Consider the following 1,032,711-nt stretch of genomic DNA (forward strand, 5'->3'; position numbering starts at 1 on the left):
GTTTCTTTACCTTTTGGGCCACCAGGGAAGCCCTCCTTAATCCATACAGGGAATTAAATTTCCCCTTTGTCTAAAATGTTGAGGTCATGAAGCAAGATAGGGTAAATATCTAGAAAGAGGAGTTCTTTACCAGGTTATCTTCTTCAAGCTGTGATTGCTTACTTTCATCATATAAAAATCTTCTAGTACTTGTGAGGCAGGATAGAAATAAATACTCATGTAAACATAGAATCAAATCTAACATGAGTACTCCCACTCCACTCGTCTTCCAGAAGAGTGCCCCAGAAACCATGCGTGATGCATGACCTTCTGACACATAGACTGAGGGCACCCGTGTAAGTCCATCCATAATTCAACTTTATAAAATAAATGTAATTTATTTTTAAACTTTATAAAATTAATGTGACATGTTGGCCCCTCATCCCAAATGATCATCTTAAGTTAACTGAAGGATCTGTGATCCATTCTTTGGTGTTTATGTTCTAAGCATTGACCCTGTAGCAAATCGGATCCCTGAAACACTACGTAACCCAACTGTGTTATTCCATCTCCCACTCCCACTTTCAGAATTACTCCCGTGCAAGCATACGCTATGGTCAGGCCCTCAATTTTACTCCCACATTCTTAGATATTTGAATATCCACTGTGCACCAGGCCCTATTCTAAACACTGGGTGATACAGCAGAGAAAGACGAAAACCAAAACCCTGGCTTCATGGGGTTTGTGTTTTAGTCAGAAAGATGGAAATGAACAAGATAATGTAAAATTACAGTATGATAGATAGCAGTGCTGAAGGGACAAATAATGCAGAAAAAGGAGATACAGGTGTCATGTGTGATTTGTGTGAGTGTGTGGAGTGTTTACAGTATTAAGTAGGAGGGCAAGGACTCCACTAGAAAGTTAATATTTGAGTTAAGATCTGAAGGAAGTGGCTACTTAGAAGAAGAGCATTTAGGCAGAAGGAACACCGATTGCAAGGGTCCTGACCCAGGAGCATGCTTGAAGTTATTTTGTGACAGGCAAGAGGCCAGTGTGACCGTGTGGGTAAGAACAGGGAGAAGAGGAACAGGTTAGATCCAGGAGGTAAAGCAGCAGAGGAGGAGTGGGGCCTGGGGATGAACTAGATCTCGGAGTGCCTCCTGAGACTTCTGGCTTTTATTCTGAATGAGACGGGGGCCCATGGGAGGATTTTGAGCAGGGGAATAACATGCTCACACTTAGATTTTAATAGGATTCAAGAAGGCGATGGCACCCCACTCCAGTACTCTTGCCTGGAAAATCCCATGGATGGAGGAGCCTGGTAGGGTCACGAAAAGTCGGACACTTACTGAGCAACTTCACTTTCACTTTTTGCTTTCATGTATTGGAGAAGGAAATGGCAACCCACTCCAGTGTTCTTGCCTGGAGAATCCCAGGGATGGCGGAACCTGGTGGGCTGCCATCCGTGGGGTCACACAGAGTTGGACACGACTGAAGTGACTTAGCAGCAGCAGACTGAAGTGGAGCAGGGAAACCAGTTAGGATTACTGTTGCAGTAATCCTGGGGAGAAATGATGGTGACTTAGGTCAAAGTGGATGCAATGGAGCTGGTTTGAAAAATAACCAGAATCTGGGTATATTTTGAAGACAGAGCTGACAATATTTGCTAGCAGGTCAGATAAGGGGTATGAAAGAATGAATAGGAGTCAAGGACAACTTGGTTTAATTAGCCTGAGTAACTACTAGAAGGATTAAATTATCGGTTAGTGAAGTAGAGAGCAGTTTGTGAGGGAGGGTGTACTGGTTGTGGAACTTAGTCTGGGACAGTCAATGGAGGCTTCTCTTGAACAAGATATTTACCGAAACCATCTCTGCTTTTGTCTTTTAAACTACTGTCAAGAGTTCCTAATTATCATGATCAGTGATCCCCATGTATCCCATGCTAGCTTAGAAATAAAAAAGTATTCCTCCCGGTTAAGGGCCATCTTCCTTTCATTAAAACAGAGAGTGGGAGTACCTCTGTCTTTGCTTTGTCTGTCCTCTGAGGAAGCACAGTTCTATTTTCAACCACAGTAGCTTCCTTTAGCCATCATGTTCTGATACAGTTTTTCTCCCTTATTCATATATACCTTTGTCCTTAGCTCTAGCCTTTTTTTAAAAAGAGTTTTCAGTTTTATTGAAGCTTAATGTTTTGCTGCTTCAAATCCTTCCGGGCACCGGTAGAGCACAGTGGTGTTTGTTTTTTAATTTGAATATTTAAATGTTAACAGAAAACAAAGTATTCTTGAACCTATTTTATAAGTCCAGATTTTAATATCCAGCTTCCCTTAAGGAAATATGTCTGTATTTGATAATATTGTCAGAAAGTGCAGTAAAGAAGATAAAAAGAGTTTTTTTAGTAATCATTGTAAAATATTATGTCCAAACATCCTGTTAGATGCTATGTTGGAAACACTGGTTTGTTTAGAGTGGTGTTAGATTGTTAGCCCAGCTATGTATGTTAAAGTACAGCATGAAACCTCCTCACAGCTAACATTTGAGCATTTGCTGTGTGCCTAGCACTGTTGTAAATGCATCATTCTAAGTATCTTACTGATGTTGTTTAAAACTCAACCTTAGGAGATAGGAACTATCGTCTTTTTTTTTTTAATTTTATGGACATATAGTTGATTTACAATGTTGTATTTCTGCTGTACAACAAGATGAATCAGTTATATATATATGTGTGTGTGTTTTATATATATATATATATATTTATATATATACACAGATCCACTCATATACATATCCACTGTTTTTAGCTTCTTTCCCATATAAGTCATTACAGAGTATTGAATAGAGCTCCCTGTTCAATACAGTAGGGACTTATTAGTTAGCTGTTTTATACGTAATACTGTGTATATGTCAGTCCCAGTCTCCCAATATATCTCCCTCTTACCCCTGTAACCATAAGTTCATTTTCCACATCTGTATATCTCCATTTTTACAGTAGAAACCAGGCAAAACAGTGTCTTGTAATTTGCCCAAGAGTCACATGTCTCATAACTAGAGGAGTCAAAATTTGGAACTTAGAAGTCTTGCTTAATACTTACGTACACAGCCACCACATTTTGCTGTCCGCTTCCCCCTTTTAATCAACTTTAAGCAATTTTTCAAAAATGATTTAAGATGGCTTATAAAAATTAACTAAGGATATTAAATGTCAATAGTAAAAACTTTTAGAACAAGAGCGAAAGAGCTTGGTATTAGTAAGAGAATGCGAGAACCAGCAGTGTCATGAGTACATGAATAGTTTTAATGAAGGCCTGTAAACTTGCTCAAGGTGAGTCACAAATTGATCTCATGCAAAGATGTTCAGTAGGTTATTCAATAAGGGGTATTATGATCCATGCAGCTGCTTGGAAGTTAAAGATATATCCACTGCTGCAAAAACTTGTCATCATTTCTGGTTCTGCAACCAGAGAAATTCACATTCAGGAAGTAGTGCCATTCCTTCATATAACTAGTAGATTCATGCAGTATTTGTCTTTCTGTGACTTGCATACTTCATTTTTAGCATAATGTCCTGAAGGTTCATCCATGTTGCAGGATTTCTTTCTTTTTTTAAGGCTGAATAGTATTCCAGTGTGGACGCATGTGTGTGTGTGTGTATATCCATTTATCTGTTGGATATATAAGTGTTCCACTTACTTGTGAATAGTGCTGCAGTGAACAAGGAAGTGCCAATATCTCTTCAAGATTCTGATTTCAGTTCCTTTTGATAAATACTCAGAAATGGGATTACTGGATCATAACCATAGTTTTGCTTTCCATAATGGTTGCACCATTGTACGTTCCCACCTAGAGTGGGCGAGGGTTCTAGTTTCTCCACCTCCTTTGTCATCTTTCGCTTTTTGATAATAGCAACCTGACAGGTGTGAAATGATATATCATTGTGGTTTTGATTTGCATTTCCCTGATGATTGGTGAGAGTGAACATTTTTTCCTATACTTGCTGGCCATCTGTATGTTGTCTTTAGAGAAATATCTATTAAAGTGCTTAGCCCATTTTTTGATCAGGTTGTTTATTTTACTGCTGAGTTATAAGAGTTAACTTATCTACATGGTTTGCAAATAGTTTCTCTTATACCGTAGGTTGCTTTTCCATTCTGTTGTTTCCCTTGATGTGTAGAAGCTTCTTAGTTTGGTGTGTCCCACTTGTGTACTTTTGTTTTTGTTGCCTGTGGTTTTAGTGTCATATCTGCTGCTTCTCCACTTTAATGATGGAACACGTTGAAAGGATTCTTTCCCAGGTTGATATAAGAACTGTCATGATGCCTGGCATATGTAGATGGTCAAAAACTATTTCTTACATAATTACAGAAAACTGGTAGAACTCTAAACTGTTAAGCTGTCCAAACAGTCTGAGTAGGAGATTTACAGAAACAGTCAAAAGAATGAATGTTATAGAAGCTGTATATTTAATCAGAAAATGTGTGTTCTTTGGCTAAAAAGACAAAAATGGAAAAGGTGGAGATACTGAAAAAAGTGACAGTTACTAGAATGTTGACAAGGCAGCAAGGAGAAAACCCATGGATGGTGTCAAAGGAGAACAAAAAGAATTATCCTGGAGAAAGAGAAGTACCAATTATAGCCCCAAAGTATGCCATCCATAAATTCAAGATTTTGTGCCTTTTATTGGTTAGTGAAGGCACATAAACCAGCTAAGATTGAATGGGAAAATTAAGACCTGCCAATCTTTGAATTTCCTAAAGTTGTGCTATATCATATTGCTGTATAACTATTAATAAAAATATAGAATATAAACTAGAAGGGATCTTGGCAATTAAGTTACATGTGAGAAATCAAGGCCTTGTTAGTAGCTACTGGTTGGTAAAATCTGGTACTAGAATTTTGATGCCCTGTGTCCCCTAATACTCTTGATTATCATGAACTTGATTCACTAAGATTCAGTTAAATCCCCATGTTTTGTTTGTTGAGGTAGAGATAAGTACATTGCACTAAAATTGTTTTTATTTTTGAATTTAAAGTGTCAGCAGCAGAGTTAAAACGTCAACTCATTGTCATCTAAACAGTGGTTCCCAAAAGTAGAGGGTAGTCAGTTTCTGAATTTTTTTCATTAAAAGGCTACCTAGTTCTTTGTCTCTTTTGCTATGTCGAATATAGGGTCATCGTTACCGTCTTTCTTAATTCCATATATATGCGTTAATATAGTGCATTGGTGTTTTTCTTTCTGACTTACTTCACTCTGTATAATCGGCTCCAGTTTCATCCACCTCATTAGAACTGATTCAAATGCATTCTTTTTAATAGCTGAGTAATATTCCATTGTGTATATGTACCACACCTTTCTTATCCATTCATCTGCTGATGGACATCTAGGTTGCTTCCATGTTTTAGCTGTGGCTGATTCAGTCAATGTACGGCAAAAACCACTACAATATTGTAAAGTAATTAGCCTCCAATTAAAATAAATAAGTAAATTGGGGAAGAAAAGGCTACCTAGTTTGGAAATGACAGAAAAGAAAAGAAAATCAAAGAATTGTTCAGTAGTTTCACTTACAGCCCTTTGGTCGCTGTATGAATCATTCGACCAACAAGAGTGCTCACTCAGTGACAAGGCACTTACCTTGCTTTTTTATTTGTTGTGAGGTTAGCATAGTTGTTTTGAATACCACATCTCTGCAGGAATGCAACACATTTAGATATCCTTCATTTTCAGTAGGCTCCTTGGTCAGTTGACCTTTGGAAAATAAGTTATTTGAAGTAGTGATTGTGATGGCACTTTATTGTCAATTCAGAATTTTTCTTAGTCCACTGTGTAACTGAATAATAGTTCAGTTCATTCGCTCAGTTGTGTCCAACTCTGCGACCCCATGAATCGCAGCACAGCAGGCCTCCCTGTCCATCACCAACTCCAGGAGTTCACTCAGACTCTCATCCATCGAGACAGTGATGCCATCCAGCCATCTCATCCTCGGTCGTCCGCTTCTCCTCCTGCCCCCAATCCCTCCCAGCATCAGAGTCTTCTCCAATGAGTCAACTCTTCGCATGAGGTGGCCAAAGTACTGGAGTTTCAGCTTTAGCATCATTCCTTCCAAAGGTATATCCTCAGGTATATCTCCTTCAGAATGGACTGGTTGGATCTCCTTGCATCCAAGGGACTCACAAGAGTCTTCACCAACACCACAGTTCAAAAGCATCCATTCTTCGGCACTCAGCCTTCTTCACAGTCCAACTCTCACATCCATACATGACTACTGGAAAAACCATAGCCTTAACTAGACAGACCTTAGTCGGCAAAGTAATGTCTCTGCTTTTGAATATGCTATCTAGGTTGCTTATAACTTTTCTTCCAAGGACTAAGCATCTTTTAATTTCATGGCTGCAATCACCATCTCCAGTGATTTTGGAGCCCCAAAAAATAAAGTCTGACACTGTTTCCACTGTTTCCCCATCTATTTCCCATGGAGTGATGGGACTGGATGCCATGATCTTCGTTTTCTGAATGTTGAGCTTTAAGCCAACTTTTTCACTCTCCTCTTACACTTTCATCAAGAGGCTTTTTAGTTCCTCTTCACTTTCTGCCATAAGGGTGGTGTCATCTGCATATCTGAGGTTATTGATATTTCTCCAGGCAATCTTGATTCCAGCTTGTGTTTCTTCCAGTCCAGTGTTTCTCATGATGTACTCTGGATATAAGTTAAATAAGCAGGGTGACAATATACAGCCTTGACGTACTCCTTTTCCTCTTTGGAACTGGTCTGTTGTTCCATGTCCAGTTCTAACTGTTGCTTCCTGGCCCGCATACAGATTTCTCAAGAGGCAGGTCAGGTGGTCTGGTTTTCCCATCTCTTTCAGAATTTTCCATAGTTGATTGTGATCCACACAGTCAAAGGCTTTGGCATAGTCAGTAAAGCAGAAATAGATGTTTTTCTGGAATTCTCTTGCTCTTTCCATGATCCAGCAGATGTTGGCAATTTGATCTCTTGTTCCTCTGCCTTTTCTAAAACCAGCTTGAATATCAGGAAGTTCACGGTTCACGTATTGCTGAAGCCTGCCTTGGAGAATTTTGAGTATTACTTTACTAGCATGTGAGATGAGTGCAATTGTGCGGTAGTTTGAGCATTCTTTTGCATTGCCTTTCTTTGGAATTGGAATGAAAACTGACCTTTTCTAGTCCTGTGGCCACTGCTGAGTTTTCCAAATTTGCTAGCATATTGAGTGCAGCACTTTCACAGCATCATCAGGATTTGAAATAGCTCAACTGGAATTCCATCACCTCCACTAGCTTTGTTCGTAGTGATGCTTTCTAAGGCCCACTTGACTTCACATTCCAGGATGTTTGGCTCTAGATGAGTGATCACACCATCGTGATTATCCGGGTCATGAAGATCCTTTTTGTACAGTTTTTCTGTGTATTCTTGCCATCTCTTCTTAATATCTTCTGCTTCTGTTAGGTCCATACCATTTCTGTCCTTTATCGAGCCCGTCTTTCCATGAAATGTTCCCTTGGTATCTCTAATTTTCTTGAAGAGACCTCTAGTCTTTCCCATTCTGTTGTTTTCCTCTATTTCTTTCCATTGATCGCTGAAGAAGGCTTTCTTATCTCTTCTTGCTATTCTTTGAAACTCTACCAACAACACAAGAGAAGACTCTACACATGGACATCAACAGATGGTCAACACCGAAATCAGATTGATTGTATTCTCTGCAGCGAAAGATGGAGAAGCTCTATACAGTCAATAAAAACAAGACCAGGAGCTGACTGTGGCTCAAATCATGAACTCCTTATTACCAAATTCAGACTGAAATTGAAGAAAACAGGGAAAACCGCTAGACCATTCAGGTATGACCTAAATCAAATCCCTTATGATTATACAGTGGAAGTGAGAAATAGATTTAAGGGCCTAGATCTGATAGATAGAGTACCTGATGAACTGTGGAATGAGGTTCGTGACATTGTACAGGAGACAGGGATCAAGACCATCCCCATGGAAAAGAAATGCGAAAAAGCAAAATGGCTGTCTGGGGAAGCCTTACAAATAGCTGTGAAAAGAAGAGAAGCGAAAAGCAAAGGAGAAAAGGAAAGAGATAAACTGAATAATAATATCAACCTAAATCCCAAATCCCAAGTGCTCATAAAGTTGTCTGAATCTTGTATCATGAGGGCAGATCTTCAGGTGGAGAGAAAAGAGTTAAATTGGGCTAGATGTGAGAGAAGACTTTTCCACAGAAAGGCCATCAGAGACCCATTTAGCCGGTAGGAACTCCCAAGGCAGGGAATGGGGTCTGGTGGCAGCTGAGAGGGTCATGGGAGGAATTGTCTGCTGTAGATCTTGGTAACATGTTAGTTTCCCAAAGTAATTCCTTCCAAAGTTGAATTTATATTAGGATTTGGAATGGGAAGTTAGAGAACTTGCGGCCCCCACCAGGGAACCATAGTAATTATCCGAATGTCCAGGTATGGAAATTATAGGCAAGAATCATAACATCCAAAGACAGGCAGTTGCTTGTATTCCCCCTACCTCGCAATCAATTTCTCTCTCCCTCTCTTCTCCCCACTGTGTGTGCATGCTAAGTTGCTCAGTCATGTCCGATTCTTTGTGACCTATGGACTGTAGCCAGCCAAGCTCCTCTGTCCATGGGGATTCTCCAGGCAAGAATACTGGGGGCTCACATTCCAAACATGTGCTCCCAATTTTGGTATAAGTATAGGTTCTCATGATGACATTTTTAAAGAAACAATGTTCACTTGAGTGTGTTAATTCTAACAAGTTCGTTAGTATAATTTCTATATTATTCACACTGAATGAATGCAGATGTTAATTATATTTTTGATTGATTTTATTCAAAGAACTGAACTGTGGCAAGAAGCCCTGAGTCAGGTATACTACGCAATGTTGGTATTTAATTGTAGAGAGAATGTAGTGAAACTGTGAAGTGATCCTTATGGTGTGATGAAATGAAAGTCAAAGATACTACTCTTGGGATGTGGCCTTTTGCAGAGAAGCACTAAAAGACCATTTACTGCTTTGCTACATGTTACAGGATTTTTTTTAAGTTTGAAAGTTAACAATTAAGAGTTTGTTTGAAGGTGCTTTTATGGTTTCGTCATTGCTATTAACTTCAAATACGGCCATATTTATTTACCAAAGTGTTTTAATTCCTCTTTAAGTACAAAAGAGCCATTGAAAATGTTGTCTGGGTGGAATTTCACAAAAACAGGAATTCTTCAGACAAGGCATGAGTCCAAGCCTTAATCCAGTCTGGCCTCAGATACTAGTCGTTAGATGTTCCTTTATCAGAGTCGGTAACAATGAGCAGTTGTTCATTGTAAATAAAATAGAGCCTAAGAGTGAGGGGAGGGGGAAAATATCAAGATACACAGCTCCCCTTTGGAGAGGATCTAGTTATACTAAAGCCAGCATTTCCTGTAATTTTGTAGCATACTTTTATATTTACTCCTGACTGTGTCTGTCGTGAATCTTATTACCTGATATCCTATGGGAACAGGAAAATCCAACCCTTTGGCATCAATTAATACTCATTCTACCTTAGTTCCTTAGGACTTTGGTGCTAGTCCTATGTGGGGAAATAGACTTGTAAGAGCAGATGGTCCCAGACTAATAAATTATGGTCTCATCAATTGGGGAGGTCAGTAGCTTCTTTGATACATAACAAAGGCAAAGAACCTTAAATGAATTATTAAGCTATCTTCAGTCTAAGGACCTTTTTAATCATTCCATGGCTAATGGAAATGATATTCCAAATTATTCATAGCTGAAACACCTCTGAAAGTTTGGGGGACAGTATAGTTTGGAGAACAGTTCAGAGAAATGACCCAACATGTCAGATTCCCTAACAACAATTTCCAAAGAACTGTCTCTATGGGCCTGTGTTGGAATTTAATTATATGTTGACCTGTGTCACTAGTTTAAACATCTTTTTGATCTGCAAACATGTTTGGTTGTGTTGGGAATTCAAACAGAAAATCTATCTTAACCTTCTGACGCATTCCTTCATTACGAATTACACCTGCTTACCAAGGAAATAGACTACCAAATCGGAGAAACGTGACTGAAAGAATTGATATAACATGTGGGTTTGGGTGGACTCCGGGAGTTGGTGATGGACAGGGAGGCCTGGTATGCTGCGGTTCATGGGGTCACGGCAACTGAGCAACTGCACTGAACTGAAGTTTAAATTTTCAGCCTGAGAATGTTACATTAATATAACTTTTGTCATTTTCATTTGCTCATTATGGCTGACATTTTGAGCTACCAGTTAGCCTTCTGGGTTCCCAAATACCCTTGGTCTGATTTCTAAGTACACTTGTAACCACAGGACCCAGCATTTACTAGAGAAGGTGTCCACAAAAGCAAGAAGCTATCTCATTCCAGAAAATCTGTTTTATGACTTTTTGTTTGTTTCTCTTTTATGTGGAAAGGTCTTTACTTGGAGAACTTTATAAAAGTAAACAATATGGAATCTTAGATGGTGACAACTTCATCTTCCTGATTGGCAAGAATACACAGACTTTAAGGCCCTCTTTCATTTGCTTCTGTTTGCATGATTCCTTTCCAGCCAGCTCAGCATTTCTGAAATGCCAGCATTTGCTTTGTGCTTTCTCGTGTTGTATCTAAGCAAACTAAGCTTATATGGGTACCAACGAGGTAATGCCTTGCTTTTGTGAAATTCCAGAAGACTAGCTCTCTAAATGAAATCAGAGATTGTGGAGTTGGTGTGATAGTTGATCTAAAATTTGATCTCCTTTCTGAACCAATTATTTTTTCATGGAGAAAAGCCCATTCTGTGACCAGCAAACAGGTACCAGGGGCTAATATATACTGGAATGAATGGATAAGAAAGAGTAAGTAGTGTAATGCATCATGATCAATATGATTAGAAAAATAGAGCAAAATTCTTTTCGATGTCTTCAAAGAGTGATGTGGTTTGGACCTGTATGTCTGAGACAAGCTATTTATCTGATTTCATGCTGTTTCTTTAAAGGTAGAGGGCCTTTGGCAACAGAGTTAAGGCTACCCTCTTGAATGGACGTCTGTGCAAGAGAATAAAATACTTGCAGGAGACAAAGTTTTGATCCTTCATAAAACTTGAAGATGGGAAGAGTAAGGATGTCTTGCATAGAGTCAGCCTTCAGTGAAATATTCACTGAATATTTGAGCAAAACTGGATCCTTCATGAAGGATGAAGGGTCATTTTTAGTTTTTCACCAGCCTTGGGATCATAAGACAGGAGAGAGGAACTTCACTCTTGAGTGGAGTAGGAGAGTAATGAGGGTCTTTGCTGCCGGTTTTGATGTACCTTTATCTCTCTCCTTCTGTGGGAGTCCTGGGGAAACCTCAGAGTCTGTTGACAACTTACATTGGAAAGCAAGAGCTGATTTTAATTTGGTCCTTTTCTCTGTGTGAACATCAGAATTTACAGTGCTCTGTGAAACTCAGTAGTGATTTTTTTTAAAAAATTAAGATGTCTGGAGAGAAGGATTCTTTCATTTCACTCACCATGAGAGCTGTTGTTCCACTGAATACCTTCTAATTGCCTGACTAGTCAGATATGTTTATCCACTGGGAAGAAAAGCGTGTCTTGAATACCAAATCCCTACTTTGGGTTCCTTTAGTCAACAGAAATATGTTGAGCATCTAGTGTGTGAGAGGCACTGAAGATATAAAGATGAATCAAATTGACGTGGTCTCTACCCTCATAATGATAAAAATCTAGTAGAAGGGAGCATGGAAGCAGGGATTCCCTAGTAGCTCAGCTGGTAAAGAATCCACCTGCAATGCAGGAGACCCCGGTTCAATTCCTGGGTTGGGAAGATTCCCTGGAGAAGTGATAGGCTACCCACTCCAGTATCTTTGGACTTCCTTTGTGGCTCAGCTGGTAAAGAATCCACCTGCAGTGCAGGAGACCTGGGTTCATTCCCTGTGTTGGGAAGATCCCCTGGAGAAAGGAAAGGCTACCCACTACAGTATTCTGGCCTGGAAATTCCACGGGCTGTACAGTCCATGGGGTCACAAAGAGTGGGACACAACTGAGCAACTTTCACTTTTCAAGTTAGCAATTACACTATGTGTAAGTACTATGACAGAAATAATGCTCTTTTATTTAATTATTTAATGCACATTTTAATTATTTATTTAATGCACATGGGAGGGGCACCTAACCAGACCTGGGAGGTCAGAGAAGACTGACCTGAAGGAAGAAGGAGGCAGCCAAGGATAGGGAGGGGTAGAAGATGGGGGCAGTGGGAAGAGGATTCCCAGCAAGGGACCAGCTTGTGCAGAGACTGAGCACCAATAGGGAGCAGTGCATATTTGAGGAACGGAAATTAAATTGGCTGAGTGGTGAGTGGGCTTCCCAGGTGACTCAGTGATTAAAGAACCAACCTGTCAATGTGGGGGAGACGGGTTTGATCCAGGGTCGGGAAGATCCCCTGGAGAAGGAAATAGCAACCCACTCCAGTATTCTTGCCTGGGAAATTCCATGGGCAGAGGAGCTTGGTGAGCTGCAGCAGATGGGGTGTCAAAGAGTTGGACATGACTTAGCAACTAGACAAAGTGGAGAGTTTAGAAAAAAGCAAGGAAGGAGGAAAAGATACAGGCAGGAGACTCATCAGACAGGGCTTTTGTAAGGAAAGCCAGGTGTTCTTGAGCCTTATCCTGATAACCATAGGGAGACAAGGAATGGCAAGATCAGATCTGCACTTTCGAAACATCACTCTCTGACTACTGTGGAGAACGGTTATGCAAGCCTGGATGCAGAGTCAAAAAGTTGCAGGAAAGCCCAAGTGAGAGGTATTGGGGAACTGCAGAGGAAGGAAATAGCAGTGGGAATGGAGAGAGGTGGATGGATTCTAAATATTTAATGCACTTAAAAGTAAACGGGAAATTCCCTGGCGGCCCAGTGGTCCACTGCACTTCCATTGCCAGGGTCTGGGTTCAATCCCTGCTCTGGGAACTAAGAGCTCATGAACTGCAGACCATGACCTTCCCCTCCCAAACCCACCCCCCACCAAATGTAAACTTGGTAGGACTTCGTGAATCACCAGATTACATAGGAGCCATGACTCTGACTCGGGCAACTAGATAGATGGCAGTTCATTCCCTGTATGGGATAACAGAAGAGCAGGTTTATAGGGAAGAGCAGGAAGATGAATGTGATTTGAGATCACTGTTAACTATCCATGATGCTATTCTGTTGGCACTTAAATGTATGAGTGTGAAACCCAAAGTAAAATCCACCTTGAAGATACGAATTCAGAAATCATCAGCCTTAGGTCTTACAAGTGACTGAGACATCCCAAGAAGTTGTGAACCATTCAGGTGGAACAGTGAGATGAAGCGGTAGAGTGGGAGAAGAGAAACCCATAGCAAAAAGAGATGTCAGAGGGAAAATATAGAAAACTAGAAGAGACCAACGATGTGGAAGTCAAGAGAAGAGAATGTGGTTATAAAGGGCTGGTTTACAGTGTCATGTTGTTCAGTTATTAAGTTGTGTCTGACTCTGCGACCCCATGGACTGTAGCCTGCCGGGCTCCCCTGTCCATGGGATTTCCCAGGCAAGAATACTGAAGTCGGGTGTCATGCCTTCCTCCAGAGGACCTTCCCGACCCAGGAATTGAACCCACATCTCCTGCATTGGCAGGTGAATTCTTAACCACTGAGCCACCAGGAAAGCCATTACTGAGGAGCAAGTAAGTCAAGGGCTGAGAACTATGCACTGGCTTTAGCTACAAGGAAGGTGTTTGTGACTTTGACAACTGCATTTTCATAGAGTGAGAGAACAGAAGCCATTCTCCAGAAGTCTGAGGAAACCTTGAGGGTGAAGCAGTAGAGACCTGGAAAAGTCAAATAGCTTGGTTATGGAGGGGAGGAGTTGGAAAAGGAGAAGCAAGGGAGGGAAGAGAGGAAGTAGGAAACGGGAGAAGTGTGAATGGGAGAGGAGGCGAGGGGAGAAAACGACAGAGACACAAGGGTGAAGGAAAGATTTATGTGTTTGCATATTAGAGCTACTTGGTCCCATCACTTCATGGGAAATAGATGGGGAAACAGTGGAAACAGTGGCAGACTTTATTTTTTGGGGCTCCAAAATCACTGCAGATGGTGATTGCAGCCATGAAATTAAAAGATGCTTACTCCTTGGAAGGAAAGTTATGAGCAACCTAGATAGCATATTCAAAAGCAGAGACATTACTTTGCCAACAAAGGTCTGTCTAGTCAAGGCTATGGTTTTTCCAGTAGTCATGTATGGATGTGAGAGTTGGACTGTGAAGAAAGCTGAGCCCCGAAGAATTGATACTTTTGAACTGTGGTGTTGGAGAAGACTCTTGTGAGTCCCTTGAACTGCAAGGAGATCAACCCTGGGATTTCTTTGGAAGGACTGATGCTGATGCTGAAACTCCAGTACTATGGCCACCTCATGCGAAGAGTTGACTCATTGAAAAAGACTCTGATGCTGGGAGGGATTGGGTGTGGGAGGAGAAGGGGACGACCGAGGATGAGATGGCTGGATGGCATCACGGACTTGATGGATGTGAGTCTGAGTGAACTCTGGGAGTTGGTGATGGACAGGGAGGCCTGGCGTGCTGTGATTCATGGGGTTGCAAAGAGTCGGACACGACTGAGCGAATGAACTGAACTGAACTGAACTGAACTGAAGGATGTTTGAAGGCTGAAAGGAAGGAGCCGGTGGAGGATGGAAGGTAATGGATAGAGTGTAGGATGTAGGAAATTGGATCCATAGCAAATGGAAAGAATTAGCCTGAGACAAGCTAATTTCATTGTAACTGAAGGAAAGGGAAGAAAAAAATGGTGTGGATATAAACAATATTCAATTCAGTTCAGTTGCTCAGTCGTGTCCAACTCTTTGCGACCCCATGGACTGCAGCATGCCAGGCTTCCCTGTCCATCACCAACTCCCGGAGCTTGCCCAAACTGGTGTCCACTGAGTCGGTGATGCCATCCAACCATCTCATCCTCTGTCGTCTCCTTCTCCTGCCCTCAATCTTTCCCAGCATCAGGGTCTGTTCTGATGAGTCAGTTCTTCACATCAGGTGGCCAAAGTATTGGAGCTTCAGCATCAGTCCTTCCAATGATAAATAATGTTGGAGGTAGGCAATTGACAGAAGTTCTATCTAATGATTTCTTACATCTTCCTTCTGAAATGAGAGAGGAAAGTGGGAGAAGGAAGAATGGAAATTGGAGGAGCATGAATGAGGTTTGAAGTAGCTACTGGAGAGAATAGAGACACTGCTGGGCAGCACTAAGGACCAAGTAAGGGTATAGAATATACTAGATATTAGCAGCAATCTGCTTAGTCATGTGACTTGACCATCAGCATTTGAACCCCCAAAATTGCTCTGGGGAGAAAGTTAGATGGATCTGATACTGTTATGTAGTTATGTTGGTTCCAAGTGACAGGAAACCCAAATAACAGTTTCTTAAGCATAAAAGAGGGCTTCCCAGGTGGCGCTAGTGGTAAGAACCCACCTGCCAATGCAGGAGATATAAGAGATGCAGGTTCAATCCAAGGATAGGGAAGGTCCCCTGGAGAAGAGCATAGCAACCCACCCACTACAGCATTCTTGCTTGGAGAACCCCATGGGAGAGGAGCCTGGCAGGCTACAGTCCATAGCGTTGGAAAGACCTGGACATGACTGAAGTGACTTGGTATGCACACAAGCATGAAAGAAGTTGATTACCCTCTTATGTAAAAATCCAGGTAGACCAATGTGTCAAGAGTCAAAATTCCTTTGATCTCCTTACTTTGCCATCCTCAGCATTTAGCTTCCCTGTCGTGGTCTAATGTGGTTCCTCCATGTCCATCCATTTCGTGTGCATTGCAGCCAGCAGGACGAAAGGAAGGCCCAGAAGGGCATATGCCACTTCTACCTAAATCCATTGACCACAGCTTGGTCACACGTCACATCTAGCTGCAAGGAGGATGAAAATTTTAGCCTCTCTCATGGATGACCATGTGACCTGTTACATTTTAAATTAAACAATTTGAGCCCAGACCTTGGGAGATACCAAGACTTGCTGGGTTTATCTGGGTAGGCACAATAGAACGGAGCTAGGAAGTAAATGATGCTGTCAAGAGGAATTTAAGGAGACAGAAGGGAGCCAATCAAGATAAGGGAGGAACTCAGTGATCCGGTTGTTTTGGTTCAGGTATCTATTCACCCTAGTGTGACTTCTGTACTTTAAAGGAAAATAAACTCCCAGGTTCAGGGGGATGTGCCCTCGTTCTGAAGCCAGTATTTCTTGACAGGGACACTATTGGCATTTGGGGCAGGCCAGTTCTTCATTGTACAGAGCTGTCCTGTACTTTGCAAGACAGTAAAAGCTCCTGACTCCCACCCACTAAATGCCAGTGACCTCCTAGTCATAACATGCCTCAATAATCTGAAGGAGGTGTTACCACTCACAGTTGAGAACAACTGATATAAATTAATCATGGTAATCCCGTCTGCCTTGCTGCTGTGACTGGCTCAAGAGTGGACAGTTTTTTTAACCTTTTTTTAAAAAAATTGTTTTTTTGAAGTTTAGTTGATTTACAACTTTGTGTTAGTTTCTGCTGTACAGCAAAGTGGTTCAGTTGTACATATATATGAACATTCTTTTTCCTATTTTTCCATTATGGTTTATCATAGGATATTGAATATAGTCCCCTGTGCTATACAGTCAGAACTTTTTGTTTATCCATTCTATGTATAATAGTGTGCATCTGCTAATCTCAAACTCCCAATCCATTTCTCCCACATCCCCACAAGAGAACCTTTTGAGGTGATGTATCTTGATTGGGTGGTGGCTACAGGGACATACATGTTTGTCATAACCCCATCGGACTGCACATTTACTAGGGATGCAGTTATTGTTTGCAACTTATGCCCCTTTCCTGGCCTTTTCCAGCTTCTAGAGCTGCCCTCCTGTGTTCCTTAGCTCATGGCCTCTTCATCCATCTTCAAAGTCAGCAGCTAGTATCTTGCTTAAACCCACTATTGTCATCTTCTATCTCAAATCTATGTCTACCTCCCTTTTTTTTTTAATAGTGAAAACTTTTATATTTGAAATTAGCCAGCTGGACTCAGTTTAGATGATCGCAATTTTGTTGGCAACATCCAAAGCATCATAGTCAGGAGCCAGTCGAACATACGCCTTCTTCTCTCCATCAGGCCTGATCAGAGTATTGACCTTGGCCACGTCAATGTCATAGAGCTTCTTCACAGCCTGTTTGATTTGGTGTTTGTTGGCCTTGACATCCACAATGAACACCAGTGTGTTGTTGTCTTCTATTTTCTTCATGGCTGACTCGGTGGTGAGGGGGAATTTGATGATAGCATAGTGGTCAAGTTTGTTTCTCCTAGGGGTGCTCTTCCAAGGATATTTGGGCTGCCTCCTGAGCCGCAGTGTTTTGGGCCGCCGGAAGGTGGGTGACGTCCAGATCGTCTTTTTCTTGTGGCTGTGGATACCTTTCAACACTGCTTTCTTGGCCTTCAAAGCTTTTGCTTTGGCTTCAGCGTTAGGAGGGGCAGGGGCTTCCTTCTTTGCCTTCAGCGCCATCTTCATGAAAAGGCTACCTCCCTATTTTTTTAATTAATTATTTTTAGATGAAACAAAGATGAGTATTTTTAATGCTAAAACATACAATTCACGAAGATGATAGACATCGTAAATCACTGGACACCTAACAACCTAATTTAGACCTTAGTGCATTAGCGCATGGCAGTCTCCTAGTCACCATGGTTGGTTCATTCTATTCCAGTTCACAGAATGTTAAGACTTTTGTTTGATGCTTATAGACTCACTTCCTCTCAGCTCCTCTGGACATAATGACATTTGTAGGCCCAATTGCTGCTAACATCCAGCCCATAACTGCTAGGGGAATCAGTCCTAGAATGAAGCTGATGTTGAGGGTGGTACAGGAGAGACAGAAAGAAACAGAGGCCTTAGTAATTCGGAGAAGGAAATGGCAACCCACTCCAGTGTTCTTGCCTGGAGAATCCCAGGGATGGGGGAGCCTGGTGGGCTGCCATCTGTGGGGTCGCACAGAGTCGGACACGACTGAAGCGACTTAGTAGTAGTAGTAATTCTGAAATGCAACCAACTCAAGGCCTTTTCCACAGCTGATGTTCAGTCCCTTGAGTCAGAAAATACCCTTATTGTTCAAATTGGTTAGACTTGAGTTACCTGTTACTTGCAAGTGAAAATACATTAATAGAAAAGAGAAGCAAAGGAAGATTGGGCCAAGGTAGTAAAAGTCTAGGAAAGTTGTGAATGAGAGTAAAAGATGAGGTAGATGACTGTCTTGAGAAGAAACCAAGGAAAACGGAGAATGGGTACCCTGAGTTTGGCTGGACATAAGATTTTATAAAAATTAATCTCCTGTCTTTTCTTGGACTGGGGGTCAAGGGTAATCAGAACAGCTCTAGCATTGTACTAGGATAACCCAGTGAGGTTTGTATTAACTCTAATGTTTAGAAGAAACTGAAGACTCACCCAAGGCCATGAGTCAGTAGCTGGCAGAGGTAAGTCCTAGTGAGTCTGACTCCAGTACTCAAATCCTTTCCACTGAGTCCCCATTCCTACTTGATGCCAGTCTGAAATAACCAGTTCCAGCCCTCATCAATCCATTCCACACCTCAATCCAGGACGGCAGGCAAAACTGACTGGTCAGTGGGATTGTTTTCCCCCAGACAGTGGATGGTCTGCCTACAGGATGTGCGGTACTGTGTTTGGGGTACGAAAACACAGATGGGTCATGGGCTAGATGGAGGGGCAAGATAGCTTACAAAGACAACACAAGCACAAATGAAAGTAACAACCCCAGGGTGCACCAAGGAGGAGTGGCCCAAAGATTCCTGGTGAGATAAAAAGTACTGACTGTTAATTGTCAAGCACTGAATGTTAGATTCTGTGCATCTACATTTTTTTTCATTTCAAAAGCTTTTATTTTTCCCATTTTACTTTATTTTTTGAATAGTTAATGCTTAAACGTGGTACAAATGCAAAAGTTACAAAAGGTGTACAGTGAAAAATAAATCTCTCTCTTCTCTGTCCCCCAGCTACCGTCTCTGGAGGCAACCAATACTGACAAAATCAATCCCTGCCCTCTCTGCTCCCCACCCCACCCCCATTATAAGCTGAGGTACATAAGCTAAATTGTCTTCATTCAGTAAAGATACCTTCCTAAGGTAGCAGCCTTGTAATGGATACGCTTAATAAATCAGATTTACAAAAATACATATGGTAACTTTATTGTATATCATGACTTCTTGCTAAAAAGCCCCCATTGCTGATGCAGGTGGAAAACACTTGACCTTGCTGATTAAAGAAGCCTCTTTTAGATTTGGGCTTCTCAGGTAGCACTAGTAGTAAGGAACCCACTTGCCAAGGCAGGAGATAAGAGACATGGGTTTGATCCCTGAGCCGGGAAGATGCCCTGGAGGAGGGCATGGCTACCCACTCCAATATTCTTGCTGGGAGAATCCCAAGGACAGAGGAGTCTGGTGGGCTACAGTCCGTAGGGTCACAGAGTCAGACATGAATGAAGTGACTTAGCATGCACACTTTTAGGCTCAAAACAGTCTCTTTTGGGAAATCACTGCACCTTTCAGGGTTTCTCCCTCATCCTAGGGTTCTCCTCTCCCCATTCCCTTTCCCAAATGGTTGCCCAGGTGGAAGGCATGCTACAGGGGAGATACAAGGGAAGAGAGCATGGTGAGGAAATTGTTCTCTCTGGCCTTTGGGCTGTGTTCATTCCAGCTCCTGACAGCCACAGTCTCCACCGTGATCATCAGTGGTAAAGGTCACATACCTTTACCTTCTTGGCCCAAGGCCAGGCCCATTACAGCCCCATTCATCCTTTCAGCCTTCACTGTCCTCCCAGGGGATCTGCTGTAGACTGCACACAGGCCGGGAAACGGGGAGCACTTCTCAAGGCCTCTCATTACCCAACCGTCGCATTTCTTCTTCTCTGTAGTTGGCCCAGTTCCAAAGGGAAAGCCAGCAGCTCTCCTGCCTTAGGGCTCCGGTCACCCCTCATCTGGGGCAACCCTGTGCTCATAACCTCTGACTCTCATAGCTTCCTGCAAGCTGCTTAAACTTTTCTCTTCCAGTCATGGGAAAATGGCTCTGACGTCACATCCTGTGTTTCTTCCTGGCACCGTCTGTGACCTGCTCAGGGGCAGTTCTCCAAGCTCTGCCTCATCTGTGTATACAAACATATTTTTTTTTTTCTTTCAGCAAAGTCTGGCTTTTACAAATCAGAAGCACTTAATTTCAATCTATTGTCTTGCTATGACTTTTTTTCAATCCTATTTTGAAACTCAAAGCTAAATGATGACTTACCCATTCTTGGCTGGGTTCCTTCCTCCCCGTGACTCAAAGCATGTCCTTGACTCACTGGGTGGAGGAGCCATAGAGCCAGGGTTTACTGAGAAAGCAAACACGCTGGGAGAATATCTCACAAATGTTATCTCCATGATATCAGCATAAGGTTCCCAGGGCTGAGGGGAAAGCCAGTGTCAGGGTGGTAAAAGTTACTAAGTTTTCAGTTGCGATTAGGGTACACTAATTTCATACAAAAACTTCATGGTCCTCAAAGTGAGCATAAACAAAACTGAACTCCTGATTCTACCGGTTTCCACCCAGTTAGGCAGTGTGAGCCTGAGTCATTCTGGACTCTTCTCTTTCCTTTGCACTCCGTATATAATTCATCTCCTATTCAGAACCACCAAAGGGAATGGGAGACTTTTTCTAATTGTCACAAAAGCAATGTGTGGGCCAGTAGCGGCCTTGCTGCTGAAACCCTCCTCCCAGCCGCCACCAGCATCTGTCACTGGACCTCTGCCATCGTCTCCTCCCTGGACTCCCCAATTTTGTGTTTGACCTTCTACAATCTATTCTCCACAAAGCCAGACTTTTCTTTTTAAAATATGTTAGATCCTTAATTAAATATAAATCATCACTTCCCAGCTTCCCTGCTTTAAATCCTCCAGTAGCTTCCTATCACTCTTTGACCTGACTCTGCCTTCCTCTTCAGCCTCATCTCCTCTCTTCCAGGCCTTCCCTCTTACTCTGCTCCAGGCCACCTTTCTGGCCTCAAATACACCAGGTTTGTTTCGACCCCAGGTCCTTTGCACTTACTGTTTCTTTGCTTGCAGAGCTCTTCCCTAGACAGTAACACTGTTCCCTCCTTCTCAGCCTTCAGATCTCAATTCAGATGTCACCAAGCAGCTGCATCCCACCTCAGGTACCATTGGCCGTATTACCCTATTTTATCTTCTTCAATAGCCCTCAGTTCCTGAAACAGTAGTATTTGTTTGTTTAAATGTTTATTACCTATCTGCCCTTACTTGGAATGCAACCTCCTTGGACAGGGACTTGGTTTGCCTTCTTCAGCACTGTATTTTTGCATTAAAAAGTGCTTGACACATAATAAACAGTAAATAAGTGTGGACTGAAACCAACTAAGTTCATCCAGTGGGGAAAAGGAGAAAGACAATATTTTTAAACTCAACAAGCATTCATGGATACCTTTTTATTAGTTTACTGTTCAGAAGAAGTTTACCGCTTCTAGTTTCTATGTAAGGGAATCATAAGGTTAATGTAGCTTTCTGATGAGAAACTTGGCTGCAAGACAGAACTAGTGTCTATATTTATGCTGCTGAAAAGCAGCTTTTTCAAATAATCAAGTCAGATCAAAGTATAAATTGTTAGTCTCATACAAAATTTGAATGATTGCATGTGTGTTGCTGTATGCTTAACCTGCTACAGATCACTGCTATTTTAAGGTTCCCTGATTGCTAAAAGTTGTTTACCTGATTCCTTTCTTTTTAAGTGTAGCTGAAGAGGCAGGGCTGATCAGAGGCAAGATGTAAAAAAACAGGCAATATTAGTGGTTTTTCAGGCACACTATAAAACAATTACCCACAACCTTTAGGTATTTCTTGTACTTTCAAAACTAAAAACTAAGCTTACCTTGATATAGGCTAAAATTTGTTTTGAATAACTCATACCCTGGAAAGTCCTGAACAGTTACACAAACAGTGAAGCAGGGACTTTAAAGCTCAGCCCTGAGTGACATGTTTTAGAACAAAGATGCAAGAAAATTAGGTTTCATCTTGCTCATAATAGATGAGGTTAAACATACTTCTCCATTCCTGGTGTCACAGAGTCTGAAATTTCTATCATTAGAGCTTCATTTTTTATCCTGGAGTTCTCTTTTAAAATGCATATATTCCTGGAAATAGACTAATTCATGAAGATATTGAAATTAATAAGGTCCATTTTCCTTTCAGTGGGAGAAGTTATCAGCAAAAGAGCCATGAACATGGAGGAGAGATGTATGGAGAGAGACTAGTAGCCCCAACTCTGGCTTTTCTGAACCTATACTAGGCCCAGTACAGTACAGTACTTATTCAAGTACTTTGGCTAATAATACTGTGGGGAAAATGATTTTAAGAGTGAGTATTGTGATATGAGTTACTTAATCTAAGAAAATGGATTTTTTAAACTTCAAGTGTTGCTATGCAATATGAATTTTGATGAATTTTTTCCAGTTAGGGTCCCAACAGGAAACAGATGGTACAGTTAAATTAGGATAAGTTGAGAAGAGTTTCTTTTCAAAGTGACTATTTGTAAGGGAGTGATGGGATATAATGAAAACTCAAGGGACAGTCTAGGAGCTAGGGGTTAGAAGAAGCAGAGTGGTTGACATCCTTGGGCCTTAAGGCAGAGATTATTAGAATATGGAAATGGAGTATTACTTGGAGCAGACCACAGTAAGAGGAGCAATTACCTTGACCAAGCCAACTAGAGGCAGCCTCACTGGGAAAATGCCAAAGGATGAATACCCTGACCTTCTCTGATCTTCTGCAAGAACTCACCATTGGCCAGACCTAACTGGAAGGCAAAGAGAATACATTCATACAGGGTCAGTCTCCCCTGGCAGAGAAGAAGGGAAAAATGGTGGCGAGTGGATCTCAGGAACAATATAGTGATATTTCCATTCACTTGACAAGAAGCATTGAGAAAGAGCCATCCAACATCCCTTCCTCTTCCTGCAGGCTTTCAGAGTGAAGATGTCTTAAGATGGAGGAGAGGAAAGGATGTGTTCCTAGAGTCAGCTTTGGAATTTTGATTAATATCCAATTTCTGCATCAAGACTGTGTTTATAGCTTAAATTGATAGTCTATGATGCCAGAGTGCCAGAAAATTTAAGAGCCTGCCAGAATTTTCAGTCTAGAGCTGAGAAAGACTCCTCTTTCCCCTTACCACCTGACTTTACATATATGTAAAGGAAGAGTTGGGGCAAAAATAAGTATATAAACTTGCCTTTTTATTAGGTCAGAGAATTGCAGTTATTCAACATACCACTTAAATAATCTTTACCAACTTTCTCACGTTACATATAATGAAACTAAATTCACATGCCCTCTTTCAGCAAGCCAGTGAAGTGAAAGTTGCTCAGTCGTGTCTGACTCTCTGTGATCCCATGGACTATACAGTCCATGGAATTCTCCAGGCCAGAATACTGGAGTTGGTAGCCTTTCCCTTCTCCAGGGGATTTTCCCAACCCAGGGATCGAACCCAGGTCTCCCGCATTGCAGGCAGATTATTTACCAGCTGAGCCACAAGGGAAGCCTATCAGCAGGCCATTTCATGCCCAGATCCAAAGTAGAACTATGAATGGAGACATCTGTTATGTAAGCTATAGGCTTACATAAGCAATTAGCAACGGGACAGATTTCAAACAAGGCCAAAGACATTGACTAGCTATCTTTGCTCTGTCCCTTGATTGCATACATTACCTTTAGACAGCTCAGTGTAAGATGAGTGAGGAAGTCTCCCTAGCCAAGCTAGGCTTCTTGGTTCAGTGAGTGTAACTCTGCTCTGAGGTTTGGATTTTAGATGTGTGATTCAGAAACTTAATTTCATCTGTTCACCCAAGAATAATCAGGCCCTGATGAATCTGTACATGATTGGGGCATGGACTTGGATTATTGTGATATTGAATGGTTTGCCTTGGACATTGAACTGAGATTATTCTGTCATTTTTGATATTGTACCAACTACTGCATTTCAGACTCTTTTGTTGACCATGAGGGCTGCTCCATTTCTTCTAAAGGATTCTTGCCCACAATGATATATATAATGGTCATCTGAATTAAATTTACTCGTTATCATCCAGTTTAGTTCACTGATTCCTAAGATGTCTATATTCAATCTTGTCAGCTCCTACTTGACCACGTCCAATCTCCCTTGAACCATGGACCTAACATTCCAGGTTAAGGAATTACTTTGGGGTGCGCTAAAAATGTAGATCCTTCATATTCTCACCAAGAGAGCCTAATGCAGTAGGTTTAAGGGAGACCCAGACAAAGACGGTTTAGCATTGAAGGCTATTTTTTTCCCCCAGTGACTGATGTCTGCTGTCTGGGAATGAAGTCTCATAAAACCCTAAAAAAAAATCATGGAAGAGAACAAAAAGGGGTAAAATGTCTGATGTCTTCATTGGAAGCAATAATGAAAAAAGAAGTTTAGCAACACAGACTTAGAATTAGTATTGCTCCCTGTGTTGACTATTCCTGAATTTGTTAGAGTTCTCTTAACTCCTTAGTAGTTAATTACACTTTTAGTTAATATCATTTATATTAAGCTTCCCGTGTTCAAATGACTGTGTCATTTAAGGACCACTGCAATGGAATTATATATTAGGGGAGATTGGGCTCAATTCCAAATAGAGCATGGGTAAGTGAGCAGGGATGGAGGAGTCAGTGAATGGAAAATTACTAAGAGGAAAAATCAGGGGTCAGGAGCATTCTGGCTAGAAGACAGACCAGGATGATCAGACATCACCTGGGGGATGGTAGAGGATGAGGAACCTGATAAGATATCCACAGTGATCAGATATCAAGGATGGGGGGTTCCAGTTAACCTGACTTAGCAGGGTTCAGTTCAGTTCAGTTCAGTTCAGTCGCTCAGTCATGTCCGACTCTTTGCGACCCCATGAATTGCAGCTCGCCAGGCCTCCCTGTCCATCACCATCTCCCGGAGTTCACTCAAACTCACGTCCATCGAGTCGGTGATGCCATCCAGCCATCTCATCCTCTGTCATCCCCTTCTCCTCCTGCCCCTAATCCCTTCCAGCATTAGAGTCCTCTCCAATGAATCAACTCTTTGCATGAGGTGGACAAAGTACTGGAGTTTCAGCTTCAGCATCATTCCTTCCAAAGAACACCCAGGACTGATTTCCATTAGAATGGAAAGAAGAAGTTAAATAAGCAGGGTGACAATATACAGCCTTGACATACTCCTTTTCCTATTTGCAACCAGTCTGTTGTTCCATGTCCAGTTCTAACTGTTGCTTCCTGACCTGCATACAGATTTCTCAAGAGGCAGGTCAGGTGGTCTGGTTTTCCCATCTCTTTCAGAATTTTCCACAGTTTATTGTGATCCACACAGTCAAAGGCTTTGGCATAGTCAATAAAGCAGAAATAGACATTTTTCTGGAACTCTCTTGCTTTTTCCATGATCCAGTGGATGTTGGCAATTTGATCTCTGGTTCCTCTGCCTTTTCTAAAACCAGCTTGAACATCAGGGAGTTCACGGTTCACATATTGCTGAAGCCTGGCTTGGAGAATTTTGAACATTACTTTACTAGCATGTGAGATGAGTCCAATTGTGCGGTAGTTTGAGCATTCTTTTGCATTGCCTTTGTTTGGAATTGAAATGAAAACTGACCTTTTCCAGTCCTGTGGCCACTGCTGAGTTTTCCAAATTTGCTGGCATATTGAGTGCAGCACTTTCACAGCATCATCTTTCAGGATTTGAAACAGCTCAACTGGAATTTCATTTTGGTTCTTGCTAAAGATGGATCTCATAAGGAAGTTCAGAGAAGAGATGAGCCTAGGAGAAGGATTAGAAGCCTGGCTAAAGTTTGGTGAAGCAAAGAATCTTTGTCAAAACATTGACAAATGAGCATATCTATGAAACAGAAACAGACTCTCAGACACAGAGAACAGACTTCTGGTTGCCAGGTGGTGGGAGGGTAAGATTGGGAGTTTGGGATTAGCAGATGCTAACTATTATGGATAAATAAACAGCAAGGTTTTATTTTATAGCCCAGGGACCTATATTTAATATCCTGCGATAAAGGGGGTCCAACCAATCCATTCTGAAGGAGATCAGCCCTGGGATTTCTTTGGAAGGAATGATGCCAAAGACTCTGATGCTGGGAGGGATTGGGGGCAGGAGGAGAAGGGGATGATAGACGATGAGATGGCTGGATGGCATCACTGACTTGATGGACATGAGTTTGAGTGAACTCTGGGAGATGGTGATGGACAGGGAGGCCTGGCGTGCTGCGATTCATGGGGTCGCAAAGAGTCAGACACAACTGAGTGACTGAACTGAACTTAACTGAACTGATAATCCATAGTAGAAAAGAATATGAAAAAGCATATATGTGTATGAATAACTGAGTCATTTTGCTGTACAGCAGAAATTAACACAACATTGTAAATCAGCTATACTTCAATAAAAAATTTTTTAAGTTAAAACATAAAAACATTGACAAAGAGTGAAAATAGCCATTGCTCACAAGTAGAAACCCAAATAGTTAAGAAGAGAAGTTCCACATCACCAGTAAACAGAGAAATGCACATTAAGACTTTTTAAGACACCACCTTACACACAGATTTGTAAAAATTAGAAAGTCAGACAATGCTTTGGCAGTCTTGGCAAAAATGTGAGAATCCAAGGACCCTCATTGCTGCTGGTAGGCTTGTGAATAGATACAGATATTCTAGAGAGCACTTTTAACAGTATTTAATTGTGTGTGTGTGTGTGTGTGTGCTTGCCAATACAGCTTGTGACTCAGAAGTTCCTCTCCACACAAGTTCATAAAGACATGTGTGTAAAGACGTTTCTCACAGGGTTATTTGTGGTACAGAGTAGCTAGCGGCAGTCCAGGTGTCCCATCACTAAGAGAACAGATATATTAAAAGTATCTGACACGATATGGAACCTTATGTAACAGTTCGAAGAAATTAGCTGGGTGTGTGTAAAAGAACATGGAAAGAACTTAAAAATAGCCCTGTGTGAAAAATTGGTCAACAGAAATAAGAGCTGTTGAACAATACAGATTTAAAACACATACATTCATAAAACAATATTATATTAAAACTTTAGGGGTCCATTCATATCCAAACACAAATCAGAGTGTCCATGCTGTAGATGAAAGGAGAAAATAGTAAAACAAGAATATGCTGAAATTAAACAGGAAAAGGCCTTGCATGGATGATCATGTACCATCATGAATGGAGGAGGGTTATTACTCAAGTCTTTGCACTTAAAGTCCAAAGGAAAAGGAAAAAAAGGAAAGACGTAAACCCTATTTTTCTCGAATTTTTTTCATTTCACAAATGAGATGTGATTCTTGCCTTTTGAGATAATCCATGTGAAGTGCTACGTGAGTAGCTCATCCATTTAACCACACTTGAGCAAAGCACACAGCAATGGAAAGCCAGAGGACAGGAATAAAATAGAGTGGAAGATACACCTGTAAACTGAACTTAAACCAGAGCCGAAATGCAGCCTTCTCTATGAAACTGGAAGTGCAGCATGGAAACAAGAATGAGTTTATTGTCTGTGGTGTCAGATCAGTGACCCTAGTCTTGTTATTTCTGTAAGCAAAAAAGAAAAATTGTTTGAAATTATATCTAGTTATAAAAATTAGAATAGAGGAAACAGGTAGCCCCAAGACATCTGCAAAGACAGTTTAGTTGGCAAAACTAAATTGTTTGGCATCATCGGACAGTATAAAATACACTGTATACATATATGTGTATACATCATTTTTTAAGTGAATTGATCTCAGGATTCTGTTTGTTTCTAAAGTGCCTTCAATCAAACAGAAAACACAAAAGAGCCTGGTCTGATTCCAGGACTCTTCCTTTTTAGGGCTGCCAGGTCTACCCTCTTGCAGGGAATGAGAGCGGACAAGGCTGAATATTTCTCTGTGTTTCTGAAAGGGGCTTGGCTCACCGAGTCCTTGCAGCTGCATACGCCACCTGTGGAATGAATCTGTTGCCCTTTTTCAGTTCATTCTTTCTCATCTCCAACTGCCTGCTTAGACAGATGATTGCTGGGAATTCACATATCTTTTGTTTTCCCATAGCTTTAAAGCTGTAGTGCCCTAACTTAAATTACACTCTCAAGTTAACAGGAGCCCTTTTAAATGGAAGACTCAGAGGTGAGGAAGTGAGGGAATGAGTGAATTCTTGAGTCTCTGTTGTAATATTATCATTTGACCCTCTGAATGTTTTTCTTTGGTATTTAAAAATTGTCTTATTGGGACGTTAAAGTGAAGGATCCTATAAGCTGTTTTTCATCAGAGTACTTAGATATTTGAAAACATTTTGGCTACCATTTCATTTGGCAATTATTTCACACTACAGGGTTTAATTGAAACTACATCAAGATATTCTTTAGCAGCATACCAAGTTTAATTCAAGAAAATTAACTTTAAAGTGTATATACACTTAAAAAAACATAACTTGCAAAAAGTAAAGACATGCTGTTAAAGTAAAACTATCACATAGTCTGGATTTTATAGGGAAAAAGAACTGTAGCAATTACTGATCAGTTCGCAACCTCTTTTTTTCCCCTACCCTACCTCCACTGAACAGCTCTCCTACATAATGAGTCTCACCTGGGAAGAACAAACATCTATACTATAATTTGAAATGATTCCTCTTCTCTTTCCTTGTACTGTTTATTAGTTTTCAAAGTCCATATGGTGCTAATGGTAAAAGTAACTGCATAATTCACAGACTGTTTCATGGACCAGTTCCTGCTTCACCTTGAACAGGATGACATAAAGCAGGCGTCCATGGAACCACTGACAAAACAACCAAGTCCTCACAGCTGAGAAGCAGTGAGCACCCGAGCACTGTTTCTGGCCCTTTTTAACCTTATAATTAAATTCTGCACTTCCTCTGCTATTCAAGTATTATTTAGCACTCAATTTAAAGTTTACCGGCTAGTATTAAAGTATTTGCCATATTATCAAAAGCTTAAAATAATGTTAATCAAACATTTTATGATGTAGTATCTGGATTTGGTTTTGAATGTTACTACATATTCATGTAAAAAGTTACAAAATAGAGCAAACATTCTGAACAAAAAGGAGAAAGGGCAAAAAGAGAAAATGTTTTTCATAATCGTACCACCTAGAGAAGACTACATTTTCCCGTACATACTTCTAGTCCTAGATAAGAATATTTTTGTCTTAAACAAGAATATTTCACTTGAAAATGTTCACCCAAAGAGGCATGATTTCTACAAAGGTGAGCTTCTGAGAAACCAACTTCCCTTTGTGCAGACAGCTGATTCTACTCTTGGGGGAAGGAAATGGCTCATATCCTGAAAACAGGGCATCATTGTTACTCTATCAGAATTGGCATAAAGCCTTCTTCAGCCAGAAAGACAAATGACAGAGAATCCAAGAGCTGACCCAGTCTTAGGGGAAAGTGGTTTAAAAGCAGATTTTACTCATATGCGGAGTATGCTAGGCATTTTCCATGTCATCTCTCTAATTATGACAACCCCAAAAACCATGTGTTTGAATCCCAGCTGTTCCTCACAAGCCAGGTAACCACAGATCAGTTAGAAGCCACTCTCTGTCACGTGTTCCTCATCTGTTAAACAGGGACAATAATAGCACAGACCTCACTGGGGTTTCGCAAAGACCAATGAGTTACTACAACAGAGCCCTTAGTGCCTAGCCTGCAGTAAGATTTCCAAAACATCGGCTGCAGTGCTGTTACAGTCTTGGATTGCCTTCGGGATTATATGAAATATTCTATTTGAAGCTCCTACCACATTTAGGAATTATTATTACAATACTTAATATTGCAAGGAGGATTTGTTCTTAACCACCCACTTTTTCACTTGGCAGCATTCCTCAGTTTTTTCCTCTAGTTCAGTGCTTTCTGTGATCATGGAAATAGTCAATAATCTGTGCTGTTCAACATGGTGGCCATTAGCCAAAATGGCTATGGAACTAAGAGGTATGGTTAGTGCAACAGAGGAATTGAACTTTTTGTTTCAATTTTAATTAATTTAAATAGTCACAGCTAGTTCCTTGATATCTGAGTGCCCCTACCCCCATCTCATCACAGTAATTGCCTTTAGTTGTTGTTGCTTAGTTGCTAAGTTGTGTCTGACTCTTTTGCGACCCCTTAGACTATAGTCCTCCAGGCTCCTCTGTCCGTGGGATTTTCCAGGCCAGAATAATGGAGTGGGTTGCCATTTCCTTCTGCAGGGCATCTCCCCAACCCAGGGATTGAGGCAAAAAGCAAATCCACCTGTGAAGACTTTAGCAAACATTTCCTCATTCACACTGTTTTGGACATCATTTTACATAAAACCTTTTTTTCAATTGAAATATTGTTGACATAGTTCCTTCTTGATAAATGATAATACAATCATCCCCTTAAGAACATAGAAACAAACTGGATATATATCCAGTATCAAGGTTCTTGGCCAAGTCTGGCTTTCCAGTGAGCACTTCGCAAACTTGAAGAACTTAATAATCTTTTCCAAAAAAAGACATTTGGCAGTTTAGTTTTGAGTGTTTCTTTACAGATCTGAAATGAAAAAGGGATTCTTCTGTTATCAAACGCCCTTCCTCACAGCATACAGTAGAGAACTTGATCTGCTCTGATTTTGTCTTTCTGTAAGTTCTTTGCCTCCCTGTGGCCTCTAACCCAGAGCCCCCTTCTGAACCTCAAGGTGATGCTTTCATCCACACCTATTGGTGCTGAGTCTGAACTTGACCAGGTTCCCCAAGGGCAGCTACTCAGTAACTCAGAGCCTGTGACTAAGAGGCTGGGTTCCGAAAGTGAGCCAACATCCCCTTTTCCGAGTTCCAGAGTCTTGCTCCTCTTCTCTCTGTTATAAAGCCAGTCTTAACTTCAGGCTCTAGATAAATCACCTTACACTTATATCAAAGAAAAGCTATAAAATCAAAAGCAATTTTGCATTAGCTTAGACTAGCTTTTCCTTTTCTTCTGGGGAAAGGCTGCCACCTGCTGTAATACATTAGCATTGGGCTTTTGCAAGGTCACTGAACAACCATTTGCACATACAAAATAATGCACACACAACCTCACCTGCCTTCACCTCTGTGTGTCAGGGTAAATAGGAGGGTAAATCAGGAGGCATTCCTCTTAGTTCCTTGACATAGGGCAAAGAAGCAGACTTATCCGCTTGAATGGAGCCCAGAAGGAACTGGCATCATATAATCTAACTTGCATCTTATATTCTAATTCTGAATATAAGAGCATCTTTTTTTCTCTATTCAGCAACACTTTTTCAAATTAGCTCATAGTAACTTCACAAAATCTCTGCTGTTAAGAGGCTTATCACTTCCTCAATCCTTCTAGCCTCATGTATGTTTATCTATTCTTCGCAGGCCCGGCAAGTCTCTGGTAGGTGAAAGGATGAGAGAAGAATAAAAATTAATAATTTGCTGGATAGTATCCCTGAGCCTTGCACTCTGTTTTCAAAAAAAAAATCCCCACAACTCCCTCCACCTTCCTATCACTCTCCACCCCCACTGGGACGCCATCAGTCACCCACTAGCTGTTGTAGTCTACCTACACAGACACACACACAGACATACACACACACACACACACACACACACACACACACATACACATGCACTCAAAACTTTTTAGGATTGGTTTTACTAGCCATTTTCTTCCTGGCAAAAAGTGCTCACTCCTCCCACTCCCCTCCCTAAATTATGCCTTTGTACCTGAGAACTTAACAAACTTAAAGAATTACTTGGGATTCCAACATTGAGTAAATTCAAATATAAACAAGATTATATTTACATCTAAAAATGCAATATCCAAAAAGTTTGCAGTATGACAAAAATAGAATCAAAACCCAGTAACTTTTTAGCAAAAATAGCTGAAAGAATACCTTGATGTCTGGGTTTAGCTTTGTAGAATTCATGCCGCTCATAACACTGATACAGATGTAAATATCTGTGTAACATTTGCCAACCTCTTCAGGAAACTGTTCTTTTCTTTCCTGTAAATCAGGAAAGTGTTACATTACCACCCCAACCAGCACCTCCTGCCTGCATTTACAGACAGGAAAAAGCAGGCTACAGAGGCAGGAAAGGAGAGAAATGTTTTTGTTGATGTAGGAGAAGCCTTTTTACAAGTTGTATTAATAGTCAAAGATATGAATCTTTATAGTATCTGATGCTGCTATGAGTGTGTGTGTGGAGTGTATAGTTCTTTGAATACAATTTTTATGGCAATATTTTATTTATGGTAAGATTATAATAAAACCTTCCCAGTTTTTGGTTCATTTTTCTACTTCTACGGTTTCTTTAATCCTTTTTAAAATTCCTTTACACAGTTTTGTAACCTACATAGCATTTTTAATGTCTTGAACTGTTACTTTGAATTGTTATAGCAAAATTTACAAAATTATTCCCCAGTTGTTGAAGATTTAGTTTCCAAGCTTTTCATCTTAGTTAATACTGAAATAAATATCTTTGTGGAAAGTGCTTTTTTTCTTCTTCTAAGTTGGTTTACCATCCATTACAGTGAGGGGCATGTAGTAAGAGCTTGGTAAATATTTGTTCTGTAAGTAGATTATTTGTAATAAATTATTGGGCATGAGAATATGAGATCAAATATTAAAACAACTCTGGTGTAAACAGATAGTGTCTCTTGGTATAGATTAAGTAGATTTCCAAAAGAATTTTTTACTTATTTGCAGTGTCATCAGATAAATTGTTTAGCACATCATTTCCATCAATCCATCTTTTATAATCTTGTTAATTAACAAGAGGTCACGGCATGACGATAATACTGCTGAAGCCAAAGGATGTGGAGAGTGAATCAATATGGGTCACATTTTTAATCGTTTTTAAAGTCTGTGTTTAATATAGTTTAATTCTTTCTTTGAGTCATCATTCTAACTCACAGAGCAGACCATGTAATAGGATCAGTTAACCTCCCAGACTTTAACATCTTAGGCAGTTTGAGTTTACTGACTTTAACCCAAAGAACCAAAGTGAAACAGAATTTGTTATAAGGTGAAGTATCTGCTACAGGAGAGGGACAAGAGGCCGTAGACCTCGGCCACTCAGACTGTGGTTCCTAGACAGCTACATCCGCTTCACCTGGGATGAAGGAAATGCAGAGGCCCAGACCTACTGAATCTGAACCTGTTGTTTAACAAGAGCTCCAGATGATTCTTTGCACATTAAGTTGGAGAAGCAGTGCCCTTGACAGTGAAAATTGCTGTGGCCAATTGTCTATGGGCTTAAGCAGAAAGGAGAGCCCACCGTGAATATTTAAGAATATGAATCTAAAGACAGTAAAGAGCTGTTGTAATTTTAAATTGGGGGCTTCTTTTGAAAGCATTCTCAACAGTATTTTAACTGGCTTTTTAAAAAGTCAAATATACTTTGTAGAGTTTGATATATAAGCTTATTTAGTGTCTCACAGTAATTCAGACCCATTTATTTTTCAAATACAGATTAAGTCGTAGTAGCAGATAATCAATTATTTGATTTCTAAAATCCTCTAGAGATGATTTCAACACTTTTTGCTAAAGTTCTTCCTGCCACCAATGAAAATAACTTGCTTCTCTATGAGATTTAAGCTACTTGAAAGCAAGAAACCTCACTTACTTATATCAGAGACTGTCAGAGTTACCTCTTTGGTTGACTTGTATCTACTTCCCTCTTGAGGACTTAAAACATCCAAAGATTTGGGTCTTAATTCAGTTCTCTGAATCAGAATCTGAGGGTTTGGAGCTTAAGAATCTGTACTTACAAGTTTATTCTAATGCGCAACAAAGTTTGAGAGCCACTATCTTTCAAGTTTTAGAAGAAAGCTAAACCGAGCTATGGTTCTTAACCTCAGATGAACAGTGGAACCACCTGAAAACCCTTAAAGAAACACTGATGTCTGGGTTCCACTCCCAGAAATTTTTATTTAATTGTCCTGAGATATATAGCCTCAGCATGGAGAACCACTAATGAGGTGCTTTAATAAATAGTTATCTCATTGTACTCATCATTCACTTTGGTGGGAAGAGAAGTGGCTGGGGGTTAGAATAGACATAGAGTCACGAGCAGTGACAAAGGGTTGGCCAACTGATCAAGGTCTGAAAGAAGAAAGATTGGAAGATCATATGGTTCTAAAAATAAATGAATTCTTTTAAGACATATCTGGTGGTACATATGGATCTCTGCTCCATCTCTTATCCATATTGCTCTTAAGAGGCTGCCACTTTCAATGTCTAACTATTTTATCTATTACTTATCTCTTTGTGCTTTAGTAATTTGCTCACTCAGCTATTTCTTGATTTATCAATTTAAGATATTGTCTTTTGACGGCCTGTTATGATGGTTGAGAATTTACCTCTTTTATTCAACCTCCACTTCCCTTCCCTACCTTCTCCCACTATATCTTTATGATAATCTTTAAATGTCACAGGGCTTCCCTGGTGGCTCGGCTGGTAAAGAATCTGTCTGTAATGTGGGAAACCTGGATTCTTTCCCTGGCTTGGGAAGATCCCCTGGGGAAGGGACCAGCTACCTACTCTAGTATTCTGGCCTGGAAAATTCTACGGACTGTGCAGTCCATGGGGTCATGAAGAGTTGTATCCAACTGAGTGACTTCCACTTTAAAGGTCACATGGCAGGACTTCTTGGCAAAAATGTCACAGGCAAAAATATTTTGATTAATTCAGTAATAAGAATTTACATAATTATGACTATATATATAAACATTTTCGAGTCTCAAATGGCCAGCAATATTTTTAAAATATTTTTTCAAGTCTCCACACACAAAATCATCATTCTAACAGTTCCATTTTTTTTTTTCCTCAAAAAAGAAAGAAAATCCCCTCTCCTCTTGATCTAATCAAGACTGAATGAACCCTGGGCTTTGAGGTATGGTTGTCATTCTAGGACTTCTCTCGCCATCCTCTGGGTTAGCACTTTCATTTCCTGGGCTGCTTGTCATCTTTCTTAGTTGACTCTCTTATAGCTCTGAAATAGTAATCTCTTTGGAAAGGGTATATAAGACATAAATTTTTGAAATTTTGAATCTCTGAAAATGTCTTTTTTCTACCCTCACACTATATTGGTTGGATATAAAATCTTAGCTAAACAAAATTTTACTTCAGAATGTTGAGGATAATATTCCATTGTCATTCCAAAACTGAGTGATACTGTTGATACAATCGTCTTTACCCTCTTTGGAAGCTCTTAAGATTTTTATTTTCAGTGCACTGATATTTCATCATCATCTCCTTGCTACAGGCCTTTTCTCAATCTTTGGGTTGAATATTTCAACCTGGAGATTCATGTTCTTCACATTAAATAAATTTTCTAGGATTTCATTTATAATTTTTTTCATTTATAATTTTATAATTTTCCTCCTTCATTTTTGTTCTGTGCTCCTGGAACTGGAACTCTAAACAATGGAATTTCTGTTTGACTTTTTAAGTCTTTTCCATTTTTCTCCTCCTTTCTATCTCTCTGTCTTCTGTCTTCTCTATCTTCTTTGTCATCAATATTCTCCTGAACTTCTTTGGGACTTTTTATTTCAGTGATCAGATTTTTAATTTTCAAATTATGTTTTAAAGATTTTTTTTTCTGCATCCTGTATCAAGTTTGTTTTCTCCAAATTCCTTTTTCAGTTGTCTCTGATGTTGTGAGCTTTTTAAAAAATATGTATTTATATTGGAGCACAGCTGATTTACAGTGTTGTGTTAGCTTCAGGTGTGCAGCAAAGTGGTTTAGTTCCCTGGTTGCTCAGTGGTAAAGAATTTGCCTACAATGCAGGAGACACATGTTTGATTTCTGAGTTGGGAGGATCCCTTGGAGAAGGAAATAGGAACTCGTTCCAGTATTCTTATCTGGGAAATCCCACAGACAGAAGAGCCTGGGAAGCTACAGTAAGTCCATGGGGTTGCAAGAGTCCAAGAGGACTTCTTGACTCAACCACCACCACATACATATTATCTATTCCTTTGCAGATTCTTTTCCATATATGTTATTACAGGGTATTGAGTAGACTTCCCTGTGTTATATAGTTCAGTTCAGTCGCTCAGTCATGTCTGACTCTTTGCGACCCCATGAATCGCAGCATGCCAGGCCTCCCTGTCCATCACCAACTCCAGGAGTTCACTCAGACTCACGTCCATCGAGTCGGTGATGCCATCCAGCCATCTCATCCTCTGTTGTCCCCTTTTCCTCCTGCCCCCAATCCCTCCCAGCATCAGAGTCTTTTCCAATAAGTCAACTCTTTGCATGAGGTGGCCAAAGTACTGGAGTTTCAGCTTTAGCATCATTCCTTCCTAGGAAATCCCAGGGTTGATCTCCTTCAGAATGGACTGATTGGATCTCCTTGCAGTCCAAGGGACCTTCAAGAGTCTTCTCCAACACCACAGTTCAAAAGCATCCATTCTTCGGCACTCAGCCTTCTTCACAGTCCAACTCTCACATCCATACATGACTACTGGAAAACCATAGCCCTGACTAGACCGACCTTAGTTGGCAAAGTGATGTCTCTGCTTTTGAATATACTATCTAGGTTGCTCATAACTTTTCTTCCAAGGAGTAAGCGTCTTTTAATTTCATGGCTGCAATCACCATCTGCAGTGATTTTGGAGCCCCAAAAAACTGAAGTTTCCACTGTTTCCCCATCTATTTCCCATGAAGTGATGGGACCAGATGCCATGATCTTCGTTTTCTGAATGTTGAGCTTTAAGCCAACTTTTCGCTCTCCTCTTTCACTTTCATCAAGAGGGTTTTTATTTCCTCTTCACTTTCTGCCATAAAGGGGGTGTCATCTGCATATCTGAGGTTATTGATATTTCTCCCGGCAATCTTGATTCCAGCTTATGTTTCTTCCAGTCCAGTGTTTCTCATGATGGACTCTGCATAGAAGTTAAATAAGAAGGGTGACAATATACAGCCTTGACATACTTCTTTTCCTATTTGGAACCAGTCTGTTGTTTCATGTCCAGTTCTAACTGTTGCTTCCTGACCTGCATACAGATTTCTCAAGAGGCAGGTCAGGTGGTCTGGTATTCCCGTCTCTTTCAGAATTTTCCACAGTTTATTGTGATCCACACAGTCAAAGGCTTTGGCATAGTCAATAAAACAGAAATAGATGTTTTTCTGGAACTCTCTTGCTTTTTCCATGATCCAGTGGATGTTGGCAATTTGATCTCTGGTTCTTCTGCCTTTTCTAAAACCAGCTTGAACATCAGGAAGTTCACGGTTCATGTATTGCTGAAGCCTGGCTTGGAGAATTTTGAGCATTACTTTACTAGCATGTGAGATGAGTTCAATTGTGTGGTAGTTTGAGCATTCTTTTGCATTGCCTTTCTTTGGAATTGAAATGAAAACTGACCTTTTCCAGTCCTGTGGCCACTGCTGAGTTTTCCAAATTTGCTGGCATATTGAGTGCAGCACTTTCACAGCATCATTTTTCAGGATTTTAAATAGCTCAACTGGAATTCCATCACCTCCACTACCTTTGTTCGTAGTGATGCTTTCTAAGGCCCACTTGACTTCACATTCCAGGATGTCTGGCTCTAGATTAGTGATCACACCATCATGATTATCTGGGTCATGAAGATCTTTTTTGTACAGTTCTTCTGTGTATTCTTGCCACCTCTTCTTAATATCTTCTGCTTCTGTTAGGTCCAGACCATTCTGTCCTTTATCGAGCCCATCTTTGCATGAAATGTTCCCTTGGTATCTCTAATTTTGTTGTTAATTATTTATTTTATATATAGTATTGTGAATATGTTAATCCCAACCTCCTAATTTACCCCTTCCCCTATCTTTCCCCTTTGGCAATCCTAAATTTGTTTTCTGAGTCTGTTTCTGTTTTGTAAATAGGTTTATTTGTCTCATTTTTTTAGATTCCACATATAAGTGGTATATGGTATTTGTCTTTTTCTGTCTGATTTACTTATTCTGATAATATCTCAGTCCATCTGTGTTGTTGCAAATGGCATTATTTCATTCTTTTTTATGGCTGAGCAATATTTCAAGGCTTTGCTTTTTAATTTTTTGGTTGCATTCTGCAGCATGTGGGATCTAGGTTCCCCACCCAGGGATCGAACCCATGTCCCCTGCATTGGAAGCTAGGAGTGCACTGCCAGGGAAGTCCCCCATGGCTTTTCTTAATTGTCTAGTGACTCTTAGATCTCTGTTCTTTTAAGTGACAAATTAACTTAAAAAGTTATTTGAAAGCACTTGCCGAGGTGAAGGGAGCAATTCAAATGACAGGCTTCTCTTAGGATGATCAGCTGGTACACTAACCTTTTTTATTGGCCAATTACCTAATGCCAGTGTGTGAAAATATCTTTTTCTGAGGCTATTTTGTTTTTCCATGGAAGAATCCTCCATTCTCTTAAACATTTTGTAAGCAAGGTATAGAAATGGATCTGAATAACATTTGATTTACTACTTGCTGACCCTGTTTACATATTTAAGGCTGGAGATTCAAGGTAAACCCATATTAAGAAAAATAGATGGAAAGTACATATACCAATATTTAAAAATAGTTATCTCCTATTATGGATTCATGGTTGATTTTAATTTTCTTTTTCTAATTAATTAATTATGTGATTTTTAAAAATTATTAAAATAAAGATAAGTTATATGAAACAAACTGCTCAATTTTTTAACAGGAAAAAAGATTTCAACGTATATTTCACCAAAGAGGATAGATAGCAAATAAGGGTGTTAACATAGCAAATGTGTTAACATGAAAAGATGCACAAAATCTTTGGTCATTAGGGAAATAACAAATTAAAACCATAATGAGCTACCACTATCCACTCATTAGAATGTCTTCTAAAAACAAAACTTATACCAAGTGCTAGGATACAGAGCCAGAGAAGGCAATGGCACTCTGCTCCAGTACTCTTGCCTGGAAAATCCCAGGGACAGAGGAGGCTGGTGGGCTGCAGTCCATGGGGTCGCTAAGAGTGGGACACGACTGTGCGACTTCACTTTCAGTTTTCACTTTCATGCATTGGAGAAGGAAATGGCAACCCACTCCAGTGTTCTTGCCTGGAGAATCCCAGGGACGGGGGAGCCTAGTGGGCTGCCGTCTATGAGGTCACACAGAGTCGGACACGACTGAAGTGACTTAGCAGCAGCAGCAGCAGCAGGATACAGAGCAATTTTCATACGTAGTTAATGGGGATGAAAAATTCTGAAAAAAATCTGGAAACAAGTTAGCAGTTTTCATGAAGCTACACACTTATGACCAAATAATCCCACTCCTAGGTATATACCCAAGAAATGAAACTATACATTTACAAAAAAATTTGTAAGTGAATATTTATAACAGATATATTCATAATAGGAAAAATCTAGAAATAACCCAATTTCCTTCAAGTGTTATACCTCTGTCCCATGGAATCAGTTCAGTTCAATTCAGTTCAGTAGCTCAATCATGTCCGACTCTTTGAGACCCCATGAACCGCAGCATGCCAGGCCTCCCTATCCATCACCAACTGCCGGAGTCCACCAAAACCCATGTCCATTGAATTGGTGATACCATCCAACCATCTCATCCTCTGTTGACCCTTCTCCTCCTGCCCTCAATCTTTCTCAGCATCAGGGTCTTTTCCAATGAGTCAGCTCATCACATCAGGTGGCCAGAGTATTGGAGTTTCAGCTTCAACATCAGTCCTTCCAATGAACACTCAGGACTGATCTCCTTTAGAATGGACTGGTAGGATCTTCTTGCAGTCCAAGTCAAGACTCTCAAGAGTCTTCTCCAACACCACAGTTCAAAAGCATCAATTCTTCAGCACTCTGCTGCTGCTAAGTCGCTTCAGTTGTGTCCGACTCTGTGCAACCCCATAGACGGCAGCCCACCAGGCTCCTCCGTACCTGGGATTCTCCAGGCAAGAACACTGGAGTGGGTTGCCATTTCCTTCTCCAATGCAGGAAAGTGAAAAGTGAAAGTGAAGTCGCTCAGTCATGTCTGACTCATAGCGACCCCATGGACTGCAGCCTACCAGGCTCCTCTGCCCATGGGGTTTTCCAGGCACGAGCACTGGAGTGGGGTTGCCATTTCCTTCTCCATCTTCAGCACTCAGTTCTCTTTATAGTCCAACTCTCACATCCATACATGACTCTGGAAAAACCATAGCCTTGACTAGATGGACCTTTGTTGGCAAAGTAATGCTATCTAGGTTGGTCATAACTTTCCTTTCAAGGAGTAAGCATCTTTTAATTTCATGGCTGCAGTTTAATCACCATCTGCAGTGATTTTGGAGCCCCCCAAAATAAAGTCTGACACTGTTTTCACTGTTTCCCCATCTATTTCCCATGAAGTGATGGGACCAGATACCATGATCTTCGTTTTCTGAATGTTAAGCTTTAAGCCAACTTTTTCACTCTCCTCTTTCACTTTCATCAAGAGGGTCTTTAGTTCCTCTTCACTTTCTGACATAAAGGTGGTGTCATCTGCATATCTGAGTTTATTGCTATTTCTCCTGGCAATCTTGATTCCAGCTTGTGTTTCTTCCAGCCCAGCGTTTCTCATGATGTACTCTGCATATAAGTTAAATAAGCAGGGTGACAATATACAGCCTTGACATACTCTTTTTCCTATTTGGAACCACTCTGTTGTTCCATGTCCAGTTCTAACTGTTGCTTCCTGACCTGCATACAGATTTCTCAAGAGGCAGGTCAGGTGGTCTGGTATTTCCATCTCTTGAAGAATTTTCCACAGTTTATTGTGACCCATACAGTCAAAGGCTTTGGCATAGTCAATAAAGCAGAAATAGATGTTTTTCTGGAACTCTGTTCCTTTTTCAATGATCTAGCGCTCAACAATTAAAAGATGTAAATTATGAAATGCCAGCAATATGGTTGAATCTCAAATGCATTATGCTGAGTTAAAGATGCCAGACTTAAGAGGCTATATATCATCTGATTCCATTTATATAAGGATAGAGAACAGGTCAGTGGTTGTCAAGGGCTTGTGGTGAGGGGATAGACTGACAAAGGAACAGCATTAGGGTTTTTTTTTTGAGTGATGGCAGTGTTCTGTGTCTTGATTATGTGACTCTTTATGTTTGTCAAAACATATAATGCTATGCACCAAAAACAGTGACTTTTATTGTACATAAACAGTAAAAAAAAAAAAACCAACAACAACAACAAAAAACCCATCTCCATGTGTTAAGATTATAAGAAAATACATTCAGTTCAGTTCAGTCGCTCAGTCCGACTCTGCGACCCCATAGACTAGAGCATGCCAGGCTTCCCTGTCCATCACCAACTCCCGGGGCTTGCTCAAATTCATGTCCATCGAGTCGGTGATGCCATTCAACCATCTCATCCTCGTCGTCTCCTTCTCCTCCTGCCTTCAATCTTTCCCAGCATCAGGGTCTTTTCCAATGAGACAGTTCTTTACATCAGGTGGCCAAAGTATTGGAGTTTCAGTTTCAGCATCAGTCCTTCCAATGAATATTCAGGACTGATTTCCTTTACAATTGACTGGGTGCTGAGTACTTCAAAAGGATCCTCTAATGGTTTCTTTAAATAGCAAGACCCCTCTGGCATTAAAATATAATTAAATTGATAAAATTAATTCACATAGAGATTCTGAAACATATCTATCATATGTTGCCTTTTTTTTAAAAGCAGAAAATGATACACCAAAATTTATTACAATACCACAACAACTCAGTTAGCCCAAACCCACCATAAATTTGTGAAGGATTTAAAGAAAAACCTGAAAAAAAAAAAAACTACCAAAGTAGTACGCAAAACAAATACAATGTATGTCATCATTATTCTTGCAGGCAATATAATAGCCAATAACTTATAAAATCATCATCGCATCTTAACTATAGGAACACTAATAATCAACATTAAAAAATCCCATGCATTAATCAAAATTGTTAACAATGCATTTATTGACCTACCAGCCTTATCAAACAGTTCAGATGATATCATGTTGTCTTAACACTGATAATGCTTAGCCTATGAAGTCCTAAGAACTACATATTTAGCCTTTGAGAAGATGAGACACGAGTCAAAGAGAATTTGGATAAGACAAAGTTACATCAATGCAACTCCATCTCTCCTGTTCCTTTTGTTAAATACAAATGTATAATTATTCAGAAATATTTGTTGGTGTCTTTATATATATAATGTGTGTATATATATGTGTGTGTGTTATATATATATATAATATATGTATGAAAGAAGTGATAGAGAATAGAGAGATGAATCTTATGCTTAATGTCTAGTATAGGAAACAAGCCTCATAATATGTGTCCATATTAAAAGGCAGAAAATAACTAATGCCTCATAAGTGGTATGAGTGAGGGAGTGAGTGAAGTCCCTCAGTCGTGTCTGACTCTTTGCGATCCCATGGACTGTAGCCCACCAAGCTTCTCCGTCCATGGGATTCTCCAGGCAAGAATACTGGAGTGGGTTGCCATTTCCTTCTCCAGGGGATCTGTCCAACCCAGGGATTGAACCCAGGTCTCCCGCATTGCAGGCAGAAGCTTTAACCTCTGAGCCAGACTTGCCTCCCATAAGTGGTATAGAGGAAAGATAAAGAGAAGAATATTGCTTTTTCATAGTAGTGAGCTCAAAAATCACTTTCTGGGGTAAACTGCATTTTTAAAAGTTTATTCAAAGAAAAGGTAGAATGTATATTTACAGATTTGGGGCAGGTAGGCAGAGGCCCAGGGAGGTAATCCAAGAGATGAAGAAAAATAAAACAAAAAGAAACTAAGAGAAATTCTTTTTCAAATAATGAGGAAGTAGCTATGAATACACCAGCTCCCGCCACCACCATCATTATCCTCTGAACAGATCTGATATATTGGCCACTTCACTCACCATGCTGATTTGCCTCCAACCTTGCAATAGCTATTATAGATACAGCAGAATCTTCAGCATGAGCCCACCAAGTTCTTGGGTTCTAATCACCTGAAATTTGATATTGTTGTTTGTCATTAAATGCTAATATATATGATTACTCAGTTAAAAATATATTTCTTATTTCAGCCTTTCTCTCCATGCCCTTCTTTGCCATTATAAATACTACCCCTTTAAAAATATCTCATGAAATCATAGTTGCTTCTCTAGTATTTCCATTAATTTTAAACTTTATTTTAAATGTTCTTGTTCATATATTATTCAACCAGATTAAAAGGAGGAACAGATCAAGTTTCATGAGCCTCTTTAATTGCAATTTTCAGTACCTCAATCATGTTCCTTTATACTCTTTTTTCTCTCTTGCAGGTTAAATAATCACTTTGAGTTAGTTGCTGCAGTGAAACTTGAAACCTGTTCATTGCAGAAGCCTGCAATTTAGCAGAAAACAAGACACACCAGAATCTTCTGTTCCAGCTGTAACTTGAGGATTCTGGTCTTTTTTTTTTTTAAGGCTTATATTTCTAGTTAGTTTAAACAAGTTTGCAAAGTTGTTGTTTCTTAAAGAATTATACTTGTCCACAACTCCTAGACAGCCCACTGTAGTCTTAAGAGACAGAACAATGTGCGTGTTAGTCGGGGTGGCGAAGAGTCGGACGCTCAGTCGCATCCGACTCTTCGCGACCCCATGGTCTGTCCATGGAATTCTCTAGGCAAGAATACTGGAGTGGGTTGTCATTCCCTTCTCCAGGGGATCTTCCCCACTTAGATCAAACCTGAGTGTCCTTCATTGCAAGTAGATTCCTTATTGTCTGAGCTACCAGGGAAACCCAAGATAAAATTCTAGGGCTTCCCTGGTAGCTCAGATGGCAAAGCATCTGCCTGCACAATTTGTGGGAAATGACACATGCTGGTTAAATGAATTTCCTAGTAAATCTTTCTCTCTATCTAGCTGAATGATTCAAAATTTTGAGTGGCTTCATTTCTGGAAATGGTGGTGTTACTGAAAGGAGGCAGGTGCTGCTAGTGGTCGAGTCTACCTGATGATACTGTGTTGTTGTCATTTGTTTCTTTCTCCCAAGGGCAAATCCTCTCTCTCTCCCTCTTCTGTGTGTGTGTGTGTGTGTGTATGTGTGTGTGCATGTGTACTTCGAGGTGCCAATTAATTCTAGTTGAGTTCTGGTTAACTTTAGGTTTTATTGTTAACAGACCAAATTACCTCAGTTCTAAAATACCCAGAAGTATTATTTTTTTCCTCTTGCTGAAGAATTGATGCTTTTGAACTGTGATGTTGGAGAAGACTCTTGAGAGTCCCTTGGACTGCAAGGAGATCCAACCAGTCCATTCTGAAGGAGATCAGCCCTGGGATTTCTTTGGAAGGAATGATGCTAAAGCTGAAACTCCAGTGCTTTGGCCACCTCATGGGAAGAGTTGACTCATTGGAAAAAACTTTGATGCTGGGAGGGATTGGGGGCAGGAGGAGAAGGGGACAACAGAGGATGAGATGGCTGGATGGCATCACTGACTCGATGGATTTGAGTCTGAGTGAACTCTGGGAGATGGTGATGGACAGGGAGGCCTGGCGTGCTGCAATTCATGGGGTCTCAAAGAGTCAGACACGACTGAGCGACTGAACTGAACTGAAGCCCTAGATGGGCTTCCCAGGTGGTTCAGTTGTAAATAATCTGCCTGTCAAGCAGGAGATGCAAGTTCAATCCCTGGGTCAGGACGATCTTCTGGAGACAAAAATGGCAACCTACTCCAGTATTCTTGCCTGGGAAATTCCATGGACAGAGGAGCAAGGCAAGCTATGGTCCACGGCATCATAAAAGAGTTAGACAGGACCTATTTACTAAACAACGACAACAAGCCCTAGGCAGCAAGGTAGATGGGTAGCATACCAAAACGTCACTATTGCCACCATTAACTCATCTACCACGTGCAAGTCACTGTGCTAGGGGCCAGGGAGGGACAGGCCATGGAGCAATAGTCTAATATGGAGCTGAAGAGGTCTGCTAATAGCTTGAACAGGAGCTAGTGTGTCATAAATGTCATGTCCGTGTTTGGAAATAAAGGATATGGCAGTTGAGAAGAGGACGATGTCACTTCTGGCTAAATGATAAGGGAAGATTTCATCAAAGAGATGACATCTGAGCTGATCCTCGAAGAAGGGATGAGATTAGCAGGCAGAATTGGCAGAGCCTAGCAAAGACAGAGGCAAGGAAACCCAAGTTTGTTGGGAGGTTGTGAGAAAAGATATGTGAAAGTGAATGACAGAAAGGCTTAGTAAAGCAGGTAGGATTCAATTACGGACAACTTTTGAAAATTAGCATCTGAAACTTATTCCAAATAAACATTTTTGACCAAGGCAGTGGCCAAGAGCCCAAACTTTGGCAACAGATAGATCCAAGCTCAAATTTTGACTCCGCTTATCTGCGTGTGATCTTGAGCAAGTCACCAACCTTACCTCTCCAAACCTCAAGTTAATAATCTCTATCTCACAGGCTGTTTCCAGAATTAAATTCAATTTGGATATGAAGCACTCATTCAGAAAATACTTATTGACCCTCCATTGTGTATGTCCCAGATAGTGAACTTTGAACTGATGATACAGAGATATAGGCCAAGTCATAAGTCATAAGTGTTAATCACTTAGTTGTGTCCGACTCTTTGGGACCCCATGAATTGTAGCCTGTCAGTCTCCTCTGTCCATGGGATTCTCCAGGCAGAAATACTGGAGTGAGTTGCCATTTCCTTCTCCAGGAGATCTTCCTGACCCAGGGATGAAACTTAGGTCTCCTGCATTGTAGGCAGACTCTTCATGGTCTGAGCCACCAGGGAAGCCATATAGGCCAAAGGCTGTCCTAAAGAAATGCATGAGGCAAAGGGTGAGACAAATAAAACAGAAAATTCTGATACAGTGTAAGCAGAGTCACAGGAGCTGAGTAACTCAGATCAGGGAAGGAGATGGTAAATAAAGCTTATCAGAGGAGGCAGTCCCTAAGGCATCTGAAAGGTTTGTAGAAATAAAACTTATTTTCCAAGGTCTGATTATTTTTTTGTTATCCATATAATTTCTAGCAGACACAGACATTGGAAACTCCAAATGGATTTTTGCTATTAATTTTTGTTTGGTTGATTTTAGCTTGTTTAAAGCCAGAGAAACAGAGAGTACCCTATTCAGTGAATGAAAGGGAAGAAAAGAGTCTATTTGCAATCTTGTTAATAGTGGAAGAAGTAAGCAACACAAATCTTTGAAATGTGTGATAAATGCAAGAGATGAAGGGTAAGTTGACCTAATAAGAAGTAGCAAATCTGGGTTTTCACTTGCAGGAGACCGGGTGTGTAGCTTTCCTGGGTTTTCAGCCTACATTTACTTCCTCTTCTGAAATGAAGCCCCAGTTTTGTTTTTTGTTTTGTTTCATTTTTCTTTTTCTGGAAGAACCACATCTTTCCTCATTCTTACTTTGTGTGTTCTGCTGAAGTTGACTATGGTTCAGGCCTGGCCAGTTAAGAACCTCACACTGACCTCAGTGATGGGAATTCTCACCCAGTCAGAGCCAGAGAGACTACCTGGACTTTTGGCTTGGCTTCTGGTTTGAATATGGGAAGTTGGAGAGGAGGAGCTTCTGGAAGCTGTCTTCCTATTTCTTCCCACAGCTTGAAAGCCTGAGGCTGAAGCCAGACAACACAGAGGAGAGCAAGGAGCCTCACAGTAGAATATAAAGTCCATGAGGGTAGGAAGCTTGGCATGGTTTTAACATCTTTTTATTGATACATAACTCACATACAGAAAAACACACACACACACACAAAACTACTTTGAGTAAACAATTATTACGAAGTGAATACACCTTTAGCTAACACCCAGATCAAGAAATAGAATATTATTTACCTCATACTTCTCCCAATCTCTCCTCTTGACTATTAACACCATACATTTGAGTTTTCCAATTTTGTGTAAATTGTAGTATTCATTCTTATGTGTCTGGCTTCTATCACTCAGAATTATTATAAATGCCCTTGATGAACATATATATGTATGTTATTGGATATATTAATAAGAGTAGAATAGCTAGGTCATAGAGTATACATGAATGTACATATGTTCAATTTTAGAAGATGTTGTAAAATTACTTTCCAAAGTGATAGTACCATAAAAAATTTCTTCTATCAAAAAACGTGATCATACTGATTTATCCTGTTATGTACCTTTTGCTCCACATCCTAGACAATATTTGTTATTTTCAGTCTGTTGAGATTTTCACTGGGATTGCATTAAATCCATAAATTAATTTGGAGAGGTTGACATATTTACAACATAGAAACTCTAGCCCATGAACAGCACACATGTTTCCATTTATTTCAGTTATCTTCAATTTCTCTCAAAAAGTTCTATAATTTTCTGTGTAGATGTCTTACATCCTTTAATTAGATTTATTCCTAGGTGTTTGATACATCTGTACAATTGTCAATGGTAACAATTTAAACATTTTTTTCTGTTTGTTCCTAGTATATAGAAAAACAATTGAATTTTGTATGTTGACCTTCTATATTGGTTTTCCATTGTTGCATAACAAGTTATCACAAACCTATCATCTTAAAAAACAAAGTTATTATCTCACTGTTTTCATGAGTCAATCAAGAATATGAATTAGCTAGGTCATGCTGCTCAAAGTCTCACCAGGCTGAATCAAGGGGTCAGCCATGCCTATAATTGCACCTCAAGCTGAGAGTCCTCTTCTAAGTTCACTGATAATTGCTGCAATTCAGTTCCTTGCAGTTGTAGAACTGGGGTTCCTCTTTCATGCTGGCTTACTGGCTAATTAATTCAAGTAGATTCATTCAGGTTTCTTAAATACACAGTTATATTATCTAAATATAATAATACTTTCACATCCCAAATTCTTCTGCTGTTAAAATTTCTTTTTCTTAACCTATTGCACTGGTAGAACCTCCAGCACAATGCTGAAAAGAGGTAGTGAAATTGGGCTTGTTTTTTCTATCATTGTATTGCTAGTGCTTAAAATAGACATAGTAGCTTTTCAATGAATATTTTCAAATGAATAAATGAATGAAAGTAAAGGTGAGAGATGGGGAAAATTGGTTCCTGCTTGATCACTAGAACCTCTGAATATCACTATGTCCTAAGTCATTCCTAACCATGGACTTTTAAATGACATAAACTGATAAATTATCCTCTCCGTATCCCATCCCCCTTTTTCTTAGTTTAAGCTAGATTTTTTTTTTTTTTGGTCAACTTCTATCAGAATAGATCTCTTGACCAACAGAATATGAATGAAAAATATTTGGGAGAAAATTAATTAAAATGACCAATGGAGTTACTTTTTTTTTCTTTTTAAAGAGAACTTCCAGGAAATCAGTTCAGTTCAATTGGTTCAGTTCAGTTGCTCAGTCATGTCCAACTCTTTGCGACCCCATGAATCGCAGCATGCCAGGCCTCCCTGTCCATCACTAACTCCTGGAGTTCACTCAAACTCACATCCATCGAATCTGTGATGTCATCCAGCAATCTCATCCTCTGTTGTCCCCTTTACCTCCTGCCCCAATCCCTCCCAGCATCAGAATCTTCTCCAATGAGTCAACTCTTTGCATGAGGTGGCCAAAGTACTGGAGTTTCAGCTTTAGCATCATTCCTTCCAAAGAACACCCAGGACTGATCTCCTTCAGAATGGACTGGTTGATCTCCTTGCAGTCCAAGGGACTCTCAAGAGTCTTCTCCAACACCACACTTCAAAAGCATCAGTTCTTCGGCGCTCAGCTTTCTTCACAGTCCAACTCTCACATCCATACATGACCACTGGAAAAACCATAGCCTTGACTAGACAGACCTTTGTTGGCAAAATAATGTCTCTGCTTTTCAGTATGCTGTCTAAGTTGGTCATAACTTTCCATCCAAGGAATAAGTGTCTTTTAATTTCATGGCAGCAGTCACCATCTGCAGTGATTTGGGAGCCCCCAAAAATAAAGTCTGACACTGTTTCCACTGTTTCCCCATCTATTTCCCATGAAGTGATGGGACCAGATGCCATGATCTTCATTTTCTGAATGTTGAGCTTTAAGCCAAACTTTTCACTTTCATCAAGAGGCTTTTTAGTTCCTCTTCACTTTCTGCCATAATGGTGTCATCTGCATATCTGAGGTTATTGATATTTCTCCCGGAAATCTTGATTCCAGCTTGTGTTTCTTCCAGTCCAGCATTTCTCATGATGTACTCTGCATATAAGTTAAATAAGCAGGGAGACGATATACAGCCTTGACGTACTCCTTTTCCTATTTGGAACCAGTCTGTTGTTCCACGTCCAGTTCTAACTGTTGCTTCCTGATCTGCATATAGGTTTCTTAAGAGACAGGTCAGGTGGTCTGGTATTACCATCTCTTTCAGAATTTTCCGCAGTTTATTCTGCTTCCCCAGTGGCTCAAAGGTTAAAGCATCTGCCTCCAATGCGGGAGACCTGGGTTCAATCCCTCGGTTGGGAAGATCCCTTGGAGAAGGAAATGGCAATCCACTCCAGTATTCTTGCCTGGAGAATCCCATGGACGGAGAAGCTTTGGCATTGCCTTTCTTTGGGATTGGAATGAAAATTGACCTTTTCCAGTCCTGTGGCCACTGCTGAGTTTTCCAAGTTTGCTGGCATATGGAGTGCAGCACTTTCACAGCATCATCTTTCAGGATTTGAAATAGCTCAACTGGAATTCCATCACCTCCACTACCTTTGTTTGTAGTGATGTTTTCTATGGCCCACTTCACTTCACATTCCAGGATGTCTGGCTCTAGGTGAGTGATCATACCATCATGATTATCTGGGTCGTGAATATCTTTTTTGTACAGTTCTTCTGTGTATTCTTGCCACCTCTTCTTAATATCTTCTGCTTCTGTTAGGTCCAGACCATTTCTGTCCTTTATCGAGCCCATCTTTGCATGAAATGTTCCCTTGGTATCTCTAATTTTCTTGAAGAGATCTCTAGTCTTTCCCATTCTGTTCTTTTCCTCTATTTCTTTGCATTGATCGCTGAGGAAGGCTTTCTTATCTCTTGAACTCTGCATTCAGATGCTTATATCTTTCCTTTTCTCCTTTGCTTTTCGCTTCTCTTCTTTTCACAGCTATTTGTAAGGCCTCCCCAGATAGCCATTTTGCTTTTTTGCATTTCTTTTCCATGGGGATGGTCTTGATCCCTGTCTCCTGTACAATGTCACCAACCTCAGTCCATAGTTCATCAGGCACTCTGTCTATCAGATCTAGGCCCTTAAATCTATTTCTCAATTCCACTGTATAATCATAAGGGATTTGATTGAGGTCATACCTGAATGATCTAGTGGTTTTCCCTACTTTCTTCAATTTGAGTCTGAATTTGGCAATAAGGAGTTCTTGATCTGAGCCACAGTCAGCTCCCAGTCTTGTTTTTGCTGACTGTATAGAGCTTCTCCATCTTTGTCTGCAAAGAATATAATCAATCTGATTTCGGTGTTGACCGTCTGGTGATGTCCATGTGTAGAGTCTTCTCTTGTGTTGTTGGAAGAGGGTGTTTGCTATGACCAGTGCATTCTCTTGGCAAAACTCTATAGCCTTTGCCCTGCTTCATTCCATATTCCAAGGCCAAATTTTCCTTTTACTCCAGATGTTTCTTGACTTCCTACTTTTGCATTCCAGTCCCCTGTAATGAAAAGGGCATCTTTTTGGGTGTTAGTTCTACAAGTCCTTGTAGTTCTTCATAGAATCATTCAATTTCAGCTTCTTCAGTATCACTGGTTGGGGCATATACTTGGATTACTGTGATATTGAATGGTTTGCCTTGGAAACGAACAGAGATCATTCCATCATTTTTGAGATTGCATCGAAGTACTGCATTTCAGACTCTTAAATCAAACATGTTCAAATACCTACCATATTAAGAAAATCCTCCCTCACATTCACACCATCAATCCCTCTCTCTACCTTATTTTTTGTTCACAAGTAAGCTTCTCAGTTCAGCTCAGTTTAGTAGCTCAGTCAAGTCTGACTCTTGGCAACCCCATGAACCACAGCACGCCAGGCCTCCCTGTCCATCACCAACTACTGGAGTCCTCCCAAACCCATGTCCATTGAGTCAGTGATGCCATCCAACTATCTCATCCTCTGTCATCCCCTACTACTCCTGCCCTCAATCTTTCCCAGCATCAGGGTCTTTTCAAATGAGTCAGCTCTTCGCATCAGGTGGCCAAAGTATTGGAGTTTCAGCTTCAATATCAGTCCTTCCAAAGAACACCCAGGACTGATCTCCTTTAGGTAGAACTGGTTGGATCTCATTGCAGTCCAAGGGATTCTCAAGAGTCTTCTCCAACACTACAGTTCAAAAGCATCACTTCTCTGGTGCTCAACTTTCTTTATAGTCCAACTCTCACATCCATAAATATCAATAACCTCAGATATGCAGATGATACCACCATTATGGCAGAAAGTGAAGAGGAACTAAAAAGCCTCTTGATGAAAGTGAAAGAGGAGAGTGAAAAAGTTGGCTTAAAGCTTAACATTCAGAAAACAAAGATCATGGCATCTGGTCCCATCACTTCATGGGAAATAGATGGAGAAACAGTGGAAACAGTGTCAGACTTTATTTTGGGGGGCTCCAAAATCACTGCAGATGGTGACTGCAGCCATGAAATTAAAAGACGCTTACTCCTTGGAAGGAACGTTATGACCAACCTAGATAGCATATTCAAAAACAGAGATATTACTTTGTCAACAAAGGTCCGTCTAGTCAAGGCTATGGTTTTTCCAGTGGTCATGTATGGATGTGAGAGTTGGACTGTGAAGAAAGCTGAGTGCTGAAGAACTGATGCTTTTGAAGTGTGGTGTTGGAGAAGACTCTTGAGAGTCCCTTGGACTGCAAGGAGATCAACCAGTCCATTCTAAAGGAGATCAGTCTTGGGTGTTCTTTGGAAGGAAAGATGCTAAAGCTGAAACTCCAGTACTTTGGCAACCTCATGCGAAAAGTTGACTCATTGGAAAAGAATCTGATGCTAGGAGGGATAGGGGCAGGAGGAAAAGGGGACGACAGAGGATGAGATGGCTGGTTGGCATCGCCAACTTGATGGACATGAGTTTGAGTGAACTCTGGGAGTTGGTGATGGAGAGGGAGGCCTGGCATGCTGCAATTCATGGGGTCGCAAATTGTTGGACTCGACTGAACTGAACTGAACTCATATCCATAAATGACCACTCAAAAAATCATAGCCTTGACTAGACGGACCTTTGTTGGCAAAGTAATGTCTCTGCTTTTGAATATGATATCTAGGTTGGTCATAACTTTCCTTCCTAGGAGTAAGCATCTTTTAATTTCATGGCTGCAGTAACCATCTGCAGTGATTTGGGAGCCCAAAAAAATAAAGTCTGACACTGTTTCCACTGTTTCTCCATCTCTTTCCTATGAAGTGATAGGACCGGCTGCCATGATCTTAGTTTTGTGAATGTTGAGATTTAAGCCAACGTTTTCACTCTCCTCTTTCACTTTCATCAAGAGGCTTTTTAGTTCTTCTTCACTGTCATAGGGGCAGTGTCATCTGCATATCTGAGGTTATTGATATTTCTCCCGGAAATCTTGATTCCAGCTTGTGTTTCTTCCAGTCCAGCGTTTCTCATGATGTACTCTGCATATAAGTTAAATAAGCAGGGAGACGATATACAGCCTTGACGTACTCCTTTTCCTATTTGGAACCAGTCTGTTGTTCCATGTCCAGTTCTAACTGTTGCTTCCTGACCTGCATACAGGTTTCTCAAGAGGCAGGTCAGGTGGTCTGGTATTCCCATCTCTTTCAGAAATTTCCACAGTTTATTGTGATCGACACAGTCAACGGCTTTGGCACAGTCAATAAACCAGAAGTAGATGTTTTTCTGGAACTCTCTTGCTTTTTCCATGATCCAGCGAATGTTGGCAATTTGATCTCTGGTTCCTCTGCCTTTTCTATAAACCTTCTAGAAACCATTTACTCATAGTAAATGACAAAGCCATGTATATAAATGTTTTGTGCCAGGAGCCAGCATGGGGAATCCTGCCGTGGCAAAGTCAAGAGGAAAGGGGCCTGACAAACACAAAGGCGGGATCAGGCCTCAGGGTTCCCCCTGGACTTTTCGGGCATCTAACCCAAAACCAGAGTCTGTCTGCCTTATTGCATTATGCCTTTCACCAACTCTTCTGACATTAACAGGGGGCTATCCCCCACCACCTTATTCTGGAAAAAGTTAATTTAGAGCTTTTAGATAATAAGGCTCCTGGGCATAATAAGAGTGTTTCAATTCAAAAACCCCTCTGATGGCTTTCTAGCCTGCCTGACAGGTTTATCCGGACTCTTACAGCTACCCATGTGATTGTTTACAGCCTCCCAACAGCTAGAGGCACAGGAAGTTTAAAACATCCTAGGAATGTAGGGGCTTCTGAGGAGTCAGAATCTTTAGAATAGGACTGATTAAGTGTTTCATTGTTGAGCCAATACTTGCTGCCAAGTTTTCATATCTTGTATTTGTTGATATAGTTTGTATGTAGAAAAAACAGGTAGTAGCCCTGGCATTAGCAACTTTAGATCTTTGAGTTAAGTACTTTGTTATAACCCACTGCACCTTTGTTCTATAGGAATGTAACTTTATTTAGTACTTTGAGGGTGATGCAGATTAAAGAAAAAACACTTCAAGGGAAAATGAGTTTTCTGGTTGACAGACATTTATCTAGGAAAAGAGCCATAAAAATGTTAACAGGCCTCTTGGCCAGAAGATAATGTAAATCATCTGAGACCTTTTGTATATGGGAGGGTATGCAAAAAGAAAGCCTGGTCTCAATAAGGGTCAGGACTGCTGCCCCTGCATAACTCTGCACATTCCATTATTTCTTTATGAACAACTTGGGGTATATAAGCTGACTTTGAAAATAAAGTTGTGGGTCTTGCACCGATGCTTGGCTCCCCCATGTTCTTTTCTTATTTTCCCTTTTCAGGCTGAATTCCCATCTGGAGCATAGAGGCTCACCATCTCTACTTATTTGCCTGGGCTTCTAAGACCCACGGGAGAGGGAGCCCAAGGTGGGGTACCCTCCACTATTCAAGCAGGCGCCTGTGGCCTACATAGACGGTGCAAGTTCCTTGTCTTGGAACTTTGTTGGCTTTCTATGTAAACAAAGGAATACAGCCTCTTTTCTCCTCTATTTTCTCTTCTACACTATTCTTTCCTAATCTCTCTTTATATCTCTAAATAAATAAGTCTCTCCTTGCCAACTCTGTCCCTGCTTCGAATTACCCTGGATCCACCGGGGCTGGACCCTGGCAGTTTTGTTTGTTCATTGATTTGAAATATGCTGATGAATGCTTGTATGGACTTACAGGCCCTTTCCCCTTCTTTTTTCTTCCTCCCCTTCCCTCCTCTTCTTATCTCTATACTCCCTCAAGAATCTCATACACATCTATCCTATCAATTATTAGCTACATGTTGACAACTTCTGAATTTATATCTTCATTCAGATTTCTCTTAGATCTAGAGTCATATATCTAACTGCCTTCCTAATATTTTGAGATAGCTAGTACACTGACATTCCAAGTTAGACATATCTATTACTAAACTTATGGTGCTAATTCTTTCTCTTCTCCAGTGTTTCCTACCTCATTAAATAGTCCTACCATCCTCCCAGTTGCTCTTGTCAAGAACCTAGGAATCATCAACTTAGAAATCATCTTTTTTGTTGTTTTAGTCACTAAGTAATGTCCAACTCTTTTACAACCCCATGGGCTGTAGCCCCCCAGGCTCCTCTGTCCATAGAATTCCCAGGCAAGGATACTAGAGTAGGTTGCCATTTCCTTCTCCAGGGGATCTTCTTGACCTGGAGACTGAACTGTGTCTCCTGCATTAGCAGGTGGATTCTTTAACACTGAGCCATCTGGGAAGCCCAGGAACCATCCTTAACATCTACCTATTTCTTAGCCCCTTTGTCCAACCAGCCACCAAGTACTATCAATTCTGTCTATAAGGATACTTCTCAGTCTGTTTACTGCTCTTTGTCTTTATCACCACCACCTTAGCCCAGCACTTGGACCACTCAGACTCTAGCTGCAATAACAAAAAACATACTGGAGTACTTAAACAACAGACATTTATTTCTAGCAGTTATGAGATCTGGGAAGTACCAGATTAAGGTGCTGGTAGACTGAGTTCCTGGTGAGAGCCTTCTTCCTGGCCTACAGACAGCCACCTTCTCCCTGTATCCTCACATGATGGAGAGACAGTGGTATCGCCCACTCTTCCTCTTCTAATAAGGGCACTCTTCCCATCATGGGGATTTCACCCTCACAGCCTCATTCAAACTTAATTACCCCCCCCCCCAAATTCCCACCTCCAAATACCATCACAATGGGGGATGAAGCCTTCAACATATACTTTTGGGTGTAGGGGACACAAACATTCATTCCCTAACAGATAGCTTTCTAGTTACCAGTTCCACATGTTTTCTTGGTTATGTCCACTAATTGATTCTCCACAGAGTGGTCAAACTGATCTTTTAAAAACACGTTTGTGTCATCCTTTTCCACAGAGTCCTGTAAAAACTTATAATCAAGTTCAAATTCTACCATGACCTATAACTCCCTGGATGGTCTGACTTAGGCCTACTTTGGCCTTTTTGCTGTTCCTTCTGCTTACCTAGCTGCTTCATGTCTTTGAGTTTCTTTCTGTTGGCTATTTCCACTGCCTGTGAGTCTTCCACCACTATTGTTCCACCACCACTATTCCCCTTCCTTGCTTAATTCCTATTTATTTTTCAGTTTAAATGCTGCTTCTGTGGGCAAGGATTCCTTACTCACCTACCTTAAATTATACTCACCTTTACAAGCTCTCACAGCTTCTTTTCTTTTCCATGACAAAGTATCCCAACTGTTGTTGGACAGTTCTGTAATGCTTTGTTGAATGTCTCTTTTCTGTATTCCCTCTCCAACCCACCCCAGTTTGTGAGCACTTTGAGAGCATGAACTGAATCAGTCTTGTTTACCATTAGCATCTAGGACCTAGAAATATGTTTGATAAATATACACTGAGTCTGAATGGATGGTTTGTCTCTTGGAAAAGGAGGATGAGGGGTTAACCTAAAAGGGGGTTAGGGAGTGTTGGTATATGAATATTTTCCCTATCTCTTCATTCTAATAAGAGATTTAGAATCAGAATATTTCTTTCACCACTAAGAGGGATCATGATTTTGACAAAAATTAACCTCATTCTGAGGAAAAGTACTGAGGTAGCCTCTAGCACACTGGGGTAAAAGGCAGGCAGCTCAGGCAGGCAGTAAAGAATTTCCCTCTGGATGCCATTAACTAGAGAGATGTGCTGACCACCTGGAATAGAAGCACTGCTCACTGGCATGCATCAGCAAGAAAGTTTAATCATAAAGACAGAGCCATTAGACAAGCTTTTTGTTTGCCCACTGATTTGATATATGTTTGTTGTAGGGATCTGCAGGGGAAAAAACTATCACTAGTCTGACTTTCAATTTGTAATAGACACAAAAATACTTATTTGGTAAATGGGACCTGTATGCTCTTTACCATTTCTTTTGCTATGTATACTGATCTGTTAAAATAAAGTTGGGATAAACTTCAGTTCAGTTCAGTTCAGTCACTCAGTCATTTCTGACTCTTTGCAACCCCATGGACTGCAGCACACCAGGCTTCCCTGTACATCACCAACTCCCAGAGCCTACTCAAACTCATGTCCGTCGAGTCAGTGATGCCATTCAACCATCTCATCCTCATCGTCCCTTCTCTTGCCTTCAATCTTTCCCAGCATCAGGGTCTTCTCCAATGAGTTGGTTCTTTGCATCAGATGGCCAACATATTGGAGTTTCAGCTTCAGCATCAGTCCTTCCAATGAATATTCAGGACTTATTTTCTTTAGGATGGACTGGTTGGATATCCTTGTAGTCCAAGGGGCTCTCAAGAATCTTCTCCAATATCACAGTTCAAAACCATCAGTTCTTCAGTGCTCAGCTTTCTTTATAGTCCAACTCTCGCATCCATACATGACCACTGGAAAAACCATAGCTTTGACTAGACAGACCTTTGTTGGTAAAGTGATGTCTCTGCTTTTGAACATGCTACCTAGGTTGGTCATAACTTTCCTTCCAAGAAGCAAGCGTCTTTTAATTTCATGGCTACAGTCACCATCTGCAGTGATTTTGGGGCCCAAGAAAATAAAGTCTCTCACTGTTTCTATTGTTTCCCCACATATTTGCTATGAAGTGATGGGACCAGTTGCCATGATCCTAGTTTTTTGAATGTTGAGTTTTAAGCCAACTTTTTCACTTTCCTCTTTCACTGTCATCAAGAGGCTCTTTAGTTCTTCACTTTCTGCCATAAGGTTGCTGTCATCTGCATATCCAAGTTTATTGATATTTCCCCTGGCAATCTTGATTCCAACTTGTGCTTCATCCAGCCCAGCATTTCACATGATGTACTCTGCATATAAGTTAAATAAGCAGGGTGACAATATACACAGCCTTGATGTTCTCCTTTCCTGATTTGCAAATAGTCTGTTATTCCATGTCCAGTTCTAACTGTTGCTTCTTGACCTGCACACAGATTTCTCAGGCAGTAGGTAAGGTGGTCTGGTATTCCTGTCTCTTTAAGAATTTTCCACAGTTTGTAGTGATCCATACAGTCAAAGGCTTTGGCATAGGCAATAAAGCAAAAGTAGATGTTTTTCTGGAACTCTCTTGCTTTTTTGATGATCCAGCCCGTTCCTCTGCCTTTTCCAACCCCATCTTGAACATCTGAAAGTTCATGGTTCATGTACTGTTGAAGCCTGGCTTGGAGAATTTTGAGTATTTGCTAGCATGTGAGATGAGTACAATTGTGCAGTAGTTTGAACATTCTTTGGCATTGTCTTTCTTTGGGATTGGAATGAAAACGGACCTTTTCCAGTCCTGTGGCCACTGCTGAGGGAGTCGTGAAGGAGGAGAAGTTTCCACACAATAGGAAACCCTCTCACATGTGGGTTTGTGGGGAGTTTTGGAATCTCGGAAGGCAACATAATTGACTGCTGGAAAAGAGAACTTTCCATGAAAGGCGCTAACCTAAACCTAAGGTGCAGCCCGGCCTGCTCATGGAACAAAGGATTCAGCAAATATCAAAAGGGTTAGTCTGCTATGTACCAGACCCTCCCCGCCCCAGAGGCAGGGAAGCAGGCCAGAGCTGGAAGGCAAGGGGCTGCTACAATCTCAACCCCATCAAAGGCATCTTCCACCAAACTGTGAGCAGGCTCCCAGCTGCTAATCACATTTTCCTGAGAACCTGAATGGTTGATATCCACCAGGAGGGTCTCAGCCTGAGATCCGCTCTCCAGAGGAGACATACAGTACATATGAGACATTGCTCTTGCGGCACAACCAGGAAACCAAGTGGCTGGGACTGGGGTGGTGATTAACACACATGGCCCACCTGGAACAGTGTGCTCACCAAGCACCTGGTTGCCTGAGCTGCTCAGACCTGAGAAGGGCACAAAATACACGCTCAACCCACAGAGACTGAGCCAGATCTGTGCCTGAGTGTCTCCTGTGGAGGTACGGGTCAGCAGTGGCCTGCCGGAGGGGCTCTGGGTGCAGCAGACCTGGGTTTGGCACAAGCCCTCTTGGAGGAGGTCGCCATTAACCCCACCATAGAATCACCAGAACTTACACAGGATTGGGGAAATAGACTCTTGGAGGGCACAAATGAAACCTCGTGTGCACCAGGACCCAGGAGAAAGGAGCAGTGACCCCACAAGAAACTGACCCAGACATGCCCATGAGTGTCCAGGAGTCTCTGGTGGAGGCGTGGGTTGATGGTGGCCTGCTGCAGGGTTGGAGGCACTGAGTGCAGCAGTGCCTGCATGGGACTTTTTGAAGGAGGTCACCATTATGTTCATTACCTCCACCATAGTTTTGTCTCAGGTCAAGCAACATGGAGGGAACATAGCCCCACCCATCAACAGAAAATTGGATTAAAGATTTACTGAACATTGCCCTGCCCATCAGCACAAGACCCAGTTTCTCCCTTAGTTAGTCTCTCCCATCAGGAAGCTTCCATAAGCCTCTTATCCTTATCAGAGGGCAGACAGAATGAAAACCACAATCAGAGAAAACTAACCAAACTGATCCCATGGACCATAGTCATGTCTAGCTCAATGAAACTATGAGCCATGCCATGTAGGGCCACCCAAGACAGATGGGTCATCGTGGAGAGTTCTGACAGAATGTGGTCCACTGGAGAAAGGAATGGCAAACCACTTCAGTATTCTTGCTTTGAGAACCCCATGAGGGGTATGAAAAGGGATAATCTTAGAAGAGTGGAAATAGGCTTCTTTTTTATAAAGGAGGAATACACAAAAATAAGCTATTTATTTTGTAAAATGCTTCATTCTTATAACAAAATATGGGAACACTTTCTTGGATTTGTGATCTGGTAAAGAATACCAGTTTTCATTCCAATCCCAAAGAAAGGCAATGCCGAAGAATGCTCAAACTACTGCACAATTGCACTCATCTCACATGCTAGTAAAGAAATGCTCAAAATTCTCCAAGCCAAGCTACAGCAATATGTGAACTGTGAACTTCCTGATATTCAAGCTGGTTTTAGAAAAGGCAGAGGAACAAGAGATCAAATTGCCAACATCTGCTGGATCATGGAAAAAGCAAGAGAGTTCCAGAAAAACATCTATTTCTGCTTTATTGACTATGCCAAAGCCTTGGACTATGTGGATCACAGTAAACTGTGGAAAATTCTGAAAGAGATGGGAAAACCAGACCACCTGACCTGCCTCTTGAGAAACCTATATGCAGGTCAGGAGGCAGCAGTTAGAACTGGACATGGAACAACAGACTGGTTCCAAATAGGAAATGGAGTAAGTCAAGGCTGTATATTGTCACCCTGCTTATTTAATTTATATGCAGAGTCCATCATGAGAAACGCTGAGCTGGAAGAAGCACAAGCTGGAATCAAGATTGCCAGGAGAAATATCAATAACCTCAGATATGCAGATGACACCACCCTTATGACAGAAAGTGAAGAAGAACTAAAAAGCCTCTTGATGAAAGTGAAAGAGGAGAGTGAAAAGGTTGGCTTAAAGCTCAACATTCAGAAAACGAAGATCATGGCATCTGGTCCCATCACTTCATGGGAAATAGATGGGGAAACAGTGGAAACAGTGTCAGACTTTATTTTTTGGGCTCCAAAATCAGTGCAGATGGTGATTGCAGCCATGAAATTAAAAGACGCTTACTCCTTGGAAGAAAAGTTATGACCAACCTAGACAGCATATTAAAAAGCAGAGACATTACTTGGCCAACAAATGTCCGTCTAGTCGAGGCTATGGTTTTTCCAGTAGTTATGTATGGATGTGAGAGTTGGACTGTGAAGAAAGCTGAGCGCCGAAGAACTGATGCTTTTGAACTGTGGTGTTGGAGAAGACTCTTGAGAGTCCCATGGACTGCAAGGAGATCCAACCAGTCCATTCTAAAGGAGATCAGCCCTGGGATTTCTTTGGGAGGACTGCTGCTAAAGCTGAAACTCCAGTCCTTTGGCCACCTCATGCGAAGAGTTGACTCACTGGAAAAGACTCTGATGCTGGGAGGGATTGGGGCAGGAGGAAAAGGGAATGACAGAGGATGAGATAGCTGGATGGCATCACCGACTCAATGGACGTGGGTTTGGGTGAACTCTGGGAGTTGGTGATGGACAAGGAGGCCTGGTGTGCTGCAGTTCATGGGGGTCACAAAGAGTCAGACTCGACTGAGCAACTGAACTGACTGACTGAACTGAAAGAACACCTAAAATATTAAATTCATCTCATTGATTATTTCCTAATTTATTAGATATCTATTACCAAGCAAAATCTTCCCTACAAGATGTTTCTTTTCTTACAAGTAATGAGAAGCTTCAAATTCCATACTTTAAAGAAAGCCTTAGCTTTTCTTTGGAGGAGAAGGGGAATCTGCTATTTTTTTGGATTCAAATAATAAATAATTCCACTTAACACAATTATTTGTTTTTCAATAGTGTGTTGCTGTAGCATTCGAACGTGACAATATAATATGTGACAAAGGGCATGGGACTGAAAGTAGAAGTCCTTAAAACTGGTTTCTGATTGGAAACCAGCTCCCACCACTAACACGTTATTTGTCTCATCCCTTTGGACCTCTATTTCCTCATCTGCAAGTAAAAAGCCTCTTTTTTCCCAAAAGTCATCAATTTCAAGTATTTTTGTTTTGTTTTGTTTTTCATTTTTTTCATCTTATATAGCTCCCTAAAAGTTAATAAATAAAAGTATGGAAGGGGAAAATACTGTTTTAAATCTAAAATGAGATGTTTGGAAATAAGACTTCTAGATTAAAATAAAATTCTGACTGAGAACTTTTTAACACTCAGGAATTCACACAAATAAAGAGAATAAGGCAAGAAAACACAGATATTTTACTTCCTGGTAGATGGGAACCAAAATGACCAGGCAATTGCATGAGAACTAAATGTATTTTGGTATCCAAGGAAAATCCATTATATAATTGCAATTTATTGTTATAATCTTTTACTTTGGATTATGTTGTGAGATTGTGCTGTTTCTATGATACCAAGTGGGGTTTTTTGGTCTCTGTTTATTTTGCTTCCAAAATATTTCCTGTTTGATTTTTTTTTTTCCTCTCTTTAAAAATGTTATATTGTGGTATAAGAATTTGTATTCCTGCTTCTGAGGGGTTTTTCTGAGTGATGGTTGGTATTGAGTCATACACCCAGTTGACGTAGAAGGTGGTTCTTGAAGCAATCCATTGAGAGGCCAACCATGGCTTTTGTTTCTCTTAAAAATATATGGTTTCTAAAAAACCGATAGTTTTTCCTGGAAAAGCCTTAAAGAAATTTCTCCTTAACCTAGGTAACTTTTAAGTGAAAAATATTTTTTTAATAAATGTTTAGCCATTCTTTCTTTTCATTATAAAACTGCATATTCTAAAAATTATTCCATATAATTATTACCTAAAATACTCCAATTGATAAATAAGGCAAGACTGTCATTATCTAATAAATTAATCAGTTCAGTTTAGTTCAGTCGCTCAGTCATGTCCAACTCTTTGAGACCCCATGAATCGAAGCACACCAGGACTCCCTGTCCATCACCAACCCCCGGAGTTCACTCAGACTCATGTCCATCGAGTCAGTTATGTCATCCAGCCATCTCATCCTCTGTCGTCCCCTTCTCCTCCTGCCCCCAATCCCTCCCAGCATCAGAGTCTTTTCCAATGAGTCAACTCTTCACATGAGGTGGCCAAAGTACTGGAGTTTCAGCTTTAGCATCATTCCTTCCAAAGAAATCCCAGGGTTGATCTCCCTCAGAATGGACTCATTGTACCTCCTTGCAGTCCAAGGGATTCTCAAGAGTCTTCTCCAACACCACAGTTCAAAAGCATCAATTCTTCGGCGCTCAGCCTTCTTCACAGTCCAACTCTCATATCCATACATGACCACAGGAAAACCATAGCCTTGACTAGACGGACCTTAGTCAGCAAAGTAATGTCTCTGCTTTTGAATATTCTATCTAGGCTGGTCATAACTTTTCTTCCAAGGAGTAAGCATCTTTTAATTTCATGGCTGCAATCACCATCTGCAGTGATTTTGGAGCCCAAAAAACTGAAGTCTGACACTGTTTCCACTGTTTCCCATCTATTTCCCATGAAGTGATGGGACCAGATGCCATGATCTTCGTTTTCTGAATGTTGAGCTTTAAGCCAACTTTTTCACTCTCCACTTTCCCTTTCATCAAGAGGCTTTTTAGCTCCACTTCACTTTCTGCCATAGGGTGGTGTCATCTGCATATCTGAGGTTATTGATATTTCTCCTGGCAATCTTGATTCCAGCTTGTGCTTCTTCCAGCTCAGCGTTTCTCATGATGGACTCTGCATATAAATTAAATAAGCAGGGTGACAATATACAGCCTTGACGTACTCCTTTTCCTATTTGGAACCAGTCTGTTGTTCCATGTCCACTTCTAACTGCTGCTTCCTGACCTGCATACAGATTTCTCAAGAGGCAGGTCAGGTGGTCTGGTTTTCCCATCTCTTTCAGAATTTTCCATAGTTGATTGTGATCCACACAGTCAAAGGCTTTGGCATAGTCAATAAAGCAGAAATAGATGTTTTTCTGGAACTCTCTTGCTTTTTCCATGATCCAGCAGATGTTGGCAATTTGATCTCTTGTTCCTCTGCGTTTTCTAAAACCAGCTTGAACATCAGGAAGTTCACGGTTCACGTATTGCTGAAGCCTGGCTTGGAGAATTTTGAGCATTACTTTACTAGCATGTGAGATGAGTTCAATTGTGTGGTAGTTTGAGCATTCTTTTGCATTGCCTTTCTTTGGAATTGGAATGATAACTGACCTTTTCCAGTCCTGTGCCCATTGCTGAGTTTTCCAAATGTGCTGGCACATTGAGTGCAGCACTTTCACAGCATCATCTTTCAGGATTTGAAACAGCTCAACTGGAATTCCATCACTTCCACTAGCTTTGTTTGTCGCGATGCTTTCAACAGCCCACTTGACTTCACATTCCAGTATGTCTGGCTCTAGATTAGTGATCACACGATCATGATTATCTGGGTCGTGAAGATCTTTTTTGTACAGTTCTTCTATGTATACCTGCCACCGCCTCTTAATATCTTCTGCTTCTGTTAGGTCCAGACCATTCTGTCCTTTATCGAGCCCATCTTTGCATGATATGTTCCCTTGGTATCTCTAATTTTCTTGAAGAGATCTCTAGTCTTTCCCATTCTGTTGTTTTCCTCTATTTCTTTGCATTGATCGCTGAAGAAGGCTTTCTTATCTCTTCTTGCTATTCTTTGGAACTCTACATTCAGATGCTTATGTCTTTCCTTTTCTCCTTTGCTTTTCACCTCTCTTCTTTTCACAGCTATTTTTAAGGCCTCCTCAGACAGCCATTTTGCTTTTTTGCATTTCTTTTCCATGGAGATGGTCTTGATCCCTGTCTCCTGTACAATGTTACCAACCTCAGTCAATAGTTCATCAGGCACTCTATCTATCAGATCTAGACCCTTAAATCTATTTCTCACTTCCACTGTATAATCATAAGGGATTTGATTTAGGTCATACCTGAATGGTCTAGCGGTTTCCCCCACTTTCTTCAATTTGAGTCTGAATTTGGTAATAAGGAGTTCATGATCTGAGCCACAGTCAGCTCCCGGTCTTGTTTTTGTTGACTGTATAGAGCTTCTCCATCTTTGGCTGCAAAGAATATAATCAATCTGATTTCGATGTAACCATCTGGTGATGTCCATGTGTAGAGTCTTCTCTTGTGTTGTTGGAAGAGGATGTTTGCTATGACCAGTGCATTTTCTTGGCAAACTCTATTAGTCTTTGCCCTGCTTCATTCCACATTCCAAGGCCAAATTTGCCTGTTACTCCAGATGTTTCTTGACTTCCTACTTTTGCATTCCAGTCCCCTATAATGAAAAGGACATCTTTTGGGTGTTAGTTCTAAAAGGTCTTGCAGGTCTTCATAGAACCATTCAACTTCAGCTTCTTCAGCATTACTGGTTGGGACATAGACTTGGATTACCGTGATATTGAATGGTTTGCCTTGGAAACGAACAGAGATCATTCTGTCGTTTTTGAGATCGCATCCAAGTACTGCATTTTGGACTCTTTCGTTGACCATGATGGCTCCTCCATTTCTTCTGAGGGATTCCTGCCCACAGTAGTAGATATAATGGTCATATGAGTTAAATTCACCCATTCCAGTCCATTTTAGTTCGCTGATTCCTAGAATGTTGACGTTCACTCTTGCCATATCCTGAGCCCTATAACATATCAGTTGCTGCCGCTGCTTCTGCTAAGTTGCTTCTGTCATGTCTGACTCTGTGTGACCCCATAGATGGCAGCCCACCAGGCTCCTCCCTCCCTGAGATTCTCCAGGCGAGAATACAGGAGTCCGTCACCATTTCCTTCTCCAATGCATGCATGCATGCTAAGTCACTTGAGTCATGTCCGACTCTGTGTGACCCTATGGACAGCAGCCCATCAGTGTTCTCTGTCCACAGGATTCTCCAGACAAGAATACTGGAGTGGGTTGCCATTTCCTTCTCCAAACATATCAGTGGCAAGCCTTGAAAAATCATTTGACTAATTGGTTACAAATTCTGCTTAATATATGGAAAAAAGTGGTTTATAAGCACTAGTCTGCCTTTATCTTCTGTTCATTATTTCAACAAGTATATATTGAACTCTCAACTCGCACCAGACATTGTTCCAGGTATGGGGAGGGGTAAAGTGATAAACAAAACAGATAAACCTCTCTGTCGTCATGAGGGAAGACAATAAATAAGTAAAATATATGGGTGGGTTATATGATAATAAAGACTAAGGAGAAGAAGTGGAAAAACACATAGGGCATCATGTTGCAATAAGAAATATGGGTGTCATAGACTGTCTCACTGAGAAGGTAAGATCTGAATAAAGACCCAAAGGAGGTGAGCGAATTAACCATATGGATATCTGAGGGAAAAGATTTCCAGGCAGAGGGAAGAGTAAGTGTAAATGCTCTTGAGGCAGGGTCATGCCTGGCATCCCAGGAACAGTGAGGAGCCCAATATGACCAGAGCAGAGTGAGAAATGGGGGGAGCAGGAGGAGATAAAGTTAGAGAGGTAAGAGTGGTATGAGATCAACTAGGACCTTGTCAGGACTTTATCTTTTACTGTGAATGAGATAGAGCCACAGGTGTGTTCTAAGCAGAGGAATGACATGATATGACCTGATTTAAGTTTTAGCAAGGTCAAACTTGGAAGAAAAGTTATGACCAACCTAGACAGCATATTAAAAAGCAGAGACATTACTTTGCCAACAAAGGTCTGTCTAGTCAAAGCTATGGTTTTTCCAGTAGTCATGTATGGATGTGACAGTTGGACTATAAAAAAAGCTGAGTGCTGAAGAATTGATGGTTTTGAACTATGGTGTTGGAGAAGACTCTTGAGAGTCCCTTGGACTGCAAGGAGATTCAACCAGTTCATTCTAAAGAAAATCAGTCCTGAATATTCATTGGAAGGACTGATGCTGAAGCTGAAACTCCAGTACTTTGGCCATCTGATGTGAAGAACCAACTCATTGGAAAAGACCCTGATGCAGGGAAAGATTGAAGGCGGGAGAAGAAGGGGATGACAGAGGATGAAATGGTTGATATAGCATCACCTACTCAATGTACATGAGTTTGAGTAAGCTCCGGGAGTTGGTGATGGACAGGGAGGCCTGGTGTGTTGCAGTCCATGGAGCCGCAAAGAGTCAGACACGACTGAGTGACTGAACTGAACTGAACTGAAGGTCAAACTGATTATTATGTTGACAATAAGCTGGTAGGGGAAAAAGACTAGGAGACTTTTACAGTAATCCAGGCAAGTAGGATCGTTGCACTACATAACTCCAAGAAGCATCATTCACCTGTTATGTCTGTGAATGGTGCTTCCTGTAATGAGCAGTATATAGCACAACAGCTGTAGTTTGTGGCCCATAGACAAGATGGCTTGGACTAGGGTGGATGCAATGTGAATGGTGAGAAATGTTCAGTCAAGATATATTTTGAAGGTGAACTAATAGGATTTTTTGACATGGTAGATGTGGAATATGAAAGAATCAAGTATGATTTCAAGGTCATCCATTACTTTCATGAATTATTATTTTTCATTAAACTAAATGCCATTTTGGGGGGCTCCAAAATCACTGCAGATGGTGATTGCAGCCATGAAATTAAAAGATGCTTACTCCTTGGAAGAAAAGTTATGACCAGCCTAGATAGAATATTCAAAAGCAGAGACATTACTTTGCTGACTAAGGTCCGTCTAGTCAAGGCTATGGTTTTTCCTGTGGTCATGTATGGATATGAGAGTTGGACTGTGAAGAAGGTTGAGCACTGAAGAATTGATGCTTTTGAACTGTGGTGTTGGAGAAGACTCTTGAGAATCCCTTGGACTGCAAGGAGGTACAACGAGTCCATTCTGAAGGAGATCAGCCCTGGGATTTCTTTGGAAGGAATGATGCTAAAGCTGAAACTCCAGTACTTTGGCCACCTCATGTGAAGAGTTGACTCATTGGAAAAGACCCTGATGCTGGGAGGGATTGGGGGCAGGAGGAGAAGGGGACGACAGAGGATGAGACAGCTGGATCGCATCACTGACTTGATGGATGTGAGTCTGAGTGAACTCTTGAGAGTTGGTGATGGACAAGGAAGCCTGGCATGCTGTGATTCATGGGGTCACAAAGAGTTGTACATGACTGAGTGACTGAACTGAACTGAAGGGGGAATAATTCATATTTATTTTTTAATTCAAAAAACATTTATTGAAAGTCTACTTTGTAGTACTTTGTTCCAGATTCTGTAGGATATTTGAAGAGTACAATAGCAGCAACAACAGAAAATCCTGTCCTGGAAACATAACTAGTTTGTTACACAAAGCTTCCATAAAGAAAAGACTCAGTACTGAATAGAGCAACATAAGAAAAAATATTATAATGGGGTGGATTAGATACTATATATATAACTACTTCTCTAGGGAAATGGCCCAATTTGAAAATAATTTTATGTTTGTCAGGATATGGCCATATTTTTTATTGCTATATTCTACTGGGGCTTCCCTGGTGGTTCAAACAGTAAAGAATCTGCCTGCAATACAGGAAACCTGGGTTCAATCCCTGGGTCAGGAAGATCCCCTGGAGAATGAAATGGCAACCCACTCTAGTATTCTTGCCTGGAAAATTCCATGGACAGAGGAGGCTGGTGGTTTACAGTCCACTGGGTCACAAAGAGTCAGATACAAGTGAGTGACTTTCACTTTCATTGCTATATTGCTATTCAACAATTTATTAACCATTTTCTGATATTAAAGGACTCATGTGTTTCCTGTTCCAAATGCAAATAGATATGCTCTATGGTTGACTCCTGCTCCAGGAGGAAGTGTAATATATAAAAGACTTCATGTTTGAGGTAGGAATTATCTGTTTCACATGCCCTTCTCTTGCTGATGTCTTACGTTACATTCCTCACAGGTTGGTTGAGAATTCACAGTCTTACCTTGGCCCTAGTTCCTACTTGTCCAGCTTCTGATTTGCAAATTTTCATACTTCTGACCACCTATCTTCCTTGCAGCCCTTTGGTTTACGGGAAGTTCTGAGATCTTTTGACTTCTCGTGCCTTACTTAACTCACTTCATTCATAGTCAAGTCTTGCTGCTTCCTGTTCTGTGGTTTTCATTAAACACAGCTTTCCTAATAATGATGAGATAGTAAAGATTATAATAATGGGTAGGATATCTAACGTTTTTAAGTACTGACTATGGGCTAGGCACTATGTGATGCTATTTAAATACATTTTAAATATACTTTAGGAGGTCTGTGAAGTGGGTACTATCATTATTCCAATGAGGAACTGAGCTTTAGAGAGATTAACATGCCTGAAGTAACTCAGACAGAAAGTGGCAGAACTAAGATGAAAACTCCAAGTGCATGAAGACTACTATGTAAACATGTCCTTCTGTACCATATGCATATTTAATATGATTCAGAGGGAGGGGGAAGACAATCCCAACAAAGTTCTCTAAACTCTCAAAGCCTCCATGTTTGATAATTATCTTTCTAATATCATGGATTTATCCATTTTTAATTTTGCTTAGTTGAAGTTAGGAGTTGAAGTTGAAGTTGAAGTTATGACTACATTTTGCAATATAGTCCTATTTTTAAAGGTATTGATACTAGAGTTAGTTTTTTATGCCCCTAAACACAGGTACCGGAGAAGGCGATGGCACCCGACTCCAGTACTCTTGCCTGGAAAATCCCATGGATGGAGGAGCCTGGTAGACTGCACTCCAGGGTCGCGAAGAGTTGGACACGACTGAGCGACTTCACTTTCACTTTCACTTTCATGCATTGGAGAAGGAAATGGCAACCCACTCCAGTGTTCTTGCTTGGAGAATCCCAGGGATGGGGGAGCCTGGTGGGCTGCCATCTATGGGGTTGCACAGAGTCGGACACGACTGAAGTGACTTAACAGCAGCAGCAGCAGCAAACACAGGTACAGATTTTATTTTCTTGGGCTCCAAAATCACTGTGGATGGTGACTGTAGCCATGAAATTAAAAGATGCTTGCTCCTTAGAAGGAAAGGTATGACAAACCTAGACAGTGTTATTAAAAAGCAGAAACATTGCTTTGCTGACAAAGGTCTGTATAGTCAAAGCTATGGTTTTTCCAGTAGTCATGTATGGATGTGAGAGTTGGATCATAAAGAAGGCTGAGCACTAAAGAATTGATGCTTTCGAATTATGGTGCTGGAGAAAACTCTTGAGAGTCTCTTGGACTGCAAGGAGATCAAACCAGTCAATCCTAAAGGAAATCACTGGAAGTTCATTGGAAGGACTGATGCTGAAGCTGAAACTCCAATACTTTGGACACCTGACGCAAAGAGCCAACTTGTTGGAAAAGACCTTGATGCTGGGAAAGACTGAAGGCAAAAGGAGAAGAGGGTGTCAGAGGATCAGATGGTTAGATAGCATCACTGATTCATTGGACATGAATTGAAGCAAACTCAGGGAGATAGTGAAGGACAGGGAAGCCTGGCGTGCTGCAGTCCATGGAGTTCCAAAGAGTTGGACACGAGTTTGTGACTGAACAACAGTCACAGACACAGGTATACACACACACATACACATACTCTGAACATAGGCTAACAAAGTAGCAACTGAAAGTAGAAATAACAATGGGAACTTCTAGTAGACCAAGATCAAAATTTTAAAAAGGAGGGAAGAGGAAGAAAACTAGCAAGTATGTTTTCAGTCTTTCATGTTATTAGTTACTGTGTTAAAATGTTCATTTAATCCTTACAACTTTATTATTATCCTCACTTTACTCAGGAGAAAAATAAACTGCCAAGAAAATATTACTCCTAATTGGCAGATGAAGAAATAAAGGATTAGAAATTGAGATCAAAATCACATAAAGTGTCAAAGCAGAGCTGAAAACCCAGACTTAAATTACAAAGCCTGTCAAATTAATCACTGTAGGTGGTAGACAGATTCCAAGGTAGCCCCATGATTCCCACTTCCTGATAGTCACAACTTTGTGTAATCCCCTCTTTTTGAGTGTAAGCAAAACTTGTAACTTGCTTCTAACCCATAGAACATGGTGAAGATAGAATATCATCATGGTAAAGATAGACTATGATGCTAGGTGACTCTCTTTAGAGAGTTTAGAGATCCTCCTTGCTGTTTGGATGAAGTAATCAGCTGTAATGAGAAAACCTATATGGCAAGGAATTGCAGGAGGCCTCTAGGAGCTGAGGGCAGTCCCCAGCTAGCAAGAAACTATGGTTCTCGTACAATCCTAAGAAAAGGAATTTTGCCAACAACATGTATCACCTTGGAAGCAGATTCTTCCCCAGTCAAAGCTCCAAATGAGAACACAGCCTGACTGATATTTTGATTGCAGCCGTATGAGACCCTAAGCATCAGACCAAGCTAGGCTGTGCCCAGACTCCTGATTCACAGAAACTATAACATAATAAGTATGTGTTATTTTAAACTACTGACTTTGTGGTAATTTGTACACAGTAACAGAAGACTCATACACCATGCTACCTTAGTTTTCCCTATCTTGGAGAACAGTAAATTCTTAGTAAATGGTAGTTGCTATTTTTATGGTAATCAAATGAAAATTTGGAATATCAGCATGAAAGATAAATGTAACAGGGCAGTTTAATAGAGTTAAATAATTGTTTCCAAAGTAATCAAGCAGCTGATTTAGAAGATGCAAGCAATGATGATATATTGAAAAATTATATAGTCCCAACAATTATTGAGTATATTATTATCACATGAGATATTATAACATTTCTGTTGCTTATCCACACATTTAGTTTTACTATCTTATACCATACTCAAAGTAAACTGGAAAGTTTTCCAATAGTCCCACATTAGATATGAAGGGATATTAAAACATAGTTTCAAGTTTTATCATGCTATAAATTGTGATTTTAAAACACTGTTACATCTTAGAACAGCTGAAACATGATGGATCAAATAATTCAGGGCATTGGATCAAAAAATCAAACCCTGATGAAATTACTACCAGCATAATACTTTTAGTGCTTGCATGCATGTTGACTTTGTACCAATGGTAAGTTACATTAATAGAAAAACACACAATGTAATTATACATATTTAGGGGCTTTCCTAGTTGGCACAGTAGTAAAGAATCCACCTGCTAATGCAGGAGACACAAGGGACCAAGAGACTCAGGTTTGATCCTTAGGTTGGAAGATCCCCTGGACTAGGAAATGGCAACCTACTCCAGTATTCGTCCCTGGAGAATTCTATGGACAGAGGATCCTGGTGGGCTATAGTCCATGGTGTTGCAAATAGTTGGACACGACTGAGTGACCGCATACACACGAGTATGAGCTATGGAGTAAGTTAGAGAACTTGAATGGGTTTTCCTTTGATAGGTTTAAGGTTTGCTATTTAGAAAAAGAGCTTCCCAGGTGGCTCAGTGGTAAAGAATCTGCCCCAATGCAGGAACCTGGTGGGCTACAGTCCATGGGGTCCCAGAGTTGGATGTGACTGAGTGTGCACATACATTGTAGAGAAAAGAGGGGCTAGTGCTCATATCTAACTAAACTGCAAAATTATTTTTCTGATTGTTCCTACAACTATGTTGCCTTTCCCTTCTGCATTTATATTGGCATATGAAAGTATAGTTTCTGTCAAACAAGTCATTAAAAATGGTATTCACTGATTGAGAAACATGTTAGTCTCACAACTGCCCCATACACAAATATGTGCTGAGCATATAGCAAACATGACATAGGCCTTTCATAGGTGTTGCAGCATTAGAAAATTTGCCCATTCTCCATCTAATGAGAATATCTGACCGTGGTGACTATCACCATTCATAATTCTCAACAGGTTTAATAAAGATAATGCCAGATACACTATTAGTAATAGGGTAGCTAAATATTGACTTGATATTTGCTTCATTTGAGGGCAGTAATGATTGCTATCAGTTATTCTTAATTTTCTGTGATCTGTGCTTTCTGGAAATTAATACTAATTACATATCTCTACACATTTGTTTTCAATTTGGCAATGATGTTCAATACCCCATGGACTGTAGCCCACCACGTTCCTGCATTGGGACAGATTCTTTACCACTGAGCCACCTGGGAAGCTCTTTTTCTAAATAGCAAAACTTAAACCTATCAAATGAAAACCCATTCAAGTTCTCTAACTTACTCCATAGCTCATACTCATGTGCATGCGGTCACTCAGTCGTGTCCAGCTATTTGCAACACCATGGACTATAGCCCACCAGGATCCTCTGTCCATAGAATTCTCCAGGCACAAATACTGAAGTAGGTTGCCATTTCCTAGTCCAGGGGATCTCCCAACCCAAGGATCAAACCTGAGTCTCTTGGTCCCTTGTGTCTTTTCAATACTGCAATGATTTAAGGGATAACAAGTGAACATATTAATCTGAAATATACCTACTTCTAAATTAAATTCCTTAGCCAGTTAATAGTTTTTTGTTATGTTTTTGGCAAACCTGATTATCAGCATTTAGTTTTAGATTTAGATTCATGATTATGAACTGTTCTGTGGATTAGTAAAAATAAAATCATGCTGGATCCCTGAAAGAACTAAGTGCAATACTCAACATGTATTTTCTTCCTATGGTTTGTTATCTACAAATGGATGATGAGGAAGGCAAACCTGTCTGTCTTGTGCTAGTGTCTGAGAGATACTTCATAGCTATTCTCTAACCCAAGTGCCAACTATGGCAACCTGGAATCTTTTTCAGAGCAAGGTCGGGTATAAGTGCAAATATTTTTTAAAAGGCCAAACCACTGGGTATAAGGCAGCTTTTGAACTACTGTTGGTTTCCTGATGTGGTTTCAAAATATAGGAACTTGTTGCATCCATTTTATAGTATAATCTATGAACTGATTCTAGATTTAAAGTGAATTATTTTCCTCTCTGGCCTTTGGTGAAATTTGGTGTCTTTCCTGTGTAATGTATGTAATGTGTGTAATGTAAACTCATCTGGTTTTATCCAGGACTTAGGAGGATTTCTTTATTATTTTTATAGTTAAATTTAGTTAATGTTGGAGATTACTGTTCTCATTACAAAATTGTAGAGAATTGAATTTAGAACAATATAAAGTAAGAATTTCCTCTCAATTATTTTTGTTGCTTTCTTCTCTATTGTCTTTCCCTTCCCCCAACTTTAGCTCTTTAGTGGGTAAAATACTATTTCACAAAGAGTTATGTTTGCAGTTTTCAAAATGACTTCTTATAAGTGAAATTGGAAACTTTATTTTTTCAATCTCCAACGGTAAGAGTTACATTTTCACTTTTGATTTGATAAAACACATGAAACACACTACGTGATAAACTAAGCATTCAAAAGGCCCTTTTCTCTCTCTTAAAATGTATCCTAACACATTCTCTTTCTTGTGGATTCTATTAACTGGATTAAGGTCACCAGCCCTCGGAAACCAGGCTAAATTGGATTACTGTTGAGAATCATAGTGAGGAGGTATTAATAATACACACACACACACACACACACACACACACACACACACTCTTCAAGTATTTCAGTCAAAGAGCAGGAAGAACTGATTCCACGGCTAGAGAAGTGTGATAGGTGCCTGAGAGGAAGGCCTGGAACTTGGGAAAACTTGGGATTTGGTGGGAGAAGGCCTCCATAGGGAGTGCACTGTTTCCAGAGTCCAGTGGATTGCTGGGGAGGGGGTGACCTTAAACCTTTCAAAGGACACTTAACTGGGATACTCTGAATAGCCTTCACTTTCAAGGGGTGAAAGGACAAGTGGAATGTTGTGGAAGTATCTACTTTAATAGGTGCTGGGTGATTGAGGGATGTTTGGTGTCGGTTGGTCTAGGGGTTGGGCGAGGGCCACCCTGAGGGGTCGCATACCGACCCGGGAAGGCGGCAAGCGGCACCGGGCTGCAGCCGAGAGCACCTGGGGGTGGGGGAGGGGTCGTAGGGAAAAATCGAGTTCAGCGTGGGTTTCTGTCTCTGCCTGGGGAGTTATTAGAGATTAGAGGAGGCGCTGAGCAGCCGCGCGGGGTATTCCCCGCTCCGGGGTAACGCCGGCGGCGCCCGCTCCAGGCCCGGCCCTCTCCCGAGACGGCAAGCGCTCCCCCCGGCCCGGGCCGCGGCCTCCCGCCCCGGTGGAGCCGCGCGGTGGATTGTGGGCTGGGGGCTGCGGCGGCCTCGCGGCGGCCTCCGGCACTGTCTCCCCGGACCTAGCCAGACCGAGGCGGGCGGGCGGGGTGAGGAGAAGCAGTAGAGCAGGGAGCAGAATCGCTAGGGGTAGTGGTCGCGGCGCGGCGGCGGCGGCGGCGGCGGCGGCGGCGGCTCCTCTGGAGGCCGGGGATGTGGGAGAGGCGGTGGCAGCAGCGGCGGAGGCGGCGCTGCGGACCCGGGGGAAACTGCTGGCTGACAGGACACCCGGGAGAGACGTGAGGGAGCCGCCGCTGCCGCCTCTCACCCCCGAGCGGAGCTGGGCTCGAGAGGGCGGCCCTGTGCTCCCCCGGCCGACGGGCCAGCCGGCGCGGGGCGGGGGCGGGAAGCCGGGCTCGGGCCCAGCCGGGCTCCGGGCGGCGGCGGCCGCGGAGCAGCAGCCTCGGCGCGACGTGGAGGCTTGGAAGCGGCGGCGATGCACTAGGCCTCGCTCTGGGGCGGCTGCCCGGGACCCGCAGGTAGGTGTCGGGCCGGCCCCACGCGGCCCCCAGCGCTTCGCGGCCCACCCTCGCCCCGACTTCCCGTGGAGGGAGGACCGAGACCCCACCCCCTCTGTCTCCTCCCAGGCCCAAGCCGGCGGAGTTTCGGTCACAACTGACCAGCGCCGAAGCTTCCATTCCTCCCGGCCACCACCTCCTCCTCTTCTTTCTCACTCTCCCGCCGGGATCCGGGCTGGCAGCTGTACTCTTCGCCCCTAGCCCGCGGCTGCGACGCCGCTCTCGCCTCTCTCTCCCCTCTCGCCCCTCTTGGGATTTCGGCTGTGGAACTTCCACCATCCTCCTTAGACGCTGCCTCCAAACTTTCCCTTTCTTTTTCTGGCCGGGCCCTTAAGCCGCTTTTTGATCCTACTGGAATAATTTAAATTTAAAAAGTCATTTTTCTTCCTGGAGATGGCCAGCCCAGAAATTAACTCGATGTTTTGCAGTTTGGCAGTTTAGCTCCCAATCATTTTGTTCAGTAGTTAATTTTCTTCAGTTATACATCTTTCCGTCTCTGCACTGATGCAAAGGCAGGCCTTACCTGCCCTCCTGTCGTTGACAGGGGAACTTTTGCCAGCCCATTATAATTAACACTTGGTCTGTCCGTGTGCTGAGTTTGGGATGGTATTTTTAGAATTTTGGCTGACCCGGGTTGCAGTTTGTTTTTAAGAGTTCCCCATTAACTAGGTTAATTTTGGTCTTTATTTAGGCTCTCTTTACTTTCGAAGAATTCAGTTGGAATGTTTTTGGGTTTTGTTTTTAATTGGTTCTGTGTCTGATTTGTCAAACCCCAGAGCAGTCTTAATAGTAAATGCTTTAAAAAGGCAAGTGATGTCATGATAGTGTACTGAGAAATGTTATTGTGGTAACTTAAATTGCAGATTTTGACGGACATTAAGGTTGACTTTTATACCTGATGAAGTGTTCTATTTGGAAAAGTAGCATGAGAACCTTAATAATTTCTAAGATGGAATGATGGGATTTGTTTGATTGCAGTCAGATTCTGATATCCTAGAAATAGGTATTGCTTGATTGTTCATAGTTGTCATCATTGCTTATGATAGGTTTTGGTAAAAATGTGTGCAATTTTTGGGTGCTTGATAGTTATGGTCTAAGGGATTAGATGTTTGCTATTTTATTGTGATTTGGCTATTTTAAAATGATACTCTGTTAATTTTAGAATTATTGCATTATCAGGACAGACATTACAACTTGAGGATCACTTTTAAAAGAAATTAAAAATATCTCTATGGTTTTCTTTATAAAGGGTGCACTACAACAAAACTAAAAAGACATCCTGTTTGGTTGTATTCTGTTCTGTTGTTGATGATGATATTAATATATTTTGGTCTTAGAGAGGTATTGTTACCTTAACATTTGGCTTTCTGAAATGTTTTTCATTGCATTTAAGTTATCCAAAGTTTATTAGGAAAAGATGATTAAATTTGTATTTATTTTCTGGAAAAGTTAATTCTGTGTTAAGTTTTTATGTCAGAGTTAAAATCAAATCTTACACAACTCTTGAAATGGGAAACTTTGCAGAATTTGTTCTTAATCATATTCCTTTCCTATCAATAAGAGTTGATTAAAATTCTTTTTCTGCTTTAAGCTTTTTACAATATTTATTGAGTAAAGTACACTTATTTAAAGTGTTAAATTCATCCATTTTTAGGTTATTTACATAGTTGTGCAACTATTACCATAATCTAATTTTAGAACATTTTCATCACCTCAAAAAGAAACCTCTGCCCATTAGCAGTCACTCCCCATTCTCCCCATTCCACCCTACCCCCAGACATAGGTAACCACTAATCTACTTTCCATCTCAATATTTTCCTGTTATGGTTCACTCATGTATACAGTATTACTCCCTGAAAAATTTTTCTTTTAAAATTAATATCCATGTTTAAAATAGTTTGAGTCAGGCAATAATCAACTGATCACTGGTATTAAAAAGTGGTATTTTAAATGGTTGACATCCTGTTTGGTTGTATTCATCATAGATTACTACTGGAGAAAGAAAAAAGTTAGCATGAATGACTTCAGTGATCTGAGGAGGTGGTTTAGTCAGCTGGGAGTCAGTAAGTAAAAGTTGAAGGAGTGTTTTTGCCATTGGATGTTGAGTTGAAAAGATCTTAAAGGTCATCTGCTTACTTCCTACTTCCTTCACAAATAGATGGCAGGAACCAGATGAGGAAATCTGAGTGGAAGCTTGAATCTCTAGGACACATGACTTAAGAACCACAGTGTTACCATGTAAAGCAAGAAATGGGGATTTGCAAGTTAGAACTGTTAAGATCTTATGTGTATATAAGTATGTACATATATATGGATGTATGTATTTGACATTTTACTAGCAGAGTAGTGAGAGAACTGGACATTTCCCCATCTTTGGGATGGAGGGAGGAAGGGGACGATACATGTGATTCATATTACAAAATCCTATAAAATGCTTTAAGCTAAAGGAGGATGGCATATATATTATTTAGGTATCTTTTTGTACTGTTACTGTCTTAATTTTTTAAAAATCCACGTTTTAGAAACAATTAAAAAAAATTATACAGGGCTGGTTGGAGGCCTCCTTTTTCAAGACCTAGGACCCTAACTTTTAAATTGGTGGTACTCAAAGAGGGGCAGTTTTGCCCTCCGAGGGATATTTGGAAATGTCCAAAGACATTTTTCATTGTCACAGCTGAGGGTTGGGTGGTGTTGGCCTCTAGCCAGGGATGTTGCTAAATATCTTATAATGTGCAAGATATATCCTATTCTACCCTGCCTCCCCCACAACCTCCTGACATACAACAAAGAATTATCTGACCCTAAATATCAGTAATGTTCTAATCCTGTGGTTTGCATGATTCTGGTAAGGGCCTGAGCTAATGTTCCTGACTTCCACCAGATGGGAAAATATTCTCATTGGGTGCTGTTTGGTGGGTAAGATTAAACTTTAGGTCCTTTGGCAGTTCTCTGTCTTTGCAAGAGGAGGCAGTGAGGGAAGAATCTGTGACATAATGCAGATATTTTTTTAGTCTGCTTAGTTGTCTTCAGATCTGAAGTAAAAGAATTGATTTTCTTTCTGTAAATGGCAGCCTTATTTTATTGCAGATTTGAGCTATTATGTTTTGAATTGTTCATTACTGGTACATAGGTTTTTGAATTGAAAATAGATAGTGTTTTCTTTACCTAGATTAATTTTTTTTTCTGGTAGCTTCAACTGCCAAGGAAGAGAAGTAAGCTGTGTTTTAATTAATTAATAATGTATATTATGATACAGAAAAATTCAGAGCTTACTCATGAATCTCATCTTTTTTTCTTATTGGCCCCATTTTTTGAAAAAATTATTTCTTTTTGGTTGTGCTAGCCTTGATTGCTTCATGCAGGCTTTCTCTAGTTGCAGTGAGCAGTTCTACTCTTCATTGTGGTTTGCAGGCTTTTCACTGCAGTGGCTTCTCTTATTGTGGAGCATAGGCTCTAGGTGAACAGGCTTCAGTAGTTGCAGAATATGGGCTCAGTAGTTGTGGAGCATGGGCTTAGTTGCCCCAAAGGCATGTGAGATCTTCCCGGACCAGGGATCGAACTGGTGGCCCCTGCATTGGCAGGCAGTTTCTTTACCACAGTGAGAGTAAAAAGTGAAAGTGTTAGTCATTCAGTCCTGTCTGACTCTTTGTGACCCCATGGACTGTAGCCTGCTAGGCTTCTGCATCCCTGGGATTCTTCTGGTGAGAATACTAGAGTGGATAGCCATTCCCTTCTCCTGGGTTCTTCCTGACTTAGGGCTCGAACCTGGATCTCCTGCATTGCAGGCAGGTTCTTTAACATCTGAGCCACTGGGGAAGCCCCCTTTACCACAGTACCACCAGGGAAGTCCTAGGCCTCACTTTTGACTCTTATTTAATTTCTTTGTAGCAAGTTTAATTTGGTGATGAAAGGAGATTGAAAAGTTGGAATCACTTTTGTTATTTACCAGCCTTATGACTTTAATAGGTAAATTACCCAATCTTTCTGAGCCTCAGTTTTCTCATCTATAAGGTAGGAATAGTGGTAATTTTTGTATTTTAAAGTTATTGTGAGAATTAAATGAGGTAATATGTTAAGATGCTATGTCAGCTATAAAATATATATGAGTTACTGTATCTGAAACTAATATAATGTTGTATGTTAATTATGCTTCAATTAATAAAAAAAAAAAAGAGAGTTACTTGTTTCAGAGGATTCAAATTAGAAAGGGATATAGATGGTGCCGAAGCAAGAATATAGAAAGCAAGGCAGAGAAGTAACTGCTGAAAACCTCTCTAGGGAGAAGAGAGTTCTAAAAATATATTGATAACAAACTAGTGAAAGAACTAGTCAGTTCAGTTCAGTCACTCAGTCATGTCTGACTCTTGGCAGGCCCATGGACTGCAGCTCACCAGGCTTCCCTGTCTATCACCAGCTCCCTGAGTTTGCTCAGACTCATGTCCATCGATTTGGTGATGCCACCCAACCATCTCATCCTCTGTCATCCCCTTTTCTTCCTGCTTTCAATCTTTCCCAGCATCAGGGTCTTTTCCAAAGAGTCAGTTCTTCACATCAAGTGGCCAAAATATTGGAGCTAGTATTATCACCATAATTTGAAGCTCTTTGACCTAGGGGCAGACTGACTTCCTTCAGTAGCACCTGAGGGCATCACCATTACAACATAATATAAAACAGATTATTAAAATAGTAAAAGTGAGTTATCAAGGAAAGGTTACCTTGTTTTCAAAATATGCTGTTTGAAAGCCATAAAAAATGTATAATTTAAGAATTAAAAATTTCAGAAGTGCCTTATACAAAGAGTTTTGACCTTACCAAGGGTAAACTATAGTTATCCTGGATCATTTCCCTTATTGGGAATAATTCCTTCTGCCTTCATTTATTATTCATGCCTTCCTTTTTTCTGCCACTGGTAATTGTTCTTCACATGTGAGGATTTAATTGAAGACATAGGGGTTTTAAACCTATCCACTATTCATAAAATCTTATTTATTTCTAGATTTGTTTATTATTTTTCAGCATCCTTTTTTATACAATAAAGAGATGGTGTGATTTTTCTGTATGTTTGGTAGTCCATTGTTGTGCATTTAGAATTGGATTAACTGAAATACTTGAAATGAACGGGGAGAAATGTAATCTTAGAATTTTGTTAAACTGGTCAGTTTTCCTTCACAATCATACAAAAGTAAAACTGCAGATAAAACAGAGTTCCAGCTATCCAGTGAGATTTTTTTGGACAGCAGGAGCATAGAATGGTTGGAGACAGTATTCGAAATAGGTCATGTTGTGGTATTGGTAGGATTTTTTAAAAAGTATGGTGAACTTCTTGCCTGGAAAATCCCATGGATGGAGGAGCCTGGCAGGCTATAGTCCATGGGGTCGCAAAGAATCGGACACGACTGAGCGACTTCCCTCTAACTTTCACTTCATGATGAACTTAAAAAATAATCAGATTGTAGGGGGTTCCCTGGTGGTCTAGTGGTTAGGATTCCAGTCTTTCACTGCTGTGACCCAGGTTCAGTTGTTGGGGAACTAAGATCCTGCAAGCCACAGCTGGCATGGCCAAAAAAAAAAAAAACAAAAAACAAAAAAATCAGATTATAGAAAGTGGGGGCAAATTTTCATGTCATAAATGCTACTGATTTGAATAATTTATATTCAGTTAGTTAGCTTTTTGATTAAAACTAAGTTCAGAGAGTGGGTGTTTGTGTATGAATATTGTGATAATATGTCATGTTTTATAATGTTTTTCTCCTATGGAGTGAATAATTTTGAAATCATAATAATGATCAAGAAAGTTTGTGACTTGGTTTGTTTTGTTTTGTTTTTCAGTTTGGCTAAGTAAAATCCTAAGCTACAGCAGTGTCAGTTGGAATGGAGAGCAAGGCTGGATTTCTGATTAAGAGTGGAGTCCATAGGACAATTCAAATTGGTGTAGAAATTGAAGAATGTAGAGAGGTCAAAGAGTTAAGTTGGCCCTATTTGTCTTTAGCTTGGTAAGCTAGATAGAGAAGGAAGGTAGAGAAAGGTGGATAAAGATAGTGAATTTAAATTTTGGATATCTTGAATTTTAGGTGTCTCTGAGACTTGCAGGTAAAGATACGCCCAGTAAGCAGTTACAAATTTGGGTATGGACTACTGACAAGCAGTTAGAAATAGAGAAAATATAAAATCCATCTAGTTTTCTCCATCTTCTCTACTATTATCTGAGTTTAGGCTGTTGTCATCTCTCACCTACATTATTACAAATTTCCTGTTTCATCTCTTCTAGTCTTAGTCCTCTCCAGTCCATTTTCAGTGTTACAATCAGTGATCTTTCTTAAGGGAAAATTTGATTATATCATTCTTCAGTTAATTTATTTCTGTGATTTTCTTTTATCCTCATGATGAAATCCATATTCCTTATTGCTTTTGCAAATTTATAAATTCATTTAAGTTCTTTTCCCAATTTATCTCTCGAGTCCAGTGACTCTCCACAACTCCCTGTTCCCCTTAAATAAACAGCTTGAATTACTTGTGGTTTCTGACAGTAGGCTCTCTCTTCCCTCCATACCCTTGTTTGTACTTGCTATTCCCTATTCCTGAAGGGTTCTCCTTATCACACTCCTTCTCCCCTTCATCTAACTGACTCATTTCTGCTAATCTTCAGTTCTTAGTAAGCCTTCATTGTCCATTGGTTCATATTATTATTACTGGAAAGTTTTAAACTCACAAAAAAGTCAAAAGAATAGTAGAATGAACACACACACCTTTTGCCAAACCTGGTAACAGGATATGGATATTACAATGGTTCATTCTTAATAATCCCCCAGTTACAGGGACATTCTCTTATATAACCACAATACCATTATGGTACCTAATAATATCAACAATTGCTCAATAACATTATTCAACATATGGTCCATACTTAAATTCTCATATTCGTTCCAAAATTCTTTTATAGATTTTTTTCTCCCTTTTGTGCAAGATTCAGTCAAGAGTCATACGTTGCATTTGGCTTCTATGTCTCTTCGCTCTTTCTCAGTCTGGACTAGTCTCATTGTTTCCCTTTCTTCTTGGGTTTAGCGTTTGAAAAGTAGAGTTGTTTGTCCTCAGGTATATTCCATATTCTGAATTAGTCTTTTTTTTATGATTCGATTCTGATAGAATATTTCTGATGAGAATACAAAACAGGTGATATAAATATACCTATCACTTTATCACATTAGGAGACACCTAATACCTGTCCTCTGTTGGTGACTCTAGCTTGATCACTTGGTAAGAACTGACGGATCTCTACTATTTAATACATGATTGACTTTGTGATACTTTGTGGCCATGTAAATATCATGTTCCTCAGTTCAGTTCAGTTCAGTCGCTCAGTCCCGTCCGACTCTTTGCGACCCCATGAATCGCAGCACACCAGGCCTCCCTGTCTATCACCAACTCCCGGAGATCACTCAGACATCTAGTCAAGGCTATGGTTTTTCCAGTAGTCATGTATGGATGTGAGAGTTGGACTGTTGGAGTTGGAGCGCCAAAGAATTGATGCTTTTGAACTGTGGTGTTGGAGAAGACTCTTGAGAGTCCCTTGGACTACAAGGAGATCCACCCAGTCCATTCTGAAGGAGATCAGCCCTGGTATTTCTTTGGAAGGAATGATGCTAAAGCTGAAATGCCAGTATTTTGGCCACCTCATGCGAAGAGTTGGCTCATTGGAAAAGACTGATGCTGGGAGGGATTGGGGTCAGGAGGAGAAGGGGACGACAGAGGATGAGATGGCTGGATGGCATCACTGACTTGATGGATGTGTTCCTAACAATCTTTTAAACTTCTGGTTTTAGCATCCCCATTAATAACCATTGCTTGAATCAGCCATTGCATTGGAGCATTACAAATAGTGATATTTCTAATTCTTTCATTCTGTCTACATTTATTACCTTTGCTGACTTTTGAGAGCAATGAGAGCAGGAATGCTGAATATAAGCAACTGAATTTAGAAATCAAGTTATTTCTCACCTTTTCCAGAGTCAAGTAAGTGGTGAAGATGAAAGATGGACTGCTAAGGAGGTAGACAAGAAAGACAATAGAGGTTTGCCAGGGAAGAGAGAGAAGATGAATTAGCTTGAATAGATAGAGCTGAAGGAAAGAACTTTAGTACTTGACTTTTTTTTTTTTTTTATGAATTGGTGAAATTGACAATAGGAGAGTCAGGAAATAATTCATAGAACAAGGTCTTGGATTGGAGAAAGATGAGATCAAGAATAGCAGTTTGGGGGATTAGCTCTGGAAAAGAGCGGACATCTTATACTGTACTCAGAAATTTTAGGAGTTGTGTATAGGTGAGAGTTAGGTATGTTAGGGTATGAATGGAAGAAGTCATATCTGAGGACTTAATTTTATTGATATGTGGTACATAGTTACTTTTTGAGCATGAGATTGGAGGTAAGCTAGGGAACATGAAAGTAATGAAGTTTGTTATAAACACTGTGGGGATTGGTAAAGCAAAGTGCTTGAGGATAAATAAGTGAAAGGACTGCTGAGCAGAACCTCATTTGAGATTGGAACTCATAAATGTATAATCTGCATGTTTTACATAAATTTTCTCTGGCAGTGTTCTGCAGCCAGGAACAAAAGCAAAGACAGATTGTATTGAAGATGGATGAGCAAGGAGAAAATTAAACATGCAAGGGAGACTGTTGAAGTTATTGACCATGAGATCCAAACTAAGTAGAGAAGCTTGTAAGGCAGAACTGGGCTGCTGCTGCTGCTGCTGCTAAGTCGCTTCAGTCGTGTCCGACTCTGTGCGACCCCACAGACGGCAGCCCACCAGGCTCCCTCGTCCCTGGGATTCTCCAGGCTAAGAGACCCAAACAGTGAGGAGAGATATAGAGGTAATACCAAGCAGTAATTCATTAAAATGCTATTTCATTGTTGGTTTGGGGTTATAGTACTAATGAACTTCATAGTTACAGTTACTTACTTTATACCTCAAACTAACATTTAAATATTTTCATTCTTAAATCACTCACTGACTCACTGCAGATGAGTTTCTAGCTATTTTGCTTTATTTTTCTCTCTAAAATTTTTTTTTAACAGCATCATCTTTATTACTTTTTATAGAGTACATACTTGTTTAGATTATTTGAAGACCCTTCCCTTCAAGGACCTAGATAACATATATAGTTTATTAATAGACTTAACACTAGATTATTTGTATTCTAGAAAAAAGCAAGGCGGGGTAACCCAAACAGTGGATAAATCCTAGTGTCATTTTTGTCCTTCTTGAGAATACATTAATATCTAATTTTCTTTTAGAAACTACTTTCAAGGTAGGGTAGATTATATAGATTTTATTTTAATTTTGCTATTTTTATAGACTTGTTAATAAGTGTCTACTGATTTACATATTTTAGACATTTGTATTCTCCAGTAACTTTGAATGAGTGATTTTAGGATTTGTTACTCTTTGGCCAAGACACCAAGAATAGAATACCATGTTCTTATCTGATTCACTCTGACAAAATTTCACTAGTAATACAGTAATATCAATGCTCTAAAGGAGTAAAATAAAGCATCCAAGTTATATTTTGTTTACATTCAACTTTTTACATGTTAGAGACAGATTTTTCGCAGTACAGTTATATCATTCAGTTCCAGGCTTATGAACCTTAATTTCAGTGGCTGCTATAGTATGTTTTTTTAGCATATTGTATGATAGATGCTGGGGGATGTTATTTTTGATAACATCTAGATTTTAAAAATGTATTTATATTGTATTTTGAGGATATTTGTGATTTTATTCCTAATAAGAATGTCACATATTAAGTATTACTTATTTTATAGCCATTTAAGATATATAAATTTAATATTGTAAATATTTATATTTCTTATCCTTCCAGATGAGATTCTCTTTTATTGTTCCTTTTTTGTTGCTAAATCAAAAGTAAGTAAGGAACTTAAGGAAACACATATATTTAGAATTTCCTGCAAGGCACAGGGTCTCATAAATGTCAAATGGGAGTGTAAGGAAAAAGCAAATTAGATTAGCATAACTCTGTTCTTATTTTCTGTGTTTCTTTAGTTTCAACTTGATTTCCCTCAATTTAGAAATACTGATATGTGCAGGGAAAAAAAAAACACTCTAATATCCAACCAAAGATAGATTTGATAAAAATTATTAGAGATTATTTTTTAATAAATAAAGTAAATTTAAATTTATTTAAATTTAGTAAATTTAAAATATCTCAAATATGTCATAGTCTAAGAAACACTTGGCACAACACTTGGAATTTGAAGAGCCAATTTCTGGCTAATGGTATAGTTAAGCTTCTTTCCTTCAGCTAAAATGAAAATAATATACTTCTCCACTATATAAGATTTATCATCTGACAGAGTCTAGTTTAATAATAATTTTTAAAGTAGCTAAGTTATAAAATATATATATTATTGCTCACAGTGATCTCAATAATGAAGCTAACTACTAAACATAAAGATTTGAGCTTTCAAAAAATACTAACAAATTAATGCTGTCATATAAATAAGTACTTGTCTTCTCATGTTGGTTGTAGCATATTTATCCCTCATTGCAGCTTTAGGAGTTACCCTTTTGCTTAGAAAAATGGTAAATTATACTAATGAAAATAGTGTCTTTTTCCTTAAGTAATAATTTTCTACCCATTTCAGTCTTATAAAATTATTTGAACCTAAAACTGCCCTAAAAATAGTCCTTAAAAAATTATCAAAGATATTAATTATTGTTGCCATTTATTTTTAATATAAGATGGACTTAAATAATAATTGTTCTTCTAAATAATTGGATTGGTAATTGATGAGAAAAAGAAGACAGGAAAGTAAAGTACAGGGTGCCTGATATGGATGGGAGGCAGTAGTGAAAAACATATATATATATATATATATATTTTATTTTCTTTCCAGAGAGGCAATGTGCTTTGGGGACAGAGATATAAAATTTAGAATCAGAAGATCTGAGTGCAAATCACATCTTCACAACTAACTAGCTAAATGGTGTGAAGCCAAGTTACTCTTGAACTTGTTTCTCCATCACAGGATAGGGATCACTGATTCATTCATTTATGGATTCATTCAGAAATGTTTTTCTTACAAGGTTGTTAGCAGGAACGGCAAAATCATATAAATGAAAGTAAGCAATTATGGACCATATAGTATTTAGTAATTATTATTGTTATTGTTTTTCTGTTGCTTCCCTCTCCCCTGCCATCCTTCCTTATTTCATGGATAACATATTTTCATTGCCCTTTTGATCTTAGGACTTCAGATAATTTTCAGAACTAGTGGTGGGAGTGAGGCAGTCCAGGTTCACCCAAGTCCCAGCTGATCTCCCTGCACATCATGAATAAGGGCATTAGGCAGAAGAGTAGTATGGAAGGCAACTCTTCTGTTGCCTGACAAAGTCCTATTTTTCTCAAAGTAGGGCATAGCCCAAGGTGCCTCATAGTCTGTGGGTATAACTATTCAGTATCTTTTCCTGCTTCCTCCTCTCCATCCATTCCATCCCATCCCATCCCCCTAAGAATCTAATTCTTCCTTCTCTCTCATCTCCTTTTTCCACCACTTTTTCTTATTTCTTTTAATCTCACCTCCAGTTGTTTCTTGCTGTTTGCCTATAAATGTGCTCGTCTCCCCTGGCCTAAAAAATTCTTGCTCAACTCTTAATTGCTTTTCTTTCATCACCAAAAATATGTTGATATTGTTGCCTTTGTTACTTCATTATTTCCTTAACCTCTTGTGGTATGGCTTCTGCCCCAAACATCGTCCTAAAACTGTTCTAATCCAGCGTCCTTTCTGAAGTTAAAAACCTCCTTGACCTCTCTCTCTGCAGCATGTTGACACCACTGTTCATACTTTCCTTCTGGACCCTTCTCCCTCGGCTTCTGTAGGATGATTTTTCTGACTGCTTTCTTCCTTACCTCTTACGTGTATTTGCCCCATTCCTTGCTCTGAGCTCTCATTAGCCCTCTTTTTCAGCACTTTCTTCCTTTGTAATGTTACTTTCCTGTGACTAGAATTATTTATTATTCCTGTAATGTGATTGAACTAGGAACGGTGATGCAAAATTCAGGGAAGCGGGATTCTATTTACTACAAGAGATAATTTTTTTCCTAAAACAATTATAGTTGCTTTGTAGTAATAATCTGCTTTAGAAGCAGTCACTTCTCCATTACTGATGGTTTTCAAATGGAGGCAGAGAGACCCCGAGTAGAAAGGATTCATATACTGATAAACAGTTGAGACAGATGATCTTTTAAAGTCTGGTCCAACTATCTCATCCGCTCCATTTCTATGGACTGAATTTTGACCATTATTAAATGTCTTCCAAAAATAGTTTTTCTAGCTTCTGTGCCTCATCATCCCTCTTCTTTCTCACAGTTTTGCTCTTATCAAAAATTGCTAAAGTTTCATCATTATTTTTCACTACTCTTTTTTTCTTTCCTTTGACTGGCATGGCTTTGAGGACCACCGTTGCTTTGACCACTTTCCGGATAGTAAATTCTATCTATCTGCCCATATTGGTTTGCTTCCTCCACCTAGTTTGCTTCCTCAAACTAGAGGCACTGAAGCAATGGAGGAGGCTTGGAATCCTAAACTTTAATTTTAAAACTTTGTATGGCACAGTCCAAATGTTAAGACTTAAGATGTTTATAATGATAAGTAGTAGTGCAATTATTTGTTGAATGTCTACTATGTGCCAAGATTTACATAGATTATGAAATTATGTTTCATTTAAATGTTACAACATTGCTATGAGGAAGACACTGTTGCTGTTGCATTTTACAAATGAGGAAACTGAGAGCAACCTAAGAAAGTTGTCAGAGCTCACACTACTAATAAATGACAGAGGTCTAACTCACTTTATGGTCAGTTTTCTTAACCAATATATTATACTATGTTAAAGGAAAGATAAAAATCTAGAATCAAATTTTAGGATGTCAGGTGATGTTATACAAACAAGGTAACATATTTTTGACTTAGGTTTTTAGATTGTTTTGAACATGAACTTATAAGAAACATTATTAGTGGCTTGTTTGTGCTTACCTTTTTTTCCATGATAGTCATTCATTTGTTCATTCATTCATTGAACATTCATCCATGATAGGTGTGGTATAGAAAGATGAATGAAACAAGTATAATTTTATGATGTAGTGAGAAAAACAGGAAATAAGCAGGTAAATGATCAGTTATAATTTGAGAAAGTACTATAAAGATCACAAACCATAAGGCTAGTAGTAGAGAGTAACCAGGATATGTGTGTTGGATGGGGGATAAGGTAAGAGGAGGAAATACTTAAATACTATGGTCAGGAAAAACCTGCTATTTACCATCATTAACATTTTGTCATATACCTTTTCATACATTATATATACATTTTTATATCCAAATGAGATTGTACTATGTATTCTGTTTTGTAATCTTAAAATTGAGTCTCTTGAAACAATAACCATTGTGTGTTAATTTCCTCACCTGTTTCACTCCAACCTCTGCATTCTGCTTCCACCCCCACTATTGGACTTGACATTGCTTCCCAGTGTAATGTGGTTACTTCCTAATTGCAAAATGTAAAGGAGGTTTTGTCCCTTAGTATTAATATTTTATTTGTGAATTCTGAGCTGATTTTTCTTCCCTTTTTCCTCCTACCTTCTTTGATATTCCTTCTCTTCTTTATCACAAGCTTTTCTTTATATCTTTCTTTCTTTCTTCAGAAATGTTGTTGGAGTCCCCTTGGCCCTGTACTGTACTTGGCCCTCCTTACTAATACTCTTCTGGAATGATGTATCATCAATTCAGCACCAGTGTCTTAAGTCTATAATGGCTCACCACAGTCTTGTGGATTAAGTCTAAACTCCATGGTCAAATTGCACACAGTTTAAGGAATATTCATTTTTTATCTAAAGAAAAAAGAAGTGGACTTTTACTAATATTTGTTATGAAGTTTGATACCAACATCTTCAATCAGTCCACATGTTTATTTATCAGATAGTCACATTATATAGATAAGTGAGTAAGCTCAAGAGATTAACAGTATCCTTCACTTAGTTTATCCTAGTGATATAATAGCCTTTATGAGTAGTTAATTAGGTTTACAAATTATATTATTTAGTTTTAAATAAACCAATCTTACAAAAAGTTCACTAACTCCTAAAGAGAAGTCACATCTTGGATAAATACTAATAATGGAACCACAGTAAATAACAAAGCACAGACTTGGATTCTCCTACTCTAATACAAGCTTTTCCATAGCCATATATTAAAAGTACAAAAGAGCTGTCAAGAATGTGTTAAACTCAAGAATATGTTATATATGTTTTTATTAGTGAGAAGAAAAAGCACTCCAAACTTGCTAATTTTTTTTTTCCAGAAATGGCATGTGACTTGACAATAATATGTAACCAGACAAAATGAAATACACAGACACAGACAGACAGACATATTAAATCTGTCCCCACAGGGTATTTTTGTTTGTTTATAAATAAAAAAGTTTTATATATAAAATTTTATATGTAAAGTATAGTGAAAAAATAGAATAGTTGATTTTTTAGAAACACTCAAGCTATTGTAAATCTGTTTAAAAAAATGGATGTTTGGAAATATTCCATCATTGTGCTATTTTGTTAAATGATGAATCTCTTTAAAAGCCCAGAGTGGAGTTTTCTTCCTTGTTTTAAAAATCTCAAAATAGAGCGTTTAGACAGTGTGATCGGTGATTTCTTCCATTTGGTTCTACATTCATATGTGAGATACTTCCCCCTGCCCCAATAACAAGCATTAAAACCAGGTATAAGAATAAATTGAACTCAGAGCCAACCTTTGAATCACCATTTCATGAAGTTCAAATCAAGATTTTTAATAATAATGAATCATAGTGAAATCACATTCAGTTCAGTACAGTTCAGTCGCTCAGTCATGTCCAACTCTGCGACCCCATGAATCGCACCACGCCAGGCCTCCCTGTCCATCACCAACTCCCAGAGTTCACCCGAACTCATGTCCATCAAGTTGGTGATACCATCCAGCCATCTCATCCTCTGTCATCCCCTTCTCCTCCTGACCCCAATCCCTCCCAGCATCAGGGTCTTTTCCAGTGGGTCAACTCTTCGCATGAGGTGTCCAAAGTATTGGAATTTCAGCTTTAGCATCATTCCTTCCAGTGAACACCCAGGACTGATCTCCTTTAGGGTGGACTGGCTGGATCTCCTCACAGTCCAAGGGACTCTCAAGAGTCTTCTCCAACACCACAGTTCAAAAGCGTCAATTCTTTGGTGTTCACCTCTCTTCACAGTCAAACTCTCGCATCCATACATGACCACTGGAAATCACAGTACTATCTATTAAAAATAGAGTAAAAAGGTACTTTTTTGCCAGCAATTAATAGATTATTTTAAATGTTTTTCCTTTTTTAAAAAATTTCCATTTAACATAATTTTATATTGCATGCATTAATATAATGCATGTTGTACCCTATATAATTTATAAATGATGATTCTTGAAAAGTTTTTTTAGCTGATGGGCTATAGGATCAAAAAAGTTTGTAAATTGCTGATATGGATCATAAGTATCCCAGATCAAAGGAAGGCTGGTTTTCTCAGGGTTATTGTTGTTGTTTAGTTACTAAGTTGTATCCAACTCTTTCTGTGACCTCATGGACTGTATAGCCCACCTGGTTTCTCTGTTCATGAGGTTTCCCAGGCAAGAATACTGGAGTGAGTTGCCATTTTCTTCTCCAAGGTGTCTTCCCAGTTAAGGAATTGAACTCGCTTCTCTGGCACTGGCAGACCGATTACCACTGAATCACCAGGGAAGCCCTGTGAGGGTTAATAGCCATTAGAAAAGATTTATAGTGGAGGTAGGTATAAGGCTGAACCTGAACTTTTGCTGTTTAATAATAGTATTGTTCCTGATTAATGAAGCATCATAGTTAATTTATTTTGTCTGTCAGTTTGACTGAGCTAAAGGATACCCATATTGATGGTAAAACATTATTTCCAAGTGTGTCTTTGAGGATGTTTTGGGAGAAATTAGCACTTGATTCAGTGGACTGAGTAAAGATACCTGCCTTTGCCAGTGTGGGCGGGCATCATCATGATTTAATCCTTTGAAACAGAAAGGCAAAGGAGGGTGATTTGTTCTCTCCTCTGGAGCTGGGACGTTTATCTTCTCTGGCCCTCACACATCTGAGCTCTTGGTTCATGGCCTTTGGACTTGGGTCTTAATGCCAGTGTCCTCCTGGATTTCAGGCCTTCGACCTCAGACTGAATTATACCTTTGGTTTTCGTGGTTCTCTAGTTTGCAGAAATCAGATGGTGGGACTTTTCTTGGCCTCCATATCAGGTTGGTGAGCCAATTCCTTGAATAACTATCTTGTAAATATCCTACTGAGTCTGTTTCTCTGGAGACCCTGACTAATATATATAGAGTAATAAGTTTTCGTAGGAAAACATTTAGAAAATTCCAAAAAAGCACAAATGAATAAAAATTTCTTGTAACTTTGTCTTTGGAGGTAACCATTGTTAAAATTGTGGTATATGTCTGTGCATTTTTTTTAAATATGTATGCCTATTTTAAATTAGAAAATTGGATCATACTGACATAAGACCTATTTCCACTTAACAATATGTGAAACATTTTAATGTCATTCAGTATTTTGGGATTCTATTAGACATTTTTTTAAATTGTAAAAATATATGTAACATAACATTTACATCTTAATGATTTTTAGGTGTGCAGTTCAGTAGTGTTAAGTATATTTCACCTTGTTGTGGAGCCAATCTCCAGAACTTTTTCATCTTGCAAAACTGAAACATTATAACATATTAAACAACTCCGTATTTTCCCACCCCTCGCCCTTGACAACCACGTTCTTTCTGTCTCAGTGAATTTCGCTGTTTATATACTTTGTGTAAGTGGAATCATGCAGCGTTTATCTTTTTGTGATTGGCTTATTTCACTTCATAAAGTGTTGTCAAGGTTCATCCATGCTATAGCAAATGTCAAAATTTCTTTCTTTTTTAAGGCTGAATAATAATAATATAGTATAGTGAAGTGAAGTCGCTCAGTCGTGTCCGACTCTTTGCGACCCCATGGACTGTAGCCTACCAGGCTCCTCTGTCCATGGGATTTTCCAGGCAATAGTACTGGAGTGGATTGCCATTTCCTTCTCCAGGGGATCTTCCTGACCCAGGGATTGAACCTGGGTCTCCTGCATTGTAGACAGATGCTTTGCTGTCTGAGCCACCAGGGAAGTCCTAATAATATAGTATAATATAATATAATTATAATAAAGTATAATAGTATATATAATATACTATATATAGTATATACTAGTGTTTATATGCTTACATAGAAGTATATATGCTTATATAATTATAAATAGTATAATATAATTATAATATAGTATAATAATACTTGATGAACTGAGTTGATGGACATGAGTTTGAGTGAACTCCGGGTGTTGGTGATGGACAGGGAGGTCTGGCATGCTGCAGTCCTTGAGGTCACAGAGTCAGACACAACTGAGCAACTGAACTGAACTGAATAATACTCTATTATGTATATATACCACATTTGCTTATCCATTCATCTGTCAGTGAACACTTGGGTTGCTTCCACCTCTTGGCTATTATGAATAATGTTGCTGTTATGTGAGCATACAAATAACTCCTCAAGATGCTGCTTTCTGTTCTTCTGGGGATATACATAGAAGTGGAATTGCTGTATCATATGGTAGTTCTATTTTTACCGTTGAAGGAATTGCCTTGCTGTTTTCTGAAATGGCTGCACCATTTTTCTTCCTACCAGTAGTACATAAGGCTTCTTGTACCTCCACATCCTTGCCAACACTTTTTGTTGTTGTGTGATTGGTTGGTTTTGTTTTTCTTGGATGGTAACCATCCCAATGGATGTAAAGTTTGCAATCCTATTTTTAATGATAGTGTAATCCATTGGTTGTACTGTAGCTTATTAAATAACCAGTTTCTTCTGATTTAGGAGTTTAGTTGTTTCAGCTTTTTCACTTTTAAAAATAATATTGAGATTATTTTTGTTCATAGTTTAGAATGTGTGTATATTTTTAATATATATAATCTAGAAATGAAATTTGAAATGAACTTTGAAGGGAGAAGAGGCCATGAATAGGTAGAAAGATGGTATGAATAGTCCAGGAAGGCACAGCCTTAACAAAGACAAGGAAGCCTTGATAGCCTGATGGATTAAAGTGACATTTAGACCACCCTATCTAGAACAGAGATTATCCATGGGTAATAGGAAATAAGGTTAGAAAGGAAGGTAAGCATCAGACTGTGGAATTCCTTGAGTACCAACTTGTAGAGCTTGGCATTTGTTTGGAAAATAATAAATAATTTTAAAGGTTATTGATCTGAAGTATGACAGAATGAGAACATTCTAAAAGGTTAATCCTGAAGCAGTGCAGAATGGTTTAAACTGGAAGCAGAGAGACCAATTAGAGGACCACAGTATCATAGAAGGTCAATAGAGGGCAAGCAAGTTTAGATTTTATAAAGTAGGGTATATTATAAAGTAGAGTAATCACTTTTGAAAAATAGAAGGGAAGTAAAATGATTAGTTAGTATATCTGTGTTAACCGCTTTGGTGAAATGTTTTGTGTATATTGACATGGTAGAGGGGAAAAAAAAAGTCTGGCTATTACTTTACCTGTAATAGGCAATTCCATAGATAGTTAAGAGTTGGCTGTGAGTGACTTTGTAATATCAATGTTCTGTATAAGCAGCTATTACTTTAATATAGAAGCAAAGGAGGTTTTTACATAGCACCTGGGTAATGCATCTAGTGAATGTTTCTCTGTCTCAGCTTCCTTCTCATTCAGCTTTTAAGGAATTCCAGGTTCTATAATGGTGTTACTCTTCTACAACATTAAAACCTGATTGAAATTTGTTGATTTTTCTTTCATATTTGAAGTTGTACGATAATGCCATCTTCAGGGCAAATTAGCAATTACAAATTTAATGTTTTTCCTTCTCTCTGATACTTATATTTCATATTATTTATTTAATGTTTGAAAAATATGAAAAGTTTCTTTCCCCAACTTTTTATTGTGAAAACTAAAAACATACAGAAAAGTGAAAGAATATAACATGTTATAATCATATGTACTTGACTTAGATAAACCATTTTTAACATTTTGCCATTTTATCTGTGTGTATTTTTTACTGAATCATTTGAAAATAAGTTGTAGGTGACATATTTCACTCCTGAATACTGTAGTGTTCATGTCCTGAATATAAGACAATTTTCCCATAATCTCAATATCATTAATGCACCTAAGAAAATAAATAGTAATTCCAAAATCTCATACAACATCCAGTCCACATTCAAAATTGTCCAATTGTTCCAATAGTGTATTAGAGCAAAATTTTTCTGAGCCAGCATCCAGTCAAGGCTCACAAATGCCTTTATTTGTCTTTATTTTAATATAGAATACTTTCCCACCTTTCAAAAATGACATTGATCTAAGTGTCCAGGCCAGTTTTCTCATAGATTATCTCACATTCTCAGTTTGTTTCCCCATGTTTGTTTTAAATCCAAATATCCTATTTCCATCTATTTTCTTAGACTGAAAGGTAGGTCTAGAGCAAAAGTAGTTAACCTGCAGTTCACATATTCTTTACGGTCTGTGAATAGAATTCAGGGAGTCTGAATTTTGGATGAGGAGAAAATTACATCTTTGTTTTAATTCAGTGGTTCTCAGCTAGGGTGAATTGTCCTCTTACTTCTCTTTCCCCACGTAGGAATGTTTCTGTGTCTGAAGGCATTTTAGTTGTCACAGCTAAGTGGAAGGCTGCTATTGGAATCAAGTGGATAGAGGCCAGGGATGCATCTAAAGACCCTGCAATGTACAGAGGGGGAACCCCAACATCAAAGAATTATGTAGATCAAAATGTCAGTGTTAATGGTGTCATGGTTGAGAAACCCCTCTTTAACTGAATTTGAGCATTTCCTTTAATTGTGAATGTAAGAAACCCCTCACACAGATGATAATGCTACCTATAACTTTGTTACCAAGTGAAATTTCACATGTTTTCATATCATATTAAATCATTGCAAGTATCTCAAAATATTTATGCTCATTTATTGCTTAAGAATTAGATGTTGTTGTTGTAGTTCAGTCACTAGGTCATGTCTGACTCTGTGACCCCCATGGACTTTATAGCACACCAGGCTCCTCTGTCTTCCACTATCTTCTGGAATTTGCTCAAATTCATATCTGTTAAATTGATGATGCTGTCTAACCATTTCATCCTCTGCTGCCCTCTTCTCCTGCCCTTAATCTTTCCCAGCCTCGGGGTCTTTTCCATTGAGTCAGCTCTTCACATCAAGTGGCAAAGTATTGGAGCTTCATCTTCAGTAACAGTTCTTCTAGTGAATAGTCACGATTGATTTCCCCATTCAGTCCTAAAGGAGTTAGATAGATTTGCATAATCAAAAAGCAAAAATAGAGGCAGTTCAGAACGGTGGAATAGAAGGACATACACTCATTTCCTCCTGTGAGAGCACCAAAATCGCAACTAGCTATTGAAAAACCATCAACAAGAAGATGCTGGATCCTATTTAAAAAAGATATCCCACATAAAAAGACCCAGTAAAAAAATAAAAAAACAAACAGAAAAAAACCCCAAATTATTACTGTATTATAATTTAAAAAGATAATTTGATAGCTATATTTAAGTGTAATTTCGTAATCTTATGTATTTTATGCATTGTAAACATTATTCTGCTAGGGTTCTGTAGACTTCACCAGAGGGCTGAAGGAATCCACAGAACAGAGGCTTGACCCTCAATCTAGAGGGTTGATTAGATTGGGTTAAACATTTTTGGTGAAAGTGCTTCATAGGTAATGATATTTACCTCATATTATTATTTATGAATCACATAATATCAAGTTGTCTTACTATTATGAATGATGCCAAGTTTGATGACTTGGTTAATTAAGGTGGTGACAGCCAGATTTTTCTGTTTTAGAGATAATTTTTCCCCTTTGCATAGCAAGATAATCTTAAGGTGATATTAATTCTTAGGTATTAGGTGAATTTTCTGTTTTTGAGCAGCCTTTCACCTAATAGCTTTAACATACACTGGTGATTTTTACATTGGGGATTACAAAATGTTGATTTTCTGTTTCAGTCATTTCTTCACACTTACTGGCATTCCTCTGTAAAGAAGAGATTTCCTTTACTTACCCCACTCCACCCATCTTCTTCATTCCTCTTCCTCCAAGTATGATGATAGATTCATTTTTTGTTTGTTCAGTATGTTACACTCAGTTAGGGTTGTTTGTTTGTTTAGAGTGCTCAACTTGTCATAAATGTGACCAGTGGGAGCCCCTTTAACTTGGTCCTTGGTCCTTTTGATAAATCCTACTGGTCTTAGAGGATTTCCTTGCTTTCTGACACAAGAGTTCTCATGATTGACTTGTTTTTTCTATGCTCCAGGTTTGGAGTCAACTATTTCTTTAAAGAATCATTGTTTCTTTATAGGGAATGGTATTTAGAAACCGGGGTCTGAGCAGTTGGTGTGCTCATTGCTTTTGGAGTGACACTACTTCTAGCCCATTTTAATAGAACATCTTAACTAAACTTTTAGCATAAAAAGATATTTTGAACTACAGGAAAGAAAATCAAATGTTTCTGATTTATTCATCCTTCCAGTTTCTTGCTTTTGAAATGAATGAGTCTGTTTGTTCCTTTATCAGCCCAGACCTATGCTTTTATCTGTTCACTCAAGGATTATTGATAATTGTCTAATGTTTCTCTCTTCTGATCTGTCCTACATAACACCCATTTCGTTCTTCTGTAGAATATTATATACTGCCTATGTGATAGGAACTGTATTAGGCGTGTAGAATACACAGGGAAATGGAAACATCAAGAAGTTCACAGTCTTACAGGAATGATCTATATGAAAACCAAAATTTCAGCATTATTGGTACAAAATAGAAATACATAAACAGTGACTAAGTGTAAGAAATCAAAGAAGGCTTCAATAGAAGATATTTGGATATAGTATTGATGTAGTTATGAGAAGACTACCATGTGAAGAATAGTAGATCTCTTTATAGATTCTCATTGTTGGTGACCACTGGTTAGGTGCCCAGTTGGCATCTAGGTGGCAGTTACAAGTGCAAGTGTTATTAACAGAAATCAGGAGTTGCCTGCGTTTAGTGCTGAGAGCTTTCCTTTTTCTGTATTCTGTGGTTTTTGTTTGTGTGTGTGTGTGTGTTTTTTTTTTTCTGAATAAACTGTTCTTTGCTTACAGTAAAACTTTCTTACTATGATACCTCATCATTTCTGTTCTTTAACCTTTCAGTGAAAGATTATTTCTTTGAAAGATTATTCTCCTGAAATTGTATGGTTTAGAGGCCATGTAGGTTTACTGTTTTTGTTTATACATCCATGCTTTTTGAATAAATCCAGTGTGTTTTATTACCAATGATTATACTTATTAAATGTCTGTATCATACTTGTTAAGTGATTATTAATACAAAGTTTGGTTCTTACTGTGTCTTAATAAAAACAGGGTGGTGAGAGGATTTGAGAGATGGTTAGAAATTGGGGCTCAGTCATGTAGGTAGTACTCTAATTTTACATAATCTCTTTATAGCTAGAGATTGTCCCTCTTTTCATAGGAATTAGGAAGGATGTAGGGGAAAAAACCCCAGAAACTTGTATATGTTAACCAATTCAGAAACTTTAAGGAGTAAATGAGATATCTTTATTTCTCCACCCAGGAGTGAGAAGTAACTTATAGGAGTCTAGAAATTTTTTTTTAAGTCCTCATTTTCCCAAGTATTTCTAGATTCCTAAGATGGCAATTAGACTTTATTCTCACTGTAAAAACAACGTGATGGTAAATAGAATACATTGAAATGTTAATGTGCTGTTGTTGGAATCAGTGTTTAATTTATCTGACATCAAGCAATGGGTGTTTGACATAAATACATTTTCCATATATTTGTAGCCTACATCTTTAAGTGTCAGAACATGTGTCTTTTAGCCATTTTATCTGTTGAAAGTAACAAAAATGTTAAACAGACTTAATGTTACATTTACAATTGTCTTTACCAAACACTTAATGTACAGGATTCTGTGTTATCACTGTTTCCTATCTTTTAGATATTTCTTTTTCTCTTAAACATACAAATGCTTTTATACAGAAGTAATTGTATACTTAATGTTTAGTTCAGTTCAGTCACTCAGTCGTGTCTGACTCTTTGCGACCCCATGGACTGTAGCACACCAGGCTTCCCTGTCCATCACCAATTCCCAGAACCTACTCAAACTCATGTCCATCGCCTCAGTGATGCCATCCAACCATCTCATCCTCTGTCATCCCCTTTCCTCCTGCCTTCAATCTTTCCCAGCATTAGAGTCTTTTTAATGAGTCAGTTCTTCGCATCAGGTAGCCAAAGTATTGGAGTTTCAGCTTCAGCATCAGTCCTTCCAGTGAACACCCAGGACTTATCTCCTTTAGGATGGACTGGTTGGATCTCCTTGTAAAAGGGTATAAATGCAATGGGCCAGTGGTACCTTTCAAATCAAGACCCTGATTAATTTTCCCAGATATGTTCATCATCGTATTCTTTTCCCCCTAAACTTCTAATGGCTCCTGTAGTCTGGGCATACTGTCTGTGTGTGTGTGTGCAAATATGGTTTACTTGTCAGTACTTTTGGTAGCATTTTTGTCAGCAAACATTTCTCTCTAGCCAAGTCAGTTTCCATACAGTCTTATGATTATTTCATGTCTCTCAACTTTTGTTCATGCTGTTTTTGCTTTCTGTTCAGGAATTTTGAGGAAATTATTTATCTCTGTTCTTTTCTTAGCAGCTTGTTTCTACTAGTCTCAGTGAATAATATAATTGAATGTGTTTCCTTTGTGTTAGCAGGACTGAAACAGGTATCCTGGGAACTCTGGGATATGTAATTTTAAACTTACTATCAAACTACAGAGGAGTTAGAGTGGATAACTTTTTTGTCACCAGTCTTACTCTTATATCTTTGCTTCTTATGTCTTACTCTTATTTTTCTATTCACTGCATTTCCTAAATTGACTTTGCAAAAAACTTGTTAAACTACATGTATCTTTGTAAACTACCTAGTCCTTCTGGGCCTTGCTATACTTATCTCTAGTACTGGGGAACTTAGACAAGGTGATCTCTTAAGTGCCTTTTCAAATAAAGGCTTCTGTTTATGTTCATTTATTTATTCCTTCATTAAAAATATTTATTGAATGCCTAGTGTTTGGTTGATATGATCAGCAATGTAAGAGTTTCTACTGTACAATAATAAAATAATACATATTCTTCATTATCCAGGTTATGTATTGCTTCGTTTGTAAAGTCTTACCTGACATTGTAGCATTTATTATGTTGTCTTGCCCACAAATTCTTTCTGTACTTGTTAAAAAGTGTAGACATAGATTAACTTCTGTTTTGTTTAGAGATTTGATTATTTTGATTACCTAATATAATTGTGAGTACCTTGAAGAATGACACTTCTTTTATAAACATTTAATATAGTGACTGTCACATAGTAATTGTAATCATAATGATAACTGACATTTGTGAACACTAACTTTGAGGCAGGCATTGTTTTAAGTGCTTTACATACATCTGTTCCTTTAATTCTTACAAAATGTTTATGAGATGAATCCTTTTCATCTCTATTTTTACAGATGAAGTAAAGCATACAAAGGTTAAATAAATTTCCTCAAGGTTATATTGCTGGTAAGTGAAGCTGGGATATGAGCTTAGTCAGATTTCAAAATTCCATGCATTTACCCATTTTACTGTAATGCTGAATTATATACTTGTTGAATGAATGGACTGTTTTCAATTTTAATATATATTGGGTTACAGTTTTGGTATCTAGTTTCACTTTGGATAAAAGGCTAAGGATATTGCACTTTGAGGAGAATGCTTTTTAAACAAGGACCAATAACTTTCATAGCAAACTAAATATAATGAATGACTCCCACAATTAATAGTATTCAAATTATGTGCTTACACCTTGATGGATTTTAAATAGTCTGTTTTTGAAAGAAAATTTATGACATGCATAATAATACTTTTAGGTAAATTATGACTTGTATTGTGTCTTGATTATTGTTTTTTGCTCATTTTCAGTTGAGTGGTGATTTATGCAATGGCTTCAAGCCACAGTTCTTCACCAGTGCCTCAAGGAAGCAGCAGTGATATTTTCTTTAAAAAAGAGGTAGACCCGACAAAACACATTCGACCTGTGCAGTCACTGCCAGATGTGTGTCCCAAGGAACCCACAGGTAATGCTTTTTTTTAAAGGAATTTTATTGTGAATTTGTGATAGTTAGATAGTTAGATTAGAATAGTTAGATTCCATATACTTAAAAGAGTTAATGTGAAAACTAGGATGACATATAATTTGGAAGTAAATTGATTGGGAAATTGGAATATAGTTCTTTTTGTACATTTCCATAAAAGAATTCACTTAGAGAAATCGAAAAAAAAAAATTGAAGATGAGGGTATAGATCGAAAGCTCTTCAGTTAAACATAGTACAGTCAATCCTCATTATTTGCAGTCTACATTTGCAAATTTACCTAATTCCTAACACTTAGTTATCACCCTCAAATCACTATTTGTGGCACTTTCATGGTCATTTGCAGACACGCACAAAGGAATGAAAAATTTGAATTGCCTGATATACACATTCTCACCTGAAATTGAGCAAAGCAGCACTCTGCCTTCTTCTTTCAGCTTTTAAGCTGTAAATACAGGTCCCTTTTGTGGTCTGTTTAGTGCCACACTTTTTTGTATTTTTGCTCATGATTTTGCTGTTCAAAATGGTTTCTAAACATAGCAGTGAAGTGCTTTCTAGTGTCTCTAAGCACAGGAGGGCTACATGAGGGAAATATGTTGTGTAAGCTTTATTCAGGTATGAGTTACAGTGGTATTAGCCAAGAGTACAGTGTTAAAGACTGAACAATATTTATTAAATAAGGTGTCTTTAAACAGAAACACATACAAAATAAGATTATATGTTGATTGGATGATGAAAGTTCTGGAGATTTGTAGGAGCATAACTCAGTATTATGCATAACCTTTATGGAAAAGTGAAGAACAAAAGAGCCTCTTGATGAAAGCGAAAGAGAAGAGTGAAAAAGTTGCCTTAAAGCTCAACATTCAGAACACAAAGATCATGGCATCTGGTCCCATCAGTTCAGTTCATTCAGTTCAGGTCAGTCGCTCAGTCATGTCCGACTCTTTGCGACCCCATGAATCGCACCACGCCAGGCCTCCCTGTCCATCACCAACTCCTGGAGTTCACCCAAACTCATGTCCATCAAGTCGGTGATGCCATCCAGCCATCTCATCCTCTGTCGTCCCCTTCTCCTCCTGCCCCCAGTCCCTCCCAGCATCAGGGTCTTTTCCAGTGAGTCAACTCTTCTCATGAGGTGGCCAAAGTACTGGAGTTTCAGCCTCAGCATCAGTCCTTCCAGTGAACACCCAGGACTGATCTCCTTTAGGATGGACTGGTTGGATGTCCTTGCAGTCCAAAGGACTCTCAAGAGTCTTCTCCAGCATCACAGTTCAAAAGCATCAATTTTTTGGTGCTCAGCTTTCTTCACAGTCCAACTCTCACATTCATACATGACCACTGGAAAAACCATAGCCTTGACTAGATGGACCTTTTTTGGCAAAGTAATATCTCTGCTTTTGAATATGCTATCTAGGTTGCTCATAACTTTTCTTCCAAGGAGTAAGCATCTTTTAATTTCATGGCTGCAACCACCATCTGCAGTGATTTTGGAGCCCCCAAAAATAAAGTCTGACACTGTTTCCACTGTTTCTCCATGTATTTGCCATGAAGTGATGGGACCAGATGCCATGATCTTCGTTTTCTGAATGTTGAGCTTTAAGCCAACTTTTTCACTCTGCTCTTTCACTTTCATCAAGAGGCTTTTTAGTTCCTCTTCACTTTCTGTCATAAGGGTGGTGTCATCTGTATATCTGAGGTTATTGATATTTCTCCCGGCAGTCTTGATTCCAGCTTGTGTTTCTTCCAGCCCAGCGTTTCTCATGATATACTCTGCATATAAATTAAATAAGCAGGATGACAATATACAGCCTTGACGTACTCCTTTTCCTATTTGGAACCAGTCTGTTGTTCCATGTCCAGTTCTAACTGTTGCTTCCTGACTTACATATAGGTTTCTCAAGAGGCAGGTCTGGTGGTATGATATTCCCATCTCTTTCAGAATTTTTCACAGTTTATTGTGATCCACACAGTCAAAGGCTTTGGCATAGTCAATAAAGCAGAAATAGATGATTTTCTGGAACTCTCTTGCTTTTTCCATGATCCAGCAGATGTTGGCAATTTGATCGCTTGTTCCTCTGCCTTTTCTAAAACCAGCTTGAACATCTGGAATTTCATGGTTCATGGCAAATAGATGGGGAAACAGTGGAAACAGTGGCTGACTTCATTTTGGGGGGCTCCAAAATCATTGCAGATTGTGACTGCAGCCATGAAATTAAAAGACACTTACTCCTTGGAAGAAAAGTTATGACCTACCCAGACAGCATATTCAAAAGCAGAGATATTACTTTGCCAACAAAGGTCCATCTAGTCAAGGCTATGGTTTTTCCAGTGGTCATGTATGGATGTGAGAGTTGAACTATAAAGAAAGCGGAGTGCCAAAGAATTGATGCTTTTGAACTGTGGTGCTGGAGAAGACTCTTGTGAGTCCCTTGAACTGCAAGGAGATATAACCCATCCATCCTAAAGAAAATCAGTCCTGAATATTCATTGGAAGGACTGATGCTGAAGCTGAAACTCCAATACTTTGGCCACCTGATGTGAAGAGCTGACTCATTTGAACAGACCCTGATGCTGGGAAAGATTGAAGGCAAGAGGAGAAGGGTCGACAGAGGATGAGATGGTTGGATGGCATCACTGACTGAATGAACATGAGTTTGAGTAGACTCTGCGAGTTGGTGATGGACAGGGAGGCCTGACGTGCTGCAGTCCATGGCGTCACAAGGAGTCGGAGACGACTGAGTGACTGAACTGAACTGAACCGAACCGTGTATTTCCCATGGGAGCAAAGGTTCATTATTTGCTTATTACATATTCTAGTGACTATAGAACAAACCGAATAACGAGAACCAACTGCATGTTTTTCTTTCCTCTATGGTTGATGTTACAGCAGCATTTCAGTTATCTAATTATAAGCTGAAAAAAAGGATATTGGAACCAGGTCTGCCATAAAACAATAGAAAAATATGCCAACCATGAAAAAATCAGGAAAAATTCTAATAAAAATAAAAATTCTAATAAAGAATAGAAAATATACATTAGAAGGTAGAAGAGTTTTGATGTTGAAAAAAAAGTTTTTATTTTGAAAAAAGATTAATTTCCCTAATTGTACATTAAGGAAAGAGATTAATGAAAGACGTTTTTCACCCCACTGTTCAATTATAACCCTCAAATTTTGTATATCCTTTATCTTGTACATATTTTTCCTCCCCTTTGGCAGTTGATATTGAAAGCTGAAGGTTAAGACAGTTGTTATAGAAGGGAGAGTTTAGCTGCTTTGTGTAATCTAAACATCTTTTTTTCTAGAATGTACTTTCAAACCTAAAACTTACTTTACAAAGTTCTCTTGTTTACTTTTTGCAGGTGATTCAAATAGTTTTTGTGTTGCCCCATCTCTAGTTACAGATCAACATAGATGGACTATATATCATTCCAAAGTAAATCTCCCAGCAGCATTAAATGATCCTAGATTAGCAAAAAGAGAATCTGACTTCTTCACAAAAACATGGGGATTGGACTTTGTGGACACTGAAGTCATACCTTCATTCTACCTCCCACAGATCAGCAAGGAACATTTTACAGTATATCAACAGGAAATCTCTCAGGTAATATCTAATCTTGAAGTAATAGGTCAAAAGTGAAATGTTTCTTTTTTGATGTATTCTGATAGGTGTGAGGTAGTATCTCACTGTGGTTTTAATTTGCTTTTCCCTGATGATTATTGATGGTGAACATCTTTTCGTGTGTCTGTCGACCATTTGTATGTCTTCTTCACATGGCCCCTGTGAGATTGTGACTCAGGCAGTAGCTGTGGGCCTACTGGAGGGGTGGGGCTGAGTCCCCATGTGGCTGTCTGCTCAGCCTGGGGTGGGCTCAGGGCTGGGTTCCCCGTGCTAATAGACTAGAGGGAGGGTTCCAAAACGTTGCTTACCAGCACTGGTGTCATTGCAGTACAGCATGCTCCCAAAATGTCTGCTCCCATTATCTCCATTCCCTGGAGGCATCCCAGTTGCCTCCTGCTTCTTCCAAGTTTATCCAGTGAGTTTCGAGCAAGCTCCTTTCAGATAGCTGTCTATGGCTAGGTCTCAGAGCAAATGAGATTTTGTGCACAGCCTTTCAGAGCAGAGTCTCTGTTTCCTGTAGCTCTCCAGCTCTCCTGAACATAAGATCCTCTAGTTTTTAAAGTCACACATTCTGGAGGCTCGTCTTCCCTGTGTAGGACCCTGGACTGGGGAACCTGAAGTGGGGCACAGATCCCTTGCTCCTTGGGGAGGACCTGTGTGATTGTGATATTTCTCCCATTTGTGGGTCCCTGACCTACAGGTATAGGTCATACTTTTACCTCTCCTACCTATGTTGTTGTGGTTTCCTTTCTATGTCTTTAATTGTGAAAAATCTTTTCTGATATTCTTCAGGTTCTCATTGATAGTTACTCTGTAAATAATTGTAATTGTGGTATGTCTGTGGGAGGAGGTGAGTTCAGATTCTGCTTCACCATCTTGGCTACCTCCACTAGTGGTTTTAAATGGTAAATTTTATGTTATTTCACCACAGAAGAAATAGGCAAGGGATCTGAACAGGCATTTCATCAAAGAAGAGATGCAGTTGGCTAGTAAGCATATGACGGAGAAGGCAATGGCACCCCACTCCAGTACTCTTGCCTGGAAAATCCCATGGATGGAGGAGCCTGGTAGGCTGCAGTCCATGGGGTCACTGAGAGTCAGACATGACTAAGCGACTTCACTTTCACTTTTCACTTTCATGCATTGGAGAAGGAAATGGCAACCCACTCCAGTGTTCTTGCATTGAGAATCCCGGGGACGGGGGAGCCTGGTGGGCTGCTGTCTCTGGGGTCGCACAGAGTTGGACATGACTGAAGTGACGCAGCAGCAGCAGCAGCAGCAGCAGTAAGCATATGAAAAGTTGTCCAATATCATATGTCAGTCGGGAACTGCAAATTAAAATGAGGTGCCACTACATGTCTTTTAGAATGATGAAAATCCAAAAAGCTGTCAAGACCAAAAGCTGGCAAGGATGTGACTAATAGGAACTCTTATTCATCGTACATAGGAATGTAAAATGGTACAGCCCCTTTGGAAGATAGTTCTAGAATACTGCCATCAGGATTCTGAATATTACTAACCCAGCATTATTTTTCCTTACCACATTGCGCTTTCCCATATGTCCTATGTATGGTATTTGAAAAGATAGCAGTATAGTTAGTGGTCATCTAATCTGAAATCAGAGTGGGGTTTCTTTCTGACTTTTTTTTTTGGACTCAGAGGAGGTATTAACTAATAATCTGTCTTTCTATTTTGGGTATATAGGTTTAAAATTTTTCTACCTTATTTTAAAAAAGTTGTTAAAAAAAATTTGGCTGTGTTGGGGTCTTCATTGCGGCATTTGGGATCTTCCTTAGTAGTACATGGACGCTTCAGGGAGGCACGCAGGCTTGAGCTTCTCTTTAGTTGTGGGTGGGTGCCAGAGTGCGGGGGTTTCAGTAGTTGCAGCTCACATGCTTAGGTGCTCCAAGGCATATGGGATCTTAGTTCCTCCACAGGGATTGAACCCATGTCCCCTGTGTTAGAAGGCAGATTCTTAACCACTGGACCACCAGGGAAGTCCTCCCATTGATTTTTGTTATAAAAATAAGGGGTTTTTAAATTGATTTTTCCACTTCATTCCAAATTTATGGAGATTTTGCTGTAACTGTATAAAATGGGTAAGTGTATAGACATTCATACATCCAAGTGATATTTGGTTTATTAAGCATACTTGTTACTTGTATTTAAGTTCAAGAGGCTAGTGATTTCATATTAGAAAATTTTAGAACTTATTTGGTATATTCTGATATTCTGTTGTTAAATATTTTAATGCTTTGAATACTCATATTGCCACATAGCATTGATAATATTTATTTGTCTTTTTAATAGAGAGAGAAGATTCATGAGAGATGCAAGAATATTTGTCCCCCTAAAGATACCTTTGACAGAACTCTCTTACATACTCATGGTAAGAATATTTGCTGTTTGTAGCATAGCATAAATATTAATGAACAGAATCTTAATTAGGGGACCTTGTTAACTGTAATAACTAATTTTTATTTCTAGCAAAATTTCTATAGCCTACAATCATAATCTTTTGTAAAACTGTTAAAAAGAAAAATCATGGATCTGATGGTAGTATTATCCTTCAGTTCAACAAATAGTTAATATTTAGGTACTTTGTACTTTGCTTGTTGCCTAAAAATACATGAATAAGAAATAGTCCTATCCTCACTAAGCTGATGGTCTCCTGAACAAAGTTAAACAAACCAACTGCAGCACTGTATATTGAGCAATAAGTTCAGCTTGGTAATATTGTAAAGAGTTCCTAACTTAGGTTTATGAAAACTCCTGGTTAATGAGGATTGTCTGTGTTTTAAACTATCAAGAAATTTTTATGTGGAAAAAGGCATTCCAGGAAAGGAAACAGTTTATGCAAAGTCATAGAGTCAAAGGGAAATTATCATGTTCTAGACCTGTAAGAACTTAGTATGCTGGCTCTACTGGGAACCAGAAATGAGCTGAAAAAGTAGGTAGGAGTCAGATCATGAAGAGCCTTGTATATCATGCTAAGGAATTTTTCTTTTCTAAAAGTAGTATAGAGCTCCAAAATATTTTAAATCAGACATGCTTAGAGTTATGATTATTCATTTCACTGTAAAAACAGTTGTGGATAGTAAATTTATAGATGATAAAACTGGAGGCAAGAATACAGTTGAAGGCTATTGCCATAATACAACTGAGGAATCATGTGTCCCTAATAGCAGTTATAATGAAGATGGAGAAGAAATTAGATCTTTAAGATATGCCTCAGAAATGGAGACACAAGTTTTGGTTGTCAGTCATTCATTAGTAATGGAGCAAGATGGTTAAAGGATGATTCACAGATTTTTTACTTGGACACCCGGCCAGGTGAGAGGTACAGTTTGGTGAGAGAGGTAATATTGGAAAAGGAGGAATTCTGGAGGAGATGGAGGGTGGTTTAATTGAGGTTTTGCAGAGAAGGAGAAGTCTGGTGTTTAACCCGAAGCTCAGGAAAGAGATTTAGGCTGGAGATACCAAGTATAATAGATGTTATCATAGACCACATGCTGGCCAATAGCATGGTAGTTGAATCCAAGGACCTAGGTGGGATCACCTAGGAAGGTGTGAGTAGTAAGGAGAAAAGAACTAATGGTAGAACACTAGAAAGCTGTCACATTTAAATGGCCGTAGAAAATGAGGTACTTGGAGACTAAAAAGTAGTGGTCTGAGAGTAGGAGAGTCAACCAAGAGAGAGTTCCACCTTAGAAATAAAAGGTAGCTAGAATTTCAAAGAAATGTGAATGATTAGTCCACAGTGTCAGAATTCTTCAGGGATAGAGCAAGTTGGCTCTCTGTGGATTTGGCAATTTGGGAGATCTTAGGGAGAACATTTAGACTGAAGTAGTGGTTATAGAAACGTCAATACTGTGTGCTAAAGGAGCAAGTATAAAAGTAAGAAGTGGAGACTGCCAGTATGAATGTGACTTGAAGATCTGAGATGTAGAGTTTTGATTAGAGGGAACAGAATCTCTCTAGTTTGTTTCTACTAGTAGTTGTGGTAGAAGGATGTTTTTGCAAGGCCAGGATTAGATGAGGCAAGAGAGATATTTGCATAATCCTGAGAGTGAGTGCTTCCTGAAATTTTGCACCTGAGATTCTCCTTTGCCTTAATCTACACTAGGCCCTGGGTTTTATCTTTCTTCATCATCACCTTTTTTTCTTTTAATGGAAAAGAACTGAGCATGTTTGTATGCCAAGAGGAAAGGGCTTCTAAAAGGTTAAAAGTATGGAGAGGCAGGGTAGTTAATGAAGTGAACTCAGAGAAGAGGCAGGAGAGGATGGAGTCCAAGTACAGAACGCTGAGTTTGGAAAGGAGGGTGCCTTGTCTTGAGATCTAATTGGCGAGATGAAGATAAAAGAGGTTCATTTTCAAGAAGCTTGTAGGTGATACAAATTAAGAAGTCCAAGAAGAAAACTAATATGGTATTAAAAAAACTGATCGAAGAAATTCTGGATGGGATGGTGGATATTTTGAACAATAAAAATAGTATTTCTGTAAGATAGTACCAAGCTTTCTGTGTCCATTTTAAAAAGATTTGAAATGTATTTAGTTGTTTTATTGCTACTATACAATTAATAAAAATTACTTGAAACAGGTCTTATTCAGCACTTTGCCTACTACTAGCAGCAGCAGACATAAGGAGGTATTTATTTATTGAAGAAAGAAACTTAAGTGCTTATTTAGTTGTGACCTAGTATAGTGTTGAATCTGTCAAATATGTTTTATGGAAATAAAGTGAAAACAAGTTTTAAAAAATCATATTTTTCCTTTTCTTTTTAAAAATAGATAAATCCAGGACAGATCTGGAGCAAGTACCTAAGGTAACAAAGCCTGAAAAATGAAATACAGCTTTTTAATATTTGATCTTAAATTTTGTCTTGAAAGAAACTTTCCCTGGGCTGTTTTCTGATGCTTTGACCACTTTGATTTTTCTGGGACTTTGTTGCATCACTTTTATTTGCTCTCTTTTGCATTATCAGTCTCTTTATCACCAAAACCTACAACTATGTTTAAATCTCTTAAAAAAAAATTTTGATCTTATTGCATCCTCAGTTGCTAAGTTGTGTCTGACTCTTTGCAGCCCCATGGACTGTAGCCTGCCAGGCTCCTCTGTCTGTGGGATTTTTCAGGCAAGAATACTGAGGCGGGTTGCCATTTCCTCCTCCAGGGGATCTTCCAACCCAGAGACTGAACCCGCATCTCCTGCATCTCCTTCACTGGCAGGCTGATTCTTTACCACTGAGCCTCCTGGGAAGCCCCCATTGATCTTATTACCCCGCCAAATTATTAGAGATATCTTCTTTGCATGAAAATTTGTGTAGAGGAGTGTAATAGATGAGTGTGTTTTTGTTTTCTGGGGTAAGAGTCCATTGCATTCATCAGATTCTCAGAGGTCTATGATAACTGCTTTTTAGGGTAAGAAGAGACAGAAAGATGAAAGAAACTGGAAAGGGCAGTCATGTTTAAAGTTCTTTGATTTCTACAAAACAAAATTAAAACTCTGTCATATAAGGCCCTTAATTATTCATTTCCATCATAGTCATACTCTTTTGCCTACTAATCTTAGACATTTTTTATTTTTTCTTTGTTACACATTTTTTACTTCAAACTTTTTGCTGGCTCCATGCTTTATTTGCACTGTTCCTTTAGCCTGAAAGACTTTTATATCTCCACATCTTATCTTGTATAGTTTCTTGCTTAAATGGCAACTTGTATGAATACATTTCCCCCCAAGTGAAGATCATTGGACCCTTTGCCAAACTCTGATAGCATTTTATCTAGATCCCTACTGTCCCTTTTAAGACATTTGTTACTCTTTTACCTATAAAATATTTATGTATATGTTTTATCACATCTCTGTGGTGAAAGATCCTTGAGATTAGGATCTCTGTAATAATTTAGCTTTGTTTCCACCTTAGTGCCTAGCATAAGAATAAATCATAATCATAAACATATATTGAATTAATCAATCCTTTTAGTTATACTAGAGGGATTAGAAAATATACTCATGTCCCTAGTTCCTAGTTAGATTTCCCAATCATTTAGTTCAGTTCAGTTGCTCAGTCATGTCTGACTATTTGTGACCCCATGATGACTGCAGCACGCCAGGCTTAACTGTCCATCACCAACTCCTGGAGCTTGCTCAGACTCATGTCCATTGAGTTGGTGATGCCATCCAACCATCTCATCTTCTGTTTTCTTCTTCTCCTCCTGCCTTCAATCTTTTCCTAATCATATTCATACTAATTTTAGATATGGGTCATATGAATCAGTGAATATAGTAAAATATAATATAGAAATTAATATGTTAATTGATTAAAACATGTTTCAAGCCTTATTCTGTGTGCTGGAATACAAAGATTAATAGTCTGTAAATCGAGTCTTATAGGAACATATGGTCTCTATGGGGAGATGTACATATTAAATAAATAATATTTATGAAGTATGAGATAAATAAGTATACTTGTGTTTAGAAAAGTGAAAGTAAAAGTCACTGAGTTGTGTCCTGACTCTCTGCGACCCCATGGACTATATAGTCCATGGAGTTCTCTAGGCCAGAATACTGGAGTGGGTAGCCTTTCCTTTCTCCAGGGGATCTTCCCGACCCAGGGATCAAACCCAGGTCTCCCACATTGCAGGTGGATTCTTTACCACCTGAGCTGCAAGGGAAGCCACTTGTGTTTAGAGATGGGGTTAAATAAATAAACTTAAATAAATGAACTTTCTAAGAGAGTTTGGTCTGTCAGTCATGGGAATTCACTGAGAAATTTAAAAAGAGAAGTTGATGATAATAGTTACAGTTGTGTTTTAATGGTATGTCTGACAGTAGTATAGAGCATGGATTAGGGAAGGATATCAGTAAGTAGCCATTTGCTGTAATCCAGAGATAGATTTTTGTATACATAGCTTGTTATCACTTCCTTATTCTGTATATGTCTGAGATTCAAGTTAATTATTTTAATGAAGGGGATATTAGATGTAAAGAAAATGTTTATCTAATTGAGGGAAATCCTTTTTTTTATTAGATTTTTATGAAGCCAGATTTTGCCTTGGACGATTCCTCAACTTTTAATTCAGTTTTACCATGGTCTCATTTTAATACTGCTGGTGGAAAAGGAAATCGTGATGCAGCTTCCTCAAAGTTGCTACAAGAAAAGGTAACTTTTATTTTTTCCATGTAGAAAACTATTTTAATTAAATAATACAATTGGGTTAGCCAAAAAATTCATTCAGATTTTTTGTGATATCATACAGAAAAACCTGAATGAACATTTTGGCCAACCCAATATTTGTGTGTGTTCATAGTTATTTAGTAGGCACTAATTTCTTTAATTTCATCCTTATTGTTACTGATAATTTGAACCCTTTAAATCTTAACTGATAAAGTAACAGTATTTTGTTTCAATGCGATACCAGTTGTGCTGTTGAAAAGGAAAAGCTTATTGTTTGAGTGCTTCTTATCCACATCAGCAGTTGACAGAAATTCAGATGAAAGGATGTAGTAGATAATGTAATTAATTGTTTTCAATTTATTCCAAACAATATATTGGCTAATTTTATATTCTTTATGATTTAAATCACAGAAAATGAACTTTTCCTAAGAAACTATTTTTCCTCCTTTACACATAGTAATGATGATTATTTTGAAGCAAAAATATCATAGTTAAAAATTACAGTGTTCATTTAGCTTTGCAAAGCTTTGCAAAGCCTAGCCTTTTGCATGTCTGCAGTTTTTCAAAATTTTGTAATGTTCTATATTTCAGAAGTCAACACCTGAAAGTCATTTAAAATGTAAAACTTTAAACAGAGCTCACATATCAAGACTCTTTTAAAACTGGAATAGGAAATAAAGACCTTTGATCTCTGTTCTTTCCTAGCACTCAGTTTAGAACATTCCTGAAACTGACTGTGGTTCCTAAACTGAGATGAAACATTCTGTTGTAGTCTAATGACAGCTTTTGGCAGTTTGAAAGCTTGTCTCATGTGGGGTATTCAATAAGTTGGGTCTAGTCCTCTTCAACTGAAGAAAGGGCGACTTAGGAAAGGAGAAGAAATGTGAGGAAAGAATTATGAGTATGCCTTCCTCATAGTTGAAAACGAGTTCCCTTTTTTTGGGGGGGCAACATTTTCATTTATGAAGTTTTTCCTTGAGTAAAAATAAATTCATAAATCTTAGGCAAAGGGTAGATTTATGGACATAGGCTCACTCCCAGACTGCTTTTTTATATTCCAAGTATATCCCCTTGTATACCTTAAAAGAGAAAAATAACAGAAGCCAATAAAAATTTCATCAATCTATACAAATATTTTTATGAATACTTTAAAAAATTGTTCCCTTTATAGAATTTTTAATAGGAAATTAATTATGAAAATATTATGTCTTTGAAAAGAATATATCAATGGAATATTGATAAATTGCAAAAATCTTTGAAACTCAAATGAAATACTTTTCTCATGCTAAATGGTAGAGTGACTATTTGTTTTTTTTGCTAAGTTGCAAAATCAGCTTTGTTACTGTTCCATTTTGTTTCCTTCTTACTCTGCTCTATTCTTAGAAAAGGAATGGAAAACAGGATTCCAAGACAAGATTCAAACTCACTATATGATTGATGACAATTGTTTTATCTTGCTAGCTTTAAAGAGGGGATGCTAGCAAGGATTAGAGAAATTTATATCTTATTGAAGTGCTGCTATTCAAAGTTGTGTTCTGCGATGAGATGGACAAGTTTGGTTTAGAATGTAAATCATTGTACTGTTTCCTTCATTAAGAAAGTCTTTCTATGAAAAATTCTAGCAAAGTTCCTCATTTCGTCATGGACCTCTTGAACAGTTCACAAACTGGCAGGAGCATGCGGACTGCATTCCGAGTAGCACTGTCCTAAAGGAGTTACTCGTTCTCCATTTTCTGAAAATCGAGTTACTTTAGCTTGTGATGTAACTAAGTACTTTCATCTCCTTAGCTTTTTAGGTAAATAAATGAGCAGTCATTGAAGATAAAAAGAACAACAGCAAAATAGTATAAATGCAAGAGATGTAAACTATGAAAGAATGTCTTGTTTGTAACCTATTTATGAATAGATTATTGAAGGAGCCTTATTGAAGATATGCATCATCCTGCATAGTTTTAAGGAAACAAGCTTGGTGACCAAATAATCTCCTAATTTTATGAGTCCTAAATGTAGAAAGCCCATTAACCCTTTAACACTGAATTCTTCTGAGATGTTCAGAGATAATTCTTAAAGTTTGAGCTATGGGTTGAAGACTCTAAAAGTAAAAAAGTGAGAGACAAATAGAAAGATAATGTAGCCAATAAAAGACATATGCAGTTTTGAAGGAAGAAAAGACAACTCAAGTTTTAGGAGTCCATATTTGAAATTAGAAAGCATTTTTAATATATGTTACTCTAGGAATTAATTTTGATAGTGTTACCGATAAAATATATATGAATTAATTGTTTCAGGCATCTATCAACCATTTAAGAGGAAAGCACATTGGAAATAACCTGGATTTTACAAATTGATAAAATAATAATTGCTGAAATATAAAATAAACAGCCCTGGAAAAAAAAGATCCAAATGAATTCTGGTACATTCTATAATTGGTGACTTGATCACCAATCTGTCTTTCATGAATTCTGTAGTGTTTTGAGGCAGCATGGTGCAGTAGAAAGAACTTCAGTTTCTGAGTTAGACAGACCTGAACTCAAATTTCAGTTTTTCTGCTTACTAATTATATGACTTTATTCAAGTAATTTAATGTTTCTGAGCCTTAGTATCTTCATTTGTAAAAGGAAATAATAATAAAACCTATATTCTAAGATTGTTGAAATAATTATATATATATATACATATATAAAATAACAGAGCCTAATACATAGAAGGAAGAAGTCAATAAATAATAACCTATAATTATCTTTCAGTTAGATAAATGACTTGATATTGGTGATAGCGATGATATGTAGAGGTTAAGGAAATCAGTCTTCTCTCTTTCAGATCTTAGAACTTCTGAAACTAGGTTATACTCTGAGGTGACTGTGGGATACTTTTACTTTCTAGAAAGTAGTTTGTATTTGGAGAGCAGTAGTAACAGGAGCAGAGGAAGAAGGTAAATCACCTACTATGATTTTGTCTTACATTTATTAATCTTTGGGCTCTACCTTTCATCATCTTTCTATTTTGTGTGCCTAGTATCAAGCATCATATAATCTAATGGTTCATACAATGGGATTAAAATACATGTAGAAATATTGTATCATTTTCAGAAAACATTTGGATAGTTAAAATATACTTATAGTTCTACTTTTTTTTTTTTTCCTCTTAAGCTGAGCCATTATCTGGATATTGTGGAAGTAAACATTGCTCACCAGATCTCTCTACGTTCAGAAGCATTTTTTCATGCAATGACCTCTCAACACGAATTGCAGGACTACCTCAAGAAAACTTCCCAGGCTGTAAAAATACTTCGAGATAAAATTGCACAGATTGATAAAGTAATGTGTGAAGGATCACTACACATTTTAAGACTGGCACTTACCAGAAATAATTGTGTTAAAGTATACAATAAACTGAAGTTAATGGCCACTGTACACCAGACTCAGCCTACAGTACAGGTGTTGTTATCTACTTCTGAATTTGTTGGAGCATTGGATTTAATAGCAACAACACAAGAGGTTCTACAGCAGGAACTTCAGGGCATTCATAGCTTCCGGTATGTCCATTAAGTAAGCCATTAGAAATAATGTTAAATTTTCAGAGGATAAATTTTAGTGTGTAATGAAAACTGAAAAAGTAAGAGTGTATTTAGAGTTACATGGGTATTTTTGTCTTCTAGATTGACCTGTTTAATATTATCATTCTGAAATTTTAGTCTTACTAAAATAAAAAAAATCATAAGGACCAATATTTTCACAGATATTTAGATCAGTTCAGTTCAGTTGCTCAGTCGTGTCCAACTCTTTGCGACCCATGAACCACAGAATGCCAGGCCTCCCTGTCCATCACCAACTCCCAGAGTTTACCCAAACTCATGTCCATTGAGTTGGTAATGCCATCCAACCATCTCATCCTCTGTCGTCCCCTTCTCCTCCCGCCTTCAATCTTTCCCAACATCAGGGTCTTTTCAAATGAGTCAGCTCTTCGCATCAGGTGGCCAAAGTATTGGAGTTTCATCTTCAACATCAGTCCTTCCAAACACCCAGGACTGATTTCCTTAAGGATGGACTGGTTGGATCTCCTTGCAGTCCCAAGAGACTCTCAAGAGTCTTCTCCAACACCACAGTTCAAAAGCATCAATTCTTCAGCGCTCAGCTTTCTTTATAGTGCAACTCTCACATCCATACATGACTACTAGAAAACCATAGCCTTGACTAGACGGACCTTTGTTGACAAAGTAATGTCTCTGCTTATTAATATGCTATCTAGGTTGCTCATAACTTTTCTTCCAAGGAGTAAGCATCTTCTAATTTCATGGCTGCAGTCACCATCTGCAATGATTTTGGAGCCCCAAAAAATAAAGTCAGCCACTGTTTCCACTGTTTTCCCATCCCCATTTATTTCCCATGAAGTGATGGGACCAGATGCCATGATCTTCGTTTTCTGAATGTTGAGCTTTAAGCTAACTTTTTCACTCTCCTCTTTCACTTTCATCAAGAGGCTTTTTAGTTCCTCTTCACTTTCTGCCATTAGGGTGGTGTCATCTGCATATTTGAAGTTATTGATATTTCTCTCGGCAGTCTTGATACCAGCCTGTGCCTCTTCCAGCCCAGCGTTTCTCATGATGTACTCTGCATGTAAGTTAAATAAGCAGGCTGACAATATACAGCCTTGACGTACTCCTTTTCCTATTTGGAACCAGTCTGTTGTTCCATGTCCAGTTCTAACTGTTGCTTCCTGACCTACATCCAGATTTCTCAAGAGGCAGGTCAGGTGGTCTGATGAACTATGGACAGAGGTTTGTGACATTGTACAGGAGATAGGGATCAAGACCATTCCCAAGGAAAAGAAATGCAAAAAAGCTAAATGGCTGTCTGAAGAGGCCTTGCAAATAGCTGTGAAAACAAGAGAAGCAAAAAGCAAAGGAGAAAAGGAAAGATATACCCATTTGAATGCAGAGTTCCAAAGAATAGCAAGGAGAGATAAGAAAGCCTTCCTCAGCGATCAATGCAAAGAAATAGAGGAAAACAATAGAATGGGAAAGACTAGGGATCTCTTCAAGAAAATTAGAGATAGCAAGGAAATATTTCATGCAAAGATGGACTCAATAAAGGACAGAAATGATATGGACCTACCAGAAGCAGAAGATATTAAGAAGAGGTGGCATGAATACACAGAACTGTACAAAAGAGATCTTCACGACCCAGATAATCACTATGGTGTGATCACTCACCTAGAGCCAGACATCTTGGAATGTGAAGTCAAGTGGGCCTTAGGGAGCATCACTACAAACAAAGGTAGTGGAAGTGATGGAATTCCAGTTGAGCTATTTTAAATCCTGAAAGATGATGCTGTGAAAGTGCTGCACTCCATATGCCAGCAAATTTGGAAAACTCAGCAGTGGCCACAGGACTGGAAAAGGTCAGTTTTCATTCCAATCCCAAAGAAAGGCAATGCCAAAGAATGCTCAAACTACTGCACAGTTGCACTCATCTCACATGCTAGTAAAGTAATGCTCAAAATTCTCCAAACCAGGCTTCAGCAATACATGAACCGTGAACTTCCAGATGCTCAAGCTGGTTTTAGAAAAGGCAGAGGAACCAGAGATCAAGTTGCCAACATTCGCTGGATCATGGAAAAAGCAAGAGAGTTCCAGAAAAACATTTATTTCTGCTTTATTGACTATGCCAAAACCTTTGACTGTGCGGATCACAATAACCTGTGGAAAATTCTGAAAGAGATATTTGGATAAAGAAGTAAAATTAAATTCTCTATTAGATGAAATTGATAAAGGGCCAGTCACAACTTTGAAACTGATAACATTTTGAAAACGTTGAAACGGCTTTGTGTCAAAGTAGAGAAAGTGGAGAAAGGAATACCGCTTCATTTTAAAAGCTATTGAATAAGTTTTAAATTAGGTAATTATTAAAATTCATTTCTCATTTGCAGTCTGTCACATTGCAAAAAAATTCACATGATGATGGAAGATACCCAATTTCTTTTGAGGCTTTATTTTGAAAATACCTTTAAAATTATAGTTTTAGTTATTTTATTTGCAATCATATCAGTTATTTAATTTGCAGATCAGACCAGTTTTAAGTCATCAAAATTTTTTGATATATTCTGAAAACCTTCAGAATATATTACGTTACAGAGCACATCTTCCATAAAACTTCTCTGTAGTCACTTAGTAGTGTAAGATTTAGGTGGGTTTCTCAACAGAAACCCACCTGAAGTCTTCAACAAGGACTTTGCAGGACTGCTTAACTGAGTGAAATCTTCAATATGGGCTTCCCTGGTGGCTCAGCTGGTAAAGAATCAGCCTGCAATGCAGGAGACCATGGTTCAATTCCTGGGAGGTATAGGCTACCCGCTGCAGTATTCTTGGGCTTCCCTGATGTCTCAGATGATAAGGAATCTGTCTGCAATGTGGGAGACCTGAGTTCGATTCCTGGATTGGGAAGATCCCCTGGAGAAGGGAACAGTCACCCACTCCAATATTCTCACCTGGGGAATTCCATGGACAGAGGAGCCTGGCAGGCTACAGTCCATGGGATCAGAAAGAGTCAGATACAACTGAGCGACTTTCACTTTATCTTAAATATAAAATTATTTTAATTGAATTATAAGTTCTTACTAAGAGTAGGTAATTGGAGTATTTATTTAGAAAGCACTTTAAAAATATTGGCCCAAATTTAATTATGCAAGATTGATTCATTTATTTTAGAAATGGTAATTGATCATCTGTTACATGAGAGACACCTGGCAGAATACTGGGACTATAGCCGTGAACAAAGCAGAGATGCTTCTTGTTCTGTTTCTGCAATTTATTTGTCAGTACGGATACAGAAATTACTAGGTAGTTATCATATGGTGCAGTACAGTATGATGATGAATGTACGGATTGCTATGGAGTTTAACCTTAGGGGAAAAACCTTCTCCAGACATTTATGTTTACAGAAGTTTGGATTACAGATCTCTTTGAAAGTCTATTTTAAGCTGTGGTCAGACCTTCTTTCCATAAAAATATACCTGTACATAATATTTTGCAATCAATTTTGGGTGGTTTGTAGTCCTTTGGAGTCTACTTTGAATTTCTCAGCATGGATACCCAGGGTGACTAAATGATTTTTAGTTTCTCCTTTACCTCTGAAATTTTAAATATTTCTCTTTTAAATGTGTTCATGGAATATATTTTTTAAATTAATAATTTTGTCAGTATTTTAGCAAGATGGATTTCTGTAATAACAGATGTTTTTCACTTGTCACTACTATATAATTAAAATGTTGGTGAATATTAGCAACTGATTCTACAAAGTAGAATGCTTTATCCTCTGAACAGAGAAATAGAAACAAAGATTAAACGCTTGCCTGCTGAACGCAAATTCTGAAACTGTTCTAATTTTTACTCCAAAGGTCACGTAGTTTATTTCATTTTCTTGACTCATAACTTTATGCCCAATAATATTGATTAAAAGTATAGTTATGCAAAGCTATCTGGAAAATATTTAAGAACAGGGTTGAAAAGGCAAAGTGAAAATTTTATAATCTTGTAATCATCTTGAGCTAGAACACAAGGAAGAGTTTACCTTTATTTTCAGGCTCACTTTTCGTTTATATCTTAACTCAGAGGACAAAATATTCTTCATAAAAAAATGGCATATAATTTTTAAAGACTTTCAAATATTCTAGTTGTCTACCTTTTGCTCATGTATCTTTCTAATATTTTTTAAGACCTGCACTTTTATAAAGATCATTTATTCTTCACATAAAATATATATGAAAATATATTTGATCCTTGAAATATTGCAGGTTTCGTGTAGAAAAGATTCAGTTATGTTGAAATTCAGGGGTATAATGTTATTTGCTATGTAGAACCTCTTCTCAGTTTTCACTGTTGTTAGTTTTTTTTGTTACTACTTACTACCACACCACTATAAAATCCAAGAACATTTTTTGAATACTTTGGTATTCTGTACAAGATACTATGCTAAGAATATTGTACGTATTGATATTATTTGACCCCACTCCCCACTCCAGAAAACCCCTGTGAGATAGTCTTACCTCATTTTAATAGATAAGAAAGATAAAGCATTGAAAATCTTAGATAACTTGTTGCAAGTTATACAAATAACTTGCTCCAAGTCATAGAGCACATTATAAAACAGTAGAGTCAAAATTCAGTCAAGATCTCATTGGGCCCAAGGGTTATGTAGACTTTTTAATATATTTCATTGAGGTTTTATAGGATCTCAAATAGATCACTCTGAACATCAGTGCTAATTTTCTAGTGCAAGAGGTGTTTAACTGTGGGCAATTTACAGATTTGGTAAGCGAGAAACCTACCATAGTAATAGATTTTAAGATAAAAATTAATGTAACTAGTTTTTCTAGTTGTTTGCCGCCTTCTTTTTCTTTTTGAAAGAAAAGGTGGGAAACATTCAGAGTTAATTACAGGTTCCAGTTTACTGTAATATGATTTTATTGATCAGAGAGGCCACCTTAGGATTCCACTTAAGGGATTTTTATTGTTGGAAGTATTAAAAAATATTTAATACCTTGTTTGCTCCTGATATGGTCTTACATAATTTAGATTTTCAAAACATTATAATATAAAAACATCCACATTGTATGCTCTGAGATGAAGTCAAAACAACAAAATTTCTGCTATTTGATGAAAATAGTATTACTGTTGGGTTTATTGATATGTAAGTTTTTCTGATAAAAGCAGCACAGAAGTCATTGTGAACCCACAGCTTAGTAGAAGAGGTGAACTCATGTACAAATTGAGGCATATTAAAGTAGCAAGTATTAGAATTGCTCTGATTTATTTAGCTGGATAGATGGACCTATGTATGTTTTTAGAAAGTTATTTTTAGTTACTTTGCATTCCAGTATATTTCTTCCACCACTCTTAATTACTGCATGTGATTATTAGGGTGGTGATGTTGTTTTTGTTGTTCAGTCGTGTCCAACTCTGTGATCTCATGGACTGTATCATGCCAGGCTCCTCTGTCTTCCACTGCCTCCTGGAGTTTGCTCAAATTCATGTCCATTAAGTTGGTGATGCTACCTAACCATCTCATCCTCTGCTGCCCATTTCTTCCCATACTTTTATTTTATTTATTTATTTTTTTTATACTTTATTTTATTTTTAATTTTTTAAATTTTAAAATCTTTAATTCTTACATGTGTTCCCAAACATGACCCCCCCTCCCACCTCCCTCCCCACAACATCTCTCTGGGTCATCCCCATGCACCAGCCCCAAGCATGCTGCTTTTAAAATGAACTGTTAATGGATCTATGTTTAAATATTTTTGGTAAGGTTAATAATGTTCAGTATAATTGCATCTATTGATAAAGTAGTCAAAAATATTGTAAACACAGAGCAAGGACGAAAAGGTGAATCTTATAAAACCTTATAATTCTAGAAGTTTTGTTTAAGAATTCACTTAAATCTTTTAACATATGTTATCTTATACCTGTGAGTACATAATAAATATTATTTGATACTAGTATTGAAATTCATATCTGTTCTTCTTTATTTATCAGACTTTAAAATTACTTTAAGATGCATAGAAATGAAAGTACTCAGTTATTTTCAATAGTATCTGAGGTTGAATAGAACCTCACATTTAAATTATTATGCTGAATATCACTAGATACAGTCCGGTGGACTTCCTACTGTAATTATTTGTTGGGATTTGCTGAGGACTGTTATACCTGAAGGTAAGACATACTTGAGTGGTAACCGCTAGTCTACATTCAAAAGGAATTTATGATCTTTGTAAAAATTAATTGAGAACCAAGCATTGTTAAAGTTCTGTGTGGATTTATATCTTACCCTATTACTACTTTTTAAAAAGCTTGTTGAAAACTGAAACACACAAAAATAGAGGAAATTATATGAAGAGAGTTGTATGAAGCTGGGTAAACTGCATATCACCTGTGAATTATCAGCTCATGGCCAACTTTGTTTTCTCCATATTCCTCCCCCATTCTTGGATTATTTTGAAACAAATCCAAAATATCATTTCATTTTATCCACAAGTATTCCATTGTGTATCTTTGAAAGATAGGGATCTTTAAAAACATAATTCTAATATCATTTATATTTTCAAATAGCTAGTCAGTGTTCAAATTTTCCTACTTCTCAAAATTCTTTTCATAGTGTATTTGTTGAAATAGGTCCAAAATATAACTATATATTACAACTGATTGATATATTTCATGTGTCTTTTGATATTGTTCTCCATTCTTCTCATTTTTCCCCTTTCAAAATATTTATTGAAGAAATTATCTTTGTAGTGCTTCTCACAGTCTGAATTTTGCCGACTTCATCCACGTATTTATTTGCAGGTTTTCCTTTTGCCTATACTTTCTATAAACTTGTACTTAGATTTAAAGGCTTGATCAGGTTTAAGTTTTTCTTAGAAATCATATATCTGTTTGTCTCTTTTTATGATATAAGCAGCCATTTGAGGATTGTCGCCTAGATTTATCATCTCATTGTGGTTTGCAAATCATGATATTCTAATTCTAAACTTCCTTATTCATTTATTAATGGAATATTTCTGTAAAGCCATATTTCTCCATAACAATTATTTGGTAATTCTGAAGGACAGTTCTTACAAGGATAGACAAGATAAATTCTAGGTTCTTTTCCTTTATCTGGCGGTTTTTGAAATAATGAATTGAAATCCAAATGTTTTATAAGTACATGGTTTTATAAATGTTTGAAGTATCAATGTTTTTTGTCTTTTTTTAAGCTTTATTTATTGGCTGTGCTGAGTCTTTGTTAGTGAGTGGGCTTTCTCTAGTTGTGAGTGGGGACTATTCTTTGTTGTGGTATGTGAGCTTCTCGTTGTGGTGGCTTCTCTTATGACACACAGGATCTAGGACTCGTGGGCTTCAGCAGCTGTTGCTTCTGGGCTCCAGAGCAGGCTCATATTTGTGGCTTATGGTCTTAGTTCCTCTGTGGCATGTGGGATCCTCCTGGATCAGGGATTAAACCCTTGTCTCCTGCATTGGCAGGAGGGTTCTTTACCACTGAGACACCAAGGAAGCCCCAAGTTTTTTGCTTTTAAAAATTTTCATTAGTATTCATTTTGTTCTTATATAGGAACCTCCTCAAATCCTTTTGATTCTTTGAGTAGTTGTTGATGGTTTTCTTACTTCATGTTATGATGGGATATTCATGTTACACTTTTTATGTTCCAGATTTGCAAACTGCCATTTCTCTAAGGAGCCCTAATTTCTTTTATTAGGAAATGGTACTTAGAAATTATAGTCTAGGTGCTCCTTGTAGCAAGGTGTTCCTTGCTACACCTCTGATCAAAGGCTGATTGGTTATGATCACCAAGCCTTTTTAGTGGGTAGAGCTAGAAAATAAAGTTTCCTTCTTAAAGAAAAAATATGAGTTTGTTCCAGGATAGTTCCACTGTGTACTGATAAATTTAGGACTGTAGAGTTTTTGTTTCTTCAACTTTGCATATATATTTACCTTTCCAGCAGCCTAAAAACTGTGCTTCCTAATGACACCAACATAATTACTCATTTGTTTTATCCAACAATATCCATAGAATTGGGCTTCCCAGGTGATGCTAGTGGTAAAGAACCTGCCTGGCAGTGTAGGAGATGTAAGAGACACAGGTTTGATCCCTGAATTGGGAAGATCCCCTGGAGGAGGGCATGGCAACCAACTCCAATATTCTTGCCTGGAGAATCCGATGGACAGAGGAGCCTGGAGGGCTACAGTCCGTAGGGTTGCAGAGTCGGACACGACTGAAGTGACTTAGCACACACATACATAGAGTGCTCTCAGAGCTAACAATATTATTACTACAAACACATAGGATTTCTTTTTGTTTTTCTAAAGGTATATCCCTTGTGGGATGAATGGATAAATTACTGTGTTTTAAAGTCACTTGAGATAATTTCCTCTTTTGTAGATTTGCCTCTAGTTTAATACATAGTTAAGCTCATTTATTTGATTTGCTTTTGATATTTAAGGGTTGCTGTTTTTAGGTGTAACATTGTTTTACAACTATGTTAAGTGGTTACATGGTTCCAAAATCAGATCTATGAAAGAAGATAATTCGGAGAAATTTAACTTCTGTCTTGGTCCCCTTCCTCTCTACTCCTGTTAGTCATCATTTTAAAAAGTTTTAGTTTATATTTATCCATCTATCTGTCCTTCGTCTTAGATAAGCAATTGCATATTGTACGTAGTTTTCTCCACCTTACTGTTTTTACCTTACATATACCCTGTAGATCATGCTATAGTACACATTCTCGATGGGGAATATCACCTCAGGGAGGGGAAATTGGTTCTTGAAGGGTAAAAAAAAAGTCTTGAATTTTACAATGGTTTGTTGTGCTCCAAAGGCCATGGTACCTAAATGGATATACAGTATATCTGTGATATTAAAACTTCATGGGGGATGATTAGGAATAAAAATATCTAAAAGGATGTTTTGGGGAGGCAATAATGACAAAAAGGTTGAGAAACTGCTCTGTAGCAGTATATAGTATATTCAGTTCAGTTCAGTTGCTCAGTCTTGTCCAACTCTTTGTGACCCCATGAATTGATATTAATTGCAGGTTAGTAGGGTCTTGCAGATTATATTTTGCAGATATATAGGGTCTGTTATGCTGCCGTCTATTGAGTCGCACAGAGTCGGACACGACTGAAGTGACTTAGCAGCAGCAGCATGATAAAACTAGCTTTCTGTTCGTCAGCATTTTGGTTGTTTCCATTCCTTTGCCATTATCAACAGTGCTGCAATGAATGTACATTCTTTTGTATTTTTTCCTATATACTTTTGAGACAGATTCTGAAAGTGAGATTCCTAGGTCAAAGGCCAATTGCCCATAATTTTGCAGGACACTGTCAAATTCCTTTTATGGTAGTATTTTAGTTTATAATAGTGGATATGTTCTAAATTATAATAGTGGATATGTTCATTATGAGATGTCACCATTTATGAGAACCTTATTAGACTTCTAATTAGCTGTAAGAAATATAATTTTCATATTATAAAATTTCACTTATCAGACTTTTTCAAATTATCACTATACTACTACCATATGTCGTTCATAAATGAAAAGCAATGGATCTGTCTAAAAGGCCACATGCTTTAGACTAATTTTTTTAAATGTGCTGAATCTGTCTGGTCGTAGTCAGGACAATTGCTGACATTGAGTTTGTTTTTCAAGTAAATGTAGCATAAGATTTTAAAATGTTTTTTATTTAATTATAAATGTTTAAATTTAAGAGAGATTTCACTTAAGTTTTGAAATGCTTTGTACCAATTAGATTACCTGGTTTTCTTCAACCCATTGTTTTCATGAAACTATTCGATTATATGGCAAAACCCCCTTTGGATATGAAGCTATTCATCCTTAGTTCCCTTAAGAGCAGGGATTAACTACATGGAACCCTTCTTGTCATTTGGACCATACATGTTTTTTCCAGGGAAAAGGTTCCACATTTTTTTAGTAATACTTCCCCTTATTACCCCCACAACTTTGCTCAAGTTAGAGTCCCTCTCACTTTAATCCTAACTAGGATCTGCAAATATTAAAGAGGTAAGTTAAAAAGGAACATTATATTTTATGAGAAAAAGTTCCAGGGATAGATTGTAGCTCAGTATTTTTATTTTTTCATTCTTAAGTTCTGATGACTTTCAGTTTAACGGCCTGAGGGATGTTGCACAGTAACTCACACTGATTGTGACGGAGATTAATTGCATCAGACTATCCCTATAGTTCTTCAGATATTTATGTATACCCAGAACAGGGCCTGGTACACAGTATGCGCTTAAATTTATTCCATAAATAAATGACTGAGGAGCTACTGACATTTATATTCAGTAAGTGGTTAATGAGGAAAGGATTTTAGAATATCTGATTATTTCATCTGTGCAAAAAGGACTAAAAAAAACAGTCATGAAGTTTTGTAGAACCAGGTTTCCTATAGCATATTTAACTGTTTGGAGGTTAAAGATAGAAAGGGAAAAATAGAATTTGGGCGACAACGTGAAACTGTCACAGTTATTTTTGTTAAAAGACTTCATTTTATTAAAATGTCACCTTGTTGCACAAGTACTATCGACTAGAAAAGTTTTGCTGCCTAGTTGATCCCTTGATTGTGGAGTAAATTTGGGTTTTTAGTAAATGTAGGTAACATTTCCCTCTTCCTTTGTAGGCATTTGGGATCACAGCTTTGTGAATTAGAAAAACTGATAGATAAAATGATGATTGCAGAATTTTCTACTTATTCTCACAGTGACTTAAATAGACCATTGGAAGATGACTGTCAAATTTTAGAAGAGGTATGTCCTTTGAACTCTAGAATGAAATTGATCTCATTGCTTAGTGTTATTTGCTAACGCATTGTATAGAACATTCTTCTTAGGTTATAGTGGGCAAAATTATCTTCAGTATCAGTCTGTGTGAGACCTATGAAATCTTTCACTATGTGACTTTAGTAAGCACTATACTTGTTTATTAACCTTTGAAATTAGAGAATAAATAATTTTATAGCTTAATTAAAAATGGAAATTAAAGTCTTTATATAGCTTATAACCCAAGTTCCAAATGTAGATATAGGATGATTAACTTATATCCTTGTGTATGCATATAATGGAGTGTGTCTTATAGAAAAAGTGATCGTTATTGTATGGTATTTTACCTGTCATTCACATTCACTGAGCACCTGTTATGAACATGTTTTATGCATGTGCATGCACAAATGTATCATATTTGTTAATTTATTTGGTAACTTCTTAATGCTGATTACTGCCAAGAACTATTAATAGTAAAGAATCCAAAAAGTCCTGATAGCAGCCTAATCAGTTAAAGAGATTTTTGTGTTAGCAGTTCAGTCAGTTCAGTTCAGTTCAGTTGCTCAGTCGTGTCCAACTCTTTGCAACCCCATGAATCCCAGCACGCCAGGCCTCCCTGTCCATCACCAACTCCTGGAGTTCACTCAGACTCACGTCCATTGAATCAGTGATGCCATCCAGCCATCTCATCCTCTGTCATCCCCTTCTCCTCCTGCCCCCAATCCCTCCCAGCATCAGAGTCTTTTCCAATGAGTCAACTCTTTGCATGAGGTGGCCATAGTACTGGAGTTTCAGCTTTAGCATCATTCCTTCCAAAGAAATCCCAGAGCTGATCTCCTTGAGAATGGACTGGTTGGATCACCTTGCAGTCCAAGGGACTCTCAAGAGTCTTTCCACAAATAATCCAGGTCATCATTCCAGTGTTGTAGACCACTAATTTAAAAGCACAGGGCTTATAGAATATTTATTAGTCATCAGGGTTTGAGAAGAATACTTTCTAGCTTCTTATTGAAACTAGACTAAAATAAATTGTTCTGCCCCCAAACCAGCTTCATTTGATCCACTGTAGTAGGATGGGATTTGCCTGTTTTAGAATAATGACTGCAAAAATCTGATGACAAGATCGCTTTGGAAAGGGGTTGTTAAGGCTTCTAGAAAATACCATATGCAATATAGAGATTTCAGGGTTAAACAATTGATTATTTCTACTTCTAAGTGAGATTATTTTGTACTTAAATTGTGACATTGTTACCCTTTTTTTTTAATAGGAAAGACTAATCTCTCTTGTATTTGGACTTTTAAAACAAAGAAAACTTAATTTTTTAGAAATATATAGTGAAGAAATGATTATTACAGCAAAGAATATCATTAAACAGGTAATTGTACTTTTTTATTTTATAAATTTTGGTCTAGAATCTTTTGTGAAGTTTATTTTTATATTATCTTGTAATATATTCAGTATCATAATATTTTCTCATTTATTTAAAAATTTTAAATATAGAAAACTAGAACAAAAAAAAATATAGCCCACCTAGTCAAAAAGATTATCATTTGACTATTTAAAAGTGTAAGTAGTTACTGGTGTTTTTCATTAATTGTACATATATTTCACTTTGAATCATAACATAAACATTTCCTCATAAGCCTTCATAAAGATCACTTTTAAAGGTTATATAAAATTCCATCAACATCCTGTTACTTAAGCCTGTTTAACCTTTCCTCTGTGTTAAATATTTAGGTCATTTTCTATTTGGTAGTATAAGGATCACTGTGACAACTTTGGTATAAAGTTTTGTTTGTTTAGTTTTTTCATATTTAAGACTGTTTTCTTAATAACTGATTCCTGAAGTAGAATTGTTGGTCAGAGAGTGAAAAGTATTCTTAAATTGTTTGATGCATGGAGTTGAATTGCCTTTTTTTTTTTAACCAAAAAAAGATTTTACCAATAGTATATACTTACATCAGTATTTCTTCTTATCCTGAGCTCTAAGAAATTATCATTGTAAACTAAAATCTATTGTTTTTTTTTTTTAGTATCTTAGATTTTTGTTTTGACTTTTCAAATAAATCTCATTCACTGAACTTTAGTTTTTCTGTATTTGAAAAATAACAATTTTGAATGTATTTGTTAGGCTTAACTGATCATCATCGTTAGGTTAAATGTACATTTTTTAGTTTTTAATGTTTAAATAAAACAAGCAAGAACTAAATATACACGTATCTTATGACTTAGCAATTCTATTTCTAGTAATTTACCCATCAGAAATTTGTACATAGACCACCAAAACAGCACAAGCATTTCATGGCAGTATATTTGTAATTTAAAAAAAAAAAAAAAGTGGAAAAACCCAAATTTTTTCATCAGTAGGAAAGGTAAATAAAATTGTAGCATATTTACATCACTGAATTCTATAACAGCAATGAGAATGAATAATTACATGAAACAAATAACATGGATATTCACATACATACTGTGGAGCGAAGGAAGCCAGACACAGAGGAGTACACACTGTATGATTCCACTGACCTAAAAATTCAACCATGAGCAAAATTAGTCTATGATGTTAGAAATTAGGATAGTGATGGCTTTGGGGAGGAAGTAGTGACCAGGAGGGGAATAAGAGAGGGGATGACTGGTAATGTTCAATTTCATAATCTGAGTTCTGTTTAAATAGGTGTACTCTACTTGTGAAATAAATATTGAGCTATAAGTATAATTTGTTCAGTTTTCTGTATGTATATTTTAAACAGTTTTTAAAAACTGCTGTGCTTTAATTGCTAGACTTCTAAGTCTGAGCATTTATTTTTTTAAAACTTTAAACTTTCGCATGTATTATGAGGAAGTGTGACCTCCAAAGTGAATTTCTTTTGGAATTTTAGTATGAAGCTTAAACTATGTTCCTAAGAATTATAGTTCTGTGGGGACTTTTTGTGTGCATGTGTTGTGTGTTTGTTTATGTGTGTACCTTTGAACAGTTTTGAACAGTTTTAAAAAGTAGGAAATTTTAATTAGTACAGTTTAAGCATTCTCTGGAGTAATTATTTAATAGGGTACTGCTGCAATTTGTAAGAGTCAAAAGAGAGGTTTGGTAGAATGATTATCATAGTCATTGAGGCCCTTATTAATAAATAATGAACATGTAGTACTTACAATTCTAAAGATGTTAATCAATTTTTTTTCCTTAAATTTTGCAGTGTGTGATTAATAAAGTTTCACAAATAGAAGATATAGACACAGATGTTGTTTTGAAGTAAGTATAAATATTAAGTTGGGGTTACCAGTCAGGGAAAAGATAACACATTAGATTAAGGATAGAATAAAGAGGATTTAGTTAAGGAAATATTTACTAAAGTATGGGCAGAGTATGGGAAAATACAAGTGATAGTGCAGTACCTTAAAGGGGCAAAGTGAAAGTGACCCCATGGACTGTAGCCTATCAGGCTCCTCCATCCATGGGATTTTCCAGGCAAGAGTGCTAGAGTGGATTGCCATTTCCTTCTCCAGGGGATCTTCCCGACCCAGGAATCGAACCCGGGTCTCCCGCATTGCAGGCAGACGCTTTACCGTCTGAGCCACCAGGGAAGCCTTAAGGGGCAAAGAGAGCCATTAATAGAATTCAGAAGGAGAAAACAATGTAAGTAGTTAGAATAATCTTGTAGTAATTGAATTGATGTTCAGTGGAGGGGGCCAGTCTTTCTGTGGTAACCACTCCGGGGCAGAGATGAAACTATCAGCACCTTTGCTCCTTTCAGTCTTTTGCAAGGGCTCCTCACTGGCCAAGTCCACAAGTCAGCCTCCCAGGGCTGAGAGAGGGTGGAGATGTACATAGATACGGAGGGTGGAAATTGAAGAAGAATAGCAGTGCTAAATTTGTTTAGCCATATAATTAAAATGCAGTTAACTTTGAGAAGTTTGAATGCATGACTTAGAATTGCCCGTGTCTGTAATTTTTTGTTTTCCCTTGAAATTTCTGTTCTTCTACTTTGAGAAAAATAGTGATAAATATTTTATGACTATGAATTTCTTGTTCATATACATATATAAGTTTTATTAACTGGTCTAAGATATGAATAGTACTATGGACAACTGTAAAACTTCTCTGGGCCAAGTTCATAGAATGAGAATTGTGGAGTTTTAATTTGCACACTTACCTAGTGAAAGCTCAGGTTCAGAATTAGTTGAAGCAGTCCTAATAAGGCAGGGATCACTAGTAGTTAGAAAAATTAAGTTACTGGACTATTGCTAAAGGTCCTACACACATGGAGAGTCAGTTTTTAGTTTTTTCTTCTGTATGAAATTTTCTTAACTTAGAGCACATCCTATACCTCAAATATATAGGAGTACCTTTTGAGAATAAATTCCTAAGTGTAGCATCATTAATTAAAAATTTAGAGTAATAAGTCATTATATTGTTCTGAAATACCTTTATGGAATTCTGTTTTTTATTTTAAAAATTGATGTCAGCTATAAAAATATTGGCTATACTTTTATATATTATACTAATATAATATTTAGTGTGTGTGTATATATATATATATAAAACATTCTAGATATAAATATTGGCTAATACATAGCATTTTTAAAATTAATTGTGCAATGTCCTGAGTACTTATTGACTCGGTTAATACTAACATCTACCATATGTGGTAGCTTCTATCACTTTTTCCATATGAATTTCCCTGGTGGCTCAGTGGTAGAGAATCTGCCTGTAATGCAGGAGACATGAGTTCAGTCCCTGGGTTGGGAAGATCCCCTGGAGAAGGAAATGGCAACCCACTCCAATGTTCTTGCCTGGAGAATCCCCAAGGACAGAGGAGCCTGGCAGCCTATCTTCCATGGGGTTGGAAAAGAGTTGGACACGACTGAGAGACTTTCACTCACTAAGTCACTTGGCCAGAGTCATACAATTAGTTAAGTGGCAGGGCTGGATCTTGAACCAAGACACTGTGGCTCAAGAGCCCATACTCTTAGCCACTATGCCATGTTACCCTTCATATATAGAAAAGTACTTTTAGTTTATAGTTAGAAAAATAGGTTATTAAGTTTTTTAGGGGAGCTGTTATGTTTCTCATTTTTATTCCAGCATATATCTTTTCTACATTTAACCTAAATTAGTTTATTTCTCTATCCCTTTAATCAAATGACCACAAAGCATGTTCACATGGAATTAATACATGATAAAGATGTCTTAGGGAGAAGGCGATAGCAACCCACTCCAGTACTCTTGCCTGGAAAATCTCATGGATGGAGGAGCCTGGTGGGCTGCAGTCCATGGGGTCACTAAGAGTCGGACACAACTGAGCGACTTCACTTTCACTTTTCACTTTCATGAATTGGAGAAGGAAATGGCAACCCACTCCAGTGTTCTTGCCTGGAGAATCCCAGGGATGGGGGGAGCCTGGTGGCCTCTGTCTCTGGGGTCGCACAGAGTCGGACACAACTGAAGCGACTTAGCAAAGATGTCTTAGAGATGTTTAAACAAGGAGTTGTTTACTAATTGACTTCTTCATCTCTGTTGTATAATTGTAGATTAAATTGCATTTTATTCTTTTGTTACTAGATAGTATTCAGTGTAGTTTCTTCCAGCTTGTAGATGATATCATACTGGCCCCAAGACAGTCATTATTTTTGTTTGAATTTTTTCTCTAGGCTTGCAGATCAGATGAGAATGTTGAATTTTCCTCAGTGGTTTGATTTACTAACGGATATTTTCTCCAAGTTTACAATTTTCCTACAGAGAGTTAAGGTAAGCTTACGTGATTTATCAGTTTGTCCAGGATATCCCTAAAATTGTCCTCTTTCTAGACACAAAAATTTGAATAAAACAAAATTTTTAATTTTTGCAATTTTTCTAAAGGAGCTTTGTTTTAAATAAGATTTGAAGTGCTTCAGAGTATTTTGGTAACTTTTTTTTTTTTAATGATTCTGAACGATTTATTTCATTTTAAAAAGAAATATGCTTCAGTTCAGTTCAGTCGTCCAGTCGTGTCCGACTCTTTGCAACCCCATGAATCCCAGCACGCCAGGCCTCCCTGTCCATCACCAACTCCTGGAGTTCACTCAAACTCTCGTCCATCGAGTCGGTGATGCCATCCAGCCATCTCATCCTCTGTCATCCCTTTCTCCTTCCCCCAATCCCTCCCAGCATCAAAGTCTTTTCCAATGAGTCAACTCTTCGCATGAGGTGGCCAAAGTACTGGAGTTTCAGCTTCAGCATCATTCCTTCCAAAGAACACCTAGGGCTGATCTCCTTTAGAATGGACTGGTTGAATCTCCTTGCAATCCATGGGACTCTCAAGAGTCTTCTCCAACACCACAGTTCAAAAGCATCAATTCTTTGGCACTCAGCTTTCTTCACAGTCCAACTCTCACATCCATACATGACTACTGGAAAACCATAGCCTTGACTAGATGGACCTTTGTTGGCAAAGTAATGTCTCTGCTTTTGAATATGCTATCTAGGTTGGTTACAACTTTCCTTACAAGGAGTAAGCATCTTTTAATTTCATGGGTGCAGTCACCATCTGCAATGATTTTGGAGCCCAAAAAACTGAAGTCTCACACTGTTTCCACTGTTTCCCATGAAGTGATGGGACCAGGCATTAAATATTATAAGTAATATTTCCTTTTGTGATTTTGTGATGCTTGAATCTATCTTGATTATCTATAGTTAAAATATTGTGAAATACTCAAAAATCTATCCCATAACACTTAATTTTTCTAGGAATTTAATATTAATATTATGCTGATACCATAGTATTTTTAACATACAGTTCATATTTATATTACTCTAATGTTCTTTATTGCAGGTTTTTATTTCATTTTTAAGCCTGGGGTCCAGTCATGTATCAGGCATCATATTTAATTACTTTGTGGTCAAGCCAGTTAATTTTCATCTGGTCAGTATAAGGAAAAGAACACATGTCACACAGCATTCTTCAGAAGAAAAGATGTTATAGACTCTAGTATGTGGTGTTGGGATTACCAACGTGTCATAACTGTTTTAATAAGACAGTCCTTAGGAATTACTGAGTATAAGAGGCTGTTAGTGAAATGTGATATTCTTTGAATTATCAAGTGTCAATATTTCATTTATGTTCTAGTCAAGATCCCTGGCATCTCCTGAGTTTCATATTAAAAATGATCTGGGGGACTTAGGTATTTATCTATAATATGACTTTCTTAATAAAATTGGGATGATGCTCTACATCACATCTATAAGCTTTCTGGTTGAAATGGGAAAAGTTTTTATAAAATGTGATTCATTGCATTTAATTTAGACTCCTACCCAGATGTTGATCTTATCTATTGATAGTGATAGATATCAAACCTGTATCTGTGAATTGTACAGTATAAGGGCATGTTTTTACTTTTTCTTATATTCCCACCATGACTTCATCACACACTTCTGGATATCTAGAACTCCTACATTGCATAGTTGGAGTTGGCCAACTTTTTGCCAGTAATTGTTTAAATAGCCATCTTACTTTTAGATTCTATATCAGTTAAACTAAGCCAAATTACTATTTGATGTATGTGCTATATGAAAACAGTGATTTGTCCTAATTGTAGCTTCTCATTTTCACATTTAGACCACTTAAACTAATATTGTTGTAAAACATCTTTGAAGATGATGTTTGATTTCTAAATACAGTAATTTTTCTTTGGACAAGTTTATGATTCATTCTAGGGCATGATTTCACTGAAACATAACATTAGAAACCTCATTTTTAATGAAGATTTTTAAATAACTACAAATCAGAAAGAACTCTGATGTCTAACATAGAAATGGTAAAATTGGTTATGCCTAGTATACTCGCTAGGACAGAATGTCATGCAGGCAAGGATTTTTAATGATTGAAGAAAATGCATACATTATAACATTAAGTGAAGAAACAAGACAGAGATCTGTTTATGTAGCATGCTCTTAGCTGTGTTAAAAATGTTTTTTTTTTTTATTTTTTTACCTCTTAATCTGCATAGACCAGAGACAGCCTGTCTTTTTGTGGTTGCCTTTAGATGGTAGAATTATGTGTAATTTAAACTTGTTATTCATTCTTTTCTCTTTTCCCTAAGTTTTCTACAGAAAGAGACATTACATTTTTGTAATTGAAGTATAGTTGACTTACAGTGTTGTATTAGTTTCTGGTATACAGAAAAGTGATTCAGTTATTCAGTTACATGTATTCATTTTATAGTCTTTTCCATTATAGCTTATTACAGGATGTTGAATATAGTTCCCTGTGCTATATATACAGTAGGACCACTGTTTATCTGTTTCATATAGTTTGTGTCTGCTAATCTCAAACTCCTAATTTATCCATCCCCTGCCCTGCCCTTTCCCCTTTGGTAACCGTAAGTTTGTTTTCTATGTCTGTGAGTCTGTTTCTTTTTTGTTAATGAGTTCATTAGTATCTCTTTTTTCATGATAGTATCTCATGATAAGTGACATCATGTGGTATGTGGTATTGTCTTTCTGTATCTAACTTACTTCAATTAGTATGACAATTTCTAGATCTATCCATGTTGCTGCATGGACTGATGGCATTTTTCATTCTTTTTATGGCTGAATAATATTCCATTGTGTATATTTACCACATATTTTTACCCATTTATCTGTCAGTGGACATTTCCATGTCTTGGCTATTATAAATAGTACTGCTATGAATATTGGGTTGCATGTATCTCTTCTAATTAGAGTTTTCTCCAGATATATGCCCAGGAGTGGCATCACTGGATCATATGATAACTCTATTTTTAGTTTTTTAAGGAACTTCCATACTGTTTTCCATAGTGGCTGCACCAATTTACATTCCCACCAGTGGTGTCAGAAGGAACCTTTTTCTCCACATCATCTCCAGCATTTATTATTTGTATACGTTTTGAAGATGGCCATTCTGATCAGTGTGAGGTGATACCTCATTGTGGTTATGGATGGTATTTCTCTAATAATTAGCAGTATCAAACATCATTTCATATGCCTTTTGGCTGTCTGTGTGTCTTCTTTGGAGAATTGTCTAGATCTGCCCATTTTTTGATTTGGTGTTGTTTTTTTTTAATTGACCTATATAAGCTGTTTGTGTATTTTGGAAATTAATTCCTTGTAGGTCACATAATTTTCAAATATTTTCTCCCAGTCCTTTCATTTTGTTTGTGGTTTCCTTTGCTGTGCAAAAGCTTTTAAGTTTAATTAGGTCCCATTTGTTTATTATTGTTTTTATTTCCATAACTCTAGGATTCAGCTCCATAAAAATACTGCTGTAATTTGTTTCCAAGAGCATTCTGCCTGTGTTTTCCCCTAGGAGTTTTATAGTATCCAGTCTTACATTTACTTCTTTAATCAATTTTGAGTTTATTTTTGTAGATGGTGTTAGAGAGTGTTCTGATTTCATTCTTTCACATGTAGCTTCTTTTCCCAGTACCACTTGTTGAAGAGACTGTCTTTTCTCCATTGTATATTCTTGTATTCTTTCTTTTAGATTAATTGACCACAAGTGTGTATGTTTATTTGGGGGCATTAATTGTATTTTGAATTTTTGTTTATTGTTTATACCCCATAGTTTAGTATGATTTGTATAGCTGAAAAAGAAAATAATCCTTAAATGCAGCTTGACAGTCTTTTCAAGAAATTTTTAACTCTGATTTTCAATTTGTTACATAGACAGATCTGGACTGTCATTTTAGAGGCTTAATCAATATGGTTACCAGATTATTTCATTCACTATTCTCAAGACTGGAAAAATTTATTTTAGTTGTTCTGTTATTTAAACATGAACTTAACTAAAATTGCTGCAATAGGAAAGTTCAGAAAGTAAATCATCTGCCTACATTTTTTTTAATGCATTTATTAGCTAGTTACTTTGTGCCAGGCACTGTTCTGAGCACATTATTTTTTATTATTATTATTTTGAAATTTTTTATTGGGGTATAGCTGCTTTACCCTACTGTTGAATCTATTATGTATTGTGAAATCTTCTGGCATTCTTAAACAAGAATGATTCTGGACTTAAAAAAAAAAATCACAAACCTTTAAAACTTGTAGATATCGTGAAAACAGTGAAGAAGAACCCCTAAGAGATACAGCCAATACACTGTATAGAGAAAGTTTATTGTATTAGCTAAGATGTTGTCAGTTAAAAGTGGCAAAATGTCCAAATCAGACTAATTTAAACAATAAAAGAAATGTATTGTCTTGAGGAACTTAAAATAGTCCAAAAACGATAGACTTCAGTTTTGGTGTGGTCATTGTTTTCTTGATTAGTTTTACTGTTTTATTTTATTTCTACCTCCTCTTTTTTGACTTCACTTTTAAAGTAACTAATGTAATTACAGCAAAATATCTAAATATAACAGTTTCAAGTCTTCCACATTTGTATACTATACCTCCTAGAACAAGATTTTTTTCTTCTTCAGTCATCAAATGAAAGTCCCTCATTTTAAACCATTGGGCTAATTTGGGTCACATACCCAATCACTGTGGTAAAAAAAATGCTATGCACTGATTGGTTTGGGTCTGGATTTTCTTCTTATTTCTAATCCTGTGGCAAGGAGGTTTGGGAGCATATTGGGTGGCTATGCAGGACTGAACCTGAAATTGGAAGGTGGACTCAGTTTTGCATAGCTAGCCTATGAGTGAAGTGCAGATTAGTTGCTGGAGGAGAGAAAGACTATGTTTAATTATTTTTTAATGAGAAAATTTTTTGAGAAAGAAAATCACTAAGAGAGAAGAGATAAGGGAGAAGAAAGGCAGAAATGAAGATGGGAGAGGTAGCATATTAAAGATTAAGACAGCAGTAAAGATTAAAAGCAGCAGTGGAATCGTTTAGCAGGGAGCAGGTTTGTGACAATAGAGAAGTTACTGATGAGCAGAGAAGATGTACAGTCTCCACAGACTTGAAGGCTCAGTATCTCTGTCTAATACTATATGGAATATTCACTTAGATTACATTTAGTCCCAAATAAACAGGAACAGTATGAAAAGGCAAAAAGATAGGACATTGAAAGATGAACTCCCCAGGTCGGTAGGTGCCCAATATGCTAATGGAGATCAGTGGAGAAATAACTCCAGAAAGAATGAAGGGATGGGGTCAAAGCAAAAACAACACCCAGTTGTGAATGGGACTGGTGATGGAAGCAGGGTTGGATGCTGTAAAGACCAGTATTGCATAGGAACCTGAAATGTTAGGTCCATGAATCAAGGCAAATTGGAAGTGGTCAAACAGGAGATAATAAAGAGTGAACATCGACATTCTAGGAATCAGTGAACTAAGATGGACTGGAATGGGTGAATTTAACTCAGATGACCATTATATCTACTAATGTGGGCAGGAATCCCTTAGAAGAAATGGAGTAGCCATCGTAGTCAGCAAGAGTCCAAAATGCAGTACTTGGATGCAGTCTCAAAAACAACAGAATGATCTCTCAGCAGTGGCCACAGGACTGGAAAAGCTGTTTTCATTCCAATCCCAAAGAAAGGCAGTGCTCAAACTACCGCACAATTGCACTCATCTCACATGCTAGTAAAGTTAACGCTTAAAATACTCCAAGCCAGGCTTCAGCAATATGTGAACTGTGAACTTCCTGATATTCAAGCTGGTTTTAGAAAAGGCAGAGGAACCAGAGATCAAATTGCCAACATCTGCTGGATCATCGAAAAAGCAAGAGAGTTCCAGAAAAACATCTATTTCTGCTTTATTGACTATGCCAAAGCCTTTGATTGTGTGGATCACAATAAACTGTGGAAAATTCTGAAAGAGATGGGAATACCAGACCACCTGACTTGCCTCTTGAGAAGCTTGTATGCAGGTCAGGAAGCAACAGTTAGAACTGGACATGAAACAACAGACTGGTTCCAAATAGGAAAAGGAGTACGTTAAGGCTGTATATTGTCACCCTGCTTATTTAACTTCTATGCAAAGTACATCATGAGAAAGTCTGGGCTGGGAGAAGCACAAGCTGGAATCAAGACTGCCGGGAGAAATATCAATCACCTCAGATATGCAGATGACACCACCCTTATGGCAGAAAGTGAAGAGGAACTAAAGAGCCTCTTGATGAAAATGAAAGAGGATAGTGAAAAAGTTGGCTTAAAGCTCAACATTCAGAAAACGAAGATCATGGCATCTGGTCCCATCACTCCATGGCAGATAGATGGGGAAACAGTGGAAACAATGGCTGACTTTATTTTTCCGGGTTCCAAAATCACTGCAGACGGTGATTGCAGCCATGAAATTAAAAGACACTTACTCCTTGGAAGAAAAGTTATGAGCAACCTAGATAGCATATTAAAAAGCAGAGACATCGCTTTCCCAACAAAGGTCTGTTGAAGGAAATGGCAACCTACTCCAGTGTTCTTGCCTGGAGAATCCCAGGGATGGTGGAGCCTGGTGGGCTGCCGTCTATGGGGTCGCATAGAGATGGACACAACTGAAGCACCTTAGCAGCAGCAGCAGTCAAAGCTATGGTTTTTCCAGTGGTCATGTGTGGATTTGAGAGTTGGACTATAAAGAAAGCTGAGTGCTGAAGAATTGGTGCTTTTGAACTGTGGTATTGGAGAAGACTCTTGAGAGTCCCTTGGACTGCAGGGAGATCCAACCAGTCCATTCTGAAGGAGATCAGTCCTGGATGTTTATTGGAAGGACTGATGTTGAAGCTGAAACTCCAGTACTTTGGCCACATGATGCAAAGAGCTGATTCATTGGAAAAGACCCTGATGCTGGGAAAGATTGAGGGCAGGAGGAGAAGGGGACGACAGAGGATAAAATGGCTTGATGGTATCACCGACTCGATGGACGTGGGTCTGAGTGAACTCTGGGAGTTGGTGATGGACAGGGAGGCCTGGCGTGCTGTGTTTCATGGGGTCGCAAAGAGTTGGACATGACTGAGCGACTGAACTGAACTGAACTGAAAACAGGAAACAGAGTGTTTTAAAGAAGGGGATTTATTAGTTCATATAACTAAAAAAAATCTGTAGGTAGGTCAACCTTTAGGTGTTTAATAGAGAAGTTGATGATATTATCAAGCCTTAGTTTTGTTCCCGTGTTTTTCTCAGTTGTGTTCTATGTATCTTTAGCTTTAAGCTCAGGTGGTTTGTTGGCTGATTGACCCACCTTGGACCCTTATCCTATCTTTGGAGACTTACATTTGGAGTCTACTTGCCTAGAACCATGTAGATCCTGAAAAAGAAATCAAGAATTTTGAGAAAGGGACAGCAAGTTATGAGAGTTCAACCTTGAATGTTAAAGTAGGAATATAGCTCCTTATTTCTTAATAGTCCATGAAGACATTGATTTACATAAATTTGCTCTTGATTCATCTACCTTTCAGTATTTATTAAGTACCTCCTCCATGCACAGTACTTACTGTTCTAGGCAGTAGGATACAGTATCTCATGGAGCTAACACTGTAGTGGAAAGAGACCTAGAACTAAAAAATTAAAAGATAGCGATAACTGATACTTTAAAAAAAAACGATTAATGGGATAGGATTAACTGGTAGGGGTTACAGGAGGCTTCTTTGAGGAAGTGACATTTGTGCAAGAACCTTAGTGATGAAAAGGAAAGATGTATGTAAACATCAAGGTGAAGAGCATTCCCGGCAGGGGAAACAGCAAAGGTACTGAGATGGAAACAGTGAAGTTTAAAAGAATAGGAAGAGAACCAGAATGTCTCAACAACACTGAATGAGTGAGAATAGATGTGAGATGGGGAGAAATGGATATAAAAGTAGATATGGTAAGGAATAGGGATTGTGTTTTCTTTTTAAGTAAGCACATCAATGAATATGATCCTCTTATAGGCAAGTTATGTTCAATGTAACCTATTTAAGAAGTGAGAGAAATATGCACTGTATTGTAGGGAGATCACCATTTAAAAAATTAATTTGTAAGTGTAGCCCTATGCCTAAACTTTAAAGGGAACCCATCTCTTTAGCAGTTTGTTTTTCACCAATAAACTTTATTGTGTAATTGAAGATAGAAATTCTGATATGCATGACCTTGACTCATTTGTAAAATGCTCAAACATACACATACAGTTCACTTTTGAAACCTTGGGTACAAAATATTTTATACCAATTTAAAATGTATCCTGTTTTCTTCTAGGCAACCTTAAATATCATTCATAGTGTTGTTCTCTCAGTTCTTGACAAAAACCAAAGGACTAGAGAATTGGAAGAGATTTCACAACAGAAAAATGCTGCGAAAGATAATTCACTAGACACAGAAGTGGCTTATTTAATCCATGAAGGCATGTTTATAAGTGATGCATTCAGTGAGAGTGAATTAACACCTATAGCCATAGATACTACCTCTCAAAGAAATGCATCTCCAAATAGTGAGCCCTGCAGCAGTGATTCTGTATCCGAACCAGAATGTACTACTGATTCTTCATCCAGCAAAGAGCAGATATCATCATCTGTTACTCCAGGAGCTGTGGATATTATGTGAGTATGGTGACTGTTGCCAGATTAACAGAACTTTGAGTCATCTTATTAATGGTTTAAATAAGACTGATTATTCAGTTTATTGAAAAACCGTGTATAGTTCGGTCTTTTGGAATTTAACAAAAATAAATAAATTTTATGAAACATACATATTTTTGAAAATTTATGGATGGTAAGGAGGTGAGTTTTGGAAATAATTGAGAATTGTAAGTCTGGGAAGAAACCATTCAATTAAATGCCCTCAATTTGGAGAGTTTAGATGGCTTATTTAAAGTCATTAGTGGCAGAACCTGTCCTGGAACTCAGGTCAATATTTCCTTGGTTATATTTCTTTCTTTTACTGTATCACCTTTGTATTTTGTATATAGTAAAGATGTATTTGGTTTACAATTTTCAGTTGTTCAAAGGCATGAGTTTCCAAGTGGGTCACACTGTCTTTTTAAATATTACTTTTTAAAACTTATTTTGAAATAATTTCAGATTTACAGAAAAGTTGCCAGAATTATTAAAAAAAAAAAAACCTCTAGTATACCCTTCACCTTGCTTCCCCAGTTGTCTATATCACATTGCCCTCTTTCTCCCTTTCTCGCTCTCTTTTCATCTCTCCTTTCTTTGTCTCTCATGTTAAAATTTTTACGCAGTCATTTGACAGTAGATTTCAGACTTGATGTCCCAAATACTTCAGCATATATTTCCTAAATACAATAGCACTTTCTAATAACTGCAGTATACTAGTGAAAATCAAGAGAACACTGATCGATTATTACCATCTAATCCATACACTTCATTAAGTGTTTTGAATAGAAAGAACAAAAGCAAAATAAAGCCAATAAAATCTTTCTGGTCTGAGAACATCGTTTATATTTTGTAATTATTAAGAGTAATAGCAACTCAGGTTTTTGTTCATTTTGGTATAAGTCAGATTATGGCCTAGGAGCTTATAAAGGTTGAAGTTATAGTGTAGAGTCAACTATAACACCTCCTCTCCCCACTATCAGTCAAGCAAACCCTGAACTACCTATAAATAAAAATTTTTCTTTCTCTGTTTAGGCTTATATTTTCACATATATTGATTAAATATATTGCTGTTAAAACAGAAGTTAAAATGTTTATAGTTTAAGCAATATATTAATAGAATTTTTTTCTCTCCTGAAAGAGTAAAGAGGTAGGAAGTTTTTTCTGGAGCTGAGAATGTAAATCTACCATCTCGTTTTGTGGCTTCAACCTGTGTCTTAGGAGGCTGCTCCAGTTTTATCATCTCATTTCCATCTGTAGTAGCAGGAAGGAGAGGAAAAAGGCTGATACTCTTCTTACTTTTTTGTTTTGATTTTTTTAGTTGGAATGTAATGCATATATAGGGGAATGCACCAGTTATAACATTCAGCTCAATTTATTATAACAAAATGAACATGCTGGTGTAATCACCACTCAAGTTAAGAGACAGAACATTACCAGCTCTTTTGAAGCACCCTGTTGCCACTGTGCTTTCACTTTTTCCCAAAGAAAACCATTAAAACTATTGATTTTTTCCAGGTTTTAGACTTTTATGTAAATGTAACCATTAAATTATGGTCTTTAGTCTCTAATTTCATTTCCCATTATATTTGTGATATTTTTCTAAGTTGTTGCATATAACAGTAGTCTATTTGTATATAGATGTTCCACTTTCTGACTGCACAACAATGTGTGTATCATTCTGCTGTTAATGGTTTGGATTATTTTCATTTTGTTGTGACTGTTCTTGTAGATGTCTTTGGTGTACATGTCATAAGTATTTCTGTTGAATATATATCTAAAAATGAATAAGTATGTGAATAGTCAATTTAACTAAAGCCAAATAATTTCCCAAAGTGATTATATGCCTTTACAATCCTATCAGCTGTGTGGAAGCATTCCTGTCTCTCCACATCTTCATTCATCTTGGTGTTGTTAGTCTTTCACATGTTAGTAAAACATTTTTGCATGTCACACGTGTAATAGTGTAAATTTCTATTTCCCTGATGATTGGTAAGAGGACCCTTTTCATATATTTACTGGCTGTTTGAATATCCTCTTGTGAAGTGCCTATAAATCCTTTACCCACTTCTTTCTTGGTTTGCCTTTTATTTCTTACTGATTATGGGAATTCTTTATGTAGCCTCAACACAATCCTTTGTCAGTTGGTCCATGATGCAAATTCCTTCTCCCACTCTGTGGGCTGGCTTTTCACTTTTTATTGGGGTCTTTTGTTAACAAGAGTTCTTAACTTTAATATAATCTTATGATTCATTCTTTCCTTTAATGGTTTATGTTTTTGTGTGTGTCCTATTGAAGAAAATCTTTCACTACCCTCAGACTTTGATGATATTCTCTTGCTTTTTTCTGGAAGATTTGTTGATGTCCCTTGCACATTTAGATCTACAACATATCTGAAATTGATTTTTGTGTACAACGGTTATTTTCTTTCTTCCCATGTAGTTATCTTTTTGACCTCACACCATTTATTGAAAAGACTGTCTTACCCATTGCTATATAGTACCACTCTTGCCTTAAATTAAATATTCATATATAAATGAGTCTGTTTCTAGACTCTGTTTTGTTCAGTTGTCTTTCTTTGCACCAGTACCATTAAGGAAGATTATATTAGTTATGATATCTTTTTAATTAGCCTTAATATCTGATAATTTCTCCTACTTTTTGTTGTTCTCCTAAGATGCCTTAGATGTTACAAATCTGTATATATTTTAGCTTTGTTAGCTCTCTTGTTACTGTCACATAAACTTGTTCATATTTTTCCTCTCTATTTAAGAGCACAATTCAGAATTTGCAATCCCACGTTCTAGTGGCTAGAATATTTTCACATGTCTATATATAGCTATAAGAGAGGCTTGAGAAATAGTGTATAGCTTGTTGGCTATTTGATAGCTAAAACTGTTACTGTGGCAGAAGAGAGAAGAGATATTAAAAGATAGCTGGAAAATGTGCCCGTACTGTTTGGGATTCCTTTAAATCAAATGCAGTCTCAGATTTTAACCCACCCCTCTCACCTCCATTGTGGCTCACTATGCACTTTAGGGCTTCTCTGGCTTTCCACAATGACGTGCTCCCATAGCATGATTACAGAGCATCTATAAATTGTTCCTTCTATGTTTCATAGTGGAGAAGGCAATGGCACCCCACTCCAGTACTCTTGCCTGGAAAGTTGCATGGATGGAGGAGCCTGGAAGGCTGCAGTCCATGGGGTCGCTGAGAGTTGGACACGACTGCGCGAATTCACTTTCACTTTTCACTTTCACGCATTGGAGAAGGAAATGGCAACCCACTCCAGTGTTCTTGCCTGGAGAATCCCAGGGACAGGGGAGCCTGGTAGACTGCTGTCTGTGGGGTCACACAGAGCTGGACACGACTGAAGTGACTTAGCAGCAGCAGCATGTTTCATAGGTACATAAATGTCTGGAAACTACCCACTTTCCATTGCCAAAGGGGCAATGGATTTATTGAATGTATTTATACATTTAAACCTAACTAGTTCTTCCCTGTGTCAAGTGTTTTTTCAGTATGTAATAGTGTCACAGATACAGTACATATAGAAATGATGTCTGATTTTTGTATCTTTGTTAGTATTAGATTTTCCTTGTTTTCTTACATTATCAAAATAATCTACGACTTTGTAAGTTTTTGCAATGTAAATATGGACACAAAAGAGTAACTAATTTCCCAGGCAGGAAATGGGAAAGAAAAAATAATGGATGGGATTAGAAAGTATTATAGATTTTTAAAATTTTTTATTTTAAATTATGGTTAAAAAAACACATGCAGTTTATCATCCTAGCCATTTCTAAGTGCACAGTTCAGTAGTGGTAAATATATTCACATAGTTGTACAACCAATCTCGAGATTTTTTTCTTCTTGCAAATCTGAAACCCTGTGCACATTAAACAGTAACTCTCCATATCCTCCCCTACCAATCCCCTGGCAACTACCCTTTTACTTTGTATCTCTATGAGTTCAGTGACTCTAAGTACTTCATATAAGTGGAATCATACACTGTTTGTCCTTTTGAGACTGTCTTATTTTGTTTAGCATTTATGTCTTTAGGGGTGTCCTAGGTGGCACTAGTGGTAAAGATCCCGCCTGATAATGTAGGAGGCTTGGGTTTGATCCCTGGGTAGGGACTATCCCCTGGAGGAGGAAGTGGCAATCCACTCTAGTATTCTTGCCTGGAGAATTCAGGGACAGAGGAGCCTGGTGGGCTATAGTCCATTGGTTCCCAAAGAGTCGGACAGGACTGAGCGACTAAGCACAGAGATGTCTTTAAGTTTCATCTGTATTGTAGTGTGTCAGAATTTCCTTCTTTTTTTGAGGCCAAATGATATTCGGTATTATAGGTATATACCACATTTTACCCATTGATCTGTCAGTGGACTCTTGGATTGCTTCCATCCCTTGGCTGTTCTAAATAGTGCCACTGTGCACATGAGTGTGCAAATACCTCTTTGAGATCCTGCTTTCAACTCTTTTGTATATGTAACCTGGTTCATGTTTGTGAGCAGTTTTTTGTTTTTCCTGTCAACAGTAAAGAGATCCAATTAGACTCAAAATTTTAAAAATCTTTTTTAAAAGCAAAATTACAAATAATTAAATAATTTATGAAGCTCAAACCTCCCAGCTTTATGGGAAGTGGTACTGAAATAGCACTTGGGCTGTTTATAGAAGTAAATATTGGAATAGAGGAAGCTTAGCAGGTTAGAAATATAATTAGACTAATTCTGGGTTCTAGTCTCATGCTTTTAACCTTGTGACCTTGGGTAGATCACTTAAACTTTCAAGATTCAGTATCCTCCTCTGTTAAGTAGGAGTTTATCTGCCTCAGAGCGTGAGAACCAAGTTAAGATACTGTATCTGAAAGTGTTTTGAAAATATTAATCCTTATATTACTTTAAGTACTAGTAAATAAACTTAATGACATAACTTTAAAGGATAGCAGGTAATAACTTTCTTCAATACCTTAACCCAGTGGTTTACCTCAAATTAATAGACATCACATCCTCTTTGAAATGTCTTTGAAGGTTGTCGTTCTTTGGTCACTAAGTTGTGTCTGACTCTTTTACAACCCCATGGACAGTAGCCTGTCAGGCTTCTCTGTCCATGGTATTTCCCAGGCGAGAATACTGGAGTGGGTTGACATTCCCTTCTCCATGGGATCTTCCCAATCCAGGAAACAAACCCATGTCTCTTGCATTGACAGACAGAATCTTTACTGCTGAGCCACCACGTAGAAAAATTATGCTAAGGCACTGCACTTTAACACTAAGCTGAATTTTTGGCACAAAATCAGTGGTCTTTATACATGCTCTGAGGGGGTGGGGTGGGGAATGCATAAAAAGACAAAAAGTCTTTACATTTCTTCCTCAAAATTGGAATAAATGCATTACAATTATTAATACTCCTATTTAATTGTAAGTTCCTTAAGAAAACATATTCCCTCCAGTGTCTAGTACTTAAATACAATAAATGCTCAAGAAATATTAGTTCAGTTGATCTAACTGTTATTAGTCATTCATAATTATAAGCAAAAAGCGGGCCTGTTTGTTCCTTCCTTCCATTTCTTTCCTCTTCCTTCCACTATGTCATCCTGGGCAACCTATGTACAACCTGCCGTAGCTATGACCTTGTACCTAATGTTTTGTTTTGTTTTGTTTGTTTGTTTTTGGCTATAGTTTTTGCAGAATTTCTAGTCAGAGTCTGAATTAAGTATTAATAATACTACAGCAGAGAGAGAAGATTATTCTTAAAGATTAGGGAGAAGTTTATTTGTACTATCTGAACTTGCTTATATGATGCCCTGCCACAAAATTAAAACTGTGTGACACATCAAAACAGATTTTTCCCTTAAATGTAAATTTTACAGCTTTTTGTTTTTTATTGGTATGTCATCTGTGGAGATCAGTGTGTTCACAGCTTTTCTTGACTTAATCTCTTTTTGTCATTTTCAGGGTCAATGAAGATGTGAAATTAACTGACTTAGAGCTAGGAAAGCTGGCAAACAATACCCAGGAGTTATTGTATAGTGCCTCAGATATATGCCATGATCGAGCCGTCAAATTTCTCATGTCAAGAGCAAAGGTTATTTGTTTTGATAAAGTTTAGATATTTTTTACATAGTAAAATTACTTTGAAAATATAGAATATATCCTTGCTTGTATCCCTATATTCTGCATAATGTATATTATATTTTTAACAGTTAATAGACCACTATTTTAACATCTAATAGACCACTGGTGTGGTCTGTTAGGGAGTGGTCTATTAGGGAGGTGCTAAAATGCAAAATAATCCAAATAAAAGAAATAGTAAAACTTAAGCTTGAATTTCAAATAAATGATTAAAAGACAATAAATATTTGAAATTAATATGCTATTTTTATACATATATATGTATTACTAACCAAATAATTTATTAAGAAAATTAGTCATTCTCCAGTATGATGAATAAAATTTAGACATCTTAAACTTTTAATGGTTGATCTCTGGGACTAAAGTATTGGGAAATTTCATTAAAAATTATCTTCAAATAATTTTTAGGAGTTAGTATAAGTATTATAAATTAATATTAAGTTGGTTTTATAACTATTCCATATTTTGTATTATACTAACTCATGAATATTATATTATCTTTAAAATTTAGGATGGTTTTCTTGATAAGCTAAATTCCACGGAATTCATATCACTTTCCAGATTAATAGAAGCATTCATTTTAGAAACTGAACAGATATGTGGAAGAAAAAGCATGTCATTACTTGGAGCACTTCAGAGCCAAGCAAATAAATTTGTAAATAGGTTTCATGAAGAGAGAAAAACCAAACTCAGGTATTATTACCATGTCCATTCTGTTCATTTTTTCTCCTTTTTCTTTATAAAACACAGTTATATTTAAAAGAGGAAACTTCATTGATTGGCCAATTAAAACCCGTGACAGTTATTTTTCTTTTTAATTATAGACATTGTATAATTAAAATCACCATTTCTTGGCTTTTGAAAGTGGAGTTAGAATGTTTATTTCCATGAAAGTACTTATCCTGATAGACTGACTTTTGCTTTCCCACTCAAAGTGAAGTTAATTATGTTTTACCATTCTTCTTGACTAGGCTAAGAGATATAAAAAGGAAAATATTTTCTGAAACTATTTGTACTATTTATGAATGACCTCAGTTTATTAAGCTGTTCAGCACTTTTTAAAAGTCTCATGTACTAGCAACAGCCTATGACCGTTACTGTTTAGAAAGTCAAATGCCTTGTATTGCATGGGCTCTACTTGAATTTAACTAAGATACGTGTAGTCTTAAATATATAAGTCTTAAGTACTCACTTGGCTTTTCTTTTTCTTTTCACCCTAAGAGATAGGGTTGAAATATCATTAAAGTTTATCTTTCTTTTTACTTTTGAATAGCCTTCTCTTAGACAATGAACGCTGGAAGCAAGCTGATGTTCCTGCAGAATTTCAGGATCTTGTTGATTCTATATCAGATGGAAAGATTGCTTTACCTGAAAAAAAATCAGGGGGTATGTGTACTCTTTCACACATTCTGTTTCAGTTTTATATTGTTTGTTAATTTTGTAAGAGTGCTTAATATTTTTTTAATTGATAGTGCCTCTTAGAAACCTTAGAACTCATATTCCCAGCTTAGTTAGTAAGTAGTTGACTTGAAAAGTATGTGGCAATTTATAATAATTTAAAATATTTATTGACTATTAACCGTATTCCAAACATTGGACCAAGCGCTTTACTTGCATTTACTCTCCCAACAACCTATGATAAAGATACTATTGTTACCTTATTTAATACTGAGGAGGCATGAGGCTGCCAGGGGTTACAGAATTTGGTATAAATGAAGATCTGTGGTTTGGAGAAGGCAATGGCACCCCACCCCAGTACTCTTGCCTGGAAAATCCCATGGACTGAGGAGCCTGGTAGGCTGCAGTCCATGGGGTCGCGAAGAGTCGGACACAACTGAGGAACTTCACTTTCTGTTTTCACTTTCATGCATTGGAGAAGGAAATGGCAACCCACTCCAGTGTTCTTGCCTGGAGAATCCCAGGGATGGGGGAGCCTGGTGGGCTGCTGTCTATGCGGTCACATAGAGTCGGACACGACTGAAGCGACTTAGCAGTTGTGTAATTTTATAGCTGTGTTCTTAACCACTGTACTATATTGTTTAGAGAATATGTATTATACTGGTAAGTTTCTATTATGTGTCAAGATATTGAGACATAGATAAAGGTATAATTTTACTTTAATAGGGCTAAGTCTAATGAAAAATATATTTATTAGCAATCAGAAGTAAGGTAGTAGTGATGTGATAGAGAAAACCAAAATGTAAAGAAACATAGGAAAAAAAAATTATGAAGGAGACTACAGAGGAAGGGCAGGGAGGCAGGACAATCTAGAAGACAAAAGTTAAAAAATTAGAGTTTCGAGAAGAAAATTGTCATTGGTATTAAACATCAATCAGGTTTCTTGTGAAAGATACACAATGGCTAGAACTATTTTTGTATGCCAGTTAAAGTGTAATACGAGGATGCATTGTAGTTATGAAGTTCTTGAATGTTTTCAATGGAGGAGGCAGTTGCACTTTCAGTTTTTATGCATTTAATGAAAGTTTAATATTTTTACATAGAAATAGTTTAAAATTGTATACTGTATCATAAAATACAACTGTATTGCAAGAGAAAGAGTGATAGTGACCACTTGTTTGACACACAGGAGATAATTTACAGTCTTTTTAATTCAGTGGAGTGATAGAGCCAGATTGTAGTTCATTGCTGAGTAATTCAAAAGTTAAGGAAGAGCAGACGAGTGTAAGGCTACCTTTTCGAACAGGCCTTTCAAGTTTGGCCCTGAAGGGAAAGTAAATGATGAAATGGCAGCTAGAGACACAAGAGCTGTTAGAGAGACTATTACCTTTAAATTTCCTTAGGGAATTGAGAGAATTTTAAGATAAGAGAAACTGAATTATACTTCTATGCCTAATAGAAAGAGGAAGAAGGTTGATTTAAAATAAGAGTGACATAGAATGATTCTAGGGGTAGGACCCCTGAAATTGAATTCACAGTTCAAGAGAGGGGCTCCCTCTGTCCACTGTAACTAGAGGGGGTGAGGAACAGGTGAAAATTAGAGTAATTCAAATATAGTCGAGAGAGAAATTAAAGAAATCAAGTAAATTTCTGTTTAGTGACCATTTTTAGTAGATAACAGTGTTGGGTGGTAGTCACAATTTTTAAATTGATTGTATGATATTAGCAAAGCAAAAGTGTTTAAGTGGTAAAGACTAAAAGAAAAATAAGATACTCTGATCATCCTAAATCACAAACTTGAAACTATAGGACTTATTAGCCATCTGTTCTTTCAAGCTGTATTTGATTGGAGTTCACTATCCTGAACACATTCCAATTGTGAATTAAAATCAGAACTCTAAAAGTGATTTAATTTATCATGTGTTTTTCCCACAGAGTGAATTCTTTATTTTCACTTCCTCTTTGTAGGATACGGACAGTAGAAAGTTTCTCTTACAAACCCTGCTCTGTCTTTTGTTTTTCTCTGACCAGGAAGAAAGTATATGCCATTAGAAATTCATTAATATTTTACTAGTTCATGCAAAGTGAAGGATCCTGGGTTATATTCATTCACCTATCATCCATTTATTGAGTTACTAACTACTTATTGAGGCATGGGGAGATGAAGTTTAATGGATAGCAGTAAATATTAATTTAGTGCTTACCCAATGCTAGACAGTTTGTTCTAAGCACTTTACATGGTTATCTCATTTACAGGTCCATGAGCTGTAGTATTCCCCTTTAACAGATATGGAAACTGAGGCACAAAGAGGTTAAGCAACATACCTAAGGTTACATGGCTAGAAAGTGGTAGAGCTGGGATCCAACTGCAGGCAGACTGATGTTAGGGCCCCTTTTTAACTACTGTGCTAAGTCACTTCTCTGCAGTATTGAGTGTTGGTTAAGACACAATCCCTGTCCTCAAGAAACTTTAATCTGACATATAGAGTGAATTGTGGTTAGAAATTATATCACACTGAATTTCTTTACTTGAAAGAAATGAAGATGTAGATATTTAATGTCTTAGAACAAAGGGAGTTGAAACTTAGGGAATCATTATGACTTACTTGCCCATGGTACTTTGTTTAACTGGCTGATTCAAGACAGTAATCCAGTCCACTGTTCTTTTCACCTCAACATACTGAATTTTGTTTTTTAATGATAAAAAATACCATGTACTGAAAATAAAGTAACTTTTGGATAAAGATCATAAAAACTAAATATATAATCTCTCCACTGAATTTAGGTATTAACTTGTATTCTAAAGATTATAATAAAACCAGCTGAAATGCTAGTTATGCCTTTCCAGCTAATAACACTCTTTTACTTCTTATAATAACACTCTTTTACTTCTTATCAGCCATCTGCCATGTACCAGACCTAGAGGACAGCTAGTTTGTAAGCATTATCTCTTTCACTGACAACTACACTTAAAGATAGATATCATTGTCTATGTTTAATGGATACAGATACTGAGACTCTAAAGAAGTAATTGGTCCAAAGTCATTTATCCAGTAATTGGTAATACTGGAACTCAAATTCAAATTTCTCTGATTCCAAATCCAATATACTTTACTTACTTTGTGCTAAATTGTTTTCCAAGAAGTAGGTTTATTTGCAAAAATGAGGTTGTTCCAGGCCTTAGATAGGAACTTTTTCAGGTTTTTTCCTAGTTTAAATTTTTTATACAGTATTTTGTTTCATCTTATACCCATGTCTCTTTATTTGTTTTAACTCTTTAGCTACAGAAGAAAGAAAACCAGCTGAAGTTCTTACTGTTGAGGGGCAACAGTATGCTGTTGTTGGGTGAGTGACACATTTTTCTTTGTTAGTTAGGTCAAGTATTTAAAATATAGGTCTTCTAGTTACCCCTTGATGTGAACTGGAAATTTTAGATTAACAACTGTAAATCTTACAAAGAATTTTAAATAAATTTTGTGGATTCCTTTTTATTTTGTAGTATTCTGTATCCATTAGAGACTACACTGGCTAAACAAAAAAGGTGTTGGTTAATTTTTCTCATACAACAAGAACTTTGAGGTACATCCAAATGGCAACCCACTCCAGTGTTCTTGCCTGGAGAATCCCAGGGACGGGGAAGCCTGGTGGGCTGCTGTCTATGGGGTCGCACGGGGTCAGACACGACTGAAGCGACATAGCAGCAGCAGCAGCAAGGGTGCTGCAGTGGCTCTCTGCTGTAAATGTCTCAGGCTCTTTCTGTCTTTTTTACCTGCAACTTTTCTTGGTGTGCAATGTGCAGCATATTGAAGACGTGAGCTCTGGAGTCAAACTGCTTAGGTTTGAATCCCAGCAACTCTGTTACTTTGTGACTTTGGTCAAGTTACTCTGTGAGCCTTAGTTTCCTTCTTTGTAAAACAAAATCTGGGCAATAGTACTGTACTTAGAATTATTGTGAAACAGGTAATTCCTGTAAAGCATCTTGCACAGTTCTAGTTCACCTAACAAGAAGTTGATAGTTGTTGGTAGTTATTTCCATTACCATCATTTGTCATTAGGTCTTTTATTCTTTTACCAATAACAGTATTTCAAATTCAAGTTAACTAAGAAAAATATAAATTCCAGTGTTGTTTATCTAGGGCTTTATGCCTTTTATTAATAGATACTTAAGATGATATCTTCATATACTTTCATAACACTTAATAGTTTAGGTATTTTCATATATATGATCTCATTTGATCTCTCCAACCACACTATGAAATAGACATTTCAGGTATTATTGTTCCCTTTCTACAGTTAAGAGGATTGGAGCTTAGAAGTTTAAGTATTTAATATAAAATTACTCACATGGAGCCAGAATTAGAATCAAAATCTAGCTCCCATTATCTATACGAGAATTCTTTTTCGCTTTTCTTCTTTGTTTCTTGTCACTGCTGCTGCTAAGTCACTTCAGTTGTGTCTGACTCTGTGTGACCCCATAGATAGCAGCCCACCAGGCTCCCCCATCCCTAGGATTCTCCAGGCAAGAACACTGGAGTGGGTTGCCATATCCTTCTCCAATGCATGAAAGTGAAAAGTGAAAGTGAAGTCACTCAGTTGTGTCCGACTCTCAGCGACCCCATGGACTGCAGCCTACCAGGCTCCTCAGTCCATGGATTTTCCAGGCAAGAGTACTGGCGTGGGGTGCCATCGCCTTCTCTGGTTTCTTGTCACTAAATGAATCTTTTCTGAAATAGCCATCCCCTCCAGGAAGAATGAATGATCCTCGCCTTGTAACTCTGTGTGCCTCTATCATGGCTTTCTGCAGTGTAGTAGAGTTACTTATTTGTGTATGTATCTCCCTGGTTATTATCTGAATTCCTCATTTACCATTTTATGGGTAAATGGGTCTCATTTACCATTTTAATTTTTCTTGGCACCTAATAAGCACTCAATTAGTGTGAATAGAATTTATGCTTTTTCTCAACCTGTATATATTCTCCAAAACTCCAAAGTACAACCATTGTAAGCTGAAGCTTCCATTCCTTTCTTTTCTGGAATTCTTTTCCATTTCTAGTAGAACAAAACTTTTTTCAACCTCACTGTAATCTTACTCCTTCGGTCTAATTGTCATTTCTTTCCGTTATTACCCATTGCGATTGGCCCTCAATATCTGCAGGTTCTGCATCCCACTAACCAGCATGTAGAACCCATGGATATAAAGGGAAGACTTTACTATGCCATTTTATATAAAGGACTTGAGCATGCATGGGTTTTGGTATTCACAGGGTATCCTGGAGCCAGTCCTCTGGGAATACTGAGGAAGGACTGTGTCTTGTTACTCTTCCCTTACTTAATGGAAATGGTCCCCTCTAGCTATCTGTCTTTCTTGCTCTTTAAGCTAAGAGACTACCACCAAAAAGATGAACTCTCTTGCTAAAGGGGAAGTATTGTATATTCAGCAAGAAGATTACAAAAGATAGCAATGGACTGCTGCCCAATAAAGCAGACTCTAGGATTATGCATGGAGAGTAATGTATAGTCTAACAATTAAGCTGTTATAAAGGCTAGATAGTCTCCTCCTTGAAGCACTGCTCTCTCTCCTTCAGACTTTTATAAAACATTATTTTACATGGATCACTCATTTCTCAGAATCTCATTGAATTTTGATGTCCTGTAATGAATGGCTGTTTCCCCCTTAATGTCAACCTTATTTAACCTCCAAGTGGTGTCTCTTCAGCTTGTGACATATCTTGCTAATGAGCTTATAACTTTCTCATCTTTGGAAAACCTTTTGTGACTTACCAATAAGCTTCTTAGGAGATACATTGTTCTCAGAAGCCACAAGTTCTTTTATCTCACTTAGAAAATCTAGACTAGGCCCTTCCTTAATTCAACATTTATAATAACCTGCTACATAATCAGAAACACTGCTTAAACTTTTTTCAGTATTGGCCAAGGATTTTTAAATTGGCCAAGGAATGGGATACCTGCCTTACTGAAAAGACTTACTGCAAGTGTCACACAGAGAGTGATGTGCTCATAGCACAAAATTTAAGGAAGTACCCTTTCTCAGTGTCATGAAAGTACATGCCCTACAGTTGCACAACCTTGAAACTGAGTGCCTTCTTAATATTACACCCTAGAGGTTTTCTGTTACCTTACTCTAGTCCCTACTTGCTCTACTTACAGGCAAAACCCATCATTGAACAGTTGCCAAAATCAGTATTGATTTTTGTATGTGAAATCAGTTTGATTTTTCTTGTTTTGAGTGCCTCCTGGTTCATCTCTCTCTCTCTTTTTGGTAGAACTGTATTGCTGTTGATAAGAATTATCCTTGAATATTGCCAGTGTGTGGATAATATCCCATCTGTGACTACTGACATGCTCACTCGTCTATCAGACTTATTGAAGGTATGTATGATTTCACTTTTATGGAAAAATAGTTGGAAGAAGTAATAGATTAGGGTGTGAGTAATCTTCCAACTCTTAGACATTTCAAGGTCATGGTATCTTTAAGACATTAATTTTGTGACATTTGGCTGTGGTTGATTCACAACATGTTATCTGAAGGCCACCTTCTTCCTTCTCACTCAACGTTTAGTGATTCCTCATTACACCTATAGAGTTGTTAATGACATTGGAGACAGGAGTTGATTTGTTCGTTAGGTGCTGAACATGACTGAGGCCACTTAGGTCAAAAAACCTGGACTGGTTTCAAATGTGCATGGAAGGAATTCACTGAACTTTACAAAATTCATCTCACTAAGGTTAGAGATTTTTCTTTAAATCATTCTTTCAGAACCATTGATGTGAACTGAAACTGTGGTGATAGTTTTATTCAGCCATTTGATATTAATAGATATTTTAAACTGCTAGATAGAAAAAAGGCTTTATTTTTTCAAATACCTAATCTATCAATTAATTCTATCCCAAAGTTGTCATATTTTAGTCCAGAAAGATTTTGTTACCCTTTTGAAAATAGGACTATCCAATTACAAAGACTAAAACAACAAGTTTTGTGATTGCAAATTCAAGATTAATTTTTGAACAACTGATTTTTAGAATTTCTCAACTTTTTCCTACCAGACTGTAAATACTATTATTGGGAAACATCCCCTTTTTTTTTCTGTCATTACATAAACAAATCCTAATTGCTCCTACTAGAAAAATTCATTTCGTCCTTGAATAAGAGAAAAGAGGAATGTATTATTAGAATTAACACATTGCCAGCATATAAAGTGTAGTTTTTAATAAATTGTTGGTTTTTTTCTCTTCCTTCCTTTGTTAGTACTTCAATTCAAGAAGTTGCCAGTTAGTTCTTGGAGCTGGTGCACTGCAAGTTGTTGGACTAAAAACAATAACTACAAAAAATTTGGGTATGGATTCTTGCATTTAATTTACATGCTGAGGCATTTCAGTGATGTCACTATGCTTAGGTTTTTATTATATGTGGTTTTTTTGTGCCTCTAACCAAAGGCTCTAAAAGTAGCTGTTCTACTTTACTTTTTTTATGTATTGCCATAATTGAAAAATAACTTCTGGAGAAATGTTACAAGGAATTTTTAGTTTAATAAATGTAAGTTATTAGAAGTTACACTACTGTTAAAAAAATGTTAAAATATAATATGTATTAAGTACATAAGTGTGTATGGGGTGAAAGGTATCAATGTCATGAGAATCAGTTGTCCCCTTAGCTTCCTCATGCCATTCTACCCACAGCTTGAGTCCATTGGGAAAATTAGCATAATTCATTACATCATTCAGTATCAAATGATTTTCTTCAACAAAATGAAATATGTTGCTTTCTGTCACTGTGTCCTCCATTTATGTAATAAACTTGGGTCTGTAGAAAATTGATTTTTTACATGGTTTGATAGGTAATTAAAGTCAGCTAATACCTTTTTTTCCTCCATGTTATGTCCATCTCCTGGATCTTCAGCTCTTTCTTCACGCTGTTTGCAGTTAATTGTGCACTACATTCCTGTGATCCGGGCTCATTTTGAAGCTCGACTGCAACCTAAGCAATACAGTATGCTTAGGCATTTTGATCATATCACTAAGGTACCTTTTCATGTATTTTCTACTGGAGTTTCATAAATTTTAACTCCTTAATTGTTAAGTATTTTAGATGTGTCCCAGGTCTTTAATGTACAATGTTATTTCTCATTATAGGACTACCATGACCACATAGCTGAAATATCAGCTAAGCTTGTAGCGATAATGGATAGCTTATTTGACAAGCTGTTATCTAAGGTAATGATTTATGGAAATTATTAAGCTTTGCTTAAAAGCGTTGTGACTTTTCACAGTTAGTTCTAACAAGTCAAAATTCTTCAGAATTTAGGGAAAAACTTGAATGTTCAGATCACCCAAATAGTTGATCTTCATTTCCTAAAGGATTTGAGGATAGGGATGAGGGAAGATGATTTCAAAGATGAGAGAGACCCTTTATAGAAGTAATTTTATATTAGCTGCATTGAAAATTATGTATCTTCTTAAAAACATATTTTAGTTTGAAAGCTTCCAGAGATAGAATTGAGAAAATAAAAATCAAAATAGGGAAAAAATTAAATTATTTGTGATAAAGTGTGTTACTTTATTTTTTAGGCTAAAAAGCAGAGCCTGAAGTGCTGGGTTATTTCTATCATAGATACTCAGTTTCAGTATTTGTTTCTTATTTGCTTCCCATTCTAAATAGGTCATTAAAAGTAGCACTGTTTTCTAAAGAATTCTTAATCACATGGAAAGTATCTTCAGAAAAATGTCACTTAATCAGGCCTAGTCACTTTTGCCCTATCTCTCACTCTTTACTTTCCCTAAATTACTCAGTACATGTTTTAGAGAGAAAGCAGAAATCTCATAACTTGAGAGTTTGAAGCTTTGTTTAGTTTATACTTTTGCCCCAGAGCATTTTTAGAGTAATCTCATAAAGCAAGGCACTTTGATATGTTTTTCCTTCCACTTGGATCCTTCAAATTCTGAGGTGGCAAGAGCAGCAGACACATAAAAATTATAAAAAGACGAGATACAGTGGTGCCCATTAATACACAAATCTTTGAAGTTGACAGTGAGAAAGCAGTGATTGGAAAATAAGATTGTGTTGTTTAATGTTTAGTTCTCAAACATTTTGGTCATAGGACCTCCTTTACATTCTTAAAAATAATTGAGGACCCCCAAATAGCTTTTGTTTATGCAGATATAGCTATTAGTGAGTATCATATTAGAAATTAAAACTAAAAAGATTTAAAACTCATCTAGAAAAATGGTACTGATGAACCTATTTGCAGGGCAATAATAGAGACACAGATGTAGAGAACGGATCTGACACAGTGGGGAAAGGAGAGAGTAGGATGAATTGAGAGTAGCGTTGAAATAGATATATTACCATTTGTGAAATAGATAGTTGGTGGGAAGTTGCTGTAGAGCACAGGGAGCTCAGCTTGGTGCTCTGTGACAGCCTGAGAAGGGTGGGATAGGGGTTTCAGGGCAAGCTCAGGAGGAAGGGGATATATGTATGTAGATGGCTGATTCATGTTGTTATATGGCAGAAATCAGCACAACATTGTGGAGAAATTATCCTCCAATTAAAAATAAAAATTTGTTTTAAAAGAATAAAGAAACTTAAGGAATTTACAGTTGTGTGCAGACATACCTATATTATGCCCTCTAAATTACTAGTTTTGTGTGAAGAAAAATTATTTAGAAATTCTCTATTTTCTTCATGGTTGTGAAATGCAAGGTAAATTCAAAAACAGTTCCATTCCACCAGTTTCCTCTTTGATATATGACATTCTTCTGTGTGCCAAAAGTCAATGAATAATGCATGTAACTACCCTAAGAAGTTTACCATCTAATACAGCAGAGGACTTAACACCTAACAATATAGAGTAAAGTGAAAGTGAAAGTGAAAGTGTTAGTCGTTCAGTTGAATCCAACTCTTTGTGACCCCATGAACTGCAGCCTGCCAGGCTCTTCTGTCCATGGAATTCTACAGGCAAGAATACTGGAGCAGGTTGCCATTTCCTACTTCAGGGGATCTTCCTGACCCAGGGATAGAACCCAGATCTCCTGCATTGCAGGAAGATTCTTTACCATCTGAGCCACCAGGGTGATAATGTGAAAATGAAGTCGCTCAGTCATGTCCGACTCTTTGCGACCCCATAGACTGTAGCCTACCAGGCTCCTCTGTCCATGGGATTTTCCAGGCAATAGTACCGGAGTGGATTGCCATTTCCTTCTCCAGGGGATTTTTCCAATCCAGGGATCAAACCCAGGTCTCCCGCAATGAAGACAGACGCTTTACTGTCTGAGCCAAATGTAGAGTAAGGTAAATGTTAAATAGTGAGACTAATAATGAGCTGGGGAATAGAATGAAGCAAATCCAAAAAATGCTGGTACTCTTAAAACCTTTTCTTTATTCTATCAGGTCATCCAGAGTTTTTGAACAAGAATTGGGACTATGGCTAGACTTTTTCCTATAACATTTTATTGCATTCTTTTTGGTAAAGAAAAATAAAGAAGATAATGTAATGGACTTCCCATGTATTTATCACGTGTATTTAACTATCATTAACATTTTTCTTTTTTTGTTGAAATATTCTGTGGTTAGTTTGAGGCCCTGTAACATTTCATCCCTAAGTACTTAAGAATATATTTCTAAAAATTTGGGGAGGGATACTTTTTTTATATAATCACATGACTATATCTAACCAGCAAAATTTACAATAATTCCTTATTATCATCTAATACGTATTCCTATTTGAAACTTATCAGTTGTCCTAAGAAGTTATTTTACAATAATTTGTTTGAACAAAGGCTTTTACATGATCTACATATTACATTATGTAGAGGTTATTATGCCTCTTAAGTCTTTTATAAACTTCAAACATCTCCCTCCCCATTTTTTATGTCTTTTTTTAATGTTAAGAATGTGGCTAGACACTTGCAACTTTGTGTTTTCTTTACTACCATCCCCACTGATGACTTTTCATGTTACCCCTACATGTTACATTTTCCCTGTATAGCGCTCAGTCATATCCAACTGTTTGCGACTCCATGACTCAAGTCTGCCAGGCTCCTCTGTCCCCAGGGATTCTCCAGGCAAAAATACTGGAGTGGGTTGCCATGCCCTCTTCAAGTCTCTCAGTCATGTCCAACTCTTTGTGACCCCATGGACTATACAATCCATGAAATTCTCTAGGCCAGAATACAGGAGTAAGTAGCCTTTCTCTTCTCCAGGGGATCTTCCCAACCCAGGGATCAAGCCCAGCTCTCCGACATTGCAGGCAGATTCTTTATCAGTTGAGCCACAAAGGAAGCCCTGTATTATCAAGTCTGTATACCACTCCCTGCTCCACTTGCTTCCATGGGTTGCCCAGGAGTTTGGTCCAGTTTTTAATTCATACCAAAATAGCAGAGTGTTTGATTTGGGTTAGTCTCTCAATTTTTAGCTTTTCGTTTTCTTACCTGGAATTTTAATTTGGGGAAAGATGAATAGCATAGTAATAAAATATAGGTTGATTCTAAGAAGCTAGTAAGTAAGGGTACGTTTCCTTGAGCAGAATAAAGCATTAACATCTAATGATACTACTGGCTAGACTAATGTCCCAGCCACCATTAATTCATGTTGAGTTAAATTGTGTTAGGTTAACAGAGATACACAAAAGTGAAGGAACCTTTTATCTTGTCCCCAAATAGTAAAATATCTAGTATGATAATTATATCAGTAACTATTGCAGGAGGTAGATTATATAAAGTATCATAATAAAGTAAGGAAATGATTCAGTGCTGTTGAAGCTTTTAATGTTTTGAAAGACATGGTTGTTAGCTGGGGAAGTAGGTCTGGGAAAGCTTAATAGATGAGGCATGCATATAAATTTTGCTTTTCACAATTAGAATGGGCTTCCCTGGTGGCTTGATGGTAAAGAATCCACTTGCTGATGCAGGAGACACAGGTTCAGTCCCTGGGTTGGGAAGATCCCCTGGAGAAGGAGATGGCAACCCATTACAGTATTCTTGCCCAGGAAATCCCATGGACAGAGGAGCCTGGCAGGCTACATATGGTTGCAAAAGAGTCGGACATGAGTTAGCAACTAAACAACAACAAGTAGAGCCGATTAAGTTGAGGCAAAGAGATACACTGAGGTAACAGCGTGAGTAGACATATTGATTGGAATCATAATAAGGAAGTTTAGTGTCAGGTTTTGGAGTTAGGTAGACCTAAGTTCAGAGAAGGCAATGGCACCCCACTCCAGTACTCTTGCCTGGAAAATCCCTTGGACAGAGGAGCCTGGTAGGCTGCAGTCCATGGGGTCGCTGAGAGTCGGACACGACTAAGCGACTTCACTTTCACTTTTCACTTTCATGCATTGGAGAAGGAAATGGCAACCCACTCCAGTGTTCTTGCCTGGAGAATCCCAGGGATGGGGGAGCCTGGTAGGCTGCCATCTATGGGGTCGCACAGGGTCGGACATGACTGAAGCGACTTAGCAGCAGCAGCAGACCTAAGTTCAAATTCCATGTTTGTCACACATGAGCCATTGAAGAACCTTCAGCAAATTCTTAATTTATTTAAGCCTCAGTTTCTATCTCTAAATGGGGATGATAATAAAAATCTCATAAAGATGTAATGAGGATTTATGAGATAATATATGTGGAGCACTTTTCTTTTATCATATCTTTGTATCTGACTAGAGACAGTTCCAATAAACATTGATTGCTAATGCTTTTGCTGTTGTTTTTAATAATAACAAAAGTAAGTAATTCTATATAGCTAATGTATTAGGGTGGGTAAGCCCAAGAGTAGAGTGGGAGATATGTTGGAAAGGTAGAAGAGGGTGTTGACTACCAGTGGAAAGCTAAGCAGTTTAAGTCAGGTTGATGGAGGTACAATTTATGTTGAGTAAAAGTCATCCTCAGTATATAGTTTGATGAATGTTAACCTGAATGAGGTAGTAGAAGGACTACTAAACACCCTCTAGGGCATTTTTGAAGTTAATCCTTTCCCAATACCCCAAAACCATGACAACCACTGATGTGATTTTCTTCTATTTAGTTTTGTCTTTTCCAGTATGTCTTATAAATGGAATTATACAGAATTAACATCTTGTCCCAGGTTCCTTTCATTTAGCATAATGCTTTTGAAATTCATGGATGTTATCACATGTGTTAATATCTTGTTCATTTTTATTATAAAGTGGTATTGATTAAAGTACTACTATTTGTTTATCCATTTGATAAATAGATGTTTGGATTTTCTCCAGTTTCTGGCTGTTATGAATAATATACATTCATGGACACATCTTTGTATGGGCATGTGTTTTCTTTTGTGTAAATGCTTGAATATATTGATGTTGGCATAGAAATGTAAAACTTTATGGCAACTTTATTAAAAAAACTGCCAAATTATTTTCCAAAGTGACTGTACAATTTCATGATGTGTAAGACTTCTGGATACTCTTTTATCTTCACCAGCTCTGTCTGTTGTCTGTTTTTTAACATTAGTCTTCTAGTGGGTCTGCATTGAGTGATATCTCATTGTGGTTTTAATTTCTATAATGACTAATATGTTGAGTATCTTTTCATGTGATAGTTTGTCATCCGTACCTTATCTGTGGCAGTTTTTTGGTTGTCACAGTTTCGTGTGGAATGGTACTAGTAATTAGTGAGTAGAGACTTAGGATGCTACCGAATATCCTACAATACACAGGACAGCCCCCACAACAAAAAATTATCTAGCTCAGAATGTCAGTAGTGTAGAGGTTTAGAAATTCTGACCTAGAGTACTAACTAATGCATAAAATAATGTAAAAGTATAATTGGTGAGACTTAGTCACTGATTCAATACAAGGAAACAAAGAAAAGAAGGGGTTAAAAACTTAAGTTGGAGATTTCAAGTCTGTGTAACCAGGAGGATGGTAATACTGGTAATAGTAATTGAAACAGGTGAGAGAGCAGGTTTGGGAAAGCTCATGGTAAGCTCAAATGTGGATTGGAGCATGTAACGAATGTAATAAAGGGGAGCATGTAATAAAGTGGTTCATAACTAGAGATATATTAGAAGTCATGGGATTGAACAACATTGATAAGAGAAATGTGAGGAAGATAAGAGAGGATTAATATTAAAGTTGCTTTGCACTTAGGAGCAGAGAAGGCAATGGCACCCCGCTCCAGTACTTTTGCCTGGAAAATCCCATGGATGGAGGAGCCTGGTGGGCTGCAGTCCATGGGGTCGCTAGAGTCGGACACGACTGAGTGACTTCACTTTCACTTTTCACTTTCATGCATTGGAGAAGGAAATGGTAACCCACTCCAGTGTTCTTGCCTGGAGAATCCCAGGGACGGGGGAGCCTGGTGGGCTGCTGTCTATGGGGTCGCACAGAGTCGGACATGACTGAAGCGACTTAGCAGCAGCAGCAGCAGCAGTCCATCTCTAGGGCTTCCCAGGTTGCACCATGGTAAAGAATCTGCCTACCAGTGCAGGAGATGCAAGAGATGCAGTTCCATCTCTGAGTCAGGATCCTCTGGAGTAAGGAATGGTAGCCTAGTGCAGTATTCTGGCCTGGAATATTCCATAGACAAAGGAGCCTGGTGGGCTACAGTCCATAGGGTCGCAAAGAGTCAGACCGTGACTGAGCAACACATCACACGGCCCTCTTATGAAGGGGAGCAGTCTGTGTTCTTAGCCACTAAATTATGCTGGCTGTCTCAAAGTAGATTAGAATTTTTGATGAAAAAATTTTGAGATTTGCATGAGTAGCACAGAAATAGTTGAAGTGTAAGCTTCAACTATATCAGAGTTAGATGTGTAAGGGCAGAAAATAATATGTTTTAGGGAACAGTGGGGATAGTACATATTACAGAGGACATGAATATAATTCTCATTATTTTTCCCTGCCAGTATGAAGTGAAAGCTCCCGTTCCTTCTGCCTGTTTCAGGAATATTTGTAAGCAAATGGCAAAAATGCATGAAGCTATATTTGATCTCCTTCCTGAAGAACAAACGCAAGTGAGTAGTAATTCCTAAAACTATTATATATATCATAATATACATGCAGAATTGAAGTGTTTTTATATACTGTTGGCACATGTAAGCTTAGTTCATGTTCCAATATGATCATTATTATTTTTTTCCAGTTGTTATATTGACTTGTGGAACATGGATAGAAATTTCTGATTTCAAAGCCCTCCTTGCCCTGACAGGCTAGTGCAGTGGTAGCTTTGCTCTGTGGCCAGCCATTCTAAAAAGCACATTTTTATTTGTCCATTGGGTCATCAGAAGTCCCAGATTCTACCAACATTATTTATTACGTTATTGGTTTGAAAATCAGGGTTAGCATTTAACCAGTGAATAGTAGAATAAGTTACACATTGATTATAATCCAAATTGGATAGGGAAGGAATTACTGTTTGACTTAATAACTCAAATCAGTATACTTTAATGTTTGTTAGGTCAGCATAAATGATGTGTAGTAGGCACAAATCAGGAAAAATAGCAAAATGGGTAGACTTTAGCATCTCTTGCCTATGAAGTATCCACCCTCTGCCTCTACTGTTTTCCCTACACTATCATCAGTGTTCTCTTCACTTTTCCATGACATTCCTACCCCTGACTTCCCTCAATTCCGTTTCCTAGTAGTACTTTAAAGGTTCTAGTACTTCTTTTTTTCAGTCTTCTTTATCCACCTTAGTTTGTTCCCTTTATACCAGGTGATCAATCAAGCTTAGTTGTATTTAGGGTCTGGAAGATCCCCTGGAGGAGGGCATGGCAACCCACTCCAGTGTTCTTGCTGGAGAGTCCCATGGACAGAGGAGCCTGGCGGGCTACAGTCCACGGGCTTGCAAAGAGTCGGACATGACTGAAGCGACTTAACAAACACAGTGTTATAATTAGTACAAGCCTAGTTGTTATATGACTAATGATCTTAGCTTTCACTGGAATTTTTGCTCTTCAGACAAATTTCTTATTTCAGTTTGTCTCTAATTGGTTGAGTGCATAGCATTGGTATTTGGGAGCAAAGTGTAGGTTTTGTAGTGTCTCTTCCCTGCTTTTTCTTCTGCTGGTCTCCTTTTCCACACCACCTTGAACTTCCATCTTATACTAGCAATTACCATCTTCTCATGTTTTCCTAGGTTTTTATTAATCATACTAACTTTATGAATAAATATCATCCACCATCTCTGGGGTCACTGAGGACTTAGGAGGAGCTTTGAGATATGGAGCACCCACTAGGGTCTCTTTTTTCCTTTCTCAGTCTTCCTAGCCAAACCATCATTTTCATTCCATATGCAAGATCCCCCACCTCTGACATTCCGACCTTCTGAATTTGCCCTCTGAGTTCTAATTCTGGAGCAGGACTTAGCCAGGTCAGTGAGCTGAATACACAGGTATTTCGTGTATTTTTATCTGCATCTTCATGTAAAGTGAACTCTTTTCAAACCTGGGCACAAAGTATAGATTTTATGTCGTTATTGTCATTTGAGTACCAGTGATTCCATAAAACTTCTTCATAGATGACTTTATATATTTTTGTCATGGAAAATATATTTCACAAAATTGTTCCCATAGATTAATTTTATATAATTTCAGGTCAGGCATTTCCCAAAGAATTACTGGGCCATTGCATTAAAAATCTGCATATGGAGTGATAAAATACTTCCAAGTAATTTAGAAGGGTAACAATAGCCTTCCTTTTACCATTGTGACTTTTTTCTCTGTCAGGTTCCTAGTTAATGCAGAATTCTCCATCTTTTCTCTATTCTTTTTACCTGTATGGTTCATCCCATTTACATATTCCAGAAGACTTTTAAGGGGCAGAAAGGCAGTAGTAAATCATATCACTAAAAGGAGTACTGCTGTGAAAGGCAAAAAGAGCTTTTACCCAACTAAGGAGAAAAACTATACTGAAATAGCAATTCTGTACTTTCAGAGGAGCATTGTAAAAGTATATGTCAAAGCAAAAAAATTTTCTCCAAATAATATTAATTACTTTTATCTTCTGTGTCAGTAGAGCTTTAAGAATCTTAGTTTTGTTTCTTTTCCAGATGTTATTTTTAAGAATTAATGCAAGTTACAAACTCCACTTGAAAAAGCAATTATCTCACTTAAATGTGATAAATGATGGAGGACCTCAAAATGGGTATGTTTTCAACATATTTTTACCGCATACTACCATATTGAGTTGTTTGATTAGTTTTTATTCATTACAATGTCCTTTACCACTGTAATCTTGCCAGGGCCCGACAGTTGTAAAATCAGCAATCTTTGCCTTTTTTTTTTTTTTTTCCTCTGTGGAGGTGCTGTATCTCTATATCTATCTGTCTGTTTATGTTAAAGTGTTTTATAAATGGTCAGTTAGTTAACTGACATTACAGGTCTACTTTGAGGCAGTGTGCATTAGTAGCACCTCCTTAGGTAGGTCACCCAGTAGTCTTCAGCTGTCCAGACAGGACTTAAAGTCCTACTTTGTACCTGTATGACCATGAGAAAGTCACTTAAACTCTGCCTTATGTATAAAATGAGAGTGATAAAAATCTCTTTAATTCCTCCACAGGGTTACAAAAAATAATGTGCATATATTTTCTTGTAAGCCATTGAACAAATTTTATGTATTATTGGTAAAATAATATGACATATAAAACATAAGATTTAGAATCAGAAAACTTGGGTTAAGTTTGGCCACTTACTAGCTCTATAACTGAGCAAGTCACTTAATATCTCTGAGCCTTAATATTTCTTATATTGGGAATGATAAGTTCTGTCACAGAATTTTTCTTAAGAGCAATGTAGGTTAGGATATGAATTTAAAGATTATATAAAATGCAAGGCACTGATCATATAAGTTACACCTTAGTATGATTTCTGTACTCTGTTACCTGTTCATGGATTTTTAGGAATGGAATATTTTTTTTCCCCATTAAAGACATTTCAGGCTTAAATTTCAAACTTACAGGGACAAATGTAAAAACCATATTTTGGAATCAGAAGTTGGCTTTGCCCTTAAAAAAAAAAGTATGTTTGACCCTTGAACGGTAGGGAAGGGCATTAGGTGTGCTGCCCTCTAGCAGTTGAAAAATTTGAGAATAACTTAAGGACTTGGCCCTCCATATACAGGGTTTCTCTGTACCCACAATTCCATATTCACAGATTCAACCAATTGCAGATCATATAATGCTCTAATATTTACTATTTTTAAAAAATGGACCCACACAGTTAAAACCTGTGATGTTGGAGAATACAGTAAATTGATTTTGCAGAAAACTATTTGTAAGCTTCAAACTGCTGAATTTGTCTGCCAGGCTGAATTTAAGTTTTATGTAAAAATCTGATTTTCTTTTGATTGTTACCTGGTTCTTCTTTTTTTAAAGAATGATTTTATTTTCAAAAATTTCAAAGCCACAGAAAAGTTTAATGACAGTATAATGAATACCAAATATCTCTCAGACACTATTCAAAGAAACCTAATACTGTTTTAAAGTCCCATTCCTCTCATATATTCCTACTTTTATTCCCATAACTGAATCTTGCTAGTTGGTTGTTTTCAGACCAGTAGATCTGAAGCATCCAAATTAATTCATCACCTGTTGTTTTCTTTGTTAATATAACTGTTTGGGGATTGGCACCTTCAAGATCTTCATTGTCTCACACTTTTAAAAACAGTAATACTTAGTAAGTCAAATATGTCTTTGACTGATCCCTTGACGGATAGAATTTCCTGAAAACTTACCTCTAGACTCTAGCCAAAGACAGGAATTTTTTTTCCTGAAATGGCTCTAAAATTTTACTTTTTTCAAGCTGAAATTAGGACATAACATAAACATTTCACAGTTAAAAATTCAGTGGCCCTTAGTGCCTTCACAAGCAACACCTCTGTGCAACCACCAGCTTTGTCTAGTTCCACACATTTTACAGAATGAAGCAGGGAAAAGGCTAATAGAGTTCTGCCAAGAGAATGGACTGGTCATAGAAAACACCCTCTTCCAACAACACAAGAGAAGACTCTACACATGGACATCACCAGATGGTCAATACCGAAATCAGATTGATTATAGCCAAAGATGGTAGCCAAAGATGGAGAAGCTCTATACAGTCAGCCAAAACAAGACTGGGAGAGGACTGTGGCTCAGATCATGAACTCCTTATTGCTAAATTCAGACTTAAATTGAAGAAAGTAGGAAAACCGCTAGACCATTCAGGTATGACCTAAATCAAATCCCTACTGATTATACAGTGGAAGTGAGAAAAAGATTTAAGTGAGAAAAAGATCTGATGGACAAAGTGCCTGATGAACTATGGATGGAGGTTCATGACATTGTACAGGAGACAGGGAGCAAGACCATCCCCAAGAAAAAGAAACGCAAAAAAGCAAAATAGCTGTCTGAGGAGGGCTTACAAATAGGTGTGAAAAGAAGAGAAGCCAAAAGCAAAGGAGAAAAGGAAATATATATCCATTTGAATGCAGAGAATAGCAAGGAGAGATAAGAAAGCCTTGTCAGTGCAGAGAAATAGAGGAAAACAATAGAATGGGAAAGACTAGGGATCTCTTCAAGAAAATTAGAGATAGCAAGGGAACATTTCATGCAAAGATGGGCTCGATAAAGGACAGAAATGGTATGGACCTAACAGAAGAACTGTACAAAAGGATCTTCATGACCCGGATAATCACAATGATGTGATCACTCACCTAGAGCCAGACATCCTGGAATGTGAAGTCAAGTGGGCCTTAGGAAGCATCACTACGAACAAAGGTAGTGGAGGTGATGGAATTCCAGTTGAGCTATTTCAAATCCTGAAAGATGATGCTGTGAAAGTGTTGCACTCAATATGCCAGCCAATTTGGAAAATTCAGCAGTGGCCACAGGACTGGAAAAGGTCAGTTTTATTCCAGTCCCAAAGAAAGGCAATGCCAAAGAATGCTCAAACTACTGCACAATTGCGCTCATCTCACAGACTAGCAAAGTAATGCTCAAAATTCTCCAACCCAGGCTTCAATGATTCGTGAACTGTGAACTTCCAGATGTTCAAGCTGGTTTTAGAAAAGGCAAAGGAACAAGAGATCAAATTGCCAACATCTGCTGGATCATGGCAAAAGCAAGAGAGTTCCAGAAAATATCTATTTCTGCTTTATTGACTATGCCAAAGCCTTTGACTTTGTTGATCACAACAAACTTTGGAAAATTCTGAATGAGATGGGAAAACCAGACCACCTGACCTGCCTCTTGAGAAATCTGTATGCAGGTCAGGAAGCAACAATTATAACTGGACATAGAACAACAGACTGGTTCCAAAGAGGAAAAAGAGTGTCAAGGCAGTATATTGTCAGCCTGCTTATTAACTTATATGCAAAGTTCATCATTAGAAACGCTGGGCTGGATGAAGCACAATGTGGAATCAAGATAGGTGGGAGAAATCTCAATAACCTCAGATATGCAGATGACACCACCCTTATGGCAGAAAGTGAAGAACTAAAGAGCCTCTTGATGAAAGTGAAAGGGGAGAGTCAAAAAGTTGGCTGGAAGCTCAACTTTCAGGAACAAAGATCATGGCATCTGGTCCCATTACTTCATGGCAAGTAGATGGAGAAACAGTGGAAACAGTGGCAGACCTTATTTTTTTAGGCTACAAAATCACTACACCCATAAAATAAAAAGACGCATACTCCTTGGAAGAAAAGTTGTGACCAACCTAGACAGCATATTAAAAAGTAGAGACATTACTTTGCCAACAAAGGTCCGTTTAGTCAAGTCTATGATTTTTCCAGTAGTCATGGATGGATGTGAAAGTTGGACGATAAAGAAAGCTGAGTGCCGAAGAATTAATGCTTTTGAACTGTGGTATTGGAGAAGGCTCTTGAGCATCCCTTGGACAGGTAGGAGATCCAACCAGTCCATCCTAAAGGAATTCAGTCCTGAATGTTCATTGGAAGGACTGATGCTAAAGCTGAAACTCCAATACTTTGGCCATCTGATGCAAAGAGCTGACTCATTTGAAAAAAACGTGATGCTGGGAAAGATTGAAGTCGAGAGAAGAAGGGGACGACAGATGATGAGATGGTTGGATGGCATGACTGACTCAATGGACATGAGTTTGAGTCAGATCCGGAGTTGGTGATGGACAGGGAGGCCTGGTGTGCCGCCCTCCATGGGGTTGCAAAGAGTTGGACACGGCTGAGCAACTGAACTGAACTGAAAGTTTTTACTACCTCAAGAGGAAATCCCAGGCCTGTTAAGTGTGCATGCTTGTGTCCGACTCTGCGACCTTATGGACTGGAGCCTGGTGCCCTCCTCCAGGGGATCTTTCCCACCCAGAGATCGAACCTGCATCTTTTATGTCACCTGCATTGGCAGGCGGGTTTTTTACCACTAGCACCACCTCCAAAGCCCCATTAAGCAATGTTCCCTTCCTTCTCCCCTTTCCCACACATTTTCTTTTTAATGTGATTTTCTTTTTCTCTATTTCAAGGCATTTTAAAAATACAGAGACATATGGAGAATATTTGTATTTCTGTTACTTAGAATTGATCAGTATTAACAGTTTTAATTTTCACTTGAAAACAAAGTTCAGCATTTTTTAAAATTGGCATGCCAAACAAAGCTTGAGTACCCCTTGACCCCTATCTCGAGTCCTTTTCTCTTTTTCCCAGCCCTTCGGCAGTGTTTCTAGTAGATCTGGTCTATATCCTTTAAGTTCTTCTCATTTACCTCTTTATCTCAGAAAAAATGTGGAGCTGCTTTATTATTTACATGATATTTTGTACATATGCTGCTTGCTTTTTCTATTATTTATTTATGCTGATATATAAAAATCATCCATTTTTTATTGCTTTATTGTGTTCTTCCACATGAATCAACCATATTAATGTATCCATTTCACCTAGTGATTGATTTTAGTTTATTATTTTTTTCCATTACAATCACAGTGAAGATCTTCCCTTATACATGTCTAATGATGTGATGTTTTCTTTACGGTTCATATCTAGAAGTGAATTAGATGTACATTTTCACTCCACTAGGATTTGCCAGAATGCTCTCCAAAGTGGCTGTACCAAGTTTGCATTCCCTTTTATTCTACATCTTGCCAGCATTTGCTGTTACATTTTTAAATTGTTGCCAGTCTAATGGATACAATGGTATTTTGTTTTGATTTGCATTTCCTAATGTCTGTCTTCACATATTTGTCATTCAGGTGTTTTCATCTGTGACTTTTTGTACTTTGCCCATTTTTTATCTGGGTGTTTTTTTTCTTGCTGATTTTAGATTTTTGCATATGCCTTCAAATTAATCCTTCATTGGTTACATATATTGCACATATTTGCTTTTCTTTTTTGTCCTTTTACCAAACAAAAATTCTCAGCTTTGATGTACAGCATATACTTTCTATATACTTTCTTCTATAGACTATAGTTTTGTTAAACATAACTTGATCTTTTAAAATGGAGATTTATGTTAATTTTGGTTAATTTTTAATGTGGGAAACTTGCCTTAAAAAGACTTTGTTCTTTTCAGAGCCTCTGCTGTTAGTTTCAGTGTATTTACTGATCCTATTATCACAGAAAACATAATTTATTCTTTTATGAATTATAAAGCACTCTGAACCAGAAATTTCAAACAAAAATATGGTTGTAACTAAATTCTGCCATGTGACAAAAGCTGAAACATTAAGTACACAAGTACAAAGGTATCTGTAGACTCTAGTACATAAAAATATCCTTGCCCCCTTGTAGTCCAGCAATCCAGACCTTACATGCTCTTTAAAATATCAAAGCTGCGTTTCCACTTTCTTTATAAAATACTAAATCAAGATCTGGTTTTTTTCTCTGTGGGCCACATCTGTCAACATATATGTCTCATCAGACTGGTCCCTATTTCTTGTGTGTGGAGCTATGATATTTATCTGAGCCTTCTTTCCAGGAGTGTTTTTTCAAGGATAAGCATTAATATGACAGCTAAATACTCAAAAGTGTAATTCTTGGCTTTTTGTCAAGTATTGTTATATTATCAGTATCAAGCTTTGTATCCAGTAGTACTTACATGTGAGTACCAGCCTTCATTTTTTTTAAGATGGAACTCAGGAAACCTTGTCTTTCTTTTTCTTGAGTTCACTAGTGACATACACGTATACTCTAGTGACAACTGATCAAAAAAAAAAAACTTATACCATTATTTTTCTGTTTCATACTGTTTTAAGATAAATTTATTTATGAAACTGACTCCAGTCTTTTGGAGAGACAGAATTGTTTCAACAAAACTGTTGAAAGAGACAGCATTATATGATCTAACTATATGATAGTAGGAATCCTACTAAGAGAAATATATTGACATTTGGTCCCTAGGGCATCCAAATTTTAAATCACAGTCAGTCTAGAAGCTAGGATAGGTCTTTTACTTTGTGAGCACAGCTACTTTATTTGAAATGAAAGCATGAGATTAAAAAAATTTTCTCTCCAATGTTTAGGTTGGTCACAGCAGATGTAGCTTTTTACACTGGAAATCTTCAAGCCTTAAAAGGCCTTCAAGATTTGGACCTAAATATGGCCGAGATCTGGGAACAGAAAAGGTGATGACATACTGGAAAACTGGGTAGTTCATCTGACCAGGGGATGTGTGTTTATGATGGAAACATGGACGCCTGTGACTCAAGAACTGAATCTGGAGCCCACCGTGAACCGGGATTGGGGAAGGGGAAAAGGAGTGTGTCAGTGTAGGGAAAGTGGGATTCAGTGGGATCTACAAGGAATGCCATTTGTGTGCTTCCTTCAGTGAGGAGTAACTGATCAGGTGTCTATAACATTTTTCATTCTCTCTGGAAACAGACTCAGGTTTCTTTGGACCAAATCCAAAAGAACACATAGCTGTAACACAGCTGTAGTTGACTAGAATGCTCTGTATACTTTATATTAAAAAATGCTTTGCATTTCTTCCAGTGCAATGAAATTCATATGGTGTCCCACTTTATTTAATGATGGTACAATTTAAAATATTAAAATCTTACTCAACCTCTGTAGAAAGTTTTCTCTATGAAAGTAAAGCTGTTTGAAAAATTATTTTTTTACAGATCTTTCTATAAAAAATAAACATCTTTTGATTGCTTGGATTTAGGAATTCAGTTTTTGTTTTAGTGACCAATGTTAAGTTTCAGGCTTTGTGTGTTGCAAATTTTATCTTCTTATCACCGCTCTATGTCAACTGCGTAAAGCCTTCCAGAATAGTCTAAATACTTGAAAGGCTAATCACAAGTAATAATTAAAGAGTAAGATTTTGGTGTTTATTTATGCAACTATTAATTTAAATACTTATCAGATGTGGTATATGAAAGCCTGCAGTTTAACAGCTGTATTTTTATAAAAGTATCTATGAAGGGTTGGGGTGTTTCTTTCCTTTTTATTTTTAGGGGCAAGAATACATTTTCATATATTCTGCCTAATTTTGAGTTCTCATTTTAACATTTAGATAACATTGAAGTATGCCCCCCGCCTCCTTGGGTTCTTGTTTGTAAGTTACTTTCAGTGTGTATATGAACAAAGACCAGGGATAGATAGAACTTTTAAAATATAGGCTGCTGTGTTGGGGCCAGAAATATAAGGTGATGAGTAAATTACTTAAATTAAAGACTTTTATAATACCTACCTTCAAAATTAGAATTAAATGAAAGTGCCTGTGCCTCACTTCACACCAGGAATCTTGCCTAACCCTGTCAGAGTGCCTAACCTTGTGGTGATTATGTACAATGAAATAGTCTTATTTTGTGCTCTTTGGTTTTCTAAAAGGAAAGCCTGTTTTCTTTCTTTCCTTTATCCTTATTACAGAGGTATGTCATTGGTTCTTAAACTGTCTGTCTAAAATAAAGCTGTAAAAAATTACCAGACTTTAAAAGACAACTTTTTTTAATAGTATACAGTAAATTTTAAATAAGCAGCTTACTCAAAAACAAGCATGGAAGAACTGAAAAATGTAATCGATTCTTAGAGAAAAGCCAAAATTCAAACTGTCAGCAGACCTGGATTTGGAAGGTTATTCAAGAACATTTTCAGTGACAGCAAAGCAGCTTCAAGCAATGAAGCTTCAAGGAAAGGGAACTTTTTTATAAAGTTACGCCCTCACCCTGCTATACTAGAGAACAAGGATGTGAAAGAAATGCACTACCTCTGCCCACCCCACCCCCTTCAGCTGGGAAAAGAAATACCACTTTGTTTCAGTAAATGGAGAGTCTGTGGAAAGCATGGCAGGCATCCCAGTTTCAGAACTAGATGAAAGATATACCTTCAAGTTTAATTCCTATGGAAATAATGACGTGGTTAATTCTCAGAAATGTAAAAACTGGATTTGTTAGGTAACTGGCCAGTGAGTACTTATATATTCCAGGAGCAAATATTTCAATTGATAGAGTAAATCTTTCAACTGTTTGGCAAGAGTAAACCAAATTTTTTCTTCAGCATTTCATAAAGTTAGCATTGAAAAGTATGAGTGTACACATGTATTGCTTCACAGCTTTATTTTTGAAATCACAAGCAGTTCAAAATGACCATCACTGAGGCCTCTGTTAAAAGATTTTCCAGCAGAGCTGCCTCAGTTTTAAGATTAAACAATATTGCACTTTCAGATGAATTAACTTTCAGGATCTTCTTCCAAAAAGAAAAGTATTGCTTCCATCTGTGCTTTTCTTAGACTAAAAGCATACTGCAGAAAACTCTACTTTAAAAATTAACACTGCAGGGTACAGTAACATAGAACAGTACCTGCCTATTTTATAATCTTAGAGGAACTTTTCATTGTGAGAAACTGTTTAGCCCATAATGAGTATAAAGTGTGTACAGTATTTTTCATTTCAGTGGTCCAAGATACGCAGGTTCCCAGATACAATCTTGTTCTCTAATACTGCTCCAGGTGGGATGTCAATTCGGTCACCGTGATTTGCGATGATGATAACCGTTCCCTAAGTGACAGAAAAAACAAGAGTAATTGCAACGGCAAGCTGAAATGCAGTTGATTTTCATACAGTTATCAAGTTTATGTAGAACTTCACTTACAATGGAGTAAGCATATTTATAAGCAATATGAAATATGAAAAACAAATGGCCTGTTAAAGGAAACTGTAATGTGTCCTGTCACAGCGCTGGCAGTAGTTCTGGTACCATCTCTGATAAGGAGGCAAGGAATCTAGGAGTGGGAAGTGGACCAGTGCCACAGCATGACTGGCCCTTTCAAAGAACTACTTGCAAGGCCACCAGCATTATCTGCCTTCAGAAACTACACGGTGCTTGGTTTTTATCTACATACAGGTTTGTTTGTTTTTTTAAAGAACAGTTTTATGATTCATATTTAAGTAACACTGTTTAGATAAGGCAGTATCAGCAATAATTATATATATCTTTTTGTTTTTTCAAGATCTTTAAGTCACTTTAATAAGAACACATGAAATCTAGGTATGAAATTAAAAAAATACTTGATTAGGAAAAAAGTGTTGTATCTTTGGTTCTGAACTTGAATATTCACACCCATAGTCCTTCCTATTCCTTATGCTAGGCTGGAATGATACTCAAAGTACTCAAGCACTGTAGTAATGTGAACGAACATCTTCATACTGATGACATTTTACTTTAACAGGAATAGATTATAATCAGTATAAATGGAGTTGTTATTTTTTTCTACTTTCAAATAGTCATCTTTAGTGAATGCTAATTTATCAGTGATTCAATTTTAAAGACTGTCATATTTCAATAAAATAGTACCAATTCAATTATTTAATAGTGTTTGCTTTCCATTTGAATGCTATGTTCCACAGAATTCCTATACACAACAATTATGATTATATTTTGACTATGTTGTATGTCTATGGATGACAGTATTAATACTAAATATTGAAGGAAGCTATTTCATTTTGAAAATGCATATCTTATAAGTGTTGTATGTCTATGGATGACAGTATTAATACTAAATAATGAAGTAAGCTATTTCATTTTGAAAATGCATATCTTATAAGCAATCTGGTACAGAGTAAGAAATATTCCTTAAAATAAAGGTAAATTTAGGACTAGAGGATGAAACCTGTCTTACAAAACTATAAGAACTATAATTTTCATCATAACACACCTTTAATGAAACATTCTTGCCAAATGTCACATCTCCTGAAACTGTGAGGTGATCCAGTTCAAGCATATCTGGTATACTTTCAAATCTTCTTAGATAATCCTGAACCTGAAAGAAAAATGGAAACATAAAAATTGTTTCAAAAATCGGTTAACAGAAAAACAGGGATTAAATTAACAAGGTTTACAGTTCAAGTTTAACATTCTGTTTATGGCCAAGCTCAGGCCTTTTATGGGAAGAACCCTATTTATTAAGGACTCATTATGTGAGTAGTGAGAGCTTATATAGCCTGTGTAGTAGAGACCAGGAGGTAAACTTTGTCCCCACAATCAAGTGTTTATGCTACAGCTGAGTAGATTGGACATTAAAATAGTAGTAAGTAAAAAATAACCACCATGCTAAAAGCCAGGTGAGTGGTTCACATAATCTGGAGTTAGTTGGAAAAGAGATCATCATGGTTTGAAGCAAGCTAGACTGGAGCTGGGCTTTATGAAATGGGTAGGATTAACAAGAAATGGAATACAGTTCTGGAAGAACACCAACACAAAGTATCAAGATCACTATCTTTGCCTCTTACTTCCTTAGATTTACTGGCACTAGAAATTGTCCTCTATGGCCTTGTTTCCTATTTTGCTGAGAAGCACAAAAGCAACAGGAAAATTTACACTGGCCTTTACCACTACCACCCACTTGCTCTGGAGTTACCTGTCTCTCCTAGTTCTGGGGTCAGACCATTTCTATTTCAACTTAAGACTAACCCTTCTTATGGTTACTGCCCAAAGATACTGTGAAGCAATGCTCCTTTCTCCCTCTTCAGTGCTCCTTCCCTCTTGATTCTATCAGTTTGCATCAATGTGTGAAAGTGAAGTCGCTCAGTCCTGTCCGACTCTTTGTGACCCCATGGGCGGTAGCCTGCAGGCTTCTCCGTCCATGGGATTTTCCAGGCAAGAGTACTGGAGTGGGTTGCCATTATAGAACATGCTACAAATTCTCCCAACTTAAAAACAGAACTCGAAAACCTTATATCCCTCTCTACCTATAGACTCATTTTTATGTTTTTCTTTAAGGCAAAACTCTTGAATAAGTTTTCGCATTCAGTATCTTCAATTTCTTTTCTATTCTCTCTTAAATCCATGCCAGTCAGGCTCCAGAACCTCTATACTGTTACAGCAAATTTTGAGTTCTCACTCATCATCCTTGAGTTGGCCACAGCACTTGACTACAAATGACCAGTTCCTCTCTCGTGAAACATTTTCTTCATTTGGCTTCAGGCCACACACAGTCATGGTTTTCTACCCAGTTCTTCATCTGCAGCTCTGCAGTCACCTTTGCTGCTTCCTCCACCATATCCGCATCCTCCAGCCTTGGCGTTCCTCAGGGCTCAGTTCTTGACTCCCTACCACGCCATTAACTCCCTCAGTGATCCTTATGGTTTTAAATACCCAGTTATAAACTGACAACTCTCAAATTTACCTTGTTTCTAGATTTTTCCTCTGACCTCCAGACTCATATATTCAGCTTCTCCATTTGAAAGTCCAAGTACACTATCTCCAAAATCTAACTGTCCATTATGCTCCCCCTAAACCTGCTCTATCCAAGCTTTCCACACCCTCAGTAAAAGACAACTCCACATTTCCAGTCACACAGGCCAAAAACCTTAGAGCCATCTGTACTATTCTCTTTTACCCTCCTACCCAGTAAATCCTGTAGGTACAAATTACAAAATATTTCATAATGTTAACGTTTTTCACTATTTCCCCTGCAGCCTCCCTGCTCCAAGCCAGAATTCCAGTGACAGCCTATTCCCGGGTCTCCCTGATTCTACCCTTGCTCACCAGGTTGGTCACTTCATCCCTTCATTGACTTTCTCCAATGGCTTCTCAACCCCGAGAAGAAAAAAGCCACACTCCCAATACTCAATTACAAGGTTCTACACAATCTGGCCTGTTATGTCTTTGACCATCTATCTCCCACCCCCATTGCTCACTTGCTCACTGTGCTTTAGGAACCCTAAAACATGTTCTTCCTCAGAGCAACTAGCCATTGCCCTCTCAACCCCTGTTCTCAAACTGAGACAGCCTAAAGTTCTTATCTCTTGCAGGGTATGGAAGAGGCTAGAAAGAGTGGGAGGGAAGGAAGGGAAGATGAGGTTAGGTGGAAAATGGAAATTCCATCTCAGGATCTGGGAAGATGGCGGGTCCATGTAGCACCATGATTTTCCCAGCCTGAGCAGGCAGATGAGGGAGGCACCAAAGACAGGGAGACTTCTAAAATGCATGATGCTGTCCTGGAAATTCCAACCTGGCCACAGGACCCAGAATCACAGCCCAGGAATGTATAAGGGCAGTGCAGATATCCGAACCAGGTGACACTAAGCTACAAGCAGGACTAGAATAGACTTGGATGGCATAGGCCACACAAACGCTAAACCCTGTCACTTCATTAGCCTCACAGCATTTTATGTGATTACATTTTTTTGGATTCCACTTAACACATCAGAGTCAGGTTTTACTATGCTTGCTATTCCTCTTGCTTAGAATATGCCCCGGATACCTGCAGATAAACCTCTGAGGCCACCCAATGTAAAATGTCACCACCACCACCACGCCCACACGTTCCCCACTCCTTTATTTAGCATTTGCCACCTCTTGGCATATTATACGTTTGACTTACTTGCTTCTTACCCCACTAGAATATCCAGGAAGGCTAAGATTTTAGCCTGTTTTATTTACTGCTAAATACCTAGAACACTGCCTTGCACATGGCAGAGGCTCAATAGGTTTTGTTAAATCAGAATTAACATTCTCTCACTGATGAAAGCAGTAATGGTCTTAGATAAGACATAAGATATAATATCTTAAAATGGAAACATTCTTTACTGCTCTATACAGCAAGCAGTTAAAAAGTGAGTTACATCTTCCTCTTCTATGGTTGATTAAAAGATATCAGAGTTGGAGGAATATAATAGATTAGCAGCAAAGACTGTAATCAGACTCCACGTGTGTATCCTATCTTTCTAATTACACATGAAGAAATACAAATTCACATGTATATCATATTTATAATTACATACCTTTGTGAAAGAACTGCCTAATTTAACCAAGGGCACTGTAGGAAATTCCCGCTTTTCACTCATTGTCAAAGATCCTGCATTAAGGCTATAGAGGTTTGACATCACAAGCAAGAGATCTGACGTGGTTTTGACAGGCAGAAAACGGCTTCTAGGAACATTAATACCTAGAGAGTTCTCAAAACTTTTAATGGCAGCCCCTACTGCAGTCTCTAACTGAATGACATTCAGGCCTCCATCCAAAGTCTGTAAGAAAGGGAACAGGAGAAAGAAACAGGTTTTAGTAACTTGGTTCTATATGGGCTAGTTATCTGGGGAGTGGTTTCAGAGATCCACTGAAGGAAACAAATTTTGAGAGCTGATATCTCTGAAGCACTGGGAGGTGCTTAGACATATGTGATCTTTTTCAGCATCATAACTCTCTGGTTCAGTAACATTTCCATTTTACAATAAAGAGCTGAAGGTTCAGAAAACCCATGCAGATGACTGGGGCCAAGAGGCCTCTAAGTACCAGAGCATCAAGACTGAGGTAGATCCTCTACTTTGGGCCCCAGTGCTCTTGCTGCTACCACAGCCCAGGGTCAAGTAAGGACACCACAGACTGCTTGGCAAACTAAGGGATGGGTGTCGACTCAAGGAGAGGGCCAGGAATGGAAGAAACTAACTAGGCCAAAGGGAGTGACCCAGGGACTAGATGGGCCAGAGGCAGTGGACAGTGAGTCTGTGTGTGGTGTGCTGTGACTGCAACCAGGGAGCCCAGTGGTCTGCAACTTTGGCTTACCTTTGGATTTACAATGATTTCCATGTCAATAGCATTCTGCTCCTGCAGTCTTTTAACTGCAGCAAGAGAGATCCATAGGTTGTTTGTGTTAAATATTTTGAATTTTGATACAGATTTGAACTCATCAACATGCGCTTTTGGCACTTGAGCAATTTCCACCAGTCTCAGTTTGCCTTCATACTGAGTGAGTGTCCCACCCTAGAAAGGCAGAGAAGAGTGAATGCTTCCACATCGCTCCCAATTATAACCAAACCACATTGTTTACAGTCTATGAATGATACAGAAAAGTCACTGATGACAAAATCCCCCAGAAATAAAAGGCAATGGCAGTGATTTGATCTGGGATACAAAGTAACATATGTATGAAAGTAGAACCAAAGGAAATAATTCAGGTTGTCAGTTGTTTTGTACTCCCTCTTGTCCATAACAGAAGTCCTGGGGGTACCTCAGCGTTCTCCTTACTTTCCAAACAACTGTTCCAGAAACAGACATTCCTCTTATTCTCAAACCACTGTCCATCACCGAACGACCAATCCTGCCACCTCAGACCCTGCTCTGACTGCGTCTGGGATGAGGGGAGTAAAGTCAAGACAGAGGCACAAGTGGAAGAGAAGAGATTTCAGAGTGGCCTTAGCCTAGAGGCCGTGAGGTGCAGGAAAAGGGGAATGTTCACTCGTGTGTGAGGGGGACATCTGCAAGAGAAACGGAACCCAGCCCAAGGACCAGCCATGGTATCACACACTGCCCACTTTTCTCACGCCCTGGAGCTAAGTGAAAAACCTTGTGTGCTATTCGATCAAAGGCCAAATATCATCATCACTAAACATGCAAGAGGAAAAAACTAACTTTTGCTTTGTATAAAACTGCTCTTTTTGGTTTATAACAAAAGATATTACAGTGATAAAACATATACAGAGAGAAATACATACTGTAGAAATAGAAGTAAATTTCCATTAAAAGAACAATTAAAAACACTTAAGCATCCAACTAGAATATTAATGGTTGGAACAGTGTTTTCACATATGTTTCAGATAATCCTATAAATATGTGTGGAATTGTTTTTTAGTTAAAATTGCCCATATAGATTGTTTGAAAAGAAAAATGATTTTACTACTATTAAATCTGGATGTATATTACACACTGTTATATCAGATAGAACTCAAGATACTCTAGAACACTATCCCACTCTAGCTTACAGTGATGTTATCAAGTTTCTAAGCTTAGAAACTTTTCAATAAAGAATTGCAACTATGAAATGTGAAGATGTAAATCCCCAAACTGCTTCCTCTCAGTATTTACCTTTACATCCGCTCGGGTTTTATTTGTGACTTCCATGACAAATTCACAAGGTTTTCCATTGGGTGGGTTCATGAGATGATTAAGAATATAAAGATCCACTGTGGCACCCAGATTATCTATGTTGGACACAAAAATATATTCTTTGCCTTCTCCTATAAAGGTGTCGAGCAAACCAGAGTTGTAGAAACTGGCATAAATATCTCCATGACCCGGAGGATACCAAGCTTCTGTATTTTCCCCTGAGTATGATACATTCTTTGCTACAGGCAGTAATGATTCTTTATTAATCCTTGGGTACCTTAAGAAAACAAAATTTCTTTTTCAGTATCAACTCTGTAGAGTATTCCAGATGTTCGAGTAAAAAACAATGCATGTAAAGTTAAATAAAATTTCCCTCCTTTTAAATCCATCATAGTAATTTAATCATAAGTCAATCTATTTAAGAAAATCTCTCATTATCTGTGTTGACCAAAAAACCAGCTTCCTACATAGTGATATTTGCTGCAAAAAAGAATTATTCCATGGTCATTCAGATGGGAAGACACCCCATATTTTTAAGATATTCATATGTTTTATGACTCTTCAAAAGGAAAGACATATTAAGTAAATTTTCTCAAACTTATTTGGTGGTGAGGTTGTTCTTTTCCTTGAAAAAAAAGGAAATGCTCTCTATTTGGGAAATACTGTCCATTCTTACCAATAGATATATTCAGGGGTGGTTCTCTTCCTTTCCCAGAAAATCAACAGCAGGTTGGTACTCAGGGATGTCTGCTTCTTACCACTTTTGAGAACCAAAATCTCAGGCAGATTCTCTTTTAAGAAGTTCAAGTTACATACCCACAGAGTGATTATAACTGCCACGTATCTGTTAACTAATGTTTAGCCTTTAAAGGCATTTAAACACCTGTAGACAGTTTGGCACATGTACATCTTGAGGCTGCTCTGTTTAAACAAAACAAAGAAGTCCTCCTTTCTGGAAGTAACATCCCACAGAGTTAATTCTTTTACTCCTTGTACCTGCTTTGATTAAACGTGTAGATTTTCACACGACAGTGATTATACTTCTGTAGTATTTTTTTGGTATCTTCATCCGTGTTAAAAGAGTTCATTAGAACAAGAGGAACATCAGTATCGTAGGTTTTGTTCAAGTGCTAGGGAGGAAAACAACAATCAGGTCACTCAGACTTACTATTCTTTTGTTTCAAAGTATAAAATTAACTCTCAATGGTTGATCACAAAATGTTCATATCATCTATAACAGCAGAATATATAGACTTGAAATAAACTATAACTGGCATCTTCACCATGTACTTGCTCATTACATCCCAATCCTGTGAGACAGGAACTACTGCCTCCATTTCATGGATGGCTAAACTGAGGCCCAGAGAAGCAGCAGGTCAGTGGCAGAGCCAGGACACCCCTCCCAGCCCCCAGAGTCCAACTCTGGGGCTGTGTGCCAAGCCACAGTGCCCTGTGGCCTCACTGGATGGGCAAATACAGACTACATATTTACTCTGTGTCCAAAGTACTGTGGGAACGAAAGTACAAATGTTACAAAGACGTCTCCCTATTCTCAGGAATCATGTGAAGGACTGTGAATAATAGCCTAACTGATATCTTTTCTATCTCTAGGAAGAGCTAAGAGGCAGCACAAAGTGAGGAGAAAATACAATCTTAGAAGTCAGACTGCTCTGTGTTCACTGTTTGATTCTGCACTTACTAACTAGCTAGGGAGGCCTGGGCATAAATCAACCTCTCTGTGTCTTGGTTTCCTCATCTGTAAAATGGTTATGATAACAGTGCTTATCTTACAGAGTTGTTGAGAGGAGCAAATGAGTCAATTCATGTAAAGAGCTCAGAATGATACTTAGTAAGTGCTGGATAAATGTTAGCTGCTGCTGCTGCTGCTGCTGCTGCTGCTAAGTTGCTTCAGTCGTGTCTGACTCTGTGCGACTCCACAGACAGCAGCCCACCAGGCTCCTGCATCCCTGGGATTCTCCAGGCAAGAACACTGGAGTGGGTTGCCATTGCCTTCTCCTTAGCTGCTGCTACTGCTATTATAATGATTGCTGGCACTGTATGAGAAACTAGGGATATAGAGATGAAAAAGACAGGGGCCACTGCCTGTTAAGAGCTTATGGTCTATGACTAAGGACTTTATGATTTATGTAAAAGAGAAGTCAGTGACAGTTCTTAGCATCCACGGTACCCAGCCAGATACATGAAATTCTCCCCAGCCTCCAAAAGGGGGCTAATAAAGTCAGATCATCCCAGCTCTGATGAAGGCTACCCCTAGAGAGAAGGAGGGGAGAGAGGCAGGGAGATCAAAGGAGAATCTGAAGAGACCCAGAGATTCCAGCACCACAAACGCTATTTAAAGATCAAAAGCTTTCACATCACTCTAAGGATTTGCTTTTAGGAACACCAAACCTTTTTTAACACACTAATAAAGAGACTAAAGATAGCATGCTCCTTGACTAGCTCAAATCCTCATCTGTTATTTTCTAAGGTAACATTTACAGTAACCTGAAAACTGAAAATCATTTTGGTAGCTCATGAGAAAGGCTCAACGTTCCAACTCACTTCGATTTGCTGAACGGTCAGATCCAGAAAGGTATTCTCGTTCCTCACGCCAATCAGACTCTTTGGGCCTTTGCAGCCCATGCTGGTTCCCAAACCGCCATTGAGTTTCACCACCACCAGCTTGTTCAGCACAGAGGATACATTATCAGGTAAGCCCCTGGCCTTTATCTTCTCATAGGGCTGAATCTGAAAAATTTTTTAAAGTTGTTAAGAGGTTAAACCAAATCAACACCAAGGTTATTTCCATGCTTCCTTGAAGAGGTTTGCTTTTTCTGTAGAGTTTCAGCTACATTTTCTTTAATGTCCAGGGCCCTTATGGTCAAAATTAAGTTCTTATCAGCAACTTCCCTTGCACACAGAAGTAGTTCAGTGGTTCACTTACAGTACAATGGAGCACAAGAGGGGGAAAAGTTACAGTCTACAAATATTTTGGCTGGCTGGTGAGAATATACTTCTCTTGGACTACCTTCAAAAGCACTGAATTCTCAATGTGCATCAACATAGCAAACAGGATGCACAAATTCATTCACATCTGTACATGTTTCTGGTGCACTATGAGTCTGCTTAGGTTCTGGACAAGTGTGCATATGATCACACAGTTCTGGGTAACATACTCGTGAAATCCTGGAGACAGGGCCAAACACTCGGAGCAGGCTACCAATGCCTGCCCTGGTATGGTTCACAAGGGTGTGATTTTTTGCAATCTGAAAGTTTTTTTTTCAACAAAAGCAAGTTTGCCTGAAAGAAAATGAGCTGTGTAAATAGTAAAACAAGTTTGAAATGAGCACAGAGGCTTAATCTTCAATTTCTTCCTCACAGGAAAGGAACAATGACAGTGGAAGCTCAAATTCTTCTGTTAGAAGGAGAGGCACAAACAAGTCTAAACATCTTACAATAAGAACGGAGCTTTTAAAAAGATCACAGTGTATTTTCTATCCATTTACAGAACACTTGTTGTTACTTTTCTTTTATGAAATAGGTCATCAAATGTACTCTTTAGTTATATCATGGTGGAGGATAGATAATACTTAAGGGGACTGAAGAAATAAAACCAGAACTCTTTCATCCTGCAAAACTAGACCTAAATTCATTAGAAAACAACGAGAAACAATGAGAAAAAACTTTTCTACTTTCTATCTCCATGAGTCTGGCTACTCCAGGTGGCTCAGACATGAGTCACAATGGACTTGTCTTTTGTGACTGACTTATTTCACTTAACACAATGTCCTCAAGGTTTAATTAGCGTTCTTTTTTTTAAAGTGACTTATTTATGCTTCAGGAGATTCCAAATTAATGCAGATTTTCCCAGACAATTGCTTTCATTTAATAAAGTTGATATTTCTGTATGCAGCAGATCTGAGAGAAGGGGAGACTGACAAAGAAATGTAATACAGGTTGACAGATTCTATGGCAAATCGAGCCTTAAGTAAGTTTTTTTATTCCATTTGTAGGTGTTAAAATTGAATAGAATACATGTTCTGAAGTCTTAGTTTAGTGAATCAGAAAATGGATTCTCTTCATTTGAATTTAAGAAACAATATACCCTCAGCTTTGAATTAAAAGATTAAAAGAATGAAAAATAATACTACAAGTGTAACCATGGTTCTAAAAGTGTGAGTCTGAGAAAACGCTGCTCTTTCAAATACAGTTAATAACAGTACAAAATGGCAGGGCTTAGGGTTTCAGACACTATTCAACACCTGAGTTATGAGTTTTCCATTATCTCTTAGGAATGGGCAGCCTGTCATTTCAGGGCAGAAAATTTACAAAAATGTAAACAATGTAAAAAGAAATTTCTTCATATTTTTAGGTATGCAGTCAAAAGATCACCAGGATAGCATTTTTCACCATTTTGTCACCCTCCAGACACAGTGCTAAATGCAGCTGAGTAATTGAAATTTTAATTTTATTTAATATTAATGTAAATCAACATACATGGCTAGCAGCATGTGTAGTTCTAGATGGCCTGTTAAAAAATATCAACCAAACAATCAGAATTATGTTTCAGTTTTAATAAAACTCTGCCAAAATCCTTTTTTTGTTCAATATAACCTTTTTTCTTTTTAACTTCAATGACACTGACTCATATCATCTGTACAGATGAATTAAAAACCAAAAGTCAACCCTGGAGCCTTAAAGTTTCACCAGGAAAGAAAAAAACCCCAATATTACATATATTCATTATAAAACATCTTTGATCCACATATGATAAAGAATATAAAGTATTTAGGGAAAAAATGTTTTCTTCATATTAGTCAAACTTCAAAACATGCATTTTACTAGAATGCTTTAAGAAGACAGTTCCTTACGACTGAGTCTATGGAGGCTAAACAAATTTTCTTGTATCCCCCAAATTTAATCTATATATAATGGTGATCATGTATCCTCCTTTATTCTCTATGTAACAGTGATCAAAGGTCCCAGCCTCACAATGACTTTAACACTAGGCCATCTGCCTTCAGCCAAAAGATATATTAAATACACTTTTGGTCTTGATTCAAATCTTCCCAAGATTGGTATCTTGAGAACTTCAGTTTAAATTTAAAATTTACTTCTAAATTAGCTTTCAAATATTTGGGGTGAAATAAAATAAGCTGATCCAAGAACAATGTTAAATTCCAAAACTGAGCTAATGGAGACTTTTGGGCCCAGGTACAGGCAACTCCCAAGTAGAAACTTGTTTATCATTTAGGTGGGAGCCCAGAATTCTATGTGAAGTGCCTTACTTAGAACTTTGTACACCAAGTTAAGTGGGTAGGGAGTCACCTAACCCCTACAAATGTCAAGGAACCATGGTTCTTTAGGTGGTGCTTTCAGTAATACCTACTTGTCTTGCTATAATATAGCAGCTAATTAAATACAGGCCCCACTGAAGAACTGACTGTTAACAAGAAAAGGACTATGGAAAGAAAGGGAAGAAGTCACAAGGTGTGAACTAACAACGTACAGCCAGGGAGAAGATGTCCAGAGTCATCGAGTCAGCATTGCTATTAGAAACCTCCACTTAAAAAAAAAAAAAGAAACCTCCACTTTCACTTACGTTTCAGCTTAAATTCACCCGACTCCGCACACAGACACAAACACACAGAAAGGCAGCAGTCATGCATGGAAGGAAGCCAAGACAGTTTTGGTCTACAGCTTACTGCAGTTTATATTAGGTGGCAAGCTCAGCTTTCCTCACATAAATCACCCCATATACCAATACAAGTTCCCTCTGTGGCTGATGCTGTCCACACCCACCACCAGGGACCTCACCAAGCAATCCCACAGAGCTCGGTTTATTTCCAGAGCCAAGAGGACCTGTGTTAGAAGACTGTTTGGCAACAGCTGAAGTTATGCTGGACACACCTAGTCCCAGGGACATTATTAGATCTGTTCTCCACTATTCCCCTCTGAGCTCCCCCAGGAGAATGAACAAAGACATCCACTCAGGCAAAGATGGATGGGGTTGGGAGATGACAGGGAGTACCATGCACTGCTGGATACAGCCTAGATGTTACTCTCACTGAGTCACTTTAGTCAGTCACAGTACTCCCCAGATGGCGTCAGTGGTAAAGAACCCACCTGCCAATGCAGGAGAAGTAAGAGACACAGGTTCAGTCCTTGGGTGGGGAAGATCCTCTGGAGGAGGGCATGGCAACCCACTGCAGTATTCTTGCCTGGACAATCTCATGAGCAGAGGAGCCTGGTGGGCTACAGTGCAAAGGGTCACAGTCAGACAGGACTGAAATGACTTAGCACACACAGTGCTATCTCTGCTTTCAAGCCTGATCACCGTGTTTCTCTTTCTCCAAGACATGAATAGAATTCAGTGTTCTATGAAGACCTCTGTGGCACTGTAAATATACAGCAGGGCAACATCTACAGGTAAGGTGGGGCAAACCTCAGGAGGCTCCTGCAAAATGTGCTGCTGCTGCTGCTAAGTCACTTCAGTTGTGTCCACTCTGTGCGACCCCATAGACAGCAGCCCACCAGGCTCCGCCGTCCCTGGGATTCTCCAGGCAAGAACACTGGAGTGGATTGCCATTTCCTTCTCTAATGCATGAAAAGTGAAAGTGAAGTCTTTCAGTCGTGTCTGACTCTTAGCGACCCCATGGCAAAATGTGCAGGGGAGACAAAACCACTCACATTATCCTCTCAGTAGGAGAAAACAATGAGTCAAATACTCAACTTCCTCTGCGGAATGAACAAAGAAAGTAGCTGTGAAATTATGAAAAATCATAATTTAAACAACATTCTTCCCTCTAGGATGTAATCTAGTTTTTCTGCAGAAACTGAAATACTTTTTAAAAGATCTTTTAAAAACTGTCTACTATGACCTGTACCTTGCCAAGTCTGTTCACAACTTAGTTTCCAGTTAGAAGAAAAGCTGAATTCATTACACAGTCATGGAGACACACTGTTCCCATTAGCAATAGTATAACCCAGTTCTTGGTAGCATATTCCTGCTATTCCTGGAGACAGTGCCAAATACCCCAAACAAGCTAACAGTACCTGCCCTGTTATGGTTCAGAAGGGTATGATTATTGAGAAAGTTGTTTTTTTCCAACAAAAGCAAAATTTTCCAAAAAGAAAATGAGCTGTGTAAACAGTAAAACAAGGTTGAAATGACATTCCATATGTACAGGAAGTGTGCCAAGAACATCCGCGTATTCGGCAAGCCCTACTGGGCAGCCTGTGTGCCAAGGCCTGTGCTAGGTGCTTTCTCACTTCGTCTCTTCATTTCGCATTTCTAAAGGTAACAACCAAAATCTGGGTCACGTGAACACTCCAACCAATTACCTAGACCAGAGATTTGCTTTCTTGTTCAGGAAAAGCTGGCAAATCACATACATGATCACGTGATCCACCAGCAAACTTGCCAACACCTTGTCAGCCACCGAGATAAGCTCAGCTCCTATTCACAGGACGAACAAAACCATCCCCTACTACAGTGCCCTCGACCTTCTGCCTCCAGAACAGATCCTCAGGACCTTCCCGCATCACCACCTCTGTTGCTTCCCCTTCCTTCTGGTCACTGAATAGCTGTCCCCTGCCCCAAAGTAATCTCTCTGCTAGTGCCCACCTAAGATTCCTACTTCATCAACCTCCCAGCCTCAGAGTCAGCCTTTCCCTATCTATTCCTTTCCACAGACACAAACACACTCAAATATTTTACATCTAAAAAACAAAGAAAATAGCAAAACATACACTCACCCCTTTCTGTCCTTTTTTCTCCATCTTCTTAAAGTCAAAGCTTAAAAAGCTGCTGCACTCACCTCTACTTCCTCACCTCACCTCTTTTTCACTCAAACACCTGCTATAATCTTGTTTTCTCCATAGTTCAGTGAACTGCTCTTACCAAGGTCATTAACATCCTCCTCCTTGCTAAATCTAGTCAATAATAACAATGTTTCTCTTAAACTTGAGCTCTCAGCTGCATCTGAGACAACTGACCACTCCCTAGACCTTGAAATGCTCTCTTCTTGACTTCTGAAAGGCCACATTCTATTTTCCCTCTCTTTCTGCCTGTTCCTTTTCAAGTTCCTTCTAAGTAGACTTCCTCTTTCTGGAAATCTGCTCCTGTCTCTGGCACCAGAACATACTCAACTGCCAAGCCAAGAGCCTGCTCACACCTGACCAATGACCGAGGCCCGTCAGCCTCAGGAAACTCTCTGTTGCCACGGCTGCCATCCCACCTACCTCTCATCAATGCAGTGGCCTCCAGTCACCTTAACTCCCTCCAGGTTAGGGAGGTGGAGGTGGAGGTCACCTTAAGATGGAGGTCACCTTAAGCTCCACCTTGCAGGTGGTGATCTTTTGGAAAAGAGAATTTGAAGATGTTTCTCTCCTGATTACATCATTCACAAAACAAAGCAATGACACAGCACAGCAGAGATTTTTAGCTGCCTACCCCAATGTCATTTCCCCCCTCCCATTTTAGGACCCCGATTTTCAGCTGGGCACACTACCACCCCAAATAAAAGACCACATGTTCAGCTTCGCTTAGAGCTATTTGTGCCAAAGTCCTGGTCACTGAGATTAACTGGAAGTGAGCTGAAAGATTCCCAGGAAGTCGCTGTGAAAGGGCAGGGGACAACATGCCCTATCTCCTTCTTCCTGCTGTGTGGAACAAAGACACGGTGACTAGAGTTCATTCAGGCGGCCACCGGGGACCGTAAGGAGATGTGCTGAGGGTGGCAGAGGGGCAGGACAATGCGTGTGAAGTGCTCAGCACAGTGTGCGGCCCACAGGAAGAATCCATGTGCTAGCACTACGTCACCTATTCAGACACATTCTCCACCCCACTGCACGTTTTAACATTTCTAGAACCAGGATGAATCATACAGCCAGTGCGATCTTATCAATTGTTTGCACTTCTTCCTTTCTCAGCGGTACATAAAAGGTACACCTTATGATCAGTGGCACAAATTTCATAAATATGGTATTGAATCTCTCTTTCTGCTCCAAGTCACCAACCAGCTTAGCAATCTCCCAGGTACGGGTTCTACCTCATCACTCTCCAGTTATGTGTAGCCTGAGGATAGTTTCAAGACAAGGGTCAACAAACTATAGCCTGTGGGACAGCTGGACCTACGGCCTGTTTTCACAGAGAGTTACTGGAAGGCAGCTGCTCCTGTAAGTTTACACAGCATCTAGGGCCGATTTCATGGTACAGTGGCTGAGGTGAACAGCTGTGACAGGATTGCACAGCTTAAAATATTCACCATCTGGTCCTTTACAGAAAAGGTCTGCCAAACCCTGGTTTAAGACAGTCTTCCGTGGTGATAAAAACCCAAGTTTTGATAACATCTCTGCCTGTTCAAACTTTGCTCCTCCTAAGGCTCCGTGCTGGGTACGGACTTCTCAGGATGGCAGAGACCTGAAGCCGCCACAGGTGATGTTGGCCTGTGGCGCCACTGGCAACAGCACAGCCACAGAATAACCCCCTGGGGTTTTTTCGTCTCCTCATATTCATCCAGGAAAGCAAAAGCAAGGATTTGTAATTGGTAGCAGAACTCTGGCAACTTTCAAAACAATAGAAAGTAAACCTAAGATTAAAAGGACGTTTATCTACTCACATGAGGGTTGAATTCATAGAGACAGAAAGCAGAATGGTGGTTGCCATAAGCTCGGGGGAAGGGGAGAGGGGAAGTGGTGTTTAATGGCTACAGAGTTTTGGTTTTGCAAGCTGAAAAAGTTCTGGACACTGCGCAACAAGGGGAATATATTTAACCCTACTGAAGTGCACACTTAAAAATGGCCAAGATGATAGACTTTGTTATGAGTATTTTACCACAATTAGAAGAATTTTTTAAAAAGTCAGTCTTCTGTGTGCATGTACACGTGCAGCTATACACATACACTCTGTCAAGGCGCCAGAGAACCACAGAACAAAATCACTTTTTGTTACCCTCATACGACCAGGAGTGAATCTGCCAAAGCACTCACTTCCCGCTTCAGGTACTACCAGCTGCTATCAGTAATCATTACACCGTCTCCCAATTTGTCTGTCTGGTGCTCTGTATCTGTTACATGACTGTAAACTCCAGGAAGGCAGTACCAGCCATGTGATACTCCCTCCACCATATCCATCACCTTTAATTATGTGTCGTAGTCTTCAGTAGCTCTCATCTGTTGAGTAGATAAGTGAATAAATGAATGGAGCAAAGAGAGCTGTTACTAAATGCAATCTATTCTCTGGAACTTATTTCTTATCTTATTAAATACTAAGGGTGAAACAACAGTGGTGCCATCATTATTTAGAAAGCTGATTACAAACAACCATTATTTTAATTTTTAAAAAGTACTGAATTAGAATACATCACATACAATTTTCATAAAGAAAACCTAAATCTAAAACTATGCTCTGCATAAAAAATAATTTTTACAAGCCATAATTTAGTGTCATAATTTAAAAAGATCCCTCTATGATAAAGAAACAAATAGAATGATCACATACTAAAATTATAAGCTGAGCCTGGAAAAGTACAATTCCTAAGAGAGTTCTTTTGTCTTCTTCCACTTATAAACTATAAAAACACAGGACAAACTATCAAATCAAGTATGTATTTTAATTTTGCCAGATACTAATTCCTACATCTTTTGAGTTTTTAAATTTTGATTATTTTAAAGTAGACCTACAGACAGGAAAACATGAGGGTAATTTTTCCAGTAATAGAAGAAAACCAGCTGTCCCATTCATACACTGAGTCTACACATATCCCAAAGCAAAAATCTGTAACAGAGCAAGTAAACAGGTCCTTTCAAAGAATAAATCAGAAGTCTTGGCAACAACACTGTTCTCTAAACAGTTATACTCATCAGCACCTATCCAACAATTCACATACATACAATATCCTTCATTACAATCTGCTATCGCAGTTACTAAAGTTGATGTTAGCAAAAATCTCAGAAAGAACCAGGAGCCAGATTCATAAAAATCACTTATTTTCATCTTAAGTCTCATATTGCCCTCTCGGGGGAGCCAAACTTGAATACTGTGCCTTTTTGTTATATAAAGGTAAGGATCATAGCAACTCAAATCCAATAACTAACAGCTAATACAAATAAGCCAAAGGAAAAAAATCAACTTAAATATCAAATAAAAATTTTAAAACATTTTTCATCTCAACTGGCAAACAGTTTTAAAAATAATAATACTTAATGCTTTAACAAATGTAGCAAGACTGACAATAAAATGGATTGTAGGTCTCTACTAAATGCTAGTTCAGAGAGGCCTTTCTTCTCTCTGCCTATTCTAGCTACATCACCTCTACTACCTCACTCCCTGTACTCGTACCTTTCTTCTTGCATGTCACTTATCACTACTCGAAACTACATTTCATATCTTTTACTGTCTACATCTCTACTAGAGGTTTCTAGATACTAGAAACTAGATGAAGGCAGGCCTTTATTAGTACGGTTCTCTACTAATACACAGTTGGCACTCAAAATAACAGCTCAAATTAATATGAACAGGAGTACAAACTGTAAAGCAATTTAAAATGCCTAACCGGAAACTTAAAATAAGTTTATAGCCTCTGAACACAAAACCATTTCTGAATATTTATTATTAGAAATAATTCTGAGATGCAAGGATTTATATATAAGTATATTCACTACAGAGTTCTCTTAACAGCAAAAAAGTAAGAGTAACCTACAGGGGAAGGAATACACGCACTGATACACTTGTACAAACTCCTAGCTCTCACACTTCTGACAACTGCCTCTACTAATACATTTCCTTCAAGTGGTGAGTTAGAGTCATTATCTTATTTCTGACCATTAAAAATTTAAGAAAGAACATTTGATTTCCAAAGTTTTGCCATGTCCAATGACAAGTGACCAAAGAATCCTATAATGGTCATCAGCTATCCTTCCTATTTTCACCTAAGCTTTGATAATACAATGCTATGAACACTTAACAAAGCCTCCCCTGCTCACTAAACCTTACACCCCCCGATGAACACACAAATCCTTGAAATACCTAAACATCCACACAGTATAAGAATGAGAACCCAATTCTTTTAATAGCTACCATAGTAGCTGAAACAAGGCCAATCCTTCTTATCTATCTTGAGTTTAGTGGATAAAAAAAATCCATAAATATGGATGGAGTTGCCAGTCAAAGACAATTCTACAGATACCCTAGGGCTTTCACTATGTAGATCTTCAATGTAACTCATAGAACAGTACAGTTAATCATTTTCATAATGGAGATCATTTTTTAGCCACAGGAGCAGAGACCTCCTATAATCCAGAAAGTGTAGGAATTTCCTAAATTTTATCTCTGCAATCAGGAAAAATCATTGGAGACAAATGAACTTTATTATAACAAAAACTGCAAACTACCAATCCATTTGACACAAAAGAATTACAGGGATGGAAATTATGGTTTACTTACTTGGAATATTTTGTAAAAACTAAGAAACATAGAAAGAATTAAAGTATTCATGATCATAAATAAAATATATATCAAATTTAAAATACTAATATACTGATAAAAATATATTAAAAATCAAAGACAAAGAATATTTAAATATGAAAGTTATAGAATTTTAAAACAAACACCATCTGTATCCTTAATACAATTCTGTTGTTTTCACTGTGTCCAGGATAGCACCTGACATCTAAGAGGTATTTAGTAAACACTTGTTGAATGTGAACATTTATTCAATTCAGGTCAGCTGCTCAGTCGTGTCCGACTCTTTGTGACTCTACTGCAGCATGCCAGGCTCCCCTGTCCATTACCAGCTCCCAGAGCCTGCTCAAACTCATGTACATCGAGTTGGTGATGCCATCCAACCATCTCATCCTCTGTTGTTCCCTTCTCCTCCTGCCTTCAATCTTCTCCAGCAAACATTTACTGAGTAAATGCAAACACTTTACATGCAGTCTCAATAACAGTCATTAAAATCTTATTTTTATTATGTCTACTTTTTATGAGTGAGGAGACTGAGACTTAGAGCAGTTAAATAACCTGCTGAACGTTACATGGCTAAGAAGTAATGAAGCTGGGATTTAAAACTCTCATCTGTATTCTCGACCTCACTGCCCTTACAGTAAAACTGGAAAAAATAAAAAAGTACACTTAAGGCAGAATGAACTCAGTGTGCATCTTGAGGTGGTTTTGTAATGGTGGAATATATTAATAATTGACACTGAGCATGAGGTAATTTCTCACATCAGTTCAGTTCAGTTGCTCAGTTGTGTCCGACTCTTTGCAACCCCATGAATCACAGCACGCCAGGCCTCCCTGTCCATCACCAACTCCTGCAGTTCACTCAGACTCACATCCATCAAGTCAGTGATGCTATCCAGGCCTTCTCATCCTCTGTCATCCCCTTCTCCTCCTGCCCCCAATCCCTCCCAGCATCAGAGTCTTTTCCAATGAGTCAACTCTTCGCATGAAGTGGCCAAAGTACTGGAGATTCAGCTTCAGCATCAGTCCTTCCAATGAACACTCAGGACTGATCTCCTTTAGAATGGACTGGTTGGATCTCCTTGCAGTCCAAGTGGACTCTCAAGAGTCTTCTCCAACACCACAGTTCAAAAGCATCAATTCTTCGGCGCTCAGCCTTCTTCACAGTTCAACTCTCACTTCCATACATGACCACAGGAAAAACCATAGCCTTGACGAGACGGACCTTAGTCGGCAAAGTAATGTCTCTGCTTTTCAATATGCTGTCTAGGTTGGTCATAACTTTCCTTCCAAGGAGTAAATGTCTTTTAATTTCATGGCTGCAGCCACAATCTACAGTGATTTTGGAGCCCAAAAAATGAAGTCTGATACTGCTTCCACTGTTTCCCCATCTACTTCCCATGAAGTGATGGGACCGGATGCCATGATCTTAGTTTTCTGAATGTTGAGCTTTAAGCCAACTTTTTCACTCTCCTCTTTCACTTTCATCAAGAGGCTTTTAGTTCCTCTTCATTTTCTGCCATAAGGGTGGTGTTATCTGCACATCTGAGGTTATTGATATTTCTCCTGGCAATCTTGATTCCAGCTTGTGCTTCTTCCAGCCCAGCGTTTCTCATGATGTACTCTGCATAGAAGTTAAATAAGCAGGGTGACAATATACAGCCTTGACGTACTTCTTTTCCTATTTGGAACCAGTCTGTTGTTCCATGTTCAGTTCTAACTGTTGCTTCCTGACCTGCATATAGGTTTCTCAGAAGGCAGGTCAGGTGGTCTGTATTCCCATCTCTTTCAGAATTTTCAACAATTTATTGTGATCCACACAATCAAAGGCTTTGGCATAGTCAATAAAGCAGAAATAGATGTTTTTCCGGAACTCTCTTGCTTTTTCAATTTCCAACTCCTTGACTACTCTTTTCCTGCTACTCTTGTACCAGAAACCCGTCTATCCAAAACACTCTAGGACAGGTAGGCAGTTAATTTAAAAAACAGGTTCAAACATGGAGTGATGAAAAAGTTTTTGATACTTAAATTACTTTAGCTTTTTACAAATAATAACACAATCATTCACAAAGATCTTTTCCTTTGGTATGATATAGATCTGCTGACCAGAGCTGTCAACTTATGTAACCACACCAATAATACACTATCTGTGATTTCCAGTTTCATTTCTTCAAAGTGGACTAAGAATTTAGTCAATTGTGAAATAATCTGCATGCAGAAGAATCATTCTAGACTGATTTTCTCAATCTTTCATACTTATCATATATACCTAATTACCTTTTTTTTTAAGGCTACTCATCTTTATCCAATTTTCTCAAAGCATTCAACTCAACTTTCATGGAAATAACTTTTTAAAGCCCATTTCATTGGTGTACATAAAATTAATTATATCATCACAAAAATATAACTAGTATTAACAAGTTTGGGAACACAATTAAGTTTGGGTGAACAAATCACTTCACTTAGTAAGACAGAGCTTATAAAGAACAGACCCAAGCTTTCACAGTAAGTGGCGAACACCAGCTAATCTCTCTAGGACAGAAGCTAGTTAGTGAACTGTCTCTGAAACTACCCTCATAGCTTTTGTACTATAACCACATCTTTGTGTAAACTGAGAATTCCCCACTAAAGCAAAAATTCAAAAAATGCATGCCTGTGTTGTTGGTATCTTTAACCCTCCAGGCAGCTGCACAGAGCCTGAGGCAGCAAGAGCCCTCTTCCTAGCTAAACAGACTCTCACATTAACTAAGTTCATTTTCTGTGTATGTCATTACATGGGAAAGGTTGGGAAGCACTGCACAAAGATGTAAGCTATTTAAGAGAAGTGACTGTCTTTATTTTTGCATTCCCCAAAATTAAAATAGTGGGTATTTGATAAATTTGTAGAATAAAAGTAACTAAGTAAAAGAGACCCTTCATAGCCTCCCACAGTGACTACAGGTAAACAAAAGACTTCAGCCAGGGAGACAGACGTGACCATTGACCTTAGCATGGGTCAGGACAGCAACAATGGGAAATGAGCCTTTAGAATAATCTTATTTACTTACACATTTATAAGTTATTTCTCTCCCACCAGAATGAAGCTCCAGTGAGTGTTGGGCCCTTGTCTATCTTGTTCACTTGTATCCTGATGCCTAGAAAAATGCTCACCACTCAGTAGCCATGTAGCCATTTAATAAATATTTGTTAAAGGTGTTGCTGTTAGAATTTCAAAGTGAGGAATTTGAAGCTCTAAGGGAAGAGATAGAGCCTACTTAACAGTTCTGCTCAAAGAAAGATGGAGTAATGATAGAAAAGCCACGCTTTAAAGGCTTTCAAGTTCCTTTCAAAACACGGATGGCAACTGGTGACTGCTCTATAACATACCAGGGTGGTTAAGAGCTTGAGCTCAGGCAGATCTGGGCCTAAATTCTGTTTCTGCCCCTTACTTAATAGCTAAGTAAACCACTCAGTCTTGGAATTTTCTATTTTGAAACAGAGATAACAGTGAGCTCCTACGATCATTTGCAGATCTTATAAGAAAATGCACATGAGGACAATGCTTGGCACATTACTGTAAAACAAATGTCTGCTGTTATTGCTATTATTACTGCTGTTGATAAGCACACAAAGTACACCACATTCCACATTTGCACTAGAGAGGAAGACAGGACTGTACTCCTTGAAGAGCTCCATTATCATTACTAAGGGATACCAAAGAACCAGGTCTTTGGAGTCTGTCACCTGGTTCATATCAGGGATTTCTTTCGTTCAGACAAGTCACTAACTCTGAATGTCAGTTTCCTCTTTTAAAAATGAGCATAGTAATAGCATCTATCTTCCAGGTCTGTTGTGAATATTAAATGAGATCATGAACACAAAGGATTCACTACATCTGACATAACATGTACCCTAACATGACACTAAGCATTAACTACAGAATATACAGCTGTGCAGACACAGGTTTTTATAAGGTTTTTAATGAAAAATGCTTAGCGCTCTGCTTCATTAAAGAATGAAAACTTCTAGAATGGTGTTTGCTTCATGCTCTTTTGAAATAATAGAAAACTTTCCAATTTCCCAAGGGCTTTAGGACGGTATACAATGAAGACACTTTTCTTCCACAAGCCTATCTATAAGAAGAAATCTTTGTTAAAGGCTTATCTCCATCTTTTTCCATATTTAGTCCAGTCATAGGTACCCCTCAGGCATTTCCATGTTTTTTCTCAGCTATCTTTTTTTCCCTGAGCATGGAAGAAACATTCCATCAGCATTTTCAGCAATTATTTTGTGTTTCTCCTGACTCAGCAGGAAGTTTAAAAATGGGATATGGGTAAGAAAACTTAGCTTGGATAGCTAGGTAATGTTTCCAGTTAAAAACACAGTGAATCTTTGCAATTTTTCTAGAAATCAAACTACTCTAAAGTTAAAAGTTTATTTAAACACATACTGTAAATTGTTAACTTATAATTCTCATGTGTTTACCTACCTATATAGCATTTTGTTTCTTACTCGATACTTTTGCCTCTCAAAGTCCCATACTCACTGCCCTCCCATTAAAAACTGAAGTAACTTCCAAAATGCCAAAGAGATTTAAAATCACAATACTCTTATTACAACTGTATACTTTAAACCTCATAAACTAGAGATGAGATGATAGTAAAAGAACTGACAGAAAACTTAGATGACCAAAACATTAAACAGTGATTACAGATGGCAATGATCCTACAAAGGAGGAAGTTAACTGTGAAGAAAAGGTGCCAACCGCTCCCTAAACCTTACTATAATCTAGATTTTTTAATAGACACTCTAGGAAGTTCAAAGACTTAAAGGTATTTTTTTAACTGTTAAAGGCAGAAGTTATACATTACGGATAGTAAAAAAATTCAAGCATTGCAAACATATGTTCATCATCCTTTTATAGAAGCAAGCTGAAATCATAAACTTTGTCAACCTTGTGAAACATCTGGCCCATGTCCTTATCGGCTAAGCTGGTAGATTTGAAAGAACATTCCACTTCAGTATGGATTAGAAAGGACAAAGGCGGATGATCAGAGAGTTGGAAAGGAATTCTAACAGAAGAATCCGTGTATGTGATGAGGACTAGCTCTTTACTAAAATCACCTTGCCCATATAAGTCAACTCTCGTGTTAGTATAACTGTGGACAAAAGATGCTTCCAAATAACTGTGACAATTCTAAATTTCCTGAAAAATAAAACTGAAGCTTCTAACATCAAATCCTATTTATGCTCTAGGACTTTCCTGTAGCTCAAATGGTAAAGAATCTGCCTGCGCTGCAGGAGACCAGGGTTCAATCCCTGGGTCGGGAAGATCCTCCGGATAAGGGAGTGGCAATCCACTCCAGTATTGTTGCCTGGAGAATTCTATGGATGGAAGAGCCTGGCAGGCTACAGTCTGTGGAGTCACTAAGAGTCAGACACGACTGAGCCACTAACACACACGGTTTTAAACTCTAATGTACTAAATAGCAGTGTGATTAAAGTGTTTAAAGCAGTGAGCATTGTTAGTTTAATTATATAATTCACACTGTTGGAGCAGCCCTGGAGAAGTGAAGGTAGGGCAGGGAGGAAAGGCCAGAGGCTATTAAAAGAAAGTTTTATGGAAGATTAAAGAGCAGGTGTAGGAGGAAGACAAAGGCCTGATATAAAACTGAGGGTGGAGGCTAGGCTGACCTTCTTCTTAAAGAAATTTAAATGAAGAAAAAGGCAAGACTTTAGGAAGACATATTTGCTTAGCATATGTGTTTAAGGGAAGATGCAAAGTGGAAATCAAGCCCTGCAGGGTTTAAGAAGAAGCATATTTTATAGCTGAGCAAGGAAGTTGCTGGGGATAATGGAAAAGATCTATATGTTGATTGTGATGGTAAGTTACACAACTGTATACATTTGTAAACTCAGAAAAGTTACACTAAAAAGAACAAATTTTACTATATGTAAATTATACCCCAATCAACCTAACACTAAAAAAAGTTATTAACAACTAAAATGCTGATTAACCTTTAAAAGTTTAAAGGTTAAACCCATGAATCGCAGCACGCCAGGCCTCCCTGTGCATCACCAACTCCTGGAGTTCACTCAAACTAACGTCCATCGAGTCGGAGATGCCATCCAGCCATCTCATCCTCTGTTGTCCCCTTCTCCTCCTGCCCCCCATCCCTCCCAGCATCAGGGTCTTTTCCAGTGAGTCAACTCTTCTCATGAGGTGGCCAAAGTACTGGAGCTTCAGCTTTAGCATCGTTCCTTCCAAAGAAATCCCAGGGCTGATCTCCTTCAGAATGGACTGGTTGGATCTCCTTGCAGTCCAAGTGGACTCTCAAGAGTCTTCTCCAAACACCACAGTTCAAAAGCATCAATTCTTTGGCGCTCAGCTTTCTTCACAGTCCAACTCTCACATCCATACATGACCACTGGAAAAACCATAGCCTTGACTAGGCGGACCTTAGTCGGCAAAGTAATGTCTCTGCTTTTGAATATGCTATCTAAGTTGGTCATAACTTTCCTTCCAAGGAGTAAGCGTCTTTTAATTTCATGGCTGCAATCACCATCTGCAGTGATTTTGGAGCCCCCAAAAATAAAGTCTGACACTGTTTCCACTGTTTCCCCATCTATTTCCCAAGAAATGATGGGACCAGATGCCACGATCTTTGTTTTCTGAATGTTGAGCTTTAAGCCAACTTTTTCACTCTCCTCTTTCACCCTCATCAAGAGGCTTTTTAGTTCCTCTTCACTTGCCATAAGGGTGGTGTCATCTGCATATCTGAGGTTACTGATCTTTTGTTTACTTGAACTTATTTTTAATTGAAATACAGCTGATTTACAATGTTCTGTCAGTTTCAAATGTACAGCAAAGTGTTTCAATCATATATAAATCTTGTTTTATATATATATTATATATATGTCATATGTATTTTTTAATTCCATTAAAGGTTATTATAAGATACCAAATATTGTTCTCTGTGATATATAGTAGGACTTTATTTACCTATTGTACATATACTAGTGAGTATCTGTTAATCTCAAACTCCTAATTTATCCACCCCTCCCATTCTTTCCCCTTTGGTAACCATAAGTTTGTTTTCTATGTCTGTGTATTTCTGTTTTGTAAATAAATTCATTTGTATTTTTTTAGATCCCATATATATGTGATATCATATATTTGCCTTTCTATGTCTTACTTCACTGAGTATGATAATCTCTAGGTCTATTCATGTTACTGCAAATGGTATTACTTCATTCTTTTCTATGGCTGAGTAATATTCCACTGTGTGTGTGTGTGTGTGTGCGTGTGTGTGTGTGTGTGTGTATACCATATCTCTATTCATTTTTCTGTCAATGGACACTTAAGCTTGTTGATACGTCTTGGCTATTATGAATAGTGCTGCTATGAACACAGGGATGCCAACTTACCTTTTCAAATTACAGTTTTCTAAGGACATATGCCTAGGAATGGGATTGCTTGATCATACGGTAACTCTGGTGGCTCGGTGGTAAAGAATCCACCTGTCAAGCAGGGGGCATGGGTTCAATCCCTGGATTGGGACGATCCCCTTTAGAAGGAAATGGCAACCCACTCCAATATTCTTGCCTGAAAACCCCCATGGACAGAGGAACCTGACGGGCTACAGTCCACAGGGTTGCAAAAGAGTTGGACACAACTCAGTCACTAAGCAACAACAAAAACAACATGGTAATTCTATTTTTAGTTTTTTAAGAAACCTTCATACTGTTCTCCATAGTGGCTATACCAGTTTACATTCCCACCAACAGTGTAGGAGGGTTTCCTTTCTCCACACTCTCTTTTATTAATATTATTATTATTATTATTATTTGCAGACTTTTCAATGATGGCCATTCTGACCAGTGTGAGGTGACACCTCACTGTAGTTTTGATTTGCAATTCTCGATAAACAACATTGTTGAACATCGTTTCATGTGCCTGTTATCTGTATGTCTTTGGAGAAATGTCTATTTAGATCTTCTGCCCATTTTTTGATTGGGTTATTTGTTTAATATTGAGCCATATGAGCTGTTTGTATATTTTGCAAATTAATCCCTTGCCAGTCACATTGTTTGCAACTATTTTCTCCCATTTTGAAAGTTTCTTGCATGGAAACTTTTTGTTTGGGTGATGGGTTTCCTTTATTGTGCAAAAGCTCTCACTTTAATTAGGTCCAGTTTGGTTATTTTTGCTTTTAGAACAGCATCTTTTAACTATTTGGGATGTTTTACCATGTTGAAAAATCTAACCAAACTCTTTGAGGTATACAATGAAGCATGGTTTTGAAATTCCACCATTAGTGTCTCTCTTAAATGGAAAGTTTAGTTTGTGACATTTCTCGCACGTGACCCAGCAGCTGAGGTTCTCAGCCAGCGACTGGAGCTGCAATGTCAGGCAAAGAGACTCAGCATACGGCTTTCTCAGGATCTTTCTTCCTGCTCTAGACACGGAGAAACAGACACATCTACCATATGCTCCACAAATAGAACAGAAACTACATGCTATAAGCTTATTTATTTCTAGACTCCTATTATGCTCAAAGCTTTTTTCTCTTTGATTATCCTCCCATCCTCAGAGAAATCTTGCCTCACAGTTATCCCAAGAATCTACCTTAATGCCAGGAAGTCTTTCCTGAGCTCCCATGCCAGTTAGAAGCTTCCATAGCACACTATGGACTGCTTCTCATGCTGTTTCATAGGTAGCTGTTTCTGAATCCATTTCCTCTTACAAACTCAAGGCCAAAATGCTGAAGAAGGACCAAGACTTTATTTTTTTGTAGTTCCAGCATCCAGCTAGTTCCTGGCAGAGAGGAAGCACCCAAAAGAAATTTCTTGAATAATATCCTAAAATGGTACTTCTATCCACTTTGAAAAAAATGAACATTTAAATACAGGTTTACCTATACATTCAAGAAATCTATCTAGGGCCTACAATCCCTGCAGAGACTTCCTGGGGTCAATGCCAGGTGTAAACTTATTCCAGTCTCATTGTGGCTCTACAATGGGGTAAGCAGAGTCAGTTGTCCATATCTGATTTAGAATAAGTAAAAGGAATCAGTAAAATATCCCCAATGAATTACAGAGCAGAAAGGTTTAAGGGTAGGTATGGGCCACCTATCTTATATTTTATAAAAATTCTCCCAGTACCAATCTTGCAGGTTCAGGGTTATCCTATATTAAATAAAAATAATAAAAATTCCCTCACATTGTACACAGATGAAGATGTGGGATACGAGAACCTCACAGATGTATTTTTCTCATCTGATTATAAGACACAAAATGTTTATATAAAAGCTATACTTGGAGAGTATAATAATAAAATGATCTGTATTAGGCCTTGCAATACATAAGCCAAGGTCCAAAAAGATTCTCTGGGGCACTGGGGAGTGGGGAAGGGTAATGTTCAAAGAAGTGGTGCTACTACCTGTATTCATGCTATGATTTTCCCAAGGAACTTGATTCCATGGGATGTAACCATTCCCAACTCTAGAGAGTGGTTAGAGACCCTGGTCTACTACTATTACCTACAGTCTCTCCATGGGATGGATGTTAAAGTGGCCACATATTTACTATTTAACTATTGTCTTCCCTGGTGGCTCAGAGGTTAAAGCGTCTGCCTCCAATGCTGGAGACCTGGGTTCAATCCCTGGGTCGGGAAGATCCCCTAGAGAAGGAAATGGTAACCCACTCCAGTATTCTTGCCTGGAGAATCCCAAGGACGGAGAAGCCTGGTAGGCTACAGTCCACGGGGTCGCAAAGAGTCGGACACGACTGAGCGACTTCACTCACTCACTCACAATGAAATAACTCAGCATTCAAAAAATGAAGATCATGGCATCCAGTCCCATCACTTCATGACTAATAGATGGAGAAATAATGGAAACAGTGACAGACTTTATTTATTTGGGATCCAAAATCACTACAGATAGTGATTCCAGCCATGAAATTAAATTACGCTTGCTCCTTGGAAGGAAAGTTATGACCAACCTAGACAGCATATTAAAAAGCAGAGACACTACTTTGTCAACAAAGGTCCATCTAGTCAAGACTATGGTTTTCCAGTAGTCATGTATGGATATGAGAGTTGGACCATAAAGAAGGCTGAGCACTAGAGAATTGATGCTTTCGAATTGTGGTGATGGAGAAGACTCTTGAGAGTCCTTTGGACGTGCAAGGAGATCAAACCAGTCAATCTTAAAGGAAATCAGTCCTGAATATTCATTGGAGGGACTGATGTTGAAACTGAAACTCCAAGACTTTGGCCACCTGATGCGAAGAACAGACTCACTGGAAAAGACCCTGATTCTGGGAAAGACTGAAGGCAGGAGGAGAAGGGGACAACAGAGGTTGAGATGGTTGGATGTCATCACCAACTTGATGGACATGGATTTGAGCAAGCTCGAGGAGTTGGTGATGGAAGGGAAGCCTGCCATGTTGCAGTTCATGGGGTCGCAAAAAGTTGGACTCGACTGAGCAACTGACCTGAACTGAAAGTGAAATAATAAATAAATAACCAGAACAGAAGGAAGATTCATAGGCCTGTGGTCAGCCTCCTTAGCCACAACCCCTTCCTGAAATAAATTTCCTGTTTAAAAAGGCATGTGAAGGAAGATAGTCCTGGGAAAATTAAAAGACTACTGAATTCATTTTGGAATCAAAAGGTAGGGAATCAAGAGTTTTAGCAATATTTGCTAAAAAGTATTAGTGTATTAGTTTATATTAGTAATTCTATATATTACCATTTTAAAATTTTACATCAAGAAAAGGATGAGGTTCTTGCCACCTATGTCCCCAGGATAATTTCCTTAAATGTCACTACCTATGTTCTTTTTTATGGAATATGTGTACATTCAGGATCTCATATTATTTTTACACACACACAAAACAAGTCACTAATGGCTTTGCCATTAGCTGCTGGCGACAACTGGGAAATCTTCACCATGTTCAAAGCAAACCATCCTATGTCACATCATGGCAGATCCTTAGCCAAACTGCCTCCAGTAAGGCTTTCAAAGTAGATGTGCAAACGTTAGCTGCAGAATATATTGTGATTCACCTTCCAGAAAACAAATAAGAAAACCTGTATTTTTACTCTGTACATAAACACTGTAACTTTCTCAAAATGTCTTATTATTTAAAAACACATGTTCACATTTTAATGATTTTGTAGTGATAAGACTAAGAAAAGCTCTCAGTTAATTTGTAGGGCAAAACAAACAAAAAAATCTTTTGAAGCTAAATACCACAAGATATATATATTTCCCACACCAATTCTCTGACTTGGTCAAACAAACAAAAAGAGTTAACCCTATATAACTCCTCCCCATACACAAATACACTCTCACCCTTTTGAGTGCTTTAAAACAAGAACAATGACAATTGTAAATCAACCATTGATTCTGTGTTCCTATCTAAATGAAAAAGCCTTTAGAGAGTATTTTTCACATATATGATAATGTCCTTTATTATCACCAGAAGTCATGGCCAGCCAAGTGATAACAGGTTTTATGTTATGACTCTAAAGAACCTGTCAGGCCCAAAACCTCGAGTAGCCTCTGTGTCTTCCCGTCTCTTTTTTCTATTTCCCATCCCTCTCCATTCTTAACATGTAAGCTTAAACATTAAGCTTGGCCAAGAACAAGATACTCTTAAAGACTCTCTAGAAAGCACTGTACATGGTGATGGTCCCTCCTTGCTAGTCTAAACCTAACCTTAGTATGCTTTTTAAAAAACTTTCCTTTCCTTAAGCAGCTAAATATCAAGATAATCTTGATTACTACATTCATTTAGTTAACACTCACAAATTGGGAGCAGAGCATTATCCATTGGGTAACTCCATAAAATGCATTCTTCCTCTTAGCATAAGTCAATAAAATATGGACTCAATAGTCTTTTCAAAAAACATGTATGTCAGAGAACAGATTAGTGGTTTCCAGAGGGGAGGAAGGAGCGAAGTGGGTGACAGGGATCCAGAAGTACAAATTTTCAGTTATAAAATAAATAAGTCATGGGGATGCAAAGAAAAACATGGAGAATACAGTCAAATACATTGTATTAACTCTGTATGGTGACAGATGGTAACTAGACTTATACTGGTCATCATTTAGCAATGCATATAAATGTTAAATTAAATCACTATGTTGTATATCTGAAACTACTAAAATATTGTATGGTAATTATACCTCTATGTATATATATAAATGAATATATATATCTATATATTCATTTCAGACAGAGCTAAAATGAAGTATTCAACAAAGTAAGCAAGAGTAAGTAAAACTTGACAACATAAAATGTCAATGTCTCTCTATAAGTATACTCTCCAATCTACTATTTATGAAAATAAAAAGTGTTATCTACAGCGTTATCATCTGAATTGAGAAAGGCATTTGAGTCTGTTCCTGAATGTGCTGGATCTCGTCTGATCTTGGAAGACCAGCAGGGCTGGGCCTGGTTGGGATCAGAGTACTTGGAAGGGAGAAATGCATGTGAGGTCCGTTTTCTGGGACCAAAGAACTAAGGAAAACTACTGAAGATCTTCCAAAAATAAATATACTAAAATGGGGTCAACAAACTTTTTCCATAAAGAGTCAGAAAGGAAATATTTTGGGTTTTGTAAGCTATAAGGTCTTGATCACAAGTATTTAATTCTGCCATTGAAGTATTACAGCATTGTAATAGCCACAGACAATATGTAAAGAGTAAGTGTGGTTGTGTTCTGATGAAACTTTATTTACAAAACAAGGTGGCCAGCTCTACTCAAAAATATCGATCCTCTGTTGTAACAATTTTTGTACACACCTTTGTTGCAAGCATGACATGAGAAATGTCACTCTAAAATGGCTATTCTCCCACAATAATTTCTTTTTAGTTAAGAGGGTAAAGTATTACCTGCATTTAAAAAATAAAAACCTGTGTATACTATATAATGTTATTTTGAAAGGAAAATTGATCTCTATATAAACTCAATGAGCAGAGAGAAAAAAGCTTGGGGGAAAGGAGAAGAGAAAAGGGATGGAACTGGAGGAGTATAGGGGAAGCAAAGTAAATGAATATTAATCTACAATTTCTATTCTCAGAACTATTTGCAAAAGCTGGTAGTTAACATACAGAGTATATAAGACCCACTTGTACCCTCAAAAACACATGACATAGTTAAAAGAGCAAACCTGTTTTTTCCCTCTGCATTTCAAAACTGTAAACATTATAGACATATGGGATTGTAAGCATTTCTTTTAAAAAAATCTAGGCTTTATAAATAAAGACATATTTTTAATGGAGATTTACATTTTTATAAACAAAAAGAGAAAAGACTTGATAAAATCACATTATACCCAGAATTCTATTTTCTATTCTTTTTTTTTTCTATATCAACTTAGTATTTCTATCAGTAACCATGGTTCACTGCAGGGGCATAGCCTCCTGAAAGGATCTGTTGCTGGCATGGTGTTTGGAATGGTGGTGCTGAACTGGAAAAGGCCCTAGGTGGTTCTGAGTCCTATACCTGCTTCCTTCCCCATCCTCCAATCCCCACTCTAAGAAATCCTACTATATATCACAATCTCTCAAAATACACAAAGGCAGATTTCTCTATTGGCAAAGCAGAATCTTGAATCATAAAATATAGTGAAAGTAACAAATTTTGGGGTCTTCTTTCAAGGTAGGCTCTATCATAAAAAGGTTAAGTTTGTCTAACAAGAAAAAAAATTCCAAGTCAGCAAGAATTTAGAATAAAATCACACCTTTATCCTCGGTATGTCATTAATCAAAAAAGTGAGGCTATATCAACAAAGAATAAATTCCAAGCAAAAATATTAAGTATTTAAAGTGGAAAAATAGATAATGTCTAAAATTTTTATTGTAATTTTAGGCCTGCTCCCAAACATTCTTTTTTCTAATCTGACTGAATTTACAACTAAATCCTTTTTAAAATTATGTAACCTATCCAGAAGATTGCTCGAATTTTTTCAAGAGAAAATATGACTACTTCTACCACTTAAAAACAAAGAAATAAATCACAATACATTACTAGAGCAAAGGAAATCAAGAACTTACCATGAGCATATAATTCATAATTTTTAAAAGTTTAATAACTGAAAGACATTAAAGAGGTACTCTTTACCAGTAAACTACATTTAAGATTTTCTCATTTGAAAAAATATGAAGGACTCCATTAGCTTAATCCACCAGATATGGTATACAACAGAATGTGTGCACGCTTAGTTGTGTCGGACTCTCTTGCAACCCCATGAACTGTAGCCCTCCAGGCTCCTTTACCCATGGAATTTTCCAGGCAAGAATACTAAAGTGGGTTGCCATTTCCTTCTCCTGGGGGTCTTCTTGATCCAGGAATCAAACCTGAGTCTCTTGCATTGGCAGGCAGATTCTTTACCACTGTGCCAGCTGGGACACGCTACACAAATGAGCACATGCAGTTATATTCCAATAAAACTTTACCAACACAAGCAGTGGTATAGCCTTCAGACAGTAGTTTACCAAACTTCTGCTCAAAACAAACCTGTTTTTAAACCAATATTAGATTATTTCTTACTCCATAACAGATAAACTATCTACATACAATTATTCCACTCCATCAAGTCTTGTCTACCTTTCGCGAAAACTGCCATAAGCAGCAGTGATCAAAATTGCTGGAAAGGAAAGAAAAGTCAATGTGTTAACCTAATCTGTCCCTGAAATAATCTCTTTGTTTAGATCAATCATTCACCTCAGGATACATGGTCTCTTGGCCTCAAAGACTAGTAGGAAGACAACACACGCACACAAACCACTGATTAGGCCAACTAAGTAACATAGTATAGAAATAACCACAAACTCAGCAAAATGTTTCATGGTTTAACATATTTCCAGACGTTTCTGAACAGAGTCTCATAAATCCTATAAAGTACAGAAAGCACTTGGTATTATTCTCATTTTATATAAAGCTCAAAAGCAGTAGAGCTGGGATTAGAACCTCTGAGACTATTGTACTGCATCTCTTCAGAGCAGCTTTATTCAAGGGGGCTGAAGACAGAAGTGGAGGCATTTAGATTGGGCCTCAAAGAATGAGTAGGACTAACAGGCGAAGAGCCTATAATGTTCCAAGGAAACAACATACACAAAAGACTAGAAGCAGGGAAATCCTATGTGTGTGAAGGGAATGTCGGGCTGGTTCAAGAAAAGCAGGTAAGGGATATACAGTTAGAAATATGGGTTGAAAGCATGGGAAGAGCCCTCAGTAGCTGACTTCATGTCTGTACATGACCCTAAGGACAATGAGAAATTAGATGGGTTGGAGAAAGAAGGAAGAGAATGTAATGAAGCTCTTATTGTGTGTCTGAACAAAAGAACTGCCTCATACTAAATCATGTTAAGTTATGAGGTAGTGTTATAGGGAAATTAGACTTCCATAAGTGCTCTGCAGGACAGGATGGATGAATCTAACAAAGGAAGTGGCAGAAGGCTATCTCTGTAGTTTCAGAGTCTGAAGTGATGGTTCCTACAGGTAGCCTATAGTGCCCCACCCCCAAAAGTGACGACAGTGTTCTAAATTACCTTACATTTTCCTACATTTTATCTAAAACTTACCGAATCTTCCGGAGGTCTCTGGATTTTCCCCCAATCCACAGAAGGTCCCTTTTCTTGCAAAAATCTGTGAAATAGCTTCCGAAATCCATCAAGGTCTTTTTTAGTGTGCTATGAGAACAGAAGTCATTGTTAACAGAATGCTTAGTATTTAATAAAAACAGATATATTGTACATTTAAAATACCTTTCAGAGAAATTCTTACAGCTTTAAAACATGGAGTACAGCAGAGACTTTTTTACACTCCAATTTAAAACTAAAGAGGAAGAAAGCCAATAGGAAACATACTTAAAGGAATACAAGCAAAATTCCCATCTCCCACCAGTATCATGTAATCTGAATACCATTTGGTCTACTGGAATTCCAACTGGTTCTCTACATTTGCTCACCAATATAGTTCTCTACCTCCTTTAGGTGCAAATTAATCTTCACCAAAAGAATAAGAAAGAACAAAACACAGCTAACCTCAAAACGCTAAGTACAAATTTAAATTTGAAAATGAAAAGGATAATTTGTTGATTTATAAGTAGAAAAGTAAACACTTGCCTTTTCTGGGAAACCTCTATCATAGCTGTCAGAGTAGCCCAATTCTGTTAGAACAGGCTCTTTGGAAAAGGCATCCAGGATATAAGGTTGATAAATTAACTTCTCACAATTTTAACTGGACACTTACATCCATTTTTTCCTCCCAATGATATCAAAACACAGAAAAATAAATTGTAACTTTGTTTTGATTCTTTTAACTTTAGAAACTTATCAGAATTTACAATATTAAAAAGATAATGGTTTTATACTGAGCAAATACTGAAAATCCTTAATTATTAAGCAATCTTAATTTTTAAAATATACCATTACATTTTGCAATTATTTCAGGCTAGACGATCAGTGATAGCAATAACAACTCAGCATGTAGATGGATGAAAGCAAAACCATAGTGTAGGGTCCTTACTTCAAATTCATGTGATGGTGCTGTGGTGAGTATCTTTTCTAGCTCCTTCTTCACAGATAATTCTAGTTCTTGTCGAATGACTTCTTGGAACTGAGAAGCACCATCCTGAGACATTGCCTTGCTGAGATCTAAAACAAAAATGTAGAAACCACAAACTGAGAACTGACAGCCATTCAAACAGCTGGGAAACCACAACCAATTTATTTCTGGTGTGTCAGTTAAATGAAAAGGGCTCAATCCTCTGGTCCTATCAACCTCAAGGAGGATTTTAGCATTGCCAACTACTTATGACTTGATAATCATACTGGCTCAAATTTGACTGTCCGGTATATCTATATGCTTTCTGAGTGTATCTAAAATAATAAAGGATGATGCAGGCGGAAGTAAAAGGATTGATCTTCACTTGAGCATATATTAAATCGTTCCATCTCTATTAATGTTTCTGTCCTAGCTATCAAAGCTGGAGACAAATGAGAACATTCAGAATAACATTCAGTTCAGTTCAGTCACTCAGTCTTGTCCAACTCTTTCTGACCCCATGGACTTCAGCACACCAGGCCTCCCTGTCCATCACCAACTCCCGGAGTTCACGCAAACTCATGTCCATTGAATTGGTGATGCCACACAACCATCTCATCCTCTGTCATCCCCTTCTTCTTCCACCTTCAATCTTTCCCAGCATCAGGGTCTTCTCAAATGAGTCAGTTCTTCACATCAAGTGGCCAAAGTATTGGAGTTTCAGCTTCAACATCAGTCCTTCCAATGAACACTCAGGACTGATCTCCTTTACGATGGACTGGTTGGATCTCCTTGCAGTCCAAGGGACTCTCAAGAGTCCTCTCCAACACCACACATCAAAAGCATCAATTCTTTGGCACTCAGCTTTCTTCACAGTCCAACTTTCACATCCATACACGGCCACTGGAAAAACCATAGCCTTGACTAGACAGACCTTTGCTGGCAAAGTAATATCTCTGCTTTTTAATATGCTGTCTAGGTTGGTCATAAATTTCCTTCCAAGGAGTAAGCATCTTTTAATTTCAAGTCTGCAGTCACCATCTGCAGTGATTTTGGAGCCCCAAAAAATAAAGTCTGACACTGCTTCCACTGTTTCATCTATTTGCCATGAAGTGATAGGACTGGATGACATGATCTTAGTTTTCTGAATGTTGAGCTTAAAGCCAACTTTTTCACTCTCATCAAGAGGCTCTTTAGTTCTTCTTCACTTTCTACCTTAAGGGTGGTGTTATCTGCATATGTGAAGTTATTGATATTTTTCCCAGCAATCTTGATTCCAGCTTGTGCTTCATTCAGCCCAGCATTTCTCATGATGTATTCAGCATATAAGTTAAATAAGCATGGTGATAATATACAGCTTTGACGTACTCCTTTCCCAATCTGGAACCAGTCTGTTGTGCCATGTCCAGTTCTAACTGTTGCTTCCTGACCTGCATATAGGTTTCTCAGGAGGCAGGTCAGGTGGTCTGGTAGTCCAAACTCTTCCAGAATTTTCCACAGTTTATTGTGATCCACACAGTCAAAGGCTTTGGAATAATCAATAAACCAGAAATAGATGCTTTCCTAGAACTCTCTTGCTTTTTCAATGATCCAGCAGATGTTGGCTATTTGATCTCTGGTTCCTCTGTCTTTTCTAAATCCAGCTAGAATATCTGGAAGTTCACGGTTCACGTACTGCTGAAGCCTGGCTTGGAGAATTTTGAGCATTACTTACTAGCATGTGAGATGAGTGCAATTCTGCGCTAATTTGAGGATTCTTTGGCATTATCTTTCTTTGGGATTGGAATGAAAACTGACCTTTTCCAGTCCTGTGGCCACTGCTGAGTTTTCCAAATTGGCTGGCAGATTGAGTGCAGCACTTTCACATCATCTTCTTTTAGGATTTGAAAGAGCGCAACTGGAATTCCATCACCTCCACTAGCTTTGTTCGTAGTGATGATTCCTAAGGCCCACTTGACTTTGCATTCCAGGATGTCTGGCTCTAGGTGAGTGATCACACCATCATGATTATCTGGGTCATGAAGATCTTTTTTGTACAGTTCTTCTGTGTATTGGTGGCTCCAAGGTTAAAGTGTCTGCCTCCAATGTGGGAGACCTGGGTTCAATCCCTGGGTCGGGAAGATCCCCTGGAGAAGGAAATGGCAACCCACTCCAGTATTCTTGCCTGGAGAATCCCATGGACAGAGGAGCCTGGTAGGCTACAGTCCACTGGATCGCAAAGAGTCGGACATGACTAAGTGACTTCACTTTTCACTCTCACTTTTCTGTGTATTCTTGCTACCTCTTCTTAATATCTTCTGCTTCTGTTAGGTCCATACCATTTCTGTTCTTTATTGAGCCCATCTTTGCATGAAATGTTCCACTGGTAACATTCTATTCAGTTCAGTCGCTCAGTCGTGTCCGACTCTTTGAGACCCCATGAATCACAGCACGCCCGGCCTCCCTGTCCATCACCAACTCCCGGAGTTCACTCAGACTCACGTCCATCGAGTCAGTGATGCCATCCAGCCATCTCATCCTCTGTCGCCCCCTTCTTCTCCTGCCTCCAATCCCTCCCAGCATCAGAGTCTTTTCCAATGAGTCAACTCTTCACATGAGGTGGCCAAAGTACTGGAGTTTCAGCTTCAGCATCATTCCCTCCAAAGAAATCCCAGGGCTGATCTCCTTCAGAATGGACTGGTTGGATCTCCTTGTTGTCTAAGGGACTCTCAAGAGTCTTCTCCAACACCACTCAGCTTTCTTCACAGTCCAACTCTCACATCCATACATAACCAGTGGAAAAACCATAGCCTTGACTAGACAGACCTTTGTTAGCAAAGTAATGCCTCTGCTTTTCAATATGCTAATATGTCCTTAGGGATCTGCTGCCTCATAGGAGAGCTGAAGGGTTTGGCAACTGAAACAAAAGACTCCTTCCTCCAGGCCAGATGAAAAATTTAAGGATTCCTTTCCATTTTAGAAGTGGGGTCACTTCAGTTTATATTCTTCCCTAAAGAAGAACTCTTGAGAGATACTGGCAATTCCAAAGTGCCTCCACTTGCCTGGCATAAAAATTTTCATTTTAAATGAAGGGCACAGGGCTGCCTCCCTGTTTCTAGCTCCTAATTAAACTTCTATGCTTATCTGTGTCGAACAAGACTATCAGGACTTTTGGCATAGCCAGGCACCTCTGTAACAGATGGATCTCACTAAAGGTGACAGAAATGTCTGTTAGGTGAAAACAAACAAAAATAGAAAAACAGAAAAAGGAAACAACCCAGATCCAAGTACCTTGGGAGAAAGATACTAACACAGGCTGTTTAATATACTTCATCATCTAGACAGAAATTCTGTCTACTTCTTATAAAATAAGGAAGAGATGATTGTTCACGTCCCCCATCTTCAATACCTAACTCAATGTTACAAATGTGTTTTGAAGCTACATTTCACTGATAGCTTGTCAGTTCTACAAATGTTGGTTAATTTAGAAAAATCGTATATTAATAATAGCTAAAAACACTCCCACATGCCATAAATTCCTTAATTTGTTATCTGGGCAGAAGGAAACACATAGACAAAATTAAAGGCAAGATAATCAATATTTTAAAGATAGTTTTCAGAGCAAAAATTAAATTACTGTTAACAATTAGTAAATATTTAACTTCTGAGGTGATTTAATGCAGACAGCCTCTCCCAAATACTGAAAAATATTAATAAATGAGATATTTATCATAGCTCTTCCAAAAAAAGTTTATACACAATTTCCACCATGTTAAAATCTTTAAAAAAAAAAAAAAGAATTTGGTGAAAGCACACAATCTAATCCTAAAATAGTATATTCTAACTGTACTCTTTCTAAAGACTAAGTTTATTGACTCCAGTAAAACTACCAAAATGACTCAAACTGTGGTTCAAAAATAACTTACATGTGAGCTAAGAAACATCATAAGAAACACACATGGTTATGTTCCATAAACAAAGATATGTTTCAACTAGCAATTTGCAATTTGATTATAATCTATAAAAAATGATAATGAATGAGCACACTGGTACAACTTTTTTTGCACATAAAGAGTTTAAGTGTTTTAAGGATAGGATAGAGTCACATAATTATAAAAATTACTTACAGAATTAACAAATTGATACTGTCTATATTTACAAATGCAGAGAACAGGTAACCATTTACATGTTGTGCAAAGTAAAATTAAAATTAAAAATGAATTAAAGCTTGAAAGATGAAGTAATTTACCAATTTTAAAATGCATACAAAAAGACCTCTGAACTATACACGTTCGTTCAAACTGAACCAATGATGGAAAATACAAAAAGTGCAGCATTTCTAAAGAACCAGACATTTCTACCACAATTATTTTCTGTTAAAAGAATTTTTCCTGTTCTGTCTGTGGAGAACCTTTTTTTTTTCCCTACGACAATCATCTTAAGAATGTTTTCAGGCATTACAATTTGTAACAATCAAAAAACAGTCTTCTAATGGGTCCACAGTATTCAAGAGATTAAAGCCCAATGCACTTCGGGGTTCAGCACCACTATTACTGTGACAGGTAACTAAAAACCCCTATAGAGCATTTTAAACTAGAGTTAATGTGACATCAACCACACATGTTATCCTCTGGCTAACTTAGCTGTAATTTAGAGTTTGTCATAGGTTAAGTACTAACTCCCATATTAAATAAAAAGTGACTTGGAATAAAATTCTACTAAATATAAAACCTCTAAAGAACATATATATCATTTGATTCTATGTCACAAACTGATTAAAACAGATCAAGAAGTTACTATAAAACAATTTAAAAAGTATTTTGTTAGACTCAGAAACATCTACAAGACTCTGCTTTGTTGAAGTTAGATCCTGAAAGCCAGCCTGCATAGTCACATGCCTCCAAATAATGATGGAAACATTTAACTTACTTTATATTTTGGGCAAATGCCAAAAATGAGATAAAATTTAATTACAAAGTCTGAGCTGTTTGAGACATGAGAAAAGCCCAGAAAACAGAAAAAAAAAAAAAGACAAAACACCACACCAAACTTTAGAGACTCATCCTGCCAAACAATAGCCTATCAATATATGTGACTGAAGGCTAAAAATGCACAGAACCCATGTTACTATCCTCCCTTCCAAGCCTAGCAAAGAAAGACCGAAAGCCTCACATTTAATTAATACTAAATAAATAAATACTTAAAAAAAAATACTACATGTGATCTTTGCCAGCTGCAGTAGGTCCAACCTTCAAGAACAGATTTGAAGAAACCCAAACACAAGACTCAAACTTGAGTTGTGACAAATATTCCAAACCTTATTCCTCCTGTTCGTTCGATATGAAACCAAAAGCAAATAAAGAACAACCTGCATTTCTTCTACCCCTCTACAAATCTGAACAGCTTTTACAATAGAAGAACCAACAAGCCCATTACCTCTTTCACCTCTTTCCACTGCTGTTTCCTTCCCTTTCTCCTGTGTGAGGTGCTACTACAAAGTTCTGATTTTAAGTCATTTAAGAAAGGGCTTTCAATGAATAAAGAATTTTGAAGAATAAGGAAGTGTGTTTAATCAAGAAGAATGTCTATTATTAAGCACCTGGCACAGACTAAGAAGCACAGAACTAGAACCCATTTCCCTTTGCAGTGACCTTCTTTATCCATTTCTGAATTCTTTAAGAAAGATTTGGAGTTTCTGGTAGGAAAAGAAGTATAGAATTTAGAAGCTTTTTTAGACCTAACATTCTCAAGTTACACTTCTGGCAATGGCAGCTGCGTTTTTAATGGAAGGTCAATTAAAGAGTCCACTGACTAATACAAACTAGAACCTAAGATGTTTTGTCCCTCCTCACTTCCTAACAATAGAGAAATGATCCCCCTCCACTTCAGATAGAGAGCATTTTAGGGACAAAACACTTCATTATCTCACTTATAAAATCAAGACATTTTTAGAGATGAGAGAGAGCATTTAATCTACCCTCAACATTTTACAAATGAGGAAACTGAGGTTGAAAAGTTAAATGACCTACCCAAGGTCACAGAGCAGACTAATGCTGGAAACAAAGCCAGTTTATTCTGAGCCCAATTCCACCACAGTGAGGTATAAATATCCTGCTCATTTCTTCCAACTAGTCTGGCTCTCTCTAATCTTTGGCACAAAATCCCTAAGTAACATTCTCCTTCAAAAGCATTTCTATCAGAATGTCGTCTTATTACAGGAAGCTCATATCAAACTGGGTTTACAAGTATTGTCTTAGTTGACTTAATGACAGTTTAGCCAACTGAGGATAGAACAGGCAGTCAACCTCCTAACTTTTCTGTTCATGAGTACTAAGATTTGAACATCATGGACTTTTCCCTATCCAAGTGGCGCCAAAAAAGCAGGAAAGGGAGGAAAAGGGGAGGAGGAAAGCAAAAGAACTGAGAAGTATGAGATATTCAATCATACAAATGACTGTATTTGTTTCTTAATTCTGTTATTTCATTTTATCCATTTCAGCAACTAAGAAGTATACATAATACCCTTCCCCTGATATTCTGATACAGACACAGACAAAAACTTCACATTTCAAAGCAGAAAGCTAGCTTCACAGGGAGCAGGCCAGAGAGAACACCAAGAGCAAGGAAAGTGAGGAACCCTCCTTCCCAGGCCACCTCCTATCACTCAGATCCAATTAGTCCTAACCTTCCTTGAAAATGCATAAGGAGAGATACCCAAAGTCATAGAACCGGCGGGCTCACTTAAACCAGGAAATGACCTGCGATCCAAATAAGCATGAAACTCTAGGAATGCAGTGGCAGCCAGAAATAAGCATGAAGAAAGCTGAGGATGGGCTTCCTACGTGGCACTAGTATTAAAGAACCCACCTGCCAATACCGTTTAGACACAAGAGACACGGGTTTGATCTCTGGGTTGGGAAGATCCCCTGGAGGAGGGCATGGCAACCCACTCCAGTATTCTTGCCTGGAAAATGCCATGGATAGAGGACCCTGGCGGGCTACAGTCCATGGGGGTCATAAAGAGTTGGATACAACTGAAGAGACTTAGCACGCATGCACAAAGCTGAGGATATATGCTGACTAGATTTATGACCTATTAAAGCTAACCAGCCTCTCCTGGGCTCTTACTGCAGTCCTTTAAACTCAGCTGTTTGTGAATATTCCTCCTAAAAAAACTCTTCTTCTATGGATTCAGCTACCCAGTATTATCCTACATCATCTCCTCTCTCTTATAACTATGCCTCAATTTCCATAACTGGCTCTTCCTTTCTTCTCCTACTCTCTGGGTTTCTAAAGATTCTGTTCCCAGACTATTTTCCCCTTCATTCATTCCCTTATTGATCTCCTTACTGATAACTCCCAAATACATGCCCCATCCTGATCTTTTTTCCTAAGCTCCAGGTTAACATTCCCTACCACTTCTAGACCTTTTCCACCTGGACACCCAGTTGGGTACCTCAAACTCAACATGGAAACCAAACTCATCATCTAAACTAAATTCATCTCCCTGCCCTGGCCTCCACAGCATTGACATTCTGCTAATCACTGGTAGGTGACCTAGAAACCTCAGCCAACTGGCTCGTCCTTCCTTTTTCTTCACATTACATCCAAATCCAATACCAAACTTAACTGAATCACTACCATTCCATTTACTGCTTTTAATTCCTATTGCTGTGACCTTAATTTCACTCTCCTGGTCATGATGACAATAGTTTTCTAACTAGTCAACCCATCTGTCACTCTAATCTGGTGATACCAGGCAGAACGGATTTGTTCCCCTAAAACTGCAACTCTAATTATATCACTTCTCTTCTCCATTTGGTGGGATTTTCACTTGAAAAAAAATACAAATTCCCGAGCCAGGCACATCTTAAAAAGCCAAGCTGAAGTACTTTTTTGGAGTAGCCAAAGCTAATGAAAGTGCTCAAGAAGAAAGCCTAAAGGTTCCAAGTTCCTGTTTCAATAGGACTTCTAAAACCTTAATATGCATACAGATCACCTGGAGGGCTTGTTAAAACATAGATTTTTGGGCAAGTTCCCAGAGATTCTGATTCTGGGTCTAGTGTGAGGAGAATTTGCATTTCTAATAACTGAATGTTGCTACTATTGCCTTGAGTAGCTCTGATATAGATTATACTCCAATTATCTAAACATGTTTGTAGCAGCCATGCACGTCAATGGTCTTCCTACCCCAGTGCTATTCTGGTCATCTGTTCTCTGTTTCAAGGCCTTCAAAGATGGCACTAGGCCCAGACTGGTTGAAAGCCTTCCCAAGGATTGGTTTAAATGTGAAACATAAAATGATTCTGGCCAGTGAGCCTCAAAGATATAGTTTGCCAAAGGACTTTGGATAAAGGCATTCCTCACTGAAAGAACAGAAACCTGAGAAAAATGAGTATGTGTCTACCCCTCACCTTGGGTTTCTTCTGATATTTAGTGACTCTGAAGAAAGCTGACCCAAGAAGGAGGCAAACATACTTAAAAGGACAGAAGAAAGAAAAGACTGATGCTGTTTTTGTACTGAATTAAACAACTCTGGAACATCCCACTTCAAGTCTCTCATTTTTTTTTTAAGCCAACTGAGTCAGTATTTTTCTGCTGTATAAAATTAAAACCATCCTAACTATTGTAAGACTGTTCCAAAACACATATCTCAAGTGTCATTCAATGCTTTTAGAGAAGGGTGGGCAGAAATGAGGAGGAAAAAATAGAAATTAAAGGCCCAGTTGTGAATTCCAAAATCATAAGAATCATCCCAACAACTGGGAAACCTCTCTGATCTCTCAGCCCCCCAAAGCTTAAACTCTGTGTGACCTGTTAGCGTCTCCTATTGTCGGGGGTGGCACTCCTAGAGTTCTAGGTAGTAAGTAGCTTCTGAACATTCAAAGAGGTCCTCCTTTCTACCCTAACTCTGCTATGTGGAGGTTTTAATCTGTACTGTATCAGACACATATCAAAACCCCCAAAAACTAATTCTTTGATGAGATGCCTGTCTGTAGCACTGTAGTGGTTTGAATAGCCAATAATATATCATTTGTCAGTGTTTAGTTTAAATGTAACCTCTTCCTAGAAATCTTTCTAAACTAAGCACAGTTGCCCATCATGTTTTCAGGTGGTAGATCCTTGAACCTCCCCTTTACGATATCATATTTTCTAGATTTATTCAATGTATATCTTACCCAGTAATATCCAAGAATATATCATATGTATTTTGTTCACCTCTGTAATCCCAATGTATTCTTAAAACAGAGTTAGAAACATAGCAGATTCTCAAGTAATGTTTATTAAATCAATGAGTAAGAGTCTATTATGATACAACTATGTCTGGGTATAAAGATGTTAGGGTCCAGTCCAGTGGAGGAAGTACCTGGTAAGGTCAAAGAGACAGTGTCAACAGCCATGATTTCCAGCCATGGAGAAGAAGGGCTAAGAAAAGTAGGGACAGTGTCTTGAGTACTTGAAGTCCCTAAGGTTTCTCAAGTAGAGGCTGATTTATCAGGCAGTTTCAGGGATGTGGTCAAAGAAATTTCAAGCTTGTAGGCCTAGACAAAATGATCACTGAAGGTTTTTCAATTCTTTATTATTGTGTATAAATGTCACTGTAATGTCTTCACAAACTTTCGAGATTAAACAAAAATGGGTAATGTATATATTTTAATTTAGCTTGATTCAGGAAAAACACAGAAAAATAAAGTCCGTGTCATTCAATCATGAAGAAAAATCAATTAGTTGATTTTATACAATTTTATGTGATCTTTTAGTATTAAAAGTATTGTATTTTATATTTTAACCTATTAGTGTTGATTATTTTATATTATAAACCATGATTATTTACATTTTCAAAGACTTTTAATGACTCATCCATGTATATCCTAACACTTGCACAGGTAAAAGCCATATGAATGCTATAAATGAGTTTTAACAAAAATTAAAAGGTACCAACCAGGCTTTTCAGAACTGTTCTAGCACCAGATATGCAGAGATACTTGATTATCAAGATTTTTGTTAATCATGCATTGCATGCTTAATTTTTTTTAACTGTTAAAGAATTTATACATAAACCAGATTTCTCATTAATAATTATGTTTAACTTTGCTCTCATACAAGATGGTAGCTCTTAAAACTAAAAACAAAAACAAAAAACAAACATACAGCAATTAAAAATCAAAAGAAAAACCCAGAAAATATCATTTCTGGAAAACAGAACATTCAGGAGAGATGTGCCAACTAGTTAAATAACATCACTTGGCATCAAGTTTCATGGATAGTAGGGGCCTATCATACCCATTTGTTGAGAGGACAGTAAAGGGATACAGTATAAAACCAATATAAAGGACTAAAAAATGATTTAATAGGCTTGCCCTATAATTTGATATATGTACATTTATATAAAAAACTTAACCTTGGAAAGGCTTTAAAGTCAGTTCAGTTCAGTTGCTCAGTCGTGCCCAACTCTTTGCAACCCCATAAGCTATATAGCACACCTACAGGTCTCCCTGTCCATCGCCAGCTCCGGAGCTTACCCAAATTCATATCCATTTAGTCAGTGATGTCATCCAACCATCTCATCCTCTGTCGTCCCCTTCTCCTCCTGCCCTCAATCTTTCCGAGCATTGGGGTCTTTTCAAATGAGTCAGCTCTTTACATCAGGTTGCCAAAGTACTGGAGTTTCACCTTCAATATCAGTCCTTCCAATGAACACTCAGGACTGATCTTTAGGATGGACTGGTTGGATTTCCTTGCAGTCCAAGGGACTCTCAAGAGTCTTCTCCAACACCACAGTTCAAAAGCATCAATTCTTCAGCACCCAGCCTTCTTTATAGTTCAACTTTCACATCCATACATGACTACTGGAAAAACCATAGCCTTAACTAGATGGACCTTTGTTGACAAAGTAATGTTGGTCTGCTTTCTAATATTCTGTCCAGGTAGGTCATAACTTTCCTTCCAGGGAGTAAGCGTCTTTTAACTTCATGGCTGCAATCACCATTTGAGTGATTCTGGAGCCCCCCAAAATAAAGTCTGTCACTGTTTTCACATCTATTTGCCATGAAGTGACAGGATCGGATGCCATGATCTTAGTTTTCTGAATGTTGAGCTTTAAGCCAACTTTTTCACTCTCCTCTTTCACTTTCATCAAGAGGCTTTTTAGTTCCTCTTCACTTTCTGCCATAAGGGTGGTGTCATCTGCATATCTGAGGTGATTGATATTTCTCCTGGCAATCTTGATTCCAGCTTGTGCTTCTTCCAGCCCAGCGTTTCTCATGATGTACTCTGCATAGAAGTTAAATAAGCAGGGTGACAATATATAGCCTTGACGGACTCCTTTTCCTATTTGGAACCAATCTGTTGTTTCATGTCCAGTTCTAACTGTTGCATCCTGACCTGCATACAGATTTCTCAAGAGGCAGGTCAGGTGGTCTGATATTTCCATCTCTTTCAGAATTTTCCACAATTTATTGTGATCCACACAGTCAAAGGCTTTGGCATACTCAATAAAGCAGAAATAGATGTTTTTCTGGAACTCTCTTGCTTTTTCGATGATCCAGCAGATGCTGCCTATTTGATCTCTGGTTCCCCTGCCTTTTCTAAAACCCGCTTGAACATCTGGAAGTTCACGGTTATGTATTGCTGAAGCCTGGCTTGGAGAATTTTGACCATTACTTTACTAGCGTGTGGGATGAGTGCAATTGTGCGCTAGTTTGAGCATTCTTTGGCATTGCCTTTCTTTGGGATTGGAATGAGAACTGATCTTTCCCAGTCCTGTGGCCACTGCAGAGTTTTCCAAATTTGCTGACATACTGAGTGCAGCACTTTCACAGCATCACCTTTTAGGATTTGAAATAACTGGATGAGTCTAATTCCACTGAAAATGAAACAGGGCCCTAGAGATGCTGATTTGCCAAAGGACACAGTTACAGTGACAAGCAGGAATCCCAACCCTGCTGCCTGGTGCCCTGCTTCTTCTTCCTGGAGGAAGTTCTCCCCTTTCTCTGTTACAGTGCGTTTATTTACGTGGCTTGCCACCTCCAGGTTGTATGCTACCAAATCTGAAGGAAAACTGACAAAAATTCAAATATCTCTATTAAGTGAGGTTACTGCATAAGGTGAAAAATGAAAAACTACACATCAGAATAAACATTCTCTTGTGCTCTTCACTTTTCCTTCTATATTGTTTATTTTCTGGGCAATGAAAAATCGAAGAAAGCTTTTATGTACTCTATAAATATTTTATTACCAGGACTAAGCATTTACCATTGGCATAAATGAACCCGCAAATGAACCCACATTGCAGAACTGTGTTACTCTGTTTTCCTGCACTCTTTGGAAGTTTTAAAATTCTAGGTAGGGTTGTAACATAAATGAAAATCACATCAGCCTTTGCCAGGGCAACAACCAGAGAGAAACACAAACTTCAATTACCTTTGTGACCAAAGAGCAAGTAGAACCATTGTTAAACAGAGTGTCCCCTAGAATAGCATTTTTTACAATTTGAAGACTAACAATTAAACAGTAGACTGAGCATAATGAATATGTACATGAATATAACGAATAGTGGTTTGTTTTTTTTTTAAGATACAAGTTAAAAAATCACAGAGAAACATGGAACTCTGTTGATTTATACAGAAAAACTAACAAGCATCTAGCAAGGTTTGGAAAACAAAACATTTTGTTGTTTATATAAGTAACTAAGATGACAACAGTCAATTTCTCCGTGGCTCTCAAAAACAATCCTTAATTGTCAAAATGGTTTTGGGGGCACAGTCAATTTCATTTGGCAGTGACTGAGAAAAACAATGGGACTATTGGCAGAGGCAGAATTTGAGTCCTAGACAATTACTGCTCAACAAACTAAAAGAGATGCCTGCATCACCAGTCAAGAGAACTGGGAAACAGATTTCAAACAGAGCATTAACCCCCTTTTCACACATAAACCCAACTAAAAAACACATAAAGTTTAATTTTCTTTCAATAGTTTAGCAACCCAACTTGCAAAGAATTTAGTAAGCTATTAATAGAAAGATGCATGGCTGGTGGTAGAATTTTAGAGATCTAAGACATATGGTTTCAATTAATAGTCACTGTGCCTGGGATAAGCCATCAAATTACCCAAGACCAAGACGTCCAAAATTCCAAATACCATTACACCAAGTCCAAAACATGATAGTTCAGAAATGAAACTGTAGGCTGTGAAAAAAGGACACAGTCTAGAAAGCTAAGCTTCTACAGAGATCCCAAGCAATCAAAAGGGTGGAAAGTGAATTACATTTCCACATTCATTAAATCCCAAATTTTCAGAGGATTCTCTAACAATTTTATTCTAATATCACTGGGATTTTCCCCACTAGCATAAATTCTGGATATGAGGATGAATCATGTTACACAAGGTTAATACAGTCAACTCTTAATTATTCATATTTACAGGTAATCCAGAGTTAAACTTTCAAATACTTGTTTATACTAACTTATCAGAAACGGAGAGATCCGATGGGAACTCCTAATACCTGCACTTCCACAAAAAGTACCAAATTCAACTTGGTGGAAGCTGGAAAATTACAGTATATTATTCTTTGACTCAGAATATTTTTATTACAAGCCCAACTAATGTTCCTCAAACAAATAAGTATCTTTTAAGCAAAGTCATTACAATTCACAAGTTACTGGAATTTTCTATGAAGAAAAATAAATACAGAGAGAATGGGAAGTGAGTATGAACTGTGAATGTGAACTATTAGTATATTACAAGAAAAATGTGACATAATATTACAAAATTAATAGTTTGTAACTGGGCCACCAGGGAAGCCCAAGAATACTGGAGTGGGAAGCCTATCCCTTCTCCAGGGGATCTTCCAGCCCTAGGAAATCAAACCAGGGTATCCTACATTGCAGGCAGTTTCTCTTTACCAACTGAGCTACCAGGGAAGCCTCAATATTACAAAATTAACATTGTAATTTCCTTTTAAAGTTATTTTTCAATTTACCTTCAGAATATTAAAATGGCACTTCTAAGAAGTATACCAGTTAATATTTCTTATTTCTCTAATGTTCAATTTCTTTTCTTTATGAGTGCTCAGCTCAGTCGTGTCTGACTCTTGCCACCCTATGGACTGTAGCCCTCCAGGCTCGGTCCGTGGAATCTTCAAGGCAGGAATACTAGAGTGGGTGGCCATTTCCCCCTCCAGGGGATCTTCCTGACCCATGAATCAAACTTGTGTCTCCTGAATTGGCAGGTGGATCCTTTACCACTGAGCCACCTGGTAGACTCTCACAAATGAAAATCATCCATTTTACTGGAAGAAAGACCCAGTTATCAAAATCACCCATTTTACTGGAACAAAGATGATCTGACCAAGATCCACATTAGAAAACAAAGAGTGTTCATCAGTACAACTCTTTGAATTTCTTTTAATTTTTCATGTATAACTGTGTCTATGAATTTAACTAAATCCTTCTCTTTCTCAAGCAACATAATGAATGCTAAGCTACATCTTTAAAAAATGAGAAGTGTGCCTTAATCATTGCTTTGCCACCTCTAGCCTTGCCTCAAATCCATGCCACAATCTCCCTGGGCTGAAAACATCCTAGTCATCTAAATAGTCAGCTACAGGCTAAATTTGGTCTCAGGATTTGAGAAGAACCAGGCTTAGGCCTGACCTCTACAACCAAGCCCCAGAATGCTTCTCACCCCGATGTTCATCTGAGACCCCTCCTGTTATAATTAGTTCAACTAATCTTCCCTGGCTAGCTGCCATTGACCAAACAAGAATCACCAAACTAAAGACACGAAAAGAGAATTCCAACAAATGGAAAAGTTGACAGGCCTCAAATATTTTTTAAGTGACACAGAGGCACTCAAATGGCTTTTCCTGAAATAGAAGGAAGGACTTCAACTTAAGAATATTAAGGGACATTTTTATATAATTCAGATAGATTAAGTTTTTTTTTTTGCTTTTAAGTTCCTCTAGGGACTTTCCTGGTAGCCCAGTAGTTAAGGCTCTGCGCTTCCATTTCAGGAGCATGGGTTTGACCCCTGCTTGGGGAACTATGACCTGCATGCGGAGCAGACAAAAAAAAATTTTTTTAATTAAAAAAAAAAAAAAAAGAAAGAAAGAAAGAGATGTTTCAAAGTTCCTCTAAATTACAGCATAAGTAAATAACACAGCCTTAGTTGGCTAGATGACAATAGGCCCAGCACCATTTATAAGTTTCAAATCATGTATGGAGATTGCCCCGTAGCTCTCAGACCCTTTGGGAAGCCAAATTCCAAATACACCCATTGACACACCTGGCAAAAGTCCTAGCTGCTGATGAACCAGCAGGTCACAGGAAGAGGTGTCACCTCCAACTATGACAAGTAGTAGATACATTTATTTAGTACTCAATCAAATAGTAGTCACATTTATTTAGAATAATTGAGGACCCTGCAACAACCCCTGGGATGGAGAAACCTAGCAAATGGAGACGAAATTTTACAGACAGACAGAAGGTGACATGAGGGCAGAATACACCAATTAGGGAATTAAGCCAGAGATCCAATAAACAATCCTCCTATGAGAAGGAATCTTAAGTGCCTGAGGAACACAGACTTGAGAGATGCCCAAAGTAAGTTAAATCTTCTTCTGGCTGAGTATTACATATACTGAGAATTCTCCTACCTACTGATGTTAAATATTTTTATTAGTTAAACATTTCTACCTAATAACTTACAGTCAAAGTGCTTAAGAATGGAAATACTTAGCATTCTAATAATGTACAGAGCCTAGACTTGAGACAAGAGATTCAAGCCAAGTGTAGAAACCAGATTTCAGGACATTTAAATATACATGCACACAACACACAGGTATAATACCCAGATCTGTGCCCATCATAAGGGATACAAGAGAAATCCCAATTTAGCATATTAGAAGAGCTCAAAATTTTGTTGTTGACTGGACTGAAACAAAAACTGTCACCAATTATGTATTCACATCATTGTTCAAGCTTTCCCCTCCAACTCCATACTTTAAAAATATATGTATCACCAAGTTGCTGGAGGCCTGAACACCAAAACTGGAATAGGAAAATAAAGAACTGTCATAGGTGACTTGTTCTGCTTCTGTTGGTGGCATGTGGTTATATTTATGGTGGCAATGCTATCCAAAAAGGCATCATCATTTTAAGAAAGGAAAGGAAAGTTTACTGCCCATCAAACTGCACTCACATAATTCGTCTCATTTCAGCTTCTCAAAAACCCTATGGCATAACTGTTAATACACAATGTTTATATAAGTATTAATAGAAATGAAGATTCAGAAAAGTTATGTGTCTATGATCACCTATCAGTAACAGGATTCAAACCTGGGTCCATCCCTTTTACCTTTCTCAGCAACTATGTTAGAGGTATTATTAATAAACTACAACCAAATGTGGGCTAAACTACTAAAAAAGTACAAGAAAAGTGCTGTGTTTCTCATCTGTCATCTGTGACAGGTTCTTACAGAGCGTCCACCACTTCAAGACACTGTATTTCCCCCAGGGATATAATATTATCTTTGCCCACAGGGAACTAACAGTCTAGTTGGAGAAAGGAGCCATTGTTCCTGATAAGTTTTTAGCTTACGAGGCAATAAAAGGTACTAGAATGGACAAGTGTTAAGACACATTTATATACGAATTTAAGATACTTAAATTTCATCACCTATAAATATACTACCTCTCAGGGTTCTTGTGAAGCTTAAATGAGACAACATACGAAAACAGCTTCAGTTCAGTTCAGTCACTCAGTTGTGTCCGACTCTTTGCGACCCCATGAATTGCAGGCCTCCCTTAGGGGCCTAATATTTGTCCATTCCTTTCCTTATGAAGTGGTACAAGCTAAGTATCAATGCACAGAAATATCAATAAGTACAACAGCAAAGATCAATTTCATCTATTACCAAAAAATTCAAAACCAAAAATCCCAACCCTTTTACTTAAAAAACTGATATGTGGAGACAATGGATTTATGTGCCAATAAAGTTTATCACTTATCACAGCAACAGAGTTAATACACAGAGAATTTACTTGTACTTGAAGTACAAATTTAAACAATGATAAACAGGAGCAAAATCATGTTAAAATTTTTTTTCAGAGGGGAGAGGTGTGTCATCTTTTTGTGCAAAATTGTCAAATTTAAAAATGAAAACTACCATTTAGAGCAAAATTGGATGGCAAGTAAATGCAGTGTTGGATCGAATCATGGGAAGTCTGTCTGTGGTTCAGTAACGTTACTGGTGATAATTTCTTAGTTTTGATGTATGTGAGACTTTTTTTACAAATCTAAAGGTATCCCAAGATAAAAAAGTTTATTAAAAAAGAAAAAGTGGATGACAAGAGAAAGGAATAACAACATACCCAGGTATTGCCACTTAATATCTCCTGAAAGCAGTTAGTTAGCCATTAACAGCAAAAGACTTGAAACCAGTCAACGTGCAGCACCCCTTCTGTAAGCTGCTCTAAACCATAACAACCAGGAACATCTGGAGTTTAATAATATTCTCAATCCTTAAAAAGAAATGACTTATCCACTTTTCTCTAGCATATTATTTCAATACTGGCTTTCTGGTAATTAAATGTTATCATTAAAAAAACAAGCAAACTTCTGACAGTTACCTCTACTTTCTGTTCTTGACTAAGACATTTATTCAGTCTGAACATAAAGAAGCATCACATATAAAGCATAATATGAATTTAGAAGTTTAATGAAAAGTGACATTTCTGAGCTTAGTGCTAAAGGCAGATAAGAATCCCATCTGTTTTCAAAATAATGCAGGCAGTCAAAGTCTCTTATTATATAAAACTCAAGAGTTAATAAAGTGATATAAAACCTACTATGACATTTTTATTCCCAGGACCAAATGATGGCCATTATTGACACAATTTTTTAAAAGTACATCTGCATTTATTCAGAGCCACATTAAGTGGTTGTGAACTTTACTAGCTGTGTTTTCAGCAAGATGGCTGAAGCTTTCACACTCTTGGGTCCTCAAAAAAAGGGCTTCCTTGCATACAGAGAAGACAAGTCCCATGCTACACACTGATGTCAGAGGTTTAAGGTAGCACCAATTTCAAAGTGTACACACACACATGCACACACATAACATTACTGCTTAATTCAATTGAGATGCATTCTTTAAACCTTTTCCAAACACACACGTAGAATTAGAGAGCAATTTGCTAATTTCAAAGAAACCGTAATAATCTTTACAGATTTCAAAGGAGGGAAAAAACAAACAAACAAACAAACAGCAATGCAGCAAAGTCATTTCTTCTGCTGAAATGACCTCCAACTTCTACGAGCTACTCCCTGTTTCGCAATAAATGAATCTGAGACTCAGACCACGTACACCCAAACGGAGAAGCTGAGAACACTAAAGCTTCCCCAACCGTCCTGGCTAAACCCACCTGCCTTTCCTCAACCCTCTCAGTTCCCCTTCCCGTCCGCACCCAGAGTTACCTCGACTTCGACCACGAAAAGAGTACAGGGATCAATCGGCAGCCAAAATCCTGTTTTATCATCATTCACAGCCACTATCCCGGGAAGCCAGGGTGCTACTAACCTGATTTCACGGAGGCAGAACTAAAAGCAGCAGAGTACAAGGGTATAAATGATACGTTATCTGAAACGCCAACCCAGCAGCTCAAGACAGCTCAAATGTCAATTTATAGAAAAGGGTTTCGCAAATAGTATCTCAAATGAACATTTCCACTTCCAAACCACCCACCAACCTCTCCACTGCCGGTCCCCAAGTTCGGTACTGCTAGAGCAACCCGGGAGATAAGAAGCGTGTCTTACCTTGTACAAATCTCGACATTTTAGGGATTTATTAAAATACTCTGGCTTACAAATATATTTAAGTGTCTAGAGGAGTCAACGCTATAGAGGTCTTTCTTCCACTTCTGCTTTAACAAATGACGAATTCTTTCTTCTCTTCCTATGTTTGGCCACTTAGAGTATTTACTCAAAAAACTAAAACTGCCTCCAAAAAAAAAAAACAACAAAACTTAACCCCCTTCCCCACTTTCAAAAGACAGAAACTTGGTGCGACTGAGTCTGCTTGGAACTCCAGCCTACACTGCACCCCTGACACAAATGAGGGCCAGCTGGAGGCTCCCGGAAAAGGTAAAATCACACGAACTTAAATTTCATCAATGAAAGAGGCGGATCTAAAGCGGCTTCACCGCCCCCCACCCCGGGTCCCCACGCCCTCGGGGGCTGGACAGCCGCAGGCACAGGCGGGCCGCACCCCTACATCCCCTCCCCTTGCTGCCTTCCGGCCTCAGGACAGTTCCCGGAGAAACTCAGGCCAACAGCGGTCCCCGCCCCAGCAGGGATCGGGAGGAGGGGGAGGCCTGCCAAGGGGGGCGATGCAGTCCTTTCTACCCGCTCAGAAACATCCCGGGACTTGGAGGCGCTAAGAACTCGGCGTGCCGTCTGGAGGCGGGCCGGGGCCTCCAGACGCCAGCCTCCCAGCTGCGAGCGGCCGCGGCTTTTTCCCGGGAGGGGCCGAAAGCTACAGAGCCCCTCCCCCGCAGCGGACACTAGGGGGCCACCCGCGAGGCGAGAACCCATGTGCCGCCCCGAATCCGAGGGACAGGAGTCAGCCCCAACCCTCACACATTCTAGTTTCTCTTGGCCGAACCCCAAATTCGGCCTCCGGGGCCAAAGTGCAGGTTGAGTAGACGGGCTCTACAAGCCTCAGAAAGGGCAACACACTCGCCCTTAGAGTGGTGGGAAGCCCGCCCCGGCCCCTCCCCAAACCGCCACCGAGACCCACCTTCCTCCTCTTCCTTTAGCAGCTGGGAAACTGGGGGCGTTTGTGGCGCCCCTGGAAGAAGACTTGCAGGCTGAGAGAATGTCACCTCTGAGGCACCCTTCTCTCTCCCTCTCTCCCCTCACAAATGCACACCTCGAGCCCCTCGCTAGTTGTCACAGCCCAGCTGCTGACCCCCTCCGTCCACCTAGCTGCGGGATTCCGACAGCCAAAGCCCCCACTTTCTCCTAAACACCTCCCATCCCCCTCCATTTGGAGCAGCCCCTTCAATGCGGAAATGTCCCCACCTCGCAGACAGACAGGAGCAGCCTCCAGTCAGGAGCCGAGGCGGGTTCAGGGCCTGGCCTATGAGACGCACGGAGGTGGCAGGGGGTAGGGCGTCTGCGGCCTGAGGCAGCCCAGCGGAGCCGAAGCTGGGATGGGAGCCGCGCGTTCTGTGGTTGTGAAAGGAGTGTTTCACCAGTACAACTCCCAGCCTTCCACAGATACTTTAGCAAGAGAGAGAACCTGAAGCACGATTGGTTATTTTCGTACTGCTTAAAAATGTTTCCGCTTACCAGAGATTGAAGATAGTCGTGTACCCGGCCGATAGAGCCAGATCGCCCTCCGCCCCCGCACCCCCGCCCCCCAAAGCAACTACCCTGAGAGCCAGGCCCTTCTCAGTAAACGCAAACTCTTCTCACACAGCTGGTGTCGGGAGGGTGAAAATTCGGGAGGGTTAAGGAATAAGCAGTTGGATGTGTGGTACTTACTAACAGGAGGAGAAATGTAGGGCATCGAAGAAAATGCCATGTGAAGGCTCTCGCACCAGAGTACCACCCCGGTTCCAATTCCTACAGAGATTTTCGCTGTGCTAAACGGTTTCCTTTTCTGATAAAAGGGGAAATGGCTTAGGTTACCCATCATGAAATGCTTACCGTTTAGTAGACTCTTGAAGTCCTCAAGGAAAGAGGATTTTAAAAGCTAGAACGTTGGCAGTGACTCGGGGACTGCAAGAGGGCCCGCCCAACGCCGCTAAATCACACCTGGTATTGCCAAGCCTATATGACCCAGTGCGCCGGCCATTGGGTGTATCTCAGACTTTACAAGTCATCACTCAACCCGCCTGCACTGGGACAAGTGAATTGTCAGCGCTATCTTAAGGTGCCTTCTATAAATCAAGTCATTCTAGAAGAGTTTGAGGCATTGGAAAACACTAATCAACCAAGGTAAGCGAGAGTTTTTAAGTGACTCATTCTGTAAACAAACTAATCTTTTTACTGCTGCCTATTCCTATGGGAATGTTACTGAAGTAACACAGAAAAGACCAGTGATTCATTTGCCATACTGGAGAACAATAACCTTTCATATAATATTTTTTCTGTGAAATCCAAAAAGATCACACCCGAAAACCTCTCAGCTATAAAAGTAGTTTCCACAAATAAAACCAAAGAAGTGTAGTAGAATGTCTACACTTCAGTAGAAGCCTTTATGTACAGTAGAGGAATTTTTCCAGCACTAGGTGAGCAGTATTTATCCATCAGGGTCAACACCAAAATAAAATACTACCAAAAAATTTGAGCCCCATAGCGTTGCTTTGCTGCTGCTGCTGCTGCTAAGTTGCTTCAGTGGTGTCCGACTCTGCGCAACCCCATAGATGGAAGCCCGCCAGGCTCCCCCATCCCTCGGATTCTCCAGGCAAGAACACTGGAGTGGGTTGCCCTTTCCTTCTCCAATGCATGGAAGTGAAAAATGAAAGGGAAGTTGCTCAGTCGTGTCTGACTCTTAGCGACCCCATGGACTGCAGCCCACCAGGCTCCGCGGTCCATGGGATTTTCCAGGCAAGAGCACTGGAATGGGGTGCCATTGCCTTCTCCGTTGCTTAGCTGAAAGGTAATAAAGTTGAAGAGTGGTGAAGAGTCTTTAATTATGGAGGTTTTATTGTAAGAAGGATGATCAGTTATTTTCTACCTACCAAAAGATTAAGGGAGAGGAATTGAGTTTTAATTGCAGCAAGAGTTTTTGGTAAAATTTAAGAATGACATCTTGGTTTATGAACGATTATATATTAAGATATAGTATCAAAGGATGTTGTACACTTGCTGCCTCAAGAAATCTCTAAAAAGAAACTGCCTGTCTTCAGTGGTTAAATCATATCAATTCAGAGGCTGGCTCTTAGAGAAGTAAAACTCTAGAAGCTGTATTCCCAAATATTATTTCAAATCAGTTCAGTTCACTTCAGTCCCTCAGTCGTGTCCGACTCTTGCCGACCCCATGGACTGCAGCACGTAGCCTTCCCTGTCCATTACCAACTCCCAGAGTTTACTCAAACTCATGTCCATTGAGTTGGTGATGCCATCCAACCCCTCATCCTCTGTCATCCCCTTCTCCTCCCACCTTCAGTCTTTAGCAGCATCAGGGTCTTCTCAAATGAGTCAGTTCTTCATATCAGGTGGCCAAAGTATTAGAGTTTCAGCTTCAACATCAGTCCTTCCAGTGAACACCCAGGACTGATTTCCTTTAGGATGAACTGGTTGGATCTCCTTGCAGTCCAAGTGGACTCTCAAGAGTCTTCTCCAACACCACAGTTCAAAAGCATCAATTCTTCTGTGCTCAGCTTTCTTTATAGTCCAACTCTCACATCCATACATGACTACTGGAAAAACCATAGCCTTGACTAGACGGACCTTTGTTGGCAAAGTCATGTCTCTGCTTTTTAATATGCTGTCTAGATTGTTCTAACTTTTCTTCCAAGGAGCAAGCATCTTTTAATTTCATGGCCACAGTCACCATCTGCAGTGATTTTGGAGCCCCTCAAAATAAAATCAGCCACTGTTTCTGCTGTTTCCCCATCTATTTGCCATGAAGTGATGGGACCAGACGCCATGATCTTAGTTTTCTGAGTGTTGAGCTAAGCCAACTTTTTCACTCTCCTCTTTCACTTTCATCAAGAGGCTCTTTAATTCTTCACTTTCTGCCATAAGCGTGGTGTCATCTGCATATTTGAGGTTATTGATATTTCTTCCGGCTGTCTTGATTCCAGCTTGTGCTTCATTCAGCTCAGCGTTTCTCATGATGTACTCTGCATATGAGTTAAATAAGCAGGATGACAGTATACAGCCTTGATATACTCCTTTGCCGATTTGAAACCAGTCTGTTGTTCCATGTCCAGTTCTAACTGTTGCTTCCTGACCTGCATGCAGATTTCTCAAGAGGCAGGTTAGGTGGTCTGGTATTCCCGTCTCTCAGAATTTTCCACAGTTTGTTGTGATCTACACAGTCAAAGGCTTTGGCATAGTCAATAAAGCAGATATAGATGTTTTTCTGAAACTCTGTTGCTTTTTCAGTGATCCAAAGGATGCTGGGAATCTGATTTCTGGTTCCTCTGCCTTTTCTAAAATCAGCTTGAACATCTGGAAGTTCACGGTTCACATATTGTTGAAGCCTGACTTGGAGAATTTTGGGCATTACTTTACTAGTATGTGAGATGAGTGCAATTGTGCAGTAGTTTGAGTATTCTTTGGCATTGCCTTTCTTTGGGATTGGAATGAAAACTGACCTTTTCGAGTCCTGTGGCCACTGCTGAGTTCCAAACTTGCTGGCACATTGAGTGCAGCACTTTCACAGCATCATCTTTTAGGATTTGAAATAGCTCAACTGGAATTCCATAGTGCCCTGTAAAATGGAATTTCTGTATACAGTGCTTTAAGTTTCAATTCTGAACCCCCAAACATTTTGTAAAAGAGCCTCTTACTCCCTCAGAACCTCTAGAAACAATCTTACTTGGCAGACCAGATGGGATTAAGGGGAAAATATCAGGGCCATGGAGAAGTTTCAAGTCTTCTTAGAAGGCTATTGTCTATTTCTGAAATATATTTACATATTTTAATGACTGAAAAGTCATTTTGTGTGTGTATGCGTGGTCTTTTTTTTCATAATACACTACTGTGAAATTTTCGTTTAGGGTCCATGACACTGATAGTCTGTAAAATTAGATATTTGTAATGTAAATGGATAGATTTACAGATGAAAGTTTTAAAGAAATTTAGGTGTATGTGTGGGGAGCAGGGGCAGAATCTAAAGGAAGAAGTAAATGGTGACCTGGGAAGGAGTGTGTGTACACACAGGGATGAGTTGAAATGAAATTAACTGTAAATTAAAAAGAATGCTGGAAGCCAATTTTTCACTGGTACTATATACTACCATCCAAGGATGATATAAATTCTGCTTATAATTTTCTCATTCTTTCTTCTACTTCTGAGTAGAAACTTGAGAAAATTCAGTTTAATTTACCCAGTTCTATGTCTGGGATATATAACAACCTTGTTGTATCTTTTTCTTTAGACAGGAACATTCTATCAACACAAGGAAATAATGGCTCCTGCCTTATTTCTAAGCATCCCTTTTTTGGTGCCTATTTAGATTTAATGCTTGACATAGTATCTGGTGCATAGCAAGAACTCAATAAATTTATTCTTTGTGACCAGTCTAGTGCCAATAAATCTTTTCAACTTGCAGTGTTGTATCCTAGTCTCTACCCTTTGAGAGCTGTAAATAAGATTACATTTTAAACATAAATTTAGAGGTAAAGAATTTTTAAGTTTCAGTTATTTCCACCAAGAATGTGAACTTGGGCCAACGTAAAAGAGTAATAGCAGAAAATGCACCATCCTAATGACTTGACAGTAAGCTTTCCTAACTACCTAACTACCCACCATAAGCATTATCTAATATGTGGTGGTTTAGAAATTGCTAAAGTATGAAATTAGTGTACAGATCAGCAATGTGTGTGGTCTTTTAATTCTTTTCCTGTCTATTTTGACCCTGTTCCCCACACACAAGAAAATAAAGCAGTGCAGTTTTGGAGAACATGTCAAAGACATAAAAATTTCTATGTCATGCCCAAAGTTTAGCCAAGAGACCAAGCAACAATTACACACTAAACTATTGCCCACATTCAACATTGGCACCCATCTATACTCATCTAAATCCTAGGCCACCCACTGAAAGAAGAAAAAGGGGACTACTATTAATTAGTCAGAAGTTGCCAGTTATTGACTAGACATAACAGTAGGGCATTTTACTTGAGTCAAAAAGTGACCAAACAGGGTTAACTGGAAAATGATATCAAGTAATATCTGTGAAACAGACTACTAGAGGAAATGAATGATGTTTCCAAATACTTGAGGAAGAGAAAGACTTCATTCTTTCCTGTTGCCAACACCCTGTTGTTAATGAGTCAGGAAGTTTTCTGAAACAAGTTGTGAGTTTCAATTATAACGTATCCTTCCATTTATTCATAGTATGATTTTTAAAATTACATTTGAAGGTTATATAACTTTATATCACAACAATATTGCTTTATATCACAGCAATTATTTCAAATAAGATGTTTTTAAAAACAGAGTTTTTCACATTATCTCAAGAGTTGGTAAACCAATCTTCTGAGTAGTATTAATAGTCACCAGGCTTGCAAAAATACAGTTTAACCACAACATGCATCATCTTGTTCATGCTTATGGATAATTTCCTTCCCGGTTCTCCTTTGAAAGTTGCATAGAAGTCAGGTTTTTTCTATGTTGTCTCCTGTTACTCTTATTCTACATGTTGTCCAGAGGAGAATGTTGGTGACAAATGGTGATGCCCATAAATTGTTAAATCTCACTTCTATGCCAAACTGCATATAACCCCTTGATTATAGAGGCATAATGAACAGGCCCAGGAATAACTGTAAAGAATAGTCTGTATTCACTCAAGAGTTTCTAATAAACACAGATTGTTATATAGTCATAATTCAGAAATATGAAAAAACTCATTAAGGAATAATACATCTCTTGCTGCTAAGTCACTTCAGTTGTGTCCGACTCTGTACGACCCCATAGACGGAAGCCCACCAGGCTCCCCCATCCCTGGGATTCTTCAGGCAAGAACACTGGAGTGGGTTGCCGTTTCTGTTACTAAACTTATAAGATAAAATAAACCTTATACTTCTTTACTAAGGTGATGTATACATAGGTGATAAAATTACTTATTGACTTTGAAATCCTCAAAAAGAACTGATAAATAGAAAAGTATTCAGTTTAATCCTGTTTTTCTTCCTCTTTTAAACATATTAAAGATTCCCCACTGTGTATTCCATCAAACATCTTTTGATAGCTTTCCAAACATCTCTGCCTCTCGTCTAGCTTATTAAATTGCCTGCCAGTGCCACCACTGGGAAGGAAAGGATAAAGAATTTCTGTTCCCTCACTTAGGCTCAGGGAATTTATTTTAAGCATTTACATTCACCACCCTAACTAAATATTAAAGAAAAGATCCTCAGGACTGTTCTTTGGATGAAGCTTAAATAACTAGGTTAACTGTGCCATTAAAATGGGTAATATGATTAGCAAACAAAAGCTGTTTTTTTTTTTTTTCCCTTCTTAGAATGAAAAGGAGTAGGACTGTCATATTAGAGAAAAGACCATAGGAAAAAATGTGGTATATGTTAAGTTCTGATATCATTTTTGATTAAACTTTTTAAAAACTTTTCAATAATGATGCTCATCTTAAAAAAAAAAAAAAATGAAAAACAACTAATGTACCAAAATGCCTATAAGGAATAGCAGTTCTCTCCTGCTCTGCCTTTCTTTATTCCAATCCTGTTACCCAAGGAGACCATTATTCTTCTGACAGTTTACCTCAGTTATACCTGATTGTTATTTTTAAGTGCTTATTTTGCTATTTCTTTGGTTTCTGGATTCTTGTTATTGTACATTTTAACTGCTTGTTATAATAGATATGGACTTTGCTCACATATTCCTTGGACATTCTTTCCTCCATTGTTTTAGTCTCCTAAACTTTGTAGAACTATATTTCCCAACCTTTCCTCATCGTAAGACAGAGAGAATATGGTATACTATGGTAACCTGAAGGGAATTTGTAGATATCTATACTGGACTTGCTGAAAAATTAACCACTTTAAAAATATATATAAAATAATGAAAATAAAAATAAATGTAAAGTAATATGAAAAATATTAACTGTTAAATTTGTAAAAAAACCTGAGATAGTGAAGGACAGGAAAGCCTGGCATTCTGCAGTCCATGGGGTTGCAAAGAATCAGACACAGCTGAGCAACTGAACTGAGATGAAACCTTCAAATTTTTGAATGAGAAATTTGAACTTCTGTACCTGAACATATTATTTTAAAAATCAAGTTTAATGCCTGAAATAGCTCTACATGGGTTCTGATAAAGATTTTCAACTGTTAATCTCTTCAAATTCTTGAGAGTCACTGTAGTAGGCTGGAAAATGCCTCCCAATGATATCTAGTTCTTAATCCCCGGGACCTATGAGTATTATCCCGTCTGGTAACAGGGACTTCAAAAACGGAACTAATTTAAGGATTTTCATGTGGAGAGATTATCCTGGTTTATTTGGGTAGGTCCTAAATGTAATCACAAGTGTCCGTAATAAATGTATACAGAGGGAGATTCGAAGACAGAGAAGAAAAAACCATGTGATGATGGAAGCAGAGGGAGAGAAAGATGATGTGATTCAAAGCCATGAGCTAAAGAATGAAGATGGCCACCATAAGCTGGAAAAGGCAAAGAAATGTTCGTCCCTTAGAGCCTCCAAAGGTTGCGTGGCCCCTCTTACATCTTAATTTCAGCCCAGAGAAATCCATTTCGACTTCCAGAACTGTAAGGGAATACATACATGTTGTTATAAACCACTTGGACTGTGGTAATTTGTTTCAGCAGCCATAGGAAACTGATGCAGTCACCATTCATGAGGAACATTGCACAAATACAAGGTAAAAAAAAAATTTAAACCTTTTCTTTTGCAACCGTTCAAAAATGTATAATGATTGATATTCTATTCAAAGAATCTGACAGCTTTTTTATCTATGAACACAGTATTATGATAAGGCAAATGGATTTTTTAATCCAACTGAAGTTTTTTCTAGCAAGTATTTTAAAATAATGTTGAGGCTTTAGCTTGTGAAACACACGTGCATTGTTGGATCAATCAGGCTGAAACTACTTCGCATGACATTAAGAGGGCACATCAGCTGCAACCAATCAGAAGAGTCTGATGTCTGTGAAGTCAGAGTTTCAGAGCCATCAGAGTGGCACCATCCTGGAGCTCCATGCTGGTGACAATGTGCTGAGTACAGTCAAGGATGTATTCTACCATCTGGACGTCTATTTCAGCAGCCAACTGCTGAGCGTACTGCTGTTCACCTTGGATAAGAGGCCTAGTGGAACTACTAGACATTTCTTATCACCCATTCCACCTCTGATTTCTTTGGGCCATCTTCTGATAAAGCCTGTGAGCAGCTGGAGGCAGGCAGTCCAGGGGGTCGAAACTGCCTGTCCCAGGCCTGAAAGGCTTAATATCATGCTTCACAGCTATAAGCCATTCAAAACAAAATTAGGAAATTCTGGTTTGTATTACTCCTCCCACAACTGCTGTGTAGTATGCCAAGAAAATAAGAATTTGGAGCAGAGAGCAGTGCTAGGAGATAGAGGCTCTTCTCAGTTATCAGTGACTTTCAAAAAGAATGTTACAGAGAAAACATTAGAGGTTGACAAACCTATTGAAGGTTTGGCTTTGCATGGACAAATTAAAAACTAAGATTATTCAAATAATAGAAATAAATTTATTGAAGAACTACTGTCTGAATTTGGAGCATCACAGACAGATTTAGAGATTTAAGTTGTTTGATATGTAAGCTTTTTTAACACAAATCAGCATGGGATAGAGACCAGATAAAGGCACAAATGGAGTAAGAGGATAATGAAAAAAAAAAAGGATCTAACTAGACCATAACTTTCCTCAAGTCATGTTAGCTTGAGGGCTTTTACCAGTTTCCTAGTGAAAAGGAATAAAACAATAATAATTATTTGAAATTTTCATGTATATGTGTATGTATGTTGGTATACATGCATATTTCATATATTTGTTTATAATTTATATACTTTCTTATTCCAAAAAGAATTTGAGGCCAAGACACATATATTCTTAAGTTCATTGCTTAGTAAACTGCAATGAATATAATTCATTCTGTAGTGGAAATTCAATTTCATCATTCTCATCTAATCTTTCTTGTTATCTATAGATAGCCATGTTAAAGGAGTCCTTTAGGCATTATTTTTTAAATGGCTTTTTCTCATTAGCGTGACCCCAAATGATAACAGTCCAGATTCTAGGGTTCAGAGAGATTTAGGAAGTAAGTGAACTTCATTATTGTATATTAGGTATACTAGATTAGGTGTGTTATACATTAGAGTTGCCCCTTGAATAACGTGGTGGTGGCAGGGGAAGAGGCATTGACTCTACCTATACAGTGGAAAATCCAACTACTGCTGTTTCTGTCTCAAAAACAAAGCAACTGATAAATGATTCACCCAAGGGTAGGAGGCTAAAACAATTTAATTAGAATCAAGACTGAAACTCTAGTTCTTAGGATTCCACATATTGTGATCTCTAATTGAGCACAAACTTTCCCCCACACTTAGAGATCTATAAAATGAAAATTAAGGTACTATGTTGAGAAAAATCTGTGTATAAGTGGACCTTTCCAATTCAAACTCCTGTTCAAGGATCAACTATACATAATCAGTCTCTAAAGCTGTAAACACTGAAGTCCCTTTAAAAGTATCCCTACAAAATATGTACTATTATCCAAGGGTTCCCTGGCGGCTCAGACGGTAAAGCGTCTGTCTACAATGCGGGAGTTGGGAAGATCCCCTGGAGAAGGAAATGGCAATCCACTCCAGTACTATTGCCTGGAAAATCCCATGAACAGAGGAGCCTGGTAGGCTACAGTCCATGGGGTCGCAAAGAGTTGGACACGACCGAGCGACTTCACTTCACTTCATCCAAGGGTTAGTTTGTTTTAATTTATTGGTATTTTTTTTCTGTTTCAGGGTCTATAACAGTATTGATTTCTAGGGAGGCAGAAGAGTGTATTGGAAAAAGCAGACTTTAGAAAATAGCCTGTTTTTTATTTTTCGTCTGCCACTTAGAACTTGAAAACCCTGGATAAATTACTTGGTTAACTTTATTAGCCTTAGTTTCCTCACTAAAAGATGAAAATAACAACTAATATCCTGTCTTGCCTCCTACAGATATCATAAAGATCATCTTGGTCAGTGTTGGCAGGATAATTATTTCAACTGATGGTTTCCTGTATTGTTTGACATAAATTAATGTCGTATGTGTTATTCGTCGACTGTTCAGTTCAGTTCAGTGACTCAGTCGTGTCCAACTCTTTATGATTCCATGGACTGCAGCACTCCAGGCTACCCTGTCCATCTCAACTCCCAGAGCTTGCTCAAACTTATGTCCATCAAATCTGTGATGCCATCCAACCGTCTCATCCTCTGTCATCCTATTCTCCTCCTGCCTTCAGTCTTTCCCAGCATCAGGGTCTTTTCCAATGAATCAGTTCTTGACTGTAATTACTTATTAAATATTTGTTTTTCCCTCCACAGACTGTAAGCTCCTTGAGAACAAGGACCATATCTATCTTGTATCCCCAGAGCATATCACAGTCTTTGGCACATAATAGGCACTCAAAAGAAACTTGTTGAATAAGTTATCAAATGAGATATTTATGAATGAATTTTAAAAGCAGTGGAGTGCTATACAGGTCTACATTAGAGTTTTCCCATAATTTCTTTAGGAAACATATTTGGGATGGTAAATAATTGACTTATAATTTTACTTCTGGAATTCTAAAGGAGACATTTCAAAACAAGTTTGTTGTAATAGAATATTTGCAAAGATGGTCATAATTCTTCCTACCTCTGTGCTCTGCTCCTTTGCAACATCACTTCACCACTCCTGTCATTAAGAGGTAGAATCTTTCCTCCTTACCTTGAGTCTGGGTGGTCTAATGACTTTCTTTGATCAATAGAATGAGGCCAAAGTGATGTTGTGTGACATTTAGGCCTTAGCCTTTCCAGTAGTTCATCTCTTCTGTTGAAATGCTGCCCTGACATCACTATGTGAAGAAGCCCATCCTAGCTTACTGGAAAATGACAGCCCACTTGAGGTAGAAGAGTAGTTAAACTATAATAGGTATATTTAAAGTCAACATAAGAGGATACTGCTGCTGCTGCTGCAAAGTCACTTCAGTCGTGTCCGACTCTGTGCGACCCCATAGACAGCAGCCCACCAGGCTCTTCTCTCCCTGGGATTCTCCAGGCAAGAATACTGGAGTGGGTTGCCATTTCCTTCTCCAATGCATGAAAGTGAAAAGTGAAAGTGAAGTCACTCAGTCGTGTCCGACGCTTCGCAACCCCATGGACTGCAGCCTACCAGGCTCCTCTGTCCATGGGATTTTCCAGGCAAGAGTACTGGAGTGGGTTGCCTTTGCCTTCTCCGTAAGAGGATACTATCAGTCATTAAAAGGTGTGGTGGTTGTACATATGCTGACATGGAAAATATTCCCTTTATCTTCAGTGGGGAGAAAAGTCCAGTTAACTCTCATTTACCCTCCCCTCCCACCCTGCTCCCCCCATTACTTCTGCTCAGGCTTTACCCAGGAACTTGAAGTAGACGGAGAAGCATGGTCTGTATTGTCATTCCTCTCCCCTCTCCTTCTGGTCCTAGTTCCTCAGGAGCTGAGAGACTGGAGGAAAAATGTGGAAGAGTGATAAATATCTTTTTAGTTCCCTGGTTTGCAATTACAGTTCTTTGTTAGTTGTTACTGCTTTACTTCTACATGGCAAAGATGTAAATGCCAGCTTTCTAATGCAGCATTTATAAGATTTGTGAGAACAGGAGGAGGGTGCTTGCAATGTCTTCCAGCTATGCAGTTCCCTGACCTGGGAGATCTGGTGCAAACTCGACTTCTTTACCCTACCTCAGCTCTTATAATTTGTAACACACCCACAGACTCTGCTTTAAGGATCCCCTTACCCAAAGACTGCTCTCTTAGGTGGAACATTAGCAGGATGACTTAAATCCTGCTTCCTTCCAAGAGGTCTGTTGGCTAATGAGAAAATCCTACTTCCTTGCGACACCAAATAGTCTGATAATACACTTCTCCTTTGCTTCCTAGTTTCCACTCTGTCATCTCTTTCTTTTCTCCTTTCTCCACTTAAAGTAGTACAGGGCAGATCAACAGGAAGGCTACCTAATACTGATGAACCTATTTTCAGGGCAGGAATAGAGACACAGACATAGAGAATGGACACAGTGGAAGAAGGAGAAGGTGAGACAAATTGAGAGAGTAGCATTGACATACGTACACTACCTTTTTAAAAATAAATAGCTGGTAGGAAGCTGCTGTATAACACAGAGTGCCCATGCTCTGTGATGACCTAGAGGGGTAAGATGGTGGGGAGGCAGTGAGAGGGAGGTTCTAGAAGGAAGGGATATATATATATACATACATACATACATACATACATACTTATGGCTGATTTGTGCTGTTGTATGGCAGAAATTAATACAACATTGAAAAGCAGTTATTTTCCAATTAAAAATTATAAGAAAGATAGCAACCTAAAAAATATCCAACAAGTTGATGTCGATCTTCCCTTCTTCTGGGAAGTGATTTTTCAGTCTTTATAGCTCCCCTGGTTTGGAAAGTAGGAAACCCACTTCCCTGCTCCCCATGAACAAGGTGCTGTACTCTGGCCTACAACAATGCAGACAATTTCTGTTTTCATTATACTTCCTCAGTCTTCTAGTCATAGAGACTGGGGATAGGTGGGGAAGGATTGGAATTGGAAGCAACAAAGTTCCAATTATTGAAGCTTTCTCTTTAAAATGAAAGATACTCAACACCTCTGTGCTCAGCTTGACATGTCACCAACTCTGGGGCAATGTGGTAAATCCTACTCAAATCCTATGATGTGTCATAAAAAGTTTTCAGGTAACAGAAAAATTCAAGGGGTGGAAATAATTAAATAAAATGTGGAGGAAAACAGTTTTCAGATGAAGTGTGTTAATGAAAAACATAACTGGACAACTTGAACCATTTTATTTTTCACCTTCTTATGAAATTTCCAAGCATGGTTTCATTCATTTATTCATCCAACAAATATTCATTGAACACCTACATGAATCAGACACTAGTAGGCCATAAGTTTATGGTAGCAAACTTGATAAAGAAGTTCCTGACCTAAGCGAAGGTGACAGACTATAAACAAGTAAATAATAGTTAGTTAATACTGTAGATTGAATAAAAAGCTGTGAAGAAAATAAATTGAGTGCTGTGATCCAGAATAAGAAGGAGCATTAATATGGTAATATGGTCAAGAAAATCCTCTCTGAGGGCATTTAAGCTGCTGCCTGTAGGGGCTCAAATATAGTCCATATGGTGCTCTCCAGAAAGGTACCTTTTCCTAATTACAAAGAATCCATGTGTGGGTTAATGTGAAGGCTCTGAACATTTAAGCCAAAACCTGAAGGATAAAAAGGAGTCAAGTCAGTCATGTAAAGACCTAAGGGGAAAAGTACTCCAGATAGAATATCAAATGACAGAGGCTCTGAGATAGAAAGAGGACTGTGTGTTCTAGGAGATGGCAGGAGGCTGGGGTGAGGAAATAAGAGAAGAGTGGCATGAGGTGAGAGATGCATCTGGAGAAGTAGGAAGGAATCAGACATTCAGGGCAGCTGTATAGGTTTTGGATTTTATCCTCTCCTTCATTTAAAGCAAGGGACTGACATGGTCTGATTTACATTTTTTAAAGACAATAGAGCTATATTTTGAAAGTAGAAATAACAGGAATTAACAATGAACTGGATGAAGGTAGAATTGGATGAGGAGGCAGGAGTCATGGGGAGTGAATTAAAAGGGAAGAGTCAAAAGTGGCAGTTCATCATAGCACCAGGTATTGAGATGGTCAAGGCTGAGGGGGATTCAGATTCAAAGAGAGAAAATTCTGTTTGGTCATGTTTAGTCTGAAATGCCTAGGAGACATAAGGAGATGCTAAGTAGATGTTTAAAGCTGTGAATCTGGAGGTCAAAAAGAAGTCTAGCCTGCTTATATAAAGTTAGGAATTGTCAGCAGATAGTTTTTAAAGCTTGAGGACTTATATAGGAGAGAAGACATATAGAATAGAAAAGAGGGTACAGGAACTACAGCATTTAGAATCACATTAGAAAAGGTGGTGTTACAGTGTTCTTGCCTGGAGAATCCCAGGGACGGGGGAGCCTGGTGGGCTGCCGTCTATGAGGTCACACAGAGTTGGACATGACTGAAGCGACTTAGCAGCAGCAGCAGTGGTAAAGAACCTGCCTGCCAATGCAGGAGACCCAAGAGGCTTGGGTTCAATCCCTGGGTCAGGAAGATCCCCTGGAGAAGGGCAAGGCAGTTCACTCCAATATTCATGCCTGGAGAGTCGCATAGATGCAGAGGAGCCTTGTGGACAGTCCATGGGGTCACAGAGCGTTGGACAAATACTGAACAACTAACAAATAAGCAAGAGCAAGAGTAGCCAGTTATTTAAGAAAACCAGCCTAGTGTGCAGAATAGAGCCCAGCAAGGAGAGTATCAGAAAAGGCCAATTATGAAAGTTTAATTAAACTGAGTACAGAAAAGGGAGCCAAATTGAGATTGTTACTTTCATAGGAGTGATAGGGAGATTGAAATAGGGAGATTGAAGTTTGCCATTTATCTTAGCAACGCTAATTATAAGAAGGCAGTGGAACCTCAGAGTTCTGAGAGAAAATTAATTCTGAACCTAGAATCCTATAGACAGACAAAGCATTGAAGGATGAGGGCAAATGAGGGAATTTAAAACTATTTTTTTGACCTCTCATATATCTTTTCAGAAAAAAAAAGAAACCTGGGAAGCTGGTAATAGGATCTGCTCTATGAATGCAATAAAAAAGATACTTCAGTGCAAATATTTAGAATTCCAAGGTGATCAGTAATAATAAGAATGAAAAGTAAGAAGGATCTCAGAAGAACATCTTTAAGAAAAAAGTAGATTCATTTTATACAATAGCATGTTTAAAAAACCTTAATAATTTTAATGAGAATGACGTTTTTCCTGCCATCAACCCCCCCCCCCCCGCAAAAAAAAGACAATTAAAATCTTTAGTAAAGGCAAAAAATTGTGTAACTCATGGTCCAAATATGAAACTAAGATGTGACAGTATTATGAGTAATCAATGGAAAAGAGAATCTGTTTGACATTGACACCTAGAACATTCTCCTTCAATAAGCATAAATTTAATAATATGGCTTACATTTGTCTTTTTACAAGTCTGTTTATACAATTGATTCAGCAGTGAATAAGATTTACAAAATTGTAATATTGAAAAAAAAGTCACTTTTAAAAATAAGTTGAAGGACAAAATACAAAAGACAATTATCCTGACACAGTAAATATTATAATTATTGACTGTGTAAAAGTAGTGGTACAGCTAATGGAAGTTGGGAAGTGGAGGGAAGTGAAAGGATGCAAATGCACTAATCTTACATAATGGAGGAATTAAGAGACATTTTAAAATGTGTGAATGAACACTTTCAAATGGTAGGTCAAGAAATAGAGGTTTAACGACCCAATCAAAAAATAGGCCAAAGAACTAAACAGACATTTCTCCAAAGAAGACATTCAGATGGCTAACAAACACATGAAAAGATACTCAACATCACTCATTGAGGAATGCAAATCAAAACCACAGTGAGGTACCATTTCACGCCGGTCAGAATGGCTGCTATCCAAAAATCTACAAACAATAAATGCTGGAAAGGGTGTGGAGAAAAGGGAACCCTCTTAGACTGTTGGTGGGAATGCAAACTAGTACAGCCACTATGGAGAACAGTGTGGAGATTCCATAAAAAACTGGAAAAGAACTGCCATTGACCCAGCAATCCCACTGCTGGGCATACACACCAAGGAAACCAGAATTGAAAGAGACACATGATGAACACCCCAGTGTTCATCACAGCACTGTTTACAATAGCCAGGATATGGAAATAACCTAGATGTCCATCAGCAGATGAATGGATGTGAAAGCTGTGGTACATATATACAATGGAGTATTACTCAGCCATTAAAAAGAATACATTTGAATCAGTTCTAATGAGGTGGGTGAAACTGGAGCCTATTATACAGAGTGAAGTAAGTCAGAAAGAAAAACACCAATATAGTATACTAACGCATATATATGGAATTTAGAAAGATGGTAATGATGACCCTATATGCGAGACAGCAAAAGAGACACAGACATAGAACAGTCTATTGGACTCTGTGGGAGAAGGCAAGAGTGAGATGATCTGAGAGAATAGCACTGAAACGTATATTATCATATGTGAAACAGACCACCAGTCCAGGTTCGATGCATGAGACAGGGTGCTTGGGGCTGGTGCACTGGGATGACCCTGAGGGATGGGATGGGGAGGGAGTTGGGAGGGGGGTTTAGGATGGGGAACACATTTACACCCATGGCTGATTCATGTCAGTGTATGGCAAAAACCACTACAATATTGTAAAGTAATTAGCCTACAATTAAATAAAGTAATAAAAAAGAAATAGAGGTTTAAATATATTTAAAGCAATTAAGTAAGAAATAGAACTTAATGTACTGTAATAAAAATTGCAAAGATGAGACTAGGGAAAGAAAAATGGAGGCTGATGTAAGTAAGCTAAGTTCTTATTGTTCTTTTTCAAAGAGTGGACTCAATTTTTAAAAAGTCAGGAATTGAATCTAAATGTGGCAGTAGGTGTGTATTATTTTGGAGGATAGAGGTATCTATCAGAAGTACTAAAAACAGTTTCACGTAGCTATCTTTAGAGTAGTGGTTTTCAAACTGTGGGAGTGAATCAAGTTAGTGGGCTACAATCTACATTAGAAGGGCAAAAAAGAAAAAGTATGAACAAGTAAAATTCTTGAAACTTTTATCATCTGTGTGTGTGTGTGTGTGTGTGTGTGTGTGTGTGTGTGTGTGTGGGTGTAAAGTGTATTTCCTACTTGGGTCCTCGTCAAAAAAGTAATCCAGGAAGTAGAACTAAGTTGTGGACAGTAGTTGGGCAACATTTTAATCTTTTATTTTTCTACTCCATGTATTTGAATTTTTAACTCATGCGTGTATTAATTTTGTAATAATTAAAAATATGTATCTGTATTTTAATATATTAAAAAATTCATAAGCTTTCATAAGATAATGTGGTATATTTCCTAACAAAAGCAGATACTAGGCAATTTTCTTAAGAAACAGAATGACAGGCAATCTTACCATCACTTAGCAAGAAAGGAAAAATTAACAGCAAGTTTTAAAGATTACTTAAGGCTTAAGAGAGGGAAGCCTGGGGCAGGGCCAAGAATTTAAGACTTTAGGAGTAGATTAAGTGGATAAAAGAAATAAAAGTTCAAATATCACTTTCAGGATATAACCCAATACTAAGAATGACCTTGAATCAACAAATAATTTTACCTTATTGTCTCTATGTAATGTTTCATCTATCAGTGAACAATATAATTGCTTGCATTTCTATGGTGACTTTCAACTTTCCTCAGTTTGCATCAAATATGATACAATTTTAGAGCACCTGTTTGCCCAGATCCTCCATTTTCTAAAAGCTTCTACCCCACTGGGGTGAGATCTCTGTGGCCATGTGCAATTTGTGACCTACCACCTAGCCATAAGAGTGTTGGTCCCTTAGTCAGTCATGTCTGACCCTTTGCAACCCCAGGGAGTACAGCCCACCAGGATCCCCTGTTCATGGAATTCTTCAGGCAAGAATACTAGAGTCAGTAGCCATTCCCTTTTCCAAGAGATCTTCCCCAGGGATCAAACCCATGTCTCCTGTGTTGCAGGTAGGTCCTTTACCATTTGAGCTATAAGGGCTTCCCTGATAGCCTGCAAAGTGTTGGACATGACTGAGCAACTAAACAGAGCACACACCTAGCCATACCTGCTTTGACCAAGGAGACTCCAGACCCAATCTGTACTAGTCAGACTTTCTCTCCTAGGAATTTAGAACTGAGAAATGGTGGTCATTTTGTACTGATCCCCTGGGGAATAAGGATATCATTCTGAGACAGCCATATCTTGCCCATACATATAGATACCTGCTCTTCCCATGCCTTCATGTTCACACTTCCTTTGTCACCTTGCTTACTCCTTGCACTTTGCAGTGTTAGATACCCGAGATTCTGTCATGTACCTCTTGGGATACAGAGTTGATATGCATTGGAGATCACGTCTGTGTGCTTTGAGTACTGTTTTCCTGTTAGGACCAATCCTAAAGGAGTTTATTCCAGAGGGCCGGGACACATAGGAATCAAAAGAAAATGGCACCAGAGGTAACTGACAAGTTTATATTGTACCCAAGGAGCAGAGATGATATTAGCTGAAAGGCTGATTTCTATCTTCCCTGTTGCCTCTGCTGGGGCTCCTGTGGTTGATAAGGTGAGGTAAGATTTCGTTATATGGTTGATCAGCTAGCTCTAGATCCCCTGCCTTTGCTTTGTTCTTTAGTTGCTAAGTCATGCCTGCCTGTTTTGCAACTTCGTGGACTGTAGCCCGCCAGGCTCCTCTGTTCATGGGATTTTGCAGGCAAGAATACAGGCAATTTCCTCCTCAAGGGGATCTTCCTGACCCAGGGATTGAACTCGCGTCTCCTGCATTGCAGGTGAATTCTTTACTGCTGAGCCACTGGGGAAGCACCCCTGCCTTTGCTGGGCCCTTAACACCTAAGATGACCATATATCTGATTTACTTGGGAGGCAGTTTCCCCACAGCCCTAATACAATTATTAGTGCTCTTTCATTCCTAAAAAGGTCCTGGTTTGGATGATAAGTCATATGGCCACCTGTTCATGATCATAAGAGCTGTCTGGCACTCTGATAGAAGTAAAGCCTTAGTCTCTTCACTCCTCCTATTCACTGTTGAATGCCTCAGCTGGAAAAGCCTCCAAGCCTCCATTCTCCCCATGTCACGTCTTTCAGCTGCCACTTTGAAGGTATAAGTTTGAGAGGCAAAGAGGTTGGCTAGTCATTTTTCTCCTTGTCCTAGAAACCACCCCCTCCCCCCTCGAAAAAACTGGCTGAAACCATTAAGAAAATGCTAGATCTAGAAGCTAAGTTACCTCCTCCTTTCCATATACTTCCTCTTATAGTTCTTGTCCTGCTATTCACTTGTACATTCTTTTTTCTTTCTTTTCATTTTTTTGTTCTTTAATATTTGGCTGTGCTGGCACCAGAGGTAACTGACAAGTTTATCTTTATTGCAGCGGCTGCAGGCTTCCCTGTTTGTGGCTTGCAGGCTCCAGAGTGCATGGGCGTAGGATTTGCAGTGTGCAGGCTTCTCTCTAGTTGTGGTGCTCAAGCTTAGTTGCCCTGCAGCCTGCGGGATCTTAGTTCCCCTCCCAGAGATCAAACCTGTACCCCCTGCATTGGAAGATGGATTCTTCACCTCTGGACAACCAGGGAAGTCCTCTTCCTTTCTTTCTTTAAAAACTCTTCCTGTGGGTTGGTTTTTTCACAGAGTTGATTTTGAGGAAATGCATTTTGACGAATGTTTCTCCACTGAGTTGGAATTTTTTTCCTGAGGGGTTTTTAACCCAAAGTTATGTGATATAGATATTAAAACCATGCTAAAGGTTTAGTTTTGTGAATTATCTATCTAGCACCAGGTAAATTTGGAATAAAAGTTTGACTCTTTCAAGTGTATAGGTTAACCTGTGAAGAGTTTTCAGGTATTGTAGCTTTTCAGGTATGTGGGCAGTTGGCTATAGAGTATCTCTGATGCCAGGTAATGTCATTGAAGAAGTTTAAGAGACCTAGGTTAAAGGCCTGATTTCACCTGTCTTGTGATCTTAGCTGCTGATGTTCTGCCCCTGTGGAATCATGCAGTTTTATTGCTGAAAAGAACTAATGATCATCTAATTGAACCCCTTTAGTTTTACATGTAAGAGCATAAAGGAGTAAAGAGGTAAAATGATCAGCCCAGTAGCTCACAACTAGTAAGCAGTACGAGCAAGATTAAAATCTGGGACTTATGACATGGAAAATACGAGGTTCTGCATTTACAAAGGACTTCCTTGAAGTGGCTTACTCCACCAGTACATTTTATCTGCAATTTTATTGTCTCTGGGGCTTCCCTGGTAGCTTGGACGGTAAGGCGTCTAATGCCTACAATGCGGGAGACCTGGGTTTGATCCCTGAGTTGGGAAGATCCCCTGGAGAAGGAAATGGCAACCCACTCCAGTATTCATGCCTGGAAAATCCCATGGACCAAGGAGCCTGGTGGGCTACAGTCCATGGGGTTGCAAAGAGTTGGACACGACTGAGTGACTTCTCTTCACTTCACTTCTTCACATACACAGAAAAGAATTCAGCTACCTTAAAAGGAAAGAATAAAGTGCAGATGAAAAAGTATTAATTCATTAAGTCAACAAATACTTATGAAGTGCCTGCTGTTCCAGGTACTATTCTAGATACTAGGGATATAGCAGTGAATAAATCTGAGTCTGTGCCCTTGTGGGTATATATTCCTGGGAGAGGGAGGCAGATGATGAACAAATAAATATTTTTAAAAATGTCAAGTAGTAAAAGGTTCTATGAAGAAAAATAAAGGGTAAGAGAAGAAAGTTTGACCTTGGGATCAGGGAAGGCCTCTTTGAGGAATTGAGCAGAGATTTGAACCAGTTGCATCAGCAAGCCAAAAATATACCTGGAGGAAATTCTTTCCAAGCTGCAGTTCTAGGACACACAAAAACTTTGACTTGGGAACAGTCTTGGGAAATTTAAGAGATATAGTGGCAGGAAGAAAGAAAAAATATTCTACACTTAGATAAAAAGGAGATTTTAAAAACATGCAAAGAGAAAAGATAGATTCAGTTCAGTCGCTCAGTCATGTCTGACTCTTTGCGAACCCATGGACTACGGCACACCAGGCCTCCCTGTCCATCACCAATTCTTGGAGTTTACCCAAACTCATGTCCATTGAGTCAGTGATGCCATCCAGCCATCTCATCCTCTGTTGTCCCCTTCTTCTCCCACCTTAAATCGTTTCCAGCATCAGGGTCTTTTCAAATGAGTCAGTTCTTTGCATCAGTTGGCCAAAGTATTGGAGTTTCAGCTTCAGCATCAATCCTTCCAATGAATATTCAAGACTAATTCCCTTTAGGATTGACTGGTTGGATCTCCTTGCTGTCAGTTGTTAAATAAATAGGTTAAAGATGCCCTCTGTATATTGGTCCTTATGTTGTTTACTTATTCACAGCAGGCTAGTACCATTATTTTAAATCTACCAATATCAAACTCAAATTTTTATATTTTTATTTATATAAAAACAATGATAATAATGACTCATCAGGGAATATAAAAATAAGATAAATCTAAAATACTAATGGTAGTAACATGTATAATGGGATAGAGTGAACATCTAGGTCTTTGTTTTATTCATAATCAAGGTAGATATATTTATCAATTTTAGACTCTATAAATGTTTATATTAAAGATATAACTAAAGGATACATGTAGAATGTACTATTCCAAAATATAATACGGAGTAAGGTAAACACAGTCTATTTAATGCAACAGATAGTAGCAAGAGAAAAAGCAGGTTTTTTAAAGTAAAAAGAGTTTATTTAACTTTTAAAGAGAAAAGCATGAAATAAAGTAAGAAATAAATCCAAAAATATCAGTAAATGGACTCAATTCACCAATTTAAAATTAGATATTATCAGATTGATATAAAAAAATAAAAATGTACCTGAATTGAATTTATAGGAACTATGTCTAATATGAAGATGTAGAAATACTCAAGTAAGTAAAAGAAGAAGTTCTATAGTAAGGCAGAAAGAAGAAAAGTTAAAGGATTGGAAGGAAATTAATAAAACGGTCATTATTTGCAGATGATATGATTGTCTACATAAAAGAATCCAACAGTCTGCTGACAAATCATTAGACTTAATCAGAGAATTTGTCAAAATGTCCAATACAAGGTTTATATACAAAATTTAAATGCATTTTATATGCAATTAGGAAAAATAATATTTTAAGAGATAATTTTTATAATAGCAAGAAAAAATATAACATCCTTTGGATATTAGGCAAGGCTTTATAGAGAAAATTATAAAACTTTAATGAAAACATAAATATATTGAGAAATACATTGAGAAATATAAACATATCATTGGCTAGAAAGATAATATTGTGAAGAAGACAAGTCTTTCAAAATTGATCTATCCAAATTTTGATTGAAATCTTAGATGAATTTCTTAACTTGACAAGTTTGAGAGAATTTATGTGAAAAATCAAAGACCCAAAAATAGCCAAGATATTCCTCAAGAATAACTAGGGAAGATTTGCTGTATTACATATCAAGATTTCTTATAAATTTATGTTAAGTAAAACATATTGGCAATGACCCAGCAATAAAAAATTGACCAGTGGAACTATATTAGAGTCAAGAAACTGATCCATACATATATGGTAACTTGATTTATGCCAGGTGGATAGCATAGATGACTGAAGAAGGATGAATGTCAATAAAGAGTGATAGGTTTTGAACTGCTGCTTAGTCGCTTCAGTTGTGTCCTACTCTGTGCGACCCCACAGACGGCAGCCCACCAGGCTGCCCCATCCCTGGATCCTCCAGGCAAGAATACTGGAGTGGGTTGCCATTTCCTTCTCCAATTAGGTTTAGAACTACTTACCTTCAATTTTCTAGTTAAATGAGATCATAAATGTCTACGTTGTTTAAACTACTGTTAGATTTTTCTGTTACTTATAGCCCAGAGAATTCCAGATACAAGTCCTGGCTTCCTTTGGTCCCTGATGAAGTCCTAGCATCCTTTGGTCAAGGATACATGATTAAAATGGTGCAGTCAGAGTGGATCCCGAGACTTGTTAGGGAACGACAGGGAAGAGGCTATGCTTCTTCTACTAAATTTGAATCTGAGTGAATATGTGCCTGAAATTTCTGGGGACTACCACGTGGAACTTGAGAGGGAAGCCAACACAGGGGAAGGGAGAGTGAAGGATGAAAAGAAACTGAGTTTTGACTACAAGAGTTTGAACCTTTTAACTTAATGACCCAGATAACAACGATGTTGTAGCCTCTCAACTAGAGACAGCCATCCTGCAATGTGAAGTCAAGTGGGCCTTAGAAAGCATAACCAAGAACAAAGCTAGTGCAGTGATGAAATTCCAGCCAAGTTATTTCAAATCCTAAAAGATGATGCTATTAAAGTGCTGCACTCAACATGCCAGCAACTTTGGAAAACTCAGCAGTGGTCACAGGACTGGAAAAGGTCAGTTTTCATCCCAATCTGAAAGAAGGGGAATGCCAAAGAATGTTCAAACTACCACACAATTGCACTTGTTTTGCATGCTAGCAAGGTAATGCTCAAAATCCTTCAAGCTAGGCTTCACAATATGTGAACTGAGAACTTCCAGGTACACAAGCTGGACTTTCAAAAGGCAGAGGAACCAGAGATCAAATTGCTGACATGCCAACATTGAATCATAGAAAAAGCAAGAGAATTCCAGAAAAAAATCCCCTTCTGGTTCATTGACTATGCCTTTGATTGTGTGGATCACAGGGAACTGGAAAATTCTTAAAGAGATGGGAATACCAGACTACCTTACCTGCCTCATGAAAGACCTGTGTGCAGGACAAGAAGCAACAGTTAGAACTAGATATGAAACAATGGACTGGTTTCAAATTGGGAAAGGAGTACATCAAGGCTGTATATTATCACCCTGCTTATTTAACTTATATGCAGAGTACATCATGAGAAACGCTGGGCTGGAAGAAGCACAAGCTGGAATCAAGATTGCCAGGAGAAATATCAGTAACCTCAGATATGCAGATGATACCACTCTAATAGCAGAAAGTGAAGAGGAGCTAGAGAGCATCTTGATGAAGGTGAAAGAGGAGAGTGAAAGCTGACTTGTATAATATCACATAAGAAACAAATCACCAGTCCAGGTTCGATGCAGGATACAGGATGTTTGGGGCTGGTGCACTGGGATGACCCAGAGAGATGGTATGGGGAGGCAGGTGGGAGGGGGATTCAGGATTGGGAACATGTGTACACCCTTGGTGGATTCATGTTGGTGTATGGCAAAACCGATACAGTATTGTAAAGTAAAATTAAAAAAAAAATACTATTCTTTAACTACATCATATATCACATGTAAAAAAAAGAGCTCAACATTAAAAAATTGAGATCATGGCATCCAGACCCATCACTTCATGGCAAATAGATGGGGAAACAAAGGAAACAATGACAGATTTTATTTTCTTGGGCTCCAAAATCATTGTAGACAGTGACTGCAGCCTTGAAATTAAAAGACACTTACTGCTTGGAAGAAAATCTCTGACAAACCCAGACATCATATTTAAAAGCAGAAATATCACTTTGCTGGCAAAGGTCTGTATAGTCAGAGCTATGGTTTTTCCAGTAGTCATGTTTAGGCATGAAAGTTGGACCATAAAGAAGCTTGAGCATTGAAGAATTGAAGCTTTTTAACTGTGGTGCTGCAGAAAACTCTTGAGAGTCATGGATATTGAGGAGATCAAACTGGTCAATCCTAAAGGAAATCAACCCTGAATATTCACTGGAAAGACTGATGCTGAAACTCTAATACTTTGGCCACCTGATGCAAATAACTGGCTCATTGGAAAAGACCCTGATGCTGGGAAAGATTGAGGGCAGGAGGAGAAGGGGGCAACAGTGGTTGAGATGGTTGAATGGCATCACTGACAATGAACATGAGTTTGAGCAAACTCTGGCAAATAGTGAAGGACAGGGAAGCTTGGCATGCTGCAGTTCATGGGGTCACAAAGAGTTGGACACAGTTGCGTGACTGACCAATAACAACAACTGAGACCCACCTTCTCCTGTCTCCTTCTCCTATTATGTAAAAAAGAAAAATTATGTAAAAAAATTTATGTTAAAAATAATTACATAATTAGATTTTTCAATTATGTAAGCCAATACATTTCTTTAAATTTATTTAAGTCATTTTAAGTTGAATTGTCTGTCTTATGCAACCAAAATGATCTGACTAGAAATGGTAAAAACTCAGCTCACTTTATCAAAAAGCTTATCATCGAAACCATAATCTTACACTGAATTGTTAAAATGTTGCTTATTGAAGATGAATGTAACTAATAAAGCTAATGTGTAACCAAAAATGCAGTTGAGACTACAAGAGCAGTAATTAGTTTGAAACATTTGGGTCATGGTAATATTTACATTTTTTGGAAATTCTAAGAAAGAACAAAAGACTCTTTTATGTTTTAGTCAATAAAACCAAAGCTGAAAGGTTGAGAAGGAACTATGATATAAGGTTAGAAGGCGAGCTTAAATTTGTTTGCCATGTAATAAAGTTGCATGGAATTGTAGAAAATAAACTCTTGCCTCATTCTCTATGGAAACAATTTTTACAAATATGTAGTTAAAATGCCTTTTAAAATTCAGGTATTTTGTTAACTAGTCTTGCTAGGATGGCTTACAAAGGAGAAGGAGAAGAAAGTCTGAAAGTCATGAGACACAAGAAACTGTGTTTGTGTTTTTAGAGGATTTTTCAAAAGAAAAGAGACCTTAAAGCCAAATAAATACCAAATGGACTCATGACAAAGAAAATGGTCTACAATAGTAGTTCTCAAAATTAATTTTAGCATTGGAACTTTTTTCCAAATGAAATCTTACAGAGAATTTCACTATGTAAATTAGACAAATGTATTTGTTACTATAGGTTTTTTAATGTAACTGTATAATGTTTGCTTGTTAAGGAGAAGAGGAAGGATGCTGCCTTTAGTGTGTTTGTTGAACAAATTAAAATTTTAAAATCAAGAGTTATTGATGACAGTTCCCATCTTTTATCATCATCAGGATTTAGTTTATTTCTCTATTTAGTTTAGCTATGCAGGAGTAAGATGGACATTTGCAAATAGTAACTTTAGGATACTTTTGAATTAAACTGACTCAGAAGCCTGAGAAAGGAATAGTAGATTTTCCAAAATTTTATTTAAAAGTTAAACCATTAAGCATGTCTACTATTGAAAGTAATTATCTTATATATAAAGGTTAGAGAAGACAGAACTAAAAGTTACAAGGGTTGCATAAAATGCTTATAATAGGATACAATATTATGACATAACACTTGCTTACTTGTTAGTCTGTTGTTTTTGTTGCATAATTGGCTGTTTTGCCTCAACAGAGAATTTGCCAAATGATATGTCTGAACATTTAACTGTTTTTAAACTGAGCATGATGCATGTATGTTATGGATTTGTGCTCATTTGTACAATTTTATGTCAGTAAATGCTGATATGTCTTAATTTAAAAAAAGATTAACAGAAATGCAAAACCATAATTTTCAATTTAATCTTCATTTATGAGAAATTTCAGAGAAGGCAATGGCAACCCACTCCAGTGTTCTTGCCTGGAGAATCCCAGGGACGGGGGAGCCTGGTGGGTTGCTGTCTTTGGGGTCGCACAGAGTCGGACACGACTGAAGTGACTTAGCAGAAGCAGCAGCAACAGCATGAGAAATATAAGTGAGCACACAACACATTGATGAGGAAACACAGGACTGTTCACAGATATTTCAGTTCTCTTCCTGGGTATTGGTAAGGTTGTTCTTCTTGGCCCACTTTGGAGCTGGTTGTTGCCATGAAATGTGAAATGTGAGCAGCAATTCTGGGCAGATATTTTAAGTGTCCCTGAACAGTTCTTCATGTCTCCTTTCCTCTGCCACAGTGATCAAAGAAGCACTCGCATGAGGAATCTCCACCAGCCTGGATTCCTGAGTGATAATGAACAGAATTCCCTGCTAACCTGATCTGAACTTGTGTAAAGTCACAAACTATGGATTAGCTGAAACAGCCAGTTAGCTGAGAGGGGAGAGTGGTACAGACTTGCAGAGAAAATCTGAGATGCTGTGAGAGAGTGATGAGAGGGAGCACCGGATCCCTAGAATTTCTTTGGTTCCACGATTCCGTGTCCCATGGGTTCTAACACTAAACCCTGTATAATCCTATGGAGCTTGAACAGGACTCCTGATACAGTTCAGTTCAGTTCAGTTGCTCAGTCGTGTCCAACTCTTTGCGACCCCATGAATTGCAGCACGCCAGGCCTCCCTGTCCATCACCAACACGCCAGGCCTCCCTGTCTATCACCTCCCAGAGTTCACTCAGACTGACGTCCATCGAGTCAGTGATGCCATCCAGCCATCTCATCTTCTGTCATCCCCTTCTTCTCCTGCCCCCAATCCCTCCCAGTATCAGAGTCTTTCCCAATGAATCAACTCTTTGCATGAGGGAGCCAAAGTACTGGAGTTTCAGCTTTAGCATCATTCCTCCCAGAGAACAACCAGCGCTGATCTCCTTCAGAATGGACTGGTTGGATCTCCTTGCAGTCCAAGGGACTCTCAAGAGTCTTCTCCAACACCACAGTTCAAAAGCATCAATTCTTTCTTTGGCACTCAGCTTTCTTCACAGTCCAGCTCTCACATCCATACATGACTGCTGGAAAACCATAGCCTTGACTAGTCGGACCTTTGTTGGCAAAGTAATGTCTCTGCTTTTGAATATGCTATCTAGGTTGGTCATAACCCTCCTTCCAAGGAGTTCAGTTCAGTTCAGTTCAGTCGCTCAGTCGTGTCTGACTCTTTGCGACCCCATGAATCACAGCACGCCAGGCCTCCCTGTCCATCACCATCTCCCGGAGTTCACTCAGACTCACGTCCATCAAGTTGGTGATGCCATCCAGCCATCTCATCCTCGGTCGTCCCCTTTGCCTCTTGCCCCCAATCCCTCCCAGCATCAGAGTCTTTTCCAATGAGTCAACTCTTCACATCAGGTGGCCAAAGTACTGGAGCTTCAGCTTTAGCATCATTCCTTCCAAAGAACACCCAGGGTTGATCTCCTTCAGAATGGACTGGTTGGATCTCCTTGCAGTCCAAGGGACTCTCAAGAGTCTTCTCCAACACCACAGTTCAAAAGCATCAATTCTTTCTTCGGCACTCAGCATTCTTCACAGTCCAACTCTCACATCCATACATGACTACTGGAAAAACCATAGCCTTGACTAGATGAACCTTTGTTGGCAAAGTAATATCTCCGCTTTTCAATATGCTATCTAGGTTGCTCATAACTTTTCTTCCAAGGAGCAAGGGTCTTTTAATTTCATGGCTGCAATCACCATCTGCAGTGATTTTGGAGCCCAAAAAAATAAAGTCTGACACTGTTTCTACTGTTTCCCCATCTATTTCCCATGAAGTGATGGGACCAGATGCCATGATCTTCGTTTTCTGAATGTTGAGCTTTAAACCAACTTTTTCACTCTCCTCTTACACTTTCATCAAGAGGCTTTTAGTTCCTCTTCACTTTCTGCCATAAGGGTGGTGTCATCTGCACATCTGAGATTATTGATATTTCTCCCAGCAATCTTGATTCCAGCTTGTGTTTCTTCCAGTCCAGCATTTCTCATGATGTACTCTGCATAGAAGTTAAATAAGCAGGGTGACAATATACAGCCTTGACGTACTCCTTTTCCTATTTGGAACCAGTCTGTTGTTCCATGTCCAGTTCTAACTGCTGCTTCCTGACGTGCATACAGATTTCTCAAGAGGCAGGTCAGGTGGTCTGGTATCTCCATCTCTTTCAGAATTTTCCACAGTTTATTGTGATCCACACAGTCAAAGGCTTTGACATAGTCAATAAAGCAGAAATAGATGTTTTCTGGAACTCTCTTGCCTTTTCAATGATCCAGCTGATGTTGGTAATTTGATCTTTGATTCCTCTGCCTTTTCTAAAACCAGCTTGAACATCAGGAAGTTCACGGTTCACATATTGCTGAAGCCTGGCTTGGAGTATTTTGAGCATTATTAGCATGTGAAATGAGCGCAATTGTGCAGTAGTTTGAGCCACAATGAGCTAAATAAAACGTGTTTCAGCGTAACAAGTGTCGTCAAAATGCACATGCTGAATCAAAAGTTATGGGCATTTTAATATTTAATTCCAAGTGTCACCCACTAGCAAGGATGAATATGGCCCTTTCACAGTAGTCTTGACTATCCTGGATGTGCACATTAAAAAATAAAGCAAAGTGAGGGGAAAAAAAACTACTAATAGGTCCAAAAAAAAGTTAAATTTATTAGTTAGCATTTTTTATTAATGAGGCTGACTTTTCCAAATGTTTCTAAGCCATTCCTTTTGTAATTTAAATAATTTCTCTTGCTAATTCATTTATTAGAATCAAAGTTTTCTTACAGGTGTATGTGAGTTTTCTGTATAGCAATACTTATAAATATTTTCCCAATTTGGTTTAGCTTTCATAATTGTTATGTTGGTGGTTTATGTCAATTTTTAACCAAAATAACCTGTAGGTTATTTTCCTTTACTAAGTGGCATATTATCCAGTACTTTGTTAGCATCTCCTATGACTGTTTATTGTATAAAATTATTCTGCCTACTTTTGTGTGCTATGTAAATTGACATCTTTTATATGTAACTACTATTGTTATTTCCCATATTTTTCCTTCTAAAGATCACACTGATTCACAAACCTCAAATCTTATTTTTACTTTTTTGAATAAAATGTCTAATTATTTTACTGCACATCCTAGCAATCATACTCCTCTGCCTTTACATGAAGATGGTTCAAATTTTAATTTTATGTTAATTATAAGGCTGCTAAAAATGATTTTATTGACCACCAAAGAAATACACCTATCTTTACCCCTGAACTTCATACCTAATGTGTGTGTGTGTGTGTGTGTGTTTTCTGTCCAATGGATAGGGCCTTCAGTTTCAGTTCATTTCCAGCAATTGTTCCATTTTATATAACTGCTGAAAACAGTTTAAGGCTACAGGCAAATCAAATATTTGGAAACAATGGTGGACAGCATTCTGTCTCCTGAGAAATGTTGTGATCTAATCCTAACTTGACTTTTGTCCAGATAGTTCACTATGGTTCACTCTCTGTCCTGTTGATCATGCAGTTGTTGCCAGAACACAAACCCTCATCTAACTCTGCTGCTTGCAAAGCTCCCAGTCACCTGCAGGTAAAGTCAAAACTCTTTAGAACAGAAGAAGAACCTTTCACCATCTTGCCCCCCTACATTTTTATCTTCAGTTGCACCCCTCTTTAAAATGAGCACAGAAGCTGCAGCTATACAGAGGTACTTGTCAGTCTCAACAAATTATTTCTCATATCTGAGCTTTTGCACTTGTTATCCTGTTTACAATGTCCTGCGCTTCTCTTCCCACCCCACCCCAATTCTTAGCATCCTTCAAATGCTGACTCAAAGTTCACTTCCATAGTGACAACTCCAAGTTCAGACTGCCTGGCAGTCAGTCACCCCTTCCTCTAGGAACTAGACAAGTATTATCAAGTGGGGGAGAGAGATGTGGAAACGAATAATCAAATACAGGTAAAAAACAAACAAACAAACATGAACTCCTTAAGGACAAAGACCTCATCATTTTTTCACCTCTCTGTCCCCTGCATCTGCCAGTCACACAACAAATAAATGTTGAATTGAATTTAACTGAATCATGTGTAATGATTTAATAATTTCATTTTACCTTTAAGAATATCCACTACGTGGTTTTCTAAAATTATAGGTTCATAATTTGACCTTAAAAATACAAACTAAAAAGTGGTTGTTAAAATTTTACAAATGTTTGTATTATGATTTTTAATGGATTTCAGTTAAATATATATATTATTATTTTTTAAATTATGTAGTGTTTCTTTTCTACTTTAAGGAGGTCTGTATAATTCATAGAACCTATGTAAATGTCTCAGGGTATTTTTAAAGTGTATAAAGCATATAAAGAAATAATATTGAAATTAATATTTGATACTTTTTTTTGCAAACATGCTCCTGAAAAAAGTTAAAGTCATAGCAATAATGGTGGTGATGGTGGTTTGGTCGCTAAGTCGTGTCCGACTCTTGTGACCCCATGGACTGAAGTCCTTCAGGTTCCACCATAGGATTTTCAGTGGTGACTGACATTTGTTTGAGTGCCCTTAATGTCCCAGGTGCTATGCTTTTTTGTCTCCTTTATTTCTCACAGGAGTTTCTGGGAAGAAGGTGACTTGAACACATTTTCCTGACCCTGCCCCATCTCCTTCTTTCCTTCCTCTAATTCCTTACTGTAGCAACTTAGCAGCAAAGAGCAGCAAACCTTTGCTTGTAATATATGTTTCTGAGGAGATTCATAGGAGAGGGTAGATACTGGACTAACGGGGTCAGTAACTGGGGAAAGCCAACTCTCTTTGGGAAAAACAGGGCTGCACAAGTGAATGGAATAATTTTCCTTCCAAGTGTCTGAGTAAAGTGTTTCTCTGCCTTGTATTTGGAGAGCCTGAGAATAAAGTATAGAATATTAGAGTAGAGGTTCTCAAAAGGTTGTCCCTGCACTTGTAGCAATGACATCATCTGGGAACTTCTTAGACTTGTTAGAAATGTAAATTCTTGGGCCTCACTGCTTATAAATCAGAAACTGTGGGAATGTGGCCCAAGAAGCTGTGTTTTAATAAGACCTCCAAGAAACTGTGATGAATGTCTTCAAGTTTAAGAACCATAGAACTGTAAGAGCAGACAGCTTAATATCCCCACCTACTGGAAACCTCAACCAGCTGACCTAAAAAGGTGCTGAGGAACTCCTCTCCATTAGTAGGGTGCAGGAACTTGCAATGTATTTAAATAAACAATAAATTGAGGGAGATTTATCCAGCTGACCAACCAGTGAGGGTAGCTCCTTTAAGACAGAAAGTAACTTAAATGTAAATAACAGTTCTGTTAGCTCCCTTAATAGGAATCAGAGCTTAGGTTAAATAACTGTTCAAGGTCATACCACTAGTGAATAACAGAATCACAGTTTGAACTCAGGTCCCCTCCTTACCTTCTGTACATAAATTCTAATTATATATACTTCAACTGTTTCTGTAGGATTTATACTTTTTAAAACTTTGTTTTAAATTGTGATATAACATACATACAGCAGCCCCTTTATGGCTGTCTTCTCCCTGGTGGTAACCACTATCTGGACTCTTGTGATCCTTTTTTATTTATTAAGCCATGTCTATGGACATCACCAGATGGTCAACACCGAAATCAGATTGATTATATTCTTTGCAGACAAAGATGGAGAAGCTCTATACAGTCAACAAAAACAAGACCAGGAGCTGACTGTGGCTCAGATCATGAACTCCTTATTACCAAATTCAGACTGAAATTGAAGAAAGTAGGGAAAACTGCTAGACCATTCAGGTATGACCTCAATCAAATCCCTTATGATTATACAGTGGAAGTGAGAAATAGATTTAAGGGCCTACATCTGATAGATAGAGTGCCTGATGAACTATGGATGGAGGTTCGTGACATTGTACGGGAGACAGGGATCAAGACCATCCCCATGAAAAAGAAATGCAAAAAACCAAAATGGCTGTCTGGGGAGGCCTTACAAATAGCTGTGAAAAGAAGAGAGGCGAAAAGCAAAGGAGAAAAGGAAAGATATAGGCATTTGAATGCAGAGTTCCAAAGAATAGCAAAAAGAGATAAGAAAGCCTTCTTCAGTGATCAATGCAAAGAAAGAGAGGAAAAGAACAGAATGGGAAAGACCAGAGATCTCTTCAAGAAAATTAGAGATCCCAAGGGAACATTTCATGCAAAGATGGGCTCGATAAAGGACAGAAATGGTCTGGACCTAACAGAGGCAGAAGATATTAAGAAGAGGTGGCATGAATACACGGAAGAACTGTACAAAAAAGATCTTCACGACCCAGATAATCGTGATGATGTGATCACTAATCTAGAGCCAGACATCTTGGAAAGTGAAGTCAAGTGGGCCTTAGCAAGCATCACTACAAACAAAGCTAGTGGAGGTGATGGAATTCCAGTTGAGCTGTTTCAAATCCTGAAAGATGATGCTGTGAAAGTGCTGCACTCAATATGCCAGCAAATTTGGAAAACTCAGCAGTGGCCACAGGACTGGAAAAGGTCAGTTTTCATTCCAATTCCAAAGAAAGGCAATGCCAAAGAATGCTCAAACTACTGCACAATTGCACTCATCTCACATGCTAGTAAAGTAATGGTCAAAATTCTCCAAGCCAGGCTTCAGCAATACGTGAACCGTGAACTTCCTGATGTTCAATCTGGTTTTAGAAAAGGCAGAGGAACCAGAGATCAAATTGCCAACATCCGCTGGATCATGGAAAAGCAAGGGAGTTCCAGAAAAACATCTATTTCTGCTTTATTGACTATGCCAAAGCCTTTGACTGTGTGGATCACAAGAAACTGTGGAAAATTCTGAAAGAGATGAGAATACCAGACCACCTGACCTGCCTCTTGAGAAATCTGTATGCAGGTCAGGATGCAACAGTTAGAACTGGACATGGAACAACAGACTGGTTCCCAATAAGTAAAGGAGTAGGTCAAGGCTGTATATTGTCATCCTGCTTATTTAACTTATATGCAGAGTACATCATGAGAAATGCTGGACTGGAAGAAACACAAGCTGGAATCTAGATTGCCGGGAGAAATATCAATCACCTCAGATATGCAGATGACACCACCCTTATGGCAGAAAGTGAAGAGGAGCTAAAAAGCCTCTTGATGAAAGTGAAAGAGGAGAGTGAAAAAGTTGGCCTAAAGCTCAACATTCAGAAAACGAAGATCATGGCATCTGGTCCCATCACTTCATGGGAAATAGATGGGGAAACAGTAGAAACAGTGTCAGACTTTATTTTTTTGGGCTCCAAAATCATTGGAGATGATGCCTGCAGCCATGAAATTAAAAGACACTTACTCCTTGGAAGAAAAGTTATGAGCAACCTAGACAGTATATTCAAAAGCAGAGACATTACTTTGCCGACTAAGGTCCATCTAGTTAAGGCTATGGTTTTTCCTGTGGTCATGTATGGATGTGAGAGTTGGACTGTGAAGAATACTGAGTGCCGAAGAAAAAATTGATGCGTTTGAACTGTGGTGTTGGAGAAGACTCTTGAGAGTCCGTTGGACTGCAAGGAGATCCAACCAGTCCATTCTGAAGGAGATCAATCCTGGGTGTTCTTTGGAAGGAATGATGCTAAAGCTGAAGCTCCAGTACTTTGGCCACCTCATGTGAAGAGTTGACTCATTGGAAAAGACTCTGATGCTGGAAGGGATTGGGGGCAGGAGGAGAAGGAGACGACCGAGGATGAGATGGCTGGTTGGCATCACGGGCTCGATGGACGTGAGTCTGAGTGAACTCCGGGAGATGGTGATGGACAGGGAGGTCTGGCGTGCTGTGATTCATGGGATCGCAGAGTCAGACACGACTGAGCGACTGAATTGAACTGAACTGATAAGCATTCTCAAACAATATAGTTAGTTTTTTCTTACCTTAAACTTCTTATACAAAGAATCATACTGTTTATATCCTTATGTGTCCTTCTTCTTTTGCTCAACATTATATTTTGGATATTCATCCATATTGCCAAATGTAACCATAGTTTATTTTCATTGCTATTTAGTTTTCATTTATTAGGGTGAATAATAAACTTTTTTTTTTTATTCTGGAATCCCTCATTTCTTCATTCCCACTGTCACTCTCCTACTTCAGACATTCATTAAATGATTCCTTATTAAGTTATCCCAGTGGTCTCTAACCTCCTCATTTCCAGGCTTTCCTCAGCTGCTGCCAGCAGATTCTTGTGAAAGTCAACACTGATCATGTACTCCTGTTAAACGAAGTTGTAGTAGGAGAGGAAGAAGAAAGGCTGGGAGGTAGGCAGTGACACATTTTTGGTTTTTATTCTGAGGACAATGAAAAGCCCTATCTGGTGATAGTTTTGACTTTCTAAGCTCAAAGACTCTTATTCGAGAGTTCCTAGATCATAGGATTAGACTCCTTTGATACCTATGCCTGCAGGAGTCCAAGCAAGTTGGCTGCTGCTGATGCTGCTGCTGCTGCTAAGTCGCTTCAGTCGTGTCCGGCTCTGTGCGACCCCACAGACAGCAGCCCACCAGGCTCCCTGCTGCTGCTGCTAAGTCGCTTCAGTCGTGTCCAACTCTGTGCGAGCCCATAGACGGCAGCCCATCAGGCTCCACCGTCCCTGGGATTCTCCAGGCAAGAACACTGGAGTGGGTTGCCATTTCCTTCTCCAACGCATGAAAGTGAAAAGTGAAAGTGAAGTCGCTCAGTCGTATCCAACCCTTTGCGACCCCATGGACTGTAGCTTACCAGGCTCCTACGTCCATGGGATTTTCCAGGCAAGAGTACTGGAGTGGGGTGCCATTGCCTTCTCCAACCCTAGGCACTCCTTAATCACTGCCCACAGCCCCTTGAGATTACTTCGGCCGCTGGCTAAGTTCGCCTAGCCTTAGCTCCATATGTTGCCAATTCTTTCATTTCTCTGTAACTAACTGTTAAGTTCTATAGTAGATGTCCCCAACCTCTGGGCCATGGACTGGTATCTCCCCATAAGATCAGCAGTAGCATTAGATTAGATATGAAGTGGTCAATAAATGTAATGTGTTTGAATTATCCTGAAACCATCCCCCGCCTCCCTAGTCCATGGAAAAATGATCTTCCATGAAATTGGTCCCTGATGTCAAAAAAGGTTGGGAACTGCTGTTCTATAGAGGAGGCCACCTTTTACCCTCTTAGGATTCTTTTTGGATGGCTGAGAAATTAACATTAAACAGATCAACAGGAGAAAAGCATACCAATTTATTTAATGCAAGTTTTATATGAAATGGAGCCTTCATAAAGAATGAAGACCCAAAGAAATGGCAAAACCTATGTGCTTTTATATTTGTGAACAAAGAGAGCATATATAGAAAAGTGACTATGTAGGGGGTGCTAAAAGCAGATAAGGATTATTTTAACAAGGACTGTTTGTATAGAAGTTTCTTGGTCTTAATTTATAGGTCTTGATGAGAATGTTACATCCCTTCTGGTATAGGAAAGACATCTTTCATATAGGAATTTCATCTCCTGCTTTTAAGAAAAACAAGGAAAGATCAGTGTTTTTCCCATTTTTCAAGTGCCTTTAACTTAAAATAGGTAATATGCCAAAGAAGCATAGTGGTGGCATACTCTGAACTCCTTCACTTTCTAACGTACTTGACAGGTGGGACCATATAAATAAATGCATATATATACACACACACACACACACGTTTGTCCATGTATCCACTGACTTTTGAACAGTGCAATAGTGAACTATTTTGTTGTTCATGGTTTTTGTTCAGTCACTAATTTGTGTCCAACTCTGCTACCCCACGGACTGCAGCACACTGGGCTTCCCTGTCCTTCATTATCTCCCAGAGTTTGCTCAAATTCATGCCCATTGAGTCAGTGATGCTGTCTAACCATGTCATCCTCTGTTGCCCCCTTCTCCTTTTGCCTTCAATCTTTCCCAGCATCAGAGTCTTTTTGAATGAATCGGCTCTTCACATCACGTGAAGATGCTGAAAAGTCCAAAGTGTTGGAACTTTAGCATCAGTCCCTCCAATGAATATTCAGGATTAATTTCCTTTAGGATTGATTGGTTTGATTTTCTTGCTGTCCAAGGGATTCTCAAGAGTCTTCTCCAGTATCACAATTTGAATGCATCAGTTTTTCTATGCCCACCTTTCTTTATGGTCCAGCTCTCACATCTGTACATAACTACTGGAAAAACCGTAGCCCTGACTATATGGGCCTTTGTTGACAAAGTGATGTCTCTGCCTTTCAGTATGCTGTCTAGACTTGTCATAGCTTTAAAGTGAACAATTAATTTGCTGAAAAATGGCAAACTAAAGAAAAATGGACTGATACACTAAGAATCACAAGATTTAGCTAAAAATCTCACCTAAATGGGTAGAGACATTTCAAGCTTCGGAACAAACATTGCTAATTCATACCTTTGAGCATAATTAGAATTACAGAATATTAGGGCCTCCTTGAGGAGGGCATGGCAACCCACTCCAGTATTCTTACCTGGAGAATACCCAAGGACAGAGGAGTTTGGTGGACTTTAGCATGTACATCTTCCTAGGGCTAAAACTTCAGGACTTAAAATGACAGAAATTTATTCTCTCACAGCTCTGGAAGCCACAAGGTGTTGTCAGGGCCATGCTCCCTCCTTCTAAAGACTCTGGGGGATAATCCTTCCTTGCTTTTTCCAGCTTCTGGTGGCCCAATTGTTCTTTGGCTCATGGCAGCTTAACTCCAGTCTCTGCCCCTGACTTCACATAACCTTTTCCTCTTACTTCTCTTCTATTTCTTGTATGGACAGTGTCATTGGATTTAGTGCCCATCCTCATTGAGGATCATCTCATCTCAGGATCCTTAATTATATCAGCAAAGGTCATTTTTGCCAAATAAGGTCACATTCAGATGTTCCAGGTGAACATATCTTTTTGGGAGCCACCGTTCAGCCCACCACAATCTCACAGTTTGTTTATCCAGTTACCTAGTGACAGACAGTTGAATTCTTTCTCCCTTCCTTCCTTTCTTCTATTATTAATAATGCTGCTATGAATAGTCTTATCCAAGGCTTTTTGTGGATATGTTTTCAGCTTCACAGTTTTTGAATTCCAGTTCTAATTATCTTGCTATAAGATGTGATTTTCTTTTAGTGGTAATTACCATGAATGACATTTTAATTGTAATTCTCACTATTTCTATAAGGATTGATCAACCTGCATACAGCGGATCTAAACATTTTGTATCACTGAAACTTAGTACTGCCAAGAGGCAAGGTAGGGAATTCTAATACGTATATTCCTTTTGTTCCTCAAGATACTATCAAGAAACAAACAAGTTTCAAATCAGGAAACACTTTTAATTCTTTCAGTTCAGTTCAGTTCAGTCGCTCAGTCGTGTCTGACTCTTTGCGACCCCAAAAATCGCAGCACACTAGGCCTCCCTCTCCATCACCATCTCCCGGAGTTCACTCAGACTCACGTCCATCGAGTCCGTGATGCCATCCAGCCATCTCATCCTGGGTCGTCCCCTTCTCCTCCTGCCCCCAATCCCTTCCAGCATCAGAATCTTTTCCAATGAGTCAACTCTTCACATGAGGTGGCCAAAGTACTGGAGTTTCAGCTTTAGCATCATTCCTTCCAAAGAAATCCCAGGGTTGATCTCCTTCAGAATGGACTGGTTGGATCTCCTTGCGGTCCAAGGGACTCTCAAGAGTCTTCTCCAACACTACAGTTCAAAAGCATCAATTCTTCGGCGCTCAGCCTTCTTCACAGTCCAACTCTCACATCCATACATGACCATAGGAAAAACCATAGCCTTGACTAGGCGGACCTTAGTCGGTAAAGTAATGTCTCTGCTTTTGAATATACTGTCTAGGTTGCTCATAACTTTTCCTCCAAGGAGTAAGCATCTTTTAATTTCATGGCTGCAGTCACCATCTGCAGTGATTTTGGAGCCCCCCAAAATAAAGTCTGACACTGTTTCTACTGTTTCCCATCTATTTCCCATGAAGTGATGGGACCAGATGCCATGATCTTTGTTTTCTGAATGTTGAGCTTTAGGCCAACTTTTTCACTCTCCTCTTTCACTTTCATCAAGAGGCTTCTTAGTTCCTCTTCACTTTCTGCCATATGGGTGGTGTCATCTGCATATCTGAGGTGATTGATATTTCTCCCGGCAATCTAGATTCCAGCTTGTGTTTCTTCCAGTCCAGCGTTTCTCATGATGTACTCTGCATATAAGTTAAATAAGCAGGATGACAATATACAGCCTTGACCTACTCCTTTACTTATTGGGAACCAGTCTGTTGTTCCATGTCTAGTTCTAACTGTTGCTTCCTGACGTGCATACAGATTTCTCAAGAGGCAGGTCAGGTGGTCTGGTATTCCCATCTCTCTCAGAATTTTCCACAGTTTCTTGTGATCCACACAGTCAAAGGCTTTGGCATAGTCAATAAAGCAGAAATAGATGTTTTCTGGAACTCCCTTGCTTTTCCATGATCCAGCGGATGTTGGCAATTTGATCTCTGGTTCCTCTGCCTTTTCTAAAACCAGCTTGAACATCAGGGAGTTCACGGTTCACACATTGCTGAAGCCTGGCTTGGAGAATTTTGACCATTACTTTACTAGCATGTGAGATGAGTGCAATTGTGCGGTAGTTTGAGCATTCTTTGGCATTGCCTTTCTTTGGAATTGGAATGAAAACTGACCTTTCCCAGTCCGGTGGCCACTGCTGAGTTTTCCAAATTTGCTGGCATATTGAGTGCAGCACTTTCACAGCATCATCTTTCAGGATTTGAAACAGCTCAACTGGAATTCCATCACCTCCACTAGCTTTGTTTGTAGTGATGCTTTCTAAGGCCCACTTGACTTCACTTTCCAAGATGTCTGGCTCTAGATTAGTGATCACACCATCATGGTTATCTGGGTCATGAAGATCTTTTTTGTACAGTTCTTCCATGTATTCATGCCACCTCTTCTTAATATCTTCTGCTTCTGTTAGGTCCAGACCATTTCTGTCCTTTATCGAGCCCATCTTTGCATGAAATGTTCCCTTGGGATCTCTAATTTTCTTGAAGAGATCTCTAGTCTTTCCCATTCTGTTCTTTTCCTCTATTTGCATTGATTGCTGAAGAAGGCTTTCTTATCTCTTCTTGCTATTCTTTGGAACTCTGCATTCAGATGCCTATATCTTTCCTTTTCTCCTTTGCTTTTCGCCTCTCTTCTTTTCACAGCTATTTGTAAGGCCTCCCCAGACAGCCATTTTGGTTTTTTGCATTTCTTTTTCATGGGGATGGTCTTGATCCCTGTCTCCCGTACAATGTCACGAACCTCCATCCATAGTTCATCAGGCACTCTATCTATCAGATGTAGGCCCTTAAATCTATTTCTCACTTCCACTGTATAATCATAAGGGATTTGATTGAGGTCATACCTGAATGGTCTAGCGGTTTTCCCTACTTTCTTCAATTTCAGTCTGAATTTGGTAATAAGGAGTTCATGATCTGAGCCACAGTCAGCTCCTGGTCTTGTTTTTGTTGACTGTATGGAGTTTCTCTATCTTTGTCTGCATAGAATATAATCAATCTGATTTCGGTGTTGACCATCTGGTGTTATCCATGTGTAGAGTCTTCTCTTGTGTTGTTGGAAGAGGGTGTTTGCTATAACCAGTGCATTTTCTTGGCAAAACTCTATTAGTCTTTGCCCTGCTTCATTCCGCATTCCAAGGCCACATTTGCCTGTTACTCCAGGTGTTTCTTGACTTCTTACTTTTGCATTCCAGTCCCCTATAATGAAAAGGACATCTCTTTTGGGTGTTAGTTCTAAAAGGTCTTGTAGGTCTTCATAAAACCATTCAACTTCAGCTTCTTCAGTGTTACTGGTTGGGGCATAGACTTGGATAACTGTGATATTGAATGGTTTGCCTTGGAGACGAACAGAGATCATTCAGTCGTTTTTGAGATTGCATCCAAGTACTGCATTTCAGACTCTTTTGTTGACCATAATGGCTACTCCATTTCTTCTGAGGGATTCCTGCCCACAGTTTTAGATATAATGGTCATCTGAGTTAAATTCACCCATTCCAGTCCATTTTAGTTTGCTGATTCCTAGAATGTCGACATTCACTCTTGCCATCTTTTGTTTGACAACTTCCAATATGCCTTGATTCATGGACCTGACATTCCAGGTTCCTATGCAATATTGCTCTTTACAGCATTGGATCTTGCTTGTATCACCAGTCACATCCACAGCTGGGTATTGTTTTTGCTTTGGCTCCATCTCTTCATTCTTTCTGGAGTTGTTTCTCCACTGATCTCCAGTAGCATATTGGGCACCTACTGACCTGGGGAGTTCCTCTTTTGGTATCCTCTGATTTTGCCTTTTCATACTGTTCATGGGGTTCTCAAGGCAAGAATACTGAAGTGGCTTGCCAAAGTAATAGAAATACTTGATTAAAGTAAAAAACAAATGCACAGTTTGACTCTATTATGTCAGTTCTTTTGTTTTGGTACTTTGCATTAGTGCTTATAGCCATCACCTGTGGCTAAATTTGATACATTTATCCCATATGGGCCTGACTAACATGGACCATTCCACTGTAAGGGATTTAAATACATCTCCTTCATAAACAAGACCATTCATCTGAGATAATCTACCCTTGGATTCTGGTAGTTGCAACCTTAACAGAAATACTGGGAAGTGGTTTAGAGGTTTTTGCGTGTATGTGGCTGGCTGCTGCTCTAAAACAAAAGCATCTTGCAGAAGAGGAACTCTGTCTTCTTCATCTGTGTGTCCTCCAACTCCAGGCCCAGCTCAATGCTTATAAATGTTTCCTGACTAAATAATGCCTGCGAATAAAAAATAAGGATGATACTGATTTCTATTCATATAGAGTAATTTCAATTGATATAAATTTCTTACAAATAGTTTTAATAAATGATTCCTTTTTAAATCTATTGGAAAGTCTTCATATTATTATTTGTTACACTGGTAGTTTCTTATTGCCGCTTTGCCTCATTTGTTCATCAATACTAGAAACTTGTGATTGGCTACACTATTCGTTTATAAAAGCAATTTAAAACACTACTCAAGCCCTGATGAAGCTTGACAAGTGTGACAGAGAAAGCACAGAGTTCTCGTTATACTTGGACAACTTAGAACTGTTCCTGTAAAATGGTTTGGAGTTTTAAAAATAGGAACAAAATTATGTTTAAGACAATACACATTTGTTGTTTCACTATCAGGAGTCTGGCACAGTTTAGCTGGATCTTCTGTTTAGAGTTTTACAAGAGTACAAAGAATTGGCTGTGTTCTCAACTGAAGGCTCAACTGGGAAAGTACTTTACTTTCAAACTTGCTCAGGTTGGGGTTAGAATGTATTTGTTTGTGATTATATAACTTAGAGCCCCACTTCATTCTGCCCTCAGCTCTGATAGGCCACCCACAGTTACTTGCCATGTGGACTTTGCCCAATATGGCTGCTTACTTCATCAAACCAACAAGGAGAGTCTCTTAAAGTGGGACATTGCTAGCAAGACAGAGCAGTATATTCATGGGAGTGAAAGCCTTTGCTATAGTATATTTATTATAATCGAGTTACAGATCCTGCCCACATCCACAGGGGCCTGATCTCCAGAAATATGAACACCAAGAGGTAAAGAACATGGGGAGCCACCTTAAGTCTGTCTGTCACAGTACTCTCATAGTCTTCTCTATCCTTGAGGTCTGCTCAGGGGGCACTGTCTCTGGGAATGACCTTGAAGCTTAGTTTCTACCTAAACAAGTGAAAAGTCAATGACTGAAAGTGTTTGTTAGTGAGTACTCTTTGGAAAATATAGGGACACTGCCTTTGGCTATTTCGCTGGCTTTTCTCACTTCTGTCCTACTTCCCCACAGTTGTTCTAAGGAACTCCTTCTTCCCCTGGAAAGCACAGCAGTTCAGCTTTTCCAGCTTTCTAATCACAAATATGTACAGCCAAATCTCTTCAGGGGATCAGCAGAACAGATTTCACTCTTGCTATTTAGAAGGCAGTAGGCATTAAAATAGAAAAATCTCTCATTTTTCCTGTTATATCCAAATGTGATCCTGTTTCTCCTTTGCTTAAAAAGCCCTTTAATCGTTCTCTGTTTCTTCACAATAAGCATAAGAAATATGAAATACATTTAAATTTCCAAGTATAATAAGTAACACCCTCCCTTGTCTGGTCCTTTTATGGTTTCTGGCCATTTCCCACTTGCACTCCAGTGCCCATGTTTTAAGGAACTATCTTGTAGGCTGTTACATGACTCAGGAGCTTGACTCACTACAATGATAGTCTATTTCCTCCCCTTCTGTTACTTCTTCCCCTAAATGTCTACTTCTGTTAAGTCCTCTATGAAGATTTCCTGTCTATCTTTCTTTTGTACTCACAGTACCTTATACACATTGATATTATTAATGTTTATAACACTTCCATAATTTTTCTACATGCCTGGTATTTTTTTTTTAATGAAACTGTAAACCTTTTAAAGATGTTGCCCTGTGGAAAGAGAAATACAGGTTAACACAGCAGGAAAGAAGTGATAGCTGGAGTACATGTTTGAAGGTAATTAACATATAAGATGATATTTGAAATTATAAGAGTAGATGAGGTCATCCAAAAGAGAAAAGAAAAGGTCAAATCAAGGCAGTATAGAACCTCTAATTAAGATGCTCAATGAAGTGTTTAACCTTGTGTTTGCAGCTTCTTGTGGACTTTTCTGCTTTTTATATTGCTTTTTTAAAAATTTACTTTTTTTCTTTACTAGATTGATTAGACAAATATTGTAGAGTGGTTTGGAGTCTGACTGTAGTCTCAATAAGGTATAGTATACATGAAAAAATTTCATTTAAAGAAAAAATATTTCTTATGAGGAAATTAAATTTTGAAACTTTAGATAGAAGATTTTATTTTTCATGATTTGGCCAACTTGAATGGTTTTTCAGTATCCTACCAGTTTCATTTCTGTAAATTCCTGTTCTAAATAACATTTTTATTAAAGATCATAATATGTAAACTCATATCTTGTGACCTGAGGTATTTTATTGAAATGATGAGCCCTGAATGAGTTAAAGATCTTAATGTCAGAGCTAAAAGCCTAATTTCATCAGATTTTATGTCAGTCCTTGTAATAATTTAACAAGAACATTGAACACTTACGATATGGATCTGTTACTGTCCTAGTTGATTTGGTTGCTTTCTAACTGATGGCTTCCATATGATAATTGTGAACTTCATGATTCTGGAGAAATCATTACCTGAGGTTTTATTTTCAAAGTCCTATCATTTATAATTGAATTGCAAGCAAAACTCATTTTCTTAGGTTTAAAGTTCTTTAATATAGAGCAGTTTGGTTTCCACTATTACTTCCTTCAAAGTAAGTTTGTTAAATTATTCATGATTTGACCTGTAAGGTAAATTGTTGTGATAAAACACTGAGAAGAGAAAGAACACTTATGGTGGTTTAAACTTTATTAGTTTTTTTGCTAATATGTTTAACAGAGGTTAGTAAAAGTCTTTTATAGATTATTAAGATATGACAGGATAGATGAGCTCTGCAGGTCAGTAGGTACCCAATATGCTACTGGAGAAGTGTGGAGAAATAGCTCCAGAAGGAATGAAGAGGCTGAGCCAAAGTGGAAACAATGCCCAGCTATGGATGAGTCTCGTGATGGAAGTCCGATGCTGTAAAGAACTATACTGCATAGAAACCTGGAAAGTTAGGCCCATGAATCAAGGTAAATTGGAACTGGTCATACAGAAGATGGCAAGAGTGAACATCGACATTTTAGGAATCAGTGAACTAAAATGGACCAGAATGGATGAATTTAATTCAGATGACCATTATATCTACTACTGTGGGCAAGAATCCCTGAGAAGAAATGGAGTAGTCCTCATAGTCAACAAAAGAGTTTGAAATGCAGTAATTGGGGGCAATCTCAAAAATGGCAGAATGATCTCTGTTCATTTTCAAGGCAAACCATTCAATATCACAGTAATCCAGGTTTATGCCCCAATCACTAATGCTGACAAAACTGAAGTTGAATGGTTCTATAAAGACCTGCAAGACCTTCTAGAACTAATGCCAAAAAAAGATGTCCTTTTCCTCATAGGGGACTGGAATGCTAAAGTAGGAAGTCAAGAGATACCTGGAGTAACAGGCAAGTTTGGCCTTGGAGTACAAAATTAAGCAGGACAAAGGCTAACAGTTTTGCCAAGAGAACGCACTGCTCATAGCAAACACCCTCTCTGACAGCACAAGAGATGCCTTTACATATGGACATCACCAGATGGTCAATACTGAAATCAGACATTATATTCTTTACAGCTGAAGATGGAGAAGCTCTATACAGTCAGCAAAAACAAGATCAGGAGCTGACTGTGGCTCTGATCATGAACTCCTTATTGCGAAAATCAGACTTTTTGAAGCAAGTGGAGAAAATCATAGGCCATTAAGGTATGACCTAAATCAAATCCCTTACAACTATGCAGTGGAAGTGACAAATGAGTTCTGTTTCATTGACTATGCTGAAGCTTTGATTGTGTGGATCACAACAAACCGTGGAAAATTCTTAGAGAGATGGGAATACCAGACCACCTGACCTGCCTCCTGTGAAACCTGTATGCAGGTCAAGAAGCAACAGTTAGAACAGGACATTACATGGACATGAAACAATGGACTGGTTCCAAATTGGGAAAGGGGTATGTCAAAGCTGTATATTGTCACCCTGCTTATTTAACTTACATTCAGAGTACAACATAAGAAATGCCAACCGGATAAACCACAAGGTGGAATCATGATTGCTGGGAGAAAGGTCAATAACCTCAGATATGCATATGACACCATCCTTACAGCAGAAAGTGGAAAAGAACTAAAGAGCCTCTTGATGAAAGAGGAGAGTGAAAAAGTTGGCCTAAAACTCAACATTCAGAAAATGAAGATCATGGCATCTGGTCCCATCACTGCATGGCAAATAGATGAGGAAACAATGGAAACAGTGACAGACTTTATTTTCTTGGGCTCCAAAATCACTGTGGATAGTGACTGCAGCCATGAAATTAAAAGGCCCTTGCTCCTTGGAAGAAAAATTATGACCAACCTAGATAGCATATTTAAAAAGCAGAGACATTACTTTGCCAACAAAGGTCTGTCTAGTCAAAACTATGGTTTTTCCAGTAGTCATGTATGGATATGAGAGTTGGACTATAAAGAAAGCTGAGCACCGAAGTATTGCTGCTTTTGAACTGTGGTGTTGGAGAAGACTCTTGAGAGTCCCTTGGACTGCAAGGAGATCCAACCAGTCCATTCTAAAGGAAATCAGTCCTGAATATTCATTGGAAGAACTGATGCTAAAGCTGAAACTCCAATACTTTGGCCACCTGATGTGAAGAACTGACTCATTGGAAAAGACCCTGATGCTGGGAAAGATTGAAGACAGGAGGAGAAGGGGACAACAGAGGATGAGATGGCTGGATGGCATCACTGACTTGATGGACATGAGTTTGAGCAAGGTCTGGGAGTTCGTGATGGACAAGTAAGCCTGGCATGCTGCAGTCCATGGGGTCAAAAAGAATTGGACACGACTGAGCGACTGAACTGAACTGTGTGTTGTATGGCAGAAACCTATACAACTTTGTAAAGTAATTTTCTTCCAATTAAAAAATAAATTAAAAAAAGAAAAATTCCCACAAATTTCATTTCAGTGCCAGTTTTTCTCACTTTGCTACCTGTAGTTTTCTGGTGATAGAAGAGATGTGAAACTAGGAGGCTGAAAGAAAAATGTGAAATTAAATATGGAAACATGGTGTTTAATCATCAGTAATGCTAAGTACGTATCTAAAAGTAAATACTGAAATTATGTGTTTTTGTGTTCAATAATTTAAATTCCCAAAGCCTGTATGAAAAATCTCTTATCTATATATTCTGAATTTTAGAATATGGTGAGTGAAACTGAGGGAGAGCTCAAGTCTGAACTGTATAACCTCCTCAGTCATATTAAATAGATGAGCTACTAGAAAATGGGGTTTCCCAGGTGGAGTAAGTGGTAAAGAACCTACCTGTCAATGCAGGAGATACCAGAGACAAGGGTCCCCTAGTTTGGGAAGATCCCTGGGAGGAGGGCACGGCAACCAACTCCAGTATTCTTGTCTGCAGAATCCCATGGACAGAGAAACTTGACAGGCTATGGTCCACAGGGTTGCAAAGAGTTGGACATGACTGAAATGACTTAGCACTAGGAAATAGGGCTTCCCAGGTGGCACAGTGGTAAAGAATCCACTTGCTGACACAGAAGATGTGGGTTCAATCCCTGTATCCCCTGGAATAGGAAATGGCAACCTGCTCCAGTGTTCTTGCCTAGAAAACTCCCACAGACAGGGGAGCCTGGCAAGCTACAGTCCATGAGGTCACAAAGAATTGGACATGACTGAGTACAGCTCTAGGAAATAACACTTTTCCCCCTTGTGTCTTCTGTAAACTGACTGTGTCCCAGCAAAATTCACATGCTTAAGCTTAATCCCCAATATGATGGCATTTGGAGATGGGGCCTTTGACACAGGTGACTATGTCATGAAGGTAGAGACCTTGTAAATGGGATTAAAGTCGTTGTAAGAGAGACCCAGAGAGCTTCCTCCCCACTTCTGCCCTGTGAGGACACAGGGAAAACATGGCCATCTATTAATCAGGAAACAAAATCTTACTAGAACACTGAATTTGCAAGCACCCTGATCTTGGATTTCTCAGCCTCCAGAACGAAGAGAAATAAATTTCTGTTGTTTATAAGCTCAGCCTATGGTATTTTATTGTAGCAGCCTGAATGAACTAAGATATTATTTGTTTTGTAAAATTAATGAAAACTCATAAGTGTAATGTTTGAATAATAATTTCTATAATAAGAAATAATAAAAAGTACCCAGAAAAACAGTTTTAAATACAAAGGAAAATAAAAAGGAAGGGGTTATAGCAGATGGTAAATGCTGGTAAATTATGTAATTCACCACCCAGAGTTATTTAAGCAAAGAACCAAAACTTTCAACTTTTGGCTTATGTACAGTTCAGTTGTTGCTCAGTCATGTCTGACTCTTTGCGACCCCATGGACTGTCCAGTCCATGGAATTCTCCAGGCCATAATACTGGAGTGGGTAGCCTTTCCCTTCTCTAGGGAATCTTCCCAACCCAGGGATAGAACCCAGGTCTCCCGCATTACAGGGGGATTCTTTACCAGGTGGATTCTTTACCAGCTGAGCCCCAAGGGAAGCCCAATAATAATGGAGTGGGTAGCCTATCCCTTCTCTAGGGGATCTTCCTGATCCAGGAATCGAATCGGGGTCTCCTGCATTTCAGGCAGATTCTTTACCAACTGAGCTATGAGGGAAGCCCTTGGTTTACGTTAGTCTTATTTTATTTTTTTCCTGTCAGTCATTGAATGATTTTTAAAAACTATTTTTTTTAATTGTGAAAGTATAACACATTTACAGGAGACTTAGAGAATACCAGACAAGGTTACTTATAGTTCCTAAATAGTCCTACATATTACTATATATTGCAGTTATTTTTTAAGTAGATTAAGATTTTTAGTTGGGGTTTCAATATCAAAATCTCAAAAATTAATAGAATGAATATACGGAGAAGTAGAAGGATATAGTAGACCCGAAAAGCACTATGAACCAATTCAACATAATTAAGATTTATACAATTTTCACACAACAGTAGTATACAAATTCTATTCAAGTTCCCATAGACTGTAAACTAGGGAGACACTGGAACATATCCAGGGATATAAACGAAGGTACAAAAATTTCATAACCTAAAGGTATATAAATCATACAGAGTCTGTTCTCTTATCAATGTGGAATTATGTTAGAAATCAATATCAAAAGATATTTGAAAATAAGCCACATATTTTCAAGTGCAATATGACATTTACCAAGAGAGATCTTCGACTTAGCCATTGAAAGTCTCAATAAAGTTAGACCGAAAAAAACACAGAGAGTGATTGCAGAGAAGGAAGCATTTAAATGAGAAATTAGTATCAAAATAAAAAATTGATATTAAAGATACTTTAAACAAAATCCCATGTATTGTAATTAAGTCCACTTTTAAATGGTGGATGTATCTGAGAGGCCATAACAAGGAAAATTAGAATATATTTGTATTAGTCTAATAAGCAGTCATATTTAGAAACAACTGGACTATATGATGATCATTTACTTTAATCTAGTTTGTTTCACTTTTTCTATTTCATATTCAGTTCTCCCTTTTCATTTAGCTTGTTTTCCAATTTCTCTGTCTCCTTTTTTGTTGTTGTTATTTTTTCTCAAGCCTTTATCAAGAGTAGAAGAAAAGCTTTTGTATACATATATATAATATATTATAATGTAATTATAATATAATTTTTAATATATATTTTAGAAAATTTGTGAATTTTTGCCTAGCTTAAAACATTTATGACATTTTGATTCCACTTGTTTGACCTTAGGGTGAGTAGAATGCTAGGTTTCTAATTTATATTCACTCAAAACTTTGATATAGTTCCATGTATTTTGGCATCCAGTATTACTGCTGAAAGCCTAGAAAATTTATTATCTTAGTGATTTAAAAAATTTTGAATGAGGCTTGAAACTTCTAATCTCTAAACTTGAAACTTTAAGTTTGGGCCATAAAGAAAGCTGAATGCCAAAGAATTGATGCTTTTAAACTGTGGTGTTGGAGAATCAAACCAGTCAGTCTTAAAGGAAATCAATCCTGAATATTCAACTGAAGGACTGATGCTGAGGCTGAAGCTCCAATGCTTTGGCCGCCTGATGGGAAGAACTGACTCATTAGAAAAGACCCTGATGCTGGGAAAGATTGAAGGCAGGAGGAAAAGGGGATGACAAAGGATAAGATGGTTGGATGGTATAACCGACTCAATGGACATGAGCTGAGCAGGCTCCAGGAGTTGGTGATGAACAGGGAAGCCTGGTGTGCTGCAATCCATGGGGTCGCCAAGTGTTGGACATGACTGAGTGACTGGACTGAACTGAGGAAATGTTCCTCTAAGAAACTCAGTTCAGTTCAGTTCAGTCGCTCAGTCGTGTCCGACTCTTTGTGACCCCATGAATCGCAGCACGCCAGGCCTCCCTGTCCATCACCATCTCCCGGAGTTCACTCAGACTCACGTCCACCGAGTCCGTGATGCCATCTAGCCATCTCATCCTGGGTCATCCCATTCTCCTCCTGCCGCCAATCCCTCCCAGCATCAGAGTTTCTTCCAATGAGTCAACTCTTCGAATGAAGTGGCCAAAGTACTGGAGCTTCAGCTTTAGCATCATTTCTTCCAAAGAAATCCCAGGGCTGATCTCCTTCAGAATGGATTGGTTGGATCTCTTTGCAGTCCAAGTGGACTTTCAAGAGGCTTCTCCAACACCACAGTTCAAAAGCATCAATTCTTCGGCCCTCAGCCTTCTTCACAGTCCAACTCTCACATCCATACGTGACCATAGGAAAAACCATAGCCTTGACTAGACGGACCTTAGTTGGCAAAGTAATGTCTCTGCTTTTGAATATACTGTCTAGGTTGGTCATAACTTTTCTTCCAAGGAGTAAGCGTCTTTTAATTTCATGGCTGCAGTCACCAGTTGGCTGCAGTGATTTTGGAGCCCCCAAAAATAAACTCTGACACTGTTTCCACTGTTTCCCCATCTATTTCCCATGAAGTGATGGGACCGGATGCCATGATCTTGGTTTTCTGAATGTTGAGCTTTAAACCAACTTTTTCACCCTCCTCTTTCACTTTCATCAAGAGGCTTTTTAGCTCCTCCTCACTTTCTGCCATAAGGGTGGTATCATCTGCATATCTGAGGTGATTGATATTTCTCCCAGCAATCTAGATTCCAGCTTGTGTTTCTTCCAGTCCAGCGTTTCTCATGATGTACTCTGCATATAAGTTAAATAAGCAGGATGTCAATATACAGCCTTGACATACTCCTTTTCCTATTAGAACCAGTCTGTTGTTCCATGTCCAGTTCTAACTGTTGCTTCCTGACGTGCATACAGATTTCTCAAGAGGCAGGTCAGGTGTTCTGGTATTCCCATCTCTTTCAGAATTTTCCACCGTTTATTGTGATCCACACAGTCAAAGGCTTTGGCATACTCAATAAAGCAGAAATAGATGTTTCTCAGGAACTCTCTTGCTTTTTCCATGACCCAGCAGATGTCAGCAATTTGATCTCTGGTTCCTCTGCCTTTTCTGAAACCAGCTTGAACATCAGGAAGTTCACAGTTCACGTATTGCTGAAGTCTGGCTTGGAGAATTTTGACCATTACTTTACTAGCATGTGAGATGAGTGCAATTGTGCAGTAGTTTGAGCATTCTTTTGCATTGCCTTTCTTTGGAATTGGAATGAAAACTGACCTTTTCCAGTCCTGTGGCCACTGCTGAGTTTTCCAAATTTGCTGGCATATTGAGTGCGGCACTTTCACAGCATCATCTTTCAGGATTTGAAACAGCTCAACTGGAATTCCATCACCTCCACTAGCTTTGTTCGTAGTGATGCTTTCTAAGGCCCACTTGACTTCACATTCCAAGATGTCTGGCTCTAGATTAGTGATCATATCATCATGACTATCTGGGTCGTAAAGATCTTTTTTTGTACAGTTCTTCTGTGTATTCTTGCCACCTCTTCTTAATATCTTCTGCTTCTGTTAGGTCCATACCATTTCTGTCCTTTATTGAGCCCATCTTTGCACGAAATGTTCCCTTGGGATCTCTGAAATTCTTGAAGAGATCTCTAGTCTTCCCAATCTGTTGTTTTCCTCTATTTCTTTGCATTGATCGCTGAAGAAGGCTTTCTTATCTCTTCTTGCTATTCTTTGGAACTCTGCATTTAGATGCCTATATCTTTCCTTTTCTCTTTTGCTTTTTGCCTCTTTTCTCTTCACAGCTATTTGTAAGGCCTCCCCAGAGAGCCATTTTGCTTTTCTTCATTTCTTTTCCATGGGTATGGTCTTGATCCCTGTCTCCTGTACAATGTCATGAACCTCCATCCATAGTTCATCAGGCACTCTATCTATCAGAGCTAGGCCCTTAAATCTATTTCTCACTTCCACCGTATAATCATAAGGGATTTGATTGAGGTCATACCTGAATGGTCTAGCGGTTTTCCCTACTTTCCTCAATTTAAGTCTGAATTTGGCAATAAGGAGCTCATGATCTGAGCCACAGTCTGCTCCCGGTCTTGTTTTTGTTGACTGTATAGAGCTTCTCCATCTTTGGCTGCAAAGAATATAATCAATCTGATTTTGGTGTTGACCGTCTGGTGTTATCCATGTGTAGAGTCTTCTCTTGTGTTGTTGGAAGAGGGTGTTGGCTATGACCAGTGCATTTTCTTGGCAAAACTCTATTAGTCTTTGCCCTGCTTCATTCTGCATTCCAAGGCCAAATTTGCCTGTTACTCCAGATGTTTCTTGACTTCCTACTTTTGCATTCCAGTCCCCTGTAATGAAAAGGACATCTTTTTGGGTGTTAGTTCTAAAAGGTCTTGTAGGTCTTCATAAAACTGTTTGACATCAGCTTCTTCAGCATTACTGGTTGGGGCATAGACCGTGATAACTGTGATATTGAATGATTTGCCTTGGAAACGAACAGAGATCATTCTGTCATTTTGAGATTGCATCCAAGTACTGCATTTTGGACTCTTTTGTTGACCATGATAGCTACTCCATTTCTTCTGAGGGATTCCTGCCCACAGTAGTAGATGTAATGGTCATCTGAGTTAAATTCACCCATTCCAGTCCATTTTAGTTCGCTGATTCCTAACTCAGTCCAGTATTTTCCATAATATTTTGCCTTTAGTCAGAGCTAAAGTTCAACAAGGCAGTTCTTTGGGACGTTAACTTAGGACATTTATAGACTTCATTGTGAGACTAAAATATCACTGAAAATATTATTTTATGGAGAAAGTTGTATGGATGGTGTTTGATGTTTATGGGTTAAAAGAAATATTTGGGTTAACTGCTTGAGGCTGGTGGGTGGAGCCTCCTTCCCATACGGCATGCTAAGAATACTAAACCATCTTTGACGGTGATGATAGGATATGCAAGTTTGAGATTAAAGCTAAGTTATTCAGAACAATGGAGGAGAGGCAGTTCTTTGTTATTTTCTGTGGTTTTGAGACATATCGACAAATTCTTTGACGCTCGTCCCTTGAACAGGTGGTTCTTACCATCTTCCCTATTTCATCTGCTTGAGTGTTGACTGGGACTTTGCAACTTGCCTCTTATGAATAGACTATAGCATGAGAAACAATTCTAAGACTCAGTTACAAAAGGTGTGACTTCCTCCTTGCTCTTCTCTTGAATCAGTTCCTCTGGAGGAAGCTAGTTGCCATCCCAAGGGGACACTCAAATAATGTTATGAAGAGGCCCACATGATGAAGAACTGAGTATTCTTTTTAGTGAGCCATCTTGGAAGTATATCCTCCAACCTAGTCAAACCTTCATATGATAACTGTGCCAACTAACAGCTTAACTAGAAACTCATGGAAAACCCTGAGCTAGAAAACACCTAGTTAAGCCTCTTCTCAATTCCTGACCTACAGTTATTTCCAGATAATATATGTTGTTTTAACCTGCTGAGTCATGTGTTGTGTAGCAATCAATAAGTAATACACTCTTTTGCCATTAAGCACTGAGCCTTACTTACCTCTGGTTAAGTGATGAACATATATTTTTTAGATATTGCTTTGAAAAGATGCCAGATTGTTATTCTACCTGGAATACACATATATTTCAGCCTGAACTATTCCCCAAATTTCTCTAAATTCATTTCTGCTAAAAGCAGTAATCCTGCCAATGTTCTTCTGAACTTCTGATCATTTTGTTTATTTATTCAATCAGAAAAAAAATATATTTCTCATGACTGTGCTTGATGCTGTAGGAGGTTGAAAATATGGGCAAAATATGATCTCCAAAACAGTGGCAATCGGTCTTGAGAAAGGCTATTTCCATTATGTAAGAGCAAGATTGGTTCTTACTGATCTCATAAGTCATATTGGTTCCTGAACTCATAAGTCTTTGGACAAAAGAACAGTCTGTCATCCAAATAAAGGGAACACAAGAGCTTGTCAAATGTCTCTGAAGTAATTGCCAGACTTCAATTGGGGTTTCTTAGTATTAAGTTATGTGTTGCATTCAGTTGTAAATGGCATTTGGAAACACTCTAACAACCTAAAATACTATATTTTGAGCAGGAAATACCCACAAAGACTCTTTTAGACTTTGAGGTAAAAACATATACTTTTTAATTATGGGAACATAGGTAACTAGTTTCCTTTTTAACCGAGATAATAAAAAAACCTACCTATATCATCAATATTCCTATATCAATACCTATATCATCAATAAGAAAGATAAGATTTTAATGCATTTCTCACCCCCAAAATGGAGGAAGGACATGAACTCAGAGCAGAGGGCAATTCTTTAAACTGAATGAACTTAGCTCACTACATTACCCTATCTTTAAACTTTGCTCTGGGTCAATGAAAAGTATATTGACCAACACTCTCTGACCCATAATAAAGACTGGCAAACTGCTGGTCTAGGGGCCAAATTCAGCCTTCAGCCTTTAACTGGAGCTTGAGCTAATAATGGTTTTTACTTTTGTAAATGGTTGCAATAAAAAAAGAAAAATGAAACAAAGACTGGTTGTGGTCCATAAGGCCTAAAATATTTACTATCTGACACTCACAGGAAAGAAAAAGATTGCAAACATCTTATCTATGTCAGCCTGGAGTTAGACCCCTTCAGAAAAGACTGATACTGCTACAAGTCATTGAGATTACTGTGGAGTGGTTATCATTTCTGAACTAGTGCCAATGAAGATTACACTTGAGACTACTTTGGTGTATTCCTTCAATTTCCAGTACCTCTGAAACTTCAGGCAAGTCACTGAATCTCAATGAGCCTGTTATCTTATTTATAAGTTGATAATGCTTTTGTTAGTAGGAAAATCTGGAGACCCTTCCTCCTGTGGGGCTTGGTTCTTGGTAAGGATGCAAAGAAGAATGTAATGTCTTACCCATTGCAAGAAAGTTTACTAACAATAAGAAAAGAAAGAATAGGTGGTGAAAAGTTGGAGATGACTAAGCATACACAAAGAAAGAACAGAGAGGACTCCTCAAGAGTGAAGTGGGCCATCCCAAGGGAGGCAAATGGCCCTGGGTGGGTGGGGTGGAGAGTTTTTAAGGCAAGGTCATTTGCATGATCCAGCGGGGGTCATTGATTGACAGTGGTGGGGCTGGTAAATTGCTTGGTGGGATTAGGCAGCTATTGAATGATTAGCTGAAGGAACCACCTCTCCTTGCTCTCAGCTAACTTCCTGCCTATCAGCTTGAGGTCACTTCCAAATCTAAGAGTCTAATACCACCAACATTCTATGGTTTACTTTCCTTTAAATTCTTTCTTCTTCTTTTTTTAACCTATTTTATTACAGGGTATTTTTCTTCCATTTTTATTAAGATATAATTGACATATAGCAATGTTTAACTTTAAAGTGTATGGCATAATCATTTGATTTATATACATCATAAAACAACTACACTAGTAAGTTTCGTGAAAGTCCAACATCTTATATTGTTACAAAATTAAAGAAATAGAAAAAATATTTTTTCTGTGATAAGAACTCTTAGGACTTACTCTCAACTTTCATATGTAACATACAGCAGTGTTAATTATATTTATTATGTTGTACATTATATTCCTAATACTTATTCATCTTACAACTGAAAGTTTATGCCTTTTGACTGCCTTCATCCAGTTCCCTCTTTCTCTACCCCCAGCTTCTTGTTTGTGCATACTCAGTTATGTCCAGCTCTTTGCAACCCCATTGACTGTAGTCCGCCAGGCTTCTCCGTCCATGGGATTATCCTGACAGGAATACTGGAGTGGGTTGCCGTTTCCTCCATTGGGGATCATCCCTAACCAGGGATCAAACCTGCATCTCCTGCATTGGCAGGCAGGTTCTTTGCCACTTGAGCCACCTGGGAAACCCTAACCCCTGCCTCTGGTAACCATGAATTTGATCTCTTTTTATATGGGTTTGTTTTTGGTTGATGGGTTTTCTACAACAATAGTATCTTAGTTCCTGTTATATAACATACTGATCCATTATTTCTACATGTTACAAAATTATCAGCATGATAAGTCTAGATGTCATCAGTACACAAAGAAATTACATAATTATTGACTATTCCCCACACTGTATATTTTACATGCATTTGCATATTTATTTTGCAACTGGAATTTTGTACCTCTCAATCTCCCTCACCTATCCCTCCTCACTCTCCTCTGACAACCGCTTTTCTCTGAATCTATAACTCTGTTTCTGTTTTATGTTAATTCACTGGTTTTGTTTTTTAGATTCCATATATAAATGAAATCATACAGTATTTGTCTTTCTCTGCCTGATATTTCACTTAGCATAATACCTAGCTTCATCTATGTTGTCACAGATGGCAAGATTCCATTCTTTTTAATGCCTGCATAATATTCCATTGTATATAAATACCACATCTTCTTTATCCTTTCATCTATTGATGGGTATTTAGGTTGCTTCCATATCATGGCTATCGTAAATAATGCTGCAGTGGACATAGGGGTGCATATATCTTTTCAAATATATGTTTTTGTCTTCTTGGGATAAATACTCAGGAGTAAAATTGCTAGATCATACATAAGGTGGTTCTATTTTTAATTTTTTTAGAAACTTCCATACTGTTTTCCATAGGAACTGTACTAATTTCCATTCACACCAACAGTACATGAGAGTTCTTTTCTCTACATCCTTATCAATGCTTTTTATTTATTGTATTTTGATAATAGCCATTCTGACAAGTGTGAGGTACTATTTCACTGTGGTTTTGATGTGGCAGTTCCCTGATGATTAGTGATGTTGAGCATCTTTTCATGTGCCTGTTGGCCATCTGTGTGTCTTTTTTAGAAAAATGTCTATTTAGGTTTTTTACCCATTTTTTAATCATGCTGTTTTTTTTTTTGATGTTGGGTTGTATGAGTTCTTTGTGTAATTTTGGATATTAACCACTTATAGGATATATCATTTGGAAATATCCTCTCTTATTCTCTGGGCAGCCTTTGCTGTGCTGAAGCTTTTTAGTTTAAAGTGGTTTTATTTGCTTATTTTTGCTTTTAATTCACTTCTATGTGGACATATATCCAAAAAAATTACTAAGGTTGATGTCAAAGAGATTATTGCCTATGTTGTCTACCAGAACTTTTATAATTTCAGGTCTTATATTTGTCTTCAATCCATTTTGAATTTTTTTTTAATAGTGTGAGAGAGTACTCCAGTTTAATGCTTTTGCATGTAGCTATCCAGTTTTTCCAACACCATTTATTGATAGGCTGTATTTTTTTCCATTATATATTTTTGTCTCCATTGTTGTATTATTAATTGATTGTACAAGGATAGGTTCAGTCCTGGGCTCTCTATTCTGTTCCATTGATCTAGGTGTCTGTTTTTGTGCCAGTACCATACTTCTTTGATTACTGTAACTTTGTAGGATAATTTGAAACCAAGGAGCATGATACCTCTGGCTTTATCAAGATTGTTTTGATTATTTAGAGTCTTTAGCATTTCCATACAAATTTTAGAATTATTTGTGTTAGTTCTATGAAAACTGCCACTGTTATTTTTGATAAGGATTGCATTGAAGCTGTAGGTTGCTTTGGGTCGTATGATCATTTTAACAATATTAATTCTTCCAATCCATGAGCATGATATGTCTTTCTGTTTGTGTCATCTTCAGTTTCTTCCATCAATATCTTATAGTTTTCTGAGTGTAGGTCTTTTACCTCCTTAGGATAGATTTATTCTAAGGTAGTTTATTATTTTTGATGCAGTTGTGAAAGCATGGGATTGCTTTCTTCATTTCTCTTTGTGATAGTTCCTGTATAGAAACTCAACAGATTTCTGTATATTAATTTTGTATCCTGAAACTTTACTAAATCCACTGATGTGTTTTAATAGTTTTTTGGTGACATCTTTAGGATTTTTTGTATATACTATGTCATCTGCAAACAGTGACAGTTTTATCTCTTCCTTTCCAATTTGGATTCCTTTTATTTCATTTTCTTGTCTGATTGCTATGGCTAGACTTCTAATATTAAGTTGAACAAATGTGGAGAGACTGAGCATCCTTATCTTGTTCCTGACCTTAGATGAAATACTTTTCAGCTTTTCACCAATGAGTATGATGTTAGCTGTAGGCTTGTGGGTGGATTTTATTAGATTGAGTTATGTTCCCTCTATACCCCTTTTGTTGAGATTTTTTAAATTGTAAATCAATATTGAATTTTGTCAAAATCTTTTCCTGAATCTACTGAGTTGTTTATATGGTTTGTATTCTTCAGTTTGTTAAGGTGGTATATTATATTGATTGATCTGTGGATATTGAATCATCCTTGCATACCTGGGGTAAGTCCCACTTGATCATGATGCATGATCCTTTTACTATATGATTGAATTGTTTATATTTTGGCTTGTTTATATTTTATTGAGGATTTTTGCATCTTTGTTCATCAGTGATATTGGCCTGTAATTTCCATTTTTGTGTGTTATCTTTGTCTGATTTTGGCATCAGACTGATGCTGGCCTTGTAGAATGAGTTGAGAAGCAGTCCTTCCTCTGCAGTTTTTTGGAATATTTTGAAAGGGTTGGATGTTAATTCTTTTCTAAATGTTCAACAGAATTCACCTGTGAAGCCATCTGGTCCCAGATTTTCTTTGTTGCGAGTTTTTAAAATTATTGACTAAATTGCACTAGGGTTGTTCATTATCAGTTCAGTTCAGTCGCCCAGTCGTGTCCAACTCTTTGCGACCCCATGAATCGCAGCATGCCAGGCCTCCCTGCCCATCACCAACTCCTGGAGTTCACTCAGACTCACGTCCATCGAGTCAATGATGCCATCCAGCCATCTCATCCTCTGTCGTCCCCTTCTCCTCCTGCCCCCAATCCCTCCCAGCATCAGAGTCTTTTCCAATGAGCCAACTCTTCACATGAGGTGGCCAAAGTACTGGAGCTTCAGCTTTAGCATCATTCCTTCCAAAGAAATCCCAGGGTTGATCTCCTTCAGAATGGACTGGTTGGATCTCCTTGCAGTCCAAGGGACTCTCAAGAGTCTTCTCCAACACCACAGTTCAAAAGCATCAATTCTTCGGCCCTCAGCCTTCTTCACAGTCCAACTCTCACATCTATACATGACCACAGGAAAAACCATAGCCTTGACTAGACGGACCTTAGTTGGCAAAGTAATGTCTCTGCTTTTGAATATACTGTCTAGGTTGGTCATAACTTTCCTTCCAAGGAGTAAGCGTCTTTTAATTTCATGGCTGCAATCAACATCTGCAGTGATTTTGGAGCCCCCAAAACTAAATTCTGACACTGTTTCTACTGTTTCCCCATCTATTTCCCATGAAGTAGTGGGACCAGATGCCATGATCTTCGTTTTCTGAATGTTGAGCTTTAGGCCAACTTTTTCACTCTTCTCTTTCACTTTCAAGAGGCTTTTTAGCTCCTCTTCACTTTCTGCCATAAGGGTGGTGTCATCTGCATATCTGAGGTGATTGATATTTCTCCTGGCAATCTTGATTCCCACTTGTGTTTCTTCCAGTCCAGCATTTCTCATGATGTACTCTGCATAAAGGTTAAATAAGCAGGGTGACAGTATACAGCCTTGATGTACTCCTTTTCCTATTTGGAACCAGGCTGTTGTTCCATGTTCAGTTCTAACTGTTGCTTCCTGACCTGCATATAGGTTTCTCAAAAGGCAGGTCAGGCGGTCTGGTATTCCCATCTCTTTCAGAATTTTCCACCGTTTATTGTGATCCACACAGTCAAAGGCTTTGGCATAGTCAGTAAAGCAGAAATAGATGTTTTTCAGGAACTCTCTTGCTTTTTCCATGAGCCAGTGGATGTCAGCAATTTGATCTCTGGTTCCTCTGCCTTTTCTAAAACCTACTTGAACATCTGGAAGTTCACAGTTCACGTATTGCTGAAGCCTGGCTTGGAGAATTTTGAGCATTACTTTACTAGCTTGTGAGATGAGTGCAATTGTGCAGTAGTTTGAGCATTCTTTTGCATTGCCTTTCTTTGGAATTGGAATGAAAACTGACCTTTTCCAGTCCTGTGGCCACTGCTGAGTTTTCCAAATTTGCTGGCATATTGAGTGTGGCACTTTCACAGCATCATCTTTCAGGATTTGAAACAGCTCAACTGGAATTTCGTCACCTCCACTAGCTTTGTTCTTAGTGATGCTTTCCAAGGCCCACCCACTTGACTTCACATTCCACGATGTCTGGCTCTAGATTAGTGATCACACCATCATGGTTATCTGGGCATGAAGATCTTTTTTGTACAGTTCTTCTGTGTATTCTTGCCACCTCTTCTTAATATCTTCTGCTTCTGTTAGGTCCATACCATTTCTGTCCTTTATCGAGCCCATCTTTGCATGAATGTTCCCTTGGTATCTCTAATTTTCTTGAAGAGATCTCTGGTCTTTCCCATTCTGTTCTTTTCCTCTATTTGCATTGATCGCTGAAGAAGGCTTTCTTATGTCTTCTTGCTATTCTCTGGAACTCTGCATTCAGATGCTTATATCGTTCCTTTTCTCCTTTGCTTTTCACTTCTCTTCTTTTCACAGCTATTTATAAGGCCTCCCCAGACAGCCATTTTGGTTTTTTGCATTTCTTTTTCATGGGTATGGTCTCCTGTACAGTCTCACGAACCTCATTCCATAGTTCATCAGGCGCTCTATCTATCAGATGTAGGCCCTTAAATCTATTTCTCACTTCCACTGTATAATCATAAGGGATTTGATTGAGGTGATACCTGAATGGTCTAGCAGTTTTCCCTACTTTCTTCAATTTCAGTCTGAATTTGGTAATAAGGAGCTCATGATCTGAGCCACAGTCAGCTCCTGGTCTTGTTTTTGTTGGCTGTATAGTGCATCTCCACCAAGCGCAGGTGGCTGCGACCGGGCACGCCAAGCTTGGCCGAGAGCAGTTACCCCACTTCTGAAGTCAGGGGCAGTGGCTGAGAGTGCCAGACTGCAACGGCGCAGGAACGGCTGAGAGGAGCTACCCAAGTCCGAGGTCAGAGGCGGCGGCCTGGAGGAGCTACCCTGCGTCCGAAATCAGTGGCGGCTGGGAGGAGACACCTTGTGTCCAAGGTCAGGGGCATGGGCCAAGAGGAGCTTTCCCGCGTCTGAGGCCAGGGGCGGCAGCCGAGAGGAGCTACCCCGCGTCTGAAGTCAGTGGTGGCCGGGAGGAGACACCCTGCGTCCGAGGTCGGGGTGGTGGGGAGAAGCCACCTCGCGCCCAAGGCCAGGGGCGGTGGCCCTGAGGAGCCATCCCGTGCTCGAGGCCAGGGGCGGCGGCCAGGAGGAGCAACCTGAGGAGCGGTGGCTGCGAGGGCGTAGGAGGGCTTAGAGGAGCTATCCCATTTGAAGGTCAGGAAGGGCGGCGGTAAGGAGATACCTCTCGTCCAATGTAAGGAGCAGCGGCTGTGCTTTGCTGGTGCAGCCGTGAAGAGATACCCCATGCCCAGAGTAAGAGAAACCCAAGTAAGATGGTAGGTGTTGCAAGAGGGCATCAGAAGGCAGACACACTGAAACCATACTCGCAGAAAACTAGGCAGTCTAACCACACTAGGACCACAGCCTTGTCTAACTCAATGACACCAAGCCATGCCCGTGCGGGGCAACCCAAGACAGGACGGGCGGGTCATGGTGGAGAGGTCTGACAGAATGTGGTCCACTGGAGAAGGGAATGGCAAACCACTTCAGTATTCTTGCCTTGAGAACCCCATGAACAGTAGGAAAAGGCAAAATGATAGGATACTGAAAGAGGAACTCCCCAGGTCAGTAGGTGCCCAATATGCTACAGGAGATCAGTGGAGAAATAACTCCAGAAAGAATGAAGGGATGGAGCCAAAGCAAAAACAATACCCCGCTGTGGATGTGACTGGTGATAGAAGCAAGATCCGATGCTGTAAAGAGCAATATTGCATAGGAACTTGGAATGTTGGGTCCATGAATCAAGGCAAGTTAGAAGTGGTCAAACAAGAGATGGATGGCAAGAGTGAATGTTGACATTCTAGGAATCAGCAAACTAAAATGGATTGGAATGGGTGAATTTAACTCAGATGACCATTATATCTACTACTTCGGGCAGGAATCCCTCAGAAGAAATGAAGTAGCCATCATGGTCAACAAAAGAGTCCGAAATGCACTCTCAAAAACGACAGAATGATCTCTTTGTTTCCAAGGCAAACCATTCAATATCACAGTAATCCAAGTAAATGCCCCAACCAGTAACACTGAAGAAGCTGAAGTTGAATGGTTCTATGAAGACCTACAAGACCTTTTAGAACTAACACCCAAAAGATGTCCTTTTCATTATAGGGGACTGGAATGCAAAAGTAGGAAGTCAAGAAACACCTGGAGTAACAGACAAGTTTGGCCTTGGAATGCAGAATGAAGCAGGGCAAAGACTAATAGAGTTTTGCCAAGGAAATGCACTGGTTATAGCAAACACCCTCTTCCAACAAGACAAGAGAAGACTCTACACATAGACATCACCAGATGGTCAGCACCGAAATCAGATTGCTTATATTCTTTGCAGCCAAAGATGGAGAAGCTCTATATAGTTGTCCATTATATTGGCATATAATTTTTCAATCTCTTATGATTATAATTCTGTGGTATTGGTTGGAATTTCTCCTTCATTTCTTACTTTATTGATATGTTTTCTCTCTTTTTTCTTGATGAATGTGGTTAAAGGTTTATTGACTTTGTCTGTCTTTCCAAAAAACAGCTCTTAGTTTTACTGATCTTTTCAGTCTTGCTACTTTAGTCTCTGTTTCATTTATTTTTGCTCTGATCTTTATAATTTCTTTACTTTTATTAACTTTTGGGTTTTGTTTGTTCTCTGCTTTCCTATAGGTGAAAGGTTAGGCTGTTTATTTGAGGTTTTTTCCCCTGTTTCCTGAAGTAGCTTTTATCTCTGTTAACTTTGGGTTTTGTTTGTTCTCCTCTTTCCTGTAGGTGAAAGATTAGGTTGTTTATTTGAGTTTTTTCCCTTGTTTCCTGAAGTAGCTTATATCTCTATAAACTTCCCTTTGAGAACTGATTTTGCTATGTCACATAGATTTTGGAATATTGTGTTTTTGTTTTCATTTGTCTTCAGGAATTAAAAAATTTTTTTTCTCTGATTTCTTAGTGAACCCATTGATTATTTAGTAATATATTGTTTAGTTTAATGGATATTGTGTTCATGAATTTTGCTTATTTTTCTTATAGTTAATTTCTAGTCTGAGGGTCTTGTGGTTGGAAAAGCTGCTTTGTATGATTTCAGTTTCCTGAAATTTATTGAGATTTGTTTTGTGGCCTAGCATGTCATCTATCCTGGAGAATGTTCCATATGCACTTGAAAGAATGTGTATTCTTCTGCTTTTGGGTGGAATGCTGTCTCTATATACATCAGCTCATCTGATCTAATGTGTCTTTTAAGGTCAGTGTTTCCTTATTATTTTCTCTCTGGATGATCTATCTATTGATGTAAATGAAGTGTTAACATTCTCTATTCTTACTCTGTTACTGTCAGTTTCTTTGTGTCTATTAATATTTGCTTAATATATTTAGGTGCCCCTATGTTGGGTGCATATACATTTGCAATTGTTATATCTTTTTCTAGGATTGATCTCTTGATCATTATGTAATATTTTTCTTTGTCTGTTACTACAGGCTTTGTTTTAACGTCTATTTTGTATAATATGAGCTTCCATGGTGGCTTAGATGGTAAAGAATCTGCCTGCAATACAAAAGACCTGGGTTCTATCCCTGGGTCAGGAAGACCCATTGGATAAAGGAATGGTAACCCACTCCAGTATTCTTGCCTGGAAAATCCCATGGACGGAGGAGCCTGGTGCCCTATTGTCCATGGGGTTGCAAAGAGTCGGATATGATTGAGCAACTAATACACACACTTTTCTAATATAATTATTACTACTCCAACTTTGCTTTTCTGTCCATTTGCATGGAATACCTTTTTCCATCCCCCAACTTTTAGTCTGTGTGTGTTTATAGATCTGAAGAGTCTTTTGTAGGCAACATACATATGGGTCTTGTTTTTGTATCCATTTAGGCACTCTGTGTCTTTTTTGTTTGTTTGTTTGTTTTTCCCAAACTTTAAATATTTTGTTTTGTATTAAGGTTATCAATATTGTGGTAGTTTCAGGTGAACAGTGAAAGGACTCAGCCATACATATATATGTACCATTTCTGTGTCTTTTAGTTGAAGCATTTAGGTCATTTATATTTAAAGTAACTATTGATATGTAGATACTTACTGCCATTTTGTTAATTGTTTGGGGATTGTTTCTGTAGTTCTTTCCTGTTCATTTCTTCTCTTCTCCCCTGATTTAATGACTAACTTCAGTGTTATGTTTGGATTCCTTTCTCTTTTTTGTATATGTATCTATTATAGATTTTTGGTTTGTAATTACCATGAGGTTTATATATAGTAACTATATATATATCATAAATTTATATACATATATAAAATAAATAGCATATATGATTATTTTAGGTTGTTCACCTTTTAAGTTCAAATGTATTTTAACAACCCTTCATTTTCACTCACCACCCCCCACCCACATTTACATCTTTTACATCTTTTTGTTTTATATACCCTTGACTGCTTATTTTGGATATCGGTGATTTTACTACTTTTATCTTTTAAGCTTTCTACACTAGCTTTATAAGTGGTCAGTTTACTATCTTTACTATATAATTACCTTTACCAATGAGATTTTTCTTTTCATAATTTTCATAATTCTAGTTGTGGCCTCTTTTTTTCTCTTGAAGAAGTCCCTTTAACTTTTCTTGTAAAGCTGATTTTGTGTTGCTGAACTCCTTTAGCTTTTGCTTGCTTATATAACTTTTGATCTCTCCTTCAAATCTGAATGAAAGCCTTGCTAGGTGGAGCAGTTTTGGTTGTAGGTTTTTTTCCTTTCATCACTTCAAATTTATTACACCATTCTCTTCTGGCCACCTGCAAGGATTTTTGCTGAAAAGTCAGCTGATGGCCTTATGGGAATTCCCTTATACATTACTTGTTTTTCCCTTGTTGCTTTTAAGATTTTTTGTCTTTAATTTTTTACCTTTTGAATTACAGTCTGCCTTGACATTTTCCTCTTTGGGTTGATGCTGCTTGGGACTCTCTGATTCCTGGACCTGAATGTCTTTTTCCTTTTCCAGGTTAGGGACGTTTCCAGCTATTATGTTTTCAAATATGTTCTCTGCCATTTTCTCTCTTCTCCTCCTGGGACCTTTATAACATGAATGTTAGTACATTTGTCCTATAGATATCTTAAACTATGTTCATTAAAAAACATTGTTTTCTTTTTCTATTCAGCTTGAGTGATTTCCACTGTTCTGTCTTCCAACTTGCCAATTTGTTTCTCTTTATCATCTAATGTTCATTCTTCCATTGTATTTTTCATTTTAGTTCTGGGATTCTTCAGCTCTATTTGTTTCTTCTTTATATTTGTAACTCTTATTAAAGTTCACATTGTGTTCATTCTTTTACCAAGATCTTAGGACATCTTTACAATCATTACCTTGAACTCTTTATCAGGTAGATTGCCTGTTTCTTTTTCACTTAGTCTCCTGGGGTTTTATTGTATTCCTTTGTTTGGAATATATTTCTCTGTAGCCTCATTTTGCCTAACTCACTGTTTTTATTTCTGTTTCGGTAGGTTGGTTGTTTCCCAATCTTGGAGAAGTCATCTTTTGTGGGAGACATTCTGTGTGCCCCAGTAGTGCACTGCCCTATGGTCACCAGAGCTATATACCCTAGGGGTGCCCCCAATGTGGGTTGAGTAAGCCCTTCTGTGGTAGCAGGCTGACTACTGTGGATAGTCTGGTAAGCCTGGCAGGTCCCCAGTTCAGTTGATTCCAGGCCCTGCCTTGTGAGGCGACTGCCAGCTCCTGGTAGGCAGGGCAGGGTCACAAGCCTGCTGGGTGCAGAGCTCCTGAGTATCCCAGGACTAGTGCTAGCCATCTAGTGGGCAGAGCCAGGCCCCAGGGTGGCTGACTTTGGGGTTCTCAGTGCCTGATCTAGTGTTGACCTGCTGGTGAGAAGGACTAATTCCTGACTTTATGGCTGTAGGTTCCAGGCTGTCCCAAAGGTGGTGTTAGTCTGTTAGAGAGTGGGGCTAGATTCCCAAGGCAGCTAGCTGAGGGGCCTAAGCTGTCTGGAAGTGGTGTCAGCCTGCTGTTGAGCAGGGCTGGGGCCCAGGGCATCCCAGGGCTGGTGCCCTCTCACTGGTGGGTGGGGTCAGATCCTGGGTTTAGTGCTGATCCATTGCTTGGCAGAGCTATGTTCTGACAGCTCTAGCTGCAGGGCTGTGGGGGTCCTGGAGCTGCTGTCAGCCCATTGGTAGGTGGATCCAGGACCTGAGATTGCTGGCTGCAGGGCCCATGAGTCCCTGACATGGTGGATGAGTCTGGTCCTGAGTCTAGTGTTGGCTTACTGGTGGGCAGGGCCAGGTCCCAGGGCACTGAAAGTCAGCCTGTAGGTAGGTTGGGGCAAGGCTGAGTCCTGAGACTATTAAGCTAGAGGGAGGATCCCAAAATGGTGTTTGCCAGAACCAGTTTCCACATGGTAAAACCAGCTCCCCAGAATGGCTGCCTCCAATGTCTGTGTCCCCAGGTAAGTGTCAATTGTCTCCTGCCTCTCTGGGAGCCTCTCCAAGATCAGCAAGTGGGTCCAACCCAGGATCCTTTAAATTACTGCTTTTGCTGTGGGTCCCAGAGCATGTGAGATTTTGTGTGCACCTTTTAAGAATGTAATTTTTTTTTAACCACTCTCTGGCTCTCCCAAAATAAGCCTTTGTGGACTTTGAAAGCCAAATGTTGTGGGGGTTCATCTCCCCAGTGCTGAGGAGCCCAATGTGAGGCTTAGTGGTCTTATTCCTTGGAGAGAATCTCTGCAATTGTAATTATCTCCTCTTTTTGAGTTGCCAACCCCAAGGCCCTGGGTCTTTATACCACATCTCCACCCTTCCTACTTAATGTGGTTTCTTCTTTGTATCTTTAATTGTAGATCTTTCCTGCTAGTCTTTCTCATCAATAATTGCTCTGCAATTTTTGTAATTTTGGTGTGCCTCTGAAAGGAGGTGAGCTCCAGGTTTTCCTGATATGTCATCTTGGGCACTGGAACTTTAGTCACAAGAAGGCTATCAGAAGCAATGTGATTACTTGGCACTTTCAAAAGGAGGGAGCTTCATTTTCTCCTCTTAAAATCAACAACTAGTAAGATATTGATAGACTTTCTTAATTTCCTCACAGGTTAAATTTCTTGGACATCTCTGTTCACATTGACCAAAATGGCTCTTCAGAAATGCAGTTGATTTACATAATAGGAAAATTCCAGAAATAGAAAACTATTATTTGCATTTGGAGACTCTAAAGTTTGAAGTATTCTTGATAGATATAATAATGAAGCAAAGTAGGAAGTACACATCTGTTCACTTTTAAAACATTTCAGATCATGGACAGATCTTAAATCTATAATACTGATGATTTTCCGAAATTCAAAATAAGTACTTCTAAGATTGTTATCATTTCAACTGAAAAATGTAAACCTTTAGAGATGCTAAGTATAGAATTATTACTGTTTGGTCAAAAGAAAGATACCTTAGACTTTAATTTGATATCTAATTATGATTTGTTGTTATTGTTGTTTTAGTAACGAAGTTGTGTCTGACTCTTTTGAGATCCCATGGACTGTATGCAGCCTACCAGGCTGCTCTATCTATTGGATTTCCCAGGCAAGAATATTAGAGTGGGTTGCCATTTCCTTCTCCAGGGATCTTCTTGACCCAAGGATAGAACCTATGTCTCCTACATTGGCAGGCAGATTCTTTACTGCTGAGCCACTGAGGAAGTTCTCTAATTATGATAATTGAGGTCTATTTACAATCTCAGATAAAGAGGTTTATTTTTATTTAATTTTCCTAGTCATAAGTTTCTTCTGGAAGAAAGGAAACATTTGAACATTAAAATGGTATTTTTAATTTTTTTAAATGAAGAACCTTATTTTTACATACTCATTTAAGGTTGAATATGCTATTTACTTATCAATTTGTTTTCTTTAAAAAATTCAATTGTTAAAGAATTATGACTTCCTGCAAGTAGTTAATAGGTTATAATATGGAGACAAACTTAGTATAGTTCAGTATAAATAGATTTCAAATAAAATTTAACACATTATTGTCCTAATTACCACTTATTTCATTGGTAAAACTTGCACTTTTTCATTTTGAAAAAGTGTGTGGAATCAATTGGACTAAAGAACTTTATAGCTCACCACATTTTGGCCCAAGGCAAGTTGGCAGGGAGCAGAGACTGGCTGTTAAGTCTCAGTAACAAGAGGAGCCTGGTATTTGCTTGGCAAGGTAAATGTAGATCTAACTTCTGACTTTGAACAGAGGAGAGAAATGGAACAATGACCAATGATGGCTGTACAAGGTTTGTTCCTCTCCTTTAAAACTCAGCATTAAAGTTATTGCTTTCTGCATAGAAAGCCTTCTAAGACTGTTTCTTCCTAGTGCTAGCTTCTTTTCTTCATTTAGAGTTTCTTTTCCTTACACCTTACTTCATCAATACAATAATATCTTTTTTCATTGCCTTGGTATTCTATTAGATTATGTAACTGAGGACAATACCACATTTTAATTTTTTTTTTACTATCCTTCTTCCTTTACAATCTTTATATCCTGGGAACTTTATTGATAGTCTTGAGCAACTTTTAAAAAGTTATTCATTGCAAATTTTTTGGGTAAAACTTCACCATTTAGGACTGATTATATAATTCAATCTGAATTCATTATGAAATATTTTACCATTAATACAATTTATTCCTCTCATGAATATAACATTTATTTATCATGAACATTAATGAGAGAAATCTGCTTTAATGTGCACATAAGAATGATCTGCCATAGGCTTATGACTTGTTGAATTCTAAATAGTTTCTTCTAAAGTGTTTGAGATTATCTCTTCTCTTAATTAATAACTCTTCTCCTAAAGAACACACAGCTACTTTACTGAGCTCTTTGAGAACAAGAAGTGAGTACTTCTCTGTGAACCTATCACTTAACAAGTCCTGGGACATAGTAGTTGCTCAATAAATGCTTGTCAAATTAAATCGTATATGTAAATAAGTGACTAGCATTTGTTAAAAAGAAAGACTTCTTCCTAGTTCCTAGCAGAAATAGCACAAAGACTGTATTAGTTTGCTAGGACTACTATACCAAAGTGCTACAGATTGAATGACTTAAACAGCAGAAATGTGTTGTCTCACAGTTCTGGGGCTAGAAGTCTGAGGTGAAGGTATTGGCAGAATTGATTCCTTCTGAAGTCTGTGAGGGAAGAGTTTATTCCTCTTCTTGGCTTGTAGATGACTCTCTTCTCATATGTCTTCACATTATTTTCCCTCTTTCTGTATCTGTGTCCAAATACCTCTTCTTTTAAGTGCACTGGCCATGTTGAATTAGGACTCATCCTAAAGATTTCATTTTACCTTGATTAGCTCTGTGAAGACCCTATCTCCAAATAAGACATTCTAGGGGACTAGGGGTTAGAACTTCAACACATCAATTTTAGGGGGTCACAATTCATAAGGGATACTGAAAGTCCAGGATCTGAATTAGTATTTGTGTGGCATAACTGAATAAATGTGTTCATGCTCCAAAAAGTACACTGGAAGATAGTATCTAGGTCAGTGTCCAGTCTCTCTGCATTCCATAAAGTGCCTCTAGAAAAGTTTGTGTTATAAAATATTACAAAATATTAATCAGGTGAAAACAGAGATAAATCAGTGAGGATGCTTTGAACTGCGAGTAAAGGATGTTCTCAGTTTAAATAGATTTAAACCATAAGGATATTTCCTATTATACATGACAAGAAATCCTGAGCTAGAGAGTCTGTAAGACTATTTAATTCATTGTCTAAAAGATCCTGTTTCTTTCCATTGTTTTCATCACCTAAGTATGTCAGCTTTGTACTTTGCACAAAGCTCTCCAAATGGTTACCAGATGGCTGCAGCAGGCATGTGTATCATGAACTGACATGATAAAGTGCACAGAGAGAAGCTCTGACTTCCTTGTGTAATTTTTTAGAAAGTAGGGAAATCTTTACCAGAAGTTTTCTAGCAAACTTTTCCTCGTGTCGTTGCTCAATATGCCCATGTCTAAAACAGTTACCAGAAAGAAGAATAGAAAAATCATGACTAGCCTAGACTAGTCAGGATTTACCTCATGGGAGTGGGCATGAGACCAGTCTCTCCTGATGCACATGGACATGTAGAAAGGGGTGGATACCTGAACAAAAGTAGGGCTCTTTCAATAAGTAAGAAGGGAAAATGGATATGGAGTAAAGTAAAATAAATAAATAAAAATTAAAATAAATAAAGAAAATAGAAAACCAACACTATTATATAAGTCAAACTTCATACATCCTTTTTCCCACATACAGTCTAAAAAAATGTCCATACTTATGTGAGACACATTCATTGTCTCCCCAGGGGAGACAACCCAAAGTCTCAGCCAGTAACCACATCCAGCTCCAAGGCCAAGAGTTCTCTATCAGGTCTGGACTTGGCTTCTTGTGACTCAGGGACCCATGGCTTAAAGATAAGTTTTCTACTTCATTTTCAATATGAAATAATTGAGAAGGAACAAAATAGATATAAATGTAACTCTTATTTGGAAAGGGGAGAATGGAAATGGCATTCAGTGGATATTGGCCTAGAGCCCATATTGTATCCTATTAGAAAGAAGAGAGAGGACTGCCCACTCATTAGTGATGAGTCCCTTGGTCAGTCAGAATGGTAGTCTCTGATTCTGGTTTTTGGGATAACCTAAGACTCTTGAGAGTCCCTTAGACTGCAAGGAGATCCAACCAGTCCATTCTGAAGGAGATCAGTCCTGGGATTTCTTTGGAAGGAATGATGCTAAAGCTGGAACTCCAGTACTTTGGTCACCTCATGCAAAGAGTTGACTCATTGGAAAAGACTCTGATGCTGGGAGGGATTGGGGGCAGGAGGAGAAGGGGACGACAGAGGATGAGATGGCTAGATGGCATCACTGACTCAATGGACGTGAGTCTGAGTGAACTCCGGGAGTTGGTGATGGACAGGGAGGCCTGGTGTGCTGCGATTCATGGGGTCGCAAAGAGTCGGACACGACTGAGCAACTGAACTGAACTGAACTGATCGCCTTCTATTAAAGGACACCCCACTCTAGTATTCTAGCCTGAGAAATCCAATGACAGAGGAGCCTGATGGGCTATAGTCCACGGGGTTGCAAAGAATCAGACACCACAAAGAGTCAGATACTACTTAGCGACTAAACAACATTGCCTTCTATCGCCCTTAGTTCTGTTCTTTTGAGAACATCTTTCTTGTTCATTGTCTTCTATAGCCACATTTGACACAAGTATTGGATTAGCACTTTTTGTTAGTGTGAGTTTGAGTTTCTGGAAGGGTGCCTTAGGAATTGAACTGTCGTAGAATTGTTCATTGCTGTGAATTGGCCAGGCTTATAATTTCCCTGAGACTTAGCGAAATTAGTAGATCCTGATTTCTTTTGGCTGATTCTACAGATCAGTAAAAAAGGTTAGAAAACCCAATTAGACACAGTCTTTGAGTCTGAGCACTTCAGTCTTCTAACCATAGACATCTCTCTGAGATTTACCCATTCCCCCTGGTTCACACTTTGGTGACCTATGTCACCACTATAATTGAAAACAATGAATGTAGATAGAGACGCCCCTTCTGTAAACCTGTATTTGACATAAAACTAACTGCCTTTGTCTGATGTAGATTATTTAGCAGGAGAGCCATAGGAGAAACTTTGGCAACTAAGTTTATCTCCTATTACTGCCTCCCACTTCCTTCTCTCCTTTCAGTCTAAGCTTCCCCTTTGTTGTACATTTTTAGTGAAAACCATAAGAAGCAGTCAACATATACTAGCATTCTGATTCTTGCTACCATTTTCTCTAGTACTAGAAATTGCTACAATACTTTAGTCATTTTCAAATTCAAACAATAGAATACTCCAGCTCAAATTATCTTAAACAATGAGAATATTTGTTATTCAGATAATAGAAGTCTGATAATAGTGTTCCATCAGTTAAATGACATTAATTATCAAGGCCTCGTTTTTTTTTCCATTCTTCTATTTTGTCATTTTAAGCATATCAACTTTGTTCTCAGGCTAGCTTCTTTTGTGGCTGCACCAGGTTCATACAACCTATCCTTGCATGATATCACCCAGTGGAAGAAGGTAGGTCTGGATATTGGATAGACAACAAAAATGTTCACTGTAAATGTCTAGATAGATGAGTGCTGAGTGTTAAGGCTAAGAAAAACAGCCAGTGGGTTCATCATGTTAGAAACAAAGGTGGTAGGCAAAAGTGGTAGAAAATTGCTACATTTAGAATACTTTCAGCTGCAAATAACAGAAACCCAACTGAAAGTGATGGCATAAACAGTAGGGAAATTCATTGGTTAGATAACTGAAAGTCCAGAGGTAGACTGGGCTTCAAGTTTGGTTAAAACTCAGTTCAACAATGTCATCAAGGGCCTGGGATAATATCAGTTATATCCTAAAGTGGTTTCCTCATAGTTATAGGGTGGTGGTAATGATTGAAGCTACACTCTTATTTGTTTGTTTGTTTTTAAGCCATTTTCTAATGAATCACTCGTAAATGAAGGAACTTTTCCCAGAAGTCTCCAAATAATTTTCTTGGCATGTCTTATTGTTCTAGGAACAATTATGTTCCTATTCCTGTTTCTAAAGGAATTCCATGTGCTGACAGGTTTAAGCATTAGGTCCTAGACCAGTTATAGGCAAGAAAGATCTGATTGTATTGATTGAGGCAGATTGATCAGGACTTGCCTCACTTGCATAGGTCAGTTCCTTAAACCAAATGGCAGATGCACAGTGTCAAGAGGTGGGATAGTTGTTGAAGAGATACCTTAGTGTCTGCTACACAAGTGGAAGCCAGCATTAGGGGTAAAAGGTAAATAGCAAAATATAAACATGAAACAGGTCAACTCAGAGCTGGGTGTTGGCTGGAAAATGCCTTTCCTGTATGATCTGTGTGACTTGTTTGACCACATAAGAAATAAGTATAACCAATATCTGATATTTTAACCTAATAGTTCATTGTATGTGAGTATGATACAAGAGATTCCTTTCTTATAATTCAGTTCCTTAAATCCTTTTATATTCATTTCTCAAAAATTAAATTTTTTGTCAGCATCCTAAAAATAACAGTGTGACATATATGTGAGAAAGTACTGAGTATTTTACAAAACTGAGAATTTTAAGATTTTAAAATCTACCAGTTGTCAAAAACATAGAGTTAATTGTAGATATAGCTCTACACTAATCTCTGGGTGACTAAGCATTTCACATTAAATAAAATTTTTATTTATTAAGTCACTTTCAGTCAGACCTGTGGCTTCTAGGCGTACTTGCACAGTATTAAGACCATAGTATATGGAAGCATATGTTGGGATTTTAGAATTTCATTTTAATCGTTGAAGATGTATAATTTTGTTTTTTAAGAAATCAAGAAGCTCACAATAAAATACATTTCATGTTTAAAATGGTTTTTATTTCGTTATCTTAGTACCTTTGAAATTATTTTGGCATGACATCACATTATAGAATTAAAAAGAGGGGGGCATCCTTCATGAGTAGCATATGGACTTCTACTGTGGTGGTTCTGCCTTTGTTTTCAATGCTATTCAAATCCAGCACAATGGAAGTGCTTTGGAGTGATTTTGCTAAGACATAAATCTGATCATGTTGCTCCTCTGCTTTAAACATCAGCAGCCATTTACAGCCCTCTGGTTGAATCTCAAACTCCTTAGCTTGGCCATAGGGCCATCAGGAGAGACCCCTACTTACCTTTCTATTTCCCTTGCTGACTCACTTCCCTACTCCCAGTCCATCTTCCAACCACATTGACGAAGTATTTGGTATTTCCCAATCACCAAATTCTTCCATGCTTCTGCCAGGAGCACCTTTCATCCCCCTTTCTTACTAATCAGCTTTCTTCTTTAGGATGCTCATCCAGGATTATAACTTCCAGTTCAGATGCTCCTCTGAGGAATATACATGTCACTCTGGACTGATGTCTGCCATTGCACTGTCTACAAATTTTGTTGAAGATGTCTATTGGCTTATTCTTTTTCCCTGTCAGAGGACCATGTCATCTTTGCCTTTTTACCTCCTTCCAGAGCTCAATAAAATATTTGGCAGTAAAAAGGCACTTAATAAGCATTTTGGGGGCTGAATGAATTTACCTTTTCCTACATTTGCTAGTAATTAAAATAGCTATCATTTGTTAAAAAAACTTTTACATGCAAGCACTATATTAGAGGCTTTACATGTTTAATTTCATTTAATTTTCAGTTATCATGTGAGTAGGATTCACTCCTTATTTTAATGGATGAGAAAATGGGCTTAGAGAAGTTCAGTAATTTATCTAAAATTAATTAACAGAGCTGGGATGAACCTCAAGTCTGTCGGGCTCCAGATCTCTGCTTTTTTTCTCTATGTAAGATATTATGGAGATCCTCCCTAATCCCTAAGGATGAGAGGGTGCCAGTCTCACTGTTATTCCAGGCAGATATTCACACAGTAAGCCGTGTTCCAAGATAAACAGGCATCATTTCCATGGCTTAGAGTTATCATCATCTTCGAAAAAAATTTTAATCAGAAGCTGAAAGTATAGGAAATAGGATTCATACTTTCAGGAATCCAGATCCAGAGATAGGTCAGCTGTCCAGCCAAGTGGAATGGGTCTTAGTGCCTAAAGCTCCATCCCAGCAAGTAATTGAAATACTAGGGGGTGGAAATTGAAGACCAGAAGTTGAAATGTATCCAAGTTGATAGGGTTGGAAACTAACATACGGCCACCCAGGAATCACAGGATATCAAGTCTATGACAACAAGGCTAATTCTTACATCCCACTTAAAATATATTGAATATTTTAGTGTATTTCCTACTGTAGACCCAGAAATTGAGTGATAATATGGGGAGAGGAGGTAAATGGTGGACCCCAGAGATTTCTAGGATCATCACAGTTTATCTCACTGGTGAGTCAGACAATGTCAAGAGAAAAATATGTGCCAGTGTCAATGTATCCATTGACACTGGATATTATGAAGGAAAGTACAGCATTTTTTGCAAGGCACAAAGCAAGGAGAATAGGGAACTCATGTTTTAGAGACCTGAACTCTCAAGGAAGAAGTCTTAAAAGGCAGTATTAGGGTGGGTGTTGAAGGACGTGTGGTCAGCTCATGATCTTTCTTTTGATCAGTAGTTAATAAGTTAACAGGGTGATATTTTGGGAATCTTAGTCATCAACTTTCTCATTACATTCAGTCTGGGGTCTTTGTGCTGTGGTTAGCATGTAGTCATCATCCTCCACCTGGGTGGGATGTTGTTTCTGCAAAACAACTCAAGGATATGGGTCAGATTGTTAGGTCTATCCCTTGAGGAGGAACTGTTACATTGTTTAAGCTATCAATGCTTTTCTTTTCTTTTTTTCTTTTTAACTCATTTTTTATTGAAGGATAGTTGCTTTACAGAATTTTGCTGTTTTCTGTCAAACTTCAACATGAATCAGCCATTAGTATATATATATCCCCTCCGTTTTGAACCTCCATCCCATCTCTCTCCCCATTCCACACCTCCAGGTTGATTCAGAGCCCCTGTTTGAGTTTCCAGAGCCATACAACAAATTCCCGTTGGCCATCTGTTTTACATATGGTAATGTAAATTCCCATGTTACTCTTTCCATACACCTCACCCTCTTCTTCCCTCTCCCCATGTCCATAAGTCTGTTTTCTATGTCTGCTTCTCCATTGCTGCCCTGTAAATAAATTCATTAGTGCCATTTTTCTAGATTCCATATATGTGCATTAGAATACAATATTTATGTTTCTCTTACTGACTCACTTCACTCTGTTTAATAGGTTCTAAGTTCATCCACCTCATCAGAACTAGCTTAACTGCGTTTGTTTTTATGGCTGAGTAACATTCCATTGTGTATATGTACCATAACTTCTTTATCCATTCATCTGTTAATGGGCATCTGGATTGCTTCCACGTTCTCAGTTCAGTTCAGTTGCTCAGTTGTGCCTGACTCTTTGTGACCCCATGAATCACAGCTCGCCAGGCCTCCCTGTCCATCACCAACACCCAGAGTTCACCCAAACTCATGTCCATCGAGTTGGTGATGCCATCCAGCCATCTCATCCTCTGTTATCCCCTTTTCCTCCTGCCCCCAATCCCTCCCAGCATCAGAGTCTTTTCCAATGAGTCAACTCTTCGCATGAAGTGGCCAAAGTATTGGAGTTTCAGCTTTTAGCATCAGTCCTTCCATTGAACACCCAGGACTGATCTCCTTTAGGATGGACTGGTTGGATCTCCTCACAGTCCAAGGGACTCTCAAGAGTCTTCTCCAACACCATAGTTCAAAACTATCAATTCTTCGGCGCTCAGCTTTCTTCACAGTCCAACTTTCACATCCATACATGACCACTGGAAAAACCATAGCCTTGACTAGATGGACCTTTGTTAGCAAAGTAATGTCTCTGCTTTTGAATATGCTATCTAGATTAGTCATAACTTTCCTTCCAAGGAGTAAGCTATTGTGAATAGTGCTGCGATGAACAATGGGATACATGTATATTTTTCAGTTTTGGATTCCTCAGGGTATATGTCTAGGAGTGGGATTGCTGGGCCATATGGTGGTTTTATTTCTAGTTTTTTAAGAAATCTCCATACTGCCTTCCATAGTGGCTATATCAATTTACATTCCCACCAACAGCACAAGAGTATTCCCTTCTCTCCACACCTTCTCCAGCATTTATTGTTTGTAGACTTTTTGATGATGGTTCATGGCAAATAGATGGGAAAACAGTGGAAACAGTGGCTGGCTTTATTTTTCTGGGCTCCAAAATCACTGCAGATGGTGATTGCAGCCATGAAATTAAAAGACCCTTGCTCCTTGGAAGGAAAGTTATGACCAACCTAGACAGCATATTAAAAAGCAGAGACATTATTTTGTCAACAAAGGTCCGTCTAGTCAAGGTTGTGGTTTTTCCAGTAGTCATGTATGGATGTGAGAGTTGGACTATAAAGAAAGCTGAGCACCAAAGAATTGATGCTTTTGAACTGTGGTGTTGGAGAAGACTCTTGAGAGTCCCTTGGACTGCAAGGTGATCCAACCAGTCCATCCTAAAAGAAATCAGTCCTGGGTGTTCATTGGAAGGACTAATGTTGAAGCTGAAACTCTGATACTTTGGCCACCTGATGTTAAGTGCTGACTCATTGGAAAAGACCTTGATCCTGGGAAAGAGGGCAGGAGGAGAAGGGGACAACAGAGGATGAGATGGTTGGATGGCATCACAAACTCAATGGATATGAGTTTGGGTAAACTCTGGGAGTTGGTGATGGACAGGAATGCCTGGCTTGCTGTGGTTCATGGGGTCGCAAAGAGTCAGACACAACTGAACGACTGAACTGAACTGACTGATTCTGACCAGTGTGAGGTGATATCTCATTGTGATTTTGATTTACATTTCTCTAATATTGAGCGATGTTGAGCATCTTTTCATATGTTTGTTAACCATCTGTATGTCTTTTTTGGAGAAATGTCTGTTTAGGTCTTTTCCCCACTTTTTGTTTGGGTTGTTTGCTTTTCTGACATTGAGTTATATGAGCTGCTAGTATATTTTGGAAATTAATCCTTTGTCAGTTTTTTCATTTGCTATTATTTTCTCCCATTCTGAGGGTTGTCTTTTCACCTTGCTTATAGTTTCATTTGTTATGCAAAAGCTTATAAGTTTAATCAGGTCCCACTTGTTTACATCTGTTTTTATTTCCATTACCCTAGAAGGTGGGTCATAGAAGGTCTTGCTTTGATTTATGTCATCGAGTGTTCTACCTATGTTTTCCTCTAAAAGTTTTATAGTTTCTGGTCTTACATTTACATCTTTAATCCATTTTGAATTTATTTTTGTGTATGGTGTTAGGAAGTGTTCTAATTTCTTTCTTTTACACGTAGCTGTCCAGTTTTCCCAGCACCACTTATTGAAGAGGCTGTCTTTGCCCCATTGTATAGCCTTGCCTCCTTTGTCAAAAATAAGGTACCCATAAGTGCATGGGTTTATTTCTGGGCTTTCTATCTTGTTCCATTAGTCTATATTTCTGTTTTTGTGCCAGTGCCATACTGTCTTAATGACTGTAGCTTTGTAGTATAATCCAAAGTCAGGAAGGTTGATTCCTCTAGCTTCTTTCTTCTTTCTCAAGACTGCTTTGGCTATTCAGGGTCTTTTGTGTTTCCATATGAATTGTGAAATTTTTTGTTCTAGTTCTGTGAAAAATGCCACTGGTAATTTGGTAGGGATTGCATTGAATCTGTAGATTGCATTTGGTAGTATAATCATTTTCACAATATTGATTCTTCCTACCCAGAAACTTGGAATATCTCTCCATCTGTTTGTGTCATCTTTGATTTCTTTCATCAGTGTCTTATAATTTTCTGTGTACAGTTCTTTCATCTCCTTAGGTAAGTTTATTCCTAAATATTTAATTCTTTTTGTTGCAATAGTGAATGGGATTGATTCTTTAAATTGCTCTTTCTGATTTTTCATTGTTAGTTTATAGAAATGCAAGTGATTTCTGTGTATTGATTTTGTATCTCAAAACTTTGCTAAATTCACTGATTAGCTCTTGTAATTTTCTGATAGTATCTTTACAGGTACATAAATATGGTTTTCTATGTATAGTATAATGGCATCTGCAAACAGTGAGAGATTTACTTCTTCTTTTCCAATCTGGATTCCTTTTATTTTTTCTTCTCTAATTGCTATAGCTAGGACTTCCAGAACTATGTTGAATAATAGTGGACACCCTTGTCTTGTTCCTGATCTTAGGGGAAATGCTGTCAGTTTCTCACCGTTGAGAATAATGTTAGCTGTAGGCTTATCATATATGACCTTTGCTGTGTTGAGGTGGGTTCCTTCCATTTTTTGAAAAGTTTTAATCATAAATGGGTGCTGAATTTTGTCAAAGGCTTTTTCTGCATCTATTGAGATGATCATATGGTTTTTATCTTTCAGTTTGTTAATATGGTGTATCACATTGATTGATTTGTGTATATTGAGGAATCTTTGCATTCCTGAGATAAATGCAAGTTGATCTGGGTATGTGAGCTTTTTGATGTGTTGCTGAATTCTGTTTATTAAAACTTTGTTGAGGATTTTTGCATGTATGTTCATCAGTGATATTGGCCTGTAATTTTCTTTTTTTCTGTTGTCTTTGTCTGGTTTTGATATCATGGTGATGGTGGCCTCGTAGAATGAGTTTGGAAGTGTTTCTTCCTCTGCAATTTTTTGAAAGAGTTTTAGGAGGATAGGCATTAGCTCTTCTCTAAATGTTTTATTGAATTCTCCTGTGAAGCCATCTGATCCTGAGCTTTTACTTTATGGGAGATTTTTTATCACAGCTTCAATTTCAGTGCTTGTATTTGGGTTTCATAATTTCTATTTCTTCCTGGTTCAGTCTTGGAAGACTGAACTTATCTAAGAACTTGTCCATTTCTTCCAGGTTTTCTATTTTATTGCCAGGTAGTTGTTCATAATAGTCTCTTAGAATTCTTTGTATTTCTGCATTGTCTGTTTAACCTCTCCTTTTTCATTTCTAATTTTGTTAAGTTGATTCTTCTCTCTTTTGTTCTTGATGAATCTGGCTAAAAAGTTTATCAATCTTTTTTGTCTAATCAAAGAACCAGCTTTTAGTTTTATTAATTTTTACTAGTAATATTTACTATCTTTACTATTATCTTTTTCATTTATTTCTGCTCAGATCTTTATGATTTCTTTCCTTCTACTAATTTTGAGGGTTTTTTGTTCTTCTTTTTCCAGTTGTTTTGGGTGTAAAGTTAGGTTGTCTATTCAATGTTTTTCTTCTTTCTTGAGGATTGTATTTCTATAAAAGTTGCTCTTAGACCTGCTTTTGCTGCATCCCATAGATTTTGAGTTGTTGGATTTTCATTGTCATTTGTTTCTAGAATTTTTTTTAATTTCCTTTTTGATTTCTTCAGTAACCTGTTACTTAGAAACATGTTGTTAAATCTCCATGTGTTTGTATTTCTTGTGGTTTTTTTCTTGTACTTGATATCTAGTCTCACAGCATTGTGATCAGATAAGATGCTTGATACGATCTCAATTTTCTTAAATTTACTGAGGTTTGATTTGTGACCCAAGATGTGATCTATCCTGGAGAATGTTCCACATGCACTTGAGAAGAAGGTGTATTCTTCTTCATTTGGATGGAATGTCCTGAAGATATCAGTGAGATCCATCTCATCTAATGTATCATTTAAGACTTGTGTTTCCTTGTTAATTTTCTGTTTTGCTGATCTGTTCATTGGTGGGAGTGGGGCATTAAAGTCTCCTACTATTATTGTGTTACTGTCAGTTTCTCCTTTTATGTGTGTTAGTGTTTGTCTTAAGTATTGAGGTGCTCCTATGTTGGGTGCATAGATATTTACAATTGTTATGTCTTCTTCTTGGATTTATCCCCTGATCATTATGTAGTGTCCTTCCTTATCTCTTGTAATCTTCTTTATTTTAAGGTCTGTTTTGTCTGATGTGAGGATTGCTATTCCACCTTTCTTTTGCTTCCCATTTGCGTGAAATATATTTTTCTATCCTCTCACTTTCAGTCTATATGTATCTGTAGGTCTGAAGTGGGTTTCTTGTAGACAGCATATATATGGGTCTTGCTTTTGTATCCATTCAACCAGTCTGTGTCTTTTTGTTGGAGCATTTAATACACTTACATTTAAACTAATTATTGATATATATGTTCCTATTGCCATTTTCTTAATTGTTTGGAGTTGATTTTGTAGATCTTTTTTCTTTTCTTGTATTTCTTGACTATATAAGTACATTTAATATTTGTTGTAAAGCTGGTTTAGTGGTACTGAATTCTGTTAACTTTTGGTTGTCTGAAAAGCTTTTTATTTCTCCATCAATTTTGAATGAGATCCTTGTGGAGTACAGTAATCTTGGTTGTAGATTTTCCCCTTTCAGTACTTTAAATATATCCTGCCATTCCCTTCTGGCCTGCAGAGTTTCTTCTGAAAGATCAACTGTTAAGCGTATGGGGTTTCCCTTGTATGTTACTTGTTGCTTTGCTGAAGAATTGATGCTTTTGAACTGTGGTGTTGGAGAAGACTCTTGAGAGTCTCTTGGACTGCAAAGAGATCCAACCAGTCCATTCTGAAGGAGATCGGCCCTGGGATTTCTTTGGAAGGAACGATGCTAAAGCTGGAACTCCAGTACTTTGGCCACCTCACGTGAAGAGTTGACTCGTTGGAAAAGACTCTGATGCTGGGAGGGATTGGGGGCAGGAGGAGAAGGGGACGACAGAGGATGAGATGGCTGGATGACATCACTGACTCGATGAACGTGAGTCTGAGTGAACTCCGGGAGATGGTGATGGACAGGGAGGCCTGGTGTGCTGCGATTCATGAGGTTGCAAAGAGTCAGACACAACTGAGCGACTGAACTGAACTGAACTGTACTGACATGTTTCTCCTTGGGTTTATCATGTATGGGACTCTTTGTGCCTCTTAGACTTGATTGACTGTTTCCTTTTCCATGTTGGGGAAATTTTCAACTATAATCTCTTCAAAAATTTTCTCATACCCTTTCTTTTTCTCTTCTTCTGGGGCCCCTATAATTCAAATGTTGGTGTGTTTGATATTGTTCCAGAGGTCTCTGAGACTATCCTTAGTTCTCTTTATTCTTTTTACTTTATTCTGCTCTTTAGAAGTTATTTCTACCATTTTATCTTCCAGCCCACTGGTTCACTCTTCTGCTTCAGTTATTCTGCTATTGATTCCTTCCTTCTAGAGTATTTTTAATTTCAGTAATTGTGTTGTTTGTCTCTGTATGTTTATTCTTTAATTCTTCTAGGTCTTTGTTAATTGATTCTTGCATTTTCTCCATTTTGTTGTTATCTTGATGATCTTGATGGTCAAAATCTTGATCATCTTTACTATCATTATTCTGAATTCTTTTTCAGGGAGTTTGCCTATTTCCTCTTCATTTATTTGGACTTCTGTGTTTCGGTTTTGTTCCTTAACTTTTGTAGTATTTATCTGCCTTTTCATTATTTTTTTTTGACTTATTGTGTTTGAGGTCTCCTTTTCCCAGGGTTCATTGTTGAATTTTTTTCTTCCTTTTGGTTTCTGCCCTCCTAACGTTGGTCCAGTGGTTTGTGTAAACTTTGTATAGGGCGAGATTTGTGCTGAGTTTCTGTTTGTTTGTTTTTCCTCTGATGGGCAAGGCTGAGTGAGGTGGTAACCCTGTCTGCTGATGATTTGGTTTGTATTTTTTTGTTAGTTGTTGAGATGAGGCATCCTGCACAGGGTGCTACTGGTAGTTGGGTGATGCTGGGTCTTGTATTCAAGTGGTTTCCTTTGTGTCAGTTCTCACTGTTTGGTACTCCCTAGGGTTAGTTTTCTGGTAGTCTAGGGTCTTGGAGTCAGTGCTCCCACGCCAAAGGCTGAGTGCTTGATCTCTGTGCAACAACAGACCTCAGTCCTTCAAAAGCACTGTTCTGAAGGGCTTGTCCATGGCAATCAAAGCCTACAGAAACAGATGGGATTACGGGCGCAGGAGGTGAGCCTTCCAGAGTCAGCAGCCAATCCTGGAGACACCTCCAATCACAGGAGCTAGCAAGCATTCATTTGCAGATATTCACCATTTGTAGGAGAGTCGGAGCTTAATAAAATTAATTTTTCTGTCAGTCTTGACTGACAAATCTCTTCTTTCTAGTTTGTGAGTACAATTCCTACAGCATCTGGAGTGATGCTGTAGGAATCTGAAGTGCTGTAGGATGCTGTAGTGATCTGAAGTTTTTTTCCTGCAGACAAGGAATGGGGGACACAGAGGGATTTCTGTATCTGAGAAGGCCCCACAAGGTTTTGCTTAGTTTTGATTACCTGTTTTCTAAATAGGAGTAGCCATCATGGTCAACAAAAGAGTCCAAAATGCAGTACTTGGATGCAATCTCAGAAATGACAGAATGATCTCTGTTCGTTTCTGAGGCAAACCAATCAATATCACAGTAATCCAAGCCTATGCCCCAACCAGTAATGCTGAAGAAGCTGAAGTTGAATGGTTCTATGAAGACTTACAAGACCTTTTAGAACAAACACCCAAAAAAGATATCCTTTTCATTACAGGGGACTGGAATGCAAATGTAGGAAGTCAAGAAACACCTGGGGTAAGAGGCAAATTTGGCCTTGGAATACAGAATGAAGCAGGGAAAAGGCTAATAGAGTTTTGCCAAGAGAACGCACTGGTCATAACAAACATAAGAGAAGACTCTACAGGTAGACATCACCAGATGGTCAACACCGAAATCAGATTGATTATATTCTTTGCAGCCGAAGATGGAGAAGCTCTATATAGGCAGCAAAAACAAGACCAAGAGCTGACTGTGGCTCAGATCATGAACTCCTTATTGCCAATTTCAGATTTTAATTGAAGAAAGTAGGGAAAACCACTAGACCATTCAGGTATGACCTAAATCAAATCCCTTATGATTATACAGTGGAAGTGAGAAATAGATTTAAGGGTCTAGATCTGATAGATAGAGTGCCTGATGAACTATGGAATGAGGTTCATGACGTTGTACAGGAGACAGGGATCAAGACGATCCCCATGGAAAAGAAATGCAAAAAAGCAAAATGGCTGTCTGGGGAGGCCTTACAAATAGCTGTGAAAAGAAGAGAGGCGAAAAGCAAAGGAGAAAAGGAAAGATATAAGCATTTGAATGCAGAGTTCCAACGAATAGCAAGAAGAGATAAGAAAGCCTTCTTCAGCAATCAATGCAAATAGAGGAAAAAGAACAGAATGGGAAAGACTAGAGATCTCTTCAAGAAAACTAGAGATACCAAGGGAACATTTCATGCAAAGATGGGCTCGATAAAGGACAGAAATGGTACGGACCTAACAGAAACAGAAGATATTAAGAAGAGGTGGCAAGAATACACAGAAGAACAGTACAAAAAAGATCTTCACGACCCAGATAATCACAATGGTGTGATCACTCACCTAGAGCCAGACATCCTGGAATGTGAAGTCAAGTAGGCCTTAGAAAGCATCACTACAAACAAAGCTTGTGGAGGTGATGGAATTCCAGTTGAGCTGTTTCAAATCCTGAAAGATGATGCTGTGAAAGTGCTGCACTCAATACGCCAGCAAGTTTGGCAGTGGCCACAGGACTGGAAAAGGTCAGTTTTCATTCCAATTCCAATGAAAGGCAATGCAAAAGAATGCTCAAACTACCGCACAATTGCACCCATCTCACAAGCCAGTAAAGTAATGCTCAAAATTCTCCAAGCCAGGCTTCAGCAATATGTGAACCGTGAACTTCCTGATGTTCAAGCTGGTTTTAGAAAAGGCAGAGGAACCAGAGATCAAATTGCCGACATCTGCTGGATCATGGAAAAAGCACGAGAGTTCCAGGAAAACATCTATTTCAGCCTTTGTGTGGATCACAATAAATGGTGGAAAATTCTGAAAGAGATGGGAATACCAGACCACCTGATCTGCCTCTTGAGAAACCTATATGCAGGTCAGGAAGCAACAGTTAGAACTGGACATGGAACAACAGACTGGTTCTAATAGGAAAAGGAGTACATCAAGGCTGTATATTGTCACCCTGCTTATTTAACTTCTATGCAGAGTATATAGTGAGAAACGCTGGACTGGAAGAAGCACAAGCTGGAATCAGGATTGCCGGAAGAAATATCAATAACCTCAGATATGCAGATGACACCAGCCTTATGGCAGAAAGTGAAGAGGAACTAAAAAGCCTCTTGATGAAAGTGAAAGAAGAGAGTGAAAAAGTTGGCTTAAAGCTCAGCGTTCAGAAAATGAAGATCATGGCATCCGGTGCCATCACTTCATGGGAAATAGATGGGAAACATTGGAAACAGTGTCAAACTTTATGTTTTGGGGGGCTCCAAAATCATTGGAGATGATGCCTGCAGCCATGAAATTAAAAGACGCTTACTCCTTGGAATGAAAGTTATGACCAACCTAGATACCATAATCAAAAGCAGAGACATTACTTTGCCAACAAAATGTGCGTCTAGTCAAGGCTATGGTTTTTCCAGTGGTCATGTATGGATGTAAGTCGGTCTATGAAGAAAGCTGAGTGCTCAAGAATTGATGCTTTTGAAGTGTGGTGTTGGAGAAGACTGTTGAGAGTCCCTTGAACTGCAAGGAGATCTGACCAGTCCATTCTAAAGGATATCAGTCCTGAGTGTTCTTTGGAAGGAATGATGCTAAAGCTGAATCTCCAGTACTTTGGCCACCTCATGCGAAGAGTTGACTCATTGGAAAAGACTCTGATGCTGGGAGGGATTGGGGGCAGGTGGAGAAGGGGACAACAGAGGATGAGATGGTTGGAAGGCATCACCGACTCGATGAACGTGAGTCTGAGTGAACTCTGGGAGTTGGTGATGGACAGGGAGGCCTGGCATGCTGTGATTCATGGGGTTGCAAAGAGTGAAACACAACTGAGCAACTGAACTGAACTGCACTGAATCCAGAGGGGAATGGGGCAGGACATGAAAGGGAATAAATTTTTTGACAGAGAGGCTAATCATAAACTTAGCAAAGGAACTGAATTTTAGGCAGATTCAGTGTCAACAGTTGGTTCTATTCTAGCTCTGACTATATGCTCAAATTCTTATTACAAGCCTCTCATTTTCTAAGACCTGCTTATGCTTCAGTTTATTTAATTGAGTTTCTGCCTTGCATCCTTGTGGCTGGTATCTGACTTAGTATCTTCAACAAGCAGAGTCCTGTTTTGTTATTATCCATCTCTACTATCAATCTTTCTCAGAGACTGGACTCTATTCCTGAATGCCAGACAGGTAGCTAAGTTTACTTGTTGATAGGCATCCCTGATACTGATTCTCTGCCTACTAGGACTTCCACAGTACTTTTTTCTCAGTTCCCTGTTTCCCCTCTTGTAGGGTTCCCTACTCTGAGTGACAGAACACAAATGATATCAACTGTTTGAATCTATCTATTTCTGGGGCCTGTAGATATCATGGTGCTCTATACTTTACCCCAGCACCTTAAAAGAGGACTATCTGCTCCAAAGCTCTCCCATCAGGGTGTATTTCAACTGGTTGTTGTTACTGTTTAGTCCCTTAGTCATGTCGACTCTTTTTGCAACCCCATGGACTGTAGCCCACCAGGCTCCTCTGTCCATTGGGTTTCTTAGGCAAGAATACCAGGGTGGGTTGCCATTCCCTTCTCCAGGGAATCTTCCAGACCCAGGGATTGAACCCACATCTCCTGCATTGACAGGCAGATTCTTAACTGCTGAGCCACCAGGAAAGCCCATGCCTTAACTGGTGGGTGGGTTTAATTCCAGGAGCTGAGACCTCAGAGGCAGCTCCATCAGGAAACAACTCAAATTGTGTACCTAGAATTTACTTTGTGTTTAGTTAGTAGAGTTTCCTAGACTTTTAGCACTTGATGGAAATTAAGCAATCTATAAATTTTGATGTTAAAAATTACTTTAGGGTGAGAATATTTTCAAGTAGGAATGTGAGTAGAATAGCAATATCAGGACACAATATGCATTTTATTGAAGTAAGGCATTTTAATTTGGAACTCTATGTGAAACACTTCAGTTGCTTCTTGACATTAATATCTCAGGACTTGATGTAATCCTATTCACATATGTTCCACATTATTCAGTTTAAAGGGAAGGAAGAGTACCCAGTTTCTTCAAATGAGAAACATAACTCAAAAGAAAAAAATTTCCAAACACTTGAAAGTTAATTTTCATACTCTTTGGGGAGAGGAAGAATTTTTTAAAATTAATTTCAGCATCATTCAAGAATGAATACACACACTCCTGGGCATATATCCAGAGAAAAACATGGCCTGAAAAGATACATGTATCCAGTGTTCATTGTAGCACTATTTGTAATAGCCAAGACATGGAAGCAAACTAAATGTCCATTGACAGAGGAATGGATATATAAGATGCACTACATATATGTGATGGAATATTACTCAGCCATTAAAAAGAATGAAATAACGCCATTTGCAGCAACATGGATGGAATTAGAGTGTCATACTGAGTGAAGTAAGTCAGACAGAGGAGAAATATCATATAACATCCCTTATATGTTGAATCTAAAAATGAATGATACAAGTTAACTTACAAAACAGAAAGAGACTTGCAGACTTAGAAAACAAACTTATGGTTACTGAGGGGAAGGGATAGTTAGGGACTTCGGGAAGATCATGTACACACTACTATATTTAAAATGGATAACGAACAAAGATCTATTGTATAGTACATGGAACTCTGCTCAGTGTTATGTGCCAGGCTGGATGAGAGTGGGGTTTGGGGGAGAATGGATACATGTATACGTATGTCTGAATCCCTTCACTGTTCACCTGAAATTGCCACAACATTGTTAATTGGCTATGCCCCAATAAAAATGGTTTGGGTGTTAAAAAAATAAATAGACTCAAGCTGCTAAAAAAAAAAAAATGAACACACAAGGAAAAAAATTTCTTGACTGTGAAACAATATGGCAGGTTGCAGCCTCATTTTCTCTGCCTCTGCCATCTTGGCTTCCCACTAACTGGGTCCGGATTTTCTACTAGCAGGTGTAGTTCCATTGTTTCCCAAAGTGCTCAAGCCTGAAGGCTGGATACTCCAAAGAATTTCAGCATATACTGACTTCTCCTTCACTAAACTGAGTATCACCATTCTTGGGCCAATATCCCTTCCTGTGTATTCTTCTGACAAACATCTAATATTCCAGGTTTTGTGTCAGGCACTGGCAGAGGCAGATCCATGTTTTGTGTGACCTGTGACCTGAGACTTGTATAAGTTGGAGTTCTTCTTTTAAAAAATAATATTAAATTACAAACCAAAAGCAGGTATGAAAATGAATGCTTGTGCTCAGTCGTGTCTGACTCTTTATAACCCCATAGACTGTAGCCCACCAGGCTCCTCTCTGTCCATTGGATTTTCCTGGCAAGAATACTGGAGTGGGTTGCCATTTCCTTCTCCAGGGGATCTTCCCGACACAGAGATTGAACACACGTCTCATGAGTCTCCTGCATTACAGTCAGATTCTTTACCACTGAGCCACCAGAGAAGCCCACGAAAATGAATAAAGAAATCATGACAAATTTAAGTTTTTAAAAGCTTATTCTTAATTATAAAAGCTTAATTATTCTATAGAATAATTATGTCTATACAAACAATTTTTTCTATAGAAATAAAGGAGAAACCTCTAGCATGGTTGATCAATATAATTTTTTAAATTAAAAGTTTACAAAAATTTCTTTCAGCCTCACTACTCATTATTAGTAATGTCATGTAAGATTTTAACGTTTGGAAATTTTTTAGAAAGGATTTCCCTGATGGACCAGTGGTTAAGATTCCACACTCCCAATGCAGGGGGCATAGGTTCAATACCTGGTGCCTGGCTTGGCAAAAAAAAAAACAAACAAAAAAAACCCACATTTTTAAGATTTAGGAAAAAGCTCTATTAAGTTTTCTTCATATGTAAGCAATATAAAGTTTTCTTCATATGTAAGCAATATAAGTTTTCTTCATATGTAAGCAATAAAATTTGAAGAATTTCAATTTTTCTTATACAGGGACTAATCTTAATATTGGAGAAGGCAATGGAAACCCACTCCAGTACTCTTGCCTGGAAAATCCTATGTTTAGAGTAGCCTGGTAGGCTGCAGTCCATGGGGTCGTGAAGAGTCAGACATGACTGAGTGACTTCACTTTCACTTTTCACTTTCATGCATTGGAGAAGGAAATGGCAACCCACTCCAGTGTTCTTGCCTGGAGAATCCCAGGGATGGTGGAGCCTGGTGGGCTGCCATCTATGGGGTCGCACAGAGTCGGACATGACTGAAGTAACTTAGCAAATCTTAATATGAATTGTCAATGATGTCCTCATTTAGTGGTATCTTATGAGGCTTTTTAAAATTGAAGTATAGCTGATGTACAATATTATATAAGTTACTGGTGTACAATATAGTTATTCACAATTCACAATTTTAAAGGTTATATACTCCATTTATAGTTTAGTTATTGTAAATTACTGGCTATATTCCCTGGGTTTATAATATATCCTTGTAGCTTATTTTATACCTAATGGTTTGCACCTTTTAAGCCTTTACCCGTATGGTATCCCTCCCTCTTCCTTCTCACCACTGGTAACCCCTAGTTTGTTCTCTATGTCTGTGACTCTGTTTCTTTTTGTTATAGCCACTAGCTTGTTATATTTTTTAAATTCCACATGTGACACCACACAGTATTTGTCTGACTGACTTATTTTACTTTGCATAATATCCCTCCAAGTTCATCCATATCCTTGCAAATGGCAAAATTTCATTCATATATATATATAGGATATATATGTGCTATATGTGATATACATATCCTATATCTCTGTCCATTCATCTGTTGATGGACACTTAGGTTGCTTTCATATCTTGGCAATTGTAAATAATGCTGCTATGAACAATGAGGTGCATATGCCTTTTTGAATTAGTGTTTTTTGTTTTTAGGGTTTTTATTAACATATATCCAGTAGTGAAATTTTGCTGAGTCATATGGTAGTTATATTTTTAGTTTTTAAATAAACCTCCATACTGCTTTCCACAGTGGTTGCACCAATTTGCATTGCCACCCATAGTGTACAAGGATCCCCTTTTCTCCAAATCCTCCCAGCATTTGTTATTTGTGTTCTTTTTGATGCTTAGCCATACTGACAGGTGAGAGCTTTTGATTTGAATTTCCCTGATGATTACCATTGTTGAACATCTTTTCATGTGCCTGTTGGCCATCTGCATTTCCTGTTTGGAAAAATGTCTATTCATTTCTTCTGCTCATTTTTAAATTGGATTGTTTGCTTTTGTGATGTTGAGTTCTATGAGCTATTTATATATGTTAGATATTAACTGCCTATCAGCCATATGACTTGCAAATATTTCTTCCCATGTTATGAGTTTTATAATATCTTTATTGATTCAGTATTTTATATCAAATCAGCAAAGAATTTAAATCTTTTGTTAGTGTATTTATATGCTAATACTTTGAGATGCATTAAATACTACACAGAAATTTGTAATACTGCTACAGGTTTGTTCCCCATGGATTCCAGAATAATGATAAATTCTATTTTGCCCAATTCTCACTAAAATGGAAAAAAGTGTATAGTGTATTTATAATTGTACAAGTGACACTGTTAAGTTCATTTGTACAGAAGAGAACTTCTATTTTGACTAACATTGGTTAGAATTAAATCCTCCACTTGTAATGATACACATCTAATGACTAGAAGAATTGCCCCCAGACTAGCTTCTGTTCCCATACATTTCAAATCTAGTTTTTCTTTCACTAATTGTATACTTCTGTGCTTGCTACTGTGGGACCTGTTCACAGCATGATACACTCTCTGGCCCCTTTGATACAACTGATGTCATGAATGAATTAGGAATATTCCCAGGAGGCATTCCTACATTGAGATGGCTAGCAAAAACTTACATGTACTCAGAAGTGACCGTAGACCACATGAACATTCCAATTAAACCCAAACTAGATATATTTCCAACTCAGACTTCCTTTAGTTGAATCTACATGCAGTTACTCTAGCAGTTACTTTACCATAAGAAAAAGTATGAGAAGCTCTAGTGGGGGTACTTTTACTTTGGTTGTGTAGGCAGTAGAATACCTCAGTTTTGCAAAGTTTGCAAAAGTATTTGACCAGTATGTGAGCATGTTGCTAGATCCCTCCCAAGTCTGTTCAAGCGAAGGGTCCTAAAGCTTAAACTTCATTAGCTTCACAAAGAATTTAATGCAGTCAGTAAGAAAAACTATATAACAGTTCTGTCCCATTTGTTTTTCTGGGATTAGGGGGATGCATGAGATAATACAGAAAGAATATAGGCTTCTGTAGTCTGTGATTTGTCCTTGCATCAACCCTAGTGGGACATGAAATCCCATTAGGGATGTTAATATGGACCCAGTGTCCCAGTACCAACTGCTAGGCTCCTAGATCATGCCCAGATTTGCACCTCTTTTCACTACATCCTCTGGCCCTGATATCCACCCTGTGCTCTTTGGTTTTGTTTTGTTAGTTTTTTGTCTTTGCTTTATTTGTCTGATTGCTGTTGTGGTTCTTGCCTGAGGATCTGTCTTTAGGATCTGAGTGGCCAGAATTACAGGTACACTGTACAGACAGTTACATGTGATACCGAAGTCTGGCAATGTCAGGAGAGAAGGCAATATGGTTGGATAGGCAAAGAAAGAAAGAAAGGAGATTTGAAAATGTGAGGGTAGCCAAGGCAGGTGAAATTTGTGTCTACCTGAAAACAGTGGAAACAATGTCAGACTTTATTTTTGGGGGCTCCAAAATCACTGCAGATGGTGACTGCAGCCATGAAATTAAAAGACGCTTACTCCTTGGAAGGAAAGTTATGAGCAACCTAGATAGCATATTGAAAAGCAGAGACATTACTTTGCCAACAAAGGTCCGTCTAGTCAAGGCTATGGTTTTTCCAGTAGTCATGTATGGATGTGAGAGTTGGACTGTGAAGAAGGCTGAGCGCCGAAGAATTGATGCTTTTGAACTGTGGTGTTGGAGAAGACTCTTGAGAGTCCCTTGGAGTGCAAGGAGATCCAACCGGTCCATTCTGAAGGAGATCAGCCCTGGGATTTCGTTGGAAGGAATGACACTAAAGCTGAAGCTCCAGTACTTTGGCCACCTCATGCGAAGACCTGACTCATTGGAAAAGACTCTGATGCTGGGAGGGATTGGGGGAAGGAGGAGAAGGAGACGACAGAGGATGAGATGGCTGAATGGCATCACTGATTTGATGGATATGAGTCTGAGTGAACTCCAGGAGTTGGTGATGGACAGGGAGGCCTGGCGTGCTGCGATTCATGGGGTCACAAAGAGTCAGACATGACTGAGTGACTGAACTGAACTGAACTGAATTATTTTTGAAAACCATTTCAGAATTAGTATAACAAAAAGTAATAACAACAAGAAAGCAGACTATTTCTTTCTCTTTTTTTTTAAAAAATAGTTCTACAACTGAACTGTGATGGTTTTTTCTCTGGGTAAAAATAGAAATATTCTTCTAATAATATTCATGCTGGTCATAATGAATAATGATACAAGTGAATAAAATAGGACAATATCTATTTTTAGCACTAGAAAAAGAGGAAGTCCTTAAGAGAGTTCTGGAAGAAACCCTGAAGATATACTCCGAGTCATGGCTGCAAGCAGTTTTCATAGGCCTCCCACTACTGCTAAGTCTGTTAAGCACAGAACCATATGTTTTTCTCAAGTGTGAAAATATGAAATTGGAAAAATTACTGAGAAAATTCTCCTGTTTCCTATGACATGTGTTGATCAGACTTCTTATTGGAAAGTACATTGGCTAATGTCCTGTGAGTCATACCCATCAATGATGTATTGCTCATTTTTGTTTTGTTTTTTGTAATATTTGCTGTCTGGAACATCATGGTCTGGAAAATACTACTTGTTTGTACATGTGTCTGAAAGGGCTGTGTAATTATTCTGGTTGTAAAGTGTTGCAACATGCATCTGCAGACGTGCTAGAGATCATGAGTTCTATCTAAGGTTAAGAGAGAGAGAGAGCTAATGATATTGGCCCTCAAGTGAACTAATACAATTGACTTAGTATTTTGGTTCCATAGTCTAGTAATTACTTATATTTACTATCCTCTTAATTGACAGAGTTGGATTATGGTCAGTCCTCAAGTTTACCTCCACTTTTAGGTAATGCTGCTCTGATGTATACTTGTTATAAATACATCTTTTTAAAAAGTCTGTGCTGTAACAGCCAATGAAAATAAGTCACACATTTGATTTTCACAATTTAAGTCCCCTTTATTAATAGGATGATTTTTTAAAAGAAAGTAAAAATTACTCTGATCTAAGATAAAAACAAATCTCCAGTCAACACATTTTTCATCTATTCTTGTCCAGTTGTATTACCAATAGGAATAGGTAGAACTTCTCATTCTATTTTTCTACTTGTTTAAACATACTTTGCTTGTGGTGTGGGAATCCAAGTGACCATGAGGAATATTACAAAGTAGGTAACATTTGTCTTGGATGCCTGCCTCATTGTTCCCTGAGTCCCCCTTGCCCTTAGGGCCCCATCTCAGACACTCTGTTCTAAATTTTTATTTTCAGTTCCTAATATCTCATTCTGTAAGACTATGAGTACTATATTTTCTTTCTCTTATTTACATTTACTGGTTCTGTGTTGATTTTCAAGATTCCAGGTTATACTAGTTCAGGTAATTTTTTAAAAGGCACAGCAGGTGTACTCATAGGAGAGAGCTAGAGTAATCATGAATCAAGGAAAGCAAGAATCTACTAGGAGTGATGCCCTTTCTTCATTTATATTGTGTTAATCATTCACTCAATTGACATATCTATTGAACATCTATTTATTTGCGAGAAACTGTTGTAGGCACTTGAAATATATCGAGTACAAAAAGATAAAATTCCCTGTGCTTGGGGTGATCATATTTGTGCAGTTTTATATCTCTTGAGAGTATGAATCATGCTTTTTCAAATTGTGAGTAACAACATCAGTGCATACAGTTTGGATTTTTTCATACTGTTATCTCTGATCATACTTTATGTAATGTCTGTGTTACTTGATGAAACAGTTCAGTGTCTTAGATGTGGTCATTGAAGTGGCTGGTCAGTGACATACTTGCTTCTCACCTTATTGAAAACAAAGTGAGGGGCTGACAGATTAAAGTTCACCATTTTCATAGAAGAAAGGATGCAGATCAGGATCTAAGGAGGCAACACATATATTTGGCACCAGCAATATCATGTGCAAATCCTGGCCATTAAAATTTCTCCAGGACTCCTGAAAGTCTAGATTAAAATACTTACTTAGGTGCCGTCTTCAAAACTGGGTAGAGTCATTCACCTAAAAATGGACTATGCTGCTAAGTCGCTTGAGTCGTGTCCGACTCTGTGCGACCCCACAGATGGCAGCCCACCAGGCTCCCCCGTCTCTGGGATTCTCCAGGCAAGAACACTGGAGTGGGTTGCCATTTCCTTCTCCAATGCATGAAAGTGAAAAGTGAAAGTGAAGTCGCTCAGTGGTGTCCGACCCTCAGCGACCCCATGGACTGCAGCCTACCAGGCTCCTCCGTCCATGGGATTTTCCAGGCAAGAGTACTGGAGTGGGTTGCCATTGCCTTCTCCGAAAAATGGTCTATAGTGGGACTGAATTTTTAATTTGCATATTTATTATCTCCTTACTTGATTTTCACACAGAGAAAAAAATGAAATGGGAACATAAAAATTTAGAATAAGGGATCCGTCTGTGAAAAACATATACCTTTCAAAAGATATTTAGCTAAGCCAGGTTAGTATGATTAATCTTGCTTTCAAACAGGGAACTGTGCTACCAAATATGTATTCTGTTTTTCCTAATCTCTCTCTCTCAGTATATATATATATGTGTGTGTGTGTGTGTGTGTGTGTGTGTGTGTGTGTATAGTTACCATCATCATTCTGTCTTGATGTATTTTTAAAATGTCTTTAGCTTGCTGTATAATCATATAAAAACCTAGTGTTAAACAGTTCAAGTTGCTCCCTGTGACCTAAGTTAAACCTTGTAAGGTTCAGATTAGGGGACAGGAAATGAACTGAGGATACTAGTGGTTCTTACAGAGAAGGCGATGACACCCCACTCCAGTACTCTTGCCTGGAAAATCCCATGGATGGAGGAGCCTGGTAGGCTGCAGTCCATGGGGTCGTGAAGAGTCGGACACGACTTCACTTTCATGCTTGCATCTGGAAGATGCCTAATTTTAAGCTGAAAAAAAAGGAGGAGAACAGAAGAACATGATAAACCTTTCCTAAAATATAGCACTCTAGGAAAAAAATTATCTACAGGATGGTTGCGTTAAGAACTTTAGAAATACTAAAACAGAAGAGTAAGTATGTATAATGTAATATTTATAGATTGTTAATTTATTAATGCCAAGTTATTATCCTTTCAAAATACTGATTAAAAAATGACTCTCTACCCTTCTTCTATAATGAATGAGTTCAGCTCTCCACACCAGTGACAGGGAGTCAGTGAGTGTGAACTCTAGCCAAGTAGTCAGCATAGGTGTGTTCAGAAAGCAGAGGAGAAGAAAAGGAGAGAGGAAATAATTCCTCCAGTACAAGAAGGAACCTGGGAAGGGAAAAAGGAGAAATTCTTTCCTACGTGCCTATGGAACACATTTTTGCTAACTTTGAATAAGAAAAATAAGAATATATTTAAATATTCTTCTTATGGATGAGAAAAAACCCAACTCAGTGAAATTGAAGAGCAAATCTGATGGAGAGATAAGTTTTTAAGAACTATTTTTAAATGTTTAAAGGGGTAGTTTCAGTTACTTCACAATGATTAGCACATATTTAACCCTCATATGCTAAGCACAGTCAAGCTCTTTTTATATGTTGTCTCCTTTCATCTTTATGACTTTCTGACGTACCATAATTATGTTCATGGTCGAAGTCTATATTAAGGAACTGAGGCTTTCAGGGGTTAAGAATCCCATCCAACGTGTCAGGATTCACACATAGTTTTGCCTATTTTCAAGCCTATTTCTTAAACATATCAGCTCCCTTGTACAATTTCAGTACTGAAATTTAATGCAAGTACTTCAATACAACTATGCATGGTTTGTAATTTTCAGTTTATAAGAATACAGGAATCTTAAAATATTTCAGTTTTCTAATAACATTTATGTTGAGTAATTGGGTCTAAATTCTGAGTTGCTTATTACTTCACTGTCTTTCCTTATTGTAGAAAGATCTTTCTTTGTCTGGGCTTCCTTCTAGAAGCTGCATTTTTTTAGTAGAACTTTTTCCTCCAAAAGTTCAGAGCTTTAAAAATCATCTTTTAAGAGTGAGCTTTCATTATGTTTGTCACTTACTAATTTATACAGTTAGTATTATAGAAAGAATCAGAATGTTTTTGAACATACATTTTCTTATACCCAAATTCTGCTATCAAAAGAAGATTCATTTTATTATTTTCAAAAGGCATTTTATATACCAGCTGACCTAAGACGTTATTTCATGTTGAGCCAAAGTTTGTCTTTGGGATTCCTTGTCTTTCTCTGAGTGCCTTTCTATCTGCTTCACAGGCTTCCCCAATGGTTCAGTGGGCAAAGAATCCCCTGCAATGCAGGAGACACAGGAGACATGGGTTGGACCTCTGGGTCAGAAAGATTCCCTGGAGGAGAAAATGGCAACCCACTTCAGTATTCTTGCTGAAAAATCCCATAGACAGAGGAGCCTGGCGGAGTCCATAAAGTTGCAAAGAGTTGGACATGACTGAACACATGGCACTACCTGCTTCAGAGATCCTTTCTTGGCACCTTCCTGCTGACCCCTGGCTGCTCAGAGCACCTTGGTGACAACCCCAGTCTGCCTTAACTCTGCCTCACTTCAGTGTCTACCACACTCTCCCTTGTTAAAACTCCTGTGTTTGTTCACTCAACAAATATTTATTGCCCATATATTATGTCTCAAGGTCAGTGCCAGATGCTGGATATACAATATGAGGGAAAAGACATGGTCACTGCTTTCATAGAGTTAATGTAGAAGGGAGATAGGTACTAATCCAACAAACAACAAGCTGCACGAGCAAAAGCAACACTGCAGACGAGAAATGGTGCTAGCAGTTGGTGCTGGGATAGTCACAGAAGGCTAGACTTCTTTGTAGAAAAGTGACCCTTCAGCTACAGCTTCAAGGAAGAAATAATACCCAGAAGAGGGCAAGAAAGAGCTTTGTAGGCAAACTACTCAATTTTCTCTGCATCATCCAGACGTTGTTTTGCGTGCATGTGTGTGCACACACGTGTGTCACACACATGTCTATATACACACATGTGTGCACACACATACACACATTTACATCATGCCATAGATTGTCTGTGGATTGATTGCTTTGGTTTCATTGTTAAAGCAGATCAGAGTATGCCATCTTAAGAGTACTTTGGTATAAAGATTATTTTAACCTGAAGATATTTGAGATTCAACAAATGCAGAGGGGGAGTAAACCTTCTTGGAGCTTCCCTTATCAGTGCAAGTAGCAATCTTTGTTGCAAGAGCAATAAATTCCTCTTCAGGGTAGAAAGTTCAAATGTACCATTTCTGTGGACATAGTTTATCTTCTCTCCACAACTTGAGAATGCCTGGGATTAATTGGCCTGGTGCTTCCCGTAGCATGATGTCATTAGTAGTCACACTACCCCTACTAAATGGAAAATCTAGGGTAGGAGAGAAGAGGAGATTGGCCAGCTTTTGGATAATGCATGAAGTATCTTGCAGAGTGCCTGGCATGTAGTAGGCACTTAAGTGTACCTTTCTATCCCTTCCTTCTCTTTGTCTTCCCAAGTCACCCCCCATCTGTCCCGTTCCCACGTTTCTGGGTACACATCTTTGGCCTGTGTGACATATGCAGCATGGACAGGAGTATCTGATGATGTATATGCCCAGAAAATACCAAGTTGTAACTTTTAAGTTTGAAAATGATGTAGGAAAGAAACAGTGGAGTCTTAACTGTAAATAGCACTAATTAAGCTGAACAGCTTAAAGTGCAATGAACTCTTCTCAAACTGATTCTGTAACAAACATGAGTCTCCAATTTTTCATTGTTGGCTCGATTTCAACTGTGAGTAGAGATACCATCTTTTTCTGCAGTGGTATTCTTTGTGGAGGAAAAAATGCGAAATGACTACTCAATCTAGTTTTGTGTCCCACATGTTGTTGTTGGGTTTTTGTTTTTGTTGTTCTTTTTCTTATAACCTAAAAAGCTTAAATACACTGGAGTCTAACTACCTATTTATTTTCATTATCACTTGTGTCCTACCTGAAGTTAGTTACTATAATAAATGTTGTTCTCCAAGCTGTGCATATATTGGCTATCAGTGCTAGGAAACAAGGAAAGATGTGTTGTCCTGAGAAGACTGCTATTGTTACACAAAGCAGCAGCTGTCTTGAATTACACCTTATGGGCTGAATTAAATACTGTGATTTTCCTCCTGAAGTTGCCCTCCATTTGTTACACTTTAGTCCCTATTTCTGATTAGGCCAAGTATGTCCTTGAGAGTTCAGCGCTGAGAAGGAAAAATGTATAACAGGAAAAGAGCAGAATATTCTATCTGTTCTTTCCACATTGTATTCTGGCAGATACAGTCTCCCATGAGCCGCAAGAGAACACTTTCTATTAGCTTTTTTTAAATGGTAATTGGAAGTTTCTCAAAGAGTAATGTGAGAGACATAATATTCATTTATTAAACTGAAATGTATTGGACTGTACCCAGGATTAGAAAGATCAATGACTGACAGTCACTCTTTGACATACACGTTTTCAGCTTATACAAGACAGGTTAACAGCTGTGCATCACAGAAAACCTGAGTGCAGGGCATGGGGCTGGAAATAAGAGTAAAAGACTGAGTTCCCTAACTTGTTTGGCACCTAAAAAACAGCTGTGGAAATATTACAGGTAGTTGTGGGAAAGACTGTGAGCAATAGGAAGTCAGGAACTCTGTGTTTTTTGTCTTTGTATAACTCTAAGGAAGCTAATAATTAAGAAAGTATGTTAAAGATGAGGACAATGTCTTGATTCTAAAGACTAGTTCTGGAATCATTTTGGAAAAATAAATGAAAGGATGATTCATACATATAGATTTTATTTATCATGAAACCATACTAAGCTTTAAAGCTCCATGCTCACACAGTGGATTAGATGAAGCTGAATAAAGTTTTTTCAAGTGTTTTTTGTTCATCTGAGAAAGTGATTTGAAAGATTTGTAAAACTGCCTCCCGTTTTTGCACTAAAGAATGGGAAACATTTACTATTTGTTCCTCACACTGTACTTAATCACCATCAGGCCCATTCTCTGCCCCAAGGAAATACACACTTGCAGAGAGATCATGGTTTATCCTCAGGCAGGAGGTGTAGATGCCCCTCCCTGCCAGACAAGGGTTGAACAGGCCCATTCAACCACGGCTGCAGTGTGTTGCCTCTGAGACTCCTGCAAAATCAGAATATGCCAGGACAAGCAGATGCCTTATTTCTCAGAAATTTTATTTTGGCTCCTTCACAACTTTACTATCTAAATACTCTAAGAGCCTAACTTTTACTACAGGAATGGAAGTGAGATTCCAATGTCTATTATTACCTGCTGCTGCTGCTCCTAAGTCACTTCAGTCATATCCGACTCTACATTATTAGCTGAGCCTTCTCCAAAACATAAGTTTTTTGTTTGCTTTCGAAAGTATGTTTTATGGTTGGTGCATGCATGCATGCTAAGCTTCTTCAGTGGTGTCTGATTCTTTGCAACCCTATGGACGGTAGCCCACCAGGCTCCTCCATCTATGGGATTCTCCAGACAAGACTACTGGGGTTGCCATGCTCTTTTCCAGGGGATCTTCCTGACCCAGGAATCTAACCTGCATCTCTTACGTCTGCTGCATTGGCAGGCGGGTTCTTTTACCATTGGCGCTGCCTGGGAAGCCTGTTTTATGGTTGGATGCCATAGCAGTTCATCCTCCCATAAAGTAGTGTTTATTGATATCACACATTAGACATAATGGAAAACAGTCTAGTATTTTCATAGTTTCTAATGGTCTTCCAAATTCTTGGAAGGATACCTAGTGATTGTCAATCCTAGTGACTGTCAATCCTAGGATACCTACTGATTGCCACTTGATCCTAGTGATTTGTCAGTATGTATTTTGTCACTTGACATACACCTTTTCCAATTTGCAGCCAGTCTGTTGTTCCATGGTCAAATTCTAATTATTGCTTATTGCCATGCATACAGATTTCTCATGTGGCATGTAAGGTGGTCTGGAATTCCCATCTCTTTCAGAATTTTCCACAGTTTGTTACGATCCACACAGTCAAGGGTTTAGCATAGTCAATAAAGCAGAAGTTTTTCTGGAATTCTCTTGCTTTATCTATGATCGCATGAATGTTGGTGATTTGATCTCTGGTTCCTCTGCTTGTCTAAATCCAGATTGAACATCTGGAAGTTCTTTGCTCACATACAGTTGAAGCCTGGCTTGGAGAATTTTGAGCATTACTTTGCTAGCGTGTGAGATGAGTGCAATTGTGCGGTAGTTTGAGCATTCTTTGGCATTGCCTTTCTTTGAGATTGGAATGAACACTGACCTTTTCCAGTCTTGTGGCCACTGCTGAATTTTCCAAATTTGCTGGCATATTGAGTGCAACACTTTAACAGCATCATCTTTCAGGATTTGAAATAGCTCAAATTCCATCACCTCCACTAGCTTTGTTCATAATGATGCTTCCTAAGGCCCATTTGATGCTTCCTAAGGCCCATCTTCACACTCTAAGATGTCTGACTCTAGGTCAAGAAGATCTTTTTTTGTAGAGTTCTTCTGTGTATTCTTGCCACCTCTTCTTAATATCTTCTGCTTCTGTTAGGTCCACACGATTTTTGTCCTTTATTGTGTTTATCTTGGCATGAAATGTTCCCTTGGTATCTCTAATTTTCTTGAAGAGATCTCTTGTCTTTTCCATTTTATTATTTTCCTCTCTTTCTCAGCATTGTTCACTTAAGAAGGTTTTCTTATCTCTCCTTGCTACTCTTTGGAACTCTGCATTCAAATGTGTATAACTTTCCTTTTCTTCTTTGCCTTTTGCTTCTCTAATTTTCTCAGCTATTTGTAAGGCCTCCTCAGACAGCCATTTTGCCATTTTGCATTTCTTTTCCATGGGGATGGTCTTGATCCCTGTCTCCTGTATGTCACGAACCTCAATCCATAGTTCATCAGGGACTCTATCTATCAGATCTAGTCCCTTAAATCTATTTCTCACTTCCACTGTATAATCATAAGGGATTTGATTTAGATCATACCTGAATGGTCTAGTGGCTTTGCCTAGTTTCTTCAATTTAAGTCTGAATTTGGCAATAAGGAGCTCATGATCTGAGCCACAGTCTGCTCCCGGTCTTGTTTTTGTTGACTGTATAGAGCTTCTCCATCTTTGGCTGCAAAGAATATAATCAATCTGATTTCGGTGTTGACCATCTGGTGATGTCCATGTGTAGAGTCTTCTCCTGTGTTGTTGGAAGAGGGTGTTTGCTATGACCAGTGCATTTTCATGGCAAAACTCTATTAGCCTTTGCCCTGCTTCATTCTGCATTCCAAGGCCAAATTTGCCTGTTACTCCAGGTGTTTCTTGACCTCCTACTTTTGCATTCCAGTCCCCTATAATGAAAAGGACATCTTTTTTGGGTGTTAGTTCTAAAAGGTCTTGTAGGTCTTCATAAAACCGTTCAACTTCAGCTTCTTCAGCATTACTGGTTGGGGCATAGACTTGGATAACTGTGATACTGAATGGTTTGCCTCGGAGACGAACAGAGATCATTCTGCCTTTTTTGAGATTGCATCCAAGTACTGCATTTCGGACTCTTTTGTTGACCATGATGGCTACTCCATTTCTTCTGAGGGATTCCTGCGCGCAGTAGTAGATGTAATGGTCATCTGAGTTAAATTCACCCATTCCAGTCCATTTTAGTTCACTGATTCCTAGAATGTTGACGTTCACCCTTGCCATGTCTTGTTTGACCACTTCCAATTTGCCTCGATTCATGGACCTGACATTCCTGGTTGCTATGCAATATTGCTCTTCACAGCAGTGGATCTTTTTTCTATCACCAGTCACATCCACAGCTGGGTATTGATTTTGCTTTGGCTCCATCTCTTCATTCTTTCTGGAGTTATTTCTCCACTGATCTCCAGTAGCATATTGGGCACCTAATGACCTGGGGAGTTCCTCTTTTGGTATCCGATCATTTTGCCTTTTCCTACTGTTCATGGGGTTCTCAAGGCAAGAATACTGAAGTGGATTGCCATTCCCTACTGTTCATGGGGTTCTCAAGGCAAGAATACTGAAGTGGCTTGCCATTCCCTTCTCCAGTGGACCACACTCTGTCAGACCTCTCCACCATGACCAGCCCATCTTGGGTTGCCCCGCAGGCATGGCTTGGTTTCATTGAGTTAGACAAGGCTGTTGTTCTAGTGTGATTAGATTGACTAATTTTCTGTGAGTATGGTTTCAGTGTGTCTGCCCTCTGATGCCCTCTTGCAACACCTACCATCTTACTTGGGTTTCTCTTACCTTGGCGTGGGGTATCTCTTCACGGCTGCTCCAGCAAAGCACAGCCGCTGCTCCTTACCTTGGACAAGGGGCCTTCTTCAGCGATGAATGCAAAGAAATAGAAGAAAACAACAGAATGGGAAAGACTAGAGATCTCTTCAAGAAAATTAGAGATACCAAGGGAACATTTCATGAAAAGATGGGCTCGATAAAGGACAGAAATGTTATGGATCTAACAGAAGCAGAAGATATTAAGAAGAGGTGGCAAGAATACATGGAAGAACTGTGCAAAAAATATCTTCACGATGCATATAATCATGATGATGTGATCACTAGTCTAGAGCCAAACATCTTGGAAAGTGAAGTCAAGTGGGCCTTAGAAAGCATCACTATGAACAAAGGTAGTGGAGGTGATGGAATTCCAGTTGAGCTGTTTCAAATCCTGAAAGATGATGCTGTGAAAGTGCTGCACTCAATATGCCAGCAAATTTGGAAAACTCAGCAGTGGCCACAGGACTGGAAAAGGTCAGTTTTCATTCCAATTCCAACGAAAGGCAATGCAAAAGAATGCTCAAACTACCACACAATTGCACTCATCTCACATGCTAGTAAAGTAATGGTCAAAATTCTCCAAGCCAGGCTTCAGCAATACGTGAACTGTGAACTTCTGATGTTCAAGCTGGTTTTAGAAAAGGCAGAGGAACCAGAGATCAAATTGCCGACATCTGCTGGATCATGGAAAAGCAAGAGAGTTCCAGAAAAACATCTCTTTCTGCTTTATTGACTATGCCAAAGCCTTTGACTGTGTGGATCACAATAAACTGTGGAAAATTTTGAAAGAGAAGGGTATACCAGATCACCTAACCTGCCTCTTGAGAAATCTGTATGCAGGTCAGGAAGCAACAGTTAGAACTGGACATGGAACAACAGACTGGTTCCAAATAGGAAAAGGAGTACATCAAGGCTGTATATTGTCATCCTGCTTATTTAACTTCTATGCAGATTACATCATGAGAAACACTGGACTGGAAGAAACACAAGCTGGAACCCAGATTTCTGGGAGAAATATCAATCACCTCAGATATGCAGATGACACCACCCTTATGGCAGAAAGTGAAGAGAAACTAAAAGCCTCTTGATGAAAGTGAAAGAGGAGAGTGAAAAAGTTGGTTTAAAGCTCAACATTCAGAAAACGAAGATCATGGCATCCTGTCCCATCACTTCATGGGAAATAGATGGGGAAACAGTGGGAACAGTGTCAGACTTTATTTTGGGGGGGCTCCACAATCACTGGAGATGGTGACTGCAGCCATGAAATTAAAAGACGCTTACTCCTTGGAAGAAAAATTATATGACTAACCTAGATAGCATATTCAAAAGCAGAGACATTACTTTGCCGACTAAGGTCCGTCTAGTCAAGGCTATGGTTTTTCCTGTGGTCATGTATGGATGTGAGAGTTGGACTGTGAAGAAGGCTGAGCGCCGAAGAATTGATACTTTTGAAGTGTGGTGTTGGAGAAGACTCTTGAGAGTCCCTTCAAGGAGATCCAACCAGTCCATTCTGAAGGAGATCAACCCTGGGATTTCTTTGGAAGGAATGATGCTAAAGCTGAAACTCCAGTACTTTGGCCACCTCATGCGAAGAGTTGACTCATTGAAAAAGACCCTGATGCTGGGAGGGATTGCGGGCAGGAGGAGAAGCGGATAACCGAGGATGAGATGGCTGGATGGCATCACGGACTCGATGGACGTGAGTCTGAGTGAACTCCGGGAGATGGTGATGGACAGGGAGGCCTGGCGTGCTGGGATTCATGGGGTCGCAAAGAGTCGGACACGACTGAGTGACTGAACTGAACTGAATTTACTTTGATTCATGGAACATAAGATTCCAGGTTCCTATACAATGTTGTTCTTTACAACATTGGACTTACTTTCATCACCAGTCACATCGACAACTAGGCGTTGTTTTTGCTTTGGCTTAGCCTCTTCATTATTTCTGGCACTATTTGTCCATTCTTCTCCAGTAGCATATTGGGCACATACTGTCCTGGGAAATTCATCTTTCAGTGTCATATCTTTTTGCCTTTTCATACTGTTCATGGGGTTCACAAGGCAAGAATACTGAAGTGATTTGCCATACCCTTCTCCAGTGGACCATGTTCTGTCAGAACTCTCCACTATGACCCATCCATCTTGAGTGGCCCTACATGGCATAGCTTATAATTTCTCTAAGTTAGACAAGGCTGTGATCCAAGTGATCAGTTTGGGTAGTTTTTTGTAATTGTGGTTTCCATTCTGTCTGCCCGCTAATGGATAAGGATAAGAGGCCCGTGGAAGCTTCCTGATGGGAGGGACTGACTGTGAGGGGAATCTGGGTCTTGCTCTGGTGGGTGGGGTCATGCTCAGGAAATCTTTAATCCAGTTTTCTGTTGATGGGTGGGGCTGTGTTCCCTCCCTGTGGTTTTGTGTGAGGCCATACTATGGTAGGAGTAATGGCAGTAATGGTGACCTCCTTCAAAAGGACTTATCCAGAACTGTTGTATTTAGTGCCCCTGACCCCACGGCAGAGCACTGTAAACCCATACCTCCACTGGAGACTCCTGGACACTCACAGGCAAGTCTGGGTCAGTGTCTTTTGGGGTCTCTGCTGCTTTTTCCTAGGTCCTGGTGTAAACAAGTTTTTGTTTGTGCCCTCCAAGAGTCCATTTCCTCAGTCCTATGGAAGTTCTATAATCAAATTCCAGTGGCCTTCAGAAAGCCAAATTCCCTGGGGATTCTCAATGTCTTTGCCAAATCCACAGGTTGGGAAATCTGTTGTGGGCCCTAGAACTTTCGCAACAGTGCAAGAAATTCTTTGGTATAATTGCTCTCCAGTTTGTGAGTTGTCTGCTCAGTGGCTCTGTGGTGGGGCTCACATGCTGTTCCTCTCAGGTCTGCTGCAGGCAGAGCCCCTGTCCCTGCGGCAGGCCACTGCTGGCCTGTGCCTCTGCAGGAAACACTCAACACTCGAAGGCAGGTCTGGCTTAGTCTCTTATAGGTTCCCTGCATCCTGGTGCATACAAGGTGTTTTTTGAGCCCTCTGAGCATCTCTGGTGGCTATGGGGTTCAATTCTAAATGCAGTTCTGCCCCTCCTACCATCTTGTTGGGGCTTTTCCTTTGCCCTTGGATGTGGGGTATCTTTTGGTGGGATCCAACATTCTCCTGTCAATGGTTTTTCAGCAGTTAGGTGCAGTTTTGGAGTTCTCACAGGAGAAGATGAGTGCATGTCCTTCTATTCTGCCATCTTGTAGTCAATGATTCCAAATTGGGAAAGGAGTACGTCAAGGCTGTATATTGTCACCTTGCTTATTTAACGTAAATGAAGAGTACATCATGTGAAATGCCAGACTGGATGAAGCACAAGCTGGAATCAAGATTTCAGGGAGAAATATCAATAACCTCAGATATGTAGGTGACAACACCCTAATGGCAGAAAGTGAAGAGTAACTAAAGAGCCTCTTGATGAAAGTGAAAGAGGAGAGTGAAAAAGTTGGCCTAAAACTGGACATTCAAAAAATGAAGATCATGGTATCTGGTCCCATCACTTCATGGCAAATAGATAGGGAAACAATGGAAACTATGACAGACTTTCTTTTCTTGGGCTCCAAAAATCACTGCAGATGGTGACTGCAGCCATGAAATTAAAAGATGCTTGCTCCTTGGAAGAAAAGTTATGACCAACCTAGACAGCATGTTAAAAAGCAGAGACATTAATTTACTGACAAAGGTCCATCTAGTCAAGGCTATGGTTTTTCCAGTAGTCATGTATGGATGTGAGAGTGGGACTATAAAGAAAACTGAGCACTGAAGAATTGATGCTTTTGAACTGTGGTGTTGGAGAAAACTCTTCAGAGTCCCTTGGACTGCAAGGAGATCAAACCAGTCAATCCTTAAGGAAATCAGTCCTGAATATTCATTGGAAGGACTGATGCTGAAGCTGAAGTTCCAATACTTTGGCCACCTGATGTGAAGAACTGACTCATTAAAAAAGACCCTGATGCTGGGCAAGATTTAAAGCAAGGGGAAAAGGGGACAACAGAGGATGAGATGGTTGGATGGCATTACCAACTCAATGGACATGAATTTGAGCAAGCTCCAGGAGTTGGTGGTGGACAGGGAAGCCTGGTGTGTTGCAGTCTACGAGGTCGCAAAGAGTCGGACATGACTGAGTGATTGAACAGAACTGATTTTGTCATTTGGGGCATCCCTGATGGCTCACTGGTAAAGAATCCTACAATGCAGGAGACATGGGTTCAACCCTTGGGTTGGGAAGATTCCCTGGAGAAGGAAACGGCAACCCACTCCAATATTCTTGTCTGGGAATTCCCATGGGCAGAGGAGCCTGGTGGGCTACAGCCCATGGGATCTCAAAAGAGTTGGACATGCCTTAGCAGCTAAACAACAATAACAATTTTATCACTTAGATCTGAACCTTCTTATGAATTTTACTATTATGTATTCGAAACAGTCTCTCTTTGCCCCTTATAGGATAAGTTCAATTAGATATTCCAGACCTTCATTCCAAACCTTACTGTTTGCCCAACATTGGGATTCAAAGAAGAAAAAGACAAATTCCTCTTCCTTGGTGTGATATTTGTTGACTGGGAGTGAGAGGGATGTATGTCAGAACCTCCAGGGTTGCAGGAGGGAGGGAAAACAGGTATAACTTAAAGTATATTAAGTTACACAATATCATTTTTCATTTGGACAAAAATATATTATTTCATAATGTGAACAACAGAAATTAAAGCTTGAATAATAATTTGGGACTAGTAAGTATATGCAGATGTTGCAAAGAGTCTCAGAATTAAGAATAGCTTTGAGGGCTAAAGTCCTGATGTTTATTAAAGAGAACATGGATTTTTTAAAAGTTGAGAAATGCTGCTCAGGCTGGTTACAGGGCATGATATGTACAGAAAATGTGGAATTGTTGCATTGTAAGTTTGAAAATAGTGGTGCTTAAACAAAGAGTGTCCTAGGACATAGGGAGTAAGGACAGGTAGGCGGAGTTTGGAGGAGATCCCAGAAGTTAGGGACATTTTAACTGACTTTTGAAGGATAGGTAGAAATTTAACAAATGGAGAAGAAAACACGACCTACAGACTGAGGAAACACCGTGTCCAAAGGCTCAGAGACACAAAGGAGAAGGTATACTCAAAAGTTGTAAGTAACACAGGATGGTTTGGACAGAGTTGAAAGAAGTAGAATAAAAAGATTGTGAAAGTATTAAATGGCATACTCGGAGTTTTTTATTCTGAAGACCAGTGGCTCTCAATCTTAGTTCTTCATCAGGACCATGTATACAGTTTTTTAAAATAGTTTTATTGAGATGTACTTACATAAAATAAACTGCACTTTAAGTGTGTGTAATTTGATAGGTTTTGACATATGTTTACATCCATGAAATCATCACCACAGTCAGGATTATGAACATCTCTATCACCCCACATTTCCTTATATCCCTTTGTAATTCCTCCCCTGCACCCTTTCTTCCTCCCTTCATCTCTAGGCAACTGCTGATCTGCCTCTGTCACTATAGATTAGTTTGTGTTTATTAGAGTTTTATGTAAATGGAATCATACAGCATGTATCCTTTGTTTGTTTGGCTTCTTTTACTAAACAAAATTATTTTGAGATTCATTCATATTGTAGTGTGTATCAGTAGTTTAGTTCTTTTATTCATGAGTGGTTTTCCATTTTATGGATATACCCTAATTTGTCTGATTTACCTGTTGATGGACATTGGGGTTGTTTCCAGTTTTGGCTTTTACTAATAAAACTTCTGTGAACATTCAACTACAAGTCTTTGTATGACTATATGCCTTTAACATGGTAAATGTATGTTTAACATTTTAAGAAACCGCCAAACTGTTTTCCAAAATGGCTGTAATGTTTTACTTTCCCACCAGCAGCAAATGAGAGTTCCAGTTATGCCACATCCTCACCAATACCTGGTGTTGTCAGATTTTAAATTTTAGGCATTCTAAAAGATACGGTTTTAATTTACATTGTGGTTTTAATTTGCATATCCCTAATAAGTAAAGATTAGCTGACTCAATGGACATGAGTTTGAGCAAACTCTGGGAAATAGTGAAAGACAGTGAAGCCTGGCATGCTGCAGTCCATGCATGGGATTGCAAAGAGCTGGACACAACTGATCAACACAACTGAACAACAATAACTAAAGATAGTGAATATTATTTCATGTGCTCATTTACCATCTGTATGTCTTCTTTAATGAAATAGTTATTTAGATCTTCTGTTTGTATTTGTACTGGACTGTTTGTTTTCATATTATTCAGTTCTGAGAATTATTTATGTAGTCTGGATATAGGTCCTTTATTTGATGTATTATTTGCAACTATCTTCTTTGTGGCTTGTCTTTTCACTCTCTTAACAGTATTTTCAAAAAATTCTTAATTTTGATGGAGTCCAATTGATCAATTATCATCTTTTGTGGAGCAATTTGTGTAGCTTTATGTTTATTTCAATACTAATTCCTGGGTCTCTTTCCTCAAGATCCTCAGTAAGTCTAGAGAGAGGCTTGGACAGTTGAGTGTGAATAAAACATTAAAAGTGATTTTGATGTGCAGCTACTGGTAACAATACTGCATAAAAAACGGTGAGCTGTCCTATGTATTTGAATGCTAGGGATCTTGTTTAGGTATTTCCTTATAGTTCATCTTGTTCCAGAAGGATTTCATGATCGTCTTACAAGGATCCAAGATAACATATATTGAAAGTAGATAGAAAAATTTAAAAAAGGTAGGACATAAACTGGAGCCACTAATGGCACTAAAAATTCATACTTTATTGATCTACACATTGCTTCTAACTTTTCCAGCAATTCAATGTGTATAAGATACAAACAAGCCAATTGCTTAAGGGACATGCTAGTGTTAAGATTAGACATAAATGTCTCCTGAGGAAACTTATAAAAAGGGAAGAACAGTGTTCTGGGTGAGTTTCAAAGGGCGGTTTATTATAATAGTTCAGTACTGGCTGATTGCATTATGATTAGGTACAATTCAGTAAAAACCAATCTTTCAGGGAACCGTTAAAATAGATACCAGCCCTCTAACGATCTAAACTGATGCAAAATGACCAAGCTTTTGCTTTCTGGCTCAAACATCTGAGATGAAAAAGTTGCTTTTGCCAAGTGGTGTGGAGTTCTAGAAATAAAAATGGTTTATTTAAATTGTAATGAATAAAAGATGCAAGAGTATATATTAGACTCTCTGGATTAGAAGGAATGATGAATGATTTTTCTTTTAGGAAATGACTTGTGCTTTCTCTCAAATAAGTTTTTTATAAATATTGCTTGGAGGCTGGGAAGATGAGCCCAAAATTATGCTCCCTGTTTCTCTATGCTGCTTGTTGAATAAAGACCTACATGTTAAGACAGACAATTGAGTTGGGGGTTAGCTTCCCTTTGCAAAGGCTGTTATCTAACAACCATCTCACTTCTGCCAGAATTGAAGGAATCTCATAAATAGGGCCAAGAACCCACTGGAGGTTTGTTTTTTTTCTTTTTTTGAAGATTTATTAATTTTATGTTTTAGCTGTGGTGGGTCTTTGCTGCTTCACACAGCTTTCTCTAGCTGCAACGAGCAGGTGCTGCTCTTCATTTGCTGTGTGGGCTTCTCATTGCAGTAGCTTCTATTGTGGAGCACAGGTTCTAGGTACGTGAGCTTTAACAGTTGCAGCACATGGACTCAGTAGTTGTGGCTCGTGGGCTCTAGAGTGCTGGCTCAGTAGCTGTGGCATAGGGACTTTATTGCTCTGTGGTATGTTGGATCTTCCTGGACCAGGTATCGAATTGGTGTCCTCTGCTTTGCAAGGTGAATTCTTAACTACTGGACCAGAAAAGAAACCTCCATTGGCGGTTTTAAAGCATGGAATTGATGTGTCCTGTATGGATATTTTAGAAAGATGATGTTGGTAGCATTGTGGAGAATGGGCACTGAAATGGGCAGAGAAGCTAGGGAGCCAGGATACTGTTGGAAGAGTGTAGGTAAATGATAGTAAGGGACTTGCTCTGAGATGATTGTAGTGGAAGTTGAAAGGTAGGGATTAAAGAGTGATTTCAGAGATAGAAGCAATTGATGGAGTTGATATCATCCTCATATCTCTGATATGAGGTTGAGGGAGAAGAGGAGTTAAAAATGACTATAAAATTATTTTATATTGGCCAGCTAGGAGGAAGATAGTATGACTAACTGCAATTTAGAACAAAGAGGGAAGAACAGGTTTGCAGAAAAGATCATGAATTTGGCTTTTGACACTTGGAGGTTGTGTGCTTGAATTATCCAGGTGAAAATAGCAGTAGACTGTTTTGAGATCTGGAGCTCAAAAGAGAGGGGTGACTGGAGATAAAGATTTGAAGACATCAACACACAGGTAGGTGGTAGTTGAAATTTTGGGAATAGATCAGATAACATGGTGAGATTTTATAGAGGGGAAAGAGAAGAGGTTATAACACTGAGAATAGAAAGTTAAGAAATAAGACATTATCTAAAATATTCTTCAATAAGGATGAAAGAAAAAAAGGTTTTCTCTGTGGCTGTTCCTTCATTTTACATTGATGACCTTGTTCCATTGGTTCTCAGCCTGATTTTGAACATTTTATGTCATAAAAAACTTTTGTTATTGGATTTTGTGGCCCTCGAATGTTATTTCTATAATACTTTTTTGCCGTCTGTAATTTCTGATCTACCATTTCATGGACCTTACTGATCTCATCTAAAATTATGTCTGCTTTGTTTTATGTTTGGCCATGATATATTTTTCTTAGAGTAGGAGGTCTTTTTGAATTTGAGGTTCAATTTTTCCATGACTTCTAGTATGATATTTTATGTAGTTGCTAGACTACACAGAGAGTTATTTCATATATGATTCTCTATACCATTATTTTCTTTTTTTATTGAAGTATAATTGCTTTAATGGTGTGTTAGTTTCTGCTGCACAACAAAGTGAATCAGCTGTGTGTATATATATCCCATCCCTCTTCAGCTTCCCTGCCATCCCCACCCCATACCATTATTTTCAAACAGTGTTCACATTTTAAAAAATCTACAAACAATAAATCCTGCAGAGGGTGTGGAGGAAAGGGAACCCTCTTGCACTGTTGGTGGGAATGTAAATTGATTTACAGCCATTATGAAGACATGATGGAGATTCCTTAAAAAGTCAGGAATAAAACCACTATATGACCCAGCAATCCCACTGCTAGGCATATACCCTGAGGAAACAAAAATTGAAAAAGACACGTGTACCCCAGTGCTCAATGCAGCACTATTTACAATAACTAGAACATGGAAGCAACCTAAATGTCCATTGACAGATGAATGGATAAAGAAATGGTACATATATACAATGGAATATTACTCAGCCATAAAAAGAACATATTTGAGCAACTTCTAACAAGATGGATGAACCTAGAGTCTATTATACAAAGTGAAATAAGTCAGAAAGAGAAAAATATCATATACTAGTGCATATATATGGAATCTAGAAAGATGGTACTCATGAAATTATTTGCAGGGTATTTACTGGAGAAGGAAATGGCAACCTACTCTGGTGTTCTTGCCTGGAGAATCCCAGGGACGGGGGAGCCTGGTGGCCTGCCGTCTATGGGGTCACACAGAATCGGACACGACTGAAGCAACTTAGCAGCAGCAGCAGCATGGAGACGCAGACATAGAGAAAAGACTTACGGATATGGGGGGCGGGGAGGAAGGAGAGGGTGGTATGTATGAAGAAAGTAACATGGAAACTTACATTGCCATATGTTAAACAGATAGCCAATGGGAATTTGCTATATGACTCAGGGAACTCAAACTGGGGCTATGTAACAACCTAGAGGGGTGAGATGGGGAGAGAGGTGGGAGGGAGGTTTAAGATGGAGGGGATATATGTATACCTATGGTTGATTCATGTTGATGTTTGGCAGAAATCAGCACAATTCTGTAAAGCAATTATCCTTCAATTAAAAAATAAATCAATTTAAAATTAAAAAAAGAATATGAACATAAAAAACCTTATTGTAGTATACTTGATTTACGTTGTTGTGTTAGTTTCTGCTATACAGCAAAGTGAATCAGTTATAAATATACATATGTCCACTTTTTATAGATTCTTTTCCCATACAGGCCGTTACAGAGTATTTTTCTAAGCTATTTATATTGGAGTGGGTGGTTTAGTGGTAGAATCATGCAGGAGGCCGGGTTCATTTCCCAGCCCATGCAGCCACAGTGTCCCCTTTTTAGGGCTTCCCTTGTGGCTCAGCTAGTAAAGAATCTGCCTATAGTGCAGAAGACCTGGGTTCAATCCCTGGGTTGGGAAGATCCCCTGGAGAAGGGAAAGGCTATCCACTCCAGTTTTCTGGCCTGGAGAATTCCATGGACCAGCCCATGGGGTCCCAAAGAGTTGGACACAACTGAGCAACTTTCAGTATGGTATAGCCAATTAACAAATAATGTTGTGACAGTTTCAGGTGAAGAGAAAAGAAAGAGACCTGACCATATGTACACATACATCCATTCTCCTCCGAACACCCCTCCCATCCAGGCCCACGCAACATTAAGCAGAGCTTCATAAACTATAAGTAGGTCTTTGTCCACTATCCATTTTAAACAGAGCATTGTGCGCATGTCCATCCCAAACTCCCTCCCCCTGGCAATCATAAGTTTGTTCTCCACATTTGTGAGTCTCTGTTTTAAGGTCATTACAGAGTATTGAGTAGAGTTTCCTGTGCTATACAGTAGGTCCTTATTAGTTATTTTATGTATAGCAGTGTGTATATGCCAACCTCAATCTCCCAATTTATCCTTCGACAATGCTCACGTTTTAATAAAAATTTCCAACACCAAAAGAAAATTATGTGATTTTTACATTTTTTTCTCTCCCATAATAATGTTGAGCCAAATTGAATAATTATATTATGGTCATTCTTTTGGCAGTTTGATTTATCTCAAAAATATTTTTGTGTCAGTCCTGAAATTTCTCTAAGCCTTCTTATTCAACAGTCATTCATTTGCCTGTACATGTGAAAAGATCTCTCTTCTTCAATATCTTATACAAATACCTTTATGAATTATTTTATTGAAATTTATACATATGGAAAAGTAAAAAATTCTTAACTGCACAAAATTCTTAATGAATTTTTACGCAGAGAATGTATTCATGTCATCTCCACTTAAATCAAGAAATAAAGCACCACCAGCACCTAAGAAATCTCCACCTTGTACCCTTCCTGGTTCCTTTCCCTGCTTTCTAAATGGAATTCCTCTTCTAATGCAATAAATTAGTTTTGCCTTTTCTGAGAGTCATGTAAATGTTATCATACAACATATATTTCTTGCTCCTGGCTTCTTTCATTTGGCATAAGGCTGGTGAGATTCTCCATGTTATTGCATCTGTCATTTGTTTCTTTTTATTGCAATAGAGTATTCCATTTTATGAATATATCACAACTTAACTTTTCATTTTGCTCTTGATGGGCATTTGAATTTTTTCCAGTTAATGAATATTGTAGATAATGCTGCTATAAATACTGTAAATGTTTTTTGGTGCACACATGTATACATTTTACTGGGTACATATGCAGCAGTGAAATTATGTAAAGAAATGCAATGCTAATGGTTTCTCTGAAGATTCTTTTGAATATATATGCATCATATTATCTTTAAATAATGTGATAGTCTTCTCATTTTCCCTTTATTCTAATACTTATGCCTATTATATGTTTTTCTCTTGACTTACTGCTCTGACTTCAGAAAAATAATGAATCATTGTGGTGACAGTGAGCATCCCGTCACATCCTCAATCTGAGGGAAAAGATTTCAGTATCTCAAATTAAGTATGATGTTTGCAGTCTGTTGCGATACTATGTGTCATGTAACCATTGGAAAACTTTACTATATAATTGTAAGAGAATGAGAATGGAAAAGGAAAATAATATATGATAATGAGGAGAGGTGGGGGAAGGAGGAAAATAATTTTGAACTTTGTGAACTGAGGACCTTTGAACTCAGTAGCATCAAATATTAATCTTCATAAAGAACCAACTTTAGTTTTGATTTTCACCATTATAACTTTGTTTGCTGTTTCACTATAAATTAAGTTCCATTTTTATTATTTCCTTCCTTCTTTTAGATTGAATGAAATGAAATTACTGTTTGTAAAAGTAAAAAATCGTTGAATTTTTAAGTTTGTATTATTTCCCTAACTCTTACAATGATTTTCAGCCTTTCTTCTTTTCTAATATATCCATTTAAGGCTACAAATATGCTTCTAAGCACAGCTTAAGTTGTACCTTATTTTTAATATATTGTACTTTCATAATATGAAAAAAATATTTCTTTTAGTTCAAAATAGTTTCCAATTTTAAATGTGGTCTCTTCTTAGATCCATAGGTTATTTAGAAGTGTATTAGTTAATGTCCAAATACTTAGCAATTTTCTAATTTATTATTGATTTCCTAGCTTAATTCCACTGTAATTAGAGAACATGCATATATGATTTCAATCATTTGCATTTTTTTGACTCTGTGGTCCAATATATGACGAATTATGGCCATCATTTCATGTGCACTTAAAAAACTAATTATATTTTTAAATCTGTCAGACATTTTAGCTCTTATATCTCCATATAAACTTTACAGCACAATATCATTGCCCTTCTCTTGCAATCAACACAGTAGATACAGCCTTCAGAAGTTGCATGATTCTGAGCTTTCTTCTCCCAATAAGATTGCTCCGTTATTTTTATTATTATTTATTTATTTGTGGTTGCTCTGGGTCTTCATTGCTGCTTGCATGCTTTCTCTAGCTGTGGCAACCAGGGGCTATTCTTCCTTTTGGTGTGTGGGCTTCTCCTTGTGGGGCTTCTCTTTTTGTGGAGCATGGGCTCTATACATGTGGGCTCCAGTAGTTGCAGCATACAGGCTTAGAAGTTGTGGTGCAGGGGCTTAGTTGGCCCATAACATGTGGGATCCTTCCAGACCAGGGATTGAATCCATGTCCCCTCCATTGGCAGGCAGATTCTTAACCCCTGGACCACCAAGGAAGCCAAAGATTTCCCCATTATTAGCATTTCTACTGTTTCTCCCACATAATTCTATGTGCCCCTGTGTATTCGAATCCCTTACACAGAACTAGTTACCCATAAGTAACATTTCTTTTCCCCCCAAATTTAGAGAGATGAATTATGGTAAAGACTATACTAATAGCCATTTCATGAAAAATTCATGAAAATTATTAAATAAATATTTCATAGAATCAGAAATTCACAGTGGTTAACTAAATCATTCTTCCAAAAATTCTTCTGATGCTGAAAAAACCTCTGCAACTTTTCTGTTAATAAGTAGTAGGGGCATGGCAAATGTTGAATCAATGAGTCCCACTAAAGGGTTATCCAACCTATAGGACTGCCACAGTCACCTCTCCCAGAAAGGCCATTGTTTCTGAGGACATCACTGACTGTTAGAAAGCACTTCCTTGGGCTGCAATGATACCTGATTCCCTAAAGTTTCTGTCTGTTGGATTAGAAACAATCTAATGCTAATATGATAGCCCTTCAAGTCCATGTATCCTTGAAAGTTTTTCTTTGAAGCTCAGCATCACTAGTTCCTTCCATAATTTCTTGTGTTATTCAACATGGCTTATTCCCCTTTCGGAGGATTAAACTGGCAGAACCCCATAAAGAGAGAGGCCAGGGCCTAGTGTTTACCACCCTAGCTGCACATTAAAATCAACTGAGTAGTTTCTCAGAAAATAATGATACCCATATCCCATCCTCAGAGATTTTTGATTCAGTTGATCTGGAGTAGCCAGACATCAGTATTTTTTAAACACCCAAGTGATTGAAGACTTAGTATTTTAAATATGTCATTTCTGTCTAATTTGATCTATAGATTCAAATGCAACCTCCATCAAAATCTTAGCAGACATTTATTTTAGAAATTGACGAACTGATTTCAAAATTTGTAAGGAAATGTGGAGAGTCTAGAATAGCCAAAACAGTTTTGAAATAAAAAAGAACAAAGTTGGAGACTTTATACAATATAACTTTAAGACTTAAAGATATTGGTGTCAGAATAGTCGAGTAATTCAATGGAATAGAACAGAGACTTCAGAATAGGTCTACACATATATGGTCCATTGATTTTCAACAAAGATATAAGACAATTCAGTGAAGGAATTATAGTTCAGGGTTTTTTTTTTTTTTTTAATTGTGCTGGAACAATAGAATATTTATATGCCAAAAAAAAAAATGAACTTCCTATCTCTTACCATATAAAACCTTAACTCAAAAGTCCAAACTATAAAACATAAAACTATGAAACTTTTATAAGTAAGATTAGAAAAAAGTCATAATAACTTTGGGTTAGACAAAGATTCCTTAGATGTCACAACCAAAAGGATTATTCATTTTAAATTTTTGATAAATTGGACTTCATAAAATTTAAAACTGCTCTTCAAAAGACACTGTGAAGAGAATGAGAAGACAAGCCACAGACAGGGAGAAAATATTTACAAATCACATATCAGATAAAGGACTTGTATACAGAATGCATAAAGAACGCTTGAAACTCAATAAGAATGCACACACAAAAATATGGACAAAAGATATGAACAGACATTTCACCCGGGGAAGATATTCAGATGGAAAATAAACACATGAAATATTCTCAAAATCATTTATCTTGAGGGAAATACAAATTAAAACCACAGTGATATACCTATATGTCCACTAGACTGTTTAAAATACAAAACACTTAGAGAAGGAAATGGCAACCCACTCCAGTATTCTTGCCTGGAGAATCCTATGGACATGGGAGCCTGGCAGGCTACAGTCCATGTGGTTGCAAGAGTCTGACACGACTTAGCAACTAAACCACCACAACCATAACAAAAGCTGGAGAGGATATAGAAAAACTAGGACTCTCATAACAGTGCTGGTGAAAATGCAAAATGTTGCAGCCATTTTTTGGGCAACTTCTTAAAAAGTTAGGGTGGGATGATTTGGGAGAATGGCATTCTAACATGTATACTATCATGTAAGAATTGAATCGCCAGTCTATGTCTGACGCAGGATGCAGCATGCTTGGGGCTGGTGCATGGGGATGACCCAGAGAGATGTTATGGGGAGGGAGGTGGGAGGGGGGTTCATGTTTGGGAACGCATGTAAGAATTAAAGATATTAAAATTTAAAAAATAAAAAACTAAAAAAATAAATAAATAAAGAGTTCACTAAAAGCAATGAAAAAAAAAAAAGTTAAGCCATATACCTACCTACATATGTACACTCAACTTCTGGATATTAACCTGAGGTAAATGAAAACATATATCCACACAAAGGCTTGAACATAAATGTTTATAGCAGCTTTATTTATAGTAACTAAAAATTAGAAACAACCCAAATGTCCATCAACAGGTGAATGGATAAATGTGTTACATGTATGTACAACACAATAATACTCAGCAATAAAAAGAATGAACTAATGATAGAAACAACAGAAATGAATTCAAAATAATCATGTCGAGTGAAAAAGTCCAGGCAGAAAAACACATACTTTATCATCCCATTTATATAGAATTCTGGAGAGCCCATAATAATCTATAGTGATAGCAAACATTACTTGTTGTCTGACGATGGGGTGGAGGTGGGATGAAGCATAGTATCACAAAGGCACATAAGGAAACTTTGAGGGGGGAGGTGTTTCAGTTCAGTCACTCAGTCATGTCCGACTCTTTGTGACCCCAAGGACTGTGGAACGCCAGGTCTCCCTGTCCATCTGGACTGTGGAATGCCAGGTCTCTCTGTCCATCCCGGAGTTTACTCAAACTTATATCCATTGAGTTGGTGATGCCATCCAACCATCTCATCCTCTGTCATCCCCTTCTCTTCCTGCCTTCTATCTTTCCCAGCATCAGGATCTTTTCCAATGAGTCAGTTCTCTGCATCAGGTGGGCCAAAGTATTGGAGTTTCAGCTTCAGCATCAGTCCTTCCAATGAATATTCAAGACTGATTTCCTTAAGGATGAACTGGTTGGATATCCTTGCAGTCCAAGGGACTCTCAAGAGTCTTCTCCAACACCATAGTTCAAAACCATCAATTCTTCAGCCCTCTGCTCTGTCTGGGGCTGGGTGTGTTTGATAGCAGAATGTTCTGTTTCATAAACTTTATCCTGCTGCTTTTCCCTCCAGCTCCCATAGTCGACCCCACTGGCCTCAAACTCACTCTCCTCCCACCTCAGAAAATGCTTACACACCCTTCCCAACTCCTTAATCTCAAGGTTTCAGCTGAAAGGTTATTTCTTCAGGAAAGCCTTCCATTTCCTTCCCAACCACACTGTCTTTCCTGTTCAATAATTGGGATTTATGTAGTCCTATTTTAAATATCTACCTCCAGATTATAAACTTCTTTTGGACAAGGATTTGCCTATCTTCTTTACAATATCATTGTATCCTCCTTGTCTAATAAATGCCCAGCATTTAGCTCTTCCCATGCATATCTGCTTGAAGCCTTAGTCTAGTTCAGGACTCTTCCTTTTTAGCTAAGCAGTTCTTTCAATTTTCCATTTTTTTTTTACTCACCATGTCCCCACCCTACCCCACCCTAACATGAGCCCCAAGAGAAATCTGGGTTAGAAGAGGAATCTGAATGACAAATATAGTACTGGAATCAGAGAAACCATGCCCTTCTGGTGACTCAGCCTTTGTTTCTCAGCCCAAACATTTCCTTCAGGCTCTTCTATTAGGTCAAATTTTCTCTCCAAGAGGCCTCTTGGTCCTTCCCCCAAACACCTGCATCCCTTCCCTAGTGCATATGCTCCATCAGTACAATCAGCGTTGTAAAGAGGCCATTTCTGGAGGCTGTAGTGTAGTGCTTGCAGCTTTCTTCACCTCCCAACCCATTTATAATATTTGAATCCACACTTTCTTTTTAACTACTTGCCAAATCTGCTGATCGCCTGGTTGCTAATAATTCAAAATCACTTAAGTCTGAAAATCTTAAATATTCTTCAAAACCCAGTTGACATTTTGGTGTTCTAGGATCACCCAGAGGTCAAGAAGTCATCACTCTTGGAATCACACATTGGCCCCTGGCTAGCCCTGAAAACCCTATTATTTATAACTATTTTTATACTTTTGGGAGGAAAACAATTTTTATGTTATTCCTCTATTATGGAGATGATAGGATTAGTTTTTTAGTTTAGTTTAGTTCAGTTGCTCAGTCATGTCCGACTCTTTGCGACCCCATGAATCCCAGCACGCCAGGCCTCCCTGTCCATCACCAACTCCCAGGGTTCAATCAGACTCACGTCCATCGAGTCCATGATGCCATCCAGCCATCTCATCCTTGGTCATCCCCTTCTCCTCCTGCCTCCAATCCCTCCCAGCATCAGAGTCTTTTCCAATGAGTCAACTCTTCGCATGAGGTGGCCAAAGTACTGGAGCTTCAGCTTTAGCATCATTCCTTCCAAAGAAATCCCAGGCTTGATCTCCTTCAGAATGGACTGGTTGGATCTCCTTGCAGTCCAAGGGACTCTCAAGAGTCTTCTCCAACACTACAGTTCAAAAGCATCAATTCTTCGGCGCTCAGCCTTCTTCACAGTCCAACTCTCACATCCATACATGATCATAGGAAAAACCATAGCCTTGACTAGGCAGACCTTAGTCAGCAAAGTAATGTCCCTGCTTTTTAATATGCTATCTAGGTTGGTCATAACTTTTCTTACAAGGAGTAAGTGTCTTTTAATTTCATGGCTGTAATCAGCCTCTGCAGTGATTTTGGAGCCCCCCCAAATAAAGTCTGACACTGTTTCCACTGTTTCCCCATCTATTTCCCATGAAGTGATGGGACCAGATGCCATGATCTTCTTTTTCTGAACGTTGAGCTTTAAGCCAACTTTTTCACTCTCCTCTTTCACTTTCATCAAGAGGCTTTTTAGCTCCTCTTCACTTTCTGCCATAAGGGTGGTGTCATCTGCATATCTGAGGTGCTTGATATTTCTCCTGGCAATCTAGATTCCAGCTTGTGTTTCTTCCAGTCCAGCATTTCTCATGATGTACTCTGCATAGAAGTTAAATAAGCAGGATGACAATATACAGCCTTGATGTACTCCTTTTCTTACTGGAACCAGTCTGTTGTTCCATGTCCAGTTCTAACTGTTGCTTCCTGACCTGCATATAGGTTTCTCAAGAGGCAGGTCAGGTGGTCTGGTATTCCCATCTCTCTCAGAATTTTCCACAGTTTCTTGTGATCCACACAGTCAAAGGCTTTGGCATAGTCAATAAAGCAGAAATAGATGTTTTTCTGGAATTCTCTTGCTTTTTCCATGATCCAGAAGATGTTGGCAATTTGATCTCTGGTTCCTCTGCCTTTTCTAAAACCAGCTTGAACATCAGAAAGTTCATGGTTCACGTATTGCTGAAGCCTGGCTTGGAGAATTTTGAGCATTACTTTACTAGTGTGTGAGATGAGTGTAATTGTGCGGTAGTTTGAGCTTTCTTTGGCATTACCTTTCTTTGGGATTGGAATGAAAACTGACCTTTTCCAGTCCTGTGGCCACTGCTGAGTTGTCCAAATGTGCTGGCATATTGAGTGCAGCACTTTCACAGCATCATCTTTCAGGATTTGAAACAGCTCAACTGGAATTTCGTCACCTCCGCTAGCTTTGTTCGTAATGATGCTTTCTAAGGCCCACTTGACTTCACGTTCCAGGATGTCTGGCTCCAGATGAGTGATCATACCATCGTGGTTATCTTGGTTGTGAAGATCTTTTTTTTACAGTTCTTCTGTGTATTCTTGCCACCTCTTCTTAATATCGTCTGCTTCTGTTAGGTCCAGACCATTTCTGTCCTTTATCGAGCCCATTTTTGCATGAAACATTCCCTTGGTATCTCTAATTTTCTTGAAGAGATCTCTAGTCTTTCCCATTCTGTTATTTTCCTCTATTTCTTTGCATTGATCGCTGAGGAAGGCTTTCTTATCTCTTCTTAATATTCTTTGGAACTCTGCATTCAGATGCTTATATCTTTCCTTTTCTCCTTTGCTTTTCGCTTCTCTTCTTTTCACAGCTATTTGTAAGGCCTCCTCAGACAGCCATTTTGCCTTTTTGCATTTCTTTTCCATGGGGATGGTCTTGATCCCTATCTCCTGTACGATGTCATGAACCTCATTCCATAGTTCATCAGGCACTCTATCAGATCTAGGCCCTTAAATCTTTTCTCCCTTCCACAGTATAATCATAAGGGATTTGATTTAGGTCATACCTGAATGGTCTAGTGGTTTTCCCTACTTTCTTCAATTTAAGTCTGAATTTGGTAATAAGGAGTTCATGATCTGAGCCACAGTCACCCCACGCCCGAGGCCAAGGGCGGCGGCTGGGAGGAGCCACCCTGCACTGAAGCCAGGGGCGGCGGCCAGGAAGAGCCAGCCCACGTCCAAGGATTAGTTTTACATGGAGCCAAAAATTAAAAAATTCTCAGAGTGATTGCTTATGTATGGAGTTTCCTTTTGGGATGATGAAAATGTTTTGGAACTTGGTAGAGGTTTATGTTATATGAATTTTATATAAATAAAAAATATGTTTTAACCTCAATAAAAAATAACAATAATTCCCAGGAAGATAGATTTTCTCACACAAGGAAAAAATTTCGGTCAGTCATCACTGAGGTCATAGAATTCCCTGTAGATGTGGCCAGCTATACCCCTCTGCCTCCCACCATCACATTGTCCCCTATAGCATTTGAAGCCAGCTGTATATTATCTACTGAAAATATTCCATTTTAAAAAACAACTTATAGCAGCAAATTGTTGGCATAGAGGAATAGCTGTAATGGAAGCAAACAAAAGTAACTCCTGACTGATCTCAGAATATATCCTTTATAAGAATGTTTTCTACATAATTTCATTAATCAAATACTTTTTTCATGTCAAACTTAAGAATATATGAGATATATTTTGGGTCCATGTATTTTTAGTCACACCAAATTAACAATATGTGTGTTTTTGATGAATTTCAACTGCTATACTGTTCTCACTGTGAATGAATTCACTTAGTCAATAAATAATTTTGGAGAACTTTCTATGTGTCAGTCAAAGTATTAGGTGCTAGGAATAAAGACATGAATAAAACATACACCTACCCAAAATTTATGGTCAAATAATCACATTAATTATGTAGATTATCATGTTTCAAATATAGAAAGCTATATCAGAAGACAAAGGTGAGCTTCAGGGCATTAAGAGTCATTGTCATGTTCACTGCCTTCTCCTAAGAATATATAATAGGTCTAGCACATCAAAGAAACTCATCAAATGTTTTTTGATAAATGAATGAGGCTTCACACAATTATACACTATTTTCACTGTTTTATGTGGTTCTTCTATAGTACAGCATGACTCAAACCAGAAATGACTAATTTATTGCCTATAACTTGAAAAGGGTAATTAATGCTTTCTTTCTCACCATTCTCAATGTGCAGATATCATTTTCATGTCAAATCTTCAGGCTGTCTGCTTTTAATTCATTTATCCTGTTCACATAAGTGGGCTGAGGACCATGGAAAATTCCTTACAGAAAAAAAGCATCCATCCTCCTCCCCATTCCCCTTACTCCCTTCAGTCACCAAATCTTCTCTGTTCTCTGAAGATTCTGACATCCATACCAGCCTCTCTTCTCTGCCAAGGCGCTTGGACTTAGTGGTTTAGCTCTGGGCTGATTGCCCTGATTGGGTTCATAACGCTCCCACTCACAGGCATGGGGTCGCAAAAGAATCAGACACGACTTAGCAACTAAACAACAACAGCAAAACAAAGCAACTTTAACCTCAAGCCTTCCCTGAACCTGGGCCAGAAAGTGGTGGTGATCTTGAGATGGTCCTGAAGAACCAGGCTAAGACTTTCACTTTTATTTATTTGATGTATGTGTCTTTTTTTTTTTTATAACAGCTTTATTAAGGTATAATTGACATACAAACATTGAGCATATTTAACATGAATAATTGGGTAAGTTTTGACATACTACATTTGACTTCTAGAACCAATGTGTGTGTTTTTAAACAAGATTATTACTGTCCAGGAATTAGCAGCTAGGACCTAGCCCAAAACAAAATGAGTTTATACCATACATTGTAAGACAACAATCAACAATGGCAACAACATGCCTTTTCCAAGATTCCCAAAGCAGACCGAACCAACTGATTTCTCCTGGATCATTACCTCACCCACTCATCCCATACTTAGACTATGTATTAGGAAGACTAGAAGGAGGGAGAATTTCAGGCTTGTGAGTCATCCTCCCTTGGGGGAGAAGAGGGAATCTTCCCCTCCCACCCCAAACCAAGAGGGCAGAGGAAGAGCAGGAAAGGCCAGTAACAAGCATAGTATTAAGATACTGTGAGATAAAGCATTGAGGGGCCAGGTGGAAAGCTGTGAAACCATAAAGTTGGGGTGACACCTCCTACTTAAGGGATTCCTGCAGTGGGCAGGCCTTACCTTGGAAGAATTTACACATGTACCCTACAAGGAGGGCAGAATTGGACTGTCACACAGAAAGCATCTTCAGAACAACAAGGTTAACCAGAGAGAAGCAACAACCTGTCAAAAGAGAAAGATATCTTTATCCCAGTCACTTGCCTATCCTGCCCAACGCTGCGAAGCTCAACGTTGGAAGAGTGAAGGAAAAGACATCTCAGAACCAGGCCCCCTAATAATCAGGGTCCCAGCTCAGTTCTGTCTTGGGAGACAGGGAAATGAGATTTCACTTGACAGTGAGATTAAAGTCTTTAAATAGTAGAGTTTAATGATCAAAATAGGACTTCCCTTTAGCTCAAACAGTAAAGAATTTGCCTGAGATGCAGGAGACCAGGGTTTGATCCCTGGGTTGGAAAGATTCTCTGGAGAAGGGAATACTTTTCCACTCCAGTATTCTTGACTGGAGAATTCCATGGACAGAGAAGCCTGGTGGCCTAGAGTCCATGGAGTCTCAAAGAGTCAGACATCACTGAGCAACTAACACAAACACAATGATCAAAATCGGTGAGTGTGTGAGTGAAGATCTGGCTGGCACACGAAGCCCTCAAGCAGGACCACCAGCTTGGTGCAGCCTCCTAGGGACTCTGTGCTCAGAGTTTAAATGGTCTGTGGTCATCGTCTTGAAGTTCTTTAGTACTTTTACCTTCAGATTTGTGTTTTGTAAATGCAGTCTCTGATAGGGCAGTGAAACATGTATCCCATAGTCCATGCACAGCCCCACCTCCCACCACCTCCCTGGATGGATTTTCCATTGCCCACCACCCTGTTCTCTGATTTCCAGAGACATATCCAGCCTCCCCCTCACCGCCTCCTCCCAGTCGTGGCTGCTTCCCTTGACCCCTGTGGGGACCTGGGTGTAGACATAGAGAGGGTGGGGTCAGGTGGACATGGAAGTGACAGTCCCATCCTGGGGAAATATCATTACAGCATGTTGTTCAGGGACTTGGCAGAATGAGTCTCTAGCCCACCCCTGATGCAGGAATGTACTGTATCCAGGGGGTCTCTTGTCCACTGTGGGTTGGGGCAGTAGGCTGGTGGGAAGAGGAGACTTCCTCACCCCTGACTGGGAAGCAGTGCATTGGTGTAGTGGCTGATGGCTGCAGTTAGTGGGTAACAGGGGTCACCTCTCCACTGTGTGAAAGATTCTACATTCACTGCTCAAGGATCCCCATGCCTGAGACAGCACTACATTAAATACCAACTTTAAAGCTCTGTGACATGTTGAGAGAGAGAAAGTGGAAGAAAGGAGAAAGATTTATATTTTAGTCCCTTTAACAAAATATGTTTCCTGGCCCTACATTTTCATTTTGTCCCAGGCTCTGCCATTTTGTAGCTTGTACCACTCTCACACCTCCTTTCCTTGGGGAAGGATTAATTTCCTATTTGTGAGTGTCCTGCACCTGACCCACAACACCTGAAGATGTGACAACGCTTTCCAGTCAGCTTGCTACCTCCATATAGAAACAGATGTAAGTTCAGGGGCGGAAGCTTATGTAATATATGGGGCACTGCTTTAAAAAAATATAAATACAAAATCGCTGCATCCTTTCCTAGGACCTTGGAGGGGGCCTGTGCAAGGGAGGAGTCCTGAAATGCATGTTTCATTAGCTTTATGGTCACTCCACCCTGTGTGCATAGCATTATTGTTGTTGTTTTTGTGTTAGTAGCTCAGTCGTGTCCAACTCTTTGCAACCCCATGGACTGTAACCCACCAGGAGCCTCTGTCCATGGGTTTCTCCAGGCAACAATACTGGAATGGGTTGCCATTTCCTTCTCCAGCATACCCTCTGCCTACTCATGGGTTCGCTTTAAGAATCTAAAAGTTTCTTCAGAGTTACAAAACTCTTTCGCTTACCCTGAAACCCACAGATCACAAGCTAAGTAGTCATATGTTTTTGACAGGGCAAAGAGTAAACTTTTGTTAGGCCCTCATGACTGCAGTATTTTTTTTCCACTCTGCTTTTCTGAAACACAGGGCTCATTTGTGGCCTCTGTGTGAGGCCTCTTGTGCTGAACTATTCCTAGACTCTTTTCTTTATGAAAACTCTTTTCAATTAAATGATGCTGGGCTGATGAGTTCTGTTTATGATTTCATTCCACAAAGAAAAAAAAACTTCCTTTAATTGTTGCAGTCTCTCCTTAATTAGTTTGATCCCTATCTGAGAAGCTACATGGTTGTACACAAATTGAAAATACAAATAAATGTAATAACTGCTTTAAAAATAATAATATTAAAAATTATATGGAAATGTAACAATATATATACCCATATATATAAAATTACTGAAATGAGAGCATCCTTTATCTTTATAAAATTCTGTTGGAGATTCATTCCCTCCTCAACACCAGTTGTTTGTTCCTATCAACTTTTCCTAGAGAGGTAAAATATAGTAAAAATTTCAGCTTCTATCTTGGGGTAACTTAAGGAAGAACAAAATTTTGCTGCATTGTGGGAAAATGTTGTTTAAAGTCTGATTATCCATATTAGTCATCTAACCTGACAAAATTCACCAGATAATTGCCTTTCATTTCACGCTATATGGCACAGGTTGTAGCCAAAGTCTATAATGAAATGGCTGAACATAGATGTTGGAGATTAGTTTGTTGGTTCTTTCAATGACAGAATTTTTTGGCAAACAATTTCACCTGCTATTTGGAAATACAATTTATTAGGTTAGTTAAGGGGAAAAAACCTTAACCTCAGGTTGGTTGAAATTGATCTTACCTGTGAAGTTTCTTTGTTCAGGAGGCGGGCTCAATGAGTTAAAGAGTTTTGTGCTGCCTTTTGTTATAGTAACCAGCAACCCCTTATCTCAGAAGCTTGATCACAACAAGTATTTATATCTTCCTCACTCTACCTGCAGAATCCCATCAGCAGAGGGTCTGTGCATCATGGTGACTCAGGGACCAAATCTCAACATGTGTTTCTGTGATCACTACAATAGGAGAGAAGAGAAACATGAATAATGCACTGGCTCTCAAAGGACTTGCCTAGAAGTGAGAAATATCATTTTTACCCACAATTCATTGGCCAATCTAAATTACCTATCTATATCTAATGCTAAAGGACGTGGAAGTACAATCCTATCATATCTCTGGAAGACAAACCAGAATGTTTAGAACAACCCTAATGGCTAATCCCCTTTTGGCCACCAAATATTTAATTCACTCTATTTATGACATACAAAATATACTCACCCACTCCCTAAGGAAGAAAACCTCAAAATCCCATACAATTAAGGCATGAAGTACATAACCTGAGACCTTTGAGTAAGATGTGGTAGTTTCAAATCCTGATGCTACTTCTACCTGTACCTGTGAAATGTAATATATATATTTATAATGGTAGCATAGGAAAACAAGATAATTGTAATAAATATTCTCCTTGGGAGAAATGGCAAATACACAGCAAATAGGATTCTGCAGGAATTCTGAAATCCTGCTGGGGAGAATTTTTGAGGGCCACCTTCCTTAACGAATGTTATCTCATTACACCTTAATTTTGAGACACTTCTTTTGCTCACTGTTCTTTGTGGCCTCTGGCTACGCCTTTTGGAAGAGTCTTTCTTTTTCATTTTCCTCTTTGGTTGAATCTGAAACAGACGTTGAGGAATATGCCTCTTTCAGGACTAAGCAATTTTCTCACCCCAGTTTCTGATGGTGGACAATCAGAAGCCCAAGGGTTGTTTTAAATCTCAAAAAAATTACAGTCTCTTTTGGTCTAGGTAGGTGGCTCAAACACAGCTCTCCTAAAAATTTAGTAGAGTTTTTAACCTGTTTGACTCTTTAATTGTTAGGTTAGTTAAGGTTAGTTAGTTGCTCTACTTGCCAATGACCATGGTATAATTCTTTTTGAGACATGGTTCTACCATGCTTTCTTATGCTTCCTTATTGCCATCTCTCTCTCTCTCAATTGTAAACGTGTGTACTTTGAGCTTACTAAACTTTGTTGAGAGAATCACACTTCATCTCTTTTCCCTGAGCCATTATGACCAATTGAAAAGATTTTTTGGGTGCCTCTCAGCAAATCAACCAGCAAAATCAATACCCTAGGAACTGTTAGAAATGCAAATGATCAGTCCCTACCCTTGACCTGCTGACAAAAACAGAAACTCTGGTTTTATATACAAAACTAATTAGGTCCTGTACCCATCATGTGGCAACTAACTGGTATATAGACCCCTTGCAAGAGGCTTTGAGGTAAACATAATGGAGTGGTAATTACACTAGAAAATGTCCTTGAATATGTGGTCTTAGGCTCGTCACTTGGCATCTGTGAGTTTTCTTTCCTGAAATTCTATTTCAGACAAAACCTTGTGTACTGTATAAATGTTTGCTAAGTGCCTTCACATTGTTTTCCTTCCTTTAATCCACAGATACCTTGGTGAGGATGTTGTTAGTATTCCTGTTTTAAATGAGGAAACCAGAGCTCAAAGAGACTAAATGACTTGCCTAACATTTCCTAGCAAATGACTGAGTGAGTCAAGGTTCTCAGTTTTATTTTCCTGTATGTGTTCTGCTCCCACCATGACTCCTCCCAGTCTCAGGGTTAAAACTTTTAAGTTCCATTGAACACATATAATGTATTAACTATATTTGCATCATTTCTTATCATAAACCAAATTGTCACAGAGTGATGATAATCCAAGACCAGAATTTTGCCATCTGATTTACATAATTCTTCACAATTAAAGGACTAACAGACCTTGAAATAAGGCTATATTCTCCTTAAATTATTGCAGTAACAGGCAGCATGAAACAATTCAGAGAGTATAGGGTTTTTACAAGTTCTATTTCTGTCGTTCCAACCAAGTATAGTCAAATAAACGTACGTTAAAAAGAATTTCTCCTATCCTCAAGAGAAATATGAGCAAAAACTAGTTTTGAGCTGCTAAATGTTTAGGACAAACCAATAACATTTTGAATTAGAATTCCTAGATGCAGAATATGACAGCCAAATTAGGAAGAAAAATTTCCCACACTTGAGATTCATGTTACAACTAAGGTTGTCTCTTCCTCATTAAGTGAAAATAATTGAAAATATTTTTTAATTAAATGCTTATGTCTTCTATCTGAAGTTTTACTGTTTTCAGAGGAAATGCAATGAGAATTATTTGATCTGTGACCTAAATCAGTGCATAGGAAACATTTTTCTCAAGGGAGATTCTCAAAGAAGGGGTGGGCTATTTTGTTCTTAAGTTTCTAGTTTTCTAGATAGTGAGTATGCAGACAAATTACATTTTCTCTGTTGTGTTTATGTCTTGGGTTTCACTAATAGACATTAGTACTTTTTTGCACTTTTTAAAAAAATGTCAGTTACTTAAAATAAATTGAAAACATTTGTTAAAACTAAGACTAGGATGTTGGCTTTTCAGATAACCTATTGGAATTTCAAAGCTTTTGCCTCTGAGATGCTATTGGCAAGAACAATTGCATGAAATAAGAAAGAAATTTTTAAACATTATGTTGGCATGGATACACATAGTTGGAAATTTGCTCACTAAGATCAACTTTTGTTGTTTTTATTTTAGTAACTCATCTCTTGAATATTTTCTCTTCCTGATTCATTTTCCAAATTGTAGTAGAGTCTGCCAGATGTGCATCTAAATATTGCCCTGCTCCCTTCTCCCACTATAACAAAAGACACATGGCTGGTCAGCTATTTTGCATGCCCTTGCTTTTCTTGATATTTAGATGTGTGATAAATTTACTCAAATAGAATATAAGTAGTCTTGACCTGTGAATACCTTCCACAATGCTTCTCCAAGATGGTAACCCATCTCCAAGGTAGTTCTCAATGATTCTTGATTCCTGGTATTTATGTCCATGTGTAATCCTTTCCTCCACTGAATATAAGTGAAAGTCACTCTGCTGCTACTGCTAAGTTGCTTCAGTTGTGTCGACTCTGTGCGACCCCATAGATGGCAGCCACCAGGCTCCGCCGTCCCTGGGATTCTCCAGGCAAGAACACAGGAGTGGGTTGCCATTTCCTTCTCCAATGCATGAAAGTGAAAAGTGAAAGTGAAGTTGCTCAGTCGTGTCCGACTCTTCATGACCCCATGGACTGCAGCCTACCAAGCTCCTCTGTCCATGGGATTTTCCAGGCAAGAGTACTGGAGTGGGTCGCTCAGTCATGTCTAACTCTTTGCGATCCCTTGGACTATATAGTCCATGGAATTCTCCATGCCAGAATACCAGAGTGGGTAGCTTTTCCCTTCTCAAGGGGATCTTCCCAACCCAGGGATTGAACCCAGGTATCCACATTGCAGGTGGATTCTTTACCACCTAAGCCACAAGGGAAGTCCCAGGATACTGGAGTGGGTAGCCTATCCCTTCTCTAGCAGATCTTCCGGACCAGTAATTGAACTGGGATCTCCTGCATTGCAGGCAGATTCTTTACCAGCTGAGCTACCAGGGAATCCCACTGCTGAATATAGCTGACCTATATATTGCAAAAGAGATAGAATATGATTTCCAAGTCTAGGTCATAAAAGATGTTGTGACTTTCTTCTTGTCCTTTTAGATTACTTTCTCTGAGGGAAGCCAGCTGCCACACCATGACGATATTTAAACAGTCCTAGAGAGAGGCCTGTGTGGCAAGAAGCTGAGGCCACCTGCCCACAACCAGCATTAACTGAGCCACAATGAAAGCCCTAGTTGCCTGTAGTTACAACAGATATCTGACTGTTAAGTCATGAAAGATCTTGAGACAGAACCATTCACCTAAGCCACTCCCAAATTTCTGACCTGCAAAAACTATGAAATAGTCAATCTTACAGTTTTGATTTAAGCTTCTGAGTTTGTTATGCAGCTGTCTATAACTGATATAGCAAATCCACTGGATGGCAATACCAATGACAATCTTAGAAGCCACATGTTGAAGGGTTTAGAGTGGTAATCAGCTCAAGTTCCTGGGTGCCGTTGTAGGGAAGAACCTTCTCTGCTAGTTTCTCAGCTTCCTACCTCAACCTGGATTATTGAGAGAGAAAGAAATTTCTTTAGAGCCATTACATTTTGTGGTCTAAATTTTATAATGGTTCAGTCTTTCCTAACTAATACATCAACTCTGTATTCTATTCTTTCTTACTTTAAGCCTTATGCATGTATGAGGATATAATTTCTCCGAGTAAGGAATACTATTGGAATAATAGTAATTCTTCAAGTAGTTCTTTAAACACTATCAAAAACATTTTATTGTTTAAAAGGCATGTGATTAAATATCCAATGCATATTCTCCACCTGAAAATTCTATTTTATTTGACTGATGCTGTATGTTGACTAGCACAGTTGCAGATCTCCTTTACTTGCTAGAAGCACCTAACCCCAGCTCCTGTGGGAGGTGGCTCTTAGAGGTTTACAGCTAGCCTTCTTCTCCAGAAAATTTCCATCAACCAATGGGAACCAACTCACTCAGGAAATTATGGCCTTTCCATATATGACCCACAACCAGTGGTCAAATAAGATGATGTATCAAAATCCAGCCCTATTGCCAAAAAGGATGACAGGTCTGTGGTGCTGTTTATATCCAGAGCCTTCCCCTATGTAAATTTGGCCAAGGCTGCACATTATCTAATACTGAATCCTTGCTTGGCAGTTCTTTTGCTTCCCTGCTATGCTCCTTTCCCTCCTTTACAAGTTTTTCCCAAAGAATGTTCCCTCAATAATCCACATGAACCCAAATCCTTATCTTAGATTCTACTTCTGGAGAATTTGATCAAGACTAACTATTTCCATGAAACTGAACAGGAGAGGTGAGGTCTTCTCAGTTATTTACATCACTGTTATATTGGCTTTATGAGTAAAGAAAATGTATTCTCAATCTGTAAAAAAAGTTAGTAAATGGAAACCTTAGTTAAACAGAGTCAGCAAATCAGAATGGAGAGTTCTCATGCCCTGGGACAATAGTAGAGCCCAACATGAAGAAGAAGGACTCTTCTTATTTCCTGGCAAAGACTCAGCCAATGAAAGCCCTTTATTTACTATAACCCTCCCAGCTTCTTTTCCCCTCTATAAAGGAGTTCTCCTCTTGTCATGCAGAACTTGCACATAACTTACTATTGTTGCAGACCCTGAACTAGATCTTTGCTGGAGAAATATCTTGGCATTCTGTTTGTCTTAGGTCACAAGACAAGTTCAAAACCTTGGAAAAGATGTAAAAACATAAAAACGAGAGAGAAAAATTAAGAAAGCCAAAAGCTGATAATATTCAGATATCAACAAAATTCATAAATTCTAAAACTGATCAAGAAAAAGATGTAACATAAATGACTAATATCAGAAATAAAAGAGAAGTTATCACTGTAAATGCTACAGACATTAAATGACAATAAGATAATATTAGAAAACTCTGTACCCAAAAATCTGATGACTTAAAGTGGGTAAATTTCTCGAAAAATGCTGTTTACCAAAGTCAACACAGATTAAGCAGAAAACACTAATAGTCCTTTATCTATTAAATAACTTAAATATATTGTCAAAAACTTGCCATAACAGAGAAATCTAAATTCAGATGGTTCACTGGTTAATTCTATTATAATATCAAGCAGTCACTGAAGAAATAACATTCATCTTACAAAAGTTCTTATGTAAAATAGAGAAGGGAGGAGTATCTTCCTGCTTGCTTGTAACCATACCTGATCTTAAAACCTGACAAGACAAAAAAAGAAATTTATCTACCAATACTTTCATGAACATAGAATCAAAATCCTTGAAAAAATTGGTTAATTGATTCTACCAATATGTAACAGGAATAATATACCATGATAATCCAAGAATGCAAGGTTGGTTTAAGACTCAAAAGTCAATCACTATAACCACAGTAACAGAATAAAGAAGGCAAAAAAAGAGATCATTTCCATATATGAATAAAAAGCATTTGTCAAAATACATTAGACACTTATCCTTTAGCAAACTAGAAATAAGAAGGAGCTTTCTCAAGCTCATAAAAACCTAAGCTGATACCACACTTAATGATCATGCTAACCAAGTCCAAGCTCGTACTCTTCTCTGCATGACAGGCCAGTACATTGGCAGATGAAGTATTGGAGCATTTATTTGGAGTATTGGAGTATTTATTTGGAAAGCCAGCAGACTGAGAAGATGATAGACTAATGTTATAGAGAATCATCTTATCCAAGTTAGAATTCGGGCTTTTTTTCATACTAAAAGGGGAAGAGGAATGCCTGGCTGTTTAGAACTTCTTGGTGCTGGTCAGGCCCTAGAGAAGATGTGATAAACCTTTTTTTCTCGCAGCTGTCCTTGTAAATCTGGGCACAGTATTCCTCTCAACCTCCAACAAGACATGTTATTCTCTGTTATGCAACATTTTAGTCTCTATATGAATGACCTAAAGAATGGACTATCATGTATGTTTCAGTCTAAAGGTAACACAAAAGTGCAGAGCCAGTATGACTAAGCCCAGGCAACAGAGCACAAAGGTTAGTCAGGTTTGTTCTGTTAGTCACACGTTGAATGCTTTCTTCCTAAAATTGGGAACAAGAAGTTCCCACCTTCCCACCTTCTATTCAAATTGTAGTGGAGGTCCTATCTAGGTAGCAAAGCAAGGGGAAAAAAAGAAGTAAAAGAAGAGGTAAAACTCTCTGCATATTTTTTAAAAATTATGCTTTTTTTAATTTATTTTACCAAGATTATGAGTAAAATAAATGGAATTGTTTAAATGTTTTTGAGTTCAAATGAACTTTCCTTTTGAGTTAGAGTTTCCTGTTTCTTAGGGATTATGTCATAGGTTATTCTAATTACGGTCTTCCCTGGTAGCTAAGATGGTAAAGAATCTGCCTGCAATAGGGAGACCCAGGTTTGATCCCTGGGTCAGGAAGAGTCCCTGGAGAAGGCAGTGGCTACCCACTCCAGTATTCTTGCCTAGAGAATTCCATGGACAGAGGAACCTGGTGGGCTACAGTCCATAGGGTTGCAAAAAATCAGACACGACTGAAGAACTAACACTTTCAGTACTCAATTATATCATCAGTCAGTTCAGTCGCTCAGTCGTGTCCAACTCTTTGCGACCCCATGAATTGCCATAGATTATTCTAATTACAGTTGTATAACTAAACCTAGGCAAAACTGTGAGATAATAGACATTTATTTTAGTGTCTTTCTATCTTTTGTAGCTTTAAGCATATCTTTCATCCATTCTGATACCTCTTTGTGTGTCCTAACCACGTAGTGTCCTGAGGCAGTACATCCTTCCAGTGTCTCTTAATAATATCTAACTCTTCAAAATAAATTCCTGAGAGAAATAAAGAACAATGAGTCAGAGGCAAAATTAAATCTTTTGAAAGATAATGTAGGAAAACATTTTCAAGACATCAGAGTATAGAAGGATTTCTTGAAGCATAAAATGCTAAACACAGAGAAAAAGGTGATATGTAAACTACATTAAAATTAAGGATTTCTGATCATCAAGAGACATCATAGACAAGGAAAGAACTGTAAGATATTTATAGCATATTGCTGAGATCTAATACTTAGACTATATAAGAGCTGTTACAGATCAATAAGAAAATGGCAAAATACTTAGTGGATAAAAACCAAGAGACTTGACCAAATTTTTTACAAAAGAAGAAACTTAAATGGTCCATCAACACATGAAAACATGTTCAAACTAATCGCTTATGAAGAAAATGCAACCATAATGAGATAGCATTTAATACCAACCCAGGGATCAAACCTAGGTCTCCCGCATTACAGGCAGATTCTTTATCAGCTGAGCCATAAGGGCTTCCCTGATAGCTCAGTGGGTAAAAAATCTGCCTGCAGTGCAGGAGACCTGGGTTCAATCCCTGGGTCCAGAAGATCTCCTGGAGAAGGAAAAGGCTATCCACTCCAGTACTCTTGCCTGGAAAATTCCATGGGTAGAGGAGCATGGTGGGCTGAAGTCCATGGGGTTGCAAAGAATCAGGTTGACTGAACAACTAACATACACACACAGTCATATTGACAAAAATTTGAGCACTTGTATTACTAGGAACTCAGGCAATGGCAACCCACTCCAGTACTCTTGCCTGGAAAATCCCATGGACAGAGGAACCTGGTAGGCTGCAGTCCATGGGGTCACTAGGAGTCGGACACGACTTCACTTTCACTTTCACTTTTCACTTTCATGCATTGGAGAAGGAAATGGCAACCCACTCCAGTGTTCTTGCCTGGAGAATCCCAGGACAGAGTCAGACACGACTGAAGTGACTTAGCAGCAGCAGCAGCTGTGCTGGTAAGAGTATAAATGAGCATAAAAACTTTTAAAAATAGCTTGACATTACCTTATAAAGGTGAATAGAGGCACACATTACAGCCTAAGAATTCCACTTCTAGTATATACCCAGTAATTCTTCCTCATGTTCATCAGGAGCTGTACAGAGAACATTCATGGAATAATTGTTAATTATAGCCCTTGTATTAGGCAAGATCCTTCAGAGCAACAGAATTAATCAGATCTCTATGTGTGTATATCTGTGTATACATACACAGTTCAGTTCAGTTCAGTTGCTCAGTCGTGTCTGACTCTTTGAGACCCCATGAATCACAGCACGCCAGGCCTCCCTGTTCATCACCATCTCCCGGAGTTCACTCAGACTCCCGTCCATCGAATCTGTGATGCCATCCAGCCATCTCATCCTCGGTCGTCCCCTTCTCCTCCTGCCCCCAATCCCTCCTAGCATCAGAGTTTCTTCCAATGAGTCAACTCACTCTTCACATGAGGTGGCCAAAGTACTGGAGCTTCAGCTTTAGCATCATTCCTTCCAAAGAAATCCCAGGGCTGATCTCCTTCAGAATGGACTGGTTGGATCTCCTTGCAGTCCAAGGGACTCTCAAGAGTCTTCTCCAACACAACAGTTCAAAAGCATCAATTCTTCAGCACTCAGCCTTCTTCACAGTCCAACTCTCACATCCATACATGATCATAGGAAAAACCATAGCCTTGACTAGATGGACCTTAGTCGGCAAAGTAATGTCTCTTCTTTTGAATATACTATCTAGGTTGGTCATAACTTTTCTTCCAAGGAGTAAGCGTCTTTTAATTTCATGGCTGCAGTCACCATCTGCAGTGATTTTGCAGCCTCAAAAACATAAAGTCTGACACTGTTTCCACTGTTTCCCCATCCATTTCCCATGAAGTGATGGGACCGGATGCCATGATCTTCGTTTTCTGAATGTTGAGCTTTAAACCAACTTTTTCACTCTCCTTTTTCACTTTCATCAAGAGGCTTTTAGCTCCTCTTCACTTTCTGCCATAAGGGTGGTGTCATCTGCATATCTGAGATGATTGATATTTCTCCTGGCAATCTGGATTCCAGCTTGTGCTTCTTCCAGTCCAGCGTTTCTCATGATGTACTCTGCATATAAATTAAATAAGCAGGGTGACAATATACAGCCTTGACGTCCTCCTTTTCCTATTTGGAACCAGTCTGTTGTTCCATGTCCAGTTCTAACTGCTGCTTCCTGACCTGCATACAGATTTCTCAAGAGGCAAGTTAGGTGGTCTGGTATTCCCATCTCTTTCAGAATTGTCCACAGTTTATTGTGATGCACACAGTCACACAGGTATTTTAAGAAATTGGCTCATGCCATTCTGGAAGCTTGGCAAGTCCAAATTTGATGGGGGAGCCAGCATACTGGAGACTCAGGAAATAGCTACAGTTTGAGTCCAAAGACAATCTGCTGGTGAACCAGAAAGAGTCAATGTTGCAGATAAAGTGCAGTCTGCTGGCAGATTTCTCTCTTGCTCAGGGAAGGTCAGTCTTTTGTTCCATTCAGGCTTTCAGCTGATTGAATGAGATCTACTCACATTATGGAGGGCAATCTGCCTTGCTCAAAGTTCAACAATTTGAATTTAAATATCATCCAAAAACACCCACACAAAAACATCTAAAAATCTGGGCACAGTGACCCAGCCAAGTTAACACAAAAAATTAACCATCACAACCCCCAAACTAGAAACAGTCTAAATGTCCATCAGTGATAGATTAGATGAATAAATTATGGCTTACACATACAATAAATACTACATTACTGTTGTGGTTAGCAGAATTCTAAGTTGGCCCCCACAATCTCTACCCCTACTGTTATACTGTACATAATCTCTACTTGAATGCAGGCAGAATATATGACTTGCTTCTGAGAAAACATGACAAAAATCATGGGATGTTCCTCTCTTGACTAGATTCTTTTGTATGGCAAGGTGAAGGAATATCACTCCATGATTGGTGCAAGAAAATGCTTTATGTCAAAAATCTGAATGAAAGTTGATCCTTCCCCAGTTAAGCCTTCAGATGAGAATGTAGCCTGGCTGACACTTTGATTACTACCTGTAAGACTCCAAGGAAAGGACCAAGTTAAGTCACACCTGGACTCTTGACCCTGTGGAAACTGAGATAATAAATGATGTCTTAAGTCACTAAATTTGTGGCAATTTGTTATACAGCATATAAAACTATTGCAACTATACAGAAATAAAACTCAATAAATTATAGCTATATGTATCAATATAAATTAATCTTATAAACATGATATTGAGTCAGGAAGAATACAGACAGTATAATTCCATTTACATGATGTCTGGAAACAGATAAAACCCAGTCAATGTGTAATTTAGGGAGGCATACATAAAGGGTAAAATTATAAAGAAAAGCAAAGGAAAAAAAAATCGCAGAAGTGGGAGAGTAGGTTTTGTAGTTTACTTCTAGAAGAGAGTACAGAACCCACACAGAGCTTCTAAAATATTAACAATATTCTATTTCCTATCAAGAGTTCAGTTTATAATTACATATATACTATTCAGTATGAATACTATGTTTAGCAATGAAGCTAATATAGTATTAAAATTTTTTAATTTATAAAATATACGAAAAACATTCCTATATTTGTGGCCTGCTCCCCCACAACCTTCCAGCCCAGTCTCCTCTCATTATGGTGGAGTAATTTGAGGTCTGCTGCTGCTGCTCAGATAAATCTAAATTCAAATCTTAATTCAGTCACTTTCTTGCTGTATGATCTTAATGCAGAACCGTAAAATCAATATCCAGACTCCAGACTTTCCAGATGAAAGAACTATACTAGAACAATAACTGAAAAATCATCACCTTGTTTAATAAAAAAGTAAAATTAACAATTATGAGTTATAGCTATGCACATATATATACTATGTGTATATTTTTTAACTATAAAAGACCCTGTGAAAAATACCACTGGTAGCTTGATAGGGATTGCATTGAATCTGTGGATTGCTTAGGGTAGTATACTCATTTTCACTATATTGATTCTTCCAGTCCATGCACATGGTATATTTCTCCATCTATTAGTGTCCTCTTTGATTTCTTTCACCAGTGTTTTATAGTTTTCTATATATAGGTCTTTAGTTTCTTTAGGTAAATATATTCCTAAGTATTTTATTCTTTTCGTTGCAATGGTGAATGGGATTGTTTCCTTAATTTCTTTTTCTACTTTCTCATTGTTAGTGTATAGGAATGCAAGGGATTTCTGTGTGTTGATTTTATATCCTGCAACTTTACTATATTCATTGATTAGCTCTAGTAATTTTCTGGTGGAGCCTTTAGGGTTTTCTAGGTAGAGGATCATGTCATCTGCAAACAGTGAGAGTTTTACTTCTTCTTTTCCAATTTGGATTCCTTTTATTTCTTTTTCTGCTCTGATTGCTGTGGCCAAAACTTCCAGAACTATGTTGAATAGTAGCGGTGAAAGTGGGCACCCTTGTCTTGTTCCTGACTTTAGGAGAAATGCTTTCAATTTTTCACCATTGAGGATAATGTTTGCTGTGGGTTTGTCATATATAGCTTTTATTATGTTGAGGTATGTTCCTTCTATTCCTGCTTTCTGGAGAGTTTTTATCATAAATGGATGTTGAATTCTGTCAAAGGCTTTCTTTGCATCTATTGAGATAATCATGTGGCTTTTATTTTTCAATTTGTTAATGTGGTGAATTACATTGATTGATTTGCAGATATTGAAGAATCCTTACATCCTTGGGATAAAGCCCACTTGGTCATGGTGTATGATCTTTTTAATGTGTTGTTGGATTCTGATTGCTAGAATTTTGTTAAGGATTTTTGCATCTATGTTCATCAGTGATATTGGCCTGTAGTTTTATTTTTTTGTGGCAGAAAGAAAAACACCAATACAGTATACTAACACATATATATGGAATTTAGAAAGATGGTAATGATAACCCTGTATGCGAGACAGCAAAAGAGACGCAGATGTACAGAACAGACTTTTTGACTCTGTGGGAGAGGAAGAGGGCGGGATAATTTGGGAGAATGGCATTGAAACATGTATAATATCATATAAGAAACTAATCGCAAGTCTAGGCTTGATGCAGGATACAGGATGCTTGGGGCTGGTGCACTGGGATAACCTGGAGGGATGGCATGGGGAGGGATGTGGGTGGGGCGTTCAGGAGTGGGAACTTATGTACACCCGTGGCGGATCCATGTTGATGTATGGCAAAACCAATACAGTATTGTAAAGTTAAAAAAAAAAAAAAAAAGACCCTGATGCTGGGAAAGATTGAGGGTAGGAGGAGAAGGGGACAACAGAGGATGAGATGGTTGGATGGCATTGCCGACTCAATGGACATGAGTTTGGGTAGGCTCCGGGAGTTGGTGATGGACAGGGAGGCCTGGTGTGCTGTGGGTCATGGGGTCGTAAAGTGTTGGACACGACTGAGCGACTGAACTGAACTGAACTAAACAGTATACAGAGACTGGTACTCAAATGTTGCTGATAGCGTTACAAATCAATATGATCTTTCAGTGGAGTAGGTTTAACCACGTTAGAAGAATGAAATGAGATACTAAAATATTGCCATTCTTTGACCCAGGATTTCTACTTTTGAAAATTTAAGATTATTTAAGAAAATAATCTCAAAAAGTCAGAATCAAGCCAATGTGTACAATAACATTTAAGGCAGAAATGTTTATGAAAACAAAACTTAAGACAATTCAAATTCCTTATACATTGTAAATTATCAAAGGAGAAGGCACGGACAGTTAAAATTAATGTGATAAATATGTGCTTGGTATTGGCATATGGATATTCTAAACAACATCAAATGAGCAAGCAGAACTAAACATGCATTCACCCACTGTCTGTATGATTAAAAATATCTGCAGAAGCACTGGAAATATCAGAGATAGTTAAAACAATATAAATAGCTGTATTTGGTTGATGGGAATGTTGAAGTGATTATGATTTTTAAAATAAATGGGTGCATATGTAATCTGAAGAAATATATTTAATGGGTGGAATTTCAGGCTGTGTTATAGACAGATGGTGAAACTATTTGTGCAGAAGGTGGGGGTGGGTAGGGGAAAGGGGAACCTAAAATTTCACCACATGGAAAGTTTCTATAATCAGAGGTTTTTCTCTGGGTTGTGCAGGCTGTGAAGCCAAAAGGGGAGAATCATACAGAAGAGTTCTCAAAGGGACTAAACTGGAAGAACTATACTTAGAAAAATGTGATGGTGAGTTCATTTCTCTTTAGAATATTAACTGTTTTCTTTTCCTTTGGTTCTTTTACTTTTTTTTAAAGCAATTTGAAGCGTAATAATTTTCTTCAGTGTATGAGAACAAATTTCCAAGGTGAATCTGAATCCTGTGTGCCTTAGTCTGTATCATTTGTTTATTTCAACATGAGAGATGTCTGAAAAGTGTTATCAGTGGAAGAACATAATCATTCATAGAATGGTACTCAGTTACTTTGATATAAAGGTAATTCTTTTATATATAAAAGTTATTTTATATCAAAAGTTTACATATAAAAGTTTTGATATAAATGTGTTGTAAGTCTTATCTCAATAAGTAATTTTAGTAAATTAAAACCAAAAAACAAGTGAAGTGCCATTCCCAACCACAGGCATAAAACAAAGCCAGGGAGCCAGAGGAAAGTGTTGCATGGCTATTGCAGCTTTCGAATTAGAGCAGATTAGAAACAAGGAGGAAGGCATGGCCTCCTTGATCCGAACCAAAGTAGAGTTGTTCTGCTTAGAAAGAATGTGAATACAGATAAAAGTGTATGAATCCGTGAACACTATGATAACTTCCAACACTTCTCTCAGTTTCTCCAGTTATAAAACAAAATAAGAATTAACACCCTCTTTCCTCCATCCCACACCACCATTCATACATATGGAACATATGACTTTAGGTTAGGGAAATCACTGATATTTTTTTCTTTAGAACATTATGTACAGAAGTTGTCCCTGCTGTCAAGTGGTCTATTACACTTTAATTGAGAATACCCTCTGTTTCTTAGGAGGTATGAGTTTTCTACTCAAGTATTTTTAGAGAGCTTTTTAAGTCACAAAGAGTGATAAAACAGTGAATGCATTTTTAAACTTAGTTTTCCATGGTATTAAATTTGTTAAGACAAATATACCACATAGACAATCAGTTTTTACCTTTAAGCAGCTCATGACTTTTAAAAAATGCTTTTAATATCACAAGGTCTACGATGTAATCTCTCTAATAAGATCACTTGATATCAGGTTGCTCAAATGTGCACATGACCTTTCAAATAGAATTCCATCTCTTAATGCCAAAACTGTCACACAAGTAGTCATAACTTGGAGTTAAATTTCATATACATTATCTGAGAAGTCTACATACTACTAACAAAAAATTTTCAAAAACACTCTCATTCTCTTGTTTCCAGATATATCTTGATATATTTTCCTCTTAAATTGCAGTATCTACAAAGCCCTTTAGAATCTAAAGTTTAGATAGTGTCACAAACTATTCAAAGGAATTAGTAAGTCTTTCCAGCAGCTGTTCTTCCATTTCCCTTGGCAGCATCAGGTGGCAGGCACAGGCAGTACCCAAATCCATTTAATGTTAGGTGTGACTCTGAGAGAACATAGATGACCTTACTGGAGTAGTGGGTCTGATGCTCTGAGGAATGATCAAGTAGTGGAGTCATACATTGACTGCCCATATCATCCTTGCACCAAGCTTCATTTGATGTATAGTCTGAATTTTTTTTTTTGAGATAACAGTTTGCAGGAAGACAGAACAGCTCAGGATGAAAGTCCTAATGTTGGACAGATCTAGATTCAGATTCTGGTTCATTACATCAGCTCCTTCAAAGCCCTGTTTACTTGTCTGTAACATGAAAATACAAACCATACTGATTCCACAGGGTTGTTTGAGAATGCAAAGGACAACCTATAAACAGCTTATCTGGCATAAAAATAGAAGCTCAAGATGTGTTAGTCCTTTTCCTTGCATTTGTCTGGATCATGCTGGTCTTTCTTAATGAATATACAGTTCATGTTCAATTATAGCCTTCTGAGATTCTTTACAGTCTAGTTTATGAGATGCAATTTATAACACTGTGCTCTATGTGCTTAATTTAAGGACTGAGTATAGAGTTTCCCTGGTGCTGCTTGGTACATTACACAGATATTCTGTAAGTTCATGGTTGTGTCATTGTGCAGAGCATAAATACACAATCCATCAACATTTTTATGTCATTTTGTATGGGTCTTTTTTGTTAGTTACCACTGCTCTAGGGTTTTGTGCTCATGATCTAAAGATAATCTCACTAGAATTTTGCAGATAAAAAAAGAAGCTTCATAGCAATAACAGGCTGCATAAAACAGATTGAACAAGACTAGACTTTTAATGCAAACTCCTTCCACAGTAAGAGGATATAGATCAGGCAGGTTATCATAAGCTCTGATGTGACCACACCATAATGGTCCTTTGGACCTATTCCAGAATGAAGTAGGAAGGTCAGCTTAACAACAACAACAGAAAAAAACTAGTTCACCCTATAATGCTCAGAAAGCATCATCTGCAATTTACATGGCCCTTTAATTAAGGGGGCCACTAAAATGACAAACTGAAATACAGATGTTGAAATAGAAACTGACCTTCCTTCCTTCTTTTCTTCCTTCCTTTCTTTCTTTCTATTTTATCTTTTTACAGAAAATAACAAGTTATTGACAAAAACACACATTATGATAAGATGAACTATCAGAGATTGAGGCGACTAGTATTGCTGGATATGCAATCAAGAAATTCCTCTAGGCTTTGCCAAGAGTTAGCTATCAGGACTGAGACTAGCCCAATGTCTAAATTATGACTGAAATGTGATAAAAATTTTATATGAAATTCAGCTATTTCATATCATTCAGTTTGCATTTCTTATGTTAAATTTAACTGGTGATTTTTTAATAACCACTAACTGTTGTGTGATCCAATTGTAATAACATCTTTTTATCTTTCTGTTTGTCTAACCTTCTATCTGTAGATAGGCATAGAGAGATGTCTGGAATAATATTCACTGAATGTTTAGCAATGGTTAATTTCTGAGTGATAAGAGGAGGCAAACTTTTGCTTTACTTGTTATACTTTCCTAAATTGCTTGAATTTTTTAAAAATGAGTACATATCTTTTTTAAAAAAATTGACGCTTTTATACTTTTAAAAAATAAAATCATCCAAATCAATGATTTTCTGCTTATCCAGCTGCTGGTTAAAAGTGACAAATATGGAATGAGAAGTTACATTGTTAAGCTGTAAAATAGTAAGAGAAGAAAGGTGTAAATATTGTAGTTACCAGGTAAACCAACAAAATTTAAGATGCAAAGTATCAAAGTCAGAAATCACTAGAAGTCAAAGGAAAGAAATAAACAAGCAAAGGAAAGAAATCAACACTAAGCATGGGAAATACATAATATCTTGATTTTGCTAAGGCTAATTCCTGCTCAATTGAACAATTAATAAAACATTTACTGTATTATAACACTTGGCTACCAGAGATTCTGGGGAGAAAACCAGCCTTGGAAAAAAAAGAAAGTCCCAGGAACCTGAGACTGGTCCTTGATAGTGACGCAAAAAATATCTTTTATTTGTGCTTTATCTCAGTGTTTTTGAGGGAGACTTACAGCAGAATGAGAGGAGCTGCATGATATTAGAAACTTTGTTATAGATCATTAGAGTCAACCTTTGGCCAGAAACTACCAACATTCTTCCCTGTCGGCAGATATTATCCAGAAATCACTGAGGTTGTAGAGTGATGTCTTGAACTTCTTACTGCATTACTAAAATTGTGGTTCTAAAAGAGCATCACTCGCAGGAAGAGTTACTACAAACAACAGCACCCAGTCAACAAATGCAAAGTACTGTTGGTTATACCTTTAGATTACAGCTTGGCAGGAAAAAAATTAACTTAGGTAGCGAATTCACTAATTTAAGGTATCGATTTACAAATTGGTTGTGAAACCCATTCATTTATTAAATACAGATTCATGTCTCAATTTCTTGAAAGTGATAGAAATTATACAGTAAACTTAAGATGTGTGAAAATCAAATGGAGACACCATTGTCTTAAATCCAAGCAAACCTTTTTTTAAAGTGTCAGTGAAATCCAAAGTGCTGGTGAGAATGTAGAGAAACTGGAACTCTCATACACTTCCTAGAGGGAGTATGAATTTGTACAACCACTTTGGAAAACCAGCAATATCTCCTAAAGCTGACCATACACATACCATATGACCCAGCCATTCTACTCCTCAGTTCAGTTCAGTTCAGTCGCTCAGTTGTGTCTGACTCTTTGCAACCCCATGAATCGCAGCACACCAGGCCTCCCTGTCCATCACCATCTCCCGGAGTTCACTCAGACTCACGTCCATCGAGTCAGTGATACCATCCAGCCATCTCATCCTCTGTCATCCCCTTCTCCTCCTGCCCCTAGTCCCTCCCAGCATCAGAGTCTTTTCCAATGAGTCAACTCTTCGCATGAGGTGGCCAAAGTACTGGAGTTTCAGCTTCAGCATCATTCCTTCCAAAGAAATTCCAGGGCTGATCTTCAGAATGGACTGGTTGGATCTCCTTGCAGTCCAAGGGACTCTCAAGAGTATTCTCCAACACCACAGTTCAAACGCATCAATTCTTCAATGCTCAGCTTTCTTCAAAGTCCAACTCTCACATCCATACATGACCACAGGAAAAACCATAGCCTTGACTAGACGGACCTTTGTTGGCAAAGCAATGTCTCTGCTTTTGAATATGCTATCTAGGTTGGTCATAACTTTCCTTCCAAGGAGTAAGCGTCTTTTAATTTCATGGCTGCAGTCACCATCTCCAGTGATTTTGGAGCCCCCCACCGCAAAAAAAAAGTCTGACACTGTTTCCACTGTTTCCCCATCTACTTCCCATGAAGTGATGGGACCAGATGCCATGATCTTCGTTTTCTGAATGTTGAACTTTAAGCCAACTTTTCCGCTCTCCTCTTTCACTTTCAAGAGGCTTTTCAGTTCCTCTTCACTTTCTGCCATAAGGGTGGTGTCATCTGCATATCTGAGATGATTGATATTTCTCCTGGCAATCTTGATTCCAGCTTGTGCTTCTTCCAGCCCAGCATTTCTCATGATGTACTCTGCATAGAAGTTAAATAAGCAGGGTGACAATATACAGCCTTAATATCATCCTTTTCCCATTTGGAACCAGTCTGTTGTTCCATGTCCAGTTCTAACTGTTGCTTCCTGACCTGCATATAGGTTTCTCAAGAGGCAGGTTAGGTGGTCTGGTATTCCCATCTCTTTCAGAATTTTCCACAGTTGATTGCGATCCACACAGTCAAAGACTTTGGCATAGTCAATAAAGCAGAAATAGATGTTTTTCTGGAACTCTCTTGCTTTTTCCATGACCCAGTGGATGTTGGCAATTTGATCTCTGGTTCCTCTGCCTTTTCTAAAACCAGCTTGAACATCTGGAAGTTCATGGTTCACGTATTGCTGAAGCCTGGCTAGGTATACACTTAACAGAAATGCCTATGTATATATAGCAAATGACATATAAGCTTGTGTATAGCAGCACTTTTTCTAATGGCCTCAAAATGTAAATGATCTAAGTGCTCAGCAACAGTAGAATGAATAAGCAGTAATATGGTCACACAATGGAATACTGTATTAGAGAGAATGAACAAACTCAATACACCAATGTGAATGAATCTCATAAACATAATGTTGATCAAAAGAAGCCAGACACAATGTAGTATATAATGTGAGTCTATTTGCATAAATTGAGGGAATAGGCAAAACAAATCTGTGACGTTAAAAGTCAGGATAGTGGTTATCCTTGGGGTTAAAATTGTGAGAGGAGCATGAGGGAGATTTCTGGGGGCTGATGATGTTCTACTTCTTGCTCTGGGTACTGGTTAGACATGTCTGTTCAATTTGTGAAAATTGAATGACTATTACACTTCAGGTGTATGTGCTATTCTATTTATTTGTTGTGTTTCAGTAAAAAGTTAAACAACAAAAATGTAAAAATATTCATTTTTATGATAGGTTTAAATTTGTAAGTCTGTAGCTATGAATATCATCAGTATTTTTCATTTAGGAAGTATTTGGTCTTTGACCAAAGTACAGGTTAGAAATTCAAATGTACATATGCTTGAAACATTTATTTTTAAAAGTGATAGTATTGAACATAAATAGACAAAAATTGAATTGCTTTCTCATTTGTCATAAGCAATCTGGACTTTTTCATTTTCCATTTCTGTATTTAGCTAATATGAAGCATGTTTACGTACATGGATGAAAAGGTGATGGTAATCGCAAGAATAATCAAGTGTCAGTAGTAGCCATAATGGAAAATAAGGACCTGTGTAATAGAAACACCATTTACTGAACATTTTGTTATATATTGTAGTATTATAATCCAAATGTTATAAGTGAAACAAATTGGGTAATACAGTCATCACCATGAATTTTCACTTGAAATACTGAGACTCAGCTTGTTGCAAAAACTGGGCCGTGTTCGCCAGTGCCGAATAGAAACATGGAGACAGAGTTTTTGGTGAAGTAAAAAAGAATAGTTTTTATTGCTTTGCCAGGCAAAGGGGGCCACAGTGGGTGAATGCCCTCAAAACCATGTGACCTGCCCTGGAGGACGTAGTCAGGATTTTTATAGTATGTGATCAGCTCGTGGACAATTCTTAGATTGGTTGGCATCAAGGTGAAGTTTCAAGTATCATCAATTTTCTGGTTTCAGCCAGTCTAGGGCTGTATTCTTGTGGTCAGCAGTTTTCATCTAGAGGGGCCTGCTTCCTATAAAAACAATCTAGGAATATGTGTCAAGCCTTTATGTCTTTCGGGGAACTGGGAGTTCGGTGATTCTGCTAGGTGGCAGAAATATATAGTCTAAATTGTTAACAGTTCCCTAGCCCAAAGCAATTCTTTGTTTCTACATCTTTCATTTCCCGATCATTAAGTCTCGAGTTAGCATTTTACTTCAACAGACAAGGATACAGGGCCTTGTACACGATTTCAAGCTTTCAGACTCCAAAGCCAAATGGGTAACTTGAATAAGTGAAGTAGGCCAGATGAGATACAGTGGGCTCTAGTGATGGAGTCTGGGAAAACCAGAGAACCCCCAAAAAGTGGTTCTCAGAGTATGTCTCCAGACCAGAAATGCATCAGAGACTAAGTAGAAATTCAAATTATCAGACCCTAACCCAGATATACTGAATCAGAAACTGGGGGTGGAGCCCAGCACTCTTTTAACAAGATTAATTCTGACACATGCGTATATATGAGAACAATTGATTTAGAGTATTCTAATTCAAATACTTAAAAAATCATGTAAGCTGTCCATATGTGTGTGGATTTATCTCTGGGCTTTCTATTTTGTTCCATTGATCTATATGTCTGTCTTTGTGCCAGTACCATACTGTCTTGACACACATATGGACACCTTATCTTTGACAAAGGCGGCAAGAATATACAATGGAGTAAAGACAATCTCTTTAACAAGTGGTGCTGGGAAAACTGGTCAACCACTTGTAAAAAGAATGAAACTAGATCACTTTCTAACACCGCACACAAAAATAAACTCAAAATGGATTAAAGATCTAAATGTAAGACCAGAAACTATAAAACTCCTAGAGGAGAACATAGGCAAAACACTCTCTGACATAAATCACAGCAGGATCCTCTATGACCCACCTCCCAGAATTCTGGAAATAAAAGCAAAAATAAACAAATGGGATCTAATTAAAATTAAAAGCTTCTGCACAACAAAGGAAACTATAAGCAAGGTGAAAAGACAGCCTTCTGAATGGGAGAAAATAATAGCAAATGAAGCAACTGACAAACAACTAATCTCAAAAATATACAAGCAACTCCTGCAGCTCAATTCCAGAAAAATAAACGACCCAATCAAAAAATGGGCCAAAGAACTAAATAGACATTTCTCCAAAGAAGACATACGGATGGCTAACAAACACATGAAAAGATGCTCAACATCACTCATTATTAGAGAAATGCAAATCAAAACCACAATGAGGTACCACTTCACACCAGTCAGAATGGCTGCGATCCAAAAATCTGCAAGCAATAAATGCTGGAGAGGGTGTGGAGAAAAGGGAACCCTCCTACACTGTTGGTGGGAATGCAAACTAGTACAGCCACTATGGAGAACAGTGTGGAGATTCCTTAAAAAATTGCAAATAGAACTACCTTATGACCCAGCAATCCCACTGCTGGGCATACACACCAAGGAAACCAGAATTGAAAGAGACACATGTACCCCAATGTTCATCGCAGCACTGTTTATAATAGCCAGGACATGGAAACAACCTAGATGTCCATCAGCAGATGAATGGATAAGAAAGCTGTGGTACATATACACAATGGAGTATTACTCAGCAGTTAAAAAGAATTCATCTGAATCAGTTTTGATGAGATGGATGAAACTGGAGCCGATTATACAGAGTGAAGTAAGCCAGAAAGAAAAACACCAATACAGTATACTAACACATATATATGGAATTTAGGAAGATGGCAATGACGACCCTGTATGCAAGACAAGAAAAAAGACACAGATGTGTATAACGGACTTTTGGACTTAGAGGGAGAGGGAGAGGGTGGGATGATTTGGGAGAATGGCATTCTAACATGTATACTATCATGTAAGAATTGAATCGCCAGTCTATGTCTGACACAGGGTGCAGCATGCTTGGGGCTGGTGCATGGGGATGACCCAGAGAGATGTTGTGGGGAGGGAGGTGGGAGGGGGGTTCATGTTTGGGAACGCATGTAAGAATTAAAGATAAAAAAAAAAAATTATGTAAGCTTAAAAAAAATCATCTGGCCAGATTTGGCTACAGGCTACCAATTTACAACATCTGATGAGAATCATATAAGACATAAATTTTGTATGTTACTTCTGTAATTCCCTTTTCTAAGACAAAGAAAGAATGCTTGAATGCATGATATAGGATGCTCGGGGCTGGTGCACTGTGATGACCCAGAGGGATGGTGTGGGGAGGGAGGTGGGAGGGGGGTTCAGGATGGGGAACACGTGTACACCTGTGGTGGATTCATGTTGATATATGGCAAAACCAATACAATATTGTAAAGTAATTAGCCTCCAGTTAAAATAAATAAATTTATATTAAAAGAAAGAATGCTTGAAAGTAAGTTTTCTGTCCCCAGGATTCAAGCATACCTGGGCATTCCTGGGGTCTGTTAGAGGTGGGCCCTCTGAAATTCTATTTATAGAATTGCCTCCCAAAAAGAGTGAAGCCAATAAAAAAGAGAATCAAATTACAGAGGCTGCATCAAGGGCAGCAGATGGAGTTGAGGACATCAAATTGTTTGCAGCCCAACCTGGTGGACTCACTTTTTTTCAACAAATAGCTATTGAACAGCCTGTCCCTGAGCCCTGTGGCCCCAACATGGCTGTAATATAAAATCTAGTAAGAACTAATGGAGCTGAGTTTTTGTTTGTTTGTCTGTTAGTTTTGTTTTATTTGGCTAATCTTAGGACACAGAGAGTGCACCTATCAATCGTATGAATACTGGTGCCAGGATCAGCAACACTTCCAATGCCTTAAGGCTGGACTTCAGGCTTTCAGAACTCCTTGCACACAGTGGCAGTGCCTTCGGTGGGCAGTGATGACAAAGCTTGGAAAGTTAGCAGCAGTTGCTTTTATCAGGCCAGGAGAACTGGGAACACCTTCTGGCAGCCTAGGGAACGAGCACACATGAGACCTCCCTGGGCACCCTGATTTAGGAGTAATAGAGGTTGAACCCTCTAGCAGACGTAAGGGAATGCTATTTTATAGCTATGGCTCTTACTATGTGTAACTTGTGTTACATATAGAAGAACACCCAGTTCTTAATGGAATCTATGGTTTTTTAATTTTCTTTTTTGACTGGGCAACATTTAAAGAAACTACGTGTTGCTTCTTGTAATAAGGTTAAAGTATGTGCTTGCAGTGAACATAGTAGACTTAAAGATCAAATCTCAAACATTTGGTTTTCTTTTTTAAAATAAAAAGCAGTAAGATTATTATAGGCTTTGGGACATAAGGTTTGAAAAATCACAGGACACATTACTAATTTTTTTTTTCCTCTCTCAAAACATCCCTATAAAATGAAACAACATTGCTGATGAGCTGTTTTTTTGGCACTAACAAGCAGCTTATTGGAAAGGAAAAAAACTATGGAAACAGCCACTCCTTTCTTGCCAGAATTTTGAGAGATTGATGCCCTTTTTCTTCATGTGTGCAATGCCTATAGGCTGCAGATTTTCAGTTATTTCCTGAAATCCCCAAGTGAATTCTATTAAAAAACATATTTGTTATCTTCTATGGAAAATGTTTGAAGTTTGGAGACCACAAGTCTTTGTAAGACATAAGGAATTTGCCTAAGTAACCAGTATTTTCCAGAGAGTCAAGTAGTTGCTATACTACACTTAACTCAGTGTTTTATGATACCTAATGAGCGAGGTGTGTGGTATGTCAATATTCCAACCGGATAGTAATACCTTGCTATTTATTTATGTAAAAAATCTGCCTTGCAGATTTCCAGTTTTCAGGTACAGCAATGTTTTGTGTTTTTTTTTTTTCTTCTTCTTCCTTGCTTGCTATTTGTTTGAAATCCATGTTCTAAGCCCAAGCAAATTAAGAGAGTTATTTTATTTTGATACCTCAGTTTTAGCCAACCCAGAGTATCCACAGTAGAATGTGAGTTAGGGGGTAGGACAGGGTTCAGGAGACTGGAGTTCTAACCAGCCATGTTTCCCTGGACAAGTCAGTTCCTGCTTTGGGGCTCTGTTTCACTGTTAGTAAAGTTGGAGGTGGAACAAATTGGCTCAGAGTTCTGTGATTAGTCCAGAGTTCTGTGACTAGTGTACTGCATTCCTTAACTTCTGGGGATTATTAGAGTTCTCCTTGAAGAATCCTGATAACCGATTCAGTATTTGAAGGAGAAAGATTCACCTTGAAGGGACACTCAGAGGCTATTGATATTTCATATTTATTTTTTTTAGAGAGAGATCTGGGGGAACTTTCTACATACCTTTGGGTACAAGTGACTAGCATTGTTACCAATCAAAGGCTTGTTTCTGTATTAACTCAATAGAACTTAGTTTCCTGGAATACAAATTAACACAGGAATATGAAACATTTACTTGATTCTGTTTTTATAATCTTTATTTCCTCCATGCCTCTCCTTCTGACTCTCACCTGGCTTCTTCCCTCTAACCTTTTTTACACATGATTTTATACTTGAATTATTAGCTTAATCCCAAGTACAGCTCTTCTCATGTTACTTTTCTGCTTGAAAACTATTAAAAGCTATTAAGTTTTCTGTTTACTTAAATACAGACTCCTCATGGCACACAAAGCCCTATATTCTCTGACCCAGTGCAGCTTCCCATCCTGTGGCCTGTTACTCCTTTTACCACAGCCTTCCACGCTCCCTGCTCTTTCTTTACATGCCCAGAAATGTTCTGGCTCTCTGCCTTTGTCCCATTGATTCTTGCTTCCTGTTTTTACTTGTTCACATTCTACATGTTCTTAAAGTTTAAGGCCAGGATTCTGCTACCAGCTTTACTTAATCTTTTCTAAATGTAGGTAGCTTCTTTTTTTCTCTGAACTCCTGTGGCAACTTTGTATCTCTCTCATAGCAATGATCACTTTCTACTTTATATTACAGATATTTATGTTCATATCTATTTTCCTCATAGATAATTGGCTTTATGAAGTCAGAAACAAAGTCTGCCTCATGTTTGTATCACTCAAAGTACCTGGCACATAATAGTTCCACCACAAATGTTTGTTTGATGAATAAAATATATCAGAGATACCATGGGAAATTTCTCCATTTATCTATTATCTATCTATCTACCTGTCTATCTATCCTATCATTTCCCAGCCTATTTCTGGTTTCAGTAAGGAAAATCAGAAAAAAAAAAGAAAAATGAGAAAGTTATGACAACTTAAACCACAGATTTAGCATGTTATTAATATCTAGTTCCCTTCTTTCAAGCATTGTGCTGTAGTCAGCTTTCAAAAGTGGTTTAGTTTCACTTGAGTTTATGTACTATGATGTCCAAATGTTTATTAAAGCTGATGCAACTCTATGAAAAAGATCAACATTAACTCTGCAGACAAATTTTAGTCTGGTGAGGTGAAGAATTCACTTGAGGCATTGCTACATGTGAGGCATTGAGAAAAGTTGAGGCCTTGTTTTCGTTTTAGGGAGGGAATGAGGGGCAAAGAATAGCCATTCAATGGAAAGTATGCACCTAAATGAGAACATACAGTTAGATGACTTGCCAGGGGGCTCATTATATATATATATATATATATATATATATATATATATATATACACACACACACACACACATATATAAAGTGGTTATATATTTATATATGGCGCTTCCCTGATGGCTCTAGTGGTAAATAATCCACCTGCCAATGCAGGAGACATAAAAGATGTGGGTTCAATCCCTGGGTCAGGAAAATCTCTTGGAGGAGGGCATGGCAACACACTCCAGTATTCTTGCCTGGAGAATCCCATGGACAGAGGAGCCTGGTGGGCTATAGTCCATAAGGATCTCAAAGAGTCAGACATGCACTGCAGGCAGATTATTTACCATCTGAGCTACATCTTTAGTTGCTATCATATTCCTCTTTACGTCCCACTGATTTTTGTTGTTGTTCTTGGCATATATACCTGTTTATATTGCTCATTCTTTATATGTCTTAAATACTCACATTCTTTTTTTTTTTTTTTCAAATGATGCCATTATGGCTAGAACTGCATAATAACACCTCCTTTTCATATCTTTCCCTGAAGTCTTTTGGATTTAGCTGGCACTTCCTTGTGAGAGGATCTATACACCATAACATCAGAAAGACCTGTGATCATACAAAGCCTCCCTTCTTTCCTCATTTTTTCCTGGAGAGTGGAGATTGTGTTCATGTGCCCAATGTAACATCCTTATCTTGTTTTAGCAGTTTACCTGGCACTTTCCTGTTCTTTGTAGTCCTAGGAGATCATCATTGATTCATGCTCAGGACTTTCATCTAAATATAGCAAATAGTCTTCCTATGACCTCCTTTTGGTATCTTAACCCTTCTCTCTCTTGGTCCTCTTGCTTACCTGGTTCCATTTGATTATACATCTGAATTCTTCATTGGACTGCAAACTCTTTTGAAGACAAACTCTAGAAGGTATTTTTTGCTACCTTCTTCATCCTAAAGCTGCAGCATTAACAGCACAGCTGAAAAGGCAGTAACAGCCATGACCTGGGTCTCTGAGCTAAGCCAGCAGAAGCAGACTTGGGCCTTTGAACCCCAGAAGGAGGGGAAGCAGGACTATAAGCTGTTGCTTAGTATGATTTGCTTGGAGAAAAAGCCCAGGAAAAGATGATCTTGTGGAGATCCTGTCGCCAGCAAACCAGGAGAACAAGAAGACAGAACCCATCACATCACCTCCATCCTACCCAGGTCACCTTGATGGGATTGGAGCTTTCTCCTCAGTCACTTTTCAGTTTCAGGTTGGCTTTGGACCTGTGTTCTTCATGCCAAGAATGTTACGACGCTTCAGACCTGTCCTTCACACTGACGACCTGGGAAGAGGAGGAGCTGGAAGGGGAGGAGAAGGAGGAAGGGGGGAGGAGAATGATGATGATATAGAGGTATCCCTGGACCCTGGGTTGATTCCTGGGTTGGGTAGGTCCACTGGAGAAGGGATAGACTACCCACTTCTGTATTCTTGGGCTTCCCATGTGGCTCAGCTGGTAAAAGAATCTACCTGCAATGCAGGAGACTTGGGTTGGGAAGATCCCCTGGAGAAGGGAAAGGCTACCCACTACAGTATTCTGACCTGGAGAATTCCATGGACTGTATAGTCCATGGGTGGCAAAGAGTCAGACACAACTGGGCAACTTGCACCTTCAGAGGTATCCCTAGAGGAGTAGACTCCTGTCAAACAAGTCAAGAGACTCATGCTGCATAAACAGATGAATTGCTAAGGAGAAAAGGTGGAGAAAGAAGAGAAACAGTGAGAGCCAGTTTGTTTGTTTTTTCTCACTTATGTAATTTTCATTTTATTTTTTTACTTTACAATATTTTATTGGTTTTGCCATACATCAACATGAATCCACCACAGGTGTACATGTGCTCCCAATCCTGAACCTCCTTTCCACCTCCCTCCCCATACCATTGAAGACAAGAGCCCTGTGTGAAAAGCCAAACCTACATTTAGACCTAAGAAGCTGGAATCCAAGAAACAAGGAGCCAGGAGTGGCTTGGCTGCAATGGCTGAGGATCTGTGAGTCAGCCTTTCTCAGAGTATACTGCAAATTCAGGGTGCCCCTTACACCAGTCCCCCTCCATCTGTGTCTGAAGATGGTGGAAGTGTTGTGAGAGGTGCAATTCAAGAGCCCCTCACCCCCAACTGTCTAGTTTCAGCAGCACCTGGAGAGAAGAGCCCTGGCCCCAGGGCCACAATAAAATTTGCCTTGCAGGGAAAATTTGTTATAAAAGTATCCAGCACTTAAAACAGTATATTATACTTGATAATGTTTCAGCAAAATATTCCTTAAATAAGGTTTTTTAAAATACGTAGTTTCTTTTAAGTTCTTACTTTGTGCCATACCACTGGAATTTTTGTGTTATTCCCTTCTCTTTTGCCAGTTTTTCTATCTGTATTATTGTGGGTACAGGGTTGCCTTTTGGATGATGAAAATGTCTTGGATCTAGTTAGAGGTGATGGTTTCTCACCCCAGTGAGTGTGCTAAATGCAACTGAATTGTACACTTTTCAAAAAGTTAATGATTAATTTCTGTTATGTGAATTTCACCTCAGTTAAAAAAAAAAAAAACCTTCATTACTTGAGTTAGGAACACAAAGAACAACCAGTTTATAAACAGTCTCATTCTTGTCTTTAAAAATGCCGCTAGGGACTTCCCTTGTGGTTCGGTGGTTAAGAGTTCACCTTGCAATGATATTTAGGAGGGGTTTCGATCTCTGGTCAAGGAGCTAGGATCCCACATGCCTTGCAGCCATAAAAACAAAACATGGAACAGAAGCAATATTGTGACAAATTCAATAAAGAGTTCAAAATATTTTTAAAAAATTAAGTTGAAAGAAACATAAGTTATTGCTAATTCTCTTTCACAGACTTGTCTCTTTCACCTTTCTCTCACATACCACTGAAAATAACAGTGAAAGGTTGGTCCAGGCAACTGTCTAAAGGCTTTGTAGAACTCAGCAGTGAGGTCATCAGCATTTGGTCACAGTTTATTCTCTAGCTATCATTCCTACTAGTAAGTCATTTTTGCTCATATAATGACACTCTTTTATTCATGCCCATTTTTTTCTTTCTTTTTCTCAGTATCTTTTTTGTTTTGCTTTTGAATCAGTTCCCTAAAGAATGTTGTCATCTGTCTCTTGGAGACTTTTTAAGAAGATACAACTCATAGAAGACTTCAATCATTATGGGATTTCTTGTTCTTGATACACATCTGACCATTTCTTCCCCTTTTTATTTTTGTTGGAGAGAGATATAAAGTAAGTCTTTGGAAACTGAAGAGAGAAAACTTTTCCTTCCTATGAATTTTTAGAGTCAGACAGCCTGAGGTCAGATTCACATACTAGCTCTGGGATCTTAGGTGTGTCATTTGGGCTAGTCTATTTCCTAATGTGAAAACTTGGGGAAAAAATAATATCCTCCTGCTAGGGTCCTTGAGAAGGTTGAATCTGATAATACATATAAATGTCCATTTGGGGTACACACGTGCATGTGTATAGGTCTCTGTGTGCACACTTATTCTTTTTCTAGTTCTCTCCTACTATCAGAAACTACTCCATCTTCTTTATTACAAACACTGAGTGACAATTGCTTTTATCTTCTCTCTGCCCAGAGCATTGGTTCTTTCTCCCATCCCCAGTATGTATAAACAAATGCCAGTCAAGGAAGCACCCAGGTGGAAAACTGAGCATGAACTATATTTGATGAGTTTCAGAATTATAAGAAAAAAAAAAAACACAGAAGTATCAGACACAGGAAGAAAAGGAAAAGCAACCTCTATGTGACAAAACTTATAATTCTTCTTTATAATCTTTATTTTTTGATAGGAAGTTTAGGGAACTTAAATATTGTGCCAAATTTGGTTATAACTGCTGTGTCCCTTTAATCTGGAGGGGGAGGAGGGAAAGCCTTTAACTGTAGATGAAGGTTATTCTACGTGTTAAAAAAATAGGAATTTGAGTGGCGCAGTATTTCTGATTTGTTTTTATCATGAAGGGGAAATTGACTGATATGTTATCAGGAGACAGCAAAGTTCAGGGAAAGAGTTCTGGACTGGAGATCAGGAGATGTGGGTTCTGGCCCTGAGACTAACTGAGTGACCTTGACAGGACACTTCTCCTGACTGAGTCTGTTTATTCATCTGGAAAATGCAAGCTCTCAGTCAAACCTCCCACCAGTCCCACATTTATGAACTCAAGAACTGCTTTATGCAGAACAACTCCACTCTCCAGGAATTTTTAAAATATTTTATCATTTTGTGTGATATATTATGAAATGGTTTTTAGGTTAATATTTTAATAAAAATATGATAAGATAATTTTAATAAAATCACTAATATATAACCAGGATCCTTTATTTCCTTTTGTGACAATATTGGATTAGAAAATAGTCATGTGTCAGTGTTTTATTTAGAATATATTTTTTCAAAGAAATACTTTATTTAGTAAAATATGGTATTACAGGGCTTCCCTGGTGGCTCACACTGTGAAGAATCCGCCTGCAATGCAAGAGACCTGGGTTCGATCCCTGGATTGGGAAGATCCCCGGAGAAGGGAATGGCAACCCACTCTAGTATTCTTGCCTGGGAAATACCATGGACAGAGGAGCCTGGCAGGCTACAGTCCATAAAGCGTCAAAGAGTTGGACACGACAGAGCAACTAAGCATGCACGCACACAAGGCATTATAATTGATTTTTAATTTGACCCTGATATTGAGGGGGAATACATGAGTTTGGATAGTATGGGGTGGACTCTTTGGGGGATATAACTAATTCTTTTTCAAAAGCTGTACAAAATAGGAAAGTGTATTTTCTTACAAAATATGGATTAAGGATTGTTTTTGGTAGAAATGTATAATTGTTGGTGCTGGTTATAGAGATTGGATGGATAGTTAGATGGACAGTAAGTTTATTGTAACTTCCAAGTTATTTTCATGAGACCATACGTTAAAAATTTCTTTGGTACCTGCTGGAAGGTATCCTCTTGGAAATCAGAGATAAGTTGTCCTGAGTGACATACGAGGGTGTTACTGAGTGGGATAATGCCAATGCCACATCAAGTCTTGATACCCTGCTTGCTGATGGAATAACTGGGCAAATCACTTAACCTTGAGCCTCAGTTTTCTCATCTTTAAAATGAGGGTAATTCTATATCTACTTTCTAAAGTTGTTATAAGGCTTAAATAAAATAAAGTATGCAGCATTACTTTGAAAAAGTATCACATGCCTGTTGTGTAGCATTTGGCAGAACCAGGCCTGGGGTAGGTGAGTGAGGTGCCAGGGCTCAACTTTTAAGGAGGCCCTTGTTCTCTGACCTAACCCTGCCCTTGATCCATCCTGAGAGTGAGCACCTCTTTAAATGTTTGGCAGGCAGGTTTCTCACTTGTTTTTGCCCTAGTCCAGGTCTTGGTGTTCGGCCAAGCACAGTTTCTGTGAATAGGAGCTATATAGCTTCAGATGTGGGTCTGTTTTCTGAAAGACTATTTTTGTTGTTGTTTCCTACATTAAGGTGGGTTAGGAGCAGATGTTCCTTCTCCTCCAAAACTATAAATCTGCTGCTTAGATAAAACCATCCTCTAACTTCCTTTTATTTCTTTCTGTCCCCTTATTTTGTTACTCTTATGTCTGTACATGGTTAGATGTTAGAAGATACATTCATTTTATTCTCAGATATTATTCTGGAGGTAGGATTACATTGTCATGGACTGCTAAATAATACCATGTCTGGATTATTGTTTTCTAGAATTTGCAGTACTGAGGGGATCTTTTAACTTCATCTTCTTTAAATCACTTGCTTTCAAGGTAGAAGCAATTTACTTTTCAAGTATAAAGATATTGCAAGGTTATAAAAAAAAATTCCAGAGGTGAATGTGTATGAAAGCATTTCTTCTAGGCTCCCAGCCAGTCCTAGAAACAAAAATGAATTGCCCTTCTGTACAGACTTTTCAAGAACTGTTCACATGCCCACATATGTCTGACTGAGGTGGGCTTAGACAAACTTCTCATTGAGTTCTTTAAACAATAGAGACTAGAGACTAGTGTTAATGGTTAGTTTTAGAACTTTTAAAAATTGTTCACTAGGAGAGTTTTACAATTTGTTGCCTGTATTTCCATTTAAGTTTCCTCGTGTTGCCATTAAAAGGTTTGACCACTCTTAAATTCTGCCCCATTATGCCTTATACTTGGGGCTTCCCAGGTGGCATTAGTGGTAAAGAACCCACCTGCCAATGCAGGAGACAGAAGAGATGTGGGTTCTATCCCTGGGTTGGGAATATTGCCTGGAGTAGGAAATGGCAACCCACTCCAGTATTCTTGCCTGGAGAATCCCATGGACAGAGGAGCCTGGGGTCATAAAGAGTCAGACACTCCTTAGCAACTGAACAACAATAATTAGTAATGTTGAGCATCTTTTCATGTGTTTGTAGACCATCTGTAAGGACTTACATTTTAAAAAGAAACTCGAAGATAAGGTGTCCATAGGTGTGTGGATTTATCTCTGGGCTTTCTATTCTGTTCCACTGATCTATATTTCTGTCTTTGTGCCAGTACCGTACTGTCTTGATGACTGTGGCTTTGTAGTAGAGCCTGAAGTCAGGCAGGTTGATTCCTCCAGTTCCATTCTTCTTTCTCAAGATTGCTTTGGCTATTTGAGGTTTTTTGTATTTCCATACAAATTGTGAAATTATTTGTTCTAGCTCTGTGAAAAATACTGCTGGTAGCTTGATAGGGATTGCACACTAGGATAACCCAGAGGGATGGTATGGGGAGGGAGGTGGGAGGGGGGTTCAGGAGTGGGAATTTATGTACACCCATGGTGGATTCATGTTGATGTATGGCAAAACCAATACAGTATTGCAAAGTTAAAAAATAAATAAATAAATAAAAAGAAACTCTGCTGCTCTGTGGATTTTGGACTAGAAGGTACCAAAGGGGACATAACAAGCACTGGAGAAGGCTATTATAATGATCCAGCTGTGAGATAACAGTGGCTCAGATGATGGTTGTGGCATTCAGCTTGGGGCATAATAGACAAATTCCAGAGATAGTACAGAAAGCAGAATTGACAAGAGTTGTTTCTTGGCTGGTTATGGGGAAAGGGAGTTGTCAAGAATTACTCCCCAAATTTCTGACTTTAAAAACTAGGTAGATGGTGTGTTACTGGACTAGAGGACATGGAGAGTTTAGGAGGGAAGGTCATGAGTTCTGTTTGGGCCATAGTGGATTTTTAAGATAGCTGTGAGGCATCCCAGTGGAGATATCAAATAGTGAGATATAAAGATCTGGAAATCCCAAGAAGATAACAGCAGTATTACCTCGGGCAATACTCATTGTCAGGCAGATGTAATCACCTTAGTTCCAGGGAGATCCAGCCAGTTAGTTGCTATGTGGGGCTACTGTTAGTACCTCTTTAGAGATGTGGGTAGAAGCACATTTACAAAGTGTCTGGTATTTTCCTATGAACTCCTCTCAGGGTAGGATACCTTCATAGCTTGTGAATGAGGAAACTAAGGCCAAGAGGAGTTACATGGTCTGTCCAAAACCATTCAGCTCATCAGTGGTGCAAGCGGGCATATCACTCTGGGTCTCAACCAGAAACAGGTGGCAAAGTTGAAGGAAGATAATTCAGGAAGGGGTTGTTTGTTTTACAAGGGATTACCAAATGAGGGTGCAAAGTGGAGGACCATGACAAATAGTGCAGGAAACGGGCTAGTAGTAGCTGAGCTGTACCACCCCTAGAATCAAAGTATCCAGAGAGAGTAGCTCCCAGACCCTGCACCCTGCAAGTAGATAGCTGTGGGTATGGAAGCTGTCTTGAAAGGAATAGTGATCCTCAGTGTGAGGACACAGTTGAAACCAACTCATTCAACTCTCTTTCTCCCATGTGTCTCCAATCAGGGCTCCCACTGGCCAAACTAACTCAACAGCAAGCCAGAAGGCAGAGAGCTGGGTGGTAAGGGGTGGAGGACATGATCAAACAGAAGCAAGTAGAAAATAGCAGGACTTGGGGTTTCCATCCGGGGTCCTGACTCCAAAACTTAGAGTGCCATTAAGAAGGGGTTGCTTAGCCTAAGGCCCTGACGTGATGAAGTACACATCGAGACCTGAGAAGAAGCCCAGCTGAGCTCCCAAGTCGTGGGCACCAGGTAAGAGAGGAAAACTTGTAGCTCTCTGAGGAATTCCGCCTAGGCCCTCAGATACCTGCGAGTGGACTGCCTCTAATCCCAGCCAGGATGCTCCTCTCATGACACCCCTCTGAAGTGAGCAGATAGAGAGCATTCATTGTCAGTTTATAAATTGGCAAGTGACTATAAGTCGTGGAATTGAGTGCCAGCTCTATTTATGCAGTCACGCCAGTTCTCCTCGACTCTTGTATCTGAACCCTGTATTTGACTTATAAAAAAGTAGAGATCATCAATGTAGATTCTCCCTTATATATATTAAAGACTGTTAAAGAACTGTTTGCTTCTGGGCTTTCTGTTCAGATGTCCCCACTGTCACTTGAAATGTCAGGTGAGAAATTATTTTGCTATTGACATTTCAGGCTCTGGGTTAATGAGTCCCATTAGGAATGGCAGCATGCTCAGAGAAGTGTTAACTATTTCTGACTAGTGGAATGAAGGTTAAAAATGTAAAAGGTAAATTAGATATCCCATTCTTGGCATTCATCTCAATGGGTTGTGTTAATATTTACTTCTTGTCTGGATTATTTTATGTCTTCCATATTGTTTACTACCATCTCTAGCAGGAATTCTCAAAGAACAGTACAGTATGTACATTCAGAGGTCTCAGGGATGTTGATTATGTTCAAGAGCTCAGCTTTTATTTTTTCAGAAATCACCTCATCTTAGGGTCAATGGGAAGAGATACACTGGAATTATGGTATTCTTTCTATGTAGAAAAAAAACAATTAAGGGAAGGTAAGTGGAAATTTGGTATAAGCTGGGATAAGCCATGGTAGCCAGTCATTTTGGTTAAAATCCTACAGGCTACAAAGACAGCTTGGGAAACTTCCTTGAAAATGGACTAAAAAAATGTGGATAGCTAATCTCAATTCCATTCAGCATTTTTTAACTAGCTTTTTTTATTTTTAAGTAATGGTACAAGTAGAATAAGATTCAGAAAACAAACAAAAAAGATAAATTACTTTCCACCCCCACAGGCAACCACCATTAATAGTTTCTTGGGTATCCAGAGGTATTCTCTGCATATATAAGTAGAGACAGATTATTTTATGCAAATATTAGTATAAAATAGATGATGATTCATATCTTATTCTTTTCATTTAGAAATATTTCTTGAGGGTCATTTCATATTAGCACATAGAAATCTATCTTTCAAGGCTGACTTCTAATTGTACTGTGTTATGTCCTATATAATATCAGTTCTTTAGCATTCAGTCCTCTGTGACCTAGTATAAATGTTTCACTGCAAATACACTTCAGTCAGTTCAGTTCAGTTCAGTCGCTCAGTCGTGTCCAACTCTTTGCGACCCCATGAATCGCAGCACGCCAGGCCTCCCTGACCATCACCATCTCCCGGAGTTCACTCAGATTCACATCCGTCGAGTCCGTGATGCCATCCAGCCATCTCATCCTCTGTCGTCCCCTTCTCCTCCTGCCCCCAGTCCTTCCCAGCATCAGAGTCTTTTCCAATGAGTCAACTCTTCGCATGAGGTGGCCAAAATACTAGAGCTTCAGCTTTATCATCATTCCTTCCAAAGAAATCCCAGGGTTGATTTCCTTCAGAATGGACTGGTTGGATCTCCTTGCACTCCAAGGGACTCTCAACAGTCTTCTCCAACACCACAGTACAAAAGCATCAATTCTTCGGCGCTCAGCCTTCTTCACAGTCCAACTCTCACATCCATACATGACCACAGGTAAAACCATAGCCTTGACTAGACGGACCTTAGTCGGCAAAGTAATGTCTCTGCTTTTGAATATACTACCTAGGTTGGTCATAACTTTTCTTCCAAGGAGTAAGCGTCTTTTAATTTCATGGCTGCAGTCACCATCTGCAGTGATTGAAAGAGATGGGAATACCAGACCACCTAACCTGCCTCTTGAGAAATCTGTATATAGGTCAGGAAGCAACAGTTAGAACTGGACATGGAACAACAGACTGGTTCCAAATAGGAAAAGGAGTACATCAAGGCTGTATATTGTCACCCTGCTTATTTAACTTATATGCAGAGTACATCATGAGAAATGCTGGACTGGAAGAAACACAAGCTGGAATCAAGATTGCCGGGAGAAATATCAATAACCTCAGATATGCAGATGATACCACCCTTATGGCAGAAAGTGAAGAGGAACTGAAAAGCCTCTTGAAAGTGAAAGAGGAGAGCGAAAAAGTTGGCTTAAAGCTCAACATTCAGAAAACGAAGATCATGGCATCTGGTCGCATCACTTCATGGGAAATAGATGGGGAAACAGTAGAAATAGTGTCAAACTTTATTTTTGGGGCAAATACACTTAGAAACAATGTATACTATCTATTTGTTAGGAGCAGGTTCTCTCTGTCTACACACAGACACACACATCTGTTGAGTCAAGCTTGTTAACTGTATTGTGACGTTTTCTACATCTGACTAATTTGTAGTTACTTGGTCTATCAGTTTCCGATAAAGTGATGTTAAAATTTCTCGCTATGATTATTGTGATTATTCTCCATTTCTCCTGTGATTTATAGATGCTCATAAAGAAAGACCCACTAGTACTAAATGATAAATTCTTTTGAGAAGTCTATTCTTAGCTCTCTACTTTACTCTTTTGCCTTTGGTTTCCAGTTAGGTTTGTTCAGTGACAAGCTATTTGACAAGATAGCCTTGAAATTAATAAAGGTCAGTAGATTTGGCCGACCTCCTTGCTCCATCAGTGTCTGCCATCCCCCAGGGCAAGAACCCATTCCGGTCAGCCTCTCCTCCACAGCTGTTTCTGCTTGTGTGTCCATGCTCAGTCACTGAGTCATGTCTGACTGTTTGTGACCCCGTGGACGATAGCCTACCAGGCTCCTCTCTCCATGGAATTTTCCAGGCAAGAATACTGGAGGAGGTTTTGATTTCCTCCTCCAGGAGATCTTCCCAACCCAGGAACTGAACCCACGTCTCCTGTGTCTCCTACATTGGCAGGTGGGCTCTTTACCACTGAGCCACCTGGGAAATGCCACCCCTCCCCGTCTCTGTTTGGGCTCCAGTCATTCTGTTCCCTCCCTTTGTTCTTTCAGACCTGGAGGAGTAATGGCTTTCCCCTCTTGGCAGTCGTTTGGTGCCTCACCATCGTCTTTTATTCTTTCAGTCCTGTATGCACCTATATAAATAGTCATTTCTTTCAGCTCTTTTCAGTTAAACTCTCCTGAACATGATATCTGCTTCCTGTCAAGACTGACTGGATTTTCCATTCTTTTTATAATTCAGTTTTTGCTTTATTATTTCAAGGCTCTCTTGTCAAATAGCTTGTCACTTGAGCTTTTATAATGTTATTTATTTATTTTTGGCTGTACTGGGTCTTCACTGTTGAGTGAGCTTTCTCCAGTTGGGGGCAGTGGGGGGTACTCTCTAGTTGTGGTGTGCAGGCTTCTCATTGCAGTGGCTTCTTTTATTGCAGAGCACAGGCTCTAGGGTGTGAGGAGCTCAGAAGTTGCTGCACGAGGGCTCAGTGTTGTGGAGAATGGGCTTAGTTGCTCCACAGCATGTGGGATCTTCCCAGATCAGAGATTGAACCCATGTCTCTTGCTCTGTCAGGTGGATTCTTTACCACAGAGCCACCAGGGAAGCCCCACATAAGTCTTTGGCAGATGGTTCCTTTTTATATTTTAATGGGCTTTGTGTAAGTATTATTTTGTCTGATGGTAACCGATAAACCAGTCTGCTTTTAGTTTTGTATTTATCTGCGATAATATTTTTTCTTTCCATCTTTTGCTTTTCAACCTTTCTGTGCTTGTTTGAAGTGTATATCTCTAAGAAAGCTTATAGTTTAATTTTTAAGCCAATCTAATAGAATCATAGGTGAATTTTATCCTTTCACATTTATTGTTTACTGATATAATTGATAATCACAATGGTACAATCACTCACCTAGAGCCAGACATCCTGGAATGTGAAGTCAAGTGCGCCTTAGAAAGCATCACTACGAACAAAGCTAGTGGAGGTGATGGAATTCCAGTTGAGATATTTAAAATTCTGAAAGATGATGCTGTGAAAGTGCTGCACTCAATATGCCAGCCAATTTGGAAAACTCAGCAGTGGCCACAGAACTGGAAAAGGTCAGTTTTCATTCCAATCCCAAAGAAAGGCAATGCCAAAGAATGCTCAAACTACTGCACAATTGCAGTCATCTCACATGCTAGTAAAGTAATGCTCAAAATTCTACAAGCCAGGCTTCAGCAATACATGAACTTCCAGATGTTCAAGCTGGTTTTAGAAAAGGCAGAGGAACCAGAGATCAAATTGCCAACATCCACTGGGTCATGGAAAAAGCAAGAGAGTTCCAGAAAACATCTATTTCTGCTTTATTGACTATGCCAAAGCCTTTGACTGTGTGGATCACAATAAACTGTGGAAAATTCTGAGAGAGATGGGAATACAGACCACCTGACCTGCCTTTTAAGAAACCTATATGCAGGTCAGGAAGCAACAATTAGAACTGGACATGGAACAACAGACTGGTTCCAAATAGGAAAAGGAGGACGTCAAGGCTGTATATTGTCACCCTGCTTATTTAACTTCTATGCAGAGTACATCATGAGAAACACTGGGCTGGAGGATGCACAAGCTGGAATCAAGATTGCCAAGAAAAATATCAATAACCTCAGATATGCAGATGACACAACCCTTATGGCAGAAAGTGAAGAGGAACTAAAAGCCTCTTGATGAAAGTGAAAGAGGAGAGTGAAAAAGTTGGCTTAAAGCTCAACATTCAGAAAACGAAGATCATGGCATCCGGTCCTATCACTTCATGGGAAATAGATGTGGAAACAGTGTCAGACTTTATTTTTTTTTTTTTGGCTCCAAAATCACTGCAGATGGTGACTGCAGCCATGAAATTAAAAGATGCTTACTCCTTGGAAGGAAAGTTATGACCAACCTAGATAGTATATTCAAAAGCAGAGACATTACTTTGCCAACAAAGGTCCATCTAGTCAAGACTATGGTTTTTCCAGTAGTCATGTATGGATGTGAGAGTTGGACTTTGAAGAAAGCTGAGTGCTGAAGAATTGATGCTTTTGAACTGTGGTGTTGGAGAAGACTCTTGAGAGTCCCTTGGACTGCAAGGAGATCCAACCAGTCCATTCTGAAGGAGATCAGCCCTGGGTGTTCTTTGGAAGGAATGATGCTAAAGCTGAAACTCTAGTACTTTGGCCACCTCATGTGAAGAGTTGACTCATTGGAAAAGACTCTGATGCTGGGAGGGATTGAGGGCAGGAGGAGAAGGGGATGACAGAGGATGAGATGGCTGGATGGCATCACGGACTCGATGGACGTGAGTCTGAGTGAACTCCGGGAGATGGTGATGGACAGGGAGGCCTGGTGTGCTGCGATTCATAGGGTCACAAAGAGTCGGACACAACTGGGCGACTGAACTGAACTGATTTAATTGAACTTATTTTTGCCATATACTTTGAATTTTCTGTTCACTCCCTCCTCTACTTTAACGTCAATTTTATTCTTACTCTTTAAGTTGTGTGTGTGGTAGTCGCTCAGTCATGTCCAACTCTTTGTGACCCCATGGACTGTAGCACTCCAGGCTCCTCTGTCCATGGGATTTTCCAGGCAAGGATACTGGAATGGGTTGCAATTTCCTTCTTCAGAGGATTTTCCTGACCCAGGGATCAAACTCTGGTCTCCTGCATTGCAGGTGGATGCTTTACTGTCTGAGCTACTAGGGAAGTTTTAAGTTATATTATGCTTAACTATTATTTTCCCTAAAATATGAAATTGTTTAATATCTCCATCCTCTTCTCTAACAAAAAATGGACCTTAACACATTTTAACTCCCCGTTAAACACCTGTCCCTGTTTTCCTTATCATTATAGAGAATTTTAACTCCGTCTCTTTAGGCATAAAAACAGATGTCTTCTTATAGTCAATGGTTCAAGTGCATTTGCCAATGCTTTATCAGTTCTGTGGTGGCAGCTCAGTGTCTTAGTGCTGCAATGATGTGAAAGTACCATAAATATAGTCTCTGAACAAGCTGATAACTGGGCAGGTCCTTCCTGTGAAACTATTGTTTCCTGTTTCCTTCTTAGATAAGCAGTTTCTTATAATCTGTAATCCCAGACAGCAACCAGAATGGCAGCTTCACAGGTAGGAAAGCCTCTTTGTTGCCCTGTTCTTGCATTCAGTCCTGAGCTGCTCTGCCCCTTTGGACATGGAGTGACCACTTCTGAAATATAGAAATGTTTATCATATTTTTATGATAACTGTATTGTCAAAGTGTTCTCCTTTTATATTGCGTTATTATACATCATTCAAATGTGCCTCAAGGTGTAAATTTATGATGCTATCTGGGTTAGAAGTTGAATGCCAAAGTTTATACTGAATGTCTACTGTGCTCCTTGCCATAAATGGGAGACAACACCCGCGAACATGTCTTTCTCTTTAAGAAACCTGTAATTTCCTAAGTGAAATTAGAAATATTCTACTTAAGAAGTATACATACATGAAACCATTTTTAAAATGCAAGACAGAATAGTATTCAGGTGTCAAAATATGTGATATTTCCCCCAGATACAAAAAGAAAAATGAATACCACAACTGTTGGAGTGGCTGGAGATGACTATTTTGTTGCTTTTAGTTTATTTGGAGGGAAAAGGGGCACAAGAAGATGATTATACATGTGTTAAATAACACCTAGGCTGGTTCATACATCTACACATATGAAGGAACTTTTTATTAAGTATTATATGTTATAACCAGTCCTGCTTCTTGGGAGCTCAAGAGGATATCTAAATATGCACCTTTAAAAAACACTTTTACCTTTCTCTAATAGGTTGAATTAATTGCTAGACCTTTCTCACCTGCTGGGACTATTATGAGTAGGAGCTGTCACATTGTTTATATAATTTAATTATTCAGATAACTAAAAAACAAGATGACTTCAGTTATAAACAGTTAATTCAGACTGATCATTTTCTCTTTTCAGGTGTTTAGCATATAGTACTAATGCAATTAGAGCAAAACCAGTTGTGTTTGTTTCTATCAAAAATATAACAGGCTCTTTGGAAAAGTTTTTGGAAGTCCTTCTGATACAAGGAATGGCAGTGAAGACCCTACCCCCAGTCCCTTTCCTGGCCTAATCTATATTCTACCAGTTGTTGACTCTATAAAAGTGAGTGACTTTCCCTTTTAGTTTGGGGGCAATGGGCAATGATCTGAGTGAACTGTTCTAATTCAAGAGCTTGTAGGTTCAGGTGTGGGGAAGGAGACCCATCGAATCTAGACCTCAACCAGCTGTAAGTAATCAGTTTTCCCTGAACTCATAATTTATCTCAACTTCTCTGGTGGTATTTTATTTCTTTTTTAAAAATTTGTTTTATTCAAGTATAGTTGATTTACACAGTTGCTAATTTACAAAATCGTGTTAATTTCTTCTTTACAGCAAAGTGATTCAGTTATATATATATATATACATGTATATATGTACATATATATGCCATTTGTAGCAATATGCTGGAACTAGAGATTATCATACTAAGTGAAGTAAGTTAAAAAGAGAAAGACATATCATTTATATGTGTTACTTACAAGTGTAATGTAAAATATGACACAAATGAACCTACAAACATGTATATATACATGTATACATATACATATTGTTCATATTGTTCATGGGGTTCTCAAGGCAAGAATACTGACGTGGTTTGCCATTCCCTTCTCCAGTGGACCACATTCTGTCAGACCTCTCCACCATGACCTGCCTGTCTTGGGTTGCCCTGTGGGCATGGCTTAGTTTCATTGAATTAGACAAGGCTATGGTCCTAGTGTGATCAGATTGACTAATTTTCTGAGTATGGTTTCAGTGTGTCTGCCCTCTGATGCCCTCTTGTAACACCTACCATTTTACTTGGGTTTCTCTTACCTTGGGCGATTCATGGGGTTGCAAAGAGTCGGACACAACTGAGCAACTGAACTGAACTGATACGTATACATATATATATATATATAAAACTGAATATATATGATATATATGTATATATATATATATATACATACATTCTTTTTCATATTCCTTTCTGTTGTGGTGTATCCTGAATATAGCTCCCTGTGATATATGGTAGGACCTGTTGTTTGTCCATTCTGTGTGTAATACTTTGCGTCTGCTACTGCTAAACTCTCAAATCTATTCTCCCACACCCGTCTTGGCAGCCACAAGTCTGTTCTCTGTGTCTGTTTCTGTTTGTAGATAGGTTCATTTGTGTCATATTTTAGATTACTTGTAAGTAACACATGTAAATGATATGTCATTCTCTTTTTAACTTACTTCACTTAGTATGATAATCTTTAGTTCCAGCCATATTGCTACAAATGGCATTATTTCATTCTTTTTTATGGCTGAATAGTGTCCCATTATATGTGTATGTAACCACATCTTTTTTCCCATTCATCTGTTGGTGGATGTTTAGGTTGTTTCCATGTCTTGGCTATTATCAATAGTGTTGCTATGAACTTAGGATTGCATGTACCTTTTTGAATTACTTTTCTCTGGATCATATGTGTTAACTCTTTATTTTCTGAGGTTCATCCATATTGTTTTCCATAGTGGCTACATCAGTTTATATTTCCATCTGGTGACATTTTCTTAAGATGAATAATACTCTGAACTTTAACTCTTGCCCCATCTAGCCTGTAAATTCCTCAAGAGAAGAAGCCATGCCTGATTCATTTTTGAATCCCTAAACTTTTAATGGAATATTAAAATTGTTTAGTGAGATCATTTAATAAATACATGTAACTATGTAAAGGCCAGGTAATTGGGTGTCTTTCTAGAGTTGATATATCTTACAATTTTATAGTCTTACAGACATCCTAGAATGTGAAGTCAAGTGGGTCTTAGGAAGCATCACTATGAACAAAGCTAGTGGAGGTAATGGAGTTCCAGTTGAGCTATTTTAAATCCTAAAAGATGATGCTGTGAAAGTGCTTCACTCAATATGCCAGCAAATTTGGAAAACTCAGCAGTGGCCACAGAACTGGGAAAGGTCAGTTTTCATTCCAATCCCAAAGAAAGGCAATGCGAAAGAATGCTCTACTACCACAGAATTGCACTCATCTCAACACTAGTAAAGTAATGCTCAAAATTCTCCAAGCCAGACTTCAGCAATATGTGAACTTCCAGATGTTCAAGCTGGTTTTAGAAAAGGCAGAGGAACCAGAGATCAAATTGCCATCATCCACTGAATCATCGAAAAAGCAAGAGAGTTCCAGAAAAACATCTATTACTGCTTTATTGACTATGCCAAAGCCTTTGACTGTGTGGATCACAATAAACTGTGGAAGATTCTGAAAGAGATGGGAATACCAGACCACCTGATCTGCCTCTTGAGAAACCTATATGCAGGTCAGGAAGAACTGGACATGGAACAGACTGGTTTCAAATAGGAAAAGGAGGACGTCAAGGCTGTATTTTGTCACCCTGATTTAACTTATATGTGGAGTACATCATGAGAAATGCTGGGCTGGAGGATGCACAAGCTGGAATCAAGATTGCCAGGAGAAATATCAGTAACCTCAGATATGCAGATGACGCGACCCTAATGGCAGAAAGTGAAGAACTAAAGAGCCTCTTGATGAAAGTGAAAGAGGAGTGAAAAACTTGGCCTAAGACTCAACATTCAGAAAAGTAAGATCATGGCATCTGGTCCCATGACTTCATGGCAAATAGATGGGGAAACAGTGGAAACAGTGGCTGACTTTATTTTTTGGGGCTCAAACATCACTACGGAAAGTGATTGCAGTCATGAAATTAAAAGACGCTTACTCCTTGGAAGGAAAGTTATGACCAACCTAGACTGCATATTAAAAAGCAGAGATATTACTTTGTCAGCAAAGGTCTGTCTAGTCAAGGCTATGGTTTTTCCAGTAGTCATGTTTGGATGCGAGAGTTGGACTGTGAAGAAAGCTGAGTGCCGAAGAATTGATGCTATTGAACTGTGGTGTTGGAGAAGACTCTTGAGAGTCCCTTGGACTGCAAGGAGATCCAACCAGTCCATCCTAAAGGAGATCAGTCCTGGGTGTTCATTGGAAGGACTGATGCTGAAGCTGAAACTCCACTACTTTGGCCACCTCATGCAAAGAGCTGACTCATTTGAAAAGACCCTGATGCTGGGAAATATTGAAGACAGAAGGAAAAGGGGACAACAGAGGATGAGATGGTTTGAGGACATCACTGACTCAATGGAGATGAGTTTGAGTAAACTCTGGGAGTTGTTGAGGGACAGGGAGGCCTGGCATGCTATGGTTAATGGGGTCGCGAAGAATTGGACACTACTGAGCAGCTGAACTGAACTGAACAGGATGTGTGATAAACTTCTCAGCGAAAATATTGACTAGGCAGTTTCAGTTAAAACATAGTGAAAATGAAAGCCACTTAGTCATGTCTGACTCTTTACGACCCCATAGACTATACAGTCTGTGTTATTCTCCAGGCCAGAATACTGGAGTGGGTAGCCTTTCCCCTCTCCAGGTGATCTTCCCAACCCAGGGATCAAACCCAGGCCTCCCGCATTGCAGGTGGATTCTTTACCAGCTGAGCTATCAGGGAATTATACTATCTTATAGTAACCTATGGAGAAGGAAATGGCAACCCACTCCAGTACTCTTGCCTGGAAAACCCATGGGCAGAGGATAATCTGAAAAAATATGTATATGTTACATAAAACTGAATCACTTTCCTGTATGCCTGAAACTATCACAATAATGTAAATGAACTATGAAAGTGAAAGTATTAGTCACTTAATTGTTGACTTTTTCTACTAATTGTCACAATTTCTACTAAAATATAGTAGAAATGCTTATCCCGGTATCTCTAAGTATACATTTAATTCTACAGAAAACTTACTGGTGTAACACTGTGTCAACATTTGCAAATTGACTGTAAATTATCTTAATCTTAGTGCAGCATGCAGCATGAAGGCTCAGTATAGTAATGCCAGATAAGTGCTTTTTCACCTGAGACTTCTTTCTCAGCTTCTCCCATAAATAGATTCTAATATGTATTTTCATTTGAAATCGAAAATATAACTTTCACTGAAAATGTCATGTGGTGTTTGTATTACTTTTAACTGCAGTGTATAAAGAAAACTTTATCCTTCAACTCCATCAGTTATTCATCTTGTGCACAGGGAAAATGCACTAAAATGACCTTAAAAACTATCAATGAAAAAACGCTGTCAGACCCTTACCTTTCATAGAAACCCTATGCCTTTCTCTTCAGCCTAGTCTCTTTCTATTCATGTAATATATTTGTTTTCTGCTTCTCATCCTAATAATAACAGTATTTTTTATGCTAGTTCTGTCAATGTAAGCATTGCTTTCTTCTTTCTTAAAATTTTTTTTATTGAAGGATAATTGCTTTACAGAATTTTGCTCTTTTCTGTCAAACCTCAACATGAATCAGCCATAGGTATACATATATCCCCTCCCTTTTGAACTTCCCTCCCACCTCCCTCCCCATCCCACTCTTTTAGGTTGATACAGAGCCCCTGTTTGAGTTTCCTGAGCCATACAGCAAATTCCTGTCGGCTATCTATTTTACATATGGTAATGTAAGTTTTTATGTTACTCTTTCCATGCATTTCACCCTCTTCTCCCCTCTCCCCATGTCCATTAAGTCTATTCTCTATGTCTGTTTCTCCATTGTTGCCCTGCAAGCAAATTCTCCAGTATGATTTTTCTAGATTCCACATATGTTAGAATACAGTATTCATCTTTCTTTTTTTGTCTCACTTCACTGTGTATAATAGATTCTAGTTTCATCCATCTCATTAGAACTGACTCAAATGCATTCCTTTGTATGGCTGAGTAATATTCCATTGTGTATATATACCACAACTTCTTTATCTATTCATCTGTCGATGGACATCTAAGTTGCTTCCATGTTCTAGCTATTGTAAATAGTGCTGCAATGAACAATGGAATACATATATCTCTTTCAATTTTGGTTTCCTCAGGGTATATGCCTAAGAGTGGGATTGCTGGGTCATATGGTGGTTTTATTCCTAGTTTTTTAAGGAATCTCCATACCATCTCCCATAGTGGCTATATCAATTTACGTTCCCACCAACAGTACAAGAATGTTCCCTTTTCTCCACACCTTCTCCAGCATTTATTGTTTGTAGACTTTTTTGATGAGGGCCATTCTGACCAGTGTAAGGTGATATCTCATTGTGGTTTTGATTTGCATTTTTCTAATAATGTGTCTGTTAACCATCTGTATGTCGTCTTTGCAGAAAGTCTGTTTAGATCTTTTTCCCATTTTTTGATTGGGTTGTTTTTTCTTCTGGCATTGAGTTATATGAGCTGCTAGTGTATTTTGGAAATCAATTCTTTGTCAGTTGTTTCATTTGCTATTATTTTCTCCCATTCTGAGGGTTGTCTTTTCACCTTGCTTATAGTTTCCTTTGCTGTGCAAAAGCTTTTAAGTTTAATCAGGTCCCACTTGTTTACTTTTGTTTTTATTTCCTTTATTCTAAGAGGTGGGTCATAGAGGATCTTGCTTTGATTTATGTCGTCGAGTGTTCTGTCTATGTTTTCCTCCAAGAGTTTTATAGGTTTTGGTCTTACATTTAGGTCTTTAATCCATTTTGAGTTTATCTTCGTGTATGGTGTTAGGAAGTGTTCTAATTTCATTCTTTTACACGTAGCTGTCCAGTTTTCCCAGCACCATTTATTGAAGAGGCTGTCTTTGTCCCATTGTATATTCTTGCCTTCTTTGTCAAAATTAAGGTACCCATAGGTGCATGGGTTTTATTCTGGGCTTTCTATCTTGTTCCATTGGTCTATATTTCTGTTTTAGTGCCAGTACTATACTGCCTTGATGAGTGTAGCTTTGTCCTATAACCTGAAGTCAGGAAGCTTGATTCCTCCAGCTCCATTCTTCTTTCTCAAGACTGCTTTGGCTTTTCATGGTCTTTTGTGTCTCTATATGAATTATGAATTTTTTTTCTAGTTCTGTAAAAAAAATGCCATTGGTAATTTGATAGGGATTGCATTAAATCTGTAGATTGCATTTGGTAGTATAATTATGATTCTTCCTACCCAGAAACATGGAATATCTCTCCATCTGTTTATGTCATCTTTGATTTCTTTCATCAGTGTCTTTTAATTTTCTGTGTACAGTTCTTTTGTCTCCTTAGATAAGTTTATTCCTTGATATTTAATTTTTTTTGTTGCAATGGTGAATGGGATTGATTCCTTAATTGCTCTTTCTGATTTTTCATTGTTAGTTTATAGAAATGCAAGTGATTTCTGTCCATTGATTTTGTATCCTGAAACTTTCCTAAATTTACCAATTAGCTCTAGTAATTTTCTCATACTATCTTTAGGGTTTTCTATGTACATTATCATGGCATCTGCAAACAATGAGAGCTTTATTTATTTTCCAATCTGGATTGCTTTTATTTCTTTTTCTTCTGTGATTGCTATAGCTAGGACTTCCAGAACTATGTTGAATAATAGTGGCAAAAGTGGACACCCTTGTCTTATTCCTGATCTTAGGGGGAATGTTTTCAGTTTTTCACCATTGCGAATAATGTTTGCTGTAGGCTTATCATATATGGCCTTTACTATGTTGAGGTAGGTTCCTTCTATGCCCATTTTTTGATGAGTTGAGTTTGAGTGAACTCTGGGAGTTGATGATGGACAGGGAGGCCTGATGTGCTGCAATTCATGGGGTCGCAAAGAGTCAGACATGACTGAGCAACTGAACTGAACTGAATCATAAATAGGCGCTGAATTTTGTCAAAGGCTCTTTCTGCATCTATTGAGATGATCTTATGGCTTTTGTCTTTCAATTTGTTAATATGGTGTATCACATTGATTGATTTCCATATATTGAAATCCTAGAATCCCTGGAATAAACCCAACTTGATCATGGGGTAAGAGCTTTTTGTTGTGTTGCTGAGTTCTGTTTGCTAAAACTTTGTTGAGGATTTTTGCATCAGTGTTCATCAGTGATATTGACCTATAGTTTTCTTTTTTGTGTTGTCTCTCTCTGATTTTGGTATCAGGGTGATGATGGCCTCATAGAATGGGTTTGGAAGTGTTCCTTCCTCTGCAATTTTTTGAAAGAGTTTTAGAAGGATAAGCATTAGCTCTTCTCTAAATGTTTTATTGAATTCTTCTGTGAAGCCATCTGATCCTGGGCTTTTGTTTTTGGGGAGAGTTTTGATCACAGCTTCAATTTCAGTGCTTGTAATCGGGTTTTTCATAATTTCTGCTTCTTCCTGGTTCAGTCTGGGAAGATTGAGCTTTTCTACGAATCTGTCCATTTCTTCCAGGCTATCTATTTTATTGCCATATAGTTGTTCATAATAGTCTCTTATAATTCTTTGTATTTCTGCATTGTCTGTTTAACCACTCCTTTTTCATTTCTAATTTTGTTGATTTGATTCTTCTTTTTTTCTTTATGAGTCTGGCTAAGGGTTTGTCAGTTTTGTTTGTCTTCTCAAGGGACCAGCCTTTAGTTTTATTAATCTTTACTATTGTTTCTTTCATTTCTTTTTCATTTATTCCTGCTCGGATCTTTATGTCTTTCCTTCTACTAATTTTGGGGTTTTTTCTTCTTCCTTTTCCAGTTGCTTTAGGTGTGAAGTTAGGTTGTCTATTCAATATCTTTCTTGCTTCTTGAGGTAGGATTGTATTGCTATAAACTTCCCTCTTCTGCTTTTGCTGCATCCCATAGGTTTTGAGTTGTCATGTTTTCATTGCCATTTGTTTCTAGACATTTTTTTATTTACCTTTTGATTTCTTTTTTTTAGTTTCTTTTCCATTACAATTTATTTTTTTCTTTTTTATGTTTATTTTTAAAATATAAATATTTATTTTAATCGGAGGATAATTACTTTACAATATTGTATTGCCATCCATCAACATGAATCTGCCACGGGTATACACATGTTCCCCATCCTGAACCCCCCTCCCACCTCCTTCCCCGTACCATCCCTCTAGGTCATCCCAGTGCACCAGTCCCAAGCATCCTGTATCCTGCATCAAACCTGGACTGGCGATTTGTTTCATATATGATATTATACATGTTTCAATGCCATTCTCCCAAATCATCCCACCCTCTCCCTCTCCCACAGAGTCCAAAAGACTGTTCTATACATCTGTGTCTCTTTTGCTGTCTCACATACAGGCTTATCGTTACCATCTTTCTAAATTCCATACATATGCATTAGTATACTGTATTGGTGTTTTTCTTTCTGGCTTACTTCACTCTGTATAATAGGCTCCAGTTTCATCCACCTCATTAGAACTGATTCAAATGTATTCTTTTTAATGGCTGAGTAATACTCCATTGTGTATATGTACCACAGCTTTCTTATCCATTCATCTGCTGATGGACATCTAGGTTGCTTCCATGTCTTGGCTATTATAAACAGTGCTGCGATGAACATTGGGGTACATGTGTCTCTTTCAAGTCTGGTTTCCTTGGTGTGTATGCCCAGCAGTGGGATTGCTGGGTCGTAAGACAGCTCTATTTCCAGTTTTTTAAGGAATCTCCACACTGTTCTCCATAGTGTTCTCCAAGTGGCTCCATCTTGGCTAGTACCAAGCTAGTGGTACTAGCTTGCATTCCCACCAACGGTGTAAGAGGGTTCCCTTTTCTCCACACCCTCTCCAGCATTTATTGCTTGTAGACTTTTGGATTGCAGCCATTCTGACTGGCGTGAAATGGTACCTCATTGTGGTTTTGATTTGCATTTCTCTGATTATGAGTGATGTTGAGCATCTTTTCATGTGTTTGTTAGCCAACTGTATGTCTTCTTTGGAGAAATATCTGTTTAGTTCTTTGGCCCATTTTTTGATTGGGTCGTTTATTTTTCTGGAATTGAGCTGCAGGAGTTGCTTGTATATTTTTGAGATTAGTTGTTTGTCAGTTGCTTCATTTGCTATTATTTTCTCCCATTCTGAAGGCTGTCTTTTCACCTTGCTTATAGTTTCCTTTGTTGTGCAGAAGCTTTTAATTTTAATTAGATCCCATTTGTTTATTTTGCTTTTATTTCCAGTATTCTGGGAGGTGGATCATAGAGGATCCTGCTGTGATTTATGTCAGAGAGTGTTTTGCCTATGTTCTCCTCTAGGAGTTTTAGGAGTTTTATAGTTTCTGGTCTTACCTTTAGGTCTTTAATCCATTTTGAGTTTCAGTAAACTGTTCGTTATTTAGAAATGTGTTGTTTAATCTCCATGTGTTTGTGTTTCTTACAGTTTTTTTCCTTATAATTGATATCTAGGCTTATAGCATTGTGGTCAGAGAAGATGCTTGATACAGTTTCAATTTTCCTAAATTTACTGAGGTTTGATCTGTGACCCAAGATGTGGTCTATCCTGGAGAATGTTCCATGTGCACTTGAGAAGAAGGTGTATTCTTCATTTGGATAGAATGTCCTGAAGATATCAAAGAGATCCATCTCATCTAGTGTATCATTTAAGATTTGTGTTTCCTTTCTAATAATAGCAGTAGTTTTATAAGTGGCACTGCTACTGCTGCTAAGTCGCTTCAGTCATGTCTGACTCTGTGAGACCCCATAGATGGCAGCCCACTAAGCTCCTCTGTCGCTGGGATTCTCCAGGCAAGAATACTGGGTGGGTTGCCATTTCCTTCTCCATTATAAGTGGCACAGAGAGGTTAACTAACTCATCTGAGAATGCACAGCTACTAAGACATAGAACCAGGACTGGAACCTAAGCAGTTTTACCCTGGATTTCATGCTCTTAATGACCACATCGCTTTTGGTATAATATCAGACACATGGAGAATTCAGTAAACACCTGTCTTCTTACTGTTAGTCTTCAGCCCCCCATCCTTTTGTGAGAGGAACTCCAACAGCAGGTCTATTGCTAAATTACTCTAGAACAAGGTTTGTTCCTATTCTGCTTTCTGGTGGTCAAACCAGCAACTCTTCAGTCACAAAACCATTTAGCTAAAACTGGAATTGAGCATATAAAGGAATCCCCATCAGAAAGTGTGAAGAACAATTGTTTTATTTCTATTATTGTCAGTTGCTTTTAAGAAAAAAAGGGGAAGTGACTTATTATTTTCCTGGGTAAGGTTTTATGTGGATATATATGAAAATATATATCCACACACAAAAAAAATATATATATATATATTTTAATCTTATGAAAATACCAGACAGACCATATTCCTAACTTCATCTCTAACCCAAATACTTTCAGCAGAGAGAGTTATCGGTATTAACACAAAGGAGAAGTGGCAGTAATATAAAATGACAAATGACCCAGATAGCTTTTTTTTTTTTTACTCTTGAATGCAATCAGAGACTCTACGCACTTGTTACCAACAGTCTCAGCCTGACTGATGAGAGTTTGTGGCTTTGTTGAATAGCAGAATGGAATAGGCCAAAAGAGAATCCAGTTGATAACTAAGAATTGCAATTATATTTCTATTATTGAAACATATATGCTTCATTTTAATAATACTAATACTTTTAATCTATGATTCTTACATAAAGTATGTTTGGGTATACACTAAATATTTTGGGGCTTACCTGGTGGCTCAGATGGTAAAGAATCCACCTGCAATGCAGGAGATGCGGGTTTGATCTCTGGGTCAAGACGGTCCCCTGGAGAAGGAAATGACAACCCACTCCAGTATTCTTGCCTGGAGAATTCCATGGACAGCGGAGCCTGGTGGGCTATAGTCTGTGGAGTTACAAAGAATCAGGCACAACTGAACAGCTAACACTTTCACTTAGATATTTTTACTTTCTTCAAATGGGGCTTTAAGCTTGAGTGGCTCCTATATGCCAGACACTGTTCTTGGTGCCTAAGATCCAAAGTGAAGCAAAGCAAAAGGACAAAGCAAAGTTCCCACCCTGCAGGGACTTTATATCTAGCTTTTGAGTAACTAAGCAGTGATTTTTTTTAAAAAAAATTGGAGCTCACATTCTATATTTATCAGTTGAAGACTGTGTGTTTGATACACAAGAGTAAGGCATAAATTTTTATTACAGTTCCAAATTACTAAGCATTTTTTGTTCTCTTGAGTTCACTTAAATAATATATACAACAATGAAGAAACAGAATAGTATAGAAAAAGATAGTATGGAGTGACCCTCTCTTGGGACAATTTAAACCCAGTCTTAGGAGATCCTGTCATCACCCCAGAGATAGTAAAAAAGAAAAAGGTTAACAAGTTAGAACTATGGCTGTAAATTTTTTTACTGTTAGGTTGGCACAAAAGCAGTTGTGGTTTTGCATTGTTGAACTTTGCAATTTGATATTGGAATATATTCTTAAATTAATGTAGTTATGTTATACATCATTTTAACATACATTTCTTTTTTTTGCTAATGACTTACTACTTATGTTTATATTTATTTTAGACTATAAAGAACACAAAGAATATGTTAGACAAAAAGCAAATTTGAGTGATTTTTTTTTTAAATTCAAGTTCAATATGGGTCACAAAGCAGCAGAGACAACTTTCAGCTTAAATAGTGCATTTGGTCCAAGAACTGCTAACAAGCATATAGTGCAGTGGTGGTTCAAGAATTGCTGCAAAGGAGATGAGAGCCTTGAAGATAAGGAGCATAGGGCCCAGCCATCAAAAGCTGACGTGACCAATTGAGAGCAATTATCAAAGCTGATCCTCTTAAAACTACACGAGGAGTTGCTGAAGAACTCAATGTTGGCCAATGTTGACATTCTACAGTTGTTTGGCATTTGAAACAAACTGGAAAAGTGGGTGCCTCATGAGCTAACCGCAAATCAAAAACATTGTTGTTTTGAAGTGTTGTCTTCTCTTATTCTGTGCAACAACAATCCATTTTGCGATTGGTTGTGATGTGTGACAAAAAGTGGACTGTATATGACAACCAGCAATGACCAGCTCAGTGGCTGGACCAAGAAGAAGCATCAAAGCACTTACCGAAGACAAACTTAAAGGTCATGGTCACGGTTTGGTGGTCTGCCGCCTGTCTGATCCACTGCAACTTTCTAAATCCCAGTGAAATCATTACATCTGAGACGTATGCTCAGCAAACTGATGAGATACACCGAAAACTGCAACATTTGCAGCCAGCATTGGTCAACAGAAAGGGCCCAGTTCTTCTCCATGACAATGTCCTACTACAGGTCACACAACCAATGCTTCAAAAATTGAAGGAGGGCCTTCTCCAGTGGTCCAGTGGTTAAGAATCGACCTTGCAATGCAAAGAGTGCAGGTTCAATCCCTGGTCAGGGAACTAAGATCCCACATGTTGTGGGGCAGCTAAATCCACGTGCTGCAACTAAGACCACACACAGCCAAATAAATAAATAAATACTTTTTAAAAAGTTGAATGAACTGGGCTACAAAGTTTCAGTTTGCCCGCCATATTCTACCGACCTCTCACTAACTGACTACCACTTCTTCAAGCATCTTGCAGGGAAAACTCTTCCACAACCAGTAGGAGGCAGAAAATGCTAAGAGTTTGTTGAATTCCAGAGCATAAATTTTTATGCTGAGGGATAAACAAACTTGTTTCTCTTTGGCAAAAATGTGTTGATTGTATTGGCTCAGTTTTTGATTAATAAAAATGTTTGAGTCTAATTATAATGATTTAAAATTCTTAGTCCAAAACAGCAATTACTTTTTCATCAACCAAATTCTGAAAACTCTTTTTTACTTTTGTACCCCATGTTTTGAAAAATTCAGTGCTTTAAACAAATCCCATTTATTAATTTATTAATCCCATTTTTCTGCCACTTTTGCAGAAAAACCCAGAAACAGATTGAGCCCCAGCATATTCATACTCAGTCCTCAGATAGTAATGCCCAATTGGCCACCCTAGGAGCGCTTGTTTTAGGCTGTGGAGTGTGTGTGCATTGTGCACTTGCAGAGGTAGATGGTGGTAATAGAAGTCAGTTCAGTTCACTTCAGTCACTCAGTCATGTCTGACTCTTTGCAACCCCATGAACTGCAGCACACCAGGCCTCCCTGTCCAATACCAACTCCTGGAGTCCACCCAAACCCATGTCCATCGAGTCAGTGATGCCATCCAACCATCTCATCCTCTGTCATCCCCTTCTCCTCCTGCCCTCAATCTTTCCCAGCATCAGGGTCTTTTCAAATGAGTCAGCTCTTTGCATCAGGTGGCCAAAGTATTGGGGTTTCAGCTTCAACATAAGTCCTTTCAATGAATATTCAAGGTTGATTTCCTTTAGGATGAACTGGTTGGGTCTCCTTGCAGTCCAAGGGACTATCAAGAGTCTTCCCCAACACCACAGTTCAAAACCATCAATTCTTCAGCACTCAGCCGCCTTTATAGTCCAATTGTCACATCCATACATGACTACTGGAAAAAACATAGCTTTGACTAGATGGACCTTTGTTGGCAAAGTAACGTCTCTGCTTTTTAATATGCTGCCTAGCTTGGTCATAGCTTTTCTTTCAAGGAGCAAGTGTCTTTTAATTTCATGGCTGCAGTCACCACCTGCAGTGATTTTGGAGCCCCCCAAAATAAAGTCAGCCACTGTTTCCACTGTTTCCCCATCTATTTGCCATGAAGTCATGGGACCAGATGCCATGATCTTCGTTTTCTGAATGTTGAGCTTTAAGCCAGCTTTTTCACTCTCCTTTTTCACTTTCATCAAGAGGCTCTTTAGTTCTTCACTTTCTGCCATAAGGATGGTGTCATCTGTATATCTGAGGTTAGTGATATTTCTCCCAGCATTCCTGATTCCAGCTTGTCCTTCCTCCAGCCCAGCATTTCTCATGATGTACTCTGCATATAAGTTAAATAAACAGGGTGACAATAAACAGCCTTGATGTATTCCTTTCCCGATTTGGAACCAGTCTGTTGTTCCATGTCCAGTTCTTACTGTTGCTTCTTGACCTGAATACAGATTTCTCAGGAAGCAGGTCAGGTAGTCTGGTATTGCCATTTAAAAAAAAATTTCCACAGTTTATTGTAATCCACTCAGTCAAAGGCTGTGGAATAATCAATAACGCAGAAGTGGATGTTTTTCTGGAACACTCTTGCCTTTTTGATGATCCAGCAGATGTTGGCAATTTGATCTCTGGTTCCTCTGCCTTTTCTAAATCCTTCTTGGGCATCTGGAAGTTCATGGTTCATGTACTGTCAAAGCCTGGCTTGGAGAATTTTGAACATTATTTTGCTAGCATGTGAGATGAGTGTAACTGTACGGTAGTTTGTGCATTCTTTGGCATTGCCTTTGTTTGGATTGGAATGAAAACTACTTTTTTCAGTCCTGTGGTCACTGGTGAGTTTTCCAAATGTGCTGGCATATTAAGTGCAACACTTTCACAGCATCATCTTTCAGGATTTGAAATAGCTCAACTAGAATTCCATTACCCCCACTAACTTTGTTTGTAGTGATGCTTTCTAAGGCCCGCTTGACTTCACATTCCAGGATGTCTCACTCTAGGTGAGTGATCATACCATCATGATTATCTGGGTCATGAAGATCTTTTTTGTATAGTTCTTCTGTGTATTCTTGCCACCTCTTCTTAATATCTTCTGCTTCTTTTAAGTCCATACCATTTCTGTCCTTTATTGCCTGCCATCAGAACAAGACCTAGTTTCCCCCTCAGTTAGTCTCTCCCATCGGGAAGCTTCCATAAGCTTCTTATCCTTATCCATCAAAGAGCAGGCAGAATAAAAACCACAGTCTCAGAAAACTAAACAAATTGATCACATGGACCACGGCCTTGTCTAACTCAATGAAACTATGAGCCATGCCTTTGCTGCTGCTGCTGCTAAGTCACTTCAGTCGTGTCTGACTCTGTGTGACCCCATAGACAGCAGCCCATCAGGCTCCCCCGTCCCTGGGATTCTCCAGGCAAGAACACTGGAGTGGGTTGCCACCTCCTTCTCCGATGCATGAAAGTAAAAAGTGAAGTCGCTCAGTCGTGTCTGTCTCCTAGTGACCCCATGGACTGCTGCCCCCCAGGCTCCTCTGTCCATGGGATTTTCCAGGCAAGAGTACTGGAGTGGGTTGCCATTGCCTTCTCCAATGAGCCATGCCTTTAGGGCCACCCAAAATGGATGGGTTATGGTGAAGAGTTCTGAAAAAACATGATCCACTGGAGGAGGGAGTGACAAACTTCTTCAATATTCTTGCCTTGAGAACCCCATGAACAGCCTGGAAAGGTCACTGTCTCAGCCCCCAGCAATTGAATATTGCCACTGGACTTAAGCTCTGCTCTTGGCTCTGACATCTGGTTCCTCATCTTGGTTTAACCTCTAGGATCACTCTTGGTATCCTCTTGTTTGAATGACTTCTAATGACTGTGAAGCCCAGCCAGATTGCCACCGTCTGTGCTTGGCATGGCTTGTTCCCTCAATGCCCAGTCTTGGTACTGTTAGGACTCACCCTTAGTGTTTCAGTAGGTGAAGTCCCTGTTGCATAAGGATATGACCCAGTGACCTCCCAAGGGTCCTCCAAATGGCTTGTGTGAAACTGGAAACTACTGCCTACCAAGAACTATGCTTATAAATATATATAACCCCAGTATCAACACGGAGCTATATTCCTCCATGGTGATGGAAAACAAGCGTGTGCCAGAGCCTCTGTATTCCTTGGCTGCCTTTTGTCTAGAAGTTCCTTTTCACTCAGAAGGACTGGTTCTGAGTGTTTATAATATTCTATTTTTAAAAATGGTATTTCAGATATGCTTTGAGGTAAACCCATCTTATTTCTTGTCCAAATTCTCCATTTCATTTTTCATAATTTATCTTCTACTCTCTTGATGAGTATGTTCTTTCTTTCTCCCTTCAAAATGAGCCAATTACAATTTTCCATTTGAAAATAAATTTCATCATGCTTTGTTTCCTGTTTTCTAAATGACTCAAATCTAGCTGAGAATTTTGTTAGCAGCTCCAAAGTACGACGCACTGTAATTCTCCTGGAAGGTGAAAAGTGAAAAGTATAGGAGCAAGTCTAGCCTTTGACCTGAGGCTCTAACACTAGAATTTTACAACCGAGTGTATCATGTGATTTTGACTGATCTACAGGCTGACATTTTCCCCCACCAAAGAGGTATTCAGAGACTTCAGACTTGGTAAATCACCACCATAACCTCTGTGCCATACAGACCCATAAAAGTAATAAATGAGAGTGCCGTGAGAATTACTTGTTATTCAAATGTTTAAGGTTATGGTCTTGCTTGTATTATTGTTTTATGAAGCAACAATAAGTCTTTATAACATATTTCATGCTTAAAGAAGTGTGGAGATGTCAATTTGATCTAAATATCAAATTACTACCAGAATGAGATTACAGGATATTTTTTGCAGAGTGCTTATGTGAACATCATCACAATATATTTATTATGTTAACTGGGCTTACATATTTGGGCAACCTCCCTAGTTTAGTGGACTGAGCACTAGATTGGCAGTAAAGTTCTCCTGGATTCTAACTTCAGTTCTACCACTCATTGGCTCTGGGTCTGTTGTTTCTTTGCCTTTGGCCTTGTAACACATAAAAGCAGGAAAAGAATAAGGCATGGCCAGTTGAGTTCTTAATATTTAATTTGAGGAATTGTTACCTGCAGAGCCAGTTGTTATTTTCTTTTTTTAAATTTTACTTTACAATACTGTATTGGGGCAGTGCGTCAATGGCTCCTCCTCCTTGTTCCCTGGCCTCCCCTTGGCCCTTTACCACATGCTCCATCTTCTCCCTAACAAAGGCATTTCTGTGGTCCATAGGACAGTAACCACTATCCTAGGAACCAAATAAGTGAACAACTCAAACACATTCTGGGTTTGTTTGCCTATTTATTCAGATGGCACTTAAACACTTCTTTTCTAAAGTTAGGCTGCCCAATCATAAAGGTGATTTTGGACTACAATAAAAAGGTTTAGAATAATGATAAGAATGCCACAGATGGTCAAGTTAAGAACTAGTATTCTTTTACCCAAAGAATGCAAAACTTATCTGAGTTGGGGATGAGCTTATTGCAGTCCGCTTCAACTGTTTGAAAGATTATAGTTTGAATAATGTCTTTGTTCCTTATCCCCACTAAGATTAGGACAAGAAAATAATCATGAAGGAATTGTTACATACAGGTAGAGAGGTCTATTAAGACATCAGACAGGTAGATGCCTTCTCTAAAGAGAAAAAATATTCTGATCTGTGACAGCTTTCCTAGAGTCAGAGAAGTGAACTGTCACTTCAGAGCTCATCACGTCCATCAATTTCCCAGAGTTTAAATACCTCCTAAAGAAATGTGGTAGCCCTCCTTGGTGCCTCATTTCAGGCTCTTTTAATCCTTGCAGCGAGAACACATTAATGCTGAATAGAAGCCTATCTGTATATTTCCTTATTTCCTCTTTCCTTTGAAAGAGAGGACAGATAATCACCATTCCATGTGATTCTATCCCTTAAATACTAAATCCCTATATCATTGTCTTCTTCACCCACCTCCCTACCCCGAGTCCTCACTGGTCTGTTTCCTAAAGCCTTAATTACCATTGCTGCCCCTCTGATTTTATGGTGAATGGCAATTCTGACACCTCTGACCCTGAGAAGCAGAGAATTCTTGGCTTTATCTTTGCACTAAGAATTTAAATGCAGTGGAATGTACAAGTAGAAATAGGTCATTTTTCTTCTGCACATCACCAATTGCAAGATTTTTTTCATAAAAAGCAGAGTATCAGTTTTCAATTGAAAACACATTTTTGTAAAGCATGAAAAAAATGGAATCTCAAGTGCCCTTGCTGTCAGAAAGATGAATGCCTCTTCTATTTTGAAGTAGCTGCCAACAAATATGAGGACTAAGTATCATTTCTCTCCTTGGTGAACTGTCAGGCTCCTCTTTATGAATCTGGCACATTACAGGTGGCTGAAGTAGATTCTCATTGTTAGTAACTGGTCCAAACACTTGTTTCACTACCTATGACTTATAGTCCTGTTGCCTTGGATCGAAGGATATTCTGAGTTGTACACCACATAATACAGATAACTGAATTTTTATTAAGGTGAAATCTCATAACATAAAATTAGCCATTTTATAGTGAAGAATCTAGTGGCATTTAGTACATTCACAATATTGTATAACTAGCATCTATGCCAAGTTCTACAATATTTTCATTGCCCCATTAAGAAATCCCATACTGGACTTCCTTAGTGGCACAGTGGATAGGAATCTGCCTTTCAATATAGGGAATAGATTAGTCTGGGATGATCGTATGGCGATGCTGAGCAGCTCAGCCCATGAGTCACAACTACTGAAGCCCACACTCCTAAAGCCTGTGCTCCGCGAGAGTATGTACGTGGTAAGTCACTTCAGTCATGTCTGACTTTTGGCAACCCTATGGACCGTAACCTGCCAGATTCCTCTGTTCACAGGATTCTCCAGGCAAGAAAACTGGAGTGGGTTGCCATTTCCTACTACCAGGGAATTTTTCCAACCCAAGTACTGAACCCATGCCTCTTACGTCTCCTGCACTGGCAGGCAGGTTCTTAACCACCAGTGCCAAAGAGAAGCCACTGCAATGGGAAGCCCACACCCTGCCACAAAGAGTGGCCTCTGCTTGCTGCAACTAGAGAAAGTCTGTGGAGAGCAACGAAGACCCGGCACAAGTCAAAACAAAAAAGGCAATCCCATACCTGCCTCCCTCCAGATTTTGATAACCATCAGTCTGTTTTTTGTCTTATAAATTTATCTATTCTGTAAATCATATCAGTTCAGTTCAGTCGCTCAGTCGTGTCCAACTCTTTGCAACCCCATGAATCGCAGCACGCCAGGCCTCCCTGTCCATCACCAACCCCCAAAGTTCACTCAAACTCAGGTCCATTGAGTTGGTGATGCCATCCAGCCATCTCATCCTCTGTCATCCCCTTCTCCTCCTGCCCTCAATCCCTCCCAGCATCAGAGTCTTTTCCAATGAGTCAACTCTTCACATGAGGTGGCCAAAGTACTGGAGTTTCAGCTTTAGCATCATTCCTTCCAAATAACACCCAGGACTGATCTCCTTTAGAATGGACTGGTTGGACCTCCTTGCAGTCCAAGTGACTCTCAGGAGTCTTCTCCAACACCACAGTTCAAAAGCATCAATTCTTCGGCGCTCAGCTTTCTTCACAGTCCAACTCTCACATCCATACATAACTACTGGAAAAATCATAGCCTATAGCATGTTGCTTTTGTATCTGACTTCTTTCACTGGACACAGTGTTTTCAAGGTTCGTCCACATTGTACCATTATCAGCACCTCATTCCTTTTTTTTATGACTGAATAATATTTTGTTATATGTGCCTGTGTACATACTAAGTTGCTTTAGTTATGTCTAACTCTTTGTAACCCCATGGACTGTAGCCCATCAGACTCCTCTGTCCATGAGGATGGAGTGGGTTGCCATGCCCTCCTCCATCTGTTATATGTGTATACCATAATTTGTTTATCCATTCATCTATTGATGGGTTGTTTCCCCCTGTTGATTATTGTGAATAATGGTGCTATGAAATTCATATACAAGTATTTGTTTGAGTACCTGTTTCAGTTCTTTTGGTTATATACCTGTGATGGAACTACTGGGTCATAAAATAAATTCTGTTTAACCTTTTAAGACATTGATAAACTGTTTTCCTAAATTTATTTCTGAAGGGAAAACCCATGGCATTAATGCAATGAACATTATCTTAGCAGGAGGAGCACATCCCTGTGAGCCCCTAAGGAGAATTTTCTGAAGAATCAAAGGGCATAAAGTTATTGACAGCAAAGGTGTTTTAGCCAACTGACCTCTGCTCCTGGACAGACAGAACTAACGCAACAATCCACGTAAGTTTTTGCCACGTGAATTCCTTGAAATTCTTCCATCAGTGCAGATCTATTGCCCTTTGGCCGCATTTGTACTATAATTAACCGCAAAGTCAATTAAGAGAATTGCTTTAAGGAAGAAGCCAATTCTGATGAGGTCTGTTCTGAGAAAAAAAAAAAAATCTGAAAAACAGTTTAAAGTTGCCAGAAATCAGGTCTGTGCCCTTTCAGCATAAGGACCCATACTTTGAATGTTTGACTAAAATTAATTACCATTTAGTTTTCACATAAGAAGACATCTGCCTATTTTCCTAAAAGCTGCTCTGCTGTGGGCAAATTGGTATGAAGACTAATCTAACTTGCATGTTGTAGAAATAGACTGGACTCTTGAAAGCCCATGCCTGTGTTCAGTTTTTTGACTGTCCCCATAGACATTTCCTTTTGTGATGTTGATACTAAAGATATAGTAGATACTGAATGGTAGACAGCCAACACCTATCCTGCAGTGCCAAAAAAAAGGCAATGTTTGGATGTCTGACCTCTTGATACAAGAAACACTTTGCCATCCCTGTAACCACATGCTAGTCAGGATGAGCAGTGGAATCACAACCTTAACAGAGTTAACATGAACTAAATTAGAAACAAAAACCTTCCTCTTCCTTGCAGGTTTTATTCAAGTTAATATAGTTGACATAATGTGCCCAAATAGTACACCCAGAAAATGAGCTCATCCATCAGTGATCTTGCCATGTTGTAATTCAGAATTACTCCTCAGAATTACAAAGCCATTACAGTCTGAGTGACATGGTTGCCAGAAAATGAAACCTCAGAACGCTGCATAGCCCAAGTCAGAGGAACTGCTCCTTGGCTGCTAATCCGCTGTGTCTATAATATTTCAGCCCTGATCCCTGGTCCTGTGCTGCTTGAGTCACATGCTCTTGGAGATAACTTCAAGTGTAAACAGAAAGGTCGAAAGAGTACAGGGAGGCAAGGCAGCCGTGCAGATGCACTTTTCCATCAGATGTCACAGGAGCAGAGTAGGTACATCAGACTACATGGGGTCTCCCTCCCTCGCATGGCAAAAAACTCCTTGAGGAGGGCTCACAAGCTCCTGGGAAGAGACGAAGGTTTATGCCTGTGGAGAAACAAAATGTCCCTGAGGTAGAATATTTGAACCCAGTCATACATAATTGGTGGTAGTGGACAGGAGAAAGCCTGACATTTCAGACTCTAACCATATTCAGGAGGATCTGGTTCATAGGAAAGTTTATGTTAAAACCTTATGTCTCAATTTCTCTTTATCCCAGGTTATCATCTTGAGATGCTAAGCTAGCTGGACCCCTCAAGTTCGATTAATGTTTTCCAAGGACAGGAGAAATTATTTTTCCTATGAGAGTTGATATTTATTCTCAGTAATTTCTCTTCTTGGACTTTTACAGAACTCTTACTATATGAAGCTACTCTTCATACATTTTAAAAATCTTGAGAAATGTATCTGATCCAAGCTAATAACTCATAACAATATTTTTAGATGATACCTGGGTATACTGCTTATGTAAACTGAGTCCAGGCTTCATGTTATATTAGAGTTTATCAGGTGATGTGCTTTTAGCTGGCACATAGTGCCCTTACTTCTTGCCAGAACAGAGGGCAAGTTCTTAGTAAACGTGCAAGGTTCATATGACTAATGAGAGTTGGTTTGGCCACTAATGAGATTCTAAGTTCCTTTAAACCAAAATAGGAATCAGGCGTCACATCAGCCCTGTGAAAGCTTCAAGAACTATTCCTGTCTCTAGTTCAGGGAAAAATGAATTGCAGAACCTCAATGAAAACAAAATCTATGAATATTGCCATACCCATCTAATCTTGCGTTCTGACTGAAGCAGAAGTTCAAAGGGAGTGTTATGGAAGGGCACCTTGGTTTCTTCAGTATCAGGCCTCAGGAATATATTTCACTTTCCACAAGTAAACTGCTATCAGTCCACTAGAAATAGGGTTTACCTGACCCTTTGGAAGCTATTTCTGTAACCAAGGTATTCCCAACTTTGCAGTCTATGACTTACAATAGAAAGTATCCTTTCATTTTATACTAAAATTATGACAGCATTCTCTTCTACCGGCCTGTGTGCTAGAAATTCACTTCTCTCAAAGTGCCCTCAACAATATCTGAAACTTTGTTTGTACTGCCTTTGTTGGCTCTCTGAAATAGAGCTTTCCATGTGTCCCCTCTGGGCTTCTCCTTGCTGCTTTGACCTTCAGGAATGTTCTTCTGTCATGGACTTAGTTCTCCCCACCAAGGCCCACTGTTGCCTCCACTTTATCTTTGGGAAAAAGAAACTTTTCCCTTTGGCCCAAAGAGAACATCCTGATAATACTCCCCACTTTTCAGTGTGGCTAAGAAGTAGATACAAGGCTTTTCCAGGCTAGGGGTGCCTTACCCCAAGACCTCAAATGCTGATTATTTTCTTCTCTGAGCTGCTGTTGTCTATATTGCCATTCCTGACAAAACCAGAAGCTTAATGATGCTACTGTCCTGAAAATAGCTGACCACCTGCACAAACCTGCTCTTCATATTTCAACGTCTAGGGACAAATGGATCCTTAATCCAGAGACACATGGAAGCCCCTCCTTCCACAGTATGTAGTATCAGTTTTTTCCCTACATGGGGATTAACCATGTCTCAAGATTATTGATGGTGGAAATATCCATTCTCTAAAAGCAAAAGCCTATATTCACTCAACCACCAAGCCCAACCGGTATCCCCTTGTTCCAATAATACAATCTCAAAATGATACACAGTGGCCACAGTCAGGGTCATCTCTTTTAACCATGGTCACATTTTTATATTTGTGCTTTCTACTATTACTATTTCTTGAGTGCAGGGATCTCTAGATGTAATAATGTGTCAGTCAGGGTCCAGCATGTGTCTGAACATGGATTGCATACTCCATGCAGGCAATTGAAGGAAGTTAGTAAATGCACTGTTTACAAGGTATGGGCAAGGTTTATCGACATCAGCAAGGGATAAGGCAGTATGTGGGGAGCACAATGGGGAGCTGTTACTGCCCACAAGTCTTTGAGTGGGCAAGGGAGGATATATTTCCCAGAACCCTGAAAGACTATGAAGAGAGCTCTCTGACAAGAGTGGCAGCTTGCAGTAGATAGACTCAGCCAACCCTGCACGCCGTGATAGAGAAGGAGCTGGGGAACAAATATCCCAGCCTCACTCCCCTCCATCTCCCAGTCTCCTGCCCTCGGGCTTCTCATCACCACCTCACTGGCCAAACCCAACCCTGGCCAGAGGGAAAGGGAGTTTGTTGATACTGTGTGTATTAGTCAGCCTCCCAGGGACAGAACAGGGCAGAGAAGGATAATGATTAGACATGAAGAGGCAAAAGAAGGTGTCTAGGAAAACTACTTCATGTGAAATTCAACAGCTTTAATTTTTCTATTTTGTAGAAGTTTCATAAAATGTTCTAATATTAGTATAAGTATTCTACCAGTAAACTCACCTCTTCTTTGCCTCTTGATTTCAAAACCCTTAACCATATGCTGAAAAGTCATTTCTTTACCAAATGTAATATCCCTAATGATTATTGTTGGTCCCTACACAGCAGCAGCCCTCGCTCCTCAAGCATTTTATTGTATTTCTGTGCTCCTTCTGAATCTCTCTCATGGTTTCCTTAAGGTGCAGCAATTAAAACTGTACACTTTATTCTAGAAACATGCATCCTGGGATAAGAATAAGATATTCTAAATCAATCAGAGTTTTAAGAGCAGTAAAGCTAAAACAAATTAGGAAAACAAAAATTACAGCAGTATTAAAAATTACAACAATTAAGAGGTAGTTAGGAATTATTAGGAATTAGCACAACATGGACCATAAACTGAAATTCATAGCAGGCCTTGGAGTAGAAGTCTCCATAAGTTTTAATATATTTTTGATGGCTTGAAAGTGATCCTGTTTGGGGGGAGTATTTTGCATTTGTTGTTCATTCACTCAGTAATGTCCGACTCTCTGCGACCCCATGAACTGCAGCACGCCAACCTTCCCTGTCCTTCACCATCTCCTGGAGCTTGCTGAAACTCATGTCCGTTGAGTCAGTGATACCATCCAACTATCTCTTCCTCTGTCGTCCTTTTCTCTTCTTGCCTTCAGTCTTTCCAACATCAGGTCTTTTCTAACGAGATAGCTCTTCACATCAGATGGCCAAAGTATTGGAACTTCAGCATCTGTCATTCCAATTAATATTCAGGATTGATTTCCTTTAGGATTGACTGGTTTGATCTCCTTGCTGTCCAAGAGGCTCTCAAAAGTCTTCTCCAAACCCACAGTTCAAAAGCATCAATTCTGCAGTGCTCAGCTTTCTTTATGGTCATGCATGACTAGATGCATGACTACTGGAAAAACCAAAGCTTTGACGAGACGGACCTTTGTTGGCAAAGTAATATCTCTGCTTTTTAATATGCTGTCTAGGTTGGTCATAGCTTTTCTTCCAAGGAGCAAATCTCTTTTAATTTCATGGCTGCAGTCACCATCTGCTGGAGAAGGCAATGGCACCCCACTCCAGTACTCTTGCCTGGAAAATCCCATGGATGGAGGAGTATGGTAGGCTGCGGTCCATGGGGTTGCTAAGAGTCAGACACGATTGAGCGACTTCACTTTCACTTTTCACTTTCATGCATTGGAGAAGGAAATGGCAACCCACTCCAGTATTCTTGCCTGGAGAATCCCAGGGGCGGGGGAGCCTGGCGGGCTGACATCTATGGGGTCGCACAGGGTTGGACATGACGGAAGTGACTTAGCAGCAGCAGCAGTCACCATCTGCAGTGATTTTGGAGCCCAAGAAAACAAAGTCTCTCACTGTTTCCATTGTTTCCTCATCTGTTTGCCATGAAGTGATGTGACTGGATGCCATGATATTCGTTTTTTGAATGCTGAGTTTTAAGCCAGGTTTTTCACTCTCCTTGTTCACTTTCATCAAGAGGCTCTTTAGTTCTTCACTTTCTGCTATATATCTGAGATTATTCATATTTCTCCCAGCTATCTTGATTCCAGCTAGTGCTTCATTCAGCTCGGCATTTCTCATGATGTACTTTGCATATAAGTTAAATAAGTAGGGTGACAATAAACAGCATTGATGTACTCCTTTCCCGATTTGGAATCAGTCTGTGCTTCAATGTCCAGTTCTAACTGTTGCTTCTTGACCTACATACAGGTTTTGCAGAAGGTAGGTAAGATGGTCTGGTTCCCATCTCTTGAAGAATTTTCCACAGTTCATTGTGATCCACACAAAGGTTTTAGCGTAGTCAGTGAAGCAGGAGTAGGTGTTTTTCTGGAATTCTCTTGCTTTTTCTATGGTCCAGTGGATGTTGGCAATTTGATCTCTGGTTCCTCTGCCTTTTTGAAATCCAGCTTGAACATTTGAAAGTTCATGTCTTATATACTGTTGAAACCTAGATTGAAGAATTTTGAGCATTACTTTGCTAGTGTGAGATGAGAGTAGTTTGGACAGTAGAGAGTGCAGTAGTTTGGACATTCTTTGGCATTGCCCTTCTTTGGGATTGGAATGAAAGCTGACCTTTTCCAGTCCTGTGGCCATTGCTGCATTTTCCAAATTTGCTGACATATTGAGTGCAGCACTTTTACAGCATCATCTTTTTAGGATTTGTAGCTCAACTGGAATTCCATCACCTCCACTAGCTTTGTTCATAGTGATGCTTCCTAAGGCCCACTTGACTTCACATTCCAGGATGTCTGGCACTAGGTGAGTGATCACACCATCATGGTTTTCTGGGTCATTAAGATCTTTTTTGTATAGTTCTGTGTATTTTTGCCACCTCTTAATATCTTTTGCTTCTGTTAGGTCCATACCATTTCTGTCCTTTGTTGAGCCCATCTTTGTATGAAATGTTCCTTTGGTATCTCTAATTTTCTTGAAGCAATCTCTAGTCTTTCCCATTCTATTGTTTTCTTCTATTTCTTTTCACCGATCTCTTAGGAAGGCTTTCTTATCTCTCCCAGCTGTTCTTTGGAACTCTGCATTCAGATGGGTATATCTTTCCTTTTCTCCTTTGCCTTTTATAGCATAATTAATTAGCACTTATGACTAGATATAAAATGTGCCTAAATCTAGCACCCAAATAAAATTCTAAATGTAATAATATCAGCAAAGTCTGAAAGGGGTAGGGATGAGGATGTGGATGGTGAGGAAAGAAAAATCAATTAAATATTCCATTCTGTTTGAGAAGAAGTAGCTATTAAATTTTTGTCTGCATAAAAATGTAGGCTTAAATATGTAAGGGCCACCATTATCACTATAAAAATAAGAATAAAAAATTTTAAAACAGTAAACAGAGAAGAAAAGGAATTACAAAAGTTACTATCTAGACAAAATCAGGAAAGGAAAAAACATGCAAGAAGAAAACATAAGTTGGAAACATAAAATATGACAGTCATAGCACATTATTCCTCATTACCCATCTGGAATTCATCTTTGACTCCTCTCTCATTTGGCATGTCTGTGTGGTTGACTCACTTGGGTTTTCCTTGAAAATATCTCTTATGTCTGACCTTTCTGTTCCTATTGCCACCCCTCTAGCTCCTTTGGCCCTGAACTAATGTAGTGGCTTTAGCACAACATAGCTCACCTTGGCCTCCTTGCAGAAACTAGAGCTATCTTCATAAAGCATAATATCACAACCCTGCTCAAAAGCCTTCTAGGTTCCCCCTTCCTTACCATTTACCCTTCCTATCTGATTTTTAAGACCTTCTATAATATGACCCTTACTAACTGTGTTTCATCTATTCTAAGACACCTTTTTTTGTTAGTGATGTGATTTTTTTTAATTCGTCTATATTTTAAGCAGTTTTAGGTTTATAGAATGACTGAGTAGAAAGTACAAAGAGTTCCTTTACAGCCTCTCATTGCCCTCCCCACTGTTTATCCTGTTATAAACATTATGCTATAATATACTATATTTACTTATATTTATAAATATACTTTATATTTATTGATTAACCAATATTGATACATTAATTGTAACAGAAGTCCATAGGTTGCATCTGGATAATTACATGAATCCACAATTACAGTATCATACAGAATCATTTCACTGCCTTAAAAAGTCCCATGTGTTCTACCTAGTCATCCATTCCCCCTCCTCACTCTAGCCACCTGAACTTCCTAGCAACTACTGATCTTTTTCCTGTCTCCAAAGTCTTGCCTTTTCTAGAATGTCAAAGAGTTGGAATGATACACTTATAGCTTGTCAGACTGGCTTCTTTCACTTAGCAGTATGCTTTAAAGTTCTGCCATATCCTGTGTTCTTGAGCATGGATTTCTTTTATTGATGAATAAGATGTCACCCCATGAATATACCACCGTTTATCCATCTATTTCTTTTATTGGAATATAGTTGCTTTACACTGCTGTGTCAATTTCTGCTGCGTAGCAAAGTGAATCAGCCATATATATACACAGATCACCTCTTTTTGGATTTCCTTCCCTTTCCGTCACCACAGAGCAAGGAATAGAGTTCCCTGTGCAACACAGTAGTTTCTCATTAGTTACCTACTTTATACATAGTAGTGGTATATATCAATCCCAGTCTCCCAATTCATCCCACCCCCTCATCCTCCCTCGGTAACCATGTTTGTTCTCTATGTTCATGTGTCTATTTCTGCTTTCCAAATAAGATAATCTTTAGCATTTTTCCAGATTCCACATATATGTGTTAATATATAATATTTGTTGTTCTCTTTCTGCCTTACTTCACTCTGTATGACAATCTTTAGGCCCATATACGTCTCTGCAAATGATACAGCTTCATTCCTTTTTATGGCTGAGCAATATTCTGTTGTATATATCTACCACATTTTCTTTATCTAGTCTTCTGTTGATGGACATTTACGTTGCCTCCATGTCCTGGCTATTGTAAGTAGTGCTGAAGTGAACGTTGGGGTATATGTGTCCTTTCAAATTCTGGTTTTCTCTGGATGTATACCTAGGAGTGGAATTGTTGGGTTAAATGATAGGTCTGTTTTTAGTTTTTTAAAGAACCTCCACACTGTTCTCCATAGTGGTTGTAGCAATTTACATTCTAACCCACGTTACAGGAGGGTTCCATTTTCTGTGCACCCTCTCCAGCATTTATTGTTAGTAGACTTTTTGATGATGGCCCTTCTGACTGGTGTGAAATGATACATCACTGTAGTTTCGATTTGCATTTCTCTAATAATTAGTGATGCTGAGCATCTTTTCATGTTTTGGTTGGCCATTTGTATTTCTTCTTTGGAGAAATGTAAAACACATTTTTTAAACGATGAAAACATCTCTGAAATCAGAGTGCATCTTGCAATTGATACACTTGTGCCATCTTAGATTGGATAAAATATTGTTCTCTTCTCAGTTCTTGGCTTGGATATAGGACACTTCTATCTTAGAAGAAACAATTTCTTGTTTTGCTGTTATGACTCTTTCATAGCTCCAAAATCTTGTTCAAACATTTCTCACTGTCTAGGTATTTCTGTTCTGCTGTATCTTTTCTTATTTAGGTCCATCTGTAAGGCTCAGCTCAAAGGCCATCTCCTCAATGAATGCCTTGTTCACTATCTCAGCTGAAAAAAACCTTCCATTTGAAACTTCTCAGTTCTTTCTTTGTAAGACTAGCAACTCTTATCAAATAGTTCCATTTAGTTTAAATACTTGTATACATTTTTGGTCTGTACACAGGAGTCCAAGAGTTCTGCAAATGACTTGAGAAGACAATGAAAATTGTGACATTCTGTGAAAGAGTGTAGGCTTGTTTGATTAATGTACTCCAGGACATTTGAACAGTTTCTTTAAAATCTGCAGTGCCATCATTCCAGAACTCAGCAAAAGCCCTGTTTTGAGCTGCCCTCTAGAGGTGATACATCATCCTTGAGCCAGTTTGGTTCGGTTGCTCAGTCATGTCTGATTCTTTGCAACCCCTGTGGACTGCAGCATGTCAGGCTTCCCTGTCCTTCACCAACTCTCAGCTTTCTCAGACTCATGTCCATCGAGTTGGTGATGCCATCCAACCATCTCATCTTCTGTCGTCCTCTTCTCCTCCTGCCCCCAATCCCTCCCAGCATCAGAGTCTTTTCCAAGAAGTCAGTTCTTCACATCAGGTGACCAAAGTACTAGAGTTTCAGCTTCAGCATCAGTCCTTCCAGTGAATATTCAGGACTGACCTCCTTTAGGATGGACTGGTTGGATCTCCTTGCAGTCCAAGGGACTCTCAAGAGTCTTCTCCAACACCACAGTTCAAAAGCATCAATTCTTTAGCACTCAGCTTTCTTTAGTCCAACCCTCACATGCATGCATGACTATTGGAAAAACCATAGCTTTGACTAGATGGACCTTTGTCTAGTAAAATAATGTCTGCTTTTAAATATGCTGTCTAGTTTGATCATAGCTTTTCTTCCAAGGAGCAAGCATTTTTTAATTTCATAACTGCAGTCACCATCTGCAGTGATTTTGGAGCCCCCCAAAATAAAGTCTGTCACTGTTTCCATTGTTTCCCTATCTGTTTGCCTTAACGTGATGGGACCAGATGCTATGATCTTAGCTTTCTGAATGTTAAGTTTTAAGCCAACTTTTTCACTCTCCTCTTTAACTTTCATCAAGAGGCTGTTTAGTTCTTCTTCACTTTCTGCTATAAGGGTGGTGTCATCTGCATATCTGCTGCTACTGCTGCTAGGTCACTTCAGTCGTGTCCGACTCTGTGCAGCCCCATAGATGGCAGCCTACCAGGCTCCCCCGTCCCTGGGATTCTCCAGGCAAGAACACTGGAGTGGGTTGCCATTTCCTTCTCCAATGCATTAAAGTGAAAAGTGAAAGTGAAGTCGCTTAGTCGTGTCCAACTCTTCACAACCCCATGGACTGCCGCCTACCAGGCTCCTCCATCCATGGGATTTTCCAGGCAAGAGTACTGGAATGGGGTGCCATCTGTCTGCATACCTGAGGTTATCGATATTTCTCCCAGCAATCTTGATTCCAGCTAGTGCTTCAACCAGGCCAGCATTTCCCATGATGTACTCTGCATATAAGTTAATAAGCAGGGTGACAATATACAGCCTTAACATACTCCTTTCCCGATTTGGAACCAGTCTGTTGTTACATGTCTAGTTCTAACTATTGCTTCCTGATCTGCATACAGATTTCTCAGGAGGCAGGTAAGGTGGTCTAGTATTGCCATCTCTTGAAGAATTTTTCACAGTTTGTTGTGATCCGCACAGCCAGGGAGCTCAAGTCCTGGAATCAGCAAGAGATACTGGAAGGCATGCAGCTGGGAGGGTAGCTGTTAGGACATGCTGCTCTATCAGCTGGACTCACTAACTGGCCCTGTTCCTGGGAGCAGCTGTTGAAAAGGTCAAGCTTTGAAAAACCATGTTGCTCAGAGATTGTCAGCTCTCTCTACCATCCTCGCATGAGTCACCATGATGTCTTGGAAGGTGGGGCTGGTTGGGAGACTTGGTTTTTCAATTTACCCTTTCCTCAGGGAATCTAGACTAAAGTAGAAGTTCAAGAACACTGGGTTACCTCCACTGGCACCTTCGGGGAGAATGTCTGTAACCCAGCCCTGTTAGAGGGTGTAGCCTGGGAAAAGAAGGCTACGTGTCCATGTCATCATCTGTGGTAGATTCCTCTCAGTTATAGCTAATTTTGAACTCTCCCAAATTATATGCATGAATCTTTGCTACAATATACTCATAGAGCTTACTCACAGCAAACTTTCATGGCCACAGGAAGATAAAAAATCTTCTCAAATGCCCTCTTGCTATAGCCATGACTTTTTGTGACTAAATTTTAAATGACTTGTGAAATTTCCCACTGAGTTCTGTTTCTTGAGGATAATGCCAGTTTTCTATAAGGGCCTCCCAGTTAAACATCTTCCTATGGGTAATGTCTCAAGCCTCAGTTTCTACCAAATGATAGATTCAAGAAGTTTGAGGTCCCTGCCAGCTTCAGCTTTCTAACATCTGCTTGCTGCTCTGCAGAGCTCACCTCCCATGCACTGGATTTACACATTAATAAGTTTGAAGCCTACTTTTCTCTGAGGCAAGATGGTTGGCATGAAGTGATCTGGGCATGTTGTTGAACATTTTCTGTAGGATATGACTGAACTCTCCTTCCTTTCATATCAGGAGGCCTTGCATAAAGGTCACAATTGTTGAGCTGATTTCACCAAGAGATGGTTTTGTTTAAACAATTTTTTCCTCATTAAAACAGTCAATAAGTGTATATTACAGAAAATGTAGACAATTCAGAATATTATAAAGAGGGAATTAAGAAGCATTTAAACTCTGATCTCTCATTGTTAACACTATGGCATATATCATTACAGTAATTTTTTCTATAATAAAATAATATAGTCATATGATTTTTTAAATGTTTGATATAGAACTGGAATCACACTTTCCAACCTTTTTTTTAAATTTTAACCTGGCTTTTCTCCCTTACTGATAAATGATTAACAGTTTCCTTTGTCATCAACCAGTTAGCAGTGTGGACTCTGCAGCTAGCCTGGGCGGATTTGAATACCAACTTTGTTACTTACTTGCTGTGTGACCCTTAGGCATATCCTTTAATTGATAAAGGTATTGCAGTTTCCTCATCTGAAAAATGGGAATAATAATTGTTCCTAATTCACACAGTTGTTGTGAATGTTTAAGTGAGTCAACATTTGCCAAGTAGTTAGAATCGTACCTGGCAAGTAGTAATACAGGCTTTGTATCAATAGGACTAACTTTGGCTACTATGACTGTAGTAGTATTTTCTTCCACAATGTCGTTTTAAAGACTGGATAAGATTTCATTGTGTGGAATATAGCATAATGCATTTAATGAAGGTCCCATTGTTAAATAGTGTTCCACTTTCTTGATATTATGAACAACAGTGCAAATAGACTTCCTTTTAAAAAAAATTATCGATATGTAAAGGAAATTACTCACCTGGAGCCAGACATCCTGGAATGTGAAGTCAAGTGGGCCTTAGAAAGCATCACTACAAACAAAGCTAGTGGAGGTGATGGAATTCCTATTGAGCAATTTCAAATCCTGAAAGATGATGCTGTGAAAGTGCTTCACTCAATATGCCAGCAAATTTGGAAAACTCAGCAGTGGCCACAGGACTGGAAAAGGTCAGTGTTCATTCCAATCCCAAAGAAAGGCAATGCCAAAGAATGCTCAAACTAGCGCACAATTGCACTCATCTCACACACTAGTAAAGTAATGCTCAAAATTCTCCAAGCCAGGCTTCAGCAATACATAACCGTGGACTTCCAGATGTTCAAGCTGGTTTTAGAAAAGGCAGAGGAACCAGCGATCAAATTGCCAACATCCGCTGGATCATAAAAAAGGCAAGAGAGTTCCAGAAAAAACATCTCTTTCTGCTTTATTGACTATGCCAAAGCCTTTGACTGTGTGGATGACAATAAACTGGAAAATTCTGAAAGAGATGGGAATACCAGACCACCTGACCTGCCTCCTGAGAAACCTATATGCAGGTCAGGAAGCAACAGTTAGAACTGGCCATGGAACAACAGACTGGTTCCAAATAGGAAAAGGAGGATGTTAAGGCTGTATATTGTCACCCTGCTTATTTAACTTATATGCAGAGTACATTATTGGAAACACTGGGCTAGAAGAAGCACAAGCTGGAATCAAGATTGCTGGGAGAAATATCAATAACCTCAGATATGCAGATGACACCACCCTTATGGCAGAAAGTGAAGAGGAACTAAAAAGCCTCTTGATGAAAGTGAAAGAGGAGATTGAAAAGGTTGGCTTAAAGTTCAGCATTCAGGAAACGAAGATCATGGCATCTGGTCCCATCACTTCATGGGAAATAGATGGGAAACAGTGGAAACAGTGTCAGACCTTATTTGGGGGGGGGCTCCAAAATCACTGCAGATGGTGATTGCAGCAATGAAATTAAAGGATGCTTACTCCTTGGAAGGAAAGTTATGACCAACCTAGATAGCATATTGAAAAGCAGAGACATTACTTTGCCAACAAAGGTCCATCTAGTCAAGGCTATGGTTTTTCCAGTGGTCATGTATGGATGTGAGAGTTGGACTGTGAAGAAGGCTGAGCACCGAAGAATTGATGCTTTTGAAGTGTGGTGTTTGGAGAAGACTCTTGAGACTTCCTTGGACTGCAAGGAGATCCATCCAGTCCATTCTAAGGGAGATCAGTCCTGGGTGTTCATTGGAAGGACTGATGCTAAAGCTGAAACTCCAATACTTTGGCCACCTCATGTGAAGAGTTGACTCATTGGAAAAGACCCTGATGCTGGGAGGGATTGGGGGCAGGAGGAGAAGGGGATGACAGAGGATGAGATGGCTGGATGGCATCACCAACTCGATGGACGTGAGTTTGAGTGAATTCCGGGAGTTGGTGATGGACAGGGAGGCCTGATGTGCTGCGGTTTGTGGGGTCGCAAAAAGTCGGACACTACTGAGCGACTGAACTGAACTGAAAGGAAATCAACCCTGAATATTCACTGGAAGGACTGATGCTGAAGCTCCAATAGTTTGGCTGCCCAATGGAGAGAGCTGACTCATTGGAAAAGACCCTGACACTGGGAAAGATTGAAGGCAGGAGGAGAAGGGGGAGACAGAAGATGAGATGGTTGGATGGCATCACTGACTCAGTGGACATGAGTTTGAGCAAACTGCAGGAGATAATGGAGAACAAGCAAGCCTATCATGCTGCAGTCCATGGGGTCACAAAGAGTCAGACCCAACTTAGTGACTAAATAACAAAATAGTTGATTTACAATGTTGTGTTTAATTTTTGCTGTACAGCAGTCTCTCAGTCATTCATGTATATTCTTTTTCTTAGTCTTTCCCATTATGGTTTATTACAATATATTGAATATAGTTCCCTGTGTTATACAATAGGTCCTTGTTGGTTACCCATCCTACAAATAATTGTCTGCATCTGCTAATCCCAAGCTCATAGTCCTTGCCTCCTCTTCCTCCACCTTGGCAAACACAAGTCTGTTCTCTGTATCTGTGTATCTGTTTTTGTTTCATAGATATGTTCGTTTATGTTGTATTTTAAATTATACATGTAAGTGATGCCATATCAGACTTCCTTCTTTCATTGTATTTGTAACAGGACAGTCTATATACCAGGTAAGGAAGGAATACAGTGATAGGAAGTGGAAGTACCATGTTTTACTTTCTTGATTTTGAACTTGGTTGGAGAGGTAGAGAGAATGTCATTGCCTCCCTTTTGCCTGGAATGCTACTGCTCAGAAACTGTTCAGACTTTTTGGCACTACCCAGGCTAATATCTGAAGGTCCTTCCTAGACTGAATCACCAGTAATCCCATTCTCAGATCCAACTGGAGAAGGATCCTTGGCCAGCCATATCATATACTTCTAGTTCTTCATGCAGGAACTATCATAAAATGACTCAGCTCTATGGGCTCAGCTACAAGGAAGACTCGGGAATATTTAGTAAACTCAGTGTGTCGCTGGAGCCTCCATCTTTTCCGGGCTGGTTCATGTAAAGGTCCTGTCAGAGATGATCCCATTCTGTCTTATGGCTCCATTCCTGCAGTTATCTTTCCCAGTACTACTGGAGAGAATGGGAAGGGACTTTCTTCTCTGTTCTAATTCTCTGTCCTAAGTTATAGGAATGATTCCGATGCATTCTGATAGCATGAGACCAGTATCCTCTCTATAGGTTGAAGGAGTTACAGACTCAGAGGTATCAGGTGGCCTCATGGAACAACTTTATGTAAAAGAGCTGTGCCAGTGAAGATGAACACTACTAATAGGCATTATTTGTTGGGGGGTAAGATCACCTTCAAACTCTGCATGGGAAAGTCTGTTGAATGATTAGTTCTTAGTATCTCTCCGTTAAGTGTACCACCAACGAAATCACTCCTAGTCTAAAGTACATAACCTACTATAATATATCCTGGAAGATTCACTTCTGAATTTCTGCCTTTGTTATCTACTGGTTCCTCTGGGAAGTATTACCTCCTAGGTTCCCTGGAAGGTTCTGCCCACCTTCTGTCCTGTTAGGTACTGGATAAACACACTTCCTAGAGAATTCACTTAATACATGGAGGCAGGAGTGCTCTTCCCTAACCTCAACTGTATTCAATCAATGGGACATTTAACATGGTGCCACGGGTCTATGTTTCTGCCAAGTAGGTGGAAACCTTAGAATATAAGGATGAGGCCCCCAACCTTAAATAGAAGGAGTGGTGAAATGGGCAAATCTAGAAGATTTACTGTTAGAAGTCAGGGTAGTAATTATTCTCATCGGAGAGAAAGGACCACAGGGGAGGCTTCGAGGGGGCTAACAGTCTGGATTTTGACGTGGGTCCTGGCTACATGGGTGTCTTCATTTGTGAATGTTCAGTAACCTGTACACTCATGATAAGTGTTCTTTTTGTACGTGTGTTTTACTTCAATTAATATAATTTTTTAAGAAAAGGATAAACAAAGGGCGATCTACCTCTATTAAGACTAGTGGTTCTTTCCTAGGGCTACCAGATTTAGCAAATAAAAGTACAGGATACTCAGTTCAAATAAACAGCAAATGATTTTTTAGTGTATGTTTGTACCATGCAGTATTTGGGACATATTTACACTATAAAAGTATTTATTGTTTATCTGAAATTTAAATATAGGAGATAGAAATGAGAGAATAAGCGCTGTAGTATTTTACTTTCTCCATTCACTCATACCTCTCTCCTGTTGTTTTGGGTTTCTCATTACCACATTCATATCAAAGAAAAGAGGGGAAAAAAGATAAGCAAAAGAAAGTAGTGCCCAAATCATTTATGCTTTCATTATTTGAATCTGCAATTCTGTTGGTTGATGTTTCTGAACATTCAGTCCTGATTTGTCTATGTTATTTTTTTCTTCATCTTTTTTTTTTTTTTTTGCCCCTCTCTCTATTTCACCCTTCCTCAGAACTTTGTAACCTTTGGTTAGATGAAAGTTGAATCCTTCTCAATATAATCAGTGTTTTTCCTGTCTTTTCCTACTAGGTTTCATAGGCTAACCTTGAAAAATCTATTTGTTATTGATCTCTGAAAGATCACCCTTCCTTTTTCTCTCTCCAACAATAACTAATATGCACCTGGAACATTTCAACTATGCTTCTTACACAGATTTGAACCAAGTTTTCAGAATTCTACCTTCCTTTTCTATAATTTCCACTCCTAAAGGTAAAGAAATTCAGGTCCAAATTATTAATTATAACAAGTCCTAGTTATCAGAGACAACTAGGTTCTGTCAGCAAAGGTTTTGTGCTTTGCCATATTTTCAGTTCATAGAGATGGGCATAATAAAGTGGAATTATTTCCTGCTTGCCTGAAGGCATCCAAGTTGTGATTTGTGTAACACCAAAACAACTACTCACTTAATTTAGATTAAAATTCTCAAGTCAAAAATGATTTTGATATCCTTTTATTTAAACAATAAGTACATCTTCTGAAATGCTTGAGAATATGAAACGTGGGGAAAAGGAAGTTACACCCACATCAAAGAAAAATCATAATGTATCTCAATAACCGATATTTGGAACCTTTGCTCTTAAGACTGTAGCTGCCTGATCTTTTAAAAAGTTAGTGAATTTTCTGTAATGTTATCACTGATGTATATTTCTGATTGAATCACTTCAGTAGTCATTGACCAAATCATTTCTAAATGATTCTGGGCAACACTTTTCCACATTATTTTTCACACAATTGATTGAACTGACTTGTTGTGGAACTGACTTGTTTAAAATCATGTGCATATATATATATATATATATATATATATATATATATATATAATGTGTGTATATATATATATATATATGGATATAAATATCCATTACTCCTGTGTTAATAAGTTTTACTGTGACCAATTTCCTTTGCTGAGAGAGAGAGAGAGAGCAAGAAGGAGAGAGGGGATGAGGGTATAATGATAGAGACTCAGTGTGTGCAGAGGAGAATTTAAAAGTATGCAAAGACAAATTAGTATAAAAGCATCATAAATAAGGCAAAAAAGGTTTTACTTTTTATGAAACAGTATTAGCATATATACATAAATCAAGTAGCTCTGATTTTTCAGAACACTTTATAAATATTACTAAAAGGTTTATTAATCAGTAAATGATGTAGACAATTGCAGAATCTTTAACACTGAAATAGTATTTTCTCTTTTTTGGAATAGTATTTTCAACTCTGAGAGTTCCATTGCAAATGCAGTAGTAACCTTTAGCAGCTAAATAACCTCCCAGGAACCTGCTGGATTGTTACCAATTACTTACCAACTACTTGCTCTTATAGTCCCTGACATTCCTTTGACAGGAAAGTCTATCCCCAACCTACTTTTCCACCTTCATCTCCCACAACCCCAATTGCCTTGGGTTATTTCTGATCTGGTCTCTTTTTTGGTTCTGTGCCCCTGGGGCTACTAGAATACCATCTCCTTCCTGCCCACCCAAATCCTCCTCCAACTGTCCAGGACTGGCTTAGACCCACCACCTTCGTTAAATTATGTCTGCCTACATAAAAATTACACTAAATTATGTCTACAGCCATCCTCTCTTTGTCTGCCTATATTGCTAGGTCACTGTATCACTATTGTGGCATTTTATTACATACTAGCCTGCATCAACATCTGCAATGTTTTTTTAAAGAGTTATTTAACATTCATGGATGTTTGAACATACTTGTTGTAAACGATAAAGTTTCATACTAATGCACATGTTATCATTATTAACTAGTTTGTAACACTCCCCAAGATATGGGGATTATGCATAGATTTTTGCATGACATCAAGGAGAGCAGTACATACTCCATGGCCCCCCTGAAAATACTTTCTGATGAATGAATGCATGGAGGATCAGTAGACTTGGAGCTAAACCACAGTAGTTTGCATCTGACACATTACCTGTCTGAATTGAAAGTAATTATTTAATCTCCACTTCAGTTTCCTTGTTTATAAAATGGGATAATAATGGCACCTACTTCATAGAATTGCTCTGAGAATTAAATGAAATCATACATGTAAAGTGACTTACAGCGCATGCTTAGCACACAAGTATTCCCTAAGTATTAGTTATTTGAATGAATGAACAAAACAGAATGGACTACTATATTTTAAAATCTAGAAAAAATAATGACTATTTTTATTATCCCTAGAATGATGAGTATAAAATAATATAGTACATAAGAATGTTAAGGGAACTGAGTATTCTCTTTAAGATATGTCATGCATGCATGCTAAGTTGTATCCGACTCTTTGTGATGCTATGTACCACAGCCCACCAGGCTCCTCTGTCCTTGGGATTCTCCAGGCATGAATACTGGAGTGGATTGCCATGCTTTTCTGCAGGAGATCTTCCTGATCCAGGGATCGAACCTGCTTTGGCAGGCGGGTTCTTTGCCACCAGCGCCACCTGGGAAGCCCTTAAGATGTGTCATGATGTGTATATTTATTCCTGAAGAGACTTTTCAGGGTGAAGTTTATATTCAATATTGTTTTGTATTTTTCAAATAAAAATTCATGTAAGGTTTATATAGAAGAGATTTTGGTACACTTATTTTTCTAGACATCACATTACTTTTTAGATCTGAATAAATAATATTGCTGCATATTCCTTTGTTTTACATTATTTAGAAGATAATACTTAAAAGCAGCAATTAATTCCAGATGATTTTCTGTTTATATCTGTGTTGAGCTACTTTTGTAAAAAAAAGTATGGGTTAATTTTGAAGTAGAAAAGGATAATAGCAATTTCGTGAGGAACTTCTTGAAAAATATTTGTTTCTAAAAGTTTCTCAAAACATTTAACTTTCCTAGGTTAATTTAGCAAATTAAATGTCTTCTGTCAAGTTTGTTATGATTAAAACAAAGATTTCCATCACTAATGATTTACACATGTATCAACCTTAAATCAAGTGATTTTTATTGCTCTGTGGAGCCATCTGCTGGTCAGTGGTGTTATAGGTATATAAAATTTTTTGAATGAATGAATTTGTGACTCTAGCAAAACCTGCAGAAAATATCCTTCCAGATATAAAAAATGAGAGCAATTTGGCTCTAAGATAATGGAGACAATCACATTTAGAAAACAAATAGAGTGTATATTGGGGTGAATTGTTTCATTCATTCAGCAATTGCTGATTGAATAAATTGCTCACTGCTAATTGAATAGAGTAAAACATACGAAACTGAAACTGTTAGTCGCTCTGTCGTGACCAACTCTTCCATGGAATTCTCCAGGGCAGAATACTGCAGTGGGTAGCCATTCCCTTCTTCAGGATATCTTCCCAATCCAGGGATCAAACCCAGGTCTTCCACATTGCAGGCAGATTGCTCGCCATCTGAGCCACCAGGGTATACACACACACACATATATACTTTATAGTATGTAGTTTTTTTAAAACCATATAGATCAATAGTATTAGAAATGAAAGTCATGGTACTAAGGTGCTCACAGGAGGTTAGGTTGTGAGCAAAAATGCTACTGTTGATATTACTGTTGAATATAACAGAACTAAGTTAATAAGTGTATTTTAAGAGCATGCATGTGCATTGATTTTACCCCCCAACTTGATTTACAGTATTATGTTCCTATACTTCTTTTGTAATGTGTGAAAGTGAAAGTCACTCAGTTGTGTCCAACTCTTTGTGACCCCATGGACTATACAGTCCATGGAATTCTCCAGGCCAGAATACTGGAGTGGGTAGCCTTTCCCTTATCCAGGGGGATCTTCCCAACCCAGGGATTGAACCCAGGTCTCCCACATTGCAGGCAGATTCTTTACCAGCTGAGCCACAAGGGAAGCTCAAGAATGCTGGAGTGGGTAGCCTATCCCTTCTCCAGTGTATCTTCCCAACCCAGGAATTGAACCAGGGTCTCCTGCATTGCAGGTGGATTCTTTACCAACTGAACTATCAGGGAATCCTCTTGTAATGTGTACATGTATTTTATTTCTTATACCGTGACATTTCCCTATGTAATTTAATTTATATCTTTATATAAATATTTATATAATTTACATTATATTTATTACATGATATTTATATTATATAAATATTATTTACATTATATTATACATTATAAATATGCACTATATTAATATGTATGGTATGTATATATATTATATGCATATTATATGTATCATACATTATATATATTATAAATATAAATTATAAATAATTATATAATTACAAATTATATTTATAATATAATACATTGTATTATATGTAATAAAATATATTTAGCTCTGATATTATACTTATTATTTATATCAGTTCACTTCAGTCACTCAGTCATGTCCGACTCTTTGCGACCCCATAAACCGCAGCACACCAGGCCTCCCTGTCCATCACCAACTCCCGGAGTCCACCGAAACCCATGTCCATTGAGTCAGTGATGCCATCCAACCATCTCACCCTCTCTGTCGTCCACTTGTCCTCCTGCCCTCAATCTTTCCCAGCATCAGGGTCTTTCCAAATGAGTCAGCTCTTTGCATCAGGTGGCCAAAGGATTGGAATTTCAGCTTCAACATCAGTCCTTCTAATGAACACCCAGGACTGGTCTCCTTTAGGATGAACTGGTTGGATCTCCTTGCAGTCCAAGGAAGTCTCAAGAGTCTTCTCTAACACCACAGTTCAAAAGCATCAGTTCTTCAGCACTCAGCTTTCTTTATAGTCCAACTCTCATATCCATACATGACCACTGGAAAAACCATAGCCTTGACTAGATGGACCTTTGTTGGCAAAGTAATGTCTCTGCTTTTCAATATGCTGTCTAGGTTGGTCATAACTTTCCTTCCAAGGAGTAAACATCTTTTAATTTCATGGCTGCAGTCAGCCTCTGAAGTGATTTTGGAGCATAAAAAAATAAAGTCTGACACTGTTTCCACTGTTTCCCCATCTATTTCCCATGAAGTGATGGAACCGGATGCCATGCTCTTCATTTTCTGTATGTTGAACTTTAAGCCAACTTTTTCGCCCTCCTCTTTCACTTTCATCAAGAGGCTTTTTAGTTCTTCTTCACTTTCTGCCATAAGGGTGGTGTCATCTGCATATCTGAGGTTATTGATATTTCTCCCAGCAATCTTGATTCTAGCTTGTGCTTCCTCCAGCCCAGCATTTCTCATGATGTACTCTGCATAGAAGTTAAATAAGCAGGGTGATAATATACAGCCTTGACGTACTCCTTTTCCTATTTGGAACCAGTCTGTTGTTCCATGTCCAGTTCTAACTGTTGCTTCCTGACCTGCATATAGGTTTCTCAAGAGGCAGGTCAGATGGTCTAGTATTCCCATCTCTTTCAGAATTTTCCACAGTTTATTGTGATCCACACAGTCAAAGGCTTTGGTATAGTCAATAAAGCAGAAATAGATGTTTCTCAGGAACTCTCTTGCTTTTTCCATGATCCAGCGAATGTTGGCAATTTGATCTCTGGTTCCTCTGCCTTTTCTAAAACCAGCTTGAGCATCTGAAAGTTCCGGTTCACGTATTGCTGAAGCCTGGCTTGGAGAATTTTGAGCATTACTTTTCTAGCGTGTGCTGCTGCTGCTAAGTCGCTTCAGTCGTGTCCGATTCTGTGCGACCCCACAGACAGCAGCCCACCAGGCTCCTCCATCCCTAGGGTTCTCCAGGCAAAAACACTGTAGTGGGTTGCCATTTTCTTCTGCAATGCATGAAAGTGAAAAGTGAAAGTGAAGTCACCCAGTCATGTGAGATGAGTGCAATTATGCAGTAGTTTGAGCATTCTTTGGCATTGCCTTTCTTTGGAATTGGAATGAACACTGACCTTTTCCAGCCCTGTGGCCACTGCTGAGTTTTCCAAATGTGCTAGCACATTGAGTGCAGCACTTTCACAGCGTCATATTTTAGGATTTGAAATGCTCGACTGGAATTCCATCACCTCCACTTTGTTCGTAGTGATGCTTTCTAAGGCCCACTTGACTTCAGATTCCAGGATGTCTGGCTCTCGGTAAGTGATCACACCATCATGATTATCTGGGTCAGGAAGATCTTTGTATAGTTCTTCTGTATATTCTTGCCACCTCTTCTTAATATCTTCTGCTTCTGTTAGGTCCATACCATTTCTGTCCTTTATCGAGCCCATCTTTGCATGAAATGTTCCCTTGGTATCTCTAATTTTCTTGAAGAGATCTCTAGTCTTCCCATTCTATTGTTTTCCTCTATGTCTTTTCACTGATCTCTTAGGAAGGCTTTCTTTCCTTGCTATTCTTTGGAACTCTGCATTCAAATGGATATATCTCCTTTTCTCCTTTGCTTTTCACTTCCCTTCTTTTCACAGCTGTTTGTAAGGCCTCCTCAGAGAGCCATTTTGCTTTTTTGCATTTCTTTTTCTTGGGGATGATCTTGATTCCTGTCTCCTGTACAATGTCATGAACCTTCAGCCATAGTTCATCAGGCACTCTGTCTATCAGATCTAGTCCCCTAAATCTATTTCTCACTTCCACTGTATAGTCATAAGGGATTTGATTTAGGTCATACCTGAATGGTCTAGTGGTTTTCTCCACTTTCTTCAATTTCAGTCTGAATTTGGCAATAAGGAGTTCACGATGAGCCACAGTCAGCTCCTAGTCTTGTTTTTGCTAACTGTATAGAGCTTCTCCATCTTTGGCTGCAAAGAATAAAATCAATCTGATTTCAGTGTCGACCATCTGGTGATGTCCATGTGTAGAGTCTTCTCTTGTGTTGTTGGAATAGGGTGTTTGCTATATATATTATTTATATGTTTGTTGTTTATATGTACTTATATATTAATACAATATACTTTATTATATAGTATATATATTTTTAGCTCTGATCTGTTGCCTTCAACAGCTGTTCAGTGATATCCTATATAAACTTTACATATATCTTTGAGTATTACCTTTAGGACAATCTGCTTGGCATTTTTTGATGTGTATTATCAAAATGTAGAAGGCTACGGTTGTTTCTGGTAGGGATGTATTGGGATGGTATGAAAAGAGCACAGAGCCAGGAGTTAAAATAGTTGTCTCAGTTTCCTCATTTGTAAAATTATGATAGTTAACCTTTACAGCTGAATTTAACAGTTTTACATGTACTTTTATAATAATTTTCTCTCCATCCTACTCCACAGGAAACTGTTTTTCAGGTTAATTAAAATAACTGATTGTAAGTAGTTTGAACAGAGTAGGACAGGCTATTCAAAGGGATAGTCTAACTCTTGACCACCGTTTGTTAATGGTTCCACCCAGTCTGCCTGACTCGTACTCATGCCCTGCATTGCAGTTTCCACCCACCATCTGAAGGCAAAGGTGAAGGGTATATACAAGTGATAAGAAACTGCTCACGTCTCTCCCAGGTCTTTAAAAGTCTTACTATTTGCCTTATAATGATGTTTTAAGACTTTTATTCTTGTTTCTGTGTAATATTGTATGCTAATAATAGATCAAGTTGACCTCTTGGTAGGGAAGTTTGAATAGAACCTGGCAACTTCTGGAGTCTTCATTTTGTATGGCAGTCAAGAGGTAATAGAGAATAATAGGAAAATACTGGGTCAGGCCTTACTTAATTTTAAAATTTCATCTATTTGCTTGCAAGCACAATAAAATTGTGATAAAGCTTTGAAAGAATCCAAGAAACAAAAGAGATGCCTTTGATTTGAAAGCCACTGTTATGTGGACTCGCTAGCAGGATCTCTGTAGTTTTTTGTTACTTCCTGCATCAGCAGCTCTTGTGGGTGTTCTGATATCCAGGTTAGGTAAAGCCTATCCCTCATGATGGCCTCTAGTGAGTGTCTATCATGTGTTTAACTCCTGTTCTTAATGTTGTGGCTCACATTTAGAATCCATTATTCTCTAAGTCAGAGCTTTTCTTGACTGATTATTGCTTATTAGTTATTCTCACCTCTAGCTTGTCTGTGATGTTTTACATCATGTTGGTCTTCTTGCCTCATAGCTGAAATTTTTTGTTGTTGTTCTTTGTGTTCTCTGAAGGTTTGAATCTCTATCTTATTGCACATCTACTATTTCAAAGCAAACATTTCCTCTACAGTTCAGGATCTCATACATCACTGAACCGTGTTTACATATTTTTTTAAAAACCTTTTAACCCCTTAAGCAAATACTGAAAACAATGTGTAAGTCACCAAATAAGTAAATAACATTCAGAAACAAGTATATTTCTTATAAACACTCTTATGAGCTGTATTAAGTTGAAAACAAGTGTTGTAGAATTTTCTAAACTTAATTTAAAAATATGAATAAACCAATGCTTTCAGATATATGTAATTCCTTTAAAAAAATCACTACACATTTGTCATAAGTTTGTAAATTAACAGTCAGTGGAGTGAACCCATGAAATGTTATCTGAGTCTCAGGATCTTTTCCATTTACAAAATTACCTTTTGTAAATGGAAAAAATATATTAATAATATAAGAATATTAATTGTACTTGCCTCATAAGTTTTAGTAAGCATTATAAATAAGGTAATGTATATAAAACCAATTATTTTGCTCAGTCAATAGATGGGGAAACAGTAGAAACAGTAACAGACTTTTATTTTGGGGACTCCAAAATCACTGCAGATGGTGACTCCAGCCATGAAATTAAAAGACTCTTGCTTCTTGGAAGAAAAGTTATGACCAACCTAGACAGCATATTCAAAAGCAGAGACATTACTTTGCCAACAAAGTCCATCTAGTCAAAGCTATGGCTTTTCCCGTAGTCATGTATGGATGTGAGAGTTGAACTCTAAAGAAAGCTGAGCACCAAAGAATTGATGCTTTTGAACTGTGATGTTGGAGAAGACTCTTGAGAGTCCCTTGGACTGCAAGGAGATCCAACCAGTCCGTCCTAAAGGAAATCAGTACTGAATATTCATTGGAAGGACTGATGTTGAAGCTGAAACTCCAATACTTTGGCCACCTGATGCAAAGAACTGACTCAATGGAAAAGACCCTGATGCTGGGAAAGATTGAAGGTGAGAGGAAAAGGGAACAACAGAGGATGAGATGGTTGGATGGCACCACCGACTCAATGGACATGAGTTTGAGTAAACTCCAGGAGTTGGTGATTAACAGGGAAGCCTGGCGTGCTGCAGTCCATGGGGTTGCTAAGAGTCGGACACAACTGAGTGGCTGAACTGAACTAATGGTGCTCAGTCAGTTATTATGGTGTAATATATTTTTACTCCCACCTGGAATAAAAACTGGAGAGAGAAAAAAAATCAGCTGCTAACTAACACAAAGTCTTTTGTAACTGCTTCTGGAAAGGGCTGGCCTTATGACAGACATGCTGGTGATGCTAAAGGGAACAGAAGAACACATAGCCTTTCCAGAGCCATGGACATCAATATGGCCTTCATCTGCTGACGTCCTATGTGCCCATCTTGCTGTTGAGCTGATTCTCTTCTCCCCATGCCTTCCACAACCAAAAACATAGTTGAAGAAATAGAGAACAACAGCACTGACATTCTTGTCTTTTTCGATAATAGCCATTCTAACAGAGGACTTCTCTGGTGGCTCAGATTGTAAAGAATCTGCCTGTAATGAGGGAGACCTGGGTTCGATCCCTGGGTTGGGAAGATCCCCTGGAGGAGGGCATGGCAACCCACTCCAGTATTCTTGACTGGAGAATCCCCATAGATAGAGGAGCCTGGTGGCCTACAGTCCCTGGCATCCCAAAGAGTTGGACACAACTGAGCAACTAAGCACAGCACAGCACATTCTAACAGATGTGAGGCAATATCTCATTGTTCATTTGATTTGCATTTCCCTGATGATTAGTGATCTTAAATGCCTTTTCACGTACCTTTTGACTGTTTGTATATGCTCTTTGGAAAAATGTCTATTCAGGTCCTTAGCTCAGTTTTTAATTTGATTATTGGGTTTTTTTTTGCTATTGAGTTGTATGAGTTTCATATGTGTTTTGGATATTAACTCCTTATCATATATATGGCTTGCAAATATTTTTGTCCCATTCCATAAGTTACCTTTTCATTGTGTTGATTGTTTCTGTTTGCCTTGAAGAAGCTTTTTATTTTGATGTAATCCCAGGTGGCCCCAGTGGTAAAGAACCTGCTTGCCAATTCAGGAGCTGTAAGAGATGAAGGTTTGATTCCTGAGTTGGGAAGATCCCATGGAGGAGGGCATGACAGTCCACTCCAGTATTCTTGCCTGGAGAATCTCATGGACAGAGGAGCCTGGTGGGCTTAAGTCCATAGGGTCAGAAAGAGTCAGACACAGCTAAAGTGACTTAGCATGTTCACACACAGTACCATATATTGATTCTTATTTTCGTTGCTTATGCTTGTGATGTTATATCCGAAAAATCATTGCCAAGACCAATGTCAAAGAGCTTTCCCATATATTTTCTTCTAGTAATTTTATGGTTTAAGGTGTTACAATTAAGTCTTCAATCCATTTTGAGTTAATTTTTGTAAGTGGTATAAGATAAGGATCCACTTTCATTCTTTTGCATGTGGACATAGTTTCCCCGAAGAAGGCGATGGCACCCCACTCCAATACTCTTGCCTGGAAAATCCCATGGACGGAAGAGCCTGGTAGGCCGCAGTCCATAGGGTCACGAAGAGTCAGACACGACTGAACGACTTGACTTTCACTTTTTTTTATACATGTATATTTTTTATTTGTATTTATATACATATATTCTTTTCATATTCTTTTCCATCATGGTTTATCACAGGATTTTTGTTTAATTTTAATTTTTACTTTGTTTTGCTTTACAATACTGTATTGGTTTTGCCATACATTCACTGTCACTTTTCACTCTCATGCATTGGAGAAGGAAATGGCAACCCACTCCAGTGTTCTTGCCTGGAGAATCCTAGGGACAGCAGAGCCTGGCGGGCTGCTGTCTATGGGGTCACACAGAGTCGGACACAACTGAAGCAACTTAGCAGTAGCAGCAGCATATAGTTTCACCAACGTTATCTACTGAAAAGACAGTCTTATTCCCATTAAGCATTCTTGGATCCTTTGTCAAATGTTAGTTTACCATGTACACATGAGTTTATTTCTAGGCTCTCAATTGTGTTCTATTGATCTATGTGTCTGTTTTTATGCTAGTACCATACTGACTATTTCTATAGCTTTGCAATATAATTTGAAATCAGGATATGTGATGCCTCAAGCTTTATTCTTACTCATGACTGCTGTGATTGTTCAGGGTTTTTTGTGGTTCCGTATGAATTTTAGGATTGTTTTCTCTAGTTCTATGAAAAATGTCATTGAAATTTTGATAGGAATTACATTTATAGATGGCTTTGGGTAGTATGGACAATTTAAGAATATTAACTTTCAGTCCATAAACACAGTATATCTTTCCATTTATTTGTGTCTCAATTTCTTTCATTAGCATCTTATAATTTTCAGTGTAGAGACCCTTGGTTAGTTATTTCTAAGTATTTTATTGTTCTTGGTGTTATCATGAATGGGATTGTTTTCATTGTTTATTTTTGTATATTTATTCCTATATAGGAATAAACTGATTTTTGTATGTTGTTTCTTGTGTCCTGAAACTTTACTGAATTCATTTATTGATTCTAACAGTTTTTGGGTGCAGTCTTTAGGATTTTCATATTATCAGCAAACAGACATAATTTTGCTGCTTCTTTTCCAGTATGGATGCCTTTTATTTCTTTTTCTTGCCTAACTGCTCTGGCTAGGACTTCCAGTACTATATTGACAAGAAGTGGTAAGAGTGCTCACCTTTGTGTTGATCTTGATCTTAGGGGAAGGCTTTCGTCTTTCACCACTGACAATGATATTAGCTGTGGATTTGTCATATGTGTCCTTTATTATGTTGGAGTATGTTCCTCCTAAGCCCATTTTAAGATTTTTTATTTTGAAAGAATATTGAATTTTGTTAAATGCTTTCTCTGCATCTTTTGAGATGGTCATTTGGTTTGTGTGTTTCATTCATTTAATGTGGTTTATCACATTTATTGGTTTGCATATGTTGAATCATTCTTGCATCCCAAGGATAAATCCCATTTAATCATGCTGTACAATCCTTTAAGTGTATAATTAAATTTGGTTTCCTAGTATTTTGTTAAATATTTTTGTATCTAAATTCATCAGGAATAATTGGCTTCTGCTTTCTTTTCTAGTAGTATCCTTATCTGGCTTTGGTATCAGGGTAAGGCTAGCCTCATAAAGTGAATTTGTGAGTGTTCTCTCTGAGTTTTTTTGGAAAAGTTTGAGAAGATTTGATACTAAATTCTTCAAATGTTTGGCAGATTTCATCTGTGAAGCCATCTGGTACTGGACTTTTCTGAATTGGGGTTTTCAATATTATGATTTTCTTTATTACTCCTTTGATCCCCTTATTTATATTGGCCTGTTCAGGCTTCCTACTCTTAATTCAACCTTGTTAAGTTGTATGTTTCTAGGAATTTATTCATTTCATCTAGATTGTACTATTTTTGGTATGTAATTGTTCACATTATTCTCTTATGATCCTTTGTATTTCTGTGGTAACAGTTGTACTGTCTTGTTTCATTTCTAATTATATTTATTTGAGTTCTGTCTCTTTTCTCTTGGTAATCTAACTAAAACGTTGTCAGTTTTGATCATCTTTAAAAAACAAAACCCAACTCTTAATTTTGTTGATCTTTTCTATTGTTTTTCTACTCTCCGTTTTATTTATACTCTGATCTTTGTTACCCCCTTCCTTCTGCTAACTTTGAATTTTGTTTGCTCTTTTTTCCCTAGTTCCTTGAAGTATGAAGTTAGATTGTTTATTTTAGATCTTCCTTCTTCTGAATATAGGGATTTATTACTCTGATTTTCCCTCTTGGAACTGCTTTTTCTGCATCCCTTAAGCTTTGTATCTTCTATTTCCATTTTCATTCATCCCAAGATATTTTTGATTTCTATTTTGATAAGTATTCTTTGACCTATTGGTTGTTCAGTAGCATGTTGTTTAATCCCCACATATTTGTGAATTTTCTAGTTTTCTTCTTGTAATTGATTTCTAGTTTCATACCCATGTGGTCAAAAAAGATGCTTGAGATGATTTCAGTCTTCTTAAATTTACTAAGACTGGTTTTGTGGCCTTTCGCTTGAAAAGAATATATATTATATTGATTTTGGATGGATGTTCTATATGTTTCTATGAAGACCAGTGAATCTAACACATTATTTAAGTTCAATGTCTTCAAAGTCAATGATTCTTTCTTCTGCTTGATCAAATCTGCTATTGAGGCTCTCAACAAATTCTTCAGTTCAGTTTAGTCATTGTATTCTTCAGCTCTAAAATTTGTTTGGTTCTTTTTTCCCTCTTTGTGCAACTTCTTGTTTTATTCTTATGTTGTTTTCCTAATGTTTGTAAGTTGTATATCTGTGTCCTTTTTTAGCTTTCTGAGTATTTTTAGAACAATTATTTTGAATTCTTTGTCAGGTAATTCATGTATCTCTGTTTCTTTGGGGTCAGTTACTGAATGTTTACTATGTTCCTTTGGTAGTGCTATGATTTCTTGATTCTTTGTGATTCCTATAGTCTTGTGTAGGTATGTGGCTACTTGAAGAAGCAGTCACATTTTTCCATGCTTTGTGGACTGACTTTGGTTAGGAAAGACCTTCACTTGTGAATGGGGACACACTAGAGTACACTATGATTTTGAATCTAGTGGCACAGGGCAACAAGAGTGGGAATTTGTGATGACTCCAGATCCAAAGAGGCATCATGGCTCTTTGACTCAGGCTGCTGGGGTACACAGCATTAACAACTATGTGGTTCTTGGCTAGCACCATCTCTAGTGGCTGCAAATGCTGTTGGGGTCCTCACTAGCACCTCCAGGTCCAACTGTTAGGTAACAGGAAATGCAAGAGTAGTGGCTGGTGCTTGTGGTGTGCACACACTTGGCTGCAGCAACCACCTATAGATCCTTATACAGTGACAGGGGCCTACTGCAGACACACACAGAGTGGTGGGGGCCACAGCAAACAGAAAGGACCTGCCCAGCTGTGGTACACTTACAGCTATTAGGCCCCACCTGTTAGTACACACACTGCTAGGTCTTACCACAGGAGCAGTGGAGACTAGTGCTGGAAGTCAGGCTGGGGTTTTCAGGTACACAGCTGGAGGGCCTAGCTTCTGATGAGTCCCATGGTGCAGGCCAGTGACAGGAAACAGGGTCAGTGTACACGTGTGGCTGTGGATCTTGCCACAGGTACACACATATCATTGGGGGCTGATGACAGATGACAGGCTGGCAGCATGCAGGGGGACAGCTGAAGGACTAGCTCTGAGTGTGTACACATTGATAGGGCACAACTGTGAGAGTGGTGTCTTGCATTCATGTAGCTGCAGGGGCCTGGACCAGCTACCAGTCCAGGCCCTAAGCTCCTAAGCAAAGGTGGGGAGATGAGAGGAAGATGGGAAAGACCCAGCTGGGTGGTGTCTGTGCACATGAATGCCTGTGGGGCAAAAAATGGTGAAATCTGGAGGAGTTCTGTGGGAGCTGTTGTGGGTGTTGGGTTCTTCATAGGTGAAAGCTGCTGAGGTCCTCAGCCAAGCAGGTCACTGGAAACTGATTGCTCCTACTGCGTGGCTGACACTGGGAGCCCCTGCTTTTCTCCTTGTTTGTAGCCACCTCTATAGATCTCAGATTTGCAGTTCTCTGGGTAAAGTAAAACCAAAGAGGATCCTTCATGTGGTGCACCAAAATCCTGGGGACCAGATTGCCCACTCTGCTCTCCCAGCAATGGGAACTCTTTCCAGTCAGGGAATTTTCTCCTGACGTTGAGCAGTGCCAGCCTAGAGGGTGGGATGCTGCAGACAAAATGAACTTATTTTCTTTCCTTTATTGTGCACGGATTGCCCTGTTTTTGTGTTGCTGAAGTTTCTTAAGTGGACTGTATATCTCTCCACAGTGCTGAATTTGTTCATAAATTTCTGTCTGATCTGTTGATCTTTGTGGAAAGACTGAAACTGGGGTCTCTTACACCATCATTTCAGTTGAAGAAAACTGTATAGAAGAGAGTAAACCAGTTCCTCAGAATACCATGGAGAGTTTAAAAATGACAACAATTTGATCTATGCAATTATGCTCCTCCTAATACTGCCCCCAATACATACCCTATTCAGAATGATCGCCACTTTCTACAAAATGTTAACAAGAGAGATGAACTTGACCTAGGAGGAGCCAGTCTAAAAAACAATGATCATGAAGTTAAGAGTTGAAGGGACAAATACAGCAAATAAGCCTGCAGGTTAAAAAAAAAAATCTTTGGACTCAAGATTATGTATCAAAGCAAGCCTTTGACTATGGTGATTTATACATGGGATTGAAAAGAAACCTCCTAAAGCAGTTCATGGAAGCTTCAAAGAAATGCAAGGCCTGGCTGACCAATAACCAGTTATGGAAAATTTAGACCCCAAAGCAATCCTTGGAACCCTGAATCCATGTCAGTAAGAAGTGGGCTATAAAATCTGTACAGGAGTGGGATACTCTCCAATGACCAAATAAAATGTGACCATGGAGGATAAATGGGAGATTCTCCAAAGGGCAGAGGTGGGACTAAGAGTCAGATGGTTCAGCCATGGAGCTGACTTCCCTATCAGAGCCCTCCCCATTTCTCTCCAGCAGGATTCCATGTGTGTCATGGACCACTGATGGCTCCAGGTTTCTATTCATACTGTAGTCATCCTGCTTTCTCTCCTCACATTTTAGACTGGGGGTGTTGAAGGCAGATTAACTCCATGGCTTCGTAGGGAACCACTATGAAACTGACAGAGAGGGATAAGAATGACTCAAACTGAATGCAACAACTGAATGATATCTTGGGGTTGGAATGATCCCTTCAAGTTAAGTATATATTTGATGAAAAGATAAGTATAGGTGGGTTTCCCTGATGGCTCAGATGGTAAAGAATCCATCTGCAATGTGGGAGACCTGGGTTCGATCCCTAGGTTGGGAAGATCTCCTGGAGAAGGGAACAGCTACCCACTCCAGTATTCTTGCCTGGAGAATTCCACGGACAGAGGAGCCTGGCAGGCTATAGTCCATGGGGTCGCAAAGAGTCAGACACGACTGAGCAACTTGCACACTTAAGTATGGGAACTGGGAACCTAAAAAGGAATTTGTTCAGTCATTCGATCATGTCCGACTCTTTGCAACCCCATGGATTATAACCCGCCAGGTTCTTCTGTGCGTGGAATTTTCTAGGCAAGAATACTGGAATGGGTTGTCATTTTCTACTCTAGGGGATCTTCCTGACTCAGGGACCGAACCCAAGTCTCTTGTCTATCTCCTTCATTTGAAAGGCAGGTTCTCTACCACCAGCACCAATTATATGAGTCAAGATCAACTATGGAAAACAGACACTGTTTTAAACAAAGATGTTTATTACATGTAATTAGAAACTTAAAGGTTTTTGGTAGAGATGTAGAGTTAAGTTCTAGGCGACACTTTCAAAAATAACTGTCAGAACAGTTTTGCTTAACTAACCATTGATGGAAATGTGACTTCTGCTACCAGCAGGAGACCATCACTGGGACTGTAGGCTTCTGGAGCACATACCTGGAATCAGGTAGCTGCTGCCATCACCACCACACTGCTCGTTTCAGATCTATGCTGAATCTCTGAGATGGATATCCTCTAAAATAGGCCCATTCTTACCCATGAAGTTAGCTACTAAAATGCTGTTGCAGGAGAAGCCAGTGCTTTATGCCTGCTAGCAGAAAGGGTCAAAGAAACAGCAGAATGGCTTTCACCTCATTCACTTCCACCTCCCAAATCTCAAGAGCATCTAATTAGCAAAAGCTAAATCATATAGAATCCTAGTTGGGAAAAGTTGTTTTCAGCTTTCCAGCCTCTGCAATACAGAAAGGTACACTAAAAGGAAGGTGGAGTGAATATTTAGGCAGCCAGTTGACCTTATCCACTATGCAAGTACTGTAGGTTGACTTCCCATTATTTCCCAGCCCCCTTTCCTTTGCCTTCCTCTGCAATAGAGACTGAAAAGATAAAGATTCTGTCAATTCCCAGTCTCTCCTGCAACTGGAAGTGCCCTTGTGAAACAGTTCTGGCCAATAAAGTGTAAGCAGAAGTTTGCTAAATGGACTTGGGAAAGCACTGCTTTCCCCCTGTGTGCATGAGTGCGCCCTAAGTTGTGTCCGACCCTGCGACGCTATGGACTGTAGCCCATGAAGCCCCTCTGTCCATGGGATTCTCCAGGCAAGAACAAAGTGGGTGATGAATCCTTTTGATCTTTCCTATCTTCCTTCCAAAAATGGAAATGTGCTGCCTGGAGGGACAACCATCTGTTGACCATAAGGCTGAAAGCTAGCAAATTAAGAATAATGGAGCAGAATGAGAAAATGACTGAGTCTTTGATTACACTGAGCAGCTGCAAGTGCCATGGATTGTCTGCCTTATATTTCTTATTATATGAGAAAAATAAACTTTCCCTGTTTGTTTAAGCTATTATTCACCTTTCAAATACTTGCAGACAAACATTCCTAAATGATATACAGACTTTCCTGTCGTTATTGTTCAGTTGCAAAGTCATGTCTGACTCTTTGAGACCCCATGGACTACAGCATGTCAGGCTTCCCTAAGCTTCACTATCTCCCGAAGCTTGCTCAAATTCATATCCATTGAGTGAGTGATGCCATCCAACCATCTCAACCCCTATTACCCTTATCTCCTCCTGCTCTCAATCTTTCCCAACATCAGGGTCTTTTTCAGTGAGTCAGTTCTTCGCATTAGGTGGCCAAAGTGTTGGAGCTTCAGCTTCAGCATCAGCCCTTCCTAATGAATATTCAGGACTGAAATCCTTTAGGATTGACTGGTTTGATTTCCTTGAAGTCCAAGGCATTCTCAAGAGTCTTCTCCAACACCACAGTTCAAAAGCATCAATTCTTCAGCAGTCAGCCTTCTTTATGGTCCAACTCTCATATTCATACATGACTCCTAGAAAAACCATAGCTTTAAATATTCAGACCTTTGATGGGAAAGTGATGTCTTTGCTCCAAATCACTGCAGATAGTGACTACAGCCATGAAATTAAAAGACGCTTGCTCCTTGGAAGAAAATCTATGACAAACCTAGACATCATTTTGCCGACAAGGATCTGTCATAGCTTCTCTTCTGAGGAAACATCTCCTAATTTTATGGCTGCAGACACTATCTGCAATGATCTTGAAGCCCAAGAAAATAATACCTACCACTGTTTCTACTTTTTCTCCATCTATTAACCATAAAGTGATGGGACCAGATGCTATGATCTTAGGTTTTTGATTGCTGAGTTTTAAGCCAGTTTTTTCACTCTTCTCTTTCACCCTCATCAAGAGGCTCTTTAGTTCCTTTTCACTTTCTGCCACAAAATGGTTATAAAAATGAAATTATATACCTTATTTAAAAGTACTTTTAAAAATTAAATGCTATGTAAATAAATCTTGTGAAGCATCTACCAAGGTGTTTAATCAACAAAATATATACTATCAATATACATGCAGATTTACCCACATTACCTATTGTTTTTCAATCCATGCAGACCTATATATCTATCTGGGATTATTTTCCTTCTGTTGGAGAGTACCCTTTCTTACTTCCTTTAATGACAGATTCTCTCAGTTTATGTTAGTCTGAAAATGACCTTATTATGTTTCATTTTTGAAATTTTCACTGGGTATATAATTCTAGGTTGGTACTAATTTTCTTTTAGTATTTTGAAGATATTACTGCCTTTACTCTTTCATTTTTCTGTTAAAAATCACACTATTTGATCTTATTGCTGTTCCTATATGCCTTTTATTCTCTGGCTGCTTAATTTTAAGACATTTTTGTCTTTGATTTTAGCACTTTTGCTATGATGTGCATAGGTGTGGTTTGCTTTGTATTTTTACTGCTTAAGAATTTTTTTCTTTGTGTTTTTCTGTTTGTGGAGCTATTTTTAAGAATGCTTTTATTTATTTTTCAGCTTTGTTGAGTCATAATTGACAACGAAAACTGTAATATATTTAATAATTAATCAATGATTAATAGTTAATCATAATTAATGATTATTTGTATACATTTGCATTATTAAAGGATTCCCATAATCTAGTTAAATAACACATCTATTGCTTCACATATTTACCATTTTTTGGTGAGAATGCTTAGCAAATTTCTATTATACAATATCATTATCTGTAATCATCATGCTACACATTAGAGCCTCAGACTTTATTAATCTTATAACTGAAAGTTTGTACTCTTTTATCAATGTTCTCTCATTTTTCCCTCTTCTGCAGCCCATGGCAGCCATTATTCTACTTTTTGTTTCTATGAGTTTGATTTTTATTTTTCAGATTCTACATGTTAGTAATACCATGCAGTACTTGTCTCTCTCTGTCTGGTTTATTTCACGTATCATAATGCTCTCCACAGATTCACCTATGTTGTCACAAATGGCAAGTTTCCTTCTCTTTTTTTTAAGGCTGAATAATATTCCGTTGTGTGTATGTGTCTCACAGTTTCTTGGTCCATTTATCCATCAATGCACATTAAGTATAGTTATTTTTAAATCATTGGCTGATAATTTCAGTATCCTGATCTTCTGTGGATGTTTCTATTATCTGCTTAGATCAAATTTTGTCCTCTTGATGGGCATTCAGTTTGAAAAATTATAGAGACAATTTTTGACCCTGAATGTGTTATTTTGTTCCATAGAGGATTTATTCTTGCTCTGGAAGAAACTAGACTAGTGGCAGATAACCTTAACCAAGTATTGAAATTATTCAAAGTGTCCTAACAGTACCAGTAAAGCAGTAGTTCTCAACCCTAGATGCACATTACAATCAGTGTGAAATATTTAAAAATACATAGGTGGCTAGACTCCACACCAGAGATCTGGTTCAAATTTTTTGGAGTGAGGCTTTTTCTTTTTCTTTTTTTTTGTAGTCTTTTTAAAATTTTATTTGAAATATTTATAGATTCATATGTTGTTAAAAAGAAATGTAAAATGTATGGGGAATTCCCATTTACTCCTTTCCCACATCTCTCCCTGGAGAAGGGAATTGCAACCTACTCCATATTCTTGCCTGGAAAATCCCATAGACAGAGGAGTTTGGTGGGCTATAGTCCATGGGGTTGCAAAGAGTCGGACACGACTGAAGCAACTTAGCCTGCATGCATGTACATCTCTCCCACCAAATGCCAACATCACACAGAACTGCAATATCAAAACCAGGAAATGGACATTGGCACAATTCATATAGCATATTCAACAGTTATATAGGCACTTGTGTGTGTGTGGAGGGGGAGGAGTTCAGTGTAATTTTTTCACATCTGTAGCCTTCCATATGCCAAAGCCTTTGACTCTGTGGATCACAATAAACTGTGGAAGATTCTGAAAGTGATGGGAATACCAGACCACCTGACCTGCCTCTTGAGAAACCTATATGCAGGTCAGGAAGCAACAGTTAGAACTGGCCATGGAACAACAGAATGGTTCCAAATACAGAAAGGAGTACGTCAAGGCTGTATATTGTTACCCTGCTTATTTAACTTCTATGCAGAGTACATCATGAGAAATGCTGGGCTGGAAGAAGCACAAGCTGGAATCAAGATTGCCGGGAGAAATATCAATAATCTCAGATACGCAGATGACACCACCTTTATGGCAGAAAGTGAAGAGGAACTAAAAAGCCTCTTGATGAAAGCAAAAGAGAAGAGTGAAAAAGTTGGCTTAAAGCTCAACATCCAGAAACTTAAGATCATGGCATCTGGTCCAATCACTTCATGGGAAATAGATGGGGAAACAGTGGAAACAGTGTCAGACTTAATTTTGGGGGGCTCCAAAATCACTGAAGATCAGATGGTGATTGCAGCCATGAGATTAAAAGACGCTTACTCCTTGGAAGGAAAGTGATGACCAACCTAGATAGCATATTCAAAAGCGGAGACATTACTTTGCAAACAAAGGTCCATCTAGTGAAGGCTATGGTTTTTCCAGTGGTCATATATGGATGTGAGAGCTGGACTGTGAAGGCTGAATGCCAAAGAATTGATGCTTTTGAACTGTGGTGTTGCAGAAGACTCTTGAGATTCCCTTGGACTGCAAGGAGGTCCAACCAGTCCATCCTAAAGGAGATCAGTCCTGGGTGTTCATTGGAAGGAATGATGCTAAAGCTGAAACTCCAATACTTTGGCCACTTCCTGCGAAGAGTTGACTCATTGGAAAAGACCCTGATGCTGGGAGGGATTGGGGGCAGGAGGAGAAGGGGACGACAGAGGGTGAGATTGCTGGATGGCTTCACTGACTTGATGGACATGAGTTTGAGTGAACTCCGGGAGTTGGTGATGGACAGGGAGGCCTGGCGTGCTGTGATTCATGGGGTCGCAAAGAGTTGGACACGACTGAGCGAATGAACTGAACTGAACTGAAGCCTTCCATAACCACCATCACAATAGGCATGCTCAACTGTACAGTCCCTCTCTGTGACACCCATTATAGCCACACCCATCATCTCCCCTCCATCCCTAACACCTGGCAATCACTAATCTGCTGTCCATCCCAGTTAGTGTTATTTCATAATTGTTAATATAGACAAATCATGCATATCATCATGAGATTGGCTCTTCTCACTCAGCATAATTGCACAGATATTTTTTAAATTGTTCAGTTCAGTCGCGTCTGACTCTTTGCAACCCCATGAATTGCAGCACTCCAGGCCTCCCTGTCCATCACCAACTCCCAGAATTCACTCAGACTCATGTCCATTGAGTCAGTGATGCCATCCAGCCATCTCATCCTCTGTCGTCCCCTTCTCCTCCTGCCCCCAATCCCTCCCAGCATCAGAGTCTTTTCCAATGAGTCAACTCTTCGCACGAGGTGGCCAAAGTACTGGCGTTTCAGCTTTAACATCATTCCTTCAAAAGAAATCCCAGGGCTGATCTCCTTGAGAATGGACTGGTTGGATCTCCTTGCAGTCCAAGGGACTCTCAAGAGTCTTCTCCAGCACCACATTTCAAAAGCATCAATTCTTCGGCACTCAGCTTTCTTCCCAGTCCAACTCTCACATCCATACAGATATTTTTTAAACTGTAGGGTATTAATAGCTTTTTCAGTCTCCTTAGGTAATTCTGATGTGCGTTCATGATTGAAAACCATGTTGTAAGGGCTGGACTGTTTCCTGTCCACTGTTACTCCTTGGTGTAGCCTTTCAGTTTCCCGAACAAAAGGCTGGGGTGTTTCCCAGGGCCACTCCTCCTTGATAGATTTTTTCCAGCCCAAGAAGTTTGCTGAGCCTCTCATGCCCTCACTTTCATAATCAGCAACTCTCTCTATGGAAAAGAGGATCAAATGCTGAGTTCCCCCTCTAGACTTCTTTCTTGGCCCTATTGGGGATCTTGGCCCTATTAACTTTTCAACAGTTTTCTGGAGCCTTAAACAAATGTTTACTTTCTATTTTCTCCATCGTAGGCAGTTGTTACCAGTGCCAGGATTAATTCCAAATAACCTACTCAGCCATTATCAGGGGTAGAACTCTATTTAATAATATTTAAATAAAACTAAACCATTGAGCCTAGAGAAAATATGTAGACTAGTGGGGATTATTATAATTATAAGCTATGGGGGGAAAATTGGTCATAGAGTATCTTATCATAAGATTTTCATGTTTTCTACAATTGAACCATAAATTTATGTTACATTGGGCAATATTTTGTTATTAAATTATATTTTACATTCATTTTTATCACCACACTTAAACAAGTGATATCAGTTTACATATCTGAACTTCAAGGGGAAAATGTCTAGCTACTAAGATAAAAAATGTCGATTGAATTTTGGAGGAATTCTTAAGTATTACTGTTCAGAAACAATAGGCTCAAACCTTTTGATTTGTAAGACTTAGTTTTTGTTAAAAGAGAAACAATTTTCTTGTAATTGTACACTAGATTTAAATAGAAAGTGCCAACTCTGAGGGTTAAGAATAGTTTATTGTAAAAAATAGAGTAGAGAAGAGTGCATGACAGTATATAATGGCCATTTTTCTGTGTCCTCTCCCCATGGGAAAAAAGGAAGTGAGAAATTTGAACAGCAGTCAGGGAGAAGAGGTTTTGAAGGGGGGTAATAAAATATAGACTCTTTTCTTTAGAACCATCCCCCTATCTTGCTTCACTGCTATACATGCCACCTACCTACAGTCAAAGCCCAGATGGAAAAAGTGTAATAGAAACAGCCAGAAAGCTTTGAGAAAATCCCAACCAAAGAGACTCTAGAACTTGAGTAGCCCCGAGTTTAGTGAGTTTGGCCAGGATTTTGAGAAACTCGCCACCTGGGAGGTAGATGAGGCAGCTTGAGGGAGGTGTGTGGGCAGATGGGCCTAAGAGCCTGTGGGTGGAATCTCATACTCCAGGGTGGTTCTGGAAGACACTGAAAGTTCCTGAGCTCCCAATGATGATGAAAAAGTGATGAGAAAGCCAAAGGACTGAAAAAGAAGCTTGGGATGAGATTCAAAAGGACCCTTAACATCAGGGCAGGTGACAACAGGTTATACTCTCATCTTGATAAAGTCTTGCACAAGAACAAGGTACTCCTGCCCAGGCCAAGATGTTCTGATAAGCTCAGGGTAAATTAGATCTCATCCATAACTTGGCAAGAAGTTGGGTAACCTCAGATCTTGGAGCTGATTGAACATTTACTACATTTTAAACTAAACTATGTTAAACCAACAGTCAGAATTGAGCATTTTCTAGTCAAAGAAATTGAGTCCAAGAACTAAATTGAATTCAATTTTAGCACCTTGTCCTGTGAATGTTAAAACCTCTGTAATATATACATTATTATCACTAAGAAATTGCCCCTTTGTAGCTTTTTTTTTTCTTCAGAGATGACTTAATTCTTCCAACTTTTTCATTCCATCTGATAAACTCTGATTAACTTTGTCAAATTTCCCAAAAGCTCCTGGGAAGTTTCAATTACTATTTATAAATCTATATAGTCATCTGGGGGAAAAAAAGAAAACATGGAGTTATTAACCTGTTATATTGCTGTTGAATAGAAAAGAAAAAATAAATCAATCACATTATCTTTTTTTTATCTATAAGGAAAAAATGTTTGGTTCTCAGTTGCTGGATTCAAACCAAAGAAACTCATGACCCTGATGTGGGTTTGATTTCTGGAAACTGGTGCTGGGATTAAGAATAGGGTGGAGCAGATCTGAAGCTTTGGGGACATGAAACAAATAGAGAAGCAAGAACAGTATTCAGGGGAAAAGTCAAATCTTGAAACCCATTAAGCAGATCCAGCCTTATGTCCAACAGGAACTATATAGAAAGGTGAAATCTACTGCAGCTGGAATTGGAAAATGGAACAGACCAATTCATGAGGGCAATTAGAAGGAAGTTTGGTAAATTTACCTCAGATGGGGAAGCTGAGTACCAGGCTATTGTGGGGCTTCTATTCAGTTCAGTCTCTTAATCATATCTGACTCTTTGCAACCCCATGGACTGCAACACACAAGTCTTTCCTGTCCATCACCAACTCCCAAAATCTACTGAAACTCATGTCCATTGAGTTGATGCTATCCAACCATCTCATCCTCCGTCATCACCTTCTCCTCCTGCTTTCAATCTTTCCCAGCATCAAGGTCTCTTCAGATAAGTCAGTTCTTCGCATCAGGTGGCCAAAGTATTGGAGTTTCAGCTTCAGCATCAGTCCTTCCAATGAATATTCAGGACTGATTTCCTTTAGGATGGACGGGTTGGATCTTGTAGTCCAAGGGGCTTCTATAGGAGGTACAAATACATCGTGGAAAGCACTCTCTCATCTTTATAGCAAATTCAGCTGGTGAGTAAATGGGTTTTGATAGGTTATTGTTGGGAGGTAAGGGACATAGAGATACACTCTTCAGATATTCTCTTAAGAGAACCTTATGTGAAGAGTATTGCTGAGCAGCAGCCTCCAGTGGCTCCCATTCAGTGACTGGGCACAGTGCGGATACTCAAGTGAGGCCATTACCCAAGGGGAGATTTCCCTAATGGACAACTTTAGCTCAGGGTCTCCCCATCAACCTGGCCAAAATTTGCTCAGAACTGTGCTATGTTTGAGGATCTTTCTACCCAATCTCCTTCCTTCCCTCTCTCCTTACATATGTGCCAGACTTACATTGTGATGTGATGGCACTTCCTACCTGCTCCTGCTCTCTCCCACTTTATCCTTCACAGGCATTTCCCCAATAAATCTCTTGCATATCTAATCCCATCTTATCTAATCCCATCTTGGCCTGTGCTTAAAAACTGAGTATGGCATAATTGTCCTGTGGGTGTGCTGCCTCAATGTCTCCTCTCCATTCTAACTGTCCTCCCTGAACACACACGTCTACATACATAGAGTCAATACACAGTCACACGCCCGAATCTGTGAAAGATTAGTTCCAGACCCTCCACAGATATAAAAATCCATGGATACTCAAGCCCTTTAGATAAGATGGTGTAGTATTTACATGTAACTGTTCACAGTCTTCCATGGACTTTAAATCTCTAGATTACTTAAAATATCTAATACAATGTAAATACTATGTAAATACTTGTAAATGCAATGTAAATACTATGTAAATAGTTGACAGCACACAGCAAATTAAAAATTGCTTCTTGGAAATTTCTAGAATTTTTATTCATGTATTTTTGATCCAGGGTTGGTTGAATGCATGGATGCAGAATCCGCAGATACAGAGGGCCAACAATCTACATTTATCAAGCACTTAGTGCCTGGTGCTATGCTAATTAATTCACATTCATTATCTTATTTCCTACAATTACCTTATGAGGTAAATGCCATTATTGGTGGTGTTTTAAGATGAGAAAATTGAAACAGAAAGACTGAACAACTCATCTAGTATGATACAACTGGCCTGATACACCCAAGTTAGACCTGGCCTCAGATGTGACATAGCTGTGCTAGATGGCCTCTAACGGCAGTTGCAAGCACCTATCAAGGGCACCAGTAAGAGATTTTAAAAGTTCTTATCACAAGAAAAAAATGTAAAGAAACATTGTAACTATATGTAGTGATGTATGTTAACCAGACTTATTGAAGTCATCACTTCAAAATACAAACAAATATTGAATCATTATACTATATACCTGAGACTAAATATAGTGTTTAATGTCAACAATACCTCAATTAGAAAAAAGGAAAAAAGAGCACCAGGACGTGCGTCTAACAGCTCTAGGACTCTTTCTAGTTCCTCCTGTCTTCCTCTTGCTCTGATCTGCTCTCCTCTGTCTCATGCATTGCCTTCTCCCTGGTCCATTTGGGTGCACCCTTAGCTTAAGGACCTGCCTAATTTTGATCTTGATTTGGTTTTATTCCTGATCTCTTCAATTTTTTTTTTTTTTGGTCCTTGGCCTCCTTTCAATCATCTTCTTTGCTCTGCAACTCAAAGCCCAGTTCTGTTTTCACCCTGAGCCCAACTCACATATTTTGCCTTCTGTCTCTTTTCTTTCTCCTCCTTTTACTCCCCAAACCTCCTTCATCATTTCTTGTGGCAGTTTTTTTGTGGGGTAATATTGATTAAAGCTAACACAACATTATCAATCAACTATTCTCCAATAAAAATTAAAGAAAAAGAAAGAAAACTGAGGACATCTGGTTATATGCCCCCAAGAATGAAAAAACAGGTATTGAAACAAAAGTTTGTACACAAATGTCCAGAGCAATATTACTCATAACAGCCCAAAATGGAAACAACCCAAATGTCCATCAACTGATGAAAAGATAAACAAAATGTGATTCATACAGTCGGATCTCTTTATTCACAATAAAGAGAGACAGTTTTCTATAAAGAAGTCACAAACACTGAATTAGCAAATGCTGAACTATTCCTTGGACTGCAAGGAGATCCAACCTGTCTATTCTAAAGAAGATCAGCCCTGGGATTTCTTTGGAAGGAATGATGCTAAAGCTGAAACGCCAGTACTTTGGCCACCTCATGCGAAGAGTTGACTCATTGGAAAAGACTCTGATGCTGGGAGGGATTGGGGGCAGGAGGAGAAGGGGACGACAGAGGATGAGATGGCTGGATGGCATCACTGACTCAATTGACATGAGTTTGAGTGAACTCCAGGAGTTGGTGATGGACAGGGAGGCCTAGTGTGCTGCAATTCATGGGGTTGCAAAGAGTCGGACACGACTGAGCGACTGAACTGAACTATTATTCTACAGGAAATAGAAGGCAAGGTTCCTGCAAGCCTCTGGCCACCACATTTTCCTCAACTGTTCAATACATAGCCTTGTTTTATGTGTGTTCCTGTTTAAAGACACATTACTACATGTTGCTCATTAACATTGAACCTGTGGCCAACAGCACTATTACTCATTCCTGAATGAAGCTTGTCTAACACACATATGTTTTCTCCATAAGGCATATCATAGTCTTCTTGCCCTAGATGCTAGAACACTAGACAGCATTCTAATACTATACTTGGAGGGCCTTTTAAACAGTGAAATCACCAACAAAAATCCCCCAACTGCAAAAAACCTGACTGGAACTAAATAGGGTGTGAAAGGGACACTTAACAGTGTGAGTGCTGAAACAAAAAAAGCAGAATATTGCTTTTTTCCTACCTTCACTGGCAACATGCACATCAAGTGACTAAAAATTTTCAACACTCTGCATGTGTATGTCTTTGAATGGTCACAAAAACACTACATGTATTGATTGGAGGCTTACAGATAAATTTCAGCAACTAGGAAAATTTGCAGATACAGAATCTGTAAGCAATAAGGATTAACGGACCATACGATGGAATATTATTCAGCCATAAAAAGGAATGAAATACTTGGACATGTGATAATATGAATGAATCTTGAAAATAATTTGTTATCTGAAGGAAACACAAAAGGCTACGTATTATATGATTTCATTTATATGAAATGTCCATAATAAGTAAAATCTATAAAAACAGAAAGCAAATTAGTGGCTGCCTTGGGGTGACACAAGCTGGAATCAAGATTGCTGGGAGAAATATCACTAACCTCAGATATGCAGATGACACCACCCTAATGTCAGAAAGTAAAGAAAAACTAAAGAGCCTCTTGATGAAAGTGAAAGAGGAGAGTGAAAAAGTTGGCTTAAAGCTCAATATTCAGAAAACTAGGAACATGGCATCCAGTCCCATCAATTCATGGCAAATAGATGGGGAAACAGTGAAAACAGTGAGAGAATTTCTTTTGGGGGGCTCCAAAATCATTGAAAATGGTGACTGTAGCCATGAAATTAAAAGACACTTACTCCTTGGAAGGAAAGTTATGACCAACCTAGATAGCATATTCAAAAGCAGAGACATTACTTTGCGAGCAAAGGTCCATCTAGTGAAGGCTATGGTTTTTCCAGTGGTCATGTATGGATGTGAGAGTTGGACTGTGAAGAAGGCTGAGTGCCAAAGAATTGATGCTTTTGAACTGTGGTGTTGGAGAAGACTCTTGAGAGTCCCTTGGACAGCAAGGAGATCCAACCAGTCCATCCTAAAGGAAATTGGTCCGGAATATTCATTGGAAGGACTGATGTTGAAGCTGAAACTCCAATACTTTGGCCACCTAATGCGAAGAGCTGACTCATTGGAAAAGACCCTGATGCTGGGCAAGATTGAAGGCATGAGGAGAAGGGGACAAAAGAGAATGAGATGGTTGGATGGCATTACTGCCTCAATGGACATGAGTTTGAGTAAACTCCAGGAGATGGTGATGGACAGGGAGGCCTGGCATGCTGCAGTCCATGGGGTCACAAAGAGTCAGACACAACTGAGCGACTGAAGTAAACTGAACTGGAGTGACGAGGAGGTGAAGAAAATGATTGCTTAATGGGTATCAGGCTGTCTTTTGGGGTGATAAAAATGTTCTGGAACTAGATATTGGTGATGGTTGCACACATTGTGAATGTATCAGATGTTACTGAAGTTTACAGTTCTAAATGGTAAATTTTATGTTATATGTATTTTACCACAATAAAAAAAGTACAAAATCTTAGATACTCAAGGAAATAAAAATAAGCCTTCTTGTTTAGAAGGCTACATGTTTGGTAGACGTTTTCAAACAAGAGAAAATATTATGGTTTGCATGTTTCTTTTGCCAAATATTCATATGCCAACATCCCCCAAATATATGTTCATTATGTTCCTATGCTCTAGTGTACATAGAAATTATGAGCTCATTAAGTAAAGCTTCTCAGAAAAAACTAAGGACATAGCCTTAGACAGAACTCAGTTTTATCTCTATGGGTTGAAAAGCTGTGGAATTATTGCAACTTTTCTTAGATGTAATGATACAGAACAGAATCTGCAGGTGTGGGTGGACAAAGAAGGCTCCTGTGTGTCATTCCAAATAGGATTCTTCCCTTGGATGGGGCAATTGAAGGTCAAGGCTTCTGGGAAGAAATGGAGAATAAGTACTACATGCCTTGAATGTTAGACACCTATAATGTTGAGATCAAATAAGTTGATGCTGCTGTTGACTCCTTTATAATGGAATTAGAGGAGTAAAACCAAGCCTTTTACCTGGAAAGTGGAATATCCCACTTTCTCACAGAAATGGACCAAGGAAATGCCCATAAACAAAGCCAGAACTGCTGCATTCAAGCATGGGAATGACCTTTCAACCACCAAAGCTTTTACATCACACCTGGAGCACAGTGAAGACTGTCTAAGTAGAAATGAAGAAGCAGCGATTTAGGGCCTTGCATCGTGCATGATGAGTAGTAAGAGCAAGGACTTCCTGTTTCTGTTGGTGCTTGGCTATTATGTGAGCCTGGGAAGCAGGCACCAAATTGAGATTTAATGAGCAAGGGTTTTATTAGGAGGGCCACCTGTGAAAGAAAGTAAGCAGGAAGGCCAACAAGGCTGGGAGAGCCATCAGTTCAGGAAGCAAGTAATCTGCTACCAAGGGAAAAAGAGAGAGAAAGGAGGAGGATGGACTAAGAAAGGCTCAGCAAGGCTATTGGAGAGCCAAAAAAAAAAAAAAAATCACCAGAAGATTCCTGTGTCTCCCAGAAGTGGCCTGCCCTAGCATCCCCGTTGTACTCTGTCATTGACAGGAGCAGTCTGTGGAGAACCTGGCCTTGGAACAAATATGACGGATTTCAGAGCACAGGAGCTAGGCCCTTCATCTACTCACACTCCCAGTAGCTGGAGGTCTGGTAGGCACATTCTCAGTCACAGGGACAGGGACAGGAGAGGACCACGTCAACAAACAAAAGAGGAACCTAACCACCTCCCTGGGCACTCTGAGCACTACTTTAGTCTCTCAATATCTCAAAACTGGGCCTGAGTGGGGACAGAATTAAGGGTCCTGGCTGTGCAACAGGCTTCACCTCTTTCACTCCCTTCTCTGCAAAATATGCATAGCAGTGGCAACTATGCCTGTTAACTGGTTCCTCAAGAGCAATAACTTTTTTCAGCTTTCCTTTTCCTGCCTCCTTTTCTCCAGTCTTCTTTTTCCTTTTTCTACCTCTCTCTCTCTTATTTTACACTTGTGCCTTAAATTTGTCCCCATTACTTTAGATAATAAGGGGTCACTGACCCTTGTTATTTACAATGCTAACTCAATACAAAGGTGAGTGTGATTAATAAACCCAGAAACCATTTCTGACTAGATCCTAGATCTTGACATAGGTTGATAAAGGGCAGAAGTCATCATAGTCTCCAGCAACTGGAGACTCTCATCACTTCTTTCCTCCACCTCATTTGCTCTTATTCCCTTTTTTATACAACCTTCTTTCCACCCTTCCCTTATATTTGTCTTTGGACACTCATGTTCCTGTAATTTTCCTGCTGCATTGCAGTTTTCAGTAGAATCTCACTGAAAAGCTACCTCTGTAGTTTCTCCCCATGGAGTTAGACCTGGATTTCAAGGACAGGAGGGAAAAAAAAAAAAAACAAACACCAGAAGCTACCTTTCCCAGTGTATTAGATCATAGAACTTGCAGCTCCCAATGTTAGATACCAGGATTCCACCTTCCCTGGGTAATAACTGTGTTTAAATCTCCATGGTGAATAGACATGGAGAGTGGAAGAGCTGAAAGGAAAGAGCTAGGTGGCCAGAGCCAAGGCAAGTCAGACAACAGTGGGTGCATAGTGATGTCAGGTCTGCTGCAGATCTAAGCGGGTAGACTGGTAACAGAAAAGCCTGGCACCCTGAAAGAGCTTTCTAGGAGTCAAGATTCATAATATTACATTAGATTAGAGCCTTGAAAAACTATGTTGCTGTGGGTGTAGCAATGTGCTCCTGCCCTGTGCTCATTTACTGCTCTTACAGATGTGTTCTCTGTGACTAAATACCAGAGGAATGGGGACCTTAGGGTATTCAGTACCCATTTGTTATTTTTATCAATATACCTAAAATTATTGTGTGTTAGTTGCTCAGTTGTGTCCACCTCTTTTCAGCCCCATGGACTGTGGCCCACCAGGCTCCTCTGTCCCTGGAATTTTCCAGACAAGAATACTGGAGTGGGTTGCCATTCCCTTCTCCAGGGGATCTTCCCCACCCAGGGATTGTACCTGGGTCTCCTGCATTCTTTATCACTTGAGCTACCAGGGAAACAGTTATTACCATGTCCTTAATTAATTGACCTCATTTAATCCTCACAGCAATCCCAAGAGTGAGGTACCAATAGCATCTCCTTTCTACAGATGAGGAATATGAGACTTAGAGAAGAAATAGCTGCCGAGTTCACACAGCTGGTAGGTAGTATACCAGGACTCCAACCAGGGGCTCCATGTTCAGTCATGCAGGCTGCACACTGGACAATTCCTAGAAGAGCTATTCACATAGACCATGGTACATTGACTAGAGTTGGATACTATAGGAGTCCTGACAAAGCCAAAGTGCTTCAGCACACCACTGGGCTTTTGAGTAAATGTAGGTAGAGAAGGACTTTTAAAATGTATATAACAAGAGCATGTTTTCTTTAAATTAAAACTTAAACCTTGTAGAAGAATCAGATTGCTTAGATTGAGTTTAAGCACTTATCGATGCAGTGTTTAGACTTTTTTTCACTGCTCTGCACTGTGTGGGCTTTAACTGCTGTTTGTATCCTACCAGACTTCATGGTTTTATCTTCTGGAGTTCCAAAGGGAAGGAGCAGAGTTCACAGAAGCCAGTTTGAAGCTTTCCTCCCAAGAATTTGCATGGGTGTGGCTTTTGGGGCGTTTATCTACTTGGTACCAAAGAAAAGCAAATCCATTGCTCACCTTCCTGGAGCAGATTACCTTATAGCTGCTAAGTTTTGAGCTTCTAAGATGATTAGGATCTAGCTGAAAGGATGCTGGCAGCAGTTTCCTAACACTTTGGGAAAGGAGGATTATTATAGAGAGCAATTAGTGTCCTCAAAATTACACCAGAAATAATTTATGGGTGATAGACCAAGATCAGATTTAGATCTAATTCCTGTCTGTTAGAGCTTCCCTTGTAGCTCAGTTGGTAAATAATCTATCTGCAGGAGACCTGGGTTTGATTCCTGAGTCAAGAAGATCCCCTGGAGAAGGGAATGACAACCCACTCCAGTATTCTTGCCTGGAGAATCCTGTGGACTGAGAAGCCAGGCAGGTTACAATCCATGGGATCACAAGAGTTGGACACAACTTAGCGACTAAACAACCTGTCTATTAGAATCTCCCACAAAACAAAAAGATACCTAAGAAAGAGACAGGAGTGTATTTAAGAGAGAAGGAAGGAACGGAGGAATGAATGACAGAGTCAAATCCCTCAGGTTGCCTGGAAATGTTGGGGTGGGGTTGGAGGAGGGTAGAGTGTGTGATAAAGCAATCTACTATCTCATCCCTACCCTATCTGCCAGCCAGGAAGGGAAATGTAGAAACCTTAATCTCGAGTCCTGTTTATGAATGTATATTTATACTATAAATAAAAAGTATAATTTCACAGTTTTTAATCAAGTTTTTATCTTATTTTTCTAAAAGTGCAGATCTAGATTTTCTTCGAGGTTAGACAGCAGCTCTCTTGGGGTGGTGCTATGAATGATTCTTTAGTTGTGCTAGAGCCAAATGCAGAAAAAAAACAGAATTGTGTGAACTAAAACTTTTCTGCCGGTTGTTGTAAAAGGACTGGCTTCTTTTGGTGGAAACATTATTTTTGTGTTAAGCCTTTTTAGACTTCTTAGTTTTCTTGGGAACACTGAACCTGAAATTTTGAAGCCTGGGATAGGTGGAAGAGGAAGTGCAGAAGAGAGTGAGAGGCCACCCCAGATTGCTAAGGAGGGCTGATCAGTGACAGCCAGTGCCTCCCTGCAAAAGAACCAAGTTGCCCAACATCTCATTTTGTGTTCTGTTCTTGCCCAGTAATGGCCACCTGTTTGTTGCCTCATCCTCTGCTACAATCAAGATAGGGCCCCACCATTTTAATAAACATGTTTGGACATTTCCAGGAGATGGTTTCTTTTTGAATCAAGTGTCTCATCAAATGAAATAAACTTCCTAAAATCTTTTTCCAAAAAGCATCTGCACTTTGACTATGCCTCCTTTCTGTGGTAGATTTGTTAGGCCGTATCAGCAGAAATTTGACAAGTTTCCAAGTTTGATTTCCTTGATTCTCCGGCAGAGAACACGTGTGGAACATGGAGATGAGACAGTAGGCTGTTTGTGTGGAGTAGGACTGATGGTGAGGTTCCAACACACTCCACAAGGGCTCTCATGGTGTTGATGGATGAAAGCAGTGGAGCAGAAACAGAAGGAAGTGAAAAATACACAGCAGTGAGCAGCTTGGATATGGCAGGAACCTCAAAAAGCCCTGGCAGCCAGGTGGCCACACTCTGGGAGAATCAGTCGTTAACACCCAGGACTAAACTAATTCCATCCTGAAGTTGAGATAATAAAATTCAGTCCTGTGGGATCATGTAAGAAATGAATTCACGGCAATGGTAGGGAAGTTTGAAAAGGAATAAAGTATTTCTTTCAAACTGGAGTTTTAAACATATGTAGGGAACCAATTCCATGTTCTCAGTCATACATCTTCACTTTCAGAGCTTCTGTTTCTGAAACACAGCAACTGGTCCTAGCAAAGAAAAATGAAAACAGCAGGTGCTGAAACTGGCCTTCTGAATCCTATTCCTTCCTGTGGTACAGCTCAAAAACTGTATTTGAATTTGCAGTTATTTGAGTTCTTGCATTTTAGAAAAGTGTCTTCAGACAGAGGAAGAAAGGTGTTTCATTTTCAAGGAACAAAAGTATCTCAAGTGTTCTATTACTCATTTGAATAACATTAACATCCAGGAAGGGTATATGGAAAGGTTCTTAGTATCTAAAATTTTATCTTCAGTAAATACCTAAGTAAATTCTAAAATTTTGAACACAATAAATACCCTACCTGAATTTCTTAGAGTGACAATCACTATGGCAACATCACCACATGTGGTATAGATGTTTGCCCCAAACCAGTTGTTGACTTCAAATCACAATTCCTAAAGAATTGGCTTGACACATAGGAAGTAGCACCACCAAACCATAACATTTCTGTTTATACCATTGAGTAATTGATAAAGACTTCACAGGGGTCTGCCTCCCTCTATAGAGATGGTCATACATTTCCTGTCACATCAAACATATAGAGAACTGTATATTCATCTTGGTGGCTCAGCTGGTAAAGAATTCACCTGCAATGCAGGAGACCAGGGTTTGATCCCTGGATTGGGACGATCCCCTGGACAAGGGAAAGGCTACCCATTCCAGTATTCTGGCCTGGAGAATCCCATGGACTAGTCCATGGGGTCACAAAGAGTTGGACACGACTGAATGAATTCCACTTTCACTTCCCTCAGTGTTCTCTCTTAAGCACCTTTCCTATGTCAGCTTCTTAAAATATATGTCTACCAGTATCATATTACTGAAATAATAATATGATTCTTGCCAAATCTCTGTAAGCTCCTAGTTGCCAAATCTGGTAGTTTGTATGCAGCCTTCACTGTTCTTGATCTTTCTGCAGTAGTCATATAGTTGACTACTATTGTGAGTTGAGGTCAGAAAGCAAGAGTTAGAACTGGACATGGAACAACAGAATGGTTCCAAATACAAAAAGGAGTACGTCAAGGCTGTATATTATCACCCTGCTTATTTAACTTATCCGCAGAGTATATCATGAGAAATGCTGGGCTGGAAGAAGTACAAGCTGAAATCAAGATTGCCGGGAGAAATATCAATAACCTCAGATATGCAGATGACACCACCCTTATGGCAGAAAGTGAAGAAGAACTAAAAAGCCTCTTGATGAAAGTGAAAGAGGAGAGTGAAAAAGTTGGCTTAAAGCTCATCATTCAGAAAATGAAGATCATGGCATCCGGTCCCATCACTTCATGGGAAGTAGATAGGGAAACAGTGGAAACAGTGTCAGACTTTAATTTTTTGGGCTCCAAAATCACTGCAGATGGTGACTGCAGCCATGAAATTAAAAGACGCTTACTCCTTAGAAGGAAAGTTATGACCAACCTAGATAGCATATTCAAAAGCAGAGACATTACTTTGTCAACAAAGGTCTGTCTAGTCAAGGCTATGGTTTTTCCAGTAGTCGTGTATGGATGTGAGAGTTGGACTGTGAAGAAAGTTGAGCGTCGAAGAATTGATGCTTTTGAACTATGATGTTGGAGAAGACTGTTGATAGTCCCTTGGACTGCAGGGAGATCTAACCAGTCCATTCCAAAGGAGATCAGTCCATTCCAAAGGAGATCAGTCCTGGGTGTTCTTTGGAAGAACTGATGCTAAAGCTGAAACTCCAGTACTTTGGCTACCTCATGCGAAGAGCTGACTCATTGGAAAAGACTCTGATGCTGGGAGGGATTGGGGACAAGAGGAGAAGGGGACGACAGAGGATGAGATGGCTGGATGGCATTATCGACTCAATGGACGTGAGTTTGAATGAACTTCGGGAGTTGGTGATGGACAGGGAGGCCTGTCGTGCTGCAATTCATGGGGTCGCAAAGAGTCGGACACAACTGAGCGAATGAACTGAACTGATTGTGAGTTGAATTGAATGCCTAACCATCCCCAAATTCATGTGTCAAAGTTTTAACCCCTAGTATCTCAGCATGTAATCTTTGGAAGTAGGGCCACTACAGATGTAAATTAGCTAAGATGATGTCACATGAGAGTATTATAGACCCCTTATCGAGTATGATTGGTGTCATTCTAAAAAGGGGGAATTTGGAGACAGATATATAAGGAGGGAAGACTCAAGAGAATGCCATGTAAAGGCAGAGCTCAGGTATTGCACCTACAGGTCAAAGGATGCTTAAGATTGCCAGCACAGCCCTAGAAGCTAGAAGAGAAGCATGAAACAGATCCTTCCCTCTTAGCCCTTTGAAGGATCTAAGTCTGTTGGTACCTTCATCTCAGGCATCCAACCTCCAAAAGTGTGAGACAATAAATTTCTGTTATTTAAGCTCCTTTGTTGCAGCAGCCCTAGGAAACTTATACAACTACCATTTCTTATTCCAGGACTTCTGATATGGAGTACTCCTCTTGAGTTTTCTCTGGCTCTGTGACCATTTATTGCTTCTCAATCCATTTCACTTCCTCTGTTGCCTAAATATCTGTGTTTCCTAGAATTCCATCTTCATCCTCCCCATGGAGAGGCAGTATCGAGTTTTCTGGAGTTAGCGCTCCTTGCTGGGTCACCTTGGATAATGAATTTAATCTCTCTGTTGAGTCAGTTTCCCTACCTGCAAACCAATAGTTTCTACGTGAGGCAACTAAGAGTGACTGTCCACTTCTCAAACATTTGTGCTGTGTTTTTTTTTTAAGTTTCTAATTGAGAGAGTTGTTATAAGGAGTAAATCATTCCATATATATTAAGTACTGAACATGTAAGTAAGTAAAGTAAAGTCGTTCAGTCGTGTCCGACTCTTTGCGACCCCATGGACTGTAGCCTACCTGGCTCCTCCCTCCATGGGATTCTCCAGGCAAGAGTAGTGGAGTGGGTTGCCATTGCCTTCTCCAGGGGATCTTCCCGACCCAGGGATCGAACCCGGGTCTCCTGCATTCCAGGCAGACGTTTTAACCTCTGAGCCACCAGGGAAGCCCTGAACATGTAAGCACTCAATAAATATTTACTGTTAATTATTATATTCTCTCTTTACTTCCACATGTGCTCTTTCCCCATCTCAGCTTCTGTTCTTGTAGTGGACATTCGTTACTCATTTTGGCCACGTTAAGGGCTTCCCAGGTGGCGTTAGTGGTAAAGAACCCGCCTGCCAGTGCAGGAGATGTAAGAGATGTGGGTTTGATCCCTGGGTGGGAAAGATTCCCCTGGAGAAGGAAATGGCAACCCACTCCAGTATTCTTGCCTGGAGAATCCCATGGACAGAGCAGCCTGTCAGACTACAGTCCATAGCATCGCAAAGAGTCAGACATGACTTAAAGTGACTTAGCACTTGGCCACATTGCACATTTAGCCCTCTTTCTCTTAAAAGGCCTTGCTTCCTACTAAAAGTGAAAAAATGTTAATTGTTTAGTCATGCCTGACTCTTTGTGCCTCCATGGACTGGAGCCCACCATGCTCCTCTGCCCATGGAATTCTCCAGGCAAGAAAACTGGGGTGGGTAGCATTCCCTTCTCCAGGGGATCTTCCTGACCCAGGGATCAAACTTGGGTCTCCTGCATTGCAGGTGGATTCTTTACTGTCTGAGCCACCAGGAAAGCCCAAGGGCATGCATTTGCCTGGAATAGAACCTGGGTCAATTGCTTGGAAGGCAGTTATGCTAACCACTATACCACCAACCACCTGGTGGCATACTACTAAGGAGGCCATAACAATAGGCACATTTCCAGGCTCCCTTGCAGCTAGAACCCAGGCATTTCAACTGTACCCATGCCAGACTGAGTTGGGAAACCAGTAAAAGAAAGAGGAGCCTCTCATGGAGCCCTTCTGGCAAAGGTGGAGGCAGCACTTCCAGTGTCCAGAAGCAGCTGCTACAGAAGTTGATGGTAGCACCCAATGCCATGTGTTGGCAGGATTGGTGTTACCAATTGCAGAATCCTGACTCTGCACCCAGCACCTGCAATGTGAATTGGGAATTCTTTCTTATCATAAAATCTCTAAGCTTGGTTCTCTTGTTTTCCTGGAGACTCCATAAGCTACCTATTATCTCTAATAAATTATTTCCTTAAATAACCAGGGTTGGTTTCTGTTGTTTGTAACCAAGAACCTTGATAGATGAAACATTGGTTTCAATGACCACTTATATACTGATGGTTTCCAAACCTGGAGCTTCAGCCTCTACTTCTCACTTAGAATTCTATCTGGACCTCTCCATGTTCTAAAAATTACCTTGAAATAGATAAGCCACAGGATTTACTGTATAGTACAGGGAACGATTAATATATTCAATATCATTAATAACCTATAACGAAAATAATCTGAAATACTTATATGTCAAAAAATATATGTACCTATAAAACCAAATCATTTTGCTACACACCTGAAACTAAATCAATATTGTAAACCAACTCTACTTCAATGGAGGTGGGAGGGGGGTTCATGTTTGGGATCGCATGTACACCCGTGGTGGATTCATGTCAATGTATGGCAAAACCAATACAGTATTGTAAAGTAAAATTAAAAAAAAAAAAAAAGAATATGACTTTGAAGCAAACTTGCCCATAACCAATTGTAATGCTGATTTAATCATCTCAAGTCTCCCTTAACTATCGATTCTCAGTTTAATGGAATTATCAGATGCTCAAATGCCCCTCAGCCCAGCTTGGGCTAGGTGTGGGGAGCGTGTTGATACAGGGAGCAAATGCTCAATTCTGCAAACTAGGGAAAAAAATTTCTATTGAAAACATGAGAAAAATCAATGAATGTATAAAATCAACACCAATTGTCAAATTAAAACATTCCAGTTCTAATTGTTTCATAACAACATAAGAGTTAAAACAACTACGAGGTAAAACCCTATCATTACAAAATCCAATTAATCTATGACCTCCCTCCAAATATTTCAGTCAGAAAACACCTAACTTTAGAAACCCAAGTCATTCTGGACTCCAGTAAAATCTTTTAAATGCCACATACAAAAATCTTAAAACCTCTGAAGTTCATCCTTTAGGCTTCATTTCTGTACTCTTTACTTGCCACTTTGTGGGGGATCCTGTTTCTGCTTCTTCCCTATCCCCTCAGTCTGGGTCAGGTTGGGAGCCAATCTACAGCAGGAGTGCACTGTTACTCTCTTTTCCTGCTTTCCATTGGAGGGGTCTATATCTAATCCTAGGGTAGGAAAGGAGTACATTCTGTAATTGTAAGTACATTGTGTGTCTTATAAGATCAGGTAGTTTCTAAATATCTGAGTCAGAGTTCTTGAAGTACTTGGCATCTTTGTTCTCTGATTCCCTGGTGATAAAATTTCCCTGAATAACAGTGATTCCAGGTGTAGCTGCCACATTTGCAGAAGTGCAATGGGCAAAGCACAGTTCAGTTCAGTTCAGTCACTCAGTCGTGTCCGACTCTGCAACCCCATGAATCGCAGCACACTAGGCCTCCCTGTCCATCACCAACTCCCAGAGTTCGCTCTGACTCACGTCCATCGAGTCAGTGATGCCATCCAGCCATCTTATCCTGTCATCCACTTCTCCTCCTGCCCCCAATTCCTCCCAGCATGAGGGTCTTTTCCAATGAGTCAACTCTTTGCATGAGGTGGCCAAAGTACTGGAGTTTCAGCTTTAGCATCATTTCTTCCAAAGAAATCCCAGGGTTGATCTCCTTCAGAATGGACTGGTTGGATCTCCTTGCAGTCCAAGGGACTCTCAAGAGTCTTCTCCAACACCACACTTCAAAAGCATCAATTCTTCAGCACTCAGCCTTCTTCACAGTCCAACTCTCACATCCATACATGACTACTGGAAAAACCATAGCCTTGACTAGACGGATCTTGGTTGGCAAAGTAATGTCTCTGCTTTTGAATATGCTATCTAGATTGGTCATAACTTTTCTTCCAAGGAGTAAGCATATTTTAATTTCATTAAAAGACAAATAACAGGAAAGGCAAAGCACAAGAAAACCATTAATCAATAGTTTAAAATATTATCTCACTACACACAAGTTGCTTTCTAGAATCTCACATCTACAGAAATTACATTTGGGAAAGAAGTTCAAGAATGCAGCCAAAAGATTGCTGAGTTGTAGGCCAGGTAATGACTCAAGTAGAAGTATGTATGACATGGAATAGTGAGACTGTTCACCTTGGGGTATCTGGTGGCCCATGAGCCTCTGGCTGTCAACAACAGTGACATCTGTGGGAAAGGTTTGAGAGACCGTTGGGAGTAAAGACTACTGTTTTGGGGCTCATGAAGGCAGCTAACATTTATTGGATATCTACCGTTGGGAGGCAGCTCTCCAAGAATATTTTCAAATTTCTGCACTATCTGGGCTTTTTGAACAAAGAGCATCAGTTGACTTAGCTAAAGAATGATTTTATAGCAAATCCATCCAGGAAGTGAGAGATAGCATATTCTTCTGGAGTAATTCATTTTCCCCGGAGCCATTTGCTCCTCTGCTAGAAACATTTGCTTATCATCCAGAGTGAAGATAAAGTATCTATCCATTTCTTGATAGAAGAATGGGCAGATATGCCAACAGCCTTATAAGCTCTGAGTCTTATGATTTTCAGGTTCTTCTGTGGTACAGCCTTCTTACTCATGCACTATAGCATTAGGATCTTAGCTATGTTGCCCATGGGTCTTACGGAACCATTTCTGAGATGCTCTGTAAATAATAAAGCATCTGTTTTCTGATCCAGAGATCTAGTGTTTCCTGTGAGAATATATATGCTTACATACATAAACACACAGACCGAATAGTATCTGACTCTGCAACCCAGTGGATTGTAGCCTGCCAGGATCCTCTGTCCATGGAATTCTCTAGGCAAGAATCCTAGAGTGGGTAGTCATTCCCTTCTCCAGGGAATCTTTCCAACCCAGGAAATGAACCCTAGTCTCCCACACTAAAGGCAGATTCTTTACTGTCAGAGCCACCAGGGAAGCCCCAGTTCAGTTCAGTCACTCAGTCGTGTCCGACTCTTTGCGACCCTATGAATCGCAGCACGCCAGGCCTCCCTGTCCAGAACCATCTCCCGGAGTTCACTCAGACTCACATCCATCGAGTCAGTGATGCCATCCAGCCATCTCATCCTCTGTTGTCCCCTTCTCCTCCTGCTCTCAATCCCTCCCAGCATCAGAGTCTTTTCCAATGAGTCAAATCTTCTCATGAGGTGGCCAAAGTACTGAAGCTTCAGCTTTAGCATCATTCCTTCCAAAGAAATCCCAGGGTTGATCTCCTTCAGAATGGACTGGTTGGATCTCCTTGCAGTCCGAGGGACTCTCAAGAGTCTTCTCCAACAACACAGTTTAAAAGCATCAATTCTTTGGCGCTCAGCCTTCTTCACAGTCCAACTCTCACATCCATACATGACTACTGGAAAAACCAAAGCTTGACTAGACAGACCTTAGTCGGCAAAATATTGTCTCTTCTTTTGAATATACTATCTAGGTTGGTCATAACTTTTCTTCCAAGGAGTAAGCGTCTTTTAATTTCATGGCTGCAGTCAGCATCTGCAGTGATTTTGGAGCCCCCCAAAAATAAAGTCTGACACTGTTTCCACTGTTTCCCCATCTATTTCCCACGGAGTGATGGGACTGGATGCCATGATCTTCGTTTTCTGAATGTTGAGCTTTAAGCCAACTTTTTTGCTCTCCTCTTTCACTTTCATCAAGAGGCTTTTTAGCTCCTCTTCACTTTCTGCCATAAGGGTGGTGTCATCTGCATATCTGAGGTTATTGATATTTCTCCCAGCAATCTTGATTCCAGCTTGTGTTTCTTCCAGTCCAGCATTTCTCATGACGTACTCTGCATATAAGTTAAATAAGCAGGGTGACAATATACAGCCTTGATGTACTCCTTTTCCTATTTGGAACGAGTCTGTTGTTCCATGTTCCATGTCCAGTTCTAACTGTTGCTTCCTGACCTGCATACAGATTTCTCAAGAGGCAGGTCAGGTAGTCTGGTATTCCCATCTCTTTCAGAATTTTCCACAGTTTATTGTCATCGACACAGTCAAAGGCTTTGGCATAGTCGATAAAGCAGAAATAGATGTTTTTCTAGAACTCTCTTGCTTTTTCCATGATCCATCAGATGTTGGCAATTTGATCTCTGGCTCCTCTGCCTTTTCTAAAACCAGCTTGAACATCAGGGAGTTCATGGTTCACATAGTGCTGAAGCCTGGCTTGGAGAATTTTGAGCATTACTTTACTAGCATGTGAGATGAGTGCAATTGTGCGGTAGTTTGAGCATTCTTTTGCTTTGCCTTTCTTTGGAATTGGAATGAAAACTGACCTTTTCAGGTCCTGTGGCCACTGCTGAGTTTTCCAAATTGGCTGGCATATTGAGTGCAGCACTTTCACAGCATCATCTTTCAGGATTTGAAACAGCTCGACTGGAATTCCATCACCTCCACTAGCTTTGTTCATAGTGATGCTTTCTAAGGCCCACTTGACTTCACATTCCACGGTGTCTGGCTCTAGATTAGTGATCACATCATCATGATTATCTGGGTCATGAAGATCTTTTTTGTTCAGTTCTTCCATGTATTCTTGCCACCTCTTCTTAATATCTTCTGATTCTGTTAGGTCCATAACATTTCTGTCCTTTATCGAGCCCATCTTTGCATGAAATGTTCCCTTGGTATCTCTAATTTTCTTGAAGAGATCTCTGGTCTTTCCCATTCTGTTGTTTTCCTCTATGTCTTTGCATTGATCGCTGAAGAAGGCTTTCTCATCTCTTCTTGCTATTCTTTGGAACTCTGTATTCAGATGCTTATATCTTTCCTTTTCTCTTTTGCTTTTTGCCTCTCTTCTTTTCAGAGCTATTTGTAAGGCCTCCCCAGACAGCCATTTTGCTTTTTTGCATTTCTTTTCCATGGGGATGGTCTTGATCCCTGTCTCCTGTACAATGTCACAAACCTCATTCCATAGTTCATCAGGCACTGTATCTATCAGATCTAGGCCCTTAAATCTATTTCTCACTTCCACTGTATAATCATAAGGGATTTGATTGAGGCCATACCTGAATGGTCTAGCGGTTTTCCCTACTTTCTTCCATTTGTGTCTGAATTGGCAATAAGGAGTTCATGATCTGAGCAACAGTCAGCTCCCGGTCTTGTTTTTGTTGACTGTATAGAGCTTCTCCATCTTTGGCTGCATAGAATATAATAAGTCTGATTTCGGTGTTGACCATCTGGTGATGTCCATGTGTAGAGTCTTCTCTTGTGTTGTTGGAAGAGGGTGTTTGCTATGACCAGTGCATTTTCTTGGCAAAACTCTATTAGTCTTTGCCCTGCTTCATTCCCCATTCCAAGGCCAAATTTACCTGTTACTCCAGGTGTTTCTTGACTTCCTACTTTTGCATTCCAGTCCCCTATAATGAAAAGGACATATTTTTTGGGTGTTAGTTCTAAAAGGTCTTTTAGGTCTTCATAAAACTGTTCAACTTCAGTTTCTTCAGTGTACTGGTTGGGGCATAGACTTGGATGACTGTGATATCGAACGGTTTGCCTTGGAGACGAACAGAGATCATTCTGTCATTTTTGAGATTGCATCCAAGTACTGCATTTCAGACTCTTTTGTTGACCATGATGGCTACTCCATTTCTTCTGAGGGATTCCTGCCCGCAGTAGTAGATATAATGGTCATCTGAGTTAAATTCACCCATTCCCGAGTAGTGCTAAATTCATAAAATTAATTGAGAAGTATTTCCTCCTCTTCTATTTTCTGGAAGAAATTTTGTAGAATTAGTGTTAATTGTGTCAAACATTTAAAAAAATTATCTGGAAAAACTCTGGGATTGGAGATTTCAATTTTAGAAGCTTTGAAATTATGAATTCAATTTCTTTAATAGTTATAGGGTGATTCAAATGATTTATTCCGTATTGTATGAGTTGTGGTAGTTTTTATTTTTTAAAGAATCAGTTTCACCTAAGCGGTCAAAATTCTGAATGTAGAGTTGTTTTTAGTATTCATTTATTATTATTATAGTGTCTGTAGAGTCTATAGTGATGTCCTTGTTCTATTACTAATATTAGTAATTTGTGTCTTCCCTCTGTTTTTTCTGTTATTCATGCTAGAGGTTTGTCAATTTTATTGATATTTTCATAGAACAGCTCTTTGTTTCATTGATTTTTCTCTATTTTTCTATTTTCAATTTCATTGATTTATGTTGCCTTTAATATTTTCTTCCTCTGTTTTTTCCCTCTTTCTTCTTTTTCCAGGTTTTTAAGATAAGAGTTTAAATAACTGATTTGAGATTCTTCCTCTTTTCTCATGTATGCACTTAGTGCTATTAAATTTCCCCTCAGCATTGCTTCAGCTGTGTCTGAGAATTTTTGATATGTTGTATTTTCATTTGTTATTTCCAAGTGTTTGGGGATTTTATGTTACCTTTTCATTTTTTATTTCTGATTTGATTCTATCATGGTCAGAGAACATACTCGATCCTATCTGCCTTCTCTCAAGTTTTAAGAGCCTTTTAATATTTATTTTATATATAATGACAGGGTTTTAAGTTATACGTACAGGGAGGAATAGAGAAAATAATGTCTATTCCACTTTTCTGCAAGAAGAAGTCCTGAGTGGTTTTTTTGAAGCTTGTAGATGAGTTCAAGTTTGGGGCCACTGGACTAAGCAGCAGTGAGGCCCGTTCCAGCCCTGAGATGCAGTGTTCTGTGTTCTGGTCCTGGGTCTGGGCTCCTTAGGAAAGACCTGCTGAAGAACTGATGCTTTTGAACTATGGTGTTGGGGAAGACTCTTGAGAGTCACTTGGACTGCAAGGAGATCCAATCAGTCCATCTTAAAGGAAATCAGTCCTGAATATTCATTGAAAGGACTGATGATGAAGCTGAAACTCCAATACTTTGACCACCTGATGTGAAAAACTGACTCACTGGAAAAGACCCTGATTCTGGGAAAGATTGAAGGCGGGAAGAGAAGGGGGTGACAGAGGATAAGATGGTTGGATGGCATCACCGACTCAATGGACATGAGTTTGAGTAAACTCTGGGAGTTCGTGATGGACAGACAGGCTTGGCATGCTGCAGTCCATGGGGTCTCAAAGAGTCAGACACAACTGAGCAACTGAACTGAAGGCCTTTAGTATTCTCCAATTTAACCCAATTGATTGCTAAACTAACTGTCATAGAATGTGCCCTCCTCCTAGACTCCTGTGATTTTCTACTTAAAAGGCAGGCAGCGATTGCAGATGGCTTTGAACTTCCTTAGGCTACATACCCGGAGAAGGCAATGGCAACCCACACCAGTACTCTTGGCTGGAAAATGCCATGGATGGAGAAGCCTGGTAGGCCGCCGTCCATGGGGTCGCTAAGAGTTGGGCACGACTGAGCGACTTTACTTTCACTTTTTACTTCTATGCATTGGAGAAGGAAATGGCAACCCACTTCAGTGTTCTTGCCTGGAGAATTCCAGGGATGGTGGAGCCTGATGGGCTGCCATCTATGGGGTCACACAGAGTTGGACACAACTGAAGCGACTTAGCAGCAGCAGCAGCAGGCTACATACCAAGGTGTTAAGTTGAGAGTTGATGCTCTGGATGAAAAAAATGAATTCCTCTAAACCAGATGAAATTTAAACTGGTAGCTGTGAATTCCCTAACAGAAAAGAAGTAGTAGAATATTTTTTTCAAAAAAATATTTTTTGAATTTTAGAATGAAATCTCTCCTTATTTTAACATCTCTTGTCTTAGTTTTTCCTCATTTGACATGTATGCCTTTTTTTTTTCTTTAGTAGACTTTATTTTTTAGACATTTATGCCTTTTAAACAAATCTTTAAAGATGAGGGCTTTTGTGTCTGTTCCTAAATTCAAAAATAGAATGGTCAGAAGCTGTATCTTGTCTGAAAGAGATAGCAGTAAGTGGTGACTTGAAGGAGGATCTCTTAGTTCTTTGCCCAGGAATTAAACTTGCATAGCTGTATGAAAACCAGAAAATCCCAACCACTACAACAGAAAGAGCTAGAGGCTAGAAGCAGAGTTCCTCTGGCTCTTGCTCTGTTTGAAAGCAAGTGTTTCAAGGAGACGAAAACTGTAAAAACAGATGCAAAGCTTATTATTAGAGACACAGCACATCAAATGGGAGAGTACACAGAGAAACAGTTTGCTTATTAAAGACAGAAGCAAAACAGAGATACACACCCAGAGAGAAAATGGCGTGGGCATCCTCTCTAAAGGGGCTTCGCAAGTGACTCAGATGGTAAAGAGTCTTCCTGCAACATGGGAGACCCAGGTTTGATCTCTAAGTCAGGAAGATCCCCTGGAGTAGGAAATGACAACCCACTCTAGTTTTCTTGCCTGGAGAATTTCATGAACGGGACTGGGAGACTAACGCTTTCACACTTTAACTTTCATCCTCTCTAATAAGGAGGAACACCATAAAGAGGTGGTTAAATCATTTATTTATATAAGGCAGTTCTTCCAGGGCTTTGTTTACCTTTGGCCAATTATCTTGTTTCTTTTTCTACCTGACCTGCCCTAGGACCCTTCACAACATGTGTGAACGACTTTTTGCCAGATGGATTCCACTGCAGAGGTCTGTGGGAGGTTTGGCATCACAGATTCTGGGGCAGTGCCTCCTCTTTTTTGATCCTCAAGGAGCCTTTCTGTGCATGTGTAGTCAAGAAGGTCTCCTTGACCTCAGGAATGAGAAATATGTGCTCTCTTTATCTTTTATCTGGGCAGGACTCAGCTCCTGTCTGTCCCTGCCGTGACTGCTATCTTAACGTGTCCATCAGAGTCAAAGTGCAGCTCTTTACCCTGTTCATGTTGTTATATCTATCTAAAAGTGTAAACAGGAGGCTGGCTATACATGTCTAACCTGTAGCCCATCTATCTCCTGCCTCACGTTCACTACTGGAATATGTTTATATGGGGGAGGACATTTTTCCTCTACTCTCAGGTTCTCTAGCTGGTTCTGTAAAATAAACTGACAATAGGCAGGATAACAGGAGAAAATGCATACAGATTTATTTGAAGTTACAAGTTTTACCTGCTCCTGGGGGCTTCAACATATATAATAAAGAAAATCCTTAAAGACACAGTTAGGCTTGGAAACTTTTATACTTTTTGGACAAAGGAGAACAAATTTAATAAGTGACAGGGAACTTTGGGGCTCTAGGGGCAGTAAATTGTAGGAAGGCACCTATGTAGGGAACTAATGGTCAATAAGGGCTAGTTAGTTACGGCTAGTTTGTTTGTGTAGAATTTTTTCTTGGTGTCCTCTTGTCTTTGATGATAAAGTTGTTATTCCCCTCCTGTTCTAGGAAGTGGAGACAGGGGAAGGTGACACCGTCACAAGGGGAATTTATGATCTGTTTTCAGGCTATAGTCCACAGGTCTGCAAAGAGTTGGACATAATTGAAGCATGAGAAACTCTGGGCTGGAGGAAGCACAAGCTGAAATCAAGATTGCCGGGAGAAATACCAATAACCTCAGATATGCAGATGACACCACCCTTATGGCAGAAAGTGAAGAACTAAAGAGCCTCTTGGTGAAAGTGAAAGATGAGAGTGAAAAAGTTGGCTTAAAGCTCAACATTCAGAAAGCTAAGATCATGGCATCTGGTCCCATCACTTCATGGGAAATAGATGGGGAAACGATGGAAACAGTGGCTGACTTTATTTTTCTGGGCTCCGAAATCACTGCAGATGGTGATTGCAGCCATGAAATTAAAAGATGCTTACTCCTTGGAAGGAAAGTTATGACCAACCTAGATAGCACATTGAAAAGCAGAGACATTACTTTGCCAACAAAAGTCCATCTAGTCAAGGCTATGGTTTTTCCAGTAGTCGTGTATGGATGTGAGAGTTGGAGTATAAAAAAAGCTGAGCATCGAAGAATTGATGCTTTTGAAGTGTGGTGTTGGAGAAGACTTGAGAGTCCCTTGGACTGATAGGAGATCCAACCAGTCTATCCGAATCCCTGGGTGTTTATTGGAAGGAATGATGTTGAAGCTGAAACTCCCAATAATTTGGCCACCTGATGCAAAGAGCTGACTCATTCGAAAAGACCCCAAGGCTGGGAAAGATTGAGGACAGGAGGAGAAGGGGATGACAGAGGATGAGATGATTTGATGGCATTACCGACTCAATGGACATGGGTTTGGGTGGACTACAGGAGTTAGTGATGGACAGGGAGGCCTGGCGTGTTGTGGTTCATGAGGTCACAAAGAATCAGACACGACTGAGTGGCTGAACTGAACTGAACTGAACTGAAGCTACTTAGCACTTATGCCAGAGTGGCATATTTGGGGGTATATATTCTGATCTCCTACTTTATTGCTGCCATCTTTTACTGAGTAGATATAATTAACTGTATGATACTCATTTTGAGAGTTAAAAGAGTGGGAAAATGGTATAATTTTTTTCAAGTGAGAGGGAAAAAACAGTGCCTTTTGTTGGTATAAAATAGAAAGATGATCCTATTTTATAATGTAAGAAGCTGGTATGCAGACCATATAACATTAAAGTTATGATTTTCAGTATTTTTAAAGTACAAAAGTCATTAACTAGAATGTAAATATTGTCAGCAAAATGCTCCTTGAATATCATGACTCTTGTGACTTTAGATCATGAAAATCCTGAGGAAAGTTAAGAATAAATGAGCTTTGTGTTTTAGTTAGGAATCCTGTTCTTGGGAAACAGAAAATTCAGTATTTGAGACTGAGATTTTAGAAAACAAAAAGGGCTAATCAAGATCAAAGCAGGAAAATTATCCCTTTTTTGAAATACTCACAAGATGTGTCATTTACCCAAGTCCTCGGCTTTTCATGTGAACCAGTTACCTTGAGCTTGTTTTCATTTTCTTTAATTTTTAAAATTTATTTTTTTAACATTTCCTTTTATACAAAATTTATCTTTGGCTGTACTGGGTCTTTATTGCTGCACATGGGCTTTCTCTAGTTATAGCAAACAGGGGCTTCTCATGTTGTGGAGTACTGGCTCTAGGTTTGTGGGCTTCAGTAGTTGTGGGGCACAGATTTAGTTGCTCCTCGGCATGTGAAATCTTCCCAGACCAAGGTTTGAACCCATGCCCCCTCCAGTGGCAGGCAGATTCTTAGCCACTGGACCACCAGGGAAGTCCTCCTGCTTAGGTTAAAATCAACAATTATTTAAAGCATTAGGCTGTTAGAGAAAATAAAAGATGTAGATCTTGCCCTTCAGGTGTTTACAATCTAGTGAAATAGGACATAGACCCATGGAATAGTAAGTAATAACAGCAGTTTGAGTTCAATGGGAGATGATGTTGCCAAGTCATGTGAGTTAGTCATGCTGAATAACTCAATGGGAGTTGAAGATAAAAAATCACTTTAGATTGGAGCTTTATAGAGACAGTGACAGTTAAGCCATCTTGAAGAATAGGGGAGTTGTGGATAGATGGAGTTGAAGAAGGATGATCATATCCAGCCTGGAAATTCATTTTGTTAGTCTTTTAAAAAGAAGTTGTTTGGATAATTTTTGTGTATGAGCCGAGTTACCCATGACCCAACATTCTGATACCAGCTAAAACTCTTCACTGCCCTTCATTCTTTTTTCTTGTTTCCCAGATGGTCAGCAGACTAACATGGGTTAGGGAAGGAGGCAGTGATCAAGAGATGCAATAGAAGGATCAAAGAATAAAGAAAATCCTCCTGGGAAACCTGATAGTGGTTGTGTTTAATTTTATATCCTAACAAGGGTCAGTGTTGAACTAGACTCTCCTCACAACATACAATTTACAACCAATTTAAAACCAAATGATTATCCCTCTTTTATCAAGGGTAACACATCTTAAAAAGGGTTGTGGTGCCTATGCTTAGAAAAGCAAACCCTGGGCATGCAGAATTGTGTCAACTAGAGCCCAGGGGTATTAAAAGAGAAATTGTTCCAGCATGCCCAGTGCTTAGCATCTAAGGGATGAACATAGGAGATAATCACTTATCATTAGACAAGTGTAGTAAATAGATTCAGGAAAAAACGGCCTGACACCTGGGCAATTAAATTCTTAATCATAAATTACTGATTACACTTAACTGTGCTGAATGTGTTATAAGAATACAAGGAAATCCATTTGTACCTAAGTTACAGATTGTACCTCCCCTTAATTATTAAATTCGAAAGTGCAGTCCCCCACCCCCTCCCCAGAATATAAAGCGTCCTCCTCATCTTCCCAGTTCTCCACTCCATGCTGGCTGAGCTTTCATTCACAGCACTTGCTTGAGCATTTTTGGAGAATCTTCTTCTCAACAGGACGTTGGTATCTGAGCAGAAGAGAAAATTGTTCCCATTTCCAAATCAAAGGTGGTTGTATTTACATAAGCTCCTCTTTCATTTAAATCTGTCTTAATCCTTAAGGATTTAGTAGTTGAAATGCAAAATGCATAAAATGAATTTTTTTTTTTTTTTTACTAAATGAGAAAAAACTTATGAGAAAACAAACAGTACAGAGGAAGAATTTTAACAAAATATCTTTCTTTTATTTTCATGTTTTATCTAAAATTGGATGGTTTTTAAGATATTTGTTTTTATTTTCCCACTGAAAGATTAAAATAAAAATTTATATGTAAATATATACATATATGAAGGAATGAGGTCATAGTTTCATTTGACAGTACAATGTAATCATTTTAATCTTACTTTCAACCCATCTCTAAGTTCAAAATAATCCTGAAAAATTTTGAGTTTGATAGCTGAGTTGAAGGGCAATTGGTCTACATTATTACTCCAACAAACACATTAAACCATGGTTAATTATTACCTCTTGGGATTGCAAAAGCATGGTCAGTGTAGATTTTTTTCCTTCCTGGGTAAAGTGCAAGAATTTATTCTGTGCTGTGTGAATGGCTTAGTTGAGAGTTCTTAAAAATTCCTCCCCTGGTGAAATGATAATTACTGGACCTACCAGGAGAGCAGAGATGAGGCCAAAGCTCCTGGTTTGCGTCCATTGCTAAATGCGTTTTTTTATTTAATCTGCTTTTTGCGGTGGTGGGGGGTGGGGCATGTTATAGAAAGGCCTTTTGTTTTTTATAAACAAACCCAAGATACTTAAACTTTAAAGATCTTTATCATTAGATCAATTCTTTTTTAAAAAAAATGCAAAGGGGTTTTACTAAATAATCTTAAAGATTTCTGCCTGCTATAAAATCTTTCTATGGACTGTAATTTTGTTTAGTTCTTTTTTACATTATCACTAATATCCTTATTTGCATACACTTTTTCATCATGTTAATTTTTTTCTACACATGAACTACTGCATTTAAGTAATTCTACCATATTTGAATTGTAATATTAGAGGAAGGCAGTAGAGTGATATGGCCTGTTTCCCTTCAGGATAAGCAAGTGTCCACTAATTGACATTATTAGCAATACCAAAGCCATTGGAATCTTAAAATTATCTTTGTTTTTCTTTGATATTTCTTATTATAAGCTATAAAGGATATAGAAAGGACTTAAATTTACACATTAGATTTTCTTTTTCATATTAAAAAAATTTTAGCCTGTATAATTTTCTGCTAGATTAGTTGGTACCTTAGCAATGGATGAAATGGTTTTCATCTTTCACTAAGCACAGTGTAAGTAGTGAAAAGAAGTAACATTTATCTTTCATCCACTGAGTGTCAAGCACCTATGTGAATATTATCTAATTTAATTTTACCACAATCCTGTGTGGTAGGTGTCATAAACATTATGAAACTGTAGGATGGCTAATAGTGTCAGAATAGCCCACACAGTACCAGTCATCAATTAGGGAACACTAATGGGAAAATACCACAAAGCTTACGTACTTCTGCTGAGTTACTAACCCTTGCAGGCTCTATTAATGTTAGAACCAACCGATATTCAGAAACCCACGTATGGATATGTTTCTTGTTTTGTTAAGGTTGTTTAAAGCTGGGAAGATCATAAAGATCATGGGTTCTTATTCCAATTTCAAAAGGATAACTTAGAAACTATTTCCGTTGTCTTTTGTTTTCAGAAAGGTACTTCTAATAGACTTTGTCCCTGGTTGACATTCCTTGAGAAAGATGACTGGTTTAAAGGACCCAGAAGGCTGCTGCTTTTAAAGCAAATCAGATCCAACAGTGTTACAAGAAATCCATTTTGCTTTAAGAATTTACTCCACATATGCACTTGCACATGTGTGAAATAATCTACTTACAAAAATAGTATAGCCTCTTAACAGTAAAGTAAAAGATTGGAAGGACTCTGACACTGCATTGACCAGTGACTTAAGCATGTAAATTTTGGTATATCCATTCAATGGAGTACTATACAGCTGATCAAATAAATGAAGTGGCTCTGTAGATATCAACATAGCTCTAAGAGATATAACTGAGAGAAAAAAGCTAAGTGTGGGACAGTGTATTTCGTATGTTATGATTTATGTATGTAAGGGGAAGATTATAAACGCACCCCCACATATTCACATACATACTTGGTTTATGCATCAATTATTTCTGTATTCTCAACAAGGAGACAAAAATGGGGTTTAAGTGTGTGGGAGTTAGATGAGTAAGGAAAATTTCTTTTCATTGTATAGCCTTTCACTTTTTTTTTAACTTTCAAAATAAATGTGTTTGTATTTTTTCTTCCTGTAAGGATAAAAAGAAGCTCCTTTTTTCAAGAGTTTATCCTTGGGAGAAGGAAGGGGCTTTTTGGTTTTCATTTAACACCATTTCACTGACTTTCTAACATGTATGTACTATTTTTATTTAAAATATGATTTAATTGGCAGGAGGATCATAGGGGTTTCCCCACCTAGGGGTTTCCCCACCCCCTCCTTCTTTATGGTTTCTTACAATTAAAAACAATCCAATACATTTTAATATTTTAAAAAAGCTTTTGCTGGCCATCTTTCTCTGTTGTTTGGGAAACATTATGAGGATAAGGATCTTTAAAGACCTCCTAAGGCCTTTATTTATTTATTCAGATTGTAACTTTTCTGCAAAGTTTTTGAATCTGACTTCATTGGTTTAAAATGTACTGTCTTTTGCCCTATACTCACCCATGTGAATTTCCTCAAATTCTAGTAAAATGCTTATGAAAGGCATGGACTTTTCACAAATTATCACGCTTCTTTTTTTTTTTTAATTTATTTAGTTTTTTATTTTTTAAATTTGAAAATCTTTAATTCTTACATGCATTCCCAAACATGAACCCCCCTCCCACCTCCCTCCCCATAACATCTCTCTGGGTCATCCCCATACACCAGCCCCAAGCATGCTGCATCCTGCTTCTTAAAGGCACAATTTCCTGGGCCTGGACCCTGTCCAAGAAGAGAGGAGGCAATAAAATGCTTTGTTTTCTTAGTTTAGGTGACAGAAGTGAAATCATAAAGGATAATATTTCACAAGGTGCATATATGCAACACAAAGCTATGCTTCAGAAGCATAGTTGGTGAGAAACTTATTTCTATAGAAGGATCTCTCAATCTCCCAGTTCTCTCTCAAATGTACTATCATTTCACTTATATTTATGTCATCCCTGATTCTAAGAAGTTGGGTGAGGTTAATTTACAGAATCAAGTAATAGGCCAGTGTATAAAAATGGATGATGAAACAGAGGTGAACACTATTGAATACATTTAACTTTGTACTTTCAGTTGTGTCTCCTGGCTTGTATAACTTTTATACTCACATGCTTACTTCATATAGCATTTTTTTATTTCTACCTGAAATACTTTGTGCTTCCACTTCATTGCCTTTTTAAAATTTTCTTTGGCTGCTCTGCACCTGGGTTTTCTTTGGTTGTGGTGAGCAGGGGCTACTCAGTGTGGTGGTTTCTCTGGTTCCCGAGCATGGGCTTTAGGGCACACCAGCCGTCTATGGGGCCGCACGGAGTCGGACACGACTGAAGTGACTTGGCAGCAGCAGCAGCAGCAGCAGCCTCAGTAAATGTGCCTCATGGCTGTAGCGCACAGGCTCAGTAGTTGTGGCGTAGGGGCCCAGCTCGCTGATTCCTAGAATGCCGACGTTCATCCTTGCCATCTCCTGTTTGACCACTTCCAATTTGCCTTGATTCATGGACCTGACATTCCAGGTTCCTATGCAATATTTCTCTTTACAGCATTGCTCTTTTCGGACCTTACATCTGTCACCAGTCACATCCACAGCTGGGTATTGTTTTTGCTTTGGCTTCATCCCTTCATTCTTTCTGGAGTTACTTCTCCACTGATCTCCAGTAGCATATTGGGCACCTGCTGACCTGGGGAGTTCCTCTTTCAGCATCCTATCATTTTGCCTTTTCATTCTGTTCATGGGGTTCTCAAGGCAGGAATACTGAAGTGGTTTGCCATTCCCTTCTCCAGTGGACCACATTCTGTCAGACCTCTCCGCCCGTCTTGGGTTCTCCTGTGGGCATGGTTGGTTTCCTTGAGTTAGACAAGGCTGTGGTCCTAGTGTGATTAGATTGACTACTTTTCTGTGAGTATGGTTTCAGTGTGTCTGCCCTCTGATACCCTCTTGCAACACCTACCATCTTACTTGGGTTTCTCTTACCTTGGGTGTGGGGTATCTCTCCACAGCTGCTCCAGCAAAGCACAGCTGCTGCTCCTTACCTCGGAGGAGGGCTATCTCCTTACCACCGCCCTTCCTGACCTTCAACGTGGGATACCTCCCCTAGGCCCTCCTACGCCCGCGCAGCCACCGCTCCTCGCTCCTCAAGTTGCTCCTCACGGTCGCCGCCCCTGGCCTCCAGTGCGTGGTGGCTCCTCAAGGCTACTGCCCCTGGCCTCGGACACGGGGTAGCTCCTCTCCGCCGTTCCTGCGCCATGGCAGCCTGGCATTCTCAGCTGCTGCCCCTGACCTCGGACGTGGGGTAACTCCTCTCGGCCGCGCTTAGTGCGCCAGGCTTATTTAACTTCTATGCAGAGTACATCATGAGAAACGCTGGACGGGAAGAAACACAAGCTGGAATCAAGATTGCTGGGAGAAATATCAATAACCTCAGATACGCAGATGACACCACCCTTCTGGCAGAAAGTGAAGAGGAGCTAAAAAGCCTCTTGATGAAAGTGAAAGAGGAGAGTGAAAAGTTGGCCTAAAGCTCAACATTCAGAAAACAAAGATCATGGCATCTGGTCCCATCACTTCATGGGAAATAGATGGGGAAACAGTGGAAACAGTGTCAGACTTTATTTTTTGAGGCTCTACAATCACTGCAGATGCTGACTGCAGCCATGAAATTAAAAGACGCTTACTCCTTGGAAGAAAAGTGATGACCAACCTAGATAGCATATTCAAAAGCAGAGACATTACTTTGCCGACTAAGGTCCGTCTAGTCAAGGCTATGGTTTCTCCAGTAGTCATGTATGGATGTGAGAGCTGGACTGTGAAGAAGGCTGAGCGCCGAAGAATTGATGCTTTTGAACTGTGGTGTTGGAGAAGACTCTTGAGAGTCCCTTGGACTGCAAGGAGATCCAATCAGTCCATTCTAAAGGAGATCAGCCCTGGGTGTTCTTTGGAAGGAAAGATGCTAAAGCTGAAACTCCAGTACTTTGGCCACCTCATGTGAAGAGTTGACTCATTGGAAAAGACTCTGATGCTGGGAGGGATTGGAGGCAGGAGAAGGGGACGACTGAGGATGAGATGGCTGGATGGCATCACTGACTCGATGGACATGAGTCTGAGTGAACTCTGGGAGTTGGTGATGGACAGGGATGCCTGGCGTGCTGTGAATCATGGGGTCGCAGAGTCAGACACGACTGAGCGACTGAACTGAGGGGTCCAGTTGCCCCATGGCAAATGGGTTTTCCTAGACCAGGGACAAAACCCATGTCCCCTGCATTGACAGGTGGATTCTTCACTACTAAACCACTAGGGAAGCCCTCATTGCTCTTTTAAAGGTACGTTCGACTCATTTGTGGAGGAGCCGGAGTACATGTTTTTCCCTTCCTCTTCAGCCTCTACTCTTCCTCTGGTGCCCTTTATGGTCAGATTTTAACAAGGAGTAGCTGGTAAAGAAATGTTTGCAGAGTCCCAGTTTCAGTGTCACAAGAAGAGAACAGAAGGGTGTGTTTCAAAGTGAAAATAATTTAATAACTGATACACATTTGTGCTTTTCTAAAATTTTAAAAATTTTCATAGGAAATTTTTATACATCTAATAGCAGTTCTATAAGCTTTTTTACTTACTTGCTTTCTCTTCTACATATGAAATAAGATAAATAACAAACTCAGTCATGTATTTGGGCACTCACAAAGAGCACTGTAGCAAGCCCTGAGAGATCTATGATATTGAGTATCTTTTATGTCAGAGTGAACAAAGATGGAAAGATAGTTGTTTCCTGTCCTCAAGAATTTTGGAAAAAGAAAAGGCTAGTTTTTTCAAAGAGGAGTACGTTTCTAGTAATAAGCTTAGATTGGGAATATTTCTGCTAGTATAAAGTTCTGTGCCATTTGCCAGTAATGAAGTGTAAATGAATCCTCGTCTGCTATAGAATACCTCAAGGGACAGCTTATGATCTTTCTTTTCTGTCATGAAAATGATTGTTCCACCCTTACCAATGGCATTAAACTTAACAGAATATTACCTGCAGTCTATTTAACAGCTAATGTTAAAACCAAATTATCCACAAAGCATAAATTAAGATTAAAAAAAATATGTTTAACTGCCTAATGTAGGCAATGTTTAAAATTATATTCTGGGGGCTTCCCTGGTGGTCTAGTGGTTGAGGCTCTGTGCTTGCACTGCAGGGGGCACTGGTTCACTCCCTGGGAGGGGAAATGAGATCCCATACATGGTGCGGCCAAAAAGAAAATACTGACTTAAAATTATATTCCAAAATAGATTGGTTATGAGGTGGGATTTTCCTATTCTATTTAAATATGAGAGAATTGTGCTTTCCTTTATAACATTTTCTATCTTTACTCCCTTTTTCTGTTTTTTTTTTTTTAAATCATCACCCTCTTAGGCAAGCTGGGAAACATGCACATTTGTTTTCTGAATAGAAACAAAATATCTAGAATGAGAGTCCAAGTCATCTTCACTTGAATATATATTTATTTTAGAATGCGACACTAACAGCATGATGATCAACTGTCACAAACTTGTACCAAGAAGCACACAATCTTTAAAGTGTGTTGCTTTTCACAAGTAATTTAAGTATGGCATTATTATTATTTTGTACTAGAGTCAAAGACGACATTTAGATTCTTCAGCTTTGGGGCATTCAGTAACATCGAAGTGATTGTCTAGTCAGGCAGAGGCAAGAAATTCAAATGCAGTTTCTTTCTCTTCTGCCAGTTCCTTTGCAGTAAGATCCATTTTCTCACGTGAGAAATCATTAATAGGGAGACCTTCAACAACTTTCCAGGTCTTATCCTGTTTGAAAATAAATGCAAATTAAGAGATTTATGATTAAACTAGAAGTTGTTCCAGCAGGCAACAACTCAGTTTGAACTTAGAGGAATATGTTTTAAAATGTGAATCTAGAGAAGCAAATCAAAATCTAGATCTTAATTAACAGATAATTCTGATAAAAATTCAACATGTGAATTTGGAACTGACTGAATCTAGCAAAAACATCTTTAAATGAGGCTTTAATTAGCAAATATAAAAAACTATTGACTTCAGTACAGTTGTAATACAGAGCGACAATACTGAGAACCGTTGCTTCATTTAGAAGTAAGAGAATATTTATAGATATCCAGTGAGAGGCATAGTAACAAAAAGTGTCTAGTTGGCAGAGTTGAAACTTGCTTTCCAGATTAATTTAAATCTTTTAGTGACCTGAAGTTGTGCTTCACATGATTTTAAAGCTGAGAAAAATGTCTAATTTAGTAAAGGAACAACTTTCTAGATGAAAATATACCACTGTTAATAAAATCACACAACTGGTTTCCCATCAGGGGACAGAGGGTTAAAGGAAAAAACCCATAATACCTCACCTTGATTGTAACAGGGAACGAGTAAAGCAGATCATCAGGAATACCATAGGAGTTGCCATCTGAGATAATGCCCATGGACACAAACTCTCCCTGAAAAGAAGTAGCAGTCAATGTTTTATATTCGCATGGTGATAAAGAATTCCTTTTCATAACCAAAGGACACATGAACTAACAAAATTAAACCAGGCGACAGGTTCTTACTGATACTCTGTGTATAATTTCATTACTGTGTAAAGACTCATCATCAGGCACTTACACAAAAGGGCAACTTCCATGGTTACTGTCTTAGTCTACTCTTCGATCTATGTGTAAAGTAAGCCAGAGAAACCCTCATTTTATCAGTGAGGAAGCTGGTGGCCCAATATAGGTTTTAAGAAGAAAAATAGAGCCACCTCTACTATGTTAGGTGCTTTCCACATTTCATCTCATTGACTTTATAACCCTGAGTTAAATGCCATGTAAGAGATGACAAAACTGCTCAGAGAGGTTAAGCAACTTTCCCAAGGTTACTCACCTAGTCAGTAGCTGAGCTGGGATATGCACCTAACTGGCCTGACTGCAAGGCCACATGTCTTTTGTTTGATTTTTTGCATTATAGCATCAGAGGAAGAAATAAGAGTGGCCCGTGGAAGCCACTAAGCCCTCACCTCTGGGGTTCCAAACCAGATGTCTCTGACGTGGTCGCAGATGGCTTTCGCAGCCGACATTGCACTGGACAGTTTTCGTGCTTTGATGACGGCAGCACCACGCTGCTGCACAGTCTGGGTGGGCGGGAAGAGACAGCAGGTTATTCCTGGGGTGAAAGCCTGAAACTACAGCTCACTGTGTCCCCTCCAAAATCATACAACTACCCCATGGTGGCCTTATTAACCTCTTTCACTAAGAAGCATCAGTCCTTCTGAAAGAAAGGGACAACTAAAGACCCACACAGAAAGCTGACCACACTTTATATGAAGAAATGGATCTCTATAAGATAGCTGGATGACTAGAAGGTATCTAGTTTTTTCCCACTTTATCAGTCTTGACTGCCACACAATAGATCAGATTAGATTAGGACTACTTCAGTATGACTCCCAAAGAATATACACACTCATCAAAGGCCTGCTGTCTTTGGGTTTCCTCCTGCAACCCACTGCGGGGAGACTCAGGTCAGTAATGTGTGTGTCTCAAGAGTTTTCGATGCTTGGCTGTGAAGAGATCTCCCAGACTTTTCTCACCGTGATGAATTCTCCCTTGAGCCAGCTGTCATCTTTCAGAGCTTCATAAACACCAACTTCCTTTCCTTGCAGTTTGACTTTGGCATGGTTGACATCCGGATACTGAGTTGAGGAATGGTTTCCCCAGATGATGACATTCTTTACATCGTCAGAAGTCACTCCAAGTTTAAGAGCAATCTAGTTGAACAAAAAACAAATACGTTACTTAGACAAATTTTTTTTTTGTTTTAAATTTCAAATTGTGATCTATTTGACAAATGTACTTAAGATAAAAACCTCTGAAACTTTAAGAGAACACAAGACTTATATTGATTTGTAAAAAAACAACAAAATAAACAAACAAATCCTCCCTCCCCCCATAGATTTTACTGTTTGGTAAGTTTCCCAAAAGAACTTAATAGTAGAGAAAGTATCTAAATACCTGATTGGTCAGAAATGCTTAGGTGACATCTCCAAGTATTAACAACAAAACAAAGGTCATATTTATGTATTCAAGCAATATTAAACTTTGGTGTTTTATATTTGATTAAGCTACTATACAAATAAGTCATCCATAAACTGTAAGATGATCCTTATTTTTAAGCATTCTACTTCAATACTGTACCCTATAATGTTTAAGGCTCTTGAGGTGGAATCCACTCCTAGTAGTAAAGATGCTGCGAAGATTGTTGAAATGACGAGAATGGATTTAGAATATTACACATAAACTTGGTTGATAAAGCAGTGGCAAGGTTTGAGAGATTTACTTACAGTTTTGAAATCAGTTCTACTCAGGGTAAAATGCTATCACACAGCATTGTATGCTATAGAGAAATTTTTTGCAAAAGGAAGATTTCACTGTTGTCTTATTTTAAGAAACTACCACAGTCACCTGAACCGTCAGCAACCACCAAGCTGATCAATCAGCAGCCATCAACATGAAGGCAAGACCCCTCAACCAGCAAAAATATTATGACCTACTGAAGGCTCAGATGATAGTTAGCTTTTTTTTTTTTTTTTTTTAGCAACAAGGCCTTTTTTGAATTAAGGTATGTATATATTGTATGTATATATTTTTTAGACATAATGTTTTTGCATACTTAACACACTACATACAAATAAAACTTATATGTACTAGGAAGCCAGAAAATTAATTGGCTGGCTTTATTCCTATACTTTACAGAAAGTGAAGCGCTCAGTCATGTCCAACTCTTTGCGACCCCATAGACTATACAGTCCATGGAATTCTCTAGGCCAGAATACTGGAGTGGGTAGCTGTTCCCTTTTCCATGGGTTCTTTCCAACCCAGGGATTGAACCAACGTGTCCTGCATTGCAGGTGGGATTCTTTATCAGCTGAGCCACCTGGGAAGCCCAAGAATACTGGAGTGGGTAGCCTATCTCTTCTCCAGCAGATCTTCCTGCCCCCAGGAATTGAACCAGGGTCTCCTGCATTGCAAGGCGATTCTTTACCAGCTGAGCTACTGTCCTCAAGCAGCATTGTTATATAATCCTTAAAAGTCGTGTCTGACTCTTTGCGACCCTATGGACTGTAGCCTACCAGGCTCATCCATCCATGGGATTTCCCAGGCAAGAATACTAGAGTGGGTTGTCATTTCCTTCTCCAGGGGATCTTCCCAACCCAGGGATCAAACAAGGGTCTCCCACATTGCAGGCAGACACTTTACCCTCTGTGCCACCAGGGAAGTCCTCAGGAAGCTGAGCTACTAGGGAATTCTAAACTTGCTTTCCTGTAATTTCTTTCTAATTAGATAGCAGAATTTATAAGGATCTAAAAGAGAAAGGTTTTAGAAAAAATTTTTAAAGCTGATGTGTTAGGGTTACAGTGTGATTTTTCTTTCCTTTATGTTGCAGTAAGAATGAGAGGGAAAAAAAATAGTTATGCCAGAATCCACAGCTTTTGCACACACAGATAATAGCAGTACCTCATCAAAGCTCTGGTTGTGCGTGATATTTTAGCCCCATACTCGAAAGAACTCAAAAGTCCCTTAAGAATGGTTAAACAAAGCATGGCTGTTAGCATAACTGACACCATCTTGGGCCCTTATAGTTTCTCCTATCCTTTAAAACTGACCTGAGAAGTGAATCACACCTAGGGCTTTGTAGTTTATATTATATGGTTTAATAAACAGTAGGATCAGGTAGCCAGCCTCTCTGCTCCACTGGTTTCCAATGATGAAAGCCTCCCTTGACATTCCTGGCACCCATGATACCAGTTATCCGTTCATAAATCTTAATTCAGAAATGTCCTGTTTCAAAGCATCTACACTCATACCTGAGGGTAACTATTAAATTGTCCCTGTGGCTCCTCTGTGGTATGGTGTGCAGCTGCAAATGTTTCTGGGTCTTTGTTTGCCTGATCCCAATCCCACCCTGTGAGTAAGCTACCCTATAATAAACTGATTCACTGGTTATATGCAGCTGCCTGCCTTGTTTTTTGGTCTCAAGATGCCTTCTCAGTTTAGTGGGCACTTTTCATTCCTTCTGTCTTCTAGCACAAACTGTAGTACATTCATATAATTAAATAATAAATGGAGTAACAATAAAAAGGAATGAACTACCGATACATGTAACAACTTGAATGGCTATTAAAAGCATTACACTGAATGAAAAGAGGGTCAAAAGGTTACTTACTGCAGGATTCTATTTTTAAAACATTCTTAAAATGACAAAAGCATAGAGTTGGAGAACAGATAAATGTTCCTTAGAGTTTAGGAAATGAGAGGGACTGTGTAACAATAAAAAGGCAACATGAATAGGAGTTCTTTGTGGGTGATGGTACAGTTTGTGGTTATAGTAATATATATAATTAGATGACATAGGATCACTCATAAAGACATAAAAACTGTGGAAATCTGAGTAAAGCTATTTAACAGTGTTGTGTGTAGTTTAGTCAATTTCCTAGTTTTGATAATGATCTATAGTTATGTAAAATGTCATCACTGGGGGAGGAGGGTGGTGGGTACATGGGGTTCTCTGTACTATTTCTGCAACTTCTTCTAAGTCTAATTATTCCAAAATAAAAAGTAAAACATGACAGCCAACCAACCAAAATGATAAAAATGAAAAAAGCCATTACCTAAAATGTTTGCAATGCCTTGGACTCATCTTCATGCTAATTTATTCAGTCAAGGAAGAAGCAAGTTGTGCTTACTTTCACTGACCCTTATAAGTCGAGATTTATTTTCTGAGTCCTAAAATAGATTTTTAAAATAACTTAAAATTTTGTTTTTGACATTTAAAATCACTTCTGATCTAATCCCTACTTCATCTAGAGTTCTGCAAAAATTAGGACTACTAACTACTGTATCCCTGGTGGCTCAGAGGTTAAAGCGCCTGCCTGGAAACGAGGGAGACCCAGATTCGATCCCTGGGTTGGGAAGATCCCCTGGAGAAGGAAATGGCAACCCACTCCAGTACTCTTGCCTGGAGAATCCCATGGAGGGAGGAGCCTGGTAGGCTACTAGTCCATGGGGTCGCAGAGTCGGACATGACTGGGAGACTTCACTTTCACTTTCGACTACCGTATCAGTCTTCACAGGTTAGTTGGGTGGTTGGTTTCTGGGGTACCAGGCTACTGATCTGCTTAGTGGTTGGGGCAGAGTGATGTGCTATGCAATGAGTACCATTTTCTGTGTGTACCACGACCTGAAGGGACTTGCAAAGAACTGTTCTTACTTATATTTGGCTGGCATCATTGAGAAAAAGGAAAATTATACTGGGGCAAGTGAGCCAAGATGTATATTATTAAGAATTTAGAAGTCCTAACTCTGCTGAATGTCAACTCCAACGTACAGTGAGGACAGACTGCCTGCAGGCCTCTCCTTCCTACAGGAGGCTCCCCTGACTACCTGTGTCCTGTTTGCCCACTTCCTCTTGTTCTTTAGATCTCTTGAGCTAATCAGCTTCTCTCTGAATAGCAAAGGCCAGTACTATGCACCCAGCATATGTGATTTCTGAATATCATGCACGTCAGAGCTAAACTACCATGTACCCAGGATAGTAAGCAGCTCCTTGCTCCTTCAGACAGTTTCATGCCTGTCACACAGACCTGTTGAACAGCTTTTGACTCATTCTCCAGCTCTAGTTAATTTTCTTCTCTGTGATACTACCTAACTGGTTTCATTGACAAATTACCTTGCCAGCCAGCAGAAAACATACGTAGCTCTGGTCTGCAAATACACAGGGGAATTTTGCAGGTGAGAAACAGTCACTAGGCTGTGAGGCCCTCTGATTTCTAAAACAAATTATGTAAGACTAGGATTCATTCAGGGAGAAGGCAATGGCAACCCACTCTAGTATTCTCGCCTGGAAAATCCCATGGACAGAGATGGTAGTTACCTGCACTAAATGAGATAAGATCTATGTTAAGACCTTATCTTGATGCCTGTCACATAGTAAAAACTCAGTAAAGGTTGGCTGCTGTAATTATTAGTGATGATGATGATGAGATATATAACCAAATTTATCAGATATATAGCCATCCCTGGTGGGCTGCAGTCCATGGAGTCGCTAAGAGTGGGACATGACTGCGTGACTTCACTTTCACTTTTCCTTTCATGCACTGGAGAAGGAAATGGCAACCCACTCCAGTGTTCTTCCCTGGAGAATCCCAGGGACAGGGAAGTCTGGTGGACTGCTGTCAATGGGGTTGCACAGAGTTGGACACGACTGAAGTGACTTAGCAGCAGCAGCAGCAGCAGTATTCATTCATGTAAGAAAAATTAATCTTTGGGTCTGTTACTTTTCTCACTGGATTAACAGCCTCTAACAGGAGCAAAAAACAGCTCCTTCAAAAACTTCCTAACAGCTGTCATTGTGCCAGACCAGCATGCTGGAACATGGGCCAAAGTCAAAGTTTGTGGCTTTCTTCCCTCTTTCCTCACTTAGACTTTCACCCCTGCAAGGAAAACTGTTGCAGGCACTGGGACAAAGCATCCTTTTGCTGTGCATCTGAGAACAGTTTTCCAACGTCTGCCTCCACTAAGGCCTCAGGTCAAACAGCACAGGTGGAAATTTGTTGGTGTCGTCATCATTCTACCGTCTTCTCCCTGTTGCAACGCAGTGAATCACCATTGGTAATCCAAAGTCCACAGACGCAGCACCTGTGGTACCACCTTTTCTTTCATAACTGCTTTGGGTGTGCGTGTGAAGTTGCTTCAGTCGTGTCTGACTTTTTGTGATCCACTGGACTGTGGCCCATCAGGCTCTTCTGCCCATGGGATTCTCCAGGCAAGAATACTGGAGTGACTTGCCATGCCCTCCTCCAGAGATATTCCTGACCCAGGGATCGAACCCTTGTCTCTTCCATCTCCTGCGTTGGCAGGCAGGTTCTTTACCACTAGCACCCTCTGGGAAGCCCCATAACTGCTCTACAGTACCCCAATCTCCTGCCTCCAGTCATTCAAACCAACTCCCAGTTCTTCCAAGCCACTGAATACTGGCTAAATAATAAGAAAAAAGACCCAGCCCACAGCCCAAAGCCTCTCAGGAAATATCTGTAATTTAAGCTTGTTATCCAAATACTTTCTAAATTAACTGAGAGATTTCTGAAGTGTGACTCTTCTCAAAATTTGGGTTATACATCTCTTCATCATCATCATCAATAATAATTACAGCAGCCAACCTTTACTGAGTTTTTACTATGTGACAGGCATCAAGATAAGGTCTTAACATAGATCTTATCTCATTTAGTGCATGTAACTACCATCTGAGATAGATAACAATTATTATCCCATTTTACAGCTGAATACACTTTCTCAGGGTCACAGAGCTAGTGAATGGATTCAAGTCACTTGATCGCATTCCCAGGTGATGCTACTGGTAAAGAACCTGCCTGCCAATGCAGGAGCTATTAAGAAACATAGGTTTGATCCCTAGGTCAGGAAGACCCCTGGTAAGGGCATGGCAATCCACTCCAGTATTCTTGCCTGGAGAATCCTGTGGACAGAGGAGCTTGATGTGCTACAGTCCACAGGGTCCCAAAGAGTCAGACACGACTGAAGTGACTTAGCATGCATCCACCATACCATTATGTAAGAACACATGAGGGTGTGGAATTAGGCAGACCCCTTTACTGACTAGCTGTGTGACTTTGAGCAGGTTCCCTGACCTTTTTAGGCTTCAGAATTCTTATCTGTTAAACAGGAGATAGTAACAGATATCTCATATAGTTACTATGAGAAGTAAATGACAAATTAAATGTAAAACATTCAGTTTAGTATAGAAACTTAAATGTAAATTCTTTTCTCCTTCACTGGACCCTCCAGATCTGAAAGATTATCAGCTCTCAGTTTAAAGCAGTGGTTTTGTTAGCCAGATAGTAATAAGGGAGGTATGCAGTTAAACCAGAGTTTGTCATATTTTGCAGAAGCAGAATTCTGGGCAATAAGAGAATTGTAACATGCACAGGACAAGCTTGAGTTAAGAACTAGACTGTGAATTTCAGAAAGCTTCTGTTCTAAGGAGACTGGGAGAAAGGTGAACTAAGGCTTCCTAGGTCTTCATGTGGAAACAAAGGATAGATCTCAGTAATTAATGATTTTAAAAAGAACAAAGAGTGTAAGAACAAAAAACTGTTACTAGGCAAGAGAAGTAACCATAGCAAATGTAACAAATCAGTTGTAAAGACTCCCTGTTCTGTCCTGTTTCAAAGGTAAAGATCAACCAGAAGCACATTCTTGAGCTGTTTTGTGGCATCCAAAACCCCTTAAGCACTCAGTCACCAGATTAACTGGAGCCTAAGGAATGAGACTTTGCTGACACTTGTGACTTCACTCAATAGGTACCTGGATTTTGTCAACCAAGAGTGAACTTTGCCTCATTTTAATGCTAAAACCTCTACCCCAAGGACTGCCATTTTTGAACATGCAAGTCATGTATGTTTGAGCATGCTGTACTATGCAAGTGCATCTAGAACCCCAGCTTTACATGGAAGATATACTCACTCATGAATATGCATATTGTTGTTGTTCAGTCGCTAAATCCTGTCCTACTCTTTGTGACCCCCACGGCCTGTAGCACATCAGACTTTCCTGTCCTTCACTATCTCTCAGAGTTTGCTCAAACGCTTGTCCATTGAGTAAGTGACGCTATCCATCTCATACTCTATCATCCCCTTCTCCTGTCCTCAGTCTTTCCCAGCATTAGGGTCTTTTCCAATGAGTTGGCTATTCACATTAGGTGGCCAAAGTACCGGAGCTTTCGCTTCAGCATCAGTCTTTCCAGTGAACATTCAGGGCTGATTTCCTTTAGGATGGACTGGTTTGGTCTCCTTGCTGTCCAAGGACTCTCAGGTCCTCTACAGCACCACGATTCAGAAGCATTAATTCTTCAGTGCTCAGCTTTCTTTACGTCTAACTCTCGGATCCATACAAGACTACTGGAAAAACCATAGCCTTTACTATACAGACCTTTGTGGGCAAAGTGTTGTCTCTGCTTTTTAATACACTGTCAAGGTTTGTCACAGCTTTTCCTCCCAGGAGCAAGTGTCTTTTAATTTCATGGCTGTACTCACTGTCCACAGTAATTTTGGAGCCCAAGAAAATAAAATCTGCCACTATTTCCACTTTTTCTGCATCTGTTTGCCATGAAGTGATAGGGCCAGATGCCAAGATCTTAGTTTTTTGAATATTTTAAAGTCAGCTTTTTCACTCTCCTCTTTCACCCTCATCAAGAGGCTCTTTAATTCCTCTTCCCTTTCTGCCATAAGGGTGGTGTAATCTGCATATCTGAAGTTATTGATATTTCTCCCTGAAATCTTGATTCCAGCTTGTGCTTCATCCCGTTTGGCATTTTGCATGATGCATTTTTTACTCTGCATATAAGTTAAATAAGCAGGATGACAATATACAGCCTTGAAGTGCCCAATTTGGAACCAGTCCATGGTTCCATGTCAGGTTGTAACTGTTGCTTCTTAACCTGCATATAGGTTTTGCAGGAGGCAGGTAAGGTGGTCTGGTATTCCCATCTCTTTTCCCACAGTTTGTAGTGATCCACAGAGTCAAAGGCTTTAGAGTAGTCAATGAAGCAGAAGTAGATGTTCTTCTGGAATACTCTAGCTTTCTCTATGATCCAACGGATGCTAGCAATTTGACCTCTGGTTCCTCTGTCTTTTCAAAATGCAGCATGTACATCTGGAAGTTCTTGGTTCATGTACTATTGAAGCTTAGTTTGAAGGATTTTGAGCATTACTCTGCTACCATGTGAAATGAATGCAACTGTGTGGTAGTTTCAACATTCTTGGCATTACCTTTCTTTGGGGTTGGAATGAAAACTGACCTTTTCCAGTCCTGTGGCCACTGCTGAGTTTTCCAAATGTGCTGGCAGATTAAGTGCAGCACTTTCACAGCATCATCTTTTAGGATGTGAAATAGCTCAGCTGACATTCCATCACCTCCACTAGCTTTGCATCACTTAGTGATGCTTCCTAAGGCCCACTTGACTTCACACTCCAGGATGTCTGGCACTAGGGGAGTGATCACACCATCATGGTTATCTGGGTCATTAAGATCATTTTTGTACAGTTCTTCTGTGTATTCTTGCCACCTCTTCTTAATATCTTCTGCTTCTGTTAGGTCCATACCATTTCTGTCCTTTATTGTGCCCATCTTTGCATGAAATGTTCCCTTGGTGTCTCTAATTTTCTTGAAGAGATCTCTAGTCTTTCCCATTCTATTGTTTTTCCTCTATTTCTTTGCCTTGCTGACTTAAAAAAGGCTTTCTTATCTTTCCTTGCTATTCTCTGGAATTCTGCTTTCAGATGGGTATATCTTTCCTTTTCTCCTATGCCTTAAGCTTCTCTTTTTTCTCAGCTATTTGTAAGGCTTCCTCAGACAGCCATTTTTCCTTTTTGCATTTCTTTTTCTTGGGGATGGTTTTGATCACCGCCTCCGCAACAATGTTAGGAACCTCCATCCATAGTTCTTCAGGTATTCTGTTCATCAGATCTAATTCCATGAATCTATTAGTCTCTTCCACTGTATAATCGTAAGGGATTTGATTTAGGTCATACCTGAATGGCCTAGTCATTTTCCCTACATTCTTCAGTTTAAGTCTGAATTTGGCAATAAGGAGTTCATGATCTGAGCCATAGTTAGCTCCCAGTCTTGCTTTTGCTGACTGTATAGAGCTTTTCCATCTTTGGCTACAAAGAATATAATCAATCTTATTTTGGTATTGACTATCTGGTGATGTCTATGTGTAGTCATCTCTTATGTTGTTGAAAGAGGGTGCTTGCTCTGACCAGCACATTCTCTTGGAAAACTCTGTTAGCCTTTGCCCTGCTTCACATTTTGTACTCCAAGGCCAAATTTGCCTGTTACTCTTGGTATCTTCTTGACTTCTCACTTTTGCATTCCAGTTCCCTATGATGAAAAGGACATTTTGTTTTGGTGTTATTTCTAGAAGGTCTTGTAGGTCTTCACAGTACCATTCAACTTCAGCTTCTTCAGCATTAGTGACTGGGGCATAGACTTGGATTACTGTGATATTGAATGGTTTGCCTTGGAAACGAACCAAGATCATTCTGTTGTTTTTGAGATTGCACCCAAATACTGCATTTTGGACTCTTGACTATGAGGGCTACTCCATTTCTTCTAAGGGATTCTTGCCCACAGTAGTAGGTATAATGGTCATTTGAATTAAATTTGTCCATTCCATTCCTGTCCATTTTAGTTCACTGATAACTAAAATGTCGATGTTTACTCCTGCCATCTTGTTTGACCACTTCCAATTTACCTAGATTCATGGACAATCAGAGGGCAGACAGAATGAAAACCACAATCACAGAAAACTAACCAAGCAGATTACATGGAGCACAACCTTGCCTAACTCAATGAAACTATGAGCCATGCCATGTAGGGCCACCCAAGATGGACAGGTCATGGTAGAGAGTTCTAACAAAATATGGTTCACTGGAGAAGGGAGTGGCAAACTACTCAGCATTCTTGCTTTGAAAACCCCATGAACAGTATGAAAAACAAAAAGAAAAAAATATGATACTGAAAGATGAACCCCTGCCTCCAGCTGTACCCCCCGCCACCCAGGTCATTAAGTGTCCAATATGCTACTAGAGAAGAGTGGAGAAATAGCTCCAGAAGAAAAAAAGAGGCCGAGCCATAGTGGAAATAATGCCCAGCTGTGGATGCATCTGGTAAAGTCTGATGCTATAAAGAACAATATTGCATATGAACATGGAATGTTAGCTCCATGAATCAAGGTAAATTGGAAGTAGAATATGAGAAGGCCATAAAAATGAAAATGAAATTAAATATAAAATTGAAATCAATTTGCTTATCTGAGTGAAAAAAGCAGAACCACATGAAATACACAAAACTCAAACCTTTGTTTTTATAATTTCCTATGTACCTGACAAAAATAATTGTGTACCATTATGTGAATTATCTACACTAATGACTAATTTTTAACCACTGTACTAAGAGGACGTTAGCAGTGACATGTGATTAAAGGAAGGAAATGGAATATAAGAAGGAAATGAAATATAATGGTGAAAATTAAGTACAAAGTTCAGCTGCCTGAAGAGATTAGATTTAAAGATGTCCTAACAAACTGGAATAGTTACCTACTAAAACAAAACAAGAAAAAAAGTACAAAGTAAGATTCAGTTACTTTAAAGGTGAGAAAAAAGGTTTAAAGCTGAACATTTGTTAAGAATTGAAAAGGCATCTTTCTTACCTGAGCTTTAGCTCGGTTGTGATCCAAACGAGTCAAGCAACTGAAGTTCTCCTTGGGGATGGATGGTGCCGACTTGGAGGCAGTCAGGCAGTTGGTATTGGCTGGATTTCCCACCACAATAACCTAGGATGTACAGAAGGCACGGCAGAGCTTCAGACTGTACACTGATTTAGGTAAACCAACTTATCAACAGGATATGACTGAGGTAACATGTGGCCTTTTAATCAAGTTTGTGTGAGCTAAATATGTATAGTTATTACCCCAGTTTCTAGATTCTAGGCTTCTATCCTCCCTTCTAATATATTTTTTTTCCCTCTTGTTAGTATTTGATGTGAGTACTGAAAACATTTACTAAAACCACCATTATATATACGTCATTGTGTTTTCTGCTAAAATAGAGACAGTATTTATTTTCTTGCCATAAAAAATTAGTGACCAAAAGCTTTATCTCAGGGTTCGAGTTAATCATAAAAATTTCCCATCTCATAAAAGTAGCTCAAGAAAGAAATTCTTCTTTGAGGAGTTTACTTTAGGGCAGTGATTTGCCCTTATGAGTGAAAAGTGTTTCTCATTCTTGCCTAATCCTAAGAATTAACTGGGATAGTTGCTAAAATACCAGGTCCCACCCCTTCATACTCATTGAATCTATCTTTAGGAGAAAGCACTTCAGGCTTTTTTTCTTTTTGAAAGGGGGATACAGTGAATTACAATACAGCATAGCAAAATGAATACATGAATTTTTTTTATAAGTCTTAAAAAGCTTTAATAAAATGATTTTAAAAACTTACTGTGAAATTATATCAAACTTACAGAAAGCTACAAGCACCTTACAAAGACTAACTCCCACATCCCCTCTACCTAGATTCTCCAATTTGCCCCATCTCTCTCACCTCTGTGTGTACACACACACACACACACACACACAGAGCCTTTAGTTCTTTTGTGTCTGTCTGTGAGCAAGCTGCAGATAGGATACTCCAATATCCCTAGCTACTCCAGTGTAGGTGTGTATTTCCCCCTAGAAAGACATTTTTGGCTGAGAGGCAATTAATCTGCAAGCAGCACAGTAACTCCAAGCAGCCTTGTAATTTTTTTACTAAGAGACCTGGGGACTTCTCAATTTATTTCTATTATTTTCTGTTAATGATTACAGAAAATGAAAGTTAACTACTTGAAATAAAGTCTGCACAGAGCAGAAATTCAGGTGTTTATGAAGTATTATAATAGAACATTATAAATGGCAACATTAGAAAATCTTGTAAAATTTTCTTTTAGCTTTCTTTGAGTTCAGGATTGGGAGAAAGAAATGTATTAAAATCAGTAAAACCTCTAACCAGCAAAACTTTTTGCTGTGACAGTTAATTAAGTTCTAGGTAGGTAGGTAGTAGTGTTAGTCATTCAGTCGTGTCCAACTATTTGGGATCCCATAGACAGTAGCCCACCAGGCTCCTCTATCCATGGGATTCTCCAGGCAAGAATACTGGAGTGGATTGCCATTCTCTTCTCCATAGGATCTTCCTGACCCAGAGATCGAACCCAGGACTCCCATGTTGCAGGCAGCTTCTTTACTGTTTGAGCTACAGGGAAGACCTTCAAGTGTCTCTGGTGGTTCAGCTGGTAAAGAATCTGCCAGCAATGCGGGAGACCTGGGTTCAATCCTTGGGTTGGGAAGATCCTCTGGAGAAGAGAACAGCTACCTACTCCAGTATTCTGGCTGGAGAATTCCATGAACTGTATAGCCCATGGGGTCGCAAAGAGTCCGACACGACTGAGCAACTTTCAGTCCCTTAAGTTCTAGGTAACTGATACTGATTGGTAAAAGGAGGCTTTCTGTAACAGTAAGATAAATTTAAAACCAAATGGGTTGAACACCCAGAAGTCATAACTGACTCAACTCCTCGAGAGACAAGTATATCAAAATTCCTCTGGATTGAGAAAACCTGAGCACTCAGAAGTCACCACTTCCTGTCACTGAGAACAAACACAGCTTATAGCCATCTTCTTTCACAACCACACACAAATCCAAATGTCTGAATAAAAAGTCCTGTACAGCTAAAAGAGCACCAGAAGGTTCTGTGCCTTTTCTACAGGTTTACAAACTAATATTAAATCTCCATGTCATAGTTACAGGCAAAATATTTTTGAGCCCCTCAGAATATAGATTTCTACGCTATATGAACAAAGCCCATAAAGGGAAGGCTAATTGAGCAAAACCCTATACCTGTATTTACTGACCATTGCACAGAACTGGGGAAAAAAAGAAAGCAAATTATCTCATTTTTACTTAAATGCTGAAAGTAGATGTTTCAAATGCTGATAGTGAAAAACCGTGTAAAATATTCTTTTGGTCACCTTAACTGACTTCTTGGCATATTTGTCCAAGGCTGCACCCTGGCATTTGAAGATTTTCACATTTGCTTTGAGTAAATCTTTCCTCTCCATGCCATCCCTTCTTGGCATGGAGCCCACAAGAATGGCCACATCCAGGTCTTTGAAGGCAATCTCTTCTTTATCCGTGGCGATGACATCTGTGAACATGGCAATAAATATGCAGAGCTACTTAAACACCGAAGTCTGAGGTTTTTTCATATTGAATCTACCTAGTAACTCTTCCACTTTGCAGCAAATGTTTACTTTTACAAATCACAGTGATCAAAGTTTAAAGGGCCTAAGAAAAGAAAGGCAATATATTAATTCAACAACCATAACATAAGCATAAATGTCAATACATTTATTTTGCTTATCTTAATTTCAAAACTGTAGCTTTCATCTTTTATTATGATGCAAGGTATAATATACCTTTCAAAGTAACATTATTTATTCACATTAATTACCACTGATAACACAAAAGAGAAGCTAACTCACCTAACCTTTAAGTTACAATTACTTTAAGTTTTAAGATATCACCCAAATTAAAATCATACTTCTTGAGGACTTCTTTTCTGTAAGGAATAACATTGAGAGATTTATTTTGTCACAATTAATTTTAACATTTTATGTGCTGTGTTGCGCTTAGTTGCTCAGTTGTGTCCAACTCTTTGTGGCCCCATAGCCTGTAGCCCTCCAGGCTCCTCTGTTCATGGGGATTCTCCAGGCAAGAATACTGAAGTGGGTCACCATGCTCTCCTCCAGGGGATCTTCCCAACCCAGGTATTGAACCCAGGTCTCCCACATTGCTGGCATATTCAAGCCACCAGGGAAGCCCAAACATTTTATAAATGAAGACAATGAAATTTAAAGAGATCAATTAGCTACCTGTCAAAAAGGAGTGGGACTGTCATTTAAGTCCACATTGGTTCAGAGTTCAACCACTATGCTGCAGTCCAACAAAACATATACCACTTAATAGTTTTTGATTAAAGAGCATACAGTTGACCCTTGAACAACATAGGTTTGAACTGTGCATGTCCAGCTTATATGTGGATTTTTTTCTCCCATAGTAAATACTACAGTAAGGTACAGTCTGAGGTTGGGTGGACCTGCAGATACAGAGGAAGTGTGAACAGAGGGCCAACTATAAATTGTACTTGAATTTTCTACTGCAGGGAAGGTTGGCACCCCTAAGCCCTGAGTTGTTAAAGCATCAGCTGTATATCATGGCTCTCTTTTGCTGACTGTATTAAAAAGGCCATGACCAATGCTATAGACCAGATGTATTCCCATAAAATTATGTGTTGAAACCTAATTCCCAGTGTGATAGTATTAGGAAGTAAGGCTTTTGGGAAAAGATTAGGTCATGGGTGGAGAAGCCCTCAGGAATAAGATTAGTGCCTTATAAAGGAGGCTTAGAGAGCTCCCTCACCCGTTTTGCCATGTTAGGACACAGTGAGATGTCTGTCTATAAAGCAGGAATTGGGCTCTCATCAGACATCCAAGCTATTGGCTTTTTGATTACTGACTTCCCAACCTCCAGAACCATTAGAAATAATTTGTTGTTTATAAACCTATAAACTCTATGGTATTTTTGTTATAGAACCTCCAAATACTAAGACAATCAGAATATAGTGCTGTCACTGATAAATGTTTAGATCAGAAACTTGTGTCAATCAGGCTGCTGCTAAGTCGCTTCAGTCGTGTCCGACTCTGTGCAACCCCACAGACAGCAACCCACTAGGCTCCTCTGTCCCTGGGCTTCTCCAGGCAAGAATACTGGAGTGGGTTGCCATTTCCTTCTCCAATAATCAGGCTGCTATAAGTCCCCAAATAAGTATACGTAAGAGTTCCAGTTGGAGAAAAAAATAATCCATCTTCTTCCCAGTCATGCAGCCTTATCTGCTGAACCTTTATGCTCATAGCTGACCAAGGTCAAGCTGACTGTAACCTGGGTACACAAGAGTCAGCAGAGGGAACTCAGCAGAGAAGGGAATAAAAAGAAAAAAAGCAACATAAGAAGCTGATTTGGAAACAGTGGGTGAGGAAAAAGAACAGCTCGGACAGGGTAATGCATTCTCTTACATAACTTTGCAATCAAATGACTGAGGTGGCAGAGCAGCCCTTCCAGTGATTGTTTATTGAACAGACACATGAATTCTGAGCATGGGTTCTCTTGGGCGTCTATATATTTTTGATTCGTGCCAAGTTCTTTGAGAGTATTATTAATTCTTACCCTCCCTTTCCCAAAAAAGATAATGATGAAGGTAGAGCTGAAGAGAAACAGTCAAATTAGTTTACAGCTTGACCTAATATTTTAATGAATCTTTCAATCAAATTTAAGACTTCTGTCTTGACATTTGTTAATTAGTTATTTATTCATTCTTGGTATATATACATCTTACCAAGTTGTGGTAGTGCAAAAATAAAAAAAAACCTTTTAATGAAATAATTTCTAATTGAAAGGCCAGTTAACAAAGCTCTAAAACCTACTGTTTTAAAGATATAAAATACTATAAAATCCCTTTCTCCTCCACTCCCCAGCTGACCTTTTAGGAGGGGAAGGGCACAGTCTTGCAGCTCCATCAGGACACCATCCAGGACACCCATCATGGGAGTGATATCCAACAGCACGAGAATGATAGGCTGCCAGATAAACAGCAAGGACAGCATCTGTCAGTGTTGGTTATGTCATTTAGTCACAGAAAAAGTCGTTTCGCAGAGCTTTTGCTAATTGGTGTGTATATGTGTGTAATTCCCATTAATTAATCGTAATTATTTTAGGAAGTCAGGTGTCTACAGCAGGCTACCCTAAGAAAAAGGAATGCTATAAAACCAGCAATAGTTTGCTAACAGACACATTATGAGGAATCACCTTTACTGAATTTTAAAGGAGTACATGGAAGAAATACCAAATTGAAGTGAAATGCCACACCATGCTTTTGTTGTTGATGGCTGTGTATCCAATTTTAGTTCATAGAAAGCTAAGCACAGTATCTTGCATGAAGGAACTTGATATCCATGGGTAAGGACAATGGATAGATGATTATCTTAGAAAAGGATTTTAGTATACATCAGACCTGCTAGAGTAAAGGGAGGTAGTGGTGCAGTTGCCAAGTTGTGTCTGGCTCTTCTGATTGCAGGGACTATACCCTGCCAGGCTCCTCTGTCTGTGGGATTTTTCAGACAAGAATATTGGAGTGGGCTGCCATTTCTTTCTCCAGGGGATCTTCCCGACCCAGGGATTGAACCCAGGTCTCCTCCACTGAAGGCAGATTCTTTACTGACTGAGCTACCAGGGAATAGAGGGTACCTGCTTCAAACTGGGAAACTGATTTGCCTGTTTAATTCTTCGGAGTGTAAAGACCATTTATGAACAAGAAAGTGCTGATTCAGCAACTTTTCTCCCATCTGACTCTCCGTAACAGTTACTGTCATTATGACATTTGCTGGCAGCACCAAGTCAACGTAACAGTACATGGAATAGTTATAATTTGCAAAGCATTTTCAGTGCCCAGAGGGGTGCACGGAACCTGCCAGATTCCATTTATAGTTGTGTGTCTCAGACATTTATTGGGATTATTCATTCCTTTAAAAATTTATTTGCAAGTAAATAGAAGGTTTTATTGAAAATGTTCTTACTTTTACTTAAGACTTATTGACACTTGCCCCTACCTGGTCTTTACCGAAGACAGATCCATTTCCAATACTGTATAGTAGTGAATATGCAATTTGACCAGCTGCTCCAGTCACAAGGACTCGGATTGGCTCAGACTGTAATGAAAGAAACCCATTAACATCTTATTAAAAAAAGGCTACTCTACCCTAAAGTTGTTCAATATTTTTCTCTATATAGAAGACCACCACATACTTTAAAAGCTAATGTAAAATTTTAAAGACCATTTGCATCTGGCTTAGTAGAAGATATTCCAGACTTGTCTCAGTAAACACAGCATGCACAAAACCACCAAGTGACTTCTGGGACATTTATGTGGTGTTAGTTAACTCTCCCTGCTATCTTTGATTTACTTACAAAATCTTATCCATCTCTTTTAGGATATTTTACCACTAAAAATAGTCCTAACAATTTTGATGTGCATTATATGATGATACTAACCCCAGTGGCTACTAGAACCTTACAAATCTTCTTATGCAAATCCCCCACTCCCTTCAGTTCACAAGAACCCTTCACACCAGGAAGAGAAACAGAGGTTAAAACTTTCCATTTACAAGGAACCAGAAAGTGTATTAATCATGATTCAAGTCCTTGGGGAAAGAAAAATGAGTCTATACCTTTTATTTCAGAAGAAAAAAAGAAAAAAAAAGGTGGATTAAAATACATTTTATCTGGATTATAATCTGGATTGTAATAAATTTTAGCATTAAGTAACAAACAACAGTAGCAACAGGTAGTCACAGCTAACAACCTGATACCAAGGGAAAATTAATATTAAAGGGGAGGGAGAGGAAAAAGTACGAAGAACATATAATAGAAGGAAGTCATAGACCTTGGACAAAATCTGAACATATGGACGTAAAGTATATATATCTAGTTCAGAGTGATGACCCTGAGTTATTAGAAATAAGTTAAATTAACCTCAGAGAAGTAAAGGAGAGAAATATTTCTATTAAAAAGAGTTAAACAAAAATCCCTGGAAACTTAAATGGGTAAGTTTAGATGGAAAAATTCAACCAAGGGAATTGTTTTCTCGGACAATGCTGGGTTAAGTGTACTTCCACTCTGTAAGTGGTCAGTGTGTCACCTAGTTTGTTACCCACATGAGAGAAGCAGCTGAACTGACTGGAGATAGAAGCATTAGGTTTCTTTGTATTAAGACTTCCCCCTTCAAGAGGGGTCAGCTCTTGGCAGTTTGTTATCTATAGAATTCAGACGGGGGGGAAAACCTCTCAGGACAGTGTCAATGCTATAGAGAAAGGAATCTAACACTGCAGACGACGCATGTGTTTCTTCCTCAGAGATGCCCAGAGTGAGTGGGAAGAAAGGGGAAAACTATGGAGTTCCTTCCTGACCTTCTGGGCCTCTTCCCTACACTTTTCACCAACTTCCCCCACGCTTTCATATCTAAATAAACAAAATATGATAATTCCTCAAATAATCCAGTTTAAAACAATGCATACTTATGTTCCCAATAGGCTTTAGGTTTATAAAGAACACTATGTGCTATTCTATATATTTACTTTCTATCACACGGCCTTTACATGTTTTAAATTCTGTCATTTCCCTCTCTTTCCTTAAGTATAGTACATGATAGTAGAAATGATTGCGCCTCCCTCTTTAGAATGCAAGCTCGTTAAGGATAGGGGCTTTGTCTATTTTATTTACTGTTGTATCCCAGCTGCCTAGAACAATGCCTGGCATGTAGTTAGAGCTCATCAAACACTTGCTGAAGGAGGAGCTGGATCTTGGAAAATTACTATCAAAACCATGGGAATGTAAATTGTTTGGAGGCAAACCCAACATGCTTTAAAGAACTGTTTTACATATTTGCACTGAGAAGCTTGAAAATAGTGACAATAGTTCCAGGTATGGCTAGCAAAATTATTTAGCTCAGTAGTTCTAATCAAAGTCTTTTATTGTGTACCTTGTACATAATACATGCCAGAGAATCCATTAGTGAACCATATGTAAGAAACAAGAGGATAAGGCAATTTTTTAAAACAGGAGGCTAGAGATGCATAGAGTGATGAAGAGATGGCCGCTACAGCTAGACTTTCCGGTTCAAATCTCCATTCCTCAACTCAGCTGAGGAATGTCCTTAGGCAAGTTACTGTATTGTTTCTCTAAGGTTGAGATGGAGTTAATAGCAGCTACCTAACAAGGCAGTAAGGATTGAGACAGTGAACACACAAAGTAGTAAGACTAGAATGTGGCAAGCACTCTAATAATAGGTCTCTGTCACCACAGATTTTCCCTCTAAGGACTCTTGTAGCTTATGTTTATTTTCCACTACCCTGTGGTACTCCTGTGAGAAGTCTGCCTTTGACTCAAATTTGCACTCCCATATAGCATTCAAAATGGATATGTTGAATGAAGGAAAGCAAGGGTTAAGAGAAATAGAACACATGCTACTTCAATGAAAGCAACCTAGGATAAGAAATGAGGGTAAAGTGACTACCACTACTACATATAAAACTTAATCTCCCAGAAAGCAGGTAGATGGTTAGAATAATGCAGTCAATTTTAGGCATTAATTTTAGCTACTAAAAAAAAATAAAGGTTTCCAAGTATCACAGTCCCTAGTAAGGGATTGTGGGCAACTAATAAATAGCCATTAATCCTATCTCAGCAGTTTCCTTCCTGTGTATCACTGAGCAAATTATTTTCATAGGTAGGTAATTCCATCTCATTATAAGTAGTATGAAGCCTAGTGTCTGAATCTCTGATGATGAAACAGAAAAGAAAGCGCAGTATTTGGTTCTGCCTGCTCTTTGCATCATTGCAGTTGAAAAGCAGGAGGGTGGGAGATTCCCACTGACTTTTCACAATGTTACAGTGTGAAGAGAGGTTACTATTCTTTGCTTAGATATCTGGGCAGTCTGCCAACATTCAAAGAAGGAATATCTTTGCTCTTGGCAGGGTATTAATGACCTTCCTGCCGATGTGGGCTCTGTCCTGCGATGTGGGCTCTGTCCTGCGCATGTGTTCAAGTCTTTCGTTTGTAAAGTTTGAATTTCAGTGTTCCTTCTGTTATTCTATGGAAAGATCCATATATTCCATTTTTACTTTCTTATTTATACATATTTCTGTAATATAAAAGACACATAAACAGTATTCAGATTCTTTCATACAGTTTATTCTTGCTATCATTCCCAATGGACACAGGAAAGAATCCCCTCCTTTAAAAAAAAAAACAGAGACACAAAAACCTGATTTTTAACAGCTTACACAAGATGGGTCTTTTCTAACGCAGTGATTGTATACACAGCCTCCTGAGGAGGCAAGGCGATTGAGTCATCTGAGAATTTGCTGTCAAGTTTCTGCAAACTGACAGGAGGATTCTTCCTCATGGACATTATTTGGTGCTCCAGTGACCTTCCAGGGGTCAGGCCTGCTTTGATCTACCATGCAGAAAAACAAAGAAAGAATGGGGGCCCAGGATCTTTGTGTGACCTTGGGAAAATCATTTGACCTAACCATATTTTTGAAGATTAGAGGAAATAATTTCCAAATTCCCTTCCAATTCTAGAAATATAATATTCTCATTGTAAAACCATCAAGTAATATAAATGCTGATATATAGTTTAGCTTGTATTTGCAGTATGAACTTGCATCTTCATCCAGAACTTCAGCAACTAAAAATAAAATTTCAGAATGACTTACCTGTGTAAATGACAAAATATGGTAAAATGGAAAGAGTGTGAGATCCTTGGAGGCAAATGTGTGACCTTGAGAAAATCACATTTGCTTTGGGTTTCAGTAAACTCAATTTTAAGATGGTCAAGATGTTTTCTAAAAGGTTCCATCCAGTTTTAAAATTATGAAGTCTGAGGTTCTCTGATAATAAGTACCTCTGCTTTCTTGCTAAGATTATTAGGTCAGAAACCACTGAATCCATCGTTCAAATGACTAATTATGTTATCTTACAAAATAAATAGGGAACCTAGGTTTATCACTGAAAATTGGAAGCTGTTGCCACTGGCTCCTTTTCAAAGGTGGAGGGAGTTATCCCCTTGCCCTTAAAACACGTCTTTTCAGGTTCTGGAAATGTTCCAATTCCTTCAAATATTTCCCCATTCATTTCAGTATTTTGAAACAATGGAGGAAAACCATTCTCAACTATAAACACAAGTACTGAAGCAATTTCTCTCAGGTTGGTATCAAATGTCACCTTCAACCAGCATGCTGATTATTCATACGTCAGAGTTCCCTCACCCCCACCCCTTTCCTTCTCCCTTTCAACAGAGACAAGATATGGAGATCTTGGTGTCCAAATCTTCAAGCCAAGATGATTACATTGTGTAACATTGAAAAGTGCTGGTTCTAGAATTCGTAACATACAGATTACTAAAAAACACAAATTATCTGTCTAGGGGCGCCGTCACTGTAACATGTACTGGCATAGAAGGAGATCAATGAACAGGTTTTAAATCACATTTCTTGAAATTAGACATGGCGGAAACACTTCTCCCGAAAAGGCAGATTGTAATCCCGAGCATCTGGTAAGCACTACCTTTTCATTGAGGGCCTTCTGCTTTCAAAAGCTTTGTGACAAAAGCCCTTAAAAACACTGTGGGTTTAAGAGGAGAAAAGAGATTAAGGTCCAACACTCCGCATTTCAAACCTTATCGGCCTTATCAATCCCCTAGAGGGTGCTTGGGAGAAATCCCCCAGCTTCGTATTTTGTACGCTCAACATGCAGAAGGGCTGAGATCTCGCCTCTCCAAGGACAGTGATTTCTCTAAAGCCCTTCTGAAAACCTCAGCTGGAAATAAAACTCTTTCCCAATAACTAACTAGGTCACTGCGACAGTCTCCAGAAGATGAATCGAGACTTTCCAAAGGGCGCAAAGGACAATCCCTTGGACAGCCTTCCCCCAACAGTCCTTCAAGCGCAAGAAACGCCACAGAGGGGCGCGAAGGCCGTAGGTGGGCAGCATGCAGGGGCCCACACTCACCATGATTGGGAAGGGCGCGGACACTTTCTGCACTTGCCGAATGAGCCTCAGGCCAGTCGGGTCACCTCTATCGTGGAACCGACTCAGAAAGGGCGAGCGGTGTTCGAAAAGAAAAAACTCGGCTCCCGACCGCGGGGCCCTCTGGGAACTGTAGTTTACGCTGCCCTGATTCCGGTGCAATCTCCAATGCAATTCTTTCAAGTGTTAGAACTACACTTCCCGAGCTCAGAGGTTCCTCTCATGCTCTGCTCCCTGCGCTCTTCTCCGATTGCAAAGTAGTCCCCGAGGGCGGGCCGTTGTGATTGGAGGATTGCGACAAGCGGATGATTTGGGCTCCAGAGAAAAGGACCTGCCGGATGGCGCCCAGCAATTGGCGGGAGGGGAGGCGCGTGTACTCGAGGGAGGAGAGACGGACCCCTTAGCTACAACACCCTCCCCACCGCTACGGAAACTTCATCCTCCTCGCAAGGGTAAATGTGGGAGGTAAAGAGATCTTCCGCTGCGTAAATCTGGGTCGACCCGGAAATAAAATCTTTTAAAAAACTCTTCACAATCTGCAGGGGCGGGAGGAATGTGACTAGTTGGGAAGGCTGGACGGCTTCGCAGGTTGCTAAGCGACGAGGCGGGAGAGCGCGCGCACGCTGGAGCCGCTGAAGAGTTCATAAGGCATGTGTGGTGCAGCATCTCCGAGACCGAAAGGACGCAGCGAAAGCGCCGCGTCCACCAGCGTCCTTCTTCTCTAACCAGAGGACCGTCGCTCTCGTAGTGTACCGTGACGTGGTGAGGGGTTTGCGGGGACGCCCTGTCAGAGGCGGCTGAGGGCTGCGCATCTTCCCCACTCAGGAGACAGGTGAGTTCCAGCCCGAGGCTAGACCCTAGGGTCTGATTTGCGGTTGTGCGCCGTCTCGCGTTGCCTTTATGGACCCAGGTACAGCTCTTCTGCTCGTCAGTACCTCTCTCCGCGCACTGTTAGGGAGAAGGTATTGTGGAGGGCCCTGAAGTTCGTGCCATGCCCCTGCTGTAAGATAGAGCTTTTTTCAAGATACGTGAAAAATATTGAGCTGCTTTGTGGGAAATAAGCCCGTCCCTTCCTGGTGTGCACAGTCTTAACTTTTTCTCTTAAGTCCTCCGGGAATGTTGTTACTTTTGTCCGTTCTATTTGGAAACTCGATGCTCTTTAAACCATCTTGAGCTTTAAATTATGCAAAACCTGCATTTCTAAGGAAAGCGTGGCAGCTGAATGGGAGACTGTGATTGTTAATTGGGGGTCTCAGCTGGTAAAATAACTTAAAGAGGTTTTCGTTTGAAATTAATCTGCCCAAGAAAATTGTGCTCTCTGAAAGCTTGTTGCATGTGGTATTAAGATGTAATGCTCTAGAATAGCATGTGTGTGAAATAAATATCAATGTGAGATAACATTGGTGTAACTTCTGGTTGCATTGCTAATTAAATGCCAGTTTTACTCTGTTCAGTGGTAATTGAATGCAAGTGTTATGTTTCAGTTTTTCTTTCCTCAGTTTTGAAGGGTTTGCTATTATGGAAAAGAAATAGAATCTTACTTTCTAATTTGAGCTATCAGTAGTGTTTATCATAGCTTAATGACTCTCTTTCTTAAGTAACTATTCACCTGGTTTTCAGACTATTTCCTGGTTTTCTCTGTCATTGGTTACTCCTTCTCAGTGTTCTTTGCAAGTTCTTTTTCCACCTCTGATGTCTTAACCTTGGAGTACCTGTATTCTGTCTGCACTTAATTCCTTAGTGATCTAATTCATGAATTGCTAGTTTGAAAATGCCACCTCTGTGTCAGACATTCTCAAGTTTGTGTCTAGTCATGAATTCCAGACCCCAGTGTCTGCTGTCTTGTTATTTGTTTCTAGAGAACTTGAGTTTCTAATATGCATCATTTTCACTATTCTACAGTGTTTTCTACTGAGCAATTGTATGTAGAAGTAAAACACGACATCCTTTGGTACTGATAATAATAATATGACCTATAATATCTCCAGTTCTAAGATGTTGGTTATGGATGGGATTATGAGGTTTCAAACAGTAGAGTAGTGGAGAGTATGGGTTGGTTAAATGAAGACTGTTGTAATAAACTGGCCAGGAGAGCATAGAGCAATAATTTTATGGTGTGTCATTCTGTTAGGCGCTAGGGATCCAGATATTAGTAATACACAGTTGCTGCCTTTTTAGAGCTCCCAGTTTAGCAGGGAACACAGATGTGTAAACCAATAATGACACCATGGTGTGACCTGGTTAGTAGTAGTTAGGTAGCAAGTTAGTAACTCTGGGTTGCCACAGTTTTTCAAAAAAGAGGTGCTGTCTGAATGAGAACAAACAGATGTTTCTTTCAGGCAGCCAGGGTTGAGGAGGTAGAACCACATTTGCAGCGTTGCAGGTAGTGTTTTGGCATTTAACATCTTGCAAACATGAAGACCTACAAGACCTTCTAGAACTAATACCCAAAAAAGATGTCCTGTTCATTATAGGGGACTGGAATGCAAAAGTAGGAAGTCAAGGAACACCTGGAGTAACAGGCAAATTTGACCTTGGAATGCAAAATGTGAAGCAGGGCAAAGGCTAACAGAGTTTGCCAAGAAAACCTACTGGCCATAACAAACACCCTCTTCCAACAACTGAAGAGAAGACTCTACACATGGACATCACCAGATGGTATATACTGAAGTCAGATTGATTATATTCTTTGCAGCCAAAGATGGAGAAGCTCTATATAGTCAGCAAAAATAAGACCAGGAGCTGACTGTGGCTCAGATCATGACCTTACTTTATTGCCAAATTCAGACTTAAATTGAAGAACATGGGGAAAACCACTAGACCATTCAGGTATGACCTAAATCTAATCCCTTACGATTATACAGTGGAAGTGAGAAATGGATTTAAGGGACTAGATCTGATAGAGTGCCTGAAGAACTGTGGATGAAGGTTCGTGACATTGTACAGGAGGCAGTGATCAAGACCATCCCCAAGAAAAAGAAATGCAAAAAAGGGAAAATGGTTGTCTGAGGAGGCCTTACAAATAGCTGAGAAAAGAAGAGAAGCTAAAGGCAAAGAAGAAAAGGAAAGCTATACCCATTTGAATGCAGAGTTCCAAAGAATAGCAAGGAGAGATAAGAAAGCCTCCCTCAGTGATCAATGCAAAGAAACAGAGGAAAACAATAGAATGGGAAAGACTAGAGATCTCTTCAGAAGATTAGAGATACCAAAGGAACAATTCATGCAAAGATGAGCATAATAAAGGACAGAAATGGTATGGACCTAACAGAAGCAGAAGATATTAAGAAGAGGTGTCAAGAATATACAAAAGAACTATATAAAAAGACCGTTATGACCCAGATAACCATGATGGTGTGATCACTCAACTAGAGCCAGACATCCTGGAATACAAAGTCAAGTGGGCCTTAGGAAGCATCACTATGAACAAAGCTAGTGGAGGTGATGGAATTCCATTTGAGCTATTTCAGATCCTGAAAGATGATGCTGTGAAAGTGCTGCACTCAATATGCCAGCACATTTGGAAAATTCAGCAGAGACCACAGGACTGGAAAAGGTCAGTCTTCATTCCAATTCCAAAGAAAGGCAATGTCAAGGAATGTTCAAACTACTGCACAATTACACTCATTTCACATGCTAGCAAAGTGATGTTCAAAATTCTCCAAGCCCGGCTTCATCAATACTCGAACCATGAACCTCCAGTTGTTCAAGCTGGATTTAGAAAGGGCAGAGGAACCAGAGGTCAAATAGCAAAAATCTGTTGGATCATCGAAAAAGCAAGAAAGTTCCAGAACAAAATCAATTTCTGCTTTATTGACTATGCCAAAGCCTTTGACTGTGTGGATCACAACAAACTGGAAAATTCTGAAAGAGATGGGAGTACCAGACTACCTGGCCTGCCTCTTGAGAAACCTGTATGCAGGTCAGGAAGCAACAGTTAGAACTGAACATGGAACAACAGACTGGTTCCAAATAGGAAAAGGAGTACGTCAAGGCTGTATATTGTCACCCTGCTTATTTAACTTATATGCAGAGTACATCATGTGAAATGCCAGGCTGGATGAAGCACAAGCTGGAATCAAGATTGCCAGGAGAAATATCAATAACCTCAGGTACTCAGATGACACCACTCTTATGGCAGAAAGCAAAGAAGAACTAAAGAGCCTCATGATGAAAGTAAAAGAGGAGAGTGAAACAGTTGGCTTAAACCTCAACATTCAGAAAGTTAAGATCATGGCATCTGGTCCCATCATGCGGTGACAAATAGATGGGGAAACAATGGAAACAGTGCGAGACTTTATTTTTTTGGGCTCCAAAATCACTGCAGAAGGTGACTGTAGTCATGAAATTAAAAGATGCTTGCTCCTTTGAAGAAAAGCTATGACCAACCTAGACATTATATTGAAAAACAGAGACATTACTTGGCCATCAAAGGTACATCTAGTGAAAGCTACGGTTTTTCCAGTAGTCATGTATGGATGTGAGAATTGAACTATAAAGAAAGCTGAGCGCCAAAGAATTGATGCTTTTGAACTGTGGTGTTGGAGAAGACTCTTGAGAGTCCCTTGAACTGCAAGGAGATCTAATCAGTCAATCCTAAAGGAAATCAGTCCTGAATATTCATTGGAAGGACTGATGTTGAAGCTGAAACTCCAATACTTTGGCCACCTGATGCTAAGTGCTGACTCATTGGAAAAGACCCTGATGCTAGACAAGATTGAAGGTAGGAGGAGAAGGGGATGACAGAGGATGAGGTGGTTCGATGGCATCACTGACTTGATGGACATGAATTTGAGCAAGCTCCAGGAGTTGATGACGGACAGGGAGGCCTGGCGTCCTGCAGTCCATGGTGTCGCAAAGAGTTGGACATGACTGCGCGACTGAACTGATTGAAACATACGTGTGTTAAGGCTCTGATTTTTAACAAACTAAGCCTGGAATTGTGTTGTTATTTGGCTATTACATTGAAATTAATTAAAAATTAAATAAAATTAGTGCCCAAGCATTCCCTTTTCTCTGTATCCTCACCAACGTGTTATTTGTTGTTTTCTTGATAATAACCATTTGGACAGGTGTGAATTTGTATTCCATTGTGGTTTCAATTTGTGTTTCCTTGATAATTAAGCATCTTTTCACATGTCTTTTGGCCATCTGTAGATCTTCTTTGGAAAAATTTCAATTCAAGTCCTCTGTCCATTTTTTAATTGAGTTGTCTCCATTTTTTAAGTTGAGTTATATGAGTTTTTATACATTTTTGATATTAACTCCTTATTGGACATATATTTGCAAATATCTTCTCATTTTTGGTAGGCTGCCTTTTTGTATTTTTGATGGTTTCCTTTGCTGTGCAAAAGCTTTTCAGTTGATGTAGTCTCATTTGTTTATTTTTCTTTTGTTTCCCTTGCATGAGGGGACTTAACCAAAAAATATTGCTAAGCTGTCTTGGTGGGATTGTAAATAGGTGCAGGCCCTATGGAAAACAGCGTTGAGGTACTTTAAAAAAAATAATAGAGCTGCCATATGATCCAGCAGTTTCACTTCTGGGCATTTACCTAAAGAAAACAGAAAAACCAATTCAAAAAGGTATATGCCTTCCAATGTTCATTGCAGCATTATTTGCAGTAGCCAAGGTATGAAAGCAACCTAAGGATCCAGTGGCAGACTAATGGGAAAAGAAAATGTGATATATGAATAATACTTAGCCATAGAAAAGATAAATCTTGATAATTCTGTCAATATGGATTGATGTAGAGAGTATTATACTCAGTCCATAAGTTAGAGAAGGACAAATACCCCATGCTTTCACTTATACATGGAATCTAAACAGCAAAACAAACGAAACAGAGAGAGAACAAACAGGTAGTTTCCAAAAGGGAGGGGATAGACAGATGGATAAAATAGGTGTAGGGGATTAAAATGTGCAGATCTCCAGTTATATAATAGGTAAACCATGGGATGTAATACACAACATAAAGAACATTGTCAGTAATACTGTAATACCTTTGTATGGAGACAGATGTTTACTAGGCTCATCATGATCATTTCACAAGGTATGCAAATATCAGGTCACTATGTAGTACAGCTGAAACTAACATATCATTTGTCAACTATATGTGAATGTAAAATTAATTTAAAAACTATTTCTTAGTCACACCAGGTACATTTCAAGTGCTCAGTAGCCATAGGTGACAGAATAGTAAACATTTTTGTTATCACCCAAGGTTCTATTGCATGGCTTCCAAAACTTAGTGGGTTAGCAAGGCATCTTCTAGAGCAGGAGCAGCTGTAGCATATCTTTGTGGAGGCATTTCTTCTGCCCATGTGTATACCCTATAGAGGACATCACTGTTAGTGATTCTGACTACACAGGAGGAGTCCTGTGCGAGGCAAGAGATAAACCTAGTTCTTGTCTTAATCATTGCTAATTTTTTTCTGGAAGAATTCACAATTAACAGTTGTGGTGTGCAAAGTTTACAAACAATGCATTGTCCTAGGTCATGAGTGAAACCTAGCACCTGCAAGGTGGCATCATTAGGAGGGGATAGGAAAACATAGTCATTACCTGAGTGACACAGACAACATCTGTCTTCTGCTCTCTACTGTTCTGGAACACCTATTATAGGGAAAGAGCAAATTAGCCAAGATGGTGGTGTTCAGGCTGTCTCTCCACATTTTGTAAATAATAATTATGTAACAGCTGAGATCGCTTATAGCACTGTGCATGTGCCTTACAAGGGCTTGGCCATGGGCTTCTTTTGTTGTGTAAGCATGCATAAGCTCCATCGGGAAAGCTCTTGTGGGCTCCATTATGGTTATGTTAAGTCTGCTTCTATGTCAGCCAGGAGAGAAGTTTAGGTTATGACTGCTGCTGCAACTGCTGTGTCAGCCAGGAGAGAATAAGCATGTCTGCAGAACTACAGCTCCTTGCTTCTTCCAGCCTCTTAGCTCATGCCTTGCCTACTGTGGATTCAGCAAACAGTCTGCACAGTGAGGTACAGCAAAACACCTGTGTCCCGTAGCATTCTAAGTAGATAGAAGAGCACGTGCCACTCAGTTCAGGCACTGCGGATAATGAAAGTTAAGGGAGAAAGGAGCTCAGTTGGGGTGTTTGTACATTTTAATGTGTGCAACAGGTACATATTCATATGTGCTTTTTATGAATCATGACGTACGTTTTATTTACATAGTATATGTGCTCTCTATTATGTTATCTTTGTTATGAGTTCTTTTTACATATATAGCTGGTTTTATACTTTATAATATTTTCAGTTTGGATTAAACAGAAATGCTTTTTGAAGTCAAATTTTGTGATTTTTGTCATTCCTCAGGAAGGAGAGAGAGAGATATCACTGGGGAATAGCATAAGGGTGCTTTAAGTGTATTGGTGGGTGGAGAGTATTAATTTTACTGTTTGTCCAATTCAGTACTCAGCTTTAGTCAGCTACTCAGCTTAACAAAGAATATTGCCACCTCCTTCCTGGAGATAATGTGTTGACACACATATACTCACTCTTGTGTTACAGATGTATTTTACAATCATAAAAAGTCATGTTATTCAATAATAATAAAAATAATGAATCAATTAATATTTTCTCTTATCCCCTACTAACTAGAGATTATGAAAACATGTCTTATGTCACTGCTAATGACTTTACATGCAAAAAATCCTGCAACATAAGCGCAAGCATAATTACATTTTCTCGTAAATATGTCCCAAATAGATATTTAATAATTATGCTCATTGTTTAAAAAAATTAAGACATTTGAAAAGACTCTAAATGGGTCAATTTATGATTAATAAAGGGTGTGGAAGAGTGGGTGAGAGCTAGATTTTGGAGAGTAAGTAGAAGTATGGGGAGGGACAGGAGAGTGTGAGGGGGAAGCAATTGAATTTGAAGAACTAACATTGAAGTGAAGGTTAAAGAGGAGGAAAAAAGATCTCAGCAAAGATATTCATTTGCATTATACACCTTTATTTTATTTTACTTTACAATACTGTATTGGTTTTGCCATACATCAACATGAATCCTCCACAGGTGTACATGAGTTCCCAATCCTGAACCCCCCTCCCACCTCCCTCCCCATACTATCTCTCTGGGTCATCCCAGTGCACCAGTTCCAAGCATCCTGTATCCTGCATCAAACCTAGACTGGTAATTCATTTCTTACATGCCATTATACATGTTTCAATGCCATTCTCCCAAATCATCCCACCCTCTCCCTCTCCCACAGAGTCCAAAAGTCTGTTCTATACATCTGTGTCTCTTTTGCTGTCTCGCATGCAGGGTTATTGTTACCATCTTTCTAAATTCCATATGTATGTGTTAGTATATTGTAGTGGTGTTTTTCTTTCTGGCTTACTTCACTCTGTATAATCGGCTCCAGTTTCGTCCACCTCAGTAGAACTGATTCAGATGTATTCTTTTTAATGGCTGAGTAATACTCCATTGTGTATATGTACCACAGCTTTCTTATCCATTCATCTGCTGATGGACATCTAGGTTGCTTCCATGTCCTGGCTATTATAAACAGTGCTGCGATGAACATTGGGGTACATGTGTCTTTCAAGTCTGGTTTCCTCGGTGTGTATGCCCAGCAGTGGGATTGCCGGGTCATAAGGCAGTTCTGTTCCCAGTTTTTTAAGGAATCTCTACCAACAGTGTAAGAGGGTTCCCTTTTCTCCACACCCTATCCAGCATTTATTGCTTGTAGACTTTTGGATCGCAGCCATTCTGACGGGTGTGAAATGGTACCTCATTGTGGTCTTGATTTGCATTTCTCTGATAATGAGTGATGTTGAGCATCTTTTCATGTGTTTGTTAGCCATCTGTATGTCTTTGGAGAAATGTCTGTTTAGTTCTTTGGCCCATTTTTTGATTGGGTCGTTTATTTTTCTGGAATTGAGCTGTATGAGTTGCTTGTATATTTTTGAGATTAGCTGTTTGTCAGTTGCTTCATTTGCTATTATTTTCTCCCATTCTGAAGGCTGTCTTTTCACCTTGCTTATAGTTTCCTTTGTTGTGCAGAAGCTTTTAATTTTAATTAGATCCCATTTGTTTATTTTTGCTTTTATTTCCAGAATTCTGGGAGGTGGATCATAGAGGATCCTGCTGTGATTGATGTCAGAGAGTATACACCTTTACTTTAGCCAGCTTACTTGCTGTTGCTCAAACAAGCAACGAACAAGTCCTACAGTATTCTGCCTCCACCTTTACTGTGCTTTTTCTCACCTGGACTCTCAGACTCTATTTCTGCCTGTTAAAATCCATTCTTTCAGGCTCTCTCCAAATGCCTGGAGAATCCCAGGGATGGGGGAGCCTGGTGGGCTGCCGTCTATGGGGTCGCACAGAGTTGGACACGACTGAAGCGACTTAGCAGCAGCTGCAGCAGCATATGAAGCTTTCCCATCCCCCCCACTGAAAAACCATTACAAAAAATTACAAACATAAGCAAAATTAAGAGACTTTAATTTTTCAGTCCATCATGCAGCTTCAATAATTATTAACATTTTGCCCATCTTTGAAAATATATCTCCCTGCTTCCTCCCTCTCCCAACATTTTCAAACATGCAGAAAAGCTGTACAGTGAATATCCTTGACAGTATTCTAAGTTCAGTCAGGAGAGAGAACTATACTGATTATTTGAAAATTTAATATGATGAATTGTTAACCAGAACAAGGAGTGCTGGTTAACTATTAAAAGAGGTAAAAGAGCTCAGAGTTTAAAGGTCCCAGAAGTAGCAGATGCAAAAGAGCAGCTCTTACTACTTGGACAAGGAAGAAAGATTGGGAGAGAGTCCTTCTTCCCAGAGCTTGGATGGAAGCCTCTTCAAAAAGGGCGTACCTACCATGGCAAGAATACACAGAAGAACTGTACAAAAGGATCTTCATGACCCAGATAATCACGATGGTGTGATCACTCACCTAGAGCCAGACATCCTGGAATGTGAAGTCAAGTGGGCCTTAGAAAGCATCACTACGAACAAAGCTAGTAGAGGTGATGGAATTCCAGTTGAGCTATTTCAAATCCTGAAAGATGATGCTGTGAAAGTGCTGCACTCAATATACCAGCAAATTTGGAACTCAGCAGTGGCCACAGGACTGGAAAAGGTCAATTTTCATTCCAGTCCCAAAGAAAGGCAATGCCAAAGAATGCTCAAACTACTGCACAATTGTACTCATCTCACATGCTAGTAAAGTAATGCTCAAAATTCTCCAAGCCAGGCTTCAGCAATACGTGAACCGTGAACTTCCAGATGTTCAAGCTGATTTTAGAAGAGGCAGAGGAACCAGAGATCAAATTACCAACATCCACTGGATCATGGAAAAGCAAGAGAGTTCCCGAAAAACATCTATTTCTGCTTTATTGACTGTGCGAAAGCCTTTGACTGTGTTGATCACAAGAAACTGTGGAAAATTCTGAAAGAGAAGGGAATACCAGACCACCTGACCTGCCTCTTGAGAAATCTGTATGGAGGTCAGGAAGCAAGCTAGAACCGGCCATGGAACAACAGACTGGTTCCAAATAGGAAAAGGAGGACGTCAAGGCTGTATATTGTCACCCTGCTTATTTAACTTATATGCAGAGTACATCATGAGAAATGCTGGACTGGAAGAAGCACAAGCTGGAATCAAGATTGCCGGGAGAAATATCAATAACCTCAGATATGCAGATGACACCACCCTTATGGCAGAAAGTGAAGAGGAGCTAAAAGCCTCTTGATGAAAGTGAAAGAGGATAGTGAAAAAGTTGGCTTAAAGCTCAACATTCAGAAACTAAGATCATGGCATCTGGTCCCATCACTTCATGGGAAATAGATGGGAAACAGTGGAAACAGTGTCAGACATTTCTTTGGGCGGGCTCCAAAACCACGGCAGATGGTGATTGCAGCCATGAAGTTAAAAGACGCTTACTCCTTGGAAGGAAAGTTATGACCAACCTAGATAGCATATTCAAAAGCAGAGACATTACTTTGCCGACTAAGGTCCGTCTAGTCAAGGCTATGGTTTTTCCAGTGGTCATGTATGGATGTGAGAGTTGGACTGTGAAGAAAGTTGAGCGCTGAAGAATTGATGCTTTTGAAGTGTGGTGTTGGAGAAGACTCTTGAGAGTCCCTTGGACTGCAAGGAGATCCAACCAGTCCATTCTGAAGGAGGTCAGTCCTGGGATTTCTTTTTAAGGAATGATGCTGAAGCCGAAACTCCAGTACTTAAGCTGCCTCATGCGAAGAGTTGACTCATTGGAAAAGACTCTGATGCTGGGAGGGATTGGGGACAAGAGGAGAAGGGGACGACAGAGGATGAGATGGCTGGATGGCATCACCGACTCGATGGACATGAGTTTGAGTGAACTCCGGGAGCTGGTGATGGACAGGGAGGCCTGGCGTGCTGCGATTCATGGGGTCGCAAAGAGTCGGACACGACTGAGTGACTGAACTGAACTGAAATGAACCATGGCTTCAGAGCCTGAGGCCACAGCTGGGACCTGTCTCCTCATCAGTGCTTTTGGGGCTTCACTCTAAGTAATAATAATAATAGAGACGCAGAATCCAGAAGGGAAGTATTTCTCTGCTGCTAGGTGGCATAGTGGCAAAGAATCCACCTGCCAGTACGGGAGACTCAAGAAACACAGGTTCGGTCTCTAGGTTGGGCAGATCCCTGGAGTAGGAAAATGACAACTTATGCCAGTATTCCTGTCTGGGAAATTACTTGGACAGAACTGCCTGGTGGGCTATAATCCATGGGGTTGCAAAGAGTCAGTTACAACTGAGTTACTTAGCACAGCAGCACACATGGTGACCTGATAGGGTCACTCCATTGCTCTCTGTAAAGCTGGTGAAGGAGAAGTGTTTAGAACTCTGGTTCCTTTGTCATCAAGTGGGGCCAAGAAAGGCAGATTGGATGCTGAGATGTAGTAAATCGATAACTGGCACATACATATAGCTGGGGCTTCCTTGGTGGCTCAAGAATCTGCTTGCAATGCAGGAGACTTGAATTTGATCCCTGGGTTGGGAAGATCCCCTGGAAAGGGAATGGCTGCCTTCTCCAGTATTCTTGCTTGGAGAATTCCATAGACAGAGGAGCCTGGTGGGCTACAGTCCACAGGGTCACAAAGAATCAGACATGACTGAATGACTTTCATCTTTTCACACCTATAATAGTACCTATCTAAGTTTTACACTTCTTAAACATTTTGCTTTATTTACTTTATTGTGTATCTGCACACCTCTCCATCCACATGAAGTCTTGTTTTGATTCTTCAGCCTGATGGCTCTTTGTTTTGAATTTAAAAACTTACCTGTACAATTAATCTCTGGTGGGGGGTGGTGGGGTGGTGGTGGTGTGTGTGTGTGTGTGGGAAATGACTAAAAGTAGCTCCCTCTAGAGGTGGGAGTTGAGGTGGGGATTAATTGGAAATGAGCATGAAGGAACTTTTTGGGTGACAGTATGGTCTATATCTTGATAGGAGTTTGCATTATAGAGGTATAAGAATTTGTAAAAATCTGCAAATGATATGAGATTTGTGCATTTCATATTTGTAAATTTTTTTCTAAAAACATCTGTAAAAATTACTAAACTCTAGTTAGTGATAGATATGCTAAAGTATTTAGGGATGAAACATACTTATGCCAGAAACTTTGAAATGCATTAAAAATATAAGGTGGATTGATGGAAGTATAGAAACATGAATAGTTAATCCATAAAAATCTAAATAAGGCAAATATGCTGCTTCGCTGGTGGCTCAGGTGGTAAAGAACCTGCTTGTAGTGTGGAAGACTGGATGGAGTTCGATCCCTGGGTCGGGAAGATCCCCTGGTGAAGGGCATGACTATCCACTCCAGTATTCTTGCCTGGAGAATTCCATGGACAGAGGAGCCTGGCAGGCTATAGTCCATGGGACTGCAGAGTCAGGCATGACTGAGTGACTTTCACTTTCAAAGCAAATACAGTAATGTGAGAAAATACCATGTAATAAAATGTTAATTGTACAATTTTAGTGGTGTTTACTGTATATTAGTTAAAAAAAAAATTGGCTGCATCTCATCTTAGTGGCAACATGTGGAATCCTCGTTGCATCATACGGGATCTTTTGTTGTGACGCAGGGACTCTAGTTCTAGCACGTGGGCTTAGTTACTCTGAGGCATGTGAGACCTTAGTCCCCATCCAAGGATTGAACTCGTGTACCCTGCATTGTGAGGTGAATTCTTAACCATTGAACCACCAGGGAAGTCCCTGTAGCTTACTTTCAGCTTTTCTGTATCAGTTATTAGCCTGAAATTTCCTCGAGTTCAGAGACTGTGTCATACATCTGTAAATGCCTCATGGAACACAACACGATACCTTTCTCACGATAGGAACAAACAAAATGCCTTTAAAACTGCCATTGTGGAGTTGGAAGACTAATCTTAGGCTTAAAGAACCTAAACCCTCCAAACTTTTCTTGCTAAACAGAAATTTTGTAAACACAAATAATATTGGAAAATAATTGGAAGAAGTTGTGAAATACTGAGAATATCAGAAATTTCCCAGATGTATTTTGATAATTTAGTAAAAATTTATTACCATGTTTTGATAAATAGCTTATTGTTAATTTGTCTAGCAAATCATTCAGCTAAATTAAGGCTAGTTTAGATTATAAAATGTGCACTTAAAATGATCTTTTGTTCCAGTACAATGTATTTATTATCCAGTGTGCTTGGTTTGCCTGGAGACTATGGTTGGCTCAATACTCCATACAACAAATGAGAAATAAATGGAATCCCACAGAAAGGGCATATATTATAATTACTTGTTTAATAACCTTTCTGCAGACCTTAGAATTTTTAATAATGATAATGTTTAATCTTTATATTTTTGATAATTCAGTACATTGTCTCAGATCATGATTATGGGCATTTACTAGCATTATAATTACATAATTTTTCCCAGTGAAAGGAATAATACAGACTTTATCACATCTGGTTTTCATTTGGATCCTACAGTTTAAGGCTGCCATTTTTTGTTTATTTCTAATAATATAACAAATGATACAATAGGCTACAAAGATATAGCTTAAATAGTTGATTCAAGTTTTCTGACAGTTATCTCAATATTCTAGTCACTGTGCAATTTTTAGGTCTGTTATGACTTATTTCCCAACAGTGACCAGGCTAGTACAACATAATTTGCAAATATATATTTATATTTTAGTTAAAATGATAATTTCTAATATTCTGGGTATAATTTCTTTTGCATTTTATTTGACATTGCTTCATTTAGTTTTTCCCCCCTTTTTAAAAAATTATCAAAGATTATAATTGTGCAATATTGAGAAGAATAGAACAAAATACAATTATTGGAGGATAATATTATGTTGGGCTCAACACAGATCAGCCACAGGTATACATATGTCCCCTCCCTCCTGAACCCCGTCCCCTCTCCCTCCCCATTCCGCCTCTCTAGGTTGTCGGAGAACACTGGGTTGAGCTCCCTGTTTCACACAGCAAATCCTCATCTGCTATCTGTTTTACATGTGGTAATGTATATGTTTCCATGCTGTTCTCTCCATTTGTCCCACTCTCTCCTTCCCGCATTGTGTCCACAAGCCTTTTTGTATCTCTGTCTCCATTGCTGCCCTGCAGATAGGTTCATCAGTACCGTCTTTCTAGATTCCATATGCGTTATACACAATATTTGTGTTTCCCTTTCTGACTTACTTTACTTTGGATAATAGGCTCCAGGTTCCTTCACCTCATTAGGACTGACTCGAATGTGTGCCTTTTTATGCCTGAGTAATATTCCATTGCATGTATGTACCACAGTTTCTGTATCTATTCATCTGTTCATGGACATCCAGGTTGCTTCCATGTTCTAGATATTGTAAAAAGTGCTGCAACAAACATTAGGGTACATGTGTCTCTTTCAGTTTCCTCAGGGTATGTGCCTAGTGGTGGGATTGTTGGGTCATATGGTAGTTGTATGGCTAGTTTTTTAAACAATCACCATACTACTCTCCATAGTGGCTGTATCAATTTACATTCCCACCAACAGGGCAAGAGGGTTTCTTTTTCTCTACTTTCTGTCCAGAATTTATTTGTTTGTAGATTTTTTAATGACAGTTCTGGCTGGTGATACTTCATTGTAATTTTGATTTGCATTTCTCTGATAATGAGCAGTGTTGAGCATCTTTTTATTTGTTGGCCATCTGTACGTCTTCTTTGGAGAAATGTCTGTTTAGGTCTTCTGCCTGTTTTTAAATTGTGGTGTTTGTTTTTCTGGTATTGAGTTGCATGGGCTGCTTGTATATTTTGTAAATTAATCCTTTGTCAGTTGTTTTGTTTGCAATTATTTTCTCCCATTCTGAGGGTTGTTCTTTAGTCTTGTTTATTTTTTTCCTTTGCTGTGCAAAAGGAAAGTTTAATTAAATTTTAAGTTTAATTAAGTCCCATTTGTTTACTTTTGTTTTTATTTCCATTATTCGAAGAGGTGGGTCAAAGAGGATCTTGCTGTGATGTATGTCAAAGAGTGTACTGCCCTATGTAGTTTCTGGCCTTACACTTAAATCTTTAATCCATTTTGAATTTATTTTTGTGTATGGTGTTAGAAAGTGTTCTAGTTTCATTCTTCTACATTTAGCAGTCCAGTTTTCCCAGTACCACTTATTGAAGAGGCTGTCTTTTCTGTATTGTATATCCTTGGCTCCTTTGTCAAAGAGAAGGTGCCCATACATGCATGGGTTTATCTCCGGGTTTTCTGTCCTGTTCCATTGGTCTATATTTCTGTTTTTGTTCTAATATGACAGAGTCTTAATGACTGTAGCTTTGTAGTATAGTCTGAAGTTAGGAAGGTTGACTCCTCCAGCTTATTTCTTCTTGAGTGATCTTTTGTGTTTTCTTACAAATTGTGAAATTTTTTGTTCTAGTTCTGTAAAAAATACCATTGGTAGTTTGACAGGGATTGCGTTGACTGTCTAGGTTAGTTTAGGTAGTATAGTCATCTTTATGGTATTGATTCTTCCAGTCCAAGAACATAGTGTATCTCTCCATCTGTTTGTGTCATCCTTGATTTCTGTCATCAGTTTCTTACAGTTTTCTGTATCAGCTCTTTTTTCTTTTTAGGTAGGTTTATCCCTAGGTATTTTATTATTTTTGTTGCAGTGGTGAATGGGATTGCTTCCTTGACTTCTCTTTCTGATTTTTCATTGTAAGCACATAGGAATACAAGGGATATCCTGTGTTACTTTATATCTTGCAACTTTACTGTATTTTACTAACAACTTTACTGTATATTACTAACTTTACTGTAGTAAAATTAGCTCTAGTAATTTTCTGGTGGAATCTTTAGGGTTTTCTGTGTATAGTATCATGTCATCTGCAGATAGTGAGAGTTTTGCTTCTTCTTTTCTGATCTGAATTCCTTGTATTTTTTTTTTTTTTTCTTCTCTGGTTGCTGTGGCTAGGACCTCCAAAACTATGTTGAATAACAGTGGCAAGAGTGAACGCGCTTGTCTTGTTCCTGTTCTTAGAGGAAATGCTTTCAGTTTTTCACCATTGAGAATAATGTTTCTGTGGGTTTGTTGTATGTGACCTTTATTATATTGTACCTTTATATGTTGTTCCTTCTATGCCTATTTTCTAGAGAGTTTTCATCATAAATAGGTGTTGAATTTTGTCAAAACCTTTTTCTGCATCTGTTGAGATGATCATGTGGTTTTTAATCTTTGAGTTAGTTGATATATGGTGTATCACATTGATTTGCATATATTGAAGAATCTTTGCATCCCTGGAACAAAACCATTTGATCGTGGTATATGATCCTTTTATTGTGCTGTTGGCTTCTGTTTGCTAGAATTTTGTTGAAGATTTTTGCATCTGTGTTCATCAGCGATATTGGCTTGTAATTTGCTCTTTTTGTGGTATCTTTGTCTGGTTTTGGTATCAGGGTGATGGTGGCTTCGCAGAGTGAGTTTGGGAGTTTTCCTTCCTCTGCAATTTTCTGGAAGAATTTGAGCAGTATAGGTGTTAGCTCTTGTCTAAACTTTTGGTGGAATTCGCCTGTGAGGCCATCCGGCTGTGGGCTTTTGTTTGTTGGAAGATTTTTTATTACAGTTTCAATTTTGGTGCTTGTGATTGGTCTGTTCATGCTTTCTATTTCTTCTTGGTTCATTTTTGGAAGGTTGTACTTTTCTAAGACAGAATTTATGTTGCAAATTGCTCATTGTAAAGGTAGGAAGTTGCAAACTGTCCCCAAAAGATGGGATTCACTGAGTAAGGATGGCTCTCTACAACACCGTTTCTACATCTAAGGCCTTTGTTCCTTTTTAGTTGACATTGCACTGCCTTAGTTCCCAAGTCTGGTTTTGTAATATTTTGCCAAGTTTAAAGAATTGTGACGCATAAGGAATTTACTTACTTATATGTTCAATTTAATATATAGAACCTGGAAATGAATCAAGTTTTCATGACTTACAGCTGAGATTTGTCATGTGATGTCTTCCTTCAACTATTTCCTTTAAGAAGGACTAAAAATTAATGTGGGTGTTATTTTTCTAGGCCCTCATAAATTTAATCATATTGTTTTGCATTTAACAGAAAGCGCATATATATATATGTGTATCCATATATACATATATATCCATATATCCATTATACATCCATATGTACATTCATATATACATATATATACTATTACATATATAAAATTTAACCCTAAGATAGAGTGAGTGATTATCATCCTCATTTTACAGGTTAAGAAACTCAGTTCAAAGGTTGTGACTGGTCTGAGGGCTTCTTGCTAAGAAAACTAAGATCTTGTATTAAAAACAGAAAATAACTTGGGACCCTTGTACACTGTTGGTGGAAATGTGAAAACATTACAACTACAGTGGATAATGGTACTGTGAGGCAGCACTCAAAAATTAAAAATTTAAATAAAATTTAATTTAAAAACATATAATCCATTAATTCCACTTTGGGGTGTATACTCAAAAGAATTAAAAGCAGGGTCTTAACAAGATTTTTGTACATTCATGTTCATAGCAGCATTATTCACAATAGCTAAAATGTAGAAGCAGCCCAAGTATCCACTGATGGATAAATGGATAAGCAAAATGGGGCATATATGCACATGCTGCTAAGTCACTTCAGTCATGTCCAACTCTGCAACCCCATAGATGGCAGCCCACCAGATTCCTCTGTTCTTGGGATTCTCTAGGCAAGAATCCTGGAATGGGTTGCCATTTCCTTCTCTAATATATGCACATGGTGGAATATTATTCTTCTTTAAAAAAGGAAATTCTAATATATGCTATAACATGAATGAGTCTTAAAAACATTATGCTAAATGAAACAATCTAGTTACAAAAAAGATAAATACTGTATGATTCCACTTGTATGAGGGACTTAAAGCGGTCAAAAACAAAGAGAGACAAAAAAAACACAATGGTGGTTGCCAGGGCCTTGAAAGAGAGAAACTGAATTATTGTTTCATGCACGTAGATCTTCACTTTTGCAAGATGAAGAGTTTTGAAGAGGGATGGTGGTTGCACAACAATATACATATATACTTAATACCATTATGCTCTTTAAGTAGTTAAGATAATAGTGCTTATGTTAGACATGTTTTGTCACAGAAAAAAAATGCAGGATGCCCAGGTGAATTTGACTGTCAAGTGTGCAGTGAATGGTTTTTTATTATGTTTCGAATATTGTATGTACTATACTTATACTCCAAAAGTTGCTAACATTTATTTGGACTTCCGGTTTCACTGGGTGCCCTGTATCTTATTGGAATGGAGGGAGGAAGGGTGGACAGACAAATTAAGCAACACCTGGAAGTTTCCTGAGGATAGTTTTATTACTGCTTCTCCTGTCCTTGGTCAGCTTTATCTGACTTAATATTGGAAACGCACGTCAACAAGCTAATCAAGATGTAAGATTTTGCTTTTGCTTCAAAAATTATAATCTTCTGAATAAAAATATAACTGAGACCTTGAAAAAAAAAACAGAAAATAAAAAACTTCCATATTCCCTCACACATTTAAAAATTAACATCTAAAATATGCCATGTTTATACAGTTGTAAATGTTATAATTTCCTTTGCAATATACTATAAATGAGTTTTTAAACGAAATTGTTACATTGTTCTTCAAAGAGTATATAGTGGAATCTAAATATTCTTCTAGAATCATCCATTTAAAAAATAGGTAAATCTCTCTCTGACAGTCAAAAGTTGAGGTTTCTATATATCCTTAATCTCAAACTTCCAGTACACTCTCCTGACATAATTGTATCTTACTTTATTATATTTTAATGGTAAAATGTCTATTCATGATCAGTGTCATCATACTTCTTCAGCAAAACTATGACTGTAAATTGAAACTAAGTTTTTTTAATCTGCCACCGATGGCTGTAAGTGTAATAAACTTTATCATTATAATTTCTTAGTAGTGTACAATTTATCAAAGCAAATGTTACAAATTTAGATAATTATTAAATATTAGAAACAAACTTTTAATGGAAATGTACCTCTGAATGGATGGGACCTTTTCTGCTCTCATTAGTTTATGTACCTGTGGAGGAGTATTAGGTAGAATGCAACTGAATTTAGATTTAGTTTCAGATTTATTTGTATTTTCCAGAATTATCGATGTAAGTGCTTAGAAACCATATTCAGATAAAGAAGATAGGGGTTCTTTGGACTCCTTCCATGTCATTTGCAACACAAAATAACATGGTAGTTTATTATCAGAAGTTACTTTCAGTGATCTGTTAACCAGTTAACTCATTCAGGCTATTCTTCAGTTCAGCTAAAAGCAAACAATTGAAAACCACCTGACTTGTAAAAGAATTTACTATCCATTAGTCTTTCAAAGCTTTACTAAGATTTTGCCTTTTATTTAGAGTTACTTTAAGTAAATATGCTATGCAAGTGTTAGGAAAAATTACAATATTATTTCAGTATCCCCTTTCCAAAACAGTATTTTAACTCAAATGCTTTTATATTGTCACCTCCTTTATATATATATATTTGTCACCATCTTGAGGTGGCTTATTTGCTGATTGAATTTTCTGTTTTGGATAAAATGCTGCCGTATAGTCTAATTGTGAAACCAGTCAGTCAAATAAGACTGACTTGGTTTTTAGAAAAAGTATGATTTCATTTTAAATTAATGTAGTAACAGTAAATTTTGAGGAATATTGTAAAAAAACAGAAATAAATTATAGAATGTATTTGAAAGAAAGATGACTAAAAGTTAAGGTTAAAATGGTGCAGTGATAATAAAGTGTAAATGTTTAAAATCACATGAATCATGATAATGCTGTTTCTCATTGCTTAATTTATATTAAAGTGGTGCAAAGTGGGCTTAAAATGATGTTATTTATAAAGTTAGGAGTATGATAAAAGGAATGGTATTCTTTCAGTAAACTTCTTACACTTCACAAACTTTTGTGTGTATTTAATAAAGGAATAAAGTGACTTGCTGAAAGTGAGTTGGTCTGACAGTTAGCAGATGATTTTACATTTGTCAATAAAAAGTAGAAAGTAACATTTTCTGAGCTCAGTCTTGACCATAATTGGAATAAATATTTCATTATGTAATTTGCTGGAAGAGTGTGGCTTACATTCAATTCCTTACTGAACGTTGCGCTTACCAGTGCCTGAATGGCTCTTGTGGGACAGCATACAGCAGCTGCCTCTGGCTCTCCCTCTCTTTCTGAGGAGCAAATGAGATTTCCTTTTCTCATATAGAGTAGGTATGCAATATCCCCCAAATCTAGTTTCTCAGAGTATTAACTTTCACCTTGAACGCTTATTTAAAATTTCTGTAATTCCACTAAATGAATTCTTCTACTAGCTGCTAAGAGAAAAATATTTTCCCCTGTTGTTCTTAAAATCTCATAATTTCTGTCCTTGATTTACAGTGAATTTACAAGGAACAACTTTTGTAAGCAGAATTCTCATCACAGTCTTTAAGCAGGATAGGACATCCCTATACTCCAGTAAGGCTACAAACATGTATGCCCCTGTCTGCCAACCCAGTCATAGTCCCCTGTCTGGAAGTTCACAGGCCTTACTCTCTTTAGAATTGGTTCCCCTTGTTAATCAGGTTTCCCTGGTGGCTCAGATGGTAAAGAACCTGCCTGCAATGTGGGAGACCTGAATTTGATCCCTGGGTCGAGAAGATCCTCTGGAGAAGGCAGTGGCAACCCACTCCATTATTCTTGCCTGGAGAATCCCATGCACAGAGGAGCCTGGAGGGCTACAGTTCATAGGGTCCCAGAGAGTAGGACACGACTGAGCAAGTAACACTTTCACTTTCCTTTTCTCCTTGTTAATCAGGTGAAGGAATGCATCAGTGATGAACATTTCACAGGTAATATATGTTGGAAGAGAGAAATAGGTGGAAGTATCAGCACATTTCCAATTATACTAATAATAAGGTTGTCTGTCTTCTCTGCCTTGGAGAACCATCTCTAGTAATAACTAATGTCAAGTAGCATAATTTGCCATTGCAGTTTCATTGTGAGTTTGAATCTCCAGGTGGTTTCTGAATTCGTTGTAAGCATTCATTTTGTTGAAGCAACAAACAATAGAGCATTGAACTGTTATGCTGGATTTGGAAATGCTCTTAGCATTTTTTTCCCCAGCTTAGCATTTTTTAGGTAATGTTTAATTCAAATTAGAGAAAATACTTGAAATACCATTCTAACAACTTCCAGCAGAGCTATTAAAGGAGTCTTAAGTTTTATATCCCTAAACTTGAATGTTGGCTCTTTATACTGTAGGTATTTTGGAACTTAGAAGATTTTATACTTTTATGCTATGAAATTACTTAAACTCCTCTTAATTTTATCTATAGTGTATATAAAAGTTGTATGCATCTAGATAAAAATAATTCATTTTAATGTTTCCTTAATGAAATACAGTTAAGCTTTAAGGCTTTTTTTTGTGTAACAGTTTTGTAATCTGATTCCCTTTAATTGAAACTAGCAAAGTAATATTTGGAGACTGTTGGCTTAGGTATCTGCTCAAGTAGCAATATGAGCTTTACATAGCATCAGTGTAGTGGTGACTCAGAGTTAAAGAATCAGCCTGCGATGCAGGAGACATGGATTCAATCCCTAGAGAAGGAAATGGCAACCCGCTCCAGTATTCTTGCCTGGAAAATTCCATGGACAGAGGAGCCCATTAGGTTGCAAAGAGTTGGACATGATTGAGTGTGTGCACACCACCCTGCACCAAACATGGGTGTAGAAATATCTCTCAGAGACCCTGCTTTCAGCTCTGTAAGGTATATATCCAGTAGTAGAACTCCTGGATTATATGGTAACTCTACTTTAATTTTTTGAGGAACTGCCGTATTTCCGTTAGCAGCTGCACCATTTTACATTTCTATCAACATTGCACAGGTTCTGATTTTCAGTATCCTTGCCAACACTTTTTTTTCTGTTTTTTGTAGTACCCATTCTGATATGGAGTGGTATCTTCTTGTAGTTTTGATTAGCATTTTCTTAATGATTAGTGGTTTGAATATCTTTTTGTGTGCCTATTGGCCACTCCTATATCTTCTTTAGAGAAATGTCTACTAAAATCCTTTGCCCATTTAAAAAAATCTGATTGTTTGGTTTTTCTGATGTTGAGTTTTAGAACTTCTCTATATATTCTCTATCTTAATGCCTTATCAGATATATGGTTTGTGAATATTTTCTCCAATTGTATGGGTTGCCTTTTTACTCTGTAGATCTCTGGATAGTTAGCTTCTTTTCTTTTTTTTTTTTTAAGGTGTAGTATTTTAAATAACTGTTTCAGGTAATATTCATCTTTGATACTAAGTTAAAACTATACAAGTGGTAGTTTCTCAAAAGTTATTTGCAAAATGTAACCAGAAAAAATATCATTGAATATTTCCTATTCTGTTACATTAAAATCTGTAGGCCTGTTTTGCACATTGAATGGATCATGTATTAATGGATGATTTTTTAAAGTAATGTGTCCTTTTACTAAGGATGGTGTCCTTTGATGCCCCCAATTAAAAAATTTTCATTAACTTCAAGTTGTCTGTTTTCTGTGCCATTGCTATCATATTAGAGAAATTGTTGCCAGGTCCAACGTTGTGAAGCTTTTGTCCCTGTATTTTTTCTAAGACTTTTATTGTTTTAGGTCTCTTAGATTTAACTCTTCAATCCATTTTGAGTTAGTTTTTACATATGGTTTTAAGTAAGGGTCCAACTTCATTCTTTTGCCCAATAAATATCTTGTTTGGCCAGAACCACTTGTTAAAAAGACTTGCCCTTTTCCCCATTGAATGGTCTTGGCACATTTGTCAAAAATTTGACATTATATGTAACAGTTTATTTCTGGGCTTTCTATTCTATTCTGTTGGTTTATATAGCTGTTTTTATGCCAGTGCTGCACTGTTTGAATTATTCTAGCTTTGCAATAAGTTTTGATATTAAGAACTGTCAGGGGGGTATGTAATTTCCTCGGTTCTGTCTCATCACAACAAAAATTTGAAGCGACAGATGTTAAAGCCCTCGGCGCATCACAGCTCTCGGACAGGGTTACAGCTCAGTGTTACTGCTCAGTTTTACTTAAAAATAAAGGAAAATACGTCCTCAAGGTGTGAGGGCATGCCGACCCAAAAGACGCAAGGAGAAAAGAGAGAAAGAGAGAGAGAGAGCACGCGCGAGCAGAAGAGAGACCCCCAGCCCTTTGGCTCCTCTTTTTATATGTTTTTTCCCTCCCCCTGGGCTTGCCCTGTGTAAACTGGGCTAGCCAGGAGTGCTGTTTGTTCTACCTAAGGTCCTCACTCTGGTCCTCGTACCTTCCTTTGTTCTGTTTTTGTGGGCTTTTCCCTTCCTTGTCTTTCAGTCACCGCCATCCTGGACTCCTTTTTCCTATTCTAACTACCTAACAGAACTATGAGCCTTTCAGTTTTTTTTTTTTTTTTCCCCCGTTTGTTTTGGCTATTTGAGGTTTCTGGAGATTCCATTTAAAATTTAAATTTTTCTATTAATATTTCTGCAGAATATGTCATTGGGATTTTGATAGTGATCTCGGGTGGCCTCGGCCTGCAATGGCTTGGGGTCCCAGCTGAAAACTGGGCTGGGTCATAGTGGTGAAAGTACCAGATCCTTTGGCTCTGCAGAGAAGAATTCGCACAAAGATGGAAAGCAGTGAAACAAGTGAAGTGTTTAAGAAGAAAAAAGAATACAGTACCTGTGGATAGACACAAGGGTCGACTCAGAGAGAGAGAGTCACTGAGTCATGCCCTCAAGACAGTTAGAATTACTCTTTTCGGGTATTTCTTCCCGGTTTCCTTTGGCCAAACATTTTGATTTACCTGGTTCACAGTCCATATTTGGTACATCTCAGGATCCTCCCAGGTATGCACAGGCGTCTCTTAGCCGAGATGGGTTTTACAGAAAAGGCATCTGAGTAGAACATCCCTTGACATAACTCCCCTTTGGCCTCAAAGGAGCGTTTTCTGCACTTACGTGGTTAGGAGGTCTTCTGACTTCAGGAACGAGAAATATGTGTCCTGTGCAGGGTCTAGCCTCCTCCCTTAATTGCCCTACTTTTCTTGTCTTGGAGTTTTAGTAAATAGAGAATGAATCTCCAGTTGCTTTACCCTCAGGGGAGGGGATTCCTCCTACCTTAATAGGGATAGTGTTGAATCTGTAGTACCCAAAGGTTGTTTGGGTAGTTTTGGGTAGTATTGACATTGCCTATATTAAATCTTCCGATCAATGACCATGAGATGTGTTTCCATTTATTTGTCTTCTTTCATTTCTTTCAGCATTGTTGTTTCATTGAACATGTCTTTTGCTTTCTTAATTCCTAAGTATTCTTTTTGATGCCATTGTAAATGGCTTTGATTTTGTAATTTCCTTCTCAGATTCTTCATTGATGTGTTGAAACAGCTAATTTTTGCCATTGACTTTGTATCCTGTTACTTGGCTGAATTCATTTATTCAGATAGTTTTCTATTCTGGAGTGTTTACAGTTTTCTCCATGCAAGATTATATTTGCAAACAGATTATTTTATTTCTTCCTTTCCAATTTGGATGCCTTTTGTTTCATTTTCATACCTGATTGCTCTGGCTAGAACTTCCAGTATGTTGAATAGAAATGGTGAAAGTGGGCATGCTTACCTTGTTTCTAATTTTAGAGGGAAAGCTTTTAGTCTTGCACTATTGAGTATATTTGCTGTGGGTTTTCCATATACAACTTTTTTATTTGAAGTAGTTTCCTTCTATTTCTACTTTGTTGAGTGTTTTTATAATTCAAGAGTTTTGAAATTTGTCAAATACTTTTTCTGCATCAATTGAGATGATTATGTACTTTTTTCTTTATTACAGAAATGTGCATTACATCAGTCAAACAATCCTTGCATTCCAGTAATAAATCCTACTTTGTCCTGGTGTTATCCTTTTAATATTCTGTTGAATTCTGTTTGCTAGTGTTTTGTAAGGGTTTTCGCATCAATATTCATACAGATACTGGTCTGTAGTTTCCTTGTAGTATCTCTGCATGGCTTTATTATCAGAGTTATGCTAGCCTCATTGAATTTGTTAGGAAGTGTTCCCTTTTCTTCCATTTTGGGGAAGGATTAGTATTTTCTTCAATTTTGAGAAGGATTAGTATTAGTTCTTCAAATGTTTGGTGCATTAACCTTTGAATCTGTCAGGTCCAGGACTTTCCTTTGTTGGGAGATTTTATTATTGATTCAGTCTACTTACTAGTTATAGGTCTGTTCAGATTTTCTGTTTCTTCATGAATGAGTCTGGGTAGGTTTGTGTGTTTCTAGGCATTTGTCTGTTTCATTTAAGCGACCAATTTTTTGGTGTACAGTTATTCCCAGTAGTTTCTTATAGTATGTTTTATTTCTGAAGAGTTGGTAGTTATGTCCTCAGCTTCATTTTTGATTTTAGTAATTTGGTCTTTCCTCTTTTTTGTCAAAAAAACCCGACTTTTATTTTTATTGACTTTTTGTAATTATTTTCCTGTTCTTCATTCATTTACCTCTGTTCTAATCTTTATTATTTCTTCTCTTTGCTAGCTTTGGGTTTAGAGGGGTTTTGTTCTTTTTCTGGTTCCTTCAGTTGTAAAATTAAGTTATTGATTTGAAATGTATCTTGTGTTTTAATGTAAACGTTTATAGCTATAAATTCCCCCCAGCACTGCTTTTGCTGGAACCCATATGTTTTGGTGTGTTGTATCTTCATTTTCATTTGCCTTTAAGTATTTTCTAACTTTGGTTGTGATTTTTTCCTTTGAAATATTGTTTGTTTAAAGTGTATTGTTTCTACAATTTTTTTTGAATTTTCCAGTTTGACTCTTGTTACTGATTTCTGACTTTATTTTGTTGTGGCCAGAAAATATACTTTGTATGATCTACATCTTTTAAAGCCTTTTGAGATTTAATTTGTGGCATAATATATAGTGGGCCTTAGGAAATGTTCTGTGCATACTTGAAGAATGTATATGCCATTGTTGTTGGGTCCAGTGTTTTGTATATGTCTGTTAGATCTGGATGGTTTGTCACATTTAGTTTTCAGTTTCTTGGTTATATTCTTTCTCGTTGTTCTAGCCATTATTGTGAATGGGATATTGAAGTCCTCAACCCTATGTTAGAAGTGTCCATTTCTCTCTTCAGTTCTGTCAATTCTTGCTTCATGTATTTTAATGGTGTGTCATTAAGTGTGTGAATGTTGATAATTGTATCTTCTTGTATTGAAGCTTTTATTAACGTGTATTGTCTTTGACTCTTGTAACCTTTTTTGTTTTCAAGTATGTTCTGTCTGATGTTAGTATAACTGCCCCTGCTTTCTTACATTTACATTTAAAATAATTACTGATAAATAGAAGCTTTTGTCATTGAACTATGTTTTCTACAGCTCTTCCTATAGCTCTTTTTCACCTCTGCTTCTTACATTAGTCTTTTGTGTTTAATTAGTTTTTTATAAAAAAGTTTATTCCCTTTTCATTTCTTTTTGTGTACATTCTACTGTAGATTTCTTTGCGGTTATCATGAGGATTATATTTAATATCTTAAAAGTTATAACACTAATTTGAATTTATACCATCTTAACTTCAATAACATACAGAAACTCTGCTCCTTTACAGCTTTTTGTTGTTGGTGTCACAGAACTATATATATTGTGTGCCCCAAAACATAAACTTATAATTCTTTTAGCTGCATTAGTGGCCTAAATTATGTAGAAAACAAGATTTGGAATTACAAGTTATGGTAAAACTAGCTTTTATACTCATAAATGTTTTTGCTTTTTCTTTCAGTGTATTAGTGTCTTAAGTCATGTAGAAGACAAAGTACAGTTCCAGGCCATTTTTACATTAATAGTAGCTTTTATAATTACTCATGTGTTTACCTGTGTTAACATCTTTATCTCTCCATCTGGCTTTAAGTTGCTGTCTAACGTCCTTTCACTTCACCTAGCAGGACTCCGTTGAACTTTTCTTGTAGGACAGGTCTAGTGGTCATGAATACCTTCTACTTTTGTTTATCTGGAAATGTCTGAATTTCCCCTTCACTTTTGAAGGACAGTTTGGTTAGAAATAGGATTCTTGGGTGACAGTTTTTCCTTTATCATGTTGAATGTAACTGCTCACTGTCTTCTGGCCTCCAAAATTTCTGGTGAGAAGTCTGCATATAATCTTACTGAGGATCCCTTCAATATGATGACTCACTTGCTCCTTTTAAGATTCTCTCTTTTTAAAGTTTCATTATAAGATGTCTCAGTCTTGGTCTTATGAATTCATTTCAGTTGGCATTTGTTGAATTTCATGGATGTTAATTTCATGTTTTTCTTTAAATTTGGGGAGTTTTCACTCATCATTTCTTCAGATATTCTCTGCCTTTGTCTCCCTGTCTTCTGCCTCTAGGCCTTCCATAATGCATTTATTAGTCTACTTGATGGTGTTCCATAGGTCCCTTAGACAGTGTTTACTTTTTAAAAAATCTTTTTTCTTTCTTTTTGTGAGCTTTAATAATTTCCATTGTCTGATTTTCAAGTTCAGTGATTCTTTCTTCTGCCTTCTTGCTGAAGTCTGCCTTTGACTCCACCTGCTGAATTTTCCTTGTAGTTACTATATTTTTCAGCATCATTATTTTTGATTTATTTTAGTTTGTCTTTTCATTTATTGATATTTCCATTTTGTTCACACATTGTTTTCTTGACTTTGTCTACATTTTTCTCTGAATCTTTGAGTATATTTAAGACTGTGGTTTTAAATTCGTCTAGTTTATCTACCATTACGTCTTTCGGAGTGGTTTCTCTTGCTTTATCTTTTTCTTGCTTTAAATGGGCCAAACTTTCCCTCTTTCTTTGTGTGCCTTGTGGTTTTTCATTGAACACTGGACATTTGACTCTAATAGTGTAACTCTGGAAATGAGATTGTCTGCCTTTCCCAGGATTTGCTGTTTTTGTATTTTGATTGTTGTGACCTGTCTATGTTGAAAATCAGATTGAGGTGTAAACTTAATGTCTATTCAGATTTTTTTTTGCACCTTTCTCTTGACATGTGTGGTCACTTTCTAATTTTTCTTGTATATCAGTGGTTTGTGAATATCCTAGTCTTTAATATCTAGTTCCTAAAAGAGGAAACGGGAAAAAATGTAAGAGGGGTGAAAAAGGGCACTGCCTCTTTAATTTTTAAAATTTATTTAGTTATTTGTGTTTGCTGAGTCTTTGTTGCTGCTTGTGGACTTTCTCTCGTTGTGTGAGCAGGGGCTACTTTTTCTTGACGTGCAGGGACTTCTCATTGAGGTGGTTTCTCTTTTTGCGGACCACAGGCTCTAGGTGCTTGGGCTTTGGTAGCTGTGGTGCATGGGGTTAGTTGCTCTGTGGCATGTGGAATCTTCCTGGAGCAGGGATTGAAACCATGTCCCCTGCACTGGCAGGCGGACTTTCATCCACTGTACCACCAGGGGTGTCTGGGGTATGTGTGTAAAATAAGTTGCTTCATTTGTGTCTGACTTTGTGTGACTGCATGGGCTATAGCCCACCAGGCTCCTCTGTCCATGGGATTTTCCAGGTAAGAATGCTGGAGTGGGTTGCCATGCCCTCCTCCAGGGGATCTTCCCAACCCAGTGATCATCCTGCGTCTCTTATGCCTCCTACGTTGGCAGGTGGATTCCTTACTACTAGTGCCACCTGGGAAGCCTGGGGCCCTGCCTCTTTATATCTTTGGGAAGTCACTTTAGCCAGAGGGGGAGGGGCTTGCATCAGTGAGAGAAGGTGCAGCAACAATGGCTGCCCACCTCTTTGTCTGCACCTCTGATCAGAAGGAGTAATCAGTGATCAGATCACAGATGCCCAATATTTGGAGGACAGAGTTCTTTTACTCCACCTAGCCCCCATAAGCTGTGTGCAAGTGGCTCCATGAACATGTACACAGCTGCCTGCTATGTGGCTAGGGGATGGGTAGCTGCTAGTGACTAAAATTAACTGACACTGTATATTAAAAGTTTTCCCTGGCAGTTGGAAACCTTCGGGTGACTCCAGAGTTCTTGTATTAGACAGATTTGGCTAATGTAATTGTTATCCAAGTAGGGAGACAGATTTCTGGTGTCTCCTGCACAGCCATTTTCCCAGCATCCTCTTCACATAAATATTTTTAAGTTGGAGGTTTGTCCAGGGCTAAGGAATGACAGAGGATGAGATGGCTGGATGGCATCACCGACTCAATGGACATGAGTTTGGGTGAACTCCAGGAGTTGGTGATGGACAGGGAGGCCTGGCGTGTTGTGGTTCATGGGGTTGCAAAGAGTCGGACACGACTGAGTGATTGAAATGAACTGAACTGAACTGAACTGAACTGAAGGAGTGATCAGTTGACTTAGCTAATAAAAAGAAAAATTTGGGTTTGTACTCTTTTTTAAATGCAGGAATAATGATACATATCTTGGAAATTATTTGGTTGGTTTGAATGACATGCAAAACAGTTTTTGAAACTATTCTCAAGTAACTTCTAAAATGAATACAGAGTAATTTGAAGATGATTATTATATTCACTTTAGTGAGTCTTAAACATAGAATTTCCAAAGTCAAATTTAGTCATGAAAGAAATTAAGGTGCTTGTAATTTTACTTAAAATGTGATCACAATGAATAATGATTTTACTGTTATTTATTATTATTATTATTATTATTATTAATTTATTTTATTTGGCGAGGCTGCATGGCATGCAGTATCTTAGTTCCCTGACCAGGGATTGAATCCCTCTTGTCTGCATTGGGAGCATGGAGTCTTAGCCACTGGACTGCCAGGGAAGTCCCACTATTTTATTATTTCATACACACATAATTTACATACATCCCAACATATTTAAAGTATTTGGCTTGATTTTCAGGAATTATAAAGCACAGAATATTTTAACAAGATGAAAGTTATGGTCATGTGAATGTCATGTAATCAAGTTGCCACGAGTAGTCAAGAAGTAGAATGGACTGGAGTCGGCTACTGGCACCTCGTCTTTCAATTTCATGTAAGACAAGATACAATATTACCTATCACAATTCTATTTTTTATTGAAGTATAGACAATTTACAATGTTTTTAGCTTCTGGTATACAGCAAAATGATTCTTTTTCAGATTCTTTTCCACTATAGTTACTACAAGATATTGAATATAGTTTCTTGTTCTATAGATTAGGACCTTGTTGTTGATCTATTTTATATATAGTGGTTTGTATCTGCAAATCCCAAACTCCTAATTTATCTCTTCTTCCCTCCCTTCCCTTTTGGTAACCATAAGTTTTTTTCCTACCTCTGTGACTCTGGTTTTGTAAATAAGTTCATTTATATAATTTTTAGATTCCACATGTAAATTATATCATATTTTTTCTTTCTATGACTTACTTCACTGCATATGATCATCTCTAGGTCCAGTCCTGTTGCATGTTGCTGCCAGTGACGTTGTTTCACTTTTATGGCTAATATTCCGTTGTATGTATATCTATATCACATCTTCTTTATTCATTCACCTGATGATTGACGTTTAAGTTGACTTCATGTCTTGCCTATTGTAAATAGTTGTGCTGTGAACATTGGGGTGAATGTATCTTTTTGAAGTAGAATTTTCTCTGTATATAGAATTTTCTCAGGAGTGGGATTGCAGGATCATATGGTAACTCTATTTTTAGTTTTTTAAGGCATCTCCATATTGTTCTCCATAGTGGCTCCACCAGTTTACATTCCTGCCAGCAGTGTAGGATGGTTCCTTTTTTCCCATACCCTCTCCAGCATTTATCATTTGTAGACTTTTTGATGATAGCTGTTTTGACTGGTATGAAGTGATACCTCATTATAGTTTTGATTTTGGATTTCTCTATTAGTTAGCCATGGTGAACATCTTTTCATGTGCTTTTTGGCCATCTGTAGGTCTTCTTTGGAGAAATGTCTGTTTATATACTCTGCCTAGTTTTTGATTGTTGTTGTTGTTATTGAGCTGTATGAGCTATTTGAATATGTTGGAAATTAAGCCCTTGTTGGTTGTATAATTTGCAAATATTCTTCCCATTCTGTAGATTGTCTTTTTATTTTGTTTATGGTTTTCTTTTCTTCTAAGACTTTTGATTATATCCTACTTGTTTATTTTGCTTTTTTTTTCTGTTGCCTTGGGAGAATGACCTAAGAAATGATTGCTACATTGTATGTCAGAGAATGTTTTGCCTCTCTTCTCTTCTAGAAGTTTTGTGGTGTAGTGTCTTACATTTACATTTTGAAGCCATTTTGAGTTCATTTCTGTGTATGATGTGAGAGTGTTCTAACTTCACTGATTTACATGCAGTTGATCAGCTTTCCCAGCGATGCTTGTTGAACAGACTTTTTCCCTTCATTGTATATTCTTGTCTCTTTTGTCAAAGATTAATTGACTGTAGGTGTGTGGGTTTATCTCTGGGCTCCCTATGTTGTTCCATTTACTCTCAGGATTCCCTTTGATAATTGTTCCCAGGAGTAGGAGTTAGCTAACCTGGAGTTTTTTTCCTTTAAGTAAGAGGAGTAAAGTTTATTGGTTTTAACTCTACTACCTAGCTCTATGACCCTACATAAGTGTCTTGGTTTCTTTTAATTGATACACTGGGGTAGTAACACAGCATGACCATAAAGTCTAGAAACATAGTGCAACAATTCTCCTCTTATAGAAATCCAATTAAATCAGGAGGTGTATAAGAATGTTCATAAGCACTGCTTCTAACTCTAAGCATCCATTTGTCTGTCAATGAGAGAATGTTGAAAATGAATGGACCGTAACAACACATGTGAACATAACTGGATATAAAAAATATAATGTTGAGTGGAAAAAAGTAAATCATAACACATAAAATATCCTAATTTCAAAACTTGAATATGTAAAGATCCTATTATTTAGAGTTTCATAATAAACTGGAAAATTCTGAAAGAGATGGGCATACCAGACCACCTGACTTGCCTCTTGAGAAACCTGTATGCGGTCAGGAAGCAACAGTTAGAACTGCACATGGAACAACAGACTGGTTTCCAAATAGGAAAAGGAGGACGTCAAGGCTGTATATTGTTACCCTGCTTATTTAACTTCTGTACAGAGTACATCATGAGAAACGCTGGGCTGGAGGAAGTACAAGCTGGAATCAAGATTGCCAGGAGAAATATCAATAACAGATATGCAGATGACAGCACCGTTATGGCAGAAAGCTAACAAGAACTAAAGAGCCTCTTGATGAAAGTGAAAGAGGAGAGTGAAAAAGTTGGCTTAAAACTCAACATTCAGAAAACTAAGATCATGGCATCCAGTCCCACCACTTCATGGCAAATAGATGGGAAAGCAGTGGCTGACTTTATTTTGGGGTGCTCCAAAATCACTGCAGATGATGATTGCAGCCATGAAATTAAAAGACGCTTACTCCTTGGAAAGAAAGTTATGACCAACCTAGACAGCATATTAAAAAGCAGAGACATTACTTTGCCAACAAAGGTCTGTGTAGTCAAGGCTATGGTTTCTCCAGTGGTCACATATGGATGTGAGTGTTGGACTGTGAAGAAAGCTGCGTGCTGAAGAATCGATGCTTTTGAACTGTGGTGTTGGAGAAGACTCTTGAGAGTCCCTTGGACTGCAACGATATCCAGCCAGTCCATCCTAAAGGAAATCAGTCCTGAGCTTTCATTGGAAGGACTGATGCTGAAGCTGAAACTCCAATACTTTGGCCACCTGATGCAAAGAACTGACTCATTTGAGAAGACCCTGATGCTGGGAAAGATTGAAGGCAGGTGGAGAAGGGGACGTCAGAGGATCAGATGGTTGGATGGCATCACCGACTTAATGGACAGGAGTTTGGGTAAACTCCAGGAGTTGGTGATGAACAGGGAGGCCTGGTGTGCTACAGTCCATTGGGTCGTAAAGAGTTGGACAGGACTGAACGACTGAACTGAGCTGATACATTTCCCCTCATCCTGTACCGCACCTTCTCTCTCCTAACACAGCTTCATATGTCTGCCAGTCCGGTTTTTACTTTGTACTTTTTATTTATTCATTTATTTATTGCCTGCCAGTCTAGTTTTTTGTTTCTACTATTTATGTGTTTATTGGCCACATCATGCAGGAATTTAGTTTCCTGATCAGGGATCAAACCATGCCCCCTGCAGTGGAAGCACAGAGTATTAACTACTGGACTGCCAGGGAAATCCCAGCTCCTCCTTTTTTTTTTTTTTTTTTCTTTTTTTTCAGTAAAGGAATTGCAAATGCTTGGTCCCCTGATTATCTGTAACTTCTGTCCATCTTGACTACAAATTGTGTATTACTGGACCTCCTCTCCCTTGAATTAATTGTTTTTTTTAGAACAGCTCATGGAACTCAGGGAAACAGCTACTTATGTGTACCAGTTTTATTATATAATAAAGGATGCAATAAAGAACACAGATAGCCAGATGAAGAGATACATAGGGCAAGGTCTGAGAGGGTCCTGAGTACAGGAACTTGTCTCTGTGGAATTGGGGAGCATCACCCTTCTGGTACCTAGATGTGTTCACTAGCACAGTCTGGAAGCTCTCCAAATCCCATAATACTTGGATTTTTATGGCGGTTTTGTCTTATAGGTATGATCAGTTGTTAACTTAATTTCCAGCTCCTTTCCTCTGTTTATTGAGTAGGGAGTGGGAACGGAAATTCCAAACTTCTAATTATATTTTGGTCTCTCTGGTGACCAGCCCAATCCAAAAGCCATCCAGAAGCCTTCTCAGGGTTGCCTCATCAGAGCAAAAGACACTTCTGTCTTCCAGAAAATTCCAAGGGATTTCAGAGTCCTCTTTCAGGAACTGTGGTCAGAGATCAAATATGCAAATAAAAGGTGCTCTTAGTGCTCTTATCACTTAGGAAATTTAAGAGTTTTAGGAGCTTTGTGCTGGAAACTGGGGTCAAAGACTAGCTATGAGAATAAAAAGATTCTCCTAGCACCCCTGTTTATAAGGCTATTAGGAGCTCTGTGTCAGAATTTGGGGCAGAGACAAGTGTAATAAGCTGACTTCTTTTTAAATCTTTCAGCTTTTCTTCCTGCTCTAAACTGTCTGATGTATCCATAGTTCCTCAGAGAGAGACACAGAGACTCAGAGGATTAGAATGACCTCGGAGATTTTAACTATTTTGTTTGAGCAGTGTTTCCTCTACCAAACCTGTCCCCCTGCTTCCCCTCAGCTGGTGTAGATAGTATGCTTAGCAATCTCCAGTCTGTGTCAGTGCCCATTCCCAGCCCAATATGTGGTGGTGACGGTGACGATGACGGTGGCGGGGGGCAGTTGAAGAGGAATTATTCAAAACACATGTTCTTTTCATGGCATATCCTGTGACCAGCTCTTCTTGGAGTAGGTTTGGTAGAACAGGCAGTTTCCCTAAGTGGCTACTGTGGACATCATCGGCAGTATGTATCTGCATCCTGATTTTGTCATCCTGCTAGATTAGAGTTCTGGTCTGTCTGTAGGCAGTGTAAGCTAAGTAATTCATTTTCTGAGCTCTTTTTAGAATATTAATATTGTGATATTTGTTTTATTTTAAATCATGGTCATGCTAAAAATTAATATAAAACTGGGACAAGGATTTTCAGTAATTTAATACCTTGTATTATTCTTGAAAAATATTGTGAAACCATGACTGTTAGTTAAGTCTGCCTTACTAATTTGGCCTGATTAAGAGGTATAAATTACCAGTGTATTTCCTTACATTCTTCAGTTCTTATGGCATCGTCATTTAGTGTGTTCCTTAAAAAGAGTTATTTAGCACTTCTGTGAATATCTGTGTAGACTGGATTGTTTGCAGTTAGCATTTTTCAGAAGCTAAAACCAGACTTCCCACAATGTACAATTTGCTTTTGAAAATTTTCTACGTTGAGTATCACTTGTTCCTGTGTACTTGTTATTTAATGTGACTGAAATATTAATAACTGTTTAAAATGCAGTATTTCAGTTAATTCCATGTATAATTAAAAAATTTAAATACATTAACATTTCACAACATAGTCTGTGACTGGGATTAGGACTGTTTGTATTTGCTGTTCAAATACTCAGTATAATATTTGATATTTGGATAAAATGCTATTTTTATATCAAGTATATTTATTTTAAATTGTAGAGGGAATATGCTAGGGAGCTTGAAAAATTTGTATTTAACATAAAATTATTTGATTCTTCAGAGATTTTAAAAAGAACAGTTTTGGGGAATCTCACAGGCTTATATGACTATTAGATTTAGCAGGTTGGCATCCTTTAATGATATGTTTCTTTTTCTGTCATACATAAAACATTTGATCTCTTGGTCGTGCTTGAAATGGGATAAAGGGAGGGAATAGTGAGATGAGATAGCCTCTCAGTTCTTTTCTAGAGAGTGTAAAACTATCCCATCTCCCTTAAGCAGACTCTCCTCAAATGATTAGCTTTATTTCATAAGAGGAAATGCATCTTTATTTTAAAATACAATACTTTCCTTGTACATTATGTGAATTAAGTGCGTTGACATTTAAAAAGCTGTCTAACTGAACCAACTATTTACAACAAGCCCAGGCCAGTCAGAACTACTTTGGGAAGGGCATATAGACTTACTGATTTGAAACTACTACAAGGCAAGATTATTCTAGAGACATGAAGTCTGGGTTTTGGCTTCAGGAAATATCACTTTGGAAATTACTCTCTAGGTAGGATTAAATGTAAAGTGAAATATGCATCTATGAATTGTTTCATATTAAATAGCACTCATTGCCAGTGGAATTTTTAAAAAGCATTTTAATTATCATTAGTTCAGATTACTTTAAGAATGTTTGAAACTGAGTTGTAGGGCTACCTTACAGTGAAGGCTTTAAAAGAACATGGCCTTTTCTGGTGAAACATTGATTTTATTATTGTAAGTCTATTATGAGAAAGCTATTAACTAGTGGATATTTAAGCTATCTTTAGTTGAAAAAATAGAATTACCTAATCATATGCATGTTAAAAAATAAACTCTTGATGCCAGACTATGAATTGTGCTCTTCATTGTAATAAACAACTAGGTAAAGAGTTAAAATATGGGAGTATATGATCATGACTTTTATACACATATAAATGAACTTGTGTCAAAGATTTTTTTAAACTCTTGTTGCTGTTTAGTCGCTAAGTTGTGTCTGACTCTTATGCAACCCCATGAACTGTGGCCCGTCAGGCTCCTCTGTCCATGGGGTTTCCCAGGCAAGAGTGCTGGAGTGGATTGCCATTTCCTTCTCCAGGGGATCTTTCCGACTGAGCCACTCGGGGAGCCCTTATTTAACTCATTAGTTATAATATTGTTGCCAGTTCAAAGTAGACATATTTATAGTCAAATGAGTAATGCTGAAATGAATTTACAAGCACATGCAGAATAGGCAAAGCTGATTAGTGTCCACTGGGTAATGATCACGACCAGTTTGCATTTCTGTGGCAAGAAATCACTTCTTTTATTCTGTATATCAGTTTTCTACAAGTTAACTTTCTCCCTCTACAGAGTTATAAAGAAGGCCTATCCAAGGGGAATTCTCTGGTGGTCCAGTGGTTAGGACCCAGTGCTTTCACTGCAGTGACCCCAGGTTCTGTTCCTGATTAGGGAACTACAATCCTGCAAGCTGTGCAGGGCAGGCCTCCTGCAAAAAGCCTAGTCTGTGAAATACAAGTGGCCTCCCCAGTCAAGGCACTGATTAAGTTTAAGTCTTTCACAGCTTTACTCTACTGTTCATATTAACTTGATTTTAATAGTCACAAGAGAGCAATTGTTTCCTGTCCATCCACTTATTTTAGTTATGTAAATTCTGTGAGGGCAGGCACCCCAAAATGCATTCGTCTATAAAGCAATAAAATGATGATCTGGGTGTAAATACAAAAGCTGAATGGTGAAAACCTGTGTCCTGGTTCAGACAGTAGAAGAAAAGAGGGTTTTATAAATCTAATCTTATTTTAATTGTATTGGAGGAACCAGTTATTTGAAGGAAGCCAGCAGTGAATACTTTTGAAAAATCAAGAATCCTCTTCTAATGAAATTAATTCCTCCTTGCCTTATTTGTTTTATAAATGAGAGCTTTGTGTTTTCTATTTTAAGTTGGGTATAACTTTAACTCCAAAATAATTAGAGGTACTGAACCATGAAAGAACCAAGCATGGCATATTATTTTTACAAAATCCTTATAGTGTATGATTTTGCTCTGATGTTTTGCCCTTCACCAATAATTTATACTTTCTGTTTTATAATTAATAATAATATATCAGAACTAACTTGCAGTTGCATATCCTTTCTCGTTCTGGGGGAATACCAAGTGCGTGGTGATGTGGGCTCTACCTTTCCACTCCTGGCAGTTAGACTGTGAACCAGACACAAACTTCTAAGGGAGTGGGAGATGTTAAATTAGGGCTTTCCTGATGGCTCAGCATTAAAGAATCCACCTGCAATGCAGGAACAAAGGTTTGATCCCTAGGTTGGGAAGATCCCCTGAACAAGGAAATGGCAACCCATGCTAGCATTCTTGCCTGGGAGATCCCATGGACAAAGGAGCCTACTAGTGGGCCACAGTCCATAGGGTTGCAAAGAATCAGACGTGACTTAGCGACTAAAAACAACACAAACAGGATGTTAGGTTAGATGACTCGGGAACAATTGAGAGTTTGGCAGTATGGGGTGGAGAGTGGGGGAGAGTATTCCATGGGTTTCAAGGGTTATGGGACCTGAGTTCCATAGCATTTTCATCATACCTTGTCTCCTTTGGTTTCTCTGGAGTCTGATTTTCTAGGCTTCCATTGACTCTGTGAACCACCTGATTTTCTTGCACTGTTTCATTTCTGCTGAAATTAACTGGAGTTGTTTTCTGTTGTTTATAAAGCAAACAAATAAGAACCAAAACAAAAATCTAACTAGTAAAAGAAACAACCAAATACAGGGTTATGTCTCTAGGTATAACGATCATTATCAAGTGTACAAAGATCAAAGTGAAGTGTACATATTTTATGTGGGAAAAATAACAGTGCTGAAATAATTTAGGTTGCTGAATTATAACCTAATATACCATATGAGTCAGTTTATGGAATAATAGTGATAGCCACGAATATTATCATTTTGAAGTTTTGTAATCCATCTTTTACCTATAGTCACATGTCCAGGAATAGCCTTTCAATGTTTAAAACTTTTCTAGCATCTTAAAATATGAGCTGCTTCTGGTAATAGTGAAGTAGCTCGTATCGAACTAATCTTCCTGCAGAAAAATATTATAAATTCTGGACAAAATACAAAACCGCTGTGGTTCTCTGAAGGCACTGGAGAATGACCATAGCAGGAAGAAACTGAAGAGTCAACACTTGGAAAGAGAGAATAACATGACATAAATGAAAATGAGATTTTGTTGCCAGCAGACTTGCACTACAGGAAATGCTGAGGGGAGTTCCACAGGCTGAAGGGAAATGATGCCAAATGGAAACTTGGATCTTTGGAGGAATGAAGAGGACCAGAAATGGAAAATAATGTTTATAAGTATATTTATTTTCCCCAATTTCTTTAAAATACATATGACTGTGTAGGTAAAAATTATAACATTGTATTGTGATTTTTATATCATGTGTAAATGTAATACATACAATGATTGAAGCATAATGTTGAGAGAAGGCAATTGCAAGATTCTTGCATTTAATATGAAGTGGTACAGTATTAACTCTCCGTAGACTGTGAAAGTAACAATGTATATTATTATCCTCAGAACAACCCTGAGGTACTGCTAAAATATGAATGAGATCAGCAGTTTTCAGTATCCTGCCATATAGCCAAATGTAAATTTCAAAGAGTTACAAATTTATGTAACTGATTAGATATTCAGACATCAGATCATTTTTAAATGGTAGAGTTGAAAATACCAGTAGCCTGTAAAATGTACTGAAATAATGTAGGATTCTCTGATAAATAATAGTGAGTGCTATGGGTCAAACATTGTGTTACATTCATTTGTTCATTACAGCAACTTAATTGGGTAAGTTATTATTGTCCCTTGTTATCATGAGAAAACCAGGGCATGGTGATGTTAAATAATTTATCTAAGGTTTCATAGCTAGTAAGCAGCAGAGCCAAGATTTGAACCCAGGATGCCTGACTTTAGGGCTTGTGCTCCTTACTTTTGTATTATACTTCCTCAGAATATGCAACCTTAATTAAGCCTAATTAATGTCCTGCCATTTCAATATTCTATGTCTCAATGGAAATTTTCTGATCTTTAGGCATTTCTCCAAGTTTTTTTCTTTTTAGTTATTTAATTATTCGCTCAATTTTTAGCATCACAGTATGCCTTTCATTGATCAGTTAGTTCAGTTCAGTTCAGTTCAGTCACTCAGTCATGTCTGACTCTTTGTGACCCCATGAACCACAGCACACCAGGCCTCCCTGTCCATCACCAACTCCTGTAGTTTACCCAAACCCATGTCCATTAAGTTGGTGATGCCATCCAACCATCTCATCCTCTGTTGTCCCCTTCTGCTCCTACCTTCAATCTTTCCCAACATCAGGGTCTTTTCAAATGAGTCAGCTCTTTGCATCAAGTGGCCAAAATATTGGAGTTTCAGCTTCAATATCAGTCCTTCCAATGAACACCCAGGACTGATCTCCTTTAGGATGGACTGGTTGGATCTCCTTGCAGTCCAAGGGACTCTCGAGAGTCTTCTCCAACAGCACAGTTCAAAAGCATTAATTCTTCAGTGCTCAGCTTTCTTTATAGCCCAACTCTCACATCCATAGATGATTACTGGAAAAACCATAGCCCTGACTAGATGGACCTTTGTTGGCAAAGTAATGTCTCTGCTTTTTAATATGCTGTCTAGGTTGGTCATACTTTCTTTCCAAGGAGTAAGCGTCTTTTAATTTCATGGCTGCAGTCATCATCTGCAATGATTTTGGAGCACCAAAAAATAGTCAGCCACTCTTTCCACTGTTTCCCCATCTATTTGCCATGAAGTGGTGGGACTGGATGCCATGATCTTAGTTTTCTGAATGTTGAACTTTAAGCCAACTTTTTCACTCTCCTCTTTCACTTTCATCAAGAGGCTATTTAGTTCTTGTTAGCTTTCTGCCATAAGGGTGCTGTCATCTGAGGTTATTGATATTTCTCCTGGCAATCTTGATTCCAGCTTGTGCTTCCTCCAGCCCAGCATTTCTCATGATGTACTCTGTGTATAAGTTAAATAAGCAGGGTGACAATATATAGCCTTGATGTCCTCCTTTTCCTATTTGGAACCAGTCTGCTATTCCATGTCCAGTTCTAACTGTTGCTTCCCGACCTGTATATATGTTTCTCAAGAGGCAGGTCAGATGGTCTCGTATTCCCATCTCTTTCAGAATTTTCCACAGTTTATTGTGATCCACATAGTCAAAGGTTTTGGTATAGTTAATAAAGCAGAAATAGATGTTTTTCTGGAACTCTCTTGCTTTTTCGATGATCCAGTGGATGTTGGCAATTTGTTCTGTGGTTTCTGTGGTTCCTCTGCCTTTTCTAAAACCAGCTTGAACATCTGGAAGTTCACAGTTCACGTATTGCTGAAGCCTGGCTTGGAGAATTTTGAGCATCACTTTACTAGTGTGTGCTGCTGCTGCTGCTGCTGCGTCGCTTCAGTGGTGTCCGACTCTGTGCGACCCCATGGACTGCAGCCTGCCAGGCTCCTCCATCCATGGGATTTTCCAGGCAAGAGTACTGGAATGGGGTGCCATTGCCTTCTCCTTACTAGCGTGTGAGATGAGTGCAATTGTGCGGTAGTTTGAACATTCTTTGGCATCGCTTTTCTTTGGGATTGGAATATTGATCAGTTAGGTCATCATTAATTTGGTCCTTGTTGTTTGTGCTTGATATTCTCCTAAACAACTGTTTTTTTGGGGTGAGGAAGAAAATCATCTCTGTCTCTAGGGAGTGCAAGTTATTTTGTTCGTTATGGTCTTCTGAATATTCTAAATGACTAAATTTTTCTATATGACTGTGACTAAGTTTGGTATTTTATGTAAGAAAAGAGTATACCTAAAGTCTTAAAGGTATAGTTTTAAGCTTTAATGACTTCAAAATTATAAATGTACAGACTTGGGAATAAATCATTTTGAAATTTTAATTATTCAAATTTATTTTATAATTGCATATCTTTGTGAATTTTGAATAATAATTTTTTGTTTGTTTTAGTCCTTTTGATTGAAGATGGCAAGCTTTGAAGTAAAAGTTAACGGTGTCTTTTGTTAGTTGAGATCAAGTTCATAATGACAGTAAAAAAATATTCACTTCCTGTTATAAGAAGGAGGCTTCCCACAGACACTGATTTACAACTGGATGAAAAAGTTAGGGACAGTGGGCTTAGTTTACAACAAGCCCAGATCTGGGAGATGCCGGCAGTCCAGAGATTGTGGATAAAATTGAGACAATGTTGGCATAGAGTCCTCAAAATATGCACTGCAGATTTGCTGAATAAAATATTCCCCAAACCACAGGAGATAGAATTCTGACAGTGAAACTCCAAAGCATGCCTACCTGTTCAAATGCTATGAGAAGATTACTGTACTTCTGTCAGCTAATGAAGTGAAAAATTGAAAATACCAATTATATTCTAGAAAGGTTGACTTTTCTGATGGAGCACCTTTTCATCTAAGTGACAGTATTATTTATCACGTGTTAGTTACTGTGTTCAGTGTACAGAAAAGCCTCAGGAACTTTGGCAACACAAGAATCTACAAAAGTTGGCATTTGTTGTACCATTAAGAAGTCTTGAATTATTGACCTTCCCTATTTTATAGAGATAATAATCCACATACCATAAAATTTACCCTTTTAAAGTATATAATTCAGTGGATTTTAATATACTTAGAGTTTGCAGCCATCACCACTGTCTAATGTAGAACATTTTTATCAGCCCCAAAAGAAATCCTATGTACATTAGTAGCCACTTCTCATTTCTCCCTCCTTCTAGCCCTTGGCAAGTAGTCTTTTTGTCTCCATGGATTTGTCCAGTTTATACATTTCATGTAAAAGAGATTCTGCAATATGTGGCCTTTTGTGTCTTCTGATCCTTTCTTTTTGAAGACTCTATAAGATAAATCTTACTTAGCAATGCTTTAGAATGTTTTAATTTCCACATTGCAGTGATTATTCTATTATACCATTTTTCAAAAAGACAAATAATACCCATTGTTATGCTTGTGTGCATGCCATTTATTTATTTTAATTTTGCTGAAATTTAATTGTAGTGTTATATTGCCTTCTGCTATATAGCAAAGTGACTTGTATGACACTTTCTCAGACTAGTGGGCCAGTAGAGGGGAGGTCATCTTCCTTGCCCTCTTCCATTACCTGTTCTGTCTCCAGTAGGGTTTTTTGTGAGGTCATGTCAGAACTGTTATAATGCAATAAAACCTTTTTCTTTGCATGATCTTAAGACTACAATTACAAACGCTGTTCTTTTAATCAGTGAACCAGCTGTGGGCTATATGTAAGGATGTATGTATGTATGTATGTATGTATGTATGTGAGTGTATACCTACAAGTGTTTTCCTGGCTTTGATCTCTGAGAGGGCCTAGAAATAGTGACAGTCTAGTAGCAGTGGTTGAACTGAGAAGAAGCTCCAAAGCACTTCCCAAGCCAAACTTGCACCAGAAAAGGGTCACAGTCACTGTTTGGTGGTCTGCTAGTCACCACTACAGCTTTCATAATCCCAGCAAAACCATTACATATAAGAAGTATGCTCAGCAAAATGATGAGATGCACTGGAAACTGCAGTGCCTGCAGCCAGCAGGTCAACAGAAAGGGCCCGGTTCTTCTCCATGACAATACCCGACTGCACGTCGTACAACCAATGCTTCAGAAGTTGAGGGAATTGGGTTCTGAGTTTGGCCCCATCTGCCATATTCACCTGACCTCTTGCCAACCAAATACTATTTCTTCAAGCATGTTGACAACTTTTTGTAGGGCAAACACTTTCACAACCAGCAGGAGGCAGAAAAATGCTTTCCAAGAGTTCATCAAATCCCAAAGCACGGATTATTTATACCACAGGAATAAACCAGTTTATTTCTCATTGGCAAAGATGTATTGATTGTAATAGTTCCTATTTTGATTAATAAAGGTGTGTTTGAGCCTAGTTATAATGATTTAAAATTCACGGTCCAAAACTGCAGTTACTTTGGTACCAGCCTAATAATTTCAAATGTTCAGAGAAAATGTGTGTGTCTGAAAGAATGTAAATTTTATGCGGCTGTTGGATTGAAGGTGTGTGAGAGTCTTTGTGTGCTTCCTGCAGCTTTTCTGTTAAAGTTGTTTCACAGTACCGTTGTTTTTTTTTGAAAGAAAAAGTTCTCTTCTAAATTGACTACCAGTTACCAAGTTCACATTGGATGCTCTATTTACTCAGAAATTTTTTTTTTTTTAAATGATCAGATTGGGAGTTCCCTGTGGGTCCAGTGGTTACGACACTGCACACTTTGGCTTCAGTAGGGGTGAGTTTTATCCATCCTTGGTTGGGGAACTAAGATCCCACATGCTTTGTCATGTGGCCAAAAAAAAAAAAAATGTTTAAAATGATCAGACTGATACAAAAATGAATTTGAGTGTTTATACAAAATAGGTGAGTGGAAAATTATGCCTTAAATATTGAAGGTTGACATAGGACTTCTGATTTTTTTTTCTTAAATCTTAAAATACACTATACAGTATATAAATCATTTCTAAACAGGGATGCATTAAGGAAAACTAGCATCCACAAGGACAAAACACCCCAGGCATTCATCCCCTGACCTAACAAAATGACAGACCTTGAAGTGACTTCAAAGCTGCAGAAATAACTGGCTCTGACATGTACCAAGATGGGGGAAATACATCCCACAACCTTGAAATAAATGCTTAGTCTTTGAAGAGAACAAAAGAAAAAGTAGTTTCATATTTCATAAATAGAATTTAAAAGTTGAAGAGTTCACAGTATTCATTTGTCATTTTGTTATTAGTTTGGAAAAGCTGGTAAAGTTAAATCAAGCTTATTCTTATATCCATCCTTTCTCTCTTTGGTGTTTTAGGGGAACCAGAAGCATTTAAAATATTAATTTCTTTCTCCAAGTGTCAGTGGAGGACTGTTGAATGCTTTCATTTCAATGCTCTTAGATCCAAGCAGGTTAAATTTCATTTCATACCTCTTAGTTTGGAATTCACAGTCTTCTATAGTTTAGTGATAGCCTTTCTAACTTCCCTCTTCACCACCTTGTAGAAATCATCTCTAGAACACACTCTTATTTATTTTATTCTAAAGAAAAATCTTTGGTCCTAATTATATGTGATTTTTCTCACTACTATTTTCTGAATGTTCATTACTCACCTGAAAAATATTTTGTCAGTTCCATTTCTTCCTTGAAGTTATTTCTAAACATTATTGTTCTACAGTGAGTTCTCATGTTAAATTTTATAGCTTGTTTATTGAAACCTTTCCTTTGACATTTAATCATATATTTCCTATTAAATCCTCTGCATTTTTGTTTTATTGTTTGTGTCTATACTGTCTTCTCAACTAATTTGGTAAACACCCAATGAGGACATACTATATTTATACCTCATAATCTTCTAAAGAACATCTAGCTGTTTTTTGTTGTTATTGAATTTCTTTTTAATGTACTTAGTTAGTTCAGTTGCTCAGTCATGTTCGACTCTTTGCGACCACATGGACGGCAGCATGCGGGGCCTCCTTGTCCATCACAAACTCAAACTCATGTCCATTGAGTCACTGATGCCATCCAACCATCTGATCCTCTGACTTCCTCTTTTCCTCCTGCCCTCAAATATCCCAGCATCAGGATCTTTTCAGATGAGTCAGCTCTTCGTACCAGGTGGGCAAAAATATTGGAGTTTCAGCTTAAAATCAGTCCGACCAGTGAATATTCAGGACTGATTTCCTTTAGGAAGGACTGGTTGGATCTCCTTGCTGTCCAAAGGACTCTCAAGAGTCTTCTCCAATACCACAGTTCAAAAGCATCAATTCTTCAGTGCTCAGCTTTCTTGATAGTCCAACTCTCACATCCATAGATGACTACTGGAAAAACCATAGCCTTGACTAGACAGACCTTTGTTGGCAAAGTAATGTCTCTGCTTGTTGGTTATAACTTTCCTTTCAAGGAGTAAGTGTCTTTTAATTTCATGGCTGCAATCACCATCTGCAGTGATTTTGGAGCCCCCCCAAAATAAAGTCAGCCACTGTTTCCACTGTTTCGCCATCTATTTGCCATGAAGTGCTGGGACCAGATGCCATGATCTTAGTTTTCTGAATGTTGAGCTTTAAGCCAACTTTTTCACTGTCCTCTCACTTTCATCAAGAGGCTCTTTAGTTCTTCACTTTCTGCCATAAGGGTGATGTCATCTGCATGTCCGAGGTTATTGATATTTCTTCTGGCAATCTTGATTCCAGCTTGTGCTTCCTCCAGCCCAGCGTGTCTCATGATGTACTCTGCATATAAGTTAAATAAGCAGGGTGATAATATACAGCCTCGATGTCCTCCTTTTCCTATTTGTAACAAGGCTGTTGTTCCATGTCCAGTTCTAACTGTTGCTTCCTGACCTGCATACAGATGTCTCAAGAGGCAGGTCAGGTAGTCTGGTATTCCTATCTCTTTCAGAATTTTCCACAGTTTATTGTGATCCACACAGTCAAAGGCTTTGGTATAGTCAATAAAGCAGAAATAGATGTTTTTCTGGAATTCTCTTGCTTTTTCCGTGATCCAGCGGATGTTGGCAATTTGATCTCTGGTTCCTCTGCCTTTTCTAAAACCAGCTTGAACATCTGGAAGTTCTCGGTTCACGTGTTGCTGAAGCCTGGCTTGGAGAATTTTGAGCATTACTTTAATAGCATGTGAGATAAGTACAATTATGCAGTAGTTTGAACATTTTTGGCATTGCCTTTCTTTGGGATTGGAATGAAAACTGACCTTTTCCAGTCCTTTGGCCACTGCTGAGTTTTCCAAACTTGCTGGCATATTGAGTGCAGCACTTTCCCAGCATCATCTTTTAGGATTTGAAATAGCTTAACTGGAATTCCATCCCCTCCACTAGCTTTGTTAGTAGTGATGCTTTCCAACGCCCACTTGACTTCACATTCCAGGATGTCTGGCTCTAGGTGAGTGATCGCACCATCATGATTATCTAGGTTGTGAAGATCTTTTTGTACAGTTCTTCTGTGTATTCTTACCACCTCTTCTTAATATCTTCTATTCTGTTAGGTCCATACCATGTTTGTCTTTTATTGAGCCCATCTTTGCATGAAATGTTCCCTTGGTATCTCTAATTTTCTTGAGGAGATCTCTAGTCTTTCCCATTCTACTGTTTTCCTCTATTTCTTTGCACTGATCTTTGGGGAAGGCTTTCTTATCTCTCCTTGCTATTCTTTGGAACTTTGCATTCAAATGGGTATATCTTTCCTTTTCTCCTTTGCTTTTCAAGTCTCATCTTTTCACAGCTATTTGTAAGGCCTCCTCTGAGAGCCATTTTGCTTTTTTGCATTTCTTTTTCTTGGGGATGGTCTTACTCCCTGTCTCCTGGACAATGTCACGAACCTTTGTTCTTAGTTTATCAAACACTCTGTCTATCAGATCTAATCCCTTCAATCTGTTTCTCACTTTGGCTGTATAATTATAACGGACTTGATTGAGGTCATACCTGAATGGTCCAGTGTTTTTCTCTGCTTCTTCAATTTCCATCTGAATTTGGCAATAAGGAGTTCATGATCTGAGCCACAGTCAGCTCCAGGTCTTGTTTTTCCTGACTGCATAGAGCTTCTCCATCTTTGGCTGCAAAGAATATAATCAATCTGATTTCCTTGTTGGCCATCTGGTGATGTCCATGTGTAGAGTCTTCTCTTGTGTTGTTGGAAGAGGGTGTTTCCTGTGACAGTGCATTCTCTTGGCAAAACTCTATTAGCTTCTGTCCTGCTTCATTCTGTACTCCAAGGCCAAATTTGCCTGTTACTTAGGTATTTCTTGACTTCCTACTTTTGCATCCAGTCTCCTATAATGAAAAGGACATCTCTTTTGGGTGTTAGTTCTAAAAGGTATTGTAGGTCTTCATAGAATCATTCAGCTTCAGCTTCTTCAGCATTAATGGTCGGGGCATAGACTTGGATTACTGTGATATTGAATGGTTTGCCTTGGAAACGAACAGAGATCATTCTGTTGTTTTTGAGATTGCATCCAAGTACTGCATTTTGGACTCTTTTGTTGACTATGATGGCTACTCCATTTCTTCTAAGGCATTCTTTCCTACAGTAGTAGATATAATGGTCATCTGAGTTAAATTCACCCATTCTAGTCCGTTTTAGTTCACTGATTTCTAGAATGTCAACATTCACTCTTGCCATCACCTCTTTGACCATTTCCAGTTTGCCTTGATTCATGGACCTAACATCCCAGGTTCCTATGCAATATTGCTCTTTACAGCATCGGACCTTGCTTCTGTCATCAATCACATCCAACAACTGGATGTTGTTTTTGCTTTGGCTCCATCTCTTCATTCTTTCTGGAGTTATTTCTCCACTGATCTCTAGTAGCCTATTGGGCACCTGCCGACCTGGGGAGTTCCTCTTTCAGTGTTCTGTCTTTTTGCCTTTTCCTACTGTTCATGGGGTTCTCAAGGCACCAATCCTGAAGTGGTTTGCCGTTCCCTTCTCCAGTGGACCACATTTTGTCAAAACTCTCCACCATGATCATCTGTCTTGATGGCCCTACACAGCGTGGCTCATGGTTTCATTGAGTTAGACAAGGCTGTGGTCCTTGTGATTAGATTGGTTAGTTTTCCGTCACTGTGGATTCAGTCTGTCTGCCCTCTGATGCCCTCTCTCAGCGCCTACCGTCTTATTGGGGTTTCTCTTACCTTGCACATGGAGTATCTCTTCATGGCTGCTTCAGCAAAGTGCAGCCGTTGCTGCTTATCTTGGACATGGGGTATCTCCTTACGACCGCTGCTACTGACCTTGGACGTGGAGTGTCTCCTCTCGGCCTCTTCCCGCCGCCACTGCCTTCTTCACTTTGAAAATGCCCAAATACTCACAGATTAAATATGATATCACTGGAAGAAATTTTTATAATTTTCTTTAGATAATATAGTACAGTACTTGTCTATAAAATGTTTTAAAGAAAAGTGCTCGTTCTTAGATGTATACTAGGATGATAAGAATTAAGAAAGAAAGAAAATATATTGGATATTAGTTTTAAAAGGTAAACTAGAAATCTAGAAGATTGTAAAAAATATTTGTTACTTTTTCAGATGGGTGCCATATATTTGAACAGATAATTCGCATGTGTGTATTTGGTTTTAGGGAACGAAAACATTATACCAGCATTTTGCTTTTAAAATACTTTGGGCCTTAATTTCTTTAATGTTACCTAAGATTGGTGTGAACAATATTCATTTTCATTATAATAATGTTTCTGACCAGATTTTTACATCTAAAACTTTTAGCATGAGAATCATCTTTTTTCCTCTTTTTACTATTGATTATTTTTGAAAAGTAATGAACATCTCTAAATTCGATGTTGGGCCAAAACCCCAGTAACTTTGGCAGCTACCCACATCCTAACGTTATGTTGGTAAGGTTCATTCATACTGTTGCGTGCCACTGGGCATTACTGGTTTCAGCTGCTGTATAGTATTCTCTTTTGAGTATTGCATGATTTGTCCTCTACTCTCCTGCTGACAGGCATTTGGGTTTTTGCTTCCAGGTTTTTGGTATTCTGAAGCAATCAAGTGAGTACATGCAAGTACACATTCTTACACATTTCTTCTCTTGTACATGTTTTGGGAAATGTATACCTAGTCGGTCAGCTGGTAAAGAATCTGCCCACAATGCAGGAGATCCCTGTTTGATTTCTGGGTCCGAAAGATCCCCTGGAGAAGGAATAGGCTACCCACTCCAGTATTCTTGGGCTTCCCTGGTGGCTCAGATGGTAAAGAATCCACCTGCAATGTGGGAGACCTGGGTTCAGTCCCTAGGTTGGGAAGATCCCCTGGAGGAGGGCATGGCAACTCACTCCAGTATTCTTGCCTGGAGAATCCCCGTGGACAGAGGAGCCTGGCAGGCTACAGTACATGGACCTGACTGAGAGACTAAACACAGCATAGCACATACCTGTAAGTAGAAATTCTGGGCCATATTGGATATGGATGTTGAGTTTCAGATGATAATACAACTGTTTTCCAAAATGTTAGTCTCTTCAGATTGCCTCCTGGATCCTTGTGATACAATCCCACTCATCTTTGAAAGATTCTTTGTATTTTCAGTATGACGAGGTATATGAAGCTCATCTTATACATTTCCTATTCTAGGTCTGAAACCTGCCTCTTCTCCAAGGAACTCTGTTGTTTTTGTGAGAAATGTATATAGAAGGCACAATTTGGGCATCAGAAGTACCCATTATTGGTCTGGGCCTTCTTAGTGGATAGGGATAGTAAATATGTATTTCTTTTGCAGAGAAAATACATAAGTTCATACTAATAATTGTGATTCAGATTCAGTTATACAGGATTTTTTCTTTGATTTTATTAAAAATTTTGGTTCTAGGTGATATCAACATAATTATTTAATCTTGCACTTAAACAGATATGGTTTTAGTATAATATCACTAGTAGTGATATGATTATCAAAAACTAATTTCTTGGTATTCCTCCCATTTCTCTCCCTTTGGATATTCCATTAGGGATGAATAGTAAACTGTTGTATTTAAAATCATTTGAAGTAGTTCTTGGTGTGACTGAACTTCCTTTAGTTTTTGGTTTTAGGGGATAGCTTTTCCCCTTCATTTTTATTTAATTTTATTTTATAATCTTGTAAACCATTGCATGATTTCTAAATCAAACCTATGAAGTGAGATACATTTAGAGAAATCTAGCTTTCATTTCTTTCCACTCTAGCTTAGCCTGTCTCACCATTTTTAAAAAATTATTTTTTGGTTTATCCTTCCATTAAAAAAATCATTCATGTGTGTGTATCTCTTTCTCAGATAAATATCAAGATGCAATATACTCTGCTTTTTTCACTAATCACTCTATTCTGGAAATCTGTACAAGTATATAGAGATATTTACCATTCTTTTTAATAGCTTTATAGAACTCCATTGTGTAGTTGTGCCATAGTTTATTCAGCCAGTTGTATATTGATGGACATTTGAGTTGTTTCTATTATTTTGCTGTTAAAATAGTGCTGCAGTGAATTGTATTGGGCATAGGTCTTTTTTGTATTTTTGACATTCTTAGAAGAGGATTGCTGAGTCCAATGATAAATGCATATTTCATCCTGTAATCTTTAAGGCATATTTTGACAAAGCCTCTTGGGTGAATCTGAATTCCTCTCTACCTCCTCAGCTGAGAATCATTCTAGTTATAACTCCTTTTGGAAGGCATGGACTCACTTGCACCCTGAGTAGTTATAAGGCCTGCCGCTAAGGTGCATTCATGTATCTCACTTGATTGCTTGAGCTGGCTGGCTAAGATGAGGATGGGTCTTTGTTTGAACAGGGCCCTTCTGAGATGGAAGACAATTAAAATACGAAAGGTTAGCTTTTAGAACCAGGTAATTCTGAAGTATGAAGACCTCTCAGAGGAAAATACAAGATGTCTGGCAGACTAGGTTTTGAGGGCTCATAGGTGGCAGTCCTGCTGATACTGGTAGTAAGGGTATTTCAAGGAGTCGGATTTCATGTGTTGTCCTGAAAAGTTTTGTTCTGTGGCTTGAGCCTCTGCATCCCACAGGGACTTGGGTTAAAGTCATGTGGCAGTGTGAATTCTACTTAGCTGTTGTCCTTAAATAATAAGGACAGCCCTAAATAATAGGGCTATTTTTAATTGTGAGATCACGTTTTCTTTTACACTTGCAGTACATTAAGGACACCCTTGATCTGACGTCGCAAAATCCTTTCATTTGAAGGAATGGAATCTTTTGGATTGACCTTTCCTATGCTAAACTTTTTTTTTCTGCTAAATTAATGGTGGGTGTAGAAATCTGTATAATTCTTTGGGGGCAAACTGCCTGTCTTTCATTTCCTAGGACAGTGGCTGGAATACTTCAGGTGTTCAAGAAATTTTGATTGAATGAATGAATTGAAAGAATGGATGAATTTATTCAATTGGGAGTAGAAGAAAGTAGTTGGAAGTAGAGGGAGGTTTTTTTTTCCTTTTTTACATATGGATGTAGTTAAACATAGTTAAGTGTATACAGGTGGATGTATAAATATTTGAAAGCTAACCTAATTTTTCTTTTGAAAGTAGAAAAAGTTCATATTATTTATAAGAAATAATGAATTTTAAAGTGTTGGTTTTTGAAATCTTAAGATAGATGCTGGTATTTTAAAGGAGAGATTAAGATAATTTTGAAAGATATTTATAAAGTAGAATTTGAAGGAAAGTGAAAGTTGCTCAGTCCTGCCTGACTCTTTGCGACCCCATGGACTATGGTCCATGGAATTCTCCGGGCCAGAATGCTAGAGTGGGTAGCCTTTCTCTTCTCTAGGGGATCTTCTGAACCCAGGGATCGAACCCAGGTCTCCTGCATTGCCACAAGGGAAGCCCAAAGTAGAATTTAGTGGATAGTAATTGATTAGATGTGAGCAGCAAGAACAGTATGTAAGAATATGTAAGTTTCTGCCTTGATCAGTTAAGTGAATGGAAATATCATTTACTAAAACTGAAACCACAAGAAGATGGACAGGTTTGCTTGGTAATGAGGGCTTCAATTTTGGTCCATGTCTGACGACATGATATGCAGAAATTCTCATTTAAGGAATTAGAATAGTTGGAGAAGAGACGGCATAACCATCCTGTGGTTATGTGCTTGAGATTTAATTTTGTAAATGGAAAGGTAAACTATGGTAGAAGGTAAGATCACCTAGGGATTGTATATAAAGTGAGAAGAAAACAGAACACAGGTCAGAATTCTGGTATAAGCAGAAAAAAAATGATGCTTAAGGAAGAGTGGTCAGAGAGCTAGGAAGTAAGCTATTTGGAGAGTGTGTCAGATAGTAGGAGAGACCTTAAGTAAGATAAGGCCTGCAAGAGGTCCGTTAGCTTTAGGAGCAGGGAGGTACTGTGACTCTAGAGAAAGCAGGTTTCATAGAGGGTGGAGATAGAAGTCAGAGTGTAGGAGTTGAGAGTGAGACCACAATGGAGGATGTGGAGAAAACTCATTCAAGAGTTGGTTTTAAAAATGGAAAGTGATGGTAACTGAGGGTAGAGAAAAGTTTTTTGTTTTTCTTCTTAAGATGGGAGAGAAACAGTTCTGTTAGGAAGGCATGAGATAAAGAGAGAATGGACCAAAATAAAAAAAAAAAAAAAAAAAAGAGAGAATGGACCATCACTGGAGAATGTAAGAGAAACCAGTTTTATAGAAGACAAAAAGGGAGAGAAGGCATTTGAAGATGTTTAGGACAGAACAGAGAATCAAAAGTTGCTCCAGAAAGGGCTGGTTTGGGGGACTGGGTATCAGTGGGAGATAATGCCGAAACAAAGAACTGAAAGTCTCCATCCTCCCTGCATAATTAACAGCCTATCCTCCTTAACATTTGGAACAACAATTCAGAACCTTGGGGATAAGCAGCATTTACTATGGATTTGTTCTTATATCTTTTTGTCTTTAATTGCTGTTTGTAAGAATATGTAGTTTTAAAACATTTTTTATGCTAGTGATTTTTTTCTAGTTTCTATTGAAATATAAAGTACTTTAACTTTCTCTATGGTGTTTTTATTTCTGAATTAATTAATTTCTACCATTTTTGTTTTTTCTTCCAAATTACTTTGAATTTACTTTTAAGCTCTTAAAAATTTTTTTATTCATTTATTTTGGACAAAAATTGTATCTAAGGTATACACCATGTTGTTTCAATAAATGTATATCTTGTGAAATGATTGCCACAGTCAAACTAATTGATGTTATCTATCACTTCCCATAGTTACCTTTTTTTGTGGCAGGAGGTGGGGGGTGGGGGTGCTGCTGAAAACACTTGAGATCTACTATCCTAGCAAATCTCAAGTATGCAGTACATTGCTGTTAATGGTGATGTAGTGGTGAAGAATCTGCCTGCCACTGCAGGAGACACAGGAAATGGGAATTTGATCCTTGGGTTGGGAACATCTCCTGGAGTTGGAAATGGCTACCCTCTCCAGTTCCTGCCTGTAAAATTCCATGGAGAGAGGAGCCTTGGCAAGCTACAGTCCATGGGGTTGCAAAGAGTGAGACACAACTGAGTGACTGAAAACAGACAGACACAGACACACACACAGACACACACACACACACACACACACACAGTCACCATGCTGTACATTAGGTCCCTAGAACTTATTCATCTTACAACTGAAAGTCTGTATCCTTTGATCAGTATCTCTCCTTTCTCCCATCCTCTAGTCTCTGGTGGTAACCACCATTCTTACTATTTAAGAGTGTTTTTTAGATTCCACATATAAGGGAGATCATGTGTCTGACTTATTTCACTTAGCATGATGTCTTCCAAGTTTATCTGTGTTACAAATGGCAGACTTTCCTTTTTTAAGTCTGAATAATAATCCATTGTATATGTATACCACATTTTCCTTTTCCATTTACTGAGGACACTTAGGTTGTGTCTTTATTTTGACTACTGTGAATAGTACTACTTTCAGCCCTTTTTGTTTTTAACTTCTTTAGGTAGAGGCTTTGCACAAGGGACATTTTCATTATTATTTAGTTCAAAATACTTAATGTTTTTTTTCTGTTAACTTTTTGTTATTATTTAGAAGTGTTTCTTAATTTCTATCAGATGGATATTTGTTTTAATGCTATTTTTGTTTTTTATTTCCAGCTTAATTAGAGAATATATTTTGTATGATCTAAACCCCTTATTATTTCTGAAGATTTGTTTTGATCCATTTGATTTTTTAATTTCCAAATTTAATTTGAAAAGAGTGTATATTCTGCAAAAGCTTTGGAGTGTAGCACTCTCTGTATGTTCACTGAGGCAAGTTTATTAATTTTTTACTATCTATATCCTATTTTTCTGATTTTCAGTGAGGAAATATTAGACTTATTTATTTTTCCTTTTAGTTCTGTTAAATTTTTGATATTTTAAGGTTGTATTATTGGATGTATACTCAATGTAGGTTAATTTTTTCATGGTGAGCTTGACCTCTATGATTATGAATTGAACCTCTTTACTGTAGCAATTCTTAGAATGCCTTTCACCTTATTTTTTTGCTTAGTATTAATATTGCATCAGGCATCTTTTGGTTAGCATTTTCTTGATGAATCCTTTTTCTTCTTATCTTGAATTTTTTGTTTATTCTTATATATATCTCTTGAGTATCATGTGTTTGCTTTTAGTTTTCTTTTTCCAGTCTGACAATCTCTGCCTACTAAGCACATAATCCATTTACATGTGATGTAATTGTTTATATTTTCATCTTTATGGTTACCATCTTATTTTGTGATTTTTATTGGTTCTTCTTAGTTTATGTTTCTTTTCCTCTCCTTTCTTGCCTACTTTTGCATTGGTTGAATTTTTAAAAAATGCACTTAATTTTTTTAGGGTACTTCTAGATTCACAGAAAAATTAAGCAGGAAGTATAGAAAGTTCTCATATACTTACTAGTCACCTCACCCAAATCCACCCGCTCCCCACAGCCTCCTCTACCAAAATGGTATGTTGGTTACAATTGATTAACGTACCTTGCCACATCATTACCCGAGTCCTTAGTTTATGTTAGGATTCACTCTTGGTATTGTACATTCTATGAGTTTTGACAAATGTATTATGATACCTATTCACTATTACAGTATGAGGAAGTTTCACTGCTGTAAAAATCCTCTGCTTTCCCTAATCATTCCTCCCCCCACCCAATCCTTGGCAATCACTGATCATTTTTTAACTATCTTCATAGTTTTGTCTTTTCCAAAATGTCATACAGTTGGAACTATACAGTGTATAACCTTTCTAAGATTGGCTTCTTTCATTTAGTAATGTGCATCTAAGGGGCTTCTGAATCTTTTCATGGCTTGATAGCTCATTTCTTTTTAGTGGTGAATAATATTCCATTGTCTGGATATACCACAGTTTATCCATCTCCTGTAGGACATCTTGCTAGCTCCCAAGTTTTGGCAGTTATGAATAAGCTACTGTAAACATCTGTTTGCAGATTTTTGTGTGGACAAGGGTTTTGATTTCTTTTCAGTAGATAGATACAAAGGAGTGTGATTGCTGGATTATATTGTAAGAGTATATTTTATTTTGTAAGAAATTGCCAAACTGTCTTTCAGAGTGGCTGTATTCCTACAGGTGGTGAATGAGAGTTCATATTGCTTCACATTCTTATTAACATTTGGCATTGTCAGTGTTTTTGGATTTTCACCATTGTAATAGGTGTGAAATGATTTCTTTTTGTTGGATTAATATATATTTTTTTATTACTCATTTTCTCTTTCCACTACTTTGGAAGTTATATACTCATTTCTTTTTTTTCAGACCCTTCTGGGGAATTGTTGGCTTAAAGTAAACTGGGAAGATTTGGAGGCCCTGGGATATCACAAGTTGAGCTTACTGTTTACTATAAAAGGATTGCTGCAATCAGAATAGTGAAAGCTGTGCTAATGAATCTGATCTGTTTAGCAACTGTGGGTCAGCCTAGCAGCCTCCCTCAAGCCTTTGTTGCTTCACCTGTAAAATAGCATTATAGAAGATGAGGTAACTTAATATGAGTCACTTGAGGGGAGTAGGACTGAGGGGAGGAGAGACCAACTTTTAAAATCTAAGGCTAATCAATACCTCTATTTCCTTTTCAGACAATATAGGGACCTTCAGTTCAGTTCAGTTGTTCAGTCATGTTGAACCCTTTACAACCCTATGGACTGCAGCATGCTAGGCTGCAGTCCTGGAGTTTACTCAAACTTGTGTCCATTGAGTCAGTGATGCCATCCAACCATCTCATCCTCTGTTGTCCCCTTCTCCTCCTGCCCTTCAATATTTCCTAGCATCAGGGTCTTTTCAAATGAGTCAGCTCTTCACATCAGGTAGCCAAAGTATTGGAGTTTCAGCTTCAACTTCAGTCCTTCCAATGAATATTCAGGATTGATTTCTTTTAGGATGAACTGGTTGGATCTTCTTGCAGTCCAAGGGACTCTCAAGAGTCTTCTCCAATACCACAGTTCAAAAGCATCAATTCTTCAGTGCTCAGCTTTCTTTATAGTCCACCTCTCACATCCATACATGACTACTGGAAAAACCATAGCCTTGACTAGACAGACCTTTGTTGGCAAAGTAATGTCTCTGCTTTTTAATATGCTGTCTAGGTTGGTCATAACTTTCCTTCCAAGGAGTAAGTGTCTTTTAATTTCACAGCTGCAGTCACCATCTGCAGTGATTTTGGAGCCCCCTCCAAAAAAGTCTGCCACTGTTTCCACTGTTTCCCCATCTATTTCCCATGAAGTGATGGGACCAGATGCCATGATCTTAGTTTCCTGAATGTTGAGCTTTAAGTCAACTTTTTCACTCTCCTCTTTCACTTTCATCAAGAGGCTCTTTAGTTATTGTTAGCTTTCTGCTGTAAGGGTGGTGTCATCTGCATATCTGAGATTATTGATATTACTCCCGGCAATCTTGATTCCAGCTTGTGCTTCCTCCAGCCCAGCATTTCTCATGATGTACTCTGCATATAAGTTAAATAAGCAGGGTGACAGTATACAGCCTTGACGTCCTCCTTTTCCTATTTGCAACATCTGTTGTTCCATGTCCAGTTCTAACTGTTGCTTCCTGACCTCCATACAGATTTCTCAAGAGGCAGGTCAGGTGGTCTGGTATTCCCATCTCTTTCCACAGAATTTTCCACAGTTTATTGTGATCCACACAGTCAAAGGCTTTGGTATAGTCAATAAAGCAGAAACAGATGTTTTTCTGAAACTCTCTTGCTTTTTTCATGATCCAGCTGATGTTGGCAATTTGATCTCTGGTTCCTCTGCCTTTTCTAAAACCAGCTTGAACATCTGGAAGTTCATGGTTCACATATTGCTGAAGCCTGGCTTGGAGAATTTTGAGCATTACTTTACTAACGTGTGAGATGAGTGCAATTGTGTGGTAGTTTGAACATTCTTTGGCATTGCTTTTCTTTGGGGTTGAAATGAAAACTGACCTTTTCCAGTCCTTTGGCCACTGCTGAATTTTCCAAATGTGCTGGCATATTGAGTGCAGCACTTTTCCAGCATCATCTTTTAGGATTTGAAATAGCTCAACTGGAATTCCATCCCCTCCAGTAGCTTTGTCCGTAGTGATGCTTCCTAAGGCCCACTTGACTTCACATTCCAGGATGTCTGGCTCTAGGTGAATGATCAAACCATCGTGATTATCTGGGTTGTGAAGATGTTTTTTGTGTAGTTCTTCTGTGTATTCTTGCCGCCTCTTCTTAATACCTTCTTTTAGGTCCATACCATTTCTGTCCTTTATTGAGCCCCATCTTTGGACCTTAGAATTTTTCAATTAAATACTTTTGCTTGCCTCTTGGCTTATATGTTATTGTATTTCAATCCTGTTTTTATTAAAACCTCAAAAGAAATTGCTATTATGCATTTAATACACAGTTTCACACTTGTGTTTCTTACTTTTCTATGTCTCAGATCTTTTCAGAGAACATAGTTTCTCTTGTGTTTAATGAAGTGAGATGTCTTAGTGTTGCTTATTTGAAACCTGTCTGTCTAACTACTTTTGAAATCTTGGCTTTCTCTTTGCCCTTGTACAGTTTCACTGTGATGTGTCTAGACATGAATATTTCTTTGTTTTAAAATCCTGTTTTGCATTTGTTGAGCTTCTTGTGTCTGTAGGTTATTATTTTATGTGAGTGTGGGAAATTTCTTAGTATTTCTTCAAATTTTGCCTCTGCCCCATTTCTTCTTATTAAGCAACATCAGGCATACCATGGCACTTCTCACTTTGCAGTCTGTTTCTTTAACTATGCTTAAATATTTTAAAGTAACTTTCAAACTAATACTTTCATGTCTTCCAGTCCTTTAATCTGTTAATTTTTTTCCATTGAGTTTTAATTTTAATTATTATTTTTTCTTTCTAGGAATTTTATTTATTTCAATCTAAAATCTAAGTCTTTTTTTTTAATAGTTTACTGTTTGCTACAGTATTTTCAACCTTGATTTTTTAATTTCCTTAAATATAATGAACATAGTTACTTTATAATTTGTAAAGTGAAGTGAGAGTTGCTCAGTCATGTCTGACTCTTTGTGACCCCATGGACTATAGTCCATGGAATTCTCCAGACCAAAATACTGGAGTGGGTAGCCTTTCCCTTCTCCAGGAGATCTTCCCAACCCAGGGATCAAACCCAGGTTTCCCACATTGCAGGCGGATTCTTTACCAGCTGAGCCACAGGTGAAGCCTAGGAATACTGGTGTGGGTAGCCTGTCCCTTCTCCAGCAGACCTTCCCTGACCCAGGATTTGAACCAGAGTCTCCTGCGTTGCAGGTGGATTCTTTACCAACTGAGCTATCAGGGAAGCCCATTTGTTCCTGCTAATTCTAATATGTTAATTCTTTGAATTTGTTTCTGGTTTCTACTATTTTTACTGGTTCATGCTCATGATGCCATATTTCATTATGTCACTTTTTATTTGAAAAATTACACTTGGGGAGTCTTTGGGGTCTGGAATGAATGTGTGTATTGATTACCCCAAGCAAAACTGTGTTTTGGCTGTTGATGTGCACTACCTGTCTGGAACCACTTTGGGCTAAGTTCAAAACTTAAGGTATTTTGGATACCCAGGTCAAGAAAATCTGGATTGCAGTTCTATGTGATGGCTGACTTTGAGCTATAGTTTCTCAGGAACAGGATCCTTTCCCTGCTCTCCCTCACCCTTGCCTTCAGTACCAAGGCAGCTTTCTTGAGAGCCCTCTAGGTGTAAGAGAAGTTGGCTGGGAATATAGCACCTTATGTTGAGAATATAAGGGTCCAAGATTTACAGTGGGATTGCTTGCCTGTTAGGTTCTGTATCTTTGACAGGCCTAGACTTTGTTTTCATCTTGAATTTAAAAGCTAATATTACCCTTTTGATCTTAGTTCATGTTCAAGGCTCTGGGTTATTTATCACCACATAACTTATATATAAAACCCTTTTTTTTTTTTTTTAGCATTCTCTAGTTTTATTTGATTCTGCAGGAGGAATAGGAGCAAATGTCACCTATATATCTTCTTTTTGCTAAGCTAATTATAGGCCATAGACATCCTCCTTTTTTCTCTGCTTCCCTGGATATAATGTTCCAGAACATTTTAGTAGTTATTGTGCTTTGGGATTCTAAATTAGATTTAGGGTCCTGAGAGCCATGGGTTGCAGAATCTTAGGAGACTTTATTATCAGAGTTGGCTTCTAGAATCATGGAAATTCTAGACCAGTATAGCACAGGGAAATGTTTTTGGTGAGTTTTATTTAAGTTTGAAAAGATTTCTGCACCATAGCTACATTTCATAGATTCAAAATCATCTGACCCTCTTTTATTACAATAGAATCCAGTTTTCATGACAGGTAATAGTTACCTTATGAATATGTTAGAAGCAACTCTAAAGCAAACCTTTGTAGACCATTGTTTCATTTTTTGCCATTAAAGTGTAATATCCTTACGTACTTTCAGCCTCTAGGGAATACAGAGTGTTCTGTAAACACTTAAATATTTCTAGGTAGATCTGAGCTCTACTTGAGATAGATTGTTGCTATGTTCAGATTTAGATAAATTATATAATCATATCTTTTAACTAGGGGGAATGTAAAAAATGAAATGTTCAAAGACAAAAGAAAGGGAAGATTATCATAGGATGCACTTGAGGTAAGAAAACATGTGGCTGATAGAGACCTAGTGCTGTAAAACAAAGGGAAATGACACTCTTCCAAAGATTTGATTGTGTACCTCTGCTCTTCAAGTGGGGAACCTGAAATAGTTTTTAGTTTGGGTTCAGGCCCTCCATTTTCTTTTTCCCCTCGTTCCTTCCCTCCACCTCTCCCCTTCCCTCTTTCAACCCCTGCCTCCATACACACTCCATACACATTCACACTAACCACTCTCAGCCAAAGTGTGTTGGTTCTGTCCTGGCTTTTGACAGTGGAGGTTCACAAGTTGGAGAACTGATACACTTACCATCCAGGGAATTGAGTAATCTCTGACCATGGCAAATCGTTACTAGGAAAGGAGTAGGATTGTCTCTCCCAAGTATATTAATAGGATATAGATCTAATGACTTTGATAGGGCATTAGAGTACCTTTCTCCTCCACCTGAATTTCCTTTTGTCTTCCTCCAGCCTTTCCTTAGGAATGTTGAGGATTTTAACTACCTGAAGGCCGCGTGGATTATGATAATTCCTGTGAACAGGAATTTAGCACTTATGCTTGATTATCATGTAAGAACAGTAATTATGACTTTTAATCATTATGACATTAAATAAATGTCAGGTTACTATTGTCAATTTCATATAATTATGGTATTTTATCACTCATGGATGCAATTTAAAGAAGTTATTGCTCAACACTATAGCAAGAGCATCAATTTTAAAAAATCGAATAATTTACTGCAGAAACTATAGTAGTATGTTTTCCTTATATATAGCTATATAGTATTTAAACTGTGATTCTGGGTAGAGAACAGGAAACTAGCCTTCTGTTGCCCTCAGGAAGCCAAAGAAGTAGACAGAAGAGAAAGTATGTTGTTGCCTTTGCCCAAGAAGCAGCCATCACCATTCTTGTTTTTCTCTGTTAATTTTGACATTGAAACGTATTCTAGATTTTAAAATAATTTTTTTCTTGAAGTAAGACGTGTCAGTGTGAGCACTTTTGAAATATGTATTTTCAGAGTTGAGAGCTAAACTCGGTGGACATTGAGAATATTTAAGTAGACCACAATTAAAATCTGAAATGTTAATACATTAAACTGTTAAATTTTTGTAAGCTAAACAGATAAGTTAAAGTTTGTATGGTTGATGTAGTGTGGTGCTGTCATTTTGGTGATGGCAGTGGTTTTTGTTTTGTTTTAAATACTGAGAAAACGACACTAAATTTGTATGATTATTGCATAGTAAACACTAGGTGGTGCAATTGTGTAAGGACCATATAATGAATTATTTGGAAGTTTGTTTTCTTTTTTTTGCTTTTTAGGGAACTAGGAGGATGAAATTTATATTCTGACTTGAGGAATATTCTGACTCTTTGGAAATGAGAATTCTTAAAATTTTAAAATGAACATGTTCTGGGATTAAAATGGGGGCCTGTCTTAAAATTTAAACAACAAAAGTCCCAAAGTATTTGTATATTCTTTATATTGCCTTTTGTAGCTCAACTAACTACTGAAGAAGAAGAAGAAAAAAAAAACAGAAAAGAAAACGAATTTGCTTTTCTATAAATATTTAAATATTGAATTGCTTTGTGACTGCAGTTAAGACAGGCCAACCCTTTACTATTTCAAGTCATTCTAAGATGTCATAGGACTTGAATAATTATCTGTAATAATATATTTCATCATATCAAGTGATTGTTGATCAGTCAAAACTAGAAAATAGCTTTCCTCTTGGCATGTTTTGTCTTCTTTTATCCACTTTAAAAAAAAGCCCTTGCAAATTCCTATGTAAGTTTGGGTCATTAAATTATTAAATTGAAGATTTAGTTTCTAAAATGAAAAGCAATTATTGTTGATTTACTTGTATATTAAAGAGAAGAAAATAGTTCTATACAGATAATTATTTAAAGCCTTAAGTCTTAATTCTGAAAGTTATTTTTCCTTTTTGCTTCTTTTCCAATTTGAGATGCAGGGTTTTTTTTTTTTTTTTTTCCATTAGAAAAATAATTTATGTCTTCCAGCAATTTAGTGAATAATGTTTCAGTTTACATTCATATTTAAAAGTCAATATTTTGGAAGTACAAAGTGAAGCCATCTTACCATTTTACCATTTTAAAACACTCATGAATAATCACAGAAAAATCAGAGTCAATGTTAAGTACTTCAATAGGCTCATAACTGATAGAATTATACAAACTATATGTGCATTTTTACACTTTTCTGTGACTCATATGTCCTCTGTCAGAGCTATATAAAAATGATTGTATGTCTTAGTAATGTAATGAAACAACATAGAATTTTAAACTTTTTATAAACTTATTTTCCATTTGCAACTATACAAAAATTACATTTTTAGAAATTTAAATTTATATCTTATGGAATTCTTTCCCTTTAACATTTATAATAATACTTCTCTTTCTATCACTTTTAGTATTTTTCTTTTGAATCTTTGATATTTCAAATTTTGACCAAATTATGTATTACTTATTTATTTCAGAATATCTTCAAGCTTCTTTATCATGTGTAATAATTGGCAGAGAAGGTTCATAAGGCAGAGTCATTTTCTTTTTGTGAAACAGGAGGATATATGTACACAGACTCACAGACACACACACATCAGAGATAGTTTGGGATTACTTTGTAAGTCCAAGTAGTTGGACTATGACTTATTGGATGATCTATATTGTTATTTAAAATTTATTTTCAGTCTCCTTTGTAACTTTTGGAATGTAATATGATTAATATTTTATTTAAACAATATAGATTTAGTTTTTGAGTGATGTAAACCAGTGTTAGATAAAATATCACGGAAACAATTTGTGGAATTGAAAAATCACTATTTTTATAGTAGTTGGCAGCCTTTATAGAATGACTTGCTGCTCTTGCAGATATATCCATTATCGCAGTTGTCACTATTTAATGGCACCCATGTTAGTTAACTATATTAGCCAGGGGGCTGAATAGCTATGAAAATGGGAGTAACCTTTGACCTCAGAAATGGTTCTTTTAAAAGAGGATTGAAACATTGGTGATAGGAAATTTGAATTGCTCCTGCAGCTGCACTGTTTGTTCTGTGAATACTTAATTTACTTCAGAGCTATACTTTTTCTTCTCAATCTGTCAGTCAGAAGCATCAAATTCACTTCAGGAAGGAAAAAAAATACTTCCTTCCCAGGTCTGTATTATTGAATGCAGCATTCAGGCTTCAAACAGTTTCATTTAGGTCATACACATATAATCTTCAGAATGGGAATCCTCACATTTGACACGCTCTGTTAAGTATATAGCTCATTCAGACCCTATCCAAGGTATTGTTATTCAGCCAGTTATTTTGGATAATCCTTTTAATGACTGTAACCCAGCTTCTCAGCTATGTAGAAACTGGTAGGCTATGGAGATATATACATGTGGGGTGTGTGTGGGGGATATGTATATATATTATTGAAGTATAAATATGTGTGTGTGCATACACATATAAATTTGTTAAGGCTTTATAAGTAATGTGGATTTTGTATTATATATGTACATATTTATTTAGATATTTGAAAGATAAACTGTGCAAGCTTTATATTTGATGTGCAGGGAGTTACGGAATACGCATTATGGTAGTGGGATCGCTGTGACTGATTCTCAGTGTTCGGCTGATGAAAATTTGGCTGAAAGAGATTTGAAAGTGATGATGAAAACAAAATCAAGTTACTCTGTGCTTTCATTAGTTTGAAATTATTAAGTAGTATGGCTTTTACTCAACTCTTCTACGCTTATTTTAAACATTGAATAATACATTTGTCATTAAGAGAATGAGGGGGAAGAAAAGGGCAGAAACCCAGCAATTGCTGCTTAACACCCACTGAGGCAAAAATGAAACACATGCTATGTATTTTAATACTTATTCCTCTATTCTTATAATGTTAAATGATTTCGAAAAAGCAAGAGAGAATATTGTGGTAAAAAGCAAAATTTATGAAAGTAATCTTTCATATGAAAGAAATGAGTTTTAAATATTAGTATAATTAAGAATAACATGAAGTAAAAAATGTATGATTGTAACTTACTTTATTACACACTGTATTGAATTATAAATTCTGACTGAGCACTGTTGGCATACAGTTTTTAAAAATCAAAGTGTTACTGATGTCCATTTGAGTCAAAAGCTTATTAAATCAAAATGGGATCAATTAAAAACTGAAATACAGAATTAAATCATGTTTTAACAAGAAAAATACGTAGTTCTAGCATCCGGCTTTTCTGCACTTCATATTTACCATAAGCAATCATGTATAGAGATATAATTATTAGAATATATAATATGGAACGTACTCTTACCTGTTTTCTGGTTCACTGTTAGCAGTTCTTCATGTGTGAAGGGCTAGCAGTGTCTCTTGGGAGCACCAAGTTCATTCTTTAACCAGCTGTGAGAGGGGGTTTCTGTATCAACAAGCTGCTGTCTCTGCTCTCTTTACTTGAATGGTGTACATAATGGCCTGCTCTGACAGTGAACATTTTATATAATGAGTTTTCTAAATTCCTTACTTTCTTTTAATTCATCAGATTAATTTGTTTACACTAGCTGTTAATACTGACTTTATAAGAGTCTAAATCACCTAATTGTAAAAGAAAAACATTTTGATGTTTTGGAAGAGTTTTTACAGAGGCCAAAATATTTATGTCTCCCATATGAAAAATAATTGGTAAATTAAATACTACTTCTTAATATAGAAAACTAATTTTTTCCTTGAATAGAATTGTGTAGACCATCTTCGAGCCGCCTTTAAATCATACAAAACACAATTTTTGTATAGTTTTTCAAAGTCTAGCTGTTTTTTAAAATGTAATTGCTTTTCAAAGTAATACTTATTACAAAGCTTCTAGAACAAACTTTTAATAGAATATCTTGCTTCTATTTACGATACCAATAAATATGATGAAATTGTTAAACTGTTTAAGAAATTAAGAATACAGAACATTTCCTGAGTTACTCAAGAAACTATTTATTTTTTATCTATTTGTCCATTTATCTATAAGTTAATTACAATACTTAATAGAATTATTATTTCAAATTCTGCAATTGCCTGTAGACACTACTAGAAAGAAATATATTAATAAAAAGTTAATATGACAGTACTTGGAATAATTCATTTTACTAGAATTTTTTAAAACTACTGTTTATGGAACAGACCTTAGCACACTCAGATTATTCTGTATTACAAAAGCTTTGGCAATGTGAAAGAATTCTATCTACTTTCACCTTATAATGTCTATACAGTTTTTACTGCAAATGTAAAGAGCTCCTTTGTCAAAAAATTAGCTAGATTGCAGTGAGATAATACAGTTTTCTAGATAGATATAAGTTGTGAGTTTACTGTCTTAGAAGAAAATACACGTTGATTTTTAAAAAAAATAATAATTGCATATATTTGGGAAAAGTTTCACGTTTTAGGTTTCTTTGAAATACTTTCGCAACAGATGTTGAAACAATATTCTTTAACAGTTTATTGAAAGCTCTAGGAGGATTGGGTTCAAGAACTGCAAAGGGAAAAATTGAGAAAAGTCTGAGAAAGACAGCAGCCCATGAATTCAAATCAGTAACACTATATTGCTTTGAAAATATCTGCACTAATCACAGATAGTGGTTGTATCACATCTCATGTGATTTTCAGAACAAAATAAAAGTAACAAATTTCTGTAAATAATTTATTTTTCTTAAATGTTTCTTCAATAGAAATGACAGGATTCTGACTCTGAGAACCATTGGATGGTGAAATTCTATCAGGCTAATTCCATCTTTTCTTTTAGCTTTATAACATTAAAAAACATAAACCCTTATAATTGTTGAGTTCTTGTCAGTTTGGAAATACAGTCAAAATAATATATACTTTCAAAATGTTTTCCTTGAATGATATGTGAATGAATGTTTTTAAAGGAGGTGTTGACACCAGTGATACTTACTCATGTTAAGCTACAAAGAAAATATGGATATAGTACATTTAAAACAGACTTATATTAGTAATATGTGCTAAAATTGTTGGGCTATAGAAATCATCTTCATAGCTGGACAACCTTGCCTGTATAAATTTCTTTCCATTTGAATACTCAAAACAATTTGTCAAAAGAAAATTTTTTCTTTTGAAGTGATAGTTTAAAATGTTTTAAAATGATAAAAAGTTCTAAACTCAAATGGATTACAGCATCCTAATCCCCTCATGGCTCAGTGGTAAAAAATCTGCCTGCCAATGCAGAAGACACAGGTTCAATACCTGGGTCGAGAAGATTCCCTAGAGAGGAAAATGGCAACCCGCTCCAGTATTCTTGCCTATAAAATTCCATGAACAGAAGGAGCCTGGCATGCTACGGTCCGTGGGCCCACAGAAGAGTCGGACACAATCTAGCGACTAAACAACAGAAAACGATTCTGTAATAGTCACGTTTCTCTTGTTTTTCTATACTATCGTATTAATTAATCATTTTGTATGCAATGAGTCAATTTTTGTTTTAATATCTTAGTTGGACTTCTGTAGATCTAATTTTATAATTTACATTATTTTAAATAATACTGTTAACACTAATTTACAAATACTTGGTCATATGTAACTGAGGGACTGATAATATTTTACTTGTTTAAATGCAGAGTCCTGGACTGCATGACTCTTGAGGTTCTTTTCTAGTATTTTGAGGTGTATGTTTATAATTCAGATGATGGTCTTTGAAATTTAAGCCTTATTTTAATGTATCTGAAAGTTTTTCAAAAATTCTTGTTTTTCTGAGCCTAGTATATGGTGATTACAAATTCATTAGGCCCAGATTTTGGCATTGGGAGACTTCTTCTCATTTATCTATTTTAAAATTTTATTTACTTTTGACAGTGCTGGGTCTTTGTTGCTGCCCAGGCTTTTCTCTGGTTGCAGTGACCTAGAGCTATTCTCTAGTTGCGATATGTGGGCTTCTCATGCGTGGTGACTTCTTTTGTGGTGGAGCGTGGGCTCTAGGGCACGTGGGCTTCAGTAGTTGTGGCTTCTGGTCTGTAGAGCGCAAGCGCAATAGTTGTGGCATGCTGGTTTAGTTGCTCTGCAGCATATGGGATCTTCGTGGATCAGGGATCAGACTGGTGTCCTGTGCATTGCAGGGGGGATTCTTAACCACTGGACCACCAGGGAAGCCCTGGGAGTGTTCTTTTTTAGCAAAGATAAGGCATTCCTTCAGTCATTCACTTGATAGCACATATTTATAAAACATCCGGTATGTTCTATATGAGTAAGTAAATTGCTTACATTCTGGTGGTGGAAACAGATAAGTAAATAAGTAATTAAAATTTAAACATATAGGTTGATGAATGCCATGACTGGGGAAAGTACAAAGCACTCTGAAAGTACATGTGATGGCATTAGGTTTAACCAATGAACCAACTCTTAGTGGAGCCTGGTGTTGGGGGAAGCTTCCTGGAGAAAGTTTTGGCTAGTCTGAGGCCGAGCGTGTGTGTGAGTTAACCAGATGAAGTATTGCAAGAGAGAGAGAAGTAGGGATAGTTAAGTGTGTTTTGTATGAGATCACTGTGTGTGGCAAGGCAAGGAGGAGTCGAAGAACTTGGTAAGACTTATGGGACTCTGAGACTTCAGTGTTCAGAGACAAAGCTTAAATTTTGAGCAAGGACCATTTCATGGTCTTTGTATTGTTGACATTTCATCCTTGATGCAATGGGAAGTCATTAAGGCATTTCAGAGAAGTAACATGGTTATTATTACTGTTTGGAAGGATTGCACTGGCAGCACTATGGAGAATGAATTGGAAGGAGTGAGATTAGAAGCAAGAACATAATGTGAGGATTTTCTGAGTAATTGTTTGAGTCGCATTGGAGACATAAACCTTTTTGGTAGCAATAGAGCTGGAGAGAATAGATGAATTTATGAAATATTTAATAGGAGTAGGGTTGGTGATTGATGGCATGTGAAGGCTTGTGGAAGAAATAGCAATAAAAGTGACACCTAAATTTCTGACTTAGGTAAGTAGGTGGATAGTGCTTCCATTCAATGTGATTGGATCTGTAGAAGAAGTCTGAAAGGGAAGAAAATGAATTCAGTTAGAGAAATGGTGAACTTAAAGTTAATGTGAAATATTGCATGGGGATGACTAGTAAAAAAGGTGAGTATTATATAACCAGATGCTCAGAGGAGAAGTGGGAATTAGTAACTAAGAGTCATCAACATGTAGGTAATAATTAGAGTTGATATGGTGTTTTGAAGGGAGGATATAAAGAGAAGAGAGCAGGCTCCTGGAAGGACACTGAGGGACCCAACATTTAAGTGATGGTCGGTCTGCAGACAGTGGCTGCAGCAGTGAAATTAAAAGACACTTGCTGCTTGGAGGGAAAGTTTTGACAAACCTAGACAGCATATTAAAAGCAGAGAAATCACTTTGCCAGCAAAGGTCCATGTATTGAAAGCTATGATTTGTCCAGTAGTCATGTCTGGATGTGAGAGTTGTACCATAAAGAAGGCTGAGCACTGAAGAATTAATGCTTTCAAACCATGGTGCTAGAGAAGATTCTTGAGAGTCCCTTGGACAGCAAGGAAATCAAATCAGTCAATCCCAAGGGAAATCAACCCTGGATGTTTATTGGAAGGACTGATGCTGAAGCTTCAACACTTTGGTCACCTGAAGCAAAGAGCTCACTCATTCGAAAATAACCCTGATGCTGGGGAAGATTGAGGGAAGGAAACGAAGGGGATGACAGAGGATGAGATGGTTGGATGGCATCACTGACTCAATGGACATGGGTTTGGGTGAACTCTGACAGTGAAAGACAGGGAAACGTGGCATGTTGCAATCCACGGGGTCTTAAAGAGTTGGACATGACTTGGCGACTGAACAACAACAAATCTATCAGTAGACTGTGTTAGGGCAAAGAGACATTCTTTGGAGAGGTTATTGAAATAACCCAGGAAAGAAGTGGAGGGCCTGAGCCAAATCAAACTGTAGTGTGGGAGAGGGCATAAAATTAATATAAATGAGCCCCAAAAAATCGTGTTTCCCAGCTGATGAAAGGGATAGGGTAAAAAGGAGGTGTTCATTTCTAGTTTGCTTTTTTTCCCTTTTCCTCAGAGTGACTATATCCAAAACCACTTTTGTTAAATCTCCCACAGTTTTCCCTGCCTCACTCAGCAGACATCCTTTCAGTTTTCATTAGAAAAAAATAAGACAGTAAGCTTTAATGTCTCACTTTTCCCCTTCCTGCTTCACATCAAGAACTATGAAGAGTCTGAGATTTTACCTTACTTGCAAATTAAAGTGTTAGCCTGCTAACTTCATATATGCCAATAGAAAATATACAACTCCTGGGTCAGAGATGAAGTACAGTTTACTCATAGTAAGAAGAGGAGTTGACGTATCAACATTTTGGGGCTGGTTCCCTGAGCCCCAGGGCTTCCCTCATAGCTCAGTTGGTAAAGAATCCGCCTGCAATGCTTGAGACCTTGGTTTGATTCCTGGTTTGGGAAGATCCCCTGGAGAAGGGATAGGCTACCCACTCCAGTATTCTTGGGCTTCCCTTGTAGTATAAGAATCTGCCTGCAATGAAGGAGACCTGGGTTTAGTCCCTGAGTTGGGAAGATCCCCTGGAGAAAGGAAAGGCTACCCACTCCAGTATTCTGGACTGGAGAATTTCATGGACTGTACAGTCCATGGGGTTGCAAAGAGTCAGGCAAGACTGAGTGACTTCCACTCACTTTCCCTGAGCCCCATTTCCCTTAGGTGAGATGAAGCAAGTCAGGTGACATCTGTGTGTGCAGTGGGTTATATCAGAGGAAAGGAGCCCTGAGCCTACAGAACCCAATCTCTTATGCCTGCTCTTTGCCCATGAGAGACATTATCACATTTTCCAGGATTATTTGCTATCTTTGAAAAGACAGTCTAGAACAAAAGGCATTCTGTGCCTCTCAAGGAGACATGAGACACCTATGGAAAATTGTCTCCTAACATCTCAAAATGTAACTTAATTATCTTTCTTTCATTCCCATGTACCTCAAAAATAAGTTATTTCTTTTCATGTCTAGTGCCCCGACTTTGCTGTTGATGCTGTTTCTCTTGCCTTCCTTGAGACATTGTGTCATTGGCTATGTCTTCTTTCCCAAATCTTCATTCATCAAATATTTATTGAATATTCATGGTACAGAGGGGAATACTACAGAACAACTTTATGTAGCATTTGTGCTTGCTGAGGAACTCAGACAAGTAAGCAAAAAAAAAAAAAAGATAATATTAGAATACAATAAGCTCAATACAGTTAAAACCAAAACAGAATGATGTGACAGAAACTGGGAGGGGGCTATTTTATAGGTGGTCATTGAAGAGGATATTTAGGAAGAAATGACATTTGCACAGAGATCTGAATCATGAAAAAATCAGATTTTCACATTAAAAGAACAGCAAATACAAAAGCTTGAAGTAGGAATAAGCTTGACATTTTTTGAGTAACAGAAAGTTCATATTTCTTGGAGTATATTAAGTTGAGGAAAGTGGTAAATGATGAATTTGAAGAGGTGGATCATGGCAAGATTGATATCTTTAACCTGTGTTACTCTACTACATCTTTCTTCTTAATTTCTAGATATTCTAGGGCCTTGTCACTTTCTTAATCACTTTTCTATAGATGCCACTGCTTCCTTTTCTTTTCCTAATTCTTTAAAATAGGGAAAGAATCATATCTATTAAATAAAAATGGTATCATTAAAATTGTGAGGAAATTCTCAGAGATAGAAAGCAGAAGACTGAAAAATGAGTATCCAGAATGGCACAGAAGAAGAAAATAACTGTGCATGAAAGGAGAGCTTCAAAACTTCCAAGTTCTTGGTGGTAGGGGCAATTATTTAAGAGTCTGTATCTTGACCATACACACACATACGCTCTGTCTGCCTCCTATTCCTCCCTCTCCCCTGTGTGTGGTGGTGGGGGTCAGCAGTGTCATTTACCAGTTGTTGCAATTCAAAAGCTGTATGTAAGGTAAACAGCCTATCTCAGAAAGGCTTCCAGTGTGGCTGTGGGGGCGTGAGAAAAGAGTAGAAAACGAAATGACTTGGGAGAACTTACCTATATTACAGACATAGACAGAAGGAAAAATAAAAGCAAGGCAGTCTTGCCCAGAAGGGAAATACATTAGAGTACTCTGTCATCACAGTTAAAACTCTTCTCTGATTTTGCCAGTTGGGGCCTCTTCAGCTTTCTTCTGTGGGTTAGCCTGCACATCTTAATGTGCCCAAGGCCACTGTCAAACCGACAGTCAACCCTCCTATACAAGAAAGATACCGGATGGGGGAAACAGAGCTTTATAACTGTAGAGAAAACCTGGGTCAGCTACATGTACTCATCAACTTAGGTCTTCATCTACAAATATAAAGAAGGAGCCAAGGATGCTCAGACACTTAATAAGATCCACAGCAGGAAAAGAGATGAACAGACAACTGATTAGTGAAACAATTCAAGGAGCAAAAAAGCATATAAAATGTTTTAATCTGTAACTTTTGTAGATTCCAGAAGATAAACAAGAACAGACTACTATCTAAAAGAAGCAATGAGAGAAAGAGGTCTTTGAAATTAAGTTTGATTGCTAAAATTACAATATGTATTTATATTTTTGAGAAATAAAACAATGTAGCAAATTAACTATAGAATGAAATAGTAATCTGAAGGGAAAATCAAAGAAATATTCTTAGTTAAAGAACAGAATGTGAAAAAGAAGTTGAGGCATGGAAAGTCAATCCAGGCAATGCAATACAGGTAGAAATTGAGAACTACAGGATGTTCCCCCTTCTGCCTCCTGCCGACATGTAACCATTTGGTCTTGAGGAACTGTTGGTATTAGTGGTGGGAATGGAATCCTGGACCTTTAACCAGAACATCTCTACTTTTACAAGTTTTATTTTGGAGTTATATGCAATATTTTCTTCAAGGAAAAAGTTTTGCTAGGAAAAAAAGGTTTGAAAAACTATTGATATATGGGATGAAGTTCAGGCCTGTTGTGTCTTATTCAAGACTCTTTACAGTTTTATTCAAGGCTCTTTACAGTTTTCCCTAACTTGTTTTTCTGAGGGGAGTGAAGAGAGCTTATGTAGAAAAAGTAGGGACAACTCACACAGGGTATGTTTAATATAAAGACTTTAAAACATGCAGTGAGAAGCTTATGGCTCAGATGGTAAAAGAATCTGCCTACAATGTGGGAGACCTGTGTTCATTCCCTGAGTCAGAAAGATTCCTTGGAAAAGGGAATGGCAACCCACCTCCATATGCTTGCCTGGAGAATCCCATGGACAGAGGAGCCTGGCAGGCTACATACAATTCATGGGGTTGCAAAGAGCCGGATATGACTAAGTGACTAACAGTTTCACTTTCAGACAAATAAATAAAATAATCTAATTTATATATTTTAAAATATTTTTATTAAATATCATTCATATATTGTGTGTATTATTAAAATATTCTAATATTTCTATTAGATATGTATTATAGAGGCTCAGAAGTTCAAAAGAGAGACCAGTCAAGAAAGCTATTGGAATGCCCCAGCCAAGATAAGGTGGTAGTTTAAACTAGAATAGTGATAACCAAGATGGAAAGAAGTAGAAAGCGTGGGATATGTTTGAGATGGAGCCAAAAAGGGAAAAGAATACATGACAGTGGTGACTGATAGGAAAATTTAAAGAATGAATTTTTTGTTTTTCTTTTTTTCTTTTCTTTCTCTCTCCCTGCTTCTTTCCTTCCCATACTCCGGGTGCTCACCCCTGTTTCCCTGTCTCTTTCAGTAAAACTGAGCATTTCTGTGTAGCTAGAGTGTACTTCATGTTGTTGAGAAAGGGAGAAGAGTTGGTGATAAGATTGGAAAAGTTGCCCTCATTCAAATTTATTACTCATATGTTTAATAAAGGACTACTACTACTACTACTAAGTCGTTTCAGTCGTGTCCGACTCTGTGCGACCCCATAGATGGCAGCCCACCAGGCTCCGCCATCCCTGGGATTCTCCAGGCAAGAACACTGGAGTGGGTTGCCATTTCCTTCTCCAATGCAGGAACGTGAAAAGTCAAAGTGAAGTCGCTCAGTCGTCTCCGACTCTTAGTGACCCCATGGACTGTAGCCCACCAGGCTCCTCCATCCATGGGATAAAGGATTAGCAGACCTTAAAAAATAGACATTTGGTGTCCTTATAGTTTCTGCACATCAGATATTCTAGAGTGGCATAGCTGAGCTGTCATGGCTCAGGATCTTTCAGGAGGTTGCAGCCTTCTGAAGGCTGGCCTGGAGCTGGTGGACCTAAGTCTCAGGTGGCTTGTACACATGGCTGGCAAAGGATTGCTGGGTGTTTGTGAGAGGCTGGCTGTTCCTCCCATAACTTAGTTTTCATAGGTTGTTTGAGTGTCTTCGCAACATGGTGGCCAGTCATACCCTCTCCTCTGGCCTGGGATGATGGGTGCCTATGAAGGAAGACTTGAGCTCTTGGAGGGCTAGAGCAGCTGGAACACTGGGTAGAGGAGTCAGAACTTAGAAAAAAAAAGTTGTTTTAAATACCCCACAATGAAAGTGGCACATAGTGACAAAATGATGGGTTTTGAAATTAGGCACATTTGTGTTAAAAGTATGTCTCCTTCACTGTTGTACTTTGTAAAATAGAGTAATACTTCTTCATATGGTGGTTGTAAAGTCTAAATGAGAAAATGAATATAAAGCATTTAGCATACAGTAGGTGTCTCTAATTAGATGAGAACTTTCTTCTCTTTTCTGGATCAAACATAAAATGAGTAATACTAAAACCTTGGAGATTTTCCACACTTGGTGAGGAACAATGTAATTTCTAAAGGCAAGTTACACATATATCCTTATTGGCATAATCAGTGATTTAGATGTGGGTGGTTAACAACACACAGCACAAATGTGGTTTTCAGGAATGGACCAATTGCACTGTAACAGTGTTAAACCTTTTATTGGGCATCTTTAATGGAAAGTACTTTTGAGTGAGCCACATATTGAATAATTTGTAACAAAGTCACACCATAAAACTTAGATTTGAAATAACTAAATCATGTCCAAACATCACTTTCATAAATTAGGTAACTTACATGAGTATAAATTGGAATGCTTATGAAAAGAGGATGCATAGTTACCAGTGTTTCATGTCAAATCCACCATTTATTTCTATTATCTGTGCTGCTTTATAAATAAAGAAATTATTTGCAGTTAAAGTATGTCATCCACATTTCCTTTATTAGATAACTGACACATAGTATTTATTAACTCCTGAAAAAATAGCAAACTCTGCTTTGAATGCTTAGGTACCTTCTCATTGACTGGCACCATCTGTGATGAATCTTGAACTGTACTGTTTACAGACAGACAGCTGCAGCCTAAGTTGGCACCAAAACCAATTGATGCTGTGCTCTTTGCAGCCCTGGCCTTATTTCCTCTGGAAAGGTTCGATCCCTGGGTCGGGAGGATCTCTTGGAGGTGGACATGGCAACCCATTTGAATATTCTTGCCTGGAGACTCTCATGGACAGAGGAGCCTGGTGGGCTACAGTCCATGGGGTCACAAAGAGTTAGATTTAACTGAGCGACTGACACACATTTTTATAACACTTATCCCATCCCACGCACACTTCCTGTCTCCTTTCTAACATAGTATACCATATTTTTTGTTAATATTGTGTGTTTATATATTCTAAGTATGTAAATAATCAAAGTTAGCCATGTCGCTTACTATGATTATATTTTTCTTCTTTTATAACTTTGTTGTCTGTGTAATCAATAGTTGCCTTGCCTTTTATTTGTTTTTTTATTGACCTATTTCTTTATTACCACCTTTAGCAGAAGTGTAAATCTTCTTCCAGTAAGTTTAAATGACCAGGTAATCTATTACTTTCAATATTAGTTTTTTGTTGGCAGTATCCTTCCTAGAGTTCTCTGCTCTCCTGCTTCCGTCTGCATGAGATACAGTTATCCTTGTAGGATTTCTCTTTATTGTTATTCTAGAACTTTTTTTCCCCCTTGTTCTTATGTTAGATCCTTTATTTGCTGGATCTCACCATCTCTCTTGGTTATTCCATCATTTGGTGGGACAGATCTTCTAGTAACTGCCTGAAGAACAATGCATGATAGTTAAATTTTATGATGTTGCCTCTTTTATGTCTTTGTCCTAACCTCACAGTGAAGTGACAGTTGGATACATATAGAATTATAGATAGAAAATTAGTTTCCTTCAAAAATTCAAAATGTTACTCCCTTGTCTAACTTCTAATGTTGCTATTGAAAATTTGGATTCCTTTCATCCTGTTTAAGTGACCAGTTTTTGCTTTTTTTTTCCTTCTCTGCAAACTTTTAGGATTTTTATTTATCCTCTGTGTTTTGTGATTTTTGTAATGATATACCTAGAGTTTGTGTCTTTTATAAATTCATTGTACGTGGTGATTTTTTTTCAACCTGGCAAATTCATATACTTCAGTTATGGGAAAAATTTTTTTTGAATTATTTCTTCCTTTGCTATAAATTAATTGACCATAGCTGCATGTTTTTCCCATTTTTCTTCCTGTAATTGATTTCTAGTATCACGCAGTTGTAGTCAGAAAAAAATACTTGATATGATTTCTGTCCTCTTGAATTTGCTGAGACTTGTCTTGTGGCCTAGCATATGATCTACTGTGGAGAGCACTCCGTATGTACTTGAAAAGCACGTGTATTCTACTATTTGGGTATGGAACATCGTGTAGCTATCCATTAAGTCCAGCTGGTCTGTTGTGCCATTTAAAGGCACTGTTTCCATATTGGTTTTCTGTCTCGAATGACCGTTATATATTTAGGTGCTCCTGTATCAGGTGCCTGTTTTGTCTGATACAAGTATTGTGTCCCTGGTTTCTGGTCATTTACATTTGTATGAAATATCTTTTCAAAACCTTTAACTTTCAGTCTCTGTGTGTATCTTTAGCTCTGATGTGAGTTTCTTGTAAGTAGCATACCAATGGGCCTTGCTTGTTGTTTTGTTTTGGTTGTCCCATGCTACATGTGGATCTTGGTTCCCTGACTAGGGGTTGAACCTGTGCCCTCTGCATTGAGAGCCTGGAATCTTAACCATGGGATAACCAAGGTAGTCCCTGGCCTTGTTTTTTAATCCAGTCAGCTACACTGTCTTTCGATTGGAACATTTAAGTCCATTGACATTTAAAGTGATTATAAATAGCTATATACTTATTACCATTTTATTACTTTTTTAATTTTTGTAATTCTTCTCTATTCTTTTCTTCTTTTTGTTTCTTCCCTTGTGATTGATGATTTTCAGAAGTCTCTTAAACTGTTCTTTTTTTATTTTTCTTTTTGCTGTTCCAACTGGGTGATTTTCATTATTCTGCCTTTCCAGATCACTTATCTATTCTTCTGTATCATGGGGGTGTGTTGTTTAGTCTGTCTCATGTGGTTTTCATTTTAGCTACTGTGTTTTCAGTTCTATTTAAAAAAATATTTTCTATTTCCTCATTAAAATTCTCACTGTGTTCATCTGTTCTTTTCCCTAATTCAGGTAACATTCTTATCACTAATGACTTGGATTCTTTATCTGATAGATGGTTTATTTCTTTTTCATTATCTTTTCATGTGTTTTTTCTTGTTCTTTCAGTTAAACTGGTTCCTCTGTCTTCTCATTTTGCTTAATTTTCTTTGTCTCTCTGAATTTAGGTGAAGCAGTTACTTAATTGAGGTCTTGAAGGCATGTCATTATGTGGGAGCATCCCTAAATACCCTGTGTGTGCCCAGTGGCTATGGTGAGAGAACTAGGTTTGATGTGTGCACAAGTTTTGTCTTTCCCCAGGGTGTACTGGCTGATATCACCTTGAAGGAAATGGTGCTAGGGATGAAAGTGTTACAGCCTGAGCTAGGTGTGACCTGAGGCTTCCTTCTCTGTTTACTGGCCCACACCACCCTACTGGGGACAGGGTCCGGTCCCAGGTTGCTGGAGTAGAAGCCCTGAGAGTGGGGAGTGTGTGCTCTCCCTGCTTCCAGCACCAGCACCCTCTCCCTAGTGTGGAGCTGCATCTCAGAACAAGCAAAATAGTTATGAGTGCTCAGTGTAGGTCTGGTCATGTGTTATGACAGCTTTGGCTGCAGCCGGAGTCTGGGACTACTTCTGATGTCTCTGAAAGCCAGTTAGTGGCTGCTCTGCTGCTCTTACCCAGTTCAAATATTGCAGTCTGAGCTGGTACCATCCTGCACAACTGAGCACTCTTCTTTGTTGTGGCAGCCGTCATTCTGCAATGTGGAGCTGTGTAGCCAAGCACACAGGATGGAGTGGGCATTGGACTTAGGCAGGGGTGCGCACTGGAGTAGTTATGGGAAAGTGGCCAGAATCTCATGTGGTTTTAATCTGTTTCCCCCCCCCCCACATTGTTTTGGGAGTAAGCAAGTGTGTTCACACTCTTTACTAGGAGATCCTAGTTAGCCCCACCAGCCCTCCAACCTCCAGCCAAAGGAATTCATCTTCCTGGTTGTCACATCCATAGCTGAGGTGCTCAGTATGTGACTCAAACCGTTCACTCCTCAGGAGGATCTCTGCCATTGTATTCCACCCTCTTCTGTGTTTCCTCCCAGGGTCACAGGTCCCAACCTGATCTTTCTTTTTCCCCTCCTTCCTGATTCTGTGCGACTCTTTCTTATAGCCTTGGTTGTACAGAAGTCTTTCTTCCTATCTCTGGTTTTCAGTGAATATTACTTCACACACAGATGTATTTTTTTTTAATGTGTTTGTGGTGGGAGGTGAGTTCCGTGTCCTCCTGCTCTGCCATCTTGATCTCTCCTCCCAGCAAGAATGTTATAATAGAGAACTACCAAAGCCACACTGTATTAAATATACACAATGACTACAGGATACATACCATTTCAGTAACCATCAAATGTGAAATATGGTGATGCTGGAATTAAGAAAATACAATATATTCATGTGACTGGGTTCAGTTCAGTTCAGTCACTCAGTCATGTGCGACTCTTTGTGACCCCATGGACTGCAGCATGCCAGGCTTCCCTGTCTATCACCAGCTCCCGGAGTTTACCCAAACTCATGTCCATTGAGTCGGTGATGCCATCCAACCATCTCATCCTCTGTTGTCCCCTTCTCCTCCTGCCTTCAATCTTTCCTGGCATCAGAGTTTTTTCCGATGAGTCAGCTCTTCGCATCAGGTGGCCAAAGTATTGGAGTTTCAGCTTGAACATCAGTCCTTCCAAAGAATAGTCAGGACTGATTTCCTTTAGGATGGACTGGTTGGATTCCTTGCAGTCCAAGGGACTCTCAAGAGTCTTCTCCAACACCACAGTTCAAAAGCACCAATTCTTTGGCACTCAGTTTTCTTTATAGTCCAACTCTCACATCCATACATGACTACTAGAAAAACTATAGCTCTGACTAGATGGACCTTTGTTGGCAAAGTAACGTCTCTGCTTTTTAATATGCTGTCTAGGTTGGTCATAGATTTTCTTCCAAGGAGCAAGCATCTTTTATTTTCATGGCTGCAGTCACCATCTGCAGTGATTTTGTAGCCCAAGAAAATAAAGTCTGTCACTGTTGCCATTGGGTTATATGCTAGTTATTCATTTTCTCTGAAGAGGTCTCAGGTTCTGAAAATGGACATATAATTTCTATTTTTGTGATTGAGAATACATTAGATGATATAATTAACTATTTTCTTTTTTTTCTGTACTCTCTTCCTTTGACACGGTTCCACTTTATTTGCTATACTCTGATGTAGCAATAATTGTATTCACTGTTTTTCATCCTCCCATCATCCCATCCCTTACTAAGCTGTTCCCTCCTCAAGTGCAAGTACTTGTTTTTGTTTTTATTTTGTTCTGAATGCCTAGCACAATGCCTGGCCCCTTGGTTGCCACTTAGTAGATGCTTCACAAATGTGGGTTGCACCAAACTGAAAATAATTAGAAGCTGAAACAGAATGATAAATTCTAAAATAATTTTCCTTAGATATTATTGAAAATAGAATCTATGGATAGTGAATATTTAGGAAAAGGCAACTGATATTGAATAATTGAATAATTATTGTTTTCCACGTATTTTCAAATAATTATCCCATTTACTTCTCAGTAGCTTTTTACATAAAATATGCCCTGTAAAAACAGCAAATTATTTATTAATGCAGTATTTGTTTGGGTTTTATGGCAAAACATGATCATAATTTTGAATCCTCTTTGTGTTATTTTTACTCTACTGATTTTTAAATATCAGGTGATAATTTCCTACTGTATTAAAGAATTATTAACATTTTAAATCCTAAGGTGAAATTGATCCCTTCTCTGGGGACCTTGATGGTTATTCACAGGCCTTCATTTCAGTAGGAAAAGACTGTTCTTTCCTGAGTGAACTGCTTTGGTTTTTCATTCAACCAGTTAAATAAAAATACTAGAAGTATACTAAGTAATAATGTTGTGATTAACCATTAGAAAAGATGAAAATAATCAGTCAGGGAAGAAAGAGTGTGAAGGAGGATCTGATCACAATATAAAAAGATTCACCACGAAATTCTTAAAAACTGTGAGCATTTAGGGCTTCTTTACATTTTTTAAAAAACTTGTCATAGAGTGAGGACCCAAGAACTTAGTGAGAGCCACTACCAAATGAGGGAAGTCAACATAGAAATAAAGCTTCTCTGATACAGTAACTTAAAAAGAAGTTCATTTATTTAACAGTCATTCAAGGCATTAATATGTCATGTTGGAGCTTGTTTTTATATTATCTATGAAGCTTGCTAAGCAAATAGTATGAATACTCGTTAGTGCCTAAGAAATACCAATCAATTATAATCATGTTTTACATACATCAGTTTATTTACAAACTACTGATACACCAATGAAAAATAATCCTTAGTCATTTGAATAATTTCCCTCAAGGGCTTTCTTAAGCAAAATAAAGTAAATTTGGCCAGAAAATAGGTTCCATCTATGTATATCTTTCACCATGGATACAAGCCTAAATTGACACCTGTCTCAGATTCTTAAGCAGAAGCTTAACTAAAAGGCTGTAGCACAGTGTTAGGCAGAGAAAGGTAAAGTTGAATGAGCACCACACAGATATCATGAATGGGAATTCTAGTCCTGTTCCCTAGCAAGCTGACTGAACTTGTGTAAATTATTTTACCACCTATGCATCAGTTTCCATAGCTGTAAATTTAGAGTCCATCAGAGTTGATGGGGGACGGGAGTGCATAAATGGACTCCTTGGAAAAACTGCTATTCCTTGCTCAGAGATATACTAAAGTAACAAACACACACACTTTAGTACATAATTTCAGGGAGTTATTGTGAGAATTAAATAGTGACTATGAAGTACATTTAGTAGGTATTTAAAATCACCCTTTACTTCTTCACATTGGTTCTCTAGCTTCTAAGTTTTGATAAAAGTCACAGAAAAATGTTTTTCAAGTCTCTTTGGGGAAAAAAGATTTTAAAGTGTACAACTATCAAATTGCATGGATAATATTCCACTTTTCATAAGAAGCCATCTCTTTCATCAGTCAGTAGGATTTGTTTTTTAGAGGAAGAGGTGGCAATCTGTCATCAAAGTGTTGACAAGTGAAATCTGACAAGGTTGAGGTGATATAGCTGCGGGCAACTTCGGGATTTTTTCACTGTCTTTCCTATTTGAAGAGAAAGGATCTCTTTTTTCATTCTTGCTCACTTTGCAATAATCTTTGATTTATATGCTTTTTAAAATAGTAACGCTAAACTGACAAATTATTTCGACAGTTAGCATTGGTTTAGATAAGAGCATTTCAGTGTTCTTTTGTCTTTAACTCATCTCTTTAGGAATTCTTGAAATTCAGTTTATTTTCTCTTCAAAGTTGCATTTCTTTTCTATCCATTCAGGTGTAGCATAAAACTATATTTATGGAATTACAATCTAGAATTACTTATCATGGTCACATTGCCAGCATTTCTATATTCCCTGTCTCTCTATTGTTGTGGTTGAGATACATCCTAGAAAGAATTAAGTCCATATTTTTAAAGATCAGAAGGGTGGGTACATGTGTTGCAGATGGTGGTGAGCAAAGCTTATTTTATGGTTGCTATTATTACTTGCTTAGGTAAGCATAGTTTTTTTCCCCTAAAATGCCTGATATAAGCCATTGTGATTATTTGCAGGATCATGGAAAAAAAATGGACTTCAACTAGACACAAGTCTCTTTGGAATAATGGAAAATTGTGTGCAGTAAAATATTTGAAAAGAGCATCAGCAAACAAGATGTTTGTATTAACAAGAACCTAGAAAATGGCTATGCAAAGGTCAATACTGATCTTTAAATATTAGTGAAATTTAATTTGTTGCCCGTAAAGAGTAGTAGAAGAGGAGGAAGCAGGCCACAATGAAGAAGCCATTGGTGAACTGTCCAAATGTCAGAACTGCTTACAACAAAGAAAATGTTAAATTGATGTGATCTATTTACCTAAGTGAATTAAACAGTTTGAACAGAGCTCTAGAGAAGTATTTTCCAAATTTAAGTATAACAGGAGATTTATAAAGATTTTTGCCATGATTTATTTTGGGAAAATGAAGAGACTGCTATTATTCTTTCTAGGTGTAGAATTTTTTCTAACCTCTTTAAGAGAGTATGGTGCACAACTTCTCTTAAAATAGGAACCTATTGCTTTTGGCTTCATTTAGAAATAGCATCACCTGACCAATCATTAGCAGCTATGAAGAACTATCCTGGCCCTGGCACTCTGCACAACAGTAGCTAAATTGAGTTCAAAGAATTTTCTGTGATATTGTACCTGATTTTTTAAAAATGTGAATTCTATATTCTCTTATTTTCATGTATAAAGATAAATTTTAAAAAGAAACATGTCTAATGTATATAACAAAGGATTAATATTAATGCACAAAGAATGAGATGGAGAACTCAGTAGAAAGATGGGCAAAGTTGGGAAATGGTAGTTTATAGAAGAAACAATTGTTAAAAAAATACATGACATGCTGTTTGATCTCTTTAATGAATGGAAAAATGAAACTTAAAACTGCAAGTTTTTCACCTTTTCATTTTTCACCTTCCAGATTGGCAAAAATTAAAAACCCTGGTAGCTCAGCGATTAAAGCATCTGCCTGCAATGCGGGAGACCCGAGTTTGATCCCTGGGTTGGGAAGATCCCCTGGAGAAGGAAATGGCAACCCACTCCAGTATTCTTGCCTGGAGAATCCCATGGATGGAAGAGCTTGGTGGGCTACAGTCCATGGGGTCACAAAGAGTCGGACACAACTGAGCAACTTCACTTCACTTCACTTCACTTCATAGCATATTGAGGAAGGACATGGGGAAAAAGGCAGTCATGTTACTGGTGGACATGTAAATTGGTACTGTCATTTTGGAGGCCAGTTTATCAGTACCTATTAAAATGTATGGTGTGCATATTTACTTTAATAGTATTTTTATTTGTAAGATGAAAATAGTCCTAAAATGAGCAGTCATGTTCATTAAGTAAATTATGATCAGTATGCAGTGAAATATCTGGCACCTTTTTAAAAGAACAATGAGATAAATCTTTATATGCTAACAGAGGATATCCATGCTGTCGTGTTCAGTGAAAAAAAAAGCAAATTGTATGTTGAGTAAAATACTGTCTTTACTAAAATACAAAACAAGTCAGTATGTGAAGGGACGTGCTGTTAAGTACTTCAGAGTCTGGAGGGCCACCTACCATGTTGTGTAATGGCTCCCTTCAGAGTAGGGAGGGCCTCTGGGAAGGGAATTCATTTTAACATCAAATACTTTTGTATTTCCATTTTTTAAAACAGTAAGCATGCATTATTATTATAATTTTAAAACCCAAGAAGACACAAAAGACTGCACAAAGTGTCTAATGGATTTAAAAGTTTCAATCTTCATTTTCTGTACAAAGATAGGTTTTTGTATGCTTTTAGGTTATATAACTTAAAAAAATAAGGACATGATAGACTGTTTTCAACATACTGCTTTGTGCTTTTGCATGTTGCTTCTGCCATTTAACTGCTTAGTGTTATTTATTAAATTAAAATTTTGTAACTTGAAGTATGTATTACCTTTTAGCATTTATTGACTACTCTCAATAGATGCTGATTTTCAGATAAATATGTCCTGATTGTTTAGGTTGAAAAAGTGTTCTAGATGTCTGGAGTGATCTACATCTTTATATACTATGAGATAACACGATGTAATGTAAAAAAAAACTAGATACATTTAAAATAATAATTTAGTAACATTTGGAGATAAATGTTACTAAGGGAGCTAGGACATTTATTTGATAACTACTGTTTGAGTAAAATTTTAGGATGAAATTTTCAGTGTCACAAGCAATTAGTTATGTAATACCTGCTAATAATGTTCCGTGCTTTTCATCTTCAAAGCAGTGTACAGAATTAATTAATCTCTACAGTGTTCTTAGAAATGTAGGTCAGTATCATTATCTCTGTTTTTGTAGGTGGAGAAATTGAGGCAGAGAGGTTGAATGATTTGGGATAAGTTTGTTATAGCCGGATTAGAATTGAGGCATTTTGGGCTCAGAGCCCAGCATTTAGAGCAGTAGAACCACACCTTCTTTAGAAGACTTAATCTTTGTGTCCTTGATAAAATTACTTCTCATGAAACCATAATGAGGTCATCTCTATATTAAAATTCAGAAGCAACAGGTTTGATCACTATACAACCACTTAAACACACACACACCATTTTCTCCTCCGTGCCCTTCTGGCTCTATATCGCCTTAATCTGTGTTTCCCATTGTCTCTGTGTTGCAGAATTACCAAACTACTTATCCTCAAATTTATTTTTCTTCTGGGCTCTCATTCAGTGGCTTAGGCCTATGGCCAGGTCAGTGGCTGGGAAAATGGAGGCTGTTGGTTGAATTAGTTGATTCAGTCATTGTTGAACAGAATGTGCTGGTACTCTTTTACCAGCACATGATGTTGGAGGCGTTTCTGCTCAGTAGAGTCATGTTCAAGGCAAGGGTCACGTCTGTGCAGTAAGCAGATCGCCGTGTCATGGTGGTCACTCTGGATTCCTCCTTTTTCCTCACTTCCATGATTCATCAGTTCCCGTACACCTTTGATACCTTCTTCAAATGATCACTTGAATCTGATGCTTTATTTACATTCCAACTGCCAGCATCCCAACAAGCCCTTGTTGCTAAATATTGGTGTTGTCTGTTTATTTTTATATAGATCAGTTCAGTTCAGTTCAGTTGCTCAGTTGTGTCCGACTCTGAGACCCCATGAATTGCAGCACACCAGGCCTCCCTGTCCATCACCATCTCCCGGAGTTCACTCAGACTCACGTCCATCGAGTCCATGATGCCATTCATCCATCTCATCCTCGGTCGTCCCCTTCTCCTCCTGCCCCCAATCCCTCCCAGCATCAGAGTCTTTTCCAATGAGTCAGCTCTTCTCATGAGGTGTCCAAAGTACTGGAGCTTCAGCTTTAGCATCATTCCTTTCAAAGAAATCTCAGGGTTGATCTCCTTCAGAATGGACTGGTTGGATCTCCTTGCAGTCCAAGGGACTCTCAAGAGTCTTCTACAACACCATAGTTCAAAAGCGTCAATTCTTCGGCACTCAGCCTTCTTCACAGTCCAACTCTCACATCCATACATGACCACAGGAAAAACCATAGCCTTGACTAGATGGACCTTAGTCGGCAAAGTAATGTCTCTGCTTTTGAATATGCTATTTAAGTTGGTCATAACTTTTTTTCCAAGGAGTAAGTGTCTTTTAATTTCATGGCTGCAATCACCATCTTCAGTGATTTTGGATCAGTTGTATAAAAAAAATCCCTCCAATATTCCCAATCACAAAGTTAATCTTATAACAGTTCTGATCTGTTGATTCTCCTTTCTAAATTACCTCACTAGATCAGAAACTATTCATTATTCTTCAGTAGAAATTTACCAAAATGTAAAGTCCTAATTCCTAAGTTTGGCATTTAAAAACTTACTTAGTATGGAACTGATTTATCTCTTCTATTTGTGCATCAAACTAATTGCTGACTACTCCTTAAATATGCCTTGCATCTTTTGTCTAATTTATGTTTTTGTATATTGTTTCATTTTTTTTTCTCTCTCTCTATCAAAGTCTAACGATCTTCAAATGTCTTCCTACTTTACAGGAATATTTCTTTATTATTCAACTAGAACATCTACTGAATGTCTATAGCTCTTTGTTTATGTTGTTAAATTTGCATTAATCACAAACTTCATATGACTGTTTCTGTGATTATTTTATCTGCTATGCTAGATTTTAGCTATTTGATAGTAGAGACCCTGCTTTATAAATCCTTGTATCTGTGACTCATAGTAAAATGTCAGACACCTAAGGTGCTCAAAGCTTTTGTGATATTTAATTAATAACTAGATATCATAGGACTCTCTGAGGTACAGATGACCCAGTGTTCCCAGTACACCAGTCTTTTGTTAGAATAAATTCAATCTAAGTTTGAAGTCTTTTTGAGACTCCTCTGCTCTTTTACATAAACTTTATTATTATATAATTGTTTGGTTCAGTGTTGAATATTTCAAAAATCTTTATTTCTGATAATGTGACATTGATTAAATATGTTTATGTGTATGGTTAACAGATAGTTAATATAATTCTGTGTAGATGGCAGTAGGCAAGAGATTATGGGAGAATACACTACATTTTAGATAATTTTGAAATTACCTAATGATGACCGGAATACCTAAGTCAACTAGTGGTTTATTTTAAACTTGTGCTATTTAGTTGTCTTTAATTTTGTACATTTTGGTGACTAGATAATCCTCAGAAAGTCTGTTGATAGTAAATAACATGTTCTAACTTTATGCCCAAGAAGGATTTCCTTAGGCTCTTTAAGGTATTTTGCTAACATACATTTCATTTTAAATGTCTTGTTAGCCCAAGGTATCATCTGTCTTTGTTAAATTGCAGCAGTGTCTTCTCTTAGTTTATTTTTCTTTTCCATCGTGTTTTACATTAGGGTTTTATTTACCCTCAGGCTTCCTTTCCTTTCCAAAGTAGTCAAAGTAGCTGACCTAAGAAACCAGGGAAGACAGATATTCTGCAGATTCACTTAGCGGCAGTCCATAGGGTCGCAAAGAGTTGGACACTACTCAGGTAACTTAGCACGCACTCACAATCTTAAGACAAATAAGTATTTATTATACTGTGACTTCCCTGGTGGCTCAGACAGCAAAGCGTCTGTCTATGATGCGGGAGACCCAGATTCGATCCCTGGGTTGGGAAGATCCCTTGGAGAAGGAAATGGCAATCCACTCCAGTACTATTGCCTGGAAAATCCCATGGACAGAGGAGCCTGGTAGGCTATAGTTCATGGGGTTGCAAAGAGTCGGGCACGACTGAGCAACTTCACGTTCATGTTCATACTGTGATCTGTTTTGGAAAGAAGGCTTTAAACCTTTTGAAGATGTAACTGGAAAATGAGAAAGGTTCTCTAAGATCCTCTCATTTTTTTTTATCCTCAAAATTTGGTTATCATAGATTCTCCCCTTTACAAGAGAACAATTGAGATTTAGATCAAGTTCAGTTGAAATCATGCTTCTTATTCTGTCATGAAGACTGGACATTTGAATTTAGAATGGCCTTCTGAGACTGTCATCAACTGCCTTATAAAATTAAACAGAAAATAAAATGATATTTAAGAATAAATGAAAATTAAATTATTAGACATTTTTTCTTGTTTATCTTTTTCCTTCTGCTATTCTTTTCACTTGGATAATTCTTTTTCCTAGTCAATATTAAGAAAATTTGCTGTATTTTTAGTCATTCACTGTTTTATTCATTTTTCCATGTAACTACTTTAGGTTTTGCTCTAAGTCCTGTGTATTGGGTTTTATCCCTAGAGAAATGCACAGGGGCACTGAGTAGGGCAATATTTCTCCACTTTGTTAGGCACTTTCGGTTTCACTGCCTTTTAAAACCTTGGCCACATCCCCTCTCAGAATGCAGAAACCAGAATTCTTCGGAAATTCTTTTCCTTCCTCCTTCAAAAACAACTGTTTATGCACTAATACACTATTTGAATGATACGAGCTCAGTCTTGATGGCTTCCTTCAGGCAGATTTTTCAAACATGGAAATTACAACATTCTTTTTAACTGGTGGCATTCTTGAGTAAGATGCTAGACCTTTAAAGGTCTGAGTCTTTGAAAAAACCTGCACAGTTTAAAGATAGCAAGACATGTTGAGGACTAGACAGGATGTTGATTTGGTCCCCTCCCACCATGTCTATCTAGTAATTATGGATTTTTACAAATATTAAAAAATTTACCATATTCTTTTTAATTTCATATGGTTTTATTAGCAGATATTTGAAGTTCAGAGGAAAATAGGATGAATAAGCTGCATTTGACTATCTTTTGCCTCCCCTCTAATGCATGACCCTGCAAAGCCTCCTCCCTAGTTACACATATTTTGGGGAACCTGCAAGAGTTATCACATGTATTCATAAATAAGTCCAGTCATTTACTAGTGGACACTAGCCATTTTAGCCATTTTCTTCTCACCTCACCTGGCACACCTGCTCCATCAACACATTATTGCTGCCACCATGTCTACTTTTGCTGGGTGTGGATCCTGCTTTGTCTGGATATCACCACTCTGAGTACAGTAATGCAAAGGGCTATCAGACCTACTTATGTTCTACTGAGCACCAACCCCTGTGGCCACTTCACAACCATTAAACCAAATATTCCAGGGGTGGTTCTAAGTAGAATGTCTCTCTCCCCTTTGTCCTAGTCTTTTTCTGTGGGAAACTGGAGCAATATTGTTTATACATTGGAGCATTTTTAGAAACAACTTGTACATTTTTCTCAGTCCTCCCACCCCCAATGAAACTACAAATGAATCCTGTTTTCAAGTCCAGATCATAGACTTTCCACTGTGCTAGTCTCAGAATTTCCCCTTATGTTCAAATGCAAAGAGTCAAAGCTTTGTACTTGACATTTTGTGTTGTCTACAGACATTGTCTTGCTTATTCTCTTCCATAATTTCCGAGTAGTTTAGGATTTTCAAATTTAGTAAAGATACGCAGTGGACCACCCACTCCAGTACTCTTGCCTGGAAAAATCCCATGGACAGAGGAGCCTGGTAGGCTGCAGTCCATGGGGTCGCGAAGAGTCGGACACGACTGAGTGACTTCACTTTCACTTTTCACTTTCATGCATTGGAGAAGGAAATGGCAACCCACTCCAGTGTTCCTGCCTGGAGAATCCCAGGGATGGCAGAGCCTGGTGGGCTTCCGTCTATGGGGTTGCACAGAGTCCGACATGACTGAAGCGACTTAGCAGCAGCAGCACACAGTGGACCTATGGGTTTTCAAGTTAAAAGCCTCTCTACCTCTTATAAAGAGTAGCTAGTATGGATTAAAAAGAAGCTGTGATTGACTCTTCATTTCTGTCACCAGGGGAGTGTTTCTTATTTATTTATGGCTCATCTGGGTCTTTGTTGCTGCTCAGGCTTCTCCAGTTGCAGCGAGCAGGGGCTACTCTTTGTTGGGGTGCGTAGTCTCCTCTTTACGGTGGCTTCTCTTTTGCAGATCACAACTAGGTGCAAAGGCTCAGGAGTTGTGATGCGGGTGGGTCCAGCCACTCCATGGCAAGTGGGATCCTCTCAGACCTGGGGATTGAACCCATGTCTTCTCCTTTGGCATGCAGACTCTTAACCACTGGACCACAAGGGAAGTCTCAGGGGAATGTTTTGACAAAATCTTTATTACTGATTGACTTAAACTGAAAAGTAGACTTACAAGTGTAGTCTTCTTTTGATATGTAAGTAAAAGTGTGGTCTTCTGTTTTTGGCTAAAGTTTTATCTCTAATTTGCCTGATGAAACCTTATGTAACTACTAACAGCTAAACCTGAGCCTTTTTTAGAATTCATAAATTCTCGTTATTGGTATCTAAATAAACACTAAATTGAAGAGTTTCTATTTTCTAATATAGTCTACAAGTTATGACTTTAGTGCTCAGTGTCAAAGGAAGTACGTGCCTGTTTCATCATATCTTTTCTTCGCTGTTCATAGTGAAATATTAATCCATTTGCATAGGCTAATTCAATACGTCCTCTGGTGTAGAAGCTTCTCCACAATTAGGTACTTTTCCATTATAAAATCCCTCTTGTACTAAGTTGTTCATTCATTTCTCCCTATGTAAGGTAGTTCAGTTCAGTCCAGTCACTCAGTTGTATCCAACTCTTTGCAACCCCATGGACTGCAGCATGCCAGGCTTCCCTGTCTGTCACCAGTCCCTGGAGCTTGCTCAAACTCGAGTTGGTGATGCTATCCAACCATCTCATCCTCTGTCATCCCCTTCTCCTCCTGCTGTCAGTCTTTCCCAGCATCAGGGTGTTTTCTAAGGAGTCAGTTCTTTGCATCACGTGGCCAAAGTGTTGGAGCTTTAGCATCAGTCCTTCTAGTGAATATTCAGGACTGATTTCCTTTACGATTAACTGGTTTGATCTCCTTGCAGTCCAAGGGACTCTCAAGAGTCTTCTCCAACATCAGTTTAAAAACATCAGTTCTTTGGCACTCAGCTTTCTTCATGGTCCAACTCTCACATCTCTACCTGAGTACTGAAAAATCATAGCTTTGACTATAGGACCTTTAAGATCATGTTTAATACTTCTTTGTTTTTTTCCATATAAATTTACATGGTGCTAGACATTTGAGTAATAGCAGCAAATACTACAGCAGCAATATTAAGATAGCTAGTCCTGTGGTAGATACTTTATTATACCTGTTTTATGTTTGGCGAAACTTAGAGAAGTTAAGTAATTTATGCAAATTAGTGAGTAACCTGAGAAGTTAGAGAATTTCCCTAGTAACTCAGTGGTAAAAGAATCCACCTGCAATTCAGGAGACTTGAGTTTGATCCCTGGGTCAGGAAGATTCCCTGGAGTAGGAAATGGCAACCCACTCCAGTATTCTTGTCTGGAAAATTCCATGGACAGAGGAGCCTGGCAGGCTGCAGTCTATAGGATTGCAAAGAGTCGGACATGACTGAGCACTGAGCACATCTGTACGTGAGTGAGAGAGAATAAGAAGCCAGGTAGTTTAGAGTCCACATATTAAGTTTAATAAATATGAAATTTATTTAATTTATTAATTGATTCTTAGGCAGTGCCATGAGGCATGCAGAATCTTAGTTCCCTGACCAGAGATTGAACCCGTGTCCCTTATATTGGGAACTTGGATTCTTAAACGTTGAACTGCCAGGAAGTCCCATTAATTGATTCTTCAAACCGATATTCCAGGCCTCATCTATCTGAATGACAAAGATGCGGTTTACATATTCTAATATAGTAAGTATTTTAGTCTTAAAAAAGTACAACTATAAAGTAACAATTCCGAATAAGTCTCATGAAACTGACTGAAAAGAAAGTGAAAGTGAAGTCACTCAGTCGTGTCCAACTCTTTGCGACCCCATGGAATAGTAGCCTACCAGGCTCCTCCCTCCATGGGATTCTCCAGGCAAGAGTACTGGAGTGGGTTGCCATTTCCTTCTCCAGGGGATCTTCCTGACCCAGGGATCGAACCCAGGTCTCCTGCATTGCGGGCAGACGCTTTAACCTCTGAGCCACGCAATTTCAAAGAACACAGCTTTGGAAATATTTTGAATAATGGCAGCCTCACTAGTAACTCCCAGGTGACAACTCAGAAAGATAATAGTTGAACTGAAAAATACAGGTTAGTTTTAATATCCCTTTTTCTCTATTGCCTGCTAGAGAATCCTTCATGGTAATGAGCCCACTAGCCCTCTTACCCCATATCTATATATGTGGCAGCCATCTTCTGTTTAGAATACCATATCTGGAGGTCAAAGGCTCTTTTGTTTCATCTCTAAACTTTTAAGGCACTTTAGTACAAGAAAGAAAGTGAATTCAGATCAATCCAAAATTTACTATTTATTATAGCCTGTTTTTTGCTACTCTTTTCAACTTCATTTTTCTGTGCTTTTCTACCATGCATCTTGATCTAACACTGTTGTTTTACTCAAACTACTGTGTATACACTCCCTCAGTCCAGTTCAGTCACTCAGTCATGTCCGACTCTTTGCCACCCCATGAACCACAGCACGCCAGGCCTCCCTGTCTATCACCATCTCCCGGAGTTCACTCAAACTCATGTCCATTGAGTCAGTGATGCCATCCAGCCATCTCATCCTCTGTCGTCTCCTTCTCCTGCTGCCCCCAATCCCTCCCAGCATCAGGGTCTCTTCGCATGAGGTGGCCAAAGTATTGGAGTTTTAGCTTCAGCATCAGTCCTTCTTATGAACACCCAGGACTGATCTCCTTTAGGATGGACTGGTTGGATCTCCTTGCAGTCCAAGGGATTCTCAAGAGTCTTCTCCATCACCACAGTTCAAAAGCATCAATTCTGTATACCCCAGTACAGTAAGTGTCCTGTGTTGCTGGCACAGAGTCTGAAAACCTGTCTGCTTAGATTCAAAGCCCACCTCTACTACCTGCTGGCTATATGACTTTTCTGTGTCTTAGTTTCCTCATTATAGGAGTAATAGTGATACTACTTCAAAGAGTTACATATTTGAGTTAATATGTATAAAATTTTAGAAGAATGCTTATCACAGGCAGGTCCATAGTATTATATGCTGCTATCATCATCATTTAACTGGTGAAATCCTTTGCTTCTCTGAGGTCCTGTGAACATTTTATAATTTCTCAGTAGCTTTCTCAGTGCCCTGCTGTTCCAAGCAGGCTTAAGCCCTTCTGTTATACTGTGAAATTGATTACTCTGCCATTTCAACAATTAGTAACTGTGTCTCATTAGTTGAACATGCATCTGAATCTTGATTATAAGTACATTGAGGTCAAAAGTAAAGGTGAGGTAAGGACTAACAAAGTCTGTATTATGTCTAAAAGTATTTTGGATTATCATTCATAAATAGTATGGGGAAATATTTTTAGTCACTCCTAATGTTAAAGACGGAGAAGGCAATGGCACCCCACTCCAGTACTCTTGCCTGGAAAATCCCATGGGCGGAGGAGCCTGGTAGGCTGCAGTCCATGGGGTCACGAAGAATCGGACACGACTGAGTGACTTCACTTTCACTTTTCACTTTCATGCATTGGAGAAGGAAATGGCAACCCACTCCAGTGTTCTTGCCTGGAGAATCCCAGGGATGGCAGAGCCTGGTGGGCTGCCATCTATGGGGTCGCACAGAGTTGGACACGACTGAAGTGACTTAGCAGCAGCAGCAGCAATGTTAAAGAAGCTGAGAACTTGTTTTTCCATATAATAAATGTCATAAAATATTTTTCAAGCTATTATTTTCATACAGTAGATGTTATAAAATATTCAGAAGTTTGTTGGAAATAGCAGTTCTTTTTATGATTTGTGTAAAGAAAATGTAAATAGTTAATGTATTTCTAATATACAGGAAAATTTACATGTAGTATAATACATGTATTTCCAAGCAAACATTTGAAAGTTAATTAAATTCCTTTAAAATATTTGTAAAATGTTACTTTTTTTTTCAGATTGGCCTTTGTCCAATTAGTCAAAATTAATGAAGTTCTAATTAATTTTTTTTATGTATAAATAATACCCATCATGGAAACAGTATCAGACTTTATTTTTGGGGGCTCCAAAATCACTGCAGATGGTAACTGCAGCCATGAAATTAAAAGACGCTTACTCCTTGGAAGAAAAGTGATGACCAACCTAGATAGCATATTCAAAAGCAGAGACATTACTTTGCCAACTAAGGTCCATCTAGTCAAGGCTATGGTTTTTCAACTAGTCATGTATGGATGTGAGATTTGGACTGTGAAGAAGGCTGAGCACCAAAGAATTGATGGTTTTGAACTGTGGTGTTGGAGAAGACTCTTGAGAGTCCCTTGGACTGCAGGGAGATCCAACCAGTCCATTCTGAAGGAGATCAACCCTGGGATTTCTTTGGAAGGAATGATGCTAAAGCTGAAGCTCCAGTACTTTGGCCACCTCATGTTGACTCATTGGAAAAGACTCTGATGCTGGGAGGGATTGGGGGCAGGAGGAAAAGGAGACGACAGAGGATGAGATGGCTGGATGGCATCATGGACTCGATGGACGTGAGTCTGAGTGAACTCCAGGAGATGGTGATGGACAGGGAGGCCTGGCATGCTGCGATTCATGGGGTCGCAAAGAGTCGGACACGACTGAGCGACTGAACTGAACTGAACTGAATATCCATTACTAGGCCCTACTGTTAGAACTGGGAGGAAATATAAGATGTAAAATTTTGCTATCTTTTTAAAAAAATGAATGTAGTGTAGAATATCTGGATCTATCATGACATGCAGATGAACAAATTAATTTGAATGCTAATGTGGTTTCACACAGTTTACTTCTAAGTAAATATGTTTTCTATAATAGTAGCTATATACCATTCATCTTGGGAATTCCATTTTAATTAGCCTGTTTGCATGTGAAAGATTGCAAATACTTGCTTTTTATATTAAAAATGCACCACAAAATGTTTTTGTACTTAATAACTACCTAGCAGATATTTCTTTTCCTTAAAAATCTTAAAATAGTAATTCTAAATAAACTCAGTTTTAGAAATCATATATTATTGGAACCCCCAAAATATATATATTTATATATATATATATTCTTCTTACTACGTTTCTCAATGCGATGATGTACTAAATCTAGGAAAAGTGATTTTTTTTTTCATTTATTTCTGGGTGGTTAACTAAGGATATATTAAATTGTGTTTATTCTAATGAACTGTATCTCAAATATCAGTAGTGACAAATGATTCTTTTTATTATTTCTAAGGTATCTTGATTTTATTGGCAATAGAAGATAATTAATTGACACCTCTTCTTAATTATTTTTTAAACAGCATAGAGATTCCTTCTGCCATCAGATGTCATTCTGCTTGACTGAACTGCACCTGTGGTCTTTGAAGAATACCTTACACATTGGCGGTAAATAAACTGGATTAATTTCAATATTTTTCAAATATAAGTTACAACAATATAAATACCTAATAGCAAAGGTTAGAGCCTAGATTCTCCAGTGAAACTGCATCATTTTCTTTATACTTAATGAAAAATCGACTGGTGGAAAGGAGTTTGTTTTTGTTAACTCTGATTAACTTATTTTTTTCAACTTGAGTTACATTTTCTGTTTAAAACATTAATTTTATCCATCTAATATCTATTTCCTCTTAAGATATATCAAAGACTTTCCAGCTTTTTCCCCTGAAATTGTTCATAATAACATGTTTATATTCATAAATATTTACAGGCTTGCAAATGATAAATGCATTTCTATTTAATATAAAAGGAGTGTTTCAAACATACAGCTCATATGTACAACTGTATCCTTGTTTTCTGCATTTCACATTTTTTAGGGAAGGGAGTAATATGACTCTGTTTTAACAATGTTTATTAGTATTTGAGGATGAAGTGTATATCATTAGGAAACATCTTTTAAAAAATCTTTTCCTTTTGAAAATCTAAAGCAACTCTTATATTTAGGAGGACATATGTATTTAAATGTCTTCAGTGTCATTTCTAAGAAAACAATTTACCTTGCAAAGCATGTTCATTTATAACAAAAATACAACTACAGATGATGTCATTATAATTTCATCACATTTAATGTGCTTAAAGTATGTAAGGAAAGAATTTACAGTTAAGGTGGACTTAACACACATTTGCTTCCTCCCAAGATTCTTCTAAAATGAGAATAAATGAATTACTTTAATAAACGTGTAAACCCACAAGGACTAAGCGACTAGGGAAGGAGACAATTGCTGTTGAGTTGTTTTTGGAAGGCATAGCGAAGTTACCAAAGCTCAAAAATCTGAATATTAGATGTCTACAGAAAGTTCCACTGACAGCAGACTTGGGTTTCAAAAGTCTTGAGAGGTACAGAAATTTGAGGAGTCAGATCATGCAGAAGGATGAGATTGTGGCATGAGGTAACCAGAAAGAGACTAGAAAATCTCTGTAAGAGGTAGTGAGACACTGGAAATACTTGATTTGGGGAAGTTCAAAACTAGCTGCAGTGGAAAAAGATAGGGGAGAGGTGCTAAACTGAAAACAAGGAAAACTGAAGTGAAAGCCTACATAGGAATATTCTTAATCCCTTTATAATCAAAGTAATCTTAATCTCAGAATGTCACAGAAGGAAGAAGCTGAAGGAGTCCTCTCTGGAGAGACTGCTTGGCACCAGAGGGAAGGCCTATTTACACTGATATTTAACGTGATCTTCCAGGGAAACATCCACGTCCCTGAGCGGTCAGTGAAACCCACTGTTGGCAAGCCCTATTTGTGTATATTGAGCTTTTAATCAGCTTTCTAGTGCCTCACTTTGAAATACGAACAGCAAGAAATGAAATATAGATGTTTCAGGAAAACAGTTGAAAGTTAATCTTTTGGGAAGTAAAAACATGTAGCAGAAAATTTTTTTTATTTCAAATGAGTAAAAGAAATTGAGGAAAAAAAAAACAGGGGAAGAAACTTATTTCACTGCTGATGAAAGTATGAGTTGGTCCAACCATTTTAGGAAATAATTTGGCATTACCTCCTTTAGCTGAAGATGTATTTTGCCTTGCTGCTGTTGTTCAGTTGCTCAGTCATGTCTGACTCTTTGCAACCCCATGGATTGCAGCTTGCCAGGCTTCCCTGTCCTTCACCATCTCTCAGAGCTTGCTCAAACTCATGTCCATTGAGTCAATGATGCCATCCAACCGTGTTGGCCTCTGTTGTCCCCTTCTCCTCCTGCTTTCAATCTTTCCCAGCGTCAGAGTCTTTTCTAATGAGTTGGCACTTCACATCAGGTGGCCAAAGTATTGGAGTTTCGTACAGTAGACAAAGCCTACTGACCAGTAATTCAACTCCTAGATATGTACCATAGTGAAAGCCTTGATACCTTGTGTGCACCAGGAAACATGTACAAAAATGTTCTTAATAGTACTTATCCTTAACTAGAAACCATACAAATGTCAATCAGCAGGAGAATGGATAAATATATTTATGCAACAGAGAAAGTGAATGAATTGAAACTGTATGCAACAACATGGATGAATGTCAGGCATATGTTATAGGGAAAAAGTTTAAAAAGTAAGCTGCAGCATACATACAGTATATTTGCACTTTAAGTTCAAAAACAGTGGCGAAATTAAATAATGTATTGTTTCAGGAGACAAGTATATGTGGAAACACTATAAAGAACATTATATTATAAACACAGAATTTAGTATAGCTCTGACAAGGAAGGGAGTGGAAGTGAAATAGTCAAGGGCACACAGCAAGTTTAAAGATAGTGTTCTTGGGAGAGGGTTCAAGATGTTAGCATAGGAAGAACCTGAACTCACCTCTCCCTATTCAGTTCAGTTCAGTCGCTCAGTCGTGTACGACTCTTTGTGACCCCATGAATCGCAGCACGCTAGGCCTCGCTGTCCATCACCAACTCCTGGAGTTCACTCAGACTCGAGTCCATCGTGTCCGTGATGTCACACAGCCATCTCATCCTCGGCCGTCGCCTTCTTCTCCTGCCACCAGTCCCTCCCAGCATCAAAGTCATTTCCAATGAATCAACTCTTCACATGAGGTGTCCAAAGTACTGGAGCTTCAGCTTTAGCATCATTCCTTCCAAAGAGATCTCAGGGTTGATCTCCTTCAGAATGGACTGGTTGGATCTCCTTGCAGTCCAAGGGACTCTCAAGAGTCTTCTCCAACACCACAGTTCAAACGCATCAATTCTTTGGCGCTCAGCCTTCTTCACAGTCCAACTCTCACATCCATACATGACTACTGGAAAAACCATAGCCTTGACTAGACAGACCTTAGTTGGCAAAGTAATGTCTCTGCTTTTGAATATGCTATCTAGGTTGGTCATAACTTTTCTTCCAAGGAGCAAGTGTCTTATAATTTCATGGCTGCAGTCACCATCTGCATGGTAAAAGGACACCATGCAGTGATTTTGGAGCCCCCAAAAAATAAAGTCTGACTGTTTCCACTGTTTCACCATCTATTTGCCATGGAGTGATGGGACTGGATGCCACGATCTTCATTTTCTGGATGTTGAGCTTTAAGCCAACTTTTTCGCTCTCCTCTTTTAATTTCATCATGACGCTTTTTAGTTCCTCTTCACTTTCTGCCATAAGGGTGGTGTCGTCTGCATATCTGAGGTTATTGATATTTCCCCCGGGAATCTTGATTCCAGCTTGTGTTTCTTTCAGTCCAGTGTTTCTCATGATGTACTCTGCATATAAGTTAAATAAACAGGGTGACAATATACAGCCTTGATGTCCTCCTTTTCCTATTTGGAACCAGTCTGTTGTTCCATGTCCAGTTCTAACTGTTGCTTCCTGGCCTGCATACAGATTTCTCAAGAGGCAGGTTAGGTGGTCTGGTATTCCCATCTCTTTCAGAATTTTCCACAGTTCATTGTGATCCACACAGTCAAAGGCTTTGGCATAGTCAATAAAGCAGAAAGAGATGTTTCTCTGGAACTCTCTTGCTTTTCCCACCATCCAGCGGATGTTGGCAATTTGATCTCTGGTTCCTCTGCCTTTTCTAAAACCAGCTTCAACATCTGGAAGTTCACGGTTCACGTATTACAGAAGCCTGGCTTGTAGAATTTTGAGCATTACTTTACTAGCGTGTGAGATGAGTGCCATTGTGTGGTAGTTTGAGCATTCTTTTGCATTGCCTTTCTTTGGGATTGGAATGAAAACTGACCTTTTCCAGTCCTGTGGCCACTGCTCAGTTGTCCAAATTTGCTGGGATATTGAGTGCAGCACTTTCACAGCATCATCTTTCAGGATTTGAAATAGCTCAACTGGAATTCCATCACCTCCACTAGCTTTGTTTGTAGTGATGCTTTCTAAGGCCCACTTAACTTCACATTCCAAGATGTCTGGTTCTAGATGAGTGATCACACCATCGTGATTATCTGGGTCATGAAGATCCTTTTGTACAGTTCTTCTGTGTATTCTTGCCATCTCTTCTTAATATCTTCTGCTTCTGTTAGGTCCAGACCATTTCTGTCCTTTATCGAGCTATAGGCACAACAAATTTAATTAAGTACATATGGAACATGGATGAATAGAGCCTCCACAACAAAAGGTAAAAGGACAGCACTGAGATGGGTAGGAAAGACAAACAGTATTGCCAAGGGGAAAAACCACATCCCAGCCACAGCAATCCGCAACTGGGAGAGATAACAAAGGTACGGATCTTCTCCCTCAGTTGTGAGGGATTCAGGTTCCATGTCAGCCATCGCAACCCCTAGATCCTGTGCAGGAGAGACAAGCCCCTAAAATACCTGACTTTGAAAACCAATGGGAAATATATCCAGGAAAAGTATAGAACTGCAAGAAACAGAAAAGCCACTCCTGAATGGTGTGCATGAAAATTCAGTTGATTTGAACACAAAAACACAAGATTGAGAAACATATGGACTGTAGGTAAAGGGGACCCAGATACTAATCTTAAAGCATCTGCCAGAGACTCAGGAACCAGTGGGGACACTCCCTGGGAGCTGAGATACTGGCTAAAGAAAAAAAAAAAAAATGTCTTCATGCAGGTCTACAGCATGCAGGATTGGAGTTCCCCAATCAATGGTTAACTCTTGCCCTCTGCAGTGGAGGTGTGGAGTCAGCCACTGGACTGCCAGAGACATCACAGGACATTTCTTATGAAGGCCGCTCAGAAATATACAGCAAAAACTTCAGAGCTATGTCAAAGCTGTATGTTGTCACCTTGCTTATTTAAATTCTGTGCAGAACACATCATGCAAAATGCCAGGCTGAATGAAGCACAAGCTGGAATCAAGATTGCTGGGAGAAATATCAGTAAGCTCAGATATGCAGATAACACCAACCTAATGACAGAAAGCTTAAAGATCCTCTTGATGAAGATGAAAGAGGAGAGTGAAAAAGCTGCCTTAAAACTCAACATTCCAAAGACTAAGATCATGGCATCGGGTCCCGTCACTTCATGGCAAGTAGATGGGGAAACAATGGAAACAGTGACACATTTTGTTTTCTTGGGCCCCAAAATCACTGTGAATGGTGACTACAGCCATGAAATTAAAAGGTTATTGCTCTTTGGAAGAAAAGCTATGACAAACCTGGATAGCATATTAAAAAGCAGACACATCACTTTGCTGACAAAGGTCTGTATGGTCAAAGATATGGTTTTTCCAGTAGTCATGTATGGATGTGAGAGTTGGATCAGAAAGAAGGCTTAGTGCTGAAGACTCGTTGCTTTTGAACTGTGTTGTTGGAGAAGACTTTTGAGAGTCCCTTGGGCAGTGTGGAGATCAAACCAGTGAATCCTATAAGAAATCAACCCTGAATACTCATTGGAAGGATTGATGCTGAAGCTGAAGCTCTAATACTTTGGCTACCTGATGTGAGGAATGGACTCATTGAAAAAGACCCTGATGCTGGGAAAAGTTGAAGATACAAGGAAAAGAGGGTAGCAGAGGACATGGTGGTTAAATAGCATCATCAACTCAATGGACACACGTTGGAGCAAACTCTTAGAGATAGTGAATGCCAGGGAAATTGGCATGCTGCAGTCTATGGGGTTGCAAAGAGTTGGACATGATTTAGCAGCTGAACAGCAATAACAATAATAATCATCTATTTAGTGTGAAGTAACAAATAACTCCAGAAAGAATGAAAGGATGGAGCCAAAGCAAAAACAGTACCCATCTGTGGATGTGACTGGTGATAGAAGCAAGGTCCGATGCTGTAAAGAGCAATATTGCATAGGAATGTGGAATGTCAGGTCCATGAATCAAGGCAAATTGGAAGTGGTCAAACAAGAGATGGCAAGAGTGAACGTCGACATTATAGGAATCAGCGAACTAAAATGGACTGGAATGGGTGAATTTAATTCAGATGACCGTTATATCTACTACTGCGGACAGGAATCCCTTAGAAGAAATGGAGTAGCCATCATGGTCAACAAGAGAGTCCGAAATGCAGTACTTGGATGCAATCTCAAAAACGACAGAATGATCTCTGTTCGTTTCCAAGGCAAACCATTCAATATCACGGTAATCCAAGTCTATGCCCCAACCAGTAACGCTGAAGAAGCTGAAGTTGAACAGTTCTGTGAAGACCTACAAGACCCTTTAGAACTAACACCCAAAAAAGATGTCCTTTTCATTTTAGGGGACTGGAATGCAAAAGTAGGAAGTGAAGAAACACCTGGAGTACAGGCAAATTTGGCCTTGGAATGAGGAATGAACCAGGGCAAAGTCTACTATAGTTTTGCCAAGAAAATGCACTGGTCATAGCAAACATCCTCTTCCAACAACACAAGAGAAGAGTCTACACATGGACATCACCAGATGGCCAACAAGGAAATCAGATTGATTATATTCTTGGCAGCCAAAGATGGAGAAGCTCTATAATACAGCAACAAAAACAAGACCAGGAGCTGACTGTGGCTCAGATCATGAACTCCTTATTACCAAATTCAGACTGAAATTGAAGAAAGTAGGGAAAACTACTAGACCATTCAGGTATGACCTAAATCAAATCCCTTTTGACTATACAGTGGAAGTGAGAAATAGATTTAAGGGACTAGATCTGATAGGTAGAGTGCCTGATGAACTATGGAATGAGGTTCCTGACATTGTACAGGAGACAGGGATCAAGACCATCCCCATGGAAAAGAAATGCAAAAAAGCAAAAGGGCCGTCTGGGAGGCCTTGCAAATAGCTGTGAAAAGAAGAGAAGTGAAAAGCAAAGGAGAAAAGGAAAGATATAAGCATCTGAATACAGAGTTCCAAAGAATAGCAAGAAGAAATAAGAAAACCTTCCTCATTGATCAATGCAAAGAAATAGAGGAAACTGGGAAAGACTAGAGATCTCTTCAAGAAAACTAGAGATACCAAGGGAACATTTCGTGCAAAGATGGGCTCAATAAAGGACAGAAATGGTCTGGACCTAACAGAAGCAGAAGATATTAAGAAGAGATGGCAAGAATACACAGAAGAACTGTACAAAAAGATCTTCATGACCCACATAATCACAATGGTGTGGTCACTCACCTAGAGCCAGACATCCTGGAATGTGAAGTTAAGTGGGCCTTAGAAAGCATCACTACAAACAAAGCTAGTGGAGGTGATGGAATTCCAGTAGAGCTATTTCAAATCCTAAAAGATGATGCTGTGAAAGTGCTGCACTCAATATCCCAGCAAATTTGGACAACTGAGCAGTGGCCACAGGACTGGAAAAGGTCAGTTTTCATTCCAATCCCAAAGAAAGGCAATGCAAAAGAATGCTCAAGCTACCACACAATGGCACTCATCTCACACGCTAGTAAAGTAATGCTCAAAATTCTACAAGCCAGGCTTCTGTAATACGTGAACCGTGAACTTCCAGATGTTGAAGCTGGTTTTAGAAAAGGCCAGAGGAACCAGAGATCAAATTGCCAACATCCACTGGTACATGCAAAAAGCAAGAGGGTTTCCGAAAAACATCTCTTTCTGCTTTATTGACTATGCCAAAGCCTTTGACTGTGTGGATCACAATAAACTATGGAAATTCTGAAAGAAATGGGAATTCCAGACCATCTGACCTGCCTCTTGAGAAACATATATGCAGGTCAGGAAGCAACAGTTAGAACTGGACATGGAACAATAGACTGGTTCCAAATAGGAAAAGGAGTATGTCAAGGCTGTATATTCACCCTGCTTATTTAATTTATATGCAGAGTACATCATGAGAAACGCTGGGCTGGAAGAATCACAAGCTGGAATTAAGATTGCTGGGAGAAATATCAGTAACCTCAGATATGCAGATGACACCACCCTTATGGCAGAAAGTGAAGAGGAACTAAGTAGCCTCTTTATGAAATTAAAAGTGGAGAGTGAAAAAGTTAGCTTAAAGCTCAACATTCAGAAAACGAAGATCATGGCATCTGGTCTCATCACTTCATGGGAAATAGATGGGAAACAGTGGAAACAGTGTCAGACTTTATTTTTTTGGGCTCCAAAATCACTGCAGATGGTGACTGCAGCCATGGAATTAAAAGACGCTTACTCCATGGATGGAACATGACCAAGCTAGATAGCATATTCAAAAGCAGAGACATTACTGTGCCAACAAAGGTCCATCTGGTCAAGGCTATGGTTTTTCCAGTGGTCATGTATGGATGTGAGAGTTAGACTGTGAAGATAGCTGAGTGCCGAAGAATTGATGCTTTTGAAGTGTGGTGTTGTAGAAGACTCTTGAGAGTCCCTTGGACTGCAAGGAGATCCATCCAGCCCATTCTGTAGATCAGCCCTGAGTGTTCTTTGGAAGGAATGATGCTAAAGCCGAAACTCCAATACTTTGGCCACCTCATGCGAAGAGTTGACTCATTGCAAAAGACTGTGATGCTGAGAGGGATTGAGGGCAGGAGAAGAAGGGGACAACAGAGGATGAGATGGCTGGATGGTATCACTGACTCGATGGACGTGAGTCTGAGTGAACTCTGGGAGTTGATGATGGACAGGGCGGCCTGGTGTGCGGCGATTCATGGGGTTGCAAAGAGTCGGACACGACTGAGCAACTGAACTGAACTGAACATTATGTCTTTAAACACATTTTACATACCTTAATTAAAAAGTATTTTATTGCTAAAAATGCTGAACATCATAGGAACTTTAAGGAAGTCTTAATCTTTGAGCTGGGGGAGGGCCCTGCCTTAATGTTTATAAGTTTGGTTGCTAAAGGTTGGAGAGCCTATGGTAATTTCTTAAAATAAGACGACAGTGAAGTTCACCACGTTGATGGACTTTTCACAAATCGTTTCTCTATAGAATGCAACGATGTTTGTTAGCATTTTTATCTGAAGTAATACTTTCAAAACTGGAGTCAATCCTCTCGAATCCTGCTGCTGTTTTATGAACTAAGTTTACATAATATTCTAAATCCTTGTTGTCATTTCAGTAATCTTCATAGCATCCATACTAGGAGTAGGCTTATTTCATCTCAGGAAACCACTTTCTTTAATGATACATAAGAAGAATCTCCTTAAGTGTTAAAGTATTCTCTAGAGATTACAATTAAATTCAGTCTCATCTTCAGACTCCACGTCTAGTTATAGTTCTCTTGCTGTTTTCACAACGTTACTTCCTCCACTGAAGTCTTGACCTCTTCAATGTTGTCCATGAGGGTTGGAATCAAGTTTTTCCAAACCCGTGTTAATGTTGATATTTTTATCTCTTCCCATGAAACATGAATATTCTTAATGGCACCCAGAATGAAGTTGCAAAGTTGGACCCAGCTTTACAACTGAACAACTAGAATGATGAATCCATTCCACAAGGTTTCTTTCTTTCTTTTTTTGTGCCATGCCACATGGCTTACAGGATCTTAGTTCCCATACCAGAGATTGAAACCATGCCCCAGCAGTGAAAGTGATGAGTCCTAACTGTTGGGCCACCAGGGAATTCCCAGATGGTTTTCAGTTGAATTTGCCCAGATCTATTATATGGATCACTGTTTACACAGCTATAGCCTTAAGAATTGTTTTTCGTAAGCCATAAGACTTGAATGTCAAAATTACTCCTTGATCCATGGACTACAGAATGAGTGTTGTTCTAGCAGTCATAAAAACAACATTAATCTAATTGTACATCTTCTGTCAGTGTTCTTGAGTGATGAGATGAATTGTCAATGAACAGTAATATTTTGAAAGCAGTCTTAGTTTCTGAGCTGTAGGTCGCAATGGTAGGCTTAAATTATTCAGTAAGCCCTGTTGTCAACAGATGTGCTATCATCCAGGCTTTGTAGTTCCATTTATCGAGCACAGGCAGAGTAGATTTTGCAGAATCTTAAGGACCCTAGGATTGGTTGTGCATTGACTTCTGCTTGAAGTCACCAGCTACATTAGCCCCTAAGAAGAGAGTCAGCCTGTCCTTCAAAACTTTGAAAACAGTCATTGACTTTTCCTTTCCAACTGTGTAATTTCTAGATGGCATCTGCTTTCAGTAGAAGGTCGTTTATCTACATTGAAAATTTGTTGTTTATTGTAGCCACCTTCATTAATTGGGACTTACCAGGTGGCTCAGTGATAAAGAATCCACCTGCCAATGCAGGAAATGCAGGAGATGCAGCTTTGATCCCTGGATTAGGAAGATCCCTTGGAGGAGGAAATGGCAATTGACCCCAGTATTCTTGCCTGGGAAATTCCATGGACAACAGAGCCTGGCAGGCTACAGTCCATGGGGCTGCAAATGAGTTGGACCCAACTGAGCGACTGAGCACAAGCACTTCATTAATTATTTTAGCTAGGTCTTCTAGATCACTTGGTATAGGTTCTGCATCTACACTTGTTACTTCCCCTTGTATTTTTATGTTCTGAATATGGTTTCTTTCCTTAAACATTGTAAACCAACCTCTGTTAGCTTTAGACATTTCTTCTGCAGCTTCTTCACCTCTCTTAGTCTTCATAAAATTGAAGAGTTAGGACCTTGCTTTGCATTAGGCTTTGGCTTATGGAATGTTGTGGCTGATCTGTCCAGGTCGCCAACTCTTTCTCCATTATCACCAATAAAGTTGTTTCTTATCATTTGTGTGTCCAGTGGAGAAACACTTTTTCCTTTAAGAACCTTTCCTGTACAGTCACAACTTATCTGTTTGACTCAGGAGGCCTAGCTCTTAGCCTGTCGTGACTTTCAACATGCATTCTTCAGTGTATATGTTACTCATGTCCAACTCTTTGTGACCCCATGAACTGTAGCACACCAGACTCCTATGTCCATGGAATTCTCCAGGCCAGAAAGCTGGAGTAGTTTGCCATGCTCTTCTCCAGGGAATCCTCCCAACCCAGGGGTTGAACCTGGGTCTCCCACGTTGCAGTCAGTAAGCTTATGGGTCTCTCACATTCCTCAGTAAGCTTAATCATTTCTAACTTTTGATTTAAAGTGCAATTCTTCCTTTCACTTGGGCACTTAGAGACCTCTGTAGGGCTATCAATTGGCTTAGTTTTAATATTGCTGTGTATTTAGGAATTGTTATTGTTATTCAGTTGCTAAGTACTGTTCAACTCTTTGCAACCCAATGGACTTCAGCATGCCAGGCTTCTCTGTCCTTCACTATCTCCAGGAGTTTGCTCAAACTCATGTCCATTGAGTCGATGATGCCATCCAACCACTCATCTTCTGTCACCCCCTTCTGCTGCACTCAGTCTTTCCCATCATCAGGGTATTTTCCACTGAGTTGGCTCTTCACATCAGGTGGCCAAAGTATTGGAGCTTCAGCTTCAGCATCAGTCCTTCCAATGAATATTCAGGACTGATTTCCTTTAGGAGTGACTGGTTTGATCTCCTTGTTCTCAAGAGTCCTCCAGCACCACAATTTGAAAGCATCAATTCTTTGGCATAACTTTTATTTAGTAATAAATACACATTCAGAAAACTGCAGGAAATAAGAGGACAGGGAAGCCTGGCGTGCTGCAGTTCATGGGGTTGGAAAGAGTCGGACACTGAGCCACTGAACAACAACAACAACAAATGCATTCAGAAAAAAGAGAAAAACACAATGTTATGAATAGCTGTCTCTGAAGAGCGGAAATACAGGAAATTAAACTTTTTTGTTCTTTTCTAGATTTTATACAGTGAACATGTTACTTCTGTAATCAAAAAGCCAAATTATATTGACATTGGCATAAGAATGATAGAAAAAAAAAGAAATGAAGGCTATGGCCAAAGACAGTGGTGCACACAGGTCCCAGGAGGCAGTAAGATCTGCCCCAACTGGATCTTCAGCAGGGCTTATCTATCCTCCTTCCTGGGAACATTCTTTTTGAACCCATGTGCAATCTTACTTCTTTAGGGCTCAGCTTTGCTAAGTCACCTAGAGAAGCCTTCACTGCCATTGAGACTAAGTTTGTAACCCTCGTACATATTCTCATTATGTTTAACATTTAAAGTAGTTTTTGAATTGAGGTATAATTGAGTTATAACATTAGGTTAGTTTCCAGCGTACAGCATAATGATTTGGTAAGTCTGATTAATATCTACCACTATACATAGTTTTTTCCTGTGATAAAAACTTTTAATATTTATCTCTTTGCAATTTTCAAATATGCAATACATCGTTATTGACTGGAGTCACCATGCTGTACATGATATCCCCATGACTTGTTTATTTTATAACTGAAGTTTGTGCCTTTTGATCCCATTCACCCATTTCATCTACCCTCCCCTTCACCCTCCTGACTTTGGCAACCAGTCTGTTCCCTGTGTCTGTGAGCTTGTGGTTTATTTTTTTTTTTAGATTCTGCATGTAAGTGGAGTTCTCTGGCATTTGTCTCTCTCTGACTTGTTTCACTTAGCATAGTGCCCTCAAGGTCCATTCAAGTTGTCACAAATGGTAGGATTTCATTCTTTTGATGGCTTAATTCCATTCTGAATATATACCACCATCCATTCATTCATTGATGGGTACCTAGATCTTGGCTATTGTAAATAATGCTGCAATGATCATGATATAATGGTACCTATATCTTTTTGAGTTAGTGTTTTTATGTTCTTTGGATAAATACCCAGAGGGGAAGTTGCTGGATCACATGATAGTTCTACTGTTAATTTTTTGAGAATCCTGAATACTGTTTTCCATAGTGAATGCACCGATTTACATTTCCACCAGCAGTGCTGAAGTGTCCCCTGTTCTCCACATCCCTCACCAACATTTGTTATTTCTTATCTTCTTGATAAATGTTATTCTAAATAATCTGAAATAATCACAAAGTTTTATTGGAAACTTGCTAGTATAGAGAACTTTGTATCTTGAACCATTTGAGAGTAAGTTACCAACCTGATGCCTCACCACTCCCAAATGCTTTAGTGTGTGTTTCCTAAAGAAAAGGTGTAGTCCAGTGTCACATATATAACCATCAGAATCAAGAAATTAATTGTAATAATAGTACTCCCATCTAACACGCAAAGAGTTTCACCCATTGTCCTTTTTTAAAAAAATTAATTTATTTTTTGGTTGTGTAAGGTCTTCATTGCTGTGTGGGCTTTCTCTCGTTGTGACAAGAGAGGGCTATTGTATAGCTGCACTATGCAGCTTCTCATTGCTGTGGCTTTCTCTTGTTGCAGAGCACAGACTCTAGGGCACATGGGCTTAGTAGTTGTGGCTCCCAGGCTCTAGAACACAGGCTCAGTAGTTGTGGCACATGGGCTTAGTCACTCAATGATATGTGGGTTCCTGGATCAGGAATAAAACCCATGCCTCCTGCATTGGTACGCAGATTCTTCACCATTGAGTCACCAGGGAAGCCCCAACTGTCCTTTAAAGCAAGTGGTTGTTGTTCAGAATTATGTTACATTTAGTTATCATGTCTCTTTAGTCTCTAATTCTGGAACAAATCCTTCAGCTTTTTAATTTTTAAAAATTTATTTTTTAACTTCTGTGACTTCAACACTTATGAAGATTTTATACCACTTACTTTGTAGTATATCCCTAAATTTAGATACATTTGAAGTTTCCTCATAAGTAGGTTCAGATTATGCTTGTTTGGTGGGAAGTATACAGAAGAATAATGCTGTATTCTCAATGCATCCTAACATGCAGTGCACAGTTTCAATCCATGTCTTTATTGATGGTGTTCATGATCACTTCGTTAAGGGGGTGTCTGCTAGGCTGCTCCACTGCAAAGTTACTTTCTCCTTTAGAGTTAATATTTTGCAAGGTGTTACCTTAAAAATATGTGAATATCTTATTCTTCATTAAACTTTAAATATTTTTTAATAGGTGTATGTATTTTTAAAAAAACATGAGTGATCTGTGATGATCTTTTATTTGTTTTGCCATGTGGGCTCTTAGTTCTCTGACCAAGGGTTGAAACCATTCCCCTTGTACTGGAAGCACAGAGTGATAACCACTGGACTTCCAGGGAAGTCCCTGCTGCTGCTGCTGCTAAGTCGCTTCAGCCGTGTCAGACTCTGTGCGACCCCATAGACGGCAACCCATCAGGCTCCCCCGTCCCTAGGATTCTCCAGGCAAGAACACTGGAGTGGGTTGCCATTTCCCTCTCTGATACATGAAAGTGAAGAGTGAAAGTGAAGTTGTTCAGTCGTGTCCGACTCTTCGTGACCCCATGGACTGCAGCCTACCAGGCTCCTCTGTTCATGGGATTTTCCAAGCAAGAGTACTGGAGTAGGGTGCCATTGCCTTCTCCAAGGGAAGTCCCTAAATTTTATTTATATATATATATATATATATATATATATATATATATACATACATATATATATATATATATATTCCCCCCCCCCCAGGGAAGCCCAAAGTTTCCAGGATTTTATACTTAAACTTTTCTCAACATTTAAAACCTCTAGATTATCTCCTCTACTCTTAGGTTTTGACTCCATCTCTAAGTAAGTCTCATTTGACTCTGCACACATATATCTTGCTACCTTCTGGATATCTTTTTTTTTTTCTTTTACTTTACAATACTGTATTGATTTTGCCATACATCAACATGAATCTGCCACTGGTGTACATGAGTTCCCAATCCTGAACCCCCCTTGCACCTCCCTCTCTGTACCATCTCTCTGGGTCATCCCAGTGCACCAGCCCTAAGCATCCTGTATCCTGCATCGAACCTAGACTGGTGATTCATTTCTTATATGATATTATACATGTTTCAATGCCATTCTCCCAAATCATCCCACCCTCTCCCTCTCCCACAGAGTCCAAAAGTCTGTTCTATACATCTGTGTCTCTTTTGCTATCTCGCATACAGGGTTATCATTGCAATCTTTCTAAATTCCATATATATGTGTTAGTATACTGTATTAGTGTTTTTCTTTCTGGCTTACTTCACTCTGTATAATCGGCTCCAGTTTCATCCACCTCATTAGAACTGATTCAAATGTATTCTTTTTAACGGCTGAGTAATACTCCATTGTGTATATGTACCACAGCTTTCTTACCCATTCATCTGCTGATGGACATCTAGGTTGCTTCCATGTCCTGGCTATTATAAACAGTGCTGCGATGAACACTGGGGTACAAGTGTCTCTTTCAAGTCTGGTTTCCTCGGTGTGTATGCCCAGCAGTGGGATTGCTGGGTCATAGGGAAGTTCTATTCCCAGTTTTTTAAGGAATATCCACACTGTTCTCCATAGTGGCTGTACTAGTTTGCATTCCCACCAACAGTGTAGGAGGGTTCCCTTTTCTCCACACCCTCTCCAGCATTTATTGCTTGTAGACTTTTGGATCACAGCCATTCTGACAGGTGTGAAATGGTACCTCATTGTGGTTTTGATTTGCATTTCTCTGATAATGAGTGATGTTGAGCATCTTTTCATGTGTTAGCCATCCGTATGTCTTCTTTGGAGAAATGTCTGTTTAGTTCTTTGGCCCATTTTTTGATTGGGTCGTTTATTTTCTGGAATTGAGCTGCAGGAGTTGCTTGTATATTTTTTAGATAAATTCTTTGTCAGTTGCTTCATTCGCTATTATTTTCTCCCATTCTGAAGGCTGTCTTTTCACCTTGTTTATCGTTTCCTTTGTTGTGCAGAAGCTTTTAATTTTAATTAGATCCCATTTGTTTATTTTTGCTTTTATTTCCAGTATTCTGGGAGATGTGTCATAGAGGATCTTGCTGTGATTTATGTTGGAGAGTGTTTTGCCTATGTTCTCCTCTAGGAGTTTTATAGTTTCTGGTCTTAAACGTTTAGATCTTTAATCCATTTTGAGTTTATTTTTTTGTGTGGTGTTAGAAAGTGATCTAGTTTCATTCTTTTACAAGTGGTTGACCAGTTTTCCCAGCACCACTTGTTAAAACAGATTGTCTTTAATCCATTTCATATTCTTGCCTTGTTTGTTGAAGATAAGGTGTCCATAGGTGTGGATTTATCTCTGGGCTTTCTGTTTTGTTCCATTGATCTATATTTCTGTCTTTGTGCCAGTAAAATACTGTTTTGATGACTGTGGCTTTGTAGTAGAGCCTGAAGTCAGCCAGGTTGATTCCTCTAGTTCCATTCTTCTTTCTCAAGATTGCTTTGGCTATTCGAGGTGTTTTGTATTTCCATGCAAATTGTGAAATTATTTGTTCTAGTTCTGTGAAAAATATCGCTGGTAGCTTGATAGGGATTGCATTGAATCTGTAGATTGCTTTGGGTAGTATACTCATTTTCACTATATTGATTCTTCTAATCCATGAACATGGTCTATTTCTCCATCTATTAGTGTCCTCTTTGATTTCTTTCACCAGTGTTTTATAGTTTTGTGTATATAGGTCTTTAGTTTCTTTAGGTAGATATATTCCTAAGTATTTTATTCTTTTTGTTGCAGTGGTGAATGGAATTGTTTCCTTAATTTCTTTTTCTATTTTCTCATTATTAGTGTATAGGAATGCAAGGGATTTCTGTGTGTTGATTTTATATCCTGCAACTTTACTATATTCATTGATTAGCTCTAGTAATTTTCTGGTGGAGTCTTTAGGGTTTTCTATGTAGAGGAGCATGTCATCTGCAAACAGTGAGAGTTTTACTTCTTCTTTTCCAATTTGGATTCCTTTGATATCTTTTTCTGCTCTGATTGCTGTGGCCAAAGCTTCCAGAACTATGTTGAACAGTAGAGGTGAAAGTGGGCACCCTTGTCTTGTTCCTGACTTTAGGGGAAATGCTTTCAATTTTTCACCATTGAGGATGATGTTTGCTGTAGGCTTGTCATATATAGCTTTTATTATGTTGAGGTATCCTAAATATATTTTTAACTTAATTTGTCCCTATGGGCTCAGGTACCATTTTATTCAGTGATTTTAATCCATTAGTACCATTATTTATTCTGATGTTTAAGTTGTCCCTGAGTGGTCAGTGGGACACCTTGCAAGCTGACTTCTCTTATCATTGTGCCACATCCCTGTCAATACTTGGGCATTTCCATTCTTTCTGGCACAACTGATCTGATCTATCAGACTGTTATTATATTGATACCTTCCCTTCCTCAGTGCTAGAATCAGCCAGTTCTCTAAGGAGCTTGGTTCCTTTTAGAGGAGAATGGTTTCTAGAAGCCAAGGTGTGCTTCAGGTACACTCATTGCTCTTGGAGTATCATTGCTCCCAGGCACTGTCAGTGGCCAGAGCTTAGGGTATGTATGTATGTATGCCTACACACTTACTTGCATCCACATTCTTAACTGTACCTCTGTATATTGAAAACCATGAGTTCACACCAGTACCTTAAATTCTAGTCTGTCACCACAGGGTTCATTCTAATGTTCTCTCTTTTTGTATTTGTACTTCTCACACAGTGGGAGAGCTGGGGCTTCTGTATCTTTATTTATTTAAAATTACCCTGTATGCAGACAGTCTTCTATCTCTTTGGCAACTCTCTTCCCTGCATGGATAACTTTGTAGGTTCTGACACCGTTTGTTGGGGTCCCCATGTATGTGGGTGTCCTCCACACTTTATTCAGCCTCTGACAGCCAACATGAGGCCATTGCTCCTATGAATGTCCCTCTCACCCTGCTAGTACTCTGACATACCATGTCAGACTCACTCTCCGTATCCCCATCTTGCCCTGCTTTTGTTTTAAGAGCCATGCTAAGTCGTGTCAGTCGTGTCCCACCCTGTACGACCCCACAGATGGCAGCCCACCAGGCTCCTCCATCCCTGGGATTCTTCAGGCAAGAATACTGGAATGGGTTGCCATTTCCTGCTCCAATTTTAAGAGCCATACGCTGGTCCAAATGCAGTAGTTCAGACTTGTGCACAGAATTCATGGCCACTTGTTATATTCATAGTTCTATTCTAGAGTTGTAATATTTAGATGCATGAAATGATGGAATGTTGGAGGATATTGCCTATGTACAATAATGCATATGGTTCTTAGAATTTTTTTCAAGAATCTTTTTATTATTCCTGGGTTGGGAAGATCCCCTGGAGAAGGGATAGGCTACCTACTCTAATATTCTTGGGCTTCCCTGGTGGCTCAGCTGGTAAAAGAATCCTCCTGGAGTGCGAGAGACCTGGGTTCAATCTCTGGGTTGGAAAGATCCCTTGGAGAATGAAAAGGCTACCCACCCCAGTATTCTGGCTTGGAGAATTCCATGGACTGTATAGTCCATGGGGTCACAAAGAGTTGAACACAACTGAGCGATTTTCACTCACTTTATTAAAGTATTATATATGTACTGAAAAGTGTAAAGATTACAAAGATATGTTTTAAACTATCAAAAAGTGAACATACCCATAAAATCTTCACCTAGGTCAAGAAATAAAATATCAGTATCCTAGGAGCCTGACTCATCACCTTTCCCTGGCACTCCTTATTAGATACGGTCAATATAACCAATAGAAATAAACTGTACTCTTTAAATTATATGTCTCAGTGAGTGGCATAATGAAAAAAATGGAACTTCAGTAAGTATACACGATTGATTATTTTGAAAAACTATATTGGAGTAGTTAATTATACCTTTTTGGGAGAAGTTTTATCCTTCAGTTTGAGAAAGTTCAGAGCAGTCAGTCACTAGGGGGCAGCCTGTACTGCTTCCACTTTAGAAATAGCTGTATCCTTTTGTTAGTAACTTGAGTTATTTTGCATGGAAGGAAACAAATGTTACCCCAAAGAAAGAAGTATTTCAGTGTTCAGAGATAGGAAGAAAACGGACAGTTATTTTATTCTCCTGTAAATCAACTACAAGGACAGATTCCATGGTTAAATCTCTCTCAGCATCTGTCTTTGCTTTTGTAACCCCAGCAGAGCATCCGAACTTGAATGGGTTCGGGAGGGTTTTTGAGTCTAAATAAGCTTCAGATAATTTATCCATACCTTCCTTTAACCCTTCCTTTTCTGCAGATTTCCCCTAAATACCCTCCTGGATTCAAGTTAAGTCAGAGGGAAAAAAAAAGCCACAACTCAGAATTCTTCTAGCCAGTTTCATTTGGTATTGCTTAGTGGTAGTTCCTTTTGGTAGTGCCCTGTGAAAAATATCAGAGAAAGCTTGAGAGAAAAAAGTTGGTCATCCTTGACATCAGTTCTTTACCCGTTCTTTCCTCATGCCATTCTAGTTTTGTATATTTCTTTTCTAAGTGGACTGGTAAACTTGCGTTTCGTGTGTATCCCTAGAATAGATGAGCCCATATCTGGATAATTTAGAAGTATTTTATTTCCAGTAACATACAGGTTGTTTCTGTCCTCCTCCCTATCCACCCCCCAACCCTGCCTTACAGTGTGGGTTGGCTTCTCGTTCTCCATAACTTTTTACTACAATCTAATGTTATTTCTTCCTTTCTATAGATAGAGACATTGGGATCTACCAGTATTATGACAAGAAAGAGCCATCAGGTAAAGCGTCTGTTCTACTAAACAGATTTGTATAAACTTACTATTCTAAATTATAAAATACTGACTTAAAAACTGTTTTTATGCACTTTAAATTCTAGAATTTTGAGAAAGTTTACTCCAATTCTTTAGAAAAATGCTAAAGTTAGTATCTGTTTTATGTAAAATAAAGCAGTATTGAGAAAATGCTATAGCAGAACATGAAAATTTTCATTTTACTTCTGATTAAAGTGATAACTGGACAGTATGTTCTTGTTTTTTTATCACTGTCCCAGTAGAGGGCATTGTTAATGCATGGGTCCCACTCATGCTGGTCTCCCGGATCCTTAACTGATATCTGGAATAGGCATTTCTGAGTGAATGATCAATTTTCTTTATCTGATTAATCCTGTTAATCCCAGAAGTTTCTTGATGGGCCAAAAGGTCTTCCCAGCTAGAGTTACTTCCTGTTTGGTCTCTGTTGAAGTGGAGCTTGTGTGGGCATCCCATGTGCTTAGCTTGGAACTTAATAGGCTGACTTCATGGTTCTGATGACAGACTGAAGTAGCTTCTGTTCTGGGCTCAGTTGCAGTTCCCTTCCCTATCTGATGAGATTGCAAACTCAGGATATTGGCCCACCCGTTGTGTTGTGTAAGCCTTTTCACTTCAAATTTAGGAAATCTTCCATGAAATGAAAACATCCAAATTATGGCATTTTCCAACTGCCTTTTTAAAAGTTTAGCATAATTTATTAATCTCAATAATGTGCATATGCACATATAAAATTAAGTATAATAAAAGTAATTTCCACTTTTTAATCTTTTTTCTAATCTCTCATCTGCTGCAAAATGAGCAACAGATCATGGTAACTTAGAAGAAAAGCAGAGACTGGCAGAATGTAAGTTTACTTTATATTTTTTTGGAATTATTGTAAAACTAGAATTTTGATATCCCTGAAGATTTTGTCTTAAAACATATTTTAAGCTGTCTATACAAATAGGAAATGTTATCCTTTCTATATTTCTTATAAATTTCTCCTGTTTAGGTGCATAAACATATGAGTAAGAATTATATTGTTAGAAATTTCTGATTTAGACCATTGAAATCTCTCTCAACTTTTGGTGAGATATGTGCTTATGTAAACAGCATAAGCTTATGATACATGCTTATGCATAAGATATATGCTTATGTATTTCTTAATGAACTGCCTTTATCTTATTGAATATACTTAAACTAAGTGTACCATGGTTCTGTTAACATTTTATTATCCATATTATACCTAAATTATTATTTTGTTCTAACCATTGTAAGAAAATAAGATTTGTAATTATTAGTATTAACATTTTATTCTCTCTAGTCTTTACTAATTTCAAATATATAAACATGTTATATATGTAATATGGCTACAGTATAATATGGCTAAAATATGACTGTTTTATTTAGAATATAAGCAGGGCTAAATATTCTACTTGTTCTCATTTTAAATGGTCAAGCTAACATTTAGTTTTTAAAAATACTATATTAGTACCTGTGGCAGAGATTTGAAACTTTTTACATATGTTTTGCACATTGTAAATTATGTTTATAGAAATCATTAATTTACTTAAATAAAACAGCATTCTCCTATAAATATTTTAATGTCTGTATGTATTTTATACTACATACATATGCATATGAAACACATGTGCACACATTTAAAATTGTTTACGAAAATTCAGAGATGAATTCATTTTTGTGATGAAATAGGTGTCATATCACTGTAATAAATTTATTATTTTTTAATTCTTTTAAATAGAACTTTTTAGTTTGTTTTAGGCTATCATTGAGATTCTACTAAATAACATTAACTTTTAAATAAAGCAAAGGCTTATCATTATTGAATTGTGGTGTAGATTTTAGAAAGAATAATTTTATATAGAAAAGAGCACTATTAGTGTCTAATTTATTAAAATTTAGATTTCCCTCAATTTTATCCTTAATGTGTGATGCTTAATTTTAAATTCATTTTCTGTATATTATTTTTAAAATTTTGTTTCTTTCCTCACTATATTCATTTACTCATAGGAGATTTCAGATCTGATAGATTATTTGCTGAGTTTAGAATTTCTTTTGTATTGAATTTTTAAATTAATTATATGAAAATAAATTTGCTTCTATGATAAAGAGTGGGTCATTAACTGTTATGTCCTAGGTTCATGAGCCTCGGAAACTTTCCCAGGGATTCTCTGAGCGTTGTTAGTTGTCATCATAAAATTATGATCTTGGAGATTGTTTTGTGGTAAAAATCCTATTTCTATGACAAAGCCTTTCAAAAGACTATCATTTGATGATGGAAATGAAGGCTACTTCCTTTCAATTAAGGAAATGTTTTATTTTAATCTTCCTAAGGCATACTGCTCAGCAGAGTTTCCTTTTTAAATCTTGTTCAGCTAACTGTAGTACATGTTTTGTTTTCCAGCACGAGATTTTCCATGGACGCTCAAAAACAGACGCCCAGAAAAACTTCGAGACTCACTTAAGGAGTTGGAGGTATCTTTCCAAAAGTTTCAAAAATGGCGATGAACAAATCTGTTTTAAAACATCTTTCAACAGCTTTAATTTTCATAAAGGATCAGCTCTCCTGGTGATGATAGTGTTGCTTTTGTCCAGTGAGGAGTTCCAAAACAGTTGCATCTTTGTGTGGCATGCTGATATATATATATATATATTTTTTTTTTTTTCAGAAGCACTTTAACTGATAACGACAATGTGTATAGCCAACTGCAGTCTCCCTTTTTCTCTTTTCTTCAGGAGCTGATGCAAAACAGTCAGTGTGTGCTGAGCAAATGGAAGAACAAATATGTCTGTCAGGTAAAAAGGCTTGACGTGCTTTCGCAGTGTTTAACCAGTGGAGCTGAAAACTATGCAGTAATTGGTATTCTTGTGTTATGATAGGTAATGGACATAAACTTTTCAGGAGCAGGTATTTCATAGTTTGAATTCTAGTCATTCTGGAACTAACATTTGATTGACTCAGGCTGCCTCATTAATGAGTATAGTTGTACTGACATTATAAGCACGAATAACCATCTTTTCAGATGGTATTTTTTGTCATAGACTTAATCATATTTTTGAATGAAGGTGACACCGAGGGACAAAAACTTTTTTGACCACTCTTGTAAGCATTTGTGCACAGCATGCTTGTGGAAATTGACAAGCAAACTAGCCTTAGACCTAACATAAGACATTTTCTGTTACTTTTCGAATCCTCTAAGCTGCACTGTTTACTATGGTAGCCAGTAGTCACCTGTGGCTATTTAAATGTAAATTTAAACTAATTAAAATTAAAAATTCAGTTCCTCAGTTGCACTAACCACATTTTAAGTGCTCAGTCACCACGTGATATAACTACAGAGCATTTCCATCATGTAATGTTCTTTGGGACAGCACTTAGAGCCTGGACAAGGTGAGGCACATGTTGAATGGGTCTAGATTTAGGACATAATAATCACTTGTCCATTGATCACAAAATAATGGACAAATGTCTCAGCTATATCAATAGGCTTAAAAAATACTACCTGCCTGGAAAAATGTTACCTGCTTATGATAAAAAGTCATTAGTCATATTCTACACATACATGTATTTGAAGTTACATCAGTACTACTTGTAATTATAGCTATTTATGGAATTAAATATCCTGTATCAACTCAAATTCTTGTTTACAATGTGATTTACATATTTTAGGTCTGACTACTCTTGTTTGAAGTTTAGACCTGTGGCTCTATCCATAAATCTACAACAATGAATTTGTAGTAATTACAAACTTATCTTAATCTTCTATTTAAGTGAGTATAGACTTCATTTTAGCGGACTCTAATGTTTCCTTATTTTTTGTTTAAACTAGTCTCCTTTAGGGGCTTCCCTGGTGGCTCAGAGGTTAAAGCGTCTGCCCGCAATGCGGGAGACATGGGTTCGATCCCTGGGTCGGGAAGATTCCCCTGGAGAAGGAAATGGCAACCCACTCCAGTGTTCTTGTCTGGAGAATCCCACGGACGGAGGAGCCTGGTGGGCTACAGTCCATGGGGTCACAAAGAGTCGGACACGACTGAGCGACTTCACTTTCACTAACTTTCAGTCTCCTTTTGCTCACAAAAGTGACTTTAGTTACCTCCTCAACCATCACAATTACTACTCTCCAGAGACTTTTAAAAAGCTGAATTAATATTTTAGAATCATAATACTACTTAAAATAAACTTAGGATATTGTTGAAAAGGATGAAATTATTTAAAAATTCATAATTTGTTTTCAGAAAAGTTTTAATCAAACTTTAAAACTTGAATACAAAATATGTACCAGAAAGTTGTAAACTTAGTACAATTCAAATTGTACTTCTCAATGTTGTTACTCACTTTAAAAGCTGGTTCAAAATTCTTTGACTGGAGGGCAAGCCTACCACCTATAGCAAGAGGTGTGTCTCATGGCCTCCACCCTTACCGTTGCACAGGTAAGTTGGAACTTGTCAGGCATCTTAAAATATGCAGTGGAGCATCCCAGTAGGCAATACTTTTTAGATAGATTTTAATGTATTTTAATTTAATAAACAGGTTTGTGTGTACATTTGTATGGGAGAATAGGAAGAGGGATATCCCTCACTGTTGAATTAATTCAATTCAGAAAATGAATTTACATGATAGAATATATATAAAATTGCCATCGTAATTTACAGCAACCTGATAATACTAATTTCTTAGGCCATTGTACCAATGAGTCTGCTTTTAACACTTCTAATGGAACTTATCTTTATGTTCTGCCATATTTTGTAATTTCTTTCTATGATTGATAAGATATTCTTTAAATAAACCTTTTAATATCAGCACATCTTTGGTGTGATATATTTCAACAAGATAACTTGATCTTTACTCTGCCCACAAGTCCAGCTTAGTCTCCACATCATTAAGGCCTATTTTTTAAATTTTATTTATTTATTTTAATTGAAGGATAATTACTTTACAATATCATGATGGTTTTTGCCATACATCAGTAGAATTGGCCATAGGTATTCATGTGTCCCTTCCATCCTGAACTCCCTCCCACCCTCTTCCACATCCTGTCCCTTCAGATTGTCACAGAGCACCAGCTTTGGGTGCCCTGCCTCATCCATCAAGCTCACACTGGTTATCTGTTTTACATATGGTAATGTGTATGTTTCAAATCATGCCATCCTCTCCTTTTAGGGCCTTTGAAGGACCTCCTAACATTATCTACCCACTTCCTCAGTTTCTAGACAGGACTATTGGCTAGGTCTTCTGAAAATATGTTTGTCTTATTCTTAAAGATCTCTAGTAGGACAGTAAATTAAAAATTTGGTGTTCAAGCTAAATTTTCAGAAGGATCCCCTTAACCTTTTGTTAGTTGGAAAATAAGCAAACCATCTCTACAGACTCCCCAGGGGGGTCCCGTTTTTTGTGCGTCATCCAGTGTGGTGACTCTAAAGATAACCTGAGCTTTAATTTTTATTAATAATTTCTCCATGTATTTAACCCTAAAATGGCAGCAGTTGACCACAACATAGTATTGTCTAAAAGAAGTGGGAAAAAGTTCCTCAGGGTCATGGTGCTAAACGCAGTTGGACTCTTCAGTTTCTGACTGCAGCCACTCCTTAACGAATGTAAATCTTTTAGCCCCACCTGCCCCTTTTCCCCAGGAAAGGGACAACTTTAGGCTGTATAGGGTTTCTCATGGTTATCTTCTTTTCAAGGGATCCCTATTTCTTCAAATGGTTCAATTGTTTGGGATTTAGCAAGGCATCTACAACAACAATTTCAAAAGATGCAATCTGAGCCTGGATTTTCCCCTCTGATGAATGTTTTTCTCTTTTTAAATAGGTTATCGTTATTATCAAAGCTAAGTTAATGTTGTTGATTCAGTGACACATAAATTATACTATTTAAAACTAATTCCTTCTACTTGTAAATTCAGAACAGTTTATAAATCTAGACTTACTTATATATACGTTCTTCATGAAATTGTCTTTTGAAGTTGGTTTTTCAGACTGTACCTAATCCTAGTTTGAAATGAATAAAAAGTGAGACATAATTTAGAGTTGTAGTTTTACTAGCTATCACATAAATTTCTCATTGTTTTTATGGTCTCCTAAAATTATTTTGAGAAAATGCTTAATAGTTTCCTGCTTTGAATTTCTTTTTCTTTTTTTTTTTTTTTTTAACTTTATTTTACTTTCCAATACTGTATTGGTTTTGCCATACATTGACATGAATCCACCACGGGTGTATACAAGCTCCCAATCCTGAATCCCCCTTCCACCTCCCACCCCATATCATCTCTTTGGATCATCCCCATGTACCAGCCCCAAGCATCCTGTATCCTGTATCGAACACAGACTGGCACTTCGTTTCTTACATGATAGTATACATGTTTCAATGCCATTCTCCCAAATCACCCCACCCTCTCCCTCTCCCTCAGAGTCCAAAAGTCCATTCTATACATCTGTGTCTCTTTTGCTGTCTCACATCCAGGGTCATCATTACCATCTTTCTAAATTCCGTATATATGTGTCAGTATACTGTATTGGTGTTTTTCTTTCTGGCTTACTTCACTCTGTATAATTGGCTCCAGTTTCATCCACCTCATTAGAACTGATTCAAATGTATTCTTTTTAACGGCTGAGTAATACTCCATTGTGTATATGTACCACAGCTTTCTTATCCATTCATCTGCTGATGGACATCTAGGTTGTTTCCATGTCCTGGCTATTATAAACAGTGCTGCTTCCAAACTATTCTTAGGGAATACTAGTTTCAGCATTAATATACTATTGTACACTGCTGAGGTAAAATTTTTAATTCCTTAAATTGTTCTTTAAGTCACATTCATGTATTCAGATTACTATATAAGTAGTTAAAAGCAATATAATCATTAAGATAGATTTAGCTTCATGTATATTGATTTTAGATTTAATTGTTTAAATCATATATATACATTTGACTATAAAAGTGTGATATAGTCATCTTTACCCTGATTTCTTTCTATATTTATTTGATATTTCCAGATACATTTTTAAAATGCCAAGATAGTTTTCTTTTTAAATTCTTATAATGAATTACTTGACAGGCTATGTAAAAGTAGAAATTATTTTCCAAGCCTATCACAGATGAACTGTGACCTTATGGAGCTCATTTAATCATGACTTCCTCAGTTGTAGAACGTATAGTATCATTACCTGCTCTTTCATTTCAACAACTTGTATGAAAACCAATTTTTGTTTTGTCATAATAATTGCCAAACCATGGTTTTAAGTTACAATTATTAGTAATAGCATTTTATTTATAACAAAACCCATCACACAGTATTTACTGACAGGCACTTTAGTGCCACCATTGTGGGAGGCAATAAAAATGTGTATAAAGTGTAAGCTGAGTTCCCAGCATAATCTAGTCAAGGAAAAGAGATACATAAAATCACTAGGATGCTAGTGAGTGCTGAGTTGTATGATACTAAGTTAAAAAGATAGTAAGAATTTACATGTTGATGTTTGGTAGAAATCAACACAATACTGTAAAACAGTTATCCTTCAATGAAAAATAAATACTTTTTTTAAAAAGTAAGAATTTAGAGAAAGCACAGAGATTAACCTGACAGTTGGGATGTAGGCTAAAACATGAAACCCAGAGGTGGTTTGTACAAAGGGCAAATGAAATGAGATAATTATTTTCTGAAAACAACAAACTAGGGGGTTTCTGGACTTGAAGATGCCAAGCAGAGAGTAGAAGTAAGATGCCCAGGCTGAAAATAACAGAGATTAACTTAAGAGTCTGTATCTGGAATGGTGAGATCTTCCCCAGCTCCTTCCCACCTCCAGCACTGAGGCTTATATCTCACTGTAACTTAGAGGATCCTTCTCTAACGAAATAGATTATTACTCCCACCCAGTTCAGTTCAGTTCAGTTGCTCAGTCATGTCCGACTCTTTGTGACCCCATGGACTGCAGCACACCAGGCTTCCCTGTCCATCACCAATTCTGGAGCTTTCTCAAACTCATGTCCATTGAGTCGGTGATGCCATCCAGCCATCTCATCTTCTGTTGTCCCCTTCTCCTCCTGACTTCAATCTTTCCCAGCATCAGGGTGTTTTCCAAGGAGTCAGTTCTTTGCATCAGGCGGCCAAAGTATTGGAGTTTCAGCTTCAACATCAGTCCTTTCCATTGAATATTCAGGACTGATTTCCTTTAGGATAGACTGGGTGGATCTCCTTGCTGTCCAAGGGACTCTCAAGAGCCTCCTCCAGCACCACAATTCAAAAGCATCAATTCTTCGGCACTCAACTTTCTTTATAGTCCAACTCTCACATCCATACATGACTACTGGAAAAACCATAACTCTGACTAGACGGACCTTTGTGGGCATAGTACTGTCTCTGCTTTTTAATATGTTGTCTAGGTTGGTCATAACCTTACTTCAAAGGAGCAAGTGTCATTTAATTTCATGGCTACAGTCACTATCTGCAGTCATTTTGGAGCCCCCCAAAATAAAAAGTCTGTCACTGTTTCCATTGTTTCCCCATCTATTTACCATGAAGTAATGGGACCAGATGCCATGATCTTAGTTTTCTGAATGTTGGGTTTTAAGCCAAGTTTTTCACTGTCCTCTTTCACCCTCATTAAGAGGCTTTTAGTTCCTCTTTACTTTCTGTCATTTGAGTGGAATCATCTGTATATCTGAGGTTGTTGATGTTTCTCCTGGCAATCTTGATTCCAGCTTGTAATTTATCCCGGCCTTTCTCATGATGTACTCCAAATATAAGTTAAATAAACAGGGTGACAGTATACAGCCTTTTTGTATTTCTTTCCCAATTTTGAACCAGTCAGTTCCATTATGGTTCTATAGACAGAACTAAATTCAGGGAATTAAAGTTAATTCCCACAGAGAAATAAGAGAAGTTCTTGAATTTCTGAAACAAGAATTGGTTGTTATTTGAAAAATGAATACTCAAGGAAAAGGAAAGGAGCTGTTGCAAATGAAAAATATGACAGCATAGATAGAAAAACTAATAGAAGCACTGAAAGATAAAATTATTAGTAAAATATCCCTATAATGCAGAACAGAGTGACAAAAGAACATAGTAGTGAACAGTAGGCAATATAAAATAGAAAAATTAGAGTAGCAGGTCAGAAGGTCCAATATCTTACTCATGATAGAAAATAGGGAAGAAACGAACAACAAAAGTGATAAAAGAAAATTTCCCAGAACTGGAGGATGTTTGTTTCCAGTTTGAAAGGACCCAGTGGTTGAAAAAGATTAATATCAAGGTCTATTTTGTGAATTTTAGAAAACCAAAGTTAAAGAGAAGATCCAAAAAGTTTTCACAGTAAAAAGAGTAAAACAAAGTACATACAAAAGAATGGGAATCAGACATGACTACTCAGTAGCAACACAAGGAGTTAGAAGACTGTGGAATCAAAATTCTGAAGTGAGGTGATCTTTAGCCTAGAATTCTATTTCTAGAATTCCAAATTGATATTCAAGCAAGGACATTTTCAGGCTAGTTAGTACTCAAAAAATCTTGCCTACCTGCCATACATTTTTTTCTCAGGAAATTATTGGAAGATATGCTTTTCTAAAGCAACAGAATGAACCAAGAAACAAGATTCTTAGGATCCAGGAAATAGAGAAAGTTACACAGAAGAGAAGTGAAGAGAAATCTTAGGATGACTGTGCCTTAGGCCTAGAAAGCAGCTGGTCCAAATTAGGGCAGGATACAGAAGGTTCTCATAGCGATGTTGGAGGGAGGGAAGAAAAGGAGTTGATAGATCTGATAACTGATGTGATCTAGGAGAATTAATAATAGTAAAATTTAATAAAAGAGAAAATATATAGGATAATTAAATATTACTGATAAAAATCAGTAAGTAATGATTAATGCAAGAAATAACATATGTGGAAGACATTGCTAGCTGCTGGTCCAATATCCATTTGTCTTATGAACCGACCCTATTGTTCAGAGTGGCAAAATGACCAACTTAAAGTACTTAGCTTCCCTGTTGCTTTTGAAACTAGAGGTGACCCAAGGAGGCACTTTTGGCCAGAGTAAGCAGAGGTCACTGGTAGGTTTTACAAGAAAGCTTTCTTTTTTAAAAGTAACATTTCAGTGTTTTAAAATCAGAATTAATGCTCCCCCTAAAGACTTATAATGAGCAAAATGTCAGAATTTTAAAGAAAGATTGCACGTTTTACCAACTTTTTCTATTGTCTGGGACTTCCAGGCTCCACAGAACACTGCCATTCACTGCCTCCTATGAGGGAAGAGTAGGACATTCAAATTAGAGGTACTGTTTTCCACAGACCACTGCCCCATCCAAAAATGTGTCTTCAGCAGGCTGAGACATTTGAAATTCCTCTACTGCTCATTTTTGGTATGAGAAGTTCTCATGTGTGCTATGGAACATGCTCAGAAGTTAGTCTTTAAGATGTTAACAATAAAATGTCCACCCACTGACCCACTAACAGCTTACAGAAAAGCAAAATATTGTACAAATATTGCATTCTTTAAATGTATTTTTACATATAAAATACATGTACTTACTATACGTATGTATTATGCTAGACTCAACAGGGATGTGCCTCTTCAATGTTTGCTCTTGGAGTCTAGATCTGAAATATGCCTGAAGGGGCCGGCTTTTTAACCATTCTTTCACTCAAGGCATATATATATTTAGTGCCTACTATATGCCAGATAGAATTCTCATTGCTGGGGATGCCAGTGAATAATGAAACAGATGAAAATGACCATTATTCCTATTCCCCTGTAGCTTAAGTTCTAATAGGGCAGACAATCAAGAAAAGATGGATAAGTAACATTTTGAGTATATAATTCAGTTGCTCAGTCATGTCTGACTCTTTGCGACCCCATGAACCACAGCATGCCAGGCCTCCGTCTCTATCACCAACTCCCAGAGTCCACCCAAACCCATGTCCATTGAGTTGGTGATGCCATCCAACCATCTCATCCTCTGTCGTCCCCTTTTCCTCCTGCCCTCAATCTTTCCCAGCATCAGGGTCTTTCAAATGAGTCAGCTCTTCGCATCAGGTGGCCAAAGTATTGGAGTTTCAGCTTCAACATCAGTCCTTCCAAAGAACATCCAGGACTGATCTCCTTCAGAATGGACTGGTTGGATCTCCTTGCAGTCCAAGGGACTCTCAAGAGTCTTCTCCAACAACACAGTTCAAAAGCACCAATTCTTTGGTGCTCAATTTTCTTTATAGTCCAACTCTCACATCCATACATGACCACTGGAAAAACCATAGCCTTGACTAGACAGACCTTTGTTGGCAAAGTAATGTCTCTGCTTTTTAATATGCTGTCTAGGTTGGTCATAACTCTCCTTCTAAGGAGTAAGCATCTTGTAATTTCATGGCTGTAGTCACCATCTGCAGTGATTTTGGAGCCCAGAAAATAAAATCAGCCACTGTTTCTCCATCTATTTGCCATGAAGTGATGGGACCAGATGCCATGATCTTCGTTTTCTGAATATTGAGCTTTAAGCCAACTTTTTCACTCTCCTCTTTCACTTTCATCAAGAGGCTTGTTAGTTCTTCTTCACTTTCTGCCATAAGGGTGGTGTCATCTGCATATCTGAGATGATTGATATTTCTCCTGGCAGTCTTGATTCCAGCCTGTGCTTCCTCCAGTCCAGCGTTTCTCATGATGTACTCTGCATATAAGGTAAATAAGCAGGGTGACAATATACAGCCTTGACGTCCTCCTTTTCCTATTTGGAACCAGTCTGTTGTTTCATGTCCAGTTCTAAGTTGCTTCCTGACCTGCATACAGATTTCTCAAGAGGCAGATCAGGTGGTCTGGTATTTCCATCTCTTTCAGAATTTTCCACAGTTTATTGTGATCCACACAGTCAAAGGCTTTGGCATAGTCAATAAAGCAGAAATAGATGTTTTTCTGGAACTCTCTTGCTTTTTTGATGATCAGCAGATGTTCGCAATTTGATCTCTGGTTCCTCTGCCTTTTCTAAAATCAGCTTGAACATCTGGAATTTCATGGTTTATGTATTGCTGAAGCCTGGCTTGGAGAATTTTAAGTATATAAGAAAGTAATAAAAATTGTTAGAGAAAAACAAAGCAAGAAAAATAGGAAGTATGTGTAGGAGATGGCAGGGCAAGATGTGCCTGATATCTGGTGACCAAGAAAGCCACCATGTGTTTAAGACATAAAGGAGCAAGCCACAGAACGTATCTGGAGAAGATTCCAGAGGCGCTGAGATGGGAATATATGTGGCATGTTTTGAAGAACAACAGAGAGTCGATATGACTGAAGTGGGATGAGCAAGGAGAAGAGTAGTAGGAATTAAGATTGGAGAGGAAATGAGACAGTAGTTACATAGGGCTTTCCAGGCCTTTGAAAGAACTTGGCCTTTACTCTTAAATGTGATGAGAAAGTCTTGAGGGGTTTTGAGCAGAGAAGGGACTCAATCTGACATACTTTTTAACTGGGTAACTGGCACATTTGATGGAAACAAAATGAAGGAAGCAAAGATCAAATCAGTTCCCATAGTCCAGGTGAGACATACAGCAGTTTTAACTGGATGGAGCAGTTAAGTGGTGAGAAGTGGCCAGATTCTGCTGATGGTCAAATGTGGAGAATAAAAATTCCTGAGCAATTAGAAGAATGGACAGTTACTGAATTGGTAAAGATTGAGAAGAGACATTTTTGAGGGGAATATCAAGAGTTCAGTTTTGGACATCAGTGTTTGAAATGCCTATTAGATATTCAAATAGAGAAGACAATTGGGGATACGAATCTGTAGTTTAGAGAAATGCTTGGGCTGGCGATAGAAATTTGGGAGACTGCAATGCAGTTGGTATTAAAGCCAGGAATTCAGTGAAGAACGCCAGGGAGTGAATGTAGACAGAGAACTAGAGGAGGCAGAACAGCTGAGTTCTGGGGTCCTCCAGCTTTGGGGATTGGAGAGAGAGAGAGAAAAGGAGCGATGGAGAAAGGAGACTAATAAGGAGTAGCCAAAGAGGTGGAGCACCTGAAGGGAATGTTGTGCCCTGGAAATGAGATTTCAGGAAGAAAGCTTTTGAGGTATGTAACATACCAGTAACAGGTTGGCTGAGATGACCATTGGAAGGAGCAGGGAGGTCATTGGTGACCTAGATGAGAGCAGGTTCAGTAGATGGTATGGGTCAAGCCTGACTGGAATGTATTTTAGGAAAATGGGAGGATAGAAATTAGGGTTTATAACATTAGAAAGGATAATTTTATAAAGGAAAATGGGGAAATAGGACAGCACTTGTGAGAGAGTTGGGGTTAAAAGAGGTTTTTGTTTCTCTTTTAGATGTAAGAAATAACTTCTCTTTCTGTTGGTAAGCTAATAGGAGTAGAAAAATTGGTCCTGAAAAGGGAGAAATTAATCACTGGAGTAATGTTGACCAAAAGCCACTTAATAAAGGGAGAAGGGATGAAAAGTAGGTGCCTGGTACCTGTAGATGTCATGGAACTGTCTTTTCGCCCGTGGATAGCCTAACGCCATTTTTCTTGTTCCATGAGGAAAAGCAAACTTCTGTTTGGTTAAGTAATGACTTTTTAGAAGATTTCTGTTACTTTTTTTTTTTAAGGTTTCTGAATGCAGCTCTAAGTGACATACACATTTGGAAATACAATGGTAGAATCAGGAGAAATGACCAAGAGTTGACTGGTTATTTTTGAACGTGGGATGAGAGGCTGTGGTAGAATAAAGACAGTCAACAGCTGCTTTAATTCCAAGTATTCTTTGACATTTTAATAATTTATGTGTGTATTTTTTCAATTGAAATAGTTTTAAAACAGGCCCAGTGTGCTTCAGTGAAACAGATGTCAGGATAGTACTAGAACTGCAAGTGATTGATGGGGAGATGGGAAAGATAAAGAGGAAGGAATCAGGTGGGAGATCCTTTTGACTGTGGTGCTGGTCTGAACCCTAAGCAAGGAGAAGGAGGGACTGGATTATAAAGAGCTTCAGACTGCAGCATGTTGCTCAGAAAGCTTCAGCCACAGGAGAGTTCCTTAACCAAACCTGCTCATTAGAGGAGTCCCCAGTTGGACTAGTACCACAATATGCTCAGTCATTGGCTACCAGCCAATGACTTTAGTTTTGTCAGTCAGCTGTGCTCCCAGCCTTCGTTCATCCTTAAGGAGCTCTTAGTGATGCACGTCCATGGCCATCAAGAGTGTATACCTATATTTTTGTATATACACAATACTATACCTCAGTAATCTTAATATCATGCCCTAATAATTACTTTCTTAGGCAAAAGAAAAATTATTCCTTTCCACAATAAATAGAAAATGTACAGTGTATCTTGACTGATTCAATCCAGAGTTTAATGACCTCTGATAATTCCCATTTACATTAACTATTTACTCTTAAATAGTAATATATGAGCTCAGTTTTGTAACCTGATTATGACACAAAGAAAATTTTGATCTTCTTAATAATTTGTCTTTGTATTATCAATCAATATTTCCTTCCTATTCTTTTCATAAATGGTCTTTTTCTTCTCTTTCATTAATTGTTTTCATTTAAAAACATTTCTTTTAAAGAAAGTAATAATTCCCTGCCTCCGCCTTTGGCATTTGAGTATAATAATGTTTTTGGAAGCTCCAAGGTATTTTGCCAGAGAGGAAAAGCCAGTTCAGGACTATGAATTCCCTTCATATATCCAGTTATGGGTTTCCGTGGTGGCTCAGATGGTAAAGAATCTGCCTGCAATGCAAGAGATTTGGGTTCCATCCCTGGGTCTGGAAGAGATCTCCTGGAGAAGGGGAAGTACTTTTGCCTGGAGAATCCCATGGACATAGGAGCCTCGCAGGCTACTGTCCATGGGGTCACAGTTGGACATGACTAAGCAGCTGACACTTTCACTTACGTCCACTTATAGTTAATAGAAAATATGTGTAAATCTAAATGAGTTCAAAATCTGAATAATCTAATGCCTCTCGTATAAGGAGAGTGACATTTTGTATCAATAGCTAGCTAATGAGAAGACTTTTAATGCATTATATTTGAGTACATGTACTTAGTTTTTATACAGAAACTTAAATATGACTTCAGATTTAGAACTTTGTATTAGATGCACAATTTGGAATGTATGAATTAGAAATATACATATAAACTAAGTATTTAACATTGGGTGTGAGAACCCATCAACTTTACATTCATTATAAAAAAAAGAAAAAAAAACTTTACATTCATGATATTTGAGAATATTATGTTATATATATGCCAAAATAACTGATAGAGAAAACACATCAAGTGCTTTTCCCAAATAGTGATTTATACCCGTTATTTTTCAAAATAAAGTTAAAAAAATAAAACTACTAGGTAGTATTCATACAATATACTTAAGTGACTATGAAATTAAAAGCAGCTGTAACTATACTTCTCATAAAATAGTGCTGTATATAAGGCATTCACAGCAACTCTTCACAATGAAGTACCTATCATTTGGTATTCTCCTTGGTCTAAGTAGAATCCTAGGTTAAACTGTGAGATCCCAGTTACCACTGTGTGCCAAACACATGTAAATCTCTCTGTATCTGTATCCCTCCTTCTGCCATAATAGGAGAACAATCCCTGGTCTTGTCTGAAGCCAAGCATTCCACCTAGACCCACAGTTCTCAATATGTACACTGAGGCACCCTGGGGTTTATAGTGAATTCACAGGAATCCTGCAGGATATTTTAAAATTTCAAGAAAAACACAAGACTTCTGTTGGATACTGCACAGATAAGTAGCTCCAGGTAGAGCAGATTTTCAGCGTTAGAACACAATACATTCCTTTTGAGGATGTCATATATGTGTGAAGCTGGCTTTTTAGAGCTTGCTGTGAATTTAACTCAGATAACCGTTATATCTACTACTGTGGGCAGGAATCCATAGAAGAAATAGAGTGGCCATCATAGTCAACAAAAGAGAGCAAAATGCAGTACTTGGACGCACTCTCAAAAACGACAGAATGATCTCTGTTTGTTTCTAAGGCAAACCATTCAGTATCACGGTAATCCAAGTCTATGCCCCGACCAGTAACGCTGAAGAAGCTGAAGTCGAATGGTTCTATGAAGACCTACAAGACCTTTTAGAACTAACACCCAAAAAGATGTCCTTTTCATTACAGGGGACTGGAATGCAAAAGTAGGAAGTGAAGAAACACCTGGAGTAACAGGCACATTTGCCCTTGGAGTACAGAATGAAGCAGGGCAAAGGATAATAGAGTTTTGCCAAGAGAACGCATGGGTCATAGTAAACACCCTCTTCCAGAAACACAGGAGAAGACTCTACACATGGACATCACCAGATGGTCAACACCGAAACGAGATTGATTATATTCTTTGCAACCAAAGATGGAGACACTCTATACAGTCAGCAAAAATAAGACCAGGAGCTGACTGTGGCTCTTGCCAAATTCAGACTTAAATTGAAGAAAGTAGGGAAAACCACTAGACCATTCAGGTATGACCTAAATCAAATCCCTTATGATTACGCAGTGGAAGTGAGAAATAGATTTAAGGGACTAGCTGTGATAGAGTACCTGATGAACTATGGAAAGAGGTTTGTGACATTGTCCAGGAGACAGGGAGCAAGACCATCCCCAAGAAAAAGAAATGCAAAAAAGCAAAATGGTTGTCTGAGGAGGCTTTACAAATAGCTGTGAAAAGAAGAGAAGCCAAAACAAAGGAGAAAGGGAAAGATATACCCATTTGAATGCAGACTTCCAAAGAACTGCAAGGAGAAATATGAAAACCTTCCTCAGCGATCAATGCAAAGAAATAGAGGAAAACAATAGAATGGGAAAGACTAGAGGTCTCTTCAAGAAAATTAGAGATACCAAGGGAACATTTCATGCAAAGATGGGCTTAATAAAAGACAGAAATTGTCTGGACGTAACAGAAACAGAAGATATTAGGAAGAGGTGGCAAGAATACACAGAAGAACTATACAAAAAACATCTTCACGACCCAGATAATCATGATGGTGTGCTCACTCACCTACAGCCAGACATCCTGGAATGTGAAGTCAACTGGGCCTTAGGAAGTATCATTATGAACAAAACTAGTGGAGGTGATGCAATTCCAGTTGAGCTCTTCAAATCCTAAAAGATGATGCTGTGAAAGTGCTGCACTCAGTATGCCAGCACTTTTGGAAAACTCAGCAGTGGCCACAGGACTGGAAAAGGTCAGTTTTCATTCCAATTCCAAAGAAAAGCGATGCCAAAGAATGCTCAAACTACTACACAATTGCATTCATCTCACGTGCTAGTAAAGTAATGCTCAAAATTCTCCAAGTCAGGGTTCAGCAACATGTGAATGGTGAACTTCCAGATGTTCAAGCTGGTTATAGAAGAGGCAGAGGAACCAGAAATCAAATTGCCAACATCCGCTGTATCATGGAAAAAGCAAGAGAGTTTCAGAAAAACCTCTATTTCTGCTTTATTGGCTATGCCAGAGCCTTTGTGTGGATCACAACAAACTGTGGAAAATTCTGAAAGAGTTGAGAATACCAGACCACCTAACCTGCCTCTTGAGAAACCTGTATGGAGGTCAGGAAGCAAGTTAGAACTGGAACTGGACAAGGAACAAGACTGGTTCCAAATAGGAAAAGGAGGATGTCAAGGCTGTATATTGTCACCCTGCGTAACTTATATGCATAGTACATCATGAGAAATGCTGGGCTGCAGGAAGCACAGGCTGGAATCAAGATTGCCGGGAGAAATAACAATTAACAGATATGCAGATAACACCACCTTATGGCAGAAAGTGAAGAACTGAAGAGCCTCTTGATGAAAGTGAAAGAGGAGAGTGAAAAAGCTGGCTTAAAGCTCAACATTCAGAAAACTAAGATCATGGCATCTGGTCCCATCACTTCATGGCAAATAGAATGGAAACAGTGGCTGACTTTGTTTTGGTGCTCCAAAATCACTGCAGATGGTGACTACAGCCATATAATTAAAAGACACTTACTCCTTGGAAGGAAGTTATGCCCGACTGAAACGGCATATTAAAAAGCAGAGGCATTACTTTTTTCAACAAAGGTCTCTCTAGTCAAGGCTATGGTTTTTCCAGTATTCATATTATGGATGTGAGTGAAAGTGAAAGTGAAGTCGCTCGTTTGTGTTCGACCCTTTGTGACACCATGGACTATAGCCTATCAGGCTCCTCCGTCCATAGGATTTTCCAGGCAAGAGTGCTGGAGTGGATTGCCATTTCCTTCTCCAGGGGATCTTCCCAACACAGGAATCAATCCCGGGTCTCCCACATTTCAGGCCGACGCTTTTCCATCTGAGCCACCAGGGATGTGAGAGTGGACTATAAAGAAAGCTGAGCACAGAAGAATTGATGGTTTTGAACTCTGGTGTTGGAGAAGAGTCTTGAGAGTCCCGTGGACTGCAAGGAGATCCAACTAGACCATCCTGAAGGAAATCAGTCCTGGGTGTTCATTGGATGGACTGATGTTGAAGCTGAATGTCCAATATTTTGACCACCTGATGTGAAGAGCTGACTCATTTGAAAAGACCCTGATTTTGGGAGAGATTGATGGAAGGAGGAGAAGGGGACAACAGAGGATGAGATAGTTAGATGCCATTACTGACTCAATGGATATGAGTTTGGGTAAACTTCAGGAGCTGGTGATGGACAGGGAGGCCTGGTGTGCTGCTCTTCATGGGGTTGCACAGATTCAGACACAACTGAGTGACTTAACTGAACTGTAATAAAAAGCAAGTACCACACAACAATTAGCATAGAACACAAGATTAAGAGTATCCAGTCTGATTCCAGGGTTTGACAATTTGTGTGGTGCCCAAGTTCTAATAGTGCACACCTCCTAGTGATTAAGTAAAGGTATTTTTCTTTGATTCTTTGTGTGTTACATTTTCAAAAGACTACCAAGTTGTTGGGACATAAATTCTTACTTAGTTGTTTAAATTCTGGTATTTCTTTTGAACCAAGGGCACCATAAAAATTTCTGAAGCCTCTTCAATGAATGGTGCTGGGAAAACTGGACAGCTACATGTAAAATAATGAAATTAGAAAACTTTAACACCATACACAAAGATAAGCTCAAAGTGGATTAAAGACCTCAGTGTAAGACCAGAAACCATAAAACTCTTAGAGGAAAACATAGGTAGAACACTCGATGACATAAAGCAAGATCCTCTATGATCCACCCCCTAGATTAACGGAAATAAAAATAGAAGTAAGCAAGTGGGACCTGATTAAACTTAAAAGCTTTTGTACAGCAAAGGAAACTATAAGCAAGGGGAAAAGACAATCCTCAGATTGTGAGAAAAAATAGCAAATGAGACAACTGACAAAGGATAAATTTACAAAATATACAAGCAGCTCATACAACTCAATGCCAGAAAAACAAACAGCCCAATAAAAAAAGTGAGGAAAAGACCTAAATAGACATTTCTCCAAAGAAGACATACAGATGGCTAACAAACACATGAAAAGATGCTCAACATCACTCATTATTAGAGAAATGCAAATCAAAACCACAATGAAATATCACCTTATACCGGTCAGAATGGCGCTCATCAAAAAGTCTACAAACAATAAATGCTGGAGAGGGTGTGGACAAAACACTCTTGCACTGCTGGTGGGAATGTAGATTGATACAGCCACTATGGGAGATGGTATGGAGGTTCCTTAAAAAACTAGGAATAAACTACCAGTATGACCCAGTAATCCTACTCCTAGGCACATACCCTGAAAAAACAAAAATTGGAAAAGACACATGTATCTCATTGTTCATTGCAGCACTATTTACAATAGCTAGAACATGGAAGCAACCTAGATGTCCATCAACAGATGAATGGATAAAGAAGTTGTGGTACGTAAACACACTGGAATATTACTCAGCCATAAAAAGGAACACATTTGAATCAGTTCTGATAAGGTGGATGAACCTAGTACTTATTACACAGAGTGAAGTGAGTCAGAAAGAGAAAGATAAATATTGTATTGTAACACATATATATGGAATCTAGAAAAATGGTACTGAAGACTTTATTTACAGGGCAGCAATGGAGAAACAGACATAGAGAAGAGACTTATGGATATATGGAAAGGGGAGGAGAGGGTGAGATGTATGGAAAGAGTAACGTGGAAAGTTACATTACCATATGTAAAATAGGTAGCCAACAGGAATTTGCTGTATGGCTCAGGAAACTCAAACAGGGGCCCTGTATCAACCTAGAAGGGTGGGATCAGGAGGGAGGTTCCAAAGGGAGGGGATATATGTATACCTATGGCTGATTCATGTTGAGGTTTGACAGAAAACAACAAAATTCTGTATATCAATTATCCTTCAATAAAAAACAAATTTTAAAAAAGCCAAAATTAAAAGAAAATTTCGCAGACACAAAAGATGACATGATTTGGAAAAGTTTTGAATCCTCTGGCATAGATTTGGATCCCATCCCCTCTGGCCTTCTCAGAATCCCACATGATTTTATTCCTTCTCTTAGGTGCAGCATACTGGTGGAAAGCACAAGCTGTTCCATTTTTCTCGGTATCGAGTCTTGGCTTTATCAGCTGTGTGACTTTAGGGAAGTTACTTCACCTGTCTGTGCCAGAGTTCATGTAACTATAAAAAGGAGATAAAAATATCTAATTCATATGTTTATTATAAGAATTAAGTTAATATATGTAAAATGCTTAGAAACAGTTTTTGGCACAGATACCTGCTTTTTAGAAATAATTAAATTTATCCTTTCTGTCAAATGGATTTTTCCAATAAAGTTTAAAATTTTAAATTAGACAATTTTTATTGTAACAAAAAAACTCAGAATTTACCATTTTAACACATTTTTAACTGTACAGTTTGGTAGCATTAAGTATATTCACATTGTTGTGAAATATCTTCAGAACTTTTTCATTTTGCAAAACTGAAACTCTGTACACTTAAACAGCCTCTCCCCTACCTCTGTGCCCAGCCACTGGCAACCACCATTGTACTCTCTGCTTCTGTGAGCTTGACTTCTTTAAAAGTGGAGCCATGCAGTTTCTGTCCTTTTGTGACTAGCCTACTCTACTCAGCATAATGTCCTCACAGTTCATCCATGTTGTAGCACGTAACAGGATTGTCTTCCTTTTTAAATCTCAATAATATTCCACTGGATGGATGTCCCACATTTTGCTTATCTGTTCATCCATTGATGAACGTGTGTGTTGCTTCCCAGTCTTGGCTATTGTGAATACTGCAGTGAGCATGGGTGTACAGATACTCTTGGAGACAGTGCTTTATTTTAGCTATATACCCATGAATGGGATTGCTGATTAGATGGTCATTCTATTTTTAATTTTTTGAGGAACCTCTATACTGTTTTCCACAGGTACACCATATTACAGTGCCTCCAGCAGTACACAAGGGTGCTAGTTTCTCCATAGCTTCACCAACACTTTATTTTTTGTTTTTTATCTGATAGTTGCTATTCTGTAGGTATAAGATGATATCTTCCTTTTATTTTTGAGATCCCTGGAAATCAGAAAGATGAAAGAGATGTAAACCACTTTCACTCAGGAACTCACATTCTAATAGAATGTAATAAAGCTGACACATAAATAACTTAGGGAACTCATGTACACGTGTGGCTGATTCATGTCAATGTACGGCAAAACCAATACTGTATTGTAAAGCAAGATAAAGTAAAAATAAAAATTTTTTTTAATAAAAAAAAAAGATGATATCTCATTTCTATGATATTCATTATAGAAAAATGCATTTTGATATGCATTTTTCTAAAGATTAGTGATGTTGAACATCTTTTCATATGCTTGTTGGCCATTTGTATATCATTTTTGAAGGAATGTCTAGTCAAGTCCTTTGCCCATTTGTTAATTGAGTTAATTTTTTGTTGTTGAGGTTTAAGACTGTAGTTTGGATATTTACTCCTTGTCAAATATATGATTTGCAAATATGCTCTCCCACTCTGTAGGTTGCCTTTTGACTCTTACTTGTATACTCTGATGCACAAAAGTTTTAAACTTTTCTCTGTTTTTGCTTTTACAGTCATATCTAAGAAATCATTTTCAAATCCAATGTCATGAAGCTTTTCCCTTATGGTGTCTTCAAGAAGTTTTATCGTTTTGGGTCTGAGTCTAGGTCGTTAATCCATTTTGAATTAATTTTTCTGTATGCTGTAAGATAAGGGTCCCTTTTCACTCTTGTGAATGTGGATATCCAGTTTTCCCAGCACCATTTGTTGAAGAGACTGTTCTTTCCACATTGAGTGGTCTCAGCACTCTTGTTGACAATCATTTGACCATATTTGTAAGAGTGTATTTCTAGGCCCTGTATTCTGTTCCCATTGGTCTATAGATCTGTCTTTTGACAGTACCACACTGTTTTGATTATTGTGTCTTTGTGCTGTGTCTTGAAATCAGGAAGTATGAGAGCTTTGTTCTTCTTTTTCAAAATTTTTTTGACCATATGGAATCTGTTGAGATTCCTGGTCAACTTAAATACTCTTTTCTATTTAAGCAAAATAATAATGATAATAATAATAACATTCATCTCAGATACCACCATGTCTTATCCCTTTTCTTCAGAGTCAAGTTTCTCAAAAGAATTTCTGTTTGAAGTCTCCATTTCTCTATTGCTCACTCAGCATTTAGCCAACTTTAGCCATACTTTTCTCCTGATTACACTGAAAACCTTTTACACTGAGGTTACAAAAAACCCTGTTATCACTAAATCCAATTTAGTGACTTTTCTTTTAAAAAAAGGCATCATCTTAAATACACAAGGGGATTCAATACTACCTGCCACACCAGTTTTCTTGAAATACTTTTTTGTATTAATTCTCCATGACACTTTTCTAATAGTCTTCCTACCTCTCCAGCATTCTTCTCTGTGTTCTTTTCAGGCCTGTGCTGCTTTTTCCTGCCCTTGAATGTCCTCTCCTCTTTACTCTGAACTCCTGGCATATCCAACTTATATTTATAGCTTCATTGCCTCTTCTCTCTAGAGCTCAGGCCTCGCCCTTGTGCTCCAGAGTCATTAATCCAGTTACCTACTTGATCTCTCTCCTTTGATGCCTCAAAGATGTTTCCAACACAGTATCTCTAAAATGAAATTCAGAGCCCTCTACCTGTTCCTCTTCTACCACTTCAATTTCAGTAAACAGCCTGTCTTCCATTTATTTATAGAAACCAGAAACCTGGAAGCCACCTGTTTGTCGTTGAAATTAACTTCTTTACCCATCTCTCTTTCCTCCCCTTGCCACATATTCAGCTAATCTCTGATTCTACTGGATTTTATCTCCTAAGTCAGTCTCCTCTGCAAGAGGGTCTCTAGCCTTTCCCTCATAACTCTACCCACCTCTCTCCATCTCCCTCTTGACTACTTCAGCACCTCTTCATCTTTACTGTTCTACCTGCTCCCACCAGTCTGTCCTCCACTCTGTAGCCAAATTGATTTTTTAAAAGCAAATCTGTTACTTCCCAGCTTCAAACCCTTCTGTAACTCTGGAAAATAGACAGAAACTGGAAACTGGTGAACTAGGGCAGGGTAGGGGAGAAGAGGTAGGAGGGATACAAAGGTAGGAAATTGTATACCTCTGTATAATTTGTTGTCATTTTCTTTTGGAGCTACAAGGATGTGTTACTTCTTCCAAAAATTAAATCAGTAAAGTCAGTTTAAAAAATTATAGCATGACACTGTTCTTGAAGGCTAAACTGAACTGGTCCCAACCTATCTTTTTAATTACATCTATTACCAAATTCTTTCTAATTTCAGTGCCACAGCCATACCAGGCTTCTGTCCATTGCTTATGTTCTGTATGCTTTCTACTGCTTTGAGGCTCTTGTACAAACTGTTCTTAGCTCTGCTTGAATGTCCTTTGCTCCTTCTTTCACTGAGGTAACACATTCTTATCCTTAGGTCTCTGACATTGAGTTACCACTTTCTCAGGAAGCCTTCCCTGAGGAGCTCTATTCCCTATTATGTGCTGTTATACCATGGACTTCTTGATACTCACTGCAGTTTTACACTTACTGTGTGACCATCTAATTACTATCTACCTAACCAATTTGAATGAAAGTTCCATTGTAGTAACAATTTAACAATACTAATCCTAAAAAAAAATCCTGCTATCCTTAAAGCTACCATAATATTCTGTTGTACATTAAGTGTGAGTGTGTGTGTGTGTGTATGTGTGTGTTTAAATTTACTTAGGAAGTGCTATTATCAGTCCCAAGAGGAGACTGTCATATATAATGTTTCCAAGCTTACTTTGGAATATCTTCAAAGATCACTATTTTGTAGAGGAAGCTTTGGGAAATACTCTTTTACATTTATGCTGCATTAGTATGTACTGTGGGGAAGGAGAAGTGGAAGGTGTCAAGGGCATCTGTTGAGTGTTGTCCTGGTAAAAAGAGGGTAGACAAGGAGTTGTATTAAAAATGGTAGATCTGAGAGAAATTGAAGGAGTATTGGCACAATTTACCTGTGAATTTGAAATCTGCTGGGTAAAGGTGAAAATTAAAAATAGTATTCTCAAGCCAAAGGAATTTTAAAAGAATTCAGTGATCTTTATTCCCACTTTTAAGGTTTTAATTTTAAAATAATAAAATGATTCCTTAACATTGTTAAATGGCATGCAATACAAGCAGATAAACATTCAAAGTACTACCCTCACCATGGTAAGCACAGTCAACAGTTGTTTATGTCCTTCCTCTGTGCATTTACAAATGCTCATATATATAAGTAGTGTGTAAATATATTTTAGGTATTGTATATATTATTTTCTGTAAATACTTTTCTGTAACTTCACATAAAAACATATAACATACCTATTAATGATCTACATCTCCCCTTATTTTTAATAGGTGCAGAGTAATCCATAGTTTGAATATACCATACTTTTCCAATTGTTACTTATAATCTTTTTAGTGAATAAAGAAATTAGACATGGGTGAGCAATCTAATAAGACAATATAATAAAAAAGTGTTTTATGTTTTTAATAAATGAAAATGCAGAGGAGAGGGTCTTAGTTCAGTTTCCTACTCGATCCTTTTAGCTGTTGCTGTTGCTACTGCTGCTAAGTCACTTCAGTCGTGTCCGACTCTGTGCGACCCCATAGAGGGCAGCCTACCAGGCTCCCCCGTCCCTGGGATTCTCCAGGCAAGAACACTGGAGTGGGTTGCCATTTCCTTCTCCAATGCATAAAAGTGAAAAGTGAAAGTGAAGTTGCTCAGTTGTATCCAACTCTTAGCGACCCCATGGACTGCAGCCTACCAGGCTTCTCAGAAACACATTTTATGACATAAAAGCATTCTTTAAAACTCTAAACTATTTGTGACCAGAATACTTTAAGATCTGCTTCTTTGTTTTTGAAACTTTTTTAGAAGAATAACAACATATTAAAAAGTTTAAAAATTACCCACAATTCCAATTTAAAAACAACTTTTTGTCTAGAAGTTAAAGTTTATGCCTTCAACTCCCAATTTCACATCTTCGAGGGACTTACTGAGACGTTTTGGTCAAATTCTTTCTTGCGTTTTCTTGTGTTTACACAGACAATTTCTTTATGCATGTATATGCATATACCACACCTATTTTTTCTAATAAAATGGAATGGTGGTATTCATGTAGGTCTGCAACTTTTAAAAAATTTCACCCCATTTCACTATATCACAGGCTAGGGCAACAAATTTCTGATTAATTAAACCTGTCTATCTTTTATGTTATCTCCATTTATTTTCCTGTAGTAACAACATTCACAATAACCAAACTAAAAAGGGACTGATGTATCAACTGGCATGGTAATTTATTTACTTACAATATGAAATATATCTGACATCATAGACTTTGTTCATTTGCTTGGGGCATTCCCACCTGATGGATGAATTACTCAAGAGACTAAATTATAGATAAGGATGATTGGTGAGCCGAGGTGTTCTTACAGGATATTTCTATCAGGCTGTGGCTAGAGCTCTGACTTGGCCTTGGGCTTTTTCTTTCCTGACAGCTGGCGCTAGTCATCAGAGTCATAGCCCTGAATGGGGTTACAGATATTTGGTAAGGTTTCCTCCAGGCTCTGATCTGAACTATGCACTGCCCACTATTTAATTTAAGATCTCTGACCTGGTCCTCGTTCATTACCTTTTCTTTCTGTGAGAAAAGTGTGGATTAGACTTTGAGGATCTCCCAAATCATCTATTTGTTGGAAGAGAAGGAAAACACCTTAGCCTCCACAGCAGTTCATTTACAAGCACTTTGTTCAGGTGAGCTTCCATGGATGTGGCTGACACATAGAGGTGTGACAACCACAGTGTCTCCAGACATTGCCAAATGTCCCCTGGGGGTCAAAGTCACCCCCACTCGAGAACCGCTGGTTTAGACTGAAGAAGGAGATAAAGAGAAGAAAACCAGATAGGCTACTACATGGAAATCAACTGACTGAAAGTGAAAGGATATTAGTTCCTAAACAGTGGGGGAAAGAACATAGGATTTGTCCTATGTCTTGATCTCTATTTCTCCACAAATTATGAGACCTTTGATTAGGTGGCTCAGATGGTAAAGAATCTGCTTGCAATGCAGGAGACCCAGGTTCGATCTATGGTGGGGAAGATCCCCTGGAGGAGGAAATGGACACCAACTCCAGTATTCTTGCTTGGAGAATTCCATGGATAGAGGAGCCTGGTGGGCTGTAGTCCATGGGCTGCAAAGAATTGGACATGACTGAGTGATTAACACTTTCACTTTGGTTAGTTGCTTTACTCTCCTGATTGTGAATTAGTATGAGGATTAATGTTGTTATTACTGTTTTTTAATTTACATATTTACAGTGTACCAGAGTTGTACTGACATTTTATATGAATTAGAGTGTATTAAAGTCCTCTGTAAACTGTAAAATTTTGTACAAAAGTATTGTGCTATCCTACTCACTTCTTACCACTGCTTTTATCCTTGAGATCTTTAAAACTATGGGCAAATACAAGATTTACCTTTGAATCATGTTCTTTTGTGAATTTCATAAAATATTATAAATATTTTCTCACTTTTATTGTATAATTATTTTATGTATGTGTGTATATGTATATATGTAAGAGTTGGATTTAAAATTATGTTAGGGATTAAAGTGTAGCATCGCTCATTTTATGAGAATAAGTGACAAAAATGAGATTTTGTAATTTGTAATAGATTTAGCAGGCAAATTTCCAGGAATGTATCTGTTCCCTGTATTGCATAACATCACACAAATCTTTGGGAAGCCCCATTGTTAGCACTTCTCTATCCAGAAGAATACATGTTTCTTGTCCTTTTGTTTCTTGTGCTTTAGTCAGTTCCCTATAGTAAGTCAATTAAAATTTTTTTCTTATCCTTGTCTTAACTGCATTGACTTATGTCTCTCTACTTTAATGGATTAGTCAGGCATGATTTCTCTCTATACGCAATAAGTGTTTGCTGAATGAAGGAATAAATTACAGAAAACATGTTCTCTCTCTTCCAGCAGGTTATCTGTTAAAATGATCAGTGACTCTACCCTTCATTATAGCTTTCCTCAATGTAAAATGGTTTGCCTGTCTATAGTTCTGAATTTCTCTAGAAGCTATCCCATGGATTGGATAGGGGGTCAAGGTTGAGGGAGGCGTTGGGTACCATCCTGATGCAGACTCACTGGGCCTCCTGAGGAGTGGTTTATAATACTTTAAGTATTTACTTCAACCCTAGAATTTACTCCAATGGTCATAATACTTTGTTACCTCTCTGGATTGTAGTCTTTAGCACCTGTTGTCTCCCACATGTCACCTGATGATTTCATGGGATCAGTCTTGGCTACCTGTCCATGACTTCCCTCTCAAATGGTGGATTAAACCTCTCACCCAGGATTGATTTTTAGTACTGATCCTGTATGCCTTTATTTACTTTTCACTTCTCTCAGATATGACAATAATCACATGGATTTGGGAGGAGTTTCCTTAGCCAGTGAGAATACTGAATTCAGTTGAATTGTTTGTGATCACTGTTCTAAAAGAGCTCATTCACAGTTACTTACTTACTTGCTTCTTCAGTACTTGAGACTATGATGCATGGGTCAATATGTGATGTATGATGTACTTCTCTTTATGGCTACTAAACTACCTCTTCTAGGAAGCAGTCATCTATCTTAACCAAAACCTCCACTTCTCTGAGATGAGATCTTCTATATTCTACACACATTTTACCAATACTTGCCTGGATCATTCATCATTATATCCCTGTCTATATACTTGGCATATATAGGAGGCACTCACATATTTTTGATCTACTGAGTGAATGAACTTGGATTCTAATTAAGTAATCAAAATAAGGTTAAGAGAAACCAATTTGAGGAATCATCTGAAGATCATGGGGATCATTTCCTAGTTTCTTAAAAAAAGACAGACCTCTCTGGTATGAGCTTATTTTAAAAACATGAGAAGGAAAAAGTTATGTATAAGCTCATACCAGAGAGGTCTGTCTTTTTTTAAGAAACTAGGAAATGATCCCCATGATCTTCAGATGATTCCTCAAATTGGTTTCTCTTAACCTTATTTTGAATACTTAATTAGAAGTGAAATGGCACTGGGAGAAGAAAGAAATTTTTACCAGCTGACATCATTAAGCAAAACAAAAACATAAGATGATTTGGGAGAATGGCATTGAAACATGTATACTATCATGTAAGAAACGAATCACCAGTCTGTGTTTGATGCAGGATACAGGATGCTTGGGGCTGGTGCATGGGGATGATCCAGAGAGATGGTGTGGGGTCGGGGGTGGGAGGGGGGTTCATGTTTGGGATCGCATGTACACCCGTGGTGGATTTGTGTTGATGTGTGGCAAAACCAATACAGTATTGTAAAGTAAAATAAAGTAAAAATAAAAATAAAAAAAATAAAACCACATTAAAGAAAGAAATATAAAAAAATTAAAAAAAATAAAAACAATATGTTACCTTAAAAAAAAAAAAAGAAATAATGGTCAGAGCATAACTAGCAAGGAAGATACTTCCTGTCTGGAAGGGTATCAGGGGAAAGGGAAAGTTTCAGTTCCTATTTTGCCTTCGTCATCTTCTCCCCCCACCCCAAGTATAAATTTATTTATTTTAATTGGAGGCTAATTACTTTACAACATTATATTGGTTTTGCCATACATCAACATGAATCCGCCACAGGCATACACGTGTGCCCCATCCTGAACTGCCCCCCTCCCTCCCCGCACCATCCCTCTGGGTTGTCTCAGTGCACCAGCCCCAAGCATCCAGTATTATGCATCGAACCTGGACTGGCGATTTGTTTCATGCACAGGGAACTACATTAAAATTGGCAGAGTGTTTGGAAATCCCATAGGCCCTCTTATTTATTCATCCTGTTGATCTCTTCTCAAGCTCAGATCTGCTCTGGAGGTATCTCCCTTTGCTTCTTTGTCTGCTCTTTTTTAATTTTTTGAACTGTTGGATTCTCTGATTCCTTGAAATTGGGTATCTTGGTGCCCTTTTCCTTCTTGTCCTGCCAAATCTTAAAATAGGCTTTTCCAGTTTGGAGGGCTTAAGAACTAACTTTTTGGGGAAACAGGGAGAGATACTTTCCTGTCTGGGCTAGCATATTCTTTACCTGAGACTCATACTGTTGTTTCCCCCTAATTCTGGTTATCACCATTACCATATCCAGAAATATCTTTGGCACCAGTACTTGGAAACTTATGCTTTCCCATAGATTGTTTTTATAAAAATGTATTAATTAACTTATTAATTTGCTTATACCCTCTTATTCCAAAATCTGGTGTTAGGGCTACTTCTAGAACACATGACATTTGGAAATCAGAAATGATAGACATACCTTAATCCTAATAAGTACCCCAACTAGGTGTCAATAAGAGGGCTAACCTGATCTTTTAATCCAGCTAAAGATTGAGATGTCCCAGAGCTCAGTTGTTAGGCCTCTTTCTCTCCTTTTTTTTTTTTTTTCTTAAATAACAAATTTATTTTTTCACAGTTCTAGAAGCTAGAAGTCCAAGACCAGGTTGCTGTGAGGGCTGATCTCTGGTGAGACCTCTCTTCCTGATTCATAAACAACTGTCTTCTTTGTTGCCGTTTGGCCTTTTCCTTATGTGTGCACATGGAAAGAGAGCCCACTGGTGTGTCTTCTTCTTTGTTAGGACACCAGGTTAATTAGATTAGAGCTCCACCCTTATGACCTCTTCACTCTTTTTAGCTCAGTTGGTAAAGAATCCACCTGCAATGCAGGAGACCCCGGTTCGATTCCTGGGTTGGGAAGATCCACTGGAGAGGGGGTAGGCTACCCAGTCCAGTATTCTTGGGCTTCTCTTGAGGCTCAGCTGGTAAAGAATCCACCTGCAGTGTGGGACACCTGGGCTTGATCCCTGGGTTGGGAAGATCCCCTGGAGAAGGGAAAGGCTACTCACTCCAGTATTCTGGCCTGGAGAATACTATGGACTTTATAGTCCATGGGGTTGCAAAGAGTCAGACACGACTGAGCGACTTTTACTATTCTGTTCCAAGACTTTAAACACTACCATACATTGTTGATGACTCCCAGATATAATCTCCAGCCCCCACTTCACCCTAGACTTCAGAGTATTTGATATCTCTACTTACATGTTCATAGACATCTTAAACATAACATGTCCACACCAAACTTTTGATTCTCCCAATCTAAATTTACCTCTCCTCAAGTGTTCCCCATTTCAGTAAACCAAGTTGCTCAGCCCAAAAACCTTTGAGTTTTTCTCTTGTTTGCTACATCCAATTCTTCAGCAAGCCCCAGTTGCTCCCCTTTAAAATATGTCTCAAATATATCCACGTACTGTTTCCTCTAGCATTGCCATCGAGTTCAAGCCATCATCATCTCTCACCTAGGCCACTGCAATAGCCTCCTAATGGTCTCCCTGCTTCTACTTTTGCCCTGATCCTTCTTTAAAATATAAATTATAATTTACTGCTGCTTAAAACCCTATGACTTCTCCTCAACAAGATCCCCTGACTGCCTTGCTGATTCTGTCCTGTGAATATCCCTCTCACTCACTCCTCACCCTTCAAGGCACACTGGCCTACCTTTTGTCAGTTTTCCCAGGCACATTCTGACCTGAAGAGTTTTTGCATTTACTATTCTAAGGCTCAAATTCCCTTTCTTCAAGTAATCATATGGCTTGTTCTTTCACTTCATTTGGATCTGTACTCAGATGTTGTCTCCTCAAAGAGGCCTTTTTACTTCTTTATTAGTTATCTGTTTAAAGCAGCTTCTAGTTACTGGCAGTATTCAAGCATGGCTGGATCTTTGAAGGATGCTTGCAGAGATGCCTAAGAAGGAACTTCCATGTCTTGTGGGAGTGAAAAATTAGACAAGATTTCCTTCTAACTGGAAATTATTTAATCCTATCATGAATTAATTATGTTTCTTTCTCTAAGCATTTAGTTAGTACCTCCTATGTGTCTGACATTGTTCTAGGCACTAGATAAGATATAAAGATATATATCTTTAAGATATAAAGATAAAAGTGGCCTAGCTAGTATCCATTAGGAACTAATAATAGATAATGAAGAAAAGAGGTGCTTAAGAATATGGGTGTAAAATTCTAATAGATAAAAATAAATAGAAAAGGACAAATTTTAGAGGTGCTCTGAATAAATGGCAACCCACTCCAGTATTCTTGCCTGGAAAATCCCATGGATGGAGGAGCCTGGTAGGCTACAGTCCATGGGGTCACAAAGAGTCAGACATGACTGAGCGACTTCACTTTTCTGAATAAATGAGGAAGAGATTGAATAAATGAGGGGAGAAAAAACTATTATAAGGGCGAGAACATGAACGTGAAGTTGCTCAGTCGTGTCCGACTCTCTGCGACCCCATGGACTATAGCCTACCAGGCTCCTCTGTCCATGGGATTTTCCAGGCAATAGTACTGGAGTGGATTGCCATTTCCTTCTCCAAGGGATCTTCCCAACCCAGGGATCGAACCTGGGTCTCCCGCATCGTAGACAGATGCTTTACCATCTGAGCCACCAGGGAAGTCCTAAGGGGGAGAACCAGATATGAAAGATGACCCTAAAATTGCCTGCTTGAGAAGGGAGAATGTAGGGGTAAAGACCACATGTTATATTGTTATGGGGGTATTCCCTAAAAGGAAAATATCAGTGTTAGTCATCAAGGTATATGGTGTGGCTGGATATAATTCATAATTAAGTAGAGATTAATTAATTTATGAAGTAGTTTGAAATTCTTGAAACAAACGTGTCTTCACTTTCTCTTATTAGTCTCCCATACCAATAAATTAAGTTCTCCTTTCCCCTGCTTTCTGGCCCCTGTGGGGTACATTAACATGAAATTGACAGTTCCTTTAATCACCTGATGAGTTTGAGTGAACTCCGGGAGTTGGTGACGGACAGGGAAGCCTGGCGTGCTGTGATTCATGGGGTGGAAAAGAGTCGGACACGACTGAGCGACTGAACTGAACTGAACTTAATCACATGGGGCCCTTCAGTTTCTTTTCTGGTTCATATGCCTGGAATCTGTTAGACAGTAGGGGAATAGTCATCTTTTTTAAATATAATAATCACCTGGTCCCTCATGCTGCTCATTGTTCACACATGTCCCAGTATGTCTTGTCACAGAATCATCCTCTCTAGCTGGGACATGATGCCTAGGTAGGTGGGGAATTCCCCTGTTTTGTTTAAAATCATAGTTGTCTTTAGATTTGGCTGGCATGTTCCTGATTAGTTTACTGACAATTGGTTTTTTTCTTCTTATACCATATGCTATTACATGATTCATCTGCTTTGAGTCTGTTGCCTTGAAGGTGAAACAATTTCTTCCAATGTTGATATTTCATAATCTCATAGATAACAAGCATACACATATGCATAGTCCTTTCAGAAGTTTTAAACATTTGGAGATGAATGAATTATACTGCCACAAATGAAAAGGAGCAGTATAAAACCATAATGGTGATATCCAGACATCTTTTGTTGGGTGGTTGGGTGAACACTAATATTAATAAAGCCTGCATACTTTACTGTGTTTATCTCTCCTTGAGAAGTTATTTCTGGTATGTGGTACTTATTTATGAATTTTAACGTTTAACATTGTGCTTTAATTGCCTTAGATTTACATGTATTTTAATATTTTAGACATGATCTTTATTTCAAGGAGTTTAAATTCCAGATAAATCATAATACTTGGTGTTAACATTGTAATGATGATTGCTGTTTAGTATGTAGCAACGCCTACTCAAATGTTAAGAAATCTTCTTTTAATTACTAATATAAATAGTAATCTTTGAAAACATTTCAGTAAGACACATCACATCTCTGAATGCAATGCAAGGAAGTTTTTTCATAAACATGATTATTTTCCAAGTATTTAAAAGATTACACTTCTAATAAACATGGACTAAATTCAGTTTCTCCTTATAGCACTGATCAGTGCACTTAACTGTGTTCCACCACTTAACCACCTGTATTTTTTTACTCAGAATGTCAGTGATTGTTTTTCAAAGAACTCTTTATAATTCCACGTACATATCTGTAAGTTGTACATTTGGGGAGAAATTTTTAAAAGATTCTAATTCTTGGTATATCTCCCTCTGCCTCTCTCCCTTTACCTGTTTTTAGCTCCTCTTTGGTTCAGGTGTGCTGGTGTCCCTAAGCCTTTCCGGGCCGCAGCTGGAGAAAGTGGTGATTGACAGAAGCCTGGTGGGGAAGCTCATCTCCGACACCATCAGTGATGGTAATTACCCCCATGTGCAAATCAATTGCCTACATTAACAGTGGGGCAGAAGAAATACTGTGTCAACAGGTAGACTAATTATTACCACTAGGGACTTGAAAACACAAGTAATTGCTTGTAATGGCATAGTTACAACCCTGGGACCAATATGAGTTTTAACTAATATTTAATGTCAAAGTTTTTGTCAATTGTTAGTATTCTTGGGTATTTTTTTTACTGTTTCCTTAAAAAAGTGAACCTATTTTCTAAAGAGGTGGGTTTTTTGTTTGGTGTGTTGACATTTCAAATATTTTTCACTTTCACATGAATTTGAATAAATAACCCCAATTTGTCAGCGTAGCTACTTAATACAAAAACAAAAACAAAATCTGTTCTTTGGCTCTTAGGACATTCTTTGTTACCAAAGTCTATGAATACTAACTTCTGAGAGAGTTTAAGCAGTATTTCTAAAAATAAAAATCAATGCCAAAAATACCAGATAAATCTGAATCCTGTAAAGTGATATCACAGTTAGTATATAATTGCTACAAAGCACATGAAGACTTTAAGCCAGTTACTGAAAAGGTAACATACTGACATTTATTAATCCTTAGAAGGCTCTTTGCTGTGCCAGCCTACCTATATAATTTAATTAAAACAACTATTCTTTGTAAGATATAGTTATTTCTGTTTAATAGATAAGGAAATTGAAGCTGAGATACTGATGAACATGCCCACCAATGAGATACTAAGGAATAGCCCCAAAATGACTGAGCTGAAATCTGAACCCATTTCCTTTGCATTATAGTGTGCTGACTCCTAAAGTTTTAAGATTGCAGTTTAATTCAAGGTAAAAAAAAAAAAAAAGGCCTAAGAAACAGACTGCATAAGAAACACATTGCTAAACCAGTACAATATTGTAAAGTAATTAGCCTCCAATTAAATAAATTTAAAAAAAGAAACAGATTGCATTATCATTAGAGATTGAAAATTATCCATATCTTAAATTGAATAATCAAAAGTGTGGTCTAATGGAAAGGACAGAGGCAAGATTATAGAAACCCTAGTGTGTGCTCGCTAATATCTCTGAATAATGCAGACACAATTTCTTAGAGAAAAGCACTCTGCAGCGTGGCTATCATTAGTAGTATTCCTGATAATGATAAGCTGGGGGTAGGGTTATGAGTATGCCACTTCCTCTTCCTTGTAGGATTATGGTGCTAAGGAAGCTTCCCTGTGGAAGAGGTTCTGTTTTCATATGTCTAACAATTGACCCCTTCATTGACTCTGCAAGTAAAATAGTGGCTGTGATGATTTTGTCATTTTGGTGGTCCTCCATTAGAGTTAAAAGAAGACCTCCAAAACTGTTCATGTTGCTGAGATATCTTTTTTCACTTGTTTCTTTAAACCACAAATAATACATACATTCTCATGAGTACATGATAACAATGGGATTTCTTGGCAGTTCTCCAGATTCTCCTATAATTATGTAGATCTACTGTGGTTACTGCTTGCACAGCCAGGGATATGGAAGTAAAGAAATATATATAAAACATTCAATAACTTCTTTTTGCTGGGAACAATGTAAAACATTTCTCAAATTCCTACTACATGTTTTTAATCAGTATTTTTTATAACATTAATAGCTCTTTATGTAACCCAAATGCAAATTAATTAACTGTGTGCTTTAGAAATATAGCTGCAGAAATGTTTTTGCTAATCTTCATTATCAAGTATTATATCAAGTATATAATATGCATATTGGGTGTAACATGTTTTAATTCATTCAGCTAGTGTACTTTCAGAAAGAAAGTTCATTGGTGAAAATTTTTTAAAAAAATTGGTGGAGAACACTGATCTGTATCCTCTAATAAATCCAATTTATTCTCAGATGGTTTGTATCATATAAATACAGGATTAAAGGCTAAGTACAAATAAGTGTTTTTATCTTTACGTTCAGATATGAAACAGGGTTTTATGCTTTTCCGACCTTTATTCCAAATACATCTCATTTGTAGGTTGTCCCCAAATATCAGTGTATATTGAAATGGTCTCATGGAAAGGAAAAATATCAAATCCATGCATGATTAGATTGATTATTGTTGTTTCTTTCTAATATCTTTATTATCATTGGGAAATGTCCACAATGATATTTAGGAGACTTCAGTTATTTCAATTAATATTCATTTATCTTCTGAAAATAGCTTTTTGTAACATTTCAGTAGAAGAAACTATTAATTTGTTATTATTTTATTCTAACTTAGTACTTGATAGTATTATCAAGTCTTTTTTTTTTTTAAGCTCTTCTCACAGACAGCTTCATCATCTTATCATTTTTGGCACAAAACAAACTATGTTTTATTCAGTTTGCCAAGAAGATGAGCTCTCCTGATATAAACAAAAGACTGGAAAAGCTCTCAGCCTTGGATTATAAGGTAGAGATTTGAATGTTTATGGTCATATTGTTAATTATTAAGGTATGCTAGAGTATTGCTTGAGTTGATGTTATGCTCATTTTTCTTAAATGATTATGGATTTCAGAAAAACCAGAGTTATTCATAGTATAGGATTAAGCTTGATTGTGGCCATCCAAAGTTTTCTTTTTTTACTCTCATTATGGGGGTCTAACAGTGGCATGCTTGGAGCAGTTTACATTGTACTTATGGAAATCAGAAAGATAATAGAGGCAAGTTGCACATTTGAAAATGGTTTTCTTGCTGGTAGTAGTATATATACCATTCTCATTTTCCCCTAAGACCCCGTATCACTATTCTAGGCAAGGATAGCTGCTCGCGCTTCCATTTCACAAGAAAGAAGACAACACTTTCAAAGGTTAATAGAAAAGTGTAATAAACAAGGAGTGGGAAGATCCCCCTCCTCCCAATATCCAGCTATAACTGTGGAGAAAAATGCAAAAAGAAATCTCCTTCATGTGTTAGTCTCTTTCCCTTCAGTAACTCCAGGTAATTTGTTTCCTTGTATCAGGGACTTTACATCTGTTAAGGCAGGATTTTTATTTTAAATGATGTGTTTAATTTAAGTTTTGCCACATTACATTCTAACTGCTTGGAAGGCATACTCTCTGCTAGAATGAGTATCTCATACATTTTCCAGGCTGTTTCAGTTCAAGGCCTCTTTTCAGCAGTGACTTGTGTTTGCAAGATTGATCCAGCCTCTGTGACGTGGATTTGAGACAGTTCACTGTTCACTGGGAACGAGACTGATCTACAGCTTCCTTAAAAAAGATGCACACTTACACTGTACCAGGAGTATCTATAACAGGGGCAAAGATTCTTAAAAGCCAGCTTTGTGGCTTGAAACTGTGTGTGTGTGTTTGAAAAGTCTAATAGTACTTGACCTAACCTTTTGCCCTTTGGGGTTCTTTTGGGTTATTTCTTACTGTGACTGAGTTAGTAGTGGTGTGGGAGGATTTCATTTTATTTATTGGAAAAATCTACTCATAAAAAAGATTTTTAACATGGGATAAAATATATTAACTTTTTCATCATGGTAATAAACTATAATTTGGTTTTGTTTGCAAGCCTTGTATTGCTTCTATAACACTTCGTATAATATTGATTCTTTTAAACTGAAAATCTGTAGTACTCATACATTTTGTCTAGTAAAAAATGGTTTAACATTCCTAATGGAATTCTATTTTCCAAAATGGCTAGCTTTCCTTGAAATGTTGTTAATTTACTAATACTGGTCTTTAAAATGCACCAGTATGCATTACTTTTAATGCATTAACTATTAAAGTGACTGTTTTTAATGCATTTACATAAAATTTTGTATGCCTACTTTCTTCATCTTTAGTGTGGTGGGTAGTTTGGCAGAGTCTTCTCAGCTTAAGGATAGTAGCTCCTCATTAATGAGAGCAGAGAGACACTGTTAGGATGTCATCTTTTCTGATGAAAAGATGTGAAAAATAGACTGAGTATATGGGTCCTGCACCTTGAGTAAGGGAGTTACATATTTGTTCATTCTGTCATTAGATATGAGAAATTAAAATCATAAGCACTCCATGTCATTTCTTTACATTAGAGAAGAAGTAGCCTGCTTCCCTCTGGAAAACCCATGGATTTTATCTTCTGGTTCAATATTTTAAATTAGTATTTAATATTTGATTTAATATTTGATAAAAACTGCCATTTATATATTGGAAGGACATTTTAAGTAACTTGTTCATTTCACTTGCCCTCTTGACCATTGTGATAGAATAGTAAACCATTAATACTCAAAACAAACATTAAATTTCAGATAACATACATGATTTACATTATGTAAGGATTGAAAGTGGCAGCCTCTTGTTTTAACTCTGTTTTCTTATATAGAAGTTCTTAAGTAACATGTATAAATGCTAGGTAGGATATCAAAATACTGTTTGTGTATTTTTAAGGACTTAGCAATTTCATTGTGATATTTCCCTCAAATGAGAAGATAGCTAGTTAAAATAGTGATATTGAGAACTTAAATATAAGAATTTGCACTTTAGCGCATAAAGTAATTTGTGTTGTCTGTCATTGCCCATTTGGATTTTAAAACAAGGAAATAGTGTAGAGTATTACAATCCTGCTCTTCTTTACAGCTATATCATAATTTAGCTCTTTTAGACTGAAACAGTTTTCACAGAGAAAAATATAGGGGAAATATCATGAAATTATTGACCTTTAGCAAGTTTTCCTGTCTACATTTTAAAAATCCAGTTCAATTTATTTAACAGTGAAGGGACAGTGCAAGGAGTTAAATGTTTACCATGAGAGAACAACACTGGTAATTACTTTGATTTCAGTTCCTTTTGATGTGCATTCAGAGGATGAAGAGGTCAATAATATTATGGCCATGCAAATAGAAAAGGGTTCCTTTTGACCATATTAAAAAAAAATAGCAGAGGATTATTAAAGCATTAACCTTGATTTTAATGGCCTTGGTTGAGTGGTGAGATCACAATTTGGATGAGCCTGATTATTTACTAAATACAATACATAAATGCAACGGGTTCTTAACACCCATTGCACTCTGGCATTATCGCATTACTGCCATCCTTTGTTGCCTTGCAGACAGGAATATGAAAGCAATCTGTCATGTAGTGAGACTGGCTCCAGAAGCATTTCTCTGATAAGAAGACCCCCTGCCCTTTGCTAGTGTCTGGTCCAGTAGGCTTAGCCATGCGCTTAATCCCCAGAAAGTGGTTCGATTATTGCTGACCAGCAATGGCAAGATAGTTTTTTTTTTTTTTTTTTCTGCTTCCAAGCTATCAACCTTCCATTAATTCCTTAAGCAGAAATACGGTGCAATCTATATTTCCTTGGCATGTGTCACCCAGATGGTGCCGTGCTTATGTTTTCAAATAACCATGTTCCAAAATAACATAGTTTGAATAATAAATTCTACAAATCCGTCCTAAGAAAAAAAAGCATAATTCTCAGAAGCTGCATAAACTTTTACACATGATGCTGTGGCTTATCCCTTTATGCAGAATTTTTGTATACATGTCTTTAAAGCGATATTTGCCTCAAGTTGTTTTTCCTTTTGTTGTTGTCAGTCACTGTTAACATGTTATGTCTTAAACAGTAGTCCGACACTCTTGGTCAGCAGTACTGAACCTGTCATTTAATATAGCTGGTCTTCAATCCTATGTGTAGGTCGATGCTGTCAAGCAACCATGACTGTACATTTTGGTATTGATTGGGATTGCTATGGCCAATTCCTCCCCAACTCACATTTTTCCTTTTCCTTTCCTCTGCTAAAAATGGGGAGAATTTTGAACATATGTCTTTTTTATGTATGTGTCAAAAGAATTTGGTAAATTCTGACACCTCCTTAAGCACATGTTTAACATGCATATTTACTTGCATTTATCTACATTTACAGATGCTTTAATTTTTGTAATACTTTGAGGATTTTGCCTTTTAAAAATGATCCTTGTCTTTTTTTTTTTTTAAACCATTAGATTTCCTATTATGAAATCCCTGGCCCAGTAAATAGGACAACACAGCGTCGTCTAGCTATCAATTGTGTTCAAGATAGAGTTGTTTGCTGGTGGCCACTGGTCAGTGATGATGCTTGGCCTTGGACCCCCATTTCTTCTGAGAAGGACAGAGCCAATTTGCTGCTCCTGAGTTATGCTCAAGGAAAGCTGGAGGTAAATCTAAAGCAAATATATACATTTTGTTGAAGAGAAACTAAAGTAGGGTTATTAGTTTCCTATTCTGAAATAAGTATAAATACTTTTAAAAGTCTATAATTAGTTTTCCAAATATTCAACAAAAGTAATTACATATGATATGGGATCCTTTAAAGTATCACATCTGGAGGATCCACAGACAGTTTCAGGACTCGCCCGAATACCATAGTGATAATTAGCACAAGCTTCTGGGTTCAAATCCTAGCTCTGCCACTACCTACCTCTCTTGAGGTAGATTACTATTCCTTGAGCAGATTACTAACCTCTATGTGCTGTGGTTTCATTATTTGAAAAACAGAGTGAATGAAGATATCCAAGTTAATAGATGCATTTAGAGCAATAATGATGTAATGCTATTATTACATGTATTAATTAATAGTCTCAATTACTATTGTGATTCTTGTCATTATCATTATTAGTGCTGTCATTACTGTTTGCTCATGATTTCATGCCTTTCAAAGCTGTGTTATTAACCACCTTCTTTAAACATCAGTTAGTCGGACAAGGCAATGGCACCCCACTCCAGTATTCTTGCTTGGAAAATCCTGTGGATGGAGGAGCCTGGTGGGCTGCAGTCCATGGGATCGCGAAGTTGGAGACGACTGAGCAACTTCACTTTCACTTTTCACTCTCATGCCTTGGAGAAGGAAATGGCAACCCACTCCGGTGTTCTTGCCTAGAGAATCCCAGGGACAGAAGAGCCTGGTAGGCTGCCATCTCTGGGGTCGCACAGAGTCGGACACGACTGAAGCGACTTAGCAGCAGTCAGTTAGCAAACAGTAGTCAAATGCCTGTTTTCTATAAGACTCTGTGGTGCCAAACCATGGCTTGGGGCAAGGATTTGTAAGGAGGGCCTTAGAGGAGCAGCCTTCTCGATCTAGTGTCCTGCCTGGGACACAGACACCAAAAGGGATAATCTAGGAAGTGTATATGAGATCTCACCCTATCTATTTCTGAAAATGTTCCATCATCATTCATTATCATGAACCTGTGGATATTTTAATCTTGTATCAGTACTTTTGAGTCTGAAATTCTGTTTTCTTAATGTAACTTTAAACTGAAAAAACAACCTCCTCAACGTGGTTTTTCAGTGGATAAAATGGTATGTTTTGTCTAGGTAAAATTGTATGTTCCTGTATTTTCTCTAAATCCATTATCTTTTAGACTTTAAGAAGTATTTTTCAGAATTAGTGTTCTGAGATAATGAACAAGTACAAGTTTTCTCTATCCCCCACTTACCTCTTCTGATTTTACAAACTTACAGGCTATCTTTTAAGACTGAAGAGCCCTTTTTAATTAATTTACCTTTTTCTGGAACTTTTCCAATTTTGTTGTAGTAACTAAGACCACTTTTAATGCTCCAGGTATGGATTTTGTAAGGATAAAGAAGTACTTTATTCCTATTCACTTCCTGTTCGTGCCTACCATCATATTGATCTTGGATCTAGAAGCTGACTAGAAGCCCTAATCAAAATGACTTCAGTAATAAAGCCAACTAGAATTCTTTTAAATGTTCTGTCTTACAATAAAAGTAAAAAAAAAAAAAAGCATAAATCAACCTTTAGTTTTACAGTACACAAATTACCTTTATTGAAATGAACTTATTACCTGAAATTAGGACTGTTTGAAAAGGGTATATACATATGGTCCACATACTTCATCTCCCGTGTCTAGTTTATGGACTTTGTGGTTCGATAAACCTCAGTTTGCCTATTGGTTGGACCATATACTGTGTGACTTGAATCAAGTTTACTCCTGTAAGGTTCAGCCTGCTTTTAACTAATGATACATTCTTTGTTCTTGGGTAGATCACCTACCCTGACTGTAGTTTTCTAATTTTTAAAATGATGGATTTAAACTATATGGGTCCCAGGCAGCTCAAAAAAAAAGTACTCATCTGAATTCTGAAGCACAGGTCTGATTTTGCCATTGCTTATTCAAATGCATTCATTAGATTTTCAGCTAAACTTAACTTCCACACTGAAAAGCACCCCCTTGCCCCGGCTGGTCGTGACCTACTGTGCCAATGTTATTTCTTTATACAAATCTATGTTCTAGCCAAATGATGTACTCACTGCTTCTTTATTTCTCACCTTCTGCTTGTACAAATTTCAAGTAGGAAATGGCAACCCACTCCAGTATTCTTGCCTGGAAAATTCCATGGACAAAAGAGCCTGGCAGGCTATAGTCCATGGGGTTGCAAAGAGTCAGACACAACTGAGCATGCAAGCAGTGCACACCTGTACAGATTACAGGTATTTCTACCTGAAATGCCCTTCCCTGGGCTTCCCGGGTAGCTCAGCTGGTGGAGAATCCCCCTGCAATACAGGAGACCCTGGTTCAATCCCTGGGTCGGGAAGTTCCCCTGGAGAAGGGATAGGCTACTCACTCCAGTATTCTTGGGCTTCCTTGATGGCTCAGAAAGTAAAGAATCCTCCTGCAATGCAGGAGACCTGGGTTTGATCCTTGGGTTGGGAAGATCCCCTGGAGGGAGGACATGGCAACCCACTCCAATATTGGGGCTTCCCTAGTGGCTCAGACAGTAAAGAACTGGTCTGCCATGCAGGAGACCTGGGTTCAATCACTGAGTCAGGAAGATCCCCTGGAGAAGGGAATGGCAACCCACTCCAGAATTCTTGCCTGGAGAATTCCATGGATAGAGAAGCCTGGTGGGCTAAAGTCCATGGAGTCACAAAGAAACAGACACGATGGAACTAACACTTTCACTCTTTCTCTCTTCACGTCATTCATCAGCTGTGGAGCATGACCATGGAGTAGCTGTTGCTGTTTAGTCCCTAAGTCCTGTACTACGCTTTCGCAGTCCCATGGACTATAGCTCACCAGGCTCCTCTGTCCCATGGATCCTAGGATCAAACCCATGTCTCCTGCATTGTCAGGTGAATTTTTTACCACTGAGTGACCTGGGAAGCCATAAGCACTGTATTTCGTGCCAGAGGATATGAATACAAAGCTTTCCCTGCCTGCAAGGGTCTTAGTGTCTACCAGTGAGAGACAAATATGAAAACACGTGCGTACACTAAAGTGTTAAAGTACTGTGGATATATGTTAGCAGTACAGGAACCAGTGGGAAATGATTGTTTTTACCTAGAGAGATAATAAGGGGGAACTTTCAAAGAGGATTTACAACTTGCTCAAGGTTGGTATGGAGAAGGTAATGGCACTCCACTCCAGTACTCTTGCCTGGCAAATCCCATGGACGGAGGAGCCTGGTAGGCTGCAGTCCATGGGGTCGCTAGGAGTCAGACATGACTGAGTGACTTCACTTTCACTTTTCACTTTCCTGCATTGGAGAAGGAAATGGCAACCCACTCCAGCGTTCTTGCTTGGAAAATCCCAGAGACAGGGGAGCCTGGTGGGCTGCCGTCTATGGGGTCGCACAGTTGGATACGACTGAAGCGACTTAGCGGCAGCAGCAGCAGCAGCAGCAAGGTTGGTACACAGTTTTACCTTTTTTTTTGGTTACTGTCCTAAGTTTCATATCAAAATTGTACTAGCCTTGTGGAGTGATTTGACTAGCTTTTCTCTTTTCTCCTCTGTGAAACAGTACCAAAAGAAATATATTATACTTGAATGTTTGGTAAAACACATAAAAGCATCTGGGTGTGCTATCTTTTAAGGAAGATAGATTTATTTTTTTATCACTGATTCAGTTTTTCAGTGGTTGGTTTTCAGGAATTCTGTTGTTTCCTTGAGTCATTTTCCTTATTTTGTGTTTTTGGAAAATTATCCATCTTGTTTAAGTATTTGAATAGATTTTCATTAAGTTTTATATGATATTTGTACCTGATTTTTACTTATCACCACTGACTGTATATATTTATCTTAATATATTAAGATATAGAATAATTCTTTTATCAAGTAACTTCTGTCTTAGATTTGGTCCTTTCAATCTATCAAAATTAAATTGTTGGAAAAATTAATAAAGATTTTTTTTTCAGAACCTCATGTGAACTTCTAAATGCAAAAAAGTGAATGTCTTTTGGAATAATTGTCTGGGGAAATAATTGTTTCTTTCTGTGTGTATAAAGACAGTCTTTAACCATGAATTGTAGCATATTTTTTAGGAAAACGTGAACTAAAACTACTAGTTTATAAAGGTAATATTTGGGCATATATCTTTTAAATATTTTTCACTAGCAACCAATAAACTTCTTACACTAATCTTCAGAATAAGAGATAAAATATACTCTTAAACCCTAAAAGTCAGACTACAAAAGTAGCAACTTTATAAAGAAGAAATTTAATCTTTGTATCTATTAAATGACAGAATTTAAAAAAAATCATTTCCCATCCAATTTCAATCAGAAAAGATAATAAGCTTTTATTTGGACTGTGGCAAGATCCTAGAGTAGTGGTTCCTAGCCTTGGCAACACATTACAGTCACCTACAGAGCTTTTACAAAGGGATGCACCCAGACCAGTTACATCAGAATCTCCAGAGGGGGAGGCAGCATCAGTATTCTTTTACAGCTTCGCTAGGTGATTCTCATGTGCATCCAAGTTGAGAACCACTGCTTTACAACAGACTGAAAAAATTGTATAAAGCCATCTCTTTTGCATAACAGACCATGGAAAGGATAAAGCCCACATACTGAACCAAATGAGTGTTCTAATAGTAGACTCTAAGTAGAAAATTGGCTTACCAAGCAGCTGAAGAGGAAAAAAAGAAAAACAAAGAAAACAGAAATAAGCTCTCTGTTACTGAATTATCTGTCTTTCAGAGGAAGAACGTTTTAAAATTTATTTTATGGATATTAGAAAACTGCAGGTCTAATTGCACACCACAGAGTTCTAAACAACAGTACATATCTTAATTAGAAATGTAGAACAAGAGAGATTTTTATTGTCTGGGAAAAAGATGGTTTTGAAAAATGCACAATAACTAGGATGAAGAAAAACATTTTTATCTATAAAATTCATTTAAAAATAGTTTTCTGTGGTATTTGTGTTTATTCTCATACATAACACAGTAGTCCTTTTTATTTAATATAGGACTTCCCTGTAGCTCAAACATAAACAATCTGCCTGCAGTGCAGGAGACCAGGGTTTGATCCCTGGGTTGGGAAGATCCGCTGGAGAAGGGAATGGCAATCCACTCTAGTATTCTTGCTTGGAGAATTCCATGGACAGAGAAGCCTGGCAGGCTACACAAAGAGTCAGACACGACTGAGTGACTAACACATATATGCTTAAGATCCCCTGGAGTAGGAAATGGCAACCCATTCTAGTATTCTTGCCTGGAAAGTCCTATGGACAGAGGAGCCCAACAGGCTTCAGTCCATGTGGTCGCAAAGAGTTGGACATGACTGAGTGGCTGAGCACACTCTCTATATTTACTTTTGGAAAAAGTAATTACTATCATCCTGCTGCTGCTGCTAAGTCACTTCAGTAATGTCCGACTCTGTGAGACCCCATAGACAGCAGCCCACCAGGCTCCCCCATCTCTGGGATTCTCCAGGCAAGAACACTAGAGTGGATTGCCATTTCCTTCTCCAATGCAGGAAAGTGAAAAGTGAAAGTGAAGTCGCTCAGTCGTGTCCGACAGTTCGCAACCCCATGGACTGCAGCCTACGAGGCTCCCCCATCCATGGGATTTTCCAGGCAGGAGTACTGGAATGGGGTGCCATTGCTTTCTCCGTACTATCATCCTAGAAATATTTAATTCATTAACTTTGTCAAAAATGTGATGACCACCCAACTTACTTTTCTATTATCTTATTTGAGTAGATATTTTAACTTTTCAGCTATAAGCATTCGATAAAGCTTTCTGAGTATGGCAATAATTTCAAGATATCTTATTCAGAGAAGGCCACTTGAATCTGTTTAACCAAATTAATAAAAAACATATTAGCAGAGCTATTAAACCTTAAAACATGTTGTCAAGGAATGATTTAGAGGAGCAGTCAATTGATGAGAAAGTAAAAATGTGACCTACTTTTAATACAGTGTAATTTGATAAAAGAAGCATTTAGAAAGCATTACATATGCATTCACCTGAAAAGCCAGAATATTTCAGAGACATCTCTTCCAAAGAGATGTATATATTGTGTTATTTTTCAACTAAATAACCAAGATTTTCTATCTTAGGGATGATGAGGTTGTTGTAATCTCTTTATTATAAAGTACAGTAAGGAAAACCATAGGGAGAAGATATATAATTTAATGAGCTTTTACTAAAGAAACACCCCTGTAACCACACTCAGGTCAAGAAATAGACTTTCCCAGGCACCAGAAATAGTGCTATGTACTTACTCTGTTTTAATCTCAACCCTTCCCTAGTCCCCCAGAGTATCCTCTGTTGTGACTTTTACACTTTTTCTCATATATCACCTAAGTGTGTATCTCACAAAACTGCAGTTTAATATTATCTATTTAAAACATGCTAATATGTCTTTTATTTATTTATTTTTGGCTACACTGGGTCTTTGTTGCTATGTGGGACTTCCTGTAGTTGCAGGGAGCAGGGACTACTCGCTAATTGCAGTGAGGCAGACTTCTCATTGAGATGTCTTCTCTTATTGCAGAGCGTAGGCTCTAGAGCCTGTGGGCTTCAGTTAGTTGTTGCATGCAGGCTCTAGAGCCACCGACTGGCTCAATAGTTGTGGTGCACAGGCTTACTTGCCTTGCAGCATGTGGAATCTTACCAGTCCCATGTCCTCTGCATTGACAGGTGAATTCTTAACCACTGGACCGCCAGGGGAGTCCTAAAACATGTTAATGTGTCTTTGAAATCTCTTTTTAGTCTGCAAGTTCCCACTCCACTCTCTTTTTTTATGTTTTTCATTGAAAGTTATCTGTTGAAACTGTAGTGTCCCACAGTCTGGATTTTGTTGGTTCCATCATCATGATGTGGTTCAGCATGCTTCTTTGTCTTTTGAAAATTCTGCAAGTTAGTGGTCAGTTTTGGCAAGAATGTATGTGAAGGAGTGTTTTTTAATTGGAAGGCATATGATGCTAGGTTGTATTTCTCTCTTTTGGTTGACTCTCTATTTTTAGTAACTACTGATGCTCAGTGCTTAGGTCCATTAATTCATGGAGGTTGCAAAATGGTGATATCTAATGACATTATTTTTTAATTAGTTGGGATACTTTTATAATGAGACACTTCTACTCATCTCCTATGTGTTTTCCCAGTAGCTGGATTCATATAGTGTGATCAGGATAAGTGTCTGTTTCTTTTATTTACTAGTTTTCAAGATTGGATTGGTTCTCTGTCACTCCCTGAAGGTAATCAATTAGTTTTTGTTTTTAAATAACATTATTAACTCATGGATTTAGACATATTTGACTTAATGGGTTTCATAAATTGTTATATTTTTGGAAGTACAGATTCTTTAACTAGAGCAAAGGTATTCTCTTCGAGTTGGCTTCTCTTCTTGTCATACCTTAGTAATGGATAGCTTCCCTTTACTGGTAGCTACCCTATACCAGAGGGTAGCTTCCCTCTGGTATAAAAATATAGTCCATGGTTATCTTGTGCATTTCCTGCTGCAAACATGGAATTCTTGATTTATTCAATAAGGTCTGGTTTCTGAATCACTGAAGAAATGAAAGAGGAAATTAAAAAATTAAATGAGATATTTTTTGAGAGACAAATGAAAAAGAAAGCAAGATTATCCAAAAGGTATGCTGCTGCTGCTGCTAAGTCGCTTTAGTTGTGTCTGACTCTGTGCAACCCCATAGACGGCAGCCCACCAGGCTCCCCCGTCCCTGGGATTCTCCAGGCAAGAACACTGAAGTGGGTTGTCATTTCCTTCTCCAATGCATGAAAGTGAAAAGTAAAAGTGAAGTCGCTCAGTTGTGTCTGACCCTCAGCGACCCCATGGACTGCAGGCTCCTCTGTCGATGGGATTTGCCAGGCAAGAGTACTGGAGTGGGGTGCCATTGCCTTCTCCATCCAAAAGGTATGGGATGCACCAAAAGCAGTTCTTAGAGGGAAGTTTAAAGGGATCACGAGCTTACCTCAGGAAACCAGAAAGATCTAAAGTAAATAACCTAACCCTGCACCTAAAACAACTAGAGAATGAAAAACAAACGAAACCCCAAGTTAGTATAATGAAAGAAATTACAAAGATCAGGACAGAAATCAATGAAATAGAGACTAAAACCAATAGAAAAGATCAACAACACTAAAAGCTAGTTCTTTGAAGATATGCAAACCTGATAAACCTTTAGCTAGACTCATCAAGAAAAAAAGGGAGAGGGCCCAAATCAAAATCAAAAATGAAAAAGAAGTTATGACAGAAGGACAAAGGATCATAAGAAACTACTGCAAGGAACTACATGCCAATAAACTGGTACAGCCTAGAAGAACTGGACAGATTCTTATAAGAGTACAGTCTTGGAAGACTGAACCAGAAATAGAAAATATGAAAACATCAATTACAGTACTGATACTGAATCAGTAGTTTAAAATCTCCCAACAAACAAAAGTCCAGGAACAGATGGCTTCATAGGTGGGCTCTACCAAACATTTAAAGAGTTAACACCTATCCTGAAACTATTATAAAATATTGCAGAGGGTGGAACATTTCTGAACTCATTCTATATGGCCACCATCACCCAGATACCAAAACCAAGGATATGAAAAAAATTACAGACCTATATCACCGATGAACATAGACACAAAAATCATCAGCAAAATACTGGCAAACTGACTCCAATAGTACATTATAAGAACCATACACCTTGATCAAGTGAGATTTATGCCAGGGATACAAGGATTTTCAGTATACACCAATCTATATGATACATTGCATTAACAAATTGAAGAATAACAACTATATGATTACCTCAGTAGATAAAGTAAAAGCTTTTGAGAAAATTCAACATCCGTTTATGATTTTAAAAGAAACCTCTCAAGAAAGTAGGTACTAAAGGAACATGTGTGCATTCTCAGTTGTGTCTTACTCTTTGCGACTCCATGGATGGTAGCCCACCTGGCTTCTCTGTCCATAGGATTTTCCCAGGAAGAATAGTTGAGTGGGTTACCATTTCCTTCTCCAATTAAGGGAACATATCTTATAATAAAGGTCATATATGACAAAGACAGCTAACATCATACTCAGTAGTGAAAATCTGAAAGCATTCCTTTTAGGATCAGGAAAAAGACAGTGATGTCCACTCTTGCCACTTTTATTCAACGTAGTTTTGGAAGTCCTAGCTATGACAGTCAGAGAAGAAAAAGAAAGAAAAGGAATTCCACATTGGAAAAGAAAAGGTGAAAGTGTCTCTGTTTGCTGTTGACCTGATACTATACAAGAGAATCCTAAAGATGCTACCAGAAAACTACTAGGCTCCTCAATGAATCTGGTAAAGTTGCTGGATACAAAATTAATACAGAAATCTCTTGCATTCCTATACGCTGACAACAGAAGTTCACAAAGAGAAATTAAGGAAACAATACCGTTTACCATTAAGTGAAAGTCGCTTAGTTGTGTCCGACTCTTGGCAACCCCATGGACTGTAACCTGTCAGGCTCCTCTGTGCATGGAATTTTCCAGGGCAGAATACTGGAGTGGGTAGCCATTACCTTCTCCAGGGGATCTTCCCAACTCAGGGATTGAACCCAGATCTCTCACATTGCAAGTGGATTCTTTTCCTTCTGAGCCACCAGGGAAGTCCAAGAATACTGGAGTGGGTAGCCTATCCCTTTTATAGCGGATCTTCCTGACCCAGGAATCGAACTGGGGTCTCCTGCATTGCAGGCAAATTCTTTACCAGCTGAGCTACTAGGAAAGCCCACCAATGAATCAAAAAGAATGAAATACATAAGGGGGCAAAAGACATGTACTCAGAAAACTATAAGATACTTATGAAAGAAATCAAAGATGACACAAACAGATGAAGAGATATACTACATTCTTGGATTGGAAGAATCAATATTGTCAAAATAACTCTACTGTACAAGGCATGAAATTAAAAGACACTCCTTGGAAGAAAAGTTATGACCAACCTAGATAGTATATTCAAAAGCAGAGACATTACTTTTCCGACTGAGGTCCATCTAGTCAAGGCTATGGTTTTTCCAGTAGTCATGTATGGATGTGAGAGTTGGACTGTGAAGAAGGCTGAGCACCGAAGAATTGATGCTTTTGAACTGTGGTGTTGGAGAAGACTCTTGAGAGTCCCTTGGACTGCAAGGAGATCCAACCAGTCCATTCTGAAGGAGATCAACCCTGGGATTTCTTTGGAATGAATGATGCTAAAGCTGAAGCTCTAGTACTTTGGCCACCTCATGCGAAGAGTTGACTCATTGGAAAAGACTGTGATGCTGGGAGGGATTGGGGGCAGGAGAAGAAGGGGACGACTGAGGATGAGATGGCTGGATGGCATCACTGACTCAATGGACACGAGTTTGAGTGAACTCCGGGAATTGGTGATGGACAAGGAGGCCTGGCGTGCTGCGATTCATGGGGTCGCAAAGAGTCGGACACGACTGAGCAACTGAACTGAAGTGAACTGATACAAGGCAATCTACAGATTCAATGCAATTCCTATCCGAATTTTTCACAGAATTAGAATAAAACTTTTTTACAGTTTGTATGGAAGCACAAAAGGTCATGAATATCCAAATCAGTCTTGAGGAAAAAAAATGGAGCTGAAGGAATTAGGTGCCCTGACATCCGACTATACTACAAAGCTATAGTAATCAAAACAGTATGGTAGTGGCACAAAAACAGATATATGGGTCAGTGGAACAGGATGGAAAGCCCAGAAATAAACCCACGTTCATATGGTTAGTTAACTTGCGACAAGTGAGGCAAGACTACACAATGGAGAAAAGACAGTTTCTTCAATATGTGGTGCTGGGAAAACTGGACAGCTATATCTAAAAAAAAATTAGAACATTCTTTAACACCATATACAAGAATAAAATAAAAATCTATTAAAAACCTAGATGTAAGAATAGAAACCGTAAAGCTCCTAGAGGAAAACATAGGCAGAACACTCTGATATAATTGCAGTAATATTGTTGGGGGGATCTGTCTCCTCGAGTACTGGAAATAAAAACAAAAGCATGCAAATGGCACCTTATTAAACTTAAAAACTTTTTCATGCAAAGGAGACCTTTCACCAGTGGACTGGGAGAAGAAATTTGCATACTGTGCTACCAAGGGATTAATTTCCAAAATATGTAGATAACTCATCCCTGCAGTTAAATATCAGAAAAAATCCAACCCAATCAGAAAATGGGCAGAAGAAGTAAATGTTTCTCCAAAGGAGACATACAGATGGCCAATAGGCACATGAAAAGATGTTCAACGTCACTAATTATTAGAGAAATGCAAATCAAAACTACAATGAGGTATGATCTCACACCAGTCAGAATCTGCCTCTTGTTGTTGTGTCTGACTCCTTGTGACCCCATGGACTGCAGTAGCCCAGGCCTCCCTGTCCCTCACCATCTCCTCGAGTTTGCCCAAGTTCATGTTCATTGCATTGGTGATGCTGTCTAACCATCTCATCCTCTGACATCCTCTTCTCTTTCTGCCCCCAATCTTTTCCAGCTACAGGGACTTTTCCAGTGAGTCATCTGTTCGCATCAGATGACCAAAATATTGGAGCTTCAGCTTCAGCATTAGTCTTTCCAGTGAATATTCAGGGTTGATCTTCCTTAAGATTGACTGGTTTGATATCCTTGCCATCGAAAAGATTTTCAGGAGTCTTCTCCAAAACCACAGTTTAAAGGCATCAGGCATCAATTCTTTGGCATTTTGCCTTCTTTATGGTCTAGTTCTCACAACTGTACGTAACCACTAGGAAGACCATCAGTTCAGTTCAGTTGCTCAGTCGTGTCCAACTCTTTGCGATCCCATGGACTGCGGCACACCAGACGTCTCTGTCCATCACCAACTCCTGGAGTTCACTCAGACTCGCGCCCGTCGAGTCAGTGATGCCATCCAGCCATCTCATCCTTGGTTGTCCCCTTCTTCTCCTGCCCCCAGTCCCTCCCAGCATCAAAGTCTTTTCCAATGAGTTTACCCAGATTCATGTCCATTGAGTTGGTAATGCCATCTAACCGTCTCATCCTCTGTCATCCCCTTCTTCTGCCTTCAATCTTTCCCAGCATCAAGGTCTTCTCAAATAAGTCAGTTCTTCACATCAGGTAGCCAAAGTATTGGAGTTTCAACTTCAACATCAGTCCTTCCAAATGAATATTCAGGACTGATTTCCATAAGCATGGGCTGGTTGGATCTCCTTGCAGTCCCTTTGACTCTCAAGAGTCTTCTCCAACACTACAGTTGGCAAAAATATCAATTCTTTGGTGCTCAGCTTTCTTTATAGTCCAACTCTCATGTCCATACATGACTACTGGAAAAACCATAGCCTTGACTAGACAGACCTTTGTTGACAAAGTAATGTCTCTGCTTTTTAATATGCTGTCTAGGTTGGTCGTAACGTTCCTTACAAGGAGTAAGCGTCTTTTAATTTCATGGCTGCAGTCGATGAAAATCACATCTACAGTGATTTTGGAGCCCCCCAAAATAAAGTCTCTCACTGTTACTACTCTTTCCCTATCTATTTGCCATGAAGTGGTGGAATCGGATGCCATGATCTTCGTTTTCTGAATGTTGAGCTTAAAGCCAGCTTTTTCACTTTCCTCTTTCACTGTCATCAAGAGGCTTGTTAGTTCTTCTTCACTTTCTGCCATAAGGGTGATGTCATCTGCATATCTGAGGTTACTGATATTTCTCCCAGCAATTTTGATTCCAGCTTGTGCTTCTTCCAGTCCAGCATTTCTCATGCTGTACTCTGCATATAAGTTAAATAAGCAGGGTGACAGTATACAGCCTTGACATCCTCCTTTTCCTATTTGGAACCAGTCAGTTGTTCCATGTCCGGTTCTAACTGTTGCTTCCTGACCTGCATACAGATTTCTCAAGAGGCAGGTCAGGTGGTCTGGTATTCCCATCTTTTTCAGAATTTTCCACAGTTTATTGTGATCCACACAGTCAAAGGCTTTGGCATAGTCAATAAAGCAGAAATAGATGTTTTTCGGGAACTCTCTTGCTTTTTTCCATGATCCAGCGGATGTTGGCAATTTGATCTCTGGTTTCTCTGCCTTTTCTAAAACCAGCTTGAACATCTGGAAGGTCTCGGTTCACGTATTGCTGAAGCCTGGCTTGGAGAATTTTGAGCATTACTTTACTAGCATGTGAGATGAGTGCCATTGTGTGGTAGTTTGAGCATTCTTTTGCATTGCCTTTCTTTGGGATTGGAATGAAAACTGACCTTTTCCAGTCCTGTGGCCACTGCTGAGTTTTCCAAATGTGCTGGCATATTGAGTGTAGCACTTTCACAGCATCATCTTTCAGGATTTGAAATAGCTCAACTGGAATTCCATCACCTCTACTAGCTTTGTTCGTAGTGATGCTTTCTAAGGCCCACTTGACTTCACATTCCAGGATGTCTGGCTCTAGATGAGTGATCACACCATCGTGATTATCTGGGTTGTGAAGATCTTTTTGTACAGTTCTTCTGTGTATACTTGCCACCTCTCCTTAATATCTTCTGCTTCTGTTAGGTCCAGACCATTTCTGTCCTTTATCGAGCCCATCTTTGCACAAAATGTTCCCTTGGTATCTCTAATTTTCTTGAAGAGATCTCTAGTCTTTCCCATTCTGTTGTTTTCCTCTATTTCTTTGCAGTGATCACTGAAGAAGGCTTTCTTACCTCTTCTTGCTATTCTTTGGAACTCTGCATTCAGATGCTTATATCTTTCCTTTTCTCCTTTGCTTTTAGCTTCTCTTCTTTTCACAGCTAAAGGCCTCCCCAGACAGCCAGACTGCTAAAATAATTGCCAAAATGGCTAAAAGCATATTCCCTTCCTGTACTTTTCCCCCTAGTTTGCCTAGTTTCCCTCGTTTGCCCCAGTAATGTACATTACTGCAGTACATTGTCAAATCCTGGAACATGACCTTGGTATAATACTATTAACTCAGATACTGGCCTATTTCGTCAGATTTAGAACTTCTGCGAGTGCACAAACACACATGCAGAGTTCTGTGAAATTCTGTCTCTTGTAGACATGTGCTTTGTAATGTTTCTAAATCTAATTTTGAGGTTTTCAGCAGTGTTAAAAATGATCTCAGATACCATTCTCCAGATTTTTGGCCTCCCACATTTACATATGAATAAGATGAATGGCCTGCTTTGTTCCTTTATTATTCTTGTTGCCTTTGCTTTCCACACTAGAAATGCTTTTCAAATTTTGCCTCACTAGTATTATAAGTCATATTACTCACCAGGTCTTTTTTTTTAATGTAAATTTATTTATTTTAATTGGAGGTTAATTACTTTACAATATTGTATTGGTTTTGCCATACATCAACATGAATCCGCCACAGGTATACAGGTGTTCCCCATCCTGAACCCCCCTCCCTCCTCCCTCCCTGAATCATCCCTCTGGGTCGTAACTAGTACATTACCTTCTTATTTTCTTCTGTTGATCACTGACCTACTTAACAACCCTTCATATCTTTTCTGACAATAAAATCAGTGGTAGAAGAATCTGCCTGCCAGTGCAGGAGACACAAGTTCAATCCCTGTGTCAGGAAGATCCCCTGGAGAAGGAAATGACAACCTACTCCTCGGAAATCCCATGGACAGAGGAGCCTGGTGGGCTACAGTCCGTGGGGTTGCAAAAGAGTCTGACATGACTTAGCAACTCAACAACAACAACAAAATATTTCTACAGGAATGTTAACAGAGTTCTAAAGTTTTTTCTTTTGCCTACCCTGCCCTACTTGTGAGAAACACGCTCACCAGCTCAAACCCAAAGAATGGAAGTAAGGCTTTAATGATAGTCTTGCAAGATCTGGTGTCTGATGGGCAGGCACACCCAGAGTCATTACAGGGAGCATCTTATCCCTAGAATGCAAGTCCCTCTCCCTGTTCCTCTTTGGCTGAGTACCAAGGGGTAAACAGTCTTCCTGGATGTCACCTAGGTTTGTTCCCTCCCTCTTTATGATCTCCTCCCACCACCCCGCCACATCTTATTTCCTCCTTTTCTGTGTACCTATTCCAGTTCTTAGGTTTTGAATTCACCTGTAGGATGAACCTGCACGAAAATCTTAGGCATCTCACCCTCCCTTTGTTTGCCCAGACTTTGTAGTTTTGTATCCCTTATGGCTATCAGCTATTGGCTATTACATCAGCAAGCTCTCACTCAATGCTAGATGTTCTTGAAAACGGACCATTTTGGTTTTTTATTTCTTACACTACTAATTAGAAATATATTTCTGGTAAATAATTTACCAGTAATTTTAGAATCAGCAGGGGTAGTGGGTTGGAAGAAGATGAACTGAATTGTTAAAATCCTTTATTCATCCTTTAAAAATCACACTTCTGATGTTTTTAGATAATCTGCTAGGTGTATTATTTTACTAAAAGCCCACTCTATTAGTTTCTGTATATTGTAGGAAATATTTGTCTGTATGTTACTTACAGACTTTCTAAAACAAAATGCTTAAGTTAAAATTTTATAATTTAATTTCTGCAGCTGTGCTCAGTACGTGCTATATTTATTTATATATGGGCTTCCCAGGTAGCTCAGTGGTCAACAGTCCACCTGCCTATGCAGGAGACTCAGGAGACAGGAGATCCATCCCTAGGTCAAGGAAGATCCTCTGGAGAAAGAAATGGCAACCCATTCCAATACTCTTTGCCTGGGAAATCCCATGGACAGAGGAACCTGGCAGACTACAGTCAGACATGACAGCGCACGTGCACACACACACATTTATATATGTTCTATATGAGATATATGCATACCTGCTAATATGTTGCTGATATTTAAGGTGGTAATTGACTTTATTCAGTAGGATTCTAGATTAATATGCAGTGCTATGTGTGACAGCTGAAGAAAAACCACAGTCTATCTGAACATACTTGTTATATTTCTTACAGGTTCTGAGTTCTGTACGTACAGAATGGGATCCACTGGATGTTCGCTTTAACACCAAACATCCTAATCAAGTGTTGACAGTGGAGTGCTCCATCAGTGTAGACAAAGAGCCCATGGCTGACAGCTGCATCTATGAATGTGTTCGGAACAAAATCCAGTGTGTATCAGTCACCAGAATACCACTTAAGTCAAAGGCCATTAGTTGTTGCAGGAATGCTGCTGAAGACAAACTGATCCTGGGCTGTGAAGATTCTTCAATAATTCTTTATGAAACTCACCGTAGAGTGACTCTCTTAGCTCAGGCTGAACTTCTGCCTTCGTTAGTAAGCTGCCACCCAAGTGGGGCCATTCTGCTAGTTGGCAGTAACCAAGGGGAGCTGCAAATATTTGATATGGCTCTTTCTCCTATTAACATCCAGCTTTTGGCTGAAGACAATTCACCTAGGGAGACTCTACAATTCAAAAAATTCTTTGATGTTTCCAGCAGTCTTGTTCAAATGCAGTGGATAGCGCCTCAGGTTGTTTCTAAGAAGCTTGAAAGTGGGGACATCTATAATCTCCTCTTTCTCAGGTTTGACAGAGGACCTTTGGGTGTACTTCTGTTTAAACTTGGTAAGTCAAGGAAGTTGGTGAGTAAATAAATTTTTTTATGATGACAGTATAATTAAGACAGTAAAACTGTTCCTGGAATGTAGATTTTTTTGTTTCTCATCCCATCAATATGCTTACATTTCAAACATTTCATGTAGTTTTCTTAAGAAAGTTTTGTGGATGATTTTCTAAAATCTCAAGGTCCATTATATATTGAAAAATTTTGAAATTGCATTAATTTTCCATCACATGAGTAAAAAGCCTGAGCTGTCCATATATGATGCTTTCCAAACTAAACTGGCTACTAAAAAAATTCCTTAAGAAATAGTACATATGAGAATATTTTTAAGTACTTACTATGTCCATTGTAAAATTCTGTGTGTAGGGATATAATACTTTTCCTATTAAGTTATTTTAGATGAGTGTTCATTTCTTTCCAGATTGAAAATATGTAAAACAAGAGTTTTAAAAGAAGAGGAAGGAAAATGCTTGGTTAGAATTTGCTGAAGATATTTGTGTAACTTTATGTTTTTCTTTTAGATAAAAATATTCAAAAAATTATTTCAATATTAGGAAAATTATGTATTAATGTATACTATTTCAACATAATTTTTATTTGCCTTCTATAGGTTTGTATTACCAGCTATGTCCTTAAATATATGATATTTTTAAGGCAGTTTTGATAATTTAACATTCTTGAGAGGAACTTGCTTAGGTTTTAAAAATCATGTTTCAATTAGTGCACATTATTGTCCATCCTAAAGGAGATCAGTCCTGGGTGTTCATTGGAAGGACTGATGCTGAAGCTGAAACTCCCATACTTTGGCCACCTTATGCAAAGAGTTGACTCGCTGGAAAAGACCCTGATGCTGGGAGGGATTGAGGGCAGGAGGAGAAAGGGACCACAGAGGATGAGATGGCTGGATGGCATCACTGACTCGATGGACATGAGTTTGGGTAAACTCCGGGAGTTGGTGATGGACAGGGAGGCCTGGAGAGAGTCAGACATGACTGAGCGACTGAACTGAACTGAACTGATTGCAACCTGAAAACATAGAAAAGTAGATACATTTCAAAACCCCTTACACATTTGGCTCTGTGGCACAAAGTTAAGTTTTTAAAAAACATTGTTTTTTAAGTAACTGTCAGTTTACTTTTTGTTTTTAATGGATCTACTTGCCTCTGAAATAGAACGAATGAAATAAATCTAATGAAAATGACTTAACTTGAAAGCTATCAGGGATATAAGTGAGGCCTATGTTCTTTTCACATGAAAAAAAAAGAACCTAAATCCATTCATAACATTAGTATTATCCAATAAAAATATGTTTGGAATCTCATTTATTATGAGATAATCCAGTTCTACTTTGCCCAACTACATGTTTAATAGTGGTGTGTCTCCACACACAACACTTATTAAAGTGGATGTTAGATGTTTTGCATATTTGTTGAAACTCTCTCCCTCTCTCTGTATCCCAGTTACCTGTCAAACAAGAAGGCAATCTACTAACATATACCTAGCTTTTCTTCAGCCCTCCCTTGTGGGCCTACTCACAACAGCTTTGCAAAAAGCACAGCTTTCTCTTCCTATCTCTAGCACATTTGCCTTCTTACTAAAGTAAACAGGCTCTCAGTGTAGGGATTTAGAGGGCTTCCTGCTAATTGCCAGCTTGTAAACTTAATTGGACTATCTCCCTGGGCACTGTTCCTAAATCAATTAGGCAATGAGTTGGCTGTCACCTCTTTTTCCCAAGTAGGTCTCTTGGAAGAGAATTATCCAATAGAAGTCAAGCATTCAAATGAAAAGGTGATAACTTCTGCAACTGACATTTATCATTTAAATTTTATTTTCATTATGACTTATAAGATTTATAGAATAGGGAAATTTTACAGTCTTACACGGTCTTTAAAAGAACAAAACATGGAGTTTCCCAGGATTTTTGAGAATGAAGTGTTTTTGAGATTTTTGAGAAGATTATTGTTTATTATATATTATTTTTCCTAGGAAGAGTAGATTCCTTGAAACAGTATATTCCAGCTAACAGATCTTTTTCTTTCTTTCTTTTTTTTTTTTTTTAAAGAAAACCCTGTTTAAAGAACAGATTTTTCTTAGGATCTGCTACTAAATACATCCAGAAATTTTAATATACTTCTTGAATTAACACAGTGCTGATTCTGGGCATCCATGTGGAATTTTCATGTATAATTCAAGTTACTGCATATATAAACAGGTAGTTTCATGTGCAGTTTCCCCACTAGAGAGCATTTATGAGATGTTTTTCATATGCTTGTTATGCAAGCCTTTGGAAATTTTGACATGAAAGGTGTAGCGTACAATTTAAGAAGCTGAGATAGATCATAGTTTAAAATAGAATGCTGTCATATGTAAACGTGTCAGTGGCTGCTGCCAATATGCTAAGATTTTTGGAGTCTGACTCTTAGAATAGGTCAGTTAGTGTAATGTTGAAGGAAAACTCTGTTGAAGGCTAGAGCTTCCATTCTAAATCCTTATAATTATCACACAAATGCCACTGGAGGTTAAAAGGCCATCACCACTGTTACTATAAGAATGTGAAAAACTAACATGTCTTCCTCAGGAGGGAGCAAGAGGTGTCATCCTTCTAGGTAGAGGCAGTATGTAATCAGAATTTCTTTACCTAACAATCATTATTCATATTTCCATATATGTAAACTGGGATTAATTTTAAAAAGAGGAGTTCCTAGTTCTATTTCTTAGATAATAAAGCTTTTCCATTCTCTTCATCACCTTTTCCAACTTTCACTGCTCTCTTTAAACTCATGTGATCAGCTTCTTGCCCTTTCAACAGAGAATCTCCCCTTTTAATAGATACTTCATTGACTTTATCTGCTCCTCACCACCCACCCAACCACTTACCTCCATGTAATAAATCTTTTCAGTTTCAATTCAGTGGGATAGGAGCCTGCCTTTTACCTACGACTAGTTCCACGCTGGATCCCACAGCATTCCCCTTGACGCCTTTACTCTGTCACCTTCCCCACTCTCCCCATGAATCTTGCTACATCAGCAGGCTCAGGCCCAAGCCACACCATGAAACAAAGCAACATACATCTGTTCCTTAAAATTGTTTCCCCTCTGTTATTAATCAAATGTTCACCGTCGTTTCACAGTCAAGCTCTTAATAGAATAGTGAACACTGAATTTCTCTGCTTCTTCGCCCCCATTCCCCCTCACAGCACCACCTTCTGGCTCTTCTCTTCAATCTTCTCCTGGAGCTGCTCTTGGAAAGTTCACCAGTGACTTCCTACTTGATACACATATTTTTCTTCAGTTACTTGATGACTTTTCAGCATTTGATGGCTCCTGACCACATTACCATCAAATTCTCATTGTTCTTGCCTTCTGTGACTCTCAATGCAACTTTCTGGCACTTTTTTATGCTCTTCTTCTGCCTCCTCATGAAAATATTCAGGCTCTCCAAGGTTCCATCTTTAGCTCCCCTCCCATTTTATGCAAAATGAGAGTTTCTTTCTTTATTTTTTTAAATTATTTTTAATTTTTAAATTTTAATTGAAGGCTAATTACTTTACAATATTGTAGTGGTTTTTGCCATACATTGACATGAATCAGCCATGGGTGTACATGTATTCCCCATCCTGAACTCCCCTCCCACCTCCTTCCCCATCCCATCCCTCAGGGTCATCCCAGTGCACCAGCCCTGAGCACCCTGTCTCATGCATCAAACCAAGAGTTTACTTTTTATTTTGGTATCCTGTCTCTGACTTCAGCCTAGGCCACTGCTCTCCACACCCACATGTTAACCTAGCCTACAGGAAACCTACCCCTTGAGTCTGCACAACTGCCTCAGATTTATTATGTGCAAACTTGAAGTTGTCATCTTTCTCCCTGCTTTTCCTCCTGTGTATTTCAGTTTAAGGGATGTTATAGTTATTTAGATGGACAGAATTACAAGTTAGAAATCATCCTAGAATCCTCCCTCATTCCTAACGCCATATCCAGTCAGCAATGAAATGCCATCAGTTCTGAGGTTTTGTTCTGTCACTCAATCGTGTCTGACTCTTTTGACCCCAAGAACTGCAGCATGCCAGGCTTCCCTGTCCTTTACTATCTCCTGGAGTTTGCTCAAACTCATGTCCATTGAGTCGATGATGTCATCTAACCATCTCATCCTCTGTTGCCCCCTTATCTTCAATCTTTCCCAGAATCAGGGTCTTTTCCAATGAGTTGGATCTTCACATCAGGTGGCCAAAGTATTGGAGCTTCAGCATCAGTCCCTCTAGTGAATATTCTTGGTTGATTTCATTTAGGATTGACTTATTTGATCTCCTGGTTGTCCAAGGGACTCTCAAGAGTCTTTTCCAGCACCACAGTTCAAAAGCATCAATTCTTTGGTGCTCAACCTTCTTTATGGTCCAGCTCTCACATCCATACATGACTACTGGAAAAACCATAGCTTTGACTAGATGGACCTTTGACCACAAAGTGATATCTCTGCTTTTTAATACAACGTCTAGCTTTGTCATAGATTTTCTTCCAAAGAGCAGGTGTCTTTTAATTTCATAGCTGTAGTCACTGTCCACATGATTTTGGAGCCCAAAATGGAGTCACTCTTTCAATGGTTTCCCCATCTATTTGCCATGAAGTGATGGAATTGGACGCCATGATCTTAATTTTTTGAATGTTGAGTTTTAAGCCAGCTTTTTCACTCTCCTCTTTCACTTTCATCAAGAGGCTCCTTAGTTCATCTTAGCTTTCTACCATAAGGGTGGTATCATCTGATTGTCTGAGGTTATTGATATTTCTCCTGGAAATCTTGATTCCCACTTGAGCTTAATCCATCCTGGCATTTCTCATGATGTACTCTGCATATAATTTAAATAAGCAGGGTGACAGTATACAACCTTGACGTACTCCTTTCCCAATTTTGAACCAGTTTGTTGTTCCATGTCTGGTTCTAAGTGTTGCTTCTTGACCTGCATACAGATTTCTCAGGAGGCAGGTAAGGTGGCCTGGTATTCCCATCTCTTTAAGGATCTTCCACAGTTTGTTGTGATCCACACAATCAAAGACTTTAGTGTCATCAATAAAGCAAAAGTAGATGTTTTTCTTGAATTATCTTGCTTTTTTTTATGATCCAGTAGATGCTGACAATTTGATCTCTGGTGCCAAATCCAGCTTGTACATCTGGAAGTTCTCAGTTCACATACTGTTGAAATCTACCTTGAAGGATTTTGAGCATTACCTTCATTAATTGCATGTGAAATGAGTGCATTTGTGCCGTAGTTTGAACATTATTTTACATTGCCGTTCTTTGGGATTAAAATGAAAAATGACCTTTTCCAGTCCTGTGGCCACTGCTGAGTTTTCCAAATTTGCTAACATATTGAGTACAGCATTTTAACAGCATCATCTTTTAGGATTTGAAATAGCTCAACTGGAATTCCATCACCTCCGCTAGCTTTCTTTGTAGTAATGCTTCCTAAGGCCTACTTGACTTCACATTCCAGGATGTCTGGCTCTAGGTAAGTGATCATACCATCGTGGTTACCTGGGTCATTAAGGCCTTATTTGTACAGTTTTCTGTATGTTTGCTACCTCTTCTTAATATCTTCTGCTTCTGCTAGGTCCATTCCATTTCTCTCCTTTATTGTGCCCATCTTTGCATGGAATGTTCCCTTGGTATCTCTGATTTTCTCAAAGAGATCTCTAGTCTTTCCCATTCTATTTTTTCCCTGTATTTCTTTGTACTGTTCACTTCTGTAGGCTTTCTTATCTCTCCTTGCTATTTTTTGGAACTCTGCATTAAGATGGATATATCTTTCCTTTTCCCTTTTGCCTTTCACTCCTTTCCCCACTGCTGGTAAGGCTTCCTCAGACAACCATGTTGCTTTTTTTGCATTTCTTTTTCTTGCTTATGGTTTTGATCACCACCTCCTGTGCAGTGTTATGAACACCCCTGCCTTAGTTCTTCAGGCACTCTGTCTACCAGCTCAAATCCCTTGAATCTGTTTGCTACTTCCTCTGTATAATCATAAGGGATTTGGTTTAGGTCACACCTGAATGGCCTAGAGGTTTTCCCTACTTTATTCAATTTAAGTCTGAATTTGCCAATAAGGAGTTCATGATCTGAACCACAGTCAGCTCCCGGTCTTCTTTTGCTGACTGTATAGAGCTTCTCCATCTTTGGCTCCAAAGAGTGTAATCAATCTGATTTTGATATTGATCATCTGGTGATGTCCATGTGTAGTGTTGTTAGAAGAGGGTATTTGCTATGACCAGTGTGTTCTTTAGGCAAACCTTGGCAAAATGAAGCCTTTGCTCTGCTTCATTTTGTACTCCAAGGCCAAACTTGTCTGTTACTCCAGGTATCTCTTGACTTCCTGCTTTTGCCTTCCAGTCCCCTATGATGAAAAGGACATCACTGCCTAAAACATCTCATTCTATTCAGCCTTGCTGTGATTACCTTAAATCTAGACCTTCCCTATTGTACCATGATCAAGCAGTGGCCCTCTGTCTGTAATGGTCTGCCTTCCAATCTTCCCCACCTACTGCTCAATTAATCCCCTTAACTGCCACCAGAGTGCACATCTGTTCATAGATTTGGCTTCCCTGGTGGTAAAGATTCTGCCTGCAATGCAGGAGTCCCTGGTTTGATCCCTGGGTCAGGAAGATGCCCTGAAGAAGTGATTGGCTCTCCACTCCAGTATTCTCCGTGGAGAATTCCATGGACACAGAAATCTGCTAGGCTACAGTCCATGGGGTTGCAAAGAGTTGGACATGACTGAGTGACTGACACTTTGACTTTTCTCTTTACTGCAGCTTGAAATCCTTCAGTAGTTAATAAGCCCTGTCTGTCTCCCAGGCTTCATCTCTCAGCTCTGCTGCCTTAGGAGCTTCCCAATCACAGCATGTGCTCTCACACTCCTCTTTCCATAGTGTGATTATTCCATCTACTTAGAGTGCTCCAACAATGTGCTTACAACACCTGCAAAGTTAGGAAAAGGTTAAATGTCAAAGTGGTGATATTAAACAAATTAAAGCTAACTTCTTCCCTCTCAGAGGATTTTGAAAATCATGGGCAGTATTACGTATGTATCTGTCACTTCGTCTAAACAGCAAGTAATATGATTTTTTTCTCAGAATTTTTGTAAGAAGTATGTGTTCTTTAAAAGAGTTATTTTTAATAAGTTATTTAAAGTTTACTTTACCAACGTGGTAATTGGTGGCCATTTACTGCTGGAAGAAAATGTCAGGTACTTGATTAGATACCTAGTCATCTTAAAACTGGATCTCGTGTCATTTGAGATGGATTGCTGTTCCAGACAGCATTCTGCTTTCTTCATACAAAGATGATGACAGATTTTTAAATCAAGTTTTTCAAGTGTAATTTACAAATAAATTATACCTATTTTAAATGTATAGATCAATGAGTTTTGGCAAATATGTATATCCTCATGATTACCAGAGACTGTTGAAGGGCACAAAGCATTGTGTGCCCGAGGAACCAGGAGAAAGGAGAAATGACCCCACAAGAGGCTGAGCCAGACCTGCCTATGAGTGATGCAGGGTCTCCTGCAGAGGTGTGTGTCAACAGTGGCCTGCTGTGTGGTCCTGGGAGGGGCGTGTTGGCAAAAGTCCGTTTGGAGGTCACATTTAGCCCTAACATAGAGTCTGTAGTCTCAGAATAGGGTCACCTCAGGCCAAACAACTAATGGGATTGCGGGGACACAGCCCCACCCATCAGTAGAAAATTGGATTAAAAATTTACTGAGCATGACCCTGCCCAGCAGTCCAAGACCAAGTTTTCCCCACAGTCAGTCTCTCCCATTCAGAAGAGATTCTGGCAATGCCAAAGAATGTTCACACTACCACACAATTGCACTCATCTCACATGCTAGCAAAGTAAGACTCAAAATTCTCCAAGCTAGGCTTCAACAGTATGTGAACCGAGAACTTCCAGATGTTCAACCTGGATTTAGAAAAGGCAGAGGAACCAGAGATCAAATTGCCAACATCCGTTGGATCATTGAAAAAGCAAGAGAGTTCCAGAAAAACATCTACTTCTGCTTTATTGACTACACCAAAGCCTTTGACTATATGGATCACAACAAATTGTGGAAAATTCTTAAGAGATGGGAATACCAGACCACCTGACCTGTCACCTGAGCAGTCTGGTCTTCAGCCCCATGTACTAGGGGGGCAGAAGTACAAATATTCATGACATAGAATACTACATACCAATTTAAATTGGCTTTTAAAGATTATCATCTTCAATTACTAATGATTATTCAGTTTACTTCAGTCATTCAGTCATATCTTTAAGACCCCATGGACTGCAGTACGCCAGGCTTCCCTGTCCATCACCAACTCCCGGAGCTTACTCAAACTCATGTCCATCGAGTCGGTGATATCTCATCCTCTGTTGTCCCCTTCTCCTCCCGCCTTCAATCTTTCCCAGCATTAGGGTCTTTTCTAAGAAGTCAATTCTTCGCATCAGGTGGCCAAAATATTGGAGTTTCAGCTTCAACATCAGTCCTTCCAGTGAATATTCAGGACTGATTTCCTTTAGGATGGACTGGTTTGATCTCCTTGCAGTCCAAGGGACTCTCAAGAGTCTTCTCCAACACCACAGTTCAAAAGCATCAATACTTTGGCATGCAGCTTTCTTTATAGTCCAACTCTCACATCCATACACGACTACTGGAAAAACCAGTAGTCTGTGAATCAAGGTATATTGGACATGGTCAAGCAGGAGATGACAAGAATGAACATCAACATCTTGGGAAACTAAAATGGAACAGGAATGAGTGAATGTAATTCAGATAACCATTATGTCTACTGTTATGGGCAAGAATCCCTTAGAAGAAATGAAGTAACCCTCACAGTCAACTGAAGAGTCTGAAATGCAATACTTGGGTGCAGCCTCAAAAATGACAGAATGATCTTGGTTCGTTTCCAAGGCAAACCCAACAGTATCACAGCAATCCAAGTCTGTGCCCCAACCAGGAATGGCAAAGAAGCTAAAGCTGAATGATTTCTATGAAGACCTACAAGACCTTCTGGAATGAATACCAAAAACAACGATGTCCTTTTCAGTGTGGGGGATTGGAGTGCAAAAGTAGGAACTCAAGAGAGACCTGGAGGAACAAACAAGTTTGGCCTTGGAGTACAAAATGAAGCAGCACAAAGACTAACAGAGTTTTACCGAGAGAATGAAGTGGTCATTGCAAACACCCTCTGCCAGCAACCCAAGAAACAACTTTACACATGAACATCATCAGATGGTCAATACAGAAATCACATTGATACATTCTTTGCAGTTGAAGATGGAGAAGCTCTATAGAGTAGGCAAAACAAGACCTCTAGCTGACTGTGGCTCAGGTCATCAGTTCCTTATCGCAAAATTCACGCTTAAATTGAGGAAAGTAAGGAAAACCACAAGACTGTTCAGGTAAGACAAATCCCTTATGGTTACACAGTGGAGGTGGCGAATACATTCAAGGGATTAGATCTAATAGAGTGCCTCAGGAACTACAGACAGAGGTTTGTAACATTGTATGGTGGCAGTGACCCAAACCATCCTAATGAAAAGGAAATGCAAGAAGGCAAAGTGATTGTCTGAGGAGGCCTTACAAATAGTTGATAAAACAAGAGAAGTGAAAGGCAAAGGAGAAAAGGGAAAGATATACCCATCTGAATGCAAAGTTCCAAAGAATAGCAGTGAGGGATAAGAAAGCCTTCTTAAGTGAATAAAGCAAAGAACTAGAGAAAAACAATAGAATTGCAAAGACTAGAGATCTCTTCCAGAAAATTGGAGATACCGAGGGAACATTCCATGCAAATATGGGCACAGTAAAAGAAAACGGCAAGGACCTAAGAGAAGCAGAAGATATTAAGAAGAGGTGCCAAGAATATACCGAAGAACTATACAAAACAGATCTTAATGACCCAGATAACCACAATGTTTGGTCACTCACCTAGAGCCAGACATCCTGGAATGTGAAGTTAAGTGGGCCTTAGGAAGCATTGCTACAAAGAAAGCTAGTGGAGGTGATGGAATTCGAGCTGAGTTACTTCAAGTCCTAAAAGATGATGCTGTTAAATTGCTGCACTCAATATGCTAGCAAATTTAGAAAAGTAAGCTGTGGCCACAGGACTGGAAAAGGCCAGTTTTCATTATAATCCCAAAGAAAGGCAATAAAGATTGTTCAAACTACCGTACAGTTCACTGATTTCACATGCTACCAAGATTATGCTAAAAATCCTTCAAGCTAGCCTTCAGCAGTTCATGAACTGAAAACTTTCAAATGTATAGCTGGATTTAGGAAAGGCAAAGGAACCAGAAATCAAATTGCTAACGTCCACTATGTCATAGAAAAAGCAGGGGAATTCCAGAAAACTATCTATTTCTGCTTCATTGACTACACTAAAGTCTTTGACTGTTGATCACAACAAACTGTAGAAAATTTTTAAAGAGATGGGAATCCCAGACCACCTTAGCTGCCTCCTGAGAAACCTGTATGCAGGTCAAGAAGCAACAGTTAGGAACAGATACAGAACAATGGACTGTTTAAAAATTGGGAAAGGAGTATCTCAAGGCTGAATATTGTCACCCTTCTTATTTAACTTCTGTGCAGAGTACATCATGCAAAATGTCGGGCTGGATGAATCAGAAGCTGGAATCAAGATTGCTGGGAGAAATATAAGCAACGTCATATATGCAGATGATACCACTCTAATGGAGCTTCCCAGATGGAGCTGGTGATAAAGAACCTGCCTGCCAATGAAGGAGGCATAAGAGATATGAGTTCAGTCCCTGGATTGGGACGATCCCCTGGGGGCAGGTATGGAAACCCACTCAAATATTTTTGCCTGGAGAATCCCATGAAAAGAGGAACGTGGCAGGCTGCAGGCCATTGGGTCACACAAAGTTGGACAGGTCTGAAGTGACTTAGCATGCACACACCACTATAGTGGCACAAACTGAAGAGGAACTAAAGAGCCTCTTGATGATGTTGAAAGAGGAGAGTTAAAAGGCTATCTTAAAACTCATATAGTCATATAGTCTTTATGGACCTATATAGTTATATAGGTTCATATAGTCATATAGGTCCATATAGCCAAAGCTCTGGTTTTTCCAGTAGTCATGTACAGATGCGAGAGTTGGACCATAAAGAAGGCTGAGCACTGAAGAACTGATGCTTTTGAACTGTGGTGCTGCAGAAGACTCTAGAGTCCCTTAAACAATAAGGAGATAAAGCCAGTCCTAAAGGTAATCAACCCTGAATATTCACTAGAAGAACTGATGCTGAAGCTGAAGCCTCAGTACTTTGGCCTCCTGATGCAAAGATATGACTCACTGGAAAAGACTGAGAGCAGGAGAAGAGGGCAACAGGGGATGAGATGGTTAGATGGCATCACCGACTCAATGGTCATGAGTTTCAGCAGACTCTGGGAGATAGTGAAGGACAGGGAAGCCTGGCATGCTTTAGTCCATGCGGTTGCAAAGAGCTTAACACCACTTAGAGACTGAACAACAATGTGATTACCACCATAATCAAGATGTAAAACATTTCCATCACCCTCAAAATCCTCTCAAGCCCCTTTGCAGTCAGTCCCTGCCTCCCTCAAAGCTAAAGCACATTGATCTGTTGTCTGTTATTACAAGTTAGATCTGCTTTTTCTAGAATTTTCATAGAAGTAGACTACTAATTGGTACTCGTTTGTATCTGGCTACTTTCACTCAGTATTAATCTTTGTGAATTTTCCATATTGGTGTGTATATCTGTAAATTTTCATTTACATTATTGAGTAGTATTCCATTATATAGAGATATCACAATCTGTCTTCACATGTTGACAGGCATTTTAGTTGTTTCCAGTTTTAGCCAGTTTCATTGAAAATGATCTGTTCTTTCATGTACTAGTCTTTGTATGGAGGTCTATTCTGATTTCTTTTGGGAAGAACCGTGGAACTAAGCACTACTCTAAGTTTAATTTAAGAGGAAAATAGTTTGGAGTTCCAGTTACTCCACATCTTCACTAAAACTTGGCATTATTGATATTTTTAATTTTAGCCACTGTAGTAGGTGTAGTTGGTGTTAGTTGGCATTTCCCTGATGAACCTTGGAGTTGTTCATCTTTTATGTGCTTATTGCCATATATCTTCTCTGATGAAGTAAATCTTCAAATCTTTTGCCCCAGTTGAACTGGATTGTTTTTTATTGAATCATACGTTCTTATATATTCTGAACACAAGTTCTTTTTTGGATACTAGATTTTAGGTGCAGAAGTGTTTAGTTTTGATGAAAGCCAGCTATTAGATTTTTTTAAATTTATGACTTGTATTGTTTGTCTTATCAAAATAGTCTTTGTCTGACCCTTTTTTCTTCTAGAAATTTTATTATTTTAGCTCCTACAATTAGGTTTATTGACTAACTCAAGTTAATTCTTTGTATATGGTGTGAGTTGAAATTAATTTTTAATATGAATATAGCATTCTATTCATACTAAGTCAAACAAGTATAATCAAAATGTCATAAATTTTTTCATTAGACAAAAATTCATAAGTTTTCTAAAACATATATATTATACATATTTTAAACAAGAGATGGAGTAATTGAAAAACCTAAAGTAAATGAAATCAGAGCACTGAATATGAAATAGAAAAAGTTAAACAAACTAGATAAAAGTAAAAGATCTTCATATAGTTCAGTTGTTTTTGAATATGGCTGATCATTACAAAAATATCTGGAGCTCTGGAGGAAAAAAAGCAATACCTAGGCATTTGTATTTTTCAGAACACTCCAAAGTAATTCGGATATGCATCTAGATTTTAAAAAGTGATTACAGGTTTTTCTATTAAACTGTAGTTTTGGTGATAATAGAGTTCTTTCATTTTTCTGTGGACCAATCATGATACTATGGTATTAAGTAACTAATAGTTATGGCATCACAATAATAAAACATGTTTATCAATTTTCACAGTCAATAGCCAGACAAAAAATAAAAGATAGTTATAGCTGCAAGCCAACAAGGCTCCTGCTTCCAAAATGCAGCAATAGGATAGGCATATGATAATAGTTATAGACATTGTGGGTCAGAGGATAAAGCGTCTGCCTGCAATACACGAGACCTGGGTTTTATCCCTGGTTTAGGAAGATCCCCTGGAGAAGGAAATGGCAACCCACTACAGTATTCTTGCCTGGAGAATCCCATGGACAGAGGAGCCTGGCGGCCTGCAGTCCATGGGGTCGCAAAGAGTCAGACACGACTGAACAACTTTACACACATAGCTGCAAGCCATAATGGGAACATGATTAACCTAAACAATATAAAATCATCACATACAGTTTGGAGGGGTCAAGCAGAGTGATGTAAGTGGAAGTGCTTACATGCACATTTTTCATACACCCAGGTAGTCTATGTTTTTTGGTTGGTGCATTTAATCCATTTACATTTAAGGTAATTATCAGTATGTATGATTGTGTTACCATTTTCTTCATTGTTTTGGATTTATTTTCTGTAGGTCTTTCCCTTGTCTTGTGTTTCCTGCCTAGAGAAGTTCCTTTAACATTTGTTGTAAAGCTGGTTTGGTGGTCCTGAATTCTCTTAACTTTTGCTTGTCTGTAAAGCTTTTGATTTTTCCATCAAATCTGAATGAGAGTCTTGCTGAGTAGAGTATTCTTGGTTGTAGCTTCTTCCCTTTCATCACTTTAAATATATTGTGCCATTCCCTTCTGGCTTGTAGAACTTCTGTTGAGAAATCAGCTGTTAGCCTGATGGGAGTTACATTGTATGTTATTTGTCATTCTTCCCTTATTGCTTTTAATAGTTTATCTTTGTCAGTTTTAATTACTATGTGTCTTGGTGTGTTCCTCCTTGGGTTTTTCCTGCCTGGGACTCTGTGCTTCCTGGACTTGGTTGACTATTTTCTTTCCCATGTTAGAGAAGTTTTCAACTATTATCTCTTCAAATATTTTCTCAGGTTCCTTCTCTCTCTCTTCTCCTTCTGGGACCCCTGTAATGTGAATGTTGGTGTGTTTAATGTTGACCCTGAGGTCTTTTAGATTGTCTTCATTTCTTTTTATTCTTTTTCCTATATTCTGTTCTATGGCAGTGATTTCCACCACTCTGTTCTTCAGGTCGTTTATCCCTTCTACCTCAGTTATTCTGTTGTTGATTTCATCTCATGTGTTATTCATCTGTTTGTTCTTTAATTTTTCTAGGTTTTGGTAAACATTTTTTGGATCTTCTTTTGTTTTCTCAATATTCTGGATCATCTTCACTAACATTATTTTGAATTTTGTTTCTGGAAGTTTGCCTATCTCCATTTCATTTATTTTTTTTTTTTCTGATATTTTACCTTGTCTCTTTATCTGGAACATAGCTTTCCACTTTTTCATCCTGACTAATTTTCTGTAATATGTTTTTTCTTCTAGCTGCCATGAGACTCCGGTTTTTCTTGCTTCTTTTGTCTGCCCTCTGATGGAGGAGGCTAAGAGGCTTGTGTCAGCTTCCTGATAGGAGGGACTGGTGGTGGGGAAAATGGGGTCTTGCTCAATAAAGCTAATCCAATTATCTGCTGATGGGTGGGGTTGTGCTCCCTCCCTGATAGTCGTTTGGCCTGAGATGACCCAGTCCTGGGGTCTACAGGCTGTATGGTAGGGTTAACCTCCAAGAGGGCTTACACCATGGGGGACCTTCTCGACTTGCTGCTGCCAGTGCCCCCATCCCTAAGATGAGCCCCTGCCGACCCAGGCCTCCACAGGAGAACCTCTAACACTAACAAGGAAATTTTGATTCAGTCTCCTGTGGGGTCACTGCTCCTTTCCTCTGGGTCTTGGTGCATGCAAGATTTTGTTTGTGCCCTCCAAGACTGGAGTCTCTGTTTCCCCCAGTCCTGTGGAAGTCCAATAATCAAATTCCACTGGCCTTCAAGGTCAGACTCCCTGGGTATTTCCTGTCCCTTTGTCAGACCCCCAGGCTGGGAAGCCTGATGTTGGGTTCAGAACCTTCACAACAGTGGGAAAACTTCTTTGGTATTATTGTTCTGTGGTTTGTGGGTCACTCACCTGGTGGGTATGGGATTTGATTTTATCATGATTGTGCCCCTCCTACCATCTCCTTCCGGCTTCTTTGTCATTGGGCATTGGGCATCTTTTTTGGTATCTTTTATCCAGCATTCCTCTGTCAATGGTTGTTCAGAAGATAGTTGTAATTTTGGTGCTCTTGCAGAAGGAGATGAACTCATGTCCTCCTTCTCCATCATCTTGAACTGGAAGCCCACTTTAGTATTCTTGCCTGGGAAATCCCACGGACAGAGAAGCTGGCTGCTATAGTCAATAGGGTTGCAAAGAGTCAGACACAGCTGAGCAACTAACGATGGTAGGAGGTTGAAGAAGTCCCCTTCGATTCCTAGTCTCCTGGGTTTATGTTTTCTTGAGTGGATGTTCAGTTTTTTTCAAGTGCTTTTTCTGTATTAAAATGATTGTGTGATTTTTCTGATCATATAGTGAACTGATTAGTTTTCAGTTGGTTCAATGACTGTGTGTTTGTGGGATAAATCTTTTGTTCATGATATATTATCTTTTTAATACGTTGCTTAATTTAATATTCTGTTAAGGATTTTTGTATTTGTTTATGGGAGGTACTGACCTTTAGTTTTCTTTTTCTTCTGTAATGTCTGTCAGTTTTGGTCTCAATGTAATGGTGATATCATTAAATGCAATAGGAATCATTCCCTCCTCTTATATTTTGAGTTATGTAAAGGTGATATTATTTCTTCTCTTACTGTTTGAGACAGTTTACCAATGAAGTCATCTGTTTTTTTGTGTGTGAATGTTTAAAGGTTTTTAAACTTCACATCCAAATTTAAATAATACAGGATCATTCAGGTTATCTATTCTTATTTCTTCTTAAATGAGATTTGATAATTTGTGTCTTTCAAGGAATACATTTCATTTAAATTATATCTATAAAGTTAGTCATGTTATCCACTTACTATTTTTTAATGTCTGTGGGTCCTTTGATGATTATTCTTAATACTGAGAAGTGTATCTTCTCTTTTCCTCCATTTAGGCAGAAGTTGGTCAATTTTATACGTTGTTCCAAAGAACCAGCTTTTGTGTTCATTGGCTACTTTTTAAGTTTTTCTCTTTATCACCTTTTAAACAATTTGATTATGACTATATGTTAGCTTTTCCTCTCAATACATCAGTTATTTCTCATGTTAGAAGTATTAGGATATAGACAGACTCAGTAGATTTCAGATATTTTTGGTTGTCTTCAAAATTCTTAAACATTAATATGTACTGCAAAGGAATCACCCTGATTTATGAAGACTTCCAGCACTTTACTGTAGGATCATGAAGGCTTTCGGAGAAGGCAATGGTAACCCACTCCAGTACTCATGCCTGGGAAATCCCATGGACGGAGGAGCCTGGCTGCTGTCTGTGGGGTCGCACAGAGTTGGACACGGCTGAAGCGACTTAGCAGCAGCAGCAGCATGAAGGCTTTTGGACAGTAGCATTTGTTGATTCTGCCAGCACAAAAAGAATAGTAGAGTTTTATTGCTTAGTACAGTGGGGGTGCTGATCTAAGTCGCTTCAGTTGTGTCTTATTCTTTGAGACCCTGTGGATTGTAGCCCTCCATGCTATTATGTCCATGACGTTCTCCAGGCAAGAATACTGGAGTGGGTTGCCATTTCCACCCTCCAGAATAGTCAGGGTAATTCCCCAGATTCCTTATCAAGTTGAGTCCTGCTGATATAGTACAAGGTCTCATTTTTATATGACTTGAAGTTAATATCAATAATTTCAGGATCTTTCTCATGAGCTAATACATTTTTAAAAATTCTGAAACCTATAACTATTTCAGGTAAATGATGATGATGACAGTAATGAAGAGTTATAGTAGTATATTGTATACTTTACAGATTCCAAATAACTTCACATACATTTTCTCATTTAATTTTATGATTATTTGTATTGAGAAGTTTTTGTAGATTCACTCATACCAGTAAACGTTTGCAGAAGGAAAAAGATTTTACAAACAAATATTGTTTTAAAGCTTAAAAAAAAAACTTAAAAGGTGCTAGTGCTTATTGTCATGTAATTAAACAGAACTTGTTAGTTTCAAAAGAGGTCTTCCATATTTAAAAGATAAGATAAAATTCAAACAGAATGACTACCCCCCCACCCCCCGCTTTATTTGATGTTCTTATTTCTGTTAGCTTAGAAGTGAATTTTCTTTAGTTATGCAAGAGGACCAATAGCAAGATTAATTCTAATTATTTCTTTACTAATAATCATTTCTTTACAATAATCTTAAAAATGACAGAACGGTCTCTGTTCATTTCCAAGGCAAACCATTCAATATCACAGTAATCCAAGTCTATGCCCCAACCAGTAATGCTGAAGAAGCTGAAGTTGAATGGATCTATGAAGACCTACAAGACCTTCTAGAACTAACACTCAAAAAATATGTCCTTTTCATTATAGGGGACTAGCATGCAAAAGTAGGATGTCAAGAGATACCTGGAGTAACAGGCAACTTTGGCCTCAGAGTACAAAATGAAGTAGGGCAAAGGCTAATAGAGTTTTGCCAAGGGAAGGCACTGGTCATAGCAAACACCCTCTTCCAATAATATAAGAGAAGACTACACGTGGACATCACCAGATGGTCAATACTTTAATCAGATTGATTATATTCTTTGCAGCCAAAGATGGGGAAGCTCTATACCTTCAGGAAAAATAAGACTGGGAGCTGACTGTGGCTCAGATCACGAACTCCTTCTTGCCAAATTCAGACTGAAATTGAAGAAAGTAGGGAAAATCACTAGACCACTCAGGTGTGACCCAAATCAAATCCCTTATGATTAGTGGAAGTGACAAACAGATTCAAGGGATTAGATCTGACACAGTGCCTGAAGAAATATGGACGGAGGTTTGTGACATCGTACAGGAGGCAGTGATCAAGACTATCCCGAGAAAAAGAAATACAAAAAAGGCAAAATGGTTGTCTGAGAGGGCCTTGCTAATAGCTGTGGAAAGAAGAGAAGCTAAAGAAAAGCAGAATAGGATGTACCTATTTGAATGCACAGTTCCAAAGAAGAGCAAGGAGAGGTAAGAAAGCCTTCCTCAGTGATCAGTGCAAAGAAATAGAGGAAAACAATAGAATGGGAAAGACTAGAGATCTCTTCAAGAAAACTAGAGATACCGAGGAACCATTTCATGCAAACATGGGCTCAATAAAGGACAGAAATGGTAGGGACTTAACAGAAACAGAAGATATTAAGAAGAGGTGGCAAGAATACACAGAATACTATGCAAAAAGGGTCTTCATGACCCAGATAACCATGATGGTGTGATCACTCACCTAGAGCCAGACATCCTGGAATGCGAAGTCAAGTGGGCCTTAGGAAGCATCACTACTAACAAAGCTAGTGGAGGGGATAGAATTTCCAGCTGAGCTATTTCAAATCCTAAAAGGTGATGCTGTGAAAGTGGTGTACTCAATATGCCAGCAAATTTGGAATACTCAGCAGTGGCCACAGGACTGGAAAAGGTCAGTTTTCATTCTAATCCCAAAGAAAAGCAATGCTAAAGAATATTCAAACTATTGCACAATTTGTACTCATCTCACACTAGCAAAGTAATTCTCAAAATTCTCCAAGCCAGGCTTCAACAGTATGTGAACTGTGAACTTCCAGATGTTTAAGCTGGTTATAGAAAAGGCAGAGGAACCAGAGATCAAATTGCCAACATCCTTTGGATCATCTAAATAGCAAGAGAGTTCCGAAAAACATCTACTTCTGCTATATTGACCATGCCAAAGCCTTTGACTGTATGAATCACAACAAACTGTGGAAAATTCTGAAAGAGATGGAAATACCAGACCTGCTGACCTGCCTCCTGAGAAATCTGTATGCAAGTCAAGAAGCAACAGTTAGAAGTGGACATGGAACAGCAGACTGGTTTCAAATAGGGAAAGGATAATGTCAAGACTGTATATTGTCACCCTGCTTATTTAACTTATTTAACATGCAAAATGCCAGACTGGATAAAGCACAAGCTGGAATTAAGATTCCTGGGAGAAATAGCAATAACCTCAGATATGCAGACGACCCTTATGGCAGAATGCGAAGAACTAAGGAGCCTTCTGATGAAAGTGAAAGAGGAGAGTGAAAAAGTTGGCTTAAAACTCAATATTCAGAAAATGAAGATCAAGGCTTCAGGTCCCATTGCTTCATGGCAAATAGATGAGGAAACAATGGAAACAGTGAGAGACTTTATTTTGGGGGGCTCCAAAATCACTACAGATGGTGACTGCAGCCATGAAATTAAAAGATGCTTGCTCCTTGGAAGGAAAGCTATGACCAACCTAGATTTAAAAAAGCAGAGACATTGCTCTGCCAGCAAAGGTCTGTTTAGTCAAAGCTATGGTTTTTCCTAAGTCATGTATGGATGTGAGAGTTGGACTATAAAGAGAGCTACATGCCGAAGAATTGATGCTTTTGAACTGTGGTGTTGGAGAAGACTCTTGAGAGTCCCTTGGACTGCAGGAGATCCAACCAGTCCATCCTAAAGGAGATCAGCCCTGAATATTCATTGGAAGGACTGATGCTGAAGTTGAAACTCCAATATCTTGGCCACCTGATGTGAAGAACTGACTCCTTGGAAAAGACCCTGATGATAGGAAAGACTGAAGGCGGGGGGATAAAGGAACAACAGAGGATGAGATGGTTGGATGGCATCACTGACTCAATGGACATGAGTTTGAGCAAGCTCCAGGAATTGGTGATGGACAGGGAAGCCTGGCATGCTGTAGTCCATGGGATCGCAAAGAGTCAGATACCACTGAGTGACTGAACTGAACTGAATAATCATTAGTAATCAAAGATGATAATCTTTAAATGCCAATTTAAAATAAATTGGTATGTGGTATTCTATGTCATAAATATTCATGCGTTTTCCCACCAAGTACGTGTGGCTGAAGATCAAATGCAACTTAATCTGGTCAATAAGAATTGTTTTACATCAAAATTCTGTCTTTACGTATATACCACAGGGACTTCCCTGGTGGTCCAGTGGTTAAGACTTTGCCTTTCAATGCAGGAGACGTGGGTTTGATTCTTGGTCAGGGAACTAAGACCCCGTGAGGCAACTGAACCTACATGCCGCTCCTAAAGAAGCCATGTGCTTGTGCCACAGCTGCTGAGCCCACGTGCTCTGGAGCATGTGCACCATCACTAGAGAAGCCTGTGCACTGTGATGAAAAGACCGCGTTTCTCAGTGAAGATCCCCCACAGCTAAACACACACACACATACATACAGTAGAGGCCTAAATGACATATGGGAAATTCAGTTAGCTATTGTGATTTACCTAAAAGTTCTCACATTTATTCATTTTTAATCTAAACAGTTGATTATATAGAGTAAAAAGTTTTACTATATGGTGAATGGTAAGCATAAGCAAGATGGAGTTGGTAGGTGATACTTGAAGATTTGACCACAGTGCCATATATGACTATTGGTCCCCCCAAACCCCACGTTTCAAGCTCTTTATGCAAGAAAAGATCACTGTTTTTTTTTCCTTTCTAGAAAAGTTAAATGTAAATGTTTTTGTTATTTTTATTTTTAAATGATTCACTTGATTTTATATATTTTTGTGACAGGTATCTTCACACAAGGACGCCTGGGACTGGTAGACATCATCTTCCAGTATATTCACTATGATGAGATCTATGAGGCAATAAACATCCTGAGTAGTATGAACTGGGACAGTCTGGGCTATGAGTGCTTTATCAGCATGTGTGCCATTGTAAACCATCTTCTTAGACAAAAGCTCACTCCAGAGAGAGAAGGTCAGATTTTAAATATATTTCATAAGTGAGTTTTGTATATACATGAAATATGTTTTATTGAGTTGGTTATTTTTTGAGGATGCTTTGGAGTTGTATTACTGGAACTTAAAAGACAAAAATATTTATGCCCTATTAAACTGACAAAATCAGGTATCAAATAATTACTCCTATATGGTAACTTATTGTATAGTATTTGTCAACATAATAACTTTTCTGTATATACTTGTGTTAGAACTCACAATGAAGTCATTGCACATTTCAGACTAAGTGCATATGTAAAATATGCTCAGATTTTAAACTTTGATGAGGAATTTAATGTACTTTCTAGGGTTTGGAAGACAAAGGGTCCTAAACAAAAATCCTTATTTCTCCTTCACTCTAAACAGTAGTATTTCTCACATCCCAAGTTCTTTGTCCAGACAATAGACTTTACCACTGATTGTGTGTGTTTGTGTCTGTGTGTGACAGAGAGAGAATTACAGCTTAAGTTGTTCTTGTTTTCATTCTAACTTAGACTTCTAATCCCCCTCCTCCTTCTGGCTGCTTGGATTTCCTAACCTTCTGTAAATAAGTAATTTTGTCCATAGGATCTCAGATGTTTATTTGCAGAGAGAGATGAGACACTATAACCTCCCCGCCCCCCCAAAAAAAGGGGAAAAAAAAGTGCCATGTGGAATAATGAAATCAGTTTTTATATTTTCCAGTATATATTATTTTTATTATGAGTAATTTATTTACTTAATGCAAAATACATCTAAACATTCTTGAATTTGTATCTTTATTTCAAATGTTTGTGATTAACATTTACATTAATAGTGGGAAACCATGGCCAGTGAAGACGTTGCAGTAGGTGATTTACAAAGTAAAGAAAACAGGAAATATATCAAAAAGCCTTTATTGGAGAGCTTTTTCCCTCACTGTTTTCTTTCCATATTTATAGATTTTCTTATTCCATTTTTTCAATAGGTGATTTACAAAGTAAAGAAAACAGGAAATATGTCAAAAAGCCTTTATTGGAGAGCTTTTTCCCTCACTGTTTTCTTTCCATATTTATAGATTTTCTTATTCCATTTTATTACATTTCAAAGTAAACATGGTAGATAGTATTCTGTACCTAACCTTCTTTTTAGTAATTTTAGAGAAGAATAATCAGTAGAGCACCTGACCTGCCTCTTGAGAAGCCTATATGCAGGTCAGGAAGCAACAGTTAGAACTGGACATGGAACAACAGACGGGTTCCAAATAGGAAAAGGAGTATGTCAAGGCTGTATATTGTCACCCTGCTTATTTAACTTATATGCAGTGTACATCATGAGAAACGCTGGGCTGGAGGAAGCACAAGCTGAAATCAAGATTGCCAGGAGAAATATCAATAACCACAGATATGCAGATGACACCACCCTTATGGCAGAAAGTGAAGAGGAACTAAAAGCCTCTTGATGAAAGTGAAAGAGGAGAGTGAAAAAGTTGGCCTAAAGCTCAACATTCAGAAAACGAAGATCATGGCATCTGGTCCCATCACTTCATGGGAAATAGATAGGGAAACAGTGGAAACAGTGTCAGACTTTAGTTTTTTCGGCTCCAAAATCACTGCAGATGGTGATTGCAGCCATGGAATTACAAGATGCTTACTCCTTGGAAGAAAATTGTGACCAACCTAGATAGTATATTCAAAAGCAGAGACATTACTTCGCCGACTAAGGTCCATCTAGTCAAGGCTATGGTTTTTCCTGTGGTCATGTATGGATGTGAGAGTTGGACTGTGAAGAAGGCTGAGCGCTGAAGAATTGATGCTTTTGAAGTGTGGTGTTGGAGAAGACTCTTGAGAGTCCCTTGGACTGCAAGGAGATCCAACCAGTCCATTCTGAAGGAGATCAGCCCTGGGATTTCTTTGGAGGGAATGATGCTAAAGCTGAAACTCCAGTACTTTGGCCACCTCATGCGAAGAGTTGACTCATTGGAAAAGACTCTGATGCTGGGAGGGATCGGGGGCAGGAGGAGAAGGGGATGACAGAGGATGAGATGGCAGGATGGCATCATTGACTCAATGGACGTGAGTCTGAGTGAACTCCAGGAGATGGTGATGGACAGGGAGGCCTGGCGTGCTGCGATTCATTGGGTCGCAAAGAGCCAGACACGACTGAGCGACTGAACTGAACTGAACTGAATCAGTAAGAACATGTTCTTTCAAAAAGTCTGCATCATGAGGCTTGGCCTCAACTCATAGGAGGCCCATAGTATTTATTTAATGTTAATTGAATGTGCTTTTTGGAGGTAGTCCAACACATCTATGGAGATTCCAGTGCATCTGCAATGAGAAAATGCCTAGCACATGCTTGACCCACAGTGGGTACTCAATGGATATTAGTTAAAAATAAAAAGAAGAGTATAACTTCAGAATTTGGGGGCTCTAAGAGTACTGTAATATTTTCTCAAGTAGTTATTTGTTAGTATTGGTATACTCTCAAGATTAGGTAGATAGCAGGATCCCTAAAGAAAGCCTGTTGTGGTAAGCATAACCCATGTAAGAGATCATAAATTTACAGTTGAGGAAATATGAAGACAACAATATATTGACTCTTACTCAGAACACCATGAAATTGTTAGCACCTTAGTGAATTTGTGTTATATGATTCCTGTGCAGTAAGTAAGATTATTAGGGAATTCACAAATGGGTATTATCAGGTTCCTGCCTTAATAAAAGATATTATCAAGGAACCATATTGGGTGGATAGGGAAATAAAAAATTTGTATGATACACTAGGCTATTAAAATAAAATGCTTTCATGATGCTAGGTTATCAGAATATGTACATTTTAAGTAGGTGTATGCATTTTCCCCCAAGTAATTGCAAAACACTTTTCTAAAACATTCACAATTCTTCTCTGTTGAGATTTATTCTATCTGAATCTAACAAATTTGACATGGTAATTTGTTTCCTTTTATTAATGGAGCCCAGTGAGCTCTTTTATTTGTAGCTGGCACTGTGGTTATCTTCAAGATCTTCATTTCTGCCTCAAACATCAAGCTGGGCTATCTAATGAATCTGTAACTGTGCTGGGAGCTACAAGTATTCCATGTAGGCTCAAACATTTCAGATGTACGAAACATGCTGTCAAGAAAACAAGCAATGGCAAGAGAATCTGGCTTGTTTTCACAATGGCATTGCTGTATTCAATTTTAATCTAAATTGACTGCTGCTTTGAAAGAAAATACCCCCAAAGTTCATCTTACTTTACTGTCTAGATCTGAGATTAAAAAAAGAAATTACTAGCAGCTTAGCAAAGTCCATAGCAATTACTCTGATGAGGTATTTAATACTTTCAAACCCAAATATACCTAAAAGAGTTCTGCTAAATAAGGAATTGTTTATTCAACCTAGTGCTAGTAGTGCAAAAAAAAAAATATCAGTGGAATCCTACTGTGAGCTGTATTCTCATACAACTCTCACCATTATGGCAATTATATATTTCCCAGTTATTTCTTGGAGGTAACACAACCCCACTGGCATGTCTTGGCAAAAGTGTAGATTAGACAAAGAGTGCCCTTTTCTCCCAATCACTAGCCCTTTGGCTTATCAAACCTGCTCTCCGGTCCTTCTTTCCTATCAGGAAGTCAGTTGACCAGAGTAGATTAGCATGGGATCCCTCCCAGGGATGTTAGCTTTCACCCTTGGACAAAACCAAGGGTATTGTGTTGTTTAGGACAGTATTTAGTAAATGGAGGGGGATTTTTGATCTTTAAGTTGTAACAAAGAAATATTATTACTCCAATAAGTCTTTTCTATTTGCCTTATTTTTAAAGATATTTCTAAGACTGACTTCAATGCCTAATGTAGTAAGACTAGTTTTCTCCTTTCAGCTAAAGAGAGTAAATGTTGTGTACACTGAGTTGATTTTACTGGAAATACTAGTTTCAAACTGTGTTACTCCGATGAGTCACTGTTTTAATTATCCATTTGTGGTGAGAGGTTGATTCATTATGGATTTCTTCAGTTGTGACAGCTTTTTGTTGCTCAGAGTCATTGTCAGCTTTGCTTCAAGTGAAAGTTTATACACAGGTTTGTTTTTGTACCGGCTGTCATATTTTAATTTCATCTTTTCCTGCAACAGGCTCACATTTCATCCAAGTTTGCAAAACCTGACTGACTGCAAACATGAGTATTCTGTTGTAATTGAAGGAGTTTCACTTGTTTTAGTGCTGCTATGTTTGAATTCCACAGCACAGCTTGAGGCAAGCCTTGGAACCTTCTATGCTCCAACAAGACCACTCCTGGATACGACTATATTAGAATACAGAGACCAGATCAGCAAATATGCAAGGAGATTCTTCCACCACTTGCTCAGGTAAATGATAACTTCGGATTAATTAGTGTCAGACTAATTACCTATTTAAGGAACCATCTTCTTTAATTAGAATATTCTGAAATATGTCTGTCTCTTTTCTAATAGTCTGTCCCTTAAGAGAAAAATAAATAAGCTCTTGATATTCTTTTGTTAATTTGTTCTTGTTTTCCTATTAAGGACTATACTGGAGTATCATTGAGGTCTTTTACATCATCAGTACACTTGAATAAAATTGTACCTTTAATATGAAAGCAAAAATTACCAGCTTTGTAAAGTTGTTTTAAAAATATAAATTGTACTCTTATCAGAGAAATGTTCAATTGCAGCTAAAATAAATGTGCTAAAAAGTTGTAAGACAGTCCGCTGGTTTGCTTTACTTTCAGAATTACTATAGAGAGATTTGTCCATTGTTTTCCTATATAATGTAGCAAGTTGCTAGCTTCACTGAGTCTCATTTTCTCGCCTTTAAATTCCTTTAATTCCTTTAGTCTTAAGGATTATATGAAAAAGTAGGTAATGTCAAGAAATTACTCTGAGACAGATACTGTAGAAGTTGAAGGAGAAGAATATAGAGCATATTCTCTATATATAAAATGAAAAAAATGAGTGGAAGATGAATGGATGGATGGAGATAAATAACTAGCCAGTTACTTTAGGGATACACCTAAATATATCAATGCTAGAAGTAAAAACAGGGAAGCGTTTAGAACAAAATTTAGGATATTGTGAAGTGGGTTAAGAGACATATGAGAGAATAAGCCCATGGGAGCCTCCAAGGTGTTAGTAATATTCCTTTTCTTAAAGTGAGTGCAATATATATCAAGGTCCATTAAAAAGTATTATTCTTTCAGCTGAAAGTATACATTTTGTATACTTTAATATATGATATATTTTATCATAGAAAGTAATAGAATTTTCAGTTACTATATCCAGTCAAACTGGGTTTCAATTTTACTTCTAGTGTACTCTTAACTGTTACAGTTCTTTTTAACTCAGGAAATTTCTGAGTTTATCAATTGACAAATGAGTAAACTATTTATAAAGTGGCACTTTGATCTCTGCTGAACAATGAAACTTTGGAAAACAGTCTTTTTAGAAGCTAGAAATGTTAATATATTATATATGTTATGACCTACAATTGAATGTTGCCTTTTTATCTGAATGACTTTGGTATATTCCAAGAGACCCTTCACCCTAAATGAAGCAGTGTTCTATCTATAAACATATATATCTTCATGACAAAGATACTGAAACTGACATCACATTTATTTGGACTTAGGGCTTTATTCTTTGCTCTATTATTCTACTTTCCTTGTTTCTGGGGAAAATTAATTAATTCACCTCTTGCCTGAAGAGCATAAAAAGATTAACAGTAATGAAGCTGACATTCTGGTGGCAGATTCTTGGTGGCCTCACTGTCTCCAGCTTGTCTGATTTTATGTAGTGATTTGGTTGTGCATAAGTATCACCTTTTATAATGCTGCTGGCTTTAGAATACTCATATCCTACTAATATTCACACGTTCTACTAATGTGCAATTTTTTCATTGATTTTTCTCAGACATAGTATTCTAATTATTATTTGGATGTATTTTGATGAGGTGACTATTACTATCATTATTATTAGACTGTAGCTTTTCTGTGTGATTACGTCCGAAATTGAACATTGTCTCTTAAGAATATACTAGGTTTTTCATGTTTCCTTTTTTGTATGCTTTCTATTGTTTCAATTATAAGGAATGTTTGGTAGTTCTTTTGACAATAGGCTATACATGGCATTAGAAGAAAGAAACATAAGTTTAGAAGAAATTGAATGAGATAGCTTAAGTTAGAACCATCCTTTTGTTTAATCTGCCAACGAGAAGTTCTCCTGTGTAAGTGAAGAGAAAAAGGCCAAGTACCATTTTGTATTTGTGAAGTACTAGAATTACATCACTTTTTCACTTTTTTCTGTACTTTGCTAGCCAGTATTTTAATACTCTTAAAAAAAAGTTATTAGATAACAGAATAAGTCCTAACAGTGAAGATCATCTTAAAGTAAAGATGAAGAAAAGAAGCACCATGCAGAGTAGGGATATATCTAAGATTATTCGCTGGTTAAGCTGAGGACTCAGATTGCTCAAGTCCAGATTAAAAAAAGAATAAAATATTATTTGATCAAAAAGTATATAATGAGGTCATTGTATGAGTTTGTGCTGATATATGCGTATACTGTGTGGGCTTTTAAAACACATGTTTTGGTTTACAATTTTGTTTTTATCTTGATAGTAGTAGAAGTCCAGAGACAGCTTTTTGTTTCTTGACCTTTTTTGTCTTGAGCAAATATGAAACTTATTTTGACAGCCTTCCTTCAAATCCAAATGAATCTAAATTTCAAAACTTATTTCTCATGTCCTTTACTGATAGCTTTTTGTATGTGTTCAAAGTGGTCAGTGTTCATTAAAGAAATGCTCCTTATCAGTGTAAATCATTGCTCCTAACATTAAAGATAGAAATCAGTAGAAGTACCATCTTGATATGGTAGCTAAATAAGGTGATTGTTACAATAAAATTTTAAAAGAGATTGAAAAAAATAAAAATAAAAGAGATTGTACAGCTCAATTCATAAAATCATTAAGCTGGAAGAACTGACCTATAGAATGTGACTTAAAAAATTCAGTGTGTTATCCTTGACTCTCACACTCCAAATACTCTGACACCAAATATGTGGGGGTTTTCCTCCACACCTAGCAATTCTCTGACACCAGCTCTACAGTTCAGTTCAATTTTGATACTAACCAGAGTTAACTCAGATCCCACATTATTAAGAGCTCAGTCTTGTAAGATTATCCCTACTTCATATGCCATTCACAAGGAACAGATTCCCAGGTTACCTGCAATTTCTGACTGACTTGTCTACAAATTGTATGTTCGTACCATCCCCTCCACATGTTCAGTACTATACTAGAGTGGCTCACAGAACCCAGGAAAATAGAGCTTGCTTACTATTGGCAGTATTTCAAATGATACAAATAAAAGCCAAAGAGAGAGATGCATAGGGCAAATAATGTGGGAAAGGACTCGAAGCTTCCATGCCCTCCAAGTGTACCACTTTCCCAGCTCCTCCACACTTTCAATCCAGAAGCTCTCTGAATCTCCTCCTTTTGAGTATTTATGGAGGCTGTATTACATAGGCATGATTGGTGAAATAATTGGCCACTGGTGATTAATTCAACCTCTAGCTCCCCTTTCTTCCCTTTTCCGCAAAAGGTCAAGAGTGAGGCTGAAGTTCTGCTAATCATGTGATTATTTCCCTCACTTCAGCCCCTATCTCTAGAGGCTTTTAGAAAGTCAACTCATCAATCTAAATTCAGTTATGGTTGAAAGGGGATTGTTATGAGTAACAAAACTTTCTTTTCATCTTTTTGGCTCTGTATCACTTAGGAAGTTCTAGGAAGCTCCTTTGTCACAAACAGAACAAAGATCTAATATATATTTCATATTACTATAAATCACAATATCATAGAAGGAAGATGTAAGTTTGCCTAAATTAAGTTTGAAAGGTGATTTCATTTCTCTGCTTCCATGAAACTGAATACTCTTCCATAACTGTTGAATAAGGAAGTATTAGCAAGTAAGAGCTTTTCACTATAAACAAATAGGAACTATAAGAGAAATTCCTAGATAATGATGAAATAAAAGGGCAAATATTTCAAATGAATGTGCCACTTATGAAGCTTATTTTACTAACATGGAAATATAATTCATTTTACTTGCTTAACTGTGAGAGTATCATTTTCTGACTCAAATGGTGTTACTGTTTTTTAATAATTTTGTTTATTTATTTATTTATTGTTGGCTGTGCTAGGTCTTTGTTGCTGTGCACAGACTTTTCTCTAGTTGTGGCGAGCAGGGGCTACTCTCTAGCTGCGGTGCACGGGCTTCTCATTGCAGTGACTTCTCTTGTTGTGGAGCACAGCCTCTAGGGCACATGGGCTTCCGTAGCTACTGCATATGGCTCAGTAGTTGCAGTTCTCAGGCTCTAGAGCATGGGCTCAGTAATTGTGGGGCATGGGTTTAGTTGCTTCACAGCATGTGGGATCTTCCTGGATCAGAGATCAAACCTGTGTCTTCTGCACTAACAGGCAGATTCCTTAGTACTGAACCACCAGGGAAGCTTTCAAATGGTATTATTGATTGTGGCACATTAGAGGTTTTTTTTTTTTTTTAATGCCTATTAAATAGTAACCAAAATCTTGGGAGAAGGAGCTTTATTGCCTATAAATAAAAATATCATGTTTATAAAATATTTGTGGGGAAATGTACTGATGTCTGCATTTTCCTTGGCATTGCAAGAGAAAAAGTGAGATGAGTTGACACATAGAAAGGGAAATTAATACATATATCATAAAACAGTATTGTAAAATGATGATAGAATCTAAGTGGTAAAATATATATATTATGTCAACTTTCCTGGATGTTTGAAAATTTGTATAATATTGGAGGATAATGTGTATTATCTTAGAGTCAATATTTATACTTAGAATTCAGGGGGAAAATAATCTCTTAGAAATGACTCTTGGCTTATGAAAAGTATATATGTTAGACAAAAAGAAACTGTTAACCAATTTGATTTTTAAATGGCTTTTTAAAATTTACTTTTTACTAATAAAGCACACTCAGTAAATAAAACAATTCTATGCAATCAAGTCAAAGAACATAAATACTAAAACAGTTACCTAAGAATATTTAGAGAATAAGAATGATATACAGAGAAAAACTTACTAGTCAGACCACCTATTTAATGGATAAAATATTTAAAATATTTGTTTGAAGCATGGTTGAGCTGGCAGGAAACTTAGGGAAACACTCATAGGTTGAAATGACAAGGATGCTTGAATGCTTGATTCCATAAGAATAAGCAAAGTCACAGTTTGTTTTGAGGGCGTTTGCTGGCACCTGCAGTGAGGTGCTTGGTTTATAAAGGCAGAGTACTCAGAGGATTGGAGACAAAACCTAGGGCTCAAGCAGAATGGGAAATTGGATCAGGGATTCCCACATCAATTTAGGACCCTTGAAGGGCAGCATCTTCCTTAAGAGATCTAAAAAGAAGGAAGGTATGAGATGCAGGAAGGAATGGTTAAACCTGTGGGAGCCTAAACAAAAATTGATCATGTAAAACATAAACACTGATGTCTAATTCAAGTGATTAAAATTAAGATAAAATCCTAGACAATGATAACATATAAATCAGAAGAGAAGAGAAAAAGTTAAAGAATTCTAAGGTTCCTGACTTTTTCTTAAAAAAATATAAATTTATTTATTTTAATTGGTTCCTGACTTTTAAAGTGAAGGTAGATAAGGCAATGGCACCCCACTCCAGTACTCTTGCCTGCAAAATCCCATGGATGGAGGAGCCTGGTGGGCTGCAGTCCATGGGGTCACTAAGAATCAGACAGGACTGAGTGACTTCACTTTCACTTTTCACTTTCATGCATTGGAGAAGGAAATGGCAACCCACTCCAGTATTCTTGCCTGGAGAATCCCAGGGATGAGGGAGCCTGATGGGCTGCCATCTATGGGGTCACACAGATTCAGACACTACTGAAGTGACCTAGCAGCAGCAGCAGCAGAGATACTTATTAATACCAGATTTTATAAGTAAAAGACTCATGGTAAAATTTCTGGGGTGCTCACTGAAAGAACAGAATAGAGTGTATAATTTTCATACAAGTAGAGTAAAAATGTTGGCTAAGGGAAAAAATAATTTAATCCCAAAGAAGGCAAGAATTGGGGGAGGGTGCATCATGAAAAGGAGAAAACTATAAAAAAAAGATGAAAACAAGAAGCACAGTAATAGTAGAAATGAATTTTAAGAATCAATAATCATTGTCAATGTAAGTAGATTAAAATTTTCATTTGCAGAGATTGTTGAAACAGTTTTTTCTAAGTTTTTACAAGAAACACCTAAAACATAGGAAGTTTAAAAGCTAGAGAATGGGTAAAGAATTATACTAGGTCAAAAGAGAGCTAGTAATGTTATATAAATAGTCTCTAAAGCAAAATCAATAGTAGAGATTACTAGAGACCGGTATCAGTAGAAAAATCAATTGATATAACAGTTCTAAATGTGTACAATTAAACATAAAATAAAAATTGACATATCAGCTTTTGAAAGTTAAAAAATTTAATTCCTTTGGTGTCATAATTGATAGATTAAGTGAACAAAGTAACATTAAGGAAAGAGATTATTGATTTAATGGACATGTATACAGTACTGTTGCTTGCTGACCTGCATATAGATTTCTCAAGAGGCAGGTCAGGTGGTCTGATATTCCCATCTCTCTCAGAATTTTCCATAGTTTATTGTGATCCACACAGTCAAAGGCTTTGGCATAGTCAATAAAGCAGAAATAGATGTTTTTTCGGGAACTCTCTTGCTTTTTCGATGATCCAGCTGATGTTGGCAATTTGATCTCTGGTTCCTCTGCCTTTTCTAAAACCAGCTTGAACATCTGGAAGTTCATGGTTCACGTACTGTTGAAGCCTGGCTTGGAGAATTTTGAGCATTACTTTACTAGCGTGTGAAATGAGTGCTATTGTGCGGTAGTTTGAGCATTCTTTGGGATTGCCTTTCTTTGGGATTGGAATGAAAACTGACCTTTTCCAGTCCTGTGGCCACTGCTGAGTTTTCCAAATGTGCTGGTATATTGAGTGCAGCACTTTCACAGCATCATCTTTCAGGATTTGAAATAGCTCAACTGGAATTCCATCACCTCCACTAGCTTTGTTCATAGTGATGCTTTCTAAGGTCCACTTGACTTCACATTCCAGGATGTCTGGCTTTAGATGAGTGATCACACCATCATGATTATCTGGGTCATGAAGATCTTTTTTGTACAGTTCTTCCATGTATTCTTGCCACCTCTTAATATCTTCTGCTTCCATTAGGTCCAGACCATTTCTGTCCTTTATCGAGCCCATCTTTGCATGAAATGTTCCCTTGATATATGCAGGTCGGGAAGCAACAGTTCAAACTGGACATGGAGCAAGAGACTGGTTCCAAATTGAAAAAGGGGTACGTCAAGGCTGTATATTGTCACCCTGCTTATTTAACTTATATGCAGAGTACATCATGAGAAACGCTGGCCTGGAGGAAGCACAAGCTGGAATCAAGATTTCCAGGAGAAATATCAATAACCCCAGATATGCAGATAATACCACCCTTATGGCAGAAAGTGAAGAGGAACTAAAAAGCCTCTTGATGAAAGTGAAAGAAGAAAGTGAAAAAGTTGTCTTAAAGGTCAACATTCAGAAAACTATGATCATGGCATTTGGTCCCATCACTTCATGGGAAATAGATGGGGAAACAGTGTCAGACTTTATTTTTGCGGGCTCCAAAATCACTGCAGATGGTGATTGCAGCCATGAAATTAAAAGACGATTACTCCTTGGATGGAACGTTATGACCAACCTAGATAGCATATTCAAAAGCAGAGATATTACTTTGCCGACTAAGGTCCGTCTAGTCAAGGCTATGGTTTTTCCAGTGGTTATGTATGAATGTGAGAGTTGGACTGTGAAGAAAGCTGAGCGCCGAAGAATTGATGCTTTTGAACTGTGGTGTTGGAGAAGACTCTTGAGAGTCCCTTAGACTGCAAGGGGATCCAACCAATCAATCCTAAAGGAGATCAGTCCTGGGTGTTCATTGGAACACCTGATGCTGAAGCTGAAACTCCAGTACTTTGGCCACTTAATCCAAAGAGTTGACTCACTGGAAAAGACCCTGATGCTGGGAGGGATTGGAGGCAGGAGGAGAAGGGGAGGACAGAGGATGAGATGGCTGGATGGCATCACCTACATGATGGACATGAATTTGGGTAAACTCCAGGAGTTGGTGATAAACAGGGAGGCCTGGTGTGCTGCGATTCATTGGTTCGCAAAGAGTTGGACATGACTAAGCGACTGAACTGAACTGATAACAGTACTGTATACAACTGGAGAGTATACTTTTTTCATAAACACAGTTTAAAAAACTAGTAACTAGGCTTATTGCAGTGTTCCTTTTATAATGTACTGAGATATCAAATCACCACGACAGTAGATCAGTTATACTTCAGTTTTTTAAAAAGCACCATGTAATTTAAGAACATAGTGGTAAAATAAGCCTAAAAAAAGTAGAAGGAAAAAAATATGTTCAGAAATTAACGTATCGACAAATTATAGAAGAAGTGAATTAATAAAGCGAAGCATTTGTTCTTTGACATGATTGGTAAAATAGAAAATAGTGAACAATACCAGGGATGTAAAAGGGATATAATGTTAGACATGTTAGAAATTTTTTAAAATTAAAGGGAATACTAAGAATAACTTCATTACAAAAAAACTTGAAAAATTAGATGAAATTTCTTTAAAAAATAAAAATAAAGCTGACTGAAAAATAGAATGTCTAAATAGCTCTATAACCATTAATGAAATTAAATTAGTAATTAACACTTTTCCCACTAGTAAGCCAGTCCCAAGGTGTTTTTAACAAATGAGGGTCTACACTGTACTTACACTTTTTCTTCATTGTGTTTCTTTTAGTTGTTTTTTTAAAATGCATATTTATTTACATTGTTGCACATAAAATTAAAAAAGAAACCCTGGATTCACTATGATGACCTTCTAAGAGACTTATATTTTCCTTGATATGGTAATTATTTAAAAATTGACTCTAGAAAGTGACTCTTACATGTAAGCAGATTCCTTTTTAGGAATAGGATCAAAGAACAACAGAAGGGAACAAGGACAAAACCTTAAGTAAGACCTTTAACTCAAAGCCCCTAGATAAGTGTGCCTTTTTACAGATGAAGGAGCTTATTTTCATGTGGGCCCAGTTAGGGCTGTTTGGAAATGAAAACTGTGGGTATAGGGGAACTTGAGATTCTTGCCAAGAGGTGAGGAAAGTTCTACCATAATGACAGTTTGAAAAACGTTGTGATGCTAATCAGTAAAGGAGTAAACCGAACAAAGTTGTTTCAGGATTGGTACAAATAACTTGAAGGCCATTTCATGAACAGATTCATGAAGTCTGTTTCTACAGACTTGGTTCTTCTTCCTCAAGGTTCCCCTTTTAGAGCTAATCCCTTTTGCTCTTTGATCCTTTTCCTAAACAAAGGTCTGTAACTGTAATCAGTTCAGTTCAGTTCATAGTTACTCAGGGAATGGCCCAAAGCATCCAAACTGTGTGACATTTGGCAGTATGGCTTTCCTTTACAGCATGGCTTCCCTATATCTATGTAACTATACCAGTGAAATAAGTCCTTAAAGTTTACTTACATTGCTCACATTCTCTCTCAGATATTATGTCTGAAAATAAAAATGGGTAAAACTTGCATTATTATAAGGAAAATCATGATTATGTAAAAAGCTACGATAATAACCATTCTTTTCCACTTGAATTACTGTAATGGCCTTAAGAACTCTCTGTTGTCTAGTCTGAAAGAAATATACTAGATTCTTTATAGAGGTGGAGTTAAGAATAGTGAGTTTGCTTATTAGGCATTATATTGAATAGATGAATCCTAAGACTTTTTTCACCCCAGTCATTACTGTTTTCATTTGTGATGTACAAAATTCATTTTCTGCCTAAATTCTAGTTGAGTTGTTTGTTCAGAACTATTTATTCATATTTTCTCTTGGATATTAACTCTCCATGTTCTTCTCTGTTACTCTTCAATGAATGATTTTCTGGGCCTGGGCAAAAGGCCACATTTATAAGTGAGGAAACTGTGTCTGCAGGTTTGACACTTCTAAACAAGACAGTTGTTGACCTTAAAACTCCAGACTTGCCCCAACTGATGGCTTCCTTCTGCTTCTTGTCATGAAGTCTTAACTCTCTTTGGTGGATGAAAGTGATTAAAAAACACTAGGATGTATTCACATTAACTGTATTAAGTACATGGCCTCTGGGCACATTTGAGTGTAGCACCTAGCCACAACTGGTGTGTACTCAGGATGACTATGGATATGTAATAGACCATGTAACACAATTATAGCTATTTTAATGCTGTGGTGTGAAGACACCTGTTATCAACAATGCAAAAATCAGAGATGTTTTCTCTGACAGTGAAGGACATACATGATATGCAAATTGTAGCTATTAAGAGAGGGATTATTCTTGGCTACTGAGTACTTTATAAAGCCTAGGAGAAATTCTGCTTTGTTAGATATTCTAACCTGTTGAGGTCTGGAAAAGAGACATGCAGAGAAGATACAATCCATAATTTATTAGGCAGATTGTATATATCTGTGGATCTCATAGCTCAAGGAAAGACCATGATAGAATATAATAAATGGACCTCAATAAATAAGTGGAGAAGGCAATGGCAACCCACTCCAGTGCTCTTGCCTGGAAAATCCCATGGACGGAGGCGCCTGGTAGGCTGCAGTCCATGGGGTCGCGAAGAGTCAGACATGACTGAGTGACTTCACTTTCACTTTTCACTTTCCTGCATTGGAGAAGGAAATGACAACCCACTCCAGTGTTCCTGCCTGAAGAATCCCAGGGACAGCGGAGCCTGGTGGGCTGCCGTCTGTGGTGTCACACAGAGTCGGACATGACTGAAGCAGTTTAGCAGCAGCAATAAATAGGTTTCAGAATACGTTTATTTTTATGTGAAATGCTTCTTGTGTGTTTGATAAAGTATAAACATAACATTAATAATTCTTTACTCTTTTATTGCATTTTAGACTTATTAGAACTCAAAAAACTCTGAACAGATGTTATCACCTTATTTCTACTTATAGTAAGTATTGGCACCTGTCTGTCATATTCTAGAGTAGCAGGATAAGTACCATTTGGTTCCAACTCTTTAAATTCTCCTCACTTTCCATTTCCCTGATAACCATGGTCAAATAATAAAATATTCAGCTTGCTATATAGGTTCTGATTCTTATTAACTATCTCATAAAATTTTATATAAAGAGGTGCTTGACTTTTGTCAGTACCTGGAGAACTAAGGAGCATCTATCTAAATTTTAGGGATGTAACAAATGTTAGCTTCCCTCAAAAAGGTAACATATGTGCCTCAGAAGTGTTGAAATAAACTGAAAAAAAAGACATTACTTTGGTGAACTCTTTCTTGAACACTCTGATCACATGTGGTTATTGTGGTGAGAAGATATGTATTTGTCTTTTATTTCATAGATTTTATAAATAAATGTTGTTTAAACCTAAAGCTCTCCCAAGAATTCCGCTCTTCCTGATCCATAGGACTGCATACTGTCATTGCAGTTTAGAACATTATGCTACATTTTGGCCTAAATAAAAGTAACTTCCTGATTGTAGAAGTAATAGATGATTTCTTTCATAGTATAGTATCATTGCCTTCTTCATGTCAGTAAAAATAGATTCACATCATGCATTATAAAGACATACCACCAGCCATCCTCTTATTCATGAACATGGACTATTTCCAAATGTTTGCTACTTTGAGCAGTGCTGTAATAGACACCATATTCACGTATCTTCACGAGTGTATTCATGCACACACACAGACGTGCACACACACACACATTTTTGTGCATTTATCTGATTATTTCCTGAGAGTGAATTCCTATAGGTGAAATTTCCTAGTCAGAAGTTATTCACATTTATAAGATTCTTGATATATTTTTGTCAAATGTTCCTGTCACCATTTTGTCAAATTAGTCATCATAACCACAGTTGAAATAATATCTTAAAGTGATGACAAATAGATGAAATTTGGCACCTTGCTGCTTTAATTTTGGTTGTATTAAATTCATTCTTATTTAAAAATTTTAGGTAATAAACTTTTTTGTTTAGAGCGATGAAATTTGATGCAAACTTGAGGGGAAAATCTGGACGTTTCCAATATACGCTATCTCCCCAGCCTGCTTTAATATTGATCTTTTTTTTTTCTACTAATGGTTATAAGCATACATTTTCATATATAGATATGTGTGTATATATATAAAAGCTATTTGTATTTTGTGAAAGATTACTATTTAATCTGTGCTGGTTAAAGCTAAGGACTTTATACATGATCATATTTAATCTTCACATCATAATATGTAAGCATGTATTATTCTTGTTTTATAGATGAGGATATTCAGGGAGATTGACTAACTTGTTCAATAATTATATATATGTGGCAGACCAGGATTGTAACTTGAGTCCATCTTACCTCAAAGTCTCAGTTCAGTTCAACTCAGTCACTCAGTCATGTCTGACTCTTTGTGACCCCATGGACTGCAGCATGCCAGACTTCCCTGTCCATTACCAACTCCCAGAGTTTGATCAAACTCATGTCCATCAAGTTGGTGATGCCATCCAACTGTCTCGTCCTCTGTTGTCCCCTTCTACTCCTGCCTTCAGTCTTTCCCAGCATCAGGGTTTTTTCAAATGAGTCAGTTCTTCACATCAGGTGGCCAAAGTACTGGAGTTTCAGCTTCAGCATCAGTCTTTTTAATGAGTATTCAGGACTGGTTTCCTTTAGGATCGACTGGTTAGATCTCCTTGCAGTCTAAGGGACTCTCAAGAGTCTTCTCCAATACCACAGCTCAAAAGCATCAATTCTTCGGTGCTCAGCTTTCTTTATAGTCCAACTCTCACATCTATACATGACTGCTGGAAAAACCATAGCTTTGACTAGATGGACCTTTGTTGGCAAAGTAATGTCTCTGCTTTTTAAAATGCTGTCTATGTTGGTCATAACTTTTCTTTCAAGGAGCAAGTGTCTTAATTTTGTGGCTGCAGACACCATCTGCAGTGATTTTGGAGCCCCACAATATAAAGTCTCTCACTGTTTCCCCATCTATTTGCCATGAGGTGATGGGACCTGAAGCCATGATCTTCATTTTCTGCATGTTGAGTTTTAAGCCAGCTTTTTCACTCTCCTCTATCACTTTCATCAAGAGGCTCTTTAGTTCTTCTTAGCTTTCTGCCATAAGGGTGGTGTCATCTGCATATCTGAGGTTATTGATGTTTCTCCCAGCAATCTTGATTCCAGCTGTGCTTTATCCTGCCCAGTGTTTTTCATGATGTACTCGGCATGTAAGTTAAATAAGCAGGGTGACAGTATACAGCCTTGATATACTGCTTTCCCAATTTTGAACCAGTCTGTTTTCCCATGTCCAGTTCGAACTGTTGCTTCCTGACCTGCATACAGATGTCTCAAGAGGCAGGTCAGGTGATCTGGTATTCCCATCTCTTTCAGAATTTTCCAGTTTGTTGCTTCAGATTAATAAGCCATTTTCAGTGTTAGTGCTGATACTTTTAAACAGTATTATAACAAATATCGCAGATTGCGTGGCTTATAAACAACAGAAGTTTATTTTTCATCGTTCTGGAAGTCTAAGGTCGAGGCACTAGCATGGTCCTGTTCTGGTGAGGACCTTCTTCCTGGTTCACAGCCAGCACCCCCTGTGTCCTCACAGGTTTGAAGAGATGAAGGATCTCTCTAGGCCTCTTTTATGAGGGCATGAATTCCACTCATGAGGGCTCTACTCTCATGACCTAACACCATCCCAAGGGCCCACCTAATGGTCCTGATACCTCATGTTGGGAATTAGGTTTTTAACAGAAATTTGCTTAGGACACAAAACATAAAAAACATTAAAAAAAAATTCAGAACTTAGCAGAGGTTATGTGCTTTCTGCTGTAGCAGACACTGCTTCCAGTCTCCTCTACTCTTTTCTAGTAAATCAGATTAAACCAGAGCATTGCATGGTGTTCAAACTTACAGCAGCTGTATTTTTGAGTACAACTTTATATGATTCCTAGATTTATTCATCTCATGACAGATTAAACATCTGCTCAATTTGCATGTGGTCTACTGTCAAGTTTTGATATTTTTAAAAAGTATTCACTAACATTGAAAAAATGGCATATTAATCCAAAGCACATTTATTGCCATGTTAACTTATAATTTCAACATAAAATATCACAAAATTTCAACATAAAATACGTTGGAAGAGATTATATTGTTTTCATCTTTAAGATAAGAAATAGGAAGCACAGGAAAGTGTTAAATATATAACATTGCTCCAACATCTCTTTAACCTAAATAGATAAAGATATTCAGCATATTTTATTTCAAAACAGTATTTTATTGTATAACCAAATTTTGGGCTAGAAAACAGGGAAGGAAGGAAATGTCTAAAGTATACAAAACAGCTATTTGAATTTTTGAAGGTAAAAGGAGTGTAACAGAAGCTTGTAAATTGCTTTATTCTGCCTCATTAGTGCCTGGGAATTGCCAGACTTCCAAAGCCTTGCATCAGTTCAGTTGTTCAGTCATGTCCAACTCTTTGCAGCCCCATGGACTGCAGCACGCCAGGCCTCCCTGTCCATCACCAACTCCCGGAGTTTACCCAGATTCATGTTGATTGAGTCGGTGATGCCATCCACCATCTCATCCTCTGTTGTCCCTTTCTCCTTCTACCCTCAATCTTTCCCAGCATCAGTCTTTTCAAATGTGTCAGCTCTTCGCATCAGGTGGCCAAAGTATTGAAGTTTCAGCTTCAACATCAGTCCTTCCACTGAACACCCAGGAGTGATCTCCTTTCGGAGGGACTGGTTGGATCTCCTTGTTGTCCAAGGGACTCTCAAGAGTCTTCTCCAACACCACAGTTCAAAAGTATCAATCTTTACAAAAAGCAGGAGTCTAATTCAGGGCCTACATGGAGCAGAGCTGTGCCTATTTCAACATACTTTATAGGAGGCTTAGACTCCTAAAGAAGATGCAAAGTAGCACTCATCTGCTCACCATGTAAACCTTAGACCAACACCTACCTGAAACTGATGAGGGGTGGTTCAGTTACAGCTATTACAGAAGGAGAATGTGCAAAAGGGAAATACACGGTGTTAACGGGAGTGAATTCTTTACCCCATGAATTCCCAATTTTGGCCTTTTGGAAAAGAATGGCTGGGATCTAGTCTGTTTTCTGAATGTGATCTGAGAGAGTCTACAACTTTAATGAAGTGACCCTGGAATTGTGTTTTTTTTTTTTTTTAATTGGCATGTAGTTGATTTACAATGTTGTGTTTTTTTCTGGTGTAAAACAAATTGATTCAGGATAGATAACGTACTTATGTACATGGGGCCTCCGTAGTGGCTCAGTGGTAAAGAATCTGCCTCCCAATGTGGAGACGCAGGTTTGATCTCTGAATTGAGAAGATCCCTGGAGAAGGAAGTGGCAACCTACTCCAGTATTCTTGCCTGGGAAATCCCATGGACAGAGGAGCCTGGTGGGCTTACAGTCCATGGGGTTGCAAAAGAGTCAGATACAACTTAGGGACTAAACAACAATATATATACATATATGTATATTCTTTATCATGTTCTTTTCCATTATAGTTCATTACAATATATTGAATATAATTCCCTGTGCTATACAATAGGACCTTGGTATTTATCTATTTCATATATAGAAGTTTATATCTACTAATCCCAAACTCCTAATTTATTTCTCTCCTGCCTCCTTTCCCCTCTGGTAACCATAAGTTTGTTTTCTATGTGAGTCGGTTTCTGTTGTATAAAGTTCATTTGAATCTATTTTAGATTCCACATTTAAGTGATAGCACATGTTATTTGTCTTTCTTTGTATGACTTCACCTAGTATGATAATCTCAAGGTTCATCCATGTTGCTGCAAATGGCACTAACTCATTCTTTATTAACTGAATAATATTCCATTGTGTATATATACCTCATCTACTTTAACCATTACTCTAACAATGGACATTTAGGTTTCCATGTCTTGGCTGTTATAAAAAGTCCCACCGTGAACATTGGGGCGCATGTATTTTTTAGTCAGAGTTTTGTCTGAGCATATGCCCAGGAGTGGGATTATAGGATCATATAGTAGCTCTATTTTAGTTTTTTGAGGAACCTGCCCTACTGTTCTAACAGTGGCTGTACCAGCTTAGATTACCACCAACAGTGTTGTAGCCTTCCTTGTTCAAACCCTCTCCATCATTTATTATTTGCAGACTTTTTAAAATTTAATTTTTAGTGTATATTGGTTTACAGTGTTGTGTTAGTTTCAGGTGTAGCACAAAGCGATTGATTTATACATATATCTACTCTTTTTCAGATTCTTTACCCATGCAGAATATTGAGCAGAATCCCCTGTGCTGTAGAGTAGATCCCAGTTAATTATTTTATACGTAGTAGTATCAGTTCAGTATCACAGTCATGTCTGAACTCTTTGCAACCCCATGGCCTGAAGTACACCAGGCCTCTCTGTCCACCACCAACTCCCAGAGTTTGCTCTAACTCATGTCCATCGAGTTGGTGATATCATCCAACCATCCTATCCTCTGTCGTCCCCTTCTCCTCCTGCCTTCAGTCTTCCCCAGCATCAGGGTCTTTTCCAAAGAGTCAGTTCTCTGCATCAGGTAGTCAAAGTATTGGAGTTTCAGCTTCAGCATCAGTCCTTCTAATGAGTTTTCAGGACTGATTTCCTTTAGGATGGACTGGTTGGATCTCTTTGCAGTCCAAGGGACTCTCAAGAGTTTTCTCCAACACCATAGTTCAAAAGCATCAGTTCTTCCGTGCTGAACTTTCTTCACAGTCCAACTCTCACATCCATACATGACCACTGGAAAAACCATAGCCTTGACTAGACGGACCTTAGTCAGCAAAGTAATGTCTCTGCTTTTGAATATGCTCTCTAGGTTGGTCATAACTTTTCTTCCAAGGAGTAAGCATCTTTTAATTTCATGGCTGCAATCACCATCTGCAGTGATTTTGGAACTCAAAAAAATAAAGTCTGTCACTGTTTCCATTGTTTCCCCATCTATTTCCCATGAAGTGATGGGATCGGACGCCATGATCTTTGTTTTTTGAATGTAGAGCTTTAAGCCAACTTTTTCACTCTCCTCTTTCACTTTCATCAAGAGACTTTTTAGTTCTTCGTCGCTTTCTCCCATACGGGTGGTGTCATCTGCATATCTGAGTTCATTGATACTTCTCCCAGCTATCTTGATTCCAGCTTGTGCTTCATCCAGCCTGTCATTTCGCATGATGTACTCTGCATGTAAGTTAAATAAGCAGGGTGACAATATACAGCCTTTTCCTGCTCCTTTCCCAATTTGGAACTAGTCATGTCTGGTTCTTGACCTGCATACAGATTTCTCAGGAGGCAGGTAAGATGGTCTGGTATTCTCATCTCTAAGAATTTCCCAGTTTGTTGTGATCAACACAGTCAAAAGCTTTGGCATAATCAGTAAAGCAGAAGTAGATGTTTTTCTGGTATTCTCTTGGTTTTTTGATGATCCAACGGATGTTGGCAATTTGATCTCTGGTTCCTTTGCCTTTTCTAAATCCAGCTTGAACATCTGGAAGTTCACAGTTCACGTACTGTTGAAGCCTGGGTTGAAGAATTTTGAGCATTACTTTGCTAGTGTGTGAGATGAGTAGTAGTATATATACATGTTAATCCTAAACTGCTACTTTAGCCCTCCTGCCCTCCACATTTCTCTTTTGGAGAGCTTTATTTTCTTGTTTTCTAAGTTTATTTTCTAATTATGTGAGTCTGTTTCTGTTTACTAGATAAGTTCATTTGTATAATTTTTTTTAACTCCACATAAAAGTGATGTCATATGATATTTGGGAAAAGCTACCTGCTCTGGTATTCTGGCCTGGAGAATTCCATGGACTGTATAGTCCATGTCGTAACAAAGAGTCTGACATGACTGGGTGACTTTCACTTTGACCTCTTAGCTATTGTAAACAGTGTTGCAGTGAACATTGGCCTTTGGATGCTTGGGCATTGATACCTGTTTAAATTATGGTTTTCTCTGGATGTATGCCTAGGAGTGGAATTGCTGGATCATATAGTAATTCTGTATTTACTTTTTTAAAGGAACATCCATACAGTGCTCCATACTGACTCTCCATGTTGGTTGTACCAATTTGCATTCCCATCCACAGTGTAGGAGGGTTCCCGTTTCTTGACATCCTCTGCAGCATTTACCATTTGTAGACTTTCTGATGCTGACCATGCTGACTGATGAGAAGTGATACTTCATTGCAGTTTTTAATTTCATTTATGTAATAAGTAGTGGTGTTGAGCATCTTTTCATGTGCTTTTTGCCCATCTATATGTCTTCTTTGGAGAATTATCTATTAAGATCTTCTGCCCATTTAAAAACAACTTTTAGTATATGCTTTTATTTATTGTTGGCTGTGCTGCCTCTCAGGCTACTCTCTAGCTGCAGTGCACAGGCTTCTCACTTCGGTGGCCTTTCTTGATGGAGAGCACAAGATCTAGGATGCGTGGGCTTCAGCAGTTGTAGCTCCCGGGCTCTAGAGCACAGTCTCCATAGTTGTGGCACACGGGCTTAGTTACTCCTTGGCATGTGGGATCTTCCCAGATCAGGGATCAAACCCGTGTCTCCTGCATTGAGACAGGCAGATTCTTTACCACTGAGCCACCAGAGAAGCCCTTTTTGATCGTTTTTTGATTAGGTTGTTTGCTTTTTTGATATTTAGGTGCATGAACTATCTGTATGTTGCAAATGTTTTCTCCCATTCTGTGTTGTTTTTTTGTTTTGTTTATGGTTCCCTTTGCTGTGCAAATGCTTTTGTTAACATAGTTTTTTTGCTGTTTATGTTTTTTTTTTCTTTTCTGCCATGAGGTATGTGGGGAACTTAGCTCCCTGACCTGGAATTGAACCTGCATCCCCGGCATTGGCAGTGAAATCCTAACCACTGGACCAAGAAGGAAGTACCCCCATTTGTTTTTGTTTTTATTTTCACTACTCTTAAGAGTTGGATCCAAAAAGATATTGCTGAGGTTTATATCAAAGAGTGTTTTGCCTATGTTTTCTGCTAACAGTTTTATTGTGTGTGGTCTTTCCTTTAAGTCTTTGATCCATTTTTACATTATTTTTGTGCATGGTGTTAGAGAATGTTCTAATTTCATTCTTTACCTGTAGCTGTCCATTTTTCTCAGCACCACTTATTGAAGAGACTGTCTTTTCTCATTGTATAATCTCGCTTTCTTTGTTGTATATTAATTGACCACAGGTCTGTGAATTTATTTTTGCACTGTCTGTCCTATTCTGTTGATCTGTATTTCTGTTTTTGTGCCCATACTATACTGTTTTGAGTACTGTAACTTTGTGGTATAGTCTGATGTCAGGGAGCCTGTTACCTCTAGCTCTCTTTTTCTTTCTCAGGATTGCTTGGCTCTTTGAAGTCTTTTGTGTTTCACACAAATTTAAATTTTAAAATTCTAGTTCTGTGAAAAATTCCATTGGTCATTTGATACGGATTTCATTGAATCTGTAGATTGCCTTGGACAGTATAGTCATTTTGACAATATTGCTTCTTCCAATCCAAGAACACAGTATATCTCACCATCTGTTTGTGTCATCAGCAATTTTTTTAATCAGCATCTTACAGTTTTGGGGTACAGTTCTTTTGTCTCCTTAGGTAGGTTTATTCCTTGGTATTTTATTCTTTTTTGTAGCATGGGCAATTGGGATTGTCTTAAATTTCTCTTTCAGAGCTTTCATTGTTAATGTATAGAAATGTAACAGGTTTCTGTGTATTAAATATGTTTCCTGAAACTTTACTGAATTCATTGATAAGCTCTAGTATTAGGTTTCTGGTAGTGTCTTTAGGATCTTCTATGTGCAGTATGTCATCTGCAGACATTGATACTTTTACTTCTTTTCCAATTTGGATTCCTTTTCTTTCTTCTTCGATTGCATGGTTAGGACTTCCAAAACTATATTTAATAAAAGTGGAATCCAAATTAGAAAAGAAGTAAAAGTGGACATCCTGTCTTCCTCCTGATATTAGAGGAAATATTTTCAGCTTTTCACCTTTGAGAATGATGTTAGCTGTGTCTTGTCATATTATGTTGATACCCCTTCATGGATCACAGCCTTGTTGTGGTGAAGAGGTTTGCATAACTCAGTGAAGCTATGAGCCATGCTGTGCAGGGTGACCTAAGACAAATGGATCATAATGAAGAGTTCTGACAAAATGTGGTACACTAGGGGAGGAAATGGCAACCTACTGCAATATTCTTGCCATGAGAACCCCATGAACAGAATGAAGGGGCAAAACAATATAACACCAAAGATGAGCCCCCAAGGTCGATAGATGTCCAGTATGCTACTGGGGAAGAGCAGAGGGCAGTTACCTCTAGGTCCAAAAAGAATGAAGCAGCTGGGCCAAAGTGGAAATGATGCTCAGTTGCGAATGTGTTTGGTGGTGGAAGTAAAGTACAATGCTGTAATGTTAGTTCCAAGAATCAGGGTAAATTGGATGTGGTCAAACAGGAGGTGGCAGGAGTGAATACCAACATTTTAGGAATCAATGAACTAAAATGAACAGAAATGGGAGACCTTAATTCAGATGAGTATTAATATCTACTGTGGGCAAGAACCCCTTAGAAGAAATGGAGTAGCCCTCAGTTTAAAAAAAAAAAAAAAAGGAACAAGAAAAAAAGAGTCAAAATACAGTACTTGGATGTAACATCCAAAACAATAGAGTGATCTTGGTTCATTTGCAAGGTAAACCATTCAATATCACAGTATTCCAAGTCTATGCACCAACCACTGATGCTGAAGAAGCCAAAGTTGATTGTTTCTATAAAGACCTAGAAGACCTTCTAGAACAACAACAAAAGATGTCCTTTTCATCATAGGGGATTGGAATGCAAAAGTTGGAAGCTGAGAGATACCTGGAGTAACAGGACTTAGAGTACAAGGCAAAGGCTAACAGAGTTCTGTCAGTAGAACACACCGGTCATAGCAAACATCCTTTTCCAACATCACAAGATGACTCTATACATAGACATCACCAAATGGTCAATACTGAAATCACATAGATTATATTCTTTGCAGCCAAGATGGAGAAGCTCTATACAGTCAGCTAAAACAAGACCTTCTGACTATGGCTGAGATCATTAATTTCTTATTACAAAATTCAGACTTAAGTTGAAGAAAGTATGGGAAATCACTGGAGCATTCAGGTATAATCAAATCACTTTATAATTATACAGTGGGGGTGATGAATAGATTCAAGGGATTTTCTGGTGGACAGAGTTTCTGAAGAACTATGGATGGAGGTTCATAACATTGTATAGGAGGTGGTGATCAAAACTATCCCAAAGGAAAAGAAATGCAAGAAGGCAAAGTGGTTGTCTGACTAGGCTTTTCAAATAGTTGAGGAAAGAGAAGAAGAAAAAGCAAGAGAAAAAGGGAAAGATATACCCATCTGAATGCAGAGTTACACAGAATAGCAAGGAGAAAGAAGAAGGCTATCTTAAATGAGCAATGCAAGTAAGTAGAGGAAAACAACAGAATGGGGAGTACTAGATATCTCCTCAAGAGAACTGGAGATATCAAGGGAACATTTCATGTAATGAGGGGCATGATAAAGGACAGAAATGGCAAGGACCTACCAGCAGCAGAAGTGATTAAGAAGGGATGGCACAAATACACAGAAGAACTATAAAGGAAAAGTCTTAATGACCCAAATAACCATAGTGGTGTGGTCACTCACCTAGAGCCAGACAACTTTGAGTGCAAAGTTAAGTGTGCCTTAGGAAGCATTATTGCAAACAAAGCTACTGGAGGTGATGGAATTTCACCTAAGCTATTTCAAATCCTAAAAGATGATGCTGTTAAAATGCTGCACGCAGTACGTCAGCAAATTTAGAAAAGTCAGCAGTGGCCACAGAACAGGAAAAGATCAGGTTTCATTCCAGTCCCAAGGAAGGGCAATGCCAAAGAATGTTCAAACTATTGTACAGTTGCACTTATTTCACATGCTAGTAAGGTTATGCTCAGTATCCTTCAAGCTAGGCTTCAGCAGTATATGAACCAAGAACTTCCAGATGTACAAGCTGGGTTTAGAAAAGGCAGAGGAACCAGAGATCAAATTGTCAACATTCATTGGAGCATGGAGAAAGCAAAGGAATTTCAGAAAAAAACCAACTACTTAAGCTCCATTGACTATACTAAAGCCTTTGACTGTGTGGAACACAAAAAATTGTGGAAAATTCTTGAAGAGATGGGAATACTAGACCACCTTACCTGTCTCCTGAGAAACCTGTATGCAGTCAAAAAGCAACAGTTAGAACCTTACATGGAACAACGGACTGGTTCAGAATTGGGAAGGGAGTTTCAGAAAGCTGTGTATTTTCACCCTGTTCATTTAACTTATATGCAGAGTACATCAAACAGCTGGGGCTGTCAGTTACATTCCCTTCAGTAAGAGATCTCAGAATGATATTCTCATGAATGCCACATTGGGTCCTATAAATAGAAGTGGGAGAGACACCATGAAAACATCAGAGTAGAGCTCCAAGAATCAGTCCTTCCAATGAAGCAAACACTAAGCAAACAAAAACTGACAAAATTAACTTTTAAAAAACTCTAGAATCATATTTTTTTTAACTTGCAATAATCAGGGACATGCTTAATAAGGACAGAGATTGCTAACTCGGTAAGGAAATATTGCTGCATTTTTGTTTACCTATCTGCCATCCCCCATTCCCTAGTATGACAGTGGCCCTGGGGACAGTAGTCACCATTTCTGGTGTCAGCTAGCTGCCAGAGGTCAACAGTGGACTTTTATCTCAAAAACTGGTCATGAATTTGGTCTTGTCACTTCCAGAGGGGCCACTGTAGACACTTGGTTTTATTTCACCTCCTTCAGGCTGGAACAACATGTTTGGCAAAAGCATTTGTGTATGTCAAAAGCATTTCAAGACATAATATACATAACTGTCTCTTAGGCAAAGGATGAGGAGTAGGGAAAGCAGTGGATGGACAGAAAGACCTGAGAAAGAGAAGGCTAAGAGTAAGATCTGGGGAGGAATTAAGTTCTGTTTTGTAACTTAACCTTTTATTTTATACTGGAGTATAGCCCCTGGTGGCTTAGACGGTAAAGCATCTGTCTACAATGCTAGAGACCTGGGTTCGATCCCTGGGTGGGGAAGATCCCCTGCAGAAGGAAATGGCAATCCACTCCAGTACTATTGCTTGGAAAATCCCATGGACAGAGGAGCCTGGTAGGCTACAGTCCATGGGGTCGCAAAGAGTCGGACACAACTGAGCGACTTCACACATAGCCAATTTACAGTGTTGTGATAGTTTCAGGTGCATAGCGGAGTGACTCAGCCGTACATATACATGTATCCATTCTGCTGCAGTCTCTCTGCATCCAAGCTGCCATACAACATTGAGCAGAGTCCCCTGTGCTATATGGTGGGTCCTTTTTAGTTTTCCATTTTAAATATAAGGGGAATAAAGTCCTTAAAGGACTACCTCATATGCCAGGAAATCAGGGGTTCAACACATATGCCCAGATCTGGATGCTTGCTCATAAAAAACCTGAGAGAACCCCAGAGTTAAAACTCTAGAGCAGTTTTGGGCTCTGCCCAAGCATGAATGGACTTCTGAGGCTGAACTGTACATAGGTACGCTGGCTAAGAAGTGAAAGTATGCCTTAGCTCAGATCCAGTCTACAAAGACTGACAGGATTGCTTGTTTGTTGCTTCAGAATTTTTTAAAAGAATCTGTCACATCAGTCTGTCAGGATATTAAAAATATTTGGCTGATTGCTGAGGTAATGAAACAGATTTCAGTGATCACACATGACAGTAAATATAGTCTTTGAGACTATCACTAGACAAGTGGATGACTTTCCTCAAAAGCAACAACAGTAAAACCTGGAATAATTTTATTTCCAAAGTTATCACTGTATTATATTCAAAACATATTATTTCCAACAAAAATTAAAAGGCATATACAAAAGCAGGAAAGTATGGCCCATGCACTGGGGAAAAATAGCATGGGGAAGCACAAACATTGGGCTTACTAGAATAAGAATTTAAGTCAGCTGTCTTACATAAGCTTAGAGAACTAACAAAAATGATAGACAGTGATGTCAAGGAGATCAGAAGAAGAATGTCTTACTAGATAGAGAATATCAACAGGGATTGAAATAATTAAAAGAAATCAAATAGAAAATTTGGAGCTTAAAAGGTATAATAGCTACAATGAAAAATCCACTAGATAGGCTCAACAGCAGATTTGGGCAGGCAAAAGACAGAATCAGAGAATACGACAATTAAAATTATCAAATCAGAGGAACAGAGAGGAAAAAGAATGAAAATAGTGAACAGAATCTGAGGGGCAGGTGGGTTGCTATCAAGAGTATCCATTATGGGAGTTCTTAGAAGGAAGGCAGAAATCTACACATACAAAAAACACAATGAAATTCAAGTAGAATCAACTCAAAGAGATTTCACATCAAAACCCACAAAATCAAAATTTCAAAAAATAAAGACAGAGAATCTTAAAAGCAGCAAGCAAAAAGCAACTGGTCTTGCAGAAGAGCTCTTCAATAAGATTAACAGCTGACTTTTCATTAGAAACCATGGAAGACAGAAGGTAGCAGGATAACATTTAAAGATCTAAAGAAAAGAGTCAACCAAGAATTCTACACCTGGCAAAAATATCCTTTTAAAAATGAAGGAAAAGTAAGATATTCCCAGATAAAAACTGAGGAAGTTCACTGCTAGTTGACCTTCCTTACAGAAATACTAAAGGGAGTCTATCAGGCTGAAATGAAAGGACAGTAATTCAAAGCTGTTGGAAAAAATAAACAATACAAGGAAAGATAACTATGTAGGTAAATAAAAAATCCAGTATTATTATATTTTTGGTTTGTAACTCTTCTTTCTCCCCCATTTGATTTTAAAAACAATGCATACAACAAAAATTGTAAATCTGTTAATGGGCACACAATATTTAAAGATATTTTCTGACAATAACTTTTAAAAAAAGGAGAGGATAGAGCTATATATAGAAGCAAAGTAGTGTATGCTATAAAGTTGTTGGTATGTTTATAGATTGTTATAAAATTAAGATATTATAATCCTTAGAGTAACCACTAATGAAATAACTAAAATAAATACAAAAGAGGAAAGAGAAGGATCAAAATGATCCACTAGAAAAAATCAGTCATATGGAAAAGAAGGCAGTATTGCAGGAATTATGGAACAAAAAGATAGATGTAGAAGACAGTAAAGAGACAGAACTAAACTTCCTTATCAGTAATCATTCTACATGAAAATACATTAATCCCACCAGTTAAAGTACAGAGACTTAAAGAGTAGGAAAAAACACGACCCAACTATATGTCGTCTAGAAGAGTCTCCTTTTAGACTCAAAGACACAGACAGGTTGGGAGTGAAAGGATGGAAAAATATATTTCAAGCAAAAAAGTGACATCACTCTTCAATGACACACACAAAATCTCACATGCTCCAGGATCCATGACAGAAAGAGTAATCTGCTAGGAGCCTGGGTCAGACCTACCTGCTGATCTTGGAATCTCCAGAGAGGCGGGAAGCAACTGCAATTTACCCTAGAGACAATTATCATTTTTTATATATAGCTTTTTAAAAACTTTTTGGCTGTGCTGGTTCTTCATTGCTACATGAGGGCTTTCTCTAGTTGTGGTGAATGGGGGCTACTCTATACTTGCAGCGTATGGGGTTTCTCATTGTTGGTGGCTTCTCTTATTTCAGAGCTTGGGCTCTTCCAGAGTACACAGACTTCAGTAATTGTGGTGCACAAACACAGTTGTTGTGGGCTCAAGGCTTAGTGGCTCTGCAGCATGTGGGATTTTCCTGGCCAGTGATTGAACCAGTGTTCATTCTGGTTCAAACCAGTACCCTGCATTGCAAGGCTTACTCTTAACCACTGGACAACCAGGAAGCCCATTTATGACTGTTATGTCTTCCTGTTATGACTCCTTGTTTTTGTTTTGAAGTCTATTTTATCTAGTGATTTAAATCATTCTAGCACTGTTTTCCATCCATTTCCTGTCACACTGTGTCTGTATAGTAGATTTCTTATAAACTAGCATATAATTGAGTTTTGCTTTTTTTACCCATTCTAACAGTCTTTTGTTTTTTTATTGGCGTGTTTGACCCATTAATAATTACGTACTTATACATGTGGTTGAAAGTCAATCTACCATTTTGTTTTCTGTTTATCTCTCCTAATATTTGTTCCTCTGTTCATTTCTTTTGATTATTTGATTATTTTTCAGAATTTCGTTTTATCTATAAGCTTTTTTAGCCATATCTCTTCACATTATGCAGCCATGAAATTAAAAGACACTTGCTCCTTGGAAGAAAAGCTATAACCCACCTAGACCACATATTAAAAAGCAGAGACATTACTTTGCCAACAAAGGTCCATCTAGTCAAAGCTATGGTTTTTCCAGCAGTCAGTATGGATGTGAGAGTTGGACTATAAAGAAGGCTGAGCACTGAAGAATTGATGCTTTTGAACTGTGGTGCTGGAGAAGACTCTTGAGAGTCCCTTAGACTGCAGGGAGATCCAACCAGTCCATCCTAAAGGAAATCAGTCCTGAAAACTCATTTGAAGGACTGATGCTGAAACTCCAATATTTTGGCCACCTGATGCAAAGAACTGAGTCATTTGAAAAGACCCTGATGCTGGGAAAGATTGAAGGCAGGAAGAGAAGGGGATGACAGAGGATGAGATGGTTGGATGGCATCACCAACTTGATGGACATGAGTTTGAGCAAGCTCCAGGAGTTGGTAATAGACAGGGAAGCCAGGCATGCTGCAGTCCATAGGGTAGCAAAGAGTTGGACATGACTGAACTGAACTTCACATTGTACTTTTTAGTTGTTCTGCTGCTGCTGCTAAATCACTTCAGTCGTGTCTGACTCTGTGTGACCCCATAGATGGCAACCCACCAGGCTCCCCCGTCCCTGGGTTTCTCTAGGCAAGAACACTGGAGTGGGTTGCCATTTCCTTCTCCAATGCATGAAAGTGAAAAGTGAAAGGGAAGTCGCTCAGTCGTGTCCGACTCTTAGTGACCCCATGAACCACAGCCTGCCAGGCTCCCCTGTCCATGGGATTTTCCAGGCAAGAGTACTGGAGTGGGGTGCCATCTAGAGTTTACATTATATATCTGTAACGTTCCATAGTCTACTTTGAATTAATATAGTACTATTTACTTCAAGTAAAATGCAGAAATCTTAGATCTCAACTGGTTCATTTACCATCCTTACCCCATTCTCTATTGTATAGTTGCCACATATATTACCTACATATGTTATTAGTTCAGTTCAGTCGCTCAGTCATGTCTCACTCTTTACGACCCATGGACTGCAGCACTCCAGGCCTCTCCATCACCAACTCCCGGAGATTACTCAAACTGATGTCCATTGAGTCGGTGATGCCATGCAACCATCTCATGCTCTGTTGACCCCTTCTCCTCCCTCCTTCAGTCTTTTCCAGCATTAAGGTCTTTTCAAATGAGTCAACCCTTGGCATCAGGTGGCCAAAGTATTGGAGTTTCAGATTCAACATCAGTCCGTCCAAGGAATATTCAGGACTGATTTCCTTTAGGATGGACTGGTTGGGTCTCCTTGCAGTCCAGGAGACTTGGAGTTCTCTAGCACTACAAGAATCTTCTCTAGCACCACAGTTGGTAAGCATCAATTCTTCGGTGCTCTACCTTCTTTATGGTCCAACTCTCACATCTATACATGAATACTAGAAAAAACCATAGCTTTGACTATAAAGAGCTTTGTCAGCAAAGTGATGTCTGTGCTTTGTTTTTTAATGTCTCTGCTTTTAAATACACTGTCTGGATTTGTTATAGCTTTTCTTCCAAAGTGTACATGGCTGCAGTCACTGTCTGCAGTGATTTGGGAACCCAGCAATATAAAATCTTACACTGCTTCCATATTTCCCCTTTCTATTGCCTTTATTCTGGTTTTATCTAAATTATTAAATGGGATATTTATCTCATCAATCGTTAACCTTTCTTCTTTACCTAATATAAGCACTTAAGGCTACAAATTTCTCTTCAATTGTCTCATTTGCTCAAGTTTTTATTTCTAAGTATTCTTAAATTTATAATTTTTCTTTGATTAATGACTTTAATTCCTAAATGTATATGAAATTTATCGCTTATCTTTTTATCAAAAACCACATTGTTAGTAGATTCATTATATATAGTATTCCTTACAATATATTGAGACATGCTTTTTTATTTACTAACATAATTTTGTAAGGATTCCATGTATTTTGAGAAAGATGTGTATTTACTTATTAATGAGTAACAAGTTCTGTGTATCGAATAAATCCAGCTGTGTAATTATGTTGTTTAAGACCTCGCTCTCTTTACTGATTTTACTGCTTGGCCCTACTGTCTTTTATGTCCCATTGTCGCCATTGGGAGGTCTGGTGTCAGTCTGTAGGTTATCTCGTTTGTAGTGATCTCTCTTGTCTCTGGCTTTTTAAGATCTTTTTATTTTTGGAGTTCTGCATCTCTGCTATAGATGTGCATAATTATAGATTCTTTTCAATGTATCCGCTTGGTATATTTTGTCCCTCTTGTGTTTATTGATTCATATCATTTATCAGCTCTGGAATATTCTCTGCCTTTAATTACCTGATTAGACATGCTAGACTTTTCCATGTTCTCTGCATTGCTAAACTTACTTTGTATTTTTCTCTCTTGTCTCTCTATAACATTCTATGTAATTCCTTATTTATGTCTCTTTTACTTCATTAGTTCTCTCTTTGTGCTAAAATATTTAACTTCAGTTTTTCATTTCCAAAAGTTCTATTTATTTCTTCAAATATCTATCTGACAATTTATTATTATTAATATATCCTGTTTTATGCTTCTTGTCATTGTCCCATCATTATTTTTAAAATATCTTATGCTGATTTATTTTATATATTTTTTAAAAATGTAAATTTATGTATTTTAATTGGAGGCTAATTACTTTACAATATTGTATTGGTTTTGCCATACATCAACATGAATCCACCACGGGTGTACATATGTTCCCCATCCTGCACCCACCTCCCACCTCCATCCCCATACAATCCTTCTGGGTTGTCCCAGTGCACCAGCCCTGAGCATCCTGTGTCATGCATTGAACCTAGACTGGCAATTGTTTCACATATGGTATTAGACATGTTTCAATGCCATTCTCCCAAATCATCCCACCCTCACCCTCTCCCACAAGCATCCATAAGACTGTGGTATACATCTCTGTCTCTTTTGCTGTCTCGCATCCAGGCTTATCGTTACCATCTTTCTAAATTCCATATATATGCGTTAGTATACTGTATTGGTGTTTTTCTTTCTGGCTTACTTCACTCTATAATAGGCTCCAGTTTCAACTACCTCATTAGAACTGATTCAAAAGTATTCTTTTTAATGGCTGAGTAATACTCCATTGTCTATATGTACCACAGATTTCTTATCCATTCATCTGCTGATGGACACCTAGGTTGCTTCCATGTCCAAGGGCTATTATAAACAGAGCTGCAATGAACATTGCGGTACATGTGTCTCTTTCAATTCTGGTTTCCTTGGTGTGTATGCTCAGCAGTGGGATTGCTGGGTTGTATGGCAGAGAGAAGGCAATGGCAACCCACTCCAGTACTGTTGCCTGGGAAATCCCATGGATGGAGGAGCCTGGTAGGCTACAGTCCATGGGGTCGCGAAGAGTCAGACACAACTGAGCGACTTGACGTTCACTTTTCACTTTCATGCACTGGAGAAGGAAATGGCAACCCACTCAGGTACTCTTGCCTGGAGAATCCCAGGGACAGCGGAGCCTGGTGTGCTGCCGTCTATGGGGTTGCACAGAGTCGGACACAACTGATGTTTACTTATCAGTAGCATGGCAGTTCTATTTCCAGTTTTTTAAGGAATCTCCACACTGTTCTCCATAGTGGCTGTACTAGTTTGCATTCCCACCAACAGTATAAGAGGATTCCCTTTTCTCCACACCCTCTCCAGCATTTATTGCTTGTAGACTTTTGGATAGCAGCCATTCTGACTGGTGTGAAATGGCACCTCATTGTGGATTTGATTTGCATTTCTCTGATAATGAGTGATATTGAGCATCTTTTCATGTGTTTGTTAGCCATCTGTATGTCTTCTTTGGAGAAATGTCTGTTTAGGTCTTTGGCCCATTTTTTGATTGGGTCATTTATTTTTCTGGAATTGGGCTGCAGGAGTTGCTTGTATATTTTTGAGATTAATTCTTTGTCAGTTGCTTCATTTGCTAATATTTTCTCCCACTCTGAAGGCTGTCTTTTCACCTTGCTTATAGTTTCCTCTGTTGTGCAGAAGCTTTTAATTTTAATTAGGTCCAATTTGTTTATGTTTGCTTTTATTTCCAATATCCTGGGAGGTGGGTCATAGAGGATCCTGCTGTGATTTATGTCGGAGAGTGTTTTGCCTATGTTCTCCTCTAGGAGTTTTACAGTTTCTGGTCTTAAACGTTTAGATCTTTAATCCATTTCGAGTTTATTTTTGTGTGTGGTGTTAGAAAGTGATCTAGTTTCATTCTTTTACAAGTGGTTGACCAGTTTTCCCAGCACCACTTGTTAAAAGAGATTGTCTTTAATCCATTTTATATTCTTGCCTCGTTTGTTGAAGATAAGGTGTCCATAGGTGTGTGGATTTATCTCTGGGCTTTCTATTTTGTTCCATTGATCTATATTTCTGTCTTTGTGCCAGTACCATACTGTCTTGATGACTGTGGCTTTGTAGTAGGGCCTGAAGTCAGGCAGGTTGATTCCTCCAGTTCCATTCTTCTTTCTCAAGATTGCTTTGGCTATTCGAGGTTTTTTTATTTCCATACAAATTGTGAAATTATTTGTTCTAGTACTGTGAAAAATACCATTGGTAGCTTGATAGAGATTGCATTGAATCTATAGATTGCTCTGGGTAGTATACTCATTTTCACTATATTGATTCTTCTAATCCATGAACACAGTATATTTCTCCATCTATTAGTGTCTTCTTTGATTTCTTTCACCAGTGTTTTATAGTTTTCTATATATAGGTCTTTAGTTTCTTTAGGTAGATATATTCCTAAGTATTTTATTCTTTTTGTTGCAATGGTGAATGGAATTGTTTCTTTAATTTCTCTTTCTATTTTCTCATTATTAGTGTATAGGAATGCAAGGGATTTCTGTGTGTTGATTTTATATCCTGCAACTTTACTATATTCATTGATTAGCTCTAGTAAGTTTCTGGTGGAGTGTTTAGGGTTTTCTATGTAGAAGATCATGTCATCTGCAAACAGTGAGAGTTTTACTTCTTTTCCATTTTTGGATTCCTTTTATTTCTTTTTCTGCTCTGATTGCTGTGGCCAAAGCTTCCAGAACTATGTTGAATAGTAGTGGTGAAAGTGGGCACCCTTGTCTTGTTCCTGACTTAGGGGAAATGCTTTCAATTTTTCACCATTGAGGATAATGTTTGCTGTGGGTTTGTCATATATAGCTTTTATTATGTTGAGGTATGTTCCTTATATTCCTGCTTTCTGAAATGTTTTTATCATAAATGAGTGTTGAATTTTGTCAAAGGCTTTCTCTGCATCTGTTGAGATAATCATATGGCTTTTATTTTTCAATTTGTTATTATGGTGTATTACATTGATTGATTTGCAGATATTGAAGAATCCTTGCATCCCTGGGATAAAGCCCACTTGGTCATGGTGTATGATCTTTTTAATGTGTTGTTGGATTCTGATTGCTAGAATTTTGTTAAGGATTTTTGCATCTATGTTCATCAGTGATATTGGCCTGTAGTTTTCTTTTTTTGTGGCATCTTTGTCAGGTTTTGGTATTAAGGTGATGGTGGCCTCACAGAATGAGTTTGGAAGTTTACCTTCCTCTGCAGTTTGCTGGAAGAATTTGAGTAGGATAGGTGTTAGCTCTTCTCGAAATTTTTGGATAGAATTCAGCTGTGAAGCCATCTGGACCTGCGCTTTTGTTTGCTGGAAGATTTCTGATTACAGTTTCAATTTCCATGTTTGTGATGTGTCTGTTAATATTTTCTATTTCTTCCTGGTTCAGTTTTGGAAAGTTGTACTTTTCTAAGAATTTGTCTATTTCTTCCAAGTTGTTCATTTTATTGGCATATAATTGCTGATTGTAGTCTCTTATGATCCTTTGTATTTCGTGTTGTCTGTTGTGATCTCTCCATTTTCATTTCTAATTTTATTGATTTTATTTTTCTCCCTTTGTTTCTTGATGAGTCTGGCTAATGGTTTGTCAATTTTAGTTATCCTTTCAAAGAATTAGCTTTTGGCTTTGTTGATTTTTGCTATGGTCTTTTTTGTTTCTTTTGCATTTGTTTCTGTCCTAATTTTTAAGGTTTATTTCCTTCTACTAACCCTGGGGTTCTTCATTTCTTCTTTTTCTAGTTGCTTTAGGTGTAGAGTTAGGTTAAACCTGTTCTTGAGGTATGCCTGTATTGCTATGAACCTTCCCTTTTGCACTACTTTTATAGTGTCCCACAGGTTTTGGGTGGTTGTGTTTTCATTTTCATTCATTTCTATGCATATTTTGATTTCTTTTTTGATTTTTCTGTGATTTGTTGTTTATTCAGCAGCGTGTTGTTCAGCCTCTATATGTTGGAATTTTTAATAGTTTTTCTCCTGTAACTGAGATCTAATCTTACTGCATTGTGGTCAGAAAAGATGTTTGGAATGATTTCAATTTTTTAAAATTTACCAAGGCTAGATTTACGGTCCAGGATGTGATCTATCCTGGAGAAGGTTCTGTGTGTACTTGAGAAAAAGGTGAAATTCATTGTTTGGGGGTGAAATGTCCTATGATATCAATTAGGTCTAACTGGTCTATTGTATCATTTAAGATTTGTGTTTCTGTGTTAATTTTCTGTTTAGTTGATCTATCCATAGGTGTGAGTGTGGTATCAAAGTCTCCCACTATTATTGTGTTATTGTTAATTTCCCCTTTCATACTTGTTAGCATTTGTCTTACATATTGTGTTGCTCCTATGTTGGGTGCATATATATTTATAATTGTTACGTCTTCTTCTTGGATTGATCCTTTGATCATTATGTAGTGGCCTTGTCTCTTTTCACAGCCTTTGTTTTAAAGTCTATTTTATCTAATATGAGTATTGATACTCCTGCTTTCTTTTGGTCTCTATTTGCGTGGAATATCTTTTTCCAGCCCTTCACTTTCATTCTGTATGTGTCCCTTGTTTTGAGGTGGGTCTCTTGTAAGCAGCATATAGAGGAGTCTTGTTTTTGTATCCATTCAGTCTTTGTCTTTTGGTTGGGGCATTCAACCCATTTATGTTTAAGGTAATTATTGATAAGTATGATCCCATTGCCATTTACTGTATTGTTTTAGGTTCGAGTTTATACACCCTTTTTGTTTTCCTGTCTAGAGAAGATCCTTTTGCATTTGTTGGAGAGCTGGTTTGGTGGTGCTGAATTCTCTCAGCTTTTGCTTGTCTGTAAAGCTTTTGATTTCTCCTTCATATTTGAATGAGATCCTTGCTGGGTACAGTAATCTAGGCTATAGGTTATTTTCTTTCATCACTTTAAGTATGTCCTGCCATTCCCTCCTGGCCTGAAGAGTTCCTATTGAAAGATCAGCTGTTTTCCTTACGGGAATCCCCTTGTGTGTTATTTGTTGTTTTTCCCTTGCTGCTTTTAATATTTGTTCTTTGTGTCTGACCTTTGTTAATTTGATTAATATGTGTCTCAGGGTATTTAGCCTTGGGGTTATCCTGTTTGGGACTCTCTGTGTTTCTTGGACTTGGGTGATTATTTCCTTCCCCATTTTAGGGAAGTTTTCAACTGTTATCGCCTCAAGTATTTTCTCATGGCCTTTCTTTTTGTCTTCTTCTTTTGGGACTCCTATGATTCGAATGTTGGGACGTTTGACATTGTCCAAGAGGTCTCTGAGATTGTCCTCATTTCTTTTAATTTGTTTTTCTTGTTTCCTCTCTGATTCATTTATTTCTACCATTCTGTTTTCTACCTCACTAATCCTATCTTCTGCCTCTGTTATTCTACTATTTGTTCCCTCCAGAGTATTTTTGATATCATTTGTTGAAAATTATTCATTATATATTGACTGTTTTTTATTTCTTCTAGGTCTTTGTTAAACCTTTCTTGCATCTTCTCAGTCCTTGTCTCCAGGCTGTTTTTCTGTGATTCCATTTTGTTTTCAAGATTTTGGATCATTTTCACTATCATTATTCGGAATTCTTTATCAGGTAGAGTCCCTATCTCTTCCTCTTTGGTTTGGTTTCGTGGGCATTTATCCTGTTCCTTTACCTGCTGGGTATTCCTCTGTCTGTTTATCTTGTTTGTATTGCTGTGTTTGGGGTAGCCTTTCTGTATTCTGGCAGTTTGTGGAGTTCTCTTTATTGTGGAGTTTCCTTGCTGTGGGTGGGGTTGTACAGGTGGCTTATCAAGGTTTCCTGGTTAGGGAAGCTTGTGTTGGTGTTCTGGTGGGTGGGGCTGGAGTTCTTCTCTCTGGAGTGCAATGAAGGGTCCAGTAATGAGTTATGAGATGTCAGTGGGTTTGGAGTCACTTTGGGCAACCTGTATATTGAAGCTCAGGGCCATGTTCCTGTGTTGCTGGAGAATTTGCATGGTATATCTTGCTCTGCAACTTGTTGGCTCTTGGGTGGTGCTTGGTTTCAGTGTAGGTATGGAGGCTTTTGATGAGCTCCTGTTGATTAATGTTCCCTAGAGTCAGGAGTTCTCTGGTGTTGTCAAGATTTGGACTTAAGCCTCCTGCTTCTGGTTTTCAGTCTTATTTTTACAGTAGCCTCAAGACTTCTCCATCTATACAGCACTGTTGATAAAACATCTAGGTTAAAGATGAAAAGTTTCTCCACAGTGAGGGACACCCAGAGAGGTTCACAGAGTTACATAGAGAAGAGAAGAGGGAGGAGAGAGATAGAGGTGACCAGGAGAAGAGGGGGTATCAAAAGAGGAGAGAGCAAGCTAGCCCTTACGTGCGCTAACAAGTCTGGACTGCTCAGAGACGTTCACGGAGTTATACAGAGAAGAGAAGAGGGAGGAAGGAGACAGAGGTGGCCAGGAGGATAAAGGGGGTAATCAAAAGGAGAGACACAGATCCAGCCAGTAATCAGTTCCCTAAGTGTTCTCCACCGTCCGGAACACACAAAGAAATGCACAGAGTTGGGTAGAGAAGAGAAGGGGGAGCGAGGAGACAGAGATGACCTGGTGGAGAAAAAGGAGAGTCCAAAGTGGGAGAGAGCCAACAAGCCAGTAACCTTGCTCCCAGGTAAAAATGGGTACTAAAGGTTGGGTTCTTAAAGGTACAAAATTGATAACAAATACCAAAAAAGCAAAGATTAAAAATCAGAGTAGAGGTTGGATTTCAAAAATACAATATTAAAGAAAAAGAGAAAAAAAAAGCAGTCACAAAAATTATAAAATATATATATATATATGAAGTTTGCTTTAAAAAATAGGGTCTCTTTTTTTTTTTTTGCAAAGTAATGGTAGGTTATAAATGAAAATAAAAGGAGTAATAGAGGACTTAAAAATTACAAACAATTAAAGAATGATAGTACAAATAGTAAAAAAAATATATCTAGGACTTTCTCTGGTGGTATTATGGGCAGTGTGGGGTCAGTTCACTTTTGGATAGTTCCTTGATCCGGCTTATATTTCTCAAGGGGCTAGTGGCCCCTTCCTATGTAGTCGGTACTATTTACAGGGTTTTAATCTATTACACGTGTCACTTCCCAGGAGGGTCACTCTGTTTTAGCTTTTTCTGTTTGCTGGTCTCTTCAGTGTCTGATTTCTACCTTGAAACAAGGGGGCAGTGGTGGACACTTTTTTAGGCTCACTTGTTCAGTCATGCTGTGGGGAGGGAGGGACGCTGCAAACAAATAACACTGGCGTGTGCTCACAGTGTCTCAGCCACACTGGTTTGCCCCTGCTCACGGCATGTGTGCTTTCCCTGTCTACACTATTTAGGCTCTAGGTTGCTCTGCCAGGAACTGTCTGAGGCCGGCCCTGGGTTGTATGCACTTCCCAGGTCTAAGCCGCTCAGGTTCAGGTATTCGGTAGTCCTCAGAGGCACAGACTCGGTTGGGCCTGCGTTTTGTGCCCTTCCCAGATCTGAACAGCTTGAGTGACCAGGTGTTTGGCGCACGGTCGCTGCGACTTATTGCCTCCCACATCCCTGCTGCTTGGTTTTCTGGGTGTACAACCGGCGCACCTTCTCAGGTGGATGTTGACCATCCAAAATCCTAAGAAGTCTTGGTTAGCAACGAAGGCTGCTTGCAGTTTGGTACATAATGCCTCTCTGGGGCTGTGATTGCCCCCTTCCAGCTCTGTCCGCCCTCGCCTGCCTGTCTCCAGAGGGGGATGGGCCGGCCTGTAGCCGCTAGCTCTGCTCAGTCCTTTGTTATGTGATCAGGCCTGAAGGTGTCTTAGGTTAGGGCTTTTCGCCTAGCTCTAGTCAGTCCTTTGTTCTGTGAACTGGCCTGGTGGTATCTTAGGTTAGGGCTTTTCGTGTGGTCGTTATCCCACAGTCTGGTTTCCTATCCTAAGTTAGTTCCCTCAGATTGCCCTCGGGGCTTTCAGGCCCAGTCCTACTCTAAGCAATGCAGCCCACACCTCCCTGCCCAACCCCCACTTGCTAGTGGTGGATGCAGGCATCTGCACTGCTTATCCGCTGGGAGTTACCATTGGGCAGGTAATCTCTGAGGTTTAATTCTTTATTTATTTTTCCTCCCAGTTATGTTGCCCTCTGTGGTTCCAAGGCTCGCCACAGACTCAGCAGTGAGAGTGTTACCTGGTGTTTGGAAACCTCTCTTTTTTAAGACTCCCTTCCCAGGACTCATTGGAAAAGACTCTGATGCTGGAAGAGATTGGGGGCAGGAGGAGAAGGGGACAACCCAGGATGAGATGGCTGGATGGCATCACGGACTTGATGGACGTGAGTCTGAGTGAACTCCGGGAGATGGTGATGGACAGGGAGGCCTGGCATGCTGTGATTCGTGGGGTCGCAAAGAGTCGGACACGCTTCAGCGACTGAACTGAACTGAACTCCCAGGACTTCCCTAGTGGCTCAGAGGGTAGAGCATCTGTCTGCAATACAGGAGACCTGGGTTCAATCCCTGGGTTGGGAAGATCCCCTGGAGAAGGAAATGGCACCCCACTCCAGTATTCTTGCCTGCAAAATCCCATGGACCGCGGAGCCTGTTAGGTTACTGTCCATGGGGTCACAAAGAGTCGGACACAACTGAGTGACTTCACTTCGCTTCCCAGGACAGAGCTCTATCCCTACCTCTTTTGTCTCTCGTTTTATCTTTTATATTTTTTCCTATCTCCTTTTGAAGACAATGGGCTGCTTTTCTGGGTGCCTGATATCCTCTGCTGGCATTCAGAAGTTGTTTTGTGGAATTTTCTCAGCATTCAAATGTTCTTTTGATGAATTTGTAGGGGAGAAAGTGGTCTCCCTGTCCTGTTCATCCTCCATCTTAGGACCGCCTCCCTATTTTATATTCTAACTTTAATAATTCAATTATCTGAAATCCGGGGAGAAGTAAATCTGTTGTTTATCTTCTAATTTTACATTATAGTAGCTTTTTTTCTTTTGTATATGGTGATGTTTCATTGTGAACTTGTACTTGTTTTAATTTATGGCAGTCCTGGTGGCTTCTATCAAAAGTGTTTTAATCCAAAGATGAATTTTCTTTTTATTGTTTCTGTCAATGTTAAGGGCACTTAAAACCTGCAATCATTTTAGCCCCTGGCTTAATCAGAAGTCTCAGGCTAAGCACCTTTATCTTGTGACTTGTTCAAGGCTCAGTCTTCTGAGGGTGATGCCTCAGACTAGTTCTGCCTTTTTTCCTTTTTTTGCTCTCTGCTCAGGGAGCATTACTCTAGTGTCAATCAAGGAACTTTGGTTAGTTAGTTATTTTGTAATTGAGAGTGTGGTATTCTCAGAAACTTTTTTTAAAAAGAGTTCTGTGTTGAGTGAAAAAGTTGGCTTAAAGCTCAACATTCAGAAAACGAAGATCATGGCATCTGGTCTCATCACTTCATGGGAAATAGATGGGAAACAGTGGAAACAGTGTCAGACTTTAGTTTTTTGGGCTCCAAAATCACTGCAGATGGTGACTGCGGCCATGAAATTAAAAGATGCTTACTCCTTGGAAGAAAAGTTATGACCAACCTAGAGAGCATATTCAAAAGCAGAGACATTACTTTGCCAAAAAAGGTCCGTCTAGTCAAGGCTATGGTTTTTCCTGTGGTCATGTATGGATGTGAGAGTTGGACTGTGAAGAAGGCTGAGCACCGAAGAATTGATGCTTTTGAAGTGTAGTGTTGGAGAAGACTCTTGAGAGTCCCTTGGACTGCAAGGAGATCCAACCAGTCCATTCTGAAGGAGATCAGCCCTGGGATTTCTTTGGAAGAAATGATGCTAAAGCTGAAAGTCTAGTACTTTTGCCACCTCATGTGAAGAGTTGACTCACTGGAAAAGACTTTGATGCTGGGAGGGATTGGGGGCAGGAGGAAAAGGGGACAACAGAGGATGAGATGGCTGGATGGCATCACTGACTCGATGGACGTGAGTCTGAGTGAACTCCGGGAGATGGTGATGGAGAGGGAGGCCTGGCGTGCTGCGATTCATGGGGTCGCAAAGAGTTGGACATGACTGAGCGACTGAACTGAACTGAACTGTGTTGTATTTTAACATATATTTATAAGTCTAGTTGGGAGCAGTCTGTGATATTTTTGGTTGATCATGCTACCAGATGCCAAAGCCCATTTTTTCAGAATGTGAATCATTACCTCTTACCAGAAAGGAGTGTACTGCCTAAGCTGTCCACTTTAATTATATACTTCCAATTTCAGTTAATCATATATATGGTTGCCAAATTGATGTATAAATGGACAGACTCACTGGTTATCACTGCCCTGTCAGGGGTGAGATCTGCTCCTTAGTTGTTGGAGCAGAGGTCCCCAGATCTGTTTCTTAGCTCTTTTCGGATCTGTTTCTTAGCTCTTTTCTGATACGTGGTGTGAGATAGGTGGGATTAGAGAATTCCCATTGGGAGAGAAGCCACTTAGCATTCTGCCTCTGGAGATGTTCAACCCCTGCTCTGCTGTGTTACCTTTCCCCTGTTGCATGAGCTCTCAGAGTACATGCTTGATTGGCACTTCTCATGGCCACACTTTAACTGTGGGTATCCTGGCAGTTGGCCCTGGTGTCTCTCACACATTGTTTTCACCAGTGTACTGGTGTAGATCCAGTGTTTGTTTCTTTAATACTTCTTGAATTTTCTTATTTTTCAATTTGCTTACCCTTCACCCAACTCTACCTATATTACTGTTTAACCATTTATAAAGCTTTAATGATTGCTATTTAATTTCTTTGTGATAGTTACCAAAATCAAACAATTATCTTCAAGAATTCAAAAAGCAAGGACCTTAGCGCTTTAACTTTTTTATGATTATTATCTAATTAGTGTTTTCTGATCTTAAAAATAGCAAAACATTTGTGTATATGCATGTATGTCTGTGTGTATTTATCTGCCTGTATATTAACCAATTTTTTTAAGCTGTTCCTTCTTGCTTTTCAAATCTTCCTTCTAAGATCATTTTCCTTTTTTCCTGAGTTATGTCCCCTGCAAGTCCCTTTATTGAAGATCTGTTGAATGGTTTCAGTTTTTACATATCTTAAAATGTCTTTATTTTGCTTTACCTACTGAGAATTCCATTGTTATATTATACAAGAGAAATGCTTATTTTCTCACTATCATTTGAAGATACATCCCTACTGTCTTCTACACCCCATTGTTGTCATTGAGAGGTCTGGTGTCAGTCTGTTTGTAGGTTATCTTCTTTGTAGGTGACCTGTCTTTTCTCTTGCTTTTTAAGACCTTTTTATTTTTAGAGTTCTGCATCTTCATTGTATATTTGCATAATTATAGATTCTTTTCAGTGTATCCTGATTGATATATATTGTCCCTCTTGTGTTTATTGATTCATTTCATTTATCAGCTCTGGAAAATTGTCCGCATTTAGCATAATTACCTGATTAGATGTGTTAGACTTTTCCATGTTCTCTGTTTTGCTAACTTCCATGTTCTTTGTATTGCTAACTTCCCTTTATATATTTTTTTCTTGTCTCTTTAACATTTTGTGTAATTCCTTACTTATGCCTCTTTTATTTCGCTAATTCTCTCTTTATACCAAATTATTTAACTTCAATTTTTCATTTCCAAAAGTTATATTTTTATTTCTTAAAAAATCTACTGGGTAACACTTTTATTATTAATATGTCCTGTTGTAAGCTTATTTTCATGGCCCCATCATTATTTCTTTAAATATGCTGAACTGTTTTACATTCTAATTTTAATAATTCAATCATCTGAAATCCAAGGAGAAGTAAATCTTTTATTTTCTAATTTCCCATCACAGTAGCTTCTTTTGTATTTAGTAATGTTTTAGTGTGAGCTCATACTTGTTTTAATTTATGGCAATTCTGGTGACTTGTATCAAAACTACTTTAATCCAGACATGGATCTTCTTTATACTTTTTCTGCCAATGTTAAGGACACTTAAAACTTGGGATCATTTTAGCCCCTGGCTTAGTCAGAAGTCTCAAGTTAACCACCTTTACCTTAAGACTTGGTCAAGGCTCAGTCTTCTGAGGGTGATGGCCAGAGTAGTTCTGCCCTTTTCCCCATTTTTGATCTCTGCTTATGGATCCTAGTTTCAGTCAAGGAACTTTGGTTAGTTGGTTATTTTTTTTAATTGAAAATGTGTTATCCTTGGAAATTTCCTTTTCTTTTTTTAAGAATCTTATGTTGTAGTTTAAGATGTATTTTATAAGCAGTCTAGTTGGGAGCACCCTTTGGTATTTTTGGTTGATCATACCACCAGATGCCAATGCCAATTCTTTCATTTTATCATAATGTGAATCATTACCTCTCACCTAGAAGGAACTGTACCTCCTAAGCTGCTCACCTTAATTTCATATTTACCAATTCCAGTGAATCACATATATGGCTGCCAAATTGGTATGTCAACAGACATACAGCTGCTGCTGCTGCTGCTGCCGCTAAGTCACTTCAGTCGTGTCCGACTCTGTGCAACTCTATGACGGCAGCCCACCAGGCTCCTCCGTCCCTGGGATTCTCCAAGGAAGAATACTGGAATGGGGTGCCATTTCCTCCTCCAATGCATGAAAGTGAAAAGTAAAAGTGAAGTCACTCAGTCATGTCCGACTCTTAGAGACCCCATGGACTGCAGCCCACCAGGCTCCTCCATCCATGGTTTCCAGGCAAGAGTACTGGAGTGGGGTGCCATTGCGTATTAGTGGACATACTAGACATGTTAAATTAGAGATACCTGGAACGAAAGAGTTTAGAGCTCCAGAAATAAATGGATACTAGAGATTTGTGTCTTTGAGGTATCAATGCCATAGGAGCAGTTAGGATTACTGAGGTAGTAACCCTATCTGAGTAGGCCTACTCCTTCATGGAATAGGCAGGAAAAAGTTTAAAAAGAGACTAAGAAGGTGAAATCTAAGAATTGAGAAAACAAAAGATGAATCTCCAAATGCAAGAATGGATCTCCAAATGCAAAGAAAGAGTTTCAAGTAGGGGAAGTTAATAGCATCAGATGTGGCTGAAAGAGCACACAAGATAAGAACTTACCTTAGAGGACGAATAATTACTATTGCTAGAGAAGTTTCAATGTAGTGGGTGGGAACAAATGCAAAATGGCAGTAAATCTATGAATAGTATTAATAGTACAACTTGTTGATCTTCTGTCCTCTTCCTTATTACATCCCACATCTACTATATAGAGTCAGCCATTTTCCTGGAACAAAAGTGAACACAATTTTCTTCTGATTTTCCATAGTTGAAAGTTCAGTTCAGTTCAGTCGCCCAGTTGTGTCCAACTCTTTGCGACCCCATGAATTGCAGCACACCAGGCCACCATGTCCATCACCAACTCCCGGAGTTCACTCAGATTCATGTCTATCGAGTCAGTGATGCCATCCAGCCATCTCATTCTCTGTCGTCCCTTTCTTCTCCTGCCCCCAATCCCTCCCAGCATCAAAGTCTTTTCCAATGAGTCAACACTTCGCATGAGGTGGCCAGAGTACTGGAGTTTCAGCTTTAGCATCATTCCTTAAAAAGAAATCCCAGGGTTGATCTCCTTCAGAATGGACTGGTTAGATTTCCTTGCTGTTCAAGGGACTCTCAAGAGTCTTCTCCAACACCAAAGTTCAAAAGCATCAATTCTTTGGTGCTCAGCCTTTTTCACAGTCCAACTCTCACATCCATACATGACTACTGGAAAAACCACAGCCTTGACTAGACGGACCTTAGTCAGCAAAGTAATGTCTCTGCTTTTGAATATGCTCTCTAGGTTGGTCATAACTTTTCTTCCAAGGAGTAAGCATCTTTTAATTTCATGGCTGCAATCACCATCTGCAGTGATTTTGGAGCCCCAAAAAACTAAAGTCTGACACTGTCTCCACTGTTTCCCCATCTATTTCCCATGAAGTGATGAGACCAGATGCCATGATCTTCGTTTTCTGAATGTTGAGCTTTAAGCCAACTTTTTCACTCTCCTCTTTCACTTTCATCAAGAGGCTTTTTAGCTCCTCTTTGCTTTCTGCCATAAGGGTGGTGTCATCTGCATATCTGAGGTTATTGATATTTCTCCCGGCAGTCTTGATTCCAGCTTGTGTTTCTTCCAGTCCAGCGTTTCTCATGATGTACTCTGCATATAAGTTAAAAAAGCAGGGTGACAATATACAGCCGTGACGTACTCCTTTTCCTATTTGGAACCAGTCTGTTATTCCATGTCCAGTTCTAACTGCTGCTTCCTGACCTGCATACAGATTTCTCAAGAGGCAGGTCGGGTGGTCTGGTATTCCCATCTGTCTCAGAATTTTCCATAGTTTATCGTGATCCACACAGTCAAAGGCTTTGGCATAGTCAATAAAGCAGAAATAGATGTTTTTCGGGAACTCTCTTGCTTTTTCCATGATCCAGCAGATGCTGGAAATTTGATCTCTAGTTCCTCTGCCTTTTCTAAAATCAGCTTGAACATCTGGAAGTTCACAGTTCACATATTGCTGAAGCCTGGCTTGGAGAATTTTGAGCATTACTTTACTGGCATGTGAGATGAGGGCAATTGTGCGGTAGTTTGAGCATTCTTTGGCATTGCCTTTCTTTGGAATTGGAATGAAAACTGACCTTTTCCAGTCCTGTGGCCACTGCTGAGTTTTCCAAATGTGCTGGCATATTGAGTGCAGCACTTTCACAGCATCATCTTTCAGGATTTGAAATAGCTCAACTGGAATTCCATCACCTCCACTAGCTTTGTTCGTAGTGATGCTTTCTAAGGCCCACTTGACTTCACATTCCAGGATGTCTGGCTCTAGATGAGTGATCACACCATCATGATTATCCGGGTCATGAAGATCTTTTTTGTACAGTTCTTCCATGTATTCTTGCCACCTCTTCTTAAACATCTTCTGCTTCTGTTAGGTCCAGACCATTTCTGTCCTTTATCGAGCCCATCTTTGCATGAAATGTTCCCTTGGTATCTCTAGTTTTCTTGAAGAGATCTCTAGTCTTTCCCATTCTGTTCTTTTCCTCTATTTCTTTGCATTGATGGCTGAAGAAGGCTTTCTTATCTCTTCTTGCTATTCTTTGGAACTCTGCATTCAGATGCTTATATCTTTCCTTTTCTCCTTTGCTTTTAGCTTCTCTTCTTTTCACAGCTATTTGTAAGGCCTCCCCAGACAGCCATCTTGCTTTTTTGCATTTCTTTTCCATGGGGATGGTCTTGATCCCTGTCTCCTGTACAATGTCACGAACTTCATTCCATAGTTTATCAGGCACTCTATCTATCAGATCTAGGCCCTTAAATCTATTTCTCACTTCCACTGTATAACCATAAGGGATTTGATTTAGGTCATACCTGAATGGTCTAGCGGTTTTCCCTACTTTCTTCAATTTCAGTCTGAATTTGGTAATAAGGAGTTCATGATCTGAGCCACAGTCAGCTCCTGATCTTGTTTTTGTTGACTGTATAGAGCTTCTCCATCTTTGGCTGCATAGAATATAATCAGTCTGATTTCGGTGTTGACCATCTGGTGATGTCCATGTGTAGAGTCTTCTCTTGTGTTGTTGGAAGAGGGTGTTTGCTATGACCAGTGCATTTTCTTGGCAAAACTCTATTAGTCTTTGCCCTGCTTCATTCCGCATTCCAAGGCCAAATTTGCCTGTTACTCCAGGTGTTTCTTGACTTCTTACTTTTGCATTCCAGTCCCCTATAATGAAAGGATATCTTTTTTGTGTGTTAGTTCTAAAAGGTCTTGTAAGTCTTCATAGAACCATTCAACTTCAGCTTCTTCAGCGTTACTGGTTGGGGCATAGACTTGGGATTACTGTGATATTGAATGGTTTGCCTTGGAGATGAACAGAGATCATTCTGTTGTTTTTGAGACTGCATCCAAGTACTGCATTTTGTACTCTTTTGTTGACCATGATGGCTACTCCATTTCTTCTGAGGGATTCCTGCCCGCAGTAGTAGATACAATGGTCATCTTAGTTAAAGTCACCCATTCCAGTCCATTTTAGTTCGCTGATTCCTAGAATGTTGACGTTCACCCTTGCCATCTCTTGTTTGACCGCTTCCAATTTGCCTTGATTCATAAACCTGACATTCCAGGTTCCTCTGCAATATTGCTCTTTACAGCATTGGACCTTGGTTCTATCACCAGTCACATCCACAGCTGGGTATTGTTTTTGCTTTGGCTCCATCCCTTCATTATTTCTGGAGTTATTTCTTCACTGATGTCCAGTAGCATATTGGGCACCTAATGACCTAGGGAGTTCCTCTTTCAGTATCCTATCATTTTGCCTTTTCATGCTGTTCATGGGGTTCTCAAGGCAAGAATACTGTAGTGGTTTTCCATTCCCTTCTCCAGTGGACCACATTCTGTCAAACCTCTCCACCATGACCCACCTGTCTTGGGTTGCCCTGCACACATGGCTTAGTTTCATTGAGTTAGACAAAGCTGTGGTCCTACTGTGATTAGATTGACTAGTTTTCTGTGAGTATGGTTTCAGTGTATATGCCCTCTGATGCCCTCTTGCTACACCTACCATCTTACATGGGTTTCTCTTACCTTGGCCATGGGGTGTCTCTTCAGGGCTGCTCCAGCATAGCGCAGCCACTGCTCCTTACCTTGGATCGGGGGTATCGCCTCACTGCCACCCTTCCTGAGCTTCAACGTGGGATGGCTCCTCTAGGCCCTCCTGCACCCGCGCAGCCAGCACTCCTTGGATGTGGGGTTGCTCCCCCTGGCCTCCGGCGCGGGGTGGCTCCTCCTGGCTGCTGCCCCTGGCCTCAGCGCGGGGTGGCTCCTCCCGGCCGCAGTGCCCGACCTTGGATGCGGGGTCGCTCCTCCCAGCAGTGCTTAGTGCACTAGTCGCAGCCGCCTGCACTTACTGCGCCGGTCGCAGCCGCCTTACTGGAGATACCAGTAAGAAGAATCAGAGAGTAGATGGGAGAACAACTATCAAACACAGTATGGAAATTACAAAGTGTTTCAGTTTCTGGCCTACCAGCTCATATGGAATAATAATAAGCCTTGTTTGAATTGTAATTATATTAGCTATTTCACTAATAAACTTTATATACTCTGTTAATAATAATATTCCACATTTCTGCTATGTTTTATGTGAAAATTTAGTATATTTTATACCATCATATTTCACAATATAGAACAGAACTTGGTTATATATCTGCTTGTTTCTTGAGTCAGAAAAACTGATTATTACATCTGTGTAAGTTTCAGCATAGATTACCTTTTATTCCATAATCCTGTGCAAATTATATGTTCATGACATGCTTTTCTCTCGGGACTTTAAATTTTCTGTAGAGGTAATTAATGTAAACTAAAGTTTGTCCTCACAAAGAACATTCTTAGTTATACCTCAGGGAAAGATAGTATGATTGTGATGAAATAGTAGAAAAGGAATACCTTCTTAAAATACTTAGAAACCACTTATTATTTTCATTTACAACAGCAGGGGATGTTTTTACCCTAGATCACAAATGTGAGAGTTTTGTAAAAATGCAACATTTGACTTCTCAACTTTTACCTAAGAAACATAAAATATAATTATATGATTTATTAATTGCTCTTATCCTGCTGTACTGTCCATATCCTCCTACTTTCCACTTACACAACAAAATAGAACAAAGGAAAAAATAATGAGAAAATGTATTTCTTAAGCTATCATTTCTCTACATTTAGAAGCACCTAATCTGATTATGTTTGTGCTTGACAGTTACACTGAATCCCTCCACAGGCTGTGTGCATCAGCACCTCCTAAGTACAATAAGAGTTCACATAGGGAAGATCCCAGCAGGTGAAGTCCCTACTATCTTAGAATATTTTTATCAGAAAAAAAAACAATAGCATATAAGTACATTAAACAAACTGCTCTCTCTTCTATAGTTTTGTTCACAACATAACATTTCTCCCTTACAGGTACCAAAGATTTGAAAAGGCATTTCTGTTAGCTGTTGACATTGGTGCTCGTGACCTGTTTATGGTGAGTCATTCCTTGGGATGATTTTGTGCCTTCAGTTCTAACGCTGAGTAAGTTGTCAGCTTTTGTGACCATTAAAAAGGATTAGTGTCATTTGTGCCTTCGACACATGGTGGGAAAGCATTATTCCATCTTGGCTTGCAGCTTTGCCTTCATGAAACTGGTCAATAGCCATCTAGCCTCTTTTGACTTGCTGACATTTTCCTTGGCAGACCCAAAGGATTTTTTATGGTTTCTAAGAATTTATAATTCTTCAATGTCTCTCCTCGTGTACTTTGATGTGAGAGGATGACACCTTTGTATCTAACAAGCTGAAATTTCTTTCTAATCCATTCCCTATAGAAGTACAGCTTCAGAAACCAGGACACAGGACAAGACATGTCCCCGAGATCTTGAATGTGCTCAGTTTGTCCCTTAGGTTTTATTGAGAAGTAATAGTTTGAATGTTCTCACTTGTATTTTTAAAGTGACCACAGTGCAAAGTAGATCCAAAGAGAATATAAGTTCAAACAGTTCAAATAAGCTTTAATCCTCAACTTATTAGTTACGGAACAGTAAAATAGACTAGTTTCTTACACATCTTTGTGCTCTGTATTAGGTTCTTATTTTATAAGATGTTTTGCCACAATGAGATCAGATAAACAAAGGTGGTGTTCCTGATTTTCAGCACATCCTGCTCCATAGAAATTTCATTGCTGTCAAAAAATCTTGAAAACAACAAAAACTTCAAGAAGGCTCTTTTATCTGAATCTTCTGTATAGTGAAGACGTTTTATACTGTAAGCTTTGATGCTTTAGATGTTAATATGGGTTCGTGATATTAGTTTATCTTGTCTTTGAAATGAGTTTGCTGTTTAAATTCTAATTTCATATCATTCAATTAAACTGTGCTTTGTGCACTCATTGATCACGGAAAAAAATCTCTCTAATTACTTCAAATGTATGAACTTTTTGTTATTTGTTGGTTGTCTGTATTTTGTTAGGTCACATTGATCAGGCATATTAGTATATTAAGGGAACATTTTATTATTAGTCTATGCATTAATACATCACAGTGTCAGAAATTATAACACTTCTTAGATTTTTCTGACCCAAGTGACTTTGTCACTTTATTTCCTCCTCACCTCTGCCACTACTCAGCAATAAAGGTAGATTTTCTTCCTATTTCCTTATTTTTTTATGTCTGTAGTCCCAAGCTTCTTTCTAGCCAAAATAATAACTAAAGAGATGAATATTTATATGTTTAGTGTCTGATAAACTTTCTTTCCCAATGTATTATTATACTGTTCTATAATTTATGCTACATTAACTATTATATTAACCAGTACATAATCATCAAAGCCTGGTGGGCTGCAAGTCCACAGGGACGCAAAGTGTCAGACACGAGAGAGCACACACTCATACTCATCAAAGCCATCTTACAAACTTCTTTTCAAATCATATCCGTTTCAGCATTTAGTCTCAGTTCTGGAGAAGGAAATGGCACCCCACTCCAGTACTCTTGCCTGGAGAATCCCATGGATGGAGGAGCCTGGTGGGCTACTACAGTCCATGAGATCACAAAAAGTCAGATGCTACTGAGCAACTTCACTTTCACTTTCACTTTCTAGGCAGTAACAATATAAAGTCTCCATGTTAGTTTATTTTATTTTTTTTCCATGTTAGTTTAAAGCCAAACAGACTTCCTACTAATAGGCTAACCTTAACCCATGAGGATTTTTACTAGTAAAAGGTAAAAATCTAAAATAAGGAAATGAGAGAGATACTTTTGCTTTCCTTTTTATTGTAAAAGTGAACAATCAAAATGCTACATCCTTATTCTTCGTATGTAACTTTTTATTTATAGCCCAAGGTCTGCCTTTAAGGAGCATTAAAAGCCTTAAGAGAGCATTAAGGCCTTAAAGTTCCATTTAAGCTTATGAATCTACCCTATACATTTGATGCTCCACTTTAAAATTGTCTAAAGAATTTATCATGTTTTCTAATCAATTATTACTATTTAAATTATGATCTAGCCTATATACTACGAATTATTACCTCTTTGGATTTAAAAATTTATAAAATAAATAGTACTATTCTTACCTATAAATTACCTTCTACCCCTAAGATATCTCATCCTTAAAGAATAAAAATATGACTACATTGAACACAAAAGGGTCACAAATAAAATGTAATGTTTAACCTGAGAATATTCTTTTTGCATTAGCATATCTGTTGGTGGTAGAGAGATAAAAGACATATATAGCATGATAGAGCAGACCTTGAATATTAAAAAGTAAGTATGTAGGTACTAGACCTGATGAAATGAGCCAAAAAGGACCTCTTGGTCTACTTTACACATAGCCTTAGTGATCATCTTCTACATTAGAGGTCAGCAAACTATGGCCTACCAAGCAAATTTAGCACCCAAATGGCTTTTTACAGTTTTAAATCATTTAAAAAAAAAAAAAGAAAAAGTGTCAATATACTTTAAAATGTATGATATTTAAAATACATGATATTCGAATTCAGATTTTCATATCCATAAATGAAGTGGTATTGAAACATAGCCAGACTTAGTTATGTAATGTGTATGACTGCTTTACAGTGGCAGAGTTGAGTGGTTGCAGGAGACTATCTGGCTTGTAGAGCCTAAAATATTTACTCTCTGGTGCTTTACAAAATATGTTTGCAGACCCCTGGTCAAAACAATCATAATTTATAATTTCATTCCTCCATATTTAAAACCTTTTAGCATCTTCTCATTGCCTTTGGGATAAATTCTAACTCCTTGAAGTGGCATCTACAGCCCCTCTACTCTCACCTCTCAGCTACATCAGCTTTCTTTCACTTCTGGGAAGTATACTCTACTCTTTGTTATATCCAGATCATGTTAAGGAAGGGAGTAATGGGAAGGTGTGATGGTAGATACATGGGATTTGGGTCATAAGTTGTCTTCAAAGTCTGTAACTTTTGAGTTTTATGTGTAAATGATGATAATAATATAGTACCTATCAATACGTTGGATTTTTTTAATTGAATAAAAGAAGTTTTGAATTCTGTAATACTTTACAATTTTTAAGTTTCACACAGATGATTTCATGTAATCCCATAATAACCACCTGCTTCTCTCTGCCCCTCCTGCTTCCCTCTTCGAAGTGGTAGCCACTAGTTTGTTCCTTAAGTCTGCTTCTTTTGTTATATTCACTAGTTTGCTGTAGTTTTTAGATATCATACAGTATTTGTCTTCCTCTGACTTATTTTACTTAGCATGATGCCCTCCAAGTCCACCCATAGTGTTTCAAGTGGCAAAATTTCATTCTTATTTATGGTTGAGTGATATGCTTTTATATATATTTATATATATATATATGAAGATGTGTTATACATTTATTTATTTATCTAATACCTTGGTAATTGTAAATAATGCTGCTATAAACATTGAAGTGCATGTATTTTTACAAATTAGTGGGTTTTGTTTTTTGGATATATATCTAGGAGTGGAATTGCTAGTAGCACTATTTTTAGTTTTTTGAGGAAACCCCATATTGTTTTCCACAGTAATTGCACCAATTTACATTCTCACCAACAGTGTATGATGGTTCCTGTTTCTCTACATCCTCACCAACATTTGTTGTGTTCTTCTTAATGATAGCCATTCTGACTGGTGTGAGGAGATATCTCATTGTGGTTTTGATTTGCATTGCCCTGATGATTAGTGATGCTGAGAATCCTTTCATGTGCCTGTTGGCCATCTGCATATACTTTTTGAAGTAATTGTCTATTCAATTCTTCTGCTTATTTTGTAATCGAGATTTGGGGGCGGGGGTTTGATAAGTCATAGGAGCTTTTTAAAAATAATGAATGTTGCTGTCAGTCAGTCGCAAAGTTGCGTCTGACTCTTTGTGACCCCATGGACTGCAGCCCAACAGGCTCCTGTGTCCTCCACTATCTCCCAGAGTTTGCTCAATTTCATGTCCATTGAGTCAATGATGCTACCTAACCATCTCGTCCTCTGCCACTCCTTACTTCATAGGCCTTCAGTCTTTCGCAGCATCGGGATCTTTTCCAGTCAGTCCACTTTTCCCATCAGGTGGCCAAAGTATTGGAGCTTCAGCTTCAGTATCAGTCTTTCCAATGAGTATTCGGAGTTGATTTACTTTAAGGTTGACTGGTTTGATCTCCTTGCAGTCCCTCAAGAGTCTTCTGTAGCACTACAATTCGAAAACATCAGTTCTTTGGTGTTCAGCCTTCATAAAGGTCCAACTCTCACATCCATACACAACACTGGAAAAAACATAGCTTTGACTATACAGACCTTTGTTGACAAAGTGATGTCTCTGCTTTTTAATATGCTGTTTAGGCTTGTTACAGTTTTCCTTCCAAAGAGGGAATGTCTTTCGGTTTCATGACTGCAGTCACCATCCACAGGGATTTTGGAGCCTAAGAACATAAAATCTGTCACTGCTTCCACTTTTTCCCCTTCTGTTTGCCATGAAGTGATGGGACTGGATGCTATGATCTCAGTTTTTTACTATTGATTTTTAAGCCAGCTTTTTCACTCTCCTGTTTTACCTTCATCAAGAAGCTCTTTAGTTCCTCCTTCCTTTCTGCCATTAGAGTGCTATCATCTAAAGATATAAGGCTGTTCATATTTCTTCCACCAGTCTAGATTCCAGCTTGTGATTCACCTACCTTGGCATTTCACATGATGTACTCTGCATATAAGTTATATAAATAGGGTGACAATATACAGCTTTGAGGTACTCCTTTCCCAATTTGCAACCACTCAGTTGTTCCATATCTGGTTCTTACTGTTGCTTCCAGACCCATATACAAGTTTCTCAGGAGACATGTAAGGTGGTTTGGTAGTTTTAGGTAGTCTAAATTCATCCCTTTAAGAATTTTCCACAATTTGCTGTGATCCACATAGTCAAAGGCTTTAATGTAGTCAGTGAGGCTCTGGAATTCCATTGTTTTCTCCATGTTCCAGCAAATGTTGCCAATTTGATCTCTGGTTCTTCTGGCTCTTTGACACCCAACTTCTACATCTAGAAGTTCTTGGTACATGTGCTGCTGAATGCAAGCTTGAAGGATTTTGAGCTAACTTTGCTAACATGTGAAATGAGTATAATTGTATAGTATTTGAACATTCTTTGGTATTGCCCTTCTGTGGGATTAAAATTAAAACTAATCTTTTCCAGTCTTGTGGTCACTGCTAAGTTTTCCAAATTTCATCACATATTGAGTACAACACTTTAACAGCATCATCTTTAGGATTTGAAATAGCTCAGCTGGAATTCTGTCACTTCCACTACCTTTGTTTGCAGTAATGCTTTCTAAGGCCCCCTTGACTTCACACTCCAGGATGTCTGGCTCTAGGTGAGTGACCACACCACTGTAATTATCTGGGTCATTAAGACTTCTTTTGTTCTTCTGTGTATGCTTCCCACCTCTCTTAATCTCTCCTGCTTCTGTTAGATCCTTACCATTTCTATCCTTTATCATGCCCAGCCTTGCATGAAATGTTCTGTTGATATCTCTAGTCTTCCTGAAGAGGTCTCTAGTCTTTTCCATTGTGTTTTTTTCCTCTATTCCTTTGCATTGTTCATGTAAGAAGGCCTTTTTATCTCTCCTCAATATTCTCTGGAACTCCACATTTAGTTGGGTATATATTTCCCTTTCTCACTTGCCTTTTGCTTCTCTTCATTCTTCAGCTTTTATTTATATTTAAAAAAACCTTTTATTTATAATAAAAACTTCAGCATTTATTAAAAAACCTCCTCAGACAATCAGTTTGCCTTCTTGCATTTTTTTTCCCTTTGGGATGTTTTCCTTTGGGTCGTCTCCTGTACAATGTTATGAACCTCTGTCCATAGTTCTTCAAGCACTCTGTCTACCACATCTTATCTGTTGAATCTGTTACTTTCACTGTATAATATAAGAGATTTTATTTAGGTCATTACTGAGTAGCCTATGTTTTTTCCCTACTTTCTTCAGCTTGAGCCTGAATTTTACAATAAGGAACTCATGATCTGAGCCACGGTCAGCTCCAGGTATTGTTTTTGCTGACTGTATAGAGCTTCTCCGTCTTCGGCTGCAAAGAACATAATCAATCTGACTTTGATATTGACCGTCTAGTGATGTCCTGGAGAAGGCAATGGCACCCCACTCCAGTACTCTAGCCTGGAAAATCTGTGGATAGAGGAGCCTGATAGGCTGTAGTCCATGGGGTCGCTAAGAGTTGGACACGACTGAGCGACGACTTCCCTTTCACTTTTCACTTTCGTGCATTGGAGAAGGAAATGACAACCCACTCCAGTGTTAATGCCTGGAGGATCCCAGGGACGGGGGAGCCTGGTGGGCTTCTGTCTATGGGGTCACACAGAGTCGGACATGACTGAAGTGACTTAGCAGCAGTGATGTCCATGTGTAAAGTATCTCTTGGGTTACTGGGAAAGGATGTTTGCTATGACCAGCCTGTTCCCTTGACAACTCTGTAAGCCTTTGCCCTACTTCATTTTGTACTCCAACGCCAAATTGGCCTATTACTCTGGATATCTCTTGACTTCCTAATTTTGCATTCCAATCCCCTATGATGTAAAGGCCATCTTTTTTTTGTTTTAATTAGTTCTAGAAGTTCTTATAGATCTTCATAGAACTGTCAGCTTCAGCTTTTTGGCATCAGTGACTGGGGCAGAGACTTGGATTACTGTGATATTGAATAAGGTTTGCCTTGGCAACGAACAGAGATCATTCTCTCCATTTTGAGATTTCACCCAAGTACTGCATTTCAGACTCTTGTTAACTATGAGGGCTACTCCATTTCTTCCAATGGATTCTTGCCCACAGTAATAGACATAATGTTTATGTGAATTAAATTTGCCCACTCCTGTCCATTTTAGTTCACTGATTCCTAAAATGTCAATGTTCACTCTTGTCATCTCCTGCTTGGCCACATCCAATTTACCTTGATTCATGGACCTAACATTCCAGGTTCCTATGCAATATTGTTTTGTACAGCATCAGACTTTACTTTCACCAGCAGACATATCCACAACTGAGCATCATTTCTGGTTTGGCCCAGCTCTTTCATTCTTTCTGGAGCTATGTTAGTATTTGCCCTCTGCCCTTCCCCAGTACCATACTGGACACCTTCCAACTGGGGGTACTCATCTTCAGGAGTCTTATCTTTTTGCCTTTCATACTGTTAATGGGGTTCTCATGGCAAGAATACTGGAATGGATTGCCATTTCCTCCTCCAGTGGACACATTTTATCAGAACATCATGACCTGTTTGACTTGGATGGCCCCGCACAGCATGGCTCATAGTGTCACTGAATTATGCAAGCCCCATCACCACAACAAGGCTATGATCAAGGGGATATATGAATATTAACCCCTTACTGGTCATATCATTTGCAAATATTTTCTCCATTTACTAGGTTGCTTTTTTATTTTGTGAATGGTTTTCTTTCCTGTGCAAAGATTTTTAAATTTAATTAGGTCCCACTTGTTTATTTTTGCTTTTGTTTTCTTCACTTTACGAGATGGATCCAAAAAATATTGCCACAATTTACACAAGAGTATTTTGCCTGTGTTTTCCTCTAAGAGTTTTATAGTATCTGGTGTCATATTTAGGTTTTAAATCCATTTTGAGATTGTTTTTGAGTCTCTGTGAAGATATTGTATTGAAAGTACTCTGTAAACTAGGAAGTACTAAAGAGATATCATGTGTTGTTACTAGTAAGAGATGACTTTTACATGCCAGTTGCAAGAAATAATAACCTGAAACAGGACCCAAATTTATGAATATATAGGATAATATACTTTGTAAGCAAAATCATTGATTCAGGAAGCCCTCAGATGAAAATAAAATTTTTGATTATAGGACTAAATAATAATAAAAAATAATACCATAAAATATAAAGAACAAAAAGTAAAAAAAATCACTTGGAATTTTCTTATGCAGAAATGAACATCCTTTAAAGTATTTCTCTATGTAAGTCTCTATATTAAACATTTTATTTACGGCTAGAATTTTTTCATTCAACAATGTTACAGTGACAGTTTTCTATAAAATAAATACAGATCTATATCATTACTTTAATGGTTACATTGTATTCCATATTTTAATGGTACTGTTATAAAAGCAGGCATAGAGACCAATGGAACAGAATAGAGAGCCTAGCAGTAAACCTATGCATATACTGTTTACTAATCTTTGACAGGGGTACCAGAAACACACAATGGGGAGAGGATAGTCTCTTCAGTAAATGGTGATGGGAAAAGTGGATGCTGCTAAGTTGCTTCAGTCATGTCCGACTCTGCGACCCCATAGACAGCAATCCACCAGGCTCCGCCATCCCTGGGATTCTCCAGGCAAGAACACTGGAGTGGGTTGCCATTTCCTTCTCCAATGCATGAAAGTGAAAAGTAAAAGTGAAGTCGCTCAGTCGTGTCCGACTCTTGGCGACACCATGGACTGCAGCCTACCAGGCTCCTCCATCCATGGGATTTTCCAGGCAAGAGTACTGGAGTGAGGTGCCATGCAAAAGAATGGAACTGGGTCCACTCACAAAAAAAACTCAAAATGGGTTACAGAGTTACATGCAATACCTGGAATCATAAAACTCCTAGAAGAAAACATTGAGAAAAAGCCCTTTGACAATGGTCTTGGCAGTAATTTTTTTGAGTAAGACACCAAAAGCAAAGGCAGTGAAAGCTAAAATATATAAGCAGGACTATGTCAAACCAAAAAGTTTCTGCCCAGCAAAGGAAACAACCAAGAAAAAGAAAAGGCAGTCTATATATAATTGGATCATTTTGTTGACATATGACATAAAAAACAGTACGCTATTTCTTTTCTGTTTCTCCGACTTATTGTATGTTCTTTCACCTAACCATTCTTGCCCTTCTTTGTATTAACTATATTTATTGTTTTTCTCTTTTATTAGTGTATTTTTCCTCTTTTTCTCCAGACTAATGCCTTTTTGGTAAGCCTTTTGGTAGTTGCTGTTGTTTGGGGGTTATTTACTCTTACCTTTTTTTAAATTGAATTTTGGACATAAGATTTTAAAAATTTAGTGATAATTTGAGACTATGTATGATATTATTTTCCTCCAGAAAGAATTTACTTTGTTTCTGGCAAGTATAATAGTTAGGTTAAAGGTTAAACTACATTTTAATCTATTCTGGAATTGAGTTTGTTTGAGCTGAGTTTCAGTCTGAGAGTGTATTTCCACTTTATACTTTTATCAAGACTGTAGCCCTTCGGGAGTCCCAGCCTAAAGCTCTACCTCCTCAGCAGACACTGCTAACTTTGTAACCTTAGACCAGTCAGTGTCCACAGTGATTTTGGAGCCCAAGGAAATAAAATCTGTCACTGCTTCTACTTTTTCTGCTTCTGTTTGCCATGGAGTGATGGGACCAGATGCCATAATCTTAGTTTTTTTGAATGTCGAGTTTCAAGCCATCTTTTTCACTCTCCTCTTTCACCTTCATCAAGAGGCTCTTTAATACCTCTTCACTTTCTGCCATTAGACTGTCATCATTTGCATATCCAAAGAATGCTCAAACTACCACACAATTGCACTCATCTCACATGCTGGTAAAGTAATGCTCAAAATTCTCCAAGCCAGGCTTCAGCAATATGTGAACTATGAACTTCCTGATGTTCAAGCTGGTTTTAGAAAAGGCAGAGGAACCAGAGATCAAATTGCCAGCATCTGCTGGATCATGGAAAAAGCAAGAGAGTTCCAGAGAAACATCTATTTCTGCTTTATTGACCATGCCAAAGCCTTTGACTGTGTGGATCACAAGAAACTGTGGAAAATTCTGAGAGAGATGGGAATAACAGACCACCTGACCTGCCTCTTGAGAAATCTGTATGCAGGTCAGGAAGCAGCAGTTAGAACTGGACATGGAATAACAGACTGGTTCCAAATAGGAAAAGGAGTACGTCAAGGCTGTATATTGTCACCCTGCTTTTTTAACTTATATGCAGAGTACATCATGAGAAATGCTGGACTGGAAGAAACACAAGCTAGAATCAAGATTGCCAGGAGAAATATCAATAACCTCAGATATGCAGATGATACCACCCTTATGGCAGAAAGCAAAGAGGAGCTAAAAAGTCTCTTGATGAAAGTGAAAGAGGAGAGTGAAAAAGTTGGCTTAAAGCTCAACATTCAGAAAACGAAGATCATGGCATCTGGTCCCATCACTTCATGGGAAATAGATGGGGAAACAGTGGAAACAGTGTCAGACTTTATTTTGGGGGGCTCCAAAATCACTGCAGATGGTGACTGCAGCCATGAAATTAAAAGACGCTTACTCCTTGGAAGAAAAGTTATGACCAACCTAGATAGCATATTCTAAAGCAGAGACATTACTTTGCCAACAAAGGTCCATCTAGTCAAGGCTATGGTTTTTCCTATGGTCATGTATGGATGTGAGAGTTGGACTGTGAAGAAGGCTGAGTGCCGAAGAATTGATGCTTTTGAACTGTGGTGTTGGAGAAGACTCTTGAGAGTCCCTTGGACTGCAAGGAGATCCAACCAGTCCATTCTGAAGGAGATCAGCCCTGGGATTTCTTTGGAAGGAATGATGCTAAAGCTGAAATTCCAGTACTTTGGCGACCTCATGCAGAGTTGACTCACTGGAAAAGACTTTGATGCTTGGAGGGATTGGGGGCAGGAGGAAAAGGGACAACAGAGAATGAGATGGCTGGATGGCATCACTGACTCGATGGACGTGATGGCTGGATGGCATCACTGACTCGATGGACGTGAGTCTGAGTAAACTCCGGGAGTTGGTGATGGAGAGGGAGGCCTGGCGTGTTGCAATTCATGGGGTCGCAAAGAGTCGGACACGACTGAGTGATTGAACTGAACTGAACTGATTTGCATATCTGAGGTTGTTTTTATTTCTCTTGGCAATCTTGATTCCGGCTTGTGTGTGTGTATCATCCAGCGCATCATTTTGCATAATGTATTCTGTATATAAGTTAAATAAGCAGGATGACAATATGTATTCTTGTTGTACTCCTTTCCTTTCCAAAATCACTGTGGACAGTTACTGCAGTCTTGAAATTAAAGATGCTTGCTCATTGATAGGAAAGCTATGACAAACCTAGACAACATATTAAAAAACAAAGACATCACTTTACTGACAAAGGTCCATATAGTCAAAGCTGTGGTTTTTCTAGTAGTCATGTACAGATGTGAGAGTTGGACCATAAAGGCTGAATGCCAAAGCATTGATGCTTTTGAATTGTGGTGTTGAAGACTCTTCAGAGTCCCTTGGACTGTACAGAGATTAAACCATTCAGTCCCAAAGGAAATCAACCCTGAATTTCATTGGAAGGACTGATGCCGAAGCAAGCTCCAATACTTTGGCCACGTGATGCAAAGAGCCATCTCATTGGATAAGACCCTGAGGCAGGGAAAGATTGAAGATAAAAGGAGAAGAGGGCAGCAGAGGATGAGGTGGTTAGATAGCATCACCGACTCAATGGACATGAAACTGAGCAAACTCTGGGAGAAAGTTTAGGACAGAGGAGCCTGGCTCTTACCTAGAGCTCTGTGTGGTTTGTCAACTTTTCAAACACTGCTTTCTGCTAAGTTTCTCAGCCTCTGAGCCACCAATTACAAATTTGCAAATGCTTTGAAAGCAAAAGCAGCACCAAATGTCAGACTGACCTCTCTGGGCTTTGCTTCTGTCTAGGATCTTGGTCATTCAAATACTGCCTTGGTAGGTCTCCAGTGTCTTCAAAAAAACAAACAATTTAAAAAATTATTTTATTGAGCTGTTCTAGTTGTTATCAGCAAGAGTATCCTCTTATATATTCTTAAATGGATAACTGGAATCAGAAGTTTTCAGTATATTTTTTGAAGGTCAGTTATAAGTGTTAAACTTGGCACTAGCTGCTTTCTAATTCTGTATAACTCCCTGAAATGTGCTATTATGTTTGAACTATTAATCACTAAGAGCCTTAAATGTCACAAATACTACTTTTAACCACGACATGTCATCAATTTTGTGTCCAAAATGGATCAAATAAAACTCTATAAAATGTTGTATACTAGGGTCCATCTCTCCAAGTAAAAGCATTCAAAGAGTAAAACCTAATTTTTTTCCAATTTTAACTCATTTCAAAGAAAGTAAAAAAAAATAAAATTTTAGCTCTTCCATTTAAAGAATTGTTTTAATCTTGTAGGACGAATAATGCAAGTCTTTCTTTTTTTTAACAGTAGAAGATACTTGTTTTTATGCTTGCTTAAATTTATAGCTGTGCTTTATGATTACCAGTAACAAAATCATTACAGCTTAAAACATTAAAGGAATTAACTTTTCTTAATCAACTGCAAAATGGCTGTATTACACCAAGGCTATGTATGTTATTATTCAATTTGCATAATAATCCTAACCAGTAGAATTGTTATGCCTATTTTATAGTTGATAAATTGATAAGGAAAACTGAAAATCATGATTCAAACTCAGAAATGTTTGATTATAAAATCTATGCCATTTCCAATTATACCAAACTGCTCATATAAAGATTAGAAAGTTTCCCAAAGCTTAGTAATTTATGACTTGATAACTACTCATAACTAAGTCAAAGAAAGCTAGTCTTTTCTTTTTATTCTTTACGAAAATATACAAAGATTTCAGTAAGACTACTTTTTGTAGAATGACAACCTACATGACAATCTGATCTAGCCTGAATGATTTACAGAACCCCATTTATTGGAATACTCAATCTCTTGTCCTGCAGAAAAGTGTCAGCTTCTCACTGGTCCCTATAGTTCAGTGTTGTTTCTTACTAAATTCAAACAAAGAAGAAAATGATATAATTAATAGTGGTTCAACTGATTTAAAATAGGGAAAGAGGAATCTTCCCCTTCCACACAGTGGACAAATTGGTTCTCAGACTTGTCCGCTTACTGTAAAACTGGACTATATCTAAGAAAACTGTATTTAGGCAGTATACAGTAAGGACAGCAGGACCATGATCCTCAATAAGTGGAGAATACACAGATGAGCCCTGTATGCTATTTCCAGAGCAGAGACCAGTGATGTCACTCAGCTGAAGAGCAAGAGATAAGAGTTCAGAATTCAGGGATGTTGAGGGTTCTAGAATTTGCGGTGCAAGATACCAGAAAGGGAGAATCTGTGTGAAGAGTGGGGACCCAGTAGACAAAGCTTATATCAAAGAGCCTCTGCTGTGACAGAGAGCTGAATGGAGATGCTGCACAGTGCTGAGAAATGCTTTAATTCTGGTTCAGCCAAAGTGAAGCAACCTCTGAGCATTTATATGAAACCCCAGAAATGTCATCCTTTAAGAATAAGGGCCACATCCTATGACAATTTACAAAATTGTCTTTAAAAATCATAAAACCAACTTGGCAGGATCAAAGTAATCTACCACTAATTTAATGCTTGTTAGTACAAAAGATTCAATATCCTTTAAAGAAAGACAGTATAATATAAACTCCCTACAATGTGACATCCACAATGTCCAGCATAAATATATTACTATGTTTGTGAAGAAGCAGGGAAACGTGATGTATTATGAAGAGAAAAAGAAGCTAATAGTAGCAGACCCTAAGATGACCAAGAGATTGAGATGGGGAGACAAGCACTTTGGAGCAGCTGTTATAAACATGTTCAAGGATTTTAAAAGAACATAATTACTGAATATATAGGGATTCTTAGCAGAGACACAAACTAAGAAAGTAGGAGGGGAGGAATTCTAGAAATGAAAAATATGAAATCTAAAATGAAAAATTCTACTTTAAAAAATATTGGCCCCATATAATAAAAGATTAGTGAATAGGAGGATAGTTCAACAGAGATCATCCAATTTGAAGAAAAGAAAGAAAACACTGCAAAAATGAACAAAGCCTCAGTAACAGGTGAGACAAAATCAAGTACTCTATAAAACATATGTAATTGGTGAAAGAAGTTAGTCTACAGACACAAGAAGCTCAGTGAGCTCCAAACAGAAGGCAGCTTTACCCAGGCCCACAATATCTTGGCACAGTATCCAAAATACTGAAACCAATGATGAAGAGAAAAATCTTTAAAATACCCATAAAAAATTTATGTAGAAGTATTAGCAGCTAATAAGAATTATGGCCGACTTCTCCTCAGAAGCAATGATGATAGAAGATAATGGAGCATAAGTACTGAAAAAAATCGAAACTTTCAACACAATTTTATATCCAGTGAAATTTATTCTAAAATGAGAATGAAGTAAAGAGACTTTTGAATAAATAAAAGCTGAGACAGCTCAACACCAGCAGATCTGAACCACAAGAAAAATTCCTGCACCACAAGGAAATTCTTTAGGTAGAACAAATATGCTAACAAATGTGGATCTACATAAAAGAATGAAGAGCTCTGGAGATGGTAAATATTAACAATAAAAGTATTTTCTTAACAAAATCAATAAAAGTATTATTAAAATACTTCAAATAAAACTATTTTTCCTAGTGGAAAAATGTCTTTAAACTATAACTGTTTAGAGTAAAGGTACCAACAATACACTATTGTAGTTATATATAGATATGAAATAATATCACAAGGAGTTGGGGTAAATAAAAATTACAGTGCTGTAATGCTTGTATATTTTACCTGTAGTGGTATAATATTATTCTAAATAAACTGTGATAAGACAGCATGTTATAGTGCCTAGATGATTTTCTCAAAATTTTAAGTAGATATGCAACTTTAAAAAGTCAATAGAGAAGGCTTCCCTGGTGGCTCATGGTGAAGAGTCCACCTGGCAGTGCAAGAGATGTGGGTTCAATCCCTGATCCAGGAAGATCCCACACGTCACGGAGCATCTAAGCTGTGTCCACAACTGTCGAGCCTATGCTCTACAACTCCTGAAACCCTTGTGCCTAGAGCCCGTGCTCTTGAAGAGAGAATCTACTGCAGTGAGAAGCCCATGCACCACAACTAGAGCGTAGCCCCGCTTGCTGCAACTGGAGAAGAGCCCACACAGCAGTGAAGACCCAGCACAGCCAAAAGTAAAAAATAAAAAGTCAAGACAGAAATGCAAAAACACTTTAAAAGTACTGAACCCCAAAGAGGGCAGTACAGGGTAATAGATAACAAACAAAACAAGATGCTGATAAGACCCCTGATACTTAAACCCAAATATTTATAATTATAGTAAATTCAATTAAATTCACACAACAATTAAAAACTAGAGACTAAATTTTTTTAAGTCCAAGATTGTGGAACTGGATAAAAAGCAAGACCTAATTATATTCTGTCTCTAAGACGAAACACTTAGGTTATTATGGCAAAATAGATTGAAATTATAAAGATGATACCCTGCAAACATTAAGGTATCAGACAAATTAGATTTCACAACGAAGTATTACCAGAGATAAAAAAGGACACTTGTGATAAAGTTAAGTAGAAAGACATATTTCTAAATGTTTATGTACAAAATAACTGAAACTCAAATATATGAAGCAAAAGCCGACAACAAAAAAGAGAAACAGACAAATGCAGTATTCAAAGAATAAGTACTAAAAAAAAAAAATCCAAAAATGGTATGTTGAACCCTCTAACCAGCTTAAACCAACAGTTTCTGAACTTATATCCAACAACTTTAGAATGCACATTCTTTTCAAATGTCTATGGGATAATAACTAAACATAGATTGTCTGCTGGTCCGTAAAGTAAAGCACAATACACTTTAGAAGACTGAAATACGACACCAGAGGAATTAAATTATGTCAGTAACATACATACATATACAAATTTCCCAACTAACAGCGTATGAAACAGTGCTACAGTGAAAGTGTCATTCAAAGAAGAAATCACAAGAGAAACTAGGAAATATTTTTTATTTTTAATGAATATATGAAAATGGTATGGGATGATTCTATAGGTGTACCTTATTTCATTGTACCTCCACTTCACTGTCCTTTATAGATACTACATATTTTACAAATCAAAAGTCTGTTGCACCCCTATCTCAAGGAAGTCCATCACACTATTTTTCCAATAGCATTTGCTTATTTCATGGCTTTTTGTCAAATTTTGGTAATTCTTGCAATGTTTCAAACTTTTTTGTTATTTGTTATGGTGATATGTAAACAGTGGTCTTTTATTTTACTACCACAATTCACTGAAGACTCAGACGATAGCACTTGTTAAACAGTTTTGTTGTTCAGTTGCCATGTCGTGTCTGACTCTTTGCAGCTCCACGGGCTTCAGCATGCCAGGCTTCCCTGTCCCTTACCACTTCTTGGAGTTTGCCAAAGTTCATGTCCATAGAATTGGTGATGCCATCCAACTATCTCATCCTCTGTTGCCTTGTTCTTCTGCCTTCAATCTTTCCCAGCATCTAGGTCTTTCCCAGTGAGTTGACTCCTCACATCAGGTGGCCAAAATATTGGAGCTTCAGCTTCAGCATCAGTCCTTCCAATGAGTATCCAGGGTTGAGTTCCTTTAGGACTGACTAGTTTGATCTCCTTGCAGTCCAAGGGACTCTCGAGTCTTCTCCAACACCAGTTAGAAAACATCAATTCTTTCAGCACTCTGCCTTCTTTATGGTCCAAATCTCACATCCATATGTGACTACTGGAAAGACCATGGCTTTGACAATATGGGTCTTTGTCAGCAAAGTGGTGTCTTTGCTTTTTAATACACTGTCTAGGTTTGTTATAGCTTTCCTGCCCAGAAGCAATCTTCTTCCAATTTCATGGCTGCGGTTCACCATCCACAGTGATTTTAGAGCCCAAGAAGAGGATCTGTCACTGCTTCCACGTTTTCCCCTTCTGTCTGCCATGAATTGATGGTACCGGATACCATGTGATCTTAGTTTTCTTCCTATTAAGTTTTACGCTGTCTTTTTCCCTCTCCTCTTTCACCCTCATCAAGAGGCTTTTAGTTCCTCTTCACTTTCTGCCATTAAAGTGGTATCATCTGCATTTCTGAGGTTGTTTATATTTCTCCCAGCAGTCTTGACTCCCGCTTGTAACTCATCCAGCCTGGCATTTTGCATGATGTATTCTGCATATAAACTAAGTAAACAGGATGACAATAAACAGACTTGTACTGCTTTCTCAATTTTGAACCTGTCATTTGTTCCACATAAGGTTCTAACTGTTGCTTCTTGACCCACATACTCAGGAGACAGGTAAAGAGTTTTCCAGTTTGTTATGATCCACACAGTCAAAGGCTTTAGCGTAGTCAATAAAGCAGAAGTAGGTGTTTTTCTGGAATTCTCTTGCTTTCTCTGTTATCCAGCGAATGTTTGCGATTTGATCTCTAGTTCCTCTGCCTTTTCTAAACCCAGCTTGAATGTCTGGAATTTCTCAGTTCACATAATGCTGAAGCCTAGATTGAAGGATTTTCAGCATAATTTTACTAGCATGGGAGATGAGTGCATTGTCCAGTAGTTTGAACATTCTTTAGCACTACCCTTCTTGGGAATTGGGATGAAGATGGAATTTTTCCAGTCCTGTGGCCACTGCTTTTTCAATTTTGCTGACATATTGAGTGCAGCACTTTAATAGCATCAACTTTTAGGATTTTAAATAGCTCTGTTGGAATTCCATCACCTCCACTAGTTTTATTGGCAATATTATTGCTAAGGCCTACTTGACATCACACTCTAGAATGTTTATCTCTGAGTGAATGACGACACCACTGTGGTTATCCGGGTCATGAAAATCTTTTTTGTACAGTTCTGTGTATTCTTGAGATCTCTTTCTGATCTCTCCTGCTTCTATTAGGTCTTTACTGTTTCTGTCCTTTATTGTGCCCACCTTTGCATGAAATGTTCCTTTGATATTTCCAGTTATCTTAAAGAGATCTCTCATCTTTCCCCTTCTGTTGTTTTCCACTATTTCTTTGCATTGTTCATTGAAGAAAATCTTATCTCTACTTGCTGTTCTCTGGAACTCCGCATTTAGTTAGGTGTAGCTTTCCCTTTCTCCCTCGCTTTTCACTTCTCTTCTTTCCTCAGCCATTTGTAAAGCCTCCTCAGACAACCGCTTTGCCTTCTTATGTTTTATTTTCTTTGGGATAGTTGTGTTTGCTGCCTCCTGTACAATATTATGAACCTCTGTCCATAGTTCTTCAGGCACTCTAAGGCCTTTTAAAATTAAGGTATGTACATTGTTTTCTAAGACATAATGCTATTGCACACTTAATAGTCTACAGTATAGTGTAAACATAAATTTTACATGCAATAGGAAACCAAAAAAAATTCTTTTGACTTGCTTTATTGCAATGGTCTGAAACTGAACCCACAATATCTCCAGAGTATGCCTATAATCCATTATATAATAAAATGAGGCACCCTGCATTCATATTGATATAAGCAATTACATAAGTAAATAAATAAAGTTGTTTAATACATCTAAAAGGAATGATAAAATGAGGAAAATCAGTTTGGCAAATATCATAACAGTACTTGAATAAGGCAACAATCATTAATGAATGTGGCAGGGTATTATTTATATAGTCTTAAAATATTTCCCCACAAGGCAATTTACAAAAGGAAGAAGAGTTACTTTACAGTGGAGAAGGCTGGTAGATCACCATGTTAATCAAATGATCAAAACTGAACAAGTAAAAATAATTTGCTACCTTATATATTTTAATAAGAAAACAACAGCCCTTCTGTGATATTCCTGCAAAAAATAAAAAATGTGTATAATCTGGATCTAATCATGTGGAAACACCAATTGAACTCAAATTGAGCGACATTCTAATATCTGGCCTATGCTCTTCAAAAATTCTAAGTTCATATCAGTGGAAAGACTGAAGAACTATTTTATACTAAAGAGACACAGAAGCTAAATCTATCAAGAAATGGGTCTGTATGATGTGAAGAACATTACTGCAACAAATGGTGAAATTTCAGTGATTAAATGAGAGTAACATTATCAGTGTTCATTTCATGATTCTAATGATTTGATTGAAAATATCCAAACTTGTAGGAGATAACCACAAGCATATTCAAGAGTATGTTGGCAGCTTACTCTCCAATGATTCAAGAAAAAAAGGTCTTTGTACTGCTGCAAACTTTTCTGTAACTCTAAGAATATTTAAAATTTTCACTGTTGTTGAAGCTCTAGACACTTTGTTGTCCTTGCTTTCCCTAGGTAGAAGTTGTGTGGTTTTGAAATCTGTTTCTATTGGTCATAGAAATACTTGTAATTCTGTGCCTTTGGGACCTTATCCTGCTTTTCAAAGTTCAAGTGACCTCTCCAACCTAATTATTACTGTGGCACAAAAGCCAGTTAATGTGCCACCCAAGATTGTTTCTCTGGTCCAGCATTGGATGGCATGAGGATGAATGTGCCTTCTGAACTCTCTCATGTTGGCATCCCTAATTACCTTGGCCATTGGCACAGGAACAGCTGGAGTCAAGTGTGTGCCATTTGATAACATTATAAAAAGACCTGTAGCTGCTGCTCTCCAGCCACCTGTGCCTTCCCTTGGCATAATGATACTGGGTAGTTTGTCTTCTGTTGGCATGATTTCTGTAGCATGCCTTACATCTGCCACTCCTAAGGCACTTACTTGGTGATCAAATTAACATAAAATAGCTTCTTTGGCACTGTTTTTATTTCGAAGAGTCTTATACCTATACACTTCTAAAGCAAGAATAACCATTTAGCATTATAACTGTAATCAATGTAAATTAATTAAAATAATTGTAAACAATATTATGAATAAAAATTTTTTTGACTTCTGTTGACTCAAAACCTGTCTTGAATTTCCAAGTTCAAATTTTCCCAGTCAGAGGTCTCTACTCTGTAGAATTAACTTCTATATGAAATGTACCTCTTCTGTTTTAAGACAGTGGATTGAGTGTGTTCATCAGCTTCTCCCTCCTCTGCCATACCTTTATTAATGATGAAATGTAAGTGTGTGTGTGTGTGTGTTTAAGACTTATAACTGGAATTCAGGTCAAGAATACGTAAAGGAACCAGAAGTTGTGAAGAATCCACTGAAAACAGGAAAACACACAAAATCAGATTGAAGAAAGAAAGCAGAAATCTAATGTCCAGATAAGATGACTCCTAAAGTTGACAAAAGCACCAAAAGTTCTCCATGTTGTAAAAAGGGGATACTAGGAATCAAGAAAATGTTCCTGGCAAAGGAAGGGTGAATAATTAAGTTGTAGCAAAGCAGGTGAATGGAGAGGTCAAAATAAGTAAATACTGATAAACCCCATGTATTGTTAAAAAAAGAAGCTGATACGAGTATGTAAGGAATTTAAGAATATTCACCAGAAAAATAGGAATGGGTGGTTTTATGAAGTGAATTACATCCCCCTCTCCTTCCAAATTGATATGCTAAAGCTGTAACTCCCAATGTAATATATTTTGAAGTGAAGCCTTTAAAAATATAATTAAGGTTAAATGAGGCCATGGAGGTGGAGCCCTTATCCAGTATGGCTCGTGTATTTATAAGAAGAGGAAGAAGGACCAACAGGAATGTATGTGCACAGAGGTAAACCCAGCAAGAAGATGGTCACCTGCAAGACAATGACAGAGGCATCAGGAGAATCCAAACCTGTCAACACCTTCATCTTAAACTTCCAGCCTCCAGAGCTATGGGAAAATAATATTTCTCTTGTTTAATGTGCCCAGGCTATGTTGTTTTCTTCTGGCAGTAACCCTAACCAACCGATACAAAAGGTGTAACTTTACAATCAGAGGGAGAGGGAGAGGGTGGGATGATTTGGGAGAATGACAGTCTAACATGTATACTATCATGTAAGAATTGAATCGCCAGTCTATGTCTGACGCAGGATGCAGCATGCTTGGGGCTGGTGCATGGGTATGACCCAGAGAGATATTATGGGGAGGGAGGTGGGAGGGGGTTCATGTTTGGGAACGCATGTAAGAATTAAAGATTTTAAAATTTAAAAAAATAAATAAAATAAAAGTCTGGAAAAGCAAAAAAAAAAAAGAAAGAAAAAAAACAAAGAAATAAAAATTGATAAATTATTACAGAACAAATAGGAAATAATCAGAAGGAAATAATTAAAGGTATGGCAAATAAAAAGTAAAAAGCTGTCAAGAATGTCTAAGCATCAGTAATTATAATGTTAATGAATTAAATTCACCTATTGAAAATCAGAGACCATAAAATTGGATTTTTTAATATTCAAGCATGTGTTACATATAAAAAAACACTCCAAACCCAAAATATCATGGTTCAAATGGGAAAATATATAAATAAATGCTTCCAAGTGTCAGACAAAAAATCTGAAGACAAAGTATTAAAAAGGAAAAAAAATGAGGTAGTTTTAAAATGTGTGCTGAAATTCTTTGATACTCCTCTTTTCAAAACGTGATACCTTAACCTCTCATCCCTTGAATGAGCTAGACCTGGTAACTCACTTCAAGTATGATGTGTGACTTCTGAAACTAGGTAATAAAATGTATTGCGGCTTCCTTTTTGCCCCTTTCTCTCTGATCACTTGCTCTGGGGGAAGCTAGCTGCCATGTCATGAGGACATTCAAGCAGCCTATGCAATGAGATAACAGATATGTCTTATGAATGTTGAAAAATCCACAAAGTACACGATGTTACAGTATGTTTTTCAGAGAAGGGTGTGCTAACATCTTACACTTTGTGGATTTTTCAATTTTTCCTTGAAGCTTTTTCTTTAAAAAAAAAAGTTTGGAGCTCAGTAGAAATGAATAATGCTATAGCTACTTGAACCTTCCCCAGTGGCTAAGTGGTAAAAAATCTGCCTGCAATGCATGAGGCGCATGAGATGTAGGAAGAAAACAGTAAGGATATTAACAACTTGAATAACATAAATAGAAAACTTGAGCTAATTTAATAGCATACTTATTAATTACTTGGGCTAAAGGTGATATCAAATGGAAATTATAAACTTATGACTTAATGACAGTGAAAATATTATATATCAGTATCTGTGGCTTGCAGCCACAGAAACTTCAGAGTCTTAAATGCATTATTTTTAAAAAAGATTGAAAATAAATGACCTGTGCTTTCATCTCAAGAAGACAAAGACAAATCCAAACAATATAGAGTAAAGAAAATAAAGAAGATAAAGAAATTAAATCAAAATTTTAAAAACAGAATTCCTCAATGAAATCAAAGTCATTCTAGAAGAAACCTGTAAGATAATAGTTTAGAAAAAATGTCCATCAGCAGATGAATGGATAAGAAAGCTGTGGTACATATACACAATGGAGTATTACTCAGCCATTAAAAAGAATACATTTGAATCAGTTCTAATGAGGTGGATGAAACTGGAGCTGATTATACAGAGTGAAGTAAGCCAGAAAGAAAAACACCAATACAGTATACTAACACATATATATGGAATTTAGAAAGATGGTAACGATAACCCTGTATGTGAGACAGCAAGAGACACAGATGTATAGAATGGACTTTTGGACTCTGAGGGAGAGGGCGAGGGTGGGATGATTTGGTAGAATGGCACGGAAACATGTATAATATCATATATGAAACGAATCGCCAGTCCCGGTTCAATGCATGATACTGGATGCTCGGGGCTGGTGCACTGGGACAACCCAGAGGGATGGTATGGGGAGGGAGGGCGGTTCAGGATGGGGAACACGTATATACCTGTGGCAGATTCATGTTGATGTATGGCAAAACCAATACAATATTGTAATTAACCTCCAGTTAAAATAAATAAATTTATATATTTTTTAAAATGTCATCAAGGCACAGAAAAAGAAGATAAACACACACAAAAAAGTTAGGATTGAAAAGAACATAACCATGGCAAAGAAAATTTGCTTTTAAATAGGAAAACTATTTTGTTTTGAATTTATTTTTATCATGGATAAAAAGTGGTGAATAAAATAATGAACTGCCATATGTTGTGGTTCAGTTACTGTCATGTCCGACACTTTGCGATGCCATAGACTGCCGCATGCCAGAATTCCTCATCCTTCACTATTTCCTGGAGTTTGCTCTAACTCATGTCCGTTAACTCCATCATGCTACCCAACCATCTTGTCCTCTTGTCATTCCCTTCTCAAGCCCTCAATCCTTACTAGTGTCAGGATCTTTTCCAATGAGTCGGCTATTTGCATCAAGTGGCCAAAGTATTAGAACTGCAACTTCGGCATCAGTTCTTCCAATGAAGATTCAGGGTTGATTTCGTATAGAATTCACTGGTTTGCTTTCCCTGCTGTCCAAGGAACTCTTGAGTTACCTCCAGCACCACAGAATTCGAAAGCATCAGTTCTTTGGTGCACATTCTTTATGGTCCAACTCACATCCATACATGACTACAGGAAAAACCATATCTTTGACTGTAAGGACGTTTGTTGGCTAAGTGATGTCTCTGCTTTTTAATATGCTGTCTTGGTTTAAGGTAGCTTTTCTGTCAAGGAAAAAGCATCTTAAATTTCATGGCTGCAGTCACCATCTGCAGTGATTTTGGAGCCCAACAAAATAAAGTCTCTCACTGTTTCCATTGTTTACCTGTCTATCTGCCATGAAGTGATGGAACCAGACGTCATGATCTTACTTTTTTGAATGTCGACTTTTAAGCCAGGTTTTCACTCTCTTCTTTCACCTTCATCACGACACTCTTTAGTTCCTCTTCACTTTCTGCCATTAGGTTGGTGTCATCTGCATATTTAAGGTTATTGATACTTCACCCGGCAATCTTGATTCCAGTTTGTGCCTCATCCAGCCTGGCATTTTGCATGATGTACTCTGCGTAGAAGTTAAATAAGCAAGGTGACAATATACAGCCTTGATGTAATCCTTTCCCAATTTGGAACCAGTCCATTGTTCTATGTCTGGTTCTAACTGTTGCTTCTTGACCTGCATACAGATTTCTCAGGAGGCAGGTAAGGTGATCTGGTATTCCCATTTCTTGAAGAATTTTCCAGTTTGTTGTTATCCATATAGTCAAAGGCTTTACTGTAGTCAATGAAGCAGAAGCTGATGTTTTTCTTGAATTCCCTTACTTTTTCTATAATCCAAGGGATGTTGGCAATTTGATCTCAGGTTCCTCTGCCTTTTCTAAATCCAGCTTGTACGTCTGGATGTTCTTGGTTCACGTACTGTCAAAGCCTAGCTTTAAGGATTTTGAGCATTACCTTGCTAGCATGTGAATGAGTTTAAATGGGTGGTAGTTTGAACATTCTTTGGCATTGCCCTTTTTGGAGATTGGAATGAAAACTGGCCTTTTCCAGTCATGTGGCCACTGCTGAGTTTTAAAAATTTGCTGGCATTTTGAGTGCAGCACTTTAACAGCATCATCTTTTAGGATTAGAAATAGCTCAGCTGAAATTCCATCACCTCCACTAGCTTTGTTCATAGTGATGCTTCTTAAGGCCCACTTGACTTCACATTCTGATGTCCAGCTGTAGGTGAATGACCACACCATTGAGGTTGCCCGGGTCATTATGACCTTTTTTGTATAGTTTTCTATGTATTCTTGCCACCTTTTCTTAACCTCTTCTGCTTCCATTATGTCCTTATTGTTTCTGTCCTATATTGTGCCCATCTTTGCATGAAATGTTCCCTTGGTATCTCTTCACTTCTTGAAGAGATCTCTAGTCTTTCTCATTCTATTGTTTTCTTCTCTGTTTTGCACTGTTCACTTTTTTTTTTTTTTACGTTATTTTGCTTTACAATACTGTATTGGTTTTGCCATACATCAACATGAATCCACCACGGGTGCACATGAGTTCCCAATCCTGAACCCCCCTCCCACCTTCCACCCCATATCATCTCTCTGGGTCATCCCAGTGCACCAGCCCCAAGCATCCTGTATCCTGTATCGAACATAGACTGGTGATTCGTTTCTTACATGATAGTATACATGTTTCAATGCCATTCTCCCAAATCACCCCACCCTCTCCCTCACCCTCTCCCACAGAGTCTAAAAGTCTGTTCTATACATCTGTGTCTTTTGCTGTCTCACATACAGGGTTATCATTACCATCTTTCTAAATTCCATATATGTGTATTAGTATACTGTATTGGTGGTTTTCTTTCTGGCTTTCTTCACTGTATAATCGGCTCCAGTTTCATCCACCTCATTAGAACTGATTCAAATGTATTCTTTTTAATGGCTGAGTAATACTCCATTGTGTATATGTACCACAGCTTTCTTATCCATTCATCTGCTGATGGACATCTAGGTGCACTGTTCACTTTTAAGCTTTAAATACTTATTTCTTGGTCATGCTGCATAACTTGTAGGATCTTAGTTCCCCAAACAGATATTGAACCTGGGCCCTCAATAGTGAAAGCACCAAATCCTGACCACTGGATTGTCAGGGAACTCCCTAACTTTAATACTTATTCTTTTAAATCTGCATATTCATTTTGGTGGTACATTAAACATCATCTGTGAAAGGTAATGAGCTCCCAGGAATAGCAAGTCTTTTATTTTATTGAATAGATCTTAGATGCTACAGACAGGATATGTACAAATTTGTAAAGCTGGATCATGGCCAAAGACTATCAGTGTTTGTCATCTTTTGTTCAGTGGAAGCCAATTTCACTTAATAGTGCTAAATGATGTTACTAATATAAGTCAGTTTGACAAACGATAAACTAAAAATTTTCATTGAGAATGACAGAAACTAAGTGATTCATTCTTCTGAATATTTTTTTTTTGAACTTCCAATTAGTAACAGTTTAAATAAAGCCATTCACTAGGTAATCCTGATTGGGTGGCAGTAAAGGTTTAATCTATATGACACTTTTCAAATATATTTTCATTTATATTGTCTCTTTAGACTCATTACATGCCATTTAAACCTTGTACAGTAAGTATCCAAAAAGATGAACAACACAAAAAAGGACTGTATATCTTACAATGTCTTCTTGTGCCATGTGGCTCCCAGACACATGATTCTAAACAACTAAGCATGGTACAGTTAGTGAAAACTTGATGAATGGGCATCAGGGGGTAGATCCATGTTTTATAGGGTTTGAAGCTTATACTTCTTAAGAAAAACAATTTAATAGACCTAGAGAATATTTAATAAAGTAAGTCATAGACAAATGCTACATGTTATCACTTAGAAGTGGAATCTAAAAAATAAATATATATAACAAAACAAGAAAAGACTCATGGAAAAGAGACTAATGGTTACCAGTGGGGAGAGAGAAGGCAGGGAGGGGCAAGATAGGAGTACAGGATTAACAGCTACAAACTACTATCTATAATAAAGGTAACAACAAGGATATGTTATACATCACAGGGAAATATAGCCATTATTTTGTTAATAACTTTAAATGGAATATAATCTACAAAAATGCTGAATCACTATGCTATACACCTGAAATTATTATAATATTATAAATCAACTATACTTCAATTTCAAAAGAATTTAATATTTCTGGTATAAAATTAGGTACTGGAAGGACATGTAAAAATAAGACAGAGAAGCTTAAGCTTCATTAACTTTTGTAGTAAATTCACCTATACATCTGGCACATAGTAAATATTCCATAATTATATGTGGAATACTTTTTTTATTTTTGCTGTTCAGTCACTCACTCATGTCCAACTGTTTGTGACCCCATGGACTACAGCATGCCAGGCTGCTCTATCCTTCACTATCTCCTGGAGTTTACTCAAACTCAGGTGATCAAGTCAATGATACCATCCAACTATCTCATCCTCTATTGCCCCCTTCTCCTCCTGCCCTCAATCTTTCCCAGCATCAAGGTGTTTTCCAATGAGTCGGCTTCTTGCATCAGGGGGCCAAAGTATTGGTGCTTCTGCTTCAGCATCAGTCCTTCTAATGAATATTCAAGGCTGATTTCATTTATGGTTGACTGGTTTGATCTCCTTGCTGTCCAAGGGACTCTCAAGTCATCTTCAGCACCACAGAATTCAAAAGCATCACTTCTTCAGTGTTCAACTATCTTTATGGTCCAACACTCACATTTGAACGTGTCTCCTGAAAAAACCATAGCTTTGACTATATGGACATTTGTCGGCAAAGTGATGTCTCTGCTTTTAATATGCTGTCTTGGTTTGCCATAACTGTTCTTCCAAGGAGCAAGTGTCTTTTAATTTCATGGCTGCGTTCACTGTCCACAGTGATTTTGGAGCCCAAGTAAATAAAGTCTGTCACTGTTTCCATTGTTTACCTATCTATTTGCCACGAGGTGATGGAACCAGATGCCATGATCTTACTTTTTTGAATGTTGACTTTTAAGCCAGGTTTTTTCACTCTCCTCTTTCACCATCATCAAGATACTCTTTAGTTCTTCATTGCTTTCTGCCATTAGGGTGGTGTCATCTGCATATTTAAGGTTATTGATACTTCACCCGGCAATCTTGATTCCAGTTTGTGCCTCATCCAGCCTGGCATTTTGCATGATGTACTCTGCGTAGAAGTTAAATAAGCAAGGTGACAATATACAGCCTTGATGTAATCCTTTCCCAATTTGGAACCAGTCCATTGTTCTATGTCTGGTTCTAACTGTTGCTTCTTGACCTGCATACAGATTTCTCAGGAGGCAGGTAAGGTGATCTGGTATTCCCATTTCTTGAAGAATTTTCCAGTTTATTGTTATCCATACAGTCAAAGGCTTTACTGTAGTCAATGAAGCAGAAGCAGATGTTTTTCTTGAATTCCCTTACTTTTTCTATAATCCAAGGGATGTTGGCAATTTGATCTCAGGTTCCTCTGCCTTTTCTAAATCCAGCTTGTACATCTGGATGTTCTTGGTTCACGTACTGTCAAAGCCTAGCTTTCAGGATTTTGAGCATTACCTTGCTAGCATGTGAAATGAGTTTAAATGGGTGGTAGTTTGAACATTCTTTGGCATTGCCCTTTTTGGAGATTGGAATGAAAACTGGCCTTTTCCAGTCGTGTGGCCACTTCTGAGTTTAAAGTTTTGCTGGCATTCTGAATGCAGCACTTTAACAGCATCATCCTTTAGGATTAGAAATAGCTCAGCTGAAATTCCATTACCTCCACTAGCTTTGTTCATGGTAATCCTTTGTAAGGCCCACTTGACTTCACACTCTGGTGTCCGGCTGTAGGTGACATACCACACCATTGTGGTCATCCAGATCATTATGACCTTTTCTGTATAGTTTTCTGTGTATTCTTGCTACCTCTTTTTAATTGCTTCTGCTTCCATTATGTCCTTATTGTTTCTGTCCTATATTGTGCCCATCTTTGCATGAAATGTTCCCTTGGTATCTCTAACTTTCTTGAAAGGATCTCTAGTCTTTCCCATTCTATTGTTTTTGTCTATTTCTTTTGCATTGTTCACTTAAGAAACAAGTAAAAGACATGAAAATGAAATATATAACCAAGTGGCTTTTACTTTTTTGACTCTTTTAGAATTATTTCCCAGGGATATATGAGCTTATTTTAATTATATCCAACATTTTAACTAAATTGCAACTCTAAAACTATCTAAAAGTTAAAATAAATGTAGCCAGAAGATAGCTGGTTGAGGGGTAATATAGATACTAGACCTTATTAATAGATGTGTTTTATCAGGCTATAAAGATTTGTGAACTCACACTGAGAGGCATGGAGTTATAGAAATATACTGTCTACTGCATCTTACTAAAAACTACATTCAGATATATAAATAGTGAGAAGGCCCACGGAAATATTAAGAAGTGAAAATCATGGTACAGATACAATATCACCTCAAGACCTGTTAAGCCTTATTACCTTCTTGAAATTAATGACCCAGATTTCCAATAGAATGAAATAATTAATAGAAATCACAGAAATGAGGAGTGAGAGGCAGAGAACATGTTCCAAAAATAATTCGTGGACCAGAGATCTCATCGTCAACACTTACATCACTGTTAAACATGAAGAACTAACATTAGTAACTCACCAAAAAAGGGGATATTTTTTATGGGTAACTTTCTTTGATTCGTATGCTAATGATTTTATATAGTCTTAATGTTAACTAGAATAAGTCTTAGATATTCTTGACCATTTACTTTGTCAAGTTCCATGAAAAATCTTATGGGGATTTTGATTGGAATTCTACTAAACTTTACAAGTTATTTTGGGTCAGAATTGATATATTTATAATCTATAGTCTTTTCAGCCATAAGCAGGTATATAGTCTATCTTTATTTTAAACAGATGTTCATTTATGTCACTTACTAATGGATGGTAGTTTCTTCTTAAGTGCAGTGTATATGTTTTGCTTATTTTCAGTGAATACTCATATAAAATTTTTGCCAGAGATGAAAAGATAGGGAAAAGAGGCCACTTTAACTTATTCTTTATGGCTACTATAACATTGATATAAGCTGAGGCTTGTTAGCAGTCAAGTGTAAGTAAGGTGATAGAATTTCTAAGACTATAGATGCACTTATATAATACTGTATAGCAACCATACTTCAAATTTTAAAAAGTTGCCAAAATATTAAATAATATACTAGCAAATTGAACATGGCAATATATTTTAAATTACTGCTAATTTCTTTATTGAATATAAAGATCTATTATGAAAGCATCATGGCATTCTTGGATTATCAAAAGAAAAACAACATGATTTTTTTCCATTGATGCACATGTAAATTGTTTCTGATTTTTTATTGTTTTAAGTATTGCTGCCAGTGTAAAATCTCTATTCATATCCTGAGCCAATTTAACAAAATTAAATTTTATCAATTAGACCTAGAAAAGACATTATTTATAAAGGACAACTCTCCCATACAAAGGCTGCCAATAGTTACATTACTTGAAATACCAAACTGACATATTCTGCACTAAGACTTTGCTTTCCTAAAAATATGATCAAACTCCTAAATTACCAAATGGTTTCAATGAAAAGAAAAATCTCTGAAAAAATATTAAATATGTACTTTAGGTGTATAATAATTTCCATCTTATTCTAGTTGAAAAGATTCCCTGAGTATATTGTTTCTGACTTAAAGTGACAAGATTTCTATTGGAGCTTAGTAAGTCAGTCAATCAGTAGATTGTAAATGCTATCCCTTCATCCATAAGATATTTGAAGCAGCTAATACTTTTCAGTATTAAGACAATACCAAAGCAGCTATGTGCTGCTGCTGCTGCTAAGTCACTTCAGTCGTGTCCGACTCTGTGCGACCCCATAGACGGCAGCCTACTAGGTTCCACTATCCCTGGGTTTCTCCAGGCAAGAACACTGGAGTGGGTTGCCATTTCCTTCTCCAATGCATAAAAGTGAAAAGTGAAAGTGAAGTCGCTCAGTTGTGTCCAACTCTTCCTGACTCCATGGACTGCAGCCTACCAGGCTCCTCTGTCCATGGGATTTTCCAAGCAAGAAAACTGGAGTGGGTTGCCATTGCCTTCTCCGAAGCAGCTATGTAACCCTCATCAAATATCTAACAGCCTTTGGGACAAATGATAGATATTTGAGCAGGTTGAGAAAATAACACTTCTGTACTCAGTAAGAATTCAGTAAGAACTAGAACTAGATAATATATGGTACCTTTGATAATTCATTGTGGTTGTTCAGTCACTCAGTCATACCAACTCTGTGACCCCATGGACTGCAGCAAACCAGCCTTCCCTGTCCTTCACTATCTCCCAGAGATTGCTCAAACTCATGTCCATTGAGTCAGTGATGCCATCAGAGCATCTCATCCTTGTCATCCCTTCTCCTCCTGCCTTCAATCATTCCCTGCATCAGGGTCTTTCCCTTGAGTTGACTCTTCGCATCAGGTGGCCAAAATATTGGAACTTCAGCTTCAGAATCAGTCCTTCTACTGAAAAAACCATAGCTTTGATTATATGGACCTTTGTCAGCAAAGCAATGTCTCTGCTTTTTAATATGCTGTCTAGGTTTATCATTGCTTTTCTTTCAGGGAGCAAGCATCTTAAATTTCATGGCTGCAGTCACCATCTGCAGTGATTATGGAGCCCAAGAAAATAGTCTGTCACTGTTTCCATTGTTTCCCCATCTATTTGCCATGAGGTGATGGGACCAGATGGCATGATATTTGTTTTTTCAATGTTGAGTTTTAAGCCAGCTTTTTCACTCTCCTCTTTCACGTTCATCAATAGGCTCCTTAGTTCTTCTTGGCTTTCTTCCATAATGGGGGTGTCATCTGCATATGTGAGGTTATTGTTATTTCTCCCAGCAATCTTGATTCCAGCTTGTGCTTCATCCAGCCTGGCATTTCCCATGATGTACTCTGCATATAAGTTAAATAAGCAGGGTGACAATATACAGCCTTGACGTACTCCTTTTACTATTGGTACCAGTCTGTTGTTCCATGTCCTGTTCTAACTGTTGCTTCTTGACCTGTATCCAGGTTTCTCAAGAGGCAGGTCAAGTAGTCTGGTATTCCCAACTCTTGAAGAATTTTCCACAGTTTGTTGTGATCCACACAGTCAAAGTGTAGTCAATAAAGCAGAAGTGGATGTTTTTCTGAAATTCTCTTGCGTTTTCTAAGATCCAACAGATGTTGGCAATTTGATCTCTGGTTCCTCTGCCTTTTCTAAATCCAACCTAAACATCTGGAAGTTCTCAGTTCACATACTGCTGAAGCCTGACTTGGAGAATTCTGAGCATTACTTTGCTAGCATGTGAAATGAGTGCAATTATTTGGTTGTTTGAACATTCTTGGGCATTGCCCTTCCTGGGGACTGGAATGAAAACTGATCTTTTCTGGTCCTGTGGCCAATGCTGAGTTTTCCAAATTTGCTGGCATATTGAGTGCAGCACTTTCACAGCATCATCTTTTAGAATTTTAAATAGCTCTACTGGAATTCCATCCCCTCCACTAACTTTGTTCATAGTATGCTTCCTAAGGCCCACTTGGCTTTGCACTCCAAGATGTCTAGCTCTAGGTGAGTGATCACACCATTGTGGTTATCTGAGTCATTAAGACCTTTTGTGTACACTTCTTCTGTGTATTCTTGCCATCTCTTCCTAGTATCCTCTGCTTCTGTTAGGTCCATACCATTTCTGTCCTTTATTGTGCCCATCTTTGCATGTTATGTTCCCTTGGTATCATAATTTTCTTGAAAAGATCTCTAGTCTTTCCCATTCTGTTGTTTTCCTTTATTTCTTTGCATTGATCACATAGGAAGGTTTTCTTATCTCTCCTTGATATTCTTTGGAACTCTGTATTCAAATGGATTTATCTTTCTTTTCTCCTTTGCCTTTCACTTTTATTTTTTTCTTGGCTATTTATAAGGCCTCCTCAGACAGCCTGTTTTTCATTTTTACATTTCTTTTTCTTGGGGATGGTTTTGATCACTGCCTCCTATACAATGTCACGAACCTCCATCCATAGTTCTTTAAGCACTCTATCAGATTTAATCCCTTGAATCTATTTGTCGCTTCCACTGTAAGGGATTTGATTTAGGTCATACATGAATGGCCTAGTGGTTTTCTCTACTTTCTTCAATTTAAGTCTGATTTGGCAATAAGGAGTTCATGATCTGAGCCACAGACAGCTCCCGGTCTAGTTTTTGCTGACTGTATAGAGCTTCTCCATCTTTGACTGCAAAGAATATAATAAGTCTGATTTTGGTATTGACCATCTGGTGATATCCATGTGTATGGTCGTCTCTCGTGTTGGAAGAAGGTGTCTCTATGACCAGTGCCTTCTCTTGGCAAAACTGTTAGCCTTTGCCCTGCTTCATTTTGTACTCCTAGGCCAAACTTGCCTGTTACTCCAGGTATCTCTTGACTTCTTACTTTAGCATTCTAGTCCCTATGATGAAGAAAGAACATCTTTTTTGGTGTTAGTTCTAGAAAGCCTTGTTGGTCTTCATAGAACCATTCAACTTCAGCTTCTTTGGCATTAGTGGTTGGGGCATAGACTTGGATTACTGTGATGCTGAATCGTTTGCCTTGGAAACAAACAGAGATCATTCTGCCATTTTTGAGATTGTACCCAAGTACTGCATTTTGGACTCTCGATGACTATGAAAGCTACTCCATTTCTTTTAAGAGATTCTTGCCCACAGTAGTAGATATAATTGTCATCTGAATTAAATTTGCCCATTCCAGTCCATTTTAGTTCACTGTTGCTAAGATGTTGATGTTCACTCTTGCCATCTCCTGTTGACCTCTTTCAGTTTACCTTGTCTTGGACCTAACGTTCCAGGGTCCTATGCAGTACTTTTCTTTACAGCATTGGACTTTACTTTCGCCACCAGACACATGCACACCTGGGTGTTGTTTCCACTTTGGCTCAATCAGCCTCTTCATACCTTCTGGAGCTATTTCTCTGCTCTTCTCCAGTGGCATATTGGGCACCTACTGATCTGGGGAATTTGCCCCTCAAAAACAGTATAATGTTATATATTATATGCAAAAGAGGTCGATGTAATATTTTTGGTAAATAAATGTAGAATTCCTTTGTAAGAAAAAATAAGTATTGCTGTCAGCACCAATCTGTTTTAATTTTATTTTTAATTGGAGGGTAATTTGATTTTTGGCTGGATAGCTATCTTTTCTTTTGACTCTCACCAATCTTGGACATAAGATTGATCACATCATTTCCTTAGGAAGAGTTTCCAAAAGTATATATATGCTAATTTTAAATTCTGATATATTAATTAAATATGCAATCATCAAACTTTTTCTATAAAGAACCAAATAGCAAATAGCATAGGTTTATGGGTCATGAAGCAAAATTGAGGTTATTATATAGGTACTTGAGAAAACAAATTTCCATAGATCTTTATTGATAAAACAAAATTTTAAATGTAATAATTATGATAGAAAGCAAATTTCCATAAATTTTTTTATAAAGTTAAAAATCTAATAATTGAGTATAGTTTTCATAATGAAGTTCTACACATGTAAATAATGGAGTTCTTTTGGGGGAATAAGAGTTGAAGGGTGCTATTCCTTATCAACAAAATCCATTGTAAATATTCATCTGTGGATACTGATCTATGGTGAAATTTATTTTCATTTTGCAAATTTCTTTCCTCATAGACAACTACTTCCAAATATTGATATATATGATATGAGTGTATGTATGGTTAATTGCACATATTCACTGACCAGAAGGCATTTTTAGAACTCTATTAGCTAAAGACTAGACTAGACTGCCTTTTAAGTCTAAATTTGGCAATAAAGGAGTTCATGATCTGAGCCACAGTCAGCTCCTGGTCTTGTTTTGCTGACTGTATAAAGCTTCTCCATCTTTGACTGCAAAGAATAGAATCAATCTGATTTTGGTGTTGACCATCTGGTGCTGTCCATGTGGAGAGTCTTCTCTTGTGTTGTTGGAAGAGGGTGTTTGCCATGACCAGTGCATTCTCTTGGCAAAACTCTATGAGCCTTTGCCCTGCTTCATCCCATACTCCAAGGGCAAATTTGCCTGTTAGCCAGGTGTTTCTTGACTTCCTACTTTTGCATTCCAGTCCCCTACAGTGAAAAGGACATCATTTTGGGGTGTTAGTTCTAAAAGGTCTTGTAGGTCTTCATAGAACCGTTCAACTTCAGCTTCTTCAGTGTCACTGGTCAGGGCATAGGCTTGGATTACTGTGATATTGAGTGGTTTGCCTTGGAAACGAATAGAGATCATTCTGTCATTTTTGAGATTGCATCCAAGTACTGCATTTCGGACTCTTGTTGACCATGATGGCTACTCCATTTCTCCTAAGGGATTCCTGCCCACAGTAGTAGATACAATGGTCATCTGAGTTAAAGTTACCCATTCCAGTCCATTTTCGTTTGCTGATTCCTAGAATGTCGATGTTCACCCTTGCCATCTCTTGTTTGACCACTTCCAATTTGCCTTGATTCAAGGACCTAACATTCCAGGTTCCTATGCAATATTGCTCTTTACAGGATCGGACCTTCCTTCTATCACCAGTCACATCCACAACTGGGTACTGTTTTTGCTTTGGCTCGATCCCTTCATTATTTCTGGAGTTATTTCTCTATTGATCTCCAGTAGCATATTGGGTACTTACTGACCTGGGGAGCTCCTCTTTCAGTATCCTGTCATTTTGCCTTTTCATACTGTTCATGGGATTCTCAAGGCAAGAATACTGAAGTAATTTGCCATTCCATTCTCCAGTGGACCACATTCTGTCAGACCTCTCCACCATGACCTGCCCATCTTGGGTGGCCCCACACGGCATGGCTTAGTTTCATTGAGTTAGACAAGGCTGTGGTCTGTGTGATCAGATTGGCTTCTTTTCTCTGATTATGGTTTCAGTGTGTCTGCCTGATGCCCTCTCGCAACACCTACCGTCTTACTTGAGTTTCTCTTACCTTGGACATGGGGTGTCTCTTCACAGCTATTCCAGCAAAGCGCAGCCACTGCTCCTTACCTTGGACGAGGGGTATCTCCTCATGGCCGCCCCTCCTGACCTTGAACATGGAGTAGCTCCTCTCGGCCCTCCTGCGCCAGCGCAGCCACTGCTCCTTGGATGTGGGGTTGCTCCTCTTGGCCGCCGCCCCTGACTTCAGGTGTGGGGTAGCTCCTCTCAGCCGCTGCCCCTGACCTCAGGCTAGATAGCATATTAAAAAGCAGATACATTACTTTGCCAACAGAGGTCCGTCTGGTCAAGGCTATGGTTTTTCCAGTGGTCATGTATGGATGTGAGAATTGGACTGTGAAGAAAGCTGAGCACTGAAGAATTGATGCTTTTGAACTGTGGTGTTGGAGAAGACTCTTGAGAGTCCCTTGGACAGCAAGGAGATCCAACCAGTCCATTCTAAGGGAGATCAGTCCTGGGTGTTCTTTGGAAGGACTGATGCTAAAGCTGAAACTCCAGTACTTTGGCCACCTCATGCGAAGAGTTGACTCATTGGAAAAGACCCTGATGCTGGGAGGGACTGGGGGCAGGAGGAGAAGGGGACGACAGCGGATGAGATGGCTGGATGGCATCACCGACTCGATGAACATGAGTTTGAGTAAACTCCGGGAGTTGGTGATAGACAGGGAGGCCTGGCATGCTGCGATTCATGGCATTGCAAAGAGTTGGACATGACTGAGCAAGTGAACTGAATTGAGACTGCCTTTTAATATGTTAGTACATTGTAAATTAATTACTTCCCTTAATTGAACCATTAGATAGAGTTTGAACTATGGACATTTCCTTGGCACTTGTATCAAGGTTGAAAAATGCCATGGACTGAAATATATTGCTGGGACTTTTTGTAAGAATGGAGATCTCACTTTTAGTTTTTGACAGTTCTAACTTTTAATTTTTACAGAAGGTGTGTAACACAGCCTGGTATTACTTGCAAGTCAAAACAATGTTAGTTTTCATTGAAAAACTTTATCACAATGTATGTTTCACAATAAGTACTATTTGGCTTGTAGTTTTAAACTGAAACATTTTCAAGTCTGCAAGGTGAGCTAATTCCAGAGCCATACAGACTTGAGTGGTTTAACACAGTTCTTTCAGCCATTTAAAAATGTAAACACTGATCTTTTTTAAAATTGAAGTATAGTTTCTCTCTATATATGTATAGTATAGTATAGCACATTCTTTTAGAGAGAATCTGTGTACAAAAAGCATATGTGTACAAAGGTGTACTTTTTTTATTTTACAATATTGTATTGGTTTTGCCATACATCAACATGTTTTAATTATTGCATTCTGTGCTTTACTGTTCTACATCTGTATTTTGCATCTCTCAAGAAAAAGTGGATGTTGGCTCTTCATGTGATTAAACATAATAGAATGGGCACAGGTAAAAGTTGATAATCACTAGTGACTTTGTGCCAGGCACTGTGTAAGCCTTATATGTGTCAAAATGTTAGTTGCTCAGTCATGTCTGACTCTTTGCAACCCATGGACTGTAGCCCGCCAAGCTCCTCTCTCCATGGAATTCTCCAGGCAAGAATACTGGAGTTGATAGCCATTCTCTTCTCCAGGGGATCTTCCCAACCTAAGGATGAAACCTATGTCTCCTGCATTGTAGGTAGATTCTTTACCATCTAAGCTACCAGCAAAGCCCCTTACATAATTCTCATAGCTCTCCTAAAATACTATGACCTCCTTTATAAATGAGGCAGATGCCTGAAGAAATTCAGCAAGCTGTTGAAGCTCACCTAACTAGTGACAGCAGAGCCAGGCTTAAACCCAGGCCATTGGACTCCAGAGTCCCCTGTCATGTCTATCATTCCTGAACTTTACAGGACTAGTAGGTGGTGGGTTGTTGAGTTAGCTGAATGTAACCTTTAGAAAAACTGTGTAAATTGATTTTACAACAAATGGGGAACTTTAAAAGAAGGGAAATATATAAATAGATTTTTTTTGACTGAAATAAAAGGCACTGGGGACTTTGTAAAAATAAAATAAAAACTGAAGTATAGTTGCTGTCTATATAGTATAGTATAGTATACTATAGTATATAGTATCATATATATATGCTATATATAGTATATATAGTATATAATATATAGTGTATATAGTATATGCAGTATATAGTATACAGTATATATATAGCATACAGTATATTATATACTATATACAGTATGTATAGTGTATATGCAGTATATACTATATATATTATATACTACACTATACACTATACAGTACAGTATAGTATATACTGTACTATATACTATATAGTATAGCATATATGCTATAGTATATACATATAGTATACTATATATAGTATACTATATACTATTATATATATAGTATATATAATAGTATATAGTATATATACATATATGCTATATATATGCTATATATATACTATATAGCTATATAGTATAGTATACTATAGTACTATATATATATATACACACTATATATAGTATATATAGTATAGTGTGGAGTACAGTACTATACTATACTATATGCTATATATACAGTACATATATACTGTATATATACGATAGTATACTATATAGTATATATACTATTGTATATATACAGTATATATGTAGTGTGTGTATATATAGTATATATACTATAGTATACTATAGGTAGTATATATATAAAGTATATATATATACTATACTATATACTTTATATATATATACACTATACTATATATACTAGTCTATATATACTATATATAATATGAAGTGAAGTGAAGTTGCTCAGTCGTGTCTGACTCTTTGCGACCTGTGGACTGTAGCCCACCAAGCTCCTCTGTCCATGGGATTCTCCAGGCAAGAATACTGGAGTGGGTTGCCATTTCCTTCTCCAGGGGATCTTCCCAACCCAGGGGTCGAACCCAGGTCTCCCGCATTGCATGCAGGCGCTTTAACCTCTAAGCCACCAGGGAAGCCCCATATATATATATATATATATATAATACAGTGATTCACAATTTTTACAGGTTGACTCTATTTATATTTATTATAAAATATTTTTATATTCCCTATGTTATATAATATATCCTTGTATCCTGATTTATACCTAATAGTTTACACTTCTCAATCCCTTATGCCTATCATGACCTTCTTTCCTCTCCATTGGTAACTAGTTTGTTCTCTGTATTTGTAAGTCTACTCTTTTGTTATATTCGCTAATTGTATTTTTTATATTCCACATATAAGTAATATCATCTAGTATTTGTCTTTCTCTGTCTGACTTATTTCATTTAGTATAACAACAAAACAAAACAAAAAACAAAACTACGGAATGGGAAAAATTATTTGCATATAATATGACCAATAAGAGGTTAATATCCAAAATATATAATTAGTCCACACAACTGAACATCCAAAAAGAAACAACCTGATTATAAAATGGGCAGAGGAAGTGAACAGTTTTCCAAAATTTAAGAAAATGCAGACACCCATGAAAAGAGGTGCAATCATCAGGGAAATGCAAATCAGAACCACAATTAGATAACATCTCACAGCTGTTGGAAGGGCCATCATCAAAAAACACAAATGACAAATGCTGGCAAGGATGTAGAAAAAAGAGAATCTTCATACACTGTTGGTGGGGATGTAAATTGGGGAAAACAGCATAGAGTTTTCTCATAATAACTAAAATAGAACTACCATTGTTGCTGTTCAGTCACTAAGTTGTATCCAACTCTTTGCAACCCCATGGACTGCAGCATGCCAAGGTTCCTTGTCTCTCATCGTTTCCCAGATTTTGCTCAAACTCGTGTCCATCAAGTCAGTGATGTCATCCAACCATCTCATCCTGTCATCCCCTTCTCCTCCTGCCTTCAATGTTTCCCAGTGTCAGGGTCTTTTCCAGTGAGTCAGCTGTTCACAGCAGGTGGCCAAAATATTGAAGTTTCAGCTTCAGCATCAGTCCTTCCAATGAATATCCAGGGTTGATTTCCTTTAGGATTGACTAGTTTGATCTTGCTGTCCAAGGGACTCTCGAGTCTTCTCCAACACCACAGTTCAAAAGCATCATTTCTTCATTGCTCAGCCTTCTTTATGGTCCAGCTCTCACATCATACACGACTATTGGCAAAGTCATAGCTTTGACTAGATGGACCTTGTCGGCAAAGTGATCTCTCTGCTTTTTAATATGCTGTCTAAATTTGTCATAGCTTTATGACCCAGCAATTCCATGCCTGAATATACATCTGAGAGAAACGAAAGCACTTATTTGAAAGGATACATTCACCCCAGTGTTAATAGCAACACTATTTACAATTGCCAAGATACAAAAGTAACCTAAGTGTCCATCAACTGATGAATGGATAAAGAAGACTACACACACACACATATACACATACACAAATGGAATGCTTCTCACCCCTAAATAAGAATGAGATTTTTGCCATTTGCAGCAACATTAATGGATCTGGAAGGCCTTATGCTAGGTGAACAGCATTGATAACTCAAGGCCTGTATAAAAGGCAGGCTATATTTGGCTAGTAAGCCATAGTTTACCAACCCCTGCTATAAAGTCTATATCCCCAGTAAATGTAAACACCTGTGTTCCCCCAAACTTTGCAACCAATAAGTAACAACTTAAAAAAAAAAAACTTGTGCAGTTTGAAATTACATTTTTAAACTTTGAATATTGGGAAACTAAAATATCTTTTCATGATTATGAAAGTGAAAGTCACTCAGTTGTGTCCAACTCTTTGCAACCCCATGGACTATATAGTCTGTGGAATTCTCCAGGCCAGAATACTGGAGTGAGTAGCCTTTCCCTTCTCCATGGGATCTTCCCAACCCAGGGATTGAGCCCAGGTCTCCTGCGTTGCAGGTCGATTCTTTACCAGCTGAACCACAAGGGAAGCCCAAGAATACTGAAGTGGGCAGCCTATCCCTTCTTCAGCGAATCTTCCCTACCCAGGAATTGAAGGGAATTCCTGGGGTCTCCTGCATTGCAGGCAGATTCTTTACCAACTGAGCTATCAGGAAAGCCCTGATAGCTCATGATTATAGGCCATTTATATTTCATCACTGAAAACTTGTTCATGTTCTTTTTACCATTTTATTGCTAAAAAATTCTCATTCCAGTGATCATTTTGTGTACCAAAGATTTCTAAGTCTTTTTTAGTAGCTCTGTCTACTGGTTTAGAATTAGTTTCCACTGTATTCTCTCACACATCAAACATTCCTTCCATATTGAAAGACCTGTTATTGCCTGATAGAACCGTGGTTTTTCAATCTTCTTTACATACATGTGTCAGATACCATTCATTTTCTGTTGGCTTACCTCCATTTTCCCTTCTAGTATAACTCTTATTTATCCTTCAAACCACAGATCAAGGATCATGTCCTCCTCTTTGGTTCCATACCATTCTTAACTCTACCATAAAACCCATCACACTAAGTTATTTGCTTTTGTTTAGTCGTCTTTCTCCCTACTGGACTCAAAGCTTGTTGAGAAATGGTACTGTAATTGACCTCTCTTTCCACAACAGTGCCTGGCACTTAATAGGCACTGATTATCTGTTGACTGAATGAATTCAAGATAATAGTAGTATTAATAATATTAACAAAATAATATGCACCAAGTGCATAAATATCAGAGACAATTTGTGTAATAATATTCCTTGTAAACTGCTTATCATAATGAACAACTGAATTTTGAAGAAGCTATCTGAGATAGTAAAATTTCATTATAGAAAACAGCAACTAAGATTTTTATTCCCTGAGAAAACTGAGTATATTGAACATTTAACAGCTTGTCTTTTTCCCTAAAGACTCAAAATAATTTATTTAAATAACTGCCACTAGTTATAGCCAGGATTTGCAATTCAAGAAAATTTGCTTGTACTAGAAAACTGAGAAAATTAAAATATAAAAAAGAATGTTCATCAGCCATGTCTGTTTTGTAATCTGAACAGTAAGTGCTTTTTTTCAAAATCTCCTTTGTAACTTGACTAAGATTCATTTTGGATTAATCTTTTATTTTGCTGTATTTCCAAAGGACATCCATTACCTTGCACTAGATAAAGGAGAACTAGCACTAGCTGAAGTGGCAAGAAGGAGAGCTAGTGATATTGATGCAGAGTCAATAACCTCTGGAGTTGGTAAGATTTAATGGTTTTTTTAAAGTGCTTTTTGTTTTCATCAATGCTTATTTGGTATCACTTCTATTTACATTTGTAGGGCATGGTTGGTTAATTTGAATTACTTTTTCTGTGAATACAGTGTCTTTAAAAAGAATTAAGCTTAGGTAAATAGTACAATGTGGATGTTTAAGTTGAAATTGTGTTCATCTATAGGTAACTCTTAAGGTAACTGAAAAGAAATTTCACTGGCTGCACACAGCAAAGGATATAGACTACAGATTCAGTTTAAAAAAGTTAATAAACAAACAACAAATAGCAACAACAAACCTTAGAGAAAAGTTATTTCCAGAGTTACCACATTATATTTAAGTATATTAAGTTATATATTTATTTGTTTTTTTATTTTTTTTAATTTTAACTTTTACTTTATTTTACTTTACAATACTGTATTGGTTTTGCCATACATTGACATGAATCCACCATGAGTGTACATGAGTTCCCAAACATGAACCCCCTCCCACCTTCCACCCCGTATCATCTCTCTGGATCTTCCCCATGCACCAGCCCCAAGCATCCTGTATCCTGTATCGAACATAGACTGGTGATTCGTTTCTTACACAATAGTATACGTGTTTCAGTGCCATTCTCCCAAATCATCCCACCCTTGCCTTCTCCCTCAGAGTCCAAAAGTCCGCTCTGCACATCTGTGTCTCTTGTGCTGTCTCACATACAGGGTCATCATTACCATCTTTCTAAATTCCATATATGTGTGTTCGTATACTGTATTGGTATTTTTCTTTCTGGCTTACTTCACTCTGTATAATCGGCTCCAGTTTCATCCATCTCATTAAAACTGGTTCAAATGTATTCTTTTTCGTGGCTGAATAATACGCCATCGTGTATATGTACCACAGCTTTCTTATCCATTCATCTGCTGATGGACATCTAGGTTGTTTCCATGTCCTGGCTATTATAAACAGTGCTGCGATGAACATTGCGGTACACATGTCTCTTTCAATTCTGGTTTCCTCAATGTGTATGCCCAGCAGTGGGATTGCTGGGTCATAAGGGAGTTTTATTTGCAATTTTTTAAGAAAGCTCCACACTGTTCTCCACAGTGGCTGTACTAGTGTGCATTCCCACCAACAGTGTAAGAGGGTTCCCTTTTCTCCACACCCTCTCCAGCATTTATTGTTTGCAGACTTTTGGATTGCAGCCATTCTGACTGGTATGAAGTGGTACCTCATTGTGGTCTTGATTTGCATTTCTCTAATAATGAGTGATGTTGAGCATCTTTTCATGTGTTTGTTAGCCATCTGTATGTCTTCTTTGGAGAAATATTTATTTAGTTCTTTGGCCCATTTTTTGATTGGGTCATTTGTTTTTCTGGAATTGAGCTGCATAAGTTGCTTGTATATTTTTGAGATTAGTTGTTTGTCAGTTGCTTCATTTGCTATTATTTTCTCCCATTCAGAAGGCTATCTTTTCACCTTGCTTATAGTTTCCTTTGTTGTGCAGAAGCTTTTAATTTTAATTAGATTCCATTTGTGTAGTTTTGCTTTTATTTCCAGTATTCTGGGAGGTGGATCATAGAGGATCCTGCTGTGATTTATGTCGGAGAGTGTTTTGCCTATGTTCTCCTCTAGGAGTTTTATAGTTTCTGGTCTTAACATTTAGATCTTTAATCCATTTTGAGTTTATTTTTGTGTGTGGTGTTAGAAAGTGATCTAGTTTCATTCTTTTACAAGTGGTTGACCAGTTTTCCCAGCACCACTTGTTAAAAGAGATTGTCTTTAATCCATTTTATATTCTTGCCTCGTTTGTTGAAGATAAGGTGTCCATAGGTGTGTGGATTTATCTCTGGGGTTTCTATTTTGTTCCATTGATGTATATTTCTGTCTTTGTGCCAGCACCATACTGTCTTGATGACTGTGGCTTTGTAGTAGAGCCTGAAGTCAGGCAGGTTGATTCCTCCAGTTCCATTCTTCTTTCTCAAGATTGCTTTGGCTATTCGAGGTGTTTTGTATTTCCATACAAATCTTGAAATTATTTGTTCTAGTTCTGTGAAAAATATCGCTGGTAGCTTGATAGGGATTGCATTGAATCTGTAGATTGCTTTGGGTAGTATACTCATTTTCACTATATTGATCCTTCAGATCCATGAACATGGTCTATTTCTCCATCTATTAGTGTCCTCTTTGATTTCTTTCACCAGTGTTTTATAGTTTTCTATATATGTCTTTAGTTTCTTTAGGTAGATATATTCCTAAGTATTTTATTCTTTTTGTTGCAATGGTAAATGGAATTGTGTCCTTAATTTCTTTTTCTACTTTCTCATTATTAGTGTATAAGAATGCAAGGGATTTCTGTGTGTTGATTTTATATCCTGCAACTTTACTATATTCATTGATTAGCTCTAGTAATTTTCTGGTGGAGTCTTTAGGGTTTTCTATGTAGAGGATCATGTCATCTGCAAACAGTGAAAGTTTTACTTCTTCTTTTCCAGTTTGGATTCCTTTTATTTCTTTTTCTGCTTTGATTGCTGTGGCCAAAACTTCCAGAACCATGTTGAATAGTAGTGGTGAAAGTGGACACCCTTGTCTTGTTCCTGACTTTATGGAAATGCTTTCAATTTTTCACCATTGAGGATGTTTGCTGTGGGTTTGTCATATATAGCTTTTATTATGTTGAGCTATGTTCCTTCTATTCCTGCTTTCTGGAGAGTTTTTACCATAAATGGATGTTGAATCTTAACAGACCCATCACAAGCACAGAAATTGAAACTGTAATCAGAAATCTTCCAGTAAACAAAAGCCCAGGTCCAGATGGCTTCACAGCTGAATTCTATCCAAAAATTTCGAGAAGAGCTAACACCTATCCTACTCAAACTCTTCCAGAAAATTGCAGAGGAAGGTAAACTTCCAAACTCATTCTATGAGGCCACCATCACCCTAATACCAAAACCTGACAAAGATGCCACAAAAAAAGAAAACTACAAGCCAATATCACTGATGAACATAGATGCAAAAATCCTCAACAAAATTCTAGCAACCAGAATCCAACAACACATTAAAAAGATCATACACCATGACCAAGTGGGCTTTATCCCAGGGATGCAAGGATTCTTCAATATCCGCAAATCAATCAATGTAATTCACCACATTAACAAAATGAAAAATAAAAGCCATATGATTATCTCAATAGATGCAGAGAAGGCCTTTGACAAAATTCAACATCCATTTATTGAATATTTATAATGTTTAAATATTATTTAAATGTCTAGTTTTTGAAATTTTGTTTTTTAAATTATTTTATATTGGAGTATATTTGATTAACAATGTTATGTTTCATGTGTACAGCAAAAGTGACTCAGTTATACATATACACATATCCATTCTCTTTCAGATATTTTCCCATATAGATTATTATAAAATATTGAGTTCCCTGAGCTATACAGTTCAGTTCAGTCACTCAGTTGTGTCCGACTCTTTGCGACCCCATGAATTGCAGCATGCCAGGCCTCCCTGTCCATCACCATCTCCCGGAGTTCACTCAGACTCACGTCCATCAAGTCCGTGATGCCATCAGCCATCTCATCCTCTGTCGTCCTCTTCTCCTCCTGCCCCCAATCACTCCCAGCATCAGAGTCTTTTCCAATGAGTCAACTCTTCTCATGAGGTGGCCAAAGTACTGGAGTTCAGCTTTAGCATCATTCCTTCCAGAGAAATCCCAGGGTTGATCTCCTTCAGAATGGACTGGTTGGATCTCCTTGCAGTCCAAGGGACTCTCAAGAGTCTTCTCCAACACCACACTTCAAAAGCATCAATTCTTCGGTGCTTAGCCTTCTTCACAGTCCAACTCTCACATCCATACATGACCACAGGAAAAACCACAGCCTTGACTAGACGGACCTTAGTCGGCAAAGTAATGTCTCTGCTTTTGAATATACTCTCTAGGTTGGTCATAACTTTTCTTCCAAGGAGTAAGCTATACAGTAGGTCCTTGTTATTTATATATTTTTTATGTAGTAGTGTGTAATGTTAATCCCAAATGCACGATATTTCTGTTTATCAACTTTGTATCCTGAAACTTACCCACTTATAACCTCTAGTAGTTTTCTGGTAACACATTTAGGATTTTCAATGTATAGTATCATGTCATCTGCAAAGAATGGCAGTCTTACTTCTTTACCAATTTGAATTACTTTTCTTTTTTTTCTGATTGCATGGTTAGGATCCACAAAAATATGCTGAATAAAAGTAATGAGAATGAACATCTTTTTCTTGATCTTGATCTTAGATGAAATGCTTTCAGCTTTTCAGTGTTGAGAATTTTAGCTGTGAGTTTGTCATATATGGCCTTTATTGTTGAGGCAGGTTCCCTCTATGCCCACTTTCCATAGTTTTTATCATAAATGAGTGTTGGATTTTGTCAAAAGTTTTTTTCTGCAGCTATTGAGATGATCATAAGGTTTTTATTCTTCATTTCTTAATGTGGTGTATCACACTGATATATTTGCAGATATCGAAGAATCCTAGTATCCCTGGAATAAACCCCAGTTGATCATGGTGTGTGATCCTTTTATTGGATTTGGTTTGCTCGTATTTTGTTGATGACTTTTGTGTTCATCAGTGATACTTGTCTGAAATTTTCTTTTTGTGTGTGGTATCTCTCTGGTTTTGTTATCAGTGTAATGGCGGCCTAGAATGAGTTTGAGAGTGTTCTATCTGCAATTTTTGGGATGATTTTCTAAAGGATAGGTGTTAACTCTTCTCTGAATGTTTGATTGAATTAATCTGGTCCTGGAATTTTTGTTAGCAGGTTTTTTAAAAAAATCACATTTTCAGTTTCAGTACTTGTAATTGGTCTGTTCAAATTTTCTATTTCTTCATGGTTCAATCTTGGAAGGCTAACCATTCTAAGAATGTGTCCATTTCTTCTAGGCTGTCCTTTTTGTTGGAATATAATTGCTTAGTCTCTTATGGTCCTTTGCATTTCTGGAATGTCAGTTGTACCTTCTTTTTCCTTTCTAATTGTATTGTATGAGCCATCTCCTTTTTTTTTCTTGAGTCTTGCTCGAGGTTTATCAATTTTGTTTATACTTTCAGAGAAACTAGCTTTTTCATTGATCTTTTCTACTGTTCTGTTCTCTATTGCCTTTACTTCTGTTTCAATCTTTATGGTTTCTTTTCTTCTAGTAACTCTGGGTTTTGTTTGTTCTTTCTCTAGTTGCTTTAGGTATAAGATTAGGTCCTTTATTTCGGATTTTTCTTCTTTACTGATGTAGCAATTTTATTGCTCTGAACTTGCCTCTTAGAGGTGCTTTTGCTGTGTCCCATAGGTATATCAATTACGTCTATCTGGTCTGTCATTTAAAGCCTGTGTTTACTTATTTTCTGCCTAGAAGAGCTTTCCATTGATGTAAGTGGGTGTTAACATCCCCCACTATTGCATTACTGTTCATTTCCCCTTTTATAGCTGTTAGCATTTGCCGTATGTGCTGAGGTGCTCCCAGCTTCCCTGGTGGTTCAGTGATAAAGAATGCACCTGCCAATGCTGGAGGTGCAGGTTCAATCCTTGGATCAGGAAGATGCCCTGGAGGAAGAAATGGTACCTTTTGGTATTGTTGCCTGGAGAATCCCATGGACAGAGGAGCCTGGAAGAATATAGTCAGTCCATAGAGTCTCAAAGAGGCAGACATGAGAGAGCTCAGTCCAACTCCTTGTGACTTGATAGACTGTAACCCACCAGGCTCCTCTGTCCGTGGGATTTCCCAGGCAACAATACTGGAGTAGGTTGCCATTTCCACATCTCACAAATCTTCCCAATCCAGGGACTGAATCCACGTCTTCTGTATCTCCTGCATAGCAGGCAGATTCTTAACTGGCTGAGTCATCAGGGAAGCCTGATGTTAGGTACATGTATATTTACAATTTTTATATTTTCTTCTTGAATTGATCTCTTGATCATTATGTAGTTTTCCCTTATCTCTCATAACAGTCTTTATTTTAAAGCTTATTTGTCTGATATGAGTATTGCTATCCATGATTTCTTTTAATCCCCACTTTCTACCTGTGTATGTCCCTAGATCTGAAGTAGGTCTCTTGTAGATACATGTATATGAGGGTTGGTTAGGTTTCTTTTTTGGTATCCATTCAGCCAGTCTGTGTCTTTTGGTTGGAGCATTTAATCCATTTACATTTAAGGTAGTTGTCATATGTATGTTCTTATTGTCATTTTTTGTTTGGATTTGTTCTTTCCTCTTGGGATTTGATGACTATCCTTAGTGTTGTGTTGGACTGCTTTTTCTTGTGTCTGTATATGTTGTAAAATTTTCTCTCTTGTGGAATTTTGGAGTGTGGTTCCCATGAGGTTTTAATATAGCAGTCTATATATATGTATAAAGATTGCTTTAAGTCGCATTTTAATTTCAAATGCATTTCCAGTATTCTGCATTTGTACTTTCCTCGTGACTGCATATGTGTCATGTGTGTCTGTGGATGCTTTCTTATCTTTACTGTATATTTGCTTTTATCTCTGAGCTTTTCCATTCATAATTTTTTCTTGTTTCTAAGTGTGACCTTTTCTTTTCCACCTAGAGAAGTTCCTTTAGCATTTATTGTAAGGCCAGTTTGGTGTTGGTGCTGAATTCTCTTAGCTTTTCCTTATCTATAAATATAGACCCTTTTATTTCTCCATCAAATCTGAACAAGAACCTTGCTTGGTAGGGTATTCTTAAAAGGGGTAGATTTTCCCCTTTTATCACTTTATATATGTTGTGCCTCTCTCTGCTGGCCTGCAGTTTCTGCTGAAAAATTATCTGATATCTTCAAGGGTATTATCGTGTATGTTATTTGTTGCTTTTATTTCATTGCATTTAATATATATTCTGATTATCTTTTCCTTGTTTAATTAATATGTCTTGGCCTTTGTTTAATTAATATCCTCCTTGGGTTATCCAGCCTGAGATTCTCTGCACTTCCTGGACTGGAGTGAGTGTTTCCTTTCCCATGTTAGGGAAGTTTTTGGCTATAACTGTCAAATATTTCCTCAGGTCCTCTCTCTCTTCCGTTTCTGGAAACCTTATAATGCCAATGTTGGTGCATTTAACATTATCCTGTAAGTCTCTGAGACTGTCCTCATTTCTTTTCATTCCTTTTTCTTTACTCTGTTCTGCAGCAGTGATTTCCACCACTCTATCTTCCAGCTCACTTATTTGTGCTTCTGCCTCATTTATTCTGCTGTTGAGTCCCTCTTAATTTTTCCTTTCAGTTACTATATAGTGTTCATTTCTAAGTCTTCCAGCTCTTCATTAAACCTATCTTGTATCTTCTTGGTTTGTGCTTCCATTCTTTTTCCAAATTTTATAGCATGTTTACTTTCATTACTCAGTTGTTTTTCAGGTAGATTGCCTATTCTAGATTTTTATCTTATTCTTTGCTGGACCATACATCTCTACCATCTAATTTTGTCTGACTTTCTGTGTTTGTGATTTCCTTTCCACAGGGCCATAATTCCTATTGCTTCTCATGTCTGCTGCCTGGTGGTTGAGGTTGGTACAGGAGCTTGTGCAGGCTTCCTATTACTAAGGACTAGTGCCTGCCCACTGGTGGGTTGAGCTGGATCTTCTCCCTCTGGTGGTCATGTCAAGTGGTGTGTTTATAGGTGGCTGTGAGCTCACTACAACTTTAGGCAACCCATCTGCTGATGGGTGAGGCTCTGTCCCACCCTGTTGGTTGTTTGGCCTGAGGCATCCCATCACTGGAGCTTGCACGCTGTTGGTTGTAGCCAGGTTTTGGTGCCAAAATGGCGACTTTATGCCAATCAGTATTCCCTGAGGCCTCTGCCACCAGTGTTCTTGCCCCCACAGTGAGCCATAGCTGATACCCGCTTACCCAGGATACTCGCTAAAACCTGCAGGTAGGTTTAACGCTGGCTCCTATGGAGTCACTGGTTTGTGCTGGTTCCCAGTGCACATGAAACCTTGTGTGTACCTTTCAAGAGTGAACTCTGTTTCCTGCAGCCCTGTGGTGTTCCTGCACTCAAGCCCCACTGGTCTTCAAAGACACATGCTCTAGGGGATCCTCACAATGCCAGATCCTGAGGCTGGGGTGCCTGATATGGGGTTCACAACTCTCACTCCCATGGGTGAACCTCTGGAATATATTTTCCAGTTTATGGATCATCTACCTGGTGGATATGGGATTTGACTGAAGTGCTCCTCCTACTTTCTAGTTGTGGCATCTTTGTCTTTGTATGTAAAATATCTTTTTTGGTATGTTCCAATCTCTTTTGTCAATGGTTGTTTACCAGTTGGTTGTGATTTTGGTGTTTTCATGAGGGGTGAGTGTAGGGCAATGGGGGCAGCAATTATCATCTTACTGCAGGTTTCATAGTGGCAGCAGTGGCCTGCACACTCTCGGGATGCTGGTTGGTGACCTCCTGCAGGTCTTGTGACAACAAGGGTCTGTGCGCTTCTGGGACATTCGGGGCAGATGCTAGGCCATCAGCGTAGGTGAAGGCTTGGTGCTGAAGCTCAGGTTTCAGCTGTCAAACCTGGGATTAGATTGGCTGTTGCACACATAGGCTGGAGTGTGGCAACTCAGAAAAGGGTAGGGCAACTCAGAAAAGCTGGGACTCACCAGGGAGGCAAGGAGCCATTATTTGGGGGCATGTTAAGAAAGGGATGGGTGCACATGGTGTAGACCTTCACACAATAAGTTAACTCAGTAAGTATTTGTTGAATGAATGAATACATGAATGCATGCAGAGTTATAATACAAAATTAAAACAGGAAAAGGAGAAAATGAAAAAATAAACAGGTCAGTGATCAGATGGTTTTCCAGGGGGAAGGTCTCTGAAAAATAGAGATTTTGTATATCCTTGTACCAGTCCAGACTATTTTTCTTCAAAAAACTGTTACCTAATAGGACATCCTCTACCTTTTCTTCAAAATTTCCTTAGCTGTTCCTGCACTATTCCTAACCATATGAACTTCACTGAGAATTAGCTTGTCAAGTTTCATGAAAACTTCAAGGTATTTCAAGTGAAACTGCATTAATCATCCTTATAATGAATATCCCTGTCATGAATGTGGCACCTATCTCCTTTTGTCAGGCCTTGAACCTTCCTCAGTGATTTTCATCAATTTCTCATAATTGTCTTACACATCTTTTATTAATATATATTCATATGACCTTATTTTCTGTGATATTGTTTCTTTTTAATTTAATGATTTTCAATTTTAATGAGATACAAATGACTTACAATATTGTGTAAATTAAGATGCACGATGCATTTTTGATATTTATATATGGCAATGTGATTACTATCGTGTTGGCTATCACCTCCATCACATCACATAATTACCATTTTGTTTTTGTTGTGAGGAATATTTAAACTCTACTCTTAGTGATTTTTAATAAACCGGTATAGCACTATTAACTGTAATCACAATGTTGTACATTAGATCCCCAGAACTTACTCATCTTATAACTGGAAATGTGCACCTTTTGACCAATATCTCCCCATCCCGCTACCCCTCCCTCCCTAGTAACCAGCAGTAATTTTGTTTCTACAAGATGAGCCTAAGATCCACATGTAAGTGATATGGACTTGCTGTGTCTCACTTATAATGCTTTCATGATCCATCCAAGTGGGCACAAATGGCAGGATTTCCTTTTTCTCGTGGTTGAATAATATTCCATTGTGTGTAATTTAAACAAACATACAACCTCTTCTTTACCAGGTAAATGTCATTTAGGGACATTTAAGTTGTTTCCATGTCTTAGTTTATGTGAATAACACTGCAATAAGCATGGGGGTACAGATATCTTTTCAGTATTTCTGTAATTGCCTTTGTGTATCCAGATGTGAGATTTCTGGATTGTATGTTAGTTCTGTTGTTAATTTGCTAAGTTCCATACTGTTTTTCTCAAACAAACAAACATTTTTGGCTGTACCATGTACATTCTCACCAACAGTGCACAAGTGTTCCTTTTTCTCATGTCATCAACACATTATCTCTATTCTTTTTGATGACAGCCATTCTAAAAGGTGAGAAATGATAACTCACTGTGGGTTTGAGTTCCATATTCCATATTCCCTGGTTAAAACTGGTGTTGAGCACCTTTTCATGAACATGTTGGCCATCTGGATGTTTGTTTCAGAAAAATGTCTATTCAGGTCTTCTGCCAATATTTTCAGTTGTTTTAAACTGTTTCTTTTGCCACATAGTAGCTTTTAAATTTTTATATAGTCCCACTTATTTTTGTCATTGTCACTTGCTTTTGCTGATGCTTTAAAAAAAAAATTGCCAAGACCAAGGTCATGGAGCTTTTCCCTATGTTTCATTCTAAGAACTTTATGGTTTCAATTCTTTAGTTTTTAATTCATTTTGAGTCAGTTTTTGTGAATGGTGTAAGATATGGGTGCAATTTCACTTTTCTGCATGTATTTATCCAGTTTTCCCACTACCATTTATTGAAGAGACTACCCTGTCCCCACTGAGTGTTAACTTCCTTGTCAAATATTAGTTGATACATATGTGTGCATTTATTTCTGTCTGTTCTGTTCCATTGCTCTATATGTCTGTTTTTATCCCAGAACTGTGCTGTTTTGATTATTAAGCTTTATAGTATAGTTTGAAACCTGGAAGTGTGTTTTCTCCAGCTTTGTTCTTTATCTGGATTTGTCTGTTCAAGGATTTTTGTGGTTCCACATAAGGATTGTTTTTCCTATTTTGGTGAAAAAATGCTACTGCAATTTTTTATTGGGGTTGCACTGAATCTATAGATAGTGTTGAGTAGTATAGTCATTTTAACAGGTTAATTCTTCTAATTCATGAATATGGTCTATTTTCCATTTCTGTCATTTTCAGTTTCTTTCAAAGACATTGTTTTCAGTGTATAGATCTTTAATTTCTGTGGTTAAATTTATTCTGCTTTTATGCAGTTATAATGAGATTGCTTTCTTAATTTCTATGTCATTATCAATTACTAGTATATGAAACTCAGCCGGTTTTTGTGTACTGATTTTGTATTCTCTAACTTTACTGCATTCTTTTATTAGTTCCAGCAATTTTTGGTGGCATCTTTAGTTTTCTACATCATTAGTTTTGGACTTCCCTGGTGCCTTAGATGGTAAAGCATCTGCCTACAATGCAGGAGACCCGGGTTCAATCCCTGGGTCAGGAAGATCCTCTGGAGAAGGCAATGGCAACCCACTCCAGTATTCTTGCCTGGAAAATCCCATGAATGGAGGAGCGTGGTAGGCTACAGTCCATGGGGTTGCTAAGAGTCAGATACGACTGAGCCACTTCACTTTCACTTTCTTTTAGTTTTCTACATATGTCATCTGCAAAATAAGACTGTTTTACTTCTTCTTTTCTGAATTGAATGCCTTTTACTTCTTTTTCTTGCCTAATTTCTATAGCTAGGACCTCCAATAAAATATTGAATCAAAGTAGTCAGGGTAACATGAGCTTCATTATTAGTGCCCTAGTGGTAGTATAATGGTGCTACAATGTTAAGTATATAATACTCCAGGCTGCTCCACAAGAGACCACAATGATTTAAGAAAGAGTTTTATTTTCTCATGTAAGTCTTGGGAGGTGGTCAGAACTGGTAGAACAGGCAGATATCAGATTACTATACTAGGCTCTTTCTATCATGTTCAGTTCAGTTCAGTCGTGTCCAATTCTGTGACCCCATGGATTGCAGCACACCAGGCTTCCCTGTCCATCACCAACTCCCGGAGTTCACTCAGACTCACATCAATCAAGTCGGTGATGCCATCCAGTCATCTCATCCTCTGTCGTCCCCTTCTCCTCCTGCCCCCCAATCCCTCCCAGCATCACAGTCTTTTCCAATGAGTCAACTCTTTGCATGAGGTGGCCAAAGTACTGGAGTTTCAGCTTTAGCATCATTCCTTCCAAAGAACACCCAGGACTGATCTCCTTCAGAATGGACTGGTTGGATCTCCTTGCAGTCCAAGGGACTCTCAAGAGTCTTCTCCAACACTACAGTTCAAAAGCATCAATTCTTCGGTGCTCAGCTTTCTTCATAGTCCAACTCTCACATCCATACATGACCACAGGAAAACCATAGCCTTGACTAGACGGACCTTAGTCAGCAAAGTAATGTCTCTGCTTTTGAATATGCTGTCTAGGTTGGTCATAATGTTCCTTCCAAGGAGTAAGCGTCTTTTAATTTCATGGCTGCAGTCACCTTCTGCAGTGATTTTGGAGCCCCCCAAAATAAAGTCTGACACTGTTTCCACTGTCTCTCCATCTATTTCCCATGAAGCAATGGGACCAGATGCCATGATCTTCATTTTCTGAATGTTGAGCTTTAAGCCAACTTGGTCACTCTCCTCTTTCACTTTCATCGATAGGCTCTTTAGTTCCTCTTCACTTTCTGCCATAAGGGTGGTATCATCTGCATATCTGAGGTTATTGTTATTTCTCCTGGCAATCTTGATTCCAGCTTGTGCTTCCCCCAGCCCAGCGTTTCTCATGATGTACACTGCATATAAGTTAAATAAGCAGGGTGACAATATACAGCCTTGACGTCCTCCTTTTCCTATTTGGAACCAGTCTGTTGTTCCATGTCCAGTTCTAACTGTTGCTTCCTGACCTGCATATAGGTTTCTCAAGAGGCAGGTCAGGTGGTCTGGTATTCCCATCTCATTCAGAATTTTCCAGCTTATTGTGATCCACACAGTCAAAGGCTTTGGCATAGTCAATAATGCAGAAGTAGATGTTTTTCTGGAACTCTCTTGCTTTTTCCATGATCCAGCAGATGTTGGCAATTTGATCTCTGGTTCCTCTGCCTTTTCTAAAATCAGCTTGAACATCTGGAAATTCACGGTTCACGTATTGCTGAAGCCTGGCTTGGAGAATTTTGAGCATTACTTTACTAGCATGTGAGATGAGTTTAATTGTGCGGTAGTTTGAGCATTCTTTGGCATTGCCTTTCTTTGGGATTGGAATGAAAACTGACCTTTTCCAGTCCTGTGGCCACTGCTGAGTTTTCCAAATGTGCTGGCATATTGAGTGCAGCACTTTCACAGCATCATCTTTCAGGATTTGAAAGAGCTCAACTGGAATTCCATCACCTCCACTAGCTTTGTTCGTAGTGATGCTTTCTAAGGCCCACTTGACTTCACATTCCAGGATGTCTGGCTCTAGATGAGTGATCACACCATCGTGATTATCTTGGTCGTGAAGATCTTTTTTGTACAGTTCTTCTCTGTATTCTTTTTTTTTCTTCATTTATTCTTGCCACCTCTTCTTAATATCTTCTGCTTCTGTTAGGTCCATACCATTTCTGTCCTTTATCGAGCCCATCTTTGCATGAAATGTTTCCTTGGTGTCTCTAATTTTCTTGAAGAGATCTATTATGTTGCTTTGTTATATCTAGGGTATTTTGTCTGTGTGCTGTAAGATTTTCAGTCCTGCCTACAAGAAGGAGAAAAGAGGCAGGCACATTCTTTTCTTGTTAAGGGTACAACCCCAGGAGTTGTTACACACCACCATTTCTACACATATCCCATTGGAGAAATCCTGGTCACAAAGCTATACCTAACTGTAAGAAAATCTGGAAACTGTGTTAATTGAGATGACCATATACACAACAACAACAAAAAAAACACAGCTAAAAGCAATTACCACTTGAGGGAAAGCTACCTGTTCATCTGTTACACTGAGTTTTGAAGAATACTATTTAGAAGAAAAGCAAAATGGGAGAACTTCTTTTATATGATCCTCATATGCACAGAAATAAAATGATTTAAATAAAGTGAACTGAAAAACCTATTTCAAAAATTATTCCCTGCTACACATAATATGGCTGTCTATATATTAAGAAATTCTTCCTAATGTATTATATTTCCAAATATACTCATCATATATGATCTTTCAGATACTATACTATAAAAGGCTGAAGCTTTATAATTTCCAAAGCTGAAGCTTTGCCATTTCCTTTTAAAATATATTTTTAAATTCTGATAAGAAAGGTTATTTGTGTGTAATTTTGAACTTTAGAGAATATCAAGGACTTCCCTGGCAGTGGTTAAGACTGCATGCTTTCCTGCAGAGGGCACAGGTTTGGTCCCTGGTTGGAGAACTAAGGTTCGGCATGCCACAAGGGATGGCTAAAAAAAATTACTCATTATCACCCAGAGATAACTGATAATGTTAGTCAACTTATTTTTTTTTCTTAATCTTCCTTTTTGTTACCCAGTGGTATGTTGTGCCTACATTCCCATGTAAGTAAAAAACATTCAAAAGCCTCATTTTTAATGTTTTCTTCTTCCTAAATGCCCTACTGGTTTTACTATAAAATCATAGTACCATTGTAAAAGTGTATAGAATTATAGATGATAAAACATGAAAGATTATTTTATACTTAAAATCTCATTATTAATATAAAATCATTCTAAAATTAAGCTACAAAAGTTTTTCTTTCTACAAACAATTTGAATTGTGGTTAACAGTTTACCTACATTGCAGTTTTGAGGCTATATTCTTGTTTGATTAAGGTGATACATTCAGGCCAATCCTCTCTTGGCTCCACTTTACCTATTGTCTATTTATTGTGTCATGATATCAGTTTTGACCTATACCTTCCTACCTCTGGGCTTCCCTGGTGGCTCAGAGGTTAAAGCGTCTGCCTCCAATGCAGGAGACCCGGGTTCGATCTCTGGGTCGGGAAGATCCCCTGGAGAAGGGAATGGTAACCCACTCCAGTACTCTTGCCTGGAGAATCCCATGGATGGAGGAGCCTGGTGGGCTACAGTCCATGGGGTCACGAAGAGTCGGACATGACTGAGCGACTTCACTTTCACTTTCACTTCTTTTCCTACTTCTAGGCATCTTTGCCTAAAAATGCAGCCCTAAACCCATTACAATTATAAGCACATCAAAGAATATTTTCTTTGCTTAGTTGCAGAGATCTATACAAGACTGTATTACATGTGTAACTTAGACATAAAAGTTTTCAGTAAAATTCCTAAGCATGATTATCCAGCCTTTACTTTCTGTGGTGACATAATGTTGTCAATCATAGAATGTGACATATTAATACCAATTTTTAATTACCTTATAGATTTTTTTCTGTTAGATGTGGATTTTCAGGTTATACCTTTCTACCATTTAAATATTTAACATTTTTTTTAATTCTAATATACTAAATCACAATACTGTGAAACAAGATGTCTTCTTTTCAGAATTCTCCTACTCATAAATGAACAGTAACTTAGCAAAAGATAACAATAATCTTAGGTGCAAACATAAAACAGTTTGGGCTTTAACCCAACTTTTTCTCTTTTTCAACGTCTCAAACCTTCTCTGACTTACTTATTAATTAGACTAGTTAACCGTGCTGATCCAGGATAGAATTGTTCCCAAATAAATTTTTGCAAGTAAATAATGAAGAATTTTACCTAAGGATTGATCAATTCAGTTCAGTTGCTCAGTTGTGTCCGACTCTTTGCGACCCCATGAATCACAGCACACCAGGCCTCCCTGTCCATCACCATCTCCCAGAGTTCACTCAAACTCACGTCCGTCAAGTTGGTGATGCCATGCAGCCATCTCATCTTCTGTCGTCCTTCCTCCTGCCCCAATCCCTCCCAGCATCAGAGTCTTTTCCAATGGGTCAACTCTTCACATGAGGTGGCCAAAGTACTGGAGTTTCAGCTTTAGCATCATTCCCTCCAAAGAACACCCAGGGCTGATATGTTATAGTAAAAGTAACTAATTAAACCATGAAGTTAAGAGTAAAAAGAATATGTGCTAACTTGGCTGGTATGGAGTACAGCAAAAATACCTTTTATCAATAGTCCCCAATCGTAGACAGACAGATACAGGCAGTTTTTATGCTACAAACTTTAAGAATACTACGGTGGTATTCAAGAAAGACGAGCCCTAGTTTGGCTAAACTAGTCAAGACTAACCATCTGACAAGTCACTTTTGGGGATCTCAGTTTGCTCATCAATAAAATAAGATATAACTAGAAGAGTCTTTTCAGCACTAAAAATCTATGCATATGAGTACATATAATTAAACAGAACCCAAATTAAAATGCTGTATACAACTATGGGGGGAAAAAATCATTTGTGCATAGATGGTAAAGAATCCTCCTGCAATGCATGAGACACGGGTTCGACTCCTGGATTGGGAAGATCCCCTGGAGGAGGGCATGGCAATCCACTCCAGTATTCTTGCCTGGAGAACCCCCTTGGATAGAGGAGCCTGGCAGGCTACACTCCATGGGGTTGCAAAGAGTTGGACATGACTGAGTGACTAAGTACAGCACACCCAGTGGTACAAATAAATTTGAATATTCTCTTAGAGGGTGAACTGCTTTATTCAAAAATGCTTTTGAATTAAATCCTCTTAAATACTGCCTTTAAAGGACTTATTTTATGCTGAAATTTACTCGAGCATAAGATGTAATATCAGGATGTCCAAGCAAAGGAGCTAATATAGAAAGAATAATTTCTAAATAAATAGAATGATTTCACATATATTTGCCAACAAAAGTCATAAAATTATTTAACTTTAGAGCTGAATTTGGACTTCTTACAGATATTTTACATGTATTAAGTTCTCTATTCAGAATTTATATCAATTCTTCATTTTACTTTTACTATGTCCCAAAGATGTCTCTTTGCACACAAAAAATATTTGTTATATTGTTGGTCTATAAGTTTGAGTTAAAATCATGCATCTTCCTTATCAAAATGAGGTAGTATCTTTAGCTATTTTAAACTACCTTAATAGCTTACAAAATGGCTTCATATAACCATAAATCTATATTCTCAAGGGGAGTAAGAGAAGAATCAGGGTTTTTCTAGTTACATAAAGAAAATAAAATGCCCCTCATGCCCAAGTCTAATCATCCTACAATTTGCTGTGACTTCCCTGGTGGCTCAGACGGTAAAGCGTCTGCCTGCAATGCGGGAGACCCGGGTTCCATTCCTGGGTCGGGAAGATCCCCTGGAGAAGGAAATGGCAATCCACTCCAGCACTCTTGCCTCGAAAATCCCATGGATGGAGGAGCCTGATAGGCTACAATCCATGGGGTCGCAAAGAGTCAGACAAGACTGAGTGACTTTACTTAGCATTCCATTTAAAGCTGATCTACTTCAGCCTCCACCATAGACATACACATCTCTCAAGAAACACAGATGTCAGGAATTTGTAAAGTATTCCAGTGATGCACTATGACTAACACTTCCCTTGTGACTCAGCTGGTAAAGAATCAGCCTGCAATGCAGGAGAACTGGGTTTGATCCCTAGATTGGGATCATCCCCTGGAAAAGGGAAAAGCTACCCACTCCAGTATTCTGGCCTGGAGAATTACATGGACTGTTAAGTCCATGGGGTTGCAAAGAGTCAGACACGACTGAGCAACTTTCACTCACTCACTATGACTAACTCCAATGGCCTTGCAAGTGCCAATTTAGGCTATCTCCTCCAAGTTCCAAGTTCAAGGACATCATGTTGGTAACTCAAAACTGGCTATGGTACAAATATTTTACACCACAGAAATCAGGAAAATGGTTGTTTTGGGGGCTTTTGTTAGGTTTGGTTTTTGAAGAGCTGGTTGTTAGTCATTTAATAGCACATGACTGAGGTAATCCCAGGTTATGGTTCCTGTCAGCCAAGTGTCCACTTATCAAAGACAAGACCTGTAACTGTTCCTAATTGTACAACTCCCAGAACTGAATTTTTAACTTTCATGATTCCTTCTCCAGATGGATATGAGAGAGAGTAAGGTCCATATGCTGGGTAATTTATTGCTTGTCTTTGAACCTATATAGCAATGTTGTTCAATAGAAATATAATGCAAACCACATACATGTTAACCTTAACTTTTCTACATGTTAAAAGTACATCTCAAATTACATGTTAAATTTTCATCAGAAATACTTTATCTGTATTTAGAGTTCATAGTTTTCAGTTGAAGAAGTAATTTCAGGTACCCAAGTTGGTCCATACAATCTTAAAAGTTTTTCCAATTACTGAGAATCAGTTTTTAAATTTAAAATTTTTAAATAGATGAAATTTAAAAATTAGTTCCTGAGTCATATTAGCCATGTTTCAAGAGTTCAATAGCCACCAACAGCAGTAAGTCCCCATACTGGACAGTGCAACTATAAAGCATCAGCACCTCAAAAGTCTTGCAGACCCTTGATCTGCAAGTGTGATGTGTGGAATCAAATGATTTATTTAACTCTTCAGTGCTTTAGTTTTCTGAGACAACAATAATCAGAGGAATAAACAATTAATAATTCAACTAGTTAATCATAGAGATTCTAATGATTGCTATAATCATTAAATCACTCACATGGTAGAGCAGCTGCCATTTGTGGCATGTCAGGTTATTTTAAAACCAACTCATCAAGCAAGCAGTAGCTCATTTTGAAGAAGAGCTTAACCTTGTTAGATGTTAGTAGCTAAAAATGCTAAGCATTTATAGAATTTCTTTAAAGGACTTTATAAGATTAATTATAATTAATCTTATAATAATGTATTGTTCCTGTTAGTGAATTCCTGAGGTCAAAGAAGGCCTTTCTGTATAACAAAAATGTTGAACAATCAATTTTTCATATATTCTATACTACAGTGTATATATATTCAAGTCTTAATATCTCACTCCTGAGAGGCAAACAAGAAAAAATGTTCACCATAAGTAACTTTTCTGATCCAGACTACAATAAACTAATCTCAACACAGAGAAAGTCCTTTTGTAACCTTCATCACTTGTGTACTGTCTGTGAAACAAGTACAGCTTTCTTGATTATATGGAAAAGATTTTAAAACCCCATTGTTATGGTACTTAACCTCTAAACTGCCATCAGAACCATAATAACACTATCCATTTTTATGCGCCTTCTGGTTTTCTAAGTGCTTACCTGCATCATTTTATCATCTTAGCAGCCCTAAAAGATACACAAGACAGATGTTTTGTTAATTGTTTGAATGAAATTCAGAGAGGCTGAGTGCCTTGCATACATATTACATAGTGATCAATGCAACAGCTAGAGTCAGAATTCAGGTCTTATAATTTTAGCCACTGTTTATCAAGTGCATACTTTCAGCTGGTGAGTATGTTGAACACTGCATTATCTCACAGTAATCTTATATCTGTTTTACAGATGAAGAAAATATGATGCACAAAGATTGTTACATATAAGTCCTTCTTTCTGAAAGCATGTGTTCTTCTCTACTGTGCTGAGTCTAGAAATGAACTATTATCAAAGTAGGAGAATAAAAGAACCAATCTTCATCAAAAACAAAAATTACTATAGACTAGCGCACGTTACTTGCCCAGCATAGTGCTATGCTTGGCAATTACCATCATGTTTCATGTTCATAACAACCAAACAACCGTTAAGAGTTAAGTATTAGTTTTCCCATTTATAAGTAAGGACAGAGACTCAAAGTGACAGAAGAATTTAAAACCATTCCTGTTTGACTCCAAATCTTATACTCTGAACCACTCCGTCATTCTGCTTCTGAATTCCTAGTTCACTGAAATTTCCCATATATTTCTTACTGCCTAATGTTACTTATTTTTTGAGTTGTTTTGTGGGGTGGGGGGCTGTCATTAAAAAAAAAGATAGTGAGGTTTACTTTGTCATCTTTGTTTACCAAATTATCCTGAGGTTTGCTTTGTCACCTTTGTTTACTGAATTATCCTAACAATGCCAAAAGTGAGTACTTGTACCATTTTCATAGCATAATGCAGGAAAGTAGCATTGAGCAGTGTGTCATACAATCTCTATAATAACTTTGAGCAATGAGCTGGCAGATTATAGTACTACTATGGAACTGAATTTCTCTACCTTAGACTTTGAGCTCTAAACAGTTCCTTTACCTATTCAGTGGTAAGCATCAGCAATTTCTCCAAAGTTAAAGGAAATTGACTTGTTTGTTGAGTGTTTTGATTTAAAGTTGTATTTATAATAACAAAATATGAGATAGAAGACTAAGCATTATTATAGTAAATTTGCTTACAGTGTAGCTAAATAATTTATTAACAGAGGCCATGAAGTGTGGGTGAGGAGTGATTTCTTGAGTCAAAAAACTCCTTTTTCTTATGGACTTCTCATTTCACACTGCCTTAATAATCAGAAACACAAGTATTTAGATCTTCTTAACACTTTTTCATAACAAATGGTTTGTTAACCTGAGCACGATAAATACTTCTGGGGCAAATTTTCTGTTAAAATTCAGTTGGTTCTTTAGCTAACTTCCACAATTAGTTAGTTACTGTGTTCCTGGTTAAGATTGCCTCTAAGAAGGAAGTAAAACAAGTTTGTGCATATACATACATATTACACGGTCAAAAGTGAAGACAAAATGTGAAAGAGAAGCATGTTGTTTCTAGTAAAACTCACTCCTTATCTAGAATTAGGTGTTCTCATAAATATATGTACTATAATAAGTAAAGATGGCTATTTCATTATTTTTTATAAAATTTATAGTTTTTCAAGCTAATAGTCTAGATATTTGGAATGTATTCATTTAAGCAGAAGACATAGCTGGCAAATGTTTTATGTCAGGTGGTATGCTTGCTGTTTATAACCTTTCTTCTCTTTATTCAGTGTAAGGTAACTAGATGTGACAGGCTATGACATATCACAGAGATGACTCAGGTCAGGAACTGCAAGAAGTCAGAAAAACAGTACCTTTTAAAAGGGCCTAAATAAATAGTACTTAAAGATCTGTAGAGTGTAGTATAGTCTTCTTTTTTTAACCCTGTTGTCTATCAAAAAGAACTGAGTTCAACTGCTTAAATGTTGAGGAAGGTCTTTTACTCACAGGAAAGTGAATTAGGGTAATGTGCCCTGCCAATTCAGGTTGGGGAGGAATCTCTTGTTTCCTTTAAAATTAGGAGTGCATACCAGCAGACATATCTGTTTGTTTATATATAGAGTTTCTATTTGTTGACCAAAAATTCAATGATAACGTTTCCATCACCTACTTTTCCTTTTTGTCTGAAGCCTTTGCAATTATTTAGCTTTCATTACGAATTCCTGTCCCAAAGCATGGGATTTCAACAAAGAACATGGTTAGATCACAAGGCTTGCTTTTAAAAGGCTGAATTTTGTTCCTGTCATAGGAAAATAACTGTGTACATTAGTAAATGGTAAAGTATGACATACACTTGGAGAAATGTATATACTGTAAGTGTTCAACTCAGTAAACATACCCATATAACAGCCAGATAATGAAACTGAACTTCACAACACCCTAACAAATCTCCCTTGCCCCACCTTCTCAAACCTCCAAAGGATAAACATTTCTGACTTCTAATGGTACAAGTCAGTTTTAACTGATCTTGTATGAAAATCATCTGTCCTTCTCTAGAAATATTAATAGGTTTACTCATAAATGTATGTACTTTAGTAATGTATGTTGATGACTAGTAGGGTCTTTTTGGGCAGGGTTGGGGGTCTGACTCATTTCATTTAACGTTACTTTTGTGAAATGCACACATATTATGTATATCATTCCATTGTATATAGCAATATATAACACAATGTATTTATTCATTTTGTCAATGATGAGTATTTCAGTTGTTTCCAGTCTGGAGCTCTTATAAATAGTCTTCTAAATATCCCTTGTGAATATACCCATCCATTTCTATATATATTCAACTTCAATAGATACCTCCAAAGATTTCTTCATAGTAGCTGAAGCAATTTATATTTTTGTCATCAGTATATGAGAACTACAGTTTAGTCTCATCTTTGCCAACAGTTGTTAGCCCTCGCCATCATCTTAACTCAATCTGAAGGGTCTGTACTGCTATTATAGATGTAGTTTGTATTTCTTTGATGACTTCTGAAACTGAGCATCTAGTTATATGTTTTTGGCAGTCTGATTATGTTTTGTAAAGCTCTTTTTCTCATGTTTTTTCAGTTCTTTATATAATCCTGATATTTAATGGCAAATATTTTCTATACTTAAGTTCCCTTTTTTTTGCTTTTCTAATATTTTGATGAGCAGAAGTTTTTAATAGTAATGTACTGCAGTTTCTCATTTTTTCTCATTATGTTGATTAGATTGTGTGCCCTGTTTTAAAAAGTTGGTAATACGCCAAGGTATTGAAGAGATATAGTATGTTTTAAGATCTTTGTCTTACCTTTTATACTTTGATCTATAATCCATATAAAATTTATTTTTGTATACACTGTGGGAAAAGATTTTAAAAATGTGTGTTTTAACCACATGGATATCCACAAAAACCAGCACCAATTACTTAAAAGATTATCCTTTCTCTATTACTCTGCAGTGTCACGTTTGTTTTAAATCAGGTAATTGCACTGTATCTATCATCATTGTTTCAAGTACTATAGAGTTATAAAAGGTCTGGGTTTCTAGTTATGTGAGTCTTTTTGGTTTTTGTTCAGAATTGCCTGACTATTCATTTCCATTTTACAAACAACTATTAACACAGAAAGCTCTGTTAGGACTTTAATTGGGTCTGCATTCAATCTGTAAAATCAATTTAAAAGGAACTGACATCTGTAGAACATTGAATCTTCCATATATCTTTCCATTTATTCAAGTCTTTACTTTTTATGAATATTTCCTAATTTTCAATGCAGAAATCCTTAATTTTGAAATATTTAGGATATTTATGCTATTATAAGTAGTATATTTTGAGTTTCATTTTCTGTATGCTTTCATAAATAAATTTTTGTGTATTTGTCTTATATGCACTGATTTCTTTTTAAAAAGGAGACTGGAGCAGATATGTGGAACAGAAGCACCATTGAGAAAGAAATAAAAGAGTGGCTCCTGAGGTTACTTAAGAGAGACTACAAACCAACAACAATAAAACAAAACTAATAACCAAATTATAGTGGTCCTTGTCTACTAATGGCCTATACCTGGATGACCTGTAAACTGGTTTTTATCCTCTACCTATTCTCTTGTTTTTCATTTGTATGATATTATCTCTTAGCATTGCCAGTTATTTTTACTGAATTCTAATGAATTCAAAAAATTGTACATATATCAATGGTGTTATATTCCTCCAGAGAAGATTTTCCTTTTCCTGTGCTGGGCAAGAATGAGGGATGACAACTTAAATCCAATCAGTTACTGTGCTAAATTGATGCTGGGGGTTGTAATTTTAGTAAAATTCAGCCTACCTCTGACCTTCCTCTATACCTACGTGTGTGTGTATATACATACATACATATACAAAGATACATATAATAATATGTATTGTATATGATACAATTTGTGGCAAATGAAAAAGATAAAAAATTTTATCCAGATTTTTATTTCTTCTCAGATGGAATTCTGGTGTGAAGCAGACTTTTCCACCCTACTTAATATTGTCCTATCTTTCAAGTAAATCTTGAATTTTATTGGATATTAGTGTACTTACAATATTGTGTTAATTTCAGGTATACAGCAAAGTGATTCAGTTATACATACATTCCATTTTTTCAGATTCTTTTCCCATATAGGTTATTATAGAATACTAAGCACAGTTCCACATGCTATACAGTAGATCCTGGTTATCTGTTTCCCAAGATCCTAGTTTATCCCTCCTCACAACTTTTTCCTTTAGTAGCCATAAGTTTGTTTTTGAAATCTGTATGAGTCTGGTTTTCTTTCTTTTTTTTTTATAAATCAGCTCATTTATATCATTTTTTAAAATTAAATTCTACATATGAGTGATAATATGATATTTGTCTATCTCTGTCTGACTTCACTTCGTATAATAATTTCTAGGTCTACCTATGTTCCTTCAAATGTTCCTGCATTCTTTTTTATGGCTGAGTAGTATTACATTGATATTTTTACTAATTCTTCCTTATCCATTCCTCTGCCTATGGACATTTAGAGTGCTTCCATGTCTTGGCTGTTGTAAACAGTGCTTCAGTGAACACTGGGGTGCATGTATCTTTTCAAATTATAGTTTTCTCTGGAAATATGTATGCCCAGGAATGGGATTCTTGGATCATAGGGTAGTTCTATTGTTTAGTTTTTTAGGGAACCTCCATAGTGTTTGTACCAATTTACATTCCCACTAACAGTGTAGGTGGGTTCAGTTTTCTACACACCCTCTTCAGCATTTGTTTCTAGACTTTTTCATGATGGCCATTCTAACCAGTATAAGGTGATGATACCTCATTGCAATTCAGATTTGCACTTCTCTAATAATTAATGATGTTGAGCATCTTTTCATGTACTTTTTGGCCATTTCTTTGGAAAAATGTCTATTTAGATCTTTTGTCCATTTTTTTATTGTTTTTTTTCCTTTTTTTTTTGACATACAGCTAGCTGCATGAGCTATTTGTATATTTTGGAGATTAATCCCTTGTTGGTCACTTCATTTGCAAATATTTTTTCCCATGCTGTGAATTATCTTTGCATTTTAGTGATGGTTTCCCTTGCTGTGCAAAGCTCTTAAGTTTAATTATATCTTTGTTTTGATAATTACAAAGATAATAACCATTTATCTTTGTTTTTATTTTCATTGGTCTAGGAGGTGGATTCAAAAACATATTGCAGCAATTTATGTCAAAGTGTTCTGTGTTTTCCTCTAAGAGTTGTATAGTTTCTGGCCCTACATTTAGGTCTTTGATCCATTTTGAGTTTTTTTGTGTGTGGTGCATACACAAAATTCTCATTTCACCCTCTTACATTTAGCTGCCCAGTTTTCCCAGCACTGTTTGTAGAGACTATCTTTCCTCCATTATATCTTTTCCTCCATTATTCCTTCTCTGTTGTACACTAGTTGACCACAGGTTCATAGGTTTATTTCTGGGCTTTCTCTCCTGTTCCATTGATCTATATTTTTGTCCCAGTACCATACTCTTTCGATGACCATAGCTTTGTCTGGTACCAGGAAGCCTGATTCCTCCAGCTGTTTTTCTTTCTCGGGATTTTTTTGGTTATTTGGGTCTTTTCTGTATCCATATGAATTTCAAGATTTTTTGTTCTAGTTCTGTGAAAAATGCCATTGGTAATTTGATAGCAATTGCACTGAATCTTTAGATTGCCTTGGGTAGTATTAGAAGTATTGATTCTTCTAAGAACATGGTTTATCTCTCCATCGGTTAGTATCATCTTTGATTTCTTTCATCAGTGTCTTATAGTTTTTTACAGTACAGTTCTTTTGTCTCCCTAGGTAGTTTTATTCCTAGAGACGTTATTCTTTTTTGATGTGTTAGCAAATGGGGTTATTTCCTTAATTTCTCTTCTGAATCTTTCATTGCTAGTATACAGAAATGCAATAGATTTCTGTGTGTTAATTTTGTAACCTGCAACTTTACCAAGTTCAGTGATAATAAGCTCTAGTAGTTTTCTGGTAACATCTTTAGGGTTTTCTATATACAGTATCATTTCAGCTACAAACAGTGACAATTTTACTTCTTCTCTTCCCATTTGGATTCTTTTTTTCCTCTGACTGCCATGACTAGGACTTTCAAGACTATGTTGAATCAAAGGGGCAAGCATGGACATCCTTCTCATGTTCCTGATCTTAGAGGAAATGCCTTTAGTTTTTCAATATAGAGAATGATGTTACTGTGGGTTTGTCATATATGGGCTCTATTATTGTGAGGTAGGTTCCCTCTATGACCACTTTCTGGAGTTTCCAGTTCACTTATTCACTTCCACCTCATTTTTTTTCTGCTGCTGCTGCTGCTGCTAAGTCACTTGAGTCATGGCCGACTCTGTGCAACCCCATAGATGACAGCCCACCAGGCTCTCCCGTCCCTGGGATTCTCCAGGCAAGAACACTGGAGTGGGTTGCCATTTCCTTCTCCAATGCATGAAAGTGAAAATTGAAAGTGAAGTCGCTCAGTCGTGTCCAACTCTTAGCCACCCCATGGACTGCAGCCTACCAGGCTCCTCCATCCATGGGATTCTTCAGGCAAGAGTACTGGAGTGGGTTTTTTTTTTTTTTTCCTGCTATTGATTCCAAATATGACAAACCCATAACTTACATCATACTGAACACTTACTGGGAAGTTTAACATTTTTCCTCTTAGATGAGTAACAAGACAAGGACACCCACCCTTGCTACTTTGAATCAATAGAGTATTAGCTGTTTTAACAAGAGCAATTAAGGAAGAAAAAGAAATAAAAGACATTTAAGTCAAAAAGGAAGAAGAAAAGCTGTCACCATTTGCAGATAATATATACAGAAAACCCTAAAGACTCCCCTAAAGACAAAGAACTATTAAACAAATTTAGTACACTCTCAGAATACAAAATCAATTTTCAAAAATCTGTTGCATTTCTATACACTAATATTGAACTATCAGAAAGAATAATTAAGAGAACAACCCTATTTCCAAATGCACCAAAAAGAATAGGAATAAATTTAGCCAATAAAGTCAATGACCTGAACACTGAAAACTACAAAATTGAAAAGAAACTGAAGAAGACACAGTAAGTGGAAAGATAAATCGTGTTCATGGGTTGGAAGAATATTGTTCAAATTTCCATACTACCAAAAGCAACCTACAGATTCAATGCAATCCCCATCAAAATTCCAATCGCATTTTTCACAGAAATCAAACCAACAATCTTAATTTGTATGGAAATACAAAAGACCCAAAATAGCCAAAATAGTCTTGGGAAAGAACAACAAAGCTGTAACATCAAGCTTCCTCATTACTATAGTAATCAAAACACAGTGTGGTACAGGCATTAAAATAGACACAGAGACCTATAAAACAGAATGGAGGGTCCAGAAATAAATCCATGCAAATATAGTCAACTAATTTACAACAAAGGAGCCAAGAACACTCAATGAGGATAGAACAGACTCTTTAATAAACGGCATTAGGACTGTACAACTGTACAGCCATGTGCAAAAGAATTACTGAACCACTCTCTTACATACAGCATACAAAAAATTAATTCAAGATGGATCAAAGACTTGAATATAAGATGTGAAGTCATGAAACTCCTAGAGAAAACATAGGAAAGCTCCTTGACATGAGTCTTGACAATGATATTTTGGATTTGACATCAAAAGTAAAAAACAAGTAAGTGGGACTAAAGCAAACTAACGGACCATCAACAAAATAAAAATGCAACCTACAGAGTGAGAGAAAATATTTGCAAATCATATTTCTGATAAGGGGTGAATATCCAAAATCTATATAAAGAATTCACACAACTAAACAGAAAAAAAAAAATTGAACAATCCAGTTTAAAGTGGGCAGAGGATCTGAATAGACATTTTTCCAAAGAAAACATACAGGCTGACAAAAGGTACATGAAAAGATGCTCATAATTAAGGAAATGCAAATCCAAAAACAATGAGGTAGCACTTCACACCTGTGAAATAATTGTTCTTAAAAAGAAATAACATGTGTTTGTGAGGATATGGGGAAAGGGACATTTAACCTTTGGTGTGAGTGTAAACCGGTACAGCCAGTATGAAAACAGTACGAAATTCCTCAAAAAATTAAAAATGGAACTACCATATGATCAAGTAATTCCACTTTTAGGTCATTTATTTGAAGGAAACAAAGACACTCAAAATGATATCTGCACGTTCACATTCACTGAGAAGCATTATCTGCAACAGCCAAAACATGGTAGGTATACAGGTATGCACATGCACGCACAACGTAATGTTGTTAAGTCATTAAATGAAAATGGAAGTCTTGCTGTTCATGATTACATGGAAAGATCTTGAGAGCATTATGCTAAGTGAAGTAAATCGGAGAAATAAACACTGTATGATCTTACTATATGTGGAGTCTAAGAAAAACCCATGGATACAGAGAGCAGATCTGTAGTTACTAGAGGCACAGCCTGGATGAAGTGAATGAAGTTGCTGAAAAGGTACCAAGTTCTGGTTGTAAGATAATGTCCTGGTGAAGTAATATACATCATGGTGACTACACTTAACAGTACTGTATTGCGTATTCAAAAGTTGCTACAAGAGTAAATACAAAAGTTCTCATCACAGGAAAAAGAACTGTAACTGTGTATGGTGAGGGATGTTAACTAATCTTATTATATAATTTACACATGTATTTATGATATATCATAATAAAAGTCATTATATGTACACCTAAACTAGTACAGTGTCATATATCAATTATGTATCATTTTAAAAGAAAAAACAAAAATGAAATTACATATGTAAGCCATAGCAATAATTAAACGTCAGTGGTCTAAATATATCAATTTTAAAACAAATTTGTGGGAGAATAATAAATAGGAGGGGCTTCCCTCATAGTTCAGTTGGTAAAGAATCTGCCTGCAATGCAGGAGACCCAGGTTCAATTCCTGGGTCAGGAAGATGCCCTATGGCAACCCACTCTAGTATTCTTGCCTGGAAAATCCCATGGACAGAGGAGCATGGCAGGCTACAATCCATGGGGTCACAAGAGTCAGACATGACTTAGCGACTAAACCACCAGCACCACCACCACTAGCCACCACCATCACCAATAAATAGGAGACTGGGATTGATACATTACTATATACAAGATAGATAACTAATAAGAACCTACTGTATAGCATAGGGAACTCTTCTCAATATTCTGTAGTGATCTGTATGGGAAAGAATCTAGAAAAGAGTAGCATGACGTTAGTCACTCAGCCGTGTCCGACTCTGGCTCCAGAGACTAGCCTGCCAGCTCCTCTGTCCATGGAATTTTCCAGGCAAGAATACTGGAGTGGGTTGCCATTCCCTTGTCCAGTAGGAAAGAGTGGATATATGTATAATTGATATACTTTGCTGTACAGCAGAAATGAATACAACACTGAAAATCAACTTTCAAAAAAAGAGGTTAAGAAAAAAATGGCCCAGTATATATGCTATTTACCAGAAACTCATTTGAGGTACAGTGATACAGGTAGGCTGTGTGTAAAAGGATAGAGAAAAGTATACTGTCAAAACAATCAGAAGAAATCAGAACTAGCTCTATTAATATCTGATAAAGTAGACTTCTAAGAAAAGAAAATTACATGGACATAGGACATTACATAATCAAAAGAGCAATACAGCAAGAAGACATACTAAGCCTAAAGATGTATGTGCTGAACAAGAGAGCTACCAAATAAGTGAAGCTAAATAAGGACAGAATTGAAAGAAGAATTAGACAAGCCCATGTTTCTCAAAGACATCAACACCCCTCTCTCAACAACTGGTAGAACAACTAGACAAATTCAGCAAGGACAGAAGAATTCAGTAGCACCATCAAATACGCAACAACATCAGAATATATATACTTTTCCATTGCTTGTGAAATAAATACCAAGAGAGACCATATACTGAGTCAAAAAACAAATGTCAACAAATTTAAAACAACTGAGTTCTCTGGATCTTATGAAGTCAAAGTAGATATTGATAGTATAGAAAAATCTAAATATAGCAAGAAATCTCCAAACAGTTGGAAACTAAAATGTACCCTTCTAAACAATCCCTAAATTAAAAAAGGAAGTCTCAAAGGAAATTTTAAAATATACTGAACTGAGTAAAAATGAAATATGACATTGAAATTTGTGAGACATGTTAAAGAAATGCCAAAAGGCACATTTCTAGCATTAAAAGCTTCTATTACATTAAAACTCTCAAATCAGTATTCCTGAGTTCTCACCTCAAGAAACTAGAAAAAGAGAAGCAAAAGGAAGAATATAATAAGAAGAACATAAGTCAATACAACTGAAAATGGGAAAATAACAGAGAAAGATATGGCTGGTTCTTTGATGAGGTCAATAAAAGAAAATAAACTTCTAGCAAGGCTGATCAAAAAAGAGGGGGAGAGAAAAGATGACTTTCTGTTCTACTAATTTTGGGAAGAAAACAGAACTACAAACATCAAGAGGATAATAAAGGAATACTATAAATAATTCTCCATATCTACCAGAACTCCCAGTATAAAATCAGTTCAGTTCAGTTCAGTTCAGTCACTCAGTCATGTCCGACTCTTTGCAACCCCATGAATCGCAGCACGCCAGGCCTCCCTGTCCATCACCATCTCCCAGAGTTCACTCAGACTCATGTCCATCAAGTCCGTGATGCCATCCTGCCATCTCATCCTCTGTCATACCCATCTCCTCCTGCCCCTAATCCCTCCCAGCATCAGAGTCTTTTCCAATGAGTCAACTCTTCGCATGAGATGGCCAAAGTACTGGAGTTTCAGCTTTAGCATCATCCCTTCCAAAGAAATACCAGGGTTGATCTTCTTCAGAATGGACTGGTTGGATCTCCTTGCAGTCCAAGGGACTCTCAAGAGTTTGAACCACAGTTCAAAAGCATCAATTCTTCGGCGCTCAGCCTTCTTCACAGTCCAACTCTCACATCCATACATGACCACTGGAAAAACCAGTGATAGACGGACCTTAGTCAGCAAAGTAATGTCTCTGCTTTTGAATATACTATCTAGGTTGGTCATAACTTTTCTTCCAAGGAGTAAGCATCTTTTAATTTCATGGCTGCAGTCACTATCTGCAGTGATTTTGGAGCCCCAAATATAAAGTCTGACACTGCTTCCACTGTTTCCCCATCTGTTTCCCATGAAGTGATGGGACCGGATGCCATGATCTTTGTTTTCTGAATGTTGAGCTTTAAGCCAACTTTTTCACTCTCCTCTTTCACTTTCATCAAGAGACTTTTTAGCTCCTCTTCACTTTCTGCTATAAGGGTGGTGTCATCTGCATATCTGAGTTTATTGATATTTCTCCCGGCAATCTTGATTCCAGCTTGTGTTTCTTCCAGTCCAGCATTTCTCATGATGTACTCTGCATATAAGTTAAAAAAGCAGGGTGACAATATACAGCCTTGACGTCCTCCTTTTCCTATTTGGAACCAGTCTGTTGTTCCATGTCCAGTTCTAACTGTTGCTTCCTGACCTGCATACAGATTTCTCAAGAGGCAGGTTAGGTGGTCTGCTATTCCCATCTCTTTCAGAATTTTCCACAGCTTATTGTGATCCACACAGTCAAAGGCTTTGGCATGGTCAATAAAGCAGAAATAGATGTTTTACCAGAACTCTCTTGCTTTTTCCATGATCCAGCAGATGTTGGCAATTTGATCTCTGGTTCCTCTGCCCCTTCTAAAACCAGCTTGAACATCAGGGAGTTCACCGTTCATGTATTGCTGAAGCCTGGCTTGAAGAATTTTGAGCATTACTTGATTATACAGTGGAAGTGAGAAATAGATTTAAGGGCCTAGATCTAATAGATGGAGTGCCTGATGAACTATGGAATGAGGTTCGTGACATTGTACAGGAGACAGGGATCAAGACCATCCCCATGGAAAAGAAATGCAAAAAAGCAAAATGGCTGTCTGGGGAGGCCTTACAAATAGCTGTGAAAAGAAGAGAGGCGAAAAGCCAAGGAGAAAAGGAAAGATATAAGCGTCTGAATGCAGAGTTCCAAAGAACAGCAAGAAGAGATAAGAAAGCCTTCTTCAGCGATCAATGCAAAGAAATAGAGGAAAACAACAGAATGGGAAAGACTAGAGATCTCTTCAAGAAAATCAGAGATACCAAGGGAACATTTCATGCAAGGATGGGCTCAATAAAGGACAGAAATGGTATGGACCTAACAGAAGCAGAAGATATTAAGAAGAGGTGGCAAGAATACACGGAAGAACTGTACAAAAAAGATCTTCACGACCCAGATAATCATGATGATGTGATCACTCATCTAGAGCCAGACATCTTGGAAAGTGAAGTCAAGTGGGCCTTAGAAAGCATCACTACAAACAAAGCTAGTGGAGGTGATGGAATTCCAGTTGCACTCTTTCAAATCCTGAAAGATGATGGTGTGAAAGTGGTGCACTCAATATACCAGCAAATTTGGAAAACTCAGCAGTGGCCACAGGACTGGAAAAGGTCAGTTTCACTCCAATTCCAAAGAAAGGAAATGGAAAAGAATGTTCAAACTACTGCACTCATCTCACATGCTAGTAAAGTAATGCTCAAAATTCTCCAAGCCAGTATGAAATGGATAATCTAAATGGTCTTATGAATTTATAATTTGAAAACTTCAGAAGTTTCTTCAGGCCTAGATGACTATGCTGGAGAAGTCTATCAAACTTAAAAGAAGAATAAACACCAATTCAACACCATCTCTTTAAGAAAAAAGTAGAGAAGGGAACACTTTCCAACTCAGTTTATAAAGCCAGAATGACCCTGATACCAAAGCCAGGCAAACACAGTACAAAGAAGAAAAGAACAACTCAATATTCTTCATGGAGATAAATGAAAAAAAATTAACAAAATATTAAGCAATGGAATTCAACAAAATAAAGAATTAATTCATATTATGAAGTGAAACATACCAGGCATAAATGACTAGTTTGGTATTTGAATGTAACCTACTCCATGAACAGACTAAAGAAGACAAATCACATGATCATATCAGTCAATGTAAAGAAAGCAGCTGAGGAAATTCAACATTTATTCATGATGGAAAAAACTAAGGAAAACAGAAAAAGAGTGGGACTTCTCCAACTTGATAAGGAGCATCTATGTTAGGCCTACAGTAAGCATTGTAATTAATGATGAAAAACAATTTTTTTTCCCTAAGTTGGGAACATGGCAAAGATATTCACACATATCCCTGTCTTTCAGCAAAGTTCTTGAAGTTCTATCCTATGCAATAAGGCAAAAAGTGGGGAGGGAAAAAAAAGGATACAAACTGAAAAGAAGAATTAAAACCATCTTTGTCTGCTGTTGACATGATGGTCTATATAGGAAACTGCAGGAATCTAAAAACAATAAAACCATTTAGAGCTAATAAATGATTTCAGAAAGGTTGCAGGATAAGAGATTTTGAAATTTAGCTGTATTTCCATAGAACTAATAATAAACACATAGATACCAAGATTTAAAGTACAATACATATACAATTGCTCAAGACAATCAAATATTTATGTGTATATCTGACCAAAAAATACAAGACTTTTCTGCTGAAAAATATAAAACACTTATGAAAAAACCAAAGATTTAAATCAATCTAGAAACATACTACATTCACGATTTGGAAGATTCACCAAAGAAAAGGCACCAGTTCTCTCCAAATTGTTATACAGATTTAAGTCAATTTCTGTCAAAATCCTAGGAAGTTTAATGCCAGATACAGATAAGATCATTGAAACTTTTACATGGAACAGTGGAATCACGATGGTGGAGGAGTACGTGGAACTGAACCCCCCCCCCCATCCTGCCATAAAAACATCAAAAATACATCTACATGTGGAATGGTATTCATGGAATACTAACTAGAAACTTGCATAACTCCTCTATAACCAAAGCTGTATGAAAGATTTTCACATAACCAGGTATGATGGGATAAAATCCCACTGGGTTGGGAAGTGTGCCCATGGGAGGGATCTAAGGAAGAGGTCTTCATGGGCAGACCCACACCCTAGGGAGTGAGCAGATCAAGTCATAATCTAGGCATCCCAGTCCAGGAATCCTGTAGAGAGAAGAAAAGCCCCCTTTCCTGCTGTGAAAATCCCTAGGACACAGAGGCAGCCAAGATCTCAGGCAACGAATAGCACAGCCACCTTAATTCCCGCAGCCACAGAGCTTCAAATCCCAGACCCAACCTACTCCAAACTATAGCCTTGTGCTATATGAAAGTTGCTCAGTCATGTCCAACTCTGTACAACCCCATGACTGTAGCCCTCCAGGCTCCTCTGTCCACGGGATTTCCCAGGCAAGAATACTAGAGTCAGAAGCTATTCCCTTTTCCAGGGGAACTTTCCGACCCAGGGATCAAACCCAGGTCTCCTGCACTGCAGGTAGATTCTTTGCTATCTGAGACAAAACAACAGAGAAACGGATATGACCTTGGGTAACATCTGAATGGAACCCCAGATGCCAACACAGGTGGCACTTAGGTCCTCTGTGACCACACAGGCCTCCCTTGCTTCAGCATTCACCTCCTTTGGAGAAGAGCACACATTTAAGAGCAACAGAGCCTGATCAAACCAAACCCTCAGGACTCCTATTAACTGATGGGGAGCAGACTCCACCCCTGTCAGAACAGCAGTAGCCACAGAGCAGAGATGAAGCCTCACTTCACACCCTGCATAACTGTAACCTCTATGAAGGGGATAACTGCCAGCATACCTGAAGAAAGATGTGGCTGGCATCCATACCAAAAACACTGGACACACACAGTCTACACAGAGGTGCTCCCTCATAAAAATGCTCTTCAAGATCACAATAGATAACTGTTTCTCCTAAGCTCATGGAAACAGAGAAAGTTAAAAAGGCAAAGGAACTACTCCCAATTGAAAGAACAAGAGTAATCCCCTTGAAGAATAATGAGACAGAGCTCACCAGTCTAGACCCTAAGTTCAAAAATGTGGTAATAAAAATACTCAAAGAATTAAAGAAGCTTATTGATAGAAACACAGTTCACTATGACAAGGAACTAGAAACTATAAAGATTAACCAATCAAAAGCAGTTGTCCAAGATAAAAGTCTGTAGAGAAGCAACGAACAGCCAACTAAATGAAACAGAACAATCAATTGATATGGAAGATAGAATAATGGAAATTTAATTAGAAGACAGACAAAAGAAAAAATTGAAAACAACATACAACATCTCTGAGATAATATAAAACATGCCAAGTTACCCATAATAGGGGTTCCAGAAAGAGAAGACAGACAAAAGGGGATTGAAAGTGTATTTGAAGAAATTGTGTCTAAAAACTTCCCAAACCTAAAGAAGGAAAACAGATATCCAGATACAGAAAGCATGGAGAAACTCAAACATTCCCACACCAAGACATAATGAAAATAGCATAAGTTGGATTACCACAAGATAGTGAAGAAGGATGTGAGCTCAACCTCTTCTTTAAAGAAAATCACCAAAATCACAACCAACTGCTGAACAACTATCAACAAAAAAAATTCTGGAACCTACACCTGTGTCTAAAGACAAAGAGAAAGCCATAGTGAGATGGTAGGAGGGGCACAATGCAATACACTCAAATCCCATACACACCTGGTGAGCAACCCACAAACTGGAAAACAGGAATACCACAGAAGTTATCCCACAGGAGTGAAAGTTCTTAGCCCCATGTCAGGCTTCCCAGCCTTGTGGTCTGGGAGCAGGTAGAAGAGTCCATAGAGAATCTCGCTTTGAAGGATAGTAGGGTTTTGACTGGAGAACTGATGGAAAAAGACTCCACCCTTGGAGGGCACACAAAAAATCTCATGTGCACCAGGGCCCATAGGAAAAAATCATTGACCCCTTAAGACACTGGACCAGACCAACCTACTACTATTGAAGGGTCGCTGGTGGAAGTGGAGGGTCAGCTGGAGCACCATGGAGACAAGGATACAGGCACTAGCAATGCTGGGATGCTTGAGTCCTCCTAGAGGCTGTCATTTGCCCCACCAAACAGCCTGTAGGTTCTCAGGCCAGACAACCAACAGGGTAGGAATATACCCCCCGCCCCCCGCCCCCCCCACCCATCAGCAGAGAAGCAATTTAAAAGTTTTGCTGAGCATAGCCCTGCCCATCAGAGAGGCACAAGACCCACCTCCACCCACCACCAGTCCTTCCTATCAGGAAGCTTACATAAGCCTCTTAGATAGCCTGATTCAACACAGGGCAGATGGGAGAAGCAAGAAAAGCTACAGTCCTGCAGCCTGTAGAACAGAAACCACAATCACAGAAAATTAGATAAACGGCAAGCATATATGTCCCAGACGAAGGAACAAAACTAAGTGAAGTAAAAATAGGCAATCTTCTGGAAAAAGAATTCAGAATAATGTTTGTGAAGATGATCCAGGATCCTGGAAAAACAATAGGGACAAGGATCGAGAAGATGCATTAAAATATTTAACAGACCTAGAAGTACTCTTGCCTGGAAAATCCCATGGACAGAGGAGCCTGGTAGGCTACAGTCCATGGGGTCGCTAAGGGTCAGACATGACTGAGCGACTTCACTTTCACTTTTCACTTTCATGCATTGGAGAAGGAAATGGCAACCCACTCCAGCGTTCTTGCCTGGAGAATCCCAGGGACGGGGGAGCCTGGTGGGCTGCCGTCTATGGGGTCGCATAGAGTCGGACACGACTGAAGTGACTTAGCAGAAGAACTAAAAACCAAACAAGCAGAGATGAATAATAAAATAACTGAAATTAAAAATACACTGGAAGGAATCAATAGACTAAATTAGGCAGAGAACGGATAAGTGACATGACAGAATAGTGGAAATCACTGCCACAGAATAAAGAATTGAATTAAGACAGTCTAAGAGACCTATTGGAGAAGGAAATGGCAACCCACTCCAGTGGTCTTGCCTGGAGAATCCCAGGGACCGAGGAGCCTGGTAGGAGGCCATCTATGGGGTCGCACAGAGTCGGACATGACTGAAGCAACTTAGCAGCAGCAAGAGACCTATGTTAAATTAAATGACCTAAGATTAAATGTTTATTATAGGGTCCCAGAAGGACAAGAAAGAGAGAGCAGGCTCAAGAAAATATTTGAAGAGATAATTGCTGAAAACTTCCCTAACATAGGGAAAGAAAGAGCCACCCAAGTCCAGGAAACACAGACAGTCCCAGGCAGGATAATCCCAAGGACGAACATGCTAAGACACATAGTAATCAAACAAAAAGACAAAAATAAAATATTAAAGCAACACGAGAAAACTGACAAATAACATACAAGGGAACTCCCATGAGTTATTCACTGATTTTTTCAGCAGAAGCTCTACAGGCCAGAAGGAAGTGGCACAACATATTTAAAGTGATAAAAGGGAAGAACCAACAGTCAAGAATACTCTACTCGGCAAGGCTCCCATTTAGATTTGATGGAGAAATCAAAAGCTTTTCAGGTAAGAAAAAACTAAGAGCTAAACACCACCAGACCAGCTTTTCAACATATGCATTGTTGGTGGGAATGTAAATTGATATAGCCACTATGGAGATTTCTTAAAAAAGAAAAAAAAAACTAGGAATAAAACTACCATGAAGTAAAGTGAAAGTCACTCAGTCGTGTCCGACTCTTTACAACCCCATGAAATATATATACTCCATGGAATTCTCCATGGGTAGCCTTTCCCTTCTCCAGGGAATCTTCCTAACCCAGGGATTGAACCCAGGTTTCTCAGATATGCAGATGACACCACCCTCATGGCAGAAAGTGAAGAACTAAAGATCCTCTTGATAAAGGTGAAAGAGGAAAGTGAAAAAGTTGGCTTAAAGCTCAACATTCAGAAAACTAAGATCATGGCATCCAGTCCCATCACTTCATGGGAAATAGATGGGGAAACAGTGGAAACACAGTGGCTGACTTTTTTGGAGGGAGCTCCAAAATCACTGCAGATGGTGATTGCAGCCATGAAATTAAAAGACGATTACTCCTTGGAAGAAAAGTTATGACCAACCTACACAGCATATTCAAAAGCAGAGACATTACTTTGTCAACAAAGGTCTGTCTAGTCAAGGCTATGGTTTTCCCGTAGTCATGTATGGATGTGAGAGTTGGACTAGAAAGAAAGCTGAACGCCAAAGAATTGATGCTTTTGAAGTGTGGTGTTGGAGAAGACTCTTGAGAGTCCCTTGGACAGCAAGGAGATCAGTCCTGAGTGTTCATTGAAAGGACTGATGTTGAAGCTGAAACTCCAATACTTTGGCCACCTGATGTGAAGAGCTGACTCATTTGAAAAGACCCTGGGAAAGATTGAAGGCAGGAGGAGAAGGGGACGACAGAGGATGAGATGGTTAGATCGTATCTCTGACTCAATGAATAAGAGTTTGAGTAAATTCTGGGAGTTGGTGATGGACAGGGAGGCCTGGCGTGCTGTGGTCCATGGGGTCGCAAAGAGTCAGATACAACTAAGCGACTGAACTGAACTGAACTTCTGCTTTGCAGGCGGATTCTTTACCAGCTGAGCCACAAGGGAAGCCCAAGAACACTGGAGTGGGTAGCCTATCCCTTCTCCAGCAGATCTCCCCAAACCAGGAATAGAAGTGAGATCTCCTGTACTACAGGCAGATTCTTTACCAGCTGAGCTACCAGGGAATCCCAAAACTACCATATGAACCAGCAATCCCCCTACTGAGCATATACCCTGAGAAGAGCATTCTAAAAGACACATGTAAACCAATGTTCATTGCACCACAGTCTACAATAGCCAGGACATGGAAGCAACCTAGATATCCATGACAGATGAATGGATAAAAAAGTTGTGGCAGATATATACAATGGAATATTACTCAGCCATAAGAGGGAATGATTTTGAGTCAGTTCTAGTGAGGTGGATGAACTAGAGCCAATTATAGAGTGAAGTAAGTCAGAGAAAGGGAAAGGTACACCCAACTGAATGCAGAGTACCAGAGACTAGAAAAAGGAACAAGGCCTTCTTCAATGAACAATGCAAAGAAATAGAGGAAAACAACAGAAGGGGAAAGACTAGAGATCTCTTGAAGAAAACTGGAGATATCAAAGGAAAATTTCATGCAAAGATGGGCACAATAAAGGACAGAAATGGTAAAGACCTAATAGAAGCAGAAGAGATCAAGAATGGATGGCAAGAATATACAGAAGAACTGTACAAAAAAGATTTTCATGACCCAGATAACCATGATGATGTGGTCACTTACCTAGAGCCAGACATCCTGGACTGTGAAATCAAGTGGGCCTTAGGAAGCACTGCTGTCAAAAAGTACCTCCTAGTGGAGGTGGGAGAAGTCAGTGGCAACCCACTCCAGTACTCTTGCCTGGAAAATCCCATGGGAGGAGCTTGGTAGGCTGCAGTCCATGGGGTCGCTAAGAGTCAGACACAACTGGGCGGCTTCACTTTCCCTTTTCACTTTAATGCATTGGAGAAGGAAATGGCAACCCACTCCAGTGTTCTTGCCTGGAGAATCCCAGAGATGGGGTAGCCTAGTGGGCTGCCGTCTGTGGGGTCGCACAGAGTCGACACGACTGAAGCGATTTAGCAGCAGCAGTGGAGGTGATGGAATTCCAATAGAGCTATTTCAAATCCCAAAAGATGATGCCATTAAAGTGCTGCCCTCAATATATCAGCAAATATAGAAACCCAGCAATGGCCACAGAACTGGAAAAGGCCAATCTTCATCCCAGTTCCCAAGAAGGATAGTCTAAAAGAATGTTCAAACTACCAGACAATTGCACTCAAGGCAATGGCACCCCACTCTAGTACTCTCGCCTGGAAACTCCCATGCACAGAGGAACCTGGTAGGCTATAGTCTATGGGGTCGCGAAGAATCGGACACAACTGAGCGACTTCACTTTCACTTTTCACTTTCATGTACTGGAGAAGGAAATGGCAACCCACTCCAGTGTTCTTGCCTGGAGAATCCCAGGGATGGCGGAGCCTGGTGGGCTGCTGTCTGTGGAGTCACACAGAGTCAGACACGACTGAAGTGACTTAGCAGCAGCAGCAGCCCATGCTAGTAAGGTTATGCTCAAAATCCTCCAAGATAGGCTTTGACAGTACTTGAATTGAGAACATCCAGATAGACAAGCTGTGTTTAGAAAAGGCAAAGGAACCAGAGATCAAACTGCTAACATTCACTGGATCATAGAGAAAGCAAAGGAATTCCAAAAAATACATTTACTTCTGTTCTATTGACTACACAAAAGCATTAGACCATGTGAGTCATAACAAACTGTGTAAAACAAAGAGATGGGAATACCAGATCATCTTACCTGTCTCCTGAGAAACCTGTATATGGGTCAAGAAGCAACAGAAAATTATATGGAACAACTGACTGGTTCAAAATTGAGAAAGGAGTAATATAAGGCTGTATATTGTCATCCTGTTTATTTAACTTATATGCAGAGCACATCATGTGGAATGCCAGGCTGGATGAATTACACTCTGGAATCAAGATTGCAGGGAGAAATATCAACAACCTCAAATATACAGATGATACCACTCTAATGGCAGAAAATGAAGACAAACTTAGAGCCTCGTGATGAAGGTAAAAGAGGAAAATGAAAAAGCTGGCCTAAAACTCAACATTTAGAAAGCTTAAGATCATGGCATCCAGCCCCATCACTTCATGGTAAATAAGAGGGGGAAAGGTGGAAGCAGTGACAGATTTCCTCTTCTTGGGCTCTAAAATCATTGCAGATGGTGACTGCAGCCATGAAATTAGAAGATGACTGCACCTTGGAAGGAAAGCTATGACAAACTTAGTGTATTAAAAAGCAAAGACATCACTTTGCTGACAAAGGTCCATATAGTCAAAACTGTGGTCTTTCACATAATCATATACAGATGTGAGAGGTCGACCATAAAGTAGGCAGAGCACCGAAGAATTGATGCTTTTGAATGGTTGTGCTGAAGACTTTTGAGAGTCCCTTGGACAGTAATGAGATCTAACCAGTCAATCTTAAAGGAAATCAACCCCGAATATTCACTGGAAGGACTGATGCCAAAGCCAAAGCTCCAACACTCTGGCCACCTGATGTGAAGAACTGACTCACTGGAAAAGACTCTGATGCTGGAAAAGATTGAAGGCAGAAGGAGAAGAGCACAACAGAGGATGAGATGGTATCACCGATTCAATGGACATGAACTTGGGCAAATACCAAGAGATGCTGGGAGACAGGGAGGCCTGTGATGTTGCAGTCCATGTGGTTGCAAAGAGTTGGAAAATACTTGGCAACTGTACAACAACAAAGTCAGAAAGAGAAAAACAGATATTGTGTATTAACACATATATACAGAATCTAGAAAAATGGTACTGATGAACCTATTTGAATGGCAGCAATAGAGACGCAAACACAAAGAACAAACTTGGGGACACGTGAAGGAAGGAGAGGATGAGATGGACTGAGAGAATAGCACTGAAACATATATATTACTATATGTAAAATAGATAGCTAGTAGGAATTTGCTGTATGATGCAGGGAGCTCAACTCAGTGCTATGTAACAACCTAGAGGAGTGGGATTGGGTGGGAGGTGGGAGGAAGGTTGTATGTGAAAGTTGCTCAGTCATGTCTGACTCTTTGCAAACCCATGGACATATGTATACCTATGGCTAATTCATGTTGATGTGCAGCAGAAACCAACATAGAATTGTGAAGCAATTATTCTCTAATTAAAAATAAATTCTCAAAAAATTCCAACAAACAAAAGTCCAGGACCATATGGCTTCACAAAAAGGACACTACATAATGATCAAGAGATCAATCCAAGAAGATATAACAATGGTAAATATATATGTACCCAACATAGTATTTTGAGGTTCTTCTAACAGTCATAAAGGGAGAAGTTGACAGTAATAATAGCAGGGAACGTTAATACTCCACTGACATCAATGGACCAATCATCCAGGCAGAAAAATCAATAAGGCAACAGAGATCCTAAATGACATAATAGAGCAGTTAGACTTCATTTATATCACAGGACATGATATCCAAATACACATTCTTGGATTGCAAGAATTAATATTGTTAAAAAGTCCATACTACCCAAGCAATCTATAGATTTAACCAATCCCTATCAAGACACCAGTGTCCACAAGTCTGTTCTCTATGTCTACATCTCAACTACTGCCCTATAAATCAAAGTAAAAAATAATATTTATTATTTAATAAAGAATCCTGAAATTTATAAGAAAGCACAAAAGACCCCAAATTGCCAAAGCATCCTGAGGAGGAAAAAAGGTGGAAGCATAGTCCATCTAGACTTTAGACTATACTACAAAGCTACAATAATCAAAACAGCATGGCATTGGGACAAACACAGACATCTGGCTCAATGGAATAGAATAGAGAACCCCAAAATAAACCCACATATGGTCAATTAATCTACAACAAAGGAGGCAAGAATATACAATGGAGAAAAGACATTCTCAACAAGCATTGTTAGGAAAGCTTGATAGCTACATATTAGGTAGGCGCAAACATTGCAGTTTTTGCACTGTTCAAATTTGCTGTTCGGTATTGGAATATATTCTTAATAAATGTGGTTATATTATATATCATATTAATGCTAATTTCTCACTCTGTGCTTTTTGCAAATGATCATTTTGCAAAAGTATATATACTACAGTGGGCAAGAATCCCTTAGAAGAAATAAAGTAGCCCTCATAGTCAACAAGAGTCCAAAATGCAGTAAGTGGGTACAATCTCAAAAACTACTGAATGATCTCTGTTCATTTCCAAGGCAAACCATTCAATATCACAGTAATCCAAGTCTATGCCCCTACCACTAATGCCAAAGAAAATGAAGTTGAATGGTACTGTGAAGATCTAAAAGACCATCTAGAACTAACAAACACACACACACCAAAAAAAGGTTGTTCTTTTCATCTTAGGGGACTGGAATGCAAAAGTAGGGAGTCAACAAATACCTGGAGTAACAGGCAAGTTTGGTCTTGGAACAAAATGAAGCAGGGTACAGGCTAACAGAATTCTGCCAAGAGAATGCACTGGTCATAGCAAACACCCTCTTCCAACAAAGAAATGACTCTACAAATGGACATCACCAGATAGATGGTCAGTACTGAAATCAGATTGATTATATTCTTTGTAGCCAAAGATGCAGGCTCTATACAGTCAGCAAAAACAAGACCTGGAGTTGTCTGTGGCTCAGATCATGGACTCCTTACTACAAAATTCAGACTTGAATTGAAGAAAGTAGGGATAACCATTAGACCATTCAGGTATGACCTAAATCAAATCCCTTACGATTACACAGAGGAAGTGACAAATAGATTCAAAAGATTAGATCTGACAGAGTGCCTGAAGAACTATGGACAGAGATTCGTAACACTGTACAGGAGGTAATGACCAAAACCACCCCAAGAAAAAGAAATGCAACAAGGTAAGATAGTTTTCTGAGGAGGCCTTACAAATAGCTGAGAGAAGAGAAGTGAAATGCAAGGAGAAAAGGAAAGATATACCCATCTGAATGCAGAGTTCCAAAGAATAGTAAGGAGAGATAAGAAAGCCTTAAGTGAACAATTCATAGAAATATAAGAAAACAATAGAATGGGAAAGACTAGAGATCTCTTCAAGAAAATTTAGATACCAAGGGGACATTTCATGCAAAGATGGGCACAATAAAGGACAGAAACAGTACGGACCTAATAAAAACAAAAGATATTAAGAACAGGTGGCAGAAATCCTCAGAAGAATTATACAAAAGAGGTCTTAATGACCTGGGTAACCACGATGGTGTGATCACTCACCTAGAGCCAGATATCCTGGAGTGTGAAGGATGGGCCTTAAGAAGCATTACTATGAACAAAGCAAGTGGAGGTGATGGAATTCTAATTGAATTAATTAAAACCCTAAAAGATGATGCTATACTCAACGTACCAGCAAATTTAGAAAATGCAGCAGTGGCCACAGGACTTGAAAGGTCAGTTTTCATATCGATCCTAAAGAGGAGCATTGCCAAAGAATGCTCAGATATCACATAACAGTGCTCATGTCACATGCTAGCAAGGTAATGCTCAAAATTCTTCAACCTAGGTTTCAACGGTATCTGAACCAAGAACTTCCAGATGTACAAGCCGGGTTTAGAAAAGGCAGAGAAACCAGAAATCAAACTGCTAACATCCGTTGGATCATAGAAAAAGATAGAGAATTTCAGACAAATATCTGCTTCATTGACTATGTGTAGATCAGTCACAACACAATGTGGAAAATTCTCCAAGAGATGAGAATACCAGATCACCTTACCTGCCTCCTGAGAAACCTGTATGCCAGTCAAAAAGCAACAGTTAGAACTGGACATGGAACAACAGACTGCTTCAAAATTGGGAAAGGAGTACGTCAAGGCTGTATATTGTCACCTTTCTTACTTAATTTATATGCAGAGAACATCATGTGAATGAAGAGTAGGATGAAACTCAAGCTGGAATCAAGAATACCAGGAGAAAAATCAATAACCTCAGATATGCAGAATGACACCACCTTAATGGCAAAAAGTGAAGACAAATTAAAGAGCCTCTTGATGAAGTTGAAAGAGGAAAAAGAAAAAGCTGGCCTAAAATTCAAAACTCAAGAAACTAAGTTCATACATCCAGTCCTATCACTTCATGGGAAACAGATGGGAAAAAAGTGGAAATAGTGACTAACTTTATTTTCTTGGGGTCTAAAATCATTGCAGATGGTGAGTGTAGCCATGAAATTAAAAGAAGCTTGCTCCTTGGAAGGAAAGCTATGATAAACCTACACAGCATATTAAAATGCAGAGACATTACTTTTCCAACAAAGGTCCATATAGTCAACGCTGTGGTTTTTCCAGTAGTCATGTATGATGTGAGAGTTGGACCATAAGGAAGACTGAGTGCCAAAGAATGGATGCTTTCAAACTGTGGTGCTAGAGAAGACTTGAGAGTCCTGTGGACAGCAAGGAAGTCAAACCAGTCAATCCTCTAGGAAATCAACCCTGAATATTCATTGGAAGAACTGATGCTGAAGCTGCAATACTTTGGCCACCTGGTGTGCAAAGCCTACTCACTGGAAAAGACCCTGATGCTGCGAAGGATTGCAGGCAGGAGGAAAAGGACGTGACAGAGGATGAGATGGTTGGATGGCACCACCAACTGTATGGACATGAGTCTGAGCAAACTCCACAAGATAGTGAAGAACAGGGAAGCCTGGCATGCTGCGGTCCATGGGGTCGCAAAGAGTGGCACACGAGTTAAGGACTGACAGCAACAATAAAGTACTGAGATTTGCAGTTCATAAGGTTGCAAAGAGTTGGACACAACTTAGAAACTGAACACAACAACAATATTTATTCAGTACTGATATAATTAATTCTCATTTTTGTCTATCAGGGACTAAAAGAATGAAAGAATTTATCCATTTTATAGATAATTGGTTTCTTGTGTTGCTTCCCCATTTTTTATGTGTTATAGGTAGATCAGCTGTTCTTAACATTTCTCTACCTTTTCTTCTTCTAAAGCAAATATATGACATCAGTTTTCCTTTGCTGTAATCAGTCATAGATAATGAATATGTACCTATCACACATAATTTTAATAAGATAATACAATGTTATCATTTTAATGTAGATTAGAAATAAATGTAGTCTTACTATTTTCAAATTTTAAATCCTTGTGACACTTCTATACTGAAAGGCATAATGAAGTATTAACTAGCTTATCAGTCAGTTCAGTTCAGTCACTCAGTCGTGTCCAACTCTTTGCGACCCCAAGAATTGCAGCACGCCAGGCCTCCCTGTCCATCACCAGTTCCCAGAGTTCACCCAAACTCATGTCCATCGAGTTGGTGATGCCATCCAGCCATCTCATCCTCTGTCATCCCCTTCACCTCCTGCCCTACATCCCTCCCAGCATCAGTATTTTCCAATGAGTCAACTCTTTGCATCAGGTAGCCAAAGTATTGGAGTTTCAGCTTTAGCATCAGTCCTTCCAAAGAACACCCAGGACTGATCTCCTTTAGAATGGACTGGTTGGATCTCCTTGCAGTCCAAGCGACTCTCAAGAGTCTTCTCCAACACCACAGTTCAAAGGCATCAATTCTTCGGCACTCAGCTTTCTTCACAGTCCAACTTTCACATCCATACATGACCACTGGAAAACCATAGCCTTGATTAGATGGACCTTTGTTGACAAAGTAATGTCTCTGCTTTTGAATATGCTGTGTAGGTTGGTCATAACTTTCCTTCCAAGGAGGTCTTGTAATTCCATGGCTGCAGTCACCATCTACAGTGATTTTGGAGCCCAAAAATAAAGTCTGACACTGTTTCCACTGTTTCCTCATCTATTTCCCATGAAGTGATGGGACCAGATGCCATGATCTTCGTTTTCTGAATGTTGAGCTTTAAGCCAACTTGGTCACTCTCCTCTTTCACTTTCATCAAGAGGCTTTTTAGTTAACTAGCTTATAGATGTATATAAAATCACTGTAAATGTAATAGCTATAAATGCAGAATTATATATCAATGTTGTACTGAGGATTCAAATGCTGCAAGCTTCACCTCTAGGCAGGGCCTTAAGCATAGTCTATAAACCACCCAGCTATGTGCACCATCTGCTCTATCCACTCGTAGAATTCTGACCAAATGTGCTGCCTCCTCTTGGCCTCCTTAGACCAGGAGACAAAAAGAGTTACATGATCACTATAACTGCAAGTAAAAGACTTGTTCTTTAGCATGGCAAACAATGTAATTATTATCCAAGCCAGCAGTTCTTGTTCCTGTATTCCCAATTTCCAGCTGTGGTACGTAAGATCTTCAATTTTAGCCACTGTCTTGTTTTTTAAAAAGGGGTTTGGGGTGGGGGAATTCCTACTGTGCCAATACCTTACAGTTCTGATGGTGTGAGTCGTAAAGAATCTGGACTTATTGGGTAGATCTGTAAGTGAAAAAGTCTTCCAAATACTCTTGAGCTAAAACTTGTGATGGCCCTTTAAACCCATGCAATGCTTCAGCCAGACTCCAAAGGTTGATGCTTTATAATGTATCAGGAGTAATCATATATATGGATGATTTTGATTTTGAGTCTTAATTTTCAGCTTTACATAAGTTTCTGTCCAGGTAAAGCTGAATTTCTTGTAAGAGTAACCCCATCTGACCAACCCCAAACAATGCATCTTTAAGAGCTTGGAGATGATTCTTCTAAGCAATATTCCATGCAACTATAGGAAAGGATCCACCATAGAATAGGATGACAAACCCCCTCATCAAAAATATTTAAAGTCTTCTGGGACTCACACATTATTTCATCTTCCATTTTTATAACCTCATTGCCCTGCTTAATTAACCCTAAAAAAAAGTGTATAAAACTTTGCCTGAGTTCTAATAATAAATTTTCCACTTTTAATAAACTGAGACAATAGGAATAAACAATTGGATGCTTACACATAGCAATGTCTAACCTAATCAGGAATGTTTTAGAGACAAGCCCCTAAAGGTAAGTTACAGGCCAGGGAATGGAGAAGTCATCTGCAAATATACCTGGCTCAGTATCTAAAAGAAAATTCAAACATAGGTCCAGCACTAACCAGTAAATAATAATTTACTACATTCATTTGATGAATATTACTACTTAGTAATTTTTTGACTTCTACACCTGCTTTTCCTCTGCAGTACTAGATAACTTTATAAACTCTCATCAATCACAAATTAGGGAGAACTTCAGACTTAGAAACCTAGTAAGGCAGTGAAAACTTTCTAAAATGGCAAATAAAAAACAACAGTCATCAGGAGGCATCATCAAAGCTGTAAAAAACATTTTCCTCCAGGACAGATATTCATTTTAGCTGAAGATTTCCTAGAGCCTTTCAGAGTCATACTTACAGTCAACTACCTCACATTTAGCTTAGTGTTATGTATGTTCAGTCAGATTCACCCACTCTTCTGCTGCACCTTACGACTATCGTTACTTTCTCATCCCATGCCCTAATCATAGAAGGAATGCAAGAAGTTAACAAGCTCCCAAAAACTTCAAGTCCAGCTTTCCAATCTGCTATCAGTTCAGTTCAGTTCAGTCTCTCAGTCATGTCCGACTCTTTGTGACCCCATGAATCGCAGCATCCCTGTCCATCACCAACTCCTGGAGATCACCCAAACTCATGTCCATTGAGTCTGTGATACCATCCAGCCATCTCATCCTCTGTCGTCCCCTTTTCCTCCTGCCCCCAGTCCCTCCCAGCATTAGGGTCTTTTCCAATGAGTCAACTCTGCATGAGGTGGCAAAGTATTGGAGTTTCTGCTTCAGCATCACTCCTTCCAATGAACACCCAGGACTGATTTCCTTTAGGATGAACTGGTTGGATCTCCTTGCAGTCCAAGGGACTCTCAAGAGTCTTCTCTAACACCAAGGTTCAAAAGCATCAATTCTTTGGCACTCAGCTTTCTTCTCAGTCCAACTCTCACATCCATACATGACCACTGGAAAAACCATAGCCTTGACTAGATGGACCTTTGTGGGCAAAGTAATGTCTTTGCTTTTCAATATGCTATCTAGGTTGGTCATAACTTTCCTTCCAAGGAGTAAACGTCTTTTAATTTCATGGCTGAAATCACCATCTGCTGTTATTTTGGAGCCCCCCAAAATAAAGTCCAACACTGTTTCCACTGTTTTCCCATCTGTTTCCCATGAAGTGATTTCGATGATCCAGTGGATGTTGGCAATTTGATCTCTGGTTGCTCTGCCTTTTCTAAAACCAGCTTGAACATCTTGAAGTTCCAATCTGCTATAATAGGAACCAATTTTCTAAAACTAAAAAGTACTGAGACATATAGAGAACTCTGCTTCTACCACCAAAATCTATTTCCTTGAGTTAAAACTCTGTACCAGATTACTACACAAAAGATAGAATATACATAGATAATACATTTTAAAAAATTACTAAGGATGCCATGTTTGGGCAGCATGGGAAAGAGATATAGTCAGCATATTCGTAGCCATAGGTTTTTCTTGTTTTGCTGTTGGTTTGTTTTTACCATGCCTTAACATGCATAAATATTCATTATACCACTGAAGATAATACACATAATATATTTAAGTCACTCATATTAATATTTTCTAGATGTGTAAAAGTTACCTTATAGAAAATTTGGAAGCAAGTCAGAACAAGCACTTTAATACCAAGTTTTAACAATTTTGTTAAAATGTAGTATTTATAATTCTTATAATAAATTATTTTAATTGCAAGGAAATTTTACTCTTCTAGATGGAACAGAAGTCTCTCCTTGAGGACTTACACTTTAATCTTGGGCTTTCAAACACTGATGTGGTTGCACGGCCTTTTAAAGCCTTTGGGTACAAAATGATAAAATGTGGTTTTAGTTATTGGCATGCCTGTGCAACAAAGCATTTAGGAGGTATGATTGACAGGCCAGAACTGTGTATAAAGGAAAACCTATGCTTATGTCTGCTTCAGTGACTTTATTAGCCACACCCTACTTGTAAATTGTAAACTGTCATTCAAAGTAGCATGGTGATGTTTTAAACAAGTCAGGTTATAATACCTCTACTTCTTTTGTCTTAATGCCTAAAGGTAAATTCAGAAAGTGCTCCTGTGTTTTGGCTCATAAAATCATCCATCTGGGAAAAAAATAAAATAAAAAGTCCAAACAATAAAGAGCAAGGCAAATAATATTTATTGCACTATGTACATATGTAAATTGAATATTTAAACATAACAATTAGATAAAACAAACTTCATTATAGCTCAGCAACTATTTCAGATGGAGGATGAAGTTATTAATTGTTGTTAACCAATATTTTAAAATATACTGTTAATATATATAGAATTTAAACTGCTATTAATATGAGAAGTTTCACTGGAGACCTTTACTATCTTTGTAAAGAACTATGGGGAAGTCTCTTTTAAAGCATGGTATAGCTTATGAGAAATGACTAATGTTACATTAAAATATTAAATGCTGAAACAAATACATATACACATCATACTTTTCTAACATCATTTTGGATTGAAATAAGGAAAACAAGCATTACATTTTAGTAATATTCTAAATGTTCTTCCCAGAATTTTAGATAATTTAATCTTAATAAAATATGAACTCATCAAAGGTAGAAACTGTACATAAAAACACAATAAAGTCAATGAAATTCCCTCATGATCTGCTCCTGCTAAGCTGACCAAAAGCTTACTTCCAACAAAATAACTTTTGTGGTCTAAACTTAAGGTAGTAATTCAAATATCTAACTTTTAGGTTAAGTATTAAAGGTTTCAATACTTGTACCATGAATTTGTTGTGTTGTTAGTCGCTCAGTTCTGTCCAACTCTTTGCAACCCCAAGGACTGTAGCTCACCAGCCTTCTCTGTTCATGGAATTTTCCAGGCAAGAATATTGGAGTGGGTTCCCATTCCCTTCTCTAGGGAATCTTCCCGACTCAGGGATCATACCATGAATTACCAAATTGAATTCTAGTCAGTGCTCAAATTTAAGGTAAAAACTTTTCTGTGTGATTACTCACTAACTTAGTATTCAGTGATGACAGTTCTAATTTTTGTATCTGAACAGATATAAAGGCTGTGTCAATGGGTGGAGACAATCTTTAGGGGCAATGAGATAGTCTAGTCTTTATCTGTGATTCATTTGTAGGAATCTTGGGTTTTTCTTTTTCAAACCACATAACTATGTCTTAGGAAGCCTATTTATCTGACAAGAAGAAAAGATAAGCACCTGTTAAGCTGATGTTTAAAGCCCAAACTAGTTTTGAAGTAACAAGAAAGGGAAAGCTAACAGTTCAAATTTCAGTCACTTTTCATCTAAACTCATCAATGTGTGCACTGGTCCATTAATTATGTGGCCCAACACAAAATGATATGTTAGTCATCCCTTTTACTCTGGCATGACAGATGTGAGGTAGGATTTTAGTTCAGGATAAAGAAAGCTATTTCAAATATTTTATTTTACGTCTTGCTCTCAAGAATTTATGTTAAGTCATGAATGAAACAAAAAACTACTAACTGAGGATCAAACAAATTGTTTTGTTCATCACTCTATTTAAACCAAAATAGAACTGGAGAGATTTAAAACCTATAATTCTAATGGATCACACTTTTCTAAGTTAATGAAGTATTCTAAGGCAAAGGTTAGCAAATTATTATCTGTAAAGGTCCAGATGGCAAATATTTTAGAATCTGTGGACCATATACTTTCTGTCACAACAATTCAACTCTTAATCTGACATTGTACAAAAGCAGCCATACACAATGTGTAAATGAAAGATCAAGGCTGTGTTCTAATAAACTTTTTTATGTACACTTGAATATAAATTTCCTATAATGTTCACATGTAACTTTTCATTCCAATCCCAAAGAATGAAAATGCCAAAGAATGCTCAAACTACCGCACAATTGCACTCATCTCACACGCTAGTGAAGTAATGCTCAAAATTCTCCAAGCCAGGCTTCAGCAATACGTGAACCATGAACTTCCAGATGTTCAAGCTGGTTATAGAAAAGGCAGAGGAACCAGGGATCAAATTGCCAACATCCACTGGATCATCAAAAAGCAAGAGAGTTCCAGAGAAACATCTATTTCTGCTTTATTGACTATGCCAAAGCCTTTGACTGTGTGGATCACAATAAGCTGTGGAAAATTCTGAAAGAGATGGGAATACCAGACCACCTGACCTGCCTCTTGAGAGATCTATATGCCGGTCAGGAAGCAACAGTTAGAACTGGACATGGACCAACAGACTGGTTCCAAATAGGGAAAGGAGTATGTCAGGATGTATATTGTCACCCTGCTTATTTAACTTATATGCAGAGTACATCATGAGAAATGCTGGGCTGGATGAAGCACAAGCTGGAATCAACATTGCCGGGAGAAATATCAATAACCTCAGATATGCAGATGACACCACCGTTATGGCAGAAAGTGAAGAACTAAAGAGTCTCTTGATGAAAGTGAAAGAGGAGAGTTACCAAGTTGGCTTAAAGCTCAACATTCAGAAAACTAAGATCATGGCATCTGGTCCATCACTTCATGGCAAATAGATGGGGAAACAGTGTCAGACTTTATTTGGGGGGGCTCCAAAATCACTGCAGATGGTGACTGCAGCCATGAAATTACAAGACGCTTACTCCTTGGAAGGAAAGTTATGACCAACCTACACAGCATATTCAAAAGCAGAGACATTACTTTGTCAGCTAGGTCCATCTAGTCAAGGCTATGGTTTTTCCAGTGGTCATTTATGGATGTGAGAGCTGGACTAGAAAGAAAGCTGAGCGCCAAAGAACTGATGCTTTTGAACTGTAGTGGTGGAGAAGGCTCGAGAGTCCCTTGGACTGCAAGGAGGTCCAACCAGTCCATCCTAAAGGAGGTCAGTCCTGAGTGTTCATTGGAGGGACTGATTTTGAAGCTGAAACTCCAATACTTTGGCCACCTGATGCAAAGAGCTGACTCACTTGAAAAGACCCTGATCCTTGGAAAGATTGAGGGCAGGAGGAGAACGGGACAACAGAGGATGAGATGGTTGGATGGCATCACTGACTCGATGGACATGGGTTTGGGTAGACTCCAGGAGCTGGTGATGGATAGGGAGGCCCTGGAGTGCTGTGGTTCATGGGGTCAAAAGAGTCGGACACGACTGAGCAACTGAACTGAAGTGAACAAAGTATTCTTCTATTGACTTTCTTCCAACCACTGAAAATGGAAAAATCATTCTTAGTTTTACAGGTTGCAGAAAAAAATGCATCAGACTAGATTGGGCCTGGTCTTAGTTTGGCAACCCTTGTTCTAACGGATTATTTGGGTTCTTGTTTTGTGAATTATTTCAGTGCTTCAAAAGAAAAGGATGTCACAGAGGTTTAAAAAAAATTTTTTTGAAATCTTATTCAAAGTATTTGATAGATCTTTTTCTTTTTTTTGAATTTCACCTCAATTTTATTTTTTTTTTAATTTTAAAATCTTTAATTCTTACATGCATTCCCAAACATGAACCCCCCTCCCACCTCCCTCCCTATAACATCTCTCTGGGTCATCCCCATGCACCAGCCCCAAGCCTGCTGTATCCTGCGTCGGACATAGACTGGTGATTCAATTCTTACAAGATAGTATACATGTTAGAATGCCATTCTCCCAAATCATCCCACCCTCTCCCTCTGAGTCCAAAAGTCCATTATACACATAAAATCCTATCAATTAGTTGCTAGAATGAGTAAATGGTAACATTGCCATTTAAAATATTTCTTCTAGATGAACCTAATCCAGTGACTTTAGACCACATTATTGTTGTAGTAGTCTCAAACAGAAAACATCATTTTGCAGTATAAAATCTAGTTCTATTTATTCTGTTTTAATATTTCCTATGCTAATGAACTTTCAGGAAAAGAACGTAAGTTTGGCCACTTCCTAAATTACATGTTTTAGATGAGTATTAAGTATTGTGATGGAGAAGGCAATGGCACCCCACTCCAGTACTCTTGCCTGGAAAATCCCATGGATGGAGGAGCCTGGTGGGCTGCAGTCCATGGGGTCGCTAAGAGTCAGACATGACTGAGTGACTTCACTTTCACTTTTCACTTTAATGCATTGGAGAAGGAAATGGCAACCCACTCCAGTGTGCTTGCCTGGAGAATCCCAGGGATGGGGGAGCCTGGTGGGCTGCCGTCTATGGGATCACGTACAGTCGGACACAACTGAAGTGACTTAGCAGTAGCTTAGCAGTAAGTATTGTGAGGTATTAAGTATTCTGATGACAAATGTTAATTATACATGTCTATTATATAAAATTCAAACATTGATGAAATGTTTAATTAGGAAAAATAAAAGCTGTGTATAATCCCACCTACCATAAAAGAAATCTTAACATTTTACATATTTTTATAGTTTTTCCCCTAATATATTTAACAAAATATGGTCACATATTACTTTGTTTACAAATTTCCTTTAAAACATTTTTAACAATATTTAGGAAAGTTTCATGTGTATTTAGATTGACCCCTTTTTATTAAATAGCTATATTATTAATTTGTATGGGTATACTATAATTTGTTTAATTAGTATTCTATTGCTGGATATTTGAGTTTTTCTCAGTTTTCATGAAATATCAGTGCTGCCAGAGGATTCTGAAAAGATGGCATCAGTGTAGTATTGCAATCTCCTTGAAATTCCTTGTAAAACATAAACAGCAAATAGGATAGTAAACCCCAAAATCTATCTACACCAAAATCTAGTAACAACATATTCCCATGAACCACCAAATATAAGTGGATTAGAACAAATAGCCAGCAGCTACAAAATGTATTAAAATTTTCATGTATTCACAAAGGCCCATATTGAGTGCTAATGCAGTATGATTTCTGCCTAGTGTTCTGAATGTCAAAGTGAAGAAATACAATGAAGTTCTGGTAAATGATGAAAGTAACTAACAATCTCTCAAGGTAGCCAAATGCTTTATCATCTAATTAGGAACATGAAGAGGCTTTCTATGGCCCTAAGAGAGAACTAAATGCCTTTTAAAAACTAGAGAATTTAAAGGTGGAAACATAAAAATAGGAAATCAACAAAAAGTTTGAAAACATTTGCAAATCATAAATCTGATTACAGCTTAATATCCAAAATATATAAAGAACTCAGTAACTTAAAAGCACTTCAATGACTTAATAGCAAAAAGACACATGATTTCATTAAAAAATGGCCAGAGGAGCTGAACAGACATTTTCCCATAGAAAATTAATGGATGGCTAGCGCTTACTCCTTGGAAGGAAAGTTGTGACCAACTTTCAAAAGCATATTCAAAAGCAGAGACATTACTTTACCAACAAAGGTCCGTCTAGTCAAGGCTGTGGTTTTTCCAGTAGCCATGTATGGATGTGAGAGTTGGACTGTTAAGAAAGCTGAACTCCAAAGAATTGATGCTTTTGAAGTGTGGTGTTGGAGAAGACTCTTGAGAGTCCCTTGGACTGCAAGGAGATCCAACCAGTCCATTCTAAAGGAGATCAGTGCTGGGTGTTCTTTGGAAGGAATGATGCTAAATCTGAAACTCCAGTACTTTGGCCACCTCATGCGAAGAGTTGACTCATTGGAAAAACTCTGATGCTGGGAGGAATTGGGGCAGGAGGAGAAAGGGACGACAAAGGATGAGATGGCTGGATAGCATCACCGACTTGATAGATGTGAGTGTGAGTGAACTCTGGGAGTTGGTGACGGAGAGGGAGGCCTGGCGTGCTGCGATTCATGGGGTCGCAAAGAGTCAGACACAACTGAGCGAATGAACTGAACAGGTACATGAAAAGATGTTCGCCATATCACCTGGAAACACAAATCAAAACCACAATGAGAGGCTCAGTATTTGTGGCACCTGGGCATTAGTAGGATCTTCCTGAGCCAGGAATCAAACTCGTGTCTCCTGCACTGGCAGGCAGATTATTTACCACTGAACCTCCCGAGAAGCTCTAGAGTACATTCTTTTAAAGCTCAGTTCACAAACTCTGCAAGCCTACTCAATCTCATGAACATATCTCAATAAATATTCAATACAACATATTTAAAATATTGAGCTATTGAGAGATTGGTTCAAGATGCTGGAGTAGAAGATGTGTGTTCATCTTGTGTGAGAGAACTGAAATCACAACTAGCTGCTATACAGCCATCAACAGGAAGATGATGAAACACTCCAAAAATATATACCCCACCTCCAAAGACAAAGAAGAAGCTGCAACAAGATGGTAGGCAGGGCACAATGACAATAAAATAAAATCCCATACTTGACTAGTGGACAACCTGCAAACTGGAGAACAATAACACAAAGAAGATATTCCACTATTGTGAAAGTTCTGAGCCCCATGTCAGGCTTCCCAGGCTTGGGATTTGACAAAGGGACTAGGAATCCCCAGGGAATCTGACTTTGAAGGTTAGTGGGATTTGACTGTAGGCCTTCCACAGGACTAGGGCAAACAGAGACTCCACTCTTAAAGGGCACAAACAAAATCTTGTGCACACCAGGACCCAGGGGAAAGGAGCAGTGACCCCACAGGAAACTTAACCAGACCTACCTGCCAGTGTTGGATGGTCTCTTGTGGAGGTGTTGGTTGGCAGTAGCTTGCTGAGGGGATAGGGGCACTAGCAGCAGTGATCCTGGGAGGTGCCCTTGGTGTAAGCCCTCTTGGAGGTTGCCATTAACCCTATCATAGAACCTGTAGACCGCAGAGCTGGGTTGCCTCAGACCAAACAACTAACAAGAAAGGAGCATAACTCCACCCATCAGTAGACAATTGGATTACAGGTTCACTGAGCATGGCCCTGCCCACCAGAGTAAGACCCAGTTTTTCCCACTGCCAGTCCCTCCATCAGGAAGCTTAAAGAAGCCTCTTTGCCTGATCCACCAAAGGTTAAACAGAAGAAACAAGAAGAACTACAATCCCTCAGCTACCAGAACAAAAGTTTCATCATGGGAAGTTAATCAAAATGAAAGTACAGAGGATTATATCCCAGATGACAGGACAAGATAGAACCCTAGAAAAACAACTATTAATAAACGAAGTGATAGGCAATCTTCCAGAAAAAGAAGTGAGAATAATGATACTGATGATAATCCAGGATCTCAGAAAAAAAATGGAGAAGTTACAAGAAATGTTTGCCAAAGACCTAGAAGAGCTAAAGAACAAATGAACAGAGATGAAATACACTAGAAAGAATAAAGCAGAGAAACGGGCAGAACAGGTAAGTGACCTAGAAGACACAATGTTAGAAATCACTGCTGCAAAACAAAATATAGAAAAAAAAAAGAATGAAAAAAAATGAAGACAGCCTAAGAGTCCTCTAGGACAACACACCAACATTCATATTATAGGGGTCACAGAAGGAGAGATAGAGAGAGAAAGGACCCAAGAAAATATTTGAAGAGGTAAGAGCTGAAAACTTCCCTAACATGGAAAAGGAAATAGTAAACCAAGTTCAGGCAGCAGAGTCTCAGGAAGGATAAGCCCATGGAGAAATACACCAGGACACATAGAAATCAAACTGACAAAAATTAAAGGCAAAGATAAAATATTAAAAGCAACAAGAGGAAAACAACAAATAACATACAAGGAAACTCCCTTAAGGTTATCCGCTGATTTCCTGACAGAAACTCTACCAGCCAGAAGAAATGGCACATTACATTTAGAATGATGAAAGGGAAGAACCTACAGCCAAGCATACTCTATCCAGCAAGACTCTTGTTCAGATTTGACAGAGAAATCAAATCTTTACAGACAAGCAAAAGATAAGAGAATTCAGCACCACCAAACCAGCTTTGCAACAAATGTTAAAGGAATTTCTCTATGCAAGTAACACAAGAGAAGGAAAGGACCTACAGAAAAGAAACCCAAAACAATTAAGACAATGGTAATAGGATCACATGAAGTGTGAACTTCCAGCTGTTCAAGCTGGTTTTAGAAAAGGCACAGGAACCAGGGATCAAATTGCCAACATCCGCTGGATCATGGGAAAAGCAAGAGAGTTCCAGAAAAACATCTCTTTCTGCTTTCTTGACTATGCCAAAGCCTTTGACTGTGTGGATGACAATAAACTGTGGAAAATTCTGAAAGAGATGGAAATACCAGACCACCTGACCTGCCTCTTGAGAAACCTGTTTGCAGGTCAGGAAGCAACAGTTAGAACTGGACATGGAACAACAGACTGGTTCCAAATAGGAAAAGGAGGACGTCAAGGCTGTATATTGTCACCCTGCTTATTTAACTTCTATGCAGAGTACATCACGAGAAATTCTGGGCTGGAGGAAGCACAAGCTGGAATCATGATTGCCAGGAGAAATATCAATAACCTCAGATGTGCAGATGACACCACCGTTATGGCAGAAAGTGAAGAGGAACTAAAGAGCTTCTTGAGGAAAGTGAAAGAGGAGAGTGAAAAAGTTGGCTTAAAGCTCAACATTCAGAAAACGAAGATCATGGCATTTGGTCCCATCACTTCATGGCAAATAGATGGGGAAACAGTGGAAACAGTGGCTTAATTTAATTTCCCGGACTCCACAATCACTGCAGATGGTGACTGCAGCCATGAAATTACAAGACGCTTACTCCTTGGACGGAAAGTTATGACCAACCTAGATGGCATATTAAAAAGCAGACATTACTTTGCCAACAAAGCTCTGTCTAGTCAAGGCTATGGTTTTTCCAGTGGTTATGTATGGATGTGAGTTGGATTATAAAGAAAGCTGACCACCAAAGAATTGATGATTTTGAACTGTGGTGTTGGAGAAGACTCTTGAGAGTCCTTTGGACTGCAAGGAGATCCAACCAGTCCATCCTAAAGGAGATCAGTCCTGGGTGTTCATTGGAAGGAATGATGTTGAAGCTGAAACTCCAATAATTTGGCCACCTGATGTGAAGAGCTGACTCATTTGAAAAGACCTTGACACTGGGAAAGATTGAGGGCAGGAGAAGGGGACAACAGAGAATGAGATGATTGGATGGCATTACTGACTCAATGGAAATGGGTTTGGGTGGACTCTGGGAGTTGGTGATGGACAGGGAGGCCTGGCATGCTGCAGTTCATGGGGTCGCAAAGAGTCAGACACGACTGAGCGACTGAACTGAACTGAATAGGATCATAAATATTGGTAACTACTTTAAATGTAAGTTAATTAAATGCACCAACGAAAAGACATAGACAGGCTAGGTCCATGAAAACACATGCATGTGTGCACTTCCACTTACCACATCACCCTACTTAATCTCCCAGATTGTATGTAATTGTTTTTTATTGTTAGGTTAATAGTGTTTCTATTGTGGCTTACAATCATAATTATGATTTTTTTCTCTGGCTATTAATTATAAACACTTACAAACATCTTTTTTTGGTTGTGATTATATAACTATTAGTTGTTTTAATATCACTGTATCATGGTTGGTCAATAAAAAATAATAGGATTCGGTATCACTACAACTATCATATAATAGAACAATGTATAATCATTTTTCAAAATCTAGATGTGCATTACAATTATCTTATAATATTCTGAAAAATACAAATATTCAGTTATTGTTTTTTTTCTCCAGCACTCCAGATGTGATTCTAATGAGCAGCCATGTTTAAAAACAACTGCACTATAGGATGACCTTTTACTTTTGTCTAGTTTGTTTCACTTTTTCTATTTCATATTCAGTACACCCATTTCATTGTTTGTTTTTCAGTTTCCCTGTTTTTATCTTCTTTCTCAAGCCTCTATCAAGTGTAGGAGAAAAGATTTTGTATACATATACATATATATAAATAGTGAATGACAGGAAAACCTGGCATGCTACAGTCCATGGGTTCACAGAGTCAGATACAAGTGAGTGACTGAACAACAATATATAAATAGTATGCATTATATTAAGATATTTTAGGAAACTTACAAATTTCTGCTCAGCTAAAAAAATTATGACGTTTTGGTTCCATTTGTTTGACTAAGTATGAATAGAATGCCAGGTATCTAATTTATATTCACTCATACTTTTTATATAGTTCTATTTATTCTGGCATCGACTATTATAGCTAAAAATCTAGAAAGCTTATTATTTTAGTGGTTTTTTAAAAAACATTTTGAATAAAGCTTGAACTTCTAATCCATTTCTGAGAATATAAAATATTATGTGGTAAAAAACATAGAAAATTAACCTGTGATATAGTATTAACTAAAGTTCAGATTTCACAAAATTTTATGCTAGTGTCCATTATTATTTTCATACCTTATTCAAGATTCTATATCGTATTGAACAGCTTCAGCTGAATGCAAATTCAAATTTGATAAATGTTCCTTTCATTTTAAAAATTCTATTACAAATATTTTCTAATTTTCCTTGTTACAGCTTCTTAATACACCCATCATTCAAAAGTGGACATTTAATTTCCAAAAACACGTTTCTAAAGTATTTTTGAAAGCAACCTCTCATTTTGATATTATCAACATAATTCTGAAAAGGAAAGCCTGTGCAATTGTGGTGAAAATGTAAATTTGTAGAGCTACTACAGGAAATAGCATTGAGATTCCTCAAAAACTTAAAGTAGAACTGAAATATAATTCATCCATTCTGTTCCTGGGTACTAATCCAAAAAAACTGCAATCAGGATCTCAAAGAAATATCTTCACTCCCATGTTCACTACAGCATTATTCACAATTGCTGAGACATTGAAGAAACTGAAGTTATGCTTTATCCAGCTAATGAATGGATGAAGATAGTATGGCATATACACAAACACACAGTGGAATATTATTCAGCCATAAAAAAGAATGAAATCTTGTCATTTTTGACAGCATGGATAGACCTTGACGGCATTATTCCAAGTGAAAAAAGTCAGATGGGAAAATATAAAGAGCATAAATCTCACTTATATGTGGAATCTAAAAACAAGAACAAAATTAAGATGAGCTCATGGATATGGATAACAAATTGGTGGTAGTCTGAAACCGGGTAAGAGGAAGGGTGTGCAGGCAAAATTGTTAAAGAGGGTCAAAAGGTACAAATTTCCAGTTTTAAAATGAATGAGTCATAGGGAGGTAATGTACAAATTGGTGACTATAGCTTTGTTGTTCAGTCACTCAGTCATGTCCAGCGCTTTGCAACCTCATGGACTGCAGCACACAAGGCTTCCCTCTACTTCACTAACTCCCAGAGTTTGCTCAAACTCATGTCCGTTTAGTCAGCGATACCATCCAACCATCTCATCCTCTGTCACCCTGTTCCCCTCAATCGTTCCCAGAATCAGAGTCTTTTCCAATGAGTCGGCTCTTCACCTCAGGTGGCCGAAGTATTGGATCTTCAGCCTCAGTACTTCCAATGAATATTCAGGGTTGGATTCCTTTAGAATTGACTGGTTTGATCTCCTTGCTGTCCAAGAGACTCTCAAGAGTCTTCTCCAGCATCACAGTTCAAAAGCATCAGTTCTTTGGCACTTAACTTTCTTTATGGTCTAACTCACATCTGTATGTGACTACTGAAAAAAACCATAGCTTTGACTATACGGACATTTGTCAGTAAGTGTTGGCAAGAGAGCAAGCATCCAGTTTGGTATTGCGTATTCGAAATTAGCTAGGAGTATGGACCATGTAAATCCTCATTAAAAGAAAGAAAAATGTGTAACTATGAAGAGTACATCATGCGAAATGCTGGGCTGGATGAAGCACAAGCTGGAATCAAGATTGCTGGGAGAAATATCAATAACCTCAGATAAGCAGATGACACCACCCTAATGGCAGAAAGTGAACAGGAACTAAAGAGCAGAACCTCTTGATGAAGGTAAAAGAAGAGAGTGAAAAGTCTGGCTTAAAACTCAACTATCAGAAAACTAAGATCATGGCATCTGGTCCCATCACTTCATGACAAACAGATGGGAGAAAATGAAAACAGTGACAGATTTTATTTTCTTGGGCTCCAAAATCACTGCAGACTGAGTGCAGCCATAAAATTAAAGACACTTGCTCCTTGGTAGAAAAGCTATGACAAACCTAAACAGCATATTAAAAAGCAGAGACATCACTTTGCCAACAAACATCCATATAGTCAAAACTATGGTTTTTCCAGTAGTCATGTATGGATGTGAGAGTTGGACCATAAAGAAGGCTGAGCACTGAAGAATTTATGCTTTTGAAGTGTGGTGTTGGAGAAGACTCTTGAGAGTCTCTTGGACTGCAAGGAGATCCAACCAATCCTCCTAAAGGAGATCAGTCCTGAGTGTTCATTGGAAGGACTGATGTTGAAGCTGAAACTCCAATACTTTGGCCACCTGATGCAAAGAGCTGACTCATTTCAAAAGACCCTGATGCTGGGAAAGATTGAGGGCAGGAGGAGAAGGGGATGACAGAGATGAGATGGTTGGATGGCATCACCGACACAATGGACATGCGTTTGGGTAGACTCCGGGAGTTGGTGATGGACAGGGAGGCCTGGCATGCTGCGGTTCATGGGGTTGTAGAGTCGGACACAACTGAGCAACTGAACTGAAGGCATTAAAATGCAAATAGTTCGGTTACTTTTTAATATTTTTGCTTTTTTGGTCTATTTCCTGTGACTTGCAGGGTTTTTTTTTTGAGATTGCTGACTGAAGTTCTAGTTCAACAGAGAAATCCCAATTGAGATAGATAGATAGGTAAGTTAATTTTCTTCTAAGAACAAAGCTGATTTTAAAAAGAAACAAAAAACCTAACATTTCTTAAATGATTATGATGTTTGAGGGCTTCCTAAAATTTTGTTTAGAAAATGCATATGAAGAATTCTTGTAAACAGCTCTTACTGGGTCTGGGTCTGTGTCCCTATAACTTAAAAGGTTTTATAGTATAATTGTTCTGTCTTGTGCAGTGTACACAAAGAAGCCATCAAATGGCTTATCTTGTACTTATCAACTTGTTTATTTTTATACCTCCAAGAAGCTGTATTTTTTTTTTACAAGAGCAGCTGCTACTTTGTAAATATTTTAATGGCCTCTGTTAAATAGCACTGTCAGTTTAAGATTTTCATTCTTCCACATGATCACACATCTTATAATGTGTTTTACCCTGAAAATCCTTTGAGATTTTAGACTGGAAAGGATATATTTTTTTAAAGTACAAGGACAACAAAAGAATAGATAGAGTTAAAGAATAATGTGTAAGATCATCAGGGAAATAATGCCATTTATTTCATAGACAAATGTGTAACAGCAGTAAGTTCTCTTAGCTCACTTCTTTTGACTCGGGCAGTTTGTTGAAATGGAACAGCATTGGCTTTGGAGCCAGATATTACAGGTACTTGCCTCTGTTCTTTTGCTTCTTAACAGATACTGATTATAGCAAATCAATTAATCTGTTTGAGCAATCTGCCAATGGAAAATGACATCTACCTTACAGGGTCATTATGAAAATTAGAGGTAATATATGTAAAGGGCCTAATTCGATCAAAGTAGCAGTTATTATTCTGTCTTACATACTTAGCAAGCAGGAGACTCCCAATCATTCTTTAGTCTGTCTTTTACATCTTTATTCACCCACCTTTTAGCTTCCCTTGTTTCTTTTTTCCCTCCAGCTTCATGGACTTCAAAGTGAGAAAATATTTTAGAGACTATTTTATTTAGCATTTTTGTTGAATAAATGAGGAAATATATGCTGAAAGAGACTAAATAAATTGTCTAAGATCACAGAGAATTAAAGGCATAGATGAGAACCATCATCTCCTGGGTTTTTCAGTTTTCTGTCTTGATGTGAAATGGAATTTGATAATATATTTTTATCTTGGGTATGAAGGCACATGTATAAGAACAAGAAGACAATACAAAGGACAAGAAAAGGAAAAATATTCAAGAAAAAAGAGTAAGGAGACATTTCCCCTTTTGTTCTAGAGCAGAACTAAGCAAAATTCTTTCATTGGCAAATATTTTGGGCTTTGAAAGTGAAGTCGCTCAGTCGTGTCCGACTCTTTGCGACCCCATGGACTGCAGCCTGCCAGGCTCCTCTGTCCATGGGATTATCCAGGCAACAATACTGGAGTGGGCTGCCATTTCCTTCTCCAGGGGATCTTCCTAACCCAGGGATAAAACCCAGGTCTCCTGCATTGTAGGCAGATGCTTTTTACCATCTGAGTCACCAACTACTCAACTCTGACATCATAGCACAAAAGCAGCCACAGATAATATGTAAACAAGTGAGCATGGCTGTGTTTCAATAAAACTTTTGAATTTCATATAATATGAATTCCATATAATTTTCACATGCCTCAAAATAATTATTTTTCCAGCCACTTAAAAACGTTTAAAAAACAACAACAACAACATTTTTACATCATGGACCATATAAAACTGGATGGAAAGTTGGCTGTATTTGGCTCAAGACCAGTAGTTTGATGTCCCTGGTGGCTCACACAGTAAAGAATCCAACTGCAATGCAGGTGACCCAGGTTCGATCCCTGGGTCTGGAAGATCCCCTGGAGAAGAGAATGGCTACCCACTCCAGTATTATTCCCTGAAGATTCCCATGGACAGAGGAGCCTGGCAGGCTACAGTCCATGGGATCTCAAAGAGTTGGACACAACTGAGTGTCTAAGAAGGCATGTGAATGCCTATGGGAGTGTAAGTCTGATGATAACCAGAACAGATACTTAGCATCAGTGTTGAGGAAGTAATAGGGTATGATGGAGACCATGGTATGAACTGGAGTATGTCTATCCCACTAAAGTGGGCAATCACTATTCTTATTCATCAGATTTCTGCTGTTAAGAAATGGAGGTCAGATTTTGCCAGATCTTATGATTTTTCAAAAAGTCAAAACTGTATTTAGAAAATAACTTTATTGACATACCATTGATTTATAACATTATGTGACTCATGTACAACATTATATTTCTATTCTTGTTTACCCTACAGTCTACTGAACACCAAGAATTTAGTTTCCACCTGTCACCATACAGTTAAATTCCCTTTACCCGTTTCACTTTTTCCCCCATTGCCCTCCCACTCTGGTAACCATAATTATTTTCTATATCTATTACACACATGTTTGTTTTCGTTTGGCTTATTCATTCATTTTGGGCTTTTTGTGTTTATTAGTTTTTTTAAAAATATTCCATATATGAGTGAAATCTTATGATATCTGTCTCTCTCCATCTGACTAGCTTCACTTAGCTCAGCTGCCATAGTCTGAGGGCCTGGATTGCAGGTACATAATCTGCTGTTCCCTCAGTTCCACCTCCTCTATGTATTCCTATCTATGAACTATGTGACAAATAATTTAAAATAAGTGTCATAAGGGTGATAAATAACCTAAAAGAGAACAGATAAAGCTATACAAACTCAAGAAAATAATGCATGAATAAAATGATAATATCTGCAGAGACAGACACTATTAAAAACAAGAGCAGCAATTCTGGAGTTGAAAAATGGAACTGAAAATTTCCATTTCACATTTTCATGGAAAAGTTTCATACCACAATGGAACTGAAAAATTCACTTGAGATATTAAAAAACAGAGTTGACTAGGCAAAAGAATCACAAACCTTGAACACAGATCGTTAGAAATCATCAAGTAAAAGCGAAGAGATAAAGGAATGCAAAAAAGTGAAGAGTGTCTAAAAGATTTCTGAGATATCATCAAAGAGGCCAATGTGTACTTTGAGGGAGTCCTAGAAGGAAAACATACACAAAGAGAGCTTACTTGAGGAAATAAAGGCTGAAAAATTTCCAAATCTGAAGAAAGAAATGGATATACAAACTGTAGAAGATCAATGACCTCCAACTAGTAAAAACAGAGACACCAGCATTACAGTCAAACTGTTGAAAGTCAAAGACAAAAAGAGAATCTTAAAAATAGCAAGAGAAAAACGGCTCATCACATGCAGAGTGCCTCAGTAAGATTATGAACGGATTTCCTAGCAGAAAACCTTGTAGGTCAGAAGGTAATGGGGATGATATATTCAAAGTGATGAAAGAAAAAACTGTCAACCATGATTATTGTATCCTTCAGGACCATGCTCCAAAAACAAAATAGTAGATCAGATCAAGGTAGCAGAGCAGAACATGGAGTTCACCGCCCCCTGACAAAACACATCAAAAATATGCCTATGTATGGAACAGTTCTCATGCAAAACTAATTGGAAACTTGCAGGAGAACTCCTATACAACCAAAAATACAAGAAATATTTTTATTTAACTAGGTAGGATGGAAAAAAGACATAAGGTCATAACTTTTGGCCCTGGGAGGGCTCTGTAAAGAAGAGAAGGTATGCATAGATAGACTCTCATCATGGCGAGCAAGCTGGTCAAGCCACAGACTGCGCTACAGGAAGATTTCCCTGTTTGCTGGGACAAATGAACCCCTGGGACAGATGAAAGGGGTTAAGAAGCCTAGACACTACTCAAAAAAGTGCACACATGCTGGCCTGCCAACAACCACAGTGGAGAGAATTTGCACTGGTCGAGCCAGCTTGCCACTCTCCCTACTCTGAGTAGGGTGAAAACCCTGGTCCCACTAACTCCCCACCACAGCTTGGCACAAAATCTGGACCAGCCAGCCTGGGGGAAAATACTCAGTCTAGCTATGCAGAGACAACCAGGTGCTCACCATGGAGCTCACCTCCCCTGACAAACACATCAAAAATACACCTATGTATGGAACAGTTCTCATGGAAAACTAACTGGAAGCTGGCAGGAGATGTGGGGTGGCTGGATATGCCTGGGGTAGGGCAGTGGCAACCACTGTCAATATTTATTCAGGTGGTGCTGAGAACCAGCATGACTTGGTTCGCACTCCTGGCCAAGCTACCAGCTGAGTGAGTGCTCATACCATGCCACAATTTTGCACTAGATCTGGGATGAAACTAACAGGTGAAGGGATACAACATTGGGCTGCATCTGAGCAGTGCTATGGATGCCTACCCAGGTGGTACATCAGTTGTATGTGAGCACATGGCCTCACTTGCTTCAGCACTCCCCTCCTCTGGGACAGAGTATGCACCAAAGAGAAACAGTACTGGATCAGGCCCAACGCTCATTGTTTTTACTCCAGCAATTGGGGAGCAGACCCCACCTCTGACAAAAAGGTGACAGCCATGGAGCAGAGAGCAAGTCCTACCTCACAACCTACACAGACTAGATATTCCAACACCAAGCAAATCCCCTATTAAGGTGATATTGAACAGTACACCCCGAAGAAACTCATGGCTGGCATCCATACCAAAACCAGCTTTTGTGTCAAAAACACTGTACACAGTCTACACAAGCATGCTCTCACATAAAACCACCCCTTCAAGGCCACAATAGATAACTGTTTCTCCTATATTCCCAGAGACAGATAAATTTAATTAAATGAAAAGGCAAAGAAACTACTCCCTATTAAAAGGACAAAAAAGATCCCCTGGAATAAAAAATAATAAAACAAAGCCTATCAACATACAAGACCTCAAGTTCAAAAGGTGCCAATAAACATGCAACTGGAGACTTCCCAGGTGATCCAGTAGCTAAGAATTCATAATCCCAATGCAGGGACCCCAGGTTCGATCCCTGGTCAGGGAACTTGATCCCACATGTTCCAGCTAAAAACCCACATGCTGCAATGATGATTGAAGATCCCACATGCCACAGCCAAAATCCAGTACAACCAAATAAATAAGTAAATAAGTACTTTAAAAATACAGCTAAATTACAAAAGATTATCAATATAAATACAGGAACTGTAACAAGAAACAAGTAAATATAAAGATTAACCTATCAAAAATAGGAAATTCAACTTCTAAGATAAAATGCAAACTAGAAGCAGGGAAGAACCAACTAAGTTACACAGAAAAATCAATGAGTGATCTGGAAGACAGGACAATGAAAATCACTGAAGCAGAACAGCAGACATAATAACAAAAAAAGGAAAAAGAAAACAACCTACAAGCTCTATGATATGATGAAAAAAAATGCCAACCTGTACATAATAAGGCTTCCAAAAGAAGACAGAGAAAAGGGGATTGAAAAGGTATTTGAAGAAATTATGACAGAAAACTTCCCAAACCTAAAGAAGGAAACAAATATCCAGCTACAGAAAGAACAGAGGATCTCAAACAAGATAAACCCAAAGAGACCCACACTAAAATATAATTAAAATGGCAAAAGTTGAAGAGAGGATTCTAAAAGCACTAAGAGAAAAGCAGAGAGTTGCTTACAGATTTTTTCTAATTCTCCTTGTCATGGCTTTTTAGATATACCCATCATTTATTTATTTTTTTAATTTAAATTTATTTTAATTGGAGGATAACTACATTACACTATTGTATTGGTTTTGCCATATATTGACATGAATCCACCATGGGTATACACGTGTTCCCCATCCTGAACCGCCCTCCCACCTCCCTCCCCATAACATCCCTCTGGGTCATCCCAGTGCACCAGCCCCAAGCATCCTGTATCCTGCATCAAACCTGGACTGGCGATTCGTTTCTTACATGATATTATACATGTTTCAATGCCATTCTCCCAAATCATACCCCCTCACCCTCTCCCACAGAGTCCACAAGACTGTTCTATACATCTGTGTCTCTTTTGCTGTCTTACATACAGGGTTATCGTTACCATCTTTCTAAAATCCATATATATGTGTTAGTATACTGTATTGGTGTTTTTCTTTCTGGCTTACTTTACTCTGTATAATCGGCTCCAGTTTCATCCACCTCATTAGAACTGATTCAAATGTATTCTTTTTAATGGCTGAGTAATACTCCATTGTGTATATGTACCACAGCTTTCTTATCCATTCATCTGCTGATGGACAGACATCTAGGTTGCTTCCATGTCCTGGCTATTATAAACAGTGCTGTGATGAACATTGGGGTACACATGTCTCTTTCAATTCTGGTTTCCTCAGTGTGTGGGATTCCAGTGGGATTGCTGGGTCATAAGGGAGTTCTATTTCCAGGTTTTTAAAGAATCTCCACACTGTTCTCCATAGTGGCTGTACTAGTTTGCATTCCCACCAACAGTGTAAGAAGGTTCCCTTTTCTCCACACCCTCTCCAGCATTTATTGCTTGTAGACTTTTGGATCACAGCCATTCTGACTGGTGTGAAATGGTACCTCATTGTGGTTTTGATTTGCATTTCTCTGATAATGTGTGTGAGTGATGTTGAGCATCTTTTCGTGTGTTTGTTAGGCATCTGTATGTCTTCTGTGGAGAAATGTCTATTTAGTTCTTTGGCCCATTTTTTGATTGGGTCATTTATTTCTCTGGAATTGAGCTGCAGGAGTTGCTTGTATATATTTTTGAGATTAGTTGTCAGTTGCTTCATTTGCTATTATTTTCTCCCATTCTGAAGGCTGTCTTTTCACCTTGCTTATAGTTTCCTTTGTTGTGCAGAAGCTTTTAATTTTAATTAGATCCCATTTGTTTATTTTTGCTTTTATTTCCAATATTCTCGGAGGTGGTCATAGAGGATCCTGCTATGATTTATGTCAGAGAGTGTTTTCCCCTAGAAGTTTTATAGTTTCTGGTCTTACATTTAGATCTTTAATCCATTTTAAGTTCATTTTTGTGTATGGTGTTAGAAAGTGTTCTAGTTTCATTCTTTTATAAGTGGTTGACCAGTTTTCCCAGCACCACTTGTTAAAGAGATTGTCTTTTCTCCATTGTATATTCTTGCCTCCTTTGTCATAGATAAGGTGTCCATATGTGTGTGGATTTATCTCTGGGCTTTCTATTTTGTTCCATTGATCTATATTTCTGTCTTTGTGCCAGTACCATACTGTCTTGATGACTGTGGCTTTGTAGTAGAGCCTGAAGTTAGGCAAGTTGATTCCTCCAGTTCGATTCTTCTTTCTTAAGATTGCTTTGGCTATTCGAGGTTTTTTGTATTTCCATACAAATTGTGAAATTACTTGTTCTAGCTCTGTGAAAATACCGTTGGTAGCTTGACAGGGATTGCACTGAACCTATAATTGCTTTGGGTAGTATACTCATTTTCACTATATTGATTCTTCCAATCCATGAACATGGTCTATTTCTCCATCTATTAGTGTCCTCTTTGATTTCTTTCACCAGTGTTTTATAGTTTTCTATATATAGGTCTTTTGTTTAGGTAGATATATTCCTAAGTATTTTATTCTTTTCGTTGCAATGGTGAATGGAATTGTTTCCTTAATTTCTCTTTTTATTTTCTCATTATTAGTGTATAGGAATGCAAGGGATTTCTGTGTGTTGATTTTATATCCTGCAACTTTACGATATGCATTGATTAACTCTAGTAATTTTCTGGTGGAGTCTTTAGGGTTTTCTATGTAGAGGATCATGTCATCTGCAAACAGTGAGAGTTTTACTTCTTCTTTCCCAATTTGGATTCCTTTTATTTCTTTTTCTGCTCTGACTGCTGTGGCCCAAACTTTCAGAACTATGTTGAATAGCAGCAGTGAAAGTGGGCACCCTTGTCTTGTTCCTGACTTTAGGGGAAATGCTTTCAATTTTTCACCATTGAGGATAATGTTTGCTGTGGGTTTGTCATATATAGCTTTTATATTATGTTGAGGTATGTTCCTTCTATTCCTGCTTTCTGGAGAGTTTTTATCATAAATGGATGTTGAATTTTGTCAAAGGCTTTCTCTGCATCTGTTGAGATAATCATATGGCTTTTATTTTTCAATTTGTTAATGTGGTATATTACATTGATTTGTGGATATTGAAGAATCCTTGCATCCCTGGGATAAAGCCCACTTGGTCATGGTGTATGATCTTTTTAATGTGTTGTTGGATTCTGATTGCTAGAATTTTGTTAAGGATTTTTGCATCTATGTTCATCAGTGATATTGGCCTGTAGTTTTCTTTAATTGTGGCACCTTTGTCAGGTTTTGGTATTAGGGTGATGGTGACCTCATAGAATGAGTTTGGAAGTTTACCTTCCTCTGCAATTTGCTGGAAGAGTTTGAGTAGGATAAGTGTTAGCTCTTCTCTGAATTTTTGGTAGAATTCAGCTGTGAAGTCGTCTGGACATGGGCTTTTGTTTGCTGGATGATTTCTGATTACAGTTTTAATTTCCATGCTTGTGATGGGTCTGTTAAGATTTTCTATTTCTTCCTGCTCAGTTTTGGAAAATTGTACTTTTCTAAGGATTTTCCCATTTCTTCCAAGTTGTCCATTTTATTGGCATGTAATTGCTGATAGTAGTCTCTTATGATCCTTTGTATTTCTGTGTTGTCTGTTGTGATCTCTCCATTTTCACTTCTAATTTTATTGATTTGATTTTTCTCCCTTTGTTTATTGGTGAGTCTGGCTAAAAGTGGAAATTTACTGTCCAGTTCGCAATTCCTACATTAGCAATATCAGTTCAGACACTGAACAAAAAGAACATTACAACTAAAGCTTAAAAAAAAAAGTGGACATTTAATTTCCAAATACATAGGGTTTTTAAAGTATCCTTGATATTAATCTCTCTCTTAAATGCTTTCTTCTCTGCAATCACCTTCTGTACATTTTTCAGTCTCTTAACTTTATTGAGGCTTTCAATGGCTAAGTCAAAGATCTCTCTTGGTAAATATCACACTTCACTTGAAAATATATGGGTTATTTTAAAATTGCTTTCAATATTGATTTATTATATAATTCCACAGTGATAAGAGAATAGACTCTATGAGTTCAATATCTTTAGACCATGAAAAATTTGCACTTTGTTTTATATCCCTGGATATGTTCCAGTATCTATTGGGTGATAGTCTATGGGAACTTGCATAGGATTTGTATCCTGCTGTTGTGCGAAAACTGTATAAGTCTTAATTATGTTGATTTGGTTCATAGTGTTTTTCAGGTCTACTATATCTTTCTACTTTTCTGTTTATTCATTCTATTAATTTTTGAGTTTGAACTGGAAACTGCAACTAGAAATCTTAACTTATCTACTTAAAAAACAGTTGTATAGTGGAAGAATATATAATTTTATTCTGTATTTTCCAAGTATCCTGCAAATGTGTTATGATACTTTCATAGCTTAAAAAAGGAAAAAAGAAAAAATAGTTACCTAAAAGGAAACCTCCTTAAGGATATCAGTGGATTTCTCTGCAGAAACATTACAGGCTAAAAGGGAGTGACATGATATATTCAAAGTCCTGAAAAGGAAAAAAAGAACCCTGCAAACTAGGGTACTCAACCAAGCAAGATTATAATTTAGAATAGGACAGATAAAGATTTTCTTGGACAAGCAAAAACTAAAAGAATTCAGAAATACCAAACCTAACCTAAAAGAAATACTGAAACATCTTCTCTAAATAGAAAAGCAAGAATATATAGGAGAGGAAAATCACAAAAGGCAACTTTATGAAAGGATTTAAGGTCACTTAAATAAGCCAGTACATAATTAAAAAATAAACCAAAAAATGTAAAAGTGATTATAGCTATTAAACACTAAAAGGCTAAGAGTAAAGATGTAAAATAGGACATCTGCTAGTAAAGTAATGCTCAAAATTCTCCAAGCCAGGCTTCAGCAATACATGAACTCTGCAATTCCAGATGTTCAAGCTGTTTTTAGGAAAGGCAGAGGAACCAGAGATCAAATTGCCAACATCCTCTGGATCATCAAAAAAGCAAGAGAGTTCCAGAAAAACATCTATTTCTGCTTTATTGACTGTGCCAAAGGCTTTGACTGTGTGGATCACAATAAGCTGTGGAAAATTCTGAGAGAGATGGGAATACCAGACCACCTGACCTGCCTCCTGAGAAATCTGTATGTCAGGAAGCAAGAGTTAAAACTGGACCTGGAACAACAAACTGGTTCCAAATAGGAAAAGGAGTACGTCAAGGCTGTATATTGTCACCCTACTCTAGTTAACTTCTATGCAGAGTACCTCATGAGAAACGCTGGGCTGGATGAAGCACAAGCTGGAATCAAGACTGCTGGGAGAAATATCAATAACCTCAGATATGCAGATGACACCACCCTTATGGCAGAAAGTGAAGAAGAACTAAAGAGCCTCTTGACGAAAGTGAAAGAGGAGAGTGAAAAAGTTGGCTTAAAGTTCAACATTCAGAAAACGAAGATCATGGCATCTGGCCCCAACACTTAATGGCAAATAGATGGGGAAACTGGAAACAGTGGCTGACTTTATTTTTATGGGCTCCAAAATCACTGCAGATGGTGACTGCAGCCATGAAATTATAAGATGCTTACTCCTTGGAAGGAAAGTGATGACCAACCTAGACGGCATATTAAAAAGCAGAGACATTACTTTGCCAACAAAGGTCCGTCTAGTCAAGGCTGTGGTTTTTCCAGTGGTTATGTATGGATGTGAGAGTTGGACTATAAAGAAAGCTGAGCACTGAAGAATTGATGCTTTTGAAGTGTGGTGTTGGAGAAGCCTCTTGAGAGTCCCTTGGACTGCAAGGAGATCCAACCAGTTCATCCTAAAGGAGATCAGTCCTGGGTGTTCATTGGTAGGACTGATTTTGAAGCTGAAATTCCAATACCTTGGCCACCTGTTGCGAAGAACTGACTCATTTGAAAAGACCCTGACCCTTGGAAAGATTGAGGGCAGGAGAAGGGGACGACAGAGGATGAGATGGTTGGATGGCATCACTGACTCGATGGACATGGGTTTGGGTGGACTCTGGGAGCTGGTGATGGACAGTGAGGCCTGGCGTGCTGCAGTTCATGGGGTCGCAAAGAGTCGGACATGACTGAGCGACTGAACTGAACTGAACTAAATCACAAAATGTAGGGGAGGGGAGTGAAAAATATAAATCTTGAAATATACCTTGGAATTTGAATGACTATCAGTTTAAAGCAGGTAGAAATAGTTATTGGTTACATATAGGAAACCCACAGTAACCCCAAGTCAAACATCTTACCACAGACTGACAAAAACATGAAGAAAGGAACTCAAGCACACAACAAAAGAAAATCCTCAAACCACCAAGCAAAAACAGAAAGAAATGAACAAACAACTACAAAACAATTGAAAAATAAGAATAAAATGACAATAAGTGCAGAGACATAATAATGTTTTTTGTTGCTCAAATTTTACTGACCACAGATGTTTTACTGACCACAATATGTTTTTAGAGAGTGATATAATTAACATTACCATTTGGAGTTCTTAAAGCTTAAAATTGATCAGGGATTAATTATACAACTTATGATTGTCATTAGCATTTACATTTGGCTCCCTTAGGTTTTTGTTCCAACCTTATGTATATTATAAATGCAAGTTGATTACTGTAAAATTTTCAAAGTGGTGCATCGGAAAATTTCTCATTTCTCAAAGAACCCACCACAAAGATAAACCTTGTGACTACTGGGTAAAAGAAAACAATATATTCTAAAGGAAATAATACTCACAGGACTAAATAAGAAATGCTGCCAGAAGGTGTAGAGTCTGCTCTTCCAGGGGAAAGCACAGTGAAACATGGTATATTTGTAATAGATGTTCTGTTCTCCTGAACAGATGCCTGCTATATTGCCTATCACTATAACAAAATACTAGAAAGCTTTAGGAAGCAATGTACGAAGTTTCAAATAAACACACTAAGTGCAAGAAAAGTGGATACTTACCCAAACAAGGGTGCTTCTATATTCATTTACATAACAAATCACTGGCCTCAGGCATTAGTTTTTGCAAAAACCCTCCAATCAATAACATGTTTAATGTCAATGAACTAAATGCTCTGATCACAGACACAGACTGGCTATGGATTAAAAACAATAACTTGCAGTATATTGACTACATGAGACTTACTTCAGGACAAAGATACACAAAGACTTAAAATGAGGAGATGGAAAAAGATATTTCAGACAAATGGTAACAACAAGAAAGTGAAAGTATTAATATTCATGTCAGACAAAATAGACTTTAAAACAAAAGCCATAAAGAAAGAAAAGGGCATCATATAATAATAAAGGGATGAACACATGAAGTGGCTATTAGACTTGCTAACATACAGGAGCATCTGAATGTATTATTAAAAAATAATAACTGACTTAAAGGGAGAAATGAATAAAAATGTAATAACAGTAGGAGACTTTAACACCCCACAAGACATCAATGGCCAGATTTTCTAAACAGAAAATCAGTAAAGCAACAGAAGTCCTAAATGACACAATAGACCAGTTGGATTTAATATCTACAGGACACTAACAAAAACATTAAAACACACATTCTTTCCAGGCACACAAGGAACATTCTAGATAGACCACATACTAGGCCACAAAACAAGCCTCAACAAATTTAAGTTGATAGAAATTATACCAAGCATTTTTTCTGACCATGATGGTATGAATCTAGGAATCAATTACAGAAAGAAAAACAGAAAAAAAAAAAAAACACAAAAATGTGGAGACTAAAAAATGCAATAGGTCAACAATAAAATTAAGAGAAATCAGAAAATACTTCGAGAAAAATGAAAATGAAAACATAGCTACAAAATCTCTAGATGCAACAAAAGCAGTCTGAGGAAAGTTCATAGTAATACAGACATTTCTCAAGAATGAAGAAAAATTTCAAATAAATAACCTAACCTATCACCTGAAAGAAAAAGAAAAAACTAAGCTGAGAGTCAGCAAAAGGAAATAAGAAAAATGAGAACAAATAAAATATCAATAAAACCGAGGGTTTGTTTTCTGAAAAGATAAAACTGACAAACCTTTAGCTAAAAAAAAAAGGGAGAGGACCTAAATGAAATAAGAAATAACAGAGGAGAAACAACTGGTATCACAGAAATACAAAAGGAGTGAGAGTAACATGTACAGTTATATGTCAAGAAATCAAACACCCTAGAAAAAATGGACAAATCTTTAGAAACATGTAAACTGTCAAGACTGAGTCAAAAAGAAAAAGACAATCTCTATATGTGAAATAGAATCTGTAATAATGAAAACTCCCTGTAGGTCCAGTGGTTAGGACTCAGCATTTTCACTGCCATGCCCGGGGTCCTATCCCTGGCCAGGGAACTAAGATCCTGCAACCTGTGTGGCTGGCATGGCCAAAAAAAAGTCCAAGACTGAGCAGCTTCACTGAGGCATTCCACCAAACATAGAAAGCACAATGTAAATCTATCCTTCTCAAACTACTCCTAAAAACTGAAGAGGAGGAAAGATTCCAAAACTCATTCTCCAAGGTCATCATTACCTTGATACCAAACCAGACAGAAAACACTACAAAAAAAAAAAAAAAAAAAGACAGGCCAGTATCTTTGACGAGTATAGATGCAAAAATCCACATCTAAAGATTAGTAAATTGAATCTATATTCATCAAGATACTGAAGGAAAATGGGTGAAACCTAAATCTTATGATTTTTTTAGATCAATCTCTCAAGGCAAAATAAAAGTAAAAATAAACAAATAGGACCTAGTCAAATTTTTAAAAGCTTTTGCACAGCAACATAAATCATTAAAAAAAATGAAACAATAACTTATAAACTGAAAGTACTTGCAAATGACAAATACTTTCACCAGCAGAGGGTTAATGATCAAAATATACAATCAGCCCATATAAAAAATAAAAAACTGACAACCAAATCAAAAAATGGTTAAGAGCCTAAACAGACATTTTTCCAAGACAGACATATAGATGGTTAAAAGGCCTATGAAAAAAATGCTCAACATTGCTAATTATTAGAAATGCAAGTCAAAACCACAATAAAGTATCACCTCACACCCACTGGAATAGCTATCATCAAGTCTACTAATAATAAATGCTGGAAAGAGTAGAGATAAGGAATTCTCCTACTCTGGTGAGAATGTAAATTTGTACAGCCACTATTGGGAACAGTATGGCGGTTCCTTAAAAAGCTAAAAAGAGGACTACGGTATGGTCCTGCAATCCCACTCCTGGAAATACATCTGGAGAAAACCATAATGATTCAGAAATGAGAGGGGCCATTACAACCAATACCACAGAAATAAAAAGCATTATAGAGGAGTGCTGTGAACAATTACATGCCAACAAACTGTAAAACCCAGAAGAAATGGATAAATTCCTAGAAACATACAACCTACCAAGAATGGATCATGAGGAAATAGAAATTCTATGTGACCAGATCTATAACTAGAAAAAAGGTTGAATCAGAAAGAGAAGTGTAGGACCTGATGGCTTCACTAAAAATTCTACTAGACATTTAAAGAAAAATTAATGCCAGTTCTCCTTGAACTTTTCCAAAAAACTTTAGAGGGAGCAACATCCCAAACTCATTCTATGAAGCCTTCATTGACCTAAATCAAAGTTAGACAACAATACTAATCAACCAATCAGTGGATATCAAGATGGCAAAGTAGGAAAACATGGAAAACCGTTGGCTACAAACACAGCAAAAACACATCTACATGAGGAAAATTTCTCACAAGAAAACCACCTGGAAACTGGCAGAGATCTCTTATACAACCAAAGCTACATGAAAGATCTCCACATAACCAGTGGGATCAAAAAAAAAAAGAATAGACCAATATCTCTGATAATTGTTGACGTAAAAATTGCTAATACTACCAAATCTAATTCAGCAGAATGTTTAAAAGATTATACACCATAACCAAATGATTTCTTCCTAGAATGCAAGGATAGTACAACCTGAAAAAATGAATGTAACGTGCCACATTAACAGAATGGAGGAGGAAGTTCAGTTCAGCCCAGTTCAGTTGCTCAGTCATGTCCGACTCCTTGTGACCCCATGAACTGCAGCACACCGGGTCTCACTGTCCATCACCAGCTCCCAGAGTCCACCCAAACCCATGTCCATCGAGTCGGTGATGCCATCCAACCATCTCATCCTCTGTCGTCCCCTTCTCCTCCTGCCCCCAATCCTTCCCAGCATCAGAGTCTTTTCCAATGAGTCAACTCTTCGCATGAGGTGGCCGAAGTATTGGAGTTTCAGCCTCAGCATCAGTCCTTCCAATGAACACCCAGGACTCATCTCCTTTAGGATGAACTGGTTGGATCTCCTTGCAGTCCAAGGGACTCTCAAGAGGCTTCTCCAACACCACACTTCAAAAGCATCAATTCTTCAGCACTCCGCTTTCTTTATAGTCCAACTCTCACATCCATACATGACCACTGGAAAAACCACAGCCTTGACTAGACGGACCTTTGTTGGCAAAGTAATGTCTCTGCTTTTAATATGCCGTCTAGGTTGGTCATCACTTTCCTTCCAAGGAGTAAGCATCTTATAATTTCATGGCTGCAGTCACCATCTGCAGTGATTTTGGAGCCCATAAAAATGAAGTCAGCCACTGTTTCCACTGTTTCCCCATCTACTTCCCATGAAGTGATGGGACCAAATGCCATGATCTTCGTTTTCTGAATGTTGAACTTTAAGCCAACTTTTTCACTCTCCTCTTTCACTTTTGTCAAGAGGCTCCTTAGTTCCTCTTCACTTTCTGCCTTAAGGGTGGTGTCATCTGCATATCTGAGGTTATTGATATTTCTCCCAGCAATCTTGATTTCAGCTTGTGCTTCATCCAGCCCAGCGTTTCTCATGAGGTACTCTGCATAGAAGTTAACTAGAGTAGGGTGACAATATACAGCCTTGACGTACTCCTTTTCCTATTTGGAACCAGTTTGTTGTTCCAGGTCCAGTTTTAACTCTTGCTTCCTGACATACAGATTTCTCAGGAGGCAGGTCAGGTGGTCTGGTATTCCCATCTCTCTCAGAATTTTCCACAGCTTATTGTGATCCACACAGTCAAAGCCTTTGGCACAGTCAATAAAGCAGAAATAGATGTTTTTCTGGAACTCTCTTGCTTTTTTGATGATCCAGAGGATGTTGGCAATTTGATCTCTGGTTCCTCTGCCTTTTCTAAAGCCAGCTTGAACGTTGGAAGTTCACGGTTCATGTATTGCTGTAGCTTGGTTTGGTGAATTTTAAGTATTACTTTACTATCATGTGAGATGACTGCAAGTTTGTGGTAGTTTGAGCATTCTTTTGCATTGCCTTTCTTTGGGATTGAAATGAAAACTGACCTTTTCCAGTCCTGTGGCCATGGCTGAGCTTTCGAATTTGCTGGCATATTGAGTGCAACACTTTCACAGCATCATCTTTCAGGATCTGAAATAGCTCAATTGGAATTCCATCACCTCCACTAGCTTTGTGTGTAATGATGCTTCCTAAGGCCCACTTGACGTCACATTCCAGGATGTCTGGCTCTAGGGGAGTGATCACACCATCGTGATTATCTGGGTTGTGAAGATCTTTTTGTACAGTTCTTCTGTGTATTCTTGCCACCTCTTCTTAATATCTTCTGCTTCTGTTAGGTCCCTGCCATTTTGGTATATATATTTATCAATTAATGCACAAAAATCATTTCACAGAATTCAACAATCTTTCAATGTAAAAACTCAACAAACTAGATACAGGTGAAAACTACTTTGATATAAAAAAATTAAAACTCGCAATTAGCATTGTACTCAGTGGTAAAAAGCTGAAAGCTTTTCCTCTACAATCATGAACAGACGAAGATACCCACTGTCTCCACTTCTATTTAACACAGTACTGGAAGTCCCAGGCAGTGGTTAGGTAATAAAATAAATCAAAGGCATCCATATGGGAAAGGAAGAAGCAAAATGATCTCTATTTACAGATGACATAATCTTATGTGTAAAAAATCCTAAACATCCCATTGAAAAACTGTTAGAATAAATGAATTCAAAGTTGCAGGATACACAACTAACACAAAATCACATATGTTTCTATACACTAAAAATGAAAAATTTCTAAAGAAAAAATTTTTAAACAATTCCACTTACAAGAGCATCAAAAAGAATAAAAATTTTTAAAAATAAGGAGATGAAAAGTAGAAAACACTGGTAAGAGAACATAAACAGTACAGGAATAAGTGGAAAAGCATCCCATGTTCATGGACTGGAAAACTTATTATTGTTAAAATATCTGTACATCTCAAGGCAACCTACAGAGTCAATGTAATCCCTATCAAAATCCCAATGATGTATTCTACAGAAATAGAAAATCCTGTTCAAAAATTCATATAGAATCTCAAAGGACACTAAATTGCCAGAACAACCTTGAAAGAAGAACAAAGCTGGAGAACTTACACTTCCTTATTTCAAAACTCACTACAAAGCTAAAAAACAGTATGGCACTGGCATGAAGGCACTTACAGACCAGTGGAGTTAAAATAAGCTGCCAAGATATAAACTCTTACATACATGGTCAAATGATTTTCAACAAAGGTGCTAAGTCCATTTGATGAAGAAAGGACAGTCTGTTCAACAAGTGGTTTGTGGAAAACGATATGAACAGGCAAAAGATGAAGTTAGACCCTTTCTTTGCCCCATACATTAAAATTAATTCAAAACTGATCAATACCTACATATAAGACCTAAAATCAAAAACTCTTAGGGGGGGAAAAAAACCAGGGAAAATCTTCATGGCACTCGATTTAGAAAATTTTCTTCAATATGACAGTAAATAAAGTACAGGAAACAAAGTCAAAATAAATAAACTGGACTACACCAAAATTGAAAACTTCTGTTCATCAAAAGACTTTCACAGAATGAAATGACAATCCACGAAATGGGAAAAATATTTACAAATCATAATCTCATAAGGAATTGATATCCAGAATATATAAAGTACTCTTAAAACTCAACAAAAATTGAAACAACCCTATTCTAAAATAGGCAAAACTTGTCCATAGACTTATCTCCAAAGAAGATATACAAATGATCAATAAGCACATGAAGAGATGCTCTAGATCACTTACTATTATGGAAAAAAAAATCAAAGGTATAATGAGGTATCATGTCATGTTCATTAGGATGACTACTAACAAAAAAAAATAACCAGAAGGGCAGAGTAAAAGAACACGTGCTTATCTCCTCCTGCAAGATCACCAAAATCAAAACTAGGTGTTGAACAACCATCAACAGGAGGATGCTGGAACTCACTAAAAAGAAAAAAAAAAAAAAACCCTCATGTCCAAAGATAAAGTAGAAGCCACAGGAGACAGTAGGAGGGGCACAATCACGATAAAATAAGTCCCATTCCTGCTGGGTGAATGACCCACAAACTGAAGGACAATGACACCAAAGAAGTTTTCCCACTGTTGTGAAGGTTCTGAACCCAACAACAGGCTTCCCAGCCTGGGGATTTGACAAAGGAACTGGGAATTCCCAGAGAATCTGACCTTGAAGGCAACCAGATTTGCTTACAGGATTTCCACAGGACTAGCGGAAACAGAGATTCTAGTCTTGGAGGACACAAACAAAATCTTGTGCATACCAAGACCCAGGGGAAAGAAGGAGTAACCTCACAGGAGACTGAACTTAAACTATCTACTCGCGTTGGAGGGTTTCCTGTGGAGGCATGGGTTGTCAGGGGCTCACCACAGGGACGAGGGCACTGACAGCAGCAGTCTTGAAGGCCCCTGTTGGCGTAAGGCTTCCTGGAGATTGCCCTTAATCCTGCCACAGAGCCCATGGACCCCAGGGATGGGTTGCCTCAGGCCCAACAACTAACAAGGAGGGAGTGCAAACCCACCATTAGCAGATAATTGGATTAAAGCTTTATCACTTCATGGGAAATAGATGGGGAAACAGTACAACCAGTGTCAGACTTTATTTTGGGGGGCTCTAAAATCACTGCAGATGGTGATTGCAGCCATGAAATTAAAAGATGCTTACTCCTTGGAAGCAAAGTTATGACCAACCTAGATAGCATATTCAAAAGCAGAGACATTACTTTGCCAACTCAGGTCCGTCTAGTCAAGGCTATAGTTTTCCTGTGGTCATGTATGGATGTGAGAGTTGGACTGTGAAGAAAGCTAAGCACTGGAAGAATTGATGCTTTTGAAGTGTGGTGTTGGAGAAGACTCTTGAGAGTCCCTTGGACTGCAAGGAGATCCAACCAGTCCATTCTAAGGGAGATCAGTCCTGGGTGTTCTTTGGAAGGACTGATGCTAAAGCTGAAACTCCAGTACTTTGGCCACCTCATGTGAAGAGTTGACTCATTGGAAAAGACTCTGATGCTGGGAGGGATTGGGGGCAGGAGGAGAAGGGGACAACAGAGGATGAGATGGCTGGATGGCATCACTGACTCGATGAACATGAGTCTGAGTGAACTCCGGGAGTTGGTGATGGACAGGGAGGCCTGGCGTGCTGTGATTCATGGGGCTGCAAAGAGTCAGACACGACTGAGCGACTGAACTGAACTGAACTGAGCAAGGCCTTGCCCACCAGAGCAAGACCTAGTTTTTCCCATTGCCAGTCCCTCCCATCAGGAAGCTTACCCAAGCCTCTTAGCCTCTTCCATCAGAGGGCAGACAGAAGAATCAAGAAGAATCACAACCCCACAGCCAGAACCAAAACCACATTACAGAAAGATAACCACGATGAAAAAGCAGAACATTATGTCCCAGATACAGGGACAAGGTAAAACGCAAAAAAAAAAAAAAAAACTAAATGAAGTGCATATAGACAACCTTTCAGAAAAAGATTCAGAATAATGATAGTGAAGGTGATCCAGAATATTGGGAAAACAATGGAGAAGATGCAAAAATACCAAAGACCTATAAGAGTTAAAGAACAAACAAACAAACATGAATAATACACTGGAAGGGATCAATAGCAATTAACTGAGGAAAAGGACAGATAAATGACCTAAAGGACAGAATGGTGGAAATCACTGTGGCAGAACAGAAAATAGAAAAAAACTGAAGACAGCATAAGAGACCTCTGGGATAATATTAAACACACCAACATTTGCATTATAGTGGTCCCAGAAGAAGAAGAAAGAGAGAAGGACCTGAGAAAATATTTGAAGAGATAATAGGTAAAAACTTTCCTAACATGGGAAAGGAAATATTCAACCAAGTCCAGGAGACACAGAGAGTCCCAGGCAGGATAAACCCAAGGAGGACTGCACCAAGACACATAGCAATCAAACTGACAACAATTAAAGACAAGGATAAAATACTAAATCAAATCACTTACCATTATACAGTGGAAGTGACAAACAGATTCAAGGGATTCAATCTGATAGAGAGAGTGCCTGAAGAACTATGGATGGAGGTTTGTAACACTGTATAGGAGGCCGTTAAAACCATCCCAAAGAAAAAGAAATGCAAAATGGTTGTCTCAGGATGCCTTACAAATAGCTGAGAAAAGAAGAAAAGTGAAAGGCAAACGAGAAAAGGAAATTTATATCCATCTGAATGCAGAGTTCCAAAGACTAGCAAGGAAAGATAAGAAAGCCTTCCTAAGTGATCCATGCAAAGAAATAGAGGAAAACAATAGAATGGGAAAGACTAGAGACGTCTTCAAGGTAATTAGAGATACCAAGGGAACATTTCATGGAAAGATGGGCACAATAAAGGACAGAAACGGTATGGACCTAACAGAAGCAAAAGATATTAAGAAGAGGTGGCAAGAATACACAGAACTATACAAAAAAGATCATAATGACCCAAATAACCATGATGCTGTGATCACTCACCTAGAGCCAGATATCCTGGAATGCAAAGTCAAGTGGGCCTAGGAAGCATCACTACAAATAAAGCTAGTGGAGGTGATGGGATTCCAGGTATTTCAAATCCTAAAAGATGATACTGTGAAAGTGCTGCACTCAATATGCCAGCACAGTTGGAAAACTCAGCAGTGTCCACAGGACTGGAAAAGGTCAGTTTTCATTCCAATCCCAAAGAAAGGCAATGTCACAGAATGTTCTGACTACCATAAAATTGCAGTCATCTCATACACTAGCAGAGTAATGCTCAAAATTCTCCCAAACCGAGAACCTCCATGTGTTCAAGCTGGATTTAGAAAAGGCGGACGAACCGGAGATTAAACTGCCAAAATCCGCTGCATCACAGAAAAAGCAAGAAAATTCTAGAAAAACATCTACTTCTGCTTTATTGACTATGCCAAAGCCTTTGACTGTGTGGATCACAACAAAGTGTGGAAGATTTTTAAAGAGATGGGAATGCCAGACCACCTGACCTGCCCCCTGAGAAATCTGTCTGCAGGTCAAGAAGCAACAGATAGAACCAGACATGGAACAACAGACTGGTTCTAAGTTAGGAAGGAATACGTCAAGCCCGTATGTTGTCACCTTGCTTATTTAACTTATATGCAGAGTACATCATGTGAGATACTGGCCTGGATGACTCACAAGCTGGAATCAAGATTGCCAAGAGAAACATCAATAACCTCAGATATGCAGATGACACCACCCTTATGGCAGAAAGCGAGGAGGAACTAAAAATCCTCTTTGTGAATGTGAAAGAGGAAAGTGAAAAAGCTGGCCTAAAACTGAACATTTAAAAGAATAAGATCATGGCAACCAGTTCCACAACTTCACGGCAAATAGATGGGAAAACAATGGAAACAGAAACTTTATTTTCTTGGGCTCCAAAATCACTGCAGATGGTGGCTGTAGCCATAAAATTAAAAGACGCTTGCTCTTTGGAAGAAAAGCTATAACAAACCTAGTCTTAGTCATTCAGTCATGTCTGAATCTTTGTGACCCCATGGGCTGTAGCCCACCAGGCTCCTCTGTCCATGGAATTCTGCAGGCAAGAATCCTGGAGTAGGTTGCCATTTCCTTCTCCAGCAGATCTTCACAAGCCAGGGATGGAACACGGTTCTCTTGCACTGCAGGCAGACTTTATCCACTAAGCCACTAGGGAAGCCCCCTGACAAACCGAGACAGCATATTATAAAGCAGGGATATTACTTTGCCAAGATCTAGTCAAAGCTATGGTTTTTCCAGTAGGAATGTACAGATGTGAAAGAAGGATCATAAAGAAAGCTGAATGCTGAAGAATTGATGCTTTTCAACTGCAGTGTTGGAGAAGACTCTTTAGAGTCCCTTGGACTACAAGGAGATCAAACCATTCAATCTTAAAGGAAATCAGTCCTGAATATTCATTGGAAAGACTGATGTTGAAGCTGAAACTCCAATACTTTGGCTACCTGGTACAAAGAACTGACTCATTTGAAAAGACCCTGATGCTGGGAAAGGTTAAAGGCAGGTGGAGAAGGGGACGATGGAGGATGACATGGTTGGATGGCATCACCGATTTGACAGATATGAGTTTGAGTAAGCTCCAGGAGTTGAAATGGACAGGGAAGCCTGGCATGCTGCAGTTCATTGGGTCACAAAGAGTTGAACACACAACTGAGCGACTGAACTGAGCTGGAAAATACTAAAAGCAACAAGGGAAAAATGACAAATAACATACAATGGAACTCCTATCACATTATCAACTGATTTCTCAACATAAATGCTACAAGCCTGAAGGGAATAGTGTGATATACTTAAAGTGATGAAAGGGAAGAACCTATATAACCAAGAATACTCTACCCAGCAAGATTCTCGTTCAGATTTGATGGAGAAATCAAAAGGTTTACAGACAGGTAAAAGTTAAGAGAGTTCAGCAACACCAAATCAGCTTTCCAACAAATGCTAAAGGAACTTCTCTAGGCAGGAAACACAAGACAAGCAAAAGAAAAGAAAAATGGTAATATGATCTTTTGATAATTATCAAATTAATAACCAAAAGATAATATCTTATATTGATAATTACCTTAAATGTAAATGTATTAAATGCACCAACCAAAAGAGTAAACTGGCTAAGCAGATGAAAACATGTCCAAGGAAACACTGTAAGTCAACTATGCTTCAATAATATATATATATATATATATATATTTCAAATTTTAAAAATAACCAAAAGATAACAAGTGTTAGTAAGGATGTAGAGAAACTGAAACCCTTGTGACCCTTGTGCATTGTTGGTGGGATTGTAAAATGGTGCAACCACAATGAAAACTATTTAATAGTTCCTAAAAAAATTAAATATAGAACCTACATATGATCCAGCAAACCCACTTATATATGTATATATCCAAGGAAATTGTATTCAGGGTATCAAAAATACATCTGCAGACCCACCATGTTCATAGTAGCATTATACACAACAACCAGGAAGTGGAAATATAACCCAAATATTCATGGATAAACAAAATATGGTATATACATACAGTGGAATATTACCCTGAAAAAGGAAGAAAATCCTATCACATGCTACAGTATTGAAATATGCCAGTTACATAACAAATACTGCGTGATATTACTTCAGTTCAGTTCAGTTGCTCAGTCATGTCCGACTCTTTGCGACCCCATGAATCGCAGCATGCCAGGCCTCCCTGTCCATCACCATCTCCCGGAGTTCACTCAGACTCAAGTCCATTAAGTCAGTGATGCCATCCAGCCATCTCATCCTCGGTCGTCCCCTTCTCCTCCTGCCCCCAATCCCTCCCAGCATCAGAGTCTTTTCCAATGAGTCAACTCTTCGCATGAGGTGGCCAAAGTATTGGAGTTTCAGGTTCAGCATCATTCCCTCCAAAGAAATCCCAGGGCTGATCTCCCTTAGAATGGACTGGTTGGATCTCCTTGCAGTCCAAGGGACTCTCAAGAGTCTTCTCCAACACCACAGTTCAAAAGCATCAATTCTTCGGCACTCAGCCTTCTTCACAGTCCAACTCTCACATCCATACATGACCATAGGAAAAACCATAGCCTTGACTAGATGGACCTTTGTTGGCAAAGTAATGTCTCTGCTTTAGAATATGCTATCTAGGTTGGTCATAACTTTGCTTCCAAGGAGTAAGCATCTTTTAATTTCATGCAGTCACCAAGTGGACCTTAGAAAGCATCACTACAAACAAAGCTAGTGGAGGTGATGGAATTCCAGTTGAGCTATTTCAAATCCTGAAAGATGATGCTGTGAAAGTGCTGCACTCAATATGCCAGCAAATTTGGAAAACTCAGCAGTGGCCACAGGACTGGGAAAGGTCAGTTTTCATTCAAATCCCAAAGAAAGGTAATGCCAAAGAATGCTCAAACTACTGCACAATTGCACTCATCTCACATGCTAGTAAATTAATGCTCAAAATTCTCCAAGTCAGGCTTCAGCAATACATGAACCATGAACTCCCAGATGTTCAACCTGGTTTTAGAAAAGGCAGAGGAACCAGAGATCAAATTGCCAACATCCGCTGGATCATCAAAAAGCAAGAGAGTTCCAGAAAACATCTCTTTCTGCTTTACTGACTATGCCAAAGCCTTTGACTGTGTGGATCACAATAAGCTGTGGAAAATTCTGAAAGAGATGGGAATACCAGACCACCTGACCTGCCTCTTGAGAAACCTATATGATACTACTTACATGATGCATTTTAAGCAGTTAGATTTATAGGGAACAAGGTAAAATGGTGCTGGAGGAAGGGAAAAATAGGGAGTGTTTAATAGATGTTCAGTATCAGTTTTGCAAGATCTGGATATCTGTTGCACAATAATGTGAATATACTTAATACTACTGAACTGTACACTTAAAATATGCTCAACATGGTAAAAATTGTGTGTTTACTATTTTTATAATTAAAAGTTTTTTCAATAAAGATGAATATATACAGATACACTATAGTTATTAAGAGCTGTTAGTTTATAACAAGGTTTATGTTATGTTCAAGATATATTTTTCACACTTCATTATATTTCAAATGATTTTTTTCAAGCAATGTTGTATCAAATTTGCCAGTATTAAAGTGTTTTCTATTCATCTCTATGATGTGGGAACAGCAAACTCTCTACAGACATTTTAAATTAGGTTTAAATGTTGGAAAAAAGATTTTCCTTTCTGTTTTCAAATTGTGAGAGAGTAAAATAATAAATTCCATAGAAGTTTTCAACATAATAATATATTCTAGTTAATTGGCAAACAACCAGAAAACAGAATATTTGGTTACTAATATGCTATTTTAAAACACTATGAATGACAAGTTATAAATGAATTTTAAAAATCTGAATTCAAAAAAATTCAGTTATCAAACTACCCTGACTGAGCTAAGTCTTAAGAAAAACACAAGATGTTGGGAACCATGACTACAAGATTTCCATTGTGTGTTTCATTGGGATATGTGAAAAATTTCCTGTATCTGTGCTTATGAACAAGTTCAGAAATTACATTTGTATTTGATTCATATCTTAATTCTTTTTTAACAAAACTCCTGGGGCCTCTGGACAAATCAGATGTGCTAAATGAAGCTTTTATTGACCTATCTTTAGCACCTCGTGGAGGAGACACATTTATAGATAACCTCCCTCCTTATTGTTCAATCCACAGACATATTATTCAACAAAGAACACGGAATGTCTCTGCCTACAGGTAAGCTATGCGGAACTGAGAAAAATTCTCTATAGAGGAAAAGTATTTAGTATTAAACAATTGAAATATTCTCTGTTTAAAAGCAAACTAACAGTTAAGCAAGGAAATTACAAAATGTCAAAGGAAAAAATATGCATTTTCTCACGGCCAGGATTTTGCAGCAGTTTTGTCATGGAAGAGCAGGCATGATGAGGCAGAAATGAACATGAAAAGTACACTGTTAGAATGAATGTTACTCCAGGACAACTGAAATTACTATATTAAACTCTATTTATATTCTGTTGCTAAGTTTTAGTATCATTATAATATTAAAATATTCTTAGAATATTTTCTTTGCATTTGGATTCTATATGTTCATACTTATGCAAGCTTGCTATTTGTTTTTGAAATATGATAAATGATCATTTAATATCTATCCAGCTTGCTGCATTGGGTTATTGAGAAAACAGGAAAGAATACAAGTGAAATAAAAAGAACTGCACAAAGTAATAGTATTATTTATAATGATAATCATAATATTAATTATAATAATGATAATGCTTTGAATTAAGGTTAAAAACCTTTTGGTGTAAAAGGCCAGACGGTATAGGCTTTGTGGGCTATGTAGACTCTTGCAACTACTGAACTCTGGCACTGTAGTATGAATGCAGCCACAGACAATATACAAATGAATGAGAGTGGCTGTGTTACAATAAAAAACTTTATTTACAAAAATAGGCCAAGTGAAAGTCACTCAGTCATGTTCAACTCTTTCCAGCCCCATGGACTGTAAAGCCCATGGAATTCTCCATGCCAGAATATTGGAGTGGGTAGCCATTCCCTTCTTCAGGGAGTCTTCCCAACCTGGGGTTCGAACTCAGGTCTCCTTCATCACAGGTGGATTCTTTACCAACTGAGTCACCAGAGAAGCCCACAAAAACAGGTAGTGGACAGGATCTGGCTCTTTGTCTTTAGTTTGTACACCTGCTCTTGAGGATTCCAATTACAAACAATAATTATGACAAGGCCACATATTTCACATATATATTTTATATATGTGAATATAAGCTATGATATGTGATACATGAAATATCATTATATTTCATATTTATCAACTATACTTATATCTTTTAATACCCTTGAGAAAAATGCCTCAAATTACAACTAAATAACTGATCTACAAAGCCACCAGGAGTTGTAGAAATGAGGCACTGGGATTTTTTCCCATTTTATTTACAATTATTTTGAAATTTGGACATTCTCTGGCCAAATTATAGTGTTAATGTAGTTTTGCTTCTCTCATGAAGTTCAATCCTCCCTCCCTTTCCTACGCTCTGTATCAAATAGAGGAAGTACTGGGTGGTAAAAACGAAGACAGCCTCTATTATCTTCAGCCACCTGGAAGTCCTACATCGTTACTTACTTTTTAAAAAACTATTTTACCAAGGCATAATTTACATGTACCATAAAATTCACCCATTTTAAGTATACAATTAAGTGATGTTTGGTAAATTTATAAAGTTGTGCAACTACCACAGGATAGTTTTAGAATATCTCCATCACCCCAAATAGGTTCCTTGTGCCAATTTACAAACAATTTCCACTCCCATCTCTACCCTGAATCAATCACTGGTCTGCTTTCTGGCTCTCAGTTCAGTTCAGTCGCTCAGTCGTGTTCGACTCTTTGCGACCCCATGGACTGCAAAACACCAGGCTTCCCTTTTCACCACCAACTCCCACAGTTTACTCACACTCATGTCCATTGAGTTGGTGATGCCATCCAACCATCTCATCCTCTGTCATCCCCTTCTCCCCCCACCTTCAATCTTTCCCAGCATCAGGGTCTTTTATAATGAATCATTTCTTCACATCAGGTGGCCAAACTATTGGAGTTTCAGCTTCAGCATCAGTCTTTCCAAAGAATATTTAGGACTGATTTCCTATAGGACTGGTTGGATCTCCTTGCAGTCCAAGGGAGCTCAAGAGTCTTCTCCAACACCATACTTCAAAAGCATCAATTCTTTGGTGCTCAGCTTTCTTTATAGTCCAACTTTCACATTCATACATGACTACTGGAAAAACCATAGCTTTGACTAGACGGACCTTTGTTGGTAAAGTAATGTTTCTGCTTTTTAATATGCTGTTTCTAGGTTTGTCCTTCCAAGGAGCAACTGTCTTTTAATTTCATGGCTGGAGTCGCCATCTGTAGTGACTTTGGAGCCCCCCAAAATGAAGTCTGTCACTGTTTCCACTGTTTCCCCAACTATTTGCCATGAAGTGATGGGACCAGATGCCATGATCTTAGTCTTTTTAATGTTGAGTTTTAAGCCAACTTTTTCACTCTCCTCTTTCACTTTCATCAAGAGGCTGTTTAGTTCTTCTTTGCTTTCTGCCATAAAGGTGGTGTCATCTGCATATCTGAAGTTATTGATATTTCTCCCAGCAATCTTGATTCCAGCTTGTGCTTCCTTCAGCCCAGAGTTTCTCATGATGTACTATGCATATAAGTTAAATAAGCAGGATGACAACATACAGCCTTAACGTACTCTTTCCGTATTTGGAACTAGTCTGTTGTTCCATGTCCAGTTCTAACTATTGCTTCCTGACCTGCATACAGATTTCTCAAGAGGCAGGTGAAGTGCTCTGGTATTCCTGTCTCTTGAAGAATTTTCTACAGTTTATTGTGATCCACACAGTCAAAGCCTTTGGCATAGTCAATAAGGCAGAAATAGACGTTTTTCCAGAACACCCTTGCTTTTTCGATGATCCAGTGGATGTTGGCAATTTGATCTCTGGTTCCTCTGCCTTTTCTAAATCCAACTTAAACATCTGGAAGTTCATGGTTCACATACTGTTGAAGCATGACTTGGAGAATTTTGAGCATTACTTTTCTAGTGTGTGAGATGACTGTGATTGGGCATCCTTTGGCATTGCCTTTCTTTGGGACTGGAATGAAAACTGACCTTTTCCAGTCCTGTGGCCACTACCGAGTTTTCCAAATGTGCTGTCATACTGAGTGCAGCACTTTCACAGCATCATCTTTTGGGATCTGAAATAGCTCAACTGCAATTCCATCACCTCCACTAGTTTTGTTCAGTGATGCTTCCTAAGGCCCGCTTGACTTCGAATTCCAGGATGTCTGGCTCCAGGTTAGTGATCACACCATTGTGGTTATCTGGAACATGAAGATCTTTTCTGTATAGTTCTATGTATTCTTATCACCTCTTCTTAATACCTTTTGCTTCTGTTAGGTCCATACCATTTCTGTCCTTTACTGTGCCCATCTTTTCATGAACTGTTCCCCTGGTATCTCTAGTTACCTTGAAGAGATCTCTGGTCTTTCCCATTCTATTGTTTTCCTCTATTTCTTTGCATTGATCACCGAGGAAGGCTTTCTTACCTCTCCTTGCTATTCTTTGGAACTCTGCATTCAAATGGGTATACCTTTCCTTTTCTTCTTTGCCTTTAGCTTCTCTTCTTTTCACAGCTATTTGTAAGGCCTCCTGGGACAGCCATTTTGCTTTTTTGCATTTCTTTTTCCTGGGGATGGTCTTGAAGCCTGTCTCCTATACAATCTCAGGAACCTCTGTCCATAGTTCTTCAGGTACTCTATCAGATCTAATCCTAGATCCTAATCCTAAATCTGATAGACAGAATGCCTGATAAATGCAGTCATATAACATGTTCTCTCTTGTGCCAGGCTTCTCTCACTTAGTGTTGTTTCTGAGGTTCATACATGTTTTAGCATGTAACTTATTCCATTAAAGTGCTGAACAGTATTCCATTGTATAAATATACCACATTTTGTTTGTCTACTCATCAGCTGATGAATATCTGAAGTATTTTCAGTTTGTCGCTACTATCATGAATAATGTTTCTAATAAATATTCACATATATATCGTGAAGTGGACATTTGTTCTCATTCTCCTTGGTTATATCTAGTGGAGTGGAATTGGTGGATCATACTGTTATTAAGCTTATATTTAATCTTAGCTTTAAGACTGCCAGATTGTTTTTCCAACTTCCCTGGTGGCTCACACAGTAAAGCGTCTGTCTACAGTGCGGGAGACCTGGGTTTGAGCCCTGGGTTGGGAAGATCCCCTGGAGAAGGAAATGGCATATCCACTCCAGTACTATTGCCTGGAAAATCCCATAGACAGAGGAGCCTGGTAGGCTACAGTCTATGGGGTCACAAAGAGTCAGACATGACTGAGCGACTTCACTTTCACTTTATTAAATTTATATTTAATCTTAACTTCAAGAAATTGCCAGATTTTTTTCCAAAGTGACTGTAACATTTTAAATACCGAACAGAAATGTATTAGCATTTAAGTTTCTCCAGATTCTCACTTAAGATTGGTACTGTCAACTTTCTTGATTATAACCATTTTATTGGGTATAGAGTTGTATCTGGTTATGATTTTAATTGCATTACTAATAGCTTAAGGTAAACCATGTCAGATTTGTGATATCTGAAGAAGAAGATTTAGCTTTGGCACAAGGGACGAGGCTTCATCATTCAAGAGCTTTTGTGTAGCAGAATTTTATTAAAGTATAAAAAGGGACAGAGAAAACTTCTGACATAGACATCAGAAGGGGGATGGAGGATGCCCCCACTCCCTAGTCTTATCAAGGCTTTATATACTTTTATGAGACCCACTCCCACAACATACATCTTATGTTAACAAGATTAGAACTAATAGAAAGGTCTTACCAGACCCACTCCCACAACATATGTTTTTAAGATAACAGGATTATATATCCTGCAACTTTACTATATTCATTGATTAGCTCTAGTAATTTTCTGGTGGAGTCTTTAGGGTTTTCTATGTAGAGGATCATGTCATCTGCAAACAGTGAGAGTTTTACTTCTTCTTTTCCAATTTGGATTCCTTTTATTTCTTTTTCTGCTCTGACTGCTGTGGCCAAAACTTCCAGAACCATGTTGAATGGTAGCGGTGAAAGTGGGCACCCTTGTCTTGTTCCTGACTTTAGGGGAAATGCTTTCAATTTTTCACCATTGAGGATAATGTTTGCTGTGGGTTTGTCATATATAGCTTTTATATTATGTTGAGGTATGTTCCTTCTATTCCTGCTTTCTGGAGAGTTTTTATCATAAATGGATGTTGAATTTTGTCAAAGGCCTTCTCTGCATCTATTGAGATAATCATATGGCTTTTATTTTTCAGTTTGTTAATGTGGTGAATTACACTGATTGATTTGCGGATATTGAAGAATCCTTGCATCCCTGGGATAAAGCCCACTTGGTCATGGTGTATGATTTGTTAAGGATTTTTGCATCTATGTTCATCAGTGATATTGGCCTGTAGTTTTCTTTTTTTGTAGTATCTTTGTCAGGTTTTGGTATTAGGGTGATGGTGGCTTATAGAATGAGTTTGGAAGTTTACCTTCCTCTGCAATTTGCTGGAAGAGTTTGAGTAGGATAGGTGTTAGCTCTTCTCGAAATTTTTGGTAGAATTAAGCTGTGAAGCCATCTGGACCTGGGCTTTTGTTTGCTGGAAGATTTCTGATTACAGTTTCAATTTCCATGCTTGTGATGGGTCTGTTAAGATTTTCTATTTCTTCCTGGTTCAGTTTTGGAAAGTTGTACTTTTCTAAGAATTTGTCCATTTCTTCCACGTTGTCCATTTTATTGGCATATAATTGCTGATAGTAGTCTCTTATGATCCTTTGTATTTCTGTGTTGTCTGTTGTGATCTCTCCATTTTCATTTCTAATTTTATTGATTTGATTTTTCTTTCTTTGTTTCTTGATGAGTCTGGCTAATGGTTTGTCAATTTTATTTATCCTTTCAAAGAACCAGCTTTTGGCTTTGTTGATGTTTGCTATGGTCTTTTTTGTTTCTTTTGCATTTATTTCTGCCCTAATTTTTAAGATTTCTTTCCTTCTACTAACTCTGGGGTTCTCCATTTCTTCCTTTTCTAGTTGCTTTAGGTGTAGAGTTAGGTTATTTATTTGACTTTTTTCTTGTTTCTTGAGGTATGCCTGTATTTCTGTGAACTTTCCTCTTAGCACTGCTTTTATAGTGTCCCACAGGTTTTGGGTTGTGTTTTCATTTTCATTAGTTTCTATGCATATTTTGATTTCTTTTTTTATTTCTTCTGTGATTTGTTGGTTATTCAGAAGCGTGTTGTTCAGCCTCCATATGTTGGAATTTTTAATAGTTTTTCTCCTGCAATTGAGATCTAATCTTAATGCATTATGGTCAGAAAAGATGCTTGGAATGATTTCGATTGTTTTAAATTTATCAAGGTTAGATTTATGGCCCAGGATGTGAAATCCCTTGCATTCCTAAATGCTAATAATGAGAAAGTAGAAAAAGAAATTAAGGACACAATTCCATTCACCATTGCAACAAAAAGAATAAAATACTTAGGAATATATCTACCTAAAGAAACTAAAGACCTATATATAGAAAACTATAAAACACTGATGAAAGAAATCAAAGAGGACACTAATAGATGGAGAAATATACCATGCTTATGGATCGGAAGAATCAATATAGTGAAAATGAGTATACTACCCAAAGCAATCTATAGATTCAATGCAATCCCTATCAAGCTACCAATGGTAATCTTCACAGAGCTAGAACAAATAATTTCAAGATTTGTATGGAAATACAAAAAACCTCAAATAGCCAAAGCAATCTTAAGAAAGAAGAATCAAACTGGAGGAATCAACTTGCCTGACTTCAGGCTCTACTACAAAGCCACAGTCATCAAGACAGTATGGTACTGGCACAAAGACAGAAATATAGATCAATGGAACAAAATAGAAAGCCCAGAGATAAATCCACACACCTATAAACACCTTATCTTTGACAAAGGAGGCAAGAAAATATACAGTGGAGAAAAGACAATCTCTTTAACAAGTGGTGCTGGGAAAACTGGTCAACCAGTAAAAGAATGAAACTAGAACACTTTCTAACACCACACACAAAAATAAACTCAAAATGCATTAAAGATATAAATGTAAGACCAGAAACTATAAAACTCTTAGAGGAGAACATAGGCAAAACACTCTCCGACATAAATCACAGCAGGATCCTCAATCCACCCCCCAGAATTCTGGAAATAAAAGCAAAAATAAACAAATGGGATCTAATTAAAATTAAAAGCTTCTGCACAACAAAGGAAACTATAAGCAAGGTGAAAAGACAGCCTTCGGAATGGGAGAAAATAATAGCAAATGAAGCAACTGACAAACAACTAATCTCAAAAATATACAAGCAACTTATGCAGCTCAACTCCAGAAAAATAAACGACCCAATCAAAAAATGGGCCAAAGAACTAAATAGACATTTCTCCAAAGAAGACATACGGATGGCTAACAAACACATGAAAAGATGCTCAACATCACTCATTATTAGAGAAATGCAAATCAAGACCACAATGAGGTACCACTTCACACCAGTCAGAATATCTGTGATCCAAAAGTCTGCAAGCAATAAATGCTGGAGAGGGTGTGGAGAAAAGGGAACCCTCTTACACTGTTGGTGGGAATGCAAACTAGTACAGCCACTATGGAGAACAGTGTGGAGATTCCTTAAAAAATTGCAAATAGAACTCCCTTATGACCCAGCAATCCCACTGCTGGGCATACACACTGAGGAAACCAGAGTTGAAAGTGTACCCCAATGTTCATCGCAGCACTGTTTATAATAGCCAGGACATGGAAGCAACTTAGATGTCCATCAGCAGATGAATGGATAAGAAAGCTGTACATATACACAATGGAGTATTACTCAGCCATTAAAAAGAATACATTTGAATCAGTTGTAATGAGGTGGATGAAACTGGAGCCGATTATACAGAGTGAAGTAAGCCAGAAAGAAAAACACCAATACAGTATACTAACACATATATATGGAATTAAGAAAGATGGCAGTGATGACCCTGTATGCAAGACAGCAAAAGAGACACAGATGTGTAGAGCAGATTTTTGGACTCAGAGGGAGAGGGAGAGGGTGGGATGATTTGGGAGAATGGCATTGAAACATGTATACTATCATGTGGGAAACGAATCGCCAGTCTGTGTCCAATGCAGGATACAGGATGCTTGGGGCTGGTGCATGGGGATGACCCAGAGAGATGTTATGGGGAGGGAGGTGGGAGGGGGTTCATGTTTGGGAACGCATGTACACCCGTGGTGGATTTGTGTCAATGTGTGGCAGAACCAATACAGTATTGTAAAGTAAAATAAAGTAAAAATTAAAATTAAAAAAAAAAGATAACAGGATTAGTCAGAAGGTTCCTGTTAAGGAGAAACATATCTTCAAGCAAGATAGACAACACATAATACAGAGGTTAAGGAAAAACATACCCTTGAACCATTACCTCTGGGCTTAAAGAAAAAACCTTTTATGTGAGTAAGAGGAAGGAATGTAGGAAAAAAAAACTGTCCTCTTCTTCTCCTGGAGAGCCCAGGACCCCTTTCTCCTTCTCAAGGGTCCTGGACCCCTTCCTCCTTGAGGGCCCTGGACTCCTTATCAACCTACCTAAGGATCAGCTCTCTCATTTTTCCAATAGTCAGTAGGATGTGAGAGCTGGACTATATAGAAAGCTGAGCACTGAACAATAGATGCTTTTGAACTGTGGTGTTGGAGAAGACTCTCGAGAGTCTCTTGGACTGCAAGGAGATCCATCCAGTCCTAAAGGAAATCAGTCCTGAATATTCTTGGAAGGACTGATGCTGAAGCTGAAACTCCAATACTTTGGCCAACTGATGAGAAGAATTGACTCAATGGATAAGACCTTGATGCTGGGAAACATTGAAGGTAGGAGGGGAAGGGGACAACAGAGGATGAGACAGTTGGATGGCATCACCAACTCAATGGACATGAGTTTGAGTAAGCTCTGAGAGTTGGTGATGGACAGGGAAGCCTGGTGTGCTACAGTTCATGGAGTCAGAGAGTCAGACATGACTGAGCGGCTGAACTGAACTGAACTTACCCTAATGACCAATGATTCTGAACATTTCCATGTGGTTATTAGCCATTAGTACAGCTTCTCTGGTGAAATACCGATAAAAAACATATATTCATTTCTCACTGGGTTGTCTTCTTATTACTGAATTATCAAATTTCTTTATATAGTCTGAATGTAAGTCCTTTATCAGATAAGTGATTTGCAAATGTTTTCTCCCAGTCTGTGGCTTGTCTTTTCATTTTCTTAACAATGGCTTTTGAAGTACAAAAGTTTCAAATTTTAGTGAAACCCAATTAGCTATTTTTTCCTTTTATCAATCGTGTCTTTCATGTTATAGATGAGAAATCTTTTTATAACCCCCAAATTTTCCCTTATGTTTGGTTCCAGATGTTCTACAGTTTTAGTTCTTACATGTAAGTCCATTTTGAGTTAATTTTCACATATTATGTGATGTAAGAATCTAACTTCACAGTTTCCTACACAGAAATCCAATTTCCCTAGCACCATTTGTGGAAAAGACTCCTTTTGCCCTCTGAATTACCTTGGCAATTTTGTCAAAAATCAGTTCACTGTATAAATGTAAAGGTTTTGCCTTTAAGCAAATTAAATCTGGATTTGCCATTAAGTTTTATTGGTTACTACATCTATCCTTACACCTTCCCTAGATTTGGCTATACTGAGGGCACTACTGAACCAGAATTTCACAAAATATACCCAATACAACAAACACAGGAAGAAGATAAAACAATTCCACACAGAGTTACTTTAAGGAACAGAAAATGAAAATCAATACACATTAATTGAGGAAAATTCTCTCCCTCAAAACAACCATGAAATAGAAGAAAATCATACAGCAACATTGCACGCAGAATTAAATATACTCAAACAAGCAACTAAGTACATGGAAACCCTCTGGATTAAAAAGACATAAACTAAGAAGGAGACGAAGAAAGAGAAGAGACAGCAGGACAGTAGAGTGTAAGTTAACTGAACTCAAGAAAGAAAAGGAAGGAAAAGATTATATTATTTGAGAAATGAAAAATGAATTCAAGGCACCCCAATGAATAAATTAAAATTAAATAAAATGCACTAAAAATGGCAGAAAACAAGAGAATAAAAGAAAGTAAAGAAATTTTTTGGAAGTCAAGGAGAAAATAATGCAGTGGGAGATAAAGCAAAATAGCAACAGCACTTACATATTTTGATGCCTTGAAAAAGAAAACTAAGACAGTGGAACAGAATTAATATTTAAAACTATAAGCCAGGAAAATATTTCAGAATTAAATTTTAAAAAAAACACTTGGATCTATGTATTAGAAGATTCTACCAGATCCTTGAGAAAATTATCTTAGAACAACCAGCTGTAAGATATTTCCCAACAAAAATCTTATATTTTGAAGATTAATTTTTTAATAATCTTCAAGGCCAGCTGGTAAAGAAATCACATAACTTACATATGATAAAAACTCTCCAAAAAGTGGGCATAGAGGGAACTTATCTCAGCATAATAAAGACAATATACACAAATCCATGCAAACATCATTCTCCATAGTTAAAAACTGAAAGCATTTCCTCTCAGATAAGGAACAAAACAAGGATGTCCACTCTCATCACTATTATTCAACACATTTTTGGAAGACCTAGACATGGCAGTAAGAGAAGAAAAAGAAATGAAAGGAATCCTAATTGGAAAAGAAGAAGTAAAACTGTCACTGTTTGCAGATAACATTACATACATAGAAAACCCTAAAGATGCCACCAGAAAACTACCAGAGCTCTCATCAATGAATTTGGTACAGTTGAAAGATACAAAATTAATATACAGGAATATTTTGCACTATTATACACTAACATCAAAAGATCAGAAAGAGAAATTAAGGCAATAATACTATTTACCATTGCAACAAAAAGAAAAAATACCTAGGAATAAACCTACCTAAGGAGGCAAAAGATCTGTACTCAGAAAACTATAAGATACTGATGAAAGAAATAAAGGATGACACAAACATGGAGAGATATAACATGCTCTTGGGTAGGAAGAAGTAATATTTAAAAAATGACATACTATGCAAAGCAATCTAAAGATTCAATTCAATCCCTGTGAAATTACCAATGGCATTTTTCACAGAACTAGAACAAAAAAAAATTAAAACTTGTATGGAAACATAAAAGGCCACAAATAGCCAAAGCTATTTGAGAAAGAAAAACGGAGCTGGAGAAATCAGTCTCCCTCAGGCTATACTACAAAGCTACATTCATCCGGAAAGTATGCCACTGCCACAAAAACAGAAATATAGATCAATGGAACAAGGTACAAAGCCCAGAGATAAACCCACACAACTATAACCAATTAGTCTACAACAAAGAAGGCAGGACTATAATGGAGAAAAACTCTTCAGCAAGTGGTGCTGGAAGAGTTGGACAGTGACATGTAAATCGATGAAATTAGAACATACCCTAATACCATATACAAAAATAAACGCAAACTGGATTAAAGACCTAAATGGAATGCCAGACATTACAAAATTCTTAGAGGTAAACATAGGCAGAATTGGACATAAATCACAGAAAGATATTTTTTGATCACCTCCCAGATTAGTGGAAATAAAAACAAAAATAAACAAATGAGGCCTATTATAAGCTTTTTCACAGCAAAGGAAATTATAAATAAGACAAAATGAAAACCTTCAGGATGAGATAAAATATCTGCAAACCAAGAAACTGACAAGGGATTAATCTCCAAGATATACAAACAGCTTATACAGCGCAATATCAAAAAACAGAACAACCCAATTTAAAAAAATGGGTGGAAAATCTAAATACACATTTCTCCAAACAAGACATGCAGATGGTTAAAAAGCACATGAAACCATGCTCAGCATCACTCATTATTACAGAAATGCAAATCAAAACTACAATGAGGTTATCACGTCACAGTCAGAATGGCCGTCATCAAAAAAACCTACAAACAGTAAATGCTGGAGAAGGTGTGGAGAAAAAAGAACCCTCCTGCACTGTTGGTTGGAATGCAAACTGGTACAGCCACTATGGAAAACAGTATGGAGGTGCCTTAAAAAGCTGAAAATAGAGCTACTATAGGATCTAGGAATCCTACTCCATGGGTTCAATCCCTGGGTTGGGAAGGTCCCCTGGAGAAAGAAATGGCAACCCACTCCAGTATTCTTGCCTGGGAAATCCCACAGACAGAGGAGCCTGGCAGGCTGCAGACCATGATATTGCAGAGAGTCAGACACAACTTAGTGACTGAGTGTGCACATGTGCGCACACACACACACACAGAGCAATAAGCACAGATGGTTTAATAGGAGAATTCTACCAAGATATTTTGTGTTCTACAAATTGTCCCAATTTGTTAAAAATAAAGGAAACTTTCTGAAGTACAGAAAAAGAAAATTATAAAGCAATAGCATTCATAAATATCAATGTCAAAATTAAAAATTAAATTCCTATTAAATGAAATATTAGTAAACAAAGTTCAACACCTGAATCTATCCTGAGAATACAAGATTGGTTGAATGATACCAAATCCATTAATATCATACATCATATTAATAGATCTAAGGTCGATAAAAATCATAAGATTTATCTCTTTTAGATGCTATAAAAATTCTTTGACAAAATTCAGCCCCCATTTCTGATTTAAAAAACACTCAATAAAATAGCAATTGAGGGATATATTCTTAACAAGAGAATACATATACATTAGTATACATTATATACATAATATTAATACATATATATACTTAGTCCTAATGCCAGTATCTTATTTAACTGGTAAAAACTAAGGTCATTTCCACTAAGATCAGAAACAAGGCCAAAATGCCCAATACCTCTGCTATGATTCAAAACTGTACCAGAGGTATTAAGCTAGTATCATTAGATAAGTCAGCTAGAGCAACACTTGGCCAACTATAGCCTACAGGCCAAATCCAAACCTGCTGCCTATTTTTGGAAATAAAGTTTTACTAGAACACAGCCACACCTATTAATTTATTTACTGTCCATGACTTTGTAGTTGAAACTATATGGCTCAACACCTAAAGTACTGAGTTGGCCAACAAGTTCATTTGGTTCTTCCATAAGATGTTATGGAAAAGCCTGAACAAACCCTTTGGCCAGTCCAATACATACTGTCTGGCCCTTTGCTGGAAATGTTTGCCAGTTTTCAAACTAGATACATATGAATTAGTAAGGAAATAAAACTCTCTATTGGCAATGAAATGAAAATATAACTGAAATGCCCTAAGGAATCAATAATAAAATTAAATATTTTTAGAATTCAGTAAGGAGAAGATGGTTATTTTAAGACATTAGTCCGCCAACTTCTCAGCCTGCTGGCTTCCCAAATAAAGTCATATTCCTTGCCTCAAAAAAAAAATCAATAAGGAAAGTAAAATTAACATGCAGGAATCAATAGCTTTCATATACACAAACAATAACCAGCTAGAGAATGGCTGATTAAAATCCCATTTATCAACAAAGATTAAAAACTTAGTAATAAGTTGAACAACAAATATGCAAAATCTATATGAAGGAAACTTAAAAACACTCTGAAAGATACACAAGTAACCTTGAACAAATGAAAAAATAAACCCTCTTCTTGGATGGGATGACTCAACATTATAAAGATGTCTGCTCTTTCTAAATTAACATGCAAGTTTAATGTAATCCCAGTAAAAATCTCAACATACTTTTATGAAGTTAGACAAGTTGATACTAAAATTCATATAAAAAATAAGCCCACAGAAATATCTATGAAAACACTCAAAAAAATTTAGGATGCATAGTTGGCACACAGTAGGACCACTGCTCTCTTAAAGAGTTCTCACTCAGGTGCATTGAAGAAGAAAGAAAAATGATATCTATAAGAAGCAAAAATACATAAGTAAAAATCATTCAATTAATGATAAGTATTGGGCTGACCAAAAAGTTTGTTTGGGTTCTTCCTAACATCTTAGGGAAAAACCCAAACAAACTTTTTCCAACTCAATATTAGGAAAAAATACAAAGACTCGGTGATCAGAGAAATATCGTATGCACTGAGAAGGTAATATCTGAGTTAAGATCGATGACAAGGAGTCATCTATACAAAGATATGGTGAACTGATAGAGCATTCCTGGGATAGGAAATTGTACATGCAAAGCCTTTGGGTGGGAACTAATTTGGGAGGTTTGAGTGACAAAGAGTCAATATGTAAAGGCAGTCAATATGTAAAGAGATAAACTGTAAAGGCATGATAAATTAGTTAGGGCCTCTGTAGGCCATGCTATGCTATGTCATCTTTGTTCTGATTGCAGTGAGAAGCCACTACAGGACATCTGAGTGAGTGACAGAATAATGGTCTCTCAAAGACACTCACATCCTGATCCTCAGATTTTGAGAATATGTTTTATTACATGGCAAAGGGGAATTGAGGTAGTAGATGGAATTAAGGTTGCTAATTATCTGACTATATTTAAAATAGGGAGATTATCCTGGATTATCCAGATGGGCCTAATGTAATCTTTAAATGTAGAAGAGGGTTCTTAAATGTGGAAGGAGGAGGCAGAAGAGACACTATCAGAGTGACTCACAGTAAGAAGACTCAACCTGCCACTACAAGCTTTGAAAAGTGTACGAAGAAGACTATAATGCCAAGGAAAGCAAGAATTCAAAAAGCAAAGAAACATTCTCCTCCAGAACCTCCAGAAAGGAATGCACCCTGTTTAAGCCACTAAATTTGTGGTAATTTGTTACAGTAGAAGAAAAAACTGATACAAAGTGTTAGGATGTGGTCTATATTTTTAATAGATCATTTTGATTGTGCTGAATTGACAGGGAAAGCTGCCTTGAAATCAGGGGAAGTTTTGATGTGAGGTCTGTTTTTCATACTTTACCATCTAAATACTATGGCTGAGGACTTATTTTGAACATCAGTTTGGGAAGTTTAGCTTCCCAAAGATAATTAAAATTTTTGTTGTAACTTCTCTCTCAATAGACAAAGCAAGCTTAACCAGAGACAAGAAAAAGAAAGTCTATAGGAGCTTGGTAATGTCTCAATCTCTAAAACAGAGAGGCAGAAAGAACAGCAAGGCAGCATGGCCCGCAGACTGGACCTACTCACCAGTGGTTAAAACTGTTTTTGCTCACTGTTGTCTCCACAGCATCTCGCCCATTACCAGTCACAGAATGAGCATTTAACAAATATTCAATCCATGAATGGGCTTCCCTGGTGGCTCAGGTGGTAAAGAATCCGCCTGCAATGTAGGAGACCTGGGTTCAATTCCTGGGTCAGAAAGACCCCCTGGAGAAGGAAATGGCCACCCACTCCAGTATTCTTGCCTTGGAGAATCCCAAGGACAAGGGGGCCTGGCAGGCCACAGTCCATGGGGTTGCAAAGAGTCAAACACAACTGAACAGCTAACAGTTTGGCTCTTGACAATCCATGAATGAACCATAATGTGTTTTCTTAATTGTAAATCTTTCCCATATACTATTCTCATTCTTCACATACTTACAAATCACTGAACAAAATTTTAATTTCTGGGTAACCTATGGCAAAATTAATAAACCAAATTAATTTGAACTAAATGTAACATAGAAACCAACTGAAAACTGGTTTTGAATAGACTGTACTGCATTTGGGTTTATAAACAAACTTCCTACCATATAAACTGAGGGTAGAGATGTTTGCCTTGTCTTTGTTTATTACGCACTGCTTCATCCTCCAGGACTTTGAAAAGGGCCTGGTAGCAGCAAGAGAATGAAGCAGAGATGGAGGTTATCTGAATAGCAAGAAGAGATAAGAAAGCCTTCTTCAGCGATCAATGCAAAGAAATAGAGGAAAACAACAGAATGGGAAAGACTAGAGATCTCTTCAAGAAAATTAGAGATACCAAGGGAACATTTCATGCAAAGATGGGCTCGATAAAGGATAGATATGGTATGGACCTAACAGAAGCAGAAGATAGTAAGAAGAGGTGGCAAGAATACAGAAGCCAAACTTACTCCAATCCAGCCTAGAGTTGGGATTCAGTGTAATACATTTCTCAATTTCCCATTATTTATGACAGTTTTACAAGGAAATAAAGATATTTTTTAGCTGGTTCTTTATAACTCAAAAAAAAGTGCCTGACATGCAACAGATGCTCAATAGATATATACTGAATAAATAAAAGGATTATGTTTATAATTCAAGAAGATGTATAGGATATGAGAATACATAACTGGTATTAAGATGTAAAGTAGACATTTTAGATATACAAAAGAATCAAACACTTTCAAATGTAAAATAGTTACAACACTTTGGTATAAATGAGTTTCTAAAAAATACCACCATTATGTGAATTGACTGAGACTTCATACCTTATATGCAATTAACATGTTATTCAACAAGTTGGTTTTCATATTTTTGATGTGGCCAAGACAACCATTATTCAAATAGCTCATTTTTCATATTTTTGATCAGCAATTTTTAAAGTTACACAACTCAAAGAAAAAATAATTTAGAAGAAAAAAATCCACTTTATATTTGGTATTGTCCTAGTTATTTTATTTCAAGTAGTCAACATCTCTAGTTGCTTCAATTTTTCATTTGTACTAAATAATCCCCTTTGATGTCTAAAATTCTTTATTATAGAGCAAATAAACTTTGTATTTATAGCAGATTTATCTACTGTGATATTTACTGTCATAAATTTATTATAATGTTGGTTAGTGTCTTGCTTTGTTATATCTGAATTCATATCTAAGAAACTCCAAATGAAATACTATCCTGTTAAAAGTTGTTAAATTTTGTTTTGGTGTTTATTCATATGTAAGCAGTTTTCTTTAACTTGGAACACCCCCCCCCCAAAAAAAAGGCCATCTATTCAGAATCCTTATGTGTGCCTATAAACAATATAATTGATGAAAATCTTCAGTGTTTACAAAACAAAAATAATTGTCAACAGAATCCCTGGCGGTAGACTTTCCAGAAAAAGACAAATTTACAGCCTATAATTCATGAAGATTGGCTCAAAACAAACTGTCCCTGCCAACAGAAAATCTGACAATTATTCTGTTGTCTAATTTGGCTCAGTCTAAGTTGACCTTGTTTATTCATCTCAGTCTTTTAATTCCTGTTATCTTGGCATAAGAGAAGAACATATGGCATATGTCTACGAAGTCCATTTCTGCATCTTAAATTGAAGTAAATGTAGAATATACTGAACATCTCCAATGTGTTCAGCTATTAAGGTAGCTAATTGTATATTAGATAGAACTAGTTAAGTTCATATTATCCCTACTAAGTGTCTGCTGCCATAAAACTAGAAACTAAAAAGTCTTTATCTAAGACTCAATATAGGGCTAAAACTGGCTAATTTTAAGCATATTTCCAAAAACAGACAATATTAAGCTGTTTTAAAATATAAACATGAAAGAGTATCGGCAATCTGACAACCTAAAGATGTTTACAGGTTTTCACTGCATCTCTAGCTATGTTTAAGAATGCAGATGAAGGTAATATAAAAAAAAATAATGGGAGCTAAAGAACAAAATGAATATTTTCATTTTCTCTTTGGTTTAATCTGTCTCCAATGAACTGAGGCAGGCTCAAGGAAATCAGAACATAATATAAACTGAAAAATATCAAAATACAACATATCAAAATTTGTGGGATATAACTTAAAACAGTGCTTAGTGGAAATTTTATTCCACTAAATGCTTATTTTAAGAATGTCTTGATGAACCATCTAAGCTACCACTTTAAGAAACTAGAGGGAAAAAGATCAAAATAAACTCAAAACAAGCAGAAGAAAAGAAATAGTAAACATAAGAGAATATATCATTAAAACTAAAAATAGAAAAACAAAGAAAATCAATGAAGTCAAAAGTTATTGTTTGAAAAGATCAATAAAATTTAGAAAATTCTGGTCAGACTGACAACAAAAGAGAGAAGACATAGGTTCTCATTATCAGGAAAGAAAGGATATCTTAATAGACCTCAGACATTAAATAGATAATAATGTTGTGAACCACTCTATGCATATAAATTTGATAACATAGTTGGAACAGACTATTTAAAAGCCACAAGCTACCAAGCTTGCTGAAGATGAAGAAGATAATCTGAATACTCCTAAGGCTATTTTAAAAACTGACTTTATAGTTAAGAAAAAGAAAACTCCAAAAATGATGCATCGAGGTCCAGACAGTCTCATTGGTGAACTCTATCAATTTTGAGAGGGGAAAAAAATGATCAATTGTGCACAATCTCTATCAGAAAATAAAGATTAAAAAACTTGTCCCAAAAGACTGTTCTATACATCTGTGACTCTGTGGGAGAGGGCGAGGGCAGGATATGGGAGAATGGCATTGAAACATGTAAATTATCACATTTGAAATGAATCGCCAGTCCAGGTTCAATGTATGATACAGGGTGCTCGGGGCTGGTGCACTGGGGATGACCCAGAGGGGTGGGATGGGGAGGGAGGTGGGAGGGGGGTTCAGGATAGGGAACACATGTACACCCATGGCAGATTCATATCAATGTATGGCAAAACCAATACAATATTATAAAGTAAAATAAATAAATAAATAAATAAAACTGAAAAAAAAATTGTCCCAACTTAGTTTCTAAAGCTATTACCCAGAGTACCAAAACAAACAAAAAACCACTTTATATTAGTACTCCACATAACTATAGAAGCAAAAATTCTCAACAAAAAAGATTAAGAAATATAATTCAGTAATATATTTTTTTAAAAATACAACACAAAAAAGTATAATATACCTTAGAAATGAAAAGCTCATTCAATTTTGAAAAATCAGTGAAATCTACTAATTTGAAAGTTCAAACAACAAAAACTGGTAGATCAGATCAACCTATGCAAAAAGAGTATTTGACCAGATTTAATATCCATTTAGGATTTTCTAAAACTCAGAAAAAAAGAAAAAAAAAAAACAAGAGACTTTCTCAATCTATACAGAAAAGCTACAAAAACAAAACTACACAGCTTGGAAAATAGCACTCACGTACATCATTGTGCTAAAAGTCTTAGCCAATGTAATAAGATAAGAAAAAGAAAGAAACATACAGCTTTCAAAAGAGTAAAACCACCTCTATTTGCAGAAAACATGGTTATTCACATAGAAAAATCCCAAGATTGTCTACCAAAAACTACAGCTAACAAGTGAGTTTAACAAGATCACAGAATATACAGCCAACACATAAAAGTCTATTGTATTCCTATATAAAAGTAATGTACAATTGGAAGTCAAATTTTGTAAAGTTTACAGTAGCTCCAAAATATATAAATCTAGAAGTTACTCTGGAATATATCTAACAAAACTTGAACAATCTGTATGCCAAGAACTATAAAATACTATTTAAAGTGATCAAAATATATGGATACAATCACCTGGTTTATGGATTGGAAAACTCAATATAGTGAAGATGTCAGTGGTCTTCTGACTGATCTAAAGATTTAACACAACTCTGATCAAAATCCCAGAAAGGATTTTTCTAGACCCAAGCAAGGTGATTACAAAATTCATAGAGAAAGACAAAGAAATCAGAACAGGAAAAGTAATTTTTAAAGGGGGAAATAATGTTGGAAGAATCATACATGATCATAAGTCTTTCTAAAGCAGGAGGCAGCAAATATTTTCTGTGAAGGGCCAGTTATTAAATATTTTGGGTTTTGCAGGTCACACAGTCCCTGTCACAGCTACAAAAGGCTGTAACTGTAAAGAGAAAACAACCATTGACAATATGTAAATAAATGACTCTGTTTCAATAAAATTATATTTATAAAACTAGGTATGGGCTGGATTTGGCAATGGATTGTTGTTTGCCACTTCCTGCTCTAAAACTAAACTAATTAAGAAAGTATGGTGTTATCAAAAGGACAGACATAGATTAATGAAACAAAACAAGATCACAGAAGTAGACTCATACAAATATGCCCAACTGATCTTCAACAGAAGTATAAAGACAATTCAATGAACAAGGGATACTCTTCAATAAATGTTATTTAAATAACTGGAATCAATGTGTAAGAACCATGAGCCCTGAACTAAATAAACCTCACAGTTTATTCAAAAATTAACTCAAAATGGATCATAGATCTAATTATAAAATGTAAAACTACAAAAATTCTAGAAGAAAATGTAGGAGGAAATCTTCGTGACCTGAAAACAAAGAATTCTCAGATCTGATGCTGAAAGCACAAGTCATAATTGTAAACAAATGATGAGCTGGACTTCATCAACTTTTGCTCTTCAAAGGACACTGTTAAGAGCACTGAGAAGACAAGCTACTGGATTGGAGAAAATATTTTCAAATCACATGATAGACACTGAATGTATATCCAGAATATATTTTTTAAAAAACTCCAGAACTCAACAAGAAGAAAGCAACTCAATTAAAATAGGTAAAAGGTTTGACTTGAACAGATACTTTAATAAGGAGATATACAAATGGCAAATAAGCACATGAAAAAATATTCAATATGACTAGCCATGAATAAAGTACAAAATTAAAATCATGATTATAGAAGGCAATGGCACCCCACTCCAGTACTCTTGCCTGGAAAATCTCATGGACGGAGGAGCCTGGTAGGCTGCAGTCCATGGGGTCTCGAAGAATTGGACACGACTGAGAGACTTCTCTTTCACTTTTCACTTTCATGCATTGGAGAAGGAAATGGCAACCCACTCCAGTGTTCTTGCCTGGAGAATCCCAGGGACAGGGGAGCCTGGTGGGCTGCCGTCTATGGGGTTACACAGAGTCAGACACGACTGAAGCGACTTAGCAGCAGCAGTAGCAGCAGCACACACCTATTAGAATATCTGTAATTAAAAACATATTGACAATACTGAGCACTGGTTAAGATGTAGAGCAACTCAAGAACTCATTCCTTGCTGATGAAAATACAAAAATGGTACAGCCATCCTGGGAAACAGTTTAACAGTTTCCTATAAAGTAAAAATATATTTAAGGAATTCCCTGGCAGTCCAATGGTTAGGACTCTGCACTTTCACTGCAGGGGGCCCAAGATTAATCCCTGTTCCAGGTAACTAAGATCCCACAAGCCATGTGGCTCCCCACTCCCAAAAAAAGAGCTACATAAATACATTCAGCATGAGCCAGCAATACTATTCTTGAGTATGTACCCTAGAGAAATGAAAACTTATGTCACACAAAAACCCGTAGATGAATTGTCAATAGCCATTTTACTTACAATTGCCAAAACCTGGGAAAATAATATCCTTAAACAGGTGAAAAACAGGTGAAAAAACAAACTGGTACATCTATAAAATGGAATATTTCTCAGCAATATAAATGTAACAAACTATTGATACATGTAATATCTTGAATGACGATCAAGAGCAATATACTGAGCAACAGAAGCCAGCCATAGAACTTTATATGTGTGATTTCAATTATATGACATTGCTGAAGTCAAAACTACAGTCATGGTGAGAAGCAATTGCCAGGAGTACTGCTAAGGAAGGATGTGACTATAAAGTCTTGAGGGAATTTTTTGGTCATGATGAAACCATTCTGTATTCTGTGGTGGTAATAACATGAATCTATACATCTGCTAAAATCCATAGAATCTATATCTATAAAAGTTTATTTTAATGTATAGTAACATATAATAAAAATTCTAAACCCAAAGACTTATTATGTATATAGAAGAGTTACCTAAAACTTCACAAGACAATATAGACTCAACTTTGTTAAAAAAGATGCATAATAATAAGTATAGCACCTAACTATCCAGATAAGAATGCTGGATATTTGGATTAAGTTAATGTTCTTTTTCTGTTTTTTAATGTTCTGTTAAATTTGTTTGTTTTTCTACATGTAAAATTAGAAATTACTATCAAAATAAGAAAAAAAATAATTTCTTTAACAGGGAACTTTTACCATTCATTCTAATTTTGTAAAACCCAGGAATAATATAGAGCATCACATTTTGTTTCCATGATTGCTGTTTTTGAAAACTGTAAATGTGAAATATTTCATTTATATGTTAATGTTGAATTTAATTGCTCTTCAAAAATATGCTGTAAAATGTTTAATGGTGAGAAAGTTAAAAACAGTTTTTAATATTTTTAATATTATGGTATTTAAATGATTATATAGTTGAAAGCTCCCAATTAAATTTTTTCATTATATTTTTTAAAAACTCTTAAATTTGAAAATATTCGATATTTAAAATGTGTAACATTTAACCCTATGATTTTTTTCTTCTTTTTCCAACTGAAAAAACCTATACACAATAGACAAGTATTTGTCAGAAGGAATGAACTTGAAAAAGACATCTGTGCTGGATCTTTGATGGCTAAGACCCATAATGAAGATAATGATATCCAAGGTACACAAAGTGTGCAAAGTGTAACAGAAAAACAGTGTCATAGCTGGCAAGAGCTTTCAGAAAATGCATAAAAACAAGAAAATCCTGAGCATTTTTAGTTGATATCTTGTAAGACTGCTCTTGGCTGGTATAATGTAAAATACCAAGCCATCCGATTATAACAAAGGCTTAATTTTAATAAGCACACAAATAAATCTGGGGATTCTGTTAAAATGCTGATTCTCATTCAATAGATCCGGGGTATAGCTCATGATTCTTAGTTTCTAACAAGCTTTCAAGTGATTTTCATGGTATTGGCCTGAAGATTACACTTGGAAAAGTCAGAGTTTGAAGGTCTCTGAGAAAAATGGCATGATTCTTACCCAATTCAGTAACAAAAAGATAAAAACAGTACATACTATAATGAAAGGCGGCCATGCAATACACTTCCTAAAAGTAGTACCCAAAAGTTCATGAAGAGCTAACAGCATTCACCTCCAGCCAAGATGTTCAGCTGAGCAGGTATCCTTCAAAAATAAGTAGAATTTGACCATGCATACAAAATTATGAAAACAGAAAACACAGATAATACATAAATGGCTGCCTGTGAAGGGAATAAAATATTTGCACTATGTCCTCACTATGTCCCCTTCACAGTTCCCTAAAGATGAACGTAAGTTTGGGCTACTCATTTTCATACCTTTACACCTGAGAATGGGCCAATTCTGCTGAACTAAGAGAAACTGTGAAATGAAAAATTTGGAAGAAAGGAAGATACAGAAGACGAGATAGGCATGTTGAGTTAAAAGGCTTTCTGTGAAGTTCTTTTTTCTGAAGAGACCAAGGAAGGAATACATGACAGCAATTTCAGCATCTGAGAGATGGTGAAGAGAGAAAAAGAAGTTTTAAGTATTGCATAGTGCCAAGAATACAGCAGTTATTTTTTTTTTCTTCCCCCATAAACTGAGGCCTACCAACTCCATGTTACAAAGCAGATATACTATATGATTCCAACTCTGACCCAAAACACGGTCACTTCAATTCTTCAGCTGTTCTTAACATGAAATCAAAATTTCAGTGGAATGATTCATATAAAGGATGGGCAGTTGAACAAACAATTCAAAGTGATTCTTTTGGCATTAATGGCTGGGGATACATGATTCTGTCTTCAGAAAAATATGGGATTTTTTCCTCTGCTTTCATGTTGATTTGAAAAAATGTGTAGAGGTAATAGTATTCAAAGGCCAGCAAAAAAAGGCTGAAATTACAAATTGATGGCTACTAGCAAGATGGCAGAATAGGAGGTCCCTCTAGCCCTCATTCCCCCACAGAAACTGATTGGGCAACCATCCATGAATAGATGCAAACAAATAAAGGAAAACAATAGAATGTAAAAGACTAGAGCTCTCTTCAAGAAAATTACAGATACCAAGGGAATATTTCATGCAAAGACAGGCACAACAAAGGAAAGAAACAGTATGGACCTAACAGAAACAGAAGATATTAAGAGGAGGTGGGAGGAATACACAGAAGAACTATACAGAAAAGATTTTCATGATCCAAATAACCACGATGGTGTGATTACTCATCTAGAGCCAGACATCCTGGAGTGTGAAGTTAAATGGGCTAAGTTAGGAAGCATCGTTACAAACAAAACTAGTGGAGGTAACAGAATTTCAGCTGAGTTACTTAAAGTCCTAAAAGATCAGGTTGTTAAAGTGCTGCAGTCTATATGCCAGAAAATTTGGAAAACTCAGCAGTAGCCACCAGACTCAAAAATGTCAGTTTCATTCCAATCCCAAAGAAGAGCAATGCCAAAGAATGTTCAACCAACTACACACTTGCACTCATTTCACATGCTAACAAGATCATGCTTAAAAATTCTCCAAGCTAGGCTTCAACATTACATAAACCAAGAAATTCCAGATGTACAAGCTGGATTTAGAAAAAGCAGGGGAACGCGAGATCAAATTGCCAACAATTTGATCAATTTGCTGGATCATAGAAAAAGAAAATTCCAGAAAAACATCTACTTCTGCTTCATTGACTACACTAAAGCTGCTGTGTGGATCACCACAAATTGTGGGAAATTCTTAAAGAGATGGAAAACCAGACCACCTTACGTGCCTCCCAAGAAACCTACATGCTGGTCAAAGAGCAACAGTCAGAACCGGACATAGAAAAATGTACTGGTTCAAAACTGGGAAAGGAGTACATCAAGGCTGTATACTGCCACCCTGCCTATTTAAGTTATATGCAGAGTTCAGTTCAGTTCAGTTCAGTCGCTCAGTCGTGTCCCACTCTTTGCAACCCCATGAATCGCAGCATGCCAGGCCTCCCTGTCCATCACCATCTCCCAGAGTTCACTCAGACTCATGTCCATCGAGTCAGTGATGCCATGCAGCCATCTCATCCTCGGTCGTCCCCTTCTCCTCCTGCCCCCAATCCCTCCTAGCATCAGAGTCTTTTCCAGTGAGTCAACTCTTCTCATGAGATGGCCAAAGTACTGGAGTTTCAGCTTTAGCATCATTCCTTCCAAAGAAATCCCAGGGTTGATCTCCTTCAGAATGGATTGGTTGGATCTCCTTGCAGTCCAAGGGATCTCAAGAGTCTTCTCCAACACCACACTTCAAAAGCATCAATTCTTCAGCACTCAGCCTTCTTCATGGTCCAACTCTCACATCCATATATGACTACTGGAAAACCATAGCCTTGACTAGACAGACCTTAGTCGGCAAAGTAACGTCTCTGCTTTTGAATATGCTATCTAGGTTGGTCATAACTTTCCTTCCAAGGAGTAAACGTCTTTTAATTTCATGGCTGCAGTCACCATCTGCAGTGATTTTGGAGCCCCCCCAAAAGTAAAGTCTGACACTGTTGCCCCGTCTATTTCCCGTGAAGTGATGGGACCGGATGCCATGATCTTCGTTTTCTGAATGTTGACCTTTAAGCCAACTTTTTCACTCTCCATTTTCACTTTCATCAAGAGGCTTTTTAGTTCCTCTTCACTTCCTGCCATAAGGGTGGTGTCATCTGCATATCTGAGGTTATTGATATTTCTCCCAGCAATCTTGATTCCAGCTTGTGCTTCTTCCAGTCCAGCGTTTCTCATGATGTACTCTGCATAGAAGTTAAATAAGCAGGGTGACAATATACAGCCTTGACGTACTTCTTTTCCTATTTGGAACCAGTCTGTTGTTCCATGTCCAGTTCTAACTGTTGCTTCCTGACCTGCATACAGATTTCTCAAGAGGCAGGTCAGGTGGTCTGTATTCCCATCTCTTTCATAATTTTCCACAGTTTATTGCAGAGTACATCATGTGAAATGCAGGGCTGGATGAGGCACAAGCTGGAATCAAGACTGCCAGGGGAAATATCAGTAACCTCAGATGTGCAGATGACACCACTCGAACGGCAGAAATTGAAGACGAACTAAAGATCCTCTTGAGGAAGGTGAAATAGGAGAGTTAAAAAGCTGGCTTAATATTGAACATTCAAAAAACTAAGATCATGGCATCCAGTCCCATCATTTCAAGGCAAACAGATGGGGAAACAATGGAAACAGTGACAGATTTTATTATCTTGGGCTCCAAAATCACTGCAGATGGTGACTGGGGCCATGAAATTAAAAGATGCTTGCTCCTTGGAATAAAAGCTATGACCAACATGAAAGTTAAAATTGAAAGTTGTCGCTCAGTCATGTCCAACTCTTTGCGACCCCATGGACTGTAGCCCACCAGGCTCCTCCGTCCATGGGATTCTCCAGGCAAGAATACTGGAGTTGGTTGCCATTTCCTTCTCCAGGGGATCTTCCTGACCCAGGGATCGAACCCAGGTCTGCCACATTAGGCAGATGCTTTAACCTCCGAGCCACCAGGGAAGCCACCTAGACAACCTAGACGACTTATTAAAAAGCAGAGACAAATACTTTGCCAACAAAGGTCTAGATAGTCAAAGCTATGGTTTTTCCAGTAGTCATGTATGGATGTGAGAGCTGGACCATAGAGAAGGCTGAGCACTGAAGAATTGATGCTTTCACACTGTGGTGTTGGAGAAGACTCTTGAGAGTCCCCTTGAACAGCAAAACAAACCTAAAAGAAATCAACCCTCAATATCATTGGAAGGACTGAAGCTGGAGCTGAAGCTCCAATACTTTGGCCACCTGATGAGAAGAGCTGACTCATTGGAAAAGACCCTGATGCTGGGAAAGACAGAAGGCAGGAGGAGGGGATGACAGAGGACATTAAGGCATCATCAACTCAGTGGACATGAGTTTGAGCAATCTCCTAGAGATGGTGGAGGACAGGGAAACCTGGAGTGCAGCAGTCCATAGGGTCACAAAGAGTCAGACACAAATGAAAAACTGAACTGAACTGAACCAACCCTAAAGAAATGTATATAGATGAATGGCTTGACAAAGAATATTTTTTGAATTGTCATAAAGCAGCTCAATGAGGTAAAAGAGGACACATCAGATAGACAACTGAAGACAAACAGAAAAAAAAATGAGATGTTAATAAAGAAATAGAAACCATTTTAGAAAGAAAAAGAAAACTGGGACCTATAATTTGCAGCTATTTATTCATTGAGAGGAACAACAAAAAATAAAAAAAAAATGAAGAAAGTCTATGGAATTTATGGTATACCTATAAAGAACCAATAGTATTTTGGGAGTCTCAGGAGGGCAGACAGAAAGAAAGAGAAAAGCCAAAAACTTAAAGAAATAATGGTTGATGTTGGAGACTATTTTGCCTATGTTCTCCTCTAAGAGTTCTATAGTTTCTGGTCTTACATTTAGATCTTTAATCCATTTTGAGTTTATTTTTGTGTATGGTGTTACTGTTCTAGTTTCATTCTTTTACAAGTGGTTGACCAGTTTTCCCAGCACCACTTGTTAAAGAGATTGTCTTTTCTCCATTGTATATTCTTGCCTCCTTTCTCATAGATAAGCTGTCCATAGGTGCATGGATTTATCTCTGGGCTTTCTATTTTGTTCCATTGATCTATATTTCTGTCTTTGTGCCAGTACCATACTGTCTTGATGACTGTGGCTTTGTAGTAGAGCCTGAAGTCAGGCAGGTTGATTCCTCCAATTCCATTCTTCTTTCTCAAGATTGCTTTGTCTATTCAAGGTCTTTTGCATTTCCATACAAATTGTGAAATTATTTGTTCTAGCTCTGTGAAAATTACCATTGGTAGCTTGTTAGGGATTGCATTGAATCTATAGATTGCTTTGGGTAGTATACTCATTTTCACTATATTGATTCTTCTGATCCATGAACATGGTATATTGACCCACCTCCCAGAATATTGGAAATAAAAGCAAAAATAACAAATGGGATCTAATTAAAATTAAAAGCTTCTGCACAACAAAGGAAACTATAAGCAAGGTGAAAAGACAGCCTTCAGAATGGGAGAAAATAACTGCAAATGAAGCAACTGACAAATAACTAATCTCAAAAATATACAAGCAACTCCTGCAGCTCAATTCCAGAGAAATAAATGACCCAATCAAAAATGGGCCAAAAAACTAAATAGACATTTCTCCAAAGAAGATATACAGATGGCTAACAAACACATGAAAAGATCCTCAACATCACTCATTATCAGAGAAATGCAAATCAAAACCACAATGAGGTACCATTTCACATCAGTCAGAATGGCTGCAATCCAAAAGTCTACAAGCAATAAATGCTGGAGAGGGTGTGGAGAAAAGGGAACCCTCTTACACTGTTGGTGGGAATGCAAACTAGTACAGCCACTATGAAGAACAGTGTGGAGATTCCTTAAAAAACTGGAAATAGAACTCCCTTATGACCCAGCAATCCCACTGCTGGGCATACACTCCAAGGAAACCAGAAATGAAAGAGACACGTGTACCCCAATGTTCATCGCAGCACTGTTTATAATAGTCAGGACGTGGAAGCAACCTAGATGTCCGTCCATCAGCAGATGAATGGATAAGAAAGCTGTGATACATATACACAACGGAGTATTACTCAGCCATTAAAAAGAATACATTTGAATCAGTTCTAATGAGGTGGATGAAACTGGAGTTGATTATACAGAGTGAAGTAAGCCAGAAAGAAAAACACCAATACAGTATACTAACGTATATATATGGAATTTAGAAAGATGGTAATAATAACCCTGTATGAGAGACAGCAAAAGAGACGCAGAAGTGTAAAACAGTCTTTTGGACTCTGTGGGAGAGGGCGAGGGTGGGATTATTTGGGAGAATGGCATTGAAACATGTATAATATCATATAAGAAATGAATCGCCAGTCCAAGTTCGATGCAGGATACAGGACGCTTGGGGCTGGTGCACTGGGATGATCCAGAGGGATGGTATGGGGAGGGATGTGAGACAGGGGTTCAGGTTTGGGAACATGTGTACACTCATGGTGGATTCATGTTGATGTATGGCAAAACGAATACAATATTTTAAAGTAATTAGCTTCCAATTAAAATAAATAAATTTAAATTTAAAAAAAGAGAGAGAAATAATGGTTGAGACATCAGAAATCTAGAGAGGGAAACGGACATCCAGATTTAGAGGCCCCAAAGTCTGCAATAGGTTGAACCCAAAGGGATTCTTATGAGACACATTATAACTGTCAAAAATCCAATGCAAAGAGAGAATTTTCACAGCAGTGAGAGAAAAGTGACTTGTCACATTAAAATATGCAAGGAAAAACACATAGACTATTGGTGGATTTCTTAGCAGAAACTTTGTAGGTCAGAAGCAAGTGGGATGATATATTCAAAACTTTAAAGGAAAATCTTTCAAACAAGAACACTTTACACCTGGCAAAATTTCTTCTCTTTAAGAAAGGAGGAGAAAGAAAGACTTTCCCAGACAAAGAAATGCTGAGGGAGATCATCAGATCATCAGTACTTGATCTGCCTTGCCAGAAGTGCTAAAAGGAGTTTAAATTGAAACAAACAAAATGCTAGACAATAACATGAAAATATAACTCATTGCTAACGGAAATATAAAGAAAAACACAATACTGTAATTATGGCACATAAATTACTTGTAACACTAGTCTATAAAGACAAAAATAGCAAAAATAACTAAACCACTGAAATGTGTTCATGGAAACAATACAGAAAGAAGTAAAATCCAGTATGAGTTCGTAAATTGTGTTTATGAGGGAAGAAGTAAAAGGTTATAAAACGTTTGATGTGAGCCCAGTAGCAGCTTTTTAAAAAGTATAATAGTTTCCCAAGAATAAAGAGAACAGACCAAAGCATGCTAAAAAAAAAAAAAAAAACAAAAAACAAAACATCAAACAATAAAGAAAGGTGAGCAGAGGATAAGAACAAGAGAACTATATTTTTAAAAAAAGACAAAAGCAATTAACAAAACGGTAATAGGAACCCCCTTCCTATCAATAATCATTTCTATCAATAATCACTTTAAATACAAGTAGATTATTTTTATCCTTGAGTGGCTATGTCCAACTCTTTGAGACCCCATGCACTGAAGTATGCCAGGCTTCCCCTGTCCTTCACTATTTCCCAGAGTTTGCAAAAACTCAGGTCCATTGAGTCAGTGATGCCATCCAACCATCTCATTCTCTGTCTTCCCCTTCTCCTCCTGCCTTCAATCATTCACGGCAACAGGTCTTATCCAATGAGTCGGCTCTTCGCAATAGGTAGCCAAAGTATTCGAGCTTCAGTCTCAGTCCTTCCAGTGAATATTCAGGGTCGATTTCCTTTAGGATTGATTGATTTGATCTCCTTGCAGTCCAGGGGACTCTGAGGAGTCTTCTCCAACACCACAGTTTGAAAGCAACAATTCTTTGGCACTCAGACATCTTTATGATCCAACTCTCATATCCATACATGACTAGTGGAAAACCCATAGCTTTGACGGTACAGACCTTTGTTGGCAAAGTTGTTGGCAAAGTCTCTGCTTTTTAATACACTATCTAGGTTTGTCATAGCTTTTCTTCCAAGGAGCAAGCATCTTTTAATTTTATGGCCCCAGTCACCATCTGCAGTGATGCTGGAGCCCAGGAAAATAAAGTCTGTCATTGTTTCCATTGTTTTTCATCTGTTTGCCATGAAGGGATGGAACAGGATGCCATGATCTCAGTTTTTTGAATGTTGAGTTTTAAGCCAGCTTTTTCACTTTCCTCTTTCACCTTCATCAGGAGGCTCTTTAGCTCCTCTTTGCTTTCTGACATTAAGAGTGTTATCATCTGCATATCTGAGGTTGTTGATATTTCTCCCAACAATCTTGATTCCTGCTTGTGGTTCATCCAGTCTGGCGTATCTCATGGTGTATTCTGCATGAGTTAAATAAGCAAGGTGACAATATACAGGCTTGACATATTCCTTTCCTAATTTTGAACAAGTCCATTGTTCCACATCTGGTTCTAACTTGTGCTTCTTGACCTGAATATAGGTTTTTCAGGAGGCAGGTAAGGTAAATGGGTATTCCCAACTCTTTAAGAATATTCCACAGTTTGTTGTTATCCACACAGTCAAAGGCTTTAGTGTCATCAATGCAGAAGTTAGATGCTTTTTTCTGGAATTTTCTTGCTTTTTCTGTGATCCAATGGATGTTGACAATTTGATCTCTGATTCCCCTGCCTTTTCTAAATCCAGCTTGTACATCTGGAATTTCTTGGTTCATGTACTGTTGAAGCCTAGCTTGAAGGATTTTAAGCATGATCGTGCTAGCAGGTGAAATGAGTGCAACTGTGTGGTTGGTTGAACATGCTTTGGCATTGCTCTTCTTTGGGATTGGAATGAAACTGACCTTTTTGAGTCTGGTGGCTACTGCTGAGTTTTCCAAATTTTCTGGCATTTAGACTGCAGCACTTTAACAGCATTATCTTTTAGGGTTTTAAATTGCTCAGCTCGAATTCCATCACCTTCACTAGCTTTGTTTGTACAATGCTTCCTAAGGCCCTCTTGACTTCACACTCCAGGATGCCTGACTCTAGGTGAGTGACCACATCATCATGGTTATCCTGGTAATTAAGACGTTTTTTGTATAGTTTTTCTGTATGTTCCTGCCACTTCTTATTGTCTTTGGCTCCTCTTAGGTCCTTTCCATGTTTTCATGAAATGTTCCCTTGGTATCTCCAATTTTCTTGAAGAGATCTCTAGTCTTTCCCCATTTTATTGCTTTCCTTTATTTCTTTGCATTGTGCACTTAAGAAGGCTTTCTCTCCTTGCTATTCTTTAAACTCTGCATTCACTTGGGTATATCTTTCCCTTTCGCTTTTCTTCTTTGCTAAGCTATTTGTAAGCCTCCCCAGACAACCATTTTGCCTTCTTGAATTTCTTTTTCTTTCAGACGGTTTTAGTCACCACTTCCTGTACAGTATTATGAACCTCCCTCCATAGTTCTTCAGGCACTCTTTATCAGATCTACTCTCTTGAGTCTATTTGTGACTTCCATTGTATAATCTCAACTCGCAGTCTGTTTAGGTATACAATGCTGGCTAAAAGGAGTGAAACCCCATCTACCACATACAGGCAGAGGGGTACAAGAACAAAATACCTCAAGGCATCAACATCGTAGAGGCCAACAAAACACATGCCACTGATATTGTCACCTTCAATTTTATTCATCGCTAAAAGGATGATGGTCTGTGTTCCCGGGATGCCCCATGCACTGGCATGAAACAGCAAGGCTTTCTTAGCTTCACTACCCCAACTTTGGCACAGCTGCCAAGAACCACGTGATGGCAAGAATCACCCACCAAATGCTGCCAGCCATAGTAAAAATATAGAGTATCATAAAAAGCATGATACAGGCTTTGTTATGAGATCCTTGGGTCACTGTGGAAGCCTTATACTGTGCAGGGCTGGATGCACTGCAGGCAACTCGGTCCTCAAGCAAAAACCCAATGAAGAAAATTAATGACACCATCATGTAGCAGACAGCATAAATTATAATGGATCTTTCAGGATAATGGAATCTTACCACATTAATCAAAAAAGTTAAAAAAGTAAACAACGTGGCAGAGAGGCAAATGATTGAAATCAATCCTATGAAATACCGAGCAAATGAAAGCTCTTCTCTCCTAAAGTACATATTTGGACAAGGAGGTGAACAATCACGCATGTGCAAAAAGGAACAGCCAAGATCAGGATCAATTTTCAACCCTCGGGGACACCAAAAGCCATAGTCCCCCTGCACTGCCACTGAGGCTCCTTCAGTAGGATCGCCAGCTAAATTCAGGTCCAACAGCCGAGATTACAGCTCACCACAATCTGGGAACCTCCACTGCTAAAACTGCCGTCTGTTGGTCATAATGATTCAGAAGATTGGGCGTGAAGGCAGTGTTATAAGGCAAATCCTGGCACATCCTCAAGTTAATAGGCTCAAAGAAAAAAAACTGTGCCCACCTATATGGCCCACAAACATTGTCAAAGGCCACAGATAGAAGACGATTCAACTCATAGCCATGCTTTCTTGATTGAATGGGATTCAGATGATCAGACCTACTCAATATGTATTTTAGATCTTTGTACACCTGCAGGTCTCAGCTTGAAAGTACTTCTATCTTACTGTTAAGTTCTTCAAACAGAATTACTCTTCACACCATCAGAGATTTGTTAGCTTGGTCTCACAAAAGGCATTTGTTTTTGGTTTCACAATATGGGAAAATGACATCATCTTGGAGAAGACTCTTGAGAGCCCCCTGGACTGCAAGGAGATCCAACCAGTCCATTCTGAAGGAGATCAGCCCTGGGATTTCTTTGGAAGGAATGATGCTAAAGCTGAAACTCCAGTACTTTGGCCATCTCATCCGAAGAGTTGACTCACTGGAAAAGACTCTGATGCTGGGAGGGATTGGGGGCAGGAGGAGAAGGGGATGACAGAGGATGAGATGGCTGGATAGCATCACTGACTCAATGGATGTGAGTCTGAGTGAACTCTGGGAGTTGGTGATGGACAGGGAGGCCTGGCGTGCTGTGATTGATGGGGTTGCAAAGAGTCAGACGTGACTGAGCGACTGAACTGAACTGAACTGCCTCTTCTTTTCATTTTATTACATCAGGTACCATGTGGCCAATGTGTCAAGTTGATCAACCACATTCCCAAACAACAGATTCCATCTTAGGAGAAGAGCTATTTCTTCCTTTGACTGAACTATCTCACACCTCGGGGCGGGCTCCTGGGGGGGCTGCGGCGCTGGCCGGGGGCAGGTCCCTCAGGTAAACGGAGCCAGCGAGGACCACCAGCGTGTGCCTCGGAGTGACCGGAGAACCAGGATAAACTGGTGAAGTTTATGATCCAGATTGGTGTTTTCAGCACTCTGTATCTCATACCACTCATGGTTGTAATTGGATGCTACTTTTATGAGCAAGCTTACCGCGGCATCTGGGAAGCAACGTGGATACAAGAATGCTGCAGAGAACATCACATTCCATGTCCATATCATGAGTTTCCAACTCCTACGGAAGAACTAAAAATATGCAGGGACTAGCTTCTTAAAAGAGAAGAAATCGCTGAGCTAAAAGTGGAAAGAAACACCAGGCTGCTGCTGGAGCACCTGGTTTCCCCATATGTGCCATCCCTCCAGAGGATGGCGGGCAAGCAGCAGGTGCAGTCCCCAACCGGCATGACCAGCGAGGTAGAGGTGCTCAGGGCGCTGAAATTGCTGTTTGAGCACCACAAGGCCCTGGACAAGAAGACAGAGGATAGAACCACCACCTGGAGCTGGTGGAGAAGCTGCAGCAGAGGCTGAGGAGGCCAGAGACTCTGCCCGAGGTGGAGGCCGAGCTGGCGCAGAGGGTGGCCGCGCTCTCCAAGGCGGGAGAGAGACAGGGCAGCATAGAGGAGAGGCTGTGCCAGATGGAGGCCCAACTGGAGGAGAAGAACAAGGAGCTGCACCAGGACCAGCTGACTCTAAACCTGGAAACCCTGAGAGCTGAACTGGACCAGATGAGACTGCAAGGGGCTCCCTTCCACCATGGCCAACCCCACTTGGGCAGCACCCCAGACCTCAGGTTCCCTGTGGCGGACTGGCCAGCAGACTCCTCGGACAACAGGGTGGTACTGCGGCACCCCCAGAAAGGCCGGCTGGCAGCGCTGCGCGGTGAGCCGTCCAAGGCAAGGACCCCACCGCCCCCTTCCCGTCCCTGGTGGGCACCTTGTAAGGCTCCTGCCCCCTCACGCTGTGGCCCTGAGGTGCAGACCCTGAAGGAGCAGGACTGGGAGCACGCGCAGCAAGCTATCATGCTGGCTGACATGGCCCAGGCATTCGAGAGTGATGAGGGCATGTCTGACGGCGAGGGCAACAGGGTCACCCTCTTCAGCTCGGCCACTCAGCTGTCGCCCAGTGGGCAGGGTGATGCCGAGACTCTGACTGTGATGCTGCAGGAGCAGCTAGACGCCATCAACGAAGAGATTCAGTTGATCGAAGAAGAGAAGGAGAATACAGAGCAGCGGGCCGAGGAGACTGAGAGCAGGGAGAGCAGGGGGAGCTTAGGCAGCCTCCATCATTTAAAATCAGTCAGCTCCCTCAACCTGCATCCTGCCTCCTCACGTGCAGGCTCCTGCCCACCCCTGCCCAAGCCCAGAAGGAGGCGGCACAGCCCGGCGCAGGAGGGAGACCGCGGGCATCATGACTCTGGTATGTGTCTGCCTCCTCCCTGCCGCATCCTTCCCCCAGGACACTGGTTTTCTTTGTTTGTTGGTTGGTTGGTTGGTTTTTCTCTTTTTACCCAGAAGGAAATCAGGTACATTTGCTACGCTCAGAGGTCTTAAATTTTTTAACCTGCCTAGTCTTTAATCTTTCCACAATGGCACAGCGACAAATTAGTCTTGATATTTGGACCACCGGCTTAGCACATCGTCATGAACTCAGCCTGCCTCTATAACGTTGGGCCTGGCCTGTGCTGGGCACAGCAGCTGCAGGGAAGTTTCTGTTCTCAGGGAACAGACAGCTTCGTGAAAGTAACCATAGGCAGCTCTCATGGTGTGGGAAAGCCGTGCAGCACTTTTTCCATTGGGGATGCCTGGTTGCAGGGTGCAGGGCATGCGGTGGGAACAAAACCAAGAATCTACATTGGTCTGTTTGCTGGCCTGGCCAGCACGCTCAGGCCAGCTCTGTGTGTGAAACCAGGTTAAAAGCCCGGTGCCCCAGGACCCCAGGGAAGACGTCGGGCTGCCTCACTTTTCCGTGTCTAAAAACGGGATGACCACCTAGGGCTTTTGGTGACAGAGTATGCGGCTCTAAAGCACATGTTCCAGCTTTCCTGCATGTTGAGCTTACATTTTGTGAGTGCATTGCTATTTACCCCATGAAATCACATGTACAACACTCTGCTTTGTAACTGGACTTGTATTATCACTTTTTTCTGTTACCACCCATTTCATGTTAGCTGCATTGTTAGTCAGCTTATAATTAAGTTAACCGTGTGTCATTTTAGCGGCCTGTGAAGTGGTAACTAGTCCATTTTGTGGTCTTTTGACACACTTTTTATAATTTGCATCATTAGCTAATTAGTTGATATTTAAAATTCTTTGACGATTTCTCTGTGGTTTCATGCTTGATTTCTTTCCGAATACTTGTTAAAGAACAGTTCTGTATGTTTTCCTTGGTGTTAGAGTTCTCTGACAGTGTGTCTGCTTTCATCATTGGTTTTGATTTCCTGTCTCATCCTGTTGTCTGCTTAGTCATTGTCAATCCAGACCCTCCCCCTTGCCCCCAAGGCTGTAGTTTACCCATCCATCTCCCCTCCCCCGTCTCCCCACTTGCTCTGGTCATAGCTGTGCTGTGGTCCACAGGGTGTGTCCCCTTAGTCGGGTTTGTGCTTTGTCTTCATGTCTCATTAAATGGTGTTTTTCCCCCATAGCAGTAAGTGGAATTGGTGTATCACTATGCAGTTACAGGAGAAGGCAATGGCAACCCACTCCAGTACTCTTGCCTGGAAAATCCCATGGACAGAGGAGCCTGGTAGGCTGCAGTCCATGGGGTCGCACAGAGTCGGACACGACTGAAGTGACTTAGCAGCAGCAGCAGCATTGTATAATCAGGAGCTTCCCTGGTGGCTCAGAGGTTAAAGCGTCTGCCTGCAATGTGGGAGACCCGGGTTTGATCCCTGGGTCAGGAAGATCCCCTGGAGAAGGAAATTGCAAACCACTCTTGCTTAGAGAATCCAATGGGCAGAGGAGCCTGGTACGCTACAGTCCACCAGATCCCAAAGAGTGGGTCACGACTGAGCAACTTCACTTTCAATGTATAATCATAAGGGATTTTATTTATGTCGTACCTGAATGCTAGCTTAAAATGGTAGAGAAGAAGGACATACTCTTATCTTCTCCTGCAAGAACATCAAAACACACTAGCTGCTAAACTATCAACAGGAAGATGTTAGAACAGACCAAGTAAAAAAAGATACTCCACATCCAAAGACAGAGGAGAAGCCACATCTAGACAGTAGGACAGTCACTATCATATTAAAATCAAACCCCATACCTGCCAGAGACTCTTGGAGGGTACAAACAAAACCTGCTATGCACCAGGACTCAGGGGAAAGAAGCAGTGACCTCCATAACAGACTGAGCCAGACCTTCCAGTGAGTATTTGAGGGTCTCCTGCAGAAGTGTGGGTCAGCAGTGGCCTGCTGCGGGATCAGGGGCACTGGCAGCAGCAGTCCTGGGAGGTGCAGCATGTTGGCATAAGCCCTCTTGGAGGAGGTTGCCATTAGCCCACTGACTATAATGGTCCTTGGAGTTCTTTTGAAGGAGGTTGCCATTACTGCCATTACACCTACCATACTTTGGCCTAAGGCCAAACTACAGGGAAGGAACACAGCTCCACCCATAGGCAGAAAATTGGATTAAACATTTACTGAGCATGGCTTCATCCATCAGAGCAAGACCCACTTTTACCCACAGCCAATCCTCCCACCAGGATGCTTCTCAAGCCTCTTACCCTCATCCATCAGAGGGCAGACAGAATGAAAACTGCAATCACAGAAAACTAACCAAACTTATCACATGGATAACAATCTTGTATAATTCAGTGAAGCTATGAGCTGTGGCATGTAGGGCCACCCAAGACAGACAGGTCATGGTGGAGAGTTCTGAAAACACATGGTCCACTGGAGAAGAGAATGGCAAACCACTTCATTCTTGCCTCAAGAGCCCCATGAACAGTATGAAAAAGCAAAAGATATGACACTGAAAGATGAACTCCCCAGGTTGGTAGGTGCCCAATATGCTACTGGAGAAGAGCAGAAAAACAGCTCCAGAAGAAACGAAGAGGCTGAGCCAAAGTGGACAATGATCATCTGTAGCTATATATGGTAGTGAAAGTAAAGTCTGATGCTGTAAAGAAAAATATTGCATAGGAGCTTGGATTGTTAGGTCCATGAATGAAGGTAAATTGGAAATGATCAATCAGGATATGGCAAGAGTGAATATCAACATTTTAGAAATCAGTTCAGTTCAGTTCACTCAGTTGTGTCTGACTCTTTGGGACCCTATGAACCGCAGCACCCCAGGCCTCCCTGTCCATCACCAACTCCCAGAATCCACCCAAACCCATGTCCATTGTGTCAGTGATGCCATCCAACCATCTCATCCTCTGTCGTCCCCTTCTGCTGCCCTCAATCTTTCCCAGCATCAGGGTCTTTTCCAATGAGTCATCACTCCGCAACAGGTGGCCAAAGTATTGGAGTTTCAGCTTCAACATCAGTCCCTCCAATGAACACCCAGGACTGATCTCCTTTAGGATGAACTGGTTGGATCTCCCTGCAGTCCAAGGGACTCTCAAGAGTCTTCTCCAACACCACAGTTCAAAAGCATCAATTCTTTGGCGCTCAGCTTTCTTTATAGTCCAACCCGACATCTATACATGACCACTGGAAAAACCATATCCTTGACTAGATGGACCTTTGTTGACAAAGTAATGTCTCTGCTTTTTAATATGCTGTCTAGATTGCTCATAACTTTCCTTCCAAGAAGCAAGCCTCTTTTAATTTCATGGCTGCAGTCACCATCTGCAGTGATTTTGGAGCCCAGAAAAATAAAGTCAGCCACTGTTTCCCCATTTATTTGCCATGAAGTGATGAGACCAGATGCCATGATATTAGTTTGGAATCAGTGAACTAAAATGGACTAGAATGGGTGAATTTAATTCAGATGACCACTTTATCTACTACTGTGGGCAAGAATCCCTTAGAAGAAATGGAGTAGCCCTCATAGTCAACAAAAGAGTCTGAAAGTACTTGGGTGCAATCTCAAAAATAACAGAATGATCTCTATTCATTTCCAAGGCAAACCATTCAATATCACAGTAATCTAAGCCTAGGCCCCAACCACCAATGCCGAAGAAGCTGAAGTTGAATAGTTCTATGAAGACCTACAAGACCTTTAGGAACTAACACCAAAAAAATATGTCCTTTTCATCATAGGGGACAGAAATGCAAAAGTTGGAAGTCAAGAGATACCTGGAGTATCAGGCAAATTTGGCCTTGGGGTACAAAATGCAGCAGAGCAAAGACTAACAGAGTTCTGCCAAGAGAAGGCACTGGTCACAGCAAACACTCTCTTCCAGCAACACAAGAGATGATTCTAAACATGGGCATCACCAGATGGTCAGTACTAAACTCAGACTGATTATATTCTTTGCAGTCGAAGATGCAGCAGCTATATACAGTCAGCAAAAACAAGACCAAGAGCTAACTGTGGCTCAGATCATGAAATCCCTATTGCAAAACTCAGGCTCAGATTGAAGACAGTAGGGAAAACTACTATGCCATTCACACATGATCTAAAATAGGTAGGAGAGACTGAAACATAATCTTGCCACAAACTCTACCTCACATGGCAAGCCACAATCGGAACTCTCAAATCAGATCTTCTCCCTGAAGAGCAAGGGATTTGAACCCCACATCTGATTCCCCAGACTTTAAGATCTGTGCCTTAGAGCTGAGCCCCCAAACATCTACCTTTAAAAACCAATGGGGCTTGCATCCACGAGACGAAGAGGTCTCTAGCAAACTAAGAAACAGTTTGGGAATGCATGTAAGAATTAAAGATTTTAAAATTTTAAAAATAAAAAACTAAAAAAAAATAATAATAATAAATAAATAAAATAATAAAAAAAAAAATAAAGTGCTCCTAGATTCACCTGAATATGCCCCAGGGCCCAAGACAGAAGCTGCAACTGAAAAATCACCCAGTCTTTCTGTGAAAGAGGCCCATTTACTTGTCTTAAACCTTCTGCCTTAGAAACAGGCATCTAATTTAAGACATATATTGCCTACTGAAATACTTTCCAAAGACGGAGGATAGCACTCTTTCACTGTTTTATTCCAGGTAACTGGTATCTCCTGGAAAGTAACTCAACACTCAGTAACTGTTTTCACAGAAGTAAAATGAACAGTTAAAAAACTGTATTTAACTACAAAAGACCCCAAACAGCAGAAGAAGAACAACAAATCTGGAGTCATCATGCTTCCTGATTCATACTATATTACAAACTATAGTAATCAAAATAGTATTAGCATAGAAACAGACACATAGATCAACAGAACAGAATTGAGAGTTTAGAAATAAACCTACAAATATATGGTCAATTAATTAACAACAAAGGAGCCAGGAATATACAATGGAGAATGAATAGTCTCTTTAATAAATGGTATGGGGAAAACTGGATAGTCACATGCAGAACCACTATCCTACACCGTACACAAAAGTTAACTCAAAATTCTTTAAAGACCTGAATGTAAAAACTGAAACCTAAACTCCTAGAAGTTTTATATAGTAAGTGCCCTGACATCAATCTTGGTGATGATTTTTGGGTTAAACAACAAAAGCAAAGCAAACAAACAAGAAAGTCTACATAAATTACAAAGCCTCTAGACAGCAAAGGAAGCCATCAACAAAATGAAAAGGCAACAGAGAGACTGAGTGAAAATATCTGCAAATCACACATCTGATAAGAGGTTAATATCCAAAATATACAATAACTAATATACTTATGTAATTTCAAAATGGGCAGAGACTCTGAATAGACATTTTTTTCTGAAGAAGACATACAGAGGGCAAATAGGTACATGATAAGGTGCTCAACATCACTATTCATTAGGGAAATGCAAATTAAAACAATGACTTATCACCTCACACCTATCAGAATGTCTACCATCAAAAAGACAGAAAATAACAAGTGTTGGTCATAAATGTGGAGAAAAAGAAACCCTCATGCCTTGTTGGTGTGAATATAAATTGGTACAACCACTATGGAAAACAGTATGAAGTTTCCTCAAAAAATTAAAACTAGAATTACCAGATGATCCAGCAATTCCATTTCTGGGTATTTATCAGAAGAAACAAAAGCACTAACTCAAAAAGATATGTGTACCCTTCCATGTTCGCTGCAACATTATTTACAGTAGCCAACATACGAAACCAATCTAAGCATCCATTAGTGATGATTGGATAAAAAAATATGATATACACACACACAATGGAATATTATTCAGCCATAATAATGAAGGAAATTCATACTCTTCTGAAGTTTGTTTATTGCTTTCTCTAGTTTTAAGTCGTGGCTATTTAACTATTTTAAGTTATGATTATTTTAAGTATTTCTCTTTTTAATAAGGATATTAAAAGGTTCTATAATTTTTATTGAAGTCTTTATTAGATTTTAAGATATTGTGATTTTTTATTTTAAAAAGAGAAATAAGAGAAGACTGCATAGAACAGGTAAAAAAAACTTTCTCTTACTATTTCTTAGACATCTAAATTCCAAAAGAAAAGCATACTGTATGTGATTATTTTAATTCATGAATAGATACCTACCGGAATACATTAGTTGGAAACATCTTTGTATAAAATGATTCAGATTTTCAGTATTTCAAAATTAAAATTTTTGAAAAACAAAATTTGCATAATAAACTTTGTACAAAAGAAATGATATATCTGAAATTTGCCTCAAAATAATCCAGTGTGTTAACTTATATGCAGAGTACATCATGAGAAACTCTGGGCTGGATGAAGCACAAGCTGGAATCAAGATTGCCAGAAGAAATATCAATAACCTCAGATATGCAGATGACACCACCCTTATGACAGAAAGTGAAGAGGAACTAAAAAGCCTCTTGATGAAAGTGAAAGTGGAGAGTGAAAAAGTTGGCTTAAAGCTCAACATTCAGAAAACGAAGATCATGGCATCTGGTCCCATCACTTCATGGGAAATAGATGGGCAAACAGTGGAAACAGTGGCTGACTTTATTTTCCTGGACTCCAAAATCACTGCAGATGGTGACTGCAGCCATGAAATTACAAGACGCTTACTCCTTGGAAGGAAAGTTATGACCAACCTACACAGCATATTAAAAAGCACAGACATTACTTTGTCAACAAAGGTCAGTCTAGTGAAGGCTATGGTTTTCCAGTGGTCATGTATGGATGTGAGAGTTGAACTAGAAAGAAAGCTGAGCGCTGAAGAATTGATGCTTTTGAACTGTGGTGTTGGAGAAGACTCTTGAGAGTCCCTTGGACTGCAAGGAGATCCAACCAGTCCATCCTGAAGGAGATCAGTCCTGGGTGTTCACTGGAAGGACTGATGTTGAAGCTGAAACTCCAATACTTTGGCCACCTAATGCGAAGAGCTGACTCATTGGAAAAGACCCTGATGCTGGGAAAGATTGAGGGCAGGAGGAGAAGGGGACAACAGAGGATGAGATGGTTGAATGGCATCACCAACTCAATGGACATGGGTTTGGGTGGACTCTGGGAGTTGGTGATGGACAGGGAGGCCTGGCATGCTGCAGTTCATGGGGTCGCAACGAGTTGGACACGACTGAGCAACTGAACTGAACTGAACTGACTGAATCCAGTGTAGAGGAAATAATAGGGATCACATGACTTAAAGTGTTCATGAACTGATGATTGATGAAGGTGGGTGATGCATAATATAGTAGTTTATATATACCATTCTCTCTAGTTTGGTGTGTATTTTCAATTACCCAAAATTAAGCTTTTAAAAATAAAAGGTCTATAATAATTATGAAGCTATCAAATTTGTTTTTATCACATTTATGTGTAATTTTTAGAGGTAACGCACATGGGGTCCCTCTCCATCTTCTGTTGCTGGTATCACAACTAAGGTCATTTTGAGAGGAGAAATCAGTGCCCTGCTATATCAATTCCTAAAAGGTTATGTATAAGCCAGAGAAAGCTTCATAGTTTTATTAAAAGCACAAAATGGATTATCACAGTAACTGATTCATTATAAGATTTGAGTTTGAATGATAGTTTCACAATTATTACAATTATAACTTTGGAAAAATACATCATCTCTGTTAAGTCTCAACTACTTCACCTGTAAAATATAGATAATTCCAAATACCCCAAAAGATTTTTGTGAAGCTCTGTTGTGACCATGTGTGTGTTAGGATTTTGTTAATTAAATGGAACTATACTAATGATAAGTCATTATTAACATCATTATTTCAATCTACTTCTTTATGAACATATCTATATTGAAAATATAATAACTGCTTGGAGGGAAATGTCCATATTACTGTTGAATGTGCATGCATAATAATCTGCACTTAGTTTGTTAAAACTTAAAGAAATTTAATCATAAATTTTCTATATTTTTAAGTAATTTATTTTTTAGAACACTAACTCTTATTAAAGAAAAAAGCTGCAACCTACCAAAATTTAAAAACACATTCACTTGATATATAAGTCTGTATGAGATAAGATCCTGAGATCCAATCAAGAAACTGACTTTCCAAGAATCTTTCTGGAAAGGCTGCTATATAGAATAATAGAAACATCAGAATGTGTACTAATGTATGGGATGATTATCATAACTGAATCGTTAGGCCACATATCTTTGAGTTAAGCTATTAGTATAGTTTATGTTCCGGTAACTCATACACATTTTATGTTCAGCCCTGTGATTTCTTATTTATGAATTATTATTAAGTACAGATAAAACACAGATCCTAATATCCTGTCATTATTGCTTGCAAAGGCCTTCATTCAAAATTTTCATATGCTGCATTTTAAAGGAGGGTGTGTGTGTCTCTGTATAATTTTGTGTGTTTCTCTTTGTATAATTTATCAACTATCAACGTTATATTTGAATATATTCAATATAGTCAATAAAAATATATTCAATAAGAAATATATATTCTTATATATATTCAATAAGTATATTGAATATATTCAATAAGAAATAAAATTTTAAAATCAAATAATTAATGCTAATTAATTATTAGTGTCTAGTACATGACTGGCACTGATCTCAGTACTTTAAATGTTTTAACGCAGCTAATTCTCATACCCTATAAGGTAGATTCTATTACTAGCCCCATTTTATAGACAAGAAAACAGACACAGAGATTAAGGAACTTTAACCGTCACACAACTTGTGAGGTGTACAGCTTGGAATTCAATCCTTAAGTCTGGCTCTAGACCAGGGTTTCTCAAACTTGGAGCTATAGATATGTTGGGCCCAGTAATTCATTGCTTTAAGGATGGTATCCAGTGCACTATAGGATTAAACATTAGCAACATACCTAGCCTTACTTAGTAGATGCTGCTAGCTCCCCCACCTCAGTCATGACATTCAAATAACATCTCCAGACACAACCAACTGCCTCCTTGATGGAGGGGAATGGCAAAATCACCTCCAGTTGAGAACCACTGCTCTAGAGAAACCCCTACAGAACACTGCCTCTGCAAAAACCACAATACAGAAATATGGAAAGTGAGAAAGATAAGAAAATGAAAACCACCTAAAATTTCACTATCCAGAGTTAATCATTAATATTACCCAAACTTTTTAAGCTTCCTGGATGCTCCTCCCCAAATACATTCCTATCCCTTTACCTAGTCTCATTTCAGTTCAGTTCAGTCGCTTAGTCGTGTCCGACTCTTTGTGACCCCATGAATCACAGCACGCCAGGCCTCCCTGTCCATCACCAACTCCCAGAGTTCACTCAGACTCACGTCCATCAAGTCAGTGATGCCATCCAGCCATCTCATCCTCGGTCGTCCCCTTCTCCTCCTGCCCTCAATCACTCCCAGCATCAGAGTCTTTTCCAGTGAGTCAACTCTTCTCATGAGGTGGCCAAAGTACTGGAGTTTCAGCTTTAGCATCATTCCTTCCAAAGAAATCCCAGGGTTGATCTCCTTCAGAATGGACTGGTTGGATCTCCTTGTAGTCCAAGGGACTCTCAAGAGTTTTCTCCAACACCACAGTTCAAAAGCATCAATTCTTCGGCACTCAGCCTTCTTCACAGTCCAACTCTCACATCCATACATGACCACAGGAAAAACCATAGCCTTGACTAGACGGACCTTAGTCGGCAAAGTAATGTCTCTGCTTTTGAATATACTATCTAGGTTGCTCATAACTTTTCTTCCAAGGAGTAAACCTCTTTTAATTTCATGGCTGCAGTCACCATCTGCAGTGATTTTGGAGCCCCAAAAAATAAAGTCTAACACTGTTTCCACTGTTTCCCCATCTATTTCCCATGAAGTGATGGGACCAGATGCCATGATCTTCGTTTTCTGAATGTTGAGGTTTAAGCCAACTTTTTCGCTCTCCTCTTTCACTTTCATCAGGAGGCTTTTTAGCTCCTCTTCACTTTCTGCCATAAGGGTGGTGTCATCTGCATATCTGAGGTTATTGATATTTCTCCCAGCAATCTTGATTCCAGCTTGTGTTTCTTCCAGTCCAGCGTTTCTCATGATGTACTCTGCATAGAAGTTAAATAAGTAGGGTGACAATATACAGCCTTGACGTACTCCTTTTCCTATTTGGAACCAGTCTGTTGTTCCATGTCCAGTTCTAACTGTTGCTTCCAAACCTGCATACAGATTTCTCAAGAGGCAGGTTAGGTGGTCTGGTATTCCCATCTCTTTCAGAATTTTCCACAGTTTCTTGTGATCCACACAGTCAAAGGCTTTGGCATAGTCAATAAAGCAGAAATACATGTTTTTCTGGAACTCTCTTGCTTTTTCCATGATCTAGCAGATGTTGGCAATTTGATCTCTGGATCCTCTGCCATTTCTAAAACCAGCTTGAACATCAGGGAGTTCATGGTTCGCATATTGCTGAAGCCTGGCTTGGAGAATTTTGAGCATTACTTTCCTAGCATGTGAGATGAGTGCAATTGTGCAGTAGTTTGAGCATTCTTTTGCATTGCCTTTCTTTGGAATTGGAATGAAAACTGACCTTTCCCAGTCCTGTGGCCACTGCTGAGTTTTCCAAATTTGCTGGCATATTGAGTGCAGCCCTTTCACAGCATCATCTTTCAGGATTTGAAACAGCTCAACTGGAATTCCATAACCTCCACTAGCTTTGTTCGTAGTGATGCTTTCTAAGGCCCACTTGACTTCACATTCCAAGATGTCTGGCTTTAGATTAGTGATCACATCATCATGCTTATCTGGGTCGTGAAGATCTTTTTTGTACAGTTCTTCTGTGTATTCTTGCCACCTCTTCTTAATATCATCTGCTTCTGTTAGGTCCAGACCATTTCTGTCCTTTATCGAGCCCATCTTTGCATGAACTGTTCCCTTGGTATCTCTAAATTTTCTTGAAGAGATCTCTAGTCTTTCCATTCTGTTCTTTTCCTCTATTGCTTTGCATTGATCGCTGATGAAGGCTCTCTTATCTCTTCTTGCTATTCTTTGGAACTCTGCATTCAGATGCTTATATCTTTCCTTTTCTCCTTTGGCTTTTACCTCTCTTCTTTTCACAGCTATTTGTAAGGCCTCCCCAGACAGACATTTTGCTTTTTTGCATTTCTTTTCCATGGGGATGGTCTTGATCCTTGTCTCCTGTACAATGTCACGAACCTCATCCCAGAGTTCATCAGGCACTCTATCAGATCTAGGCCCTTAAATCTATTTCTCACTTCCACTGAATAATCATAAGGGATTTGATTTAGGTCATACCTGAATGGTCTAGCGGTTTTCCCTACTTTCTTCAGTTTGAATCTGAATTTGCTATTAAGGAGTTCATGATCTGAGCCACAGTCAGCTCCGGGTCTTGGTTTTGTTGACTGTATAGAGCTTCTCCATCTTTGGCTGCATAGAATATAATCAATCTGATTTCGGTGTTGACCATCTGGTGACGTCCATGTGTAGAGTCTTCTCTTGTTGTTGTTGGAAGAGGGTGTTTGCTATGACCAGTGCATTTTCTTGGCAAAACTCTATTAGTCTTTGCCCTGCTTCATTCCACATTCCAAGGCCAAATTTGCCTATTACTCCAGGTGTTTCTTGACTTCCTACTTTTGCATTCCAGTCCCCTATAATGAAAAGGGTATCTTTTTTCGGTGTTAGTTCTAAAAGGTCTTGTAGGTCTTCATAAAACCGTTCAACTTCGGCTTCTTCAACGTTACTGTTTGGGGCATAGACTTGGATAACTGTGATACTGAATGGTTTGCCTTGGAAATGAACAGAGATCATTCTGTCGTTTTTGGGATTGCATCCAAGTCCTGCATTTCGGACTCTTTTGTTGACCATGATGGCTACTCCATTTCTTCTGAGGGATTCCTGCCCGCAGTAGTAGATATGATGGTCATCTGAGTTAAATTCACCCATTCCGGTCCATTTTAGTTCGCTGAGTCCTAGAATGTCGACATTCACCCTTGCCACCTCTTGTTTGACCACTTCCAATTTGCCTTGATTCATGGATCTGACATTCCAGGTTCCTATGCAATATTGCTTTTTACATCATCGGATCTTGCTTCTATCACCAGTCACATCCACGAATGGGTATTGATTTTGCTTTGGCTCCATCCCTTCATTCTTTCTGGAATTATTTCTCCACTGATCTCCAGTAGCATATTGGGCACCTAATGACCTGGGGAGTTCTTCTTTTGGTATCCTATCATTTTGCCTTTTCTAGTCTCACAGTCCTAAATATTATGTTATTCATCCTCTTGCTTGTCTTTATGATTTTCCTGTATGTGACTACATCCCTAAAAAACATAGTCTTACCTGTTCTTAAATTTCATATAAACAAATATATAGTGCATTCCTCATGTTATATGCTTTTTTCACTCAAATCCTATGTTTTGGAAAAATATCCATGCTGATGAGTAAGTTTATTCATTTTCACTGCCTATTGTATTTCACTGGGTGAATATCATAATTTATTCATCTATTCTACTACTGATGGACATTTAGTTAGTTTCAAGCTTTTTCTATTACAAACAGTGCTTCTATGAACATTTTCCTACATACCTTTAGGGTATATACCCAAGAATAGAATTTCTGGTCAGAGGCAATGCACATCTTAAATTTTAAGAAATAATTCCAGGAGCAGTCCTAAGATGGCAGAGGAATAGGATGGGGAAACCACTTTCTCCCTGACAAATTCATCAAAAGAACATTTGAACGCTGAGCAAATTCCACAACAACTTCTGAACACTGGCAGAGGACACCAGGCACCCAGAAAGGCAGCCCATTGTCTTGGAAAGGAGGTAGGACAAAATACAGAAGATAAAAAGAGAGACAAAAGAGTTAGGGACAGAGATCCATCCCAGGGAGGGAGTCATAAAAGAGGAGAAGTTTCCAAACACCAGGAAACCCTCTCACCAGAGGGTCTATGGGGAGTTTTGGAATCTCAGAAGGCAACACAACTGGGAGGAAAAATAAATAAATAAATAAATCCCACAGATTACATGCCTAATGGTATCTCCAGCAGAGAAGTAGCCCAGACTCTTGCATCTGCCACCAGCAAGGGAGGGCTGAACAGGGAGGTGCTGGCTGCATTGCTTAGGGTAAGGATCAGGACTGAATGCCCTGAAGGCAATCTGAGGGAGCTAACCTGAGACAGCAATCCAAACTGTGGGATAGCTAGAGAGAGAGAGAGAGAGAGAGAGAGAGAGAGAGAGAGAGAGAGAGAGAGAGAGAGAGAGAGAGAGAGAGAACTTTCCAGTGAAAAGCCCTAACCTAAGGCACTGCTGGGCCGCTCATAGAACAAAGGACTAAGAGAATACCAGAGGAAAGCTAGCTGGCAGCTGGCCGGCCCATCATCCCCGGCTGGAAGCAGGGAGGAGGGCCGGCGGCAGCCAGAGCCATAAAGGGGCAAACAGCCCCAGAGATGGCATCCTCCACCAAACTGTGAGCAGGTTCCCAGTTGCCAACCAAGTCTTCCTGGGATCCTGGACGGATGACAAACGCCAAGAGGGTTGCAGCCAAGAGATCAGCTCCCCAGAACAGACACATGGCACACCTGAGACTGCGTTCCTGCTGCAGGAAACCCAGCAGCTGGGATGGGGGAGGTGATAAGACGCACCACACCTAAGAAGAGCCCACTCGCCAAGCACCTGGTTGCCTGAGTTGCTCAGACCTGGGAAGGAAGGGCACAAAATGCAGGTCCAACCGAGTCTGCGCCTTTGTGGAGAACCTGAACCTGACCGGCTTAGACCTGGGAAGTGCATGCAACCCAGGGCCCGCTTTAGATAGCTCCCCTGCAGAGCAACCTGGAGCCTGAGCAGTGTAGATTGGGAAAGCACATGAGCAGGGGCAAACCCAGTGTGGCTGAGACACTGAAAGCACTCCCCACACACTCCAGTGATATTTGTTTGCAGTGTTCCTCCCTCCCCATAGCACGACTGAACAAGTGAGCCTAAATAAGTGACCACCTTAGCCCCTTGTGTCAGGGCAAAAATTAGACACTGAAGAGACTTGCAAACAGAATTCAAACAGAGGGAACCGCTTTGGAAGCGACAGGTGCAACAGATCAAAACCCTACAGTTAGCACCGACTACATTGGAATGGGCCTATAGACTTGAGAAGTATAAGCTGGAACACGGAACTATCTGAAACTGAACTGACACCACACTGCCCGCAACAGCTCCAGAGAAATTCCTAGATATATTTTTACTATTATCATTTAAAAAATCTTTTTTTTTTAAATTTTTTAGTCCTCTCAGTTCAATTCAGTCACTCAGTCATATCTGACTATTTGCAACCCCATGAATCACAGCACAGCAGGCCTCCCTGTCCATCACCAACTCCTGGAGTTCACTCAAACTCACGTCCATTGAGTTGGTGATGCCATCCAGCCATCTCATCCTCCTGCCCTCAACCCCTCCCAGCATCAGAGTCTTTTCCAATGAGTCAACTCTTCTCATGAGGTGGCCAAAGTATTGGAGTTTCAGTTTCAGCATCAGTCCTTCATATGAACACCCAGGACTGATCTTCTTTAGGATGGACTAGGTGGATCTCCTTGCAGTCCAAGGGACTCTCAAGAGTCTTCTCCAACACCACACTTCAAAAGCATCAATTATTTGGTGCTCAGCTTTCTTCACAGTCCAACTCTCACATCCATACATGACCCCTGGAAAAACCACAGCCTTGACTAGACGGACCTTTGTTGGCAAAGTAATATCTCTGCTTTTGAATATGCTGTCTAGGTTGGTCATAACTTTTCTTCCAAGGGAGTAAGCGTCTTGTAATTTCATGGCTGCAATCACCATCTGCCATGATTTTGGAGCCCCCAAAAATAAAGTCTGACACTGTTTCCACTGTTTCCCCATCTATTTCCCATGAAGTGATGGGACCAGATGCCATGATCTTCGTTTTCTGAATGTTGAGCTTTAAGCCAACTTTTTCACTCTCCTCTTTCACTTTCATCAGGAGGCTTTTTAGTTCTTCTTCACTTTCTGCCATAAGGGTGGTGTCATCTGCATATCTGAGGTTATTGATATTTCTCCTGGCAATCTTGATTCCAGCTTGTGCTTCATCCAGCCCAGAGTTTCTCATGATGTACTCTGCATAGAAGTTAAATAAGTAGGGTGACAATATACAGCCTTGACGTACTCCTTTTCCTATTTGGAACCAGTCTGTTGTTCCATGTCCAGTTCTAACTGTTGCTTCCTAACCTGCATACAGATTTCTCAAGAGGCAGGTTAGGTGGTCTGTATTCCCATCTCTTTCAGAATTTTCCACAGTTTTTGTGATCCACACAGTCAAAGGCTTTGGCATAGTCAATAAAGCAGAAATAGATGTTTTTCCAGAACGCTCTTGCTTTTTCCAAGATCCAGCAGATGTTGGCAATTTGATCTCTGGTTCCTCTGCCTTTTCAAAACCAGCTTGAACATCAGGGAGTTCATGGTTTGCATATTGCTGAATCCTGGCTTGGAGAATTTTGAGCATTACTTTCCTAGCATGTGAGATGAGTGCAATTGTGCGGTAGTTTGAGCATTCTTTTGCATTGCCTTTCTTTGGGATTGGAATGAAAACTGACCTTTCCCAGTCCTGTGGCCACTGCTGAGTTTTCCAAATTTGCTGGCATATTGAGTGCAGCCCTTTCACAGCATCATCTTTCAGGATTTGAAATAGCTCATTACTCCTTTAATTTTCATTTCTATAACCTACAATTACCTTGCAAAAAAAAAAAGACCCTATTTTTAAAGCAAACTTCATATATATTTTTTATAATCTTTGTGTTTTTTTTTTAACATTGTATTTTTGAGAGTGTAAACTCTACTCTAGGTTTTTAATCTTTGCTTTTTGGTACTTGTTATCAATTTTGTACCTTTAAGAAACCAATCTTCAGTACCCATTTTTACTTAGGAGTGTGATTACTGGCTTGATTGCCCTCTCCCCCTTTAACTCTCATTTTTCTCCCCTAGGTCACCTCTATCTCTTCCCTCCCCCTTCTCTTCTCTACCCAACTCTGTGAATCTCTTTGGGTATTTTGGGCTGTGGAGAACATTTAGGGAACTGATTACTGGCTATATCTCCTTCTATCCCTCTGTCCCCACCCTCTTCTCTTCCCAGTCTCCTCTATCTCCCTCCTCCCTCTTCTCTTCTCCATGTAACTCAGTGGACCATTCTGGGTGTCCCTCTCTGTGGAGAATCTTTTCTCCATTAACCTAGATGTTTTATCATCGGTGCTTGCTGTATGGATGGAGAAGTCTTGAGGCTACTGTAAGAATAAGATTGAAAACCAGAGGCAGGAGGCTTACGTCCAAAACCTGAGAACACCAGAGAACTCCTGACTACAGGGAACATTAATCGATAAGAGCTCATCCCAAAGCCTCCATACCTACACTGAAACAAAGCTCCACCCAAGAGCCAACAAGTTCCAGGGCAAAACATACCACAAAAATTCTCCAGCAACGCAGAAACATAGCCTGAGCTTTAATATACAAGCTGCCCAAAGTCACAACAATCTCACAGACATCTCAAAACTCACTTCTGGACACTTTATTGCATCCAGAGAGAAGAAATACAGCTCAAACTCCCAGAACACCAACACAAGCTTCCCTAACCAAGAAACCTTGACAAGTCAGTCATCCAACCCCACCCACAGGGAGGAACCTCCACAATAAAGAGGAACCACAAACTGCCAGAATACAGAAAGGCCACCCCAAACACAGCAATCTAAACAAGATGAAAAGGCAGAGAAATATTCAGCAGGTAAAGGAACATGATAAATGCCCACCAAACCAAAAAAAAAAAAAAAAAGAGGAGGAGATAGGGAGTCTACCTGAAAAGAATTCAGAATAATGAGGATAAAAATGATCCAAAATCTTGAAAACAAAATGGAGTTACAGATAAATAGCCTGGAGACAAGGATTGAGAAGATGCAAGAAATGTTTAACAAGGACCTAGAAGAAATAAAAAAGAGTCAATATATAATGAATAATGCAATAAATGAGATCAGAAACACTCTGGAGAGAACCAACAGTAGAATAACTGAGGCAGAAGATAGGATAAGTGAGACTGAAGATAGAATGGTGGAAATGAATGAAGCAGAGAGGAGAAAAGAATTAAAAGAAATGAGGACAACCTCAGAGACCTCTGGGACAATGTTAAACGCCCCAACATTCGAATCATAGGAGTCCCAAAAGAAGACAAAAAGAAAGACCATGAGAAAATACTTGAGGAGATAACAGTTGAAAACGTCCCTAAAATGGGGAAGGAAATAGTCACCCAAGTCCAAGAAACCAAGAGAGTCCCAAACAGGATAAACCCAAGGTGAAAGAGCCAAGACACATATTAATCAAATTAACAAAGATCAAACACAAAGAACAAATATTAAAAGCAACAATGGAAAAACAACAAATAACACACAAGGGGATTCCCATAAGGATAACAGCTGATCTTTCAACAGAAACTCTTCAGGCCAGAAGGGAATGGCAGGACATACTTAAAGTGATGAAAGAGAAAAACCTACAACCCAGATTACTGTACCCAGCAAGGATCTCATTCAAATATGAAGGAGAAATCAAAAGCTTTACAGACAAGCAAAAGCTGAGAGAATTCAGCACCACCAAACCAGCTCTTCAACAAATGCTAAAGGATCTTCTCTAGACAGGAAACACAGAAAAGGTGTATAAACTTGAACCCAAAATGACAAAGTAAATGGCAATGGGATCATACTTATCAGTAATTACCTTAAATGTAAATGGGTTGAATGCCAAAAGACAAAGACTGGCTGAATGGATCCAAAACAAGACTTCTATATATGCTGTCTACAAGAGACCCACCTCAAAACAATGGACACATACAGACTGAAAGTGAAGGACTGGAAAAGATATTTCACGCAAATGGAGACCAAAAGAAAGCAGGAGTGGGAATACTCATATCAGATAAAACAGACTTTGAAATAAAGGCTGTGAAAAGAGACAAAGAAGGACACTACATAATGGTCAAAGGATCACTCCAAGAAGAAGATATAGCAAGTATAAATATATATGCACCTAACAAAGGAGCACTGCAATATGTAAGGCAAATGCTAACAAGTATGAAAGGGGAAACTAACAATAACACAATAATAGTGGGAGACTTTAATACCCTACTCACACCTATGGATATATCAACTAAACAGAAAATTAGCAAGGAAACACAGACTTTAAATGATGCAATGGACCAGTGAGACCTAATTCATATGTATAGGACATTTCACCCCAAAACAGTGAATTTCACCTTTTTCTCAAGTGCACACAGAACCGTCTCCAGGAAGATCACATCCTGGGCCATAAATCTACCCTTGGTAAACTCAAAAAACTGAAGTCATTCCAAGCATCTTTTCTGATCACAAGGCAGTAAGATTAGATGTCAAGTACAGGAAGAAAACTATTAAAAATTCCAATACATGGAGGCTAAACAACACGCTTCTGACTAAACAACAAATCACAGCAGAAATCAAAAAAGAAATCAAAATATGCATAGAAATGAATGAAAATGAAAACACAACAACCCAAAACCTATGGGACACTGTAAAAGCAGTGCTAAAGGAAGGTTCATAGCAATATAGGCTTACCTCAAGAAATAAGAAAACAGTCAAATAAATAACCTAACTCTACACCTAAAGCAACTAGAAAAGGAAGAAATGAAGAACCTCAGGGTCAGCAGAAGAAAAGAAATCTTAAAAATTAGGGCAGAAATAAATGCAAAAGAAACAAAAGAGACCATAGCAAAAATCAACAAAGCCAAAAGCTGGTTCTTTGAAAGGATAAATAAAATTGACAAACCATTAGCCAGACTCATCAAGAAACAAAGGGAGAAGAGTCAAATCAACAAAATTAGAAATGAAAATGGAGAAACCACAACAGACAACAGAAATACAAAGGATCATAAGAGACTACTATCAGCAATTATATGCCAATAAAATGGAAAACTTGGAAGAAATGGACAAATTCTTAGAAAAGTATAACTTTCCAAAACTGAACCAGGATGAAATAGAAAATCTTAACAGACCCATCACAAGCACAGAAATCAAAACTGTAATCAGAAATCTTCCAGCAAACAAAAGCCCAGGATCAGATGGCGCCACAGCTAAATTCTAAGAAAAATTCGGAGAAGAGCTAACACCTATCCTACTCAAACTCTTCCAGAAAACTACAGAGGAAGGTAAACTTCCAAACTCTTTCTGTGAGGCCACCGTCACCCTAATACTAAAACCAGACAAAGATGCCACAAAAAAGAAAACTAAAGGCCAATATTACTGATGAACATAGATCCAAAAATCCTTAACAAAATCCTAGCAAACAGAATCCAACAACATACTAAAAATATCGTACACATCATGACCAAGTGGGCTTTATCCCAGGGATGCAAGGATTCTTTAATATCCACAAATCAACCAATGTAATACACCACATTAACAAATTGAAAGATAAAAACCATATGATTATCTCAATAGATGCAGAGAAAGCCTTTGACAAAAGTCAACATCCATTTATGATGAAAACCATCCAGAAAGCAGGCATAGAAGGAACATTCAGTTCAGTTCACTCAGTCGTGTCCAACTCTTTGCAACCCCATAATCACAGCACGCCAGGCCTCCCTGTCCATCACCATTGCCCAGAGTCCCCCCAAACCCATGTCCATCGAGTTGGTGATACCATCCAACCATCTCATCCTCTGTCAGCCCCTTCTCCTCCTGTCCTCAATCTTTCCCAGCATCCAGGTCTTTTCCAATGAGTCAGCTCTTCGCATCAGGTGGCCAAAGTATTGGAGTTTCAGCTTCAGCATCAGTCCCTTCCAATGAACACCCAGGACTGATCTCCATTAGGATGGACTGGTTGAACCCACTGCAAACATTATCCTCAATGGTGAAAAATTGAAAGCATTTTCCCTAAAGTCAGGAACAAGACAATGGTGCCCACTCTCACCACTAGTATTCAACATAGTTCTGGAAGTTTTAGCCACAGCAATCAGAGAAGAAAAAGAAATAAAAGGAATCCAGACTGGAAAAGAAGAAGTAAAACTCTCACTGTTTGCAGGTGACATGATCCTCTACATAAAAAACTCTAAAGACCACCAGAAAATTACTAGAGCTAATCAATGAATATAGTAAAGTTGCAGTATATAAAATTAACACACAAAAACCCCTTGCATTCCTATACACTAACAATGAGAAAACAGAAAGAGAAATTAAGGAAACAATCCCATTCACCACTGCAACAAAAAGAATAAAATACTTTGGAATAAATCTACCTAAAAAACAAAAGACCTATATATAGAAAACTATAAAACACTGATGAAAGAAATCAAAGAGGACACTAATGGATGGAGAAATATACCATGTTCATGGATTGGAAGAATCAATGTAGTGAAAATGAGTATACTACCAAAAGCAATCTATATAGTCAATGCAATCCCTATCAAGCTACCAACAGTATTTTTCACAGCACTAGAACAAATAATGTTACACTTTGTACAGAAACATAAAAAACCCTCAAATAGCCAAAGCTATCTTGAGAAAGAAGAATGGACCTGAAGGAATCAACCTGCCTGACTTCAGGCTATACTATAAAGCTACAGTCATCAAGACAGTATGGTACCAGCACAAAGACAGAAGTATAGATCAATGGAACAAAATAGAAAGCCCAGAGATAAATCCACACACCTATGGACACCTTATCTTTGACAAAGGAGGCAAGAATATACAATGGAGAAAAGTCAATCTCTTTAGAAGTGGTTCTGGGAAAACTGGTCAACCACTTGTAAAAGAATGAAACTAGAACACTTTCTAACATGATACACAAAAATAAACTCAAAATGGATTAAAGATCTAAATGTAAGACCAGAAACTATAAAACTTCAAGAGGAAAACATAGGCAAAACACTGACAAATCACAGCAGGATCCTCTATGACCCACCTCCCAGAGTAATGGAAATAAAAGCAAAATTATACAAATGGGACCTAATTAAACTTAAAAGCTTTCGCACAATGAAGGAAACTATAAGCAAGGTGAAAAGACAGCCTTCAGAATGGGAGAAAATAATAGCAAATGAAGCAACTGACAAAGAATTATTCTCAAAAATATACAAGCAACTCCTGCAGCTCAATTCCAGAAAAATAAATGACCTAATCAAAAAATGGGCCAAAGAACTAAATAGACATTTCTTCAAAGAAGACATACAGATGGCTAAGAAACACATGAAAAGATGGATGCTCAACATCACTCATTATCAGAAAAATACAAATCAAAACCACAATGAAGTACCATCTCACACTGGTCAGAATGGCTGCTATCCAAATGTCTACAAGCAATAAATGCTGGAGAGGGTGTGGAGAAAAGGGAACCCTCTTACACTGTTGGTGGGAATGCAAACTAGTTCAGCCACTATGGAGAAGAGTGTGGAGATTCCTTGAAAAACTGGAAATAGAACTGCCATATGGCCTAGCAATCCCACTGCTGGGCATACACTCCAAGGAAACCAGAAATGAAAGAGACACATGTGCCCCAGTGTTCATCGCGGCACTGTTTATAATAGCCAGGGCATGGAAGCAACCTAGATGTCCGTCGGCAGACAAATGGATAAGAAAGCAGTGGTACATATACACAATGGAATATTACTTAGCCATTAAAAAGAATACATTTGAATCAGTTCTAATGAGGTGGGTGAAACTGGAGCCTATTATACAGAACGAAGTAAGTCAGAAAGAAAAACACCAATACGGTATACTAATGCATATATATGGAATTTAGAAGGATGGTAACAATGACCCTATATGCAAGACAGCAAAACAGACACAGATGTATAGAACAGTCTTTTGGACTCTGTGGGAGAGGGCGAGGGTGGGATGATTTGAGAGAATAGCATTGAAACATGTATATTATCATATGTGAAACAGATCGCCAGTCCAGGTTCGATGCATGAGACAAGGTGCTCAGGGCTGGTGCACCAGGATGACCCTGAGGAATGGGATGGGGAGGGAGGTGGGAAGGGGGTTCAGGATGGGGAACACATGTACACCCATGGCTGATTCATGTCAATGTATGGCAAAACCCACTATAATACTGTAAAGTAATTAGCCTTCAATTAAAATAAATTAGAAATAAATTTTAAGTACTTTAAAAAAAATAGAAATAATTCCAAATTTTTCCCAAAATAGTTTTACCAATTTTTATTTCCATTAGTGAAGTATAAAAGAATCCACTGCTCTACAACCTAACACTTAAGACTGAATATTCATATTTCAAAATTTTTGCCATTCCTAGTGTCTGTGATATAGTTTCTTGTTGAAATTCTAATTTGCATTTATATAATAATAAGGTTAAACATGCATTCATATGTTTCTGGTCATTTATGTTCTTTCTTTCTAGAAATGCCTATTCCTATCTTTCACTCATTTTTATTGGGTTCTTTGCTCTATTCTCACTGATTTGGAGGAGTTCTTAATATATTCTGCAACTAATCCTTTGTTAAGTAACTTCTCCCTTTTTGTTTCCTGCCTTGTCCCTGTCTTTACGGTCACATTAAAGATAAGAATATACCAACGTTTAATTTATGGTGGATTTTTTAATGTCTTGTTTAAGATATCTTTCCCTCCTCCTAATGTTATACAGATATTCTCCTGTTATTAAAGTTTTGCCTTTTACAATTATATCTAATCCATATACATAGTTCACTGCTTAGCGAAACCAGGTTATTTATTCTACATAATGCCTCATATTTTTGGTTTTGTTGATAGATTATCCATTTAAATTGTTCTTCTTTCCCCTATTATTTCCTGTATTTTTTATCCACTTTCTTTATTGAAGTGCAGCTTTCTAGCCAACTTTTTACATCATGAGATACATATTCACATACCTCAACATGTTGATTGCCTCAACATTTAGTGATATTATGATTGACCAGTAGATTCAAATGGTATCTAATTCCTCCACTTCAAAATCCCCCATCATTAAAAAAAAGAAAAATCCCCCATCAAACTTTTACTTGGTTTTAAAATACACTGGTGAACACTGCCTAAAAGTTTTTTCATGGGACGTTTCAAAAATAGGGATTTTCTAAGTCTGTCATTTCATCTGTATTTATTACTTGCAATTTTTCTGTTAAAAAAAAAAAGTCCTTCATCAACTGTTTTGTTTCCATGAAAGAAAGTTTACAAAAGCCAGCATAAATGCTTGATTCTTTCCTTTTATTTATTAATGTTCAGAGCAGAGATCAACAAGCTTTTTCCATGTAACAGGCCAGACAGTAAATATTTTAGGCTTTGCAGACCATGTGGTCTGTCACAACAATTCAACTCTGTAATTACACCAACTAAGCCACCACAGACAATACTTAAATGAATAAAGATGTCTATGTGCCAATAAAACTTTGTGAACACTGAAAATTTGAATTTCATGTAATACTCATATTATGAAATATTCTTTTGATTTTTTCCCAGTTATTTAAAATGTAAAAACTATTCTTGCCTCACAGGCCTTACAACAAAAAGAGGTGCATTGGGGACATAGCTATAGCCTGCCATCCCCTTGTGTAGTCATGAATTGATGCCCTAGCAACCTGCACACATCCAATGAGAGAAAGAGACTGTGTGTGTGTGAGTATGTGTGTGTGAAAAATCTTTAAGAACCTGTGAATTTTAGATGCTTGATACATTCCAGTCTCCTATAGTCATCATCAGGGTTGATTTTCCAATTGTTTCCCTCATGTCATCTCCTTTCTCCTTTTGATATTACCCAATTAGGCTTTGGTAGCTGTCTTACTTTTATGGTGCAACATGTACCTGACTCATATATTTCCTGCCTTAAACTTGGAATCTACCATTTCTCCATTTCTACAATTTCTCTAGATTTGCAGCTTTTTAGAATTTTCAGTGACCACAAATACATATTTTAAAAGGACATAAACATTAGTTTTAACTAATATTTCCAATTTTAAAATAAGATGAAGGTGGTTTTGTTTCTGGTTTTTTTCCTTGTAGCTCTTTTTTTCTTATATTAAAAATCGTAGCTCCTAAAGATTTCAAGTAGGAGGGAACATGGGTAGACCTATGGCTGTTTCATGTTGATGTTTGCTAGAAATCAATGCAATACTGTAAAGCATTTATCCTTCAATTAAAAATAAATACATTTTTTTAAAAGACCAAAAGAAAAAAAAAAGACAAATTTAAAAATCTGCAATGAGGCACCACCTCACACCAGTCAGAATGGCCATCACCAAAAGTTCTACAAACAATGAATCCTGGAGAGGGTGTGGAGAAAAGGGAACCCTCTTGCACTGTTGGCAGGAATGTAAATTGATACAGCTACTGTGGAAGACGGTATGGCAATTCCTTAAAAAACTAGGAATAAAACCAGCATATGACCCAACAATCCCACTACTAGGCATATACATATACCCTGAGGAAACCAAAACTGAAACAGACACATGTACCCCAATGCTCCCTGCAGCACTGTTTACAATAGCTAGAACATGGAAGCAACATAGAGGTCCATCAAAAGATGAATGGCTAGAGAAGCTGTGGTACATATATAAAATGGAATATTACTCAGCTATAAAAAGGACTACATTTGAATCAGTTCTAATGAGATGGATGAACCTAGAGCCTATTATACTGAGTGAAGTAAGTCAGAAACAGAAATACCTAACACACATATATATGCAATCATTTGAATCAGTTCTAACGAGATGGATGAACCTAGAGCCTATTATACAGAGTGAAGTAAGTCAGAAAGAGAAATACCTAACACACATATATATGCAATCTAGAAAGATGGTACTGATGAACTTATCTGCAGGGCAGCAATGGAAAAACAGACATAGAGAACAGACTTATGAACACAGAGTTGGGGGAGGAAGGAGACAGTAAGATATATGGAGAGAGTAACATGGAAACTTATAATACCATATGTAAAATAGATAGCCAATGACTCGGGGAACTCAAATAGGGGCTCTGTAACAATCTAGAGGGGTGGGATGGGGAGGGAGATGAGAGGGAGGTTCAAGAGGGAGAGGACATATGTATACCTATGGCTAATTCGTGCAGATACTTGTCAGAAAACAAAAAAATTTTGTAAAGCAATTATTCTTCAATTAAAACAAAATAAAAAATCTTAGCTCCTAAAGATTAACGTTGTTTTAACTAAACACACTTCACTGAAACTGCTTCTACTTAATTACCAATGACCTTTAAACTGCTAAACCCAATAGAAAAACTTAGTATTTAACTCTTCACAGATCTCTATATTATTTAACACTCTTGACTCTGCTCTTGACCTTGAAACATTTAACTTCCATCATACCACACTCCACTAGTTTTTCTACCTTATTTCATCTTATCTCCTTGCGTGAATCTTTTTACTTGCCTCTAGCCTTTTCGTCTTTAAATTCTATGTATTATCTCTTGACATTTTGATCAGTTCTCAGGAATGAGCAGCAGAAAGACATTAACTGGTATCTTCAGGACAAGCTTCATCCCAAGCTTCAGACTGATACATCCTGCTCCTGCAAGCCACTGACAGACTAGATAGTTGTTCCTTCTATGTAGTTCCACAGCATCCTTTGCTTCTTCTATACACCATAAAGATCACTTTTTATTATCCCTTTTGGTTTAACTGTCTCTGCCATAGACTGTTTCTTAAATGCAGTATTCATGTCCATTTTTTGTTCACTATCTTAACAGCAGGTATTTAATTGTTTTGTTCATGGATTACAGTCTGGTCATGGAAAATGGGGCTTGTGTAACTCAATTAATTTATGAACCATGCCATGTAGGGGCACCCAAGATGGGCAGGTCACAATGAAGAGTTCTGACAAAACATAGTCCACTGGAAGAAAAAGTGACAATCCACTCCAATATTCTTGCCTGGAGAAACCCATCAACAGTATGAAAAGGCAAAAGATATAACACCAGAAGATGAGCCCCTCCTAGGTCTGAAGGTGTCCAATATGCCACTGGGGAAGAGCAGAGGGCAATTACTAATAGCTCCAGAAAGAAGGAAATGACAAGGCAAAAGAAGAAACAACACTCAACTGCAGATGTGTGTGGTGGTAGAAGTCAAGTCCGATGCTGTAAAGAACAATATTGCATAGGAACCTGGAATGTTAAGTTCATGAATCAAGGTAAATTGGATGTAGTCAAGGAAGAGATGGCAAGACAACATCTATATCTTAGGAATCAGTGAACTAAAATGGATGGGAATGGGTGAATTTTAGATGACCATTATATCTACTACTGTGGGCAAGAATCCCTTAAGAGAAATGGGGTAGCCCTCATAGTCAACAAAACAGTCTCAAATGCAACTTCAAAAATGGTATAAAGATCTCAGTTTGTTTCCAAGGCAAACCATTCAACACCATAGTAATCCAAATCTGTATCCCAGCCACTGATACTGAAGATCATGAAGCTGACTGGTTCTGTGAAGAGCTATAAAACCTTATAGAATTAACACCAAAAAGAGATGTCCTTTTCATCAAAGAGGATTGGAATGCAAAAGTAGGAAATCAAGAGATACTCAGAATAACAGGCAAGTTTGGCCCTGGAGTACAAAATGAGCAGAGCAAAGGCTAACAGTTTTGTCCAGAGAACACACTGGTCATGGCAAACACTCTTTCAACAAGAGACAATTCTACACATGAACAGCATTAGATGATCAACACTGAAATCAAGTTGATTATGTTCCCTGGAAGGACTGAAGTTGAAGTGCCAATCCTTTGGCCACTTGATTTCAAAGAGCCAACTCATTGGAAAAGACCCTAAATGCTGGGAAATAATGAGGACAGGAGGAGAAGGGGACGACAGAGGATTAGATGGTTGGATGGCATCACCACCTCAATGTATAGGAGTTTGAGCCAACTCTGGGAGATAGTGAAGAACAGGGAAACCTGGTATGCTGCAGTGAATGGGGTCACAAAGAGTCAGACACAAGTTAGGGACTGAGCAACAACAATGCTCTTTGCAACAAAAGATAGAAAAGTGCTATACAGTCAGCGAAAACAAGATGTGGAGCTGTCTGTGGCTCAGATCATGAGCTCCTAAATGCAAAATTCAGGCTTAATTTGAAGAAAGTAAGGAAAAACACTAAGCCATTCAGGTATGACCTAAATGAAATTCCTTATGAAGATACAGTGGAAGTGACAATTAGATTCAAGGGATTAGACCTAGTAGACAGAGTGCCTGAAGACTATGGACATAAGTTCATAACACTGTACAGGAGGCAGTAACCAAAACCATCCCAAAGAAAAAGAAATGCAAGAAGGCAAAGTGGTTGTCTGAAGAGGCTTTATAAATAGCTGAGAGAAATGAAAGGCAAGGGAGAGGGAAAGATATACCCAACTGAATGCAGAGTTCCAGAGAATAGCAAGGAGCTTCCCTGGTGGCTCAAATGGTAAAGAATCTGACTGCAATGCAGGGGACCTGGGTTTGATCCCTGGGTTTGGAAGATCCCCTGGAGAAGGGAATGGTTACCCACTCCAGTATACTTGCCTGGAGAATTCTCAGAGGAGCCTGGAAAGCTATAGTCCATGAGGTCAAGAGATAAAAAGCCCTTCTTAAAAGAACAATGCAAAGAAATAGAAGAAAACAATAGAATGGAAAAGAGTAGAGATCTCTTCAAGAAACCTGGAGATATCAAGGGAACACTTCATGCAAGGATGGACATGAAAAAGGACAGAAATGGTAAGGACCTAACAGAAGCAGAGGAGATTAAGAAAAATTGGCAAGAATATACAGAACTATACAAAAAAGCCTTAATAACCACAGTGGTGTGGTCACTCAACTAGAGGCAAATATCCTGGAATGGGAAGACAAGCGGACCTTCAGGAAGCACTACTACAAAGCTAATGGAGGTGACAGAATGCCAGCTGAGCTATTTAAAATCCTAAAAGATGATGCTGTTGAAGTGCTACATTCAGTATGTCAGCAAATTTGGAAAACTCAACAGTGGCCACAGGACTGGAAAAGATCAGTTTTCATTCCAATCCCAAAAAAGGGCAATGCCAAAAAATACTTAAAGAGATGAGAGGACCAGACCACCTTACCTGTCTCCTGAGAAATGTATATGCAGGTCAAGAAACAACAGTTAGAACAAGGTGTGAAACAAATGACAGGTTCCAAATTAAGAAAGGAGTAGGACAAGACTGTATATCATCACCCTGTTTATTTATTAATAAAATGAATGCAGAGTACATCATGAGAAATGCAGGGTTGGATGAATCACAAGCTGGAATCAAGATTGCTGGAGGAAATATCAACAACCTCAGATATGCAGATGACACCACTCTAATGGCAGAAAGTAAAGAGGGACTAAAGGGCCTCTTGATGACAGTGAAAGAGGAGAGTGAAAAAGCTGGCTTGAAATTCAACATTCAAAAAGCTAAGATTGTGGCATCCGGTCCCATCACTCCATGGCAAACACAGGGGGAGAATACGGAAGCAGTGACTGACTATTTTCTTGGGCTCCAAAATCACTGCAGATGATGACTGCTGCTATGAAAGTAAGACGGTTGCTCCGTGGAGGGAAAGCTATGACAAACCCAGACAGCATATTAAAAGGTAGAGATATCACTTTGCTGACAAAGGTCCATATAGTCAAATCTATGGGTTTTCCAGTCTTCAAATAAGTTCTCTGCTTCTGGGACGCTGATAATTCAATTAGTATAGTTGATGTTGCTCAGAGATCTCTTCAACTGTCGTCATTTCTTTTCATTCTTCTCTTTTTCTGTCCAGTATCATTGGTTTCCACTATTCTTTCAGCTTGCTGATTTGTTCCTCTGTATAATTTAGTCTACTGTTGATTCCTTCTAGTGTATTTTTCATATCATTTATTGTATTCATCATCTTTTTTTGGTTGTTCTTCATATTTTCCAACTCTGACTTCTGACTCTGTGTGTCCATTTTTCTGTCAAGTTATTTGATCATAACAAATATAATTGTTGATCATTACACTGAAATCTTTCTTAGAAAGACTGCCTATCTCCACTTAGTTCCTCTTGGGGTTTTATCTTATTTCTTCCTTTCAAACATGTTCCTCTGTTGCCTCATTTTGCCTAACTTGTTGTTTTATTTCTGTTTCTGATAGATTATATTTCCTTTCATTGAAGAAGTGGCCTTTTGCAGATGTCCTATGCACTTTCCTCTTTTCACCAGAGATATATATACTATTCTCTCTCTCTCTCTCTCCCTCCCTCCCCCCCTCTCTCCCTCCCCCCCCCCCCTCCCTCCCTCCCTCCCTCCCTCCCTCTCTCTCTCTCTCTCTCTCTCTCTCTCTCTCTCTCTCTCTCTCTCTCTCTCTCTCTCGGGGTGTTTACTATATGAGCTGTATGGTCCCTCCCATTGTAGTGGGCTGACTAATGTGAATGGTCTGGTAGGGTTGGTTGATCCCTGGTCCAGCGATTGCTAAACCCTACTTTGTGTGGAGCCTGCCAACAGCTGGTTGGCACAGTTCTATCACAAAGTAGCTGGCTATGAAACCCTAGGAAGCCCCAGGACTAGTACTAGCTCACTGGAGGATGGAGTCTGGGTCAAGAAAATCCTGGGTCTGGTACCCACCCACTAGTGGATGAAGCCAGGTCCTGGCTAGTGGGCCCACCCACTAGTTTGCTGAGCCAAATCTTAGAGTGGCTGCAGAGCCCAGCAGTCTCAGAGTTGATGTCAGGCTGCTGGTGGCTGGGGCCTGTTCCTAACAACTGGCTGCAGTGTCCAGGGTGTCTGAAAACTTGTGTTGGCCTGCCAGTGGGTAGAGCCTGGGGCTGGTGCTGCCCTGCTAGGGGGCAGGCTGGTTCTACAGACTGTATGGCTATCACTGTCCTGGGGCTAGTGTTTGCATGCTGGTAAATAAGGCTGGTTCCCAAGATCTCTGGCTACAGGGCCCTGGATCTAGTGCCTACACACTGTTGTATGGGGCTGAGTCCTGGGCCTTCTGGTGGACAGAGCCATGTCCAGGAGCAGTTGTGGGCCCCCGGGGTCTTAAGTCAGTCTGTCTGCTGTTGGGTGGGGCTGTGTCCCTGTAGTTTAGTTGCTTGGCCTGAAGCATCACAATTATCACTGGTGCTTACAGGCTGCTGGGCAGAGGTTAGGTTGGGTCCCTGCACTAATAAGCTAGAGGGAAGATTCCAAAATGGCGCTTGCCACCACCAGTGTCCATGTGGTAGAATGCTGCTAATGTTTAGTTGCTAAGTTGTGTCTGACTCTCGTGCCCCATGGACTGTAGCGCTCCAGGCTCCTCTGTCCATGGGATTTCCCAGGCAAGAATGGAGTGAGTTGCCATTTCCAGGGGATCTTCCAGACCTAGGGATCAAACCCGCATCTCCTCTTTGCAGGCAGATTCTTCACTGCTGAGCTACCAGGGAAACCACATGTGGTAGAATAAGATCCCCAAAATGGCTGCCACCAGTTTCTGTGTCCCCAGGATAAGCTCCAGTTGCTTTTTGTCTCTGTGGAAGACTCTCTAAGATCACCAGGTTGGACTGATTCAGGTTCCTTTTAAATTACTGCTTCTGCCTTGGGTACTAAAGCATGTGAGATTTTATGTGCACCTTTTATTTTTATTTTTTTATTTTATTCTTTTATTTTTTAAATTTTTATTTTCACTTTATTTTACTTTACTGTATTGGTTTTGCCATACATTGACATGAATCCACCACGGGTATACATGCATTCCCAAACATGAACCCCCCTCCCACCTCCCTACCCATAACATCTCTCTGGGTCATCACCGTGCACCAGCCCCAAGCATGCTGTATCCTGCGTCGGATACAGACTGGCGATTCTTTTAAAAGCAGAGTCTCTATCTATGTTTTGGTCTCCTGAAAGTAAGCCCTGCTGGCCTTCAAATCCAAACATTCTGGGACTTGTCTTCTTGGCACAAAATTATTGGGCAGAGGAGTCCAATATGGGGATCAGACCTCTTGCTCCTTTGAGAAAAATGTCTGCATTAATAATTTTCTCCTGTTCTTGGGTTGCCCACTCAGGGATAGAGAACCTGACTGTACATGTGACTCCATTTCTCCTGTCCGTCCTGCAGTGGTGCTTTCTTTATATCTGCAGTTGTAGAAGATCTGGGAGGTCCTAGTCTTTTTCATCAATAGCTTTCCTGTAATAGTTGTAATCTTGGTGTGTCCATAGGAGGAAGTGAGCTCAGAGTCCTTCCTTTCTGCCGCCTTAGCCAGTCTTCTCTGGTCACACATTTCTTTACCGCCTATTTCCAAATCTGTAAAATGGAAATAGTTGTATTTAATAAAATCACAGGATTATGTTAATTTGGGTAATGCGGAAGGATTTTATTAACTCCCAAACACTGCTCATTATTATTGTTTTTATCGACTTAATTTTTTAAATTATACAAACTGGATAGAAACCTTTTTTTTAGCACTGGATTTCATACTCAAGAACTGTGTTAGAAAATTGAAAAACAAACTAAGCATGTTTTCAAGTAGGGTTTTGAAAAAGACAAAAATCCTATTCACATGATGTTTTATTATATCTTCTATAAATGCTGAAGGAATTATAATGAATCACTATTCAGTGAAGGCAATTCTATGGAAATGTGAGATGACATGTCCTAAGTACATTCCTTTCTGATGGTTTACTTAACACAGGTGGTTGGAAAGTTAGTTCGCTTATCTACAAACCTGTCTAAGTACCAGAAGCCTCAAGCCAGCATTTGGCAAGTGCTAGATTCATCAAGTACCAAAACTCTGGAATAGTGATTCAGAAGAAATTGCTATATGATACCAAATATGCAAAAAATAGAGTTAATATTCAACAGTGAAACTTGAATAACTTGACAACTTTATCAGGAAAGTGTTTCCTATTGTGCAGAGGTGAACTATGGCATCCCTTAAATGACAGGAATAGGCAACCATAAAGATCAGTCATAAAGCAGCCTGTGGAACACATGTTGTTAGTACATAAGAAGTGGGTACAGCGCTTCACAGCGAAATAAGAATTTAATTCTAATCCCAATTCTGCCACTAAATGAATGACTCTGGCCAAAACACTTATCCCATGTGAATCTCAGTTTTCTCAACTGTAAAATGAAAGAATTTCAGATTAGAAAACTTCAAAGTATCTTCTGTCTCTAAAAGAGTATACTTCTGGGATTTAATTACTGTTGAGCCAAATCAGAAACTTCATGAGAGACCATTAGTAACACATGGGAAACTGAACATAAAATAATGAGATGATCACTTAGCATATTTTTAAAAAAGATATTTATTTGTATTAGTTAAATCAGCAACATGTCAAAATATAGTTTGTAGCAAAGCAAACCTTAAGTTGCCTGTAGAATTTGCTTACAAAAGTCTGTGTACATTTTAAAGAAAGTGATCAGGTATAACTCAACATTAGGTAACAGCAACAGGGTGTGGCTCAGAATATGAAGAAATCAAATGAGAGACTGGGGAAAACCCTGTTGCTGAAGTAAATTATTACAAGAATTAACATGTAGCATTCAGTCGAGGCTAAACACGATTTCAGCACAAAATAAATGAAGATCAGTGTCCACTGAAACCATGACTTCCTGTTACCAAACAAAATCACTTCCCTTCAAACTAGGAAAGAAACAAAGCAGAACTACCAGTTCTAGACTGCTTATCCAGAAGCCTAAATTTGATAAACTTTAGTACAAAAATTCTATTTCTACAGCTCTATTGCTGTTGTTGCTTAGTCGCTAAGTCATGTCTGACTCTTTTGCAACCCCCATAAACTGTAGCCCACCAGGCTTCTCTATCCAGGGGATTTCCCAAGCAAGAATACTGGACTGGGTTGACATTTCCTTCTCTGGGGTAATCTTTCCAACCCAGGAATTGAACTTGCATCTCCTATACTGCATGTAGATTCTTTACCACTGAGCCACTAGGGAAGTCTTTCTACAGCTCTATACCAAGTGAATAATCCTTGAGAAAAAATTTCATGCCCAAGAATGTCTGTCATAGGGTTATTTATATAAAAGAAATTGGGAACAATACAAATTTAAACAAAAGTAATGGTTAACTATAGTTATTAATGGAATAAAATTTAGCCACTGAAAACACGGACTTTCTGGGAGCACTGAGAAGTGTTTAAAGTGAGGCCACAAAGCCCGCAAACCAAACATACATAGAACTGCACAAACAATATGCTTTCAGTTGTGTTTAAAAAATATAAATAAAACATGTGGAAAAAGTGATGAGAAGCAAATACATATTAAACCATAGTTTCATATGACTAGTAAAAATGTGGGTAATTTTTGGTACATTTCTGTGTTCCAAATTTTATTTAGTGGATATACATTATCTTTAATAATGATTAAATAATTGAGGATACAAAATACATTACTGTATTACTCGTTGAAATATTCTTCTAAGGTAAACAGAATAAAAGACAAGGTTATTTAACATGATAACACACAGTCATGGAAATCTTGGAAATGTCCAGAAGTCAGTATTTTAAAAATAGGATGGATTTAAAAGAAACTTCTTCAAAGGAAAAAAAAAATTAAATTCTGGGAGATCACTGAGAAATTAATTCTGTGATTTTTACTTTTTAAAGGCTTTCTTGGTGGCTCAGTTGGTAAAGAATCTGCCTGTAATACAGGAGGCATGGGTTCAATCCCTGGATCATGAAGATACCCTGGAGAAAGAAATGGCAACCAATGCCAGTATTCTTGCCTTGGAAATCCCACAGACAAATCCTATGGACTGGCAGGGTCTATGGGGTTGCAAAAGAGTCAGATGCAATTTAACTAACATAAGACAGGCTTTAAGGTTTAGATAAAAGGCACCATAGAAAATCAAGAATATGGCTGAACCAGATAATTCTTCTTGAGTATGCAAAATCTTGCCTTCCAGCAACAATTATAACCATATATTAGGAAAATAAAATAATTTACCTAGGATCTCTGCCAGTTAATGAACAACACTAAAAGCTAAATCCAGGTTTCTTGACCATTCTAATGGTATAGAAAACAGACTTTGAATGATAACTTATAAACCAGGAAATGGAGCTTAATGTTTTTTAAAAAATGTCAGTGCTTATAATTACTTTTTAAATTTAAAGCTACCTAAAACCCCTAAACTTGCCAGCACACACACAAGCCCTAGGCAATATTAAATTACTCATTCTTCTTGTTACTTGTTCTTCCAGGTTGGTGCATGTGTATGTATGTGTGTGTGTGTGCTTGTATCTGTGTGTGTTCATGTGTAAATCAGGATCCACAGGCACATGCACAGATACAAGTTTCCCTTATTTCCAGCACCACACTGGAGGTATGACTACTTAAACTACTATGAGGCACTGACCTTCCAAAAGGTTTCTCTTAGTAAAAAGAACTTTTAAGATATATCTTAAGGAATCAAATTTTAAATAAATTTTAAAAAGATAAATGTCTCCAATAATGACCCCTTTATCATTTCTACTCTGATTAGCTTATTCCCTGTACAAAAAAAGATCTTCACGACCCAGACAGATCTTCACGACCACTCACCTAAAGCCAGACATCCTGGAATGTGAAGTCAGGTGGGCCTTAGGAAGAATCACTACTGACAAAGCTAGTGGAGGTGATGGAATTCCAGTTGAGCTATTTCAAATTCTGACAGATGATGCTGTGAAAGTGCTGCACTCAATATGCCAGCAAATTTGGAAAACTCAGCAGTGGCCACGGAACTGGAAAAGGTCAGTTTTCATTCAAATCCCAAAGAAAGGCAATGCCAAAGAATGCTCAAACTACCACACAATCGCACTCATCTTACACACTAGCAAAGTGCTGCTCAAAATTCTCGAGGCCAGGCTTCAACAATACGTGAACCATGAACTTCCAGATGTTCAAGCTGGTTTTAGAAAAGGCAGAGGAACCAGAGATCAAATTGCCAACATCCACTGGATCATGGAAAAAGCAAGAGAGTTCCAGAAAAACATCTATTTCTGCTTTATTGACTATGCCAAAGCCTTTGACTGTGTGGATCACAATAAACTGTGGAAAATACTGAAAGAGATGGGAATACCAGACCACCTGATCTGCCGCTTGAGAAACCTATATGCAGGTCAGGAAGCAACAGTTAGAACTGGACATGGAACAACAGGCTGGTTCCAAATAGGAAAAGGAGTACGTCAAGGCTGTATATTGTCATCCTACTTATTTAACTTATATGCAGAGTACATCACGAGAAATGCCGGGCTAGATGAAGTACAAGCTGGAATCAAGATTGCCAGGAGAAATATCAATAACCTCAGATATGCAGATGACACCACCCTTATGATAGAAAGTCAAGAAGAACTAAAGAGCCTCTTGATGAAAGTAAAAGAGAGAGGAGAGTGAAAAAGTTGGCTTAAAGCTCAACATTCAGAAAACGAAGATCATGGCATCTGGTCCCATCACTTCATGGGAAATAGATGGGGAAACAGTGGAAACAGTGGCTGACTTTATTTTTTGGGGCTCCAAAATCACTGCAGATGGTGACTGCAGCCATGAAATAAAAAGACGCTTACTTCTTGGAAGGAAAGTTATGACCAACCTACACAGCACGTTAAAAAGCAGAGACATGTCTTTGTCAACAAAGGTCTGTTTAGTCAAGGCTATGGTTTTTCTAGTAGTCATGTATGGATGTGAGAGCTGGACTATAAAGAAAGCTGAGCGCCAAAGAATTGATGCTTTTGAAGTGTGGTGTTGAAGACGACTCTTGAGAGTCCCTTGGACTGCAAGAAGATCCAACCAGTTCATCCTAAAGATCAGTCCTGGGTATTCATTGGAAGGGCTCATGTTGAAGCTAAAACTCCAATACTTCGGCCACGTCATGGGAAGAGCTGACTCATTTGAAAAGACCCTGATGCTGGGAAGAACTGAGGGCCAGAGGTGAAGGGGACGAAAGAGGATTAGACGGTTGGATGGCATCACCAACTCAATGGACATGAGTTTGGGTAAACTCTGGGAGTTGGTGATGGACAGAGAGGCCTGGCGTACTGCAGTCTATGAGGTCGCAAAGAGTCGGACACGACCAAGCAACTGAACTGAGGTTATTTCCAAACTTTCAAAAACGTCTCTACCATATTGTTTTTTCAAATAAAATTACTCACATTTAGTCTTACATTCAAACATCCTCCAATTTCAGAATCCTATCATAAAATCCTTTTTTTTTTTTTTTGGTACTTTATAGGTTTAGTGGGGAGATGTGAAAGAAAGCAAAAATAAGAAATAGGACATGGATGAGATTCTTATTAGTATCTCTGTGTAGCCTCATACAATTTTATAAAGCCTTATAGATGCATGATCTTTTCTATGAATCAGCACCCCAAGAGTGACTATTAAATACTCATATAAACATCAAAATTAACAAACATATGCTACATGGAACATCTTTTAGAACAGATCGTATTGTAAAATCAAATAGATGCAATCACAAATGAAAACCCATGGTTTGCAATATTTTAGGAGCCTTCAGATACTTTCAAATTTCAGTTAATGATTTGTCTTTCCTTCGTTATCATTTTATGCTTCATATATTATTTTTCTTTACTGATTTTTATGAATCCTGTATCAAAATTTTAAAAGTAAGATCAATACACAGTTATACTTACATGATTCATTTTAAACTTTATTTTGTTTCACTGTTTTCAAATATTTCAACTAAGTGCTAAAGAATACATTATACAGTTTGTATTAATATATCTATATTAATTAATATAAATGTGATTTATATTAATATTAAAGATATAAATATTAATTATAATTTATATAGCTATCCATTATCTTTTACTCTGATTAAATATGATTTTAATTATTTTTGTATTTTTGTTTACTTTCAGGAAATTGGAGATGGTGGCTTTCACAGAATGGTTCACTTTGGTTTGGTGTAAATAATAAATGTTTTTTTATTTTAAAAATACCCAAATTTTTCACATCTAAACTTTTTCATGGCATGATACAGATTAAAATCTCACTATATGGATAAAAAGAGGAGAAATATGAATTAGTTAAAACATTTAAAATCAAAGTATTATCAAAGTTTCATTAATTTCAAAAACATGCAGCAAAATAGCAAATCATCCTAAGTAAAAGACTTTATTTTTAATAATGTAAAATTTCTGAAGTTTCTTAAATTGTACATTATTAGGTGCTTTAAAGTAGAATATTTAAAAATGGTTCTCCCAGGTGTTTTAAATATCTCCTCTTATGATACTGTTTATAATAACTATTTACATGATTAATAAAAGTATTAAGCAAAATGTTCAGCACAGACCCACTGGTGGAAGACAATTTTCCATGGGTCTCTTGACTTACTAACAATGAGGCACAGGCACTGACTGCCCCTTGGAACAAGATACCATCTCCTCTGGGAAATATGTTTACCCTGTTCTAAAAGGTTTGAGTTTCTAAGCTCAGAGTTACTATCCTTTACACAGCCCAGTGAGAATGCAAGTGGTCACATTCCCCTCTTAACATCACTTTGCAGGAATGGGACTCAGAAAATAAATGTCCACTCTACACAAAATTGTTGATGCTCTAGCAACTATTGCTGTAAGTAATATTCTCTCTTTTAAAAGTCTCTGATCCAGGAGTCTCATGTTTTCTACCAGCATGAAACTGTAGTTTGATAACTTGTTGGCTTGCAACTAGGGTAAAAATATGAGACCCTTAACAGTTCTTGATCCCCATTCATTAGGAGATAGCATATATTTCATAACTGTAAATGTCTATTACTAATCAACATATTTTTCAAATACTGTACATGAGATGTGTTACATATTTAAATCTTAGAGTTAAAAGTTAATTGACGGTGGTTTAGTCACTAAACTAAACCACCTTCCCTGGTGGCTCAGATGGTAAAGCATCTGCCTGCAATGTGGGACACCCAGGTTTGATCCCTGGCTCAGGAAGATCCCTTGGAGAAGGAAATGCCAACCCACTCCAGTACACTTGCCTGGAAAATCCCATGGATGGAGGAGCCTGGTGGGCTACAGTCCATGGTGTCGCAAAAAGTTGGACACCATGTTGGACACTTCACTTCAGTCGCTAAGTCGTATCCGACTCTTGCAATCCTATGGACTGTAGCCCGCCAGGCTCCTCGGTCCATGGGATTCTCCAGAAGAGAATACTGGGTAGGTTGCCAGGAATTGAACCCAGCTCTCCTGCATTGCAGGCAGATTCTTTATTAACTGAGCAATGAGGGAAGCCCATTAAAAGCTAATTAGATTGAAGCTTTTATACTTCAGACTTTTTGTAATTCCTCTTCATCTGTACCACTACCAGAAAGTATGATATAGCAAGGAGATGAAACCCAAATTAGATTTTCAATATGTTCTGGAAAAATTTCATTAATATATAGTACCTGAACCATATTATTGGTTCATAATAAAAAGAGATATAAAATTACCAGCAAATTTTTTTATACTATCCTATCTTTATCACAGTAATCAAAAATTGGTTTTTTAAAGAAAACATTACATTGAGAAAAATACAGCTTTGTCAAGATTGCAATAATTTCTCCAGATTTTCTAGTTAATGATCATTAACCAGAAATACAAACACAAATTTCTGATCTACAGTATCCTCCTGTTCATTTGACACTGTCTTCTACAACAAGGTGAAAGACTGGTAGAAAAGTTAAGTACTGTTCTCAAGTCCTCTGTGAGTAGACCACAGTTTATGCTAAAATGTAAAAATTTAAAGATAAAATTAAGATAAAATATAGATACAGAAAGTTAATTCAAGAAGGTGGAGTAGAAGGACATGCACTCACCTCCTCCTGTGAGAGCACCAAAATCACAACTAACTGCAGAACAGCCATTAACAAGAAGATGCTGTAACCCACCAAAAAAGATATTCCATATCCAAAGTCAAAGAAGTTTCAGTGAGACGGTAAGAGGGGCACAATCACGATAAAATCATATCCCATACCTGCCAGGTTGGCAAACCACAAACTTGAGAACAATTATACCACAGAAGTTCTCCCACTGTTGTGAAAGTCCTTAGCCCTACATCAGGCTTCCCAGCCTTGGGGTCCAGCAAGAGGAATCTGACCTTGAAGGCCAGTCAGATTTGACTGTAGGACTTTCACAGGACTGGGGGAAAGAGATTCCACTCTTGAAGAGCACAAACAAAATCTTCTACCCACAAGGACCCAGGGGAAAGGAGCAGTGACCCCACAGGAGACTGAAACAAAGCTACTGCTGGTGTTGGAGGGTCTCCTGTAGAGGCGTGGGGCTTCTATGCCTCACTGCAGGGATAAGGGCACTAGATGCAGCAGTTCTAGGAAGTACCCATTGGTTTGAGCCCTCCTGGAGACCACCATTAGCTCCACCATAGAACCTGTAGGCTCCAGGGCTGGGTCAACTCACAACAAAAACTAACAGGGAAGGATCACAGCACCACCCATTAGCAGAAAAGAAAACTGAAGTTTTACGAGGATGTCCCTGCCCAGCACATCAAGGCTTACTCTACCCACCACCACTCCCTTCCATAAGCCTTCCACAAGCTTCTTAGATAGCCTCATCCACAAGAATGAAGACAGCAGAAGAACTACAATCCCACAACATCCAGAATGAAAACCACAATTACAGAAAGTTAAACAAAATGAAAAGGTAGAGAATTATGTCCTGGATGAAGGCCCAAAATAAAATCCCCCTTCAGTTCAGTTCAGTCGCTTAGTCGTGTCCCACTCTTTGCGACCCCATGAATCACAGCACGCCAGGCCTCCCTGTCCATCACCAACTCCCGGAGTTCACTCAGACTTGTGTCCATCGAGTCAGTGATGCCATCCAGCCATCTCATCCTCGGTCGTCCCCTTCTCCTGCCCCCAATCACTCCCAGCATCAACGTCTTTTCCAATGAGTCAACTCTTCTCATGAGGTAGCCTAAGTACTGGAGTTTCAGCTTTAGCATCATTCCTTCCAAAGAAATCCCAGGGTTGATCTCCTGCAGAATGGACTGGTTGGATCTCCTTGCAGTCCAAGGGACTCTCAAGAGTCTTCTCCAACACCACAGTTCAAAAGCATCAATTCTTCAGCGCTCAGCCTTCTTCACAGTCCAACTCTCATACATGACTACTAGAAAAACCATAGCCTTGACTAGACGGACCTTAGTCGGCAAAGTAATGTCTCTGCTTTTGAATATACTATCCAGGTTGGTCATAACTTTTCTTCCAAGGAGTAACCGTCTTTTAATTTCATGGCTGCAGTCACCATCTGCAGTGATTTTGGAGCCCCCCAAAAAATAAAGTCTGACACTGTTTCCACTGTTTCTCCATCTATTTCCCATGGAGTGATGGGACTGGATGCCATGATCTTCGTTTTCTGAATGTTGAGCTTTAAGCCAACTTTTTTGCTCTCCTCTTTACTTTCATCAAGAGGCTTTTAGTTCCTCTTCACTTCCTGCCATAAGGGTGGTGTCATCTGCATATCTGAGGTTATTGATATTTCTCCCAGCAATCTTGATTCCAGCTTGTGTTTCTTCCAGTCCACTGTTTCTCATGATGTACTCTGCATAGAAGTTAAAAAGCAGGGTGACAATATACATCCTTGATGTACTCCTTTTCCTATCTGGAACCAGTCTGTTGTTCCATGTCCAGTTCTAACTATTGCTTCCTGGCCTGCATACAGATTTCTCAAGAGGCAGGTCAGGTGGTCTGGTATTCCCATCTCTTTCAGAATTTTCCATAGTTTATTGTGATCCACACAGTCAAAGGCTTTGGCATAGTCAATAAAGCAGAAATAGATGTTTTTCTGGAACTCTCTTGCTTTTTCGCCCCCTATAACAAGTAAATGATGTGGAGATAGGCAACCTTCCAGAAAAAGATTTCAGAATGATGATAGTGAATATGATCAGGATCTCAGAAAAATAATGGAGGCAGAGATTGAGAAGATGCAAGAAATGTTTAACAAAGACATAGAGGAATCAAAGAACACAGACGAGTAATACAATAACTGAAATGAAAAATACACTAGAAGAAACCAATAGCAGAATAACTGAGGCAGAAGAATGGATAAGTGACCTGGAATGCAGAATGGTGGAAATCACTGCTGCAGAACAAAGAAAAAAGAATTAAATGAAATGAAGACAGTCTAAGAGACCACTGAAACAACATTAAATGCACAAACATTCATATTATAGGGGAAGAAGAGAGAGAAAAAGGACCCAAGAAGGTCTTTAAGGAGAGAAATAGCTGAAAACTTCCCTAACATGGGAAATGAAACAGTCAGTCAAGTACAGGAAGCACAGAGTCCCAGGCAGAATAAACCCAATGAGGAACATACCAAGATACACAGCAAACAAAATGACAAAAATTAAAGACAAAGAAAAAAATATTAAAAGGACAAGGAAAACTGACAAACAACCTACAAGGGTACTCCCATAAGGTTATCATCTGATTTCCCAGCAGAAACTCTCCAAGCCAGAAGCGAGTGCCATGATATATCTAAAGTGATGAAAGGGAAGAAGAACCTATAACCAAGAATACTCTACTTAGCAAGAAGACTCTCATTCAGAGCTAAGAGAATTCAATACCACCAGACCAGCTTTGCAACAAATGCTAAAGGAACTCTTTTAGGTGGGAAAGAGACCAGCAACTTAAAACACACACACACACACACACACACACACACACACACACACACACCTTGTACATATATAACATTTTGTTATATCAAAATTCAAGGGAATAGCAAACCCAGAAAACTACAATAGATACGCACACACACATACACACACACAAAAGCAATCCAAATACAATACTAAAGATGACTGGCAAACCACAAGAGAACAAAGGAGGAAGAGAAGAAAAAAGACCTACAAAAACAAACCCAAAAGAGTTAAGAAAATGGCAATAGCAATATATATATCGATAATTACCTAAAATGCAAATAGCTTAAATGCACCAATGAAAAAATATAGACTGGATGGATGGATACAGAAACTACACACACACACACCCCAGTTCAATCACTCTGTCATGTCCAACTCGTTGCGACCCCATGGACTGCAGCACGCCAGGCCTTCTTTTCCATCACCAACTCACGGAGTTTACTCACAATTGTGTCCATTGAGTCAGTGATGCCATCCAACCATCTCATCCTCTGTTGTCCCCTTCTCCTCTGAACCTCAAACCTTCGCAGCATCAGTGTCTTTTCAAATGAGTCAGCTCTTCCCATGAGGTAGCCAAAGTACTGGAGTTTCAGCTTCAACATGAGCCCTTCCAATGGAACACCCAGGACTGATCTCCTTTAGAATGGACTGGTTAGATCTCCTTTGCAGTCCAAGGGACTCTCAAGAGTCTACTCCAACACCACACTTCAGAAGTATCAATTCTTTGGCAGTCAGCTTTCTATATAGTCCAACTCTCACATCCGTAAATGACTACTGGAAAAACCATAGCCATGACTAGACGGACCTTTGTTGACAAAGTCACGTCTCTGCTTTTGAATATGCTATCTAGGTTGGCCATAACTTTCCTTCCAAGGAGTAAGCGTCCTTTTACTTCATGGCTGCAGTCACCATCTGCAGCGATTTTGGAGCCCCCCAAAATAAAGTCAGCCACTGTTTCCACTGTTTCCCCACCTATTTGCCATGAAGTGATGGGACCAGATGCCATGATCTTCGTTTTCTGAATGTTGAGCTTTAAGCCAACTTTTTCACTCTCCTCTTTCACTTTCATCATTTTCTGCCATAAGGGCGGTGTCATCTGCATATCTGAGGTTATTGATATTTCTCCCGGCAATCCTGATTCCAGCTTGTGCTTCATCCAGCCCAGTGTTTCTCACGATGTACACTGCATATAAGTTAAATAAGCAGGGTAACAATATACAGCAGTGATGTACCCCTTTTCCTATTTGGAACCAGTCTGTTGTTCCATGTCCAGTTCTAACTGTTGCTTCCTGACCTGCATACAGATGTCTCAAGAGGCAGGTCAGGTGGTCTGTATTCCCATCTCTTTCAGTATTTTCCACAGTTCATTGTGATCCACACAGTCAAAGGCTTTGGCACAATCAATAAAGCAGAAATAGATGTTTTTGGGAACTCTCTTGCTTTTTCAATGATCCAGTGGATGTTGGCAATTTGATCTCTGGTTCCTCTGCCTTTTCTAAAACCAGCTTCAACATCTGGAAGTTCATGGTTCATGTATTGCTGAATCCTGGCTTGGAGAATTTTGAGCATTACTTTGCTAGTGTGTGAGATGAGTGCGATTGTGTAGTAGTTTGAGCATTCTTTGGCATTGCCTTTCTTTGGGATTGGAATGAAAACTGACCTTTTCCAGCCCTGTGGCCATGGCTGAGCTTTCCAAATTTGCTGGCATATTGAGTGCAGCACTTTCACAGCATCTTCTTTTAGGATTTGAAATAGGTCAACTGGATTCCATCATCTCCACTAGCTTTGTTTATAGTGATTCTTCCTAAGGCCTACTTGACTTCACATTCCAAGATGTCATCTTTAGGTGAGTGGTCACACCATCATGATTACCTGGGTCATGAAGATATTTTTTGTACAGTTCTTCCATGTATTCTTGCCACCTCTTCTTAATATCTTCTGCTTCTGTTAGGTCCATACCATTTCTATCCTTTATTGAGCCCATCTTTCCATGAAATGTTCACTTGGTATCTCTAATTTTCTTGAAGAGATCTCTAGTCTTTCCCATTTTATTGTTTTCCTCTATTTCTTTGCACTGATCACTGAAGAAGGCTTTCTTATCTCTTCTTGCTATTCTTTGGAACTCTGCATTCAGAGGCTTATATCTTTCCTTTTCTCCTTTGCTTTTCGCTTCTCTTCTCTTCACGGCTATTTGTAAGGCCTCCTCAGACAGCCATTTTGCTTTTTTCATTTCTTTTTCTTGGTGATGGTCTTGATCTCTGTCTCCTATACAATGACCCTCCTATACAAGGTCACGAACCTTCATCCATAGTTCACCAGGCACTCTATTAAATCCAGTCTCTTAAATCTATTTCTCACTTCCACTATATAATCATAAGGCATTTGATTTAGGTCATACCTGAATGGTCCAGTGATTTCCCCCACTTTCTTCAATTTAAGTCTGAATTTGGCAATAAGGAATTCATGATCTGAGTCACAGTCAGCCCCAGGTCTTGTTTCTGCTGACTGTATAGAGCTTTTCCATCTTTGGCTGCAAAGTATATAATCAATCTGATATCAGTGTTGGCCATCTGGTGATGTCCATGTGTAGAGTCTTCTCTCTTGTTGTAATAGGGTGTTTGCTATGACCAGTGCATTTTCTTGCCAAAACTCTATTTAGCCTTTGCCCTGGTTCATTCTGTACTCCAAGGCCAAATTTGCCGTGTTATTCCAGGTGTTTCTTGAATATCTACTTTTGCATTCCAGTCCCCTATAATGACAAGGACATCTTTTGGGGGGTGTTAGTTCTAAAAGGTCTTGTAGGTCTTCATAGAACTGTTCAACTTCAGTTTCTTCAGTGTTACTGGTCGGGGCATAAACTTGGATTACCATGATATTGAATGGTTTGCTTTGGAAACAGAGATCATTCTGTTGTTTTTGAGATTGCATCCAAGCACTGCATTTTGGACCCTTTTGCTGACTATGATGGCTACTCCATTTCTTCTATGGGATTCCTGCCCATAGTAGTAGATATAATGGTCATCTGAATTAAATTCACCCATTCAAGTCCATTTTAGTTCGCTGATTCCTAGAATGTCGATGTTCACTCTTGCCATCTCCTGTTTGACCACTTCCAATTTGCCTTGATTCATGGACCTAACATTCCAGGTTCCTATGCAATATTGCTCTTTACAGCATCGGACCTTGCTTCTATCACCAGTCACATCCACAACGGGGTGTTATTTTTGCTTTGGCTCTCTCCCTTCATTCTTTCTGGGGTTATTTCTCCACTCTTCTCCAGTAGCATATTGGGCACCTACCAACCTGGGGAGTTCATCTTTCAGTGTCCTATCTTTTTGCCTTTTCATACTGCTCACGGGGTGCTCAAGGCAAGAATAGTGAACTGGTTTGCCATTCCCTTCTCCAGTGGACCACATTTTGTCAGAACTCTCCACCATGACCCGTCTGTCTTGGGTGGCCCTACATGGCACGGCTTAGTTTCACTAAATTAGACAAGGCTGTGATCTGTGTTATCATATTGGCTAGTTTTATTTGATTGTGGTTTCAGTCTGTCTGCCCTCTGATGCCCCCTCTCACCTACTATCTTACTGGGGTTTCTCTTACTTTGGACATGGGGTATCTCCTCTTGGCTGTCGCTCCTGACCTTGGACATGGGGTATATCCTCTGAGCAGCTCACTGCTGCAGTGCCATGCATATATATATATGTGTGTGTATATATATATGCTGTCTATGAGATACTCACCTCAGACCCAGGGACACATACAGACTGAAAATGAGAGGATGTAGAAGGTAGCCCATGCAAATGAAATCAAAAGAAAGCTGAAGTAGTAACATTCATATCTGGCAAAACAGACTTGCAAAGAAAGACCTCAATGTATTAGGCAAATGCAAACAGCCATAAAAGGAGAAATCAATGGTAACACAAAAATTGTGGGGAACTTTACCACTCCACTTATATCAATGGATAGATCATCCAGATAGAAAATCTATAAGGAAACACAGGTCTTAAGTGATACATTAGACCAGAAGGACTTCGACCAAATTGTTATTTAAAAAGCATTAGACACACTAGACCAGACTGATATTTAAAGAGCATTCCAACCAAAGGCAGCAGAAAACACATTCTTCTCAAGTGCACACAAAATAGTCTCCAGGATTGACATGCTAGGCCACAAGGTGAGCGTTGGTAAATTTAAGAAAGCTGAAATCATATCAAATATCTTTTCAGATTACAATGCTATGAAAAGAAAACTATAAAAACAGAAACACATGGAGGCTAAATGATATGCTACTAAATAACCAATGGATAGGGTCGCTTATTTTTCTGGAATTGAGCTGCAGGAGTTGCTTGTATATTTTTGAGATTAATTCTTTGTCATTTGCTTCCTTTGCTATTATTTTCTGTCCATTGGCAGACAAGTGGATAAGAAAGCTATGATATATATACACAATAGAATATTACTCAGCTATTAAAAAGAATGCATTTGAATCAGTACTAATGAGGTGGATGAAACTGGAGCATATTATACAGAGCAAAGTTAAGTCAGAAAGAAAAACACCAATACAGTATATTAACGCATATATATGAAATTTAGAAAGATGGTAACGATGACCCTATATGTGAGACAGCAAAACAGACACAGATGTAAAGCACAGACTTTTGGACTCTGTGGGAGAAGGCGAGGGTGGGATGACTTGACAGAATAGCACTGAAACATGTATATTATCATATGTGAAATAGATCACCAGTCCAGGTTCGATGCATGAAACAGGGTGCTCAGGGCTGGTGCACTGGGATGACCCTGAGGGATGGGATGGGGAGGGAGGCAGGAGGGAGGGTCAGGATGGGGAACACATGTACACCCATGGCTGATCATGTGAATGTATGGCAAAAACCACCATAATATTATAAAGTAATTAGCCTCCAATTAAAATAAATTTAAAAAAATAAAAATAACCAATGGATCACGAAGAAATCAAAGAGGAAATAAAAAAATACCTAGAGACAAAATGAAAGCACAATAATCCAAAATCTATGGGATGCAGCAAAACCAGTTCTAAGAAGGAAGTTTATGGCAATACAGTCTTATCTCAGGAAAAAAGAAAAATCTCAAACAACCTAACCTTACACCCAAAGCAACTAGAGAAAGAAGAACAAAACCCAAAGTTAGTAAAAGGAAAGAAATCGTAAAGATCAGAGCATAAATAAATGAAACAGAGACTATGAAAACAACAGAAAATATCAATGAAACTGAAAATTCTTTGGAAAGATAAAATTGATCAACCTTTACCTCATCAGTCCTTCCAATGAAAAGTCAGGGTTGATTATTAGAAGTGAAACTGAAAGTGAAGTCGCTCAGTCGTGTCCGACTCTTTGCAACCCCTCCAGGCTCCTCCATCCATGGGATTCTCCAGGCATGAATACTGGAGTGGGTTGCCATTTTGATGCTAAAGCTGAAGCTCCAATACTTTGGATTCGATTCCTGGGTCGGGAAGATCCCCTGGAGAAGGAAATGGCAATCCACTCCAGCACTCTTGCCTGGAAAATCCCATGAATGGAGGAGTCTGATAGGCTATAGTCCATGGGGTCGCAAAGAGTCGGACATGACTGAGCGACTTTACTTTCACTGCCAAAGCCTAAGAATGATAAGGCTCTGAAAATCTATTAAATCAAAATACATAATCAAAGTCATAATAGTTCAAAAGTTCTCATCAACTTACCAGAAAGCACTTATCTTTATTTGGGTAGTTTTAAAATCATGTATATACCTAATTATTTGTAATCCACACCCAACTTCCTATGGGTGTGAGATATATCACAGTTTGAGAATGAATTTTTGGATCATCTATAGTTCCAACTACCATATATCTGAATCCTGGCATTACAGCTTATTATCCTGCCAAAAATAATGATGCAAAAACTGGCAGAGATGCTGATTTGTCTGTCAAGAAAATCTTTTAAAAATAATATATAACATTTTTAAATTTCCTAGTCAGCACTTAAAAACTTTCAAATGTTTCTAGGCAGAATGTGTTTCTTAACATGGACTATAATTTAGTAACAGCAAATGGCTAATGTTTTTATTATGCCTTCATAACTGGCAAGGTATAAAAATTATAATTACATTTAATAGACTAATATTAAAATTTCATGTATGAGAAATATTATTAGGAAATTCTAATTAACCTTAAAATAATTTGTCTTAATAATGCACAAATTTTGATAGTTATACAAATTGTTTGCTTTCCCTTCTGCTCCCAGTCTAAAAAAATTCCACAGATTGTAGGGACTGTAATAATTTACAGCAAATGAAACATTCTGACTTTGGTCATGCTTTTTGAGACTGTATGAAGTAACCCCATGGCAAAGAAAGAATTTGTGCTTCAAAAAATAAGCCTTCAGATAAAAATCACACTCATTTGCTGTGAACAAAGTGTTTTATCCAGTTCTTCAGCCATTTGTACAACAAAATTAACCCTTCTCATGCATCACTGACTTACTTGGTCATCTCATAGGCCACAGATAAGTAGGAAATCCTCAATTACAAAACCCTTTTCTCTCTTAATAGTAATTGTAAAGACACTCTTGTTAAGGAAAGAAAACTAAGTATTACCCCTACTCCCACTAACCTAAAAAAAAAAAAAAACTTTCACTTTTTAAGTAGGTGCATAAGGGTTCACTATATTTCTCCATTTTAGTTTATAGCCATAGTTTTCCAAAGGAAAAGGAAAGAAAAAGTTTACTAAAAAAATTTAAGAAGAAGCTAAACCAAAAAAAATCAAATCTTGTCTTACATATATATGAATTCAGGAATTACCACAGTGAAGTCACTCAGTCAAAAATGGACTGATTATGCTGTCACTCAGATAAACCAGGATCTATCCACTACTTACTTAGGCCACTGTCTGATGACAACACACTAAGATTCTTCAAAACCACTTGCTGCAGATGTCAGAAAACCTCTGAAGAAATGAAGAGGAGTCCATTCATTTAATCACTGACTCAAGAAATGTTTACTAAGTACTTATTCTATACCAGACCTTGTTCTGAGGTTGCATCAATTAATAAAACATATTAAAATATCTATGGATACATTCTAATTGGGAGGGAACAGGCAGATAATATATGTTACAAGTAAATTATATAGTAGATTGGATGATTTAAGTGCTAGGGGGAAAAAAAGGCAAGATAAGAGTTATCAAGGTAGGGGATATGGCAATTTTAAGAAGGTGATCAGGGCGGGCTTCAATGAGATGACATTTGAGCAAAGACTTGCAGGAGGAAAGAAAGTGACATCTGTGAATATCTAGACAATATTCTGTAATACAGAACACCCAATACAATGAGCCTGAGACAGATGTGTGCCTGATGTATTTTAAAAAACAGCATGAAAGTCAGAGTGACCAGAGAATAATGATCAAAACAAACAGAAAGGGAAGTGTGCGAGTAGGGATTAAGTATAGCTTTGTAGGACACTATAAAAGCTAGCTCTGTAAGGAATGAAACACAATGCCAAAATGAAGGATTTTGAGTGAAGAATTTACATGACTAGCTCTTTTCTGATCCACTTTGACTCTGGGGTTCTAGCTCAGCAGAGACCCAAATGGTTGCTTTCTTGCTATATCACTTGTGATCTGATAGTCAACTCCCTACCAAATGATGACTGTTGTACAGGGTCTCTGAACAATACTTATTATTCTTAGAAAAGCTCTTATTAGTCATTGATAAAAATCCCTTACTTTAGGAATGGAATACAGCTCCAAAAGATGACCTACTCAGTTATAAAAATTTTTTTCTTCTAATAGGTAGAAATAATTTGTATCAACATTGCTTTTTAGATTATGCAAAATGGCAAAACAACTGGTTCAGTATCAGATATGAAAGTTAAAGTGTTAGTTGTTCAGTCGTGTCCAACTCTTTGAGACCCCATGGACTGTCCATGGAATTCTCCAGGCAAGAATACTGGAGTGGGTTGCCATTCCCTTCTCCAGGGGATCTTCCCAACCTAGGGATTGAACCTGTGTCTCCTGCACTGCAGGCAGATTCTTTACCATCTGAGCTACCAGAGTCAGGTATCTGACTATCTAAGCTATCTAAGCTATCAGATTAACCAAGATTAAAATCTAAATTCAAATACTTAATAAATGAATGATCTTGGACAAGTTATTTCTCTTGGCCTCAATTCTTATAATTTGTAAAAGAAGAATAAACATATCTAAATATCTAATCCTTACATAATATCTATTTATGTAAGGATTAAGTAACTTAAAAGAATCTATGCCAGTGCCTAGATCATAATAGGCATTTAATAAATGTTACATCCGTTATCTTGCAGTCCCAAGAGTACTTCCCATGTTGCTTTATATCCTTGAGAATTCAATTCTAGTAGCTCAAGAGTCCAGGGACACCCAAGAGGAAAAAACCAAAGAGTTACACACTAGCTTAAGTGAGAATGACTTACTGTCAAGACTTTAATAGTTGAGGCTGCTGGGTAGCAGCCTTTTATTGATATCTATGCATCTGCCAAGAACCATTCCTGGGGTTAGAGCTCCTGCTCACACAGAAAACTGTCATCTCTCCTGCCCTTCTGTAAGCCCCCTAGCATGATGCTGTGTCTGTATATTCTATACACTATACACAGCCACTTGTCCTTTCCTTTTGTAAACTACATTTGACATGTATTAAACCAATATTCAGGGGGAAAAGATATCTACCTTCAGTTCAGTTCAGTTGCTCAGTCATGTCTGACTCTTTGCGACCCCATGAATCACAGCACGCCAGGCCTCCCTGTCCATCACCAACTCCCGGAGTTCTCTCAAACTCAAGTCCATCGAGTTGGTGATGCCATCCAGCCATCTCATCCTCTGTCATCCCCTTCTCCTCCTGCCCCCAATCCCTCCCAGCGTCAGAGTCTTTTCCAATGAGCCAACTCTTCGCATGAGCTGGAGTTTCAGCTTTAGCATCATTCCTTCCAAAGAACACCCAGGACCGCCATCACATTAAATGGACTACATATATATTTTTTTAATTTGATGTTTCATTTTGAAGAAGCTCTGAGATTAAGTTTCCCAAGACAGGTAGCTTTTCTAGACATTGAATGAACATGGTTGATATAAACATATATATTTTTCACTAAAATTCTTTAAAAATAAACAAACAGGGCTTGCCTCATGGCTCAGTGGTAAAGAATCTGCCTGCCAAAGCAGGAGGCTCAGGTTGGATCCCTGATCCAGGAAGATCCTCCATGCCACGGACAACTAAGCCCATGCACCACAACTACTGAGCCTGTACTCTAGAGCCTGGGAATTGCAACTACCGAGCCCACAAGCCACAACTACTGAAGCCCATGCACCCCAGAGAATGTGCTCTGCAAAAAGAGAAACCATCATAATAAGAAGTCTGCACACTGCAACTAGAGTAGCCCCCACTCTCTACAATAAGAGAAAAGCCTGTGTAGCAATAAAGACTCAGCACAGACAAAAAAATAAAATAAATTATAGAAAAAAAATCCCAAACTTCAAGTTTTTCACTTTATTGGAATTTTCCTATAGGGTCAAGAAAAATCCCTAAAACTTTTTCCCTTCTTATTTAGAAGTGAATACTTAGGTAACAATATTGAAAGAAAGTATCCTAAAATCATTTTTCTTTGTTTTTTCTTTGTTTTAGTTGCCATCCTTTGGATTTTACAGACATGCAGGAATTTTTATAACTAGCATCTATTACTTCTTCCTCCCTGCTTTATACCTTTGTTAACCTGGGAGAAAATAACGGGTCAGATTGCCTGATAATGGAATGTCCATATCCTTGCCTTTATAAGTGACAAATGATACCTCTGATCTTACTCTTTTTCTTTGAAATGTTTTCTTTTTATACGCAGTTACTAGATATCAGTAGTTGGGCAGGGACTCTGTGAACTGGCAAACAATACACTTCTCCTGGTTCTCCTTAAGTGGAGGAACTTTGTTGCTGACAGAGGGGCAAGGATTGCTTTTTCAGGCAATGTTTCATTATAAATTGCCAGGTACCTCTCTGTGTAATCATAAACAGTTTGTCCACTCTGACTAACCAGTTAATTGTCCCCTTTTGCACAGGGAGGAGTAAGGAAATTACTGCGGTGATTTAGGAGAGAAGATTTCGGGTCATCTGGCCTGATGGGACATCATGCCAGGTCTTCATCCCCAGCACTAGTTCTAACAAAACAGAATTGAGGTTTTAGAATATTCCTTCAACCACCTGAGCATCTCCTTGTTGATCATCTTGTTTCCCTTTGGACTCCTCTCCTATGTTACCTTAAGAAAACAAAGATGCCCCCAACTCTTTTACGGTGAGAGAAGCAATGAGTTATGTAATGAAATGTGCTTTCATTTTCTTGCCTGGTTGCACAGGTGGCACTCCCTGACAACTGCCTTTAGGAAAACTCAAATCTTGTGCTCCCCTTTGCAGGTCCCAGAATAGCAAAACAGGATCCTGTGTCATTAACATTTGATAGAGTTGCCTACTTTGCTATACTAAGAGAGACAATTCATGACTTGTCTGAATCCATCAGGATGGAGCCTGAGACCATCAGTCTGAAGTCCTCATGCACTGGTTTACTTGCATTTGATTTTGGTAAACTTCAAGGGTTTTTAAAATCATCATATTGGTGTTGTGATCATTACTCACTGATGGTCAGAGTTTCACAGTAGCAAGGAGTTTTCTATACTTAGAAAAGGCAGCTTTTGCTACACTTACAACATTAGGAAATATGATTTCTAGTTTAGATACTAATGCTTTAAAAGTAAAAGCACTTTTGGAAGTACCTACTATCTTATCTGCAGCTATTTTTAACTGACAAAGATTCCAAACAATTTAGTGTGGAAAATGAAAACACTACTTTTGTCAAATTAACCAGGTAATGCTTCTTCTGAATGGAGGGCATGGAGTTACCATAGTCACTCTTTCCTTTTCTTCCTGCAAATTTGCATATGATCATGATAATCAATCCCTTCCTTTGGTATCAAAGTTCTCCATAAAGTCAGCCACCTTTCCCCTCAAAGATTAGCATCTCCCTGTAACAAGCTAAGTAAGGTCTTATCAATAATAGTATGTGGAAAAATATTTTTTAATTCATGTTTCTCAGCATGTTCAGTTCAATTACAAAAGAAACCAGTTAACTTGGATCACCTGAAGTATTTGCTGATTATTCATCCTTTCTCCACTCTCTGGAACTACTGATATGCTGCCAAACATATTAGTCTATGTATGTACTCTAGCTAAGGATGTGGAGGTAGTTGAGATGGAGAGGTAAAGTGAACTCAACTGTGCAGTGTTTCTGATCCAGTCATGTTTTTTCTATTAATGATCAAAGTTGATGTGTTCCAGATACTGGGACAAAGACTGGAGTCTTTATTTCTTGTATCATATTCATTTATTTTCTCTGGTACTTCTACTACACATTCCTTGACAGCTAGGCAGTTCGAAATAGTCTTTTTCTGTCTTTTCTGAATTCCACATAATCTCTTTATAAATTTTAAAAAACTACCAACAAAAGGAAATTCATAGCCAGATCTGAGACAAGTTTGGTGAAACAGGTCAACACCTATTTGACCAATTTTGGCCATTTCATCTTCCTGCCACTTTTAGGTTGATATCAAATTCAAACTGTGCATCAACAGGTTTTCTAAATGTCTCATAACTTTTCCTAGGCTTATTAAATTTCACAATCCAAGATTGAATTGTTCCATAATATTGTGGTAGAACAGAAGGGCTCACTGGGAAGATGTATGCAACTCTTAAAGTTCTCCAAGTGAACAAGGACTGCCTACATCCCACTATAAATAGAGCATTTTGCAGACATTCATCTTCAAAGTGCAACCCACAGGACCTAATACGCCTAAAGGGGCTACTTTTTAAGTAATCTATTTCTGCAATTTCAAAAGGACTCCAAAATAGAGCAGTTAAGGGAACACTGTCTCTTTCCCTGGTAGACTGACAATACCTATTAGCACATTAAAGGCTATTAAAAGTCATATAGCTCAGAGAAAAACAAAACTATTTGCCTTGACCATAGAATATTTTTTCCCTCACGGGTATTAACATGCCTAAAACTAATCTATCACAAAACACTATTAGAGGAGGCTGATTTTATTTGAAAAGCAAAATTATTTTCAACATTATTCTTCATGGGCAGAATCCTCTAAGGAAAGGGTATTTTTTAACTGACGGAAATTAAAATATTTTAAGTATTTTTGAAAATTTGGGGGGGAGGCAATTTTTGGTTAATTATTGGGATGGGTGAGGTACTGCAACAAGCAAGTGGGCAGGAAGTAGGACAGCTCAGTTCAGTCGCTCAGTTGCGTCCAACTCTTTGTGACCCCCATGGACTGCAGCACGCCAGGCCTCCCTGTCCATCACCAACTCCTGGAGTTTACTCAAACTCATGTCCACTGAGTTGGTGATGCCATCCAACCATCCCATCCTCTGTCATCCCCTTCTCCTCCCACCTTCAATCTTTCCCAGCATCAGGGTTTTTTCTAATGAGTCAGTTTTTCCATCAGGTGGCCAAAGTATTGGAACTTCAGCTTCAGCATCAGTCCTTCCAGTGAATATTCAGGACTGATCTCTTTTAGTATGGACTAGCTGGATCTCCTTGCAGTCCAAGGGACTCTCAAGAGTCTTCTCCAACACCACAGTTCAGAAGCATCAGTTTCTTCAGAGATCAGCTTTCTTTCTAGTCCAACTCTCACATCCATACATGACTACTAGAAAAACCATAGCCTTGACTAGATGGACCTCTGTTAGCAAAGTAATGTCTCTGCCTTTTTTTTTTTTAATTATTATTTTTACTTTATTTTACTTTACAATTCTGTATTGGTTTTGCCATACATTGACATGAATCCACCACGGGTGTACACGCGATCCCAAACATGAACCCCCCTCCCACCTCCCTCCCCATAACATCTCTCTGGGTCATCCCCGTGCACCAGCCCCAAGCATGCTGTATCCTGCATCGGACACAGACACGATTCTTACATGATATTATACATGTTTCAATGCCATTCTCCCAAATCATCTCACCCTCTCCCTCTCCCTCTGAGTCCAAAAGTCTGCTATACACATCTGTGTCTTTTTTGCTGTCTTGCATACAGGGTCATCATTGCCATCTTTCTAAATTCCATATATATGTGTCTGCTTTTTAGTATGCTGTCTAGGTTGGTCATAACTTTTCTTCCAAGAAGAAAGCGTCTTCTAATTTCCTGGCTGCAGTCACCATCTGCACTGATTTTGGAGCCCCCCAAAATAAAGTCTGACACTGTTTCCACTGTTTCCCCATCTATTTGCCATGAAGTGATGAGACCAGATGCCATGATCTTAGTTTTCTGAATATTGAGCTTTAAGCCAACTTTTCACTCTCCTCTTTCACTTTCATTAAGAGACTCTTTAGTTCTTCTTTGCTTTCTGCCATAAGGGTGGTGTCATCTGCATATCTGAGGTTATTGATATTTCTCCCGGCAATCTTGATTCCAGCTTGTGCTTCATCCAGCCCAGCCCTTCTAATGATGTACTCTGCATATAAATTAAATAAGCAGGGTGACAATATACAGCCTTGAAGTACTCCTTTCACGACTTGGAACCAGTATGCTGTTCCATGTCCAGTTCTAACTGTTGCTTCCTGACCTGCATACAGGGTTCTCAAGAGGCAGGTCAAGATTCTTTTTCTGAATCCTGAAGAGAAGAGAAAAAAATCTCTTTCTAAGAATTTTCCACAGTTTGTTGTAATCCACACAGTCAAAGGCTTTGATATAGTCAGTAAAGCAGAAATAGATGTTTTCCTGGAAGTCTCTTGCTTTTTCGATGATCCAGCGGAGGTTGGCAATTTGACCTCTGGTTCCTCTGCCTTTTCTAAATCCAGCTTGAACATCTGGAAATTCACGGTTCACGTACTGCTCAAGCCTCGCTTGGGGAATTTTGAGCATTACTTTGCTAATGTGTGAGATGAGCGCAATTGTGCGGTAATTTGAGCATTCTTTGGCATTGCCTTTCTTTGGGATTGGAATGAAAACTGACCTTTTCCAGTCCTGTGGCCACTGCTGAGTTTTCCAAATGTGCTGGCATACTGAGTGCAGCACTTTCAGAACATCACCTTTTAGGCTTTGAAATAGCTCAACTGTAATTCCATCACCTCCACTAGCCTTGTTTGTAGTGATGCTTTCTAAGGCCCACTTAACTTCACATTCCCGAATGCGACAGTTCTATAGAACAAAGAACTTTCCCAGAACTTCCAAACTCCTGATAGCTATATAAGGGGAAAACTTACTTATAATTACTTGAGCCAGGGACTTCCCTGGTGGTCCAGTGGTTGAGAATCTGCCTTGCAATGCAGGGGATGTGGGTTCAAACATCTTGTTATAGGACAAACTGGACAAAATTTTGGCTAATGAAATACAATATATTCTTGCATGGTACTGACATGTGCTGAATGTTTCAAGAATACCAAGTTTGAAATTTTTTCAAGAGCAGTTTACCATTGCAGGAAATCAATACTAAAAGAAACACCACTTGTGGTATTTTAAACATCAATATAATACACTTCTATCAGTTTTCATGGATAGCTATCTATTTCACAGTCATTTTGATACAAGCATCTGATTACTTTCCCAGGATTTCCAGTGTACTAATGCCTGAGCACTTATATATTGAAATCTAATATATTATAAATCCATTTTCCTTATCACGCCTCAATATGATTTTAAACATTATACTTTCAATATTAGATGTGTAAATAGGTTGTAGTGTCTATAAACTTTATTTCAGGATAATACAGTGGATGCTACAAAGCATTAATTTTTAAAAGAAGGATGTTTCTTATGAGATTGTGAACCATTGATCTATAAGCTTTAGTTCCCTAAAGATGAGAATTTAAGTTAAGACAACCTATGCCCAAGCAAAACTATGATTAAACAAAACCACAAATGCAGTGTGGTTAAGGTAAATTTTGGAAAATATGCTATGTTTAAGATATAATAATTTATCAATAAACTTTTACTATATGCCTAGTACTTGATAACACTGAAGTAAAAAGAGGTGTGGCACAGGTCTATATGCTTTCATGGAACTTATAAAGTAGGAAGGAAACAAAGCAATAGTTAAAATAGTTAAAGAACTAAATGCCAGTTACTGTCTGAGCATATGTGAAAATATAAACTAAGAAAACTACATCTAGTATATAGTTAAAACTACATAATGTACTATAACTAAAATTATAAACTAATTATTTGTAGGCTTCCCTGGTGGCTCAGATGGTAAAGCGTCTGTCTACAATGCGGGAGACCATGGTTCAAGCCCTGGGTTGGGAAGATCCCTTGGAGAAGGAAATGGCAACCCACTCCAGCACTACTGCCTGGAAAATCCCATGGACAGAGGAGCCAAGAAAGGCTATAGACACACAGTCATGACAGTTTACTAATTTATGATATAAATTCTTAGTTTTAGGTTGATATCAAAGATTATAGCCCTGTCCCTACGTAACATATACATCCTTTCATGAAGGAGGTTTTTTCAAAAGAAGGACATACTACTTACAGAAAACAGGTTCTGTCATATACAGGTGAGGCAACTGACTCATAGATGCTATTATAAACTTTCAGAAAATAACAGTAAGCATAAATGAGCTATAAACCCATCATCAATCATCACAGAAAGTTACATCACTCTAAGAATTACTCTGACTCAGTGTAACAGACAAAAATGTTGCCTAAAGGGCAGTCCAGCTTAGAGCCTAGATTTAGTTATATGTAATAATACAGGAACAGCAGCAAAAATCTCTAGATTCTTTGTAAATTATCCTTTATTATCTATGTTCATTTGTAATCTGAAGCCATTTCCATTAACTTTTTCAACCTTATGAACACACCTCTAGATTGTTTTAGCGGTCAGTTGTGTTTTTTTCTTTACAAACATTAATCAATATGCCATCATGGCTAAACATTCCTAAGATTAAGTGCGAAGTACTGCTGTAATCTATGAATAAGATCTCTACAAATAAGATATCTTATGTCCCACGCTACTTGGGATAATCGATTCACACCTGCTTTTCAGAGAAGATCATTAGTAGTGCCATTTTTTCACTCTTACAGAGAATAATTACATGGACTCTATACCAACGAAGCCAAACATACAGAGAACTTTTGTAAATTACACCTATTTCTCACTTCCCATTCATTCCTAACATAAAAATACTTGTTTTATTTTATGAACATCCACTATAGTTGCTAATAACTCCTACAGTTCTATCCATTTGGTCAGGATCTAGCCCTAAGGCAGCTAGGGACCTGCCTCTTAGTGGTGGGATGATTCCTGGATGTCCCTGATTGCACCTCTGTTTGAACATCTTGTCATGCCTTGTAATGTTCTCCCATACCTAATATCATCCCAACTTCAGCCTAGCTTTGTCCCAACTCTTTCCATCCCACATATTTTTCCTCTTGTTCTTAAAAATCAGTTGTATTTCCTCATTCAAATCAAGTTAATGGGTATTATCTCCCAAATGTGAAAGACTGCTCTCTATTTGTGGAAGATTTTCCTTTATAGAAAAAAAATGCTTGGTTTCCTTTAAAATCAAGAATAAGACAAGGATGCCCCATTTTGCCATTTCTATTCAACACAGTGCTACAAACTCTAGCCAGGGCAATTAGGCAAGAAAATTAAAAGACTTTCATATTTAAAAGAAAGAAATAAAACTATGTCTATTTGTAGTTTAAATGATCTTCTAGGTAGAAAATTCTAAAGAATTCACAAAACTGTTAAGAGCTGAGAAATAAATGCAACAAAATTGTAAGATACAAAATCAACAGATAAAAATCAGCTGTATTTCTATACACTAGCAATGAACAATCTGAAAAGAAATTAAGAAAGCAATTTCATTCATAACAGTATCAAAAAGAACAAAATACTCCTGATACCCATTATATGGGCTACATACAATGGAATATTCATCCTTAAAAAAGAAGAAAATTCTGGCACATGCTGCAATATGAAAGAACCTTGAAGAATTATACTAAGTGAAACAAGCCTGTCACAAAATGACATAGGTTTTTACTTATATAAGATACCTAAATAAGCAAATTCATATAGAAAGAAAGTTTACTAGAGGTTACCAGACTCTGAAGGAAGGAGTTAACACGAAGCCCTTGTTTACTGATACATAGTTTCTATCTGGGTTAATGAAAACACTTTGGAAATAAGACAGTGGTGATGGGTGCATAGCCTTGTGAACGTAACTAATGTCACAGAATTCTATGGTTAAAAACAGTTAAACTGGCAAATTCATGTTATATACATTTTGCCACAACAAAAAAGAACAAAAATTAAGCTTGAAATTGAATGTGAATTCATTCAGCCATTCAGTCAGTCACTGACATTTTATATAGCACATATTATGCGCCAGGCACTTGGTTCGATTATAAAGTGATGAAAAGGCACTGATAATATGCATTAGTAACACCAATAATTACTAAAATTTTTGAGTACTCTTACATGAACCCAACAAACTAGGTAATTGCTATTATAATCCTCATTTTATTGATGAATAAACTGAAGCTTAAAAAGACTAAGTAACTTACAAAATATTACACTGCTTGACATTATATTCTCAACCATTATACTGCCAGTAAGAGTATTTGATACTATGAGAGGACATAGCAAGGCAATTAACTTATTTACCCAGGGTTTAATGGATGTCTGACTAAAAGCTTGAAAACTGATTAGGAATTTGGTAGGAGGAGGGTGTAAGTTGAAAAAGAAAATATTGCTAACAGTGGAAGCAAAAAGTCTAGAAACAGAGTTCATTCATAAAACTTTAAGCAGCATACTGAAGGTGGACCTTAGAGTGCCAAAGGTGAATTATCAGAGATCAGACTGGAGTAGTAAACAAGACAGAGAGAAGGTTTGGTTTGGTTTTATCCACTGTGGGATAAACAACCACAAGTTTAGGGTTTAAAACAGCAACCATTTTGTTATATCTTATTATTCTGTGGATGGACTGGGCTCAGTTAGGCAGTTCTACAGCTTCATGAGATGTCACTGAGGCTAAAATTATCTGGAAGTTTCCAGAGCATGGAGTATATAAGATGGCTCTCTCACAGGTCTGTCATCTTGGCAGGAACATCTACAAGTCTGGGTTCACCTTCAGGCTGGGATGTCCAGGCTTTCCTTTTTTTCATATACCTTCAGGCACATTCTCTCCACACAGAAAGATGGAGTCCTAAAGGAGACTATGAAGAAGGGACATTAGAATAAAAACCAGAAGAATAGAGGATCACAAAAAACAAGAGGAAAAGGTATTTCATAGAAGAGAAAATTACTACTACTGTCAAATGCTGCAGAGAGAGTAACTATGATTAAGACTGAAAACTGTTCCCTCAGATCACAAACATTAAGTTATTAGTGACTGGCAAAAGCAGTCTCCGGAGCAGAAGCTCTATTATAGTGATGAATAGAAGGTGGAAAAGTGGAAATAACAAATAGAAAATTTTTTCAAGAAGCTCAACAGTTAAAGAGAAGACCACCTAGAGGTAGGTATGGGAGGACAAGAGCTCAAGAGAGGATTTTTTTTAAGATGGCAGAGGTTAAAGCATGTTTAAGTACTATTGGGATGAAACCAATAGAGGAGAAAAAACTGAAGAAGCCAAAACAGGGGCCTCTGAGGAAGCAGAAGGGTATACAATACACAACACAGAAACAGATTATCTTGAGACAGGAGACAAGATCCACTGTGCCTAGCACTGGACAGGGCTATGAGTGCACTCAGGCTGTAGGCATGGCAAATAGAAATATATGAAACTCAGTCTGAGGCATTCTTCTTCGATGACTTCTACAGCATTTTCTCAATAAAGCAAGAAGTAAGGTCATCTTCTAGGAAAAAGGATAGGAGGTTTGAGAAGAATGAAAGACATTTTAAATGGCCACTATCAGGACTAAGTTAAGAGTTGATTAGGAAAACATGAAAATATAACTAGAAAGCTTGAGAACCAAAGGCTAGATTGGTAATCAAGACTATGGTATTTTCCAGTTGGCTTAACTGCACGTTGTCTCTTGCCATATTCAGTAATCGGGTACAGAGAATTTACAGGGGTTGAATTGTACTGAAGAGGTAAATGGATTAACAAGAAAATTACAAATTGTACCAACATATATACTGATAAGTTTAAACTATTCTGTTTTATTTGGCAAAGGTATCCACTGCAGTACTTCAGGTGCTACTGAAAGATACTGTACAGCATGGCCTAAGTCCCCTGTAAACAGATCAGAGAACAATACTAGCCACCCTTGAATCAGTACCTCTATTCAGAGCTCTAAGAATGAAAAATAATAGGAGCACAAATGTAATTTAAAATTGTTTAGCATTCACACAGAAAACAGGTGAAATGTTTTGATAGATTTAACACAATATATTTTACACATTTCTACAAACAACTACAAAATATGAATTATTAATGAGATAGTTTAAAATACTGAGTCTTGAAACTCAGGGTGAATCTAATACTTACATCATGCGCTTGCATACATGTGTGCTGAGTTGCCTCAGTCATGTCCCACTCTATGCAACCCTATGGACTGTAGCCCACCAGGCTCCTCTGTCCTCGGGGATGCTCCTGGTAAGAATGCTGGAGTGGGTTGCTGTGCCCTCCTCCAGGGGATCTTTCAGACCTGGGATCAAATCGGCATCTCCTACATTGGCAGGGGGGTTCTTTACCAGTAGCACCACCTGGGATGCCCATACTTACATTCTATCTCCATCCACATCAGTTATATTCCAATAGTTCAAAGGCTACATGCGGCTAATGGGTACCATACTGGACTGTGTAGCTCTAAATATCATAGTTGTATAACATCTAGAATTATGACATCCTTGTTGAATTAACAGAGCCAATGAAGGTCCTTCTTAAATGCCATCTTCCTACTCCTGCAGTCATTCATAATATATGTTTACATAGACTGATCGACTTCACTTTCACTTTTCACTTTCATCCATTGGAGAAGGAAATGGCAACCCACTCCAGTGTTCTTGCCTGGAGAATTCCAGGGACGACAGAGCCTGGTGGGCTGCCATCTATGGGGTCACACAAAGTCGGACATGACTGAAGCGACTTAGCAGCAGCATACTTCAACTGCAAATGTTCTGTTATTCCTAGATTCAGAATTTAGACACATGTACTGAAAACAGATCATCCAAGACAGAGCTTTGGTTCCCTACCAACTTCATGCTGGCTACCTGTCTGGAAACCACTGGTATCCATCATTTGCTATCTAGGCTATTCAGGTGTGGCAGATGGAAGGCAGCTGCACAGACTAAGGCTTCCTCTTTCTTTACTAAGTTGGCTACCACTCACCTACTTATATCCCAGCTTCCAAGATTCTCCTAACATCTCCTCTCAAGTTCTGTTTGTCCTTTGGGTGTTCATGCATTTCTTTACTCATTGATTTTCATTTTAGTATGTTTTCAAGAGCATGAAAATAAACACATGTATTCAATTGACCATTTTCATCTGGAAGTTGCTTTTTTGATTAGGAGCTGATTTATTTTAAAATCCATAAATTCACCATCAAAAGATAACTTACCTGCAAATAGACAAACTTTTCAATGCTTCCTTAGGGATTTACTCTAATAAAAATTCCAGATATAAATAATATAAAATATTTTAATGAAAAATCAATTTGCTCTTATAATTTATCTACTAAGAACATTCTGTATTTGAAATAATTGTGTTCATATCACTAATTAGTTAACATGAAAAGAAAGATAATGTTATTGAACACTAACTCTGCTTCCCCCAGATGAACTATAAAAAACTATCTAGCCTCAACTCAATTGTGTTACGCTTATGCTCTGCAAACCTTAGGTAAATATTTGTACTCTAGTCATCAGAAGTTCCAATTTTTATGGGAGTCTACAGAACTAGTACTGGCAAGAACTGTTAACCTGTCACTGTCCTGATTTACCAGCACCTTACAGAGTGAAAAGCAAGCATTTTCAAGACAGATGTATTTGGTATTACAAAAACTTGTAGTAATAAACTACATCATTAACGTGGTCTCTGAAATAGATAAATTACTTCAGCAGTAGTTTGAACTTCTTACTTCTTCAAAATCAATTTAACTTCATATTCTAAGTCCATTTGAAACATAAATCAGCCTTTTAAAAATGAGGAAAACTCAATTTTATTTGTTCAAGATCATTTTTGCCCCTTCAGTTAGCATTGAGCCAGAGCAACACATTCTGATCTTTTCAGCTGGAACCCACTCAAATAAAACAGTCCATTGTACTCTTTCACGAACATTTCCCCCTGCTCACAACTCTTAAGTCAATGCATATGCTTCTATTTTCTTTTTTAAGGTTAGTACAATTCTTTAACTCAAGCATTTATTGAGTACTATTTTGTACCAGGCACCGCTAGATTCTAATATAATACAATGTACTCTGTTTTCAAAAACTTCATAGTCTAGCACAGGAGACAGATATATAAAGTAATAAATATAAAGCAATAGGTATTGCAATAATGGTATAAACAAAGTGCAATGGGAAGCCCAGAGACAGGAAGGATTAATTCTTTCTGGGAATGGTGGTGGAAGGAATAGGATTTTCCCAGTGGGAATGGGTGGAAGGAAGACTATTCCAAGCAGAGGGAACAACATGAAAAAAAGCACAATGAAAGTACACAGCTTCTTTGGGAAACAATAAGTAGCCTGGAGTGGCTAAAACATGAGAGTCCTGCAGAGTAATGGCAGAAATCATGTGAAGGAATTTGAAAACGAAGAGCCACAAAAGCAGGAAAGAGATGTGATTTGTGTCTTAGAAAGAAACTCTGCAGCAGTGTGACTGACTGACTAGAAAAGGGGGATAGAAAGAAGGCAGGAAAACCAATTAGAAAGATATTATACCAGACTAGGTGGAACTCTGAGCAGTAACTGTGGAACTGGAGAAAAGGGAATGAATAGATTTTACATGCATTTCAGAAACAGAATCACTTGGACATGATGGATATTTGGATGAGAGAAGGTAAGAAAAGAAGAATCAAGGATTCCACCATGTATTTTGGCCTGTATGATGATTAAACAGAAAACAATACAGATTTTTAAATGAGCTCTGAACTGATACGTCTGCAGCTATTTGCAAGACATTCAAGTGGAAAGATCCAGAAGGCAGTTGGAAATAAAGATCTCAGCTAATGAGTATAGTCAATACCAAAAATACAGATTTTTGGAATTAGCAACTTAAAAATGACATTTGCAGTCATGTGAGCAGATGAAGTTTCAAGAAGGAAGAAGAGAAACTATTGCCAAATACTACATCCTACAAAAAAGATGATAAATATCTATGACAAAACTTTTAAAAGAAATAATTTATAAGAAAATATGGGGGAATATTTTCATGATCATGAGGTAAGAAAGGATTTCCTAAACATGACACACAAAAAGCAACAATCATAAAGGAAAAGATGAATACATTCAGCTACTTAAAAACACCTTAGAAAGAATGAAAGGACAATCCACATAATGGGAAAAATATACTCAATACATATAAGTGACAAAGGACCAGAATGCAGAATATGTAAAGAGCTCTTACAAATCAAAGAGAAAAGACAGACAATCTAAAAGAAAAAGAAGGAAATTTAAGAGTAGGCACTTCACAAAGGAAAATATCCAAATAAACAACAAATATAAAAACAGGCGCTCAATCTCACCACTAATCAAGAAAATACAAATTTAAACCATTACGTGTATTACTACACATCCAACAAATTGACAAAATTTTAAAATGCTAATAATACTAAGCTTTGGCAAAGATATGGAGTAACCACAATTTTCATATACTATTGAAAATATAAAAATTTATACAACCAATTTGGAAAAATGTGCCAGTATCTAGTCAAGTTGAAAATATGCATCCCTTATGGCTTGGAAATTTCCCTTCTAAGATGTACTTGAGAGATTTGCATCTTTATGTGCACCAGGATACACATAAAAGAATGTTCAGAGCAGCATCCCTGTAATTTTCCCAAACTAGAAATAACCCAAATACCTACCAACAGAACAAGTCATTTGTATGTATAACTGAATCACTTTTCTGTACAACTGAAACTAACATTGTTAATCAACTATACTCCAATATAAAGTAAAATGTTTAAATAAATTATAGTATATTCATACAATGGACTACTATACAGCATAAAGCAATAAAAGTGAACAACCTATAGAAACACACAATGACACAGATGAACTTATAAACATAAGGTTAAGTGAAAAAAACAAGAAAGTAATTCTATTCATATAAAATTCAAAACAAATGCACACTGGTTAGGAACGCATGTACAGGTGACCAATTTTTTAAAAGAGAAATAAATGCAAGAAAACCATTACTATAAATGATAAGACAGTGGTTACCTCTGAAGAGACTGAAGTGATTGTAATGGGCAAGGAATACTCAGGGATTTCTGTGGTCCCAATAATGCTTTGTGGGCTTCCCAGGTGGCTCACTGGTAAAGAATTCACCTGCCAATGCAGGAGATGCACATTGTATCACTGGGTCAGAAATATCCCTTGGAAAAAGAAATAGCAACCCATTCCAGTATTCTTGCCTGGGAAATCCCATGGACAGAGGAGCCTGGCGGGCTTCAGTCCACTCGGTCACAGAGTCGGCCACAACTGAGCATGCACACAATAATGCTCTACTCCTTGACCTTAGTGTGGTGATCTCATAATAAGTTGACAACTGATTGATAAAAGATACATATACATTTTGTGGACTTTAAAATGTATTTCATAACTTAAAATTTTAATGAACTAAATTTTAAAATGGTTTTACATCTAACAAAGGATGTAAGAGTGATAAGTAACCAAAAAGATCTTGATTCTAAAGACGATTAAGGAGATTAAGAAAATATGCTATTGAATCCACTTAAACTGAATGCCACATAAAAAGCAACTCTGTGTCTTAGATAAACAACATTTAAATCTGTTACAAGTCTGATGACTGGATTTCATTCTTTCATTCACTCAACAAACAGACCTACCAAGTATCTTCAGAAGCGGCAAGCACTTCAAGTAAAGGAAAATTTAGTCCTATCTCTTATACTTCCTCTCTCTCACTCTAGGACCCCCCACTGACTTCTAATCCCTTTTGGAATAAAAGATTTAGCTATTATTGAGTGGAATACAATCTCGGGGCAGGGGGAGACTCTCAATTCCAAAATATACAAATAAAAAGGCATGCAGGAATTATCAGGTGCTGATCTGAGTATATGATGGCTCATGCCTCACACGAAGAAATACAGGAAGAAAAGAGATGCTAGCTTTTTCTTCTCCAAACATTAATAACCACAGACAGACAAGCTTTGCTTTTCTACATCAAATAAGAGGAAAACTGAAGAGGTCAGTAGCAGGAATAGAGCATGAGATGAATGGTTTTTAAAACCTGAAGAAATAAGGATACTGTTTAAATGAGACTTTTTTTTTTCAACAAAAGGAAACCAATATCTAAAAGTTATTCGATCTATATTCCCCAACTTGTTAACCATTTTTTACTTTGTGGAGTTAGCTCGGGAAAATAAATTTTACCCTAAAAAGACAGGATTTGCTTAGTGAGATTTTAAAAATTAAACCACAAACTTAAAAACCTGACGTTCCCAAGTTAGCAGTTAGAAAAAAGATTCCAAATACCTGTTTACAAACAAATGAAGTCTCATTTACAGAATCATTGATCTAATTCCAATTCCATATTTGGTTTACACAACTTTCCCTGTATTAGACCTCCTATAACATAGCAAAGCAATCTTCTGAGGAGCAAGAAAGGCTCAGCGAAGAATAAAAAACACTACTCATAAACATGAAACAAACAGGAAAAGAACTTTAAAATTACTTAGAAATTATTAGTAAGAAATTAAAAGGTGAGATAGACCTGGTATGACTAGTCTTTTCATTTAATGCTCTGTTAATATATTTCTGAACACTCATTAAATGTTATTGAAGAGATGCCCAGAAAGATAAATGTGACAATGTCCTAGAAAATAAATTTCAGTTACCAAAACTCAAATTTTACAACTTGAAGTTAGATAAAGCACATTTCACTGACATCAGTCTGGCAGTCTGTTTTGTAAGTACTATGGTGTTATGTGTTTGTTTTTTTTTTTAATAATTGTTAACATACTGAAATTTTTAGGTAGCTCCTATAGTCAAACATGGAATCTGAAGACTGAGTTCTGCCAAGTTCTGCCACTTACCAACTATGTGATCTTGAGTAAATAATCAAACCACCCTAAGCTTCACACCAACCAACCTTATAAGACTTGAGAGCAGATAAAGAAAATAATATATGTGAACAATACTGTAGGGACTCCAAAGATGGGGAACTCAATTTCCTCAATATACTGCAAAAACTACTTTCCACAAATTAATACTTTCACCCATCTCTTATTATGGAAAAAATTAAACAGACAAAAATAGAATGTAATGAAATTATATGTATTCTCACTCAGCTTCAATAATTAAAAACTCATAATAATCTTATTTAATTTATATTCCAACCATCCCCTCTCTTCCTCTATTATTATGAAGCAAGACCCAGACATCATATTATGGCCTCTTTTCAGTGTATGTACCGGTATATGAAGTCCAACAGAGAGGTCTGAGGTATAGATATGGATTTGAGAGTCACCAGTAATGAATTCAAGAGTTGATGCCACAGCTTTGGATGAGGTCAAATACCCATCATTGAGAAAAAAGATAAGATTCTTTTGGTGCCTCTTTGTCATAAAATATAAGGCGATATAAAACACAGTTTTTCTATGAATAAAGAAACAACTGGATTTTTCGAAGGCCTATAGAACTTTTACATCCTATGATTTTAACTGTTTTTTGCCTTAAAAAGTGTCCTTTTATATTAATAGTCACTATACTAAAGGATTTAGAAAAATCCCTGGGACATAAACTGACATTATCTATGTTACATCAAATTTAAACACTGATATTAGAACTTATCTCAAATCTACTTTTTAAAGTACTCGAGAACTTCTTGTTCCTTTTAAATTTTCCTCTTTAAATTGTATAAACCCATTTTATACTTTCTTTTGTATGTATAATTCACAATAAAGTTTTTAGAATAAACTTTAAAAAGAAAGTATGATTCCTGCATTTAAATAGCTATGACAGATGATGGTATATCTTTTAAGCACTTCAAGTTTTGAAGAGACATAAGAATATTTGTGTACTAAAAATATTTTATAAGCTCTTTAGACACCAAGTTGTTGAATCAAAGACCATTTATTCCTACATTTTAATTAACTTTACCCCAAATGTCAAAATTACTTATGATTTATTTACACTCCACTTCCATCCTGGAAAAAATTGTGATTCATCCTTTAAATCTTAACTTCAGAATCTACTTTAAAAGTACTTTAAAAATTTCCTGAAACAATATTTATAAGATGTTTAATAAGATTAACCTTCAAAAAACGAAGTATTTATGACATTTGTAATGGAATGGAACTTTGTGTCTTTTATTTCATTAGTCATCAATCAAATTATTCAAAGCCAGTAAGAGGGGTACAATTTTTAGAAACAATAGATTTTCGATGTTTAAATTTTGAAAGTTGTCATTTAATTGTACTATTTGATTAGAAAAAACTCCAAAATATTTTAAATCTTATCTCCATCTTTGAAGTAATAGTTATAGAAATATGAATGTGTAAGTTTCATAATTAGGTGATACATTTGTGAGCACACCATATATTTGTTTGCTTTATTTTTTTTCTAAGAAAAAACTGGATATATTTAACAGCAGTTTCAACTTTTACTATTTTTCATAACTGCCATTTCACCTAAACAACAGCAAGTTTTTCAGGAAATATTTTTGATTTTTAAAAACTTTTGAAAGACTGCACCTAATGTAAGGTAAAATCCAACTCATTAAAAGCATGATTAAAGAATTACTAAGTCAAAATCACGTTTCCCTCTCCCACCAAAAATATCCAATTCGTTTTTCATATATCAATAAATACCAATAGGATGACTAAAGTAAAATTGATTTTTCAGGAACTATCTACAACACACAGCCCCACCCCCCACCAAAAAAAAAAAATCTTTTTCAAATAAGTGTATTCCAGACACTCACACATTTAATTAAACAGATTCTTTCTTAAATAGAGATGTTTTCTCCTTGTCAGAATAAGCAGTACATTGTTATTATTTAGCATTCACTTTTTTAGTTGGTGGTTTTTATTTTAGGTACTATTGAATATAAATATTCCTTAGTTAAAGTTAATGAGCTACTCCAATTAAAAATAAATTTTAAAAAATTAATGAGTTAATGAGCTTTTTTCATTCTCGTTTTCGACATTAAAATGCATGGGGGAAGGGAGAGATAGTATGGAAAACATAGAATAACTCGTTGAGAACTTGTTAGGTTTTCAATTAAGGAATTTTATAAATCTATCTTGAAGCTGTTCTTAAATTAATTCTGCAACAGCAGCCAAGTGATTTTTTTTTTTTTGGTCTTGAATAGTAATGATACAGATTTTCTTTACCAATAATGTATATATTAACTACATTTAATATATCAGATACATTTTATTTCTGTATCTCTAAAGAAAACCTCGGTGCCTGTCAGTGCCTAATGACATCAATAACATTCATTTATTCTGCCAAAGTAATGAACTTACCATTCTCCCAACTGGAAACACACACACACACACACACACACACACACACACACACACCCCAACAATTTATCTAAGAACTATTTTGATCAAAATGTATGAAAAAAACTAATGATTTTGACACAAAAATTGAAACCTTTCGGTTTTTTGGTCTCTGTAATGTGCCAGACATAAATTTGCTGACACTCAGCGCCTTTTTACCTGTTTTTCCTCTCACGTTTAATACCCCATAGCTCTAAGAATTTTTTAAGAAAACTTCTTTGTTACAATGATGAGAAATGTCTCCATATGCCCTCACTAGCTACTGAGTAGCTATAAAATAATAAAAAGCTCTACAACAGACGATGTTACTTTACTGAATCTATTCAAAGCTTCAGGAAATTAACGCGGTGCTCCTGAGGTTTCAAGAATTTTAAAAACTTATTTAAAAATCATAAACATGACCTATCCGTTAGCCATAAAACACTTCACACAAGTTCACTGAAAGGCGGACTTTTCTGCCTTCGAGGTTTGACCAGAGAGCACAAGCCATGAGTAGAAAACACGAAGATTTCGTTGAGCACTCAAAGGAACAAAACTGTTGACGTCTTAACACTTAAAGTTACTACATATTCTGAAGTTGCTTAATCGTCTTCCATTACTTCAATTCTAGTTGCTTCTATTGTGTCACGAACACCAAAACGCAAACAGTACAAACCTCTTCCCTCAGAAGAAGGGCGAGCTGAGGGCGGTTCTCACAGAACCTGCCAGTAACAGGTGGCCGGCCGGGAGGAACCGCCGCGTTCCCGCCGCCGCCGCCTGGACTCGGGGCCGCGTGGGCTCCCCAACTCCTTCCAGCCACTTCCGGCCGCCCACACCCTCCAGCGGCTACGCACCCTCCCTGCTCGCCCAAGCTTCCGCGTCGCGGCGGCCTGAAGTGCCCCACCACCTTCCCGCTCCTCGTTTCCGCTCAGCGCCACGGGCGTCGGCGCAGGCTGGGAAGCCCTGGGAGAAGCACGTGCCTCTTCTCGAGGCGTCGTCACCCGGGCGGGAACTCTCGCCCGGTCTCCACGAGCCCTGCCGCTGGTTCCCAGTCTACCTCTCGCGCCGAAACTTCTAGACGCCGCCGAGTGGCCGGGGCCACTGTGATGCGTTTCACCTGCCTGCCCGAAGCCTCGGCCCAAAGTGTGAGGTTCTGGAACGTCCCCGACAAAGTGGGGCCAAATAATAAATACGACGAAAATGAGGCCCTGGGGGTTGGGTACCTTGTTCCGGAGATCACACAGTTGTCCAAGCGAGTGCAGAGCCGCGTCTCGTGGTTTCATTCCACCGCGAAGTCAGGAGGGCTGATGGGAGGCACAGAACCCGCCTCAAGGAGCTGCAGGCGCGGGCAGCCCAGAACATAGGCCTGGAGCGGCCCTAGTGGCGGCTGCGTGAGCCAGGGCGGCACTGGGGCAGGCCAGGCAGGTCGGTCGAGCAAGGAGACCCTGCCCCCGGGCGCCCAAGCCCATGCAGCGAGAGCGAGAAGCCTCTTTGCTCCGGCCACCGGCCCAGACTCCCCGGCACGTGCGGGCCGAGCACCGCAGGGGCCACGGTGCACAGCGGTTCTGCGCGCCGGGTCGCCCTCCGCCGGCGGCGCCGCAGGGTGACGCTCAGCGAGGCCGCGGCTGCGCCCACCTGCGGACTTTTGCGGAGTAGGGGGGCTGTTGGGCTTATTTATAGAATAGGAAGGCGTGGTGCGCCGGAGCCGGACCTACGGAGTCCGGAGGGAGGACGCGGCCGAGAAAGCTTCACTCCAGCCGGGTCTCTCAGCCATGAGACAGCTCGGCACGGAACCCCGGAGGAGGGGTCGTTCTTCAAACCCGGCCTCAAGTTGTGCTCTTAGGTCTCACACGGAATAAAAAGAATAGGGTGTGTTGGTCACTTCGCAGGAAACTTTTCGTTGTTTCCTTATTTCCTTCCCTCCTGTGGACAAGTTGAGCAGCTCCTGGGCCTTACGCCCAGGAGGTTTCAGACCAAAAAGGATCGGGACTCTGGGTCTTCTGGAGCATCATTCCAACCTACCCCCACCTCTATCCCTGTCTTCCTCAGGGGAAGGTGGAACCCTACTTCCGACCCCCTGCTGCAATCCAGAAGTCTGCTTCCCCTGACAAAGTGAAACGCGTCCCTATTGACTCTTCTAGATTTTTGTTTTTGCGTTTTAATACGAACTAAGATAGTTTGGCTACTTCTGGCAGGGCCTGAGGGTTTAAAGGGACGTCTTAGCACGTGGAAGGGATGACTCGGATTCCCCCAGCCGCCATGAAGCCACTCGGGACAGCTCAGCAGAAAGGAAGGTTGTCTCTTGCCAACATGCAAGACACGGATCGGTTTTTTTGTCGTTTTGTTTTCTTTTCCTTTTTGGCTCAGCTCTGAGAGCATTACAGAGCTATCCCTTCCCGCCTCCCGACCCTCTTCCCCTCCCCCTCTTCTTTCTGGTGCAGGCGTCAATTAGGGTGAAGAAATCAGTGCCAGGCTCCTGCCTCTGAAGAGAAAGGAATTGCTTCGGGAATTGAGTCCTGACACCTGTCTCTGTCCGCGATGGCGAGAGGGGATACGGGGTCAAAACGCCTGGGGAAAGAGGCCGGGCTGACCGACGCGGGGGGTGGGGGGAGGTAGGGGGGACCCTCTCTAGAAGAGCGTTTCTTTGGCCTGCAGCTTCACATAGGTTATTAACACGCGGGTTATTAACACGCGGGTTATTAACACAGAGGTTTCCTCTCTTTAGTTCCCTTCACCCACCCAAGACCAGGACCTGGGCTGGAAGCAGAAGAGCAACACTGACAAACCGTTCATTAATTTGCATTTATTTTTGGGAAATAATGTAGATAAAGGGGGGAAGAAAGGGGCTGCCTTACATTTCAACAAGTAATTTGCGATCTTCACATCGGACAAATCAAATTTACAAATTACTTTCCCACCTACTGGACGAAACGGCCAAAGCCAAAATTGATATACAGGCGTGGGCTCTCCGTAGATTTCGGAGAATGAAGGTGCACTAAAAACTCACTAGACAAAACAGGGTTGTTTAAAGAGAGAGAAGCCGGCGGAGGAACTGAACCTGGGTTTCGGGCCTGGGGTTGTTTTGTTTTGTTTTCCCATAATACTATATTTTTATCTTTTTGCTTTCTTTTGGTTTCGGTCTCTAAACCAGAACTGCGACCTTGTGCTTAGACCTGGTGAAGGGCTCAGTCCTGCGCCCCCTCCCAGCCTAAACCCCTCCCCTGTGCCCTGACTTGACTCTCTCTCCTTCAGACTCCAGGACCCTCCCGATTCTCCGCGCGCAGCTTCCTAAAACCAAACGATTTTCTTTAATAAATACACAGAGGGAGAAGGTGTGAGAGGGCAGGGAAATTTTGCAACAACTGAAAAAGTAAAAGCGCCATCGTTTGAGAAAGAGAGGAAAGGGGACAGAGGGAAAATAGTTTTTGTTTTATATATATGTGTGTGTATATATATATATATATATATATATGCTGTATATATCTTAAAGTTCTATTTCTTGGGCTAAGACAAGATATACTCAGTTCAACCAACAGCAACTAAAAAGTTTAAGTGGTCCCTGGAACGGACCTGACTATATACAGCATTCCCGCCGAGGCGGGAGCCTGAGCCTGTTCTACGCAGGGCGGGGCTGTGCGCGAGAGGCTAAGGACGCGTTCCTCCCCTGGGTCTCCCACGAGCGTTGGGCGGGAGAGGAGGAAACGCCAGGAGGCTCTGGCCTGCAGGCGGGGAGCGGGGCTGAGGGCAGCTGAAGGGGTGGCAGTCTGCAGGCGAGAAACGCTTAGTGGTTGTTTTGATTTGGAGTAGAGTGTGGGTACACTCCCAACAGGCAGACACATGCCAGTTAGTGACTCCAGTGTCCAGAAAGAATAAATTAAACTGTAGGGCTCAAACAGCAAGACACAGAGCGAAGAGCCTCCGAAGGCTGCAAGTGCATACATAGTAACTGTCCAGAAAGACTAGAAGAGGGCGACTTGGGAGTTCGGTGGGGGCTGAGGAGGGGAGCACACAGCTCTCCTGTATAGAACTTGTTGGCCAAGCCGAAGCACCGGTCCCCCCATCCAAGGGGTGGGTAGGGTTTGCACATCCCTCAAGCAAGTGGCACAAAGATGAGGGCGGCAGTGCAGCAATGGGCATCTTTTGGGGGCATGAAATTTCGGGTCTGGAGAAGCCGAGGCAAAGGCGGGCGGTGCAGCAGCAGCAACAACAGGATGGGGATCACGGAGGGCGCAGGTAGTTGCGTTTCTTCTCCTCTTCCTCCCACTCCTGGGCTCACAAGACCTGAAACCTCCATGAGGCTTGGTCCTTATAGTCCAGACAGTCAGGTGAGTTGAAGTTGAGTTTCCAAGCAGAGGATGCGGCGGCAGCGCCAGGCTCCTTGTAATCCAAGCAGTCGGCAGAGTTGAAGGCGAGCCCCGAGCCGCCGTAGCCCTGGTGGTGGTGGTGGTGGTGATGGTGGTGGTGGCCTGAGGACTGGCTCAGCGGGTGGTGTGCGTGGGGATGGTGGTGATGGTGGCTCGCCATGGAGGAGGGTGCCATAGGGCTGAGCTGGTGCGGGTGGTGGTGCGAGTGCATGGGCGCTAAATACGAGCTGCAGTCCACGCCGCCAAAGTAGGAGGAGGAGGGCGCGGGGTAGCCCTGGCCATAGCTGCCGCCCTGGCCGTAGGACATGGGATAGGAGGCTGCGGCCGAGGCAGCTCCTGCGGCTACCGAGCGCTGCATACACGATGCGTTGCTGGGTGCAGCCAAAGGCTCGGGCATCGACACTGAAGCCGGCGCTGAGCCGGGCGAGATGGAGGCCGGACTCCAGATGGAGGAAGCAGCAGGCGTACTCAACGATGACGGGACCGCCACCGCCGGGTTCCCGCCCAGGCCTGCAGCCGCTGCCGCCGCGGGGTTAGCTGAGGCGCTGGATGCGGAGCTGGAGGACGAGGCGGAACTGGAGACAGCAGGCGGCGTGAACTGGCCGCTGCTTTCGGAGCCCGAGCTCTCCCGCACCGGGGACGACTTTTTCTTTGCTGGGCGGCTCTTGGTCCCACTCCCGCTCTGCTGCTGCTGACGGCATTTGGCGCGGCGGTTCTTGAACCAGACCTGCGGCAGGCCGAGTGGGGAAGAGCGTGTGAGGGGGCGAGTAGAGTTTGCCATTCCCCTGCCTCTTGGACCAACTCCGGCCTAGCAACCCCATCCCTCTCCGATCGACGCCTCCACCCTTCCCCATCTCCGGCCCGGCCAGACCCTGCATTCGCTGCTCCACCCTCCCCCATCCTTCTGCTCAAAGACCCTCCTCTGGCAAAGTAGGGATGTGCACCTCCCCACCCCCACTCCCAGCTCAACTCTGTTGGAGGGCGGAACATTTGTGTCTGTCCAGCCAAAAGTTCAGCCATCTCTAAACTGCTGCTGTTGGCCGCTTCCCAACAGACCTGTGAATGCATGGAGGCCCTGTCTTATGTGAATAGAGCCCGGGAAACTGCAGCGAGGCACAGAGCAGGCCGCGGAATGGGGGGCAGCCACCAAATCTAAGCCGGAGCCACTCTGCCCCAAGGAGGCCTGGTGCTGGGCCGGCAGAGAATTTGGGTGGGAGCAGGAAGCTGAATTAGAGGGGGATTACGGAAGGAAGCCTGAACATAATTTCGTTGAACTTCTTGGCTCCAAGTGGGGAACCAAATAAGACAGTCATAAAGTTCTCACTCCTCTCGGAAGGCCCGGGTACAAGACATGGCATTCCTGTTCTCTCGAGCCTCTGGGAGGAAAAAGGCAAGATAAAAGGCCTTTGAGAAGAGTTCTGAGTTATGACCTGATCAATATTTTCGGGTCCCTTTCATCTGTCACACACACACACACCCAGAAACAGCAAAGCTAGTAGCCAGATTTTGCGTTCAGCATCCTCTCAGAGCAAAGAAAAAGGTCTAATCACACTGCCGCCACCCGTGGGGCACACTTCCAGACAGAGGACCAGGCTTTGGCCAAGCCCCACTCTTTCATTTCCAGGATTCCCGGGATGCAAGGCCAGGGCAGAGGCAGAATTCAAGACCCGGTAGGAAACTGCCAAGCCCTGGGGTGGCCGAAGAGGCAGGGGACAAGTGTCGGGCTTGGCCTCCTGCAATCCTAAAAGAGACTTCGGAGAGGCGCCCCGGGGCCAACGGCCCAATTCAGGGCTCTAAGATAGTTCCTTTAATTTTGGCCCCTCTGCCAGGCCCGGGCCCAGCGCTAGGGGGAGTCTGAGAGGGGCTGCCCAGCCTGTAAGCCCGCCCCCACACCAGACCACTTCCCAACCAGGCCCTCTCTAACCAGCCCCAGCACCCCTCCCCGGACCCTGGAAATCCCCCGCGCGCGCACCTGGACTCTGGACTCTGGCAGGTTGATCTTGAGCGCCACCTCCTCACGCATGAAGATGTCTGGGTAGCGAGTCTTGGCGAAGAGCGCCTCAAGCACGTCCAGTTGAGAGCGCGTGAAGGTGGTGCGCTCGCGTCGCTGCTTCCGCGGGGTGGCTGAAGGGAAACGCGGGGGAGCGTCGGGTCAGTGGTGGCCACGCGGACTCGCGCTAGAGGATTTGGACAGGACCTTGGCAGGCCCTGGACCAGGTCGTTGCAAAAGAAAGCCGAGCTCCGAACGAGAAAAGAACTCCCCAGGGAGGCGAGCCTGACAGGCCACAGGTGGGAGAAACTGCAGGTGTGCCTGATCGGCACACCGACACTCCTGATTGTCTCCGACACGCCAGGGCTGACCCCTTCCCTGCCTCTCAGAGGTTAAGAAAGGAAGAGAAGTTATACAATCTTTCTTCCTTCGCTGCCCGCCCCCTGCCCCCCCCCCCCGTCCCCCGCCCTGCCAACACTCTCCCTGACTGGAGGGTGGGGAAGGGGTGTGCTGGAACGTCCTGAAAAACACTTTCCGAGGTAATAAGCGGAGGTGAAGAAACGGAACCTAGACAAGAGAGCCAGGATTTGGCTCAAGTCGTCCACGTCAACAGTGCAGAAGTTGGTGCAGGCCACCCATCTAAAGGACAATTTAATTATGGAGGGAGACTCCCGCTGCCTTACCTCTGCCAGCCGCTTTGCATAAGGCAAGCTCGGCCTTTCCTGTCAGGGCCAAGCGAGTGTCCATATTCCTCGTTCAGTGTTGAGGGGGAAAGGCATAGATTCTTTCAATCTCTCTCTCTCACACACACCCCACCCATGGGAAACGAATCCGTGGGTAAATGCGCTCTGTGCTGGCGGTGGGATGACAACTGGAGAGAAGTTGCCGGTGTTGCCGGGCTGGAGGGCTTACTTCTCATGTCTTAGCCACCCCGGCCCTACTTCCCGACCACGATCTGTCCTCCGAGTCAGCGCTCCCTGCAATGTAAGAGACTAGGCAACCGGTTCCCTGGGCCTAATCTGGGACAAAATTTGTGCTCAAACCCAGAGCTGGTGATTCCCCAGAGTTCTAAGGGAGGAGGGTGTAGGGGTCGATGCTCACCCGGATAGCCCACGGAGGGGTGTAGGAGGTCCATGGCTGGCCCGGCTAGACCGAGCCCATTCATACCATATGGGGGTTGTTTGAGGTAAGACATCATGCTAACAGCTGGGTGGAGGCGCCCCGACGGATCCAGGGGGCCGGGGGCCAGGCGCAGTGCGGGGCTCCCACTGCGCAGTCCTTCAAGCTCTGTTGCGTCTGGGGGCCCGGCCTATGGAGACAAATGACACACCGAAACTGTCATTCCAAGCCACCACTGCTTCCTGGTCTTGCCGGAGGAAGGAGTCACAGGATGGGGAGGTGACGCAGGCTATGGATCTGTGCAGAACTCGGCTCTATAAGGCCTTAGCCCGAAGACCACAGATTCTTTGAAAAGTAAAATTTCTGGATCATTATCACTTCTTTTCGGGCTTGGAATGGGACAGACACTCGTAGGGCGACGCTAGGAGTGAGGAGAGGTTAAAATCGGGGGCAACCTTGGGAGGTCAGAGCCCAAAACGCAGAGTGCGCTAGGTCCCAAGACTAGGCAAAAATCTGTTCGGGTGGGAGAGGGCATCACACCACACAAGCAAACATCCCCTCGACCTCAAGGCAGCAGGAGACCCAGAGCATGAGGGGTTGTTTCGTTTTGTTTCAAATGTTTTTGAAAGTGGAACGGACAGGTAGACTCCAGAGAGCCAAGGTGAGGCACAGCGGAGGGCTCGCGGCACCTGGGCCTCTCCGGGACGCATTGCTCACTGAGTACATCCTTCCAGAGTCTCCGCGGCTGGGTCCCACAGCCGCTCTACCAGTTTACCTCTCTGTGCCTGGCCGCTGAGAGATTGCTTACCCGGAATCCCACCCACACTTCTACCACCGATTCGAGCCCAGGTCCGGCCGAGGCGACCAGAAGGCGCCACCGTACAGGTGGCGGTTCAAACACGCCGCCCGGGATCACCCGCACCTCGCCACAGCCGCAGGCCGTGCTTCCCCAGAGCAAGCCAGTCCTGGCTGCGGACAATGGGGTCCCGGCCGGGGTCGAAAGGTGACCTGACCAGCGCCCCAAGGGTCTGGCGGATTTGGGAAGCCTCAGTGCAATAGGTCTGGTGCGCTTCCGGATTATTCTACTAGCTGAACCAGAGCCCGAGGACCCGATCCAGACTAGAGAACTAGGCCTCTGCGGCGTAGTTCGCGCTGCCCCGGGCAGGAAGGTCGACGCCTGGCTTCCCCAGGTTGCCCCCCAAACGGAGGTGCTACAATCAGGAGTCAGGAAGTAGCGCTGGAAGAGTGGGACGGAGACCCCAGAGGACCTGTCGCTTTAGCCCGCTTCACAGGAACTTAAAGCAGACCTGGGACCCGGGCTAGAAGAGTTCAGGGAAAGAAAGAAGTTAGAGCTAGAGAAGTCTCCCGCTTCTCTCCCCAGGGACCCACGGCCTGGGCCGGGAAAACTCGGTTTGCAGGGAAGGCGACAAAAGGGAAAGAGCCGGGGCCAAGGGAGAATGGGACTCAGCTGTGGCGACTCTGCTAGACTGCAATGGTGAGTTTTCAAAGACTTTCTTCAAACTTAGCACTTTAGCTGGGTTACTTCGGAGGAGGCGGGGGAGGGGTGCGGGGCCGCCGCGGAGCTCCGGGGTCCTCCGCTCAGCAAGAGGGGAGCCAGGTGGCTTCCCAGCCCCGCCCCCCACATGCCAGGGACCGGGGAAGCGGGGACCCATTTGAGGGGGGCGGGGGGCAAGAGCCACGACGCGTTCCCAGAGTCCCGGGCGGCCAGCGGCTTTCTCCTTACCTGCCCTCAGCTGCCGGGGCCGCTCACCATCTACCTCTCGCCCTCACACAGACCCTCTGGACGGCCAACCTGCAAAACAGAGCGGCACAGGAATTACCGCGGGCCCGGGCGGGGGGTCAGGGAGCCGCGGGATTTCTTTCTTTCCCCAACTTCCCTCCTCCCTTTCTCTTTCTTTCTAGTGGCTTTGTGCGTGTCCTTCCAGGTTTCACTTTATTGCACAGACACTTTGTTTGCAAAGCCCCACACGCTCCCGACACAGTGCCTCACCCGGGACCGCACCGAGGGGGCCGCAAGGAGAAGGTGGGGGTAAGAGGGGCAGAGCTGGGAGGTGGCTCGAGGTTGCCGTGGCACTCCGTGCAGCGTGGAGGCGGTGGGGGCTGGGGAAGTCCTGCAGAGGCACTTTGCAAACTAAATAAATCAAGCGAGTTACCTTGTCGGAGTGGCTTGTCTCGCCGGGTTGTTTAGGTGATTGGAAATGTAGCCTGATGAAGATTGATCACCTTTCTACTGCCCTCCCCGGGTATGTGAACGCGAGGTGAGTGCGTAACGGGGCTAGGCTGCCAATCCCCGGCCCCGCGCGGGCTGAGTGACAGGGAGCCGGGCAATGGCAGCACGAGCCGGGGGTTACCTCCGCGCTCCCCCGCCCTCCCCCGCCCCCTGCACCCCGCCCTCACCGCCCGCCCGCCCCGCCCCGGTCGCGCGCTAACTCCGGGGCTAGACTGGCAAACGCAGCGCAGAGCAAGACGAGCAAGGCGAGCGCCGCGCGGGAGCCCGGGCCGCGGAGGGAAACGCTGGCCCTGAGGTTGCCCCGGGGCTCCCCGCCCTTCTCTCGCCCTTTTGGCGCCCTGGAGGGAGTGGCAGAGAGGAGGCGAGGTGCTGGAGAACCGGTTCCCTCGCTCTCTGGCACGCCACCCGATGGGCGCGAGGAGCCGGGAGCTGCGGGCTGGAGGGGAACCGGCCTCCGGCCCCTCTCCCGACGCCGCGGGCCCCAGAGTCTTCATGCACCGGGCCATCCGCGGGCCCCAGAGTCTTCATGCACCGGGCCATCACCCGCAGACGCACGCGGCGGGCAACTCGTGCTGGTCCGGGCTACTTTGCTGAGAGCGGGAGCAGACCCGAGCGCGCAGATCCCGCCTCGGCGCCTCAGGACTCCAGTGCCCTTGAGCCGCACCCGCAAGGGAGGCACGGCCACTTACCTGCTCTTCGACGTCTCCTGGAGTTTCCAGTCCCCACGATAGGTGTTTGCAAATCCTGAAAGCTTCTTTTGAAATGTCGGCTCCCAGCGTCCCCTCCCCTTTACACATACACTGTACTTCTGAATCAAAAGGTTTGGATAGAAAACTTTGTCTTTCACACTGGCTCCTTTTACTAGGGGACAATCTAGTGGAAAACGTGGCCACAGACTCTGCCCTCAGTTTCCTTCCTTCATGCCGCCGGAGCCTCCTTGAGCGATCTCCCCGGATAGTTCGTACTGGCGAAGCCCATTTCCCAGTCGAACAAACTTCTCAAAACACGTCTACCTGGGTGGACTTTTCAAAGCGCAAAAAAAGTGTTTGCGCCCCAACGCTGAGTAATGCAATTCTTTTAAATGGCACCTCCTCCTGAATATTAGGCCGACTTTACTTACCCCCTTTCGAGGAATTCCTACCGCTTCTTCTTAATCTCCCCCCCGCCCCCTCCCCTCCACCTCAACAGGCGGAGTGAAAAGTTTGAACCAGAGTAAGTGTGAGGGCGAGTCTAGGAGCCGCCGGGCGCTTCGCAGTGGGGAGCACCGGCGCTGCGGGGCCGCGGGGTAGGGCACCGAGAACGCACCGGGCGCGGGGCGAGGAGGTGGCGGAGAAGGACGGGGGAGCCCGCTGAGTGAAAAGGGGCCGCGGCCGCCGCTCATCAAAGTGCTTCCCCTCCCCCAAGCGACACTTTCCTTTGGAGTCCGAATAAAATACGGTAACAGAATATGATGGAGGGCACACTGTTTCCTTAACTGCTTCTCAAAGAACCCGGGAGATCTTCTTAGGACCTTTAATAAGGCTTTGGTCGGTTCTTTTGTTGATCTCTCAAAATCAACTCCTTCTAATTGAAGTTGGAGCTGAAAGCGAGCTAATGTTCAAAGAAAGTGGCCGCCAGACTAACGAAATTACATTTTTTTTTTTTTGACGATGAGGGAACATCTAATCAAAGGGGCAAAAGAGGAGGGGTGTGGGGGGGGAGTATGAAGGAGAAAAGGTTTTACAAGATCCTTCTCTGGTTCACAAAAGTCAGCGACACGGGCGCTTCTCTCCAGAACAAAGACACCGCGGCCCATTCACAAAAGCAAGAGAAAGAGAGAGCGAAAACAATAAAAGAATGAGAGAAAAGGAAAAACACGAACAAGATAAAGCCTTAACAGGAAAAGAAACTGCGCAGAGCGCAGCGCTGACTCGAGTGGGGACACATATTAGGCTCGCGCAGGCCCCCGCGGGGGAATAGTTCGCGAGGCCCTGGGCTCCGAGCCCCCGAGATGCGCAGAGATTTAAAGCTAGAAACGAAATATAGCCCCCGCCTTCGGTTCTGGGGAAAAGCGCTGACTGGAGCGCACTAGTTTGTCGGGAAGAGTTGGCCGGCACGCTGGGCGCACTCCCCTGAGCTTCTGCGCCTCCGCGCCTCTATCCCGGCGCTATCCCGGCCGGGGCCTGCGCGCTGTGTGCCTGAGTTAGCCCTCTCCGGCCTCGGTGCGTGCCGGGTCTCCCAAACCCTCGTCCTCCCGCCTCCTCCCGGCCCCCTTGCGCCTGCAGCGGCGGCGCTGGGCCGAGGTCCGGCAAGGTGGGGCGGCTGTGCGCGCTGGAATGTGCTCTGGCGGTCCCCAGGGCCCTCCACGCGGGAGCCAGGCTCTCTCGGTTCCAGATGCGGCCGCGATCTGGGGGAAGTTGGGAGGTATCAAGTAGCACAATTCCCCCCCCTCCTAATGAGAGTATTTATCTAATCCCAAATTGCAGGCGAATTTTCTTAATGCTCAACCCGTAAAACCCCGGGATTAAGAGAAGAAAAAGAGAGAGGAGAGGGGAGAGGGAGGAGAGTGAAGAGGGGGAGATTGAGATGAAAGTTTCTTGTATGCGGCGGAAAGGACTCGGGCAGCACGTCGCTAGGCAAATATCCAGGTGGGAGACGCTGGGCCTGAAGCCTCGACCGTTCCAGCAACGGCCGCAGCTCGGGGAGGGGAAGAGGGGGCCCTTGCCTGGGGAGAGCCGGTGGACTCAGCTCAAGGGCCCCCGGCCGAGGAGGGGGCGTGGGAGCTGGGCCCTGGCTTTAGCATCCAGGTGACCTCGAGGCTGGGCCAGACTCTGGAGGACACTTGGGACGGGGGAGGGGTTTGGCTCTGGGGCCGTGGGATCCCGGCCAGGGGCGGAAGTTCTGCACCGGCCCGCGGGGCTGTGCCCAAGCCAGCCCGCTGCCAACACTCCTCCTCCTCCACCTCGGCGATCCCCGGGCCCACAGCTTCTTTTGCAGCCGCGCGGGCTTTCGGGTCCACGGCCTCTGGGCGTGCTGGGCTCGCGCCTGCGCCCGAGAGGCAAGACTTTGGGCACCACGCGACAAAATCCGGACACGGCGCCTTCGCAGCGGGCCCGACCGCGCAGCTTCCCGGGGGCCGCTGCGGGGCGTGCGGGCACCACAAAGCAGCCCGAATGGAAACCCCGCGAGGCTCCGGGCTGAGGCAGGAGGGGCAGGGAGAGGGACAGCAAGTCTGGGGCTAGTGAAGGTTTGTCCCTTGGCAGCTCGGGAGCGGTTTAGGGGAGCCCCCTCTCGGCGAGGCTCCGCCGGAGGGAAGGTTTCCGGAATTCGAATCCTGTGTAAATGGACTGGGTGACGCCGGTCGCCCAGTCCCAGGCTGCTCAGGGCTGGAGGTTTCTGTCTGCCGGTTTCCCTAGGGTTAGAGCCGGGCTCTGAGAGCTTCTTCCCTCAGGGAGCGTAGCTTTCTCTGTTCTTCTGCTCAAATGAAGAGGGCAAAACCCGATTTCATTTAGTTCTGGTAACTTTGCAGTAACTTCCTTAAATTCTTGTCATGAAATTCTACCTTGGTGTGGTTTTTATCATTTTGAAAGACTGGCGGCGGCATACTTTTTGAAAGGAATTTGTGTGTACTGGTATAAATATTTGTAGGTGTATGTACGCATTATGATCGAGGCTAACGTATAAATGCGAGTGGACTGTTTTCTCTGTCTCCAGACTTGTTGAACGAGCTTTGTTTCAGTCACCCTGGTAGAGTGATGGAAACTACCATAAAATCGCCAGGTTTTTTTCTGTAGCTTAGAACTTCTTGTTGAAAGTTCCCTTTCCCTCATCTCATACACACAAACCTGCACACACCCTCCTCCTCCCCTCCAACAATAACCCCTCTTCCTTTCACTTCAGCACCTACAGTCTGGAGGGTTATCAGAAGTCATAGTTATTCCTCATGAGTGCAAAATTATAACAACTGCAAATTATAACATATTAGCTTTTTTTTTTTCATTGCTGTGGATTCACAAATTTCCTCAAATCTTTAACAGAAATAACCCTTTGAAACATGCTAGTTTACACAGCTTAAGAAAATATGACCAATTGCTTTTCAATTCACATTGGTGTTTCAGCAGGGCCCCTTTGGGGGTGGTGTAAACTTATTCAGATCCAAATACAGCCCAGTATCATGCCCTGCATTCAAGAGGACCATTTTTTTTTTCCACATGAAAAGTCTTATGAATACAAAAACTTCTCTCAAACCAATGTCAAGTTTTCATTACAAAGAAGTAGCAGCAGTGTTTAAGGTAAGAAAGTTTCTGCTTTTATTGAAAATTTATATATGACTCAGTATTGTAATAAATAAACAGATAACCATTTTCACAAAAAATGACAGTGCTATGCTAGAGAAGAAAATATTAATTGGAGGATTTACTCAATAATGGCAAGACAGATTTTATCAATACAGAATAAATAATAACAGCATTCTTGAGCCAATTTTTAAGACCCAACAAAATGTGGGAACCAAGCTAGATGTAATAAATAATTATCCAGAGAAAAAGATGGTGCATTCTCAGATGATAAGACTGTCTTTGTAAACTGATGCATGTCAATTAGTCCCATTCTTACTGCTCACCTTCAAATCACAGGACTTGTCTCAGGCTACGTTAAAAGGCCACCCTCTGAAGAAAGCAGAGAAGTACTCTTATTATCTTTACAGTGAAATGTAAAACAACTGCAGAAAATCCCACCGGTAAACAGAACACAATTTAATAAGTAAATTGAATATGATCTAACTATAAAATTTAGGTAACAGACTCAGTGTTACATATGGAAGGACTGGAAAAAAATCATTCATGACGTTTTCTTTATCCCTCCCTCTTAAGCCCCCTCCCACCCCTCATTATGCTATTAACAACAACATTAACAACAACAACAAAAATGTTTTAAAATTTTCCTCCATCAAAAAATGTGGGAAAATAATGAGGGAAGAGTTTTCTTTCTTTGAACAGTTTCTTGAACACTCCCAATACCAATCACTCACAAGATGTCTGTGCAAATCTACTTCACATGATTTCAAGGAAATGATTAATTCACACCAAAAAACCCTTAAACAAAGCTATTTCGGAATTCTGTACAAAATCTGGAAAGGAGGGAGGAAAAGGATGGTGGTGGCAAAGAAGTACAATCCAGTCAAACAAAATGTTACAAGTTTTAAATCAATGAGAATGACTTTTCTTTTTATGGTCTGGGAAACCCAAGGCTAATAAAATGTTGGTCAGGATTCTGGTCTGGTTTCTACTGAAGGACACATTTCTCTTCTTTCTTGGCCATCTTGCCTTTGTTTTGCTCCAGAGTTCGCTCCAAATGTTCATCTTCTTCTTCGGCCCTGGAAATCAAACAGGAAACCAAATTATTTTTCTTCGTGGAGGGTAGAGCCGAACTCCCCTCTCGCTCCAAATTCCAAGCCCCAGAGGGAACCCGGACTGCGGGGCCAGGGAGTGGCTGCCCTGGTCCACTGGAGACCTCTGGATATAACTCCCCGACCCCACCACCCACTTACTGCTTCTCCTGCGCGTCCAAGTCCCTGACGAGCGCGTCGCGCTTGTCCACTAGGGCAACCAGTTCATCCAGCAGGAGTTGCTCGCGTCGCTTCTGGGCCTCGGTCTTCTGCCAGTCTGCAGAGGACAGGAGGCTCCTTACCCCACTTTACCCTCCCCTTCCCGCCTTTTCCAGTTCCCTTTTATTTCTCTGCAAAACATATCACAGAGCCACTAGCTAGTAGTGTTTCACGGGAAGTTTGGCCGTCGTGGTGAGGATTTCACCCCTAAAACCCTACTTTCTTAGTATTTTCCGTAGATAAGAGACGGCTATGGCCGGGTTGAAGCCTTCACGAGACCAGGTGTGCGCCGGTGGCCAGCCGGAGGTGCGCACCTGATTTCAGCCAAAGTGGGGGAGGGAGAGCTGGAGGCCCAGAAGAGGTCAGACTGAGGGTTGGTGGTGGGGGATGCGGGTAAATGAGGAGGCGGGAAGCAGAGATGGGCGATAAAATCCTCCTGAAAAGGCTAGAGAATCTGCCTGAGAACCTATCCTCCTCCCCCACCCCCAAGCTCACTCCATACAGCCCATTCTTCGCTAATTTCCTCTCCGCTCTATTTTAGCAGTTGGATGTATCTCACACTGGGCGCCATATGCTTCACAATAACTTTAAAAGTAGTGAATCGGCTAATTAGCATTTTTCTTTGAAGTAAAAAATAAATTTGCTCTGCAATATTACACTGCAGCTCTCGATCGCATCACAGCCAGTTTTCTTTTGGAGAGGTTTGCTGCGTGGCTTCAAATCAAAGCACTTTTGCAAAGGAAAAAATTACATACTTCTTTTTGAAACCCCATGTTAAGGTTGGAAAATCCGATGGGCCGTGCTCCTTCCATGTGTAGGGGCAGTTTTTTGAAGATTTTAGGCCCCAATAATATATTTCCTAATCTTTGCTGGTCTGATAATTTCCTTAAGATGAGCAGCAGTTTCGTTTAATAAAAACAGGACCAAATCGAACATTTAAAGCACTTTTGAAACCAAAGCCAACTGCTCTCTGGCCAGACTGCAAGGGCTTGTAGCTGTCAATCAACCTCCAGTCTACCCCGCCCCCCTCATTAGGAAGGTAAACAATGAAAAGAAGAAGTAGATGATGAGGCAGATAGCCGAACAAATGAGGACCTAAAGGGAAACAGGACACCAGCTTGGGGGGGAAAAAAATACCCTGGCCACTGACTACTGTAGCTCCCTCCCCCAGCAAATGCACTTTCCAAAAAACAGAGGAGTGCAATCCTTTCTGGTTTCTCTCTTCTCTCTCCATTGCCCTGGGCAATCATGTTAAAACTCACATGGCTGGTGCTTATTCAGATAAACCTAACAATGCACACCGCTGGTTACCATGTGAATCTTCACAAACCGCACAAGAATGTGCTGGTTCAAATCCCCCCGACCCCCTCCAAAGCAAAATTTATTCAAGACAGCAAACTGCTCAGCAGCTTTATGAAAGCAAATGGAGCTAGAGGGAATTCTATCTCGTATTTACAAATTAAAAATTAGATGCATCATCGTGCAATAAAGGTTAGAATAGCAGCAAAAACCTAGAATATTTTATCACTATTTCTATCACTATAAGCTCAAATACATACACACATAAATATTAAACATGCTATATATTAATTATCCTCATTTGATACAAAACATCACACAAATAGGTACATTAAATGATTGGTCACATTACATTCTTATTTAAAAAAGAAGTGTTCAATTGCATAGAGAGAAATAAACAAACTATTTCTACAGAAAGCTTTTTTCTGAATGTAAGAATTTAAAAAATAATAATGAAACACCAAAACTGAAGAAAAGCCATATCTATCACAATTTTATTCCTCAGATTTAAATGCAACTGAGGTCAGGAATGCTGGACAATTTTCTAATCTGGTTCTTGTTCTTAATCAGTTTCATTCTACTACAGTGGATAAATTAATAGACTCTCCAGGTTGGAAAGATCTTAAAGGTCATCTGGTCTGATTTCAGGTAACTATAGTTCTAGAAGCATTAACTCTGAGAAAAACCTGCTAAATTTGAAAAAGATTTGTAACTAAATTTTATAATTATTAAGATTACCAACTTTGATAAATATTAATTTTTCCATTTCTGACCTCAAGAAATCATTCTAAGTTTAATTTATAATTCTTTACTTCCAAAACATTTTGATGAGCTTTAATACTGGGAAATAAAATTTCTCCACCATAAACTCAAGACATATAATTACATTGATAATTACGAAATTTTTTAAACTAAGAAAATAATTTTAGGGACACATAATCTTAATTAAATTATTCCTTCTCTATACTTGGTCAGCCACTTTTAAGGTTTTAATTAATAATTAGAAATATCAAGATTTATTTAATTTTTTTTTAAAATAAGGTTTTAACAATATGGATAAGAGAGAAAATTTTGTATTTTTAGTCCCTTAAGTATTGAATAGTTTTAAAAATCTTAATCTTCTCCTAGCTCAATAATGACATTTCCCATAACTGTAACAAAAACATTTTTTAAGTTATGAATATTTAGGAAATTTTCATCATCTTACAAATTTAACTGACATTAAATTTTAAATATTTCAGCATAAATTTATAGGATTTTTCATATTAAATCTGTCATCACCACATTAATATCTATCTACAAATAATTAGTCAAATTGTGGGGAAAAAAAGCTATGTACAGTGAGTAGATTTTACACCAGCAAAACTACTTGTACTTTGGGTTTGCTTTCTCACAGGACAAACTGATCAAGATTCACATTTGTACAGTCAAGGCCTAAATTTAAAAAAAAATTTAAATCCCCCTTTTAATAGCTTCACCTAGACATAATGTCATGTTTTTGAAGCCTGAATGTAAGTTTATGTGTTACCTGTTATACATTTTAAGAAAGGATTACTCACCTATAACAGCTAGCCAGATGCACTGACTTTGGCTTGGACAGACTACAATGTGGGTTCTGATTAATTTAAAGATTCCAGTGTACTTTTGCTACAAAAGCCATATCCTCTCACAACAAATAGGATTAAGTTTTGATGCTGCATTTGAGCCAAAGTGTTGAAATAAAGAGATTCTGTTTATGTCTATCTGCACTGAGCTGTTTCGTTAATTCAAAAAACTCTTTTTTTAAATATAGGGCCAATTATTCATTCCCTGATTCAGTTTATTTGCTGAAGTTGATAATTACCTTGGAAAAAAGGCAAAGAAATACCTATAAACACTTTAATAGAAAGGACCTAAAGTTCTTGTAGTAAACCTTCAACCTTGCCACTATAAATAAGCCTGGCACTTTGATGAAAATTAACACTAGTTTTGTAAAGAGCACATTGGGGGATTGCAGTCAAGTCTTATCTTTAGTTCCAGTCAACTAGCAATCCTGAAAGAGTTTGCATCATCATCAGAGCAGGCCATTTGATAGGATTCTACCGCTGTACCTAATCAATCTATGGAAGACTGTGGCTGTGCTGTGTAACAAAGCTAAAATAGATTTACAAATGGGGTTTTAGGGGATAAGCTCCTCCACAGGATTACATATTGATTTTAAATATAAAAAGCTTATCATATAAGCCATAACTACAAAAATAGTGAACCTATGCATAAATCCCTTTAGAAGAGCACCCACTTCAAACTCTAAGCCAAGAATAAATCAAGATGTACAAAATCCTAGAGAAGATCCATTTCTTGTGCAGAAAATGAACACACCACTTTCCAAAAGCCCACCCTAATGTGTGCAGAAATGAATTTATCTTTCCTGAGGGGGCATTAAATAATCTGGAACAAAAAAACTATAGGAAAGTATCTGAAAGATGTTTGTTAGCTTAAAGGATCCTGCAACTTAGCTCAGTAGAGTGAAACTCCTGCAATGAAAACACCTCAGGGGAAAAGAAAAAGGTAAAAAAAGGCCAAAGTGATTATGGATTCTCAGAAGAATGGATATAGTGAATGTTATTATTATTATTTTGCTCTCAAACCAAGCTGTTAATATTTCTTTCATTGTGCTATGGCTATTAATATTCTGTGCTTTCTCCTGGTGAATGGTTTCACTAGCAGATTTATTTGGAAATATTTTAGTTTATTTATTATGAAAAACATCTCATGGCTACTAAGAAGAGATGGGAAAGAAAAGAGAAAGGAACTTTAAAACAAAGTAAAGCAAAACAAAACCAATCAGTGTTGCCTGTTTATGTGTTTTTCTGCAGTGATTTAATGCTCCAGAAGACTACTGAACTGCATGTGTGTCCATTCTAAGGGCTGGCTCAGAGGACACTGTCTTCAAAGAACTGATAATCATGATGACCAGTATTTCTCTAGGACAGCCCAAGCCACATATTGCCCAGGCTAGTGGGGCAGGCCTTTCTCTGAGAAAGTGTCTTTATTTGTAATCAACAGGCTGTTTCTTTCCTCAAGCCTCTTTTTCCTGTCAACCAATAACAGAAACTGGCTGAGAGATTCAAGGCACAATCAGAGATATGGGACAATAGCATTAATTAAAAAGTAAAACAGAACAAATCCTCAAAAAAGTAACAATTGCATTAAAGGTGTCTGAAAAGAAAAACATTCTTTTTTTCCCTCTTCTTCAAAAATACTTTCTACTGTTCTTCCATGTGTACAAGAGGATCAGACAGAAAAATTTTAGATTATTTAATTAAGACTGAAGGTCTACTACATAGGGATAAGCTGCCAATGAAACTTCGGTGTTTTATACGTATCATGGTCCTCCTTAAAGATGGTACTATATGGTAATAATAGTGGTTTTGGGATAGAAGCAGGATTTGCCTTAAAAGTCAACTGTATTGTATCAAGCTGCATCTTAGGGATGATTTAACTTACTATATATGACAGAGTAAATTTTTAAAAATTGTAATATTCTGTATTGAGCATAATGAATTTATAAAGAATAAACTATGAGTTATACATACATTATACATACTATGTACACATATATTTTATATTATACATATAAATATCATATAAATAGAATTTGCTATACCTACTTTTCAAATGACTGTTACACTTTCTAATCTCTTTTAAAGATTATAACCATGACAACAAAAATTATATCAAGAGGAAAAACACCATTTAGTATATTTGTGCATTTTATTTCAATGGCAAGTTTCACAGAACTTCTTAAATAATTTTGACAAATTTTATAGTCATTAGTGGTATAATTTGACAGCCACTTGAAGAAAATTAGTTATCTGAAGCCTTTTAAATAAAGTAAATCTAATTTATAAATTAGGATATACAAATGTCATATTTATCAAATGATATTAGGAATATAAAAGTAAAAATGAAGTTTGTATAAATGTAGAAGATAGTATTTAGATAAACAGCATGTGTTTTATTTAATAATGATATTAATTAAACTATTTTTAAAATATATGGTTTCATTTGACTTTCTCTTACAAACTTAAATTTCTAGTTTCTGAACTAATTATAATTGACTTCTTATAGATCAGGTACCTTATCAGGTGAAGAAAGAAATTACCATGGACAGTCAGTGGGTTAAGAGGTCAATATAGAATAGGAAAATCAATTTGCATTGATTAGACAAAAGGTCCATTTTACAGAGCCCAAAGGATTAGCTCTTAAGCAGACATCTTTGAACTATAAGACATTTTCAACTAAGAGTATAAGGAGAACAGCATTCTAAAGTACCAAAGAATTTAAAAAAATAACTATATATAATAAATGTCATAGTTAAGCCAGCTGATGTTTATCGATATTATGAACCATACTTAGGATTACTAAATATGTTATTCATTTAAAAGTTTATATAATGTGTGAAAGTATTGAATTTATCTCATGTGCCTGAATCTTTGCTTGACTATTTACTTAATAAGAGTTGGAATCTTAAGAACTATAGTAGACTGGACAGTGACATATTTATATGGACATCAGTTAAATATTAAGGTAAAATTTAGAATCTGAATGTGAAAAATCAAAATGATAAATCTTTCTCAAACCTCTGCAGTGGAAGCAACTTTAACTTACACATAAAATGAAATCATTTAAATACTTATATTTTCTATTTAATGGACTTTTAAGCTTACAATTTTATGTTTTAGAGTAAACAAAATGATCTGAATTAGGGTCTTAAGGTTTTACATGACTAATGGTTTCTGAATCTAAGACATTTATTTGGAACTCCTGTAGTTCCTAGTCAGACCACACCTAGTGAGACCGAAGTATATTACACTCTTTAAAAAATCTCTTTGACAACTGACACTTTACACACCTCACTGGGCCATGGCATCTCTTACCTTCAATGGCTAGCATTGCCCGCAATTCCCGATTCAGCAGCTCATACCTTCGTTCTAAATCGTGTTCTTTTTCCCTAGGCAAGTTACAAAAGTTCATCAATATGCTAATTACTAAATCATTAAACACTTAAAAAAAACCTTTAGGTTACATTGATTTTAGGACTCATAACTGACTTTTCTCTTTAACTTTAAGCTACTCAAAACAAATGATACACAAACCTAAAATCTTCCTCAGGTTGAATACTTACTAGTGGTATTATTTTTCTCCTTCAGTTTTGAGTTGTACAAAAGTATATTTTAATCTGTGGATAAGTAATCTCATTCTTCAATGCTTCTTGTCTTAAGTGCCAGATGTAAAGCTATTTCATAAAATATTTTTCGTAACTGTCAATAAACACCTTTTAGTCTAGAACTCCATGTGAAAAGAGTACAAGAAACGCAAAAGTATTAGCAGTGCAAATTTAATATAGAGACAAAAAAATCAGGATAAATTAAGTTCTGCACTTCATAATTCTTTTATTAAGTTAAGGCATTGCAGAAATGATAAAAATAGAGGCTTTCACTAAAATAAAATGTAAACCTGTTTCTTCCCACACTAGGTGGCATAATATAAGAATACTGCTAGTGAGAAAAAGGGACAAGCATTAAGTCCTTCACTAAATGCTAAAGACTTGAGAATGCTTACATTTGGTTTAGTCTCCATTTTACTGTAATTCTTGGAGTCATAAAAGGTCACTTCTGTGTAAATTATTAATCTTTTATCCTAAAATTTAGGGTAACATTATCTGTAGAATACAAAGGTACTTTTGTCCTTATCAAGAATTATTTAATTTTTAACTGAAAATTTGATGTTAAATAAACTTCAGTTTTATTTCTTTTTCTCCTTAATATAAACCAAACATCCTTTTTTGTGCAAAAGTGATTTAAGCCCGAAAATTATTTACATTACTTGGTTTTCAGTATAATAAATATATTTTTTCAGTATCTAATACTCTATTTTAAAATTCTTACTCTTCAAATAAAAAATGGTTATATAGTATTTTAAATTTTATTTTTATGTAAAATATAATCTCTAAAGGAAGAAAAAAACTAAGCCTAATAAATATGAAATCCCAAGAAAGACAATGATAGAAAGTCTAAGATTCCTCAATATTGTAGTAAAAACAAGCAGTGATAAGTACTTACAGGAGAGAGAGCTGGTTCATTCTTCTTATTAAGGCATTTTTCTTATTAACTAACATAAACCACTCCTGCATCATAGCTTCTTCTTCTTCTGTGTTCCTTCCTATAATTTAAGAAGAGTTACTGTTTTTTCTATTTTATAAGCCAAATAATAGTTCAGCACAAGTGTTTTTTTTTAACATGAAACATATTTTAGCTAACCCAATAGTACAAATTAAACTGTTTATAACAGTTTATATATAAGATTAAGGTCTGAAAAAAGGAATCAATATTTAGAAATTCATAAACCAGTCTCTAAAGGAGGTATTATTCAGCATGTATATTTCAGTCCCCTGAACATATTTACAGATCATACTAATGTACATTAAAAAAAAAAAGTGTTCCAACTTTTAAATCCTCCCCAGAGGTTGACTTGTTATTATATTTCAATGAGGAACTCAGGAAGCTAACAGTCATATGGTCATGATAAAAATAAATAAATTAATTAAAAAGCACATTAAAAAATCATTATGAGAATTACAAGACTAGCAGGAAGATCAGAGAAGTCAAGAGATTTTGTGAGAGCTTCCACCTGTAATGACTTGCTTTTTTTCTTATTTTCCTCCCCAAAAGTAAACTAAAGATATATACATGCATATACATTTCCAGAACTCATCATCCCTAATAGGGTAAACATTTGCAAATTATTTTAAATATATTGTAAATGACCAGGCTACAAAAATACTTACATCTATCTGTGAAAAAAGAACATAATAATCTTCAGTAAATGAGAAAACATTTGCGCAGAGATATGACTTTAAATGTCAGGTTATAAATTTACTGATTACACATTAAAAATTCATTTTCCCTAATATTAATTCCATCATCTATACTACTCCTCCCCTCAAAAAGATTATAATATATAGTGTATATTTGGTATTATTCATATAGAAGTAGGCCACAATCATACTTGAGAAAAATATTAATACCCCACCTTCTTCCTTCAAACTGCCTTCAAATTGTATCCCGTCAAATTTATAATTCTTTGACTTTGTTTTCTTCTGTATTTCATCCATGATTGGTTTATTGTTTTGCTAGGCCATTATTTACTACTTCAGACCAACTTCTAAATAGATTCATAGGGTTAACTTAAATATCTAACAAAAAAATTAAATATCCCAGGCTAAGACTAAATATCCTAGTCAATTTCCTAAATTTTATTTTCTTCTTAGATATTTTCTTTTAACTGTCAAACACACTACCAGTCCATTAAAAAATATTCAAGCAATACAGAGACATAATTGAGTTAAAAGTCAAGTCCTCTTCCACCAACCCCACCCTCTCTAATTTGCCTATCTACCTCCCTTCTCCAGAAGTACTGTTACAGTTTAGCGTATCTTCTTCCAGACCACATAGGTAGCTATGTCTAACACACACAGGTATATACCATGTCTGGACACAAACAGGATTTTTTTCCTTAACATAAGGGCCCTTGGTCTGTTGTTGTCATGCTGTTCAAAGATCTACTTCATTCTTGTAATACTTGTATAAATTATGGATGTGACATAATTAACTATTTGCACATTAATAGAAATTTGAAGAAAGTTTCAGAATGAAAATAGAATATAAAGAGCTGATCTGCGTGCAAGATTAAACATGTATTTCAGAGCATCCCTGTAAAACAGATGTCTGTTTTTCATTATTAGGGAAAAGAGTGAGAGATACGTGCTTTCATTAAATTAAAGTCCGTTAAACTTTATGATATGAAGCAGACCTGGGATAGATTCTTTTAGAGTACGAACAAACGTCTTTATTGCTTTACAGCATTTTTAATCTCTCTTTTAGGGTAACTGGTTTTGTATTCACTTTGGACCATGTGATGTCTTGACACTGGTCATGTGATATAGGCTGCGATAGGCACAAATCCCTGGGTAGCAACAAAAGAAGAAAGAGTAAAAAGAAAAAGCTGAGAAAAAGCTTGCAATTTGGAAAAAGGCCAATTGTACCCTGGTGAAGGCCTTTTTGATCAGCGAAATGACACATGTGTGCAATATTAATAGGTGCTGTTTTTATGATGTTTTGTTTTCTGATTAAAGACTTAATTTTTGTGTTCATAACCTCAGTGGTTTCTAAAAATATACCAATATTAAAACTTCGTTTTGAATTTAACCTAAACCTGTAATTCAGGCTTTCAGGCAATAATACTAGAAGCATCTAGCCTTCTCTTAAATTAGCATCATTTTCTTCAATGGAAGACTGCTTCCTTGAGAACAATATTGATGGGGTACTACTGTGTTGTTTTCAGTTTAACTCATGCCTATGATTTCTAGATAAGAATAAAAGATGCACCTTCCCTAATTGTTAGGAAATGAGGAGAGTCTCATGTTTCAAAAGGGAATAAGCCAAACAATAACACATATTTAAAGATATATTATTCAGTGCTACCTAGATTATATAAATTAACTGAAAAACATATTTGAGGTTAAATCATCACTAACTCCTTATCTGAGATAGTACACAATGATGGAAATCTATACTTAGCCTAGTAATAAAAAAATTAAATTTTCTTCTAATACATCATCATAGTATTGTTTTTAGGGATTTAAAATTTTTTAAATTTAAAAAGCTTTTAAAAGCCAGTAAGTTGAACCATTACAAATTAATCCTGACTTTAATAACTGGTTAAAGACCCCTTTAGCTTTATAAGTAACAAAAAATATTAAAGCCTGTGATCACAGTGAGCTTTTCTCATTTCTCCTCCAACCATTTGTTATTTAATCCAATACTAGTAATCCAATTTGTCCATCAGACTTTTAAAGGGCAGAATGCAACTTCCTCAGCTTAGACACTTTTCAAAGTACAATATATTTTTCAAATGAATGCTGGATGTTTCATTTTTCCCAACTGTTCCTAGCTCTAATGCATGAGGAAAAAAAAGAACAAGATGAACATTGTTCATACTGATTAAGTAAGAGCTCATTAAAGAGCTGTCAGTGCGGTACTTTGAATATGCATGAAGCATATAATCAGATCTAGTACCGTCACTAGAGGAGAATACGGTAAGTACAAAGGATTGATTTAATTACTTAGAGTGGGCTGTGGTGGTAAAGCAGTCTTGTTAGTGCAAAAAGAAAAAGAGGTTGTATTCTGGCACTGTTAGAAAAAAAGGCAGTTTTAGCTTCTGCCACAATACATAATCTCAGAATAAAGCATTTTACATTGTAGCTTAAAATGAAGATTATCATTATTTTATAAAATGCCATAAATCATTTTATCTTGTTTAAACTCACCAAGTTAATTATCTTGCTTTCAAAATTATCTTTAATTTGTAATCACAACTGCATTTTTATCACCTTATTTTTATCAGCCAAAGCTGAAATTTAAATATTTTTTTCAGTTTCATGAACTGAAAAATTCAAGATCTATACTACTGAAGACCATTTTGAAACTTAAAAAATGACAAAATTCTACAGTTCAGTACAGTTACTAAAATGTGAAAGTATGGCTGGGTTGTTATACTATATTTTAAAGCAGAGTGCCTCATGTGTATTATAAATATACTATCAATAAAATATCACCTTAACATTTTAAAGTATTGACTAATTAATACTGTCTCTGGTAATTTTTTTCTCCTTTATTTCCTTAAAAAATTCTGGTTTTTATTCTGCCTCCTGGAATGTAACATCTTTCTGACATCACAATCTCTTATTGTCAGTTTTCTCTTTTTAATTATGATAGCCAGAGTATGATTTATAAAAATTACTAAATAATGAAGCATAATAATAGTAGGAAAAGTCACATGTAAATATGACTTCAAATAATTCTTCCTATCACATAGTTAACAAAACCTACTTAATACAAAGCAGAATAATACAGCACTACATGTAGTACAAATACGCAATAAAATGTTAGTTAACATCTGCCTTCATACGCCATCTCCTCCCTCCCAAAATGATTAAAAGATTTAATTCCACTTAAAAATTCATTCCTTCACCCAGGAATGTGTATATAGTTCTCAGTTGCTTTTTCAAAAGCAGCATTTTCAATGTAAATTTTAAAATGAACAAAAGGGAAATGATGGTAAAACCTTAAAATTATGAATTATATTTTTAAAACTGTCTACTAGTTAAATTTTCCCAATTAATTTTTCACCATAAGCTTATTATCTATTTAGAAAGATGTATTTTCAGACAATGAATTCTTATATAAATGCAAAATAAGGAAAAACACAATTTTAACTGAACAGAAGATTAATTCAACAGGAGAAAATGAAAACATAAAGATGAAAGTACTGTTGAACATACATACAAATTCACAGTTTTCTATCATGAAAACATTAAAGAATGCGAAATCTTGCCATAGCTCCATAGTGGAGATGGCTGACTAGTGATCACATGTGGCCCTTAAAGGACAAAATGTAGCAAAGCCAAATCAAACATTAAAAACAAAAAAAGCTGCCATTACTAATTATCCCTATGTTATGATTACCTCAGTATGATGACCTCTGAAAGATTTAATATATTACAATAGAGATACAAATGAATGTGTCCAACTAACTGGTACCAGAGAAACATTTCAATAACAAAGGAGATAAAGTCTCGTAGATTTACTTAGTGAATGAGAGAGATTAATTTACTACAGTTATATAGGGACATGGATACACAAACTCCAAAGCCAATATTACTATAGGACTCCAGTGTCCTGGTTTAGAAAATATTTTAAACTTAGGAAATAGAGCTTTATTATAAAAACAAATTTTACATGTAAGCAAACAGTTGATAAATGTTTCTACACTAAGAATATCCTCAAACAGCAATCAACATAAATGAAGAACCATAATCCTTATTGATGTCTTCAGCAGCAATTGTCTTAAAACAATTTGCTCAGCTTGATATATTTGTTGTAGTATTAATAATATAAACTTTGGTGAAAATCTTGTCTTTTGTTGAAGCAAAATAAAAACTAATACATTCTCTCAAACACATCTTTTATTTGCTACTTTGATAAAACGAAGTGTGAGGAGAGATTCAGGGCAATCTCTCGCTACAGATAAATTTGACAGACTTCTATGCACCTACCTATGCAGGAGAAGGTATAGACAAGTTCACCGAATCTCTTCTATCATAGACTTATACAAAAGAAAAAGCTACTTCTAGAGTCCAGAAATTAATAACAATCTTCTTGTGCCAAGTTCTTGGTAGAGTCTGAATAGCTTTGATATGCCAAAAATCAGTGCTCAATTTCTCAAAAGGTAAATTAAGCACACACTTAAGATAGTAAAAAAGGTAAACTAAAAGCATGAAAACAATCATCATGGAAAAATTCATAACTGATAAAATTATTTGTATTTATTTACATTTTAGTATTTTTTTAAAAATTACATGTGGGATGGAGTTGCTTCCATAATTTCAGTGAGTCCATTCTGAAGGAGATCAGCCCTGGGATTTCTTTGGAAGGAATGATGCTAAAGCTGAAACTCCAGTACTTTGGCCATCTCATACTAAGAGTTGACTCATTGGAAAAGACTCTGATGCTGGGAGGGATTGGGGGCAGGAGAAGAAGGGGACGAACGAGGATGAGATGGCTGGATGGCATCACCGACTCAATGGACATGAGTTTGAGTGAACTCCGGGAGTTGGTGATGGACAGGGAGGCCTGGGGTGCTGCGATTCATGGGGTTGCAAAGAGTCAGACACAACTGAGCAACTGAACTGAACTGAAGAGCCTTTAAAAGTATTAGCATGACCCACATCTCAGATAAAGCATGACTATCTTGACTATCAACAAATATGCACTAGGCTAAATTCAAAACACTTCCCTGGTGGCCTAGATGGTAAAGACTGCCTGCAATACGAGGAAATCTGCAATGCGGTTCGATCCCTGGGTTGGGAAGATTCCCTGGAGGAGGAAATGGCAACCCACTCCAGTATTCTTGCCTGGAGAATTCCATGGACAGAGGAGCCTGGTGGGCTAAAGTCCACGAGGTTGCAAAGAGTCGGACACAAACGACTGAGTGACTAACACTTTCACTTTCAAAACACTCAAAACAGAGCTTGGAAACTATATTTATTTTTCAATGTGCATTTAACATATTCTGTAAAATCACAAAAAATACAGTGAGTCACTTTTATATACATCATTCAACCAAATAGACTACTGTCTACTTGGAGATCAACTGGGCATCCTCATAAGAGAAAAACTTTAACTGTGAGACACACTTACAGAAAGATAGCTTCCCCTGCTGTATCTCCCCTCTCTTGAAGCCCCCACCTTTGTTTGGCCTGCGCCTAGCAGTGTCTTTACCTCCTCCCTCTCCTACAGCCTTCGTGCAGTCATGTCATGGAAATGACTTAGAGAGTGGTCCTAGAAGTGACAAAGATGTTAATGTTAAAGATGAGCATGAAGAGCTGAATAAAATTATTTCTGGAAAAGTGGAAGTGAAAGAAACAATACTTCAATTTTTTCATTAAAAAATTGCTTTTTAAATTTTTATCATTTGGCTGCACTGCTTGGTAAGTGGGATCCCAGTTCCTCAAATCTGGGATCAAACCTGCACCCCCTGCATTGGAAGTGCAGATTCTTAACCACTGGGCCACAGGGGAAGTCCCAACATTATTTCTAGATGCATTTTAAGATGTGATTTTAAATACATATGTAGGGGCTTCCTTGGTAGCTCAGCAGTGAAGAATCTGCCTGCCAATGCAGGAGACACAAGTTCCATCCCTGATCCGGGAAGATCCCACATACTGTGGAGCAGCTAAGTCCATGTGCCACAACTATTGAGCCTATGCTGTAGAGACTGGGAACCACAACAACTGAGCCCATGTGTCCCAATTACTGAAGTGTGTGCACCGCAGAGCCCATGTTCCACAAAAAGAGGAACCACCGCAGTTAAGAAACCCCTGCACCACAACTAGAGAGTAGCTTCTGCTTGCCACAACAGAGAAGAGCTCACACAGCAACAAAGACCCAGCACAGCCATAAATAAATAAATTTTAAAAAATAAATAGATATGCATATATAGATAAATGTTGTAAGAGATATTATTAAAGTTTTATATATTCAAGTAAGTCAAATCTCTGGGGGAGAACTTCTCACTGGGAGGTTCATCTTTTTTAAGGTTATTTGGACATATATATATATATATATATATATATTTTTTACAATACTGTATTGGTTTTGCCATACATTGACATGAATCCACCATGGGTGTACATGAGTTCCCAATCCTGAACCCCCCTCCCACCACCCTCCCCATATCATCTCTCTGGGTCATCCCAGTGCACCAGCCCCAAGCATCCTGTATCCTGTATCGAACCTAGGCTGGCGATTCATCTCTTACATGATAGTATACATGTTTCAATGCCATTCTCCCAAGTCATCCCACCCTCTCCCTCTCCCAGACAGTCCAAAAGTCTGTTCTATACATCTGTGTCTCTTTTGCTGTCTGGCATACAGGGTTATCATTACCATCTTTCTAAATTTCATATATGTGTGTTAGTATACTGTATTGGTGTTTTTCTTTCTGGCTTACTTCACTCTGTATAATCGGCTCCAGTTTCATCCACCTCATTAGAACTGATTCAAATGTATTCTTTTTAATGGCTGAGTAATACTCCATTGTGTATTTGTACCACAGCTTTCTTATCCATTCATCTGCTGATGGACATCTAGGTTGCTTCCATGTCCTGGCTATTATAAACAATGCTGCAATGAACATTGGTGTACATGTGTCTTTCAATTCTGGTTTCCTTGGTGTGTATGGCCAGCAGTGGGATTGCTGGGTCATAAGGCAGTTCTATTTCTGGCCATTTGGTTTTTTATGGAGTGGTATGGGAACTCAACCCATGATTTAAGAACTTTATGGAAAAGCACTTGACCCATTAACAAAGATGAACTTTATTAATAAAGACTTCTTATAGATTGTAGACTACCTTTATGAATGCTTACTTACATTAATCCAGAGAAACTCCCGTGGATAAGAATATAAATTCTGGTAGGGCTAAGTATACTTTATAAATGCATACCATCTATAGTTTCTCTGGCTGGTTAGGTCTGTCATTCTGAATAAGATGCAAAGAAGATAAACATTGAATTTGTATCCCAAGTGGCTTTTCTTCCAGTTCAGTTTAAAAAAAAAAATGACTTGGAGTCCCTTGATCTTAGACTAATTAATCTCTTCAAACCTCAGTCTCCCTCTCTATAAGCATAATCACATTACTTACCTCATGGTTGATGGAGGAATTAAATGAGAAAATCCATGTGAAGTCCTTAGCACAGTGCCCAAGACTAAAAATGCTAGCTGTGATGACTATGAGGAAGAGGATGATAAAGGCAAGGCAGCACTGAGCTGACAATTGGAGATAGAAAGATGACCAAGGTATGGTCCCTGCCTTCAAAAGGGTATATAGTCTAGTATGGAGACAGACACATAATCAGGGAGAGCTGGAATGAGGATGAATTTTTAAACATCTCCGTGGACACAAATTATATTTTAAACATTCATAAGTCATAAGAAAGTCCATAGTTAGTATAATTAGTATGTCATTGGTCCTAAGTGAGACAGGTGAAAAACGTGAGTGAATCAGTACAAACTCATCTCTGCAGCTGGAAAAACAACAGTGAATGCCCTTTTGGGTCTGCAGTGTTACAGCTGCATACAAGACCGTCATAGCTATGGTGATACAGTAATGTGGCTATGCTCCAGGAAATGACAGTCTAATTATTTGCAATGGATTTTAGAAATTCAAGAACAAAGTAGATCATGAAATACTACTTAATAATCAAAAGTGAAAGAGGTTAAGTTTTAAGATTGAAAATTATAGATTAATAGGATACACCTAAAAGTTTACTAGTTATTAAAACAGGACAAAAAACAATTTGAAGTACAAATTAATATAAATTTAATAAAAGAAATCCCCTAACAAGAAAAACCAAATGTTTATAGAGCAAAAAAGCTTCAGAGACAGTGAGTTTTCATCATTTTTATAGGAAGAGATTTTGATCTTAAAAACAGCATTGTTAAATCAGCTTATGAAATTGGCAGTATCAATAAAAAAGATGATTTACTAAATGCCAGGTAAGAATGAGATTTGATTCTGTTGAATGTGTGGTGAAAATATATTCAATGTTTAAAATATAGAAGGACAAATCAGGTAGATATGCTCCAAATAGCTTTTAATAGAGTTTTTCTCAAGATGTGTTATGCAGCCTATCAGCTAGTCTTTTCCCCATGTTGCGTAGTCCTGAAATGTCCTTAAAAAAACCACAGCAGGGTGTCATCAGAGCCTCCAGTTTTCAATAAGGGATGACGAGCTCAACCTCTAACATGATACATGCACAGTAACTTCTTCTCTACACCTTGTTTGATCATGCCTGGGTTCAGGTAACCAAGCAACACTGGGGTATATCCTTCCTTATGGACCTTCTTAACAACCTTTATTCAGTGAGGGAGAGCTAAAGGGATTAGGCCTATCCCCTCCTAGCCTACGTCCACATTTATTCTTTAGACAGAGATGCCTAATGAAAAACAGGACACTGCAGAGCCATCTCTAGCAGTCCTGTAACTTGCACAGGGATTCAACAATTACATGACACTTCGAATCAAACGTAACAAATGGTGTTTTTCAACACCAGACCTGGTGACTAGTTTGAGTTTCAGCATTATACTACCTCATCTAATGCCCTTCAGCCTTCCCAGTGGAGCCATTCTCTTCACAAAGAAAGAGACACTTATGATAGACTTGTGTCCACAGTGATGCTTCCTGAAGCCTTGGAAAGAAAAGTGTCTCAAGGATGCTCTATGTCATGTATCTCCCTCACCAGATGACTGACAATCAATAACCTTCTCATAGGCTGGGGATAATAATCATAATGATGATTATGATAATAGCATCAAATATTTAACGAGGTTATATTAATATAACTTACCTAAAGTAATAGAGCTAGTTAGTGGTGGAACTTAGGTCTCAAATCCAGGCAGTTTGTTTTGTGAACCACTGTTCTCAGCCACTCTACCTGACACTCATAGGTAAACAGTCTAATCAGAATAGGCCTTTTATTTAGAATTCAGGCCAACCCTGACAAGTCTTCAGAATGACTCTGATATGCAAAGCAGAAAAAACAAAACAAAACCCCCAAACAAAAAGCAAACCTTTAAACCTCTGACAAACAAACAAGTTCACCCACTAGTAGAGGGTATTTTGTTTATTCTTCCTGTGTAGGTCACTGAGACTTGACAATGACCTCAGAGCAGTCATCGAGGAGTGTCAAGGGGATTCAGCCTTTCTTCCTATGCAAATATGTCCATACGATCCCTGATTTATAGGTTGGTATATGAGAAACGCTGGGCTGGAAGAAGCACAAGCTGGAATCAAGATTGCCAGGAGAAAATATCAATAACCTCAGATATGCAGATGACACCACCCTTATGGCAGAAAGTGAAGAGGAACTAAAGAGCCTCTTGAAGAAAGTGAAAGAGAAGAGTGAAAAGCTTGGCTTAAAGCTCAACATTCAGAAAATGAAGATCATGGCATCTGGTCCCATCACTTCATAGGAAGCAGATGGGAAACACTGGAAGCAGTGTCAGACTTTATTTTTTTGGGCTCCAAAATCACTGCAGATGGTGACTGCAGCCACGAAATTAAAAGATCGCTTACTCCGTGGAAGGAAAGTTATGACCAACCTAGATAGCATATTCAAAAGCAGAGACATTACTTTGTCAACAAAGGTCCATCTAGTCAAGGCTATGGTTTTTCCTGTGGTCATGTGTGGATGCGAGAGTTGGACTGTGAAGAAAGCTGAGCGCCGAAGAATTGATGCTTTTGAACTGTGGTGTTGGAGAAGACTCTTGAGAGTCCCTTGGAGCGCAAGGAGATCCAACCAGTCCATTCTAAAAGAGATCGGTCCTGGGTGTTTATTGGAAGGACTGATGCTAAAGCTGAGACTCCAATACTTTGGCCACCTCATGCAAAGAGTTGACTCATTTGAAAAGACTCTGATGTTGGGAGGGATTGAGGGCAGGAGGAGAAGGGGACGACAGAGGATGAGATGGCTGGATGGCATCACCAACTCAATGCACATGAGTCTGAGTGAACTCCGGGAGATGGTGATGGACAGGGAGGCCTGGGGTGCTGTGATTTACGGGGTTGCAAAGAGTTGGACATGACTGAGCAACTGAACTAAACTGAACTGATATGATGTCTTCAAGAAACAGGGGTTCCCAGGGATAGACCCATGTACCTTCTTGGGCAACTACAAACTACTCAGATTTCATTTGAGCCTTTGAGACATCCTTCAATGAAAATGGCCAGACAAGAATACTCTGCCTACCACTAGATTATCAGGATGCATTCAAGTTCCAGCTCTGCTCTTTAAGACCTGTGGAAATTTGGGTAAATTACTTAAGATCCCTATGCCTAGTTTCCTCATTTGTAAAGTGGAGATAATAAACCTACTTCATAGGATTTTGTTAAGATTAAATGAGTTAATAAAGTACTTAGAATAGTGCCTGAACGTGAACATGAAGTCACTCAGTCGTGTCCAACTCTTTGCGACCCCAAGGACTGTAGCCCTCCAGGCTCCTCTGTCCATGGGATGTTCCAGGCAATAGTACTGGAGTGGATTGCCATTTCCTTCTCCAGGGGATCTTCCTGACCCAGGGAATGAACCCGGGTCTCCCTCATTGTAGACAGATGCTTAACTGTCTGAGCCACCAGGGAATGCTATATATAGTAGTATAATGGTGGTTGCTATACTCTCTCTCTCCACACACACACACACACACACACAACAGTAGGGATTCACATTCTTCAAGCTTCAGGATCTTCCCTGACTATCTGACATACCTATGATTATCCACTGGAATAAGGCATGGTGATTCTTCCTGGCAGAGTCTCACAGTTTTTCTGACTGCCTGTGCAATCAGATAGGCCTACTCACAGATGTAAACATACTGGGGAAATTGGTGCAAGTCTTAAGATGTTCCATTGAGCATGACATGTCTAATGTCTTTAATAATCTATTTTACTGGACCAATCAACCAAACTGCATCCTATCATCATTCCATATTTTTCATTCCCCTTAAGTATGGAAGCCTAGCAACTACCCATTATTCATTTTTCTTTTCTTAAAAGAGCTACTCAAATGCAAATTCTCCAGGAAACAGTCCCCTTTACAAGGTTACATATGCTCTGTTAAGTCTATCCCCAAAGTTCTCTTGCTAATAGCAGTTCCTTCAGTCAGAAATTCAGAGAAAATAAAAATCTAACATGTGACTCAATCTCTAGACTTACCAAAGATAAAATCATTTCAGATTTCTCAATTTTAAGGACATGTTCAATTTACCCTTTATCATGATACACATTTTAAAATATCCTTCATTTATTTTTGGGCTGTGCCATGTGGCTTGTGGGATTTAGCTCCCCAACCAGGGATTGAACCTGGGCCCTTAGCAGTGAGAGCACAGAGTCCTAACCACTGGTCTGCCAGAGAATTCCTTAGATACCCATTAGACTGAAGAACATCATGTTCCCCAATGCTCCCTCTCAGATTCTGGCATAAATCTTATATGAGCCAAGCTCTAGCAGCCACTTTTATGTCCTTCTGTTGTGTTGTATATCCTTTCTCTTTGCTTCAAAGCTGTGCTATGTGCTTAGTTGCTCAGTTGTGTCCGACTCTTTGCGACCCTGAGGACTGTAGGCTGCGAGGCTCCTCTGTCAATGGGGATTTTCCAGGCAAGAATACTTAAGTGGGTTGCCATACCCTCCACCATCAGATCTTTCCAACCAGGGATTGATTGAACCCATATCTCCCGCACTGCACACAGATTCTTTACTGTCTGAGTCATCTGGGAAGCCCAAGAATACTGAAGTGGGTAGCCTATCCCTTCTCCAGAGGATTTTCTCAACCTAGGAATCAAACTGGGGTCTCCTGCATTGCAGGTGGGTTCTTTACCAGCTGAGCTACCAGGGAAGCTACAGCTCATTTAAAAAAGGTCAGACCAACCACATCGAAAACACAATCTACATTCCCACCCAAAATCATGGTCAATTCCAAATCTATTTAGCTCTTATGATGTGTCTGTTAATATATATTTCAAAATTTAGCAAAACTGCTACTTAGTCTACATTGACAATATTGCAATGTTCAGTATAATTTCCTTTAGACTTTTACTTAGATTCAAAATAAGCAGTATTTTAAAAACAAACAGCATTAAAAGTTTTAAATTTTGGGGTCTCTTTCATTTTATCCTCATGAGAAATTAAAATTTTTATGACTATTTTGATTATTTATGTGGTAGGTTATTCTTATCTCCTATATAAAAAGCTATTTCTATTTTTTTTAATCAATGAAATTTAGAAAAACTTAATTTTTAATTAAAAACTATCTGTCCTTGACTTACATTTTTAACTTTCCTTGAAGAACTAGAGTCTTTGAGAGCATAACAAATACAGGGATGACCAAGGCCAGCTCAGAAGTGTCTAATGGAGGATAATATGTTGGTGGGGAAGAAATGTTGGCACTTTACTCAGTTCCTAGCTTTGGCCACCAAGTGGTGCTATTAATTCAGGGTGAACAGGCACTGGGGGAGTGGGGTTGGGTGACTTTGGGTGGGTAAAGTATATAACCAGTCAGTAAATGCAGAGGACACTCGCAAGTTGGATCTTCATAACTCTGTGTGCTGTGAATTCACATTATCATCTCCCACTCAATGTCATCAGCATAAAAACAAAGGGGAAAACTAATTCATATACTCTTATTTTGATAGTAATATATATTGTACTCTGTCAGAAAAATAACTGTTTATATATATATGTGTACCAAACTTTATCCTTTCAGGTTATGAAGCTATAAAAATAACTATACAATTTTGGTTAATCTTCCTCTTCATACAACATTCATCCAAATCCCCCTGCATTAAAACAAAAACAGAAAATCTTTACAGAAAAAAAAAAAAAAACTATTCAGCAATAAGCATTACAAATTAATCAGTAATATGAAGCATTTTAAAATATCTAACTTAATTTTAAAAACAGATATCAGCTCAATGGTTTTTCCTTAATTTCTATTATAAGCTTTTCCTGAGGAAATACTTCCTCTGGGTGGATGAATGCCTTTTACATTCCAGCTTAGAAGTGACATGTGGGAACAGGGAACAGATGCAATGACTATATGTTTAGTTTTCTTATGTGATGTACCTAGAGGCCTATGAAGAATGTTAAAAGCATAACTAAAGCTAAAAAAAAATAATTTACAATCCACTAGAAGAACTGGAAATGTCTCTACTATGGAATGAACAATGTTTTGAAAGCAGAACTCTGGGAAGTCTGCACAACAATAAAAGTTAGGTTCACTGCTATTCAATTAGATATTTCTATCTCAAAGATGAGGAGACTTAATAAGAAATAGTATGTATCTAATTGTCTCTGGACATGAACATTTGTATTTTTTGAGAAAAATGTTTCCACCTGGAAAGGTGAGGAGAATGGTGTTGGAGCAGAGCTTATATCCTTCAATAAACTAACTACCTTGATTTTGACTCTGGAGTGGGGAGGCAATTCACATACGCTTACCCATTTCTGATGTCATTCTTTGTTAAATCAAATTATGAAATTTTGGTTAAACTTCTTAGGATAGCATCAAGATGAAACAGGAAAGCCAAACATGCATTTACAAAGTTGGTTCTTACATGGATGTCCTAAAACAAATTTCTCAAATACAACACTTAAGTTGTTTATTTCTGTATGTACTTCACAAAACTATATAACTAGTATATCAATTCCATGAAATTCATATGGGTTGGGGGAATAGAAAAATTCCTAAGGCGCTCTCCTAGTTATTTATTTAGTTGTGAGAATGTTCACAGAAACTTTTTCAGTTAGTTTTTATATATAAGACAAAGATTAAAAACAACAACAACAAAAAGAAAAAACCCAACAACTTTCCATGCTTATGCCAAACCAGTTCTTCAGGCACTTCTTGGGAGAAAGAACATGCACATGCATGCGTAAGTGTGTGCTTTGAAGGAAGAAAAGAGTTATAACAGAACGAGGGACAAGCATATTACTTAAAAGCAACAGAAAATTTTAAAGTAAAGGTAGAAACAATAATAAATAACAAAACCATGACTGATGGCAGCAGCTACTTTCATATTGAGTGCTAACCCTTTGCCAGGCTCTGTGCTAAAAAAATAAGGACTCTTATGTAAATTTTATCTACATCTGTAGTAGTATATTTTAGACTCCCAATAACCTTCTAAAATAGGTTTCATTGGTCTTTGAAAGAAAAAATTAACCGAAGAAATATGGACTCAGAGAGGATAAGTAACTTGTCCAATAAATAACACCCAGATTCTAGCTGGCATCTTGCTGGTTTTCATGTCTGTGGCTCTGAAATCCCTATGTTGTTGTGTTACTTCCTTTAGCACTTGTAACACTGTGAGCTTAGCACATCTTAGCCCCTTGTTTCTTAAAATGTGCTCTGCAGATCACCTGTATTAGAATTCCTGGAATATGGGCTCACCACACATTGATCCCCTGAATCAGAATTGGTTAGGCAGGGCCTGGGCTCTGTAGTTTACACAAACTCCTCAGGTGTTTTTCTAAATGCAGATAAAAGTTTGAGAACCACTGTCTTAGTCCTTTCAAAAATAAGGCACTGAGTATTTTTTTTTTTAAAGAAATGATGATATTCCATGTATAAGATGTTATTTTAGCATTGGCATGACATTACACAAATTTAATTTCACATTCAGAAAAAAAACATGCTGCTGCCAAATCAGTTCAAATGCCTAAATTTTGTTTCATAGATAGTTGCTGAGAAAAACACATTTTCCTGGAATTTCTACTTTTTAAGTGTTAAAAAATTTTATTGCAGTCTAGAATAAGGATGTACCTCACTTTAGGCAATAGACATGTTCCAAATTGAAAATTATGGTGATGTGATACTTCTTTAGGTTCAAAAATTATATTTTATATTTCCAATTCAAAATTTCTAGTAGTGGAAAATACTTTCTAAATATCACTAGCAAATATTATATACATTTTTTCCTCTCGATAAATGAACAAACATGAGTCAGCAGATGAAAAAGTCACCTTCAGACTGTATATATATATATAGTAAAAAGCTGGGACATATTGTGTGTGCCAAAGAGAAAAGAAACAAATGTTAGAAATGAGAACCTTAGGGGGTTCTTAACATTCTGAATTGAGATTCTTTTCTAGAAATCCTAGGATCCAGTATCTATTGCATGCACTAGAATGATTCAACCATGGTTGCATGCTACTACTTCTAAATATAATTTATATAGTTTCCTTCTTTAAATAATACAAATAATGAAAGCAGATAGAACTGGATATTAAAGATGTTTGGATTAGTTGAACAAATTGTAAGAGTAAAAAAATTCTGGAAGTACAACTGTTTTAATTTTTCTTGTAACTACATAAGGAAAAAAACCATAGAAAGAAAAGTATTTAGGAATATTATCAATTTTTAAAATGGAAGGTATAGAAAAGTAAAGGGCAAAAGCAAGGTAAGCACCTTAAAACGTAAACTTTCATTTGAAAACAAATTTTACTATTTTCTTTACAGTTATTTTATTCATGATCGATCTTTTTCAATAATCAAAGGAATATTCCAGTACATGTAATACATAATAATAAATAAAATACATAAATGTGCAAAGAGAACAATCTTATTATAAATATTTCATTTAGTGTTTGATGGTGATATTCTTAAAATATTTGTGCTTTTCATTTTTTGGTATTTTTTATTTCAAAGGAGACTTTGACAAACTTAGGTATTAAAGGAATCATATAAATAATAGTAGCTGACATTTACTGAACTCTGTATATGCACCAGGCACTGTAAAAATGATTGATATAAGGTTATCTAATTTAATTCTCACAATCCTCTTGGGCTGCCACACCATATCAACTTTGGCTCGGTGTGAGAAAATGTGAACTAATTATATTCACTTCACTAACCAGGGTTAAGCTTTTATACTCAATGTATAGTGCCTGAGGTATAAAAAGGCTCAAAAAAATATTTGTTGAAAGAATGAATGAAACTCACAAGACATAAAGGATAATAAATTTCATCCTTTATGGGAATTAAAACTAGGTTCTTTCCTCCAATTTTTATTTTTCAAGCTGTATTAAAGCCTCATTCTATCAAAGTGGGAACTGAAGTTCATAGTTACGAAGCTGGGTTAGTGAGCAGGAATGAATACAGCACTGTAGAATGGAATTCTGGCTATCCTTCTCCCTGTCAGGGTCCCAACTCACCACTGGTGGGGTTGAGCCTAATGTTTTCAGGTGAAGGTATGCTGAGGACTAAGAAAAGAAGAAAAGCGTCTCCTGTAGTTATGATACAGTAATGGAGGACAGATGGGCTTTGGTACCCAATGGACAGGAGCATTGGAGAGAAGGTTCACATGGAGACTTTGGGGAACTGGGCCCTGGCTCACTATTCTTCCACCTGGCTATGACTCTGCTAATCAAGGATGTGACAGAATCAATTGTTTGACATGGTTTTTAATGCCTTTAATTTTTCTGAATGTTGGATTAGAAAATAATTGCATGAAACTATTATTTCTTGCAATTAGAAAGTGATTTTATATTATTTTGCATTCTTGGAGTAACTAAAGTCTTGACACAGCTAAAAACACACAGACACACAAAACAGACACCACATTTACCGAAAGTATGTTAACATTTTACTTCCGAAAAGGAATGGATTCTATCAACTCTTAAGAGTCTATCAAAGGATGTGGCTCACTGCCTTCGGAAATTGTGTTAAACAGTCACTTTTTCGAAAGTTTTTAGACATAAAATGTTAATTTTTTTTACTGGCTTCTTGATTACAACACAGATTTAATGCCCTAAGAATTTTCATGTATATTTTACCAAGGAACAATAGCTAAGTCTATACTATCTTAGAACTTTAGAGATCATTTTATTTACTTTATAGCACCAAATTCACTTAATTTGTTTTTACTTATGAAAGTTCCTTTGCAGAGAAATCTTATAATCTTGTCTATTCCATGTTTATGTTTATAGAAATCAAATGGAAACACTCTAATAAAATAAAAACTTCATTTTCTATTTCACCACGGTATGTCATATAGTAAAAAATTTCTTCAATGAGAAATCTACAGTTCTTAATTTTTTTTTAAGTTTTGTAAGTAAAATGCCAAAATAGATACCTCACTTAATTTAATGTCTATTTTTAATGACATGGCCTCTTTTCTCATTATAACTTATATGAAAATAGATATATTACACTATTAAAAAACTATTTCTACATAATGTAGACATTTTACTACATGAATACTAGCTCCCATCCATACCTGTAAGAAGCACAGAAATATCATACTAGATGATAGAGGACATATAAATAAATATTTAAAAAAACTTCTAAAATTTCCATGTAATTAGAAGATAGCTTATATTTCTTGCCAACTTTATAAACTATGACTGTCCAGGTTATTTCTATTACCATAGGGTTCCTTTCTTTCATTTTGCTGTGTGAATAAATTATAATGTCTTAAGTCAATATGAACAAAATTCAGTATACAAAAATGTAATTTTTCAGGATAAGAGAAAAATTTAAAGAATAGTATATAGAAATATCAGAAATCCATGTGTTAAATATTGAGAAACATTGCCAAAACATTTCTCCACACAAAACCTGAAAAAGTGTTACTATATTAACCTTCCTTCCCTTCCTCTCCTGATTATTAATGAGCTGTGCAGAATCAGTTTAACTCTAAGTTCAGATATCTTTACATATAAAAATATACCCAGTTTTGGTTTTCATTACCCTTTCTAGATATGGGTATGGTAAGGGATGGCGTTGACTATTCCCAATCTCCTAGTAAATGTACAGAGACTGCTAGAGAAAAGAGAGCTAGTAAAAAGTATGTTCCTTACAAATATATAATTTAAATATCACAAAATACATTTTTTTAATCAAAGAAGAGATTTTTTACAGTATTCACTGAGGCAATCTTAACTTTATGTTGTTTTCTGTATTCTAGGCCATGAAAACTACATCATCTGCCACTTTCTAAATCACAGAATCAAATGGTCTACATAGACCCTGTTTTAATGTTAATGAATTTATAGACATAAATAGCTAGCAACAAGGCTAGAGTGAAAAGCAGAACACTTCAAGCATTTAATACAGCTAAAGGGGCAGATTAGAGATCAATAACAAAATCACCTGGTAAAAAAGGAAAAAGGTGTTGCATTGAAAGGCTTTTTGCTTTACATGTGAAACAATACTGAGAAACCTGTATTTTAGCACTTGTACTCAACAGGCACTCCAAACTATGCAACGATGAGAACAGAAACCCATCCTTTCTAATAATCTTGTGACAAAAGCTAAAAGACATCATCCTATTAACTAGTGATCTCAACTGCTAATGCGGAGTACTTCCTGGTGCCTTTTATGTAGAATGCTGCTATTAAAAAACCACTAAACATTCACTGTGAACAACACAGAATCATTCATCTTTTATCAGCATCTCTTGTTAGAAGAGTATGAGTGGGGCTGAAGGTGTCATTGATATTATGGAGTGGAAATTAATCAGAAATTTTTCTCATATTTTCCACATCTCACTAATTTACTTTTGTACAAATTTCCTCCTGTTAAAAAGTTCATACCCAACCCCCTGTTGTACTCTTTTAAGTTAAGAATATTCAACGAGCGCGTCCACTGAAAAGCACCAGGTCCTAACACAAAAAGCATTCGAAATTCTCATTTAGTTGTCTTTATTTTGCTAGCGCCATGTGGTCCTTGAAGATGTAGAAAACACGGGAAGCCGAGTAAAGATCAGAGCAAGCTCATTAGCATTCTGACAAAATTGGAGTGGTGGAGATGTATAGTTTGCCTAGTTTGTCGTTTTGAAAGCTACCGGTGGTAAGCTTTCTATTTCATTGTGCTTTTGTCTTTTGGGGGGGTTTCAAAGCAGCAGGGTATTTGTTAGCCCTAGGTTTGTACAATGCATTGTGGGAACCTTTCCTGCACATTGAACCCTATATAGTATCATTCCAGTTTGAGTCAAAAGTTTTTTTCACCATTTATTAGAAAGGACATGTGTGTAAATCTTAGTGCACCCCTCAATACATTTAGCACAGCTTTGTCTTTCTCTTTTGCCTGAATCATAAAGTCCATAAAGAGTCAGAAAAAGAATCTGAATGACATAACTTTCAGTCTTTCAAAAATGTCATTCATTTCAGACCACAACATTAAAACATTAAATTCTTTTCTGCTCTTCATCATAAACAGTTAACAAGCAACATACAAGATTGATAAAAGTGAGTTAAAATTCAAAAGCTTACCGCTTACTATAATAGACCTTAGTTATATTTTTGAAAATAAAGGAAAACAAGTAGTTTGTATTTTGGAATTTCTATAAATAAAGACTACCTCTTAGAAGACTTAAATAAGTTATTACCCTAGTCATTTTATTTTCTTCATCGTCTTCTTTTTCTTTTCCTTTTTTTTTTTTTAAACATAAGGCTCACTTTGAAGAGCTAAATGGGCTACATTAATGCTACTATTCAACATGAATGTTTCCAAGTTGCAATGAAATGGATAAAGGTCTTTGGGGATGAATTTATCTGCTAAATCCTTGTGGTTGCCCTCCTATCTTGGATGATGACCCAAAAGAATGTCAACAGCTCATTTTCCCAGAGAGCTGGAAGGATTCCCTATGTAAGCATAATCTGCACATTCTCAAAGAACCATTTCAAACATTATATTTCACAAGCGGTTTTAAGTGATTTTCCTCTCATCTCTAGTATCCTAACAGTACTTTGGACATCAATGTCTCTGAAATGAGGACCAAACAAAGTTTACACATGAATTCTACTTATGGCATAGAAATTTTTAGATTTATTTTCAATACACATTTTAGAAATAGTCATCTTGTAACAATAATATATATATGGCATTAAAAATGTCTAAACTGAAGATTAGTAACCTATTTTTTCTATGATAAAAAATGTGCTTGTTTGTTATTGTCATTTTGCTTAGAATCAAACCTTATTTATGAGAAGTAGTCATAGTTTTTCTTTATTTCTAATTATTAAAACCCCAGGGGAAGCTAAAGAGCAATGCTGTATGCAATACAGTATATGAGTAATCTGATAAAAGTAGTACATAGTAAGAGTATGGATCATTTCTATATGAAGCCTCTGACAGCAGCATTTCATTATATTCCATTTACAGTAAGAAACTGCTAGACTATGTGATATGTTCTTGTGGGGGGTAGATTTTATATATTACTATTCATCTTATATTACAGAGCATGTAGTTAAAATGATACAACTTTTTCTTTATTTCTCACTTAAGCTCTAATTTTCACTCCTTTAGGTTATTTTAGGCATTCTATAATTTAAAAGTCATTCTTAAAATAAACAAAAACAGAAAAAAATTGCATATAATTGTGTGATTATAGTGTGAACCTATTTACATATATATTATTATAACATGAAACTTGAGTAACTTCTAGTTTAATATTTAAGTGAATCCCAACATTAAGCTGTTCTACTGGTAGCTTTAAAACTGTTCAAAAATGAATGTTACTACAGTAAAAATGACTGAATTAGTTCTATACTTTGCAATATGAATATAGCTGCAAAAATTATTAATATTTATCTACTTCACCGCATTCTCCTACCAAACTTTCTTGAATAAAATCATTTGGACTAGCTATATCAAATTAGAGAGCAGTCAGGAGTGTCTAAGTCCTGCTTTAAAACAAATATCTTAACAATTACTTAGCCATATGGAAAATAGGGTATGTTTCTCCTGAAACTATTTTGAAAATATATATTCTATCTTGAATTTAGACTTCATTAGAAACCATTTCTGACTTGTAATACCGAGATTGCTGAAATACCACCTTTTAAACAACCATGAGAAAAACGTAAAAAAGCTGAGCTCTTCAAAGCTGCCAGTGAATGATTTTCTGATTTTTAAAGCTTATTACGTTTGCATTTGTAACATTTTCAAAAAAATGAAGTGGAGTTAGGGCATTATGAATAAACAAATGCAGTTGTATAGTTAGATACAGATATGCAGGCTAGCATAGCTTTTTTTTACATTATGACAAATTTGAAGCTTCTTCACAAGTATTCACATTGTACTTGTGTTTGGGTTCCTAAGACTTAAAGGCCAGATGCTTTTCACAAATGACTAACAATTGTAGTTAGAATAAATTAATGATTGATTTTTTTCAACCTTTGATGGAATTAAGCATACTTCTTTGCTCAGTGTGCCTATGTGAATGTTTGCCTGTTAAACTTTTTTTTTTTTTTGACAAGTGAGGCCACCCGGCAGAAAACAACTGATGCAAAACCCAGGAGTAATCCCTCTGTTTAGTTCAACACTATGGTTAGCCTTAACACCACCTCTATTATCCAATGGATTTAGAGAAACTTTCATTTATTTGTTGGCCTCAGTTTTCAATTCTGTTGCCCTCTTTAAGGAAACCTAGACTTACTCCTATGTAAATACATTTGCATACTGATACAATGAAATGTTCTAGAATTTTTGTTACTCCACCAAGCTAAATAGGGGCTGTGTACATATGTAGTTTGAAAGAAAAGTAAAAAGAATCAAGATAGAATCCTTACTAAGGATTTTAAAGCACACTGCAATAAACCTATAACGTCCATGGCCCAAGAATAATGCAGTTATTTCCAATATTACTTTATTATATGCAGTTATCTATTTAAAAAAACCTAAAGCCACTGGAACCTAAGAAATGTATTTTAGTATCACAAAATCAGTGTCAATTTACTACATTAAAATGTGCTAATTTTTACTAATAGGAATCTTTAAAAATATGTATTTTTACTATAGCGAATATTTTACATCCTCTAGCATTCAGAGTTTAAACTATAAAAGGTTTACTCTATATGAGCTAAGTAAGTAGAATATGACTTTTTAGGTTATTTAAGAGATTCATATTAGGGATTCATTAAACTGTATATATATTATGGCAATCTACATTGTTTTTCTCTAAACATTTACTTAAAAATGAATTACATAACAAACAGCATGGCTTAGGAGAAGGAAAACATGTTGGACTGAGACTCAGACAAGAACAGCTCCTTGCCAATCTCTTACTTTGGTTCTAGACTGAGATGACCTTTAAGACTCTTCACACTTTGAAATAGTTAAAACTATGTGGCACTAATTTATACAAAACAAACAATTATAAGTTAATATTAGGAATTTGTTCAAAAGTTGATTCTTATAATTTTCCTTATCCCACAAATGCTTCTGAAAGTGAACAGTACAAATTGCACTATGCATGTATAGATTTCGTAACACTGACATTCAGTAATAGAACTTCATAATAAAACCTCCACTTAACAAAAAATGATTCATATAAATCTTAGTGAGAAAGTCTTAATACTCTTTCTTAGCTGTTTTCCCTAGTTAATGTAATCAACACTGATATGCACCAAAACATGTCATACAGAATTACGGAATTAGTAACACCACCC

General features: G+C 38.5%; 7 protein-coding genes, 1 non-coding gene and 1 pseudogene across 55 annotated transcripts in view; 2 read left to right on the forward strand and 7 right to left on the reverse strand.

Moving 5' to 3' along the window:
• Positions 1-14,622: 14,622 nt before the first annotated feature.
• On the reverse strand, positions 14,623-17,581 carry LOC101115106 (large ribosomal subunit protein uL23-like). The gene has a single exon (XM_042245993.2). It carries the CDS (start codon positions 17,571-17,573, stop codon positions 17,097-17,099), a length of 477 nt encoding a protein of 158 aa, XP_042101927.1. The 5' UTR covers positions 17,574-17,581; the 3' UTR covers positions 14,623-17,096.
• A 57,108-nt stretch (positions 17,582-74,689) lies between these two features.
• On the forward strand, positions 74,690-174,027 carry VPS54 (VPS54 subunit of GARP complex). Of its 5 annotated transcripts, none has more exons than XM_027966698.3 (23): positions 74,690-74,816; positions 100,024-100,178; positions 103,555-103,796; positions 106,125-106,203; positions 108,607-108,641; positions 110,847-110,978; positions 114,143-114,528; positions 125,183-125,309; positions 126,590-126,697; positions 128,517-128,572; positions 130,972-131,068; positions 139,424-139,764; positions 145,740-145,869; positions 146,428-146,609; positions 147,190-147,302; positions 150,596-150,659; positions 153,599-153,704; positions 154,582-154,669; positions 155,233-155,354; positions 155,466-155,546; positions 162,193-162,300; positions 164,337-164,431; positions 170,746-174,027. In XM_027966698.3, exons 2-23 carry the CDS (start codon positions 100,043-100,045, stop codon positions 170,849-170,851), a joined length of 2,934 nt encoding a protein of 977 aa, XP_027822499.1. In that variant the 5' UTR covers positions 74,690-74,816; positions 100,024-100,042; the 3' UTR covers positions 170,852-174,027. The 5 variants fall into 5 exon arrangements, 4 of the variants coding, with proteins under 4 accessions (XP_027822499.1, XP_027822500.1, XP_060268044.1 ...); XM_027966699.3 differs by having other exon boundaries at positions 103,591-103,796; XM_060412061.1 differs by lacking the exon at positions 74,690-74,816 and adding an exon at positions 83,020-83,725.
• UGP2 (UDP-glucose pyrophosphorylase 2) lies at positions 172,766-229,323 on the reverse strand. 10 transcript variants are annotated; one of them, XM_042245996.1, is made up of 11 exons: positions 228,336-228,603; positions 227,118-227,137; positions 208,543-208,670; positions 207,597-207,704; positions 182,111-182,296; positions 180,545-180,678; positions 179,528-179,825; positions 178,229-178,426; positions 177,451-177,693; positions 174,381-174,485; positions 172,766-173,223 (listed from the first exon to the last, which is right to left on the reverse strand). In XM_042245996.1, the coding sequence occupies exons 3-11, from the start codon at positions 208,654-208,656 to the stop codon at positions 173,116-173,118; spliced, it is 1,494 nt and encodes a 497-aa protein (XP_042101930.1). In that variant the 5' UTR covers positions 208,657-208,670; positions 227,118-227,137; positions 228,336-228,603; the 3' UTR covers positions 172,766-173,115. The 10 variants fall into 10 exon arrangements, with proteins under 10 accessions (XP_042101930.1, XP_042101931.1, XP_012023879.1 ...); XM_042245997.2 differs by lacking the exons at positions 227,118-227,137; positions 228,336-228,603 and adding an exon at positions 228,620-228,790; XM_012168489.4 differs by lacking the exon at positions 227,118-227,137.
• Positions 228,728-956,160, forward strand: WDPCP (WD repeat containing planar cell polarity effector). Of its 10 annotated transcripts, XM_060412062.1 has the most exons (19): positions 228,728-229,540; positions 368,179-368,262; positions 415,193-415,327; positions 556,086-556,144; positions 606,384-606,468; positions 625,770-625,817; positions 626,653-626,691; positions 628,252-628,322; positions 628,584-628,643; positions 659,447-659,561; positions 661,842-661,975; positions 665,494-665,685; positions 681,661-682,270; positions 702,929-703,117; positions 707,340-707,463; positions 753,866-753,929; positions 795,178-795,280; positions 882,243-882,284; positions 923,518-924,980. In XM_060412062.1, the coding sequence occupies exons 5-19, from the start codon at positions 606,408-606,410 to the stop codon at positions 924,039-924,041; spliced, it is 2,376 nt and encodes a 791-aa protein (XP_060268045.1). In that variant the 5' UTR covers positions 228,728-229,540; positions 368,179-368,262; positions 415,193-415,327; positions 556,086-556,144; positions 606,384-606,407; the 3' UTR covers positions 924,042-924,980. The 10 variants fall into 10 exon arrangements, with proteins under 10 accessions (XP_060268045.1, XP_060268053.1, XP_060268052.1 ...); XM_060412070.1 differs by lacking the exons at positions 556,086-556,144; positions 882,243-882,284; positions 923,518-924,980 and adding an exon at positions 818,026-823,350; XM_060412069.1 differs by lacking the exons at positions 228,728-229,540; positions 556,086-556,144; positions 882,243-882,284; positions 923,518-924,980 and adding exons at positions 291,170-291,288; positions 818,026-823,350.
• Positions 488,346-512,252, reverse strand: MDH1 (malate dehydrogenase 1). The gene is made up of 9 exons (XM_004005845.4): positions 512,168-512,252; positions 507,207-507,305; positions 506,081-506,177; positions 503,514-503,689; positions 501,162-501,284; positions 490,468-490,644; positions 489,898-490,011; positions 489,251-489,340; positions 488,346-488,684 (listed from the first exon to the last, which is right to left on the reverse strand). Exons 1-9 carry the CDS (start codon positions 512,168-512,170, stop codon positions 488,559-488,561), a joined length of 1,005 nt encoding a protein of 334 aa, XP_004005894.2. The 5' UTR covers positions 512,171-512,252; the 3' UTR covers positions 488,346-488,558.
• Positions 657,774-657,845, reverse strand: TRNAR-ACG (transfer RNA arginine (anticodon ACG)). Its single transcript has one exon. It is a non-coding gene; the product is annotated as a tRNA-Arg (tRNA).
• On the reverse strand, positions 913,950-914,838 carry LOC101119462 (frizzled-3-like; annotated as a pseudogene).
• A 33,127-nt stretch (positions 956,161-989,287) lies between the features above and the next one.
• On the reverse strand, positions 989,288-997,021 carry OTX1 (orthodenticle homeobox 1). Of its 3 annotated transcripts, none has more exons than XM_042246006.1 (5): positions 996,913-997,021; positions 995,717-995,785; positions 993,955-994,162; positions 992,836-992,987; positions 989,288-991,590 (listed from the first exon to the last, which is right to left on the reverse strand). In XM_042246006.1, the coding sequence occupies exons 3-5, from the start codon at positions 994,049-994,051 to the stop codon at positions 990,772-990,774; spliced, it is 1,068 nt and encodes a 355-aa protein (XP_042101940.1). In that variant the 5' UTR covers positions 994,052-994,162; positions 995,717-995,785; positions 996,913-997,021; the 3' UTR covers positions 989,288-990,771. The 3 variants fall into 3 exon arrangements, with proteins under 3 accessions (XP_042101940.1, XP_027822505.1, XP_042101941.1); XM_027966704.3 differs by lacking the exon at positions 996,913-997,021 and adding an exon at positions 996,147-996,225; XM_042246007.1 differs by lacking the exons at positions 993,955-994,162; positions 995,717-995,785; positions 996,913-997,021 and having other exon boundaries at positions 989,288-992,239; positions 992,836-992,907.
• A 3,467-nt stretch (positions 997,022-1,000,488) lies between these two features.
• The window catches only part of EHBP1 (EH domain binding protein 1), a 356,949-nt gene continuing 324,726 nt past the window's right edge, over positions 1,000,489-1,032,711 (reverse strand). For 23 of the 24 annotated variants that reach the window (XM_060412059.1, XM_060412056.1, XM_060412046.1 and 20 more), the window contains 4 exons: positions 1,009,211-1,009,310; positions 1,008,026-1,008,099; positions 1,001,751-1,001,865; positions 1,000,489-1,001,576 (listed from right to left, as the gene is read on the reverse strand). In XM_060412059.1, the coding sequence (XP_060268042.1) occupies positions 1,001,486-1,001,576; positions 1,001,751-1,001,865; positions 1,008,026-1,008,099; positions 1,009,211-1,009,310 (380 nt within the window). In that variant the 3' untranslated portion in view covers positions 1,000,489-1,001,485. Of the gene's footprint in view, positions 1,001,577-1,001,750; positions 1,001,866-1,008,025; positions 1,008,100-1,009,210 lie in introns of those variants that run through there. The other variant, XM_060412060.1, reaches the window with a different exon arrangement.

Source organism: Ovis aries, chromosome 3 (genome assembly GCF_016772045.2).
Source record: "Ovis aries strain OAR_USU_Benz2616 breed Rambouillet chromosome 3, ARS-UI_Ramb_v3.0, whole genome shotgun sequence".
In the NCBI taxonomy this organism is placed as follows: domain Eukaryota; kingdom Metazoa; phylum Chordata; class Mammalia; order Artiodactyla; family Bovidae; genus Ovis; species Ovis aries.

What these genes read in the sequence shown, in the direction of transcription:
- OTX1 (XM_042246006.1), bottom strand. Translation starts at nt 994,051, where the DNA reads ATGATGTCTTACCTCAAACAACCCCCATATGGTATGAATGGGCTCGGT. An exon ending in CCCCTCCGTGGGCTATCCGG is followed by an intron (nt 992,988 to 993,954) that starts GTGAGCATCGAC and finishes GTTTCCCTTCAG; the next exon opens with CCACCCCGCGGAAGCAGCGA. An exon ending in TGCCAGAGTCCAGAGTCCAG is followed by an intron (nt 991,591 to 992,835) that starts GTGCGCGCGCGG and finishes GGCCTGCCGCAG; the next exon opens with GTCTGGTTCAAGAACCGCCG.
- MDH1 (XM_004005845.4), bottom strand. An exon ending in TGCCCTTCCCCTCCTAAAAG is followed by an intron (nt 503,690 to 506,080) that starts GTCAGCTGGGGA and finishes CCATGTTCACAG; the next exon opens with ATGTCATCGCCACGGATAAA. An exon ending in ATGCCAAGAAGTCAGTTAAG is followed by an intron (nt 501,285 to 503,513) that starts GTGACCAAAAGA and finishes TGTACATCCTAG; the next exon opens with GTTATTGTGGTGGGAAATCC.
- VPS54 (XM_027966698.3), top strand. Translation starts at nt 100,043, where the DNA reads ATGGCTTCAAGCCACAGTTCTTCACCAGTGCCTCAAGGAAGCAGCAGT. An exon ending in CAGGGCATTCATAGCTTCCG is followed by an intron (nt 114,529 to 125,182) that starts GTATGTCCATTA and finishes CTTCCTTTGTAG; the next exon opens with GCATTTGGGATCACAGCTTT. An exon ending in CCAGGAGCTGTGGATATTAT is followed by an intron (nt 139,765 to 145,739) that starts GTGAGTATGGTG and finishes TGTCATTTTCAG; the next exon opens with GGTCAATGAAGATGTGAAAT.
- WDPCP (XM_060412062.1), top strand. Translation starts at nt 606,408, where the DNA reads ATGTCATTCTGCTTGACTGAACTGCACCTGTGGTCTTTGAAGAATACC. An exon ending in AAAGCAGAGACTGGCAGAAT is followed by an intron (nt 626,692 to 628,251) that starts GTAAGTTTACTT and finishes TTTGTTTTCCAG; the next exon opens with CACGAGATTTTCCATGGACG. An exon ending in TGTACTTCTGTTTAAACTTG is followed by an intron (nt 682,271 to 702,928) that starts GTAAGTCAAGGA and finishes TTTTTGTGACAG; the next exon opens with GTATCTTCACACAAGGACGC.
- UGP2 (XM_060412071.1), bottom strand. An exon ending in TGACCGTTCAGCAAATCGAA is followed by an intron (nt 180,679 to 182,110) that starts GTGAGTTGGAAC and finishes TTTCCTCCCTAG; the next exon opens with CACTTGAACAAAACCTACGA. An exon ending in TAGGCAGTTCTTTCACAAAG is followed by an intron (nt 174,486 to 177,450) that starts GTATGTAATTAT and finishes TTTTTCTTTCAG; the next exon opens with GTTCAGGATTATCTAAGAAG.
- LOC101115106 (XM_042245993.2), bottom strand. Translation starts at nt 17,573, where the DNA reads ATGAAGATGGCGCTGAAGGCAAAGAAGGAAGCCCCTGCCCCTCCTAAC.